This window comes from Lissotriton vulgaris, chromosome 1_1, assembly GCF_964263255.1.
Source record: "Lissotriton vulgaris chromosome 1_1, aLisVul1.2, whole genome shotgun sequence".
NCBI lineage: Eukaryota > Metazoa > Chordata > Amphibia > Caudata > Salamandridae > Lissotriton > Lissotriton vulgaris.
The window spans coordinates 2110221809-2111375241 of record NC_141685.1 but is presented as its reverse complement, the minus strand read 5'-3'; the positions used below and the strand labels follow the sequence as shown (position 1 = coordinate 2111375241).

Genomic DNA, 1153433 nt, shown 5'->3' with positions numbered 1-1153433 from the left:
CAGTGATTGGATGGGCACAAACCATCTGAAACTCAACCCCGACAAGACTGAGCTGGTCCTTGTCGGGGGGCCCTCCAATCCCTGGCACTCTTCCTTTTGGCCTGCCAGTCTTGGCAACCCCCCTTGCCCCGTCAACTCAGCAAAAAGTCTGGGAGTTGTCATAGAGCAACGATCTATCTATGACACCCCAGATCAGCGCTGTAGTCTCCTCTAGCCATTTCCAGCTCAGGAAAATTCGCAAAATCTCCCGCCTACTGACCACTGATGCCCTCATCTTGGCCTTGCTTGCGTTAGTCATGTCCAGGCTTGACTACGCAAATGCACTATACGTAGGCATTCCTGCATACCAACTTAGGAGACTCCAGCTGATCCAAAATCAAGCTGCTCGCTTGATTTACCATCAACCCAGGGATCAGCACGTTCAACCTCTTCTTAAGAGTCTCCATTGGCTTCCGGTCTCTGCTCGCTGTAAATTTAAGCTTGGTTGCATCATCTTTAAATCCCTCACTGGTCAAGGTCCCTCCTTCATTTCCTCTTTGCTCCACCCTTATGTCCCTTCTCGCACCCTTCGGTCATCCCAACTGGCTTTACTTTCTGTCCCTAGATTCAAGCGGAAAAAACACGGTGGCCTTAGGTTCTCTTTCCTAGCTCCGTCTTTTTGGAATTCCCTACCTCTCCCTCTTAGGTTATCCTCCCCCTACCCCACGTTCAGATCGTCCCTCAAAACACACCTGTTCACTATAGCTTACCATTAGTTGTTCTTCCTTAGTCTGGTTTTCCTTTTGTCTCACTTCCTTGCTCCCTCTGTACAGCGCCAAGAAACCTAATGGTGTTAGCGCGCTCAATAAATTGATTTAACATAACATAACATAACATAACATTTTGTGTTTTGATTTAATTAAATTACTAGGTATAAGGGGGTACGGGAGACGTACCCTGACCCCTTATGTTTTCTGAGGGTGGCTGAGGAGGCTCATATATGTTGATACATGTCTTCCAGCGGCTGTGCGTGAGCGTTTTTTTTTTTTTGCTGCGTGACGTCTGTTAACGTTCGATTCGATGGAAATCAGGAACTGTTGACCGCCATTTTGTCACTGCGAGTAAATATTTTGTTAAAAATAATTGTTATAAATTAATCCTTATTGATAAACATTGTCTGCGCCATCTTGCCTTTTTTGCAATGCCACACTTTTGTTGAGCACGGCAGCCATTTTAGATGCCTTGACCAGACCCACTCTCTGCATGCCGCCGATCCTCAGCATGGCTCCCCACCCTCGCAAGCATCTCCCCCACGCACTGGTCACCCCCGCTCTCTCTCTCATGCATGGGCCAGAAACCTCCTCCCATCTGCGCTGTTCGTGAGCGTTTTTTTTTTTTGCTGCGTGACGTCTGTTAACGTTCGATTAGATGGAAATCAGGAACTGTTGACCGCCATTTTGTCACTGCTATTAAATATTTTGTTAAAAATAATTGTTATAAATTAATCCTTATTGATAAACATTGTCTGCGCCATCTTGCCTTTTTTGCAATGCCACACTTTTGTTGAGCACGGCAGCCATTTTAGATGCCTTGACCAGACCCACTCTCTGCACGCCGCTGATCCTCAGCATGGCTTCCCACCCTCGCAAGCATCTCCCCCACGCACTGGTCACCCCCGCTCTCTCTCTCTCATGCATGGGCCAGAAACCTCCTCCCATCTGCGCTGTTCTTCTCTGAGAATCACACCCTGTGCCCGCCCGACACCTCCCTTTCACCCTATTCACTACCGCACCCTCTGACACTGCTCTTCCTCTGTGTCCGATTGTCCAGGCCGGTCCCAGGCTATCACGTAGCCCTGCAGGTGTAGTTTATGGCCCCAGCTGTAGAGAATCACCCCTCTTCAAAGGAGTTACAGTAGATCAAGGCCCCCACCCGATGAGATCCGTCACACCACACGCGTTCCTACTATCTGATAACCATCCTGTATTGTGCTTGGGGAGGGGATTCTCACTGTGAGGGTGTGTGGGTCCGAGCCTGAAGCGGAAGATTCGAGGGATGCCTCTTTGTACATCAAAGTTTTTACAATTATGTGTCACATTAAAAATATATAGCACTCCAACAAAGTAGTAGGATTATAACATTTTAATAACTTATAAATATATACAACGCAACAAAAACAGTAAATACATTTAAACATTTTTTTAAAATGAAGCAACAATGGTCAGTAGCTGTGTTTTGTGCGAATAGTCCCAAGGCAGCACAACGTGCTGAGTTCTGGACGGCACCCAGGTGATGTTACCTGGGTGCCGCACTGGTTTTTGGTATCCTACAATGCAGCTCCGAAAAACGGCGTGGGGCGTCCCGGTTGGTGTGGGGGGAGGCCTCGTCAGTAGAGGTCTGTTGTGCGAATAGTCCCAAGGCAGCAGAACGCGCTGAGATGTGGATGGCAACCAGGTGATGTCCAGTAAGTTGCCGCACTGGTTTTGGCATCCTACAATGCTGCTCCGAAAAACGGCGTGGGGCGCCCCGGGGGGGGGGGGGGGGAGGAGGCGGCGTGAACGGACCTCCCAGGTGGAGGCTCGTCTGCTCTACTGGGGCGCCTCTTTACCGTTTCAGTTGCCATTCCGCCCGCTTTTGCTACACTTTGCCTCATCCTCCATTCAGCTGTTTATCGCCCGCTCTTGCGGCTACAGCGTCTCGCTCACCATGTAGTTGAGTTGCGCCCACTCTTGCGGTGCAGCGATAGGCGGCTGCCACAGGACTCTTAAAATGGCGGGCGGCTCTTCGGATTTGGGCCTGGTCCGCTAAAATGGCCCTGGGACACCTTGGAACTCGGATGTCCCCTGAGCCTTGAAGATTTTACAAAAGTCTTGGGGGCCCCCGACTCCTGCAGGCTTCCGGTGGGGAGTGGCTGCCATGATTGTTCGCGGAATGACCACGACGGAGCCACGAGATGGTGGTGGTCTCATGCTGACGCCAGCTTCAGTCTGAAACATCCAGAAACAAGGTGGGGCTTTCATCGTTTGGGAAAAAAAAAATATTTTAATCCAATGAAAAGTGTTATTTTCAGGTCATATGATCAAGCCTTCTATCATTAGGAAACCAAAAGTAAAATGAACCAATGAAAAGTTTTATAAACAAGTCACATGACCTGTTATGCTTACGTTGCGCGCTGCTATAAAAAGCGTAGAAAATCCGCTGGCACGTGAGGCGGCGTCAGTAGCGGACCGATGTGCGAATAGGCCGAAGGCAGCACAACGCGCCAAGATCCGGATGGCACCGAGGTGGTGTCCAGCAAGTTGCACTGGTGTGGCCATCCTACAATGCTGCGCCGAAAGTCGGCGTGGGGCACCCCGTTGGCCTGTGAGGTCGCGTCAGTCAGTGGGGGCTGTTTGAGGATCTGACTGCATTGGAAAGCAATGGGATGCTGTGCGTCGCCCCCAAGATGGAGGCTCCTCGGCTGCAGTGGGGCGCCCCTTGGTGTTTCACTCGCTATCCAGCTGAGTTGTGTCCGCACTTGCGGCTACAGTAGGCCGAAGGCAGCACAACGCGCCGAGATCTGGATGGCACCGAGGTGGTGTCTAGCAAGTTGCCGCACTGGTGTGGCCATCCTACAATGCTGCGCCGAAAGTCGGCATGGGGTGCCCCGTTGGCTTATGAGGTGGTGTCAGTAGTGGACCGATGTGTGAATAGGTCGGAACCAGCACAAGGCGCCAAGATCCGGATGGCAAGTCCTGGATGTTGAGTGCCATAGTTGAGAGTTCTGAGCAGTGTTTGTAACACTGTCTAAAGCTTATTTGCACCTGCTGCAGCCTCACTATTGCCCTGGTGTGGCCAAAGATCGCCCATGACATAGGCGGCCGGCTCCCGAGGTCCGGCGGAACTTTTTTCCTTTTCCTTTCTGCATCTTGTCCCACAATCCGTTTGACCTGAAGACACGACCAGGTCCCTGAATGTGTGCAGGGGGACGCTATTGATTGAATCAAAATGGCGGCTTCACACAAAGCTGACTCAAGCGTTGCTGGTGATGCTATACAGACAAAAACTGGTTTTCAGTTTGTACATTCTTCAGGATTTTTCCATCCAAGGCTGGTTGAGAGTTTGTAGAACAATGGCTTTAGATCTTGTCCTCCCCTCTTTTGACTGTTGGTTCTTGTTGCCTATCTCTTCTGTTGTCATTTAACTGAACCTTTTTGACTGCCAAAAGGGGTTCTGGTCCGACCGCTGGTTGGTGGAGACATTTTGACTATATCCTGTACCTGCCCGGCCTCGCCCAAAATGGCGCTGGTATAAATGGGACTCGTAACTCCTTGTTGTGTACTGGTTGCACAACCTTGATATCACGAGACACGTATGCAGTTTTGAAGCACATGGCGGGCGGGGACGAGAATTGATTGACTATTTCGACATCCTTATTGATATTAAGTTCTGATGTGTTATTGATTACTGTACTATTGTACGTTGGAATTAACGTCACCCATGGTACTTGCCCGCAAATGTATATCTAGAAAATTTTATTGTAAGTGGCCCTGTCGTATTTTAATTACAAAATGTACGTCCACCGATTCCGCAACTGTTAGACACCTTAGTTCTTGCAACCTAATGGCCCGCTCGTTACGTTCCTCTACAGTGTAAATGTCTCCTCATCATATACGATTCCAGTTTGCTCCGTGGCCGGCCCACGTGGTTATAGGCCCGTATTTGTATACTGACATTTTCACAATAAAGGTTTTTAAAACAAAACATGGTAGTAGTATTTACATTGGTAAAGTTTTTAATTTTAGTCACTGTTTTCGAATCAGTAAAAGGCAAGTGAAATAAAGCAGTCCAATTACATGACGGATAAAAGGTATAATACGCAGGAACGCAGTTAAGATAAATGGTCAAGGGCTGTTGTGTTTTCTACTCCTGCAACATAAAGTGATCGATAAGAATCTGATATTCAGGCGTATCGGCGACTAAGACAGCAGGCCGCGCATCTTTTGCTCAACGGCTCCGTCATGGGACGAAGAAACGCCCTTTTTCTAGAAAAAGGAATATATTTTACTTGCAGGACAGTTGTAAATTTTCCGGGAAAGTACATTAGCCTGGAACATTATAACATATATGTTTAAGAAAAAATAATGTTCGAAGGCAATAAAACGCGTAATTTTTAGGTCATATGACCAAGCCTTTCATCATTAGAATAACAAAAGTAAAATTAACCAATGAAAAGTTTTATAAACAAGTCACATGACCTGTTAATGCTTACGTTACGCGCCGCGCCCCGGATCGCTTCCGGGAAGCTGCGCTTCGCGCACCGGAGCACTTCCGGGTGCGCTAACGCGGCGTGTCATATAACGCATTACGCGACAACGTAGGTCCAGAATATAGTCAAAATGTCTCCACCACCCAGCGGTCGGAACACAACCCCTTTCAGCAGTCTAAAAAGTTCTGTTAAATGACAAGAGAAGGGACAGGCAACAAGAACCATCAGTCAAAGAGGGGAGGGCAAGCTCTTCCCTACCGGGTCACGTTGGGGCGCTACCGGAACTGATCGAATTGGTAGTCTACAGTGTTTCTGGATGTTTCAGACTGAAGCTGGCGTCAGCATGAGAGCACCACCATCTCGTAGCTCAGTCGTGGCCATTCCACGAGCAATCATGGTAGCCGCTCCCCACCAGAAGCCTGTGGGAGTCGGGGGCCCCCAAGACTTTTGTAGAAATCTTCAAGGCTCAGGGGACGCTTTCGAGAGTGGGGCCCAAGCCCTAGTAGACAAGCGTCCGAGTTCCAAGGTGTCCCAGGGCCATTTTAGTGGATCACGCCCAAATCTGAAGAGCCGGCCGCCATTTTGAGAGTCCTGTGGCAGCCGCCTATCGCTGCATCGCAAGAGCGGGAGCAACTCAACTACATGGTGAGCGAGACGCTGTAGTCGCAAGAGCGGGCGGTAAACATCTGAATGGCGGAAGAGGCACAGTGTAGCAAAAGCGGGCGGAATGGCAACTGAAACGGTAAAGGGGCGCCCCACTACAGCGTGTCTTCAGGTCAAACGGATTGTGGGACAAGGTCCAGAATGGAAGAGTCGACAAAAGGCAAAAAGTTCCGCCGGACCCCGGGACCTGGCCGCCTATGTCGGGGGCGATCTTAGGCCACACCAGGGCAACACGACTAGGGCAGGGGGCAGGAGCCAAGCGCCCCCTCCGAGTCCGCGCCACCACACCGTATGTTGAAAATCTGAAGCCATTGTTCTACAAACTCTCAACCAGCCTTGGATGGAAAAATCTTGATGAATGTACAAACTGAAAACCAGTTTTTGTCTGCATAGCATCAGCAACAACGCTTGCTATCAGAGTGCATGAGTTTCATGCTCGATCGATTGAGCTAGCCGGATCAGGCAACAAAAAGTATAAAATAGTTATGCCAATAGTTATTTAATAAAATGTTTTACCCTGTTACTTTGCTGGTGTGTTGTATATATTTATAATATTTGCATAGAGTTTATCGTTATTTTGGGCGGGGTGGGTGGCGGAGCCGAGCTGTCTTGCAGCCCTCATGGTGTGGAGCTCAGTTCATCTCACTATTTTCGTATTTCTCATGAAGGGTTGTTCCTAATGTTCCTATTTTAGCGAGGTCAAAAAGAGATCCCATTAGTGGCCTACTGATTTTGCTCGATTACTTTTGTTTTTTACACGATTTTCACTATCTGCAAAGACTAAACAGAGTATTGCGACTTTGTGCTTGTTTGTAAATAGAGAATGAACCAAAGAGAATCAATTCTAAAACAGTAAATGCTTGGATAACAATCAATCAAATGGAGAGACAAGCGGGCACGACGGATTACAACGGGGGCAAAGGCCTGCATTAACTACCCTTCATTATCTGCAAAGAGAGAGTACTACTAAGAGAAAAGAGGGGGGGGGGCAGCGTTCAAAGCACATCAGCGTGCATAAACACGAAAAAGTTTTGACCTATCACGTACTTGACATTTGACAGCTTTTGATATTTGCTATTAAAAAACCATTGAAATTCACTGAAAAATACATAGGTTTTAGGCCATATATAGTTTGGGATTAGCATTTACAAAACCTTAATTTACTCGTACAAAACCATAGAAATTCGCATATATAGTTAGATGCAATAACTATATATCGCGCACCCGCAACCCACTGCTGATGATGTCACATATTACATCATTCATGACATGGTCAGTGACATCACTGATGACATCACTGATGACATCTCAAATGACATCATTCATGACATGGTCAGTGACATCACTGATGACATCACTGATGACATTTCAAATGACATCACTTGTAAAATCACTGATAACATCTCATTTGTCATTACTGATCACATCACTGATGATATCATTCATGTGATAATACGATCAACCTCTTCAGACTCTAATATAATCTTAGATACAATCAGTGTAAACAGACTCTCACAGACTGTCACTCATCCATGGAGTTACTCACACATCTAGTCAGTTATGCAAATAATCAATCACACCTCCATTTCCTCTATTATACAGTTATAGACACCTTACTTAATCAAACATATACTAACACATATTTACTCTCTTATACAATCCCTGATACAAGTTCACAATGATCCATACAGCCACTCACACATTCACTGGCTCTTATGCACAGTTATTTATATATGTCAATTCTTACATGTACTGTGTTTTACATATGTAGTTACTTTGACATGTAGCACTGAGATATCAATTCACTCACCAATACACTCATGCACACAGTCAACCGCCCATACAGCTGTTTTCACATGCACTTTTGAACCCATACATCTTCTGAATCAACTGCTCACACATCTATGCACAGAGTCGCACACCTCCCAGCCACCCCCACACACACACTCAGTCTCCCATACAAATATTTGGGCAACCAATCAATAACCCATATAGTTACTCATATAGCTACTGATCAACACATGCCGCAGTTTACAGAACTACAGTAATAATGATGCACAAATTAAGACAGTTTAGTCACTAACCCATGCACTCAGTGAGACACATTTAATCATTCTCTCATACAGTCAGTCATGCACCTACTAAATCCTTCATCCAAACACTTATACATCCACTCATTCTTCAATATGTAAGACATATTTTAACTTTACAGAAACATACAGTCACTGGGTGTTGTCATTTGAGATGTCATCAGTGATGTCATTTGAGATGTCATCAGTGATGTCATCAGTGATGTCACTGACCATGTCATGAATGATGTAATATGTGACATCATCAGCAGTGGGTTGCGGGTGCGCGATATATAGTTATTGCATCTAACTATATATGCGAATTTCTATGGTTTTGTGCGAGTAAATTAAGGTTTTGTAAATGCTAATCCCTAACTATTTATGGCCTAAAACCTAAGGTTTTTTCAGTGAATATATATATATATATATACATATTGTCATGGAGATAGGCTTTGCCTTTACACTGTGTTAAGTTAGCATGAGCTTTTTGGAAGTTTAAACGCCATTTTTCCTTTCTGCTGCTTCTGCACAGAGCACATATTATTATTTATACTTTGAGGCTAGTATAATATTTTGCTTCACACGAAAATAATGTTTTCCATTAGTATCAGCTTTGCTTGGTAAGCTATGCCTGAACAGTGAGTGCCGAGGCCTTCAAGGTTATTTCAACACAGTGGTTGTTGTTCGATTTGATCAGTGCACGTCCTAGACATAACACAAATGCAGCTGTGGCCAACTCTGGCTTTTGGCGCGTTTAATAATGCACTGCGCAGAGCATGCACAGACACTTGATGAATATTCGCATGCAGAGAGTTGGTGTAGAAGATGATGTGATCCCTTTCTACTAAGACCAGAGGTATGGGTCCGCCCTTCTAAAACCCAAAGAGACCTTCTTTAGTTATAATATAATATACTAGCAAGGGAGGGTAAGACTTAGGCGTAATTTAGCCTTCTTCCCTTTAGCATTTTAACATGCTTTCTCCCTTTGTATTTTATGGAATAGTAACTATGCTGATAACCTTGTTGCTAATAATATGCTTGCTTGTATTAGCTAAGATACTGCGCCTGAGAACACGGCATTAGAAATAAATATTTAAAACTTGCACATGTCCTCATTTACTCCTCGTTCTGGACTGGTATGCTAGTATAAGAAAGAGTGTTCATGTGTTCCACGTGACCTGAGGTGTTCTAAGTTCATGTTCTGGGTTGTCTAATCATTGGGGGTGTGCAAGAACCAATGAGACACTGATTGCTAGTCTGGTAGGGGATTTTGGATACTAAGGTGAGTTTTGGCACACATTAATTCACTGAGGTTCCAAGTCTCTATGCACAGTTCTGTGTAGGAGCAGAATCCTTGCGACAATATATATTGCAAAATTAATTGTTTCATATTTAACACAAGAACTCTTTGCTCATTTTGTGGCAGCCTGTGTATACTGTGCACAATACAGTTGTAAAATTACTTGGATATGCATTGTGCTTTTAGTCGTAGTCTGGGACTACAAATACACATATCAATGTCAGCCACTGCCCCAACGAGGATTGAATTCTGTTGTTTCTCTCTGGCTACGTCCCGACAGACTTTAGAAAGACTCTAGTGAAGGGGGGACTGCAACAGAAAGTGGAAGCCTCTGCAGATGTCCACTTTCTCCGGTAAGATATGCTGAACTCACCTATGCCAACGAGAGCCAGAGGAGGCTGCCAGGGTAGGCTGAGCCTGCCAAACATCTTCAATTGCTGCCGTGCTGGGGGATGCAGACTCGTTGGTGCTTGACTGAGGTGCCTGCCGCTGTCCTCGGGTGATGATCATCTGACTGCAGCAGGATGGTTTCTGCTGCTGGGCAGCCAGCATCTCTGATTCTAGGGTGACTGTGCCCTCCCGGTCACAGCACCAATTGAAGGAGTTTTAATCAAGGAAGCTGAGGGCAGGCCAGCTGGCACTGGGACTTTTAAAGTGTGTACTCATCCCGGGCTGGCCTAAGGCATTCAGGTTAGAACACAAAACAATGCCTTATTTATCACCGACACATTATGAAGTTGAATTTACGTGGCCCACGAGGCCAGGCCAATAAGTGGAAATACTGATGGCAAATGTTGAAAAATCAATTTTTTTAACACTTTGTAGATTAACAACTTTTAACTCTCACTGCCTAGTTTATAACGGCATTGTAGCTGCGCAAGAGGTCTGGGCCACAGCCATCCAAAATAAATTTCACTGTTCATAAGAATGCAGCAGAGCACAAGTAAGTCCCAGAAGCTTTAATATGCGTGACTAATACATTTTAGTGCCGTGATGCAGCCACCATCAGTAAACTGCGCTGATCTAACCCCTGATGCGTGGTACTTGGTAGATATGTGTTAACTCACACTTATTGGGATAACCACTTTTTAAACCTTGAACATCCTCCAAAAAAGTGTTGGTTCTCTAGTCACCTTAATTGGTTCACTATTTTAAAGTTTTCACATGACCTGCAATTTTGAGTCAAGAGGTTGACAGACATGCATTAGCCACTTATAACACATCTTCATCTAGGTCCTATGGATATCCTGGTCCTATGGAAAAACATATTATACATTTTCATGAAATGAGCAAAAAGGCAAACAACCTTAGAGTCATACTTACAACCACAATTGGGAGAGGTGTGGTACAGTGGCTAGAGTGGCTGACTCTGGAGTATGGGGCTCATGGTTCAATCCCCGGCAGCAGCTTATCACGTGACTTTGGGCAATAGCTCTCTTAATCTCCCCGATGGTCCCCCAGTGCCTCGATACCCTTATGGGTGATAAGTTTGCACTTTACAAATGTGGAATCATTATGATTATTATTATTATTATTATTATTATTATTATTGTTATTATTAATATTAATGTCAGTTAAAGCGTCTAAGTGTGGATAATCTATCTATCTATTGTGAACAGAAGCTTTCACTTTTCTCAGATATTTTGTGGCTTTAAGCCATTAACTCCTGTCAAGATCATTTGCCTGAAAGGCAGGACCTTTGTGGAAGCACCGTGATGCCACCAAGCCTATTGAGAAAAAACCGGCAGCATACCTCTATACCTTGTGTTCTGACGATTGCTCTCTGAGGATAGGGGGTGATAAGGAGAGAGATAGAAGAGAAACTGGCGTTCCGGCTGTTGTGCAAGACTGGACTGGCCTAAAGGCAGCGTTTCAGAGTGGTGGTGTTTATTACAGGAGTGGCGCACCAAAGACCCTCTTGAATGTTTCCTAATAGCAAGATATAGATAAATTACTTCATACGCAAATAAACTCTCACAGATTTACAGTTACTCAGACGCTTTCAGATCTATGCTCTTATATTGTTTGAGTATTGCTCATCTGGTTTTCTCATACCACAATCTTAGTAGTTCTCTAGTCCTTCAGATTTATCTTTTCCTAATTTTGAATAAGGGGAGAAATTAGCACTTTTAATATCTCTTCATGGGATTGAAATTACCGAGGTCAAAATCACCCATTTATGGCTGAATTCTTTACTGAGAATTTTGTCTTGTAATAAAGTATATAGGATTTAGAAACTCCAATGTGCCCCTTTATGCCTCCTCATTCCGCTCAAGAAACTAGTGCAGAAATGCTTTTATGCAAAATAATGAATTAGTCTTCGAATTATTCTGCAGTGTTCAGAGATTATAAATAGATTAGTGAATTAGTCCTTATACTGTTCTACAATCAATTGAAATGGGGAAGGATTGTGTACTGACCTTATTGCTCTTGCTTTGTGTCTTCTTCTCTGTTAACTTGTTCTGCTCTCACTTTTGGATTTTTCAGATGTCACAATGGAGGTACCACTCCCTTCAGGAGCTTCGATGTGCTGGGTGAAGACTGATGGGGAGGGCGAGGGAGGGGGGGGGGGGGGGCGAGTGTGTCCTGATTATGAGCAGGCACCATGGACCCACTCCTTAAGTCATTTTGGGTTGAGAGCGCGGTTCGTGTTTCCTTCTCTCTCTGAATATTTGAAGTCAAGCCGAGGCTTCTGGAATTGGGCAACGTACAAAACGATGGCCTAACTTGCAAGACTTCAAGCGCATTGGTCTTTCCAATCGGAAAGGCTATTAGTCAGGCACGGACTGCTAAAAGGTTAATGGAGGGATTTATACCACCTGGAAAAGGCCTAGGTCAGTGGTCTCTCTGGTCTTCTCTTGTGTGGCTGCTGAATTCGGGGGAAGGTGTTCTGGACAAAGGAGACATAAGCAGATCACTATGAGCAAGGACACTGTAGCATTGTGATCGTAGCACACATACGGTACAGTTTATGAGACCTACTTTGAAACATGACTCTGCAACCCACATCAGGTGTGCTCAGTCTTTACCTTGTTTAACATGGAGTAGTATCGGCACCCAAAACTTTACTGGATGGTATACATTGCACCATATAACTTTCAAATGCACAGCCATGCTTGCCTCTATGGCTTATGCTTTTTTCATTCCGTACACCCACATGTGTACACACAGTAACTCTATGCTTAATTTTAGGATCATTGCTATTTTTTTTCCCTTAAATGATATAAGGGTTAATGGAGTAATGTGAATAGGATTATCATGGATTATTTCATCAATTATTTCATCAGTGATGCCATCAATGATGCTGTTTGAAGTGTCATCATTGATGCCATTTAACATGTCATAAGTAAAGTAAGATGGGCTATCATAATTAGTTCATGATGGGACATGTGTTATAGTTAGTTCACTAAACTGTAATTTTGAAATTTTCAGTGTTTTTTTGTTGTTTAAACATTTGTTCTTGTCTCATTTCAACACAGAACTATTATGTCACTTCAAGCTTTGGCCTCCAATCAGTCATTGTGACCAATGCTCCTGCAGGTAACTGACTCCCTGCTGCTCACGGACTTTGGCCATCTCCCCGCAAGCTGCCAACCTTCCTTCGGGGACAGCCACCCCCGTGCGACCTACCCCCTTCATGCATGTGAAGTGGCGGGTTGGTTCTTAGCTTCACTTCAGAGAAGAGACCCCTCCTACGCACGGCCCATTATGTTCACAGTGGTTATTGGCTACAGGGTCTGGTCTATGACCAAACCCTTCTAATTTTAATGTAATTTTTTTAGTTATCACTGTACTGGGCTGGCACTGTGGTACCACACTGGGGCTTTCCTGGGTACTGCAGATTCAGTCCCTGGGACCACAGTTTCCACAGGTAAAAAAATAGATTTTTCACATTTAAAATTTGAACGTGAGGGAAAGTCATTGTGGGACACCCATCACATGGGCCTGGGGTCAGGGTGTGCTTACCCTGGCCCCCTATTTACCTTTCTCACTTTTCTTCAGAACTGATGAAATGAGTTATCTAATGCTGACTACGACATTTCCTCCAATGTTGCAGCCAGCCAATCAGATTATTTCAGTACCACAAATCTTTCTCCAAATCCACAGTAATGAAATGACTGCATACCAACCCAAGCCCCTCTTGAAATGATAATTTCTTGAAAATAGCTGAACGGATTTACATCAAGTTACAAAAAGCACACTTTCTGTGCAAAGTTCTAACTCTGTGCCAAATTTGCATTCAAACTTTTTTTCTGTATCGGAACGCAAACTTTCTTATGGAAATTAACATGGGAAATTGCAAGTGTGTGAGTGGCTGAGTGGGTCTGTTAGTGGGTGTGTGTGTCTGAGTGTGTATGTCAGTGGTTGTGTGAGTGTCTGAGTGGGTATGTGAGTGGGTTTGAGTGTATGAGTGGGACTGTGAGTAGGTGTATGAGTGTCTGAGCGTGTCTGTGAGTGTCTATATATTTTTATAATTTTATGGCCGAATTTGCGATCCACCATATTACATGGGGGGTCGTGTTGAGTATCGCGGAGGATCTGCAAATCCTCGCATGTGGAACATAAATAATTTTGAGGCATTTTGTTGCCCATCAAGTGTCCCTCACAGACCCATATAGTGCACATATGGGGTTAGGGTACCTCTACCTTGACCCCTTCTATTACATTTGATCAGAATTTTCAAAGCCCTGCCAGATTGCTGAAATCTACAATAGTAGCATTGCTGTCAATGGGTCAATGAGTGGTTTTGTGAGTTTGTGAATGGATGTGTGAGTGAGTAGCTGTGTGGGTCTGTGAGTGGGTGTGAGAGTTTTGACTGGGTCTGTGAGTGGGTGTTCAAGTGTCTGTGTTTCTGGGTCTGTGAGTGGATCTGTCAGTGGGTGTAAGAGTGTCTGAGTGGGTCTGTGAGTGGATGTGTGAGTGTGGGAGTGGGTCTGTGAGTGGGTATGAGAGTGTTTGAGTAGGTCTGCCAGTGGGAGTGGGAGTATTTGAGGAATTATCTCAGATGGCGTGGGAGTGTCTGAGTAGGTCTGTGACTGAGTTTGTGAGTGTGTGAGTGGGTCTGTAAGTAGGTGTGAGATTGACTGACTGGGTCTGTGAGTAGGTGTATGAGTGTCTGAGCATGTCTGTGAGTATCTACATATTTTTAAATTTTACAGTCAAAATCGCGATGTGCAATGACGTTACTCATGGGGTCGTGCTGAGCGTGTCAGAGGATCTGTGAATCCTTGCATGCGTAAAAGAAATCATTTTGCTGCATTTTCTTGCCCATCAGGGGTCCTTCAGAGAGGTGTAGGAGTGGATCTGTCAGTGAGTGAATGAGTGCCTGAGTGGGTCTGTTAGTGTCTGAGAGAATCTGTGAGTGGGTGTATGAGTGTTTGAGGGCATTTGTGAGTGCATATATATATTTTTTATTTTACTGCCAAATTAAGGGATCTGCTACAACCTCACAGAGAGCATCACAGAGGATTTGCAAATAATCGCATTTGTAAAAAAAATTGTTTCAGGAGATTTTCTTTAAGCATGGGCGAATTTTGCGAATTGGCAATTCGCGGATTTGCGAATTGGCAATCCGCAAAATTTGCGAATTCGCGCAAATTTGCGGATTTTTTTATTTTTGCATGTTCGCGGGTGTTCGCGAGGCGCTTTGCAATTTCGCGGGTTTTTTTTTTGCCTGCTTGATCACTGCCACCCTCTTGTTTTTTATGCCCATCTGCCCTCTGTATCACTTGTTTCTGTGCCCTTCTGCCCCACTCATTTTTTGTCCCCTTCTGCCCTCTGTCCCACTTTTGTGCCCTTCTGCCCTCAGCCCCACTTAGAATGGCTGCCAGCGCCATTCTAAAATAGTTTCAACAGGAAGCACTAATAGATAAAGTAAAGCAGGTGCTCCAATTGTAGGTCAAATTAAGTTACACAATCATTAATCACCCCAAGTTTGGGGTGATTAATGATTGTGTAACTGAATTTGAGCAGCACCTGCTTTACTTTATCTCTTAGAGCTTCCTGTTGAAGCTGACTTTTGTAACTATTTTAGAAGTGGTCTGGGAGCTTGCTGGCGCCATTCTAAAAGAGTTACAAAAGTCAGCTTGAACTTTTGACCCAATCCGTTCCGTTCGCGGATTTTCGTTAGCGGATTTTGCAGGAAATTCGCTAATCTCGCGGATTGCGAATTTATCGAAAATCTGCAAAATCTGCGAGCAGAACGGATTTTCCGCTTATGCTTAATTTTCTTGCCTGTCCGGGCCTAAATAGCACCCACAAAGTCAGGGTACCTCTACACTGACCCCTTCCATTACATTCGATCTGTATTTTCAAAGCCCATGACCGTTCCCTGAAATCTAAAATAGTGACCACAGCTTTCTACTCAGATTCAGGCCAGACAATGATAGCATTGCTGTTGGTGCAAGGATTGGAGGAGAGCGATTTCTCTGCGTTCCTACATATACAAATTTGGTTTTCCTTTAATATCGCAAAAACGACTGAATAGATATACACCAAATCATAAAAAGCACTGTTTCGGACCAAAATCTAACTATCTGCCAAATTTTGGGCAACTTCATTCAGCAGTTTTGGAATGTAGCACATGGGAAATGCATGCGTGATAACGACTGATATTTCCCCTGGACACTAGGAAAGATAGACCTCTTTTGAAATAGCTGGTGCACTTTTACTTCTGAAAGCTCTAGGACCTCCTAATTGGGATTTCTCACATCTCCTCTTTCTGCTCATTAGCCTTTGCAATAGCAAGAACTTTTTTTGTATGTTTGAGATGTTATCCCACCAAATTAGTAACTAAGGCCTGATAGGCAAAACAATTTTCTCAACATCAAAGGATTTGTGGCAATAAAAATATATTTTTGTGAGCTTGTAAAAGGGCGTTTGTGACCCATTACAAATTGCAAATAGGAGGTGGGGGGCTAAATGGGTCTCCATGCTTGGTAGTTGCAGTGCACGCACAATTGCAGTTGCAAAGCATAAATCAGACAAATTCCTCAAAGGGGTGGCATTTGATTTATAAAGGCGAATCTGTCCCCATGCTAAGTTTATTGTGCAGCGTCAGTGGGGAAATGGCAGTTGACCAAGGGGCCCTCTGCCTGCTCACCACAATGTGTTCCAGAGTGGGAAACATTTTGTTTTTGCAGCAGAATCTGTCTCTTTAAGGGATGGGGACTATTTTAAAAAATGTCTACTGTTTGGGGAAACAAAACTGCAAGATGGTGGTCTGACTATCATTGTTATGCTATGTTAGCATGTTTTGCATAACACACAGCTGCCTCAGCGAAGAAGCGTCCCAGCGCTGAAGCTGAACATAGAGGCTGGAATCAGAAGAAGGCACTAGGCTGTGGGGAAAAGATGAGTTTTAATAGCTCTGTAAAAGGCAATATAGTTCTCCAATGTGCGAATGGAAAATGGCAGAGCATTCCAAAGCTTAACAGCCATTAGACGGAAAGAACGCCTACCCCGACCGTGCCTTCCTTATAAGGGGCACAGTCGCCAGATGTTGCCCCGTTGAGCAAAGTTGGCGCGTAGGGGAGTAAGGTGACAACAGATTGGCCAAGATGGCTGGAGAGGAAGATTTCAAGATTGCTGGCCACCATCCCTTCATTCTCTGCAATTCACAGGGAGTTGCCAATAATTACGTTTCCCTAAGTTGAGAAAATAACAATGCTCAAACTCTTCAAATAGTTGAGACACAAATCAGCTCAAAACGGTTGCCCAGATCTGTCCTAAATAAGCATTTCCAGTGCTCCCTTTGGCTCTCTTTATGAGTTGCCCAGGGTGGTATCGCCCCTGAAATGTTTCTACATACCTCATGAGGGGGAAGTGTGTGTCTGGGGGTCTCTGGGGGATAGAGAGACAGGGAATCACTGAGGGAAACATTTCCGACGGTGTTCCCATGCCTGAAATTACCAAAGCAATGGTATTTTTAGCACGCCTGAATAACCAGTGAAGTCAGGTCACCACTCTAGAGGTCCTCTTGAGAAATGAGAATTTTATGGCAAGACCGGAGGCTCCTATTATGCTTTCTAATCTTGCATTTAATTGCACAGCAGCCAAGATAAGCAAAAAACTACAGTTCCCAGAGGGCCAGAGAACAAACTGGGCCATGGGAATGAGAAAAAACGAGAATGCAATAACCAATCACAGAGGACCTATTAGATAAAGACCCTAACTAACTGCGTAGCTTCCTCTTTTCTTGCTGCTCGCAGTCAGATAAGTGTCTTTATCTACGCTCACAGTATTATAATTGTTATTTCACTGTTTTTTATGCCTGTTTCATGTTTTATACTGCATATTTGTAAAACGCGACCTCGCGCTTCTGCTTTGACGCTCTTCGCGTGTTTGCGTTGCGCTCCGGCGCTTCTTCCCTTGCTCCCCCCCCTCCACTTCGGGAGCGCTTGGTACCTTCCTAATGCGCGCTGCTCGCGCGTCTTTCCCGAACTTCATTTACCTCACGAAAGTTTCTCCAGTCCCCGACTGCTCAACGCAATGCCTCCTGCTCTTGGTCTTAGCTTCCGTGTGTGGAGCTGTCTGACGCTCGTTGCTCGGCCCGCCTCCTACACACGCCCCTGCCCTTCCTTTAACCCTCGCTTACCTCCTGTCTATTTCTGTTGTTCCTGCTGTCACAGCCTGATTATGGAACTCGACAGTTCCTTTGAGGAGGTCCCTGCCCAGGACTCGCAGACATTCAAGAAGGACTTGAGTAAATTTATTAATAATTCAGTTGAAACAGCTGTGGAAGTTTCTATGAAACGAATGTCCAAAAATATGGAGAACTCCATGTTAAGCATCATGTCCAAAGTATTGGCCCAATCTGCGGGGGAAAGCAGAAAGAGAAAGGTGGAACACTCTGCTCAAACTCGTGTCTCTAAAAAAGCGTCACTGACTGGCGAGTCTTCCTCGCTCTTGACTGAGGACCCAGTTCCTCCCAGGCCTCCTACCAAGGAGGGGTTTGTTGGCTCCGAGGGCAAGCGCAAACAGAAAAACAAACATGCAGAGTCTCCTAGGAGAAAATGAGTAATTTCCACCATATTGGACACAGATGATGATGATGATGCTAATTTTGATGACGCTGATCAATTAATTGACCTTTTTGACACAGCTGACTCTTCCACCCCCACTCCTAAATCATCTCATTTGGATTCTTTTTCTTTTGACCCAGTTTTTGACTCCGAAGGTTTTCCCATGTTTGATCCTTCTACTATTCGTCACCCAAATTCTACCGAATGGCTCCCTTCTAACCATGTTGGAGAATACATCTCATCCAGATTACACCTTCCTCTGGAGGCTCCGGTAAGAGCCAGGCTCAAATCTGAATGCCCTAAGCCTGCTCTTCCCGACAAAATCACTTTGGTTCCTTCCATTGACCAACCTCTCCTCACCTTCTTTTCCAAGTTTGGCAAGGACCCCCGCAGAGGGGTAGACAAGGCCTGGTCCACTTGCCAGGACAAATTGCTGGACATTGTGGGCCCTCTAGCCCGTATTTTTGATTTAGCGGAAGCCTCCCGTTTACCAATGGAATCAGGATTAGCGCATATGATACCCCACTTCAATTCAATATTTTTCAAGCCAGTTCCACCTGGACATTTCACCGGCTTCTGACTGGTGAACCATCTATTGTGGAGCTACCTGCAAGGCAGTATTTCTCAATCCTTGTCATTTCAGATCAGAATGGGTTCACTATTGGCAGCTAAATTGGAAATGACACAGGCCCCGTCATGAAGCCCGTTGTGTATTTGTAATATTTGGCGAGATGGACGTGTTTAATTTGTTATGGTAATGTGGCATGTGTGCTATTCCGAGGCTACAGTTTTCAGCTTATTTTTCGATTGGGAAGAATTCATAGGGTAATTTTCCGCTGAACCTTCTTTTTCCCCTGTAAAAAGCTGAATTCATTGTTGCTTTTGTGAACTTCCGAATTACAAACTTCTGTTTTAGGAAGTATGGCTTCCGACAAGAGCAAAAGTTACTGCTTACAAACTGCTTTCTGTGTGTTTTTTAATTCTGATGCCATTATAGAATTCAACTTTACAATGGCTCATGAAAATATGGGGGGTGGGGATGGTTTGGTATTTCCATGAGGATTTCCTGAGAAATGTGGAATTATCAAGAACACCCGGAATTTCTTACCCAGTTCTCACAATTCTTCACTATTTCCCCCAGTATTTCACCAAGACAAATGAAACACGCCTGATCTGTGGCATTACATCAGATATTTTAGTGCCTGTTGCACTTAGAAGTGGAATACTGGGCCGCTCTTCATGCAGACATAAATGGTGATTTTTGTAACACACTGTGCAGCTGGGCTTTAAGTGGGCTGGGTCTCGACGGTGCGGGGCACCAGCAGTTTTTTGAAGGGGGCCTCAAAACGGGTCTCTATCGGGCTCTGTTTTGTACCTTGGCACAGGCGGTGCGCTTGTTTCCGGACTGCAGTGACAGCAGGCACATCGATGTGCACTGCTCACACTGCTCACTTCTCACTAGTGGAGGTTCGTCATGAGTCATGCCAGGTGAGCGTTGTAAGGGAAGGGAAATCATTTAAAGAGAGTCCTTTTCTCTCTGGATTTCCGTTCTCTTTTTGAAACTCAGGAGCAGCAGCATTGTCGTGGAGTTATATACAACAAGCCAAAGTTGCTGCTTATTTATCTTATGCAACTAACAACCATTGACAAAGCCAATAGTCCTGTCTTGTTGTAGGTATGATGTTACTTGTATCATATATATGGATGCAATGAAAGAAGCCGCAAAATACAAGTTGGGCGGCACACCATGCTAAGCACAGATTTTTAGATTACATGTTTTTAAAACATGCCCGTAATTACATTTGGACACCCCTTTGAAGGACCTGTAGGAAGGTGGGATCTGACTGCATGGTTACCCCCACTTTTTCCAGTGTTTTGCTGGTTTTTCACTAGTCTGACTGGGATCTTGCTAATCAGGATCCCCGTTTATCTGCTTTCTCCCTAAATTGATTGCAGGTACTTTAGGTACCCTCCAGATTGGATTCTGGGGTACCCTTATATGTCCCTAGTATATGGTACCTATGTACCTAGTGCATAGGTAACTCAGAGGCCTCCCAGGGGCTGCAGCATAAATTGTGCCACCCCTGAGAGACTACTCAAACTGACACCACATGTCTGGTACTGCAACCTGTGTATGGTGGTACATGCACCCCTTACTTAGATATAGGTTCACTATATCTACCTTATATCACTGCACATATAAACCTATCAGTCACCCCTATGGCAGGACTTGTCAATCCTAAAGGCAGGATGCTGGGGTTTATGTGAGAGGGTGCCCATGCATGACCAGAGCCCCTCTGCAGCCTTCGGAATCTATTTTCCGGGGTTGTTCTGTGATGCAACCAAACATATACTCTTAAGTGCATTATAACCTAGTGGTAAATGCTAACTTTAATACAGCAGCAAGGAAACATGTCATATTGGGTGTAAAACACCTTTGAATCATACTGGTGGGGAGGTATGATTCCATCCTCCTAGAGGGAGAAATATTACAACACCGGTACACCAGGTACCAGCTTTCTCGACCCTGGCATCACAAGATGGATGCTGCCAGCCACAGACACGAGTCTGCCCTCCTGCTGCTGGACGAAACTCCAGCAGGGGATGGCTGGACAGTAGGTTTCCTGTCATAGGGAAGTGTGACCACCTCCCAGACTGTCTTTAGTGTATTGGGGCTGGGTGGGTGCACTCTAACAGGTTTTTGATGTCTGCACTGGGGGCACCTTTGGTGTCCCTGTGCATAGTCCAGCTCAAACCGGTTGCAGGCGCCATTTGCTCCTGCTCTGGTGTGAAACTGGACAAAGTACATGGTGTAGCCACCCCTCTGTCGTGACCATCCCATAGGTGGGTCCCCAGAGTTTGTCCCACCCCTTCCTTGGGTATAAAGTAGGAACCCCTGACTACAGCACTTTAGATTTTACCTGGAGTAAACTCTGCTAAAGAAACCAAGTACTTCGACGACGCTGGATGGCTGAAGAATATCCCGGGAGTAAAGGAGTTACTCCCCAGCAAGGCAGGCACCTAAAATGCATCTGTCTAGTTTGCATCTATGCAGCTGCTGAAGGACTCTGAAGATTTCTGCAATACAGGAGGTGGGTTCCCTTGGTCTCTGAGGTTGATCAATGCTCACAGCAATTCTGAGATCCTCATTCTTCGTGGGGACCATGCAACCCAAACCCCTGGGCACTGTCTACATTTGCAGCAGCATATGCTTTTTGGTCAACCCTGAGGCTGTGCTTTGGGCTACTTGTAGTCTTGACCCAAAGCAGTGTTTCCACTGCAGATTACCAGCCTAAACTCCAAAAGTGTTCCGTGGGCTGGTATTTTGTGATTCCTCTCGAGGTCCCTTCGCGATCCCTGGTCCGTCAATCTGTGGGTGCCTGAGAAGGGAACTTCAACTTTAAGTGGGCTTGCCTGGTTACTTCAGATGTGCCCTGTCTCTATCACTTGGAGAGCCCACAGGACTTTGCTGGTCCTCACCGAAGCATATTTTCTCTGACCACGTGGGTTGCAGTTGTCAAGGCTTGTTGGTCTCCAATCTGGACACTGACCCCCCCAGCACTCGACATCCTTTGTGGGACAGCTCACCTGTGGACGTTGGTCACCCTCGTCGTCTCCTGGTCCACGTGGCTGCAGAGTCAAGCTTCACCTATTCTCACCTGAAACACCCGACATAGGTGGGCATTCGTCTAGCATGCCCCTGGCCACCCTGAAGTGACCCAGCCTCTTTCCCCTCTGCTTTTAGGTTCTTCTCAGCTTCAATCCAGGCTTGGATCACAACAGACACTTTTCATCTTCCTGGCAGCATCACTTTGCAGCATCACGCCATTGAAAACGACGAAGATTCCCAACTCCATTTGACATTTAGTCAAGTCAAGTCAGAATTTATATAGCGCACTACATACCCAGGGGGTCTCAAGGCGCTTGAGGAAGGGGGGGGGGGAGGTTTACTTATCGAATATCCAGGTTTTGAGCTGTTTTCTGAAGGCTAGGTGGTTTTGAGTAAGGCGGAGGTGGATGGGAAGGGAATTCCAGGTTTTGGCCGCTAAGTAGGAGAAGGATCTTCCTCCCATGGTGGCTTTGTGGATGCGCGGAACAGCGGCGAGGGCTTGGTTGGACGAACGCAGCTGGCGGGTGGGGGTGTAAAAGGAAAGGCGCGTGTTGAGACAATCAGGTCCAAGTTCGTATAGGGCTTTGTGTGTGTGGGTGAGGAGGCGGAACGTTATCCTCTTGTTGACGGGGAGCCAGTGAAGGTCTTTCAGGTGAACGGAGATGTGGTCTGTGCGGGGGATGTCTAGTATGAGTCTGGCTGAAGCATTTTGGATGCGTTGGAGTTTTTTTTGCAGTTTTGCGGTGGTACCGGCGTAAAGGGTGTTTCCGTAGTCCAGACGGCTTGTAACCAGTGCATGGGTGACCGTTTTTCTTGTTTCGGTGGGGATCCAGCAAAATGTTTTTTGGAGCATGCGTAGGATGTTGAAGCATGATGATGAGACGGCGTTGACTTGTCTGGTCATCGAGAGTGAGGAGTCCAGGATGATGCCCAGGTTCCGTGCGTGGTCCGTCTGTATGGGGGCTTTTCCTAGGGCCGTTGGCCACCAAGAGTCGTCCCAGGCGGAAGGGGATGCACCTAAGATGAGGACTTCCGTTTTGTCAGAGTTCAGTTTCAGACGGCTGTGCTTCATCCACTCGGCTACTTCTTTCATCCCTTCATGTAGGTTGGTTTTGGCGGTGATTGGGTCTTTGGTGAGTGAGAGGATCAACTGAGTGTCATCAGCGTAGGAGATGATGTTGAGGTTGTGTTGACGTGCGATGGCTGCAAGGGGGCTCATGTAGACGTTGAAGAGGGTGGGGCTGAGTGATGATCCTTGCGGGACACCGCAGATGACTTCGGTGGCCTCTGACTTAAAAGGGGGGAGGCGGACTCTCTGAGTTCTTCCTGCGAGGAACGAGATGATCCATTCCAATGCTTTTCCTTGAATTCCGATGTTTCTGAGGCTGTGTATCAGGGTGCTATGACAGACTGTGTCGAAGGCTGCAGAGAGGTCAAGGAGGATGAGGGTGACTGTGTCTCCGTTGTCCAGAAGTGTTCGAATGTTGTCTGTTGCTGCGATGAGGGGAGTTGAGGGAATTGTTGGTTTTGAGGAAGGCGGCGAGCTGATTGTTGACGGCTTTCTCAATGACTTTGGCCGGGAATGGGAGGAGCGTGATGGGGCGGTAGTTTTTGAGTTCGGTGGGGTCAGCTGTGGGTTTTTTCAGAAGGATGCTGAGTTCGGCGTGTTTCCAGCTTTCTGGGAATGTGGCGGAGTTGAGGGAGCAGTTGATGATGTCTCAGAGATGGGGTGCGATAATGGTGTCTGCTTTGTTGAAGATGAGATGGGGGCATGGGTCTGTAGGGGATCCTGAGTGGATGGAGTTCATTAGGCGAATGGTGTCTTCTGTGGAGATTGGGTTCCAGTCGAGAAGGTTATTCGGAAGAGGTACAGGTTCGGAGGTGAGTGGGGTGGACTGGTTTACGGGTTGGTTGTCAAAGCTGTTATGAATGTCGGTGATTTTGTCATGGAAGAATGAGGCGAGGGAGTCGCAGAGGACTTGAGAGGGGGTGATGTCGTTGGAGCTGGCGGTGGGGTTGGTGAATTCTTTGATGATGTTGAAAAGTTCCTTGCTGTTGTGGGCGTTGTTGTCTAGTCGGTCTTTGAGTGCTGATTTCTTGGCTGTTCGGATTAGTTGGTGGTGTTCGCGGGTGGCGTTTTTGAAGGCGGCTTGGGTAACAGTGTTTGGGTCTTTTTTCCAAGTTTTCTCAAGGGAACGACAGAGCTTCTTGGATTTCTTAAGGTCATCGTTGAACCTGGGGGCGTTCTTGCTTCCTTGCTTGATTTGATGTTTTTTCAAGGGTGCTAGTTTGTCGGCGGTTTGGGTTAACCATTGTGTGAGGTTGATAGGGGCTTGGTTAGGGTTTGTTGAATAGGGAGGAGGTTTTTGAAGAAGCGATGTGAAGATCTGGTCGATGGTGATTTTGTTCCAATTTCTTCGCAGGGTTGGTTGAGGGTGGTTGTGGATCGTGGTCTTATTGTAAATGAAGTGGATGCAACTGTGGTCCGTCTAGTGGAGGGGTGTGGTGTGAGTGAAGGAGATATGCTTGCTGGAGGTGAAGATAGGGTCGAGTGTGTGTCCTGCGTAGTGTGTGGGGGTGTTAACAAGTTGTTTGAGTCCGAGATTGGCGAGATTGTCCAGAAGGGTGGTAGTGTTACTGTCGTTGCTCTTTTCCAGATGGAAATTGAGGTCTCCCAGTAGAATGTATTCTTCCGAGGGGACGGCGTGAGGGGTGATGAAGTCAGTGATGTCTTCGCTGAATTTTGTACGGGGTCCTGGGGGCCTGTAGAGGAGGGTGCCTCGGCACACCCGGCTTCCCTGGGTTAGGTAACATGAGTACTCCGGTGCTCACATGGGTGCTGGCCTTAGAACCTTCTATGTTTGAAACTGTTTGCTCCAAGTCCTCTCTTAAGTGTCCTTAATCTTTAAAATTCCAACTGCGACTTTCCTGTAGAGTTGCATGGAGCTCTCGCCTGTGTTCTCACACTGCATACATCCCCCGTGGGTCCCCTGTGTCACTACCTTGGGTGGTTCCTTGGGGTCCCAGCAATTCTACGTGCTCTAGGCACTGTGTCTAGTCAATTTTTGGCTGTTATACCACTTTCTAAGTATATGGGTCGGACTCCCCCTGGAGCCCGCTGTGCATTGTGCTATTTACTGTTGTTCTAGTACTGTAATATTGTGTGCCTATTTCTCAAATCTCATAAAGAGGTTAGTAGAGAGTATTCAGTAATGAATGCATATATTTTATATATACCTTATGTGGTTCTCCTTTCATTTGGTCATTCAGTAGGTTATAATCTGGTAAATCAAGCTGCTTTACATTCCTTCGAGACTTAGACTGAAGGCTGCTCTCCATAGCTACCACTAGGATAGCTTTCAATAAAAGATGTCTTTAACCTAATCATCAATAAGGGTCGTTTGGACTGGTGCAAGGAGCCCACTTTAACTAGTGGATAGCATATAACAGGCCAACTTCTCACAGGACCCCTAGTTTTTTCATCCCACTTTCGGCCCTGCTGTGCAGGATAGTAGAACGCACTGGCAATTGGCAAATTCATTTATCTGTCGGCGGGGCAAACCCCAGGAGTCTGCCAGGATGGAGGTCAGCCTGGCGTAAAAGTTTTCCTCCAGCCCTCTTAAGTTCCATGAAAGCTTGACGAGGCGACTTTTATTTTGTCATTGTGCCTGCTGCGCTGGACTCTCGACCGGGTCAGTATCCTTGCAAGATAACAATAGGCAAGTGAGATGAAAGCCAAAAACAAGCATTTGCAATGCAATTTGTGTGAGTTATTGCTATTGGTGTTGTAAATGATAATGTCTTTTATCCTTGTGTTTTTTTGTTTGGAGTGTTGTAGATGTATGTGGAGTAGAGTGGAATTATGTGGATTAGATTGGAATTGTTAGTTGTGGAATTGTGTGGGGTGGTATTGTTTGGTGTATTTGTGTAGTGGTGAAATTAATTTATGGAACCAATGTGCCCCCTATGGGTATATGTTCACATGGCACCGCCGTCCCGGAGTTTCTCACAATGTGTCAACATTTTTAGGCTCTGCTGTCAGAGGCTAAGCGCCAGGGAAATGAAAGGCTGTGTCGACCGAAAAATCTGAGGAGAAAAGTTTGATTGTACTGAGCCCTAATAGTCAAAGCAAATTCAGTTTTACTGATTGTAGCATGAGATGATTCTTTTTCATAAAAATAGATATTTTTAAATGAATTATTTGTCTGTGTTGTTTCCATTTTATCATTCACAATCATTGGTAGGAATATGACTACAAATCAGCCCTCTTCTTCCCTAGCAGCATGTGTCCATTCTGCAGTTAGTTATGAATCTTAAGTTACCCGTTCTGAGCATGGTTATGCTGATTCCCTTCTTTAAGCCTATTACTATAGGGCATTGTCTGTACACTTTTAAAGCAATCGCTGTACCAGGCTTTAGCTTAAGATGTTTAAAACTAAAGTACGTGTGCTGCCATTGCAAGAACAGTAAACAAAAAGAAAAAAATGGTGGCACGTTTTTTTCTCGTTATTTGTTTACTTTAGTTACAATGGTGCTTTAGCTTTAAACATCAGTTAAAGCGCGGGTGCCACGATTGCTTCAAAAGTTTAGAAATAGAAAAAAATGCACATTTATTTTCTTTTTCTTTGTTTTTAACCAATCGCGGCACCTGCGCTTTTGCTGAAGATATTCAAAGCTAAACAAAAGTTAAAAGTTAGAAAAAAAAACCATGCGCCCATAAATATTAAAAGAAAGGCAGGGCCACTATTATATCAGCTGAGGTGAACGCGTTGGTTACATTAAACAAGCACAAACATGAAAGAGGGTGCCCTGTTAGGCGCCGTACTGTTACAATATCCCTAAAACCAAATAAAGGAAGTTGTCCCTAACCAAACCCCTAAACATCTAGTAGCAAAAGAAAACTGTAGTGGTAGCAAAAGAAAACTGTAGTTGGTCGGTGCTGCTTTCTGGAAAACGGAAGTAATGTATAGGGAACACCAACAAATAATGAGCTAGGAAACAAGAGCAACATATGCGTGAACCAATGGAAAGCAGCAGGCGGGTCTAATCTCTGTATAGTGTTTGCTTCAGGTCTTGCAGACAGCACATGCTCAACCTAAAAACTGCATCAGTGCCCTCCATACTCTATGTACAAGCAAAACTAGAAATAAACGCTGTCATCACATTGTTAAAAAGAAAAAGCAGCACAGTGATAATACTGGATCAAGAAAAAGTATTTTTTAACGTAAACATAAAATATGACATTTGAACAGAAATTTTCTATACACAGTGCTTTGAACAGGTTCATAACACAAGCCAGGATGTTGCGGATTCTGGCATTCGACTCTATAGTTGTCCTTAGTGTAAATGACATATGTGTGTATACTGGTCAGTCTGCAGTGATCTGTGTGCAACCTGTCAGGCATGGGTCTGAGACTAAGGATGAGCATCTCAACCTTTCCTCCTTAGAGTGATGAAATAGTTATCAAGGAATTCATGGACATTTTCTATGTTTAAGGCTTAAAATGGCAACATCTCTCACAACCTCTGCTGCATGAAGCAACTTATATTTGGTTTATAAAAAAATCTATGAAACTGAAGATTACAACGCAGAGATCACAACACATGGCTGTGGTAGCTCAGTGGGCTAATGTATCCACTCCACGCATCTATGTTTAATGCCATGGGCCTGGGTTCAAATCCTGTTTGAAGCACTCAGCCTTTCATCCTTCCAAGGTTGAAAAAATGATTTGCGAAGCAATTACCATCTGTTGTTTGTCAGTAGTACTAACAGAGATGCTCAGGGTATTTCCTGTCATGTCTATGTCAATACAACCATATAGTGTCCCACTAAACAACAACTTCCTCCACAAATTGCTGCTACGGCAAACGTGCTATGTGCCTCTCCACGATATTTCCTTGGTAATTTAATATCATCTCTATTGGGTAGACGCGATGTAGTGGTCTTTTTTATGCAAAAGTTGATAGATAACTGCACGCACATTGGTGTCAATTCTCACCCTCTCCGTTACACCCCATGCTGATGCACAGCAGCACTTGCCACAACTTGTTTTCATTGTGTCTTTCAAACCTAACACAACTCACACTCAAAATGTCCCCTATTGTCCAAACTTCAAAAACATCTTTTTGGCACTAAGTCAATCGAAAACTTTGGTGCATACGTAAGCATTATTGAGAGCATGAGAAATGGCCCGCGTCTCAGTTATTTATATGAAAGGTTTCATTCATTTTTTTAAAACCAGATCAGTGTTGATGATCTTAAGGAGAATTCACGTTCATTCCAAAACTTAGGGTTCTGAAAGCGAAATTACCACCCCACTGCACGGTTGATTTATCTCAGGCATTGTTGAGGGCAGTATTGCTTTACGTAGTTCTTTAGACAAATGGGATTCTATTGTAGCAGATTTTATGAATAATGGCAGGGGGTCTTCAACCTGATTCTTCAGTTCAAGGACAGCCAGTGAAGCGGACGCCTTATAGCAATGACATGATCATATTTCTTAAGTTTGCAGACTAGTCTCACGGCATAATTTTAGATATTCTGGGGCCTAGCAGTTTGGGCTGCTGGCTAGCCTGACCATCTCAAAGTTATAAAGCATGAGCATGGGGAAGATTAGATACAATCAAGATGATGCTCTCTCCCATTGTGCTGTTTACAATATCTAACATACCGTTTTCTATCCCTTTGAAATGTTTCAAGAAAATTAACTCTATTTTATCATCCTTTTTGTGGGGACATAAAAAGTCTCGTATGTCTTTGTCCAAATTAATGCGTTCTAAAAGAGAGGGTGGGGTAAACTTTCCGAATTTTGCCTTATATCATAAATCCTTTTTATTGAATCAAGTGTCGAACTGGATTACGGATTCCGCATCATCCTCTCCTCTCTGGTTGGCCTTAGAAAAGTCTTTTATATCCCCCCCTTCTTTCAAGGAATATCTTATGTTTTCTCGTAAACCTCAATCTTTATCTACTCCTATTCTTAAGTATACCTCCAAAATCCTTCCTTCCTTTCCCGTTTCATCCTTTTTTGATCAACCTATTTGGCACAATACATCTATATTAATTAACAATAAGCCGATTTTTTGGAAATCCTGGAGATCACGTGGCCTTATCTGGGTGCATCAATTGTTTCACCAAAATCAGATCATCCCATTTGCATTAGCTGCTACTTCTTTCAATCTACCTCCCGATTTTCGAGTGAAATATTCATTATTGTCACACTCGTTACAACTTGCCTACGATGCTTCCCTTGCTGTACCTCCTCCATCAAACCACGTATCCTCTGATATGTCTTCACTGAGTTCTTTACTTCTTAAACAACCTAAGGCTTCAAAAATCTACGCTTTGCTTCAAACTCAGTCTTCATCTCGCACGAAAACCACAACTGAAGAAACCTGGGAAAAAGACCTAGAAGTCTCCTGGCCTATTGAGCTATGGGACAAATTATGGCTTAAGATTCGTAGATCTTCCAGAGCTGCTAATACTACTCAAACACTATTTTTTATTTATAATCGTTTATTATTTTCACCACTAGTTCTTAGTAAACAATACCCAGATGCTTCTGATAAGTGTTGGTCCTGCTCCTTACCATGTGCAGATCTTTTCCACATGCTTTTTAGTTGCTCCCATGTTCATAATTTTTGGCGACAAGTTTGGTCTCAAATTAACAACATTTTTTCCTCTAATCACTCCTTCTCTTTATCTCACATTTTCTTAGGGAGTGTTTCCCCCATCTGGGATCATTGCAATTTCAGGGTTAGAATAATTGACTTATTGTTGGCAGTAGCTTTCCAGCAAATAACTAAATATTGGAAGGATATTACCAAATATCTTATCAGGCTTGGTGGTATGCTGTTTGCTATAATCACAGGTTAGATATGACTTTTGTCTACCCCTTGGCTTTAGCTGTCAAGCGAAAAGAATTGTGGAGTCCAGTCACACTATTTTTTGATTTAAGTGCTCAGAGTTCTCTGCCTTTGTCCCTGTTACAACAAGAAGTTCCTAAACCTCCATTAATTCCTGTATTTTGTTAAACATATTAATATTATTTTCGCTTTTCTTGTAATTACAATGTATATTTCGTATATCTTTTATTGTGTATATATATGGTCTAAAGTACGTGGGAATGACACGAAGAATGGTGAAACTCCGTATGTGTGAACATAGAAGCAGCATACGTTGTGGCAAGAACAATACTAAAATGACTTCGCACTTTTTGGAGCAGAAACATTCCCAGGATAGTTTTCATTGGACCATAATAGAACATCTACAAGGTGCCAGTGAACAAAGGTTGTTCGAGCAGGAACAGAGATGGATACACCGATTGTCATCCCACCAATTGGGACTGAATGATGACATCCCTTGGGGCAGTGTTTTAAGATGAGACTGGGTTGCATTAATTCTTATGTGTAAAAACAACTCCACGCTCTGTTCAAATGTGATGATTATCAACAACACTGAGAAATTCTGCACCCTACCGATGTTTAACATCCTTAAGTCGATTTTAAGCTCCAGTTTAACTGATCTCTGTCCCTTAGCTGGTGAATCTCGGCAACGTGGGATTTCTTGCACATATTCCCAAGTTGATTCTTGGAGAAACTCACTTTCTTTCATTTTTAAGAACTAATGAAAGATTAGGTTCTATAAATCAAAATGAACAACAGTAATTCACTACAAGGTCCTAGTCTCTGATTAAGTGCACTATATGCCTAAGTTCGCCCGTTTCACGTCTTTATTCCAACTATAGTGGTGACAACCCCGTGATTGGCCTAAGGTTATCGGTCTAGCACTGACTGAAAACAAATCGGAAGCGTAAACATTTGGATAACCGGAAGTTTATTCACTCTAGTCACTAAGGATGAATCGGAAGCGTATACATAATAATAATCAGAAGTATGTTCACGCTAGTAATTTATCAAACTAAGCCACTAATACCCCGATTTTAAAACACATACGAGGTATCTGAATGTTGCCCCTCAGAAATAACACATTCACTGAGAAAAACATGTTCGCGTACGAGTTAAAACGCACTCGAATACTAATCCCCGTCTGTCACGTGTTCTTCTGACGCTTATGACGTATTACGTCAGGCGTCCCAAAACACGGAAGCATAAATAACGGACCTGGAACGCTGAGGAAACACGATCCGGGCCCAGGGCAGAACCGAGTAGGTGTGAATGCGGCGAGCCTCCCAGCAGCAAGTGAGTAATGCGACATCAAGCAGAGTTGACCTCGAGTTGGGTCTTAACCTCTAATTTAAAAATAGAAACGCTAAACTCAAATGGCTGTTTTTAACATAGCTTACAATTGAATGGCTCATATTTTGGGTTTAAACAGGTATGACTGAGAGTGAAAATGTGCCCTACCCTGTGAGTCCAGTAAGCGTTTTGCACCATGGAGCAATGTAAGTGTAATGTTATCCCTCCAAACAGCTAAAACTTTAAATTCTGTACTTCTGATGGCCACATTACCTCTATTAATGGATCTTGAGACCTATACTCTGAAAATGTTATGCTGATTATATGAACTTTTTACTAAATGATTGTTTGAATCCTGCTGGAACCGAAAATTTTCAAACCAGTAGATATAAGGAAACTAAATTTTGATTCCCTATGATTATAAAGTTTTCTTAAGAAAAAGTAAAGGTCACTAACCTGAATTGTCTGGATATTAACAAGGATGACAATTTAAAATACAAAATAAACTGTATATGTTTTATAATCGTCATATATTCCATGAGGGATGTATGTTAAAAGAATTGAAATATCTGTTTATTCACAGAAACTGCACCTGATGATTAGCAGGAGTCCTATGGATGGGTATAACCGTGAGTTATTCTGAGGAGAGTAATAATATTTGATCTTCTCTTTTGTTATTTCCTAACGGTGTGGGCAGGCCTTAGCGTGTCTGGACCCCCGTAGGATTTGTTCCTTTTTTATAATCTGGTCCTGAAGAAAGCTGAGCTGACTATAGCACTACCAGCAGAAACATGTTGACCAATTCACTTTTTAAGGCCCTGGATAAAAATAAAAAAAGTCCAGTGACCTCACAGTTTTTAATGTGAACAACTGGCCCCTAATAAAGTTTTTTGAGGCACAGTTGTGATCTTTTACCACACACCCTTACACTGATCACTTCCTACACACATACCAGCTCCGCTGCACTTGCAGGCGTGGTAGCACACAGGTGGGGATAGTCGGCCCCCCCTGTGACCGAACCCCATGATGAAGCATGTCACCTCTAGGGTGAGTGAGGGTTCTTTTAGAAAATAAATAATTTTCCATTCCCTCCCACATCATTTATGACCACTCACATGTAGGTAGATTTCACCTTTTGTTTAACTAGATATAGGTTTTCACCGGTGTCTGACTGGCGCTCTTTTGTTGTTAATAGGTATATCTTTTATTACCTTATATCATACGAGTTGCCAATTTTGCTTATATTTATTCTCAATTTTTGATGTTTCTTTTTGTAGCTTATAATAATACCTTTAATTATCCTGATGTATACTTTTGCTTGTTATTTTCTTTGTCTTACTTTGTAAGCTTATGTCATATTCTTTCAATAAAAAATTTCTGAACTTAAAAGATAAAGCATGAGCATGCTACCATGGCACAGGAAGCATTTGAGGGAATGGTAGAGTTTCCCACTGCACCTTCAGTAACCCAAAGCAGGGGTTAACAGTGGAGATAATATGACGGAATCACATTAACTGGTTTGACCTTTGCCACAGGGATTGGTGGGTCATCTATGGAAGAAAGCTGTAAACAGTTAGTCTGGCGAAGGTCTCTGGCTTGTCAGTGTTAAGGTTTTAGGAAGTTGGGGTCCATCTATTGGCGGACAGTGTCCAAACAATCATTCCAGATAGCACAAAGATCTGGTTATTTTTGGTGCAGCTGAACCATGATCTATGTGTCACCCTATATGAAAATGTTTGAAATTCAAGGGAGTGAATAAGGTGCAGTAGAGACTGAACATAGAGATTAAATTGCATATGGAAAAAAGGAGGCGCCTTGCAAGGAACCTTTTGGTGTAGCATATTAAAGTCAGCAAAGTACTTTCGGCATGTCATTCTTTCTCCATTATTCATATTAGTATGGCGCTGATGTCATCTCTTATATTGATTAGAACCATCTCTGTGTCCCTCTGTTGGGAAAACCCATCTGCCAGTTATCCAACGCGCTACTTTCTTCCATCACCATGCACAGTAGTTTATCTACCAGCTTTTCTTAGATGTTTTCAAAGCCTGGTAGTAGTGATATCGGATGTATGACGGTACAGCGCGTACCATTACAACGCGTCCCTTTACGACGCAGTTTTAACAACGCAAGTCATTACAACGACTTGCTTTGGGGGGGCGCTGATAGTGAATAGTTTAATTTACTATTCCAACACCAGTCCCTGTGGATAGTAGGGAAGGCGTTGGATAGTAAATTAAACTATCCCCTATCCTAGAGCGCCCTCCAGTGAAATTCGCTGTAACGACTTTCGTTGTTAAAGCTGCGTCGTAACGGTACCGCGTTGTACCAGTTACATTGTAAAGGATGTTTCCTAGTGATAACTGGGGAGATTTTATTTTTTAGGGTCAGATGCATGCTAATTGCATTTTTTTCAGTCGTATGGCGAATGCATCTTGCTTCCATGAGGCCTGAACCATAAAAAAAAGTAAAGTAAGAGTTTAAACAGTTCAGTGATCTTTGCTATCAGTGCAGAGCAAGAGCTTGGAGCACAGCAGAAGTAAGGGGGGTGGTCATCAATGGAAATTGATTTAATAGGAGATAAGAGCAGATCCTCTTCTTCCTCTGCTGGCAATCGGGAGCTGGACCACTCTAGGGCCCAGATTTACCAAGGTCTGGTGCAACGCAGCGCAGCACCCAAAGTTGCTACGCTCTGCTGCATTGCATGAGAGGGAGAGAGAAAGACAGAACCCTCTCTACAGAGAGATGGCATTCCCCTCCCCTCTACCTAGCGCCGATGCAGAATTATACAGCCGAGCGGCATGCACACACCTTTGCACCATAGTCCAAAGGTGTCTAGGTGAGTTTAGCACAGGTTTTGTACTGGAAGGGTACTCTTCCAATACCAAATACTATGCTTAGACTGACCTTACAACTTTTCCTACTTTGTATGTGAGCTGTACAATGCAGCACACTTGCAAAGTCAGAAAAGAAGATAAATGAACTCTTTTCTCCTTTTAACGCCTGTTTGCAAATGGCATTAACTTTTGGTGCAAAACCCTATCTACTATTGTTCGTAGATACGTTTTTTCATTAAAAACCATGAGTAGTAGCTCAAGAACACTCATGTACCACCCATATAAAGCCCCCTTGAAGCAGAGTAATGTACAGCATCGGTTCGTTTTGGTTTGTGTAACTATTTTTTTTACAAACCAACGCAAATATCATTTTGCCTTAGTTAGTGAATCCTCCAAAAGATTTTGCACCGGGTCTGCATAGAAAAAGTAACGCAAACCCAATGCCAAACCTTTGCAAATCTGAGAGTAAATGAGCATCCTATTGCAGGGAAGACTAGATTCTACTACTGCTTGATTCTTTCATCTTGAAGAAAACTATTACTGAAATACACTCACAGTTCCATCAATAAAAGATAAGTAATAATTTCAAGGAGTTAAGTTGTTCTTCATGTATGGTAGCACAGTAGCAGATAATATTTTCACAACTACTACTTCTTGTTAGTATTCTGCAGCTGTCAGTATAAATGAGTATGTTGCAAGTTTTTGTATCTATTCTTTGACCTGGGGAAATCCTGTGTGCTTCTTGTTGTTTTACAGACAACATCCTTCCACATGGGGAATGCATTTAATGGGTTTGAAGGGCCTAAATATATCAAAACCTAGGACATTTAATGTTAACTGGAACTTAGGTTAACCATGTGTACACTTTCTGCATTCTATGTGTTTTAAAACCTTGGCCTTCCTACGAATACTGTAAATGTATTATATGCTAATAAATGGTGTATGAGAGACTCAAGCTAAAAATTCTGCATTTAATTAAGCTCATATTTACAATGTGAGACTGCAGAAGAACATACAGTTAATGGATCAATCCTAAAATTGCCCACGGCTTGTAGTATGATTAAAATTGCCACTTAGAAATTATAGCTGAGTTTGGGTGTTCAGACAAATTTGATCTAATCTACAATTCGGTAGAGTTGGGTGAGCCACTGAAAGCTCGAGCCCATCACGAGCCAAGCTTTTTTGTGGCTTCTGCCTGCCCAAGTACCTCCATGTACCTTGGATGTGGCCTTATGGCCAGAGCTGTCGATTTTGGTAGTAGGTAACTAGATTAGAGTCTATAGAATGGCTCTGGTGAGTCTGGGAAAATCATTTAATCTCCCCTTGCCTACATACAATTAACAGTGACCTTTTGTAATGTAACTGATGCTTTGGCGCTCGGTCGCTCTATATAAAAACTGCAGAAAAATGCACAAACAGCTAAAAGCGAAGCCCTAACTTAAGGAAAGATAAATGATAACCATTTAGTGGCTGATATCTGCAAATTTAAACGAGGAAAGCCTGGATAATTAGTGGCTTCCCCTCGTTAAACTGTATGAATTTAGCCAAATATTTTCTTTTCAAACTTATTAGCTTTATTATTGTGTACCTTTTTCAATTCTGAAGAGAGTTTATCATATTTTAATGATATTTGTTGTATTAATGACATAGGAAACATTTTCAGGGCTCTGCTTATGCATGGGCTCTAAGATCCATGGCAGAACGTTGGCTCTGCTATAGTGCGGCTCTCCCTGTTAATGTGTTTGCTTGCCCACCTCTACAATTCAGTGAAAACTATTGTCGAGACCAGTGACCATAAAGTTGTTATCTTATTTGAAGGCTCCATTGTGTACCGAGAGAGCCCTGCTGTCGGTGAATAGCCTTTGGTGGATTCATTTCTAGCACGCTTGCTTCTTGTTTTGAAGGTCCCATTTGCATTTCATTGATTACTTAAGATCCATGACATCTGGATGAACACTTCTCCTTCTTGAGTTGACTGAGGTAAACTTTAGTCAAAGAGATTTGGAGCAATGTTTATCATAGACTGTTCCCATGAGGAGGAGGGTCAGTACTGATCTGCGTTAAGTGGGCCACTGTTTAGAGTGGCACAGTGGGCCAAAAAGTATGGGTTGGAATGCTAGTCCGAATGTAAGTAAGTAAGTCATTATTTTTTAATAGGCTTGGTTAATTAAAACCATTGCATTCATTGAAATCATATAAAAATAGAAGTTCATTGCTCATATACAATAAATTTAAACACTATTTAAAAGGCCCACGTTTTGCTGCCAATAAAACAGTTTCAAAATAGCCATTAAAGGATGGGCTCAAAATTATTATTTCTTTCAACATCTTGTTCTTACAAGTATAAAAGGAGTGTTTCAGATAAGTGATTGCCAATGTTTAGACTAATTGTAAGCATGCCTCTCATCACCTTTTTGGTGTTTGACACGTGTGTGAAATGCCTGGAGTTTGCTTTTGTGTAATTACATGAAATGTCAGTAGATTTACGTGTAATAACATGAAACACAAATATATCATTTTGTGCTGTATTATAGCATGAAATAAATTGACATGAGGGAGCATTTCATGCTAAAAAACACAGTGCAACTAAAAGCACAGTGAACAGCAGCTACTCTTGTTCTGTTTTTTTCCATGAGTTTGTGGTACATTTTGACGTGAAAGGCATGTTCTCTGCGGATTTTTAATGATTTTTACGTTGAATGGTGCATAATCATGAAAAGGGACATGATTACAATAATTTTGCGTAACATGCGTAACTCAAAATACTTGAAATGATGTGAATTACACTGGTATAATTACAATTCCACCCAGGCCTAGTGTTTGATGGCCAGTAGCATGCCTGGAAATCTGAGACTGGCTCACTTTTCCAAGACTACTACTGCCAATGTTTGCCATTTCCAAAAATGACTACATTTCACCCTATTCACGGGCTACTTCTACGGGTGCCAATTTGCTAGTTTTTTGGTAAATGGCCATTATTTACATTCAAGTTTCTGATCCAAAAAGTGAACATTCTTATTGCAAACTGTCTACAAAAGCAACTATTAGACAACTGATGCTGGCAGAGGACTGTTTCCTTTTTCTAAGGTTCTGGACCCCACATTTAAATATACCGGAATCATTTATGAAAGAAGATTGTGTTGAGAACTTACAATGGCTCTCTTCTAGTTCTTTCTTAGTTCTCTATCTCTTCACGCCCTTCATCAACCACTACTTTCTTTGATCTTATATACTTGAATCCTTTAAACATACTAAACAAGCTAATCAACCAAATTACAATAATTATAATGGACCTCAATATAGTGCCTAAAAGCCCATTATTTATATGACCAAACTAGATACCTACTGCAGCAAATCCCTTTACAATTGCTTCCCAAGCATCTGAAGCTCCTAATTCCTTCAAGTCTTGTTTCAACTCAGTGATGTTTTCTACAAACCCTCTTATCTCTTCAATCTTATCTAGTATTTAGGTGTGGAATTGCTGAACCCGCAACATCTTACAGCCTCTGACTTCCTTTCCCCGAAAAATATCCAATGCAAGGTGGTTTTTCAACACTAAGGATCTAATAGCTATAATTTCAGTATCAACTGCCTGCAATGATTCAGAAATACCAGTTTCTAATGTAACTACTGTGGTAGTAAACAGTTGTAATCTTCAGGTCATTCAAAACAGCTTCCACAGAGGGAATCATTGTTCTGAAAACATCTCATACTATTTCAGAAGCACGACTACTACATTGGGGTCTAAGAGGAAAACTATTGTAGTGCCTATCTAGCATCACTATGCGATAAATCTCTGGAAATACTTCAACTAAATACCAGGTACCAGCCCAATTTATAGGTAATTTCTGGGTAATTCAAATTAACCTTCCCTCCAATAATTCCCTCCCATATCTGTTCTGCATTACCCCCCTAAATCAGATGTGTGCCCATGCTTATTTTCTCCTATGAACTTGGCATGTACCACTTTTATTCCTCCATACACACACAACTTGCCCAGTTGTTGCACTTTAAAGTTTATGTAGGTTGGGTTCCCAGCTCTATATGCTTAATTTCCTCCTTTGCCCATTTATCTTTGCCCCGATCTCTTCCCATTTCTCTCCTCTACTCTATCACTCTTTTTCCACCCTCTTATGCACTGATAACTTTCTTTTCAATTGCAGTCATGGAGCAAGTCAAGTTCCGTCTATGGGCATAAGCAGTGTCAAGCTTATTTACAGGTTGATAGAAACTCCAAACTGTTTCCATCTCATTTGCATTAGGGTGCGATTTCAGATGTTTGTACATCAGACCTTCTGAAAATACTACATCATCATTTGCAAAGTAATATTCAAAGTGACACTGTTGATATAAAAGACTAAGTGAAATGCTGCATGTGATTCCATAGGTAAGAGGAATTTGGTGGTATGTAATACCCTCAGGTACTGAAGCAGGCAATGGGGTGCAAACATAGCCATTCGTCAGATCCATTGTGTTGATATCTTCATTAAGCCACCTAAAATATGCATTTGATGAAAAATCTCCTTTTGAAGTAGCATTATGTAACACTTTAAAATTGAAATTGTGAAATGTTCTATGGAAAAAATAGGTGTGGTAGGTTTAAGAGCGGATTCAATGGGTTAAGTGGGTGTAGGAGAGCTTAATCCCATAAGCAAAGCATCTAATACTATATTAGAAATGATTAATACTCCAGCTACTATAGACCTATGCCTATCAGGATCATAAGTATTCATGGCTTCCCTAAAATCAGACCATTATTATTAGAAATAACAGAAAGCTGATGTATGCTCTGCAAGGTTTCTACTGATGCAAACTGCAAAACTGATCTTTGCGATTGTTGCACAGTCATCCTGTGCCCTGGGCACACCGTGTTTTGCATTACTGGTACAGGTAGTAACTGACTCTGACTGTACCTGGGCACTGCCTAACCAGGCCCAGGGCCAGTGCTAGGCTGAAAACACACTAAAGAATACAGTGGAAACACCTACATACTCTAGGGTAGACAGGGTTAGGGTTCCCCTATGACTGGCACAACCTCCCCTATAAGGCGCTAGTACATAATGGGGAAGGGAAATCAAACAACCTTTAGGCACTTAGTATACAATAGGACATGGCAGTTTAGAGGCCAGCAGCCCTTTCTGCACTTGCATGTATGCGATGGTGAGGCCTGAGATCAGTGTGAAAGCTGCCTTGTGTTGCATGACTGTTTTTAACATGTAAAGTGTGCCCAAACTTGACTTTGGTATTTTCTGGCACTTGAAAATGAATAAACTACAATAGTTTGGCATATTAAGAACCCCCAGGGTCTCCCCTATGTGTGCCAGGGGAGGGTGGGGATTCAGGTACTTATAACACGGACCCATATATAATAGGTTTTTTAATCACTTGAGTTTGGTGATATTGCACTTTTCACTTCCCACATTGTAGTAAAGTGCTTCCCAAAATCGACTTTTGTACTAGGAGCACTGTGGAGTGAGCATATGCAATATTTTTACATACACAGAACCCCTAGATTCTTCCCTGGGTGTTCTCGGGTGGGAGGGGGGTCCTGTAGATATAGGTAGGGTTCTTATAAAATATGTTTTATAAGCCCTGGAGTTGGAGAAATTGCCCAGTTCATTTTCCCCACTGCCTATCCCCTGCCACATAGGTTAACATGGTAAGAATGTATTAATTAATAACTTATTTACAGGAAATTTCAAAAAATATAATTCAAGGACTTACTAGAATGGTACTGATAAATCCAACAATATGATATTGTTGAATGTATCCTATAGTGTACAGATAAGAAGTTATAAGACTTTATTTTCTGTAAGCCAAAATTCAGCCTTCCAGTGCCCTTATTGGTCAGAGTTAAGTGGATTAGCCAGGCTGCTTTGATGAGGTGATAAATAGCCCCTGGGGTGAAAAAGCCATTCTGGGAGGAGAGGGTTCTGGTGCATAGGAACGCTATAACAATGGGGAAGGTGTGTAAACAATGATCTTCAAAAGAAGGTTGGGACAAGCAGAAGAAACAAGTTTCATTTATGCCCCTACTCTTTGAACCCAGCCAGATAGCAGGCTTAAGGAAGGAATGTGCCAGGGGGAGGGAGAATATGGAGAAGAGCCATCCTGGAGGTTATTTGAGCCGGCTCTTGCCTCTATGCTGAGCCTTCAGCCATAATTAGTTTTGTTGAAATAGTGTTTTTTGGGATTCCATTGTGCCATACTTTGGAGGAAATGATCATGCTCTGAGATGTTGCCCGGCACCTAAATGGACATGAGTGCCTTCCAGTGTGACCTCAGAGAACACTGAATAAGTATCTGAGAGAGGCAGTGCCTCTCAGATCTGCTGCTTGAAACAAGAGGAAGAAGAAGGACCCATGCTGAGAAGTTTGAATTGCACCAACCAGGCCCTGCACTCTGACTGATTGTGCCTGCTGCACAATCTGGCACTACAACCCTGTGGACCTAACTTACTTCAAAAGATGAAAGAGTGGACTCCCTGCAAATTATCAAACTCTCAAGGACCATCAAGGAGCTTCCAGACCCTTGGAGTAAATTTTGGACTCTTTGGGATCCTCGAGGGAACTTCAGGAAGAAGTTCCAGAAGTTTGGAGCAACTTTGAAAAACATCTCCATAAGTGGACTGCCATGACTTGGCTAGCCAAGCCGGCAACCCTTAATTGCGATGCAGCCTGCCATGCAGGTTCATCTCACTGAAAAACTCTGGAGGTCTGATTTCCAGAGTTTGACCCCGTTTGACCCAGATTTTTTGGAAACCCAAGCCCGAAAGCCCTCATTGAATCCAGCGTTGTGAAGAGCATTGAGGGACCCCAGGAGAAAAAGCTCAGTAACATTTTTAAGTCTGAAAGTAGAATTGGTGACCGGGACCAGCTGCCCACCTTCAACCGCGCGGCCACATGGATCTCTGGTTCGTCCCACTGGAAGTTTCCAGAGGTCTGACTTCCATTGTTTGACTGGGAGCTTTTCGCAAGACATTCCGGTAAATCCTCACTGAATCTGGACTGGCTGAGAGCTTCGAGGGACCCCGGGAATAAAAACTCCAGAAAGGTTTCTAAGTCAAAAGGTAAACTTTGTCCGAGAGCTTCTTTCTGACAGTACTGAAATTCACTCAGTGGCACTTTGTGTCTATTTTCAGCTAATTGGTTCAACAAGACAATGGTAGCCTGCCTGAGGGCTTCTTGTAAATCTGACGCAATAAAAAGATTGTCAATGAATTGCATATGAACCAAATTTCAGGGCATGTTTGAGGACTCAGGATTATTCTTTAAGATCTGATTGAAAATTGAGGAGCCTTCTGTATACCCCTGAGAATCCCGGCACCATGCCAAAAGCCTATTTTGGAACCTAAAAAAGAAGAACTGGCATTCCTCATGCCCAGGAATGTAGAAAAAGACTTAGCATAGATCAACAACAGTAAACCACTCAGCCTCACATGGTGTCTAAAATAATATCACAGTTGGATTAATTACCACAGGATTACAAGGGACAACAATATTATTAATTTTCCCATGGTCCTGCATGATCTGGTATTTACCATTCGGGTTCTCCCCATTATTTCTTTTAGAATGTCCTGCTGTATCATTTACTCAGTAGTACATGTATAAGGGTCCCGGAGAAAAAGCCGTATCATAAACGTACGCAATTAAATATTCCAAACATTTTCAACTAAAGAATTCATCACATTTGATGAAGCAAACACAGGTCCCAGCGACTTTGTGGGTACAACCCCCCTTTGGTAACGTATCATTGACTCAGTCACTGGAATGATTCCAGCTATAGCCTAGGTGTGAGTTTGTATTGTGGGGTCCTAGAGTCCTCAGCAGTTGGTTTAACAGTAATTCATACAGGCTCGACACCTTCAATGAAACCAATGTCTTCACCCGAAAAGTCCATGACTTTGGGGTTCACTGTATCTCTAAGATCTGGGATTGAGTCTTCAACAGTCTTTAAAAGGGCAGTCTGACAGCTGTCCCTTGTCTGATCCATTTGAAATCCTTGTCAGTCTGAATCTCAACCCCATCAGGTGTGCAATGTATAGTACAATTCAACTTGCATAATAAGACCCATCCCGGAAGGTTTACGGGCTAAAATTGCACATTATAATTTGATGGCCTTCCCCAAAGGACCCCCTCTTTACAGGTCCCATTTGTGAAACAGTTTTAATGATATGTTTATTGCCAGCTCCCACAACCTAGATCTGTTTTCCTGTGAGGGGAAGGTTGGGAACTTCTGCTGTCCTAACATTTGATGGCCATTCACCTCAACTTCTGCAAATGGACCACTCTGGTCTACCTCCAAGGCTGAACTTAGTATGCAATCTTGCTACACCAGTCAGGCACCTTCATTGTGACTGATCAGAACTGTAGCCCTCCAAATATTCAATAACATAGAATTGTTGAAATGTTGCATGGTTTGGAAAAGGATTCCAATTAGTTTGTGGGCCGCCATATTTTGTTGTGGCATTAGGCCTTAGGGAATCTGCATCTTCGGAACTACACACATATTTGGATTGTGCATTCTCTGCATTGATGCGCTCGGCATTTGCATGGAATTAACATTATGCATTTATGGGGCATTCGCATTTTACGCCTGATTGTCATTTGGTGCTGTATCTGGATTTAAACAGCACTCCTGCATCCAATGGCCTAACTTGTTACAATAATGACATGGGTTAGATCTCTTCAACATCGCATCATCAATCCATGTGTTAGACTCAACTGGACCACTGCGACCTCTACATTGCGAACCATCACTTCTACTATGTATCATTTGCCCACAAGATTGGTATCCTAAGCCTTGCATCCCACGAACATTTCCCACATGGAGGCCATTTTGAAACACTGCTGAGGCAATTTAGTTTGAGCCAACACAGATTTTTCTTTAAGCTGTTTCTGCTGCATTTCCTGCTCATCACTACAGCATTTTACATACTGAAGGAGGTCATTTAAAGGCTTATTCTGACGACATACCACGTTCCTCTGAATATGCATGCTAATCTCCAGCGGTAACCCAAAAATGAACTGAGCCATAAAACTGCTCATGTTCCCCATTTCTGTACTATCGACCTCACTATTTTGCTTGAACACCTGGAGCAATCGTTAATAATTATGCACTGACTCCTTGGCCTCCTGAGTTGTAAGAGTTATTGTCAACCAATCAAATTTCTTCTGTAGAACCTTAGCCTTCTAGAATGTCACCACCTGGTCATACTTTGTTATCGCCTCAGGGGAAGGAGTATTCATCCCAGCATTAAGCCCACAAATCACTAGGAACCACTATTACTAACAGAATGTTTAAATCTTCCCACAGAACCTTTGAAATCTTTATGAACCGATCAACTTGAGTTTACCACTGGTCGGGATTTTCCCTTAATTTTGGAAATTGATTTGTAAATGTAGTAAGATCCCCTCAACTACCGGGCAGATGTACAAATCATCCTCCATGTACCACTCTTACGGGGAAATTCTGAACCATGGCTCTAACTGAGGGAGCTGGCAGTGGCTTCTCCTTTTGTCCCTCAGTGGCTACGAGTATCTTCTTCTTTTCCTGTTTCTTAGTCCATCTAAGTCACGCCCCCTCTGTATACTGCTGACCAAATTCCTCACCTGCAATTTCATTCGAGAAGCCCACACATTCAGGATGGCCTCCTCATTAAGGGTGGGCATAGCTGGCAGAGTACTACTACGTGGAATTCCATGAAGTTGAACAAAAACTTAGTGAATTTCGCAACTTCACTCCGTCGGACTCCCAATTAATAAAACAGAAACCTCAAAAACCTTTGGTACAATAACAAGTATCCCTGTCTTTACATGCTGAAATGCATATTGTCATTTCACAAAAGTGAAAATGAAAATTTAGCAAGGAGTGAGAGAGGTGATGATGTTGGGATCTTCCCTAACCTAGGGAAAGAACTAAGCAGATGCATTGAAAACAAAGAGAACATCTTGATGAACGATTCAGTGGTCGTCCCATCCTCTTAGGACCACCCCAAGCACAGTTATGGGCAAAAATACAATCCAAGCCAAAGGCCCTGCAAAGCATAATGGGACGAGATTAGCAGTGGGCCGTAAATATTATAGTATATAATATCAAAATAATTCTACAAAGAGCTGCAGTTCAACTAGTCACTACTAGGTTTCCCTCATGAGTAAAATGCAAAAGCATTGAAATTATTACATCGAGCTGCAGTGCCACTAGTCATTACTAGGTGTCCCTCACTGGTCTGCCTGACACAATGCTGTCTCCACCTCCTGCCAGGAAGCTGCACCAGAAAAGACAAAACTAGTTTTGACTGAGCACAGGGATTTTCTGCCACCAGAGAACAAATCATGTTGCTGTATGAAAAGAGGGGCCCAGACCCCAGACTTCTAGATCACTTCTGGGAAATCAAGAGGAACCTTTCCCAAGGAGAAGAGCAGGAGAAACTGGAGAAGTACTGCCCTTTGCTGTGTGCTGTCTGGGGTTGGCCCGCAGTGGCTGTTTCTGCAAAGGAAAGGAGAAGGGCTTTGCTGTGTGCTGTGTCGCCTGCTTGAGTAAGATCTCCAAGGGCTTGAAGTGGAGCTTTCCCCTGTTCACGAGGTCTCAGGAACATCAAGACCTCACCAAGCTTCTGGGCACTGTCTCTGGAACTGCTGTTTTTAGTTGTGAAAAGGTTAACCGGCTCAGTCACCGAGTCCATCGCAGTATTCTGTGTCCTGAAAGCACTGTAGAGAGCACCACCTCATTTCGCAACGCAACCATGGTCTCACCGACTCCATCAACGAGTCACTGCTTGTACCGCATCGTGTGGCATCGCACTCCGCACGGCTTTGCTACACGCTGCATTGACGTCATCAACTCCATCGCTGCCCGACTCGAACATCAACCGGCTCTGTTGGTGCATCGTGACCTGCCAGCACTGCATCAAGCATAGTCTCACCCTGCAACACAAGTCTTGGTCTCACGACTCTGTGAACGAACCCCTGCCTGCACCAAGCCATGAGAACAATGCATGCTGCAATGCTTTCATCTCACATCGCAACCGCGCCGGTTGCCCCGGACGGCGCGTACCATTGTGTCACCTGCAACAACAAAAGGTACTGTCTCCGAGTCTGTTGACGCTTTAGCTAACCCATATCGAAGCGGTTGGCTAGAATTGTTAGACTCTGTCATATTCAGTATCGCGGTAGCCCTGGACAGACCTACCGAGTCAGAGGAACTTTATTTTCATTTTTTTCCTCAATTTAAAGGTTGTTTTGCACAGTAACTTTTTTAAAGTATTATATGTTGGATTTTTGTCGAATTTGGTCTTGTTTGGTTTAGATAAAGTTTATTAATTCTTCTAAACTGGTGTGGTGTCCATTTGTAGTATTTTCACTGTGTTACTGTATGCATGCACATATGCTTTGCACACTGCCTCTGAGAAAAGCCTGTCTGCTTGTGCCAGGCTACCAAGGGGGTGAGTAGAGGTTATTGTAGAAGTGCATACCTCTTACCCTGACTAGGATGAAAGGTTCCTACTTGGACAAAGGTGCAAACCTCTACCAACTAGAGACCCCCATTTCTAAGAGGATACATCCTAGCACCTTCGATTACTGCCCTTCACAATTGCTGCTCTGAGTCCCATCTAGCATCCATGTAACTGCTAATGGTTTTCTTGGCTCAATTCTGGTACTTCTCCTTGTCTTTGGCGTGAGAAGCATGCTCCCAAGCATTCAAAGAATCATATTGGGCAGGTCTAGGAGGAGGCTTTATATCATATAATACATGCCTCAAATGTTCAGTTCTTCTTAAGTTAAAGATCCCATGTCAAGGGAACTGCATTGGCCCTTCCTTCTCGTGATCTTGTTTCATTGGCTAAGACAAATGGAGCCCCTCATTTAACGCCTTGTAATGGCCTGGCTTGCCTTCCGGTGAAGCTACCTCGTCCTCTCGGACAGTAACTCTCACATTGCCTCTCATATCTCAATAGCTATAACATATTTAATTTTCATAATGGTTTCAACAATCGTGAGCGAAGATATTTATTTTAAAAAATGTCAATCCTTGACAAATCCCAATTGACTGTTTTTTGGCACCAGTATCCAATCACTACACAGTGCTTCACATCCTGACCTATCACAGCGTGACACCTGATGAAATAACAACCAATAACCGTGCAGCACTTGCACTAACCAACAATACCAGCATAGTACACTGTGAGGTGACTTTTGCTCCATGTAGCGATACACGCTCCTTTACAATGTTTCTATATATGCAAGCTCTCTCAAGTATTAAAACAAGCAACGTTTTATACACAATTGTTGTCTGCTTCCCTAAAGAAATTCCTAGTGAACACTCATACCAAGGGACAATGGGGAATAATGTTTTCCAATCTCAACATACACACAGATGAGATGTCAGCCAGCAGGAAATCAGTCTGACTAATGCAGTATCCTCTTTGCACAATAGGATCTACCAGCATCAGTCACTACCTGTCTGAAAGGGTTGGAAGATATGCGCCCTCCCGCTTACGCAGATCCTCTAACTTGAACCTGCTGGTGACCCCCAAATTCAGACTAGCTACGAAAGGAGGAAAATCCCTTGGAGTACTAGGTGCCAGAGCCTGGAATAAACTCCCACTCCAACTGCGTCAGATTCCATCAGAGAGCCTCTTTCGGAAGGCTCTAAAAGCATGGATTTTCCAACTTACAGACACAGCCTGTTTAGCTCTAGTCTAAACCCCACCCCCTGATTCACCAGACACTATCCCACTGAGTCCTCTTCGGCTCACTGGTCTATCACCTCTTGGACACGAGTGGTCAGCGCCAAGATGCTCCATGGAGTGTAAGTTGCGCTTTATAAAAATAAAATTACATTACATTACATTACATTACATATTAAGATTCCTTATCTATTGTGCAATCGATGGTCCCTCATTATCCGACACTACAAAACTTTAGCAGACAAGTTGAACCACAATATACTTCTTACCTATCTTGGGATCTTGGACTGCTACAAGCCAGACAACAACTTAAACTGTTCAACATTCCTCGCATACACATATGCACAATCAACCCAAAAGCATCATCACTCCATCAGACACCCAACTTCAACGCAACACCGCAAGCTTGACATACACAACTGCACCGCGTGACCCTATTAATACTCACTCTACAGCTACTGCAGACTCCTTCAACACTGTTGGAACACTGATGATCGTTTGACCTGGAACATTTTATGTTATGCTATGTGGATTTGTAGAGCGCAACTAATCGCCCGTGAGGGCATCCAAGTGCTGAGTACGGCAGGCTTGAGGGTAGGAGAAGACCATGCCTGTTTCATCTGAAAGAGCCATGTTTTGAGGTTTCTTCGGAAGACCATTACGTGGGCGAGAACCTGAGGTGCTGCTGAAAGTCATTCCAGGTCTTGGCTGTGAGGTATGAGAAGGAGCGTCCTTTGCTTCTGGTCTTCTTGATATAGGGGAGGTGTGATCTTGACTGGGACACAGATTGAAGGTGTCTGGTGGGTTGGTAGAAGTTGAGGGTTTGGTTGAGGTAAGCTGGTCTGGTGTTGTGACGAGATGTATAGGTGTGGGTGAGTAGCTTGAACTGACATCTTTCCTGGACTGGGAGTCAGACGAGATTGTTGAGGTGTGGAGAGATGTGTTATTTAATTGGATGTTCCGGATGAATTTGGTGGCAGTGTACTGGGTGGTTTGGAGTCGGCGTAGGACATGGGATGGGATTCCAATGTTGATGACATTTCCGTAGTCAATTCTACATGTGACAAGAGCTTGGGCAACTATTGAAAATCTTGTGCAGCATTAACAGGATGTGGTAGCATGATGGGGCAACAGCGATCTGTCTGCTCATGGAGAGGTTGGTGTCCAGGATGTTTTGAAGGTTCTTGGCATGGTCCGCAGAGGTGGGTGGGGGGCTAGGTTCAGAGGGCCACCAAGAGGCTTCCCAGGGGGAGCGGTTGTTGCTGATGATAAGGACTTCGGCTTTGTCTGTGTTCAGCTGGGAGCAGCTGTTTTTCATCCAAGCAGTAACATTGCTAATGCAGTTGGTGAAGTTTGATTTGGCAGTGCTGGTTCAGGTGGTAAGGAAGAGAATGAGTTTCATGTCGTCTGTGTAGGATACTATGTTGATGTAGTGGGCTCTGACGATGTCTGCAAGTGGCGTCATGTAGACATTGAAGAAAGTTAGGCTGAGTGTCCATCCTTGAGGTACTCTGCAAATGAGTGTTGTTGTTTCTGGGGCATAGGGGACAGTCTAACCTGTTTAGTTCTGACCATGAGGAAGGGGGATATCCACTAGAGAGCTGGTCAGCAGATACCCAAATGCTGAAACTTACTAATGAGTGAGTTGTGGAAGACCATATTGAGAGCTGCAGAGAGCTCAAGGAGGCTGAGTGAGGCCATTTTCCTCAGTTGAGGATGCTTCTGATGTCATTGGTGGCTGCAATGAGGTTGGCTTCTGTGCTGTGGTTGGTGTAAAAGCCAGATTAAGAGCTGTCTAGAAGTTGATGGAGTTCTAGGTGGTCTACGAGTTGAGTATTGATGGCTTTCTCCATGACTTTAACTGGAAAAGGCAGAAGCTAGATGGGTCTGAGGGTGTTGAGATCTGCTCCTAATTTCTTCAATAGGGCATTGACTTCCGCATTTATCCAGCAAGAGGGGAAGGTGGTTGTGATTATGGAGGTGTTGATGACAGTGGTGACATCTGGGAAGATGATGGTTCTTTCAAGGTTGTATATTAAGTGGCGCAATAAATATGAGGGGGCTCCGAAATGGTAGGTATTCTTTAGGGTGGTGGTGTCTTCTTTCGAGAGAGGATTCCAGTTGCTAGCTGCTGTTTTGGCAAACAGGGGAGGAGTCCTACTGGGCCTTCATATCAGTTTTCTGTGGGTCGAACGTGTTGTAGATCTTGGCCATCTTCTGCTTGAAGAATTTTGAGAGGTGATTGCAGAGTGCTTGAGATGGGATGGTGATGTTGGAAGACTCAGGTTGGAGAACTCCTTGACGATGATGAAGACATTTTTCCATTGTTGGGACTGGTTTTGAGTCTGAGAGTTAGGGTCTTTTTCTCTGCGACTTGTAATTGTTGATGGTAGAGGTTGAGTGTGGCTTTGTATGTGGATCTTGGAGTGGTATTTTTGTCAAGTCTCCATTTTCTCCCAAGTTGTTTGCAGTGGCGCTTGAATTCCTGAGGTCATTCGTGTACCAGCTGGGTTGTTTGTTGGTTTTTTGAGGTCTTGTTTCTGGAGGGAGTGGTGTGGTTGTCGCAGTTGGCGAGCCATTTATTGAAGAGCTTGGTGTCGACATCGACGTTCCCGGTGTAGGTTGGGTGGACATTCCTGCACAATCTTGGTCCAGATTTCTTTGGATTTTGTGCCCCAGTGCCTTGATGGTGATTTGTGTTTTTCTGGTGGGATGTTTGTTGGATGGGTATTTTGAATTGCATGATCTAGTGGAGTGGTGTGGCTCACTGGTTAGAGGCGGCAGACCCAGAAGCAGAGGTCGGCCCGGGACCAGTGTTCGATTCCCCATGTGGCAGGGTCTTGGGCCATGGTCAGCGGACTCGATAATTCTCGCCTCGGTGCCTACTCCAACCATGGGTCCCACTCAGCAACTCTGGGCAATAGCTTGCTTAATCTCTACTAACGGCCCCATCAGCGCCGGGGATGCTTGTGTTCACCTTGGAGATGCCCAGGAGGGACCCTCTCACAGGGAAAGCCAGGATGGGTTCCCCAGCAGTATACAGCGCCGGGAAGCCCCTTTGCTGGGGCAGCTGTGCGCTTTACAAGTATACAACATTTAACATTTAACATTTAGTGGTTGGACCATGTGAGTGGGCCATGTTGTTGGATGAGAAAATAGGGTCAAGAGTTTTGCTGGCTGCGCAGGTTGGTCTTTGGATGAGCTGGGTGAGTCAGCAGTTGCTGGGGCTGTTAAGGAGTGCGGTGGAGTTGGTTTCTGTGATGTCTTACACGTGGAGATTGAAGTACCCAAGGAGGATGTATTTGGTGTATCTGATGGAGAGGTGAGCGATGAAGTCTGCAATGTGGTTACAGAATTCTGCCAGGGGGCCCAAGGGACAGTAGGGGAGGGTTCCCCTCAGGGTAGCATTGTATTCTGCTTGTAGTTTGAAGTTGAGGTGTTCCATGAGGTTGGTGCCGGAATCCGTGGAGGTGGTGCAGTCAATCATGTTTTGTAGACCCTCCACCTGGTTTGTGGGTTTGGTCCCGGTGCATGATTTTGTAGGCAGGAGTGATGGCTGCAGGGATGTTTGGGTCAGAGGTTGGGTTGAGTCATGTTTTGGTCGGGAAGAGAAGGTTGGGTGTGTTGCTGTTGGGGAGGTCCAAGAGTTTGGTGGAGTATTTCCAGAGAGATCAGGCATTGAGGGGCATTTTGGGCAGTTAGTGTTGGGTCGGTGTGGTGGTGTGCGTCTGTTGTTTGGAGGTAGTCTGAGGTGCTAGAGGATGTGTGGCAGCTGTATGTTTGCTGGTGTGTTTTGTTGAGGTCATGGAGGATGGCGGAGGAGTAGTGAAGGCAATCGCTGGCTCTGGTGGCAGCTGCACCAGTGGTGTTGTGTTGGTTGGTCGTGGTCAGGGTTCCTGTACTGCTGTCAGCATTAAGTAGGCCCTAGGGGGGGGGGGGGGTAGGGCTTCTGTTGGCAGGAAGCCCAGCAGTGAAACCTGGGCAGTGGAGGTGTCACTTGCGCAGGAATGGAGGCTGCAGGCAAGTAGCAGGCCTGGTGTCCTGGCGCCATCGATTTAGAGGACATGGCTTTCTCCGGAGTATTCTATCTAAGTACACTTCAGTGACAAACCATCCTTTGATCCCTACCACTTGATGGTGCTGGGGCATTTGAATCTCAATCTTTTTGTAAAATTCTCAAGCAGAATCTCCCACTGGTCGTATGGACCTTTGGTTGTCGCCTTGAAGTGTCGAGAGGGAGCTAACATCGAAAATGCATTCAAATACATTGAAACCAACATGGCTTCACAATAACAACGGAGCGGATGCTATTCAACCATAAAGGTTTATTTTCCAATTAATGGTCAAATCACAAATAATCAAATTAAGAAAATATTTTAGTACAGCCATCATATTAGGATGATCAAGCACTCTATGTACAATGAAATATAGAATGGTAACAATCAGTATGTAAAGAAAGCAAAACATCCATATTAGGTGTTTCATAAAGAAACTTACCCCACTGTCTAAATTAAGTAATGAAAGAGAGCTGGGGATTTATACAGGGAAGGGGAAGAAGGTGTTTGCATAATGTGAACCTCTTGTAGATAATCAGAGGAAATTAATGAGTGTCTAGCATGAAGCTTTTCACTTGGAGAAAACCACAGTAAAGAGATCTGCTCTCTTCAAAGTCAGAGTAAGAAGTTCACCCACATTAACTGTAGAACACTAATTAAAACACAATTGAAGGTTCCAGGATATCCACATCTCATTCCTGCAGACCGGAGCCAGTCCCATGGCAGCATTTGCCAGGAGCTGGTAAACTCCCTAAATTGCCATCTTCACAAAATTCAGTCCACATCTGCTTGTCCTTGAGAGCTGCATATTCCTAGTATGCTGGGTACAGGAGGCTCCTTTCATCGTTCATCCCTCTGCGTCTGCTGCACGTTTTTCATTCTCAGGCCTTACTATCAGCCTCATACATAACACTAAAGCTTTTCTCTAAATTAAGGAGCAATCCGATAACTCTCCTGCAGATGAAGGAAAACAGTATTATGGCAAACTTTAAAATGTGCAATGCTCAGCTAAAGCCTAACATCAAGCTGAGTGAAATCAAGAATCAAAATGGAAGCACATTACAATATCATCAATCATTTACATTTGAATGATAATGTTTAAAAACTGAGATATTCAGCAAATGTGGTAACATTAGTTATTTTTAAACTCTGTACAACTGTATGTGATTTATTATCAAGTTCAAAGTAGTTACCCACCAGCAGCTCACTTGCAAATGCAGACTAGTGCTAACTGAGTAATGGAAGTACCAGCAGCTCCACTGCACTCGGGCCACAACTTTCTTCTTATGCAGAACACCAGGTAGAACACCGGGCATCTCTACTGCAAGGTTCAAAACCATGACATCATCTTGAAACAGTATTTTTCATACTGTATCTTGTTCAACTGTTCGAAGATGGCATACCAGTGCAAAGCTTTACTTTTTACATTGAAGCACTTGCCCCCCACATTTACTTTGAAGTTTTTTAATTTTATTTGTATCTTTTTTTAATCTTAGCATATACCTGCACAGCCTTTATTTCTCAAAGGCAAGGCAAGTGGGACTTGTTTTTGAGTGCCAAGAATCTTCCTCACAAAAGTCCACAAGATCAGACTCACATAGTCTGCACAGCTTATTCATCTGTGACATGTGGGAAATTAGATAAACCCAATGGACTTTCAGGCTCCATTGTAGCTTACTTCAAGAGCTATGAATCCCTCTAGTGGCCCAATGCACCGGGAAAACAACATGTGTTTCCTATGCTACCATCTGGCCAAATTCTGCTTCTTTGTATTGAGCATTACACCTGTGTGTGAACAGTGTGCTTCTGTGAGTGCAGAATAACCCCCATGCTTTGTGAATGCATTGTGATGGTATTATCCATGTGAATTCAGGAAAAACACTGTCTTTGGTGAAGGCAGAGTAAGTAGTCTATATGTTGATGGTTGTACCTCTGTGAGTGCAGGTAAGGCCTATGCATGTGTGCATGCATCATGAGGGATGTGCCTATTTGAGGGCAGTAGTGTGAGTGTGGGATGTCTGCACATGTCTTTGCATGCATGTACTTTCCAAGGACTAAACCTATTGGAATTTGGTAATGCTTTTTTAGGGTTATGGCTTTGACTTGCAGAAATGCAGTGCAGGGAGTCGAAATACAATAGTGTGTGTATGAGAGTGGCAGTGAGTTTGACACGGAAGATGCTGATACTTTCGAAAGAGGTTGAGCAGTGTCGTGGGCAGCTGATAGACTAAGATGTTATTCAAGTGAGGGGGGTCAGTTACTTTGCTTGCACTAAGGCTCATGGCAACCTTGCTACGCCGAAGCTTAACAGGTCATTTTTCAAGAGTGCGAAACACATTTGGTGTAATTGAAAATTCTATACATTAGGACTTCAAAAGGAAACAGTTAATTTGCTCTTATCTGGAGCATGAACTGATAGGTTATTGTCAAGACCTGATGAACACCGATATGGTAATGAAATCAGACCCTTAACTGTGCTCTGCTTGTGTGTGTCTCACAGATGTCTCCAACCAATAGTTGTTCTTTATACCAGGTGTAAGCTGGGGTATGAAACTACTCATCCAAAGTGAACGTGTACTGTGCACCTCCTTAAGACAAATATGTAGGACATGCAGCCTTCCTCACTCCATGTCTACACATAATGTGTGCCTCATTCTAATACACGTCCATTGTCTGAATTAGTTCTTACACCAGCCTTCAAGCTCCAAAAGCTCTATGTGGACACTCACAGCCTCTTAGTGAAATCAGCACAGCGAGAAAAAAACAACACAGACAGTTCGACTCAGGACCCCAGACCCAACTACCAAGCCAAAAATGGTTTTATTTGGATGGTGTCACACCCCAAACACCCACTTGAAGCTACTCCCGTGGGTGGTCATCTGATTTCTGGGGGTATTTCCCATAGCTGCAGGGTTCGGTTGTCTAACCCACTAATGCAAGGACTTTGTTCAATTCACCAACATTGATTTAGGGAAAACAGGTGGGCTCTAGCCTTGAGACAGACTCGCTGAGCAATCTTGTGCAGGCATAGTTTTCAGGTTTTTTATCTTTTTTATTTTTCAGTTTAATTATATTTGTTATTGATATAGATCTCTTCTGAGATCAACAATTGCATATAATTCCATCACTATACATAAATTCTATAAAATATTTTTTAAATATTTAATAAAATCACATTTAAAACATAAGTAAAACAGATTTCATAAATTTGAACAGTTTATAACAAACACATTCATTTGGTGGACATTTATAAAAAGCAATCAGGTCCGTGGAGGAGAGGTTATATCTAAAAACAATAGGTTTTATAAAACAGTTTCTAGCCTCCATTACCTCCATAGATATGGGTTGAGTCCTGGGTTCCATGATTGCATTTGACACATACCCCCCAATCTTCATCAAGGTTGTACCAACTTCTTGTATAAGCCTTTAAAGAAATTAAACCTAAACGCAATCTGGTAATGCATCTCCTGCTATTATGTTCCAAAGTAAAACTTATATATTGTTGAGGGAACTTATACTCAGTAGTAGAGGTGATAGATTTATAATGGGATAATTGATGGCAATATGCCTTGTCAAGCTCGATGCTTAATCGGGGAGTCACATTTTTCATAAAGTGCTTCAAGTGTACTGGAGACCAGGATTGAAGAATGGATTTGGTACACTAAAAATATTGTAATGTGGTCAGAAGATTTGTTTGAAATGTATCATGTTTTTCCCTGATTTGAAAGTTTCGTATTTCAGTAATGCCCTTAAAGAGCCTTCTTCTGCATGCAAAAGTTTGAAAGCCCATCGGATTATGTTGTCTAAAGCTATTGAGAATGCATTTACGATTGCAAATTCTAGGCGAAGGATCTGTACTGGAACATTTTGACTTAATGACATTAATTTATGTAAATGTTTACCTTAGCTGATGTTCAGAATGTTCCATCTGGCTACGGGGATGTACTCTGTGGCATAGGTTATAGTTTGTGCAATCTTTGCCCTATATATTTCTAAAAGCGCTTGAAGTACCTCTTGCCCGAGTAACTGAAAAATGTCCTTATGGCATTTATGTGTGCTACTGCTTTTTGGGTCATCGGATGAAGGTGAGAATGAACTTCTAAAGTTTGTGAAAAGGCTTGCCCGAGATAGGTATAGGCTTTTGCCACCTCAATTGTAGTGCCTTCTAATTTCCATTTGTAAAGGGTCTGATGTTTCCTACCTCTAAATGCAACTACCTTTGTTTTAGAGATATTCACCTTTAGGTAGTTTGTTTCTGTATATTTAGTAAGTGTGTCTATATTTCTCTGTAAGCCTAGCGGGGTCACGTAGAGAATTACGACATCATAAGTGTACATTAACACATGTGTATTTTCGGAGCGAAATTATTTACATTTAGAAAAATCTCGGGAAGATCACTCATGGAAAGTGGGATTCTTGTGAGTCAGGCCTTTGTCACCTCCCATCTGTACTTTACTCCATGTTGAGGTGTGAGGGCTACAATCAGTGAATCCGGTATCCCTATTTTCTTTAATTTCCTACAAAAGGATGGTCTGTTGACCCTATCAAAAGCTGAGGAAAAATCAGCAAAAAGACTAAATATTATTTGTAATTTAGATAGTACATAGTAATTGACAATAGAGTTTAAAATACCCATATTATCGATCACAGAGTGATTGTGCCGAAAGCCAGCTTGAAACTTTGGGATTATATTCCTGGAGAAAGCCCAGTCCCTTAGATGCTTAAGAATTCTTGCTGCAAATATTTTCCCTGAGATGTCAAGGGGCGTAATTTCGGTCTATAGTTCCCAGAGTTAAGTCAACTGCCCTATTTAAAATTGGAATGATTATACTCCCAGTCCATGAATAAGGGATTTGGGCAGTAGCATAGCAGTATAGGAAGAGGGGTGACAGGAAGGCAATCCACTTTGCCTGGTCGCTTTGCAGAACTTATATTGGTTATATATCTGGACCCATGTCTGTTGAAGTTCTCGCCTGCCTGATATAGAGCTCAATTTGTTTTCCTGTGGGGGAAGATAAAGGTTGTTCGAACCCATCAGAAGGTCTCAAGTTGGATGATGCATCCCTACTGGCAGAATGCTCTATGTGTGACTTGTAGAGATCCAGAAGGTGGTTTTCCCACTCGGTTTCTGATATTGGGGTCACGTTTATGGAATTGAGGCAGCCGTTCCTTTGGCAATCTAGTGCCAGAATTGCCTGGAATTCCTTTGGGTGTCAGCCATATGCAATTCTATCCAGTGTTTGTCTGATGCTGTTTTTTTCCCTAACTAGTCTTTGCATTTTTTTTATTTACACTAGCTATTTCTGCTTTCTTTGATCCTGAAATGTAACGAGTTGCCGTCTGATTAATTGATTTCGTCTTTTGGAAATGTTCTCCCCTCCAGTGATCTTCTTGGACTTAAGAGAGGAACTATATGGGGTACCTTCTTCTGGAGTTTATTGGTGATGTCGGTGACATTTTGCTCAAAATGCTTAAATGGATTGAGAATGTTGTCTGTCCACCAGAGATGTTGAGAGGATATTACCAGATGATTTGGCCCCGCTTGGAATCTAGGACCAACTCACCATTCATCCGAGAGAACGTCCATGGGGAGATCGAAGAAAGATTCAGGTGGAGTATGGCGTGGTCGCTGTCAAGTGTGAATTGGGAGTCACAATAATTTAATTTTTGATATAGCAATAGGCTGGATGTTACATAGTCTAGTATAGAGCTACCATGGACAATTTTCTTGTGTAGCTTGCTGGTATATCCCCATCAAGCCTTCCGTTTAAGATCACTCCACTATTTCTGATTGCTATTTCAAGTAGCGTATTTCCTGTTTCTATGGTGTCAGGGAAAATTGGGGAAGGAATAACCCAGGCGATGTCTTCATCTATAATTCCCCAGGTTTTAATTATTTGGTTAGAAATGTTTGCATTGAAGTCTCCTGTAAATGAGGACTTGATGTCTGCCACACAACTCTAGAATTGAGACTATCTGGTCGAATATTTTTACAAGCATTGGGTTAAATTCAGGTCCGGGTGGAATATAAATGTTGAAAAGAAATATGGTTTCCTTTATTCCAAGAATTTTTGTAGCCCATATTTATCCACATACATTGCATTTTGTTACTTCCCAAGACGATTCTTTCAAAGTTTCAGTTATATCTTCCTTCAGTAGGATCATCAACCCCCTCCTTTGAGTGTCCTCTTTTTACCCTTTTCACTGAGATTTCCATTGTGAAATTATTAATTTGACTAAAATTTCCAAGACACCAAGTTTCCTGGAGGCAGACCATTGCTGGCGAGCTTTTAAGAAGACAGGATAGTTTTGGGGATTCATGAGAAAAGATTGATGGGTTTTGAGAAGATAGAGTCTTTGCTACAAAGGAAGTTCCGTACCTCTATTGGCATTTAGGTTAGGCAGGACCAGAAATTGTCCTTTTTTTGAATTTGTAGTTTTATAGAGGTCATCATTCCATATTGATCGTTCTCCATCTGTAATACATATTGTTAGCTTGTCAATTTGCCAGTCCGACAGACTCAGTAGAGGCTTATTTTGATAAGAAGTCGAGGAGATTTCCTTTGTGGCGATGATGGTGCATTCAATATGGCCTGTAAAGACTTTTGCCTGATTCCAATCACGTTGAATCCGTACTTGTAAAGGGTTTCTCGCTATATAAAATAATTGCAGGAATGACCCCAGACCAAAAATCAACTCAAACTGTAAATATATCAATCTTATCTGGAAAGGAAATCAGTTTTATTTCAGAAGATGAAAGCATTCTCAAGGGAGGGAGGGTACGAATAAGGTAAAGTATCCTTGTCCGCTGTAATGAGTCATTCCCAAAAGGAAAGAGATCGGATAACTGTAAAGTTAAATAGATGTCTTGAATTTGGCTTAGATTAAAAAACAGGAACATCCCGGTTGGGATGGCTTGTAGTCTGCCGAAAACCTTTTATTATAAAGTTATTAGTCAAGGGATTATGGGCCCGAAGTAGGTAAATTCATTTAACCACTTCTTAAATACCGAATCATACCGATTCGGTATTTAAGAAGTGGTAAAATGGAGGGGGGATGTAGGTATTTCAGATTCGGTAAATACCGAATCGTTAAGATTCGGTATTTACCGATTCTGTAAATACTGAATCGGTAAAGCCCATTGATTCCTATGGGTATTGAAGCCCATAAGAATCAATGGCCATTACCGAATCGGTATTTACCGATTCTGTAAATACCGATTTTTGCAAGGGTGCAGGGGGTGTCACTTTGACACCCTCTAGCACCCCGAATTCAGGCACGTGTGACATGTGGCACACAGACATACCCTAAGGGCATGTCTGCCTGTCACATGGCACAGGTGTGCATGCACACATGTGCATGCACACCTGTATTCGGTATTTTACCACCCAATTTGATTGGGTGGTAAAATACCGATTCTGTAAGGCCTGTGGGACTCAGAAGAGTCCCACCTACATCTCAAATTTAGCGAATCAGTAGAAATACCGATTCGGTAGATTTACCGATTCAGTAGATTTACCGAATCGGTAAAATAGGGCCCCTACATCAGGAATGACCATTTACCGGTCGGTAACGGCCGAAATCGGCCGTTACCGGTCGGTAAATGGACACCTACATCTGGCCCTTAGTTGTCTTAATGTAACTACCTGTGAGGATTGAGGATATATTTCCTTGTCTTTGTTGTTGTCAATACGACTTAACGTGTCAACAGGTAAGTTTATGTCTTCTGTCTGTGCGCCTGAACATACCAGGTCTCTTTGGGAAAACGTTATTTTCCGGGGATTTAGTTTTGTAAGTCTTTTCTTATTCCTTTTTCTTCTACTTTTTATGCTTTTAGTTTGTATTTTTGTGGTTTACCATTCGTGTTTTCCACAATTGGGTTTTTTGAGTTTTATCGGGAAAACTTCCCTTTCTTGCATTTCTCCCTTGTGCCTAATCTGTTCATAAACACTGTTCTATTTCTTATTTTTATTAAGGCCATTTCTACACCATAAACGTTTATGAGGAGGACCAGCTACACTATGGTCATGTAGTTTTGAGTTTCCTTCCTGATTGATTGAATCCTCAGGCACCACCTTGCAGGAGGTGATTGCTGGAACTGGTTATAGATCCTGAATATCTAACGGATGATTGACTGCTCCTTCAACTGGATCACATAAAAATAGTCCCTTTGTGTATTTCCTGTTGAGGGACCCTTCACCAGTGAGGCAAGCCGTGCCGGTGTTCACGCCGACCGCTTCCGCCTACATGTGCAGCGATACTCTCTCCAGTCTTCTTTTCCATTGCCAGTAGGGTTTTTTTTCAGACCCTGATGACATCCTGATTCCTTTGTGTCTGGCCTTCCCCCTGGTGTCACCAGTGCTTACAACTTGAGGGGAGGGGCTGGCATACGCCAGTATGTACAAGAAGGTGTGGTGTGGGTAAAGCTAAAAGCGGCCGAATCACCTGTACCAAATCTGCTGAACAGTAGTCAATAATGTCGGGAACATTGGCAATCAGAGATTCCAATAAACGTTATGCTATTGAGTTTGGGACAATCAGTGTATACTAGATCGCAGAACCCCTATTCCAGTCCTATGGTAACACAGTATGCAGTGGCGTAAATGTTTGTACTGAGGTCCTACTTGTCGTGGACCTGGCGTGCAGCGCCTTCCTCTGCGAAGTCCTGCTAGTCACACCATGACACTGATAGAGCGCGGGCTCACCTGCTCGTTTTACCATACTCTCCTGGGCCCATACAACTATATACACGTTGAACAGGTAAACCTACACTCAATCAATTTTGTTTAACCATTCAGGACCTGTACAGTTTGACTTACCAATCCAAGTCACCGATACCTAAATCCTAGAGAATCAAGGGAGTTAGAAAGAAAATAGGTAGTGGAATAACATTAGCGTATCATAAATAACCACAAACTCGGGAAAGGTTTAAGATTTTTATCTAAAGTAAAATTCTTAAATGTTTTGAAACAATAATAAAATCAATAATCCTTGCTCTATTTAGAAAAAAATGAAGTGTGCAATAATTTGGAAAGAAATATTGTTAAGCATTAAACACAGGGTGGGTAGAAAAGGAAAAACAGTACAATGACGAACCCACACGTTATAGTTACCTAGAATGGTGTGAGACCAACCCTGGCCACAGGCTGAGATAAAGGATAAGAATCCCAAAGTGCAGGTGCCAGCATGAAAGAACAGGTGCAGACCAGAATCAGGACAGGTTACAGACCAAATTGGATCAGGACTGGACCACCACAGGTTAAGATCAGCATCACAGCTAAAGTTCAGAACGCCAGCGTTGTAAACCCTTTCTGCAGCTAACAGTCAAACCCCAATTGGGTTATCAAACTCCTCTCCCGAACCCCGATTGGGTTATCAAATCTTCTGACAGAGTGCTCCGCCAGCACCTCTGCTCTCGATCACCTATTGAGTGCTTTGGGTCAGTGACAGGTCAGCTATTCAGACAAGTCGGACAATCTAACTAGCTAAGCCTACCCTAGTTATACTATTTTTCAGGTCGGTGTACCACCCTCTAATGTTGCAAATGTGTAGATCCCACAATGTTATTGGTCAAAAGACGAGGAGAAGGTCATCAGACCATATTAATATGAGGTAACTGTCATTCAGTATTTAAATTACTTTCCCTCCCATAACTTTATCTTCCCATGTACTTTTAGTCCACCCGGCAGTGAATGTATCAATAACTTACAATGTTTTAACAAATTGTACAATCCAGCTTCCTCTGGCAGGGTTAGACGGTTATGTTCTCATAGTTTTCACAGTTCATGTCTGATGCTGGGATCGGTTCAATGCCATGGCTTCAGTGAATGAATGAATGAATGAATGAATGAATGAATGAATGAATACTCTCTTCTATAGCGCATGGCTACCCAGAGGCATCCCAGCGCTGTCAGTCCAGAGGACGGATGGTGACGCTCAGTGAAACAGGAATGTCTTTAGTAGCTTCCTGAAGGCCAGATGATTAGTTTCAAGCCTGATGTTATCGGGGAGTCTGTTCCAGCACTTGGCTGCTTGGAAGGAGAGCTGGCGGCCACCCATGCGAGCTCGCTTCACCCTTGGAACTACCAGCAGATTACGCTGGTTGGATTGAGTTTCTTTGCGCAGGCGCAATCCCTCTCCCTCCAAAGGTGGAGTTCAGAAGTACATTTCAGGCCCAAATACGATACATGCAAGAATAGAAGAGAAACAGTTTTAGAAACACAGAATAAATGAATGCACTGTATACCACTAATCTATATTCTATTCCCATTATTTTATTTTAACTATTGCATTAAAGATTAGGCAGAACAAACAGCTTAGTGAAAGCAGCGATGTAAGCTTCTTGCACGTTAAGACAAAAAACAGCCATCTGAGTTCTAGTGCGCAGAAGCAAAAGTTTCCCACCAAACGAAGTAATACGTCATGTCACGTGAGTGTGACAGACGCATGCGCAGTAGAAAATCCTGCATAGCAGCAGCCATTTTAATGCAAGCGGATTACAGTCAGTAAAAGCACATTATCAAGCTTCCCCTAGATACTGGAAATGTCATGTAATGCAATATTAATATGACGAAACATGTTAGTTAGTACATTAACATTATTTTGAGAGGTCCTAATCCAAGCAAGTCGCTTTACATGTGCAACCCTGCTCCATCAGCACCCCGCCTTCGCCGTCTCGCTAGACCTGATGAGTGTTTGGAAAGCGTTGGAGGCACTTGGGGGCACTAAGGACACTGGTATCTGGATGAGTTAGCCATCACGCTGAGGGCTGATGATCTGCTTCCACGGGCACTGCAAGCTGGTAAAACAAGTTGCTGCTGCACGGTGGCAGGTAGTGCTTGGCGTGACGCTCCGGGGCACGTGCTGTGACAGCTGACCTCTGGCTGCACAGACTCGGCTGAGTTAAGAGTTGGCATCCGTAGCCATGAGAGTCTCAACCTGCCAGATGCTCCAGGGCTGGCTGCTCCAAGCAGATGCTCCTCGTAGGGCCATGAAAACTGTTCGATTTGCCCGCTCACTTTGCCCGGCTCCAAGCGCTGGCTCCTGGTTCTGGGCCGAGCTCTGTGCAACACCCCCAGTCAGACATGGAAATGGAAGTGAGTTCAATGCAGTATGGAGAGTAGGGAATAGTTTTTAGGTTACTATCAGTCTTGCTCAAGTTTTCAGAGACACAGTGACAATCCAAACAAGCTTTTATTTGTGAACAACACACTCAAAGATAGCACTAAAGAAACAGGGATGTGTAGATTAAAATGTTTATTTTAAATCATCAACCTCAATCTAGTGTACACATTCTTAGCAGTAACGACACAGAACATGAAAAACAAGAGTAGTTAGGCAAGTTATAATCAGCGAGTACATTCCTACTATTTTAACAGGCTGTTCCTAACATCCTAACACCCCAATGCAATTTTTAAGAGCTATGCTTTATCATAGATACAGCATTAAATTGCAAATCTGCCTTTTGAGCTTCACAAGATGAACCATACCTTTGAACAGCTAGTTCAGCTCTTCTCTATTAGAACTCCAGAAGGGGAGTGAGAATTTGTGGGTTTGGTCAGGGGCACCTTCAGCTTCCAGAGTCAGAAATCAGCTCTCAGGCAAAGAGTGGCTTGGTCGGCAATCCGGTGTGAACTCAGGTGATAATTATAGCGCGAAGACCGCTCCAATCAATTGTCAAACCCTGGATTTTAAATAGGGCTTACCACTCATTCCATCTCATGTTTGTAAAATGAAACAGAAATTCTGCACACTGCATCGCCTACCAGACTATATTAACATGGCAATATGTACGCCAGATCTATCCCTTCGCTGGGGCAGCTGTGCGCTGAATAAAAGTTATTAACATAACATTAACAGAACATGTTCAACTTGATTACAAAATTAACAAAACTACTCAGTTTAGACAGTGAGCAGCCGTCACAAACTCAGAATGTTAGGAACTTTACACTCTGTATTACAGATATCAGGCTGCAGGTAAGCCAGGAGCAGAAAACAGGCTAACTAAAATGGAGCCTAACCAGGTATGTATTCACAACAGTGTCCGTTTACTTGTCCTCATCCAAGCTGAAGGGAGAATCAAAAGCTGCCCTAGAAAGTTTTGAAACTTAACAATGATACTGTGCAAAACAATTGAGCACCGCCTGCTGCGCCTTTGTTTGTGTATGCATGTGTAAGTATAGGATCCCTTCCATAAGAAAATAAGAGAACCTGTCCTCATTATTGTTAACTGCAAAGAAATATAGTAGTGTCCCTGTGCCTCAATTTGCCCCGAGCGAGTAGTAATCCAGAAGCTACCATCTTCTACCGGTGACTTTTTTACTGTGCTCGCTGGTTTTATGTAGCATGGGAGGTGGTGTGATAACATATGCCCAGGCCGCGTTTGCTTACCCGACTCGCCCTGGCAGAACTGAAACTCAAATCTGGTGCACGATTACAAAGTGCAATTTTTGCACATTGTTTCACTTTTTGATCTGCAAAAAAAACCTGTGTATATCAGGATCATGCTACACCCTACCACGAATCAGAGTGGGCGATTTATGTTTCCTGGCGCATCCCTGCAAATCAGCAGGGATGCGCCAAGAAACATGCGACAAACAATGCCATTGTTGCGCCACCACGGATGCAGCTCCTATACAATGTGGCGTGCCATGGTGCAAGGATAGGCCGATGAGTGTCGCATCTGCCGTTGTAAGGTTGACGGAGTGCTGAAGGTGTGTTGCTGGGGCGGCGCAACTCCAGCACTGTGCTATCTTCCACATGGTGCTTCACACCTTACGCCTGCTTCAAGTAGGCGCAAAGTTTTAATGCAGCGAGGTCAGAAAAGTGATTGAGTGAAATCTTGTAGATTTCACTCAGGCACTTTTCCAAGGCGCTCCTGCGCCGGAACACCCGCATGAAACCTGATGCAGGTTTCATGTGATGCAGGGCTTTACAACGTGACGCATCTCCCTAGATGCATCACGTTGAAGATCCCCCGCAGCATGGCGCTAGCTTTACGCCGCTGCTGCGTCACAGAAGTGACGCAATGGCTCCGCAAAATATAGCGCACAGGGCTTGTAAATCTGACCCAGAGTACATAACATGTCATTATATTTCTACTATGTTCAAGGAGGGATGGGGACAGAAAATACATACAGACAGTAAAGGAAAAGCTGCCCCATTAGCTGCTCAGATCGCCATAAAGTTGTCCCTCATTTGCAAGTCAGGGAATTTTTGCTGCTTGTGTGTTTTGCAAAGAATGGGAGATGGTATGCATTTGTGCTTGCAGCAGGCATTGTTTGTGGTAAGCAGTGGCTGCTCCTCTGCTAAGGTGGAATAGCCTTGCCCTGCAGGAAAAAGAAAACAATAATTACAGTGTTATTATCATTTTATTTTTCACTACTGGCTCTGTAAAGATGCGGGGCAGGGCTGTGCTGCCCATAGAGCAGGGGGAGGAGTGGTGGGCTCTCTCTTAAGTGTCTGTGACTGTTTGGCCAGCCGTCTTGGGCCCGCCAAACCGTTATGCGCAATTGGAAAGGGGCGACCACTCTGTCCCCCCGAACGTATGGTGGAGTACCCCGATCTCCCCGGGAAACCATTTTGGGCGGGAGGCGTGTCCCGGCTGGTATGCCCGAAGCGGCGTAGCTGGGGCGCGCCTTTTCCCGCCCAAGAAGGGGTTGTCCTAGACACCGACACCGCCAGCCACGCCCGGGGGGCAGATTGGAGGAGGGTCTACGCCCGCCCGAAGAAGGATAAAAGGAGCGACAAGCCAAGGAAGCATCCTCTTGTTCCTGTGCTCTGAAGCTGCACCTCCTCGTGGCACGTGAGCTCGAGACGGAACGAAGAGCCAATTTTGAAATTTGTAATTTCTCTTTTTTCTCTTCTAGCGCTACAAGTCTTGTCCAGGACCTTTCATCCACGTGAAAATGCCGGGCAAAAGGGTCGCAAAGAAGGTTAGCACCGACCAAATGCTCCGCATGCTGATGAAAGACATGGCGGAGATGAAGAGGAAAATGGCGGCCAGGGACGGTACAGGACGGCCGAAAAGAATCATCCCAGGGGCGGCCCCTGCCGGGAGAAGAAAGAGAGCCAGGAACGGGGCAAATGAGGACGAGGTCCCAGTCCCGGAGGCTCCCCCGGCGAGCCCTCCCAGACCGGTGGAGGCTCCTGTGCCGGTTCCCGACGCGGGGCAGCCGATACCTGTTGTGGTTACCCCTGTGAACGAGGGGGACATGCCCCTGGAGTTGGCCGCCCAGCTGGCGGCATGGTTGGGCGGTAACAGTGGGGGTTCCGTTGCTCCAGGGGACACGGCCGAGGAGGCCAAGCAATTAATGAGGCAGTTGCGGCAATCCCGAGAGGCCGCAAAAGCACCTTGTCCTTTTGTTTCCCCGCAGGCGCCCGTGGGTCAACCAGGATCAGGCGTTGGTACGGCGGGATCGACAATTACAGCGGCAGGTTCAGGTAAGCCATTGCCGATGGTTGGGGAGGGATCGGTACCTTCAAGGAGGGAAAAAATTGTGCAGCATATCCCGATGGAGGTGAAAGAGAGGATATGGGCGGACAAATATGTAAACATATTTTCCTTGTTGACCGATCACTACGAAATCGAGCATGTAAAAAACCAAAAAGAGTTTCTACATCCAAGTGTATGGCGAGCCAGGATGGCCGGTTTTAGAGTCGATGAATCGATAGGCAATTGGGGCAGAGTGTTCGGAATGTTCACTGCAATTATGGGGGAACGTAGGCCCGATTTGTTGGGGGAGTTGGCTGTGTATCAGACACGTATCATGGGATTTTATGAAACTTATGGAGGAAATCAATGGTTTGCTTATGATAATATATTTCGTAAATCCAAGGAACATGATTCATCCCTGACATGGGATTGTTTTGACTCCATTTCATGGCAAAATATGGAAAAGCCAGGCGTGGGGAGGTCACCAGCATTGGGGGGTGAGGTGGCCGAGTTTTCCCGCCATTCGTCAGGGACGCCCTTTCGGGCGGGTTCCAATAATGACCGGAACTCAAGGAATAGCGGCAGCACAGGGAAAAAAGGGGTCTGCTGGAGCTTTAACAGAGGGAAATGTACTAGGCCACAGGGTTCTTGTAAGTTCAGGCACAAATGTTCGGGGTGTGGGCAGTCCTCCCATCCGGAGAATATGTGTAGAACCAAAGCTGGTGATACGGGGAGTAGAGGTAGCGCCAAACAGGTCTGAAATGGTCCAGGGGGTGCCTCTACCGACCCCGGTTGATGTCAAGGCAATGATCCCTTGGCTAAACGAATACCCAGATCATATCTCCGCTGGGGTGTTGCAAGATGGTTTCTCATATGGTTTCCGCATCCCGGCGGGGGATTTTCAGGGTGAAGCACAATGTAAGAATCAACTATCGGTGCAGCAGAATGCGGCGGTGGTACAAGCAAAGATTGGTAGAGAGGTGGCACGAGGTCGGGTTGCTGGACCATATGACAACCCGCCAGTTGCTAATTTTGTTTGTTCACCCCTGGGTGTAGTCCCCAAAAAAGATCCAGGGGAATTCAGGTTGATACATAATTTGTCAGCTCCAAGGGGTCTTTCTGTGAACGATGCGATTGACCCGGGGGTTTGTTCGGTGCGGTACGCATCTTTCGATGAGGCCGTCGCCATTTTGAATCGCCTGGGGCCCGGAGCGCTGATGGCTAAATCTGATATCGAGTCAGCGTTCCGGTTGCTCCCGGTACACCCAGAGGATCAGCGTCTCCTTGGTTTCATGTTTCAGGGTCGCTATTACATGGATAAATGTATGCCAATGGGCTGCTCCATCTCTTGTGCTTATTTTGAAAGATTCAGTTGTTTTTTGCAATGGGCCTTCACAAGATTAACAGGGTTTACTCATGTGATGCATTATCTTGATGATTTTCTGTTCCTGGGGGCAGCAGGGGACATAGAGTGTGCACGAGCTTTGAATAAATTTTGTGATCTCATGAGGCGCTTTGGCGTGCCCTTGGCACCCGGTAAGACAGTGGGGCCGTCTACTTCGCTCGAGTTTCTTGGAATAGAGCTCGATTCCGAAGAGGGGTGCTTCCGCTTGCCCAAGGAAAAGGTGGCGAAATTTGAGGCATCACTTAAAGCATGTATTAGCGCGACGAAAGTGAGATTACAGCAGTTGCAGCAGGTTGTGGGTCAACTAAATTTTGCCCTGAGAGTGATCCCAATGGCGCGCCCATTTTCCCGCTCTATTGCGCAGGCCATGGTTGGCCTTAAGGAAGGCCACCACCGCACAAGGCTCTCGGCAGAGGTTCGGCAGGACATGCTCATATGGTTGGCATTCCTGGCGGATTTCAACGGTCGGGTCGTGTGGAGCAAACCCGGGGTCTCCTCGGAGGAGTTGGGGTTATGGACGGACTCGGCTGGGAGTGTTGGATTTGGCGCCATTTTTGGTAATCATTGGTCAGCACAAACCTGGCCGGCATGGTGGTACGAGAATGGGCTCACAGGTAACATAGGATTTCTTGAGCTGTTCCCTATTCTGGTGGCCTTGAACACATGGCCTGAGGGGTTTCGTGACCGCACCGTGGTGTTCTGGTCTGACAATATGACCGTTGTTGAGTGTATCAATAGTCAGGCTGCCCGCTGCAGATGGATCTTGAGATTGCTGAAGGAAATTGTCCTGCTGTGTATGAGATTAAACGTCCACTATAGGGCAAGACATGTGCCAGGGGTGTTAAATCAGGCAGCTGATGCGCTTTCTCGTTCCCGTATGCAGGCCTTCTGGGGTTTCCTACCCTCAGCGGACCCGGTGGCGGCACCTTTTCCCGAAGCTCTCTGGTCTCTCGGTGCCCCGGACTACAAGACCTCGTGGGGGAGAGTCTAGCTCCCAGGACAAGGAAGGCATACGAAGGGGCGTTCCGTTCCTATTGGTCCTTTTTGGGTTCTGCTGGGGGGGAGCTTTGGGGCCAAGAAGAGTATGTCCTGAAGTTTCTGTTATCCTTACGTCAGGCAGGCAAATCAGTAGCCACGGCACAGAGGCACCGTGCCGCTATTTCTTTCATGGCACGGGCCCATGGTATCCAGGACTCCACAGCGTCTTTTGTGGTTCAGAAGGCGCTGCGAGGGTGGCAACGCCTTGAGGGTCGCAGAGCGGACGACAGGCACCCGATAGGTCTGGAAAGATTGGCCCTGTTGATGTCGGTACTCCCTGCAACATGCTCATCTCAATCTGAGACAGTACTATTTAGAGCCGCTTTTTCATTAGCATTCCATGGGGCTATGAGGGTAAGCGAGCTGGTAGCAAGGAACAAGCAGGATACGGGGGGGGGACTGTGCCGAGAGCACATCCGAATTAAAGGGGAAAGAATGGTAGTCTCGTTTGCCAGGTCCAAGACCGATCAGGGAGCGAACGGGGATTGTGTAGTAGTCTACCGGATTCCCGGATCGCCCATGTGCCCGGTAGCTTGCGTTGAGGAATATTTGGCGCAGAGGGCGGCAGCATGGGGGGGAAGCTTACTGAGGCACGTCGACGCCACCCCACTGACGAGGTTTCAGTTCCAACGGGTGCTTGCGATGGCAATTACAGCCGCAGGCTTGAGCCCGTGCGAGTTTGGGACCCATTCCTTCAGGATAGGGGCTGCTACTGAGGCCACAGCCAGGGGTCTGAGTGTTGATAAAGTAAAACAGTTGGGGCGTTGGTCCTCGAACTGTTATAAACGGTATGTGCGGTTGCACATGTTGTGAAGCTAATATCATGAACTCACGCTTCTTGTTTTTGTTTGGTTTTACAGTTTCGCAAGCTTACGAGGCGGGGCAGACTGTGCAGTCGACCCGACACCAGGGGACCAGCGGTCAAAGGACACCGGCTGTGGACAGAGTGGTGTGGGTCGTGGGACACTCATACGTGAGGCGTGCCGCAGACGTATTCAAAGCAGGTGACATGATTCACATGGCTGGGGAATACGGGTACAGGGTGACCTTCTACAGAAGGGGCGGGCTCTGTATTGACCAGTTTCAGGTTTTTATGGAGGGTTTGTTAGGGCGGACGAGGTCACCGCCATCTATACTCATAGTGCATCTTGGGGGCAATGATTTGGTGACCATTGGTCGGCGAGTGCTTCTCGAGGTGATATTATCCACTATAAGTTGGTTGGCAAAAAGGGTCCCTGGGTGCACAATTGCATGGTCCCACATGATCCCACGGAAGGTGTGGCGGGGGGCTAATTCTGTGTCTGCTTTAAATCATTCTGTGAAGAAAGTAAATAACAAACTTGGTAGATTGTTTCGTACAAATACATTGCATTCTATTCCGCATGGGTGTATCAGGGGGGATCAGATGTATCTAGAGGACGGGGTTCATTTGTCCCGGGTGGGGAATGAGTTACTCATAGGAGACTTCATAGCTTGGTTGAAGAATTTGTAGCCATGACCTTTAAGTAGGAGTTTTGTGGGGGGTCCGGATAGCCAGTCAACTATCCGGGCCTGTGGCGGTAAGGTCATGATCGGTGAGCAGTAATTGGAAGATCCCTAGAGGTTTGGGCGTCACCCATTACGGATGGGAGCGCCCGGGGGGAGGCGGCCATTGGCCCCTCAAACGGGAGGCGGTCCCATCTAAGGATGGGACGCCGAAAGGGAAGGCGGCCATAGACCCCTTCACTGGGGAGGAGGGGCTACGGACCCCTCCTCGGAATTTCCCAGGGCCCGGACATCTGCGACGGCAGGTGTGGTAAGTTGTGTGGGGTGGGAGGGGGGTCTACGCTACCTTCTAGACACCTCACACGAGTCCTCGGACGACCACTAAGATGGCGTCGAGTTAACAGGGGGCCCCCGCTAAGGCAAGGGAAATTGGAAGTTGGCACAGAGGTACAGTCCTCTGTGCGCCCGCCCCTCACAAGTGAGGGGGGAATTGGTATTGGGGATCTGACACCGGTTACGACCTTGCCGTTGGCCCGTAACGTTAGGATGTACAATTTCAATGTTCAGAAATGCATTTGCAGGATGTTTAGTATCGGCTAGGAGAACCTTTGTATTAGAGATGTGTTAAGGTCAGCCAAGAACATCGTACTGTATAAATGAAATTGTACATGATATGAAACTGTTATTTTAATGTTTTAATTTTGTTTCATATTTTAATAAATACGGCCGGGAAGGGTAACTCCCTCCCGCCTTCCAAAAGTTCAGAACCGTTTCCGTCTTCCCATCCTTGGGGATTTGTGTTGAGAGGGGGTGGTGGGTATCTCAGCCATATGGAAAGGGGCGACCACTCGGTCCCCCCGAACGTATGGTGGAGTACCCCGATCTCCCCGGGAAACCATTTTGGGCGGGAGGCGTGTCCCGGCTGGTATGCCCGAAGCGGCGTAGCTGGGGCACGCCTTTTCCCGCCCAAGAAGGGGTTGTCCTAGACACCGACACCGCCAGCCACGCCCGGGGGGCGGATTGGAGGAGGGTCTACGCCCGCCCGAAGAAGGATAAAAGGAGCGACAAGCCAAGGAAGCATCCTCTTGTTCCTGTGCTCTGAAGCTGCACCTCCTCGTGGCACGTGAGCTCGAGACGGAACGAAGAGCCAATTTTGACCCACCCACCAGCCCCTGTTGACAGCGATTTGTTGGAATAAAATTGATTGACGTGAATTGGTTTCTCTTACAGGTTGTCTCGGAATAAGTTGATAATGTGTTGTGTAATAAAGGATGTTTTTTCGTTTTTAACATGTTTTCTTAGCAGAAATGTTTTGCGAATAAATTTAATGGTGATGCTCAGTAGAGTTCTACGTGAAATCGTTTGAATGTAATAATTTTCTTTTCGTTAGCTTAGTTCAAAATGTCGTATTTATTTCTGGTCGGGCGGTAAGGTCATGATCGGTGAGCAGTAATTGGAAGATCCCTAGAGGTTTGGGCGTCACCCATTACGGATGGGAGCGCCCGGGGGGAGGCGGCCATTGGCCCCTCAAACAGGAGGCGGTCCCATCTAAGGATGGGACGCCGAAAGGGAAGGCGGCCATAGGCCCCTTCACTGGGGAGGAGGGGCTACGGACCCCTCCTCGGAATTTCCCGGGGCCCGGACATCTGCGACGGCAGGTGTGGTAAGTTGTGTGGGGTGGTAGGGGGGTTTACGCTACCTTCTAGACACCTCACACGAGTCCTCGGACGACCACTAAGATGGCGTCGAGTTAACAGGGGGCCCCCGCTAAGGCAAGGGAAATTGGAAGTTGGCACAGAGGTACAGTCCTCTGTGCGCCCGCCCCTCACAAGTGAGGGGGGAATTGGTATTGGGGATCTGACACCGGTTACGACCTTGCCGTTGGCCCGTAACGTTAGGATGTACAATTTCAATGTTCAGAAATGCATTTGCAGGATGTTTAGTATCGGCTAGGAGAACCTTTGTATTAGAGATGTGTTAAGGTCAGCCAAGAACATCGTACTGTATAAATGAAATTGTACATGATATGAAACTGTTATTTTAATGTTTTAATTTTGTTTCATATTTTAATAAATACGGCCGGGAAGGGTAACTCCCTCCCGCCTTCCAAAAGTTCAGAACCGTTTCCGTCTTCCCATCCTTGGGGATTTGTGTTGAGAGGGGGTGGCGGGTATCTCAGCCATATGGCATGTTCTCCACCGGCTGTATTGTTCAGCCTGGGTGAAGAACATGCACAGCCTTGAACTCCCTGTCTGAGCCCTGAACCACAGCACTCAGACCAATCATGATGCTGGGTTCATCAGCGTCGTGATTGGCTATGTGGATTCTAGAAGCCTATGTGCTTCCTCAACCGAAGAGGATGGAGGTGAGGTGACTGCTGGGAAGGTAAGTAAAATGTTCTTCTTTTTAAATTGTTTTACCTCACTCTCCTTGCCCACCACTACAGCCCAGTCACAGCCACTAATGGCGGTAAGAAGAGATATCAACAGCAAAAACCCTCCCAGCAGACCATAAAACAGGCCCACAAACAGCCAAAAATAGGACCAAACACTGACCTGACAGATCAGCCCTTCTGGAACTCCTAGATTGCCCTATAGGCCAGTCCGACCCCGAATATGGCCAACACTTTTGCAATAACGTGAAACTGCTTTTGAAACGGAAATGTAGCTTCTCTTTCCTCCTAAAATTCTGTGTTATATATGCAGTATTCTGTCTGCTACTTCGCATACCAACATTACCTAATGAGTGCAAAGCTGATGGAAAAACTTGAATCCCTTGGTGGGGAACGAAGCCTCGGTAATGACGTTAGCTTTCTAAAGTGAAAGAAATTGATACCAATTAAGGAGAGACAATTACATTATGGAAGAGGCAAGGACTTAGACCTGTTCTTTTTATATGAAAAATATAAAAAGAACAGTGCTTTAATGTTATGTCACCCATCATGGTTCTGGCTGAATGGATGGATATTTGATGCTCATTAGCACCGCGCTCTCCCTCTGCTCCCAGTACAGACTTAATCGTCTTTTGCTTTTCCCTCAGATACCATTAATATTCATCTTGCTTCTGGGCCCGGTGAACTTCCATTTATTTCTTTACTTTTACTTTATACGTTACAACAGAGTGCTTCAAAGCGCTTGTTGAGATTTGCATTCCAAATATCTGTCATGGCATTTTGATCTCTGACCTATCTTGCCAGCTGGCACAGAATACATTTGCAGTCGCTGCTTCATTAAACTTTTTCAAGCATTAACCATACAACAACATCCTTATCAGCCTTCTAACATGCAGAGGTCACGATCGCTATTTCTCAGGCTGAAAAGAATATTGAAATATAAATTATGAGAACATGTACTTTTGAATAACTGTTAAAAAGTTACCAGATTGGCCTGATTGAATTTAAATGATAGACATCCTGGTTTCCTGGAAAAAAAAGATTGACAGAACTCGAATTTCCAAAAACGATCTCGATCTCGTTTTAGCTTACTTTGCAGTCATATTTACTCCAAGTGGCGAGCCATACATTTTAATTAGCTCCAATTAGGGGTTATAAATAATGACGTAGGCGTGCTCGCATCCCGGGCAGTGATTCTTCAGATACATTTGGCAAGGATGCCTAACTCTGAAACCAGATTGGTCGCCCACCCAATCCTCGGAAAAGAAGAGGGAGCCATCAGCCTCAGCCAGATACTTCTCACAGAGCCATCTGCTCCAGAGCTGACAAGCTGCTTGATTATGCAACCAGAGTTTTCAAAGCGAATGTCTAGCAAACGTTTTGGGAGTACTTTTGAACAGTGATTATCTTTGAAAGAATCGTAATCCTATAAAATGTAATTCTATAGAACATTTTGTTTTTATAAATTTGATTTCATAATCCTGTATACTTTTTAGGTCTGATAGAGCATCATGATATTCGGAAATAGTAGGGGTGCATCATAATCACTGATAGACCGCACCCACATATATTCTGCGTTAAACTAAGTATAATCATTAGAAAATGTGAAAGTGAAGAGAATTCATTGGATGGGGCAAGATGGCGGCGGCTCACTAGTCCGCTGTGAGACACTCCCCCGTGCCTGAGTCAAATGAATGGGCTAGTGGAGGGGCTAGAATCCCGTGATACCCATGAAGACACCGTGTGAAATGCGATGAACAACTGGCGCAGTAAATGACAAAGCTAGCAATAATTTCTTACCCTGCAAGATGAATAATGAGTGGCGCCTGTCTTAAACCACCCGGAGACCCATCGCTCTTACCTGAGCAGCCACGCTCACAGCTCCATTTCATCGCATCAGCGATCGGTCTCACAGTGCTCAGACTCTGTTTTCAGCTCCACCAACAGTCTTGCTGTACGTCTGGCATCGACCACCCCCATACGAAGACGCTGATGGCTCCGAAAAACGCTGCAGCGGTAACAGCTGCCTCGAAGACCCGTGCAGCCAAACAAGCGCTTCGTGACCAGAAACTTGCTGCCAGGCGCGCCGGGTCACTAACGGACGAAGCTGCTGGATCGGATGGGGGACAAGCCCAGCTTCAACTTCACCCAAAGCAGCAGAGAACTACGAGGAATACTAATACTCCAGGGCCGGGTCCTTCAGTGGTAGACTTGCTCCGTAAAACGCCGGCCGGAGCTGCTCCCTCCCCCTCCAAACAACACGCAACAAGCGGGACGCTGATTGCAGCTCCGCCAGTAACTCCAACAGCGCTCCCCGGCTCGGATTCGTCAACGGCGGCAACAGTGTCTGTGGCAGCAGTGTCTGAATTACCAGCGGATCTAAATTCTTCAGCAAGCTCTACACAGTTAGCTACTCTCGTAGCTAGAGCTGACCCGCTATCATCGCCATCACCGTCATTACCACCGCAGTGCTCAACTGTAACAGCAGATACACCAGGGAGTGTCATTGTAGAGGTGGCTACAGCAGAAAAAACCACAATAATTATTGCGCAACCACAACCTCAAGCACCAGAAAAAATACGTGCTGAGCCTACAGCAACCACCTCTAATACAGTAGCATCTGTAAATGGTATAAGCGATGTAAGTGGCGCAACAAATATATCCACTGCTCCTCAACCTGAAATACATTTGACATTGCTAAATCCTGTCAGTGAGGTGGATAAATTAATATCACCCTCTTCAACGCAGACATTTGCTCAAACTCAAAGCATCTCTGCACCAGTTGGGGAAGGAAATGTTGAAGACCCAACATTGCCGGGGCCAGACTACGAAGGTGGAGCAGGAATCACGTCTGATACAGATGTGGAACCTCTTGAATTTTACACTATTTCTGAAGGCCGTGAGGACCCAGGGTGGCACCATGAATTAGACTCTGACTTAGATTCTCTATCCGACCTGCATACCGGCTCCAGTTCCAGCACTCAAGATAGCGATGCGGATGAGTTATTGGGAGAAGCCACAGCCGGAAGACACACAGTGATCAAAAAAAAGAGAAGCCACCATATCCCAGCAGGCCCTCATCGGGAAGGCATTCCCGCATTAGCTTCTAGCTCTCATGGAGCCTCTTCTTCTACAAAGGAACAAGACACAACCTTAACTGCGGTAATGGACACGGTGTTGCAGGCAATCGCATCACACAGAGAGCAAACATCAAAGGATGGTCGGAAAGCACAACAAGCTCTTCAAAAGGTACAAGGGGTGGTACGTAAACTTTCAAAAACAGTGGCAGCATCCAATGCAAGAATGTCGGACATGGAAGATCGAATTGTGGTTATTGAGGCGGAAGCAACTGTGGTGAAAGAGCAGGTTGATGCCCACGACGCCGAGATGACTGACGTAAGATGGAAGCTTGAACAGATGGAAAATCGTATGCGTCGCAACAATCTCCGAGTACTGGGAGTACCTGAAAAAAGTGAAGGAGATGATATACGCGTCTTTATGATTCAACTCTTTAAAGACACTTTTCCTGAGCTATCTTCATGGAACTGGGAACTGGAAGTTCAACGGGTCCACAGAACCCCTTCTACATTGCGGCCTACCAACTCGCAAAGCAAATATCCTAGGGCCATCCTCGTCTACTTTGGTAACTTTTTGCTACGTCAAATCATTGCAGAGAAAGCGAGACCTGAGGCCCATCGGATCCGAGGCGACATCTCATACTTTGTCAGGCCGGACTTTTGCCACACAACTGTGGAGCGGAGATGGCGCCTCCGTCAGCTAATCAAACCTTTTTTGGACAAAAAAGCCAAGGTCTATTTGAACAATCCCGCCATACTCAAGGTGGTCAGGTAAAAAATGTTTCTTCCGAGATCAAAGCAAAGGCTTTTTTAGATAGCCTGACCTAGTTTTTTTTTTTTTTTTTTGAGTAAATAGGTTTTTTCTTTAAGAGCCCTAAAATGCAACGGTCATCTTGACTACAGTAAAGCCCCCGGATGGTGAGCTTTGCTTCGCAATTTAGAAAGAATAAGCACATTTTAAAGAATAAGCATATCTCAAAGTCCTAAGTTAACACCAACTCCAATGTTTTTTCAGATAAATCGCTTAAAATAGGACTAGAATATGCTGTATAATCTATTATCGTTATAATGAATCTCTCTCCTAGCATTTATGGGTTTTTTCGTATGGCTCATTGGGTATTGCGTGGCTCTAGGATGTTTATTCTTTCTTAGCTCTGCATGTTTTCTTTTTTACACACCCTTTCATTAGCCTACACATGTGTTATTTGAAGTATACAGAATTAATGATAAGGCACGGTCACAGGGTGTCTCTCCATCATTATAGACTCTAGTGAGAGTCTTTATGCCTCATAGGGTGGAGTGCGGGGGGAGGTGGGGGGGAAGGCCTCGGGGAAGGCCTTGGGGAGGGGGTTGAGGAGGGGGGGAGGGAAGGGGGGAAACCAAAAAAGAAAAATTGGCAAATTCGGTCATAGACTACGTTGTATTAAGAGCAAAAGCTACAGAAATGTTAAAGAAATGCAAAACCGTACTATATATTTTAAGGAGAATGGGTGTTTAAAGCTTATCGGGCTAGTCTTTCAAGTTAATTCATGGGGAGAATAAGTCTTTGTACGTGGAATGTGGCAGGCCTCAATCATAAAGATAAAAGGGCCCAGTTATTTCAACTAATACAACTAAACCCTGTTGATATATTATGTCTCCAAGAGACACATATCGCATATTCTGATAGGGATTTACTTAAACTACCTGGTTATAACCTAATGGCAGCTACATCCCAAACATCCAAAACTAGAGGGGTAGCCATTTTCGCTAAACCTATAATCGGCCCCCCAATTCGTAAATCAGCTGATAAACATGGCAGATGGGTTATAATTCAGCTCCAGCTGGATATCACTATCTGTGCAATCTATGGTCCAAATTTAGATGACCCTGCTGTTTTTCGAGAGCTCGAAATTGAATTGGCCTCTTGGTCAGGTCCCCTGATCTTTTGTGGAGATTTCAACATCGACATAGGGTTGTCTTCTGGGAACTCTTTATCTCAAAATTATAAAGGGCGCAAACCAAAGGTATATTCAGCATTGGATCAGATGATGAAAAGTCACAACCTGGTTGACGTCTGGGGTCTACTCCGGGGGCCAAATGTGGATGGCTATACATATTTCTCTTTCCCCCATAATAAATATGTTAGAATCGACTATATTATGTCAAGTATTAATCAGAAGGATATTATAGAAGTAATTAAATCCCCGAAAACCTTATCCGACCACAATGCACTGACCTTTACCTTCGATACGGCTAATTTAGTTAAACCAATAACACAATGGACTTTTGATAGGAGGCTACTGGTTAATCCAGAATACATAGCGTATATTAAATCATGGACCCAGTCCTTTTTTGACTGTAACCAATTTAGTGCTCCCCGTATTATAGTATGGGACTGTTTTAAAGCAGCATTGAGAGGAGAGACCATTTCATTTGTTGCTAATAAGCGAAAGCTAGAAAAACAATCCAATTTTGAAATGATGCAGGAGTTGTCCAATCTTGAGGCCCATCATGCCTCCCAGCTAAATCTGTCTCGTAGAGGCCAAGTCGATCCTACCGCAGATCCTGGGAAAATCTTAAATAAAATAATGATCTTAAAAAATGAGATTAATAGTACGTTAATTCAAAAAGCCGCGGAAACCTATCAGGCCAATAAGGATAGACTATACGAATCAGGGGAAAATGTGGGGAAGCAGTTAGCACTACGCACACGACAAAAGCAATCATTGAGTAATATTAAAAAGATAGAATTTGAGGGAAATGAGTATACTACCCCCAAAGACATTGTTAAAGCATTTCAAAAATACTATCAAAAACTCTATAGTAGTGATATCTCACATCCTGATAATGAAATTACAACATTCCTAAATAATTGGCTCCCAGACCATATTAATCATAAAAATATCGATGAAGAAAATAAGATTCACCTGGACAGAGAGATTACGATCACTGAGGTGGAGATTGCACTAGCCGAGATGGCCAACGGCAAGGCGGCTGGACCGGATAAAATTCCACTGGATTTATATAAAATCCTTGGTAATCAGATAACTCCCTTTCTGCTTGATTTGTTTCTAGGAGTCCATTACCACACAATTCCCCCTGAGTCTTGGAAACAAACAAATATAATAATTTTCCATAAGAAGGGTAAACCACCCCACCTGCCTTCCTCATATAGGCCTATATCTCTGATCAACTCCGACTCAAAGCTATACGCTAAAATATTTGCAAATCGTCTGAGCGGGGTCATCGAACGGCTAGTATCCCTGTGGCAACACGGTTTTATACCCGGCAAAGGCACTACAGACCATACTCGTAGAGCCATAACCCTACTTGACATCATGGGCGCCACGGGGGGCGAGATGTCGATGATCTTCCTCGATGCCGAAAAGGCATTCGATCGAGTATCTTGGCAGTTTCTCTGGAACATCCTGGAAAGCAAAAATTTCGGAAATACTTTTATCAATGCCTCTAAAGCCATTTATGCCAACCCCACGGCAAAAATTTGTATAGCAGGAAATGAGTCGGAGGTTATTACGATTCAGAGAGGTACAAGGCAGGGGTGCCCATGCTCTCCGGTTCTATTCGCACTCTATATAGATCCCCTTATTCAAAAATTACTAACCTCAACATCCATACATCCAGTACTTACAGGGTCCTTTTCCACCAAAGTTATGGCATATGCGGATGACATTGCCGTAATAACCACTAAACCGTCTGAAGCAGTCTACGAAATTGAGACAATTACCAAAGCTTTTGGGAAGTACTCAGGGTACTCTTTGAATAGAGATAAGACTATGGTATTAGCCACTAGTAACACTAAATACGAAAGTACTCTCAGGGTTAAACAGGCCACTTATTTAGGTGTAATACTTTCGGCAGAGATAAGTAACATTAGCGATATTAATTATTCTCCTCTTATCGATAAAATTAAAAGCGATCTAAGAAGGGTAGACACCTCACTATTATAGGTAGGGCCAACTACATTAAAATGAATGTATTCCCGCGTGTTCTATATTTGTTTAGAGCAATCCCCCTGTTACCTGCAGAACACTCTATAAAGATTATAGACTCCCTCATAGCAAAGTTTATATGGAGTTACGGAAAAATAAGGCGGGCCCTCCCCCTTTTAGCACTCCCCCAAAGTAGAGGCGGCTTAGCCTTACCAAATTTAAGATTATATTTTTGGGCATCATTATTGCAATATATGGATCCTCTTTTGACCGCAAAACCAGGAGGCCCAACCTTTATAATTCCCTATATACCATCAATATATGAGCTCAGTCTAGGCAAAAAACATAAGGGACTTTTTTTAAGGCAGGTTGAAACATCTTATTACAAAAAAATTAAATTAAAGACTGTTTTAGATGCTCTTTCAGTCTGGAAAGCTATTGGCAAACATCTAGGGCTTCCCACATATACAAAATATACACCTTTATGGCAGTAAAATTTTTCCTAATATCTCTAATGATAGTAGATCCCAGAGGTGGGAACTCCTAGGTATTAAAACAATCGGAGATTTCTTTGGTAATAATCTCCCACTTTCTTTTGAGCTCTTTCAAGTGAGATATAATGTCCCCGCGAACGATTTTTTAAAATTCTATCAAATATCAGCTAGTATCTATAATACCAAACCAAAAATTCTTCCAGATAATATCCCATTATTTGACATTATAGGTAAAAAATCTACCAGAATCGGGGTCCTATATCAGTTACTTTTGGCCAATATCCCTGATGATCTAGAGCGCACGGAACAATCTTGGGCCTTAAAATTAGCTAATCCTAATGTAGATATAGATCTCTCATTAGCCCTCTCAACAAGATATTTTATAGCCTCTAACTTAAAGGCTCAGTATTATAGAATCATTTATAATTTATATTATACGCCAGCTAAATTGTTTGCATGGGGGCTTAGGATTGACGATAACTGTCCCAGATGCAAACAACCACTTGCAAATCTCCTACATATGTTTGCTGAATGCCCTACATTGGTTACAATCAAAACTATGATGTTGGAATTTTGGACCCAAATTTTTGGGCACCGAATACATGATTCTATAACATTGCTCCTATTGGGTCATGATGACTCTTTGAAACACAATAGAGAAGAACAGGCGGTACTATTTCTGGGATACGCAGTGTTACGGATAATTCTAGCAGCTAGGTGGAAAGATACAGAGCCCCCTACCTTTAATATGTGGCTTAGCCGTTTTATAGCTATATATAAACAAGAAATCTCAATATACGCCACAAGAGGTAGAAAAAGGAGAGCAATAGGAACACAGATTTGGGAACCTATTACTAGGTGGTATAATGAAGAAAGGGGAAACCAGATATAGGGCCTCTAATTGATTCTGATCCTACTTTCTCTCTCTTTTTAGTATTTTTTTCTCAATAGTTATATCTTTCCTTGTGGTAGAGCTTTGTTTATATATATCTATGTATGTACCTCGTAAGTCATGTATACCACATCATTTCATGTTGCTTATCCTGTATATTTATGTTTTATGGTTTGAATTTGCCAACAATAAAAATAAAAAAAATAAAAAAAAAAGAAAATGTGAAAGTAATAATGAAAATGTATGTGTAATGCTGGGAAATTAGTTTGTATTTGCTGAATGTATTGCAAAATGCTTAACGAATTAGCTCATGTGCGATTTAGTGTATTAGCTTTAAACGTTCACCATAAAAGCCTTTACATGTAGAGACGCCTAGATGTGACTTAAAGGGGAAGAAATTTAATGCTTATAGATGTAGTGTTCATTAATGTGTGTATTCTTTGGCGAGTAAAGGCCTGAATGAGTATTCACGTTTTGCAATGGAAAGGCCTGTTCATGATTTCTTATGTTAGCTAATTTGAGTAGGCCTGAAATGTATTTTCCCGGGGACGGCTCTCAGTTGAAATTTAATGCTTATAGATGTATTGTTCATTAATGTGTGTATTCTTTGGCGAATAAAGGCCTGAATGAGTATTCACGTTTTGCAATGGAAAGGCCTGTTCATGATTTCTTATGTTAGCTTATTTGAGTAGGCCTGAAATGTATTTTCCCGGCGACGGCTCTCAGTTGAAAGCAGTTAGCAGAATTGTGCGTGCAAGGTTCATTCGTTCACATGCTTTCCGTTGCAGGTGCAAGGTCCAGGACATTGTTCTCGTTAGCTAGAATGATGCTCTTTGTTTTACGAGTTAGGTATCGATGAGACCTGTTAAAGTGTTTCATGGAATGCTGATAATCAGGAACTCGCTGAAGAAGTCTGGGACTCAAGGACAATTCAACCGTTCTTGGACGAGGTGCAATTTTGTGGAAAATTACCTGCAGAAGAGGCCCAGCAAAAGGAGGTATTTCGGGGCGTGCTCTTTGAGTTGATAATTTTGTATTAGGGACAGTGCCCCGAGGCAGGGAAGGCAGATGAGAGCAGAGAGCCGTAAGGAGGGTAAAAGAAGGGATCAATTCTTAGAATGAAGACTTAGCTTTGGCTTCTGACCCATGCAACATGAGTGTCCTAATTAGAAAGTCTTCACAAGCTGACACCTTTTCTCAATCTGGCCTGGGAAATGCTAAGTAGGGATGTTACCTTAGTGTTAGTGTAGGGACAGAATTAACTGATTAATTTTCCTTTCTGTAACTGATGACAACTAATTTGGAAAACGGAGCCATTGTTGCTTGTTTCATTTTTCTAGAACTGCTTATTCTTTTCATGTTACATCGAATTAGGTTGATCCGTAGAATGAATTTTGTGTTAGGTCCAATTTATCTTTTCAACCTCGTCATGAGGTGTTTGTATGTTCAGTTATTTCTGGCTTTGTAATAAAGCCCTTAAAATTGTAAGTCTGAGTCAGTGGTCCTTCCGAGTCTAAATTGGTTAGCTCATAGTGATGGTAGTGAATGTATTGTTTTTCACCCCTTTGCACTTCCAGCAGATAAAAAGATCCAGTCGACCGAGGATTCTTAATAGATGGTAAGATAAGATAAGAATCCGGCATTATCAGTTGGAAGTAGAGTAGGTTGGTTATCTCTAGAGCAAGGGGAGACGTGGAGAAAGGTAGTCATTGAGTCCCATACTCATAGAGCCCAAAGTGATGGTTGCCCGGCAGGGCGTGAGCAGAGGACCACGGATGGAAAGCGGCAGAGAGTCAGAGGGCGGCAGAAGCAGCAGTTCGTGGGAGAGTGAGTATGAACAGGGCGGCGTGTCTGTTAGATTGCGGTGTTGTTTTGGTTGTGTGATGTCTTGCGGAGTTGGAATGAGAGTTGAGTGATTGTGGTTTCTGGCCGAACAAATGCGGTCCATGAGATTTGATTTCAATATCCGGGGATAAGAGATTGTGGTGTACAAGACACCCAGAGTTGAAATTGTCTGACCAGAAATTATGGGAGTCAAGAGACGTTGTTGACTGACCCACTGGTGATAGGGAAACGTGTGTGTAATTGCATGAGTAACCGATGCAGGTCGTGGGCTACTGTATGTGGACTATTGAGTGATTGGATCCTATCGATTAAGTATATGATTGTCTGGCTGTTCGTGGGCAGATAGTCTGAGGCAGCTGTCCAGTCGTTTTGCGGACAGACGGTTGCCAGAGTTGAGGTCGACAATTGTGAGAGACTGTCCTGTCGTTTGGTGGACAGGCAGTCAGAGAAGTGACTGTTTGGTCATTTCGCTGACCAGGGGCAGATCTAGGCTCATGGCGGCCCTGGGCAGGGAGCGTAGGTAGGCGGCCCCGGAAGAGGGGGTCTGGGCGGGGTGGAGTACAGAGGCCAGTGAAGAGGGGGGTGAGTGAGGGTGTTTGGAAGTGGAACAGAGCCGGAGGCCACCTAATCCCTGCCAGGGGCCACCAGGCGAATATGTATCCATCCTCAGAGGATTATTATAATAAGGATATATATTGGCGTGGTGGCCCCTGGGGTTTGGTGGCCCTGTGCAGGTGCACAGCTTGCACATGCCTAAGGCCGCCCCTGCGCTGACAAACAGTTATTTCATTTGTATGAAAGAGACGCATGAGTGTGTTAGAGGCAAATTGTAAAGGAGGGGAACTGCTGTAAGCGGAGGAAGAGTGATGTCAGGGAGTGCTGCGTTGCAGTAGGCCGGTTTGTGTGAAGCTGCGCTGGGATTGGTGAATTATCATCAGGAAGTAGAGTGAATACAAGTGAAAAGAAAACGTTGCTTTCATTATGAATTGTTTTAAAGCTTTACAAGATATGTGCAGGGGAGATAGAAGGGTGGTTACTCGAGGGGGACAAGAGGCTCCACCCGAGGAAACCCCAGCCCATTACATGGCCGTGAATGTGGGATTGTACACTACACTTTGGCTTGAAAATTGGCATAAAATGACTGAAGGAAAGGAAGAATTGACTTTTCCCCATTATGGTACCTTCAGGTTGGAAGTGTTGTATCAATTGAAAACAGTGATATCTTCTTTACGTCTTCTACCCAGACCAACACAGTTTGAAGTGCAACATGCATGGATCAGAGCCGCTCATGATAGGAAGAGGGAATGAAGTCAGGAAAGGGTGAAAAAGTTGATCAGGGCATTTCAAGATGGAAAATGGGATGCTTGGGAAAAAAGGTGGAGAGTGGAAACTGTCGAGGGGGATAGAATGTCGAAGAGGACAATAGTGACACAGATGACAGCTTGGTATAAAGGCTACTAGTGGAAAGACCACCTCCGTACAATCCAGATTCAGTAGAAGGAAAGACAGCGACTATAGAAAGAAACAGGGGATCACAGACTCAACCTAGTGTGACTGTGGTTGGGAGAATCTCCACAGGAACAGAAGGCATGAGACCGCAGACCTCCGCACGTACAGAAACTCATGGAGTTAGAGGTGTCACAAGGTTGCTGGATGCCCTCAGAGTACCGGTTATCATTGGCCCCATAGTGTCAGTGTATGATCCAGATCAAGTGAGAAATGGGAGTTTGGCACAGTCAGTAGCAGGAGAGGAAAGTGGCTCTGGAGGAAATGGCACAGTGAGTGGAATAGCTCACCTACTGAGACCCATAGAATCAAGTACGCCGCTGCTAGCCACTGCAGACTCCTCAAGAGGACAGGTAGATGTAAGGACGGCAAGACCAAGATACTTGGCCGATTCACGATCCGACCTCAGGATGTGGGAATCACCAGTGAGAAATCAGAATGACAGGATGATAGGAGACTGGGATCAGGGGGAGTCATGAAGTTGACCAGCAATAGGGAATGTAGTAGAAGAGAATTGATGTGGAAACCAGGACAGTGAGAATGGAGAATTGAGCGGAGCATCTAGTCGAGGGACCTTGAAAGTGGCTATAACGGCAAAATGTTGGACGTGGTGAGGTTGAAAGCTGAGGTAGATGAGTTAATTAATGGGAATTTGCCTTTGGAAAGAGTGGAACTGTACGAACCTGACAAGTTGTTGTTTGTAGCGAAGGATTTAACTCACAAGGCAAGATCAGCACATGAGGAACTAACAGATTTAGCAAACAGATATGAGGTGGATCTGTCCAAAACAAAATTGTTGCAGGGAAGTCACAGGTTGCAGTACAGTGACCAGGAATTGGCTCATATTCGAGAACTGATCAAAGGGATATGCGCATGGAGCATGCTTGATAAGTGGGAGGAGAGATGGTCCAAGCAGAAGAGCACTAAGAAGAGTGTAGGAGAGACGCCACGCCCATGAGGGGGAATGGTAGGAGTGGAGAATTACTTTTTGAGAGAGGTATCCAATGGAGGGTATGTGCATGATGGTAAACATTGACACCAAATGAAGAAAAGAATGACATTTTACAAGGAAAGTTGTTGTCCCTAAAAATAAATAAAAGGTGGGGCCGCTTGAAGGGCATAGATGAGGATTTGGAATAGGTCAAAGAAACGTATGTAGGGGCGATGATTAACGGTGGGTTAGAAATTGGCAGTATCTTGTACTGTCATGCATAGGGTAGGGGAGGGAAAGATATGGGGTGGGATCTCCCTGTAGCCAGTTTACCACACTGACGTTTGTAATCTAATGGACAGTGACCTAAACTGTAGGCCGAATAGTTGTGTCTTTAATGTTTGTGTCACAAAAAAAATCAATAAAACAGATTAAAAAATACATAAAACCATCTAGATCTAATTTCAGCAAAAGGTCATTAATGCCTGAGTGAACACAGTGAGTTACATAAATGTACATCATGCAAGTTTCAGACAAGTCGAAAACCATTCGGTGGCCTGCCTGTATGATTTATTTATTAAACATCTGATCTTTTACTGCGCTTAGAAGCAGCAGACTTGTAGCATGAAGCACTGTACCAAAATAAGCTACTATTAATATTGTTATTTTTATTTTATTAAAAGAGTGCATTATATGTGTAAGAATAGGCTGGCCAAAGCCTTCTTCACAAATTCAAAACAAGATAGGATGTTCCAGTTAAAGGAGGTAGTCCACTGTAGCGGCTGGAAAGACACCTCGTCGCGTTCAAATCACGAGTAGGTTCCTTGAAACCCACCTTTCTTCTGAATCATCTCTGAATCGCTGTTTTATTGGGAACGTCTGTAACACACAGCAGTTATTTGCAAGCATGCACCATTTGCGCCCCCCTCCCTAATTGCAGTACAGTAATAGGCATCCTTTACATTTTTGCACTAACTTGATTTTATCTCACATACCTCAATTGCGAACCTGCCCCATAGCCTCCTTGGCAGAGACATTTCACTGCAAGGCACACAGCACATCTTTTACCTTCATCAATAATTCAAACTGTTTTTAAGCTTGCAACATATTGAACCGGTTTGATAACGTGCACATTAAACTTTAAACCTAAAATGATCTTTGAAAGTTATAATGCATGTTGGGAATAATTTAAGGCACGTTTTTTTGCCTAAGGTTCTAAAGTACTTATTTGGCTGATTATCAAAGACCGCATTAGCTGCAAAACTGACTTCAGACTGAAAAAGTAACTTCCCACATCATGCAGTGAATCAAAAGTAATAATGCCAGAGGATGTCAAATGCACGGTTTATGCTTTGCCGAAATTTTCTACACAAAAGCTTGGATAAAAATAAATGATTTCTTATTAACAGAAAGCAAAATTACTAATTAAACATTTGTCAGGCATAGTTAATAGACAATGTGGAAATGTGGAATACCTGATTGTTTTAAGGCAAGTACTTATATCTTATTTACAGAAAGTCATCCATTGAATTAGCTGCTTTCTGTGCCAATTGAAAAACAATATCGTATTACTTAAACTATTTTGTTGGTAAACTTCTCTTTTTCCATTGGGCATGGCTAGAGTCTACCTAAGATGGCGGCTCGCTGCTGAGCCCGCCGTTTCCTGCCTTGCTAAACGGACCTATGTGGAACTATCTTGTCCCTGAACTATGTGTACCAAACGGATAATGCTCACCGGGCCCTAGGGCCCTCTGCTGACCCTCGTAGGACATCCTCTTCCCCCAATCACAGCCTCGCTGACCTCCTTGGAGGGCCATACTATGGCAACATGCTGGTGCCCCGGTGCAGGGCTGGAATCTTCAGAACAGTGGATTTAAGGCATTCCTGTCACGTTCTGCAGTTCACAGAGGACTGGAAAACCAGCACAGACACAGACACTGGCGAGTCCCTTCCCTCCCCAACCCCCACCGCTAATTTGAGTTCATCATGCATTTTGTACAATTTCAGCTCCTGGCAGAGATTTGGCCCATTAAACACAGGGCAGGCCTGCTGGCGGGGTAACACTGAATCACACCTGTACTTCTATCAGTCCCAGTCCCAGAGGAGTAACTGCCCACACTCCGATGATTGTAATACGTGGTCCTATCACCACCCATAGCGGGGTGACTCCCTAATATATCAAAGTGGGTACAAAACAAGTACTATCCCTGATGGATTCCTGACACTGGGCCTCTAGATTGTTTAAGGAAGGTACCCACATTACTACTGTATCTTCTTGGAACCCTGGATCCCTGCAACTCTAGGCATTAACTTCAAAAAAGACTTTGAACTTGAACGTGCCCACAGGAACCCCACCTTCAAAGTCCCATAGTCCCATAGTGTTAATCTTTAAACCTTTACCTCATCAACACTCTTACCTTAACCTTGGCTCGTATGCAGAAAGTCAAATTGCTCTCAAGGCATAGCTCCTCAATTCCATATCTCAAGACTTTGCCAGGGACACTGTCACCAGGTGGAAGGGCTTCCTGGCACTTAGGAAGATGCTATTGGAAAGATCAATACAGCTCTCTTTTGCAGCCCATACAAATTTAAGATCATCTAAAAAGGGCAAACCCACTCTTCTTGGAACCTGCAGATTTGTAGACTTCTTGAACAATACCTTCAAATCATGTTTGGATGACTCACACAGTGGCCGCACTAGTATTCACTTAATCCTGAGGCACATCCATTTGCCTTCCTAAGAATTCTATCAGAACCGCGGCCCTAGTCCTCAAATGGAAACCCCAACACTTCACTCCTATTAGACAGTGCTATCAGCTCATTGTAGTTAAATTCAGATGCTGGTAATATTACCAGTCAGGTAAGTATCGTAAATATGTTTGTCTTGTATTAACTGGTTTCTTCGTTGAAATTATCTTTAGTCAATCCTGTGGCTCATCCACACTTGAGTTGGTTCTACGCGGCTCTAACCTCCTCATAGATCTATACAGCCTTTTACTCCTCTATCTATTTTGGATCCTGATGCAAATGATTCACTATGAAGCCGTTGTCTATTGATGGGTCCTAGCGTAGACAGATATATTTTCCACTTATGAGTACTGCATCCTCACTCATTGTAAACGCACTGAGTTCATTCTTAACTCGCAAGTTCAACCTTCTGGGATAGTGTCTGTCTGTGCTGTTGGAGTTAGTATTGTGCCTTAACCCTTAACCGTTTTCCTTTGCAGGCAACATACTTATCACGATATGATTTGACTTGTATACGTTTGGGGTGTATTTTGAAGGTGAGAATTGTTCCAAGTCTCCTTTTTCTGCCCAAGATAGTTGGTTGATTTTATAGTGGAGTGCCTCCTACTGCTGCACAATATATGTTTCTAGTGTTTAATATGTCTCATCACAGTAGTGGGCTCCCCTTGTTTGCAGTATACCATACATATGTTCCTACAGTGGCTCACAAGGACCATTAACTAACATTTGTTTCTGGTGTGGCCAGGGACATTTGATGGTTCAATATTACCATGTTGCTCCCTTTGATTGAGGGTTGAATGTTATGATTTATTTATTTTAGTTATTTGCAGAGTTTTATATAGCACAAACATGACCCTTTTGGGTATCAGAGTGGTGTTCATATAGCAGTCAGGTCATAACCATAAGAAGAGGGTGCAAGAAGGAATAGGTGGTAAGCAATACAAAAATAAATACAGACAGGGTATTAGATCTGCGGGTCTCTAGTTGGAATCTGGTCTGTATGGGGAGCAATGCATTACCTTGTATGGATTTTGGGGCGCAGGTTTCTCCGGTAGAAGCGTCTCGCAAAGGCACGATGCGATGATCTTCTGGGCGGCGCCAATCTTCGGTGCGGCAGCGCTGCGCAGCGCAGCATTGATCTTCTTCTGTCGCAGCCCCTTGATGCGTTAACTCTGTGACGATGTTCGCAACGATGGGATGCGGTCGGCAAGCAAGCGGTGCAACGGTTTCTCACAGCAACAACAGGTTCTGCGACGATACTCGCAGTGTCAGGAATCTTTCCGCACCGGGGCGATGCGCTCCATAAGCAAACGATGCGTCAGTTCTTGCAGCGGCAACACGACGATCTTCGTGACAGCGGGAATTTTCTCGCACTGTAGCGATGCGATCTGCAAGCGAGCGATGCATGCAGATTGTAGATCTTCTTTTCTTCTTGTCCAGCTCCCCAAACAGCACTGTAGGCAGGTCAGAACTCACACAGCAGAGTTCAGGGGGGAAGCTGGGGGGAATCCTTTTGTTCCTTGGACTTCTTAACAGGAGGTCAGCTCTCCTCAGGCCCTTGGAGATCTCTTACACACAGCAACAGCAAAGTCCTTCCCCTCTTCTTGGCAGAATAGCAACTGCAGGTCAGTCCACAAACACACAGCAGGACAGTCCTTCCTCTTCAGTCTTCCAGCTTTTTTCATTGGCAGAGGTTCCTTCTTGATTCCAGGATGATCTGATCTTCTGAAGTCTCGGTACCCCTTTTTATACCAATCTTCTCTTTGTTCTCTGAGGGCAGAGAGGCCTTGGCCAGGTCCAAACCAGTTCTGGTCAGTCATGGAGCACTTTGTTTACATGACTCCTTCTTTCCTTTGAGAGAGAGGGGCAGGGTCGTCAGCCGCCCAGCAGTAGGTGGAGCCAGCATTGTGGAAGGCAGGCATATCCCTATTCAGGCCCAGGTGCTATATCCTCCCACCACTCAAGATGCAGATAAAGCTATTCAGCCTAAGGCTGACTCATTTAGCCTCTGGGAGCCACCCCAGCCCCGTCACTCACAAACCCGACAGTCAATTCACAAACAGGCCAAGGCACACAGAAAGGTTAGACAAGAAAACAGCCACTTTCTAATAGTGCTGTTTTCAAACACAGGATTTAAAAACCATCCTTCCTAAAAGATAGGTTATTAAATTCTGAGTTCAGGGATACCAGACTTTAATTTTCTATCTTGCTCCTATGGGAAGATATGCAGGTAAACATTATATACAGCATTCCCCATTAAAGCCTATGGGCAAGATAGCCTTTCAATAGTGAAAAACAAAATTGGCAGTATTTCACTATAAGCGCATGTCACCTACATTAGTACATGCTCTATCTTTCACATACACTGAACCCTGCCCAGGGGGGGTAACTTGGGCCTTCCATAGGGGTGTCCAACGTGCACAGAAAGGGAAGGGTTATGCCTGGCCAGTGGGGATACTGGTCAGGTCCACATAGTAGTTATGAACTGCACACAGGCACTGTGGTGGCAGGCCTGAGACACCATTTTAGGGCTCTTCGTGTGGGTGGCACAATCAGTGATGCAGGCCCACTAGTAGCATTTGAATCCCAAGCCCTGAAACACTCAGTGCACTTTACTAGGGACCTACTGGTAAAACAAATATGCCAATCATAATAATGAACTTTATTGCACGATTAATAAAAATCTTTGCAACTTCTTTTTTTTAAAAAAATGAAGGAGATACATGATCAAGAGTTTTACAAAGACGGATAAAAGCAGTTGAAAAGTTAAAAATGAAAAAGAAAAAAACGTGCAAACAGGTACAGTACAATGCATTTGAATAAACAAAAAAAAACAAAAAAAGCCTTTTAACATTTACTGAGTCTTTGGTAATCAAAGGAGAATTATCCTAAAGTGCGACAGCAGATCTTTTTAAATCAAGTTCAATCACTAGCCGCTGGGTTTAGGGTCGTGTTGACTATTTCCATGAAGCGCACTAGTCTACAGGCTAGTTGGATATCTTCTCCCTTAAAGCTAATCAGCAGAGCTTGTCTGCGAGTTCGCACACCACTTTGGTTCCAGAGCTGTGTTAGTTCGCCCCTTCTGGCTCTTTCTAAAGCTTTACAGCTACATAACAAGTGCAGAACATCCTCCTTTGGGTTGTCGCAGAGCCTACACTTAGAGTCGGATTCCAGGCGTTTCCATGGGGGGAGATGTTCTTTTGACGGAATTACCCCCAACCTCAACCGCAGAAAGTCTTCCTTCGCCTTCCTTGAGAAGCAGGTGCTGAGGTATGACTGAGCTGAGGCGCTGGTATAGCCTTAGATCACGAAACACCCGTTAGACCTCCTAGTTAGTGCTGCTTTGTCTTCTTCCAAAGAAATTATTTTCACGGATTTGTTGACAAGGCGCTTAAAGCATTTGTGTGAACAACTCGAGTCCCAGAGGTCTTTTAGTACAAGGGACTTTATAGCTGTTTGGAGGTAGACCATTGCAGGGGAGCCCTTGTTTGTCTCCAGCTCTTTCCAAAGGTGGGTATTCAGAGAGTTTTTTTCAGCATTCTTTACTTTATGCCAACAGTTTACGTATGCGCCCTTGCGTGCAATTTGCTGCTTCTGTAAGCCGAACTCCAGCCTTAACTGTGCTGGGGAGGTGTATGGAGGGATGAAAAGAGTATTCATAGTGTTTTACTGACCACGATGTCTAAGGTGCCCTCATCTCTCCCTCTCATGCATTCACTGACGTATGTTATTGATGGTAGCAGTTTTGCACGAAATAAATCCAGCAAGGGGATTAAGTTTGGGCCCGCTATTTTGTTTTTAATGCTTTTTAAAGCGATGGCCAGTGAGATCCCTCTGTTCTTTATTGATGTTTCTTGTCGCTGGAATGTGCCGTTGTAGTCAAAAATTATCCCCAGATATTTGTATTCTTTAACTGTTTCCATTTTAAGGTCGTGAAGAGACCATTGAAATACTTGCTTTTTTGATTTTTGATTAAAAACCATCACCTTCGATTTTTCCGTATTTATACTTAAGCCGTTGTTTTCGGAAAATATGCTTGTTGTGTTGATAAGGTGTTGCAGGCCTACAGGGGTGTAGCTTATTAATATCAAATCGTCCCCATATAATAAGTTTGACAGTGGAAAACCCCCTAACTTTGGGGCATGATGGTTGCAGTTGTCCAGATCTTTAGAAAGGTCAGACATGAAAAGGTTGAACAGGGTCGGTGCGAGGACGCACCCCTGTTTCTACCCTTTTGTAGTCAGAATTTCTTTTGACAGACAGTTGCCAGCCCCCAATTTTCTTTGGATCCACGTATCTGAGTGCAGTAAGATCTATATATTCAACAATTTTGGATCCACCTCCCACTTTGAGAGTTTTTCCCACAATTTCCCTCTGTCGATACTATCAAATGCGGCTGAGAAATCGATATAGCACACATATAATGATTTTTTATGTTTGATTGTAGCATCTATCAGCAGGGAGAGGGCTAGAATGTTTGTCGAGGTCCCTAGATTTTTTTGGAATCCAGTCTGATTGATTGGGATTAATTTTTTGTTTGATGCCCAGGAGGTTAGTTCTTCTAAGAGTAGCCCCGAAAAGTATTTTGCGTCTATATCTATAAGGGCTATGAGCCTGTAATTCTTAGCCTCGCTCTTATTGCCTTTTTTGTAAATTGGTGCGATTATTGAACCCTTCCAGGAGGACGGAAGTTGTTCGGCCTTCCAGGTTTTCTTCGAAGAACGGGAGCAGTTGTTCGGCCCAGTAGGTCGGATCTTGCTTATAGATGATGGGAGGGATTCCATTTGGGCCTGGGGCTCCCTCTTTCCGTCCTTTCGCAATTCGTCCCTTCAACTGCTCAATCGATCCTGGAAAGTTGGTCTCCTCAACTGGAGGCTTTAGGGCCGTCGCGATCGCCTGGCAGAAATCTGGGTTTTGATGGCCCTTGCCTGGCACTTCGTCGTTAAAGTGTTTAAACAGATAATTTACCCATGTGACCTCAGTGATGTGGGAGTTCACTCCAGGGGCGTTCGGATTATCTATTTTATTAACAGTTTTCCAGAATCTTGCACTATTGTTGTTTTTCGAATCGTAGAGCAGTTTCGCCCAAGTTTTTTCGGTGGCTTCCTGCTTGATTCGCCACAGGATTTTGTTCTTTTTACACTTTAGTGTTCTCAATTTGGTCACTGAGTTGTTGTCATTCCCATCTTTCCGCAGCTCACGAAGTGTTCTGTTAATGGCTGTTTTTAATGTCCTTAAATTGTAAGTTAGAGAGGACTGGGGATAATTTTTTAGGTTACTTGTCAGGCGGGCCAATGTTTTTTGGCTTGTCCGTACATCGATTTCTTTAACAAAGTTAAGCTTGGTATTCTTTAGGCCAAAGGATTTCTGGAAGGACTCCCAGGCAAATATTTTGTTATCATTCAGTGCTGCAACACTTTCCCAGCACATCTTCGCTTCTTTCACTAATCGATCAGGGTCACTGATATTGCACTTGATTTTATTACAATTCACTGAGGTTGATAACTTTGGGCCATTTGTTGGAAATGTTAGCGCTGTCCCTTGTGTCCTCAGTGTCAGTTCTTGAGGGAGGTGGTCGCTGCAGTCGGATATGCCAATTTTGAAGTATTGTACTAATATGAACAGTGAGAAAGATAGGAAGGTGTGGTCGATTGCCGAGCAGGAGATTAAGTTGTGAAAAGTTGCTACTTGGGGACGGTCCCCCGACGATCGCCCATTTATCGAAACCAGGCCCAGATTTGTTAGGTCTTCTATTAGGCTTTTGATAGATTTGTTGGTTTGTCCCATGGACACACTTCCAGAGGTGAGATCCCCCTAGCATGCAAATAATCTTCCGTTGGATGGTTCTTTCCTGACGACTTCGAAAGGAACATGTTGAAATCTCCTGAGACAATAAAGTTTGAAGTTTCCGCTTCCGTTATTAATTTATTCAGTTCTGCCACCAGGGCAGTAGCGCCGTTTTTTTCCCCTTTGGGTGCAGATAGGTATTGACCAGGATTAGTTCTTGTCTGTCGGTTCCCGATGTTAATATTTCCAGCTGAACTGCAGTGTTCCCATTTTCCATTCCCGAGATGTTTTTATTTAGCAGTTCTTTTACATAATTTATTGTTTGTATTGAGGTGTATGTCGTTAGGCCACCTTTCTCATGTCCAAATTTTGAGGTTCTCCTTGCTGGGAGGTGAAATGTTTTAAAGCCCTGAAGTTGGAACGGTTCAGCTGACCAGGTTTCTTGTAACAAGATTAAGTCATACTGCTGAAAGTATAACAATAGATCATTATTGGTGATTTTTGTTCCTAGTCCGTTTATGTTCCAAGAACACAATTTTAGCGTCCGATTTGTGTTTACGGGGATACTGATTCGCTCTACAGATTGTCATTGGCTGGACTGTCTGGTATTAATTGTTTTTGTGATCCATTCCCATTCTTGATTTGAAGTCGGAAAACCATTGTTTTTTTGTGGAGGGTATGCACCGGCCTTTCGATCAGCTGAGCTTCCGCGTGCTCCTCTCAGTATCGATTTTTTGGGTATATCTGGGCGGCGTTTGTTCAGAGTCGAGTTAAAGTTTTCTTGGAGATTGCGGAGTAATGGAACTGGGTAGCCGGGGTTGAAGTACGGTTTGATTCGAATCCCCCATTCTTTTAGTTGATTTTCCTCTCTTAAGATTTTTTTCACAAATTCTCCTGAGTTCCAGATTGTTTTTGTTATTTCCTGCTCTGATAGATGTTTAAACATGGTAAATTCAACAGCCTCCAAATCTTGGGTAGTTAACATACCTAGGGATGTAATCGAGTTCAGGACTCGTAGGATGTTACTTCGGTTTAAAATGTCCTTGCGTCCTTTCGATCTGTAGTCGGGAATGAAGAGTATTGTTTTGTACTCTTCATGGGTGGTAGCCTCCTGCCGCTGTTCAGGGTTTATTACCCATTCTGTGCTCTTGTATTTGCTGTAGTCTTGAGGGCATTGCTCTCTCTGGTTCGGTGGACCCGAGTTGGCAATTGGAATCAGGACAGAACGTGGACACAAATGTTCCACAATGCTCTTTTCTTTGATTTCCTTAGTAAAAAATTTCTAAGGAAATCAAAGAAAAGAGCATGGTGGATACCACACAAATGCCTACTTGAGAAAAAGAAAAAGAAGGAAGCTGATAGAATGGTTTTTGTGTCCATGTTCTGTCCTGATTCGAATGGTTTAAAAAAAGTTGTAAAGAACAACTCTCTTAAAAAATTTGGATGATGTTTTTTCCAAAGAACCAGTTTTTGCCTTTAAAAAGAATTGCAGCCTTGCAAATCAACTAGTGAGAGCAGCACTCCCACAGACTAAGCCCAATACTTTGAGAACAATGTTGGGTCTACCACCAGTCCAGGGACATCGAACATGTGGAACATGTTCATGCTGTAACAGCACACTAGAAGGAACAATGTTTGAACACAAGAATATACTGTGGAAGCATGAAGCTTTCACTAACTGTAAATCACGATTTGTTGTATATGGGATCAGATGCCTGTGCGATTTAGTATATATAGGCAAAACCAACCAGGAAGTATGATTACGAATACAACAACATAAATCAAGAATTAAGAATAATGTATTAACAGCTCCCTTGGTGAATCACTGGTGTCTACAGAACCACAAAGAAGCAGACCTCATTTGGACGGTAATATCAAAGGTAAAAAATGATGCAAGAGGAGGAGAGTTTGACGCCAAACTTTCAAGAAGAGAGGCGATGTTGATCGTCAAATTCAATACAGCAACACAGGGACTCAACGAGCTCACCGAAATCTTCAAACTGGCTTAAAGAGGACAAATTCCCAAAAAAACGTGCCCGGAATTGATTTTTATCTTGGTATACAGCATCAAATTCATAGCTCGTACGGGACAGGGAGACAAATAGTCACCATTATTTGCCACCCGATTTGGACAAATGCGAGATGACGGCACCACGTTGCAATGTGAATTTATGAACCATCGAATATACAGTTCAATATTAACTAAGAAATTACAAAACACCATGCATTTGGAATTTTTTTACAAATAATTCTTACAAGTTTAATACTGCAACGTTTATTTATTTATTTTTTGTTGTGCCGATGGACCACATCGTGCAGTCAACTACATTTCCCAAGATCCCTTGCGGACCCAACGAATAGGAACACCCAATACAAGTATCATAATCGAAGAAAAGGTGAATACATCGGACATATGGGCACTGAATCCATCAATGCAACACAAAGTTTGTTCCTTTAATAAAAACGGAGAAGACGAAAAACAACGCGCATACAGTATATATACCGAGCCAATACAATTCCAAGACTACTATTCCCGTGATTCTTCACGGACCCGGAAATCCGTCGCCATTAGCCCGTAGGTGACTGACCAAGGAGAACAACAAGATTGGATGCTGCCCAAATGGAGACAGGTACATGCCACGGTCGAATGAATTTGGTGACTAGCGCTCGACATCTTCGCCGGACGAGCTAGAGCAGTAACCGTCCTGTCGTTAGATCTGGCCAGTACTCATTGCTTCCCTTTTTCTGCACCCACAGGCAGACAGCGGGACACAGCGGACTCAGAGAGAACACCCGCACACACGCTGCTCAGTTCCAAATTTAAAAGGAGCGACCAAACAACCCGCGTTGTCTCACAGAGCTCGAGTGCCAAAAAGTTAACACCATTCGCAAATACACAAGTAAGTCATTGACAGCCAGTAGAGTGACAGAGTATGCAAGTTGTGTACTTGATTAGTAACGGAAGCCTTTGTATATGTTCCCGCCAACTCGATTTGACTGAGCGTCGGGATTGCCTATTTCACTCACACGAACTCTGAACTGCAGAGATAAGAGATAAAGGGCTTGTAGTGATGGAGGCTAAGCAAGAGAGGTTCACAATGAAATGATGATTCTAAAGAAAGGTTGTTTTTCCCTTTCTTCACAGATTTTGGTCCTGATGAGAACTCTACAACAACTTGCGTTCAAAATGCGTAGACCATTATGGCCAAAAATTATATAAAATTGATTTGCATAAAAAGAAAAATGATTAGATGGCTTACTGTGAATAGTGTCATTCCAGTGTAAATTTATGATTATATGTTGTCTGTGGTTGTATGTCAGATAGGATGACGGAGTTGTGAGTGATTTGATTGAAAATGTATATAATAGTTGTGGTTTTTTATTGTAATTGATGTAAATGTGGTGTATATAAGGTCTTATAAAATGTAAATTTGGTGAAATTACAAACCAAACTCATGAACAAGAAAAATCATTTATTAAAGATAAAAGATTAAGGGCCAGATGTAGGAGCCCAAATACCGGTCGGTAACGGCCGATTTCGGCCGTTACTGACCGGTATTTAGGATTTGGCATGTAGGGGCGATAATTTTACAGATTCGGTAAATTTACCGATTCGGTAAAATACCGAATCGGTATTTTTACCGATTCGGTAAATCCACATGTAGGTGACACTCCTAAGAGGTATTTTACCACCCAATCCTATTGGGTGGTAAAATACCGAATTCAGGTGTGCATGCACATCTGTGCATGCACACCTGTGTCATGTGACACACAGACATGCCCTTAGGGGATGTATGTGTGCCACATGTCACACATGCCTGAATTTGGGGTGCTAGAGGGTGTCAAAGTGACACCCCCCTGCACCCTTGCAGGATTCGGTATTTACCGATTCGGTAAATACCGAATCGGTATTGCCCATTGATTCCTATGGGCTTCAAGGCCCATAGGAATCAATGGGCAATACCGATTCGGTATTTACCGAATCAGTAAATACCGATTCTTACCGATTCGGTAAATTGAAAAAGAAATTTACCGACATCTCACTACTTCTATTTTACCGATTCATAAATACCGAATCGGTAAAATTCGGTATTTATGAATCGATAAAATAGAATTACCTACATCTGGCCCATAATCTTCTCATAGATGTGAGACTAAGACATTTTGTTTTGTTCAAATGTGTTGAGATAATTGACTCAGAATTCACATTCAGTATTGGCACTTCTTTTTGATTATTAATTGCTTGTGGCCAGCCTTGCTGTTGGGAGCCCTGACCCAGTGGTGGTTTATCCCTCACGATGAGCATGACTCCCACAACCCCGTACCTTTTATCTTAACACTTAGTAGCTTTTTGATCTGTATGTGCAGTACCCCTCTTTTTCTTACTTCCAAGGCATGTAATGCTTCTTTCACATCACTTTTGCCTTCAAGAAGAGTTGCTTGCTTCTACACCTCACACTGAAAGCTGGTTCCCCAGTATCATGAATGATAGGCATGCATCAATCCTGAAAGTCATTTCCCTAATCATCACCCTGTAAAGTGTAGGAACATTTCTGTATATTGCCACTCGAATAATGGTGACTTAGGTTTCGTCCCAGAAACTAGGATTGGCAACAAAGAGGCCTTTTCTATGTGTAATGGATGGGTATCTGATTTATCCTGCTCGGCTGCAATTTCTAAAAAGCATTGTGTGATCATTCTAATCTCTGGAAAAACTCTTGTCTATCAATTATTGCTGCAGAGGAAGATGATAATAGCAGATGGCTGATTACTAAGCCTCATGGTAGAGAAACAGAACTATATGCAGTAAACATTTATGCCACCATGATGGATGATCCACACTTCTGATCCACCCAAGCAGCAAAATTGGCATTGTTGCCCCCGAAGCCCACAATATTCTAGGTGGGGATTTCAACTCACCTATGGACGTCACCTTAGACGGAAACTCAGCATTTAGATATAGAGTCCCTAAAGCTCACAAAGCAATGTGTTCCCTATGTACTTCTCACGCCCTTCCTGTTTCTTGAGAATAGTCTCAATATTAGTTTTCCCCTATCTACTCGGAGACACTATTGCTTCATCCATTGAACCTATCACAATATTGGACCATGTCACCCTTATGATCTCACTTCAGATCCTCCCCACGCAAACAAATTGAGTATTTAGTTTTCCCCACAGACACCAGGAACTCAATGGTCACAAGAAGAAGAGGACAAAGAACAGTGAAGAAGCGAGAACTCAGGACCAGCTGCAGACCTTCTGCTGCCGAAACCCTGCCTACCTACACCTGCCCTGACAATCAAAACTAACTGACCTGTAAAGCCGCTGTGCATCTGCCAAGAACATGGTAAACTGCCAGCCATTCACAAATTGCTAGCAATCTCCCTTGGAGAAGAGGAGCTACTCCCCTGCAGCTTGCAGGCACCAAAGAGCACAATCAGGTTCACTGTTCTGCTGCCCCCTGGCTCCACCAATGCAGCAGTTACCCATGGAGAGGTCTCCATGCTCCAGGAGGTCAGACCAGTCTCCCCACGAAGTGAAAAGATGTCAGGACCAACCTCCTCCACACAGCACCAATACATGGGAAACCGGACCCCTTGCAGCAACCACAACCTATTTGTGTATAATTTGGACTTCAACATCTCCAAGACCAAGCAGTCATCGAGGGACATCAGCAGACAGTGATGTACTTTGAGAGTGGTCCAGCTGGCCTGTTTCTGTCCCCTCAAACGGCAAGACCAAATGTCCTGACGCACCGGCCCAGCCACCCTAACCATTCTGCACCTCAGCGCCTCAGCCCGGTTTCCAGAGAACCAACTGTGCCTATTGCTCCCAGGGCCCTCATGAACCGAGCCCCCTTATGGAAGCTCATTGACTTGCCCCAAGTCCCCCACTGCAGCCTATTTCTAGTTGGCTTACCCTCTCTCCTTTGGTGTAGCACACAAAGCTACCAACCTGACCAGCACCTCTGCACCCAGAGGCTCCAAGGGCAGGTAACAACTGCTGGTGGTTCTTTGGACTTTAGCTCTCTACCACCTTAAGTCCTGAAGGGGAACCCCAGAAACCTATTGCAAGTAACTCTATGCAGTATTTGCCTTTTCCCAGAGGAAAGCATTACCACATAAAGACGCATTTAAGTCAATATTTTACTTACCTGTAAAAATCAATAACTCAAAACGTACATACCTGATCACGAAGTTCTTGTTGTTGATATTTATATAAAAATATGTGTTATTTTTCTAAATTGATCTCATATTTAATCTTGCTATGTGTCTCATTTATTGCCTCTGTGAGTACAACAAATGTTCAGCACTACCTTCTGATAAGCTTGAACTGCTCTCCCACACTACCACAAAAGCGAGCATTTGGGATCATTACTTATCCCTCTGTATACCAATAAGTGCCGCTTGCACTCTTTGCACAGTTTATCTCAGTTTAGCGCACTATATAGAGAGCCAGCTTCCTACACTAAACCTGTCTGTGTTTCACAATTGGGCTTTATTAAAGGGCGGCTTGCTTATGATAATATTCGTCTTTTTTGCCATGTCATCGAAAAAGCATCTTCCCCGCTCTCTCCTACAGCAATAGTTTTGGGTGCGGAGAATACCTTCAATAAGGTCTCCTGGCCATACCTGGAGGCTGCCTTAATTAGACACGCCTAGACAATACTTTTATCAAAATGATTATGGCCCTGTATGCTAACCCCACAGCTAGTATTAAAGTCAACGGTGCCATGTCTGCCCATTTTAGATATTACAGTGCACAAGACAAGGTTGTCCACTTCCCAGTTATTAGTTCTTCTTGTGATTGATTGCCCTGTATTAATGTTAAACAAATCAGAGAATATTGTTGGGCTAAAACTACGGGACTCTATTTTTAAAACAGGGGCTTACGCTGGTGACATCCTAATTTTAACAGAAGCCTCAGATATCGCAATACTGGCTATTATAACCCTGATTAACAAGTTCTCCAGCTTCTCCGGGTACTCTTTGAAAAAAAGATAAAACTGTGCTCTTAACCTTGAATATACATTGTTACCGTCATGTAGTGGGAATTAAACTTTTAATGGCAATTGAATTTCATCAAGAGATTTAGCAAATATTTGGAGCTGGATTATTAGTAGCGGTAAGTAGTTACCTACTTCTAGCAATAAGTTCATCAATGCAATATAAGGTCCAGAAACGTATCAAAAGTGTATTCCCCTGCTAAATCCTTGGTAGCTGGCAAGGAGCAGATAGGCTTGATTTAGGAGACAGGTGTGTGAAGCATTTAAAACACCAAAATATTAAATAAGTAAGACACAACAATCAATAAAAATCCACAACCAATTTATAAATATAGGGAATATTTGTATTATTAGAATGACACCAAGACAGCAAAAATCCAAAGTATAGTACCGTAGATGTGAATTTTTAAGGAATAAACATTTTCTAGTGCTTAAAAACATATAGTGCAAAAACAACAGTTGATGCACAGAATGCAGAACAATGCCATACATTCACCCCAGTACAGAAATCTGGGCCTAAATCCATTGTATTTTTTGCTCACCGTGCCATTCCAGTTTGAGCCCAGCCATATGCAAATCAGTCTTGACCAAGTGCCCCATGGGAACAGTCCAGCCCGAACTGTCAAGCCATATCCTCCCTGGACAGGAAACAAGCATCCTAGGTCCAGTTTTGGGGTTTCACCCCCTCTTCAGTCAGGATAGCTTGATTCCAGTAGCATGGAGAGCATGGGACTCACGTCTGGGCATCCCCGTCCCACTCAGGGTGACAAATGCAAAAATAACAGTTGATGGACAGAATGCAGAACAATGTCATACATTCACCCCAGTACAGAGATCGGGGCCTAAATCCATTGTTTTTTTGCTCACCATGCCATTCCAGTTTGAACCCAGCCATATGCAAATCAGTCTTGACCCTGTGCCTCATGGGAACAGTACAGCCTGAACTGTCAAGCCGGGTCCTCCCTGGACTGCAAACAAACATTCTATGACCGGTTTAGGGGTTACCACCCCTCTTCAGCCAGGAAAAGTTGATTCCAGTGGCATGGAGAGCACAGGACCCACGTCTGGGCATACCCGTCCCACTCGGGGTTGATGGACAGAATGAAGAACAATGTCATACATTCACCCCAGTACAGAGATCTTGGACTAATTCCATTGCTTTTTTTGCTCACCATGCCATTCCAGTTTGAACCCAGTCATATGCAAATGAGTCTTGACCCTGTGCCTCATGGGAACAGTCCAGCCCAAACTACTAAGCCAGGTCCTCCCTGGACTGGAAACAAACATCCTAGGACTAGTTTCGGGGGGTCACCCCTCTTCAGCCAGGATAGCTTGATTCCAATGGCATGGAGAGCACGGGACCCACGTCTGGGCATATCCGTCCCACTCGGGTAGGTGTGGGCGGAAAATCCGTTCCGCTCGCGGATTTTGCGGATTTTCGGGAAATCCGCAATCCGCGAGATTTGCGAATTTCCCGCAAAATCCGCAAATCCGCGAGCAGCGGATTTTGCTCGCGCTGCTCGCACTGTTAGCGTGAGTTCGCGCCCCGCGAATAAGTGCGAAATTGCAGAAATACGATCTTGGCAAAACTGAAAGTAACTACTTACCAGGTTCAAAAGTTCAGGCACATCATTAGTAGCCATTTCCTGTAGGGCTTCCTGAGGGGCCCCTCCAGAGTTCAGTTGCCAGTTGAAACTATTATGTGACCCTGCTCTGAACCTCAGAATAGTTACACATATGCCACAAAGGTCCTGAATTACAGCTAAGGGAGACAAGCAGGAGCCAGGCTGGAAGTTAAAATCCATTAATCAGCCCCTAATTCATTATTGTCAGTTGGGGCAGGGCAGGTGTTGTAACTAATTTTGCAACAATGAAAGCACTTAGCAAGTGCAAAAGATCACTAATCAGGGCGCACTAAGGAAGCAGGTGCCAGCTAAAAAAATATTCTGTGACACATTAATCAGCCCCAAATTAATTCAGGTCACTTGAGGCAGGGAAGGTGTGCTTTGCTTTGCCGAAAATAATGTACACTGGACAACCAGAGGGTGTAGTGATGAAACAGAGGGTGGCATGGGTGGGCCAGAGGGTGGCATGAGTAGTCAGAGAGTGGCAGTGGTGACAGAGAGTGGCAGTGATGAAGAAGAGTGTCCCAAACAGGCTGGACACGTAGAAACAACAAGTTCGCAAAACTTGCGACCCGACAGGTAAGTTCGCAAATTGCGAAATTGTAAAAACCCTCGCGAACTGGCAGAAACACGGGCGAACACAAAAAAAAAAAAAATCCGCAAATTCGCGGGAATTCGCGGATTTTGCGGATTGCGAATCCGCAAATCCGCAAAATTCGCGGATTGCCAATCCGCAAAATCCGCTCATGCTTACACTCGGGGTGACAAATGCAAAAACAACAGTTGGTGGACAGAATGCAGAACAATGTCATACATTCACCCCAGCAGGTGATGGACCGAATGTGGATCAATGTCACACACTCACCCCAGTCCAAAGATCTGGGCCCAAATCCATCGTTTTTTTGCACTCCACACCACCCTGGGTTAGACAATGGCGATATGCAAATCAGCTCTGACCCTGTGCCCCATGGGAACAGTCCAGTCCGAACTACAAAAGCCATGTCCTTCCCAGAACGGAATCAAGCATCCGAGGACCGGACCGGTTACGAGGTAACACCTCTCATCAGCCCGGCTAGCTTGACTCCAGTGGTGTGGAGTGCCTGGGACCCAAGTCTGGGCATCCCCAGCGCACTTAGGGCGGAATATGCAAACACAACAGGTGATGGACCGAATGTGGATCAATGTCACACACTCAACCCAGTCCAAAGATCTGGGCCCAAATCCATCGTTTTTTTGCACTCCACACCACCCTGGGTTAGACAATGGCGATATGCAAATCAGCTCTGACCCTGTGCCCCATGGGAACAGTCCAGTCCGAACTACCATGGGGCACAGGGTCAGAGGCACTCCACACCACTGGAGTCAAGCTAGCTGGGCTGATGAGAGGTGTTACCTCAAAACCGGTCCGGTCCTCGGATGCTTGATTCCGTTCTGGGAAGGACATGGCTTTTGTAGTTCGGACTGGACTGTTCCCATGGGGCACAGGGTCAGAGCTGATTTGCATATTGCCATTGTCTAACCCTGGGTGGTGTGGAGTGCAAAAAAACGATGGATTTGGGCCCAGATCTTTGGACTGGGTTGAGTGTGTGACATTGATCCACATTCGGTCCATCACCTGTTGTGTTTGCATATTCCGCCCTAAGTGCGCTGGGGATGCCCAGACGTGGGTCCCAGGCACTCCACACCACTGGAGTCAAGCTAGCCGGGCTGATGAGAGGTGTTACCTCGAAACCGGTCCGGTCCTCGGATGCTTGATTCCGTTCTGGGAAGGACATGGCTTTTGTAGTTTGGACTGGACTGTTCCCATGGGGCACAGGGTCAGAGCTGATTTGCATATTGCCATTGTCTAACCCGGGGTGGTGTGGAGTGCAAAAAAACGATGGATTTGGGCCCAGATCTTTGGACTGGGTTGAGTGTGTGACATTGATCCACATTCGGTCCATCACCTGTTGTGTTTGCATATTCCGCCCTAAGTGCGCTGGGGATGCCCAGACGTGGGTCCCAGGCACTCCGCACCACTGGAGTCAAGCTAGCCGGGCTGATGAGAGGTGTTACCTCGAAACCGGTCCGGTCCTCGGATGCTTGATTCCGTTCTGGGAAGGACATGGCTTTTGTAGTTCGGACTGGACTGTTCCCATGGGGCACAGGGTCAGAGCTGATTTGCATATTGCCATTGTCTAACCCGGGGTGGTGTGGAGTGCAAAAAAACGATGGATTTGGGCCCTGATCTTTGGACTGGGTTGAGTGTGTGACATTGATCCACATTCGGTCCATCACCTGTTGTGTTTGCATATTCCGCCCTAAGTGCGCTGGGGATGCCCAGACGTGGGTCCCAGGCACTCCACACCACTGGAGTCAAGCTAGCCGGGCTGATGAGAGGTGTTACCTCGAAACCGGTCCGGTCCTCGGATGCTTGATTCCGTTCTGGGAAGGACATGGCTTTTGTAGTTCGGACTGGACTGTTCCCATGGGGCACAGGGTCAGAGCTGATTTGCATATTGCCATTGTCTAACCCGGGGTGGTGTGGAGTGCAAAAAAACGATGGATTTGGGCCCAGATCTTTGGACTGGGTTGAGTGTGTGACATTGATCCACATTCGGTCCAACACCTGTTGTGTTTGCATATTCCGCCCTAAGTGCGCTGGGGATGCCCAGACGTGGGTCCCAGGCACTCCACACCACTGGAGTCAAGCTAGCCGGGCTGATGAGAGGTGTTACCTCGAAACCGGTCCGGTCCTCGGATGCTTGATTCCGTTCTGGGAAGGACATGGCTTTTGTAGTTTGGACTGGACTGTTCCCATGGGGCACAGGGTCAGAGCTGATTTGCATATTGCCATTGTCTAACCCGGGGTGGTGTGGAGTGCAAAAAAACGATGGATTTGGGCCCAGATCTTTGGACTGGGTTGAGTGTGTGACATTGATCCACATTCGGTCCATCACCTGTTGTGTTTGCATACATTCACCCCAGTACAGAGATCTGGGCCTAAATACATCGTTGTTTTGCTCACCATGCCATTCCAGTTTGAACCCAGCCATATGCAAATCAGTCTTGACCCTGTGCCTCATTGGAATAGTACAGCCTGAACTGCCAAGCCAGGTCCTCCCTGGACAGCAAACAAGCATCCTAGGACAGGTTTAAGGGTTTTACCCCTCTTTAGCCAGGATAGCTTGATTCCAATGGCATGAAGAGCACGGGACCCACGTCTGGGCATACCCGTCCCACTCTGGGTGACAAATGCAAAAATAACAGTTGATGGACATAATGGAGAACAATGTCATACATTCAACCCAGTACAGAGATCTGGGCCTAAATCCATTGTTGTTTTGCTCACCATGCCATTCCAGTTGGAACCCAGCAATATGCAAATCCGTCTTGACCCTGTGCCTCATTGGAACAGTCCAGCCCGAACTGCCAAGCCAGGTCTTACCTGGACTGGAAACAAGCATCCTAGGACCGGTTTAGGGGTTTCATCCCTCTTCAGCGAGGATAGCTTTATTCCAGTGGCATGGAGAGCACTGGACCCACGTCTGGGCATACCCCTCCCACTCGGGGGGACAAATGCAAAAACAACAGTTGATGGACAGAATGCAGAACAATGTCATACATTCACCCCAGTCCAGGGAAGACATGGATTGGCAGTTCTGGCTGGACTGTTCCCATGCGGCACAGGGTCAGACTGGTTTTTATACGGCCATGTTTGAACTGGGGTGGTGGAGTGAGCTAATGAATGATGATGGATTAAACCCAGATCAATTGACTGCGGTTGAGTGCTTGCAATGTTCAACACTCCGTCCATCAACCCCTTTGGTTTTGCTTTGTTCACCCTAAGTTGGCAGGGTATGCCTCGACGTGGGCCCCTTGCTCACTTTGCTACTGGATTCAAGCTAGCCTGGCTGATGATGGCTGATTAGCCAGAAACCAGTCCCAGGATGCTTGTTTCCAATCCAGGGAAGACATGGCTTGGCAGTTCGGGCTAGACTGTTCCCATGAGGCACAGGGTCAGACTGATTAGCATATGGCCATGTCTGAATGGGGTGGCGGAGTGAGCTAAAGAATGATGATGGATTAAACCCAGATCAGGTGACTGGGGTGAGTGCTTGCAATGTTTAACACTCCGTCCATCATCCCCTTCAGTTTTGCTTTGTTCACCCTAAGTTGGCAGGGTATGCCCAGACGTGGGTCCCTTGCTCACTTTCAGCCAGATTCATCAACCAAAATTGCGATCGCAATAGCTGCGAATTAGCTATTGCGTTCGCAATTTAATGAACCGCAATTCATGAAAAGAAAACAGACCATATTGCGAAATCGCAAAATCGATTTTGCGAAATCGCAATGAAATTGCAGAATCTAGGTGGAACCCCCTTAGCGAATTGGAATTTACGGGAAACCAATGATTCCGCAAATAAAATTGCGAAATCGCTCAATAATCGCAAACCAAATTCATCAAAAATCGCAAATTGTGAAAAAGCCCAAAATTGCTCTTTGCGAGGCGCAATTTAAGGAGAACCCAAAGCAGGTGGTAACCATGAAGTCAATAAAAATAAATAAAAAATCATCCAAAGTAGCCACAGGTGCGGCCCTGACCAAACACACTTAAGGAGACACAGTAGGAGCATGAGGACATTCACAATGCCAGGACGTTAGGCGGCGAAGGCTCCAGGCTGCAGCAAGGAACAGACGCAGGATCCAGGAGTGAATTTTCCGTCAGCGGATCACACTTCTGGGCCAAACGGAGGAGCAAATCTACTCAAAGTACCGGCTGAATGGGGCAATGATTACTAAGCTCATCCGGGACCATGACTCCCTGATGCAGCACCCAACAAGGAGGACATATGCCGTGCCCGCCCATGTCCAGGTCTTGTGCAGCCTGCACCTCCTGGCCTCGGGAAGCTTCCAGGGGATAGTTGCCGTTGCAGGGGGGATCTCTGAGAGCACCATGTCCCGCTGCCTAAGGAGTTTCCGGGAGGCAATGCTGACCCGGCTACACCATTACATAACATTCCCCCCCACCCAACAGGACTTGAATCAAACCAAGCAACAATTTTACAACATTGCGCAATTCCCCCATGTATTTGGATGCATTGACTGTACCAACATCCACATCTGCCCACCTGCAGAAACAGAATACATGTACCGGAACCGCAAGTGCTACCACTGACTGAATATCCAGATGGTATGCAATGCTAAGACAATCATCACGGACATAGAGGTACAATACCCGGAAAGCACACATAACTACTTCATATTCCCGCACAGCGGCATGCACACACGACTGGCCAGGGGAGACTTTGGCGAAGGACACCTTCTAGGTAAGTACACATGCCAACAAACAGTACATTGCGACCATGTAGCTGCGCATGACAGGCACTCACCCTCTGCTCCTTTCATTCAGGTGACAGCGCCTACGGTCTCCGTGAGTACCTCCTCACCCCATACCTCAACCCTGCCACACCACAGCAACGGCCTTACAATGCTGCACACATCTGCACAAGAAATTGCATTGAGCGCACATTTGGGCTTTTGAAGAGCAGATTCCGCATACTACACAAGACTGGTGGGGCCCTCAAATACCACCGCATCGTGGCCGTGTGTGCAATACTCCACAACATTGCTACCAAGCTGAGGATACCTGTAGAGATCTCTGGCAGTGAGTCGGAAGGGAACAACTGCCCACCTGCACATGTGCGTCATGCACGTGGGGAGAATCCTGCTGAAGGACACAGGCGCCGCAACCAAATCACAATGAACTGTTTCTAGTGCACCCACTCCCCTCACCCAACACTTCACTCATGCATGACAATAGAAATAATGACATGAGTCAGATTAACTTGTGCATAATAAATCTTATTGTTTTTTTCACAATAATGTGATTTTTTTCTATAAATTGCATGAGAGCTGTATTGACTCATACATCCCCATGTTTGTGGGGAGGGCATGCTTGTATCATCAGCATGGCCCTGCATGGAAAATAATAAATAGTCAGTGGCGCCTCCCGGCGAATGCTCCCAGTCGCCTTTTGACCTCCTCCACATCAGCATTAGCCCATGAGGTTGCAGTGGGCCTGGTGCTGCGGCGGGGTACCGTCACCAGCGGCAATGACAGGCTGCTGTGGCTGGAATTGCCCTCACTGGCATCATCCCCCTACCTGCTTGGCCATGGCCAGTCGCCTGCAGACTCTGCACTGCAGTGGTGACTTGCTCCAGTGCCCTAGCGACATCCTGGCAGCATTGCAACATTTGTATTTGCATCGCTAGTGATCGACGCGATAGCTGGGAGGTGGCATTCCCGATTATGTGGTTTGAGCGTGTGTACGCTGACAGGCGGGTCAGCAGCTGGCGGTGGCGGCGGCAGTTGACATCCTGCTGGGACGACAAGACCTGGGTATTTTGTTTAACAGCAGCGGTCATTCTTTCCATGCTGTCAGTGAGCTGTCCCACATTACGTGCAGTCTTGTGCAGCTGCAGGTGGATGGCTGCCTAGTGACGTGCCTGCTTTTGATGTACATGGAGCATCCGACGCTCAATAGACAGGCCAGGTACCCGGACATTCACCCTCCTGCCAGCGCGTGATGTTGTGTCACGCGGTTCCCTCACCAGTCGCCTGGACTGTGATCGAACAGTGGCTGTGCGCCTTGTCTGCTTCCGTGCTGCAGTTGTAGTTGCCGGTGCCACTGGCATGGGTGTAACTCGGGTGGTTGTGGCATGCCTGTTGTTGCAGGGGTGTCCCTGGCCACAGGGGCAGGTGGTGGTACTACTGCTGCTGGGGCTGGCTGTGATGGTCCTGGTTGAGGGGTATGATGTCCCTCTCCCTCAGTGTCCTCGGGGTTGTCGTCAATGTGAAGGGCCTCACTATCGGTGCTGGGTTGTTCTGCACCACCTGTGATGTAAATGGGACAGTGATTAATGACATGTTTCTTGCACATGGGAGGTTGCTACATGCATGCAGGCTAGCATTTCCTGACTGGCTTTAGGAATGACTCTCACTGGAGAGGTCTGGCTGTATGGGGCTATCTGGAAAATGTAGTCACACTACAAGTCCTACAATGCAATTGGGCTTTTCTGGTGTGCATGGCCTGCATGACCGGGGTTTCTAATGGGTAGCTCTGGAGTCATGGCCATTGTTAGGGGACAGGGTCACAGTCGCATGGCACTTACCTTGGGATTCTTGGGTGAGTCGGGAGGAGTCCAGCCGGGTTACCCCCATGCATGCCTCGGGATTTAGGGTGTCCTCCACAAGGTCCTCCAGTGGGGTGTTGGGTCGTACAGTGGGCTCTCCTCCTCCGGTTCCGAGTCGCTCCCCCAGCTTCTCTGAAATTCTTTCCTTGGCACGCCCTCTGAGGTCATACCACCTCTTTTTCAGGTCGTCTATGGAGCGCTGGGTCACTCCCACTGCATTTACTTTAGCGCGGATGCGCAGCTAAATGCGCCTTTTGTCCGCCTCAGGCACCCTCCGTGAATCCTTCCCGAAAAGCCGGTCATGTTCTTTGGATACTCCCTCAATTAAATATTCCAATTCCTGCTCGGAAAATTTGATTTTTCTTTTCCTTCCTGTGGCACTGCTCCCTGCAGCTTCCTGGGACATTTTCTGGGGTGGTTTGTCTCCTGATTTGCAGTTGAAGGTGGTCTGTAGTGGAGCTCTGGCCAGTGCTGCTTCCACTTTCAGGCTAAGTGTGTGCTGAATGAGGGAGGGAACTGCCTGCTTCCTGGTTGTGATGTCATCACCGTGCTCGAATTGCGACTTCCCGTTTTTGCGATCTCGCAATTAGCGAGATCGCAATTTGCGATTTCGGTAATTGCAAGATTTCTACACAGAAAAAGGGCGATTCTGCGATTTTTTTGCGATTTAAGCAAAATCGCAAACAGCAATTGCGGCCGATTGCGATTTGCTTTTTTTAATCACATTTCTTCATGAATCCCATTCTGCGAATTCTAAATTGCAATTTGGTAATTCTCGCAATTTAGAACTCGCAGAATGTGACTTTGATGAATCTGGGGTTAGTCACTGGATTCAAGCTAGCCTGGCTGATGACGGCTGATTAGCCAGAAACAGGTCCCAGGATGCTTGTTTCTGGTCCAGGGAAGACATGGCTTGGCAATTCGGTCTGGACTGTTCCCATGAGGTACAGGGTCAGACTGATTTGCATATGGCCATGTCTGAACTGGGTTGGCAGAGTGAACAAAATAAGGATGATGGATTAAACCCAGATCAGTTGACTTGGGGTGAATGCATGCAATGTTCAACACTCCGTCCATCATCTCCTTTAGTTTTGCTAAAAACATTTAGTGCCAACTTACAACATCTGGTAGCACTTGACTGGGACAAAGTCAAAGTTTGATGCTAACTGCAATAGAACCCTGGTTGGATTCACTAAACGGGAGGCCCTTCAGAATTTGACCTTTTCACTTAGAAGCATTTCTGACAGATTTCCTCTTGTAGTCGAGCAAGGCTCCTTTTCAGGCCATGATTTGAGTCGGCGACGATGGTGCCTTGGCTCAGTCAGTGCAAGGCCTCTGTGAAATCCTGGAAGCCATGAGCTCCAGAGATTTCAGTGGGATGAAATCCAGGCCGGGTCGCAGTTCAACTAAAGTGGCCTGACTCTTGTTGACGGGTCGGTCATCTTATGAAGCTTTTCCAAAAGCTGTTCCAAATGTCTCCAAACTTCTGAAACTTCTTCCTGCAGTTACTTCTGAGGGTTCAAAGTGTTCACATCACAGATCTTAGGTTCTAGAGTCTCTGATTTGCTCCTCAGAAGTTGGGACTACAGTTCCCACAATGCAGCTGGCCAAATCCTTAAAATCCCACTCAAGGCACCCCTGGCTGGGGACTTCTTGGGGAAGATGGTGCAGGTGAGCTATGCTAACCTTTTGCTTTCAAGGAGTCCACTTCTTAATCCATTTTGAAGAAAGGTAATGTCCTCAGGACTTTAGTTCCAAGTGCCCAGCAGGAGCAGTCCTTCAGAGTGCAATTCTGAGGGGTGCAGACCAGGGTTCCAGCAGGGCTCTCCTTCTCCTTGTAGGTATAGGCAGCACAGGCAGCAGATCTGAGCTGCTATCCAACTCTCACATATGTATGTAATGATCTGGAGTGACTGACGGGTACCCATGACCAATGGGGTACAAGGAGCCACCCAGAAGCATGACAACTTCCTCCAAAATGTGGCATATTCTTGTCCCACAAAGCACTTCACTTTAAAGTGCAAGATGGAGAATTTCTCTCCTTAGGAGTAAGGCCTAGCTAAGCCAGCCCACTGGTGTGGCTCATTTCCCTTAACACTCCCTTTGCAGATATCCTCCAAATTCTGCTCTTGGGGCTTCCATCTGGCTAGGGGGTACATGAAGAAGGGGTACGCCTGGCTAGCACTCCTTACTGTCCTGCTCACTATGAACCCAGTTTGAATTGCCCAACCTCCGGCCTTGCCTCTGCAGTTGCAGAGCTCCCCCGTCAGTAACCTCTGTCTTTGTGCAGCCACTTATCACCACATCAAAGCAGGTTGGCTAATCAGGAGAGGCTGCTGGAAGGCTGGATTTTGACTCACAGAAAAGAAAGTTCTATAACTTATGTTCCGCATTAGTTATGATACATTCTACCGTGGCAAGCTTCTGGATTTATCATTACCAAACTTTTATGTCCTTGAAATAATATTTCAGCTCACTCCTGTCAATAAATACACTGCATTTCAGCATTACCATGTTAGCCTATGGAGCTGAAGTGCTACAGTGGAGGAAAAACAAAAGTGGCAGTTTTTCCCTCACCAGGGAATAAGAGACACCTTTTAAAATGCCCCCGCGTATTTGTACATGGCACCCTACCCTGGGGTGACTTATATGTAAAAATAAAGAATTTTAATACTTTGCAGGAACCTTTAAATCCAAAGTGAGAATTTGCTAATAATTTCAATGTAAAAGCAGCTAGCAAAGCACGGGCTGACTTTTAAAATTTCAGCAGGCAACACAGCAGTGCACACTTAAGTGCCTCAATGCTGTTGAACCTCTAAACCTACACGTCCGACAATATACTAGGGACTTACAGGTAGGTTGGCAGTGAGCATTGTAATTACACCTAATAACCATATACATTTCCAATCAGAGCACTGGCCCGGGTCTGGTTAGCAGTGCCCAGAGTGCAGTCAGAGTCAGTTACCACCAGTATCAGTCACAAAATATGGGTGATCAGGGCAGAAAGGATGACTTTCTCACAGTAAAGATCTTTCAGAATCCATAGTGCAGAATTAATTAAAAACGTTTGAAAAATCAAAGAGCTTTTGTCAACATTGTCACCTAAGCATGTTTCTTGTTGGGTTAGAATAGAGACCATTAAAATGATGGTGACCCCATTATTCAATTTTCCGGCTACTATGATTCCTATTTACCTGTAACAAAATCTCTTTGCAAATAAAAAGAAACCCAGAATTAGTTTCAGAGAACTGTAAGCTAACTGAAAAGATGGTGGCCATAATCTGCGGAATTGGGTCAACTATCAAACAGTGACCCTTGCAGCACGGGATGCATGGTGGTTCATAATAGATTCCATTAAAATGCCTGCCTGGCTTGACATTGATCAAATTCTTTGTCACCCATTTCCCAAAGGAGCTATTTTGACCATATCCCAGCGCTCTTTTCCTCACTCTAACAAGATCTTCACACACAATTGCAGCGTTATTTTCAGTGGACAGGGCTCTCACCTCTAATTTATAGAAGTCCTACTCTATTTCATTCTGGAAGAATAAGAAACTTCAGCCTGCATTTTTTCCCGTAGTTGGCCCTAGATGTGTTAGTTAGGGCATCTCCGTAGTGGCAGATTTCTTTGTAAATGTGAAACCTGTAATATTCTCTGTGCAGCAAAGGAAGCATGGAATGCCCTATTTAGATTTCTATAATTTCCTAAAAATCAAAGTAAAATATATTTATTTATTTATTAATTTATTTATTTATGAGGTTGATAGAGTGCTCTGTCACAGAGTCGTATACTGGCGCTAGCCACTAAAATGGAGAGACATGAAAGCTATAGGTTTGAAATAGCCACAGAACATGGAAGATAACAGGTCAAATAATCAGTGTTGAGACCAAAACTCAAGTCACTTAGGAAAAAGCCAGGTACTAAGGGACAACTGAAACTGAAACAGATCAGTTAGGGACCTCAGCAAACCTGGGAGTTTATTCCAAAGCTTAGCCGCCCGACTGTGAAGGTCCAGCCACCTTGGCTGGATTTCGTAAACTTAATCATGCACACCAGGTTGGCTGAAGAAGAGTGAAGAGATCTACTGAGGATGTATCATCTTAGCCTCTTTTGTAAGGGAACCAGGCCAAGTCCTTGACGAGCTTTGAAAACAATGCAAAGCAATTTAAACAGAATTTTAGTTTTAGCGGCAGCCAGTGGTGATCCTTTAGTGCTAAGGAGACAGAAGCTATTCTAGGTCTGCTCAAGGCAAGTTTGGCCACCAGTATCTGAAATCTTGACAGACAGTGTAATACATTTTCAGGTGCGCCTAACAGAAGATCATTCCAGTAATCTAAGCGACTGAGGATAACACTACAAACTACCAAGGCTCTAGCAGCAGGGTGACACACTGGCAGTATCCTCTGCAGGGCTCTCAGAAGCGACAAAAAGGTACCCAAGATTGTATTCAAATGTCTCTCCATGCTAAGTTAATGATCAATGTTTTCCAACTGAATCGGCAGGGACAATAGTCCATCGAATAGCACAGGCCAAAATGTGGCAGGGAGCATGACCGGGAATTAAAGTTACGTCACTGAACAGTGTCCTTCATAAAATTATGAAAGGTGGAGAGATGCTGGTTACTTGCCAACAAAAGAATAATTTGGGTGTCATTGGCATAATTAACCAAATTCACCTTATGAAATGTAATAAGTGTGATCAAGGGGGCCATATAGATATTAAACAGAATCTGGCTGATAGATTAACCCTGTGGCACAACCTGTTTGATTGCCCTAAACTTAAAGCAAAATGGGGAAAGGGCAATAAGCATGAGCGGGACCAGTTCAAGACTGTTCTGCCCACCCCAAACACAGCCAACCGGGCCGAAAGTGTAGTATGATAGACGGTATTGAATGCAGCTAGAAGATCCAGTAAGATCAGACCTGCTGATTGCCCCTCATCGATCCGCAATCGCAGCTCATCCATCGCAGGGACCAGCACCCATCGGGTTCCATGGTCCAGTGGAAATTCAAATTGCTCCTCCTCCTGACAATTATTAGATTCCATATATTGAGCTATTGAGCTAATGACTTGCTCACACAAAGTTCTAAAATTTTAACAAGATAAGACAGAAGGGATATTGGGACATATGAATCATGTAAAACCCAGAACAGGTCAAACCTTCTCAAGTGTGCACTGTTCCTAATATTTTGACAAGGGTGCTACACTTAACACATGTGTTGGCTACACGTGTATCTATCTAGTAAAACCCAGAACAGGTCAAACCTGCTCAAGTGTGCACTGTTCCTAATATTTTGACAAGGGTGCTACACTTAACACATGTGTTGGCTACACGTGTATCTATCTAGTAAAACGCAGAACAGGTCAAACCTGCTCAAGTGTGCACTGTTCCTAATATTTTGACCAGGGTGCTACACTTAACACATGTGTTGGCTACACGTGTATCTATCTAGTAAAACCCAGAACAGGTCAAACCTGCTCAAGTGTGCACTGTTCCTAATATTTTGACAAGGGTGCTACACTTAACACATGTGTTGGCTACACGTGTATCTATCTAGTAAAACCCAGAACAGGTCAAACCTGCTCAAGTGTGCACTGTTCCTAATATTTTGACAAGGGTGCTACACTTAACACATGTGTTGGCTACACGTGTATCTATCTAGTAAAACCCAGAACAGGTCAAACCTGCTTGAGTGTGCACTGTTCCTAATATTTTGACAAGGGTGCTACACTTAACACATGTGTTGGCTACACGTGTATCTATCTAGTAAAACCCAGAACAGGTCAAACCTGCTCAAGTGTGCACTGTTCCTAATATTTTGACAAGGGTGCTACACTTAACACATGTGTTGGCTACACGTGTATCTATCTAGTAAAACCCAGAACAGGTCAAACCTGCTCAAGTGTGCACTGTTCCTAATATTTTGACAAGGGTGCTACACTTAACACATGTGTTGGCTACACGTGTATCTATCTTTAAGCAGGGATTACTATTAGCGTGCGCCTCTTAACCCCTTGTGGGTAAACTTGTGACATATGAATCATAACATAATTTTGCGACTCGCAATTTGCAATTTTTCCCAAATCGCAATTCGCATGTCACAAAATGCGATGCAACAAAATAAACTCAAAAGAATTGCAATTCAGTAAAAATCGCAATCGCAAATTGCGATTTCAAAATTGCAAGTCGCAAAAAATGCAATATCGCTATTTGCAAGTCGCAAATTCCGATTCCCAGAAGATGATGTCAGAAGCAGGAAGTGGCCACACCCATGCAGTTCCCTGTGTGCTGAGAGGAAGGAGGAGGAGGATGAAGAACACTGGAGAACAGCAATTGAGAAACGTTTGTGAGTTTGAAACTGTTACAGACATCAGCATGGCAAAGGAAACACCCCTGAGGAGAGAAAAGGGCAGAGGAAGTTCTCAGAGAAGGAATTTGAATTGCTAATTGAAGAGGTGGTGAAAAGCCATGACAAATTATTTGTTAAACTGTCTTTGCAAGTCCCAGAATCAGAAAAAAGAAAACTGTGGCTGGCAATGCAAACCAAAATTATTGCAGTGGGAGTTGCACACTGCAGCATTGGAGATCTGCGCAAAAGATGGTACGACCTGCGCAGTCGTGCAAAAGAAAGGGTTGTGGAGAGGCCTGCAGAGGCTAAAAAAAACTGGAGGTGGACCATCAACCCAAGTCAGCACCACAGCCATGGAGGACCCTTTGGAGTCCACCCTGCAGCCAAAAGTAGTAGTTGGAGTCACAACAATTGGCAATTGATTCCTCTGTAACCACCCTGTACCTCCGAAGGTAAGATGCATGCAACTTTATTTCCACATTTCAGTGTTAACTAACAACCAGTGTAAATCAGATCAGGCTTGTGCAGGAAAAAGTAATCCAGTACACATTTTACTTATGACACACCATTTATGGGAATTGTAGTCAGCAAAAGCACAAGGGAAGTCTGGTTTCTCAGACATTTGGATGGGTACACCAGGGCCTTCAACCTTTTAAGTACTGCCACAGTACAACTATCATGAGGTGCAATAACCATGCAGTTAGAAATGAGCCATTGCTGCAGAGATGTTGCCACGGGGCTGGTCCAAGTGACTAATGCTGTGGATCAGATGCAGACCAATGCTGTTACTTACTGTAAATAATCTAGGGCAACTTCAACTTTATAAAGAGCTTAGAACATGCCAAATGAAAGGTAGTGACACTATAGTTTAGAAAAATACAAAATCATTTATTAAATATACATAATAGTGAATCTAATATAGAAATTACTGATCATTATAAATCTATAGGGTAATTTGACTTGAGCAGCACACTAACTTTAGTCATTCATCATGCATTCATACTTCTAAATTGATTTTCAAAGATTCAATTCTTATTTTGATGGAAGTACAATTCATTGATCAGCTATATGCACTGTAATGATAACATTTCATTTGGACACCTAATTTTCGGGTGGTTTCCAAGTTGCTGCCCGCAGTATGATGGGGGGCGGTGAAAGTTAGGATGCCTCCAGTCACAGTAGCAGCTTGGCACCAGTGCCAGACTTTAGAAGGCGCAGCACTCAGAATACTGCCGGATCTGAGACCTCACAGAGGGATGCGTCTGACCCCCCAGAACAGGCGATGGGAGTGAGAGGACGCAGGAGATAGTGTGGCCATGTTCATGGTCACCGGTGAAACAACCAGTTACTCCTCATGTCTGGACTAAACTTAAGTTCCATGACATACCATATTTGTGTTTAAAACAATGTAATCAGGCTATGGTAGTGTGAATTAACACAACAGATTAACTTGTTTTCAATAAATCTATTTTCAAAGTTACAGTATTGTGTCGTGTAGCATTAGTACTCACATCAAAAATAATTCTGTGTGATTTCTGCACAACGCGTCCTCCCTTCAGCTGCACCAGCTGCAGTTCCGCCATGTTGTGGGTTGATGTTATCCTCTTTATCATCGGGATCACTATCAGATGTCTCAATAGGTATGCCTCTGGCAGTTGCTATATAGTGCAACATGGCACATGTGGCGATGATCTTGCAACAGATGTCCGGCCTGTATTGCAAGGCACCTCTGGTTTTAGGGATACGTCTAAATCAGCTTTTGAGCAACCCAAAGGTCCTCTCTACCACCTTTTGTTTTGTCCTGTGTGCTGCATTGTAGCGGTGTTTGCTAGGTGTGCTTGGATGAAGGTTTGGTGTCATGATAAAGGACCTCACTGCAAATGCGCTGTCACCTGTTATGTAGCATATGTATTAATCACTGTGATATTTCGCCATGAAATATAGATCTGCATGAGACATGGAAAAATGTTTACCAAGCAGTAATCCTTCTCCAAATTCCCCACCAAGTGGACGTGTATGAATTCCGCAGTGGTGAAAGAGTAGGAATCATGCGTACTACCTGGGTATCTGGCCATAATGTCCGTGATCATGTACTTAGCATTGGATATCACCTGGATGTTTAGTGAGTGAAAAGGCTTGGGATTCCCGAATATATACTTATTGGCTGATAGAGGACATATGGCTACATGTGTCTCATCTATGGAAACTATCACATGGGGGATGTTGGCTATCTGGTAAAACTCCATTTTAGTTTGAAACAATTCCTGTGGGGTGGTTGGGAATCTGGTGTGTTGGTGAATACAAAGCAACATGGCGTCCTGGAATGCGTTGAAGAAACACGATAGTGAACTTTGTTGCTGTTGCTGCCAGTGGTGATCCTTTAGTGCTAAGGAGGCAGAAGCTATCTGGAAGCTACCTTAAGCTAGGAGGTGGAGGGAACAAAGGACCTGCACATGGGTGGGGATAGCATGTGTCCTGCGAGTTTAGTGCTGCAGTAGTGGGTCTAAATCAGCAATTAGGAAATGTATCATTGCTTATTCAATCTATACCTATCATATATTTCCTCATTGGTTTGCCTCAACAGAGTAATGCACACTCTGTAAATGCGCTCCTGTATCCTAGGTCTCCTCTGTGCTCTTAGCCTCATCCTCCTCGCCATTACGTAAAGCACAGCCATTCTGAAACATTCTGAGGCCTTCTGGGCCAGTTTAAATACTTTCCTGCTCTTCCCCACCTGTTCAGAGTGTTTTCACCTGGTTACCATCTAGTTTGATTTGGTCGTAATTTGCGAATGCGAAGTACAGATTCGCAAATTTTTCGCAAATTGTGACTTCATGAATAGCATTGCGACTTCACAAGATATAATCGCAAATACAGATTCGCTATTTTTGAGCTTCGCAATTTTGGTAATCGCTAATTATGAGGTTACTATTTTGGGATTCACTATATTTTACGATTCCTTACAAATGTCTTATTTTTGGTTTGATGCTTTGCCTTGTGCTATTTTGCTATCGCAAACGGTCTTTTTTTGTGATTCACACTGTTTGCGATAGCAAAATAGCTTGATGCATCTGGCCCATTGGTCTGTAATTACTCAAATTGGCCGGATTCACAGAAGATGTTTTCAGAATATGGATTGCAATAGCTTTTTTCCTGACAGAAGGTACTGTTTCCGATTGCAAAGACTGACAACAGATTTGGCAGAGCAGGGGAAATAGTTATTCCACCTGTTCTTTCTAGATCTTATGTGGTAAAGGGTCCAAAGGCAAACCCAACAAAGTGGCTATAGCCAAAGCACGAAAATACTCCTCAGAAAGAGGTTCAAAATATTCAAATATACATAGACTAGTCCCAGACATATCGACTGGCGTCAGCAAAGAATTTAAGCTGTTTGTTTGTGCTTCCAAGGGAGACTATCTCATATTCGAGGAGTTGATACCTTCTATAATTTTATTTATCTTTTCCTTGAAAAATACTACAAAGTAGTAGCAGAGAGCTTGCAAGGGCACTATAGCTTGACTTAAACAGGCTGGATTGGACAGTTTCTCAAAATATTGAACACCTTCATGATGCTGTTTGGAGCAGCCAGAATAGCATTGGCAAAAAACCTGGCTTTGGCCTTTGAGAATCCTATCTTGTTTTTACGTAAGGCAACCTTAAGAGCCTTTCCATCTTCTTCCTTATATGCCTTGCAGCATCTCCTTTCTGCCTTCTTACACAGTTGTTTTAGCAGCCTAAGTGGGGAATTATACCAAGGTGCAGAGGGTTTCTGGCAGGATTTAATTTCCTTCAGTGGAATAACTCAATCCAAAGTTTCCACAGTTTGATTCTCCATGGCAGTATCGTTGTCCTCGACAGAGCTGTCTGGATCAATAACAGGGTATAGCTTAAAAATAGGCTTATCCGTACTGGGCCTACTAAGTTAGTTCCACTCTCTGCCACAACGTGAACTGGAACGAACCTCTCTGCCCTGAAGTGAAAAGGATTCCAGAGCATGATCAGTCCAACAAAGAGGTAGAATATTTCCCAGAGTGGCTAGCCCAGCAGTAGCAAAACTGAGGTCCAGGGTGTGGCCACCCTCATGTGTTTGGGTATGCACTAAATATAAATCTGTATTTGTAAAAGTGCAAACTACTCACTACGGGTCTCAAGGCGCTGAGGGCTGTCGTGAACATTAAGCTACTGCCCGGAGTCACATGGTGCTGAGCTCAGGAATCAAACCGTGAACCCTGAGCTTCGAAGTCAGATGCCTTGGCCACTGCACCACACCTCTCCACTGGCTATTGCATTCCAAGATTTTCACATGACCCTAGCAAATCGCCAAAAGTGTGAGGCGAATCTTTAGCCAACCATGAATTAAAGTTGCCGAGTATAATAAAATTAGAGTTGGTCAGTGCCATGTTACTGAACAGTTCAATAAGGGGCTGTAAATAAGATATTGATGGCCCTGGTGTGCGATAATACAAAATACCCGAGCATAGACAGCCTCCTCCATCTTTTAAAGAGAAGCCGAAAAGTTCAGGACCCACAAGGTCATCCAAACTGAGCGGGACAAAATCCAAAATATCCTTAAAGATAATTCCCACCCCCTCCTCCTTTGCTATCTGTGGTAAAGGAAAGTTGCAGAGTCCACTTGATAAGTTAAGATCCTTTATTGCAGGTTCCTTCCAGGTTAGATAGACAGGTTAAGATTGTAAGGAAAACCCCACCAGGAGCCAGCTGTTAGCAGCTCAGCCTCAGATAACCAACTGCCACAGTAAGTAATAGAAAGGCACAGTGAGCTAGAGGGACACCCTGGCATTCTATGATGTCATAGATAACGTAGTACAGTCTAGCCAGAGAAGAACAGTGGAGAGGACATTTACTACACTATCCATACAAGGTTTATGAAAAATCTTATAGCCTGGCGGACAGGCCATACCCAAGTCAACAGTTGAATCGGGGGATGTCCAGGTTTCCGTTAGGAAAAGGGCATAGAAATTGCTGGTATGTAGTAGCAGGCAGATTTCCATTGCATGTTTTACTAACGATCTTACATTCAGAAGCCCACGTTTCGACTGCGCCGTTGACGTGGCAACATTACTACCAGGTAGGTCAGAATGGTGGACAGCCTCCCCCCCGAATGTAGCAGTCAATTTACCAAATTCAAGCAATTGTTTCCTAGAGTACCGAATGCTGGTGACCGAGCATTCAGCATAATATGAAGGCTAGCCAGCAGCGTGGCTGGTGCTGTATGCAGTTGGTGCACAGATAGGTGCAGACGGGCTTGCCTTTGGGGCACCTTCGGCGCGCCATTAGTACAGTCGCACATGCATTGGTCTTTTATATTCTTTTCCTAGTGAGGAAGACTAGACTAAGAACAAAAATGGAGGCCCAAGAAGGGACCAGCTCTAACAGGCGATCGCCTCACTTCTTCAAAACACTACAAACATGAGCACAATACAAGTTTTAAAATGCGGCAGGAAAATAGTGCAAAATATGCAAATGTTAAAATCAGTTTCAAAGTCCCTCTAATGTCTTTCTCTGATGACTTTCAAAATTAAGACCCATCTTCAAGACAACTCTTTTCTCCTCTCTGAAACAACTGCAGTATGGGGGCCTCGTTGCGTCCAAGACTTATAAATTACTAGGACACAGTGCTCCATCTCGGCACCCAAATTTACAGTTCAATTGGTCATCATATTTCTTTTCTAAAGGTATCCTTCCTCCACCAGCTGAGGCCTGGGCAAATGTTTCCCACCTCTTACTCTGAAACAAACGCATCCATTCACTCATACTATCAAAATTCTTTGCGTCACATTTTCTATACTGGACCCCTACTAGACTTTTTTAATTGAAGCTTACTGACTCCGACGTATGTTGATCATGCAGACCAGCACGAGGTGGCTAAGAACATATGTTCTTCTATGTACATATTTAAAATCATTTTGGGAAAGGGTTTCTGCCCACCTGAGGAATATCTTCAACATCCCCATTTACTTGAGTTTCCCAGATATTATGCTTTAATACATGCAGCAGTTCCCCGGTTGAACTCCCAGACTCCGATCTCGCCATTTTAGACCTACTGCTCACCACCTTATTGGATTGGAAGTCTGCTGTTGAAGGTTTCCCTCTTGTTCTGACATTGTGATTTATCCATCATATCTAGGGCGGATTATGTTCACCAATGTCTTACATGACGTCCCACTCTTTCGCTCTCTCTTTTTTCATCTTCTTCTCTGTTGTTCCTTACCTGTCTGTTGAATGAATGAATGAATAAAATATTTAATAGAGTGCACGGTGGCCAAGCGGCTTCCTGGCGCTGGGGACCTGATCAAGAACTCAACTGAGGGGACCCAAGGAGATTAAGAAGGGAATGCCTGAAGAAAGAGGAAAGTTTTAAGGGCTTTGCGGAAGTGAGTGTAGATGGGGATGGAGCGAATAGAAAGAGGAAGGCTGTTCCAGAACTGGGGGGCAAGGACTGAGAATCGGGTGCCCTCCGTTCTGGATTTGCGGAAGCGAGGGATGTGAAGAAGTGAGAGAGAGGAAGAGCGAAGAGTGCGGACAGGGGCATGAGAAGAGACAAGAGTGTTAATGAACAAGGGCGCAGATCGGGAGTGAGCCAGAAATGCTAGACAGGCCAGTTTGAAGAAGGATCTGAAACGAACAGGCAGCCAGTGAAGTGATTTGAGAACCGGGGTGATATGAAAAGATTTAGGGAGGGAGAGGATGAGGCGAGCAGCTTGATTTTGAATGGCCTGTAGGCGGCGGGATTCGTAAGCAGGTATGCCCACGTACAGGCCATTCCCATAGTCAAGGCGGGAGGTGACGAGGGCCATGACTATGGATTTGAGTGCATCGGTAGAAAAAAAGCGTAAGATTTTCCGAAGTAAACGGAGGGAGAGAAAGCAGGAGGACACAACAGAGCTGATCTGACTGTGCATAGATAAGTCATGACTGACTTTGATACCGAGAGTGCGGACAGAGGAAGAGGGGACAGGGGGGGGACCAAAGGAAAGGGGCCAATGTGCAGGGGACCAGGGGTTAGAGGGGCCACCAGTGAGAACAGGTTCCGTCTTGTCTGGATTGAGCTTCAGTTGGTTTGCGCACATCCAGTCAGAAATGAAAACTAAAGTGGACCAGAACTTGGGAAGAGAATCAGGGGTAGAAGAAAGATCGAAAACGAGCTGAAGGTCATCTGCGTAGTTATACACAGAGACCCCCAGCTCAAGAAGAGAGGTGATGAGGGGGTGAATATAAAGATTGAAAAGGAGAGGAGAGAGAGAGGAGCCTTGGGGAACACCGCAAGTGACAGGGCGGGGAGGTGCCGAAAAACCGGGGCGATGAACTGCCTGGGACCTATCCTGAAGGAAGGACGCCAGCCAGGAAAAGGCCACGCCCCGGATGCCCGCTGCGCTGACACGGTCGAGAAGGATGGAGTGGTCAACCGTGTCAAACGCAGCGGACAAGTCGAGAAGGACCAGGGCTTGGGGGAGATTAGAATCGGCCTTCCCCTTAAGCTCGTCCAGGACTGCGAGGACCACCATCTCCGTGGATTGGCCCGGGCAGAATCCTGCCTGATGGGATGCAAGGAGGCCATTCTCCTCAATATAAGAAGAGAGGCAGGAGGTGACATGAGCTTCGAGGATCTTGCTGAGGTAGGGAAGAAGAGAGATGGGACGGAAATTGGAAGGAAGAGAGGGATCTAGACCAGTTTTCTTTAGAATGGGGAGGACTATGGCAGATTTAAAAGAAGAAGGGACAGATCCGAGAGCCAAAGAGGAGTTAAGGAGAGCAAGAGGAGGCGCAGAGGAGTTGGTAAAGAGGGTTTTAAGAATGTGTGCTGGCGCGCAATCCACAGGGGGGCCAGACTTGATTTTGACCAGAAGTTTTAGAAAAAGATCAGTAGAGAGAGGAGGGTAAGAGGAAAAAGAAAAGGAGGGGCAGATGGAAGGACAAATGGGACGGGGTTGAGGCACTGTAGGAATGTTGGCTTTGATCTTCACGATCTTGTCGATAAAAAAATCGTTAAGTGAGGAACAGAGGGACTGGGAGGGAACCAGGCTAGGGGTAGAGCGATCAAAGGTGGCAAGATTGTGGACCAGAGAGAAAATTTCACGGGGTTTATTGGCCACGAGAGCTACTCTCTCAGAGAAGTAGGCGGTTTTAGCCGCTAGGATCGCTTTTTTATATTCAGTAAGGAGTGATTTGTATTTGGCACGCAATGAGGGACAATAGTTCCGTCTCCAGTGACGTTCCAACCGCCTTAGGTCGAGTTTAAGTGTTTTGAGTTCTGGAGAGAACCATTTGTGCGCGTCATATGGACGAATCGCCTTGATCTTTCTGAGCGGAGCGACGAGGTCGCACGAAGAGGAAAGCCATGTGCCAATGGCGTTAACCTGGGAGTCAAGAGGAAGGTTGGTAAGGGTGGGAGCAGAGGAAGCCAAAGTGAGCGAGAGGGAGTCAAGGTCGGTCCGATTCCAATTGCGGGCTAAGATGTTCTTCGGGAGGGGGGGCTTGTCAACCGCTCCCAGATGGATGGCGAAAGAAATGGAAAAATGATCCGACCAGACGCATGGGGAAATGAGAAGGGATGAAACAATGGGGCGGGAGGACCAAATTTGATCCAAGATGTGACCCTGGACGTGAGTAGGGACTGAGATATGAGATGTGAGGTTTAGACATAGTAGAGTGCCTGAAAAATCTTTCGAGGGGAAGTCTTCCCTAGGGTCGCCCGGCCAATAATTAAAGTCGCCGAGCAGGAGAACGGAGGAATTGTTGACCACGAGAGTGGCCATGAGGTCCTGAAGGGAGGCTACAAAGGAGGGCATAGATTGAGGAGGACGGTACACCAGGACGACAGTGAGGGGGGCAGATAGATTGAGAGAGCGGGCCACAAGGTAGTCTACATTAGAAATAGGGGGGTGATTGAGAAGTTGAAATTTGAGGGTCGACCGAATGATCATCGCCACCCCTCCCCCCACCTTGCCGTCCGGACGATCAGCCCGGAGGGCATAATAGGTGTCAGGAAGAATGGCTAAGAGGTCGGGGAGGGAGTCAGCAGTGAACCAAGTTTCAGTCAGAAAGAGGAAATCCGGGGAGTCAGTGGTAAGAAGGTTAAAGAGAGCTGTCTGATGTTTGACCGCAGAGCGGGTGTTAAGCAGTATAGCAGAAGCTACGGTAGAGGCAGGGACGGGGGGGAACAAGGGACAGAAGGGGGGTCAGCAACGGGAGGGGTGGTATTAGTGGTACTAGAGGGAACCGGGGTCGGGTGAAGGGGGGAAGAGACAAGAATACCAAGTGTGTCAAGGTGTCGCAAGAGTGGAGGTGAGGATGGGGAAACAACAGTGAGAGCTATAAGTTGAGCTGAGGTGTACACCAAGGAAGGGGCAGAGTGCATGGCCCCTGGTCCCGGCCCGTCGCGGACGGGTGCAGACGGGCTTAACTTAGGCGCAACTTCGGCGCGCCTTCGTCGCGCCCTCTGCGTCGCCGGGACTGGGTAACCATTAAGTAGGGACACATGGGGAGGAGAATCCGGGGGTGTGGCAAGGGGGGAGGGGCCAAAGAACTGCAGCGCCGAGCCCAGACCCGCCCAAGATGGTGGAGCCGCCCGTCCCACTCCAAGAGTCAGGCAAGGAGGGGGCGATCAGCGGTGGCGGTCTGGGTCGCGTACAGGACAGGGGCAGCCAGGAAGGACTGAAGCGCTGGGTCCGGAGCGCTGAAGAGCTGAGCAGGTAGGCAGGCTAAAAACTTGCAGACAAATGTCCAAGTGTTTTTAAAAAGCAGCGTTGCTCCCGGAGACGCCTCGGGAGTTCTGGAGAGATGCAGGGTAGGCGCGCATGTAGCTGACCGCCTGAAGTACTTGTCGAGGGGGGAGGGGCCAAAGAACTGCAGCGCCGAGCCCAGACCCGCCCAAGATGGTGGAGCCGCCCGTCCCACTCCAAGAGTCAGGCAAGGAGGGGGCGATCAGCGGTGGCGGTCTGGGTCGCTTGCAGGACAAGGGCAGCCAGGAAGGACTGAAGCGCTGGGTCCGGAGCGCTGAAGAGCTGAGCAGGTAGGCAGGCTAAAAACTTGCAGACAAATGTCCAAGTGTTTTTAAAAAGCAGCGTTGCTCCCGGAGACGCCTCGGGAGTCTGTTGCCTTACATTTCAGGCTACTTCCCTCTCTTCTTGGTGCTCTTTCCCTTCTTTGTATGATCCTAGTTGGATGGGTGCATTGCACTTTATTTGATTATGTTTGTAATAGTATCCGCGTCAATCTTATGATATGTTGCATTATTTGTTAATTGGTTTTATCAAACTGGTCCTGCTGCAGTAACTTCTCTGGTAACTATGGCCCTCTCAAGCTTCTTCAGGCACCCTACTACACTTATGTTTGTTTGTTCTTTAGTATTTTCTCTAAATTCCCAATAAAATCTTAAGAACACAAAAACACCTGTTCTCTTTTGCCTTCTAATAGTCATGTAAATTTGTAGAAGCTCAGGTATTGGTTACTTTAGTATATAGTTGTCAGAAATTGGGTCATATGAAATGATGGAGGTCGGCAATATTTGGAATCATGCCACGGAATAAATACTGCAATGCTGGTTTGCCACGTTCAGAACTTGACCACCTTTTGCAGGTGGGATGATGCATTTGGCATATAGGCTAAAGACACAGTGGTGCTGGACAAATTCCTGAATGGGGGTGCTGGACAGCGGGCACCAGCTTGCTAAAATGATAACCGGTTCTAAATACCCAGTCCCTCATTTATAAAAAGTGACGCATCGCTGCGAGAAAACAGCGATGCGTCACTTTTCATTGCGCCCTACTAGCAACACCAATGATGCGTCATATATACAGTATGACGCATCATGTCGCATGGAGTTACAGATACATCAGTATTTCTGATGTATCAGTAGGCGCAAAAATGACGCATTGCTGGAGTGTGTTACAAAGGTGACGCAACTCCAGCAATGGGTCATAACACACGGGCAAGTCCCATGTTAAATGTACCTGCATCAGTCTTACACTTGGCATGAGGCAGGCATTAGAAATTGAAGCATTTGCGTCCTAGAAGTGGCACAGTGAAATCTTCTAGATTTCACTGCAACACTTCTACAACACTTTCTTGCTTAGGAACACCCCCCCCCCCGCATACATTATACCTGGCGCATGTATAATGTGTCGCATGGGTTTACAAAGTGACGCATCTACCTAGATGCGTCACTTTGTAAATATGGCACAACATGGTGCATTTTTTACACCGCTGGTGCGCCACAAAATGACCCGCACCGGCGGTGCAAAAGTGATGCAAGGGCCCATAAATAGGCATCTTTGGTTTCACTGAACCTGCACATGCAGCAAACGCGCAGAGACGTTTAAGTCAAGAGTGTGTGATTGTGGGAGGAAACGTGGTGGATGAGATTGTGTTTAGAAACAATTTTTTGAAAAAAGAGGTTTAATAGTGCACTGTGATGTAATGCTCTTAAATATATGAATACATTCTATCGATTGCTACGGGGGGAAGAGGAGATATTTAAAAAGGGCACTACAAATCGGTACAAGCCATTTGTGCGCATAATGGTAAAATAAAAGTTTTTTGTTTTGTTTTCTCTCCAGACTTCAAAAACTCCCTGCAACCAAATTCAACGAGTAAAAACCCCACATGTAAATTATTCTAATTTTTTTATATTTTTAAAACTTACAAACAAGCTATTTTTTGACAGTGGTGTCTTTAAAGTGCCTCATTAATTCATTAATTCTCCAGATGACCTGATGGCTGGAGTGATAGAAATTTGTTAGCAAATGCCATCTCTTTGAAGCCTCATAATGTAAACTTAGATAATCATGACAAGCAAATGTGCAGTGGTTTGTTTAAAGTCGTTCTCAGTGCTCTTCTTAATAATAACTGACCTTTTTACTGGTTTGGAACAATAGTTTATGCTACATGAATTAAACACTGAGTGAAAGGCCTCTTTGTAATGCATTATCTTTCTTACCTGATTCCAAGTCTGTGGGTGCTGCACCCCGACCTCTTGCGGCTCTGCAAACAAAAGTACATTAAGGCCTTATTTATGGGCTTTTGCCAAAGGCCTCCCTGCTGCTCTGCCTTATGGCAAAAGGAAAGGGTAGGAATGCGCTGTATCTCTAAGAAATGGCCTATTCCTGTCCTTTTCCCTTGCGCCGGCGGGCAATGGGCTGCCCTGCACCAACACAGGCACCTTTTCACCATGGTGCAAGGGTGCCTGCATTGTGGGGAGGAATGATTTTGTGCAGGAAGGAACCCTTCCTGCGCAAAATCAATCCATTCAGGCGTTTTCCTTTTTTTCTATGTGTGCTGCAGAAGCATACATAGAAAAATGAAAGCACAAGGAGAAATGTTTTCATTTCCCTTCATTGCGCCTCCCTAATGCCACCCCTGGGATGGCGTTAGGTAAATCTGAAAAAGTGTCAGATTCCATGGGTGTTGTGTGGGAACACCCATGGCAACACCCATGGAACACCCCTTTCGCGCAGTTTTCTGCGTGAAATGGGCGCTTAAAGTGGCTTTATGTGGCCTTATAAATATGCGGTGCCACATTGAGCCACCAGAACGTCAAAAAAGTCATGTTCCGGGGGGGCAAATGTGTTGATAGGGCCTCATGAATGAGGCCCTTAGGATTTACATGCTTCCTAAATGTGTGGGTGCATTTGGTGACCGATCTGGCTTGTGCCATTGCAGATCCCTGAAGTACTCATTGCATCATTTTGCAAATCTACTTTAACTAATAGAAATAGAGATTTTATACTAAATGCATATAAATTGCACAATTAGCATACGAATTACAGTCCAGAGAGAAGTTCTTTCATATGCATTATAAATATAATGTCTTTTTGCTTCTCTACATTTCATGATGTAGCATAACGATTTTCTAAACATATCACTATAGAAGAGACTTATTTCATCAATATTATTAATTTTCAATTCTCGTTGAGACTTAATTCACTGCAGAAAATCAACTCGTTCATAAAGTTGTAATTCACTTAGTGATTGCTCAATCATGCCACATATAATTAGCTCTATTAGTTTTTACTCGTAATACCAATCTGTTAAACCATGGCCGTCTACAGCAAGTGGCAGAACTCAAGATACATAATTGCATTTTTTAATTCCTTTCCTTTTATCAGGCTGCTAATGATGGCACGAATACTTCAAATTAAACTATACTTTTTAATGCATGAATTTGAAACAAGTAATAATGTGAGAAATCTATTTCTAAGTGTGTGCGTGCACATTTATATTTTTAGAAAATATGCTAAATTGCTTTGAAAAGCCATCAAAAGTACATTTAGTCATTTGAACAACATTCTTTTTTTTTAAGTGTATGAATTTAGGAAATGTATTAACTGTTTTTAAATGTTTTAACGCTCATCACAATGATTTCTTCATTAACCGTAGATGACTGCACTGCTTAGTATTTCATATGAAATATCACTTTCTCCTTCGGGATTTCGGTTGTGGCTAAATCCCCAGGAGAACCAGAGACGGTAATAATTGCAGGAACTTAAGTAACACAAACTGTAGAAGAGAAGACACCTTCTTTCAGTACCTCAATACATGTATTTGGCACCATTCTAACCCTGGGGCTGAATATTATAACGTTATTAATTAACGTAAATACACCCCATGCAAGGTGCTTGAGCAAACTGTAGGGTACTGTACAACTCTTCAACCCGGGTTTTGCTTGCAGACCCTTTGACATTGACAAAGTTTTCTTAAGTACTCAATCGTAGATGCTCCCGAGTTCATACTTCAGAGCATATTTTTTTCAAATCACTTTAAAGTTATAAAGAATATATTGTTTCTTTGCCACACACATTTTCATTGTGTAGTGTAGTTCCTATTTTCCCAATAGGCTCTGCGCATTGGAATAACATAAACAGCAGTGTAGACGTAGGACTGAGGTCTTCTAGGTCTCTACTGACTATGTTAGACTTAATTTAGGTTTGTGCCAGCTAGCTCAGAGGTCACTAGAAACTTTCTTGAATGAATAGGGAGGGGTGAACTTCCCTAATTCAGACGAGAAAGGATCCAGCTGCTGACGACCGCATAAACATGACAACTTTGCTCCCTCAGAATAAGAGTGTATCTCTAGAGTCGTGTGAAAACAATAGGCAGCCATTTCACTCACTCAACCGTGCATACTTAGTTTCACCAGAGTGCAGAGAAATAGAGAGACAGGCGTTTTCAATAAAAGGTGTTATTTATTGAGCAGTCTTCTTTCTCATGCAAGAGAAATGAATTGCCACAATTGCAATACTTATCATAAAGTAAAGAGAGTTCAGTAAAAGTAGTATTATGAAATAATACTGTAAAAGCATTGATATGGTTTCTTAGCCATATGGTACTTTAAAATGGATAAAATATATACATACATAAAAACATTGACTAACGTACTCAACTGGTGCTTCTAACTACGCCTACCCCTGTGTACCTGACCTAAGCCTAATACTTGGGAAGGAGTAAGTAAGTAGCAGTTTAAGTTAAGTTGGTTAAGATTTTTTTGCCAAGAATCTGCATCAAGAATTCTCTTAAGGGTTTAGTCAGCTCTGTACCTTGGTAATAGAATGTGGGAGGTCTGGTATCTCTTTCTTCAGGACTCGATCTCCCAGCAACCCGCAAGGGTAGCTGGAAGCACCGGAGCTGGATTTTCTCGGCTGGAGAAAAAGACAGCGTCTCTCTCAGTGCGTCGAACGGGAGGGGCGACTTCCGTGGGATCTCGCATCAGCTGGGCTCTCGGGCAAGTAGATAGCCGCTCTGCTCCAAACCACCGTGTGTTTGCTTAAGGCAGCTGTTGGTATATTTATACCTGAAAGGTGCCGAGTTTGACGTAAGGTTCGACATAAGACGTCACTAAGAACTAACAGTTCTTTCTGGACTCCAGGAGTTCAAATCAATACAAAAGCAGGGGGGAATTTCCCGGGCTGCTGGAGGCTTGGTTTGTTTAAAAAACCTGTTGTGCTTTCTAGGAGTCGATGGGAGTAGCCGTGCTGTGCTTTGAACTGCATGGGCTATTACTGAATATGGATATGATTCTTATGCCTTTATAAGAATGTTATTAATTATAACCACATAAGGGCATGAATCGGGAATATCGAATTAGGGTCCTAGGTAGAAATACAACAATTGACTGTTCTTTTACAAACCAAAAGAAGTATAATTGCAAAAATGTAGATTTTTCACAACCTGTTAGGCAGAAAATCTGGAATTTATTAACCCTTTCGCTGCGGCGGCAATTCCGCCGCAGCGCTAAGGGGTGGGGGTTGGCCGCGCGGTGCTGATGACGGAACCGCTCCGCCACGCCCCTCGGGTGAGCTGTGCTTGTGATGGAAGGGTTCCGTCACGGCCCCGCCCGCTCAATAGAATGTGCCGCGCAAGCGCGAAATCAGCACCCCGCAGGCGCGGTGTGCGGGCCGTGACGGAACCATTCTGTCATCAGCACAGCCCACCGAGGGGCGTGATGGAGTGGTTCCGTCACCAGCGTGGGAGGGGTTAAAGACATAATTAAAATCTCCGTTGTTGCCAGCTCACACCAGCAACAATTGAAGAATATGGAACTTCTGTAGCATTCTAATCAGCTATAAAGTCCCCCCAGACAGTATCTCTTCCTTGGCATTGCGAACAAGATAACTTCTAAGTTCCTTAATTTCCAAAATAAAATTTCATCAGACAGAAAACCTCTTACTCTGAAAGAAAAAACAATACAAATTCAGTAAATTTGACCCCCACTAGGGAGGGTATCAATGTGGAGGGATAATCTTAGTCTCCATGTCTTTAATAAAATCCAGATTTTCTGCCCAACAGGCTGTAAAAAAATCTAAATTTTATGGCATGACACTGAGGCTAACAATATGCAAGTTTAAAGTGCATTTAACACATTGTCAATTGCACTTGTAAAAGGTTTTCTAAAATAGCAACTTTTAAACAAACTTTAACTGGACCAATCTGCAGCCCTAATGATATCCTGCAAACCTCCCTCAAGGAAGAAAGCTTTGTAGGCTGAGCACCCCTAAAGGAGTGTGCACCACACATTGATAATCTAAGATCACAACCTGCAGCATAAGAAGTACCTTGATAACAAAAAGAATGAACAGGAATGCTACAACAGGCACTTTTCTTGGTGATATAATCATTTCAAAATCGCTTAAACCTTTATTGTGCTATTATATACTGTACAAGTTATGCAGTGGCTCAATTTCAGAGTGAATCTCAACAATTCATCGAAACAAAGTGCAGCACTTCCACACATACAGATATCGTACAATCCAGGCAAGATCCACTGCTTAACTGATATGTTCCGAGAAAGTTTACTTTATCACAAACAAAGGCAGACATGTATGTTTCAATTCAGTTGTAAGAAAAGTGTAGGTTGTTATGTAAAATAAACAATTGACAATAGAGATCCTTGGAACAGTAAAGACACTAGCAGTCTAGGCAATGCATTTACAGTAATCTACTTGTATAAAATAGGACTGGGAAGAGATGCAGCACTGAGCAGGGAGGCTGCAATCCCTCTGTGAGAAAAACAATCAAATTTCTATTAGATGAAGAAGTTTCTGTGGTCAGTATTTGGTTTTCTCTCTGTAACTTTGAACAAGCTGCAAGGTATTACTCAGGGAAAATTTAATTACATGTTGCATATGGGCAACAACAGCAAAACAACATTACAGCCAAAAATGAAATAATCTAAAATCCCAACTCAATCTTGGTACAAGGGGCCAGATGTACGACCATTAAAATTTGCGAGTCGCAAATTGAGCCAAATTGAGAGTCACAATTTGCGAGTCACAAAATACAATGTACAACCGTGTTTGCGATTCAGATGGGGTCTCAAATTGCATGCCTCATGAATATTAATGAGGCTGCCACAATTTGCGATCCCATTTGGAATGGCTAGCTCTCCAAGGGATGCTGGCCTGCTCTGGCCGGTTAGCAGACCACCATATCTGGGACTACTTTGCCAGTAAATCGTTTCATTCCTGAGAAATGGGGGGAGCGAGTTCCATAGATGAGGACCCAGGTAAGCAAAAGACCGACCCCCCATACGAGACAGTCTAACCTTAGGGACTGAAAACTTGGCCTGGGTAGAGGAGCGGAGCAAACGTGCAGGTGTGTAGGGATGGACGAAGGCCCCTAGATATTAAGGGGGATTGCCATACTTCACTTTAAACATGTAGCTCATGGTTTTGAACCTTCACGATTCTCAACCCTGAGCCAATGAAGCTCGCAAAGAGAGCTTGAGACAGAGGTCATTCTTGGGATTTTACAGAGCATCCTGGCCGCTGCATTCTGCACCACTTGCAATCTGCGTATCACATCCTTATAGGCTTCTAGGTACAGGATGTTGCTGTGGTCCAGCCTAGATGTAATATGAGCTTGGACTACTGTTCTTTGAGTGGAACTAGGCAACACCCAGAGGATCTTTCTAAGTCATTTCAGGGTATTGCACCGTTACATCGCAACTTTTACAACGGACTTCTATTATAACGCAACTTTTACAACGCTGGATCCATTACATCGCATGCCTTTACAACGCATGACATTACAGCGTAAGTATAGGTAAGTATATACATTTTTTTATTTTATTTAATATTATTTAATTAATTTAATTAATATTAATTATAAATAAATATATTAATTTATGTTTTTTTACATTATAAATTAAATATATTAATTTAAGTAATTTTTAAAAAAAGTATGAGTATATGAGTATATGTTTTGGGGTACTGAGGTATATGTTTTGGGGTCTTTGGGTATTTTTAGGTTTCAGGGCTGGGTTTGGGTTTTGGGGTACAGGGGTATTTTTAGGTTTCAGGGCTGGGTTTGGGTTGTGGGGTACAGGGGTATTTTTAGGTTTTAGGGCTGCGTTTGGGTTTCGAGGTACAGGGGTATTTTTAGGTTTTAGGGCTGGGTTTGGGTTTTGGGGTAGAGGGGTATTTTTAGGTTTCAGGGCTGGGTTTGGGTTTTGGGGTACAGGGGTATTTTTAGGTTTCAGGGCTGGGTTTGGGTTTTGGGGTACAGGGGTATGTTTAGGTTTTAGGGCTGGGTTTGGGTTTTGGGGTACAGGGGTATTTTTAGGTTTTAGGGCTGTGTTTGGGTTTTGGAGTACAGGGGTATTTTTAGGTTTCAGGGCTGGGTTTGGGTTTTGGGGTACAGGGGTATTTTTAGGTTTCAGGGCTGGGTTTGGGTTTTGGGTTACAGGGGTATTTTTAGGTTTTAGAGCTGGGTTTGGGTTTTGGGGTACAGGGGTATTTTTAGGGTTCAGTTTTTTTTAAAAACGACTTTAAATAAATTAAATTAATTAAATTAAATTAAATTAATTAAATTATATTAATTCCATTTTTTAATTAAATTAAATTAAATTAATTAAATTAATTTAATTAATTTATTTTAATTACAATTTTTAAATTAATTAAATTAAATTAATAGAATTAAATTACATTAATTACTATTTTAAAATTAATTACATTAAATTAATTAAATTAACTTAATTACATTTAAAAAAAAAGATATACTTACCTATACTTACAATGTGATGGCATGCGTTGTAATAGCATCTGCTATGTAATGACATGCGTTGTAAAGGCATGCATTGTAATAGATCCTGCTTTGTAAAAATTGCGATGTAACGGTCTGCGTTGTAAAATAACACGTTGTAACATCAAACATCCCATTTCAGGATAGTGAAGCAGGTAGATACCACCTTTACTGAAGTGGTCATTTTCGGTCACCTCTCTCCTGGCTGGTCATCAGTTTGGTGGCAAACATCGTTTGGAACACCTCCTATTCCAGCTCTTAAAGTTAGGAATCTGGGCGTTACCTTCGATGTGGGTCTTAATTTCATGGCGCATGCTAACAAAATTGCTGCCACGGCTCATATGAAACTTAAAATGATAAGGAAAATTCTACCTTTTCTACCGGATTCAGCCAGGAAAACTCTGATCAGCTCACTGGTGTTGTCCACCTTGGATTATTGTAACGCCCTCTTCCTACATGCCCAAACTCGAGTAACAAACAAGATGCAGTCAATTCAAAACGCAGCAGCCCGGCTGCTTTCGGGACTTCCCAAGTTTGCACCTGTTTCTAACACCATCAGGAAACTTCATTGGCTCCTGATACGCAGTCGTATTAAGTTCAAATCGCTGTGTATTGTCTACAAGGCACTCAACAATCAAGGCCCACACTTTCTCAAACATAACCTTGTCCGTCACATACCAACTCGCTCTCTCCACTCCACTCATGGCTACAGGCCGCGGGTGTGTACCAGCGCTGCCGGTGATTATTTTTAAACTTCATTCCAGCTGACTACGAGCTGGCTGTGGATTTTTAACCTGATTTTCCTTTGTGTTGCATTGCGCCCGCACTTGTCATTTCTGGTAACAGTTACCTGTTGTAACCTACTCACCTCACTCTCCTCGCTCTCGACCCCGGTCCGCCCCGGCAGTGTGCCGTTTGCGCGGAGGGTCCCTGCACGAGCGACACTTCCGGCTCTGCACCACTTCCGCCCTGCCTCTCCACCGTGCAGGTGAGCGGTCTAGTGGTTGCAGAGCTCGTCTCTATAACTTGCCTTGCATTCGGCCCCACAGGTTGACAATCGTGGCTACAGGCCGCGGGCGTGTACCAGCGCTGCCAGTGATTATTTTTAAACTTCATTCCAGCTGACTACGAACTGGCTGTGGATTTTTAACCTGATTTTCCTTTGTGTTGCATTGCGCCCGCACTTGTCATTTCTGGTAACAGTTACCTGTTGTAACCTACTCACCTCACTCTCCTCGCTCTCGACCCCGGTCCGCCCCGGCAGTGTGCCGTTTGCGCGGACGGTCCCTGCACGAGCGACACTTCCGGCTCTGCACCACTTCCGCCCTGCCTCTCCACCGTGCAGGTGAGCGGTCTAGTGGTTGCAGAGCTCGTCTCTATAACTTGCCTTGCATTCGGCCCCACAGGTTGACAATCGTGGCTACAGGCCGCGGACGTAAGCATGGGCGGAAAATCCATTACGCTCGCGGATTTTGCGGATTTTCGGGAAATACAATTTTTGCGGCGCGCGGCGTTTATCATCGTTTGCCGAGTTGTTTTTCTCGATATTTGGATCTTGCTGTGTGATCCCGCGGGAATTTGGCAAGCGCGATTACGTCATCGCGGCTTGCCAACTTGCACAGCGAGAGTTTGTCAACGCGAGTACGGCGAGATCACGTCTCGCGGTACTTCGCAATTGCGAGATTTGAGATGCGGCGAGCAGCAACAATCTCGCACAACCTAAAATATAAAATTTGCTATTCTGCACAAGAAATCCACCAGCAAGCAGCATAAACCTTCTTGAAATGATGATTTTTATCTTAATAACTCCTTAGGTTGACATTTGCCTGCACTTTTTTAGCGAGGTGTCCATTTTGGTGAGGGGGGAGGGGGGTGGGAGGAAGGAAGTGCCCCACAGTCTTCAACTTCCTGTTCCTGTCCAGCAGGCTCCTCCCAGTGCTTTGTCCATCTCCTGGTCACTTTTCATTTGGATCTGGAGCTGGAAGGATTACTTTTTGTGGATGCTACTGGATATTTGGATTTGAGGCCTTTTTGACTTTCTTTGGATCACTGTTGGATTAGAAATTTTACAAGTAAGTTTGTTTGGGGCATTACAGTTGCTGCAACTAAAATTTTGGAATTTTCGATTTTTGGGCTGTTTTGGGGCCTTTTGCCCAGGGGTACTCAGTGGTGGGTGGACTGAGTCTTTCTGTGGGTTGTCTTGAACTTAAACATCATGGAGGGCATGGATGGATTGGGATTGTGCTGATTTTTCAGTGATTTTCGTTTTTTGGGGCTGTACTTGTGGCCTTTTCACCAGGGGTATTTGAGTCTAGCATGGGCCTAGTCTTTCTGTGGGGTGTCTTGAACTTAAACATCATGGAGGGCATGGATGGAATGGGATTGTGCTGATTTTTCAGTGATTTTCGTTTTTTGGGGCTGTACTTGTGGCCTTTTCACCAGGGGTATTTGAGTCTAGCATGGGCCTAGTCTTTCTGTGGGGTGTCTTGAACTTAAACATCATGGAGGGCATGGATGGAATGGGATTGTGCTGATTTTGCAGTGTTTTTCGATTTTTGGGGGTGTTCATGGGGAGGGACAGGCCATGTGGCTGGGGGCCATTTTGAGTGCTGCTACAGGCCCTGGCCATGTGCTGGGAGGCAAGTGGCCATTTTGAATGCAGGCTTTGTTGTTAGGCCTGCAACCATTTTGCCTACTTTTCAACCTTTATGCCCAGGGGTAGTGAGTCTTGCATGGGCCTAGTCTTTCTGTGGGTTGTCTTGAATTTAAACATCATGGAGGGCATGGATGGATTGGGATTGTGCTGATTTTTCAGTGATTTTTGTTTTTTGGGGCTGTACTTGTGGCCTTTTCACCAGGGGTATTTGAGTCTAGCATGGGCCTAGTCTTTTTGTGGGTTGTCTTGAATTTAAACATCATGGAGGGCATGGATGGATTGGGATTGTGCTGATTTTTCAGTGATTTTCGTTTTTTGGGGCTGTACTTGTGGCCTTTTCACCAGGGGTATTTGAGTCTAGCATGGGCCTAGTCTTTCTGTGGGGTGTCTTGAACTTAAACATCATGGAGGGCATGGATGGAATGGGATTGTGCTGATTTTTCAGTGATTTTCGTTTTTTGGGGCTGTACTTGTGGCCTTTTCACCAGGGGTATTTGAGTCTAGCATGGGCCTAGTCTTTCTGTGGGTTGTCTTGAATTTAAACATCATGGAGGGCATGGATGGATTGGGATTGTGCTGATTTTTCAGTGATTTTCATTTTTTGGGGCTGTACTTGTGGCCTTTTCACCAGGGGTATTTGAGTCTAGCATGGGCCTAGTCTTTCTGTGGGGTGTCTTGAACTTAAACATCATGGAGGGCATGGATGGAATGGGATTGTGCTGATTTTTCAGTGATTTTCGTTTTTTGGGGCTGTACTTGTGGCCTTTTCACCAGGGGTATTTGAGTCTAGCATGGGCCTAGTCTTTCTGTGGGCTGTCTTGAACTTAAACATCATGGAGGGCATGGATGGATTGGGATTGTGCTGATTTTTCAGTGATTTTCGTTTTTCGGGGCTGTACTTGTGGCCTTTTCACCAGGGGTATTTGAGTCTAGCATGGGCCTAGTCTTTCTGTGGGGTGTCTTGAACTTAAACATCATGGAGGGCATGGATGGAATGAGATTGTGCTGATTTTGCAGTGTTTTTCGATTTTTGGGGGTGTTCATGGGGAGGGACAGGCCATGTGGCTGGGGGCCATTTTGAGTGCTGCTACAGGCCCTGGCCATGTGCTGGGAGGCAAGTGGCCATTTTGAATGCAGGCTTTGTTGTTAGGCCTGCAACCATTTTGCCTACTTTTCAACCTTTATGCCCAGGGGTAGTGAGTCTTGCATGGGCCTAGTCTTTCTGTGGGTTGTCTTGAATTTAAACATCATGGAGGGCATGGATGGATTGGGATTGTGCTGATTTTTCAGTGATTTTCGTTTTTTGGGGCTGTACTTGTGGCCTTTTCACCAGGGGTATTTGAGTCTAGCATGGGCCTAGTCTTTCTGTGGGTTGTCTTGAATTTAAACATCATGGAGGGCATGGATGGATTGGGATTGTGCTGATTTTTCAGTGATTTTCGTTTTTTGGGGCTGTACTTGTGGCCTTTTCACCAGGGGTATTTAAGTCTAGCATGGGCCTAGTCTTTCTGTGGGGTGTCTTGAACTTAAACATCATGGAGGGCATGGATGGAATGGGATTGTGCTGATTTTTCAGTGATTTTAGTTTTTTGGGGCTGTACTTGTGGCCTTTTCACCAGGGGTATTTGAGTCTAGCATGGGCCTAGTCTTTCTGTGGGCTGTCTTGATCTTAACCATCATGGAGGGCATGGATGGAATGGGATTGTGCTGATTTTTCTGTTTTTTTTCTCGATTTTTTTGGGGTGTATAACTGAACTGATGTTCCTCTGTCTTCCATTGTTTTTAGGTGCACAAGACTCAAGAGAACCACCAGTGCCAGGAAGAAGTCCTGCAGCGGTGTGTGTGTGCAGCATAACGTCACGCGACGTCACGTCTGGCCTCAGACAACTCTACAATTTGTGCAACTGCGGCCTGCTGTCTGACCTGCTCTGAAGAAGATGGCCCCAAAAAAAGGTGTCCGTAGCTCCTCTAGCAAGAAAGTTGCTAGTAAGGAGCAGAAGAAGCAAGTTACCAAGGAGGCTGGTGTGCCAACCGCCACGTTTTTTGGGAGCAAAAAAAAAAGTACGCCTGCAGCAGCAGCAGGATCTGCTGGGGACCAAGCTGGGAGCAGCACCCCTGCTCCATTGGGTTCAGTGCCTCCACCACCACGCCAACTTAAGTAAAAGCCCTTGAGTGCTTCAGAGGCAGTCAGTGTACTTCTCCAATCACCATCGACCAGTGATGTTGGCTCATCGCAAGAAAGTAGCAGCAATGTCCCTGAATCAACACAGGTTGTTGTAACTCATCTGACAAGTGTTGAACAACCACAGCCGCAACAACAACACCATGTGCAAGTACAAGCCCAAGTACATGTGGAAGGAGAGGCAGCAAAAGGAGATGCGCAAGCAGAGGTGCATGGAGGGTCACAAGTGCCCACAATAGTTGTTCCTCCCGAAGTAGGGGCACATCAGGAAATCGACAATCAAGCCGAGGTATCATTGGAAGCCACTCCTCCTGATTATCATTCATTGTCTTCCACATCCCTAGCAAGGAAAAGATCAAGGTTGGTGTCTACATCTTCTTCAAGCCCACCTCCTTCTGATGAGACGGATCCCAATTGGGAACCAGCACCACTGCCGTCTGAGAGTGAGGCACACCATGATCTGACAAAGGTACCTAAGCGTAAAAGGAAGGTCGTCGAAAAACTCATAGCTATGGAGTGTGATGAGGCTCAACAAGAAGTGACAGATACTGCTGGTGATGAAGCCTCTCACGATGATGACGAGCCAGTCATCACAAAGGTCACTGCAGCCCCAGCGGGCATGCAGCAAAGAGACATTTTGGCCCTATCCCGAGAAGCTGCTGAGCGTGATGATGATGTCGACGAGGAGGCAATGGAAATACAACAATCATTGGATTTGGAGTTAACTAGTACACCAACACCTACCGCTTCCATATTTCTTCCTCGCAAGAAGGGACCTCGATCCACCTCGACCTCAATTCGTGGTGGTGAAAGTGCAAAACGTACTGAAGTTCGGCAATCCACATCCTCCACTTCATCTGGCATTAGCAGCAGGACCACCACCACCAGTATCGCCGCCTCCTCCGGCCCCCAAAGACATTTCAAGTCTCCAGTTTGGGACTTCTTTAGTGTTTGCCCAAAAATGGAAAACGTAGCCATTTGTAGCATTTGTAAGCTTTGAGTTAGTCGTGGTAAGTTTGGTACCAACTATGGTACCGGAGGCCAGAGAGGTCATCTTAGGAGAGCGCACCCTGTCCAATGGTTTCCGCACCTAGAGGCGTTCAAGGAAGCCAGAATTGCACGTAATGAAAACGTTGATTTTTCATCTGATGATGACGAGGAGGAAGAAGACGATTCAAACACTTCACTTACACCCAGTACCCCTGTCAGCAGCACACCCCATGTGAGGCACACTAAGAGTGTGGGAGAGAGTGAGACATCAATGCGGAAAAGTACATCAGCGAGCGTAACTGGGTCGAAGATATCATCATCATCCCGTAAATCCTTGGTCCAGGGCAACATTAAAAAGATGTTGTTTACAGAAGCGCAATATGAACGCAACCACCCACTGACGCGTCTGTATAACACTAAGCTGGCTAAAATGCTAGCTCTGGACCTTCTCCCTTTTTCTTTTGTAGAAGGGGTTGGTTTTCTAGAATTAGTGGCAGAGCTCTGCCCTAAATGGAAGGTTCCTAGCCGGTTCTATTTTGCCTGAGTTGCTGTTCCAGCACTACATGAAGATGTTCTGAAGGTGATTGGGGCAGCTTTGCAGAAGAGTGCTGTTCACACTATACATCTGACAACAGACATGTGGACCAGTGGCGCAGGCGCTGATTACATGTGCATCACTGCACACTGAGTCTCTTTTTCAGGGGCTAAAGCAAAGCTAAACACAGGTGTTGACACGGACATTGTTTTTAAACCTGCTCGGAAACATGCAACACTAGCCATGTTTGGTTTGGAGAAACGTCACACAGCAGAAAACATTTTGGATGTCTTTAATACAAAGGTCCTTAACTGGCTGTCCCCACTAAAACGCCAGGTTGGTTATGTTTCCACGGACAATGGCGCCAATATAGTTAAGGCCATGAGGCAGGGTGACTATTTCAGAGTGCCGTGTTTGGCGCACTGTATAAACCTGGTTGTCCAAAAATTCTTGGGTAATAAAGGCAGTGCAGCGTACAGAGTATTGGACACCTGCCGAAAAATGTGCAACCATTTCAGCCATTCTTTTAAGGCCCGGAAGCAGCTGAGGAGCCTGCTATATCAATGTCAAATGCCAGTGAAAGCACTCATCCAGGAGGTGGTAACACGTTGGAACTCAACCTTCTACATGCTGGAGCGTCTGTATGAGCAGTATACGGTACTCAATCAATATTTCTTGACAGAGGGTACAGAGGACCTGAGGATGGGTGCGGCGCAATGGAACATAGTTCAAAGCCTGACACGCATGCTTCGTCCTTTTGAGTTCTTCACGCGTGCAGTCAGCAAGGAGGACTGTAATTGGGGAAAAGCTATCCCATTGTTGTACATGCTGGAGGACCAACTGAAGGAGGTGTGTTCTGTGTTCGAAAAAGATGTAAAAAACCAAGACTCTTTTGCTCTGGCTGAGAAATTATTAGAGCTCCTACAAGGTGATGAACGTCTTAAAAAGATCCACTCAGAAGAGCATTACATTTGTGCTACTATTCTGGATCCGCGCTACAAAAAGGCGCTGGCAGGCCAAGCATTCTTTCCTTTTGATGATGAACATGTTCCAAAGTACAAACATTGGCTAGCCTTGTCAGCCAAGAGGTTTTAAATAGAACGGCTGAAAATTGAAGGAAATGGCAGTACATCAGCAGGCCATCCCCAGTCAAAACAATCCACTTCTGCACCTGTGGCTGTGGCACAAGTGACCTCTCAGCCGTTAAAGACACCGGCAACCGGATCATCTGCACCAGACACAACAGAAACATTGGAGGCTGAAGAGGATTGGCTAGCTCTGCGTGGGTTTGGTTCTCAAAAGGTCAGAGGCACAGCAAGAGCTAAGCAAAGTGGAGGAACCTTGGATGAGGACCTTGAGTCGATGGTGAAGGACTATCTGAATGACTCAACAGAGGTCTATGTTAATTCTGACCCATTGGCGTATTGGCATGGGAAAAAAGAAGTGTGGCCACAGCTCACCAACCTGGCTTTAAACTACTTGTCTTGCCCACTCGCAAGCGTGTCTTCTGAACGTGTTTTCAGTGCTGCTGGTGGCATTGTAACTCCCAAACGGAGCCGCCTCTCGCCCAAAAATGTGGAGAGGTTAACAATGATCAAGATGAATCAGCACCTCATACCACCAGATTTCAGAGTACGAGAAATCGCGCCGGGTGAAGACGAGGTGGCCAGCAACATAGATGAGGGAATTTCTACTCTGTCAGGTGACACTGAGCTCACCCTGCCTGAATTCGCAGAGTATGATGACGAAGCCTTATTCTCATTCCTGGACCGTGATACTGAGCCCTGAAAATGAGACAACGAATGAATAACTTTCTTGTTTGTCCTTATTCACTTTTATTCCTGTGTGTCTGTCTTTCTTTGTTGTGCACAGTTAATATATTTCAAACTTTAATCAGATAATCACAAAAACAAGCCCATTAGCAGAACTGTCTTCACTGGTTTGCTAATTGATTTGAAGTTGCCGCAGTCTGCATTCCTCAGGTTCACAAGTTCAGAAGAACATGCTCCTCTATCCTCCTCCTTCAGACTCCTATTTCCATCAAACCAGAGGGCTGGTTTACGCCCAATGAAGAAAGACTCAGCACTTGTGGGGGTGTTGTTCTACCTCTTTGCAGGTGAGTTGACGGCTCTGGGACCATTGTTGGGAAGCTCTAATACCGGATAAAAGTGTTTTGGACCAAATCCGAGGCGGAAATTTTTTTGTGTTTTTGATGGCTTGCTTGCCTTTGAGGTGCTCTTAGGGGGGGGTTCGTCTGTTTGTGGGTGAGTTTCGGGGTCTGGGAGCACTGCTGGGACACTCTAATCTTGATTGCATTTGCTTTTCAGGAAATCCGTTGTGGCAACCCCGACTTATGGCCTAGCTACGCAGCGCGTTTGGACCGAAGGCCGAGAAATATTGCAAGTATGAGATTTTGCTTTTGGCCTGTTTGGGGGTGTTATGCTTCTTGGCGGGTGGGTTGGCTGGTCTTGGGGCATTCCTGGGAAGGTCTAATACCGGGTTGAAGTGGTTGGGACAAAATCCAGGCCGATTTTTTTTGGTGCTATTTCTGACATTTTGCTCAATGTAGCGTTTTCGGGGGCCTGTTTGGGGGGCTTCCTGGTGTTTGTGGGTGGGTTTCGGGGTCTGGGCGCACTGTTGGCTATATATACTTTACTTTGCAAGAGGTTTGAAGCAAATCCATGGTGGCAGAGGGGAGTTAGGGCCTAGCTGCAGAGCGCGCGCTGAGTGATTTGGGACATTTGGGAAAAACTGACAAAGTCCCCATTTTTGTACTTTTGCTCTTTGGCTGTTTGGGGGTCTTCTACTCGTTTTCTCCTGGGTTGACGGCGCTGGGGCCATTGCTGGGAAGCTCTAATACCGGATAAAAGTGGTTTGGACCAAATCCCAGGCGGAATTTTTTGTGTGTTTTTGATGACTTGCTTGCCTTTGAGGTGCTCTTAGGGGGGGTTCCGTCTGTTTGTGGGTGAGTTTCGGGGTCAGGGAGCACTGCTGGGACACTCTAATCTTAATTGCATTTGCTTTTCAGGAAATCCGTGGTGGCAACCCCGACTTATGGCCTAGCTACGCAGCGCGTTTGGACCGAAGGCCGAGAAATATTGCAAGTATGAGATTTTGCTTTTGGCCTGTTTGGGGGTGTTATGCTTCTTGGCGGGTGGGTTGGCGGGTCTTGGGGCATTCCTGGGAAGGTCTAATACCGGTTTGAAGTGGTTGGGACAAAATCCAGGCCGATTTTTTTTTGTGCTATTTCTGACATTTTGCTCAATGTAGCGTTTTCGGGGGCCTGTTTGGGGGGCTTCCTGGTGTTTGTGGGTGGGTTTCGGGGTCTGGGCGCACTGCTGGCTATATATAGTTTACTTTGCAAGAGGTTTGAAGCAAATCCATGGTGGCAGAGGGGCATTAGGGCCTAGCTGCAGAGCGCGCGCGGAGTGATTTGGGAAATTTGGGAAAAACTGACAAAGTCCCCATTTTTGTACTTTTGCTCTTTGGCTGTTTGGGGGTCTTCTACTCATTTTCTCCTGGGTTGACGGAGCTGGGGCCATTGCTGGAAGCTCTAATACCGGATAAAAGTGGTTTGGACCAAATCCCAGGCGGAAATTTTTTTGTGTTTTTGATGACTTGCTTGCCTTTGAGGTGCTCTTAGGGGGGGTTCCGTCTGTTTGTGGGTGAGTTTCGGGGTCTGGGAGCACTGCTGGGACACTCTAATCTTGATTGCATTTGCTTTTCAGGAAATCCGTGGTGGCAACCCCGACTTATGGCCAAGCTACGCAGCGCGTTTGGACCGAAGGCCGAGAAATATTGCAAGTATGAGATTTTGCTTTTGGCCTGTTTGGGGGGTGTTATGCTATTTGGCGGGTGGGTTGGCGGGTCTTGGGGCATTCCTGGGAAGGTCTAATACCGGGTAGAAGTGGTTGGGACAAAATCCTCGCGGAAAAGCCTTTTGGCACTTTTTGTAACTTAGGGTTCGTTAGGGTTAGCCCTAGCAGCAGGATTGCATGTGTTTCGGAGTGTTCTAGATTTTTGCAACTGAGTTCTGGGGTCTTAGAGCACTCGTGAGAATGTGTAATTTTGGTTGCAAGTCATTTGAAGAAAATCCATGGTGGGAAAGGGGGGATTTGGCATAGTTAAAGAAAGCCTTTGCCACTATTCTTAACTTAGGGTTTGTTAGGGTTAGCAGTATTTCTATTGCATGTGTTTGGGTGGGGGGGTTTTCGAGTCTTGGAGCGATGCTGGCTATGGATACTTTTGCTTGGTTGCTTGCAAGTGGTTTGAATGCAATCCACGGTGGGTAAGGGGTAATTAGTAAGGGGGTACTTCGGCCTACTTTTACTTTCAAAGTAAGTTTTGTCACCAGTGTTCTGCTAGGCCTCGTTTTTTGAGATTTGATTGGGGGTCTCCTACATTTTTGCGACTGGCTTTAGTAAGAGTCTGGGTGGGAGCACTGCTGGGAAGATCTAATTTTGTTCTAAAACACAGTTTACAGTACACCTAGCTTGAGGGGAAAGATCCGCTACATTAATTTGCCCCTACGTATTTATCCTTCAAAAGGTGACTCAGACAGAGTACGCACTTTCAAAAATATTGTACTGTCTACTAGGAAAATCAAAGTGTGACTTTTTGCACTCCACAGCCTACATACCTTATATTTATTTATCAGTGGTGTTGTAATATTATATCACTTCCTGTTTTTCGTTGAATAATTACAGGCCGGGTTTCAGTCTCTGCAATGGGGAAAAAAGGATGGAGTCAGGCTTCACATTAGCGAGCCACAATTCAGCATCAGGCAGGCAGTGGACAGGGTGTCTTCTGGTGACCAACATCGATGGACGAAGCGTCGGCTGCAATGGAGGAGTGCCGCTAATAAGAGGATTTTTTTTCTGCAGGCAACTTACTTACCACTTTCAACAGGACAACTACAACAACATAGATACAGTATCCCTTGCCCTTTTCTCTGACTGTGACTGCATTTCTTGGATCTCTCTCTGCTTCTAAATTGATCCCTTAACACATCACTTAGTCCACTCCACTATCACATCTGCACCACACATAGTCATTTGTAAGTGCTCCTACGTAATTCGCAAGTCGCAGCACGCCCCAGCCCGTAGAGGACTGGGATGGCCCCAATGATGAAGCATGTCACCAAGGGGCAACCCTGGTGAGTGAGGGGACACCTAGAAAAAGAGCAATTTCTCCTTTTCTATCTACTATACCTTCCAGACCAACCCCATTGAGTGTTGGTGTGAATGGATTTATAGTGACCAGCAAGGCTCTCAGGTATCTGGCTACAGAGACCTTATGTTGAATATAGTTATCAACAATTCTACACACGCCCTGTACTGTCGCATTCTTTCTTCCACAGTTGTCGAAAGTACTACTTACTTTTCACTGACATGCATGCAGTAGTGCATGCACTTTCAAAGATTGATGGATAGGTTTGTACCCAAAGAATTGTTTATGTTCAATTGTTTGTCTATGCTGTGCTTTTTTTACAGGGTGTCTTCTGGTGACCAACATTGATGGACGAAGCGTCGGCTGCAATGGAGGAGTGCCGCTAATAAGAGGGTGACCAACATCGATGGACGAAGCGTCGGCTGCAATGGAGGAGTGCCGCTAATAAGAGGATTTTTTTTCTGCAGGCAACTTACTTACCACTTTCAACAGGACAACTACAACAACATAGATACAGTATCCCTTGCCTTTTTCTCTGACTGTGACTGCATTTCTTGGATCTCTCTCTGCTTCTAAATTGATCCCTTAACACATCACTTAGTCCACTCCACTATCACATCTGCACCACACATAGTCATTTGTAAGTGCTCCTACGTAATTCGCAAGTCGCAGCACGCCCCAGCCCGTAGAGGACTGGGATGGGCCCAATGATGAAGCATGTCACCAAGGGGCAACCCTGGTGAGTGAGGGGACACCTAGAAAAAGAGCAATTTCTCCTTTTCTATCTACTATACCTTCCAGACCAACCCCATTGAGTGTTGTGAATGGATTTATAGTGACCAGCAAGGCTCTCAGGTATCTGGCTACAGAGACCTTATGTTGAATATAGTTATCAATAATTCCACACACGCCCTGTACTGTCGCATTCTTTCTTCCACAGTTGTCGAAAGTACTACTTACTTTTCACTGACATGCATGCAGTAGTGCATGCACTTTCAAAGATTGATGGATAGGTTTGTACCCAAAGAATTGTTTATGTTCAATTGTTTGTCTATGCTGTGCTTTTTTTACAGGGTGTCTTCTGGTGACCAACATCGATGGACGAAGCGTCGGCTGCAATGGAGGAGTGCCGCTAATAAGAGGATTTTTTTTCTGCAGGCAACTTACTTACCACTTTCAACAGGACAACTACAACAACATAGATACAGTATCCCTTGCCTTTTTCTCTGACTGTGACTGCATGTCTTGGATCTCTCTCTGCTTCTAAATTGATCCCTTAACACATCACTTAGTTCACTCCACTATCACATCTGCACCACCCATAGTCATTTGTAAGTGCTCCTACGTAATTCGCAAGTCGCAGCACGCCCCAGCCCGTAGAGGACTGGGATGGCCCCAATGATGAAGCATGTCACCAAGGGGCAACCCTGGTGAGTGAGGGGACACCTAGAAAAAGAGCAATTTCTCCTTTTCTATCTACTATACCTTCCAGACCAACCCAATTGAGTGTTGTTGTGAATGGATTTATAGTGACCAGCAAGGCTCTCAGGTATCTGGCTACAGAGACCTTATGTTGAATATAGTTATCAATAATTCCACACACACCCTGTACTGTTGCATTCTTTCTTCCACAGTTGTTGAAAGTACTACTTACTTTTTACTGACATGCATGCAGTAGTGCATGCACTTTCAAAGATTGATGGATAGGTTTGTACCCAAAGATTTGTTTATGTTCACAATTGTTTGTCCATGCTGTGCTATTTTTTCTTGTCTCCCAAAACCTTTCCCAAAAACCCCCGTACCCATCCATTTTTCAAACCCTAACCCTCTTCCCCCGGGCTGTGTGGTTTTCATTGATGTGTGACTAAATTACAGCAATAAATCCACACACTTGCTGGGGAGGATAAGGTGATAGCAACAGGCTGGTGAAGAAATCCGAGGATATATTCTTACTCTGATTGACAAAGACCCATGGCTAATGTCAAAGAACTTCAACCGAATTAGTTATACTTTAACATTTGTTAGGCTACAATGTGGCACTGTTCTAGTGTACTTCTGTCACCTGCTATATTCTCTATTGTACAGTTGTATTGCTCAGGAGGACAAACCAGATTTCATTTTTTTTTTTTCATAGGAATGCAACTGCCACTGTGTCACACCACTAGTACCACCGCTATGAGGAAATTTTAGCCGCCCAGGATTGCCAACCTTATTCGCTGTTTCCCGTGGAGCCAGCCCTGGGCCTAGCCCTACTTGCAAACAGAAATTACAGGTAAGATAGGCGTTTGGTTGGAGGTAGTATAATGGAGTATTAGGAGAGACGAGAGATTGGATTGACGGTAGTACTACTAAAGTCCTAGGACTATTCAGGAAAACAAACTTACTGTTAAACCCCCACCCACCAGACTCAAAAGCAGTAAAAAAACAGGTATGGTCAGATAAAGTTTCAAAAAGTATATTTTTATAGCCCTAACAAAATAATCTCCCGCAAGACCCTCCCTAACCCCAACGATTGTCCTTCAAAAGTCCCCAAAAATCCCAACTCCCAATTCCCACCCCCCAAAAGTCTCTAAAAAAGGGGCAAGGGACACTATGGCAGGGTGCTGTTGGAATTAGCAGCCAGGGCATCATGCTCCTTGCGGAGGGTGGCAAGTTCGAAGCGGAGGCCCTCCACCACGTTCTTATAGTTATGGACCTCCTGCTACAGGTAGGACAGTCTGAGGGGTAAGCGGCGCCGGTGTGCCTTGCAAATCCTGTGAGGGGCAGCTGCTTTCTTTGCTGCTGGGCGGTGGCGTTTGGCTTTGGTAGCCCGGCTCCGTACCGCTGGAGCACTGCGCTGGCTGGCAGCCCGCACGGAGGAGGATGCAGCTGTCCCAGTGGACGTTGTTGTTGTACCAGACTGCGTCTCCTCCTCCTCCAGGGCCACCAGCCGCCGATATTCAGCGACAGTGGCATCCAGCCTCCGTTGCCGGGCCATTCGAGCCAGCTCCTTCCTCCTTGATGGTGTCTTGGATTTGGAAGGAGCAACTACATGAAAAAAGAAAGACATAGTCTGTAACCAATGCTCCTTAAGATTAACACAAAATGATTGAGCAGAAAGTTGTCACAGTACAAGTAGCAAATTGAAAGCACAGTACATAACTATTGAGGACAGTATCTATGTAACCTTCGACTTCTTCATCCTTGCTCTAACATTAGTGGGAGTTTCAGGAACAAATTCTACGAGCACTATGGACTTCCATTACAGTCGACTATGACAGTACACCACTCTTATTCTTCTTCTTCTCTCTTGTTTAGGAAAATTGGTACGTTATCTTATGCAAGCCGGCATAATGTCAGCGCAGTGAACTTGCACCCGAGAAAAACAGAAGCACACCATGGTGAGTGAGACAGACTTGCGTTACTGTACCGGTCCAGTACATGCAGGTGGTGAAGCTCTTACTTTTCTATTACGGGTGGCACTGAGAATACTCTGTTAAAAGGGCTACTGCTTAATTAATTTAGCTTTCACCCTACAGTGCAAATGAGTATTAGAAAAGGAAAATGAAGAAGCTAAATTATCTGATTATCTATCACTTCACATGGGATGTATTTGATGACATATGGGATGACTTTAGGTGCTTTGCTTATTATTGAGTGAACAGTGATACCCCCACACATGAATGACGTACTACTACTAAACTAAAGTTATTAAGAGAGGTAGCGAGTGTCCACCGTGATAACCGGATATATGCTGTGCTTGCAGTTGCAATACAAACTACTGCTACTATTCATGGTAGTATTTGGACAACGTTACAACTTCTTTTCCTTGCCTTTCCTACACTGTAACGGACGTGCGGGTGCGGTGTTACATGCTCTTCAAAGTAACACTTAGTTCATCCAGTGACCGTCTACTCTCTCTAGATACACATATGCTATCTAAGAGTCAGATAGTACCATGAATGATCCAGGCATCCATCCAATCAAAGTATATTGCACACATACAGTTTCTGTCTCACCCACCCAGGCTGTTCGCCTTCCACCCATCCTTGCTTCATCATTCACCCAGCCATGCACCATACCATTTTCTTACCTTCCCAGCCACCTCGGGGACCAAGCAAACACATATCATTCTTCTTTGCCAGTCATCATTACATTTCTCGTGCTTCCACACTTACTTACACCCTTCTTTCGCTTTTCGTTCATCCCATCCATCAAGTTCACCTCAGATCTGATTGGGATTCTACTCGCCAAAAACTTCACAGCTAAGTCGAAGTACATTTAGAGGAGGCTACTACCTGCTTTTTTTATAATACACCCGTGCAGAAAGCACACTCTGCAGTCTTCAATCTCAATGACTAAGGAATGTATAGCTTACCTCTGCCCGCCACCACCGTGTGAACCCTCACAGGCATGTCCTTGTCCGGCACTTGCACCGCCTCCTCCCCAGAGTTGTCCTCCTCGTCCAATGCCACCACCACCTCCGCGCTGGCCCCGTCTCCAGATGTTCCACCTACAAAGTACATTTAATAATATTAGAATACACCACTCACTACTATATAATATTTGGTCTAGGAGGAAGAAAGAATTGTGAAAAAAACAGTATACAATTTAATAATTTATGACTGTGTACTCTAGAGTAAAAATGTCCCTTTTTCCAGGGAAGGCTGTTGTCTTGCTGCACTTGTTGGCACAACTGATGAATGTTTGCTTTTTACTTTTTAACACGCACCACTTTTTCTCCTAACAGACAGAACCTTGACTTCTAAGAACATGAGCAGGATCAAGTTCAAACCAGGTGAGAGCTCGGCTCGACCACAAGAAATGTGTCCAATTAATCGTCAGCACTAAGCACTTTTCCATTTTCAGTTACACGTTCACTTTTATGACAAACTTGAATTTAATAAATGTGTTTACTTTTAATAAAGCTTTTAAACTTAACTAGACTCTGTGGTTTTTGGTCCTCCAGACTAGAGTGGATGAGCTAAAGGTTTTCGAATTTTTGCAAGCATGAGTCCGTGCCTCTGCCATCGGTGACTTTGGGAGCTAAATGACTCTGCCACACTATCTAGTCAGTAAGGAGATTGGGGGTTCAACTACAAAGTCTGTTATTACTGAGGTATGTGGAAAGTCTAACAGTTACAGCACCTATTATAATTGATAAGCTAAGCGATGCATTATTTAGTGTCCATAGTTCTGTTTGTGCAGATTTGTCCCTGCAACAGTAGTAGAATGGGTTGTCCTCCTATCCAAACCAAAAGTAAAGTAGTATCTTATTCTTTCTTGGTGGTCATTCACCTTTTTATTGTTGGCAATGGTCAAAGCATAAACATTTAGAATACTTGAAAAGACATTATGGACAATCCCAGAGGACTGCACTCAGTGCATAGAGCTATTGCTGACTAGAATGGGAGTCCAATGGAAATGCCAAATGTGCAATCTTAGTTAGCTACACAGACAGACTAATGAGAATAATCTAGTAATACCACACGGAGTCATAGTCGAGGCAGGATAAGAATTTAGATCCTGTCTACAAGAAGATCAAAGACGATTTAGAAAAAATCGAATGAGGAACGCTAGGAAAAAATAAGTACTCTATATTAAAATTAAAACTTACTGGGGCCAGCAAAGGAGCCCTCGCCTGCCCGGTCCTGGCCTGCATCGTCAACAGCACCCTCCTCCTCCTCCTCCTGTGTCCTCCTCTTGCCCCTGGGGGAAGCTGATGTACAACATGAAAGAAAGAAAAACAGAAAACATGGATGATATTTCTCAACCAAATCAAACATTTCAAAAGAACTAACAAAGTAACAAAATATTTTTGCGAAATAGCAAATAGGGAACGACTCCACAGGATATATTTTTGACCAATCTCATGTGGTCTACTACGTCATTACTTTAGTATTGCTTGATTTGTGGACCGTCGAATTGGAAACTACCCTATGTAACTCACTAAACAAAGTACTAAAAAGGTTTGCCTAGGATTGGCAGGCAGCAGTCCGCAGCACGCAAAGTGACAGCCAAAGTCCATTGTGATTGAAGATCAGCGACAACACTAAAGTTTCCTACTACATTAACCAGTCATTAAAATACTCAAACTATTAATCCACCACCACTATTTCTTCTTATCGCCATGTGTACAAAGGAAGGACTGGACTTGAGTCTGTAGGGGCTGATTTAGAAGGCCCTTGCGGCTCTTTTGCTCCATTGTTGCGTGACTTTTGTGACGCAGCGACAGCACAAAAGAGGCGCAATGGTGCGGCGTATATTACCAACGTGACGCATATGGGAGATGCATCACGTTGTAAAGCCCTGCGCCAATAGGGGGCGTTCCGGCGCAAGGGAGGGCGTTCCTGCGCAGGAACGCATCCTAAAAGTGGCTGAGGGAAATCTGCAAGATTTCAATCAGTCACTTTGAGGACAATGATGCGTGACTCAAACCCTGCGCCTGCTTGAAGCACACGTACGGCTTGACGCAGCATTGGGGAGATAGGGCACCCCAGAGCATTGATGGAGCTGCACCATCGTTGCGACGCAACTCCAGCAATGCACCGCCTTTACGGCACAGATGCGTAACGCTTTGGTGACGTTTTGGGCCCATGGTGCGCCGCATTGTAAATACGGTGCACCATGGGTGATGGTGGCGTGACGCACAATTACTGGCCCATCCCTGCTACTTTGCAGGGATGCGCCGGTAATTAAAAATCTGAACCTTAGTGTGTAGTATTACGCAGTTCTTTCAACTACACTCATACATAATTTCACAGGCCAATGAAATGAACACAAAATCTAAAACAAATAAGCATGGTAGCAACACTACTGAGAAGAAGGAGAGCAGTGTACCTGAAATGCACAGAAGATTTTGAAATATAATTTACCTACAATGTAATGAGCAGCATTATTGCTCTTGGTAAAAAACAAAAATTTGCAATATAATAACACAGCAGGAGAAAACATAGTAGTAAAGACATAGCTACTACTACTCACCAAGCCCGGGGATCTCAAGGCCAAGGAGGTCGAGCAGATCTCGCTCACGGGTCAGGACATCCGTCCAGCGGTGGGTGGCCTGGTTGTAGGTGCGCCAGACCCGAGAGTGGTGGTAAATGGCCTGGCACACCTTCTCCCACCGCTTCCGGCGCTCCCGGGCCCCGTACCCGGCACTGATCTTGCCGCCTCCCATGATGGTCCTGGGGAGGCGGCACTGAACATAAATAATGAGTTGGCCCACCTCCTCCGGGGTAAAGATCTCCCTGGGTACGACCTCCTCCCCCCTCAAACGCCCACACGGGAGCCGGACACGGGGTGTGGGACCCTTCCCCTTCTCGGGATGCTTCCCGGCTCCCTTCACCATGGTCTGGGCGGAAAGGAATAAAGAAAATAGAATAGGGAAGAGAAGAAAAGAAAAGAAAAGAATTTACAAAAGTAGTTTAAAATTAACCAAGAGTAGCAGTAAACACAAAAATATAGGGCTAGAAAAATAGAGGGATAGATAATAAGTAAAATAGATTAAAAAAAACTTTAAACAAGCAAAGGATGGCAGAGATTGACAGAGGATACAATGACCATGCCCAGAACCATAGCAATGAATGAGAAACAAGATGGCCGCGCCCGTTCACGACCGCGCGGGTAAGTTCGCGCGAGATTTTCCTTTTGAACACGCGCGAAACTGTACTGGCAAGCCGCAGACTTTGCGAGATTACACTTCGCGCCCGGAAACGGAAATACGTCAGGCAAACAAGATGGCTGTGCCCTTGAACAACCGCGAGGGTAACTTCGCGCCTTGCGCTACGAGCGGCTCGCAAAAACGCACAAAACCTTGCCAACTAACACGCCGCAAAAAAAACAAATTGCATATTCGCACGAATTTGCGGCTTCCGAAGCCGATCTCGCGCGTGTTCGCGCCCCGCGAACCCCGCGAAATTGCAGAAAAACGAGTTTTTCAAAACTGAAAGCACTCGGCAGGGGCAAGAGTTCAAACTCATCATTAGTAACAATTCCCGGTAGTGCTTCCTGACTGGGGCCCCTCCAGAATTCAGTTGCTAGTTGCAACAATTGTATGACCCTGCTCTGACCCTCACAGCAGGCTCATAGAATAGCTACAAGTAGGCCACAAAGGTCCTGGGGAAAAAAAATGCACTGCAACAGAAAGCAAAATTACAGATAAGGAAGCAGGTGCCAGACTGGAATTTTAAAACAATTGCGAACTGGTCCGAAACCCTCGCGAACTGGCAGAAATCCTTGCGAACACAAAAAAAAAAATCCGCAAATTCGCAAGAATTCGCGGATTTTGCGGATTGCGAGTTCGCAAATCCGCAAAATTCGCGAACGCGAGATTCGCAAAATTCGCCCATACTTACGCGGACGTGTACCAGCGCTGCCGGTGATTATTTTTAAACTTCATTCCAGCTGACTACGAGCTGGCTGTGGATTTTTAACCTGATTTTCCTTTGTGTTGCATTGCGCCCGCACTTGTCATTTCTGGTAACAGTTACCTGTTGTAACCTACTCACCTCACTCTCCTCGCTCTCGACCCCGGTCCGCCCCGGCAGTGTGCCGTTTGCGCGGAGGGTCCCTGCACGAGCAACACTTCCGGCCCTGCACCACTTCCGCCCTGCCTCTCCACCGTGCAGGTGAGCGGTCTAGTGGTTAACGTCGATTGGTATAAATGGCAACCTGGAAGAAGCGCAGCGGACGAGCGCAGGGGGAGCACCAACTTCGCGCCGAAGTCGCGCATAAGTCAAGCCCGTCTGCGCCCGTCCGCGGCCGATCGAGGCCCGGGGCCATGCATGCTGCCCGATGCATTACGTATTCCTCACAGGAACTTTGCTCCATTCTTCCCTGCGCCCCTCTTGCTCCTCATACAATTGCTATCGCTCAGAAATATGCCATTTTCGCTTCCCTTCCTCCTATTATTCCCCAGGCTCCTCTCCCTACTGCCCTCCCCCTCAACTCTGCCGCCCCCATGTCTATCAAGCCATGTTCCTCTGGTATGCGCTCTATCTCACTAGTGTACCTTAATACCCGTTCCCTCCCGAAACATCAACTTGATGTATTCCAACTTCTCGAGGGTGGCAATATTGACATCTTACTCCTCGCTGAAACTTGGCTTCATGCGGACTCCTATCCTGACATCTTGGCCGCTATACCCTCGGGCTATTATATTCTTCATTCTAACAGGACTTCTGGTAGACCTGGCGGCGGAGTTGCTGCCATCATTCGCTCCAACCTACAATTCACTTCCCTAACAACCACCCCTATATTAAACTCTGATATTCTTACGCTGAAATTCACCTCTACCAAACACTCTTTCATTTGTGTTTTAGTGTATCGTCCCCCTGCTAAAATGCCCTCCTTCCCATCCTTGTTTAGCAATTTAATCTCGCAGCTGACCATTAACTCCGCTAAGATTTTGATCATTGGCGATTTCAACTATTGGCCACTAGACCCCCTTGAATCCTCTCTCTCACTTGAATTCTCTGGTTTGCTACTTGGCTTAAATCTCTCACAACATATCTCTGTTGCTACCCACAACAAGGGCCATACCTTGGACCAGGTTTGGACCACCAATCTGGATATTACTTCCCCTTTGGTTTATCCCTGCACTTGGTCCGATCATTTTTTAATTTATTTTTCCCTAAAACTCTCAGTACCCACCCGCCCCTCACCAGTCTCCAACTTTTCGGCACGTAATTGGAAGCATGCCGATATGTCCCTTCTCCATTCGACCCTTGCTTCCACACTCCCCCCTAACCACCCTGACTTGAATTCTCAAGCAGCCATATTGGACCAATGGCTGTCTCAAGCCAGTGACATGGTCGCTCCCGTTAAAATCATCAAATCCAAAAGACCTCACGACGCTCAGCGCTGGTTTACTGACCAACTGAAGGCCAACAAACTCCTTCTTAGACAGGCTGAGCACCGTTGGAGGCGTAATTAGGATCCTTTATTAAAGTCTACTTACATTGATTTATTAAAATCTTACAAAAAATCTATTATTTTGGCCAAATCCTCTTATTATTCCCTGAAAGTTATTAATTCTGCATCCAAAACAAAAGAAATGTTTTCAATCGTAGCTGAACTCTTCCTACCCGACCGTGTTACACCTCAGCCTCAACCTTCACAAGCTCTGTGTGACTCCCTTAATTCTTTTTTTATTGATAAGATTTCCACGATTAAAAACAATATCCCCCCTACCACCATGTCACAGGTTAGCGCCCTTCCTTCTTCGAACCCTCATTCCCTGCATGAATTCCCTCCTATCTCCTTGGATACCTTTCGTTCATTACTCCAGGCTGTCAGCTCGGGCTCCCCCAAGGACTGTTGCCCTCCTCAAATCCTAAGAGATTCCTTTATGGCTTGCCCCGGCCCTCCTCTTGACCTTTTAAATTGCTCACTCTCTACAGGCTCTGTCCCCAATGCTTTCAAAAGCGCTGTGGTAGTACCTATTTAAAAAAAACCCTGTTCTGACCCTGCGGTCCTGGGTAACTATAGACCTATTTCCCTCCTCCCCTATCTGGGGAAGGTCTTGGAAACCTACGTCACCCGCTGCCTGAGTACTTTCATCGAGGAAACTCATTTCCTCGATGATCAACAGGCTGGTTTCAGACCGTCCCATTCTACGGAGGCAGTGGTGGTAGCGGTCATGGACACGCTGAGACAGGGGGCTGATAAGAACATGGCCCAGGCCCTAGTGCTACTTGATCTCTCGGCCGCTTTCGACATGGTCGACCATGACATCTTGGTCGACCGTGTCAGAAATGCTGGCATCTCGGGCCTGGCCCTGTCTTGGATTGTGTCCTTTCTCCAACTCCGCTCCCAATCGGTACACCTATCTTCCTTTTCTGTCCCCTGTATCTCACTTTCCTGTGGTGTTCCCCAGGGTTCTGCTCTGTCTCCTCTTTTTTTTAATCTTTATATGCAGCCCCTCCTGGTCTCTCTTCGTCACTCCTCTGTCACCACTTTTAATTATGCAGATGATCTGCAACTTATTTTTCCCATTGACCCCTCCCCTCTCTCCTGCTCTAATTTCCAAACCACAATGCTTACCATCTACGAGTGGATGAATTTCAGCCAGCTGAAGCTCAATCCTAGCAAGACAGAGCTGGTTTTGATTGGCGGGCTTCCACATCCTTGGACTCCAAATGTTTGGCCCCCCGCCCTTGGTCCCCCTCCCTGCCCAGTCAACTCTGTGAAGAGCCTAGGTGTTACTATTTCTAGTGACCTTTCGATGCGGCCGCACATCAACGCTGTTACCTCGGCCTGCTTTTACCATCTTCGCAGAATCGGGAAGATCCGAAGGTTCCTATCCCCAGAGGCTCTCACTCTTGTCATCTTGGCCCTGGTTACCTCACGTTTACACTATGCCAACAGTCTATATGTGGGGATTCCTGCATACCATCTTCAACGACTCCAACTGGTGCAAAACCAGGAGGCCAGATTAATTTTCCAGCAGCCCAAACACCAACACGTCACCCCGATGTTAAAAACCCTACACTAGCTCCCAGTTGCGCAACGCTGCATCTTTAAACTGGGATGCACCATTTTCAAATCTCTTTTTGTTTCGGCCCCTGTCTTTATTTCCCTCTGTCTGCATCCATATGCTCCTTCTCGACACCTCAGATCCTCTGCCCACAACCTTCTGATCACTCCTAGGTTCAGACGTAAGAAGCACGGTGGTGCTTGTTTCTCTTTTCTTGCCCCTTCCACTTGGAACTCCTTTCCTCTCTTAATTCGGCTCACTTCCGAATATCCTACTTTCCGTAAATCCCTGAAAACATATTTGTTCCGTCTTGCTCATGGCTAGCTGTACATTCTCCCTGTGTCCTTTTCCACTAGTCCTCGAGCGCCAAGAAACCAATTGGTGTATGTGCGCGGTATTAAACACTTTTAACATAACATAACATAACATAACTCATCACAATCATCTAGTAGTACCACGCACCAGAACAGTCACCTGGGGCGACAGGCGCTTTTTGGTTGCCGCACCAAAACTCTGGAATTCGCTACCTTCTCACATCAGGACTAGTCCATCCCTGCTAATATTCCGTAAACAACTTAAAACTTAGTTGTTTGATCAATAGTTAGGAAGGTTCCGTTGGTCTCTCCTGGATTTTGACCTATGCCCTCAGCCAGCGCTGAGACGCCTACGGGTATTCGCCGTGCTTTAAAAATGACAATAAATAAATAAATTTACAGCTTGCTGCTTCATTGACAGTTGATCATCAATGATAATCTCCAGATTGCGAACTTGAGCAGTGGGTTGAGGGAAAATCCCATTTCAGGCGCCCAGTGCTGGGGGGCCCAGAGGTCCTTGTTCTTTCCCAAGATTAATACTTCAGTTTTGTCACCATTAAGTTTTAGTGAATTGGCTTCCATCCATCTAGCAATTTTCCTTAAACCTGTCTGAAGATCGGATGTCTTGGAGGTCCTATCCGCCGACAGTGAGAAGATTATTTGAGTGTCGTCGGCATAGGAAAAAATAGACAACCCTGCTTCTTCAGCTATAGTTGCCAGAGGTTTAACATAAACATTAAACAATAAAGGACTCAAAATGGAGCCCTGAGGAACTCCATAAGGTGACAAATGAGTTTTAGAAGCTGCGTCAGAAGAGATAACGTGGAATGTGCGGTTAGTCAAGAAGTCGGTAAGCCAATTAAGGGCTGGACCAACAACGCCCAAAGAACGCAGAGCTTTCAGTAACACAAAATGAGAAACTGTATCAAAGGTGGCGCTTAAGTCAAGTAATATAAGCGCCGCTCTATCCCCAGCCTCCAAAAGGCGTAGTAGCTTCTCAGTGAGCCCTAGGAGCGCAGTTTCTTTCAGAAAGCCTTCCCGGAAGCCTGACTGGGATGAATGCAGGAACTTTTGAACGGCAACAAATTTGGTTAACTGAGTGTTAATGTGTTTTTCCAAAATTTTTGAATATACTGAAAGCAAGGAAATTGGAGGAAAATTGGCCAATTGCGCCGGATAAGCATTTGCTTTTTTTTAAGAGCGGGAGAACTACAGCATGCTTCCACTCCGCTGGAATAATGGATTCACGAATTGAAGCATTAAGTAGCTCCATAATAACCTTCAGGACAGATGAATCCAGTTTCTGCATTACCTTAATAGGAAGGCGGTCTACTGGCGAAACCGATTTGAGGCTGCCTAAAATTTCCTTAAAAGATATAGCATCTAGAGGTGCCGAATTTTCAAGTAAGGAATCGGATTCCACAGACTTATCCTTCAGCTGTTCAGCTGTATTAAATGTTGTGGGAATTTGGATAATTGACTTTGGAATATTGGCCTAACATAAGACACATGTATGCTGTGTATGTAGGTTATTTGTAGTGAGCCCATTTTGTACATTCTGCATTGCACTCCACCAACATACACAGGTCCGTCAAAATGGGATACTGATCTGTCGTGTTCAAGGTGCAGCAGGTAAGGGGGAACTTGGCGAAGGAGTAGAGGATGAAATCACAGGCTGTATCCCGAAAAAAGGGAAGCTTTCACCCCTTTTCGTCCCATTCCACCGACTCAAAGTAGGAGTAGGAGTAGGAGGGCTTCCCACCCGAATTCCTTTTGAAACAGTCCACATCCATATCTGAAGGGCGAAATCCTGCTTGGAATACCACTGATGCCTGCTGCAACCCATCCTGCCTTAGGAGCAGGGACAAAGTCCTGGTGAAGTCAGCGGGTCTGCGCCTTTCTTCTCTCCCATTGCCAGCCAGCATCTAAAGTGGCTGGAGGCACTGCCAGGGCAGAGTGCAGGAAGACAGCCTAAAAAGACCAGCCTTCACAGGCCTGCCAACATCTAAATCAGGCTCAATGTTTTTAGAATTCTGCTCGAAACATGCAAGCCTTGAAACAAAAAGTTTGCATACAAAGCTTAATGTATAATTTTATGATTATTTTATGCTGTTTTGCATATATTCATTCAATCTCTTTTTATTATTTGAATTATTTTAGATTCGAATTTCTACCGTTCTTTTTTTTTTAAGGACATGGATTTTACATATTTTTTTCTAGTTTAGACATACAAAACAAATTCCCTGGATGTATTCAATTACGTCATACTCAGATTTACGAGCTGAGGTGCCTTAAAACTCTCAAGGCCAGACTTCAGTTTGAGCTGGTTAAGTTAGCCTGCCTGCCTTTTGTCTACATTCAGCACGTCATTATCTGTCACAGAATGTGTGAAAGTGTTAATTCATCTAAAAAATAACTTTGCTATCACATACGGTGACAGGAGTCTCCTACGAACTATGTGATATGTCCGTTTTGATTTCTGACAGTCGACGTGTAACATAAACACGTAGTTCAAATGTTCTTATTTTAATCATGATGGTCATCATGCTGTTTACGATTAGGAAGTCCCCCATTGTGGGATAAAAGTAAGTGGTCAGCCCATGAACTGCCACCGTCTTGGAGAGATCTGCGAACAAGGCTATAACGAGAGGTCCTGCCAAAATGCCGCAGCATCCACTCGTATGCAAAGAGTCAATACAAAGATGAGAGGAGCTGATGCCAGCTGAGTTTGTGTTTTCTTGTGGAGGGAACACACTCTCTCTCCCGGCTGAAGTCTGATTAAACCATCTGATCTGCAGTGAGGTATGGAGCACGCTAGGCCCCAAGAAACCCTAGAGGTAAATTAGGTGCTTCATGCTCTCATCGTGTAGCACATACATGTAGTTGTAAAGTGGTAGGCTTCTAGTAATGGTCTAAATATGTTAGAAATGTTCATTTTATTCTGCTTGCTAGTACCATGCTTTAGTGCTGTTTTAATTATAGTCTGTGTGGTTACTACTCATGCACTAAGCAACAGAGTAGGACTGTTGAAATTAAACACTTTTACAAACTATTAACGTGTCTTTTCTTAGTGCAGTGCCTGTGTGTGCTATTCGAAACATTGAGCTTGTGTTTGAATAACCACTGCATCCTTGAACCTTTTTACAGGACTATTAGTAACCCAGAAAGCACAGGCACCACTCCAGCAGTGGAGTGGTGGTGTGGCTCACTGGTTAGAGGTGGCAAACCCAGAAGCAGAGGTCGGCCTGGGACCAGGGTTCGATTCCCGACGCAGCAGGGTCTTGGGTCATGGTCAGCGGACTCGATAATTCTCGCCTTGGTGCCTACTTCAACCATGGGTCCCACTCAGCAACTCTGGGCAGTAGCTTGCTTAATCTCTACTGTCAGGCCCATCAGCGCCGGGGATGCTTGTCTTCTCCCTGGAGATGCCCAGGAGGGACCATCTCACAGGGAAAGCCAGGATGGTTTCCCCAGTGGTATACAGTGCCGGGACGCCCCATTGCTGGGGCATCTGTGCGCTTTACAAGTATACGACATTTAACATTTATGTGGGGCTACAATAACCTGGACTCCCCTGCTACAGCGAGCATCCACTTATATCAGGCGAAGCACCCGTGGGTAGGGAAGCCAAATCTTGTAGACCTGGGCCAGAGTCATAGGATATGCAACAAGCTTTTAATGAGTTAGGAGGCAAGACACACATAGAGACATAGAGAAAGAGTCTAGCATAACCGTCCAGGCTGAAGAATCCACCAAGGAAAATTAGTTGCAGAAAAAAAAGAAAAAAATCGAGATGAAAAGTAGGGCAAGGTAGGTGATGAATGTGGCGACAAACAGGGGTGTTTAGAATATTGCAACACATACTTCTTTGATCCAAGCATGAGTAGAACAAGAAATCATTTCACAGGAAAATAGACAAACACCATCTGGAACAAAGAAGCTCTGGTAGAACAAACTAGGAAGATGGGGATCATGGTTAGAAATGAATATAGCCGTAACTACCTTCACTGTCACACGAAAATAGCCTTTTCCTTGTATGGTAGGTGCATGTAGAGAGATTGGATGCCCATCATCCTGCCCTTGAACCAACTGCAATCTCTGATTCACTGTACCATCATAATCCATCTACCAAACTCTCTACCTGACACCCTGGACTTCATAGTCCACCGTCAGCGGAACGTCTTCAGGGCTACCATGGCCATGCACAAGCCAAAGCTAGTCGGGAGGCAGGAGAACACAGCCGGCCAGGCGGCCTCCGCCTGTACCCGGCTGCACAGACGGGCCTACACCTGGAAACCGGCATTGCACCACTGACGCCTACGACTGGCAGTGACTCCCGGCCCAGCGACGCCCGATGTGCTATCGGACCCGGACCTGGTGAAGTCGGGCCCACACATTCGAAGCCCCCCAGCTCAGGTCAGTGCAGCGGCGCCTTGGCGCACCCCCAATAACGCAGAAGGCGCGGCCTTGGGAGCTTGACCCTAAGCGGCCCGGAGTGGCGAACTGGGAGCGGCTGACCGGACTCCGGAGCCTTCAGCCTCGGACCTACGCGGCGGCAACCACAGGGAATCAGCTCAGGGCGCCTAAATGAGCTACGCCTTGCCGGTGTCCCGCCATCGCTGAGCTGAACCACGCCTTGCCGGTGTCCCGCCGCCACTGAGCTGACCCTGCCGGGCCTGGCCTGGCTGCGCAGGAATAAAAGACTAGACCTGGACACCTGAAGAGGCCTACACCATAGGAGAGGGGGACACGCAAGCACCCGATAGAACAAACCCTCCAGCCCCCATCGCCTGCAGCCGCGCGCAGCACCCCAAGGAACACCGGACTGGCCGGTGAGTGGAAGATACCTCGGCCCCTGCAAAGCACCATCTTGGACTGGCTGACGTGGTCCCCCCAGGGCGTCACCTCCACACCCACTTGCACCCAGCGTCAGGCACTGAGACTCTGAGAAACGCTCTGCCTTTGGAGCCCTCCTGATCCACCCCGGTGACTGGGGTTATGGCAAACGCAAGTCGCAGGGCTGGCCGCACAATACCGGACATGCTAGCCAAGACCGCCACTAAAGGAGATAAGGCCTGCACGCCCCTATCGCCTACCACCCAGGCCACCACTGCACCGCAGGATGACGGGCGTGCCCCAATCACGAAGGCGTTCCTGGAAACCCTATTCAATACCCTGCGGGACGACTTTACGCCCTTGAAACAGGATATGGCCGGGGAGCATCGAGAATTGCGCACAGACGTGGACAGCCTGGGTGAACGGGTGGAGGCAGTGGAGACCACAGACCAGGCTCGCAGCGAAGAAGTTGAATTCTTGCGGCAAGAGGTGCTCCAGCTCCGAGAACAACAGGTAGACCTTCAGGCGCGGAGGACCTTGAAAACTGTTCCCGGAGGAACAATATCCGCGTGCGGGGAATTCCATTAAAAGCCGAGGGGAACAGCGTGACATGCTACCTACAAGAGCTCTTCAGGGAGATCCTTGGGGAACCAGCCGACTTCGAGGTCCGCATTGACCGGGCACACAGAGTGGGTCTGAGCAGACGGGCCCCTGCCCCTCCACCAGACGTTCTGGCCTTCGTCCCTGATTTCCCGCTGAAAGAACGTATCCTGAGGGAGGCGCGCCAGAAGCAGCATCTCACCTTCCGAGGCCACTCAGCGGCCTTATTTCAGGACCTCTCTGCCATCACACTACAGAAACGGAAATCCTTCCGAAAAATGTCATGACCTTTCTCCAAGAGAAAGGGATATCATATTCATGGGGCCATCCTTTTCGAATAATCTTCAAGTGGCAGGGTGCCCTACATCAGATGAGATCCTTCCGTGACACCTGCACCCTGCTGGGCCGCGACGCTGAGGAGGAGGGGCCTCCTGGGGGACTGTCGCAGAGGCGGCGAACCGGGGGTCCATCCTCATCGCAAGCTGATGGATGGCAGCAAGTAAGGAGACGACGCCACCCTAAGAAAGGCCTCAAACCAGACCCTGAAACAGTAGCCCAGGAGAAGGCCGCTGCTATCCAGGAGGTAGTCAAAGACACGACGAGCCCGGACTGATGGAATGAGGTTTGGGGGTTGATTTAATGCATCAAATTCGCAGAAGGGTAGGGGGGGACCGGGGAGCCATGGGAGCTAATGTCGCCGCGCTCCTCTACATTGAACCTTCATTTACTGACTCTACAGGCCTGTTTGACTCTGGATAGGCCTGGGACTATGACTCAAATTTGGGACTCACAAGTTGAGGTTGGGGGGGGAGAGGGCGGAGCGGGCAGTTGGGGAGAGGTTGGGGGTTCTTTCTAGCTATTGGGGGGAGCAGCGTAGGGAAGTTGGGGTTAGGGTGGGATCCAGGGGTGTTGTGGGGTAGGGGTGTTGTGGGGTAGGGGGTGGGGCGGGCCCTCCTTGTCCAAGTCATTTTATTTTGAAGTTCCAAGTCCTCTTCTGTGGGACGCGCTACTTGGCATAGCCCACTGACTATTCTTTCCCTCAATGTAAGAGGGCTCAATAACCCCATTAAGCGCCGAGCGATACTCTCCCTCCTGGAACATACTGCAGCTGATATATGCCTTCTACAGGAGACACATCTGCTGCCAAAGGACCATCACCACCTTAAATCTCGAGCCTTCTCCTTGCAGTTTTTCTCCTCAGCAGCTAAGAAAGTGGCAGGAGTAGCAATATTGGTGTCCAGATCCTTTCCCGGTCAGGCCCTACAGAAGGAAGCAGAGCTCAAGGGCAGGCTGCTAGTACACCGCTTTATGATGGGGGGACACGCATTCCTAATAGGTGCCATATACGCACCTAATGAGGGCCCGGAGAAATTCCTCCACGCAGCACTAGAGTCAGCCACCGCCAACACGCACCCACACCTGTTCCTAGGCGGAGACCTCAACATAGTGTTCCACAACACAGCTGACCGCTCTAACCAGTGATACGGGCAAGTAGGGGCACTCTCTGAGGCAGCTCGCACACACCTGGCTGACCTGGGTTTGACAGATGTATGGAGACACCTTCACCCTCAAACCTCGGCATACACTTACTACTCGGCAGCTCATAAGACAAACGCGAGACTTGATTACTTTTTATGCTCCCCACAGCTGGTCCTCCATGCACAAGATGTCGACATCCTACCGACCTCACTATCGGACCATTCCCCGATGCTGGCATCCTTTCTCTTCCCGAGCACGCCCGGCCCGCAACGGCACTGGCGCCTTCGGGACAATCTGCTCCAGAGCCCTGCTAACGTTAAACAGATAGAGTCCGCCATCACTCAATTCCTCGCTCATAACGCTAATGAAGACACTACCAAAGCCACTCAATGAGCAGCGCTTAAAGCAGTTCTCAGGGGAGAATTTATCTCCATAGCCTCGGCCAACAATAAGGAACGGGCTCAGAAACGGGCTGAAATAGCCCAGCGGGTTAAGGAGCTGGAGCTGATGCATCAATGTACAGGGGCGGCGCGAGTATGGCGCCAACTCTGTGTAGAGAGGAAACTGCTGGCGGCCCTAGACCAGGATGTGGCAGAATACGCCGCACTACATCTTCGGCACGCTTACTACACCGGAGGGGACAGATGTGGGAAATTACTAGCGAGCAAGCAACGCGAGCAGCGCCAAAGTAAGGGTATTTGCGCGCTTAGGACAGATCAGGGCGAGCAGATCACGGATGATGCGGCTATTGCCGTGACATTCAACGACTTCTATGCCGACCTATATGCGGCAGATGCACCCGATATGCTAGCGAGCCAGGGATACCTGGACGGTGTGTCTCTCCCATCGTTGAATGAGGCAAAGGCGGAGCTCCTAGATCAGCCTATCGGACTGGAGGAGGTGATATCAGCAATATCCCGCCACAAACTAGGGAAATCACCGGGCCCTGACGGCTACTCAGCGGCCTTCTATAAGACACTCTGCCATCAGGTGGCCCCGATTCTGCGGGACCTCTTCAACACCTTTGATCAAACAGGGGCGATCCCAGAGAATTTGTTGGAGGCGGCGATATCAGTCATACCCAAACCAGGCCGTGACCATACCCAATGTAGCTCTTATAGGCCGATTTCCCTCCTGAATATTGACCTTAAGCTCTACACGGGCATTCTCGCAAATAGACTGGCACCATATATGCAACAACTAGTGGAGCCTGACCAGGCGGGCTTTATTTCCCAGCGCCAGACCAGTGACAACACCAACGAGTCCTTCATCTCATAGAGGCAGGATCTCAGGCACGGCAGGACTGCATGCTGCTCACGATCAATGCAGAAAAGGCCTTCGATAGGGTACATTGGCCCTATCTAGAGCTAGTGCTGCGGCGATTTGGTCTAGGAGAGACGCTCTGTAACCGCATATTCAACTGCTACCGCCAACCTAACGCTACGGTTCGAGTCAACGGCCACACATCCCCGAGATTCCCGATTGGCAAAGGCACCAGACAAGGGTGCCCTCTTTCCCCGATCCTATTTGCGCTTTATATGGAGCCGCTGGCGCAGCGGATCAGGCAACACGACCTCATCAAGATTAGCACAAGAGTAGCCTGTATGCTGATGACGTCCTGCTTTCTCTGACCGAACCGATGCAATCCCTTAGGGCCCTTTTTATTGAGCTCCATGCCTTCGGAGCGGCATCAGGTTTTAAAGTCAACATTGAGAAATCAGAGGCCTTAAACATATCCCTATCTGCGGAAGTGCTCGCCGACACCAAAGGAGAATTTGACCTGAAATGGTCCGACTCCACAATCCCGTATCAGGGAGTCCTCTTGGGCTCGACCCTGCAAGCAACCACGGAGGCGAACTACACCAGGCTCCGCTCCCGTTTCACCGACGAACTCAGGAGATGGAAGCGGCATTCACTTTCTTGGTTGGGTCGGATAGCGGCCGTCAAAATGATCCTGTTGCCACAGTTTCTGTATGTGTTCCAGACACTCCCGCTGCGCCCCCCAATGGGCTGGCTTCAGCGAACACAGGCAGATCTGACACGTTTCATATGGAACGGCCGCCGTCCACGATTTAAACACATGATCGCAGCACTTCCCCCTGAACACGGAGGTGTGGGGTTCCTGATCTCACTCTGTATTTCCAAGCAACACAGCTCCGCACCTTGGTTGAATGGCATCAACTAGAGTCAGGCAAAACCTGGCTCTTTCAAGACCAGGCGGTGGCAGCTAAGCCTCTTCAGGGCATCCCGTTTCTGCCTAAGGGACATAGACCACCTAACCTCTATGCGTCCCATATCACGAGCACAGTCCTGGAGGTGTGGGACAAGGTGGCGGTCCGGCATGACCTGACCTCATTCCCCTCACCGATGACCCCGCTCTTTGATAACCCTGACTTTACCCCAGGCCTGGACCCCAGGGCATTCACGGATTGGAGACGCACTCCCTCCAGGGAACTGGGACACATGTTTGATATAAATAGGATCCTACCCTTACAGAAAGTAAAGGAGGATTATGGCATTACGGAAGAGAATCGTCTGCCCTACCTACAGGTACGGCATTGGGCCTTACAACCCACGGTCAGACCTGGTGCACAACGCTTCCTCACCGCATACGAGAAGTGGCTCCTGACGCGCTCCTCAGATAAGAAACTGATCTCAGACTTATACCAACAACTCCTCCTCACCAACAAATTCACACACAACGCAGGGATTGTCCGGTGGGAGAGAGACTTGGGAAGGCAGCTCACACACAAGGAGTGGGGGGGCATATATCACAGGGCCAGACATTCAGCTTACCACACAGGCCTCACAGAAATGCTAACTAAGGTAGCCACCTATTGGTACTGTGAGAAGTTGGCCTGGTATATAATGCTCACTAATTCTTAGTGATCACTTTGTACCATGCCAAGCAACCCTTATGATGATGGTTGTAATTCAACCTTGTAGACCAGTTATCCTAGTGGTAACGTGGACAAAGCAGTCTTAGGCTAAACTCTGAAAGGCATGTGAAGCCAGCTGTTATACCATACACAACCCCCTTGAATACCAAATGAAAGGGACACCACACAGATATATATTGAAAATATATATTGATTTATTAACTATAAAATCCCCTGGACTCTTTATGAGCACAGAAGCACAAGCGTTAAATCACAAGACAGTTTAAAATACACAAAAGTGGCACAATATGGATGAGCCCTAGGGGCCACCTAAACCATATACTAAGAAAGTGGTATAAGAGATACCAATAGGAAAGTGAACAGGCCTAGGGCCTCAGGAATCGCTGGAGCTATTCGAGACTAGCAGTGACTAAGTCGGGAGAGGCCCACGGGACTCGGGTGCAGTGTTCCAAGTGCACGCACTTTCCAATGTAAAGTCTATGGTGCGTAAAAAGTACAGAGTTAGAAAGTTAGGAACCTTCCGAGTGACCTAGGGAGCTGAAACTTAAGACACAGGCCCTTGAGATGTGTACCAGTGCAGGAGCACCGGCGGAGCTGAGTTACCTCACCCACAGGAAGCGGGTGCACAGGGTCGAAGTAGTGTCGGGTTTCGTCACGCTGGTCGATGGTGCTTGGGGCTGAAGATGCTGCAGGCGGCTCGATGTGAAGAGTTCCGGTGGATCCAAGGGTGGATCTGAAGATGTGAAGACCTGAAAGCAGAGGGGACAGTGTTCAAAGTCACTAGCCAGTGACTACCGTGGAACCAGATTGGAACCAGGCGATGTCGGGTGCAAACAGGCGTTGTCGGGTAGCTTCTTTCTGCAGCCACGTGGATACCCGGGGTCGAGGACGTCCAGGAGTCGGTCACGAGCTGTCCCACGCAGGCTTCTCGCTGTTGGCGGTATCGGCAACTTGATCAGAGCAAACAGGCCTTGGCAAAGGCAAGCCAGGCAGAAGTTGAAAGATGCTTAACACTCGGACCAGCAAGGTCAGAGCGGGTGCTCCTTTTTACAGGAGCTTGGGTAGGTCTGGAGCAACCAGACCTGCTGTGTAAATCGTCAGTTTCGTCGCCAAGATGGCCGCTGACCACGTGGCTAGTGGCCGGGATGGCGCGTCGAGTGGCACAATGCAAAAGGGCCCCACGCAGATCGTGGAGATGCTGGAGGGCTGATCTTCGGTGCAAGGGCTGCTCGGTGGTGGGGGTTCTCAGTCCCCAAAGCACAACGTCGAGGATGCCTCAGAAGCTGCGCAGTCAGCTTTTCGAATGTCTTCCAAGAGGTCCGGTCCCACGTCACTCGGTGCCTCCACGGGTCCCTTCTTTGCAGGGACTGTGGATCGGGCTCTGAGAGGTCTGGGAGTCTGGTTCTTGTCGGGCTCTGGGCTCGGGCTCCGGCGGGAGGTGGCGGCAAAGCAGACGTCGAGTTGCTGGTTGGTACCTGTGTTCACAGGGTGGCCACTCCTAGGCCACAAGGGAGATTCTTCTTCAGTCTTCTGTGCAGCAGAATGTCGAAGTCCAGTCGTCTTCTTAGTGTAAAGTTGATTCAGGATGATCTGCTGTGCAATGGCACTGCTCCCACTCTTATTCCCAATCTGAGGGGTGGATCACCTACTAGGTCCCTCCTCTGGGAGGAACCAGGAAGGAGGGTGGTTACACCCCCTTTCCTTTGTCCAGTTCCGCGCCAAGCCTGGGTCTGGAAAGTCCCAGGACCGGTTTGGACGGGCCTATGCACGGGGACACCTTGTGTGCCCCGGGCATGTCTGATTCTATTCAGCCCTGTCCTACCCAATACACAAAACCCTGTCTGGGGTGGTGCTCGCACCTCCCAAGGCAGGAAACCCTTTGTCCAGGCCACCATCTGCCGAGTTTCGGTCAGCAGCAGGAGGCCAGACTCGTGTCTGTGGTGGCAGCATCCATTTTGTGATGCTGAGGCTCTGTTTAACTTTAACCGGGGTTAAGGCTACACACATGTCGTGTCCCTCTAGAAGGGTGGAATGCTATCCCCGTCGCCAGAATTGGCGAGGGGATAGTATTCCAATTCGTATGACACCTTACTCGACATGTTTTGATAAAGCCAAACCAAAGTTAGCAAATAACAGCGAGGATTATAATGCACTTAAGAGTATATGGTATGGCAATATCCCGGAACAGCTTAGGGAGTTGTTCCCGACAGCTGCAGACGGGCCCAGCTCATGCTAGAGCACCATCTCACATATTTCCAAGCACTCTGCCTCCAGGATTGATGAGGCCTTCCATAGGAGTGGCTGATAGGAACATATGTGTCCAGTTTAGGGTTAGGCACAGACATACTGTACCTAAGTAAGAGGTGATTACACCAACTTACCCCAGCTGAGTGATCAGCCAGTTGTGTCAAATATGGAGGCCAGGCCAGGGGTGGCACAATACATGCTGCAGCCCCTGGTAGGCCTTGGATACACCTATGCCCTGGGCACCTATGGTGCACTGATACAGGGGCTCACAAGGTGACCCAGTTCCAATTCGTAATGCACCTAGAGTGCATTAACAGTAATTTAGAGAGAGAACAGCAGGCTGTGGGTCTGATTAGCAGGCCCACAGCCACATTAAGTCAGAAACCAGTGAAGCAAAAAGCAAAAATTTGGGGTGACCATAGGATAGCAGACCCTACTCTCCTACATAACCCCCCCCAAACGCAGGGACATTAGACTAACCTTGACCAGTTGTGTCTTCATGTTCTAAGTGGAAGTACCTGGAGAGACCATCTGCGTTGCTATGGTCAGTCCCTGGGCGGTGCTCCACTGTAAAGTCCATCCCCTGTAGGGAAATGGACCACCTGAGTAGTTTGGGGTTTTCACCCTTCATCTGATTAAGCCATAGGAGGGGCTTATGGTCGGTCTGAATCTTGAAGTGAGTGCCAAACAAGTATGGTCTCAACTTCTTCAGGGCCCACACCACAGCAAAGGCCTCCCTCTCTATAGCTGACCAACGTTTCTCTCTGGGGGTCAGCCTTCTGCTAATGAAAGCAATGGGCTGGTCCTGGCCATCTACATTAAGCTGTGAAAGCACTGCTCCCACTCCCAACTCAGAAGCATCTGTTTGGACAATGAACTCTCTTGAGTAGTCAGGACTCTTCAGGATAGGTGCAGAGCACATGGCCTTCTTCAGGTCATCAAATGCCTTTTGACAGATTTCTGTCCACTGAACCTTTTTGGGCATCTTCTTGGATGTCAGATCATTAAGAGGAGTCACAATGGACCCATAGTTCTTAACAAACTTCCTGTAGTACCCAGTCAGGCCCAAGAAAGCTCTGACCTGAGTCTGGGTGGTTGGAGGGGACCAGTCCTTGATGGTCTGGATCTTACTCTCCAGTGGTTGAACTTGGCCTCCACCTACAAGGTGGCCCAGGTATACAACCTTACTCTGCCCTATCTGGCACTTTGTTGCCTTGATAGTGAGGCCTGCCTTCTGCAGAGCCTCAGGCACTTCCTTCAGGTGGACCAGGTGATCCTCCCAGGTGGAGCTAAAGACAGCAATATCATCCAGATAAGCTGCACAAAAGTCATCCAACCCAGTAAGGACTTGATTCACCAACCTTTGGAAGGTGGCAGGTGCATTCTTCAAACCAAAGGGCATTACCACAAACTGATAATGCCCACTAGGGGTAGAAAATGCTGTTTTGGCTTTAGACTCCTCAGCTAACCTGATTTGCCAGTAGCCAGCTGTCAAGTCAAATGTGCTCAAATATTTGGCAGAAGCCAACTTGTCAATGAGCTCATCTGCCCTTGGAATAGGGTGTGCATCTGTCCTGGTGACAGCATTGAGTCCTCTGTAATCCACACAAAACCTCATCTCTCTCTTGACATCTTTGGTGTGAGGTTTGGGGACCAGAACCACTGGGCTAGCCCAGGGGCTCTCTGAAGGCTCAATAACACCTAATTCCAGCATCTTTTGCACCTCAGTCTTTATACAGTCCCTGACGTGGTCAGGTTGCCTGTAAATCTTGCTCTTTACAGGAAGACTGTCACCAGTGTCCACCACATGTGTACACCAGTTAGTCTGACTGGGTGTCAATGAGAACATATGCCTGTATGCCTGCAGAACTTGTCTGCAGTCATGTTGCTGATGCTCAGTGAGGCTGCCACCTAAGGCCACACCATCAACTGAACCATCCTCAGGGTTCTGAGTGAGCAGGTCCGGGAGAGGGTCACTCTCTTCCTCCTGTCCCTCATCTGTAGCCATGAGCAAGCCCATGTCTGCCCTGCTGACATATGCCTTCAATCTGTTTACATGGAGCACCCTGTGGGGGCTCCTGGGAGTTCCTAGGTCCACCAAGTAGGTAACCGCTCCCTTCTTCTCCAGAATTGTATGGGGTCCAGACCATTTTTCTTGGAGTGCTGCTGGGGCCACTGGCTCCAACACCCATACCTTCTGTCCAGGCTGAAATTCAACAAGGACAGCCTTTTGGTCATGCCAAGCTTTCTGTAGTTCTTGGCTAGCCTCAAGGTTTTTGGATGCCTTTTCCATGTACTCTGCCATCCTGGAGCGGAGACCAAGTACATAGTCCACTATGTCTTGCTTAGGCTTTTTGAGAGGTAACTCCCATCCTTCCTTCACTAGACACAGGGGTCCTCTTACAGGGTGCCCAAACAACAATTCAAAGGGGCTGAAGCCAACCCCCTTTTGAGGGACCTCTCTGTAAGCGAACAAAAGGCAGGGCAGTAGGATGTCCCATCTTCGCCTGAGCTTTTCAGGTAATCCTTTAATCATGCCCTTTAGGGTCTTGTTGAATCTCTCAACAAGCCCATTGCATTGTGGGTGATAAGGAGTGGTGAACTTGTAGTTAACACCACATTCCTTCCACATAGCTGTCAAATATCCTGACATGAAGTTGGCACCTCTATCAGATATTACCTCCTTAGGAAACCCCACTCTGGAGAAAACTCCAAGTAAGGCCCTGGCCACAACAGGAGCTGTTGTGGTCCTAAGTGGAATTGCCTCTGGGTACCTGGTGGCATGATCCACTACCACCAGTATGAATCTGTGCCCAGATGTTGTAGGGGGATCCATTGGACCAACAATATCAATCCCCACTCTTTCAAAGGGAACCCCCACCACAGGTAGTGGTATCAGGGGGGCCTTTGTTGTTCCACCTGCTTTACCACTGGCTTGGCAGGTTTCACAGGAGCGACAAAACTCATTGGTGTCTTCAGACATGTGAGGCCAGTGAAAGTGAGGGACAAGCCTGTCCCAGGTCTTGTTCTGGCCTAAGTGTCCTGCTAGAGGAATATCATGGGCTAAGGTGAGAAGGAAACCCCTAAATTGCAGAGGTATAACCAACCTCCTGGTTGCACCAGGCTTGGGGTCTCTACCCTCTGTGTAAAGGAGTCCTTCATCCCAATAAACTTTATGGGCACCTTCAGCATTCCCAGCAGCCTCAGCAGCAGCCTGCTGTCTGAGGGGTTCAAGAGAAGGACAGGTTAACTGAGCCTGCCCCAAGTCTGCCCTAGAAGGTCCCCCTGTCCCCAGAAACTCAACCTGATCAGGTTCAAGTTCTTCAGAGACAGTTCCTTCAGGGGTCTCAAGATCAGTTTCCTGTGAAGCCTGATCCTCACTTGTAGGCAGTTGGGAAGGCGCAGCCTTAACCCTCCTGTTCTTCTTCTTGGAAGGTGCTTGGTCCATTGTTCCAGGATCCAAGACCTGAGGTTCAGAGAGGCACTTTTTGGCCTGTGACCTGGTCACAGCAAGGACATGTGATGATATCCCTAACATCTCTGCATGAGTCCTGTACTCAACTTCTGACCATAGAGAGTTCTCCAGGTCATTGCCCAACAAACATTCTACTGGGAGATCAGCACTAACCACAACTTTCTTTAGGTCAGTTACCCCTCCCCAGGAAAAGTTAACAAGTGCCACACTATGTGTAGTAGTGACATTGCTGGCATTGGTCACCAGGTAATCATCGCCTGGCATGTATTGTCCAGGGTCCACAAAGTTAGGTGTCACCATAGTGACACTGGCACATGTGTCCCTGTAAGCTTGAGCCACTTTATTGTTGATCAAAGGTGTCTGTCTGTATTTGCCCAGGTTACTGGGGCTTATGTCAGGGGTCAAACCTATGTCCCCTTCACAAATCAGAACAGCCTGTGTAAGGGTTCTGACTAGGTCAGAATCTCCTTCAGTTCCCAAAGTGATACCCACTAATCCCTTGGTCTGAGGACCAGCACTGCTAACTGTACTACTGGGTGCAGGTGCCTTAGGGGCTGCAGTGCTGGGGGCTCCACCCTTTTTACACTCACTTGTCCAGTGAGAGGTGTTCTTACAAGTTTTACACCAGGGTTTCTTCTGACCATCTTTCTTCTTCTTCTTGGAAGTTTGGGACCCACCCTCTGTCTCAGTTTGGGGCCCTGTTGAAGACTTCTGGTCTTTAGATTTCTGCTCCCCACCCTTCTGGTCTGTTTTCTTCTGGTCACCACCCTGGTTCTGGTTCTGGTTCTTTTGCTTAACTCTGGTTCTTACCCATTTATCTGCCCTCTTTCCCAATTCTTGGGGAGAGGTCAAATCTGAGTCAACCAAATGTTGATGCAACTGCTGGTTCTGACAATTATTTAAAATTTGTTCTCTCATCAGCAAATTATACAATCCTTCATAGTCTGTAACCTTGCTTCCCAGCAACCATCCCTCCAGAGCCTTAGTGGCACACTCAACAAATTCATACCAGTCCTGAGTCTGTGTCTTCTGGGTATCTCTGAACATTAACTGGTACTGTTCAGTGGTTAAGCCTAACCCATCAATCAGAGCACTCTTCAGGACCAGGTAGTTTCTAGAATCCCCATCACTAACTGTGAGGAGTCTGTCTCGGCCTCTACCTTCAAAGGAGAGCCACAAGATTGCTGCCCACTGCTCCTGAGGGATCTGCTGCACTCTGCAGGCTCTCTCCATTGCAGTAATCCATTTATGGATATCATCCCCAGCTTTGTAGGGGGGCACAATCTTACTCAGGTTTCTGTTATCAAAAGACCTGTCTTTATCCTTGTGGATATTGCTGCCACCAGTGGGTTCTATTACCCCACTCTCTCTAGGCTGTCTTGCTCTAGCAAGTTTCTCTTGGGCCAGGGCAATCTCTAACTCTTGTCTCTGGACTCTCAATTCAGCCTCTCTAATTTGAGATTCTCTCAATTTGGTCTCATGTTCCCTTCTCTGAGGGCTAGTCATCCTTCTTCTGGAGTGACCATGAGAACCTCTAGAAGCATGGGAGTTGTCAGAGTCACCTGAGTGAGTCCTTCTCCTCCTAGGCTCCTGGTTAAGTCCACCTGGGGGTCTGAATGGGTTGTTACCTGATTCATTCCCAAGTAAGCTTAAGTTAGCCTGGTTCAGTCTACTGACCAGCACCTGACTATTTCTGTCATCATCTGACTCACTGCTTTCCACCTCATCCTCTTCCTCTTCCTCTACCTCCTCATCTACCTGAGGAGCTCCAGTGTTGGAGGCTTCCTCATCTACCAGGATGATAGGGGCAGGGGTGTCTACAGTGTCATCCTCTGAAGGATGGCCTCCTTCAGCATTCCCTGTGGGGTTTGCCTTAGAGGGCTTTAGAGTCTCAGACTGGTCTAAGAGCTCTCTTAGGTGGTCTGTAGTAGGGGAAGGCCCTGTCTTCAGACCCCTTAAGACACAAAGCTGTCTTAATTCCTTAAAGGAAAAAATAGCAAATTTGGATGGTGCCCTTGGAGGGTCACTCTCAACAGGAGTAAGTCCACTGGACCCCTCTGCTCCAGACATTGCTCTAGTGTGGGTGGATGTGTTGCAATCTACCTACACTGGTGTTTACCTACTAAACCTATCTAGTAGTTGTAGCTAGGGTGTGCTACTCCCTTTGCTCTACAACAACTAAGTTCAGTAGAACTTAAGTATACTAGTCTTGTTTTATATGTACCTAGCAGGTACCTGTATGATCTTTCAAATGATAATCTCAAAGATTGTAATGGTAAAACAACAGCAAGCTCAGATCCAAATCCGCTGCTCACCAATGTGAGAAGTTGGCCTGGTATATAATGCTCACTAATTCTTAGTGATCACTTTGTACCATGCCAAGCAACCCTTATGATGATGGTTGTAATTCAACCTTGTAGACCAGTTATCCTAGTGGTAACGTGGACAAAGCAGTCTTAGGCTAAACTCTGAAAGGCATGTGAAGCCAGCTGTTATACCATACACAACCCCCTTGAATACCAAATGAAAGGGACACCACACAGATATATATTGAAAATATATATTGATTTATTAACTATAAAATCCCCTGGACTCTTTATGAGCACAGAAGCACAAGCGTTAAATCACAAGACAGTTTAAAATACACAAAAGTGGCACAATATGGATGAGCCCTAGGGGCCACCTAAACCATATACTAAGAAAGTGGTATAAGAGATACCAATAGGAAAGTGAACAGGCCTAGGGCCTCGGGAATCGCTGGAGCTATTCGAGACTAGCAGTGACTAAGTCGGGAGAGGCCCACGGGACTCGGGTGCAGTGTTCCAAGTGCACGCACTTTCCAATGTAAAGTCTATGGTGCGTAAAAAGTACAGAGTTAGAAAGTTAGGACCCTTCCGAGTGACCTAGGGAGCTGAAACTTAAGACACAGGCCCTTGAGATGTGTACCAGTGCAGGAGCACCGGCGGAGCTGAGTTACCTCACCCACAGGAAGCGGGTGCACAGGGTCGAAGTAGTGTCGGGTTTCGTCACGCTGGTCGATGGTGCTTGGGGCTGAAGATGCTGCAGGCGGCTCGATGTGAAGAGTTCCGGTGGATCCAAGGGTGGATCTGAAGATGTGAAGACCTGAAAGCAGAGGGGACAGTGTTCAAAGTCACTAGCCAGTGACTACCGTGGAACCAGATTGGAACCAGGCGATGTCAGGTGCAAACAGGCGTTGTCGGGTAGCTTCTTTCTGCAGCCACGTGGATACCCGGGGTCGAGGACGTCCAGGAGTCGGTCACGAGCTGTCCCACGCAGGCTTCTCGCTGTTGGCGGTATCGGCAACTTGATCGGAGCAAACAGGCCTTGGCAAAGGCAAGCCAGGCAGAAGTTGAAAGATGCTTAACACTCGGACCAGCAAGGTCAGAGCGGGTGCTCCTTTTTACAGGAGCTTGGGTAGGTCTGGAGCAACCAGACCTGCTGTGTAAATCGTCGGTTTCGTCGCCAAGATGGCCGCTGACCACGTGGCTAGTGGCCGGGATGGCGCGTCGAGTGGCACAATGCAAAAGGGACCCACGCAGATCGTGGAGATGCTGGAGGGCTGATCTTCGGTGCAAGGGCTGCTCGGTGGTGGGGGTTCTCAGTCCCCAAAGCACAACGTCGAGGATGCCTCAGAAGCTGCGCAGTCAGCTTTTCGAGTGTCTTCCAAGAGGTCCGGTCCCACGTCACTCGGTGCCTCCACGGGTCCCTTCTTTGCAGGGACTGTGGATCGGGCTCTGAGAGGTCTGGGAGTCTGGTTCTTGTCGGGCTCTGGGCTCGGGCTCCGGCGGGAGGCGGCGGCAAAGCAGACGTCGAGTTGCTGGTTGGTACCTGTGTTCACAGGGTGGCCACTCCTAGGCCACAAGGGAGATTCTTCTTCAGTCTTCTGTGCAGCAGAATGTCGAAGTCCAGTCGTCTTCTTAGTGTAAAGTTGATTCAGGATGATCTGCTGTGCAATGGCACTGCTCCCACTCTTATTCCCAATCTGAGGGGTGGATCACCTACTAGGTCCCTCCTCTGGGAGGAACCAGGAAGGGGGGCGGTTACACCCCCTTTCCTTTGTCCAGTTCCGCGCCAAGCCTGGGTCTGGAAAGTCCCAGGACCGGTTTGGACTGGCCTATGCACGGGGACACCTTGTGTGCCCCAGGCATGTCTGATTCTATTCAGCCCTGTCCTACCCAATACACAAAACCCTGTCTGGGGTGGTGCTCGCACCTCCCAAGGCAGGAAACCCTTTGTCCAGGCCACCATCTGCCGAGTTTCGGTCAGCAGCAGGAGGCCAGACTCGTGTCTGTGGTGGCAGCATCCATTTTGTGATGCTGAGGCTCTGTTTAACTTTAACCGGGGTTAAGGCTACACACATGTCGTGTCCCTCTAGAAGGGTGGAATGCTATCCCCGTCGCCAGAATTGGCGAGGGGATAGTATTCCAATTCGTATGACACCTTAGTCGACATGTTTTGATAAAGCCAAACCAAAGTTAGCAAATAACCGCGAGGATTATAATGCACTTAAGAGTATATGGTATGGCAATATCCCGGAACAGCTTAGGGAGTTGTTCCCGACAGCTGCAGACGGGCCCAGCTCATGCTAGAGCACCATCTCACATATTTCCAAGCACTCTGCCTCCAGGATTGATGAGGCCTTCCATAGGAGTGGCTGATAGGAACATATGTGTCCAGTTTAGGGTTAGGCACAGACATACTGTACCTAAGTAAGAGGTGATTACACCAACTTACCCCAGCTGAGTGATCAGCCAGTTGTGTCAAATATGGAGGCCAGGCCAGGGGTGGCACAATACATGCTGCAGCCCCTGGTAGGCCTTGGATACACCTATGCCCTGGGCACCTATGGTGCACTGATACAGGGGCTCACAAGGTGACCCAGTTCCAATTCGTAATGCACCTAGAGTGCATTGGCAGTAATTTAGAGAGTGAACAGCAGGCTGTGGGTCTGATTAGCAGGCCCACAACCACATTAAGTCAGAAACCAGTGAAGCAAAAAGCAAAAATTTGGGGTGACCATAGGATAGCAGACCCTACTCTCCTACAGGTACCATACACCAGAACGTCTACACCAATGGGACCCCCGGGTTAGTGATCGGGGCTGGAGGGGCTGTGGATAACAGGGCACATTGGATCACTTATTATGGAGCTGCGACTGCTTGCAGCCATACTGGAAATCCATTCTAGAAGAGATAGACTCCCACCTAGACACGCAACTCCCCAGATTCCCAGCATATGTCTTGCTCAGTCGCCCTAACACGCTAATGTACCCATTGAAGTCCAGGGGAGGGCGACTCATAGCAATAGCATTGGGGGCAGCTGTACAGAACATTGTGGCACACTGGCGGTCCACTCAACCGCCACCGCACACTGGCTGGCTACACAGACTCTGGACGATATTGGGGATGGAAAAGTTATCTCTAGCAAAGACGGGACAGAGCGAAGAGTTCGCTGCTCTTTGGCAGCCGTTCCTGACCCTGCTTACTGGTGAATTCAGGGAGCTTTTGACACGGTGGATCATTCCATCTTACTTTCCCGTGTCAGGGCGGCGGGCATTGGAGGCTCAGCCCTTATTTGGCTCTCGTCCTTTTTGAGGGACCGGACCCAGGCGGTTCATCTTGGGGAGTTTTCAGCTACCCCCTGCCAGGTCCAGTGCGGCGTTCCCCAGGGCTCTTCTCTTTCCCCTTTACTGTTCAACCTTTACATCTCGCCTCTCATCTTTGCTCTACAGCAGCTGGAGGTCACGGTATGTAACTATGCCGACGACCTCCAGCTCATCTTCAATCTATCTTCTTCCTCTGACTCTATCTCTAACTTCCAATCTACTCTATCTTTCATCAGGGACTGGATGAACTTCAACCACCTGAAGCTCAATCCCGATAAGACGGAACTTGTGGTTACGGGTGGTTGCTCCAGTCCCTGGAATTCTCTATTTTGGCCCCCCTCCTTTGGTTCTCCTCCTATCCCAGTTTCCTCTGTTAAGACTCTTGGCATCAAACTAAATGACAAACTCACTATGCACTCCCAGATAGGTTCGGTGGTTTCTTCCTGTTTTCTTACTCTTCGTACTATCCGTTCTATCTCTCGTTTTTTTTCCTTCTCTGCACTTAAATTAATCATGTCCGCACTGGTCCTGTCCCGCCTGGACTACGGGAACATCATGTTCAATGGCATCCCTCAGTACAGCCTGCGCAAACTGCAACTGGTGCAGAACCAGGCGGCCCGCCTTGCTTTCGGTCTTCCCAAATTTCATCTTACCTCTCCTCTCCTGAAGACCCTTCACTGGCTTCCTGTTCGGGAACGCGCCCTGTTTAAATTAGGCTGCATGGCGTTTCAGGCCAGGACGGGCCTAGCCCCTCTTTTTATATCCTCAGCCGTCAAAGCTTATGTCCCTGGCAGAGACCTTCGCTCTTCGGCACTACATCTTTTAGCAGTTCCCCGCTACCGGAAAAAAAAACTGGGTGGCTCGAAATTTTCCACTCTCGCCCCCATGTTCTGGAATTCTCTTCCCTTTCACCTTAGGTCTCTCACTCAATATTCCATTTTTCGCAAACAATTGAAAACATTTTTATTCACTCAGGCTTTTCTGTCTTAATCTCTGTTCCCCTTTCCAGTCTATGTTTTAGCGACTGACTTTGCCAGCTGGCTGTCTGCTATCTCAGCGCCAAGAAACCGCTCAGGTGTATGATGCGCTTAATAAATATTTTAAACTTAAACTTAAACTTAAACTAAGTTGCCCCCGTTACTTGCGCTTACTGCGACTAGCAGACATTCCAATTGAGGAAGTCAAAGCCCGGCTGCGGAAGCGGGAGCCCATACCCAGGGTTTAACATACATCCCCATATCCGAGACGGAGGACTATCTTCCTGCACTTGGTTTTTCTTTTTTCCTTTTTATGGCTTTGCTTCACTGGACAAGGAGGGGACGAGGGAGGGAGTGGGAGGGGGGCAAAAATCGAGACCCAAGCTTTCCACGACAGGGGCCCTGTCCCAGGGACACCGCTTGTATTTCTTTTGCATTCCAAATGATAGAAGCTCCCTGTATGTGGCTCAGTACTGATATACCGATTGGCAACTGTGGTCTCTTTATTTTTTCTGTTCTGATGAAAATAATAAAAGATTTAAACCATAAAAGAGACACATTATTTGGATTTCTAAAACTGTGTCTTTTTATAAACATATATAACTTAAATCCTATTTGATATAACTAATGTAGCCCTATCAATATGTGTAGATAAATGTTGAATGTGGACTACGGAAACACACCAATTAAATATTATTTAACGAAAACCTGGGATTATTATTTTCATGAGCCCCTAAGTCAAATTCAAGAGACTAAGGGCCCGATGTAGGTAAACGCGATTTTCCGATTTCAAAATACCGAGGCGGGCCGAATCGGTATTCTGAAATCGGAAAACGAGATGTAGGGAAAAAAAACCGAATGAATACCGATTCGGTCGGCATCGGTAATGAGATTCGGTACGTTCCGATTCTGCTCGGTCCGAATCGGAAAGTACCGAATTGGCCAACAACGATTCGGAAATCACCGAATCGGCTACCACCGAATCGGATATTCCCGAATCGGCAAATACCGATTCGGTAAAAGCCGATTCGGTAAAATCCGATTCGGCAATCATAGATTCGTAGCCATGAAAACAGACCCATGGCGAAAAAGCCCATAGGAATGCATTGAATGAACCGATTCGGCTTTTACCGATTCGGATAATACCAAATCGGATTTTACCGATTCGGATATTACCGAATCGGTAAAAGCCGATTCGGCAATAGGCGATTCAGCCAATGAGGTGGCTCCCCCTCCCCCACCCAAACAGGGAGTGGCAACCCTGGCAGGTGCAGCTAATTAAGAAGTTTCTGGAAAGCCTGCCTGAGCCCAACACACACAGTTAGCAGCAGTGGGAGAAGGAGGTTGCAAACTGAACAGGAGAAAATGGCAGATCAGTCAGGAAGCCAGAAGTCCTCCCAGAAGAGGAAGCCCAAGTTCACCACCACCGAACTTCAGGTGCTGGTTGAGGAGGTGGTGAGGGTGCACCGCCAGCTGTTTGGCAAGCTGTCCCTCAACGTGCCAGACAGCACCAAGAGGAGAATCTGGGCCGACATCGCCCAGAAGGTGAATGCTGCGGGTGTCACCCCCAGGTGCATAGAGGAACTGAAAAAAAGGTTTTACGACATCCGCAGCCTCACGAAGAGGAAGCTGGCTGACATACAAAGGCAGGCTGGACACACTGGAGGAGGCAACAACCCGGCGCCACCCCTCACCGAGCTGGAGGAAATTGTCTCCAGCACCATTGAGAGGGAGAGTATCGTAGGAATCGGGACCCTGGACAGCTCTGCGAGAGCCACAGCAACAGGTAAGAAGCATGCGCATCATGACACACCCTACCAGACACCTCCCCATTAGACACAATGCATAGGCAAACACCAGCACTGTACTGTCACCAACATACAAGAGACAAGCATCATGGTACATGTAGTCAGCAGAAGTTAGCCAAATATGTCAGTGCAGAATCACAAGACAGGAAACAGTGTGACACGGTGTAAGGAGATGCAAGGACATGTGGAATGCCATAATTGTACTGACTGTAATACATCGGCACTCAGTTTACAAATGCTTCTTTGTACCTAGGGGCCCCATCAGGCGGAACAACTGTGACAGCAGAGGGAGCAGCAACGTCCAACACTGCAGTCGCAGGGCCGAGCACCAGCCAGGCTGGCCAGGAGGAGGATGAGGAAGGAGACACCCCAGGGCTAGAAATGGAGGGAGTCCTGGTCATTGACTTCCAAGCAGTGCACTCCCCAGTACTGCCCAGCACACCCCCCTTGCAATTCTCACCAGACAACTCCCCTACAAGGCACACCATACCGCCTACACCAGCTCCTGCCACAACCGTGGCCTTGCCACCTGTCCAACCTGTCCTGGGAGCAGGGGCTCAGGGACCGGCCAGCTTCACACCCCCACCAGTGGCACCCCAGCCCACTCAGCAGGCCGGAAGCAGCAGTGCCCGACGCCGTGCCATCACCACCACTGCTGCACCAGCACGGGAGGGCAGTGTGTTCCTGGGCCTGGAGGGACAAATGGTTAAAATCCAGAGGCAACAGGCAAGATCCACCATGGCCTGCCAACGCCAGCTCCTGCAGCACAACATGCAGATGGGGGAGTTGGTGAAGGGATTCCAGGCTGTTGTGGAAACCAACAAGGAGGTGGCAGCAGGGTTAGGCAGGCTGACCACTGCCATCACCCACTCATCTGCCAGACAGGAGGAGCATGAGGTGGCGCGCAGGCGGGATGCCCGGGTGCTCAACCGGGCCATGGCCCGGCTTGCAGCGGCGACGGCACAACTGTGCCATCGCAGCTCCAACCAAGAATCTGTGCTCAGTCAGCATACGGCTGAGCTCACTAGGGGGATGGCCAGGATCACCACGGCCATGGAGGCCATGATAATATCAAACACCGCCTCCAATCCTGCCCTGGACCTGGGTGATGCTGGAGACAGCAGCAGCCGCAGCAGCCCGGCCAGCGCTGCATCTGAGCCACGGAGAAGCACCAGGCGATCCGCTGATGCTGCTGGCCATTCGGAGGGGGCTGAGGGACACCCCAGTGGGTCTGGCAAGCGGGCAAAAAAATAGCCTGGCAAGGGGGGATGAGGCAACCAGAAGCCTGGACTTTATTTGATTTTACAAACTCCATTTTTTGATGCACATCAGTGCTGTAACTGTGGTGCATCACTATTAAAATTTGTTTTTTCCAAGCAACATTTAGCTGTCTTTGCATCTGTACTCAGTCAGAAATAGTTCTCAGTGATCTCCTCACGTCTGTATCTGCCATCACTTGGCGTACACACCCCAGCTGGCTGTGTCAGTGGCACAGCTTCGTCGTCGTCATAGTCCTCGTAGTCAGACAACTCCACCTCAGTGCCCTTCTTGACCGCAAGGTTGTGTAACATTGCACATACAGCTATGATCTTGCAGCAGGTGATGGGGGTATACTGCCTTGCACCTCCACTCTTGTGCAGGCATCTGAATCTACTTTTCCAGATGCCAAAGGTCCGTTCAACAACATTCCTGGTGCGTATGTGGGCCCGGTTATACCTCCTTTGGCTGGGTGTGGAGGGGTTGAGGTAGGGGGTGAGTATGAATGAGCGGAGGGCATATGCACTGTCGCCTGGAAGAGAAAGGGGTCACATTAGACACATGCATACATGTATTACACCTACCTACTATGTGTTATGGGGGTCTGATGATGTGTCTCACCTAGGAGGTATCCTTCTCCAAATTCGCCAGCCATCAGCCGTGCATATATGCCGCTCTGTTGGAATATATAGGAGTCATGGGTACTTCCTGGAAATTTTGCTACCAGGTCTGTGATGGTGCACTTGGCATTGCAGATCACCTGCACGTTGATGGTGTGTGTAGATTTCCGATTGCGGTATATGTATTCGGTGTCCGCTGGTGGGCAAATCGGAATATGCGTGCCATCTATGCAACCGATGATTTGGGGAAATTGTGCCATCTGGTAGAAGTCAGCTTTAGTTTGTAGCAGTTCTGCGTGGGTTGCAGGGAATGAGATGTATTGGTCCATCCTGTCTATCATGGCGTCAAGGAATATGTGGAAGAACCTTGACAGGCTGCTCTGGCTCACCCCTCCTGCTGCTGCTACTCCACTTTGATAGCTGCCAGACGCTACCAGGTGTAGGCTGCATAGCACCTGGACGTGCGCAGGGATGGCGTGTGCCCTTGGGGTGTGGTGGTCCAAGTATGGCTTAAGGTCCCTGATGAGCTCAAGTATGGTGTCAGAGTCCAGCCTGTATCTCTGTAGGATCTCAGCCTCAGTGAGCATGAACAGGGTTATCCTCTGTCTGTAGACCTGTTCATTTCTTAGCCATTCCCTCTGTCCTTCCTGCTGTAGCCGTAGCCGCCTCGCAATGACATAGAAAGCTGCCATCCTGCAAGTTGCAATGCATTTTGGGACTGTTTATATGTGTTGGAGTTGGTTACCACCTGATTTCAATCCATGGTAAATACCGAGTGAATTCTACCGATTTTGAGCCGATTTCGGTGTTTCTGTGCCTCCCTACATCTCCCCAACTGTCGGAATCGGGGAATTTCCCGATCGGAGATTCATACGAATCGGCATGTTTTCCGATTCGGCTCATGTCCGATTCGGTATTTGTACCGATTCGGTACATGGACCGAATCGGTGATTTTCCGATTCGGTGTCACTAACGAATCGGTAATTGGACCGAATCGGTGATTTTCCGATTCGGTGTCACTAACGATTCGGTAATTGGACCGAATCGGTGATTTTCCGATTCGGTGTCACTAACGATTCGGTAATTGGACCGAATCGGTGATTTTCCGATTCGGTGTCACTAACGAATCGGTACATGGACCGATTCGGTATTTGCATCCGAATCGGTGTTTTTCCGATTCGTTACATATCCGATTTTCGGTATGTACGTATCGGATTCTTTCCCATTCGGTACTCATTCCGATTCGGTTTTCTATCCGATTATTTCTGTTTTTGGTTCCCTACATCTGGATGGCTGTTTACCGATCGGTAAGGGCCAAAAATCGGTATTTTCGGCCGTTACCGATCGGTAACGCCCTACCTACATCGGGCCCAAAATGTTTTTGAAGTAAATCCTTCACCAAAACATATTGTATGATGTAGAAAAGTAGGTTCCCGACTACCATTTCACCGCCTGGATTTTTTGCTTTTAGATTATCTGTTTTTTGGGTTTACTATGAGTGATTCTCCCTAATTGAGTTTCACTCACTGTAAACTTTGTTAAAATGGATTGGGAGTGTGAGCCAGCCTTATGTGCACCTGGGGTAAGGAGCTCTGAGATAGCTACACGTGAACCAGTGTGCAGACTATGGAAGTGGGATTACCGTCCAACTCAGCCCAGTATCTGCACACAGGTAGGCTCTAGCAAAAGGAACCTTTTAAGGATTGGTGATGATTCAGTGTAGGCCACATAATGTAAGATTGCAGTGCCTCGCAAAAAAAGAGTATATGCTCTACTGAGTTATGCAGTACAGGGAAAATCTGCACTAAAGTACAGTTTTGTCTTAGTTAGGCCTAGAGACTCAGATGACACACTCGTTTTGTGGTAAAATGGAATATTGAATCCAGATCTGACATCAATTTACACATATCTGCGCTCCTTCTGGAGCTCGAAGGTGGATCATATTTCTCTGTATCCACTAGTGTTTAGATTTCAGGAATTTGTTCTCCCTGCTAGGTCAAGTTAGTTATTCTGTTGGTCAGCAAGATTATCAAAGACTTCCTACATGGAAGGGCCAGTGATGAAGCCTGTTCCTGGCAATCACAAGTGTGTGGATGAAATCGGTATGTGCTAATTACTTTTTACACTGCACCAGGCCTGGGTAGGCTCATTCAAAGGGGAGATGGCCAGACCTCTGAAGCCAATCTCAGGAGGGTCTCGTCTTTGAAGTTTTGGAGGGAAATAGACCAGGTAGCTATGACTGTTAAGGGTTTGGTTTCAAGCTCTCAGTGAGGTTTTTCAACACATCACTTCAAGTTGCTTATCACCTTGGATTGTCCCTAAATGCTGTGCGGGAGGGTTAGGAGAAGAGTTGAGTGATGATGCTTCTTCCTTTGATTGGGCAGAAATTTGCACCCCATTAAAAAACCTCTGCACAGGTGGGAGAAAGAGCAAAAAGAAGATGAATTTTGCAGGCCACTGAAGAAGAAGCCCTGTCTGGGTTGTTGGAGCACCCTTGATTTAGACTGGATGGGACTCTGGATTTACTGCTCCAGGGCTAATGGCTGTTCCCACTTATATTCTCTGGGGTACAGTAGAGAAATGGGCTTGCTGGGGGACCCTGGAGAAGAAGAGTTCGCCTTGAACTTCTGATGACTGGATACAGTGAGGTAACTTTCGTCAGAGGAACACTCCCTCACTTCTGCTATCACATGGTTGTACTGCAAGTGGCCAAGGAAGGCTAGGGCACCCTAAGTGTGCTTGCAAAGAGAATATTCTGCCTTAAAGACTGTGGGGTGTCATTGAAGGCAGACCCATGCTGTTCGAAATTGTGTTTCTGGTTGAAAAATGTATTTTATTTTATTTTCGGAGTTTTATATAGCACACACTTGACCCAAGGTGGGGAAGTAGATCAATGAGGTAGTTTGTAGGTAGCGATAGTAGGATGTTACAGAAGCGGGAGGAAAAAATGCACAATTGTTTCCAGCGGTAGGGCTGTTGGAGGCTCTTTGAAGGTTGAGGGGATGTGTATCGAGAAACAATGATTACTATAGGAGGTAGGATTCAGGTATTTCTTAAGTAGAAGTAGTTTGAGCTTTTGTCTGCAGTGAAGGAATGAATAAGTGTTACGTAGGTCCAGTGGCAAAGCATTCCAAATTCTGGGCGCATTCCCTGTGAATGAAAGGGTGAGTGATTTTTCTTTCTTAAATTTGGGCAGAATCAGAAGTAGAGTGTTTGAGCTTCACAAAGATCTCTTTTGGCCAACTGTTGATAGTTTATTTGTGAGGCAGATAATAATCTCAGTGTAGAGGGCTTTGTGGGTTATGCAGGCCGTTTTGAATATACTTCTCGCTTTGATTGTTAAACAATTGACGTTTTTAGTGTGGGAGTGATGGGATCAAAGTGCCTCTCCCCAGAGAGATTGGTTTGACTGCGGCATTGAGTATGGTTTTTATAGGGATAAGTTCGATTTTTAGGGATCTTGTGATCGTTGCATTAGAGTATTCCACTTTAGAGAGAATCAATTGAAATAACTGTATTATACTACATTGCAAAAGAGAATTTCTGTAGCCAATTAGTCCAATTCACACTAATATTGTTTCCCAAGTGTCCTTTATTTTTCTCAGGATTGACATAAAATCAGCCAACGCATTTCATCCACTGCCTGTAGACTTCATCAGGGCGTTGTGATTTGTCATATAGAATCCTCAAATGTATCAGAAAGTTACCTTTGGTAATGTTGTCTTAGCACTGGCCCCCATAAAGAGACATTTGATTCAAACAAGTCTACTGGCACGCCATCTGGTCCGGGGACCTTACCCCCCAGACTGAGGGAGAGAGCTCTGTTCACTTCGTCCAACGTGGCTTGCAGGTCTACCTTATTGTGATATTCTAGGATGGATGCAAATTGAGGTTTCCTTGGCCATTATATACCTTGGTATAGTGCTTGACCTATGATTCCTCGGAAATGGCAATCTCAATTCAGTGTCTCTTATCAGCTGATAAAAAGGGGGCTCTCACAGCTCTCCAGAATGCTGTGCTATCTTTATGTTGGGCCTCAGTGTGGAGATTTCCCCATGCTTTGTCTCTCAAAATGCATTTTCTCTCCTTGATAGCCCACTTATACTCCAATGTTGCCTGTCTAACACTAATGGAAGATCTAGGCTGCCTATGTAGCTCACGTTTAAGATTGGAGTACGCTTGGGTACATTTTTTATTAAACCACCCTTGATCTTTGGGTTTATTGCACGATTGTACAAATAATAAATTCCTGACCTCATTTGATACATCGAGGAAAGAATGCACAGTCCCGTCGGCGAGAGAAAACCCACTTAAACAAGAGTCAAAGGCGGGTTTACAGTTCTTAATTAGATGTGTTATCAAGACGTCAGGGACCACATTTGCCCACCATAAGGAGTAACCATTCGTTTTATTCAGTTCTAAGTTATCAGTTACCGGGGTGATTATTTTGCCCCTTTTAAACCAAAAAAGGGCAATTTAACCGTTAAGCATAGTGGAAAATGGTCACTCAGAGAGTTATCCCCAACCTTAAAGGAGAGCACCCTTGTTGCATACATACATGAGGCTAGCATAAAATTAATGGTAGATGCAAATCCTCTTCCATTAACATTACGAGGCATTGATACAGGAGTGGTTAATAAATCATTCACAAAGACCAGTTCATTGGTAAAAAAAAGCTCATTGAACAGTTCCAGCGCCATTTTATGACAAAAATGGGTATTACGCTCCCCTTCTTCATTGGCAAAGCCACTCAAGTCTACACAACGCACAGTTAAAATCCCCCACTAAAAATATCATAGGATCCTTAGAGCCAGCATTACTAATGGCATTCATAGCCCCATTTAAATTCTTTACCGCAGTGCCGAGTTCTCCAGAAGGAGCGTTGTTATAAAAATTTACCAGAACAATATGGTGCGTTGCAGTATGAGATATTTCAATTATATGAAAGTAACAGTCCTCCGCACATAGATCTATTTTATCTGTAACCAGTTTATTGGAAATGTATGTACAAAGTTCTCCCTTAGGTCTTACCCCTAAGCCCTTCACAGCCTGGGTGTTAAAGGTCATAAAGCCATTGATGTGAATTGGTTTCCTGCAAGCATAGAATGTCAAAATTAGCAATAAACTCACAACCGTCTGGGTTTTGAAACTTAGAACGCAGCCCTGAGATATTCCATGAGGCAATACTACAGGTAGGAGTTGCAGGGGCGGGGTGGGCGATTGATGGCAACAGCACTAGGGATGAAGAATGGTCAGTGCTACGTTGCACCGATAGACTATTAAAGTGGTCATGTTGCTCAGGCTGAGGAGTCAAAGCCACCATACTACCTTCTCGCTCCATTTATTCCTTAATAGTCAACGGGGAGGGTGACCTGTTTGGTGTGTTAGTACAGCCCACCCTTATAGCCTAGTCTGATAAACCCATGCATGGCAGTCAGCTAACCCACCACCCAGCAATAAGGACAGATAGAAAGAGGCCACTCTGTCAATGTCCTCTAGAGTGATAAGGACTTCAAAATAGTTGTCGATAGGGACAGCATAACTGTACCACATTGAATCCAAACAATTTCCCTCCTCTCTGGTGGACTGTTGGTAAAAGCAACCCAAAGGAACAACGCTTATCTCATTGCTTCTGACCAGCCATTTTCCCACCCTATCTAAAATAGCTTGAACTAAAACTGGAGAACTGAATGACAACACTACACAGTCTCCGGGCAGTGATTTAATAGAAGTTCCAACCCAACTTATCAGACGTGCCATCCTGAATTCAGTAAAAAGACTATTATTTATTCCTGTCTTCCCACTTCAGAAATCCAGTGATTTATTTCACAGGGTTGACCAGTGCTCGACCTCTTCAAACGGCCGTTGGGGAACACTGGCCAGCACCACAGTGTATGGTGTTGTTTCCGAGGGAAGGTGCAACTCCTTTGGTTTGAGTGAATTATCCCTAATAGAGTTTTGGGTGCCTATTCTTGTTTGATTGTGACCCCCTTAACATAATGTATGGACCTCTCTACGTATTATTAACCGCTTTAGGTCAGGTCTTGAATTGGCTTGTCCAAAAGATCTACCCTGACTGGGATAAGGAATCATAGGTTGATTTACAGGCTGGGACGCATTATTTGCATCTAGCAGAACAGACCTTGCTGAGTTATTAGATGAGGTTGAAGGGTTAGATGCTGATTGTAGTGAAGGATCTCCATTCCTGGAATTATCCTGAGGGTGATTTATCGAACGGACTCCTGTATTGTTAGAAAATGGAGCTTTAGACTTACTGTGGGGTTGAGCTACCATCACTGTGGGAAAGCGGTTGATATGGCTTTCCAGGTTAATTAGCCTCTCCTCCATGTCGGTTAGCATAGTTGTTAGTGGTTTCAGGACAGCTAAAATTGTTTCGTCCAGTTTTTTTCCAAACATCTCCATGGACCAAAGCTGTGGGATCACCAGTTACTACAGTAGCGTGTAGGGGGGAAACATGATCCTGATTAGACTAGTTCGCCCACGTCCTTATGTTTTTGGCGAGGGTTGGATTGCTTAATATTATCCTGCCCCTTCCTCATCTTAGGTGGAGGGACAAGGCTCCTCGCTCTGCAGTTTTTCACTTTCTGTCCCCTAATGGTTACGTTTGGCCTATTTGACCTGTTTCGTGACTCCTGAGCCTCGGGAGATATGACGCTCTCAACGTCAATACCTGGTGATTGTGGCAGAGTAATGCCAGTGGGGTTAGATACATGAGAGGAATTAGGTTCAAGTGCCAGCACTGACAAAATTGTCGAAGCTACGAGGGGCTCAAGTGATAGTCTGCTTTCTGTTAGGGCAATTTCATGTATTAAAGCAAACTCAGCCCTTAACAAAAAGGCATCTAACGTACCCACAACCCTCTGCCCTGTTAATGATTTGCGTTTACTCATTGTTTTAACCCTCAGTAGATACGAAACCCAACATAACTAGGAAGAGATAAAATATGTACATTATAACCTTATTGTTGGAAAACAAGGCAGCATCTGTGAGGCCTGCACAAATAACATGACACATTTGTCCTTCACTTGGAACCAAACACCCTAGGGCAGCGCCTGACTCTCAGAAGGTAGCGTTGCGGAGCAGTCTGAGGCTTTCTCAAAGAAGGTGGTATGGGCTAGTAATTGCCATTTGCAGGTGCGCAAAAATAACACTCAATATTTGATTGTCCAGTCTGTACTTTGCTTTATAAAAGTAAGAGTACATTTATTAAACACACACCACTCAATACTATGCACCCATTTACAAATATACATAAGTTGATGGAATTACTTTGTGACACTGCATAACATCTCCACCCCTCCCGCAGCGGGGGTGGGGTCTAGAACCACCACTCCCATGTATGCACATCATCTTGCCCCCAATGCAGTGAATTGGTCTTAACCTGGAGCAAGGGCCTTGCGCACTGGCACCATCCCAGTGGTGACCCCCCCCATTACCTCAACAGGCATTAAACAGGCTACAGCTGCCTTGGTGACACATGACCCTGACTGAGCATCTCCTACTGACCATACAGTATGCACCTCTTCATCTTAAGGTCTAACAGTCTGGGGTCTTCACCTAAGTGCAGCAGCAAGAATACATGTTTATGCACACTTTAGAATGACAGTACTCAGCACATTTGGATATCATTAAAAATGCAGTGCAATTACAGCCCCTAAAGGCATCACAGATGGTCACAGGATTGAGTTATAAATACAGTCAGACACCCTAGCAGGAGTGTCTAGCCACTTAAATCCACTTTGCTTATGATATCACCTTATGCCAATACTTCACATTGAAGTCAGTTCTTCTAAAAGAATAATGTTAGTAAAAGCATTTCTGGTGCAATTACACCTCTTCACCTCCAGATGATGCCTTCTTCCAGACATCCACCAACTCATCCTTTCACTTTTAAAAGTGCTCCTATCACCCTCAGCTGAAGAGCAAAAAGGTCCAGCCCAGAAGGCTTAAAATACATGCTGAGCCCTTGAGGGCTTATTCTCTCCAATTCCCCAGGACACTTAGGGTGGGACTTTTCTTCTTTGGGCTGGGAGAGGCTGCGTTGATCCTGCAGCTCCCCCTGCCCCTCTTTCAACAAATGAGGGTGACCCCCTCCTCTGGGGGCCACCAGCATCCAAAAGATCTGATTTCCTAATGCCTTTTAAGGCATTCTGGGGCCCTTCCTGCCGATTTCCACGCATATGAGATGAGCGTCTCTCTCACTGTGCCGGGGAGAGCCGCAATGTGTGCCCCTCGCCGCTTCGGACGTTCACAGGATGGTCTGGTCCCACCCGGACCCCCAAGGTGAGTCATTCGGCTCGGAGAGCCCACCCCCGGCGGATCCACCGATTTTCTGGGGCCCAGTCCCACCCAGGCCCCTGGCACCTCCTTTCACTCTTCTTTGGGGTCCTGGTCCCCTCCGGGACCCCCGCATGCCCAATCGTTGGAGGGCAGCCTAGGGAGCCCACCCGCGGCTGCCCCCGCCGGGTCCCCGCACGGCCAACACCCTCGCGTGCTGCCGCGGGAGCTAGCCATGCAGTTGTGGTCTGCCTGCTGGAGAGGACAGACAGAGAAGCTTGTGCCGGCCTCGGGGGAGTGCAACGGCATTCCCCCCTCCACCAGCCGCACTTCAGGGCCAGGGGATGGGATCCCGGGCCCTTAGGCCAACCTCACGGGGGGATGCGACGGCGCCCTCGACTTCCACGTCATCGTTAGGGCCTGGGGTTGGGGTCCCAGGCCCCATCTCCTCTTTGCCGGGGGCCAGGGTGGGCTCCTGGCACCCGTAGGGGTGATTCTTCATGAGGAGCGCAACGGCGCTCCCCGGCTTTGCTTCGGGGCCCAGGGATGGGGTCCCGGGCCCCTTGGACCCATTTTCGTGGGGGGGCATGACGGCGCTCCCCCGCTTCCTCGTCCCTCGGCATCTTTTCTCAGGGAGCGCTCCCCAGCCTCAGGTTCAGCAGTGGCCAGGGTGGGCTCCTGGCACCCCGCAGGGGGACACTTCACGGGGTGCGCGACGGCACACCCCGAATTTGCTTTTCCTGGGGCAGCCCCCGGGACCTGACCCACCATGGGGGCATTTGTGAGACTGGCGGTGGAGCCCCATGCGCTTCGTCGTCTGTCTTCTCAGGGGTCAAATGTCACCTACCTTCTGGGGGCCATATCTCATCCCCTGGGGGTCCTATCTGCCCCATCTTTGCGTCTTCTTGCTCCTGGTGGCATCCCCCAGCCACTGGGAGAGCTCTCATTTGCTTTCCAGGTCTCCAAGAGGGTGCATTCTGCGGGGAGCGGTCTTCTCTGGCTCCCTGCACCAGCCTTTCGCCTGGCTCTCCTCCCGCACCTCTCTTCTCCTTGCGCAGAGGCCACTGCTTCTGCGCACCGGTCCTGGGATCTTCTTCTGGTGCTGTTAGGGCCCTGGGGTGCAGTCAGGGGGTACCTCCTTCCAACTGCCCATTGCCAGTCTCCAGCACCTTTCACCTCCGCAGACCACACCCCAGAGAGAGCTTCTCTTCCTGTACAAGGACTTTTTAAAAGTTGAGTAGGGGGCTGGCAGGAAGTCTCTGTGTGTCCTATCAAACAGCGACACATCACTTCCCTGCCCCAGCTCCCCCCTTCTTGTCCAGGCTCTGGGTTTGTTCAAAATGGCGTCGTCCAGTGTCTCTGGCCACATGGCCTCTGAAACCCAACTACTTCCCCCCTCATTGGCTTCTCTCCTGGGTGCAAACTGGTGCCTGGCACCCAGCGACAGCAGTTGATGGATTGGCTTTAGCTCTACCTATCTTTTCTCCTTGGAGGGAAGATCTTCGCTCTGGGAAGAAAGGTCATTAATCTAACCTGCCATGGCCAGACCCCAGCCAGGGACTTAGAGAAATATGACATTTCCGGGCGACCCAAAAGCAGTACTAATATGACTTTGGACTCTGCAGAATACTCATTTTCACATCTGCTACACTGGACATTAGTGCGTGTCTGGAATCTGTATGCTTTGTGGAAGTCATTTTAGCCATGGGCCCCACATCACCATAGGGAAATAATGAAGTGAAAACACAGTAAGGCACACTGACTTTCCCTGGCATGTTCCTTTCCAGTGTATAAAGCCTATTCCATGTCACCACCCAATTCTGCCTAAGTCCTGCCACACCATTCACTCTGTAGCTGCTCCTGGACTGCGCACGCTAGGCATCTCCCCTGCGCAGCTCCTACACGTGTGCTCACGCATGTACACCCGTGTCTGCATGTAACCATACTCCAGCTGCTGCACAGCGGCCTAGTCAAGCCAGGGGTACACCAGCCAAGCTCAACAATTAGGTGCTCAAAAAGCGAAAAATCCGGGCAGCTCATAGTGTCAGAACCACCTTCTAACACTTATGCTTTAAACCTGCAAAACACAGAAGAAGGGTTACAGCACGGTCTCACGTGTTGGAAAATGTCGATAACCTGGCCCAGCCCAGCCTACCTCAGTATCTGATGGGCTCAAATGGGCACACCCTTGGCTTGGGATTTACCCGGTTGTGGCCCGCGCTGTGGGGGAGAGGCAGCGCTTTATGAGTGAAGTGTTTTAAAGCGTCTCCCCCTCGGTAGCGGCACCTGAATGTAAAGCGTTGCACCCTGGGTCTTGTAGTCCCCTACCAGGGTGTTGGAGGCGAGACAGGAGCAAGTGCGTGGATTCCCTAGGACTCCTATGCCAGCAGGGATTATGGCGGAGTGACAGTTGCACTAGACACAGGGTAACAGTGAAAACAGCAGCAAAGGACAGAGCAGAGGTTCTGTATGGAGGTTGCACAAAGCCGGGGACAGGATTGATCCTTGGAGAAGTTCTTGTTGGACTGAAACTGCTGATGAGGTGGAATTGTTTAGTTTGATTAGATGCAATCATTGATTTAGGTAATAGGTGAACCACTGAAAGACAGTTGCTATTGATGCCTGCACATTGTGAGAGGGTATTTAGGAGAATGTTGAGGTTGACTGTATGAAAGGCCACTGAGAGGTCCAGGAGGGTTAAGAGACAGGCCTGGCCATCGTCTAAGGATTTATGCAGATCATCTATGATGTTCGGTATTGCAGTATCTGTACCGGAGCTTTCCCTGGACCCAGATTGGAAGGTGTCATGCAGGTAGAATTTTTCAATGTGGTTGTTAAGTTGTGAGTACACACATTTGTGAATAGTTTTGACAAGGAGAGGGAGGTTGAATATAGGTCTGTAAATGTTGAGGGCATTCAGGTTGGCGTCAGGCTTTTTGATGGGGGCCTTACTTGGCCAAGTTTAAGGGAGGATGGCATAAAGCTGCTGGATAGAGATGAGTTAATGATTTAAGTCCATGTTGGGGAGATGATGTGTCTGAGATTTTTGGCGAGAGTGAAGAGGATCAGAGAGAAGTGATGTTGGCTTCATTCAAGTATTTTAGTGACTTCATCTTCAGAGATATTTTCAAATTTGGTCCTGGGTGGATTATTTTGCACTTCTATTTGTTTGTAGTTGGTGTTCTGGCTCGTTGCGGAGGTGTGATTAAAGCAGAATTGGGCGTAGTTTGTGGAGTTTCGCTACGTGGACTCTTCTAAGTGACAAAAAACTCGGTGGCGGAGTGCAGTACAAACTGCCATTCGTGGTGGTCTTCCTGCTCCTTGGGTACAAATTCTACCCGAGTGGCAAACCGTGCTCGCGAATGTACTGTTTGTGAGCACGAGCAGGGAAAAAACTATGCTGCACTACGCAAAGCAGAGTTTTCTGCACTTTGCATGTTCTGCAGAGCACTGGGTGCAGAAAACTCAGCAAACTCCGCAAACGGAGCGGAGATTACCGCCCAGGCCTAGATTAAAGACGCCACCATTGTTTAGAAGTGTGGCTGTGAGGAGAACATCTTTGGTAGAAGGGGGATCTTTGGTGTCAGGGGAGGAGGTGGGGAAGCCATAGAGAGTTCAATGAATGGTAATTTTGCAGAGAAGAATTTGGAAAACTCTTCACGGTGTTCAGCAGAGTCGATAGTTGTAAGTTGCTGGAAAGATGAGGGGGTAGATTTACATGTCCCTTGCAACACTTTAGCGCTGCCATTATGTCACTTTTGTGATGCAGTGGCAGCATAAACAATGCGGCCAGTTTACAATGTGATGCACCCAGGGAGATATGTCACGTTGTAAAGCCTGCGTCACATTATACCTGCGTCAGCTGTAATGTATGCAGGGTGGGCGTTCCCACTCTTGAAAGCCTTGCAAAAGTGACGCAGTGAAATCAACAAGATTTCACTCTGCCATGTCTAGGATGCCACTGCATCAAAATGTATGCCTGGCTGAAGCAGGTGTAAGGAGTGAGACAGTATATTAAGTATAGGCCTCAACATGCATTGGTGGAGTTGCGTCATGCTTGGGACACGATTCCAGCAATGCATGACTTTTGGGCCAACAGATGTGTAAACATTTCTGACGCATCTGTCAATCCTTGCACCATGGTGTGCCATAATGTAAATACGGTGCATCCATGTTGGCGCAAGGGTATTGCAGGCTGGCACAGGGAAACTGACACATCTGTACTGATGCATCAGTTTCTTTTAAACTTCCCTGAGGTTTGCTGTTTTATGATTTTGAGAAGGTCTTTAAGTCTCTGGAATGGTCAAGTTGGGCTCAGAAGAAAGAGCATTTCTCTCTTTAAATATGTTTTTTATATATGAGACGTTCAGCTTGGAGGAGAGAGACAGGCTAGTTAAGGCTATTATCTCCAGGTTCTTTCAGCCAGCCTAAGTTGCTGTCTCTCTTTTTTAAGGTCTTGATTGAACCAGGATTTTGAGGGGATGTGTCCTGATTCTTTTAGTTTTAAAGGGGTGATAATGTTAAGCTGCTCTGCTATCTTTGTGTCATAGTGGGAGGTGAGGTCATCAGCAGAAGTAAGGTCAGGGGGAGGTAGAATTTCTGATTAAGGGTTCCAATCCTGATTGAGAAATTTGGTGCATATTCCTTGCATAGTGCTTAGGGTGATTATTTTGGGTATGGAGTTTGGGTTGTTTGAGGTTGAGATAGAATAGAGTAAGGTGGTGGTTGGTCCAACCAGTGGGTAAGATGGACTTGAGGGATATGGTATTGAAGGTGAAAATTATTGCGTTGAGGGTGGAGCCTCTGGTGTGAGTTTGGTTTTTGTAGTGTTGAGTCAGGTCTTTCATTTCAAAGAGGGTGGATAAGCAATGAACAGTTGTGTCTTCAGCGTTAGTCAAGTACAGGTTTAGGACTCCAAGAATAATGTTTGTGGTGTCCCTCAGGGAGTGTTGTGTAATTAGGTCTGTTAAATCCTCAAAGAATTGAGTTTTTCACCTGGGGTGCTAGATAACATGGAATTTGATGGGGATAGAGTTTTTAGAGGGGAGAGCAACTCCTAGATACTCGAAGGTAGGGTATTCCACTGTATGGAAGGGTTTTAGTCACAATTTCATTTTGTGTATGATCGCTAATCCACCTCCAATATGCTCCTGATGATTGAGAAGCTCTGTGGAGTAATGAAAATGTGGTAGGTGCATGGCAAGATTGGTGTTCACCGTAGTTGTGAGGTTGGGGAGTGAGTTGGATCAGATCTTTGTGTCATTTCAAAGTGAGGTGATTTCACCCAGTATGTTGTTGATTATGAGTTCAAGATAGGTAATTATGAAGTCAGTTGAGATACAGTTGAATCAGTGGTATAGAAAGGTGAAGCTAGAGATGGTGGGATCTAACCTGATGTGATTTGAGGGCAGCAAAGATTCAAGTGTGTACATTTGGTCTAACTGCATTGGGAGATGGGTCTGCAAAGAGGAGGAGATAGTTGTTGGGGTATAATCAAATCTTCTTGGTTTTTAAGGGATAAGAGAGAGGGTAAGTGGCTATGCTGGAGGTGTGGGTGCGAGTGAATTGGGGAGTAGAGGTTCTGTTAGGGGGAAGAGTGTGGGGATATTGTCTGTATGAGGAGGCAAAGTGACGTTGAGAGTGAATTGCATGGAGTTGCAGAGAGCGGGGAAATGTTGGTTGAAGATGGGGAGGTTCTGATTGAAGGTTTTGATACTCTAAGTTCTGTAAATAGATATGGTAATTTCTCCACCAAAATATTGGGAAGGGGATATGGTGAATTTAGATCCATATGGGATGTTGTTGACCGTGTTGGTTACATGTAGGTGATGTTGGAAGTTTTCTCTCCATTTGGCATCATTCTTGTTGTAGAAGATGAAGTGTGTTATAAGGTCTCGGTGAGTTGAGCTATAGTAATTGTCTGTAATTAGTGTTTTTGGGTGTTCTTTGAGGGGTTTGTGCTTGAAGTTGTTCGCTGTGTGTTTTGAGCGATTTTGTGGAAATTCTATGTGGTAGGAAGTGGGACCATATCTTTCCATGATAGTGGTGTGTGAAGACGTAGTTGGGCGCGGAGGGTATAGGATTAGCATTAGAGAGGAAGGGCGGGTTCGATGGGATATTAAGTGTGATAAGTGTGCTGATTGTGAGAGTTAGTAGGTAGGAAGAGACTTGGGGGCTGATTATAATGCTGTCCGGATAGGCTCTAAACAGGATTCGGATTCAGCTAATCCAATTCAGAACCTGTGTGTCTGACCAAATCAGATTCCTTTCCAAACGACCAATTATGATGAAAGGAAACTGACCAGGCTGTCCGAATCGGTTACAAAGGGCATTCGGGCAGCCCGAGTCATTCGTAGCCGAATCGTACAGCTTTCTGGACATGTGTTCCGAATGAGCAATTATGATGACCGATTCGGACAGCCATTCTGAATTTGTTTGTCTGACATGAAACGGCTGTAGGAATCTGATTTTGGGGGCCTGTAGCAGACGTGGCCTGTGGGGGTACCCATGGGACCCGTCTTTACAACCATGCACAGTGTGGCAGGGACTGTGGGGTGCCTGCAACAGGTTGCATGGTTTCCCTAACCACTCCTTTTTTCAATAGGAGCCTGTGTTCTTGTTCAGAACATAGGCTCCCATTAAGGTCAGTGCGAGTCCGACCGAACGATGTTTGGAAGCATCGTAATTAGTCGGACAGACTCGTCGAACCCGATTCGGTCGGAAACGAGTTAGAAACCGATCGGTCGGAAGAGTTTACGGACGACATTATAATCGACCCCTAGGTTGCAACAGTGTGCCACCTGGTAGGGACCAGTGAAGCGTGGTTCGATAGAGCGAGGCAGGACAGGGGGCAGCGGGCTCTCCGCTCACTTGGTTGGGATAAGGCAGTAGGCTCGTCCAGTCGTGGACAGTCTCGGGTCTCATGTGCCGCTCTCCAGTGAAGGATCTCAGGACAGCAGGATCGACGGTAGGTCCCGCATTTGCAATGAGATCGCATGGGTTCCTTTAGCACCCCACAGACACGAAATAGCCAGTGCAGGAGAGGCCAATCCTGCATGTTCAGAAAAAAGTAAGGAGGCCCCCTTTCTAAGTTGATCTGGGACCAGGAGAAACAAGAAGAAAAACAAAGGGTGTCCCTCAGTACAAGTAATGAGCTATCTTGTATGATCAAAATCACATTACTTTTAGTGAAAAAGTATCACGAGTTTAGGGCATATATACCTACTATCATTAGGCCAGTTACGGGAGAGGCAGCCAATATTGGTGTTACCAATGGACAAGAGTTTATGCAAGGCCAATACAATTTATACAATGCAACAAATGAGGCTATTATCAAGAGTTTAGTTAAAAGAGCATATACCATGTATATCCTGCATGTTGGCACGGCAAGGGAAATCCCTCCCAGTGGATACAGGAGCCATGCAAGGCCCGCTGAACAAAAGTAAATTGATCCTGATCACAACAAACGAGATTCGGGGTGCATCTGAGTGATGCCTTGTGTTGATTCCGCACTCAAGGTGATGCCTCATTTTTCTCCACACAAATATGGCAATGCGTTGGTTCTGAAAACAATGAGCCTGTTCTGAGATGTGTTGGTTCTGAGTGCGATGAGCCTTATTTCTCCAAACAGTCGAGTGGCTGCATTTAACATCTATCACTGCAGTGGCAGAGATGCAGTGGTTCCGATGCGTCAATTCTAATGCCAAAGCGTAGGTTCGAAGTGTGATGCGCCGGTTCTGTTCTTGCAACAAGAGCGATGCGTTGATTCTGCTCAGGCAGCAGAGGATGCATCAGTTTCACTGGAACAAGCACCTGGATTCACTTCCAATGGACAAGGCACATGATTAGGGTGTAAGAAGTTGATATCCTTGAGTCTTTAAATAAGAGGCAGGCCAGTATCCCCTTGGAGATCACTCTGGGTCCTAGTAAGCTAGTCCAGTTCTTCCTCAGAAGGGCAGAGGGTAGCAGGCAGCAGGGCAACACAGAAGAAAAGCAGTTCTTCCAGTGCAGCAGTCCAGCAGAATAACAGTACTTGTAGCAGCATAGCAGTCCTTTCTCCTGGCAAAATGTCTAACAGGTGCAGTAGTGTCTGATTAGGTTGTGTCAGACTCCCTGTACATTAAGCCAGTTGTGCCTTTGAAGTGGAAGTGACTTCAAAAAGGGACCTTGAAGTGCACAGAGGGCCTCCTTCCCAGCTCTGTTTCTGGACTCACCAAAGGGGAATATGCAGCCCTTTGTGTGGGTACAGGACACCGCCTATCCAGGTGTAAGTGTCAGCTCCTCTCCCCACACATGCCCCAGATGGCCCATCACCTAAGCTTCTTTCGTGTATGGCTGTCTAAAGAAAATGCACAAAGTCTAGCTTTCCTCCGCCCCCAATGTGTATTGGAGACAGGCTGCAGGCACACTGGAATAATACTTAGATCAGAAAAATGCCATCTTTCTAAAAGTCCCATTTTTAAAAGGGTAGTGATACATTCAGCTTTACCATTAAAGAGGATTTATCCTCTTCCATTCCAATGATATAAAACTTGAATGACCCACTCCTTCTCAATCAGAAATTACAACTTATAAGTGTAATAATGAATTCCCAATGCTAACCTGTTAAAAATGGGATTTCTGGTTGGCTAGGGCATGTGCCTAAGCCATGCAGAAATCACCACTCTAGTCAGGGGAAGGGAGTTACATGCTGAAGATAACTCCTGCTCACCCCCTTGGTAGCTTGGCACAAGCAGTCAGGCTTATCCCAGAGGCAATGTGTAAAGTGGTTGTGCAACACACACACACACACCACATCAACACACTACGCACACTACAAAAGAAACTCTACACAAGGTTATATTAAAAATAGCATTTGTATCATCATAAACACATTACATCATACCCACCTATATGCACTGTGCCAATCGGTACCAGGTAGTAATTTACAGGGGATTATATACGGGACAGGGCCAATCAGGCAACTGTTCGAACCATAAAAACAGGTAATAACACAACCAATAACTACTGGTAAAACACTGAACTTAGCATTATCCCATTAGGCATAAACACATTATGCAATCTTATTAGGCATAAACACATTATACAATCTCATTAGGCATAAACATATTATGCATCCTTGTAGCATAACCCCAGGCCGTAGTCCAATTAATGGTCTGGATCGGACACCAATGAAGCTGGTCAAGTGGGAACTCATTCCAAGCTTCCAGGGGATAAGTCACCTACTGTCTTGGGGTGTGATACATTCACTAGATAGTTAAGTCTGTTCTGTGTAGCAATACCAAAATGAATGGTGAGATAGGGCAATCCTACCGGCGCCCCCACGGGCAGTCCGGTGGCATTGAGGGGTTGCTTAAATCAATGTCGCCTCTATTTCTGGTTGGATATTTGGATAGATGTCCACGTCACCTCGGTGTAATGATTTGGAACCCCGGTGACCGCGAGCAATTTCTAGCGCGAGGGGTAGTTGCTGTGATCGACGGAGAACAGCGTTCAAAATCGGCTGTTGACAGCAACTACCCCTTGCGCTAGAAATTGCTCGCGGTCACCGGGGTTCCAAATCATTACACAGCAACTACCCCTCATTTTGGTATTGCTACCCAGAACAGACTAAACTATCTAGTGAATGTATCACACCCCAAGACAGTAGGTGACTTATCCCCTGGAAGCTTGGACTGAGTGCCCTCTTGACCAGCTTCATTGGTGTCCGATCCAGACCATTAATTGGACTACGGCCAAGTCAGCCCAACCCCCCCCCCCTCCTTTCTTGTCCCCCGTCCTGAGGAAGACCCGCCGCCAAGGCCCCAAATACCCCATGAGCACCAGGGTCGAAACGTCGACGCTTTTACTACTAATGTGCCTGTACCTATAACGTCCCACCCCCTCCTACCCCCAAAAACCGTGTGGACAGGCCCATACAAACAGCGGAAGGTTGCCCGCTTTGTCCTTTTGTAAATACCAGAACTGTATATTAATTGTTTTTCTTTCTTCTTCTAAACACTTGAGCACCCTTTATTTTCTCACTGACTATACTTAATAGTCCGTGCGACGTTTATGATCATTACTGTTTTATAAAAACTGTAAATAAATATGTAAATTCTCGGTAGTACAAATTTCCAGAGTGTGGTTATAATTCATTTATTTTGCTGACATAACAGGGTATTCTTTCATTTACATTCAATGTATATAGAGCCATTTGAGAAAAGACTTATATCTCCCTTATCAAGCTTGAGTCAAAGCATGCAGATTTAATTGCATTCTCTGAATCAGAAATGTTTTTCATGTAAGGTTTTTCCTGATTGATAGTCAAGGACCATTGTTTTTTCTTTAACTAATTCATACCCAGGTCCTTTGATTCTATGGGTAATACCCCATTGATTTAATGGTTATGGTACAAGGCCTGAGGTCAAAAATTAGTCAAAGACTGGATGCTAGAATGATAATAATAGATTAATAAGACTATACCCATATAGTGACTAGCTGGTACTATTTTCACTGTATAGTTTACTGTGAGTACTTCTATTGAGAATGCCAATTGGTAAATTACTGTTTCATATTTATGAAACAGTAATTTGGCAGTGAGAACAGCTTTTTGCTCAATACAATCTAAAGGTAAGTTTAGAAAAAGCCACAACGTGCTGTCTGGAAGCTTTGGTGAAGAAACACCCTCCTGCCCAGAGACAATAGAGCTGTCAGTGAGAGCAGGTGGAGTTGGGGAGAATACTCATTAGTCCCATATCCTGAAATGGGGAAGGTGGAAGTGGACTGGGATACAGATAGTATCACTAAATACCTCACTGAGTGTCGGCTGACTCTTCTCACAGTAAACATTGAGGGGCATATTTATCAAGTAGCCCTTGTGCCACACAAAGGGGAGCAAGCAAGATACAACAACTAAGATAGACATATCAAGCCATCACAAGGCCTCCTTGCATGGAACAGAGTGGCTGGGCTAATCTCGAGTAACTCACTGCGTTACTCTGCCTCAGTAAGGCATTCCATGGGTAGTGCGTCGGTGTTCTCACGCAAGACTCATGGATTTTGCCGCATTCCCAGATTTACCTTTAACTGATAGACCTGGGAATACGTCAAAATGCTACTTATCCCCTAGGGAGGCGTAACAAGAAGAAATATCTTTATTTCTCCAATTTAAGATATTTCTCCAATTTTTTCGCCCTTTCTGTGTGCTTCATTCTGCAGCACACAGAGAAAGAAGACAGTGCCCCAGGGGACTGTTTTGTGGAGCAAGTTGTCCCTTCGTGCACAACAACAATCCTGCTTCAAAGGCAGGCTCCCTTGCATTGAAAGGGTGCCTGCATTTGGCACTAGTAGGCACATTGTGTGCCAGTGCTAGGAAAAGACAGGATTGCGCCCTGCCCTGTTATATCAGATATGGAACACTCCTGCCCTTTCCCGCTCACGCAGCTCAGCAAAGTGGTTTTCAGTGCTGCATTGTACTGGGGGACTTTTTGACAAATAGGCCCTGGGCCTTTTATGAGGTAACCTTCGGGAAATCTAGAGCTCTGCCGGCTGTCCGGTCTCTGCTCACAGTTCGTAGGGTCCCTACATAAATGTATAATTCAAAATCGCAATCAAACAACAGGAGTGTAAGGGTATGAGTGTTCACTCTCTTACCCCTAGACTTAATATTGATTAACCATAGAAGAGTGAAACAACAAAAGAGCAAGAAACTGGTGAAGCAAAACCACACAGAATAATAGTTTTTAACTATTATTCTGTGTGGTTTTGCTTCACCATTTTCTCTCCTTTTTAGTCTGTCCCTCACATGACCCTTGTGAGGTTTCTTGCTCTTTTGTTGTTTCACTCTCCTAATTCAAAATCGTACTCGGTAGTTCAAGGACATTTCTGCCATCATTTCTCCTAAGTGCATTATGTAAGCACACAGAGGGGCTTTATTCACTACCTTCTATGTCCTTGGCCAGACTCAACCCAAAAGATAAGACCACCCTCCAGCGATTGGCTCATTAGACGACAGACACAACTCAGTGTGTTTATGGCCTGTTCACAGCATAATGAATGGCCGATATTCCACTGGGCAGAAACTGCTTCTTTCCTTATGCATTCTGACATTTACAACGCCCACTTTCGTGCATCTTTAATGCAATCAAGTACAGAGGTTATATTTCTGTAATGTCAGAAGGCGTGTTTTGAAGTTCACATTGATTATCTCTAAACAGCCTAATGGTTATGAGCTGCTTTCGCTGCCGCTGCTGTATTAAAACATTATGCAATTAGAGTCAATTCTTAGCTGCTGCTAATAACTCGTTGACGTTTGGATTGATCTTTTGATAGAGCGAAACAAACAATTCGGAAATGTATTTGAATCAAATCATAATCACATCATGAACAGTTTCACACCATCCATAATGAGGCTGATGGCTCTCCTTCTCTCCTTTTAATTTACAAAGGCTCCTGGATCTTACAAAGAGGACCTCTTAATAGAAAACCAAACCAACATATTTGGAAACTCTTTTTGTACTTTACAGGAGGTAAAATGTAGATGCTAGAAACATATTAGACAATTAGTTCCATTTGGATTACCTCTTCCAGATTAGTTTACAAAAATGCTAGGGAGAGGCACTTTGTAAAGACAAACTTGCTCAGTCCCATTGAAACACGTTCTATTAGGCACTTCCATCTCTTTATGTTGTTCCCATTCTAACTGGAGCGGATGAGTTGCTAGATGTTTATTCGGTCAGGGTTACTTCTAGGGAGGTGCAAAGTTACAAACTGTTTCACTGATTAACTGAGTCCCATTTTGGGAAATACTAGCAATACAACTGGTAGGCCGACGTTTCCTGCATGTGTGTTTTCATATTGACATCATTACTTACACTTATTTTAAATTCTTGTGTGCAAAATAAAAAGCATTGGCAAACCCAATACCTCGGACTTGAGGTTTTATTTATAAAGCGGATCTACTGGCATTGCCAAGTGTTATTAAAGATGCATTTGATTGTTAAATGAACAACGGATGCATGTGCTGTACCAGTATTGCATTTTGAATGGCACCCAGATTCAGATTCAGATTCAAAGAACTTTATTCGGTTAAAACAAGTAACCATAAAAGTAACAGACATAAAAAAAGATTACATTGATTACAGCTCATAATATAAGTTCACTAAGGGAGATCATTTGAAAATTATTCACTAAAAAGAAATTTTAAACCATTTCAGTTACCATTTGTTTCCGTAATTTAAGAACGCTTTTTAAAACACTTAAAACCACAGTTACAGTAAAAACCGTATCCATTCTCTGGACTTCTAAAAAAGCTGGGCGGCATCTGGTTAAATTCATTTCTTTTAAAAAAGGGACGATAATTTTTCTACGAGAGGCACTATAAAGTCTGCAGAAGAATGGCACTCTATAACTAGCATGGTAAACAGCCATGTTGTCACTGCTAGTTTTGTGACGTCTTTGCAAGCTGTGTGCCACATGACAGATGCACTCGCTCATTACTATACCCTAATTCATGTACTATCTCACTAATTATCCACTCAAATCAACTCAATGAAGCTCCGCTCATATCACATTACCCATTAACCACACTCATGCATCAGCTCACCCACCCACCGTCTTCAATCACCGCAACGCACTCATGCACTCGCTCGATGTCTTACTGAGCACACATTTTTCGCAGCTAAATCGACTCTGTATTCATTAACTGTTCAACCACTCATACCAGCTCCGGCATGATCCTTGCTCAATCAGTTATGCATGCACTGTTTCACAAAGCACCTACTCACACCAAGTCACTGACACCATGCACCTTTCCTTCACTCACAATTTCAACATATACACACTGACACTAACTGAACTAACTGAAGCAATCACCCAAAGCAATGCAATCATACACCCACTCATTGCCTCATCATAGACCCTCCAACATCAATTCAATTAAGAGGTTGATGCACTCAACGTTAGCACTCATGCAATCACTCACTGTCTCACCAGAACTCACTCTCACCAACTCACTCATGACACTAACTTATGCACTCACTAGAAAAGTGGAACAGAAAGGGTGTGCCAGCTGGATGACTTGATGTGTGAAAGGACAAAGTAATGAGAACATCAAGAGGTGTGAAGGACCATGCAAGGAGGTGGTGGAGTACTCTTCGGAAGCAACCACAGGTGGGATCTGAACCCAATAGGAAGAAGTATCAGTAGGTGTGAGGGGCGAGGTGTGGAACAGAAGGATGTCCACAGGGCAAATGCAAGCAACATTAAGAAGAAATTAAAATCTTTAGGGTGTGATTTAGGGCTTTCACTCATGTTTGATTTACAACTGCTATCTGTCAGTTTCTCAAGCGTCACTGATTCATAGAGCAGCTTACATTTTAAATTAATGCAAATGAGCAAATTGCTCAATTTTGTATGCATTTTATAATAATGTCATTTGCAATAGAGATTTGTGCCACTATGGAACAGCTATATGTGCAGACTTCCATTTAATTTAGATGAGAGAGAGGGATTTTTGGAATTTGGCTTCACCTTCTCAATGCACAGCTATACTTCAAAAGTTTCATATATTTAGTACCAACCAGGGGGGTATATCCACCGATAATATTAATAAGTTGATGGATGTAAATGTGATGATTCTCAGCAGGCAATGCAGAGAACCCAACTAAAGGTCAGTGGTCATGATCCTGTGGGCTTCACACTCCAAAGACGCTAACCTTACAGACACTAAATCGCCAAAATCACAAAATTAAAATTGAAGATCACAATAAAGTACATCAATGGTCATAGAGGGTGATGACGGAAGACTATCACTTAACATTATGACGCACATAACAAAATGCAGTTTGAAACACCAAATTACATACATGCACATATGCATATTGGTGTTAATAAAATAAAAAGGATATAACTAAATGAAAATAACAAGAAATTACAAGGACCACAGATATCCACTTATTGAGCACATATTTCAATCCAACCCACCACTCTCCAACAACCTGTTAAAACCTAGACTGCAGTGTCAACATTATCGGCGCCATCTTGCCCCCCTTTTTGAGCCCATTCGTGCACGTAAGCGGCAGCCATTTTAAATACCATGGCCTCTCTGCCCATCGCCGACAGCCAGCGTGTCTCTCTCTCTCTCTCCTGACCTCGCAAGCATCCCCCGCACGCTGACAGCCCCCGCTCTCACATGCCTTGGGCCATAAACCCCTCTTCAGCGCAACTCTGCCTCGCAACCCCATCCTGTTCCCAGCTCAACACCTCCCTCCATTCCTTTCATGACCCCGGGTCCTTTGATAAAACCCCCTTTCCTCTATGCCGATTGTCTTACTCGTTCCCAGGCCGCCACCTGGCCCTGCGGATGCTGTTTCCTGCGCCCCCCCATACAGTAGGAAGCTTCACCCATCAAAGGATCCCCGAGTTGATCAAAGCCCCCACCCCATGAGATCTGATCAACCACATACATTCCGTGAATCGGCGGAATGCCCAGCTGCGCAACAATCGTCACCTGCTGTGACCGGGGTGGGGACTTCAACTGTAAATGTGTGTGGGAACGGGCCTGAAGCGGGGATTCCGAGGATGTCCTCTCATACTTCAAAACATTTGCAAGGATGTGCCACTTGCAATAAACTGTAAGAAAGATCATAAACCTGTGTATAAGAGCTAGCCCCTGATATAGCTGCCAGATGCCCCTCATAATGTTCTTACTGTGGTTGCTGGATGTGGTTTTTGAAAATCCACTGGAGAAAGCCACAGTCCTTTTCTGGGATTAGAGATGGCCTAAGCATTTTGACCAACAGATGGCTGTAACATTTGAATTCTTGACATCATAACCTGGTTTTTAATCTTATCAGTGCCCCCTTGAATTAAATGTGTCAGGTGAACCATTAGATAATTTTAGGAAGATATAAATTCTGCATCCTGTTGTTCCTAAAAAAGAAGAAAAATACTCCCCTATAAGAGCTCATACCAATAGAACCACTTCTTCCCTGAATGCAGAGGGGACCTTATGACGAAGCATTCCACTGTTTATGGGAATACATTCTTTGTCATATAAGTAAATATCTCTGGAATAACCTGGCCTGCACCACCTTTATGACGGAGCAGTGAGGCATAGCCTACCACGCCGCACATCCCGCTACACCAATATTGCACTCTCTTCACGTTTACGCCTGTGGCAGACCTCCCCCACACTAAGGTGACTCCTTGCTTTCTCACTGCCACCCAGAGTGCAGCCGCCATGGTCAAGCCAGATGGAAGACAGCCAAAAATCCCCTTTGAAGGCCGCAAGTTCGTGAGAACTCAAGCTGAAACAGATGACGACCCTGCTGGCGCCCCCGCCTGGAGCTACCACCTCCATAGACCTAAAGGTGCTCCTCCTAGCAGTACAGTCCAGGTTGACATCCATAGAGGCCAAAATGGAAACTATGTACACACGGGTGGACAACCTAACACATAAAATTGACCTGCATGAGGAAATAATAGAGGAAACGGAACGCCGCATCTTAGATATCGAAGATACCTCTACCACGACAACTGATAATACACTCAACATGGAGCAAGTCCTCAAGGTAATTGCTGCAAAGAATGAGGACTTAGAATCTCACTCTAGGAGGACAACAGTCACTAGAAAAATGGAGGACTACTTGGAGCACCTGCTCACCACACTATTTGGGAAAGAAGATTTCTCTGCAGTATTCATTGTTGAGAGGGCACACCGCTCCCTGGCCTCCCGCCCTGTACCTGGCTCTCCTCCTCAGCCCATCATAGCGAGTCTACTTAATTACAGGGACCGTGATGTCCCCTTTTGCCTTGCAAGGGAGCAAAAGCCACTACTTGTCTTCGCCAGCCCTTAGCTGCCACCTCCCTACTGTTTAGCCTGCTGTCTGCAGCTCCGGGATACTCCCGTTGGGGGTAGCCGCGCGCTTTACTAGCTTCAAAATAAATAAAATAAATAAATAAATAAATAAATACTCATCAAAGGTACAGAACGCCCGCTATATCCTGAATTCACTATGGCCGTCCAGGAGGCCCGTAGGAAATTTCTCCCGGTCAAGAAAAAGCTCCAGCAAGCACAGATTACGTACGCCATGCACCAAGGAAAGCAGCATTTATTCGATAATCCTCAACAAGTCTATGATTTTCTAAAAACTTTACCCAGAGGGCATTCAGATCGGGCCTCCCCTTCTCACCAAACTGCTGGGACCGATGAACTCTCAGATGTGGAATGATGCCTGTACCACTTCGCTCTGTTCTTCCCCTCCTGATCATTCTATAGATGCTGGAGACAATTCAAATGTAGAGCAACTATTGTAACAAGCTCTGAACTCTTTGCAGCAGCTGCCACTGGATATTGGCCTTTGTGGCTCCCACCAGCAATACGAAGTCCTGCTTCATGACCCTCGCACGTTCTGAACTATTCACGGATCGTGTTTCCCCCTCCAGTTGTTCCAGACTGGCAGCACATTAGATGTAGAATGATGGTCATATCTCTCCTTAAGATATCTAATGCGGCCTTTATTTGGTAACTGTCATTGCCGTTGATCATTGTTTGAACTGCAATGCTCATCACTATGGACAGCTGCAAGATCCCCGTTGGGCCTCTTCTGCTGATGGCATATTCGCTTCCCAACCGACGACACCTTGTCAGTACTCTGGGCAAGATGAGACTTTCTGCTTTTCCTCCCCAAGCGCCCTCACCATCGCGAGGTGACTTTGGTTCGCCCTCTGGCCGTTACCCACTTTGGAAATTCCTATACTGCTCTGGTTTATTAGGTTCACAGCCCAGCATCCACCCCCCCATTGGGACCATGGAGCACAAGGTATTGGGGAAGGGAAGGGAGGGGATCACGACACAGCAGGATTGGGCTGCTGATGTGGGTGGGGGAGGTTTTCTAAACAGGCACTTACTGTTGACTTGACATGCATAGGCACAACCGACGCAAATGACCAGCTCAACATGTACCTAAACTTCACTACTACATCCCGACATGTAACCATGGAGAACCAACCTAGACCACCCAATTAAAACCTCTTGACTTGGAACGTGAGAGTGCTGGGAGACCCCCTCAAACGCCGACACATTCTTTCCTACCTGGACCGGCACAACATACACTGCGCTATACTCCAGGAGATGCACCTTAGCCCCACCACACCTCCCTCATTTGAATGCCATTGGGCAACCTGCCGATGTTTTTTTCATACTCGACCTACCCACGTGGCACAGTCATTTTAATTAGGCGTATTCTCCCCTATACCCCCTTTGGGTCCTACGCTGACCCGCAGGGTCGATACAGTATCCTATGGCGCAGTCTTGCTGCTCAATCGGTAAAGCTTGTCTCCTGTTATGGCCCGAATACTGACGACCCCAAATTCTTCCAGGTCCTCTGGGCAATATCCTGGACACTGGCTCAACACACGTGGTGTGGGGAGGAGACTTTAATGTCACCCTTGATCCATCGCTAGATCACTCACATCCACTACTCCAATGCACATCATACCCTTAACCACATCATCAATGACCACGGCCTTGTTAATGCTTGGCGCAGCCTTCACCCACAAGATAGAGAGGGCTCCTGCTTTTACACTGCCCACTCCTCTTAGTGCCGGATTGATGGCTGGCTAATCTCTAGAGGGTTAACCCAGTGGCTGTCCCGCTCTTCCCATTTACTACACACCTACTCTGACCACTCACCGGTCCTAATCACGCTCACACCCCCTCATGAAGAATCTCCATACTTGTCCTGGTGCTTACCTAGGCATGCCTTGCTGGACCCTGTATTTACAGCTGAACTTGAGCAAGAAATTGTCGATTTCTTTCCTCGAAATGAACCCTCAGTAACACAATACTCCACTGTATGGGAGCCCTTCAAAGTACCATGCACGGAATCTGCATTGCCAAAAGTGGGGGGATTCTGAGGGACATTTGTTCCACACTCCATAAGATAGAGAACAAACTAAACCATACTGAAGCTCAGATGCAAGCCACTTCCACCCCAGAGCTACAAACATGCCTGTGGGAACCACTTTCTGACTATCAAGAGACAGCCGACAGTCTGGCAGGGCCCCCAACCCTGATGGCCTCCCAGCAGAATTTTACAAAACCTTCCATACTATACTTATCCTCATTCTACGACAGGTCCACGAGGAGGCTCTAGAAACGGGCCTACTCCCCCAGACAATGCGAGAGGTGCTCATAATATCCATACCAAAGCCAGGGAAACCGGCTGCACAATGCGATTCATATAGGCCCCTCTCACTTATAAACGTAGATGCTAAAATCTTAGCAAACCAATCGATAACCGTATTAGCCCCCTTCTGACAGCCCTCCTCCTTCCCAACCAGTCAGGGTTTGTGCCAAACAGAGGTACATCCCACAACCTTTGCACCCTGTTTGCTGTCCTACAGGACATTGACTCTACACAAATGCGGTGCTGTCTTCCTTGACGCCACCAAGGCATTTGATTCCCATTAATGGGACTATCTGGTGTTTGTTCTCCAGCCTTCCCCGCTCTATTCTTTGCATGGATTAACTTGCTATACACAGGCCTGCAGGCTAGCATATTGGTCAATGGAACTAGGTCCTCCCCCTTCACAATAGCCAGTGGCACGAGACAGGGGTGCCCTCTATCTTCCCTCCTCTTTGCCCTAGCAATTCATCCCCTGGCTAAGAAGATTCACCAGCATTTCCTTGACCATGCACTCATATACCCGAAAGGCAAATACTAATCTCCCTATACGCTGATGACCTCACTCTCTATCTGCGCAATCCGGAAGATAGTATCAACCCCATTTTAAGGTTGCTCATCCTCTTTGGACACCTTTCGGGGGTCAACAAAAACTGGGGCAAATCCCAGATCTTTCCCCTTACTGAGGTCACTCCACGATTCCTACCAGACTAACCCCTTGCGTGGTGCGAAGACACAATCACATATTTGGGAATAGTAATCACTCGAAGTCGGAACGACTTGATGGCAGCCGTCTACGGCGCGTGCTAGACCTCCTTACTGACAAAATCACCAGGTGGATTGCCATGCCAATTCCACTGGCCGGGAGAGCCTCACTTATCAAGATGGTAATCTTGCCCAAACTGCTCTACCTTTTCATTAACATGCCCTATGCCCCCAGCAGACACTCCTTTAAAGCCCTAAAAACTCAACTCATCCTTCTAACCTGTGCATGGAGACAAGCTAGATTGCGCTGGGACACTCTCATTCGACCCTTTAGTGCTGGGGGTTTTGAAATTCCCGACCTGTAACTATATTTCAGCTGTGCTCAAGCCCTCTTGCGGCATATTGGATGGACCCCCCCTCCTTATATGCCTCACTTAGCAATCGAGGACAGGTATATGACCCAACCCCTTGTTCGGCTTACTTAAGCGCACCTGCCATCCCGAGGCATCTCACCTCCACCACAGTAGGCTGCACCACCAACGCTTGGTGTGACCTGGACTGTTACCTCCACAGAACCATGCTAAACTCCCCCTTGTTGCTGCTTCAAGGCTGCCGCCAACCCCTCCGGAAACTTTCCATTCAGACCTGGGGTAAGCTATATGTTAATGGTAAATTTTGCACCAGCAAAGAATTCTTTGGCGCTACCAAGCCTACTCCCATGGAACGCTTTTTCTACATCAGACTGAGACACGATATTAAGGCCCACACCCCGTGCTTCCCACAGGAGCCACCTACTATGCTGTACAACCTTCTTCAGAAAACTACCCCCACACATGACATTTCACTGCTGTACCGCACCACCCAGAGAGACTGCACCCATGACGCCCCTTCAGCTAGGTCCCACTGGGAGGAAGAACTCAATTTACCACTCACTGACGATCAGTGGTCCTTCTGCTGCCAACAGACTGGGAAAGTATGTGCCAGCAGCAGCTGCGCATCATTCACTACAAATACTTACACCGTCTCTATTATAACCCCAAGCGCCTGACGCACCTTCATCTCTGCGACACTGACCGCTTTGACCGATGTGTTAGTGAGGGAGCGGATTTTAGACACCTAGCTTGGGATTGCCCTCCCATCCAACGCTACTGGTCAGAGTTGTTGGTGGCACTTGACCAAATGACTGGACTGCACATTCCTGATGACCCCCTTGTCACCCTCTTTGGAAACACTGAGGCACTGACCGTTTCAGTGCGGAGATACATCTCCCTGGCACTCTTGCTAGCTAAGAGATGAGTCACCTATAGATGGGGCAGAGGGAGGGTGCCCAAATTCAAAGACTGGTTGATTGACCTTATATATTGCCAAGAACAATTGCACAGTGATTCCGAGCTCTTACCGCCCTCCTCCTGCCCACGTGACATATGGTCTCCCCTCCAGTCATACCTCCTGGAGCAAGCTGCCACCGATGATGCAGATATAGAGCCTCGACCGGATGGTTGACGGGGATTACGCATGGTCTGAGTTCTGACTCATTAGCAACCTTATAGTGTCTAGAAGGCAAAAACCTAAGATAGTTGCATTCTTAGGGCTTTGGTTGGTTCTTATACAATGCTCAGAACACTTTGATGCTGCATGTATGATCATAGTGCATTATCGACATTGGTAAGGGGTAATGGTTATCTCCTAAGTATTGTTTCCTATGCCTAAAACTCACTAAAGACATTTAAAAATATATATAACTCTGGAATACAGATGTCTTTCATGAGCTACATCCTATCCAGCTTCTCCATATAATTAGTGGGGGGGATGCAATTGTGAAACTATCTTTCCTCCCACTCCTTTGCCTTTCTAGGTAATGATGTGGTACTTAACTTAACGGACATGTAAACAATCTTCAGTGTTTTAAACTCGATGTAGGTGGGTAGAGGAAGCCAATGGAGTTCTGCAAGTGTTGTATGATATGCTTGTACTTACAAAGATCTTTAATCAAAAAGGTAGCAGCATGCAGAATACATTACTCGAGGGTCACGTATGTTTCTATTTTTCCTGTGAGTGAGATATTGCCCCAGTAGCGCTGGGGAGGGATCTTTGCTTGGGCAGTAGTTGTTATTTCCACTTAGTGGAGAAGGACCAGGGCATTGTGTAGTGGGACATTCTGTGACATGGAATTATTGTCTATTTTTTGCAATATGTCTATTGATGTTGGGGTCGGTATAAATGTAAAAGTCCATATATTTTATGTGCTTGCTAAATTGTGGGCTTAAGCACTTTGATGTTCATTTGCTCAGACTTTGACTTGAGGTTGTTACTTGTAATTGCCACTGGATAGTACAAAATCTGTCCTTATAGGGTGATGTCTGTGGCTCAGTGTCATGAGCTCCCCCTGGCATTGTTTCGTCAAGACACAATAATAGGGGCACCACTTTCACACCCTGCTCAACACTGGTCTTGTTAAAAATGCAATAATCCTGAACTATAGTGATAATAAAAGATGTCTATCTGGCTAAAGGAGTGCATTTAGACCGGGAATTAAGGCTTACCATATGATGATTACACTATACAGACTCAAATAGACTGATTTTGATGCCAACTTTTTCATATCTGCAGCAAAAGTGGAAAGGAAGAATGGGCTAAACTGTTTTTAATTCTGAAGAGAAAGGATGAACCCTGCTTTGACCAAGAATTTGACAAGTCAGAGCTTGTAGTATTGCCTGTCATAGATGCTTTTTCCTTTATTTAAATGCCCTGGCTTTCTCTTATGGCAGTAGGTCAACGTTTGTAGACTAGTCAGAAGGGAGGGCCAAAAATTAAAGAAATGTCTAAAACATGGAACCCCCAGGTTTCATTTTCTCAATTTCTGTGTGTGGAACAGATTACAATTATGAATGGAAGTCAGAGGGCACGGTGCAGGCTGGTGGTAGTGTAGCAGGGATTCCGTTCTCTTACAGAACTGTGCATAGAGATCAGGAACCTCAGTGAATTAGGGTGACCCAAAACTCACCTCAGTATCCAAAATCCCCTTACCGAGCTAGCTACAGTGTCTCATTGGTCATAACAAACTCCCAATGACTTAGACAAACCAGAACATGAACTTTGGTTACCTCAGGTATCGTGGAACACATGAACACTCTTTCGCTCTATAATAATTTCAAACCAGAACGTGGAGTAAAAGAGGACACGTGCAATTTTGAAATATTTATTATTCAATGCAAAGTTCTCAAACGCAGTATCTTATATAATACGAGAAGACATATTATAAAAACCAGGGTTATCAGCGTAGTCACTAATCCATAATAAGCAAACGGTGATAGCATATTATAATGCAAAATCATACGAAATCTCTATCACCTATATTTCGCGCACCCTATTTAGCATACTATATTATATCTAAGAAGGTCTCATTTGGGTTTTAGCAGGGCGGGCCCATACCTCTAAATGTCAGTAGGAGAGGATCACATCATCAGCTACCAGCTCTCTGCATGCGAAGCACCATCAAGTGTGTTTTAGCATTCTCAGTAACTCTATCTTAAACCCGCTTAGAGCCCAATGTTGGCAGCAACTATATTTGTGTTATGTCTAGTGGTACGAGGATCAGAGCTCCCAGCAACCTTGTGTTAGGTTATTCTTAGAGGGTTCAGCACTCACTGTTCAGGCAGTGTACCATGCACGACTGATATCAGAGCAATAACATGTTATTTTCAAATAAATCACTTCTTTCGTCTAGGTTGGAAGCTACAATATTAATTATGTGTCGTGTGCAAACTAAAGCCAAAGGAAAATATGTTGTTTAAACATTTAATAAACTCATGCTAACTTAACACAGTATATAGAAAAGCAGCATCTATATGACACCCCCCCAATGATCCGAGGACGGTCAAAAAACATAAGCCAGTACTAAATTAAAGGCATAACATGAAAGCAGAGTTCAACAATATTGAGCCAAGCTAAAAAAATCTATATAAAATGTACATAAGAATATGTATGAATGCCTATAGTGGCCAAACAAAATGTAATAAAAAGTCTTGAACTTGAGGCCAAATATAAAATCATAGGTCTAGATCATATAAAGTTGAGAGTTCGTAAGAAAAAGGCACCATTCAGAATTACTAAAAAGTCACGTGCCATTATAATAAAAGTCTCCAAAGCAACTCATGGGTGGATAGAATATGCAAAATAGGTAGCAACAGCTTCCAACATGAAATCACTGTCATCATCCGAAAACAGTTCAGCCATCCAAATAAGCAATGGGAAAGAACATACGTGCTCCTCCAGCACCAGACCCTCTAGTAACAGCAGAGGACAACTCAGTGGGTTCTCAAGAACGCTATGTGCCAGAAACTCATGCGCCGCTGCGGGTATGTCCCACTGACCCATTAGTCCATGCATCGCTGCCAAGGCCATAATCCTTTCGCCAGAACAAACCAACTCGTGAGCAACTACGGGGCCCATTAGGTGATTAAAATCGACGTCAGGAGATATCGGCAAGCAGAGACACAAATCAATGGCCAAGTCGAAATCGCAGCTCAGGCAATGAAACACAGGCTGGACACATGTGAAATAGGAAAATCGAAACGATAATCCAAATGCCGTGCATAAAGTCGCAAGCGGCAGGGTGCCATAGTAATCAAGCATCCGGTTGCGAAACAGTGTCAGAAGGAACTGAGCGGCTTCTTGCGCAGGATGGGCATCCATGTTTCAGGAAGCAGAACAATATCAAAATGCCTGCAGCTAAAGCCAGCAAAACAGGGAATCCGCCAAACAAACTCGAAAATATAGAATGGAAGAAAGCGGGATGACACCAAAAATCTTTTCAAATGTAGTCACGAGACCACTGCTAACCAATTTAAAAAAATGAGCTAAGCCAGACGTGGAGGAGGCATTAAAGATTTGATGAACTAATTCGCAGAAATGAAACGGCAAGTCAGTATTTAAAAGTGCCTGCACCTCTGTGCGTGTGTTAGCTATGTGAAGGACATAAGTTTCACGGGCCGAGCTCAGGGCCACTTCCTTTTGAGACAAAAGAGCTCTTATTCTGCTCATGCCATTGAACTCCGAATTCAAGGTTGGGATGCGCGGCCAGATGGAAACATCTGAATTCCCATGTGTGGGAGGATATAGCAAATTTTTGCAACACACCACACATTCTGATATAGTAACCACATAAGCGATACCGACCATTAACCCACAACACTCTTCGTTATTCAAAAGTAAATAACTGCCATTTGTCAATAATGTAAATGTGGGAACTATTGCTGGAACTGGCGTGCCTTTCAAAACACAGGCTAAATTAGGCCGGTCCTGATTACAAGAACCATGCAACTGAATGTGCCTGCAAATCAGTGAACGGTCAGGCGACTGTGTGCATTCTTCACCATTTAGATTCACTTCCTTTCCATCTTTCAGACATCTGTACGTGTATGGTAAAGACCATGCCTCATGTAGGAAAGCACTTCCTAGTGGTTCATATCGCCCTATTGCAATATACCGCATACAATTAGTAAATTTGTACAAAGCAAATGGTAACGTAATAACTCCATGGATTAGCCATGTTGAAGCAGATGCCTCAGCTACAGAAAAGGGCAAAGATTCTAACTTTTCAATATGTAACATAGAAAATGATGCATCTCGCATGGAAAACATGCGCTGCTTGTCAGTCAAATTAAATGGGACAAATAGGGAGGACACGTTCATGTAGCTCCAGGGCACGCGGCCCGCCTTAAGAGTCTGTAGCGTCCATGCAAACTGCATTACAGAATGCAATTGATTTTGACCATGGTACAATACAGACACCTCATCATTCACAATGTCAACTACAGAAGAAACAATATTATTCAACGAGTAAATTCAGGAAGAAAGCATGTTAATACTGTTATCGACAACTGCATGCACTTTTTCCAAATTTGCTTGGTCAATCGCCTTTAGGCGTTTAGCAGCCTCAATTTGTGAAAATTTCCAAATTTCATTGTAAACCGCATAAATCCACCGACTAGACCTACCATTAGCCGGGCCTTTTATAAAATCATTTAAATCCACATTATCATTTAACTGAGACAGATGTAGTTTAACTTCAGCTAACGTGGAATGTTGTAACCAATTCTGACACAGTTTCCCCACAGAGTAAGTTGTGACAGTATAATCAGTTTCAAAACGGGGATCAGGTCTGACTTGTGTGAAACCTTCAGCGAAACCCAGAAAACGACGTTGGCAAGAATCAGCACTTCTATGCCACATCAGCCAACCCTTCGGATCCAAACTGGATACATTAAAGGATGAATTATGCAAAAGAGTTTGTAACTCACGAATGGACAATTCAGTATAATTACCCCAACCTGAATATTCTTCCAATTCGGGGATAATTGGTGTATTTCATTTTTTAGAAGTAGCCAATCCAAAGCATGTTGTTTGGGAAATAGTAGAATTCAGAAACAACATGTGATTCGGGATGAGACATGCACGGTGCAAAGCCTCAGTGCCTTGTACCTGCCAATCCTTGGTTTTGATTGATTAAAGTCTGTAAAATAAGTGTATTTTCTCAGAAATGTATTGGAACTGCCTCCCAATGGAGTTGGGCAATGTTCCCACTGTGTGTAATTTACAGCAACCCTCCTGGAATTTGTTTTATGTAGAAAATGATTACCATAATGTTGAAAGCAAAACAAATCACCATAATTCACAGAATCTAAGTATAAATCCTCAGCATCAAATGCAGCATAGTATTTCAAATCAGAGAATAATGCTTCAACGGCCTGAATATCCCAATCATCACAACGTATATTTTGTTTTACCACATCCCCCATATTTACTCTAAGCACATTCGGAACATTAATCACTTCAGTGGGGCTATGTATTTGAAACCTAACCGCATCCCACACAATCCCATCAAGGACAGGCCAAGCAGTGATGTTAACTGTATTCAAGTCTCTTTTCAGTCTGTGTGCTGAATGTGAAGAGGAAAGAGGAGCCAATGTTCCATTAAGGTACCGAATTCCTGTTCTTTCTTTGACATAGTGGCCATCAATCAGGCGGAAAAAATAAAACACAAAACCAATTGACATAAAAAGATAAAATGAAAATAGAATCAACCAAATGTATGTCCAAGGGGGAATTAAAAAATGTTTTTTAAATAAAGTGGCATATTTTGCAATAGTTGAGGGTTTCTTTGAATGTTTCGAAACAGAGTCAAAAGAGAATCTACACTGGTCGGCCAAACGAGTCTGCAAATCTGGCATTGATAAATCAGTTGGATAGGTGTAGTTCAGCTCATCAATGTTAGTAACAGGAATAGTATTTAATAAAGGACTGGAAATAGCAGGCATCTCGAGGGACACCTCCGGTTCAGCACCAGAAGTAATAGCAAGCACAGAGTGCCTCACCATGGAAGGACAGGATACAGCCGGTGTCATGCTATGAAGAATCGGCCACCCTGTGTGTCTTGACATTGTCAATTGAGATAAATCTGTTTTCCTTACGACCTGGAAGTGGTGGTAATATGACTGTTCTCGTGCCCTTCACTCCAAGAACTCGAACCGGTGCACAATATGAGGGACCAAACTCTTTCTTGTTATCGATCTTCTCTCGAACCAGTTCTCCAACTTGGGGTAGCCAGTCAACTACCGGGATCTGCAACGCATCATCCGATGTGGAGGGCAAATGTTCCTTGGCTAGACTGTCTCTGGTCTTTTGTAGATCCTGTAAAACATTGCAAGGTTCATCTACGTCAAAGGCCGCGGCCTGGGCCTTGCAGTCTAGACCGTCGAGGTCAGGGACGTACATCTTGATACCAAAGAGCATTTCGTATGGGGTCCGCCCACCCAGAGACCTTCTAAGGAGATTATTAAGCGCACGCTGCACGCCATTGAGATGGGCCAACCAGTTTCTGCCAGTGCCTATAACTCGAGCTGTCAAAGATTGCTTTAAGTCACGGTTCATTCGTTCCACTACACTGTTACCCTCAGGTCTGTACGGAGACGAAAACTTGACTTGGACCCCCAACGAAACCATAGCATCCTTATAAGCCTTAGAGGTGAAAGCCGGACCCTGATCCGAATGGAAGGTACCACAGGCAAAAATCCCTACAAAGACTCACAAATCCTTAATGACAGTCCGCGAATCAGCGCTCCGATGGGGCCATACCCACACAAAGCGTGTGCATGAATCAACTGCTACTAAGATGTACTTGTTCACAGTATCAGAAGGAAAAGGACTGCAGTGATCTAAATAAATGCACTCCAGTGGTTTATTAGAAATGTACAACTGTGTCTGAGGCGGACGCGCAGCAGTTGAAGGCTTAATCTGCTGGCAAATGTCACATTGAAGGACATAATCGCGCATCTGTTTGTACAGTCCCCGCCACCAGAACCTCGGTTGTAGCTGAGTTACAGTGGCTGAGACGCCCGCATGCGCAGACGCCACACCTTCATGAGCCGCTGTAATCAAAGTAGCTCTGCGATCTGAGTTGGGAATTAAACGTTCGCCAACATCAGGAATTTTCACATAAGGAACCTTATCGGGACTTAAGTGGTATGTGTACTTTGAAGGGAACCCCGCAGGATATTTACCTCCCTTCTCAGTGGCAGCAACAGCTGCCAAGATGTCATCATCTATCTTACTTTTGGATCGCGTGACTGCTGCAACCAAGTATTTTGACACTGCTGACGTCGCCGCTTCATCAGCAAGTGAATTACCGACAGCGTGGACTCCCACGCGCTGATGGCCAAGAGTATGAATCACAAACACGAGTGGCAATTTCTCTTTAAGTTCCGCCACTCGGACCCAGATCATTTTATGTTTTATTGTGCTACCTTTGGAATCACGAAATTCATTCTGAATCCAAAAGAACAAGTTTTCATTTTAAGACTGGACACAGTAGTAAGAGTCACTTACGATCAAGGTCGTCACACTAGGATCTGCGTACTCCAATGCAAGCATCATAGCACGAAGCTCTGCTAATTGTGCAGTGCAGTCCCCAAGCGTCTTCGTGTGCACGACACTGGACTTGAACTCATCGTTCACCATGGCACCGACCACAATGGCGCATGCGGAACCGTAGGCATGTTTAGAGCCATGCGCAACCTGCGCCGAACCATCAATGTAAATGATGCAATGGAAATCCTCCAACTGCCGCATTGCTAAAGGAGAAGGATGAACAAATTCATACAGTAAGTACTCCTGCGACCGTAAAGTGGCGTCAAAAATAAACGTGAATTCCTGGTATGTCAAGGATGCAGCCCATTGAATCCACCGAGGGTGCAAAGCCTTGGAATTAGGTACACTGGCTTTCGTAACTGCCTCCAAGGCAGGACACCGGGTGACAGCCAACATGCGTTTTCCCTGTGACAGGGCACGTTCATTGAGAATTGCCATCTGCACAGCCGTCAAAACTTTCTCCACAGTGGAAAAGCGCATTTCAGCCGAAGTGTACAAGTGTGACTTGTAAGCAATAGGTACTGTATCTCCTTCATTAAAAGTTAGGTAGGTGAAACCCACCGTCCCAGGGACAATTCTTATCACCAGGTTGGTCTGGTTATCACGAGTCTGTAAATATTCAGAAGCGAGCAAATCAGCTTGCAAAGACTGCAGAATAGCTGAATGCTCAGGCAGCCAGCATGATTTGGAAAAAGATGGTTGCATCAAAGCATACAATGGCTTGATACGCTGGGCATATTCCGGAATGTATGTTCTTCCGAAATTCAAAAAGCCCAGTAAAGATTGTACTTTTTTCAGTGTTGTCGGAGAGCACAACTGTGCGCATTTCTCAAGGAAGTGAGGAGCCAAGCCTTTTCCTTCATTGTTGAGTTCATAGCCTAGAAACAACACTGTATACTCTGCAATGTGCGATTTTGCAAAATTAAACTTGTAACCCATGTCTGCAAAGTTACAAATAATGCTGTTCACTCGGCACAGATGCTCACAAAGTTCATCGTCTGTGAGATAGATATCATCCACATAAGAACAAGCATCTGGGTCGACTCTCTCCAACAGAGAGACAATGCGAGCGGAAAATACTCCAGGACTATTCTTATAGCCCATTGGGACACGCCAAAACATTTTTTGGACACCGCCGCATGTGAACGAAGTCCATTGGGAACTTAGACCATCCAATGAATGGGCATAAAAACCATTGGAAATGTCAAGCGTGATTTTGAACCGCTTACGCACAAGACTATTTACAAGGGCAGAGCCGTGAGTATTCTGTACTGCACAGTTACGGCAATGCGAGTTTAAATGCCGGTAATCCAAAACCAAACGATAAGAGCCGTCCGGCTTGTTCACAGTAAAAAGGGGGTTATTCATCGGTGACACACATGTTTCAATTACACCCTGATATTCCAATTGTTCAAGGATCGCTGCGACCGAAGCTTTGGCTTCACGTCGTATGGGATATTGAGGCTGAGGCTGCGGCTGAGACCTTAAAGGAATCTCGTGGCTAGGGGTCAATTCATCCCAGCTACATTGATTGCGGTACACAGCCGGTGCAAGCGCCAGAGCCCACTCTTCTGCAAAGTGCAGCGCTTCCACTCTCGAAACAGTGTTCGCGAAACTGGGGAGTATTGCCTCCTCCCCTCTCGGAGCTGCGAGAACAAAAGGTGGGTGCCAGTCAGCCTCCGAAAGCAAAATGTCATACGTAGACGAAAGATTTTCCCAAAACACCCCTTTTATGGTACGCTGCATGTCACCTTCAATTAACAGGACAATTTCAAAAAGTCTATCAGGGGGAGCAACTCTTGTATCAGCTGTTTCAATCACAACATAAGTGTCAGTCGCTGTCACCTTCAGCAGTGGACGGAGGGCCTCTCTCACTATGGTAATCTCCGCCACGCTGTCCAGCAAGGTCAGAGCCCACGTCAGATTCCGAAGCCGCGTTCTCACAATCTGGGGCATATCGATGCGCCGTTAAGGCTGCGACTTTTTTCTTGGCAAACTGCGGTCTCTGAGTCAAGTCAAGTCAAGTCAAATAATTTATATAGTGCGCTACATACCCAGAGGGTCTCAAGGCGCTTGAAGAAGGGAGGGGAATTATTTGTCGAATATCCAAGTTTTAAGTTGCTTTCTGAATGCTAGGTGGTTCTGAGTGAAGCGAAGGTGAGTGGGAAGTGAGTTCCAGGTTTTAGCTGCCAGGTAGGAGAAGGATCTTCCTCCCATGGTGGTTTTGTTGATGCGAGGTACAGTAGCAAAGGCTTGGTTGGAGGATCGTAGCTGGCGGGAGGGGGTGTAGAAGGAAAGTCGTGTGTTGAGGCATTTGGGTCCAAGTTCGTAAAGTGCTTTGTGTGCGTGGGTTAGGAGGTGGAATGTAATCCTCTTATTGACGGGGAGCCAGTGGAGGTTTTTCAGGTGACCGGAAATGTGGTCTTTACGCGGGATGTCTAGTATGAGTCTGGCTGAAGCGTTCTGGATGCGTTCGAGTTTTTTCTGGAGTTTTGCGGTGGTACCGGCGTATAGGGTGTTTCCGTAGTCCAGGCGGCTCGTGACCAGTGCGTGGGTGACCGTTTTTCTAGTTTCGGTTGGGATCCAACGAAATGTTTTTTTGAGCATGCGAAGAATGTTGAAGCAAGATGATGAAACGGCGTTGACTTGTCTGTTCATTGAGAGTGAGGAGTCCAGGATGACGCCCAGGTTCCGTGCGTGGTCCGTCAGGATGGGTGCTGTTCCAAGGGCCTCTGGCCACCAGGAGTCGTCCCAGGCGGAGGGGGAGGTACCTAGGATAAGGACTTCTGTTTTATCTGAGTTCAGTTTCAGACGGCTGTGCTTCATCCACTCGGCTACTTCTTTCATTCCTTCATGTAGGTTGGTTTTGGCGGTGTTCGGGTCGTTGGTGAGTGAGAGGATCAGTTGAGTGTCATCAGCGTAGGAGATGATGTTGAGATTGTGTTGGCGTGCGATGGTCGCGAGGGGGCTCATGTATACGTTGAAGAGGGTGGGGCTTAGTGAAGATCCTTGTGGCACGCCGCAAATGACTTCAGTGGTCTCTGACTTGAATGGTGGAAGGCGGACTCTCTGAGTTCTTCCGGTAAGGAACGAGGTGATCCATTCCAGTGCTTTTCCTTGGATTCCGATGTTTCTGAGGCGTTGTAGCAGGGTGCTATGACAGACTGTGTCGAAGGCTGTGGAGAGGTCAAGGAGGATGAGGGCGACTGTGTTTCCATTGTCCAGTAGAGTACGAATGTCGTCTGTTGCTGCGATGAGTGCGGTCTCAGTGCTGTGTTTGGCTCGGAAGCCGGACTGTGAGGAGTCGAGGGATTTATTGGTTTCGAGGAAGGCGGCGAGCTGGTTGTTGATAGCTTTCTCGATGACTTTGGCCGAGAATGGAAGGAGCGAGATGGGGCGGTAGTTTTTGAGTTCGGTGGGGTCAGCTGTGGGTTTTTTCAGAAGGGCGCTGAGTTCTGCGTGTTTCCAGCTTTCCGGGAAGGTGGCGGAGTTGAGGGAGCAGTTGATGACGTCTCGGAGGTGTGGTGCTATGATGGAGTCTGCTTTGTTGAAGATGTGGTGAGGGCAAGGGTCTGTGGGGGATCCTGACTGGATGGAGTTCATCAGGCGGATGGTGTCTTCAGTGGAGATTGGGTTCCAGTCGTTGAGGCTGTTCAAGGGGGGTGAAGGTGCGGCAGAAGGTTGGGTGGGTTGGTCTCCGGGTTGGTTGTCGAAGCTGTTGTGGATGTCTGCGATTTTGTCATGGAAGAACGAAGCTAGGGAGTCGCAAAGGGCTTGAGAGGGGGTGATGTCGTTGGAGTTGGCTGAGGGGTTGGTAAATTCTTTGACTATGTTGAATAATTCCTTGCTGTTGTGGGCGTTGTTATCTAGTCGGTCTTTGAATGCGGTTTTCTTGGCAGACCGTATTAGTTGGTGGCGAATGCGGGTAGCGTTTTTGAAGGCGTCCTTGGTGCTGGTGTTTGGGTCTTTTTTCCAGGCCTTCTCGAGGGAGCGGCAGAGTTTCTTAGATTTCTTAAGATCATCGTTGAACCAGGAGGCGTTTTTTCTGCCTAGTTTGATTTGGCGTTTTTTCAACGGTGCTAGGATGTCGGCGCTGTTGGTTAGCCATTGAGTGAGGTTAGTGGCTGCTTGGTTGGCGTTCGATGAGTGGGCAGGGGGGTTTTGAAGAAGCGATGAGGAGATCTGGTCGTTGGTGATTTTGTTCCAGTTTCTTCGCAGAGTAGGTTTAGGATGGTTGTGGGTTGTGGTCTTATTGTAGATGAAGTGAACGCAGCTGTGGTCCGTCCAATGGAGAACTGTGGTGTGACTGAAGGAGACATGTTTGTTGGAGGTGAAGATAGGGTCGAGTGTGTGACCTGCATTGTGGGTGGGGGTATTGACGAGTTGTTTGAGTCCAAGGTTGGCGAGATTGTCCAGAAGGGTGGTGGCGTTACTGTCATTGCTCTTTTCCAGGTGAAAATTGAGGTCTCCCAATAGAATGTAGTCCTCGGAGGGGAGGGCATGTGGGGTGATAAAGTCAATAATGTCATCACTGAATTGTGCACGGGCACCTGGAGGCCGGTAGAGGAGGGTGCCTCTGAGTGTGGTCTTGGGGTCGGTGTGGATCTGGAAGTGAAGATGTTCAGCGCTGGCAAGGTTGACGTCTGAGCTGGTTGAGATGCGGATGGAATTCTTATGAACAATGGCGATGCCTCCTCCTGTTTGCTTGATGCGGTCCTTTCGGATGATCTTGTAGCCTTCCGGTATGGCAATGGAGATGTCTGGGTCTGATGAGGCGTTCATCCATGTTTCTGTTAGGAAGGCGACGTCCGGAGAGATGGTGTCTAGTAGATTCCAAAGGTCGATGGCGTGTCTGTGGACCGAGCGGGTGTTGAGCAGGATGCATTGTAGGTGGTTGGTGTCAGATCTCAGTTTGGTGTTAGTGGATGAGGAGATGTTCCTGGTGCCGTCGAACTTGCAGGAGTTGCAAGAGAAGGGTCCATGGGTGTGTCCAGGAGCGGATTGGGCACAGTTGGGGAGTCGACCGGGGTTTAGGGCTAAGAGGGTGGCGGTGTCGAATGTAATGCGGGAGGGGTGGGTGGTACGGGGGCCAGGGGGTATGGCGCTGGGCGCGGGCTTGGCACGGACGGGCGTAGACGGGCTTACCTTTGGCGAACCTTCGGCGCGGCCGCAGCACGTGGACGCTGCACGTTGGGACATCAGGCATAAATGAAGTTCGGAGGGGGCGGAGCGTGGGAGGGTCAGCTGGGAGGCGGGGTCTGGGAGGAGTCACGGTAAAAGTAAAACAAACTGAAATGGCCGCCCGGTAAGAAATCGAAACTGGGGCACAGCCGGAGCTCCAGTCAATGAATCTTGATACAAAGTATACAAAGAGACGCTTCATCAACAGTTATATCCGCCGCTATGCAGTTAATCACACTGAGGCAATGCGAGCAAAAACGATACTAAGTGCTTATCCGCTATGCATTTAATTAGAATAAATCAATTGGGGCAAAAACGATACTAAGCGCTCATCCGCTATGCATTTAATTAGAATAAATCAATGCGAGCAAAAACGATACTAAGCGCTCATCCGCTATGCATTTAACTAGAATAAATCAATGCGGGCAAAAATGATACCAAGCGCTGTGGAATGAGCTATGCGCTGTAACAGGGCGGCAGGCAGCAGGTATCAGGGCAGGCAAGGCAGGCAGCAAGGAGAAGGCTTCCGTTTTGCGGGTGGAGTGCTGGGGAGCGACCGTAATGGAGGGAATCCAGATGGTCACAGGGAAAGAGAGGACGGGCGAGTGTAGTGTAACAGTGTGTGGGAGGGTCAGCTGGGAGGCGGGGTCTGGGAGGAGTCACGGTAAAAGTAAAACAAACTGAAATGGCCGCCCGGTAAGAAATCGAAACTGGGGCACAGCCGGAGCATCAGTCAATGAATCTTGATACAAAGTATACAAAGAGACGCTTCATCAACAGTTATATCCGCCGCTATGCAGTTAATCACACTGAAGCAATGCGAGCAAAAACGATACTAAGCGCTTATCCGCTATGCATTTAATTAGAATAAATCAATGCGAGCAAAAACGATACTAAGCGCTCATCCGCTATGCATTTAATTAGAATAAATCAATGCGAGCAAAAACGATACTAAGCGCTCATCCGCTATGCATTTAATTAGAATAAATCAATGCGGACAAAAACGATACCAAGCGCTGTGGAATGAGCTATGCGCTGTAACAGGGCGGCAGGCAGCAGGTATCAGGGCAGGCAGCGAGGAGAAGGCTTCCGTTTTGCGGGTGGAGTGCTGGGGAGCGACCGTAATGGAGGGAATCCAGACGGTCACAGGGAAAGAGAGGACGGGGCGAGTGTAGTGTAACAGTGTGTGGGAGGGTCAGCTGGGAGGCGGGGTCTGGGAGGAGTCACGGTAAAAGTAAAACAAACTGAAATGGCCGCCCGGTAAGAAATCGCAACTGGGGCACAGCCGGAGATTCAGTCAATGAATCTTGATACAAAGTATACAAAGAGACGCTTCATCAACAGTTATATCCGCCGCTATGCAGTTAATCACACTGAAGCAATGCGAGCAAAACGATACTAAGCGCTTATCCGCTATGCATTTAATTAGAATAAATCAATGCGAGCAAAAACGATACTAAGCGCTCATCCTCTATGCATTTAATTAGAATAAATCAATGCGAGCAAAAACGATACTAAACGCTCATCCACTATGCATTTAATTAGAATAAATCAATGCGGGCAAAAACGATACCAAGCGCTGTGGAATGAGCTATGCGCTGTAACAGGGCGGCAGGCAGCAGGTATCAGGGCAGGCAAGGCAGGCAGCGAGGAGAAGGCTTCCGTTTTGCGGGTGGAGTGCTGGGGAGCGACCGTAATGGAGGGAATCCAGACGGTCACAGGGAAAGAGAGGACGGGGCGAGTGTAGTGTAACAGTGTGTGGGAGGGTCAGCTGGGAGGCGGGGTCTGGGAAGAGTCACGGTAAAAGTACAACAAACTGAAATGGCCGCCCGGTAAGAAATCGAAACTGGGGCACAGCCGGAGCTTCAGTCAATGAAACTTGATACAAAGTATACAAAGAGACGCTTCATCAACAGTTATATCCGCCGCTATGCAGTTAATCACATTGAAGCAATGCGAGCAAAAACGATACTAAGCGCTTATCCGCTATGCATTTAATTAGAATAAATCAATGCGAGCAAAAACGATACAAAGCGCTCATCCGCTATGCATTTAATTAGAATAAATCAATGCGAGCAAAAACGATACTAAGCGCTCATCCGCTATGCATTTAACTAGAATAAATCAATGCGGGCAAAAACGATACCAAGCGCTGTGGAATGAGCTATGCGCTGTAACAGGGCGGCAGGCAGCAGGTATCAGGGCAGGCAAGGCAGGCAGCGAGGAGAAGGCTTCCGTTTTGCGGGTGGAGTGCTGGGGAGCGACCGTAATGGAGGGAATCCAGACGGTCACAGGGAAAGAGAGGACGGGGCGAGTGTAGTGTAACAGTGTGTGGGAGGGTCAGCTGGGAGGCGGGGTCTGGGAGGAGTCACGGTAAAAGTAAAACAAACTGAAATGGCCGCCCGGTAAGAAATCGAAACTGGGGCACAGCCGGAGCTTCAGTCAATGAATCTTGATACAAAGTATACAAAGAGACGCTTCATCAACAGTTATATCCGCCGCTATGCAGTTAATCCCACTGAAGCAATGCGAGCAAAAACGATACTAAGCGCTTATCTGCTATGCATTTAATTAGAATAAATCAATGCGAGCAAAAACGATACTAAGCGCTCATCCGCTATGTATTTAATTAGAATAAATCAATGTGGGCAAAAATGATACCAAGCGCTGTGGAATGAGCTATGCGCTGTAGCAAGGCGGCAGGCAGCAGGTATCAGGGCAGGCAAGGCAGGCAGCGAGGAGAAGGCTTCCGTTTTGCGGGTGGAGTGCTGGGGAGCGACCGTAATGGAGGGAATCCAGACGGTCACCTGGCGTAGAGCCCTCCTGCTTGTCTACACCGTTGCGCGGGCGTGGCTGACCACGTCCTTGCTGGCCCCTGCTGCCCCCTCCACCACCGGTTGACGGAGCCGATGAGTCCTGAAAGGAACGAGGAGAGCGTTGGTCAGAAGCCTGAAACCGATCAGGAGACTTAATCATTGCACGGTCGCGCAAATCATAAACACGTTCCGACTGCGCAGGCAAGGGAGACGCAGGGCGAGATGTCTGAGCCCGTTGTTGCTGTTGTTTACCCTGTTTCTGTTTTTTAGGCCAATTTTGTTTTTTCATTGGTATTGGGTTGAACCGCCGCTGCCGAAGTCTGTCCCTGGGGCTGCTTTTTCTCTTTATCAGAAAAAGGCTTAAGACCCTTGGCATTGCGGCCAACCGTTTTATAAGCCTCCACAATTATCCTCGCTAACTGACGGGTTTCTCGGGTTCGGGAATCGCCTTTAACGCGTTAGCCACCTGAAAGTTCACTGCATCTCCCTTGACATTTGCAAGGATCAGATCGCACACCACATCAAAGGTGCCACACAGCCGCATACCCAATTCAATGGCAGACTCCGGTCCGTGGTCATCCTGAACACGTTTAAGGACCGTAGACAGATTGGACATAGACGGGGTGCCATAGCACCTCGAATAGACCGCTGCAAAAGTCTTAGCCCAGGACTCACAGTCACAAAGCTCAGGGGCTAAATCCTTCGGCAAGCTAAGCGTCAGAATCCCAATTTCTCACCAGGAGTCGTATTCGGAAATACCGCTTCCAGCTGGTCAAATTTCTCGGCAAGCCAGAAAGGAAAATCATCCTTATCTTGGGGCTTCTTGCCCATTACGGAATTCACCATGACAGGACTGATTTTCAAACCAGCCTGCCCTGCCGGAAAGGCTGCACCTCTAGTGGCTGCCCCTTGAACATTACGACTCGTGTAATGCACAAGGGCTCTAATCACGGCAATAGCGACCACATGAAGTCGCCTAAGTTCACCCAAGTTACAATTGCCGTGATTAGGGTGAGGAGTAAATCCAGCCAAAGCGGGCCAATTTGTGCCCGGAATGGACAAAGGACCTAATCTCGGAGTGGTTAAAGAGTGGGGTAGGGTGCCACCAAACCAAACTCCATGCTGCCAAACATCAATAGGTACTTCCTGTGCTCTGTACGGAGCATATTCAGCAGGTACAGGTGACACAGTGTACGAGTGGAACACACCAGAATTTGCGTCCACCGCCGGAAATGTCACCCACGAATAAAACAGTTCGTACGGGTAACCATGTTCCGCACTCACCATCAGAACCACAGCCAAGCCTTCCACAGGAACATCATAAGCCCGCAAATGATCACGCACCGCAATGCGACTATGCAGCGGGATGTCCATGGCTTGTGCCATGACTGCACAGGAAATTGAAAAAACAAATATTACTATGTAGCACAACTGGGTAGTAATTCAAGGAAACCGTTTTAGATAGATTCAAGCTTGAAAAGACCTATTTCAAAAATAGGTAGGTTTTTCCGACACCACCGTTTTCCGGAAACGGGAATGAAGGGGTTAAGGTTTGAATGATATACTACTCGAGTGTCATGATATAAGGCCAACAACGTATGGGCGCCATGTAGCAGGGATTCTGTTCTCTTACAGAACTGTGCATAGAGATCAGGAACCTCAGTGAATTAGGGTGACCCAAAACTCACCTCAGTATCCAAAATCCCCTTACCGAGCTAGCTACAGTGTCTCATTGGTCATAACAAACTCCCAATGACTTAGACAAACCAGAACATGAACTTAAGTTACCTCAGGTATCGTGGAACACATGAACACTCTTTCGCTCTATAATCATTTCAAACCAGAACGTGGAGTAAAAGAGGACACGTGCAATTTTGAAATATTTATTATTCAATGCAAAGTTCTCAAACGAGGTATCTTATATAATACGAGAAGACATATTATAAAAACCAGGGTTATCAGCATAGTCACTAATCCATAATAAGCAAACGGTGATAGCATATTATAATGCAAAATCAATAGAAATCTGTATCACCTATATTTCGTGCACCCTATTTAGCATACTATATTATATCTAAGAAGGTCTCATTTGGGTTTTAGCAGGGCGGGCCCATACCTCTAAATGTCAGTAGGAGAGGATCACATCATCAGCTACCAGCTCTCTGCATGCGAAGCCCCATCAAGTGTGTTTTTGCATTCTCAATAACTCTATCTTAAACCCGCTTCGAGCCCAATGTTGGCAGCAACTATATTTGTGTTATGTCTAGTGGTACGAGGATCAGAGCTCCCAGCAACCTTGTGTTAGGTTATTCTTAGAGGGTTCAGCACTCACTGTTCAGACAGTGTACCAAGCACGACTGATATCAGACAATAACATATTATTCTCAATTAATCACATCTTTCGTCTAGGTCGGAAGCTATGTGTCGTGTGCAAACTGAAGCCAAAGGAAAATATGTTGTTTAAACATTTAATAAACTCATGCTAACTTAACACAGTATATAGAAAAGCAACATCTATATGACAGTAGTTTAGAACAGCAGAAAATTCTGAAACGTAGACAATCCTGATGGGCCCTCATGTTAGCTCTTTAGTTTGTGCATTTTACCTGAATTGTTCTTATGTTGGAAAGGCTGAAGCCACAGACTCAAGGGGCAGATAAGTTATGTATGGGACTTGGAGCAGCAATAGTGTCTCTTATAATTTTAATACTTCAATACCTGTTACCTATAACTCATGTATTCAAATACTTAAAATGTTCAAGATTCTTTGATTTAAATGTTTCAAGAATAAAATTTATTACACTCTGTCATCTAATACATTTGCATTAATGGTCATGGAGTAATGCCATGAATCAAAATGACTTCTTTTCTGTGAGATTTCAATGAGCCGGGGGGAAAACACAATCTTTCATGCTTTTAGAAATTGGGTTCTTGGTTGAATAGGGTGTGAGGCCTGGTCAAGCAGCAACCAAAATCCTAGTCAAGGTAAGGCACAAGCAAACCCCAAATTGACCTGTACTCACTCTCTGGTAGCTTGGCAGAGAGCACATTCAATCCCACAGTTTTCCTCAGCACCATATTCTTGGTCCTTAAAAAGAACAAATAACACCGACAAGTCATCAATCTAAAGTTCTTCAACAGCGTCGTAGTGAACCATAATTTCAGCATGGAGACTATTCTTCATCTCAGAGATTTGTTACTCAAAGACAATTGGTTGGTGTGCCTAGATCTTCAGGACTCCTACATTACAGTCCCAATTAATCAAACATACAGGAAATACCTTCAGTTTCAGTAGGGCCATTCCTTTTACCGTATCAAGACACTTCCCTTTGGCCTCTCTTCCACCCGTTGGAGTTTTACCAAGATGTTCATGCCTGTGATAGCCTTCCTCAGAGCTCAAGGGTAAGACTCATAGTCTACCTCGACTATTTCTTGATCATGGCCCAAAACCAGACATGTCTTCTTTCCCACCTACATCTTTGTCGAGAGCTCCTACTAAGGTTAGGTTTCCTCATCAATTTTCAGAAACCTTCTCTCATTCCTTCAAAACATCTAGAGTACCTAGGTTTCCTCGTGGACACCTCTCAGACAGTTCTTCAATTGCCTCTTCACAAGAGATACGCCATGCTCTGTTTCTTGACTTTTGTTATCTCAGATCGCTAGATCGCCTGGTGGGTCTTCTAGCATCCTCCATTCAGGCCATTTTCCCCAGTCCTCTTCATTAGCGGGTGTTGGACTTGACCCTTTTGAGGCTAAAGTTCCTTAAACTTTTTGCCTTCCTCCTAGACCTTTTGCTGACATTATGTTGCCAACTTAGATGCTTTGTGCACTTTGCCACTGCTGATCAGTGTCAAAGTGCAAGTGCTCCCTGTATACAGTGTTATGGTAATTGATTGCCCATACCTGGCATGTTTGCCTTACTACTAAAGTCCCTAGTAAAGTGCTCTATGTGTGCCAGGGCTGGTAATGCAAATGCTACTAGTGGGTCTACAGCCCTAATAGTGCCTTCCACACAAGAAGTCCTAAGAGAGAACTCAGGCCTGCCACTGCAGTGCCTGTGTGCTGTTTGCTAACTGCCATGTTGTCCTGACAAGTGTACCCACTTGCCAAGCCTTACCCTTTCCTTTCCATGCATATCAGACACCCCTACAATAGGTCCAAGGTACCCCCCTGGCCAGGGTGCAGTGTCTGTGAAAGGTAGACCATGTCCTGACAGTGAAATACTCTCCATTTCATTTTTCACTGTTGCAAGGCCATCTTGCCCATAGGAAAGAATGGGGAAGGCTGTGTAATATGTTTCCAGCCTATCTTCTCATAGGCTTAAGATAGAGAGATGAAATTTAGTGTGCCTGAACTCACAATTTAATAACACATCATTTTGTGAAGGTGTTTTTTGCAGTGTGTGAAACCACAGTTTTAAAAGTGGCTGGTTTCTTTGTTCCAACAATTCTGTGTGTCTCTGCCTGGTTGTGGATTGACTGTCTGGATTTGAATGTGATAGGATCTGGGAAATGTCGACCCAGGGGAGGAGTAGGAGACAGCAGCAGGCTGGCCTGAATATGGAGTGTAGGGGGGAGGAGTAGCCCCTGGAGGTGAAGAGGCCTGTGCTGCTGCCAAAACATAATGGCTTCACCTCCTGCTGAGTGATTGAGGAACCAGACCCCCACTAATCAAAGGAAAAGGGTGTCACTGGCAGGGAGAAACCCAGAACTGGTTTGGACAGGGGTCAGTGCCCCCTTGAACACAAAGATTTCAAAGACATTTAAGGGTATAACTATGAGAGCTGAAACCCCTGAACGTTGGACTGATCAAGACTGAAAAGGATTGAAACTACTTTGTGGTCAAGAGCAACCTCTTCCAAGGAAGAACAGCTGAAGAGACTGAAGAGAAGGACTGACCCTTGCTGTGTGTTCTGGGGCTGGTCTGCAGTTTGCTGATTTAACAAAGGCGAGGCTAAGGGACTTTGCTGTGTGCTGTGTCCCCCTGCTTGAAAGGACTATGCTGTGTGCTGTGTCCCGAAGTAACTTTGTCCCCAAGGGCCTGAGGAGACCTGGCTCCCTGTTGTGGAAAATCAGGAACATCAAAGTTCCCAAATGTGTCTCAGCTGCACTGTGTGCGTGTGCTTTTTGCAGCCTGAGACCTACGTAAGCATTGCCCCAGGATTGTGTGGACCGAAACTCAACCGAGTCTCAGCGACACTTTGTGCATGTGCAGCCTGAGACTGCATGTGGTCTGTGGTGCTAGTTGGAAAGTGCCCTGTGACTGCAGTGCCCCTGCAGTATGACTCATCGTTCACGCTGCTGTGAAGTTGTTTGTGGCCAGAGAAGTCATTGTACAGGAGGCTGAGGCTCAAGATCCCCGCCACCGGCCCGAGTCGCAACGTGCTGAAGGATTTTGTAAAGCTAAGGAAGCCGTGAAGTAATCATGATCGTTGTTCGCCAGAGTAATCTGCCCAAGATCGCCAGCAACGGAGAAGGCAGCACTGTAACCTGTCTGGCTAACGCGTCGCCTATTATCGGTGCTGTGTAGTCATCGGGAGCGCCCAGTAGGACATCCAACGAGCAAGGCAGCGCATCCCCGGGTAAGGCTTGGACTCCGGTCAGGAGCCGCAAGCGTGTGTGGCCTGGGGGGGAGCAGGAGGAGTACAGGAGTGCTCCTGTCTCTCTCCCATAGCATCGTGTTAGACGCGCTGAGTCCTTGAGTGGCCCGAACCTGCCCGACAGGACTGGGGCTGCCCTTGAAAGTTCAGGAGTGTTGTCTGTGGTTGGGGCCTAGTGGTGCCTGTGCTAATCGCGTCGATTGGCATGGGATTATTCCTGCATTTCAAACTGCCTTATTACTTGCATTAGGGATTGCATTGTTCCTACATTACGAACTGCCTGATTACATGCATTGAGGATTGAATTATTCTTGCATTACGAAGTGTTGTGTTACTTGCATTAAGGAGTGCGTTATACTTGCTTTAAGGAGTGCGTTATAATAATAAATAATATTAAAGAAACTTATAAAGAGTACAGCTACCTTGGAATGGGTGTCCCGGCTCTAGCACGGACATTGATAGAGATAGTGGTCAGTATACCTTAGTCATTACAACTGAAGAGCCAAGTTTTCAGGGCCTCTCTTAATTCTTGTTCAGACTGCAATGCGTGCAGTTGAAGAGGAAGGTTATTTCAGCATTTGGGGATGTCCACCTCAAAAGTCCTTCCCCCTATTCTGGCTTTCATAAAGCGGGGGATGGTAAGGTATTGTTAGTAGTTAGACCTTAGAGGTCTGTTCTGCTGGTAAGGACAAAGTCTGTTCCTCAAATAGTTGGGCCCCTTTCCTTGAAGTGCCCGAGAAGCAAATGTAAGAACTTTAAATTGGATGCGTTTGGACATAGGTAGCCAATGCAGTTGTCTCAGGTAAGGGGAAATACGTTTGAGAAGAGGGTCCTTGCAGACCAGTCTGGCCGCTGAATTCTGCACTATCTGAAGCCTACGGATCAGTCCAATTGGCAGACCCATATAGAGACCGTTAGCATAATCAAGATGGGATGTGATTAGGGCGTGCTGACTCAGGCAAGTTATCAATTAATTTCCTAATGATTTTTATCTTGCCAAAGCAGTTCGCAGATACCTGTTGAACCTGGGTGGCAAGGGACAGATCGTTGTCCCACCTAACTCCTAGATTCCTAGTCCTTAGGATTGGGGGGGTCCTAAATCAGTTGGCCACCGTAATGCTGAGGAGGGTGTTACAGCTTGATTACAAAACAAGACCATCTCTCTTGTCAGCATTAAGTTTAAGAAAGTTAGTTCTCACCCAGGCAGAGATGTTTTTTAGGCATAGTTTCAGAGAGTCAAAGGAAGGTGCAGATACTCCACTGAAAGTTAACATCAGTTGAGTGTCGTCGGCATAAGATGTCACTTTGATCCCAGTGTCGTCGATAAGCTTTGCAAGCGGAGTCAAATAAATGTTGAAAAGTAGCGGGCTCAAGACCGATCCCTGTGGTAACCCCACTTTAGTGGTTATGCGGTGGAGGTGTAAGGGGGGATCGAAACCTGTTGTACTCCGCAATGGTGGTAAGACACAATCAAGTCAAGCGCAGTCCCCTGGATGCTAATTTGCTTTACGTGATCCAGTAAGATGGAATGGGACACCGTGCCAACCGCTGCTGACAGGTCGAGCAGTACCAGAATGACCACCGAGCCCTTTATCCACAGCCCAACAGATGGCATATGCCATCTCAATCAACTCTGTTTCTGTGCTGAAACCAGGGTGAAATCCGGACTGGGAATCATGGAGAATGCCAGTTGACCCAATAAAAGCCGCCAACTGCTGATGGGCTAGCTTTTCATTACTAGTGACTGTAGGGTCAGCATTGACTTTTTTTTAAATAGGAAAAAGAAATGCATGTTTCCAGGCTGCTGGAAAGACCCCCTGTCTCAGCGAAGAATTCCAGATGGCATCAGGGGGGATTATACTTGCATTAAGGAGTGCGTTATACTTGCATTATGAACTGCCTTATTACGTGCATTGAGGATTGAATTATTCTTGCATTATGAACTGCCTTATTAGGTGCATTAAGGATTGAATTATTCACGCATTATGAACTGCCTTATTACTTGCATTAAGGAGTGTGTTATACTTGCATTACAAACTGCCTGATTACGTACACTGAGGATTGCATTATTCTTGCATTACGAACTGCCTGATTACGTGCATTGAGGATTGCATTATTCTTGCATTACGAACTGCCTGATTACGTGCATTGAGGATTGCATTATTCTTGCATTTTGAACTGCCTGATCACTTGCATTGAGGATTGCATTATTCTTGCATTACGAACTGCATTAGTCTGACGATACGAACTGCATTACAAACTGCATAGCATTACATTAGGACTGCATTTGAACATTGTGAACTGCTCATTAATACCGCAAGAACCTACAAGTGTTTGTTGGCCTAATAACCGGCAAAGTGAAATATTACGAATATGCATATGTTGGATTTTTATCGTTTGGTCTTACCGTATTTTTCTTCTTGATAAAGATACCGCTATTTTTAGACATCGGTGTGGTGTCCATTGGTGTTATTATCACTGTGTCACTGGGAGTATAGTTGCAAATACTTTACAGATTGCCTTGAAGATAAGCCTGGCTGCTCGTGCCAAGCTACCAGGGGGTGAGCAGGGGTTATCAAAGAGGGTATCCCTCCTTTTCCTGACTAGAAGAAAGGGTCCCTATTTGGCCAAAGGTAACTGCCTCAGTAAACTAGGGACCCCAAATTCTAACCCCGGGCTTTACAGAGGCTAAAGATTTGTTAGCAATGCAAAGGTCTGGCCTGTTAAGAGCAGAGAAACCTAGATCCAGAGTCCAGAGACAAACTACTCTGGTGGCTATCTCACGTAGCTGCTTGGAACGGGAGGACTATTTTATCCGCTGCTCCAGATCTGGTGTTAAATTCGGCTGCAAGCCTGACAGGATGGGGGCGCAAGGTGTGGTGAACTCTTGCCTGGAGGTACATTGTCGCTCCAGGACTCCTCCGTACACATCAACCGCTGCTACTAGGCAACTCGAAACTCAGGAGAAGAAGGCTCTGACTCTATGAGCTCCCGTAGGCTCGCGCTGCTGAATTGCGCGTGATTGTGGCACTTTGTGCGTTTTGGCTTAATATTTTAAAAACGCCGAATTTTGTTTGTTAAATTGTTGGTTGATTATTGCCCCTCACTTGCACCATAAAAATAACCAACTCACCTCTGTTTGGCGGGTCCCGTGAATCCCCTTCGAACCTTTAGGAGGCGCCATTTTGGATTGGGCTGGCTGGGTTGGTTGGCGGTCGCCATCTTGGGACAGCATAGAAGGAGGTAGGCGGGCTCCTACGAAGCCTACTTAAACCTGCCTCATGCTAGCGCGCAGCAATTGCGCGCAGCGTGCGCACAGTGGGCGCGCCGGAGGCTCGCCAGAGGTGAGCCCATCTACGCCCATCCACGACCAGACGGGACCCGGGGCCAGATCCCCTGGTTCCAACACCAGGTATAGTAGGAAGGAATTGATGGACCTACATAGAGGTAACCTGCAGCTAGGACATGACTGTTTACAAAGGTTACGAAAGGAGGGGTTGCTGAACCTTTCGCTGACACAGGAGGGAAGGAAATACAGGAAAACAAAAACAGAAGTCCTGAGGAAATAGAAATTTTACGTGGCCAATGTGTCCCCTGCATGTACCCCACGTTAGTGTATGTTCATGTCATCCATGCACTTTCCCTCTCATGCCTGTAATAATAATGCCTCTGCATTTCCGTCCCATGTTAGAGTGTCAGTTACCAAGCCTTCCACGTTAATTCTGCACTGAGGCCTATGTTGCCCACGTTGCCAATGTATTTACATGGTGCACGTTTAAAAGTCGAGATGAACCTGTTTTGTGGCTCAGCCGAGCCAGGACCCGAATTCAGGCTCCGTGTCTCCCAGACACTCTGAAAGCTGCAGTTTAGCTATGTATCCCTGACCTCTCGCATACTTCCTGCTCAGCCGAGAGAGGCCCAGTTCGGCATGCCAAGACAGTATTTTGCTTACAGTTATCTGCTCTGCTCCACAGAAACGCATTCCTGCTTAGTGAAGAAGGTAAACAGAACCCATCCACAGAGATAGAGCCCAGCCTTTCTGTCTCCGTGATTTAGAGAGCTCGTATCCATAGAAGGCCCATGGCCCCACGCCATGCACAAAGAAAATATATCCACACACTGGCATTTAGTGATGAGCAACCTTTGCTCGAGCGACCTTCACTTCAGACCATACATCCTCCAAACTTCAGATATCAGATAATACCAGGCGTACAGGTCGTCCTGGCACTCAAGGCTTCTCTACTAGAACGAAAGTCAGCTCCCCCCAGTTTCACCTAGTTACACGTCAATTGCACGTCATGCCCAAGTAGCGCACACAAGTAGGGTAAAGGTTCCAGCTGACCGCGCAGACCCCCTCCATGTATCCACCCACCTATGACACACCTATGACTCCTCAAGGGAACGCCCACGTGTACGCCTCTTACACGCCCTTTTGTACGCCCATATGCTCTTATCTCTCTCTTTCTTTTACTCCGCCTGGAGCGCTCCGCCTTCTCTATGCAAGTTAATGTATGTTTAACGTATAAATAATGTACTCTGTGAATAAAGTTCAGATGACGATCCTTCCTGAACCTTAGTGGTGATGGAACCCGATTCTCCCTTAACTCGAGTTACTGAAATAAAACCCTTCTGAATCGGACACCACGGACTCTGCCTCTCATTATATGCATGACCTTTTGTTTAAGTATAGAAATTCCGACAGGGTAATAATTTTATTTACCACATAATCTGGCGCCCGAACAGGTACTAGTCCCCTTCCCCACGCGCCGGTGATGTAGGTCCAGCTCTTGCCCCTTCTACAGCCGTGACGGACTTCAAAGTGTACACCCCAGCGGGAATTCCTGCTTACTCCATCAGGCCAACGGTGGAGACGGACTGCGACCAGGCATCCACACGAGGCGGTGAGGATTGCGGATCATCCCAACCAGAGCCCAAGCCGTGAGAGAGCAAGGTCCGAGGTATCCCGAGGCCCACCTGTTCCGAGGCGCATGCGCAGCACCGCAGTCATGCAGTATCGAGTTTCCGAGGCCTTCAAGTTCTGCTTCCCGGTGAGTACTGTTATTGGGAACGCATAATGTTCAAGACGGGTTCATTTATTTGAGCTCGGTAAAGACGTGTCTCGTTCGTACGAGCACGATAAAGACGGGTCCATTTCGGTGGGCACGGTAAAGACGCGTCTCTTTATGAGACCGGTATGGTTGTACTGTATTGCAGTACATAAAGTTAATCGTTTTCAAGTACATGTTTTTCCCCATGTTTCAGTCAAACTGTATCTGTTTTTTAATTTTTTAGTGTTGTAGTGTGAATGGTTGTTTCAGTCAGACTATTTTAGTGTATTGTGTTTTCATTACGCTAGTTCCAACATGCCACTGTTTTCGAAATTACGTCAGATAGGGACCAGGAAAGGGATACTCGAAGAGTCAGTTCCCGTCCCGCCTAGAGACACACCTGGTCATTTTATGTACCAGAAACACGGGCTAGATGCCATATTGTTTTTAGACTTGTGGGTAGATTACACAAAGGATTTAGAGGAAAAGTACAGATGGCCTGCTTCAGGAACATGGGATTCTGAATGCATTATGAAAGTAGAGGAAGCGTTATGGAAAAGGAAAGTAAGACCGTCCCAGAAAGATGCCATTGAGTTATGGCGTAAAGAAGCGCATAAGAGAGCAGAGAAAGAATTCCACCAAGCAGAGAGAAGTAAACAAGCAGCGGAAAAAGCCAAAGAAAAAGAACTGCGGGAGGAGGGGGAATGGGTCAAGGCAGAACAAACTGATAGAGAAAGAAAAGCCCTTGTTGCAGGTATTTACCCCGTCCTTTCAGAGGAACTAGCTAAAGTGACCCCTCCAGAAAAATCCCGTAGGTCACATACGCCACCACCAGTACCCTTTAGAGTACGTAGGCAGAAGCCGACAGCCTCTGAAGCTTTTATTTCCACATACCTAGAAGAGCCGGCACCGGACTATGTAAATGCAGAATTCCCTCCGCCCCCATCACAGGATCAGCTTCTACAGCTTCAGCTTCCGCAGGCTTCTCTTTCGCAGGTCGTAAAAGACGACATAGGTGCTGGGGCAGTGGGAGGGGGGCCACCGACAACGCCACGAACACCGCCACTGACACGAACCCCGCTAGGGCTAGGGCCACCACGAACGCCACAAATGACATCAACACCATATAAGTATTTTGCAACGATCCCACGTTGTATATACGATCCAGTGCCAGGAGAGGGTGCAATGCTCGTGTATTCACTAAGATTAAGACATGCCGTCGATTATTTGATCACATTACCAGGCATGAAGGAACACCTAGACAAAATATACGATTTCATTAGAACAGGAATGGGACCCGGGAGTATAGAAGATGCCATGGAACAAAGAAAGGTGGATATTAAGAACATGATTTCACGTTTTTTAATTAACTGTCTGATCAGGGAACAAGATCAACCAGACAGGGAGGTAAAGAAAGTTTTGACGGATTGGAGTGACAACATAGCTGCCGGTAAGCATGATAGACAGGGACAGACAGAATGTATGTACAAGAAAATACGAAAGGCGATAATAGAAATACACAAGGAAGATTCTGACGGGCAGTATGAGTCATCAACGGAAGAGGTTGAGCCAGAAACGGAGGAGAAGGATAAAATAAATTACGTAGGCAAAGCGCAACAGTTTGACAGGCCCAAGTGTCTCGACTACCGTAAACAGGGAAATTCTATAAAAGAAAGATATTCCCTCGAGAATCTATTCCAAGCTACTGAAAAAGCACTGAAACGACGGGTAGAGTGCGAGATACCCCACACCCCACACGAACAGGAATTAGTCCGGTCAGCCGTCCAATGGGCGTCTAATTCTAACATATATAACAGTGATGTAGTGGCACAGACCTTTTTGAGCCTCCCACCGAACGAACAGCGTTTGGCTGGTATTTACATGGTTCAACATTTGATCACGTTGTACGAGAGTCAATATTCTGATCCCGGTCCCTTGTATAAATTACTGGACGATATACTTCTAGAAAGGTGGACAACATTAGGTACTGAATTAATTAATGTCATTCTGGACCAACGACATAAGTACTTGACTTCACTGACCACATGCATGATTCCCGCCCCACACCACGACAGAAAGAGTTTACACATAGACAGACAGAACCCCCTACGAGAGGTACATCCCGTTAAAAATACAGCGGGTGAGCTTCAACGAGTATATGTTTACACACCCTTGACGAAATTAGAAATACTGGAAATGAAAAAGATGCTGCCCTGCCATGATAAAGACCCGGGGGGGTTCCACCGAGAATTAAAAGACATTCTCCGCATAGGGGATTACACGTATGCTGACATTATTAAGTTATTGAAAGTACTGTTGCCTGCTGGTATCTACGAAAAGCTTAAAGAAAAAGACTGGGAGATGGGAGAGAAAAAGTTAAGTTGGGCAGAATTGGAAGAAGAGGATAAAGCCAGGTTACCTGGTGTTGGTCTTGGGGACAAAGCTAAAGCACTACCTGAACTCCTAATACAGGTTTTGCCGAGACTATTGATTACTAAAAAGGAAGATTGGGATGCTATTTCAGCCTGTAAACAGAAACAAGACGAGGACACAAGTGATTTTTATTCTAGATTCGAGAAATGTTTTACTATTAATAGTGGCCTTAAGCCAAGTAGTGAATCATATCCACATCTTTTCGTGAGCAAACTGGTAGAGAATTCCTTACCCCAGATCAAGAATAGAGTACTGAAGGTTGAGAGTACCTTGTAAGCAAACAGCCCCTCCCAAATGTTGCAAATGTTACAATATCACCAGAACAGAATTAGAGAGGAACAGAATCATGAAAAAAGACGCCTGAAAGATACGAAAATGAAAGTACTGGTTGCACAATCGGTACCAGTTAATGCGAATAAAAAAGGCACAACATCTGTTAAAGGGAACTGTAATTATTGCAAGCAACCAGGACACTATGTAAATGAATGTGCTGTTCTGAAACACAATATAGCTACAGGCAAGACAAAGGAACGACCGCATCCTCCTAGACAGAATAGCACCCCACAGAACACGCAACAGACAGTAGCGAATTTTCCACCCCCACCACCAGCTGCCACACAACAAGCCACCCAACAAATGTACCAGTACACACAGTCGGATTATCCAGAATTCCAACAGTTCTCATGAAACAGCCTAGAGAGGGAAGTTGGCTTGCCCCTTATTGAGGTTCCTGTAGATCAAGAGGGTCCCTATGTACATAGTTGTGTATTGGGAAAAGACAGAAAATTTCTGATTGACACAGGGGCGAGCAGAACTACCATCAGCCATGACGAGGTTCCAGGGGCACCCCTTTCAGGCTCACAGAATGTTTCCCTGGGATTTTCAGGAAAGCCTATTGTTAACGAAGTGTCAAAACCAGTCTCCCTAGGGGTCGGTCCATTGTCACGTACCACAGACTTGCTGCTTACTAAGTCATGTCCAGAAAACTTGCTTGGTATAAAGACATTGAAAGAACTAGGAGCAGTTATATGTTGTTCTCCGGAAGGAGTAAGACTGTTCTTACGTGATTTTAAGGGACATTATGTGTTGAAGGATTTTGACCACAGACTCCAGAATGTACCACAGAACTTTTGGGCACAAGGTCCGACTGACGTAGGTTACATGCACATTACACCACACCGTGTCACTCTCAAAACAGGAGTAGTACTGCCACGTATCCGACAATACAAGTTACCACCTGATGCCGTAGTAGCCTTACTGAAAATTGTTGACGAACTCATTGCACAAGGAGTGGTAGTAGAGACTGACTCGAATGTATGTAATTCACCTGTCATCCCTATTCTTAAACGAACAGACCCTAATGCACCACCAGTCTACAGACTAGTGGTTGACCTTCGAGAACTGAACAAATGTATAGTCCCTCAATACCCAGTGGTCCCAGACATTTCTTCATTACTGACTGCATTTGATTCTGAGGCACTGTTCTTTACTGTAATTGATCTGAAGAATGCCTTCTTCAGTGTACCAATTCATCCAGAGAGCCAATATCTCTTCGGATTCAGTTTAAATGGACGCAGCTTTAAATTTACGAGAGCTCCCCAAGGTTTTACAGAGAGTCCTAGCATTTACAGCCAAGCATTAAAGAGACAACTGGACAGTATTCATATGCCTGTTAACACTGCACTGCTCCAGTATGTAGACGATATCCTAATCACAGCACGATCAGAACCAGACTGCGAGAACGCATCACTGACAGTTTTACACTTCCTGGCAGACAAGGGGCACAAAGTGTCCCCTTCGAAGTTGCAATTCTGTGCACAGCAAGTGGTGTACCTTGGATACTTGCTGTCCAAGAGGGGTAGACAGCTGACACAAGAACGTATTCAGTTAATTGCTAACCTTTCACAGCCAAAGACACAAAAGGAAGTACAGGCCTTCATTGGCCTCACTTCTTACTGCAGACAATGGATTCCCCAGTATGCCTATCTAGCCAAACCACTCATACAGTTGACAACACAGAAGGCAGCGTCTTCGACTGTCCTCCCTTGGACACAAGAACATACCCTTGCATTTGAAGAATTGAAAAAAGCCTTATGCCAAGCACCAGTTTTAGCGACTCCTTGTTACAGCAAACCTTTTACGCTTTTTGTCACTGAACGAGATGGGACAGCATTATCTGTCCTTACACAAGAACAAGCAGGAAAACACAAGCCTTGTACTTATTTTTCTAGTACACTGGATCCAGTGGTCCAGGCTCTGCCTGCGTGCCTGAAATCAGTTGCAGCAACAGCCCTAGCTATAAGACAGAGTGACTCCATAGTGTTAGGACACCCCCTGACAGTACAGGTTCCACATGCAGTGGAAGTTCTCTTGAACAGAACACAGACACAGCACCTGACTGTAGAGAGACTGACAGGATATGAACTGACATTATTTCAGCCACATATAGAGATCAGACGATGCAATATTCTCAACCCTGCTACACTCTTGCCCTCCAGCACAGTAGACACTGCACCACATGACTGTGTGGAAGTAATTAATACAGTGACGAAACCAAGAGAAGACCTGACAGACATTGCACTGCCAGACCCTGACCTGACACTTTATGTAGATGGATCATGCATGAGAACAAGCAAAGGAGAGTTAGTGGCCGCATATGCCGTGACTACTGATACTGAAGTCATAGAGACACAAAGAATAGACACACTGTCAGCACAAGCAGCAGAGCTTATCGCTCTGACACAAGCCTGCATAAGAGCCAAGAACTTGAAAGTGAACATATATACGGATTCACAGTAGGCCTTCGGGGTTGTTCATGATTTTGGAGTATTATGGAGGGAGAGAGGTTTCCTGACCTCTCATGGGGCTAAAATTCAGCACGGCCCGCTTATCCAGGCTCTGTTAGAAGCGATACACTTGCCTACAGCCATAGCCGTTCTGAAATGCAAAGCACACACGAAAGTTACAGACACCATTTCCCAGGGTAATGACCTGGCAGACCGAACAGCTAAACTTACAGCCCAGACACCAACAGACACGGCAAAGACAGAAGTACCATTACTGACAAAGAGCATGACAGTCAGGGATCCTTCACAAGATGTACTCGACATACAGACACATGCCACTCCAGATGAAATTAAGAAATGGACTGAACAAGGAGGGGTCCAGACTGACCAAGGTTGGATGACTAAAGGCAAAGCTACATGGTTTCTCCCAGACTCTATGGCACCAGTCATCATAAACACAGCACATAGTCCAGCACACTTAGGAGAAAAGGCAATGCTAGACAGCTTACAGAACATCTGGTTTAACAAGCACTTGCGTGCAGCAGCAAAACAGAAAGTACGTACCTGTATGATCTGTTGCCAGTTCAATCCAGGCAAAGGCATTCCGGTGGAACAAGGTGGATTTCATCCTCCTGACCATCCTTTTGAAGTCCTCCAGATGGATTATATCCAGATGGACAGATGTAGAGGTTACAAGTATGTCCTGGTAGTTGTATGTGCACTATCTAGATGGACAGAAGCTTACCCAGTCCTAGATTATACTGCTGTGACCACCGCCAGGCAATTGGTACGAGAGTTTTTCCCACGGTACGGATTGCCCCGTGTCGTATACTCAGACAACGGTCAGCCATTTTCCTCTGAATTAATGAAACAAGTGTCCCTTCTGTTAGGATATCAATGGAAATTTCATTGTGTACGACACCCAGAAGCAGCAGGACTTGTCGAGCGCCATAATCAGACTCTTAAGACGAAATTAGCAAAAGTCTGTGCAGACAAAGGTGTGATTGGATGGTAGCCTTGCCGGTTGCCCTCTTTTACATGCGTATGGTAGCTCATTCCAGAACGGGCCTATCTCCTTACGAAGTGGTTTTTGGTAGACCACCGAATATGTGGGGTACGCCTATGCCTAAGAAAATTACTGATGTTGACAGTAATATGCTGACAGATTACCTGGCTTCCTTGATGTCTGCACTACTCTCTTGTCGTTCACAGGTTGCCGCCGCCTTCCCCGACAACACCCAAGTCAAAGAGCATACCATCGTCCCTGGTGATCTAGTCTTCATTCGGAACTTTGATCGTTCAAGCCCCCTTGAGCCGCGCTGGAAAACACCGAAGTTAGTTCTGCTTACCACGAGGACTGCCGTCAAGGTCGAGGGACGCAAAGGCTGGATTCACGCCCTGCATTGTAAAAAATTCTTTGGAGATTCTGGATCTTTGATCAAGTCTAAAGACTGTCCCGATAATACTGACTCAAAGCCCCCTTTTCTAGAAAAAACTCCGCAACAGGAGTATAGGTCTAAGTTACGGTCTAGTAAGTCAGACAGCGTTTAATTGTTTAAGTCCACTAGGTGGTGAATCGGTTAGACAGGTTCCTGACATGTATAAGATCATAGACCAGAATAGTAGAAAGAGAGAAATGAAAGAAAAATACTGCAAGATATTACGCAGTAGATGTATAGTAACTCTGATTTTTATGTCTCTTCTGTGCACCACTATAATATGTATCAGCTTGGCACTACATGTTTTCTTTCCTCCTATTGCCTCACGTATACACTCTTCCTTTAATGACACTGTAGAGCACACATTCAGTGATCTGCCACCCCATGAACTGTCATATCGACTAGCTCTGCGCAACAATACTTTTATTCGAATACTGCACCATTCTCATCAGACCAGCAATGTAACAAATTGCTGGGTATGTGGCCGACTCCCACCTTATCAGAAAACGAGGGGAGTTCTGCCCCTTTTTCCTTTTCCGTTCTCGCACAATGGTTCCTGCGGAGCATGGTTCGCTTTAATGTCATCACTAGACAGAAGATTTACAGTTTCCCAAGGCGATTGGATATGGGTCGATGTGAATAAAGTAATGAATGAGGCATGTTTTCTAGACGAAGACGGTCTTCCCCAAAAGAAAGGGACCGATCTAGAAAATGAAGTGTACGAACAAGAAAATGCTTCCCTTAACTTTATGATTCTGAATGTCCAACCCGAGCAAAGTATAGGTCCACCGTTCATATCAGTCCTTCCAGTAAAAGGTGAATTGTGCGTTAGAAAGAAAGGATCAGTACATTTAGGACACAGTGATTGTAATACTGTAGTCGAGTTCAATGATAAAGGAAAGTCTACTTTCAAAGCTTCCCGCCATTCCTATTTCATTTGCGGTCAGACAGCCTATGTACGTCTGCCCTTAGACTGGGGTGGGACATGTTATATAGCGTTCCTGCTGCCACCTGTCTTTCTGGCCCCATCCCATTATCATCGAGATTCACGACTAGTACATGTCAGACACAAGAGGGAGAACGATTTCCCAGTGATTGATCAGACTGAGACAGCTTGGGAGCAATATACAGATTTCAACAGAGGATTCTTTTTCTTTATAGGTCCCGTCCAAAACAGTAAACTAATACGCAGGTTAACAAGAACTCTAGAAGCAGTAGTGAATGAGACTGCATCTGCTCTGGCGAACTTGACAGAGGAGCAGTCTGCGATGAGACTTGTTGTTCTTCAGAACCGCCTTGTTCTTGACGTCATCCTGGCACATAGGGGCGGGGCTTGTAGAGTGATCGGCTCCAGTTGTTGCATGTTTATTCCTAATAACTCGCCATCTGTGTATTCAGCAATAACAAGGCTCCACAAGATAGCTCACGAGATACATCAAAACCCAGGCACATGGACTTGGTCCGGTTGGCTCTGGAGTATTATATCAGCATGGGGATGGAAAGTGTTGTCGTTCCTAGGAATGATACTGCTTATGATATTCAGTTGCTGTCTCTGTCTGCAATGTGGCCCGGCTATTTGCGGCTTGTGTGCCACTGCCTGTATTCCCCATCCACGTATACAAAAGAAGAAAGACGAACAAATGATGCTGTATGATCAGATATACGGCCTCATGAATATAGATGTGTCCTGAAGGGCACAGTAGGGGACAAGGAGGGAATGAGGAAATAGAAATTTTACGTGGCCAATGTGTCCCCTGCATGTACCCCACGTTAGTGTATGTTCATGTCATCCATGCACTTTCCCTCTCATGCCTGTAATAATAATGCCTCTGCATTTCCGTCCCATGTTAGAGTGTCAGTTACCAAGCCTTCCACGTTAATTCTGCACTGAGGCCTATGTTGCCCACGTTGCCAATGTATTTACATGGTGCACGTTTAAAAGTCGAGATGAACCCGTTTTGTGGCTCAGCCGAGCCAGGACCCGAATTCAGGCTCCGTGTCTCCCAGACACTCTGAAAGCTGCAGATTAGCTATGTATCCCTGACCTCTCGCATACTTCCTGCTCAGCCGAGAGAGGCCCAGTTCGGCCTGCCAAGACAGTATTTTGCTTACAGTTATCTGCTCTGCTCCACAGAAACGCATTCCTGCTTAGTGAAGAAGGTAAACAGAACCCGTCCACAGAGATAGAGCCCAGCCTTTCTGTCTCCGTGATTTACAGAGCTTGTATCCATAGAAGGCCCATGGCCCCACGCCATGCACAAAGAAAATATATGCACACACTGGCATTTAGTGATGAGCAACCTTTGCTCAAGCGACCTTCACTTCAGACCATACATCCTCCAAACTTCAGATATCAGATAATACCAGGCGTACAGGTCGTCCTGGCACTCAAGGCTTCTCTACTAGAACGAAAGTCAGCTCCCCCCAGTTTCCCCTAGTTACACGTCAATTGCATGTCATGCCCAAGTAGCGCACACAAGTAGGGTAAAGGTTCCAGCTGACCGCGCAGACCCCCTCCATGTATCCACCCACCTATGACACACCTATGACTCCTCAAGGGAACGCCCACGTGTACGCCTCTTACACGCCCTTTTGTACGCCCATATGCTCTTATCTCTCTCTTTCTTTTACTCCGCCTGGAGCGCTCCGCCTTCTCTATGCAAGTTAATGTATGTTTAACGTATAAATAATGTACTCTGTGAATAAAGTTCAGATGACGATCCTTCCTGAACCTTAGTGGTGATGGAACCCGATTCTCCCTTAACTCGAGTTACTGAAATAAAGCCCTTCTGAATCGGACACCACGGACTCTGCCTCTCATTATATGCATGACCTTTTGTTTAAGTATAGAAATTCCGACAGGGTAATAATTTTATTTACCACAGTCCCTTTCGGTCTTCTAAATACTCGGTCCCTTCAGAAACATAACCTGGAAGTTTTCACCCTGCTACAGGAGGGTGAGTTAGACATCCTAGGGCTAACGGAGACATGGTTACAAGAGTCATCCACGCCAGATGTGGTGGCCGCTCTTCCCCCCAACTACCTGGCTCTTTGCCAGAATCGGCCAAAGGACAAGAGAGGTGAAGGGGTGGTGCTTTTGTTTAACAGTCGCTGGAAGGCTGAAAAAATCTGCGCTGAGTGTTATGGGGGCGCAGACATCTTAGGGGTTCAATTTGAGCTAGGCACTGAGTGTTTGGTTATCCTGGTGGTCTATCGGCCTCCGCGGGCCACACCGGATTTTATGGATAGCTTCGTTGAGCTGATATACGACCTCAGATCCCGTTACAAGGATATGTTGGTGATGGGAGATTTTAACTTCCATTGGGAGACCACCCCCAAAGAAGGACAGGCTCTCGTTCTAGAGGAAGCCTTAACTGCGTTGGGGATGACACAACAGGTGGCTGGGCCAACGCACGTAAAGGGCCACACCCTGGACTTGGTATGGTCAACTGAGCCAGGCGCAAGGGTGGTAATTGGGAGCCCCTGTGCATGGTCCGATCACTACCTTATTAGGGGCCAGAGAGTGGTGTCTAAAGGTGGAGGGAAACCCATGGCCACCTGGAAAATGGTAAGGAAATGGAACTCAATAAATGAGGTGGAATTGGTAACTAATCTACGAAATGCAGTATCCCAATCTGGTCAAGATGCTGACATCGAAGTAGTCTGTCATAAGGTAGTTGATAAATTGAAAGCCGCCATTGAAATTGTGGCACTAGCTAGAAAGGTGAAAATGGTGGGCAAAGGAGCAGGAGCGTCTTGGTTTAACGACTCACTGAGAGCTAGGAAACAAGCTCTTCGGAAGGCGGAGAGAGCCTGGCGAAGGGACTACAATGCGGCGGCACATTTATTGTATGTGCAGGAGCTTGCTATATACATGAAAGCAATCCTTGTACGCAAGGCAGACTTCTTCGAGACAAGGATAGCAACTGCCCAAAACCCCCGGAACGAAATTTTTAAAGTGCTCTCTGAACTAAGAAAGAACAGGGAACAGAGGCCCGAGTTTTCTCTTGAGGACTGTCATAAATTCCTTGAATTTTTCACCAACAAAATTGAGGAGCTCTTGCTGGAAATCTCGCGCTCCCCCGTATTAGAATGCCCACTGCAAATTATCCCATGTAGGCCTAAAATTCAGGACCCCATGAATAGTATACCCCTAGTCAAGAAGGAGATGCTAGTTAACTTAGTGGGGAAGGTGAAGTCGGGCTCCAAGGTAGACCCCTGTCCCCCTAGCGTGTTTAAGCAAGCCATGCCAGGGATGGAGGAGGATGTGCTAAACATCCTAAACAAATCACTGGAAATGGGACGGGTTCCGACCATGCTCAAAGAGGCTCGGTTGATTCCATTGCTTAAGAAGCCCGGAGCGGATGTTAAGATTTTAAAGAACTTCAGGCCCATCTCCCAGCTGCCGTTCTTGGTGAAGGTACTAGAACAGCATGTATTGACACACCTCTCTAAGCACCTGGAGACCAATGATCTGTTGGAGCGAAATCAAGCTGGTTTTAGGGTACATCACAGCACGGAGCTGGTGATGGTCTCCATTTTGGACGAACTGAGATGCAGAGCTGATAAAAAGATCCCCGGGGCCCTGGTGCTGCTTGATCTCTCCGCGGCATTCGACACTGTGTGTCACAGTCAACTGCTGTCGCGTGTGAGAGATCCAAGCATCGGGGGAACCGCACTAGGTTGGCTTACTTGTTTCCTGCAGGATAGATCGCAGAAAGTACAGCTTTCAGACCTAGTATCAGCAGCAGCGGCCATCACCTGTGGAGTGCCGCAAGGGTCGGCGCTCTCTCCGCTCCTTTTTAATATTTATCTCCAGCCTCTGATTTCAGCGCTCAATCAGATGGATTGTCAGGTTTATAATTACACTGATGACACACAGATCATCATTTAAATAGAGGACACTCCTGGAGCTCAAGCACGCTTGCATAACATTCTGAGATACACAGTAAACTGGATGACTGCCAACTCCCTGAAGATCAATCCTGACAAAACAGAGGTGCTGCCAATTACCACCGTAGGCAGCCCCTGGCACGATGGATTTTGGCCCAGGGAGTTAGGAAGGACGCCGGTTCCAGCTACCGTGGTAAAAAGCCTGGGCATCCTCATTGATGGCAATTTGACCATATGAAAGCAGGTGTCCTCAGTGGTGGGTACATGCATAGGCCTCCTTAGGCAACTTCGCAAAATCTCCAATCTACTGTCCTTTTCTACTCTAAGGAGTGCAGTGACAGCTATGATTCTTGGGCGACTGGACTACGGGAATGCGCTGTATTTGGGTCTGCCCCAGCAACAACTGTCGGGGCTTCAAACCGTGATGAACGATGCAGCAAGATTAATCTATAGGAAGCCCAGGAAAGCGCATGCCTCTCCTCTCCTACGCCAGCTGCATTGGCTTCCTGTTAGACAGAGGGCATTGTTCAAAGGCCTGTGTATCTCCCATAAGGCTATTTACGGCAACGCACCGAACTACATTAAAAGTAGACTATTGAGTTACATTCCAGGTAGAGCACTGAGGTCTTCAGAGGCCACGCTCCTGACTAACCCACGCTATCGTCTGTCGACCCAGGGCGGTCGAGCTTTCTCTACTCTGCTCCCGGCAGCATGGAATAAACTTCCACCAGATCTCCGTAAGGAACCAAAGTTGCTGCCATTCCGTCGGATGCTAAAAACAATACTGTTCCGAGAAGCTTGGGGAGAGTTGTAGGGGAGCTGCCTGTTCTATGGAGTTGTCTGTTTGCCTGGTACAAGCGCTTAGGGACCCCCAGGTGATAATGAGCTATATAAATTGAAATAAATAAAATAAATAAACAGTCTGGAGTTACTGGTGGGTTCCTTTAGCATCAGGTACTTTGTAAAGGGCAGGGTAAAGTGCACTGCTCTCCTTTGCATGGACAAACCTGTTGGTTGTCAGATACATAAAATGCCTTGGGCACACAGAGTCCAAATCTCAAGTAGTTTTGGACATTTTTGTCTCCAAAGGAATGTCTCTGCCAAAGCAGAGTATCTTCCATGCAAACTGAACATGGTAGCAGACTGGTTTTCCAGGCATCTTCTCGACTCACGTGACTGGAAGCTTGGTCCTTCAGTATTCAATTGTCTTTCTTTTGATCTTAGGCTCTATGTCATTAGACCTTTTGGCTTCCTCTACCAACAGCCAACTCCCTTCATTCATCCGTTGGAGGCCAGATCCTTTAACTCTTGATACAGATGCGATCCTCTTGTCATGTCCAAAGTCTCTTCTCTATGCTTTTCCCCCTTTTTTTCTTCCTCTCTTGGGTCCTTGTGCAGACACGCAGGCAACAATCATCCCTAATTCTGATCACCCCTCATTAGCTGTCTCAACCTTGGTACCCAACTCTTTTGGAGCTGTCAGTGGCTTTGTCAGTCTGGATTCCTCGCTTTCCCGACCTGCTCTTCAGCCCTTAGTGTCTGCATCACAACCTCATGCTAGACAGATCTCAGTTCCTCTTTGCATGGAAGATTTCAGGGCATCATGGAGAAGCCCAGGATTTTTAAAGGAAGCTATCCAATTTATCCAACAATTCCTCCAAAATCGAGGTTCTACTCTTTGGCTCTGATATCAGCTTCTGGAGCCCCAAGTGGTGGCCGGACGACATGGGAACCCCACCCACTCCGGTAGCTAAGGTTAAGAACCTAGGTGTCCTCATTGACAATCAACTATCTTTCAAACCTCAAGTCAATGCACTGATCTCTTATATCTACTGGACCTTGAAAATCATCAGGGAGGTTTTTCCGTTCTTGCCGGACAGTAGCAGAAAAACAGTGGTGACGGCACTTGTGATCTCCCGCTTAGACTACTGCAACAGTCTTCTCCTTGAGGCCCAACAAGGGCTGCTCAATAAACTTCAAGTGCTGCAAAACGCTGCCGTGCGCCTTATTGCGGGCCTACCTAAGTTTGCACCGGTTGCACAGGAACTTAGGAAATTGCACTGGCTCCTGGTGCGCAAACGGATAATGTTTAAATCACTGTGCATTGTTTATAAGGCGGTACATTTATCGGGTCCATCTTTTCTCCAGCAGCACTTCCAACTGTACACGCCAGGCAGACAGCTGAGGTCGGCCAATAAAGGGCTGATGAAGACAACCAGGATCAGGAAGGCACAATGGGGGGGGTAGAAGCTTCGTTAGAGGAGCTGCCACTGCTTGGAATTCCCTGCCCCTGGCCTTGAACCAAAAAGCGGACCTGTTGGCTTTTCGAAAAAATATTAAAACTTGGCTTTTTATACATTAGGAAGGGCCTGGCACTTAGGGGAGCTATCATTTCAGCGCCAGGACACCGCTCGGTAACAGTGCGCTTTATAAATGGTATAAATAAATAAATAAATAGGACCCTGACACGGCTAAAGTCTACAAGTCAGCTTGGTTGGTATGGTGCAGGTGGTGTCTGGACAGGGAGTCAGACTCCCTTTCAGCAAATGTAACTTTATTAGTGAACTTAGTTTTACGATTGTTCATTTGATGGCCTGACAAAAAACTCATCTCTCTCTCACAAGCACTAATCTGCTAAATTGACTATGCTTTTGTATTTGGTTTCTTTCAGGCGTGTCTCAGATACTAAGGGGCTTATTTATGAGCCCTTGCGTCACTTTTGCACCACTCCTGCATCACTTTTTGTGACACACCAGCAGTGTAAAAAATGTGCCTTGTTGTGCCACATTTACAAAGGGACGCACATAGGTAGATGCGTCACTTTGTAAACCTCTGTGCTACATTATACATGCGCCAGGTATAATGTACGCAGGAGGCGTGTTCCCACGCAAGAAAGGGTCATAGGAGTGATGCCGTGAAATCTACCAGATTTCACTGCGCCACTTCTAGGACACAAATGCGTCAAAATCTTACGCCTGCCTCACAGCAGGCGTAAGACTGAAGCAAGCCCTTTCACATGGGGCTTGCCCCATGTGAAAGGACACATTGCTGGAGTTTCATCACTTTTGTGACACACTACAATAATGCGTCACTTTCGCGCCATAAAGATACGTCAGAAATCCTGACATATCTGCAACTCCTTGCGACATGATGCGTCATACAGTAAATATGACACATCAATCATGTCGCAAGGAGGGCGCACTGACGCATCGCTGCTTTCACGCAGTGATGCGTCACTTCTCATAAATGAGCCCCTCAAGGTTTAGATATGTGATTGTTTCGTTGTTCTCCTCTAGTTTCCTTTCAAGATTTAGGTATACAAAGAATAATTTAAGGTCAGTGAATTATCCTTTTTTCTCTTCTCAGCCTGTTATGTGTTGGTAATTGTTTTAAAATGTGTGTTTCATTAACTGCAGCTCTCACAACGTCCTCTTACTCCCAACTCCTAATTTCCTTTCAGAAACCACACAAGCCAGGTTTGGCTCCCTCCTTGGCCTGTTGGGATAGATGGATCATGTCTTTGGCTGGCATCAGCACACATTCCTTTGGAACACATTCAGCCAGAAGGGTTCTGCCCTCTAGGGATTTCTGAGCCTGTACAGGTGTATATAACATTCTCAGATCTGCAGACTGGTCAAACGTTGATACGTTTAGAATTTTTTATTGTAAGCCAAGTTCTCATTTGGCTGAATCTGTCATTTTGTTGCTTTAAACAAGCATATGAGCCTTCGTCTTGTAATAAAATTGAGATTTTCCTGGCCTTGATTGTCAGAAAGGCAAATTTTATTAAAGACACGGAGGCGAGTATTATCCCACCACTAGTTCATTAACCCTCCCTGGTTTCTTATCTCTGCAGTTCCTGAGCCTTCAACCAGTTCCACTTCATCAACAGAACTTGCCCGAAGCTTCTCCTTTTTTGGACCCTCTTAGTGGATCGCCTTGACCGTTTCAGGATTTCGGAACATGCTTCCTGTTTTCTTTTTGGATGTCCTCAAGGATTTGGTGACTGTTTTCCTAACTTTTACTTCTGTTCTACAAGAGACCATGTTGCTCTCAGTCAAGATAGTTATTACTTTACTCAATGTCCTATTGGTCAACTGTTAGAAATGAGGATCTCTAGTTGGCAGAGGTAGGTACCTTAGTCCAAATAGGGGCCCCTGCTTATAGTCAGGGAACAGGGGATAGACTCTTAAAATAATCCCTGTTCATCTCCTTGGCAGATTGGCACGAGCAAACAGGCTTATCTCTGAGACAGTACGTAAAGCATTTGCGAACACATACAGTAATACAGTGAAAACACTAAAAATGGACAGCACACCAGTTTAGAAAAATAAAAAATGTTTATCAAACCAAAACAAGACCAAACAACAAAAATCCATATGATGATATCCTAAAAAATAAGTTATTAACTCCACTTGGAATTATAGTGACGTTGTAACTGTGGAGAACCCAAAGTACAGCACCAACCGCGAGGTGCATGGCATCGGATCCGGAGTCAAGCAGATGCACAAAGAACAGCACCTTGGAATTGATGAAAGCAAAGACAGTTCACGGCATCGGGAAGGTGTATCTTCGTAGGCACTGCGCAGCGTCGACACCTTACGATCCTAGAGGAGGTGCAGCCTCTGTTCCTTGCTGCAGCGCAGGGAAGGTGAGATGAAGTTTCCTTACTGCGTTGGGGAGATGACGCCAAGATGGCACCAAAACCACTGTTCCTTCCGATGGCGCGAATTCTATGGATTCAGGACTCACCCAAGTTAAGGATCAGCCCTGCAATGATGAAGTCAGCTCCAGATACTATGCGGCATGGCAGCAAGCGTCGGGCCTACCTAGCAAGTCGGAGCAGCGCTCACAGCTTTGTTGCAGGTGGCGGCGGCGCTCACCAGCGTCGGTGGTGCAATTTCCTTCTGTAGCAGCTGAAATAGCAGTTCAAGATGCAGAGAGACAGAAGGGGTGAAGTATTTGTGTTCCTGAGACTTCAGACCAGGAGGCAAGCTCAGTTTCAAGTCCTTGGAGATCTTTTCTTCAGGAAGGTGACAAAGCAAACAGCAAAGTCCTTTTTCTCCTTTCCTTGGCAGCAAGCAAGCACTGCAGGCCAACCCCAGACAGCAAACAGCACAGGGGCAGTATTACTCCTCAGCTTCTTCGGCTCTTCTCCTTGACAAAGGTTTCCTCTTGATTTCCCAGAAGTGATCTAAAAGTTTGGAGTCTGGGCCCCACTTTTATACACACAAATCCTTTTTTCTCTGAAGGCAGAAGGTGCGTGTACCGAGCCAAAACCTATTCTGTCCTCACTGGTGCAGCTTCCTGGCAGGAGGTGGAGACAGCATTGTTGAAGGCAGACGTGGCACAGAAAGCTGAAATGAAATCTCATCCCCCTACTCTAAATGCAACCCAAGCCCATTCAGCCCAGCCCTGACACATCTGACTTTTGTAGCCTCAGTCCTTTTTCCAGCCCCTGTCATCCAAAAGCCAGACATGCAATGCACAAACCTAGCAGAGGCACACTAAATGGTTAGGCAAGAAAATATCTACTTTCTAAAAGTGATATTTTCAAACACAGAATGTAAAAATTACCCTCACTAAAAGATGCATTTTTCCATTATGAGTTCAGGCATACTAAACTTTATTTTCCTATCTCGTTCCGAGGGTCAGTTATGTTTATAGGATGTTATAAAGAAACTCCCCATTCTGGCCTATGGATCAGATTGCCTTGCAAAAGTGAAAAACAAAACTGTCAGTTTTTCACTATCAGGACATGCCACACATATCAGGGCATGTCATACCTTTCACCTACAATGCACCCTGCCCACAGGGATACTTTGGGCCTACCTTAGGGGTGACTAACATGCAGAAAAGGGAAGGTTTGTGGACTGGCAAGTGTTGTGCTCTTGCCAAGTCGACATGGTAGTCCTAGATTGCACAGTGGCTCTGCAATGGCAGGCCTGAATCACGTTTTATAAGCTGCTTCTGTGGGTGGCACAATCAGTGCTGCAAGCCCACCAGCAGCATTTGCTGTACAGGCCCTGGGCACACATGGTGCACTGTACTAGGGTCTGGCAAGTAACTCAAACAGCCAAGCATGGAATCACTAATCCATAACAACAATTCACAAAGAGATTACTTGCACTATGGCAATGAACAGCAGTGGCAAAGTGCCCAAACCCTCTCGACCAGCAAAAACATAGGAGGCAACAGCAAAAAATAGAAGGGAAACCCACTCCAATGGTGCCAAGTCTAACATCAACCCAATATGATGTATTGCTTGTAGTTCTTTCCCAGAGTGTTCTGGGTAATGTAATGGTTTACTTCTTGGCTGTTGATAAATAAATGCAAGAAAAGTTTCTTTTTGACACCAAGGGTAGGAAAATCTCAATTATCTTGTAAAGAGGGAGAGGAGAGTTGGGAGGAACATAGGTGCCATCTTCTTGGTTGGTGTAAATAGATGCATGTGTTTTTAGCTGAAAATACCAGAGTGACTAGAGCACGTTGGATGTATCCTTCGTTTCACTCTTTTTTCTGCTTCTCTGTCCTTTCTTTGTAACTCTCTTTTCCTTGTTTTTTTTCCTGTCACTCTCGTCCTCTAACACTCTCACTTTTGAGATTATCTAGCAAAATCGGTCCATCTGTCTCTTTCCCTTCTCTGTCTCTCTTTTGCTCTCCCTCTCCCACACACAGACAGGGGCGGGAGAGAGAGACATCTCTCTGCATATGGATCTTTTTCACTCTTCCTCTCTCCTCCCGGCTCTCTGTGTTCCTCTCTCACTCCACCTCACGGAAACTTCTTCAAGCCCTTCATAAAATTAAAGTAAAGCTGAAAAGAGTTGACGGCCTGACCCAGAAAATCGATCTCGCGGCGGCTGCGGTGCTCTGGCAGAGAGGAACAAGAAAGCGGGGCTTGTGACAGAAGAAAAGTTGTCTGCTCTCCTCTGAAAGGCAGGGGCTGCGGAGCGAGTTCAGAGCCGGCTCGCGCTGCGCCACATCTAACGCGCGGCCAAGAGGGGGAAGGATGGGGCGCCGCTCTGCAATAAGCCAGCTCTATTCTTAGAATCCAAGTTTCCCCGTGAGAAATAATAAGGGAGCACCGGGCAATGCTTTTATTGCATATTGTTCGCTTTCCGGAGATCCTCCGCCTCTCGTCTGGGATCGTGAACCGATGAGGGCACGCGCCAGCTCAATGCTTATTTGATTTTCGTTCTTTTTTATACTTTCGTCAAAGATCATTTTTGTGGCGCTCCACTTGGTGCGCTGAGTTCCAACAGTTTTTTTCTAACGTCTGCAAGCAGTTACCTTACCCTGCGGTGTTTCATGAGACCAAGTGCAGTTCGAACAGGAATTCCCACAAGACTGCATACGGAGATTGCCGGTTTTGTTTTCGGAAATTTGAAGCGCTCCCCGCCTAGCTCTTATGGGAATGAAGCACTCCTCCCGCTGCCTGCTCCTGAGGAGGAAAATGGCGGAGTCCGACAGCGCTGAGGTAGGATGGGAAGGGGGGATCTTTCACACACAGCACAGTTCAGGAGCACACTGCAGCACGGGTGGAAGGGATGGGAGAGTTGATCGGACACTTCCTGCTCAACTGTGCACGCAGAACAGACGTGATCCACCCATCCCTCCACCCACCCATCCAACCATCCATCTACCTGCATGTACGCCTGCCTGCCTCAATGGTAACCCCAAACATCCCACCACCTCGCTCTGTGCACCTTGCTATTATATTTGTTTACATCTAGTCAATGCAGTGTTTCAGTACTTCTTTGTTATTCAGACCCATTGAGGGCTCACGGTAGAGTTTGGAAGTGATTTGCACAGATTTAACACACGCATTAGCTTCAAAGGTCCATTTCTGAGCTCCTCATCGCGTATATTTTAGCTGACATAAAATGACACTTTGTTTTATTCTGTATGATAAATGCTGATAGCGCATCCGCATTCCGCATTCATGAAGTGATTTTAGCATCCCATATTTTCACGTGAACTTGAAAGTGCACCTGCTCATAGACGCCGAGATCTCATTCCACAGGTGAGCTGTGGCTCGGATGCATCGCGATGCCCGTCTTTAGATGCATGTATTAATCGAGGCGGTGGTTCAAATTCTACAGCAGCTGCCGTGGGACGTCCAACCCCTGCAGAGCGAAAGCTGAAGGCTCGCGTGCCTGACACAATGCGGGAAGAGACAGAGCGGCTGCAGTGGCGCGCGATGGTTTTTCTGAGCAGGCGAGAAGCAGCGCGAGCTGTCCAGGGTCCTGAACTGGACCGGTTGGTAAACAAACCGCAGATGTTGAAGAGGTGTGCAGCACAGGGACACCGCAGTGGAATGCTCCTCCCTGCATAGCACATGCAGCAAGAACACAGATTACGCTTCACGTGAACTAACCCATCACTATTTCCTCTAGATATAAACGCGATGATTTGTGATTAAAATGAGAGCAGAAACGCAACTTCGATGCACACGTTGCACGTTTACATATTCGAGGAAATGCAATGCTTTCCGTTCATTTGCAGCTACTTTACCCAAGGACACAGCCGCCTGGAGTTCCTTTCTCAACCTGGCGGTGAAACGCTTTGAGCTTCCATGCACACGCGTTCTTTATGCTGCACAACTGCTCGAACATTTCTCAATCTTTCCCTAGAGGGCTAGACAATTATCCCGCACAGGGTTTATTGCCGGCGCTGATGGTGTGCTGGCATCTTTCTATGTGAAGCGCCGGGTATGCACTTTCAGTTTGGGGCCCTCCTTGTGTGCATTTCGTGCTGTGAGGGTAAAGTGCCCCCAGGTCGGTCATCCTGAGTCCCCTCTTCCCGCCTTCACAGAGTTGTACGTCTGGAATTTATTTCCTTTTAGGAGACGCATTCCGCCAGTGAAAGGGGTTTCTATAAATAGCATCAGAGATGCACCAGTGAAGTGCCGCCGTGCGGTGCGCGTGCGCCTGCTGCTCCCATTAAGCAGCGGAAGAGGCACATTAGCAGAGCCATGGGTGCAGCGGGGTATCTGAAGACCATCCAGACCCAAGGGGCCAGCTGATGGCACAGAGGCATGCAAATATTATTTGACGTCGTTCTCTGTCCACCCCCCACACCCTCCATTGTTTCTTTTGTTATTTTCTAACCGCAGACTACACACATGTAATTAAAAGGGCACCCAGCTCTTCTGGAAGTCTAAGGATGGCTTCCCAAAAGGGTTGAAGGGTTCCATCATAAACTGAAGTCTGACTAGTTTTCGGAAGAAGTGCTATCAGTAGAATGAAGGAAGTGCCTGCAGAGGACTCAGACTCTCAGCATGAGTGCTATTGTCATTATTAGATAGATGGAAACTGGAATTTTGTGCTCATACTGGTATTACAAGTATTGTATGAAAACACACCGGCTTTTCTCCGTCAATATTTCATCAGGAATGAATGGCAAAAATGCAGAGAAAATGTGAGAAATACCTGTAGAAATAGGTTTGCAAGGTGTAATTCCGGCAGTAAATTCTAAATCCTGAGTGAAAAACTCAGAATGCTGCAGTAATTCTGCACTTCAAAATAGAATTCCAGTATCAGATTTCCCAATATTCTAAATTTCTATGTGGTGTTTGTAAATCACAACTTTGGCGACTGATTTTACCTATTACCATGAAATGCTCTGTTGGGATCCATGGTGGTTTTCTGGGCAGGGTGTTTGGGTATTTGTCCAGGCTTCCATCTTTGTACCTTATAAATCACTGGCTATGCCCCCCTCCTCTGTCTGTGGTTCGTGTCCTACAGTTCTGTCTCCTTATTTATCTGTTCTTCTCCCGTAATGTGCATGTTAGTGTTTTTGATTCACAGTACGAATTTTCTGGGTTGTGGCAGTGTCTTTGTTTGACCGGTGTCTAAACCTGGGTGTGAAATTCCGCTTGTGGAGTTTTTCCCACTCTGCACTTTGCGTAGCATGCAGAGTTATGAAAAACTCTGTGGAGTGGATTTTTTCCTCAATCGCCCTAACCAGCATTGAGCACAAGCGAGGAAAATCTTACTTCAGACCACCGCCTGGGGAGATTTGTCAATGCGGGCAGTCACGGCTGGTCGCTATCGCCCGCATTGAGATACCTTCCATTCATGTTGAGGAAGCTGCCACTCAAGTAGAAAATCTACTTGAACGTCATAAAGAAGCAGGACTCTCTTGCGCTGTGCCTGGTGCCACTAGCACTGATTTTACAGTGTGGGACAGACACCCGGCACTAAAAATCAGTGTGAACGTCACACTGTAATGCACTCCTCCGCTTGTGGAACTCTGCGTAATGTGTCAGAGTTTTATGGTCAGAACTCTGCATACTTCCCCCCAGGCCTACCTGTGTCTCCTTGTACTTTTGTCCTTACCCATGCTTTCAAGATATCATGCCTGTTTCTTGTTCTCCAGTTTTCTTCTTTTCTCAGTTTCCTTTATAGACCTTTCTAGTTTATTGTCCAGTACCTGTTCCGTTGTCTCTTGAATCCACATGCCCAGGTCCATTTCCCACTGTCGCTTCGAAGTAGTTGGAGGACTGTGTTCTCTTGCTTCTTCGTCAATGACCGTTACCCCTTGTTCAGTGCCCCTATTTATCTCTGCTCTGTTTGTATCTGTGTATCTTAATGTTCCGTAATGCAGAAATACTTATACAAGTGAGCCACCTATAATTGGTTTACCAATAATGGCATTATTGTTGTGCATTAAGTTATCCAAATTTAGTTTATGGCGTTTAATTCTCTGCATGTTCTTCCTCCAGCAAAACTCTTTTTTCTTTCTCTTCATACTGACTTGCAGCCTCTTCGCATTGTGTGCCCTCTCTCCATTCTTGTCATTTTCTGCACTTTCTTGTATGCTTGTCACTGTTTTTCTCAATGTTTGCCTTTCTCCTACTCTCCCTACCTTTAGCTATATGCTCAAATACTAGCTCTTCACTCTCCTCTAAAACCTATCTTGGCCCGGATTATCACTTTGTACATTTCTGTCTGGTTGTGTCATGTATCTAATACCCATTTGATAAAGATACTATAAATGATACATGAATCAAACTGTCTGTGCACTTGGATCTTGTCAGTGAAGCAAGGCTGGTTTGATATCAAGCAACTTTCCGATACATTTCAAGCAGGTTTTTAATGACTACAGAAGTTGGCATCTTCAGCGTTTACACTACCTGGTAAATGCAAAATTTGAGTAGCTGTACAGCTTAAATGGATGCTTAATTTGATCAGGTGGTTGCAGATTGGGTCTACTGGTATTCGTTTCTGGCGACTAGCACTTACTGACAGACTTTGACCCAGAGCAAGAGAGAGAAAAACACAAAAGGAGGATAGGAGAATAAAGAGAAAGACTAAAAACAATGACAGAGGAAACAAGCAGCAATGAAAGAGAATCTGCAAGAATGAAATAATAAGGGCAGGTTGTCTGTGGTGGTGGAAGAAAGCTAGATGAGGTGGAAGCAAGGTTTAGCAGCCTGGTATTGTGCAATCCCGGCATTCGTCAACATCGACTGCAGCCTCTGAGAACAATTTTGTGCACAACCACTTATCTTATGAATGAAGCACTGGCTTGAACTCATTATCCTTTACCTTTAGTAACAGTTTTTCATGATTTTATGAGTTACGTCAGTGATAATACAATCAATTTATCAGAAAGTCAACGAAAGAAAATGCAGTGTATGCAACCCAGCCACATTCCACTGACTGCATATTTTAGAGTCACCCATTGGCATAACTTATGGCATACATTGATATGTGGGTTAGCACTTCCAGGTTTGGTGTGCAAATGTATGTCAAGGAAATACAACAACCACATGCATATGAGTTTATTGTAGCTCCATACTGGTCATTGGGCTCTGGCATGAAGAGTCTACCTACCAGTGACTCAACCATGGCTAATGCCAGGGCTGGCCAGCCCTTGGGCCACAATGGGTCTAGTCTTTCCTCCTGAAGTGGGCCCTGCTCAAACTAGGATCCTACTAAAAGCTGGTATCAGTTCCATACCACACAAACCAGATACTTAAAAAAAACGTTAATTATCTCAGATAATCTCACTATGTACACCTTTAGGTTATCTCAATCACAACATATCAATATATACCCGAATATTACAGGGAATCCTTAGGGCATATCACAGTGCATGGCGAATAATGGCATTCTCCTCGGGACAAATCATAAAATAAAAATGGGTTAACACCGAAAACACAGGGCCCATGTGCAAGAAATTGGCGTATTAGTTGAGGGGGCGGGAGAGAACCCATCTCAGATAATAATCACAATACCTGTCAGAATGAATTACTAAAGTCACTAAATAAACCAATGCTTTACCTTTGGGTAGCTTGACACATAGCATTCAGGCTCAATTTAGAGGCAATGCGCAAATTATTTATGCAGTACTCACAGAGTAATATAGTGAATCCACAAAACAAGAGAAATCGTAAGCCAATTCAGAAAAATAAAGTAAATGTTAATATATAAAAAGGCACCAAAACACCAAAAATCAAGGAAATAGAACAGAAGATATACATTTTTAAAGTTTGAATTTTAAAAAGTGCCTAAAAGCACCAACCTCCAATCACAGTTGTCTGGTCGCAAGACTGGGTCAAGGTCAAACGTTAAGACCAACCGTGACGGAGTGCAGTTTGGATACAGGAATCAGGTTTGTCACGATGGAAAGTTTACCTTTGGACTTAAAACCTTTTGTGGAGAATAATAGGTTGTCAATGAGTAGTCGATGGGGTAAGCTGAATCCAAAGCAGGGCTCCACAAGGGTGGGTTTCTAAAGTGTGGGGTCCCCGTGAAGTCATTAACGAAGGTGGGAAAGGTCTTAGAGGGATTTGTCCGGGGTTCTTTCCCAGGAATACTTCAAATCTGAACTTCTCTGGAAGTCCGACCTCCTTCAGCGGGGCAAACCAGCAACTGAGGCTGACTGACTATTCAAAATCATTGGCTTTGAAGGCGATCCTGTTCTCAGTTGGTTCTGAAGGCAGAAAGTTGGCAACAACTTTTAAAGTTCGACTTCTTGCAGTTTGGGGACATGAGGAATGCTCTCTAATACTAGGCAATGGCCCCGGACCTGAAAGGCACCATTTGGGAGTTAGGACTTCCACCTGCAGAGGCCAGCAGCACAGTCAAGTGCAAAAACAACAATTGATGGACGGAATGTTGCACAATGGCAAAACATTCACCCCCAGTCACAGGTCTGGGTTTAATCCATCGTTATTTTGCTAACCACACCACCCCAGTTCAGACATGGCCATATGCAAATCAGTCTTGACCCTGTGCCTCATGCACAGCCCAGAGCATGTCCAGTGTGAACTGTTCAGGGGGACAGAAGCCTCTGGAAGCTTGTTGTTTCCCTGTAGCTCAAACAGGAGGTAAGCGAAGTGACCCTCTGAATCATGTCTAAGCTCCTGGGTTCAAGGCAAGCAAGTCCAGTCTTTCTTCAAGTTCTTCAGACAGCAGTGATACCCTTCTTCTTAATCTTCACAAGTCTAAGAGTTTTCTGAGGAGAGGTTTGTGGCGTAAACATTTGTACTCAGTGTCACGCCCTAAACAGGGGTGGCCTTAGGCATGTGCAAGCTCTGCACCTGCACAGGGCCACCAAACCCCAGGGGCCACCATGCCAATATATATCCTTAATATAATAATCCTATGAGGATGGATACATATTTCCGTGGTGGCCCCAGGCAGGGTTTTGGCGGCCTCCGGCTCTGTTCCACTTCCAAACACCCGGACCCCCCCCCCCCCTCTTCACTGGCCTCCGTGCTCCGCCCCGCCCTACCTACGCTCACTGCCCAGGGACACCATGAGCCTAGAGCCGCCCCTGCCCTAAACCAGTTCTGGTCAGTTCCTCTAACACTGGGTTTAGTGCCAGAGGCTGTCATAGATGACAGCTTCATCTGCAAGTGACAAGGTAGACACCCTTTGGAGTTTAGGAAGGGGCTAGGTACAGCTCCTCAGGCCATCATGTCAAGAGAGGAGTCCTCGACTTCACTCCCAGTTCACTTTCTGGAAGCAAAACATATCATACCTGAGGGGTGCCATCAAGGCTCAAGTGGCACCTGGACCATGGCAGGGAAACATTTTGGTTTTAGGAAGAAAAATGTCAACTGTTTAAAAGTGTGATTTCCATAATAGTAATATGAAACCCATCTTGACCATTAGGTTGGGTTTTAAATTACCCTTAAAATGAGTCCTTAAATCATTTTCCTAAATACCCCCAATCCGAAATTAGCCTATCAAAGTTAATAGTGTAAACCAGCATTAACTTCAATTGCAAACCGATAATTATCAAATCAACAAAATCCCTTGGGATAACCCTGGATAAGTATCTTAACTTGTAAGAACACATCTACATGCAGTGCTTGCTTCCTGCTCAACCTCATAAACTCATCCTGCCACTAGCCTTCAAGACCACATTGCAATTATTACTTGTATTCAGAATATACTATGGTAATGCAACAATAACAAGATTACCAAAATCCCAAACAACACCACTCAGGGTGACCCTCAATGCAGTGGCAAGACTAATAACAGGAAAGAGAAGTTTTGACCACATCACACCCCCATTCTTACCTCTTCCCTGACTCCCATTCAAAGCTAGGATCCAGGTGACAATAGCATGCATTTATGTTTTTCTCAGCAGCAGCACCTCCAACTGGGGCAGCAGAACCAGCACCTGCCAATGCCACTATGTTGTACAGTGCTTTGCTTCTTCCTTGGGCCAGCACTCTAGATTTCTCCCTAGGTTCTGGGTTCTGGAGTTCTCCTTCGCCTGGTTGGCAGTTGGAGCTGTGGTTGGACGGGGGGCTGACCTACCTATACCTGTGCTGCAATAAAGCTTCTACTTCACTTACCTGCTTGTGGAGTCATCATCTCATTTACAACATTTGGCGACTTGGACTGGTGGAGTGTCCAACCATTTTCTCTTCGTGTGTTGCTGCAGCCAAGGAAACCACTACAGTGCGGTAGAGCTTAATGGCTGTGTGTACAATTTGTAAAAGAGATTACCACTGATGCCACCATTAAGTTTTTGAAGGGTATTTTTATCAACGAGGGGTATCCTTCTGTCCTTATCTCAGACAATGGGACTCAACTCACGTCCTCGAAAATGACTTCTTTTGTTAATGAGTGTGGCATCAGGCATCAGAAGACTAGTCTTTACAACCCACAGGGTAATGGCCTTTGTGAAAGGGTGAATCGCCTTGTTAAGGGCGTGATTCAGATGTTTGTTGAGACTGGCTGTTTCTCAGATGAGCGTGTCCAGGAACTGGTCTGGGCTTACCGCTCCACACCTCACAAGAGTGGTGAAAAGTCTCCTTTTGAACTTATGCGTGGTCGCACACCAGTAAGCAAATTGACCCCTGCTTGGTTGAAGGGTTCTGGTGGCGATGTCCCCTTAATTCATGACAATACCCCCATGCCCATCTCTGTTGGTGACCTGGTTAAGGTTAAGCCGGGAAGACTTGCTAAGGGTCTCAGCAAGTTTAGGGGTCCCTACAGAGTCAAGAAGGTTTTTCCTCACTTCATTGTCTTGGCCAATGGTGAAAGTTGAAATTACCGGAGGGTAGCACTTTATCAGAAACGTAAAGATTCTTCTTCTGATGACCTGTTTCCTGCTCAGGGTGATGGTTGTAATGGTTATTTACTGTCCTCTGGTGGTCCTTCTGTGCCTATCCCCTTGCCAACTGGACGGGGGGAGGTGGGTGGTGGCGATGCCTCCACATCCTTATGTACCTATCATAATGGTTCTGTGGTTAATTCCGCTCCTGTCTCTCTTGTTCCTGCTTCTGTATCTCGTGCTCCTGTTTCTTCCTCCTCTTCCTTGGTTGATGCTGGTTTGAGGAGCTCTCGCTCCCGTCGCCCACCCATGTACTTGAATGACTATGTGCATTAGTGTTCTTTCCTTTTTCCTGTGTTTTCTTTCCTTGCAAAGGGGGGAGATATGTTGTACAGTGCTTTGCTTCTTCCTTGGGCCAGCACTCTAGATTTCTCCCTAGGTTCTGGGGTCTGGAGTTCTCCTTCGCCTGGTTGGCAGTTGGAGCTGTGGTTGGACGGGGGGCTGACCTACCTATACCTGTGCTGCAATAAAGCTTCTACTTCACTTACCTGCTTGTGGAGTCATCATCTCATTTACAACACACTACTGCTCCACCAATGGACATCCTGGCAAGTTTACCATAGCCCTGAGCAATGACTTCCTAAAGATTTTTGCCGTTCAGTTCTGTGATCCTCTTATCGGTGCTTTTGTTGTCTGTTTCTATTCCAACACTTTAAACAGATTTTCTTGAGGCTTTTTGAGTTGGGATTTTCCTTGCCCCAAAGAGCAACCAAAAGGTAGGTAACAATGCAGCACTTTTTTATGAGGTTCCTACAGAGGAGCTAACACGTAGTATGAGTGTCCACTGCAGCAGCATGATGCACAAAGCCCTCCACCAAGATGAACCCAGGAACCTCGCACAAAAAAACTTGATCTCAGGGGACAGCCATTCCCTAAAGACCACCAACTTCCTCCTGCTGGAACCTTCAAGAATAAAAAAACCAAAAAACCTACACCCGCACTTTCACCAGATCTGCCAGAAGGATTTGGATCTCTCTCCTGATAGAGATTCAGTCTAATCCATTTAGCCCCACCTTAAAAAAAAGAAGTAAAAAAGAACATACTAAACAGATTCCTTAGTCCTTACATAAGGGTCTGGACCAGGAAGACCATGGTACTGTTAGACACCCGAGATTCTCTCACTGAGATACAGTTATCGTCAGTCTCATTTAATCAAGATGCCAGGAGACCTGACAATGAAAGTGAAATCCATAAAATCCATATGATTTTGTTGCTGTCAGTTGAGGATTATTTATGGGATTTATGTAGTGGGTTATGGTCCCTCTGTGAATGTGCTTATGGTGTTGTCAGTAAAGCATTATTTATATAGTTCATGTAATGGGTATGATTTCGCAATGTACAGCGCTTTGATTCCTTGTTTAGGCTTTATAAAACTGTCAAAATAAATTAAATAAAAACCTATGGGAGAGCTAGACTTGTCACAGTGAAAAATTACTTTGTTGGGTTTTAACTCCCAAGACATGTAACATAACTTTCCTACTTTTTCAATATCATGCACCTTGTCTTATGGGAAATTAGGGCCTACCATAGGAGTGAGTTACAAGTATAACAAAAGAAAGATTTAAACTGGAAAAAAGGTTTGTTTTTCCAGGACAAACCGTCAGTTTTAAAACTGGACACCGAGGGCAGATTTACTAGTTTCTCATGGAACACAGCGCAGCAGCCACAAATGTTGCACTGCACTGCATGAGAAGAAGAGAAAAAATGAAAGAAGAAATTAAAACATTTCTCCTCCATAGCACCTATTTGACATGGGCACTATTTTCTCACACTAAACCCTCTCTCCTTTTTTAAGTAAATAGGGCTTTACGTCAGAAACCTTGGGTGGGTACATGGGAATGCCCATGTTCCAACCATGGTATGCCCCCTGGGTGCTAAGTAATGCAAAACAGTGCAATGTGCTGTTTGAAGGACTTTTGAGTGACCTTCCAGCGCTAAACAAATTGACCCATGAAACTGGCAGAAGGCACAAATTGCTGGGACAAAAAATCCCAACTTTCTAAAAGTGGCTTTTTTAGATTTGGACTTAAAACCCACCTTAACATTAAAGCGGACTTCAAGTTACAATTCATTTGTGCCTGTGCAAAAAAAGGTGCAAGTTGTGTCAAGTTAAAAGAAATGGTGACTTTAAGAGACTATAAGGAGAATCTTTCTATTGTCTATAGTATAAATACTCTGAGCGGACTTATGCTTGTCATGTTTGAAAGCAGGACTGAATCATGTATAATTCATCCTAAAATGATTTATAATTGCTTGAAGAACTTGACTGACCATATTTTTATGATAGAGGCAACCACCATTGACCTCATAGGCTGGCATGCAATTCCTCCGAGCTATTCAGTCCATTAGGATGCTTGCTATCTAGATTTGAAATAAAATGCATATCTAATAGGCGGAGGGGTTTTTACCTATCACCACCTCTTTTGTTTTTTGAATTAATGAGGAAATATTTGAGGTCTCTTGGATTACCATCATGCTGTTCCTGAAAGTGGCATGTCACTGGATACACCTGATCGTGATTTTTGATGGCTCGTATGTGTTGGAGTACCTGTTTGTGCCCTGGTAGGATGGTATTCCCGATGTATCTTAGTTTGCACGGGCACTCCAACACATACACCAGAAGGTCTGTTTTACTATTTAAGGTCTTAGTAATTTCCTTGTTTGGCCCATGGAAGGGTTCGAATAGTTGGTAGTAGACACCCCATGTTGGCAGGCTTTGCAGACTTTACATTTGTAAAATCCTTGTCTTTGGGCTAGCCAAGATCCCTTGGCCAACTGGCCACATGGGTCATTACCCATTAACATATCTTTCATGGATACACTTCTTCTGTATGTTATGGAGGGCCGCTTGGGAACTGTTTTACCAATCACAGGGTCCTGTCTTATGAGATACCAGTTTTTATTGACAATCTTTCTCATTGCTACATCCTGTTGATTGTATTCCAGAATAAACCGAAACTGCTTAAGTTCTCATCAGGAGTAGCTTGTTTAGGTTTTTTGTTCAATAAAGTTTCCTTGTCAATAAGTTTGCACTTTGTCAGGGCTTTCCCTAAACATTTGTTGCTGTAGCCTCTGGCTTTAAACCTGGTAACACATTCAAGTTGTGCCACCTTAAACGCTTCACTGTTACTGCATATCCGTTTTATACGCAGTAGCTCACCATAGGGTATGCTTTGTATTAGGTAGTTGGGATGTGCACTACTGGCATGTAAGATTGCATTTCCTGCCGTTGATTTTCTATGTAATTTAGTTTCCACATTTCCTTGATCAACATACACCTCAACGTCTAAGAATACTATACTGATCTTGCTTATGTTGGCGGCAAAGTTTAGATTCAACTCATTGTTGTTAATTGAATCAATGAACTCAGTGTATCTCCCTCCGTGCCCTGCCAAACCAAGAACAGGTCATCAATGAACCTCCACCAACACTTAACATGATTGGTGAGTGTTTCAGAGTAGTTTGCCATGAGAACCAGCTCCTCCCACCAGCCCATGTGTAAACACGCTTAGCTGGGGGAGAAACTGGCTCCCATGGCAACCCCCCGCAATTGCTAGTAAAGAACATTTTGGAACATAAAAATGTTATTCGTTGAACACATTTCAACCATGTTGATAGTAATTTTGCTGTGCTCTACATATGAAGGTCCTCTTCTTGCCAGGTAGTATTTCAAAGCTCGTAGTCCATCCTTGTGCTTGATGGACGTATACAGTGAGGCTACGTCTAGGGTGATTAGAAGGTACTCATCATGCCATTGGACATTTTTCATTTTAGTTAGGAAGTCCCCTGTATCCTTGATGTAGGAGGCTAATTTCTGGACATGTTCTTGTAAAAAGAAGTCCACATATATTGAAGTATTTTCAAATATGCTGTTTTTGGCTGAAATGATCGGCCTTCCAGGAGGGTTTATTTTGTCCTTATGCACTTTCGGTATAAAGTACAATATGGGGATTGTTGGATTTGCTGTCCACAATTTTTTTGTACTCCTCTGTTGTCAGTAGGCCAGTTTCTCGCCGAGCCATCAATTTTATCCGAAATGATGATTGCACTGCATAAAAGTCATTTTATTACTGTTACAATAACAAGATTGGTCACTTAAATGGCTCATTGCCTCCTTAAGGTAGTTTTTTCTTTTCCAAAATACCACATTTCCGCCTTTGTCAGCGTTTCTAACCACTACTTCTTTGTAAGTTCTGATTTTTGTCATTAGTTGGTGGTATTGTAGCTCTTTTTTGTTTTTCGTGACCTTGGTTGTTGCTTTGTGTGCAGATCTATTTAGGCTCTTTAAATCGGTAATTACTTGCTCTTGGAACACATCGATTGTGTCCTTATTCATGAATGGCTAGAACGAAGACGGTGGTTTAAATGGTGTCTTACATGGCACAGTTGAACTGCTCTGTGCATTTTCAACATGGGTTCCACTGGCCTGGTTCCCATCTTGTATTAACTCAAAGAGAGTGTCGACCAGTTCTTGTGATTCCTGATTTTTGGTACTGTCTGTGCCTCTCTCCCTTATTGGTTGATTGCTTCCTATAGAAGATAATTCAATGTTTGTTGCCTTTGTTTGTTTAGATTGTGCATGAAACTTCAGGAGTTTAAGTTTTCTGACACTCTTATAAAGGTTGACCCGTGGCTTTGTGTAATTGAAAGAGCTTTCGGGGCTAAGGGAGAGTCCTAAAGCTAGTAGTTGTTTTACCTCAGTGTTGAGAGTCATATCTGTTAAATTAATCACTGCCATCTCACCAGTTCCTTCCATGTTGGTAGGCCCTATTTTTCCCAAAAATTTCTTCTGTTGTCTCTTTTGTTGTTTTTTGTTTGTTGGTTCCTTCTTTGACTGGCCATTCTTCTCTCTCTCTCTCTCTCTCTCTCTCTCTCTATATATATATATATATGTATATATGTATATATATATATATATATATATATATATAGCCAGAAGGTAGTTATTGCTAGAACTAAAGATTCCATAGGAATACCATTTTTCATTTTGCTACAATTATGCAATGACCTATAATCTTTAACCGCTGGTGTGTAAATATATGAAATGTGTATATATAGATATTTTTTTATCAAATCTATTTTTGTATAGAAATGTAAAAACACCCTTTCCCTGGATATATTTATATTTCTAATTGCACTTTATCAAATTTTCCCTTGAAACCTTATGGGGTGCAATGGTGAATGTATTCATGCTGTATGTATTTATACTGTTAGTCATGCATTTATGCTATGAGTTTTCTTTCATTGTAAATTTCGATGGTTTATAGCTTAGGTCATCATATGCATTTATTTTTGATAATTCCCTCTTATCAGTTGGAACAAAGTAATTACTTTAACAGTTTTACTTTATACGAAGCACAGTCTTTCTTCTAAGGTTGAAAATATGCTGCATTTCACCTTTTCTTTATGTTTATCACCTTCACAATCACGTGCATAGGGTGCTAGCTGTTTTAATGGTCCATTGAATGTTTGAACGTTGTCATGTGATCAAGCCACTCCTGTGGTGAAACGCGTTATGGCGGACTTATGAGAAAATAAACGCTACTGCTTGCACTTACTCTGGGCTCGTGTCTGCTTCTTCGGTGCTTGCTGGAAATTTCACGCTGCACCTGATTTCTTCAAGCGGCTTCTGTGATATATAACTTGTGAAGCTTCGACCAGTTACACACGGACCCCCAAACCCACTGTGGCAGTTGGTAAACGGAAGCCTGTCTTCGAGCTACGGCGCGGAGCCTTCTCTTTCAATCCGGGAGGATTATACCGGCTTGCCCCCCCACCAGAGACTACAAGGCACCTGGAACGCTCGCTTTTCCTTGCCGCACCGGAGGGTGCTCGGGAACACAAGCAGGACGTGAAAGGTAGGACCTCTCAAGGATTGTGGGGTGTTTGGTGTGCGAAGGCACTCGTGAGACAGAAGGTGATTAATACCCTTCAGTCCGAGTCGAACCTTCAAGTGAAATCGGCGTTTCTTTTTCTCTATAAAACTAACATGTCTGCCGACACGTTAAAGGACCGAGAAGCGGCAGCGCAGGGGCTTTTCATTAACACCGCCGAGGCTCGTGATCGTTCCGAACCTGCAGAACAAAGTAATGTCAAACCTGATGACACACTAAAAAACAAAATGAAAACCTTGGAAAAGTTGATGCGGGGAGAGCAGGCAAAATGGTGGGAGCATAGATCACTACAGAGCTATTTGGACGTTGGCAGAGTACTGAAGGGATTACGAATCTTACTGGCTCCAAGTTATGAACAGCCCAACCCCGAGCTAATGAGAGAGTGGGCACAGAAAAACCTCGACTCATCTAGAGAACTGGTAATTTTGCTTGTCAAGTACGCAGAAATTGACCGCATCGAACTGCAAAAAAAAGTGGTAGCACTAACAGATGAAATTGCACAAATGGGAACACCTGAAGAAATAAATAAACTCAATGCAGAAATGACCACACGCCTCAAAAAAGAAGAGGAGAAAATTAAGGCGCGCAAGGCGTACAAATTCCAGCGTGACCTTGCAGATTATGAATGCATACGCATTTTTACCTTTGCCCGCAAATTCGATTCAATCAAAAGTGGCAAACCAATGGGGAAAAATAAAAACAGAGCACAAGCGGGTACATCGTATGCCTCAAATGAATCCACACTTTCCGACTTCAGTTCTGCCGCTGAAAGCGATAACGAAGGCAACAACATCAGAGCAGCACCCGCTGACCCTAAGGCAATTCCGTCTCCAGGTGATGAAATTGTTTTTTTATCCATGGATCGACTGTCAACCCTACGGCCCCGGAATCTGCAGACACAAGCCGCAAGCGGAGAAACCACAAACGCAGCCAAAGGCGGAAAGCAAGGAAACGCGCCAACAAACTCCAACTACAGGGGCAAGGGGAAAGGTCGTTGGAATCGCCAGTAATGGCACATAACAATGCCTGCATTTCAACAATTCCCATTGACTGCAACCCAGAAGAAAGTTAAAAAAATCTCAATAACCCTTCAGAAAAAACGGTTATTAATCTAACAGAGACAGTCCTGACCAAAGCAGAAATTCAAATTCTATCTCTAGGACTCTCTTATTGTAAAGAATCTAACTTTGACTATGCTACCACCCGCATGGATGTGTACCAATTTATTCGCAAACTTAAATTGCATAAATTTCACACCCTCAATCCATCCAAGCAACCAGACAAGGAAACCATCACTCAAATGGGAAGCCAGACTTCCACTGGGACCCCATCCTGTACAGGATTACCTTCTACCTTGCTTACTGTCCTAACGGATCTTCATGCCCAAAACCGCACTGAATTTTCGCAACCTTCTTCAAGCAGTCAAATTTCTAGTCAAACCATTGGAACCACCACCACAACTCCTTTCAAAAACAAATCCAGGTTCAATCCAATCATGCCACGAGATGGTATTGACATCTATAATGAACACGTGATCAATGAACTGAAAAAATTGAACTTCAAAACTTGCGCCATGAAAAATAAAATATCCAGACGCAATAGAACGTATGATAACCTGGTGGCCAAACTACAACAAAACAACCAGATTGTCATCCGTAACTCGGATAAAGGAGGTAATGTGGTACTATGGGACAGAAATCAATATATGACTGAAGCCATGCTCCAACTGAATGACCGCAAATGCTACAGAATCAGCAGTGCCTCAGCAGTCAAAGAGACGTCAAACTCGTTTTTTCTGAAACTCTTAGCCTGGAAAAGCGCTGGTCTGATTACAAAGGATGAACACCTGTACATGAAGAATGATTATCCCACTATCCCCAACATTTACTTTATTCCTAAAGTTCACAAAGACTCTCTGCACCCCCCCAGAAGGCCCATCATTTCCGGTAGGAATAGTTTGTTGGAACACACTTCAAACTATATTGACTTTTTTTTGCAAGACTGTGTAACTGGGTTGGCTTCTTATCTTAGAGACACTAGTGATTTTCTGGATAAAATCAAGGACTTTGTTTGGGATTCTGGGTTCCTTTTACTTACTTTAGATGTTTCATCTCTCTATACCTGTATTGATCACAAGGACGGTATAAGAGCTTTGGATTACTTTCTCACCAAGAACAGACCCGCTTCCCCTGAGCATAACAACATGCTGTTAGATATGGTGACTTTTTGCTTACATCATAATCTGTTCACCTTTAATCAAACTTTTTACCAACAGGTGAGGGGGGTGGCAATGGGGGCCAGCTTCTCCCCCAGTTATGCCTGCATTTTTATGGGCTGGTGGGAGGAGCTGGTCCTAAAAGGCATTCTAGGTGAATGGTATCAGAAACATGTTAAAATGTACTATAGGTATATTGATGACCTTATCTTTGTCTGGGATGGTACTAGGGAAGAGGCCCAGGAGTGGGTCAACCTCTTGAATGTTAATGATATCAATTTGAATTTTACCTGTACCATGAGTCATACCAGCATTCATTTCCTAGACATAGAACTGTACATTACCAACAGTACATTGGAAACTAAGCTCTACAGAAAGGAAACTGCTGGTAATTCCATCTTACATTATACCAGTTTCCGTCTGAAACACCTAATTCGCAGCATCCCCTATGGGGAAATGTTGAGAATAAAAAGGATCTGCAGCAATCCCACTGATTTACTAATGGCTCAAAATGAATGCAAGGAGCGATTCCTTGCTAGAGGATATCCCATGCATATCATTCAAACAGCCATTAATAAAACAACGGAACTGGATAGAAATCATCTACTTGTTCCCAGAACTATCAGAAATTCTCCAACCCTTGAACCCATTGAACCACCAGAATCTAGCACTGTCAGACTCATCGTGCCCTACAGTACCCAAAAGGGTGCGATAAATAAAATCATCTATCAGAACTGGGCCCTTATACGTTCTGACCCAGTAATAGGCCACAAAATGCCAGCCAAACCCAGCATCACCTATAAGAGAGCTACTTCTCTTTATAACAGTCTAGTATCCAACTGTACAGAAGTCATCCCGTCCAAAGATTGGCTGAAAACCTCACGGGGGTTCACAAAATGTCATTCATGTAAAGCCTGTACTTACGGTATCAACAAAACTAGTTACCGTACAGCCTTCAGTAGCAAGGAAATCAAAATTTCCAAATCCCTCCACTGTAAAACTGAGTACGCCATCTACATCTTGGAATGTACCTGTCCCTTACGGTACGTAGGAAGTACCAAATTACCAGCTAATGTAAGGATATTACAACACATTAGCGCCATCACCAACTCTGACCCCACCTACCCAGTGGCGAGACATTTTCGAGAGGTCCACAACAACAACCTGATGGACCTCAAATATTATGTCATCGACACGATTCCTAAAACTAAACAGGGAGGTGACCGAGAACGCAAAATACGTATGTTGGAGACCAGGTATATCCTGAATTTCAATAGTAAGAGCCCTGGAGGCTTAAAGAACACTGAAGATTTACATACCTGTCTATGACCATGTTTATCCTTTGAGCACCCCTTAAAGTGACCTTTTTCTGTTTCTCCTAGTACATTTTGATAACCTACCCCCTGTGTCCTTTTGCTTCCTGTTCTCACTGTAACCCATGTGTTATTAATCCGATGCTTTCAGCCGGATTATCGTGTCAGATGATATGTTAATACATCTCCTTATAAATGTGATTGACTGACGATTTGCCCCATTTAGCTGTCTTTTGCCTCTCACACAATCCGCATATTAGGATTGTTTTTTAATTTCACATTCACTTTATTTATTTTTGGCACTCAACAGCACTTTAATTCATATTTTTCACGAAAATCCAACTGTGTTTAAATCTTGGGTCTATTGACATACAAGAGGGTTCTGTATAATTTGCTGCACTTTGTACATTAAGACCAAGCATTCATGCTACAATTATGCAATGACCTATAATCTTTAACCGCTGGTGTGTAAATATATGAAATGTGTATATATAGATATTTTTTATCAAATCTATTTTTGTATAGAAAAGTAAAAACACCCTTTCCCTGGATATATTTATATTTCTAATTGCACTTTATCAAATTTTCCCTTGAAACCTTATGGGGTGCAATGGTGAATGTAATCATGCTGTATGTATTTATACTGTTAGTCATGCATTTATGCTATGAGTTTTCTTTCATTGTAAATTTCGATGGTTTATAGCTTAGGTCATCATATGCATTTATTTTTGATAATTCCCTCCTATCAGTTGGAACAAAGTAATTACTTTAACAGTTTTACTTTATACGAAGCACAGTCTTTCTTCTAAGGTTGAAAATATGCTGCATTTCACCTTTTCTTTATGTTTATCACCTTCACAATCACGTGCATAGGGTGCTAGCTGTTTTAATGGTCCATTGAATGTTTGAACGTTGTCATGTGATCAAGCCACTCCGGTGGTGAAACGCGTTATGGCGGACTTATGAGAAAAATAAACGCTACTGCTTGCACTTACTCTGGGCTCGTGTCTGCTTCTTCGGTGCTTGCTGGAAATTTCACGCTGCACCTGATCTCTTCAAGCGGCTTCTGAGATATATATATATATAAATATATATATATATATATATACATATATAGCCAGAAGGTAGTTATTGCTAGAACTAAAGATTCCATAGGAATACCATTTTTCATTTTGCCAATAACTTTGGCGCCGGTTAGCGAATCTTCGCAATTTTCAAAACTCACACTTTAGTTGGTTCAGCTGCTGTGTCAAAAGTGTTGGGGTGATCCATCAAGCAGGGGACGAGAAAAAGAGGGGTCCCAAAACACCTTTTCCCCTTTCTAATCTATCAGATTCTTTCAATTTGCGAACACTACTGCAACCCGAACCACTGGATGGAATTAAAACAAATTTGGCAGTAAGCTAGTTGTTGACCCATAAAGCATGCTTATTGTGATTTGGTGCTAATCTGTTCAGTAGTTTTAGAGATATCAGAGATGTAAAAATATAGATATCTAGGGACGCTGAGGATCCAAGAATACAGAGGGGAAAGGAAGGCCTTGATTGGCTAGCCACAGCTTGAAAGAAAAGTTCTAACCGCAATTTTTATTTCTCGCATTAGCAGGGTATGTTGAAAATAAAGTGTCAAACACATATAAGGGGCCAGGATAGAGGTATGCTGACCCTTTAGAATACATAGGCGAGTCTTTTTTTTCCACCTAAACCTAAAATCTGCAGATCTTGCATGTATTTAGGGCCCAGTTAGAAAAAATATAGAAATTCACTGATAAAACCAAAGACTACGGGTTTGTTATAGTTAGGCTTTTGTTTTACCCATACAAAGCCATAGAAATTCAGTAGCTATAGTTATGCGTACAGTTAGATTTATACTAAGAAACTATAACTCTTGCTATTGAGTAACTTAAGGCAACAGGTCACAATTTCTTAACATAAGTATAGTTATAAGTATAAATGTAACTGCTGCATTTCTATGGCTTAGTATGGATAAAATGCCATCCTAACTATAACATTCTTTGGTAATTATTGGGAATAGAATGTTACGATATTCCTATGAATAATAGGTCGTAACCATAACTACCTACTGGCAACTGGCAGTAGGTAATATATATATATATATATATATATATATATATATATATATATATATATATATATATATATATATATATATATATATATATATATATATATCCAACCAAAACCTTCGCCAGTAAAGAAAAGAGATCCGGGCCACTTGAAAGTGCAAAGCGTGATTTTATTCAATGGCTTTCTCGACGCGTTTCGCAGTAAGTTCTGCTTTTTCACGAGACCGAAACCAACCAGGAAGTGAAAATTATATACAGTCACATGGTACAGTCACATGGTATTGAGATCATACTCATGGAAAACAGACTACCGGTAAATTCACGGGCTGAGTCCTATGTAAACAAACACTCGTTATGCAAGGAATGGACATGTATAAGTAATCATAATATCAAACAAATATTAAAGGTGCAGAGTGCATACTTATACATTCTATTTGGATATTTCTAATACAGCCCCAGTGGGCAAAGTAGTCGCAACTAGTGTCCAATTGCAGTGGAAATGTAACTGCACTAAACAATCCAAATGCTCGACATTCAAACAGTATCGAGATTCCAGTTGGCACCAAAATTGCCATGAATTAATTCATTCATACTGTCCAAACATCTCGAGGTGTTATTGTTGTAATTACGCCCAAGTGGGCGAAGCCAATAAGTTCAAAAATTCATAATTCAGTGAAGTCCATTCATACATTTCATGCTCATCCGAGGCTCATAATATTCGGACAGATTCCCAAGATTGGTCCCCAGGCAATTCTGTAAACCAAAAAAGTGAGAGACACGTAATAAGTGACTGTACTGTAAGTGATAAAGGTGATAAAAACATTATTGGTTAAAAAACGGCAGAAATGTACACAGACAAACCATGTTAACCTAAATGCACACTCAATTCCTCATGTAAGTTGTGGCCATTGGGTTGGGTGGTCCTGTACTTGATGATCAATCTAGATTCAAGTCTTCTCATCTCTTTTATACGGTCTCCCCCTCGTTCTCTTAAAGGGACTGTTTCCAGAACACAGAATGATAGTAAGTTGGCATTGCTCTTGTGGTGCGTGGCGAAATGCCTAGCAATGGGATATTGCTTATCCCCATTGGTTATGGCTCGCATGTGTTCGAGCACTCTTTTCTTGGCCTGGTGTTTGGAGCTGCCGATGTAATGCAGCTGGCAGGGGCATTTCAATGCATATATGACATGGTCAGTCAGACATGTCACATGCTTGGTGATTTTGAATTTGCTAGTATCGTTAGACAGTTGTATTTCCTTGATGTTTTTGCTGTTACGGCAGGCTTTACACCTCCCACAAATGTAAAAGCCTTGTACTGGGTTTCTCTGTTTGATCGTCTTGGGTAAGAGAGTCGAACAGAGAAGGTCTTTCAGGGATTTTGGTCTCCTGAAAGTAAGTTGGGGATGCTCAGAGATTCCTGGGGCTAGGTCCTTGTCTAGTTTTAAAATGTTCCAGTATTTGCTCAGAGCTTTTCTCACCCCCTTGGAGTCACAGTTGTAATCAGTAATAAATCTACTGATCACGCCTTTGTTGGACTGACTCTCAGGTGCAGTGGGGCTGAGGAGGCTTGTCCTATCTCTCTCTTTTACCTTGGCCAGAGCCCTGGCTATGCATTTGCGGCCATATCCTCGTTCTTTGAATCTTTCGCTCATGAGGGTTACCTCCCTGTTGTAGTCTAATTCATTAGAGCAGTTCCGTTTAGCTCTAAGAAACTCTCCTACTGGGATGGAGTTGATAAGATTGGTCGGGTGACAGCTCGAGGCGTGTAATAAGCTGTTCCCAGCCGTACTCTTACGGAACAGGGTTGTGGTAAGAATGTTATTCTTGTTTTCAACCCTGACATCAATTACAACAATAACACCTCGAGATGTTTGGACAGTATGAATGAATTAATTCATGGCAATTTTGGTGCCAACTGGAATCTCGATACTGTTTGAATGTCGAGCATTTGGATTGTTTAGTGCAGTTACATTTCCACTGCAATTGGACACTAGTTGCGACTACTTTGCCCACTGGGGCTGTATTAGAAATATCCAAATAGAATGTATAAGTATGCATTCTGCACCTTTAATATTTGTTTGATATTATGATTACTTATACATGTCCATTCCTTGCATAACGAGTGTTTGTTTACATAGGACTCAGCCCGTGAATTTACCAGTAGTCTGTTTTCCATGAGTATGATCTCAATACCATGTGACTGTACCATAGGTTATAGACCATATATAGTTAGGAATTAGCATTTACAAAACCTTGAAAATTCACTGAAAAAACCATAGGTTATAGACCATATATAGTTAGGAATTCGCATTTACAAAACCTTATTTTACTCACACAAAACCATTGAAATTCCATATATAGTTAGTTGCACTAACTATATATCGCGCACCCGCAATCCACTGCTGATGATGTCACATATTACATCATTCATGACATGGTCAGTGACATCACTGATGACATCACTGATGACATCTCAAATGACATCACTGATGACATCTCAAATGACATCACTGATGACATCTCATTTGACATTACTGATCACATCACTGATGATATAATTCATGTGATAATACGATGAACCTCTTCAGACTCTAATATAACCTTAGATACAATCAGTGTAAACAGACACTCACAGACTGTCACTCATCCATGGAGTTACTCACACACCTAGTCAGTCATGCAAAGAATCAATCACACCTCCATTTCCTCAACTATACAGTTATACAAACTTTACTTATTCAAACATATACTAACACATATTTACTCTCTTATACAATCCCTGATACAAGTTCACAATGATCCATACAGCCACTCACACATTCACTGGCTCTTATGCACAGTTATTTATATATGTCAACTCTCACATGTACTGTGTTTTACATATGTACTTACTTTGACATGTAGCACTGAGATATCCATTCACTCACCAATACACTCATGCACACAGTCAACCGCCCATACAGCTGTTTCCACATGCACTTTTGAAACCATACATCTAGTGAATCAACTGCTCACACATCTATGCACAGAGTCATACACCTCCCAGCCACCCACACACACACTCAGTCTCCCATACAAATACTTGGGCAACCAATCAATAACCCATATAGTTACTCATATAGCTACTTATCAACACATGCAACAGTTTACAGAACAACAGACATAATGATGCACACATTAAGACAGTTTAGTCACTAACCCATGCACTCAGTGAGACACATTTAATCACTCACTCATACAGTCAGTCATGCACCTACTAGATCCTTCATCCAGACACTTATACATCCACTCATTCTTCAATATGTAAGACATATTTTAAGTTTACAGAAACATACAGTCACTGGATGTTGTCATCAGTGATGTCATCAGTGATGTCATTTGAGATGTCATCAGTGATGTCATCAGTGATGTCACTGACCATGTCATGAATGATGTAATATCATCAGCAGTGGATTGCGGGTGCGCGATATATAGTTAGCGCAACTAACTATATATGGAATTTCAATGGTTTTGTGTGAGTAAAATAAGGTTTTGTAAATGCGAATTCCTAACTATATATGGTCTATAACCTATGGTTTTTTCAGTGAATTTTCAAGGTTTTGTAAATGCTAATTCCTAACTATATATGGTCTATAACCTAGGGTTTTTTCAGTGAATTTTCAAGGTTTTGTAAATGCTAATTCCTAACTATATATGGTCTATAGCCTATGGTTCTTTCAGTGAATATATATATATATACATACATATATAAACATATATCATCTGTATATCTATATAAATACAAACATAAATGCATGCATACATATACTTATATGCATACAGATGCATGTTATTTACATGAAAGTTGAAAAAACACTAATAAAAGCAAAGCTAAAAAGCCACCTCATTACAAACAGAATGGCTTTAACTTAAACGAGGGCGAGATCTATTGCATTTTCAATGCTTGTTTATTTTGGTTCCATCAAGAAGGCATTCAGATGTGTCACACATTTGCCATAAATTCTGAATGTTAGCACTCTAGTTGCACATTAGATCACTGTAGTAAAGCTACTGCTCACCAGGGACGTCTGCTGCTGGTATTCAAGGTGCATGTTTCAGTCTGCATGTCACAATTTTTTTAATGAAATAGAAGAGGATTTGAGAAGTCACTCAAAATGATCCCTAATATTTCTTTCTGAAGCACTAATCATACTTTCTATGGCAAAATTAACCCCCTCATGTTGTTCCTTTTTAAATTGAGTGTTTTCAGACTTACCACTTCATTCCAATCAAGATGGCTTCTGGTGTGCCATACTTTTGTCATAAGTAAGACTGTTAGCGCTCTAGTTGTTCTTTAGAACACTCTGGGACATTCTGTCATTGGGCTATACTGAGAAATTTCCTAGTTACCACAAAGGAAAGTTTCAATTCTATTAAGGAGGCGGAGGCGAGGATTTTGCTAGTCCTTTCTCCATTTTATTGGACAGCAAGTTAGTAGTAAAGAAAAAACATCACATCCAGGACTACCCAAACCAACATGGCAGCGGTAGCCCTGGTAACGTAACAACCAATCAGAGTCCAACAGTTCGTATATATGGAGTCCCAGCTGTTAGTCCTTCCTCTTTCGTGGGAGCTGCCGCAGGGAAGAAGTCATCCAACCACTAGTCCGTCTTTTGATCGGAGCCTAGGGAAGAGAACAAAATAATAATATCTCGTCCAGAACAATGTCGAGGAATTCAAGAACATTGCAATGGAGTAACATAACGAAATGCCGATAGAGCTTAATCAACATTGCACAGCTTATCAATGAAAACATTAAAAACTCAGAAAAAGGTATACTCCCTTAAACGAAGTAACACATCATAGTCCAGTACGGGAGGGCAGGCTCGATAAAGCCTGGGTGGGAAAATCCTCGCCTCCGCCTCCTTAATAGAATTGAAACTTTCCTTTGTGGTAACTAGGAAATTTCTCATTCTATGTCAGGGAGCGGAGGCGAGGATTTTGCTTGTTCAAAGCCTACTCACCACCAACGACCCAGCTTCATGGATTGGCTTGAAGTAGAACTTTTTGAAAGTCGAATCTGAAGACCAATCCGCTGCATTCATGATATCCTCCAGGCGTCCACCTACCTGAATAGCCTTGGAAGCCATTGCACCTCTAGTGGAATGAGCCCCAAAGTCAGTGACGCTAATTCCAGCTTCAGTCATTATCCACCTGACCCATCTGGCAATGGTGGGAGAGGAAACAGCCTTGAATGGCTTCTTGACCGCTATAAGTAATTGTCTTTCGCCCGGAGGGCGGAGCTCAAGAGTAACATCCTCATATGTCTTAAGGCAACGAACAACACAGAGCTTTGGCGAATCTGGGAAAGCCGGGTAAGTTACTGACCTGGTATTACATTTAGTTCTTCTTGAAACAGTAAATGTAACCCCTTCTGGGGTAAAAACCCTGGCTGACACGTCCAGAGCACGAACATCTGAAGCACGTTTACATGAGATCAAGCAGAGGAGAATCGCTAATTTTGCCGAAAGCTCCTTGCGGGAAAGGTATTGATTATCCTGCCAGGCCTTTAGAAAATTCAAGACCACATTAACATCCCACAAACCTGAATAACGAGGTTCTGGGGGGCGCGAAAGGCGAATACCTTTAAGGAGTTTACAAACCCAAGGGTGCTCCCCAACCGGAGAGCCATCAACGAGGGCATGCCCAGCAGAAATTGCCGACCTGAAAGAATTAATGGTGCTATACGCCAATTTCTTTTTGAAAAGATCAGCGAGGAAGTTAATCACGTCAGTGACAGAGGAGCCCATGGGATCCAGGTGTTTTCCCACACACCAACGAACCCATCTGTTCCATGCTGATCTATACCGCTTAGTGGTGTTAGGAGCCCAGGCTCCTCGAATGAGGAGCTCAGCGTCTCTCGAAAGCGAGTCACAAGTCCAACGTCCCCTGAAATCCTCCATGCCATGAGATGTAGATGGCCCTGGAGAACCAGCGGATGTGGGTGACCCAATGGATCCGTCAGAATGAGGTCGAACGACCGAAGTCGAAGAGGTTTGTCCCAGGACAGTTCCAAAAGAGAAGGGAACCAGCATTGAGCTCTCCAGATTGGCGTGATCAGAATCAGAGAAGCTCTCTGCCTGTGGACTTGAGCCGCCACCCTTTGAATGAAAAGGAAAGGGGGAAACGCATAAGCTGGAAACATGGACCAGTCCTGTAGGAAGGCATCCACTGCTTCCGCCCCCGGATCCGGTTTCCAGCTGTAGAAACGGGGAAGCTGGGCGTTCCACCTGGACGCAAATAAGTCCATTACTGGAAGACCCCAAAGGTCCGAAATCCTCTGAAACACTGAAGGATCCAGTCTCCAGTCGCTGGCATCCCGGAAATTCCTGGATTGCCAATCCGCAACCGTGTTGAGATCGCCCGGGAGATACTCCGCCGTGACAGAGATCTGGCGAAGAAGGCAATAGTTCCAAAAGTCTTTCGCAAGTTCCGCTAGGACCTTGGAGTGCGTGCCTCCCAACCGATTGATGTACCTGACCGCAGTCGTGTTGTCCATCCGAAGAAGCACACAACACGAAACCTTGGTCGAGGTGAAGGAGCGGATCGCGAACGAGCCCGCAAGAAGCTCCAGACAGTTGATATGGAGGTGAAGTTCCTCCTCCGTCCATCTGCCGCCCACCGAGAGGGAGCCACAACGGGCGCCCCAACCCTGGCGACTGGCGTCTGACTCGATCACCAGATCCGGACGGGAACCGAAAATCGCCTTCCCGTTCCAGGCATCCATGTGATCTAACCACCAGAGGAGTTCCGATCGGGCTTCCAGATTCAAGGAAATCAGTTCCGAGTAAGTAAGACCCTTGCGGAGGTGAAAAGCCTTCAGTCTCTGAAGAGCCCTGTAATGAAGAGGGCCTGGAAAAATGGCCTGGATCGATGACGAAAGTAAGCCCACAATCCTGGCCAGTTGGCGGAGGGATACTCGATCCCGCCGAAGAACCTTGCGAATCTCCTTCTTGATCTTGGAGATCTTTTCGGAAGGAAGGTGAAGAGTCGCATCCGTAGTTATGATCAGAAAGCCAAGGAAAGTCATTTCCTGTCGGGGAAAGAGGTCCGACTTCTGGGCATTGATGATGAATCCCAGAGACTGAAGGAGGGTTATAGTAACCTGAAGATGATGAAGAAGGAGGTCCTTGGACTGACACATCAAAAGAATGTCGTCCAGATAGACAATCAGACGAATCCCTAGGGTCCGGAGATGTTCTACCACCGGGCGCAGGAGTTTGGTAAAGCACCAAGGTGCTGAGGAGAGACCAAAGGGAAGTGTAAGAAACTCGTAAACCTGATTCCTCCACAGAAACTGGAGGAATCGACGATGAGGAGGAAAGATTGGAACCGAAAGATAAGCATCTTTCAGGTCCAAGCGAACCAACCAATCGTTCTGTAACAAAAGGTCCCTCAGAAGATGGATGCCCTCCATCTTGAAGTGTCTGTAAACCAACCACTCGTTGAAGGAGCGGAGGTTGATTACTGGTCTGAACCCTTTGCCTTTCTTTTCCACCAGGAAGATGTTGCTGAGGAAACCGTTTGGGTGAAGCGCCGAGGGGATAATGGCGCCTTTTTGTAACATCGCCTGAACCTCTAAATCGACAAGTTCTTGGTCTGAGACAGAAAACACTAGAGGACGAGGACGAGAAAGCTGAACGGGGGAACCGTAGAATTCGATGTGAAACCCCTGAACCGTCTCCAGCACCCAAGGATCTGATGTTAATGACGCCCAGGCCTGGGGAAACAACGCTAACCTTCCCCCCATTTGAACCAGAGAGATGATTCGAAATCTTACCATTAAATCCTCTGGAGTTGGACTGGAATCCACCACGTCCTTTGCCTTGGCCTCTGCCTCCTCTGGAGGGGTAAAAGGTACCCTGCCGTCCATCGTTCCAGCCATTATTTCGTTTGTACTGGCCTCTATTGGGGCCTTGCTGGACCTGACGGCCGGAAGAGCGACCCCTGCCTCTGCCGGCCCCGCCAAAAACCTTTCTGGGGAAGAATTTTTTCATCGAAGCCTGAGCCTTGTCCAGAGCCGAAAAGGTTGCCACAAACTTCCCCAACTCCTTAACAAAGGGGTCACCAAGCAAAGCACCCTGTGCTATAGGGCCTGCCTCTGAAGACGACAACTCCCCTAATTTCGGGTCAATCTTAAGCAGTAAGGAACGTCGTCGTTCTGCAGAAAGCGCGCAATTTGCATTGCCAAGAAGGCACATTGCCCGTTGCGACCAACCAGCAACGTCATCAACAGACATCGGTAAGCCCGACTCCTTAGAACGTTGGGCCGTTTCAATAATTTTAGTGAGAGGGCCCACCACATCTAGAAGCTTGTCCTGACAGGCTTTCCATGACCTATCAATACCCTTTTTGGGGTCTTTAATATATTTGGCAAAGAAGGTACACAACTTGGGATCAATCTCAGGGGTGCAAGCTACTCTAAAGGGAAGGGAAGGGCGTGGGCACTCAGAGCGCAGACGGAGTCGGACATCCTGAGGTAAAGGCTGTCGAAGCTTAGCTGCGACATAATCAGCAGTAGACTGCTCAGGAAACCACTCCGATGACCTAGGTCTTACAATCGTGGATGGGTCAAACATATTAGGAGGTGCCAGATCACCCTCCGTAAGACTAGGAGCACTGGGCTTAGGGCGCCAAGATCTGCTCACATCAGAAAAATCCTCTGAGGAAGCATCCTCATCCTCATCCACATATTCGTCCTCCTCATCATCTCCCTCAATGGGGAACCCTTCCTCCGGGTCAAGGTCCTGGGTGGCAAAACCACCAGTCTCTCCGGGTGAGTCATCCCCCCGGTAGGGTGCGCTTCTAAGCGTGCGCGCACTCTTACGGAACACTTCAGATAGTTTACTGAAGCCCTCCAGGTGCCCCGCGTCACGCTTCCTGGCCGTACGTGGTAGAGCACACGGAACACCACTGGGCCCTGCCCCACTGTCCCCAAAAACACCAGTGTCATTCTTAAAAACATGGGCTGACAGTCTGTTTACACTGTCCTGCAGAGGTGCCAGAGCTTGGGCTATCGCCGAAGATAGAAGCTTGTCAACCTCTGCAGGAGGGTGTAAAGGGGGCAGTTGTGGCTGAACAGTAGGAGCCACCATCTCAACAGTTGAAGGACCGGACTGCATATTAGCAGAAAAACTGGTACCCATACACAAACACCCCAACTAAATACAAGGGGAAATCCCTTCACACAGGTACCAGGCAGGCTAACACAAAAGAAAACCTGAAAAATCAAAATTCTGACAGAAATTATAATTAAACTCACAAAAATTCCAGTCAGAAAATACTTCTTGCCGTCTAAAACGGCGTCAGTGTGAGGGAAGAGGCCGAAAAATGACAGAAGCGCAGTGCCTCAGCGCGTTTCTACTCAAGCGCGAAGAGCGCTGAGGAGAACAGCTGATCGGCGTCAGAAGCCGACACCAAGATCGCGCACGAGCGAAGAATGAACGCTCGGGCTTAAAGCCTACCGCGTAATAGAAACACAGCCTACAATAAGGCAAAGTCAAATCCAAACAATCGCTATTAAATAAAGCTGTCAACAATCACACAAATAACTGCCACGACAAAGATATGAAGAGCGTGACTTATCTTGCCGAGGCAGCAATGGAGAAAGAGGAAGGACTAACAGCTGGGACTCCATATATACGAACTGTTGGACTCTGATTGGTTGTTACGTTACCAGGGCTACCGCTGCCATGTTGGTTTGGGTAGTCCTGGATGTGATGTTTTTTCTTTACTACTAACTTGCTGTCCAATAAAATGGAGAAAGGACTAGCAAAATCCTCGCCTCCGCTCCCTGACATAAAATTGGGTTACATCTGGGTGATATTTGGGCTACATTTAGGCTCTTTTGTCTCTGGTGGCCATCTTGGGAGACTGTATGTCAGAATTTTTTAATGAAATTGAAGATGGTTTGAGAAGTCACTCAAAATGTGCCCTAATTTTTCTTTCTGCAGCACTAATCATAATTCATATGGCAAAATATACCCCCTCATTTTGTTCCTTTTTAAATTAAATGTTTTAGGAGTTACCACTTTATTCCAATCAAGATGGCTTCAGGTGTGCCATACCTTTGTAATAAGTAGGACTGTTAGCGCTCTAGTTGTTCTTTAGAACACTCGGGGACATTCTGTCATTGGGCTATACTTGGGCTACATCTGGGTGATATTTGGGCTACATTTGGGCTCTTTTGTCTCTGGTGGCCATTTTGGGAGACTGCATGTCAGAATTTTTTAATGAAATAGAAGAGGATTTGAAAAGTCACTCAAAATGTGCCCTAATTTTTCTTTCTGCAGCACTAATAATACCTTCTATTGCATAATATACCCCCTCATTTTGTTCCTTTTTAAATTAAATGTTTTAAGAGTTACCACTTTATTCCCATCACGATGGCTCCAGGTGTGCTATACCTTTGTAATAAGTAGGACTGTTAGCGCTCTAGTTGTTCTTTAGAACACTCTGGGACATTCTGTCATTGGGCTATACTTGGGCTACATCTGGGTGATATTTGGGCTACATTTGGGCTCTTTTGTCTCTGGTGGCCATTTTGGGAGACTGCATGTCAGAATGTTTTAATGAAATAGAAAAGGATTTGAGAAGTCACTCAAAATGTGCCCTAATTTTTCATTCTGCAGCACTAATCATACTTTCTATGGCAAAATATACCCCCTCATGTTGTTTCTTTTTAAATTAAATGTTTTAAGAGTTACCACTTTATTCCAATCAAGATGGCTTCAGGTGTGCCATACCTTTGTAATAAGTAGGACTGTTAGCGCTCTAGTTGTTCTTTAGAACACTCTGGGACATTCTGTCATTGGGCTATACTTGGGCTACATCTGGGTGATATTTGGGCTACATTTGGGCTCTTTTGTCTCTGGTGGCCATTTTGGGAGACTGCATGTCAGAATGTTTTAATGAAATAGAAAAGGATTTGAGAAGTCACTCAAAATGTGCCCTAATTTTTCATTCTGCAGCACTAATCATACTTTCTATGTCAAAATATACCCCCTCATGTTGTTTCTTTTTAAATTAAATGTTTTAAGAGTTACCACTTTATTCCAATCAAGATGGCTTCAGGTGTGCCATACCTTTGTAATAAGTAGGACTGTTAGCGCTCTAGTTGTTCTTTAGAACACTCTAGGAGGCTGCAGTAGAACACAAAGGAATCAACTGACAGTCTCTGTCCTTGTTGGATGTACATGTTTTACTGAGAATGTCAGACTTCATTTTCACATGACTGAGAAAGATAATGTGAATTTACAGAAAATATGCTTTCAGTTTAGCTTATAGATCCCCTTCCAAACCACTGTGGGAAAATCATGAGATATTAGTTTTCTTTCAAACAATATTCATGATATCACAGCAGAAGGTTTTTTCACATGGTAAAATCACCTTAGAACCCACCACAATTCCTAAAACGAGTATGGTACCATCAACAAATGATTTATAATGTAACTAAAGTCCTAAAACCCTCTATTAACTACAATGCTTTTTAATGAGGTGCTATCATGTACATTGGTCCCAAGATGGCTGCCAACACTTCTTGGATGAAGTGCTGACAGCCAATCAGATCAGATGTGTGGTTAGGCTCTGCCCAGATATATATCTTTTTTTGAACCTAAATTACTCAAAATCCACTGGAGCACATATATTGAGACCTAGCAAAGGCACATCGGGCTAACAGTCCCTACAATTTTGCCAAGTTTCGTGCAAATCCATTCAGCCGTTCGAGCTAAAAGTGAGGCCAACCGCCCTATGGAAATTAACATGGGAAAAACGCGTTTTGGGACCCCCCTTTTTTCTCGGCCCCCCTTGATGAAACCCCCCCAAATTGTCGGGGGCTGCTCAGAAACAAAATGTTCAATTTTCCTGAAAATTTCAGCCAATTCCGTCCACAAACGCCAAAGTTATTAGACATAGAATTTTCAAAAACCCCATAGAGAAAAAATCCTAACTATATATACCTACTGGCGACCGCCAGTAGGTAATATATATATATATATATATATATATATATATATATATATATATATATATATATATATCTATATATATATATATAGATATATATATATATATATATATATATATATATATATATATATATATATTACAACAAAGTTGGCCAGAAAGATCACGCCACACACGGAGAGGTAAGTTCCTTCTTTTATGCAGATTACAGCAGCATGAGGTTCCCATTTCAGCAATTAAAAGAGCCATACGCGTTTCAGACTACCTCGAGTCCTTGATCACTGGCATTCCCAAACCAGCGGCGTTACGTGAACTTAAATACCAAAGGTCCCGCCCCAGTGGGCGTGTGCTGTTGCATCATGGATTTTTTAGTTCCTCAATTAAACCCCAGTGGGTGCCGACAAGCAGTTGGAAAAAAGTCTTTTTTGCCCAAGTGGATGATGAAAAAGGGAGAGCTGATAATGCTGTATATATATATATATATATATATATATATATATATATATATATATATATATATATATATATATATATATATATATATATATATATATATATAGATATATATATATATATATCTATATATATATATCTATATATATATATATATAGATATATATATATAGATATATATCTATATATATATATATTTTTCTTCCTCCCAAATGCCTTTGCGCTCACAGAGGTCACACAAACAGCTCCTACCATCCTGTCTGTAACCTCAAGGCTACCTGCACAGATTTGCATCCATTTCATAATTTTGAGTCCGACGCGTTTCGAGGCATGGCGCCTCTTCTTCATGGGCTGCTACACAGGGAAAGATGACGGGCTCACCAGTGTTATTAGCAAAATTATTTTATTGACAACTCCACCCTCAATGGGCGTGGCACACCAATGTTGTCCAGCGGCATGCTGGTCCTTGTGGTTTCCCTTGGCGAGCATTTTAGTTAGGACCTTAAGTAGGTTCATTTTCACTGTGTTCTGTTTGTAGCATGTTACATTCTATAGTAGGTAGGATTGCAAATTGACAGGCTTCGGTTTGCTGTAGAGCTGTATGCTATTCAGAAAGAACGAGTTTCTCTCCAAGCCCCTCCTGTTCACAGTTCAATGGAGGTGGTGCTCCTCTGCCACTGCTAAGGCAGCCGTGCATTCAATCTTCCTCCCAAATGCCTTTGCGCTCACAGAGTTCACATAAACAGCTCCTACCATCCAGTCTGTAACCTCGAGACTGCCTGCACAGATTTGCATCCATTTCATAATTTCGAGTCCGACGCATTTTGAGGCATTGCGCCTCTTCTTCATGGGCTGCTAGACAGGGAAAGATGACGGGCTCACCAGTGTTGCTAGCAAAATTATTTTATTGACAACTCCACCCTCAATGGGCGTGGCACACCAATGTTGTCCAGCGGCATGCTTTGGCATGGATTGGATGTAGCAGTTTCAACAGAGAAAGAGGACTGCATCCACCGGAATGATATCTAATCCCCATGATGCATTCTGGGATATGTAGTCCAGAAAGACGCTTGAGGGAACCATATCCTGCCTGTATGGCTGTTCATTTTCTGTATGGGCATCTCCCCAGCGCATTTAAATGAATATTCACCGTCCTCTTTCAGTACTTCCTTATGAGGTCCCTCGTCCAGCCACAGGAATTTCCTGCACATGCCGCTGGAGATGGTCTATAAGTAACAACTCCAACAGTATAGATAACTGTCAACTCCGTTGACGGCAGTACACTTATTCCTGCATGGTGGTGCAATTGCCAATATCAATTAACGCTCCAAAGTTCACCAACAAGGCAATCCTGGCACTCTTGTGGACGGGTGCAGTTAGTATGGCGGTGACCCATACGTAAAATTACAGCTCCGGTTTCAACGAAGAAGAAACGCCGCATTCACAGGAACCCATCAGAAGTGCTTTAATTAACAAGGAACGCGTTTTCGGGGTGCTGCCTTCATCAGCTTGTTAAAAGTGTCACTGCACATTCTGACATGATATCGATTTAAACAGTTAGATCTGTTATGATTGGATGTAGCAGTTTCAACAGAGAAAGAGGACTGCATCCACGGGAATGATATCTAATCCCCATGATGCATTCTGGGATATATAGTCCAGTAAGATGCTTGAGGGAACCATATATGAATATTCACCGTCCATCCAGTGACTGTGTGTTTCTGTAAAGTTTAAATATGTTTTACATATTGAAGGATGAGTGGATGTATAAGTGTCTGGATGAAGGATTTAGTAGGTGCGTGACTGACTGTATGAGTGAGTGATTAAATGTGTCTTACTAAATGCATGGGTTAGTGACTAAACTGTCTGAATGTGTGCATCAGTGTGTCTGTTGTTGTGTAAGCTGCTGCATGTGTTGATCAGTAGCTATATGAGTGGCTATATGGGTTATTGATTGGTTGCCCAAGTATTTGAATGGGAGACTGAGTGTGTGTGTGGGTGGCTGGGAGGTGTGTGACTCTGTGCATTGATGTGTGAGCAGTTGATTCACTAGGTGTATGAGTTCAAGAGTGCATGTGGAAACAGCTATATGGGCGGTTGACTGTGCATGGGTGTGTTGGCGAGTGAATGGATATCTCAGTACTACATGTCCAAGTAAGTACATATGTAAAACACAGTGCATGTGAGAGTTGGCATATATAAATGACTATACATGAGAGCCAGTGAATGTGCGAGTGGCTGTATGGATCATTGTGTACTTGTATCAGTGATTGTATAAGAGAGTAAGTATGTGTTAGTATATGTTTGAATAAGTAAAGTGTGTGTATAACTGTATAGTTGAGGAAATGGAAGTGTGATTGATTCTTTGCATGACTGACTAGGTGTGTGAGTAACTCCATGGATGAGTGGCAGTGTGTGAGTGTCTGTATAGGTGTATGAGTGCATATGATAGTGTTGTATTGATGAGTGACTGTATGTATGAGTGAATATATGGGTGAATGAGTGAATGTGTGTGTAGACCTAGGAATCAGTGAGTGCGTATGTAGTAACTGTTATTGGTGTGTCAATGGTTTCAAGAATGGTAGTCTGTATTTAACACTGGGTGTATCAAAGGTTCTATTAGAGTGTGAGGAGGTGCATCGTATTATCACTTGAATGATATCATCAGTGATGTGATCAGTGATGTCAAATGAGATGTCATCAGTGATGTCATCAGTGATGTCATTTGAGATGTCATCAGTGATGTCACTGACCATGTCAGGAATGATGTAATATGTGACATCATCAGCAGTGGATTCTGGGTGCGCGAAATATAGTTAGTACAACTAACTATATAGGAGCAATTTCAATGGTTTTTAAATGCAAATTCCTAACTATATATAAGGCCTGAAACCTATGGTTTTTAAGTGAATTTGCAAGGTTTTTAAAATGCTAATTCCTAACTATATAAGGCCTGAAACCTATGGTTTTTTAAGGTGAATTTGCAAGGTTTTTTAAATGCTAATTCCTAACTATATAAGGCCTGAAACCTATGGGCTTTTAAGTGAATTTGCAAGGTTTTTAAATGGTAATTCATAACTATATAAGGCCTGAAACCTATGTTTTTTTTCAGTGAATTTGCAAGGTTTTTAAATGGTAATTCCTAACTATATCAGGCTTGAAACATATATTTTCTTTCAATAAATTTCAAAGGTTTTGTAAATGCTAATTCTATTAGCGGATAACGTTTATATATGTTATTATCCTTCTGGGACCACCTGAGCAGCCATCTTGTTTCCCAGGAGAAGTGAGGCACAAGAGAGCACAAAACAAGAGTGTAAAATGCGAAAAGGTGGCAGGGTTGAGACCCCCTGACCCTCTAGCCCTTCTCAGGGGTCCCAGAAGGACCACCAAGTACAAATTATTATTTTTTTTAAATCGCGGGGTACTCGCATGGTACGCATACCGTACGAGTATGGTGCGCGTACCCCTCAATTTTTTTAATTCTTTTTTTTTTGCCCTTGAGGGTCCTTTTGGGACCCCCTGAGAAGGGTTAGAGGGTTGGGGGTCTCTACCCTGCCCCCTTTTTGTGTTTTCCACTCTTGTTTTGGGCTCTCTTGTGCCTCAGTTCTCCTGAAAAACAAGATGGTGGCCAACACTTCCGGGTTTGGACAGTTTGGAATGTTGATGGTCGACTGCCAGCCAATCAGAAACTCGCTCACGCACGTAAGGGTACGCGCACGTACGCGTACGGTCACTGACCATGTCAGGAATGATGTAATATGTGACATCATCAGCAGTGGATTCTGGGTGCGCGAAATATAGTTAGTACAACTAACTATATAGGAGCAATTTCAATGGTTTTTAAATGCAAATTCCTAACTATATATAAGGCCTGAAACCTATGGTTTTTAAGTGAATTTGCAAGGTTTTTAAAATGCTAATTCCTAACTATATAAGGCCTGAAACCTATGGTTTTTTAAAGTGAATTTGCAAGGTTTTTTAAATGCTAATTCCTAACTATATAAGGCCTGAAACCTATGGGTTTTTAAGTGAATTTGCAAGGTTTTTAAATGGTAATTCCTAACTATATAAGGCCTGAAACCTATGTTTTTTTCAGTGAATTTACAAGGTTTTTTAAATGGTAATTCCTAACTATATCAGGCTTGAAACATATATTTTTTTTCAATAAATTTCAAAGGTTTTGTAAATGCTAATTCTATTAGCGGATAACGTTTATATATGTTATTATCCTTCTGGGACCACCTGAGCAGCCATCTTGTTTCTCAGGAGATGTGAGGCACAAGAGAGCACAAAACAAGAGTGTAAAACGCGAAAAGGTGGCAGGGTTGAGACCCCCTGACCCTCTAGCCCTTCTCAGGGGTCCCAGAAGGACCACCAAGTACAAATTATTATTTTTTTTTAAATCGCAGGGTACTCGCATGGTACGCATACCGTACGCGTATGGTGCGCGTACCCCTCGATTTTCTTGATTCTTTTTTTTTTGCCCTTGGGGGTCCTTTTGGGACCCCCTGAGAAGGGTTAGAGGGTTGGAGGTCTCTACCCTGCCCCCTTTTTGTGTTTTCCACTCTTGTTTTGGGCTCTCTTGTGCCTCAGTTCTCCTGAAAAACAAGATGGTGGCCAACACTTCCGGGTTTGGACAGTTTGGAATGTTGACAGTCGACTGCCAGCCAATCAGAAACTCGCTCACGCACGTAAGGGTACGCGCACGTACGCGTACGGTACACGTACCGTACGCGCACAGTGCGCGTACGGTGAGCGCATATAGATATATAATTTGCTCAAATTCAATTTTCTCAACAACGACTAGAGGGATTTTCACCAAATATAGAAAAGGCACTACTGCATACCTGTCCCTACCATTTTGGCAAGTTTGGTGTAATTCCGTTCAGCCGTTCGGGCTGTAGCCGTGTCTAAAGGTCCCATAGAAAATGCCATTTGAAAAATTTCAAATTCAATTTTCTCAAGAACTACTGGAGGGATTTTCACCGAACATAGCAAAGGCACATCTGCATACCAGGCCCTACCATTTTGCCAAGTTTAGTGTAATTCCATCCAGCCATTCGGGCTGTAGCCGTGCCTAAAGGTCCCTATGGAAATTAACATGGGGAAAACACTTTTTGGGACCCCCCTTTTTTCTCGGCCCCCGCTTGACGAATCCCCCCGAAACTTTCAGGGAAGGAGCGTAGCGGAGCAAAGCAATTTTAAGGAAAATTACACGCAGATTCCTCAATCGCCGCCAAAGTTATTCCCAATAGAATGTTGGGGATTTCCTATGGTAACAAGGCCCTAACTATATATACCTACTGGCGACCGCCAGTAGGTAATATATATATATATATTCACTGAAAAAAACATAAGTTTCAGGCCTTATATAGTTAGGAATTAGAATTTAAAAAACCTTTAAAATTCTTTTTAGGGGTGTTATAGTTAGCTGGATATTTCACTCATACAAAACCATTGAAATTGCTCCTATATAGTTAGTTGTACTAACTATATTTCGCGCACCCGCAATCCACTGCTGCTGATGTCACATATTACATCATTCATGACATGGTCAGTGAAATCACTGATGACATCTCAAATGACATCACTGATGACATCACTGATGACATCATCCAGTGAATGTGGTTTGCTTCGTTATTTAAATATGCATTATATATATAGCAATTTGCATTGAAGAATGAGTGGATATATAAAAATAAATATTTGGATGGAGGATTTAGTAGCAGTGTAATTGACTGTTTACTTGACAAATTTATAGTGTCTCACTAAATATAGTGGATAGTGACTAAACTGTGTGAATATCTGTATCACTTTGTCAGTTGTTGTGTAAACTGGTTCTCCAGTTGGTTACTAGCTATATGAAAGTCTATATTAGTTATTGATTAGTTATTGATTAGTTAACTGAGTATTTGTATGGGAGAGTGAATGCATGTGTGGTTTGGTGGGGGGGTGTGACTGCCCAAAGATGTGTGAATAGTTGATTCACTAGATATTTGATGTTAAAACTACATGTTCTAACAGTTGTTTGGGTGAGTGAATATCTTTATGGGTGTGGTGATGAGCAAATATATTTCTCAATGGTACATGTCCAACAAACTAGAACAATAAAAGGCAGTGTATGTGTCAGTTGTTGTATATAAATAAGTATACATAAGACTCAATGATTGTATGAGTGACTGTATATATGTAAATTGTAAATGTAAATTGATACTTGTATAGTGCACTACTCACCCGCAAGGGTCTCAAGGCGATTGTACGAATACCGCTGTGGAACCCATCCTGGCTTTCCCTGTGAGGCGTTCACTCCTGGGCACCCCCAGGGTGGAGGCCAGGCATCCTTAGCGTTGTGGGGGCCGTTGTGGAGATTAAGCAAGGTATTGCCCAGAGTTGCAGAGTGGGATTGGAATAGGCACCGAGGCGAGAATTATCAGGTCTGTGGAATTTTTGAGCCCAAGACCCGCCGAGGCGGGGAATTGAACCCTGGTCCCAGGCTAGACCTCTGCATCAGGGTCTGCCGCTCTAACCATTGAGCTAAGTATGACTTACTATCTAAATGAATAGATGAAGTTGTGTTTTTATGAGTGTGTAGCTAAGTAAATATGTAAGTATGATCCATTGTTTGCATAAGTGAGTAGGATGACTTCATATGTGAATAGGATGTGTGCTGGTGTGTAATGTCGATATAGGGTGTATAAGTATTTTTGATAGGGTTCTATTGTTCATTGACAGCATGTATGAGTGAATCTACAGGTAAGTGATTAGATGTGTATACATCTATGAATCACTGAGTGGGTTTTTAGATACTTGTATTGCTGCGACAATGGAATCAAATATGATACTCTGTATTTTACAAAGAGTGATGAAAGATTTTACTAGTGTATGAAAAGGTGTATGTGATTGTCACGTGGATGATGTCATCAGTGATGTCATTTGAGATGTCATCAGTGATGTCACTGACCATGTCATAAATGATGTAATATGTGACATCATCAGCAGTGGATTGCGGGTGCGCAAAATATGGTTAGTACAACTGACTATATAGGAGCAATTTCAATGGTTTTTTATGAGTGAAATGTCCAGCTAACTATAACACCCCTAAAACTTATAGTTTTTTTAGTGAATTTTAAAGGTTTTTTAAATGCTAATTCCTAACTATATAAGGCCTGAAACCTTTGGTTTTTTCAGTGAATTTGCAAGGTTTTTTAAATGCTAATTCCTAATTATAGAAGGCCTGAAACCTATGTTTTTTTCAGTGAATTTCAAAGTTTTTTTTAATGATAATTCCTAACTATATAAGACCTGAAAGCCCACCAGGAATCTCCAGTATGCGCTAGGGGACTGCATTGCAGAGAGGTGTAATGAAGCCACGCCCCTTTTTACACCTCTCTGCAACGCAGCCCCCGGGCGTGTTTGCAGAGGGGGAACTAATTCCCCTTGCATACTGGGGGTCCCTGGGGGCCAACTAGCCCACTGTGAACCTGCAGTATGCGCCAGGGGGCTGCATTGCAGAGAGGTGTAATGAGGCCACACCCTTTTTTACACCTCTTTGCAACGCAGCCCCCGTGCATGTTTGAAGAGGGGGAACTAATTCCCCTTGCATAATGGGGGCCCCTGGGGGCCAGCTAGCCCACCTGGAACCTCCAGTATGCGCCAGGGGGCTGCATTGAACAGAGGTGTAAATGAGGCTATGCCCCTTGTTACACCTCTCTGCAACGAAGCCCCCTGGTGCGTTTGCAGAGGGGGAACTAAATCCCCTTGCATACTGGGGGTCCCTGGGGGCCAACTAGCCCACCAGGATCCTCCAGTATGCGCCAGGGTGCTGCATTGCAAAGTGGTGTAATTAGGCCACACCCTTTTTTACACCTCTCTGCAACGCAGCCCCCGTGCATGTTTGAAGAGGGGGAAATAATTCCCCTTGCATACTGGGGGTCCCTGGGGGCCAACTAGCCCACCTGGAACCTCCAGTATGTGCCAGGGGGCTGCATTGCACAGAGGTGTAATGAGGCTATGCCCCTTTTTACACCTCTCTGCAACGCAGCCCACTGGCAGGTTTGCAGAGGGGGAACTAATTCCCCTTGCATACTGGGGTCCCTGGGGGCCAACTAGCCCACCAGGAGCCTCCAGTATGCACCAGGGGGCTGTGTTGCTTTGCCCCGGATGGTGTCGGTCCCCGGGGCAGTGTGGGGGGGATTGGGCACCCCCACACTTCTTTATCACTTTGCCCCTGCGATTTGGTCCCCCTTGGGGGGTAATTTTTAAACAAACATACCGGGTTTAAAAAAAAAAAATTGTCCTTGGGGGTCCTTATGGGACCACCTTAGCAGGCCTAGGGGGTCAGGGTGTTTCTACCCTGCCCCCTTTTTGTGTTCTACACATTTGTTTTTCTGCTTTCTTTTGCCTCAGTCTAATGAGCACAAGATGGCTGCAAACACTTCCTGGTTTGGAGTGTTGACAGCCAATAAGCATGCAGCTTTCTCAGAAAGGTACGCGCACCATACGCGTACCGTACGCGTACGTACGCGGACCCGTGCGCGCATGGTACGCGCACCCTGCGATTTTTCGAAACATTTTTTTATTTTATTTTGCCTTGGGGGGTCCTAGTGGGACCCCCTGAGCAGGGCTAGGGGGTCAGGGTGCTTCTACCCTGCCCCCTTTTTGAGTTCTACACATTTTTTTTCTTCTGCTTTCTTGTGCCTCAGTCTACCGAGGCACAAGATGGCTGTGAACAATTTCTGTTTTGGAGTGTTGACAGACATTGGCAGCCAATCAGCATGCAGCTCGCGCACGCGAAGGTACGCGCACGTCTTCGCACGTATATATAATCTCACCCCGATGAAACTTTCATCTTCTGAATTAAAGACTTTATCTATGGGGCTATCTTTTTGCCCCCCAAGGAACTTTAATTATGCGGACACGCGCATTGACTTATTTAAATTCACGCGCAAGTTAAAACTAAGCAAACACTTTGTGAAATATAAGTCACGGAATGTGGAGGTGAGAACAGACAGGAGCGATCGGAATAGCCCAGCCCTCATAGCCAATGATTTACCACTTTTGCAGGGCTTAGAGGGTTTGCGTTATGAACAATCTATGTCACAAAACCTGGATACCTCTCCCACTGTAGTGTTGGGTGGCCTGACAAAGTTCAAACCAAAGTCAACGTACACACCTCAGATGTTGCACGATAACATCGATATTTTTCAAGAAGCAGTAGTTAAAGATATCAAGGCACTATACACACAAACATTGAAAAACAACAAATACAAAAAAAATTGCAACAGAAAATATACAGACTTGGTGGCAAAAATTCAGAAAAGTGGAAATGTTATTGTTCGCCAATCGGACAAGGGAGGCAATATTGTTTTATGGGCGAGAGATCTTTATTTGGAAGAAGCGTCATCACAGTTGAATGACATCTCCTGTTATAGACATTGTGATCTGTCAGTCATTAAGAAATCCCATACTACCTTTTATTCAATGTTGATGGGGTGGAGGTCATCGGGCCTCATTAGTATGGATGAACTAAAGTATCTCAAGAATGATCACCCCATAATGCCTGTCCTCTATTTGATCCCTAAGGTCCACAAGAATCCCGAAAGGCCCCCAGGCAGGCCCATTATCTCTGCATGTGGGGGACTGTTGGAGAAAACCACCATTTACGTGGATTCATTTTTACAAGACTTTGTTTGTGGACTACCCTCTTACATCCAAGATTCTAGTGACTTTCTGAGGAAACTCAGCGAATTACAATGGGATCCGATTGCTTGTTAATTACACTTGATGTAACAGCATTATACACGAGCATTATCCATCTGAATGGGTTGAGGACGGTATCACATTACTTGGGTCAACGTCCGATTGAACTGGGTGAACATAACAAAATGCTTTTGTCTATGATCAGTTTCTGCCTGAACAACAATTATTTCATGTTCAATAAACAACATTACCAGCAGGTCAGGGGAGTAGCCATGGGGGCCTGTTTCTCTCCTAGTTACGCCTGTATTCATATGGGGTACTGGGAGAGACAGGTCCTCTGTGGTGAACACTCTGCCATATGCAGAGATCACATCGTTCGGTGGTATAGATACATCGACGATGTGTTTATGATCTGGAAGGGAACACGAGAACAGGCAGAACAGTTCATCGCTGAGTTGAATACTAACAATTACAACTTGGCTTTTACATCTGACATCAGCACAACACATGCCACCTTCCTTGATGTTGCAATTCAAGTCAACAATGGACAATTGGAAAAATCTCTGTTTAGGAAGCCCACAGCGGCTATAGTGAAAATATAGTTGCAGCAGCTATACGCAAAGCCAATGCAATACCTCGTGCTCAGGCCTTACTCCACAAAAAAACACAAATTCCAACGGTGATACCTGTGTAGCAACCTGTCAGATTAATATGGTCTTTCAACAGCCAACATGGAGCTCTGAGAAAGATCATTAACAAATACTGGGACTTAGTGAAATGTGATCCGGTCATTTGAAACACCATGCCTAAGAAACCGGCCATTACTTACCGGAAAGCTTATTCTTTACAGGATGCATTGGTAAAATCTAGCCCTGAACTTGAAATAAGGAGAGATTGGCTGGCAAGCAGTAAAGGGTTTAGGAAGTGTGCTTCCTGTAAAGCCTGCACACATGGGGTGAACAGAACAGAATATTGTACCCCATTTTCCAATGTTCCTTGCAAGATCAGCAAAAAGCTTACCTGTAAAAGTGATTTTTCGGTATATGTATTGGAGTGCCCATGTGTCATGTCATATGTGGGCAGCTCCAAATTACAAGTACACGAAAGAGTCCTTCAACACCTCAGGGCGATTAAAACTAATGACCCAGTTTACCCGGTGGCTAGGCACTTCAAGGAACAACACAATAGCAACAGTGCATTACTGAAGTACTATGTCATTGACTCAGTTGCACCCATGAGAAGGGGTGGGGACAGGGAAGCTGCACTAAGGAGATTGGAAACCAGGTACATTCTAATGTTGGATAGTAAGGCACCTAATGGGAGACTTTTACACCTGTCTATAAACCAATCCGATTTTCTGTATCAGATATTTGTTCTAATGTTCTTCAATTACACCACAGAACAGTCAATTCAATAGGTGCACAAAGTGGCTTCATTCATGTAATTCCAGCGTTGCCAGTGTACTTGTTGTGTTGATTGGTGTTTCAGTGTTTATTTTAATGTTTATTCACCCTGCCACTGCTAGTGTTAAGATGACAGACGTGGTTCAGTCTGATTAACATATGTAACTTATGCAACCAAGAAATAAGGTTTTTGTCTTTTTAGTTTACACTACACCCAGCACTTTAATACATATTTATTTATTCACATATCGTAGAGGTGTGGTTGTTCGAACATATACAAGGGGGAATACAAATATGCATAATATGCCGATTGGTCTACCATTTGTGCATATTAATGGTTATTCATTTTTCTAACATAACGAAAATTGGATTTTTTTGCATATATGTGGTATGAAATGTGAAGGTTTTTTGGTTAAAAGTATTAACATGTCTAGGTGTAACAGAATACTCATGAATTTTTGTCGAACTGTCTACACCAAAATTGACTATATTGTATATTTATATTTATACTTAGTTGGCAACCATGAGTAGGGTTGTTGCTAAACGGATTTATCTACATTATTGCATTTAAATCAATAGGCATTATGCGAGCTTATTAGTACAACAATGTAACCACTGGCGATACCTGACCTTGTGGGATTTATCCCAAAACCTATGTTTGTGGTGTCACAGCGCATTGTTATTTTAACATTATGTTAACGTGTAGTATGTTTACTATGTGTAATGCGTTGTGTTCCACACCTCTACGTTGATTGGCTAATGCCGACTGTATGAGCACTTTAAATTTCTGCCATTCCCCCTTGGGATGCCATGTGACCAAGGCCTCTGGGAGGCCGAAACGTTATGCTGTCCGTGTGTTGCAGAATAAATTAATTTACTCACGGAAAATACTGGGTCTCCTGTTTTCTGGCGGCGCTGCGGTGATATTGAGACTCCGGCGCTGTTTCGTGAGAACTCGTGTGGATAAATATATATATATATATATATATATATTATAGTTAGCTGGACCTTTTACTCGTACAAAACCATTGAACTTCCCCATTTATAGTTAGTTGTACTCACTATAACTCGCGCCCCCCCAATCCACTGCTGATGATGTCACATATTATATCATTCATGACATGGTCAGTGACATCACTGATGACATCACTGATGACATCTCAAATGACATCACTGATGACATCATCCAGTGAATGTGGTTTGCTTTGATATTTAAATATGTATTATGAATACACTACTTTGCATTGAAGAATGAGTGGATATACAAATATAAATGTGTGGATGGTGGATTTAGTAACAGTGTCATTGATTGTTTCCTTGACTAATTTGTGGAGTCTCACTATATATAATGTGTAGTTACTAAACTGTGTGAAAGTCTTTATTACTTTGTCTTAATTGCTATGTTAAATACTATATTCGTTATTGGTTTCTTAACTGAGTATTTGTATGGGTAAATGAATGTCTATGTGGTTTGGTGGGGGGTGTGATTGCCAAAAAATTTGTGAATAGTTCATTCAGTAGGTATATGAGGTTAAGACTACATGTTATAATAGTTGTTTCAGTGAGTGTATATGTTTATGGGTGTGGTGGTGATGAAATATTTCTCTCAATGGTACATCTCCTTTAAACTTGAATGTGATAGTTAGATCTTATTAAGTGTGTCTAAGACTTAGTGATTGCATGAGTCACTATATGGATAACTGTATACTTGTAATAGTGATTTTATAACACACTAAGTGTGAGTTACTATCTATATAAATAGATGAAGTGGTGTTTGTATAAGTGTGTAGGTGAGTAAATGTAAGTATAATCAATTGTTTCCATAAGTCAGAAGGATGTCTTTATAAGTGAATACAATGTGTGCTGGTGTGTAATGTTGAAATAGGCGTATACGTATATTTGATAGTGTTCTGTTCACTGCATATAACACTGAATCTATAGGTAAGAGTTTAGATGTGTGTATAGTTCTATGAATAACTGAGTGGGTGTTTAGAAATTTCTACTGGTGTGTCAATGGTTTCAAATATGGCACTTTCTATTTTACAGTGAGTGATGAAAGATTATACTAGTGTGTGATGAGGTGTATTTGATTGTCACATGGATGATGTCATCAGTGATGTCATCAGTGATGTCACTGACCATGTCATAATTGATGCACTTTTAGTGATATTCCGGTGGCGCAGAAGACTGAGTGATATTTATCAGGCAGGACTAAGCCACTTTTTGTGGCGTAATCCTGCCTGATAAATATCAGTCTCTTTAACGCAGTGTCCTGCGTTAAAGGGGTGTGCAATGGGTGTTGCTGGTGGCGTTCCCAGAAGCATCCATGGACTTGAGTAATTTATAGCATCCAAATGTTTCTCAAGAAAAGTCATAAACCGTGTCCGTGGGTCATATCTGCCCAAATGCCGATATTCCGAACAATTGAAAAAGACATTTCTTGAGAAACATTTGGATTTGGATTATCATGTCCTATACTTTGGAATTTTTGAAAGACTGACTTTGAGGTTGCTATAAATTACTCAAGTCTGCCCGAATTGCGTGGGTAAAATTGATACCTAGTCACTTTGAATAAGAATGTACTTATGTCTCATCTAACATTTGGAAGAAATATCTAGTTATATGACAACAGGATACCGACATAACTTGAAGGAAATAAGAATGCCCTGAAGAAGTTCTGTTGTACAGACCGAAACGCATCGGCTGGCTGTGGTACATAAACTTAAGGAAAATAAAAGCATTTGAATATACACCAAGATTCAGCGCTTCAATAAGGACTCTAAGTGATATGATTTGATTGGACTTGTTGTGCAAGTGGTGCTGTGCCAAACTTTGGAATATTCTCCACTACTCTCTACTACTCACTCTCTACTACTCCACTACTCTCTAATACTCACTCTCTACTACTCATTCTCTACTACTCTACTACTCTCTACTACTCTCTCTCTACTACTCACTACTCTCTACTACTCACTCTCTACTACTCACTCTCAACTACTCTCTACTACTCACTCTCTACTACTCTCTCTCTACTACTCTCTACTACTCACTCTCTACTACTCACTCTACTACTCAATCTCCACTACTCACTCTCTACTACTCTCTCTCTACTACTCTCTACTACTCACTCTACTACTCACTCTCTGCTACTCTACTATTCTCTCTCTCTGCTACTCACTCTCTACTCCTCACTCTCTACTACTCTCTACTACTCACTATCTACTACTCACTCTCTAGAACTCTCTACTACTCACTATTTACTACTCTTTACTACTCACTCTCTACTGCTCTCTACTACTCACTCTACTACTTACTCTCTACTACTCACTCTACTATTCACTCTACTACTCTCTACTACTCACTCTCTGCTGCTCTCTCTACTGCTCCCTACTATTCTCTACTACTCACGTTCTACTCTCTATTACTCACTCTCTACTCTCTACCTCTCTACCTCTCTCTACTTCTCTCTCTACTAGTCTCTACCTCTCTACCTCTACCTCTCTACCTCTACCTCTCTACCTCTACACCTCTACCTCTCTACCTCTCTCTACACGCACACATATACACATATATAAATGCATATGCATTTATATATATGTATGTGTATATATATATATATATACATACATATATAAACATATATAATCTGCATATCTATATAAATACAAATACAAATACAAATGCATGCATACATAAACATATATGCATACATATGCATGTTATTTACATGAAAGTTTGAAAAACACTAATAAAAGCAAAGCTAAAAGGCCACCTCATTACAAACAGAATGGCTTTAACTTAAACGAGGGCGAGATCTATTGCATTTTCAATGCTTGTTTACTTTGGTTCCACCAAGAAGGCATTCAGATGTGTCACACAATTGCCATAAATTCTGAGTGTTAGCACTCTAGTTGCTCATTAGATCACTGTAGTAAAGCTACTGCTCACCAGGGAAGTCTGCTGCTGGTATTCAAAGTGCATGTTTCAGTCTGCATGTCAGAATTTTTTTAATGAACTAGAAGAGGATTTGAGAAGTCACTCAAAATGTGCCCTGATTTTTCTTTCTGAAGCACTAATCATAATTTCTATGGCAAAAATAACCCCCTAATTTTGTTCCTTTTTAAATTAAATGTTTTCAGACATACCACTTCATTCCAATCAAGATGGCTTCTGGTGTGCCATACTTTTGTCATAAGTAAGACTGTTAGCGTTCTAGTTGTTCTTTAGGACACTCTGGGACATTCTGTCATTGGGCTATACTTGGGCTACCTCTGGGTGATATTTGGGCTACATTTGGGCTCTTTTGTCTCTGGTGGCCATCTTGGGAGACTGCATGTCAGAGTTTTTTAATGAAATAGAAGAGGATTTGAGAAGTCACTCAAAATGTGCCCTAATTTTTCTTTCTGCTGCACTAATCATACTTTCTATGGCAAAATACACCCCCTCATTTTGTTCCTTTTTAAATTAAATGTTTTAAGAGTTACCACTTTATTCCAATCAAGATGTCTTCAGGTGTGCCATACCTTTGTAATAAGTAGGACTGTTAGCGTTCTAGTTGTTCTTTAGAACACTCTAGGAGGCTGCAGTAGAACACAAAGGAATCAACTGACAGTCTCTGTCCTTGTTGGATGTACATGTTTTACTGAGAATGTCAGACTTCATTCTCACATGACTGAGAAATATAATGTGAATTTACAGAAAATATGCTTTCCGTTTAGCTTATAGATCCCCTTCCAAACCACTGTGGGAAAAGCATGAGATAATAGTTTTCTTTCAAATATGATTCATGATATCCCAGCAGAAGGCTTTTTCACATGGTAAAATCACCTTAGAACACACCACAATTCCTAAAATGAGTATGGTACCATCAACAAATGGTTTATAATGTAACTAAACTCCTACAACCTTCTATTAACTGCAATGCTTTTTAATGAGGTGCTATCATGTATTTTGGTCCCAAGATGGTTGCCAACACTTCTTGGATGAAGTGCTGACAGCCAATCAGATCTCACGATGAGATGTGTGGTTAGGCTCCGCCCAGATATATACATTTTTTTCCTTTTATTTTCTCAGGAACTACTGGAGGGATTTACATCATTTAAGCAAAAGCGTTATCTGCGAATCAGACTCTACCATTTTGCCAAATTTCTAGTAATTCCGTTCAGCCGTTCGGGCTGTAGCCGTGTCTAATCGTCCTATGGAAAATAACATGGGGAAAACATGTTTTGGGACCCCCCTTTTTTCTCAGCCCCCACTTGACAAATCCCCCAAAACTTTCAGGGGAGGAGCGGAGCAGAGCGGTCCATCTTCTTTGAGAAATTCGCAAAGATTCATCAACCGGCGCCAAAGTTATTCCCAATAGAATGTTGCGGATTTCCTATGGAAACTAGGTCCAAACTATATATACCTACTGGCGACCGCCAGTAGGTAATATATATATATATATATTCACTGAAAAAACCATAGGTTATAGACCATATATAGTTAGGAATTCGCATTTACAAAACCTTATTTTACTCACACAAAACCATTGAAATTCCATATATAGTTAGTTGCACTAACTATATATCGCGCACCCGCAATCCACTGCTGATGATGTCACATATTACATCATTCATGACATGGTCAGTGACATCACTGATGACATCACTGATGACATCTCAAATGACATCACTGATGACATCTCAAATGACATCACTGATGACATCACTGATGACATCTCATTTGACATTACTGATCACATCACTGATGATATCATTCATGTGATAATACGATGAACCTCTTCAGACTCTAATATAACCTTAGATACAATCAGTGTAAACAGACACTCACAGACTGTCACTCATCCATGGAGTTACTCACACACCTAGTCAGTCATGCAAAGAATCAATCACACCTCCATTTCCTCAACTATACAGTTATACAAACTTTACTTATTCAAACATATACTAACACATATTTACTCTCTTATACAATCCCTGATACAAGTTCACAATGATCCATACAGCCACTCACACATTCACTGGCTCTTATGCACAGTTATTTATATATGTCAACTCTCACATGTACTGTGTTTTACATATGTACTTACTTTGACATGTAGCACTGAGATATCCATTCACTCACCAATACACTCATGCACACAGTCAACCGCCCATACAGCTGTTTCCACATGCACTTTTGAAACCATACATCTAGTGAATCAACTGCTCACACATCTATGCACAGAGTCATACACCTCCCAGCCACCCACACACACACTCAGTCTCCCATACAAATACTTGGGCAACCAATCAATAACCCATATAGTTACTCATATAGCTACTTATCAACACATGCAACAATTTACAGAACAACAGACATAATGATGCACAAATTAAGACAGTTTAGTCACTAACCCATGCACTCAGTGAGACACATTTAATCACTCACTCATACAGTCAGTCATGCACCTACTAGATCCTTCATCCAGACACTTATACATCCACTCATTCTTCAATATGTAAGACATATTTTAACTTTACAGAAACATACAGTCACTGGATGTTGTCATCAGTGATGTCATCAGTGATGTCATTTGAGATGTCATCAGTGATGTCATCAGTGATGTCACTGACCATGTCATGAATGATGTAATATGTGACATCATCAGCAGTGGATTGCGGGTGCGCGATATATAGTTAGTGCAACTAACTATATATGGAATTTCAATTGTTTTGTGTGAGTACAATAAGGTTTTGTAAATGCGAATTTCTAACTATATATGGTCTATAACCTATGGTTTTTTCAGTGAATTTTCAAGGTTTTGTAAATGCTAATTCCTAACTATATATGGTCTATAACCTATGGTTTTTTCAGTGAATTTTCAAGGTTTTGTAAATGCTAATTCCTAACTATATATGGTCTATAGCCTATGGTTCTTTCAGTGAATATATATATATATATATATATATACATACATATATAAACATATATCATCTGTATATCTATATAAATACAAACATAAATGCATGCATACATATACTTATATGCATACAGATGCATGTTATTTACATGAAAGTTGAAAAAACACTAATAAAAGCAAAGCTAAAAAGCCACCTCATTACAAACAGAATGGCTTTAACTTAAACGAGGGCGAGATCTATTGCATTTTCAATGCTTGTTTACTTTGGTTCCATCAAGAAGGCATTCAGATGTGTCACACATTTGCCATGAATTCTGAATGTTAGCACTCTAGTTGCACATTAGATCACTGTAATAAAGCTACTGCTCACCAGGGACGTCTGCTGCTGGTATTCAAAGTGCATGTTTCAGTCTGCATGTCACAATTTTTTTAATGAAATAGAAGAGGATTTGAGAAGTCACTCAAAATGATCCCTAATTTTTCTTTCTGAAGCACTAATCATACTTTCTATGGCAAAATTAACCCCCTCATGTTGTTCCTTTTTAAATTGAGTGTTTTCAGACATACCACTTCATTCCAATCAAGATGGCTTCTGGTGTGCCATACTTTTGTCATAAGTAAGACTGTTAGCGCTCTAGTTGTTCTTTAGAACACTCTGGGACATTCTGTCATTGGGCTATACTTGGGGTACATCTGGGTGATATTTGGGCAACATTTAGGCTCTTTTGTCTCTGGTGGCCATCTTGGGAGACTGTATGTCAGAATTTTTTAATGAAATTGAAGATGGTTTGAGAAGTCACTCAAAATGTGCCCTAATTTTTCTTTCTGCAGCACTAATCATAATTCATATGGCAAAATATACCCCCTCATTTTGTTCCTTTTTAAATTAAATGTTTTAGGAGTTACCACTTTATTCCAATCAAGATGGCTTCAGGTGTGCCATACCTTTGTAATAAGTAGGACTGTTAGCGCTCTAGTTGTTCTTTAGAACACTCTGGGACATTCTGTCATTGGGCTATACTTGGGCTACATCTGGGTGATATTTGGGCTACATTTGGGCTCTTTTGTCTCTGGTGGCCATTTTGGGAGACTGCATGTCAGATTTTTTTAATGAAATAGAAGAGGATTTGAAAAGTCACTCAAAATGTGCCCTAATTTTTCTTTCTGCAGCACTAATAATACCTTCTATTGCATAATATACCCCCTCATTTTGTTCCTTTTTAAATTAAATGTTTTAAGAGTTACCACTTTATTCCCATCACGATGGCTCCAGGTGTGCTATACCTTTGTAATAAGTAGGACTGTTAGCGCTCTAGTTGTTCTTTAGAACACTCTGGGACATTCTGTCATTAGGCTATACTTGGGCTACATCTGGGTGATATTTGGGCTACATTTGGGCTCTTTTGTCTCTGGTGGCCATTTTGGGAGACTGCATGTCAGAATGTTTTAATGAAATAGAAAAGGATTTGAGAAGTCACTCAAAATGTGCCCTAATTTTTCATTCTGCAGCACTAATCATACTTTCTATGGCAAAATATACCCCCTCATATTGTTTCTTTTTAAATCAAATGTTTTAAGAGTTACCACTTTATTCCAATCAAGATGGCTTCAGGTGTGCCATACCTTTGTAATATGTAGGACTGTTAGCGCTCTAGTTGTTCTTTAGAACACTCTGGGACATTCTGTCATTGGGCTATACTTGGGCTACATCTGGGTGATATTTGGGCTACATTTGGGCTCTTTTGTCTCTGGTGGCCATTTTGGGAGACTGCATGTCAGAATGTTTTAATGAAATAGAAAAGGATTTGAGAAGTCACTCAAAATGTGCCCTAATTTTTCATTCTGCAGCACTAATCATACTTTCTATGGCAAAATATACCCCCTCATGTTGTTTCTTTTTAAATTAAATGTTTTAAGAGTTACCACTTTATTCCAATCAAGATGGCTTCAGGTGTGCCATACCTTTGTAATAAGTAGGACTGTTAGCGCTCTAGTTGTTCTTTAGAACACTCTAGGAGGCTGCAGTAGAACACAAAGGAATCAACTGACAGTCGCTGTCCTTGTTGGATGTACATGTTTTACTGAGAATGTCAGACTTCATTTTCACATGACTGAGAAAGATAATGTGAATTTACAGAAAATATGCTTTCAGTTTAGCTTATAGATCCCCTTCCAAACCACTGTGGGAATCATGAGATATTAGTTTTCTTTCAAACAATATTCATGATATCACAGCAGAAGGTTTTTTCACATGGTAAAATCACCTTAGAACCCACCACAATTCCTAAAACGAGTATGGTACCATCAACAAATGATTTAGAATGTAACTAAAGTCCTAAAACCCTCTATTAACTACAATGCTTTTTAATGAGGTGCTATCATGTACATTGGTCCCAAGATGGCTGCCAACACTTCTTGGATGAAGTGCTGACAGCCAATCAGATCAGATGTGTGGTTAGGCTCCGCCCAGATATATATCTTTTTTTGAACCTAAATTACTCAAAATCCACTGGAGCACATATATTGAGACCTAGCAAAGGCACATCGGGCTAACAGTCCCTACAATTTTGCCAAGTTTCGTGCAAATCCATTCAGCCGTTCGAGCTAAAAGTGAGGCCAAATTAACATGGGAAAAACGCGTTTTGGGACCCCCCTTTTTTCTCGCCCCCCCCTTGATGAAACCCCCCCAAATTGTCGGGGGCTGCTCAGAAACAAAATGTTCCATTTTCCTGAAAATTTCAGCCAATTCCGTCCACAAACGCCAAAGTTATTAGACATAGAATTTTCAAAAATCCCATAGAGAAAAAATCCTAACTATATATACCTACTGGCGACCGCCAGTAGGTAATATATATATATATATATATATATATATATATATATATATATATATATATATATATATATATATATATATATATATATATATATATATATATATATATATATATATGTATTTATTTATTTATTTGTTGGACTTGGTACATTATGCTTCATTATGCAGGGTCACTCCCAAACTTTTCGCCTTCACCGTCGTTTTTTAACCCATTTTTGTTTTCTTTAGGACTCTGCATCCTTTACCACTGCTAACCAGTGTTAAAGTGCTTGTGCTCTCACCTCTAAACATGGTAAACTTGGCTTATACCCAATTGGCACATTTGAAATTCCTTTAGGACTTAATAATAGTAGGTAATTTAATCTAATGCAGGTCTGAGATTCAAAGAAACTAATTTAAAAACTGAGAATTGACTTAGATTTTTTATCTTCCTTTCCTTTTGTATAAAATTTAGAAAACAGACTTAAGTTCAATAAAACATTATTTGTCCTACAGAAAGAATCTATTTTGAACTATGTTATATAACTCATAATTTAATAGTAATAGGTGGTCTATGATCAATTTTTGACAGTTATATCATATAATGTTTTGCTTTATCTAATAATTCACAACATAGTTGTATTATACTTCATTCTTTTTAATGAAACATTTTAAAATTAAAACACACTGAGCATGGCGGACCCGTTTTCCGAGGTTCTGGATAGTGACAGGAAGTCAATATTATAGTGCTACTTTTTACTTAGGGCATGCACATAAATAATAGACTAATCAATAAATGTATTTGGGGACTTCACTGACAGGATAAGAGAGAAAGAGAAATGTGAGGATTCTTTCATCATAACTTGGGTTTCATAATAGAAACGTCAATATATTCTCAAATGAGGAAGGGGGAAGCCCCCGAATATATCTCTAGGTTTTTCTGTTTGTCGCCTGACTCAGATCAAAAGCATAACCTTGAAAGAAGCCCAAGAGATACCTGAAAATACAATCAAAACAATCAATTTATATAAAAAAGAAAATGAAGGTCAAGGTAAATGTTGACTAGTTACCATTAAATGTTCAAGGTTAAAAATAAAAGCAAACAAAAACCTCAAAAGTTGATCAATGGGTATAAAGAAATCCACTATTTCATCAAAGCAGAAGAAAGCTAGAGAAGCAGCTCCTGCCATAGCCTTCAATTGAAATAGAAGCTGAAAGAGCATTAGTGAGTTAATGAAAGAACCTTGTTTTCACTCTGGTCTCACAAGTAGAGATATCTCAGAGCCAACACACACAGTACCAACAGGTTGGACAAGGAGCAAGCAAATGAGGAGGGATGCAATGTCTTCCCGTCCCATTCCTTACATATGAGCATCTCGTCTGCTCTATAGAGAACCTGTTACCTAGCAGAGGTTAAATACTTCCCACAATATTGCGTTGCCTACCAGGCATGCATGAGGGGGGAAGTGCGTCACCATAAAAGCCTGTTCTTTTCTTTCGACTGCTGCTGGCCGGTTTGCCAAGCGAGGTTGGGTATGTTATGTTTCTTAATGTGTTCCTGTGCAACTTGCTTTAGCAGTCGCGCTACGTTCTGTGACCTGTACGCCCTGCTCAGCAGGAATTGGGTGGCAGCGCTGAGCATCCTTGGGCACAATGTAGGCCCCGATGTTGAGGCTCCTTCTTGCTATGGCCCTCGACCGACTGGGCTGCTTTGGCTGTTACTTTTTTTAGCTCTGTGGAGGTTCCAACAGTGAATTGCTGCGCCTCTTGATTAGTGAGTATGTGGAGGCAGCATTCAAGGCACGGAAGGCTGGAGGACCTCCTGCTAAGGATCCCAGGTCTAATCACCTGGCTGATTTGGATGATCCTGATGAGGAAGAAGGACAGAGAGGTAGCTTTGGGCCGGGGCTGAGTTCTCTCATTTGCCAATGTCTGGGGCAATCTGGGTTTTTCTTCGTGTGTGAGGAATTAGTTGGAGGATGTTTTTGTTTCCAGTACCACCAACTTGATCCAGACTCTTTGCCTTTGCACAGAACGGTCCGCAAGGTGCCTGCCCATGAATGGCAGGGCTTTGCTAAATTGGCTTTTCCTTGCTTTTTAGGAAAGCGTTGCACTTTGTTTTTTTTTGTTTTTTGTTTTATCTTTTTTAAATATGCAGTGAGCACAGAATACATAGCACAGGAGATGAATAATACAATGTGTAGCAACCCCCGTAACCCTTCCTGCCCGGCTGAAAATATAGAGAGTGCCAGAACATCAAAAGCCTATTATTATAAATCATGTTAGACCAGAAGTGTCAAAGTCCAAAATATCCAAATACGATATAAAAAGCTCCAGCGAGCAGTTGAGCAGAAATATGTCATCAAACTGGATAAAGTCACGTGATAGAGTGACCAGTGCACCTGTACTTCATTAGACAAAAACATTGCAACATGGATAAATATTGATAGTTATAACAGGAAACATGAACTAAAGTGATCAGTGCAGCAGTACATCCTGAAGAAGAAAAACACCACAGCAAAGTATATATTAAGCAATGTAACAAGGAGGCAACGGATAAAGTGACCAGTGCAATAATACAGCAAAAAAGAAAGAGTGACACACATTGGGTAAAGACAATCCTTAACCCGTTCCCAGCGTCGAACGTTCAGCGCCCAGTGCTGAACGTTCGGAGAACGAATGCTGACCCGACGGCCAACGGTCGTGCGCAGCACTGGGGAGGTGGCGCTCGTGACGACCGTTGGCCGTCGGCAGCAATTAAAGGGTTATACGCTATCCTCATTTGCTTTGGGGTTTGACCGGTTTAGCCAACGAGGAAGATGCTACCAGATGACTAACCCTTTTTTTCTTGCCCGGTGACCCTTTTTAGAATGATTGCTTTTTCAAGAGAAAAAATTAAATAAAACCGAGCAAGCCAATGTGCGAACAATGGGGGGCCAGGGTCCAGCCAGGCCGATGCAATGCACAGCCTGTAGGTGGCCATGGCAACGAAAACTAGGGCCCCCTTTCTTTCTGTCTATTGAACCTTGTATGGCCAAGTAAGATGGTGGAGGGCATTAGAAGTACATTTTGAAGTAGCACTTGACCTAGGAAGGATTGCATGTTATGTAGAAACCGTCCCAATTTTACACATGTAGCAAACATGTGAATCGAGTCAGCGCTAAACTCTGCACAGCGAGGTCAGTGTGTACCTTTCCCAGCCCCCATTTCGCTATCCTAGAGGGAGTAAAATATTTAAAAAACAGGTTTTGTAAAACTGCGCCTGAAGACTAGCAGACAACAAATCATTTTGGACGGATTTAAGCGCTAAGCTAAAAGCAATATTAGAAATATTCAGTTTTTGTTGCCACTTGGTTGAAACTATAGACAGATCGTCAGATTAAGATATTGAGAATATTATAAATAATACAAATGCGCGGGGGTATAGTCCCATAATGTTTTCCAATCAATTCGCAGTTACCGAAGCCTGAGGGCCCCCCTGTCTTCTGAAGAAAGAAGGACTTAATAGCAAGATACTTAAAAGAGTCACTATTGTCTAGATTATAGATAGATTGAAGTTCTTCAAAAGACAAGACCTCCTGGGGTGAACAAAGGTCACCTAGTTTCTTTACACCCTTATCAATCCAGGTTTGTAGGTACGCAGGTCTGAAGATATCAGATAGATTGGGATTATTATTGATAGGCGTATAAAAATTCAATCTACCAATACCTAAATTCTTGCGAACAGCAGCAAAAACCTTGTATACCCCTAAGAGGGTCTTGAATTTGACCCTTCTGTAATATCTAAATTCCAGCTGTCGCCACAAGCAACCCCAGGCGTCAGGACCGAGCAGGAGTTCAAAAGGTGTGAGGGTAAACCTACCGCTGGGGTTTGGGGAGAGTTTTGCAGTTGTTTAGGACATGATTGTAACACAGTAGCCCAAGAGTATATTCTAACCTTGGGCGGAGTTGGCGGAGTGGGGCTTCGCGGAGCTACGCGAAGTGGGCGAGAAACTACGCCCACCTCCGCACTCCGCGTAGCCCCACTCCGCAAACACCACTGGCCGCCAGCCCCGCCACCCGCCTCCCTCCCGCCCTCCCTAAATACTTTCAAATAAAGGAATCAAATAATTTAAAAAGCACTTACCTTGCCGCCGCTGCCCGCCGCGTCCCCTGGGCTCGCTATCTTCCGTCTTCCGTCTTCCGTCTTCTTTAGTAAGGCGCATGCGCGGGCGGCCGCGCATGCGAATTTTCTCGTGAAAATGCGCATGCGCGGCCGCCCGCGCATGCGCATTACTAAAGAAGACGGAAGACGGAAGATAGCGAGCCCCGGGGACGCGGCGGGCAGCGGCGGGCAAGGTAAGTGCTTTTTAAATTATTTGATTCCTTTATTTGAAAGTATTTAGGGAGGGCGGGAGGGAGGCGGGTGGCGGCCAGCTACGCTCCGTCTGCGGAGCGTGCGTAGTGCCGCCTGGCTACGCCAGCTCCGCAAAATGCGGAGTAGGCGGCACTACGCACACTCCGTGCACGGAGCGTAGCTGGCCGCCCACCGTTAGTATATTCTTAAATTGGGTAGCGCCCACTCCCCTCTTTCCCGAGGTAGGGACACAAATTTGTATGCCCTCTTAGGTTGAGAGAATACCCACACAAACTGTGAGAGTAACCTATCAAATCTTAAAAGTGTTGCTTTATTGAACTCTAAAGTTATGGCTCTAAACAAATATAACACTTTGGGGCAAAACATCCTTTTTAACACATTGCAACGACCAACGATGGAAAGATGTACGTTGTTTAAACGGCTCAAGGCTTTCTTTGTCTCTGAAACCAGTGAGTCCATATTCTGGCCGACTATCAGGCCGATATCAGCCAAGATGTCAATGCCTAAGTATTTAGCTTTGGCCACTACTCTTCCATCATTCCAGGTGACATTTTTGTTAATTATAATTTGACTTTTCCCTTTATTTAGTTTATATCCTGATACGGAGCCAAATAAGTGGCTCTCAGCCTCGATTTCAGGAATAGCTTTCTCAGGATCCGGCAAAACCAAAGCCAAATCGTCGGCGAGGGCCATGATTTTAGTTACTAGGCCAAATCTACTCACTGCTGGTATAACCTGGTTTCCCTAAAGTTTTTTAATGAGTGGATCGATGTACAAAGCAAAGAGTAATGGGGAGCATGGACAACCTTGTCGGGTCCCCCGCAAGATTTTTATTTGTTCCGTTAAAATCCCGTTAATAGACACCCTCGCCAAAGGGTTAAGGTATAGTGCTTGGATGGCCTGGATGGCATTAGGCCCAAAGTTCATTTTCTACATGACACCCCAGAGAAAATTCCAGGACACCAGATCAAATGCTTTTTCAGCATCTAGAAGTATTGCAGCATTCGGGTCCCCTGAAACATGTGCAGCATCAAGCAGAGTGATGACCCTCCGAATATGCTCAGTAGTGCCTTTGGAGGAAATAAACCCATGCTGCCGCCTGGACACTAGACCTTCAATTCAGACCAAAAGCCATGAGGCAAAAAATTTAGTGTATACCTTTGAATCACCGTTTATATGGGTGATTGGGCGATACAAGCCCAATTCTGTTGGAGATTTGTCTTTTTTGGGAAGACAATAATCTTGGCTATAGTCCAGGATTGAGGAGAAGTGGCACCATAAAAGATTTGCGGCACTACAGCACTAAAAATATCCTCGATTTGGGCAAGGAAAACCTTATAAAATTCAACTGGGATACAGTCAGGCCCGACAGCTTTCCCGTGGGGTAGATTGGTCAGGGCCTTGGCGATTTCATCGCAGGAGGTAGGATCCTCAAGTTGCTCCCGCTCGTCTCTACTGAGGGATGACAGCACAATTGGGTCAAGGTAATTGTTGAACTCAGATTGCCCATCCAGTTGGTCTGCTGCAGTTTCCTCTGAAAATAAGCCCTGAAAGGCTGTGTAAATTTCTTCCGGATTGCTAGTCATAACCCCTGAGGAGGTCCTAATTTGTTTGATTTCATTAGAGGTGGTCTGTTGCCTAGTTCTCATTGCCAACTGATGGCCAATCCTTTCGCTACACTCATATACTTTTTCTCGTGTAGCTGCCCACTTGGCGGCTTTCTAGGCCAGAACTGAGTAGATCTCGGCACTGGCAGCTGCCACTGCCAGTCGAGCCGTATCTACCTCCTCCTTAGCTTGAACAGCCAAAATAAGGTTTTCTCCTTTTTTAGCTAACTTTGTGTGTAGCTTCATCAACTGTGCCCTCTCCTGCCGGTTTTCCTCAATGAAAATTGTAAGGTTTCGCCCCAAACACAATCTTTTAGCGTGTCCCAAGCTACCATAACAGGGGCTGAACCTAGGTTGATATCAAGAAAGGACTGTATCATATGTTTCATATAAGTCTGGTAACCTTTATGTAGCAGGAGTGCTCTCTAAAAGCTCCAGGATGAGATTTCCTTGCGGGTAATTTATTTATTTTTTTGTTTTTTTTTTAGAGCTTATAAAGCGCACAGTAACGCCATCACGGCGTGTCCCCGCGCTGAATGGAGCTACTCACAACCACCCACTACAGAACCCCTAGCCCTACAAGGTATAGAGTAGAGTTTTGAGCCTAGCCCGAAACACCGTCTCACTGCTCTCCAGTCTCAGGGCAGGAGGGAGTTTGTTCCAGTGCTGAGCAGCTTGGAGCGAAAAAGATCGTCCGCCCATTCTGGCCTTCCTTACCCTTGGGACTGTCAACAGCCCAATGCCCTCCGAGCGGAGGGTCCTTGGTGGTTCGTAGCGGCTGACTAAGTCTCTAAGATAGGCGGGCGACCTGCCCCAGACAATACGGTGACAGAAGAGGAGGCATTTGAACAGCACGCGTTTCTTCACTGGCAACCAGTGAAGCGCATCCAGTGCCTGCTGAGAATTTGCTCTCCTAGGTCTCCTTAGCACCAGTCTGGCGGCGGCATTCTGGATGACTTGCAGGCGACCAAGGCTGCCCTCGGTGGACCCAAGGAACAGAATGTTTCCATAGTCCAACCGAGAGGTCACCAGCGCCTGCGTCAACGTCCTTCTGGCCTCTAGGGGTAGCAGGTCTAAAGTTTTGTTTAGGGTCTTCAGTACCCCGAAACACTTGCCCACAAGACGCCTTATATGGCCCTCACAGGAGAGAGTGGGGTTAACCCATACTCCCAGGTTCTTAGCCTCCTCACAAGGTGTGGGAGTAGGACCAAGGCATGGAGGCCACCACTCAGCCGACCAGCTGTCACTCTTTCCCCCCACTACCAGAACCTCTGTCTTAGAGCCGTTGAGCTTTAGGCAGTGGGAGTCCATCCACTCAGCTAACGCCTGCATACAGGCCTTAAAGTTGGTGGAGGCATTGGCGGTGTTCTGCGATAGAGAGATCAGCAGCTGGGTGTCGTCGGCATAAGATACCAATTCCACCCCGTATGCCTGTTCCACCTTCGCCAGGGAGGCCATGTACAGATTAAAAAGAGTGGGGCTCAAAGCTGAGCCCTGAGGCACTCCCTGGTCTAGTGGCATCTCTACCGATCGACATGCTCCTTGTTGAACCTGGAAGCATCTTCCTGTGAGGAACGACTGCAGCCAGTACAGCGCGGGACCAGCGACCCCAGCCTCGCTAAGACACTGTAGCAAGATGGAATGAGCTACAGTGTCGAATGCTGCGCTGAGGTCGAGCATGATCAGGGCCATTGTGTGTCCTGCATCCGCTCCTGCTCTTAAAGTCTCAGTGGCACGTAAGAGAGCTCTCTCCGTCGAGAAGCCAGCTCTAAATCCTGATTGGGAGGGATGAAGTAGATTCCCTCTCTCCAGGTGCTCAGTGAGTTGAGCATTGACCACCTTCTCAGCCACTTTCGCCACGTAAGGCAGTAATGAAATGGGTCTGAGGTTTTCCAGCACATCAATGCTTACATTTGTTTTTTTCTTTATTGGGAGTACTATAGCCTTCTTCCACTCCTCTGGAACCCGCTGAGTGGAGAAAGAGGTCTGTAAGACATGTCTTATGTGTGGTTCCAGTCCAGCTAGACCCTCCGCAATGACCCAAGGAGGGGCCGGGTCATTGGGGGATCCAGACTTCACACTACGACAAATCTTTATTAGACTATCAGCCGACGGGACCTCGAAGATTTGCAAAGAAGAGTCGGGAGCCATAGGCGATCCAACAGCTCTGAAGTCTATGCCCATTCCCGGCTGTTGAGAGAAGGAGGTATAAATTGCTTTAACTTTGTTTGAAAAAAAGTTAGCGACTCTATTGCATTCCTCCGTGGAGACACTTACAGGAGCATTTGAGCTGGAAACCAGAGATATTTCCTTGTAGATTTTAAACAATTCGCGTGAGCAGCTCTCGGCTGCCTCAATGCGTGCCTGGAAATATTTAGCTTTCGCTCTGCGTACTGCATACTGATAGCTTCTATGTGCCAAGCTATAGCTGCTTTTGCCCTGTTCGCTAGGGTTCCTTCTCCAGCACCTTTCGAGCTTTTTGCAGTTAGACTTAGTTTGCTGGAGTTCCTGTGTGAACCAAGGGGCGGTGCGTTGTCTACCCTCCTTGGCTTTGCCCTTACTCAGGGGTGCGAGCTCGTCCAAGGTGGCAGCCACAAGCTGATTGAATTCCTTATTGGCCTGGTCACTATCAGTGGCTAGCGGTGGTTTCACTTTCTGAATGGCTTGAACAAATTCCTCTTGAGAATACTGTCTCCATTTACGTCTCATAACATTGCTGGGCCCAGTCCTTGTGGACTTATGTAGCTGGTAAGAGAAATGGAAAGGGACCAAGAAATGGTCCGTCCATGGGAGCTGAAGGGGGGTGAGTGTCTTTATCATATCCCAGCTGGCGAACAGAGGGTCCAGACAATGACCCCGCTCATGTGTGGCAGCTACATTTAACAGATCAAGTTGCAATTCTTTTAGGACTAAACGAACATCTGCTGCCTTCTTCTGTAGAGGATCCTCCAGATGTAAGTTCAAGTCTCCCAACACCAATACTTTACTGTGTTTGATCGCAGTCTGAGTAACCCCTTCCAATAAACTACTTCGAAAGTTTCCCAGAGACCCTGGAGGTCTATATATTAGGATGCCCGAAATTGCCTCGTGCTGACTCAATTTAATGTTGAATTCGCTAGCTTCACTATTGTCAATTTTTACCAATCTCAGGACACACTCAATAGGGTGTTTGACAATGATGGCAATACCACCACCCCTTCCATTTTCTCTGTCAAGTCTATGGAGGGTGTATCCTGGCGGAATTGCGTTCAATATATCTGGATCAGAGTGCTCTCCTAACCAAGTTTCCGTTAGAAATAATATGTTCAGGGCCTCATCAAGTAACAGATCCCACAGCTGGAGGGAGTGTTTGCTTAAGGATCTACAATTTAAGAGCCCACCCTTTACTGTTACCACTTCAGGGTCAAGGTCATCCACCGACAAAGTCCTCCCTTTGAATGGACAGTGAGGACATGGGCGCAAGTCCAATGCCTCCATCAAGTGTCGACAGGCAGTGTGGGGAGGGGGGCAAAGATCCATCAGCCTCTTACTGGTGTAAGAGTGCAAGTGGCACGCAGGAGAAGCAGGGGTCAGGGCCCCCGGCCCCAGTCGGCCGCGGAGGGGCGCAGACGGGCTTGGCTTTGGCGCGGCTTCGGTGCGCATCCGGCGCGCCCGCTGCGCCAGCCCGCTGCGCCGTCTGGTCCCTACACACATTTTATAGGTGGGAGGAGGGTGGGAGGCCGGCGCGACTAGAGCGCAGCCCCAGTCCACACCAAAGATGGCGCCCGTCGCCGCCTCAACCGAAAAGTAAAACGGCTGGGCGAGGCTGTCACAGAAGGTATGTAGAGTGGGTAGGGGTGTTAGAGTGCCTGTACTCAATTCCCACTTAGCTTAATGATTAAAAAGCCCCCCAGAATAAAATGCACATCAAAGTTAAAAACACGATCTAAAAACAGAATAGGGGCGTGGCCAAGATGGCGGGGTGAGCGGACGCTTCCTCCCGTAGCTCCCCCGGCCCAGCTCCGCTTGAGCCCCGATTTCTGCGCTTCTCTCCCCCCGCGGCTGCACCGCGGGTGAGAGGACTGTGCCGGAGTTCCTGGGGCACATTTTGGTGCCACTTTGGCTTCTGTGGCCCCGGGGGAAGTTCCCGAGAAGTTCATTCTGAGATCGCTCCGAGGAGTGGAGTCCGGGTCGCCCCAAGGAGAAGAGCTTGGAGGCGGAGCGTAGTGCGGCGCTGTCCGCGCGCCTCGGCTGGCCCGAGTGCTGAACAGCGGAAAACCTGTGATCCCGAGGGAGCGGACTAGACGGACTCCGCGGAGTGAGGTGGCTCCCTGGCCGGTGCCCTGGCGGCGGGCACCATTGCTGGACAACGGACCTTAGCCCTGCACCGGCGGTCCCCCCCCTACCCAGGGCCTCGAAGGGTGACGACTTGCGAACTCCGCGCCTGGAGGCGCTGGATGGCGGAGTTCGAGCAGCGCCCGAGCCGGACAAATCAATTGGTGGTGGAGGGAGGCATTGGTTTCATGCACTCCGGACCCGTTACCGTTTGAGACTCGCCCATGGACTTGCTGGCCCGGGCTGCCTTCTTGGGTCCCACCCTACCGCCATCTTGTCTTTGTGTGGCTGAGCCCAGTGATCCCTGCCCGCGCCCTTCTCACACGGGAGCCTCGGCTGGTCCTGGCACCAACTCATCTGCTGCCCTCCCTGGGAGCACGAAGCAGGAGGCCTACACTTCGGACGTTGCTGCCTGTCCTACTGGCCCAGGGGCCGTCTTGCCCAGACCCAGGCCGCCATTTTGTCGCCTGTGACGCACTACCCTTGTCTTCGGCGAAGGCCTCACATCTGGTGCCCGCAAGCGGCGGAGCTCGCCTACAGCAACTGACCCTGGGCTTTGCCGGGCCCCAAGATGACTGGAAGACGAGGCGCAACGCGAGGAGACCGCACTTTGCCGGAAATGCTCGGCAGGTCCCAGCAACTACGCGACAGGACGCAGCCGTCCCCGGGGGCCTCCCGGGCATCAACGGACGCAACTGTGGGCGAGCCGCCGGTCACGCGGTCCTTCATGGAGGACCTATTCAGCTCCCTTAAGGAGGAATTTCAAACTCTTAAAACCGAAGTGGCTGGAGAGGTCCGGGAGGTGCGCAGGGAGGTCGAAGGCCTGGGCGAGCGGGTCGATACTGTGGAGACGGCGGCTCAACGCCGCGATGAGGAGATAACCCATCTCCAGCAGGATGTCCTCCGCCTCCGGGAGCAATGTGTTGAGCTCCAGGCCCACTCGGAGGACCTCGAGAACAGGTCCAGGCGGAACAACATCCGGGTGCGGGGTGTTTCATCCGCGGATGAAGGTGCGGACCTAATGGCTTACCTGCAGGACCTGTTCCGCGACATCTTGGGGGAAGGAGCGGATTTCCCAATCCGCATTGACAGAGCACATAGGGTGGGCCGCCAACGCCAGTCATCGGCACCCCCGCCTGATATCCTGGCATTCTTGCCGGATTTCCCCCTAAAGGAGCGCATCATGACGGAGGCCCGCAGGAAGCAGCCACTGACCTTCCGAGATAGACCTGTGGCGCTCTATCAGGACCTGTCCGCCATCACACTACAGAAGCGCAGGTCCTTCCGCATCGCTACGGACTTTCTGCGAGAGCACGAGACAGCCTATTCCTGGGGTCACCCCTTCCGTCTTATCTTTCGATGGAATGGGGTGCTGCATCAGCTGCGCTCCTTACAGGATGTCTGCGGAGTGCTGGGTCTTACTGCTACGGAGGAGGAAGGGGCTACACCCGCATGGCGGCGCCCCGAGCGGCGGGGCCGACGGAGGTCGAGGAGGCGCCCATCGTCAGCACCGGCGAGTCGTCCAGACTCACCCACCATCAGATCTGAAATGGCGGAGGCCCTGAGGACTGCGGCCAGGAACTTGCCTGAATCTACTGGTGTGGCCTTAACGGCCTAAAATTTTCTCCGGGGGGAGAGGCTCTTAGCTTTGACGATGCTGGGCTGGGGGCTGGGGGGGCGAGGGGGGTGGTGTGTGGCTGGACGTCCACTTGACTGGTTTCTGCAGACTCGCCCATTTGGGCTAGACTGAGACTATGGGGTGTTGTTTTCTGCTTTTTGTTTTGGCTGGTTGCCATAAGGGGGTTTTGGGGGGGTTTCACTGTTGGTTTGTTGTGGGGGGGGTCCCGTCCGAACTTGTCCGAATGTGTACAATGCCGCTTTTGGCCTTCCCTGCACCCCTACCCCGCGCGCCCCCTCCGCTGATCCCCCGCCTGCGGCATAGCGCGTTGTTTCCCCGGGGGCGATGCCACCCCTGAAAGTTGTGACCCTTAATGTTAAGGGTCTGAATAACCCCGTGAAGCGTAGGGCGATCCTTTCCCTGCTGGAGGGATCGCAGGCGGATATCTGCCTCCTGCAGGAGACCCATTTACTTTCCAGGGACTGCCATAGGTTGCGCTCTGCTAAGTTCCCCACGCAACTCTTTTCCTCTGCTGCGACTAAGACCGCTGGGGTGGCCATTCTCCTAGCCAGCTCCTTTAGAGGGGAGGTGTTGTATAAACATGCTGAGCAGAAGGGGAGACTTTTAGTGTATCGCATGCGCCTGGGTGGTGTTGCCTTTACGGTTGGTTCGGTTTACAGCCCAAACGACCACCAGGATCGTTTCCTGGAATCGGTGTTGGCAGACGTTACTGCCTCACCCGATCGCCATATCATCTTGGGGGGAGACCTGAATATGGTCTTCGACTCCACTCTAGATAGGTCTGCCCAGCGCTTCCCGCAGACGGGGGAGCTTTCTGGGGCGGTACAGGACCAGATTGCGGAGTTGGACCTGCATGACCTCTGGCGCACCATGCACCCCACCGATAGGGACTACTCCTATTTCTCCCACGCACACCGCACTTATTCGCGGTTGGATTATCTTTTGGTGAGCGGCCCGCTTCGCTCGGCCGCCATGGCGGCGGACATCGGGGTCTTGTCCCTGTCCGATCATGCGCCGGTTTCCGGAGTCTTTGCGTGGCCGGCAGCCCCCCCCTCCAGAGGGATGTGGCGGCTCCGGGACACGCTTCTCCATAAGAAATCGGTGGTGAAGCGGGTGGAGGAGGTCATTCAGGACTACTTGACCCACAATAACAACTCTGACACGTCCCTGGCTACGCAGTGGGCGGCTTTGAAAACAGTCGTCAGGGGAGAGTTTATCTCCATTTCCTCGGCGGAAAACAAGGAACGCCAGTGCAAGAGGGAGGAACTGACAGCGCAGGTTAGGGAGCTTGAGCAGGTCCACCGCCGTACGGGGGCTCCTCGTGTTTGGAAGCAACTGAAGGCGGCACGGAAACTCCTCTCTGCGTTGGATCTGGATCGGGCGGAGTACGCAGCGCTGCGCCTGAAACATGCCTTTTACACCGGCGGGGACAGGTGCGGTAAGCTCCTGGCCCATAGGCTCAGGGCCGCGCAGCAGCGCAATGTGGTGAAGGAGCTGGTGGGAGTGGGTGGGATCCCGGTTTCCGGTGACGCGGAGGTGGCAGATACCTTTCGTTCCTTTTACGAGGCACTGTACGCTTCAGAGCCTTGCCCACCGGGAGAGGCTGAGACCTATTTGGATTCCGTGACCCTTCCGGCCTTGGACCCCTCCCAGGCGGCCCACCTAGAGAGGGACATTCACGTGGAGGAGGTCATCTCCGCGATCGCACGGCTGAAGCATGGTAAAGCCCCGGGCCCGGATGGCTACACGGCCTTGTTTAACAAGACCTTCTGTCCCACTGTTGCTCCTCTCCTGGCCCGCTTGTTCAATTCCTTCTCCGAACCGGGTGCCATCCCACCGGACCTCCTCTCGGCGACTGTGTCGGTTATCCCCAAGCCGGGGAAGGACCGGACCTTGTGCGGCTCGTACCGGCCCATTTCGCTCCTAAATGTGGACCTCAAGCTTTATACCGGAATCTTGGCGGCCAGACTGGGTCTCCACCTACCAGGTTTGGCGGAGGCGGATCAGGCCGGTTTTGTACCCGGTAGGCAGATGGTCGACAACACGAAGAGGGTGACGCACGTACTGGAAAGGGCCTCACGCGTCCCGGGGGAGCGGATGCTTCTATCGGTCGACGCGGAGAAGGCCTTTGATAGGGTTCATTGGCCATATCTCGAGCTGGTTCTTGGGAAACTGGGGATCGGCGAGAAGTTCCGCACGATGGTCTTTAACTGCTATAGGCGACCGTCGGCGTCAGTGCGTGTCAATGGACACAGCTCCGGCAGCTTCGCCATCGAGCGTGGCACGAGACAGGGCTGCCCCCTCTCGCCGCTCCTCTTTGCCCTTTATATGGAACCGTTTGCGCAGAGGATCCGCGACAACCCGGACGCTATTGGGGTGAAGATGGGGCAATACACGCACACTGTCAGCTTATACGCGGACGATGTCTTGCTGACCCTGGATGACCCCAGGCGGTCACTTCCTGCCTGCGTCCAGGAGCTGAACGCCTTTGGCCGCGTCGCGGGCTTTAAAATGAACATGGCCAAGTCGGCTGCGCTGGATGTGTCGCTTTCTGCCGACACCAGGCGGGACCTTCAAAGTCTCTTCCCTATGCAGTGGTCCTCCTCCACGGTGACCTACCTGGGCATCTTACTTGCTCCCTCCCTGCCTGCTATGGTCGCGGCTAACTATTCCTCTCTGGGCAAAAAGATCAAAGAGGAACTCGGCCGATGGAACAAGGGCCTACTTTCGTGGCTGGGCCGTATTGCGGCGGTGAAGATGACAATACTACCCCAGATCCTGTATCTTTTTCGCGCTCTGCCTCTTCAGCCCCCCGTGGGTTGGATACGGCAGGCGCAGGCAGATATCTCCCGCTTTGTGTGGCAGGGCCGTAAGCCTCGGATGAAGCGGGTCCTCTCCATGCTTGCCCCAGAGGCGGGAGGTCTCGGAATCCCGGACCTCCGGAAGTACTTCCAGGCGGCACAGCTCCGGTACCTGGTGGAGTGGAGCCGGTGGGAATCGGACAAACACTGGCTCTTTCAAGACCAGGCAGTTGCAGGCCGTACCCTCCAGGAGGTCCCGTTCCTGCGGCGCATCCATCGCCCACCTAATCTCTACGCTTCCTTTATCACCCGGGTCCCGCTACGAGTGTGGGACGCGGTGTGTGAGCTTCGGGAGCTCACCACCTTCCCATCGCCGTTCACTCCCATTGCTGGCAACCCGGACTTCACCCCGGGTCTGGAGCCGGGGGCCTTTTCCCACTGGGTGAGCGCGGGATGTAGGGCGCTTTTCCAGATCTACGGGCCGGAGGGCGTGCTCCCCTTCCAGCAGCTCCGACAGGAGTTTGGCCTGACAGAGGGGGACAGACTGCGTTACATGCAAGTCCGCCACTGGGCTCTTCAACCCCCAGTGCGTGACGTCGCCGCCCGTTCGATTACGCCCTTTGAGCGATGGTTGGTAACCCGGGCCTCGGACGCCAAACTCATCACTGATTTGTATAAGTTTCTCCAACCCCCGCCGTTTCATTACCATAACCCAGGGAGGGAACGCTGGCACAGGGAACTGGGCAGGACCCTGAGCCACAAGGAGTGGGACAAGATTGCATATCGGGCGAGGCACTCTGCGTACCACACTGGGCTGACGGAAACCTTCACTAAAGTGTCCACCTATTGGTATTACACCCCGGAGCGGCTCTATGAGATGCGCAAAATAGGCGATAAGGGTTGCTGGCGCGGCTGCGGACAGGAGGGTACCCTCACGCACATTCTCTGGGAGTGCCCGGTGCTGTCGGCCTACTGGAAGGAAGTCTTAGATGAGGTGGATAGGCATTTTGAGATCGAGCTTCCGCGCTTCCCCGTGTATGTCTTGCTTGGCCTCCCCAATGATTTGATGTACCCGCTGAAATCCCGTAGGGGCAGGCAGATTGCGATTGCGCTGGGCTCCGCCGTCCAGAACATACTGGTACTTTGGCGCACCCCCACTGCCCCCTCTATCACTGGTTGGTTGCATAGGCTCTGGCAGGTACTGGGCATGGAGAAGATATCGCTAACGGTGGCTGGGAATGTTGACCAGTTTGAGGAGCTCTGGCATCCCTTTTTGGCACTGCTGTCCACGGAATTTCGCGAGCTTACGTGTCCACGGTACCTGCGCCTCCTTAGGCTGACGCCGCCGGCGCCAACGGCGGAGTGAATGTGCGGATTGGGGGTCGAGGGTTGGGGGTGGGAAGTGGAATTATATGCTTCTAATGCTGACTTTCGGACGGGGATGTTGGGGTATTGTTTTTTCTTCCTTCTTTCTTTGCTTTTCTTTCTCCTTCCTTTCTGGGGTCGAGGGGCTGGTGGAACGGTATGCTTCTCTCTTACTGTGTCGCGGAGTGTTATTTTGGCTTGACCTTGCCTAGGGAGTGGGGGCCTACAGGGGGGTCGTACAGAATGCCTTATTGCCTATGTCTTTGCTTTGTTACCCTCTGGGGCATCCTGTCTCCCTCTTTTCCTTCTTACTCGCGGCAACGTTTTGCTTTTGTATTGTATGTTTACCTGACTTCCTGCTCCCCTCCCCGTGTTTTTCTTATGCCTTAATAAAATACTTTAAACCTAAAAACAGAATAAGCAGCACAAGATAGCAGAAGCTCTGAAGAATGCTCGTAAAGTAGCTCGCAGCCCTAGTCCTCCCGCTAGGGAGAGCTCTAACAGGCAGCGAGCAGCATGAAGAGCCCTGCTAAGTAGTCTGGGAGGGCGGGAGGCCGGCGCGACTAGAGCGCAGCCCCAGCCCACACCAAAGATGGCGCCCGCCGCCGCCTCAACTGAAAAGTAAAACGGCTGGGCGAGGCTGTCACAGAAGGTATGTAGAGTGGGTAGGGGTGTTAGAGTGCCTGTACTCAATTCCCACTTAGCTTAATGATTAAAAAGCCCCCCAGAATAAAATGCACATCAAAGTTAAAAACACGATCTAAAAATAGAATAAGCAGCACAAGATAGCAGAAGCTCTGAAGAATGCTCGTAAAGTAGCTCGCAGCCCTAGTCCTCCCGCTAGGGAGAGCTCTAACAGGCAGCGAGCAGCAGGAAGAGCCCTGCTAAGTAGTATGGGAGGGCGGGAGGCCGGCGCGACTAGAGCGCAGCCCCAGCCCACACCAAAGATGGCGCCCGCCGCCGCCTCAACCGAAAAGTAAAACGGCTGGGCGAGGCTGTCACAGAAGGTATGTAGAATGGGTAGGGGTGTTAGAGTGGCTGTACTCAATTCCCACTTAGCTTAATGATTAAAAAGCCCCCCAGAATAAAATGATCAGACCCTGAATATTGAAGATTAAGGGATTTTGGTCAGAAAGGATGCAGTGAAGTAAATCAATTTCACTATTATATCCAGGCGTGCAAAAGACTTGTGAGATGCAGAAAAAAATGTATAGCCTGGCAGAGTTGGGTTTAAATGAGTACAAACCCATGAATGTGCATAAAATTTTTAAGGGATTGAAATGCTTTAGGTTTGCGAGTAGCCAGCTGAACTTGAGAATTTGACCCCCAATTGCAGGGTAGATTAATATTAAAATCCCCGCATAAGATGACAGGGAGGGGTCAATGTGCCAATTCTGCCGAGACACAATCTAGAACGCTAGAGTCATCCTTGAGAAGATTTATGAAGTAGCGCCGAGGATCTTCCCCCTCTACTCCCGCCAGAATCCGAAGAAGGCGGAGGCCATTTTGACGGTGCCTGTTTTCATATTCTTCCAATTTCCACATGACGTTTGTCATTTGATCCCCCTGAAAGGAACAATGGCTCTTGAGTATTACGACTTCAGACTCAAGACTTTCAGTTATGCCTTCCTCCAAGGTCACTCTTTCACAAATGTCAGAGGTGGTTTTGTTAAGTTTCCGAAATCCCCCTGTAATTTTTTTGCCGCACATTTTTACCGCACATTTGGCCTGGCTTCCTCCTGAAATTGCTTAATTGAAGACAGTATAGCGGCCAAAGAAGGTTTTGCAATCTAGTCTTGTAGGGCACAAGATGTCTTTACAGGTTCACCATTGGAGGAAAAAGAGAGGTGAGACCCAGAGTAGTCGCATTTGAGCTGATCTCTCTTATCTATATTCTTCCCTCTACTTTTCACCCCATGGTGCTTCTGTTTTGAACCGTGATTCTCGGTTTAGAGGCATTACTGAAGTTGGATTCAGAGAGGTCACTGGATAAAGAAGAGCTTAATTCAGCCGGAGAGTTTAAACCGTCTGAGCCCGAGAAGAAGTGCTCTCCGAGGGGGTCAGGAGAGCCAGGATTTTGTAGCCATTGAGCACTAGCACCATCACTAGTTCCTTTTGCAACCAAAGCATCGGAAGATGAGGGGCCCCAAATAGCATGATCCAGAGGATCCTGGGGATTGGAAAGAAGCTGGAGTCAGCGCTGGTCAACAGGTCAGTCTCTGCAGGGAGAGCTGGGACGACTGAGTTAAAATTAAAGGTGTCTTTATGAGGCCCTTGGTTTTGGGTAATCAAGCCAGGCTCCAAGCCGAGTAAGCCAGGTATAAAAGGAATTGGTTGTAGCTCTAACTGCCCATCAGAAAGTTTGGCTGAGTTGGACGAGACTGTTTTTATTCAATCATTTTCAATCCTGCCATCAACATCACTTGAGAATCTTTCCCCATTAGCAGGACGTGCGCTGGTCGCCACCCCCAAAACAGAGAATAATTTGGCAACTGATGGCTAAGAGGAACCCCATCTTTCGAGACCGCCCCACCAGCAGGTTTAATTGATGTTTTTTTGAGGCCCACGGTCTATCGCTTGCTTTTAGGGTTAACTTCTGCTTCCAAAGAGTGGAGCGTTATAGTTGGAGGGCCAGAGTTAGACGGTGTCTTGCCTTTTGCCCCCCAGACCCAACGAGAAGACATGCTTAACTCACCCGTTAGGCCATCAGCGAGTAATACAATTGCCAGAGAAAACAGCCAGGCCGCGAAAAGACCAAGCAGGCAAGCAGGACCGCTCCAGCCCCTCAGGGAGAGACGCAGTTCAATCCGAACTTCACCAGAATAGGAAGGGAGGCTTCGCGCAATACAAAATGTTTCCTTCCAGTGCTGCATCCCGAAGTTATCAGGCTTCTCAGCGTTTTTGAAGCTTTTCGCAAATGCGGAGCTCTTCGTGATCGAGAAAATCCACAAGTGTACGCACAGCAGCAGACCGGCGTTGACTGAACACAGAGAGGCAGTGTCACCAGATCAGGCCGCATAGCTGACGGCCGAGTGAACCCGTGACGCAGGTGGCAATGAGACAGGGAATGACACAGGTACCTCAAGAAAAACGTCACACTTTGGAAGTTCCTACAGTCTGTCAAGGTGGATAACTTGACGGCTGGCCTTTCTTCCCAGGTCACGGTTCTTTCAGATGATGCCCTTCCTTCCGACCCCATCAACAAGAATGTGGAGGGTGCTGTGACGTGGTCTTATGCCACCAGCAATTTTCAATCAGGGCAGCGGCCTATACCAATGTTATGGTTCATTACTCCTTGAAGGATTGAGTGAGGGTGGGGATGCTTCCTGTCTGTTGGCTCTGATTGAGCTCCATGTTCGCTACTTGTCCAAAATCTCCTTCAATGAATTGTGTGCAGATGCTGCTTCGTCAGGGGTTTCCATTGCAGCTCATCGCCATATCAAGATGTGGACTTGGAAGACGGAGGCCTCGCAGAAATCTGTCCTGAAATTGCTATTTAAAAGTTCAAAAATGTTTGACATCCAGCTGGAGGAAATGGTCAAGCAGTCAGCTGAGAATAGGAAGCTGGTGGCTCCTTTTCGCCCTCTCTCTTGGAGTCATGGTTTTGAATATTGCCGCACTTTCACCATTCCTCAAGCCAGGGGTGCTCACCAGCACTTTCGTGGCAAGGGTCGAGGCGCCCCTGGTGGTGACAAGTTCCATTCACAGTCTAGTGGTGCTTCCTCCGCTCCTTCTCCAAAGCAATGACTATCGCCTTTTCCAGTTGGAGGATGTCTTAGCTTCTTTTGTCACCACTGGTCTTTATGATGCTTGGGCAGTTTAGAAGGTAACCTCTGGTTACCAGAACAAATTTTCATCTCGCCCAGCTCAGGTATTCAAGGAGACTCCTCAGTCACAGATTCCCATGAAGCGGGCAGTTTTGCTGGAGGGTGTTTGGTTTTTCTTGGAGAAGGCGACTATCATTGAGGTTCTGCCCCTTGGAGGGGGGGCATGGTTATTATTCCATTCTTTTTCTGGTTTTCAAAGAAGCACACCACAGACTTCTGCACCAGTGTTGGATCCAAAGGCATTGGATCTACACATTCCTCATCGGTGTTTCAAGGTGGTGACTCTGTACTTGATCCTTTAACTGGTGCACCAGGGGTGCTACCTCACCTCCCTATACCTGATAGACACCTACTGGCATTTCCCATCCATCCGGCAGATCAGCAGTTTTTGCGCTTTGTGGTGGGTTCACAGAACTTCCAGTTCCAGGTGCTTCCTTTCGGCCTTTCATCAGCACCATGGGTTTTATGAAGCTCTTTGCCCCCCCTAGTGAGTATTTTCCATTCGAGGGGACTTCAGGTGTATCCTTACCTTGATAATTTCTCACAGGCTGCGGAGGATGTTCATCAGGTCTGTCATCTGCTGGGTTATTTTGGGTTCCTCATAAACCACAGGAAGTCATTTTTTTGGCCTTCCTAGTCTCTGAAGTTACTTGGGGTGCCCTTCCGGATGGAACTGGGGATGGTGTTCCTATCTCCGGAAAGACAACTGACTCTGTTCCAGCATCTCTCTTGGGTGCGGAGTCAGGGGAGAGAGCCTCCACGCTGCATGTCCTCCCCATGGCCCATCTCCATTTGTATCCCCTCGCGCAACACCTGCACCACTGAGATCCTTATTCTCAGGCCTACGAGGCTCTCATTCTGGTGTCTCAAGAGATCCCCACACAGGTGGTTGTACCTCATCGGGTTTCAATCTTCCCGCTCCTTTCTTGGTGGTCTTGTCAACCGATGCCAATGCCACGGAGTGGAGGGCAGTTCTGGGGGACTCCCAGGTTTGGCGGTCCTGTTTCACATCCCTCCAATCCTCAAACTGGCCGGAATTGATGATGGTTTGATGGGCTATTTTTTGGTTCACTCTCCTCCTTCAAAACTGGGCTGTTTGCATTCAGACCAACAACCAAGTAGTTCGTGCCTATGTCAACTGGCAATGAGGGGATGCGCTTGTCTTTGTTTCTATTTTCCTAGAAGATCGGTGTGTTGGCCATGGGGAATCTCCTTTCTCTCTTAGCAGTCTATCTTGCAGGGAAGGAGAATGGGCCTGCTGATTCTTTGAGCGGGGTGTTCCCCTTATCTGTGACCATGTGTCTGTCTCTTCTTCTTTTTGGTCAGATCTTCTCCAGATTCAGCCTTCCCTGGATGTATCTGTTTGCCTCAGAGGAGACAGCCCTTCTGCATTTTTGCAGCCTGGTTCCCTTGTGATTGGCCTAGGCGATCACTGCTTTCACTGTCCTGCATTCCCAGGATCTCCTGTTCGCTTCCCATCCTTTCCATTGATACCCAGGTGTCAGGAAGATTAGGTTGGATCGGGTAGAGGTTCTTTTGGTTGTTCCAGAGTTGTCCAGGGGGCCCTGTTATCCCCTTCTTCAGGTTTTGGTGGTGTGTCCCCATTGGCAGTTTCCTCTGTACCAATGTCCACTGCTTGCTCCTCTTCTCAGCGCCTACTCTCTCTTTTGCCTCCAGCTGTGGGTATGCCTCTTGAAAGGTTGAATTTGTTGGGTTAGGGTGGTTTGCTTGAGGGCTTTTTGAGGGATCCTCATGTCATGGTTCTGGCCTTCTCCACTCTTCCTGCTCAATGGGTTGCCATTTTTGCTTTCCGGAGTTCTGCTGTGGCATATGTTTCTTTCTTGGTGTCTCGCCTGTTGCAGAGTTTTTTGCTTCAGTGTCCTGTCTTCTGTTGTCCGGTTCTGGCTTGTGGTCATCCCTTGGTGCTTCAGGTATTGACTGGTCTATTTGAGCCCCTGATTTCTGTGGACCTTGAGTTTCTTTCTGCTAAGGTTGTTTTTGGCGGTAGTTTTTTCTGGTCGATGGGACTGGGGCTTTGCTAGCTTCTCCCACTTTCTTGTGTTTTTTGCACATACAAAGTGATTTTGGGTCCTAGTCAGTTTTGTCTGCCCAAGGTCTTGTCTGACTTTGTGTTTTTTAATTATTTCAATATTTCCTTTATAAATCTGTGCAGTCTTTTTCCTTTCAAGTATCTTTTGCTATATTCCAATTCTGGTGTATCTTTTTTCCTTGGTTGTGGCTTTCCAGCAGTAAAATTATGTTTTTTATCAGCCTTATCGACAGTCTGTCTCATTGTCCCTACAGATACTATATAAGGACTCAATATAAGGGTTGAAGATACAGCCCTGACTCTATATTAACTTACGCTGTATGAAATTTCTCAAATTGAATTTATTGGTATACTTCCGATGTTGGAGAAGATACTGAAGAAACTATACATTTTTTGCGCCCTGACGAAGGATTGGTGGATATCGGTCCTGTTCCGAAACGCGCGTTGGTGCTTCTTTTTCCTTGTTTGCTTGTTTTTATGTATATATATGATCGTCATTTATTTGTAATTATCTATAATTGTTGTCTTTTGTAAATTGTCTAGTGGTTTGATGGATGATGGTCTGGATGGGTGTGAGAGTGTTGGATGTATTGATGTTATGAGAGGGCTGTGTTGCATATGTTTTGAGATGTAAATAGAATGTATATATATTGATGTCTTTTATGTTTTTGGATTCATTAATTCCACAAAAAAAATTATAAATAGACACATGTTTTTCAAATAAAATTTTCTGGCTGGGACAATGATGATGTTTGAAAAGAATCGGAGTTAGTACCTAAATGTATATTATGTTCTAGGGGAGGTTCCCTTGTTCTTGATTCTAGTTTTTCCCTGCCTCCTCCTCCTAGTATTTGTATTCAGGGACCCTCGTGTGTTTTTGATCTTGTTTGACTTCTACTCTCAAGAGGATATTTTCCTTCCTATTTTTGTTCCTGACCCTTCTTCTCCTGAGAAAGAAGTTCTCCATTCTCTGAATGTGTTGAGGGCCCTTCACATCTACCTGGATTGTATCTGTGATTTTAGGAAGGCGGATTCCTTATTTGTTACCTACGGTCTCTCTGGGATGGGTCTCAAGACTTCTTTTTCCACTCAGTGGGCGAAGTATATGGTTCTCTTGTCCTACGAGGCTGCTCACTGACCTCTTACATCTTCTGTCCAGGGGCAGTCAAATAAGGGGGTTTCCTCATCATGGGCCATGTTTAAGGGTGCCACATTACATGATATTTGTAATGCTAATACATGGTCTTATGCCCACACTTTTGTTTCCCACTACAGTCTTCAGTTAGGAATGGTGGCTTCTGCTGCTTTTGGCGCTCATATTTTGTCTGCTGTACATGATTTGTAATTTGTACTGTTTTCAATCACCATGCGCTTAGGTATGGGCTCACGTGTGAGGAACATTCCTTAGGTCATCCCTCCCTCCCTGTTTCTGTTTGTTGTGATTGTTTTGTGTTTTTATTTTTCCTTGTGTTTCTTTGATATTCTCAAGCTGTCATGGTGATGCACTTCCCCCTTTATGCATTCCGGGTCGGCAGTGTCATATTGGGGGAAGTGTTTGACCTCTGCTACGTAATAGGTTTCTCTAGAGCAGGCAAGCTGCTCATAGCTCTCTGAGTCTATTGACCAGCCGGGCCCACTACTATTACTACTCTTTATTGTTAATTGCACTTCCTTCTATTTTACTTCTTATTTTACTGCTAATAGCCTGTGCATCTTTTTATCTATCCACTGTCTAGTTCTACTGCTTATATATGTATGTTTACACGGTTTGACCCATGTTCTTTACACTTTGTTTTCTCTTTATATGTGTTTTTTACTCCCTCACTATTCCTCTTTTCTTACCTCCCCTCACACTTTTCATGTGACTCTTATCATTTTATGTTTACGCCTTTGAATGTTCTACCTCTAATGTTAAAATATTACTGCTTAGCCTACCCTAACTTTACATCTCCCCTTTCTTTAGCCCGCACTTTATACCCGGTTTCCTACTGTTTATGTGGGTTATAACTTTCTGTTTTCTATTCCCATTCACATTTTCCTCTCATCATGCCCCCCTTCACACCTTCGCGCACGATTCTTGAACCTCCTATTTCTAAAATTGGCCCTAACTCCTGGTCCATCCTTTACCCCCCATCTCTCCAAACATGGTAAAAAAACTTCAAACATAAACTTCTTGCTCTTCATCAAGAAACTTTATTTGCCGACAGTCACAATAGCCTCACCTCCTCCACTATTACCAACTACATCTTCTTCACTAAACACCCATCCAAATGGAAACGCATATTTCTCCGACACCTTCCTATCAGTAACTCCCGCAAAATTCCGTATGGTGTGAAACTCTCCACCACACCCTCTTCCTCCTTTCTGGGGAAATAGACATTTTAATTTTCAAATCGGGAAACATACTTATTCAAGCACCAGAAAAACACCTCTATATTTTTGAACACCACTTCAGCACACTATCCCAGAACCTCACTCCTACCCTGAACCCTTACCTCCAGCACCCCCAACACCTAGATGTCTTGCTACCCCCACACCCACAAGTCCCCCTCTCTCCTCTCACTGATACACCCACCTCTTTCCCTAACCATCCTGTTTATTCCCAACCTCAATCGACTATGCCTGCTCTCAATACGATAATTAATATTACACCCCTACCCTCAATCCCAAACACTGACTACCTCCCTTGCATCTGCACCCTTCTCAGACTCTCACTCTTTCCTTTGCCTCCCATACACTCCCCCTCTCTTCCACTCTTGCCCTGCAACCCCCCCACCTCCCCTTCTCCCTTGCCCCCTCACCCCTGGACCCATACACTCCTTCCCACTGACTCTTCTAGCCCTCTTGAAATTCATCTCCCTGCCCCCATACTCTGGCATCCCCACTAACCCACAAGTCTATAGACTCTATTGTTTGTCCCTTGCCCTGTGATCCACCCCTGATCCCATCTCATCCTTCTCCCGCCTCTTATGACTCTTCCTTAACTCCACAAGCCTCCCAAACTTACCCTCCCGCATTATCACCTGCTAACGATCGACAAGCCACCCTATCCCTCTCCCCTCCTTGTTTCTGCACTAAAATGCCCCCAGCTGCACATAATTCACTACCTTCTCTTGTAACTCCCACTCTCACCCCCGTATGGCTCACCATACCTCCCCTTTGCCTGCCCAGCCAACTCCATCACACACTCCCCCTATCACTCCCCTGATCCCCATTATATCGTCCTACCAGATCCCTCTTCCTCATGCCCTAACCACCACTACCAAAAACCTGAGGATCCCAACTTCTCTCCCCCCTCTCCGACTACTCTCCCCCTCTGTAACTCCCCTCCCACCCCCCTAGGTTTCCCCTCCCCTCCCTTCTATCAATCACCCTCCTCAATAATATTTGACACCTCCCACTTCCTGAACCCAATTGACCAGCTACATTCCTCACTCCTTACTCAATCACTCCTTAATATTGCACTACACCTCTCGACCTTTGTCTTAGAACCCGCCTCCCTCAGAAATGATGTATCTCTACTTTCCAGGAACTACTCTCTGGATCTCACCGACCCCACAGTCCCCTCACATAATTTCAATGCGCCAGATTTCATAGTGCCTCTCATTTCCCCCTCAATCACCTCTCCTTCTGTTGTTCCTAACACCAATTTTATGCCCAGCCCACCCCTCCATCAGAACAACCAGTCCTCACCAGACCCCCTAAAACTCACCAATGTCTTCCCCATACACCACTACGTTGACCTCCCCCTCTCATCATACGTCCTGCCCAGTGTCCTTGGGAATTAACATGACCACGACCTCCCCTGTTTCTCCCTTGATTGATGATCTCAGCCCACTCGGCCCTCCACCCTCCCCTATTCATCCATCCCCACATGACCCCCATGACACCTCTGATCACCTTAATACCCCACCTCCCCCTACCTCTTTTGTGATCCACAACCCCCCCTCACTCTGCCATCGCAGTCCTTCTGGGAACGAGCAGATACCCCCTATTCCCTTCGTCACCTAGGCCCCCTCAACAACTAACGTCTATCCCCCTATGTCCCTCCACTTTACACACCGAAATCTCACCCCTCAGCTGCATGTTGATTAACTGCAGATCTGCCTCTTGTCACGCTACGGAAATAGTGGAAACCATTCTCAGCGATAGTATCGACATTGCTTTCTTAACGGAAACATGAATCAACCCCCACTCCACATCTATCCTTGATATGCTAACCCATCCTGGTTAATCCATCCTTAAGAAAAATAGAGTTGATCAAGTTGGAGGAGGCCTTGCCATAATCTTTAAAGATGAACTAAAACTTTCCTAGGTTCATCTCCAAGACCCAGCCTCCTTCGATTACCTCTGCGCTGATCTTACCACTCCTGGTTTCCCTACTATCCGCCTACATACCATCTACCACCCCCCCGGTAATCCTATTCCCTTCTCCAAGGAGCTATCTGACCTCATCATCCAAGCGTCGCTTTCCATCTCCAGGAATCTCTTCCTTGGGCACTTTAATATTCACTGGAATAAAACCAAAGACCTTGCTGCTAACCTCCTTAAAGAGACCATGGACATCAGTGACCTGACTCAACTCTGCCAATCTCCTACTCACTCTAAGGGTGCCACCCTTGATGCCATTATCTCTAGCAAAGATCTGGCCTCCCTCTCCAAGATCATTCCCGTAGACTGGTCTGACCACCACCTTATCCTCTTCAACATGAACAGCTCTACTACTGGTCCAACCCCTAGCTGCAGTTTACAAATGAAACAAACACGTAATCTTCACCTCATCCCTCCTGGCAAGCTGGATTCTATAATTAAATCTCGATTATCACTCCCCCCTCTCTCCCATAGCACCACTGACCTAACCGATCATTACAAAAATTCTATCCTCGAAGCCCTTGACCAAATTGCCCCAACTAAACGTAAACCACTATAAAACATTCCACCCAAATCCTTGTTTAACTCTGACCTAAATAACGAAAGACGTGCCCTCAGGGAGTCTGAACGTGCCTGGAGGAATCAACCTTCCTCTTCCAACTTGATACTCCTCAGAAATGCCAGAGCAAACTACAAAAAGCACATCTTCAATGAGAAAGCCTCCTTCCTTCGTTCCCAACTTGACAAGGCTAGAAACCGTCCCAGAAAACTGTTTAACATTGTCGAAAAACAAACCTCCTCTGTCCCTACAAAACTATTAGCTACCGTCGAGAGATGTGAGGAGATTGCTAGCTTCTTCTCAAATAAAGTTAACCAGATCGACCTATCCTTCTCCACCCCCACCACTTACCCAACACCTCCCTCATACCCTACCTCCCCCCAGCCAACACACCCCCCTAGCACTCCAATGGCACCTCTGCCCACTTCCCTCCCCTCGCCTAACCCCCCTCAATCCTCCCTCTCTCTCCCCCAGCTTGTCACCAATTTCATTATCCTCCTACCTAAAAACAATGCTTCTTGGAAAGAATTTTGCCCTATTTCTGAATACGATGTTCTCAACATCATCCCCAAACTCAAACCCTCCTCACCTACCAAAGATCCTCTTCCCGCTCACTTGGTTCAGGAACTTAAGCACAGCATTGCCCTTATATGGACCAACATTATCAACTCCTCCCTAGTTACTGGCAGTGTTCCTGCTTCCCTCCAACTTGGTCAAATCACCCCTATCTTCAAAAACACAACAGCGGACCCTAATGACTTAAACAATTTACGCCCGATCTCAGACCTTCCCTTCTTTTCCAAAGCCCTTGAAAAATGTGTCCTGTCACAATTGGATAATCACATTGACACTTTCAATCTCCTTGATGCTTTCCAATCTGGTTTTAGAAAGGGATGTGTGGTAAATAAATATTTACCGTCGGAATTTCTATGCAGTAAAGTTCAATAAAATAACTCAGTCGAAAATAAGAGGCAAAATCCGTGATATCTGAGTTTAAAATGGGTTTTATTCCATAAAATGGAATGGTTCGAACCAGGGTATCATGTTCCTTTCACCATAAAGGATCAGGAAGGGATAGAGCATACTTTATTGACAGAATACAATATTTATAGTTAATGCATATAATGGTGATGGATACAGAAGGCGTAACAGCTGAGAGAAACGAGATAAGAACACATGTGCGTAACAGAAAGGCGTGCACGAGGGCGTACACAGAGGTGTGTGCTAGAAACGCCACATGAAAGTGTCACAAGTGGGTGGATACATAGTGGAATCTTGCAGTGTCAGCAGAAATTGGTAGCAAGGATGCGCGCGCAGCAGCATGACGTGTGACTGACGTGAGGCTGGAGGGTGCAGGGGACTTGACATTTAGCACTAGAGGAAAGAGACAGAAGTCTGGCATGTCAGATCGACTCGTTCCTAAATCATATCTGATATCTTGTGTTTGGGGAACTATATTATCTAGAAGGAAAGGTCTCTTGGGCAGAGGCTACTCTATACTGACTATTAATGCGAGCATATGTGGCTTCGTGTCTGCGTGTAATGCGAGGGGCCAAGGGCCTACCATGGTAACAGGAGCAATGAATTACTTGCATGGAGACAGAGAGGCCGGGCCCTTTGCTCTGCAGCCGGGGAAATGTTTATCTATTCTGCTAGACTGGAATGTGTTTTCGAGGAGCTGAACTCGGCTATACTGATAACTTGAAGGCAAAATACTGTCTTTGGCAGGCAAGCAGGCCGAGCCGGGCACCGCTCGCCGCGCAGGGAGTAGGACAGAGGTCAGGGATGCATCCCACGTTGCAGCTTTCAGGAGGCAGAGAACAGAAAGGGCTCGATGGCAGAAATCAGGGCCTAGCTCTGCAGGGCTAGGAAAACGTGGAAGTACACCATGAAAAGACGTTGGCAAGGCATACTTAGGAACTGAATTATCGATCCATTCATGGTGGATCTGAAAGAGGACATGTTAACGTTGGACGCAAATGTATTTGCGTCTTCATAGCAGGTCGAGGAGGGAAGTTACATGCACTTTAAGCTCGTACATGGAGACGGTGGGGTTCACGTTAGGGGACACAATTGACCATAAAAATTCATATTACCTCATTCCCTCCTTGTCCCCTACGGACCCTTCATGATATATCAATCCTCATTAGTCCATCTATTTGTTCATATAACATCATTTGCTCTTCCTTTTTCAGGCGGGATTTAGAACGTGGACTTGGATGAGGAAAACATGATGTGGCGCACAAGCCGCAAATCGCCGCCCCACATTGTATACATAGGCAACAACTGAATACTAGGAGAAGGGCTATTCCGAGGAAGGATAGGGATTTCCAACCCCAGGCTGACAACACGTTCCAGAACCAACCGGACCAAGTCCAGGTGCCTGGATTCTGGTGTATCTGACTTGCAATCTTATGGAGACGCGTTATGGCTTTATATACTGACGGTGCGTTTTCTGGAATCATGAGGTTGAGTGTATAATTACCTAATCCATATACTTCATTTTCTAGATCGGTCCCTGTCCTTTGTGGGAGACCCTCTTTGTTAGGGTAACATGCTTTATGCAGAACTGTGTTCAGATTTCCCCATATCCAACTGCCTTTGTAGACTATGGACTCAGAGTCTAAGGAATTTATTAAACTAAACCAAGCACCACAGGAACCATTATGTGTGAACGGATACGGGAAGAGGGGCAGGACTCCCTCGTATTTCTGATAGGGAGGAAGTCGGCCACATATCCAACAATTGGTAGCATTGCTGGTCTGATGGGAATGATGTAACATACTGATAAAAGTATTGTTGCGCAGCGCAAGCCGGTAAGATAACTCATGCGGGGGTAGTTCGCTGAAAGTATGCTCGACAGTGCTATTTGGAAAGAAATGTGCATGTATGGAAATAGGGAAATATATGTGTAGCAGTAAACTTGCAGCAATAATCGTAAGACTCAGAAAAAACATAATCAATAATGTCACAATACAATGGCTACGAAGAGATTTACAATATTCTCGTTTCTTGAGCTGTTTCTGTCTATCTCTCTCTCTATTGGGGTCTGGCTTGTACATGTCAGGAACCTGTCTAACCGCTTCACCTAGGGGAGGACTTAAACAATTAAACTGTCTGACTTGCTAGACCTCAGCTTTAAACGGTACTCCTGTTGAGGAGTTTTCTCTACCAGTGGGAGTTTTGTATCAGTCTTTAGGATGGGGCCGGGCTGGGAGTCTGATTCTGGCTGCAGTCCATGATATTTTTTTATATGACTTGAGTGGAGCCAGCCCTTGCGGCCCTCCACTTTCACCGCTGTCCTTGTAGTTAATAAAACAAGCTTCGGCTCCTGCCAGCGGGGCTCCAGCGGACTCCTCCTGTCGAAGTTCCTCACAAAGACGAGGTCCCCCGGGACTATCTCGTGTGGCTTCACCTCGGTGTTGTCGGGAAAGGCTGCAGCTACCTGTGAACGACAAGATTGTAGTGCAGACATCAAGGAGGCAAGGTAATCTGTCAACATGTTACTATCAACATCGGTTATTTTTCGAGGCAGAGGCGTCCCCCACATATTCGGTGGCCTACCAAAGACCACCTCATACGGGGATAGCCCTGTTCTAGAGTGTGCAACCATTCTCATGTAAAACAATGCAACTGGCAAGGCGACTATCCAGTCTACCCCTTTCTCGGCACAAATCTTAGCAAGACGTGTTTTCAGTGTCTGATTGTGGCGTTCCACGAGACCTGCTGCCTCGGGATGTCGGACGCAGTGGAATTTCCACTGATATCCTAGCAGGAGTGATACCTGCTTCATTAACTCGGACGAGAATGGTTGGCCATTATCTGAATACACAACACGAGGCAAACCGTATCGTGGGAAGAATTCACGAACCAACTGTTTGGCAGTGGTCGGAGCAGTGTAATCTGGGACTGGATATGCTTCTGTCCAACGGGAAAGTGCACATACAACTATGAGGACATATTTGAATCCTCGACATCGTTCCATCTGGATATAATCCATCTGGAGGACTTCAAAAGGGTGATCGGGAGGATTGAATCCACCTTGCTCTACGGGAATGCTTTTACCTGGGTTGAACTGACAACAGATCATGCAAGTACGCACTTTCTGTTTTGCTGCTGCTCGTAAATGTTTATTGTACCAGAGATTCTGTAAACTGTCTAACATGGCTTTTTCTCCTAGGTGTGCTAGACTGTGTGCAGTGTTGATCATAACTTGAACCATAGAGTCGGGGAGAAACCATGTGGCTTTTCCCTTCGTCATCCATCCCTGATCTGTCTGGATCCCTCCTAGTTCAGTCCATTTCTTTATTTCGTCTGGAGTAGCATGTGTCTGTATGTCAATTACATCTAGTGTGGGATCCTTAACTGTCATGCAATGTGTCGGTGTCGGAACTATTGTCTTTGTCATATCAGCTGCATGTGTATGAGTCAGAGCTGTGTGTTTCGCGGTTCGATCGGCCAGGTCGTTACCCTGGGAAATGGTGTCTGTAACTTTAGTATGTGCCTTGCACTTCATGATAGCTATGGCTGATGGCAAATGTATTGCTTCCAATAATTCCTGAATGAGGGGACCATGTTGGATTTTGGCTCCGTGAGAGGTCAAGAAACCTCTTTCCTGCCAGAGTACACCGAAGTCGTGTACGACTCCAAATGCATAACGTGAATCTGTGTATATGTTAACATTCCTGTTTTTGGCTATTATACAAGCTTGGGTCAGAGCAATGAGCTCTGCAGCTTGAGCAGACAGTGTATCAATGCGGTGTGTTTCTTTGACTTCAGTTTCAGTGGTCACTGCATATGCGGCCACTAATTCTCCTGTGCTTGTTCTCATACATGAACCATCCACGTAAAGTGTCAGGTCTGGGTTAGTCAGTGCAACATCTGTCAAGTCTTGTCGGGGCTTTCTTACTGCATTAATGATCTCTATACAGTCATGTGGAGCTGGATCTGTAATGCTCGAAGGTAACAATGTGGCAGGATTGAGTATATTACAGCGTCTGATTTCTATGTGTGGCTGGAACAATGTCAATTCATAACCTGTCAGTCGTGCTATAGTCAAGTGTTGAGTCTGTGTTCTATTTAAAAGAACTTCCACAGAGTGTGGAACTTGTACTGTCAGGGGATGTCCTAACACTATGGAATCACTTTGTCGGATCGCTAAGGCTGTTGCTGCAACTGATTTTAAGCACGCAGGCAGAGCCTGGGCTACTGGGTCTAATGTACTCGAAAAATAAGCACACGGCTTATGTGAACCTGCTTGGTCTTGTGTGAGGACAGATAATGCTGTGCCATCACGTTCTGTAACAAAAAGTGTAAAAGGTTTGCTGTAACATGGTGTTGCTAACACTGGTGCTTGACATAATGCTTTCTTTAATTCATCACAAGCCTGTGTGTGTTCCTTAGTCCAAGGGAGGACAGTCGAAGTCGTTGCCTCCTGTGTTGTCAACTGTATAAGTGGTTTGGCTAGAAATGCGTACTGGGGAATCCATTGCCTGCAGTAAGAGGTGAGGCCAATGAAGGCCCGCACTTCCTTCTGTGTCTTGGGTTGCGGTAAGTGTGCAATTAACTCGATGCAGTCAGGTGTTAGCTGTCTCCCCCTCTTGGACAGCAAGTGCCCAAGGTACACCACTTGCTGAACACAGAATTGTAACTTTGAAGGGGACACCTTGTGTCCCTTGTCAGCTAAGAAATGTAAAACCGTCAGTGATGCATGTTCACATTCAGGTTCGCTACGAGCGGTGATCAACAGATCATCGACGTACTGCAGCAGGGCAGTGTTAACTGGCATTTGAATACTGTCAAGTTGTCTTTTCAATGCTTGGCTGTAGATGCTGGGGCTTTCTGTGAATCCTTGAGGTGCGCTTGCAAATTTGAAGCTACGGCCATTTAAACAGAATCCGAAAAGGTATTGGCTTTCCGGATCAATGGGGACACTGAAGAAGGCGTTCTTGAGGTCAATTACAGTAAAGAACGTCGCCTCTGAATCAATAGCAGTCAATAAGGATGAAATGTCGGGGACCACAGGGTACTGTGGCACAATGCATTTATTTAATTCTCGCAGATCAATCACCAACCGATAAACTGGTGGTGCATTCGGGTCAGTACGTTTAAGAATCGGAATGATAGGGGAATTACATAGATTGGAGTCGGTTTCTACAACCACTCCCTGTGCAATGAGCTCTTCAATGATTTCCAGTAAAGCCACTACAGCATCGGGTGGTAACTTGTATTGTCGGATTCGGGGCAGTACAACTCCTGGCTTGAGTGTCACTCGGTATGGCGTAATGTGCATACAACCTACATCAGTTGGGCCTTTCGCCCACAAATGTTCTGGTACATTTTTCAATCTGACATCAAAATCTCGTAATACATAGTGACCTTTAAAGTCACGCAAAAACAGTCTAACTCCCTCCGGAGAACAACATATTACAGCTCCTAGAGCTTTCAGTGTCTTGATACCTAACAAGTTTTCTGGACATGACTTTGTGAGTAATAAGTCTGTAGTGCGTGACAATGGACCAACTGCAAGGAGAACAGGTTTTGATACTTCATTAACAATGGGCTGTCCTGAAAATCCAAGGGAAACATTCTGTGAGCCTGAGAGGGGTGCCCCTGGAACCTCGTCGTGACTTATTGTTGTTCGACTTGCCCCTGTGTCAATCAAAAACTTTCTATCTTTTCCTAATACTTGACTGTGTACATAAGGACCCTCTTGATCTACAGGAACCTCAATGAGAGGCAAGCCAACCTCCCTCTCTAGGCTGTTTCATGAGTATCGCTGATAATCGGGGTAATCAGATTGTGCATACTGGTACATCTGCTGTGAAACTTGCTGTGTCGCGGCAATGGGCTGTGGACGTGGTACCGCTACTGTCTGTCCTGTCTGTTGTGGAGCAGGCATTGGCTGGGCGTTCTGTGGAATATGTTGCTGAACTTGGTGTTGGACCTGGTCCTGTCTAGGCTGACGTGGTCTCTCTTTAGTTTTTCCTGTTGCTATATTGTATTTCAGAACCATACATTCATTCACATAGTGACCTGGCTGTTTACAATAGTTGCATGTCCCTTTAACGGGAGCCGCCGTATTATTTGACTGTGTCATACCCTTTTTCTGACCGTCAGCTGGAACTGACTGAGCAACTAACATTTTCATTTTCGTATCTTTCATACGCCTCTGTTCGTGGTCTTGTTCTTCCCTAATTCTATTCTGGTGGTACTGTAACATTTGTAACATTTGGGACGGCGTATTTGCTTGCCATGTACTTTCTACTTTCAAAACACGGCTCTTAACTTGAGGCAGGGAATTCTCGACTAATTTTGATACAAAGAGGTGTGGGTATGACTCGCTACTTGTTTTCAGGCCACTGTTAATAATGAAACATTTCTCGAATCTAGAATAAAAATCACTAGTGTCTTCATCGTGTTTCTGTTTACAGGCTGAGATTGCGTCCCAGTCTTCCTTTTTAGTTGCTAACAGTCTCGGTAAAACCTGAACTAATAAACCCGGTAATGCTTTAGCTTTATCCCCAAGGCCTAGACCTGCGGTACGACCATTTTCTTCAACTTCTAGTGCAGCCCAATCAATCTTTGTGTCTCCCACCTCCCACTCTTTCTCCTTCAGTTTCTCGTAAATTCCAGCAGGCAACAGTACTTTTAACATTTTCATAATATCTGTATACGTGTAATCGCCCATGAGTAACATATCTTTAATCTCTCGGTGAAAACCTGCGGGGTCTTTATCATGACTGGGCACTATTTTCTTCATTTCCAATAATTCTATTTTAGTGAGGGGTGTATATACAAATACACGTTCTAGTGTGTTATCGTCTTTTCTGACCGGATGTACTTCCCGTAAGGGATTCTGTCTGTCAAAGTAAAACATTTTTCTTTCTAAGGGTGGTGGAGCTGACATAAACTGTGGTTTCAGAAAAGCACTATATTTGTGTCTATGTCCTAGAATTTCTTTAATTAAATCAGTACCTAGGCCTCTCCATCTATTAGAGAGCAGTTCTACTAATATATCCGATAAGGGACCTGGATCAGAATGTTGGCTTTTAAACAACGTAATGAGATGCTGAATCATGTATACACTAGCTAATTTTTGTTCATCAGGGGAAAGGTTCAAAAACGTCTGAGCTACTGCATCATCATTATATGTACTGGAATCGTTAGCCCATTGTACTGCGGACCGGGCTAGTTCTTGCTCATCCATGGAATTGAGTACGTGGTACCCGATTCGATCTTGAAGTATTTTATCGGTAGCCTGAAACATATGTTCAGGAGAACTCGGATTTGATATAGCAGAGAGAAAAATTATTTTGCTTTCTGGACGTATTGTTTTCTTAAGGTATTTTCCCTTACCCACATATGCTATTGTCTCTTTGTCTGACTGTTGTGATGTTTCTGCTACATTCTCTGTTTCCTCCTCCTCTTGCGAGGAAAGTGGATCGTCTAATTCAAAATCCTCGTCAGGTGCTCGCTGGGCATGTATGTCTATTATTTCTTTACGGATCTTTTTAACCATAATATGTATACTGTTCTCCTTATCATGTTTACCCTCCGCCATGTTCTGGCTCCATCTAATCAGTCTTTTCATCTCAGTTTGCGGAAAACCTGCCTGATCTTGTTCTCTTATTAAACAATTAACCAAAAATCGCATTATGAAACCTTTAGTCTCAACTTTCTGACGTGACATGGCGTCGGCAACAGACTCCGGTCCTTCTCCTGTTCTGATAAAGAAATACAATTTGTCTAGATGTTCTGGCATTTCGGGTAGTAGCATCAAATAATCTGTAACGCGTCTCAAACGTATGGACGCTAACAACATGGGTCCTGACGTACCAGGCACTGTGTCATATCTGCAGTCTGTAAGTTCTCTTCTAAGTTGTTCGGTCGAAGCGCTTTTCGGTGTTCGAGCCTTCGCTAAATCTCTCATTGTAACTCGGTGTATCTGTGGGGGTGTTTGATAACCTCCTGTAGCACCTCCTGAACCGGAGGCTTGAGCATAACCTGGCTGTAGGGTTGGTACCTGCTGTAGCTGGGTTGGGTCCGGGACCACGCCAGTCCCAAAAGGATTTAACGGATGCAGTTGTTGGATACCAGGGGGGACAACGGGAAGGGGTGCGGGTAGCGGGGCTGGAAGGATCTGCTGTTGCGGACCTGGGGGCAGATGATCTTGGGGTAGGAGACCGTCGGCAGGTGCAGGTGGTACGGGTACATGGGCAGGTGCAGTAGTATATGTGGGAGCTACATCATCTAAATAGGAAGAAATAAAAATGTCTGCTGCGGTCTTGTGACGTAATTTAGTCGGAACCAATGGAGGGGGCAGATCTTTTGGTATTTCCGGAGTGGCCTTAGGTAAACCCTCGGCCAAAAGAGGATACATACCATTCACAAGGGTGTTTCGTTGTCGGTCTACTTGCTCTGCTTTAACTCGTATTCCTTCTTCAACTAGCACGTTTTCTCGGGCTTTATCTGAATCTTCTCTATGTTTCTCTGCTTTTCTGAGTTCTTTCTCTGTACGTCTATGCGATTCTTTATGCCACAATTCTATAGCGTCCTTCTGAGATTGTCTGGCCTTCTTTTTCCATAGCGCTTCTTCTACTCTAATGATGCAATCTGCATCCCATGTCCCTGTAACGGGCCATCTATATTTCTCGTCTAGGTTCTTAGTATAATCGACCCATAAATCTAGATATAAGATGGCATCGAAGCCATGCTTATGGTACATAAAATTTCCCGGAGTATCCCTAGGTGGGACAGGAATCGCTTCCTCTAGTATCCCTTTCCTAGATCCTATCTGTCTTAATTTGGAAAACAATGGCATCTTGATATTTGGTACTTGATACTTACTTGAACCTGAACACACCTTTGACACAGAAACACGGTAAAGTATATCAAACAGTCACTCATACCACGACATTAATCACATAGAAACATTTTGAACACAGATTAACTAAGCTTGAATTCTATATTGAAAACAAAAATCGAACTGTTGAAAACACTAGTTACTTGATATACTGCTAAACAGTACAGATACACTGCTAAAACAGTGCAGACCGGGTCTGTGTACCCAAACCCGTCTTGACCGGATGCATAGTAATGCACCCGTCTAGATGCGTCCCCAGCAACGGTACTCACCGGGAAGCACGGAACGGAAGGCCTCGAAAAACTCGTCTGGACTGGACTCGACTCGACTCGTGACGTCACAGGTACGTCGGAACTGGTGGGCCTCTAAACACCTCGGATCTTGCTCTCTTGGCTGGGCTCTGGTCGGGATCCTCCGCACTCCTCACCGCCTCGTCTGGGTGTCGATCGCAGTCTCAGTCACCTCCGTTGGCCAGAGGGAGATACAGGAAATCCTGCGGGTACGCGTAATTGTCCGTCTTGGCTGTGGCAGGGGGCTAGGCTTGCAACGCACCGCCGGCGCGTAAGGTGGGGGAGGGGTCCCTGTTCGGGCGCCAAATTAATGTGGTAAATAAATATTTACCGTCGGAATTTCTATGCAGTAAAGTTCAATAAAATAACTCAGTCGAAAATAAGAGGCAAAATCCGTGATATCTGAGTTTAAAATGGGTTTTATTCCATAAAATGGAATGGTTCGAACCAGGGTATCATGTTCCTTTCACCATAAAGGATCAGGAAGGGATAGAGCATACTTTATTGACAGAATACAATATTTATAGTTAATGCATATAATGGTGATGGATACAGAAGGCGTAACAGCTGAGAGAAACGAGATAAGAACACATGTGCGTAACAGAAAGGCGTGCACGAGGGCGTACACAGAGGTGTGTGCTAGAAACGTCACATGAAAGTGTCACAAGTGGGTGGATACATAGTGGAATCTTGCAGTGTCAGCAGAAATTGGTAGCAAGGATGCGCGCGCAGCAGCATGACCTGTGACTGACGTGAGGCTGGAGGGTGCAGGGGACTTGACATTTAGCACTAGAGGAAAGAGACAGAAGTCTGGCATGTCAGATCGACTCGTTCCTAAATCATATCTGATATCTTGTGTTTGGGGAACTATATTATCTAGAAGGAAAGGTCTCTTGGGCAGAGGCTACTCTATACTGACTATTAATGCGAGCATATGTGGCTTCGTGTCTGCGTGTAATGCGAGGGGCCAAGGGCCTACCATGGTAACAGGAGCAATGAATTACTTGCATGGAGACAGAGAGGCCGGGCCCTTTGCTCTGCAGCCGGGGAAATGTTTATCTATTCTGCTAGACTGGAATGTGTTTTCGAGGAGCTGAACTCGGCTATACTGATAACTTGAAGGCAAAATACTGTCTTTGGCAGGCAAGCAGGCCGAGCCGGGCACCGCTCGCCGTGCAGGGAGTAGGACAGAGGTCAGGGATGCATCCCACGTTGCAGCTTTCAGGAGGCAGAGAACAGAAAGGGCTCGATGGCAGAAATCAGGGCCTAGCTCTGCAGGGCTAGGAAAACGTGGAAGTACACCATGAAAAGACGTTGGCAAGGCATACTTAGGAACTGAATTATCGATCCATTCATGGTGGATCTGAAAGAGGACATGTTAACGTTGGACGCAAATGTATTTGCGTCTTCATAGCAGGTCGAGGAGGGAAGTTACATGCACTTTAAGCTCGTACATGGAGACGGTGGGGTTCACGTTAGGGGACACAATTGACCATAAAAATTCATATTACCTCAGATGCAGCACGGAAACTGCGATGCTCAACATTACTGATGACATTCACCGCTCTCTGGATAGAGGCGAATCCTCCCTCCTCATCCTCCTTGACCTCTCCGCGGCCTATGAAACTGTTAATCATTTCACCCTTCTGAAAACTCTCAAAGACCGCTTCGGTTTAAATGGCATTGTCCTCAAATGGTTCACCTCCTATCTCCACAATAGAACCCAACAAATTAAACTGAATGGTTGCCTCTCCAAACCACAACCTGTCTCTATGGGTGTCCCACAAGGCTCTATCCTCTCTCCTACTCTTTTTAACCTCTTCATGGAACCCCTCACTACTATTCTCAAACAACCTAAAATCAGCTACCACCTCTATGCCAATGACATGCAATTATACTACAACAACACCTTACATCTTAATGATGCCTTGACCAAAATGCCAAACCTGGTTCCATCTTAACCACCAAAAACTAAATCCCCTCCAAAACTGAAATCATCCTTTTTTCTCCCAAAGACAACCCTCTGCTTCTCCTACACTGGATTGCCGATATCAAAGCACTTAACTGCCCTCTCACCACTTCCAACTCTGTCAAATCCCTTGGCATCAGCGTCAACCAGAATCTCAATCTTATTGCACATATTAAAAATGCTGCCAAAGGTGCCCTCTTCACTCTACATCACCTTAAAAAATTCAAACCCTTTATTCCAATGGACGACTTTAAAATCATTGTACAATCACTAGTCCTTTCCAGAATCGACTATGGCAACGCCATCCTTGCTGGCACCCCCAAAGTCCATCTTGCCCCGATTAAATCTGTCCTCAACCTGGAGGCCAGGCTTATCTCTGATAGTAAGCATAATGATCACATCACCCCGGTCCTCAAAAATCTCAAATGGCTCCCAATTGAAGGCAGATCCACCTACAAGATTGCGTGTATCACTCACAAAGCCCTTCACCAAAACACCCCCTCGTACCTTTCTGACAAACTCCAAAAAGCAGGATGTACTAGATCTTTGAAGAGCACCGACGCCCTTGTCCTAATCCCCCCTCAGACCAAAAAGAAAAAGACCCAATCATGTTCTTTCTCAGGTAATGCCCCATCTATTTGGAATTCTCTTCCCAAAGACCTTCGCTGCAACCCTTCCTTCCCCCTTTTCAAGAAAAACCTCAAGCTGCTGCTTCTCAACAAATATTGGGGACCTTAATTACTATTGAACTATCGGTCCATTTACTCTTTGCTGTCCTATACACTCTCCCTTCCACTACCTTTCCTACTCTTGCTTTTCAAGAAAAGGCTCAAGCTGCTGCTTCATAACAAATATTGGGGTTCCTAATTCCTATTGGACTATCTGTCCATTTACTCGTAGCATTCCTCTACAATCTCTCTTCCTACTACTCTTCCTTCTCTCACTCCCCTGCTTTCTCCCTCTAATTTAACCCCTTCACTGCGGCGGCAATTCCGCCGCAGCGTAGGGGGGGGCCCGAGCGGCGCCCGTATGCTCGTGAGGGAGCCGCTCCGTCACGAGCTGCGGTTGCGCTGTGCTCATGACGGAGCGGTTCCGTCATGGCCCCGCCCGCTTAATAGAACGCGCAGGCGCGAAATCAGCGCCGCGCAGGCGCGGCGGCAGGGTCATGACGGAGCCGCTCCGTCATGAGCACAGCTCAGCCGATGCTCATGACAGAGCGGCTCCGTCATGAGCATGGAGGGGTTAATACTTAACCCCCCTATTTTACTTTTTTAACAGCTCTCTTCTCCTTTACTTGTTCTCTATATTTACTCCTTATTTTCTTTTTACACTTGGTGGACTTGATCACCTAGTCTATGTTAAAATGTGCCGTTTATTGATTTTCTTTTTCATGATGTGTTAAGTACCCTGTAAAGTGCTCTGATACTCTTGGGTCCAGTAGCACTATATAAAACCTTTTAAATAAATAAATAAATAAACTGGAGAAAAATAGACTTAAGAGTTCATGTTCTTAAAAGGTTCAGGTCATTTAGGGCCTGGATGCAATATAATAGTCTTTCTTCCACCTCGGTTAAACAGTTAATTGAACTAACATGTGGACTTGATTCTGTTTGTATTGTACATGTATTTATTCACGTATTTATTAGGAGACTACCACACAAGTCTTCTCTTGACTATATAAAAGTGCCACAAAGAGATGACGTATGCATTACAGTCTTAACCAGGTTTGTTTGCTGCAAAGTGAGTGAGAATGCGGCAGCTCCCTACCTTTCGAATCCATGGTTCTCAAAAGGCAAGTAACAGTCTTATACACGTTTGAGTTATTGGCCTCTCTCTGTGTGCACGTCATGAGATTTCATTTTGTGCAGAGCAGGAAACGTAGGCCCGGTTGCAGTTAGTACACAAGTAGGAAAAACGTATCTCCTATGCAAAGTGAAAATACATAGATATCAATCAATCTGGGATCCTATAGAGCATGAGTATCCACTTGTGAGGGTCTTCAGGCACTCAGTGGTGAGCCTGCTGGTCAGTTTAAGTGCCAGGTCAGTCTTAAGTTCCTTCCTGAATTGCGGCAGCGATGGTGATTGCCTGAGGTGCAGAGGCAGGGAGTCCCTGGCCTTAGCAGTGCGGTACCTATCAGCATTCACACACCATGTATGCCTCTAAACGGTTCTTACACCAATTAGAAATGGAAGCAAAATCAAAAGTTAACTTATGACTTCTTTACTCAGCAGTGTGACTGTATAGACCAACATATAATGACTGAGAAAGCACTCTTTAAACCAAAACAAATGTAAGGAGTGCAACCAACATTCGTTTCATTAAAGTGTTTGGAAGACTATTGTAGGCCAGCTATTATATGGGAACACTTATTTTGTGTTACTTATATGCTAATACAATGGAATTATTTGAGAAAGTAGTTTGAGATTTTCCACAGACACAAATAGGCACATTCTTTCTCGAGTTAATCTTAAAATGTTTGGCAAAGGAAGTGAGCTGCTTGTAAAAGTCCAGAGGGAGTGTTTAAAACTTAATTTCAGCCAACGATTCCCATAGGGCAGTTTTAAGATCTGAGAAGTGAGGTGCCTTAACACAAATCATGACTGCTTTGAAGACGAATAAGAATTTAGTGAGCAGCTAATGTAGTTACTTAAATATTTAATTGATTTCTGCAGCACCAGCCTCTTCCCTTGATGCTGTTGTGCAGTCCGTCATTCTTGTGATTTGGGAAATACTGCACATTATGTAATTGGACTGGCAAATGGGGCTGTGAAAGACCAATTATAAGGGTTTTGAGTAAAGTTGTTTGTTGAAGCTTGTCCCTTCTTTTAAGTGTTAGTTGCAATCTTGACTTTGTATTGCACCTTAATATTGTGTCCAGAACATATGTATGCTAGAGCTGGGCGATACATTTCTCTCCGCTTGCGGAGTTTTGGCATAACATGGATTTCTGGCCAGATTCCACCAACCGCCCCGAGGCTGAGTTTTTTCTGACATGTGGCTCGCCAATGGTAAGTTGGCGAGCCACGAGCGAGATTTGGCATTCCGTAGTGCATCCCTAGTGAGATTTCCAGTCACTTAGAGTGCACCCGGCGGTCAGAAAGCTGCTGCTCGAGTCGAAAATCTCTTCTCTTCAAGTGAAAAGCAGAGTGCATTTAATCCATACAGAAAATAATAGTAGACATAATGTCATCCATAACGCGTTTCGCTCCTCAAGGGAGCTTGTTCACATACATATATATATATATATACACATATTACCTACTGGCAGTCGCCAGTAGGTATATATAGTTAGGATTTTTTCTCTATGGAACTTTTGAAAATTCTATGTCTAATAACTTTGGCGTTTGTGGGCGGAATCGGCTGAAATTTTCAGGAAAATGGCACATTTTGTTTCTGAGCAGCCCCTGAAAATTTGGGGGGGTTCCGTCAAGAGGGGGCCGAGAAAAAAGGGGGGTCCCAAAACGCATTTTTCCCATTCATTTTTCCATAGGGCCTTTGGCCTCACTTTTAGCTCGAACGGCTGAATGGATTTACACAAAACTTGGCAAAATTATAGGGACTGTTAGCCCGATGTGCCTTTGCTGGGTCTCAATATATGTGCTCCAGTGGATTTTGAGAAATTAACGTTTAAAAAACAGATATATCTGTGACAGCGTCTCAGATAGCGCACCAGATCGCGTACTTTTCGCGTAACGGAGCTTTGCGTAGCGAAGCTGATTGGCTCTCCGGTGTCTGTCAACATTCTAAACAGTCCGGTGCGGCCACCATCTTGTCTCTCGGTAGGATCGAGAGACAAGAGGAGGAGAAAAATGAAGGGGGAATTTAATGAAAGGGGGCAAGGTAGATCCTTCTTGACCCCCTAGGAATGATGTTGGGGTTATTAAAGGGTTCCGTGGGGCAAATAATAAAAATTTGATGTTTCGCTGTAGAAGCGCTTCTCGGTTCGCGAACCGGGTCGCAAACTGGTAGCAAAACGTGAATTCGCCATTTTGTGTTTCGATTTAATTAAATTACTAGTTATAAGGGGGTACGGGAGACGTATCCTGACCCCTTATGTTTTCTGATGGTGGCTGAGGAGGCTCATATATATTGATACATGTCTTCCAGCGGCTGTGCATGAGCGTTTTTTTTTTTTGCTGCATGACGTCTGTTAACGTTCGATTCGATGGAAATCAGGAACTGTTGACCGCCATTTTGTCACTGCGAGTAAATATTTTGTTAAAAATAATTGTTATAAATTAATCCTTATTGATAAACATTGTCTGCGCCATCTTGCCTTTTTTGCAATGCCACACTTTTGTCGAGCACGGCAGCCATTTTAGATGCCTTGACCAGACCCACTCTCTGCACGCCGCCGATCCTCAGCATGGCTCCCCACCCTCGCAAGCATCTCCCCCACGCACTGGTCACCCCCGCTCTCTCTCTCATGCATGGGCCAGAAACCTCCTCCCATCTGCGCTGTTCTTCTCTGAGAATCACACCCTGTGCCCGCCCGACACCTCCCTTTCACCCTATTCGCTACCGCACCCTCTGACACTCCTCTTCCTCTGTGTCCGATTGTCCAGGCCGGTCCCAGGCTATCACCTAGCCCTGCAGATGTAGTTTATGGCCCCAGCTGTAGAGAATCACCCCTCTTCAAAGGAGTTACAGTAGATCAAGGCCCCCACCCGATGAGATCCGTCACACCACACGCGTTCCTACTATCTGATAACCATCCTGTATTGTGCTTGGGGAGGGGATTCTCACTGTGAGGGTGTGTGGGTCCGAGCCTGAAGCGGAAGATTCCAGGGATGCCTCTTTGTACATCAAAGTTTTTACAATTATGTGTCACATTATAAATATATAGCACTCCAACAAAGTTGTAGGATTATAACACTTTAATAACTTATAAATATATACAACGCTCCAACAAAGAAAACACGTTAAAAAAAACTTTTTAAACAACTATTTACATGACATTGCTTTAACCAGGATAGACAAAGAAATGACACAGTGATGTAAAAGTTTCTGAAAGAAATGCCAAGAACTTCCCATGTCAAAGTGAATTTTATCTGGCAATTTTTTTCTTTTCCTTCTCATGAAAAGAAAGTTAATGCCAGGTTCGTTATCTGCCTCATCTGCAAAAAAAAAACTCTCGAGAGGGCCCGAAAAAAAATATAGCTATGGTAATCATACCATGCATCGGCACATGGAGAGGTGGCACCCTCTTAATTATTCTAAAGCACAACTTCGAGATTTGGTGGATAATCCCCGACCGGCAAAAACATCCACCAATGACTTAGCAATAAGTGAGTCAGAGGCAAGGGAAACGGTCCCAAATCTGTAAAAGAACTTTAGGCAGATGAGATTGACTTGTGTAGCATGTGGAAAATTAATTTCATGCGGAGAGATGAGTATTACTTTAATAAATAGATCATATGAAAATCATCAATGTCCAAAACGTCCTAGAAAGTAATTTTTGTCATTTTTGAGGAAGAGAGATAACCTACAGTGGTACGGGGTCGTTTTCGTTCGTACTAGGGGGGCCAGGTGACATTCGTTCGGGGTGGCTTAGGGGCATTTAAAACAACTTCCCTGATACAGGTAGCATATAAAGTAGAGGCTAAATACCAGGATCTTTATCGATTGCTTTATGCTGTAGAAAAATGAAAAACACACAACAAACCTGGACCATTCATATTTTCAATGTTTCTGCGTACCATACTTTTTAACCCTTAACTAATTGAGCTGCTTCATTTCACCTCCTTTTTAAAAAAAAAAAAAAAAAAACGGAAACAGTGGCCATTTCTTCGAAACTTACCAATCTACGCGTTACAACTACGTTTGCTTTTTCAAAAACCTTTAATAAAAATGTTGGTGCCCAAATACGGGCTTACAACCCCGTGGGCCGGCCACGGAGCAGGCTGGAACTGAAAATGGGGGGGGGGTATTTATTTGTGGAACACATAACAGAGAGTCAGTGGTCGTTGATTTCATAGTAAAAAGTGCGACAAGTGCAACAAAATCATATCGATAATTCATTGTGAGCAAGTACCAAAAGTGTCGACAATTCGAACCTTCAATAATAAATACAGTAATCAATGATGCATTAGAAGTTAATATCAATTCATTGTTCGAACGTGTAATCAGTACCCGTCCCATGTCAATTCATTGTTCGAACGTATAATCAATACCCATCCTGGATCAATTCATTGTCCGAACATATAATCAGTCTTATCCCATATCAATTCATGTGCTAAAAACTGCATACATATCTCATGATATCAAGGCTGAGCAATCGGGGCACAACAAGGAGTTGAGAGTTTCATTTGTACCGGCGCCATTTTGGGTGAGGTCAGGAAGGTCCAAGTATAGTCAAAATGTCTCCACCAACTCGTGGTTGGACGGGACCTCTTTCGGCAGTCCAAAAGTTTTCGTTGAAGGGTAGCAGAGGGGACTGCCGACATGAACCATCAGTCAAAATGGGGTGGGAGGCAACAATCTCTCCTACCGGGTCATACTGGTGTCCCACCGGAACTGATCAAGTTGGTAGTCTTGCAGGATTTTGATCATTTCAAGACTGAGGCCAGCGCCGGCATAAGCGCGCCGACGTCCCGCGGCTACGTCGTGGTCGTTTCGTGGGTGATCATGGCAGTCATTCCCCATCGGGGGTCGGGGGCCCCCGTGGCTCTTATAGAATCTTCAAAGTTGAGGAGAACGTTTCTGGACGCAGGAAACTAGAAGCGTCGTTGCACCGCAACAGTGGAAGAGACCCCCGCTGGGTGAGCGGAGCATCATTGCATCGCAATAGTGGACGAGACCTTTTGTCGGGTGAGTGCAGCGCCGCTGCATCGCAAGAGTGGAGGAACCCTTTTGTTGGGTGAGTGGAGCGTTGGGGGTGCAGCTGAGGGGCCCCCACCTGTGGGGGTGGGAGAGGCTCGTTCGTGCCGCCTCTCCCTCCCAGCGCACCCCACGCCGACACCTGGCGTTGATATCCGTGATGTCCGGACCAGGCGATAAGAGGGGGGGGGTCGGAGGCAGAGGCAAGACATCCCCCCGTGGCCTGCAAGGCGGCAGAAGAAGGGAATCAGGAGACCAGTACATTTTGGGCCATCCACCCCACGGCTGATGGCGGTTAGCCGGGCCCCGCCCTGCATGTGTCGAGGCCTCATCTTCCGGATGGGTGTAACCGTGGTCCTGTTGCACTTCGGGAGTTTCCGGAATGGGGGTAGGTATCTGCTGATTTGTATCTATTTCATGTTACCGTTAATGGGTTCTTCTAAACAGATATATGATGTAATTGTGTTGTTATTGTTACGGTGTACATGTAAAAAATGATGCATAAGTGTTGCACGGGCATTGTAGATACTCTCCTATGTGTGCTTAGCAATTTCAAGTCACTTCCCCCGGGTTCAAGGGCCTTGTAAATACGCCCCCATGTGTAAAATTAATTAATTTGCCCTTAAATGTCGCGTTTTCGGTAATTTTACCGATTCTGTAATTTTACCGAAAATGCAAGATTGAAATGTGGGTAGCCAATTTTCCATTGGCACATGGCTTTCAGAATCGGTATTTTACCATGGAATACAAATCCATGGTAAAATACCGATTCCTGTGTACATGCACAGCTGTGCATGTACACATATGCCATGTGACAGACAGACGTGTCCTTAGGGCATGACTGTGTGCCACATTGCACACATGCCCGTTTTGGGGGTGCTAGAGGGTGTCAAAGTGATACCCCCTGCACCCTTGACAAATTCGGTATTTACCGATTCGGTAAATACTGAATCGGTATTTGAATTGAATCCTATGGGCTTCAAGGCCCATAGGATTCAATAGCAAATACCGATTCGGTATTTACCGAATCGGTAAATACCGATTTTTTAAGGAATCAGTAATAAATCAGATGTTGGTACCTACATCCCATTTACCGATTTTGAAATACCGAATTGGTAAAATTCGGTAATATTCGGTATTTCAAAATCGGTAAATGTGATTTACCTACATCTGGCCCTAGGTGCATTATTGTTTTACATAAAATGTTTTAAAACTTTGTTTGAAATCAAATGCATGCACACTTAGGGCCAGATGTAGGTGGTCGTTTCAGGCCATTTATCGACCGGTTACGGCCGTTTTCGGCCGTTTCCGATCGTTAAATGGCAAATCGGTATGTAGGTGCTTAAATCCAAGGCCACGTGTAGGAAAATCTACATTTACAGAATCGGAAAAATTATTTGTTCGGTAAAATTCCGAATCGGTAATTTTACCGATTCTGTTAATTTGTTATGTAGGGGGGAGTCTTCTGAGTCCCAAAGGCCTTAACGAAATGGTATTTTAGCATGAAATCAAACTTCATGGTAAAATACCGATTCCGGTGTGCATGCACATGTGTGCTCGCACACCTATGTCATGTGAAAGGCAGACCTGCCCTTAGGGCTGGTTTGTTTGCCACATGGCACCTGTGCCTGTTTTGAGGGTGTCAGAGGGTGTCAAAGTGATACCCCCTGCACCCTTGTGCATACTTTTTTTTTTTTTATAGCATTGTCGAATCTAGTTCTTACTGTTATTGATTTACTGTTTGGTAATAGTGGTTAATAACATTTTTTATTATATTTCACCACAGATTCAACTGCAGATTATTTGGGAATTAGACAATGCCGTCTAAGGATAGAATTTGAAAGGCTACAAAACGTCAAAGACAGCTTGACCCCGGGAGCCGGCCGGCTATGTCTGGTGCGATCTCAGGCTACACCAGGGCTATAAGACTTGGGGAGGGGGTCGAAGCCAAGCGTCTTCTCCGAGTCCGTGCCATCACAGCGCCCCTCGGGGGCCTCCGTCAAGCGGTTTAGGGAGGTACCGTATCACATTGTTTTCAAATGCAGTCAGGTCCACAAACGGCCCCCACTTACTTTGAGAATAGTGAAGCTGCAGCAGGTGCAAATAAGGTTTAGACAGTGTTACAAGCGCTGCTCAGAACTCTGAAGTATGGCACCCAACATCCAGGACTTATGCCATTTGTGCAAGGCAGTAACATCGAAGCAACTCAGGGACCAAAACTATGAATGAACACTCAAAATCTTACTATTGATGCTTGACTGAGGCCAAGGAGATCAGAGTGCATGAGTCTCATGCTCGATCGATTGAGCTAGCCGGATCGGGCAACTAAAAGTATAAAATAGTTATGTAAATAGTTATTTAATAAAATGTTTTACCCTGTTACTTTGCTGGTGTGTTGTATATATTTATAATATTTGCATAGGGTTTGTCGTTATTTTGGGTGGGGTGGGTGGCGGAGCCGAGCTGTCTTGCAACCATCATCGTGTGGAGCTCAGTTCATCTCACTAGTTTCGTATTTCTCATGAGGGGTTGTTCTTAATGTTTGTATTTTAGCTAGGTCAAAAAGAGATCCCATTAGTGGCCTACTGATTTTGCTCGATTCCTTTTTGTTTTTTAAAACGATTTTTCACTATCTGCAAAGACTAAACAGAGTATTGCGACTCTGTGCTTGTTTGTAAATAGAGAATGAACCAAAGAGAACCAATTCTAAAACAGTAAATGCTTGGATAACAATCAATCAAATGGAGAGAGAAGCAGACACGACGGATTAGAACGGGGGCAAAGGCCTGCGTTAACTACCCTTCACTATCTGCAAAGAGAGAGTACTGCTAAGAGAAAAGCGAGGGGGGGAGGGGGGAGCAGCGTTCAAAGTACATCAGCGTGCATAAATACGAAAATGTTTTTACCTATCACGTACTTCACATTTGACAGCTTTTGATATTTGCTATTAAAAAACCATTGAAATTCACTGAAAAAAACCATAGGTTTTAGGCCATATATAGTTAGGGATTAGCATTTACAAAACCTTAATTTACTCGCCCCAAACCATAGAAATTCACATATATAGTTAGATGCAATAACTATATATCGCGCACCCGCAACCCACTGCTGATGATGTCACATATTACATCATTCATGACATGGTCAGTGACATCACTGATGACATTTCAAATGACATCACTGATGACATCTCAAATGACAACATCCAGTGACTGTATGTTTCTGTAAAGTTAAAATATGTCTTACATATTGAAGAATGAGTGGATGTATAAGTGTTTGGATGAAGGATTTAGTAGGTGCATGACTGACTGTATGAGAGAATGATTAAATGTGTCTCACTGAGTGCATGGGTTAGTGACTAAACTGTCTTAATTTGTGCATCATTATTACTGTAGATCTGTAAACTGATGCATCAGTAGCTATATGAGTAACTATATGGGTTATTGATTGGTTGCCCAAATATTTGTATGGGAGACTGAGTGTGTGTGTGGGGGTGGCTGGGAGGTGTGTGACTCTGTGCATAGATGTGTGAGCAGTTGATTCAGTAGATGTATGGGTTCAAAAGTGCACGTGGAAACAGCTGTATGGGCGGTTGACTATCAGCATGAGTGCATTAGTGAGTAATTGGATTTCTCAGTGCTACATGTCAAAGTAAGTACATATGTAAAACACAGTACATGTAAGAGTTGACATATATAAATAACTGTGCATAAGAGCCAGTGAATGTGTGAGTGGCTGTATGGATCATTGTGAACTTGTATCAGGGATTGTATAAGAGAGTAAATATGTGTTAGTATATGTTTGATTAAGTAAGGTGTGTATAACTGTATAGTCGAAGAAAAGGAGGTGTGATTGATTCTTTGCATGACTGACTAGGTGTGTGAGTAACTCCATGGATGAGTAACAGTCTCTGAGTGTCTGTTTACACTGAGTATATCTAAGGTTATATTAGAGTCTGAAGAGGTTCATGGTATTATCACATGAATGATATTATCAGTGATGTGATCAGTAATGTCATCAGTGATGTCATCAGTGATGTCATCAGTGATGAAATCAGTGATGTCATTTGAGATGTCATTTGAGATGTCATCAGTGATGTCATCAGTGATGTCATTTGAGATGTCATCAGTGATGTCATCAGTGATGTCACTGACCATGTCATGAATGATGTAATATGTGACATCATCAGCAGTGGGTTGCGGGTGCGCAATACATTTAAATATCAGGAACTTGGCAGAACCCACTGAAGGGTGATGAACTTTTACTCTGATTGTGACTACAAATCCCAGCCTGCAACGTAATAAGTTACTCAATTAATGAGGCCCACTAAAGGTATTTAAAGGAGCAGGCTGTCAGAACATTTTGCCAAGCACCATGAAATGATCCATGATTAAGAGGCAGGAGCCTTGAAACGCGTCGGAGATGAACTTTTCAGATAAGCTGCAACACGTTTTCCTTTGTGAATAAACCAATTGGTTTCTTTTGATGTCATATATATATATATCCACACAGGTTCTTGCCAATAACGCCGTAGTTCCAATCCTACTGCAGCGCCATCAAAGAACAGGAGACCCAATTTTCTGTGAGTGAAAGTTTTATTCTGCAACGGACAGCATAACGTTTCGGCCTCGCAGAGGCCTTGGTCACATGTATATATATATCCAAGTGATTCCTCAAACCTCCACGCAGCGTGGCGAAAGACGGTACCCACGGCTTCAGGCAAGATGTTGTTTTATTTTTTAGAACCTTTCAAGCGACGCGTTTCGAGTACCAAGTACTCTTGATCACACACCTGTTTAGCAGTTAGCTTGCTTTTTTAAATGCTGTGTTTCCCTGACCCAACCTATGGGCCACACCTCCTAAAGTGCATCACATGACTGATTAATGAACATAGAAATAGTGCACATTATGAATGGAAAATACTGAACGGCCTTAGCGTTTAATTCAAGTATATACTATTCGCCTAAATATATACATACATATTAATGAAATAAATTGCATTTTCTTTCATTTAAAATGTTTCTTCCATGTATTTGATAGTTTAAAATCACTCAATTGCACACATTTCATTGATGTGCATCTTTCAACAAATATATATATATTGTAGCTCATTTCCGTAGTAAATTACCACGCAACGACGATACATGTGCTGGCCAAAGATTTTATTTCAATTCAGCCCCTCGGACGCGTTTCGCCTGACCTGCAGGCTTGCTCACCGAAGTTTTATGCTTGTTCGCGGCCATTATAAATGCAGTGCAACAGACACCTCATCACGTGACACAAGAACTACAAAATGATAGACATGGATAAAATACTCATAGTTCACATTGGATTGACACAGAGCATCGCATTAAATTCAATCTGACCATTCTAATTCAAATTCTAATTCAAATCAAAATGAGGACTTATATGGGGTCTCAACATAAAACTGAATTATGTTTAAAATACAGATTTGATGTTACACATTGCGATCTTTTTGCAGTATTGGGTGTTTTTTTCTCCTCATTACAACTTTATTGAGACCTTCCTAGGCTCACACCTAGCATTTACTGCTAGTATACCTTCCTTGTGGTGGTATACAAGTGCCATATGTTATACCAAATGCTGCGCTTAGTGCGCTTATAACATAGTCCACTCCTGCTCAAGAGACCCGAATTGGTTCCTCCGCATTTTGTGCACAACTCTGTGTCTTACTGCTGTTCCTTCATGCCCCAGTGGGCTCAATAACTTTATCCTGTCAAGAAGGTCTCCTTATTCAAGTGAAAAATCCCCTATAACCCCTATCGTGTAGTGCTACAATATACCAAAAAACATACCTTACATAAAACTTTAAAACCCAACTTATGAGGATCAGCCCTTCATTATACTGACATTTCATCATTATTTAAAAGATCTCAGTTTTCTTACAGCAAATTACAAGTGAGTGATAAGGTCTTCTTCAACATTCAACCCCATTGGTGCTTTACTGTTTAGCTCTACAATATATCGTGATTCAAGGCGCCTTAGCTTTGTCTCCCTGTCTCCGCCTCGTACGCTCTGTGGTACATGGTCTATTACAAAATAACTCAAGCCTGAGTCATCCTTGTTGTGTTTTGTCTCAAAATGGCGGGCGACAGGGTATGCCTTGTCTGAATGAATGTTAAATGTTGGATTTATAGAGCACGTGGTTACCCTGGAGCTTCCCAGCGCTGTACCACTGGGGAACCCGTCCTGGCTTTCCCTGTGAGATGGTCCCTTTACTGGACATCCCCAAGGTGCAGCCAGGCTTCCCCGGCGGTAATGGGGCCGGAGTTGAGATTAAGCAAGCTATTGCCCAGAGCTGCAGCCTGGGACCCCATGGTTAGAGTGGCACCGAGGTGAGATTTATCGGGCCCGCTGACATTGGTCCTGCACCAGGCCGTGTCGGGAATTGAACCCTGGTCCCGGGCCAACCTCTGCCTCCGGGTCTGCCGCCTCTAACCGTTGAGCCACACTTTTGCGCTTTTCTATCTTTCCAAATGGTGGGAACAAAAGTCTCTACAACGCTATCTGGAAGTCAAACGGATCCCTCGGGATCTGAGAATAATGGTAGCGCCAACATACGAGCAACCTGACCCTAACATGCTGCAAGAATGGGCCTTGAACAATCACGAGTCTTCAAGTAGAATGTTGGGCATTTTAATCAAATATGCGGAGTCGGACAGGCAGAAGATGCTACTTGAAATTGATCAGATAATGAAAATGCTCGATAAAGAGGTGGATCAGGAAGCCATTACTAAGTTTACCAAAGAAATGAAGGAGAGACTAAACAAACTGGAAGCGACTATCAAAGATAGAAAAGCGCAAAAGTTTTTGCAGGATAAACTGGATTACAAACGAGGGCAGATCTACACGTTCGCTAAAAAATTAGATTCACTAAGAAAACAGAAATGTAACCCAAAACCAATATGGGCAAATGGCCAATCGGTTGCAAGCAGTATCCTAAGCTCGGAGGTCGAAACGGACCTAGACGAAAACCGCCAGCATCCAAACAAGAAGGTAGTCCCGTCTGTTCTGGATGAATTCGCTTTTTTAGAGGAGGAACGGCGTTTCAACCTCAGACCCAGACAACAAGTGTCGTACGGAAAACCAAAAGGAAGAGGCAGAGGCAGAGGAGGCGTAAAAACAGGAAGCAACAACATCGCTGCCTCCGGGAGAGGGAACAATTAATTTTGGATACAATGGCCAAAGACACTACCATCATTAATTTATCAAAGACACCCCTCACGGCGAAGGAAGAACAGATTTTGAGACTCAGACTATCATTCTGCCCACCAGCAGAATTCAATTACGTGGGCACGAGGGTCGACACATACAAATTTGTAAGGGCTCTGAAATTGAAGAAATTGTTTGAACGAATAAATATCAAAAAAAGACAGCTCCCCACATAGTCTTGGGTAATCCTAATCTGAATGAGAATTTATCAGTAGCAGACATGGATATGATGTTAGAACTCCGGGGCATAGACTGTCTGCCAACATGTGACTTTGATGAGCAGTCCCAAGCAATGCCCGGGACACAGGAGGAAGAAGTGCCGATAACCAGCAGCGAAGCACGACAGGTGGCAGTTGAACAGGACGTAGACATTGGGAGCAATGTACCTACGGACTTTAAACTAAGGTCCAAATTTGTCCCTGTCAATGCCCGGGACTCAGTAGATGTGTTTCACGAATTGATCACTAATGACCTAAAAAATCAAGAAAAATGCACGAGTGTACAGCATAACATTTTCACCAAGCAAGAGAAAGAGTTTGATGCTTTGATTTCTAAATTGAAAATGGATAGAAATTGCATAGTGCCTGATGCAGATAAGGGGGGTAACATTGTGTTGTGGGACAGAGAGAAGTATTTGAACGAGGCACATAAACAATTGAATAATCGAACCAATTATACCAAGAGTTCAGATAAGGAAATAAAAGATAGCTTTGACGTGTACAACAGACAATTACAAGAATGGTATAGTCAAAATTTACTATCTCGAGAAGAATTGCAATTTCTGAAAATCTCAAACCCAGTGACCCTAGTATTTTACCTTATCCCGAAGGTGCATAAAAATGCAGAGACTCCACCAGGGTGCCCCATTATTTCAGCTATAGGGGGAGCGCTAGAAAACACATCCAAATATATTGACTCTTTTCTTTGCCCTTTGGTACAACATTTACCATTTTACCATCTTATATTCAAGATTCAAGAGATTTTTTAAGGAAAATCTATGACCTCCCATGGGAGTATGATCTCCACTGTACACCAGCATAAAACATGAAGATGGCCTGCGCGCTATCAAACATTTCCTAAGAGGTCGTTCCATCAACTTATGGCCACAGACACAGATGGTAATAACCATGGCATCGGTGTGCTTGAAAAACAACTTCTTCTTGTTTGACAATGTCCTGTACAAACAAATATGTGGGACCGAGATGGGCACCTGCTTCGCCCCCAGTTATGCCAATTTGCATATGGGCTGGTGGGAGGAGCAGGTGGTCCTAGCGGAGTACCAGCAAGAGTGGGAACATAATGTTCTTCATTGTAGTCGATACATAGATGATCTTTTTATTGTGTGGAGAGGAACCGAAGAATCAGCTCGTGGTTTCATCAGTAGACTCCAACACAATGATTTAAATCTAAAGTTCACAAGCACTATCAGTCCCACAACACACAATTTTTTAGATCTCACAATTTTTGGGAAAGACTCCAAACTCATTCCAACATGTATAGGAAGCCCACGGCAGGGAATACGCTGCTTCATGCAGCACGTTTCCACCCGAAAAGTCTTATAAAAAGCATTCCCTATGGCGAGAGCCTCCGGGCAATAAGAAACTGCAGCGTTGCAGCAGACTTGGAGTCAGAACTTGAAACCCTTAGCTCTAGATTTAGAGAGAGATGGTTCTCATCAAACAACATTTGCAGCTCAATTGTGAAAGCCAAGAAAAGAAGCAGGGAAGATGTTTTATTAAACGACAGTAAAGCACGTAAGAAACGCAATACCCCAGACAACGTAGTCTGGATGATTACCACTTATAATCTGAGACATAAAGAGGTGAGGAATATCCTAAATAGGCATTGGCACTTGATCTACAATGACCCTATATTACAACCTCTTGCAGCTAAGAAACCGGCAATAACCTACAGAAAAGCAAGATCCTTTAAACAAATGGTAGTCTCCAACATACTTCCCCAGAAAACAAAGGTAGGAGGGTCGGACTGGCTGAAGAGAAAATCTGGGTTTGTAAAATGTAACAAGTATAAAGCATGCAAACAAGGAAGAAACACACAGACCTACACCAGGTCTCTTGAAAAGAGTAAAAAAGATTAAAGGGTGCTTTACGTGCAAAACAGAATATGCTGTCTACGTGCTTCAGTGTGCCCATATGGCCTGAGGTACGTAGGCAGCACAATCAACCCTGCATACATGAGAATCTTGCAACATTTAAATGCCATTAGGAATGCAGATAAGGCATACCCTGTCACTCGCCATTTTGAGACAGAACACAACAAGGATGACTCAGGCTTGAGTTATTTTGTAATAGACCAGGTACCACAGAGCGTACGAGGTGGAGACAGGGAGACAAAGCTAAGGCGCCTTGAATCACGATATATTGTAGAGCTAAACAGAAAAGCAACAATGGGGTTGAATGTTGAAGAAGACCTTTTCACTCACTTGTAATTTCTCTGTAAGAAAACTGAGGACTTTTAAATAATGATGAAATGTCAGTATAATGAAGGGCTGATCCGCATAAGTTCGGTTTTAACGTTTTATGTAAGGTATGTTTTTTCGGTATACTGTAGCACTACATAATAGGGGTTATAGGGGATTTTTCACTTGAATAAGGAGACCTACTTGACAAGATAAAGTTATTGAGCCCACTGGGGCATGATACAAGGAACAGCAGTAAGACACAGAGTAGTGCAAAAAATGCGGAGGAACCAATTCGGGTCTCTTGAGCAGGAGTGGACTATGTTATAAGCGCACTAAGCGCAGCATTTGGTATAACATATGGCACTTGTATACCACCACAAGGAAGGTATACAAGCAGTACATGCTAGGTGTGAGACTAGGAAGGTCTCAATAAAGTTGTATTGAGGAGAAAAAAACACCCAATACTGCGAAAAGATCGCAATGTGTAACATCAAATCTGTATTTCAAACATAATGCAGTTTTATGTTGAGACCCCAAATAAGCCCTCATTTTGATTTGAATTAGAATGTTCAGATTGAATTTAATGCGATGCTCTGTGTCAATGCAATGTGAACTACGAGTATTTTATCCATGTCTATCATTTTGTAGTTCTTGTGTCACGTGATGAGGTGTCTGTTGCACTGCATTTATAATGGCCGCAAACAAGCATAAAACTTCGGTGAGAAAGCCTGCAGGTCAGGCGAAACGCGTCCAAGGGGCTGAATTGAAATAAAATCTTTGGCCAGCACATGTATCTTCGTTGCGTGGTAATTTACTACGGAAGTGAGCTACAATTTTGAGGACCTGACTACGGAGGTCCTGTCCGGGACGATACACCCACTGTTTAGGCAGGCGTCGACAAAATCTGTGGTGAGGAGTGGAGAAAATATATATATAGCCATTAAAACTTCTTGAAACACAGACCCTGGAGTGCGAGTCTCTTTGTGTGGTTGCGGCGTGGATGCTTGCTGGCAGCCCTTTCGAACATATATATGGATATAGCCACGTGACCACTGAGGACTACAAATTAACACTACACTCACCTGTGACCAAGGCCTCACGGCTGAAACGCGTAAGGAATGGGTGTTTCTATCCGCTTGCCATGACGTAATAAAAGTCAAGCCTGTCTATCAGTCGGTGTTGGGCTCTGTTTTTGGTGAATGAAGGTTCGTGACCAGGATCTCCATTCCTGGCTTTGAGAGCTCGCCCTGCAGGTCCGGGGGCCCCGGTAAAATGGAGTTGCTTTTCGGATGTTCAAAGAGGGGCATGGACCGCTCGAGGATGCGCCAGCAAAAGGACTTCCATTGCTATTTGGCAGCATTCCAGTCGAGAAAGGGAGAAGTGAATGATTTTCATTCTCTGACGGCACCGCAGGACTGGCAGATACTTTGGGTGAGCGGAGAAACCTGCACTATGCTGACACGATTGGTGCAATGATTGGGACATTGTGAATGCATGCAAAATTATGCTACATGAGAGAAAAAATCTGCCGTGTCTCTATTTGAAAAAACATTGCATTTTGGGGCTTGCAGTACTAGTACAAGCCACGTGACCACTGAGGACTACAAATTAACACTACACTCACCTGTGACCAAGGCCTCACGGCTGAAACGCGTAAGGAATGGGTGTTTCTATCCGCTTGCCATGACGTAATAAAAGTCAAGCCTGTCTATCAGTCGGTGTTGGGCTCTGTTTTTGGTGAATGAAGGTTCGTGACCAGGATCTCCATTCCTGGCTTTGAGAGCTCGCCCTGCAGGTCCGGGGGCCCCGGTAAAATGGAGTTGCTTTTCGGATGTTCAAAGAGGGGCATGGACCGCTCGAGGATGCGCCAGCAAAAGGACTTCCATTGCTATTTGGCAGCATTCCAGTTGAGAAAGGGAGAAGTGAATGATTTTCATTCTCTGACGGCACCGCAGGACTGGCAGATACTTTGGGTGAGCGGAGAAACCTGCACTATGCTGACACGATTGGTGCAATGATTGGGACATTGTGAATGCATGCAAAATTATGCTACATGAGAGAAAAAATCTGCCGTGTCTCTATTTGAAAAAACATTGCATTTTGGGGCTTGCAGTACTAGTACAAGCCACGTGACCACTGAGGACTACAAATTAACACTACACTCACCTGTGACCAAGGCCTCACGGCTGAAACGCGTAAGGAATGGGTGTTTCTATCCGCTTGCCATGACGTAATAAAAGTCAAGCCTGTCTATCAGTCGGTGTTGGGCTCTGTTTTTGGTGAATGAAGGTTCGTGACCAGGATCTCCATTCCTGGCTTTGAGAGCTCGCCCTGCAGGTCCGGGGGCCCCGGTAAAATGGAGTTGCTTTTCGGATGTTCAAAGAGGGGCATGGACCGCTCGAGGATGCGCCAGCAAAAGGACTTCCATTGCTATTTGGCAGCATTCCAGTCGAGAAAGGGAGAAGTGAATGATTTTCATTCTCTGACGGCACCGCAGGACTGGCAGATACTTTGGGTGAGCGGAGAAACCTGCACTATGCTGACACGATTGGTGCAATGATTGGGACATTGTGAATGCATGCAAAATTATGCTACATGAGAGAAAAAATCTGCCGTGTCTCTATTTGAAAAAACATTGCATTTTGGGGCTTGCAGTACTAGTACAAGCCACGTGACCACTGAGGACTACAAATTAACACTACACTCACCTGTGACCAAGGCCTCACGGCTGAAACGCGTAAGGAATGGGTGTTTCTATCCGCTTGCCATGACGTAATAAAAGTCAAGCCTGTCTATCAGTCGGTGTTGGGCTCTGTTTTTGGTGAATGAAGGTTCGTGACCAGGATCTCCATTCCTGGCTTTGAGAGCTCGCCCTGCAGGTCCGGGGGCCCCGGTAAAATGGAGTTGCTTTTCGGATATATATATATATATATATATTATTTTAATACCAAACTATGCCACACTCAGGAATCCCAGTTATTTGTTTTATTTCATATGCAGGGCCAGTCTGCCTCCACCAACGCGTTTCAGCCTGTCGGCCTTGCTCACGGTTAATTGACAAAATAGATAAGTAGAATTTATATACCTCTCCCATTAAAAGCCCATTATTTTTAATATTTTCAAGATCTGTACCAAATCCATACTGATTTTGCAAACGGACTTATGCAACATTATGCTGATTTGCAGAGATGCACCAGAAGTCGTAAATCTGCCCCTTAGTTTTAGAAAATGAAGCAAAGAAGGACTCCTCAAAGTTCAATAGCCATTTGACGAGGCCCTAGTAAAGCAATTGCATTTGTCATGAAAGCTTAGAGAGAGAGAAATTCAAAATTTGCATCTAAAGAAGGTCCCTCCCCTGCCAGATACTTTTGGTGTTTTCACCCTGTGAGGATTCCATAGTCACTTTTTTGGAGCTCAGATTTCTCCAGCAGGGCTTCACAAGACTTAATTCCATCTCAAGGCTCTCAATGATTTGCTGTCCTGGAAAAGCTTGGAGGGGAGGACACCTGAATCTTCAACATAGTGGCAATGTACCTTAATTGGATAGGCTTGACAACTTTGCCCCGGTCCTCTGGAGGCATCCTAATTTCCAGGTTTTCACCAGAGGTAGGAGAAGGTCACACAGACCAAAGCCAAGGGTTCTAGGACCTAAGGAATATCACTTTGGGGTCAGTACTCACTCCAGCAGAGGCCAACTTTAGGGTCCAGGCAGGCCTAGTTGGAAATGGTAGCAAAAAATCTGAAGGCAGCTTGTTTGGTATCAGTAGCAGGTCACACTTTGAGTCCACTTTTAGGTCTTGGGCACAAGATTCCATGTGTTGCCCTATCCACTTTTGTAGCATTTTCTATGTGCCCTGTTGCAAACAATGCCATAGTGCCCATCTAAACCTAAGATGATGAAGCGCGTGTCCCCTTGTGCAGATCCTTTGTGTTCACCCCTAAGGTGAGGCCAGCAAAACGAGCAGTCCCTTCTCTGTGATCAGGCTAAACTAGTTCTAAGAGACAATTTCTCCTCATTGGGATTAGTGCATGACTGACTAGGTGAACAAAAGAAGGGGCCTGTCTAGATGTCATCTTACATTTGCCTGTGACAGTGGAGCCCCTCTGAAGTAAAATAAGTTATTGGCACTGCCTAAATGATCATCCTGTCAGAGGAACAGAAACCATCTCCTCACTACCAGGCCTTTGTTTCTGTTCTGGGAATAGTTTTCTTACCTCATTCAGAGTTTTAGCAGTCACAGAGCTGCAGCTGGCAGCTAATGCAAATTAGCCTATGGCGGCTTTAGATAAGGAAAATGTAATTTTCTAAAAGTAAATGTTCCCTATTATTCATTACAAATCTGACTTAACCACTGAATTGGGATTTTAATATATATTACAGAATCCACAAATGATGTTTCCAGGTGTTGCCTAGCCAACAATTACATTTTTAAAATTTAATAGTATATCCTTGTGCTTCTCAGTGGAACAGCCAGCCTTATTACAGTGAAAATAGCATTTGCGTGCTAGGCACTGTAAGGACATGTTTAACATTTCATTTCATCATTGTCCTACTTTAAATGCCATACACCCTACCTTATGAGTTATAAGGGCTACTTAGCAGTGACTTATTATTATTTAAAAGGAAGGTTTAGACCCATCAAAAGGTTTATTTTGATGAGTTGTACTGCAGCTTTTAAACTCCTTCAATCAGGCTACAATGTTAAGCCTGAAGTTAGGTTTACCCTGCTACTACAGTGCCTGACATAGGTGCTCAAGCCCACTAGTGGTTCTTCACTCACAGACCCTGGATACACTCATTCCATACACTAGGGACTTACAGCTAAGCTAAATATGCTAATTAGGGTTATGCAATATCAATCATGTTAAAACAGAGAGCACAGATACTTTACTACTGGTTATCAGGGTAAAGTGCACAGGGTTCTACAGCCAGCAAAACATATAAGGCAAAAATCTGAAGTTGAATCATTCAAAATTAGGTCATTTCCTACAATTTTGTTTACTTGTTCAAATGTGGTTTTCGTAAATTTACGAGAAACTAATAAATAAGAAAAGGTGAAATGTTCACCTTACGTCATTGTAAACTCCTTTACCAGCATGATGGAGGTAGTCCATCTGAAACAGAATGGGATTGGTAACACATGCCTTAAGGTCCGTAAGATATCCACTGCATGTTTGCTTCAAATGGTTTTCATAGTATGTATCTGAATAATAGGACTATAAGGACAACTAGCTCGACCCTTCTCAGTCTGGACTTTGAGCAAATCACAGCACTGAGACCGCCCTCATCGCAGCCACAGACGACATTAGAACCCTAATGGACAACGGAGAAACAGCCGCCCTCATCCTCCTAGACCTCTCAGCATCCTTTTACAGCGTATGCCATCACACCCTAGCACGCCGCCTCAATAACACGGGAATCCAGGGGAAGGCCCTGGAATGGGTCACCTCGTTCCTCACCGGAAGAACCGAGAGAGTCCGCCTCCCCCCTTCCGCTCCTCAGCCACCAAAACCATCTGCGGTGTACCTCAAGGATCATCACTCAGCCCAACACTTTTCAATATCTACATGAGTCCCCTCGCCGCCATCGCACAAAAACACAACATCAACATCATCTCCTACGCCGACAACACCCAGCTGATACTCTCCCTCATCAAGGACCCAGCCACGGCCAAAACAAACCTCCAGGAGGGAATGAAAGAGGTAGCAGACTGGATGAATCACAGCCGTCTCAAGCTCAACTCAGACAAGACGGAGTTCCTCATCCTCCGACAATCCCCCTCTGCGTTGGACAACTCCTGGTGGCCCTCGGCGCTGGGCACCGCACCAACACCCATGGACAACGCACGCAACATGGGCTTCATCCTAGACTCCTCGCTCACAATGACCAAACAAGTCAACGCCGTCTCATCCTCATGCTTCAACACCCTACGCATGCTCCGAAATATCTTCCGATGGATCCCCACAGAAACCAGAAGAACAGTCACCCAGGCCCTCATCACCAGCCAACTGGACTACGGGAACGCCCTCTACGCTGGAACTACCACCAAACTTCAGTACCGTCTCCAGCGCATACAAAATGCCTCCTCACGACTCATCCTCAACATCCCCCGCCTCAGCCACATCTCAACCCACCTGAGAAACCTCCACTGGCTACCCGTCTGCAAAAGAATCACGTTCAGACTCCTCACCCACGCACACAAAGCACTCCACAACATGGGCCCAGAATACCTCAACTGCCGACTCACGATCTACACCCCCACCCGCCAGCTCCGATCCACCAACCTCGCCCTCGCCATCGTCCCACGAATCCGTAGAACCACTGCCGGAGAACGATCATTCTCCTACCTGGCAGCAAAAACCTGGAACTCCCTTCCCACCCACCTATGACTGACCCAGGACCATCTCAGCTTCGGGAAGCACCTCAAGACCTGGCTCTTCGAGCAATAGCAGTGCCCCGCTCTCCCCTCGACCCCCCACAGCGCCTTGAGACTCTAACGGGTGAGTAGCGCGCTCTACAAATTATTTTATTGATTGATTGATATCACAATTTGTGGGAGATCTATTTGTAGTTACTGATATTCAGATATAGAGGCAGATTAGAGACACCATTGTCATTCACAAGTGATTTTTAAAGTTCCCCTGGGGACTCTCCACTTTTTTCTGGGCTATTTAATATATATCTAGTCCGACTGAGGTATTAAGTACATTTAACTTGTGGATACAGCTGTATGCCACTGACACTCACAAATACATTGAAGTACCAACATTTTACCCATCTCACTGCCTTCCGAGCGCCCTGTAGGCCTGTCCATATAACAGGTGCTCTATCCATTCTCTACTGTTGTGCAGTTCCTATAAATCTATATAGGATCTGCATGTTTAGACAACATAAACTGTGGGACTGGTGATCAGAATAATTCCAGGAACCCCTACCAGATGTGTTTGTCTGTGTATCAGCTAGCTCATAGTGCCTCTAAGAACTCCTCTTACCAGGGAGAAAATAGTTTTGGGCAACTAACAAACATGACAACCCTGACCGCTCAGGGATCATGGAAACACTATTGTACTTTTCACTCAGTCACTCGTGCTCACTTTGTCTCAGAGAGATACACAGAATAAACATTAGGGACGTTTTCAATAAGCATTTATTGAGCCAGTGTCATTCTTGTGTAAAATATGTGTGCTACAACAAACATAAGGAATAAACAGATATAAACGATTATAAGCACCAAGAAAGTAAATGGATGGTAGATTTCCACCATTGTGATAAATCAATAGATATATGGTGGTATATAGATACATGACAGGAAAAATACGTACTCTTATGATGCTAACCCTAACTAGATGTACCTAAATGTATCTAGCATTATGTAGGTGCAAAGCTAAGAATCCCCCTAAGAAAGAACCAACCCATTACCTGGTGTGAGAGAATGAAGGACCCTGTCTTGGTCTCGAGATGGACACCCGGCGAGGGATGTCAGACCACTACGTTCTGTAGTGTCTGCATGCAGGAACCTCAGCATCTTGCATCAGTGTGTTAGCATGGAAGTCTTTCTCCTCTGTCCGCCCCAGCAAAGATCTGGTGTTCATATATCCCAAAGGTACCCTCAGGGATTCTACTTTCTGTGTCATGTCGGCCGACGATGACAAAAGGGATGATCCTTATTAATAGTTATCATGCAGAAGATGGTGGTCCTGCTTTGATTCTGAGAATCCTCCTGCGTAATAAATCAAGCTAGTTTTCGGAGAAAACCACATGACATTTATGCGGCACCTAACTAGGTAAAAGGTCAGCACAAACCTGTTATGTAGTACAATGGTACAGTAAATGTAGGTGAAAGGTTAGGTGACTACCTAAGCCTATATTGGAGTACATTACAAATCATAACACTACTAATTGAGTCCTCCTTCAAAGTTTTATCTAAAGGAGGTAGACAGGGTCAGTCTGAGACAGTAAATTAACCCGGGCACCAAAATAAAAGAGCCCACCATTAGTGAAATGAATAACTAAAAACTGGATCATGCTTGCAAACTGGGACAGTTTTGACCTTGTAATTGCATGCTGTATAAGTGTTTCCCAACGTATGTAAGACAGCATTGATTTCAGCTTGCTGCAGGCAATATTTGTTTTAATATCAGGGAAATCACCAGTAAAAAAAAGAAGTCCATAACACATGCCCACAAATAGACAAAAATCTGGCCAACACATCATTCTGTCAGAATAGCACTCAGGCACTGCCTGATTGCCCTATAGCCTGCTAAATTTGTAAAATTCTAAGTGCAGGTGCCTACATTTTTTATGGAGGCCACACCCACACACCCCTGGCTCCAACCACTCACTCCACTGACTCCACCGACTTCCTCTATTATCTCCACCCACCCACACCCAGAACTAGCATTGCTGAATATGCAATAACAAGGGTTAGACCAAAATCTACAGGTTGAAAGGTCAGGAAATGAGTCATGTGCATCGCCATAAGAATGCATTACAGGACAGTCTATACCCTGTTCTGTGCACCCGTGGCTGAGGGTCAGTCACTAGGCACATGTCATCGAAGCACAGATGGGCCAAGCTGTGGCACAGCAACATCCTGGGGAGGTGCCCGTTACCCACAGGGTTGTAATCCTGAAAACACCACACATCCACCCAGAGAGTTGGAAGAATGAGCACCACACACCCATGACCTCTCAACTCCACATCCCCAGCCCACAGGAATCCCATCAAGGCCCCATTAGCTCATGTATACACAGGCTGTCAGGATCTGACTTGCAGAACCCCTGCAGGTGCTCGGCCGTGGGTAGAGAGCCATGCGAAGGACAGAGCCCCAGTCAGGAGTCCAGTGCTGCAGCGAGCGGACCCGGGTAAACTCAGAAATTAAAGCCCTGCTGTTCCTTTCAGATGATGCTTATTCTGGAATGTCACCTATTCACAACTGACTACCCCACACTTATCCCTAGCTGCAACCGGACCTGACCCTCCAAAACAGAAGCATCAATCAATACAATGCACTTGTGATGTGATGTGATGTGAATTGGCACTTGTATAGCGCGCTACCACTCCAAGGAGCATCTTGGCGCTTAGACTCCTAGTTATCAGTTAACAGCAGAGTGTCAAAGATGAAACTACCTGTCTGCGGGGAGGATCAAAGTAATACTATGCATCCGGAGTCTGACAGAGAATAGTTCCATGTTTTTAATAGTTTTCTGAATTTTTGCTCTGTTGCAGTTTGACGCAGGGACGTGGGTAGTTTGTTCCATGCTACCTGCAAGAAACCAGGAACGCAGGCTCGCAGTAGCAATATCCGATCATAATGTAATGTCTCGCAACCGCTGCACCCTAAATACAGCAGCAGCCTTGGCTCTACCACAGAGAACAAGACGTGATTCATTGTGATATTATATATAATATTTATACAATCTATGACTTTTAGGTGAGCCACACCAATACCTCATAGACAAAAGTTGCAGTTGAACTCTTTTTGTATTTGCTGCTCATATTTAATTTCCTGCTTAATAAGGTCCTCTAAGTTGTTTATCGCCACGCAATGTCCGGCTTTGTTTAGTATTACTCCATATGGACATAAACAAAACATTCCAGTTTCCTCTAACCATTCCAAGCTTCAAATCGGGTAAACTGTGAGAAAAAGTGGTGATGAATGTTCAAGGCAACAGCAAACCAACCCTCTCCCTTCCAGTCTTCTGAGAAATTCCCAAGTTAAGCAGCTACAAATTACTTCAAACAGAAACAGTGCTAATTCATCCCTTTGCCGAACGATGAAGTGACCAGGCAGCCAGAAGATAACTGTGGGTGTGCTAGTGTAAATTACGTGAAAGGTGCACAAAGTGTGTGAAAATGTGTATGCAAAACTGATAGTGGTATTCTTTTTTTGGGCCAAAACACAAATAATATAGCGTGCATTGTTTACATTCTGCTGTTTTAATTGGTTTCAAGCTCAAAAGAACAATTTTTAATGTGAAACTACCCCTTGTTTTTGGAAAAAGTCAATCTCATTTGTACTCCATCAGTCGCCATGAGCCATGGAGCCTGGAGGTTCTCCAAGCAGCTTGCCTGAAGAGTGTAGTATTCATTTGATATTGCCTTGTGTTGACGGGGAAGCAGTGTAAATGGAAACTGCCACATGAAACGTGGGACAGTCCGGGCCTTTGAGATGAATGCGCAAATTTAAAATATCTGTGAGTGTTTACACACAAGGCCTGTCTGATAATCATTCAACTGTGTGATTTACATCTAGGGTTACTACAAGAATTGAGATGCTAGAGCCAGGGGTCCTACAGTGCACCAATTTGTGCTAGAAATACAAACATAGATAACCTGCAGGAACTTCTGTCCATACGTGTGTCACTGGGTTCTGCCTAAAACTTTTACTGCAGCTGCAGACAAGTGCTGTAACCTGCGCTTTTTCATTTGCAGATTCTGCAAAAAGAAGAACATGCTGGTTTACATATGCGGAAAAGCACTGGCACTGGCAATTTACTCTGGTAACCCATAAATTGGGAGCTCAGGTGTGGCAGAGGAAAGGGGCCGTTGAGTCGCGAGGTGCTGAGCTTGAAAAAGCAGAGTTGACAGTTGACTTATACATTTATTTGCTCATAATAGTAAATCTGTTCCAGATTAATTAATAGCGACTTGTTGTAGTACTATCTACTACTCACTTACCTGTGACCTGCAGTCTCCATGGAATTGGCTCCATTAGATCGCTGGCAGATAATGTGTTTTGGATGGCCCAGGACCAGTGCATCATCATGCAATGCAATGACAAGTCAAAAGGAATAATTTATGGCAAGCTTCTGCTGGGTTTTCATTTCAGTGCATGCTAGTTGTTAACAGAAAGCAGTTACGCACTTTTTTTATTACTTCAACGATGTCATATTAAGGTTACTGCCGAGACCGGTACTTTCCAGGACCCAGTCTGCCTTGCCCGCAGCTCACCCATCAGCCCGCCCTCAACTGTAATAATTAACCAATGCGAAAGAAAATGCTCGTTGAAAGGCAGGTGTGCACTACTGACATCACTAACGTGATACAGTCATCATGACTGGGCCTGGATGGGCCATCATGCAGGAAGGAGGACGACACAGGACAGGAATTATTTTTAATAAATATGGCCTCATCTCACTGGGGAGAAACATTAAATAGCCTCGGCCCTGTTAAGAAATTGCAGGTGCTTAGCACCTGAAAGCTCCTGCCTAAATTAAGCACTGAGACCCTGGAGCTAGATGTTGCTCAATTCAAAATCCAGGAATAGAAAGTTTCAAAAAGCTGGAAACATATATTTTCTTCCATTAAATATTCCCTGATAGAACCAATCATGTGCTGATCAATGCCTAGAGATTTAAAAGCATTAGGTGCTATATAAATGCAGATTATATAAGTGTCCCAATCACCAGTTTCTTGCTATACAGAAAAAGGGATGTTACACAAACCTGACTCCAATGTCATTTCCATATCACACCTATTTTTGCCAGTTCCACTGTAGCCCCTGTACAATTGCAGTGCTCATTATACCCTGTCTGAATACAGTTCTACAGCAAGTAAACAATAAAATACCAATTACATAACTACAAAAGAATCCCCACTCAAAGCAAAGTAATAAATAGAATGAGATTTAAAAAAGACACTTGTCTGACTTTCTCGATTGATGAGTTGTAGCAACCAGTCTCTATCTTCCTGCTACAGTGTGCTTGGGCAATGCCCCCTTTTGTTCCCAGCATATGAAGTCACATAATGAAGAAATTATAGTAGAAATGTGATATTTTGACAATTACATTTGGGATCTTTTTGGCCTTAGATGCCAAAAAGTAGAGATACTAAGATTATTTTTGATGTGTGCCTTGGTTTGAAATACTGTTCCCTAAAAAGGTGGATTTAAGTACATTTTGGAATGAGTCAAGGAATTCCATAGCAAGTCATCTCCTCACCTATTTCTAATGTAGTCCAAAGAGCTTCTATCACATCTGATATTTCATGGCCCTTTTTTCTTTTATCTGCTTATTTCTTGTAATTTTTCTTGGATTTATTTAGATTTTCTGTTAGATATTTAAGTATTTCCTCTAGAGTTTGCAATCTTTCTTCAACAGAAGGGTTTATGAAATCTTTTTTATAATGTCTTTGATGTCTTGTGGATGGAATTCTTGAAGACTGAAGAAAGAAATGACTCCAGTAGACAAATGAGTTGTGGTATTATGGCAGAATTATACAAGCAATGAAGGATTCACTTAAGATGATTGATCTTTTATATAACATCTCAAATCCTGTGAAATTTCCTGGTTAATTTTTTCTTTTTACTCTCTGACTGGGGACGCCTAAGGATAATTGGATCTTCAATGTTAGCTTTTTGTAAATTTATTTTTCAGAATTTGGAAATGAATTGTACTTCTTGGTCATATATTACTATGGGGGCTAGACCACGGACTTGACAATGTATTGTTTAAAGCGTTTACTGTTTGTGATGCTGACAGGTTTCACTTGGTTGGAATAACATATGTCAGTTTGGTACATTGCTCCACAACCACCAAGACAGTATATCTGCTGTCTGGTGAAGATGCACTATGAAATCCATAGTTACTACATGCCATGGTTATAATAGTGTTTCTAGTGGTTGTAATAAAGCCATGCTTTCTTGATGATCATTCTTATTTCTTGCACAAATATCACATGTGAAATATCACTTAACTAATTACATTGTTTTCTTGATTCCAGGATGACCTGCTAATGGTGATTCATGTATTTGTTTTAACATTTGATTTTGAATGGTTTTGTAGGAAGGTACAATTTCTCATTACACATGGGTAATTAATCTTTAGCTGCCTTTCCGCAAACTGCCTTGCCCACTCTGTCATCATTTCTGGAGGCATTTCCTCTTTGACTTGAATGACAATCAAAATAATAATAATTGTTTTTGTAATTGGGTTTTCTTTAGTGATTTTTCTAGTTCCTTCAACAACCAGAGTTACATAAATATCAGCGAGATCCTGTGAAGTTCCACCAACAGGCAGAAAATGTGCATGCCAAGCTGCAATTTAGCGTCAGTAGTGCAATTAGTGCTAAAAGATCAGGGTGAATGGGGCCCAGACATTTGAGTTGACTTTGATGTCACTCAATAGAAAATCTACTCAAGCTGCAGCAAATCTGCTCAAGAAGCAGCCCTCTGACTTCTGATCGCATTTCTAGAGGCTTGTGGGAAAAAATTTCCAATATGTGGCAATTTTATCCAGAACTTCACATTACAAAAGAAACGCAGAGTCACCAAATTCTGCCAATTCCTTGAGCGGAATAAAACATTCTACCTGCCCAAAGCAACACACATGCCAAACCTTGAGGAGGCATAAAATGTTGGTGTACATTCCTCTCAATCAATGTTTGTAGACACCAAGGGCTGGTAGCATGGGTTGGCTCATACACCACCCATGGAATGTCCCCTTGATTAAAAATAACACAATGTACAGCACAACTTTGCGATACTATCCTACACAAATTCTAATTTGCATTAGATTGTAAATCGCACCCTAACGCAAAAGTAACGCAAACCCTGCAAAAAGTGTTAGTAAACCTGTGTCTGAGTTTCAGTAAGTATGAGTAAGTGATAATGAGTGATATTAGGTTTTAATGCATGTGAATAAGTGAGAATCAAAAGAATGAGTGTAGGGGTGTGAGAGAGCATGAGTGAGAATTAATGAGTTGGGTTAAAAGCGCCGGGACACTCCTCGGAGTAGCCGAGCGCTATATAAAACACACCATAACATAGCATACCATAACATGAGTAAATGTGAGTGAGAATTTGATGTAATTCTTGCAGGTTTGCCATTGGCTATGATATAATGAAGGTAATTATTGTCTATAGGATACCCAAGACAAAATCCTGGCACTAACATGCCTGCAGCAATCCTTAGCATGACAGCCATCTATCACAAAATACTGGCTCTGATACACTGGGGGTAATTCTTTGCATAAAGGGTGCCAATGGTAAAACACTTTAAATAGCATAAAAGAGGTAATGCATGGCATACATGGCACTTGTGGACAAATACTGGCATCCTTGATTAAATTTTTGTAATGCAGAAACTGGTGGAAGAATGCTGGTACCAGAATTCTGGATGTAATTCTTGGCATTAAAGTTGACAACTTGGCATATCAGAGAGTGGCAATCATGACAAAATGTTGTCACTGATATACTGAGGTAATTTCTGACATAATCGTCACCTATGGTGTATGGACAACATAAATTAAAAAATACTGGCACCCATTAACTATGGAGGCACCCTTGATAAAATGCTGGCGCTGGCACAATAAAGATAACTTTTTAAATATGAGGGCACCCATACCACATTTCGAAACAATATGTGGTCAGCTTTTTCAATTTGTCAGGCTTCATTGACTTGGCACACCATGAAAGAATTTGAATATTTATTCAGTGTGATTTCCATACTGTTAGCATTTTAGTACATTTATGTATAGATTGTGCTTTGCAGTGCCAGATTTTTTCATATTTTTCGAGGGGGGGGTGACTGCCTAGTAGAGGTCTGACTTACTCTCTCACTACAATTTAGGGCATTGAAAGATCAAGTAAGCACCATAATATAGGTGGTATCTAAAATAGATATTGGTCTGTGTTATTCTTTTGTACTAATCATACAGTTATTATGGAACTTTAGCGACATTTGACATCCCCTCCTGGAAAAAATCAGGACCAATGGTCATATGACGTCACTTCCTGCGATGTGTTGAAGACTAAAGGGTATGAAATTTCACTTCCACTACTCCTGAATTTTTTGTGAATTGACTCCCATGTTATTTAGTTTGATGATAAGCTGAGTGCTGTCAAGGTACCAATGGTGCAACATAGATATTGAGTAGTGTAGGGATCGAAAAGAAGCAGTGGGGAACATAGGGCCAGATGTAGGTCGGCAAATACCGGTCGGTAACGGCCGATTTCGGCCGTTATCAACCGGTATTTGCAAATGGAGATGTAGGGGCCTTTAAATATACAGAATCTGTAAATTTACCGATTCGGTAAATTTACCGATTCTGTAAATACCGAATCGGTAAATATACCGAATCGGTAAATCCAGATGTAGGTGGCACTGAAAACAGTGCCACAGGCCATTACCGAATCGTTATTTACCATGTAATTCTATTGCATGGTAAATAACGAATACCTGTGTACATGCACATCTGTGCATGCACACCTGTGCCATGTGACACACATACATGCCCACATGGCACACAAGCCAAAATCAGGGGTGCAACAGGGTGTCAAAATGACACCCTGTCACAATTGCAAAATCGGTAATTTTACCGAATCGGTTTTTACCGATTCGGTAATTGACATTGATTCCTATGGGCCTGTAGGCCTGTAGGCCCATAGGAATCAATGGCAATTACCGAATCGGTAAATACCGATTCGATAATTACCAAATTATACAGATTCGGTAAAAATTACCGAATTTTTACCTACATCTGATTTACTGAATGTAGAATAGCGAATCAGTAAAATTCGGTATTCTAGAGTCGGTAAATCAGCTTTACCTACATCTGGGCCTTAGTGTTTCGCACCTATGGAACCTGAATATTCATCACCTGTGTTCTATCCTGAAGATGCAAAGCCATTCACTTACATGCATCACCGCCACATCAGTATATCTGGAACTCTCTATTTTAGAAAATCCTTTTGCACGGTTTTGAAGACAAATCTAAAAGGATAAACCCAGAAACATAATATAATTGGTTTGCGAGTGGATACATGAATATTTTATTCTGTGTTTAATAATATGACAAGGCAAAAAGATCCACATCACCTTCTTAAAAACCACAAATTGAATAACTTAGCTTAGATCCATCATCCATGATAAATGTAAATAGCTGCTGTGGGCAGTGCACACATTGCCAACACAGCTCCCTGTGGGTTACAACAGGGGAGTTTCTGGCCTGGGGTCTTATGCCATTCTATCCCCTTTTCCCCAGATTCATAAAGTACTAGAGGTCACTTCCAAATTGCCCAGCTATGACATGGAAGTAGTCGCTGGTGGCAACTGAAAGTGTTCAGGCAGACAGGCCAAGACCGTGCTACAGTTTGCCCCATGGTCTCGAGTACTCATGCTTGTCCCACATTGTGGAATTGCTTCTAATTAATTAGTAGCATGCAAGGAGGCAATACAAATAGTTAAAGAACTGGATTTAATATGTATCCAATACTTTGAGACACATGTTATGCTAGCTAAACGTGTATGAGGAGGTTCAGTTGGAGCTTTGAAGGAGGAATAAGGGGCTGGAGGGATATAAAATATAATATTTTTATGTGGTCTTAAAGTTAATGTAGAGTTTACATATATGTTTACACACACACACACACACACACACACACACACACACACACATATATATATATATATATATATATATATGAAAGCATCTTTTGTGTTCTTTTGCTTCTATAATTTGTTGTATTTTATACCATATTCTGAGCCCTGGACGGTCTGGCATGAGGATGGAATGCTAAGGGTGGAATTTGAGTGCTCGGACTGGGAGATTCTATCTGGTGACAGTTTGTGGAGCAATGGTTATCCGGAGGCTGTTCCCATCGATGGCTGCTCCTGCTACTGTGTAAGTAATTAACCTTTACGTACGTGAACCACGTTGATTTTGTCCTATTTCCAACATCTATTTGTCGACGATTGGGGGGCAGGAGCAGCTGTGACATTGGTGAGGACCGTGATGGGTGTTCTAGATTTGCCAGTTTCTGCATGGTAGAGGACATCAGAGGAGACTACTTTGTACAGCTGTTATGTGGCGACTGTTGCCGGATTTGGAAATTTTTGGTGAAATTGTATGCCTCGCTCGTGCTGGAGTTCTGCTGACATTTCAACGTGCTGGGGATCAGCGCAAGCATTGGAGTGAGCCGTTGTTGTGTTTATACTTTAACTGTATGCCTTTAATTGTCTTATGTTCCTTGTACTGCATCACTGATGACACTTGGAATTCCCAGGTGTCATCGGTGATCAGTTGAGGAGGTTGATCTGAATGCAGCAACTGTGCGGAGCTGTTTATGCTGTGCTGGCCTTTCTTGCATTTTTACTCAATAAATTAATCCTACTCATCAAGGCTTCGGAAATCATTAACGTAACAAATTGGTGACAATCTGGAAACAAAAACAACAAAATGAATAAGGGTCTCAGGGGAATTTATTAATGACTAAAAACACCTCTGCTCCCCAATCACAGTCAAAACAACTAATAAGAGGTGATCAGTCAGTATTGAAGGAACGGAGAAGTGCTGAATGCTACTAAGGTGCAAGGACCCAATTCAAATAGTTTGCCCACCACCTGGCTAGAATGTAGAGTCCATCGGCCCACCCTTATTGGTGGAAGTTCGTCATCTGGAGCTCAAGGAGAACTAGATCTAGGACCACTGTGTTGAGCCAGCTTGCTCTACTGGGTACCTGTTTCCATGCTCCTAAAGGCTCTTGCCAAGGTTGATGTATCAAACCATGTGAACTCAAGTGAAGTGCAGTGCTCAAGTGTGTGAAAAAAGTTAAAAATGGCTATATGGACAAAAAATATGTTTAATGGAGATTGTCCAAATGTCATATTTAAAATAACCTGATAGTGTGAGAAATATTACTATCTCCTGGCTATGGCTAATGCGGTCAACATGTTTCAGCCATACTGGTCATCTGATCCGGCTTTCTTCAGGACCTAGATATTAATTATTATAAGCTACTGCAGGAAAAGCACGTAACTAGTGCTATAAAAAACTATGTGAACTACAAAGAAATAAGTGAAACTGTGGCATTTGCCACCCTACCAGACACGCATTTGTACGTGCTTTCAGGTAAGAGCTACCTCTTCTTTCCTGAAAGGGAAAAAATTACAGAAATTAGAGTCAAACTATCAAAGGGATTAATACACAATACAGCATCAGCACTCATCGTTCAGTAGTGAAGTTCATACACTACTCATTTTAGAACCCAAATAGTGATTTCCTAAAAATGCACATGTCATTAATCTTTAGAAGAAAAAGTCCTTCACTTACCCAGCTTTATGTGGGAGAAAAACCTCACCTCACCCGGCTGATTGCTCAGAGAAGGAAGCCCCGCTCTGTTTTTATGTAAAGTAAAACATAGAGGTTGCACGTCGATACCACTCCGTACAAATACTCTACATCAATATAAAACATTAACCTAAAATCAAAAACCCAGGGACGCTCTGCTCCCGACAGCATGAAATGTGGGGGGTCTGGCAGTAACTATGAAAACTCTCAGTTTAAAGAACTTCTAAAGTGATACAGTTCTATTTAGTCAGGAAAGTACCTTTGTTTATCTCTACCCTTGTGATCTGCTCCAGAGTATGTCGAAAAAATATCTAGGGAAAATGTCAGTCATTATGACCATCAAACCAAAACCAAAAGGTTGGCAGCCAATCCAGATCCATTGGCTTTGCCAATGCTTGTTTTAGTAATATATAATGTCTTTTTAGAGGGCCTTTAATTATTCAGACTAATAGATGTTGCTTGCACGGTTATGGTGCAATCAATGAAAGGAGATATTCAATAAAGTAATGTATAAGGGATTTTGTTCGATAAGTAAACCATCCTTTCAAACTATTGTGCATTTCATTCAATAAATGTGCTGTGGATCATCTGTTTAGGTACTTTGACTTCACCACAGACTGCACACTTTAGCTGTACACTTTCATGTAAAATGTGCATCTATTTTGTTTAATGCTATTCTGGGGCTAGGGAGAATATATATATATATATATATATATATATATATATATATATATATATATATATATATATATATATATATATATATATATATATATATATATATATATATATATAAAAATATATATATATATATATATATATGTATGTATATATATATATGTATGTATATATATATATATATATATATATATATTTTTTTTTTTTTTTTTTTACCTAGCCAGTAGGTATATATAGTTAGGACCTAGTTACCATAGGAAATGCCGAACAGCTATTGGGAATAACTTTGGCGCCGATTGAGGGATCTGCCTTAAATTTGCCTCGCTGCGCTCCGCTCTTTCCCTGAAAGTTTCGGGAGGATTCGTCAAGCGGGGGCCGAGAAAAAAGGGGGGTCCCAAAACGTGTTTTCCGCATGATAAAAGTGACGCATCTACCTAGATGCGTCACTTTGTAAATATGACTCAATAAGGTGCATTTTTAACAGCACTGGTGCGTCACAAAAAGTGACGTACAGGTGGCGTAAAAGTGACGCATGGCCTCATAAATGAGGCCTTTAATCTTCTACTCATGCGTCATATTAAATATATGACGCATTATGTCGCATGTAATTACAGATACGTCAGTATTTTAGACGTATCTGTAAGCACAAAAGTGATGCATTGCTGGAGTGTGTCACAAAAAGGATGCAACTCCAGCAATGCATCCTTTCACATGGGGCCAGGCCCATGTGAAAGGGCCTGCATTAGTCTTACGCCTGCTGTGAAACAGGCGCAAGATTTGGACGCAACAGCGTCATAAAAGTGACGCAGTGATATCTCATAGATTTCACTGCGTCACCTCTACGACCCTTTCTTGCGTCAATACGTCCCTTTTGCATACATTACACCTTACGTAGGTATAATGTGGCGCAGGGGTTTGCAAAGTGACGCATCTACCTAGATGCGTCACTTTGTAAATATGACTCAATAAGGTGCATTTTTAACAGCACTGGTGCGTCACAAAAAGTGACGTACCGGTGGCGTAAAAGTGACGCATGGCCTCATAAATGAGGCCTTCAGTCTTCTACTCATGCGTCATATTAAATATATGACTTATTATTTCGCAAGTACTTACAGATACATCAGTATTTCAGACGTATCTGTAAGCGCAAAAGTGATGCATTGCTGGAGTGTGTCACAAAAAGGATGCAACTCCAGCAATGCATCCTTTCACATGGGGAAAGTCCCATGTGAAAGGGCCTGCATCAGTCTTACTCCTGCTGTGAGGCAGGCCCAAGATTTTGACACAATGGCGTCTTAAAAGTGACGCAGTGAAATCTCATAGATTTCACTGCGTCACCTCTACAACCCTTTCTTGCGTCAATACACCCCTTTTGCATACATTACTCCTGACGTAGGTATAATCCGTCACTTTCATGCCACCGGTGCGTCAGTTTTTGTGATGCACCAGTGGTGTAAAAAATGCACCTTGTTGAAACATATGGTTTTTACAGTGAATATATATGTATATATATATATATATATATATATATATATATATATATATATATATATATATATATATATATATATATATATATATATATATATACTGGCAGTGTACAGTAGGTAGTTATAGTTAGGATGTAGGTTCTATAGGAAGAGAGTTTTTTCATTTGTCAATAACTTTGGCATCCTTTGACGAATCCTCATGAACTTTTCAAAACTAATATGCCAGTCATTTCAGTTGCTGTCTTCAAAATTTACTGGTGATTCATCAAGCGGAAACTTTAGACATGGCTAAAGCTCGATCTGCTGAACGGTATTACACCATTAGCAGAATGGTAGCTCTTGTCCAAAAAAGCACCCTTTTTGTTAAATGGTGTAAATATGTTCAGTAGTTGCTGAGAAATGTAAAGATTTTTCAGTTATACACCTGAAGCTGTGGTGGATCTGCGACCCCTCCCGATCTCGTGCCTGAAATCTGATTAGCTGCCTACACTTCAAACCAGGAAGTGTTGGCAGCCATCGTCCGACTCGGTTGAACCGAGTAACTAGAAAACACTTTAAAAAACAAGAAAAGGGGGCAGAGTAGAAACATTTTAAGCACCTAGGCCTCTTGGGAGGAGGGTCTCAAAGGGCCAAAAAAGCACTCTAGTTGGCCCGCCAAGGGAACATCATCCCCCTACTAGTAGTGTGCCAGGAAGTGTGTTTGCAGAGTGGTGGAGAAAGAGGCGTAGCCTAAGACACCATATCAGCAATACTGCTGTGTGGGACTTTCTGGAGGAAACAGGAGGGGTAGTTGCCTCCCAAGGACGTCCTCTGGTGCCAACTACCCCTCCTGTTACCTCCAGTGAGTCCCACACAGCTGGATTGCTAAGAGTTCTTCGGAGGCCACCCACCCTTTCTCCACCACTCTGCAAATGCGGATTGTGGTGCACTACTGGTTGGGAGATGAAGTTCTCCTTACTCCTGAGGGACCTTGGGGGCCAAGAAGCCCTCCTGGTAACTCCTGGTAACTCCCGGTCATACGTCGGTATCTTAAGCCCCCCTCCGTGTAGTATCCATTCCATAATCCTTTGTAAAATTAAAATCCCCCATCACCAGCCGCTCGCATTCCCAATTTAATAATTCCAAAGTAACTGCTTCTATTGTGGTGGGGTCATCTACATTGGGGCCATATAATGAACAAAAACCATATTTTTTACCAGCTAACTTTACTTGAGCAATAGCCCATCTACCCCCATTATCCGACAATATCCTTCAGACTTCCACTCGGAATCTTGTGCTCCTTAAAATAGCTACGCCCTGAATAGACACCGTTTGTGCCAAGCAAACTATCACCTCATACCCCAAGTGTCTCAAAAAGCCTCTATCTTTATAGGACAAGTGTGTTTCTGACAGCATAGCGATCTCGAGGTTATACATTTTTAATTCCTCTTCTACTAGCTGCCTGTTAATCTTACTGTTAAGGCCCGCCACATTCCAGGCTTAACGCCTTATCATTGCCATCCTGATATTAATTCTACCCTGCCTCTTCTTTGATCCACCTCCATTGGCTTTTGGTTACCTTGCTGCTTTCTTTCCCTCTTACAGATATATTTGCTTTTTTCCCCTTTTCCTTCCATTGTGTTGACTTTTTCTGTTACTTGAAACCCCCCTCTACCACCAACCCACCCAAACCCCCACCTCCCCACCCGCAACCTAAAGGAGGAATCGTCCCCTTCTTACAGCTGCTGATGGTGTGGCAGCTAAACTGGAAACCTGTTTCCACAATGACCACCAAGTAGTCTCTGAGCCCTGAATTCATTGGACCAGGGAGAGGATAAAGAAAAAGAAGAGAGGGATAATCCAGGAAACAAAAAAAACTTCAACCTGGGCAAGCTAGCCCATCCGCTTTGGCTAACTTTGGCTAATTTAGAGCCTTAACATTAGTCCCAATTCAATGTTAAGCAGTCCCCTCTTTCTCTTTCTGCCATTTTAGTAATGCTTCCTTGACCTCAGGTTCAGGCGTAAAAAAGAGTGATTGACCATTCCTAATGATCTTCAAGCGTGCTGGTTCCTGTAAATAGGTTTGTGCCCCTGTAGCTTTCAGGAGATCAATTAACTGTCTCAAGCGCCACCGTCTGTCCATAGTTGCCTTACAGAAATCGGAGTGAAAAAAAGATCGAATAAGACCCTACAGTTATCGGTGTTCGAGGGCCTGCTTTCAAAGAGACTGCCTGTCTTAGCAAATAGTTCCCGAAGTATATCAAAAACGGCCTTGGGTAGCGATCATCCTTCCGCCGTTGCATCAGTGGGAGTCTGGAGAGAACTCTCCTGCCCATAACAGAAGAAACCACTGCAGGACAACGCCAACAGCACGCGGCACAGGGGTAGTACCTCTCATTCAGCTTTCCCCGCTCTTCTTCTGGGCAGGTTCCTAAGTTCAGCAGTAATCTAAAGTTCAGGGATCTGGGCCCCACTTTTTATAGCACAAACTCCTTTGTTCTCTGGTGGCAGAGGAGTTCTTTGCCCAGTCAAAACTAGCTCTGTCCTCTCTGGTGCAGCTGCCCGGCAAGAGGTGAAGACAGCATTGTGTAAGGTAGACTAGACCTATTCAGGTGCAAGGAAATCTCCCCTACTCTAAATGCAGTCCAGGTCTATTCAGCCAAGTCCTGACACATTCAGGAAAAGCTGGACACACATCAACCCCTCCCCCTTGTGGCTGACTGAGAGAATGCATATCTCCAGCCCTTGTCATTCAGAAGCCAGACAGTCAATGTGCGGACCTAGCAGAGGCACACAGGATGGCTAAGCAAGAAAATACCCACTTTTTAAAAGTTATAGTTTCAAACACAAGATAAAAATCATCTTTACTAAAAGATGCATTTTTATATTCTGAATTCAGGCATACTAAAAGTTAACTTTCAATCTTGTCCCAATGGGAAATTACATTTGTATGATGTTATAAATAAACTCCCATTCTATCCAATGGGACAGATAGCCTTTCAATAGTGAAAAAGAAATTGACAGTATTTCACTATCAGGACATGCCACACACATTAGGGCATGTCCTACCTTTCACATACACTGCATCTTGCCCACAGGGGTACCTTGGGCCTACCTTAGGGGTGACTCACATGTAAGAAGAGGGAAGGTTAGGGCCAGGCAAATGGGTGCACTTGCCAGGTTGACATGGTAGTACCAAACTGCACACAGACAATGCAGTGGCAGGTCTGAGTTATATTTACATGCTGCTCATGTGGGTGGCACAGTCAGTGCTGCAGGCCCACCGGCAGCATTTGATTTACAGGCCCTGGGCACATGCAGTACACTGTACCAGGGATTTACCAGTAAATCAAATATGCCAATCATAGAGTCTCCAGCCCATCACTTTATCAATGATTAGTTGTGGTAAAGTGCCCAGAGTATAAAACCAACAAAAACAGGTCAGAAACAGAAGGCTAAAAAGCAAAAAGTCTGGGGAGAAACCTACTGTACAAGCAAGGTCTAACACTGACTGTACCATGAGTGACATAATGTACGAGGTCATAAGCAGGGCATTGCAGCGGTGTACATTCTAGTTAGCTCAGGTAACTATAGATATATTTTTTTTACTTCTACATTTCTTTGGTCTTGTAGAAAGATTTGTTTGTGCAGAAGAGCCAGATTTAGAGCACTAGGGATGATGAAATAATCTTCTCAAAATGGACTAGACGCATTTCCCACACTTTGGGTGGAAATGGTAAGTATACATGGATGATTCTCTTACATAGATGTAGAAATAATAATGTCCTAACACCAGTATTTCTATAATTTTCAATTTGTCAAATTACAAATCTTTTTTCTGAATGTGCTGAGTTTGCGCATTGCTTTTTGAAATGAGGTGCAGGCATATGCAGCTGGCTAGCTGTATCACACACGTTTGGAGCAGTGCTCAGACCACCAAACTCATTTTGCATATCTGGACCACTTATCATAATAAATAGAGCATAAAACTGCATGCCATGAGGTGAAAGTATTGTGACATTGTTTCAATGGGTCTCATCTCAAGCCACGCCTCTTCTCTGCGTATTCCTATAAATATTATTAGATTCTGCCCAGTTCTGCTACCCTCACTAGTGTGTTTTCTATTTGTTTGTCAAGGTCATCACTGCTTCAGACATTCAGATCTTCCTCTTAATTGTTTGACTCCAAACATCTTTGTGATGCATGCACCTGCATGAACTGTGACACATGGCGGACATTTTTAATTTACTGATCTAACAGTTTAGACTACCTGTGTTAGACGAATAAATTACAAGTAAAACACTCTTAAAGTGTAGAAAAAATTAAATGTGTGGCACTGTGCTATTTAGCAGCTTCCAGGCCATCATTAAAAAGAAAACAATACTGAAAAAAAAATTGAAAACGAAAAGTGGGATGGGGAGCAGCAGTGCTGAGGAGGAGATGAAATTTCATTATGCATGTAGGGGGAGAACTAAAAAGAAAACGCTTTAACTCCAATGGTGTGCTAAATGCAAAATAAAAGAAGAATCTCATCACGTCAACAGTGGAAGGATACAACTCATCCAACCAGAACACTGTGAGACCTCAATGGTTCTTAGGGTAATAAACACAAGCATGAGAAGGAAAACCTTCAAGTCACAAGCAGGCACCTGAGATGGACAAGCAGGCACCTGAGATGGACGAGAAAGCCATCCAATCATAAGCATGGGACCGACCTGAAACCCACTCTTTGCTTACATTCAGCAGGCCGTGCCCTATTTCACTTATGAAGCAGCCGGGACAATGGCGGCTGTTTGTTTGCATTGTCTTAGGTTTCGCATTTAAATGCAAGACCTAAAGCATTGGAAATGTATATAATTTTTTACTATAATGTGAAGCTCGGTGCCCGCTTAATTTCTTCTTTTTTTTAAAATTATGATGTGAAGCGTGGTGCCTGCTTTAGGGACACTGCGCTTTGTTTCTTTTTTGGGGTGGGAAATTTAATGGTGAGCACGGCGCCCACTTCAGGGAAACCGATCTCTGTTTTTTTTTTCTTTATTGGCCGCAAACACCCTGCTCGCCCAGTTGGAGCATTTTTGGTATGGAGGGAAATAGAAGTAGGGTGACCAACCGTCCGTAAATTTCACGGACAGTCCGTAATTTCGGCCGTCTGCCGTTGTCCGTGAAGGATTCTTTAACTTATGCCATTTGTCCGTCATTTTAACCGGGCACCGGTCGCACCACCCTAAAGCCGGCACAGCTTGCCCCCACCCCCCTTCTGGACTCCGAGGCTGTTCAAAGCTCCGATACCCCGCAGCATTGGAGAGGGACAGCGGGGTGGTAACCCTCACACCTTCAGCTCTTGATGAGTGAGGTGTTCGAAGGTGTCTGAGAGGAGGGGCTGCAGGTTCAGGAGCAGGGGCATCCATTCAGATGCAAACAGCCCTGAATGCGTCATGTCTCTGCAATTTAGAGGGGCCTCACACATTCCATTTCTACCTATGGCCCTGCGGGGAATGAGATTTTAATATCTTTTATGATCAATTTGATAACTTATCTCATTCGTCATTTTTGGATCGGTTGTTATCTGTCATTGAGTAAAAGACAACCCCTGCATAGGTTAGATAAACCCCATAAACTGACGCAACTCTGAAGAACCACTTACGACTGATAAAGTTTAAAAGTTTTAATATAAAATTAAGAAAAGTTGCAAATACAATCCTCTCAGGATAAGATTCAGCAAATATACAGGAACTAGAAGGAACATATATTCCCTAAAGAACCTCAGTCTACAAACGACTACAATTAAAGTCAGTTCCAGAATCAACAAATTAAAAAGCATAGATATGATGTGGTTCCGTTGCGTCATCTACAAAAAGAAAGAATACAAGTTAAATCTGTCCCTACTCTATACTAAGTGACATCCCTACTTCGCAAGCTTCTAGTACCCTAAAAAGGTGTCAGCAGTTTGACTCCCTAAGAAGTTCAAACTCTCTTAGCCTCTAAAGGTAACTTAAGTTTAAGAAGCAGTATCCTCTCTGCCTACCCATCCGCTCTCTAAGGGTCCTCGGCCTACTGCTCTCTTGCGCTCTGATCTTTCTGTTCTGCGCTGAGCTCTTGTGCTGCCCTTCTCCCCTGGGTGCTGTCCCTAAATACACAATCACAGTGTGGATGGAACGCCCCTTGACGCCCACCACATACACATACTTATGATGTCATTTTCTAGGTCTTTCCATAGCTTCGTCTCTTCGAGTCGTCCGTTAAGTTGACCCTTCTCCTTAGTCGCCATCTTCGTCTTCTTGCTGGTGACTTCATTGACATTCCATTTGACACTTTCGGAGCAAAGTCTATCACCTCATCAGAACTTTACTCTTTATGGCTGTATACGTAACCTCATTTGGTCCTGTGAATGGTCATTTCAAAACAAGACTCAAATTCCAACCGTCTCCTCTCACGTTTAGGCCATAAACTTCGTCCGGCATTGTCACCTTAAATCTAACAAGAACTAGACTCCTTGGCTCGCACGTTCACATCAAGGCTATTCACGACTCCTGTGAGCCCACTAAATTACCAACAGCGGACTACACTCCTGCGAACCCTTGGTCAGTCAGGTTAAAATCACAAATGACCTAAAACTCTTCTAACATTCCTACAAACTTCTTCTACACAGTATAACCTTTAACACAATTATATATGATCGCATTTAGCAAATCCCTTGCTTATAAGTGAATACATTTTACATAGAATATAAATTACATAGAATATAATTTTATATTCTCATTTGTTACATCGTTATATATGATTTCTTCACAATTCTCCATGTTACATTTCTCGCCGTTTCTGCATTTAAAGTTACACGCGTACATGAATTCTACTTTGCACGTTCTTCTGTTCGTAAGCATTTCTACATTAGCCCACTACGTATACGGGCCTTCTAAATCTGATACACGTTCAAAGTAAGTACAGTTACATTTCCTATATTACTTTGGTCACATCTGTTAACTTTATGCTATAAGCGTCAACTTCACGTTCGATATACATTTCCTTCCCACGTTTATACGATATGCTTGTAAATATGGCTCGGATATACGTTTTATTCAAATTGCGCTCTCTCAGTTCCCCCCTTTGATGACTATTAGGAGTCATCACGAAATGCAATTTGAATAGCACCTTTACACAGAACTAGTTACATCATTCCCTCTTTTCATCATTTCAAGTGCTCTCAAACTTTTATACTGTTGATCTTGTAAAGCAGCTAATCTCCTTTCTTGTTCTCTCATAGATCTGTGTAACCGGTTCGTCCTATACCATTTATACAATTTCACAAATCCTAACAATGTGATTATACAAATTAATACTATTAATACAGGTTTTAATATATACCATACAATGCTTTTACCAAGGTTGGCAAACCAACTTCCAACCTTTCCTACTCCATGACCTACTTTTTCCCAAACATTTACTTTTGTCAAATCTTCGATTTCTTGATGTATCTGTGTAATATTTCTTATGACCTTCTCAAGTGGTTTTGAATTATCAGGAATATAAGTACAACATTCCTGGACCTTCAAAGCCTTGCAAACTCCGCCTTCTTTTGCTAATAGTACATCAAGAGCAAGTCGATTCTGAAGAACCATTGCTCTAATCGATTGCATCTCGCCTTCTATTAACATTAATGACCTTGCAGTACTTGCAGATAATCTATCTACGACTGTAGCTAGTCTCCTGATCTTAACATCGTTAAGTATTAAACCTAACATAGGAAACATCACTCCAAATACGTCTCCTACTACTTCTGCATCTCCTACTTCTCTTTTCGTTCTTGTCGAAGCCTTTCCTTCTATGATCGCTAAATCCTTTGCATGATATATTTTGGGGAAGACAATTGCCAAGTAACACGAACCATACCAATTGTCAGGCAGTTTTACATAGGCATTTCTTCCGCATACAAAATATACATTAGGAATCACCTGCATCTCCTTCATGAAATCTTTCGTGTAGTACTCTAATCGAAAAGCATGTTCGCAACTTACTTCACCTACAAATACATTCTCATAATATGTCTTGCTTCGAGTTAAACATAACTTCCCTTTCTGCGTTCTATCCAAAGCTATTGGACCATTGCTCCCTTTCTTTTTATGTGCCTTCTCTTCTTCGGTCCAATCAGTTTTCCACTGTCCTGACATTTTTAGAATCTTCTGCCTTCTGTATCGGTCATCTACTTGTCCTATGAACTTTTTCTCAATCTCTGACACCTTGCAAGTCAGATTATTTCTGCGTGCGTATGATGTATCTAATGTATCCCAAGGAAGGAAGAATTTGGCTAGTCTATCCTCCTTTTTGTAATAGTCCCACTTATTCATTTGTTTATAATTCGGAACTTCAGGCAGTACCGAATCATAATTTGAAAAGTAGTACTCAAATCCTTCTCTACCATAAAATATACTAAGCAGTAAACTACATGTTATCCCATAAGTCAGTGGGAGATGATGATATCTAATGCCTTCATCTACAGAAGCCGGTAATTGCATACATACATAGCAATCCTTGGCCTCCATGGCATCGATATACTCGTACAATAGTTTGGCATATGCATTTGACCTAAAGTTTCCCTGTGACTCGTCTACGTGTAATCTACGAGCTTCATCTGCCAGTAACGCTTTTTCACGAATTACATTGCTCTCCTCCTTCTTCCCATCAAGAGCAGGTTTCAAAATTGTTACAGGCTTTACATCTGCTGTTTCTTTATCACTTTCATGTCCTACTATGTAAGATATGGTCACTACTGTAATTATGAGAAAAATTACTACTGCTATTAGTGTACCTATTATGCATTTAGCTTTTCGGTTTGGGTTGCCGTTCTCCATGTTGTCAAACAGCGTAACTCTTTCCTTGTGAAGAAAGTTTTTCAGTTTCAGTCTTTGGTTTGCTTTATTTGCTTTATTTTCCTTCTCAGTTTGTAAAGTGCTCTTTTGTGAACAAAAGTCTCTTTTTCGCAACAATGTCTCTTTCCCTTTAACAACAGACAACCCTAACCCTTCTCCGTCCTCTAAATGCAGTCCCTAATTTTATTCTTCTTTCCACTCGGCGCTAGGTTATCTTCTTCTTTATAACTTATATACAAAAGTCTTTATACATCAACAATTATTCTCGTACCTGCAGCTTTCACAACAAGTTCCAATAATTCAAAACGAATGACTTTTTCTTCTTCTTCCGGAATTTGATGACCAAAAGTCGGAAACTGTAATCGATTTAGCACTAGATCTTTGATCCGACTCAAGTATGGGGGTATGGGAAGTGTGAAAGTCAGTAATCCCTCAGTCTCGAATCCAGGCGTCAACATCCATATCTCCACTGCCACAAATGGATCGAGATCGATTACTTTCACTTCTCTCACTCTCCCAGATTTCTGTCCCCAAGACATCTGCTAGATAAGTCCACTCTGGGGTGGCGTACCTTCTGCAGGGCACACGTACCCTCCTCGATCTTCTTGGACTCTCAGTGCCTGAGTCTGTAGTTTCCTCTTCTTGATCCGACTCTTCAGAGATTGGGACAAGAGTTTTCTCCTGTTGTGCCTTTAAGCTTGGCCTTCTCCTTCTCTCTGGCCAACTAGCTTCGTCACTCCTTGTCCTCCTGCTTGGTCACTCTCAGCTTGTTCAGTATCTGATTCAATCTCCCAGTTACTTTCTTCTCCTGAGGCGACTTCGATCTCACTGGTATCCTGACCTTCGTCGACCTGTTCCGACACAGGTTCAGCCTCTTCAATCACCTCTACAGCTTGGCTTTCCCCCTCTGTGACTTCTCCACTTTCCGCTGGATTTTCATCCGAGAGAGGAGCTGTTTCTTCCAGAGGTGTTGGCACTCTTCGAGTGTGTGAAGCATGTATCCAATTTGGCAGGCCTCCACACTTCACTGCAGTGTTCGTAACAAGTATGACTTGAAATGGTCCTCGCCAGCGCACGTCTAAGCAGTTCTTCCTGACATGCTTTTTCACCAAAACCCAGTCCCCCGGACTCAGGTCATGGCACAAGTCTTGTGCTGATGGAACCTCTGCAGCCTGGACCTGGAGGGACACAGAATTAATGGCATCAGATAGTCCCTTGCAGTAGTCCAAGATCAAGTCGTCTGTGATGTTCAATAACGCTGCAGTCGGAACCGATGGCAATCTCATAGCTCTCCCCATTAGCACTTCATGTGGAGAGAGACCTGTTTTTCTATCTGGTGTGCTACGTATGCTCATAAGAACCACTGGTAGTGCGTCTGGCCAACTCAGGGATGTTGATGAACAAACTTTGGCAAGTCTGGATTTTATTGTGCTGTTGATTTGTTCTACTATCCCTGAAGCTTCTGGTCGATAACTGCAATGGAGCTTCTGATCGATACTCAAAGCTGAACATAGCATCTTCACTATTTCGCTGTTGAAATGAGTTCCTCTGTCCGATTCCAAAGAGGATGGCACCCCAAACCTCGGTATCAACTCTCTAAGTAACAGTTTTGCTACTGTAAGTGTATCGCATCTACGTGTAGGGTAAGCTTCAACCCATCTAGAAAATATACAGACAATCACTAAAACGTATCTGAGTCTGTTGCATTTAGGCATTTCTATGAAATCAAGCTGCATCCTATTGAAAGGCCCCCCAGACCTCCCAATGTGACTCAATGTGACTGGTGTTCTCTTTCCTACGTTTAGTTGCTGACAGATCGCACATCGCTGACATACTGCTTCTGCTGCTACTCTGAATTTTGGGTTAAACCACGTCTGTCTGAATACTCTCACCATAGCATCTCTACCTATGTGTGCTGATCCATGCAATTTCCTTGCCATTGGACTAACAAGTTCATTTGGTAAAACTGCTCTCCCGTCTGCAGAAATCCAGAAATTCATTTCACTTTTTGTACACCCAGCTGTTTCCCAGCCCTTTTTCTCATCATCTGGTGCATTCTCCTGAACACTCTTTAGCTCATCCCACGTATCTACAGTGTCTAACAACATTGTCAATTCAGTTCTTTCTTGGATTCCCCCCACTTTCACATCAGTGTGAGAATATCCTTGTTCTGCGCAGTAACGCGCTACCTCGTCAGCATAGCGATTGCCCTGCGACACAAAGTCTACATTCTTCGTGTGCGCAGCACATTTGACAACCGCAATAGCTGATGGTCCTTGTAATGCATCTAACAATAGTCTCACGAATTCTCCATTCCTAATGGGAGAACCTGAGGAGGTCATGTAACCTCTTTGAGACCATAACTGCCCGTAATCATGAACTACCCCGAAACCATACTGGCTATCGGTGTATATGGTGACTCGAATTTTGTTACCTGCTAAACAGGCACGCGTCAAAGCAATAATTTCAGCTACCTGAGCGGAGTGTACTCCTTCCAGGCAAGCGGCTTCTACGACTCTGGTAATTGTACAAACTGCATAAGCTGCTCTCAGCTGACCGATATCGTCTCTTACGCATGAACCATCGACAAAGAATATTTCATCGGGGTCAGTCAATGGCTCATCTACGATATCGGGTCTCGGTTTGGTGCATAGTTCAGTCACATCAAGGCAGTCATGATCTGTACAAATTTCATCATCCACATCATTTGGAAGTGGCATCAAAGTTGCAGGATTTAAGACGGAGCATCTTTTTAGGGTCACATTCTCGGCAGCCAATATGACCTGCTCGTAGCGTGTGAGCCTGCTATTCGTCAGATGCTGAGTCTTAGTCCTGGTCATTAACAATTCCACAGAATGCGGTACGTACACCACTAACTGATGTCCCATTACCACACTCTCATAACGTTCAATGCTGACACCCGTTGCAGCAACGGATTTGAGACATCCGGGCAACGCTGCGGCTACTGGATCTAATGTAGCCGAAAAATACGCAACTGGCCTACGCGCATCTCCATGTATCTGGGCCAAAACTGCTAAAGCGCATCCCTCTCTCTCGCAGCAGTAAAGCAAAAATGGTTTGGTGTAATCCGGCATTCCTAAAGCCGGGGCGCGACATAAGTCCTCCCTCAGCTGCAAAAACGCCATCAAACAATCTTTGTCCCATGGTACCGGATCACTCACTCCTTTGTGCGTCAGCTGTAATAACGGCTTTGCCTTCAGTGAGAAGTTGGCTATCCACTGTCGACAATAACCGACCATGCCTAGAAACATCCTGACTTCTCTCTGTGTTTTAGGCGCGTTCATTTTCATAATCGCCTCTATTCTGTCTGGAGACACTTTCCGTTTTCCCTTTTCAATCCTATGGCCCAAGTATTGCACTTCAGTAAGACAATATTGCAATTTACTTGGAGACACCTTGTGTCCGTTCTCGGCCAAGTGATTTAGTAAGGTGATGGTGTCTACTCTGCAAGCTTCCTCAGTTTCTGACGCAACTAGGAGGTCGTCTATGTACTGGACCAGAACTGAGTTCTTGGGCAGCACTAGACTTTCAAGATTTTTCTTCAATAGCTGATTAAAAATCGATGGGCTTTCTGTATACCCCTGAGGGATACGACACCATGTTAAAACGCGATCTTCCAGCTTAAAAGCGAACAGATACTGGCTCTCCTCATCTAAAGGAATCGAAAAGAAAGCCTGGCACAAATCTATCACGGTAAACCATTCAGCTTGGAACGGTATCTGAAACAATATCACTGATGGATTCGGTACCACTGGACAACATGAGACAACGATATTATTAATCTTTCGAAGGTCCTGCACTATTCTGTATTTCCCACTAGGCTTCTGTAAACCCATAATCGGGGAGTTACATGGACTACCCACGATCTCCTTCAGTATTCCCTGTTTAATCATGGATTCGATCACAGGCTTTATTCCTGCAATCGTCTCCGGTGTCAACTTGTATTGTGGTGTTCTTGGGTACTCGGCATTGGGTCTTACCATGATCTTTACTGGTTCTACCCCTTTGATCAATCCTATTTCTTCTCCAGTAAAATCCCACACCTCAGCTGACACTTTCTCCCTCAAATCCTGTGGAAGTTCCTCCACTGTTAAGGTAGGATATAGTTCCACGCATTCCTGCGAGTTTACAACTTTAAAATCGGCATCTTCATCGTTGGTCTGCACTTCTACTCCTTCAGGTGTGCAATGTATTGTGCAATTCAGTTTACACAACAGATCTCTTCCTAGTAAACACACCGGGCTAGAATCACAGATCACAAACTGATGTTCGTCACTGTAATTCCCTATCTTCACTGACACTGGTTCCGTCAGAGGATTCGTCATCCTCTTGTTTGCGACTCCTACCACCTGAATCATCTCTCCTGATATCGGCAGACCTGGGACTACCGCTGATCTCAACGTGGATCTAGTGGCCCCCGTATCCACCAAAAAGGTCGTAGGACATCCAGCTACTTCAGCCTCTACGTATGGTCCTCTCTGATCTACTTCCAGGGCTGCTCCTAAAGTACAGTCTTCTTCCCTATTCACTCGTTGCCCTGTAAGAGGATCAACGTAGTAGCATTCTTCTCCTCCTACGAACAATGGCATTTGTCTATAGGGTTTCCCTCCATTTGCAATACGAGGCGGTTGAGGAAACGGGGCTCGAGGAGTCTGAGTCCCACCTTTGATAAACTTTCCCTTCGGGACTGTTGCTCCCTTAACCACGTTGTTCTGTACCTCTTCCTCCTCCTGTTCTAATTCCCCTGTCTCGACATTGTGAGGACACTTGCGTCTCCAGTGTCCCACCTCGTTACACTGATGACACCTGGTTGTCCTTTTCAGTGTTGCGATATCTATTCTCGGTCTCGGTCTTTCTTCCTCATCTCTGCTCTGATTATTCTGTTTCTTTGCTGGCGTTCCTGTTCCCTGTTGCCGCTGTCCACCCTTTCCAGCTGATTGCATCTGTACTAACATCAGCTTTTCCTTAAGCTTCTTTGCCTTCGAATCTATCTCATCGCTACAGTACCTTGCATACCTCAGAATCTCATCCAAAGGTTTGTTCTGCCAGCAGATCAAATGCTGTTGAATCATCAGGCTTTTGTCCGGTCTCAATCCGAGAACAAACTTCGACACAAACTGTCCTATGTCTTTAGGATCCATTACGTCCAATCCACTGTACTGTTTAAATGCTTTCAGTAATCTCTCATAGAACTCGTGAACGGTCTCTTTAGGCTCCTGAGTTGTTCGATCTATCTTAACCCAGTCTATATCCTGCACCGGCACTTTCTCTTTTAGCCATGTTATTACTCTCTCGTATTTTTCCATGACTCTGTCTGATGGACCGTTTGTCTGGGTATCTCTCGGAGGCTCACAAGTGGGCCATTCAATGCTAAGTTTGCATGCCGTCCACAAATCTCCGGGTACCACAATATCAAACAAAGTGTTCAAATCGATCCACAGTACCTTAGAGATTTTCACGAATCTCTCTACCTGCTTGTACCACTCCACGGGATTCTCTCTAAGCTTTGGGAAAGAATTAGTGAATGCCGCTAAATCCCCCCTACTCCAGGGTACATGAACGTAGTTTCCGTTCGCGATTTCTCGCAAAGGGAAAGCTTCCATTCGCATTAGGTCTGTATCCTGGGACTTCACAAGCGCACTCCTTCTGACAGATCCCCTCTTGGACCATTTTTCCTCCCATCTATCCAGATCTCTCCATATTCTGATACACATGATTAGTTCCCTTATGTGTACTCTTAGCCCAATCGTTCTACGTTCATCTAGATCCCGATCCGTGCAATTCAGCCTATGGTTGGCCTGTAAGGCTTTAGTTCGTGACATGTCTATCATATACTTTTCTGCTAATTCAGATAACTTTTCATGAGCTGCCCTTGCTTTTCGAGTAACATCCTTAGATAAAAACAGTATTTCATCTGGATCGTACAGCTCTAACCTTTCTATTTCTACTGTGCCGTCAATTATTTCATCCAAGTCTGATTTTAAACTCATTACATCTATGCGTCTTGCTTTTATTTCAGCTCTCAGTACGTCAGTCCTAGGTTGTTCTCTTACATCCCTCTCACCTCCACTATGCACCCTACGCCTAAGCACAGGTGAGTTATGAGGAATTTTTCTTCCATCTCTTTGTTCCCACCTCTCTAGATCCCAAGCTTTTCCATCTTCCCTTGGGGTGTGGTGGAACATTGCTCCATTCCCCATCCCTACATTCCGTCTTTTCGGCTCGGTTTCTCCAGATACGAGATAGGATCCTCCGTGCTGTTCTAAACCTCTGTAACTCGCTTGCTGTCTGGTGTCGCTCAACAAACGATAAGGACCTTCATGGCCCTCCATGCTCCCGCGATCTCGTTCGTGATCAACGGATGTATGGCGAGACGTTTCGCGACTCCCTATATTCCCGTGACTTCGTTCTTGATCACCGGACGCATGGCGAGACCCTTCACGACTCTCCATGTTCCCGTGATTCCAATGTTGCACATTCTCATCCGGGGTATGGTGTGTGCATCTGAAAGTGTTTCGGTACTCCTGCGTCCTTCGTTCTCCCTCACTAAAGATGACGCGAGGCACTTCCCCACACCCTGCACTCCTGTCGTTGCACATTTGCCTATTGTCACTGGTAGTAGGGCAAGTATCTCCCCTGCTTCCTTGACTCCCTCTCTCCCACTCCGGGCTGCTTTCGCCAGCTCCACAATGAGAGAGGATCTTGTTATCCTGGTCTCTCCACTCTGCTCCTGTTTCTAAACTTTTATTCCGAGCCTCTTCGGCAGTATCCCATTCTTTCAGATATTCCCTTAATTCCTTATAGGATTTCGGTTTCGGTCCCCTCAAATCCATTGATCCTCTTTGACCCCCTTGTTCTATCCAGGGACCCGTTGCGGAATCTAGTGGGGTACTCCGACTAAATGGTGCTAGTATCTGCCTCTGAGGATTCATCGTGTTATTCCTATTCTCCATCTCTGCCCTTTCCCTGTCCCATCTTGCCTGTTCCTCCTGCTGGACCCCCTCTGGGTTGTATATTGACACTATAGGGCCTATGGTAACAGGTACTTGTAGAGCATCCGGCAATTGATATGACCTTGCATGCTGTGTTTCTGGCACCTTCTGGACCACGAATCTTCCTACTACTCTCTGTTCGGGACTAGATTGAGGTACTTCCTCACCTTTCCTGGTATCCCACTCTGTTACTGGGAGCGGTTTATATTCCCCCCATCTAGCTCCGTCCCCTTGCTGTAGTACGGGACTTTCGGCTTCTCTGTTGTACGGAGGTGGTCTATCCGTTAATAGCCTCTCTATTAGATCCTCATCTGGCTCGCTATCCTCATCTTCTTCTAGAGGTTTCTTTTCTCCCGTAGTCTCTAGCATTGTGAACAGTTTGTCTGCTTCTATCTTTTGCACTCTCCACTTTTTAGCTTCGTCATCCCATTTGGCATCCTGCACTGCCTTTACTGATCGTCTCACTCTTTCTTGGCGCCTCTTTAAATTCCTCTCGTGTGCTGCTCTAAACCATGCACTAAGTGCTTCGAACTGTGTTGGCCTCGGTAGAGGTCTCGTTGCAAGCATTACTGCTTTCAGTTGGTTCAACACTTCTAGCTTAAACGTTCCGTATCTCGGAAACGTCAATTCCTTATTCCCTTCTGTTAGCTTATTCCACTCGGATATCCATAGTATCGAGTGTAAGCCTACATTTACTGCCATATGATAAGCTGGTGTGCCTTCTGGTGGAGCTTCTTCTCCAGCATATAAGTTTCTTCTATTTCTCTTAAAGATTGCCCTTAAACTCTTAAAACACTTCATTTTTGATAATCTACGATCTTCCTTATTAATTCTTTCCTTTGTTTACGTCCCGATGACAACTACCAATCCCTGTGCGACTCTCGCTAGTCAGCCTATCCCAACACGGTTCTACGCTAACCGACCAATCTCAGCGCGACTCTACGCTGACGTCACTTGTCCCCTCTGCAGCAGTTCCCCTCCTTTCTCAACTCGTCTCGCGATCTTACATGCGTTTCATTCATACGCCGAAAAATGACTACTTCCGTCCAAGCGATCACTTTTCTCTGACTGTACGGCCACAGTCTAACTGTAATTGCTACCTCAACTGGCGAAACGTCTTCCCTCTGACGGTCAGACACTTGCCTCAACTGATAGGTTACTTACACACAGTAAACGTACGACCAGCGTCCGTTACTCATACACTCACTCAAACGCTCCCCCTATCATCGGTCTGTCGGGCGATCAATGGTACCTCATGACCCCCTTTAAATGGTAGACAAATTACTCCCACTTAAGTCCTCTCTGGACATAAGATTTTATCCGGTTGCGCGCGCTCAAAACCTTCCCTCAATCACACTACAGGCATTCAACTCCGCTTGACATTACAACACAGGTACAACATAAAACACCGCAATCTTACAACGCATGACCCTTATACTCACTCTCGACCGACTCTGCTGCTTTTCTCTCGACGCACCATCAGCACCGTCTTCGGCAGGGATTCTTCTTCTGGTCGTCGATGACTAGGGACCTTGGGGTAAACTAAACCTGACCTAGGTTGTCTTCCTCAAGAAGAAAACCATCTTTCTCTGCTACCAACTGCGGGGAATGAGATTTTAATATCTTTTATGATCAATTTGATAACTTATCTCATTCGTCATTTTTGGATCGGTTGTTATCTGTCATTGAGTAAAAGACAACCCCTGCATAGGTTAGATAAACCCCATAAACTGACGCAACTCTGAAGAACCACTTACGACTGATAAAGTTTAAAAGTTTTATTATAAAATTAAGAAAAGTTGCAAATACAATCCTCTCAGGATAAGATTCAGCAAATATACAGGAACTAGAAGGAACATATATTCCCTAAAGAACCTCAGTCTACAAACGACTACAATTAAAGTCAGTTCCAGAACCAACAAATTAAAAAGCATAGATATGATGTGGTTCCGTTGCGTCATCTACAAAAAGAAAGAATACAAGTTAAATCTGTCCCTACTCTATACTAAGTGACATCCCTACTTCGCAAGTTTCTAGTACCCTAAAAAGGTGTCAGCAGTTTGACTCCCTAAGAAGTTCAAACTCTCTTAGCCTCTAAAGGTAACTTAAGTTTAAGAAGCAGTATCCTCTCTGCCTACCCATCCGCTCTCTAAAGGTCCTCGCCTACTGCTCTCTTGTGCTCTGATCTTTCTGTTCTGCGCTGAGCTCTTGTGCTGCCCTTCTCCCCTGGGTGCTGTCCCTAAATACACAATCACAGTGTGGATGGAACGCCCCTTGACGCCCACCACATACACATACTTATGATGTCATTTTCTAGGTCTTTCCATAGCTTCGTCTCTTCGAGTCGTCCGTTAAGTTGACCCTTCTCCTTAGTCGCCATCTTCGTCTTCTTGCTGGTGACTTCATTGACATTCCATTTGACACTTTCGGAGCAAAGTCTATCACCTCATCAGAACTTTACTCTTTATGGCTGTATACGTAACCTCATTTGGTCCTGTGAATGGTCATTTCAAAACAAGACTCAAATTCCAACCGTCTCCTCTCACGTTTAGGCCATAAACTTCGTCCGGCATTGTCACCTTAAATCTAACAAGAACTAGACTCCTTGGCTCGCACGTTCACATCAAGGCTATTCACGACTCCTGTGAGCCCACTAAATTACCAACAGCGGACTACACTCCTGCGAACCCTTGGTCAGTCAGGTTAAAATCACAAATGACCTAAAACTCTTCTAACATTCCTACAAACTTCTTCTACACAGTATAACCTTTAACACAATTATATATGATCGCATTTAGCAAATCCCTTTCTTATAAGTGAATACATTTTACATAGAATATAAATTACATAGAATATAATTTTATATTCTCATTTGTTACATCGTTATATATGATTTCTTCACAATTCTCCATGTTACATTTCTCGCCGTTTCTGCATTTAAAGTTACACGCGTACATGAATTCTACTTTGCACGTTCTTCTGTTCGTAAGCATTTCTACATTAGCCCACTACGTATACGGGCCTTCTAAATCTGATACACGTTCAAAGTAAGTACAGTTACATTTCCTATATTACTTTGGTCACATCTGTTAACTTTATGCTATAAGCGTCAACTTCACGTTCGATATACATTTCCTTCCTACGTTTATACGATATGCTTGTAAATATGGCTCGGATATACGTTTTATTCAAATTGCGCTCTCTCAGCCCCAAACATCTTAGACTCAGCCAGATTACACCGAGGTAGCACGTGTTGTCATTAAATTGTAAGCAAACCTCGGTTCTTCAAACATGCAGTCTATAATGTAATAAAATAAAGAAATGGCACAATCACACCCACACAGATTAAGAAAGTATGGAGGACAATCAGTTCTCTTAGAGTGTCTCCTGTAAGTACTGTACATCACAGTGGGGGATGGCATTTTGTACAGAGAGCCTGTCTTCTCCTTGTCGTGTGCAGGAGGGGGCGAGGAGCCCGAGATGATTCTAGAATACTGCATGCCCACCCCTGTGCCCACCCTGGTGGATCCTGTTCCCCCTCTTGTGATGACTCCTGCCCCCCCCCACCCACCCCCGCCTGTGATGGCTCCTCTCCCCCCTGTGGTGGATCCTATCTCCGCCCTGGTTGGCTTCTGTCCAAGTCCTGGAATGGCTCCTGCAGCGAGGGTGAAGTTCTTGATGGGCCTCTTCTCAAAAGGGCTCAGCTCAAAATTAATATGGAAAGGTGTGCGAGTAAGTGAAGGGATGGGTGGATGACTGGATAAATTAGTGAAAGGATGAATGGATGAATGAAAGATTGAATAAATGGATAATGAGAGAGGATGGATGGATTTATGAGTGAGGGGAAGGATGGATGAGAGAAAATGTAAATAGCTGGATGTATGGGTGGAAGGGTAGCTGGATGATGGATGAGGTGAAAGATGGATGAGGGGAAGGATGGATGGATAAATGGATGGAAAGGATAAATGGATGGAAAGGATGGATGGATGAGGGGAAGGATGGATGGTGGATGAAATGAGGGATAGATGATGGATGAAATGAGGGATGGATGAGGGGAAGGATGGATGGATGAGGGGAAGTATGGATGAGGGGAAGGATGGATGAGGGGAAGGATGGATGGGTGGGTAGGTGAAAGGATGGAAGGATGATGAGGGGATGGATGGATGGATGATGAGGGGAAGGATGGATGGATGGATGATGAGGGGGTGGGGGAAAGGATGGATGGATGATGAGGGGAAGGATGGATGGATGATGATGGGAAGGATGGATGGATGATGAGTGGGTGGATGGATGATGAGGGGAAGGATGGATGGATGATGAGGGGAAGAATGGATGGATGATGAGGGGAAGGATGGGGAAGGATGGATGGATGGATGGATGATGAGTGGGTGGGTGAAAGGATGGATGGATGGAGAGTGGGTGGGTGAAAGGATGGATGATGAGTGGGTGGGTGAAAGGATGGATGGATGATGAGTGGGTGGGTGAAAGGTGGCTGGATGGATGAGTGGGTAGGTGGAGGGTAGGTGGGTGTAAAGGATGGATGAGTATGGGTGGATGGTTGGGTGGATGGTGGGTGGGTGGGTGGATGATGGGTGGGTGGGTGGGTGGATGAGTGAAATGATGGATGGATTGATAAGTGCAAGGGTGAATGAATGGACGTATGAGTGAAAGGGTGGATGTAAGGATGGATGAGAAGAGTGAAATGGAGGGTAGATGGACAAAAGGATGAATAGATGTGTGAAGGAGTGAAATGATAGATGGATGAGTGATAAGGTCAATGGATGGGTTCATGAGTGGATGAGTAGATGAATGGGTGGGTGGATGGATGAATGGAAGAAAGGATGGCTAAGTGAAAGGGTCGATGGAGAGAGAAAGGGAGGATGGATGGATGACTAAAAGAGTGGATGGGTGGAAGGATTAGTAAGTGAAAGGATGGCTGGATTGGTGAAAGGGTAAGTGGCTGGTTGGATGAGTGACTGGATGGATGGGATGAAGAGTGGATCGATAAGTGTACAGATGGATATGGTGAAAGGGTGGATGGATGGATGGATGGATAATGGATGGATGAGTGAAAGGATGGATGAAGGGATGGATGAGTGAAATGATAGATGGAAGGAAACATGATGGATAGGTTTGCAAATGGTTGAATATGTTTGGAAATGGCTGGGCTTACTTAGATACTATTCAGCAACCTCGGATGTGCCTGTAAAACTTACCTATTGTCCTGAAGTTTTGTCCTGAATTTTGACCTCCTGCCCTGAATTTTTGTCCTGAATTTTGACCCTTTGTCCTGAATTTTTACACTCACCGTCCTGAATTTGCACCAATGCCAGTTGGTCACCCTAAATAGAAGATGTGTGGGCAGGGCCGGGTGTTCTTTCAGGCCTCAGGACCATGATGGGCCAGCTTTTCAGGTCTGAGGACGGAAACCCCGGGCAGCAGCAGCACACCGCAGAAACCAGTGAAAGGAACAGGGAGCCGCCGACACAAATGTGAGGTAACTGGTCTCCTCGTCCATGACTGTTCATTTTATCTTGTCTCGTTTGTGCGCTTTTTTTGTGTGCAAATGTACCTTTTTGAGGATGTTGTGCTAGTAGTTTGATTGTTCCTGAAACAGCCACAAGCATAGAACAGACGCGCAAGTTCTCAGTCAGCGCATTCCTGCGTCTATCAAAGATGTATGCTTTGTACAGAAGCTTCCACTGCGCATGTTCTACAAATCGGTAGCTATTGCTCTGCGCAAGCGTAATACAACGATACACCGCACATTGTTACACCATGAGGAAGCTGTGTGTGTTATCATCAATGCCTCTGACTCCAGGGCAGAGATGTCCCTACAACCTTTAGATGAGTCGAGCCACATCTTGTACGGTAATGGTATTTGATGATCAGACCTGCTCCATTCAACTGGTTTTCTAATAGGGGGCGGAGTTGGCAATGGGGCAATCTTTGCTACTCTGTTATTTTCTAATGTTACCGGTTATCATTATATAGCGCCACCAAACACCGACTTGTCTTTTGACGCTTCTGCATTGAGCTTTGTAAACGCCTACTTCACTGTGCTCGGTTGCTTTACCTACTGAGCATTTTTAATGGCTAATGCTGCAAACCCTCGTTTAGCACTTCAGCATAGCTGCCAAGGTTTCAGAATACTTGTGTGACATTTTCAGAATTTTAGTGCCATTATGAGTGACATTGGACGGCTATGAGTGACACTTTTTTGCGAGCAAAATCAAGCAACAGAGAGGAGGAAAACATATAATTATCAGAAAATATACCCATTTGGACAACGAGAAACTCTAAGGAGACCAAAAACTGGTACAAAGTACCAGGAATGGAAGGGCAGTCCTCCTTTACAGGTGCCAAAAGCAATAGCACCTGCTTCTTCAGCTTTCTCCCATGCACATGCTCCTTCCAAACACCAACTCCCTTCTTGAAAGCGCTCTAATACACTTGCCTAATCTCCTCTCATCCTACACTTTAGACCTTTTGCACTGCAGTACCTCAGGCAATTGGCACTGCTCTCTCCAGTGTACAATTATCAGTCCATGCTACAGCACCTTCCCAGAGTGATCATTAAATCCAAACTTCATCCTGTAAACTATTGCTGTAGCTGGGCAGATGGTGTACGGTATTGGGTTCTTGCACTACTTTAATTTAAAAGAGAGAGCATCTGCACTTCTCAGCACGGCTGCAATACATTTAATGGGAGAGTACCTGCACTTCTCAGCACTGCTGCAATACATTTAATGAGAGAACAGCAGCACTTCGAAGGAGCGAAAAGGTACAGTGGATAATAAGTACCAGCACTTTTTCTATGTTCTCCATGTTTTCTAATATTTCCATTCAAAGTACTGCCTGTAACTTTTCATAGGTGTACATCAACGCTCTAACCACAGACATCACTGTGTTAGCACTGATTGCTTGTCCCTTCTGCACAGGCCACTTACCATCTTTCTGGACAATGGGGGTCTGCTAATTTGCCAATTACCTGAACTGGTGCTGGTGTTGTGGTTATTGCAGCGCACTATGTGCACCTTCATTTTCACAATGAAGGCACACGCATCACTTGCGGGACGGGCAACCCAGCTTGCCCAAATCATTGTTTTTTTTTTATTTACGTTTGTCAACTTAAACAAATGCTTTTTTGGTAAAAACGCCCCATACCACGCGTCGTCTGAAGAAAAGGGCATGGTTGCCAATAAAGTGAAAGCGCGTCATGCGGTGCTTTTACAAATACAATTTGTAATGCAATAGGTCTTGCATTTGCGAGAATTTAATTTATTGGCATTGTAAAAGACAATGCATTTTATTTATGTTTTAAAAACAAACACATAATTTAAAAGGCATTGTCATTTACAATACCAATAGCTCAAACTCAGGTATCATGCAAACTTAAAATTTGCGACTTTTATTGGTTGTTGTTGTTTGCTTCAAAGTTTGTGTCTTGTAATCCATTTGAGCAATATATACAGGCAGTGGAGTTGATAGAATGCATTTTTTTGTGGTCTCAGTGCCACAAGTCCCCCATAATCTACCTGTAACAATATTTAGATGTGGACCCATATACATTATATTTCACTTTATTATAATATGTGTTGTTCAGTGCTCTCATTCACTAATAGTCCTTTGAGCTCCTGCTTACAGGAGATGAGCATCAATACAGAGCAGCACTGAAAGCATTCTTAGAAAGGGTAAGGCGGTGTGCTACAATCCTCTGAAGCTAATGCTACTGTATATGCAGTCAATTGCCTGTGGTGACCGGTTATGGGGAAAAAAATCAATCACAAGAGAGTCATAAACGTAGCATATTACACAATTTCCTTACATGCTAAGAATTCTTAAAAGCACATGCGCTTGTTTAATGGATATCTGACTAGAGGGGAATATAAATTAAAATAAATGATGTTAGCACTTAAGCCCTCCTTACGATTCGACTGGACAGCGGTGTGGGATCCCTGGGGGACGAAAACCTCTGAATTTGGCTGTATTCGTGCACATAATGTCTGCCATTTCACGGGTTAGTCCTCAAAATGGGGAATAACTATGTGGATTTTTATATACTGGCAAGAAATCTCCACATTTACCGCTATACTTCATGATCTATTTCACTGCTATTTACTAGCCTAGCTAGTGTTTTGTTGGGTATGGAAGGTGCCTATGGATTTATTATTGTTGAGCATTGTTGACTTTCCCTCTGGTGTTAAAGGGGGCAGGCGGCGTCCTGTACCCGCAGTGTGAGTCCCACTTCACATAATGTTTTCAACGTGTGGAGACACATTACCTCATTTTGTGTCCAGAAACACTGGAGTAACAAAATAGCCAAACGTCTCCGGCCTTCTTTCCACAAGTACTGCTCTGGGCAACAGATAATAAGAGTCTTCATGTTTAACAAGCATTGGCAAAGCCAACAGGTGTCTCCTATACAAGTCATAGTGGCTTTGGCATTTTTTTTTCGGAGATGTTGCAGAGCAGAGAGGACTGCTGTGCAACATGGCTTAAAGTAAATAAGGACAAAGCGCAATGGCATTGACCGAGCCACAGCATTTTCTTTTACTTTAAGGCACTTGCACAGCAGCCTGCGCTGCTGTACAATATGTCAAAAAACATTGATGGAAAAAATTAAAAAAAAGAGAACAAGAGAGGAAACATAAAAAAAAAAGAAAAAGGAACACGCCACCAAAACAGACCACTAGGTGCATCACTGTGTTTGGATGTGCTCTTGTCAGGGCCGGCTTTAGGGCAGTGCGACTGGTGCGGCAGCACTGGGCGCTCACCTGGGGAGGGGTGGTGACCTCATGGGAGGGGTGCACTTGTTTAGCAATGACTTTTGATTTGAGAGAAAAGGGTCACTTATACCTGGTGATAGTGAGAAAATCGAGGAGGCAGTCATAGGGTGTGGGGGTGCCAAAAATGATTCACGCACAGGGGGCGCCACCAGCGCTTAAGCCGACCCTGGTTCTTGTTTCCTCATTGCCTCCCATTTCCAAAACTGCATCTGGTTGGCAAGCACTGTGAAAAAGCCTACTGCTGTATTCTGTTGCTATAGAAGCAACAAATCAAAGCAATTAGCACATTTCTTAAGAGGGAGCACAGAGTCATACTGCTCAAACTGCAGTCAGTGCCCGCCAGTCAAGATTTAGTGAATTTCAGAACACACAAGAGAAGGAGGCTATAAATATTTTGGCAACGAAATGGTAAGTATTCCCTATACCTCCTTAAGCGCCATTTGTCAGGCAAGGACCAATAACTAGCATAATTGAATGACTTTGAGTTCAGCAATTTTAAATTACCTCTTTTGTCAAACTTCTCAATCTGAGGCCCAACAAATCACATTATAGATTCGTTTTCAGTAACACTTTCTCACTTCCCCTTACTTTTTTCCTTGTTCTGGATTCCTCCAGAATATCCCCTAATCAAATGAAGGGTGGTGCCACAGAAAAGAAAGCACAGTCATCTTCACCAAAAAGCGCGTTAAGTGCAAAATAATTATTTTAATGTTCATAAAAGCCACATGCGTATTTTGCACAGGAGTGCCTTGAAGTTACTGCTTGGATTGGTACAGATATCAAATTAATAAAACAGACAAAGATGATTATTTTTTTGCAGTTTCATAGCGCCTACTCGAAGCGAAAGCATTGGAGCGCTTTACATGAACAAAAATGAAATTACACAAGGACACCTTATGCCACATCATCTCCTCTTAATGAAGAATGCCATTCCTCTCGGGAAAATTGTTTGTCAAGAAGATCAGCACATAGTGTAAAGTGCAGCCACATCTCTGGCGGTTTTTATTTATATTGTACGGTTCATTTTCTGCATCAAGTGTGAAAATAAAAAAAACATTCTGTGTGCGCGAATATTTTTCTGGCACTTGCCTGTTGCCTTTCCTGTAAATATAGTAATTTAGAAGCAAGGAAGAAATGGGGAGGGAGGAGTGTAATGGTTGGGAAGCAATGGACAGCGTGGAAAAAACTGACAGCGTACATATGTGAAAGGGAATACCCCCTAATCGAATGAAAGTTGGTGCAGTGGAAAAGAAAGCTGTTATCTTACCTAAAAATCAAGGGTGTATCTTGCACAGGAGTGACGTACAGTTACTGCTTGAATTGGCACAGATATCAAATTAATAAAACAAACAAGGATTATTATTTTCTTTTTTGCTGTGTTATATAGTGCGAACTCGACGCGAAAGCTTTGGAGCGCTTTACATAAGCAAAAATTAAATTGCACAAAGACACATCTATTTTTTGTTTATATGCATGGGAGAAATTAAGTGATTTGCTGAAAATAACAGAATGTTGAGATGATGCTGAGAATCAAACCAGATCCACCAGTTCTAAAGTTAGCAGCTCTGCCCATTACGCCACATTGTCTCTTCTCAATGAGGACCATCATTCCTCGCGGATAAATTGTTTGTAAAGAAGATGAGCGTGGAGAGTAAAGCAAAGGCAAATATCAGTTTTTCTTTTTATACTATGTAGTTCATTTCCTGCGTCGTGTGAAAAGAAAAAAAACATTCTGTCCGCTCAAATATGTTTCTGACATTATAGTGCCATAAAAGTAAGGGGAACGTTGAAAGGAAGCAGAACAAATCACATGCAGCCATCAAACACGCTTGCTCACAAAGAAAAAAGTAGGTTGCAACAAAAGGGTGACAATGATTACTTTGGACAAACTCCACTGATAAGAAAAATACATGAAGAACAACATGAAATAGCAGGCTGCAACCAACAGAAACTGAGGAAAACAAAGTGGCAAGCACACAAACAAATAAAAAGTAAGGGCTGGCTATAAGTCCCCATTTCAGGTGTGTATTGATTACAAGAGATTTCACAAGCACAGCACCAGCGATGTGCAGGCGAAACCTAAAAAGAAATGCGTGTTTTTTTCAGGTGTCCCCTTCACTTGTTCTTTAGACCTGAAAGAACAATGAGTAATGGATTTGTACAGTTCAACCATGCAAACTAATTCCCCTTAACAGTCTCCAGATAGTATGCATTGATGAGATGGCTTTGGAGTGACAGGGGCTGGGGATGTGCAGTGGCTCCAGAGAGTCTGGATGAGTCAGCGCTAGACTGAATAGGCCTGCATTTGGAGTGGTGAGTGGAGTAGCACCTGCACCTGAATAGGGCTTTACCTGCCTTCCACAGTGATGTCTCTGCCCCCCTCTGGTGTGTCTGGAGCCAGGGCTAACACTTACAATGGAGGCTGTTGTGCACTTACAAAGTTTCCAACAGAACTGGGATGGACTGAACAAAGAGAGTTACTCTATAAAAAGAGGGACCCAGACCCCAGACTTTTAGATCACTTCTGGGAAATCAAGAGGAATCTTTGTCAAGGAGAAGAGCTGGGGAAACTGAGGAGGATTACTGCCCCTGTGTTGTTTGCTGCCTGGGGTTGGACTGCAGTGGCTACTTTCTGCCAAGGAAAGGGACAAAGGTCGTTGATGTTTGCTGTGTCTCTTGCTTGAAGAAGATCTCAAAGAGCTTGAAGAAGAGCTTGACTCCTGTTCTGAAGTTTCAGGGACACAAATACTTCTCCCCCAGGTCTCTTGAACTTCTTGCTGGGAGTTCTTACCTGCCAAAAGGTGCCTGTAGCTGTTCTGGGCCTCTGGAGGTTGTTCTGACTGTTGGATCTTTAAAAGCAACGCAATACCAAGGAGCGTGATGCACCCGCACCTGTTTCTGATGCACCGCTGAAGAAATTGTTGCAGCACCTGCCCACGCCTCGAGAAATCGCCGCATTGAATGCACCGATCTCCGAAGTCCGAGATCACCGCACCGATTCCGACGCAAGGCCTGCTGTGCGGCTGCAGGTACCCATGCATCATCTTGGATCGTCGCATCACATCGAGTTGCCAGATCTGTCTCATCATTGGGGGACGCATTGAGAAACTGATGCATCACCTTCCCACGCAGTGAGAAGCCGACGCATCAACTCCGCTGCGCAGCAGTAAGGAACCGATGCATCAGCTTCCCTGAGTCTAAGCAACCAATGCATCACCTTCCCTGCGACCCTTTTTGTTTGTGGGCTCGACACATCCAAGGTGGGAGACATACATTACTATGCAGGCATTGCATCGCAATGCCTTTACATCGCGGGTATTAAAACGCAAACACGACTTGCGCTGGATGGCAGTCTAACCTAAGGAATAGTAAAATTTACTATTCCAACACCTTCCCTACTGTACGTAGACTCGTGTTGGAATAGTAAATCATACTATTCCTAAATCCAGTGCCCTCCAGCGCAATTCGTTGTAACGACTTGCGTTGTAAAAGCTGCGATGTAACGTACCACGATCATTTTGATTGCGTTGTAACATCACATATTCATCCAAGGTGCTTTGTGTGAAAAGTGTTGCATCTGCAATTTGCTTTGAACTGAGCTATTTGCACAATTTGAAAGTCATATTTGTATTACTGTATTGTTAATTTTTGATGTTTGGCCTTGTTTGGTTTAGATTAAGATTACTTATTTTTCTAAACTGGTGTAGTGTCCATTTGTAGTGTTTTCACTGTATTACTGTATGTGTTCACAAATGCTTTAAACACTGCCGCTGAGATAAGCATGTCTGCTCGTACCAAGCTACCAAGGGGGTGAGCTGGGGTTATTTTAGAAGTGGATCCCCCTTACCCTTCCTAGAAGAAAGGGTCCCTATTTGGACAAATGTACCTACCTCTTCCAACTAAATACCCTCATTTCTAACAGAAGGTACAATACATTATTACAATAGCTACATTCTTTAACCTTCATAGATATTTTTATACAGTAAATAAATGTTTACTCTGAAGCAGACCCCTGCCATTGTCCATATGACACCAATGTATTTACATCCAGACAATCTGAAATCACTCTATGATCCTTACATACAGGTGAACACTGAGCACATGTAATCATGTATTTTTTGATTTTCGGTAACTCTAAATATAACCTCCCAAAAGAGAGATTAGAAACTTTACAGACTGGATCAAAATGCAATCCGTCCACGTTTTAAACTGTGGTGGGGTAGAGGAGTAGTTATCAATTACAAGGATTATCTTTAATGTAATTTACTAAACAGTTAGCCTGATCTGTATCCTGAACTGCTAGCTTTGTAGAGTTGCTTTTCGTCTACTACTTCCCATACATTTCTACTTTTTCACTCACGATTTTAAGAGTTAAATGTCCTTTTTGTGGGACTTTAATCTACATGTTGATTTTACCTCTATACTACCGCTAAGGATTTTATTCAATGTTTTGAACTACACCAGTTTGTTAAAGGTAAAAGCTCTGTGCTTCACATCTGACCTCTACCTTGGAAATATCATTATTTTAAACTCCTCGAACTCCTCACAACAGGATTCGGACATGCTATTACGACACTACAAAGTCGACATTCTCGCTCTAGGAGCAGGACTTCTTCGGCAAAATCTGAACAAGCCATAGATATTTTCCTGCCTGGGTCAATGGTACTTGACTCGTGCGTTTGAGAAGTCACATGCAGACCTCAATCCTTCCATTGCGTCAACTATTTGCAAAACACTCCCAAAGAAACGCTGCTGTAATCATTCGGGCAAATTAAACATGCTTGGTTCTCAGCAGAGCTGAGGAGTGCACAGATACAAACTCAGCAACTGGAGAGGAAATGGTACAAACACTATGCTCCTCGCCTAACCATTCTACAAAGCTCAATTGAGAGGTTGCTAAAGAGCTCCTGCTAAGGCTAAAGCAGACCCATCTTTGCACAGCTATCATAAACATGAACAAAATGCAAGCATCTTATCGAAACAATTCTTCAAAGCCCTTATCCATTTCTCCATCCCTCTTGTACTGTTATTTCATACCTCTTTCGAAGGGATTTTGTAACAGTTTAGCTGTCACTTTGCCAAGATTCATAACATATATGAGGGTAGTACTCTTCTGGACCGCAGCTTCAATTTAATTCACTTCTACTCTTCGTGAAAGGAGTCTTAGGCTTTTCCTTCCCTTTCCCAATAGAAGGGGTGATGGAAGAATGATATATATGGAGGTCTGCAGAAGTAAAGTAGAGAGTCATTCATAATTTGCTAACAAAACACAATCTGGACAATCACATAGTGAAAATCTACCATCCCATAACTCTGATTCTGACACACCAATCGTTTGCGCTACTTCGCACTACGCGAATTGTACGTAACACAGTGCAAACGCGGTAGCGTTGCATAGTGCAACGGTTATTTTTTGCTTGCTCGCGGTCCTCAACGTCAAGTTGGCGACAGCGAGCAAGCAAAATGACATCCCGGCAAAACTTTTTCCTCGTTTGCGATCAGCATCATCAAGTTGCCGATCGCGAGCATGGAAAATAAACCTCCCGGCGAGCTTCTTAACGCAGGGTGGTCAGGTTTCTCATTGCGAGTGGTCGCCTATGCTGGAGACCGCTCGCGATGAGAAACTACCAGTCCGCGTTGAGAATGCTGCCGCTTTAGTAGAAATCTACTCAAGCGTCAGAAAACAACCACTTGCACTGTGCAAGATGCAGTTTGCACTGATTGCACAGTGCAGACAAGCTTCCGGCACTGTGCAATCAGTGGGAACAGCATCTTGCACAGTGCACTATGCAGTTATCGAAGCCACACGTAGCTCGCATAGGGCGAAGTGTACTTCGCGTAGCTACATGTAGCTCTACTTCGCGAACTATGCCCAGGGTTAATTTACAAGGGATTATATACACCTGACAGGGCCCACTGGACCACTGTCAGAACCATCACAAAGCAAACTTAGTAAAAGTAAAACTTGTCATAAATGTACAACCAGTAATCATTGGTAACCACTGTACTTAGCATCAGCCTGTAACATAAACTGCATTATGCACAGTATCCCATTAGGCACAAATTACATTCTGCGCCAACCTCCCCAGCATAAACACATTATGCAATCATCTCATAAATCTGAATGCATTAGACTCTAACCTCCTAAGCATAACTCACATTAGGGGTATAAATCTCACAGTAATACACAATCTCACTAGCATAAACCATGATATGCAAAACAGCCTCATAATCGTAAGAACCACATTTAGAGGTATAAAACAGGGAGTGTAAATCATACTACATGAATCACATTTCCTAGCACCACATGCATCACATCAGGGCCTGGCGCCCTATAAATTTAACAGTCCCCCTGGCCAACTGGCCATCTCAAAAGGGGCTCAAATGCCCTATGTCCAAGAGTCAGGGCGTGCTGCAATGCAGCAGAAGTCAAGAGTGCACAATTGCGCAGCCCTACACATTGCAGCTGGCACTAAGTACTGTGAAGCTGTGAAGATATGGGGCAAAGGAGTGCATCTCACTCGTAACTTAAAAGACATATCCCCCAAAGAAAGAATGGCCTAAACGGTGCAGCTTCCCACTACTTCCTGGGCAGCTGTGGATATTAAAATAAGGCCTGGACACTCCTGGTGCCCTTAGAACATAGGTGGGACGTTGCAGCTGCCAGCGCTGGTGCGGTGCAGCTGAGAATACAGTGAAGGAGCCCTGGCACATTCATGCCTTATGGGCCTCATTGGGGCTTCTCTTTAAATAATCTTGCCCCCAAAACGTTGCAGTTGCCCACTGATAAGCGGGACAACTGTAAAAACATATGGCCACTACTGGAGCAAACACATGCCCCTCTGGCCCTTCAAACAGCAATCCCCGCCCTTGTTGGAGCTGCCCGCAACGGGGGGTCCACTCAGGATGCCCCAAGCACCGGCAATGTGCATCGAAGGCACTGACAATACTGGCCAAGACCCTACTCAGTGGGCTGCTCGGGGGCATCTGGCGGCTGGGATCAGCACTGACGGACCTCAAAGCGGAAGCCTCTCTGCTCCTCTGTGGCCTTCTCTTCACCCAGTCCTCCGACTGGGACTTCACCAGGGCTGCACACACGGGGCTCTCTTTCCGCTTAGGAGAGGCCCGCCTGGAATCCAGCATCCTGGTACGGCACGCGGCGCTCCTTCTTCACCACGGGAGCCCCCAAGGGGCAATGGCCAGTCTTCCGGGTCGACTTCCTCCAGCCGGAGGAAGGCGGAAGTGGCGCCTGCGAGGCCCCGCCCACAATCAGGCAATGGCACCTGTCGCACTGAGACGCGGAGCGGCAGTTTCCGTTTCTCCTGGCGCAATGAGGGGTAGGCCTCCTCTGAATTAAAGATACAAAGCGGGGTGGGCACCCGCTATTTCAAAATAAAGATAGTGCGGACAATAACGGGTAGGCTCCCTCCTAAATTAGAATATAAAGCGGGGTGGGCACCCACGATCAAAGGCATTATGGAGGAATCCCTACGCTGGGGATTCTCCCCAGCAGCGCTGTGCAGCCCAGGGGCAGCGAAGCTCCAGCGCCCCAGGGGAATCTTAAAAATATAGCAAAGCGCTCACAGGGTGCTGGGGCAGCCTAAAGTTCTTAAGGCTCTGGGATAAAGAGATGAAGAAAAAGATCCCTGCAAAGAGGCCTTCAGGGATGAAGGGGCAGTGCAGGGCCCAGGGAAGCAAGCCCTCGTGGCAGCCCTCCCTGGGCCCCAGCAGCAGCACGCCCCGGCAGGCTTCTGGATTAGAACTGAACAACTTTCATGGGGTCACAGCTCCTATATTTATAATCAGGAAATCCCTTAGTGTCACCACACAGGGCCAGGGGATACCAGTCAGAACTGGTTTAGGGGGATTTGTAGCCCTTTGTTTTGCCCAACTCCTCTCCCCTTTGTCAGGTGGGGGCTCAGTGATCAGACGCACCTCAGGGGGGGGAGCGAGCATTGTGGAGGGAAGGCACAGCCCGATTCAGGTCCCAGGTGCAACTCCCCCTCCCATCTGCATGCAGATCTCTCTATTCATCACTGGACTGACTCACCCTGTCTCCTGGAGCCACCCGCACCCTTCAGCTCCTGTCAATCACAAGCCAGACATGCAATTCACATCAGGCAGGTAGACACACAGCACACAGAAATGCCAACTTCTAAAAGTGGCATTTCTCCAACAGTCACCATAAAACTGCGTGCACAATTGCACAGCATTTATTCTCACGAGTTCATACATACTAAACTCGCCCCTGCACTCCCCTCATACCTGGAATTACTAGGGATACACATATCCCCCATGCATTCCTATAGGAGGGCAGGCCCATCTCACCACACATACACAGAGAGTGCACGCACTTTACACTGGACTACAGTGCTAAAGTGCTCAGAGGCCTAAAATCACCAACACCAGGTTACAGAAAAAGGCTAGGAGAATACGAAAAGCTGTAGGGTGAACCTGCCAAAAGTCCAACACAACTCCCTTCCAGCCAAAACACAGGGCAGACCAATCACTCCCTTGATGGGCTTCCCTACTTTGGGCGATAGAAAACGGATGAAAGCCCGGAACTGCAGGGACACCCTCCGGTTCTATGCCACTCTGAACCCTCGTTGTTCCCTCTCAAAAAGAATTCTCTGGCCCAACTAGGCTACACCACTGGTACTCCCTTGTTGTCCACGGCCAGGACCAGGCCCTAGGCCATCCAGATGTCATGGGTCCATGCCAATCCACAGAGTGGGCGGCAGTAACCCCTTGCACATAATAGCCATTTTCCACTCTCCTTCTCAGTGTAGTTCCAACTACCACTGATCCTTCAACCTAGGGTCCGCACCCTGAGGCTGACCTGAGGTCACAGGCAAGACTTATTTCCCCCTACCTCTACTTCTGGGGTTCTGCACCCTCCCAGGGGAAGCCCCCACCAGAACACAACTCTCCCACCAGTTCCGGACCTCTCTCCATCAACTGGTCTACCACCTGGGATCCACATTCACCGGATGCACCGGGGTCAGAGGCGAGGGCTCCCTCCCTCTGCAGCCCCTTCCAGAGTTCTGCGCCCTCCCACTGTAGAGCAGGGTCCCTTCACATAAGATGGGCCCCACCTGCTCTCAGGGTAGTACTACCACACTCAGCCAGAGACCCTAAAGATCCCGGCTAGGCCTGCACCACTCCTTCTGGGAAACACAGGGTCTCTTCACTTAAGATGGGCCCCACCTGTGTTCACAGGGGTACCCCTAGAAGGCAAACTGACCAGGACACTGATTATAGCTGCCATGCCCTCCAGGTCAGGCTGAACCTGGCCTCTCCAACCTCAGGGAACAACCTCCAATGTAAATGTAAATGTAAATGTAAATGTCAAGGTATTTGTAGAGCGCACTGTCACCAAGCGGTTTCCTGGCGCTATTACTCATACCGCTGTGGAACCCTTCCTGGCTTTCCCTGTGAAGTGTCCACTCCTAGGCACCCCCAGGGTGAAGCCAGGCATCCTAGCGCTGTTGGGGCCGGTGTGGAGGTTAAGCAAGTTATTGCCCAGAGTTGCAGCGTGGGGCCCATGATTAGAAAAGGCACCGAGGCGAGAATTGTCAGGTCCGAGAAAATTGAGCCCAAGAAGACGCGCCGAGGCAGGAATTGAACCCTGGTCCCGAGCCAGAACTCTGCATCAGTGTCTGCCTCTCTAAACATTAAGCCACACTCCTCCACCTCCAGAGGCCCCATAAATGGATCAAACACTCTAGGCAGGTCAGATACCTGGCGAACCAGGACTTCACGGGGAGCACACATACCTCCCTCCCCCTAAGAGTGACAAATAACTAATGGGTCGTGTGACATTCTGACTGGCTGTAATCTTGCGACCTCCTGTCCACCTGACAGGGCGCACAGATCCCCCAGGACAGAAGTGGCATCACCATGGTCACTCATTGGTGACTCAGCCCTTCTGGCTGGCCCCTAACCCAATGGTTCTTCCACTAGGGACTCTTTCCCCCTCTCAACCCTCAACCAGGACTACTGCATCCTCCACTTAGGAGCAGTACTGCCCAACACCAGGACCACTGGAGCTCTGGTTACAGACACTGCACGTCCTCTAGACACTGGAGAATCCTCCTCAAAATGTGAAAAGTTTAGCGGTGAACCTGCCAAAAGGGCCAAGTCCAACACATAAGATTTGCCCAAATTCAATTGATGTGAATCTTATATTCCACAGATCAGCACTCTCTTGCTCCTCCTAAAAACGTTATTTGTGCTTTTAATTTCCATCAGGTGGGCCGCATTGGTAATCCTTCTGTCATTTTCTACAGTGCAAGAAGACAGAATGTGTGCAGACGTCTGGTCGGTTCTGCCTCACAGCCCCAGCCCACATGGATGACCCAGTAGCCAAACACAAGAAAACACTCGCCTTCGCTCTCTCCACGCCACTCCTATGTGTCAACCCTCATAATTCAGCAAAGTGTGATACACTCCCTCTTTGGATTACAAATTAAAACTACCTGCTCTCTTCATAGGGATGTGCAGCCTGGGTGTGCCCTCCGTCCAAAGAACTAGTAATGACATTTGAATAGGTATTCTCTTTCTGGGGAAAATACATTTCCCAAAGTTCTATCCATATAGTAATGAGCACTGTCCCGTTTATTCTAGGTTTTTTTTAAAAGAGAGCTTTTGGGACACCTAGGAAAGTATCACTGACCTCTCCCCCACCTCCTAAAACCTGGCTTCCAGAGCCAGGACACTTTCCTCCAAAGGCCACATCTCCTTGCTGGACAGCACACACATCATGGAGGGGTATGTGTGGTCTATCCTGACTGCAAACAGTGCAAGACGTTTGCTGGCCAAGTCACACGTTCTTGGAGTGCATGCATCACTAGTCCTGTGCCATCCTTTCTCCGCATAGCATCTTAGCATCCTCTATAGTTAGACACGTTTCTACCCTTCAAATGGCTTTCTATTGATGGCATCTGGGATTTCCAAAGATGTCACCTCCGTGTGAATGGTATTAAAAGTTCAGGAAAGACAGGGATAACCATGCTTTAAAGTGATCGAACTTGATCCATTATCATAAGGGGGATGGCACGAGAAACCTCAACCATGCTCTTTAACGTGCTTTCCCCCTTCAGCGGATCATTGACTACTTTCTTCGGGTTACATATAGGTGCTAAGGGAAAATGTAAAAGTAATGAATTGAGATGTTTACATTGTTCAACAGAGGCGCAGGCAGTGTTAGAAAACTGATTGCAGGCTTGATTAGGGAGGCAAATAATAATGTCAACATGCAAATGTAGAGGAGCGGTGTTTGAGTAAAGCTCTCAAAATTGCTTTTCTGATTTATAACACCACCAGACACGACCTGTGAAAATAGTAATCCACATGCATTATAACCATCGACAAACAAAGAATTACAGTTCAATGCCAACATAATGTCAACTCTGAACCCCGCACACATTGTTCACAAAAATAAAAAAGCAAAGCATGTAATAGCTTTTTACGAGAGATAAATGGACAAACTAGACACAATAAATGTACAGAGACAATGTGTTTTTGAGTGCACTGAATTTAGAGGGTCTGTGATTCTCATGTATGTGCTGCAATTCAGGATATTGAGAAAATGGTATTCCTGACTCTATAAAATTACTGTAAGGGTGGAACATAGTTAGTCGTTGTATTTAGGACTTCCACCAAATCCATAAAAAAAGTTAGAAACGACACAAAATGGAGCAGGTACACTGATATTAAACAATAGGAAATTCTGCAGCATCGGGGGACACAAGATAAAGTTCCCTGACTGCCAGCACAGGAAAGGATCCATTTTTAAAGCATTGTGCGTAATTCATAAATTCTTGAATGAGGTCAAACTTAGGGGGATAAGGACAAACAATATTAGAGCACTGTGTAATGCCAAATTTGGCTATGACCTGCTCAACATTTTCAATATGTAGGGATGGGCCGAAATAAGGCACAGCCCTGCGTTTCCCCTAGCACCATCTTCCAAGGAAGCCTGCGACCAGTGCCAACAGAGTGTCCGAAAAAGTGATGCTCCTGTGGTGTTAGGGGCTTAGAAATATGCCCCATCGCCTTCTAACAAGGCATTTCTCTTAACTCTCCAAAACGCAATCTGAGATCGAAACAGGTGTCACTGGTTTATGTACCTAGATTTCACAGATCAGCACTGGGAGACAGATCTTTCTTGGTTGCTGCTGTGACACTGTGGCACACCCTTCCACCCTAAATTAAAACTGAAGAGTCATTAGTGAAAGTTAGGAAGCTGATCAAGACCTGGAATTTTGTTGAATAGAATCTGGCTAAAGTGTGCATTTTTAACTGTTAAATTGAGATCTGTATGTTTTTTTCATGCTACAATGAACCTACATTTGTGTGTTTGTTCTCATTTTATAAATCACATAAATAAAGAAAATAATGAATAAAAAAAACCTCCTGAAATGCAGAATATAGTATTAGGATTTTTTTATATAACACCATGCCCTGAACTCAGTGTTTAATTTGTGCTGGTGGTTGCAGGTGGGGAAAACTGGCATTCATTTTTGGGAACAGAGACTTGTTTTTCATCCTAAAACATTGGCCAAGAGTTAGAAAATAAAAGGCAGAAAAAGAGAACGCAGGAAAAGAACAGTGACAAAGGGCAAAACCAGGGGTGAAAAAGAACCCGCTAATGCAAGCGAAAGGAATGGGAAGTGTAAGTTGTAGAAAAAGGAGACCTGAGATTGACTCAATCCTTCCTTGTTCGGCAACCCTATCATTCAGCGGCACAGGTAGCAGCCTCTAAAGGACATATTTTTTAATCGTTCCTTATGCTTTTTACATTTTAAGCACTGTCTGTACCAATGTCCACAAGAAAAATACCATGTTAGAAATCCTCTTGTTGCATGCCTTTTCTTTCAGAAGTGAAAAAAATATCTCACTTAAATTTCTCTCCACAACAAAATTCCTGTTGTGGGGAGGCACATACTGCATATGTGAGCATGACATAAAAAAATTAACTTTTCAGGTTTCTAAGCACAAAAGTTGTAGAAACTCTAATATAGAGGTGTACATATTACATTTCACGGATAGTGTTAAGCTCCTCTCTAAATATTTCTCTCTTGCCTGTCAACCAAGCTCTTTGTGCTTCTTGTGAGTGACTCTCCTTGTTGTCCTTCATGAATTTCAGACCACCTGCTAAGCCCAATGACACAATGGGGAGTTAAAATCAGGATGAGATTCCCTTAAATACAGGAATATGTTTACATATATTTGAATATAATGCTAGTATTTACCTGTCAGAGCAGTATTTTGTTATATTTGCCTGCTTAATTTGCTAAGACATGACAGGCATCAAAGTATGAGTGCATGTTCATCAGTTACAAAAGTGTGGTAATATACCATTTTGCAACTCAATTTATTCTCTTAACATAAGATAAATATGGATCATTACCAATACAACAGCAAAAAATAAATATTGATAAATACAGATGGAAATGTAAGAAAATAAAAAACCATAAGTCTGGGAGTCTTACTAATAAGCAGAGCCTGATTGATAGGCAACAGAGGAATATTTAGAATGCCTGCAACCTCAGCAGCTTCATATGGAAGTGCAGGTATTGTTTTCTGGGCCGATAATGACGTCTGGTATTTTCAGACTACTCAAAACGGCTGAGGTAATGCTCTGGTCACTCATAATTAAGGCGTCCAGTTTTCTGTTTTTACCAAAGCATTGCCTCAGCCATTTTGAGAAGTCTTCAAATATCAGACATGCTAATTCTAGGCCCTGAAACACAATACGTTCAAGTACATGTGGATCTGAAGAGCCCAGCCCCTGACCACACTCCTTCTGAACATTTGTGGGAATTTCAAACACTCCCCTAGCCTGTGTCAGGTCCTCCATGCACCGGCCTGCTTAATCTAGCTCCAATTTCATTGCCACACTTGACTACCTGTTTCAAGATTCATGAAAAGACTAAAAACCAGCACCGAAAGATGGGCTTCAACTGAGTATGTTTGTGTGTACGGAGCCTGCGAAGTTCCTTGCGTTGTGAAGTGATGAGTGATGTGGGTGTGGTGTGGTAGGGTGAGTCTTGGATGGTTTGGAGTATTTTCTGGCACTGTTGCGTAATTCCCACGAAGATTGCTTAAAAATGGTCAAATCTGCTGATTATCAAGACATGTGTTACTGTTTTTCTGGTGCTCTCTGGTAGCCACTTAAATATTTTTTGCAGCGTCCCCAGAATTTGGAAACAGTTGGAGGTTACCGCATTTACCTGGGCTTTCACATTGACCCTGTCGTGTAGGATGATTCCTAGGTTTCTGTTCTGGAAGGTGGGGGTTGGTGTGGAACCAAAGACTGATGGCCAGCAGGTGATTTTCCAAGTAGAGGTCTTCCTTCTGAAAATCACAACTTAAATCTTGTCGTAGTTGAGTTTGAGACAGTTGGATCTCATCCAGGTGGCTACCATGGTCATGTTGGTAGCTTAGCTGGATTTTGTCACAAGAGTCTTGTCCCTCAGGGAGAGTATCAGTTGGGTATCATATGCGTAGGATAGAATGTTGATACTGTACGATCTAATTTTCAGTGGGGTCATGTAGATGTTAAACAAAGTCAGACTGAAGGATGATCTTTAGGAGATCCACAGATGAGGTTCCTGGCTTCCGACTAGCAGGCCGGCATTCTGAACTCTTGTGTTCTTCCTGTGAGGAATGTGTAGATGATCCAATTGAGAGTGGGTCCTTGAATTCCTCGTTCTTGTAGTCTTCTGATCGCACAGTGTGATATGGTGTCAAAAGCCACTGATAGGACAAGCCGGATGAGGGCTGCTGTTTCTCTCCGGTCAAGGAGCATCCTGTTGGGGAAACATCCTTTACAACGCAACCTTAACCACGCAGTGCCTTTACGACGCAACTTTTACAACGCAAACCATTACAACACATTGCGCTGGGGGCGCTTTAGGATAGGGAATAGGTTTAATTTACAATCCAACACCTTCCCTACTATCCACGGGGACTGGAGTTGGAATAGTAAATTAAACTATTCACTATCCAGCGCCCCAAAGCACTATGCATTGTAAAGGCATGCGTTGTAAAAACCGTGTTGTAAAGGCATGCGTGGTAAAAGCATGCGTTGTAACGTCATACATCCTGTGGTCATCAGTTGCAGCAATGAGGCCAGTCTCTGTGTTGTATTTGGGTCAGAAGACTGATAGGGTGGTATCCAGGAGTTGGCGTATGTCAAGGTAGTGGGCTAATTGCTTGTTGATGGCTATCTCCATTACCTTGACTGGGTAAGCTAGTAGGGAGATATGGCTGTGGTTTGAAAGCTTGGTGGAGCCTTATGAAGATTGCTTTAGTAGTGTGTTAACTGTAGCATGTCTCTAGGCTTCGTGGAGAAGTGTGGCTCACTGGTTAGAGGAGGCAGACCTGGAAGCAGAGGTCTGCCCAGGACCAGGGTTCAATTCCCGGCTTGGTGGGGTCTTGAGTCCTGAAAATGTCCATGGACTCGACAATTCTCGCTCCGGTGCCCACTCGATTCACGGGTTCACACTCTGCGATTCTGGACAATAGCTTGCTTAATCTCCACAACGGCCACTTGCAGTGGGATGCCTGGCTTTCGCCTTGCGGATACCCTGCTGGGGTTATCTCACAGGGGAATACCAGGATGGGTTCCCTAAGCAAGCGCTTAGAAACCGCTCGGTGATTTGCGCTATATAAATTCCTGTACATTTACATTTCCAGGAATATTGCTGTGGTGATGGAGGTGTTCACAATGCAGATGAGCTTTTTGCTCTTTGAAGGCTTCCATGTTATGGATGAAGTGGGGCAAGGGTTCGTTGGGGCTCCAGAAGCATAAGGTTCCCGAGAAGTGGGCTGCCTTTTCTGTGATTATTGTTTTCCATGTGGTCAGGGTGCTTCTGAGGTTTTTTGTGAGTAGGTTGGAGGTGAGGCTGCTGGAGTTCAGTTAGGGTTGAAATTGTTATAGATAGTATCATTTTTGTTGCTGAACAATTCTGATAGGTTGTCCCATATGTCTTGGGAAGGGATGATGATGTTGGTGGTGGAGCTGGTGCTGTTAAATCTTTGACAATCACAAAGATCTCTTTACAGCTATTGGAGCTGTTACCTATGCGCTCAGCTAGGGCCTTGTTCTTGATTTCTCTGATCGTCTGCTGCTAGCATCTCAGTGTCGCTTTGAAAGTGTCCTTGTCTGTTTTTTTGTGATTCAGTCTCCATCTTCTTTCCAGTTGTTTACAGTATTGTTTGGTTGAATGGAATTGCTATGTGTATAAACTTGCCTGCTTCCATATTCTGTTTTGGTTGTTGTGCTTACGCTGTGCCAGGGAGTCAGCGCAGTCTGTGATCCACTTGGCAAGTTATTTGATGTTACTGTTTATGTTGCTGGTGTGGTTAGGCTGGTTCATGCACAGGGTGTAGGACCACTATGATTTCGAGATGCTGCTCCAGCTGCGGCTGTCCAAGTTAGTGATGGTGGTTTTGTTTGGCGAGGAATGTTGATCTTGAAGTGGCAATAGCATAGTTGGGCCTGTGTGAGGTATGGTTGTAGTGACTTTAATGGCATTGAAGGAGGAAAAGACATGGTTGAGGGTGTGTCTGGTGGAGTGTTTGGGTGGGCAACATGCTTTGTCAGTCTAATGCTTGATAGGCTTTCGAGAAGTGTGATGGAGAAGGGTCACTGCTGTCTTCCAGATGGAAGTTGAGGTCTCCTAGGAGGACATAGGCTTTTGGAGTCAATGGTGTGAGGGATCACAAAATCTGTGATGTTTTCGGTGAAAATTGCTTGTTGTCCATGCAGGCGATAAACTGGGGTTCTGGTCCGGTTAAAGGTTGCAGAGACTCACAGTTTGAAATGTATGTACTTCATAAAAGGGGTCACATTCTCTTTGGCTCTGGCTCAGCTGATGGTTTCTTTGAAAATCATCGGGAGGCCTCCTAATGGTATGTATTGGCAGTGCTGTTGTGCGCTCTTGTGTCCTGCCGGTATGGCTTTTGTTATGTTGAGTGCCGACTCTGCAGTCAGCCATTGTTCCATAAGGAAGAGGAGGCTCAGGGCAACATTGTCCAGGATGTCGAAGATTTCTGTGGGAACCAGGCCCAGGGGAAGAATCGCCTACCTCAGCTACTGCCAGATGTGGGACAGAACTGACCCAGGACCTGAGATACATAAGCTAGTATCCAAACCAACAAAGCCCCAAACCCTCAACAGAAGGTGATAAAATTAAGCAGCCTATGTCCTCTAAAGCAGGACTTTTCTTAGGCCAGAAGTTCTCCAGCCCAAGAGACACTGCCCTAAACTGAGGAAAGCCAAGTTTAGAGTCTCTGAGAAGCCCTGGAGGTCAACATCATCACCCACTGATATACAGTGGCTACATTCAAACTAATGACTTGTTGGACGACACTCAGTTCGGCTTCCGACAAGGTCACGGAACAGAGACTGCGCTAATTAAGGCGGCAGACGAAATAAGGGCCACAATGGATAAAGGTGGACAGGCTGTCCTGATTTTATTGGACCTGTCGGCGGCTTTCGACACGGTCGATCATGCAACATTGATCGGCCGTGTCGAGGCCATCGGTATTAAACATAGAGCCAGGGACCTTATCTCATCCTTCTTGGCTGATCGTAAGCAAGCAGTTAAGATGGGTACTTTTACTTCACCTACCTTCAGCCTTCCTTGTGGTGTCCCGCAGGGTTCCTCGCTAAGTCCGACTCTTTTTAATATCTATGTCTCGGACTTAGCGAGGGTAATAAAAGAGTACAACATCAATTTGACAACATACGCCGACGACACCCAGTTGGTACTATCCATACACAAAAACGGACCTACTGTTGCAGCAAACTTTAAGAATGGTATGAGGGCCATTAGCAGTTGGATGGCCTCCAACTGCCTAAAACTCAATTCATCTAAGACGGAGGCCATGCTGTTTGGAAATATTCAACCTTTGTGGTCCCCCTTATGGTGGCCTGAGGAACTGGGAACTCCACCTCAACCTGTCAGTAAAGTCAGAAATCTGGGAGTGATATTTGATGACAAGCTCCTTTTCCATCACCACGTGAATGCGGTTGTTTCATCATCCTTTAACATCTTAAGGAAAATAAAGAAACTCTTACCGTATCTCCCCATAGCTACGGGAAAAACACTTATATCCACACTGGTGTTTTCACGCACTGACTACTGCAACGCCCTCTTCCTCAATGCTCAAAAAAAGGTTATTTCCAAACTGCAACTGATACAAAATGCCTCCGCTAGAGTTTTATTGGGTATTCCCAAATATAGCTCTGTTTCTGGATATCTGGACCAATTGCACTGGCTCCCAGTCAGAAGTCGCACGAAGTTCAAGACCCTCTGCATTGTCTATAAGGCAATAAACAATATGGGACCCAAATTCCTGAGAAGTTCTTTTAAGCCTTTGGCAACCCCCAGAACGCTGCGTTCCAATAAGGCTCATATGCTTCAGATTCCCAGAACAAGGAAAGTTAACTGGGGAGACAGATGTTTTGCCATAGCAGCAGCAAAACTATGGAACTCCCTTCCCCTCAATATAAAAAGTAGTCCATCCTTGATTGTCTTCAGAAAACAGATAAAGACTTGGCTGTTTTCTCAACGACATGTTTCATAGATCATCTCAACCAATGTCTTAAAGTTCTAATTACTGGTTTTCAGCCTCTAGCGCCGAGACACCCAAGGGTAATTGTAGCGCTTTAAAAATTGCAAAAAATAAATAAATACATAAGAAAGGAAAAGCAAACATGTCAAGTAAGCTAAAGCATGAAGCAAAAATACATAACTGCCAGCAGGAAGCAAGGGAAAATTAAGCCACCTGTCCCTGGCGAGAGAAATAAATAAACTGGGAGAGGATGATGTGGGGTGGTCCTTGGTAGCCACAGTAGTAAAGCCTAGTATATAAATAGTTTTTTTGATCTTCTAGCGGAACACCTTCTTTTAGGAGAAATCTCTAGTACATTCTGGGAGATAAGGAGAGATTGTATCGACTGCAGCGATGATGGTAGGGTACTCCACAGGAACCATCACCTAATGGGCATGGGAAATGTGCAGGACGTGACTTTAGATAATTTAAAGCCAGATACAAGCAGTTGTTGGTTGACAAATGGAATTATGTAATTGCCTGTAGGAGGTGAATTGGTTTCCTAAAGACTGGGATGTACAATCCAAAAATTGATATGCAAATTTGTACAACTCAAACCTTATGTGCATACTTCCAGTCACGTAAACACATATATACCACTCATGCACTTCATCTCCACCAACACGCCCGCAGAAAGATTCCAAAACTACTTGTATTGATTTTATTTCGCAAACTAGATATATTTGCTTATCCTTTATTGGCATTGAAGGAGGAAAAGACATGGTTGAGGGTGTGTCTGGTGGAGTGTTTGGGTGGGCAACATGCTTTGTCAGTCTGATGCTTGATAGGCTTTCGAGGAGTGTGATGGAGTTGTGTCACTGCTGTCTTCCAGATGGAAGTTGAGGTCTCCTAGGAGGATATAGGCTTTTGGAGTAAATGGTGAGAGGGATCACAAAATCTGTGATGTTTTCGGTGAAAATTGCTTGTTGTCCATGCAGGCGAGAAAACTAGGGTTCCGGTACGGCTAAAAGTTGCAGAGACTCACAGTTTGAAATGTAGATACTCCATAAAAGGGGTCACATTCTCTTTGGCTCTGGCGCAGCTGATGGCTTCTTTGAAAATCAACGGAGGCCTCCTAATGGTATGTATTGGCAGTCCTGTTGTGCGCTCTTGTGTCCGGCCGGTATGGCTTTTGGTATGTTTGTTGGGTCTGGCAAGGCATGGTTTTCTGACCTTCATTCAATGCACCACTGCTGGTTTTGAATGCAGAGCTGCTTTGCGTGTGGGAATAAAAATCACGTAGGATTTACTAGTTTATTGAATTTACAGACATATGTTTGTAGTATACTGTTGTAACGTATATTTATGAGGTTGAATTTCTGAGCTGGTGGCCAGTTAAATTTATGTCTACCGTGAGAGACTACAGAAAAGTAACCCTGGGCAAAGCACTACGCTACGCTCGCGTACTTTGCGAAGTTTGCGCAACTTCTCACTACGCAAACTGCATGTAGCACAGTGCAAACATGCGTAGAGTAGCGTAGTGCAGCGGTCAATTTTTGCTTGCTCGCGGTCCTCAACGCCAAGTTGGCGACCGCGAGCAAGCAAAATGACATCCTCGCGTGACTTTTCCCTTGTTCACGATCAGCAACATCAAGCTGCTGATCGCGAGCATGGAAAATAAACCTCCCGGCGAGATTCTCAACGCGGGAAAGTCAGGTTTCTCATTGCGAGTGGTCACGCATGCTCGCGCCCGCTCGCGATGAAAAACTACCAGTCTGCATTGGGAAAGCTGCAGCTCGAGTAAAAATCTACTCAAGCGGCAGAAATGTACAGCTTGCACTGTGCAAGATGCCGTTTTCAATGATTGCATAGTTCCGGATGCTTGTGTGCACTGTGCAATCATTGGAAACGACATCTTGCACGGTGCGAACATGCTACTACACTCTTTGCCTAGTGCTACGCGTAGCTCGCGTAGTGCAAAGTGCACTTTGCGTAGCTACATGTAGCGCTACTTCGCGAACCCCTAGAGAAAAGGACACATTTTAACATCTTTATAACGTCTATTTCAGGAAAAGGGTATCCATTTTTTTACTTCTAATTCCTATAGCAGCATTGTTTAACTACCAGAGTAGGAAGGGGCATTTGAGTACATGGCCGGCTTTAGCGTGGTGCGACCCGTGCAGCCGCACCTAGCGCTGACCCCGTGGGTTGCTGTGTTTAGCAATAACCTTAGGTTAACAAGCACATGCTGCAGTTTCCTGTGTGTCTTACAGATTTCAGGCCACAATTAAAATGTCAAAAAAACTCTGATGATTAATGCTCCTGCTGGAGAGAGATTGGAGTTTTGTCTAGTGGAAGTTTTGACTCATCATATAGTAGTGCGTAGGATAATACGCCTGCTGCAAAGAACGTGTACTATGTAGATCACAGAACTGTAGTTTATATTGATAGCTCAGTGGGATACTGTTGTTGTCACGGGGATCACATTGTTGCTTGTTGTTCATATGATACAATCCTAATAAATAAATTGCAGTGACTTATGAGCTGTCATCAAAGAGCTGCTTGCAAACTGCATAGTTTGAGTTAGGTAGGACATGATGTTTTTCCCCAGTCAAAATACTTTATTGGGTATTTCCCAACAATAAAAGAACAATACAAATAAACATAATTATAGACAATCCACAAAGTTAAAAGTGTAGCTTTAAATAAAATTAAATCATATAAAACGTTTACGTCCAACATCACCACATATGGCAGGGTCAGCACAGTTACATCTATGAAAAGGGGAAAGTTAAAAACAGAGCTCTATGCATCCAAAGCTTAGGGAATACGGTTTCAGGTCAGCGCTTTGGATCTAATGCACCGACTCCAGGGTAAATATTTGGACAGAGGCGTGGCTAGCCAAGCTAGCCCTGTGGCAGCCCCTTGCAGTCCCTGCATTTGCTACCCCGCGGCAAACGCTTTGAGGAGCAGGGGGGATTGCAACCCCGGGACGGCAATTAACAGGGAGGGGGCGCACCTGCCAGGGTGTACCCCCCTAGCTACGCCACTGGACACTGTTTTCTCCCCCTCTTTTACTATCTATTTCTAATGTTGCTGAAAAGAGTCAGTTTGGGTAGAAACACTTTAAAACAAACTAAGTGCATTTGAGAGACGGGCAATGCAGAGATGAGGGGCACTAGTGGAGGGTGGTAGTGGGGGGATCCTGGATATAAGGAGATCATTGTGGGGGTGGGGCGCCACTAGCGCTAAAGCCGGCCATGTTTGAGTGCATAAAGTAGTACTGATGTGGAACTGCATCCCATATCTTAAAGCCTCCGTGAACTAGCCATAAACATCCAAAATTAAAGTAATATGAGAATAATAAAGGATTATTCATACACAGTTAGTACATATAGAACTGACTATGCCCACTATTTCTTTTTACTAATAGGGGGAAGACAGCTCCGGGCTAACTCACAAAAGCATTTTGGGAGTACATGATGCAGTACTAAAAAGTAATAATAATATTCCACATTTGTAAAGTGCACAATTACCCGTAAGGGTCTCTTGGTGCTGGGGGCCGTCGGGAAGATTATGCAAGCTGTTGCCCAGTCACATGATGCTGGGCTAATCTACGCCGGTGATCGAACCGTGATCCCCAATTTCCGGAGTCAGTCGCCCTAGCCGCGGAGCCATACCTCTTCCGGGCTCATCAATGCCTGTGTGACAAGGTCCTACCAAAGAAATCGAATATAATTTTGATCCATTTTAAAGGTTAAATCACAGGTTACGCTCCACATCTTCCATGTGCAATGTACAGGCTTTCCAGGTTTATATAAAAACTGTCATGGCAGAAAAACGTGATCATTGTCAAAGTCCAAGGGTTCGAGGTACCACAATGGAAAAGCATTTTGATGTGGTTCACAGAAGACATAACGCAGAGCAGCCTGTACTCTTCCCTTTAGCAGACAGTAAAGGCTGTCCGCCCTGGCCCCGAAGGGCATCCTGTCATTTCTAAACGGTGGCCCTCAGTGAATATGAATGAGCTCCATTTTTAACTACATTTTTCTTTCAACTCTTCCCTATGTCTTCTTGTCAAAGTGTCTAAACGACTGAACATGGCCTTCCGAAGCAGATGGACTATGGTGCCAAATCAGCCATGAAAAAAATGACATAATGTCTCGACCTTATATGCCACTATTGAAGCACAGTGTATGATGAAGCAATAGACACAAAACAAAAACACCAGCTCTAGGCCGGGCCAGACAGAGAGTAACACACTACCTATTCACTTAGCCCCGCACCTCGTGGACCCATTTTCTTGAGTGTAAAAAGTAAGAAACCTCATGATCCTACTTGGTTTTCAACTCGTGCGATCCTGACAGGTAAACATAATTCTCAATCTAATTGAACACGTCTCAAAAAGGTTCTCCCTCTGCTGCACGTGGAAAGTGAAGTAGTGTGGCTCACTGGTTAGAGGCGGCAGACCCGAGAGCAGAGGACGGCCCGGGACCAGGGTTCGATTCCCGGCGCGGCAGGTTTCTGGACCAGGGTCAGCGGACTCGATAATTCTCTCGCCTCGGTGCCCACTTTGATCAGCGATCACACTCGGCAACTCTGGGCATTAGCTTGCCTCATCTTCACTAACGGCCCCACCAGATCGCTGGGGATGCCTGGTCTCACCCTGGAGATACCCATTAAGGGACCATCTCTCAGGGAAGCCAGGAAGGGTTTCGCAGCGGTCGAAGCGCCTTGGGACCCTACGGGTAAGTAGTGCGCTATATAAATTCCAATACAATACAATACAATACAATACAAAGCCTTGTCAAATTCACGGCTCGCGACAACTATGAAGGCTGCAGTGCTTCCATACTATTTAAAAGGCCATGCCTCGGGCTGATGAAATTTCACTAGATCCCATCTCTCTGCAGGCTCTGAAGTTTCATTCAATTGAACAGATAAACAGCTTTAAACTGCTGCATATAAGGTTTCTCAATGAAAAAACCTCCGGTCATATTATGATAACGGCGCACTTTTCTTGTGTGCACCACGGCGTACCTTCAAACAGGTATGCTTTGCGCAAACGGAGAAGGTGCACTCTATTATGTTGAATGTGCTTCCCTCAGGGCAGCCACAAACTCATGCTGCCCTAGATGCAGCACATGCAACTGAAATAGAGAGCAGCTGCTTCAAAGCCGCCCCATGTTTCACTGTGCAGGCCTTTTAAGAAGGGAGTGAGATCCCTTTATAGGCGGGTGCAATGATTGTCTGCACCTACCAGCAATGGGATGTCTGGAAATCTCTTGAGGGGGCTTCCCTCAGGCAGTGCACTGATAGTGCGCCACGTTTTGTGGCACACTTTCAGGGTGCATTCTGACAGCTTCTTTGCCTTTGCACCCACGTCCATAATACGGTGCTGGCGAAGAGTCTGAGGTTCTGTGACGATTTGAACCCGTGTTTTCAACATTGTCGTAAATACATAATTTTGGTATCAGCGAACCGCAAATGGTCCATTTAGTATATCCTGGTGTTTTCGCTATGCTACGAGCAAGAGTACTCCTGTTACAAACACATTTCTGATCTACCCATGGCATCCATTTTAGATTATGGCAGCCATTTTGTGTTTCTTGCCCTCACATAGACAATGGATACGCAGTGACCTCTGATTACTTCATTTCGATTAAAGACATGTAGGCTTGGCCGGCGATTCACCTCTCTAGTGACACGTGCACCTTGGAACAGAACACGCCATGGCTGCATGACTCGACAGAAACTGCCTCCTCTGCCCGAGGCCAGTCCTGCTATACTGGTTCTCGTGTTCATTGGCCTGATCATGATTAGGCGGCCGAAGCTGGTAGCCTTGCCCATTTACGACCCACAAACATCTCTTATCCTGCTTTTCTATCTTCTGCACCTGGCTCTGCTCTTTTCCTTCTGGGCCTTTATTAGGGGGAGGTAACGAAATTTACGATGAGGCGGTCCGGGTCTTGAATGAGAAGTTGACATGGGATTATGATGGAAAAGTGGGAACCCCTCGTTCGTAATGTTTTGACATCAGATATTGCCGACGATTCCTGTGCAACGCCAAATATTTATTGTTTAGGACACAAAGGTTTAGGAATGTACTAACATGTAAAGAATTTGCCCGAAGCCCAATTTTTAGTATATAAGGAGCAACCCTCTTTGTACAAATCGAACAGGCTCCTAGATACTGCCCGTGTGTAGTTTCTGTGACTTCTGTGTCCCTGCAGTAATAAACCTTTGGTCCTTGACGCCACCATCGAGAAGCCTGTGTTTCTGTTTATTTACGCACCGAGACAGGTAGAACTCCGGGGTCTTCGGGTGTTATCCCTGACACCTCTGGACGGAACCAAAAAGTCCAGAACTCCAATTGGCGCCCAACGTAGGGCGACGTCATTCGGTACCGGTCCAAAAGCCTGAAGAGTTCGAGAAGCTTCGTGTGAAGATTCCAGAGGGAGGCGCCCCACTTCATCGATCCCGGCATATCGCAAAAGTGGCCCGACGTTCTCTTCCACGAGGGTTCCCGTTCGGACGGCTGCAGTGGTCCGTTGCCTTGACCGTCGCCCTGTCTTGGACCCGAGGTGCAGTCCTTAGTACGGCGAGACAAGACGGGTTTCTCCTTGGTGACGTCTTCAGTGCCTCAGTTAAGTATTAAGTGGTTGCTAGTTGGTTATTTCGTAAGGGTTGCTCCTGTTTGGATAATCCTTTTAGTTCTTGGTTTGGTTTGGTTTCGTAAGATTATCACTGGTTGTTCTAGTTACGATAATCTATTGGTTTAGTTTGGGTATCGATACATTGGTTCGTTTTGGTAGGCCTAAGCACTTGGTTCGAGTGCACATTTCTGTTTGTGTTTTTGTCTGTTCTGTGTTCCGGATTATAAAATGGTAAGTCGGAAAAATTGTATGTTGTTGTGTTTTGGTTGCAACAGTGATTCCCGGTTGGAGGACTCATGTCTGGTTCCTCCGATCGGAACTCCTCTTTATGATTTATATTGTAAGTTTGGTGTGGGTCCGATATCTTATAATGAGGTGTGGATCCGTTATACCGAAAAAGACGGTGTCCTTAGTTGGCCACTGCATGGTAGTTTTGAACCCGAGGTCCTTGATAATTTGGAAGTGAAATTGTTTAAGAAGAAAGCCCGGCCGGCAATGTTTGATTCTTTCCGTTACTGGCGAAAAGAATCTAAACAGAGAGAAATTAAAAGATTGAAGAAAGAACAGAAAGAACAAGAGTTGACTTTAGAACAGGCTGCTAAGCAGCTGCAACTCAATGAGTCTGAAAAAGCAATAGAGGTGGCTACTAGAGAGCATAATTTAGCGATGGACAAGTGCTACCCTGCCTTGCCATCAAGTACAACTAAGGCGGTAGAGGACTCCGAGAATGATCCTCTGCTGTCTTATTTGTTAAGGTCACCCCCACCGTATGCACAGGGTGCTACGGCTCCACCTGTACCGCATGTTCAATTGCCGGTTGCTAGACAACCTGGTATTCCTGCTCCTGCTCCCCTGAATCAAGCTCCTGTACCTCCTGTGGTCAATGTTAATGTTCCTTCGGCACCCCCTCTTCCAGGGTTGCCGACTTTTTTCCCTATACCTGCATCACTTACACCTGTTGTCTCACAAGCTACTTTGCCTGATACTCCTACTGTTCCTGTTCTATCTGTTCCAACTGCTACTGTATTTTCTACTTCTGCTAGTTTTATGACTCCACTTTCTGTTCGTCGGAGAATCACTGATTCTGTCTCCAATATTCTGTCTCCCTTCTATAAAACTTTAATTAAGACTCCGGCCTCTGACTCTGTACAGAGACGTAGTCAGCTTCCCAGTACTGAAGAACGGGGAATATTAGATTCCACCGCTCTTAGATGGATTTCGAAAAGTAGAAGATATAGTACTAGAGATGTATTAGATACATTTATGCAATGGAAAGAACCGACACAACGATATGTGTTCGACGAGATGTGCTCTCTTTTGCGTGACGAATTAGAAGAAGATGATTCTGAATCAAATCTAGAAGAATTAATTAATGTTCAGAAAGAATTTGCTGCGGGTATGATAGTTGGTGAGGATATAAAGGAAGCGATGGAACTAATTTTAAGCTATAGGAATGATCCATCTCTTCGCTCACCGAGAGAGTTAGAGAAACATAGTACGAAGCAGAATCGCCAATATCCAATGAGGGAGGTCCCTCCAATTTGGCGCGAAGCCGTTCCAGCTGATGTGAACCGTGGTATTGCAGCCGCTCCGGCCCAATTCCAGAGAGTGTGGATACACATTCCGTGGAAGCGAGCCGAAGTGTTAGCAGTGAAACAGGCCTTACCAGATCCGCGTAAGAATCCCGCTGGATACTATAAAGAGTTAGCACAGACAGTTGAGGCTTGTGTGATGAATTTAGCGGACATTGACATGTTATTTGGGAATGTAGTTCCGCAACCAATATGGGCTAAAATCCGTAAGGAGAATCATCCTGTTGCCCTAGGTGGTGATTGGGCAGCCATCATTGCGGCAGATGGTCAGCAAATAGGTGGTTCCAAACCCGAACCTCTAATTGCTAATCTTCCAGGTAGAATAATTGAATTAATGAAGACTCTGATGCCAGCATTGCGCGTTAACTGGGACAAGTTGTCCGCATGCAGACAGAAGAAAGACGAGAGTGTCTCCGACTTTTTCACAAGGTTCGAAGAGACTTTTGTAGATCACAGTGGTCAGGATATGAGTACAGAAGGAGGACAGAGACTGTTTGTCGATAAATTTGTACACAATCTACTGCCAGAGCTCAGTAATAAATTGAAAGATTCCGAGAGTGCGTGGGCTGTCTCTACAACTGCGCAAATACTTGCAACTGCACAGTATTATGAAAATAGGGATAAAGAGGAGAAAGAGAAATCAGATAAGAAGACGAAAGATTTAAAAACTAAAGTTCTTTTACAGCAGGCATATCCGCCTCGCATGAATCAGACTAATACACAGCAAGGATCATATCAAAGGACAGATTATAGTTCACCGAGGCCGCAATATCAGTGGAACCAGTGTGCGTACTGTAAGAAAGAGAGTCATTATAAGAATGAGTGTCCAGTCTTAGCGCAAAATAATGCTGAAGCAGCTCAGAGAGGGCGTGGTGGTTCTATGCAAAATTCTAGAGGTCGAGGACGAGGTGCTATGCCCCCACAAACGAATGATCGCCCTTCTAATCATTTTGATCAGCGGAATGGACAGTCTGCCCAACAAAATAGGTCTCAACAGTATCATGTTGAAGACTATTGTGAGGTTGATGAGGGATTTCAGCAAACTGAGTACTAGGACAGCCGTGGACAAAGAGAGGGAGTAGTATCAGTTCCAGTGGATCAGAGTGGGCCTTATGTCGCAGTAGCAACATCAGGTGTAGTCGAACCGTTTCTGTTGGATACTGGTGCCGCAAAAAGTTCTATCATTCATGCGAAACTCCCTGGCGCACCTTTGTCCGGCTTAACAAATGTTTCAGTAGGTTTTTCAGGCGCCCCTGTTTACAACCCTGTATCTGGTCCTTTGCCTATCTCTGTTGGACCGTGTCAATTGAAAGCACCCTTGATTTTGACGACAGGTTGTAATGAAAATCTGCTTGGTTTAGACTTGTTAAAACGCCTATATGCAACATTGTACTGTTCTCCATCAGGAGTACAGCTTACATTGGGTAAAAGAATCACCTCTCTGATGTACTTGTCAATGGATGCGCTCCCACCAGAGCTGCATTCACTCCCTGATACTCTTTGGGCGACTGGTCCTAACGATGTAGGCCTTTTGGAAATTCCACCATATGTAGTCACTTTGAAAGCAAATGTCAAATTTCCACGAATTCCTCAATACAAGATCTCTAGTGAAGGTGAACGTGCACTTTTATTGATTGTGCAAGATTTGATTAAGAAAGGTGTGGTTGAGGAAACTAGAGGAAATGTCTGTAACAGTCCTGTATTGCCAATTTTGAAACGTACTGATCCTTCAAAGCCTCCAGTGTATAGGTTTGTTATCGATCTCAGAGAGGTTAATAAAATTGTGGTTCCGCAGTTTCCTGTGGTTCCAGACATTACTGCATTGTTAACGTTGATTCCTGCTACAGCTACATGGTTTTCAGTCATCGACTTGAAGAATGCCTTTTTCAGCATTCCGATAGCCGAGGAAAGCAGAGATATTTTCGGCTTCTCTCTAGGAGGTCGAAGCTTCAGGTTTAAACGTGCTCCACAAGGCTATTGTGAGAGTCCATCCATTTACAGTCAGGCATTAAAAAGTCAGTTAGATTCCTTTGTACTTCCTCCTGGTTCTGCCTTAGTACAGTATGTAGACGATCTTCTAGTGGCTGCCGATGACAAGGAAACTTGCAAAGCAGCTACAATTTCCTTATTGCATCATTTGTCTAGTTTGAACCATAAGGTGTCACCTTCGAAAATGCAATACTGCTGCCAAGAAGTGACCTACCTAGGTCATCTCTTGTCAAAGGAGGGAAGGAAGTTGACCCCAGAGAGAATAAAAGCAATTACGCAGATGAGTGTTCCCCGCACACAGAGAGAAGTATGTGCCTTTTTAGGTATTACCTCATACTGCAGGCAGTGGATCCCAAATTTTTCTCTTTTGGCAAAACCATTAGTAGCTTTGACTGGGAAAGGTGTTCCGAGTCCGGTGCCATGGTCTGCTGAATGTCAGGAGAGTTTTTCTGAATTTCGTAATGCACTATGTTCAGCTCCTGTGTTGGGTACACCCGATTACAGTAAACCATTCACGCTCTATGTTCACGAAAGAGAAGGTTGCGCGTTGAGTGTTCTGACACAGAGATTTGGTGATAAACAACGCCCTTGTGCGTATTTTTCATCAACATTAGATCCGGTAGCTAGAGCGTTGCCTAGTTGTTTGAGAGCTACAGCGGCAGCTGCAGCTTCCATTCGACAATCTGCTGGTTTGGTGATGAATAACATGCTAGTGGTCATGGTTCCTCATGCTGTGGATACACTCATGAACCGAACCAAGACGCAGCATCTTACCAGTGCTAGGCTATCAGGTTATGAATTGACACTGTTAGCGAGTCATATTCAGATCAAAAGATGCAATGTATTGAATCCAGCAACATTGTTGCCGACTAATCAGGAGTCGAGTGATTCTGAACCCCATGATTGCTGTTTCAGAACCGAGGAGGAGACAAAAGGACAAATTGATTTAAAAGACACTCCGTTGTCAGATCCAGATGGCACGTTGTATGTTGATGGGTCGTGCTTTAAACTGGAGAATGGTGATGTGACTGCTGCTTACGCAGTAACGACTTTGAGTACGATTGTGGAGACTGCGAGAGTGAGTCAGAATTCTGCCCAAGCTGCAGAATTGATAGCACTAACGAGAGCGTGTGTTTTAGCTAAGGGAAAGAGAGTGAATGTGTTCACAGATAGTCAGTACGCGTTTGGCGTGGCCCATAGTTTTGGCCGTTTGTGGAAAGAAAGAGGTTTCATTACGTCCCATGGGACTAAAATTCAACATGGTCAGCTAGTTAACGACTTGTTGGAATCTCTAACCTTGCCGACTGAAGTTGCAATTGTGAAATGCAGTGCTCATAAAGCAATCACGGATGATGTTGGTCGTGGGAATGCTTTTGCTGATGAAACCGCTAAACAGACAGCTAGAAATATGATGAGTAGAATGTATGTTGCAACATCTGCAAGATGGATTTCGGAGTCTGGAATGTGTGAGGACACAGTGGAAAGTGTGAAAGAAATTCAGAAAGAGGCGACTGAGGAGGAAAAGCTTGCATGGAAAGAGAGTACGGGTAAATTGGACTCGAGTGGATGTTGGATTGATCTGTCGGAACAACAGCGTTGGATGTTGCCTGATGCGTATGTGCTTGCAGTAGTAACGATGGCGCATGGAGCAGCGCACATCAGTTCTAAAGGGATTTGCAAGATGTTGGCTCCAGTCTGGAAGAATGATGGGATTAGTAAGTGTGCAGAGAGAGTGGTGAAAAATTGTATGGTATGCCTGATGCATAATCCTGGCAAGGGAGTCCCCACACCTGCTGGTCACTTCGCTCCTCCTTCCTGCCCCTTTGAAGTGATTCAGTTAGACTTCATTCACATGGATCGTTGCAACAATCTAAAATACGTCCTAGTGGTAGTTTGTGCTTTCTCCAGATGGATCGAAGCATATCCACTGAAGGACAACACTGCCCTGTCAACTGCCAAAATTCTTCTCAAAGAATACTTCCCTAGGTACGGTATGCCACGGATTGTATGGTCAGATAACGGAAGTGAGTTTGTAGGGAAAGTTATGCAGAGTGTGTGTGCCGGTTTAGGGATCAAGCAGAAATTTCACAGTGCAAACCATCCACAGTCTGCTGGTTTAGTTGAGGGTTACAATGGCACCCTCAAGCTGAAACTTGCTAAAATACAGGCATCCACGGGTTTGCCCTGGCCAGATGCACTGCCTTTGGCTCTGTTATCCACAAGAGCGACTGTACATTCTCAAATAGGGCTTAGACCTTATGAGATTGTATTCGGTCGTCCTGCCAATATTTGGGGGGTGCCTAGGCCAAAAGAGTTCAGACAGCTGGAATATCCAATGTTGATTGATTACCTTTACGACTTGACTGCTAAATTGAGTCTTATTCACCAACAGGTTTTCAATGCATTGCCAAAGCCACCGGAAAGTCCAGGTCATCAGCTGAAACCTGGAGACCAGGTCGTCGTGCGCAATTTTGCAAGGACGAAAAATCTTCAACCCAGATTCGTCGGCCCATACCAGGTGCTGCTAGCAACGAGAACTGCTATTCGTGTGGCCGGCCGCAAGAATTGGATCCACACGACACACGTCAAACGTGTGCCCTTGCCACTTCCTTACGATAACTGGGTGAAGAAGGGAATTGGTGCCTCTGAGTTTGAACGAACGCCCAGGTTTATCCCTTTCAGCGATGCCGAACTAATCACTGATACATCGAACTCTGGCTCTTCTCCCGAAACTGCTCCTTTGAACTCTGAACATTTGTCTTCCACATCAGAAGAACATTTGCCAACTGCGAACCTGAACATTGCAACACCTGCTGGTAATACACTGTTTCCAGATCAAACAGCTCCTGCAAAACTGAGATACAATTTACGATCTCGCAATATGGACAAATAAAGCAGGAAACTGCCTATTTTTACACATTTGAATTTTGACACTTTTGCCTCCAGCCTGGAAGTTTGCTATTGTTTTGTTGTTTTAAAAATTGCCTTGCCGTCTGGGCAGCCGTAGGGTCGTGGCTGTGTGCCTAGTTGAATCTGCAGGGGTCAGACACAAGGTCGATCTTTCTGTTAGTTCTGGGAACTCCCAGAGCTGATAGAGGCATTTTCATCTACGTACACATCATCAGTGGTCGCGAGCGGATTGTAGAAGATGGAGCTTCCTGAGCTGCAACGAGAAAATGTAATTTATGTTCGCAGAAATAGACTTTACAGAATTCTTCACAGCAAATGTTTTCTAATGCAATGTGCCATTACATTTTTGATTGTTTTGATAACGTTGGTGGGTGGAATCGTCTTTGGTGTGAATTTAATTTTTATGCCAGTAACAACAGTACCTCCCCTTGATCCTGCTACTTCTACTGTTTCTTCTATGCATTCTTTTCACTCATTTCCTGAACATGAGCAAGCTCGACGCTCATAATTCATTAATAACACATTTGTACAGCTCTTGCATCAACACCAACTGGTAGTTAACACAACAGACTGCTGGGTGTGTGGCTTGATACCCCACACCATGGATAAAGGCATTCCCTATCTAGTTTTGCCTTTTAGCTATAATGGATCATTTCAGGCCTTCCAGACCATTTTTGCCTATGCCCTTGAGACCTATCCTCCGCGTCCACCACGTTCCACTAAATACAACTCTGTCAACAAAGCTTTAGTCCAGGGAATTATTGACATGATTAGAGACGTCAATAATACTCCATCTTACCCTAGAGATGAATTACGGGTGTATTTGAGTTGGAACTCTACAGAGTATCGCCTTAGCTTGGGAGAAAGCAAGCGTAAAAGCTCAACTCCAGTCTGGGTCGTACCTCACCGGGGTCAAGTCTGTTTGCAGGGAAATGGGAGGAATCCGAGAGCTCAGCTAGGGAGGAGTGAGTGCGTTGAGACCTACGTGTTTCCGTCTAACTCTTCCCCTGCCTTTCTTACTGCTAGGGGTACCTACTTCATCTGTCAGGACAGAGCGTATACATGGTTGCCTGCTGACTTTTCAGGATCATGTTATATTGCTCGATTGTTGCCTCCAACATACACTGCTTCTTCTGATTATCACAAAACCAGAGTAGCAAGAGGTGTCTTCAGCAAGGAAGATACCGCTGGTCAGGAGGCTGGAGACTTCTTTAAAGGTTTCCTTCCGTTCTGGGGGCCTATGGCCAATAGTAGAAACATACGTCAGCTAACACGGGTAGTTGAATCTACTATTACCGAAACTGCTGGTGCCCTTAGCAACTTGACAGCTGAGCTTCAGGCGGATCGTCTCATGACGTTGCAGAACCGTATGGTTCTAGACGTGATACTTGCAGATCGAGGTGGGGTATGCAGAATGATCCAATCGAGCTGCTGTGTTTTTATTCCCAATAATGCTCCAACTGTTTATGAGGCGATCTCTAAGCTACACAAGATTTCCGACTCTATACATGTAGACAAGGGAAACTGGTCCTTCATGGAGTGGTTTTGGACTCTGATATCAGCGTGGGGATGGAAGGTTCTGATGGTCATTGGTGTCATCTTAGTATTCCTATTCTCATGTTGCCTGATTATCCAGTGTGGTCCAGCTTTGTGTAGTCTCTGTGCTGCAACCTGTCTCAGAAAACCACCTGCGTTTGGAGAAAAGGCGCGAGAAAGGATGATGATACAGCAACATGTCACTGACCTGATGAGCATAGAATTAGACTCTGACATAGACTGAGTAATTGCCTATGTAAGGGCAAAAGGAGGGTCTGAGGTTCCGTGACGATTTGAACCCGTGTTTTCAACATTGTCGTAAATACATAATTTTGGTATCAGCGAACCGCAAATGGTCCATTTAGTATATCCTGGTGTTTTCGCTATGCTACGAGCAAGAGTACTCCTGTTACAAACACATTTCTGATCTACCCATGGCATCCATTTTAGATTATGGCAGCCATTTTGTGTTTCTTGCCCTCACATAGACAATGGATACGCAGTGACCTCTGATTACTTCATTTCGATTAAAGACACGTAGGCTTGGCCGGCGATTCACCTCTCTAGTGACACGTGCACCTTGGAACAGAACACGCCATGGCTGCATGACTCGACAGAAACTGCCTCCTCTGCCCGAGGCCAGTCCTGCTATACTGGTTCTCGTGTTCGTTGGCCTGATCATGATTAGGCGGCCGAAGCTGGTAGCCTTGCCCATTTACGACCCACAAACATCTCTTATCCTGCTTTTCTATCTTCTGCACCTGGCTCTGCTCTTTTCCTTCTGGGCCTTTATTAGGGGGAGGTAACGAAATTTACGATGAGGCGGTCCGGGTCTTGAATGAGAAGTTGACATGGGATTATGATGGAAAAGTGGGAACCCCTCGTTCGTAATGTTTTGACATCAGATATTGCCGACGATTCCTGTGCAACGCCAAATATTTATTGTTTAGGACACAAAGGTTTAGGAATGTACTAACATGTAAAGAATTTGCCCGAAGCCCAATTTTTAGTATATAAGGAGCAACCCTCTTTGTACAAATCGAACAGGCTCCTAGATACTGCCCGTGTGTAGTTTCTGTGACTTCTGTGTCCCTGCAGTAATAAACCTTTGGTCCTTGACGCCACCATCGAGAAGCCCGTGTTTCTGTTTATTTACGCACCGAGACAGGTAGAACTCCGGGGTCTTCGGGTGTTATCCCTGACACCTCTGGACGGAACCAAAAAGTCCAGAACTCCAAGACACATATCAATCAATCAATCAAACACTGCATTTATAAAGCACGCTACATACCCGTGAGGGTCTCAAGGCTCTGGTGGGGTTAGGGGGGCCGCTACTGATCGAAGAGCCAGGTCTTGAGGAGTCTTCTGAAGGCCAGCAGGTTCTGAGTCTGTCGTAGGCTGGTGGGGAGAGCGTTCCAGGTTCTTAGTGGCGAGGTGGGAGAAAGATCTTTCGCCGGCGGTGGCCCTTCGGATACGGGGAACTGTGGCGAGGGTGAGGTTGGCTGAGCGGAGGCTTTGGGTGGGGGTGTGGAAGCTGAGTCGGTTGTTGAGGTATGCAGGTGCGGTGTTGTGAAGGGCTTTGTGTGCGTGGATGAGGAGCTTGAAGGTGATCCCCTTGTTGACAGGGAGCCAGTGCAGGCCTCTCAGGTGGGGTGTGATGTGGCTGCGTCGGGAGACGTTGAGGATCAGTCGTGCTGAGGCGTTCTGGATTCGTTGCAGTCGTCTCAGGAGCTTGGTTGTTGTTCCTGAGTAGAGGGTGTTCCCGTAGTCAAGTCTGCTGGTGACGAGGGTTTGGATGACGGTTTTCCTCGTGTCGGGAGAGATCCATTTGAAGATCCTGCGGAGCATGCAGAGGGTGTTGACGCAGGACGCGGAGACGGCGTTGACTTGCCTGTTCATGGAGAGGGTGGAGTCGAGGATGACCCCCAGGTTGCATGCGTGGTCTGTGGGTTCCGGGGCTGTTCCTAGCGATGTGGGCCACCAGGAGTCGTCCAAGGCTGATGGGGTGGGTCCGAGAATGAGGACTTCCGTCATGCCAGAGTTCCGCTTCAGTCTGCTGTCCTTCATCCAGTCGGCTACGGCCTTCATTCCTCTGTGGAGGTTGGCTTTGGTGGTGTGGGGGTCTTCGGTGAGGGATATGATCAGCTGGGTGTCGTCGGCGTAGGAGATGATGTTGAGGTTATGTTGTCGTGTGAGGTGGGCGAGCGGTGCCATGTAGATATTGAACAGCGTCGGGATGAGGGAGGATCCCTGTGGGACGCCGCAGATGATGTGTTAAAATGCAGTGAGATCTCAGAAGGAAATATGCTTGCTGACTTGGTGGACTCCGCTGCTGGGGTGGGACTACGTCACGCGTCAGCCCCTCACCAAGACAAGGAGGAGGGGCACACACATCCCGCACTCTTAAGCTGTTCTGTGTAACCATGGAGCGGGATGCCAGCTTTGTGGACTCACCTGCTGTGTGTGGGACTATGTGTTACGTCGAACACAGGAGAATTCAATCACTTCCATAGGAGTTTGTAGAAGCAAGTTTATTCCGAAGTTAGGAATTCAGCACAGGGGTCCCTCTAACAGAATCTCCCATCATCAGCAACCAGGATCCCAACTGACTCAGCCTTGAGCTTCAAGAGCATTAACATTCCAGACTCACAGGCAACTATGGACTGGTAATAGTGCAACATGCACCTAAGCCTGGTATAATACACTGTGAAGACAAATGATAACATTAAGAATTTTATTAACTAATACATATGAACATAACACATGGCCCCCTTTTAAATATCAACATTACACACCTTCCCCTTATTTTAAAACAACCTTAACATACAGAACCAGGAAGCAAAAAGTCACATTACATAGGTTTCAATATATTTAGGCTTAAACCCCAACCTTTCTGTTCTTTGAATAGATGTACCAGCAGACTGCCCCACCTCCTCTTTGAAGCCTCTCCCCACAGTACCCTCCTGCAGTTCCACTCCCTCCACCTCATGACCATCAGCATTCACTTCCGCATCAATGAAACTCTTTTACACAAGTATATCTTCTTCTCCACGCAGTGCCTCATTCATAAGCCAAGTTTCCTGACAAATCCCCGCTTCCTCCAAACTACCTCCCTTAACTCCGGCCACTCTCCTTTTAATCCACTATTTACCACTTAAAACCATTACTGCATGCTTGTCATCTTGAACAATTGTTTTCTCCTTATAGAACTTTTAACCAGCTTTCTTAAATCGCCTCCTAATTCTGACCCGTTCACCCACTACAAAGTCTTTTTTCTTAGCTGGTTTGAAATCCTCATACCTGACCTCAGATTTTGCTTGACTCATCTCTAAAGGTCGTCTCACTTGATCACTCCTGGGAATATGATCCTCAACTCTGGATATTGATACCATTCATTCTGGGGACAATTCATTAAAAGAATGTCCCCCCCTCAATAAAGCAAACGATTACTCCTGTGGTAGAATGGGGCTTGTTATTTTATGACCATACTCTCTCACTCACCGCATCTTGCACATGCAAACCAGAGGAAACAGCCAACAGCACCTTGTCTTTCAATATACGCTTCACTCTCTCCACCAAACCATTTCCTTGGGGACTATAAAGAGCAGTAGCAAGATGTTTTACTCCAAAGGTCATCAGAAACACTTTCATGCTATCAGGTACAAAATGAACTCCACTATCTGTAATCAGAAATTCAGGAATCCCTTCTGACTGAAACAAATCTTTCAAAAAAATCAAAGATGTTATCAGTGTTAGGTTCTCTCATGAACTTAAAAGATACTCACTTAGAATATTAGTCTACCACAACCAAAATGTACCTGTATCCATCATTCAAACTCTCAACTGGAACAATAAAATCCATGCCAAGTTTCTCCCAAAGCCATTGCAGAAAAGTGACTGGACACAATGGAGTATTGTAAGTTCCAAGAGATTACTCAGCTTGAGCTCACTCCCTGCAGTTACTCATCATAGTTTCTACAGAACTCTCTATGCCTGGCCAACAGTAGTACAAACACAATTGTTTCCTTGTCCCCGTCACTCATACATGTCCCTGATAAGCTATAACAATTAATTTACTCCTTAAACTTGCAGGGGGAATCAACATGGATCCCCTCATAAGAACAATTCCTTCTACACTCGTCTCTTCATTCACCTTGAAAAAAGATCTGAATTCCTCTCTAATTTGACCTTCTCTAGGTCAGCTGCAAGTGACATACCTTATAAGCACATTCTGACAATGATCAGCTGCAGTCACTTGTTGCCAATCATGACGTTAAATGACATCTTTTGCCAACACGAAAAAATCTATCAAACCAATAACAATTTTCTTGTCCTCCTCATTCATCTCATCAACACTTGTATTGGTAGGGCATCTTCTTTCCACCAGGAATATGTTCCATTGTAAAGTTGAATTTATATAGTATTGGAAAGAGGCAAATAAGTCTCGGACTGGCATTCCCCGCCCTGTGTCACTCCACATAAAGACCAATGGTTTGTGACCAGTGACTACTAAAAAATCTCTCCCCCACAAATATCTAGCGTAATGATGAACACCCCACACACAGGCTAGTGCTTCCTTCTCAATGGTGCTATAGTTCTCTGTTGCAGACAATCCATGAGAAGCAAAAAACCACTGTGTTGTCTACACCATCACCATCTCACTAAGTACATCACCAAGGCCTAAGTTGCTGGCATCAACTGTAACAAAATACATTGCATTATCTTTGTACAGATGTAAAGCTGTGGCAATAATGATTAGATCTTTTAGATTATTAAATTTCACCGTCTGTTCAATTTCCCAATTAAACGTAGCATTACTTCTGATTAGTTTTCTTAATGGTTCACTCATTAGTGCGAAATGATGTACAAACCGTGAATAAGATTCACATAATCCTAGAAAAGACCTCAACTGATCTTTTTCAGTGGGTTGAGCACAATCACATATTGCTTTTAAGAGGTCTTGTTTTGGTCAAATGCTAGTTGAAGCGATAATATGACCTAAATACTCAACTTTCTTCACAAGGAACTTACACTTTTGTTTCTTTTCCGTTATGCAATGGTTTACCTGGATACGTAGTACTCTGTCTAACATGACCAAGTGTGACTGAACTGAGTCAGATGAGATTAAAATATCAACCTGATATATCAAAACATCCTTCTCTTCCCCCAATGGTTGAAGCATCAATTTTTGAAAAACGGAGGCCGCCTAAGCAAGACCGAATGGCATTCTAAGAAGGCGAAAAGGTCCAAAGTCGGTATTGAAAGCTGTCAATCTTGAGTATCTTTGTACAGTTCTATCTGATAATATGCCGCTCTAAGATCAATCACAGAAAAAATCTTTGTACCACTAAGTTGTGCCAACAAGTCCTGAATTCGTGGCAGGGGAAAACTTGATTGTTTCTATTTAATGATCTCAAGTCAATGCAGAGCCTAAGTTTCTCTGACTTTTTAATTGAAGCTACAAATATGTAGTAGTTTGAAATGTTGTAGTTGTTGTAGGGAAATTGATTGATCTTTCCCTCGAGGATAGAAAAACAGCCCTTCAGGATGACCATGAAGCTCTTGTTTCCTCAATCAGACCACTGTTAACTTAAGGTAAAAGGAGTGACATTAAAAAGTTGAAGGACGTGCCATGGTACAATAAAGCATGTAGGACAGTGAGAGCAGGCTTAATAGCCACATTTAATACTAAGGGCCTTATTACGAGTTTAGTAGTTGGGTCACTGTGGGACCATGTCCGCCCCCGCCAGCTTTCCACAGTGCGAGTGGTCCAAAGACTGCCGTATTACGAGTTGACTATGGAGCCGGCAGTATGGAGGCGGACACCTTGTAGTGGTGGTGAGTTTTTTCACAATTATATTGATGCCTGTGTGTGCATTTCGACTGCATATGTGTTGGATGAACACATTTTCATGATATATATGGAGAAATACCATAAACCCATAGCCGAGGTTCCATTGATTTATGGACAGGACAGACAATCGGAATATGGTTTGAAAAAGACTCACCTGAAGATCTCTGCAAACAGGGTCCTAATCCTAAGGGTGAATATCCTGCTGTGTAGGGGGACATGGAGAAAGGGATCATCTTCGGAATCTGCCTGGAAGAAGAAGAAAGGAGTGAGTACGCACTCCAAATCCTTCGTCACCACCACCCAGAAGTAGACAATCAGACTGCTGCTGTCTGCTCGTGTATCAGGCAGCTCAGAATACGCATGGCAGTGCACCTCCCCAGTACCGCCCTATGGTGGGTACATTTCACCAACGGCAAACACAGTCGCCTTCTGGCAGTCTCAGCAGTCCAGCGGCAGTCTTTGTGAAGCCCATCCACCCAACTCTCAATACAGTGGTTGGACAGCCGAGCTCACATACTCAAACCACCACGAAACCGATTTTCAAGGGACCACCAAACTCGTATTAAGGCCCAAAGTGTAGGAGTGACTTGGTGAAGTATAGAATAGTATAAATAAGAGGGAGCAGGCTAAAGCCAAAAGTGATTGGGAGATCATCTCATGGGAAAATTTGCCTTGTGCAATGAATAACAAGGATAATAAAACATTTTGGAAAATAGCTGCAACCAGAGTTAATGTGGTACCTGAAGGCATGTGGAATATTTTGTTCAACCCCAAGACTGGGTGGCCCATTTTAGTAACCTATACACGGATAGAGAGGAAACATGTTGGAATGCTATGGATCTGTTGTTAGCTACCAAGTTGGAAAATCGTCATACTCTAGATTTTGAGTTAAGCACAACTATGATGGCTATTAAGTCCATTCTAGTGTCCGAAGCACCAGGGACAGTCAAGATCCCTAATGACCTTTTCCTGGCCCATCCGGAAGAATGGGATCCTTATATCAATATCCCATTGAATGCAATTTTAAAGGGAATGGAGATCCCATTATCTTGGTAGTTGGCAGAGATTATACTCATTTATAAGAAGATCCAACATAATGATCCATGTAACTATCTGCAAAGTTAGTTTAGAAGGTGCATTACAGAAGGCCTTTTGAAAAAAGAAACGTGCTATCTCAGCTCCATGAGTGGATGAAGAATAATTATTTTTTAAACCATCAGGCGAATTTTAGAGGTGGCATAAGGACTGTACATCAGATCTTTCATTTTAACTGTATCTATTTGAAGACTGCAGCAATCAAGAGGTCGCCTTTGTTGATTTGCGGGCAGCCTTCGATCTTGACCTACGGATGTGCATTCCCTCAAATCTTTTGGCCATCAGGTGCGATAACATGCAGAAAACTATGCCCGAGTTTGTTGGAGAGACAGGCCCAATAAAGATTTAGTGTGGCGTTAGGCAAGTTTGTTTCTTTTCTCTGAACCTATTTTCTCTCTATGTTAAAGGGGATTTCGATTTCCTTGGCAGGGGTGGTTGTGGCTCACCTAAAATAGCTGGGCAGAGGATCCCAGCCCTGCTGTTCACTGACAACATGCTATTGCTTTCCAAAAATCCCCAGTGCTTACCACAGCTGTTAAACAACTTTAATTCAGTCTGTGTGGCGCAGGGGCTAGAGATAAATAGCTTGAAGAGAAAATGTATGAATTGCAGCCCTGCAAAAATGAAGAATCACAGATGACATACATATGTGGGTGAGGATCTAATTGACTTGGCCCCTAATTTTCATTATTTGGGCAAAAAATTAACCCCAAGCTTAAACTGGGTTTTGCAAATGCAACAATAACAATTATCTTTAATTCAGCATACTGCGAGTATATCGAAGATTCACAAACATACTATATCTAAGATATTTGACCCAACCCTAGACATATGTAACACTAATGCATTGGGGGGACCCCTGTACGTTTCAGAAATTTGGGGTCATGAGAACACTGGCAGACTGACAACAGTTGAAAAGAAGTTTATTAGCTTCCTTTTTCACCCTTAATATATTTGCACCGTTTATGGACCTTGACTGCTGTAGGAGCATATCTAGAGGGCCTAAAGGATCTTATGTCCCCTACTTGTGCTCAGAAAATACAGGCATTAAATTCACTCTGTAAAGTGGCCTTAACAGAATTGTATTGGAAATATTCGTCTGCTCAAACTGTTCGCAATTATAAAGAATCATTGACAGTGGAGTTTATTGACTTGTAACCATTCCCTCTGTCCAAGAGCATGATCGACGAAATAGCTCATCCACTTGCTGGTAAACTGTAGATGCAATTGGAAAAGAAATCCCCAAGAGTCTTTCTTAGACAGTGGAGTGTTCTAGCACCTACTGGAGACATTTTCCCTGCTTTTGAACAGGCTTCTGCATCCATAATATACTCACTATTCTTTTGTCCAGTTTATGAAGCGCAACGAGTGCAATGGAAAGTGTCCCTGTGTAGGAAGCTGGGCGCGAGTCAGCATATTGAGGCATATAGGATTTTCAGTATTGATACTAACAGATGCGTGGTATATTTAATCTCAAGATACCTTATGTTGGTTTGGATTTGGTGAATCAAATGTATCCAAGCCAAAGAGTAGCTACTGATGTGTTCCTTATTATAAAGGGTTCATGAATATTGCTATTGTGCACTTGCTTCCAGGTTTTTAAAGGATGGTTAGTTTAAGCTCAAATGAAAATCTGCATTGTTGATAATTGATATTTTGAACATGTATTTAGGGTTCATAAGTACTATTATTCTGAAGTGATATGAGGGATATATGATGATTCTGCACTTTATTTCTATTTTGCACAAGGGTATTTCAGCACTAGATTAGGGGAAAAGTTAATTGAATGCATTGAATTTGATCATGTTGTATAATGGTTCCATTCTTCTTTGTTTTGATGATGTTCTATGTAGAATTATGTGATGTTTTATAGTGTTTTTATGAGTACTTTTATAAACCTTGGTAATCAAAAAAAGTTATTATGATGAGGATATAGTCATAAAGAGCTAACACCGTTATAATATAGGAATAAAGGGTATTAAGAAATAGGATTATGAACAAATAGGCCAATTAAATGACACAGGATGTCGTGGCTCATAATAATGCATGCATCAGGAAAATGTTGGTGTACTTAACAGTTACATATATTTGCATCCCTAAATTTTCAATTGAAAGCATATGCATGTTCATTTTTCTTTAAATATAAAATTCTAATGTTAATTTCTCAGTCTTTTAATTGATGTTGTTAATTTTCTCATTAAAGGAAATCCAGAGAGGTAACTCAGCCCTGGGAAATAGAGATACTGGGGGGTAGGGGATTCGTTTTTGCATGGTGCTAAATTACCTCCACATTACAAGTTCGGCAGTTTGTATGCCGAATACCATATTCTATTCCACACTTTCCCAATCTAAGCTGCAAAACTCTGTATTTTATAGTTTTTCCTGCACAAATGACACCAGTTTTTATTTGGGAACATTTGTGTGGAAAACAAAATGATGATACTGTGCACTATTTGCACACATTTTACACTTTACATGTGTGCAAACTTCTGTTTGAACCCAAATCACGATTACCACACCTTTTGCAATGAAGGCCTAGGAATCTTCTTTTTTTATTGTCTTTTGGGCTGATACCAAAGCTTGGTTTATCCTACTTTTGAATTCAATAGTACACGAATATTAATTTTGAAAAATTATATCGTAAATCTGTGTGCAATTCCTTTACGACTGCGCCTGTTAAGGCACATCGTAGACGGCACATCATGCCTGCATCAATGAAAGATATCCAAAGAAAGCCTACAAGACAATACCATGTTTCATTAGACACAGCGAGCACATAGATGTATAGATGGGTAACAGTGAATTACGGGGATGTTTTTCACCAAGGGGTTCTTAGCGACTAAAAATAGATAATGAGAGGTACACTTGAGTTGTCTATGATGCCACTCAGATCCCTGAGCTGAAAAACATTCCCATTATTCACATGTTTACCCATTTATAATTTTATAGTATGTATGGCACCAAAATCACATTTTGCAGGGGCAGAGGAGTAATGGGGGTGCGATACATACCACCACCTCTCCTCGGTGTCCAAAATGTAAAAAAACAAAGCTTACCTGCAATCCCTCACCAACCTTGGCCACCTTCCCTGCTATCTTTTCCCTTCTACAGCTGTGCTTTCTGCTTTCTTTCAAAGCAGACAAGCAGAGCAGCGCTGCCAGCTTTCAGACAGCCCCGTCAGCCTGGCCTGGAAGGCCTTTCTGATATCACAATATTGGTTTCCAGTTTTGTTATCAAATGCTGCTATGTCAAAACAGTGAGTTATGACATTTAGAAACTGAAATAAAGGATAGAAGCTCCCTGTGGCGGCCATACATAACATAAAGAATTATAGACGGGTAACAGTAAATTATGGGGACTTCAAATAGACGAGAGCAGCACACAAGTTGCCTATGATGTCACTCAGAACCCATAGGTGAAAACCTCCCCATCATTCACTTTTTCCCAGCTATAATTTTATGTTGTGTATGGCCCCCAATATCAACTGGCCCTTTTTTCCAAATGCCACACAGTGGTAGAGGAGTAATGGGGGAGCCATACATAGCATTGTCTTTGTATCCCGGTCTCAAAGGCTGAAAAAAAGGACCTACCATCCTTCCCTGCCTCCCTTCTTCCTCCTGCAGCTGTGCTTTCTGCTTACAGTCGAAGATCTGAGGGAGGCCTGTCCGCCTGGCCTGGAAGGTCTTTATGACATCACAACTGTGGGCACCCATTTTGTAATCAACTGATAATGTCACGGCAGTGGGTTATGAGATTCAGAAACTTAAATAAATGATAGAGGATCTCTATGAGAGATATGCTCAACAAAATGATTGCAGATAGATGACTTAAGACCTTCACAAGCTCGTGCAACATTACCAGTTTGTATCTGTGTCTCATATGTGCCCTCCAGCCAAGGGATCTCTCCTTTTTCGACAGAGGTGCATGCATGCATACCCAGAGCATTATGTTTGTTCAAGAAGGTGTACTTTCATGCACAAAACCAATCCTGCCTGTAACACCGGCACCCTTGCACAATGGCACAAGGGTGCCTGCTTTAGTGGTAGGCTGAACTCAGTGTGGCAGCGCAGGAAGAAAGCAGGAATGCTTCATATTTGAGTAGATATCTGGCTGGTCACAGGGGACTGGGGTATGTAGATCTGGCATTCCCTGCCTGTTGGGCCCTCCTTTGAAGCCTCATGTTTTACGACCCCTCTCTCCTGCACTGGCGTTCCTATATAGCTGCAGAGCTCTCCCCAGTAGATAGCCTCTCCCCTGGATAGCCACTTATCACCTAATGAAGGCAGCCTTGCTAAGCCTGTTAGCACTGACCAATCAGGAAATACTGCAGGTAGGTATGAAAAGAAAGTGTTATAACTTATATTCTGTACAAGTTATGATAAATTCAACAAGAGAAAAATGTTAGATCTATCAATACCATTCTGTTAAGTCGTCTAATTATGGGTGCATAACATTTTGCAATGGTAGCCTAAGGGTCAGGTATCTACAATAGGTAAAGAAATAAAATGAGCAAATGTCCCTCCCCAGGGTTTATAAATAATTTTTTACAAGAACTCTGCTCGTAATTACAGGACTCCCCACCCCTGGAAAATGTAGGGGAGATCTAGTGGTTGCCTAATATGCAAATATTATTTAAATTAATACTTCACAGTGCCCACCTTACCAATTCTGACTTTGCAGGGGATTTCCTACACTGGAGCAAAATAAAATGGACAGTTTTCCTTCACCATGGTTTATAAAACATATTTTGTCAGGACACTGCTTATAGTTACCTGATACCCCTCCACCCCTGCTGCCCCCCTTATACCTAGGGGATACCTTGGAGGTACCTGATAGGTAAATATAATGTAGATTATCCCTTTTATAGTGGCCCTGCCACCAACATCGAGTTTACAGTGAATTTACTAAAGTAATGCTGAAACTCCGGGCTTCTTTTAAAATGACCTACGGCTGTCAGCAGCATGCACATGCAAAAAGGCAGCCCTTATTATAAACTGGGGGATATTGGTCGTTTTCATACCCTCGCCTTTTTATCTACTGGGGACTTATAGGGTAGGTCATGCCAATTATAAGTGTACCTCAATGCATGTGTGTTTTTAACACACCATTCACCCTGGGCCTGATTTTCAGGGCTCAGGATACAGTCAGAGTTAGCTACTATCAGTACCAGTCAGCACAAAAAACTTGGGGTGAACAGGCCAAAAGGGTGACTTTCTAACAGTTACTTTGTACCAAGATATACTGGGGGTCGTCTGTATTCAGTAATACAACCAATAAATGCCTCTGTGAATTGGTTTCTAGTCTTGGGAGTTCGAGGTGAGCTCCAAAGTAGCCTAACTGTAAAGGATGTTGTTAAAATCTCTGTGTGAATACAATCATGACCACTGTCTATCAGATACCTCTTGTCAGTTTGCTCTATAACCTGGTGCTTGCAACTTTTAGTGATTTTCACCAAACCTGGAGACATATTAGCTGGTTATTTGTAGTCTTAGGTCCTTATTGGAACTTCCAAGACTGGTAGGTATATGGTCATTAAAAAGTTCAGGCTAATGCACCGGGACCCTGCCCTACACTGCATTTTATACCAGGATTATCTGTGCTAGGTTTGATTATGCATTGTTGTGAGCTGACATAATCCCAGCCTTCCCTTATAAGCATGATCATTCTAGATAAAACAACTGCTTGAATTAATAGCTTACAATGAGCTTATAGTGCTGAGTGGATTTTGAGTTTAGCCCAGGAATGGTAATTAGACAATGTCACAACATCCTCTATCTGTAGAATGAGCGATAGATCAGTGTCCAACATGACTCCCAGATTATGTGCCATTAACACTAGTAAAGAACCATGACTGCAATCCTAGTGCTAGTTAGAAACAGAGGCTGAGTTATTATCCTTATTTAGTAGAAGGAGTTTTGTCTTTTTGTTGTATGGACAGAGGCCAATGGCACACACCAAGTGTTTGATAGATTAAGGGAATTCTGACAGTCTTTCATTGTCTCCAGAATCCTTACTGAATTGTGTGTCCGCTGTGTAAAGTTTGTGCTGGATGCTTTTGTCTTTCATTAGCTGTGCCACAATCAACAAATGCTGATTACACATCAAAGGTGATAATGCTGAGCCTTGAGGGATGACACATTCTGAAGGCATACGCTAGGAATAGAATCTGTCCAATCTAACGCACTGTATTGTGCTAGCGACAACCATGCCATACCTCAGTTTGCTGAAGCATGATTCATGGCATCAAATGCATATGATAGTTCTAACAACTCCATAACAGCAGACTGACCTCAAATCCATAATGTATCAAGTTTATTCACAAATATTCATAAAGGATGCTACTGTGCTGTAGAGAGGCCAAAAGCCTGAGTGGGACTTGCCTGGGAACTTGCCTACTTCAATGTTATGTTTGATTCCTAGCAAGCCTTTGTTTTAGTTACATTAGCTAGGACCAGTTACATTGAAATTGATCTATAGTTATCCAGGATACCGAGTTCAATTTAAGTTGTTTTGTCAGAAGAAGTCTTCTGAGTAAACAACCTTAAAATTGAGGCTTTGATGAGGCAAGCTATGACATTAGCAACGGTGCTCATGCAGTCTTTTACTGAACCTGACATTTAAATGCTAGATACACGTGTAATGACATCCTGTGGTAAGACAAATTACAATCAGAACTGTTTGTGTACAGATGGAGTGGCAGCTTCTGGTAAGATGCCAGTATGATTGCCATCTGACTCAATGCAGATTTGAAAGGTTTATTTGTTATGGAAAATAATTAGCTGGCATGTCAAATAATGATTTAGAAGGGCCTTCGTACTCACTCATGGGTATTGCCTTTTCTTTGTATATTTAAAGGAGTTAACCCTAAGGATAGGGGCAGAGGAGATGCCTTCACTGTAGAAGTTGGTCCTTGCCTTCCAATTTTCTCATTTAGGGCCATATTATCAAGCATTGGCGATACATTATCGCCGCTTTTATCGGCAGAAAACTGCCACTAAAGCAGCGATAATGGGCTTGATAATATGCCATTGTGAATTCCCATAGAAGCCCAGGTTCTGGTGTTAACCTGGGCGCCTACTTTGTTGTTTTTAGCTCCTATGGGCAGACATACTTTGGGCCACTTTGTAACATTTTGTAATTAAAGGAGCAAATGGTATTAATTTTCCGTTGCAGATAACAACAAAACTTTTGTTTCAGTGCTTCAACTTTGCGGTTTACCTTCTTGGTGGTACCTTTCTCAGATGTAGAGTCAAATTTGAGGCCATGTTTGATGTGTTTTTACAGTATAGCACCATCACCACGCTTTATCAACAGCTGGGCTAACCTTGTGTATATTATCTGAAAATAGAGCATGATAAAGCATTTCAAACAACTGTCAAAGCGTATGTACTTAGAAAATAAAATTAGACGTGGTTGAATCCAACCCCTCCTGTATAGTTCACTCTGCACACCATCTGCACTACCCACATTGACTCCTTGTTAGGTTCTACTTGCTGAATCTAGGGAGTTACCTGGGGAACAGAATGCTGAGAGTGACGGTTAGGAGTTGGGGTTGAGTTTTTCTTGGAGTCGAAGGTGCTGACTCGTCTTGTGTACCTAATTACGTGAATAAAAGGATTCTTGTTCTACTTACCAGTGTCCGTTCAGCAGCGACGAGTTGACCGGGACAGGATGAGTCCCTTACGCGTTATTCCAGTGTTCCGATGCCTTGCCTTGCTGAGCGTGGACCCCCTACCCTTGGGTGCACGGCCCCTTGCAATCTGCCTTGGAGATTTCTGAATTTCAGCTGTGAGTACTGTCTTCAGTTTGTGTGGTACAACGTGTCTCGAGCCAGTTGTACCATCTCAACTCTGCCTGCGCGTGCCGTCCGACTCCCTCGCTGATGTCAACCTCAGCATTGCTACGCTTCATCAGTTTCTTTTCCGCTTCGAGCTTCTGGTATCCATAGCAACCGGAGCTCTTATTTATTAATTACTCGGCTGTCCTGTGCGATGTCAGTCAACTTACACCGCTGATACGCACAGCTCGGCATTAATCAACCGTTCTACTTGCACTCACGTTACAGTGCATTCAGTACTTCCACTTACAGCTTGCTTCAGCTTAATATACAACTATTTGTAGACCCAACTGTGGAACTTCTGGTTTGGCAAGTGGAAGGAATACTTACAAACGTATTCTGTACGTTGGGCATCAGAGTGTCTCCGCTGCGGCACACAGCTGTTTCTGTATTTTCACAGCTTCCTTGTTGTGGTTGTCATTTACAGTACGTGCAGTACTGCTCCTTATCACTGATACGCACAGTTGATTCATTTGTTATCGCATGTTATGCATATTGTGTATTGGAGATTCTACACTGATGCACACCTGTACTTATGTAAATTGTGTATTGTTATTCATCATATACACAGTGCCTTTACTTCCATGTGCATTGGAAATTGTCTACGCTGATGCACACAGCTCATTATATCATTTTGCATGTAACCCTACTTTGTTTCCATCATAAACTCTGTTTCGTATTGTGATCACTGTTTCTTTCTGCACATATTTATTGAAGTTTGTAAAAAGCCTCTTCCACATAATACAAAATTCACTAGAGCCTCCACCTGCCTTATTTCCAAGTTCTACTAATCCAAAGTCTGATTGGGAGCAGTGGAAGGAAGATTTTGAGGCATACTTGGATGCCCTAGATTGTGACTCTTTTACGCATAAAAAAAGTTTGCTAACCTTCGTCATTGTTTAGGTGCTGATGGACGCAAAATCCTGAAGCACATTCCTTCTGATCCCATTTTGGCTAGAGGTTCATTCCTAAGTGTACAGAAAGATCTTTCCACTTGAGGAATTTTCTTTTTATAAAAAAACAATTTTGCCTGGTGTAATTTGTGTGATCAAGAATGTTCTCTTATCAAAAAGAAACTTGTTAATGCTATACCCCTGAAGCCCTTCAACACCTGCGATGGAACTATTGACTGATGTTAGCCAAAGAAGGGTTAGGTGCCGTTTTCATGCAATGCAGAGAAGGCAAGGATGAAATTGTAGCCTTCGCCTCAAGAAGCTTGAAGGGTGCCAAATTATCTTATTCTGTAATCGAGCGAGAAGCTTTGGCATGCTGGTAGGGCATTGTTCATTTTAAAATGTACTTGTGGGGCTCCCACTTTACTGTTCATGTTAATCACACACCTTTGGTGCAGTAATTCACTACCAAAGGTATGGAATGAGCCACACCTAGAATTGCCAAATGGCAGTATAGACTTGATGAATATGATTATACTGTTGAATATGTTTCAGGTGCCAAAAATGTCTTGCCAGATTGTATGTCTTTTCTGTCTAGTTGCAATGTAGTTGATAAAGTAGAATTATGAGAGAGTATGAATGCTGATTTGGTGTGTGCGGTTGAACAGAGGTCTGACGGTGCTATACTTGAGAGTGAATGACTTACATCTTGCGACACTGATGTTCAGATGACTGAGGTGAAAAATGGTATTCTTCAAGTTGGTCTGAATGGAAGTTTGATGGTGTAAAGAGTGATGCTTACAAACATGTTTTTGGGGAACTTTCTATTATTAATGGCCTTCTTTACCGCTCCAGTTTGCTGGTTGTTCCGGAGAGCATGAGAATTAGAGTTTTTATTTTGGCTTACGGGGGGTATATTGGTATGCGAGCCATGAAGAGGAGGATCAGGGAACATTTTTGTTGGCCTGGATTGGACAGGAGAGTTGAACACTTTGTTAGAGATTGTATCAATTATAACCATGTGCGTAGGACTACGCTACGCTCACGGAGCGTGCGTAGTTTGCGCTACTATGCACTACGCGAATTGCACGTAGCACAGTGCACAAAAGCTTAGTGTGCATTTATTTTCTTGCTCGCGGTCCTCAACGTCAAGTTGGCGTCTGTGAGCGAGCAAAATCAACATCCCGGCGAGACTTTTTCCATGTTTGCGATCAGCAACATCTAGTTGCTGATCGCGAGCGTGGGAAATAAACCTCCCAGCGAGATTCTCAATGCAGAGAGGTCAGGTTTCTCATTGCGAGTGGTCGCGTATGCTAACAACCGTTCACGATGAGAAACTACCAGTCCGCGTTGAGAAAGCTGCCGCTCTAGTACAAATCTACTCGAGCGGCAGAAAACAACCTCTTGCACTGTGCAAGATGCCATTTGCAATGATTGCACAGTGCGGACAAGCATCTGTCACTGTGCAATCAGTGTGAACAGCATTTTCCCTACAGCACTATGCAGTTCGGGTAGCTATGTGTAGTGTGCGTAGTGCGAAGTGCGAAGTGCACTTCGCGTAGAGCTTCTAGTCAAACTACACCCAGGGTTAAAATTGTGCTGGAAGCTACAAGTGTCAAGTCACTGTTCCCAGTCCTGTTGAAGTTATTGAGGTTCCCAACAAGCCATGGGGGATTTTAGTAATTGATATTATTGGTCCCATGGTTATTTCTGGAGGTTTACTGGAGTATGGAATTGTTGTTGTGGATTTCTACAGTCGTTGGCCAGAAGTTAAGTTTGTCAAGTTTCCCAATACCTTTACTGTCATTGAATTTTTGGAGTTCATTTTTCTTAGGGAAGGCACTTGGATGAAATCTTGTCAGATAATGGCTGTAAGTTTACATCCCCTCAATTTGCTGATTTGTTAAACCTTTTTGGGCATTAAGCACACCAGAACTTCCTTGTATCACCCTAGGAGCAATGGACTGGTAGAACGTTTAAACAGAGTCATCAATGATAACATTCAGTTAGCTAGGTATAGTGGTTTGAACAGTAAAGAGGAGTTACACAAATTGTTGTGGGCTGTTCGCACCACTTCTAATGCTGACACTGATCTATCTCTGTTTACTCTTCTAAGAGGCAGATTACATGCATTTAAGTTGACTAGAGAATGGATAGAGTGTTCCACCTTTTCCAGGCAAAAAGTGGAGGACGTGGTCAGGAAAAGAGTGCATGTCCAGGATAAGTATGTGAGGGTGCGGGGAAAGGAGTCTAACGTTGCTTTTGGTGATTTTGTTAGAATGAAGGTACCCAGAATTATTACCATGAAGGATTCCAAGTTCTCCTCTCCACAAAAAGTTGTAGATGTGAAAAAGAATGTAGTAAAATTACAAAATTGAAAGTGGTGGAACAAAGATAAGGTTTCCAGTGCACATGACGTTCACAAGTGTTTGGTTGATAAGTCTGCAGGAAAAGGAGGAAGCAATGGTGTTGTAGTTGGTGGTGGTGTATGTCCACAAGAGCTAGATTTCCATCTTCGAAGCTGCGCGATTTTGTGTCTTAGATTTTTGTGATTCTGATTCCATATGTATTTGTATATTATTTTGTATATATGATGATGTGTCCTTGTTCATCCTGTTTTTTCATCCTTTGGCTTTTGTTTTTATTGTTATGTAAGGGGGAAGATGTGTTAGGACTACTTGTAGAACCTAGGGGTTTGCCTGGGGAACGGAATGCTGGGAGTGATGGTTGGGAGTTGGTGTTGAGTTGTTTTTGGAGTCGAAGATGCTGACTCATCTTGTCTACCTAACTACGCGAATAAAAGGATTCTTGTTCCACTTACCGGTGTCTGTTCACTCCCAGAACATTATGGCTAGGAGGCGCTATAGATATTGGTGTAGGGCATACTCAGACAGGCAGCATAACACAATTGCTTCACAGTAAATAATTGTTTAGAAAGTGCATCATGAAATTAAATTGTACGTCTAAGAAGTGATTCTTGAAGGCGAATCTCCAGAACATAGCTGGCAGTGTCCCCATTAATTCTTCTTTAGCTCAATAAAAAGTGTCATCGGAGCCAAGTTCTTCATTACTTAACCATCAATTTGCATGACAAATATGTAATATTACAGATGAAACTTACTGCTCCTGTTACACCGAGAGTAGAAGAAACCTACCTGTAACGTGTAATGCCCACTTAAACTTCTTCACATATTTTCAGGCCAGATACTAAGAATTTACCACCTCCTGCAGATCAATCCTGTATCAAGACATATGTGGGGGTACAAATATAAACTGTGCTGCTCTGTCGGAAATGCTGTGGTCCTCTTTACCGGTGGGTTGGGGGGGTGGAGATTTTCCCTACCATTGGAGTGACCAATACCAAAAGTACCAGTAACTCCAGGGGTGGAGAAAATCCATTCAGTTATTAGTAATACCCAAGGGTCCACTAACAGATGAGGAGATACTAGAGGAATCAGTAATTCCAGGTACCATTCCCTGGTAAATCCGCACTTGTGCTCAGACTTTCACTCATATATTACAGCTTTCTTTAGCAGATGAAACCTTTATGTAAAGGGAAAAACGCATAGTCCTCATGAGATTGGTAACTGCTTTTAAAGTCACATAGTGTAAGAAATTGGGTTATTGCTTGACTTGGGTTTTGCACCCTGGTCAAGTAGCAACCACACTCCTTGTCAGGGTGAGTCACAAGACAACTCTAAATTAACCTGTGGTAAACCTGCTGCTAGCTTGGCGCAGACCAGTTAGGCTTACCTTAAAGGCAATGTGTTTATTTGGGCAATACCTCAAACAGTAATAAAGTGAAACCACCATGAAAAAAAGATCCCACACCAACCTACAAGACCGAAATGACAAAAATGAAATGAGTAGAACGGGAGATATGCCGTTTTAAAGATTTTAGTGAAAATAGAGCCAAAAAGCACACAAAGCACCAACAGTAGATATCTGATTGAGCCAGACCGGGCCAAAGTCACAAGTTCAGGCCGACAGCGATGAAATGCGGGCCGGCTTCAGGGACCCAGTTAGTTCCGCTGAATGTTGGCCCCTTAATCCTGGTTTGCTGAGTGTTGCGTGGATCCTTGTCAAAGATGCGGTGCCAAGCAACAGTTCCGAGATAGGGTGAGGCTGTAATGTGTGGGATTGATTTGTCATCGAGGATTCTTTTGCCAAGGCTTGCAATGCGAAGTCCAGCGCCGAGGATGGGGCACGCTTTCGGGCTGATACATCGGTTCTGAAGAGCTGCAATGTGGAGTCCAATGTCATCATCAACACTGTGGTTGATGAGAGATGCGAGGGCCAGTGCAGAGAATGTGTTGTGCAGCTGCAGTTCTGAAGGCATTGCAGGCTGTAGAGACAATTCAGGTCTTTGCGATGGTTCCAACACATGCAGAGATGCGTCGATTCTGTTCGGGGTTGCGCCGTGCAACAGAGAAGATGCATCTGTTCTGCTGGATCCACAGAGGCTGGCAGAGCACCTTAAACCTTCTTCCACGGGTCCACGACTGGAGTGGGTCCACTTTGCAGGATAGGGTCACACATGGCAGAGTTCAGGTGCAGGTGTAAGGTTGTTGGAAGCCTGTTGTGCACCTAAGGCATCAGATCAGTAGGCCAATCAAGTAGCCCTTGGGGTCAGTCTGAATTTTGAGTTCAAGAGATGCAGGTCCAGTCCTTCTCACCCCAGGCAAGAGGGTAGCAAGCATGCAGGTCAGAATGGTAGGGCGACAGTCCAGAGAGCAGCTGTCCAGAAGAGCGGCAGTCCGGAACATCTTCCCGGTCAGAATCTCTCCTATACCGTCGCCAGCATGTGAGGCGTTACATTTCGCTATCAATCTGACCCCTTCATATAATCTCAAAGGAGTGCTCATCTACAGACCGCCAGGTCCTCGTTCGGAGTTTCTATCCTCCTTTACATCCTGGATGGAACCATTAGCCATTGAGGACTCCTTCATGGCACTGGGAGATTTAAACTTCCATTTAGATAAGACGGAGGAGTCGGAAACTCAATCTTTAATAGCAGAATGTGAGACGTTAGGTTTAAACCAGTACATAAACGCACCAACTCATGATGCTGGACATATTTTAGATGGCATCTTTTCCAACATCAATGAGCTGGTGATAACTGACATATTGCCCCTTACATGGACCGATCACCATGCCATTCTGTGTCAAATCCCGATTAATTGGATCAACACCCTTAAACGGACCCCTCCTTCACAGGAAAAGTTTAGAGTATGGAAGGACATCGATTTCGAAACCTTCAAAATGTCCCTGTCCAATTCCCGTCCAGATATTCAGCCAGACCCTAACGAAGCAGTAGGTCAGTTTCTTAATTAGGTAGGCAATGCGGTGGAAGCACATGTTCCACTAAAATCCATCTCTAAAAATAGGAAAGTGCCTTCAGCCCCTTGGTATTCAGAAACCCTTAGAAAACAAAAGCAGATATGTAGGAATCAGGAAAGAATCTGGCGTAAGACCTACGACAATACAAGCAAGTCCAGGTATAAGGACACATTAGCCATCTATAAAAAAAATGATTCAGGAGGAAAAAAAGAAATATTTCGAACAGCAAATAGAAAATTCCAAAAACTCTAGTCAACAACTGTTTGAGGTAGTTAAGACACTGGCAGGGAAATCGGTAGACATGAGTCCTCCCCAATCACAAGAATTGAACTGACTGGCTTTTTCTTCTCAAAAGTAAATGACATCTATTCTGAATTTTCAGTAACTAAAACTGATACAAACATGGAACCTAAACAACTAAGCAAAGCCCTCAATTGCTCAGTCTCCAAATTCAGGGAGGTATCGAAAGAGGAGATAAAAGATCTTATGAGGCAGAAAAAAACAGGTTCAGCCTTAGATCCCTGCCCCCCAAAAAATTTCACCCCAGTAATTGACTTGGTTAGCGAAGTTATCACCCAAATTTGCAATGCCATGTTCCATTCAGGGGTCTTCCAAGACAAATTAAAAAACACATTATTGAAACCCCTCCTGAAAAAGATCGGTCTAGATAAAACCATTAAAAGAAATTATAGACCAATTGCCAGCCTGCCTTTCCTGGCCAAAGTAGTGTAGAAAACCATGAATAAACAACTATCAGAATACATCGAACAAAACAGCCTTCTGGATGATTCTCAGTTTGGGTTCCGTAAACTGCATGGAACAGAGACTGCACTCATAAAGGCTGCCGATGATATTAGGACCATCAGGGACCAGGGAGGAACAGCGGTGCTGGTCCTGTTGGATCTTTCTGCGGCCTTCGACACGGTCAATCACTCCATCTTGATTGACCGTGTCGAAGAAATGGGCCTCCACTCAAGGGCCAAGGATCTACTGTCTTCTTTTTTGTCTAAGAGAACACAAGCAGTGACATTGGGATCATTTCAATCCGTTGATCTCGCCCTCCCATGTGGCGTTCCGCAAGGCTCATCCCTAAGTCCGACACTTTTTAACATCTATGTGTCGGACTTAGCTAGGGTTATCAAATACTACCGGATGAGCCTGACCTCATACGCTGATGAAACCCAGTTGGTGATTGCCATTAAGAATGATGGCGAGGAAGTATCCGCTCGGTTTCAGGAAGGCATGTTGGCAATCAAGGAATGGATGGCGGAGAACTGTCTACGACTTAACTCAGAGAAAACTGAGGTAATGATTTTTGGAAAGTTATCTCCACAGTGGTCTTCCACTTGGTGGCCGACTCCACTCGGAGCCCCTCCAGAACCTGTGCAGAAGGTTAGGAATCTAGGAATCATTTTTGATGATAAGCTCAACTTTTCCAGCCATGCCAATCAGGTAGCTTCATCAGCCTTTTACAAGCTTAGGCTCCTCAAAAAAATCCTACCCTATCTTCCAGAGAACGCAAGAAAAACAGTGGTGAGCTCCTTGGTACTTTCTTCTCTGGATTATTGCAATGGATTATTTGCAAATGCGCAGGTACGGGTGATAGCCAAGCTGCAACTTATCCAAAATGCTGCAGCAAGGTTACTATCTGGCACTCCTAAATTTCATTCCATCATGGAAGTAATCAAGAACTACCACTGGCTAACGGTGAGAAATCGCATCAGATTTAAAACCTTGTGCCTCACCTTTAAAGCTCTTAATGGTCATGGCCCGGCGTTTCTCAAACAGAAGCTTCTCTACTATCTACCTAACAGATCTCTAAGATCTGAACAAATGCATCTACTGGCAGTGGAGCGTACCAGGACGGTCACATGGGGCGATAGATGCTTCACTAACACCGCGGCCAGACTCTGGAATACTCTTCCAAAGGCAATTAAATCTTCACCCTCACTACTTCAGTTTAGGAAACTGCTGAAAACCTGGTTGTTTGACCAATATTAGTCCAGGGTATCACTTCCGAAGGTAGATAACGCTTAATTAGAGATCTTTAGCAGAGTCACAGCGCCAAGACACCCACGGGTATATGTTGCGCTTTATACATTTTTAAAATAAATAAATAGTTTCAGCAGCACAGCATTCCTTCCTGGTAGTGTATCCACAGGTCCAGAAGTGTACTGAGGTGGTGTTGTCTGAGGTCCAGTATATATAAAGATACATTTAAAAATATATACACTCTGCTGTGCCTTTGAAGTGGAGAGAAGCTTCTAGAGACAGGCCTCTGAAGTGCACAGAATCATGCATTCCTGGCCCTGGCTCCAGTCAACCAGGGGTATGCAGCCCTTTGTGTGGAGGCAGAACACAGCCTATTCAGGTGTAAGTGGGGCTTGGTCCAGCTCCTTCCTCACATTTTGCCAGTGATCCAGTCACACCTATGCTCCCTATTGTGTGTGATGTTTAGGAGGAATACACAAAGCCCAACTGTCATGCAGATTCAGTCATGTGACCCAGAGACAGGCTGCAGCCACCAAGGGGCTAAGGCAAGAAAATGCCAACTTTCTGAAAGTCATACTCCAAACACATGGCAATACTGACTATAATTCTGCACATCTTTGTTTTCCGTTGTGACCGCTGTAATCAATTTCTCTGATCGCCATTTATTTTTAGGGGAGAGAATGTAGCCTTACAGTTAGATGGGTCGACCTTGAAGCTGGGAAACCGGGTTCGAGTCTCGGTAACGACGCTGAACATCCTGTGATTCTGAGCAAATTGCTTAATCTCCCTGTGCCTAACAAAAAACTAAAAATGAATGTGTCCTCTGTATCAAAACTGGTGCTCATGTGAAACGCTCTGATACCTGATGACTCGGGTCTATTGTGCGCTATATAAAACTCTACAAAAAAAAAGAAAAACACTTCAATTCTTTAGTCATAACAATTACTTTGAATTTTCGATTACAATTGCAGTACACAAAAGCAAAATATGAACATATCACAAATATAGAGTACATTGGATTTACCCACCCCACATCACTACAAACAAAGCAAATTCAATAACAATGCATAACATCACATGAAATACAACAGACCAATGAAGCAGTTCTGAATTTGGCTGGCCAAGAGGAAGAACTATTTTACACACACAAAATCAATTACTGTAAACTCCTCAACAATGGGCCATTCAACCTAAGGATGCCAAGCTGGTTGAAATATGGGTAGTGACTGTGTTATCATTGGATTACATCTAACCCTGGGTCCCAGCAGTGTGTATTTTTTTGCACTCATTGGTTGTTGATTTGTCAACACGTTCCAGCCCCATAACCTTGTCTGGGCTCTCATCAGGACTCAGAACTGTAGACCACTATAACAAACAAAAAACTCATTTTTTATCTCACAACACAATATCTTCAGTGGGTCAAAAAGTTAATTTTAACCTGAGGCCATCATCTAAATATGTCATATCCACTCAATAGTAGATGACATCAAAGCCCAAAAAATCCTTCCATGTTGTTTTGACAAATTTGGCCTGAATAAACAAACAAGGGCTCATTACCCTCACACTGTCTCAAATGCAAGATATAACAACCTCTAGTCATAGCCTGTTCAAACTCACTGTAGTCCACCTTTAACATCAATCAACGCATGAGTTGTGAAAGTTCCACTCGTAATGCATTCTTTCATCTGACATGGAAGGGAAAACAATGGTCTGAAAAACAAATTTGAAAAAGCACTAATTCCCTCCTAAAACTAACAATAATCTAGGAGCGCAGTAGGCTCTCGTTTATGCTTTCATCTATTCATGGTGGAATTCATGTACGGTTTTCAAGTAACTTTCTATAAGTGGCATCTTCAAAGTTTTAATTTAGTTTTTCATCAGATGTTAGGATTTTTAATTACAATTCCAGAGACACCAAACATGTACTGTTTACCTATTCTCATTTTGAAATTGCAGTTATAAATTGTGATAAGGTAACTCCAATGTTACCTTATGGGAGGGGTAGGCTTTACAGTAGTAAAAACGGATTTAAGAGTTTTTCACTGCCAGTACATGTTAAGCTTAAAATTACAGTTCCTACTTTTAAAATACTTTTACCCTGCTTTCTGGACTATCCGGGCCTACCCTAGGGGTAGGTATATATCTTAGGGCCTGATTTGGGCCAGAAAGCAGGGTAAAAGTATTTTAAAAGTAGGAACTGTAATTTTAAGCTTAACATGTACTGGCAGTGATTTGGGCCAGTTCAAAATGACAGGTTAAAACTGCATACACGCAGGCTACAATGGCAAGCCTGAGACCTGTTTAAAGTGCTACTGAAGTGGGTGTCACAATCAGTACAACAGTCCCTCTAGTACTGTTTAATTTGCAGTTCCTAGGCATAGGTAGTGCCACTTTACTAAGAACTTAGAACAAATTAAATATGACAATCAGGTAAAGCCAATTCTACCAATTTTTAAGGAGAGCGCACAAGCACTTTAGCACTGGCTAACAGTGGTAAAGTGTGCAGAGTCCTTCCTACGGCCAGCAAAAATGCAGTCAGCAAAACAGGATTGTAGAAGGAAGTAGGTTAGGGGATAAAGACTCCAAGAATGACAAGTCTAACAGTTTCAATGATTGTTATATGCTTGGCAGACCCTGTGAAGGGGCTCATAAAGGCAACATATTTTATGGTTAGACCCTTTTCTAGCCACAGTTATGGACATTGTTTTCCAAGTAAAACTGAACTTTGGGATATTTACTTGATGGGTGACCTTTGGAGCCTGATCAACCAGAACAGACCAAAATATGCTGTTGCACTCAATTTTGCCATAGATCCTATTTCATACACCTTTATGTTGCATGATGCCAACAGTGGCCGTATCATGGATACATTCGCTGGGCAATCTAAGCTGTATGGAGAACTAGTCATTCATTTGTAGTCTCTCAATTGTACTTTTTTCTGATCAAATATTGGGTTGCACATCTATTTTTTAACAATGGCAGTGTGTGTTCATTTTTCACTGTGCATTTCAATAAATTATGACTGTATGTTATTTGTTTGAGTCACTTGTTAAACCTCACATAACTAAGTACCCATTTTATTTGTTTATACACATAGTTATTATTTCGTTTGTTAATTGCTAAGTTATTGATTAGATCACATAATTGACTACCCCATTCAAAAGTGATATCTCCTCTGGACATTATTGTTGTATACAGTTCCCACATAAAGAGAGGTTGGTACAGAGAAAGGAACAGAGGCACCAAGAGGGACAGAACAGAGAGTGAGAGGGAAAGAGGAAAGGGGAAAAACACGGAGAGGGGCAAAGAAGGGCAGAACGAGGGACAAGTACAGAGTGAGAGAACAAGAGCCTAAGAGCGAGAGAGAGAGAGATAGGTAGGTGAATAGATAGATAGATAGATAGATAGATAGATAGATAGACAGACAGACAGACAGACAGACAGACAGACAGACAGACAGATAGATAGATAGATAGATAGATAGATAGATAGATAGATAGATAGATAGATAGATAGATAGATAGATAGATAGATAGATAGATAGATAGATAGATAGATAGATAGATAGATAGATAGATAGATAGATAGATAGATAGATAGATAGATAGATAGATAGATAGATAGATCGGTAGATTAGGAAAGTGGAGTATTATGTGGTGTGGGGGTTAGTCCTCACCATGTAATACTATCACTATAGTACCCACAAATATTCCTTAGATTTGCACCAATAAATCCTTAGCCCAGTCCAGGTAGAGTGGCAACGAGAAGTCAGGCTTTACTTGACCAACATGTGTTAAGCATTTCAGAGTAATAACATGGACAATAAGCAATTGACACGACTTGAGAGAAACCCAACACCAATGTATACATATTGAGTGCCTTTCTATCCTAATTTAGACATCAAACAAACGAAATATCATACGTATAGCCAGAGTCATAGAGTTTCCAAACAATATTAAATAAGTGCAAAATAATGCAAGACAAATATAACATTGTGGTCAATGGAAAAATCCAGTAGGGATAATTTGTCTCTTGCAGGTTGAGTTATGTGCCACACTTGCAGGTTAAAGTTCATGCAGGCTCCTGGAACAGGCCACAACAGTCCAATCAATTTTCCCTACCCATGGAGTCTGGGTGCAGAGTTTTCTTTGCTGTCCCTTGAGCTGAATGGGAGCCGAGGGGATGCTGATTTTACCATTTACACGAGGCTGCAAGAAACAGAATGTAAAAACACAACAGATACATGGATGCTGATGTCAGATGAAGGTTGCATGGTGTTCCCTGTAAGCCTGGCGAGAGTTCGAGGACTTGCACCATGCGGAACTCAGCAAAGTGCAAATAAACTCTGTCGCACTACGCGGAGCTCCGCGAGCTGCAAAGTACGATAGAAAAATGCAGTTTGCAGCGATAGCACAGTGCTGGATGCTTGCCCGCACTGTGCAATCATTGCGAACTGCACCATGTACAGGGCAAGCAGTCCCTGCTTTCCTTTTCTGCCGCTCGAGGGGATTTTTACTTGAGCGGCAGCTTTCTCAACGTGAACGGGCAGTTTCTCAATGTGAGCATTTGCAGGCAAACGCGACCACTCGCAATGAGAATCCTGACCCCCCGCATTGACAAATCTCGCCTGGATGTTAATTTGCCACGCACGCCAACTTGAAGTTGACGATCACGAACAAGGAAAAATCTCGCTGGGAGGTTGATTTTTCTCGCTCGTGATCGCCAACTTGATGCTGAGGACTGCGAGCGAAGAAAAAAACTCTTCACCACAACGCGATATGAAGTTTTTCGGAACTCCCCGATCTTTGTGTAACGCGAAGTGCAGAAAATTCCGCTAACACCGCGAGCGGTGCGGAGTTCACTGCTCAGCTTTAGTTCCTTGTCCATGCAGCGTCGAGTGTGGGGGTTAGCTGCCAGATTGGCAACCAACAAGCATTAGCAATGGTAGACACAGAGAAAAGGTATTGGAACTTCCCTGGGTCACGTGGAGTGAGGTAGCGGCAATAATCTTCATGGCAAGTGAGGCCACAGCTTCCACAATGCACTGGAACGCTTGGATTTGGGCGATCACATGGAGGCCCCTGTGGCCAGCTATTCTTTGGCTCTGTTGAGCGTTTTTATGTGCAGCTTGCAGGGGACTAGTGGCACTTGTTCGGGGGGACAAAAAATACATCTTTTGCTTTGGTGCTGTGGGAAAAGTCCTGTTGTCTGCGACATGGGTCTACTTTTGGTCCTTCCTTGATGCAAGTTGTTCAAATCTGAGATTCTGTGGTCAGATGTGTGGTAGTTAAGAATGAAAGAGCTTTTATAAAGCACTCAGCTACTCAGAAAGAGTGTCCTGGTGCTGAAAGACTCAATCAGACTTGCTGCTGCCCTACCGGACGGGAGGCCAGGGGTTAGTTTCAGAAAAGCAAAGTTTTGAGCACTTTCCTGAACATCTGCCTCAGTGTCAGAGGTAAGAGGTTCCAGGCACGAACACTCTGCAACTGGAAGGATTGCCTGCCAGAGCAGATGCGGTGAATATGAGGGTTGGAAGCCAAATTCAGTGTGGAAGACCTCAAGGTTCTTGGAGGCAAATAGTGTGTGACTCTCCTTCTGAGGTACTACGCTCCATTTCCCTGCACGGCCCTAAAGAAGAGTACCTAGGCCTTAAAACCGATTGTCTCTTTTACAAGAAGCCAACCTAAGGCCTTCAGATGAGGAGAGATATGAGTCCTGGGCTTGAGCAAGAGGACTGAACGTGCAGCTGCGTTCAAGACTACCCGTAAGTGTTTAAGCAGATATTTGGGAAGGCCTAAGTACCATACATTAACATAGTCCAGTCTGGAGATAATCACGCCTGGACAACTGTCCTCCTGTGGTCAGAAGGCAAGAGGGGAAGAAATTCCCTAAGCATCAGTAAAAGTCCAAAACAAGAGCCTGCAACTGACTGGACCAGTGCTCTCATGGACAGGGTGCTGTCCATCTTGATGCCCAGATTTTTGACAGTGCTGACAGAGGAGAAGGAAGGTGACATATCTGAAGGCCACCACAATTTCCACTCAGCCACAGGTGCAGATCTGAAAAAGATGACCTCAGATTTCTCAGGATTACATTTAAGCTGGTTCAACCTCTGCCAGGAAAACACCGTCGAAAGACATGAGTTAATCTTTTCACCTTCGAAGTCCGCTCCCTTGTCACAGGTAAACATAAGCTGCATGCCATCTGAGTAAGAGATCATTTTAGTCCTGCACGCTTCTGCCAGAGGAGGCAGGGGCAACATGTAAAGGTTGAAAAGAGTGAGACTCAGTATCGAGCCCTGGAGAACTCCCACTTTCAGGATAGGGATGGGAGCTGCAAAAAGGAGAGTCCAAACTTCCCGGCATCTGTCCTCCAGGAAGGAGGAAAACCACTTCAGAGCTGTGCCGCCTAGACCACAGTCCTGTAACCTGTTCAGGAGTCTATCATGTGGCACGTTATCAAAGGGCACAGAGAAGTCCAATATAATCAGCATGGCTCCACCCTGATCGAGCTTCTCCTGGATACACTCAGAGACTTCAAGTAGAGCCGTCTCCGTACCATAGTTGGTTCTAAAACCCGACTGGCTCTGATGTAGGAGATTATTTCTTTCAGCATAGTCAGAGATCACTGAGTTCAAGGTCTTGACAAAAAAAGGCAAAAGCGAAATAGGTCAATATTTTGCTGGCACAGAGGGGTCAGCTGAGGGCTTTTTTAGCACGGGAGAATTGTAACGCTTTTCCAGATACTCTGCACGGGGACAGCAATAAGAGAGGATTTAAGAACCTTGTTTGCGTACGGTTGATAGACTTGGCCACACAGGCCAGCAAGCTAGCTTGTCAGGGATAAGAGGTGGAGCCTGGCTCATTTTAATGATCTCCAGGGATAGATCCAGTTGGAGTGGGGGAAACTGTACTGGTGTTGGGTCATCAATAGGGGCCGCCGGAACTAAATTGTTGGCGGGGACAGAGTCCAGAGAGGGCCCCCTGGAGGAGTCCTGAATGGTCCTGATCTTGTTGTGGAAGAAAGACGCAAGTTCTTAGTCCATTCCAAAGATACTGGTAGAGTCCTGGTGACGGAAGACGGAGAGGAAAAGGCTTTACACAATTTTAAAAATGTCTTTGCCCTTATTGCAGGACATCTCTAGTTTAACTGCCAAATAGCTTTTTTTTGCATCCCAGATTTTAGTGTAGTGGGCCTTCAAGGCCTATTTATATTCAATGTTATCCTTCAAATGAATTTTTGTGCACCATATCCTTTCAAGGTATTTCCAGGAGCTTTTGCTAAGTAACAGAGCCTCATTAAACCAGGGAGCCAAGAGTCTGGCTTTCTTGGAGGAGTGAGTGGGCATAGGGGTGAGCGCATGAGTGTAGTGCTGCACCCAGGTCTCAAGATAGAGAGCGTCACTCTCAGGATCACCACATAGCAACCGAGGGTGGTTTTCCAGCGCTTCACTCAAAGCAGATGGAGTGACCTGGTGGAAAGGTCTTTGAGTATTAACCCATTTCACGACCGGGGACTGGTGACCCCTTGCAGACCTGTTGACCTTGAAACCGATAAGGTAGTGATCAGACCACACTAAAGGAAGGGGCGGATCCACCTCAATCTCAGAATTTTAAAAAATGTGGTTGAGGGTGTGGTCCTTAATGTGCGTGGAATGGGAAACATAAGGGGACAGGTTGAAAATAGCAAGGGACTCAGTCAAGGAGATAGCCTCGGGCTCAGTGGGTTTTTCCAGGTGGGTGTTAAGGTCTCCCAATACCAGAAAGTGGCTATACCTGTGAACCAGGGGGAGCTTGCCTCATTAATGGATCTCAAGAAATTACCTGTTGGACCAGAAGGCCTGTATATTAGGACTTGGGTCAAAGATTGGTGTTCAGATAGGGCACAATGAAAAATGAGGTATTCTGCAGCATCCAATTCCCTGAGGGGGATTGTATAGCAGGTATATTCCTGCTTAAAAATTATCTCTATACCCCCTCCTTTGCCGACTGAGCGATCCCTCCTAAGAATTGTATATCCAGGAGGGATAGTAGTGGTGTGGGAGCTAGTAGCCAATGGGCAGGCAGTCCCTTGATGTAGTCTGCCCCTGAGGTGACGACATTCGGGGGTGTAGGTCCCCTTTTCTGCACAGAACTGTCTATTCTGTCATTCCTAAAGATGACAGAAATCACATTGTGGTGTACAAACCGGACTGCTTCCCCTAGAGGAATGGCTAGGCTTCTATGGGTGTACACCTTCCTGCATATCTAATTACCTGCCTGCCTGGGTGAAAATGTGCCTGGGACAGGGGGAGGACAGTTTCCTCCACTGGGAGTCACCCCTGCTTCATATCAGATGTGGTTCAGCCTTTGAAGCTCACCGCCTTGATGTGCCACCACACTGGTCTGCTTGGGAGGTTTGCCCAAGCCTTAGTTCCTGACTCCAGGGAGTGATCAGACTTCCTGGCAGGTCAGAATCTTGACTTGGTGGCAGCAGGTGTGAGTAAGCACAGGTTGGCAAGCCAGAGCACCGGGAAGCTGTGGCAACCAGGTGGGCAACCACTAAGGTCTCCACCTAGGTGCATGCCACATCACCCAGAGCATGAGATCCACGTCGAGAGTGTCAAGGCACAAACAAAGATACCAAACATGACATATTTCAGCAGTACCATAATGGAGCTGCCAAACTCAAGAAGTTATCCTATGGACCGCTGACAATCATAGTAGTTTCCACTTGCACTTAAATGTCCTCACCTTTAATATACTGCACCCTGACTCCCGGGCTGAGGAAGCCCTCCTTAGAGGAGCTTCACAAATAGTAAAGCTAGTGTATTTGACTGTGTCGGACTTGGTGGGGGCACAGACATGTTCTAGCAGTTTGCACTGCTCCTGTAGTCTGTGATGGCAGAACTGCTGTCAGTAGTTGCTTAGGTCACCAAGGGTGGTACAAAACCGTGCTGCAGCCCTGGGGTCCACTTTACCACCTATGCCCTGGGTACGCTTAATACCATATACTAGAGACTTAAAAGGGGGTAAAGTCTTTGTCAGTTAGAATTGCCAATTCACACATAACAGTTTTAGGGAGAGAACCCTGGCACTGAAGCCTGGTTAGCATGTTTCAGTGCACTGTCAGAGTCAAATACCAGGATCTAGTACTCAAAATGGGAGCAATAAAAATCGGGGGACATCTCCAAAGACCCCTGTTTTCTTATAGATAGATAGATAGATAGATAGATAGATAGATAGATAGATAGATAGATAGATAGATAGATAGATAGATAGATGGATAGAGAGCATGTTCAGAAATAAAGATACAAAGAAACTTTACACTTAATTCCATCCCTATAATATCAGATTTAGCTATTACATTGAAAGTAAATATGCCAGAATTAATAAACTTTTTTAGAGGTTCCCTCATTTCTCCTACATATTTTTCCCAGAATTGCATGGTAAGACTATCATTCAGTATCCAAGTGCTCTGCTCAGATCCAAAACATAAGGTAAAATTGGATAAACCACTTAACAATATCACTTTTGGGTGATGCCATAGTAATTTGGCACACGTTTGTGGCACTAGAATTTTTTGTAAATGTGATTTGTCATCCAGAAAACATGTAGGTATTGAAAAAATATTTAGAGACCAATATTCTTTAACATTTGAAAGCAGTCCTCAATTTACCTTATTTCATCTAAAAAACATTATTGATTACTTTGGAACGTAAGTATAGGACTTTAAACATATTCTTAGACTATGACACGTATGTCATCTTTTTTTGTGTTATCATGTCACTGAGTGTTTCTCAGGCTGTTTTTGATTGCTATTCTATTTTTTCCTATTAATTCCTATAATCAAATCACTTTTCATGATAATTTCCTTTGCTGAATAGGCGCAATAAGCACCGGTAATTCATCCACTTCCTTCATTTTATCTGGATTATCCCTTTTCCTCGTTAGCTCGTGATTGGACTTTCCAGTTTCTGGGCCATTAATTCCCACAATAATATTCATGTCACACTTCCCCTGAAATGTATCTGAATTCACCTACCCACCTTGTTTTTTTCTCAATCTTTAATTCATCATTTCACTTGTACTTTTACTCATAGGCCATGATGTCACTTTTTTACTTTTACTTTTTTATTAATCATTCAGCATTTCCATCAATATCTATTCAAAATGTTGCTCCTGTTGCATCAGCTTTTTATTATCAGTAACAAGTACACAATCATATCTTTGTCAGCATCATTAAATTGTAAGATACTGCAGCATAGATGAATTTGAATTGAACAAGACTCTCAAATGACTAAGCATGGAAATCTTAGTATACTTTTAAGATCCTTAGTGGATATGGGACTTGCCACAATATATCAATGGCTATTAAGGTTAACCAAAGTTATTGTTTCTCCCCATTTAAAGCTCCCTTAGCCTTCAGCCCTTGTACCCTCACATAGGGTGAACAATGCACATGGGTCTTAGTGACCTTCCTCATGGGTTGGGTCAGTATCAATTCTGCTCTAGTCTCAACATTTCTCAGCAATTATCAGGAAGTCTTGTACTTTTATTTGTTTGTGCCTGACCTCCACTTTGTATTTGTAGAAGTCAAGATATATCACAGTAATATAGTTAATAATCTTTATTACACATTAGTTCAGAGGTTAGAAAATTATTCCTGATTAACCAATAAAAATAAGTGAACCATTACTCCGGGTGAGTATTACCAGTTTAACCAAAAAGAGAATACCTGTCATTTAAATATTGGTCTACAAGAAGCCTGTAGTATAGTCTGCTGATCTTTCAGAAACGTACACATACCTGTCACACCTTTCCTCTTAATTGCAAATGTTCTAAGTTAATGGACAAGTCACTCATCAATCTTAACATAGTGTCACCAGATATTCTTCCCTATATTGCTAAACACATTTTTTAATATAATGTTGCAACTGAATGGTGAACTGGTTTCCTCTCATTCCAACAATGTTCAAGGCGTACGAAAGTGCATTATTTATGAGGGTGTATGGTAGTCCACCACAAGCAATAAAGTCACTAACGTAATGGGTCCAGAAAAATGTTTAAATAATTTAAACCTGAGCTCAACCTGTGTTAGCTATGACACAGTTGTAACAGGACAGGGGGTCACATCAGGAAATCGCCTCTTGAAGCTTCTGTTGGAGGATCGTAGTCCATCACTAGCAATAAAGTCACTAACCTATTGAGTCCAGACAATGGTTTCAATCATTTAAACCTTAGAGCAACCCATGTTAGTTATGACACAGTTGTAACAGGACAGTAGGTCACCTCAGAAGAAAGGCCTCTTAAAGCTTCTTGTGTTCCCATAGCCATAGAAGAGGTCAGCTAACTGATTGCTTACTTCTTTGCCATTGATGTGGGTGGGATCAGGTCTCCTTTCAGGTCTCAAATAGCAGGTGCAGTCCTTTCTCTGTTCTTCACAGGTGTCAAAATTGCTCTGAAGACGTTGCCTTCAGGTGCCACATTTATGGTTGGCACTAGCTAGTGGGAGGGGGTGCTCCTGTCTCCTGGGATGAACGTTCCATGGGGCAACCCTACCCACTACTTCAGCAGTTCGTGTTTGCCCTACTGGAAAAATCCAATAGTGCACCTTCCTACTAAATGTGTAAGTTTGCCCAAGGAAAAGAGCAGTGCCCTCCTATGTGGTTACTCAAAACCGGTTCTGGGTTAAAACTCTCCCCACTACTTTTAGAGTCAGCCTCATTGAAAAACAAAAATGTTCACCTTCTCCAGGTCACACCTTACATTTACTAGTTAAAGGTCAGGCCCTTTACAAGTTAATAAAGTTTCTGTGTCCACTCTAACTATTCTTCCTGCAAGGGGAAGAAAAACACCTCCCAACACCCAGGCCATTGTCTCTGCTCTGTGAGAAGTTTTCACACCTCATTAATGTCATGCGCTGGATAAGCAGTTGTCAGAGAGGTAATACAAATTAACCTCCAGGAGTTTTTGCCAGGGAAAAGGTAACTTTCTAACAGTTACTTTTCCTAAATACTTATTAAAAATCCAATTACACCATTGTATTGGACTTTAAATAAATATTAAAAAGAGTGATTGAACTATTTTTCTAATTTAACTCAAACCTAAGTTAACATAATTAATATTTCAACCTGTATTCTAGTTTTGATGATAGAAAAGCCAGAGCTTTCCACAGCGAAAATAACTTTAGGGCCTTGTCACTGTAGGTAGGGACATGGTAACATTAAATGTCTTCATGTACATCTTTTTAATACCACACATCTTACCTTGTGCACTACAAGGCCTTTATGTGGGTGACCTATTAATATTTAAAAGAGAGGATTTTCCCTGACAAAAGAGTTATTTTGACTGGTTAGACCACATGTATCTGCAGCAGTCAGGCTACAGTTATACACCTGAAGCCACACTTTCCTTGTCACACTAGTGGCTGGCACAATAGGCGCAGCAGTCCACAGGTGAACTTTGACAAGGTCAAGACTCACTCTAGCAGAGGACACCATAATGGTTTAGTCCAGGTCCATTTGCAACTGGGCAAGTGGGGCATTAGGGAAAATGTCCCCTACCAGCTAGTTGTGTCTCTATAGCCACACAGGAGTTTGACCTATTGGCCCTTGGTGCCCACCTCTTTGTCATGGGTGCAAGGGGGAGCAGGTCCAAACTTAAGGTCTCCTCACAGGACTCACCAAGCAGCCTTCTTCTTTTCATCCACAGGTTCAGAAAGTGTTCTAGAAAGGTGCCTTAGGTTACCACATTATAGTTGCCATTAGCTATTTCCTCACCAATTAGGTAACTAATGGGGTAAACGTTCCCAGTCTCACCTTTGCAGCAGATCCTGTTTGCCCTTCTGCATACAATCCCAAACTGCACCTTACTCCTGAAATCCAAGTTGGGGAGACCCTTTCTTCATTGTGCAGAACCTGTGTACCCATCCATAGGTGTGCCCAAGAAAATAAGCATTTTCCCCCTCAGTGTTCACTTGAAATCGGATCTAGGAGTAGCTTACCTCTGTCTGGAATTGGAGCCAGCCTTGTTGGGGAAACTGAGGTTTGCCTTCTCTAAGTCTCACTTTAAATGTGCTGATGAAAGTGCTGGGCCATTTACAAGTTATTGATGTTCCTGGCTCCACACTAAATTATCTTCCTGCATGTGATAGAAAGACACCTCCCACACCAGGCCATTACCTCTGCTCTGAGAGCAATTAACATACCTCATTAAGGTGAAGCACTAGCCCCCGAGAGTTAAGACAATATTAGCTTGCAGGAGCTGCAGGCAGGCAGGAAAAAGGTAATTTTATAAAAGTTACTTTTCCTATATATGTAATAAAAATGCATCTTCACCTTTGAATTGGGCCTTTAAAGAATATTTAAAAGAGTGGTTGAACTATTTTTCCAATGTGTCCCAAACCTGAGAAAAAAATATAATTCATATTTCAATCTGTACTTTAGTTTTTAATATAGAACAGCCAGAGCCTACCAGGATGAAAATAGCTTTTCGGGCCTTGTCACTGTAGGTAGGGACATAGTAACATTAAATTCAACATGCCCCACCTTTAAAAACTATGCACTCCACCTTGTGAATACGAGACGTACATGTGGGTGGCTTATTAATATTTAAAAGAAATAGTTTTCCCTGTCAAAAAGGTTATTTTACAAGTCAGACTGCAGATTTTAACTACAGCAGTCATACTACATTGGTAGGCCTGAAGCCATGCTTTCCTTGTCACATTAGCGGATGGCACAATAAGTGCTGCGGTCCACAGGTGACTTTCGACTCCCCATGTCATGACTGTAGTTTCTACACCACATACTACTCATAGCCACGCAGGGTGGCTTTACATGGCTTCATAAATTGGATTGAGAGCCCTGCTTTATGCATGTGCCACTTTCCCTGGTGCAAAAGTGATGCAAGGTTCTTATTAATAAGCACCTAACTCTATATTGGGAAATTCCGTAGCTTGGGAATGCTCTCTCATCGATGCATTATTCCATTCTGAGGCCGGTTTGTACAATCACTTGGTGCAAGCAAAGAAAGTGACATTGAACAATTTACCTGTACCCTCATCAAGCACGTGTTTATGTGGTATGATCTGTTTTATGTGGTATGGTCCTCTTTATGTGGTATAGTCCTTAGTTGTCTATCTTCATTTTTCATTTGCAATTTTTCGGAAGCTGTAAAAGGTTTGGCGACAGCAAGAAGTTATCACTTCAAGGTTCCAAGCTTTTTAAGGTGCCGATGAAGCAAATCATCTGCTTTGAGGCCTGCATGTGTAGTTTATCTCTGGAGTTTTTACTGTGCGCCTGGTTGCAAATGGCTCCTGTTTATGGGCCTGCTTTTACACCAAAATGTTTTTTATCACTTCAAGTCCCATCTCATAAAACTCCCAATTATGGTTTGCCTCTGTACAGAGAAGCCGTAATATTTTCATTTAAACTCTACTATAAGTCATCAATTAGTGCGACAGAGCACTATACAATCGAAATAACTACCATTTCAGTATAAACCAGTAAGAGGCGCAGACAGCTGGCAGTGTTTATTGCCTCAATTGACTCCACAGCACTAGCAGACATAAGCATTGAGCATATTCATTGTAAAATATAGCAGAAAACATACACTTTTTAGTGCTTCTGGGACTTACGTGAAGGATTGAGCAGTAGAATCTGAAGGGTGTTTGGCACGGCTGCAACATATCACTTGGGGAGCCCTTGTGCGATATTAAAGATTTAAGAAAATGGCTCTCCATTTCTGCGGCCTGCCGCATATAAGTGCGAGTTACTACTACCCAACCAATGCATGTGCACCCAGGGTCTCTGAAACCGTGGGGCTGTAGAGGACACGAATGCTGGGGGGTTTGTTGCAAAATGTCTTCCCGACGCAGCCTCTGCCAGCTAAGAGTTCTGCTCTCCCTGCTTAGCTTTAAGTAAAACAAGGAGCAGCAGACATATATCAGCTGCGCTTGCTTGAGGGGATGAGCAGAGCACAAGTCCTAACAAGCATTGGCATAGCCAATAGGTCTCGCCTTTGGGACCTTATAAGTGTTCGGTTATCCAGCACCTTATCCTTGGTGCAACAACATCAACTGTTGCATGGCTAAACACTTATAAGGTCACAAAGGCGAGACCTGTTGGCTATGCCAATGCTTGTATTTATATGAGTTTGGGGCCACAATCTGCTACTGAGTATGCTGTAATAGGCTTGAGAATGAATAAGGCAAAGCTACACAAAGATTCAATATTGAATTTATAGACTACCCTACCGCTCAAACTTGGCACAGCTCTTTATAGTGGGAATTCAGACTGGGAGGGTGACAGGAAAAGAAAAAAAAAATCACAGATTAGGGACATTACCCCAAACCTGTGATGCCTGCTTTGGTTGCCAGTCACCTAGAAGGTGAGATTTAGGTATTTCGGTGTAGTACATAATGCTTTTCATTATCTCCTGCATGTGACCTACATACAGTGAGAGATATTTGAAGAATAATTTTGATCGGTATAAGAATCTTGGAAATCGTGACGAGATAACACAGCAATACATAAACTAGTTTTATTGTATTTATTATTGTGCCGCCTAACTTGGGAATGGCTTTTGTAACCTTCATAGTATAAACACAATGTGAGGTTACAAAGGCCGATCGCAAGTTAGGCGGCACAATAATAAATAAAAAATAACGTGGCGAGATAACACAGCAATAAAATATATTGCGAAATAATAAAGCAAAATAAAACATGATCGAAGGTTACATCTGGTTTTACCTCGAAGAGCTGCTCTCGAATATCAGCTGCTAGCGAGCGTGTGAAAGTGAAATGGGTCATCTACAGCTCAAGCCGGCCTGGGCTCCCGTGCTAAATAAGGGGCATATTACCAAGCAATAGCGATAATTATCGCTATTGCTTGGTTAGAGACAAAAATTTACAGCTGAGCTGCGGCGATTTTTATCGCAGATAAACCTTGGTATTACCAAGGTTTATCGCAAATGCGATAAAAATCGGCCGCAATGCATGAATATCGCTGAAAAGTCAGCGATATTCATTCATTACCGAGCTAATGCTCTTAGCCATGTTATCCACCTCCCATTGGATAACATGGCTAAGAACTGCTCAGGGCAGGTGTTAGCTTTTGGAGATATTCGCGCTTAGCGCGAATATCTCCAAAAGTTGGTAATAGGAGATAGCGATGTTAGCGACTGTTTCCAGTCGCTAACATCTTGGCACGCCCACTTTGCATGTCATTAGTGATAAATATCACTGACATGCAAAGTGGGGCCCAAGATGGTCGCTATCTCCTACTAGCTGTCGCTAACTGGTGTTAGCGACTGCTAGGTAATAGGGAGATAATTTTATCTCCGCTTTCTTGGCTTTTAAAGCCAAAAAAGCGGAGATAAACCCCCTTGATAATATGCCCCTAAATCTTGTGAGCTGAATTCAACGCGTGCAGTGCGCTGAAAATATGCCAGGACACACCAAACAAGCCCAAAAAATTACATACGTAGGAAGGAATATAAAACACGCTGCGATTCAGGAAAGGGGTTATGTGCCAGCGCGTTCACACAACTTTATTTTACATTGAAATAGCAAATTAGGGATCACATGGGAACCCAGCAGGCGAAGGAAAGCGGTGCAGTCATTGAGACCACTTGTGTATGCTGCTGCCTCTGCACATAAGAAGGCACTGCAATGTAAACAAGACCAGCCCAGGATTTAACAACATTAACATGGGTGGTAGGAATAGTGTTGCTGGAGGCGAACATCCCGATTGTGAGTGTTCGAGATGTCGAGCCACTTCCAGCCTGCCAAAAATACTTTTTTAATTGCGCTCAGACAATGATGTCTGTTTCTGCCCTTTGCAAATGCAGTTTTTGTAGCATGTTTGCACAGAAACAATCGGTGATAGAGCAGCTTGCCGGCGCCATTCTAAAATGGTTACAAAGTTAGCTTCAACTTGAGCACCTGCCTTAACTGTGCTTCGTGTGGGCCCCCAAAAAAATCCACCCGCTCGCGAATTCGCGAATTTTTCGGCAATTTCGCAAGATTCGCGTATCGCGAAATTGCCGAAAATTCACAAATTTCGCGAGCGGAGCGGATTTTGCACCCATACTTACACCAGGGTCCAATGGAAGGTATCTCGGGAAGGGAGAGGGTCATCATAAGGGTGGGTAAGACCATCCTAGAGGAAGCAAGGATGAGACAAACTTAAAAACAAGGAGTTCGTTAAACGTCCCCAAACTAGTTCTAAGGGTTATGTTTCCAAATCCCCACCTGTACAGAAAAAAATTATTCCCTGACAGTAAGTCCCCAGGGGAGGAACCGGCAAGTTCTTTGAGTGACAACAGGCTGGGTTATAGAAGGGATATGCCAAGTGTCCCAAGCGGGCAAAGCCTCCCACTGGTGAGCAAACACCAGGATTGGTTAGCGTAGCACTTGGGAGGAGGTTGCCCTAAATAGTGTGGGTGATACCTTAGATGTTACCTTAGTGTCCCTGGGTGACAGAAAACTGGTGTAGAGAACTCACATGCCTAGTAACACTGGGGAATACAGACAGTGGGTCCCCTTCAATGGACAGAGGGTGGAGGCTCTGAGATACACTGAATCCAGTGAGAAAACTGTCAGATGTCATCTGGTGACCCCAGAGCAGGTAGTCCCCAATGCATTCCACCAGGGTATTACAGCTGGCAATAATGAGAGTCACTGCCTAGTGAATCTGGTTCCCTTTGAGTGGGGTGGGAGTCTCAGGTTACTTGAGGTTAGCTGTTAGTCCATCAATGCCTATGGATTGTCTGCTTGGTAGTGACCTAGAGCACACCATTTGGAAGGACGTGGAGCTCAGGTCACACTTGGATATGTCAGCATTGCCTGAGTGCGTGCGTCTAAACACACAGTCCATTGCTGCTCAGAAGGATAGTCAGGAGGGCATGGAGACTGACAGAATGGCCCAGGTGCCTGCCAAAAAGAGAAAGGTCAAGAGGTATGAGAAAGTTGCTCTCAAAACGCGCACAGTCTGGGAGGAGGCTGAGCCTCAGGGTGATGGCCCTGAACTTACAGGGGAGAACTTTGCTTCCCTGGTGTACCTGATGTGACCAACTGGCCAAAGGAAAGGAGTCTCACTAAGAAGTAGCTCTCCAAGGCACAAATAGAGTGCCTTATTCTTGAGGGTCTAAGGCAGCAGCAGGCAGAGATGCAGGCAGCTGGGGACACCTCTGGTGATCATCATATTTGCTCGGAGAATAGTCTCCTGTGTAGTGAGTTTAAGGTTCCTGAGCCTGGTGCAACATGTGTTGGTCCTCCCCCAGTGCTACAGGACCTTCCTACTGGAGCTGGCTCATGATGTTCCCTTTATAGGCCATATAGGGAGGACAAGATGTTTGAAAGGCTTGTCACCCACTTTTATTGGCCCCGGGTGAGGATGGCCTCAGATGTGTTCTGCAGTTAATGGCCTACCTGCCAGGTCAGTGGCGAGTCAGGAGGTAATTGCAGGGCTCCTCTGCACCTAATCCCTGCCATTAGCACTTGAATAGGTGGGTATTAACATTGATGGGCGTCTGGACCCCAGGAAAGCCCTTGACAGCAGGTTCATCCTGGTCTTGGTGGATCATGCTCCCCGCTACCCAGAGGCTATCCATCTCAGGTCAGTGACTGCTCCTGGGTAAACCAGGGCACTGATGGGGATTGTTACTTGGATGGGGTTCCTCATGAAGGTCGTAACTGTTGTGGTACTAATTTCACATCTGCTTACATGAAGTCCCCGTGGGCTGAGTCGGTTGTTGAGGTAAGTAGGTCCGGCATTTTGTAGTGCTTTGTGTGCGTGGATGAGGAGTTTGAAGGTGATCCTCTTGTTGACAGGGAGCCAGTGCAGGCCTCTCAGTTGGGGTGTGATGTGGCTGCGACAGGGGACGTTGAGGATCAGTCGTGCCGAGGCGTTCTGGATTCGTTGTAGTAGTCTCAGGAGCTTGGTTGTTGTTCCTGAGTATAGGGTGTTCCCGTAGTCGAGTCTTCTGGTGACGAGGTCCTGGGTGAGGGTTTTTCTCATGTCGGGAGGGATCCATTTGAAGATCCTGCAGAGCATACGGAGGGTGTTGAAGCAGGACGCGGAGATGGCGTTGACTTGCCTGGTCATGGAGAGGGCGGAGTCAAGGATGACCCCCAGGTTGCGTGCGTGGTCTGTGGGTTCCGGGGCTGTGCCTAGTGATGTGGGCCACCAACAGTCGTCCCAGGCAGATGGGGTGTGTCTAAGAAGAGGACCTCCATCTTCTCTGAGTTCAGCTTCAGTCTGCTGTCCTTCATCCAGTTGGCTACGGCCTTCATTCCTCTGTGGAGGTTGGCTTTGGCGGTGTGGGAGTCTTCGGTGAGGGATATGATCAGCTGGGTGTCGTCGGCGTAGGAGATGATGTTGAGGTTATGTTGTCGTGCAACGTGGGCGAGAGGTGCCATGTAAATATTGAACAGCGTCGGGCTGAGGGAGGATCCTTCTGGGACGCCGCAGATGATCTAGGTGGTTTTTGAGCGGAAGGGTGGGAGGCGGATGCTCTGGGTTCTGCCGGAGAGGAAGGAAGTGGTCCAGGCGAGGGCCTTCTCTTGAATACCGGCGTCATGGAGGCGTGCTGATAGGGTGCGGTGGAAGACCGTGTCATAGGCTGCTGATAGGTCCAGGAAGATGAGGGCGGCTGTTTCTCCTTTGTCCATCAGGGTCCTGATGTCGTCAGTGGCGGCGATGAGGGCAGTCTCGGTGCTGTGGTTGCGGCGAAAACCGGATTGGGAAGGGTCCAGGATGTTGTTGTCTTCGAGGTAGTGGGTTAGCTGTTTGTTGACAATCTTCTCAATCTTACTAGCGAAAACGTACATTGCAATAGTGAGCATTTCAAGGACCATTGTCATGAAAGTATTTTCCACACAATCTTGATAACATAGTCCCAGGCAACCCACAGATGTAGATTATTATAAATTGTGTTATGTTTTTATTGTTGATGGTTCTAGTGTGTAACTTGCATAGAAAGGGTTCATTAAATCAACTTTCAGCTGCAATGACATAATGGATCTGAATGAAAGGCTTTTACCTATCCTATGCATGAGTAAATACATTCGTATATAAGGGCCTAACTCCCTTCGCAAAAGGAGTTGTTTAATCTCACCAAAAGGAAGAGTCATTTTGAGTGAGATCTATGTATAGAAGCGGTGCGTGTGACTGTCCTCCTTTTCTGGTACTTCTGGCTCTGGTAATACGGTTTCAATATCTGTGGTAGTTCAACCAGGACACATGGGAAATGTGAAATATTAAACTTCTTGCCTTGCTGACACATCATTTCAATAACTTACACTAAGCCTGCCATGTGCATGGATGACGCTCCAGTGGTAGCTTCACTTGAGCTGTCTATTCTATGAAAATTCACTATCTAAAACAGCATGAAACATGCAAAAGTTGGGGAAATTACAATGTACATACAGTTAGTAGTGGTAGTAGTAGTACAACCGTAGACTGTTTTCTATGCTCCTGGCATAATGCTTTAAAAACATTTTGTTCAAAATTTGGAGGCGGCAACCTATGGAAGTCAAAAATATACATAGACAACACAATATCCTACAAACTACAACTCTGTTCTTGTTGGAGCTTATCTCCCCGAAACAACTAACCATCTTTTCATCATGCTCTTTGAGGCAGTGATGTGGGTCCTTGTTCTGATGTCCTCCATAGATGGCAGTATGAAGCTCAATTAAGTGCCTTTTGCATGCTGGTGACAGGGATGCCATCCAAGCAATCAGAAGCAGTTGTGTGTAAAGATTGAACAATATGTATGGCAGGATTGTGCCCTGGGAAATACTGTAGGTCACTGGGGAAGGGGGGACTTTTCACCCACAGCTTGATACCATGATGATGGTCTGGTCAAGAAAAATATATATCAACTTCAAATTGCTTTCTTAAGAAAGCTTGCATGGTTACACAGCATATTGAAGAGAGTTCCATAGTTTAAAAAAACAAAAAAAAAATGTTTTCTTTATTGGCATTTATCATTAACATATTAGCCACTTCTCCTCATCATTACACACAATAGCTTTACATGAATTATATCAATATGTCTGTACAAAATAAAGTTCCTGCAAGCCCTGTTTCCACAATAAACCAAAACACAGTATATATTGTACCTTCAGTAAACGGTTGGTAAATACTTAACAATTAAAAACCACAGATCCGGGTCACCAGATGTACCAAGACTGGAGTAAGCAATGGAGTGGTGCACTTACCAGGTAAAATAATGTCTAATATGGAAGCCCAATCAGTGTCTTCGTGAGTAACAACTTTATTTAGATACATCCAAAGAGCTAAGCAAACATCAGCCAAGGCATTTCATTCGTGTTTAGAACTTCGTCAGGGCTTTTGTTATATTTCATGTAAGAATCGCGTTCGTCATTGAAAAGGATCCAAAATGTCAAGTAAAAGTTGACGATCAGCATGCAACGGTAGCCTCCATAATAAGGGCTTTCAATCCATATTCTGCTACGTGGGTCTGGGCGAATCAGCAATGCCGAATGGAAGATTGTGGTTTTTGACCAATGTATCAAAACACCAGAAAGTCCACCAAATGTTATCAGTTCCCGTTGAATAGGAGCCATATTTGTCTCTGGTTCGCAGAGCTATAAAGTGACATCCTCAGCATATAGTGAGATTAAAAGGCTCCTCGAGCTGAATCCCAAGTCTCTTGCCATGTAGTGCTGCCTGATACGGGCCGCTAATAGCTCCATCACAAAAGCGAAAAGCAAGGGAGACAGTGGGCAGCCCTGTCGCGTGCCCCGCGAGATGGAGAACGGGTCCGAAAGCATACCGTTCACCCTGACCCTAGCATACAGCCTTGTGTAGAGCAAGCACACCAGACTGATCAAGGGGGACTGAAACACTTCCTCTCAAGGAAAGCAAAGAGATACGACCGCTCCAACGAGTCAAACGCCTTCGTAGCGTCTAGAAACATTGCAATGCCCTTCGAGCCCGGAAGGAGATTATGTACTACAGAAAAAAAAGGTCAGAAGATTGTGAGATGTAGAAGAGCACCTGAGATAAAACCTTATTGATCTTGGTGGGCAATCAAGGGGAGAAGAGGCTACAATCGGTTGGCAACCAGTTTTGCCAGGATTTTGACATCCACGTCTATCAATGACAGCGGGCAGTAAGAGTCAAGTTCATCTTTGGGCTTTCCTGGCTTAATCAGGGTAATAATGACTGTCTCACGCATGGAGGGTGGTAGGATCCCCGAGGTCTGAGCTTCTTCATAAAGCGTTATGAGATGTGGAGCAAGTTCCTCAGCATAGGTTTTGTAAAAAGTTGCGGTCAACCCGTCACACCCAGACGCCTTATCCGATGGAAGGCTTCTGATCACTTGGAGAATGTCCTCCACTGCAAATGGAACATCAAGGTACTCCCTATGCCCCCGTCCCAGCCACAGCAGCTCTAACGAGTCTAGGAATGGCTTAAGATTGCCTTGCAAAGAGCCATGAGCTGACATGTATAATGAGGTATAAAGCTGTGTAAACTTGTTTAAGTATGTCTTGCGGACCTCTTGTCACATGTGAAGGGTCACCTTTGATCTCTGTAACATAAGCCATCTTGTGTGGAATGCGAAGCATTTGTGCTAGAGCTCTCCTGGGTCTGTTGCCCTCCCCGTATCTCCTGGCTTGTGTGCATTTGCCTAGGAACTTAACCTCGCGTTGGACCTCTTCTTCAAATTCTAGCAGTATTTCTTTCAACTTTGCCTAAGAGTGGGGTCGTCAGTGCTGTAAAATTGTGCTTCAATCTCTTTAATCTGTTTTTCTAGGGTCAGTAGTGTACCCCTTATGGCTTTCAGCACCGCCGCCTAATGAGCTATGCACTGATCCTTTATTACTACCTTAAATGCTTCCCATAGAGATGCCTGGGTGGAGACTGAACCAACCTTGTTAGTGAAGTAGTCAGTTATATCCGCTCTTATCTCCTCCTTAAATGACACATCTAGCAGTACATTGGGTGGGAGTATCCAAATGAACATTGTGGTGGGAGAATCTGGCAGTATAAGGCGTAGCAGACTGGGTGCATAATCAGACAGGGACCTTGTGAGATGGGATGTTGCACTTGTCCATGTTGCCACATCCTTGGACACCAATTAAAAATCTAGTCGAGACCAGGCCTTGTGGAATTCTGAAATGCATGTGCCTTCCCTCGCCAGGAGATGGCTATGGCGCCATATGTCTATTGAATTATCATCAGATACTATGGCATTCAGTGCAGCAGAAGCATTAGGGTGTAGGGAATAGGACTGCCCTTTCTTGTCCAGTGTATCGTATAGTATTGCATTTATTATTTTATTTTATTTTATTATTGTATTTGTGTCTCTTATATAGCATGCAGCTACCCCTAAATTAAAGTCTCCCCCTCCCAAATTATGGTGTCACATTCCATCGCTTTCACCTTGGCCCCTATGTCCTGGAAAAAAGCTGGGGTGTCCACATTGGGCCCATAGACCACAACTTAGACCACCCGGGTCCTTCCCAAGGTGCCCAGTAATATGATGTACCTACCCTCTGGGTCAGAATGGGAGTCACACACCTTCCAGTCTAATCCCCGCCTCACCTGCGCGCGGCAGGGTGCATGCGCCAGGTGGCTTGAGACAGGGTGCATGCACCAGGTGGCGTGAGGCAGGGCGCACCAGGACATCCCTGCAAGGATCCGAGTCCTGCCTCTGTTTGAACGAGGCCAGGCCCAGAGCAGAAAACCTCACAGTGAATAGTTAGAGTAGACTGAGGAGTAGGCATGACCCCAACGCCTGTGGAGCAACCTATTGAATGGAGTGGTGTTCAGGTGCGTCTCTTGCAGAAAACACACATCAATATGATGCCGAACTAAATATGAGTGTGCCAACCATGCTTTCCTATGATAATTTAAGCCGCAAATGTTCCAGGTTAGAAAACTAAGACTTGTCATCCCAAAATCTGTTGGAGCCATCGGAATACCATAACATAGACCTTGTAAGCAAAAGTACCTGCAGAAACAATGCAGTGCAATGGAATAGTACATTCATATAAAAGTCAACCTTTGGAACCTGTTGGACATGGAGAGAATATGAACCACGATGTACAAGCATGGTAATCTAGATGGAGAAGCATTAGGCTAGCTAACAACAAAATATTAACACCCCCCACCTCTCACCACCCACTCCAACCCCCCAAACAGGTTCTGCAGAACCCTCCCCCACCAACATCTTACAGATATAAGCTATACTCCAATGGGGGCAGAACAACAATCGGGAAATCTCCCTGGGGGTGCGGTGTCACGGACATACACCCCTGCATAGTGCAGGGTGGCCAAGAATAAATGTGGAGAGTTAAATATATGAATATTATCACAATATACTGTCCTACAAGCAGCTTGCCCCTAACTTATAGCAGACTCTGTGTGCCGACAGTCCAATAAGAAGAAAGCAATGCCTGGCAGGAGTGAAAAGGAATGTTAACATATGAACAACTTGACATGCCCCAGCATAAATTAATCATTGTCAGTTAGCCTGTCTCCTGTTGCCTCCTCGGTACCCTGACCCCTTTTCTGCTTCTTCTTACCACTGATATGTTTAGCAAATATTAAAGCAGATTTGAAGTTCGTAAAGAAGTGAGCCGTGCCCTCATAGGAAACATTGAGCTGAGCAGGGTACTACAATGAATAAGGGATCGTGGCCTGAAGAAGGATTCTCTTGCACGCAGGAATTACCGGTGTGCCGCCTGTACTGCAGGCGTGAAGTCCGGATAAAAGGAAATTGTATTCCCTTGATGAGTAATGTACACACGTTCTCTGGCCAACCATAGGATAAGATCACGATCTTGATGATTTAGAATCCGGGCCAGTGTTGGCTGAGGTGTGGCACCCACAGGAGGCCTGGGACCCAGGGTACGGTGGGCTTGCTCTATTGCGAACACCACAGACAGTGCAGGAACGAAGAGTTTGTGAAGTAGATAGGCCACATAGTTCTCCATTTTTAGGTCTCGCCTAGACGTAAGCAAAGCGAAGCTTTGCTGTCTAGGGAGACAACTAATGTCGCCGCTTTCCAGGGAATGTGGACAGCAGACTGTGACGAGCCTGTCCTCCTAGAGATTGCAGCTCGTGAGCGCGCACGTCGCGTCACCCTGCCTGATATTCGCATTCACACAAAGGCTCCCGCACGCATGCGCACATACACACACTGCATACACACACACGCACCCCCCTTTAACAGACACACGCGCAGACAGACACACGCACGCACAGACACACTACAACAGACACACGCGCACACCCACCCCCACTCACCCCTCCTCCTCCGCAACACACTCACCTGTTCTGGCGGTGCTCGGCGTGCCTCTCGGGCGGCGGTTGCGCTTTGCGGGGCACTCTCACCACATGAGAGCCCCGCCTTCTTCATCCGCCCGGCCGCTCTTCACCCAGTCCCCCATCTCGGGACCGGGACTCGATCAGGAGCCCTCGGGGCTCCTCGGACAGTCTCTTCTCTCTCGCGCTGCGATGGGGGCGGGACTTCCGGTTGGGGCCGCGCTGCGATTGGCCGGCTGCCCAACCGCTTCCGGGTCGTCGCAGGCAGCGCGGCGGCCCGGCGGGAACTTGTTTCAATGAGATTTTGTGTAATTCTCTACGATATTGTTCCAAGGCTAAAACAATGCAAGGACGGGCCTTTAATGAGAAATTAAAAGCCACTGCTGCCTGGGTAGTTCTGTAGGACTTTACGCTAAAACGAGCCGTAAGGTAGGCATATTTGTGACATATTATTTCAACATACTTTGTACAGTTTGTCTACGGACCAGCGCTTGCATCAGAGCACACGCAGTAAAGCTGGTCCGTTGCTGTTGGTGTGGAGTACATTCAAACATAGCTTGACGGGCTTTTGTATTATTTCAATTTACTTTGTAGAGCTTGTCTGCGGACCAGCGCTTGCATCAGAGCACAAGCAGCAATATAATTTGCCTCTTATTTATACATAATTTAGTCAATCATGCTCCACCCTTCCGGTTCTCTCCTCCCGAATAATCCTAGTGGCCTTGGTCAGGATGTAAACAGACCACCAGTCGGAGGAAAGGATTGTGTAAATGGGAAGGCAAACAAATGATGTTAGTAAACAGCAATGGAAAGGATTCAGCGTGTCGGAAAGACAGGTACAGTGTAGCTAACGCACCCAGTAGTAGTAGGGGTTGTGGTGCATGAAGTAAACAGAGACAGCTAGCGAGAGGGGAGGTAAGGAAGGGACACCTATTGACAGGGGTTATAGTGTGAAATGGCAGGCAGCTACAGAAGGCAGGAAGAGACTGCAAGTGGCATGGATTTGGAGCGCAAGGCAGAAAGATCGTCAGGAGATCACCAGAAATCAGAATTAATGGATCATGGGAAGTTAAAGGACAAGATGGTAAAGAAGGGGACACAAATGCTGTCAACGACAGCCAGTGACAAAGACTTAGGCAGCAGGAGTGCAGGAAGAGACATCAGGAAACAGCAAGTGACTAAGAGATGTACAGGTCACACAGACACTTACAGGGGAAGCTATTGGAAAGAAGTGGGTAGGTGGTGAATGACCCTGAGGGAGCAGGATGAAGAGAAATAGAGATAGCTAGTCACATGGACTGACAGGGTCGGGATGGAGACATCACCAGATCAGACCGTCAGTGAGGGGCTGGAGGGATGATGTCTCCTGTGCATAAATATTTGCATTGCCAGGAACGTCTCTCGATCATTTCATCATCAAAGAAGGTTTGTGGCTGTCTCCAGATAGTTCATCGTTTAATCACTCATTTTGAAGTGTAGCGGTCAGTCGAAGCATTTGTGCCTAATGTTGCCTTTATGTATTCAATCCTCTGTACTAAACTAAGTATTCAGTTTGGGTGATTTACCTGGATCGCTCTATTCTATGCAGTGTCAGAAGTTATGTCAAAATATTTCAAGACGTTTCCTCCAATTGTTTTTTAGTAACTTTTTTCCTCAGTATGGATAGAGGAATGTTGTCTTTTTTACTCATTTGTTGCAGCCACAGGAAGTGGATTTCAGGCCCATGGGAAATCTGTGCTTAACATATCATCCGCGCCTCTGATAGAATGCTGCTTCTGTCATTGCACTGGTTAGCCCCATTGACATACAGTATTTGGCACCAAGATTGAATGGTGTTATATGTATTATTGAATGTGGTAGCTTATATTGGTGTTATGTGGGATTAATTGTGGGTAATGTTTTCATCTTTCGTTGGCAGATAGTCTTTGCATTGTACAAAAAGAGACTCCTAGTTGGATTTTCTCTGGTTTTAAAAACCTGCAAGCGGTGCGTAAACACGCAGTTTGTACTTCTAGTCCTTGCTCACCAGAAGCAAGGCTGGCAGTAAGAGGTGCAGTTACTGCCAGCCTTGCTTCTGGTGAGCAAGGACTAGAAGTACAAACTGCGTATTTACGCACCGCTTGCAGGTTTTTAAAACACATAAATAAAAGGCATTGTCATTTACAATACCAATAGCTCAAAGTATCGCAACTGCGAGACCTATTGCATTGCAAATGCTTGTTTATATAGCTGTCGTCTCTGGGATTCTTGTGACCCTAAAGTTGTTCCAATGGGAATGGGCCTCCAAATCCTCATTTTTGATCTAATTAATCCCAAAATCTTGTCCATGTGCAAGAGCTGTTCGTTGGTTTCGACCTGAAACTCATGGAAGTCCGTATTGCAATCTCCAATACATCCAGCCTCGTCTCATGCACACCCACCTGCTTTTTTATGTTACCCAGTTGAGACGTGAGGACATCTAGCTTAGTATCTATGGTGCATAGGCTAGAGCGCATTTCTAACATTAGAGTGCCAAGGTCTTCACCATGGTACTCAGCCTATGAATCGGTCTGACTTTCCGAGCTCCCCTCTGGTTCTTGCTCTGTTGTTCTGGTGGTCCGTCTGTCTTCAAAGCTCAATGTTGGTTCTTTGCGTCTTGTTTCCCTATGGTAAGGAGGCTGTGCAACTCCGGCGCTACTGTCTGTAAACAATTATCGCCAACTATCCACACTGCAGTCAGTCTCCCTTCTGAACCACTGGTACGTCCTCCATTTTCCCAGTCGGCTGTACAATTAGGGTCTTAGTTTGCGTGATACCTGGACAGGACAAGGAGGATCTGTGTGGATCTAGACTGCAACCCCAGAGATTGGATCCGCTGAATCTCACTGACACTGCCACCATGTGCCGTAGCTCCGCGCCCCCCACAGCTGTGAATCTCCACACCTGCCCGAGGGGAACTCTTTGGGGCCACTTGTAAAGAGAACAGACCGCAAGTGATCCACCACTAAATAGGCGGCCGCCTCCACCGCACACAGAAAGCCAGCTGGTTAATGCTGCAAATGGACTCCTGCACACTTTTCATTACACCAGGGAATAGCTCCCCCCAGCTCCTGGGCTAGCTTATTTGGCCTCACAGATGCGAGGGCACACATCTCCTAAGTCCAAAATGGCAGCCGCCCGGGCCGATAACGAAATGAAAACCCAACCAGGATGGGGCCAGCAGCAGTCCAGAGGGCAGGTATACTCAGGTGTATAGTAGGGCCAAGTGTGCACAACCTCCTGCGGCTGAGCTCAGCCCAGTGAGGAAATAGTTGTACCTGGGGTGCGAGGCTAGTCACAGAATCAGTGGCGCAGGTCACCCAGACTCAGCCGAACCGTCTGATTCATGCATGCAGGAAAGGCTTCAAAGGCCACAGGGAACAGAGGCAACAGGAACAGGTCTCCGACATCCTGGGGTGTGGGGAAGCTCCAGTAGGAAGCGCTATGTGGGAAAGAAAGTCCCCGGCTACTCTCGCCTGCAGTCTCGTTCTTCCCAGCTGGCGGTGCAGTCTTCTACGCTCCCCCGGGGGGTCAGCAGCACCATGCAGCACTCACCTGATCGGCTTGCTGATGTCTCGCAGTGGATCTTCCAGTACTGGGCCGCTCAAAATAAGGCGACTGCAGCAAGTTTTTCCTCAATGGCCACCGTACACCCATGGTGAAATCTCGGGCAAATAGGATTCAGGAGAAGTATGCCTCCTCAGCGCGGTCGCCCCCACATAGGCCGATGGCCCCGGCTCCTCCCCACAGTCCGCATAGGGTCCAGCTGCAGGGCGATATTACCACACACAGTGGCCACCACAGCATGTGACCAGAGAATGGCCAACTGTAGGCAAACCGCCGAAACACGTTAATTATGCAATTACCCTCCATTATGCGGATAAATACAGGATTGATTTCTCGGCCGGTCGAGCGCCCTCAGAAAGCGGCCATCTTGCAACATGGCCAGAGGACGCTCTGAAGAGAGTCCCATAGTTAATTCTGTCAAACACCAGTAAGAGGAACTACAACCCCTAATGAACAGGCCCAACTCTGTCATTCACCATCACATAATTGAACCATTTCAGTATTGTTGTCTCAGTGGTGCAGATGGAAGAGAAACCAGTTCTAAAAGATATCCATACATTTTGAAACGTTCAAACCTTACTTTGCAGTTTTGACACGAACACTGACAAGTCTGATGCACACTTCTATTTTCATTATGTGGCAGCTTGTAGACTATTTTTATCAATTTTAGTGGAAAGTGTCAAATATTAGACACTTGCAGAAATGTTAGTATCATGCCTGCTTCTTATCTAGACTGACATAATTTAATGTTTTTGCTTGGATGCTGCCATACCATCATGGATGCTTAAGCTCACATGTTATTTATTGTTTTAGCTATAGGAGTATATAATCTACATGTGAATCGAGAAGACTCTTTTATCTCCATTTTGGATTAGTGCTGTTAATGCGTTAGTGTCTGCAAATACTGTTTTATTTTATAAACATAAGATAAAATAGGCCATCGGGTACTCTAAAATTCCAGACATTTAAACATGCAATAAAGGTCTATGCACCATGTTGGACCTGACATCTTTGGACTTGTTTCTCCACTGTTTTGCCTTCCATCCTCCTGTTTTTGCTGACTTTATTTTTGCTAGTTTTAGGACCTGTTGGAACTGGCCCTTTTTGCAGGGTTATCCCCAAACTTTTTGCTTCTTCCTCCCTTATTTTTCCTGACCTGTGGCTGTTGGCAATAGGACTCTGAGCACTTTACCACTGCTGATCAGTGCTAAAGTGCATATGCTGTCTGTGTAAATTGTTATTATGATTGGATATACATGATTGGCATATTTGTATCACCAAGAAGTCCCTAGTAAAGTGCACTGGGTGTGCCAGGGCTGGTGATGACACATGCCACTAGTGGGTGTGCAGCACTGATTGTGCCACCCACATGAGTAGCCCTAAAGTGGTGTCTCAGGCCTGCCACCGCAGTGCCTGTGTGCAGTCTGTGAGCTGCCATGTCCTCCTGGTCAGTGTCCCCACTGACCAGGCCTCACCCTTCCCTTTCTGTGTACATTGGTCACCCCTAATGAAGGCCCAAGGTACCCCCTTGGGCAGGGTGCAGTGTATGTGAAAGGTAGAGCATGTACTTGTGCAGGTGGCATGCTCTGGTAGTGAATTACAGCCATATTTGTTGTTCACTGCTGCAAGGCTGTCTTGCTCCATAGGCTATCATGGGGAATGCTGGCTACAGTGGCTACCAGCAAATCTTCATATAGGAACAAGATAGGACATAAAAGTCTGGTATCCCTGAGCTCAGAATTTAATAACACATATTTTAGGAAAGGTTGTTTTTAAATCCTGTGTTTGAGAATAGCACTTTTAGAAAGTTGATGTTCTCTTGTTTGACCTGTCTGTGTGCCTTGGCCTGTTTGTGAATTGACTGTCTGGTTTGAGAGTGACAGGGGCTGGGGATTCCCCAGGAGGCTGGCTGAGTCAGCCCTAGGCTGAATGACTGCATTTGAAACTTGAGTGGTGGGAGGAGATAGCACCTGGGCCTGAATAGGGCTGTGTCTGCCTTCCACAATGTTGGCTCCACCTCCTACTGGGCGGCTGACAACCCTGCCCCTCACTCTGAAATGAAAGGAGAAGCCAGGAAAACAAAGTGCTCAAGGAACACCCAGAACTGGTTCAGACCGGGTTCAGGGCCCACTTGCACAAAGAGAACAAAAGACTTTTAGGGGCGTAAGTACAGGACCCCTGACAACAGAAAATTAGATCATCCTGGAATCAAGAAGGAACCTCTTCCAAGGAGAAAGCTGAAACTGAAGAAGGAAGACTGTCCTGCTGTTGCTCTGCTGGACTGACCTGCTGTTGCTTTGCTGCCAAGGAGAGGGGAATGACTTTGCTTTGTGCTGTGTCCCATTTCTTGAAGGAATCTCCAAGGGCTTGAGAAGAGCTGGCCCCCTGTTATGAAGTCCCAGGAACAAAAGGACTTCACCCCCAGCTTTCCTGAACTCTATTGAGAGAGTTCTGACCTCACTGGAGTGTGTGGCCCATGTGTGGTGCCTCTGGAAGTTGTACCTGTGTTGGGAACCAGGAAACCAACCTTTTAAAGAACTTTCTGCAAATGGTGTCGCAAACCTGGCTGAGCGAGAAAATTCCCGCTGCTACGAAGACCAAGAACGTCGCAGCGACTGCCGCCGCTGCCTGAAGACGTTGCACCCTTCATTAGCGGGAAGATTTCTGCTGCTGCGAACAATATCGCAGAGCCTATCGCCGCTGGGTGAGATCACCCCATCACGTCGCTGCGAGAATCGTCGCAGAGCCATCGCATGAGGAACTGCGAGAGGAAGATCGCCGCTGGAGCGTGCATCATCACCCCGGAGATCGTCGCAGCCCCCGAGAATCATCCATCATGCCTTTGCGGGAAAAAACTGCCTACGGAATCTAGGGACCGGAATCCATACAAGTCATCGCCTTCCTCCCCGTACAGACCGGATTCGTCCCAACACGTCCGCTGCTGCAGCGGGGCTGTCACTAACGCCTACCCAGGGTCTCAGGAGCAATGCATCGCTTGTTTTCCACCGCTACAGCTTCTGTGCTTGGAACTTTTTATCACTAACAAAGGTACTGTGGCTAAAACGTGACGCACCTGTGGATAATTTTATCGCTAACCTTAAGAACATTAAGAACTCTTTTGCAACCATATTCTTGAACTGTGTATGTTGGATTTTTGTCCCTTTGGTCTGGTGTAGTTTAAATTAAATACCTTTATTTTTCTAAACTGTTGTGGAGTCAGTTTGTGGTATTTTCACTGTGTTATTGTGAGTTTTGGTACAAATACTTTACACATTGCCTTTGATAAGCCTTGACTGCTCGTGCCAAGCTACCAAGGAGGTGAGCAGGGGTTATCTCAGAGGTTCCTCCTCACCCTGACTAGAAGCAGGGGTCCCTATTTGGACAGTGGTACCTACCTCTGCCAACTAGAGACCCCCAGTTCTAACAGGACCTCTCACACTTTACCAAAGCTAACCATTGCTAAAGTGCTTGTGCTCTCTCCTTAAAACATGGTAACATTGACTTACCGCCATCTCAGAGGTAATGTGGTTCAAAGGTTCAAAATAAGCTTTATTCGATATTCAAAAAGAAATATCATATAAGCGTAAGTATACATAAATATAAAAACACAAAGTACAATAAATCCACGGTACATATTTACAAAATGCTGAATTTCATAAAGTTTTAGTGTCAGTGTCTAATAACAAGAGCTGATCTAATGGGGGTAGGGAAATTGATGGTACCCCTACCTAGCAAATGTTTGTGTTTGGCTGTTAGACTTGGTGGAGGGGATATGTGGGGTACTCGGATAAAAGTCATGCAGATCCCAAACTGAGATGGGGCCGTCATTTTCATGGGGCTGGGAGGATCGTAGGTATGGGACTGTGTGCCTGTCCCTAAATTTTACTAGAACTAGGTCCCCGGGAATTTCTTTAGGTGTTGACCCTAACCAACCCACCCTTCTAACGCACAGAATGCCACCGTCTTTGTTGGGTGGGAGGGGTCTATTCTTTGATAACCAAAACAGGACCTTGTACAGTAGGTCCTCATGTCTTTCAAATTTCCCGTGGATTGGTGCAGGTACTCCAGCAAGAACAAGCACAAAGGGGGCGGCTGCGGGAGGCAAATCTATGCAAGCTACTCTGTTAGGTTCTGCTCTAATCGCAGAGTATTTAGATTTATGGGCAGTTTTGGTGGTAGTTGGTGGTTGTCTCTTGGGAGGTTGTCTAACGATAGGGACATTTTTAGTGGTGTTGATCACAGGTGAATGAATGATTTTGGTAACAGTGTGAGAAAGGCAATTGAGAGGTTGATTTACAATTGGAGCAGTTTTTGTAATGTGAGGCACTTTGGGAACAGTAGGGAGAGTAGAACAATTAGATCTAACAGTCTTTGCCGAAGGGCAAGAATTGGCTTTGATAATAGTCTCTAGTCTTGTCAATCTATCCCCTAGGAGGTTGATGTGTTCGAGCAGAGGTGCTATTACAGATCTTAGCATCGATTCAAACTGGGGTAATAGTTGCAAATTGGTGGATGCTACTTCTTCATCCAGAGTTATGGTGTGCATCTTAAGTGAAATTGGATTTATGGCAAGCAATGAAGGATCACTACAGAGTTTTTGTGTTTTAGCGTCTGTTTCGTGATCATTAGCCACGTCGTGCTTCCCTTTCGCACTTTGTCCTTGTGACAGACCACTAGGTTGGCCCTTAGACAGTCCAATAGCTTGGCTGCTATCCTCCTTGGGTGATCGGGATGGATCGCGAGGTCCAACTGCGTGAGGGTCGATAGTAAAGCCCTTCACAGGGGAAGGAGCTATAATAGGAAGAAAATTAGTCCCGCACAGAGCATTTAGTTCCTCCCAATAGGACATTTTTTCCGAACTGACGGGGATTAGTGGCTGGGTTTGAGTTGAATCTAGGGGTTGAGAACAATCATCGGTATCTGTTTCGCTGATGGTGATAAGGGTATTATGGTTCTGGGTGTAAGTGTCCATGTTCGGGCCTGGGCAACGTTTTTGAGAGAAAATCGGGAAGGCCCCCTTAGATGTCATGACTTATGATTTATGTAAAATGACTATGTTGGTGAAACGGAAAGTCCATAAGGCGGCTAAAATAATGAGAATAGGCACTATACCTTCTCTTGTGGGGATGCCGAGGGGAGTAGCCCGTCCCCGTCCTTCTCGTGCCGCTGAGGGCCGTAGAGGGCCCGCCCTTTGCCCGGGCTTAGCCCGGCGCTGCCCGCGCGCTCCCGCGTCGCGGGGGGTGGTGCTGGACTTTATTCTCCGCCTGGCGCCAACTCTCTGTGCGCGGCTTCCGGCCGCTGGTAATGCTGGGGGTTGTGGTCCTTTCCCCGAGTCCCGGTCTCTGCTGCGGCGCTCGGTGGCAGAGAGCGCCGCGGCTGTATGCAGGCTGACAGGCTGAGGCAATCCTCCGTTTGGGCGTTGCGTGGCGGTACCCCCTGGTGAGTCCTGTTGTGTCCCCCGCTCTGCCGGGGGTGGTGCTGGACTTTATTCTCCGCCTGGCGCCAACTCTCTGTGCGCAGCTTCCGGCCGCTGGTAATGCTGGGGGTTGTGGTCCTTTCCCCGAGTCCCGGTCTCTGCTGCGGCGCTCGGTGGCAGAGAGCGCCGCGGCTGTATGCAGGCTGACAGGCTGAGGCAATCCTCCGTTTGGGCGTTGCGTGGCGGTACCCCCTGGTGAGTCCTGTTGTGTCCCCCGCTCTGCCGGGGGTGGTGCTGGACTTTATTCTCCGCCTGGCGCCAACTCTCTGTGCGCAGCTTCCGGCCGCTGGTAATGCTGGGGGTTGTGGTCCTTTCCCCGAGTCCCGGTCTCTGCTGCGGCGCTCGGTGGCAGAGAGCGCCGCGGCTGTATGCAGGCTGACAGGGTGAGGCAATCCTCCGTTTGGGCGTTGCGTGGCGGTACCCCCTGGTGAGTCCTGTTGTGTCCCCCGCTCTGCCGGGGGTGGTGCTGGACTTTATTCTCCGCCTGGCGCCAACTCTCTGTGCGCAGCTTCCGGCCGCTGGTAATGCTGGGGGTTGTGGTCCTTTCCCCGAGTCCCGGTCTCTGCTGCGGCGCTCGGTGGCAGAGAGCGCCGCGGCTGTATGCAGGCTGACAGGCTGAGGCAATCCTCCGTTTGGGCGTTGCGTGGCGGTACCCCCTGGTGAGTCCTGTTGTGTCCCCCCAGAGGTAATGTGTAAAGCATTTGTACATAAAACCCACAATAACACAGTCAAAATACTACGAATGAACACCACACCAGTTAAGGAAAATAAATAATTTTTATCTAAACAAAACAAGACAAAAACAAAATGAATCCAACAAACTCACCTCAAGATATCACTTTTTAAAGGTGTAAGCAATTCAGTCCATAGCACTCTATAGATGGGTTAATTTTAGCGCAAATTACCTTTGATGCGTCAAAATCTGAGACGAAAAACAGCTGCATAGGAGGGAGGCATCAGAAAACACAGCAATGTGTTGATTCTTGCGTCCGAGGGGAATGAAGGCATCAGTTCTGCTGCATGAAGGAGGAGTGTTGCCTTAATTCCTAACTGCGAGGAGAAGCGATGCGTCAAATTCCGAAATCGGCCCCTGACTGCAGGACGATGTGATGAAAACTTGGCGCAAAGGTGCAATGTGTTCAAAATCCAGGCACGCTGTGTTGATGCAGCGGCAGAACAGGCACTGCGTCGATTCATCCATCCGCGGGCAGGTAATGCATTGATTCCTTCAACTGCACAGCAGCGCATTCGTTGTAGTTCGAGTGGGGGTCTTGGACATCAGAGACATGGTGCTTTGGGCTGGGACTTCAGTGGTTCTTCCACCCATGAATAGGTGCTGCGTTGATTTTTCGGCTGCAGTGATGCGTTGGTTTTTGAACTGCTCGGTAAGCTTGCAGCGCGAAAAACAGCCCTGAAGGGCAATGTGTGGATTTGCAGCTCTTGACGCAGCAAAACCACCTTCAGTGGCCCAGAACTGGATTGGCACCACTTGGCAGGTGAACTCCCATCAGAAGAGCTTGGGGGAGCTGAAGATGAAGTCTTTGATGGCCCTGAGACTTCCAACAGGAGGCAAGCATACACAAGCCCTTGGAGAACTTTGAAAGTAGGATTCCAGGAAGCAAAGTCCAGTTCTTTCACTGCTCACAGACAGAAGGAGCAACTGCAGGCCAACCCAGCAAAGCAAAACAGCAAAGAAGCAGTACGACTCCTGACGGCTATTCAGCTCTTCTTGGCGGAGTCCTTAGTCCAGAAGTTTTCTAAAAAGGTGCGGTGGTCCAATACTTATACTCGTTTCTGCCTTTAAAGTAGCCATACTTCAAAGGAAAGTCTTTGCAGTGCAAAGATACTGCCTTGCCCTGACTGGAGACAGCATTATGAGAGAACAGGCACAGCCCTTTTCAGTTGTCAGTGACAATTTCTCCCACCATTCTAGCTCTGGAATGCCCATCAGCCTGGTGATGGGCAATCAAGATATGAAGGGCACACCTCAGCTCCTTTTGTGTGACTGTCTAGAGTGAATGCACAAACAGCCCAGCTGTCAGTCCAAACCCAATGTGGATTCCACAGGCAAGCAGAGGCACAGGATGGTAAAGCAAGAAAATGCCCACTTTCTAAAAGTGGCATTTTCAAACAAACAAGTTTATAAACCATCTTCACAGAAAGATGCATTTTTAAATCCTGAGTTCAGGGAACCCTAACTCCAAATCTATATCTCTTCCCAATCGAAAGTTACACTTGGAAAGGGTTACAAGGCAGCTACAATGATAACCTATGGGAGAGATAGTCCTTACAACAGTGAAAAACACAGTTGCAAGTGTTTCACAATCAGGATATGTAAAGCACATCAATATTTGTCCTACCTTTCACATACACTGCAACCTGGCTACCTTGGGCCTACCTTTGGGGTGCTTTACATGTAATAAAAGGGAAGGTTTGGGCCTGGCAAGTGGGGGTGCACTTGCTAGGTCGAAATGGCAGTTAAAAACTACCCATGCAGACACTGCAGTGGCAGCCCTGAAATATATTTGCAGAGCTACTCATGTGGGTGGCACAATTAGTGCTGCAGGCCCACTAGTAATATTTGATTTACAAGCCCTGGGCACACACAGTGCACTTTACTAGGGACTTACCAGTAAATCAAATATGCCAATTATTGATAAGCAAACATAATCACAATTTACAGAGCAGCACTTGCACTTTGGTACTGAACAGCATTGGTAGCGTACCCAGAGTTAAAAAAACCCAGCAAGAACAAAGTCCAGCATATAGTAAAAACTACAGGAGGTAGAGGCAAAAAGACAGGGGAAACCACACCAAGGATTCATGTCTAACAGACGCCTGTCAGTAATGTCCCAGGCCTGTCATTGCAGCCTGTGTGTGCAGTTTTAAATTGCCATTTTGACCTGGCAATATAAACATTTTGCCAGGCCTAAACCTTTGATTTTAATTCATATAAATCATTTATATAGCACAACAAGTCACCTGTTAGGGTCTAAAGGCGCTGAAGATGTTGGCTGATGCATGGAAGTTTGATAATTCAAACATCCAAATCTTCAGTTCTCTTTTGAATGACCAGAGTGACTGTGCAGTTCTTAGGTGCAGATGAAGGTTGTTCCAAGCCTTGGCTGCCAGGTGCAAGAAGGAGCATCCTTCGCTCTACATGTAGGTCACACCAAGGGTAGGCCCCACATAGCCCATAGGACAGGGTGCAGTGTATTTAAAAATTGGACGTGTACTTTCAAGTGTTGTATGTCCTGGCAATGAAAAACTCTTACATTCATTTTTCACTACTGCAAGGTCTATGTCTCCCATTGGATAACATTTGGTTAGCTCATTACATTTAATAAGTTTTAACTTTCAGTTGGGAGCAGGTGGGAATGTTGAGTTTAGTATCTAAAAAATGGGAATTTAAAATGTTTTTTTTAATTGTAAAGTCAGATTTAAAGTCATAATTCTGAAAATGCTACCTTTAGAAAGGAAGCATGTTCTTGTCTTAAGCATTTGGTCCCTGCAGACTATATCTTGACTCACATGTCTAGGTGCTGCTTGCATTTGATCTTTGTTTATTGCTTCCAGATGTTGATAGAAACGAGAATATGTGTTTGCAATATGAGCCATCTCTAACCTGATGAGGGGGAGAAGCTGTCTCCTACCACACATGCGCATCATAAAGGCTCTCCCTGAGCGCATTCACAAAGGGTTTAACACTAGACTTTTGTGACCCTAGCCAAGTTGGGACCAGGGCACGAAAGCAGGAAATGTCAAACACCTCTGGTGGTGGAAACCACCTGAACCGTCTCCTACATTAAATGGGGGCATCGGTTATAAAGAATGAACCCTTAGACCCAACTCTTCAGTACACATATGGACCTGTGGAAGACTCATAAGGGCTGCTGTGCTCCTCTGCAAGAAGGACTGCCACTCTGTTGCCCTGCTGCCTTGTTAGCCTGATTTCATGCTACCCTACTGCCCTGCTGCCTGTGTGAAAGGACTGGATTTGTATCTTGAACCCAGGACACCAGAGTGACTCCAAGGGCTTGTTGACTTAAGGGACCGAAAACACTCCTATTAACTTGAACCGAGCACCTGGACTCCATCTGCTGTGTGCTCTACCCCCTCCCAGTGGTGCCATCTTAGTCCTGGACTATTGTAAGTGGGCCTGAGAGTGCTCTGCCATCCCAGCTGTTTCTGTGATTGGACCCAATGCAACACGATGCATCTCCTCACAGCCCCACTTTGGAACTGCCACGGCGTGACGCATTCTCCACACTGGTCTATGCATCTCAAGGCGCTCGTCAATGGCATCCTCGACGGTGATGCAGCACTCCGCATTGCAGCCCACAGCTTCTTTGGAACCACCAGTGTGTGAGGCATCTTCAATGCAGGACTTTGCATTGCAAATTCCTCGTCAAAGGCAACTTCAACGATGACACAGGACTTCGCATCACGGCCTCACATCGCCTCCGATCCGCTGGTGCTGAATGCATCTTCGAAGTGGGATCTTGCAATGCTCTGCAACCAGTTTTTAAGGTACTTTGTTCAAGGGGGCCTAATTTGACCGTGTTTCCGGTCTGTGCTAAAACGCTGTCTGGCACGACCGGATAGCCACAGTTGGTGCTTTGTGCTTATAGACTCTGTTATGTTCAGTTATGTTAAGTTATGTAAGTTATGTTAAGTTATGTTAAGTTATGTTAAGTTAAGTTAAGTTAAGTTAAGTTAAGTTATGTTAAGTTATGTTATTTTATGTTATGTTATGTTATGTTATGTTATGTCATGTATGTTATGTTATGTTATGTTATGTTATGTTATGTTATGTTATGTTGTGTTATGTTATGTTATGTTAGGCGATTTGTAGAGCGCATGGCTTTACCAGTGTTAAGGTACGGAGGGTGAATATGAGACTCCTGCTACTGGAACAACCATGTCTTTACTGTCTTTCTAAAGTCCAGGTGATTGGTGAATGGTCCTTGTTGGAACTGGCCCTTCTTGCAGGGTCATCCTCAAACTTTTTGCTTCTTCCACCCTTATGTTTCCTGACCCGTGGCGGTTGGCAATAGGACTCCGAGCACTTTACCACTGCTGATCAGTGCTAAAGTGCATATGCTTTCTGTGTAAATTGTTATTGTGATTGGATCTACATGATTGGCATATTTGTATCACCATGAAGTCCCTAGTAAAGTGCACTGAGTGTGCCAGGGCTGGTGATGACAAATGCTACTAGTGGGCCTGCAGCACTGATTGTGCCACCCACATGAGTAGCCCTAAAATGGTGTCTCAGGCCTGCCACCGCAGTGCCTGTGTGCAGTCTGTGAACTGCCATGTCCTCCTGGTCAGTGTCCCCACTGACCAGGCCTAACCCTTCCCTTTTTGTGCACATTGGTTACCCCTATGGAAGGCCCAAGGTACCCCCCTGGGCAGGGTGCAGTGTATGTGAAAGGTAGAGCATGTACTGGTGCAGGTGACATGAATTACACCCCTGTTTCGTTTATCACTATTATAAGGCTATCTTGCTCCATAGGTTAACATGGGGGATGCTGGCTACAGTGGCTACCAGCAATTCTTCCCATAGGAACAAGATAGGACATAAGAGTCTGGTATCCCTGAACTCAGAATTTAATAACACATCTTTTAGGAAAGGTTGTTTTTGAATCCTGTGTTTGAGAACAGCACTTTTAGAAAGTTGCTGTTCTCTTGTCTGACCTTTCTGTGTGCTTTGGCCTGTTTGTGTATTGACTGTCTGGTTTGAGAGTGGCAGGGGCTGGGGATTCCCCAGGAGGCTGGCTGAGTCAGCCCTAGGATGAATGACTGCATTTACAACTTGAGTGGTGGGAGGAGATAGCACCTGGGCCTGAATAGGGCTGTGCCTGCCTTCCACAATGCTGACTCCACCTCCTGCTGGGCGGCTGGCGACCCTGCCCCTCACTCTGAAAGGAAAGGAGAAGCCAGGAAAACAAAGTGCTCAAGAAACACCCAGAACTGGTTTAGACCAGGCTCAGGGCCCGCTTGCACAAAGAGAACAAAGACTTTTAGGGGTATAAGTACAGGACCCCTGACAACAGAAAATTAGATCATCCTGAAATCAAGAAGGAACCTCTGCCAAGGAGAAAGCTGAAACTGAAGAAGGAAGATTGTCTAGCTGTTGCTCTGCTGGATTGCCCTGCTGTTGCTTTGCTGCCAAGGAGAGGGGAAGGACTTTGCCTTGTGCTGTGTCCCCTTGTTTGAAGGAATTTCCAAGGGCCTGAGAAGAGCTGGCTCCCTGTTTTGAAGTCCCAGGAACAAAAGGACTTCACCCCCAGCTTCCCCTGAGCTCTACTGAGAGAGTTCTGTCCTTCCTGGAGTGCTTGGCCCATTTGTGGTGCCTCTGGAAGTTGTACCTGTGTTGGGAAGCTGGAAACTAAGCTTGAGAGACTTTGCTAAGGAAAAGTTATCGCATTGCTCGCTCCGGAGCGCATCCCCGACAGAGAGAGAATTTTCCCGCCGCTCCAAAGGTCGAGATCGTCGCAGCACCTGTTTCCGCTGTCAGAGCCGTCGCATCCTTCCTTTGCGGGACGCACCCGATCGGTGCGGGAAGTCTAACATCGCTAGGAGTGTCGTTGCAGAGCCTGTCGTCGCTGGGTGAGATCACCGCACCGCCTGCTTGCGGACCACATCACGTCGTTGCGAGAGTGATCGCCGAAGCCAACGCATCGAGGAGCTGCGAGAGAGAAGATCACCGCTGATCCGCGCATCGTCGCCCTGGAGATCGTCAGACCTCCAAAGATCGTCGCATCGTGCCTTTGCGAGAACAAACTTCCTACGGAAGTTACGCACCGGAATCCATACAAGTGGCCTTCCTCCCCATACAGACCGGATTTGTCGCAACACGCCCGCTGCTGCAGCGGAGCTGTTGCAAACGCCTCCCCAGGGTCTCAGGAGCAACGCATCGCTTGTTTTCCACCGCACCAGCTTCTGATTTTGGAACTTTGTCGCACCTAGAGGTACTGTGTCTGAAACGTGACGCAACTGTGAACTTTTCACGCAACTGTGGATTATTTTATCGCAACCTAAAGAACAGTTTTTACAACCTTAAGAACTCTTTGAAACCATTTTCTTGAACTGTGTATGTTGGATTTTTGTTGTTTTGGTCTTGTATAGTTTAGATTAAATACCTTTATTTTTCTAAACTGTTGTGGAGTCAGTTTGTGGTGTTTTCACTGTGTTACTGTGAGTGTTGGTACAAATACGTTACACATTGCCTTCTGATTAACCTTGACTGCTCATGCCAAGCTACCTAGAGGGTGAGCAGGCGTTATCTCGGAGGGTTTCCTCCTTGCCCTGACTAGAAGCAAGGGTCCCTATTTGCAAAACAGTTTATGACATAACAAACAAACATAACATATTTGGACAGTGGTACCTACCTCTGCCAACTAGAGACCCCGAGTTCTAACAGTCCTGATGGAGAGAGGCAGCATGTTCCAAAAGGTGGGTGCTTGTACCTTAAATGAACGACCCCCGTTCTTGCTCTACAGAAACGCGGCAACTGCAGCAGGTGGTGGCCCGCAAAGCACGGGTGGGAATGTATGGAAGACATAGATTACTGAGAATCTTAGGACCGGCGTCAGCCAATATTTTATTCATGACACAGAGAGCTTTGAACTGGATTCTTTGCTCAATAGGCAGCCAATGGAGATGGCATAATGCACTGGAGGAAGAACTGTGCTTAAGTATAGCAAGTAGAGTACAGGCTGCAGCATTTAAGTTGAGCTGGAACCAATTGGTCACCGATTTATTAGCGCCAAGGAGAAAACTGTTGCAATAGTCCATCCTGGCCAAAATTGTGGCTTTAACTACCAGGTGGCGAGTGTGGGGGTCGTACAAGCCCAAAATAGGTTAGACTCTATTTTCACTTAGAGCTTTAATATTAAATATCTTCAGTTCTATTGATCAGATGTTTGTCTTTTGGATCTTACATATTTATTTAATTATTCTCTATTTTTCTAAATTGGTGAGGAATTTTCATTGGGTTATGTTTTCACTTTATTGCTGTATTAAATGATATATAAATACTTTACACATTGCCTCTAAGTTAACCCTGACTCCTGTAGTGTCAAGCTGCCAGAAGGTTGAGCAGAGATTATTTTTGGGGTTTGCTTGTGTCTCACCCTGACAGAGATTGTGGTCGATGCTTCAATAGGTTTTCCCTTCTCAACCAAAAACCTAATTGTATATATGCTAGACCAGTTTCCAGCAACAGCAAATTTGTTTGGAGGTGACTCTGAGAGCGTTGCAGAGAAGTGGCGTTCAGCCTTGCACTCCTTATCCTTAACCTGATCAATCTGGAGAAACTCGAGTTATAAATTTTGGAAAAAGTGATGGACAGAGTTTCTGAATGATGCAGAATACTCCTACCCAGTCAAGAGATCAGGGCTTGATCCATCACCGTTTTTTAGCTCACTGCACCATCCCAGCTCAGAACCTGGCTATATGCAAATTAGTCTGTTCCTGTCCCAGTGCATGATGGGAACAGGGCAAACCAAACTACCAAGCCAATTCTTATACTGGGAAGGAGTTATATAAATGCTGTTTATTACTTCTGCTAAAATCTAGCATAGTGCTTAGAAGTAACTATACGCTGTTAGGATGCTAACAATGTTAGGAATGTTCATATTGTTTTCACTGGCCATGTCATGGATTGCTACATATATTTTTGCATTCTGTTTGGTTAGCATTCATATTTTATGTTCTAGACTTGGGTTTTAGAAATAAATATTTTAAAGTATATCATCCGTTTCTTAGTGCCGTTTTGAATATATTATTCATTTACAAAAGAGGGTTGGGAGAACCACTGTGTCCTTGAACTCATCTAGTCACCCTAGAAATGACCATAATACACATCCTGCACACAAATACCCAGTGGGTTGTGTAAGGGTCACGGTCCAACAGATTTTGAATTCATATTGGTGCATCAAACTAAATCCTTGCACCAGGGAGTTAGAAATCCGACCACTGTAGTAAGGGATAGATGGGGTGCCTGAGCGCAGCCAAGATCATGACGGTTTTTGAGGGAAGAAAGTCAGTAGAATAGCTGGGTGGTCCCATAGGAACTATTGTGTTGGACATCCCCTTGCGGGGCACTGCAATATATGTATTTCATTTGATCATTTGTACAGTGATTATTTAATTGCCTGTTCTATATTGCTATTGGGCCATTCGGTTATTTGTCAGGCTTTGTCACCATCTGCCACATTGGCTGTCAGTTCATGGAAGTTCTGGCATGTCTTGACATGTCTTCATTGCTTGAGGTATCAAATTGGATTATGTGGGATTCAGACATAAATTGTATTGATCATACACCACATTTTTGGGGTTCAAATGCTCCTGGCTTGTAAGTGAAATATTTAACAAAGTCAGTGAACTTTTTCAGAATTTACGTGTTGAGGATACAAATTTGAGGGTCTTTTGTTGTGCAAATAATTTCACATGGATCTAACCTAATACATGAAGAATCTTAATAAATTATTGAGTTTTTTCAAATGAGTAACTTTTTATATGGATTGTGCATGTTTTTTCAACTGAGTAAATGTTCTTAGGATCTTAAGTTAATTTTCATTTCTACACTCAGATGTTATTTTGCACTGAGGGTGGGGGGCCGGAGAGTGCTCTTACGAAAAGCAAACTTTGAAGTCTTTAATAAAGATGTTCAGATGTGGAAGTAAGTGAAACGTAATGCACTCTAGGAAGTCTTTCGTGTTTTATGTATCTGCAGAATTCAAGATATAGAAGTACAACGGGGTGTTTATTGTACTCCTTTGCTTCTTTGAGAAATCAACCATTTCATACCCAAACAAAACTCATCCAGACAATAACATGTTACAATCCTACATTAAATGTGGCACGTCATTCTTCCCTGTCTTTCTTCCACTTCCTCCGGTGCCATCCTCTGTCTCCCGTGAGCAGTGAGGCCAAGTCTAGGGCTGGCTGAAGGGTGCATATTGACAGCAGGCATCTGATGCTCACTTGATCACAACAGTGTTAAACGCTAGCTCCCAGGCCTGCAGGGACTGTGGCACTCTTCCTTCTCTGTGGAACCCCTTCACGAACAACACACAAGGTGAAAGATGCACATAGAGCAGCTCTGGGAATGTCAAGCGTGCCTCGCTTCAGGGCCCGGATCGATGGCTGTTATTTTTAGACTTGTGTTTGTACCGATAGGGCTAAGGGTCAGTGACAATAACTTGCTGGTGGCACCGGCCTGACAAGTGAAAGGAAAACACGGCTTTGTTTTTCACGCACTGAACAGTACGGCAGAGCACTACATATTGATTCACTGATTTCAGCCCGGGGTCTTTACATTTAGTATATTTTTTTTTTATGTAGCACGACCTCGCCCCTGAACGTATTGGATGTTTTACATGAAGACCAGTTACATTACACAAGGACGCATTCATTTTTTGGCATGCACAGGGAGATCAAGTGATATGCTTAAAGTCACAGGAGGTTGAGCCGACTCCGAGACTCGAACCTCGCTCACCATCTACAAAATCAGAGGCTCTGGCCGTTAGGCCACATCCTCTCCCACAGTGATAGCTCCCTCCATTTTCAACCACTGGTTGACAACGCAAGGGGGTCATAAATAGTGAATGCACTGGTGTAACTCTCACATAGACATTTGTCTTGTGCAAATGTACACAGACTTGCTGATGTGTTGGTGCACTAGTAGATGTGGCAATGTTAACTGTTGTGTACTGACAACGGCTAGATTGTGCAACACATCTGGGGATGTATCACAGAGCCCTGGCAGCAGCCACAGTTTTGGGCTGACTAGTGCCTTGCGTGGTTGAAGAGCTAGAGAAGCACTATTTTACCCTGTTAGAAAGTGGTAAGGGGTTGCCTGTCACAGGCACATTGAAGATGTGCTGCTTTTGCTAGAAACATAGCAGCGTTTGTTGTCTTATGTAAGGTAAACAATTGTACATAACAAATTCACAAACACAAAGAAACACAACCCCTTAATTAAAACATAACTTGTCTCATCACAACAAAATAGTCCAAGGAGAACGCAGCACAAAAATTGAAGCTAAACAAAACAAAATTGCATAGCAATAATGCAGCACAAAAGGGCAGCAGCGTAATTCTGAAAACATCACTAGCACAACAAAATGCCCAACAGCAAGTTACCACCTGCTGAAGCCTGCTATCATAATGCAGATGTAAAAGGTGTTTAAAGGAGGTACCACCTTAATTGCACCAGTAAAAGTGTTTTATCATGCAGCCCCTGTTAATTATTGAGATTTATACCACAATTACTGCCTAAAATACAATCACACTCCCTGTAATTGCATGCACAGAGCTCATAAGGGTCAGTCGTAACCTCTGCATACTGTTCTGTATGTTCTGTTCTGTATGTACTATCATTTATTAGGCCAGCACAGCTCTCAGCATGGCCGGTTACTGATGCTGAATATACATACAGAGTAGGCTTTGGTTCTGGTCAGAGGAGTTTTTTCTTTTACCATCCGCAATTGGCTGTTTGATCTACCATTCCACCTCCCATGGTGGGCACGCCTTGCTATGCATGAGGGATTATTTTACGTCTCAAAAGTACACAAATGCATTACAAAATTGTAATCCTAAAGTTTTTTTGTTTTTTTTTACATTTCACTCCAACAGATTTTGTTACTGTTTCATTCAGGACTCGAAAGGCAAGCCAGACCTATTGGCTTTGCCAAGGCTTGTTCTGTAGCCAACCAATCTGGTGAAAACCAGCTTTCTCCCACTGCCAACTCGTAGGCATAATTTCTATTTCCAGCTGTCAAGGTCACTGCCTCGTGCATTATAGATCGTAATGACCAAATACACAATGATGTACAATGTGGGATATGATGGGGACATTGTTTCCTTCCCTTCCTTGGTTTCAGTTGTGTGTTCTTGCAGTCTTCCAGGAGGTTTCACCAACAAATGCATTTCCTCATAGAGACGTCATCAAATAAATGTATTTTGAGTCACGCCGCATTATAAAAACACCAAATCATTTATGGTCTTTGTAGTAAGACCCAGTTCAGGAATTTCAAAAAGCATCATAATGGTGCATGTAAAAGGCCTGTGGTAGTGATAGTTGTCTTTTTATCTGCAATGTATCAGTGGGTTCACACGCACCATGTTAGTCCCTCAGATCCAACTGTTTTAAAGGTATTTACAGTCTGTTTCACTGGTAATGGGTGGAAGAAAGAATGTGCCAACTTTTTTAGTTGATCTCCTTAACTGCCAACAACTAGGGTAATACCTGAAATAATTGCCATTCTGCTAGTAACATCAACAAGTTTTAAATGCACAGTGTGATCTTCGGCTGCTGTGAGAAGTTTAGCTCCTCTTGCGTCATTGCGGGGACAGAACGCCGGCCCATGCAGCCTTTGCCATGCATGGGACCTCCACCCTTCAGCGCCCACGCACTATCCCCGCCTGCTTCCAAGCCAGTGTAGCACCAACATAGGAATTAATTTCCTGGTCACTCTCGTGGGCTGAGCATGTTCAAAGTTGCTTTTGTTCGTTTACCATGATAGAACCATGGTGATCCCTGTAACCTAATATCAGGACCACTAGAATTATGCTGCAGGAGAGGGCCAAAACTATGCGGCAGGGCTGACTAAATTATGCGGCAAGAAAAGGCAAATTATGCGGCATAATGAGCACATTTCTAAATAGTACTGTTTCAATATTTTGTACTTTTCACACTTGTTAACACTTTCTCGGCATTGGTACCAGTTAAATACCAATATATAGCAATAAGTAACAGAAAGGTGACCAGTCAACCTTTACAAAAGGCCTTCCACTGCATGTCAACACGTGCTGCTGCTTTTTTAGTAACTTTTGAACCGTTTGATCTAAAAGCAATTTTTTTGGTTAAAATCTGCAGATTATGCAGCAGATGATGGATTATGTGTTAAGTGAGGCACATCTATATTTATGCGAAAATCGCTGTACAATCGAATAGTGGCCCTGCATATTATTACTGCTTTTATTACGCGTGAGGGAGGTTGTCAGACATACATAATGAAGTGAGATGGAAGCTGTGGTTTTCACCACCTTGCCATCTTTTAACCACTGCATACAGCTTCACACACTTTTGTCTGCAGTTTTCAGCATCGAAGAACTAAGGGCAGGCTGTGCATTCTCTATAATCACTTCTACCTCATGAATCTCCTTAATTGATCACGTTGCGCCTTGGGCCTTGTCACGGTTCACTAGTTCCTTGGACACCCTCCTTTTCTGAAACCGAGCCTGTCATTTCTCCGATATGTGATTTATTTTGCAAACAAAGTGCCCCTGTGAACATTTCTGATTTATGTGATGGGATATAGGAATGATGTCCTGTGGCAATCTTATTTTCTTCTGAATAACTATGCACAATTACGGGATGCTATGTTGAGTTCTTTTTTCTGTTTTGTTTCGCATTATGATGTGTACTGTGCATAAACAACGAAAACCAATAAAAGATATTCAAACAAAAAAATCGAAGAACTAAGGGCAGTTTGATGCAGACCTAAAGCACGTGCTCGCATTAAAGAACCATGCTCAAATAGTTAGAGGCAGCCTCAAACCCCCACAAGAGCAAGATACTCGGTTGAAATGCCATTGAGTGCAAACCGGTCGTTTGAAATGTTTAAAAGGTAAGTATGGAGATTTTGTAGTAAAAAATATTTCACCCTATTTATACGCCAACTTTTTTCATTATCATACAGTTAACTTCTTGACATCCATTAAATCCTCTCTTTTCAAATAATAGATAAATGGCTTCAATACCTTTTCTGATGTTCATGTTGTGGTGCAGTATTTTAAAGTACCATGGGGAGGTGGCGAGGGAGTAGATTGCATTAAAATACATGTTATTAAGAGAACCGTTCCTTCTGTGGAGTTTGCATCTTTAGAATTACAGCTCACCTTGGTGGCAGTAGCACTAACGAGTATCAACACACAATAAGTTGGCAAATGAGTGTGTCCTGGGGCAGCACTGAAGATTAATTGTGACATTATTTTTTTGTTCTCTTTCTCGTTTTTCTGAAAATATTTTAACCAAATCTAGAAGAATATATTAGACAGAACTCCAATATTTTTTTTTACAGTATACTAATTTATGTTATTACTTGCAATATCATGCAACACACATTCAATGAATAAATGCATTATGTTCAATCACTCAGCATTACATTAGTGATAACGCGGCAACATGTGTAACTTTTAACTTCTTGACTTTGGAAACATTAAGTATGCAAATGATTTTGAGTCAAAACGGTTTCTTAATCCCTACATACCATTTTACTTAAACTGCATCAGGCGTTTCTTAAAATAACATCTTTCTGTCTTTATTTCTGCTTTAGTAGGTGACCTCTTCAAAAGTGGGACTTGGCTTAATCTAATTTGCATATTATGTAATGAGTTATTGAAAGTATTAGCAACCCAATTAAATGTAGAATGCTCCTGGCCTACTTAGAAAAGTGAAAAATACAGTATTTTCGTCAGGAATATCCAGAAGTCTGGACACTTGAGCTTCTTATGTGTTCTATTGATACAAAGTCATAGAAAAAAAAGAAATTGGAGCAATAAAAAGTGAAAGAAAGAAGTTAGAGACAGTGAAGGGATAATATTAGCCTATATGTTTTTAATAAAATCAGACCTTTCCTTCACAGTTCTAGGTTGAAAAATCTGCATTTTATTGCAAGACCAAGCACTCATACTATGCTGTTTAAAGTCTGCTAACTGTGATTAAAAAGGAATGAGCCACTGGTTATTAATAAGACAACATGGAGCATATTATCTACAAACTGCGATAAATATCGCAAAACAAGCTTAGCGTGTTTTTCCTTATTGCCCTCTATCGCTGAATTACATCGCCGTGCTAGCGGCGTAATAGCAATGCTTTGCTAACAGACAAAGTGCAATCCAGCGATAGATTGCAATAATCATCATTAGCTTGTGAAATCCTGCAATGATTTCACAGCGCTAATGAAATGCTTGTTAATAGGGGAATGTGTACCTTGCCACACAATCCACCTCCCATAGGTAATACTGCTAAGTCAGGCTTTCTTCAGGCGTTGGAATCATGTGATAATGGGGACTTAGTGCGCGTTTTGTTATCGCTTCGCTGTTCAGGGTCAGCGTTGTTGATACAGCGATGTTGGTTTTGCAGGCATTTCACACGTTGTCTTAGAAGGGAACGCCTACTTTTCATTTCATTAGCGATATCTATCGCTGTCGTGAGATGCTTTACAAAATCGGCTGCTAACATGCGCTGATGCATGTTAGCGCCGCCTTGTTAATAGGGCGATAAGAATATCGCCGCTTTAGCAGCAAAAAGTGCCTCTAAAGCGACAATACTGCCCTTGATAATATGCCCCTCTGAATGTTGATATTCTGGACCGATCAGCAGATCTAAGAATGACTCTAGCCTTGTTTCGGCCAAAAAGGCTCTGGTTCTCTCTTCTCTGGTGGAATGAGCCTGAACGTTTCTTTGTATCATTTTCAGCTGGAGACATAGCCTTCGGCCATCTGGCTAACGTAGGAGAAGATGCAGGAGTATATTTTTTAAAGGTTAATAAATACAGATATTCTTAAATTAATAGTATTTCATTCATATTGTTTAAGGCCATATTACTGAGAACTTTGCATGAGAAGGAAAATAAGAATACTCAAGACTAGTGGGGTTATTCTTCATGCATCTGGTAATATAAAAGAGCGCTCTTGAAAGAGAATACTGTCTTGAGGAAACACCAGGAGCCCTATCATTTGAGTCTCTTTCAAAGAGAACTTAAACAGATTAGGTAGGCTAGTTTTACGATGATAATAATTCATTTATAGGACGCTTGGAACAATTGCCGAATTAGTTTACCATCCCACATGGAGGAATAAGGGAATTTAGAAGCTGGAATATCTCATATTCGTCAGCAATTTACAGACTAAAGGGCATTCCTCTGTGAGTTTGTCCTCTGAAAGCTCAAGGTCAGCAGAATAGCTAATTTGTAGCCATTAATACTCTTGAAAGTCTTATCTTGAGATTCCAAAGAGGCAAGGACTTTCAAAACTGATCAGACAAATTCCTAAAATGAGATAGTGATTCCTTTCACACCCCAACCAACTCCAAACTTTCCTGTAAGTCTTAATGTTACCCAGGGCCCAGGAAGATTGTACGAGGCTAGCACATGCCGCGAAAAGGTTAGTCAGTGCCCAAGAATACCAGACAGTTTCAAATACATCAGCTGTAGGTTAATTGTGACTCCTGCTGTGGGGATCATGGAGGGCGTGAGATAGAAATGGAAGCAATACAGGAATATCCATGGCCATCTTTTTTAGAGATTGGAATCAGGCCTGAGACATCCATAGTGGGGAAGCTAGAAACACTGAGGCCTTCGGTATGAGGATCTGAGCCAGGCACTTGGAAAACATAAGAGGAAATGTATAAATGTGACTAATCTTAGATAAAATGTATATGGCAAACAGATACTGGAAAATTGGGGAAATTTGGAGTTCAAACATGAAGGTAAAGATCCTTTGGCAAAGTTCTCACTGATGATTTAGCGTTTGGAAATCTACTGGATAAAGTCTCCTGCCATTAATACACTGGGGTAGCAATCTGCCACCATGTGAATGCCAATAATCGTGTCTAATACAGGATGAAACAGTCCTTCATGTCTTGTTTGTGTGTCCACTTACAAGCGTCCCAGAAAAAAATGGCTCTAGCCAATTTGTGCCAATATGGGCACGAGATCAAGTATTGTTGTATATCATATATTGAAAACCAACACACACAATCCTATAGTAGTGGCTACAGCCAAATTCCTGAGCTGGACGTGGGGAATTCGAGCAAAGTGCCTGAGAAGCAAGGAACACTGAGGCGTTCTTCAGGAGCTAAATGAGAGGATAAGCCCACATTATTGTTTGCTTATTGGTATCATTGTTCATCAGTATATGAAGACAAGTATAACACTGTATGGTCTCGTAAACGTTCTTATGACTAAGCACATAAAATATATCTAGATTATGAGATGGGAAATTGATTGTTGTATTTTACTGTTTTATTGTTTTTAGTAATATAACTTATTTAATAATTTTGTAGGGATTTTTTTAAGGTGCTTTAGTTTTTTATGAAATCGATTTATTTTTGTATGAAGTTTCTAACCGTTGTGTCGTCATTATATGTGTCTTTAATGATTGTATGAATCGAAATAAAGACTAAATTGAAATTGAATGTCAATAAGGAGGTTTACCGTAACTAACAAGAGCTCCCAAAATGTCTCTGCCAACTATACCAGGTGTTTAGACTTGGCACCTCCCACAGGTTTGACACCACCCAGATAGTTTATGTATTGGACTATGGAAATGTTATCCATCCACAAACGTATGGGGAAATGTACCTTGCCCTTGGCAAACCTGAAGACAAAGGAGCCTTCAAAGAATTTAAACATTTCATATGCATTGATAATTCTTTTTAAGATCGTGCCCCACTTGTTGAGTACTAAACACTTCCAGGATCTCATCTTCACAGACTGGCAAGTGACTAACTAGATCTGGAGATCTGATGAAGATGATGCAAGCATTCCAGACAACTTAAAGGTCTGGCCACCACGTAATCTCCTCTTGAGTATCTTTGTCTAACGGTATTTAGGGCCTCATTTACGATGTTCCGTAGCACAGGAGCCTGCTTCATATTTATGAGGCAGCACTAACCTACTTTTTCGACTTAATTCTGCCTCGTAAAAATCGTTCCCTTTAACATAGTTTTCTGCATTAAAGGGGTATTCCATGGGTGTTGCTGGGGGCGTTCCCAGCAACATCCATGGCTTTCTGACACTGCCTCAAATTTACGAGAAATCATAAATCTGAGGCAGGACCAAAAACTTACGCCCTCCCAGGGGAGGTGTAAGGGAGGTACAACGAGGAGAAATATCTTTATTTCTCCTCATTTTTCCTTTTTCTATGAGTGCTGCATTGTGCAGCACACATAGAAAGAGGAAAAAGCAGTTTGTGATTGGTTTTATGCAGTAAGGTTTTCCTTCCTGCACAAAAATAATTATCCCCGCAACGCCGATGCCCTTGTACCATGGTGCAAAGGTGCCTGCGTTGGCGCACGGCAGCCCATAGTATGCCGGCGGAGAGGAAAGGGACAGGAATGCGCTGTATCTCACGGATACGGCGTTTTCCTCCCCTTTTTTTCCCGTAGGGCAGTGCATCAGAAAGGCCTGCAGTGCTGCCCTACAGCAAAACCTCATAAACGAGGCTCTTAGACATGAGCATGCATGGTAATAAAGGGGTCATGGAAAAGAGGCCTAACTAGACTGTACCAAAAGCCCCACAATTGTGGCCAACTGCTTGAGAGAGAGTGTAACTTCATCCTTATTTATTTTTTATCAAGGTTATCCTAGATTCTAGAAATTGGAACATTTGAATCCCGAATAGAAACTTGTTAGGCATGGAGCAGAAGACAAAATCAAAGGGGTGAGCCTTATATTGGTAATCATGGTGTGCTAATGAAATTAAACACACCTCATGTATTCCAGACAAATTCGAACAAAGAGGTAACAGTCTATTTGATGGAGCTTCCCCATCAATTTCATTGGTAAAATACCTGTGATATGAGCAATACCCTACATTTTGAAGTGACTATTTTTGTGTTTTTTTCTTATACGTTTCCTATGATTACATTTGGTCACAAAACCCGTTGGATGGGGCGAACACCTTTCTATAGCTCCCTTCGAAAGAAGCTTGTCTACATGTATATGATCTCAGATTCTTCTACACATAAATGAATTACACATGGCGAAATCCTTGAAGCAAAGAAGAAAAAATGTGTTGGAAAAATCCTGTATAGATTGAACAACTGAGTAATTATCTGACATTTCTTGCTAACTTTGAAGAAAAACATTTTGCAACCAAATTACAGAGGGAAACAAAACAGGATGCTGACCTTTAGAAATAAACTCTCCCTTGTTCTCTTTTGTAGGGGAATTATTGTACCATTCTCCTTTGAGGAAAGAAGAAGGACCATTGCTATTGCTAAAACTGGCCACCACATGGTTAGCGTTGTAATATGTTACTAAAGTGCAAATGGTTGGCACAGCAGTTCCCAGATCTACTGGTGTAGCCCAAAACATGTTTGCCAAGCACCCTCTTCAGAGATTACTTTATTGTGCATAGTGTTGGACAACCTCAACATTTATACCCATTTTGTTTGTACAAATGTTTAGGCTATGTTAGAACTGGGGGTCTCTAGTTGACTGAGGTAGGTACCTTTGTCCAAAGAGAGATCCTTGCTTCTTAGTCAGGGAAAAGAAGGACACCTTCTCAAATAGCCCCTGCTCACCCCCTCGGTAGCTTGGCACGAGCAGCCAGGCTTACCTTCAAGGCAAATGTGTAAAGTACTTGCAACCACGCTCTCAGCAACCCAATAATGACACCACAAATGGAATCCATACGAGTTTCATAAACAAAACAATTATATGTTTATAAAAGAAAAGATATACAATGAGACCACACAATAAAAATCCAACATATGCGTATTTGTAATATTTCACCTTGCCGGTTATAAGGCCAGCAAGTCCTTGTAGGTTCTCGCAGTATTAATGAGCAGTTCTCTATGATCCAATGCCGTTCTAATGCAATGCTATGCAGTTCGTAATGCAAGAATCAGGCACTTCGTAATGTCAAAATAATGCAGTTTGTTATGCAATAATCAGGCAATTTGTAATGCCAAAATAATGCAATTTGTAAATAATGCAGTTCGTAATGCAACAATAATGTGCTCTGGCACCGATCACAGTGCTCTGGATGGTCTCTATGCCACTGTTATTGACTCGCACTCAGCTTCTGCCAAAATGTGCCCCCCAACACAAGTATGGTGGAAAACAGAGTGCGGCTCCATACTCCGGCCCTGTTACTGCCACTTCTTGGCAAGTACGAGCCGCAATACGAGCTTGAGCGGAGGCTCGCGCTGCAAGAATGGGGAAGGCCGAGAGCGTTTCTCTCCGAGCCCGCCCCTCGCCCCAGGCGGAGACACATGCACTCTCACTGAGCGTTACCTGGGGGGGTGCAACCTCGCTGTCCGCGCTTCTCCTCGCGACTTGGGCTTCTGATGCGACTTCGTTGATTTTGGGCATGGGAACTCAGGCCCCTTCTGATGGGGATGGTTCGAGGTCCCTCCTTGGCAAAGGAAGGCTCGGGCCGGTGGCACGACTCCTCTGGGGATGCCGGTCCGGGCTCATGGCAATGACGAAGATCTCATGGTGCAACAAGGCACACTCAAACAGCGTTGCTGGAACTCACTTGAGCTTTGGGTGTGCACAGTCACAGGGCAATCCTCACGAAGGTCTCAGTCTGCACGAAGCACACTCCCCCAGCATTGCTAAGACTTCCTTGAGTTCCGTGTGCACACGATCACAGGGCAATCCTCACGAAGGTCTGAGGCTGCACAAAGCACACGCTGACAGCGTCGCTGAGACTCACTTTGATTTCGGGTGCGTCAATCACAGGACGATCCTCACGACAGTCTCAGGCTGCACAAACCACACGCCTACAGCGTCACAGAGACTCAATTGGATTCCTGGTGCCCACGATCACAGGGCAATTCTTACGAGGGTCTCAGGCTGCAAAAAGCACACGTACACAGTGTCGCTGAGACACACTTGAGTTCCGGGTGCACACGATCACAGGACAATCCTCACAAAGGTGTCAGGCCGCACAAAGCACACACACACAGCGTGGCTGAGACTCACTTGGATTCCGGGTACACACGATCACAGGACGATCCTCACGAAGGTCTCAGGCTGCACAAAGCACCTGCACACAGCATCACTGAGAATCACTTGGACTCCTGGTGCCCACGATCACAGGGCAATTTCGTACCAGGGTCTCAGGCTGCAAAAGGCACATGCACACAGCATCGCTGAGACACACCTGGAAACTTTGTGTTCCTGAGTTTCCACAACAGGGAGCCAGCTCTCCTTGGGGCTTCACACAGCAAATTCCTTTCAAACAGGGGGACACAGCACACAGCAAAGTCCCATTAACCTCTCCTTGGTTAAATCAGCAAACTGCAGTCAATCCCCAGAACACACAGCAAGGGTCAGTCCTTTCCATCAGTCTCTTCAGCTGTTTCTTCCTTGGCAAAGGTTCCTCTTTACCACAGGTAGTTTCAAGCCTTTACAGTCTTGATCAGTTCCATTCCAAAGTCCAGGGGTTTCAGCTCTCATAGTAATACCCCTGGATGTCTTTAAAGTCTTTGTGTTCAGGGGGGTACTGACCCCTGTCAATACCAGTTCTGGGTGTCTCCCTGCCAGTGCCACCTTCTTCCTTTGGTAATCGGGTTCTGGACACGTAATCACTTAGCAGGAGATGGAGCCATTGTTTTATGGCAGCAGCCCAGGCCTCTTCACCTCCAGGGGCTACTCCTACCCCCTACATACCAGATGCAGGTCAGTCTGTTGCTGTCTCACCTCCTCCCCTGGGTCAAGACATTCCACAGAGCCTATCACATTTAAACCCAGACAGTCAATCCACAACCAGGCAGAGACACACAGAAATGTTAGAAGACAAAAATCCAGCCTCTTCTAAAAGAGTGGTTTCTAAACACACAATGCAAAAACCCCTTCACAAAAATATGTGTTATTAAATTGTGAGCTCAGGCACACTAAACTTCACCTCTCCATCTTAAGCATATGGGAAGATAGGCTGGAAACATATTACACAGCCTCCCCATTCTGTCCTATGGGCAAGATGGCCTTGCAGCTGTGAAAAACGAAATGGAGAATATTTCACTGTCAGGACATGGTACACACCTTAGTACATGTCCTACCTTTCACATACACTCCACACTGCCCAGGGGGGGTACCTTGGACCTACCATAGGGGTGTCTGATGTGCACAAAGAGGGAAGGGTAAGGCCTGGCAAGTGGGTGCACTTGTCAGGACAACATGGCAGTTTAACAAACTGTACGCAGGCCCTGCAGTGTCAGGCCTGAGTTCTCTCTTAAGTGCTACCTGTGTGGGTGGCACAATTAGTGCTGCAGGCACACTAGTAGCATTTGCATTACCAGTCCTGGCACCAATAGTGCCCTTTACTAGGGACTTTACTAGTCAGGCAAACATACCAATCAGGGAAAAACAAATACCATAACACTTTATACAGGGAGCACTTGCACTTTGACACTGATCAGCAGTGGCAAAGTGCCCACCCACCTAAGTTGGCAACACCATGTCAGAAAAAAGGTCTGGGTGGAAGGCAAAATGGTTTAGCGAACTTTAGCCAAAAAGGGCCAAGTCCAACAGGTCACAAATGACCCTCTCACCTCTGGTGAAAAGGGTAGCCATTCTTAGATCTAATACAGGGTCACTGTGGAACTGGGTATTTGAATAACAGAAGGATGAAATATAGGATTAACATTTGCATCTAAAATGACTACCACTAGTTCTGTGATACTCCTCCCATTAGGGACAGGGCAATAAACATTGTGTCTTTTTGGTGGGTCAGGGCCAAAGTAGAAAGTACTGGAATCATCCCTGTACCATTGTCTAAACCAGTGGTACCATAATTATTATTTTCATACTTTGTGCATTCTTCAGAGCAACATTGGATTATTTCTTCATTGTGCATTCTACCTCCAGACGTAAGGTTCAAGAGATTGAGAACTGCTATTCACAATACCAAAAGTACTGAAATCCTCTCAGTTATCATTGTCTGAACCACTGGTATCATAATTATCATTATCATCCTTTTGTGACTTCTCCAAAATATCATTACAGCTTTTCTTTGTCCCGACATCAGGGCTAAAGCATTGACTGAGTGTGAATATCTTTAGGGAGTATAAAACTATTAATCAAAACACTGATAACGTTGTCAATCCATTGTATACAAATCTCCTGGAGCTTATGTGAATGCACATGTTTAGATTGTGATTCTTTTGGTTGAAGTCTGAATATATCTGGCTACAGAATAAGGAAAAAGTCAGCTAGACATTGATTCAACATTAGATGTATTTTGTGTTTCTTTGAAGTAGAGGTAAATTAGAACAAACACGAACCACCTTATTTTAACAAGAATGATTTTACACTTCTATGTATATCAAGACATATTTAATTTTATTCATTTATATATCATTTATATTTCACTATTTGTTTTTTATATTTCGTTTAAAGCAATATAATTATACATCCATAATATACGATAGACGTAAGAATGATGGGGGCAATGCGGCAGGTGTCAACTACGCGTGTTTCGGCATACGTGCCTTTATCAGGTAGCCGTCTATTGCACTAGAATAAATATACAATCAAATTGATATATCATTATTTGATTATTTTTAGGTGGTTACATGTAACATAGTGTATACTTCAGAGATATTTGCAACATAACTTTTTTAGTTGCAATTTAGAATGTCCGTTTTAGGGTTCGTATTTCCATATACAGTCGCCGAACTACATGACATATTTACACTTATTCTAAAAAAAATTTCAATTACTAACCAGTTCATATTTTTTCTCAGTTTTTTAAAGAATTTATAAAAAATAAACACATAATCAAAACCCCCACCACAAATCATTGTGAACATTCAATTTCCAGGACTAAAGAGAGTTATAATACAAAAATAAAAAAAAAAAACACATATTCACATTTTACTTGACAAAAAAAGAGAAGAAAAGGGGACATCATTATATACAATTATATACATATAAGCCTTGGGATATAAATATCAGAGGCATTACAGTTATATCTCGATTGCATTTATCCTTTCCTATTAGAAATCATGAATTAAGACGCATCTGTGGCCCACTGCATATAGGAAAGCTATAGATACAGACTCAAAGAGAGACACCATGTGTTATCTTACCATATATAAATGCTAGTGTTCAGGTATTTACTGAGCATGTTCAATATCTTGATGCTGTTGTCAAGGTAATGAAGTAAAGATAAAAATATTTCATGTTAGCAGTTACCCTTACTACAGACAACCAATTTATTTTTTAGATGGATAGAAAGGTATCTGTATCATAAGTTAAACGATTCTATCTAGACTACACACTTTGTAGTTTATAACATCTGTAGCTATGAATACAAGTGTCAGTGCGGGAAAGATAGTGTGCCATTAGTCCGTCAAGGAAAGGAAAAACAATACCCAAATGTCTATCTAACTATGGAAAACAGAGCTTAAAATACTTTCAGATACGCAATAACAAAAGATTCCTTTAAAATGGTGTTGGCATTGGCCCTCTCAGCAGGGCCACCCCCAAATGTTTTGCTTGGAAGTTGTGGAGTATTCCCGGACAATGAAACACATGTTGGCTGGATCAAAGAATGAAAATTAAAACACAAGAAATGATTGCAGACTAATATTGTGCAATGTCCTGTCTTAAATACAACAAATTTTGAACACTGTGTGTGCGCTCAGGCATGCGTGTAATTGTCAGGTAGATCCCTATTGATCACAATTTAGAGGAATGGATGATTCCTCCTCCCTTGAGCACCATAATCAGACATGTTTGAACAGAATAGAACCGTCAATAGTGAGCTCCAACACCGCATGGGCCATATCATCCAACACAGTATTGAACATAGACACATCGGCCTGAATCTCAGAGTGCTCCATTACCTGGGCTGGTTGGCCAGTCCATTAGGTTTCCATTTTCTTGTTTTATTCTCCTTCTTCTTTTTCATTTGTTTTTTTATTTCTTTAGAGCACCCATGGTGCACTACTGTACCACTCACTTGCCTCTCATTTCATGTGCAACAAGCCACATCCCACATTGTCACAGCTCCTAAAATTGGGGGCTACCTTTGAATGATCCATAGTCTAATTTTGTTTTAATATTTTAAGAAGGCTTCCGTTATGGATTGGCACAACTATGATTCACTAGTCACATTAACATTCCAAGATTACTTCCAGCTCGATGTTGACTTGGTGGCCATCTTGGAATTGTTTTGGGCATGGAGTATCATTGATTCACTGTTCCATGATGGCAGGTACATTGCTCCTAAATGTGTTGGCCATGTCAGAACTTAATGATAAACAATGCACAAAACCATAACAAAATTGTCAACTCACTGCTGTATTTCATTTTCTTATTTTCTATTACAAGCAAAGGCCAACCATCTTGTGTGGCATCATTCTTTACATTTTTATAATGTTATTCTTTTAATTTGTCTTGCATATGTGTGTTGGGTTTGCATGTGTATATGTGTATTGTGGATTGGTGAATGTAAAAATGTGTCCGCTAGTGGATGAATGGATGAATGAAGGCAAAAGGGTCAGATTGAGATAAAGAGTGCATACATGTGTTATATATGCCTAAACTCAAAAGTGACTGAAGAGGCACTTACAGTTTTAAGCCACACCTCTTGGCATTGACAACAGGGGTTCACATGTCAAGCCTTACTTGTAGCAGGAAAAATCTTCTGTAAATGAGCCGCTATGAATGTAAGAGATGGCAGAAAGGAAAATGCAAGAAATTAGAAATGTGTCTCTCATGATGAGACAAAGCAACAAAAACGTTTCAAGGTTTCTCTTAAACAGAGTGAAAGTTACAGTGAAACCTGATTCAGAGGAGGCTTTCAGTTCCTCAAACCCTCACTTTCGATAGTTCAGCGAAAGTCATTCATTCAATGAATACTTGGCACCTACTGCAATTGCGAATCAGTGGCACAGCCTCATGATAGGATTACCCTGAAAAATTAATCATGAACGGAAACTCAGCCAAATACATTCACTGCTGTAGTTAATTTTGATTTTTGATGGAATCATTTCCAGTACTAAAATTGCGATAAACTTGGCGGACACTTTTCCTTTTAAATCATACACCTTCCTGCCTAAATGGATGAAAATTTCAGAACCTACTCTGGATGAAAGCTAATGAAGTGCTCCAACATTGCAGGCACTGCAGCAGGCCTGCCAAGCGTTGCTGCAGCAGATGACATTACCCCCAGGTCCCTCCTGTCCTCGTCCCCTTCATTAATAACAAGTGAGATCTACTATCTCTCAGACAGAAAAAAGAAAGTAGGAATGCTGGTACGCCCCTCCCTCTCCCTATAGGGAGTACATAAGGGTACAGTACCCAGCATGCCTCCTGTTCTTTTTTCTGTCTGTCGACAGTTTTCTGTTTGTAGGTCCAGGAGCGGATGGGCTCCTGGGGTCTCACCTGGGGCTTGGCCTCGGGTGGGGGCTGGTTCTTCCGGGCTGACTTCTCCTGCCGGGCTTGAGGAGTCTCCTGTGACGCTGTCTGCCGCCTCTGTCCCTGCTCGTGGGAGTCTTGGTCTGTTCCGGCGGGGTGAGGCTCTGGTGGCATGGAGGCAGTGTCGGGCCGCGTCTCTGTGCTGCCGGGCTGTGCGAGACGCGGCCATTGTCGTCTGAGGCTCCGGGAGGTGCGGCGGCTCCGTGGTTGCTGGGGCGCTTCCTTCCGGCCATTGCCTGACTTCCTGGTTTTGGAAGCGGAAGTCAGGCGTTTGAGGTTCCCGGCTGCGGGCGGTGTGAGGCTTGTTTGCCGGTTCCTGGCGTAAGTACCGCATAGCGGTTTTGGGGCATTTAAATTGACTGGGTGTTCTTTGTTCCCTGCATTTCGTCCTTGTTCTTGGGGATAACGGTCGCTGTGCTGAGTTGTGCTGCTGCAGGCGTTTGGTTGCTGTTTCTCCTGCTGCTGCCTGGGCTCCTCATTTTCTTGCTGGTTTTCATGCCTGCTGGTCTGTCCTGCTTGCTGGGGCTTTCTCAGATGGGGAAACATTCCCGAAAGCGCAAGCATGTCGAGGAGTCCTCCACTTCCTCGACTTCCTCCTCCTCCCCTTCTCCTGATCCCCGGCGCTCCAGGCGTCGTTCGAGGGGTGATGCGAAGTTGAGGGCTCTCATCCAGGAGTCCTTGCTGGAGATGGGTGGTTCCAGGCCTGGGGGTTCTAGGAATAAGTCCAGGTCGCGGGCTAGAGGTGTGCCCCCTCCTTCTCCCTCCTCTTCTTCGTCCTCTGGCTCTGGGGATGGTGGTTTGGACGCTGATCTGGTAAAGGGCAAGTATGTTGACAAGGACATGTTGCCGGATTTGTTGAGCCATGTTAAGGAGAATATGGGATTTCCGGCGGATAGTGTGCCTGGTTCGTCGGGAGGTTCTCTCCTTCGCCAGTTCCAGTATTCTGCACCTACGGTCATGCCGGTGCATCCTAGTGTGCGGGAGGTTTTGGATCGGGAGTGGAAGGATCCCGATCGCATTCTGATGCCCCGCTTCATGGCGAAGCTGTATCCTCTTCAGGATATGGCGAAGGACTTGCCGGACTCGGTCCCTGTGGATTCTGTGGTGGCCAGTCTGGTTGGTCGCACTTCCTTGGCCGAAGATGCTGTGGTGCGTGACCCTGTGGATAAGAGGGTTGACGCCTCTCTTCATAAGGTTTATTCTGGCTCCCATTTGGCCCTGAGGGCGGGTATTTATGGGACCTATGTGGCACAGTCTCTTCTGTCTGACTTGCAGAATTTGTTTGATTCTATGGATAATACCACTGACTGCGCTGATATTCTGGCACACATCGAGCGTCAGGTTGAGTTTTTGTCTGACATTTCCTTTGACGTGGTTCGGGCCTCCGCTCTGTCTGGGGGTGCTTGTATAGCGGCTCGTCGGAATGTGGTCCTCAAGGATTGGAAGACCGATTCTGCCCAGAAGACTGCTGCCCTGCGTCTGCCGTTTCAGGGTTCCATGTTGTTTGGAGCAGAGTTGGAGGGGAAGCTTCATCGTCTTTTTAAGGAGAAGAAACATTCCTCTTCTTTCAAGATGCCCGCGGCTGCTCCTGCCTTTTCTAAGCCAAAGCCTTTTTTTAGACCCTCTTCTCGCAGACAGTTTTCCAGAGCTCGTGGCCGTTTTCAGCCTGGTCGGGGACGGGACATGAAGGCGAAGTCCCCTCCTGCGAAGCCTCGTTCCTGACTATCTGGGGTCCGAGGTCGGACCATTGGTAGGTGGTCGGCTTCGGTTGTTTCTTCCGGCCTGGATGTCCTCCTGTTCAGACTTGTGGGTCCTGGACGTGATCCGCTTGGGGTATCGTGTGGAGTTCTCCAGCCTGCCTCCGGACTCTGGGGTCCGTCCGACTCCTTGGCCATCCTGCCCGTCCAAACGGGCGGAACTGTCTCGGGGGATTCAGTCTCTGTTGGACAAAGGGGCGATTCAGGTGGTGCCTCCGAGGGAGTGGGGTCGGGGGTTTTACTCCATCATTTTCCTGGTGCCCAAGGTGACGGGAGGGTTTCGCCTGGTTCTGGATCTCAAGGCCCTGAACAAGTTTGTGTTGCGGATTCCGTTCAAAATGGAGACTCTTCAGAGGGTGATTCCCCTGGTTCTGCAGGGTCATTACATGTGCTCTCTGGACCTCCAGGATGCCTATTATCACGTCCCTGTCCATCCTCTCTCCAGTCCCTTCCTGCGCTTTTGCCTTTGGGGGGTCCATTACCAGTTTGTGGTTCTCCCGTTTGGCCTGAGGTCGGCTCCCAGGGTGTTTACGAAGGTGGTTGCTCCCTTGGTAGCTTTCTTGCATCTCCAAGGGATGATGGTTTACCCCTATCTGGACGACTGGCTCCTGCATTCCCCCTCAGCGGAGCGGTTGTTGTCGGATCAGCGGGTAGTGTGTGCTGCTTTGAGGGACCATGGGTTCCTGTTGAATCTCCCCAAGTGCCGGCTCCCCCCTACTCAGGACTTGCAGTTCATTGGGGCCCGTTTCCGCACAGATCTGAATCGGGTGTTCCTGCCGGTGGATCGAGCTGTGCCCTGTGTTCTCTGGCTCATCGGTTCCTTGTGGGGAGGTCGTTTCAGGTCCGCCTGTGGTTGCGTCTTCTGGGGTTGATGGCCGCCACTGTGTTCACGGTTCCATGGGCGCGTTTCCATCTTCGTCCTCTGTGGTCCTACCTGCTGTCTCGGTGGGATCCCTTGTCGGGGGATTTGTCCCTTCTTGTTCCTGTGTCTCTCCGTATCCTTCCTGCCCTGCGTTGGTGGTCTCTGTCTTCCAGTCTGGACAAGGGCTTGCCTCTGCAGTCTCCTCCTCCTCTGGTACTTACGACGGATGCCAGCGCTCTGGGTTGGGGTGCGACTTTGGGGTCGGACTGCCTTCAGGGTCGTTGGTCCCTTCTGGAGGGTCGTCAGTCTTCGAACTGGCGGGAGTTGTCGGCTGTGTGTCGAGCTGTCAGGGGGTTTCGACTTCTTCTGGTGGGCCGCCATGTGTTGGTTCGGTCGGACAATTCAGTGACGGTGTCCTACCTAAATCACCAGGGCGGTATCCGTTCTCGGTCCCTGAACGCGGTGGTGTCCCCGTTGTTTTGCTGGGCGGAGTGCCATCTTCTGTCCCTGGTGGCTGTACATGTTCGGGGGGTGGACAATGGGGTGGCGGATGCCCTCAGTCGTTTTTTTCCTGCATCCCTGGAGTTGGCATTGACACCGGTGGCCTTTCGTCTGGTGTGCGTGAGGTTTGGTCAGCCCTTTCTGGACCTCTTTGCTTCCCGGCTCAATGCGCAGCTTCCCCGCTTCTTCTCCCGGATTCCTCAGGAGGGTTCTTGGGGGGTGGATGCTCTGTCCCTTCCATGGCCGTCTCGCCTGCTGTACGCCTTTCCTCCTCTGGTTCTGATATCTCGCTTTCTGTCCCGCCTGTTGCGGGAGGATCGAGAGGTGGTGGTGGTGGTGCCCTTCTGGCCCCGCAGGTCTTGGTTCCCCACGCTGATGCTGTTGGCTGTTCAGGGTCCATGGTTCTTCCCCTTCCTTCCGTCTCCCTTGCGGTCGTCTCCGATGTTGCCCCTCCGGCGGCTTCGGCTGTCGGTTTGGCGGTTGAGAGGCAAGGGTGGAGGCGTAGGGGTCTCCCGGAGCATTTAGCCTTGGCTATTCAGCAATCTCGGAAGCCTTCTACCCTTCAATCCTATGGTAGGCATTGGGGCAACTTTGAGCGTTGGTGTCTTGGCCTGGCTTTGTCTCCCTTGGTTTGTCCTTTGCCGGATGTTCTCCAGTTCCTTTGGGTTGGTTCGAGAAATGTTTGTCCGTTTCTACTTTGCGGGCTCAGTGGGCTGCTATCAGGGCTTTTCGGGCTCCTTGGGGGAACCTGCCAGATGTGGATGGTCTGGTTTCCCGGCTGTTGCGTAGTTTTTCTAACTCACGCCCTGTGGTGCGTCCGTCTTTTCCTCTCTGGGATCTTCCCTTGGTTTTGAGGGTACTGGTGGCTGCTCCCTTTGAACCTTTGGAAGAGGTGGATATCAAGTTTGTCACGCTGAAGGTTGTTTTTTTGGTGGCTATCACTTCTGCTCGTCGCCTGGGGGAGCTGGGTGCCTTGATGGCTCGAGAACCCTTTCTGTCCTTTTCTGCTGACGGGGTGGTCCTTCGTTTGGATTCCTCTTTCGTCCCTAAGGTTTCCTCCCAATTTCATCGCTCTCAGGAGCTGGTCCTCCCTGCTTTGCTTTCGGCTCCGGTGGACGGGGACGACCTCCCTTGGTCCTTGCTGGATGTTTGCCGGGCTTTGCGGGTTTATTTGGATCGGACCCGGGATTTCCGGCTTTCTGACTCCCTGTTTGTTTCTTTTGGTGCTGTCTCCAGGGGTGGTCGGGCTTCTACTTCTTCCATTGGGCGTTGGTTGAAGCAGGTTATTGTTCTGGCCTATTCCCTTTCTGGTTCCCCTCCCCCGGCTGGGGTTCAGGGGCGTTCTACTAGGGGTATGGCTGCTTCCTGGGCGGAGGTTCGTGGGGTGTCCCTTTCGGAAATTTGTAGGGCCGCTACTTGGGCTTCTGCTAATACCTTTGTTAGGCATTACCGTATCCAGAATGTTCTGGGGGATGGCACTAACTTTGGTTTGGGGGTTCTTCGGGCTGTGTGTTCCTGATCCCCTTGTTTTCTTTTTTGCTGTGCTGTTGTTTGCAATAAATTGCTGGGTTTTGCTGTTCTGCTGTGTCCTGGTGGTTTTTTGTTTGATGATGGCCGGTTGCTGCTTGGGTATTCTCACTTGTTATTAATGAAGGGGACGAGGACAGGAGGGACCTGGGGGTAATGTCCTATTACTTACCGGTAATCTTCATTACTCCGGGTCCCGTTGTCCTCGTCCCCTTCATTAGATCCCTCCCTCCCTCCCGGGCTTTCCGGCCCTCATCTTGGGCTTGGTGGTTCAGGAGGCATGCTGGGTACTGTACCCTTATGTACTCCCTATAGGGAGAGGGAGGGGCGTACCAGCATTCCTACTTTCTTTTTTCTGTCTGAGAGATAGTAGATCTCACTTGTTATTAATGAAGGGGACGAGGACAACGGGACCCGGAGTAATGAAGATTACCGGTAAGTAATAGGACATTTATGTCTGTTTGTGCGTTTACATTTTGTGCATCATTAACAACACGCAGAATCCATTTTCACACTTGATTACACATGTATACAATGATACAATATTGTTATTTTTTTAACAAATTCTCTAAGATGTGCAGAAGAGCAAATGTTCTGACAATTGTTAATAGGCCTCAATTTGGACCTGAATTCTATTTTGTCTAAAATGGAAGCTACTCCTGTCACTCATGCTCTCACCCCCGCACATTTCAGAGGCTGTAATTTCTGCATTACGAAGTCAAGTAGAATATTATTTGTTTATTTTCATTCTTATTGTTCAGGCCACCTTCGATGAACTTTCCCCACCTCAGTCAGGAAATTGCAACTATTTCTTCAAGGTCTTTCCAGGAGATCTTTGTGCCTAGCCATTAATAATAACACATTGCTGTTCATGTATCTAGTTTGTTATAGCATCTATAGATGACATAAGCATAGAAGGGGGCGGAATAATTATTCATGTGGTGGGATAGTGCTCAGGTGTTAAAGCAATATGACGAGTCATTTTCCGGTGATCTGATTCGCTGATGAATGATACATTTGCTTACACTGCAGTGCTGTAAATTTAATATGCGAAAACAATATATAAAAACTCTCGATTTTGGGGGTGAACCAGGAGACTTTCCCGTTCTACTTGGGAAGCTGTCCGTTTTTTTACCTGATTTCACTTCCCACTTTGGACTTGAACTAATATTTGATTTAGCATTTCTCTGTACTGCCCTATTCACTGAGAGCTGTTATAGAATTAATTCTGTATCACATTATTTTCTAATTTTGTAATAAGACCTTTCACCGATTCCACTGATCCTGAACTTAGTTCTTGATTCGGCCAATTTCATTTAATTGACGGCAATCTAATATATTTTGATGCATTTGGAAGTGTCTTAACGCGGAAACATATTGCATTACGAAATTGAGGCTTAATACTGTCTCTGATCTAGAGAATTGTGGACTAAGCATGGGCGAATTTTGTGAATTTGCAAACTTGCGGATTTGCGAATTCGCAATCCGCAAAATTCACGAATTCACGCGAATTTGCTGATTTTTTTATTTTTGTGTGTTCGCGGGTGTTCGCGAGGCGCTTTGCGTGTTCGCGGGTGTTCGCGAGGCGCTTTGCAATTTCGCAGGGGTTTTTTTTGCCTGCTTAATCGCTGCCACCCTCTCGTTTTTTATGTCCATCTGCCCTCTGTACCACTCGTTTCTGTGCCCTTCTGCCCTCTGCCCCACTCATTTTGTATCCCCTTCTGCCCTCTGTCCCACTTTTGTGCCCTTCTGCCCTCAGCCCCACTTAGAAGGCGCCGGCAAGCTGCCAGCGCCATTCTAAAATAGCTAGAAATAGCTTCAACAGGAAGCACTAATAGATAAAGTAAAGCAGGTGCTCCAGTTGAAGGTCAAATTAAGTTACACAATCATTAATCACCCCAAGTTTGGGTGAGTAATGATTGTGTAACTGAATTTGAGCAGCACCTGCTTTACTTTATCTATTAGAGCTTCCTGTTGAAGCTGACTTTTGTAACTTTTTTAGAATGGCGCTGGCAGCTTCCCGGCGCCATTCTAAAAGAGTTACAAAAGTCAGCTTGAACTTTTGACCCAATCCGTTCCGCTCGCGGATTTTGCGGGAAATTCGCCAAGTTCGCTGACTGCGAATTTACCGAAAATCCGCGAGCAGAACGGATTTTCCGCCCATGCTTATTGTGGACATACTGATTAAGGTAAGTATGAGGTGTTTAAAATTGCGGAGTTCCTCATGCCTACATCCCAAGCACATGCATTCTTTTATTTACATGTTCTGATGTGCATCTGAAAAATCTGTAACTCAGATATAGTGAAAGTCACATTCTGCTCATATAAACATAGCAGAGCATGTTTGCAGCTCATATGAAATTAACCATAACTGAAAAATACTAATGAACAAATCATTATCACCATTAATTGTAGAGATAGTGTCTATGTTCCATCCGGTGACAGAAGTTAGAATTCACAAACCTTTTTCAACCCTATACTACAGAGGAAATCTTTGGACATTTACTTTGTGACGTGCCGGTGTAATACCTTATGGAAATGCCCCATTCAATTTGTAGGGGTTTATTCACAGTGAAAAGTATTTTACCTCTGGGGACAAAAGAAAAAGAAATAATATGATTTAAAAGGTGGAGTATCTGCCACATTTATCGTAATTAAATCACTGGGCACTATTGGTTGGCTTGGTTTCCTTTCATGATGAATTTTCAAGGGCAAACCTACCAGAGAGGCTGTGTCACTTATGCAAAATTGCAGTAGGCGCCATTTATTCACTACATGCAGTTTTAGCATACCTTATCATTTTTATGGTTAGTCGATGTGAATGATCCCAAGTTGTGTATCTTTTTAACTTAGTAAAATCTTAGAAAGCTCATAAAAACATAAAGAAATATCGACTGGGGGTACAAAGAAAAGAGTTTATGGATATAAAATGCATGTCTTCATTAGTTTAACTACTCAAAATACGTTTTAGAATTTAATACTAAAATTTATTTATGGGATATGCCAAAAAGAATTGTTTTTATGCACTTAAATAACATGTGTTATTGAAGGTGGAATTACGTCTAGGCATCTTAGTATTTGGCAAGTGTTGCACTTAGCATTGACCACATATTACATAAAAAAAATTAGGCCCTGTTGAGTCATATGTGCTGTGAAATCGGGGGCAAGTACTTAGACAAAAATTATCGCCGCACATCGGCGATTTTTATCGCAGATAAACCTTGCTATTAGCAAGGTTTATCGCAAATGCGATAAAAAACGGCCACAATGCATGAATATCGCTGAAAAGTCAGCGATATTCATGAATTATCGAGCAAATGCTCTTAGCCATGTTATCCACCTCCCATTGGATAACATGGCTAAGAACTGCTCAGGGCAGGTGTTAGCTTTTGGAGATATTCGCGCTTAGCACGAATATCTCCAAAAGTTGGTAATAGGAGATAGCGCTGTTAGCGACTGTTTCCAGTAGCTAACATCTTGGCACGCCCACTTTGCATGTCATTAGTGATAAATATCACTGAAATGCAAAGCGGGGCCCAAGATGGTCGCTATCTCCTATTAGCTGTCGCTAACTGGTGTTAGCGACAGCTTGGTAATAGGGAGATAATTTTATCTCCGCTTTCTTGGCTTTTAAAGCCAAAAAAGCGGAGATAAACCCCCTTGATAATATGCCCCTATGTCCGCAGACTGACCCTACTAACCAGTGTATCCACAAAACTTTAATTGAAAGTCCGTGGCTATTCTGAAGGTACTGACATTCTTAGAGAGGTGATAACGACCTAATTATAGGCCATATGGAAATGCTCTCATTCAGCATTTGCCACCCTTAAAATGGCTTTTCTTATGTACTAATCTGAACTAATCTCTTTTAAGGAGTTGTAAAAGGTTTTCAGACTCCAAAAATGTGATTGCAAATGGATACCGATTCTTTATCTGGAAGGGGCATGTCATAGGGGTCCCTTCCAAATAATGAATCAGTATCTAAAGTATAATTTGTTTTGCGACTGAAATCTGGTAGAAAATATTAATATTTTACAGACGCTTCAAAGGAGGTGGTCATGCATTTACAAAAGGAGAAGGGTTGCCTTGCTACCTCTTTTCCTTTGTGAATGTAAAAAAAAAGTTTCTTAAAGAGGAGGTAGTGGTCACATTGCTAAATCTTAAACAAACAAAAAAGAAAACTTTTCTTTTCAAACATTGTAAAAAGAAAAGTTTACTTTAATGAAAGACAATTGCATTGTGGTCTATTGGCCCCAGCAGGCCGCCATACGTGTGATGGTCTCCAACTGTATTGCATTGCATTATGATACATATATCTGTAGAATTCATGAGGTAGTACGGATTGCAACCCACCAGAACTGGCGTAATAGTACAAAATATGTTCTAAAAACCTTTACTGGTCGCAAAAATACTGATTGAAATTTATGGCATGTATTTTCAACCACACAGTCGAACATCCAAACCTATATTTCTTAATTAATTGCGAGTCCATTGGGTGATACACCATAAGGTCATTACATATGAAGCGATACTAACTTGTAGAAATATGTTTCATATTCCTAATTTTAATCAAAAACTGAAGCGAGACTCCTTGACAAATGACGTTGTTTATCGCCTGATGATTTACATTTCTTTTATATATATATATATATATATATATATATATATATATATATATATATATATATATATATATATATTCGCACAGCAGGTGCTGCCCAGTTGCTGCTTCGTTCTGATCCCGACTGGGTATCCGTAAAGGGAGAAGCAATGTCTTTCATCTGCTCGATGTTTTCCCTCCTCGGCTCCTGCTCTCCTCTTTATATCTGGCAGATTGCCGAGGTATTCGTCACCCATGCCCCCCTCGCAGATGAGATTTGCACCTCCATTTCATTTTATTTGTCATAATCACAAATTGACTAATTCAAGCTAATGCATCTGCAGTCTCGTGCTTGGACACGCGCCAGTGGAGCTATAAAAACTGCTCTGCTAGAAAAACTTCAACCGACCAGCTGAACCCTTTCCTTCGGAAACACTGCAGAGCTGCATCGTCAAGGCTTCAGCTTCTGGTGATGCCACATAAATCAAACATTCTCCGAACTGGCAATATTATGTGATAATTGCATGCGTCTTTCCAGAAAAGATGTGGTTGTTTATATTCTTATATGTAGTTTTTCAGATTATGACTATTGGCCAGTCTTTCATTTTAAGAGTATCAGGATTAAAGTTGTCAAATAGCAATTTAATTACATTTCCTACAGAATTCTGGGGCATATTATCAACAAATAGCGATATTTATCGCTTAGCAGGGTTAGCGGCAATTTTTTTATCGCCGCGCATCACCGGATTTTATTGCTGAGATAACATGCTATTAGCAATGTTTATCTCAAAAGCGATAACATTTCCAGCGATAGCGGCAAAATCGGTGAATATTGCAGAGAATACAGAGATTTTCACGCATTATCGCTAACAGGGTCTTAGCCATTATATCCACCTCCCATTGGATATAATGGCTAAGAACTGGTCTGAGCAGGCGTTCGTTTTTGGAGATATTCGCGCTTAGCGCGAATATTTCCATCGCTACGTCTGTGCTGGTAATAGGGGATAGCGACTGAAAGCAGTCGCTAACAGGTTGGGTACGCCCACTTTGCTTGTCATTAGCGATAAATATTGCTGACATGCAAAGCAGGTCCCAAACCGCTCGCTATCGCCTACAAGCTGTCGCTAACTGCTGTTAGCGACAGCTTGCTAATAGGTCGATAGAATTATCGCCCCCCTTGATAATATGCCCCTCTGTCTTTGTGCCAATTGCAGTGCCTTGTACTGGTTGGTGGTTGCAGGTACTGGGAACTTCATACCCAGGGGGAGCCAAAGGAATACTGCTCTTTTACAATTAATAAACTTTGCCTCAAATTATTCAAAGCCCATTTTCACTCAATCTTCAATATCTTATCTCTACAAAGCAAGAATATCTTGTTCTCTCTGAATTTTAATAACCTATCCCATAATCTCATCATAGCCTTTTCAGTGAGACATTTCAAAGATGCCAGTCAATCAATCAATCAATCAATCATATCATTTGTAAAGCCCACTGCTCACCCGTGAGGGTCTCAAGGCGCTGGGGTGGGGAAGGCTGCTACTGCTCGAAAAGCCAGGTCTTGAGGAGTTTTCTGAAGGTCAGCAGGTCTGACATAGGTGGATGGGGATGGTGTTCCAGGTCTTGGCGGCGAGGTGGGAGAACGATCTGCCGCCGGAGGTCGCTCTTCGGAAGAGGGGTACTGTGGCAAGGGCCAGGTCGGCGGACCGGAGCTGGCAAGAGGGGGTGTAGAAGCTGGGTCGTCTGTTGAGGTATGTTCGTCCGGTGTTGTGGAGTGCCTTGTGTGTGGGTGAGGAGCTTGAATGTTATCCTCTTGTTGACCGGGAGCCAGTGCAGGTCTCTCAGGTGGAGTGTGATGTGGTTGCGGCGAGGGATGTCAAGGATCAGGCGTGCCTCTAGGTTGCGTGCGTGGTCGATGGGTGTTGGGGCGGTTCCCAGTGCAGTCAGCCACCAGGAGTCGTCCCAGGCCGAAGGGGTGGATCGGAGGATGAGGTCCTCCGTCTTGTCCAAGTTCAGCTACAGTCGGCTGTTCCTCATCCATTCAGCGACGGCCTTCTTTCCTTTGTGAAGGTTGGTTTTGGCGGTGTGGGGGTCATTGGTGAGGGAGAGGATCAGCTGGGTGTCATCGGCATAGGAGATGATGTTGAGGTCGTGCCGACGGGTGACGTGGGCGAGCGGTGCCATGTAGATGTTAAACAGAGTTGGGCTGAGGGATGAGCCCTGGGGTATGCCGCAGACGATCTCGGTGGCTTCGGAGCTGAAGGGGCGAAGGAAGACGTTCTGTGTTCTGCCGGAGAGGAAGGAGGTGGTCCAGTCTAGGGCCTTGTCTTGGATCCCGGCGTTGTGGAGGCGTGTTCGTCATGTGTGGTGGCAGACCGTGTCGAAGGCGACTGACAGGTCCAGGAGGATGAGGGCCGCCTTCTCTCTGTTGTCCAGCAGGGACTTGATGTCAGCGGTGGCGGCGATGAGGGCAGTGGTTGCTGCGGGACCCAGACTGGGAAGGGTCCAGGATGTTGTTCTCCTTGAGGTAGCGGGTCAGATGTTCATTGACGGTCTTCTGGATGAGCTTTGCCGGGAACGGGAGCAGGGAGATGGGCCAGAAGTTCTTGAGGTCCTTAGGGTCCAACTTGGGTTTCTTGAGTAAGGCGTTGATCTTGCCATGCTTTCAGCTCTCCGAGAAGGTTGCTGTCTCAAAGGAGGTGATGATGACTTTCCGTAGATGGGGTGCGATGGCTGTGCTGGCATTGTTGAAGATGTGGTGTGGGCATGGGTCTGACGGAGATCTGGATTTGATGGTGTTCATGATCATGATGGTGTCGTCGTCGTTGATGTTGGTCCAGGAGAGCAGTACAAAAGGGGGTGGTAATGGACGGAGCATCTGAACCAATCAAACACTCACACCCAGTCAAAAGATCTGGGTTTAATCCATCACCGTTCTTTAGCCCACTCTGCCACCCCAGTTCAGACATGGCTATATGCAAATCAGTCTGACCCTGTGCCTCATGGGAACAGTCCAGCCCGAACTGCCAAGCCATGCCTTCCCTGGACCGGAAACAAGCTTCCGAGGACCGGTTTCTGGCATTCCAGCCGTCTTCAGCCTGGCTTGCTTGAATCCAGTGGCAAAGTGGTCCAGGAGAGCAGGCAGTTAGTGCGGATGGTGGTCATGGGGGAGGAGGTCTCAGGGGTTGTCGGGGTGGTTGTGGCGTTGAAGCTGTCGTGGATGTCTGAGATCATGCGGTGGAAGAAGGTGGACAGTGAGTCTCCCAGGTCTTGCGAGGGTGAGACATTATTGGTGTTGGAACTGGGGTTGGAGAGTTCCTTGACGATGTTGTGCGCTTTGTTGTCTAGGCGGTCTTTGAAGGAGGCCCTTTTGGTGGATCTGATGAGGTGATGGTGTCTGCGGGTGGTGTTCTTTTGGGCTGCGTGGCTGTCCGGAGTTCGTCCACAGAGCCAGATCTTCTCCAGCTTTCGGCAGGTTTGCTTGGAGGCCCAGAGGTCTTCAGTGAACCAGCTGGCTTTCTTGTTAGTGTGACTGTTGGAGTGTTTCTTGATCGGGGCGAGGGTGTTGGCGCAGTCATTGATCCACTGTCTGAGGTTACCGGCGGCGGTGTCGGGGTCGGCGGGTGGGCAATGGGCGATGGTGGTGGTTAGCTGGTCTTCGGTGACTTTGCTCCAGCAGCGGCGAGGCATCTGTTGGGCGTGGTGGTGTGTGGTTGGTTTCTTGAAGGTGAAGTGGATACAGCGATGGTAGGTCCAGTGGAGTTCGGTGGTAGGGTTGAAGGAAACGTGGAGGCTTGCGGAGAAGATGGGGTCAAGCGTGTGACTGGCGGAGTGGGTGGGTGTGGTGACGAGTTGTCTGAGTCCGAGGTTGGCTAGGTTGTCGATCAGGGTGGTAAAGTTGGTGTCGTTGTTGTTCTCGAGGAGGATGTAGTCCGTGGAGGCGAGGGCGTGTGTGCTGATGAAGTCAGCGCTGAACTGTGGTCAGGGTCCGGGGGGTCTGTAGATGAGGGTTCTTCTGAGAGTGGTGTTGGGGTCAGTGTGGATCTGGAAGTGCAGGTGTTCGGCGGTGCTGAGAGTGTCGTCAGTGTTAGCCGAGACTCTGAGAGCGTTCCTGTGGACAATGGCGATTCCTCCTCCTGCTCCGTTGGTGCGGTCCCTGCGGGTGATCTTGTAGACTTATGGGATGGCTATGGCTATATCGGGTGCCGATGCGGGGTTCAGCTAGGCCTCCGTCAGTAAGGCGACGTCTAGGGAGGTTGAGTCGAGTAGGTCCCAGAGTTCAACGGCGTGTTTGCGGGCGGAGCGATTGTTGAGAAGGATGCATCTGAGGTGGTTGGGTTCTTTCCTGGTTGGCAGCATGGTGGAGCGGATTCTTGTGAAGCTGCAATTACGGCTGGTGAAAGCTCCGTGGGTGCGCTTGGGGGCGTCCAGGAAGCAGGTGTGTGATTTTCCGGTATAGGGTGCGTGGAGGGTTCTGGCATCATAGCAGTGTCGGGCGTTGTGGCATTCGCTGGGTCCAGGGGTCCTCGCACTGGGCGCTGCGGCGCGTCCGCTGCGCGGCCTCCATATGAGGGGATGTTGGGGGGCGGGGCGGCAAATGGGATTGCAGGGGGGTGGTGCCGCAGGGACGCTGTGGTAGGAAAAATGGGCGGAGCCGCCGGTGAACTGGGCACAGGCAGGAAAAACAAGTTTAGGCAAGAAAACAAGTACAGGCACAGAGGAATAAAAACAAGTCTGGGCAAGAAAGCAAGTACAGGCACAGAGGAATAAAAACAAGTCTGGGCAAAAAGCAAGTACAGGCACAGAGGAATAAAAACAAGTCTGGGCAAGAAAGCAAGGACAGGCACAGAGGAATAAAAACAAGTCTGGGCAAGAAAGCAAGTACAAGCACTGAGGAATAAAAACAAGTCTAGGCAAGAAAACAAGTACATGCACAGAGGAATAAAAACAAGTCTGGGTAAGAAAGCAGGTTAGGCACAGGAGAAAAATACAAGATTAGGCAAAAATAATGCAGTCAGAGCTGTGTAGCAATGTGGGGAGCGGCCTGCCTGCGAGCAGGGTCAGAGGTCCCATCTCTACGCCCTTTTAAGCACAGTCCTTCAATTCCCAACTATGCATCCGGCTCAGAAACAGGAGTTTTGCACCATATAACCATTTTGACCGGATCATTTCTTTAAATGTTTTTAGGACACGTTCTAAGTCAGGTTCCCCAAACTCCTTCCTCAAATTGCCTAACCTGAATATAGTTAGCAAGGCATTAGCTTTATCTGCTTTGGAATGCATTTGACAACTTAACTTATGTAAAGTACATGCCCTGATTTCAATACATTGACACTTGCTCAATCATTGCCTTAGCTAGATCACATTTAAACTCTTCTCCTCTCTGAACACCAATTTTCTGGGTTTTCCATATTTGTGATACAGTTTTTATTGGCTATATACCTTCTAAACGTGTCTGATTTACTCTGGAGCCCAATTTGGATCATATCCATAATCTCTAGACCATATGTGCATACAAACAAAGAAGGTGAGGCCCACCTATCTTGGGCGACAAGGAAGCCATCTCCATTAATTATTCAGGTAAGTCCCTTAATTAAAGTGTGAACCGAGTCAGAGCTAAAACACAACCCTGCTTCAGGCCATTTCTGAACCCAATTCTCTTTGTTAGTGTGGCATCCTCATCTAACACAACTTGGACACAATTACCTTTGTGAAATTTCTTCAAAATACTTGGTAGCACCCCAGCGATTCCTGGCTTCTCCAGATTGTCCTATAATATCTCCTGATTCACCATATCAAAGGCTGCTCAGAAGTCAATAAATCAACAAAAAAAGTTCCCCAAAAAATCTGTTGCCTTTTCGTCAATTACCACAGACTAAAACAGGGCTTCAGAGTTGAGTCGACATCTTTAAAGCCACCCTGCTCTACCAGGATCTTGGATTTCTCATCCACCCATTATTTCAATCTCCTTAAGATAAACTTGCCATGCACTTTGTCCCCCAAATCTGACTGCACCAATCATAGGGGCCTATTAGGATGGCGGACGGACCTGCGTCCGTTGCCACCCCAGAGGAGGAGGGACCGTCCGCAGGGGCAGTGGTGGTCCCTCCATGCTAATTAGGATGTGACCGCCACCCTGGCGGTCACATCCTGTATTTTTAACATTGCGGCGGGTGCTGCTTGAAGCAGCACACGCCGCAATGTTTAAAAAATGCATGTTTACCTTTGCATGCACGAAGCTGCAGGCACCGCGTGGTGCCTGCCACTTCGTGCACGCAAAGGCAGGGGAGTACCATAGGTACCCCCCATGTGCACCCCTCACCCCCCCTTCAACCCTGGGGGCCCGCAACGGGCCCCTGAAGACAACACCGTATGCCTTTCCATGGCGGAAATGCCGCAGTGGAAAGGCATATGACCACAGCTATCCTAATATGGCTGGCGGTGTCTGATAGACACCGCCAGCCATGTTAGTGCTTTTCCGCCGCGGTCGGAATTCTACCGCGGCGGAAAAGCGGCGGACGGAAAAAAGATCCCCCAGCCATCCTAATCTGGCGGGGGGTCTTTTTCCAGTCTGCAGCGGATAATCCGCATCCTCCGGGCCGGCGGTGGCTTCGGCCGGCCAGGAGGATGCGGATTATCCGCAATCATAATCGGCCCCCATGTTGGTTTCTACTATTATCGCTGAGAGTTTATTAAGACCTGTTGCTCTTGACAAAGATAGAACCTTTATAATCCCTTTTATATTTTTAACTGTAAGGCTATGTACAAGCTCATAATCTACCTCATGGACCCCTGAGTGAAGCACTGGGTATTGTTTTACATACGCGTCTTCTAAATACTTTTTCCAGGCCTCATCCGATGCCATACAGTCTTTGTTGGGAGGTTATTTTCCATACCTAGATGAGCAAATTTCCAAAAGTTTCTAGAATCCTTAAAACAATTGCTTCAAGCATTTCCATCTAATGAGAATTATAGAAAGCCATTTCTTTCTTTTTGATTGTCCTTTCATATGCTTATTTTAATGTGTGCTCTTCCTCATCATTAATCCTATTATTTTCTTGCTCCCTGCAAACATCCTTAACTGACATTCTAATGTATGGCACTCCAAATCAAACCACCTCTTTTGATTGGGGCCTACTTTCTATGCTGTTGTATTCTTGTTTATAGTTTTTCCATGCTCCAAAACTGGTAATCTTTCTCCTTTAATTCAGCGTACTATGATGATACATCAGCAAATTTTGGCGTTTGGGCAACCTCTTTGGTTTCCAATTGTATTTTAACTAGTAACCAAACTCTACTTCTCCTGGTCTAGTTTTTAATCTTCGTGGGACAGTAACGTCGGTGACTACCACACTCTCTTTAATTCGATGGAACAACACACACAAAATCAATGGGGAATTTCTGAGATCCAATGCAAAAGGATATGGCATCTGGAATGTCATTACGGAAATTATAATTTTAACAAACTAAACCTAGGTTTTGCATCACGTTAGCCCACTTTGTAACCATTTTTATACAATTACAGGTGTGGAAAACTCCAGATGGTATACTATGGGCCATCAAGAGATCTGTGAAGTAATTCCAGGTATTATTCAGGGTTATTCTGGCGTAGCAATCACCCATTATACATATCAGACCCTTTGAAGAAACACACATGTATTACTGTATGCTTTCTAAGAAACTACCCAGTAAGATTTCATTATAGATGCTATTTTCCACATGAACATAAACATTTACTACAATCAGGTAGTCCTCATTAGCAAGGTTTTGATAAAGGTCAGTTTTACATATTTGTAACCGTTCACATTTTGTGGACAAAGGTTTTACATCTTTTACTACCTTTCTGGAGGCTAGGGTTAACTGCCCCTCCAAGGGGCACCCTAGAGTATTCCCTTAGGAATATAAGATTATTTGGAGAAGCCCTCAACTTTTATCATTTCCCCATACAGCCATGTGTCTTGAGTACAGATCATTCCACTTTCTACCAGGATCATGTATTCATTAACCTTTTCAATCCATGAGCATTTCAACTCACTACTCTGAGGCCATGTGGGGATCAGACCTTTAGCTAATCTATATCTTTTAGAGCACCCTCCACAATCACATCTTCCCCATAATTCACCCCTTTAAGGTAACTTGCAGCTGCATTTTGATTGTTAGTGTTGTTATAGATTCTAATTTTTAACCTTTCCTTCCTCTCTGCACCATGTGGGCCCCTTTTTAATCCCTTTCCCTCCAGCCATACTTCCCTAATTTGTTCTGAAGACATAACTGAGTAGTATTGAAGAAAGCTGAAGGCTTTCAACTTTTTTATCTGGATCCCTTTCTCATTCCCATGTTAGTCTACGGAGCCAGTTTGCTACAATGGGGAAAAATGAAATTGGCAGTTTTTCCCCCACCAGGGCTTATAGAATTTTTTTTATAATATCCCTGTGTATAGTTGCAAGGCACCCTACCCCTGGGCAACCTAGAAGAGACGTTAGGGGTGACTTATATGTAAAGAAAAGGGTAGTTTGAGACTTTGGAAGTACCTTTAATTCCAAAGTTGAATGTGCATATATATTTAATATAAAGGCAGCCTGAAAAGCACTGCTGCCTTTAAAATGACAGCAGGCAACTCAGCAGTGCACACTTAAGTGCTATAAGTCTACTGGTTCTCTAAACTTACATTCCCTATTATATGCTAGGGACTCACAGCTAGGCTGTCAATACCATTTCTAATTAATCCTAATTACGATATACCTTTACTCAGAGCACTGACCCTGGGACTGGTAAGCAGAGCGCTAGGCACAGTTCGAGTCAGGTACTACCAGTATCAAGCACGCAATGGGGGTGATCAGGGCAAAATGGATGACTTTCTCACAGTGCTGGTCTCTCCTTACAGGAAAAGATATGCTAGTGAATGTCGGGCTTCGGTCTGTGATTTTGCTTCTGCTGATGCATGATTCTCCACTGTGGAATGAAATACTGATGCAAATGGCTCAAATGTACCTAAAGTAGTGACCAATGCCACATGAGAAGAGGCCAGCATGTAGAATCTTTGCTAATTAACACAATGAATCACCAGTTACCTACTGGTAATCACCATTACTCTGGGTCCAGTTCTCCCTGTCCTAACACAATGCTCTAAGGAAAATGATTACCTGGCTAAGTTAAAAAAGCTCCTCTAATATGACACCTATTTCCCAGCATGCTAAAAAAGAGGAACTAGAAATGACCACTTCCTGATATGCAAAGCAAAATGAAAAAGAAACAATTGCCATAAAACAATGAGGGTTTGAGGAAGGGGCTCAAGACTATGACAGGAAGACTTGGACTCACAGTAATGAATATAATCAGTAAGTAAAAAGGGATTACTTCCTTGCTCCTTTTCCTGTCCCAGTCCTAACACAATGAGTCAATACTTAAGTGGATGGTGATTGATTCTCCCACAGGCAGATGAAAAGAATGAGAGTCGCACATATTCATGAACCTACACCCATGAATTTTAATACCAACTGCATGAATTAAACAACATGAACTGGCGACAAAACATGTGGACTCAATTTAGATGATGCCGCCATCCCCAATTGAAGGCAGTAATGGTAAACATAAGTATATGGAGAAGTCCATGTTGCGACATTACAGATGTCTCTTAGGGCTGCCCCTTTAAACTTTGCCCAGGTGGAGCCTATGCTTCTTTTTGGTCTGCCTTGGACCGTAGAGGAGAGAGAGATTGAGATGATTCATAAGACTGAATGATCGCAAACTTGATCCACCTTGATAGAGTGAATGATGAAGGCTGACGACCCTTCCCTGAAAGCCTGTTAGTCACAAACAGGGAATCAACCTTACGCAAGGACCTTGTTCTATCCAGGTTAATTGAAATTGCTCTAAAGACATACAGATTATGACGTTTTACCTCTATAGTAGTGGTTTGATTAGGATAGAACATTGGTAAAACAATGTATTCCTGACAGTGGAATTTAGACAGACTCTTTGGAAGGAAAAGCAGGCTTGGAAGTAGGATTACCTCTTTGTCAAAAATCCTCTAGAATGGTGGAGAAGTAAGTAATGCACCAATTTCACTAATCCTCCGGCCTGAAGATAGAAACCAGGAACAGAACCTTGGTTGAAAGAAACTTAAGATCAGTAGTTTGCAATGGCTTGAAAGGAAGCCTCATTAATGATTTGAGACAAAACCGATGGATGGAACTGGTGAGGGGTAGATTGACGTTTTAAGAAAACAACTTCTTAAAAGGCTAGAAGCCACTGCAGCCATCACATTCATAGCTGATCCTCTGAAGGTCTGATTAGAGGCACACTGTGATCACAGCACCTCGGAAGGTGGAAAGATAGCATCCTCTCCTGCTCGAAAAGCAGCTTTAACTGCTTCATTGATGATCTACCGAAGTGCTGCAAGAGTAGGCGCCTCTGTAGGATTAGCTCCAGAAGTTCCTGCTATCACCGCAATAAAGCTGCTGCCGCACATGATGAATTGGGAGATACCACTTCCTGACTCCAACTTGTTTCTAAAGAAACCAAGTAGTGTGATTCCCAAACTCTTGTTGGAACTGCCGTCCTGGAGTCAGGCAGTGTACTTTAGTCCACAAAAGAAAAAAGGAAACGCTTCGTGTTTCAGTAAGCAGGGAAGAGAGAAACCCATTTTGCTGATAGTACTACAAGCTACCAAAATAAATTAGGCCTGGTCTACACCTGCATTCTTCATTCTTCATTCTTCATTCTTCACATCCAGCAATCATGTCTCCTTCGGCCACACCACGGACCTCCTCTGGACTGACCACAGCTGCGTTCACTTCTCCTACAACAAACCAAAACCCAACATCCACCTCCAACCTACCCTGCAAAGAAATTGGAACAAAATCACCACGGACCAAATCTCCGCATCGCTCCTTCAAAACTCCCCAGCCCCCTCTTCTAACGCCAACGAAGCCGCCGCTAACCTCACCCTATGGTTATCCAACACCGCTGACACCTTAGCACCACTGAAAAAACGGCAAAGCAAACCTGGCAGCAAGAAGGCCTCATGGTTCAACGATGATCTCAAGAAGTCCAAGAAACTCTGCCGCTCCCTTGAAAAGGCCTGGAAAAAAGACCCAACCACCAGCACCAAGGTCGCCTTCAAAAACGCCACCCGCACTCACCACCAACTGATCCGAAAAGCCAAGAAAACAGCATTCAAGGATCGACTTGACAACAACGCCCACAACAGCAAGGAACTTTTCAACATCGTCAAGGAATTTTCCAATCCCCCGGCCAACTCCAACGACATCACCCCCTCTCAAACCCTCTGCGACTCCCTAGCATCTTTTTTCCACAGCAAAATTGCAGACATCCACAACAGCTTTGACAACCAACCCGGAAGTCAACCCCCCCTACCACTTGCTGATCATCTTCCCCCCGTGAACGTTCTCAACGACTGGAACCCAATCTCCGCTGAGGACACCATCCGCCTGATGAATTCAATCCACTCAGGATCCCCCACAGACCCATGCCCTCACCACATCTTCAACAAAGCAGACTCCGTCATAGCTCCGCACCTCAGAGACGTCATCAACTGCTCCTTCAACTCCGCCACCTTCCCGGAAGACTGGAAACATGCTGAACTCACCGCCCTTCTGAAAAAACCAACAGCGGACCCCACCGAACTCAAAAATTACCGCCCCATCTCGCTTCTCCCATTCCCGGCCAAAGTCATCGAGAAAGCTGTCAACAACCAGCTCGCCACCTTCCTCGAAGCCAACAAATCCCTCGACCCCTCACAATCTGGCTTCCGAGCAAAACACAGCACTGAGACCGCCCTCATCGCAGCAACAGACGACATTCGAACGCTACTAGACAATGGAGACACAGTCGCCCTCATCCTCCTCGACCTCTCCGCAGCCTTTGACACAGTCTGCCACAGCACCCTCCTACAACGCCTCTATAACATCGGAATCCAAGGAAAAGCACTTGAATGGATCACCTCGTTCCTCACCGGAAGAACCCAGAGAGTCCGCCTTCCTCCATTCAAGTCCGAGGCCTCTGAAGTCATCTGCGGCGTACCACAAGGATCCTCACTCAGTCCCACCCTATTCAACGTATACATGAGCCCCCTCGCGGCCATCGCACGCCAACACAACCTCAACATCATCTCTTACGCGGACGACACTCAACTGATCCTCTCTCTCACCAATGACCCCAGCACCGCCAAAACTAACCTACACGAAGGAATGAAAGAAGTTGCCGAATGGATGAAACAAAGCCGTCTGAAACTGAACTCAGACAAAACAGAAGTCCTCATCTTAGGCACATCCCCCTCTGCATGGGACGACTCCTGGTGGCCGGAAGCCCTCGGAAAAGCACCCATCCCGACAGACCACGCACGGAACCTAGGCGTCATCCTGGATTCTTCACTCTCAATGAACAGACAAGTCAGCGCCGTATCCTCTTCCTGCTTCAACATTCTTCGCATGCTCAGAAAAACATTTCGCTGGATCCCCTCCGATACAAGGAAAACAGTCACCCACTCTCTGGTCACGAGCCGACTGGACTACGGAAACACCCTCTACGCGGGCACTACCGCAAAACTCCAGAAGAAACTCCAACGAATCCAAAACGCCTCAGCCAGGCTCATATTAGACCTCCCACGCAACGAACACATCACTGGTCACCTTAAAGACCTCCACTGGCTACCCGTCAATAAGAGGATCACTTTCCGACTGCTTACCCACGCACACAAATCACTCTACAACATCGGGCCAGACTGCCTCAACTCACGACTGTCCTTCTACACCCCCTCCCGCCAACTACGTTCTTCCAACCAAGCCCTCGCCATTGTACCTCGCATCAACAAGACCACCATGGGAGGCAGATCCTTTTCATACCTGGCTGCTAAAACATGGAACTCACTCCCCGCTTACCTCCGCCTTACCCAGAACCACCTAGAGTTCAGAAAGCAACTTAAAACGTGGATATTTGACAAGTAATCATCCTCCCCTTCCTAAGCGCCTTGAAACCCTCTGGGTATGTAGTGCGCTATACAAATCCTATGACTTGACTTGACTTGACCATTTTAACATTACAGGCTATTGCAGCAAGTCTCAAGTGGGAAGAAAAGCAAGTTAAATCCAGACAAAAAGTAACAAAAATATTAATACTACTTACCTAGTACTTTCTAGGTAACAGTGTCTTGCTTCTCTTGCAGACATGGCCATTTCTTCTTCCTCCTTGTAAGTATGCTGGGAAATAGGTTCCATCTTGGAGGAATTTTTCTGGACTTGGGTAGGAAATACGTTTTTGTGGAGGAGGAGAATTGTGCATTGTTGTTAGGACTGGTACAGGAAGATAGAAGAGTAGGTAAAAGCAAGCTCTTCAACAAGTATTTGCAGACACTATTTCTTCTAAAATACAATGGGAAATAAAAACATCAGTACAATCATATAGTATAATATGTAAGACTTCTAAGGTGACGAGAAAATGAAGACTTATTTTAGTTTGTTACTTCTCTGGAATGGTGTTCTCAGGACTTAACAGGCTAGTTGCCATGCTATCGATGGATATTAAACGTTGATTATGCATAAGAAAATGATCAAATGACCAATTCAAACCATATTCTGGAATATCTTTTACTAGTTTTATGTGGGGTAAGGCAGGTCCTATGCAAAAATTTACACTGAATGCAACTACATCTGGTGTTACTGGAGACCTCTTTTAGATAGATCACTATTCTGTTCCATTCAGTATTGTTGAGCCCTTTCCCTCGTCCAGCTCCTATTTGTCCCCCAGTCCCTCCAGAGAGGCCTAGTTGAACCTCATGGGTGAGCAATATATCTGAGTTATTAGCCTTCTTCCATCCCCCCTAGTGTACAGCATGTGCACAAATTAATGTTTCTGAGGCTCAACGTCCCCTGTTATCCATTCCTGTCGTATTTACACCACTTTCACTCTGTATGTCAAGAACTGTCCCCTGGAGAGCGGAATATCTCAAATGTGGTCATGGTGGTGCACTTTCCACCGGTTTCTCAAATGTGGTCATGGTGGCTTCACCAAACAATTCCATACAACCCGTAGAGATACTTATGGCTTACAAGTGAACCCTTCCTGGACCATGTAGTAATCCTGCTTTCTCCAGAAACGTGGTAGTCGAGGGCTGGTGGGAAGCCTGGAGCATGGTACCAAGAGCATCGATCTGTATTTTTGCATCTACTGGGAGCCAGCTGACACTTTCAGTTGGCTTCATGTGGTTTTGCTGCTTGATTCAGACACATAGGGACCCCATTGTAACAGATTGTGCAGTAGTTTCATCATCAACATTTGCCAACACAACATCCCATCCCTGTTTGATAAGAAATATTTTATTCTGTACAGTGGTAGAAAGACATGCCTCTCTTGTATTGATTCTTATGAATGCTATGTGCTTTAGGGCTGTAAAATACAGTGATAATAAACACAATTTCACTAGGTTGTGTTATATAATAATGAACAACACAGCCCTTTTCAACACAAATCGTGACTTTCATTTTTTGCAATGTAAATAAGTTGCCCAACATCTTAGTATAAGAAAATCACACTAGCATTAGCTAAATGAGAAGGATCTGCTCCAGTTATGTTATTATGTAATTTGCATGAAAACATTAGGCGTGAGGCACATACTATATGGTATGATAATAACCTTAATTGTCAGCCTGAGAGTGAAACATCTTAAGAATTCTACATTTACCAGTCATCGGCCTAATTATGAAAATTGAGATGCTTCAAACAGCTGAACTCAGTCCAACTGCTAATTTGGGTGTGCAGCATATGTCCCTGTAGCTGCTCGCGTCTGTAAATTTATAGTTGAAAATAACAGGACACAATCGCTCTGCAGCGAGCAGCTGGAAACAAAGCGCCCATTATGTGAAATAAGATACCACTGTTTAATATTCCTGAAATCACATTAAAATAAATCAAAAGTAAAGTCTAGAGTACTTTCAGGCATCAACCTCATTTAGGGGTAGATAGGGTTTGCAGTTGCGACTCTTACATTCCCCTTGCTACCCCTAGCACTGCAGAAATTTGCTCTGCAGAGAAGAACCGGGAACAAAGCTCCCATTATGTGAAATAAGATATCTCTGTTTAATATTCCTGAAATCACATTAAAATATATCAAAAGTAAAGTCTAGAGTACTTTCAGGCATCAACCTCAATTAAGGGTAGCTAGCAGGGGCGTAACACAGGCCCCCGCAGCCCCTGCAGTGCGGGGGCCCCCTCAGCACAGCACTCTGGCTGCAGAGCTCCTGATTGAGCCCAGAGGGGGCCCTCCACATGCCTTGCAGGGAGGACCCTTCAAGTTTCGTTACGCTAGTGGTAGCCAGGGGTCGCAGTTGTGACTGACCCTTAGCTTGCCCCTTGTTACTCCTGACACTGCCTTTGCAACCCCAGTCCTAAGAACACAAGGGTGACTCTCGTTATCAGAGTCAGGCTCTTACCTTATTTTCCACTCATTCTTATTACATTAATTGTGAATTAATGTTTAATATTCACCATTAGTGTAATAAAAAGTGGAGCACCAAGAGCTGGACCTTCACTGGCATCTTAGATAGGAAAAATACATTGTTTTTAATGTATGTTGTAGGTTTGTATGTGGGTGAGAGAGCATATATATGTGTGAGCATGTAGGTTTGTATATTGGATCGTGGATGTATGTGGGTGTGCATATGTGTGTGTGTGTGCCAAAATGAGTGAGTAGGTATAAGTGAGTCAGAGTAAGAGTGAGTGAGAGATTGCGAATGAGTGATTCAGGGTGACAGTGAGTGCACAAGAGTATGCGAAAATGAATGAGTGCAAGTCAGTGCTAATGATAGAATGAGAGTGAATAAGTGAATATAACTGAGCATGTGTTGTTATGCTTGCAGATCTACTGTTGGAACTGGCATGCTTCTTGGCATATAGAAGCACCCTTGCCAAAATGTTGCCACTGGAATACTGGAGGCAATATTTTCATATGGAATATCCTCTGCAAAAATCCTACTGGCACTCTGTAGAAATATTTTGGCATGGAGCACCCATGAACACATGCCAGCTGGGGAGGAAATTCTTGGCAGAGTTGGCACATGTGGCAAATTCACACTCGTTAGATGCACCTACTGTGCACTTTCTGTGGGCTTCTGTGGGCTTGCCCCAGGGGCCGCATTTTGTTGATACGCGCTCTTGTTATTTGCACCTAACTTTCCTTTTATAGCTCCAAAGAGAGAAAACTTAAGAACAATAATTTGGTTGTAAATGTATGTATGTTCACAATGTGGCATTGCATGCAAGTAGCATGTTTTCAGTGAATAGCAGACAGGAGTGGTACCAAGGAAATAGTTTTCCATGGCCCTGAAGAAGAGCCAATAGAGGCATGTTGACCCAGAGGATGGCAGCCACATTATAAACTTGTCTTCCTAATAACACCCAAGTATTTAACCATACCGACTAGAGGCAAGAATAAGATAGATATACCTACTAGCCAAGTATTTCTAAACTGCACCATAGCACATCACTATCCTCCACTCAACACATATAAGCATCTTCTTTATCATTGAATAAAGACCAATAAGTGTTCCAACATAGATCATAGGTTGCAGCACACTTCGATCCATAGTGGATCGGGATGGACCAGATGATGAAACATGCCACCAAGGGGTAACTCTGGTGGGTGAGGGTTTTAAAAGAAAAACCTTGTTTTTCTTGACATGGAGAGTTATTAGGTGTAACACTAGTGGGTTCTTTGTTTGATATAACAAGATTCAATTGAGTTGAATGAACCCGGTCTATCCTCTTTCTCCTTCCTATGTTTTTATGATATATCCTTGCCATATTAGACATAACCTTTGCTATAAGGGACCCCCATAGTGCAAGAGCTGCAGTAATAGGAACATTCGGGCACTGGTATATTGTATGTAATGTTTGGGCAAAAGGGGCCACCATTGCATAATGCTTGTCCTAGCAATGGAGTTAATGTTTGACATAAGGGGGTACCCATACAAATGTTAAAGACATAATTGGGTGAACTCATGGATACTGTCAGATTTCTGTATTTGGCAACCCATGAAAGGACTTGAATATTCAGTGAGTGTTCATTTAGAGCATATGGCTCTTTAGCAAATGTATGTGAGAATTGTGTATTAAAATGCACTAGTAAAGCTCAATGTTTCCAAAATGTTCTCAAGAGAAACCAATACAACTTGCTCTCCCATAGAAGAATATATCATAATAATTAGCAAGTATGTAACCTCAGCAATGTTAATTTTTGTGGTGTCATCAGGATTAAACTTTTGTGACATCACTTCTTGGAATGATGAAGGGTCAAAGGTCATATGACATCATTTCCTGTGACGTCATTAAGGTCAAAGGGCATATGATGTCACTTCCGCAACCCCCGGCCTTTCGATTAATAACACGTGCGTATTGTACACGAGCGCATTCGAATCCAATGTTGTGTATATATAAACATGCGCTTATATTGCAAAGTGAACCAACTCCTCTCCCCTCCGTCCACCCACTTCCCGGTCTGCCATCCTGACACCAACTGTCCATCCTAATATATGTAGACTATTGTCTCTATGCCTCCTTTCTTAATGTTGCAAAGTGAACCAACTCCTCCCCCCTCCCTCCACCCACTTCCCGGTCTACCATCCTGACACCAACTGTCCATCCTAATATATGTAGACCATTGTCTCTATGCGTCCCCTGTAGTTGTTGCGCAGCATCTCTATGCGTCCTTTCTTAACCCTATCCCTGCGGAGGATATACTTCTCCTGTACTGGGCCCTAATGTAAATGGATGTGGTCAAGACGAGCTCAGCTCGTCATCAGCACACGAGCACCGTGCCTCATGATGAGCTGAGCTCGTCATGAGCCTCGATGGGGTTAATGTTGCAAAGTGAACCAACTCCTCCCCCCTACCTCCACCCACTTCCGGGTCTGCCATCCTGACACCAACTGTCCAGCCTATTTTATGTGGACTATTGTCTCTATGCGTCCCTTGTAGTTGTTGCGCAGCAACCAAATCGATAGGGTCTTTTCGCCCTTTTGATCAAAAACACGTATTGCACACGCGCATTTTTGAATCCAACGTTGTGTATGTATAAACACGCGCTTAATTGAATACAACGTTCTGTCAAAATTTCAAAGCAATCGGTTGATACATTTCGGAGATTTAAGATTTTTAACAAACGAACATTGACATTTTTATTTATATAGATTAAGGAAAAGGTACTTTTAGAAAGTTACATTTTCCCTGCCTAAAACCTATGGATGCTGATTTACTTAGCTGTTATTTCCACTTATAGTGACTGCCTCCCCTCACCTGAAAGTCAAGGCATGGGTAGGAGATCTAGGATGAGTAGCTCCCCCTCAATGGGCTTGACATAGTTTAAGTGATAAAGATTGATAAGGAAATGGTCAAAGTTTTCAAACATCTCCATCAGGTGGGAGTATAAGTTGCCCTATTGACTGAGGAGAGTGGATCTGGCTATTTATGTTACCTTTGTAGCCATCTATGTGTGTACTTACACCATGTTAGGCAAAATATTTGTATGTGTTTTGGTAAAAAGGTTATTCAGGGCAAATTGCTCTATTCTGTGTGCTCCTATTAGACATTTAGTAGACCAACTATTGAATTGTGTTGTAAGATCTCTAATAGAACACTCAAACTATGATTCTGTGATCTTAATTTTTCTTCTGGCCAGGGAGATTTTCTCCTCAACAGCAACCTTCAAGACACCTATCCTTAGGGTACAAGATTTGTGCCTAGGCTATAGTGCTGTTGTTTATATGAGATCTAAATGCCAGATATTGTGCCCAGTAATATAAATCTGGATACATTTATGCTCCACGTTTTTGGGCAGCAGAGCCAGATTTACCATTTCTAATTCCATTATAAGGGGGCACTGGTCAGAGATTACTCTTTCAGCTGAGAAAATTTAGATCAAATGTAATAGAAGGGATCAGGGTAGAGGTACCCTGACTCTATGGGTGCAATATAGGGGTCTGTGAGGGACTCCTGATGGACAACAAAGTGCCCCAAAATTATGCTTTTTCAACGTGTGAGGATTCACAGATCCACCTCAATGCTTAGCGTGACCCCCCCTTGTGTAAACTCTCAGGGGATCTGTGAATTTGGCCATGAAATTAAAAAAATATATATATGCATTCATAGATGCACTTAAACACTCATAGATCCACTCACAGACCCACTTGCACACTCTCACACCCACTCTCAGACCTACTAAGACACTCACACACCTACTCACAAAACCCCTCAGACACTCAGACATCCACTAATAGACCCACTCAGCCACTCTCACACCTTCTCACAGACCCACTCAGATACTCTGACACCCACTGACAGATGCACTCAGACACTCACACACCCACTGACAGACCCACTCAGACACTCATACACCCATTCACAGACCCACAAAGGCACTCACACACCCACTCTCAGACCCATACAGCAGCTCACCGACCCATACAGCCACTCACACACCCACTTACAGACCCACACAGACACTCACACACCCACTCACAGACTCATGTAGCCATTCACACCCACTCATCAACACTTGCAGCCATTTACACACCCATCCCTTAAGGTTATAAGTTACAGTTAAAAAATGTGATTTACATTTTTTTTAAATGTTTGAAATTAACTAAACAACAAAGGTTACAGGGACGTTATAGTTAGGAAATAAAATTAAAACACATGGAAATTCACAGAACAAACCAAAGGTTACAAGGACATTATAGATAGGAAATAGGATTTATAAAACATTAACATTTCACTGAAAAAGCGAAACGTTACAGGGACATATATTTATGCTCAGATTGTATGTACACAAAACCAGAGAAATTCAGTGGTTATAGTTACCTGAGCTAACTATACCTTACGCCCTCGCAATGCACTGTTTATGCCCTCACCTATTACTTTACTCATGACATTGTGATAGACAATATTCCCACCAGGACACTTTGGACAATAACAATAAATAATATTAACAACAATAACAAAAACAATAATAATCATTATCATAATAATAATTATAGATAGATAGATGAATTGGAAGCCTAGACCAAAGACAATACAATTCATTTAGAAGTTCAGTAGAGATTCCTCCATGGTATGAGACAGTCGAGTAAGGCCTTACCTTATACCTGTTCATTGGGAAATGGTTCAAAAGATAAAAGGGGTGCAGTCCATCTGGTATGCATGGACCTGAGCTGTAGTTTTAACACAGTTAACAGATCGAAGCTCTGATCCATGAGAGCAGAGATGGGGGTTGAAGAATCCCGAATTTCCTTGCTGATAGAAATGCTGCAGGATTTTATAGCAAAGGTACGCTTCAAACCATGCGGTGAGATCATAGAATCTATCAACTCGAAAACAGGGGTCACCAAGGATATTTCCTAGCACAGTTCCTTTTTATACTGTACATATATTGAGTACAACTTTGTGAGCAATGGAAAGCACATGCCCCAAATGGGCAAACCCCTTCCTCATCCTGCTGCATGTGGATTATGCAGTCCTGTTGGCCAGAACTGCTAATGTCTTTCAGGGTCTCTTGGTTTGGTTTTGCTTATTTTATGAGGGGCTTTGATGTGGTCACCAACCTAACTGAAACATTCACACTGATATGTGAGCTGAAAAACACAAAAGAAGCCCGCTATGTTGATGATATTACAGTGGGTGGCTGAAGAGTTTTACTTATGTGGGTGTCACATTGAACTACAGGGGTTTACTGAGGCCACTTACAAAATATGAGGCACCAGCAGTTCTCAAGATCACAGACGCATAAAGGAGCTGTTGACCATCTACAAGAGTAGGTGTCTGTGTGTGTTTACATATGGAGATGGACTTTGGGGCCACTCAGAAGAGGAAATCTTGCAGACTGTGGAGAATAACTTTCTGTGAATACTACTATCCACTCCCTGTGAGTGTTCTACTTAAGTATGTCACGGTGAGCTGGAGTTGCCTTATTTTGGGGACCTAATCAAAATGAGTCCATTGTTATTCTAGATCTCTTTTTGGGGTAAACAGGAGGCAACCTTTTCGTGGGATGTAGTCTTTGGACAATGCTCTAGGGATTATTCGGCGTGTTTGTGTAAAATAAACTTTTTTATTTTGGAAGTTCTTGAGTTATTCCTAGAGCTGGACTCTTTGGGGCTGGCATCAAGAGAAAAGGTCAAACAACTAATTTTAATTGCTGCTAAACAAAACTAAATAATATGATTGAATCACATAAGATCTCGGAGGCCTCCTATATACATTTACTGACAGTAGTTGGCTAAAGCCCTATCTCCTTTAGGTAAAGAAAGCCCAACACAGATGTTATTTGACATGCTTCAGACTGCATGCATCTTCTTGTCCTGTTTCCTGACTGTGCCCATTGGTCTAAGTATTACGTGTTATGTCCACGTGATAATCATTCAGAGGAAAGCACAACTCACTTTGTGTTGTTTTGCAAATTGTATTCTGCTGCAGGGAAACTCTAGTACAATTAGTTGTCTTCAAAAACATGCTTTTTGGGTTAGTCAATTTTTAGTCAAAGTACTTTCTAAACCTACGACGTCATTCTGCAGCGCAGAAGAATAAGAAGTACTGATGATTTGTACTGGGCTTTTCAACTTTCTGGTTTTAGGCAATTCCGTTCCTTTGAAATTAGTGATTTATCTGTGCATTAAGACACTGTTTTAATACTCACCCTATTGTATTAATTGCACATTTTAAATTTACTGTTTTATACACATTATTTATTTCGGTTTTAGATAACATTTGAAGAGTTACTGTGCCGACTTTGTACTTTTATGACTTTTTAAATACAATCATTATATTGATAGCTTTAGAGGTGTACTTTGTGGCCGTGTAAATCGCCATAATTAAGAGTTCTGAAGACCTGGCACTAGATATAATTGTCCTACTTTACTTTAACACTTTTCATTCGTTACAGTCTTGAGCTCCCGTGGAAAACGTTAATAAAATATGTCGAAAGGCAGGTCAATACTAGCTATAGAAATCACTCTCAGATCTCTCAAAAGGCTGAGTGAGACATCTTGTCAGAAACCGACAGGATGTGTGCCTTGTTACTGGCACATCAGCTGGATATTTCCCAAAAATGTCTGAAATACAGATGATAGCAGAAAATAGCTGGTCATCGAATTGCAACACATTTTTTTCTTTGAAAAGCGTTGCTGGTATGTTCAAAATTGCCACTTTAATATGTAAAAGTACTAACACCTTGCATATTTCAATGCAATACCTTGCATTTCAGTCATGCAATTAATCTCAGAAGATTGAGTGAAATGCAGATGGATCAGAGACATTTGCATCTGTTTAAACCTTCTTGGATGTTCGTTATGTGTCAGGGGGATTGTTAATAACAGGATTCTGTAAATGGCTACTGTCACTCAGATGCCTGTAATCCTGGTACACTTGTGTCTAGAAATAGGTTGTAATTACAGCATCCTGCAAATTTAATCATCCGTCACAAATGCAGTCTTTTTTTCAAGCTCCATTAAAAAAGAAAAAGCAACATTAAAATCAATAACAGTTAATGCAAATTTCAAATAATAGATCCATTTAGCTTTAGTGGAAGACGTATTGTTTACGTATTCACGATGCATCTATCTAGGCACGCCTAGAACCTCACCTAAGATGTTTTTGGGATGACAAGAACCTCGTATCGGCCAAGACAAAAATATAAAAAATATTCCAGCAAAGTCCCAATGTGGGTTTGAGGTTAATATTTTTCTTACAATTAATGATCATTTGTTTCTTTGTTTATGCGTATTTAACAGGCACGCACATACTTACTTTCCTGCACCTAGATGAAACTTTTCGAAAGCTTGTGATTCAAATGCGTCAGTCATATTACCAGCCTATTGTATCGAAATTGTCTAATCTGATGCTGACAGATGTTTGATGACCTAAAATGGCTCCCCAGAGGAATCGGATAAATAGGTTAATCCCTGGACAACTGGAATACTGATACTGTATTTAAGGTCCATTTTTAGGTTTGCGCCATTTTTGTTAACACTTTTATAGAGCACCGTTCTTTTCCAGCTCCCCACAAAGTTTACTTCCTGTCTCCAAGCTAACGCATTTTTAACGTGCTCGGTAGCATCGGTTATTAATCAGGAAAAGTAAAACTCGACCTCATGCATGGCTTTTACTTTGTAGCATTTTTTGAGGAGTAGGTGCCCCTCGTCTATACAGGACTCGTTTCCTTCAGGTGGTGTGCCAACGTGGTCCACCATGAAATTTTAAAGCATTAATTTATCTGCATAAACATATTTCGTACGGATTCTGTTTTTATTTTCATTGTTACAACACAACGCAAATTCAGACGTCACCATATTAAGGATACCACACACGTGTACTCAATTCATGTTTATTGATCAGATTTGTAGAGCGTTTAACATTTTTAGAGAGCCGCTGAAGCAATTGCGGTTTCTAAGGGCTGTTCTAGGCGGCAGGGACAAGACTTTCCCAGGGGAAGTGGCGGGAAGCAATAACAGAAACAACACATCTTGCTACCAGGATTTTCTTAAACTGCCCCCTTGGTTGCTAGTTAGACGCGAAAAAGAGCATTCCAGAGTCCGGGTACCAGATAGATGAAAGGTTTTCTCCCCAAGCGGTGTTTCTTCCTAGGCATGACGATTTGTTAAGTACAATTTCCCTAGTGGAGCAGTGTCGAAGTTGTGTATCGATCAAACAAGCGTTAGGCTTTGACATTCTAAGCAAGTAGGGTTTAAGGAAATGGGTTTGAAAGCTGTCCGGCTTGAGAGTCGAAGCCATGTAGAACATTTAGACATGGACTATGAGATAGAAGGCCTTGTTTTGTCCATTTGAGGGTGAACGTTTTCATACAACCAAATAAGGTAAGTTGCAATTGTGTTTGGGCAGCTTTGATTATTGAATTGAGGACTTTCCTTTATTGGTCATAGATTATTGGGATAATATTGTTTGCCTGCTAAACCCAGTGTCTTGAGCTTGTTATGACACAGTATTTTGAGGGTGCAAATGAGAGCTTAATTAAAGATGGTACCAAAGATGACAAAACCTTTGACTTGGTACAGTCAAGAGAGGAGCTTAGCGACTGAAGAGGACGCGCTGATGTGTTACTGTGTTAACTGGTAGCAATTATGTCTCTGAGCCATGAAATGCTATATTACCTTCTTTCATTCGGTACTGGTTGTGTAGTATGCAAGTAGATATTTCACTTACAGACCTCAGTCTTTTTTATGCTGCTATTGTCAGTATACTTGCTGTACAGCATACAGTAGTTACCTTAGTCAGTGAGATGGGCGGTGAGGGGGTTTGTATCTCATATTTTTGCTGACTAAAAAAGCAATAGGCTGCATGGTGGAGTGGTGAGATGCCTAAGATTTGTGATTGGCAGTTTCCATAGGGAACAGAGTCGGTACTGATTTGCATTAGGTGGGCCTCTGTCTAGAGTGACACAGTGGGCAAAAAATGATGGGTTGGAATACTACAGAGAGATTACCACTGGTTAGACCAGTGATGCTCAAAGTACGGCTTAGTCGGCGCATACAGCCCTCCTGACCTTTACATGCAGCCACCTGGGCAACAGCAGCATTGGGATACTGTTCACTTGACTCAGTACTAACAGAAAAAAAGTTAAATAAACAGCAAGCATTTATTTAAAGGTTAATTGTAGTTAAAGAAAGGAAGCAACTATGATGTACTGAACCCCTTAACTTTAGGAACACCTTCATTTTTAAAGACAGAAAATTTAAAATATGATAGTCTCTTTAACCCCTTGCGTGCGGGGCGTATTTTCCGCCTGTGCTGACTCCACCTTGCGCGGGCGGAGTCATGACGGAACGGTTCCGTCATCAGCACAGCTCAACCGATGCTGATGACGGAACCGTTCTGTCATCAGCACGCAAGGGGTTAAATTCGTAAAGTGTATTTCATTTACCTGCAGAAGCATTTCACCTTAGTAAATCAGATTATAGCGGTGCATTCAGAATTTTTTTTTGTAAAGTGACAGTTTTCAAATATGAAATTAGAAACAAACGCCCTGACAACAATGCGATTAGTGATTAAATACAAACACAGGAGAATGTTTTGTTCACACGCATCCTGAAGTAATGTACATCCTGAAGTCATGTATTTCAAGGTCCTCTTATATGTGATAATGAAGGAAAAGGAGGGAAATTGAAATAAAATGTTTTCCCAGGATCACACAATTTGGTCAAGTGGGGAAGCTGGGATTCATCTCAGGTTTTCTGATTCTACATTGTGCAATTCAGTACAGCCACTAGATGTACATGTGTCACTTCACCTGCACAAACTTTACTTCCCACCCCACCACCACCCTGCTGGCATCAGTAAAGCCCTCTGTCACACCAAAGACTAAACTTTTCGGCCCGCGAAAATGTTAAATTACCCATGGGTTAGACTATTTGCAAGCACTCATTGCATCCCATTTTATCTGTTTGATTGGCAGTAGTATGCCTGGAAACTTGTGAATGGTGTAACTTTCTAAGCCTACTATTGCCAATGCTTGTGAACACCAACATTTAATTGATTTGCATCCAATGAAGTAGTACTTTTATGTGGGCAAATTTACAACTATTTTGCTAAACCTGTCACTGTATATGTTGAAGATCTCTATCCAAAAAATTAACATGTTAAAACTTCTTTGTGAAATGACAACAATAAGAGAAACTGACACAGACATGGCAGCTCTGACCCAGGGCCCCAAGCCCAACCACCAAATCAAGAATACATTTGAGGGATTTCACACCTCAAATACCCACGCTGAACTACCAGGCCCAGTTAGGACCCTGCCCGTTCCAATTGAGCGTAGTAGTTCTCCAAGGAAACTTATGACTATGGTCATGTAAAACACCAGAGTCTGGAGTCCCTGTCCTGGGATCACTTACCTTAAAAGTATTTTCACTGCAAACATCTTCATCTCTGCTACAAGTAGCCTTGATTGTTGACTTGTCAAATCGGAGCATGTGGGAAGGGCTCCATGCTTCTAGTCCTCACCTTTTACAAATCATTTCATCAAGTGGCTGACCCATATACTAAGCCTGAGTCACAAATAGAGGAGGGCATGCAGGTAAATTAATAGGGCCAGCCAAACCAGAGCTGAGCCATGGGTCTCGCTGGGCTCTAAATGTCTGTGAACAAGCTAAGCATTAAAAAAGGTTGGCTTGCATATTGTGCAACAAACATGAGGTAAAAACTTGATATAGTCGCTTTAAAATTCAAAAAAGTTTATTTCTTTAACATGGGTAAGAGTTTCACCACAGTACATCAGATTGTATCACTGTAAAGACAGACATTTATGAAAAGTTATAGTTTGTAGAAACATTCATGACTTGCCTCCCCAACAACAATGACATTGGTTAACTAAGAGGCAAGCCATTAGTTTTGTAAACCCTAAACGTTGCTAGATTCTTACTACAGCTGTAGCAGTCACGGTACAGTTAACATTCTGAATTCAAGTATTTAAATGTGCACTCCTGTGTGATAATAAAGACAAACATTGTGATAGCCAATAGGTCTCGCCTTTGGCACCTTATAAATGTTTAACCATGCAACAGTTAATGTTGTTGCACTAAGGACATTGTGCTGCATAACTAAATACTTATAAAGTCCCAAAAGCAAGACCTATTGGCTATGCCAATGCTTGTTAAATTTGGTTCCAAATTAGGGTCCCTTAGGTTGGGTGCTGCTCTTAATATTTACAAAGTGAGACCTATTCCTACAGCTACTTTTCGTTCTGGCATATGGAGCTAATCTGATCAAGCAGTTTTACAAGATAGTTTAAATAAATTTGTACGAAGATTATTATTACTTCCCAGGAGCACCCCTGCTTCAATCGTGCATATGGAATTAGGTGTGCAGTATATTGGAGATTCCGTCAAACTGGCTCCCGTTTTACTTTTGCTCCCAATCTGGTCAAGACCTGAGGAGGTACTATCAGTCTAACATAAATGACTGTTTACCACTGTCCAAGGCCATAGGATTGTGTGGCTGATTTATGTCAAAAATCTACTTCAGTTAATTTGTAGGACAGAGCTGTTCACTAATCTGATACATATTGACGGCCATACCAGGCCTTTGGTCAAAAATAAATTATTGGAGCAGATGACGAGGCACAGATGGGAGTGTGAGCAGAAGAAAAGTAGGGTAGTGCTGTATTTACCGCTATGTACTACGCCCAATATTGAACCACCATGTCTTTTGAGAGTACCTCCACACCAGTGATTTCTATTGCTGAGGTTTAGACTTGGCCTGGCCCATTTATTGGTATCCTTTCCTTTCAATGTTTTTGCAGAAAATGAATTATGCCCATGTAATGGAACTGCCCCAAAATCCAAATTGCATCCTTCCCTTGTCAATCTCATGTCAGACCATATGCGGCCATAAGATAAACTGATCACAGAATGAAGCAAATCAACAGATGAAAAACGACCAGTCATGTTGTATAAAGTGTTGGGCATTAGGTTCCATCTCATGCACAGCTGTTGCTTCCCCCCAAACTGAATAATTATATACGGAGAGGGCAGAGATCATAATTGCAGTGACCCTGTTACATATGTCAATGTCCGCATACTACGTGTACGAGAATGGAGCCAAATATGGAGTCTCACTTTGACAGTCTTTTCACTTACATTTACTTGCATGTAATCTTCACGCACCAGTGTTGGGGAGTCAACAACACAGGATGGGGAGAATCCGAAATTCACCATCCTGCCAGACCAGAGTTCAGCTTCAAAACCATGCATGACAAGAGACGTGAAAGATTGCAGGATGAGCAGCGTAGGTTAGAAGATATTTGTGAACAACGAGAAACGGCCAGCGTCAAACGTTGAGAAATTATTTTATTCTGTGTTTCTATTAAGGTAATTGGTCTCAGGCCCTAATGGCATTAACACATAATGAAGATGTGGTGCTCTGGATGGTGATGGTCTGACCTACATACTGGTTTTATTAGATATCAATCCCTGAGGTGAAGATTTTAGGGAGCAGGGAAAAAAATATAAGTGAAAGTGTCCTTGTCCATAAGGGTCTGCTCAGCACCAGGACCATTTATACCAGTCTCCGGTGCTACGGTAAATTTAAATCGAAACCTCACCTTTCATGACGAACGGATCATTTTATGCCAAGTAATGGAACTAACATAAAAGATTTAATATGCAATTAGGATACACCGTCAAATTTACTCATGCAAACCAATATTAATTAGACTGCAACTTGATAATAGCAATGACTTGTGAGCAATATAACATTTGCACTAATGGCCATTGCAAGTGAATGCCAAACCAACCCATGTGCTCTTTTAGCTCCCACAGACACCATGCCTTTCCTGTACATTAGATTAAAACGCCCACATCACACGTTTATCAGCAGATATCACTTTTTGCGCCTTTCAGGCCGTCCCGCATTGATGAGACATGTTCAACCCCCTGCCACGTGTTCACAGCCACGGCGTCTCAAGGGAAGGCACTAGGTAACGATGTTACTGAAGGGCCTCAAGCTACCGGCGATCATGAGTCTCCCAACTGACCCACCAGCAGTCTTCATGAAGTGTGGGCGGAGCTACGAGATGACGATTTGATGTTGTAAACTTCTGTCAAAGAGCCATTCTAAACACTAGACCGGCCTTTGACATAGGAATTCCCCTTGTACAGAGGATGCTGCTGTTCCCTTTGCCCACAACCAACATGGTTAGAGTTTTTATGATGCGATCCAGAGTATAGATATCATTTAAAGCGCATGGAGAGGATAAACATTAATGGTACAAGGATAGAGTCAACTTTTAAATTATTTCAGGCAGGTCATGGTGAACCGTAAACAAGCTTTTAGGTAATGCAATAGTAGAGTGCCAACATGAAAATTATAATTTGACATGGTTGCAGTTAAATAACAATCATTGGCCGCGCGCGAGAGGTGCCGTAAGAGGCGATCTGTGGTGGGGGAGGGGGAGAAGCGGGAGTAGTGTGCACGCGTAAGTGAAACTGATCGCGATCAGGCGCTGAAAGCTGGTGGCCGACAAAAGCCTCTGGTGCCACTTTTATAGCCACTCACTAAATGTCTCGCCAGATTAGCGCATGCGCTGGCTCTAGCGAGACTTAAAAAAAGAGGCTTTATAAAATAAAATATTTGCCTAGTATCAAACAATTTTGACATGCTGGGAAGCAGGTATGGATTCCATGATACCTGGTTTCACATTTTGAAATTCAGCCACCAGATGGACATCTTTCTCTCTCTTTGTACATCAAAGGTCACTGTTTTGTCTTTCATTTTTGTCTCAAGATACAAAAAAAAATTAGATAAGGATTGCAGATGTGACTGTAGGCGCCCAGACCCAATAATTAAGCCAAGTATGCACCGCAAACACCCATCTTGAAGCTACATCCTTGAGATATGTTTAAGTAACACTCAATGTGGGTCAGAGGTAGTAGATATGTATTGAAATAGGCAATCAATAAATACAAGTATTCTGGAACTGCTCTTTAGATTTTGGTGGCATGTGATTTCTAAGGTCGAACTTTAAAAAAAATTATGCGATCGGATATGACTTATTGTTAGACCTGGCACCATTGGCGTGGGTCTCCCTTCCATTTCTGCTGTTGTCTCATGTGTTTATGCTGGTGTTAGATGCTTTGGGCCCCGTGCCACTTCCTATTCAGTGCCACAGTGCAAGTGCTCCATATTGTAAATTGATGTATGGATTAGTGATTCTATGTTTGGCTATGTTGGTTTGCTTGTCAGACCCTAGTCTAGTGCACTGAGTGTGCCAGGGTGTGTAATCCAAATGCTGCTGATGGGCCTGCAGCACTGGTTGTGCCACCCACAGAAGCAGCCTTGTAAAATGTGTCTAAGGTCTGCCATTGCAGAGCCTACATGCAGTCTAGTACTGTCATGCTGACTGGGCAAGTGCACCCACCTGCCAGTCCCTAAACCTACCCTTTTCTTCATATCAGTCACCCCTATGGTAGGCCCAAGGGCAGGGTGCATTGCAAGTATAAGGTAGGACGAGCCCTGATGTGTGTGGCATGTCCTAATAGTGAATTACAGCCATTTTCGTTTTTCTCTATTGCAAGGCTACCTGTTCTCCATAGGCCAGAATGGGCTGTTAGAATTGTTACACTTTATAATCCTAACAGGCTCAGAGAACATGGTAGAAATTCGAGTTTAGTATGCCTGAACTCAGAATAATAAAATACATCTTTTAGTAAAGTTTATTTTAATATTATGTGTTTGCAAATACCACTTTTAGAAAGTAGGTATTTGCTTATCTAACCATTCAAACCTGCCTCTGCTAGGATGTGTATTCCTATGTCTGGTTTCTGTGAGTGACAAGGCTGGGGAATTCTAGGAGACAGGCTGAGTCACCCAGTGGTGAATAGAGAGATCTGCATCTTGATGGGAGGGAGGAGTGTACCTGAACTCTGAATAGGGCTGTGCCTGCCTTCCACAATGCTGGCTCCACCCCCTAGGGAGCGACTGATGTCTCTGCCCTGCACACTGAAAGGAAAGGAGAAGTCTGGTAAATAGATTGCTTCAGAACAGGTTTGGACTAGGCACAGGCCCCTCTCCCCTCAGAGATCAAAGGATTTTGGGGTATAAATATTGGGACCCTGATCCCATGAAATTAGATCACTTTGGACTACAAGAAGAAACCTTTACTGAGGAGAGGAACCTGATGAAACTTGGGAGAGACTATTCCCAAGCTGAATTGCTGCTTGGGGGATTGGCCTGCAGTGGTTGCCTTACTGCCAAAGGAAGGAGAAATGAACTTTGTAACTTTGCTTTCAACTTGTGAAGCATCTCCAAGGGCTTGGAAAAGACCTTGCCTCCTGCTGAAGTCTCAGGGACAACAGACTTCACCCCCCCCCCAGCCCCCCTGAGTTCTTTGGAAGTGCCTGCTGCTGTTTTGAGCCTTCTGAGGAACTTAGTGTCACAAGGAGCTGGAAGCGCGATGCAACGCGAAGAAGCGTGTCGCCGTCGCTGTGCCTGGCCTCGCAATTCCGGAGAAAGGAGGGTGTCGCCGCTGGAACTGTCGCACTGCACCGCATCGGAGAGAAGCGTGCTGCAATGAAGAGGAAGCGTGAGCCGTGGCTGCTGCTGCCGTCGCAACTCCGAAGGAGGGTGTCACCGCTGGAGCTGTCGCACTGCACCGAATCAGGAGAAGAATCTCGCAACGAGGTAGGAGTGTGTCGCCCTCGCTGTGCCTGCCGTTGCAACTCCGGAGAAGGAGGGTGTCGCCGCTGGAACTGTCGCACTGCACCGCATCGATCAAGAGCACCTTGCATCTCCGAGAAGCGCGCCGCCATCGGAGCTGCTGCCGTCGCATCTTTGATGTCGCTGCTGTAGTTGTCGCATCGAGCGGAAGCTTGACGCATTGTGGAGAAGAGCATCGCCGTAGGAGCTGTTGCCCTCACATCGTAAGGGTGTCGCCGCTGCTGTCTACGCATCGGACCGAGAACTCCTCGCATCCCTTAGAAGCGTGCCGCATCTGGAAGATCTTCACGTCTTTATTTCTTTGTATCTGAACTTTGCTGCATTTCCCATCGCTGCGACATTGCTTGTCGTGGAAGCGCAACGCAACTTAAGGTACATTGACGCAGAGTGTCGCATCTAAGAACTGAACTGAACTAAGCTTAATCTACCATCTTAAAGTAATCATAGTGTGTATTTTTGACGTTCATGGTCTTGTGGTAACTCTATATAAAATATACTTATTTTTTATATAAAACCTGTGTGGTGTCCATTTGTAGTGTTGTCACTGAGTTACTGTATGTGGTCACAACTGCTTAACTTACAACGCCTCTGAAATAAGCCTTGACTGCTCGCGCCACGCAACCTGGAGGGTGAGCAGGGGTTATTTTTGGTGTGTAATCCCCTTTCCCTGACTAGTGGAGAAGGTCCCTATTTGTCACAAGTACCTACCTGTGCCAACCAGAGACCCCCAAATCTAACATTGGTAGGCAGCGGTGGGATTCGGAATTTGCATTTGTGACTCATGTACAGTGACTGGTGAACACTACTTAGTGAGTGCAGACCATAACGATACTGCATACTTTTTGGTAGATTCCTTTTTGATTTTTGGATTGTTCTATTTTTGAAAGATGCCTAATTCAGTTGTGATAGAGAGGGCAGAATCCATAGCCTCTACTGATCTTGAATGGGAAGAAGAGAAATTGGAAAGCTACAAAGTTGCACAGCTGACTTTCTTTTGCAAAAAGTTCAATGTTCCCACCTCTGGGTTCGAAGTAAAAGAAGAATTCTACAAGGTGCTGAGGGCCTGGGTAGAAGCAAGGAAAACTCTTCTGATTGAGGAGGATGACTTGGCAATTTTGCAACAAGAAGGGCCAGTGGGCCTAGGAGGGAGGAAAGTACCTTCCCCTGCAAGTAGCAGTGCTTCTAACAAAAGTCTATCTCCAGAGTAGCTGGAGGACAGAGAGAGCTCAAGAAGGCATGAAATGGAGATGACCAGGTTCAAGGTGGATAGGCAGTTGGAATTAGAAAATAGAAAGTTAGATCTTGAGGAAAAGAAAATGCAGTTTGAGCATGAAAAGGATTTGAGGGAGTTGGAGTATAAAAGCTAAAAGTTTGGAAATTACTCCCTCTGGTGACAGCGTACCGTCAGTACATACAGAAAGTAGAGTGTAGAGTGTATATTCCCAAGGATGTGGTGAAGGAGTTTTTACAAAAATTATGATATTGGTCAGTGGTTCAGAGCTTATGAGGTAGCCAAGTCTTCCCACCGGGTCCCTGAGAGAGATTGGGGAGCGGGGTTGTGGGGAAGGTTCCTTAGTGAGGGGAGGGATACATTGTTAGACCTGCCTTCTAAAGTCCACAATTCATAAAGCCACATGTAAGATGCATTGATGTCTAGATATGGTTTGACACCTAAGCTCTATAGGCAGAGGTTCAGGAAATACAAAAAGTTAGAAAACAGTACTTGGGTTGAATATGTCACTTTCTTTTGCAGAGCATTGGATGGTTGGGTAAAAGGCAGCAAGGTTAATGATTTTCAAGGTGTCTTTGATTTGATTGCATGGGAGCACTTGTCTGATAATTGTTTTCCAGAGCTGCGCCAGCATCTGATAGATAGCAAGCTGACTAACCCTAGGAAGCTTGCTGAGGAGGCGGACCACTGGGTCAGTACCAGGGTCCACAAGGGTCACATGTGAGACTCAGCCAAAGGTGGGCAGGGTCCCCAGCAGAAGAGTTGGGGGGACAAGGGTAAACAGAAGGAGTTCCGCAAAGGGCCACAAAGTAGTCACCAAGGGAACCCCTTGTAAGGTTCCCAACCTCCCCCAGAGAGAAAGCCAAGGGGCCCGACAGGTAGTACTGTTCCCCAAGGGCCCCTGACATGTTACAAGTGTGGTGACCTGGGTCTTAGGGCGAATGATACCAGGTGCCGCCTGTTTGGTAAACAAGCACCCACTAGTGCTCTGCCCTGGCAGATGGCTAGCGTAGCCTTGGGGGAGTAGATTGGTGTCCAAGGTGGGTGGGGTCCCGCACAGATGACCCTAGTCTCTTTAGGAGACAGTCAGATGGTCTCAGAGGCTCAGCTGCCCAGGAACACTAAGAAATATGGGCAGCGAGTGACCGTCAATGACCAAAAGGTAGAGGCTCTTAGAGAAACAGGAGCCAGTGTGACAGCTGTCAGGTGAGTGAGTGGGGGGGGTCTCTGGTACTCTTCAGGTAGCTGTGAGGCCCGCCATGCCTGTTGACTGTTTATTAGGAAATGATTTGGAGACACTGTCATATGGTAATGAGATCTTCAGGGGTAAATTAAACACGAATTTAAACCAACACGTGACTAAAATTTACAAAAAAGTCCTCCATTTGCCCAGAAATGCCTCTGCTGCACAGATTAGGCTAGAACTTGGCCTATTAAATTACGAAGTCTCCAGCATCGGCACATTCCTAAATCTCTGCCATAAAATCAGACAGGCAGACATAGGCTCACTTGAGTCACTAGTCTGGCAAACATCTCCGAGAAAAACTCAGGGGGTACGTATGGTCGTCTTTTCAAGGAGTCCATTCAAGAACTCTCCGCAGGCGACCTATGGGATCTTAACCCCAGTATGACAGTATTCAAATCCCTCATTAAGAAAAGTGTCCGAATAAGTTCCCTTATTATGGATAAAAACCATCTTGCCAAACGTAGACACGCCTGGGCCGTTATGAATTCGTACGGGCGATTAGCTCCTGCAACCTATCTGTCCTGCAGCTACCCCTCGTACCTAAAACTTAGTTTCATGGCCATCAGACTTGTGACTGGCAATTTTTAAAAGATCTGCCAGGATGGCGCCGCACGACAGATGAAATATGGTGCATAGGGTGCAGCAGGACGGCTGAAACCCTGGAGCATGTGGTTTGTCTTTGCCCAGCACTCATGGCACAGCGCAGACGCAAACTGAAAGTGGAGTGGAATAGGTTGGGAATCCGGTCCTGCAGAAAGGCAATCATTGCAGTCCTATGTCCAGAAAATACAGCTTTAAATATTGGCCTTACATTGTTTATACGCCTTGTATATCGCAACTTTCTGCATGCTCTCCTCGTGTTGGGAACAGCTTAAATCTAATCGTACTATTTGTAAATTGATAAAAAAACAAAAAAAAAGTCCCTCATCCATTACTGCACTATCATGATTTGCTGCTATTGATCTGCTGTTGCTATTTTTATCTGATATTTTTTTATCTTTTATAACTATTTATTAACGGTGGGTTGACCAATAAGCTTAATACTGTAAATTACTGTATACCAGCCTCTGTACTTTTAAAGTTATTTTTAACGCAACCCGGACTGTTCAACAGGGAGGCGAAAATTGCAATGTGATAACTCTGCATCCATTTAAAGTTGATTATTGATGTCAGTTTTGCTTTTACAATGTATATTGCTGTTGGTGCTTCTTTTAAGGATATTGTTTTATATCCAAATAAAGATTATTATTATTATTATTATTGTGATTTGGAGAGCTCCCCTTGGGAAAAGGTGGAGAAAACAAGTCACTTGAAGATGGTTGGACTGCCTGACTGGGCGTGAGTGACCACCCGGTCAATGTCAGCCAGTAGGGGTTCTCAAGAGGACCTTGAGCCTGAGAGGGATGCCCAGGAACCTGCCGAAGAGAGAAGTGGCAAGGGGTGCGGGGAACCAGCCCCTGAAGTTCCCACGGCCCAGGAGGAGGTAGAATCTGAGGGGGATGCCCTGGAGCCTACCGGGGAGCAGATAGCTGAACTAGGAGACCTGCCTGAGCTGACCCATTGGCAGCAAGAAGGAGGTCCCTCCATGGAAGAATTTTGCAATAAGCAGAAAGAGTGCCCTTCTCTCGTGGGCTTGCGGCAACAGGCTGTAACCCAGGCAGCAGGTGATCAGTCAGGATCAAATTGGATCTACTGGGAGAATGGTCTCCTGTATAGTGAGCCTAAGGTTGCTGAACCTGGGTCAGCCCGTGTGCTGGTGGTACCCCGGATGTTCAGAGCCTTCCTACTGGGGCTGGCTCATGATGTGCCATTAGCAGGACATTTGGGGCAGGACAAGTTCTTTGAGAGGCTTGTCCCCCACTTTCATTGGCCCCAAATATGCAAGAGTTCTGATACTCATTGCAGGACTTGTCAGATTTTCCAGGCAAGTGGAAAGAGTGGGAGAAAGCACAAGGCTTCTCTCCAGCCATTCCCTGTGGTCAGTATCCCCTAGGAGCAGGTGGGGATTGACATTGTGAGGCCACTGGACCCCAAGACAGCCATGGACAACAGGTTTATCCTGGTCTTGGTGGACCATGCCACCTGGTACCAGGAAGCCATACCTCTGAGGACAGTGACCCCCCCGTGGTGGGACGATCACTGATGGGAATTTTCTCCCGAGTGGGATTCCCTCGCGAGGTAGTGTCTGACCGGGGACCCAACTTCATTTCCAAGTATATGTAGTGCCTGTGGCAGAAGTGCGGTGTAACTTACAAGTTCACCACTCCTTAACACCCCCAAGGAAATGGGCTGGTTGAAAGGTTCAACCGGACCCTGAAGGGCATGATAATGGGTCTTGAGGAACCGATGAGGCGTAAGTGGGATGTCCTCTTACCGTGCTTACTCTTTGCATACCGTGAGGTACCACAGAAATCTCTGGGGTTCAGTCCCTTTGAGCTTCTCAATGGACACCCAGTCAGAGGACCTCTGAGTCTAGTTAAGGAAGGCTGGGAGCAATCTCCCAGGAAACCTCCCCAGGATGTATATAGCTACATGCTGGCCTTCAGGAACCAGACCAGGCACTTCAGTGAACGCTCAGGCGAATCTGAAGGCCAGCCAGAAGGAGATGAAGCGCTGGTATGACCAGAATGCCACTCTGGTAGAGCTTCAGCCTGGACAGAAGGTGTGGGTCATGTCCCCAGTGGAGCCCTGTGCGTTCCAAGATAAGTGGACTGGACCTTTTGAGGTTGAGGAGCGCAAGAGTCTAGTTACCTACTTGGTGGACTTGCGGTCTCCTAGGAACCCCTTGAGGGTCTTACATGTCAACCGCCTTAAGCCCCACTTAGAGAGGTCTGAAGTGGGCATGCTCTTGGCAACAGATGCTGGGATGGAGGAGGAGACTGAGCCTCTTCCTGACCTCCTGTCAGCCTCAGAGCAAGATGGGTCAGTGGATGGTGTTAACCTCTCTTCCACCCTGACCCCTGAGCAACAGCATGACTGCCGCCAGTTGCCTGGACAGTTTCCTGATCTGTTCTCCCTGGTTCCTGGTGTCACAGATTGGTGCGTCCATGATGTGGACACAGGAGACAGCTTACCTGTAAAGCACAAGTCTTACAGGGTAACTGACAGGGTGAGGGCTTGCATTAAAGAGGAGGTCTCAAAGAGGCTTGCACTTGGGATGATTGAGTCATCTAGCAGTCCTTGGGTCATCCCAGTGGTCTTGGTCCCGAAGGCTGCAGAGCAGGGTGCCACACCCGAACTCTGGTTCTGTGTGGACTAACGAGGGCTCAATTCAGTCACGAAGACTGATGCGCACCCCATCCCCAGAGCTGATGAGCTCATAGATCGGCTAGGGGTTGCACGGTACCTCAGCACGTTTGATTTGACGTCTGGGTACTGGCAGATCGCCTTGACGGATGGGGCAAAGGAGAGGTCACCATTACCCACACCAGATGGGCATTTCCAATTCCAGGTTATATAGCTTTTGGGATGAAGAATGCCCCTGCCACCTTTCAGAGGTTGGTCAACCAGGTGTTGGTTAGACTGGAGGAATTCAGTGCCGCCGACCTGGATAACATCGCAATGTTCAGTGTCAGTTGGGAGGAACATCTGCGCCACCTCTGGGAAGTGTTGACGGAGCTGCGGAAAGCAGGCCTCACGATCAAGGTGAGTAAGTGCCAGATCGGGCAGGGTTCTGTGGTGTACTTGGGACACCAAGTTGGGAGCGGCCAGGTGGCACCCCTACAACCCAAGATTGAAACCATCCTTGTTTGGGAGCCACCCAAAGGCCAGACAGGGGTGAGAGCCTTCTTAGGTCTCACAGGGTATTACAGGAGGTTTGGCAAGGAATAGGGCAACATTGTTGCACCCTTGACAGAGCTGACTTCCAGGAACCCGCCCAAGAAAGTGATTTGGACTGACACCTGTCAGAAAGTCTTTGAGGCTCTGAAAGCTACCATGCGCATGGCGCCCGTGCTCCTGGGACCCAACTTCTCAAGAGAGTTCATTGTCTAGACAGATGCTTCCGAGCATGGTGTGGGGTTGGTTTTGTCACAGATGAATGAGGAGGCCCTAGATCAACCTGTAGCCTTTAACAGTAGAAGGTTACTTCCACGGGAACAGAGGTGGAGTGCTATTGAGCGTGAGGCATTTGCTGTGGTCTTGGCACTGAAGAAGCTGAGAACATACCTGTTTGGGACTCACTTCCGGGTTCAGACAAACCACAGATGAGGGGTGAGAATCCAAAGCTGTTGTGGTGGTCTATTTCCCTACAGGGTATGGAGTTCACGGTGGAACACCGCCCTGGTACAGAACACGCCAACGCTGATGGTCTGTCCAGATTTTTCCGCCTTAGTGAAGAGAAATCCCAGGAGTAAGGGTAGTGTTCCCCACTTTTCAGCTGGAGGGGACCCATGTTAGACCTGGCACAATTGGCATGAGGTCTTCCTTCCATTTTTGCTCTTGCCTCATGTGTTTTCGATTGTGTTAGATGCTTTGGGCACTGTGCCACTGCTATTCAGTGCCACAGTGCAAGTGCTCCCTAATGTAAATTGATGTATGGATTAGTGACTCCATGTTTGGCTATATTGGTTTACTTGTCAGACCCTAGTCTAGTGCACTGAGTGTGCCAGTGCGTGTAATCCAAATGCTGCTGGTGGGCCTGCAGCACTGGTTGTGCCACCCACAGAAGCAGCCTTGTAAAATGTGTCTAAGGTCTGCCATTGCAGAGCCTGCGTGCAGTCTGGTACTGTCATGCTGACTGGGCAAGTGCACCCACTTGCCAGTCCATAAACCTTCCATTTTCTTCATATCAGTCACCCCTATGGTAGGCCTAAGGGCAGGGTGCATTGTAAGTATAAGGTAGGACAAGCCCTGATGTGTGTTGCATGTCCTAATAGTGAATTACAGCCATTTTCGTTTTTCACTATTGCAAGGATACCTGTTCTCCGTAGGCCAGCATGGGCTGTTAGAATTGTTACACTTTATAATCCTAACAGGATCAGAGAACATGGTAGAAATTCGAGTTTAGTATGCCTGAATTCAGAATAATAAAATACATCTTTTAGTAAAGTTTATTTTAATATTCTGTTTGCAAATACCACTTTTAGAAAGTAGGTATTTGCTTGTCTAACCATTCAAACCTGCCTCTGCTAGGATGTGCATTCCTATGTCTGGTTTCTGTGAGTGTCAGGGCTGGAGAATTCCAGGAGACAGGCTGAGTCACCTAGTGGTGAATAGAGTGATCTGCATTTTGATGGGATTGAGGAGTGCACCTGAACTCTGAATAGGGCTGTGCCTGCCTTACACAATGCTGGCTCCACCCCCTGGGGAGCGGCTGATATCTCTGCCCTTAACACTGAAAGAAGAAGAAGGCGTCCTGTCAACAGAGTGCTCCAGGACTGTACTTGCCTTCCACACTGCTGGCTCCAGCTCCTGTGGGGAGTCTGATGTGCATGCCCTGCACTCTGAAAGGAAAGGAGACGTTTGGCCAACAGAGTGCTTCAGAACTGGTTTGGACTAGGCACACTCCCCTCAGAGAACAAATTATTTTTGGGTATAAATATTGGGACCCTGATCCCAAGAAATTAGATCACTTTGAACTACAAGAAGAAACCTTTACTGAGGAAAGGTACCTGAAGAAAATGAGTAGAGACTATTCCCAAGCTGAAGTGCTGCTTGGGGGATTGGCCTGCAGTGGTTGCCTTACTTCCAAAGGAAGGAGAAAGGAACCTTGTAACTTTGCTTTCAACTTGTGAAGGATCTCCAAGGGCTTGGAAAAGAGCTTGGCTCCTGCTGAAGTCTCAGGGACAACAGACTTCACCCCCCAGCTCCCCGGAGTTCTTTGGAAGTGCCTGCTGCTGTTTTGGGCCTTCTGAGGAACTGCGTGTCGCAAGGAGCTGGAAGCGCGACTCAACGAGAAGAAGCGTGTCGCCGTCGCTGTGCCTACCATCGCAACTCCGGAGAAAGGAGGGTGTCGCCGCCGGAACTGTCGCACTGCACCGCATCGGAGAGAAGCGTGCTGCAACGAAGAGGAAGCGTGTCGCCGTCACTGCTGCTTCCAACGCAACTCCAAAGAAGGAGGTTGTCGCCACTGGAGCTGTCGCACTGCCCCGCATCAGGAAAAGAATCTCGCAACGAGGTCGGAGCCTGCCGTCGCAACTCCGGAGAAGGATAGTGTCGCCGCTGGAACTGTCGCACTGCACCGCATCGATCAAGAGCACCTTGCATCCCCAAGAAGCCCGCCGCCGTCGGAGCTGCTGCCGTCGCATCTTGGAATTCGCCGCTGTTGTTGTCGCATCGAGCGGAAGCTTCACGCATCGTGGAGAAGAGCGTCGCCGCTGGAGCTGTTGCCATCACATCGTAAGGGTGTCGCCGCTGCAGTTCACGCATCAGACCGAGAACTTCTCGCATCCCCGAGAAGCGTGCCACATCTGGAAGATCTTCACGTGTTTATTTCTTTGTGTCTGAACTTTGCCTCATTTCCCATCGCTGCGACATTGCTTGTCGTGGAAGCGCAACACAACTTAAGGTACATTTACGCAGAGTGTTGCATCTAAGAACTGAACTGAACTAAGCTTAATTTACCATCTTAAAGTAATCATAGTGTGTATTTTTGTCGTTTATGGTCTTGTGGTAACTATATAAAGTCTACTTATTTTTTATTTAAAACCTGTGTGCTGTCCATTTGTAGTGTTGTCACTGGGTTACTGTATGTGGTCACAACTGCTTAACTTACAACGCCTCTGAAATAAGCCTTGACTGCTCACGCCACGCAACCAGAGGGTGAGCAGAGGTTATTTAAGGTGTGTAATCCCCTTTCCCTGAATAGAGGAGAGGGTCCCTGTTTGTCACAAGTACCTACCTGTGCCAACCAGAGACCCCTAAATCTAACACTTATTGGTTGACAAGACACACATACAGCCAAATGGATTTACTCAGTGCTGACTTGATCTTTTAACTGCAATGTTATCTAATCAAGGAGAAACATTTTCTACAGAAGTCATTGTCTTTATACTCACTTAAAGGAGAATTGAGTACTCCATTGTATGCCTAGGTAATTTGTTCCGTGCACAACTAAATCAAACTGTATCCCTAATCCTAGTGTTGTAAAGTACAACAGGAAACAGGAAGGATTTTCAGAAATGTGTGGTTTAATTTGAGACACAACAGCACACAAGCACCCTTGCAGCTCATCCCTGACAGAATACCTGTCTGACCCAGAACGCTCCACCCGGATTGCTTTGGTGACATTCTAATACAAAGTTTCATTACAAATAGAACTATTTGAAGCCCACAACACATCTTCCCCCTTAACAAACCTAAACGAGAGATAAATACATTGCCCAAAAATACAGAATAGATAGGAGTAAATACAAACAAAAGCAACAAAATTAAATAACTCATACAATATATATTCATGTAAGTATGAGGGGAAAACAGCATTCCTAAAGTTGCGTACCCTTCCAACAGCTGATGTAGTGTCATTAGGTTAGGGTGAAGAGCCACTGAGTTAAGATACCCCGTGCTGACCACAACCACCCTCTTCACTAGCAGGGCCAGCATCAGTACTGAGTGATGGCACACTTGCGCGCACAGGCCGGGAATCTACACCCCCATCTGTCCTTAACTCAGTTTGACCAGTGCCACACAACCACCAAGCAACATCCTTACCAATGATCTCTCCCAGTGGTTTTTCCCCACATGCTTCAAAGCTGGCCACAAAATTTCCTTCTTCATTTGTATGACTACACCCAATGCTCTCTCTGTTTTGGGCCACCTTACTTTTACTCTACCATTTACCTTTTTGCACCAAAATGGAATGATTGGACACTTTCACCACCCATGAAGCAGGGAAGAATTCGGAGCCAAGTTTTTTTTCCCTTAGGGCCTCTTAATCTTCACCACATCTCCGACATGAAAAATCACCTCCTTGACATTGTGACAGGTGTCATACCTTGCCTTGGACTTCACTATCTTCTTGCTCACCTTGCACCACACTTCTCACACTTAGGAATTCTCAAACTTGATGCAGTCTTATCTAGCACCCATGTGGAGATAAATCACAAGACGAATGCATCCCTCTCAATAACTCAAAGAGCACAACAACTGTAGGGGCATGTGGTGTGTTACAACAGCTCCACAGCCTATCCTGGACTACCCTCATTACATCTGCCCCAGTCCTCAAAGTCAACTGGATCGTCTCTTTCACCATGTGGTTAACCCTTTTTACCATCCTGTTATCTTGGTGACTATACAGAATTACGGTGAGATGCCTAATGCCATGGTCATCAATGAATTCTTGAATGGGGTTTAATTTAAGCTGCACCCACTGTCTGTGACTATAACCTGGGGAAAGCCTTCCTTTTCAAACAACAATGATAAAAATTCTACCATTGCTTTGGTATTGGGTTCCTTAATAATCTTTGTTAGAAATGGGGTTTCTGGTTTAGTTTAGTTTAGTTTATTTGCATTTGTATAGCGCATAAATCACCCGAAGGTCTCAGAGCGCTTGCAGAAAGAAAAAGCTCCCAGCTGGAGACCCACATAGCTGATAGGCAGGGCTAAAAAAGCCAGGTTTTTAGTTGTCTACGAAACCTAAGGTAATCGGACTCTGTCCTCATCTGGAGGGGAAGGGAGTTCCAGGTTTCAGGGGCTGGCTTGCTAAATGCCCTGTCGCCATTTCTGGCTGTGCGTACCCTCGGGATGGTGAGAAGAGATTTGGTTGGCTGGGGTGTGCACCTAAGCCAGGTATAACCCACCACTATAGTCGGGGTAAGGGAGTAACACACCCAGGCTAGCTGCTGCTCACTCCCTTGGTTGCTTGGCAGAGGAGTCACGCAGAGGCAATGTGTAGAGTGTTTGCACAATATACACACCACATAGACCAAACCACAAAAATCATAAATCACTTTGTCAACTAGGCAGTTGTCATAACATCACAGTTAGCGCAATAAAGTACAGACTTATATGTTGCACAAGTCCTAAAACAAACCATCACTATCCATATGCCTCTGAAATAATACTTGTTATTCTGTCATTGTATTGCATCAAACTACATACATCATAAATCAGGGCACAAAATGCAGCAGGTATGTCAGGAAGAGAAAACACATGGGTTACCAACCATCATTGTACATAAATCACCAATTGCAATGAGGGAACAACAAGTATTCATATAAACATAGTGCTTCTGTGCTTCTAATACACACTATACGATAATGTGGTTCCTAAACATAGGCTAAAGGGCCACCTGCCCACCTACAATAATGAATGAGGTAATTTCAGGAAGTCTTCCCTACATTCGACCCATTTTCATTAGGCCTGGGCGAAGCACTACGCTACGCTCGCGGAGTTTGCGAAGTTTGCGCAACTTCGCACTACGCGAGCTGCATGTAGCACAGTGTGAACACGTGTAGTGTAGCGTAGCGTAGTGCAGCGCTCATTTTTTGCTTGTTCGCGGTCCTGAACGTCATGTTCGCGACCACGAGCAAGCAAAATTACATCCCGGCGAGATTCTCAACGCGAGGAGGTAAGGTTTTTCATTGTGAGTGGTTGCGCATGCTCGCGACCGCTCTCAATGAGAAAGTTCGCGTTGAGAAAGCTGCAGCTCGAGTAATAATCTACTCAAACAGCAGAAAACTACAGCTCGCACTGTGCAAAATGCAGTTTTCAATGATTGCACAGTCCGGATGCTTGTCCGCACTGTGCAATCATTGAAAACACATCTTGCACAGTGCGAACATGCTACTACGCAGCTCACGTAGTGCTACGTGAAGTTCGCGTAGTGTGAAGCACTTCGCGTAGCTTCGCGTAGCGCTACTTCGTGAACTACGCCAACCCTTAATTTTCATAACAACACTCCGGGCCTCTATCGAGGTCTCACCATGAAGACTACAGTGGAGAAAAAGATGGTGCCCCTAAGGTATGGGTGCAGCGAGTCCTCAAGTAGTCTCTCCTGTCAAAAAGGAGCCACCCGTGAAGGAGTGCAGGTTGGTTTCAGCTTCCCTAAAATTTCCCTCGGGCTCCCCTAGCCAGAAACAGGTGTTCCACACCACTTCCCCTAGGATTAGGGAAGCTGGGGGCAGCACGGCCTCATGCAGGGGCCCAGCCCACTAGAGAGACCCCAGACACAATCAATGACACACCCCCAGCCACAAGCACACGCCCTCGTTGTCTGGGCTGTTCGACGTCTGTGTTTTGGAGGCGTATCGATGCAAATTACTCCAATTGACCAGCAATGGAAATTGCAACCCGTGCAGGTAATCAGAAGCCTGTCAGATAAAGGAGACTCTTGGGGTGGTTCCTGTCTAGCAGGGATGATCTTACCTGTAAGGGGGATGTCACCTTAGCACGGCACCCTGCACATCACGATTTCTTCGGCTGGAGGGGGCCAAATGGACCAAAGGACACACTGCTCTCAGATTTGAGAAAAGTTGGAAGCGCTTTAACATTCGGGCTTCGTTGTCCTTCACCTAAAAATTGGGACAATACTCCATTGCGCTGTTTGTGGGGCCTGGAGAAAGGCTCACCCGGCTGGGGAGTTAAAGGGCAAATGAGCTGTAACAGCACCCACCATGCACTGTTTGTACACCAGAACCTGGACAAGAAAGCACTAAATATGCGCTGATACAGGCAGCTCCTCTCTGAAAGGGATAGTGCTCCACCCGCACTTTCTTACCAAAGCTTCCCCCACACACTCATAGCAAAACAATAAGGGGCCACACTACCCCGTCCCTGCAGAACAACTGGGTGGCATAAAGCAGGGAACAAGCAACCGGCCAGCACATCAGGGTCCTTGAAAGAAAGTGGCAGTCCTTCTTGTAGCCCCTCAGGCCAGCACAACAAGCAAGGGACTTCAATGGCGGTTCCTCCTGGCAGCATAACAGTTTCTTCTGGTGAGGTGCAGTCTGCAGAGCCAGCAGTGTCTAGTTACAAGTCCCACGCAGTTTCTAAAATCATGGAGTCAGAGCCCTTGTACTTATACCCACAATATCTATGATGTGGAGGTAACGTTAATACAAATATTAGAAGTGCACAACACCAACAGTCAATCCCCAGCCCTGGCTCTAGACACAGAGACAGCATTGTGAAAGGCAGGCACAGCACCCTACCCATAGGGCTACCTAGGGCCTACCTTAGGGGTGACCTATATGTAGTAAAAAGAGGGTTCCGGACTTGGGAAGTGATTTTAAATGCTAAGTTACTGTGGCCGTTAAGTGGGTACGCTGGCCCTGCAGTGGCACAGGCCTGAGACAGCGCTACCCAGACCCGGCTGCTGTGTCACTACCACCAAATAATGTGGAGTGACACAAAATGTCTGTCTATATACCCCCCCAAGCCCAAAACCAGCCCAACGTAAGCCCACCGAGCCCAAAAATAGCCTAACCAGCCCAACCGGCCCAACTGAGGTGCTGTTTGCCCCCCCCCCCCCCCCACCCCCCAAAGCCCAAAACTCCCGGGAGGAGCAGGCCTCCCGCCAGTCGGTCACCCTCCTAAAGCCCTAGTCTTGTTTCACCAAATCTGCTTGTAACCGATACTCCAGGTCTGAAGCTTGTTCTTGGAGCAAGCCTCTGGGACTCCAAATAGCTGTGTGATCCTCTGGCAACAGCAAGCTTGGCCACCTAGTCAGGCTGCAAGTGCCCGCCTAACACCCCTGGTACATTATAACACCCCTGGTACATTATTAGAAGTTCAATCAATAGTCTAGGCTTTATTAATGACAAATGTCTTCTGAGCTGTGGGGCAGTGTTCGTCCTTCATGCAGCTTTGTGTTCCTATACATACCTTTCAGTAACAAGTTTCTATAGAACAGATCTCGTGTGGGCGCGCATGTGCATTTGTGTGTTCCTTGGATGTAGCGTATTTCACAAGGGTTACCTACAACCTCAATGAAACTGAAGCGGATTCTATCTCTGATGAGTTTGGGGGATTCAAAATAGAAAGAAAATGAGTGTAGTTCACGGTTGACTGTACTAGTTCGATCAGGCCAGGACCCCAGTCGTATTTGATGTACTGATGGCCAACATTGTGAAAAGGACTAACATTTTCCTCCAGGGCAAGAAATGTGTGGTTTCCGGTATTTAGAAGGCACAGTTGTGTACAGTGAGCATGGCAAAAGCAATTTTACCTGAAAACAAAGAGATGGTTTTCCTCTAGGTGTTGGTAAATATTGGGGATGGAGTCTAGATCTGAATATGGATGTCAGATGGTGTTGTCAGAAGTTCACCAAGGTTTCCTGTAGGGCAGTGTGTGATGTGTGTGAACATCTCTGGCCGAGAGCGAATTCACGGGCTAACTTTTTTTTATTTTTCATTCAGCTTTGGGAGGGATAACTCTTGACGACACTGGAGTAATATTACATCTGAGCAGATCGAATTAGGAGTGCGTGATTCTTTAAATGACATTTACCCTCTAAATCATGCCATTTGCACATCTGATCTGAACTTAGGTGTGCAAACTACTTTATTGCCTTTATTTTGGATGAAAGCTTTTCTTATCAACAATATGGCAAAAAGGAGAAAAGCAAGTCCTCTTTGAACAACCAAAGCGTAAGGACATCAATGTGAACATCATAACGATATAAATGCCACAGAAAAGACTTCATGTGATGTTTTATACTGTGAGTAAAATGAATTAACATTAGAAAGGTCATGTGAAAATCTATGTCATTAAAGGATCAGCAGGAACAAGCGCTGGAGCAATGTTAAAAAAACAGAATCCCTGCAAGAAATGAAAATGAAATGTTAACAATTTTCTGTACAAGATTTAGAGGTGACTGCTGCGTGCCTAAGAGCAATACTGACAGAGTCTATTTTTAGAAGGCAGAAGGACGTGCACTACATGTTAAAATGTTACTGACACATGGCGTGCATTTTAATAAAGTACACAGATTTTCCACTTTACAGTTCCTGAAACAAGCTTTGGATGAAAGGTTTCAGACATGTTTTAAACATTTCACGCTTTTATGAAGCTGATTAACCATTTTCCAAACACAAACATTTCATATTATATATATATATATATATATATATATATATATATATATATATATATATTTTTTTTTTTTTTTTTTAACAATCTTCAATGTTGTCTCATTATTTGTTTTTTATGAATTATTGTTCCGGTAAATTTACTTATTCTTTCATTCCCTTCTTCTTTCCAAAAATCATGGCACCAAGTATTCTAATTTCGATCAGCTTTGCATTTTCTTTTCCATTCCTCCCAGGCTTATGCTTCCTCACACTTCCAACGACTTTCTGCAGTTCTTTCTGTTTCTCGTCCTATCTTTCTGCGCTTCTGTTAGACATCTCTTTCGTTCCTTCCTGGAATGCAGAGGCATTTATCTGCACCCAACGTAATCCTTTCAATTGTTTAGAAGATGAAAATGTAACTAGTGCAGAAAAATCTGACTGAAAAAAAGTGATTGTGAACAGCATTTTCGTGGTCGCCTGAAATTGCCATTTAGGGACATTATTTACTGTTATTAGATTGAGTTTAGGCAGCGTTTGTGCTGTCTCTTTGCGACATGCTGTAATCAATTTGTGGGCTTACAGCCAGTCTCTTGGCTTTTAGTCATTCGTTGTAATGTTAAAATTCGCTCGCTTGGTAGCACTTTATCTCTTTGTTTGTTCCTCCTTTCCACTGCTTGGTACGCCCATGGAGTAGGGACTAACTACTGGGATGTTTCCACTTATGTCTTCAAGTGTCTTTTTTCTGCAACTCTTTTTTTTCGTGTTCATGTTTGATGCGGGTGCACAACTTGCTTCCAGCTCCTATCTTGCTTAAACAATAACCACCTTCTAAGAATTAATTTCTTGCCCTGAGCCTGCATATATGTTAACAAACTAGTTTTTAGGTCTCGTCGAGACCTATTGCTGCGTAGTTCGCTCTCAAGGGAGATAGAGCGGGGGACGAGCGCCGATTTCCTATCGTGATCGCGCACGTCCAGCCCGGCGCCGTGCACATCTCCTAAACACATTCGCAACAAATCAGCTTCTCGCAATCGCGCATGCACTCATACAGCCACACTCATGCATGCACACACACAGACGTGCACACACACACACGCATGCACCCCCCTCCCCTACAACTAAGTAGTCGCACTTTTTCCCCAACATCCACCCCCAAACCACTTAAGTCTATTTCCTAGTGTCTTACCGGCCGGATTTAAACTCCTGACTTCCGACGTCCATTACCTCGACTGCCTCTCCGTTCTTCAGCAGGCTAGAGCCCTCCCACTCTGCCTCCCTGCTCTTCAGCAGCACCGAACCCTCTGACTCTGATGTTCGGCCAATCCACCACCTCCAGGCGGATCGAAACTACGGCTCCCACCGACTGTAAAGAGAAAGTCTCGGATAAAGACATTTGCGGAGTTGACAGCGAATCAGCACTTCGAAATTCGTTATTGCTCGCTAGCATTGGCTTGGGTGCCTCCAATCCTAGATCACTTTAAGCTTTAGCAGTACCACCCACTTCCAGGTGCCTCCCAGAATCTCTCCATTCCTGGGATTGAGTGTTATATGACCCGGAAGTGCTAAGCAAAATTCTGGTTAAATGACATTGGTGAAAAAAAGCAGTAAAAAGCCACTGACATGAGGCTGAATTCAGGGATGTCCCGTGTAAGTAGCGGACAGGTGGTATCCGCAGATGAAAAAAACCCAACAAAACAAATCTTTTTTAGACGCTCCCGTGATTTCCTGTCTCCGAAAGAGGACACACATTACAAGAACGTCTCCGCAGCCCTGCAATAGTGGTCCATCGAGAGAGGCCTTACAGGTGACTGGCAAAGCGAGAGAAGACCTGGAAATGTAAACTAGCGCTACAAAGTGGCTTCATGCCACAAGCCAGCGCTAGATAGTCATAAAACGCTTACTACCAAGATCTCAGGCTTCTAACTGCTATAAATAGAGTGCGTACTACACATACACATATTAACAAACACCTAGTGACAGTGTTGTGTAAAAACGAAACCCGACGTTTCTGTTTGATTCTGCAAAATGCGAGGAATGCTGAGCTCTGACGTTTCTCTTCTCATCAGGCTTGGTGTTGCCCGTCTCTTCTTGCCAGTCTCCCCTCACACCAAGCGCCCTCATGTGAAAAGCATAAGCGCGCGCACTGATGTACTAATTAAAGAGGCTCGGCCGAGTGGCAGTATGCGCATACCAAAAAAATATGCTAATGCATTCAGTTCAGTGCTTAATTTGTCAACAAAAAATAATAATAAATAAACATAAGGGCCGGGGCCCTCGTCAGGGGCCACTGTTCGCTACCTCTTACATTTTGTTTGCTTTAGACACTTGCACAAGTGCCACCATTGCCTCTTAAAATCGCATAAATAAATGACGCCCATGGAGGCTTTCCAGCTGCTCACCTCGGGGCCTCCCCCTCTCTTCCTGCCGCCTTCGAAGCCTTTGGTAGAGTCTGGGGGGTTGAGGCGCGGTTGGGCGCAGGATCTTCAGCCACGGTTTTCCGGGTCAGCACAAGCCCCGGTGGGCCGGCTACCGCGGTGAAAGAATTTCAGTCAGACCAGGAGAACGGGTAGTACGGGTATCGCAAAGAGACGTCGACGCTAGAGGACTTGCAGGGCCACAAGAACATCGGTATGTGCTCCTCGTTTATCACTTATTGAGTGGTGTAATGTTTGAAAATTGGAGTGCTCCAAGAGTACCTGTTGTTGAGAAGTGCCGGTGCTAATCCGTTAAAAGCAGTGCTTAATTTGTAAAATAAGTGCCGGGGCTAAAAATTTGCTCTGAAACTGCCGTCCCCAGCACTTCAGAAAGTCGTGGTGGCTCGGACAGTTTGCAGTTACCGGTTTCTTGCGTTAATAAGACCCTAAAGAGGTGACACTGACTCTGCAGTCTCCCTGCAGCAGATTTCTCTGGCTTTGTGTGATGTGCCAGGGAGACACCTCTGGTCACTACTTGTAAACAAACCACACTTTAATAACAGGGTGAAGGGAATGGTTTATTCTTTATTCCTACACACTTTTTATTCATATAGTGTTTTTATCCAAACGTCTTTGCATAGTACAATAGTGGTAAAAAATATTATTATTCTTTCTAAAGCTGTACTCATTTTGTCGAACTCGAGAGGATGAAAGGCTGAGTTTACTATGAACTTGACTTGAATCCGTGACCTTGAGATCTCTGTATGATCTCAGCAGCGCGTCCTTAACCCCTGAACTATATGTAAACGTGTGCGGTGTTTCATTCAGCGCTGTGATCTTACAAATAACAGGTATGTAGAAAGATTGCATGTTAGATGTACACATGTAACTCAAACCGATGCTAGAGTTTTGTGTTTTTAATATCACGTTTTTTCTAGATTCTGTTCACATCAATACATTTTCTAGGTATGGTTTCATCAGAGCAAGCAGGATCGCGAAAAATCGAGACCCCCATCTTCAGCTTTTCCAGATCGATAAATGGATCACCATTGGTTGAGTAGCAGAAGCACCTGCTACATAAAGCACTAGAAAATGGCACAATTGCTGTGGGCTGATCGGCGGTCTTTATCCCTGATGAATTTAAAGTTCCTTATTTCAAGGCATTCAAACAAATAAAATCTGTCGTACCGCGATCCGGGGCTGGTAATTATAAAGAGGCGCTCAATCAGAGCCACAACGCGCATGCATCCTATACTGCTGCAACTTTGACCTTCAAGGCGCTTTGACCTTCAAAGGGGGGCGGGGATGTGAAGGGTAGAAAGCGGCTCGCTGTCAGCAAGAAGGATGTGCAGATAGCTTGTCCTCTGCCGAGTGAACAGTAAATACTTGCACAGGGGCTGGTCTGGGACACTCCCTCTGTTCTGAACATCCTGTGCCCCCCACCTGCCTTTCCTCTAAGACCCGGCTTTGCTGATCACCAGTTAACAACAAAGGCCCTGATTTCAATTGGCCTGGGATCGGATGCCATACCACTTTTTATACGGTTCGATCTGAACATCCTGTGCCCCCATCTGCCTCTCCTCTAAGACCCGGCTTTGCTGATCACCAGTTAACAACAAAGGCCCTGATTTCGATTGGCCTGGGATCGGATGCCGTACCACTTTTTATACGGCTCGAATTAGAACCGGAGGTACTGGGGCGCTATGCACTAGACAGTTACATTACACAAGGACGAATGCGCACCCTGCACTAGAGCGCTACGATGCATGCACGGGAGGGACACACACAGTAGTGTAAGTTAAATTGAAAAATGTGATGTGCGCCTGGTGCGCGCAGTGCAGCAGATGTGTGTAGAGTGTAGATCCGGCCCAGTCATACAAGTGCTGGTGCAAAGCACCTGCACAAATTAAGCCCTGGTTAAAAGCATTACACCTCCGCTGAGTAGAGCAGGTGCTGAGTACCTAAAAGTTCCTGCCCATTTAAAGCACTGCTGTGGTGTAATAGTGGGCTCCAGTGCTTAATTTGTAAAAAATTAAGTGCTGGGGCTAAAAATTTGCTCTGAAACTGCCGTCGCCAGCACTTCAGAAAGTCGTGGTGCCAAGTACCAGGCCGCGGTAGGTTTGAGCACCCTTCTTGCATCTTTAACACATCACCAGACACTCCCTGGCGTTCTAGTGTTATAGTGCGCGTGCAACCCATGTCTGGGAATGCCCGTTGCCACTTAGGGTTTTACATCAAATGTTTGTGGACATTTCAGTGGAATCAGAAGTACAAACAAACCACCAGACTGTAAAACAGGGCCACAAACATCCCAAAAAACGGCCCATAGATTGACCTATCAGACCAGCCTCTTTGCCACTGCCATATTGCCTTATAGACCAGTCCATCCCCTCCTCCTGTCAAACCCCCCCCCCCATACCCCTCACTCCCCTCCCCTCCTATCCCCCCCCCGCCCCAATTCCATCTGCCCTCTGAAGAAGTGCATAGGAGTGATTCCCTTTGGTGGCTCGGACAGTTTGCAGTTACTGGTTTCTTGCGTTAATAAGACCCTAAAGAGGTGACAGGGCTCTCTAGTGTCGTGGACGGCAAGAGATAAGTGGACAAACTACGTATCAGTTTTCATAACTGGATGTTAAGCACACTAATGTGAAGTAACGTGCAAAGAAACAGTAACAGCGTTGTAATGTTAGTTGTGTGTCCATCATCATGGGGTCAATCCCTTGCAATTCCAACTGACGTATCTATTTAACTTTACTGCATTCACTCATACAGCCACACTCATGCATGCACACACACAGACACACACGCGCACACACACACATGCATGCATGCACACACACACACACACCCCCCCTACAACTAAGTAGTTGCACTGGCGGCTGCCGAGTGAGGAGCTCCCGGGTTGGGGATATCCCCCTATTTACCCCAACATCCACCCCCAAACCACTAAAGTCTATTTCCTAGTGTCTTACCGGCCGGATTTAAACTCCTGAGTTCCGACGTCCATTACCTCGACTGCCTCTCCGTTCTTCAGCAGGCTAGAGCCCTCCCACTCTGCCTCCCTGCTCTTCAGCAGCACCGAGCCCTCCGACTCTGATGTTCAGCGAATCCACCACCTCCAGGCGGATCAAAACTACGGCTCCCTCCTCTACAACGAAGACATCATTTGTTCCTGGAAGTGGGGACACTTGAGCTGCCGGTACTGAATAATTAGCAGGATTGCTCTCCTTGTTTAAGAACAGTGCACAGCTTCGCGCAATGCATGCCGGGCTCAAGTCGGGCCAGTGACAGCGAGGACACCACGCCTATGATAACTTGTGTTTTTACTTTCACTTTCTTTGACTAGCGTTGCTCTCTCGCCTATTCGCTGCGAAGCTGTGCACTGTTCTTAGAGTCCTCACCTCTCTAGCTTGCGAGGCTGGGATGTAAATGCGCCCTGGCGGCATTGCGACTAGTCATCAGCTGCCCCTGTCTTTTCGTGGCCCGCATGAGCCTGGATTGCCCCGCGTGGTACGTTGGCTGAGTCAGGAGAATGGCTACCGACTTCTCGTTTGGGGCCGGTACCGCCACCGCCACGCTGGGGGCGACCACAGGAGGTACCTCCACAGGTGGAGGGGGCTTCTCATTCGGAGCGGTGGCGCCAAGGTAAGGAGATTCGTTGAGTCTGCCCTATTTGTCTGTCTTTCGAAGTTAGATAACCCGAGGCTATTCAACACCAGTGCTGAAGTTCTCGCTCCTTTTTATATGTACCCCCACCCTTGTTGTAGCCCCCATCTTCGAGAATTGCAGAGGATGGCTAGATGTGTTTTATTAAGCTGCAACCTGAAACTTATTTCTCTTTGTTGCACAGTCTGTGCGCCTAGTTTAACTCTTGTTGCAGTCTGCCTGGCCAGTGTGTATTTATCATTTGCACTACGTTCTGCCTGATTAGTGTATTTTACCTCTTGTTGCCCAAAGTGCCTGGTGAGTGTATTTTTACCACTACCTGCTTATTATGCTTGGCTACTGTATTTTTTCTCTATGCTGCACTGTCTACACACCTATTGTACTATTAACCTTGCTACACAGGCTTCCTGGCTAGTGTGTTTTTATCTCCTGCTGCACATTCTGCCTGGCTAATGTATATGTATAATTTGCAGTGCATTCTTCCTGGTTAGTGTATATTGCCATTTGCTGCCTATTCCGCCTGGCTAGTGTAATTGTACCCCTTGCTGGACATCCTGCCTGGTTAGTGCATAGCTTCCATTTTCTGAACATTCAGCCTGGTTAGTGTATGTTTACCACCTGCTGCACATCCTGTCTATCTAGTGTATATCTATAATTTGCTGCACATTCTGCTTGGCTAGTGTAATTATACCTCTTGCTGCACAGTCTGTCTCGCTAGTGTATTTTTACTTCCTGCTGCACATTCTGCCTGGCTAGTGTATTTTTACTTCCCGCTGCACATTCTGCCTGGCTAGTGTATATCTACCTTGTGCTGCACGTTCTTCCTGGCTAGTATATATTTGACATTTGCTGTATACATGGCCTACGTATTTTCTTGCCTATGTTCCCTGGTTGTGATTGTTTTTCTTGCCTCTGTTCCCTGGTTGTGATCTTTTTTTCTTGCCTCTCTTCCCTGGTTGTGATAGTTTTTTCGTGCCTCTCTTCCCTGGTTGTGATAATTTTTCTTGCCTCGGCCCCCTGGTTGTGATCGCTTTTCTTTCCTCTGTTCACTGGTTGTGCTCGCTTTTCTTGCCTTTGTTCCCTGGTTGTGATCGCTTTTCTTGCCTCGGTTCCCTGGGGCGTTACTGGGCAGAGGTGGCCGTGTGGTGAGGGGCAGTGGGTGCCAAGGGCACGGACGCCAGCGCACCGGCTGTCCTGTGTCTCTGTGGCTCTGTGTGTGTCTGTGGCTCTGTGTGTGTGTGTGTGTGTGGCTCTGTGTGTGTGTGTGTGGCTCTGTGTGTGTGTGTGTGTGTGGCTCTGTGTGTGTGTGTGGCTCTGTGTGTGTGTGTGGCTCTGTGTGTGTGTGTGTGGCTCTGTGTGTGTGTGTGTGTCTCTGTGTGGCTCTGTGTGTGTGTGGCTCTGTGTGTGTGTGTGTGTGGCGCTGTGTGTGTGTGTGGCTCTGTGTGTGGCTCTTTGTGTGTGTGTGTGTGGGGGCTCTGTGTGTGTGGGCTCTGTGTGTGTGTGTGGGCTCTGTGTGTGTGGGCTCTGTGTCTGCTAATACACTCGACTACTCTCTAATGCTCACCTATTGCCATTGTAAATGACAATACCATTTATTTATGTTTACAATAAAAAACAAAAAATGAAAAGAATGCCATTTGCAATGCCAATAGCTCTAACTTTAACAAAGACGAGACCATTGCATTGTAAATGCTTGTTTTGTTTAATGATTTTATCCCTAATGTCTGCTTAGCGTTGTGCCCCTGCCTCATATACCGTTCATTTAACTTCTCCACAGTGAAGCAATAGCTTAAATATGCAGTTAGATCACTCCCTCCAGCCTGGTCTGCAGCAGGCTTCTGTTCCTGCTGATTGATGGAATAAACGAGGAGTCCGAATGGCGGTGATGCTCATCCGCGCAGGGTTCATGCACTAATCAGCGACAAGTAATTTAGCTCTCTGCCCAAGTTAGTTTGCAGGTGGAATTTGCTTCTTGCCCCAAATCTGCATCCTGGCTGGGACTGTCTTTTTGATTAAAAGGTAGGCTTATTTACTTCACAACACATATTTACTGCACAGCACACCCACAAAACTGCAGTGCAGGCAGAAAAGCATTTCCTTTTCTGGCAACTTGATAATACTTCACTGTCAAATGACAAAGTGCACTCAGCTATAGAGTGCCAGCACCTACTTTTATGTCTAAAACAAGTTTTCTTTTTTGACTAGTTTAGAATGATATGTAAAAATATCACTGCATGGAGCTTGCCATATATTGTATTTGCACAGCACATATGTTTAGGGGCTGGCTTATGCTCTGCACACAGAATTACATTATTTTCTACTGCTTTTAATGTTAACCTACTGTAGTTTTTGTTAATGATTGTATCCCTCATGTCTGCTTAGATTCGTGGCCCTGCCTCAAAAATCCATGTTGGTTTGTTGTGGCTGAGCCAAATCTCGGGTGGTTGTGTAAAAAACACACAGTGATAACTTTTTTGGGCTACCCTTAATTTTGGTAGGTTAGTTTAAGTTGTTTTATACCTGTATTAATAGCGTACTGCATACTGCCCAAGTCTCTTTGGGGCCAGTCGAGATGATGGTCCCAACATCTGACATAATACGTTGACAGTTTTTTTTTTTAAATAATAAAAAACTCTTGCCTTAGGATCTAATATTTACTTAAAATGTGAAGACAGTTTATAGCGAATATTGTATTGTTGTGGGTTAGGATTTCTCAAATAGTCTTGTACACACTAACACTCAAAGAAAAATGTTCTATGTGCATTTCATTATTTTACAGTAATGCACAAGTTTGTGTCCTCCCCCAAACACGAGGGTATTTATAGCCTGGGTGAACAGCAGCACTTTCAGGAGATGGCCTCTTTTATGGTGTTTGCCAGAAAGGACAGAAAAAGGCAAATGTATATGTTATTGTTTTATGGCCTCTAAAGCCTGGGAGGGTGCCATAAGAGTCACATTTCAGTTAGACGTCACAAGTCATCATTTAAATTGAAGACTGGGTAATGCAGTAAAAAAAATTTTGAGACTCCAATACAATGTTGTGAACAGTGGCAGACCATGAACTCACGTGGAGCAAGGTTCAAGCACGACTCAAACAATTGTACTTGTAAATTCAGTGCATAGTTTTCAGCAGGAGGTGTGTTTACTCTGTCATCTTATTGTGTTAAGTGTAACTTGCTCCTGACGCGGATTTGTCAGACTGTTCAATACCCAAGGTTACAGTCTCACACACAATCTTTTAGTGCTGTTGACTTGCATCGATTCAGAAAAGGGGGTGGTGATGAACAGAGTGTCTGAATTAAGCAGACCACTCTTACCCAGTCCAAATATCAGGGCTTGATCCATCACCGTTATTTAGCTCACTGCACCATCCCAGCTCAGAACCTGGCTATATGCAAATTAGTCTGTCCCTGGCCCAGTGCATCATGGGAACAGGGCAGACCAAACTACCAAGCCAATTCTTCACCAGAAAGGAAACAAGCTTCCGGGGACCGGTTTCTGGCATTTCAGCCGTCGTCGGCCCGGCTTGCTTGAATCCTGATGGTACAGTGAGCAAGGGACTCATGTCTGAGTATACCCTGCCACACCTATAGTGGCCAAAAACGATTCAGAAAAGGGAGTGGTGATGAACAGAGTGTCTGAATTAAGCAGACCACTCTTACCCAGTCCAAAGATCAGGGCTTGATCCATCACCGTTATTTAGCTCACTGCACCATCCCAGCTCAGAACCTGGCTATATGCAAATTAGTCTGTCCCTGGCCCAGTGCATCATGGGAACAGGGCAGACCAAACTACCAAGCCAATTCTTCACCAGAAAGGAGACAAGTTTCCGGGGACCGGTTTCTGGCACTCAGATGTGAGTCCCTTGCTCACTGCACCATCAGGATTCAAACAAGCCGGGCCAAGACGGCTGTAATGCCAGAAACCGGTCCCCGGAAGCTTTTTCCTTTCCAGCATAAGAATTGGCTTGGTAGTTTGGTCTGCCCTGTTCCCATGATGCACTGGGCCAGGGACAGACTAATTTGCATGTAGCCAGGTTCTGAGCTGGGATAGTGCAGTGAGCTAAAAAACGGTGATGGATCAAGCCCTGATCTGTTGACTGGGTACGAGTGTTCTGTTTAATTCAGATACTCTGTCCATCACCACCCCCTTTTCTGAATCGTTTTGTCCACCATAAGCGTGGAAGGGTATACTCAGATGTGAGTCCCTTGCTCACTGCACCATCAGGATTCAAGCAAGCCGGGCCGAAGACAGCTGTAATGCCAGAAACCGGTCCCCGGAAGCTTGTTTCCTTTCCAGTATAAGAATTGGCTTGGTAGTTTGGTCTGCCCTGTTCCCATGATGCACTGGGCCAGGGACAGACTAATTTGCATGTAGCCAGGTTCTGAGCTGGGATGGTGCAGTGAGCTAAAAAACGGTGATGGATCAAGCCCTGATCTGTTGACTGGGTACGAGTGTTCTGTTTAATTCAGATACTCTGTCCATCACCACCCCCTTTTCTGAATCGTTGACTTGCATCAAGGCATTTACCTTCCTGTTTCTGCTTTAAAAAGCCTGGGACTATGTCCATAAATGTTTCCGGGGGCAAGCACGCATTTCTGAATCAGACTATATGACCCAGTGTATAGCAATTGTATAGCTATTTACTCACTGGCGGCGCAGCACCGAGGATAATGTACTACATTTCTCCACACATAAGGCCCCAAAGGCGAGACCTATTGACTATGCCAATGCTTATTTTTGTAAGCTTTGACTACAAAGCATTTCTCTGTGACTGTGCTTCATTGGGGAATTTGGGAATTTGCTGATAAATTGACGAGGCATTGAAACAATTTCCCAGACAGATTGTTGTGTAAAGTTTAAATGCGGAGAGAATGTTGCATTTAAAACACTCCTCGCTTCATTTTTCAGATTTGCAGCGCACCCTCTCAGCCCATCCAGCCAGTGGTCATTCCAAAGCCAGTCCAGTCTGTTCTACACTCGTCCTTACAGCTGACTTGCCCGGGACGAGGAAAGATCTCGAAGTTCTTGAAGCCGGACGAGATGACGTCAAGAGATTATTACTTTGATTCTTATGCGCACTTTGGAATCCATGAGGTAACATTTATCTTTTGGTCAGTAATAGATAAAAATATTCACACAGTCTTCAGTTTTCGAAATTTCATGCTAATGGAATTTCACACTAAGGACACAATTCAGATGTCGGGTGGGTCACCGGCTCCAAACAGGCCTAATCACTATCCCATCATTCCCACTCCTCAGTTGCTAGTGGTAATTACCTTTAATTACATGAACGGTTAGGCCATGGCCAGCTAAAGAGGGCAGCAGTACTGGACATCAATATGCAGACCCTCCAGGATTTCGAGATTTCACGGTTAGCAGCGAAACAGCACTTTTGTAACAATTCTGCGATTTCTACAATAGTGCCCGCGAAATCAGCAGTTTTGTAAAATGCCTCCATTTTTATTAAAGTGCCCGCGAAATCGGTAATGCGCACAATGAGACAGTAACTGCTGGTGACTAAGTTTCAGGGGGAGACGCTTCTTCCACATTTTAAGAGGGTGCCTTTATCATAGCAAACTCAGGCAGAAAGATGACATCTTGAGAGCGAAACTCAGTGAAGGAACTGGTATGGTAATCGCAACATGACAAATGTAGGTGGCAAGCGAGAAAAGGGAAGGCGGCAAACTTCCTGGTAACAGAGTTGGCACAAGTAAGGGCCAGGCGGACGAAAGGTGTCTGGCATTATGGCGCAAAAGGCAGTAAAAGTAGATGAGATGAGGACAATGGCAGGAAGGAGGGGGATAGCAGCGAGCACCTTAGGGCAGAACCTAGTGCAGGTAGAAATCAAGAGATAGGAGGACATTTTCCACGCATCAAGTGAAGTGACGAGGTAAGACCAGGATATGAGTTGATGAGGTGGCAGCTAGATAAAAGCAGGGAGTAGAGGAAAGGTAAACCGGAAGGGACCATCTTGGGGGCAGAATGGGATACAGGCAGGTAATTAATGGGCAGCAAGGGGATGGGTACCATGGAGACAAGGGATCAGAACAGGACACTTAGGAGGCAGGCAGTGAACCCAATGGTGCAGATAGGTGAAAAGAAGTCACAATGCCTTTTATTTATGTTTTGGTTTTATTGAAATCACGTATATCTTCATTTTTGCTTTTTGCGACATGGATTATTGTCTTTTAACTTACAGAAATTTTACTTTTTAAAGTGTAATAATGTGTTATAATATCAATGTACTTTTTACTATGTATTATTCGACATTTATTGTTTAATATGTATTTTTAGAAGTATTTTTATATGTAGTATTTATTGTATTAGGGTTAGGTGAATGCTTTTATGACAAATGTCGAATAAAGCTTTATAAATTGAAAAATTGAATTGAAATTGAAATGGCATTGTCAGGTACAATGACAATAGCTTGAACACACGTAAATGCGAGTCCTATTACAAATGTTATAACTTTGTGCCCCCACACCCTCTTCACCCGTGAAAACATAAATGGTCGGAGCCCTAGCCAGACCCTCCAGGATTTCGCAATTTGGCTTGAAGTATTACACGGTTGTATAGTGCCTTTATTGTGATTTTCTTCTCTGCTGCTCCTAAGTGGATTCCACAGGTCATATACTGTGACTGGTTGCATAATTTAAATTTCTTTGGCTATCTCCCTGTCCCTCCAATCTGGACCCCCAGAGCATACACTAAGGTAGGTTCTAGCATACCATTTCTTATGGGATGCTACCAGACCATCTTTGATGGGCTTCTCAGAACCTATACTAAAGCAAATGGAGGATTGTGTTTCCAAGAGATACCAGCCTTCACCTGTGGGCTGCTTTCTCTGTTCCATATCCCAGGTTGCCTATTCAAAGTATAATACTCTGCTAAAACTGTTTCCATCGATTTAAGGCTGAAAATGAATGATTATGAGTAAAATAAAGTGCCACAAAAATGCAGCTAAATTTCCATATATGTGCCACTAAATTTCCATATTTGTGCCGCTAAATTTGCTAATCCATGCCGCAATATCCTGGAGGGTCTGAATATGGTTAACCAAGCGATGCAATCCCCACAATAAAGGCACTTAGACACTTAATCTTAAAACTGGTATGTGAGAGCTGAGGCACCTCCATATTTTGTGGAGATGTAGGACACAGTGATTTATCCATATGGAAATTGCTCGCCAGTTAACAGGACCCAAAAAAATGACTAATACTAGGAAAATCCTGGGCATTTCATTACATGTCGTGCTTATAACAATAAAGCTAAGAAAGACTTTAAAAAAATAGGACACACTCCACACAACCACATTGCCACAGTCACCAAATTCATTCTTAACTAAGTCAACCTTTTGTTTTCACAATGAAAAAAACGTCATATGACTGCATCTGAGGGGTAGCAGTGTAAGTCATTTTTCTAATTTTCTGTCAATCGCTTTATTACTGCCCATCTGTGACAAGGGTTGGCATTCTTTTGTGTTACAAAGCACAATTTGTTTGACGTGGTATTGGCACAGAATTTAAATACAATCATTATGACTATATGTTTCTTGGTTACTTAACTCTTGCCTGCATCAACTAGTCATAAAATGCATTAAAGGATATCTAGTACGAGCGAGGCAAGTGGAGTTAATGGGCTACAAACCCATAACAGATGAGCTTCCCATTAGATAAAAATGAGAGTCTACTCAGCATTGGTAATCACTCCCAGCCTCGACTATCTCCTACGAAGGAGGCAATGCACTACACAGGGAGGCAGGAGGTGAAACTGCCACTACTTTCTTGGTATGTAATGGCAGCCATCAAGCCACTGAGTGGGGCTTTAAATCCATCATAAGGATTTCAGTTGTCACTGTCTCTTGTGGGAGTTTGAAGTTCATCCTCAATTGCTGGAGTATAAATTCTGCAGCCAAACATGCAGTTAGGCTGTTCTAGCCCCACGCACAGGATATATGCATGTGTGACTCTCCAGATGGTCCATGAAAAGCTTCAAGAGCCCTTCTAACATGTGACCTGATGGTGAGGCACACTGAGTATCCACCATCCTCTGCAAACAAGTTCGCAAAATTGTGAAATCTACCCCATCAACTGAATATCTTTCAGTTTTCCTGTATCTGCTATTCCTCCCTGATATTGTGGGCTGTCCAAGTATATTTTATTCTGGTATCCTTCAACGGCGACTGTTGTGTTTGAGGATTAACATGCAACATTCCTGAAAATGTGATGATATACAATTAGATAATAGAGGGATAGCTTACACTTATATTTTGGATATCTTTCATCACTTACTTGTCACTCCAATAATGAATGTACTAGTCACAGTTTTATGATTTTTATGATGTTCGTTTTCAAATGTGGTTTTAGACAGTTTTTGCTTTTTGGCAAGACCTCAAGTGAAGACATAACATACTAAACACAGACACTACAGAGAGAATTTTGTGGCTAACGCTTTTGGGCCATTGACTTAATTCTGCAAGCCAACATCAGGCATGGAGTTTTCTGACAGAGACTTCTAACTGCAGATTCCTCATCATGTGAAACTCCCACAGGTGCCAGTCTGGATCTGGAAACTTTAGTAGCAATTCCCATGTGCATCACTAGGTGGCATTGTGTGGTTCTGCGCAGAGTCAATTTGTTCCAGATGTGACATTGGAGTAACTATAGGACCACCACATGCACATGCAGGCGTAGCGTCCTTTCTTGCTGCACCTTTCAATGTGGATCCAGAGCTAACAGTGCAATCTCTGACAGATTTTTTTCCCCTCAGGAAAACTTCTTAATTTGTAAATAGTTTGCAGATATGGCCCCTAAACCAACAGGTTTCAAGCCAAGTCATGACTGTATTGGCATATGTCAGTGGTGGACACCCATGATGTCTACATCTGGCGCCTCGGCATCTCGCACAATATAAAGTCATGCTTGTGCTGAGCTAAGATGAACCGCAAAGCAATTTGAGACCCAAACGCCAATCTCGCCACCACTAAACTGCAATAGAATTTGCAGAAGTGGTCTCTGTCCCAGTCAAAGTCAAAAGCTTGATTGCATTCTCTTTCCCAAGGTCACCCTTGCAACCACTCCACATTAAGGTAAAGGAGTTCAATTGAGTCACGTAAATCTTAAACATACCACAAAAACACATGTCCTAGAATGGCTCTCCAATGTCCCGCAACTCGCTCCGTTCAGAGTCATTAGATACCCCAGCTACTTCTAGGCTGCAGAGCTGCTCCAAGACATGGAGTCCAGCCGTGGGTCTGCTCCAACTAAGGGGGAGCAGAGAAAATTTTTTGTCTCCCCATTTAATCCTGCTGGAGTGCCTTCAGGCCTCAAATATCCGAGGTGGCAGCCTGTTGAAGGATCGTTGACAGATTCATTCATGTCTTCCATGACACCAATTGCCTTCCATTCAAGGCCAGCTCCACCATCTAGCAAAGCGCCGCCGGCTCCTGTCCCAGCACAACGTTTGAGTCCAATGCCTCTCAAAGCAGAGACATACACCACAGTCCGGATCTTCAATTCCATCACCCACGTCGGACCCAGGTCTGACAATTTTATCAGATTCGGGGATCTGCCCATCCCAGAACAATACAGTTCAGATTTTCTGGATATGACCCACAATACTATGATGTTAATGGCAATGAGACTTTTATGAGACCCCCAATATTTTTTAGGCCTTACAGGATGCTATAGGTTACACACCTCCCCTGACTTTGGAATCGATTCTCCAAATCTTATGGTCACTAAGGAATCTGCATGTGATGCCACTGTCAATCTCGTAGCAGTGCAAGTGCTTGATTTGACACTACCTATTATGGAAGTTAAAACCAGCAAATTAATCAAAGACCTCAATGGTGCAGCCACAATGCAGGAACCTCTGCCACCTCATAAAAAAGGCTCTTACAGACAAGCCAGTGCCCCCCAGTCAATTGAAAAGTCGCAAGGTGGCACAGACCTGCTCCCGGGTACCCAGATATTTTAATGCTACCCCGGAGAGCTTGGTAGTGCAGGCATCATCCAACTACCTTTACCCCAACTCCTACTGTCGACTCCACCTGTGAGGGAATCCAAGCAGACAGAGAAGCTTGCAAAAGTCTGCCAAGGACAGCACTTCTAGAGTGTGATTCGCATTGAAAGGCATGGAAAGACAGGAACTGACGTTAGCACGTGGAGGTGACGGTCTTATATTGGCCGCGATGTTACATGGGAATTGTCAGACCAGATGCATCTTCTCATCATTATCAAGAAATTCCCCAAACCCTGCATTGAAACAACACAAATCCCACCCTCCCAAGACCTCTGCAACAGACTCAGCACCTTTTTCCACTGCAAGATCAAGATGATCTACGACAACTTCAACAACCAAGAACACCTCACAGCTCCCCCCTCATGCGACGCCACCCAACAGATATTGCTCAAATGGATCACGCTCATGACAGAAAACGCCTTGATTACCATGAAAAGAATCCACCCGGAGCACCCTCAGACCACTGCCTACACCACATCTTCCACAGCCATCACACCCAAACTATGTTGTTTGATCAACAGCTCCTTCGAGACCACCACCTTCCCCAATGACTGGAAACAAAGTGAAATCAACCCCGTCCTGAAGAAACCATCTGTGGTCCCGACGATCCTCAAGAACTTCAGGCCCATCTCCCTGCTTCCCTTAGCTGAGCTGAGGTCATCGAAACCGCCCTCACAACCTAGCTAGCAAACTTCATTGAAGCCAACAATGTCCTGGACATCTCCCAATCTGTATTCCAAAGTAATCACAGCTCTGAGACCGCCCTATTCACAGCCACAGACGACATCCACTCCCTCTTTGACCAGGGCAAAACAACAGCTGCTATCCTCCTCGGCTGCATTCAACACCGTCTCCCACCCCACACTAGTGACTAGACACTACGTTGCTGGCATCCATGGCAAGGCCCGCCACTGGATCTGCTCCTTCCTCACTGGAAGAGCTCAGCGGGTCTGACTCCCTCCCTACCTCTCAGAACCGACAGAGACCAACTGTGAAGTGGCCCAGGGCTCCTCCCTCATCCCCACCCTCTTCACATCTACAAGGATCCTCTCGCAACCATCACCCAGCTGATCCTCTCCCTCACCAATGAACCCAACATCACCAGACACAACTTCTAAGAAGGGATGAAAGCTGTTGCCACCTGGATGAAGACCAGCTGCCTGAAACCCAACTCAGAAAAGACAAAAGTCTTCATCATTAGCTCCACCCCCTCTGCATGGAATAACTTCTCATGGCCCTCCGTGCTCAGAAATCACCTCTACCCTGAAGGACCACACACAAAACCTCAGCATCATACTATACTCATAGCTCACAATGAACTGCCAGATCAACGTTGTCTCTTCAACCTGCTTCAATACCATGTGCATGCTTCAAAAGACCTTCAGATGGATCCCAACAGAGTCCAGAAAAACTGTCACACAAGCACGCATCAGCAGCAGACTGGACTACGGCAACTCTCTCTAAGCCGGAATCAACAAGAAACTCCTTCACAAACTCCAGACTGTCCAGAATGCCTCATCCAGACTGATCCTTGACATACCTCATCTTAGTCACATCACCCAACATCTCCGCGGTCCCCACTGGCTTTGATCCGAAAGAAGAATAACTTTCAAACTCCTGCCCCACGCATACAATGTCAGACCTGCATACCTGAACAGCTGCCTCTCCTTCCACGCAACCAAAAACACTTCAGATCAGCCCAACTCTCGCAGGCCACCATCCCAAGTATCAGCAAGACTAGAATGGGATGAAAGTCCTTTTCTTACCTCACAGCCAAAGCCTGGAACACCCTTCCCCCTCAATGTCCAGCAATCTCTTGCATTGCCCCAGTTTAGGAAGGAGCTCAAGACCTGGCTTTTCGGGTGACCCCAGCACCCAATGGAGCTACCCCCTAGTACATTGAGACCCTCACAGGTGAGTAGTTGCTCTTTACCAACCCTGATTGATTGATTGATTGATTGATTGATTGATTGATTGATGCAGTTCCACACCACAACACTTGTTGACGCACAAAGGAATTGCCATCAAAATTTCCAGTCCTGTGCTTGGGGGAAATTAATTCACACGGTGAGGAATCTAGAGTTAAATAGTGTATCTACCAAAAAAATAATTACCAAAGGTACGTCATTTATTTGTTAGGTTGTACTATTTCAGGACCAGTCCATGGTATATTGCAGATGTTTACATTTCCTGTAGCAGCCTATATTAATATCATGATTAGTGGAATAAGTAGTGTATGTTAATCATTTAACATGCATATTAATTACCATTGTACTTTGGTTTTTTGCACTTCAAGCGCTGAGTGAGCGGGTACTCCGTAGTCATAGAAGAAAAACATTTGCATTTTTCCATTTGTGGTTGGTAAGACACCAGGCTCTAGAGTGGTCAATGTCTCCACTTCAATGGATCACTACTGCTGGCCCAATCTGCATTCTGCTGCTGGGTTTGCTAGAGTTGATGGTGATATTTAGTTTCATCTCTAATTAACCTCCACTGACCTACGATGTATGTTCTGTCTGGCATGTAGAAATTGTTACATTTCAGGGATGAGCCTCCTATTGTATGTTATTTAGTCTTTGGAGCAGTTGGTGGTGGTTCACAGTATAGAGTCTGAGAAATGCAAGGTGGTTATCAATGTTTCAGACGTTTTATGCTACAAATTCCAAAGCCAGAGGCAGCTAACTGAGTCCTTTCTGCTGTTGGAAGAGAGGGTCTAAAAGAAGACGTAGCAAGTAACTTAATTTCCTCCAATGCAGAGGGCCTGTGCCGGAGATAGGCGAGGCAGGGTCAAAAAAGTATTTGAGAGAAATACTATTTAGAGTTATCTTGATGAGGGTTAACATTTTAAATAGGGGTCGACGAAATTTGCAAGATTTTCTTTTGCGTAATTATGCAAAATTACGCGAGTTTGACATTAAAAGCTTCCGTTGACGAGAGTGCTTGAATGCTTTGAGGACTGGTTGAACCTTAATGTCTCATTTTGAGTTTTGGGGAACGTGCAGCAACTTTGAGGAAAGTGGTGTTAACAGTGTCAAGCAGTGTAAAAATGCTTTTCATCCCAGGAAAACTTCTCCTGCCATTGTCTTCTGATATGAAACATCTCTGCCTTTACATCATCCTGATCTGATCTAAATGGCCTATTCCTCACGTTTCTGGTCCAGATTTATATTGATGTATAGAAGATGAGATACCTTTAAGGCGATCCACCAAAGAGCGTGCCTGCGGGAAATGAGATTTTGATCTTTTATCTGATCACCTAGATACCTATCTCATTTGTCCCTTTTTGGATCGGTTATTGACTGTCATTGAGTAAAAGGCAAACCCACATAGGTTAAATCAACCCCATAGACTGACGCAACTCTAAAGAACCACTTACAACTGTAAAAGTTTAAAGGTTTATTATAAAACCAAGATCAATTGCAAGTACAAACACCTCAATATAAGGTTCAACAGGTATACAGGTACAAGAAGGAACATGAATTCCCTAAAAAACCTCAATCTACTGAAGAAAACAATCAAAACTAATTCTAAAATCAATAGTTGAATATCATTGACACAAGGTGGATCTGAAGCGTCATTTACAGAAGAGAAATGAAACAGGTTAAACTGTCCCTACTCTATACTAGATGACATCCCTACTCAGCAAGTTCTTTACCTAAAAAGGTGTCAGCCGGTTGACTTCCGAATAAGCGCAAACTCTCTTAGTCTCAGATGGAAACCTATATCGCATAGCAGTACCCTTTCTGCCTACCCATCCGCTCTCTAAGGGTCCTCAAGCCATCTGCTCTGCCTTCTCCCCGGGGTGCTGTCCCTAATACAAAATCACAGTATGGGTGGAACGCCCCTTTGAGACGCCCACCAAGTACACATTTCACGTGGTCCTGCTTCTGTTTTTTTCCATAGTTTCGTTTCTTTGAATCGTCTGTTAAGTTGACCTTGCTTCCCAGGCGCCGTCTCCATCGTGCTGGTACCCCCATGACATTCCGGTCAACTCCTCCGGACCCGAGCCTATCTCCTCAAACAGAGCTCTATTCATTACATTTGTGATTGGTACCCCCCTCGCACCTGGAAACAGACACTTCGAAACAGGGCCCCAAATTCCAAGCTTCCCTTATCTCACTAGGCCGTAAAACTTCGACCAGCATTGGCAATTTAATCTAACAAGACTTTTGACTCTTGGCTCGCACGTGCAGATCAAAGCTATCCCCCTATCTCTCCAAGCCCACTAAATTATCTGCAGTGGACTGCACTTTGTGAACTCTTACTTCTTTAGCTTAAAATAACATGTTAACACACCACTCTATAATTATACAAAACTCTTCTATAAGATATGGCTTTTAACACACACATATATATAAAATAAGCAAATCATTGAATAATATCAAATCCATGTTACATGAAAGATACAATGGTACCCTTTCGTTCTTACACAGTGCCATGTGGTCTGCACGTTTCTTCATTTTACATTTCATCTCTTTCTCCGTTTAGTAACTGCATACATGAATTCTGTTTAGCACGTTCTAATGTTCCTAAGCATTTTCACACATTTCTACATTAGCCCACTATGTATACGGGCTTTTCTAATTCTAATAAACACTCTAGAGTAAATACAGATACATTTTCTCACTCCTTAAGTTACATAGGCCAACGTTACGCCACAGGCTTGTAAATATGATGCAGATATACGTTTTATTCAAATTGCGCTCTCTCAGTTCCCCCCTTTGATGACCTCTAGGGGTCATCACTAACACCTCAATTTGAATATTTACACAGAACTGGTTGCAAGGCTCCCCCTTTTGATCGCTTCTAGAGCTCTCAGGCTTCTATATTGATGATCTTGCAAAGCAGCTAATCTCCTTTCTTGTTCTCTCATAGACCTTTGCAACCGGTTTGATCTATACCATTTGTACAGTCTCACTAAACCCCACAATATGATTATGCAAATCAATATTATGAAGATAGGCTTCAGGATATACCAAACAAAACTTTTCCCGAGATTTGCAACCCAACCTCCAACTTTACCCATTCCATGACCTACTTTTTCCCAAACATTTACCTTTGTCAAACCTTCAATTTCTTGATGTATGTATTAGTAATATTCTGTATAACCTTCTCAAGAGGTTTTGAATTGTCTGGAATGTAAGTGCAACATTCCTGGACCTTCAAAGCCTTACAGACTCCGCCTTCTTTTGCTAGCAAAACGTCTAAAGCAAGACGGTTCTGAAGAACCATTGCCCTAATCGATTGCATCTCTCCTTCCACTAGCATCAATGACCTTGCAGTACTGGCAGACAATCTATCTACAACTGTAGCTAATCTCCTGATCTTGACATCATTAAGTATCAACCCTAAAAGAGGAAACATGGCTCCAAATACATCTCCAACCACTTCAGCATCTCCTACATCTCTTTTCCCTCTTGCCAAAGCCTTTCCCTCTATGATCTCTAAATCCTTTGCATGGTATATTTTGGGGAAGACAATTGCCAAATAACATGAACCATACCAATTGTCAGGCAATTTTACATAGGCATTTCTTCCACATACAAAATATACATTAGGAATCACCTGCATCCCTTTCATGAAATCTTTCGTGTAATATTCTAACCGAAAGGCATGTTCACAACTAACTTCACCTACAAATACACTCTCATAGTACGTTTTGCTTCGGGTCAGACATAACTTTCCTTTCTCTGTTCGATCCAACGCTATTGGACCATTACTACCCTTCCTTTTGTGTGCCTTTTCCTCTTCGGTCCAATCTGTTTTCCATTGTCCTGACATTTTCAGAATCTTCTGCCTCCTGTAACGGTCATCAACTTGTCCAATAAACTTTTTCTCAATCTCTGACACCTTGCAAGTTAGATTATTTCGGCGTGCATATGAAGTATCTAATGTGTCCCAAGGAAGAAAGAATTTTGCTAATCTATCTTCCTTCTTGTAATAGTCCCACTTATTCATTTGCTTATAATTCGGGACTTCAGGCAGTACCGAATCATAATTTGAAAAGTAGTACTCAAACCCCTCTCGACCATAAAATATACTGAGCAATAAACTACATGTTATCCCATATGTCAATGGAAGATGATGATATCTGATGCCTTCATCAACGGAAGCCGGCAATTGCATGCAGACATAACAATCTTTGGCCTCCATGGCATCAATATACTCGTACAATCATTTGGCATATGCGTTTGTCCTAAAATTTCCCTGCGACTCATCTATGTGTAACCTACGGGCTTCATCTGCCAGTAACGCCTTTTCACGTATCACATTGCTCTCCTCTTTCTTTCCAACAAGAGCAGGTTTCAAAGTCGTTACAGGCTTTACATCTGTTGTCTCAATTACACTTGCATGTCCCACCATGTATGATACGGTAACTACTATGATTATGAGAGAAATTACTACTGCTATAAGTGTGCCTATTATGCATTTGGCTCTACGGGTCGGACTGCCGGTCTCCATTTTATCAGACAGCGTAGCTTTTTCTTTTTCAAGAACAAAGTCCTTTCGAGGTCTTCACTCAGCTCACATTGATTTCTCAGCCTGTGAAGCACTCTTAACCAATAAAGTCTCTTTTCAACAAAGTCTTAGTTTTTCAGCAACAGACAGCCCTAACCCTTCTCCGTCCTCTAAATGAAATCCCTAATTTTCTTCTTCTTTCCACTAGGCACTAGGTTATCTTCTTTCTATCTGGTTTGATTACAAAGTTCTTTAAGTATCTACAATAATTCTGGTGCCAGCAGCTCTAATGGCATATTCCAACAGTTCCAAACGAAGGATGGTTTCTTCATGTGCTGGTACTGGATGACCCAAGGTTGGAAATTCTAATCTATTCAGCACCAGGTCCTTGATCCGACTTAGGTACAGGGGAACGGGGAGTGTGAATGTCAGTAACCCTTCAGTTTCGATTCCAGGTGTCAACAGCCGTACTTCCACCGTTACAATTGGATCGAGATTGGTCACCTGCACTTCCCTCACCCTCCCAGATCTCTGTCCCTAAGACATCTGCTGCTAGGTAAGTCCACTCAGGGGTGGCGTATCTTCTGCAGGGCACACGTACCCTCCTTGATCTTCTCGGACTCTCGGAGCCTGAGTCCGTTGCACCTTCGTCTAGATCTGAGTCTTCAGAAATCGGGACAAGGGTTCTTTCTGGATTTGCTCTCAGGCTTGACTTTCTCCTTCTTTCCGGCCAGCTAGCTTCTCCACTCCTTGTCCTCCTGCTCCTTGTTCTTGCACTTGTCTCTTGACCACTTACAGCTTGGTCAGTGTCTGACTCGAACTCCCAGCTGCTTTCTCCTTCTGAGGCGGCTTCAGTCTCACTGGTATATTGACCGTCCTCAGCCTGGTCAGACACGGTCTCAGCCTCTTCAATCACCTCTACAGCTTGACTTTCCCCCTCTGTGGCTTCTCCGTTTTCAGCGGAATTTTCATCCGAGAGAGGAGCTGTTTCTTCCAGAGGTGCTGGAACTCTTCGGGTGTGTGAGGCGTGGATCCAGTTGGGCAAGCCTCCACACTTTACTGCCGTGTTCGTGACCAATATGACTTGGAATGGTCCACGCCAGCGCACGTCTAGACAGTTCTTCCTGACGTGTTTCTTCACTAGGACCCAGTCCCCCGGACACAGGTCATGGCACAGGTCCTGAGCTGATGGAACCTCTGCAGCCTGCACCTGAAGGGACACAGAATGAATGGCGTCAGATAGTCCCTTGCAATAGTCCAGGATCAAATCATCTGTGATGTTCAACAGTGCTGCAGTTGGAACTGATGGCAGTCTTATAGCCCTCCCCATTAGCACCTCATGTGGGGAAAGACCTGTCCTTCTATCCGGTGTGCTACGTATACTCATAAGGACGAGTGGAAGTGCATCAGGCCAGCTCAAGGATGTCGAGGAACAAACTTTGGCAAGTCGGGATTTAATGGTGCTGTTGATTTGCTCTACAATCCCCGAAGCTTCTGGTCGATAGCTACAGTGGAGCTTCTGGTCTATACTTAGGGCTGAACACAGCATTTTTACTATTTCGCTGTTGAAATGTGTTCCTCTATCCGATTCCAAAGAGGCCAGCACCCCGAACCGTGGTATCAGTTCTCTAAGCAATAGCTTTGCTACTGTAAGTGTGTCGCACCTACGTGTGGGGTAAGCCTCAACCCATCTGGAGAATATACAGACAATCACTAGGACGTATCTGAGGCGATTGCACTTGGGCATTTCAATAAAATCCAGTTGCATTCTATTGAATGGCCCCCCAGACCTCCCTATGTGACTCAATGTGACTGGTGTTCTCTTTCCTACATTCAGTTGCTGACAGATCACACAACGCTGACATACTGCTTCTGCCGCTACTCTAAACTTCGGGTTGTACCACGTTTGTCTGAATACCCTCACCATGGCATCTCTACCTATGTGTGCTGGTCCATGCAATCTCCTTGCCATAGGACTAACAAGTTTGTTGGGTAACACTGCCCTCCCATCTGCAGAGATCCAAAAATCCATCTCACTCTTGGTACAACCTGCTGTCTCCCATGCCTTTTTCTCAAAATCAGGTGCATTCTCTTGGATACATTTCAATTCATCCCACGTGTCTACAGTTTCTAACAACATAGTCAATTCAGTCCTTTCCTGTATTCCCCCCACTTCTACCTCCGTGAGAGAATACCCCTGTTCTGCACAGTAACGTGCGACTTCATCAGCATACCTATTGCCTTGCGACACAAAGTCAGTATTTTTTGTGTGCGCGGCACATTTAACAACTGCAATAGCTGCTGGACCTTGTAGTGCTTCTAACAATTATCTCACGAACTCTCCATTCCTAATAGGAGAACCTGAAGAGGTCATGTAACCTCTCTGAGACCATAACTGCCCATAGTCATGAACTACCCCGAAACCATACTGGCTATCGGTGTAAATGGTGACTCGAATTTTATTGCCTGCCAAACAGGCACGGGTCAAAGCAATGATTTCGGCTACCTGAGCGGAATGTACTCCTTCCAGGCAGGCGGCTTCCACAACTCCGGTAATGGTACAAACGGCATATGCTGCTCTCAGCTGACCAATATCGTCTCTTACACATGAACCATCAACAAAGAATATTTCATCAGGGTCGGTCAATGGCTCATCTACGATATCTGGTCTTGGTTTGGTGCATAGTTCAGTCACATCAAGGCAGTCATGATCTGTACAAACTTCATCATCAATATCATTTGGGAGTGGCATCAAAGTGGCAGGATTCAAAACAGAGCATCTTTTTAGGCTCACATTCTCAGCAGCCAATATGACTTGCTCATAGCGAGTGAGCCTGCTATTCGTCAGATGCTGTGTCTTGGTCCTGGTCATTAACAATTCTACAGAATGCGGTACATACACCACTAACTGATGTCCCATGACTACGTTTTCACACCTCTCAATGCTGACACCCGTTGCAGCAACGGATTTGAGACATCCGGGCAACGCTGCGGCTACTGGATCTAAGGTAGCCGAGAAGTATTCAACTGGTCTACGGGCATTTCCGTGTATCTGGGCCAAAACTGACAAAGCACAACCTTCCCTTTCACAACAGTAAAGTAAGAATGGTTTTTCGTAATCAGGCATTCCCAAAGCCGGGGCACGACACAAGTCCTCCCTCAGTTGCAAAAACGCCATCAAACAATCTTTGTCCCATGGTACCGGATCGCTCACCCCCTTGTGCGTCAGTTTTTGTAAAGGTTTTGCCTTCAGTGAAAAGTTGGCTATCCACTGCCGGCAATAACCGACCATTCCTAGGAACATCCTGACTTCTCTTTGTGTAGTGGGCGCACTCATTTTCATGATCGCCTCTATCCTGTCTGGAGACACCTTCCGTTTTCCCTTTTCAATCCTGTGGCCCAAGTACTGCACTTCTGTCAAACAATACTGCAGTTTACTTGGAGACACCTTGTGTCCGTTCTCGGCCAAGTGATTCAGTAAGGTGATGGTGTCTATTTTGCAAGCTTCCTCAGTTTCTGACGCCACAAGTAGGTCGTCTATGTACTGGACCAGAACCGAGTTCATGGGCAGTACTAGACTTTCAAGATTTTTCTTTAGCAGCTGGTTAAAAATCGATGGGCTTTCTGTATACCCCTGGGGAATACGACACCATGTTAAAACGCGATTTTCCAGCTTAAAAGCGAAAAGATATTGGCTTTCCGAATCTAAGGGGATTGAAAAGAAGGCCTGGCACAGGTCTATCACGGTGAACCATTCAGCTTGGAATGGTATCTGAAACAGTATCACTGATGGATTCGGTACCACTGGACAACATGAAACAACTATATTATTAATCTTTCGAAGATCTTGCACTATTCTGTATTTCCAACTAGGCTTCTGCAAGCCCATAATCGGGGAGTTACATGGACTTCCCACGATCTCCTTCAGAATTCCCTGTTTAATCATAGATTCGATCACAGGCTTTATTCCTGCAATCGTCTCCGGGGTCAACTTGTATTGGGGTGTTCTTGGATACTCGGCATTTGGTTTTACCATGATCTTTACTGGCTCTACCCCTTTGATCAGTCCTATTTCTTCTCCAGTGAAATCCCACACCTCAGGTGACACCGCACCTCTCAAGTCCCATGGAAGCTCCTCCACCGTTAAGGTAGGGTATAGCTCCACGCATACCTGTGAGTTTGCAACCTTAAAATCGGCATCATCATCGTTAGTTTGCACTTCTACTCCTTGAGGTGTGCAATATATTGTACAATTTAGTTTGCATAACAGATCTCTTCCCAACAGACACACAGGACTGGAATCACAAATCACAAACTGGTGCTCATCACTGTATTTCCCTATTTTCACCGACACTGGTTATGTCAGAGGATTCGTCATTCTCCTATTTGCGACTCCTACCACCTGGATCGTCTCTCCCGACATTGGCAGACCTGGGACCACCGCCGATCTTAGAGTGGATCGAGTGGCCCCTGTGTCCACTAGAAAGGTCGTAGGACACCCTGCCACTTCAGCCTCCACGTATGGTCCCCTCTGGTCTACCTCTAAAGCTGCCCCTAGGGTACAGTCTTCCTCTCTATTCACTCGTTGTCCCGTAAGGGGATCAACGTAGTAGCATTCCTCTCCTCCTACGAACAGTGGCAGTTGTCTATAGGTTTTCCCTCCATTTGGAATACGAGGCGGTTGAGGGAACTGAGCTCGAGGAGTCTGAGTCCCCCCTTTGATAAACTTTCCCTTTGGTATCGCTGTTCCCTTCACCAGACTGTTCTGAACATCGTCCTCCTCCGGTTCTAATTCCCCCGTCTCGACATTATAGGGACACTCGCGTTTCCAATGTCCCACCTCGTTACACTGGTGGCACCTCGTCGTCTTTTTCAGTGTCGCGATATCTACCCTAGGTCTCTGTTTTTCCTCATCGTCTTTACTTTGACTATTCTGCTTTTTCCCTAGAGTTCCTGTTCCCTGTTGTCGCTGTTCACCCTTTCCAGCTGACTGCATCTGTACCAACATCAGCTTCTCCTTAAGTTTCTTTGCTTTCGAGTCTATTTCATCGCTGCAGTACCTTGCATACCTCAGGATTTCATCTAAGGGTTTGTTTTGCCAACAAATCAAATGCTGTTGGATCATTAAGCTAATGTCAGGTCTCAACCCCAGAACGAACTTTGACACAAACTGTCCTATGTCTTTAGGATCCATTACATCCAACCCACTGTACTGTTTGAATGCTTTCAGTAATCTCTCATAATACTCGTGGACAGTCTCTTTAGGTTCCTGAGTAGTTCGATCTATTTTAACCCAGTCTATGTCCTGCAATGGCACCTTCTCTTTCAACCATGCCATTACCCTCTCATACTTCTCCATGACCTTCTCGGATGGCCCATTCGTCAGGGCATCCCTATCCGGTTCACAGATGGGCCATTCAACACTGAGCTTACATGCCGTCCACAAATCCCCTGGTACTACAATGTCAAACAGGGTGTTCAAATCGACCCACAGCACTTTAGAGATCTTCACGAACCTCTCTACCTGTTTGTACCACTCTACGGGATTTTCCCTTAGCTTAGGGAAGGAATTGGTAAATGCAGCTAGATCCCCCCTACTCCAGGGCACATGCACGTAGTTTCCATTCGCGATTTCTCGCAAAGGGAAAGCTTCCATCCGCGGTGGCCCTCCCTCTGGGGACATTCCAATTGTACTCCTTCTGACGGTTCCCCTCTTGGACCATCTTTCCTCCCATTTATCCAAGTCCCTCCACGTTCTTATACCCAGGATCAGTTCCTTTATGTGTATTTTCAACCCAATCGTCCTTCGTTCATCTAGGTCCTGATCCGTGCAATTCAGCCTATGGTTACCCTGTAAGGCTTTTGTTCTTGATAAGTCTATCATATACCTGGTTGCCAACTCAGATAGTTTTTCATGTACTGACCTTGCCTTCCGAGTAACATCCTTTGCCATAAACAGTACCTCATCTTGCTCGTAAAGGTCAATCCTTTCCATTGGCAGTGTGCCGTCTATTATTTCATCTAGATCTGATTTAAGACTGGTTACATCGAGTCTTTTTGCCTTTACCTCAGCTCTCAGTATCTCACCCCTAGGTGGTCCGTTCACATCCCTCTCGTCCCAACTCCGAGTCCTACGTCTAGGCACAGGTGAGCTATGAGGAGTCCTCCTTGATTCTCTTTGTTCCCACCTTTCTAAGTCCCAAGCTTTTCCATCTTCCCTAGGTGTATGGTGAAACAATGTCCTATTTCCCACCACTCCGTTCTGACTCTTCGGCTCTGTCTCTCTAGATGCAAGATAGGATCCCCCGTTACGTTCTAGATCACCGCAAGTCGCTTGCTGTCTGGTGTCACTCAGTAAACGATAAGGTCCCTCACAGCTCTCCATGTTTCTGCGATCCCGTCCGTGATCAGCGGACACATGTTGAGACCCTTCGTGACTCCCCATACTCCCGCGACCCCAATGTTGCACATTTTCGCCTGGTGCATGGTGAGTGCATCTGTAACTATTTTGGTACTCCTGTGTTCTTCGTTCTCCCTCACTAAGGATGGGGCGAGGCACCCCCCCACATCCTGCATTCTTGTCTTCACACATCTGTCTATTGCCACTGATGATATGGCAAGTATCTCTTCTACTTTCTTGACTCCCTCCCTCCCACTCCGGACTGCTTTCGCCAGCTCCGCAGTGAGAGAGGATCCTGTTATCTTGGCCTCTCCATTCGGCTTCCGTTTCTATTCTTTTATTCTGAGTCTCTACAGCAGCATCCCATTCTTTCAAGTACTCCCTTAACTCCTTAAAGGATTTCGGTCGTGGTCCCCTCAGATCCATCTGTCCTCTCTGACCCCCCTGCTCTATTAAGGGATCCGTTACTGTATCCAATGGGGTACTCCGACCCCTTGGTCCTAGCAACTGCCTTTGGGAATTAATCGTATTGTTCCTACTTTCCATCTCTGCTCTTTCCCTGTCCCAACGTGCCTGTTCCTCCTCCTGTGCTCTCTCTGGGTTGTAGATGGACACTACAGGGCCTATGGTAACAGGTACTTGTAGAGCGTCCGGCAGTTGATACGACCTTGCACACTCCGTTTCCGGCACCTTCTGTACCACAAACCTTCCGACTACTCTCTGTACTGGACTAGGTTGAGGTATCTCCTCGCCTTTCTTAGGTTCCCAATCTGTTATGGGGAGCGGTCTATATTCCCCCTTCCCAGCCCCGTCCCCCTGCTGGAGTTCGGGACGTTCGGCTTCTCTGTTGTACGGAGGTGGTCTGTCTGATAATAGCCTATCAGACTATCATCCGTCTCGCTCTCCTCATCCTCCTCTGGAGGTTTCTTTTCTCCCGTAACCTCTAGCACTGGGTACAGCTTGTCTGCGTCTATTCTCTGTACTCTCCACTTTTTAGCCTCATCATCCCATTTAGCATCCTGTACTGCTCTTACCGATCGTCTCACTCTTTCTTGGCGCCTGTTCAGGCTCCTGTCGTACGCTGCCCTGAACCATGCATTGAGGGCTTCGAACTGTGTTGGCCTGGGTAGAGGTCTCGTTGCGAGCATTACCGCTTTCAGCTGATTCAATGCTTCTAACCTAAACGTCCCGTATCTCGGGAACGTCAGTTCCTCGTTTCCCTCTGTTAACTTGCTCCACTCGGAGATCCACAGTATCGAGTGTAACCCAACATTCACAGCCATATAATAAGCTGGTGTGCCCTCCGGTGGGGCCTCTTCCCCCGCATATGAGTTCCCTCTGTCTCTCTTAAAGATCGCCCTTAGACATTTAAAACACTTCATTTTCAAGACTGTACGATTTCCTTAATTCCCTTCCTTATTTACTTCCCGATGGCGAACCACCAATCTCTGCGCGGCTCTCGCTGTTCAACCTATCCTAGCACGGTTCTCGCTGACCAGCCTATCCCAGCGCGGCTCTACACCAACCAGCCTATCCCAGCGCGGCTCGCTCTGACGTCACTCGTCCCCTTTGCAGCAGTTCCCCTCCTTTCTCAGCTCGTCTCCCGGTCATGCATGCGTCCCATTCATACACCGAAAAATGACTACTTCCGACCAAGCGATCACTTTTCTTGACTGTACGTCCACAGTCTAACTGTAATTGTCACCTCAACTGACGAAACGTCTTTCACAACGTTCAGACGATCGCCTTAACTGATAGGTTGCTTACACACAGTAAACGTCCGACCAGCGTCCGTTACTCATACACTCACTCTTACGTTCCCCCTATCACGGTCCTACGGGCGATCAATGGTACCTCATGACCCCCTTCACAACGGTAGACAATTACTCTGGATGTCCGATACACCCGAACCACTCAAGCCCTTCTCTGGACTTAAGATTTTCACCGGTTGCGCGCGCTCACAACCGTCTCACAATCACGCTACAGGCATTCAACTCCGCTGGACATTACAACATAGGTACAACACAAAACACCGCAATCTGGCAACGCATGACCCTTATACTCACTCTCGACCGACTCTGCTGCTTTTTCTCTCTCGCACCGTCAGCACCTTCTTCGGCAGGTAGCTCTTCTTCTGGTCGTCGATGACTAGGGGCCTTGGGGTAATCTAGACCTAACCTAGGTCGCCTTCCTCAAGAAGCCAACCATCCTCTGCTACCAACTGCGGGAAATGAGATTTTGATCTTTTATCTGATCACCTAGATACCTTTCTCATTTGTCCCTTTTTGGATCGGTTATTGACTGTCATTGAGTAAAAGGCAAACCCACATAGGTTAAATCAACCCCATAGACTGACGCAACTCTAAAGAACCACTTACAACTGTAAAAGTTTAAAGGTTTATTATAAAACCAAGATCAATTGCAAGTACAAACGCCTCAATATAAGGTTCAACAGGTATACAGGTACAAGAAGGAACATGAATTCCCTAAAAAACCTCAATCTACTGAAGAAAACAATCAAAACTAATTCTAAAATCAATAAGTTGAATATCATTGACACAAGGTGGATCTGAAGCGTCATTTACAGAAGAGAAATGAAACAGGTTAAACTGTCCCTACTCTAAACTAGATGACATCCCTACTCAGCAAGTTCTTTACCTAAAAAGGTGTCAGCCGGTTGACTTCCGAAGAAGCGCAAACTCTCTTAGTCTCAGATGGAAACCTATATCGCATCTGCTCTGCCTTCTCCCCCGGGGTGCTGTCCCTAATACAAAATCACAGTATGGGTGGAACGCCCCTTTGAGACGCCCACCACGTACACATTTCACGTGGTCCTGCTTCTGGTTTTTTCCATAGTTTCGTTTATTTGAATCGTCTGTTAAGTTGACCGTGCTTCCCAGGCGCCGTCTCCATCTTGCTGGTACCCCCATGACATTCCGGTCAACTCCTCCGGACCCGAGCCTATCTCCTCAAACAGAGCTCTATTCATTACATTTGTGATTGGTACCCCCCTCGCACCTGGAAACAGACACTTCGAAACAGGGCCCCAAATTCCAAGCTTCCCTTATCTCACTAGGCCGTAAAACTTCGACCAGCATTGGCAATTTAATTTAACGAGACTTTTGACTCTTGGCTCGCACGTGCAGATCAAAGCTATCCCCCTATCTCTCCAGGCCCACTAAATTATCTGCAGTGGACTGAACTTTGTGAACTCTTACTTCTTTAGCTTAAAATAACATGTTAACACACCACTCTATAATTATACAAAACTCTTCTATAAGATATGGCTTTTAACACACACATATATATAAAATAAGCAAATCATTGAATAATATCAAATCCATGTTACATGAAAGATACAATGGTACCCTTTCGTTCTTACACAGTGCCATGTGGTCTGCACGTTTCTTCATTTTACATTTCATCTCTTTCTCCGTTTAGTAACTGCATACATGAATTCTGTTTAGCACGTTCTAATGTTCCTAAGCATTTTCACACATTTCTACATTAGCCCACTATGTATAAGGGCTTTTCTAATTCTAATAAACACTCTAGAGTAAATACAGATACATTTTCTCACTCCTTAAGTTACATCGGCCAACGTTACGCCACAGGCTTGTAAATATGATGCAGATATACGTTTTATTCAAATTGCGCTCTCTCATGCCCATCGTGAACTGTCACAACTAGACATGAGCGGAATCTCACTTTACAAAGGTAACACCATGAACATTCCATGCTTACCCTAAAGGCAATCCACATAACTAAAAAAAATAGTATTAGGGGATACCATGTCAGCTATTCCTATGTCCCCAAGGAAAGATAAACAAGATGTAATAACAATAATATGAACCTAAAATACAATAAAAACAATGTGTCATGGAAAACTATTAAACCAAATGCAATATGACACAATGAAGAAAGAACAATATCAAGGAAATGCTGACTCACTAAAAAGTGAAAAGAAACTAAGAAACTAACCAACGTAATCCTTTAGCAACCTGCTCTTAGTTGGTTGATTTAAAAATGTACATGTCTCCTTAGGCACATCAGAAACAACACCATGTGGCAGCTGTTCTGTTTATACTTTCTGGTCACTCATGACTTCTCCATTATCTTCACACTGATACTTCACACGCACTATCTGTTCTTTATTCCACCATTTACCAGTTCCTGCCTTGACAGCTGAACAAGAAACTTCGTTAACAATTGCTTCCGGGTCAAATTTCGACTCTTGTTACTTGGCGCTTTTACCCAGCTTAATTCTGAAATCATTACCTAGTCTGAACCTTTGCTTTTTCACACTCTGCTCCTCGTCGAGGTTGTGCTTACTCTCCTCCCCTTTGACCGTCACCCTGTTCTCCATGTTACTTATTCTACATCAAGAACATTCTCTATCTTCTTGTGTGATTAGCAGGGGGTGAACTGCATTGTTAGTTTGAGATTAACTACTGAGGATGCCCTAAACCCGCTCAAAGATTCAAAAAGCATCGCAACTGTAGTGGAACACAGTGTACATATGTGAACCTATAAATATTCTTGTAACACACCCATCACAGACATACCACTGGCTGCTAACAACTGTACTCGGTTCACAATTCAGACTGGTATTCTTGTGCCTTATGCCTGACTTTTAGAGGAACTCCAGCATCTGTACAGAAGTAAATTAGACCCCATCACCAAGAACATATATTTGGGTAACTGTTCCCCATAAAATATATCTGTCCAAAATTCAATTATATCTATCAAGCCAAACCAATCCACCAGGAAAATTAATCCACAACAATTAAGGCAAAACACCCCTCCTTGGACTTTACATGTAATGGCCTCGGAAATCAATGCCTTCCTTAATCCATGGGCCTTCAGGAAGCTGAATGGATATCATAGGCACCTGAGAACACTTCAACTTCTTTTCAGCCAAATTACACACACCACAGCTCTGAACCTTCAACTCAACATCCCTATACATCTGATATCACCAATGCGATTCTTGGAACTTGTTTTAACAATGTCTGTTATGGACCAGAACAACTAGACTGCTTCTGACTTTCACTAGCAGCATAAGTTTATCACCTCACTGCAGTACTCAACCTCAAAACACAACTCTGCTGAGAAGTTAAACTTCTGGCAACACTCTCGCTATTTCCCCTCCCCCGCACAGCCGATCTGAACGCTGTTGCGGGCCGCCATTCCTTGCCACGTCATTCCGGGGAAGCCTGGTCAGGCCACGCCCCCTTCATCACGGGCTACGCCCCTTCCTGTTCTTCACCTACATAAACCATGTGCCTCCCACGGCCGCGCAGCGGACGGGCGCAGCGGGCGCGCCGGCGGCGCGCCAAGGGCACGCCAAAGGCAAGCCCGTCTGCACCCGTCGGCGCCAGGACGGGCCTGAGGGCATGCCATGCCGTTCTGCCTATTAGATATTCCCCCCAAGCACTCAGGGACTTTCAGCACACTGCAATTTTACCACCTTCTACGGCTCTGCATGGGATTATGTCGGCGGGCCTCATGCGCCCCAACCAAACCAACCCCTCCTTAAAGACCGCATACCCCGATCATTGCCAACAGCGAGCACCACATCCTTCAGGGTATCTTATCTTAACACCCGCTCACTGGTGAAGCATTCTGAGGATATTTTTATCCTGCTAACTAGCTCGAACCCTGATATGCTTTTACTCACAGAAACATGGCTCACCTCAGAGTCCATGCCGGACATCCTGGCAGCCCTTCCCCCCGATTACTACATCCTTCGCGCAGACCGCCCTGGCGACCGACCTGGGGGTGGGGTGGCGGCCATTATTTCCAAGCGCCTGAAATCCATATCTTCATACTCCCTTTCTTTACCTGAGGTGGAGAACCTAATTATTAACGTGCAAACGGACGTTGACCCCCTCACTCTTCTTCTACTATATCGGCCCCCACATCCCATGCCATCTTTTTCCACCACTCTAAGTGAACAACTGTCCTCCCTTCTTATATCGCATTCCCATCTCGCCATTTTTGGCGACCTGAATTACAGCCACGCCGGCCCCCATGCTACTGAGCTCTTTGAGACGCTTAAAAGCCTGAATCTTGTCCAATATGTCTCCCAATCCACTCATATCAAGGGACACGTCTTGGACCAGATCTGGACCTGCAACCTGGAGCTGTCCCCACCAGACATACGTCCGTGCGCCTGGTCTGACCATCATTTGGTAGACACTATCATCACGGTTGCTGCTCAGACCCCTGCTCCCTTGATGGCCGGCGGCCATGCCCGTAAATGGAGTTCATATGACTCCCAGGGATTCCTTACTGCCCTGGCTAACTCATCCCCGGTGATTTCTTACCCCATCGACATGGACGGGCTGGAACAAAAAGTGGCCACCTGGCTCGAGTCGGCCAGCGATTTGTTTGCCCCCTTGGTCAAATTTCTCTGTACTAGACACAGGAACTCTCATAGGTGGTTCTCCGACGACCTTAAAGCCCGGAAACTTAAAACACGCCAGTTGGAACGCATCTGGAGACACGATTACTCTGACCTAGCCAAACAATCTTATCTGACCGCTCGCAAAGAATTTAAAACAGCTATTCGTTCAGCTAAAACCGAACACTTCGCCAGTAGTATATCTCAGGCAGCTAACAAATCTAAGGAGGTGTTCAGAGTTATGAACAAGTTAACCACAGATGACAGGACCCTACCAGCCCAGACTCCCACGCAGGCGGCCTGCGACACCTTGAACTCGTTTTTTCTAGAAAAAAATTGCCACTATCAAAAAAATCCATTCCCTCACTCCACCAACTGCCACTACTGGATAAATCCCTCAACAACCCCCTGTCCTTCACTTCTTTCCTGGTTCTAGACTCCTCTTCTCTGGCGGAACTAGCCACTCGCGTAAAATCCGGCTCCCCAAATGACTGCTGCCCACCGTCCGTTCTGCGGAGCATATGCCTCAATTTACCTGACAGCATTCTACATCTACTTAATAGCTCCCTCAGCAGCGGCATTTGGCCCACTTCCTTCAAGGAAGCCATCCTGGTACCCTTACTAAAAAAACCTGGCGCCGACATGACGGAGCCATCGAACTACCGCCCCAGCTCTCTTCTCCCTTATTTTTCTAAACTTATGGAGGCTCACGTCACTCGCTGCCTGTCCAGGTTTATTGAATCCTCCGGCTATCTTGTACCAACCCAGGCCGGCTTCAGACCTGCCCATTCCACAGAAGCCGTTATCCTGGCAGTCCTTGACACACTCAGAGGCAACGCGGACGCGGGAAACCCCCAAGCCCTCGTCTTACTGGATCTGTCGGCCGCGTTCGACACGGTGGATCATGACATCCTTCTCCACCGTGTCGGGCAGGCGGGCATCCAGGGCATTGCTCTCGGGTGGGTCAGGTCTTTCCTCACGGGGAGAACACAGGCGGTCCGCCTTGGTCCTTACACTGCTAAAAAAACTCTCACATCCTGTGGTGTCCCCCAAGGCTCTTCCCTCTCCCCGCTCCTCTTTAATCTTTACCTCCGGCCACTCATTCAATCGCTTCTGAAATGGGACATCGTCACTTATAACTATGCTGACTATCTCCAAATCATCTTCCCCCTCAATTCACCAAATGCCATCACAACTTTTCATGGAGCCATGACTCATATCCAACTCTGGATGAACCAGAACCAATTGAAGTTGAACCCCGGTAAAACTGAGCTCCTTCTTCCCAGCCTCAGCTCCACCTACTGGGGTCCACAGTTCTGGCCTCCAGAGTTTGCCCCCCCCCCGTCCCAGCAAAATCAGTAAAAAGTCTGGGTGTCATTATTGACACCAAGCTTTCTCTCAGTGCTCAGGTGGGAGCGGTGGTTTCCTCCTGTATGTTCCAACTTCGGAGAATCCGCAAAATCCGCCACTTTCTTCCCCCGGCAGCACTCACCCAAACTGTTATTTCGATGGTACTCTCCCGTTTGGATTTCTCCAATGCCATTTACCACGGTTTGCCACAATACCTGACTCAACGCCTTCAAATCGTCCAGAACCAGGCTGCCCGCCTGATCCACGGAACACCTAGATGGCAATCAGCTAAACCTCTGCTTACGAACCTGCATTGGCTCCCGGTTGAGCGAAGGGCTGCCTTTAAGGTAGCTTGTCTCACCTTTAAGGCACTTCATTGCCCTTCCCCCGCTTTCCTAAAATCTACCATCCGCCCTTACTGTCCTACACGTAATCTTCGATCCGCTCACCGCGACTTGCTGATCACCCCCAGGAGCAAAACTAAGAGATTCGGCGGACGCCGGTTCTCTCATCTAGCCCCTGGGCTCTGGAACCTCCTCCCTTTCTCTATCAAATCCTGCTCCTCTTTTCTCAAATTTAGGAAAATGCTAAAAAACTCACCTCTTTCCCACCCCCACGTAGACTCTGTTCCTCTACTCTCCCCTCACTCTGTTCTGTCTACCAGCGCCAGGAAGCTTCGGTGTCAGTGCGCTCTATAAGCAACACTTAACATAACATACCATAACATAACCTTAGCAAAACTTTGTTGGTCCTGCGCTAGACACGTTTCTTTAGGCCTTGATGAAATTCAACACATTCAACATGACTCCATCTTCCTCAATGGTCCTACTCTATTCCTTCTCCCCTGCACAAGAGTCAATGGCTAACTCATCGGAGGCTATCACACATTCCACATCATTTTCCTTATCACTCTGTTCATCATAATTCGGGTAAATAATGTAAACTTAAACAAAAAAAACATGCTTTCTTGTTATCTTTTCTGACAAAGTACTCCACACGAAAGTCTTACAGTAAGAGTTTTGTGCTAGTTTGGCTAGTCTAGCTCTGGTCCATGCTAAATGTACAATTACTCCATTCAGCACATAGATGAGTAGTGCAGGTCTGTCTTGAGCATAAATTTGCACCCCCATATATGATTCCCAAATTTTTGTACAGCCCACCCACATACCAAAATGTCCTTCTCTATGATGGAGTATTGTATTACACGTTTTAGAGTACATGAAGCAAATGCCACACTCCTTTCCCCAGTACTACCATTTTGAGCAAGCATAGCTCCTAATTAATTATCACTAACGTCCAGGTAAAACACACTGTATCGTGGGATCAAATGTGTTAGAAATGGGATTTCTGGTTGGCCAAGGCAAGCACCTCAGCCAGGCAGAAACCACCACTCTATTCAGGGCAAGGAAGTTACACACCGAAGATAACCCCTGCTCACCCCCTTGGTAGCTTCGCAGAGCAGTCAGGCTTATCCCAGAGGCAATGTGTAGAGCGTTTGCGCAACACACTCACACAGCAGCAACACACTAGGCACACCACAAAAGAAACTCCAGACAAGGTTATACAAAAATAGCCTTTGTATTACTCATGAAACACATTAGAATGCACTCACATATATACACTGTACCACCTGGCACTAAGTATTACTTTAAAGGGGATTATATACATTACAGGGCCAATTGGGCAACTGTCATCACAATTAGAACAGGTAAGTAATAAAACAACCAGTAACTACTGTTAAAGGCGCCTAGCATAAACACGTTATCCATCAATCAGATTAGGCATAAACCACATTATGCATCAATCAGGAGCACGAACATCATTAATACATCAGGCTCCTCTTAGGCATAACCATCACAGTTGATGAAACAACCAGTCACTACTGACGTTAGGGCACCTTCAACAACATCATACCCAGAAGTGTGCCTTAGTAAACACTAATAACAGGCCCTTTTACAAACGCAGAGTGTGCTTACCGGCTGTTTGCTGGACCTTTGGGCGTTTTATCTTCATTTCCTGGAGCAACTGCTAGCCGCACCCGCTCCGCGGGTGCCGCGTCGCCGCCAGAGACCTCGGGGCTGTTGGGAGCACTCTCGGCTCACAGCCTAGGTGGAATCATTCACCTTTACCATCACGGTCACCGGAAGACCTAGGGCGGAGTATTAGTGGCGGCGCAGTAGCAGGGACTCGCTCTACCAGGAGTCCCTGCTCTCTCAGCACACCTGACGCGTGCTGTCCTGCTGCCACGCCCACAAGCCGCTCTGTGCTCCTGAAAAGCGGCAGTGTCTTGTGCAGAAGGTGGGACGCTTTTACAAACGCCGAGTGTGCTTACCGGCTGTTTGCTGGACCTTTGGGCGTTTTATCTTCATTTCCTGGAGCAACTGCTGCCGCACCCGCTCCGCGGGTGCCGCGTCACCGCCAGAGACCTTGGGGCTGTAGGGAGCACTCTCGGCTCACAGCCTAGGTGGAATCATTCACCTTTACCATCACGGTCACCGGAAGACCTGGGGCTGAGTATTAGTGGCGGCGCAGTAGCAGGGACTCGCTCTACCAGGAGTCCCTGCTCTCTCAGCACACCTGACGCGTGCTGTCCTGCTGCCCCGCCCACAAGCCGCTTCACGGTGTGTAAAGCGACGCCCCTTTCCGCTGTGCAGGAGCACGCCGGGAGAAGCCTGGGACAAGGTCGGGGCCATCTGTGGCCATCAGGGGCCAGAAGAGGCCGGGACGGGCCACCCCTCTTGGTCGCAGGATCAAGGTTTCTTCTGTTGCACTGACCATGGCTTCAGGCACGCGATCGACTAAATCGCGTAAAGTTAGAGGGGGTCCAGTGACAGGAACCATGGAGCAATTCATCACTCGGGCGTTTTCTATTGTGGAAAAGGAGATTGCCTTGACAGAACACAGACTATCCAGAAACTCGCTAGGCTTGCCAGAAAAACGTTCTTCTATGGGCAACCTGGCTCTGGTCCCTTCACCTGCCTACTCTTCAATCCCTGTACTTGCAGAAGAAGTACCACCTAATGTTGAGGTTGATGAGCGGGTTTAGAGGATCAGGGCTAGTCTTGATAGATTGTCGTCCATCGCTAATGGTAAAACCCCACCGCCTATTCCTGCCCCCCTGGTCTCTTGTAGCATAGCGCCCTCTACCCCTATCAATATTAATAGGGTTGCTGTAGAATCTGCGGTAAATATAGGGAATGCCGCTTGGGTCGGTACTAATCCTGACACTATTGTTCAGGACGTGGCAGTCTTTGGGAAATCCCCTTTCACTATCCCGCGCAAAAGGAAACGTCCTCCTAGTCCACGGAAGGGTAATACTTCTAAACCCTGTTGTTAGTCCAGAAGGAAAGCTGTAGCTAAGGGGGGCTTTAGTAACACTTTTAGCAAACTAGGGAAAGATCTTCCTAAATCCCAGGTGGCAAGGGGGAAGAGTTCTTGTGCCCAGGATTCTATCCCCGGTTCCTCACAGAATACAGCGCTCCAGACTCCTCTGGGTGATTCCTCACTTTTGAACAGTGTTGAATGCTTACTAAAATCACTGGCTTCACCTATTATGGATAAGATGGAGGGGCTCTCTAGAAGGGTAGACTCTATAGAGCAAACCATGCTGGATGGCTTCTTTTCCATTAAATCACTAATTAAGCTTCATTCGAAACTTTGTGTAGAAGACAGGGCAGGAACGGAAGGAAGTGGCGTCACCCATAAGCCAGCAACTTCTACCCAGGTGCCTGTTGTAACCTTGGGCCGCCAAGGTCATTCCCCTGGCCCTCTGCCCTCAATTCCTCCAGGCACCCGGAACCGCGTGATCACAGCTGCTACAATCCATTCGCACCCTAAGACAGTGAGCCCTCTTGCCCGATCCTCTGAGAAGGCTGTATCGGGCAAAAATCCCTCAACTCCCCCCTCTTTGGTTACACCTAATAGCCAGTCTGTATCACCCAGTCCCCTAGCAGCTCCCCTGGTAGTTGCTCCCTCTTTAGTTGCCCCTAGGGCGACTCCTGCAGTCACGCCCCCTAGCCCAGACACAAGCACGGAAAAATAAGCAGGCTCCCCCAGCAAGTCTTCCTCCGGGGTGTCAGCCATTTGTTGTTGTCTTAACAGGGGTTCCAGCCCTCAAAACAGGGGAAAATGAGTCTTTTGAGAATCTAAAAAATTAAACTTCCTTCTGGCTCAGGCAAAATAGACCCCTCCCAGGTTACATTGATGGGAGGATCATCAACGTCAGACGGGTGGGGTGGGTTGGAAATAGGCACAAAAACCTTAAGGATGACTGTGTATTGGTGAATGTCAGGGACCCAAGAGCTGCAGGGCTGATTAACAGGCAAGTCAACCATTATGATTCTAAGGGTATACAGACAAGGGACTTGGGATACTTTTATCGTCCCCTGCCTACTGTGTGGCCAAATCAGCATTCCTTAGAAGGGGGAAGAGGGGTATGGTACCCACGACATGCAACTCTAGGCACTGATAGAATGGTTGGGAACCACCCTCAAACCTTTAGTCCACATGGGTGGGGATATTGACTTACTAATCCAGCCTCTTCGGATTCATTCTCCCATTTCCCTGTTTTAGCATCTAATTGTTGCGATTCAGTGGGACTAAGCACTGCAGCAGGGGCTAATGTGGGAGCTCCTAAGAGCCCTTTTAGTTCTGGTTTGGATGAACAAAGTAATGATGTATCTCTGACTAGAGGCACAGGTATCCACGATCCACTAACCCCTGTTTTGAAAATAGTAAGCTGGAATATTTCGGGATTGAGCCGCAACCTTGATCTCCCCGATTGGACTTCTTTCATGGAAGCCTTTGCAAGCTGTGCATTCCAAGAAACGTGGTCACTAACCCCGCAGTATAGAGTAGGTTCTACTTCTTACTTTGTACCTGCAAGTATCTCTGAATCAGGTAGAGGCCGGCCATCGGGCGGTCTACTGATCTGGGTAGATATTGCGTTGGGTCTCCAAATTAAGGTGCATTGTCCGAAATCCCCCGATCTACAGAGGCTTTCGCTTAAGAGTTCAGGGAGTGGTATTAGCCTAGAACTCTTTAATATTTACACCAGAGGGGACTCAGGTAGTGCCATATCTCCCACACTGCTTGTCCTAGATTCAGAGCTAAGGGACTGCCCTCCCAACTCTCTCATTCTTTTAATGGGGGACTTTAACTGCACTTATGGCCTTTGTCGCATGAGGATATTTTAGACCTCAGTGAGGAAGACTCTTGGAAAGGTATTCCCTCCCTCAACCTACCCCCCGTAAAAAGGTGGACACCAGTTGTGCAACTAAACACCCTGACACTTGAATTTGGGCTGAGAGCCAGCAATGGGAGAACAACCTCAGATCCCAATGGGGCTCATACCTTCAATAGGGTGGGATCCACCTCAAGAATTCACTATATACTTCTTAGTCTAAACCTATGGGCCCATCTTGTTGATATGAAGGTTGCTGCAACAACTGACAGCGACCACAATCCCCTGTGCCTGTCCCTTACCCCCGTATGGAAACCTAGGGGATGCGCTGCGAGAGTGTCCACCCCATTAGCTGTGAGGGAAACCAATGAGTAATTCCTGCTAACTGCCTGAGGCGCCTGAAGTGGGATAGGGTAGCCCTGGATCCCCTTAAGATTACTAACATCGGGGAGATTATGTCGAATGCCATGTCAGAGCTTGGACAAGGCACACTAAATCCAGGGGATATTTCAACCCTATTCTGCAAAACCACTAGTCTAATAGGGGATTTGTTTACTGTGACAAGGAAAGCGAGGCAGGCGAACGGGCAATCCCGTGCAGCAAACAAAGAGGGCTGGTATACACCGGCCTGTCGGGCGGCCAAAAAAGCTGTCATTACAGCGGTTAAACAGGGGGAAGGGGCTACCATAACCTCTAAGCGGAAACTGTATAAAGCAGCGTTAATTATGGCGCGCAGGGATTGGGAGGATGTCTTCTGGGCCAAGTTAAAAACAGCTAGTGGGTAAAAGAATGCCAGAGGCTTTTGGACCCTCATAAGGGAGAAATCGAGACCCACCAATTCCCTTATTACCTGTAACATTTCTGAAGAAGCCTGGTTTAGTCACTTCTCCAAGTTGTATAATGTCGGGGAAGGGTTTGAGCTAGACTTTGCAGGTATTGGTTCCTCCCCTGATACAACCCCATGTAGCGAGACCGCTTTCACGCCTAAGGAAGTAGAAAGGGTTGTGACCAGTTTAGTCCCTCTCAAAGCCGCAGGTCCTGATGGCATACCGGGGGATCTACTCCGGAAGAATCCTGTTGAATGGGGAATCCTAATTGCATCCCTGCTCAATGCTTCTGCTGAAGGTGCCCTCCTACCTGATTCTTGGATGGGCGCCGAGGTTGTCCCGATTTATAAAAAAGGCAGTCGAGAAGACCCTGCGAACTACCGGCCTATTAGCCTTATTGATTGCTCTCAAAAAGTGGCCGGCAAAGTTGTTTTGGGCCGTCTCCTGGACTGGATTGATGACAATAATATTTTGTCTGACCTCCAAGCCGGGTTTAGGGCAGGTACAGGAACAATCGAACAGTCACTGCGCTTATCGATGTTGTACTGGAAGGTGGTAGTGCTAGGGAAGGGAAGCTTGTACCTAGCCTTCATTGATCTGCGCACTGCGTTCGATTTAGTTCCACGCCAACAACTCTGGAGGATATTACAAGAGATGGGTATGCCTCACTACCTTTTGTCCCTTATAGTCAGGCTCCACACGTTCAATTTTGCCCAGGTGCGTTGGGGGACACAGGGCCAGAAGACCGGGCGTATTGAGGTCGGCAGAGGAGTCCGCCAGGGTTGCGTACTCACTCCCACTCTTTTCTCCCTTTACGTAAACGGGGTAGTTGACCATCTGCTGTCAGCTCCTGCTGACGCTCCCCGTTTAGCTGGGCAGCTTGTACCCACTCTCCTATTTGCGGACGACACTCTGCTGATCTCAAAGTCACCCGCTGGTCTTCAGCACTTGTTGTCCCGCTTTGAGCTTTTCTGTAACTCGAGGGGGCTCAAAATAAATACAGATAAGACCAAATATCTCATCTTAAATCCCCCCAAAAAACTGGGTGCCCCACCATTGCTGGATAACGTCCCTCTGGAACGTACAAGGGAGTTCGACTATTTGGGGATTCGTCTGGTTGACTCCATGAAGTGGGATAGCCATTTAAACAAAATGCTCCTTAACCATAAGAGAATCACTGGAACATTGCTGAAAGAGCAGAGGGCATCTTCAATGAAGCCAATAGGCACGGTTCTTGAGATTTATGCAGCAAAAGGAGTTAGCTCAGAGCTTTATGGTGCTGAGCTCTGGGGAGCATTGAATATAAGTCAGCTCACCCTGTCGGAAAACAACTTCTTCAGAAATCTCATGAGCCTTCAAGCATCTGCCCCTACTATTCCGCTTCAATTGGACTTGTGTTGTCGTACCATCGAGGATCAGGCAAGGCTTCGCCCACTTCTTTTGTGGGCCCGTATCTGGAGGGTGAAGGCTCTCACCAGCTATGCAGAGGGCCTACGGGAAATCTTGGACTCATCGAGCTGGGCCAAAGTGAGGTGGCTTAGAGACATTAAAGCCCTCCTTCTGAACTTAGGATTGGGCGAGTCATGGGAACAGAGGTCCGCTCCACCTAAGCCAACACTTAAAAAAATGTACTGGTCCTGGATTACTGAGAAAAGGAACACCAAAACGAACTTGTGCAGAGCAACCAGGTCCTTTTTGTTGATTAAGGATGCCCCATCACGTGAGATTTACCTAGACATCATCTCAATTCCCTGGGACAGAGCGTTATTTTTTAAATTTAGAACTGGATCTTTGCCAATCAGGGAATTTACCTCCCGTTGGAAGCCACCCTACCAAACTGTTTCGTCTTGCCCATTTTCCCCTACTAGGCCAGAATCCATCGGACATATGTTCTTTGAATGCTCCGCCTATAAATTGCTTCGTCGCAAATGGATTAAGCCAGTATGCTTGACACTGGGGGCTAGGCGGTGTGCTGACGCACTGAGGATTCTCCAGACAGATACCTGTGTTTTAATTGTTAGTGCTGTAGCCAAGTTCTTAGGGTGGACTTGGCGCATAAGGTCAAAGTGGCTTAAGCAAATTGTTTAATTAGGTCTCGTTTAGAGACTGTTTTAGATAACTTATTACCCAACCGTTATGTAGCGTTTCTATAGATAATTATCCTCACGGGGGGTCTCTTAACTTTTTAACATTTTAAATTGCGGGCTGTTTTAGATAAATGTTATTGTTTCTTACTCTGTCTGCTTTTAAAGATATAATTATATCGAAATAAAGCTAATTTGACTTGACTTAAATAACAGGCCCACCATACGAATGCATGGGGCCTTAGGCATAGCACAGTATAGTAGGCATGACATGGCATATTTTGTAAAACATAACCATTCCACCGTAGGCCTACCTCCTCAGCAGCAGAAACCTAAGATAGTGCTCCTGTGCTTGTTTTCCACAAGTCATGGGACTTCTCACACGGAGGCGGGCCCTGCTGCATCTGCGTGCCCCCAACTTGGATTCCTATATGCCCTGTGAAGCTGTTCCCTAGGTCAGCTTATTTCTAAGCGGGCCCCTCGTCCTGGGCTCGTCCCGCAATGCGCCCGTAGGACAAATGTGACCCCCGGACCAAATATGCAGCCAGGACCGGCTTTAGCACTGGTGGTGCCCTGTGCGACAATGTTTTTTGGCACCCCTCATGGGCACCCCCACGGATTCCCTCACTACCACCCTTTACCAGTGCCCCCTTAAGTCTCCATAACCACTCTCTCTCAGATGTATTTACATCGATATATAAACCCACCTATACCAGTGTGGGGTGTCAGAACACTTTTTATCACACACACATTACACAGAGACAATCAAGCCTATGTGTGTAAATCAGTGTATAGGAAATGTTACATAAGCCGGAAGACTACAAGGAGAGTCACGTCATCCATAGTTTCAGAGTGCTTAATTTGAAGAAGCACAAACTCAGAATTTAAAACATAACCCCATGGTTGGGAGTTACATTTAATAATAATGTTGTTTTTTACCGAAATGAACCCTTTTTAGAACATTAGAATTAGGAAAGACGGAGGAAAAAATCATAATGCTCTAATATATATATATATATATATATATATATATATATATATATATATATATATATATATATATATATATATATATATGCAGTTTGCATGAAGCTCTTTGATGACAGTTATTAGCTCACTGTCCTGCTAGTAACAAAAGATTCTCTCTGACAATGGCACTGACCTATTTAAACTATATGCACTTTGTGATCTGCATGGTACTTATTCTTTGCAGCATGCATATTAACCCCCTGTGAGCACATAAAGTAAGGAAAAACTTCCACTAGACAAAACTCCTTTTCTCTCCGGGAAGAACATTAATTACTGGAGTTATCTTGACATTTTTTTTGTTAAGTGAAAATTGCCGAGGCCAGGAAGAAGGCAGCAGATGCTTTTTAAACCATAAAATACTTCCACACAGGGCGCCCCCTCGAAGAGTCAGCACCCGGTGCAGTGGCACCGGTCGCACCGCCTTAGAGCCGGCGCGGCATGCAGCTGCCCTCGGCCACACGCATCCAGAGTGGCGAGCTTCAGACAAATATAGGGAGAAGTGCGTTGGTGGAACAAAAGCACATGGGCGAATTCCTGTAATGGCCCCTCGGACCGGGTCACCACAGTATGGCCCGCACCCTTGGAAGGGCACTCTGTTCCCCCGGACACTCACCAGCTCGCACTGGGGCGGTCTCGCTGAGCCCCGGAGGTTCCGTAGTCTGCATCATGCTTCCCGCGGCAAGACTTCCAGCGGGATCCCCACCCAAGATCAGCCTCCTTTAGCAAGGCACAATAGCGGCGGGACCCGGATCAAAGTCTCGGTCCCCTTCATCTTCTCCGGACTATGGCCACGCTTGTAGTCATGTGGGACTCTCCTCTTCTCCCGGGAGCCCCGCCCACAACCAGGCAGCTGTTGCCTGGTTGTTGCCCACAACCAGGCAGCTGTTGCCTGACTTCTGCGGCAATACCTCCTCAGGTCAGGCTCTCCTCGACTGACTTCCATTTTCCGGATGAGAGCCCAATGGGACTCTGACTTCTTCTTTCAGCATGGTAGAGCCTCTTAGAGGTTCAAAAACAAAGCGCCCAACATGCGCTGCAGTGGGGACATGCTGGCTGGGGGTATGAACGGCCCTCTCTCCCCTCAGGGCTGCACGGGATGATGCGGCCCGTCTTCGGGTAGTTCCTCCGAACCTGCACTCGGGGAAGTTCCCTCCCACAAAGTGGAACACACCGAAGGCTCCTAGGCCAGTTTGCGGGAGCAGTCTACATCACTCCTTTTGTGCTGCCCCCCCCCCCCCAGAACAATGGGGAACTCTGGTTTAGAGCACAGGCAGTAGGTCAGCACACTTGGTCCCTGGGCATAGGGGAAGTCCCTTCAGCAAGCAGCTCCCAAGTCAAAGTCTCAGTGGTGGATCCTCTTGCCACTCCAGCAGCCTGCCGGTAGCAGGCTTCAAGTAAGCACCCAGCAGCCCACCCACATGTGGTCACAGCCCCAATATTTATACAATGATTGTCTTTGTTCTTCCCCCTGGCACAGAGCTCTGTGCCCGGTCCAAACCAGTTCTGGGGGGCACTTACACCCCTCTTTTCAGGTGCACAACAACCCCTTTTGTTAGTTAGGCTCTGGCCCCAGACACACCACAAGGGACGGAGCCAGCATTGTGAAAGGCAGGCACAGTCCCATTCAGTCTCAGGTGCCACTCCTCCCACAACTCCAAATGCAGATGGGCCTATTCAGCCTAGCGCTGACTGACCCAGCCCCTCTGGAGCCACTGCACCTCCCCAGCCCCTGTCACTCCAGAGCCAGACCTGCAATACACAACAGGCAGGCACAAAGACACATAGCACACAAAAATGGCAACTTTTCAAAGTGGCATTTCTAAATTAGGGATAATAAATCTGCACACACCATTACCCAGTATTTATTACCACTATTCCAAACATACTAAACTTGAACCCTCTGCTCCTCTCAGATCAGGAATTACCACTGAAACACATATCAGGGAATCCCCAATGCATTCCTATGAGAGGGCAGCCTCACAGTAGTGAGAAACCAAAATGGCTGTTTGTCACTACCAAGACATGCCACACAGTTAAGGCACATGTCCTACCTGGTACCTACTGTGCACCCTGCCCATAGGGCTAGCTAGGGCCTACCTTAGGGGTGACTGACATGTAGTGAAAGGGGAGTCAAAGATGTGGCACCCATTTTATGTGCGCGTCACAGCGACAGTAAACTCGCATGCAGGCCTTGCAATGGCAATGGCCTGAGACAGGTTTGAAAGCCTACTTTGATGGGTGGCGCAATCAGCGCTGCGAGCCCACCAGTAGCATTTAATTGACTGGCCCTGGGTATATGAGATGCCACTTTACTGGGGAATGATAGGTAAATTAAATACGCCAAACAGTTGTAAACCAATCTTACCATGATTTACCCTAGAGAGCACTGTCACTTTACACTGGACAGCAGTGATAAAGTGCCCAGAGCCCTAAAACCACCAACACCAGCTCAGAAAAATTACTAGGAAGAAGGCAAAAAGTTCAGGGATGATCCTGCAAAAAGGATCACGTCCAACAAAAAGACTGAAGTACCAGTGCTTCTGACAAGGTTTTCTTTAACAATCAAAATGCCTCCATTTGTTCATCCACCAATTTAAATGTACTTTTCTTTCTTAGCAAGCTTGTGAAATGATCTGTTTTCCTTGAAAAAGTACCAATAAACAAGTATAAAATGTGCTTAGCCTGAGAAATTACAACAACTTCAGAATAGGGCCCCCTTCCATCGCTTTCAACCGTTCCATCCTTGGCTGGCCCCACCCTGTAGTCAAATGTTCCAGATATTCTATTCGTTCGTTAGACAGTTCATACTTGTTTTTACGCAAGTGCAATCATTTGTCCCCAAGAAAAGTCAAAAGTTTATTTAAACTAAGATAGTGTTCCTCCCAATTTCTTTCACTTACCAGTAGATCGGCTGGAAATGCAAGAACCCCTTCACAGTCTTTCATCGAATTGACTCAGGAGGTAATAACCCACGCCCACCGTTGGCAGTGTACACTGCTGAGAGTGGTTGGCTTACTCACAGCCAATCTGAGCCCAAGCCTCCCTCTACAACTGGCGGGCAAAGGTTCACTTTGGAGTCCGGACAAAAGTGTCATCCAGTCCCTCGTTCTCTGCTCACGGAAAAGAGTAGCACTAGCAGGAGACTGAAGAGGGAAGACTACGAGGGTCGGAGCGGGCGGGGTGTATAGTTAGACCCTTGTTCTGCTTTGAAGAGGTGTAACAGACTGAGCCGACTGCCAAGAAACAATGCCTCCAGCTCTTCAGTGGCAATTCAATGTGTGTACAACTGTACACCTTAACTATCAGGACTGCAGGTGCTGCCTGCGTGCTTCAGAGGCAGCAGGCGGAGGGAGGCATGTGAAAGTAAAGTATGTCTTTAAGTTTTGGAAACTCTATACATTATTTATGAAAACAGATTATGGAGCCTTTTTCAAACCCATTCTTAAACATACTTTCACTCTGAACCAAACTGAACAGATGCCCCTGGTCACCCCCCTATTTCTAGTGATTACAATAGATCATCAAGTGTGCAGTTAAAGTGTACAAGCAAAATCTAGCCATTTGGTATGCACTTCAGGGTCAGTGGCAGCTGCCTGGGAATGAAGGTAGTGAAAACAAATTAAATTAACTTACCTTCGGCCGCCCCTGCCACCTCTCCTCCGTCCTCACTCGGCTCACTTCAGCAGGAACAGAAACACCCAGGCTCCCGGACTCTCCCAGCGAATCACGCAGCGTCGTGATTGGTCGGAGTGGCCTGTTTGGCCGCTCATGCAGGGCCTGCGTTCCTGGGCATGTTCTCCATAAGGGCATGCAACACAGTCAGGTGGAGAACATGCTAAGTGCGGATGACTGTTTGGCCAGACCAAGAGGTCCGGCTAAACAGTCATGCGCACTTAGGGAGCGCAAACCACCCATCACTATGGCGAGCTCAGCCCCGCCCCGCCTGACCTGACTCAGAGTACTGCAAGGAAAAATAAAATGATAATAACCTCTTGTTATTATCTTTTTATTTTCAATGTTTGCACTGCTTGAAGAACAGCCGCGGTCCATGCAGGTAAAATCATTGGGGCCGGGTGAGGGGGACTTTGTCGGACGATGACCAGCGAAAATGAAATAAATAATTATTTTGCCCTGGTTGTCGTCCATCGACATCCCCCCTCACCTGGCCCCACCGCCTCACCACTCTAACCTGATTGGGTCGCTGCTGTCGAAAAGCAGTAGGGCGACGCTCCCCCGCCTTAGCGGAGGAGCCGCCAGTGTCAGGTTTATACATAGCTGCCATGTGTTTAGCGCACCAGGTTTCATTATGGCCTTGCAGCGCTGCCAGTTGTCTAGGTTGCCATCTTTAGGATTTCAGGGTTTTGGAAGCAAGTTAAGGAAAACATATTTATGAATACACACTGCCTCCACATTTTTTGTCCTAATCTTGAGGCCAATGTTACCTTTTTATCAGATTTAGCTGCGGCCCCATCCCCACATGTGTGGGCGCGTGGTTTGTAATGTTCTTGCCTCGGAGACTTTACACATGGGTGGTTGTGCTGCTCTCAGCAGTCTGATCTGTGCCAGCCAGAACGCTTTCACTCGGCTGCCAGCTGGTAACAATGGAAGAGACTGCTGTGAGCAGCCCAGATAACGCAACCCAGTGTGATCCTTTGTATTACTTCTGAAGAATGCAGCATGGCTCTTGTCTCTCAGTGAATCCATCATTGTTCCACCGAGCCCTCAGATCTGGCAGGCCACAGTTAGATTGAAGGTTCTTACTCATGCGTCAGCCCGAACTTTGAACTGAAAAGCAACTGGCGCGCAAACCTGTTGGGTCTATTGGAAATGTTAGAAAAATGGAGGGTGGGAAACTGATTAGAAAGTCTGTGACTTCACATAGCATGCTGCTTCAAGAAGATGAGTGTGTGCTGAAACAAGCATGCAGAATGTGGAGCACACAGAGTGCAAGATCTGCATGATGGGCTGTGTATGGTGAGAGAAGACTAGTATGTTGTGTCCAGCGCCTAGTGTGTGTTGTTCAGCGCTATGAGACCCTGCAGTACTTTGTGTATCATGTGGCCATGGTGAGACATACAGCATTACACGGCTGTGATGAGACAGGCAGAATGCGGTGAGACATGCATTACTTTGCAGCTGTGGTGAGACAGACAGTGTGTGGTGAGAGAGTCTGGTAGCTAAGCTAACACATGCTGCATGTAGTGAGATACGATGAGTGTTCACACCTGCAGGGGTGAAACAGACAGCATGGCATACAATGCGTGTGCCATTAACAACAGATGCTGTGCTCAAGACTGGGAGCCTGGTACTCCCGAGGACACCACTAGAGACCACTAGCAGATTGCATCTGCACTATGCAAGCTGCACTGAACGGCGTGTGGCCACCTTGGCTTACCATCACAGTAGAAGGCTTGAGGCCTCTGAGGACGGGGCCTCTTGAGGGCAGCAGACTCACCATTCTTTTCACCAGCACGATCATCTTTTCTAAATTCAGTTATACTGATCGAGTTATAAGGGCACCACAGGGCATTGTTCTATGTTATAGTGGTAGCCATTTTCTCTCCAAGTGTTTTCTGGTGTGAGATCATTTTATGATGGAGGCACGGCTGGTACAGCCTCTAGAGCTATTCTCTACTCATTAAAAGAGATTGAATATTACCCTTCATGAATTATAAACCATTTTCAAAATACATTTCGGGTTCAGTTTTGTTTAATTATTTAGAACATTTTGCTGAACAATCCAGATTGAGTAAGAATTACATCATGATCACACACCATTACTAACTAATTTTAAAATCTAGTATGGTATAATCAATGATGAATTCAATGGTAATTATCCACCCACAATATATTCTGGTTTGAAGACATAATCACACTTACGGTGAATTGCCTTTTCAAAACTGAATCCGAGTATACATCAATCATAAAGGCTGGTAGTCACACGTTATATGACAAACTAAAGTGTTTTAGGAATAAAAGTAATAGTGTATGACATTCTCAAACATTTTTTACCTTTACCACTTATTATGTTAGGCACAATTTGAGAGTTTTAAATAAACTTTAAGTGAGTTTTTGATTTAGTAGAATGAAATACTAGGGATGAATGTTTTTTCTGTGAATGTATCAATTCAAAATGGGGAAGGGTGGCCTTGCCATGATTTTAGTCATTTTTCAGAAGGGTTATTAAAATATACTGTAGTGTCATTAATGTTGAATGTACATTATTCACATTGGTTTTGCAGATATGCTCGGGCCACGTTCTCTTCAGATAAAATCTCTACAGCTCAAAACTGCTCAAAAACACTCTTCAGAGCAGTTTAAGGAACTCTCTGTTCAGAGCAACGTATGTCCTTCTCCTGTACTGTCACAGTTACAGTATGAGGAGTAGGCCCATTTGATTGTTTAAAAGGTGACTGACATTCAGCACTTTCTGAAGACTACTCGTATGAAAGAATCTCAGTCGGACGATAGCACTCCTAGTACCAGCTTATGGATGCACTCTCCTCACGAGGAGGCAGACATCTCGGACGATGCTCAAGAAAATGAACTCATGGGCCACAATGGACTCCTTCCTTTTTCTGTCTTTGCTTCAATCAATAAAGTTTTGCTCCCTGTGAGACCCTCTCCCTCCAGCCAAGCCTAGCACATTGGACCCCGATCTCATACTTCTTTTGGAAGAGCTCCTCAACTCTTCTTTACAAGAGGGACACATTCCACAGGCATGGAAGCACAGGATGGCCCTGCCCCTGTTATAGGAGCCTAACCTGGATCCCTCTAATTAGCCAAATTACAGACCAATGTCGATGCTTCCCATCTTTTACAAAACTATACAGAAACATTTTAACACACAACTATCCACCTTTGTGGATTCTCAAAATGTATTGCATCCTCCAAGTTCAGAGCAGGCCACAGTACCAAATCTGCCCTTTTGGGAGTCATAGAACATCTAAAATGCCTTCTGACCAAGGATGGGATCGCCGCACTGATTTTACTCGATCTTAGCACAGTCTTTGATACTGTAAAACACACCATTCTACCAGAGAAATTGTTGAGCTTGGGTCTTCAAAGAAAGGCTAATCCTCCATTACCTCTTTTCTAAAAGACTGCACCTTCCAAGGCTTCTTGGCCAGTGCTTTATTCAAACCACACCCCCTTGCCTCTGGAGTTCCTCAGGGATCAGCCCTAAGTCAGATGTTATTTAATATCTATCTCCTCACACTTGCAAACTTGGTGGAAAGCTCTGGCCTTACCCTGTTCTCCTACACACGTGACACTCAAATTATCCTTTCTGTGTCATCTGCTTGGGCAACAACTCTCAGGCCTTGAACTCCTGCCTGGGTATGATTGTTACTTGAATGAACAGTTATTCGCTCCAACTCGATGGCGATAAGACCAAAGTATATGTGCTGGGTAAGAAACCCCTGCTTTTGGGCCCGCAGCCCTGGTCAGAAGCATTGAGTGCTCTTCCTGAACCAAAACCCAAGGTAAAAAACCTTGACTTTGGGTGCATGAGAAGTTGTTGATGAAGCCTTAGGTGGTAAAGGTAGCACCAACTTGTTTTATGGTCCTGAAATGGCTGAAAAGAATTATCTGGATTTTATCAGCCCAAAGGACGGTTATTCTAGCATTAATCTTATCAAGATTGGACTACTGAAACATGCACTGTTTAGGGACAGACAAGGCCTCTACTGTACATCCTTAAGTAGTACAGAACGCTGTCTCCAGGCTTCTATACCGACTCCCTAAACATGCCTCTGTGTCAGGCCATCACTGCGAGCTTCATTGGTCACAGTCGAAACACGGATACAGTTTAAAGCATTATGCTACGTGCAAAAGGCCAGGTCAGGTGCTAGTCCATGGTACCTACAGGAACTTAGGGCACCCTATCAGCACACCCTTCCACTACTTTCAAGTAACCTGCCCCTTTGCACAGTCCCTAAAGTCAAACTGGCACATATGGGAGGCTGCTCCTTCTCATAATTGTGCTGTGGAATACCTTACCTGAGTCTTTGAGAAGTTGCATATCACTAACTCTCTTTCACAAAAACCTGAAGACCTGGATGTTCTAAGACCCGACCTGATGCCCAAGTGACGGGAAACCCTGTTTGGGCAACTGAGCAATATAGAATACTTTTTTTTATTATAATAATAATAATAATAATAATAATGATAATAGTAATAATAATCATAGCCCAAGACAATGCTTCTTTACAGGCAGATTCTGTGTTTTACATGGTCTCTTCTCTAGATAAACACTCTCTTGGTTGTGTCTTAACATACTCAGGCTTGTGGTCCTCACCAGGCAATCTGACTCTCTGCACAAGTTCTCATGAAATCTCACAAATACGGGATCACATAATCCTCAAGTTTTGGAGGAGGCCATTTTAGGTGTAATTTAGTACTTTAACAATGCGCAGAAATCGCTGCAATGCCTTTATCTGCACTTCATAGGATAGGTCCCTCATCTCTAGATGATCTGCTGCAGTTCTGTTCTTAGGGTCATGTGTATTGGAGTTCCGAGGACCAACCACCCAAGTTTCTGTTACCCGAATCCAGAGCCTGAATGAAAAAGAAAAAAGGCTAGTGACCAATTCCTGGGGGAGTGGAATAAAGAGAGAGTACACAGTTGTGAAGAATATTTGTACTGAGAGAACTTCGTTGACAGTACAGTGAAGTTTATAATTTTGACATAGAGGGACAAATCAACCCAGCAGTTCCTCCTAGGTATAAGGATTTGGGACAAGTACTGGAGTTATATCCATTGCATTCACTCTGAAAATAAGTTAAACCTACAGACTGTCAATAAACAAGAGCAAAACTGGGAAAATTCTATCCAAATGTTCTGCATTCATATGAGCAAGATTCTATTATGACAAAGTGCATTCAATGGCCACCCTAATATCCACATCAGTGTTGCTTCCTACTCTCTGCTCAGAACCTTCCAGACTCTCCACTTTATAAAGAACCACACAAAGGGAAATGCAAATGGGCCTCAAGATGGGTAATGACCTATGGGCTTAGGTGGAGGGCGGATTCCAGAAAAAGTCTCCGTGGCAGCCAATTATGAATTTGCATTCCAGACCTTAAATATCTTACAGCAAATCCGATGGCAGTCCTAATTTTTCCTTTGCCTCCTCTCATCCTGACCTCGCCCTCTTTGATGAAGGTGATTCCAGAGCAGGGCCACGGAAACACTCAAGCCATCCACCCATCACTCAGGTACATAGTTGCCCCAATCTGGGCATTGACGTGACAAGATGGTTCTTTGGGGCATACGGTCTGCCTTATTATAGTACACTTAGAATAAATGAGACTGTCCCTCAACATCAAGTTGTGACCTATATACATAGTGATTATTCTTGCAACGTAATTTTGTGGTCCGTAGAATAATACTCTTGGTCATTCAAAATTCAGCATCGAAACATCTTGGAATGAAGTGATAAGTTATGTTATGTGTATCTGAAAGTGTGATATCACCCATGAGGGTATCCCGGCACTGAGCAGGTGCGTTTGCCTAGACTTGCCTAATGTAGGTTTGTTAATTGAAAAAAACAGTTCTTAAACCTCTTGTGGAATTCAAGAACAGAGGAGTAGGCTCTGATGTGGGGTAGAAGATCGTCCACGCTTTAGGAGCGATGCTAGAGTACACTTGTCATCCTGATCTAGTTTTGTGTATGCTTTGGATGTGTGCGAGTAGTAGTCCTGCAGAGTGGAGGTGTCTAGGTGGTTGGTGGAAAGAGATGTGGCTGTTTAGGTAGATGGAGCATGAGTCATGTAATGTCTGCCATGTGTGTTTGAGGAGTTTGAATTGAACATGTTTGTGTATTGGGAGCCAGTGTAGTTCCCTGAGGTGTGGTGAGATGTGAGTTCTGTGTTGCAGGTTGAGGATGAGTCTGGTTGCCAAGTACTGGGTGGTTTGTAGGCTTCTAGTAAGTTGGTTGGTGATCCTAGCATAGGCGGTGTTCCCCTAGTCTAACTTTCTGGTGACTAGGACATAAGTGACAGCTTTCCAAGTGTTGCTTGGGAGTCATTTGAAACCCTTCAGGGTGTGGAATCCGGATATAGTACCAGCATTAAATTGAGTGGTCATGTCAAGTTTGCTTTTGAGGAATATTCTGAGGATCCTAGCTTGGGTTCCGGGTTTGGGGTCCGGGTTAGGCCAACCACCAGTTGAGTCCCCTGTTGAGGTGATCTTGCCATGTGAACCTTCTTATGTCTCGTCTTGGTGTGGGTGGGTGGGTTTCATTTCCCAGTGGTGGTTTGTGAGGCAGCTGCTTCTGCTATTGCCTTTTAACCTGTTGCTGGTCTCTTCTTCACTGGGCAGTTTGAATGGTGCTCTTGGCACCAAATGACCCCTGTTTCACGCCACTTCCACCAAATGGCAAGCATGTAGGAGAGAGAGGGCTCCTCCCCTTTGTCCTTGTATTTACATGACCCTTTGCAGAGTTACCCTTCCGGCCACGTAATGTAGTTTTGCTACACCAGTGGCCTTGCCAGACTGATCAGCATTAAATGAAAAGAAGCTGAGCGGGGAAGAAGAATCATAGAAGCCCCCATATGTTGGTACCACTCCTTCCTAAACTTCATCATACCAAACCATGCCCCCATCCACCGCTCACTAGTTTGAATGTTTGCACCCTACTTATCCTCCACAGAACCTCAGCTACACTAAAGATAATTACAATTGCTTCTAAATGTTTTTCTAAATTATGCTATCATGAGCTTTGAGTTACTTTAACACGTTTGCTGGTTTCGCAGAGAAATGCAGGAATTTAGTAGGCCTCAATAGATGCAAAGCAGAAGGCTTGGTATCACTAAGCACTGCGCTAAGTATACACATTCTGGAACTGACAGAGCAAAGTGCTCTAGACGGGCCAATCTTAATTTAAAGCATATTATATTTATTGCTTTATGATAACAAAACCAGGTAACCGGAACAGTACATATGTGCAGTACACTTTGCTAGATCGGGAATTTAGTCTGTTTCAGGACATTGTGAAATGACCATAATTCAGCTAATTCCCCTGCCACCCCAAGGACATCTGACTCTATAATCAGGCAGCCAGTACTCCCAGGGCCCAACCCCAGACCCTGTCCCCACCATCTTCACTTGGATTCCGGAGGTGGCCGATCTAAGAGCTGCATATCTTGGTGTGGTTATGTGGACAGTTGCTTGATTTATAAACTGCTTATCCTGCATTTGCGTAGCCGTCCAAGCCCCTAACCTCTCCTGGATTGGTAGGGGTACCGTGGATCTACAGTACTGAGTTGTATCTCGTATGAAAAGTACACACTCAATCCCTACTAGATCAACTGTCCCCAGAGGCCATGATATCGCGGGAATATACTCAGTAACCCTATTTTGAAAAATCACTCTATTGGGAAGCATATTGCCTCCTCTGGTATGGATTCTATCCCAGTATTTGTATATGATCAGGCATTTCCACATGGTGAAAACTCAGTCCCCTGTGTGGGCTCCACACCAGCAGAATACAGGGGTCGGGCCCTACCCATCAGCCATAGTTTGCGGGATGTAAAGTAGACCTGATTGAATTTGATTCGTTTGATGGGTGCTGGAAGCACTAATGTTTGATTACCATTGTGACTTCTGTCCAGTCCTCCTTATCCAACTGTCCAATGTCAGTGGAAAATGTGTCCCCCAGGGAAGTCATGGCATTGAGCGTGGGATTACTGTGATATGCCTTTTTTGCCAGTTTCCACCATCATATGTTTGGGTAACAGGCCATTGTATTTGGGGTGTGGTTTGGAGTCATTCTCCACTTATTCCAGGGTGTGTCTCAGTTGTAGGTGCTGAAAGAATTGTGATCAGTGTAAGTCATATTTGGAGATCTGTTCTTTGAAAACCCCCTCCCCAGTTTACAAATGTCTATCCTATCCCATTTGTGGAATCCTTGCAGGAGCAGTTTATGTAGAATCCTTCTCATAATGGCGTCTGCCTGATGAGTTACTTGGTCCAACGCATCAACTACAGAGTCCTGTGCCATCACTCAACAGAGAAAGCTGTGATCAGGGTACCTGTGGAGGAGTTTTCATGCCGCAAAGCCTGGACCAAGGGGCAGAGTCGCTGAACCCTGCAACTTCCAGTCTGATGACTGGGTCTCCTCTGTCATAGAATAGCCTGTCATTTATTTGAAGCATGTATGCTGCCCAGTATTACAATTGTACATCTACTGCCCCCAGACCTCCATCTAATAATGAATGAGCACACTATACATCTGCTACCCTTACACAGGAATCACCCAAGACGTAGTTGGTGCTCTTATATTACCATTTGCTAATCCACCTGGGTGGTATCTTGTGTGGGTAGTTTTGGAAGCTTAATAGCAGATGGGGGAGTGTGATCCTTTCAAATAATGAATTATGTCCTGAGAGATTGCAGGGGAGTGAACTCCTGCGTGACCTGTGGTTCCTATCTTTACTTTCAAGGGGCGCTATGTTCAACTCTCAGCAGATTCCACGTTCATTCAACATCTCTAACCCCAAATAGTTCAACGGGCCATGCTCCTGTCGAATGTCAGGGTTTTGGATGGTTCTCTGGTAGGAGAAGTGGTGATGAGGAACAGTCATAATTTGCCCCAGTTCAACTTTAGGCCTGATGCGTCTCCACATACCAGAAGAATATGTATTAATCATGGCCTCTGGTCCACGCACGAACATCAGGTCAACGTCTGCATAGGTGATTATACGGTTCTCCGCGCCATCCACCCACCTCAAACCCCACAGTTAGACATCACATCTGACTCATTCATCCAGTGGCTTGGCCATGAAGGCATTAAGGCATTGCGACAGGGGGCAACCTTGTCTGGTATCCTCTCTGGATTCAAAATCTCTGGAATAATGCACCATTGACTCTCACCCTCACCCAGGGCCAGTATAAAGTAGACATACGCACTTTCAGAAGTAGGCTCCAAAGTTCATGCACTCCAGGACAGAGTAAACCAATAGCCATTCGACTGGGTCATAAGCTTTCTCAAAATGTATCTGGGCTATTAATATAGATTTGTATGTCTGCTAGTATATTGTGGAGTCTACAAATGCAGTGTCATGTTCCTCTTGCTGGCATGACGCCATTCTGATCATGGCTGATCAGGGAATGTATCAACTTCCACAACCGCACAGAGAGTGCCTTCGCCAGCATCTTCACCTTAACATTGTTTGCTGTCAATGATTTGTTTGGCTTAGGAACCAAGACCACTGTTGTGTTCGGTATATCTGAGAAGAGTGTTTCAGTCCTGAGGACCTCATTGAACATCTCCATCATTTGGGGGATTATGTTAGGGGAATATATCTAGGAGATTTATGCTATGTAGCCATTAGTACAGCGTGCTTTCGCTCTGGGCATATCCGGTGCAGCCGAGCAGTGCTACTGATGCTGTAATTGGAAAGTCTATTGCTGTCATACTCTCCAACAAGAGCCTGGGAACTGTTAAGTCACCTATGTTGTGGAGTTGGACTTCCAGCGCTGCAGGGCGGTTGGGAGCTACATGTGTAGTCTGCAAATGCGCTCGCCACTCCCTGGGCATCATGGACCATTTTGCCTGAGGCCGCCCTCAAGCTTGGCACCCGTCGAGAACCAGCTTCCCAATAGGTTAGCCATTATACACGCTTTTCTGATTTCTCTCCAAATTTGTATATATTATGTTGTGTCACTTTTAGTGCTGCCCAAAATCTGTTTATGGTTAAGGGCCAGTTGGATGGTCTCCAGCTGTTGCTTGTTCTGTCAGGGGAGTAGGCGAGTAGATTTGCTGTGTTTCCTGGGCTTGGAGTTGTTATTCTAGGGATTGACATTCCCTTTCTCTGTCTATGCCAGGGGTCTCCAAACCGGTCCTCGAGGGCCTGATCCATGCCAGATTTTTGGGATATCCCCATTGAGATACATGTAGTAATTTTAAAAACCTGGCATGGATCCGGCCCTCCAGGACCGGTTTGGAGACCCCTTGTCTATGCACTTCCCCACTATATCACCGTCTTCAGAGCTTCCCAGAGATTAGTGTGGGTCGATTCCTGGGAGGTACGCAGTTTAAAGTAGTCTGTAATCCCTTCTCCGGTGTTATTACAGTAGTCTGCGTCTTTGAGACAACCAATGTGCAGGCTCTAGGCGACAGGCCTCGAAAATGTATTTTGACTGGGGATTGGAGGGGCACCACTCTTGGCTGTATCATCACAGCCTTGACCCCCTGCAAGTCCGCTCAAGTCTGCCATCAGGACAAATATGTAGACTAGTCTGGAGTAGGAAGCGTGGGGTCATGAGAAGTGGGGCTATTCTCTAATATCAGGATGTAAGTATCTCTACGCCTCATGTAGCTATTGAGTCTGCCCAGTTGCCCAGTATAGCCCCTCTCCATATGCTTGCATGAGAATATTAAAATCATGCCAACTTATAGCATGCCATTCTGAGGCTGGAGCTATGGCTTTTATAAGCATGGAGTTTGGTTCTTCAAGGCTGGTGGAATATACCCTCCCTACTACAGTGCCTGTAATCCGGAGAAAGTGCCCTATGGATATTTTTCTAGCAACTGATTGCCTTTCCTCTAGATCCCCCAGGAAACCGTGCAAAATGGCCCAGGAATGCACAGTTACGGCCCAGCAGATGTGACTCTTGGAGGAGTAGCCCTGCGTGGCGAAGGGCACTGGCCTTGCGAAGCACCACCCCTCTCTTTATATTATCATTGAGGCCATTAATGTTCCATGTTTGGATTTTGTACTATGGGTCCCCTTTGTAATGTGTTATGTAGGCTGGCAAGAGGAGACCTAGTCATCTCTTATGGTTGTGCACCACCTGTACCTTAGTGAACATAAACTAAAAACTTCCATGTTTCCCAATTCCCTCCACCCCAGACTTCTGAATGTGAAGCATCTGTCACCCATCTTGACAATAACCTTTTCAAAACTGGTAAAGTATCTACCATGGGAAAGAAAAGTAAACACACAAAAATGTGTAATAACAGAATGGGATAGAGTGTCAGTCTCAGATATTCTGTTCCGTTATCCACTGGCTTTGTACATATCAATAAGTCCATCCTGCTATTACTAATAAATCACATTTTTGCCAACTCACTGCTCGGGGTCTGTACCCATGTTTCGGGTCGCCTGGGCCCTATTGAAGGTCAGTACTAGTCTCTCAGGAAAGTTGTGTTCTGACATGATCACCAGAGTCCACTGGGATAGTATCATCCCCTCAATGTGTCCCCCTTGCCCTGGAACCATTGCAGTGCCTGTTTCATCTCATCAGGGCACTTGCCAGTGTGTGTGAGGTGTGTTTCGGATCTTACCCATCACAGGAGGTTAGGGGTTCACCCAGATTTGTACTGAATTGTGTCCTTTCTTTCAGCCAGTCCCATGCCGATTACAGGGTGTTGAAGAAATATGATTTGCCCTGGAACAGAACTTTCAAATGTGCAGGGTAAAGTTACATACGTGTTAACTGGAGGTTTTCCTGTTTTTGTTTCACCCCAAGGAAGAATGCATATTAAAGCTGGGTTTTGTTGGTGTAATCTGGGACAAGCATGACTTTTGCTGAGTGGCAGCTCAGGTCTGGTTGTTGACAGGGCTGCCGCAGGATTGCCTCCTTGTCAATATAGTTCAGTATCCACATAATAGAGTGGTGAGGAGAGGCCTGGGATAGAGGCTTAGGCGAAAGCACCATGTGCGCTCTTTCTATAATAAAACATGGTGACAGATCCGATAATGCCGTCCATGATCCGAACCAGCCCATGAGGAAGACTACTGGTTTTAGACTCTTCGAGTCTACTGAAAGGCCTACATGCCATAAATTGTTCTGATGGGATTGGCCATCGTCATCCTCTGCCCTCCGTTCCAAGATAGCTGTCAACCTTTGTAGCTGTTTACGTTCCTTGAGCACTGGGTTTAGTTCATCCTCAATAGCAGAGATGCAATGTTCTACCTCCGCTGTTCGTGTAGTAAGGTTCTTTGAATCTTACTTGGGAAGTGAGAGCTAAGTGCCCACTACATCAATCTTTTCATCTAATTATTTGTGGGAACCCTTAATCACCTGGAGGGATGCTCCCTCCAAATCAGCTGTTTCACCAGATCCAGATGGGATTGGGGCAGGTTTATTAATTTTTCCATTCTGACTTGTCCAGACATGGCCCCAACCCTGTCCTTCACAATGACAAGAAGTCAGGCCAAGCGGGGTGGATGATTCAAAGCACTTCCTTCACCCTATAGTCGCCTTTTGTATGCAACAAGGCCCGGGGCAAGCCTATTTCGTTGCAACTGCCCTGGTGCAATCGTTACATGACCGTAGCAGAGCATACACCACCCTCTAGTCAGTTACAAGCTTTCAAGTGCACTACGCTGTGTCGGGTCAGGCCGCTGGACCGCTCACTCAGTCCTACTAGGCGCGGCCTATTCACCCATCCTGATTCATTGGACCACTCCTAAGTGTTCGTGTATTTCTGAACACAGATCTGGTAGGGAGTCTCCTCTCTTTGATTCCTGCAGATGGGTACACTCTCTAAGTCCCAGCAAGGTCTCGGACTGCTGGGCTGTTACTAATCCAAGTCAGCATCTTAATCATAACATGGGATTTCAGTTGGCATTAGCAGGCAAGAGACCTGAGATATTGTGCATTGGGCCCAGCCGCCAAGCTGGGGATGGAGTTGTTTTATTGCAATGGCCCACCAAGCCCAGGAGATAACAGGCCATTTTAGGCCCTCCCAGCCACCATGCACTACCCCGGTCTCTACAGTGTCTGGGAGGATCCCACCCAAGTGGCCCCTTCAGGCAGCGCTCAGTGGCACTGTGGCTCAAGTGCCCTACAAGGCATATCAGCCACCTCTACTCCCTTGCGGTAACCCCTCTGACCACCATTCTTTCTTATGAACTTCCCCAGGGCACAGTAGAGGCACTCCTCATCCCTATCACCTTCAGGCCACAGCAGCCTTCAGGATAACTCGAGTCTCAGCTTTGGCCTGTGCTCTCACTCGCCCAGGCCTACAGGGTCTCTAACAGCCTCCTTGATGTTGTGGACTGTGTGCTGATGGTCCCCTGGATTTAGAATCAGGGTCAGCAGTGTGTTGAGGCAGGATGAGGCAGGATAGGGCAGAATGAATGAAGGACATTCAGTGGAAATGCGGATCCGACTTAATTCAAGGCCGCCATGTTTGACTGCCAAGCCACACCCCTGGATGGCCCAATGAAAGCTGGTATGGTCTTTTGGTCATGCATTTTTATCTCTGATACATGTGCCCCAGTCCTGCCTGGCCTAATGCAGCACATGTGGAGGGGCAGTGCTGTGCCCTTTCAATCCCCACCCTCTTCAAACAGATATAACATCAGAGCCACCACATGCGCCATATTCTCTGTGCCTTCTGTACTCCTTTCACACTTCTACCCTGACTGCTCATTCCTCCTAATTGCAGACTTTTTCATATATCCTGCAGCTGGAGCTCTGACACAGCTGTTAAAAATTCCCCTTGCAAAGTCAGTTACATTTTTTGTTGAATGTTATTGCTGTTTTTAGGCTATGCACACTTGGGCACTGCTGGCCAGTATCCAGTGTATGTGTTCTGATCCCTAAACATGTAGTAATTGACGAATCTCTGATTGGCGAATTTAATTTCCCTGTAAGGCTATAGTATATGACGTTGAAAATGCACCCAGGGCATGGAAAGTCAAATATCACTTGTGGACTACAGCAGTAAATATGCCCTCCATTAGCGTGACATGGTAAACATGGCTTCAAGTCTACCATTGTAGACTGACTGCTGCAGTTTTAACCTGCAGTGTTACTTGCTAAAATCAGTAGCGGCCCGTGGTGGGAGTGCTGCTAGGTGCTGATGAGGGGCAGGGGAGGGGCAGGGTGGGGGGTAGTAAACTACGGATTACGGCCGATTATAGGTAAGTAAACATATAATTAAATAAAACGAATTTCGTTGTGCGCGCTGCATCACCACTGTAGTCAGTGTGAGCTGGCTCCATCGACCAGGTTAGGCTCACTGAACAAAGTACCATAGGAACTGGTAGCGGAGCATTGCATGATTCTGAGGAGAAGAAGTGATGCGCACTCAAAGCATTTCATTGGTTCCCAGATGTGGAGAAGCTGTGGTGTGAAGTCCTGCTCTGCTACATAGTGGTTTAGGAGTCCGTTTCTGGGGCTTGTGATGTGAAGTCCAGGCTCTGAAGGATGTGGCACGAAGCCAAGGTGATGCATTGATTCCAGTGAGCTGTGATGCAGAGGCCGGTGTTGTCATAGATCTGCTGTTGACGAGAGCTGGGAGGACCTAGGTTTGAGATGTGTCAACTCATCGGTTCTGAAGATGCGTGAGTGATGTGGACCTTCTCGAGCAGCAGCACCAATGCGTTGCTGCTGCTCGAGGAATACAGTGCCTGGCTAAAGAGAGATGTGTTGGTTCAGCTATAGGATATGCCGCTTAGCAGAAAAGATGTGTCAGCTCTGCTGATAAGTACCTTAGGCCCACTTACAAATGGCCAGGATTGGGGAGGCACCACTTGGCAGGGTAGACTCACAGCTGGCAGAGGCATGGGCAGATTCAAGGCCACAAAAACAATAAGAGAGATAGGGTCCTAGGGAATTTTAAAGACCAACCCGGGTTCACATCCCAAACTTATCACTTATACAACAACACAACGAACCGGGGGTCTCACAGGCCGTATCTAAATGAAAAGACCAAACACGTCTCCAAAAGGTAGAGTGTAACTGTATGTGCTAAGTGCTTAATTACAAGAGAACTCACATCCGGAACCAGCACCTTGTTAGTGATAGCGTGGTTAGGTCAGTTATGTGCTCAAAATCTGGATAACCATCAACTATTCTCAGTGATCAGTTTTATCATTTGGTCAACCAGCTTGGAGGCATGGTGAACCACTTGATCATAGAGGACACCATGCCTATCTGCACAAAGGTGAAGACCCAACCAAAAAATCACTAAGAAAGATCAAACAGACAATTGGTTTTCATTTGCCCATTAGAGCAATAAGAAGAAACAAGCAGTGCAAAAAAAGGAGGGTGAGTTAAAATAAGATGATGTGTCCTAAAAATGACCAATTTTATTCAAGACAATGACACAGCCCTTCATTAAAAACAGAACAGCGCAAAATGCAGCTTAAGCAAATAACTGCCATAAAGGGGCCAACATGTTTCAGCCAAATGGGCTCGACTTCCCTTAGGCTTTCTTCAGGGCCTCTGTTCTTATAATTGCTACTGCATTAATTCATGTGATGAATAAAAAATATATAAAAAATATGATAAACTAAATAGTGAAAGTACTTGCTGTGGCACAGTGAAAGAAAATACAGTCTGTTCCTCCACATCAATGGGTACAAGTTACCTCCTAATTGATGGGGGACTAGACCTCACCTCACCTGGACCATGCTCAGGATATTGAGGCCCGCTCTGATCCGTCGGTACCTCGAGACTTCCTCTGAGGGGGAGACTCAGAGGAAGTGCGTTCTCTTGTAATTTAGCACTAAGCACATACAGTTACACTCTATCTTTTGGAGACGTGTTTGGTCTTTTCATTTAGATAAGGCCTGTTAGACCCCCGGTTCGTTGTGTTGTTGTATAAGCAGATTCAAGGCCAGCCAACTAGCCCTTGGAGTTACTCTGCGTTCAAGAGATGCAGCTCCGGGTCCTTCTCACCCAGGCAAGATATCAGCAGGTCAGCACAGCAAAGCAGGAGTCCAGCAGAGTAGCCTTTCCAGCAGAGTGTCAGCCCTTTCAACAGCGCAGTATACTTGTGCCTTGGAAGTGAGGAGAAACTTCTGGTAGTACACAAATACCCTGCCAGCCCGTGTATATTAAATGGTACTAGTAGGCCTGCAGCACTGACTGTGCCATCCACTTAAGTAGACCTTTAAAGAATGCCTCAAGCCTACCATTGTAGTTGCATGTGCAGTTTTAAACTGCCATGTCGACCTGAAAAAAATATACCTTTTGCCCTATACCTTCCTTTTTAATGCGCGTAAGTCACCCCTAGGGTAGGCCCTGAACAGCCCAGAGGGCAAGGTGCAGTGTTTTAAATAGCTAGACATGTACTTCTAAGTTGTACATATCCTAGTAGAGAAAAACAATTACATTTGTTTTTCACTACTGCAAGGCCTACCTCTCTCATAGGATAACATTGGAGCTACCTTATTATATTTAATAGGCTGTAACTTTTAAATGGGAACAGATGCGAAGTTCATGTTTGGTGTTGTAATGGAAAATCCTCACTTATGGTGAAGTCAGATTTTCAATTACAATTTTGAAAATTAAACTTTCAGAAAGTTTTTTTGTAGAAAAGGGTTCGGCTTTTAGAGTCAGCTGGGATGGGCCACAATACAACTAAACAACTTGAAATTTTCCCTAGCTGAAATTATTAAATCAACACTTTTCCTTAAGATCAAGTGATTTAATTTTCTTAATCTTTTCATTATTTTTCTTTTAATTTTATATTTTTGGGCATGGCTGGGCAAGATGGCCGAGCATATGTAGATTGTCTCGGCTCCCCGTCAGCACTGTGGTTCCGGCCGGCTGCCTACTACCATACGCCACTACAGAGATTGCGGAGCCTACCGCCGAAGAGCCCCAGGCCCGCAGCATGTGGAGAACCCACCGAATTGAAGCATAACTGTCTCTGTGACACATTGCGGAGCCCTGCAGAGTCACCCACGGAACCACCTAAGATGGCGCCGGCCGCTCTCATGACAATGCGGGCGCATGAATACTAAGAGGGTGCCTGAGGTACTGGATCTCCAGCAAGACCTCGCTCACCTTGCCCATCTGTCTGTCCCGCTGATTATTGGAGAAGTGCCATCCAGGTACCGGTGAATCGGGCGGGTGGGAGGAGTTGCCATGGCAGGACCTGTCTCTCCGTGGACACCCATTGGATCATGCGAGGCTGCTGACGCCAGGGGGTGCGTTGGAACTCTGGGATGGTGAGGGGGTGCTTAGATGCTGCCCTATGGGTCAATGCCCCAACAAGAGGAACTTGAAAGCGCTTGCAAGATAAGAGACCTGACTGCACGCCATGCCTGACCCTAAGATGGCAGAGATGTCGGAGCTGCGCCTCGGGGGAGGGGGTTCTGCTCTGCTCAATCTGAGGCCTGATTGCGTTCATTACTAAGGGGGCACCTTGCTGGGAGGCACGCCATGCAGGAGGATATACGCTGTATCGCCACAGGACATTGTTTCCCCAGAGAAGCAGCGACCATATGCAGACATGAACCAGGGATGAGAGTTAATGGGGATATGGCCATTCCAGCAGCGGTGGAGGCGACGGTATAACACTCTCTGCGCTGCGCCCAGAGTTTAGATGCTTTGCCACGCAGGTGAAAGATGTGGGCTGCTCTGGTGCCCCGAAGACCTACTAGTATTGCGGTGAGCTTCACAGAGGGAGACGTCTCCATACTGCCCACTGGCCAAGACGGCAACTGAAGACTAGGCGGTTGAGGTGGAGGATCCAGGGACCACGGTCACTACGTGATAATCTATGGAGCAGCAGGGAAACCTGCTGTATCGACTTCATAGCTGGTGAGAGACACACTTTCTGTTGATATCTCCCCAACAAGTTACATACTTTGAGGCTTGCACCGACGCCCGCTGCAGCGGTGGGTCTCCCTCGCCCCCCCTAACTGAAGTTCCACAGGACTCTCCTCTATGCTGCTGAAGAAACCGCTACCTAAGTCAGTGACCAAGGTCTCTACTTGTTTCCCACCTATAGATAAACATACACCATTAGACTGTACCGAGGGGACAGAAGATATGGCCCTCACAAAAGAAGACCTCATGACCTCTCTGCGGGAATTTTAAAACGGAGTTTCATACAGAACTAGGCCAAAATATCAAGACCTCCATTGCCCAATTAAAGACTGATCTTAATGAGAGACTGGGCGCCCTCCAACAGGATGTAGACACAGTGGGCACCAGAGTAATGGACCTAGAGGCTGAGACCCAGGAGGTGGAAAAACGCACATCGGCCATGCAAAACGAGGTGCAAACACTCCAGGATCAGCTACGCTTCACCCAATTAAAAGTGGCAGACTTAGAAAACAGGGCCCAGAGAGGTAACCTACGAATCCGCGACCTGAAGAAGGGTTTGAGGGGTACGATCTTGAAGCCTTTCTTGAAGGCCTGTTCGCAGAAATCATCAGTCCACAACTCCTTAAGATCAAGCTGGAAATGGTCTGCCAGGTCAGAAGCCCAATGTTGGGTCACAGGAAACGATCAAGGGAAGTCCTCGCCAAATTCCACTCTTACAAAGTGAAGGAAACAGTTCTGTTGGTGGCGCAGAAAAAAGGCGTGGTATCCTTCCAAGAAGACTCCTGCACTATCTATCAGGATCTCGGACCTGCAAGTTTGGCGCTGCAGCAGCAAATTCGCCCCATTACGGCAAACTGCACGACGACAAAATTAGATAAAGTTTGACATATCCTTTTGGGTTAAGTTTTGAATATAAAAACAAACAGAGCCACATCACAGAATTGAAAAAGGGGTTGGACCTACTGGACCTACCTATAGCTGACGCTGAACCCACACACAGCACAAGTCAAAGGGCAGATGGAAACGACTCCAATAGGTCACAATGGTCTACAACTTCAAGGGGAAACTGTATGGGGGCATCTACCTATCAATACAGGAATTGCTCTTGGGTGCAGGACACTGGTTCATGCCATTTTGCCGGTAGCATTTAATCAGTATGTGATCATTGACCTCTGGAGTGAGTGACGACGTGCCACTGTAGTGTAGTTCCTATATTCCCAATAGGCTCTGCGCATTGAAATAATATATCCTATAGATGTGACGTAGGACTTATGTCTACTAGGTCACTATCGAATATATTAGACTTAATTGTGAGTGCCAGCTAGCTCAGAGGTCACTAGAAACTTTCTCGAGTTCACAAGAAGAGATTTAGTTTCTGACAACCGCATAAATATGACAACTTTGTTTCCCCAAGATAAAACTGATCTTCAGAGTCGTGGAAACAATAGATAGATATTTTACTCAGTCATTTGTGCATGCTTCGTTTCACCAGAGGTGCAGAGAAAATAGAGAGACAGGCGTTTTCAATAAAAGAGTATTTATTGAACAGTCTTCTTTCTCATGCAGAAGAAATGAACTGCTACAATCGTAATACTGGTTGCAAAGTATAATGCGTACAGTAAGAAGAGTAGAATAAAATAATACTGTAAGAGCATTGTATGGTTCCTAGACCATAGATAAATTCATACATAAATAACAAAGGCTAAAACGTAGTCAACTGGTGCTTCTAAAATATGCCTACCCCGATGTACCTAACCTGTGTCTAGTACGAGGGAAGAAGTAAGTGAGGTGTAGCATAAACTTAGTATTCTTTGCCAAGAATCTATCCAAGATTTCTCTTAGGGTCTAATCAGCTCCGTACCTTGGTTTTAGAATGAAGGAGGTCAGATCCAGGACTCGATTTCCCAACAACACGCAAGGGTAGCTTGGAAACGCTGGAGCTGGATTTCTAGGCAAGAGAAAAGACAGTGTCTCTCCCAGTGCGTCTGCTGGAGGGTCGGCTTCCTTCGGCACTTGCTGTAGCAGGATGCGTTGGGCAAGTAGATAGTCAAACTGCTCCAAACCACCATATATTTGATATAGCAAGGGTGGACATATTTATACCTTGAAGGTGCCGAGATTGACGTAAAGGTTGACATAATAACGTCATCAAAGAGTCTCAGTTCTTTGAAAACTCTATGAGTTCTTGGACAAGTCAGTATTCAGGCAAAGGGAAGTCCCTAGCTGCTGAAGCCGAGTTTTCCAAGAAATCGTTGTGGATTTTAGGAACTAGTGGAACTAGACGTGCGGTGTTTGGACTGCATGAGCTATGTCTAAATATGGTTATGATTTCTATGCCTTTATAAGGATATGGTGATTTATACCTATATAAGGGCATGAACCAGGAAAATTACACTAGGGTCCTAAAATGCTATACAACACCACATATAGGTCTGGCTGCAATGAGCTGATAGAATCTCACAGGCATGCTGACCCCACAAGGGAGGTTATAATCACAGGTCACCCACAGAACTGAATTCAGCTACAACCCATGCTCCCACAGGACCCTGTTCACCATTGCATCGAACTGGAGGGCCTGACTCAGACTCACCTGTTGCCCGATTGCCGTTTCCTGCCTTTGGAGAACTGGGCACTCAGTGTCAGCTGGATTGCATTGATTCTAATAAGTAGGCATATACCGCTTCTTCGAACAAGGTGAAAGGGCGCGGACGAGGACCCCTATCCCATAGTCCCCCCAATATGTTTAACAGGGTTCCTCAAACCACCATCGGAGAACTGTCATCGATCCGACACATGTTACTGTTGGTAATGTTGTTTTTTCTTATGCTGAGTTTGTTGGGAGGAGAAGGGTTTTGGGAGTGGTGGCGGCTTTTTAATGTCATATTTCGAAAACGTGTCACAAGTATGCTTTCCTACGGCGGACAACACTGTCGAAACCTCTACACCAAGGGCATAATGCTGAATATATATATGAGGCATTGGTATACGGGAATGGAGGGGGGGGGTGTTGTCAGAGGACAGATGATACTCACAATAGGCTCATGGAATGTGAAGGGTCTCAATTCCCCCAGAAGAGACAAAATGTCTGGAAATATCTTATTGACCATCACCTTGATATAGTGCCAATACAGGAGACACAACTTTCCAGGGCAGAAGACACACACTTTCGCCACAAACACTGCAAGCTGATATACAGGTCTTCCGCGCCTACCAAACACCGGGGGGTGGCACTCCTCTTCCACCACTCCACCAAATTTCAACTGGCTGACATCCAGACGGATAAGAAAGGTCAATTAGTCATGGTTAACCTCATCCTTGCGATGGATATTTTCCTCCTGTGCTGGGCCCCCATGCAAATGGGTGTGGTCATGACGGAACGGTTCCGTCATGAGCACAGCTCGACCGATGCTCATGACGGAACCGTTCCGTCATTAGCAGCGAAAGGGTTAAGGGGATCCTGAGGGTAAGATATGGACATTTATCCTAACATACACACCCAACACAGGGCAGACAGCGTTTTTAAACACATCGCTCCCAAAAATACAAGACTTTGCAGAAGGGTCCACAATTTTACAAGGGGATTTTAACTGGACATGGCAAGCCGACCTAGATAGCACCCATTCCCATAGACCGGACATTAGTTCCTTCTCCGCAGGAGCTAAACAACAGTTACAGGACATGGGCCTTAGAGATGCCTGGCGGAGCTCTGTACCCCCAAACGCGAGACTACACTTTTTATTCTCTTGTGCACCGCACTTATTCCAGACTCCATTATATATGTATTAGTCAAAATTTATTGGGAAGCCCTCGGGAGGCCAAATCTTTCGCCTTTCGGTGTCCAACTGCAGCCTGGTCTTGATATGTCTGACGTGGAGTGGAAGTGCATCCACCACCCCAAATGGAATTTTCTGGCCTCCCGCACGAGGAACAGAGTGTCCTGCACTGAACTTCGGGAAACCATAACTGATTTTTTGCTTTGAACGCACCCGAGAATACCTCTCTATTCACTAACTGGGACACTTTTAAAGCCGTCTACCGGGGAAACTGTATAGCACTCAATTTCGCCCTGGATAAGCAAAGGACATAAGAGAGGGAGGACCTAGAAACTGAATTAGAATGTAACTTTATATTTTTCAAATATATTTCAAAAACACATCTTCAAATTATTCGGACCACATGTGTGTGTAAATGCACATTTCAGCAGTACTCTCTGGCTGCAAATTACATTTCCAAATCAACTTTTTTTAAATAAATAATTTGTGCCCAAGCTATGGGTCAAAAACATTCAACATCTTGAAATATATATCCAACAACACATATTCACATATCCATATTACATTTATACCAGTCAAATGATTTCATTAATAGTGAGATCTTTATTATTAATCTCCTTCGTAAACTCTCTTTCCAAGTCCAGCTATAGGGGTTATATAGTGCACTTTGTTACTGTGGGCTAGTTGGTGTCAAGACTGGTGACAGCACATCTATATATATAAAAACGAAACTATGTCTGTTTGTCCTTTATGCATTACTACACCATTCATCCGATCGCCATGAAACTTTGGGAAGTAGTTGAGTACACTCCCGCGAAGGTTTCTGGCAAAAAAAATAATAAATAAATTGTTAAATATCAGCTCCCCGACCCCCCAGGGCCCTCATAATCTTTCTAATACTGAACGTTTACAGTTTACGGTGTGACTCGCTTTTGCAATGACCATCAACAAAGCACAAGGACAATCGCTGCAAGTGTGTGGACTACATTTGGAGAATCTGTGGTTCTCACATGGACAACTGTATGTGACCAGCTCATGTGTCGGAAAACCTTCTGATTTATTTGTGTACGCACCAGACGGAAAAACAAAATATACCGTGTATCCACAAGCACTCGAATAAATAAACAGAATTAAAACAACACTTTTAAATGTTTTCCATATTAAAACTAATAAGTTTCAATAAAAATGACACAATGTAAATTGAATGTTATCATAACAAGTTTCCTTACATTTCCTTTCTTCTGAGATCGCAGCAACGCGCGAAGGGTAAGCTAGTTATCAATAAAATACATAACGAAGTCTGCCCCACCTAGAATGTAAGAACATCAGCAGTCTGTCGTGGACACTGGACATCAAGAAGTAGCTACATTTAACTGGGAGGACATAATTCAAAACAAAGCTTCGTTTTCTAAATAAAGAATAACATATTCACAATTATGATGACCAGCGTTCAATTTGGTCAAATAATAGGCCCTCAATTATTTAGGCCTGACAAACAAGCACAGCATTTCTTAATGGATTGACACACCAGAGGACACTGAAAAACTATCCAGGCAGCAGAAAACCTTTACAGTAAGTTTAAACTCATGTTTAGATAAAGGTTATGAAGCGCTTGGACATTCAATCACCGAGGAAGCTGCATAATAAATATAACCATGGCCACAGAATAATGTGAAAAGCTAAGCAATTAAGAAGTAAAAAGCACCGAGTCACGGAGTTAAATCTAATTAGGGAATGTGTCCAAGTGATGTGTGACAAAGTTAGGAACTGAATTCATGCAGAGCATTTCAAAAGCAGTTAAGCTCCAGAACTAAAATTGAAATGTGCAGACAAACTCATAAAAATGAGAAAGCTTTTTTCTAAATGCAACAGACACAGGATTGGGGCTTGATTTCAAACGTTTTGTCAAAACCTGATGTTTGAACAAAAGTAGCATTTTTTAATGAAAGTATGCTCTACTATTTGTACAGACTCAAAGGAGAAGTCACACAATAAAAATCTCACAAGGAAAGGTATTTGAGTGGAATCAACCAGAAGTATTTGCTTAAAACGGCCAACATAAATCTGGACAGGGAGCTTAAGGTAAAAAGCAATTTCCAAATCCTATAAACAGTTAACACAGTTCATTTTATATAGAGTGACTGCATTCCAACATTCATTTTATTCATTATTTTACAAAATCTACCAGTCAGTATCTGATGAGAACCCCCCCCCCAAAAAAAAAATTAGGTTAAAAATGCAACGCGTCGAAGAACATTCATTGGAAGGTATTTGTAATAATTGTGACAACTGCAGGTGGGCTATCCTGAAAAGAAGAGATTGGTAACCTTCCCCAACAAAGTGCACAAAATAACCACTGTAGTTGGAATTTAATAATACAGATCTCACTATCAATGAAATCATTTGACTGGTATAAATGTAATATGAATAGGTGAATTTATGTTCAAGTTGATATATATTTCAAGATGTTGGATGCTTTTGACACATGGTTTCTGGACAAATTACTTATTTTTATTTATAAAAGTTGTTTTGGAAATGTGAGATGCAGCCACAGTGCTGCTGAAATATGCCTCATACAAACATGTGGCCTGATTAATATGATAATGTGTTTTGGAAATGTATTAAAAAAATATAAAGTGAGAAAAAAAATCATAAAAAGTTAAGAAAATGTAGTCACCTGATCTCATTAAAACGTGTTGACGGAATAGTTTTAGCTGGGAACATTCCAAGTTGTTTACTTTTAGAAAGTTAGGATTTTCCTGCCTTAGCCTTTTAGTGTCTGCAGCCTGTCTGTGGGTCACATGACTTGGTGTAGCTGGCAGTTGAGTTTTGTCTATTCCTCCATCTATTCCTCCATCTATTCCTCCTAAACAGCCACTCATAATAGAGAGCTTTGTTGTGCCATCACTGGAAGGATGGGTGGGAGGAGCTGGGAACAGTCTTACTAGCACTTCAATAGGCTCCAGTCTGCCTCCACACAAAGAGCTGCATACCATCCATTGTTAGTCTGGATCCAGGGCAGTGGGGGGCAGGAAACCTGTGCACATCGAGGAGAAACCTCTTGAAGCTTCTCTCGTTTCAAAGAAGACACCTGGTATAAACAGTAGACCTCAGACACGAACTCTTCAGTACACTTCTGGACCTGTGGAGCACTCTGTCAGGAAGAAGGGCTGCTGTGCTGATGGGCTGCTGCCCTGAATGACTGCTGTCTGCTGTGCTGAATTGCTGCCTTCTGGCCCCTCACATTGGTAAGAAGTAGTGGAACTGCAACCTGTACTTAGGACCAACAGAGTAACTCCCAGGCTAGAGACCAGCATCTGGACTCTGCAACTGTGAGTTCTACCCTGCCAATTGGTGCCACCCCAGTCCTGGGCCTTTGGAAGTGGGCCTGAAGGTGCTCTGATAGCCCATCTGTGAATCCAGCAGAACCAACTGGTCTCCTTTGATGTGTGGAACAACCCTGAGCAAAACTGAAGCATCGCCTCTGCTGCGAGTATTCTCTCAGTACAAGGTCTCCATATCTACCTTGCAGCCCGCATAGGAGCTGCTGCTGTACCTTCATGGACAGGATCTTTGAAGCCGGCACAGGACCTTGCTTCTCTGATTGGAACCAACGCCTCGCCTCAGCTATGCGAAGCATCCTTGATACAGGACCTCTCAATGCTCTGCAACCAGGAATTAACTTTGTAATACTTTGTGATTTTCACATGAGAACTGTCCGCTTTCTGCGTTCTCTGCCTGTTCCTAGAGTTTAGTCTGAACACACTGTGCAAGGTCGATAAACAATGCCCCTTGGTATTCTGTTCTGGTCAGTCCCTAGCACCTAGACAAACCACGCTAACACAGCTACGTTTTCTGAAGACTCATGTTTTGATATTATGGGATGGCATGTTGGTTTAACACACACTTGGAGAGGGACCTTGCCAAGGAGAAGAGCTATGCTGTCCTATGATGTAAAACTACCATCTAGGCACTAAGGTATGGGGTCTGCTGTCAAAGCCCAGATCTTCTTTTATATAACAAAGCTTCTTCTTTCCAAGGGGAGGGTGGTTAGGCCTTACAGTCCTTCATCCACACTCTGTGATGACATCCCCATCTTTCATAGTCTATGGACTTGCAATATTGCTAACTGTTTTAGATTTATGCATTTTGCTGCTGGTAGTAGCTTGCATACTGCATTAAAGAGCACTATCGTGAAAATAAACATTTTGAACTATAACAGTGACTCTGTCTATTGTTATTGTGGACTAACATGAGTGAGTGAGCGAAAGAGTATGTCTTGCTACTGTGATTCCTGAGAGAGTTGGAAGTGTTGTGTTCTGGGTAGTCTAATCATTTGTAGCTTTCTGATTATGTAAGAGAACGAATGAGACATTATAGCTAGTCGGTTCTGGGATTTTGGGTACTGAGGCTGTAGGAAGGCTTAGCCCCCACACACTGAGGTCCTGTTTTCCTGCAATAGTTCTGTGTATGTCCAGAATCCCAGCAACAGCACGACATGATAAACACACTTGGTGGTTTGTGCTTTTTGTTGATATTTTTCCTGAAAACTTTCAACCTCCGTATCTCCGGTTCCACTGATTGGAAGTTTTTTCGTTTTGGTCTTATTTTATTTAGTAACATGTACTCTGTTCTTCTAATCTGGTATGGGATAATTTTTAAGTGGTGTTTTTACGTTATTAAGGTTTTTAGTGATGTTCCCTTCCAAGCTACCAGAGGATGAGCACAGGTTAATTTGGGGTTTGCTTGTGACTTCCCCTTGACAAGAATTGTGATTGTGCTTGAGTAGGGTTCCCTCCCCTCAACCAGCAACACAAGTTATTACATTTTACTTATTTTTTTCTCTCCTTTAATACATTGGAGAGGGATCTGTATTGTATGGTGTTTTTGATGTTTTTAAATGGTTTGGTACTGTTTTAATATGTGTATATTTTCGTTAAATTAAGCCTGTTTGCTCTGTGCCATATTTGTCATGGGTTGGGCTCGGGTTTAAATTACCAAAACATTTGAGTGAACCTAACAGGATAGCGAATTTATTACACCAATCCACTCAAATAATCAACCACTCTCCCACAACTGCCATGAGTGCAGGGGGGTTACCTATTGGACCAGCTCCTATGCATTCTTACTGCCTTGTTTTACACCCCAGCTTGGGCCACATACACCCCTATATGATCACGTGATAACTAGATAGAAAGTTGGAGCAGGAAGCAAAGAACAGGCACAACCATGCACCATGTGAGAGGCATATTCAGCATTGACCATCAGCATCACCACTTTACTCTCATCATACGTTTGTAGACAATCAGCTTTTATTGCTGGATTACACATTGCTGTGTCCTATGAGACCATAAACCGGATCAAATATCATTCAAGTTCACCTCATCAGGGTGTGCATGTCTGAGGTTCTTGAGGTCAGCTTGGACCACCCACAATCAGGCCAGGGGAAGGTATTATTGATGAATTATGTACATACAATGAGTTTATGATCATGCCCAGGGAAACGAAATACACACATTTGCGTAAATCTAATTTATGTGGATGATACCTGTGGATGCAACATCATCTGAATTTACATCAATGAAAGTATTGCAATAAATGAATACTAGACTTGCAGAGAGCTGACCAACAAAGGGAAGGAACCTCTGTAAGGTTCTCCACAGAACATAGGAGAGACACACTTGAATTTGAAATTGCACCATGAATTCATACTTTTTTCCTGTTACACTGCATATTCTCACTCCTGCGACCACCTGGACGCGGAAGAAAATACCTTTGGGCATAATGAAAAAATGTTATTCGCCTGTTTCGTATTAAGTAGTGGAAAAATTATTCCTGGACCAATCTATGGATTTTCACACTTTTGTTATGCGGACAATGGCTAACTAACTCCCAAGATCCTCCCTGAATTTGAAGGCTACTCCTGTCATGTTACTAGATTAAAGACAATAATCTTTTTATACAGCAATGCCGATCCTCATTCACTGTATATGGGGCCAAAGGGAGAACGTAGACTACAATACACATAAAGTAGACTGCTGTAGCTGGGCAACCTAAAAACAAAATAGGCCCTGCAGCAGATGATCCTGATGTTTCCCAGACAGCCTTTTACACATGTTATTTATAGGAAGAATTAAATACCCCAATACAGAGCTACACTTATGTAATCCTTTGCACAACTTTCAGGAACAGAATATCACTGCACATAAGTGATGCTCCTTGTTCCCCTGGCTGCTCCTCAATCTCCTGTCACCCTAAAAATGAATCACCTGCATGCCTCTATGCACCTCCAGCAACATCACCATTAGAACTCCTGATATGCTTGTACCTTTGATGCAACCACCGAAATACCACCTGTTGCTTCACTGCTGCTCTTTATAGGTGAGGATAAGAAACATGTTCTTATGTCCTGCCACTAAGATGAGCGATATAGCCTCCTTGAGCCTAGCTTCAACATCTTGTCCTCTTGATACTGACAAGAGGTACAGATCTCTATCAATTGCATTGCACCCCTTGTCACACTTATGCCACATGAGTAAGAAACAAATTATTTCCAAGACACACTGTAGTAGTCAAATTGTCCCCCACTCCCTTACCTGTGTAATAGGTTCCACAAGGCTGGATCACTCTCAAGCCTCTTTTTCTTTACTGTAGTGGCAAGTGAGAGTAATTGAACACACTCTGCAACATGGCCTGCCCAGTTTCAACAGGTTTTTGGACAGATCTCCAATGGCTGGAAGTGCAGTTCTCCTGGACGAAGACAGATAACTGCAATTCTACACCTTATTAGGGAGAACATTTCAATACCTTTATCCTCCCCAATAGGGTGATGAACACATTTTGACTGAGCACAGCAAAATTCTCATAAACCCTATAGAGAGGAGTAAAGGATAGAAATTATCCCGGTAGCACACTTTCTATGTCCGAGTCCGAGATATAATGTAGGGAAGAGATTTTCCACAAGGGTCACCATCTCCTTTCCACAAGGGAAAGCAACTTAAAATTCCTGAGATAGACTGTAGACATCCTTGTACATCATCATTAACCCCAGCTGTTGATTGTCTTCCAAAGTGCAGCATAGCTGTTTACCCTCTGCCACTACATTGAGGGAAATATTATCCATATACTCTGCAGCTTCTTCATCCCCTCACTATATGTATCGGAATAAGAAATAACATCTCTAAATCACCGCAAAGCATATATCTTGCTAGTCCAATAATAAGCATCAGTGTAAAATACCCCATCTCCTGCTTTGCACTGGGGAAAGGAAAATCTTGGATTGAACTGCAGTTTATGTACCAAAGTGTTATCCAAGCAGAAATGAATTAGGAGGGCCTGATTCCCAAAGATAACTTACACATTTGAGTAAGTTTACAACTTTTGTCTATTCATAAAATCCAAGTGTAATTTACTACCAAACGAAATCACAAAACACCAGTAATAAGCCCTGCACCACACATGGTCAACCATAGGTACTGCAACACTTCCAACAGAAATTAATGGCGGTAGGGAATTAAAATTAAACCCCATAGGGAATAATGTTAAATTAAATGACAGTTCTTAAACTAGATAACATTAAAAATAAATATAATTATTTGTTAAAAGTATAAAATGTACATATTCGATATTAACTGATAAAATATGTTAATACTCACTTTTGTAGTTAAACAGTTATGTAAAATGTAAAAAAATATATAACTACATTAATTGTGTTAATTCTCTGCATCACTTTGAATAACTCTTAATCCATAACAAAAATAATTTTGTCTTTAGATGGGAATTTATTTTTAATTTAAACTTCTAAAAAATATGTTTAATTTATTATGTTTCCATTACTTGAAGATTTATTTAAATATGAAGTTAAAAGTGCTGTAGTATTTTTGTCCTACATTTAGAATTAATAATTGCAATTAGTTTACATTAGTACTTAATATAAAAATGTTTCCAATATTTCTTTTATACTGGACGGGAGCACTGCCATACATTTACTATGTTCCCATCCCTTCAAACTTGAAGTTTTTCTGCCTCATTTAGAGTCAGGGAAGCCAAAGAGTTTCTAATGGCAAAGCCTCTGTTTAGTCCACCATCAGAAACTCTTGACAGGGAGGATGGACAGGTCACACCTTTGGTTGTCCTTCCTATTTAGGGTGATGAGGTTCCGTGACGATCGTAAGTGGTGTTTTCGACTCGCACGAATATGGTCGAGTCTGGTATCTATGAACCGCAAATGACGAGTTTAGTGGGTGTACGCGTTTTCGCTGTGCTAGCCTAAACCGTTCGTTTGTTTCGTGGGTTTCTACATCCGAGCCCACGGGTTCCATCTTAGATGTGGCATCCATTTTGTCTCTTGCCCTCAAGTAGCCAGCGAACGGACGCTGTCCGCTTCGCGACCCTGGGATTCCCAATACTCGTGCGGAAGACACGTTTCCTTTGAAAGTGTCTTTATGCTGAGGGGGATGACACTGTAAGGCAGATGGCCCCGCTCGAGGCTCATCTTGCCGTGTCGTTCTATTGTCTTTGTTGTGCATCTCATTAGGCACGTCCCTTTGATGCCTGCAGCTCGTGTTTCCCGATACCACCCCTTTTGCACCCTTTCCGATCTCCCCACTGTTTCTGTCTTCCTCTGCACCTGTTTCTGTCCCTTCCTCGATCTGTTTACTGCTGATTGGAATGTACTAATGGTGGGAAGATGGGTTTTTACAGTTGGGAACCACCAAACGTTTCCGTACTTATGTTCCGGGCCTTGAATACATGAAAGTAACCCCTTATGGTCTTTATGATGGGAACCGAGTTGTAAACCTTTGTTTACCATGTTATCCTATGAGGAAAAACTGTATAAAAGGAGCGACCCACAGTAGCAATTCGAAGCAGTCTCCTCGAACCTACACATGTTGTACTTCTTGTGACTTCTGTGTTCCCTGCAGTAATAAACCTCGAATCTTTGACTCCGAAGGAAGTGCCCCATGTCTCTGTCATTTGTACGCCGGAACAGGTTACCCACGAAGGTTTTAGGTGTTATCCCTGGCACCGCTGGGTCTTAGCAGAACCCAGTCCTTCAGTTGGCGCCCAATGTGGGGCTGCATCAGTGGTACCGGTCCAAAGCCCGACGATTGTGAGGAACTTCGTGTGAAATCTCCGAGGGAAGGTGCACCCCGCTTCATCGATCCTGTTGTCGAAACAAGTGGCCCGACGACTTTTCCCACGAAAATCCCCGCCTCCTGACGGCTGCGACGGACTGCTGCCCTGACTGTAGACCTGTTTTGGCGCCTGGTGTAGACCTTGGTACGGCAAGACGATAGACGGGCCTTCCTGGTGACGCCATCGATCTTTGAGTTAAGTATTTGTGGGTCGCTCCCAGAGTCCTTAGTTGTGGGTGCTTAGTTGTTGCATGGTTCCATTGCATTTGTGGTTCTTAGTACTTGGTTCTTTGTTGTGATATTTGACGTCTGCAGTCGCCAAAAACCGAGTGTTTTTGCTCTTTGCAGGGACATTGTTAATCCTATAACCCTTGAAGTTTGTGAAACTCGGTTAGTGTGCAAGATGCCTGGCCGCAGTACTTTGTTCAGTTGTTTTAGACGTTGTGGTGCGGATTCCCGGTTGGAGGACTCGCGTCCGATACCTCCAATTGGAACTCCAAATTATGAACTGTACAGTAAGCACGGGTTAGGTCCAATTACATTCAATGAGTGTTGGGTTCGCTATACTAGAAAGGATGGTGCCCTTAGTTGGCCCCCTCATGGTAGTTTTGAGACCCCGATTCTAGATAATCTCGAAGACAAATTGTTTCAGAAAAAATCAAGGCCGGCCATGTTTGCTTCCTTTCGGTTGTGGCGTAAAGAAGCCAAACAGAAAGAAATCAAAGAAATTAAACGTAATAAGAGAGAAGGAATTGTGACTACGGTAAGAAACGCAGAGCAGTTCCAGCGAGATAAGGAGGAAAAGGTAAAGGAAGTTTTCGATAGATTGCAGCGTATGTCTGTAGATAAGTGCTATCCCGCTTTACCGGCGGATACAGATAAAAAGGAGGAAGGTACAGAGGGCCCTTTAATGTCTTATCTCCTGAAGTCACCACCTCCGTATGTACAGGGTACCACTGCTCCTGTGGTCCCCCCTGTCCCTGTTCCCCAACCTATTCCTGTTCCTGTACTTCCAGCTGTTCCTGCTCCTCTACCTGCTTCCGTCCCTAGTGCTCCTCCGCTTGTACTTCCTCATACTCCTGCTCCCGCTGCCTCTACTGTCCTGGTTTCTCCTGCTGTTCCCTCTGTTTCTGGTACTTCTCTTGTTACCCCATTGAGTTACTCTACTACTCCGTCTACTGGACGACGTGTCCCTTCTGTTGCTGCTAACTTCTTCAATTCTCTTGGACCGATTCTTGAGACCGCTGGTACCGATGGTCCTCAAAGGCGAAGTCAACTTCCCGGTAGTAGGGAACGTGACTGTCTATATGATATGGCGAAGGCTTGGATGAAATATCCCTTTAGGAATCCGCCACGTGTGGTGCTCGACACGTTTTCTCAGTTCAATATACCGACACAGAGATTCGTGTTTGAGGAAATGTGTAAGGTTTTGCGAGACCAAATATCAGTTGATGCATCTGAAGAAACGATGTCTGCTCTAACTGACCTCCAGCTTCAGTTCTCGAGCGGAATGGTAGTGGGTAGCAATGTTCGACGTGCTGTCAAGCAATTGCTGTCTTTTCGTCCCTCTATAATGCCTCGAGCATTGTTCGTAGAAGACATTGAGGGACCGTTAGGAACGCCTGGTCAGTATCCCATGCGCGAAGTTCCACCAGTGTGGATGCCAGGTAACCCTGGCGCTGCTCCACCGATCTTGCCACACTTTCAGAGAGTATGGATACATCTTCCGTGGAAACGATCAGAAGTTTTGCAGGTAAAGCAATCTTTGCCTGACCCTCGCAAAAATCCTGCAGGGTACTATAAATAATTATCCCAGCTTGTGGATGCTACGATAATGAATCTTGCCGATATCGATATGCTGTTTGGTAATGTCGTACCGCAACCGGTATGGGCAAAGATTCGTCAAGAAAATCATGCAAATGAGCTGGGTGGTGATTGGGCTGCTCTTATAGCGGCGGATGCCTTGCAAGTTGGTGGGGCTAAACCTGAACAGTTAATTACAGCTTTACCTCAGAGAATTATTACTCTTATGAAAGCGCTTATGCCAGCTATGAAGGTGAATTGGGACAAACTGTCCGCCTGTAAACAGAAGAAGGACGAGAGTGTCTCTGATTTCTTTACGAGATTTGAGGAGGCATTCATCGATCATAGTGGTCAGGATATGGGTACTGAGGGAGGTCAGCGATTGTTTGTGGATAAGTTTGTCTCAAATTTGCTGCCTGACTTAAGCAACAAATTGCGTAATTCAGAAAGTGCGTGGGCTGTTTCTACTTCTGCTCAAATATTGGCCACAGCCCAATATTATGAGAATAGGGAGAAAGAGGAGAATGATCGTGCTGATAAAAAGACGAAAGAGCTCAAAACGAAAGTGTTGTTGCAGCAAGCGTATCCTCCACGTTCGAATCAGAACGATTCGCAACAGCGGAATCGATCGCAGCCTCAGTCGAATAGATCGCAATCTCGAAATGACTCCTCTTTTGACAGATCTTCATTGGGGTACAATCAGTGTGCCTATTGTAGGAACGAGGGTCATTTGAAATTCGATTGTCCAGTCTTGCGTGATCGAAACAGCGGTAATTCATCTAGAGGAGGTCGTAGCGGCCCCCAACAAGCATCACGTGGTAGAGGTCGTGGTGTTCAGACTGATCGTTCTAATAATTCTTCCGATTCTAACAACTGTTTTGATCAGCGTGAATCATCACAAAGCAGATCTGCTCAGTACAATGTAGACGATTATTACGTTGATCACAATATCGACGATGGTAATTACTAGGACAGCCATAGACAAAGAGAGGGAGTAGTATCAGTTCCGGTCGATCAGAGAGGGCCTTACGTCGCAGTTGCCACCTCGGGCATCGTTGAGCCTTTTCTGTTGGACACTGGTGCAGCGAAAAGTTCCATCATGCATTCGAAACTCCCTGGCGCACCTTTGTCTGGCTTAACAAATGTTTCCGTTGGATTCTCTGGCGCCCCCGTTAGCAATCCGTTTTCGTGCCCTTTGCCCCTTACAATTGGGCCTCGTGAGCTGAAAGCTCCACTGATTTTGACCACTGGTTGTGGTGAAAATCTTTTGGGCCTGGATTTGCTAAAACGTCTGTATGCGACTTTGTATTGTTCTCCTGCGGGAGTAAAGCTTACGTTGGGTGAGAGAGTTGTCTCTCCTATGTACTTATCCATCGATAAGCTTCCACCGGAATTGAGTTCTCTTCCTGCATCTTTGTGGGCGACAGGTCCCAATGACGTGGGCCTGCTTGACATCTCCCCTTATGTTGTCCACTTGAAATCGAATGTGCGCCTGCCACGTATTCCCCAGTATCGTATCTCCCTTGATGGTGAACGGGCGCTGTTAGCTATCATCTATGATTTGATCGAGAAAGACGTTATTGAGGAGACTCGGGGAAATGTGTGCAATAGCCCTGTACTGCCCATTTTGAAGCGCACTGATCCATCAAAACCACCTGTCTATCGTTTTGTTATCGATTTACGGGAGGTGAATAAAATTGTGATTCCTCAGTTCCCTGTGGTGCCTGACATCACGGCTCTACTAACTCTGATTCCAGCCTCTGCATCTTGGTTCTCAGTGATCGATCTGAAAAATGCGTTTTTCAGCATTCCGATTGCTGAGGAGAGTAGAGACCTTTTCGGTTTCTCTCTTGGTGGCCGCAGCTTCAGGTTTAAACGTGCTCCTCAGGGCTACTGTGAGAGTCCCTCGATATACAGTCAAGCCTTGAAGAGTCAACTTGATGCGTTTGTGTTGCCGGCCGGTGCGGCCTTAATACAATATGTCGACGACTTATTGGTGGCTGCAGACACTCAGGACATTTGCAGAATTGCTACGGTATCGTTGTTGCAACATCTCTGTGACTTACATCACAAGGTGTCACCTTCTAAATTACAATATTGTTGTCAAGAAGTAACCTATCTAGGTCACTTATTGTCAAAGGAGGGAAGAAGGTTGACCCCAGAGAGAATTGCAGCGATTGCCCGAATGACTGTGCCAACAACTCAGAGAGATGTGCGTGCCTTTTTAGGTATCACGTCATACTGCAGGCAATGGATTCCAAATTTTTCATTGCTAGCGAAACCATTGGTGGCTCTTACGTGTAAGGATGTTCCAACTCCTTTGCCATGGACGGAAGAATGTCAGAAAAGTTTTTCTGAACTGCGTGACGCGTTGTGTTCGGCTCCTGTGTTAGGTACCCCTGACTACAGTAAGCCGTTTACACTATACGTTCACGAGAGGGAAGGTTGTGTGTTGAGTGTTTTGACGCAACAATTCGGCGGTAAGCAGCGTCCATGTGCATATTTTTCCTCGACCTTGGACCCAGTAGCAAGAGCATTGCCGAGTTGTCTGAGGGCAACAGCGGCAGCTGCGGTGTCCATCCGACAATCTGCAGGATTGGTCATGGATAATATGCTTACGGTGATGGTTCCGCATGCAGTTGACACTCTCTTGAATCGTACGAAAACTCAGCACTTGACGAGTGCAAGGTTGTCTGGTTATGAGTTGACGCTTTTGGCAAGTCACATTCAAATAAAACGCTGTAATGTCCTGAACCCGGCGACTTTGTTGCCAATTAGTATGGAATCAGATGAAGTAGCACCTCATGACTGTTACTTACGAACTGAGGAGGAAACAAAGGGTCGTGTGGACCTGAAAAACACTCCTTTGGAAAATCCCGACGGGACTTTGTATGTGGATGGGTCGTGTTTTAAGTTGCCGAATGGTGATGTAACGACTGCGTATGCTGTAGTGACATTGAATACGGTTGTGGAAGCTGCGAGATTGAATCAGAATTCTGCCCAGGCGGCAAAGCTGATTGCCTTGACTAGAGCGTGTGTGTTGTCGAAAGGGAAACGGGTGAATGTGTTTACCAACAGCCAATATGCTTTTGGCGTCGCACATAATTTTGGACGATTGTGGTGAGAGAGAGGTTTTATGACGTCGCATGGTACTAAGATTCAGCATGGACAGCTTGTGAATGATCTTTTGGATGCACTGACTTTGCCTGAGCAGGTGGCGATTGTTAAATGTAGTGCGCACCGAAAGGTGACAGATGATGTTGGTCGTGGGAATGCGTTTGCGGATGAGACTGCTAAGGAGACTGCCCGGAACCTTAGCACGAGAATGTATGTGACGAGTTCGGTAAGGTGGCCTGCAGAAACTAGTATGTGTGAGGACACTATTGAGAGTGTGAAAGTGATTCAGAATGAGGCTACCGAGACTGAAAAGACGAAGTGGAAAGAGAGTACGGGAAAGTTGGATGCGAATGGTTGTTGGATTGATTTGTCGGAGCATAAGAGATGGATGTTGCCAGATGCGTATGTACTAGCTGTTGTGACGATGGCACACGGCTTGGCACATATCAGTGCGAAAGGTATTTGCAAGTTGTTGTCCCCTGTATGGAAGAATGACGGTATTACTAAATGTGCTGAGAGATTGGTTAAGAATTGTATGATATGTATGATGTACAACCCTGGAAAAGGAACCCCTACACCTCCTGGCCATTTTGCTCCCCCTTCATGTCCCTTTGAAGTAATTCAGCTAGACTTCATCCATATGGAGCGATGCAATAACTTAAAGTACGTTTTAGTTGTGGTTTGCGCATTCTCCCGATGGATTGAAGCCTACCCTCTCAAAGATAACACTGCTTTGTCCACTGCGAAAATCCTACTGAAGGAATACTTTCCCCGGTATGGAATGCCACGGATTGTATGGTCTGATAACGGAAGTGAGTTTGTGGGGAGTGTGATGAAGAGTGTGTGTAAGGGCCTTGGAATTACCCAAAAATTCCATAGCGCCAATCATCCTCAGTCAGCGGGTTTGGTTGAAGGGTACAATGGCACGCTCAAATTGAAGTTGGCGAAGATTCAGGCTACGACTGGTCTTTCGTGGCCTGCCGCTTTGCCGCTAGCTCTTCTGTCAACTAGGGCGACTGTACACTCCCGAGTAGGGCTCAGTCCCTACAAAATAGTGTTCGGCCGTCCTGCGAATGTTTGGGGGGTCCCTAGACCGAGTGTGTTCTCTGATCTTGAGTACCCAATGTTGATCAATTATCTGCATGATCTGACTGCTAAACTGAGGTTAATTCACCAACAGGTCTTTGAAGCACTGCCGACGCAGACGGAGGGTCCAGGCCACCAGCTCCAGCCCGGAAACTGGGTGGTAACCCGCAATTTCGGAAGAAAACGAAATCTTGAACCCCGCTTTACTGGACCCTACCAAGTGTTACTCGCCACGAGGACTGCTGTTCGTTTGGAAGGACGTAAGCATTGGGTGCACGCCACCCACACCAAAAAGGTACCTATACCTTTATCAGCAGACTCGTGGGTGAGGAAAGGCATTGCTTCATCGGAAACGGAAACTGCACAGACCTTCGTCCCTTTTAGCGACGCTCAGCCCGTTGGAGAGCCCTCAGTGCAGCAGAACGACATTGTTGAACCCTTACCATCGAAAAACTCAAGATCTGAACAATTGACTGATCAGCAGAACTCTGTCCCACCATCGGATCAGTTGTTTGATGAACAGACACGTCCCTGGAGAAGCCGATACTTTCTGCGATCCAATCCCAAGGACTAATAAAAATAAGCCTTTGCTTCCCCCTTTTGACATCCACATTACCCCATTGACACCATTCAGTCTGAACACACTCGTATGATTTTGGTTTTTGTAAATATTGTGAGTTTGTTTCCTCATATGTGTTTTGCTTCCACAGCTAGGAGATTTTGTATATATTTGTAAATAGAATACCTTGCATCCGGGTGAACCGTAGGGCCGCTCGTGTACTTCCTTCTGGTTAGTAGGTCTTGACACTAGGTCGAAGGCCGTCGGTTCCTGGGAACTCCTGGGGATTGACTACTGCTACACAGAACGAAGTGCGTCAAGAGACGTTGTGGACGGTTTTAGAGGATGCCATTCTCTAAGCTGATGGATTTGGAAAAAGCTCAGGCTCAAAGATTCAAGTTGCAGCAGATTACTCGTACCAAATGCTTCATGTTTCAAGTGTTCCTCCTGTTCTTAACTGTTTCTTCGCTATTGGTGGGTGGGGTGTATTACCTGATATTGACGTTTTTGCCTTCTGCCTCACCTACCCCTTCTCCTGAACCTAAAACTACCTCCACTGTTTCTCCTCATTCCTTCCACATCTTACCCCAACACGAGCAGGTCAGACGTGCGGAATTTATGAACAATTCCTTCATTCAGCTCCTTCATCAATATCAGTTGGTGGTTAACACTACCAATTGCTGGGTGTGTGGGTTGATGCCACATACCACTGATAAGAGGATTCCGTACTTGGTCCTTCCTTATAGTTCCCAGGGTTCAGCTCGAGCATTCCAAACAATGTTTCGAAGTGCACTAGATTCCTACCCCAATCGAGAGCCACGTCCTCCGCACTTTGGTCCCGGTCCGTACCACAAGCCTTTGGCTATAGCGATCGCTGATTTAGATAGGGATATCTATGAGCCGTCGCTCATCCCAGAGGAAGAGGTGCGAGCCTATAGGGATCTGAGTGAGGCTGAGTATAGTGCGCTCGTGGGTGAAAGACAGCTTAAAAGCTCGTCTCCAATATGGATCGTACCCCACCTTGGTAATTTCTGTCTAAAAGGTCGTGGCCGAAGACCGAGAGCACATCTTGGAGAGAGTGCTTGCTCCGAGACGTATGTCTTACCGATGCTCTCTTCCCCTGTGTTTCTGACTGCCAAGGGTACGTACTTTGTTTGTCATGATCGTGCGTACACATGGTTGCCCTCTGACTTTGCGGGCACATGTTACATTGCAAATTTGTTGCCACCGACTTTTACAGTCGCCTCCGATTACCATAAGACTCGAATTGTGAGGGGCGTGATTAGCGAAGAGGACACTGCCGGTCAAGAGGCAGGAGACTTTTTCAAGGGTTTCTTTCCGTTTTGGGGACCTATGGTTAATAGTAGGAACCCGAGACAGTTGACCCGAGTGGTGGAATCGACAGCTAATATCACTGCCAGTGCCCTTGGCAACATTACAGCAGAACTTCAGGCTGATAGGCTTATGACGTGACAAAACCGTATGGTTTTAGACGTTGTTTTAGCAGATCGAGGTGGAGTATGTAAGGTGATCCATTCGAGCTGCTGCATTTTCATTCCAGATAATGCTCCGACTGTCTATCAAGCCATTTCGAAGTTGCATAAGATCTCCGAGTCCATACACGTGGATGTAGGGGATTGGACGCTACTTGGGTGGTTTTGGGGCCTAATGTCGACTTGGGGTTGGAAAATTCTGATGATCATCGGGGCTGTTGTAGCATTCCTGTTCACGTGTTGCCTTTGTGTGCAGTGTGGTCCTGCCTTATGTGGCCTCTGTGCTACGACGTGTATAAGACAGCCGCCTGTTACCAAAGGAACTCTGATGGATAGAATTATGTTGCAGCAGCATCTGGATGGTCTGATGAATATCGAGTATGATTCCGACTAGTGCTTGCCTACATGAGGGCAAAAGGAGCGTCTGAGGTTCCGTGACGATCGTAAGTGGTGTTTTCGACTCGCACGAATATGGTCGAGTCTGGTATCTATGAACCGCAAATGACGAGTTTAGTGGGTGTACGCGTTTTCGCTGTGCTAGCCTAAACCGTTCGTTTGTTTCATGGGTTTCTACATCCGAGCCCACGGGTTCCATCTTAGATGCGGCATCCATTTTGTCTCTTGCCCTCAAGTAGCCAGCGAACGGACGCTGTCCGCTTCGCGACCCTGGGATTCCCAAGACTCTTGCGGAAGACACATTTCCTTTGAAAGTGTCTTTATGCTGAGGGGGATGACACTGTAAGGCAGATGGCCCCGCTCGAGGCTCATCTTGCCGTGTTGTTCTATTGTCTTAGTTGTGCATCTCATTAGGCACGTCCCTTTGATGCCTGCAGCTCGTGTTTCCCGATACCACCCCTTTTGCACCCTTTCCGATCTCCCCACTGTTTCTGTCTTCCTCTGCACCTGTTTCTGTCCCTTCCTCGATCTGTTTACTGCTGATTGGAATGTACTAATGGTGGGAAGATGGGTTTTTACAGTTGGGAACCACCAAACGTTTCCGTACTTACGTTCCGGGCCTTGAATACATGAAAGTAACCCCTTATGGTCTTTATGATGGGAACCGAGTTGTAAACCTTTGTTTACCATGTTAACCTATGAGGAAAAACTGTATAAAAGGAGCGACCCACAGTAGCAATTCGAAGCAGTCTCCTCGAACCTACACATGTTGTACTTCTTGTGACTTCTGTGTTCCCTGCAGTAATAAATCTCGAATCTTTGACGCCGAAGGAAGTGCCCCGTGTCTCTGTCATTTGTACGCCGGAACAGGTTACCCACGAAGGTTTTAGGTGTTATCCCTGGCACCGCTGGGTCTTAGCAGAACCCAGTCCTTCAGTGAGGTGGTGTACCAAGCTAGGGCCAGAAAGGAAAATGTAAAAATACCATACATTGACAGACAAAACTATTGTCTTTTACTTTCCTAAATAAAATGCTGAACAGGACAAAAAAAATGTCAGCCTGTTCGGCATTCAAGAGTGCCGAAAGTCGGTCCACCAAACTGGTGGAAGCATCTTTATCATAGAGATCCCGCCAAGTAGGTAGGGACATTTAGAAATGTCGGGTGGTCTATCACTGACCTGTCGGTCCGTAAAACCTTTCAGCCATACTATACTCCCTGTCAAATGTTCTCAAATAGTTCCAATGATGTTGAAGTTCTGACATCTCAAAGCTTGGATCATTCTGTAAATGCAGAGAAAAAAAACTAATGACTACAGCATGAAAAGACCTTGTGAAAACAAAATTTTTTATGAAGCATTATAATCTACCCTGCTAAAACAGAAAAGTTTATTCATCAAAATTAATCTTGAAATGGGATTTCAAATTAAGGCTTTCATGAATACTTAAATATAAAGACAGAAAGACAATTCAGCATGAATCAACAGCATCAAGGTTACCTGCAAAACATGAGAGCAGTGCCTGCTTAAAAGGGCATACCTCAACAGTGCATGTTGTAATGTGGAGGTACGCTGACCTTGAGATGCCAGATCTGGAAACCAATGACACTGTATCACAGAGCAGGGAGAAGTTGTATCTATATCACACCCTTTCCATATTCGGTTCAGATTTGCACCCTTGATGCCTGTTTTGATTATATCATTTTAAATTCACGCCCTACTCCTTCATATTTTGTTTTGGACAGCGAAGAGTACTTATACCACGGCCTTTGCATGTTTAGTACATACTAGCAGCCCGTCCCTACCTTGTCCGGGAGCAATCATGCTTCAGGACCCCCGCCGCACCGACGTTGTCCGTGGGTCCCCCGGATCCTTCCTTCATATATTGCAGTATTATACCTCTATGTTTCCTTTGTACGCTTTTGTAACCTGCACACGTCACATTTTGCTTATGTAATGCACCGTTTGCTAGCTGTTGTATTTTGTTGGCTCACGATTCTCACTTTTGTAATGCACTTACTTTTGTAATGCACGGTTTGCTACCTCTTTTGCTTCATTTAATGGTCACTGCTCCTCCCCGCCTGTATTTCACCTACACTCACCGCTCCTCCCGCCACTTTTTCCTCATGTAATGCACCGTTTGTTACCTCTTGTATGTTGTTGGCTCATGATTCTAACTTTTGTACGATTGTCACTTTTCTAATGCACTCACTTTTATAATATCTGTGGGTCCCCCGGAGCCTTCCTTCATATATTGCAGTATTATACCTCTATGTTTCGTTTGTACACTTTTGTAACCTGCACGTGTCACTTTTACCTCACGTGATGCACCGTTTGCTAGCTCTTGTATTTTGTTGGCTCACGATTCTCACTTTTGTAATGCACGGTTTGCTACCTCTTTTGCTTCATTTAATGCTGACTGCTCCTCCCACCTGTATTTCACCTACGCTCACCGCTCCTCCCCGCATGTATTTCACCAACGCTGACCGCTCCTCCCCGCCTGTATTTCACCTACGCTCACCGCTCCTCCCCGCCTGTATTTCACCTACGCTCACCGCTCCTCCCCACCTGTATTTCACCTACGCTGAACGCTCCCCCCCGCCTGTAGCTTTTGTATTTCACCTACCTCATCCACCGCTCACCGCTCCTCACCGCCTGTCCGCCGCTCTTCCCCGCGTGTCCGCCGCTCCTCCCCGCGCTGATGTCTGCCGCTCCTCCCAGGCTCCTGATGTCAGCACGCATGTAGCGGCCGGCCGGCACTACTTCAAAGGGACTACTTTTTTTTTTTAGGTAAATATTTTAAATATTGTATATTTTTTTCTTTTATATAGCCTATGTCCATCCACAGACCCTGCCAATTACAACGATGTATCGGGTGTTTGGATTGGCGCTTTGGTTCCCGAGTTTACCCGCCTCAAAGGTTCAAAGTTCTTCCTTTATAATAGTAGTATAGATGTGTGATCTTCCTGCATGTTTTGTTCTTATCCTATTAAGTTCAAGCCCTGCTCCTTTATATATTGTTTTGCTTCTCCTGGCATTTTGATCAATATTGGAAGATTGGCTTTCCAGCCGTACAAGGGCGTCTCCTCTCATCTCTTTGTACGCACTTGGCCTTAAAGCTATATTAATTTGCGCACTGCGCATATTCACATAACATGCAGATTTCCCTTAGCTCATGTACCTATGTGAGTCATTAATTATAAGGCTCTTATCTGTAATTCAACAAGCAGTTTAATGTGAGACGGAGTCCTTTCCAGGTGATTATCTGTTTATATGCCATTGTCCAATCGAATTGTTCATTAATGGAACCTTATCATCTAACTGCCTGACATATTCTTCGTCTTGTTTTTCCTTATCTTGGTGTTTGCAAGCAGCTCAAACCCCCCACTGCCCAGTAAAATGGCACAGCACTGTATAACACGTAAGAATTAAAACATAAAACATTGCATTGACTACCTAAATGCTATAATAAATTACACGTTTGAAAAGTTATGGGAAGCACTGATTATAAAGTAGAAGTGGTTATTTAAGCATACGGAAAAATCAAGCATTGGTAAAATGTAGGTATCGCTATTGATACCAGGATTTGGCCTATTGATCTTGCGAATATTTGGTTTCTCAGATGGCCACTGAGTCAGTGTTGCATGCATTTCTATGATATACGAAAAACCATTAGAAGATAGCTGTAGTGCATGCACCAAGGTGAACACCTTGCTCCAGGTCATCACGGACTCTATTTCCAGTGCTGAACTTTGAATGATAGCCTGCTAATGCATTCTGGGTGTTGTAGTTTTGCTTTGCTTCCATAAGCCAATTTGCCTAACAGCTGTATTTAATGATGTCTAGGGGAAAACGTTCAGAACTGGATACAGTATCTGTAATGACCAGGAGTGAGGTGGTCACCCTGGTATGCACAGTGGCCATCTTGTAGATTTTTTTCATAAAGTATTAAAAAAAACGTTGCAAGACGGCCATCTTGTATGTATAGATAAATGATTTCAATACTTTTACTTCAGAGCATAGGTACTGGCATTATGTAGTACTGACTAGGTCCAATACTCTACTAAATAATTATTAGGTAGCTGTCATGTAATACGTCTCCTTGTACCACCAACATCGAGTGTCAGCTTTCTGATTGTAAAATATGTCATAAAATTTAAAAATATGACTTTATAACAGAACTAGGTAGAACATTGATGTTCCAAGAACAATTTCCCAGTGGCCTAACTAGGGCTTTTATTCGTTTTCACTTAAACATCACAAATGTCCTCAGTCTTTTTGCTCGCAAAAGTCTTGTCTGCGCAGAAAATGTGTCGGAGGAGACATATGGCTTTAAAAGCCAAGAAAGCGGAGATAAAATTATCTCCCTATTACCTAGCTGTTGCTAACACCAGTTAGCGACAGCTAGTAGGAGATAGCGACCATCTTGGGCCCCACTTTGCATGTCAGTGATATTTATCACTAATGACATGCAAAGTGGGCGTGCCAAGATGTTAGCGACTGGAAACAGTCGCTAACATCGCTATCTCCTATTACCAACTTTTGGAGATATTCGCGCTAAGCGAGAATATCTCCAAAAGCTAACACCTGCACTGAGCAGTTCTTAGCCATGTTATCCAATGGGAGGTGGATAACATGGCTAAGAGCATTAGCTCGGTAATGCATGAATATCGCAGACTTTTCAGCGATATTCATGCATTGCGGCCGATTTTTATCGCATTTGCGATAAACCTTGATAATACCAAGGTTTATCTGCGATAAAAATCGCCGCAGCTCAGCGGTAAATTTTTGTCTCTAACCAAGCAATAGCGATAATTATCGCTATTGCTTGGTAATATGCCCCATAATTTCTCCTCGTTCCAGTCTCCAGTTCATATATGACCTCACGTTCAATTTTCTCGCAAAATATCAAGAAATCAAATTGACGAAAATTCACATACATTTTACAATATTTCACAAAAACAATCTCATTTTTACACCACCAATCCTAACACTGGAGGCATCAACCTCACTTGGACTCGAAGGGGTCTTTGAGATTAATTTAAAAAAAAGGCACTGCTCTGCTGAGTGAGCGACATTTGGGTAAAGCTAAAACTTCAAGGTGAATGAGGGAGGCTAGCGACGTTGTGCAGAAATTGTGTATAGCAAGATAAACTAGAAAATGGAAACCGAGAGTAAAAATACTTATGAAATGTATTGAAAGTGAACTGTTCAATGAATCTCGTCCTTTGTAGGTAGGGTGATCTGGCAGTGAGAATTTCCTTCCTAGCATTAGGGCCCATGGCGCACTTTCAGTGCCACTGATGGACCCTGTAGGTGCCACCTCTGACTGCCATGCAGCAGCTCACCCTCTGTATAGTGAGATAGAAGCTGCTTCAGTGAGCAATTGTGACAAAAATTCCAGCTGAGTGGGTTTCCATGCATTTCCTTTTTGAAAGAAAATATTTGCTTCTAGAAAAAAAACTCATGTTTCTGATGTGCAAGGATTAAGTTTAAGTTTAATTCCATTTGGATAGTTACTGAAAACCATTGCAATACAAAAAGAGCATCATATAAAACAGTAAAAGCACACAATAAAATGCAGTGCTACGTGCACATGTCTAGTAGAGGCACCATTTAGAAGTCATTGTAGAAACATTTGGAAATTGCTTAATGTAAATGTGTTGTATTTGTATAGCGCGAACAGTAACCCGTAAGCATCCCGGCGCTTGTACTCCTACCACAAGGGAACCCCTCCTGGCTTTTCCTTGTGAGGTGTCCACTCCTGGGCATCCCATGGTGAAACCAGGTATCCCTTGTGTATCGGGGGCCGTTGTGGAGACTAAGCAAGCTATTGCCCAGAGTTGCAGCGTGGGGCCCATGCTGAGATTCGGCACTGAGGCAAGAATATCCGGTCAGAGGAATTTAAGCCCGATACCACCAAGGCGGGAATCGAACCCTGGTCCCTGGCCAGCGCTCTGCATCAAGGTCTGCTGCTCTAACCATTGAGCCACACTTCTCCACTTAAGTTAAGTTAAAAAGAGTAGCGGTTTTCATTTAAAAGTCAGGGGCCTTATTTATGAAGGACTTGCGCCGCCGGTGCGTCACTTTTAACATGGGAAAAAGTGACGCACCGGCGGCGCAAGTCCTTCATAAATAAGGCCCCAGAGTTTTTGCATAAGGGGCTGGTGCCGAGTATGTTGCTGGTACACCATGTGTAGAGGGGTCCTAGTGTGTCTTCAACTAGTGGCCTGGCTTCCTCTTTGGTTGTGGGCTACAGGCATTTTGTGTTCAGCTAGCATAATTGCCAATCTGCAGTTCGGTTTTGAGGCCCCTGGATCAAACCATGCCAGCACCACTTGCCTCCACGGTCGAATTTCCCTCTGTTTGAGGGGGGTCTTTTGTGGCTGTCTCCTTCCCTGTACCAGCTCCTTGCAGGTGCAGAGTAATTGCAAAATGTCTCCTTTTCCGGTGTCACACAAGCGGCAAGAAGTTTGGGTTGGCTTCCTCAGACAGGGTGGGAGGTTCCAGGAGCAGAGGAGAAGACCCAGATGATGCCTCAAAACTTAAAATGTTAATGTTTTGGGATAGCCTTGGTTGAAGTATTTTTGAGGTGCAAGTGTTTTGTAATTTCCAAACCAGTTTCTTAAATGTTGAATGGTGGATCTGTGTATTCCAAAGATCAGAGAGCCCACTGGTTGCCAAAGATTCTTGAAGATAGCTTCTTGCAGGAAATGTGTCCCTCTGCTAAAGGTCTTGCTATAAAAGTTGGTTTAGGGTGTTTGAGGTGGAGGATCTGATCTTGTTCCAACAGATGATGTAGGCGCCGTGCCTGGACAAGGACAGTTTTATAGGCTGAACTCCAGCCTTATTTGAGCTGGTGAGGTATAATTTGGGAGACTGAACATCATTCTGTACGCTTTAACTAAGATGGTCTCCCATTTTAGTGGAATTTTTAATGTATCTATTAATAATATAGAACAGTCCTCCCCTAATGCCAAGACTCCTCTTGGACAAATTAGATTGGAGGAGGTCACCATGGCAATAAATAGGATGAAGCAGGGAAAGGCCCCTGGACCCAATGGGGTACCAGCTGATGCATATAAAAAATAGTTAGACCTGTGGGCACCCATTTTAACCCAGGTCTGTAACGCTGCTGCTAACAGCCACAATCCTAAGACTTGGACAGATAGTGTTATCGTCCCAATCTTTAAAAAGGCGAACCAATGTGATGCAAGATGCTACCGCCCCATAGCCCTTCTGGACTCATCTGTTAAGATCATGGGGCATATAGTATTGGAAAAACTGGAGAATTGGGTAAACGAAACACAATATGGTTCCAGGGGGGATATGGGGACAGTGTGTGGGGCACCATGTTGCAGGGATTCTGCTCCTACACAGAACTGTGCACAGAGACTTGGCACCTCAGTGAATTAGGGTTTGCCAAAACTCACCTTAGTACCCAAAATCCCCTACCAGACTAGCATCAGTGTCACATTGGCTCTTCAAAAATACCAATGATTAGACAACCCAGAACATTGCCTGAGGTAACCTAAGTCACATGTTCTGGGTTGTCTAATCATTGGTATTTTGGAAGAGCCAATGTGACACTGATGCTAGTCTGGTAGGGGATTTTAGGTGCTAAGGTGAGTTTTGGCACACACGAATTCACTGAGGTCCCAAGTCTCTGTGCACAGTTCTGTGTAGGAGCAGAATCCCTGCAACAGGAATGCACCACAGACTTTAAGGTATCAAGGGAAATACATGGGGGGCGTGGCTTTGACGCCGATGGGTGAGGCAGCGTGAGCAGACAGCTCCGCGCTCGACCCCGAAAATCTCCTGTTTATTCCTCCTGAAAATACCTGAATTTGACATGCGATGTGTCAGAAGGTTTAACTGAAGGATTCCGACCTTCATTGTGGACCCTGCAGCCCCACAAAGACCTGGACGTGGGTTTACCTCGCAGCGGCCCGCAGAGGAGGGGAACAAGATGGCGGAACAGACCCGTGGCGACAGCAGGTCCGTTCCGGGCATGGCAGCCGTGAGACCGGAATGTGGGGCGAAAGAGCTACATTGCCCGGAGAGACATCGAGCTGAATGGTCTGAACGATCGTAGGTGTGCAGAGATGGTGAGGGCTGGTGGTTGCGCCCAAGAGAATAACGGCATCAGTGCGGGGACCAAGATGGCGGCCATACCTCGGCAAATTACCCACATATAACCGGAGGACGGCGGAGGCGGTGCTCACGAGTCGCGTCGGCCCATTGCATCCCGCGGATGTATGACGTTACCACGCATAACATTACCACGCATACTATTACAACGCGGTATTTACAACGCATACCGTTACAATGCATAGCGCTTTGAGGTGCTGGATAGTGGTAAGTATAATTTTATATTCCAACTCCAGTCCCCGTGGATACTAGGGAAGGTGTTGGATATAAAATTAAACTTATTTCCTATCCTAGAGCGCCCCCCAGCGCAATGCGTTGTAATGGTATACGTGGTAATGCCTGCGTTGTAAGTGTAGTGCGTGGTAAAAAATGCGTGGTAAACGTTGTATACCGCATCCCGCACCTGGGGAACTGGCTGGGACAGCGACGGCAGAGGCTGCAGATGGCAGATTGATGAGGCAGCGCTCTTGAACTGCGCGAAGCTGTCCGGGTCACTGGGAGGCCCCGTGAGCTGCGGAGGGAGCGCCCGAGCACGCCGAACACGGGCCATCGACAGGAGAAGCCTGCGGCGACGAGAGGAACCCGCCCACGGTCTCTGGTGAGTGCGCTGGACCGGGCCTGCATCCGGTACTGCGGAGGTGAGGCTGGGGCAGGTCTGGGCCTCGCATGAGCCGGAAACTGGGGTGCGCAGCCGGCGGGATAGGAGTGGCAGAGTGGCCTATAGAACGGAGAACTGCGAGGGGCCCTGATACCCGGGAGCTGAACTAGGGTCTATCTGGGGTTGCCGAGGGCGTGCCTGGGGACCTGTGACGGCAAGCGAGAGGGAGCATTGCAGTGGGATTTGAGCGGCGCCCGGAGGGGCCGGTGCCTCATTGGCATAGGGAGCACGGCGATTGGCAAGGCAAAAAGATCAATGGCCTGAGGGGCTCTCGGCACCCCCTGATAGGAGAGACAGCCCAGGCATTGTACTTTGTGCGGCAAGAGTGTTGGCACACCTCCACAGTATTTGCTGAGCTAGAAAGAGGCAGTGATCAGACCGAATCTAATTCGGCCGCGCGGCCCCGACTTCGGTGTGCCTGAGGGGCTTCGTGGAGCACTACCGGTCAGCGAAAGCTGTTATAGATGAAGTGTCTCCCTCCACCACATCATGAAGCCGAAGGGCAAAAAAGAGGAAGCTGCCGGACAGGAGGACGGCCAGGGTGCGGGAGGAGATCCTGAGGAAAAATGAACGAATGTAGGGCTGCGCAAGCAACTGGACAAGATATTGGAGGCAATATCAGCGACAAAAGAATCTCTTCACCAAGATATTGCGCAGGTGGCAACTGGGCTCGGACTCCTGCGTGCAGATCACGCGAAGCTTGCAGATAGAGTATGGGAAAATGAAATCAGTATCCAAGAACTGAAACCGGCACAGACTATGGCGACGGCCAGACTGGAAGATGCTCTTAAACGCCTTGAGGTGCTCGAGAAGAGGGCGGAGGACTCAGAAAGTAGGAACCGGCGCAATAATATCCGCGTGGTGGGCCTACCCGAAAAAACAGATGGCGCGGATATGATTGCATATCTTGAGAACTGGCTTAGAACGGAGGTCGCCCCGGAAGGATTGTCTCCCTTCTTTACGCTCGAGAGGGCACATAGGGTGCCTGCTCGGCCGCCGTTGCCGGGCCGTCCAGCTCGACCAGTGGTGGCTAAACTGCTACATTATAAAGATAGGGACATCCTGATCAATAGAGCACACACAGCAGGTCCCTTTAAAGTTGATAATGCCACTGTCAAGATATTCCCGGACTACACCCAGGATGTCCAGAGACGCAGGGCCTCCTACTTAGTAATGAAGAAGGAACTGCAAGAAGAGGGAATTCAGTACTCCCTGATATTCCCGGCGAAATTACGAGTGATCATGGATGGCACAACGCACTTCTTCCAAACACCTGAGGAGGCGTGGAATTGGTTTGAAACGTATAAAGTGGGCACGGATCGTCGCGCCCATGGACATGCTGCTCCGCCGAAGCCGTATTTAATGATATCTAGGGGAAAATGTTCAGAACTGGATACAGTATCTGTAATGACCAGGAGTGAGGTGGTCACCCTGGTATGCACAGTGGCCATCTTGTAGATTTTTTTCATAAAGTATTAAAAAAAACGTTGCAAGACGGCCATCTTGTATGTATAGATAAATGATTTCAATACTTTTACTTCAGAGCATAGGTACTGGCATTATGTAGTACTGACTAGGTCCAATACTCTACTAAATAATTATTAGGTAGCTGTCATGTAATACGTCTCCTTGTACACCAACATCGAGTGTCAGCTTTCTGATTGTTAAATATGTCATAAAATTTAAAAATATGACTTTATAACAGAACTAGGTAGAACATTGATGTTCCAAGAACAATTTCCCAGTGGCCTAACTAGGGCTTTTATTCGTTTTCACTTAAACATCACAAATGTCCTCAGTCTTTTTGCTCGCAAAAGTCTTGTCTGCGCAGAAAATGTGTCGGAGGAGACATATGGCTTTAAAAGCCAAGAAAGCGGAGATAAAATTATCTCCCTATTACCTAGCTGTTGCTAACACCAGTTAGCGACAGCTAGTAGGAGATAGCGACCATCTTGGGCCCCACTTTGCATGTCAGTGATATTTATCACTAATGACATGCAAAGTGGGCGTGCCAAGATGTTAGCGACTGGAAACAGTCGCTAACATCGCTATCTCCTATTACCAACTTTTGGAGATATTCGCGCTAAGCGAGAATATCTCCAAAAGCTAACACCTGCACTGAGCAGTTCTTAGCCATGTTATCCAATGGGAGGTGGATAACATGGCTAAGAGCATTAGCTCGGTAATGCATGAATATCGCAGACTTTTCAGCGATATTCATGCATTGCGGCCGATTTTTATCGCATTTGCGATAAACCTTGATAATACCAAGGTTTATCTGCGATAAAAATCGCCGCAGCTCAGCGGTAAATTTTTGTCTCTAACCAAGCAATAGCGATAATTATCGCTATTGCTTGGTAATATGCCCCATAATTTCTCCTCGTTCCAGTCTCCAGTTCATATATGACCTCACGTTCAATTTTCTCGCAAAATATCAAGAAATCAAATTGACGAAAATTCACATACATTTTACAATATTTCACAAAAACAATCTCATTTTTACACCACCAATCCTAACACTGGAGGCATCAACCTCACTTGGACTCGAAGGGGTCTTTGAGATTAATTTAAAAAAAAGGCACTGCTCTGCTGAGTGAGCGACATTTGGGTAAAGCTAAAACTTCAAGGTGAATGAGGGAGGCTAGCGACGTTGTGCAGAAATTGTGTATAGCAAGATAAACTAGAAAATGGAAACCGAGAGTAAAAATACTTATGAAATGTATTGAAAGTGAACTGTTCAATGAATCTCGTCCTTTGTAGGTAGGGTGATCTGGCAGTGAGAATTTCCTTCCTAGCATTAGGGCCCATGGCGCACTTTCAGTGCCACTGATGGACCCTGTAGGTGCCACCTCTGACTGCCATGCAGCAGCTCACCCTCTGTATAGTGAGATAGAAGCTGCTTCAGTGAGCAATTGTGACAAAAATTCCAGCTGAGTGGGTTTCCATGCATTTCCTTTTTGAAAGAAAATATTTGCTTCTAGAAAAAAAACTCATGTTTCTGATGTGCAAGGATTAAGTTTAAGTTTAATTCCATTTGGATAGTTACTGAAAACCATTGCAATACAAAAAGAGCATCATATAAAACAGTAAAAGCACACAATAAAATGCAGTGCTACGTGCACATGTCTAGTAGAGGCACCATTTAGAAGTCATTGTAGAAACATTTGGAAATTGCTTAATGTAAATGTGTTGTATTTGTATAGCGCGAACAGTAACCCGTAAGCATCCCGGCGCTTGTACTCCTACCACAAGGGAACCCCTCCTGGCTTTTCCTTGTGAGGTGTCCACTCCTGGGCATCCCATGGTGAAACCAGGCATCCCTTGTGTATCGGGGGCCGTTGTGGAGACTAAGCAAGCTATTGCCCAGAGTTGCAGCGTGGGGCCCATGCTTAGATTCGGCACTGCGGCAAGAATATCCAGTCAGAGGAATTTAAGCCCGATACCACCAAGGCGGGAATCGAACCCTGGTCCCTGGCCAGCGCTCTGCATCAAGGTCTGCCGCTCTAACCATTGAGCCACACTTCTCCACTTAAGTTAAGTTAAAAAGAGTAGCGGTTTTCATTTAAAAGTCAGGGGCCTTATTTATGAAGGACTTGCGCCGCCGGTGCGTCACTTTTAACATGGGAAAAAGTGACGCACCGGCGGCGCAAGTCCTTCATAAATAAGGCCCCAGAGTTTTTGCATAAGGGGCTGGTGCCGAGTATGTTGCTGGTACACCATGTGTAGAGGGGTCCTAGTGTGTCTTCAACTAGTGGCCTGGCTTCCTCTTTGGTTGTGGGCTACAGGCATTTTGTGTTCAGCTAGCATAAGAAATCTTGCCAATCTGCAGTTCGGTTTTGAGGCCCCTGGATCAAACCATGCCAGCACCACTTGCCTCCACGGTCGAATTTCCCTCTGTTTGAGGGGGGTCTTTTGTGGCTGTCTCCTTCCCTGTACCAGCTCCTTGCAGGTGCAGAGTAATTGCAAAATGTCTCCTTTTCCGGTGTCACACAAGCGGCAAGAAGTTTGGGTTGGCTTCCTCAGACAGGGTGGGAGGTTCCAGGAGCAGAGGAGAAGACCCAGACGATGCCTCAAAACTTAAAATGTTAATGTTTTGGGATAGCCTTGGTTGAAGTATTTTTGAGGTGCAAGTGTTTTGTAATTTCCAAACCAGTTTCTTAAATGTTGAATGGTGGATCTGTGTATTCCAAAGATCAGAGAGCCCACTGGTTGCCAAAGATTCTTGAAGATAGCTTCTTGCAGGAAATGTGTCCCTCTGCTAAAGGTCTTGCTATAAAAGTTGGTTTAGGGTGTTTGAGGTGGAGGATCTGATCTTGTTCCAACAGATGATGTAGGCGCCGTGCCTGGACAAGGACAGTTTTATAGGCTGAACTCCAGCCTTATTTGAGCTGGTGAGGTATAATTTGGGAGACTGAACATCATTCTGTACGCTTTAACTAAGATGGTCTCCCATTTTAGTGGAATTTTTAATGTATCTATTAATAATATAGAACAGTCCTCCCCTAATGCCAAGACTCCTCTTGGACAAATTAGATTGGAGGAGGTCACCATGGCAATAAATAGGATGAAGCAGGGAAAGGCCCGTGGACCCAATGGGGTACCAGCTGATGCATATAAAAAATAGTTAGACCTGTGTGCACCCATTTTAACCCAGGTCTGTAACGCTGCTGCTAACAGCCACAATCCTAAGACTTGGACAGATAGTGTTATCGTCCCAATCTTTAAAAAGGGGAACCAATGTGATGCAAGATGCTACCGCCCCATAGCCCTTCTGGACTCATCTGTTAAGATCATGGGGCATATAGTATTGGAAAAACTGGAGAATTGGGTAAACGAAACACAATATGGTTCCAGGGGGGATATGGGGACAGTGTGTGGGGCACCATGTTGCAGGGATTCTGCTCCTACACAGAACTGTGCACAGAGACTTGGGACCTCAGTGAATTAGGGTTTGCCAAAACTCACCTTAGTACCCAAAATCCCCTACCAGACTAGCATCAGTGTCACATTGGCTCTTCAAAAATACCAATGATTAGACAACCCAGAACATTGCCTGAGGTAACCTAAGTCACATGTTCTGGGTTGTCTAATAATTGGTATTTTGGAAGAGCCAATGTGACACTGATGCTAGTCTGGTAGGGGATTTTAGGTGCTAAGGTGAGTTTTGGCACACACGAATTCACTGAGGTCCCAAGTCTCTGTGCACAGTTCTGTGTAGGAGCAGAATCCCTGCAACAGGAATGCACCACAGACTTTAAGGTATCAAGGGGAATACATGGGGGGCGTGGCTTTGACGCCGATGGGTGAGGCAGCGTGAGCAGACAGCTCCGCGCTCGACCCCGAAAATCTCCTGTTTATTCCTCCTGAAAATACCTGAATTTGACATGCGATGTGTCAGAAGGTTTAACTGAAGGATTCCGACCTTCATTGTGGACCCTGCATCCCCACAAAGACCTGGACGTGGGTTTACCTCGCAGCGGCCCGCAGAGGAGGGGAACAAGATGGCGGAACAGACCCGTGGCGACAGCAGGTCCGTTCCGGGCATGGCAGCCGTGAGACCGGAATGTGGGGCGAAAGAGCTACATTGCCCGGAGAGACATCGAGCTGAATGGTCTGAACGATCGTAGGTGTGCAGAGATGGTGAGGGCTGGTGGCTGCGCCCAAGAGAATAACGGCATCAGTGCGGGGACCAAGATGGCGGCCATACCTCGGCAAATTACCCACATATAACCGGAGGACGGCGGAGGCGGTGCTCACGAGTCGCGTCGGCCCATTGCATCCCGCGGATGTATGACGTTACCACGCATACCATTACCACGCATACCATTACAACGCGGTATTTACAATGCATACCGTTACAATGCATAGCGCTTTGAGGTGCTGGATAGTGGTAAGTATAATTTTATATTCCAACTCCAGTCCCCGTGGATACTAGGGAAGGTGTCGGATATAAAATTAAACTTATTTCCTATCCTAGAGCGCCCCCCAGCGCAATGCGTTGTAATGGTATACGTGGTAATGCCTGCGTTGTAAGTGTAGTGCGTGGTAAAAAATGCGTGGTAAACGTTGTATACCGCATCCCGCACCTGGGGAACTGGCTGGGACAGCGACGGCAGAGGCTGCAGATGGCAGATTGATGAGGCAGCGCTCTTGAACTGCGCGAAGCTGTCCGGGTCACTGGGAGGCCCCGTGAGCTGCGGAGGGAGCGCCCGAGCACGCCGAACACGGGCCATCGACAGGAGAAGCCTGCGGCGACGAGAGGAACCCGCCCACGGTCTCTGGTGAGTGCGCTGGACCGGGCCTGCATCCGGTACTGCGGAGGTGGGGCAGGGGCAGGTCTGGGCCTCGCATGAGCCGGAAACTGGGGTGCGCAGCCGGCGGGATAGGAGTGGCAGAGTGGCCTATAGAACGGAGAACTGCGAGGGGCCCTGATACCCGGGAGCTGAACTAGGGTCTATCTGGGGTTGCCGAGGGCGTGCCTGGGGACCTGTGACGGCAAGCGAGAGGGAGCATTGCAGCGGGATTTGAGCGGCGCCCGGAGGGGCCGGTGCCTCATTGGCATAGGGAGCACGGCGATTGGCAAGGCGAAAAGATCAATGGCCTGAGGGGGTCTCGGCACCCCCTGATAGGAGAGACAGCCCAGGCATCGTACTTTGTGCGGCAAGAGTGTTGGCACACCTCCACAGTATTTGCTGAGCTAGAAAGAGGCAGTGATCAGACCGAATCTAATCCGGCCGCGCGGCCCCGACTTCGGTGTGCCTGAGGGGCTTCGTGGAGCACTACCGGTCAGCAAAAGCTGTTATAGATGAAGTGTCTCCCTCCACCACATCATGAAGCCGAAGGGCAAAAAAGAGGAAGCTGCCGGACAGGAGGACGGCCAGGGTGCGGGAGGAGATCCTGAGGAAGAATGAACGAATGTAGGGCTGCGCAAGCAACTGGACAAGATATTGGAGGCAATATCAGCGACAAAAGAATCTCTTCACCAAGATATTGCGCAGGTGGCAACTGGGCTCGGACTCCTGCGTGCAGATCACGCGAAGCTTGCAGATAGAGTATGGGAAAATGAAATCAGTATCCAAGAACTGAAACCGGCACAGACTATGGCGACGGCCAGACTGGAAGATGCTCTTAAACGCCTTGAGGTGCTCGAGAAGAGGGCGGAGGACTCAGAAAGTAGGAACCGGCGCAATAATATCCGCGTGGTGGGCCTACCCGAAAAAACAGATGGCGCGGATATGATTGCATATCTTGAGAACTGGCTTAGAACGGAGGTCGCCCCGGAAGGATTGTCTCCCTTCTTTACGCTCGAGAGGGCACATAGGGTGCCTGCTCGGCCGCCGTTGCCGGGCCGTCCAGCTCGACCAGTGGTGGCTAAGCTGCTACATTATAAAGATAGGGACATCCTGATCAATAGAGCACACACAGCAGGTCCCTTTAAAGTTGATAATGCCACTGTCAAGATATTCCCGGACTACACCCAGGATGTCCAGAGACGCAGGGCCTCCTACTTAGTAATGAAGAAGGAACTGCGAGAAGAGGGAATTCAGTACTCCCTGATATTCCCGGCGAAATTACGAGTGATCATGGATGGCACAACGCACTTCTTCCAAACACCTGAGGAGGCGTGGAATTGGTTTGAAACGTATAAAGTGGGCACGGATCGTCGCGCCCATGGACATGCTGCTCCACCGAAGCCGTATCAGGTGCGCAAATCTCAACGGTTGCGGAAACGCTCGAAGGCTCATCAGAAATTGCAGCTGAACAAAATGGCGAAGGACCGATTGGGAGCACTGGTTACGATGGCGGAAATCACGGGGTCGCAGACAACGGAATCGTTGGTGGGTTCGGAATCGGATGAGGACAGAAGGTCAGAGGCGGAGCAGTCGGAGTCTGACAGCGCTAAGGGACCTGAAGTCACACCGCAGACAGCGGACGGAATACTGGGCGAATGACATGAGGCATGGCCTCCTGAGGCGGGAAGGGTCGATATAACCCACTTCTTCCTGTAGCAGAGCCTGACGAAACTTGGACATTCCTATTTTCGAACTGGTATTCTTTGGGGTATGTAGCGGGGAGCTTGAGCGAATGCAGCTCCCTGTTGGGCTGAGCTGCACTTCTGTTGCCCTTAAGGCTACCTGTGGTGATTACCACAGACTAGAGTTGTGCGTGTTGTTGAGTAGTTTGGATGGGGGCTGAAGGTTACTATTGGTTCCTGTTCTGGGGGGGTGGGTTGAAGGGGGTTCAAGGGGTGTTGAATACTGGGGGTCTGGCAATGGTGTGGGCGGTACTACCGTGGAAGCGGCAAGAAGACGAAACGACATTGATGGGGACATTCCGTGATCTGAAATGTATCACATGGAATGTGAGAGCTTTACATACTATGACTAGGCGCACAAAGTGCATGCTTATTTATTGCGGAGAGGAGTACACATAGCACTGTTGCAGGAGACACATCTTACTAGGGCGGAAGGCCAGGCGCTGCAGCGTAGATGGAGGGGGCAGGTCTTCAGTACAGCCTATTCAGCGTTTGCTAGAGGTGTGCTCATTTGGATAAGGGCGGGAGTCCCATTTCAGGTCACCAGGCAGGTCTTGGATCAGGAGGGCAGGTATGTGGCAGTGGAAGGCAGGCTACATGGCAGGGATGTTATGCTGTGCAGTATTTATGCCCCAAATACCAAGCAGGCTTGTTTCTTAGCTAACTTGTCGGGTGCGCTAGCACCCTTCTTGGCGGGCCCAGCCATTGTAGGGGGAGACTTTAATGCTATTACAGATGTGGACATGGATAGATCGCATCCTCCACTGGCGGCTACCCCGGTTAGGAAACTGGCTAAAACTAGATCCGACTGGCAAGACAGCTGGGGACTGATTGATGTGTGGCGTGCACAACATCCTCATGATAGGGATTACTCCTGTTTTTCCTCAGTACATGAGCTCCATGTCCGATTTGACGCTATCCTGTGTTCCCCCTTATTAGCTCATGTGGTGGCTTACACTGAGTACCTTGCCAGAACTATCTCTGACCACAACCCGCTATTGATGTCACTTAACTGGCAGAGGGCGAGGACAGCAATCCCGACATGGCGGTTGCGCCCTGAAACATTGGAAGACCAGGTGTTTCGAACAGAGGTGGGGGAAGGTATTGAGCATTACTTCCGAGAGAATCGGGGCACGGCGACTTCGAGGGCACTTGAGTGGGATGCTTTTAAGGTGGTCATTAGAGGGATTTGTATTACCAAATATTCAGGGGCTAGGAAGGCAGTGCTGGAAGACGTGGCAAAAGCGGAAAGAGATCTAAGGGAACTGGAGCGGCGGAGGCCGGAGTGCCCGTCCCTGCAAGATCAGTTGGTGGAGGCCAGGGAGACGGTGGCAGCCGAGACTGAGAGGCTGCGATGCTTTGACCACAGAGGTTATCTAGCAAAGGTTCATGCGGAGGGAGATAAGGTTGGCATGCTGTTGGCCAAACTGGCTTACCCAGTGCCGCGGAGTGGACCCATTAGGCAGATAGCACTGGATACTGGTGTACTGACTCACTCGCAGGAGCTGGTGCTGTCCCGATTCGCTACATATTACAAAGCACTGTATAGCAGTAGAAGGGGGGACGCAGAGGCAGACATAGAGGACTATCTAGAGGAAACCCCTTTGCCACAGTTAGATGAGGACCAGGCTGATCTGTTGGGGCAGGACATCACAATGGCTGAAGTGCGCGGTGCAATTAAGCACATGGCCCGGAACAAGACGCCGGGACCTGATGGGCTGCCTATCGAATTCTACGCTAAGTATATTGACGCACTGGCGCCTGCCTTGTTGGAGGTGTATCTGGAGGCGGGGAAGTAGGGACACCTGCCATGCTCGATGCGTGAAGCTTTGATAGTTCCCCTTCTGAAACCGGGACGCTCAGATCTGGCTGTGGCCTCATATAGGCCTTTATACATGCTCTCGGTGGATTACAAAATCCTGAGTCGTATATTGGCGACCCGATTATTGCCGCACATGACATCGCTGGTTCATGTGGACCAGGCGGGCTTTATCCCCACAAGGTGCACAACTTTGAGTATTCGTCGGTTCTTTCGAGTTATGGAGGAGAACCGAGATGATCGGAGCTCTGCAGCGGTCCTCTCTGTAGACATAGAGAAGGCATTTGATAGTTTGGAATGGGCCTTTCTCCGTAGAGTCCTGAGTCTATTTGGACTGGGGGACCAGTTTGTGAAATGGACGATGGTGTTGTACTCTTCGGCCACAGCCAGGGTGAAACTGGGCAAGGTGATATCTGACCAATACCCAATCATAGAAGGAACGAGGCAGGGATGCGCACTATCGCCACTATTGTTCGCATTGGCGATGGAACCTCTTGCGGTCCAGGCGAGATCAGGGCAATTATATAAGGGGCTGATACATAGGGGTATTCCACACTACATCTCCCTATATGCGGATGATCTGCTTCTCTTTCTTCAGGATGCCGAGACCGAGCTTTATGGGGCCACACCCATGTAGCCCCGCTTTGGAATGGTCTCTGGACTCAGGGTGAATTGGACTAAGACGTGTCTCTTTCCGGCTCGACAGGGCCTGACTCCTCCCGCATCACTGGGGGAAATAACATGGGAACCGGCATGCCTCACCTATCTGGGGGTCCGGATTTATCATAATGACAGGGATTTGTTGGACGGTAATATAGGCCGGTGTGTTAGAGCTTTGAAGAGGTGTATGGAGTTTTGGGCGACGCTCCCCCTGTCGGTGATGGGCAGGGTGGCGTTGCTTAAGATGGTGGCGCTCCCCAGGCTCTTGTATTATTTCCGTACCTTACCGGTTTGGCTCCCACCGAGAATATTTAAAGAACTGCGATCGCTGATAGTGGGTTTCATCTGGGGCAATGGTAGAAGACAAGTAGCACTGATGACGTTGATGAAACCCAGATTAGAGGGCGGACTGGCAGTGCCCCATTTTGAGATTTACTATCTGGTGGCCCAACTGCAGGTTCTAACACAAAATATAGCACAGGAATATCGGTGCCCGGAAGATAGTTGGGGATGGGGAATACCACTCCATGTACTGGCCTACATAGTTCTGCAGCAAAAACTCCATCTGCAGGACCTGACTGGGGAGGAGAGGACCCTGCGACTTTGCTGGAATAGAACACAACGTAAAGCAGGTACGCCGCACCCATATGCTATGGAGATCCCGTTGGGCATGCTGACGGCGCTGCCGCATGGTGGGGACTGGACCCCACTGGCGGCCTGGGAACAGTTAGGTATCCAGATGATGGGGGATCTGTACTTGAACGGGGAACTAGTGCCCTTCCCAGCACTGCAAGAAATGTATGAGCTCCCGGAAGGGGACTTTTTGCTTTATGCGGCGGTCATGACCGCGATTCAAAAGCACTGGAGAACAGGGAGAATGGAACCGGTGTTAACCCTTGCTTGCCAATATACTGTGATGGCGGCGGGAACTGTTAAGGCAGTGACATGCCTCCAATCTTAAGGCGAAATGGGAGGAGAGTATAGGCCGTCCGATACCAGATACCACATGGGAACAAATTCTCAAAAGAGCGTGGAAGGGTACTAGAAATGCATGGCTACAACAAATCCAGTATTTTATATTGCACAGGGCCCATTTAACACCAAGGAAGATCCGGAAGTATTTCCGGGTCCAGAACGCGGCCTGCCCGAGATGTCGAGAGGAGGATGTTGAGCTGGAACACATGTTATGGTTCTGCCCACAGATGGAAGGTTATTGGGAAGGAGTGGGGGAAATTTTGAACGCAGTCACTGACAGACGATTAGAATATGACATGGCCACCTGCCTGCTTCACTCACACAGCCAAGACCAAGGTAACCAGCAAGTTCATTGACCTAGGGCTTATGCTGGCTAAGCGCAAAATCACCTGGCATTGGACAGCTAAGGAGGGACCATCGAGTGGGCGCTGGAAAAGGGAATTCTGGAAGTGGGCGAGCTGCGAAAGTGTGGTGAGGCTCAGACAGGCTACCCGCTCAGGTAATGAAGAAGCGCTGGAGATAGGTAGGTCATGGGAGACCCTAGTTCAAACCTTGAAGGATCATCAATTGATAGAGGGGGAGGAATGAGTGCTCCACATCCATGTGGTTAATACATACGACACGTAGCTTTGCTAGCCCTTCAGAAACACCGTAGAGATGGGTTTTGAGATTCTGCAATTGCCCACATCGCCCTTGTTGTAAGGGGGGAGGGGATTGAGGGGGGGGGAACGGGCAATATTATGGGAAAATCACTGATGTTAAAGGTATGCTGCGATGAGGCGTCTCACTGTTAATAGGATGATTGCATTAGCCCACTGTGGTACGCTGTTCGTGGAATGAGGAGTGGAAATGGGATAACAGGATCAGTGATACTGGGAAGCTGGGTTACAGATGATTCAATCCTAGTTCCAAAGATTTGTTTTAATTTGTATGTTGGGGAAATGGGAGGAAAAGAAAAGCAGATGCAAGATCACTTTGTTGTCCGCTCATGGCTATATTTATTTGGCAGGCACGTGTACCCTGCTTTCCTGATTAATGCCGCCCGACCTCCGGGTTGGGGGCTAACTGGCCGTGTGAGGTGATCTCAAATGCCATATACATAACGCATATTGGTTGTAGTGATGTTGACCGGAATAAGTGTATATTGTATAAATCTGCAATAAAAACATATTTAAAAAAAAAAAATCAAGGGGAATACATCAAGGGTGTGTCATTGCTCCACTTTTATTTTCATTATATATAAATGGATTCGATTAAACCCTTCAGAATATCTACACAGATGCCCCGAAAATAGGTGCGAGACCGACCCCTCTGCTCCTGTATGCAGACAATGTCGTCCTAATCTCGAGAACTGCAAATGGACTGCAAAAGCTGATTAAAGCATTTGGTTCATACATGGAGCAGAGGTTCTTAAAATTAAACCTCATCAAAACCTTTGTGATGACATGTGGTAAAGGCAGGGTCTAGAAAAAGACCAATTATGTCAGGAAACATAAGCTAACTGAAGTTCAGAATTTCTCTTACTTGGGTGTTCTATTCACCTCTAATTGCAATTGGTCCCCCATCTAGACCAGACTAGAATCAAATTAATTAGAACTATAAAGGCGGTTTTTAGGTCGAGGGACCTATAAGCTGCGCAAAGCGCAGCTTCCGGTCAGGAGATCTTATGTTTTGGAGTAGGGCAGTTTAAACCCGCCTCTCTGCTCCGTTCGCTTCCATTGGCTGGCTTGCTAAATGGAGGCCAGCCATTGGAAGAGAAGGGAGTCACTCCAAACAAGCCCATGTCTCTTTCGGATTTGGGAGCGTAGGTTTTGCTGTTCTTTAGCTCGTGACGTCGTCCGTCACTTAGGACAGCAAAACACGCCCCGAATCTGAAAAGTTCCAGAAGCTTGAGGCCGCCATTTTGCTGCTGGTAAGGTTGAGGTAGGCTGCTCTCGCTCTCGTTCCCGCCGTCTTTTTTCCCGCCCCCTCCCGCTGTCCGTGTCTTTGTTCCCCTCCCGCTGAGGAGATCGTCTCGCTGTCCTCCCCGCCGTGTCTTTTTCCCGCCCCCCTCCCGGCACTCAATGGAGCTCTTGAACAAGAGTCTGAGCTGCTGATAGTCTGGTTTCTGCAGCCCGCCCGCACAGGATCTCAGCGTCGGGGAGGGGGGGCGCTAGACTGGAATGTGGGTAGCAGCTGGTATCCGGCGCTCTGTCAACATACATTACCCCCTGCCTACCTCCTCCACCGCTAGCTCAGCTCTCCCTCGTCTCCGGGCTCCCATGCAGCGCCCTCAGTGTCTTATGCGGTCCACAGACAGCACTAAGCCTGTAATACTGTCTTCAGCAGGCGTGAAGTCAGAACCTGAGCCTGAGACCATTGCGGACGGGAGCGCTGCCGGTGGGCCATGTCCTGCTGATTTGGGAGCTGGGTTAGCCGGCTCACATGCACGCCATTACAGACGTCTGGTACCGGAGCCAGCTTACAGGGGGCATTTCGCAAATCTTACTTCCTCACCTAATGTACAGAGCTGAGGCGCTATGGGGAGCTGTGTAGCGTCTTTTTTTTATTCGCATTAAATGACACACCCACACAGGGCTAGTCTAGGGATTTACGGAGACCTGTAAGGTTTGCACCCCCTCGGCAGACGAGTGCACATTAGCAAAGCATCTCTCGCTCACGTGCATTTCTTGGCAAGACTGAAGGCAAGTGCGAAACCTTTGTTATTTAACAAACACGCCCCTTTTTCCCCCCAAACTGGTTTGCTACTTAAATGCCCCCAAACTAGCATTTGGCAGCTCTTCTTGACACGACGCCACACCTGGACAGCAGCGACGCTCAAAGCTCCACCGCCTTTGCTTTACACACAGTAAGTTTACAATGTTTACTTGTGATCTCAGCGCAGGCTTCACCCCGCTGCAGCATTCGAGGGTCGGGGGGGACTGGGGGCCGTGTTTGTTTTTATTAATAATGTATCAGCTTAGGGGCCAAAAAAACAATATGGGGATGAAGGGCCTAAGGGAATTTATAGACCAAACAGAGACACATTCCCTAACTGAATGCAAAGAAACACAAAGGTGTCAAAGGGTCTAAGAAGTCTATGTGTGGTTCATTGAACTAACACAAATCGGTGTCAACTCATCTACTAGTTGTAGAAAAGCATTGATGGATATCTGTGATCCCTAGCAGGATACCCATCAGTCACCACTCGGAACCGCCCTTCATCATTTGGGATTCCTGTTAACCACAAAATAGGTACACTACTGGTTCAGATGGAAGGTCAGATGGTATAACCTCTTAGGAACCTAGTAGTGGCCGAAGGTGGTAGAGTGTCACAACTACCCATCAATAGAAAATGAGGGTGACTGATTTGCATGGCCGAAGTGAAAAAGTGTGAATAGTGGGTGAAAAATAAAATTGGGTGAGGGAGCAGAAATAAGACTAACTTTATTCTGTTCTATGCTCGTTCCACCAATCAGCTTAGGGGCCCCCTCTCAGCCCCCCCCGGCCCTTGAGCTTACACCGCGCTATTGTGCCAGCCATACTGCCCGGCCAGACCTCTGCCACCCAGGCCCCCTCCGGAGCCATCCCCGGCCTCATCACCCGGCACTCGTACTTGTCACCCCCAGGCCCACCCCCCCGGGCCCTGCCCCGTCACCCGACACTCCTTCTTGTCACCCCCAGGCCCCCCCGGGCCCTGCCCCGTCACCCGGCACTCATTCTTGTCACCCCCAGGCCCTCCGGGCCCTGCCCCATCCTCCGGCGCTCCTTCTTGTCACCCCCAGGCCCCCCCCGGGCGCTACCCCATCCCCCGGCGCTCCACAGTTTTAGGGTCAGAGTCCTTTGCTGCAAAGGCTCTTACGCTGCACCCTGTTTGAACATGGATGTAGGAAGTTCTGAAGAGTACTGAAGACCAAATTGTTCTGCTCTGTGTAGGAATCATCAATCGTAAACTAATTGACGTATTTTTTTTCCCCGCCACCTGCTCATTCTCCAATTTTCCTCTGTGTTTGACCCTTAGTCCTCTGAAATACGACCTTGGCAGCCGGAGTGCCATACTAAAGAACATATTATTAAATAAACCAAATAAATATTAGACAAGGGTTTATGTTCTGGTTTTCGAAATTTGTGTAGTCAATCCAGGTGAAGAAGAGTTGCACTTGAAGACTGAGTTGTTGAAATTCTTTCACATGTTGGAGGCTCCTCATACGAACTTTGGATATGTTCTTTTGGTCAGCACCAGCCCATAGGCAGCCTAGGAATGGTATGGGCCAGTAGGAACGTATAAGAGGTGTGTTCGATCACGCCCTATCCCCTCAATGTTTCTTAAGATGGGTTCTGTGAGTAAAGGAAGTGATTGCTTTGGGAATAGTTATATTATGTATTTTCTGTGTCACTTACAATCTGTGTTTTTATAGTGAATTTCCTGATTTTACTTCAAGCGGAATTGTTGTTGTTTGTGGTAATTTAGATTAAATGTGTAAGTATGTTTTCAGGAATTTGAAGCCATAAATTACTACTTAAGTGGTAAAAAGAAGAACATTTCGAGTCACAATAATAAAGTTAATGAGTTGTAAGCACTTTAGTATTAATTCAGACAGGGAAGTTCCTGGTACCTTATTCCAGTGCTGGGTTCTGATAAGGCCCATAAATAAACTGAGTAACGTAGTCTGCCTATGTAATAATCTTCTGAGGAGCGCATTTCCGGTTGCTAGTGACACATTAAAGCAGTGTCCCCGTGCCATTTGGACACAGAAGAAGGAAGCAGCCGCAGGATCAATATGTGGGCAGAGTGCCAGCCTTGTGAACTGCATAGTTCTGAGTCAATAAAGAGCTGCGTCAGCTCTCATCTTTCTGAGGGCGATTCAACAAGTATCATAGTGTAAAAGTCTCCCATTCAAGGACCTAGCTATAATTCAGTTTTTGATGCTCACACGGTAGATATGTTTTATAGTTATTAATATTTGAAAAGCCAAAAACATGGCATGTTTTTAAATAAAGCTGCAGTGATTCTTTCTGATGGGCAAATATGTAGAGGACGAAACTGCATAACCATATAGAAATTGGTGTTTATATAGATCTTTGATTGATTGATTGATTGTGTGGGTGTGGGTGGCTCTATGTGAATGACTATGTGTGGGTGCAAATGCAATAGGTCTTGCATTTGCGAGCAATTAAGCTATTGTTTTCTTGCCTTCTGCCCCCTGATTGCACTTGTTTTTCTTGCCTTCGCTCCCCTGATTGCACTCGTTTTTCTTGCCTTCTGCCCCCTGATTGCAATAGTTTTTCTTGTTCTGTAGGTGGCTCTATGTGTGGGTGGCTCTGTCTGTGTGAGGGTGGCTCTGTTTAGGTGGCTCTGTGTGTGTGGGTGGCTCTATGTGAATGACTCTGTGTGGGTGGCTCTGTATGAGTGTGTGTGTGTGGCTCTGTGTGGGTGTAAATGCAATAGGTCATGCATATGCGAGCGATTAAGCTATTGGCATTGTAAATGACAATGCCATTTATTTAACGATTGAGCTAGTGGCAGTGTAAATGACAATGCCATTTATTTATGATTTTAAAAAAAATAAAGGTCATGAGCAATGTCAATAGCTCTACCTTTAGTAATGCCGAGACCATTGCATTGTAAATGCTTGTTAGATTTTGCAATAAGATAGGCAGTAAACCCATTCGGGATATGTTAAAAGTATACGGTAGCAAATGTTTACCTGTAGCTACCTACGGTTCCTTAGTATGGGGTAATGCCAATTGTAATGGACTGCAAACCTGTGAGAACTACTTCCTATGCTGGCTGCCTCAAGATCTACATCAACAGTTATCCTGCACAAAGAATTAGATGCATTATATGTCACTGATCTAATCCAAGGAAGAGCGCTTTGTGCTTGGCATAACATCTGGTGCAAAAAAGGTTTAAAACTTACTAGGGATGTTATCACGTACTGTCTAGCTCTAGACAATACAAATAAGATACCTTGGCTAGCGTATATGGACAGCCTACTAAAGAGCATTAACAGAGACTTATGGGTATAAAAAACACAGCCATACTACAATTTAGTAAGAATGATGTGAAGAATCTGTATTTGGAGAGAGTAAGCCAAGTAAGAGCCGGGAGAGAGGACGGAAGAGTTATTTGGTAAAAGTTACAAACACGCAGGATAGATTTTATTTGACGGGAATGCAACTGGGTAGAGTCCATGAATTGGTGCCTTTCCCTAAACTGATTAAATGACAAAAAATAGAACATACATGCCCTTGTAAGGGAAAAGCCAACCAAACAATGATGCATTTTATATTGTTTTGTAAGTTTTACCAAGATATTAGAAAAAAATCTTACGTCCAATTTTTATCTTACAGAAACTATTTTTCTATAAGGATGCAATGAAATGTATATGTACTCTTGAAAATGAACTAATCTGTAGTGCTATTGTTGGTTTTATAACTCGGGCCATACAAAGAAGGAAATCCTTAAATGTTTTAGACCAACTGGTGTATGAAACTGAATGAAGACTGGCTCTGGGTATAATGTACCACATGATTACGTGGGATTACTTAATGATGTGGTCTGATGAAGTTCTTAACCAAAGATCATCGTATATTTTTATAAATGTGTGTATCATTTTTAAACTGTGTGTACTTTTATGAATCCAACAAAGATTCGAATGAAGTTTTTGTTGAATTGAATTAAATTGAACTAAGATGCTGCCCAATATTTTGGCATCTCTGTCGCAGATCGATTAGCTGCCGTAGTTTATTGTAGGGAGAATTTTGGCCTGTGCTACCTAAAGGAGAGGACTTTGTGTGGGTCCCGTCAGTTTTTATGTGAGGTTTTTCAGTGTCATTGTTAATGTCAGCCCTTTCCTTCTAATGTGCAAGGAGTTTTTTTACCTACTTGACATGAACATTGCTAGTTTTCCCGCACATCACGTGGTGGGCCAATGGGATGAAAACATGTCTGAAGGTCCACTTGAATTAGGATGGAGCTTCTCATGTTCACACTCTGATAGCTTTCTTGCAACTCGGCACCCGCCAAAGGTTTCTGACAGCAGATTCAGCTGTGCTCTCTCACTGAAAAACCTAGCAGTCCATCCACCTTTATGATTCATGCCAGTAGGAGCCCCTAAGCTTGATTTCTTGGGCATCAGTCTGAATCGGAGGCCAGATACATTGTGTTAATAAGGATCTAATCTCTACAAAAATGGCCCCCAATCACGCTGCCACTGCCACATTTATTTTCCCATGCTCTGGCACCAGGTGATGTGCAATATGCATTCCCCTTTTATCAAAAGAGGCTCACCGGAAAGCAGGAAGTAAGCGCCATCTTGTGTCAGAGCTATGGGAGCAGGAACGTGCAATTAAACTGCCAAGTTCATGCATTGTTAGTCCATCAACTCGTTCACATCTCAGCAGCCCATATTATATCTCGGGGATGTCTATTGGCAGCATAGGAAGTGTTGATTGTTTTCCTCTGCAGGAAATACATTAGGTATGGTTCTTCCAGGCAGGTGTTAGATGCTCCTTCAGTGACGCAATTGAAACTGTGTGCTCCAAAGCACGGATGCATTGAAACCTCTGTTTAAAGACACAGGCACCATAATCCCTCCAGTAAAGTGTAAGGTAGGTCTGGAAATGTGTGCTTTCTATTGAAAACATAAAAAGATAAACTGCCTGCTGCTGGATTTGCTGCGGCACACCCTGACCCCCAGTGGTGGCTGCATGGATCAGGGGTGGGGGCCTAGGGGGCAGGGGGCTAATACAATTTTTTTTAACTTACCTCCTTGCCAGTGCGTCTCTTCTTGTCGCCCCTCCTGTCCTCTCTCTGCTCCAGCCGGAAGCAGGAAGCACCCAGTCTCCCATGAGCCGATCACAACGCTGCAGCGTTGTGATTGGTCTGAGCACTGTTGTTCGGCGCTCAGCCAGGTACTGGGAGCCTGGGCATCTCTCCACCCAGGTTGTAATGCAGCCTGCGAGGAGGACATGCAAAGTGCACATGACAGCTTGGCCGGCCTGAGACGGCTGACCAAACTGTCATGTGCTATGTTATGTTAATACATTTCTAAAGTGCACAAATACCTGTGGGTGTCTTGGCACTGATTTGGCATAGTGGCACAGAAAGAAGAAGAGGAAGATTAGATATTAAAAAGCCATGTTTTGAGCAGTTTTCCGAAAATCAACAAGGTGGGAGCACTGATAGCAGTGCATACCACTCTTGTGGGTGCCTATTATCCCCCCCCCCCCCCCGCATCACCCCCCAAGACTCCAAGACACAAAATAAAACGATATTAATCCACAGTTTTTTATCATTATATTTTATTTTTCTTTGGGCTTCTAGAAGGGGAGGCGAGCTTCTTCGTCACAGCTGAGGAGCCGCCGCTGATTGTTGCACCCTTTTATGTACTTTTATTAAGACAACATGATACAAGTAAAATCAACTATCTGAAGAAGCTTTAAAGAACCTTCGATCTGTGAACAAACTTACATAAGAAATCAACAGGAACATTTGGTTGGAACAGAAAATGCTGTGTGTTGGCTAAAGAGCCCTATTAGGAATTTAACGAAACAGGTGGGAGATTGTTGTTTTACAAACCAACCATACTGGGGAGGAATGCTGCATGTACTGCTAAGATAACCCCCACCTCAAAACATTTAGAATTTAGTGAAGCAATAATTTATTGTCTATTATAAATTACTGTATCCTGAAGCCATTTCCAGTTTCCTATGTTTCTCAGAATTATAATTTGTCAATTGTTTCAATCGTTTTAAAATCCACTACTACATGCACTATCATCTATGAACTCCAACACATTTTATAACCCCACAGGGAAGTACAAAAAGAGAATCCACTTGCAATGGTTGGGTTTTGACTTAATGGCCACCTCAGACCTTGTCTGTCTGTTTCCCTTTAAAACAACACAATAAGGGGGCCTTGGCAGAGAGAAGCGAATCAGGGAATCAGGCGTTAATGTGTATTTGGAGAGGTCCTTGCAGATTTGCTGGGTGTAAGGACCAGGAAATAGAGGTGAGTGAGAATGGATATCACTAGCTTAAGGAACTTGTTGATGCCTGTTATATATTGCAACCTGATTAATTGAGGCATTTCTTCAGCACCATTTCCTTAAATTTCTGTAATTACAAAGTAATAAGACAAGATTCGATTTGTAGTGCTTGAAGTGTTTCCCGTGCACATAAGATATTACATTGAAAACGATCTCCAAACTAGTTTTTGTTACCGCCCCAGCCTATGTCCCATCTGCTGCCATAATGACAAACATCACAGGCGCTTTGCCGTTCATGAATTAAACAATGGACAACAGTGAAAACATTATGCAGGACTGCAATTCCCAGCTTCCTTTGGGAACCACCATGCCCTTGAACACAGCACGCTCCGTATTACCTGCAACTCTATTTAAAAACAGCTCTGAACGAGACTTGGTAACATTCACGGCGCAAGGGTAACAAAGTAGGTCAGACCACTGGATGACGTCTCTTGATAAAGTAAGTCTCGGAGGCATTCTAATTGGGACAGTCTTGGACGGGAGGACAGACTCAGGACTGCAATGTTAAATGGAATCCTTATTCCATTCTTTTCTTTTTCCCTTAGTGTATGACTACAGGGATAGCCCGCCCCTGTTGCTTTATGGAGCCTAACTAGTACACACTATATTTAGGGCACAAGACAGACCTCTATGCGGCACTTGTCTGTGCATTGTTTGTCACTTGTGTGTGCACTGTTTGTCACGTTATTTTCCTTATTGTGTGTCCATTTTAAATGGTTTTATATGTTGTCTAAAAGCAATGTGGTGATCTGCAAGCGTAAAAGTGGGGTGATTTCATGTGTGTGCATGTCTTGATGCACACACAAGCATGATATGCCAAAGCATGGTGTGAAATTTTGAACACAATTGGCAAAAGAAGAGCCCTACGAAGTTGGAAACCATATCTCTTGTTCCTAAATTATAAACTACAGAGAGGAAAAAGACCACAATGGTCTGTATTTTTACGTGCATGCTTCATATTGTATATTTGTCCTATTGAAGCCACCTATTCCTGTTGCTTTGTTACTACAGGCAACTCTTTATGGCGGTTTCATCGCCTCTTCTTTATCTTCCTCAGCTGTTATGACCAGCGCCAGGATACCAGTTGGTGACAGTACACTTTATAAGGTCAAAATTAAATGATTAAATAAATAAATATTTAAAATGTGTTAGTCTTTGGTAATGCCAAACCACAGTTAGTTTCTTTGCTGTGGCTCAGGTAGATTTTCCACTCAAGCGGCAGCTTTCTCACCTCGTACTGTTGTGACCACAAGCAACCGCCCGCGTTGGGAAAATCTCACTGAGTGCCCACCTACTGACTTCAAATTGCACTAGGGGATGCCAATTCTCGCTCGTCAACTTACCATTGACAATCCACTCATGAAAAGTAACTCTGCCGTGCAGCGGATGGCGGAATTTGTCCGAAACTCTGTGTTACATGCATGATACAGAGTGACCAAAACTTTGCCAACTCCGACAGCAAAGGAGAATTTATCGCCCACCCCTAATTGGCATACGAGGATCGCTGTCAAAGTTATCTGTTCCTTTATCGCCTTTTTAAATCTCACTATCAAGATTGAAAAATAACCATTAACAACAAAGACATACCACCAAAAGACTGATCGTAACAGACTTTTAAGGTATGACAGTCATTACCCTAAAGCTCTGAAACAGAACTTACCATACAGTCAGTTCCTATGGTTTCACAGGATTGCAGCAATCTGAATGACCACGACAACCAAGCAGCTGGATGATCCAACAAACTCATGTCTGGTAGCATGTTATAAAAGTATCTAATGCTAGTGTGCTCTTACCTGAGTATATCACCACATCACTGGTGATGGTACTATAGGTCTGACAGTGGAGGCATCCTTTATAGAATGCACAGGCTGTCGCCCACTGTAGTGTCATGCTTCATCATAGGGCCATGCTCCTCGCCTGGCGGGCACTGCACATATCTAATATCATGTCCCATTCACGGTCTGCCCATGGGTTCCCCTGTCTGCTTCCCACTTTGAGTGGAGGGACGTTAGAGGTTGTGTTGTGTGGATGAGTAACGCCTCCGCCACCAGTGTACTATGTGGGTCCAGTTACCCATGACATGTAAGTATTGCAACAGGAGGTGCCTCTCTGGTTCAGTGGTGATGTCGTCCCATGCTGCAGTGAGTGATGTTGTGATGGAATTATGTAGTAAAAATTGTCCTGTTGGTAAGTATTCTCTGCCAGGTTCCCGAGGGGTATCAAGGCGCCTTTGGCATAAAGATCACCCTGGAACATGGCCATATTTGACAGTGCGTTATTCCCATAGAGATACAGAAAAGCAACTTTTTGTCTAAAATGTGAACAGTTTCTGTATCACTTCTTGAGTAATTACCATAGGAATGCTTTGTGCTCTAAACCTAACCTTTCACAGAAAGAACAGTCGGTTTTCACAGATTCTCCCTGGCCAAAAACGGCACGTTACCCTTGCAGAGGTAGCCTTGCACCCAAAATATAGCGCTGGAGCACTGTTTAGGGTGATGGTGCATATTCCAGACCTTGCCTTAACAAGCCTTCCTGAAACCAATCTTCTCTAATCCCAGGGAGCATTTACTTCATATGTAAGAAATATGGCATTTTTGTTTATCAGTCAATATTATAGCTTGAAACAGCAGTATTGCAGACGTTTCCACCCGCAGCACTGCAGACACTTGAGACAAATCCTAGTGAGCAGAGTTTTATTCAGAGAGCCACGGGATCAACAGGGCTTCTGCAGCCTTCACGGCGCAGCAATCCCTAGGGCCGTGACTCTGAGGCCCAGCGAAGTTGGAGGCCCAACTCACCTGATAATGGCTGTTGTTTGGAGAGGGTTGGGGGGGGGGGTGGCATTTTCCTTGCTTCTATTAGGGCACTCTGCCAATCTGTCAGCAATTTTAGACAGTGCCAGTGCTTAATTTGAACCAGTGGATTCCGGTCGGGCCACCTGCACTCATCTTTTGGGGACCAGCACTTATTTTTATTGCCTCAGACAAATACCGAGAGACAGAGTAAGAGAGCGAAAATACACACAGCACAAAGACGGAGAAAAGAAGGACGGAAAACCATCACAAAAGACGGAAAGCTGAAACCTGCTGGAGTGAGTTAAATGGCAGGGGACAGATTAACAGGAAAGTGACGCATCTGTAGAGATGCGTCACTTTCCCTGCGCCACCCTGAGAAACCCTTGTGCCACTATGGTGCAATGATTCACAGATGTGTCAGAAATTCTGACACATCTGTTGGCGCAAAAGTCACGCAATGCTGGAGTCGTGTTGCATGCACAACGCAACTCCAGCAATGTATGTGGAGGCCTATCCTACTGTGCTGCATCACTCCTTTCGCCGGCTCCAAGCAGGCATAAGGAATATAACTTTACCTTTGTGAATTGGGCCCAAACTGAATGACTTAAACTGCTATTTCCCTGATTAGAGGATGTGGTGTGAATACTTTCTGCAATAGAAGCCATCTATCACAAACAGTATGGAGAATGAAAATACGGTGGTTCTCTTGCAATGGATTTTGGGTTTCTTGAGTGGGTGCGTAGAGTGAGGCTTTGGAGCTTGTCCTGGATTGAAGTGTCTGGATGGTTCCTCAGGTGGTGATGGCTTTTGGAGTAACTCGGAGTGACCGGTGATGACTTAGGCTTACTGAGTCAAAGGATGCTGTGTAAAACTCGGCCCGGGCTATAACTCTTTTAGAGACATTCACCTGCCCTCTATGTGAGAATTTGCAACTTATAACAAATTACTCTGTGCTTTATTTGTAGTAGCATAAGGGCCAATTAGACGTTGGTGCACAGATTACCAAGGCTGTGTAGTCTTGAAGCCACCTCTTCAGTTTACTACGAGACACTCCCTGTCCCTTTATCTTACTCGGACATGCTCCTGCGTTCTCCCTTTCTGACAGTATTCCCATTTTTCTCTTTCTACATATTTTCGCTTTGTTTGATTTCCGTCTTTTGCTCTCGGTCAATGTTTGTTGCAGGAAAATAAATGCTGGTCCTCAAAAATAAGTGCCTGTGCCCCCCACTAGCAACCACCGGCTCAAATAAGGCACTGCCTTTACTCAGCAGTTATTTATGAGTTTGACAGCTGCAGCTATTCCAATTATCATTGATGCATCACTAAAGTCTAGGTCAAATGGACTCCCATCCTACAAACTGCCCTCAGAAGAATTTTGCTGGCCTGGTGAAATTCATGTTTGTTGGTTCTTTTTTGCCACACCACTCAGTGAAGGGGAATGTGGGTTAACTATCTGGGCCATGGTGCTTAACACATTGAGGTTTCGGTTTCACTGCCTTCCACTGTACAAAACATGATTTACGTAAACTTTGCATGGTGGAATATATGAAGCAACATAAAAGTTTTTTGTTGTGCTTTTTAATTTTTAACATTATGTCGCCTCTTTAAACAGTAAATTGTGCTTGATCTCTCGCCATGTCTCAGAATGTTGGTATACTGTATTGTCTTTAGTATGCTGATGTAGAATGATAAGCAATGAAAAAAGGCTTTATCTGGGATTGTACATTGTGAATTGAAAATGTGCTCAGATAGTATGGATTGTGGGCACTGAAGTTTTCTTTGGTGAATTCATGGCAGACATACTTATATTTTTTTTTTCAGGAAATGTTAAAGGACGAAGTTCGTACACTAACGTACAGAAATGCCATGTACCACAATAAGCATGTTTTTAAGGATAAGGTTGTTCTGGATGTTGGCAGTGGTACTGGAATACTTTCAATGTTTGCTGCGAAGGCGGGTGCCAAGAAGGTGTATGGGGTAAGACGTTCTGAATATAGTTTGCTCTGCAAAAAGACAGTTCTTTTGTGATTGGGATATTTTACAGACAAAATCGCTTAATTGAAAACATTGGGCCTGATTTATATGCTGGCAGGGAGGGAACTCTGTTGCAAAGGCGACAGACTTCCCTCTCCGCCAACCTAATGATCTGTTAAATTTGAATCATAATGTGACGATGGTGGAAAATACTCTGTTTCCGCCTTGGTCAAACTCCTCTGACAGCCCGATGGAGTAAGGGTCATCGGAGATTTGGCTATTTGTCCATGCACCTCATTGAAATGGGTAGACATAGGGCCATTTTTCAATCCCCATCACCTCCACGAAAAACAGGTGTTAAGGGGAAGTGAAAAGTGCTCAATGCCCCCCTTTCCAAGTCAGGCAGTGTTTTTTTCATTTTCAAAAAGAAAATCCTGCTTTGAGATTTTCTTTTTGAAAAAACTAATGTGTAAGTTTGTTATGCAGAGTCATCTGTCAAACTTACGACATATTGGCAGGAACCTCCACAATGGTGGTTCATGTTAATCTGAAAATGGGCCAGCAGCTATTTCAAAATATGGTGGTCCGCACCTCCATAATTTACTCTGTCGCTCTGGCGGAGAAATGGGCTGTGCACCAAAATATATATATGGGCCCATATTTGTGTCCTGCTTCAATTCAGGTTGCTGTTTACTGTCATCAGTGGCGGCTCGCACAGGTAACACTGTGGGGTGGTGAGGTGGCGGCAGGGGAGGGGTGGGTGGGGGTACTGGAGTGTGACATACAACGGGGAAGTAAAGAGTTAAGAAATAAATTAATAAAAGCACTTACTTTGCTCACAAAGCATTCCCGAGTCGGCGATGCTGCGAGCGCGAAGTAAGTGCTTTTATTTATTTATTTATTTACTCTCCACTTCCCCATCGTATGTCACATTCCACTATCCTCCCACCAATCCCCGCCCTGCTGCCTCACATCGTTACATGTGCGAGCTGCCACTGACTGTCATTATGATCACAATTTAACATGTTTAAGCAGTAATAATAATAATAATTTGCTGGGCTCAGAATCCATTTATTTTTGGCTTGAATGTGTGCTTTACATTATTATTTGCAGTGGGCTGTCTAAAAGGAAGCATTCTTAGCATTGTAAGTGTATTTTTCATGAATACCCTGCTGCAGCATTTATTACACCAAAGCCTGTGGGAGTGTGATCGAAGCAATGAATTGCTGACTGTTTGACTGGTCAACCTGCAAGTGCAAGTATTTCATTGATGTAGGTAGAAAGGAAGTTTTGCCTTCAAATAAATCCATAAGTTCAGTGTCTATCCAAGGGTCAGAGGTCCTTAACTATGAAACATTCTTTACCAGGATTTATTATATAGCGTGGTAATGCTTGCAATGAATTGTAAACACTGCCTATTTAATGCTTGCATTAAATTGTAGCCACTGCCATGAAAGCATACAAGAAATTTCACCAAATTATTACATATGACTTCTTTCCTTTCAGATAGCAGGACAATGAAACATTTTAGAACATTTTATATCAAAAACAAGAAAAGTGTTGACCATTTCTTCATTAGAGTACACTTAATTGGGTCCTTATAAATGAGCGTAAAAAATCTCTACTGCTATTTTGTTCACATAAACAACTCTCAATTAAATTTACAGTTGATGCAACTTTCGTTGGTAGAGCATTCTAATAACCTGGGGCAGAGGTCTTCAAACATTTGTAGGTTGAGCCCCCCCAGCTGAATTTTTTTTTAATGCCGGGTCCCCCCACCACCTGACAGAAATTTCTGGAATCTGGTACACTACATATTCGACCGCCACCCGCATATCATAAATAATCTTCAACACAATAACAGTGTTTAGTAAAATGCAGGTTTGTGAGTGAGTGTGGTTAAATGACTGAGGCTTACTACACAGCCCAAAACACAATTTTCCAAGATAAAATGTGCGCAAATTGTTTTTACTAGGATGCATCGTTTTACACATGACATAGATTAATGTTGGTGGTGTTATAATCAATGTGACGGGTATGCCTGTTTTTCCCCACAGAGATGGTTAATCTGTGGATGGATTTTCGCTACAGCCATCCCCATCCAGTCTTGAACGGTACTTAGTCTTTAAGACCGCAAGTGCTGAGAGAACCCAATTTCAACATAAATAGGACGACCTGATAGGCAAAAGAGTTTTGATAGCAGTTGTGCTGCTTGTACAGATTCCGTGAGGATGAGGCACTCTTGCTTTACTTCCTGAAAATAAAATCTATTTGCTCTCTTGTGTTGTTCTTTTGTCTGGTAACAAGTGGCTGCCTAAGAGTGAATTGGTGATTCCCATTTGGATATGAGTTTTTGTAATAATGTAAAAATGAAAATCTCTTTGAACAGGAGAAGGGTCTGTGCTCCAGGGTTTTTTTGTCTATAATTGGGCACCCAGAGTTTGTTTCTCCCTTGCTCTGTTCCTACGGACCTTGCTGAAACCCCCGAGATGTTTCTTTACACTACTGCAGTATGGGCACGTCATGCCCCATTGCAAATTTATTTAAATTACCTTTCTCTGCATTGGTGTGCCAAGGTTTCAAAATGCTATGTGTGGCATTTTCATAATTTCAGCGTAATTGTGAGTAACATTTCAATGACTACTAGGAGTGACACTTTCTCACGAGCAAAATCAAGCAGTGAAGGTGAGGGAAACATAAATATATGGAATTGCAAACATTTCAGCAAAGTGACTGTGCCAGTAAAAGCACATTTTCCTAGCATACCAAGTCAGTGTAACAGTAGATCATGATTGACACTCTCTTCCTGAACCGGGCAATGGAGGTCTGACCTATGTCACCGTAGCACAGTGAGTAACTGAATGTGTTGTAATGTGACACACTTTAGAACTGGCACCCACTGACTGTAGGCTGGAGCCTGATCACGCGCTGCATAAAAATAATTTGCTAATTAACACACTCACACATTGGGTGGCAAGTGCACCGCACAATGCACTGGCTGAATAAATCGAATTACTATATTTAGGCCTTAACAAGAAACATTTCAATATTTCCTGCCAAGTGACTCGGTGTGACCAACTCTACCCAGCTCATTTTCATTAACTGCATGATGCATTCTGGGAGCTGCAGTGCAGACCGGGTCCGGATTAGTTGGTCCAATTTAAGACAACACATTGCTGATTTGTAAAAGAAAAGTCCATGGCAGGCACGCATGTGAAATGGAGGAAGGGCGGAGGTCTGGAGAGAAACAGGCCTTTCTAAATACATTTGATTTAAATAACCTGCTGAACACAAGAGCGCTAGAGTTTGCTGGTAACTTTACTAGGGTGTGCAGACATTCGCTTCAAGCTTCCCTCCCCTCTCCCACATCCATTTTACTTGATGCATCCAATTACATCGAGGAAAAAAATAACGTGTACAGAAACAGAACAATATTGCAGTTTCTGTTCACCATACCTTGCAAAACCGGGGTACCAAGAAGACATTTGCTAGCCTCCCAGATAAGAAACACTCCTCTGTTCCTGACAGGGCTTGCTGATACCCCAAGGGAGGTTTCCTTAAAATACAAAAGAATGAGCACGTCTGCCCCAGTGCAAGATAGTTTAAACTAACAGCGTGGGCCTTGAATTACCCTCTCTTCCCTCCCCCCACCCACCATCTTCCCGGACTTAGAAAACATCAACAGGATGTTAGCATCGAAAGAATATTTGCACGAACGCTGCAAATAAACTGTTGGTTTAACTTTCAATCTTAGGACAGCACTTTCGAGCTGACTTGGGACATTTGAAAACAAAGGTGAGATTTTCAAGTGGGGCCCCACAGTTTGAAGAAGTCTGACCTAGGGGGTGTCCTGACACTGTGGTGGACAGCTGTCAAAAAAAGCAAATGATCTGAAAAAGACCTGTTTTTTTAACTCAAAGAAAGATAGGGGCTGTTTCATAAAGGTAACTTATACTTTTATGTACGTTAACTCTTTTTCTATATTCACAAACTACAATTTAATAGTAACTGCACAATCGGGGCGGAGAAGTCCACACATAAAAAGATAGTCCTGTCCTATTTCTTAAGGGTTACATCGAATTTTATTGATTTTTAACCAGGTAACATAACAAGTCACCTACATCCATAGGCCTGCGAGGAAATAAAGAGATCATGGGTTACAGAATGAGAAGTATCCGCAGTCATAAAGTTGCTAATAAATTGTAGTTTGTGAATACCAAAAAAGAATAAATTTACACAAAAGTGGAAGTTTACCTTTGGGAATCGGGCCCTCAATCAGTGCGAATCTATGCATTATTTACTTGGGGAAAAGTTCCCACCAAATTTTTAATCTAATATCTTTCTACCTCAAAACACAGTTGCAGTGAGAAAACCTGAGCTTATCACTGGGGTCCATATGGCAATTAGGGCACATTTTCCCTGTTTGTGCAACCTTTAAGAAGGAGCACAAGGTGCAAACAGAGAAAGTCCGCCCTTTCATGATGCATGCTGTGCCCTTAGAGCAGCTGCCAATTTTCGCTGCCTTGGAGGCAGCTCATTCAGTGAAATACCGAGCAGCTCTTTCAAAGCTGCTCCTTGTTCTCTGTGCAGGCAGCAATTTGCTTGCACTTAAAAAAGAGGAGTGAGATCGCCTAGCAGGCAGGTACAATGAGGGACTGCACCTCCCTGCCAGGGGATGCCTGGGGTCCACCAGATCACCTTACCCCCTCCAGAGGTCCGCCCTCTGGGGCACCCATACAGTGTTCCACCTTTTTGGGGCAGACTTTGTGACGCACTTTCAGCGGGCCTCCCAAGGGCATGTTTGCCTCTGTGCCCATGTCTGTAATATAGTGTGGGCGCAGAGGCAAAGTAATTCCCTCATTTGTGTGGGGTCACACTCCCATGCAGATGAGGGAATGCACTCTGAAGATAGCACTTGTGCTAGATGTGCACCAGTGCTATCAGTATTACAGAAGAGGCCACACAAGCATCTACAGCCCCTTCTGTAATACCAGTGTGCCCCCTGGGAGCAAAACGCCAGCACAAAATCCTGTTGTGCCCCAGGGACACTATGTGTAATACCGCCTCTGGTAGCAATGACTCAAAGCAGGAGGCTTACCACAGAGAAGTGAATTTTAAACATTTAAGCAGCACCAAACCAACATCAAATTGAAGAAACAAGCTAACAGAATTCCCAAACTAATTGAAGAAAAGACTTTTGTAAAAACAAAAATGGCTCCAGTGGTCACAGTGGTGGTTGACTTCTCAATTTAGGGTAAGGCAACCATCATTCTTTTTTCCTAACATTTGAGGCATGGCAGAACCAGACAGAAAAGTTTACTGTGGCGCTAAAGTCAAGGGAGAGCATTTCCTGTCTCCCAGGGCAGTTAGGTTACAGTTTTAGTGAAATAAATAACACCTTTGAAGGTTTGTTTCACTAAAACAAAAAAGTATGCCTTGCAAAGCCAAGAAGGAGTAAAAAATGCTCAGCATACTTATGGTCTTCGGTGCTAGGGAATTCTCTAAAAGCAATGAGAAAGAAACAGAGAGGTGGGGATATGTTAACATGGTGGGCAGCCCTTTGATAGGGGTATGGAGGCCAGGGTCTCTGCTGACATGGAGGGCTGGTGGGCTTCCTACTATGCTCCAAATAACCCTATCAGTCTCTGCAAGGAATTGGAGTATTAGTTGAGGGAGCTTGAACTGATCTCAAATAATAACAAATACAATCCTTGTCAGAGTGAATTGCCAAAGTCAGTATATCAACTTGTGCTCTCCGCCCTGGTAGCTATGGCACAGAGCATCCAGGCTTAACTTAGAAAAAATTCGTAAAGTATTCATGTAGTATTCAAACAGTAATGAAGTGAAAACACAATACAAGGAAAACCTCAAACCCATTTTGAAAACTAGAGAATATTTTAATGATTAAAATAGAACAAACAACAACATTTCTATAAGTAGAACTGGAGACATGAATTTTTAAACTCTATAGTGCCAAAAGTACAAAGTGTCAACCTCAGGTATATGGTCTTGCTAGACCATCTAAAAGTCAAAAGTTAAGGACAAGTGCAATGGATGGCCGGTTGAATATAGAGACCTGGTTTGTTCCAGTGGAAAGTTACCTTCGGGCTTCAGAAATTTTATGAAGGTAAAAAGTGTTCTGTGGTAGGGGGCGTGGCTAGCGGCCAAGCAAGATGGCTGCAGTCTATTGGAGCTCCGAGGGTGAGGCCGACTCCTCCGTAAATCCGCACATTAATCCGTACATTTAACTGTACCTAGGGCCCAAAATTGTGTTGCAGAGGTGGAGCGGAGCTGATCGACCCAAGGCTGGGGTCTCCCCAAGGTCGGCATCGTGAGGTATCGATGGATGCAGGTTGCGGCCTACATGCACGTTTGCTGCCGGGAACTAAATTTTGACGCCGGCCCCGCGCGTCTGTTGTGCGGCCGGTTGGATGGTGAGGCGGAGAGGCGGCACGCATCAGAGGTAGGAGTGCGAGCAGGCAGGGGCAGTGGCAGCATTGGCGGCTGCCTCTTGACCTGGTGTGCGGCGGCAAGGGAGCTCTCCCCCGGACGTCGGAGGCGGCGGCCAGGATTGGGCCTCCGGGCCTGTCGGACGACAAGAAAAGGAGCTGGCACCGGAGAGCCATGTCGGCACTGCGCTGGGGGTGGAGCGGCAAAACCGAAGACGGGGCAGGAGCACACGCGTTGCACCCGCGGGGTTGAATGGAGTAGGCCACATAATTAAGCCGGCCGGTCGAAAGGAGCTACTGTGAAAGGCACTAACCTGCAGCTCAAGGAGCTATATCTGGAGGAAGTGAGGGGCAAACAGTTCAATGGCACAGCGATGGGCGGCTGGATCGAGGGTCGCCTGAAGAGCGTCTCCAATAAACACAGCCTCAGTCAGGGGGTGTCGAAGGGCAGAATTGCTACGGACTACAATACACAACGACGCATGTGCGACACAGACGCACTCAGGGGCACGCGAGATAGTAGAGGACTGGTACTAAAGATAACATACAGTAGCCCCCAGGATATTATAAGAGTGACGCTGGGAGAGAGTACCCTGGTTCACGGAGCTGTGGAACGAACATAGAACCCCCAGTGGAGACCTGCTGACTGCCCCTTCTAAGAAAAACCACATCAGTCTAGCAGAAGTTCAGCAGCGGCAGGAAGAGTCTGCGAAGCGGATAATGAGCGGCAAGGGGTCCCGTGTGAACCAGCAGGGCAAACTGGATGTTTGTCTACACTAAGGACTTTCCCCCCTTTCCGGAACGCAAAGGGACAGGGCCCAAATGCGCGGAGGAAGACGGTGGCCCCAAAGTGACACTAGAGGATGTAATGGTGGCCCTACACCAGGTACAGACCACGGTCGCACAATCTCAACGGATGTCACGTTTCTACGAGCGGATTTCCAAAAAATGTCAGCAAGAGTAACTGAGGTGAAACATGTAACGACGTCTCTTGCTAAAGACACTACGCTACTGATCAAGAAAGTGACGCTATTGGAGGCCTACAACAAGTGTATGGCGGCAAAGCTGGATGAACAAGGACGCTCCCACCAAAATAATGTTCGAATTACGGAGCTTCTGGAGAATGAAGGGGGGCACACTATGGACCTCTATGTTGAAGAACTCATAAAGGGCCGACTGCAACCTAAAGGACTATCCACCTTTTTTTCTGTGGAAAAGGCACACAAGGTACCTGGTGGCAGGCCGAGACCTGGAGCCCCCTGAGGCCGGTGCTGGCCCGCATATTCAACTTTCGGGACAGAGATGCTATTCTTCAGACGGCACGGGTAGTACCGCCTATCAGAGTACAATACTCTGTGATCTCTTTCTTTCCGGACTATACTGCGTCTGTCGCTGCATGCCGCAGAAGTTTTTTCGAGGTTAAAATGGCGCTGGGGGCCCGTGAACTACGGTATTCCATGCTCTTTCCAGCAAAACCCTGTGTGGTGGCAGACGGCAAAACCTGTTGTTTTCAAATGCCGGAATAGGCACACAACTGGCTTGAAGGATGGCGATCGGCGGAGGGGTCCGGACGAGCTCAAAGGAGACGACGAAGATTGGGGATAGGAGGTGATTCTGATGAAAATTGAACAAGGAGAGGAGGAGTCGGAACAACTGAATCTGGACTCCGGAGAGTGACATCCTCAGGGAGTGCCCGCCTTCAAATAAGGGGAGTGTACCCAGATATATGTTATGGCCCACCTTGATCTTATGACTACAATAGAAATGTTGATGGCTAAGGATTCTGAGGCAGGGGGAAGGAATGGTCTTTCTCGGACCTTCCGCTCCTGTACATGCAAGTAAAGTTTCGGGGATTGGGCTCTAAGCACTCTGCTGAGTTGGGGTGGCGGGCACTTTTGGGTCCGCAAGGCAGGGAGGCAGGGAGGGCAGTTGGGGGTAGGGACTGTTTCTAAGTTCTTGGTATACTGGACATGTTATTGTTGTGTATGAAGATGGTTATGCAGACAGGGAAACACTCACGTTCAATTATGGGACAAGTCACTAGCATTAATAGGTCTGTTAGACATAGCGATGGGAGACGAAACGCAGGTTGACTCAGCAAGGCGTTCCAGCACCATGGTACCATCCCTCTCTGTGCTCAAGTGGAATGTACGTGGCCTGGGTGATAAAATAAAGCGTGGCCTGGTTCTGCAGTGTATTAAAAGGGGAGGCCCGGAAGTGGTACTTTTGCAAGAGACACATCTCACAGGCACGTTCAGCAAAGCAATGGACAGGTGGGGATACAAAATGGTGGTACATTCCGAATTTACATCTAGCTCCAGGGGGGTTGGAATATTAGTGAAGAAGCAGTTCCCCTTGATAATAAAAGAAGTTAAATCTGAAGGGTCGGGGAGATTCACTGTCATAATTACACAGTGAGAGGGAAGGCCCTTAAGAATAGAATTGGTTTACATCCCCCCAGCATTGCACGCAGTGGCCTTCCCGGATCAAAGTGTGTTTGTACTTGGGTTGCCAGTGGGGAGCTACTTGTTGGTGGAGACTTTAACGCAGTCTCGAACAACTCTATGGACAGATTCCCTCTGAGGGCAGGTGCCTCCGGAGTATCACGCCTTGGGAGTTTCATAGACGCAATGGGTCTTATAGATGTATGGAGAAGATACCACCCCACGGAACGTCCATTCACATATCACTCCGGTGTCCATAATAGTCTCACAAGAATAGGCTACTTCCTGGGTTCGCTGGGTAGCCTTCAAAATGTAGACAATATGGAAATTAGACCACAGGGTATCTATGATCATTCCCCACTGCTGCTCAGATACACCCACCACCATCAGAAGTAGCGCCGGATCTATCCGATACGCCCTGGTTATCTACAAATTCCCAAGATCAGAAGGGCACTCCAGAGGGCGACGAGCCATTACTTTCAAGACAATGCGGGGTCTGTTGCTTCCTCCACCACTCTCTGGGAAGCATTTAAGACAGTCATCAGGGGACAGGCCATAGCTTCCATCACAGCACACAAACAGGAGGGACAGCTGGAACTGCAGAATCTATAGTCCGAATTGAATATTGCAGAAGCACAGCACATTAGAGACCCAACCCCTGACACAGCCCACAACTTGCGCCTCACTCAGAGGCGCCATAGAGAACTCCTAACGGAATTGACCAGACAACAGCTGGCGGACACACAACACAAAATATATGAAATTGGCGACAAGGCAGGGAAGTTACTGGCATGGCTAGATAAATGGGAGAAAAATGATAGATGGATGGCGCAGCTCAGCACAGAGGGAGAAAAACCTTCAACGGACCCACACACAATAGCAAACACACTAGCATGACACTTTCAGACAGTATACTCTTCAGACTTGGCAATGTCAGCAGAGGAGGCACTGACTTATATACAGGACCTCGCCATGGCCAAATTAACCCCTGAAGAAGCCCAGGAGTTGGAGGCCGACCTCACGACAGATGAGTTGCAAGCAGCCATTAGGGCGTTGCGATCGGGCAAAGCGGTAGGACCAAATGGCATACCAGTCGAACTCTATAAGAGGACGGCTGATTCCATTGCCCCTCACCTGTTGAATATGTTCACTGACAGTTTGAAGGTGGGAGAGCCATAGTGGCGATTTTAAAACCTGGGAAACCTGTGGATAACTGTTCCTCATGTCGACCTATTTCCCTCATAAACACAGATGCTAAAATCCTTGCAAAGCTGCTGGCCACTCGACTCACACCGCACATGTCAAAGCTCATACACCCAGACCAGTCGGGGTTAATACCAGGCAGGAACACGGCGCTCAACCTGAGGAGATTACATGGTGTGCTTGCACGCGCCGTGTATGTACCGGAACTGGCGGTAGTGTTCTCACTGGACGCACATATGGCATTTGACATGGTCCACTGGCCCTTTCTCTTCGCAGTGCTACATCATCTGGGGTTCGGTCCCGAATTCTGTTCATGGGTTCAACTGTTGTATACTAACCCAATGGTGCATGTTACTGCCAATGGCCACATCTCTGGTGACTTTCTCTTAGCGAGATTCATGCGCCATGGCTGCCCATTGTCGCCGCTACTTTTTGCTCTGGTATTAGAGCCACTGGCGGCATGGATACACTGGGAATACATGATACGAGGCCTCAAATGAACAGATAGCTGGGAAGATCGAGTCTCCCTATACGCCGACGATATCTTGTTATATTTGGCCTCACCGAGGCGCTCCATAGTAAGTCTTCTAGATATCTGTACGCCTTATGGTAAGGTGTCAGGGTACACCCTCAACTGGTCCAAATCTATAATGTACGTGCTACACGGCCCATTGCCACATCTTTCTGACAATTGCCCGGTTAAGATTGCGGAAAGTACGTTCAAGTACTTGGGTGTTTACATCACAGCCGACTCAGGAGAATTCTATAATAAGAATCTGCAGCCACCGCTAGATCATCTCAAAAGAGACATACGTCACTGGGGAACATTGCCGCTGACCTTACTGGGAAAGGCAACACTTTTTAAAATGATGGCCCTACCCCGGTTCTTATATATTTTAGAAAATACACCTCCCCAGTTATGCCACCTTACTTTAAAGCTATTGCGGCACAGGTCTCTAATCTGCTGTGGGGTAATAAACCAGCACGTATTGCGCAAGCCAAGCTGGTGCGCGGATGTTACGATGGTGGAAAAGCGGGCCCTGACATACAACTTTATTATTGGGCAGCGCAACTGAAAGTGATTAATCAATGGGTACATCTCCCACAATCGGACCCGGCATTTAAGGCAGACAGAGCACAATTAGGCGTGAGAGATATGTTTGCTCCCCTCTATGACAAGAAATTGTCACTGGCACTGTTTGGACCATTGCGTCATACAACTGGTTTATGGCATACGGCCCAGGCCAAATTAGGATGGCGGGGAGTAATATCCCAGCTCACTCCACTGTGGGACACGAAACGGCTAGGAAAACTTAGTCATAGTAAAGGATTTGATCGATGGGATGATATTGGGATATCAACGGTCGGAGATATGTGGCAAGGAGGGGAAATAGTCTCCTTTGACCATATACAGCAGCAATACAAATTGGCCCCCCGAAATTGTTCAGGTACACGCAGATACAACATGCCCTGATGACAGCACTGCCGCCTGGTTCAGAAGTTCCAGAGTCATCCCCTATGGAAGATAGATTGTTAACTGATTACATGACAAAGAGGGCGACCTCTCTAACCTACCGTAAACTAGTGATTAACCTGCCTGACCCGACAGGACCCCTGAGGGATAAATGGTCCCAAGATGTCTATGAGATTGATGATTCAGAGTGGCAGGAAGCATTGGCATCCCCAAGGGAGGTGGGAATACCTCACGCCTCAGGCTAGTGCAGTTACGCATCCTACACCGTTCATACTACACTAGACACACTTTGCACAAGATAGGGAGGGCAGAACATCCCTTCTGACTGCAAGGCTGCGGAGAAGAAGGAACCTTTTATCACACCATATGGGAATGTCCTAGAATAGCGGAATATTGGACACAAGTGTTGAGAACTATGTCACAATCGGAGGGGGTCTCGCTTCTACTTGAGCCCGGGCGTTGCTTGTTAAACATATGGGAGCTGAATGACCTTACACGTTCTGGGCAAAGTTGGGTAACGCTGGGCATGATGGTTGCCAAGAGGAATATAGCACAAAAATGGGGGTGGGGGGTTGAGGTGCCTACTCTAGCAGCGTGGGATAAAGATATGGATGCAGCCATGATAGCTGAAAGGGCAGTATTCAGTAGGAGGGGGTGCCCTAAAAAGTGGAGTAAAATCTGGGGGGCGTGGAATAAATACAGAGGTGATATTTGTGATCCACCACCGGACCGCGATGAGAGTGATTCGGATTCGGAGGGAGTCTGATGACCCAGGAATGAGTAAGGGGAGTTGGGTCTCGAATGTTGTAGAACTGCATAATTGTGACTTTTTGATACTTGAAGGTGTTTATGATAATGATGTGATGTGCTATACTGCTTTTTTATGCTCAAGACTGTTTTCCTGTTTCGCTGGAATGGAAATGAATACAAAGGTTTTTTTTTAAAACGTTCAGTGGTACTGGGCAGCAAGTAGGATCGATCAAAGGCGTCAACGACAATGGGGAGCTACTGTGCAAGTTCTTAAGTAAATTGGAGGCTGCTCAGCATCGGGCCAGGTATAGCCATCAACAAAGTTTGTGAGCATTGCTCGAATGCTGCTCGGTGTCGAGTCTGGTGAAGCAGTTGACCGGGTGCTGCTTAGCCTCTAGTCAAGTGAAGCTGTCAATCGGGTGTTGCTCAGCATCGGGAAAACAGTCAATGAAGGGAGTGTGCTTTGATGCTCGGCATCAAGTCTGGTGAAAATTTCAGTTAGGCAGGGAGGAGTACATAGGGGTCAGGATTCACTCTCACAGAGACCAGCAGGGGGGACCAGGTGGGATCCAGGTGGGACTGGTCAACTGCAAAGAAGGAAAAGACCCTGTAAGTTGGCTGTGCCCTAAAAACAGGTGGCAAGAGGACTGACTCCTGTAGTCACTTCTGAGGTCCTGGGTTCAAGACAAGCAGGTCCAGGCTTCCTTCGTGATTCAGACAGCAGGGCAGTCCTTCTTCTGATTCTTCAAGGGTACAGAAGTGTGGTGCATTCTGGGGGTGCTATTTTTATGCCCAGTGCTAGCCTGTTGGATGGAGCAATCCTTTGCCCACCCTCTAAATCAGTTCTTTGAAGTATCCTCCCACCCTGGTGGGTTTTGGGCCAACCTGGCTCTAAGGATAAAACAGAGACAGGCCTGGGTGTGAGCTTCATCAGCCTGTGACAGAATAGACATCATTTTAGGCTCAGGAAGGGGAGGGGCACAGCTAACCCTACCCCTGCAATCCTGTTAAGGAGGAAAACCCCCTCACCACACCCAGGCCCCTTTGTCCATTGTCTGGGAGCAATAAACATAATACCACAAGGGAGCCATCAGACATAAGGTGGCAGCTGGACACTGGCAAAAAAAACTTTTGGTTTTAAGCGGGAAGAAAACTTTCTAAAAGTGTTGTTGATAAAATAGTAATGTAAAATCTGACATTATAATTACATTGGATTTTAAATTAATATTAAAATGTGCCTTTGAATTATATTTCTAGGTGTTTCCAAACTGAATGTACCACTTATTAAGTCTAATAGCGTAAACCGGTGTTAGACTTTGGGAAAGCTAAGCTGCCATAGTGAAAAATGTTTTTGGGGGGGTTTCATTGCCAGGACATGTAAAATGGTATTCTCACCATGACATACTTTTGAATACCTTGCATTCTGCCTTATTGGGCAATAATGTCTACCTTAGCGGTGAATTAGAGCTATTAAAAAACAAAGGTTTAAGCCTGTCAAAAGGGTGATTTTGACAAGTCTAAGTGGCAGTTTAAAACTGCACACCCAGGCTGCAGTGGTAGGCCTGGAGACAGGTTTTTAGAGTGCTACTTAATTGGTTGGCTCAATTAATGTGGTCGCCCGCTGGTAGTATTTCACAGGTCCTGTGTACAGGTAGTAAACTACACTAGGAGCTTACAAGCAAATTAAATATGCCAGGTAGGTGTATGCCAATATTATGATGTTTATAGAAAGTAGGGCACAAACATTTTACAACTGGTTGGCAGTTTAATGCCCAACAATAACATGTTCAGCCTAAAATATGGGTGAATACCACACAAAAGATAGTCATTTCCAACAGTCTTTTTCATGGGCGTTCCAATCTTCCAGCAGGACAACACAAGATGTTGTAAATGGCTTGGACTCTGTTTTTCCCTTAACTTCCTGCTAAAGCTTTATGTTTTGGCACCAAAATCTCTGAGGAGGACATACTTGAACAAGCGTTGGCAAAGCCAGTAGACTTGGCACTGACTGCCAGCTTTTTGACTGTCAGTCCTTGTTCTATTTTGTCAAGGTTTTTGTGGAACTTTATTGTTGGTAGTGCTGCTGGAATCTTGCTAAAAAGACAAAAATAAATGGCTTCAAGAACATATCTATTTTTATGTCAGAAAGGCACTTATTGACACAGTAGTACCTGGCACTGAAGTGAACTACTATGTGTGAGAATATGCTCCTTGTGAAAAAGCAGAATGCTGTCACTACCATTCAAGTTATCTAATGGCTTACACGGGCTGTCCTACTGCCACTCGATATATGCTGTAGTAGGTAGAAGAAAAATGTGAATGACACAACAACAGACCAGTGGGTGAAGCTGGCTGGTTGAAAGCCCCTATAAATAAATATGCTATGGTATTTTAGTAAAATAGAAAGGTTTTTGCTAGTACATACATTAAAATGTAGCTAGTAAAACCCTCTGTTTACTGGCATCACTTTGCTATCTTTTTTTATTCTTGGGGGTTTTACTTGAAACATAGTCACTTTTTTTTAGCACCTTGAAAGGGCACAGCTAATTTGTTTTGCTAGGCAAGGCTCCACAAAGCCATATACCTTCTCCTCCTGGCTCAACTGATGTATTGACTTCAGTATAAAAAGCAGTGTGGCATACTGTTACAGAATTATTAACCTGCCAACAGGGAACAGCAACCAGCCCTGGCAGCAACCAGCCCTGGGAGAAGGAGGGACGAGAGAATGGTGTGGGTGCTAGCAAGACACGCCTCTACCTCTTTTGTTAGAGGTGGCCGATATTGCAGCACTGCTGCTACAACCGGCCCCCACAGGCACAAAACCGCCCCCACCCCTCCGGCACACCATAGAAATGCCCATTGCTTGCTACAGCCAGTCCAGCCCTCCTGCCAATGTCTTGACTAGCCTAGATACCTTCTCATGGTCTTCCATAGGGAAAGAAGTGGCAATCATTTCTAGATGCTGGATATCTTTCTGCTAATCACAGCTAAAGCTTCTAGACAGCTAGGAAAGGGTCCTTGTAGACCAGGCCACAGATGGCAGTGTATAATATACTGAAGCACTAAGCCCAATAAAGCCCTTTTTTATGCTTCATATTCCTGAAAATAGAGGTTGCCAGCTGATCTTTGCCTTGTGAATTGCTTATTGTGCTTGCTAAAAAGTGGGTAATAGTTTGAGGACTCATCTTAAGGCATATAGCAGGGTCCTCCTATACCTATTCACACCAAATCTAGTTCTGTGTTGAGGCTCTGGTTGTAGGAAGCTTTTCTCATAGTGTTCACTAGAGAGTAATTGCTGATAAATGCTAGCCTATTTCCAAGAAAACTTCCAAAGTTCTCTGAGCACACTTCAGTAGTTGCTCAAGTCTACTTTAATGTTGAATAATCCCAGAAAAATCTGCTCTGTTTTTTATTTAAAAGGCATGAAATCTGAGTCAGTGTGTGGGGTTCTGACTCTACACACAGGAATTATTTGACCACCCCTCTGGACAACCAATCCTGGTAATTTTGAGCTGGGGGTACCCTCAAGTGGTAAGAAGAGACACCAGGGCTGCCTCAAAGGCACTCCTGGCACTATGTTAATGTTAAAAATAAGTATACCACTCTGGTGGCCAGGCAGTTCTTTGTAATGGCAATCCTGTTATTCCTGTTCACTCACCTGTCCCACATTCCGACACTCCCCTTTATATCTCTCCCACATTCTAAGATAAATAGCCAGCTATTACTGCACCCAGCCTTTCTGTCTGCCAGCGTAGGTCTATTGCTCTATCTCTGGAAGGTTTTCAGGGAGTTAATTGTCCCTAGAAGCTTCACTTGATTCGTTACTTTCAAAGCAAAACCACAAGAGGACCAGGGAGTTCTATTAAAGACTTACCATACTGACTCCCTAAATCCATGCACAACACAAAGGGTGCTCCGGTTCTGGACTCAATCGTTGTGGCTCCAGAGATGTCTGTCTTATTAGGACTAAATTCCTCACTCACCATTAGGTGGCAGGCTACGTCATAGGGTTCCCCCTCACACCATAACAGAGTTAATGATGTGGGCTATAACTCCCTGGCTGGAGAGGAGCTCTTTGACTGAATGCCATTGTGTGAGTGGTATAGGTGTGAGGTGCAGAGTGCAATGGTAAGTGAAAGGAGAGGAGTAAAACTACCTCCTGGTTGAACTGAAACAATATTTATGAAATGAAGATTGGGAATATTTCTCAACCCAAATATACAAGAGAGGTCGAAACGTTTCAGCCTCTTACCCTTAAACAGGTGTTGAAACTTTCCTCAGGACCTATAATCTAGTCCCACTGCCACATATCATAAGGTGAAATTGTACAAGTAGTAAGATATATGACACAGCCAATGGTCCAGAAATCATGACCATTTTTAACTCCTCAATGGCAACTTCAAAGCGGTTCTTGATGTGATCCCGCCAGAGCAAAGGAGTGGGCCTTTCCGCGTTAATTGATCTAGGGGTGGAAGAATGAGATCTAGGAAATGACCAGATCCCTGCTTAGGCCCTATTCAGATGTAGCTGCCATTATTTGCTGTTCCAGGCCCATACGGTCTCAGTAGATGAGCAATAAAGTGATCAGACACCTTTGCCCAGATAGCTAGATCATTGAGTATAAGTCCTTTTAGATGTAGATAATACTAGCAAAACCAGTGTGGCATAGAAGGTGTCACAGAACAAGGCCAATTGCTAAGGAGAAAATAAACCATGACAGTCAGCTAAGGCGGTTGATAAACCACAATAGTCTGAACAGATGTGTTTGTTGCGAATCAGCAATTTTTGGCCAACCCAGTTTTAATTAATCATTTTTAAATTCCCTCAAATGATCAATGATAGTTTCACATTTACCTTCATCCCTTGGCTTTTACTATTTTCTCAACTTATTTTCTCAACTACATTTCAACACACATTGTGTTTTTTCTGTTACCTGCTGTGCACTTTGCTAGTTACTGCAACACTGGGAACTCCTACTGTGATAAACATTGAGTAAGAGCACGGTAGCATGAACGAACCAACGGTGCCTTAGACAGTCACATCTTTTAACGCATAGCTACGTTTGAGCATTTTCTAAGTTCAGATTGAGACAACTACGCGCCTGAGTTCTGTTTTGTCCCTTTGCTGATATTGCCCTCCGCATCCACTGTCCAGAAAGAAAAGTTAAATAGGACTTTTCTGAAAAATCTTAATTTAGGGATGTAGGCTAAGCTGTATAAATGATGTTGGCTTGTACACATAAATGGAGGTCGTGATCAAAGATGGTTGCTACCTTGCGCAATTTTGGGAAGCTATGGGTAGGGCTATCCCAATTCAGAAGGCCAGATGAATATAGCAGAAACAGGTGGAGGTTTCCAGTCCACATGAACCTGGTTTGCTTTGGAACAAGTAGATCAAGACTTTATTCAGGTTTGTGAGATTTTTGGAAAGTAGTAACAGAAAGTTTGATTAAGCATGCAGGTTTCAATTGATGAGAGACAAAATCTGAGCATTTTCATGGTATATGACGAGTTTTAAATTCAAATGTGTTTTTAAGAGATGTCAGTGTTATGTAAATAGTGTAGAGTTTGAGAGACAGGATATGATTTGTAGATTGCTGCATGCTAGAAAGGTCAAAATGGAGAATGAGTCGCCCTTGCAAAACGTATTTTGTCTTTCGATGATTTGAAAGCGTGGGCAAAAATTGTTTATACATTTCTAAGAGTACCCAATAAATCAAAATGTATAGAAGTTATACAGCATCTGCTCAAAGTTTCTATACTACACATTAAGATTATATAAATAATAAAACTGGTATTTTTGCTACCTTTTCATTGTTGTACTTGTGCATGATTTAGACGCATCTTTCTTTCTTTTGCTTTTCTTCAGATTGAGTGCTCCAGTATATCAGACTTCTCAGAAAAAATCATCAAGGCAAACCACTTGAACAACAGTAAGCCATATTTAAATATACTTGGAGAAGAAAATAAAATGAATCACCTTCACAGTTCTTTGTGGAGTCTGATGATTTGCACTATATGTTTTTGATGCCACCAAATCGTGATGTCATTGTTAAGGTGGAGGGCCAGATTTACTTATGGGCTTGTATCGCCATCGATTCACGCAGGGTGACGCAAAGCGATGCAAGCCCTTATGTCAGAGTTACTATGCCACGCAGAGCTCGCTTATGTGACTCTGCATTGGCATAATAAAACTGGAGTGATTCAAGGAAGGTCAAGTCACTTTCTTGCATTACTCTGCTCTGGAACGGCATTCCATGAGTGGAGTGTGGGTGTTCCCACTCATCCACCCATGGTATTTCAAATGGTAAACCTGAGAATGCGTCAAAATTCAATGCCGTCCAAGGTTAGGCGTAACAAGGAGAAATATCTTTATTCTGCAGCACACATAGAAAGAGGAAAATGCTTCAGATTATTGTTTTTGTGCAGGAAAGTGCCCATTTCTGCACAAAAACAATCCTGCGTGTAATGCAGGCACCACTTCCTCCATGCACAAGAATGCCTGCATTGGCGCTTGACTGCACTATGTAAATCAGCTCAGCGAGAGAGAGCAGAAATGCACCACATGTAAGTAAATATGGCACATTCCTGGAATCTCCTTTTGACATATAAGTTCTCTTGTAGCTTGGCATTGCGCTTAATGTCTGCCCCTGAGTTTGGTTAGACTCCCATCAATGGTAGAATATAAAAAAACAAAATGCATTAAAAGTACATAATGTTTTTCAGCTACATTTTTCTAAAAAAACAATTGTGAATACATTACAATGAAATTTTCCGTTCAATTAGTTCATGCCATTACCAAACCACAGACATCACATCTGATTTGAACATTCCGCATGGTTACAAACACAATTATACTAATTGACATGTTTTCATTTTTACACAGTTACAGTGGCTGCTTTATAAAATTCCTAGCCAAAGTCGCATGGGTTAGACACCAGCTTTTAATGCACATGTCACATTTTTTCAGCGCTGAAATATGGCTGCATGCCTCTGTGTGTCTGTGTGTGTGTATATGCTGTGTGCTATTTTTGCAGATCTCTAAAGATTCATGTATGCGAAGGAAGCAGATTATAGCAAATATGGAACATATTTTTCCTAACATAACATGAATATCATGTTTCCCTACTTCAGTATACTTCTTAATAATCATATGGCAAAGGCCATAGGTCTGCTGACAGTGGGGTTTGAAAATGCTTTTTTTGGGTAATTGTTTTTGTAAAAATGTATTAGAAAAAACATTCAAAGACAAGCGCCTCTGTGAACCCATATGTGTGCATAGGGTGCTCTCTTGAAATATTTTTTTAACAAAGCTAAACAACATTCAAGATGGATGCCCATGTGTATGACAATGGTTTTTGCCCATCTAATCCGCCCAGAATTTTTACTTTTTGATCACCTGGTTTTCGACATTTTACTATGGGGGAGCCTCATAATCTGTGACTCACCCGTGTTAAACTCAATGTAATTGGATACACGTATTTATTGCCAGTGTCCACCTTTTGAGATAAGGTCGCTGCCACGCACAGCAAGGATAAGGGTCAACTGGCTGGTTACATGTGTCCACAGAGGAGTTTGCCAAGCAGACTTCTGACGGGTGCACTTTGAGTGCACCCAGAATCGGACAGATGGTATAATGTGGAGGATGACAGTGTGGACCTATGTGGCAACCTCAGCCCTCCCCAACACTTGTGGTTCGGTGGTGAGTCATGGGCTGGACAGGTATCCCAACAGGGAACCAGGCCAAGGGCCAAGGGTGCTTCTCTGCACAGGGGGGGTACCAAGCTTCGCGAGTTGGCTGCTCTCCTTTAGGGAGGGCAGTAATCTCTCAAGGGTGGTGGAAGCTACAGACCCCAGTGTTCATGCTGTTGGTGAGGGTCAAAGGAGTCTACATCCCCAGGATGTTGAGACCTGGATGGGAGAGGGTACTGGACTCCAGAGGGAGATGAGCCAATGTCCCAGGGGATAGGTTCTAGACCTAACTAGTGTGGAGGCATCAGTGCTGAGGCACTGAACCGTTGTCCTAAAGAGTGGTGAGCATAGACAGGTGGCTTCTTCCTGGTGGTAACTTTAATAGATGACTGTATTCGAAACCGGTAAGGCCTTCATTATCGGGCCCGACTAGACACTCGGTGGCTGTCTGGCATGCCGCTAATAGGTCTCTGGGATGGGAGGGTAGGTTGTTGTTGGCCACCCCCCTCTTGGACCCTGCGCGGTTGGGAAACTTGTGGACAACAAAGGGATTTGACAAGTGGGACCTGATTGGCATCTCTCATATCCATGAAGTGTGGGAGAAGGGCGACATTAAAACATTTGCTTCCCTTCAGGCTCAATATGAACTTGCCGACTCTGAGCATTTTTGTTATTTGCAAGTACATCACGCTATAAACTCGGTCTTCCCCGGGGCTCTTTCCCTCCTGAGTCCTCTCCCCTCGAAAGTAGAATACTGGACGGACATCCCCAGAGAAGACTATTTCATTGATCTACAACAAACTGATTTATAACATGGATGATCCTCTAACATCATTAAGGCAGAGGTGGGTGGCAGACGGCATTGAACTGGATGACGAGGATTGGCAGGAAGCTGTTTCATCCCCCAGAGTGATGGCTATACCGGCCAGATTGCTTTTAGTACAACTTAAGATCCTCAACAGGATATACATGACGGGGCCTAGACTGGTGCAGATGGGAAGGGCTACAACTGGGGACTGTCGTAGACGTTGTGGGTACATAGGAACCTTTCTTCATATCATCTGGGAATGCACGCACATACAGTCCTACTGGAGGGAAATACACAACGTCGTTGAAACAGTGATGGGGGTGTCCCTTCTCCCAGAGGCACGAGGGGGCTTATTAAACATATGGGAACCAACAGATCTAAATACACACCAGACACAATGGGTCACGTTGGGGTTCATGGTGCCGAAAAGATTTTCGCCTGATCTTGGGGGACCCCAGCCCCGCCCACTTTGGATACATGGATATCGGATATGGACTGGTGCATGTTCTGTGAAAAGACTGTGGCCCGGGATTCCAACTTTGGGCCCTGACAAAGCTGCATAAGTTGTCGGAGTGCAGCTGCGCTCCCTCCATCAGTGGTGAACCTGTTCCGCTCCCTGTGCCCAAGTCTGGTCGGAGCGGGAGGCCAACATCACAGATCAAATCTTGCCCATAGGAGCAGGTAGAAAAAGAAAACTGCTACTGCTGGCTCCCGTAGCAGCACAGAGGAGAGCTGCCCACATGAATGGCTGGCGGGGGGAGCAGCGAGGGGTGGGCTGCCTGGCCTGCCCCCAACCAAGGTGCACACATGGGTAATTGGGTTGGAATGAGCAACCCTAAAAAAAATTAAAACAAGTGAAAGGACACGCCTCGTGGCAGATCACTGTGGGGTATAACAAAGAAAATGGCCAGAGCCGCGAATCAAATATTTATTGCTCTGGAGGAGCGCCCCATAATGCCCTGCGAGGCCCTTTCATTTTGCACACATTTTATCTCCTCATTGTGGCCTCAGGATGGCAGGGCCACCACCAACCACACCAGAAGAGTGCAGGGGGGCTGTAGAGGGAGCAGATTTTTCCCCGAGGGCTGAAGTATTTTAACAATAGTACTGACCCTAACTTTAGTGAGACCCAAACAGGATGACCCACCCAGGATTTCCATCAAGTTTTTAAGCATTGCAAAGGCTGGAACATGTGCTCTTTAGCTAGGAGTACAGGGCTTTCTAGGGGCAAAGTCTATGGCTCCAACTACTGTAGCCTAAAGGTGTCTAAACTTGTGGACATGTTTTCCTTTGCCCTTTAGGGGCTAAGTTATGGTTAGATTCAGTGTGGCCTGAAGGTTCTTGAAATAATGTACATGCTGTACAGGCGTCCTCTAGGGGCAAAGTTTATGGTTACATGCTTTGTGAACCAAAGGTGAAGCCCTCTGGGCTGCTTTGTTAATTGCATTTCCAATGGGTGAAAGTATTTTAAAAGTGCAAGACTCATGGTAGGTTTGTTTTGTAAACGCTGTATTTAAATAATCATGTTGCCAGTGATCGAAATGTATATAAAGAGGTACGTGATTTATTGCCATTGATAAGAGCATTTATCCATGGTTATTATTTACTCCTAAAATAATTTTTGACATGTGATTTGATAAACTTGACCCCTTTAGGAAGTTAGAGGTTATTATGAAATGTCATGGAAAGATATTTCCTCCAGCTTTTTGTATATTTGTAAATTAGTGTGTGTAATACTTCTATTTTAACGTTTTCCTATGAAAAAAGCACAGACTGGACAATCATTTATTGTGTGTTATTATTGTGTGCCTGGAAATAGAGATTACTAGCTCACTCCAATGCCCTTGAGTAGGCCTTGGACTGCTCTGCTTTCCTACCCTGAGAGTGTCACTTGCTACAACGGGGTGTTTGGTTCCCAGTGGAGCGCAAATGTGGACCCATTACTTTTGTAGACCAAACAACTAACGGTCCATTTCCTTACACCATGTGTGCATCATATGCTTGCAATAAAACAACTTAACAATTGCACCTGCTAGCAAAGGTCAGACCTATTAGGTATGTCAATGCTTGTATATTTTGTTTTCAGCAAAAATAATTAATTACGCATGCAATGCTCACATTTGATGAGACAGGAGGACCCTGGTAGCTGTGAAAGTGGAGCTGCCAGGATCTTTCCAATTAAAATAATAAATACACGCCCAAGCTGTTTTTGCTTCACGATGAAGCATATATTAGGACAGGAGTCCCTGGCACTGAAGTGGACTACCTTTTCAATGTAGGTGTGCATTCTGGAAGAGAAGAATTGCTTTGTATAAAGTGAGGTACGCCAGTGGCTGGAGAGGGCTGACCTGGCGCACCACGGTGAGAAGGGCAACCAAAATCTGAATAGGACAATTTCTGATATTTTTGTTTAAATATTACAATGGGAATTGCATGGGGACATTTGTTTTCCGGACTCTGGGATAATTGGAGGCCGTGGGGGGCAACGATCCCATGGCCCCGAGCTCTCTCCCTTGCGGGAGCTGGCCATTTTTCGGTGGGTTCCAAACCAGAGCACCCACTCTGCTAGGAATGTTAAGGGTGGCAGGAAGTGCCAATGCCCCTACAGTCTCAGCTGACTCCCCAGCTAGTAGCATAATAGGTGCTGGTGGTAGCTGGCACTGTTTGTTTGCTCCCGGCCAGGCTTGAGTAGCATTTTTATTTGCTCCACGAGGTTGGAGCAAAGTTGAGTGCCCTGTCCTCCTGGGGAGAGTTAGCAGAGTATGCCCCACTCTCTCGGGTAGATCGCCACAGTGTTCGGGGCTGGGTGGTGTCAGGTATGGAGTCTTTGCGACGAAACTGTTATATGGAAGGGGACACACAGCCTCCCTCCCCTTTTAAAACAAATCCAGCCCCAGAGGATGGAGTCCGCAGGCCCCCTCTCCTTCATTTGTATATTGCTCCAGGAATTGGGTCCCTGTGTCCTCAATGAGGCTCAGGGAGGGGTTCAGCAAACTGCAAAAGTGTATTGATTCAGCCCAAGGGGATGGGGTCTCCGAGTCTGTAAAGGACTTTGGACGGGACTGTGGTCTCCTCTCCCCCTTCTATTCAATTTTGAGAACCCTGAGTATGGAATCCTCAGGGCCAAAATCAGAGATATATAATTTTGACCCTTAGGCCCTGGCCCAGCCTGGGGGTCATATTATTTTCTTTTAAAATGGAGGCTGCTGATTTTCTTTTTTTGCTGCGATCCTTCAGGAGTATTGTGGATCGTGGCACCAACCCTATTTTTTAATTGTTGGCACCTGGACCACCCCACCAGGGCCAGAGAGGCAGGGTATACTTATATATTTTTGCCTTTTTTTTTAACTCATTTTCAGGACTTGGAACTATGGGCCGGATTACGATGACGGTGGGACGGACAGCTCGAAGGTAGCGGTTCCACTGCCATTGTCGTAGTGTTTACCGCCCACCACATTAGGGTGGCAGGTGGGTGGTCGGGCGTAAAGACTGTCCGACACTAATCTGAGGGGGTTAAGGAGCCCATCGGATGGATGGTCTGTAATGCCTAAAATGGTCTTGGTGCCTGCTCAGGCACTGACGTAGGCATTACAATATCAGTTTCCGTCGGCCGTTTCATGGTGGTTAACCCACCCTGAGAACGCTGGTGGAAACTGACTTTGAGAGCCGCTAGCGGGCTCTGTTCCACCCCGGCCCTCCAACATGAGCCCAGGTGCCCCCCTGTCACGTTTACGCCATGGAATAAGCCAGGGCAAGTAGACAACTACATCTCCCAGAATGCCTGCAGTTTGTCCTACTTTCCTTTCATGTTCCTTTCCTATCTAAACCTGTTCCTCCCCTTCCCCGGTGCTTGTCACCTGAGGACTTCCTGGATTTCCCCTATCTGCCGAGTTTTGTTTGTTCATCCCCAGGATTCCATGTTTGATGTTCGAGACTTTTTCCTAATCGTGCTGGAGCGCGTTTGTGGTCCGTTGTATAAAGACAAGTGCCTCGTCTTTGGATTAAGCGCTGGAGCGCATTCGTATTTTATTTGCAGTATGAAGTGAGCCTCGACATTTGGAGTAGAGCGGATGCGAATTAGTGGCTTTAACAGGATTTGGTAAAGTTCTTGTGCCCTACTAGGAAGAACTTAATCTAAAAGAGGAATTATTATTTGCCCGTAAGGATATCTGCGGAAAGGATTCGATGGTTTGTTACGCATGAAGTAATGACAGACAACTACAATCGTCTCCTCGATATTGCCGTTTCTGGAGTAAGGAGCGGTGCAGGATTGCCTGTTTGGATTACTTACCTTCACCTGCATGTGCTATCGCTTTAAAGGGCAGCTAAGTACTGTTTCCTTGTCCTTAATGTTTTGGATAAACTGCAGAAAGGTCATGCTGTTAATTCCTGGATGATTCCCAGAAAATTAAAGACTATTAGTCCCTCTTGTTTTCTTTTCTTTATTTTTCTATTTTGAACTGTTTTTGCTTGTAGCAAGTGGGGCAGTATATTATGTAAGTGTGTAGTTAGATATTTCTTACTACATTGATATCTACTTCACAAGGGAAGGGAGGGGTCATTTACTATTTGTTTGTTTGTTTCACATGCAGGAATTCAAGGGCGCCTAGAGAAGCGAAGATTGCTATCTCCCCTGTATCGCACGCCTTCTTGATTTACTGCACCAACGTTTTTGTTTCCTTTGTCCCTTTTTACCCTTTCCCCGGCTATGGTATCTATCTGTAGAGTTCTATGAATAGACTCACAGGTGTTGCCAGAGTAGGGGGATTGGTATTCTAGCATCGCTCCTGTTGTATCCGGCCATAGAGGTTAGTGAACCTTTACTCTGTGACAGAGTGACAAGCCCAAGCTGACTTACAACCCGAGCAATGGATACAGACGCAGTGCTCACTGCATTGCTAGAAACCATGACAACCTTGAGAGTAGAGGTAGATGCAGTCCGAGGGGAAAATCATGAGATGAGGAATGAGATGGGGATCATGAGGAACGAGATAGCTGGCATGTCACGCACAGTGCCTACTAGTAGTGGAGGGCAACCGTATATTAGGAATTGGACCTTACCTCCTCCTTCTTCCTCTGCTGGTTCTCCTGCACAGGACGGCGCAGTGGGTACATCCGTGGTTCAAGTGATACAGCCCCATACGCTGCCATTAGCACCCCCTGAGAGGTCCTTGAGGATCCTAAGAAGTTTGGTATATTTCTGGGACAGTGTAAGTTACACTTTATGTGTAAACCTGCTGTCTTTCCCGATGACCAAACTAAAACGGCGTTTATGATGTCGTATCTAGGGGGGAATGCTGCTAGTTGGTCATTTACGTTAATTGAGAGGAATGATCCAGTCCTAAATGACTTCAATGCATTCTGCGATGAAATGCGCAAATTGTCTGACAGGAGAGCCCATCTCCTGTCTTTGGATAGAGAATTGATTACTCTAAGACAGGGCTCTCTTGATTTATTATCGTATGTTACCAACTTTAATAGATTGGTGGTTGAAACAGAGTGGCCAATAGAGAAGAGAGTCTCGTTGTATTACCAAGGTTTGAGAGGCGAAATGAAAGACGTCCTTGCTCAAGTAGTACATATGCCCACCACATGCGAGGAATTAATAGACCTCACCGTTCAGCTGGATCACCGCTTACAAGACGGAGGGGGGATAAACAGCGTTACGATGGCAAGTTCTTTCTTCCTAGACCTAAACCAGCAGCCATAGAAACACCTCAAGCCAGTGATGGAAGTGAACCCATGCAGATCAGTGGGATACGTGGCCCATTAAGTATAGAAGAGCGGAACCGAAGGCGCTTACATCAGTTGTGTATGTATTGCGGAAGATCAGGGCACTTTATTAAGGACTGTAAGACCAAAACCAGTGCCAGGTATAAGGAAGGGAAGGACTCCAACAAGGTGTCGGTTGTGGAACGTCTACCAGAAACGTCAGGAAACGAGGATGCTCAGACAAGTTGGAGACCCCTTGTTTGAGTGTTTATGATAAAGAGGTCTTCCCTGCTTTGGCAAACATGATGCAAAACACGGCACCCCAGATGAACGTTTGTGTGACCTTGGAATGGGCAGTTGATGATCCTGTGCTTGTACACGCTTTATTAGATTCAGGTGCTCCTGGCAATTTCATGGATCGTAAATATGCCCAAAGCATTGGGGTACCATGTATTCATGCTATACCAGAACCTGTGAAAGCTGTAGATGGAACAGATCTGACGTCGGGTCCTGTGCCCTTCCATACACTTCAAATACTGATGAAAACTGGATCAACTCATTGTGAATACATTCAATTCGATTTAATTGATGCTCCTACTTTCCAACTTATATTAGGAATGCCATGGCTTACGCTGCATGATCCGTTGGTGAAATGGGCAGCTCGTACCATCGAGTTGACTTCATCGTATTGTGTGGAACATTGTAATCAAGACCATTTACAGGAAAAAGCCACAGAAGACAGCCCGGCAAAGTTACTGGCCAGTGCTTGTTGTACTCCCAGTGTTTGTGTTACTTCTACCCTGCCTGAGGAATATCGACAGTACCAGAACGTGTTTTGTGAACAAGAAGCCAGTTGGTTACCTCCGCATCAAGATTATGATTGCGTGATAGATATTGAACCTGGTTCTAGTATTCCTTGCAGTAGAATTTATGCATTAACAGAGACTGAGAACACCTATCTACAGCAATATTTGGAGAAGATGCTAAAAACTGGGTTTATTAGACCTTCATCCTCCCCTGCTTCTTCGCCTTTGTTTTTTATCCTGTAACGCAAAGGCGGATTGAGAACGTGCATTGATTATCGTGCTATCAATAGGGTGACCAGGAAGAAAAGGTACCCCTTGCCTTTAATCCTACTGGACCAGTTGAAAGGAGCCAAGATATTTACCAAGTTGGACCTTAGAGGCGCATACCATCTTGTCCGGGTAAGAAAAAGGGACGAATGGAAGACCGCGTTCCGTACAAAATTTGGGTTAGTCGAATATCTTGTGATGCCATTCAGTCTATGCAACGCCCTTGCCGCCTTCCAGTATTTTATGGATGATGTCTTACGTGGGCTATTGGACGTTTCATGTATAGTCTATATAGACGACATCCTAATATACTCAAAGACCATGAGAGAACATCATGCTCATGTCCTGGCTGTACTGGAACGGATACAACAACATGCCCTGTATGCCAAAATGGATAAATGTCTGTTCCATACCTCTGAGGTTGACTTTCTTGGGTATGTAATTGGTCCTCAAGGGTTGTGCATGGATCGGAAGAAAATTCAAGCGATTGTGGAGTGGAAATCCCCTTCTTGTGTGAAATCTCTTCAGAGTTTCCTTGGTTATGCAAATTTTTATAGGAGATTCATCCAAGGATTCTCTACTATCATCCAGCCATTGACGCTTCTGCTAAGAAAAGGAGCTACTTATCAATGGAATGAGTTAGCCGAACAAGCATTTAAAGCATTGAAAGCAAGATTCATGAGTGCTCGCATTTTACGGCATCCGGATGCAAGTCAACCGTTTCTGATGGAAACTGATGCTTCGTACTATGCTGTGGGAGGCATGTTGTCCCAAAGGCACCCAGACACGGGACAACTTCACCCGATAGGCTTCTTTTCCAGAAAACTGACCACCAGCGAAGTCAACTATAGCATAACAGACAAGGAGCTATTGGCTATAAACAAAGGCTGTGAAGAATGGAGACATCATTTAATGGGGGCCAGACACACAGTAGAGATCTATACAGACCACAGAAATCTACTCTTTTTGAAAAGTGCCAGAGCTTTGACACCGAGACAACTGCGGTGGTCTTTTGTTTTTTGCTGAATATGATTTCTTGATTAAATATCGACCAGGGCCTCAAAACGGCAAGGCCGACGCATTATCTCGGAATCCCCAAATACAGTGAAACGGACTACAGTTATCCAGGAACCCCCCTCTATATTGCCAGAGTCATCTGTCCAGAGAGATCCAGTGGCAGTTATCTCGAGCACTGATTTTCTGGACGCAGTGAAGACACAGCTGGAATCGCAGGACACCGATGCATGGTTTGCTTTGAATCCCACTCATCATTCAAGCAAGGACAGTATGTTGTTTTATGATAAATGGCTTTATGTGCCGAATGGGGCGCTACAACAACAGGTTCTTGGATGGACTCATGACTCAATCCTGGGTGGGCATTTAGGACAACAGAAAACGTTACAAACATTGTCGAGGTATTTTTGGTGGGACTCTATGAGAAAAGACACTGAAAAGTACGTTTCGGAATGTTCTGTTTGTACTCAAGCTAAGACTTCACATCAAAGGCCTAGTCGTCTACTCAGGCCTATACCCACTCCTCCTGCTCCATGGCATACCATTTCTATGGACTTCATAGTCGAAATGCCTCTCAGCCTTGGTAATATTACGATTCTGGTGGTGGTGGACCATCTGACTAAAATGGGTCATTTTATAGAGATACAGAAACTCCCCACTTCAGGTGAATCAGCTATGGTAGTGTTACAGAACATAGTGAGACTACACGGTATCCCTTCGATTATCATCACAGATAGGGAGTCCCAATTCACGTCTAAAGTGTGGAAGGCTTTGTGTGCCATTTTGAAAATAGAAGCTAGACTCTCGACCAGCTACCACCCTCAGACCGATGGGAAAACAGAGAGGTTAAACCAAACCCTAGAGCAATATCTGAGATGCTTCACATTGCAACATGGCGAAGAATGGAGAACATTACTATGGACTGCAGAGTTTGCATATAATAACGCTGAGCACTCGTCACTAGGTTGTTCCCCATTCTTTTGCATTAATGGTTGTCATCCTAACATGATGCCACTGGAATTACCTGGAACTTCGGTTAATTCCACTATCCAAGAACATCATGTACACTTGAAACAGGTTTTAGTGGAAGGCAAGGCACACTTGGAGGTAGCCAGGGCAAGGGACAAAGCTAATGCAGATAGAAAGAGAATTCCCAAGCCGCTTTATCAGTTGGGAGACAGAGTTTGGTTGTGTACTAAACATTTGAGGATTAAGGGTAATACACGTCTTCAGCCTAAATTTGTGGGTCCCTATCCCATTGTTATGATTATCAACCCTGTAGCTATGGAGTTGAAGATTCCTTCACTTTGGCGGATACATCCAGTGTTCCATGTATCCCTTCTCAAGCCATGCCTCCCTGGGTCCAGAGTGCCTGTGAAACCTGTTCCTATAGAAGTGGATGGTGAGGATGAATATGAGGTTGAGTCAATCCTAGATTCAAGGAGGGTAAGAGCTGGGGTACAGTATCTCATGGGATGGAAGGGGTATGGCCCAGAGGAACGCACATGGGAGCCCAAGAGTAATCTACGTTGTCCGCATCTCCTACGACGATTTCACACCTTGCATCCTGGCAAGCCTGGTGGTACGCCGAGACGTCGGACGTAGAGAGGGGGTTCTGTCATGTTTACCCCGTGGAATAAGCCAGGGAAAGTAGACAACTACATCTCCCAGAATGCCTGCAGTTTGTCCTACTTTTCTTTCTTGTTCCTTTCCTATCTAAACCTGTTCCTCCCCTTCCCCGGTGCTTGTCACCTGAGGACTTCCTGGATTTCCCCTATCTGCCGAGTTTTGTTTGTTCATCCCCAGGATTCCATGTTTGATGTTCGAGACTGGAGCGCGTTTGTCGGCCTCTGTATACAGACAAGTGCCTCGTCTTTGGATTAAGCGCTGGAGCGCGTTCATATTTTGTTTGCAGTATGAAGTGAGCCTCGACATTTGGAGTAGCGCGGATGCGAATTGGTGGCTTTAACAGGATTTGGTAAAGTTCTTGTGCCCTACTAGGAAGAACTTAATCTAAAAGAGGAATTATTATTTGCCCGTAAGGATATCTGCGGAAAGGATTTGATGGTTTGTTAAGCATGAAGTAATGACAGACAACTACAATCGTCTCCTCTATATCGCCGTTTCTGGAGAAAGGAGCGGTGCAGGATTGCCTGTTTGGATTACTTACCTTCACCTGCATGTGCTATCGCTTTAAAGGGCAGCTAAGTACTATTTCCTTGTCCTTAATGTTTGGATAAACTGCGGAAAGGTCATGCTGGTAATTCCTGGATGATTCCCGGAAAATGAAAGACTATTAGTCCCTCTTGTTTTCTTTTCTTTATTTTTCTATTTTGCACAGTTTTGCTTGGAGCAAGTGAGGCAGTATATTATGTAAGTGTGTAGTTAAATGTTTCTTACTACATTGATATCTCCTTCACAACGGAAGGGAGGGGTCATTTACTATTTCTTTGTTTGTTTCACATGCAGGAATTCAAGGGCGCCTGGAGAAGCGAAGATTGCTATCTCTCCTGTATCGCACGCCTTCTTGATTTACTGCACCAACGTTTTTGTTTCATTTGTCCCTTTTTACCCTTTCCCCGGCTATGGTATCTATCTGTAGAGTTCTATGAATAGACTCACAGGTGTTGCCAGAGTAGGGGGATTGGTATTCTAGCATCGCTCCTGTTGTATCCGGCCATAGAGGTTAGTGAACCTTTACTCTGTGACACCCCCTACATATCCCTGCACCATGAGGCAGGCCCTGCATGGTGCCTGCCAGGGTCCCTGCCACATTGTGCAGAGATATTCAAAAAGTGATTTTTTTGTACTGCGGCGTGTGGTGCAACCCGCAGCACATGCTGCAATACAAAAAATCCACTTTATGACCGCCTTGAAGGTGGCCGCATTGTAATACCAATGGCGGGACCGCCATCAGCAAGTCGGTGGTCCTGTCCCCGATATGATGGCGTTAGTACAAAAAACCGCCCACCATCATAATGAGATCCTAGGGCCTAGATGTATCATCGTTACTATTTGCGATTTCTTAATAGCGATTTTTAGCGAATCGCTATTTAGAAATCGCAAAATGGGATGTATGTTTAAAATTGCTATTTTTTCATAATATTCTTTATTTGCAAATTCACAAGTTGCGAATTTGCGAATAAAGAATAATTTCCCATTCATTCCTATGGGCCAGGAGGCCCATAGGAATTATTGTGATGTACATCTCATTTTGCGATTCGCAATTTGCTAATCGCAAAATGAGAATGATTTCAAGGGTGCAGGGGTGTCTCAAGGACACCCTGCTGTACCCCTGAAATCGATTCAGAAAAGGGGGTGGTGATGAACAGAGTGTCTGAATTAAGCAGACCACTCTTACCCAGTCCAAAGATCAGGGCTTGATCCATCACCGTTATTTATCTCACTGCACCATCCCAGCTCAGAACCTGGCTATATGCAAATCAGTCTGTCCCTGGCCCAGTGCATCATGGGAACAGGGCAGACTAAACTACCAAGCCAATTCTTCACCAGAAAGGAGACAAGCTACCGGGGACCGGTTTCTGGCATTTCAGCCGTCGTCGGCCCGGCTTGCTTGAATCCTGATGGTGCAGTGAGAAAGGGACTCAAGTCTGAGTATACCCTGCCACACCTATAGTGGCCAAAAACGATTCAGAAAAGGGGGTGGTTTGCCCTGTTCCCATCATGCACTGGGACAGGAACAGACTAATTTGCATATAGCCAGGTTCTGAACTGGGATGGTGCAGTGAGCTAAAAAACGGTGTTGGATCTAGCCCTGATCTCTTGACTGGGTGAGAGTATTCTGCTTAATTCAGAAACTCTGTCCATCACCACCCCTTGTTGTTAAATATTTTGTCCACCCTAAGCGTGGAAGGGTATACTCAGATGTGAGTCCCTTGCTCATTGCACCATCAGGATTCAAGCAAGCCGGGCCGACGACGGCTGAAATGCCAGAAACTGGTCCCCGGAAGCTTGTTTCCTTCCCATTGTAAGAATTGGCTTGGTAGTTTGGTTTGCCCTGTTCCCATCATGCACTGGGACAGGAACAGACTAATTTGCATATAGCCAGGTTCTGAACTTGGATGGTGCAGTGAGCTAAAAAACGGTGTTGGATCTAGCCCTGATCTTTTGACTGGGTGAGAGTATTCTGCTTAATTCAGAAACTCTGTCCATCACCACCCCTTGTTGTTAAATATTTTGTCCACCCTAAGCGTGGAAGGGTATACTCAGATGTGAGTCCCTTGCTCATTGCACCATCAGGATTCAAGCAAGCCGGGCCGACGACGGCTGAAATGCCAGAAACCGGTCCCCGGAAGCTTGTTTCCTTCCCATTGTAAGAATTGGCTTGGTAGTTTGGTTTGCCCTGTTCCCATCATGCACTGGGACAGGAACAGACTAATTTGCATATAGCCAGGTTCTGAACTGGAATGGTGCAGTGAGCTAAAAAACGGTGTTGGATCTAGCCCTGATCTCTTGACTGGGTGAGAGTATTCTGCCTAATTCAGAAACTCTGTCCATCACCACCCCTTGTTGTTAAATAGTACCCCTGAAATCAGCATTTGTGTGCATATGGCGCACATACATGCCCTATGGGCATGTATGTGCGCGTCATATGCAACCTTTAAAAATGCAACATTTGGGATTATTTTAAGATTTCGCATATTACCACCAACTTCAAGTTGGTGGTAATTTGCGATTTCTTAAACCAAAATCGCAAAATTTTAAATGTTCATACATAGCATTTAAGGAATGGCAAAATTGTGATTCCTTAAATGCTATAGCAAAATAAGGAATCGCAAATTTTTGCGATTCTTTATTTTGCGATTTTTTAATGCATCTCAAAACATGCAAAAAGACTGTTTACTATTCGCAAAGGCCGAAATTCGCCGAATTTCGGCCTTTGCTAATCGCAAAAGGCTTGATACATCTAGGCCCACGTCACTGGAGTCCTGTAAGGGCTGCCACAATATTATTGCTTATGTTGCAGCAAGTCAATTAGATCGCTCACGGGAGCAATATGGCCCAAGGGAACAAAAGGCTCCTATGTCAATCAGAATTCTCTCATTTTTTAAAGCTGAGCTCGCAGGAACTCTTGCACGAGACCTCGAACCCAACATTCCAGATATACAAATATGTTTGTACATTAATTTCTAAAAAGCTACTGAATGGATTTAGACCAAATCACTAAAGGATCGCTTTCTGGAACAAGATTTAACTTCCTGCCAAATTTGGTGTAATATATTTTGCAATTTAGGCTGTGACCCTTTTTAAAAAAATCTATGGAAAAACATAGGGAAATTTGATTTTGGGTCCCCCTTTATTCTTGGCACCCACTTCACAGATCGCCCCACAACTTTTCAGGAAGGAACTGAGGTGGACGAAAATTTTGTGGAGGAACGTTTTGAGAAGATTTGTCAAAGGGCCCTGTAGGACTTGGCTATTTTTGGCTAAAGTTCCCTAAACTTTTTTTCTTTTCCCCCAGACCTTTTTTCTGACATGGTGTTGCCAACGTAGATGCTTTGGGCACTTTGCCACTGCTAAACAGTGTCAAAGTGCAAGAGCTCTCTGTATAAAGTGTAATCTTTATTGGTTGACCGTGATTGGTATGGTTGCCTTAATAGTAAAGTCCCTAGTAAAGTGCATTATGTGTGCCAGAGCTGGTAATGCAGATGCTGCTAGTGGGCCTGCATCACTAATTGTACCACCCACAAAAGTAGCCTTAAAAAGGGTACTCAGGCCTGCCATTGCAGTGCCTGCACGCAGTTTTTTAAACTGCCATTTTGTTCTGACAAGTGTATCCACCTGCCAGACCTCACCCTTCCCTTTCTATGCACATCAGACGCCCCTATTGTAGGTACAGGGTACTCTCTGAGCTGGGTGCAGTGCATGTGAAAGGTAGGACATGTACCAAGTTGTTTACCATGTCCTGATAGTGAAATAATCTCCATTTCGTCTTTCACTGTTGAAAGACCACCTTGCCCATAGGATAAAACGTGACGGCTCTGTAATACGTTTTCCAGCCTATCTTCCCAAAGACTTAAGATGGAGAGGTGAAGTTTAGTGTGCCTGAACTCTCAATGTAATAACACATCTTTTTATGAAGGTGGTTTTTGCATTGTGTGTTTAGAAGCCACTCTTTTAGAAGTGGCTGGATCTTTGTGCTCCAACATTTCTGTGTGTCTCTGCCTGGTTGTGGATTGACTGCCTGGATTTGAAAGCAATAGGATCTGGGGAATGTCTTGACCCAGGGGAGGAGGTGAGACAGCAACAGGCTGACCAGCATCTGGAGTGTAGGGGGAGGAGTAAGTCCCATCTCCTACTGAGTGATTGAGATTCCAGACCCCGTTAATCAAAGGAAGAAGGTGCCACTGGCAGGGAGGGACCCAGACTGGTTTGAATAGGGGTCAGTGCCCCCTGAGCACAAATACTTCAAAGCCATTGAGGGGTATAACTATGAGAGCTCAAGCACCTGAACTTTGGAGAATGGCTTTATAAAGATTGAACAAGACTGGAGCTACTTCGTGGTCAAGATGAACATTTGCCAAGGAAGAAACTGAAGAGACTGAAGGAAAGGACTGACCATTGCTGTGTGTTATGGGGTTGGCCTGCAGTTTGCTATTTTAACCAAGGAAAGGCTAAAGGGACTTTGCTGTGTGCTGTGTCCCCCGCATGAAAGGACTTTGCTGTGCTGTGTCCTGAAGTAACTTATCCCCAAGGGCCCGAGGTGAGCTGGCTCCCTGTTGCGAAAACTCAGGAACACAAACGTTTCCAGGAGAGTCTTAGCAGCGCTGTGTGTGTGGGCTTGTTGCAGCCTGAGACCCTTGTAAGCTGTGCCCTGTGATCATGGGCACCTGGAGTCCAAGCAAGGATCAGCAACGCTGTGTGCATGTGCTTTTTGCAGCCTGAACCCTTTGTGAGGATTGTCCAGTTATCGTGGGCACCGGAATCCAAGTGAGTCTTATCGACGCTGTGTTCTTGTGCTTTGCGCAACGTGAGACCGTCATGAGGATTGCCTTGTTATCATGTACATCGGGAATCCAAGTGAGTCTCATCGACGCTGTGTGCATGTGCTTTGTGCAGTGTGAGACCTTCGTGTGGATTGTCTTGTTATTGTGCACACCCAGAATCCAAGTGAGTCTCATCAAGGTTGTGTGCTTTGGGCAGTGTGAGACCTTCGTGAGTATTGCCTTGTTATCGTGCACCCGGAGTCCAAGTGAGTCTCAATGACGCTGTGCGCGTGTGCTTTGTGCAACCTGAGACCTTTGTGAGGATTGCCTTGTTAGCGTGCACCCAGATTTAAAGTGAGTCTCAGTGACGCTGTGCGTGTGTTCTTCGTGCAGCCTGAGACCTTCCTGTGGGTGCCCCGTGATCGTGCACCCAAAGCTCAAGGGAGTCTCAGTGACGCTGTATGCATGTGCCCTGTGGCAGCCTGAGATCTTCGTAGCAGTAGCAACCTGGACCAGCAGCCCCCGGAGGAGCTGAACCGCCGGCCCGAGCCTGCCGTTGCCAATTCACAAAGATTGCATCGGAGACCCAAGTCGCTGGACGAGAAGAGGAGAGTCAGTTCATGCCCCCCAGGTAACATGTGTCCACTCTTGGGGCGGGGTGCGGGCTTGGAGGGAGACACTCTCGGCCTCTCTCTCATTCCGGTAGCGCGAGCCTCTGCTTCGGTTCATATCACTGCCCAAATTGCCAAGGGAGTGGCAGTATCGTGTTGGGGGCAACTGTTGACAGAGGATGACGGCGAGTCAGAAGGAGTGGCGGAGAGACTGCCTAAGGCACCGTGATCAGTGCCGGAGTGTATTACGCATTATCTTATTTCTGCATACCAGAGTACCTGATTGTTGTGTTACACATTGTATCATTTCTGCATAACGGAGTGCCTGATTCGTGTATTACGAAATGCATTATTCCTGCATAACGAACTACCTGATTAGTGTATTACGCTGGCATTATTTCTGCATAACGAACTACCTGATTGTTGTATGAGGCATTGCATTGTTTCTGTATAATTAGCTACCTGATTAGTGTATTACGCATTGCATTATTCCTGCACAACAAACTATCTGATTAGTGTATTACGCATTGCCTTATTTCTGCATAACGATGTACCTGGTGGTTGTGTTACACATTGCATCATTTTTACATTGCAAAGTACCTGATTGTTGTGTTATGCAACACATTAATATTACATTGCAAAAGTGCCTGATTCTAGCATTACAAACTGCATAACATGGTATTAGGATTACAGTGGAATGTTTAGAAGTGCTCATGCTCATTAATATCGCCCAAACTTACAAGGGCTGGCCGGCCTAACAACTGGCCAGGAGAAATAGTACACATACTCATATGTTGGATTTATATCTTGTGGTCTGATCGTCTATCTTTTTTTTTTTCTTCTTTTTTTTTCTTTCTTTTTTGTCCTCATTAGCCTTAAAGTCGATCCAACTGTGCTCCTGTCCGCACAGACACAAGGCCCGACCCCCCTGTAGCACCTAGAAGCCCAATACTAAGCTCCAGGTGCCCAGAGAGTCAGTCCCAATGTCGCCAGCAGAGCTTGAACGGACGTTCTCCCGTCGGGCCAGTTCGGCCAGTTGTCCAGTAGCTGTACGGTACCTCACTTTTGGACAGAGAGATTTTAGGCCTAATCATCGGACCCGGGAAAAAAAAAACCCGGGTTGGCTAACTATCCCTTCTCCAATTGATCAAGAGGTCCCAAAATCTAAGAGATCGAGGGCTACATGTTCTCGATATATCCAGCTTTGATGTTGCATATAATGAAGACAGCCACTCTGCATGTGTTGGGGGGTTTGTGTTAACCCAATTTTTGCAGATTTCTCTTCTAGCCAGTAAGATGGCATAAAACAGAAAATCTCTCTCTAATCCATTGATGTTGTCATTTAATCCAAAAATGATTAAAGACCATGAGCACAGGATAGATACTCCAAGAATAGATTCGAGTGTTGTTCTGACTTCGTGCCAAAAGGTGGCAATGTTCGGACACTCACAAAACATATGAAGATCTGAGGCTGCTGGTAAAGAGCATTTACAGAAGCACTTCCTGGGTTGAAATTTCGACAGCCGTTTAGGAGAGTAATACGCTCTGTGAAGTGTGAAGAAATGGTTGCGTCTCAGCCATGCTGGCTTAGTGATTCCATAAAGGAGGGTAAAAGATTCCTCCCAGATGTCCTCCATATATGGTTCTCCCTCCGCACCCCAAAGTTTTTCCGGGAGGTTGAAGTCTCGCTCTCCATCCTCTATGATGTGCCAATAGAAGAGTGCTACTTCCTTTTTTCCCGCCGGTCTTTCCACTAGGATATTTTCTAAAGGACTCTCCTCTCCCATCATTCCTTTCTTCTTAATTTGAGTCCGAACCCAGCTTTCTATTTGTAGGTATACTATCCAAGAGAGTGATGATGTTACCTTAAGCTTGAAAATATCCCAGTCTATAATTAATCTTTCCACCAGCAGATCGCCCCACTTTGTGATACCAGCGTCTAGTAGGACTCTTTTGGCTGTGTTGGCTTCTTGTGATGCTAGTCCAGGTAAGTCCCAGATCGGGGCATGTTCAGATAAGTATCCTATCCCGGCCTTGGATTTTATTTGAGACCATTCTTTTAAAATACTCAATAGTGTCTTTAATCTAATTTTTTTAAGAACTTCTGGTGGCCGAACTTGAAGAGAAAGCCGTTCACTGGAAGATCCGAACCCAATAGCATTGCCTTGTACATAAGCCCATTTGCATTTTCCCAGGGGATCTTAAGTAACATCCTGGAGTGGGACAGATGAAATGCCCAGGCGTAATATTCCAGGTCTGGCAATGCAAGCCCCCCTTTTTCTCTTTTCCTTCTCAGTTCTTTCCAAGCTAATCTGCTGGATTTATATCCCCAAAGAAATGAATTAATGTTTTGCTGACATTTTGCAAGCTGTTTGGTATCAAAGACTAGCGGGATGGAATTAAAGATAAAAGTAAATTTCGGGAGAATACTCATTTTTATCAAGCTAGTTCTCCCATAGATGGTAAGCGGAGGAAAGACCAAGCTTTCATCAAAATTTGGGATTCTCGGGAGATACGGGCTAAGTTGTTTTGAGCCAAGTGCTTACTTATTGTAATTCCCAGGTACCTGATTGAGGATTTTACAGGGAGTTGAAGATTATTAATATTCCAAACCATAATTTCAATTTTCCCTGCATTAATTTTGTATTCCGAGAATTTCCCGAAATTCTCCGCTTTTTTTATAATTATGGGGAATGCCAATGCCGGATCGGTTGTATAAATGAGTATATCATCGGCATAGAGGCCGATCTTCTTTTCCCAGCCCGAAAAAGTAAAGTGTGGAATGTTGGTATCCTCCCTAATAGACTGTGCAAACGGTTCTACATACAAATTAAAGAGAAGGGGGATAAGGGGCAGCCCTGCCTTGTTCCTCGGCTAATTTTGAAAGGAGTTGTTTGTGTACCATTTATTAGTAGGGATGCTCTAGGGTTATTATATAGTAAGCCTATGGCCCTACAAAATTTGGGTCCCAGATGGAATTTATTCATTATTAAATTTAAGTATGCCCAATTTACCCTGTCGAACGCTTTTGTGGTGTCGAGGGTCATGATGGCCAGGGGTAGGCTGAAAGTTGAGGCGATGTCCGTGGCTCCCACCAAATCGTAAGTTAAGTCGGCCAGTTGCCGACCTCTGATAACCCCCTTTTGGTTAGGGTGGATGATCGACCCAATCTCGCTTCCCAATCTCGCAGCCAAAATTGAGGTAAAAATCTTGTAGTCATTATTGAGAAGCAAGATTGGGCGATATGATCCACACTCGGCTGGGTCCTTGCCTGTTTTTAATATTAAAGCTATATTGGCTTCCCCCAGGAGCTTGGTGGTGCCTGCCCTCTAATCATTATGTCATTAAAAAGGTTCGTAAGGACTGGGGTAAGAGTAGAATTAAGTACCCTATATAATTATCCTGGGAGACCGTCTGGTCCCGCGGCTTTGCCCTGTGATAATTGCTTAATAGTTTTAGAAACTTCTAATTCCGTTATATCTTTATCTATATTTTCAGTTTGGGAACTTTCGAGTTCCGCAAGAATTATATTATTCAACCATTCGTTCCTTTCATCTAAATTAACGTTAAGTTCCTCTGTATATATATTCTGGAAGAACTGACAAAAGGCTTCCCCAATGGCCATGTCTGTTGACCTACTATTGGCTTCCCCAGCGACCCTCACTTCTTTAATGAAATTTCTAGACTGGTCAGCTTTAATTTTCCAGGCCAGCAATTTTCCTGCAGACTCGCCATATTCAAAGTGGGCAAGTTTGCTTGCCTGCCATCTTTTATTAATCCTCTCCTGCAGTAATGTGTCTAGCTTGGCTTTTAATTCTGTTTTCTCCTCTTGATTGACCGAGGGGAGCTGATCTGATGATTCTAGATGCATCAATTCTTGCTCAATATGTTGAATTGCCTCTTCATATTTCTTTCTCCTGTATGAGGCCCTCCCTGTAATGCAGCCCCTGATGAAGGCCTTCCAAGTCTCCCATACAGTGACCAAAGAGGTAGAGCCTAAATTTTGCTCTAAAAAGGAAGCAGTTTCCTGCGTCAGATAATCTTTCTCCTCTTCCTCCAATAGAATTGTTCGGTCAAAGGACCAAGATGGGTGAATGGATTTCTGCTCTAATTTTACAGAGAAGAAAATAGCAGAATGATCTGATAGATGTAGGGGCAGGTATGTTATGCTTTTAACCTGATCTTTAATGGAGAGACTGAATAGAGCATAATCAATTCGAGATTTATGTCTGTATGTGTAGTTGTGGTAGGAGACTCCCAAGGCATTACCAGCTCTTTGTCTCCATAGATCTATTAGGCCAAGGTTCGACATACATCTAAGCAGTGTATCCCTCATATTACTATGGGCAACAGCTCTAGAAGTAGGAGATTTGTCTAATTTTGGATCTAGGACAAGGTTGAAATCTCCAACCCATATTATGGGATCAGAACAGGTAATCAGATGGTTCTGCAGGATGTTTAAATAAGAAGGGTCGTCCTGGTTAGGTCCATAGTAACTGATAATAGTAACATCCTTCGAGTGTAATTGAGCATTGACTATCAACCATCTGCTGCTCGCATCTGTTTTCCAACTCGTGATCTGGGCCCTTGCTGCTTTTTTAAAAATGATGGCAGTGCCACGAATACTAGTATTGTGGTCCGTAGTTATAAATTTATCAACCCATTTGAGCTTTTTAAGTATATCTGTAATCTCCTGTTTATTCAAGTGTGTTTCCTGGATCGCAATGATCTGCGGGGGTGAATCTCGTAGATATTGTAAGATTCTATTTCTCCTAGCCCTAACACGCAGACCATTTACGTTCCAGGATAGGAATTTAATATCTGACATTAATATTTAACATAGTTTCCCAACCCTCACCTCTGATACTTTTTATGCAAGAATGCCTGTTGTTAATTATATCTCTTTCTATTTTGGCCAAACAGCGACTTTGAAACACTGTTGGATCCATATTCTACATGATTTTAGGATTCGGTTTATGAGGACTTTTATATTTTGCCTTTCCCTTCCCACCCCTCCCTCCCCTGGAAAACCCCCCCAACTTACTCTGGCATGATGTATTGCCAGCTTGTCGTCTCTGACGTGTTCCAGCTCCATGCCCTAATATCTATCTCATTGGTCATTATGCTTAAGATATAAGCAGTGGTGGTTCATAAAGCCTTAATTTAAGTCCCTTATCTAGTAGTTATTTTATAACATATTGTTACTATTGAAGGTACTCAGGTGGCCAAGGATGGATTTGGCCGATAGTTTGGGAGTTGAGAGTAGACTCCATTGCGGCCTAGTGCCTCAGACTTTTGAGATTAAATATGCTGGGAGTTTGAAATCTATAGTGAGATTCCTAAGTTGATAAGCATTTGTTTATTTATCACCCACTACTGTTTAGTTTTCCTATGTTTTAATAACGAAGTTGTGTATCCTCACCCAAGTGATCATAATTTCGTGTTTTTCCTCCTTACTTTCTTTCCTTTCCTTCCCTTTTTTTCCCTTTTCCCTTTATTCTTTTCCCTTTACACCCCTTTCTTTTCTCTTTTCCCTTTTTCCCTTTCCTTTTTCTAATCTCTTTTATTTATATTCCCGCATTATCTCCCCTTTTTTTTTTTTACTATTATCTTTCCTTTTTTTTTTAAAGTTTTGTTCTTTTTCTTGTTTTTCTTGTTCTTTTTATTTTCTCACCCTTTTTTTCCCTTCCTTCCTTGACTCATTGACTTATTTTACAGATTACTCTAATTTTTTTTATTATTTTTATTATTTTTTACAGAAATTTTCACACGTGATCTGGAGGGTTTGCGTGTTCACTGATAGTGACAAGTAACTCGTCAGCTTCAAAGGGAGACTGGACATTGTACATTTTATTATTGTACATTACCCTTAGAAAGGCAGGAAATCTCATTTGAACGGTAGCTCCTAGGCTTCTAAACTTTTCCATCCGTTGACCTAGTTCCCACTGCCTATCCAGTGTGGTTTTGCACAGGTCCGATCTCACTGCAAAGGAGAAATCTAAGGCTTTCAAAGTCTTGGCTTTCAAGGCTGAGGTCAAAATCTTCTCTTTCAGGGAATATGTTAAGAAATTCACCAGGATCTTCCTTGGTTTATTTCTACCCGGTTTAAGGAGGAACGGATCCCGGTGTACCCTCTGAATATCTGTTTCTATCTCGGACAAGGGGTTCGTCCAGATTTAGAGAGTCTTTTAATATGGTTGCGACAAAGTTCTTTAAGTCTCCTCCTTCCTTTCCCTCCGGTATTTTTAGGAGCCTCAAGTTATTTCTTCTAGAGAAATTTTCGAGGGACTCGACCCTCTCTTTGACTGTATTACCTTCCCGCCGTAATGTCTGAATCTTCCCCTCAGCAGACTCCAGTTTTGCCTTGAGTACTTCAACACAATTCTCTAGGCCTCCAGTTCTTAGTGAGAGACCGTCTACCTTAGACTCTAGATTTTCGCACATTGTGCGGATCTCTGATTGAGTAAGTCTGGAATCCTCGAAACATCTCTTTGACTCCTCAAATCCATTTCTAATCTCTTCCCTCATACTGAGAAGTATGGCTTGGATGGTATCGTCGCTGCCATTATCTTCGCAACCCCCACTGCATTGATCCAAGTCTTTTGTCTTACTTCCCGCTTCTGCGGTGAGGGCTTGCTGATCCGGAGGAGAAGTTGCATCATCGACTCGTTCTACTGGGTCCCCCATCTCTATACCTCTAGCTAACTCTCCTACCCCTTCTACTTTTCCTTCTTTATCTCCCAGATTACCGAGTATAGCTTTAGGAGGTGTAGAAGTAGTTGTAGGTCCAATCTCTTCGACTGATGTGAGTACAGTTTGTGTACAAAGGGATTTTTGGGCCTCTTGATTTATGTTTAGGACCTGGGGGAGGACCTTAAAATAAGACTTCTGTGAGGGTGTGATTCGGGAGATGTTTCTAGCTTTTGTTTTGGAACCCCCCTTACCCAGACTAGCCTTATGCGGCAGCTCCTTCAGAGCGGTATACCGTAACTGATGTTCCTTACCCCTTTTCGATATCCTTAAGACAGGGGGTTGAGATGTATCAGTTGCAGCCTCGTGCTCAAATTCTGGCTCTGACTCTGTGAGAGGCTGCTCCCTGATCGTCTATTTTTTTATATAAAATGTATACTCATTTTGTTAAAACTCCTGTGGAGTCTATTTGCGGTGTCATCATTGGGTTGTTGTGAACGTGGTTTCAAATACTTTACAAATTTGCCTTGAAGATAAGCCTGGCTGCTCCAAGCACTAAGGGGGTGAGTGGGGGCTATCTCAGAAGGTGACCTTCCTTTCCCTCACGTGGAAACTAAGGTCCTTATTTGGCTTAGGGTACCTACCCTCAGCCAACCTGGGATCCCGCGTCTAACAGGAGCCAAAGTCATTAGCAAACCAAAAATGCTCTTCCTATGGAAATGTAGGCTAACTGTAAGTACCCACTGCCAACCACCAAGTGGTAATAGATAGATAGATAGATAGATAGATAGATAGATAGATAGATAGATAGATAGATAGATAGATAGATAGATAGATAGATAGATAGATAGATAGAAATATGAATAGATATATATACAGGTAGAGTTGAGCTAATACAAGACCTAAATATTGCCTAGGAAAATACTTAATATCCAGGACTGTGTATTTCATTCTGATTTATTTGTACCAATATTATTCAACCACGCCAGTTATTATATTTTAATAGTTAAAAAAGATCAAACGTTTTGTCCAAATCTTCTCTGGTCGATTTACATTTTGGGCATGACCTTTTTTGTGTATGGTCCTTCTCCTGGAATTATGCCATGGCCCTCTGTGTAGTTTCAATAAGTGCTAAATGTTGTTCCCAAAAATGTTCATTCCCTGTGCCAGCCTGCGATACCGTTGCTCCACCATGGATTTGCCGTATTTACAATATGGCGCACCATTGTGCAAGCATTGACTGATGCTTCAGAAATTCTGATGCATCTGTTGGCCCAAAAGTCACGCATTTCTGGAGTTGTGTTGCAAGCACGACTCAACTCCAGAAATGCATGTTGGAGCCTATATTTATTGTACTGCGCCAGTCCTTATGCCTCCTTCAACCAGGCGTAGGGTTTTGCAGAGGCCGCCGCACCCCCCCCGAAGGGGGGGGGAGGCTCAAGGGCCGGCGCCTTAACCCACGCCGAGCCCCAGTGGAGGAACCGGTTCTGGGCGCCCAGAAGCGGCAGGAAGACTTAACACCTCACAGGGGAGCATCCTGTTGGCACTAAGGAACCCCCAGCCAATAGGGGGTACAGCATGGTACAGCGCTGGGATACTTCCGGGTGACTACGCGCTTTACAAAAATAAATAATAATAATAATAATAATAATGGTACAAACCCCCCAATGGGGGACCAGCTGCACGGAACGGATGAGCAAATGGGGTGGATATAAGCCACTGCTTCCCCCAGATAGCTCCTAACTTTCGTGGAGCGGGGGAAGCGGCTGCGTCGCCACAAGCGCTCCATTGTGTCATGTTTAGGAACGCCGTCCAATCTATTTGGCTTTAGGCCAGGCGATACCGTCTTTGTCCTTAATTGCGTTAAACGTCCAACAAACAGGGGAGCGGTGTGTCTGAATGTGAGCATCGCCGGTCTTTTGACCAGCCGAGACTTGGGTACGGTAGCCGGTATGGCCTGGGTTAACAAAGATTTACCGTCAGCTGAAGCCCCTTGTGGTACGATGCCCTACATGCGCGGGCCCAGCGCCAGTCTGTTAAAGAACTTGAAGGTGTCTCCTGGGAGAAGTTCTTGTTGACCAGTGGCATCCAGTCTTTTTCATTCATACCGACTACGGCACAGTAAAGTAACTTGTTTTTGTATAATGCTTGACGCCACACCCCTGTCATTTCCAATCATTGTCAATAAAAGTGTTCTGGCGTAAGTTAAAGGTATCCGCCTCTGATAAATGGAAGGTGCCGTGGGCTTTTCTGAGAGTAAACCCATCATTCGTCGTTGCACGTTTTGGTGTGAGATTTTATATCACAGAACCTCCCTAGTTGACTAAACCAGAAACAAGCGGACCTCATCACATGCACCCATAAGACATTAGTTAACAAGGGAAACGTTAATGACACCACGGGCATAACCCTAAGCTGCAGCTGGAACTTCATTCCAGTGGTGCGCAGGCTAGTGAAGACACGCGCTTTACTCCATATTCTACATGATTTTAGGATTCGGTTTATGAGGACTTTTATATTTTGCCTTTCCCTTCCCACCCCTCCCTCCCCTGGAAAACCCCCCCAACTTACTCTGGCATGATGTATTGCCAGCTTGTCGTCTCTGACGTGTTCCAGCTCCATGCCCTAATATCTATCTCATTGGTCATTATGCTTAAGATATAAGCAGTGGTGGTTCATAAAGCCTTAATTTAAGTCCCTTATCTAGTAGTTATTTTATAACATATTGTTACTATTGAAGGTACTCAGGTGGCCAAGGATGGATTTGGCCGATAGTTTGGGAGTTGAGAGTAGACTCCATTGCGGCCTAGTGCCTCAGACTTTTGAGATTAAATATGCTGGGAGTTTGAAATCTATAGTGAGATTCCTAAGTTGATAAGCATTTGTTTATTTATCACCCACTACTGTTTAGTTTTCCTATGTTTTAATAACGAAGTTGTGTATCCTCACCCAAGTGATCATAATTTCGTGTTTTTCCTCCTTACTTTCTTTCCTTTCCTTCCCTTTTTTTCCCTTTTCCCTTTATTCTTTTCCCTTTACACCCCTTTCTTTTCTCTTTTCCCTTTTTCCCTTTCCTTTTTCTAATCTCTTTTATTTATATTCCCGCATTATCTCCCCTTTTTTTTTTTTACTATTATCTTTCCTTTTTTTTTTAAAGTTTTGTTCTTTTTCTTGTTTTTCTTGTTCTTTTTATTTTCTCACCCTTTTTTCCCTTCCTTCCTTGACTCATTGACTTATTTTACAGATTACTCTATTATTTTTTATTATTTTTATTATTTTTTACAGAAATTTTCACACGTGATCTGGAGGGTTTGCGTGTTCACTGATAGTGACAAGTAACTCGTCAGCTTCAAAGGGAGACTGGACATTGTACATTTTATTATTGTACATTACCCTTAGAAAGGCAGGAAATCTCATTTGAACGGTAGCTCCTAGGCTTCTAAACTTTTCCATCCGTTGACCTAGTTCCCACTGCCTATCCAGTGTGGTTTTGCACAGGTCCGATCTCACTGCAAAGGAGAAATCTAAGGCTTTCAAAGTCTTGGCTTTCAAGGCTGAGGTCAAAATCTTCTCTTTCAGGGAATATGTTAAGAAATTCACCAGGATCTTCCTTGGTTTATTTCTACCCGGTTTAAGGAGGAACGGATCCCGGTGTACCCTCTGAATATCTGTTTCTATCTCGGACAAGGGGTTCGTCCAGATTTAGAGAGTCTTTTAATATGGTTGCGACAAAGTTCTTTAAGTCTCCTCCTTCCTTTCCCTCCGGTATTTTTAGGAGCCTCAAGTTATTTCTTCTAGAGAAATTTTCGAGGGACTCGACCCTCTCTTTGACTGTATTACCTTCCCGCCGTAATGTCTGAATCTTCCCCTCAGCAGACTCCAGTTTTGCCTTGAGTACTTCAACACAATTCTCTAGGCCTCCAGTTCTTAGTGAGAGACCGTCTACCTTAGACTCTAGATTTTCGCACATTGTGCGGATCTCTGATTGAGTAAGTCTGGAATCCTCGAAACATCTCTTTGACTCCTCAAATCCATTTCTAATCTCTTCCCTCATACTGAGAAGTATGGCTTGGATGGTATCGTCGCTGCCATTATCTTCGCAACCCCCACTGCATTGATCCAAGTCTTTTGTCTTACTTCCCGCTTCTGCGGTGAGGGCTTGCTGATCCGGAGGAGAAGTTGCATCATCGACTCATTCTACTGGGTCCCCCATCTCTATACCTCTAGCTAACTCTCCTACCCCTTCTACTTTTCCTTCTTTATCTCCCAGATTACCGAGTATAGCTTTAGGAGGTGTAGAAGTAGTTGTAGGTCCAATCTCTTCGACTGATGTGAGTACAGTTTGTGTACAAAGGGATTTTTGGGCCTCTTGATTTATGTTTAGGACCTGGGGGAGGACCTTAAAATAAGACTTCTGTGAGGGTGTGATTCGGGAGATGTTTCTAGCTTTTGTTTTGGAACCCCCCTTACCCAGACTAGCCTTATGCGGCAGCTCCTTCAGAGCGGTATACCGTAACTGATGTTCCTTACCCCTTTTCGATATCCTTAAGACAGGGGGTTGAGATGTATCAGTTGCAGCCTCGTGCTCAAATTCTGGCTCTGACTCTGTGAGAGGCTGCTCCCTGATCGTCTATTTTTTTATATAAAATGTATACTCATTTTGTTAAAACTCCTGTGGAGTCTATTTGCGGTGTCATCATTGGGTTGTTGTGAACGTGGTTTCAAATACTTTACAAATTTGCCTTGAAGATAAGCCTGGCTGCTCCAAGCACTAAGGGGGTGAGTGGGGGCTATCTCAGAAGGTGACCTTCCTTTCCCTCACGTGGAAACTAAGGTCCTTATTTGGCTTAGGGTACCTACCCTCAGCCAACCTGGGATCCCGCGTCTAACAGGAGCCAAAGTCATTAGCAAACCAAAAATGCTCTTCCTATGGAAATGTAGGCTAACTGTAAGTACCCACTGCCAACCACCAAGTGGTAATAGATAGATAGATAGATAGATAGATAGATAGATAGATAGATAGATAGATAGATAGATAGATAGATAGATAGATAGATAGATAGATAGATAGATAGATAGATAGATAGATAGATAGATAGATAGAAATATGAATAGATATATATACAGGTAGAGTTGAGCTAATACAAGACCTAAATATTGCCTAGGAAAATACTTAATATCCAGGACTGTGTATTTCATTCTGATTTATTTGTACCAATATTATTCAACCACGCCAGTTATTATATTTTAATAGTTAAAAAAGATCAAACGTTTTGTCCAAATCTTCTCTGGTCGATTTACATTTTGGGCATGACCTTTTTTGTGTATGGTCCTTCTCCTGGAATTATGCCATGGCCCTCTGTGTAGTTTCAATAAGTGCTAAATGTTGTTCCCAAAAATGTTCATTCCCTGTGCCAGCCTGCGATACCGTTGCTCCACCATGGATTTGCCGTATTTACAATATGGCGCACCATTGTGCAAGCATTGACTGATGCTTCAGAAATTCTGATGCATCTGTTGGCCCAAAAGTCACGCATTTCTGGAGTTGTGTTGCAAGCACGACTCAACTCCAGAAATGCATGTTGGAGCCTATATTTATTGTACTGCGCCAGTCCTTATGCCTCCTTCAACCAGGCGTAGGGTTTTGCAGAGGCCGCCGCACCCCCCCCGAAGGGGGGGGGAGGCTCAAGGGCCGGCGCCTTAACCCACGCCGAGCCCCAGTGGAGGAACCGGTTCTGGGCGCCCAGAAGCGGCAGGAAGACTTAACACCTCACAGGGGAGCATCCTGTTGGCACTAAGGAACCCCCAGCCAATAGGGGGTACAGCATGGTACAAACCCCCCAATGGGGGACCAGCTGCACGGAACGGATGAGCAAATGGGGTGGATATAAGCCACCGCTTCCCCCAGATAGCTCCTAACTTTCGTGGAGCGGGGGAAGCGGCTGCGTCGCCACAAGCGCTCCATTGTGTCATGTTTAGGAACGCCGTCCAATCTATTTGGCTTTAGGCCAGGCAATACCGTCTTTGTCCTTAATTGCGTTAAACGTCCAACAAACAGGGGAGCGGTGTGTCTGAATGTGAGCATCGCCGGTCTTTTGACAAGCCGAGACTTGGGTACGGTAGCCGGTATGGCCTGGGTTAACAAAGATTTACCGTCAGCTGAAGCCCCTTGTGGTACGATGCCCTACATGCGCGGGCCCAGCGCCAGTCTGTTAAAGAAATTGAAGGTGTCTCCTGGGAGAAGTTCTTGTTGACCAGTGGCATCCAGTCTTTTTCATTCATACCGACTACGGCACAGTAAAGTAACTTGTTTTTGTATAATGCTTGACGCCACACCCCTGTCATTTCCAATCATTGTCAATAAAAGTGTTCTGGCGTAAGTTAAAGGTATCCGCCTCTGATAAATGGAAGGTGCCGTGGGCTTTTCTGAGAGTAAACCCATCATTCGTCGGTGCACGTTTTGGTGTGAGATTTTATATCACAGAACCTCCCTAGTTGACTAAACCAGAAACAAGCGGACCTCATCACATGCACCCATAAGACATTAGTTAACAAGGGAAACGTTAATTACACCACGGGCATAACCCTAAGCTGCAGCTGGAACTTCATTCCAGTGGTGCGCAGGCTAGTGAAGACAAGCGCTTTACTCATATTATTTGTATCAGCGGGCCACACAACTTAAATGCAAACATTTATCATTACAATGCAGAGGTTAAATAGTTTAATTCGACATCTGTATGGATGTACACATATATTTATCTGGGTATGCACACTCTGCTGAATCCAGTCAAATACAATGGTAACCGATTCGCTGCAATTTCAACACTACTCGGTTTGGAAAGGGCGACTATGGAGCCAAACTTGAAGCACAGCAATGGCCACGGGAATACGGGTGGCCACTGGATCCAGGCACAGAAGCTTGCCAGCACCAGGGTGCCCATCCCCACCTGGGTAGTTATCTTGCCCCAAGGGCACACAACCGGGCAGAGGGCGGATCACGACTAGCCAATAACCCGGCACACCCGGCCCACCATGAAACGAATGTTTAAAAAAAAAAAAAAGAAATGGAAATGCATACGACATGGCACGGCCTAATAAGGCCACAGGAAGGAGTCCAGACGGTGGGCAGGTTGAGCATACCATAAACCACAGTCCAGCCTCTACAAGGAGGCTCAGGAATCCTGTGATTCTGGGCAAATCTCTTAGTCTCCCGGGCCAAAGGGAGTGATTGTTGCGCTGGGTGCGAGTGGCCCCGAGCGCAGATCCTGTGCCTACCTCGGCGTGGGAAAGGGTGGCCGGCCTCACAAATAAAAGAAAAAGCACAGCCGCGCTCAAGTACACAAGGCCGGCTCAGATGGTGTATGGCGGTTTTTTCACCTTGGGATTGCCCTGGTCGCCCAGAACCTCTCGGCCACGACCAAGTGTAGCTGGCGGAAGGAAGGATGAGAGTCAGTGAGGTGCTGTCCGGTGACGCAATTGCGCATGAAAGCCACAATAATCACGGGAGCTGGGGGGAGCCGCAGGAAGACGTGCGCCTCCCTGCGGCGTGGCGGAAATTGTTACAACGGATGGCTAAGAAGACACACCAACAGGGCGGTGTGTAGAAGTAGGCCACTCATTTTGGGATGCCGCACGGCAGGGTGAGGTGGCCGGGCCAAGGAGGGGAGTAGCGAACGGAGACGGCGCTCGCGGCCCAGACCCGGCCAGACGGCAGGGCACAAAAAGGTAGCGAGTTGGGCCTAACTCCTTGGAGAAGCTACCCCTCCCTGCACGCAAAGGGCGAGGGTGACCAGCCAAATGGTGGTCCCAGAGGTAACACGACAATGAGGACTACCAAGGATCAACGAAAGAACTGGTTTGGTAGGCGTGCCATCTACGAACTGAATGTACCACAATATTGATCTGCACAATATGATTTGACATGCTTATGACCCAGATATGATTTATGACAATGAAAACGTCATGTATGATTTATGACCCAGATATGATTTATGACAATGATGATGACATCTATGATTTATGACCCAGATATGATTTATGAAAAATGATGACACGTATGATTTATGACCCAGATATGATTTATGGCCACGGCGATGGCATGTAGGATTTATGACCCAGATATGTTGTATGACATGTTTATGACCCAGATATAATTTATGGGATATTGTGTTGACATGTATATGACCCAGATATGATTTATGATCCCAATAAAACTGCGGCCAACAACCACCACAACAATTACGACCTGGTTGGCTAAGTTATTGGGATGCCTGGGGTATTTGTTTTTGGGGTAGATACTTCCCCACGGTATGGGGGAGTGCGGGGGTTATTGACGCAGGGCCATCCTAGAAGTAACGCAGTGAAATCTTGTATATTTCACTTTGTCACTTTTACGAGGCTTTCCTGCGTGGGAACACCCACCCTGCATACATTATACCTGATGCAGGTATAATGTTACGCAGGTTTTACAACATGATGCATCTCTCTAGATGCGTTACATTGTAAATTGGCCGCCTTGTTTACGCCACCGCTGCATCACAATAAAAAACGCATGTTGGTGCAAGAGTGCGCAAGGGGCTTGTAAACCTGCCCCAGTGTGTTTTAAGTAACATTTTCACTTATTTCATTTACTGTGCTACTCTGCCATGTAATTTTACCGTGTTTGATATTTCACGTCAGACAGAAAGGCCCCATGCAATAATTATTGCGATGGGTGGCATGTGCTAAAGATAACTGGGATTAACCTTGTTGCTTTTAGGAAATGCTCTGGCTGCCTCAAAGGATTTCTCTGATGACTAGATTTCATTTCAACCGAGCGCTAAACCATCAAAAACAGCAAACAATGTAGAAGGAATACAGTGAACAAGCAAAACTATTTCCCTGAAGCATGCTCCTGACATCTTAACCAATTACAAAACCAGCAATTCCACCTCTTGAAACACAAACCGCATCACCTCCAGTGACTTTGGCCCAGAATGCGGCTAAGTGGTGTTTATGAAGCCATCCTTGAAAACAGAGCAGACATTTTCTCTTGTCAATTGCACTAGTGAATCCATCTTATTTGTGTAATAAGATCAGGGCTTTAAGTGGGAAGTAAAAACATTGGGGGAAGGGGGAGGAGGGGTCTCTCAAAGGGGCGTGGCTTAAAAAAACATAAGCTGAAAAGCTATGCTTAGCGCTGCACGACTAGTATTTTGCTACTTTTGAAATTGCCTCAAGATATATAAAACAACACGAAACATTACACCTACAACAAGCCAGTACTATTGGCTTTGTCGGTGGTTGCTAATTGCACAAAATAAATAAGCAACAACTATGGCTTCGTTGTATAGCATATCGAAAGTGCTTCTATTTTGAAATGATGAGTGTGAAAGTACCATAACGGGTGCGTTTCTGTGCATGTTTTCTCTTTCAGTAATCACAATATTTAAGGGCAAAGTGGAAGAGGTCGAGCTGCCGGTGGACTCCGTCGACATCATCATCAGCGAGTGGATGGGCTACTGCCTTTTTTACGAGTCCATGCTGAACACGGTCATCTTTGCCCGAGACAAGTGGCTGGTAGGTGCTCTGCATGAGCGGCTGCCTCTGGGTTGAGCGCCTGCGCCATGGGGTTTCTTCATTTGCATTCCCACCGTCTCCCCTGCACGGCAAATCATGTGAGAATAAAAGAGGCGCTTGTTAAATCCAGCAGACGCCCCTGATCTTGACAAATTGCGCTGAGAGACGAATTACCCTGAGTGTGCTGGTCATATATTTCAGGGCCTGTCTGTGAGTGGCGGCTGCAGTGATGCAGACAGACATCCTGATCTGTCAGTGTAGCTGCCGGCTACTAGAATCGCCGGGATATGAGAGTGGATGTGACAGTCTCAAGCGGAGCAATAAAGGCGTGCAGGGGGTGCTTGTCGGCTTTTTTATATTTGCTGTTCAAAATGTGATGTCTTTGTCAGGTGAATAGATTACGAGACCCATTTCCCCAACATTCATCAACAGAAACCTGGAGGGCTTATGTTTCCAGACCGCGCTTCTCTCTACGTGGTAGCAATTGAAGATCGACAGTACAAGGACTTCAAGATTCACTGTAAGTATTTTGCATGGTAACTGTAAATGTGACTGCTGTATTTGTCATGCTTTATATCACATTGGCACACCAATATATAATGTGTGCTAACACCGTTTAGCACATCTGGTTTGTAAAGCTAGTTAATACGTTTGAAATGAAGGCAACGAAATACCTGTGCAGTATTATGTGACTTACTTCATTTTTTTCTCTTCTTTCATCAAACAACATTTTATATTTTTTATATTTAAGACAACTGTAGTAGCACTGGAGTATGTTGTGGAACCTCTGTGGTCTGTGGAAGCCTTACCCGGGGACACTCAAAGTGGAGTAACCAGGCGCTTTATAAAACCTCTTAACATAACATAACATATAGGTATTTGTTTTGCATATTTGCTTGACTTTACATTTTTTGATTGCTTAGTCACTTAGGGAACCAGCTACAACACGCCAAGCTCGTCTCTAATAATACTTTTCTACCAAGATATTGACATATGCCAAAGCCCTGTAATCCACTGAAATGAGCTCTGATTGGTTTTAATCGTCTTGCCTTTTGTCTTAGTCAGACTACCTTCGCCAGTCTGTCCTTGGCTCACTTTAGTGGCTGCCGGTACAGATACACTCATCTATTGCCCAGTCCAAATATTATGTTTAGTGTTAGGGTGAGGTGCAATGCTAATATTGCATTGGAATTACGATTCTCCGCTGTGCACTCCATGTATGAGCCTCTTGATATCCAAAGACAACCCCCTTGATTATTAACCCTGTATTTTGTGTAATAAATACTTTTCGTGAATCACTAATAGAGAGCTTGTCAGTAGAAACACATGTAGCTTTGCCCCTACAGACCTGGGGCCTTATTTATGAAGGCCTTGCGTCGCCGGTGCGTCACTTTTTCCCATGTTAAAAGTGACGCACCGGCGGCGCAAGGCCTTCATAAATAAGGCCCCTGGAGCGGAAATGTATCATTACTCTTGGCTATTTTGGTCGGAGTTGGAGAGGGACATGTAGATGGTGAGCTCAGCGGCGAAATGTTGTTTCCATAATTACTGAAATACTAACCATTTTGTCTTCCCTACGCTTTGAGCTTTGGCCCAAGCAGTGAACGCTTTCCCCTGGCACGCTTGTTATGGAATATGGGACCCAGGTACTGCCATCTGTGGAAAGTGATCATTTTTTTTTCTTTCTTTTTTTTAATCTTTTATTGTAAAACATAAAAAACCAACAGCAGGTGCCTTACATCAGGAAGTCAACAACAATATTCAGTCAACATGGCTGGACAGACGGGTAAAACCTCAGGAAACAGAAGTCCCCTTGCATGCCGGCGGGCAGCCCAAGAACATACAGAAGATTACGGACAGTGCTAATAGCGTCTCTGTGAGTCCCACCACCCGAAAAAACAGGATAATAATGAGTGGCAAGAGAGTAAAACATGTTTGAGCAACAAGCAATCGATTAGCACAACCGATACCCAGTAACAAGGCGGAACATAGGGAAAAACAAAGGAAATAACGCCACCCCCGAGGCCCGTCCACCCGATGGCTTGGACCATCCGTCTAAGGGCATCCAGTAATAAAAGCGGCATAGGAGATTGAACATACAGAACAAAAAGGGAGACAATACAACAAACCCCGACCCCCCACCCTGCACCCCTGCATAAGCCTTCCGCCCAACCCCAACTAGCAGTGTGCCTGTCGCCCGACGAACTGGGTACTAAAAGTAAAAAAAAGAGTGGGGGAGGAAATCGACATATAGGCTCCCGGACTCCCCTCCCCCCGCCAGAGACAAACAACCTCCAACTATAACCAAAAGCTTCAGAATATTTAGTCAGAACAATCATGGGAAGTTATAAGCATCACCCAACCCTCCGCAAAATACGGTAGCAAATCCCATATCCATCGTTGCCATAGTATCAGCCCCGTTTAGACAATCTCATCCTTGGCCCTTCCAATCTTTAATGCAGGCTCTCACAGGCGGAACCACTCCCTCAACAGGAGAAGAGAAATGAAAAAGGAGTTTAACAAAGTTCAGTCCAACGAAAGTCAAGAGTGGTAGGCCATCCGGAACTTCAGTTGCGCTCGAGCACCCCCTCTCCGACAGTGAGTCCCGACGCTGTTTCCTCTGACAAGATGATGAAACTGCCAGGGAGGAAGAAAATGTCAGAACAATCCAAAAGTCAGAAAAGAGAGACTCCGGAAACAGAGAGTGGTTCCACCTCCATTGAACAAAATATCAATTGCGGCATCGCGCACACAAGTACGAGGGTATCCGCGGGTACTTTCTCGCTGGCCAAGGGCTTCGATACTGCATCCAACTCGGGGCCATCATCTACCGACCAGGAGTGCACCACGGGAGACCCCACTCGTGAAAAATCATGCAGCAGATCAGTGTCCGGTCTCAGGCCCACAGTCCCAACTGCTTCGGCGGACAGTTTGTGGACCATGTCTTCCACATGCAAATGTAGAGGCCCGATGGCGGCCAAGAAGGTCCTCAGCGACGGTTCGCACTCCGTCCGACCCATCTCTGCTCGTTCACTGGCAGGCAAGTGCTACGTCCCCAGAATGACCAACTCTCCGAGGGAACAGGCAAGAACGGAGTGGACGGCCACGCAGGGTGGCCAATCAAGTACCGCCACAGCAAGCGATCCTCCGTCGCTGCGAGCGAGGAACCCAACCCTTCGAACCCGGGGAGGGACCGCACCCGGTCTCCGGGACAGGGGACTCCTGCCCACGGACACAACAGCCTCCCGGCACACTTCTTCAATGTTAGCCAGGCCGAGTGACCACCATCAGAATCGGGCAAAATGACCTCCGCAGCGAGAGACCGGACCCTGCCCAGGTCCTAGGGCCGATGGTATTCAACTGCAACCCGGCCAGGCCAGTACTCGAGGCCCCGGCTCACCAGCCGGGCTAGGCAGAGAATAACTACACGGTGTAACTCCGTCGATCGAGTCAGTAGAACACTCGGGATTGCACCATCGGACTCAGCAGCGGTTCCTACAGATGGAGGTCGTGTTTAGAATCAGGATATCTAACAGGATAGTCCGGCGGGAGACGGAGGCCGGCTAAGCCGGGAGCCTAAGCGGCCATCTTGTTTCGGAAAGTGATCATTCTTAAGCAGTTTTCAGCAGTAATCTACCAGAACATTGAGATCTGAATATTGTCCTGCTGAAATATCATGACTAAAATATTTTTTTCAGGTTAATAAAGTTTTATTTTGTTTAAGAAAGAGTACAGCATAATATAACAGTATTACAAAAAATCAGAACCAATATGAAAAAACCATGAGAAGGAGATGAAGAGGAGAAATGGTTCAGATAATGTGTGAAAAGGAAGAGAATGTAAGAAGAAAGTAAAAGGAGAAAAGAAAAGAAAAAGAAGGGGAAAGAGAGAGAAGAAGGAAAGGTTAGGGAGGGGGGGATGATAAGAAGTTAGAGAAAGGCAGCCAGGTAAGATCGGATTTAATTTTTAAGGTGACAGAAGAAGAAGAAGCAATTGCAATTCTATGCTCATCACATATGAAATTCCACCATGTATGCACAGACAGTTTAGCATTATCCTTCCAACAGGACAAAATTACTTTAAAAGCAGTTGCAATGAAAAGATCAAATAATTTAGCATTATATGAATGTAAGTCTAAAATATCAGATAGGGAACCTAAAAAAACGTGTAGCGATGAGAATGGTACAGAAAAATGAAAAATACGCATGCAAAAATCCCAAACTGAGCTCCAAAAAGCAAGAACAGAGGGGCAATCAAACAAAAGGTGTTTGAGTGTGCCGGGGTGGGAGGAACAGGACCAACAAAGGGGGGAGGAAGAGGAGGAGAATTTTGTTATGCTAACAGGGGTGATAAGAGCTCTATGGTATATAAAAAAAAGTGATTGAGTAATTTGAGCTGAAATCGATGTCTTAAACAATTTACACCATAAGTGATCCCAAACATCGACAGATAACGAGAAAGAAAGATCAGTTTCCCAAACAGTTTCAGTAATGGTTTTAGGTCTAAGAACAATATTATCTAACAAAAGTTTATAAATTAGAGCAGCTTTGGGGATTTGTTGGGAAAACAGAGGATATAGAGGAGTGGAAGGAGTAAGGGAAGGAAGGGAATCAAAAGTAGGAAGGGTAGATAAATGAGATAAAATGGCGGAAGTAATAATGTCAAATTCTTTGCCAAAATGGACAGGTAAATCAAACATGGTTTGCATTAGACAAAACGACCTACAAAAATGCCCTTTCCATCTACAAAAGACTGATAGTTGCCGAAAAAAGTCTCTACTATACTTCCCAAATCGATCAGGCGAAAAACTCGGCAGGAGAACTATTTCGGGTGGTCACTACGTTGTCCAACCCCCCTGCCCCGCGCCTAGAAGGCTCTCAGTCTTTAGCGGACGCTCTGGCCAGTTTCTTTGAGGAAAAGGTTAGTTCCATTTTCCTTACCTTCTCGCATTCCTCCCCTTCACCCTCTCCTGCGGCACTTCCCATTAATACTTCGCCCGTCTTCTCATCTTTTGACACCATTGATCAGGACCATATTCAACGCCTGGTAACCAGCATTAAATCCGGATCCCCCCTTGACCCATGTCCCCCTGCCATCCTGAACCTCATCCCAGAAGCAATCTCTCCCGCGTTGTCTACCATCTGCAATGCCATGTTTTCAAAAGGCATATACCCTTCAGTCTGGAAGGAGGCTATCATTAAGCCACTTCTAAAAAAGCCAACTCTGGACCCTCTCCTCCCCGCCAGTTACAGACCTATCGCCTGTCTCCCTTTCCCAGCCAAGATTTTCGAAAAAACTATGAACATCCAACTTTTGAAATTCATCAACAACAACAATCTACTTGATGACACTCAGTTTGGCTTCAGACAGGGGCATGGGACGGAGACAGCACTGCTAAAGGCCCCAGATGAAATTAGAGCAACAATGGATATGGGAGGAGCGGCGGTCCTAATACTCCTGGACCTTTCCGCTGCATTTGACACGGTCGATCATGTCACTCTGATCGACCGTGTCTCAGCTCTAGGAATAAGAGGCAAGGCTAAAGATCTGATTGCCTCATTCCTAGACAATCGCCCTCAGACTGTCAAGATGGGCAACTTCACCTTCCAGACCTTCTCCCTCCCATGCGGTGTTCCACAGGGCTCCTCGCTAAGTCCGACGCTTTTTAATATCTACGTATCGGACTTGGCGAGGGTGATAAAATCTTATGGAATTGCCCTTACAACGTACGCCGATGATACCCAACTAGTGTTATCGGTGCACAACAATGGAGCATCCGTCGCAGCCAACTTTCAAGAGGGAATGAAGGCGATAAGCTCCTGGATGTCATCAAACTGCCTCAAACTCAACTCCGATAAAACGGAGGTGATGACATTCGGGAGCTTGCAGCCAGCATGGTCCCCTCAGTGGTGGCCACCTCAGTTGGGACCCCCCCCCCAACCGGTGGTCAAGGTCCGCAATCTGGGAGTCACTTTTGGCAATAAGCTGACTTTCCTCCATCACGCCAACACTGTTGTATCATCTGCCTTCTACTCCCTAAAAAAAATAAAAAAACTACTTCCTTACCTACCACAGTCGGCGGGCAAAACACTTATTAGCACCTTAGTGTTTTCAAGAACCGACTATTGCAACTCCCTTCTCCTGAATGCTCAGGATAAGGTTCTCAATAAACTCCAGTCAGTGCAAAACACTGCGGCCAGAACCCTACTATCCATCCCAAAATTTACCTCAACCTCCCCTTATATTAAAGAACTACACTGGCTCCCTATTAGGAGCCGAATCAAATTTAAGGCTCTGTGCATAGCCTACAAAACCCTGAACAACGCAGGACCACAGTTTCTAAAAGAAGCCCTCCGCCCAGTGGAACAACGCAGGACCCTACGATCTTCCTCAGCCTACTTGTTGAATGTCCCTCGGACAAGAAAGGCCAGCTGGGGAGATAGATGTTTCACTACCGCCACGGCCAAATTGTGGAACACTCTTCCACTTCACATCAAAACTGCCCCCACGCTTCTCAAATTCAGAAAGAGCCTCAAAACATGGCTGTTCTCCTCCTCCTAACTCCCCCGTCATATCATAAGTGAGTTCTGTAACAATAGCGCCGAGACACCCGTATGGGTATTTGCGCGCTTTAAAAATTGCTAAAATAAAATAAATAAATAAAATAAAATAATGGAGGAATCAGAGAAAAATTGGTATACAAATATAATATCCTTTTCTTTCCAATACTTGAAATAAAAAGATTTACCCTTAAGATATTTGTTGTACCACACACTAGATGAGAGAAAACATTGTAAGGGGGATGAATCTTTCGAGAATACAGTGTGCAGCAGAGTGTGTGAGTATTTCAGTACAGGGTGGTTAGTCAGAAATGAACAATTTGACATAAAAAGAGATTGTTGGAAAGTAAAATCTTTTAATAAGGACCGTTCAATTTCAATCCATCTGGGCAGAGGGGTATCATTGAAATTGAAAGCCAATGAGAAAGCTTGCTTTATTAAAAAGGCAGAATGGTATGATTGAAAATCAGGAAAGCGAACTCCACCTTCAGATTTCGGGCGTATAAGCTTATGTAAAGCAATACGGGGTCTTTTATTATTCCACAAAAATTTGGAGCAGATGGAGTTCAGCCGGTTAAAATATAATTTAGGGATTTTCACGGGAAGCATGGAAACAGTGTACAAAATATGTGGGGAAATCATCATTTTAATGGTATCTAATCGACCCACCAGGAGAGGAAAAGGGGAGACCAGGATTGAAGAAGTGACTGAATTTTTTGAGGAAGAGAGGTAAAGGTCAATTTAAGGGTTTCACCTAAGGTAGAGGAGAACCAAATACCCAAGTATTTGATCTTGGAGGGACACCAGGCAAAATCAGTTGATGCAAACATATATTGGTAACAAGTTGAATTTAAGGGTAAAACCTCCGTTTTGGAGAGATTAAGCTTATAGCCAGAAACAGAGGAGTATAGGCGGACTTCTTCTAAAAATGGAGGAAGGGAAGAGACAGGATTAGCCATGTAAACCAGGATGTCATCGGCATAGGCCGAAATTTTCGTCTCAATCGATGACAATTGGAACCCATTAATTAGGGGGTTTGAGCGGATTCTAATCAGGAAGGGTTCAAGGCAAAGAATAAATAATAAAGGGGAAAGAGGGCATCCTTGTCTCATTCCTCTTGATAAGGGGAAACATTTTGAGAATTGATTATTGACAAAACCGCTGGCACGTGGAGCTGAGTAGAGGAGTTTAACTAAAGAGATAAAAGAGGGGCCAAAACCAAACCATTGTAATGATTTAAACATAAAATTCCAATGAATACAATTAAAAGCTTTCTCAGCATCCAAGGATAGGGCGGCTAGGGGGGCCTTAAATCGTTTACTGTGTGAAATAACATTGGCAAAAACACGGGCATTGTCAGCAGCAAGTCTACCTTTCACAAAACTGACTTGATCTGTGCTGATTAAAAGAGGGATAAGGGAGTCGAGACGGGCAGCTAGAATTTTGGCAAAGATCTTACAATCATAATTAATCAGGGAGATGGGGCGGAAGTTTTTACATAGAGAATGGTCTTTGTCAGGCTTAGGGATTATGATTATCAGGGCATCTAAAAAGGAGCCAGAAGCCTTGGCATTTGCAATAAAGGAGTTGAAAAGTTGTAAAAGGTGGGGGACAAAAATAGAATGCATGGCGGAGTAAAATTCAATAGGGAGACCATCTGGGCCAGGGGCTTTCGATTTTTTTAGGGAAGTAATTGCCTTGAGAATTTCCTGAGGTGTAATATCAGTCTCTAATTGGTGGAACTCGGTAGGGAGAGATGGGGGAGGAGGGAGATGTTTGAAAAAACGGGAGAGGTCATCATCATCAGGATGAGTGTCATCAGTATATAGGAGTTTATAGTAGTTATGAAAGACTTCTGCAATATCCTCGTCTGAAGTAACTAGTGTTTTGGATGCGTCATTGAGAATAGGGTCAATTGATTTTCGTTCAGATTTAATTTTGAGATAGTTTGCTAGCATTTTGCCAGCTTTATTCTGACCCCCGTGAAATTTAGATTTAATCTTCAAAAGGGTGTTACAGGCTTCAACAGTGGTAATTTGATTGAGGTCAGATTTGGCTTTGATAAGTTGGAGGAGAGCGTCAGGATTTTTGGAAGAAAAGTAAGAGTGTTCCAGAGTCTTGATGTGGGTGAGTTGGGCATTATATTTAGCACAGTTGAGTTTCTTTTTTTTAGATACATATGAAATTGTGAAGCCGCGTAGAGCAGCTTTAAAGGCATCCCAATTATTCGAAATTGATGTGTCATGAGGTAAGTTGAGGGAAAAGTATTCAGAGATAAAATCCTTGACTTCAGACATAAAAACAGAATCAGAGATGAGGAAAGTGTTAAATTTCCATCGGTTAAAAGATGAGGAGGTTTGGGTCAGGTCGAAAGTGGCATAGACAGGTGCATGGTCCGAAGGAAAAATAGAACCAATTTCGGACTTCTGAATCGCAGGGAGAAGGGACTTGCTGACTAGAATATAGTCGATTCTGGACCGGGTGTGGTGAACATTCGAGTAAAAGGTATATTCCAGTGAGTTCCGATTGCATGTTTTCCAAACATCAAAAAGGGGACGTGAGGCAATGGCTGATTGAAAGGATTTGTGAGTCTTATCAGGCTGGAATTTGGAGGAAGATAATCTGTCTGAAAAGGGATCTAACCATTGGTTAAGGTCACCAGCTATGATAATGTTAGGGCAGTCAATGGAGGAGATGAGGATTTTGATGTCAGACCAAAATTTAGGGTCAGGTCGGACAGGGCCATATATGTTCAGGAGCACCATAGTTTTGTTTTGTATGATCACTTTAGACATAACCCAGCGACCCCCAACATCAGCTTGAGAAGAGAGAATTTGAACATTCAAACCTTTACGAAATAGTATAGCAACACCACCTTTTTTATCAACAGCAGGAGAAAATACAACTTGACCCACCCAGGCCCTTTTAAGTTTCAACGATTCAACATCTGTACAATGAGTCTCTTGAAGAAAAACAATCCAAGTTACAAAATTACACATGATGGAAGGTAAGAGAAGGGGGTAATATCTGGGTCCAATACACTGCAGGGAAACAACTACGAGGAAAGACAACAGAGACAAATATATTACAAATGAGAATCAAGTACAAAATATAAACAAAGGCAAGGGAAATCAGGTAAACAGAGAGAAACAGTGAACGGGTGAACATATCGAACATAAGGAGAAGAAAAGGGGAGCAATGAAAGGTACGAGGAGAGACAATAAGCAAGGATGGGAGGTACACAAGAAAGAGGAAAAAACATAGATGGACAAGGGGAAAACATGCAAGGCCTGTGAAATGAAGGAGAAGAGAAGAAAGATAGAGAAGGAGAGAAGAAACAAACAGATCAGGGTAAAGAAGCCAGATCTGAGAGAAAAGAGAGTACCAAGACATTAGGAGCATGGAGACGCCGGCGAAGGCGCCAACCCCACAGAGCGAGGGAAACGCGGGAAAATTAGAGATAGGAGATAAAAATATAAGAAAAGTCGTAGGAAAAAATTACATAGGAGAGACCAGGACAAGGCCACAACAGTCGTCAAGACATAAGATAAGTAAATGCAGGGAATAAAAAAGAATTATTTTCAGTCATTGGTGTCCATAGTGGAAGCAGAGACAGTTTGGAGATACGCCCGAAGCTTCAGAGGATCATCAAATGTACGGGAACGACCGTTGTGAGTTATTTTGCAGAGACATGGATGCAGAATTCCATATTGAATGTTCAAATCCCTCATATGAGGGCGAAGACTGAGGAACTCCTTGCGACGTACATTCGTAGCGTTTGATTAGTCTTAGGCAATAAAGATGGTATGGCCCGACCAAATGAGGCGACGTTTTAGTCTTGCAGCTTTAAGAACAGTCATCAATTCGGTGAACTCAAGAAATAGCAGGATAATACCTCTAGGTTTGGTCGGGTTGGACGTGAGACGACCCAGACGGTGAGCACGCTGGATGTTTAGAGGAGTAGATTCTGGTTGGAGTTCCAAAAGGTCATAAAGGAATTTGCGGATGAAGGACACCATGTCCGTCCCCTCAAGGGACTCCGGAACACCATAAATACATAGGTTATTCCTCCTGTTACGATTTTCAAGGTCCTCTGTGTGTAATTTCAACTGCTGAATCTCCTTTTCAAGAATGGGAATTTTAGTAGACACATCCTGGATGTCACTGATGCGTTGCTCTAGTTCCAAAACCTTGCCCTCCATGACGACCCATCTGCCCTCTATCTGCTTAAGCTTCTCGTTGGTTGCAGACATAAATGGTTGTAAACCACGAACCTCTTCTAGGATGGAATCCAACACAGGGTTCGGGGAGGAGTGAATTGGAGACGGAGGGTCATTCTTGGGGCGTTTCTGTTTGGTACCAGTGACGGAGGATCTTGTGTGGCCCGCGTCCTGAGACATTATGCCAGCAGAGGGGCACACTAGTAGGGACGCAGGGATGGGACCCAAACCACAATAACCAAAAGATTGAGACCCTATATGCAGAAGTCGGAGATGCAGTAGAAGAAAGAGGGTACATATGAGGTAAGGAGAAGCAATGGAGAAGCAATACCTCAAACCCACAGGACAGACGTCAAAAATAAGTGAAAATCAGCTCAATACGCAGGCAAAGGACCATCCAGTACTAGGGTAGTAGAGAAACAGCAAAGCGTCCATAATATATGAGACCCAGGGGGTCAATTGATAATCCACAGAAGGTTGTAGGCAGATATGAGAAAGATGTTGAGCATTGCGCAGTGAAAGCACCACAAAATGGCCACCGTTATGAAGTAATGACTCAGTCAGAAGCACGGAAGGGATTTGTGGCGCAAAAAGTCATGAAGGTAAAGCATAGTAATATGTTGTGGTTACTCTACAACATACCTCGTAAATATGAGCCCATATGATGAAGCAGGAGGAGCACTGTTTGCTGAGGAGGCAGAGACGTGTGAGAGACGGGACGCAAGCTCAGCGGCACAAAATGGCGGCCGCTCGCATCCCGCGACTGCCGAGGAAGATAAATCGGTAAACAGTCACAAAGGCGGCAATTAAAAGAACCGCTGCATCGCACAATACACGGGGACCATATTCCGCCGTGCGAGGATGTGTGCAGCTGGTCTCCGGAGCCGGGAAAAGCACCAGGAAAACTTCGAAGAGTCCCGCGTCGCCTCGGAGCTCAAGGAGGAAGCGCCATCACTCGCCGGCGCGTAAGCCACGCCCCCATGACTAAAATATTGACCACAAAATATTGTAAAATATAATATTTAAGGTAAGTAAAGTCTTCAGAACCCTAGAAGTCTAAATACCTTGCTGGCAGTAAACCATCTATTCACAGACAGGAAAGAAAACAAAAGATAAAAAGAACTTGCAATGACCGCATGATACTGAAGTCCCTCCGCACAACACGCAGAGAGCTCATCACATCAAACAAAGCAAAGTACTATACACACTATATCAGTGAAGCCACTGATAAAAGCAGGACACTTACCAACACAATCAACCACTCCTTCAACCCCCTGCCTGACCCACCTATTCTTAAAACCACAAAAAAGTGTAATGCCATCAACCTCGTCTTTAGTCCATCAGCAACACCAAGCCTGCTTCGTTTCTTAAGCCCACCCTCCCTGTGAATTCCATTAATGGTCAGCCTTCATAGTCCTACAGATCTCACTGTCATACTCAATTTTCTCAAGCCAACTCGTATATAGATTATGTCCTAAACTTGTCCTTTACCAAAGCTCTCTCTGGGGATGCTCTTTCGCCCCTCCTCCCCATTATCAGTGTCTCCTTCACTAAAGGCATTTTCTTGCTCTCAAGACAGGCTAGATCCTCCACTCGTAAAAATAAGAGCTAAAAGCAAAAACTATGCTAGACTCTGATAACCTCTCCAACGACTGGCTCATCACCCACTCACCATTCATTGGCAAGGTAATTGAAAGAGAAGTCTAACAGCCAGATTCATGAAGCTGAAATCGGCTCGCAAAGGGCCAGATTCTGAGAATCTGGCCCTTTGCGAGCGCTATTTTTACATTTGGGATTCATCATTCCAAATGCAAAAATCGCAATTCTAAAAATCGCGAAATTGCGAATAATTGCATTTAAGGAATCTCACAGCCAGATTCATGAAGCCGAAATCGGCTCGCAAAGGGCCAGATTCTGAGAATATGGACCTTTGCGAGCGCTATTTTTGCATTTGGGATTCATCATCCCAAATGCAAAAATCGCAATTCTAAAAATTGCTGAATTGCGAATAATTGCATTTAAGGAATCTCAAATTGAGATTCCTTAAATACAATTCATGAACAATTTTAAAATTGCGAATTCGCAATCTGGGGCCGCTATTTACCGTGAAGTCTAACTACGTGGTAAATAGCGAAAACTTAGAAAAATGCACTTTAGTGCATTTTTCTAAGTTGTATGTTACACACACACATGTCCTTTGGACATGTGTGTGCGCAACACCAGTGTACATTACCATTTCAGGGGTGCTACAGGGTGTCCTTTGGACACCCTGGCACCCTTGAAATCGCTTCCTTATTTGCGAATCGCTATTTGCTAATCGCAATTAAGGAATGACTCCCCATTCCTTCCTATGGGCCTTTAGGCCCATAGGAAATAATGGGACAGCCATTCCTTATTTGCGATTCGCAATTAGCGAATCGCAAATAAGGAAGCTGTAGAAATCGCAAAAAAGTTTGCGATTTCTACATGCATCCCGTTTTGCGAGTCTTTAATAGCGATTCTTTAATATTCACTATTAAGGACTCGCAAAACAGGACTTTGATGAATCTGGGGGTCAGTTCCTTTCCAAGATCACATCGATGGTAACAATTCCGTGCATGACTACAAGCCTGGCTTCAGATGGTGCTGTACCATGGAGACTGCTACCTTTCACGTCATAGACTGTTAGAAATGGAGGTCTCTAGTTGGCAGAGGTAGGTACCTTTGTCTAAATAGGGACCCTTGCTTCTAGTCATGGTAAGGAGGATATACGCTTTAGATAACCCCTGCTCACCGCCTGCGTAGCTTGACTCTAGCAGACAGACTTATCCCATAGGCAATGTGTAAAGTATTTGTACTCAAAACACACAGTAACACAGTGAAAACAACACAATGAACACCACACCAGTTTAGAAAACTAAAGTATCTTTATATAAACTCAACAAGACCAAAACGATAAAAATCTAACATACATGTAACAAGAATATGACTTTAAAAAGGTTTCAAACAACTTGATCCATAGAAAACTATGGATGTGTGATTTCTCTCAAAGTACCTGTAGTTGCGACAAAATTCACAAGTCCGAACAGCCGCAGAGATAGGAAGCGTTGACAACACAAAAATATACGTCAGTTTCTGAGACCTTGGTGAGGCAATGCAACAGTTCTCCTGCACGCAAGAGAAGGGATACGTTGTGTCCGGTCTGTAGGGGGAAGTGATGCATCGACTCAAAGATGATTGCGGTTCGCGGGTGATGCATTGGGAAAACTTGCTGCACAGGTACGATGGAAATCCAGGATGCATTGGTGATCGATGCGGCAACATCGAGCAGCATTGTGTCCGTTTCTTCAGCCGGGATCGCTTGATGTATTGGTTCTTGCAGCGGCAACTGTTGCTGTATCGGTTTCGGCAGCAGTGCAGCGATGCATGACGATTCTTCTCACACCGGGGTGCTGTGTCAGAAAAACTGCCGCAAGAAGAGCGATGCATCGATTTTCGTAGGTCTTCAGATTTCTTCCAGCTTCCAGCAGCAAGCACAACCTCCCGGGGCCCAGAATTGGAACAGTGTTCAGGGGAGGTGGGGTGAAGTCTTTGTGGCCCTGAGACTTCAGAACAGGAGGCTAGCACACACAACCCTTGGCGATCTTCTTCAAGGAGGTTCAAAGCAAAGTTCCAGTCTTTGTGCTCTCCTTGGCCGAAACAGAAACTGCAGGCCAAACCCACACAACACACAGAAAAGGAGATGTACTCCTCCTCACAGCTTTTCTCCTTGGCAGAGGTTCCTCTTGATTCCAGAAGTAGTCTAAAGTTCTGGAGATTTAGGTGTAATACTTATACCCAAAAAGTCTTTGTTCTCTTTATGCAGGGGTCTCTGAGCCCAGTCCAAACAAGTTCAGTCCTCACTGGTGCAGTATGACCACAGGGGGCGAAGACAGCATTGTGCAAGGGAGACAGGCCCTGTTCAGGTGCAAGGAAATCTCCTCCCACTACTCTAAATTCTACCACGGTCTAATCAGCCCAGTTCTGAGTCATACATGAAGGGCCAGGCACACCCCAACCCCCCCAGTGACTGTCTACAGTGAATGCGTACCCCCAGCCCCTGTCACTCCAAACCCAGACAGTCAAACCACAAACAGGCAGAGGCACACAGAATGGTTAAATAAGAAAATGTCTAGTTTCTAAAAGTGAGCAAGGGGAGTTAGGTCCAACAGCCAGGTTCTAGCGGGCCGTATATATATATCTGTAATAGGGAAAATTGTCCAGGACCTGTATAATTCTCAGCGTCTTTAAATTACCGCTTGACCGCACTATATTATTTTCATTTATTATGGTATGTTTTTAGTACATATTCTTCAACTTTTTTTTTAGTATATTCAAAGCGGAAGAGACATCAAAGTCTATATGCAGAAAATACTTTTGTACAGTGATTCACAAAACATTTAACAACAATATTGAGTATATAATACACAAAATAAACAACCATAAGTGATAAAATCATAAACAAAAAATCCTATTATCATGATTTTCTTATGTTGCCTTTTAGTATCACAAACAAATTATTATTTCATATTTACATATTACTTCAAAGACATTCAAAAATATGTTACATAGTTCATCATTTCAATTAAGAAAGAGTGGGAGAGAAACTCATCACATTTATATAAAGGAATGCTAGATATGAGAAAAGCTCTTAAGCAGACTCATTAGTAAAGGATTAATGCTTTCAATGCACTAATGGCTTGCCTTTATAGTGCAGATATGTTTAAAGAAAACACCCATAAAGGCAGGAAATCACGCTGTGAGTAAAATAAACAATGTTGCTTGAAGACGGATGCATCTTTTAAAAGGTACGCTTTCAAAGGAATAACACATTGAAAGCAAAATGTATTTTCTCCTTAAACACCTAAACTAATTAGGCATAATGTTTTGCTTCCATATTAAATAAAAATTATCAAGGGTTGCGTACTGCCCCAAAAAACCCGTTCCATTCAAATAAGTGAATGCCACACCCAGGCAGGGCCGGCTCTAGGCATGTGCAAGCTGTGCACCTGCACAGGGCCACCAAACCCCAGGGGCCACCACGCCAATATTTATCATTAATATATTAATCCTCTGAGGATGGATACATATTTGCGTGGTGGCCCCTGGCAGGGATTTGGCGGCCTCCGGCTCTGTTCCACTTCTAAACTCCCTGACCCCCTCCCCTCTTTACTGGCATGCGCGCTCCGCCCCGCCCGGACCCTCTCTTCCGGGCCCCCTACCTACGCTCCCTGCCCAGGGCCACCATGAGCCTAGAGCCGGCCCTGCAGGTATGCTCAAAAGCTTGTTTACATATCTACTAATGAAAACCTTATGCTTACATCGAACTAACGGCATGTCATTCTTCATGTAGATATGAGAAATGAAAAATTAGCCAGAGAAGCCTGTTGCTAAACGCTGACTGAAGTATAATGTTAACGACAATCGAGCCGCACAGGTATAATTACCAGTGCACAACCATAAAGAGAAAGCGAATATATAAACAAGGGAGCTAAAAATATCGATGTTTTAAAAATATATATATTTCTTTATACATCCTTATTTTAGATAACCAACAGTGCTGCAACAAGAACTAGAGCCCTGATGATAGTCCATTTATTTAATATAAGAGACTTGAAACGCGTTGGCCTTACCATGACACAGAATACGAACAAAGAGGAATTATAGAATTGGTTTAGTCTATATATAGAAGTAAAGTTCTATGTATTATGACACTAATGTGTTCCCCCTGGTTCTCCCACTCTTTCTTAATTGAAATGATGAATTATGTAACATCTTTTTGAATGTCTTTGAAGTAATATGTAAATATGAAATAATAATTTGGCTGTGATACTAAAAGGCAACACAAGAAAATCATGATAATAGGATGTTGTGTTTAGGATTTTATCACTTATGTTTGTTTATATTGTGTATTATTTACTCAATATTGTTGTTAAATGTTTTATGAATCACTGTACAAAAGTATTTTTTGCATATAGACTACCATAGGGGTGCCTTACATGTAAGAAAAGGGAAAGTTAGGACCTGGCAAGTGATTGCACTTGCCAAGTCGACATGGCAGTTAACAAACTGTGCAAAGACACTGCAGTGGCAGGTTTAAGATAAATTTTTAGGGGTACTCACGTGGGTGGCACAATCAGTGCTGCAGGCCCACTAGTAGCATTTTATGTACAGCCCCTGGCACACTCAGTGCACTTTACTAGGGGCTTACCAGTAAATTAAATATGCCAATCATGGATAACCAATCATGTTCACAATTTACACAGAGAGCATATGCACTTTAGCACTGATTAGCAGTGGTAAAGTGCCTAGAGTCCTACAACCAACAACAGGTCAGGAAAAATAGGAGGAAGAAGCAAAACATGTGGGATAACCCTACAAAATGGCCAAGTCCAACACTACCCCCTTCCTGCCTAAAACCCGGGTAGACCATCCATTTGAATATTTTTATTTGGCATATTTAACCATAACAAATAGCACTTTGCAAATAATTAAAACATGATTTATCCCGAAGGTTTTACCCTAAAACAGTACACTACACAGTAAACAACCTGCTCAAATAGACAATAAAGGACACACATATAAAATCTCTTAGGTCTTCACCAAGGCAAGGAGTTGCTTATACATTAGTTACACATTTGTAAAATCTTGTGTAATTCCCAGATTGTAGGTAAGAATGAATTTTCACCATATATTCATTTTAACCTATGCCATTTCCTTCAGTGACTCCTGTATAGCAATTAAAAGTCTTCCTATTGCACATGCCACATTTAAAAATCTCATATTTGTCAATAAGCTAAGTGCTTGGTCTCTTCTAAAACTTTTATATGCAATAAAGATAGGTTTTAAAAAATGTTTCTGTTCTTCTAAAAAACACAAACAATCCAGCAAAATGTGTTCACTACTACATTTTACTTGTAGGCCGCAAGAGCACAGGCCTTGGTCGTTTGACATAAGTGATTTTATCTTCGCATTAATGTTACTTGGGCTCAGTCCGACTCTAAATTTCAATATTATATTTCTGAGTTTTGGGTTAGGCATACCTTCTATATGGGGGAAAATGTCGTCATTAACCCACCCCTTTATCAAAAATCAGGCTAAAGATTTGCTCTTCAAATAGCCTAAATCTTCTTCTCGTGCCTTCACGTTAATTATGGCCCGTAACTCCCGCTTAGGGATCTGCTGCGCTGATTTCCAATGTTCTTGCTCTAAAGTAAGTTTAGCACATAACTTGTATAGTTTATTCCTTTCTTGAGCCTCCCATTTAAGATCGCTGGTCTCTATTTCTTTCTTACACAAATATGCTATTTGGGGGGGGCCTTCTCCATTCAATCTTTTCCAAAAATTAAATGTTGCTTGCATTCCCCGATAATTCCAGGATGTGAGATGACATTTTACTCACACAGCCTGCAGCATAGTTGATGATGGGAGGGCGAGAAGCTGCTTCACACATTTACCTTCCTCTTGGTTCCATTCTGATTTACCGCCCATGAATAAAACCTCAACGCCATATAAAAATTGTGGTGTGACTCCTCTTCCACCCCCTCTCCCATTGGGGCAACTCCATCCACCAGGGGAGCCAGCCACAGTGGCAAGACAGTGTCCGACTGTTTCTGTCACTCAAATCACACTCTTCTGGGCTGTCTCCATACCACATACCAAGACTTCTATCCTGGTGGAACCCCTCTCTCGCCCCTCTCATCTAAAGTCAGTAGTGTCCCTCCCACCACTAGGAATATGAACCCCTGTGCTAGTTCACCAATCCACCCTAGGGACATTGTGCACCACAGGAGCTACCTCATAACAATGAACCCCTTGGTGTATGTCAACCTCCTCCTTCAAGTAAGGCACCACATATCTTGGTGTAAGTACTTCTCTCTCAGCACTAGACACAATTTTGCAGCCACCATCTGAGCTGGACTTCACCTCCATCCCAGCCAAGCTCAATTCATGAGCTAAACACTTTTCCTTTGTCTGAGTAAGACACTCATGGCCTCAAGCCTCTCAAGCTTCACATCAAGCTCTCTCATTCTCAATTCATTGTGCCAACAGAAACTTCTTTTCTTCCAAGGTACGAGAGTTCCGGCTTTCCTCTGCCTTTGGTCTCATGACCTCCAATTCATGCTCACTGGCCCTTTGCATTTCCTCCATTTCCTCTGGAGCCCAGTTCCTGGAAGAATGATTGCTGTCAGCCCTAGTGGCTGCTCTCCCAACAGGCAAATCCTGGGATTTGAAACTGACCTCTGGTACACCCCCATCCACATCTGCATCATCTGTCTCCCCAGCTTCTCTGGCCTCCCAAAAGGTTCCTATGGCCTTTTATAGCTCCTCTTTCCTAGAGTTGTTCCTCATGGGGCAACTAAAGCTCTTGCAGAACTGCTTGAGTTGATCTACTTTGTAACTACTTAACATTTTAATGTCAAACTCCAATTGTGCAGCCTCACTTGCTGGTTTATCATTCAGAGACATGGTGCACGGATCTTCAAGAGTCAGATAAAAAGTAGAACCAAAAACATAACACAGTATGTGGTTGCATAATAGTCTGCACTAGTTTGGTGATGTACACCCATCACTGTGGGTAAAGTACGAAGACAAGTTCAAATCCTCACTGCTGACCACCAGTGTTAGAAAGGGGGTCTCTAGTTGGCAGAGGTAGGTACCTTTGTCCAAATAAGGACCCTTGCTTCTAGTCAGGATAAGGGGATACACACTTTAGAAAACCCCTGCTCACCCCCTGGGTAGCTTGGCACGAGCAGACAGACTGATCCCAAAGCAAATGTATGAAGTATGTGTACTCAAAACACACAATAATACAGTGATAACACCACAAATGGACACATGCCAGTTTAGAAATATAAAATATCTTTATCCATTCCATTCAACAAATTTTATTTCGGTCAATGTAGACCATAAAAAGTAGGTGATACAAATACATACATAGCTAGATATAAGCAATATTCAAAACTCATCAAAGGCAAATTATAAAAGATAGCCACAATGCATTTCAATGTTAGTCAAGTATCATTACAGGAATAATTCAAGGAAAAAAGCAGTAAAAGCAGGTTAAAAAAGTAATTTAAAAAAGTGAGTATTTTGCTGCTGCCGCTGATTCCATTCTTGTGACGAGAATTGAATTGGCGCCAGCAGTAAAATACACACATTAGTGTTGCTCTTCAATGGACTCTCATAGCCTTTAGAAAAAGGAACGACTGGGTAGTCACCAAATTACGGACTAATTTGAAGAGATCCCAGCCACAGAATTTTGCTTACTCCTATAGAAAAGATCTTTCCGTTCCAATTGTAAATTTCAGAAATAGACTGCTGACCTGCAGGCATCACATAAATTGGATCGGTTAATTGTCCACATAAATTCACAGACATCCCACGTCTCTAAATAGAGTTTCAATACATCTTGGTCCTGAGGAAGGTAGTCTTACCACTGAAATGCACATAGACCATAACTGTTTTTGAGAAGTGGTCCCTGGGGGCCTAATCCATCGAGCTGGGTGCTTTGGAAACAACTCAACCTGTTCTCCCATAACTATCTTGGGACCCTCCACAGGGTTGAAACTCTCTTCCCTTGTATGCTGTATGTGTAGTGTGGAATTGTAAGAATGAGGTTTGAATGAGTGTGAATATTGGTAATGAATGACAAGATTCAGTTTTATTTTATTTGTTTGTTTTGGGATGTCTAACTTTACATATTATTGTGTGATACTTAAAAGAAATAATTTATGAAAATGTAGTAATAACACTTGTCACAAACGTACGTATCTTTGTAATAATTTTTAGAGATATGTCTATGTACAAAAAAATATATATAAAAATATTCAAATGCATAATAAAAAGTTTTAAAATTTATAAAAAGCCTGATATATACAATAAAATGTTATGAAATGTATTCAGGTAGATAAACACAATGTGGATACTGTGGGATTTTAGAACCTTACAGGTCTGTTGTCAAATTAAATAGATCGGTATAGAGGTTCCATCTTCATTTGGTTTATTTCCCCCCCTCCTCTTGGACCTAAACGTATTGTAGGGGGGACCGTTTTTCCTCAGCTGAGGCCAATCTCCTTCGTGATAGGTCTTATTCCTAGATCCAGGCATAGGGGAATGAGAGGAGTGCTTGGAGGTAGGCCCAAGAGCTATCTCATAAATGTATTGTCTATTTTGGCCAATCCGCCAGAGGGACGGTGACCCCAAAGTTGTGCCCTATACATTACAGCACTCCTAACTTGTGCATTATATATCTCAGCCACCCGGCCACGTGGTTTATATCAGATGTTCCTAAAAGTTTTTGCAATTCCCCCAACTATCTGCGCTAGCCTTGTCTTGTTGCAGGCCTCGTTCAAATGTTTCGGATAATGTGACAACAAGATAATCAAAGAAAGTCACCCTCTCTAGCAGGGTGCCATTTGAGGAGGCATTTGGATGGACGAGGCTGGATTAAAGACCATAAATTTGGTCTTTGATATATTAATCTCCAGCCCCCGGTTTTTACAAAATAACGAGAAACTGTCGAGAATTCTTTTGCTGCCCCTGGGGGACTTAGATAGCAACAAGGTGTCATTGCTGGCACCTTACCATGCACCAGCTTTGGGGCATCATTGTCCACTATCTAATTTAATTGGGCCACCAAAGCATTGATAAAGAGACAAAACAAGGCAGGGGACAGCACACACCCCTGCCTTACGCCTCTGTTGACTGGGAAGCTGGGGGTCAATTCCCCGGATTTCCCATACCTTACTTGGGCAAAATGACCTGCATACATTCACATGATCAATAACAACAGCTAAGGCAGAATACCCAGTTGTTCAAGAACCTCCCACAGTTTGGCTCGGGAGACCAAATCGAAGGTCGATTTAAGATCAACAAATATCAAATAGAGGCTGCCACCCTCTATTGACACGTCTTCCAATATAATATTCAGAGCTTGAAAATGTGGTCGATAGTGGAGATATTCTTTCCCAAACCAGCTTGATACGCACTCAGAATTTCACGCTCTTCCATCCAGGAATGAAGGCGCTCACTTAGAATACCAGCAAGCAATTTCTGAGTGATGTCGATCAGGCTGAGTGGCCTACAGTAGGTGGGCAGGAGAGGTGAGCCCTTCTTAAAGACTGATACATTTTCAGCCCCTAACCAGGTGCCCGAGATCTTCATGCTATTCGAAATGGTATTAAATATTGCCTAGAGGTAGGCTCCCCATATGTTAGGTTCCTCCTGGAATAAATCCCCAGGGAATCTTGTCTAGTCTGAGGGCCTTTAAAAGGGGAAGCTTGCTGTTTGCATTTGAAACTTCTATTAAAGTAAAACCTTGGTAGTCTTTAAGGAGACTCCCTGGGATTACCAAAGATTTTCATCTTTGGGTTTTATAGCTACCTCGGTGGAATACAGAGCTTGGAAGTGAGACTTCCATGCGGCTGCAGCAATATTCAGCTCTAAGGCTGAGTTTTCTATGCTACTGTCTGTACTCACTAGAGACCAGAACATCTTCATGTCTCTATTTGAAAGTGCTAATTTAATAGCATCCCATCTTTCAAGCTCCCAGTTGTTCTTAGCTAATTTAGTACTATCTCGATAAAGGGCCCTATTTAATTTAATTGTGGATCTATCCTTACCTTTGATGGAATCTATCAATCAATAAATCAATCATTTGTAGAGCCTACTACTCACCCATGAGGGTCTCAAGGAGCTGGGGGGCAGGGGGGGGGGGTGCTGCTACTGCTCGAACAACCAGGTCTTGAGGAGTCTCCTGGGGGTAGGTGTTCTAGGTTTTGGCGGCGAGGTGGGAGAAGGATCTTCCACTTGCGGTCGCTTGTTGGATGCGGAGGACAGTGGCAAGTGCAATGTCAGCGGAGCAAAGGTGGCTGCTCGGGGTATAGAAGGTGAGTCAATTTGTTGAGGTATGCTGGTACGGCGTTGTGGAGTGCTTTGTGAGCATGGGTGAAGAGCTTGAAAGTGATCCTCATATTGACGGGGAACCAGTGCAGGTCTTTCAGATGGGCTGTGGCGGGGGTATGTCGAGGATGAGGCATGCAGAGACATTCTGTACGCATTGTAGTCTTTTCTGGAGTTTGGCTGAGGTTCCCGCATAGAGGGCGTTGCCATAGTCCAGCGTGCTGCTGAGGAGGGCTTGGGTGACCCTCCTTCTCATTCTGGTGGGAATCTTGCAGAGCATGCGGAGGGTTTTGAAGCAGAAGGAGGAGACGGCATTGACTTGCTGGGTCATTGACAGCGATGAGTCCAGGATGACCCCCAGGTTGCTAGCGTGGTCCGTGGGCGTCTGTGCAGTTCCTAGTGGGGCTGTACACCATGAGTCGTCCCAGGTTGAGGAGGTGGATCCGATGATGAGGACCTCTGTCTTGTCCGAGTTCAGTTTCAGGCAGCTGTTCTTCATCCATTCGGTGATGGCCTTCATACCTTCGTGGAGGTTGGTTTTGGTGGTGGTGGGGGCCTTTGTGAGGGAGAGGATCAGCTGGGTGTCGTCAGCCTATGTGATGATGCTGAGGCCGTGCGATTGGACGATCTTGATGAGCGGTGCCATGTAAACGTTGAAGAGTGTCGGACTGAGGGACGATCCTTGGGGTACGCCGCAGATGATCTTGGTGTTTTTAGATCGGAATGGAGGAAGGCGGACATTCTGGGTTCTGCTGGTGAGGAAGAAGGTGAACAGTACAGGGCTTTATTGCGGATCCCTGCGTTGTGGAGGCGTGTGCGTACGATGTGGTGGCAGATGGTGTCGAAGGCGGCTGAAAGGTCCAGGAGGATGAGGGCCGTGGTTTCTCAGTAGTCCAGCAGGGCCCTGATGTCATCGGTGAAGGCGATGGGGGCTGTTTCAGTGCTGTGGTTGGTGCGGAATCCGGATTGGGACGGGTCCAGGATGTTGTTCTCTTTGAGGAAGGAGGTCAGTTGCTTGTTGAAAATCTTCTCGATTACTTGTGCTGCGAACGGGAGTAGGGAGATGGGCCGGGAGTTCTTGAGGGCCTTCGGGTCCGCCTTGGGTTTCTTGACTAAGGCGTTGATCTTGGCGTGCTTCCAGCTCTCCGGGAAGATGGCGGTCTCAAAGGAGTTGTTGATGATTCTGCGGAGATGGGGTGCGATGGTGGAGCTTGCTTTGTTGAAGATGTGGTGCAGGCCGGGGTCTGCTGGTGAGCCGGAGTGGATGGTGTTCATGTTTTTGATGGGGTCGTCGTCATTGACATGGGTCCAGGAAAGCTGAGGGTAGGTGTGGTTGGGGGGCAGTGAGTCTGAAGTGTCGGTATCTGTTGGGGGCTTGGTTGTTGATGCTGTTGTGGATGTCTGCGATCTTGCGGTGGAAGAAAGTGGCTAGAGAGTTGCAGAGGTCTTGTGAGGGCAGGATGTCATTGGAGAGTTCCTTCACAATGTTGAAAAGCTCTTTGCTGTTGTGTGCGTTGTTATCGATGTGTTCTTTGAAGGAGGTCCTTTTGGCGGTTCCGATGAGTTGGTGGTGTTTGCGAATGGCACTCTTGTAGGTTGCATGCTGTCCGGTGTCTGTTCGTGTTGCCGCTTCTTGTCTAACTTGCTGCAGGCCTGCTTGGATGCCTGGAGGTCGGCAGTGAACCAGGTGGCCTTTCTGTTGGTGCGTCTGTTAGAGGGTTTCTTGAGCTGGGCGAGAGTGTTGGCGTAGTCATCGATCTATTGCCTGAGTTTGCAGGTGGCGTGTCGGGGTCAGTGGTGTCTGTAGGTGGGTTTCGGGCGAGGGTGGTGTTTAGCTAGTCTTCGGTGATTTGCTCCCGATGCGGCGAGGGGGCCCGTTGTGTGTGGTGGTGTGCGGTGGGCTTCTCAAAAGTGAAGGGGATGCAGTGGTGGTCGGTCCAGTGGAGTTCGGTGGTTTGGCTGAAGGTGACGTGGTTGCTGGCGGAGAAGAAGGGGTCGAGCGTGTGTCCGGGGGAGTGGGTGGAAGTTGTGACAAGCTGTTTGCGTCTGAGGTTGATGAGGTTGTCGAGCAAGGTGATGGAGTTGCTGTTGTTGGTGTTCTCGGGTGGGAGTTTGAGTCCCGGAGGAGGATGTAGTCTGTGGACGCAATGGCGAGTGTGCTGACGAAGTCGGCGATGGAGTTGCTGAACTGAGGTCGGGGTCTGGGGGTGTGTAGAAGAGAGTTTCTCTGAGGGTGGTGTTGGGGTCGATCTGGATCTGGAAGTGCAGGTGTTCGGCGGTGCTGAGGGTGTCGTCGGTGCTGGTCGAGATCTTGAGGGTGTTCCTGTGGATGATGGCGATTCCTCCTCCTGCTCCGTTGGCGCGGTCCCTGCGGGTGATCTTGTAGCCACCTGGGATGGCTACGGCGATGTCAGGTGGCGATGAGGCATTCATCCAGGTCTCCGTCAAGAAGGCGATGTCCGGGGGGGATCTGTCGATCGGGTCCCAGAGTTCGATGGCGTGTTTGTGGGCAGAGCGGGTGTTGAGTAGTAAGCATCGGAGGTGGTTGCGTCATATCTTGGTGGGTGAGTTGGCGGCTCGGAGGCTGGTGAGGCTGCAGCTCTGGCAGGAAAAGGCTCCTTGGGTGCATTTCGGGGTGGCCAAGAAGCAGGTGTGTGATCGTCTGGAGTTGAGTGCATGGAAAGTGTTGGCGTCGTAGTGGTGGCAGTCGTCGTGCCATTCCTGAGGATCAGGGGGTCAGGCGCTGGACATGGTCCAGGCGGGGACAGGTGCAGACGCGCTTGCCTTAGGCATGCCTTCAGCGCACCCGCTGCGTGCCGGGTCGCCATAAGAAGGGGAGGTGGGAGGAAGGAACAGCTGGGAGGTGGGACAAATGGACGAGCAGGGGACGGTGCTGCAGAGGATGCAGCGGCGGGAAAGGTAGAGCGGAAAACGTCACAGTACAAAAAAATGAAATACTGAGGAAAACAGCTGACACAGAATACAGAATGCAGAATAAAAAAAAACGAAGGCATACAGGAAAAAGGGGCAGAGGGAGGACACAGCTACCTACAGGGGCCTTGAACTCACAGCAGCAACAGTGAGCTCAGGGGCAGGGACATGGACACACAGGTGGTGCTGTGAGACAAATGGAGAGACCTGCTTGGAGCAGAGTCAAGGGTTGCTCTCTTCACCGCACAGAGGCCGCCATAAGAAGGGGAGGTGGGAGGTTGGAGCAGCCGGGAGTCGGAAGGGGGATGAATGGGCAACTGGGGGTGGGGCCACAGGGGTCGCAGCGGCGGGAAAGGGTGAGCGGAAAATGGCACAGTACAAAAATCGAAATACAGAGGAAAACAGCTGACGCAGAATACAGAATAAAAAAAACGAAGGCAGACAGGAAAAAGGGCCAGAGTGAGCACACAGCTACCTACGGGGACCTCAGACTCATGGCAGCAGCAGTGAGCTCAGGGACACGGGCACACAGGTGGTGCTGTGTGGCGTGGGGTGCAACCTGCCTGGAGCAGGGTCAAGGGTCACTCTATGAGGGAACCCTTTGCCTTGTGGCAAGAATTTTTGAACCATGTTTGTTTGGCACCCTTGTTCGCCTTGGAATGCGTCAGAGGATAAAAAATATTAGGCTAGTTGTCAATTGTGCGTGCAGAACCTTAAGTCTACTAATAAGTTGAGGAGAGCCTCCCCTATTTCCATTAAGGGCGAAATAGTTATTGAATATAATGCGGCTGCCTTGCCTGGTGACTGCTTAAGTGTTCCTCATCTGATTCTCTTTCTTTTGTTAGCAAGTATAGAATTTCTACCTACAGGAATACTAGTGGTCGTGGGATTATAGAGGTCTGGAGGTTCCAGCTCCAGTGTCAGGGCGTTGTGGTCACTGTCATGTCTTGGCACGACAGAGAAGTCAACAACCCACTGCCATATGCTTGTTTCCAGTAAAATATAATCCAACAGAGATGATTGTCCTGTTCTATTGAAGGTTAGCTTCCCTGGCTGATCTTACTTGGTACGGCCATTACACGCCCTCAGGGAATGGGTTAATGTCACTGCATTAATATGTAGTATCATGGGGATCCAGGACCTAACTGGTGGAATTTGAGGGTCAGGAATTAGCCAAAGACAATCCTCAATGCTAGGGGCAGCATCAGTGGGGACAGCAAGGGCTTGAATTGGCAATTGAAATCTCCCCCTATAATCAGCCTTGCATTCGGGGATGATTTTGATCCTGGAGGAAAAGGTGAGTACAATATACTGGATGTCGTGGGATAAGGTGTTCAACTGCTCAAAAGTACAGTCCAAGTGAGTAGCAACCCAAGTACATAAGCCCCGAGGGTCTACCTCTTCCCCCTGTCGTAACCAATACACACATCATGGTTGCATACGAATGGTCCCCAGTCTGGGCAGTTGAGTTTGCTTTTTATTCCGGCGATGTTCCATGATAAAACCCTCAGCTTGTGGCCAGCCCGGGATTAAGATTACCACCATATTCGATATGACTATTGGGGTTGGGGCTTTGAGTGATCTCTGGCTGGGACGTGGAGGCTACTTCATCAACTTCCAATAGGAAGCAGCTCCTAGCTGAACCTGGAAGTTACAAAATCGGGAGAAGGGAGAGCTGGGTTGTTAAGTAAATCAGTCCTGTCAAAATCTGAAGCTCCCCAATGGGGTTCAAGTTGTAGGTCCTCTGATTCATCTACATTACTACTGGGGATATTCTGAGTCTGCAGCCCACTATTGCACACCCCTAATTCACAATTGGCCCCCCAGGTCCCAGAGCTGGGAGTGTGACCACCTTGTAGCACAAGACAGTCCACCTCCTCAAGGGCCCCATATCTGTTTGATACTGGGATGCTAAATAAAGGTCTAAGGGGTTGACCTGCTATTGGATGGAATTGAAACCTACTTGTTGGGGCCCTAGAGATTCGGGTCGAAGGTGAGATGTGATTGCAGGAATAAAAAAAATCCATAGAAAGGGCGCGGACCTCTGTGGGCAGTACATAGGGACGGGCAAACTGACCAACTATGGTTTGTACAGTCAGAGGGTTTACTAAAATGAATAACTATGCAGTCTCCTTGTGTTGATTTTGGGTTCTTACCCAGCCACCCACCCAACTCTTCGAATCATTAAAATTTCTCCTGCCCTGTCATAGGAGAACTGCTTGTGCCTGGTTAGCCAAAAAAGGCACTTTATCTAAACTCAACAAGACCAACGCTACCAAAATCCACCATACATGTAATAGGAATATGACTTTAAAATGGTTTAAAAAAATTTGGTCCACAAAAAACTATGGATGTGTGATTTCTCTCAAAGTACCTGTAGTTGCAACAAAATTCACAAGGCCAAAAGCTGCAGAGATGGAAGCTTTGAGAACACAAAGAGATGCGTCTGTTTCTTAGGTCTTGGGGAGGCGATGCGACTGTTCTCCTGCATGCAAGAGAAGTCATGCATCATGGCCAGTCTATAGGGGGAAATGATGCGTCGACTCCAAGAAAATTCAGGTCCGCTGGTAAAGCGTCCGGAAAATGTGCCGCACAGGTACAATGCGTGGCAATCCAGGATGCATTGGTGATCGATGTGGCGGTGTCAAGCAGCGCTGCGTCGGTTTCTTCAGCCACGATCTGTTGATGTGTCGGTTCTTCCACCGGCGACAGGCGCTGCATTGATATCGGCAATAGCGCAGCAATGCATGGCGATTCTTCTTGCACTGTGGTGATGCATTGGGAAAACTGCCGCGAGAAGAGTGATGCGTCAATTTTCGTAGTTCTTCAGGTTTTTCCAGCTCCCAGCAGCAAGCACAACCTCCAGAGGTCCAGAACTGGAACAGGCACGCCTGGCAGGTCAGAACTCTCAGCAGGAGAGTTCAGGGGAGATGGGGAAGAAGTCTTTGTGGCCCTGAGAACAGGAGGCCAGCGTACACAGGCCCTTGGAGATCTTCTTCAAGCAGGTTCAAAGCAATTTTCCCGTCTTTGTCCTCTCCTTGGCAGAAACAGCAACTGCAGGCCAACCCCACACAGCACACAGCAAAGGGGCAGTACTCCTCCTCACAGCTCCATAGCTTTTCTCCCTGGCATAGGTTCCTCTTGATTCCAGAAGTCGTCTAAAGTTCTGGGGATTTAGGTTTAATACTTATACCCCAAAATGTCTTTGTTCTCTCCTTGTGCAAGGGTCTCTGAGCCCATTCCAATCCACTTCTGTCCTCACTGGTGCAGGGAGTGGATACAGCATTGTGCAAGAGAGGCAGGCCCTCTTCAGGTGCAAGGAAATCTCCTGCCATGGTCAATTCAACCCAGCTTTGAGTCATCCCGGAAGGGCCATGCACACCTCGGCCTCCTAGTGGCTGTCTCCAGTAAGTGCACATCTCCAGCCCCTGTTACTCCCAAACCAGACAGTCAATACACAAACAGGCAGAGGCACACAGAATGGTTATACAAGAAAATGCCTGCTTTCTAAAAGTACAAAAAAACAGAATTATGAAATACATATTTTAAAAAGCATCTTTACTAAAAGATGTCTTACTAAATTCTGAGTTCAGGCAGCCTAAACTTTAATTCTCCATTTAGTCCCAGTGGGAAGTTTTACTTGTTAGATGTTACAAAACATTTACCATTCTATCCTATCTATACAGACACTGCTGTGGCATCTGAGGTACCTTTTCAGGGCTACTCATGTGGGTGGCACAATCAGTGCTGCAGGCCCACTAGTAGCATTTGTTTTACAGGCCCTGACACACTAAGTGCACTTTACTAGGGGCTTACCAGTAAATCAAATAAGCCAATCATGGATAACCAATCATATTCACAATTTACAGAGAGCATATGCACTTAAGCAAGGATTAGCAATGGTAAAGTACCCAGAGTCCTAAAACAGGTCAGGATAAAATAGGAGGAAGAAGCAAAAAGTGTGGGGATGACCCTGCAAAAAGGCCAAGTCCAACATAGACTAAGCCCTTTTGATCACAGATGATCCCCACCACTCGATGTTGCTGAACCTCTCATCTTCCTTCGACACAGTTGAACACCCCTGTATGCACCCTACAGTCTTGAATGGGGGTCAACCAGAAGGTCCTTCACTGGTACTCTTCCTACCTACCCAATCGATACCAGTGTGTTCACATGGGTATGTTAAAGTTTCATATATCCCTGTCACTTGTTGAGTCCCCCAGGGTCCCATTCAGTCCCCAGTCATCGTTAACCTCAACATGGAGCTCATTGGTGCTCTACTCACACATCAATATTGCTGGCAAGTGGGTTATTAGTAGTGGTAAACACTGGCAATAAGGCCACTAACACTGTCTAGAACTCAGAATAGGTGGCAGAGAATTATTCCCATGCTCAGCCCTTGGTAGCATGACTGCGAGCAGGCAGGTAAAACTTCATAGACTAGTATGTAAAGTATTTAAAAACACCAGTTCAGTAAAGAGTTAAGACACAACACACAATAAAATTCCAAAACCAATTTAGAAAAATAGAAAATATTTGTATCTTTAAAATGACACAAAAACAAAAATAATCCAATGTAAGAAACACCTTCTAATAATCCAATTTCTCTAACACCAGGACCTATAAAACTACTTTTATAGGGACCTTGCCTAAAGCTACCTAATCCCCACTCTTGAGACACCTAGGGGAGGAATTAGGGGTCCTGAATATACAAAAATAATGTAGATCCTCGCTCCACAGTGCTCCTTGAACAAACATATTGAGGAGCACCTTAACACAATGAGTGAAGTGAAATGTCTAATATTTCAATCCCCAGGGCATATGAAACATATTTGAGAAGGGTTTCCCTTATACACACTGGACCCCCACCCCTGGGACACCGAGGGGAGACCCTGGGGTTCCTAATATGCCAAAATGTTGTAGTTTATTAATTTGTAAGTGCTCCTATAACCAAAGTCAAGTTTGGGCACAATTTATGGTTAAAAGCGTTACGCAACACAGGACTGCTTTTAAAATGACCGTAGGCTCTTAGCAGTGCACACATGCAAGTGCAGAAAGGGACGCTGGCCTCCAAACTGCCATGCCCTATCATAAACGAGAGACTGTATGGTAGTTTTAATCCCCTTTTCCTATTATGTACTAGGGCATTATAGGGGAGGTCATGCCAAACATAGAGGGTACCGTAACCCATAGTGTACCCTAGTATATGTAGGAGTTTTCAGTGTATTGCACGTGCCCTGGGCCTGGTTAGGCAGAGCCCAGGGACAGTCAGAGTCAGTTCCCACCAGTCTCAGAGAGCAAAACATTAAGGGGTGCCCAGGGCACAGAATGACTTTGCAACAAAGATTCACCAGTGTGCCAATGATACACAACTCTACTTGAAAGTCTATTCTGCTTCAGACGTACAACGCCTCAAACCCTCTACACATCAACCAGACATGGATACCCAGGGTCTAACTGGAGCTCATCCAAAACAGAATTTCTATTATTTGTCAACAGCAACAAACAAGAAACAGTTCAAACCTGACTCATTGACGTGAACCTAATGACTTGGAAGCACAACTTTCAGTGATTGCCAAATCATTTGGATTCACCCTGGAAACCATCCGTAACTTCAAGGAAAACATTGCGTAAAAACACGGACTGCGTGGGACCAACTCCATCTTTTAAATCAAGTGAAATTCAGGAAAGGACTCAAGACCTGTGTGTTCAAATGAACAGAACACTACATAGCAGGTAGCAACTCTAACTCCTAAAACCCTCACAAGTGATTTGTAGCGCTCTATAAACCCTGAATAATTGATTGATTGATTGAGTAATTGAAACAGATTCTTTCAAAAAGTGCCTATGCTACTGCTGTTTAATCTCTCATACTCTTGCTCTGGATGGTGTTAACTCCATGAACCATGCCCTCTTAGACTCCACACTGACACCACTTACTGGTATCCAAAACTCTGCAGCAGGTCTCATAGAGGGCCTGTAGAAATATAATCATGTCACCCCCATTCTAATGAAACTCCAAATGCTCCCCTTGCCAGCACCATCTTTGAAACCATCTGCATCATTTTACAAAGCCAGCACGACCTGCAGCCCTTCTTATCTAGCAGACAAGCTCACCATCTACGGTGGTTCTCAGAACACATGCAGCCTGTACTCCTTCAACCTGAAGATTACGAAGTGTGAAAAGGAAAAAACAAGGCAACATATATTTTCCATCTATGCATCCAGGATCTGTAACAACATCCCTGTATCCATCAAATCCACCCCGACTCACAATGAATTAACCATCCATACCCAAACTACCTCTCCTATTACTTATTCAATGTATGCTTGTCTTTGTCCCTGTTCAGTGCTGCACTGCCTTTTGGCTAGGTCTGAACTAAATAAATACTATGTAAATGCATGAAGTGTTAAGTTACTATGTTTAACTTCACATCTGCATACCTTAAAGATCTATTTCCGCAATGTACATTAGTAGATAACACACTGAACTAACCTTTTGTAAGATAGCTAACTAAAGAGTGTACCACTGGCAAATGGTGGTCTGAACTGAATAGAGCCTTCTAGTTCAGGAGGACCCTGACCAGTTCCAGCCATGCTGCCCTTGGGGTTAACCTGCAGCACTGTTTCATGTATACTGCACAGGAGATTCTGGCCCTCAGGCCTCCGCTTTTGTGTCCTTGTAGGGTTGAGGTAGAATTTGGGGCAATTTCTTGCCTACAATGCAATGGAATGTTCCCTTCATTAAACTGTTTGGAACAGCTGATCGGTGGAAAGGTCAGCCTCTGTAACACCCAGCCTCTTGCCTCAAACATTTAGGCAATGTTAATTAATGTCCTCTCCCTGCGCATGGATGTGCTCGACATACTCTGCCTTCTGAGCAATGCTTGACCGGATTTTATCTTTATGACGGAAACCTGGCTTGAGGACTCAGCTGGACCAGATATTACAATGGCTATATTTGAAGGATATTCCCTAATTCACATGGACAGGACCAACATGAAGGGTGGGGAGTGGTGATTGTATATAAGCAGGCGATGCATTGTTCTACTTTTTAGTTTCCTGATTTATTAGGAGACTTTAGACTTTTGTTTCTTGGTTTCTGCTCACTTTTCCCTAGCTGCCAGAAACTTTATTAACTAATTGGATCTTGCACTGGCTCATTTGGCAGTTATTTGACTATGCAGTATAAAAATTTCACACTTTTAGAGGATTTTAATCTGCAGATTTATAACCCATCAGGCAGTTTGCCATCTGTCCTTGTAGATCAGCTGGCCTCTCTCAATTTGATCCACGTTGTACCCTCCGCCACCCACCAAGCTTGACAGACACTTGTTGGGCTTTCTCTAATTTCTACATCTTAGTTAAAGAATCACAGACGGTGGTTTGGTGTGATCACTTTCTCATTTCATTTGGTTGGAGACTAAAAAACAATCTCCAACTTACCAGGTGTTAGACTTGGCCCACTCAGCACAGTCATCCCTAATCTTTTTCCCTTCAGCCTTCTGTTTTCTAAACCTGTTTTTGTTGGCTTTTTGGACTCTATGCACTTAACCACAGACAACCAGTGCTAAAGTGCTTGTAGACCTCTCCTTTAAACATGGTAAACTTGGCTTCACCCAATTTGCACATTTAATTTACTTGTAAGTCCATAGTAAAGTGCTAATACATGTAGACAGGGCATATAAATTAAATGCTACTAGTGGTCCTCCATCACTGAATGCGCTGCCCACCCAAGTCGTTCTTCACACATATGTAAGGCCTGCCTGTGTGTTTTAAACTGCCATTTCGACCTGGCAAAATAAACCTTTTGCCAGGCCTAAACCATTATTTTACAAAATTTTAATACATGGAAGTCACTCCTATGGTTGACCCTAAACAGCCCATAGGGCAGGGTACAGGGTATGTAAAAAGTTGAACATGTAGTTTTAACTTTTACATCTCCTGGTAGTGAAGTAGTCTTACATTCATTGTTCACTACTGCAAGCCCTGCGTCTTCCATAGGATAACATTGGGTGACCTTATTACATTTAATAAATGATAACTTTCAGTTGGGAGCCAAGTTTGGTGTCTAAAGAACTGGAACGTAAAATTCTCCTTTCTGATAAAGTTGGAATTTAAGACCCAATTCTGAAAGATGGCATTTTCTTTCCCCAACCATTTGGTACCTGAGCTTGTATCCTGGGTCACATGACTAGATGTAGCTGGTAGATGGCATTTGTGTATTACTCCCAGAAAGCGAAACAAAGGGGAAGTAGATGTTGGAAGGATGGTCCATCTTAGTCAGCATGAGAGGGAGGAGCTGTCACCTACCAAACTTGCACATCACGAAGACTCTGCCTCAGCACACTCACAAAGGGTTTCACAGAATATGTCTCTTTACAACGCGTAGTGTTACCATGCGGTAGGTAACAACACGATCATTACAACAACCGCGCTGTTACCACTCATGACTTTACATCGCAAGCCGTTTCTACGACTTGCACTAGATGGCGCGCTGTACTTAGGAATAGTATAAATTACTATTCGAACTCCAGTTAGCGCAACAGCAGGGAATATGTTTGATTTAAAATCCAACACATTCCCTGGTGTTGGATGCCATCTAGCGCAAGTCGTAGAAACGACTTGCGATGTAAAGCCACGTATGGTAACAATAATGTTGTTGTAATGACTGCATTGTTACCTACCTGCGTGGTTACGCCCGGATTGAAATCGCTGTTTCCCGGTTTCACACTTGTCTTTTGTGCCCACAAAACAAGCAGAGTCCAGTTGAGGGAGAAAGCAAATTCCAGACACCCCTGTAAGTGGGGTCTCTATAAGCTTCTCCTACTTTAAAGTGGGCACAGGTATAAATTACGGACGCTCAGACACACCTCTTCAGTACACCCTGGGCCTGTGGAAGACTCAGAAGGACTGCTGTGCTGATCTGCTGCCAAAAGGACTACAACTTTGCTGCCCTGCTGGCTTCCTGCCATCCTACCTGAGTGAGAAGGACTGGACCTGCATCTTGAACACAGGATCACCAGGGTGACTTCAAGGGCTAGTTGGCTGACCTCATCAGAGCCTCAGGGACAGAACAGGCTCCCACTACCTTGAACACGGCACCTGGACTATGTCCGCTGTGAGTCTTGCTCCCCGACCCCATGTAGTGCCACTCAGTCTGAGCCCTTGGAAGTTGGCCAGAAGGTGCTGTGCCAGCCAGCTGTGGTCCTAGCAGAACCAACACAACAAGATTCATCACCTCGTAGATATGCAACGGAACTGCAACTGCAGACCACATCCATATGCAGGACTTTGCATCACAGAACCCTCAGAACCACAGCTGTGTGACACATCCTCAATGCAGGACTCCAAATTGTACCCTGCAGCTCCTTGGAATTGCTGCTCCACAATGCATCCCCGACAAGGGATCTCGCATCAGGATTTAAGGTACTTTGTTCAACGGGCCCAACTTGTTGACATGAATTCCCTTGTTTAATGTCCACTTTCCTTGTGAACAGCTCGATGCTTGTTGGGACCTCCTCTCCAAGCACCACCAGAGCCCCTTTCTACTACAGCAGTCTCCATGTGCGACCAGGCGAGAGGCAGGGAATGGAAAAGGGTGTAGTTGGGAAAGAGAAATGAAACAGAAAGTTAATAATGATTATTTTTATCTTGCGGGGACCCTTCCTCTGCCCGTTGCACTCGCCAAATGGTCTCTAACCTATCTGATTTCTAGTATCAGTCTTTGTTCTTGTTTGCTTAATTGCTGATATACCCTAGCGTTAGCTAACTGAGCTTCTTGAGGGTGAGAGGTCTCTATGAGAAAGCCAAAGGATATTTAGATGTCAACACAGATCAACCTAACACATGGCTTCTTACTTTTAACACATTAAACACAGATGTAAAGTTAACATACCATTGAGATCTTTTGCTTCTTCATATAAGGGTTTCGGAGGGATGATTCAAATCAAAACAAAACAGATTTGTAAAGCACTACTCATCACCCATATCCAAATGCGGGCGGGGAGCGGAATGCTGCTGCTGGGAGTGGTCAGTCGAACAGCCAGGTTTTTAAGTTGTTTCTGAACTTCTGAAGGGTGGGTGAAGTCCAGAGGTGGAGGGGTAGGCCGTTTCAGGTCTTTGTGGTCACGTAGGAGAACGCGTCACCTCCGCTCCTGCTTTGGTAGACATGGAGAGTGTGGCTAAGGGAAGCGGAGTGCAGCTGTCTGTGGGGGTGGTTGAAGTTTAACCTGTGGTTAAGGTGGGCAGGTCCTTCGTCGTGCAGGGTTGTGTAGGTGTGGGTTAGCATCTTTAACTGGCACCTTTTGTGGACCGGAATCAATTTAAGAGTTCTGAGGTGAGGGGTGATGTGGGCCCTCCTCGAGACGTTGAGGATGACCCTTGCTGCTGTATTCTGAATGGATTGAAGTCAGTTGAGCAGCTGGGTGGTGATTCCCACGTATAAGGTGTTGCCGTAGTCCAAGCAGCTACTGTTGAGGGCCTGAGTGACGGACCGTCTGGTGCTGATTGGGACCATTTGAAAAATTTCCAGAGTATTTGGAGAGTGATGAAGCAGGCTGAGGACACAATGTTTATCTGTTTCCTCATTGTGAGCTTGCTGTCGAGTTTGATGACAAGGTTCCTAGAATGTTCTGTGGGGATTACAGTATATCCCTCTTTAAATCAATGCCAAAGTCTTTGTCTCTTTCCCACACAAATGAACCTTGATCTTACCACAACGTTCAGGGTACAGAGAATTGTTTCACAATTGTTCTCACCAAATGTCTTCATGCAGCAAGTGTTTTGATGGAGGTATATCCTTTTGTGGGAGTGGGATTAGCAGTGCACTGCTTTTCAGAGTCTCAAAGATTATCCCTCATTTATCAAATTAGAACAAAGGACTGCACCAACCAGGCCCGAAATTCTCACTACAGCAGTCGACCCCTTACTTTCTCAATTCAGCAAGAAGGAGTTCCTAAACTCAGCAAGCAGGAGTTCCTAAAACTGTGACACAAATCTGGAAGGTGGAAAGGATACAAAGACTAAACTGCTTATGCTGGAGTCCTCTCAAGACTGAGCACACACCAAAATAGTCACCTCCCAGGGCTTCTGCTAATTGAAGTCCAAAGTATAGGTGCGTCAAAAGGGTGCTCCTGGGTTGCTCTTCTTACTGGAGATGTTCCTTTTCAGCCTGTGGCTGCTCATTAGAAGGTGCGAATGGACCTCAATATGAGTAGGTGTTTATAGAAGCAGCATCTTTGGAGTGCATTGTATGGCTGTGAAATAGATGTCTTGCAAAGCAGAGACAGTCTTACGTGCATGGTAGGGTGTAAAATGGCACCATGTAGTGCAATAAGAGCCTTACTGACCTCGGGTCATATAAGTTGACCGGCCTGCGCTCCATTGGGGTTGGACTGAACTTGTGACTTGTCCAGGTTCAGAGTGAGCAGATAACCACAGTTGGCGCTTTATGCTTTTAAGCACTAATTTGATGTAAATCTTCAAGATTGCTGTGCTACTGATTTAATTGTTTTCTTTTTGGTCTCAAATAATTACATTTTACTCTATTTTTCTAAATTGGTTTGGGATTTTGCTTGTGTTGAGTTATCACTTCATTACTGTTTGAAGTGCTGCATACATACTTTACACATTGCCTCTAAGTTCAGCCTGACTGCTTTTGTGCCAAGTTAACAGAGGCACAGGTTGAGCACAGGTCAATCTGGGGTTTGCTAATTTTTCATCCTGACAACAATTGTGGTTACTGCTTGAGTAAGGTTTCACCCTCCTCAAGGAGTAAACCAATTTTCTACACCAGGTATTTGAACAGTCTGTCTTTCCAGTCATGGGATAAAATAGAGGCGAAGGAGCTCACTGAGTTTCTTGCTAAGATTGTCCCTTCCCTAACTTGTGCATTTGACCCTGACGTTGACGCTATTACTAACTGGCTATGGGCTGCCTTTTGTGCCCTGGCCTCCATGCCAGTTTAAGAAGGAGCGCTAGCGTGGTTATTCGGCGCCTTAGTTTTTTCCCTTCCTTACATTGGAATGGAGGGCTGGTAATTAATTGGTAGGGGTGATGCAAGGAATACTCTCTAGCTAGTAAGGCAGGTATAAAAAAGCCTTGAAGATTTATCATGCTACTAATAAATCCACACAGGCTTCCTATTTTGATTCTAAAATCATTTTGGCCTCCAACAGCTCCAAAGAAATTTTTCAGATTGCTAAAACTTCTAGTCTCCTAAGGCATGTAGTTGGAGTACCACACGCCTTAGGAGACAAGAATTTTGTAATGGGCTTGCCAATTTCATTGAGGATAAAATCATGAAAATTCAGAGGAGAGGCCAGTTTGTAACGGCAGAGACTTCTCTAAGTTCAGTTCCATCTATCTTAAGGAGTCAGAAACAGCAATTTGCCACTTTTTTAAATATGGGTCTCTAACATGTCTTGAACCCTTCCATCCTGCACTGACAATTGAGGTGATTAACCTCATCATTAATTTGGATTTCAATATTTTGCTATTTATTGGCATTGTGACATCATCTTGGAAGCAGAATAAGCTTGTTCCACTATTAAAAACTATTCTTTGGACCCTTAAGTGCTTTCCAATTTCTGGCCTATTTCACTCCTTCCTGCATTATCCAAAAGGTTTCAGAAGCTGGTTAATAATCAGCTTTCTGGATTTTTGGCGAAGTGCATGATTCTGCAGCCTAGTCAATCTGGGTTCTTTCCCCAGTAGAGTAGAGAGACAACTTTGCTAGAAGTGTCAGATCATATTAAACAGCCCCTTAATCAGGGGAAGAGTGCCACTCTGATTTTACTTGATCTTTTGGTGCTATTTGATACCATCTCCCACTCAATTCTCCTGCAATGCTTTGCCATTCTTGGGTTTGGGGTTCAGTTATGGAGATGCGTAAAATCTTTTCTAGACTCAAGGGGGGAAGCAGTAAGGCTGGCTCCTTTCTCATCTACCATTTGACCCCTCAAGCAAGGTATGCCTCATGGCTCTTCTTTGAACCCTATGCTATACAACATATGTGTGGTTTTGCTGCACCCGCCGTGGTTGAATCATTCAAATACAAAATCATCTCTTATGTTGTTGATACGCAGCTGCTTCTCTCTTTTGAGAATAATCAAACATCTGTGTAGGTGTCCTTGAAAGCTTGTTTGCACGTAGTGCTTGACTGGATGCACAAGAGTCCGTTGAAGTGCAGATATGACAAGATGGAAATCCTTTTATTTGGGTCCTATAAGGTCAAGTGGTGGGAGTTAGGCTGGCCAACATCACTACCATCTCCTTCGCTGCCTAGTCTAGTGGCCAAAAACCTTGGAGTCAAGTTCAATAACCTACTGTAAAAGACTGAAAGACTTCAAAGGTAAGTAGAGAAGACTTTATTGAGCATCCATGTACTTGAAGAGAGGCAGTGCAACTGAACAAGAACGCTCTTCTATACACATCAAGCCAGTAGAACACCACTTGAAAGTAAACTACAATAGCGCATGCATGATGTGAGGAGCACATGCAACAATCAAATATATACAACTCACGCGTGCATAACAACGGGAGCACGCGATGGAAGCTCGCGCTATAAATACAAATGAAGCACGGCTGAATGTTAAATGTTTGTTGTTGTTTACACTGTGCACTCCTCTTTTTTATTTCTTTTACCCCTTACTTTTTTGCATTTACAGTTCCTAGTTTGTCGATAACAATGAATCTGTTATTGGCACTCATTCGCAGCTGAGCACCAGTGCTCCTACTGGCTCCATGGGACAGTACCTGCACGTATGTGCGGCAACGGATATTCTCCAACATTTGTGCCCTGGAAGGAACCCAATATATGGACAATGATGTGATCATTCTGCCTTCCTACTCTCCTTCTTTTCCTGTCCCTCACTCCTGACCAGTCTTCTAGTACGGGCCACAAATATATCTGTCAATCACATGCCATCACATGCCTGACTGCTTTGTACATAACTCCAAACGTGAGCTGTAACAATGCTATATGATATTACTGTGCCTTGTATGGTTGACTGGGTGTGAGTGTTTGATTGATTCAGATGCTCCGTCCATCACCACCCCCTTTTGTACCGCTTTTGGCCGCCATAAGTGTGGCAGGGTATGCTCAGACGTGAGTCCCTTGCTCACTTTGCCACTGGATTCAAGCAAGCCGGGCTGAAGACGGCTGGAATGCCAGAAACCGGTCCTCGGAAGCTTTTTTCCGGTCCAGGGAAGACATGGCTTGGCAGTTCGGGCTGGACTGTTCCCATGAGGCACAGGGTCAGACTGATTTGCATATAGCCATGTCTGAACAGGGGTGGCAGAGTGGGCTAAAGAACAGTGATGGATTAAACCCAGATCTTTTGACTGGGTGTGAGTGTTTTATTGATTCAGATGCTCCGTCCATCACCACCCCCTTTTGTACCATTGTATGTTGACTGTGGCACCCAACACGGCTTGCTATTTCATATGATCCCGGTCCATATCAGGACTAACCCCTCCTTTCCAATATTCAAAAGACAGCTCAAAGACCTTTTTCTCAACCGATCTCTCCCGAATGGATAGCTGACTCTCTACATTGTATCTCGCCAAGGGCAGCACACAATCACCTTAAGAGAACCTTAACGTTACCTAACCCATGTCTCCTTCCCTTGTCCCCCCTCCCTGAACTGAATTCGTCAAAAAATCAATGTGTTTAATTGTTACTCGTTATGCCTAAACTTTACTCGTCGCGAATCCATATGATATATTATTGCCACTTGCCTTTCTGATACAATGTTGTAAAGCGCTCTGATGCCTTTGGGTCTGGTTAGCGCTATATAAAACTCTCTAAATAAAATAAATAAACTATGTTGTACTAATGCCAAAAATCAATAAAACAGATTCTCCAAAAAAAAATACAAATGAAGCGCGTGTGAAGTGCGTGTGAACACAGCATATATTACTACACCAACTCTTCCCCTAACAGTACGTTTCTGCTGGTGCAGGTTCCTGTTTTGGACTGCTTTGCACCCTTAAGAAAGTTCTGTTTTCAGTTGCCATTCCATTCTGGGAAGTCCGTGGTTCGCGCGCTGATAACTTCCAGATTAGATCAACATTGGACTTGTTACCTAGGGCTGCCAGAAGGCCTGACTAGGTGGCTTCAGATAGTCCATAATGTCGCTGCACATTCAGTTTTGAAGATTCCCTGGCGTGCTTCGATTTCCACCCTTTTAGGATCCTCTTATTGGCTGCCAATAAAGAAGAGGATCCCCTCCAAATCTTTAGTCTTAATACATAGGGTGTCCTCTCTTTAGAGCCCCGTTATCTATTGGCAATAGTTTCGCCTTTTCTTGAGTTGAAAGAGATGCACTCGGCCCAGGCAGCCTTGGCGGGAGTGCTGCGGTTCAGGCGTATTAGGAAGAGAAGCTGTTCTTTTTCCTTTCTGGCAGCTAAGGCTCGGAATCAGCTTCCTCTCGAACCTCTGACCCTGGGCCCCGAAATACTATTTCATACAAAACGAAAAATGTGGCTGGTCTCATCTCAGTAACTGGTGTGAGGCCAGGGTTTAGTTTCTTTTGCTCCATAGTTCTTAGCGCCTGGACACTCCTAGGAGTACCTTATAATGCTACGAAACACTTTCTTTCATTCTCGCATTCATTATTATTTTAGCTAGGGAGTAGAGAAAGATAAAGGACAAATATTTCTCAACACAGTGAGTGATCCAATGGTGTGTCCAAACTGCGGCTAGCCATTGTTTCATTAGGATCTTTGGTTCATATGCTAAATTTAGGAGAGATTAACTGTTCTGAGATATACTTACACAGAAAAGTGTTCATGTGGGCTAATTTAGCAGATTTTATCTATAAATAATGTGAATTTGGAGATTCAGACAATACATGTTAAGGTGAAGTTTTATCGAATAAATATTTCCCCCAGATGTAGCCTTAAGAGTTTCACAGCAGGTAAAAGTAAGAAATAAATAAGAAACAGCCTCTGGGTGTAAAAGACGATAAAGTTATATGTGTTTGGAAGCATCAAATAAGGCTGTTTTTGATGTGTTTTGCTAATATAGTAAACATGCTCTGGTTTATTGCAGCTAGAAGGAAACAAGGTGATATCAACAGATCAATGGCTTTGCTCTGTTAATAAAGGATCAGTTTATAGTTCATCTGACCGGATATTACTCTTCTCTCATTTCGACATTTAACTAGCACCTAACCTGTTGCACAATCACAGTTACAATAAAATGGATACTATCTTAACTATTTGATGACACCCGAAGAAGAAGAAGGGGTGGGATGTGGGCAGTGTGGACGGGGAGGGGTCTCCCACACTCCTGGGGGGGTTCTGGGTGGTGGGGGGGGTGAAAGCAGTAAAAAAACACAAGTTCAGTAGGTTTTCTATTCCTAACATTGGTTGGTACAGAAAAGGTTTAGAAATTCATAGCCTCGTTAATGGGTCATGACTTATGTAATATCCTGTCCGTTAATGCGAATGGGCTGCTAAATAAACAGAAGTACGGAGCCCTTTTGAAATGGGCAATTGCCTTTAAACCCCATGTAGTCTTTCTCCAGGAGACGCACCTGAAATCGAACTCTCCAAGGTTGTTCTTACCTAGATACTTCTCCTATGGGTTTTTTTCCTCAGCTGGGGTCGCCCAGAGGGGTGTCGCTATTTATTTCTCTAGGAATTTACCCTGGGAAATTTTGCAAATGCAAAGAGACTCTAAAGGTAGATGGCTTTGGGTCACAGTAAAATTGTTGGGAAAGGTCTACAACTTTGTAAATTATTATGGCCCAATTTTTGATGACACCTCGGCCCTGACGGAAATTAATGAAATACTAAGGGGCATTGCTGGGCAAATCATAGTAGGAGGTGATTTCAATTACATCCAGGATTTAAAGAGGGATACCTCTAACAAGAATAAGAAACAACTAAAACCTAAGACTAAAAGGGTGTTAGAGGCTTTTATGTCAGAATATCAATTGACGGACTCCTGGCGCTCCCTAAATCCCAATCTAGAATCCTACACATGCTATTCGAATAGGTTCCATACAGCCTCCAGAATAGATTTCTTTTTATCCTCTAGATCGCTTCAAATTTCCAAAGCATTGATAGGCTGCAATCCCTTTTCAGATCATGGGAGGATTGAGGTGGAACTAATACTAGAGGGTTCGACAGGGGAACGATCTAGGTGGCAGTTGGATCGTACCCTCTTACAGAACATAACATGGGTTGAGAGTTTCAAAGAATGGATAAAGGATTTTTTTCTAGTAAATAAGGACTCAGCAGAACCTTTTGCAGTATGGGGGGCATTCAAAGCAGCAGCCCGGGGACAGATTATAGAATTTTCTTGCAATAAAGCAAAGGATCGAAAAAATAAAATATCTACCCTTCAGTGTGCTGCTGAGAATGAGTACGCATTGAAACTGAATCAAAAACCTAATAACTGGGAGCAAGCTAAAACATCGCTTAGGGACTTCTTCATCCTTGAAGAGATAAATAGCTCAAAAGCCTTTCGACAAAAGCTATATGAAGACAGTCAACTCATGGGTAAGCTGCTGGCAAATTCGATCAGGAAAAAACAAGAGTCTTCCATCATTTTAAAAATCCAAGATCCATCAGGTGGAATAGATACTTGCAGTGAGGGAATTGCGAAAATATTCCTTGATCATTACGAGAGAATATATTCTACTGATATTCAAGTGGAGGAAAATTGGATCAGGGAATATTTTGATAATTTGAATATCCCCAAAATTTCCAATTTTAGATCTAATCAAATAGGCTGTGATATAAATCATCTGGAAATCCAGAATAGTATAAAAGCCACAGCGGGAGCAAAGGCTTCAGGGATAGATGGATTCCCAATCGAATTCTATACGGTTTTTATGAAGGAATTGGTAGATCCCTTGAAAAATGTATTTAATTATATCAGATTAGGTGGTAGAGTTCCCTCAGAGTTTAAAGAGTCCACAATTATTAGTTTTGTTAAGAAAGGTAAGAATCCGGAGGACGTAAATTCCTATAGACCAATTAGTCTATTAAATTCTGACAATAAGGTTTTTATGAAAATTTGGGCTCAAAGATTTGTGTTGGCTGCCCAGGAGGTAATACATCAAGACCAAACAGGTTTTATAGCCGGTTGTTGTATGGCTGCCAACACAGAATATTTAATACAGGCGATAGATTATTTTAATATTAATTCAATTTCTGCATGCATTCTTATGATTTATGCAGAAAAAGCATTTGATTTAGTCAACTGGTCAACGTTATTTTTTTCCCTTGGTTGTTTTGGATTCCCCACCCCTACTATTAGCATGCTACAAAATATTTATGAGGGGGCATCAGCCCAGGTGATAATAAATGCCAAGCAAGCAGGGAAGATTAAAATAAATCGGGGCACAAGGCAAGGTTGTCCCTTATCACCCCTGCTTTTCACCTTTTTTATCGAACCCCTGGTAATAAAAATAAGAAATAATGATGCAATATTTTCCCCAATTGCAGGAATGTCGAAGTTAAAATTATTCGCCGACGACATTATCCTTTATATGGCTCCTGATAAAGAAAATATTTTATATCTTATGAAAGAGCTTCAGGAATACGAAAAGATAGGGGGCTATAAAATCAACGAGAAAAATCTGAAGTTCTTATTTTAAATTCAAATTTAGATTTTCTTCCACTAGATCTTCAGTTCCAAGCAGAAAAAAGAGACCCAATAAGATATTTAGGGATATATGTGACCAGAGACTATCAAGAACTTTTTCAATTGAATTACATAAAAACAAAGAATAAAATCAAGAGCCTTTTAGATCAATGGGATATACTGCCCTTATCATTGATTGGCAGAGTGGCTTTGATTAAGATGAACTTACTACCTATGCTTCTATTTTTGTTTAGTAACATTCCAATCAAAGTCAATATGGCCTTTTTTAAGGAACTAGAATCTATGATGAGAAGATTTATTTGGAACAAAAAGGCCAACAGAGTCAAACTCGCGGCGATACAACTTCCTGTTAACCAAGGCGGGCTTGCTCTTCCCCATTTTAATACATATTACGAAGCAGCTTTTTTCGATATAATGGCGGGATTATTAAAGGCTAGACAGACAAGAGACAACTTTTTTCTAAATAGAATGCTTGAGGAATCAGGCTCTCAAATTTTTATTTTTTTAAAAACTGCAAAGCTTCCAAAGAGAACACGATATAAGACACTGGTGGGGTATTCATCGAGATTACGGCTTTTATTTGAAAAACACGGCTCAGATGGATCCATTTATTTGAAACTGTCAGAATGTACTAAATTGGGTCTTAGGATTTCCTCAAGTCATCTGACAGAATGGGAATTGGCCGGATTTGGCGAAATAAGGCACCTTCTCACTCAAAATACGATAATGAGTTGGCAAATGGTTAGAGACAGAACGCATCCGAGGCAGCTCATGTTTTTCCAATATTTGCAATTGACATATTTTATAAGAAAAGAAGTAGGAAGTCTAGATACAATACCCAATGCATTGTTAACAGCGTTATATGGGGAGAAACATAAGGGTATTGGATTCTGGTATAAAAAGTTACTCCCTTCTGGATCATCTACTATAATAACTAAACATTCGGAGAAAATAAGTCTTACATTACAGTGTGAATTGTCAGATAAAGACTGGGAGACAATATGTTATTTAGGAAATAGAGCACTTCGAGCAGCTAACTACAAGAGAATGTCCTTTCTTTCTCGCTGGTTGGCATATTATACCCCGGAGGCCCTACAGAGAATGTTCCCTGAATGTGAGAATAAATGTTTTAGATGCAAAACAAGGGGACAGGGTGGTTGGTATCATATTTTTTTCTCATGTCCAAAGTTAGAGCCCTTCTGGAAGGAGATTTTCGCAGATTTGGAGATAGCAACTGGGAAAACTCTTCTTCCAGAAGCAGAAGTGGCTCTTTTTGGCATTGCTAAAGAAAGGAACAGGTTTAATGAATCTGAAGAAGTGTTTATTTTTATTTCCACTGCTGTGGCACGGTCCCTGATCTTGCAAAATTGGAAATCTATGGTGAATCCTTGTCATGTTAAATGGGTCAATAAAATGAGAAGAACATATAATTTTGAGAGAGCCTATGCAGGTAGAGTGGGTGCGATTGCAAGATTCGAAAGGAATTGGAAGTATTTTAACATGCTTGAACTGCTAAAAGGAAGGTGATTGTTATACTTCAGTTAATTGCAAGATTGTTATACTTTAACTAATTGCAAGATGGTATTATTATTTGTGCTATTATACATTGGCACTTTATTGCATAAGTCACTTTAAATAGGCCAAATGTATATTGTATTTTAATTAATTGTAAGACGGTATTACATTTACAATTGAGGAAATACAGTATCCATTTGTCGTGCTATATTAAATTGCTAAGCACTTTTATCATATATATTAGTCAAGAAAAGGGGAAAAAAAAAAAAGAAAAAAGAAAAAAATGTTTGTACGTCATTATATCTACACTTCATGAAATGAATTACTATTTGTGATATTATACATCGGCACTTTATTGCATTAGTCACTTTATATAGGCCAAATTTTGCACGTAATAACACTAGCACTTTCATCTTGTGGTTTTAAAGCGTTAGTCTTTCCATTATTGCACTAGCACTTTATGAACGGTATAGTTATAATAATCTTGAGGCTGCTTATTACCAGTTGTTTACATATTAGGTATTCTAAGACGTTTTGAAACTAATATTTTGATAGGTCTAAAAAAAATTTTTGAAGCAGAATATCAGGTGTTTTCAACTAGTACTTCTATAACGATTTGGCCAGCTGTGCATTATTGCAGTTTTTAAAAAAAAAAAATTCTCTTGTATTATCGCTGTGGCATTTTATTGTCTAGAGCTGTCTCTTGGATATTGTAAAAAAAAAAAAAAAAAAATTATAATAATTTTTTGCCCAATGTATGTTTAATCATGAAGAATTTAATGTACCAATGTATTTGTCTTATTATCCTATGGCTTGTAATAAAAAAAAAGAAAAAAAAAAGAATGATTCTGTATACCAAAAAGGTCCTCATAATAACTGCAATAGAAAAAAGGAGTAAATCAAAAATAAATAGTGCATAGTTCACACTCGGTGCAGCAATGGTAAGACATAATTTATGTAATCTCTGTCTGTCTAGCGATTTGAATCCATGTCTATAATGTCAAGACATAGCGGGAGACATTCTCAAGAACGTATGATAACTACCGCAAAATTAGCTTAATGCAACTCTTCACATCGCAGTGCTTAGCAGGAAATTAAAGCCGTGTTAACTCAGTATTCACAACACAGAAGTACTATGCGATAGGCCCACGACAATGCGTCAAATGTCCGCGTTACAGTCAACGCGACGCCACAAAAATGCGAAACACAAACACAAAAATAGTAGTGATGAGGCTAATTGTGATACAAACACCATCGATAAGCAGTGACAGCCCTACGATAACCATGCGTCATGCGTGAAAATGCCCCATAAAAGGAGAGTAAAAAATACGATGAGATTACAACGTACAAGCACAACCCCACAGCCGTGATGTAGAACAAATGACCATTGTCCCGCATCAGATTTGCATCCCCTCACAAACAGTTACAATGTACAGTGACATGCATTCTGTATGTAACATGCGTCAATGCGGAAACATACATGGGACACACTGTGAAACCGCATCTCCTCTACACATTGCAGAGGGACAAACGACACCCAATGCACACGTGCCATGTCCATGACCAAACAATAATGAAAGAATGGACTAATGTAGGGGCAGTGACTCCCCATTACGTACATGTTACCCATGTCATGGGAATTGAGTCACAGGGTGCATCCCTGCATCATGGCTACACATATACGAGCCCAAAAGAAGCCCTGTTGTCACCTGCAGGCCACAAATGACAGCAAAAATAGAATGAATAGGGACACATGTGAAACGCCAAAGAGTGGGATACCAAACCAACTGTGACACACAGAACTGGCAGTTTGAATACGTGACACCCTAAACAGCCTCACTGCGCAGAGGTGACACACCCACCATCCATTACCAATTTCCAGAATTGCTAGCACTACATGTCGCACCCACACTTGTCTGAGTGATGTGCCTGTTCAGATGAGTGACATGCACGCCGGGAATGTGTCTTGAAATGCATTTATTTCCACATGCTGTGCCTGTGGTCATTCATCGTACTGTCCCCTGATTGCCAAGGACTGTTACAATGTGACTTCAATATGAGAAGAAATTGTCAATGATGGTGTTCATACGGGCAATTTCTGATAAGGGGTGGGCAGAATTTTCATAATCTCACCACGCAAAGCTCCGTAAAATGGTAAAAAATCCTCCGCAAGCATTCAGAGTTCCGGGAACATGCTGAATTGCTTGTTCCGCCCGTTCGTGATGCTTTTTTCCTGTTTGCAAATGCTGTTTGCATGCTCAGAGGGAAATATCTCACAAACACGCATTTTGAAAGCGCAAAAACAAGCAAAAAATTCAGCAAAGCAGTGGATCACGGAATTTTTGGCAATTCCACGTTCTCCGCGGAACGCAAAATTACCCAAATTCCTTGAGCGGAACAGAATTTACCGCCCAGGCCTATTCCTGATGCGGCTGCAGTGGGGTGTGACCCACCTGCCTCATCTTCATCATCATCGTCCAGTGCATCTGGAACTTGTATCCATGAGGCATTGCTGTGTACACATATGTTGTGCAACACACAACAAGCAACGGTAATCTTGCACACGATGTCTGGGCCGTACAGGAGCCTTCCACCTGTGACGTGCAGGCACTGGAAACGTGACTTCAACACGCCAAATGTGCGCTCCACAATGCCCTTGGTGCGTTTGTAGGCCAAATTGTGCTGCCTCTGGGCCTGTGTATTCGGGGCTCGGAGGGGTGTCATCATCCAAGTGCATATCCTTGTTCACCTGTGACAGTGCAGAGAGACATGAGTCAAGACTACGCACTGCATGATGTGTTGGCAGGCTCACTGGTTCATTGGTGTGTGACATGTGTGATTTAGTGATTCCAGTATGACATGAAGTGCCTGTTGCAAGTGAGCGCCATCAATTTGTATTACTTAGCGCTCACTGCTGCTCCTACCTCCCCCAAGCATAGTCACTAGTGTGCGCATCTTGGTTCCATCACTTGAACCCCTACGGCACACAATTGTCATGCCACAGTGATGATGTGTGCTGAAGGTGGCCGGCCACGTATGTGTTGGCCCATTGTAAGGATTGGACTGACACAGATGTAGAGCACCTGCCTGGCTGAACTCGCCATGCGCTAGTGGGTAGACAAGTTGGTGCATGCTGTGCTAATAGCAACACACACAACAGTTGGCATATGTGATCCCTGACTCTGAGCGTGCATACCGTCCCTCATGTACCCCTTCAGCCGAGCCCGCACTCCACTGGGCATTCCACATTGTCCATTGCGGGATGGGTGGCGCAGATACTACAACAGAGACACACGCATTAGTCACTTCCTTGGCAAGGCCTAAACTTAACCACACCCCTACGCTGTACTTCTGTACACCTGTCCACTCCGCTTATGCTCAGAGTGAGGTATGACACGGCTACATGTCCCAGGTCTACCCCAGATCACTGAAACAATATTGATGTAAAAAATATCGAGTTATAAAAATATCGAGGTAAAAATATAGAATACCAAAATATCAACCTCCTATCTCCAAACAGGTAAGTACAAAAATATCGAATCAAAAATATCAATGTAAAAAATATAGTTAGTCAAAATATTGAATTTTTAAAAATGCTTTAAATTAATTAAAATGTATTCAATAATAAATATAATTAACTTAAACATACTTAAACTACTTAAATAACCTTAAAATTAATAATTATTAATATAATATTTTTTTTACAAATTAATTTATTAATATATATATATATATATATATATATATATATATATATATATATATATATATATATATATATATATATATATATATATAAAAACATAATATTAATAAAATATTTACAATATTTTTACCGTAGGATAGTGGAAAGTGCAAAATTTACTGTACCCACTCCATTAAATGCAACGGTAGAGAAAGTGTTGGATAGCGTAGGGGTTAAAATTACTATTCCCACTCCAGAGAGTGCAACAGTAGGGAAAGTGTTGGATAGCGGAGGAGTAAAAATTACTATTCCCACTCAACAGAGTGCAACAGTAGGGAAAGCGTTGGATAGCGTAGGGATAAAAATTACTATTCCCACTCCAAAGAGTGCAACAGTAGGGAAAGCATTGGATAGCTTGGCGGTAAAAATTACTATTCCCACTCCAGAAAGTGCAACAGTAGGGAAAGCGTTAAAATTACTATTCCCACTCCAGAGAGTGCACCAGTAGGGAAAACGTTGGATAGCGTAGGAGTAAAAATTACTATTCCCACTCCAGAGAGTGCAACAGTATAGAAAGTGTTGGATTGCGTAGGGGTAAAAATTACTATTCCCACTCCAGAGAGTGCAACAGTAGGGAAAGTGTTGGATAGCATAGGGGTAAAAATTACTATTCCCACTCCAGTGAGTGCAACAGTAGGGAAAGCGATGGATAGCGAAGGGGTAAAAATTACTATTCCCACTCCAAAGACTGCAACAGTAGGCAAAGCGTTGGATAGCGGGAGGGTTAAAATTACTATTTCCACTCCAGAGAGTGCAACAGTAGGGAAAGCGTTGGATAGCGTTGGAGTAAAAATTACTATTCCCACTCCAGAGATTTCAACAGTATAGAAAGTGTTGGATAGCGTATGGGTAAAAATTACTATTCCCACTCCAGAGAGTGCAACAGTAGGGAAAACGTTGGATGGCGAAGTGGTAAAAATTCCTATTCCCACTCCACAGAGTGCAACAGTAGGGAAAGCGTTGGATAGCGTAGGGGTAAAAATAACTATTCCCACTCCAAAGAGTGCAACAGTAGGGAAAGCATTGGATAGCTTAGCAGTAAAAAAAACTATTCCCACTCCAGAAAGTGCAACAGTAGGGAAAGCGTTGGATAGCGGGAGGGTTAAAATTACAATTCCCACTCCAAAGAGTGCGACAGTAGGCTAAGCGTTGGATAGCGGGAGTGTTAAAATTACTATTCCCACTCCAGAGAGTGCAACAGTAGGGAAAGCATTGGATAGCATAGGGGTAAAAAATTACTATTCCTACTCCAGGGATTGCTACAGTAAAGAAAGTGTTGGATAGCGTAGGGGTAAAAATTACTATTCCCACTCCAGAGAGTGCAACAGTAGGGTAAGCGTTGGATAGTGGAGGGGTAAAAATTACTATTCCCACTCCAAAGAGTACAAAAGTAGGGAAAGCATTGGATAGCTTAGGAGTAAAAATTACTATTCCTACTCCAGAAAGTGCAACAGTAGGGAAAGCGTTGGATAGCGGGAGGGTTATAATTACTATTCCAACTCCAGAGAGTGCAACAGTAGGGAAAGCGTTGGATTGCGTAGGGGTAATAAATTACTATTCGCACACCAGTGAGTTCAACAGTAGGGAAAGCGTTGGATAGCGGAGGGGTAAAAATTACTATTCCCACTCCAAAGAGTGCAACGTTAGGGAAAGCATTGGATAGCATAGGGCTAAAAAGTACTATTCCCACTCCAATGAGTGCAACAGTAGGGAAAGCATTGGATAGCGGGAGATTTAAAATTACTATTTCCACTCCAAAGAGTGCAACAGTAGGGAAAGCGTTGTACAGCGTAGGGGTAAAAATTACTATTCACACTCCAGAGAGTGCAACAGTAGAGAAAGTAAATACTTCATATATAAATAAAAATAAATTAAATATTAATAACAAATACAAATTTATTAACAATAATTAACAATTTTATATAATATAATAATTAATCAATTAAAAATACCAAAGAAATATTTATTACAGATAATTACCTATTAATACAAATTGTTTACCAATTAACAATTAATTAATTAACAATTAAACATTTATTAATAATTACAACAAAACAAAACCAAAAAATAAATAATAATATTTATTTATTCACAATTAAATTACTTCCCACCCTATTCCCCTATAAACCCACAACCCACTACAGAAAATAAGTTAATAAAATTATTATAATTAACAATTCAACTATTAATTAAAATTATTTATCAATTATATTTTAATTATTTACCAATTAAAAATGTATATATCAATTTATTCCAAATAAATACCAAAAAATTAATTTAAAAATGTAATTAATTATAATTAAAATAATACATGAATACAATTTACATAATTATCAATTAATCAATTAAAATGAATTACCAATTATATTTTAATTAATTAGCAATTAAAAATTAAAATATCAATGAATTCAAAATAAATACCAATAAATACATTAAAACATTTAAATAATTAAATGTAAATTACTTCCCACCCTATTTCCCTATAAACCCACAACCCACTACAGAAAATACATTAATAAAATAAACATAATTATCAATTAATCAATTAATTAAAATAATTAACAAATATATTTTAATTAATTACCAATTAATTATCAATTAACTATTAATTCTAAATAAATACCAATAAATAAATTAACATAATTAATTATAGTTAAATTACTTCCCACCCTATTCCCCTATAAACCCACAACCGGCTACTGAAAATGCATTAATAAAATTACCATAATTATCAATTAATCAAAATAATTAACAATTATATTTTAATTAATTACCAATTAATTATCAATTAACTATTAATTCTAAATAAATACCAATAAATTAACATATTTATTTAATTATAATTAAATTACTTCCCACCCTATTCCCCTATAAACCCACAACCCGCTATAGAAAATACATTAATACAATTAACATAATTATCAATTAATCAATTAATTAAAATAATTAACAAGTATATTTTGATTATTTACCAATTAATTATCAATTAACTATTATTTCTAAATAAATACTAATAAATAAATTGACATATTTAATTAATTATAATTAAATTACTTCCCACACTATTCCCCTATAAACCCACAACCCGCTACAAAATTATATTACGCTAAAATTAAAAATCATAAAATTAATTAATTATAATAATTTATAAAACTAATATACACTTTTCACACATATACTAAAATAAAAAATACTTTAAAAAATGAATATTAACTTACCTCAAATTCGATATTTTTGTTGTCTATATTCTGTCATTCAATATTTTTGTTGTCTATATTCTGTCATTCTATATTTTTGTTTTCTATATTCTGGCATTCTATATTTTTGTTGTCTGTATTCTGTCATTCTATAGTTTTTGCTGTCTATATTCTGTCCAATCGATATTTTGTCCATTCTATATTTTTTGATTCAATAGTTATGCTATTCTATTCGATATTTTTGTAGTCTATATTCTGTCCATTCGATATTGTGTCCATTCTATATTTTAAACTCGATATTATTATAACTCGATATTAAAAACTCGATATTTTGACTGTATACCGTCTACCCCACTGCCTGCGGTGACATGGTTAAGCATTCTGTACACAGCAAAATGTGAGGTGGTATGGCCCCATGCATACATAGTGACCACACAGAGACACTGAGTGAGTTTGTGGTACCGACTACGGGCACGCGCGCCCGGCCCCTTTTAATGCCAGTGACGCCTGTGCTGGATGGGTGTTGGGTAGTGTAAGCCACCCCTCATGGTTTGGTTGGAACTGGCAACAACCACTACAGTGTTCAGACAATCAGCATTACAAGCTTCAAATGGCAAGGGTCCACTTGAGCTGCTCAGAGTTAGTGGCCCCGAATGCACTGTGGCCGCCACAGTCACACCGCCATGGGACATTTGACATGCGCTGCACTGTCGGTGTCCAAGGTGAATGAGGCGGAGGGTTGCGGGGGTCAGTGGAAGGTGTCCTTCCAGGGCATAAAGCAGAGGGCAGAAGCAAGCAAAAACAGGCAAATGGCGGAGTTGAATGCTATAGACACCTCTTTACCACCATGTCTGTATCAGCTACATGATGATGAGGACAACCCGCCGCCCATGGACCATTGAGGCCTATACAATGACATGAACTCTGCTGTGAAGAAATCAAGACTCAGTTCCAAATGTGTGACCTAGTTGATGCAGTGTGGGCCAGAGGTAGCGGTCAGCGTGGAACAATTGCTGTCAGCCATCTCCTCCTGGATCTCTAACACAGGACGTTGGAATGGCATATAGAGAAGATTTGTGGCTGATGGAGGTAGTGGCACCAGAGTTGAGCTGGTGTTTAGCCAGCAACAATGCTGTGTCTTGCCTGGTACGGATTGCATTGGATTGGTGCGAGGTCTGCATGACCGCAGTGTAGGCCAAAGGCCGAAAATAGCAAGGGCCCACAGACACGTGTGGTTGGAATGCTGTGCATGGCGTGGGTGGTACCTCATCGATGGGGGGTATAGTGATTTAAACACAGCCATAATAAAATGTCCTCTGCCATAGTGTAATCAAGACTCTGTTCCGAATGTGAGACCTACAGGTCGGCTGTTGCTGCCGGTGGAGTACCTCAAAGAGAAAGGAGGCACTGCGGGCCTCTGTTGCGTAGGCTGTGATGTTCTGAGGTTGCTGCCAAGGTCAAGGGCCTCAGGCTTGGAGCTTGCACCAGCATGTGGAGGGCCCTATTCAACCCACGCCGGTGTTGGCAGGTGAGCCGTGAGGCCTGGGTGCGCAGGGGCAGGCAAGACGGTTTGGGCACCTGCTGCACGGTGTGCAGCAGGCGCACAGGATCACAGGCACCACCGCTCACGGCGATAGCGTCGGCCTCATGGCGGGGTGAGAGGTGCCTCACTGGCAGACATGTTGGGCATTCCGGAAGAGAACCACACCCAGAGTTATGTGCTTTTTATTCATACTCCTACGCTGGCCTGGCGAATGCCAGGCCGTCCACTCTGCACACGCTTACATGGGGGGACGTCACAAGCTACATTTCTGTGATCTCCCACACTGGTTGGCGTGATATGGTTGCATCCACTGTCCAATACACTCCAAACACCAGCAGTGTATGTCGACATGGATATGTGTTTGGTCGGCATACTGTAGTCTGGCCAGCACATCCACGCCACACTTGGCAGTGTGCACATTCTCATTCATGGGTCACTTGCCTCCTCCACACATGTCTGGCTCCCATCTCTCCCCACATGCTGCTAATCTGTAGCTGAGGTGCCATGCCGTTGATGGCTTATGTACATGGCTAGCCCAGGTTCACACAGTAAGTTGTGCTGTTGTGTCTTGTGGGTGGGCATGTTGTTTAGCATGTTGTATGCAACTTTGTAGCGTGTGCATTCGCAGAGTTGTGAGTTGCATTATTGTGGATTTAAGGTGTGTGGTACGTTCATTTGGTACTTACCAATGAGCAATGCATTTTTGTAGGTGCCAGCCTGGAACCGCAGGTTGATGATGGACTGTCGGAAGATGTAGGAATCATTCACACTGCCTGGGTAGTTGGCGACGACGTTGGTGAAGAGTCCCTGGTGGTCGGCGATTGACTGCACATAGATGGAATGCGTGTGCACTCTATCCATACTCTCAAGGTCCACCACGCCAATCCATGTGGAACCCTTTGCCTCACCTGTGGACACCATCTGTGCAGCACCTAAACTTAACTTGCTCACAGGTGTGTCCCAACAGACAGACAGCAAGCCACAGTGGCGACAGACAGTGGTCAGGGATGAGACCCTCAGGGCTCTCAAACTCTTGTGGCGTCAGAGGGACGGGGTAGTAGCTCCAGGTGCTTGGCACCCTATGTCCACTCTCCTTCCTGTCAGGTCAGGTCTGACATCCTGACACTGACCCACTAGTCCGGGACCTGTATCCAGCAGCTGGGCAGGAGGCTGGGGTGGGCTTCCCCACACCCGATCCTCCTCTTCCTTGGGGCTCTGTACACTCCCACCTGGAGCGGTACCCCCTTCTAGAATACCAAGGGCACCTGTGGCAGGTGTCCTGCCCATTCACCCACAGTTCAGGGGTTCTATCCTGCAGGGGGGACACCCCGGACCTGGCCCTTCAACCTAGGCTCCAAAGCCTCCAGGTCAGACAACACCTGAACCTGTCTTCCCCACCCAGGGACCAATCCCTGTGGTGTAACACTTGCCCAGGGCACCAGGACTTCACTCACAGATGTGCCCACAGTGGTAGACAGTACCCACCTGGCCAACACAATGGTGTGGCCCAGTCTACCCCCAGGGTGAGACTCCTGTCCCCATTCTAGGGGCAACCCTGTCCACGAGGACAACTAACCACAGGGGTCGCTGACAGCTGTCTGTGATGAAAGCCAGGCCTCATGCCTGTCAGGCCTCTCTAATCTCTGTGGCGTAAGAGAGTGGGGGGCAGTAGCCCAGCTACCTGGTACCTTGCTTCCACTCTCCCATTTGCCAAGTCAGGTAGGGCATCCTGACACTGGCCCGCCAGCCCAGGGTCACGAGCGAGGCTCTCCTTTCCCTACCCTGCCTTCTGGGTTCCTGCACTCTCCTCCCAGGAGAGGCGCCCTCAGAACACAACTCTCCTATCATTTCAGGACCTCCCTCCAGTAACTGGTTTCCCAACTTAGGATTTAAACCCTCAGGTTGCACAAGGTTCAGAGGTGAGGACTCCCTCCCTCTGTACCCCCTTCCAGAACACTGCACCCTCCCTACTGGAGGGGTACCCCTGGAAGCCAAACTGGTCAGGACACTGGTTACAGATGTCCTTCTTTCCAAGTCAGGCAGATCCTGAACCTGGTCTCCCAACCCAGGGACCAATACCTGTGGTTGTGCACTTGCCCGGCGTACCGGGACTTCATTGGGAACACATATGCCCCCACCAGGGTGACACACAATTCAGGTGTTGTGTGACAGTCTGCCTGACACAGATCTCCCAACCCCTGTCCATCTGACTGAGCGATAAGATCCCCCAGGACAGAAGTGAGGTCACCATGGTCACTCACCGGTGACTCAGCCCTTCTGGCTGGCCCCTGACCCACTGGTTCTCCCACTGGGGACTCCTTCCCCTTCTCACCCCTCAGTCTGGAATTCTGCACCCTCCCAACTGGAGTGGTACTGCCAGACACCAGAACTGGTGGAGGCCTGGTTACAGGCACTCCCAGTTCACCAGACACTAGGAGATCCTCCTCAAATGACCTACTAGCCCCCTCTAGGCCCCCAACCTGATGTTCCCTTAAGGAACCCTCCAGGCCCTGAGACTGGGTTTCGGGCACCTTGGGACACGCAGTCCCACACTCACTCCTTCTCCACTGAGACAGGACATGAGCCCCTACACCCTTCCCACTACACTGGGACCTAACTGGTCTACACTGAACCTCTGCCACCTCACAGGTCTGGAAGATACCTGGGCTACTCCTTTTGGGATCACTCCCCAATGCCTCTTCAGACTCTCTGGACTCTCCCAAGAGATCTATCTCCAATGCAAACCCCCTGGAATCAGAGGACTCACACTCCACCGGGTGTTGGCATAGCTCTGGAAAACAGGGACTTAAAATATGCTCTCCAACAAATGAATCACACAGCCTCCCACAGTTGTTAACCAGGCTACCCTTTGCCTCACCCTCCAGTGCCTCACACAAGTACCCCACACCACTCTCCTGAGATTGGCAAGACAGTGTACTACTGTCTCTGTCACACAACCCACACTCTTCCGGCTGGTCTTCACACTCACACACCAAGATTTCTACCATGGGAAACCCCTCTCCCTGCACCTCTCACCTAGAGTCAGTAGTGTGTCCCTCCCATCACTAGGAATATGATCCCCTGGATCAGTCCCTCAATCTTCTTCAGGGTCACTGCACACCACTGGAACTAACTCATACACCTGAACCCCCTGGTGTATGTCAACCCCCTCCCTCAAGTTAGATGCCACATCTCTGGGTGTTTGTACCTTACTCTCAGCACTGGAAACTATAATGTTGCTACCACCATCTGAGATGGACTCCACCTCCAACTCAGCAAAGCTCACCTCTTGAGCTACCCATGTTTCTTCTTCAGTTGAGACACTCATGGCCTCAAGCCGCTCGAGCTCCAAATCAAGCTCCCTCATTCTCGATTCATCGGCCAGGGTCAATTTTAATTCCTCCAGGGCACGGGCATTTTTGCTCTCCTCCGCCACCCTTTCTCACTCCTCCGCCGCTGTTTCTCTCTCTTTCTCCATTTGCTTCAGCTTCATTCAAGCCTCAACATTTCTAACTTATGATCTCTAGCCCTCTGGTTTTCCTCCAACTCCTCTGGGGAAAAACTTTCATCAGAATGGTTGCTGCCAGCCATGGAGGCTTCTCTGGACACAGGCAGATCCTGTCACCTGAAACCATCCCTTTCGGTGTCCTCCTCCACTTCTGCACCATCTGCCTCCCCAGTCTCTTCGGTCTCCCACCAGGCCCTTAAGGCCTTCTGTAGCTCCTCCTTCTTGGAGTGGCGCTTCATTGGGCATCCAAAGCTCCTGCAGAATTGTTTAAGTTGACCTACTTTGTAATCACTTAACATTTCAATATCAAACTCCAGTTCTGCAACCTCACTTGATGGTTTACCATTCAGAGAAATGATGCTTGGATTCTTTCAGGCTTAGGATCAAAAATAGAACCAAAACAAAAAAAACTGGACCGTAGTATGCGGTGGCGGGGGAACATCACTTACAACGCATTTTTTACAACGCACTACCATTACATCGCAACCATTACAACGCATACCATTACAACGCATTGCGCTGGGGGGCGCTCTAGGATAGGGAATATATTTAATTTACTATCCAACACCTTCCCTGCTATCCACGGGGACTGGAGTTGGAATAGTAAATTAAATAATTCACTATCCAGCGCCTAAAAGCATTATGCGTTGTAATGGACTGCGTGGTAAAAACCGCATTGTAAAGGCATGCGATGTAAAAGCATGCGTTGTAGTGACACCAATCCGCGGTGGCGTAGTGGTCTGCACTAACTAGTGTTGTACACCAGTCATTGTGGGTCTATTACAAATACAAGTTCAAGATCCAACCGCTGGCAACAATGTTAGAACTGGGGGTCTCTAGTTGGCAGAGGTAGGTATCACTGTCCAAATAGGGACCCTTGCTTCTAGTCAGGGTGAGGAGGAAACACTCTTCAGATAGCCCCTGCTCACGGTTGTATGACACTACAACGCGGGCTATTACCACGCGGGCCATTACAATGCTGTTTTTACAACGCAAGTCGTTACAATGACTTGCGCTGTAAGCGCTGGATAGTGGAATAGTTTAATTTTCTATTCCAACTACAGCCCACGGTGCAGTAGGGAAGTTGTTGGAATAGAAAATTAAACTATTCCCTATCCAACAGCGTCTTTTAGCGCAAGTCGTTGTACTTGTAAAAGCAGAGTAGTAACGGCGGCGCGTGGTAATGCCTGCGTTGTAAAGGCTGCTCACCATGCTCACCCATAGGTATCTTGGCACGGGCAGTCAGGCTTATTGAAGGCAATGTGCAAAGTATTTGTACCAACACTCACAGTAACACAGTGAAAACACCATAAACTGACTCCACAACAGTTTAGAAAAAAAAAGGGATTTAATCTAAACTACACAAGACCAAAAAGGCAAAAATCCAACATACACAGTTCAAGAATATGGTTTCAAAAGAGTTCTTATGGTTGAGTTAAAATTGTTCACAGTTGCGTCACGTTTTAGCCAACAGCATCTTTAGTTGTGGCAAATGTTCCAAGTGAAAAGCTGTAGCGGTGAAAAGCAAGCGATCCATCACTTCTGAGACCCTGGGGAGGCGATGCAACAACACTGCTCGATGTAGCGAGCATGTTGCGGTGACTCCGGTCTGTACGGGGAGGGATGCAATACTTTGTGTGGTTTCCGGTGCACAGGTTTCTGTGGAAGCGGCTCACAAAAGGTACAATGCGACAATCTTCGGGGCAGCGACGATGCGCGGTTCAGGCTTGATCTTCCCCTCTCGCGGCCCCTCGATGCGATGGCTCTGCGACGACTCTCGCAGTGATGTGATGCGGTCCGCAAGCAAGCGGTGCGACAATCTCACCCAGTGCCGACAGGCTCGGCGACGACATTTGCGGCGATGGTAATCTTCCCTCAGCAGACTGATGCGTCCCGCAAACGACGGATGCCATGACTCTCGCAGCGGCAGCAGGCGCTGCGACGATCTAGGCCTTTGTAGCGGCGGGAATTTCCTCGCACTGACGGGGATGCGCTCCGTAAGCGAGCGATGCGATAAACTTTGCAGAAAGTTCTTTAAATCTTGGTTTCCAGCTTCCCAACACAGGTACAACTTCCAGAGGCACCATAACTGGCCCAAGCACTTTAGGAAGGACAGAACTCTCTCAGCAGAGTTCAGGGAAGCTGGGGGTGAAGTCCTTTTGTTCCTGGGACTTCTTAACAGGGAGCCAGCGCTTATTCAGACCCTTGGAGATTCCTTCAAGCAAGGGGAAACCGCACAAAGCAAAGTCCTTCCCCTCTCCTTGGCAGCAAAGCAACTGCAGGTCATTCCAGCAAAGCAACAGCAGGGTAGTCTTCCTTCTTCAGTCTTCCAGCTTTCTCCTTGGCAGAGGTTCCTTCTTGATTCCAGGATGATCTTATTTCCTGTACTTATACCCCTAAAAGTCTTTGTTCCCTTTGTGCATGAGGGCTCTTAGCCCGGTCCGAACCAGTTCTGGGTGTTCCTTCAGCACTTTGTTTTCCTGGCTTCTCCTTTCCTTTCAGAGAGAGGGGCAGGGTGGTGGAGCCAGCATTGCCCTATTCAGGCCCAGGTGCTATCCCCTCCCACCACTCTAGATGCAGATGAAGCTATTCAGCCCAGGGATGGCCCACTCAGCCTCTGGGAGCCACCCAGCCCCTGATCCTCACAAACCAGATAGTCAATTCACAAACCGGCCAATGCACACAGAAAGGTCAGACAAGAGAACAGCAACTTTCTAAAAGTGCTGTTCTCAAACAGAGAATTTAAAAACCACCTTCCCTAAAAGACGTGTTATTAAATTCTGAGTTCAGGGATATCAGACTTTTATGTCCTATCTTGCTCCTATGGGAAGATATGCAGGTAGACACTGTAGCCAGCATTCCCCATGATAGCCTATGGGCAAGATAGCCTTACAATAGTGAAAAACGAAAATGGCTGTAATTCACTACAGAGCATGTCACCTGCACTAGTACATGCTCTACCTTTAACATGCACCGCACCCTGCCCAAGGGGGTACCTTGGGCCTTCCGTAGGGGTGACCAATGTGTGCAGAAAGGGAAGGGTTAGGCCTGGTCAGTGTAGACACTGGCCAGTTCAGCATGGCAGTTAGCAACTGCACACAGGTGGCAGGCCTGAGATACCGTTTTAGGGCTACTCATGTGGGTGGCACAATCAGTGCTGAAGTGCATCCAGCTGAACACCCGCTCGATCCACAGACACGCCACTGAACTATGGGACCTACTCGACACAGCTTCACCGGACGTCGCCTTCCTTACAGAAACCTGGATGAACGCATCATCAACACCCGACATCGCCATAGCCATCCCGGACGCTTACAAAATCATCCGAAAAGACGGCACCAACCAAACAGGAGGAGGCATCGCCATCGTCCATAAGAACACCATCAGAATCACGACCAGCTTCGACGATAACCTTGCAACCGCCGAACACCTCCACTTCCAGATCCACACCGACCCCAGGACCACACTTAGAGGCACCCTCATCTACAGGCCACCAGGAACCCGTAAACAATTCAGCGAAGACATCACTGAGTTCATCAGCCCACACGCCCTCGCCTCCGAGAACTACATTCTACTGAGAGACCTCAACTTTCACCTGGAAAAGAAAAACGACAGCAACACCACCACCCTTCTGGACAACCTGGCCAATCTCGGACTCAAACAACTTGTTGACACCCCCACCCACATAGCCGGACAAACGCTCGACCCAATCTTCAACTCCAGCAAACACATCTCCTTCGATCACACCAAAGCTCTCCATTGGACGGACCATAGTTGTGTTAACTTCAGCTACAAAACTACCTCGACCCACAACCCCCCACAACCTCTTCCTTCGAAGAAACTGGAACAAAATCACCACCGACCAACTCCTCACATCGCTCAACCAAAACCCACCCGCCCTCTCATCGGACCCAAACCAAGCTGCCACCAACCTCAAACAATGGATCACTCACAGCGTTGAAGAATTAGCACCCTTGAAAAACCACCAAACCAAACAGGGTAGCAAAAAGGCCCCCTGGTTCAACGACGACCTTAAGAAATCCAAGAAAATATGCCGTACTCTCGAGAAAACATGGAGAAAAAACCCAACCACTGACAACCTGACCACCTTCAAGACAGCCTCCCGTAAACACCACCAATTGATCCGATCCACCAAGAAATCAGCTTTCAAGGATCGACTCGACAACAACGCCCACAACAGCAAGGAACTATTCAACATCGTCAAAGAATTCACCAACCCCACCGCAGCCTCAAATGACATTACTCCCTCCCAAGACCTCTGCGATTCGCTATCCTCCTTCTTCTACAACAAAATTGCCGACATACATAACAGCTTTGAGAACATCTCCAAAGAACAGTCCTCTCCACCCACCTCCGAACCTTAACCGCCCTCTAACAACCTCAGCACCTGGAACCCAATCAACACTGAAGACACCATCCGCCTAATGAACTCCATCCATTCTGGCTCGCCAACCGACCCCTGTCCCCACCACATCTTCAACAAAGCAGACTCCATCATCGCACCCCATCTCCGTGATGTCATCAACTGCTCCTTCAACTCCGCTACCTTCCCAGAAAGCTGGAAACACGCCGAACTCAGCGCCCTTCTGAAGAAACCCACAGCAGACCCCGCCGAACTTAAGAATTACCGCCCCATATCCCTCCTCCCATTCCCTGCCAAAGTCATTGAGAAAGCCGTCAATAGCCAGCTCGCCGCCTTCCTTGAATCCAACAACTCCCTCGACAGTCCGGCTTTCGAGCCAAACACAGCACCGAAACCGCCCTCATTGCAGCGACAGACGACATCCGAACACTACTGGACAACGGAGAAACAGTGGCCCTCATCCTACTTGACCTCTCCGCCGCCTTGGACACAGTCTGTCACAGCACCCTCATACAACGCCTCAGCAACATCCGCATACAAGGAAAAGCCTTAGACTGGATCATATCATTCCTCGCCGGGAGAACCCAGAGAGTCCGACTTCCCCCTTTCAAATCACAGGCCACCGAAGTCATCTGCGGAGTACCACAAGGATCATCACTCAGCCCCCCCCCTTCAACGTTTACATGAGTCCACTCGCATCCATCACGCGTCAACACAACCTTAACATCATCACCTACGCTGACAACACCCAGCTGATCCTTTCCCTCACCAAAGACCCTAACACCGCCAAAACTAATCTTCACGAAGGCATGAAAGAAGTAGCCGAATGGATGAAAAACAGCAGCCTAAAACTTAACTCAGACAAAACGGAGGTCCTCATCCTAGGATCATCCCCCTCTACCTGGGACGACTCATGGTGGCCATCGGCTCTGGGCACAGCACCCATACCCACAGACGACGCACGTAACCTTGGCTTCATCCTGGACTCCTCACTCTCGATGCCCAGACAAGTCAATGCCATCTCATCCTCCTGCTTCAACATACTTCGTATGCTCCAAAAAATCTTCCGTTGGATCCCCTCCGAGACAAGAAAGACTGTCACCCACGCACTAGTCACTAGCCGACTGGACTATGGAAACACCCTCTACGCCGGAATCACAGCCAAACTACAGAAAAAACTACAACGCATCCAAAACGCATCAGCGAGACTCATTTTAGACATCCCTCGCCAAGATCACATTACCGGTCACCTGAAAGACCTCCACTGGCTTCCTGCCAACAAGAGAATAACGTTCTGTCTCCTCACCCACGCACACAAGGCCCTCTACAAACTAGGACCCGAATGCCTTAACACTCGACTGTCCTTCTACACACCCACCCGCCAACTAAGATCCTCCAATCAAGCCCTCGCCGCAGTTCCGCGCATCCAAAGATCCACCATGGGAGGAAGATCCTTCTCCTACTTGGCGGCCAAGACCTGGAACTCACTCCCCACTCACCTCCGCCTTACACAGAACCACATCTCATTCAGAAAGGAACTTAAAACCTGGCTATTCGATAAATAATTGAACCCCCTCCCCAAGCGCCTTGAGACCCTCTGGGTGAGTAGTGCGCTATATAAATTCCTGAACTTGAACTTGAACTTACTAGGGACTTCCTGGTAAAACAAATATCCAATCATGGTTAACCAATCACAATAACAATTTACACAGAGAGCATGCTCACTTTAGCACTGATCAGCAGTGGTAAAGTGCCCAGAGTCATATTGCCAACAGCCACAGGTCAGGAAAAATGAAGGAGGAAGAAGCAAAGAAGTTTGGGGATAACCCTGCAAAAAGGGCCTCTAATAGATTCTACACCATTCTCTGCAAAAGTGTGTTGTCCTCCCTACGCTTTTACTCTGAAAATGTAAAGTGTGTGGTTATTCTGCCTAATTATTGTCTTCAGTATTCTTCAAAGTCTACATGGCCCCCTTATTCTCCTGAAACCGAAGCTTTCCCATGGAATGTCAAATAAATTCCTGTTTCCCACAGATGTGCTGGCAAGGGATCAGTAATTGTTATTACTTTGAACATCTGTTAAAGTGAATGACCAGGATAGAGTGACCTGGAATCGGCAATCGTGGTGAATAAAGGAGCAAAAACGTCATGAGCGTAGCCCAGGCGCAGGGTCGGAGCCCCGATCCAAATCGTGTGCAGTCACGCCCGGTATACCGGGCGAGACTGCACACGATTTGGACACAGTTGTAACCACCCGACGGCCTCTGGATTTACTCCGTGGCTCTCCAACTCTGAAACCGAGGTACCCATCCCGGGTATCCTGGCAGTGGATCGGGGATCCGACCCTGCCTGCAACCTCTCCTTGACCCTTTCAGGAGCCACACAGTGGATCGGGGCTCCGACCCTGCGCCTGGGATCCACTCACCACGTTTTTTGCTCCTTTATTCACCACGATTGCAGATTCCATGTCACTCTAAACACCTTATTCAGCACTTTACCCCCGAGCCAGTGATTCTCCGGCTCACTCCTTTCCAACATCACCTTTTTGATCGATCATACATCGCAAACAATTATCTGTCTCCCAATCATTGAAGAGGAACCTCTGTTTTTGTATATAATTCTCTTCACCTTGTCACCTTGCGTCCATCGCTGTGCTTTCCACCTGTCACTCGCGCTGTCACTCTTTGTTTCATGACCACTACATGAACAAATCTCCCTTGGGTTGCCGCCGCCACATTTCGTGCTAACAGTGCTGTTATAACTGTCCTGTAAATTCAATATATGATGCTATGAGCACTTTTTCAAAAAAGATACCAGTAGTCTCTCCTTTTTTTGCTACCTTGTAATGTCGTGTACATACTTGTGTATCTGCCTTCTTCATTAAATGCGGTTGAGACATTGTTGTTTAAAACGTATATATACCCAGATCTCAATCCGGTCTATAGGTTATACTCCTGTTGTTTTTTTATAATTTTATTAAGTCTGAATATGACTGTGGGTCGGAATAACAGGTTTGCTTGTTAAAGCAGCCTACATACTGGAAAATCTCTGCTGGATGTGTTCTGATCATAAGCATTTTACATGAGCTAGCTGGTGTTAGTGTTGCAACCGTGATTAAACATTATTTTTAATTGAATTATCATTCCAAATATAAGCACTCTTTATACATATTTGGTATGACCTGCAGTCAGCATACAGTTCCAGTCAAGTTAACTCAGTCTTTCACCCGTTCAAGGTGAATAAACTGAGTATCATTGAATTGGTAAATAGTAACACATGTTAAGAACAGTGCCCAGAAATCCCTTCCTTTTGTTTTTCCTAAATAAGGAACTTCTTCCTTTGCTTGCCATGTATCTTGCAAAGTATTACGTTTTTTTTTGCAGGTGCATGAAAAGACATCCTCTCCCATGCCAAATGCACTTATAGTTCAGCTTTGCCGGACTTTTTTTGATCTGGCAGCCCAGTTTGCAAAGTTATATTTGCATTTACATTAGAAAATGATATCCAAAGCAGCTCTGTATCCTCCTGTTCACAAAGACTTCAAAGAAATAGTCTCTGTGATTCCACAGACTCAAACACTGTAACATTTTTGCAATACGTTTTAATTTAATTCAACAAATGGTATCAAACCTGGAGAGCTTTCCTTTCAAGAATAGAGTAACACCACGTTTCTCCTTTACTTGCCCCTGATATTTGCTTTCTATGTCAGCTCTTTTGCAGTGAACAGGACTCGGACTCAACAGTGGGCTCCAGTAAATTTAATTTACAGAGATGTGATCTCAACGTAATTCCCAGCATTTTGCATGACTCTTGTTATGTGAAATGCCTGAGATTAAGCATTATGCCACGTTGTGTACCTGAGATGAGGGTAAAAATCCTATCGCGACATTCACAGAAAGAGCACCCACAAAAATAACAAGGAGCACCTTCTGCAGCACCAGCCAGCCTACCATATCGTTGAGCGGATAGCTGTTTTCTTTGTAAACTCAAGATGAACTCCCAAAGAGGAGATGTGATCTTGACAAAACAGTACTTGTTCAATTCGCCCTTCAAGTTTCCTTCTAGTGTGGTGGGACACTGTTCTTTTTTATGACCAGGGACTGCAGGAAGACCCCCACCCTTCCGTTAACCAACATCATTAAGCAGGACATTTCTTTGGAAGTGGGTGGTCGTCGACCCCCGGCCGTATTTATTAAAACATACAAATAAATCAAAAAATTGAAATAAACAATATTTACACAATTACGCAGAAAGCATTCCGTGAAATTCTATTACAATTGATATAGACAGATATCAGATGGCTAACCTTAACATACTTCTAGTACAAGGTATTTCCTATCCGAATCTAACGTAACAGTCACATTATACAATATTTTTTTTCTGCATATCCTATTTGGGCCTACGGCAAGGTCACTAACTGGTGTCAGATCCTTATCACTTAAACCACCCCGTCCTGTCGGAGTGCACATGAGCAGAGGGCCCGTTTACCATTGGGGTACACCGCCTCCCTGGTTACCCCCGTACACCCTTATATACCACGCCCTCCGGTCTGAGTGCGCATGCGCAGAGGGCCCGTTTACCGTGGGGGTACACCCCCTCCCCAGTTACCCCCGTATGCCCTAATAACCACGCCCTTCCATTGAAGTGCGCATGCGCAGAGGGCCCACTTACAGTGAGGATACTTCCGCCCCCCCCGGTTACCCCGCACGCTCTATTAACTCCATTAACGGGGGCCCTTGCATCTCTGCGCCGTTTACTGGCGTCATTGTGCACGTGCGAGGTGGCTAACCGAGAAAGCGTGACTCTCCTCTCCCCCGCACCCATGGAGCCAACAGGCTGTAACTGCCCCTGGTGTTCTAGAAGAGACCACTTGTCCCTCCCTTTGGGCGACCCCATTCGAGAATGGCGCCGCCCACTAAGGACCTCAAATTAACTGCTCACCAATCATGACCTTACCACCTGACCAATGAATAGCAATACATATGACGATTGATGACCTGAACACAGGAGAAAGTTCTAAGGAACAAAACGTATTAGTCAGACACTCTTGTCATCCATAGGCATTTGTAACAAAATTGCGGAAACCTTCATAACACACAATAACAATCATCTGTTTTAGGGGATGGTGGGTGGGGAAAAAGAATTACAGCCTCCTAGAGGCTGGAAGGGCAGGCCGTGGGGCACAGGAGTCAAAGAGGCAGACTCTCGCGCCCCAAGGCCTTTTAACCCCTCATCTGCCAGGCCGGATCTAACCGGCATGGCCTTTGTTCCCCCGTGACCCGGAAGTGCCTCAATCAGTTCCGGGCCACCAGGGGACCTGGGGTCCAATACAGGTTGGGGCGCGACCGCTGCGTCATGGTGACGCGATAGGGGCGCGCCCGCTAGCCGATGTCAGCCCTGCCTTTCCCTATGGCCAGGGACTGCCGGAAGACCCCCACCCTTCCGTTAACCAACATCATTAAACAGGACATGAGAGGGATTTCTTTGGAAGCGGGGGGTCGCCACAGGCCGCGTAGTTGACCGACTATCTGGTCCCCGCTACCCTCCTACACTGAAAGGTCATGCCCTACCCTCTAAATTCATAAACCTAGCCGTTATATTTTTGTAGTCCAACTATCAGGCCCTACCAACCCACTGCAAGGTCATGCCTTGTCCCTATACGCCACTAACTAGGCAAGAAGATTCTCTGAGATGGTTTCCTCCCCCATTGTGGACAAATGGACGCCGTCTTTTTAAGAAGCACGACTCCCCCAAATGCAAATCTGGGCTATGGTCTGTAAGTAGCAAGCCCTGGCTAGCCTCACCATTTTTTGTTACTAGGTATTTGCATCCAGTGGCACAATTGCCTCACCGACTCGCTTCCCCTATCGGAAGCTATGGAATGTCTGCACCAGATTGTACCCCGGGCACAGACATTTTGACCCCCACTTCTACCCAGGAGTCCCCGTGTACCTGTTCCTTTCACGCCCCCTCCCAAGTGCGTGATAGATATACTAGGGCTGTCTGATCCAGAGAACTTAGACCTGCCGCCGTGGGGGCACCAGGTGGGCCTAATTAACAGCCTCACGCTGTGCCAGATAAGACACAGCAATCCCGGCGCTGACACCCATTGTTGTTGCCATTGAAAGGCTACACGGGGAACCACAGGCCCCCCAAAATCTCCCACTGGCATATCGTGAAGTCCGGGAACCACCTACACCTGACCACTACGCTCTGAGAAATGTTCCGTGTATGCCCATCTCCTCACTATGGATTATCCCCACCACGCTGTGTCTGCTACGATGGCAACTGGAAACTCTGGCCCCCCTAAAGGCAGAGTAGTGCTTCCCGACAAGGGGTGCTGAGGTGTTGCATACGCCTATCATTCCTGGGTTTGGCCAAGCTGGCAAGTCACACCTCTGTGTACTGCCACATTACTACAGCTGGCACCACCAATTGGTAACCCACCGATATACTACCATGACCACGGTGGCCCCTGCGAGCACAGGCTGTTACAGTCGAAATACTGTTTCCCGATAAGGAACAAACTGGCATATTATGTGAAGCAACATACTGCTACTTTACTGCGGGTATCACAACCTATGGTTAACACACCTATAAACAATCAACTCAGTGTTGGCAACTCTTGAGCCCTTGATCGATCGCCCATCACACTTGATGACGTTGCTTGCCGCTTCCGTTCCGGATGTACAGGTCCCCTTGGCTGTCCACCTCTTGCAGTTGTTGCAGTGTGGAGCACTTCCCAGGTATCCGCCATGGATCTTGTCATACATAAATGAAAAAACAAACACAAACGATTAGAGTTTCTGGCTTCCCGATGAAAGATGCAGTACGCATGCCCGTATTACATGGCTGTCGCATCCTAAGCCTTAGCTAAGATTTGTACCAGATGCATTCCCATCAAACTTTCAACTGCGAGTGCATCAGTTTGTGTCACATGCGGAGCATTTTAATTAGGTTACAGTGAAGGTGCCTGGTAGTATGACCTTGATTCAAGAATAGACCTGGAGTCTACAGTGAATGCATTAGCACATTCATGATTACTTAAGGACAGAACAAGTTGTGAAGTGCAGTGAAATAGCGCATTCATGGTTACTAAAAGGCATACTGCTGCCAAGCACATTTCTTGCCAGACCGATGCTGTTGGTACACTCGAAGCCTGACACGACATACGTGTATGAGCGTATCTGCGTGACATGACCCCCCCAAAAAAAGCTTACGTGTACCTGCACATGGTACCTAGGGTTTTAAACACAGGCCCTACATTCCTATGTACCGTCGCCACTGCGTGCAGGGATACCCTGTGTTGCAAGCATACCGCAGAGAATCCTCACCGAGGGTCTTGTCTAGTAATCCGGACCTCCAAACCATGCAATACCTATCCTAACTCCCCCAGTAAATAATTGGCCCCTCTGTGGAATCATGTAGTCTACTTTAGAGGTGAACTATATAAAGAAAGAAGCTTTGTGCCAACTTGGCAATGTAGCAATTGTGTATGCAGACCCTATAGTGATATGTCTGACCTAACTATATGGCTCCCCCTGCGGGTTGAACAACCAGTGGCGCAAGCCACGAGCAGCATTTAGCCTACCAGCCCTGACCCCCCCCTTGTAGTTCAAAGAGATTTAGCAGTCAATCCGCTAAGTCAACCATTAGACACTCGGCCACAGCCACAATATCCACAGCGGGCATATGCATTACTGAGTGCTTACCACAGCGCCAGTTACCTTATCATGTGATGTTTTGTTCAGTAAGAACATTGTCGGCTGACTGCTTAGTGCTGCTAATTAATCAGCAATTAACTGGTAACCCTATTTCGCTATTTCTCTTCCACACATCTTTCGTGCGTTTCTAGAGCAGCGTACCCCATAGAGGTACAGAATCCTATAATTGCATCTGCAATTGCCTGGAATACAGCCAAGGGTTTCACAGTTAATAAAATAAAGGTAGGGAGTGAGATCTTCCAGCTAAGTGTGGCTCATTAGAAGCCGGTGGCGTGGCCCTGTCCTGTGTTGACAGCTGAACAACCTAGCGCTAGTGCCATAAGTACTAAAGTTAGTAATCAACAGCTCTGGAAACCTTTAAACTCCTATTTGATTAAGGCCTTAGTTTCATTGTCTTCTGGCTAGCAACTGAGAGCGCTTTTAGCCCAGCCTCGTCCAGCCTCGTCCATCGCTGCCGACACTGGGACAGCTCAGAAACTGGCCCGACCAGACTAACAATTCTATTCATAAGGGCAGACCTCTTGATTCAAAGTACCCCCCAACAGAGCCACTTGACATTGTATGCCAGTAGAAATAGTTTAGGTGTATGGAGTCCCTGGTACTAACGATATCCTATCATTGCCCTACATCATTATTCGATGAATACAGTACAGTTTCCAGAGACATAGTCCAACGAGCATCCCACTCCCACTCCAGTGCCATGTGGGGTTGTTGCTGACGAGTTTTGAGTCATCCCAATATGTAATCTATTGCAGGTGTATGTATCACCTATATTCATTGTGCTTACCTTGAGCAAAAGAAAGGACCTTTGTGACTAGGATCATAAAAATTGAAGTCAGCCATGCCCACCCTACTAAGGTAAAATGTACCATATACCAGCATAAGCCTTAATATTTAGACACCCTTTAGGAGTAACCCAGTGGGGGCTAAGGAAATAACGCAGAACGGCACTTGCATGCCGACTGTAGGGGGTGTATTGTCCCCCTGTGCCCCAGGACTGTTCCTCTTCCGCCCCACAATTGCACCCTCCACCAAGAGACCTCAGTCTTGAATTTGAAGTTTTCCCATTATTTAATCTATGGTAGGTGCATTTATCACCTATATTCTTCGAGGTGCTTAAGATTTTCTTTGAAGCAACAGATAATACAATTGTGGCAAAGATCATAAAGTTGAAAGTAAGCTCTGCCCCCCATAGCCAAAGGGTAAGTATCCAGTATGGCTGCATGCTGACGAGTTTGGGAAGCCTTCAATATTCAGACACCCCTCACGAGTAACACAGTATTAACCACCAGTACTACAGTAATGGACATGGAGTACCATATTGAGTGAAATAACGCATTCAAGGTTACTTAAAGACAACTCAAGCCAAGAACTTGTGGGCACACTCAAAGCAGAATCCCAAAATTGCACCTGGATTGCAGAGCTGAGCGTACGCAGGATCTCTAAGGGCAGCGAAGTATTTTATATCGGGAAGCACATACGTGTAAAATCTGTTAATACATTCCAAATACAGAGCAACCGAATCAGCATTTATGCACAGCACAACAATAAGGAAAACTGTATATTCCTGATCAGTGTGATTGACCTTGTAAACAGCGGTGAACATCCACAACTTCTACACCCATGGTCTTCAAGTATCAGCAGGCAAAAAAGAAAATGTTTGCTCAGATGTTCGAGGAAATAGGAGCCGTATGAAGTGGCAATTGTGTTAATAAGAAAACACTTGTGGCAACAGGGAAAAATCTTTCCATTGACAAAGTCTCATATATGCACGGAAACCAGTATAGCAGTGAAAATGTCAACCACTGTGTCAATGACTAGTCAGTAAATATCGAAAATGGATTGATATGAGGAGTATACTTAAAAGCCCTATCTTGTTTAATCTTTACCTAAAACCTCTGATTGCATTGATAAAGTCTTATAAGATCAATGCAATCAACTATGCAGATGACACCCAACTTATTTTGTCTTGGGAGGGTGAGGAGTCGATCCCGCTGGAGACGCTTCATGACTGTTTGCGTGACACTGCTGATTGGTTACACAATAACTCCTTGCAGTTTAACGCTAGCAAGACTGAGGTGCTTTTCTGTGCTGGAAATCGGATTCCTCGCCCTTTTCCGGTTAATTTTTGGCCCCCAGAAACATCTATAAAGGTTCAACCGGCTACTACTGTCCGTAATTTGGGCATCATGTTGGACAGCAAGCTGAGCATGGAAGCTCAGGTAGGGAAAACAGTGTCCTGCTGCTTTGCCCTTATTAGGTCCCTTAGAAAGATCTTACCGCTACTCCCCTTACAGGCCTGTGCTCTAGTGGTCAGGTCTACTATCTTGAGTAGACTCGACTACTGCAATGCCCTACTGCTTGAGTCTCCGAGTCTGTTGATTGACAGACTTCAAAGAATTCAGTCCGCCGCTGCCAAGCTGGCCCTCGGCTGGCCTAGAAGATCTCCTGCCTCACCAGCATTGGCTGAACTCCACTGGCTCCCCCTTAGGCAGAGAATATTTTTAAATCCATCTGCCTTGTCTTTAAAGCCCTTCATGGGCTTGGTCCCAGCTCATTGCAAGCTAAATTTGTCTGGTATACCCCAACCAGAGCTCTCCGCTCAGCAACGGGGCGTCTGGTGAGAGTCCCCAGATTTAAGAAAGCCAGGGCAGGGGGTAGATCCTTCGGAGTTGCTGCTGCTAAACTCTGGAACAGTCTGCCCTTGGAAATTCGACAAATTGAGGAACTTCTCCCCTTTAGGAAACGTGTGAAAACCTGTTTATTTCCCAAGGTTTAACCTGCTGGTTACTCCTGCCACTCTGTTTGCCACCCTCTGTGGAGCCCCAGCGTCAGGATGCCTGTGAGGTGATAGTTGAGCTTTATAAATTTCCCAAATAAATAAGTATGTCCATGCAACAACTAAAGCCCAAAATCTAGGCCCAAACATTTATAATGATCCCTTGATGTTAACACGTGGCACCTATTTTAAATTATTCAAAGGGGCCTAAATGTCCTTTTCACAAACAGCTGTAATGCCACTTAAAGCGCATTATTAAACTCGAGCTAAAATTAGCAGCAGTATCAATATCCTATTATTGCCCTACATCATTATTCGATGAGTACAGTACAGTTTCCAGAGACATAGTCCATATTTTTGGTTAGGCAGAGAATGGTATTTAAGTGCAGAAGAACCCCGTGTCACATCCCAAGGCATGTCTAGTATTTTATGGAAGCTTGCGATTAAAACTCAACATGATCCTACTGCGCTCTGAGCTGCCATGAGGTACCTTAGCCATGTCTGTAGTTGCTGTATGGCTGCCTCCAAGCAGCCTGAAAGCAGTCACTATAACACATCAGCACGAAACAAGTAAGTAGTAGCATTGTGCTAATTCATTAAATTAGCAAACGGAGAAAGATAACATGCGACAAGCAATAGGCATGTTTAACCTCACTATACGTTATGAGGGCAAAATGCAGCATGAAAGAAGACGGTATGGGATACTTACACGAAGGGAGAACTGCTCGGGCTTTCTTCATGGAAGGAGACACACGCAACCTATCCCTGGAAGGCCCATACGGGGTCACCTCCCCAGCCCAGAGGTGCGCCTCAATGCTCGAAGCTCAACAAATCTCACTATCACTCTGCCGAGAAATATTTATTGTTGTTACAGCCATATGATTTAACGTTACAGTCAATATAATAACTCTGCCGAAACCCGGAATCGAACCCGGGACCTATGGATCTTCAGACTAACGCTCTCCCATCTAAGCTATTTCGGCAGGTTCCTGCCATGCGCACACTGCGACAATCCCTCTTTACCCCATTCAATAGTGACACCAAGGGCACCACAGCACTCCCCCTTCCGGTGCAGAGCAGGGCGATCCCCCTGCGAACACGAAATCCCCTGAAACACCGATGGGTAAGCATGGAGACCGTGGCAAGCCACCTTCAGCTTAAATCTCCCAGGGCGCGCCAGGAACTCCTCGTCCGACCTCTTCCGTCCGCCGGACCCCAAGATAGCAGTGCCAAATGCCTTGCAGAGGAAAGAAAATAAGAGTCTCACCCACAGGGATTCTTCGTCGGACTGCTCCTGCAGACGCGTCGGCCCAAACGTGCTCCGACAGCTGCTTTGCCTCTTGTCCCGCCGCCGTGTTCAAAACGCCAATCCTTCCACCCCGCATCCACCAATTCGTCCACCGACGTCGCTACACCACCGCAACGATGTTGTTGACCTGGAAGGAAATAAGAGAGGCAAATAAAAAAATTACAGCCCCCTAGCGGGGCTGCAGAAAAAGATTTACAGCTTCCTAGAGGCTGGAAGGGCAGGCCGTGGGGCGCAGGAGTCAAAGAGGCAGACTCTTGCCCCCCACGGCATTTTAACCCATCATCTGCCAGGCCAGATCTAACCGGCCTGGCCTTTGTTCCCTCGTGACCCGGAAGTGCCTCAATCACTTCCAGGCCACTAGGTGACCCGGGGTGTAATACAGTTTGGGGCGCGCCCGCCACGTCATGGTGACGCGATAGGGGTGCGCCCCACTAGCTAGTGCGGATAGTGGTTGGGGGCCGGTGCGCACCGCCATAACTGCGGCGGGCTGATGTTGGCCCCGTCTTTCCCTTCTGCTTCAGACCGGTGTGCATGCCAGACCAGGGCGGATCAGTGCATGCCGCAAAATTAAGGCACCTCCTGCAGAATGTGGTGTGGTGCCCCAGAGTCTCCAGGAGCGTAGCTTCAGGGGGGCGGGTGTTTGGGGTGTTACACCCCGTAATAAATCTGTTATTCAAAAAATAGTTGGGTTCTTGAGTTGTCAGTCGGGTATGGTAAGATGTCTGTCTGATTTCACCTGGAACTTTTAAATACTCACTCACACAAAAACACACACACACACGTGTCTCCTTTTTGAAGTTCTTAAAACATGGTTTTAATTTACAAAATACTGTGCTGTAAGTACCCCTCACAATCCGCACTCCTTTCACTTTCAACTGACCCGTAAGCCCCTCTGATGCGCTCCTTCTCATATAATGATTAACATGATATACTAGTGTGATTGTCGGAAAATCTGAAGCTCACACCCCCAAGTCTTACCGACCAAGCTACGCCCCTGGGAGTCTCCCATATGTTACAGAAAGTTCTTTCCCTTTGGCTGAATAGGGGGCACTCTTGAAAGTTTGGGATACACCCCTGAACCAGGTAAAACAATAAACAACAGAAGAAACTCTGTAAAGAGGGTTGGTCTTTAGACACCACGGAGGCAGCAGCTTGGTGGAAGGTGGCCCTAAAAAGGAGGTGTTTCTGGGGGCAAAATAAACTGAGCCTCCACCATCGGAAACAAAGTCCTTCTCTGAATAAAACATGGGAGTTAAGAGGTGGGTCGACGGGGCAGGCACTGGTGTTTCCTAACAATCTGGAGTTGGTTTAACAAATAGCTCCTTTGAACACACCAATAAAATGGTGGTATGCATTAAGGATTTTTTTTTCCTCAGTAGAGTAGAGCATCAGAGTTTATAGACTTACAATTATTTAAAAGATGTGATACGCTGGTCATGAGAATAAAGTGAAATAAAAGTAATTTAACAAAGATAGGTATCTAATGGAGCGAGGGACAATAGAAAGTCTTTCGCAGCTTCCAGTCATGCCACAAATATCAAGGCTGTAATACAAAAGCAACACAAACCTCCCCTTTAATAACCAATCGCACATCGCTTTGTACTGTTGGGAATACTGGGGCCTATTACCAAGATCAAGCGAAAATCATCGCTTAACATGGTTAGCGGCAATATTATTATCGCCGAGCTCGCCAATTTTTATCGCAGATAAACCTTGCTATTATCAAGGTTTATCTCAAAAGCGATAAAAATCGGCCGAAATGCATGAATATCGCTGAAAAGTCAGCGATATTCATGCTTTACTGAACTAATGCTCTTAGCCATGTTATCCACCTACCATTGGATAACATGGCTAAGAACTGCTCTGGGCAGGCATTAGCTTTTGGAGATATTCGTGCTTAGCGCAAATATTTCCAAAAGTGCGCCATTGTAGGTAATCGGAGATAGCGATGTTAGCGACTGTTTACAGTCGCTAACATCTTGGCACGCCCACTTTGCATGTCATTAGCGATAAATATCGCTGACATGCAAAGTGCATGTCATTAGCGATAAATATCGCTCACATGCAAAGTGGGCCCCAAGATGATCGCTATTGCCTACTAGCTGTTGCTAACTGGTGTTAGCGACAGCTAGGTAATAGGGAGATAAAATTATCGCCACTTTAGCGGGAAAAATTCCCGCTAAAGCGGCGATAAGGCCCTTGGTAATATGCCCCACTGTGTTTTATTGTATGCGGTTGGAGATTCTTAAAAAGCATAATATCTACGGGCCTGTTTATTTCTGAGGTAATTGAAGCAAAAAAGTCGAATGCCGAGCCTGCAGCGCATTGCCAGGGCCCGGTCCCGGCTGAGAACACTCTTGCAAATGATGTTATTGACCTTCGCTGATTTATAACAACGAACCTATTTCGGGCCACGCGATTTATGTGGAGAAATGGCACGTTTGTACGAAGTGAGCCGTCAAGAGCAGGTCGTAAATTCAAATTATGGCGAGGCTGGTAAAAATAAAAATCAATAATAATACTGCAGTAAAAGAAAGATCAAATGCTGTGTTGTACGACATTTATAAATTATGCCCCAGTAAGTATTTTAATCATCTAGCAATATGAAGTTACTTAATATGGTGCTTTATGTAGTAGTTTCCCATTTCCAAGCACTGTAAATAACGTGTATTGCAACGCTGGTCTCATTTTGCCCACTTAGGAGGGAAGGAAATTGCTCTTTGCCTAGGAGGATTCAAACTCGTAGTTTGCACGTTGTTGCGGCATAAACAGCAAGCATTTAACTCACTGAGTTATGATGCTGGTAATATGCGATTACACTGGGAAACCATAAGATTTTAATTACAGTAGAAAAACGGTGGTTTGTAATGCGATATGGAGCTCGTTTGTGTCATATATGTCATGTGTACCATAGCACTTTTAACTATCAAACTCGGTAAAATAGTTGCTCCAATTCTATGTCTTTTGACCATTGAGTAGATTTGTGAATATTATGTGAACTGTGCATGATCTTAATTCAGCAAAAGCACTTATCAGTTTCCAAGTAGAACTTTATACTATGTACGCATGATGTACTACTGCCAAATATATATGCACATAGGGCCTTATTTATGAAGGCCTTGCGCCACCGGTGCATCACTTTTTCCCATGTTAAAAGTGACGCACCAGCGGCGCAAGGCCTTCATAAATAAGGCCCATAGTGTTTCCACAATGAGTGCTGCTATGCACGATTGACATTTAACTTACAGGCCCCGGATACACAGTGTACCATATACCTAGGGACTTGTAACTAAGTTAAATATGCCAATCAGCTGTTACCCAAGGGCACCTATACTTTACGGCTCAGAGCACACACACTGGACACTGGATGTCAGTTCCTTAGTGTTCAGAGTCAGTAAAGCAGCACTAGGGGCACATTATGATGGGCTGCGGAGTTCCCTCCTGTGCAATTAGGATGTGACCGCCACCCTGGCGATCACATTCTCTATTTTTAACATTGCGGCGGGTGCGGCTTCAAGCTGCACCCACAGCAATGTTAAAAATGCATGCATTGCATTTGTATGTAGAAAGTGGCAGGCACCGCGCGGTGCCTGCCGCTTTCTGCATACAAATGCAGGGGGGTACCGTAGGTACCCCCCATGTGCACCCCCCACCTCCCCTTCACCTAGGGGGCCCGCAACGGGCCCCCGCAGTGAAGTTACACATGCTTTTCCACGGCGGAAAAGCCGCCGCAGAAAAGCATGTTTCAGAGCCCATCCTAATCTGGCATATTAGTGCTTTTCCGCCGCGGTTGTAAGCCAACGCGGCAGAAAAGCTGCGGACGGAAACCAGGACCCACCAGCCATCCTAATGTGGCGGTGGGTCTTTGGTGGGTCCGCAGTGGATTTTCCGCATCCTCCGGGCCGGCGGTGGCTTCTGCCGGCCTGGATGATGCGGAAAATCCTCCATCCTAATGAGGCCTAAATGTGGCAAAATGTGGGGATGGTCTTTCAAAAAAGACTTTCCTCACCCCTGTTTACGGCCTGTAACATAATGTGTCAAAACTCTACTGATAGAGGCCTATTGTCTTTGCCGTATGCTTTTCAAACAAAAAATAGCCAGACCTGCTGCCTTTGTTATAACTTTTCCTAAAAAAAAAAGTTGGACGTATGGCATCGGGCATAACATTTCCCTGCACACCATTCAGGTCCTCATTGTCCTATCACCTTACTCGACTCACACATCTGTACTGAGCATAAACTTTCCTACAGGGCAACCAACAGGGATACAGTCATAAAGTTGCAAATGTATACTAAATTACAGTTGGCAAAGCAAAATAGTATCTCTCCCAACAGGGCTAAACAAGTATTCTCACATTGCAAATCTTCTATACTTATAGTTTGTCAGAGGGGGTAGCCAATATTAAAACCCTGGCCTATTAAGGTAATGTATGCAACTCTATGTAACAGAAATCTAATCTGCAGTCTTTAATTTCGAGAAATAGCAATCAACCCTTAAATGCATATTGACTATACTTTTCACAATCAAGGTCTACTGCCTTTCTCGTGACGTTTCATAATATACAATCAGACATATAGCCTTTATCATTGGCTTATCACCATAACTATCTTAAACCAATGAATTGAGCATCAGCTTTCCACAATACAACCATCCATTTGTTTAGGTAGCTCACCAATATCAAAGCCCTTGCCTACTACAGTAACCTATTAGATTTCATATAATAAAATACAGGCCTGCAGGCTTCTGCACGGTGAAATAACAACCCATCTGTAAAAGCCTATTGTCTTTAATGCATGCTTTTCACAATAAGTAGGTCAGCCCACTGGCTTGGTCATAATAATTAACAATGAATGGATCAAACCAATGAAATCTGGCATGACTTTTCCCAATGAAGCATTTACCCTTTAAGATTGTCTTTACACATTACCCAACACTGGCCTATTCAAGTACATGCAAACGGCAACTATCATGCATACAACAATATCATTACATATATGTATAAAAATACAGCTTGCAAACAATATACAACCATTCTCAACAAGGCCCACCAAAAATCATCACAGCGAACCCCCGTCAGGGTTGTTTGGACAGCCTACCTGAAAAACCTTGCATTCTACGGTAATCTGTTAGATTCCATGCAACAAAATACGTATCTATAGGCTTTAACACAAAGTTATAGGTATCCACACCTAAATGCCTGTAGACTTTAACATATGCTTTTCCCAATCAATATGTAGTCTCTGCGCCTTTATCATAATGCCATAAAAAGCAAACCAGGTCAATAACCATGATCACTGGCCGGCCACCATGACCAACTCAGTGCTGCTGTATCCAGTATAAACTTTGCCAAAAGCTAAAAGTCCAATATATGCAGACATTTCACAAGTGCAGCCCAATCAAATCCTGCACCCATGGGAACTAACATGTGGGTGGAGCTTTCTCCCAGTAAGGCTTGGAAAGCTCTTTTTTGTTGATCACATGAGGCCAGGTGACAGTTGCGCTGTCTATCTATTCATGAAAACCCATGTAGGTAAATGACTGCACTCCTCCTAACTGTGCGTCTGCGAGAGAAAACCATCATAAATTATCCAGCTAAATAAGACATTTTAATGGCATTACAATTTCGTATGTGCCACTGAATTAACAGTAACACGTTAAATTTGGGAGCGCTGGCAATCCTGATCACAATCTTCTCAGGTTTCTATATCACCCACAGAAAGAAGGTCCATCCCAGAGCTCATCAGTCCAAACATTCAGTAAGGAGCCAATCACAAAAAAGGGGGAGAGAGCACACTGCCAAGCATACGTAAACACAATTCACCCATATGCATTGTTGTAAATACAGTACATAACAACACTCACTTTACTTAAAAAGTATGTAGCATGCTAAATAAAGGCTTTCAACAAAGTGAGTGTTAATGTTCACTGCCACTGAAGAAGAGCAAATAGCCTGAAACACATGCCTAGAGATACTGTTGGAAAGTGGATTATTAATAGTTGCCAATATGCATTTACTAACTAACACAATATTGGGCTCAGAATAGCTCTTAATAAAAAATTATTTGTATGCTCAACCCTTGGTAGTTTGGCTGCGAGCAGGAAGGCTTAACTTCAAAAATGGGTATGTAAAGAATTTAAAAACACCAATTCAGTAAATAATTAAGACACAACACACAATAAAAATCCAACACCAATTCATAAAAATAGGAAATATTTATAGGAATAAATAGGAATATTTATTTTTATATAAACAACAAAAAATCCAGTGTAGGGAACCAGAGATATGATTTTTTAAAGATGAAACACTTTCTAGTGCTTAGAAACCAATAGTGTGGAAAAAGAGAGGAGCCAGGCCCTTATGGACAGGTGAAGAGGCTGGACCCTGTTATATTCTGAACACCAAAAAGTTGCCTCTCACACCTATATTTTAAACCACATTTGCGGAAAAGTTGAGCACACCAATAGTCGTGATCAACAAGGTATTTTTATTTATACCGAACCAATCTGGGAATTAATCAAGTTTAAGCATGTTTTCACACATAAAGACACATAGATACAAAAATTATTTACAATGTGAATATGAAATACATTCAGGAAAACAAGATATAATCCTGGTTCTAATAAGCAAAAACCATTTGAAAGCAAAAATAAGTTATAATTCAAAGACAAGACAAAACCATTATGAACATGTGTAACATACAGTGAAACATTTCGGGCTGTGAATGATGATTAAAGCAAGCATAGTAATGAAGAAAAAAGGGGGGGAAGTAGGAAAGAAACAAAGTAAATTTGTGACTTTTGCAGTAGCAAGATAACTACTGCCTTGAATTGACTCAAAACAACTCCTTTCTAACTGGCCGACGCGTTTCGATTCCAGTGCAAAAGTTTCTGGAATCTCATCAGGGCACAAGTGAAGTTCTGTCTGTCGGGAGAGAACGGAATTGAATTAAAAATCAGAACCCTATGAGTTCTTTCTCCCACTAAAAATGACGCTCAGCAAGGAACCTACCAGAGTGTAGGAATTGAAGAAATGCACATAAATTCTCAGTGTGCAATGTGAAGCTTCTAAAACAGGGGATCAGATGAGGGTCACCTACAAATATGAACATTATGTGGTCAGACTTGTATTTATTGTCCAAACACAATCATGAAATGAAATGAAAACAAAAAGGACATACCGTCCGAGGCGAATATGCAAATTCCGCCTGCCGGCGCTATGTCACCGTTTGTGAATCAATGAAGGGGAAGGCTGGACCAGGGCTCTTGTTCGCGCTGAGAAAAAGAAGCGGGGCCGCAGGTCAGAGTTTTAAGTAAATATTTGTGTAAAGTAATGACTGAGATTTGATGGGAAAAAGAACGTACCTTTCTATCAACAAATGACCGGGCTTAGCGCTCCGTAAATAATTGTCAAGGGAGTCCCGTCATGACTTCTAATTAGAAGAGACGTCCGCTGTAAAAAGGAGGCGGAAAAAGCATGAGACCGCGTCCTTGTAAAGTGATGTGAATAAATCAAGGAGCAGCGCTGGGGAGCTATACCTGGAGATGAGAGACAGACCTCACCAAGTACCCACAACCTTTATCATCAAACTGGCAGAGATTGCTTTGAAGAAGAACTATTTCTCATTTAATGGAGAGTTCTTCATGCAAATCAAGGGCACCGCTATGGGGTGCCCTTATGCGCCGGAAATGGCCGTATTGTATATGGCACAATACGAGGAGAGATTTGTTGAGAATAATAATCCCTTTCGACAGCATATACTCCAGTGGTTTCGCTACATTGATGACGTCTGGCTCCTGTGGCAGGGGAGCCAGACCGAACTGGTAGCATTCCACGACTGGCTAAACAATAGGCATGGTGACATTAAATTCTCTATGGCCCACAGCAATTCTAAGATGACTTTCCTTGATGTAGAAATGACATCCTTTGACGGGGAACTCAAGTCATCCCTGTATAAAAAAGACACTGATCGTAACACCATTTTGCACCACAAGAGTGCGCATCCCCGTAATCTCAAATCCAATCTCCCTTACGGGCAACTGTTACGAATCAGGAGAAACTGCTCACACTTGGAGGATTTCTCCTACCATGCTGAGAGGTTCTGCCAAGAAATGGAAAATAGGGGGTACCCTAAAAAGTTACTTAAGCACGCATGTAAAAGGGCGCGCTATACCCCCCGTGAAACACTTCTCCAAACTCGACCCAAGCCTGCTCTTGACAGATTGGTCTGCGTGTCCACTTTTGGACCAGACACCCATAAATTGAGAAAAGCCGTTTTGAGTAACTGGCATCTGCTTGCCAATCTTGAATGTCCATTCCCACGGCCTATATTTGCGTACAAAAAAAACCAAAGCATAGGGCAGCAAATTACGAGAGCGGATGTTTCGTTACCTAAAAAGAAATGTGACTTATTGAGTCAGTGGAATCTCAAACCGATCACAGGCCACCACAAATGTGGCACCTGTGTAGTATGCCCCAACACCATTGAAGGGGATGAGTTCACACATGAGGGGACAAGATGGAACCATAGAGAATTCTCTAATTGCAAAACCAAGAATGTGGTTTATGCAGTCCAATGTCCCTGTGCCAAAATCTATATCGGCAAGACGACACAACAAGTCAACACTCGTATTTGCCAGCACAGATCAAGGCTAAAGAATAAAACCGCAAATGCCCCAATGGTGGATCATTTTCTAAATGAGAAACACGACGTCAATGACTTTAAGTGGACGGTTTTGTACACATTTCGATCTTCCAATCGAAACGTGGATATCGACAGAATGCTCCTCCAGAAAGAAGCATATCTCATCTTAAAATTCAAGAGTGCGCAAAATGGTCTCAACACTTTATCGGAAATCTCAAGAGTCTAGACATTCCAACTTAATGCTGCGGCAGACTGCTCCCATCCGGGCGGCCCTGTTTGTCTCTTTCCTCCTCTTCTAAATTTTCCAAAGCTGTACATGTATTGGTCACCTAATCATAAAAATGTCATTCTTTTAATATGTATCTCACTGTTCAACACACGTGTTGGGCTTGAAACTACATATCCCATGATGCCCACTCTTTTACCTGTGAGCTATATACAGGTAAACACACCTGGCGCCCATTTTGGATTCGACAGAGATCGCCAGAACGCCTGAAGGCTGACACTAACTGAACACAGGTAGGCAATGCTCCCCAGCGCTGCTCCTTGATTTATTCACATCACTTTACAAGGACGCGGTCTCATGCTTTTTCCGCCTCCTTTTTACAGCGGACGTCTCTTCTAATTAGAAGTCATGACGGGACTCCCTTGACAATTATTTACGGAGCGCTAAGCCCGGTCTTTTGTTGATAGAAAGGTACGTTCTTTTTCCCATCAAATCTCAGTCATTACTTTACACAAATATTTACTTAAAACTCTGACCTGCGGCCCGCTTCTTTTTCTCAGCGCGAACAAGAGCCCTGGTCCAGCCTTCCCCTTCATTGATTCACAAACGGTGACATAGCGCCGGCAGGCGGAATTTGCATATTCGCCTCGGACGGTATGTCCTTTTTGTTTTCATTTCATTTCATGATTGTGTTTGGACAATAAATACAAGTCTGACCACATAATGTTCATATTTGTAGGTGACCCTCATCTGATCCCCTGTTTTAGAAGCTTCACGTTGCACACTGAGAATTTATGTGCATTTCTTCAATTCCTACACTCTGGTAGGTTCCTTGCTGAGCGTCATTTTTAGTGGGAGAAAGAACTCATAGGGTTCTGATTTTTAATTCAATTCCGTTCTCTCCCGACAGACAGAACTTCACTTGTGCCCTGATGAGATTCCAGAAACTTTTGCACTGGAATCGAAACGCGTCGGCCAGTTAGAAAGGAGTTGTTTTGAGTCAATTCAAGGCAGTAGTTATCTTGCTACTGCAAAAGTCACAAATTTACTTTGTTGCTTTCCTACTTCCCCCCCTTTTTTTCTTCATTACTATGCTTGCTTTAATCATCATTCACAGCCCGAAATGTTTCACTGTATGTTACACATGTTCATAATGGTTTTGTCTTGTCTTTGAATTATCACTTATTTTTGCTTTCAAATGGTTTTTGCTTATTAGAACCAGGATTATATCTTGTTTTCCTGAATGTATTTCATATTCACATTGTAAATAATTTTTGTATCTATGTGTCTTTATGTGTGAAAACATGCTTAAACTTGATTAATTCCCAGATTGGTTCGGTATAAATAAAAATACCTTGTTGATCACGACTATTGGTGTGCTCAACTTTTCCGCAAATGTGGTTTAAAATATAGGTGTGAGAGGCAACTTTTTGGTGTTCAGAATAGAAACCAATAGTGCCACCTTTGGACATTTGGTTGCCTCTGACAAAGTCAAATTTTGAGGCCGACGGCGATGGAGCGCTGGTCGAATACACTAAGCGGGAGGCCCTGTTCAAGATTTTACCTGCCCACTTAGAAACATTTCTGGAGGATTTCTCACCAGACGTCGTGCAGCCTCCTCCAGCAGGCTTGATTCCTGAAGTTCCAAAACACAATCCAAGGGTCTAGAATCTCCAAAATGGCCCATGAAAGTTTGGGACTTCAGTTCGCACAATCCACTTGGATACAACCCTTACAAATTCAATGGTAGTAATCCAAGCTGAGGATTCTTTGTTATGATGGTCCAGGTGAGCTCTGTTAACCTGTAGCTTGCAGGGAGTCCAGTCTTTAGTCCTTTTGAAGCAGGTTTGATCCACAGGGCTATAGTTTGAGATTGTGCAGCAGGCACAAACAGTCAGAGTGCAGGGCCTAGTTGGTGCAAAAATTGAACTTCCAGCATGAACCCTTCTTCTTTCTTAAGATTTAACCCCATTGCCCGCGGCCGGAATTCCGCTCCTGTGCGGCACATTCCGATCGCGGGCGTGGTCATGACGCCTGGGAGCCGTCATCAGCACACGAGCACTGTGTGCCATGACGGCTCCCAGCTGTCATCAGCATCGAAGGGGTTAAGCAGCAGATCTGAGAGGCACTGCCCCTCTCAGATACTTATTCAGTGTTCTTAGGGGTCAAGCAGGAGGGCAGTCCTGTCCAATGAGGTGCATGGCAACACCGTAGAGCATGACCACTTTCTCCAAAGTGCGGAAATAATGATCTCCCTGAAACACAATTTCTCCAAAATTCATTATGTCAGAATGTTCGGCAGGGAGAGAAGAGCTGACTAAACACATCTCCAGGATGGCTGCTCTCCATTGTCTATGTCCTTTGCATCTGTTCATTCCTTTCTTAAGCCTAGCATCTGGCTGGGTTCAAGGAGGAGAGTTGTAAATTAAACTGGTGTCTTCTGCCTGTCTCCTCCTTCCATTGAAGGATTACATTTACAACCCCTCCCCCTGCTTTGTAAGTCATGTGTAGCAGATCCATGCCCTTACAGAAGAGCTGGCTTACCCCAGGGGCTCTTCATCACCTCATCAAAGGAGCCTGGCTGATCCACTTAACTCTGACCAATTAGGACAGACCACTGGAAGACTGAACACAAGAAGGTATTATAACTTTTTGTCTGTACATTTTAGGAGACAATGTATCAATAACATATTTTTGGATTTATCAATACCATTTTAGGAAGGCCTTAAATGCCATTTTAATGATTTGTGTAGAGGGAATAATTCATTAATAACTTCTTGCAATGTTAACCCATGTGGCAGGGAATTTACAATGGGAAATATGGCTTGGGCCATTTTTCCAACACAAGGGCTTATAAAAACATATATCTGCCTGCCTATATCTACTGGACCCGCTTCCCCAACCCTTGGAAAATCTAGAAGAAACTTTAGGGGTTCTGAATATGTAAAAATATTGCATATCCCCCCTCCATAGTGTTCCTAGCACACAAGTTTATTTTGTGAAGCACTTTATCACAATGTGGTTTCGTGAAATGTGCAATTTCACTTAAACCAGGGCATATAAAACTCATTTTATAGGGGTCCTCCTAATAAATACCTGCCCCACTACCCCTTGGACACCTAGGGTAGATTTTGGGGGCACCTAAATATGCCCAAACATTGTAGGTAATTAATTTGCAAGTGCCCCAAACACCAAAGTCGAGTTGGGGCAACATTTTCTTTTTAAAAGCAGTGCTGCAACACAGGGCTGCTTTTAAACTGTAAATCAGCAGTTAACAAATGCAAGTGCAGAAAAGGCTGCTGGCATCTAAACCGCCCTGCCCTAATATATACTAGGGACTTAAAGGTAGTTTTAATCCCCCTGCCCCATCATGTACTAGGGCCTTATAGGGGAGGTCATGCCAATCCTAGCGGTACCCTAACCCACAGCGTACCCTAGTTTATGTAGGTGCTTTCACTGTACTCCAAATGTGCCTTCAGCATTGCACTGGCCCTGGGCCAGGGTAGGCAGGGTCCATGGTCAGTCAGGGTCAGTTACCACCAGCACCAGTCAGCAAAACGTTGGGGGTGCCCAGGGTACAGTATGACTTTGCAAAAGCTACCCAACACTGGCTGCACAAACAAGGGTCCATACTAAATACTTTCAACTATTTTGCAGTTGTCCTGTCGGAAAATAAGTATTTATGCCTTGCCTTGTTATTAGGGGATGAAAAACTTGCTTGCGCTTCTATTGTTATAGTTGGGCGATGCTTTTCTTTCCTCCACTAATTGCAGACACATTTCTCCAAAACTTGAATTACACCTTAACCCTTGTGGCCATGTTTGTCATGTGAGACACAAATATTGTGCTCCTCCCACCACCTTTGGATGGCAAGCACTTTTTACTAAGGCGTAAAATCTCCTCATCAAAACGTTTTACTGAGCTTGATGGTTTGGTTTTATGGACTAAAGAACTGGCACCACTATTTTTCACTATTTCTGCCCATTGGCTACTGGGGCACTTAGCAGAGACTGTGTCTGTCACTGGATTTAGGCAATGCAATGTACTTGCTTCGAGAGAACCCTGATGTGTCCATTATGACAAATACAAAAGAGTGAGATGCCAGCCAGAGTGCTGGCAGCAATGATGTGAAAGCGGACCCTATTACTAGATATGTTGGCAAGACTACCAACAGATATTGGAATTTGCCATTTTGTATGGAATGGGTTTAGACCTACTGCTGCTGCGGTTTGAAGCAGATAATGCATATGCCCATCCTTAGATCAGGCACCCACAATGACTTGGGTTATAGGAAGTGATTTCCCACTAACCCACTGGTTTTGTAGAGACATTAGACCAGCTATACAATAGTATTTTTACCCATTTGTTTTAATATAATATAAAACCACAGTACCCAGGTGAACCATTTTTTTCAAGAATTTGGCCTGTGTATTTGGCATTCTTACAGTTATGGTGGCCTGTGGAGCTGTGGCTTTGTCTTAACCACATACCTTTTGCAAATAATTTAAATTGCATAAGGGCTCCAATTTTGTCATGCTGTAATATGGGCCCTAGGTTGAATTCAACTTCTCTTGTATGATCTTGGATGTCAATATATCATGACTGCTCTTTTCTAGGTGTGTATATCATGCAAATGAAGAACTACATAGTCCACAAATAATCAATACCCCAGGTCACTCCCCACGTCGCTCGACTCCACCAAGACCCGAGTGCTGACGAGGGTTCGCCGCTGGTGTCCCTCCGGTTCTACAATCCTTTGCATCTCTGCTATTTTGTTATTTAGCTTCCTGTGTTTTTAGTGTTTTCTGTTGCTGTCGTGTAGAATCTTAGGCGCTCCTTGTGCGCCCCTGCCACCGGTGGCCCCCCGCTCCCCGCCGCTGGTCCCCCGCGGCCCACCCCCTTTTTCCTTTATGTTTCCCCTGCCCGCCCATTGGCCGCCCCATCTCCCGCCTCCCAGCTGCCCCTCCCTCCCACTTGGCCTCTTATGTAGGCCGCGCGGCGCAGGTGAGCATGATCTGACCCCAGGTCACTCCCCATGCCACTCGACTCCACCAAGACCCGAGTGCTGATGAGGGTTCGCCCCTGGTGTCCCCCAGGTTCTGCATTCCTTTGCATCTCTGCTATTTTTTTGTTAAGCTTCCTGTGTTTTTAGTGTTTTTTGCTGCTGTCCTGTAGAATCTTAGGCACTCCTTGTGCGCCCCTGTCCCCGGTGCCCCCCCGCTCCCCGCTTTCCGCCGCTGGTCCCCCAAGGCCCGCCCCCTTTTTCCTTTCTGTTCCCCCTGCCCACCCGTTGGCGGCCCGCTCCCTCCTCCCAGCTGCCCCTCCCTCCCACTTGGCCTCTTATGGAGGCCGCGCGGTGCAGGTGAGCGTGACCTGACCCCAGGTCACTCCCCATGCCGCTCGACTCCACCAAGACCCCAGTGCTGACGAGGGTTTGCCGCTGGTGTCCCCCAGGTTCTGCATTCCTTTGCATCTCTGCTATTTTGTTGTTTAGCTTCCTGTGTTTTTAGTGTTTTTTGCTGCTGTCCTGTAGAATCTTAGGCGCTCCTTGTGCGCCCCTGCAATCCGGTGCCCCCCGCTTCCCGCTCCCTGCCTCTGGTCCCCCGCGGCCCGCCCCCTTTTTCCTTTCTGTTCCCCCTGCCGCACCAAAGCGCTCCAAAGGCAAGCCCATCTGAGCCCATCCGCGCCTGGTCCGCGCCCATCACCATAACCCCTGGCCCCAGCCGATGCCAGGTCACCCGACTGAGATAGGACCCCGCCACACTCATCGCACTCAACACCGGACGACCTGCCACCTGCCATCAATCCACCCGAAGCGGACCCACGGACCCTTCACCTGCCAAGCCTCCAAATTCACCTACCTCCGAAACTACACCCCGCCCACCGAATACAGCAACGATAACAACAACCACCTCAAGTGCATCCTCCTCAACACCCGCTCCATCCACAAACACGCCGTCGAACTCTGGGAACTCCTTGAAACAACAGCACCAGACGTCCCCTTCCTCACGAAAACCTGGATGAATGCCTCCTCGGCCTCCGACATCGCCATAGCCATCCCGGACGGCTACAAAATCACCCGGAAGAACAGCGTCAACAAAACTGTAGGAGGAATCGCGATCATCTACAGGAACACCATCAGCGTCATGACCAACGCAGAAGACACACTCACCGCTGCTGAACATCTACACTTCCAGATCCACACTGACCCCCAGACCACCCTCAGAGGAACGCTCATCCACAGACCCCCGGGCCCACGGACACAATTCTGCGAAATCATCGCTGACTTCATCAGCCAGCACTCCCTAGCCTCACCAGAGTACATCCTTCTAGGGGACCTGAACTTCCACCTGGAGAAAAACAATGACAACAACACCACCACCCTGCTCGACAATCTCGCCAACCTCGGACTCAAACAACTGGTGGACAAGCCCACCCATCTCGCGGGCCACACGCTCGACCCCATCTTCTCTGACAGCAACCACGTCTCCTTCAGCCACTCCACCGGACTACACTGGACCGACCACAGCTGCATCCACTTCACCTTCAAGAAGACTATATCCCACCACCACACGCTACAGATCCCCCGCAGATGCTGGAGCTGACCACATCTCTGAGCCAGAACCCACCTGTCGACACCCCTGACACCAACGAAGCTGCACACAATCTCACACAGTGGATCACCAACTTCGTCAACAACATCACTCCACTAAAGAAACCCCCAGACAAGACTGGCAACAGAAAAAATGCATGGTTCACAGACGCCCTCAAAATAGTAAAGAAATCATACCGACACCTCGAAAAATTTCCCACAAACGGACATCAGAAAACATGACAGCCCTCAAGAGAGCCTCCTGAGAATACCACCAAATGATCCGCACCACCAAAAGGACATCGTTTAAAGAGCAGCTGGACAACAACACCCACAACAGCAAGGAACTCTTCAGCATCGTCAAAGAGCTCTCCAACCCCAGCGCCAGCAACAACAACATCACACGTTCGCAAGACCTCTGGAACTCCCTCGCCACATTCTTCCACTGCAAGATCGCAGATATAGACAACAGTTTTGGACCCCAGACGCCGTCTCCAGCCACCAAACCAATGACCCCCACCACCACCCTCAGCGCATGGACCCCCATCAGCACTGAAGACACCACCCACGTCATGAACACCATCCACTCTGGCTCCCCCTCTGACCCATGCCCTCATGATATCTTCAACAAAGCCGACACCATCATCGCGCCCCACCTCCGGAACATCATAAACAGCTCCTTCACATCAGCCACTTTCCCTGAAAGCTGGAAACACGCAGAAATCAACGCCCTTCTGAAAAAATCCACAGCGGACCCCAAAGACCTCAAGAACTTCCGCCCCATCTCCCTTCTCCCCTTCCCGGCTAAAGTCATCGAGAAGACTGTCAATAAACAGCTGACGGCATTCCCCGAAGCAAACATCTCGCTCGACCCATCCCAGTCCGGATTTCGAGCCAACCACAGCACCGAGACCGCCCTCATCGCAGCCACCGATGACATCAGGACCCTGATGGACAACGGAGAGACAGCCGCTCTCATCCTCCTGGACCTCTTGGCAGCCTTCTATACTGTCTTTCACCGCACCCTTATAACCCGACTCTACAACTCTGGGATCCAAGAAAAGGCCCTGGACTGGGTCACATCGTTCCTCTCCGACAGAACCCAGAGAGTCCGCCTCCCTCCCTTCTGCTCCGCGGCCACCAAGATCATCTGCGGCGTACCCCAAGGATCCCCACTCAGCCCAACCCTCTTCAATATCTAGATGAGCCCCCTTGCCACCATCGCACGCAAACACAACATCCACATCATCTCCTACGCCGCCGACACCCAACTGATACTCTCCCTCACCTAAGACCCACTCACCGCCAAAACCAACCTCCAGTACGGAATGAAAGACGTTGCAGAATGGATGAAGCACAGCCGTCTGAAGCTCAACTCGGACAAGACGGAGGTCCTCATCCTTGGACAATCCCCATCCGCCTGGGATGACTCCTGGTGGCCCACGACGCTAGTCACCACACCGACACCCAGGGACCATTCACGCAACCTGGGATTCATCCTGGATTCCTCCCTCACGATGACCAAGCAAGTCAACGCAGTCTCGTCCTCATGTTTCAACACCCTGCGCATGCTCCGAAAGATCTTCCGGTGGATCCCCACCGAAACCAGAAAGACGGTCACTCAGGCCCTCATCACCAGCCGACTGGTCTAAGGGAACGCCCTATACGCAGGAAGCACAGCCAAACTTCAGAAACATCTCCAGCGCATACAGAACGCCTCCGCACGACTCCCTCGCCACAGCCACATATCCGCCCACCTGAGAAACCTGCACTGGCTCCCCGTCAACAAGAGGATCATGTTCAGGCTGCTCACCCACGCACACAAAGCGCTCCCCAACACTGGCCCGAATACCTCAACAACCGCCTCTCGATCTACACCCCCACCCCCCAGCTCCGCTCCACCAGCCCCGCCCTCGCCACCGTCCCGCAGATTTGCAGAACCACCACCGGAGGAAGATCCCTCTCCTACCTGGCAGCCAAGACATGGAACTCCCTCCCTGCACAGTTATGGCTGACCCAGGACCATCTCACCTTCAGGAAACACCTCAAGACCTGGTTATTCGAGCAATAGCGGCACCCCCCCTCCCTACAGCGCCTTGAGACCCTCACGGGTGAGTAGCGCGCTCTACAAATGCATTGATTGCATATGTCTTATGGAGTTTGAAACTTTGCTTCCATGGTAAAAAGGAGAGATGACAGTCTGATTGTGATCCTGCCCTGCTCCACCTGTCAGATCCAAAGTGTTAAGATAATTTCAACATGAAAAATGTAATCTCACATTCGGAAACTTGGCCTGAACTGCAAGGCTAGCTTCAGGGAAATGTATGTGTAAGGTGAACAAAACAACTAATAATAGAGCTACATTATGAAGAATTTAAATGCCTTTCTACATTTGTTAAAATATAAATATGTAACAACTAAAATATCATGAAAAATTATGAGCAGCATATTTGGAGATAAAACTATGGTAACCTTTACAACAGATATCAGTACCATATACCTCGGGTTCCTAGTCAGGAAACAGTATTGACTTGGTCTAGAATCACATTCCGTTAGAGGACATACTCCTTAGTTGATGGAACATCTTACCAATGGCCGTGACTGACAGAAGTTGACCTTGATGAAGTCAAAGAGTCTTATTCTGAATCCAGGTTCATTTTGATGTGTCCTTTAGCGAGATATTGGCTACAAAATATTGGCATGATGCTGTGCTTCTGACAATCTTACAAAGTCCTCACATGCTTCATTCCTTTCACTACCACCACTTGGCTGTTCATCCCAATAGTGATGATAGCTCTTCCTATAGGATGCTGCACACATCAGAGTAAGCAGGGAATATAGGGTGGATTAATTAATTAATTGTGTGCTTATATAGCGCTGGAATCACTCCCGAAGGGGTACCTCCGTGCTTCGACCGCTGCGAAACCCTTCCTGGCTTCCCTGAGAGATAGTCCCTTAATGGGTATCTCCAGGGTGAGACCAGGCATCCCCGGCGGTCTGGTGGGGCCGTTAGTGAAGATGAGGCAAGCTAGTGCCCAGAGTTGCCGAGTGTGATCGCTGATCAGAGTGGGCACCGAGGCGAGAGAATTATCGAGTCCGCTGACCCTGGTCCAGAAACCTGCCGCGTCGGGAATCGAACCCTGGTCCCGGGCCGTCCTCTGCTCTCGGGTCTGCCGCCTCTAACCAGTGAGCCACACTACTTCACTAATCTGTTTGTTTAAAAAGCTATGTGATTATCAGCTAGTTTATAGCAAGTCAAAGATAACTAAACCTAGGTCAACCACCTTCATACTTCATGGTTAATGTGTTTGTACTCCTTTTAAGTCTGCAAATGGGTCTACAATTTATTAACTAGGCATGGGCGGATTTCGCGGATCCACGATCTGCGAATTTGCGGATTCGCGGATTCGCGGATTCGCGAAATCCACGAATTTGCGGATTCGTGGATTTTGCGGATTTTCTTAATGGGGGGGGGGCTTCTGTGCGGCCTCGAGGACGCTCACGATTGTTTTTGGGCTGATGAATGAGTCACAGAATTTGAGCTTCAACTAGTTCCAGCGACCATGTGTGTGTTACTATGCAATCGCCCCGAAAGGCGCAGGGGTCCCTTGAGTGAGCTGTCCATCAGAGTGGGTAAATGGCGGAAGTCAAGGATGCAAAGGCCTCTTTCCAGCAACACATCTGATTTTCAACGGTAGATTTGGGAAGAAGGTACACCTGCCCAGCCTCGACGACGCTCACGATTGTTTTTGGGCTGATGAATGAATCACTGAATTTGAGCTTCAACTAGTTCCAGCGACCATGTGTGTGTTACTATGGAATCGCCCGGAAGGGTGCAGGGGTCCCTTGAGTGAGCTGTCAACCTATAATCCTGTAAATATTTTAGGATGGCGCCGGCAAGCTGCCAGCGCCATCCAAAAATAGTTACTAAATTAGCTTCATCAGGAAGCACTAATAGATAAAATAAAGCAGGTGCTCGAGCATTCGCGGATGTTCGGTAAATTCACGGGAGTTTGCGGATTGCGGATTTACCGAAAATCCGCGAAATCCGCGAGCGGAACGGATTTTGCCCTCACACTTATTAATAACTGACCAAGATGGAACAGGAAGGGTGGTCTGCACTCTCATTATTACCTTACAAGTATCGATATAAATATATTCTCTGATACCTGCCTGGGTACCAGTGCCACCACAGTGATGACTGAAGTGGAAAAATGAGGGCACATTACATGTACCAGGTGTCCGTTTAGGTGAATGTATGATGTTACAACGCATACATTCATAACGCATACCATCACAATGCAACTTTTACAACGCAACATCCATTACAACGCATGCTTTTACAACGCATTCCATTACATCCCAGATGCTATTACAACGCATACCATTACAACTTAAGTATAGGTAAGTATTTATTTTGATTAATATTATTTTTAATATAATTTTTTTTAAATTAATTTAAATTAATTAATAATTTTATTTAATTTTTCTATTCTAACTCCTGGGGGGTGTAATATTAGGGTAAGTGTTGGATAGTGTAGGGTTAAAATTACTATTCTAACTCCAGTGAGGTGTAATAGTAGGGTAAGTGTTGGATAGTGTAGGGGTTAAAATTACTATTCTAATTCCAGGGGGTGTAATGGTAGGGTAAGTGTTGGATAGTGTAGGGGTTACAATTATTAAATTAAATTAATTTATATTAAAAAATGTTTGTTTTAATTTTAAATAATTAAAATAATTAATTTAATTAATTAAAATTAAATTAAATTCATATTAATTAATTAAAATACTTACCCATACTTACGTTGTAATGGCATGCGTTGTAATAGCATCTGGGATGTAATGGCCTGCGTTGTAATAGCATGCGTTGTAATGGATGTTGCGTTGTAAAAGTTTTGTTGTAATGGTAGTGCGTTGTTAAAGTTGCATTGTGATGGCTGTTTCCCGTTTAGGTGACCTCAGTTCACAGGAGAGATCAACACTCAAAAGGTCCAAAGTAAGACGAAACCAGCTGGAACCATGGTATTGGATGTATTCCTTACAGTGTTTATTTCATTTAATCCATTAAAATACTTATTTTGTTCCGGGCTCGTCACAAGACTAGTTTATTTAGTAATGGATGAAAAATCCAGTATGACAGTACTGTTCTGCTGGACATCCAGGTAGCTGCTTCCTGCTGGACAAGAGGTAAATGGCATACTAGAGTTGTGATAGTCATCATTTTCAAACAGCTCTGGAGATATTCTATGGGAAGGTACAGTAGTGTTTAATGTAAATTTATAGGGAGTATCGACTTCCGTGAGGCCTTTTGTTATGAGGTAAGTATGCCTTTCATCTGTAGTTTTCAGATTGCTCTCCATTCCCTGATTGTTACTAAGATGTTATTTTAGTGTACTTAAATTATGCAGAATGAAACTTTTGGCAACTATGTATTAAATTGAAATGAAAAACATACTTGAATAATCATCTGTAGTGCATAAAGCATTCTAGTTTGACTCAAGAAAATAACAGATTTACCAAAAATATCTGATGCCAACTTGATACAATTTAATTGTGTAACTTAACCAGTGACGTCTGTTTTGTAGATTGTAGAAATAATCTGCTTTGTATGTATTTTAAAAATAGTAATGTAGTGTTACATTGAAAACACAAATATACGCTGCATGAAAAAGTTTATATTTTTTTCTAAGACCGTCATGTTGTGAAGTGAAGAAAATAATACAAAACAAATAACGCAGAATAGTGATCTAAATATTAAAGTGCTCAACAAAAACATCCATAATGGATATAACTGCATATATTTTGGAAACCAAATCCTGTTTTGAATTCTGCATTATGAACTTGCAGATAACACAACATCTAACCCTGCATTTGCATTGACAGGGTGGGAGAATGTTTACGGCTTTGACATGACCTGTATTAGGGATGTTGCCATGAAGGAGCCCCTGGTGGACATTGTAGACCCAAAGCAAGTGGTGACCAATTCCTGTTTAATAAAGGTCTGGTAATTCAAAATGTACATGATATAAACATTTTTCATTTATTCTTTACTTCACTATTACATCAGGTTAAGAATCAGTAATCCATTTTGATGGCATTTGGCTTGTGCTACACACAATAGCTGTTATATTGTTTTTTCCAAAGTTCTCCAACAATCAAGTCAGGGACATTTTGTTATGGACTTTAGGGAGAAGTCCAGTGTTATTGTATGTTAAACATATATTCCTTTAATAGCAAAGAGTATAATCTTAACGTTTACCACTGTGGTGTAGTACACTAATCCTAGAATGCATAACAATGAACATCATTACTAGGATTTAAGTTCAAATTGCTATATTTACCGTAATATAAGGGATCTGATAAGGAAGACACAGGGGTTTATTCCCAAACTGAATTTTGTAGTACATTTAGCAAAACTACAGTAGAACTGCGCACATACTACAAAATGCTATACACAAAACATCATTCAGTGACCTCCACATTTCATATGGGATTTATGCAGAGATCGCCATTCCGATAGCGGAGATCTCAGGATCTGTACACATATTTTAGAAGTAAATGTGGGTGAGACACGAAGAAGTGGCTGGAAAATGGGAAACATTACTAAACTGGAGGGGTTTAGGGAGTGTTAAGTAGCAATGAAGGAGGAGTTTAGGGAGGGACAAACATCCACCCCTAGTTGCCACTCATACACTCCCCTTCAAAAGGTACAACCACCAACATGGTCCTAAAACAGCCATAAATGTATTCCAGCTCGGATCTCGAATAAGTACAACTGGAAATGCAAAACCTTTCCATAGAAAATATTGGTGACAGGTACCTGAAATAAAACCACATAGGAAATAATGTTTAAAATAAATGGGCCTATTTTTTTCTTTTTTTAAAACATACAAACATTTTATTTATTGTTAAAAAAGTATACATACATGAAAAATAAATATTATTTTGTTATAAATTGTTCATTTAAAAGTAAATTAAATAACTATTTGGAAACAGCTGTAATTAATTAAGATTGTTTGTGCACAATACTTTCACTCACTTATAATATGTATTAAAACATATTTTCCTGTAGGTAGTATATTTATAAATCTGTACACATTAATTAAAAATATTTAAAGAAATTACATTTGGAAAATTATAGTACTATAAGATGTTTCTATTTGTTTGAAAAATATTTAAAATATTTCACAAAAATATTTAACATTAACATATTTTGACAAATTTCTTTAAAATGTACTAAGCTTTTTTCATTTTCCCTATGGTTTATCATAGGGAGATCTCTGCCAGAGTGGCAATACCTCCACCTACATGTGAAAAGTAAATAGTTGGAACTTTAAACTCGTAAATTTGGCACCACCACCTTGTTCCAGGGGTGGGGCATGTAAGTTCACACTTTGGAGTAACTTTACAATCAGAAATGGTGAATGGCCAAAAGCAGTAAAGTTACTACAAAGTGTAATTTACATTTACATGTGAGCAAATCTACACATGGACACTATTTAAAATGGAAGCTGCTTTGATTTCCTGACTTGTATGGAAAATCTTTTCAATCTAAAAGTAGAACAACATTTCACTACAATACCATTTCTCCAATCACTCAATCTTACTATTAGTGTTGGCACTGTTAATTTCCCATATCTTTAGGTCATTGCAAATAAGCAATGTAGTGAACCATTATTGTGCAACAGTGTTCAGTACTGTATTCTCTTTTTTGAGATAACATATGTATCATAGCTTTGAAGCAATAGTAAACTTGTTCCTGTTAGTTAGTTATGTGTCCCTAGGTTTTGGAAGTCCAGACAAGGGGGAAGGGCTTTGTCAGTAGCTGGCCCAAAGATCTGGAATGATCTTCCCTTTGATATCAGAGCTTGTAAGGAACATTTTCCTTTTAGGAAAAAACTAAAAACTTTTCTGTTTAGTTATTAGTTCTGGTAGGGCAATTCATAACATCAGACAGGGCCTTTTTGTTCTCAGATGTTGCCAAAGGCGCGGAGATACTCCTCTGGGAGTCGAGTCCAAGCGCGGTATAACTCTGTAAATAAATAAATAAAAATAAATAAACCTTTGCATCTTACAATTTTGTTTATTACACATATTAAAATGTCTGTATAGACAAAGTTAGTTATCATATGCATTGCTGGCTTATGCCTGTTTTTCTAAACTTACATGTGCATCCTCTAGCCCTTATATGCTTTACAGAAAGGTATTGCCATGGAAATGGTGCTGTACAGTTCAAGTTTTACAATGAAATATTTTCTTTTCTGGGAATGTGTTTTACATTTAACATCGTTTCTTTCTTACATTTGCCAATAGGCTTTTCTGCACTCTGGTGCACTTTATTATTCTTTTTGCAGCTATTATGCTTGGACCAATCATGTGTAAGTGAGAAAGGTAGAAACCTATTTCTAAAACCCACCAAGCAACAGCTGTGCCAGTTTTAACCTCATTTGCATTTGACTTCTTTGACCGTTCCTCTGAAACAGCCCTTGGAATGCCCATTAGTCCTTCTTAAATCGAAAAATCTACATGTAAAATACATTACCACACTTACAAAGTTTGTGTGGGAATCACAAATGCTTTACACATGCATAAATTGTGACTTTTTCATGGTAGGAAAAGGTTTGTGAGTTGGTCCCATTGTGCTAGAGTTTTATTTCATTAACTATTTAAAAATATGTCCATGAGAAATTCAGGCTTCTTGTACAAGTGTTTGCATACAAAAATCAGATAGCATTCTTCAGAGCAATATAGAGCAGTCCAGAGCTTAATTTGAACTGGTGTTTTCCGGTGCTGAGCACTAGCACTTAATTGGTTTCCTGTGCTCGGCACCGGCACCTAATTGTCAACCCCACACTTAGGGCAGTCTGCCTCACGGTGGAGCTGCTCATTTAATTCAGAGATGAGCAGTATAACAGTTGTTTAGGAAAACAATATACATAAAAAATTGCTAATACCTGCCCCCACTGCCCTTCTTTTAGCTTTATGGACCTGGAATAATCTGAACTGTCGCATTTACATGTCAGAGAGATGGTTAGTAGTTGTTTTGGGTGGTTGAAGCTGCTGTGGCCTCATGGTCAGAGCACTGGCACTTAATATTTTACAAATTAAGCACTGGAGCAGTCACTTACATTGATTTACAAATCAACTTAAAATTAAAGTGTTGTTAGAGCAGAGAAGTCAGTGAACTGCCATCAACATATCACAAAAAATGCCCAATTCTAGCTGGATATAGGAAGCATAATGAAGGAAAGCTGCAGCGTGGTGCCAACCTCTTTAACAGTATTTAATTCATTTATTATTTCTAAGAGCTATCCTTTCTCAGATATGTTTGACCTTCCTATTGGTCACTCATTACCGGAAAGCACTTCAATACAAAGTCGGACTTCCAGTGTAGAAATTCTAAGAAAAAGCAAAGCACAGTAAAAATGGATCACTGACAGAATTTCGACCTCCTAAATATCGACCTACAGGAATATCGAGTCAACAATATCGAGAGCAAGAATACAACATGGTAAGTACAAAAATATCGATAAAATAATATAGATGTCAAAAATATCGATGTTAAAAATATTGTTTTTTTTCTTTTAATATATAAATGTAAAATAAAGTATATAACACTAATAAATAAAATCTACATAGTTAAAAGTATCTAATAATGTTTAAAATTAATAAATAATACATAAATATTAATAATACATTAATTAAATATATACAGTAAATATATAATATATATGAACTGAACAATAAGTATTAATTATTATTTTACTAATTTATAAATTAATAAAATATATTCTACATTACTAATACATTTACAAACATAAAACAATAACATAAATAAAATGTAACTAATATAAAAAATTAAATAAACTTTTAATTTTTTAACAATTAATTGTATAAAACGTTGGATAGCGTAAGGGTAAAAACTACTATTCCCACTCCAGAGAGTGCAACAGTAGGAAAAGTGTTGGATAGCGTAGGAGTTAAAATTACTATTCCCACTCCAGAGAGTGCAACAGTAGGGAAAGCGTTGGATAGCGTAGGAGTTAAAATTACTATTCCCACTCCAGAGAGTGCAACAGTAGGGAAAGCATTGGATAGCGTAGGGGTAAAAATTACTATTCCCACTCCAGAGAGTGCAACAGTAGGGAAAGCGTTGGATAGCGTAGGGGTAAAAATTACTATTCCCACTCCAGAGAGTGCAAAAGTAGGGAAAGCGTTGGATAGCGTAGTAGTATAAATTACTATTCCCACTCCAGAGAGTGCTACAGTAGGGAAAGCGTTGGATAGCGTAGGAGTAAAAATTACTATTCCCACTCCAGAGAGTGCAACAGTAGGGAAAGCATTGGATAGCGTAGGGGTATAAATTACTTTTCCCACTCCAGAGAGTGCAACAGTAGGGAAAGCGTTGGATAGTGTAGGGGTAAAAATTACTATTCCCACTCCAGAGAGTGCAACAGTAGGGAAAGCGTTGGATAGCGCAGTAGTATAAATTACTATTCCCACTCCAGAGAGTGCAACAGTAGGGAAAGCGTTGGATAGCGTAGGAGTAAAAATTACTATTCCCACTCCAGAGAGTGCAACAGTAGGGAAAGCATTGGATAGCGTAGGGGTAAAAATTACTATTCCCACTCCAGAGAGTGCAACAGTAGGGAAAGCATTGGATAGCGTAGGGGTAAAAATTACTATTCCCACTCTAGAGAGTGCAACAGTAGGGAAAGCGTTGGATAGCGTAGGGGTAAAAATTACTATTCCCACTCCAGAGAGTGCAACAGTAGGGAAAGCGTTTGATAGCGTAGGGCTAAAAATTACTATTCCCACTCCAGAGAGTGCAACAGTAGGGAAAGCGTTGGATAGCGTAGTAGTATAAATGACTATTCCCACTCCACAGAGTGCAACAGTAGGGAAAGCGTTGGATAGTGTAGGAGTAAAAATTACTATTCCCACTCCAGAGAGTGCAACAGTAGGGAAAGCGTTGGATAGCGTAGGGGTAAAAATGACTATTCCCACTCCAGAGAGTGCAACAGTAGGGAAAGCATTGGATAGCGTAGGGGTAAAAAATTCTATTCCAACTCCAGAGAGTGCAACAGTAGGGAAAGTGTTGGATAGTATAAGGGTTAAAATAACATACTCATAAATAAAAGATTTTTGTAATTATAAAAATATAAACAATTAAATAAATATAAACCATATACAATACCTATACATAATTATAAAATACATGATTAGCGAAATATATTTAACCTAAAATAAATTTTAAATAATACCATTTAATAATGTTTTATTACCAATTAATAATTAATTAACACTTATATTATTAACAATACAATTATTGTTAATACATTATTAATTAATTACATTTTAATTACTTCCCACCATATTTCCCTATAAAACAACTACCCACAACATAACACATTTATCCATTAATGACATAATGAAAATTAATTAGCAAATAATTAAAATTAATTAACTATTAATTACAATGAATTACCAATTAATTAAATTTATGTTATAATTCCTACTAATTAATAATTATTTAACCATAATTAAATTACTTCCCACCCTATTCCCCTATAAACCCAAATCCCGCTACAGAACATATATATCAATTAATCAATTTATTTAATTTTTTTTCCAAATAATTAAAAATAATTAGCAATTAATTATAATTAATTAATAAATCCTACTAATTATTAATCAATTTACGATAATTAAATTACTTCCCACCCTATTCCCCTATAAACCCACAACCCGCTACAGAACATATATATCCATTAATAAATTAATTAAAATTAATTTCCAATTATTTACAAATAATTACCAATTAATTATAATTTATTATTAAATCCTACTAATTAATAATCAATTTACCATAATTAAATTACTTCCCACCCTATTCCCCTATAAACCCACAACCCGCTCCGGTACTAAAACATACAATTTTCTTATAAATTAATTTATTATTATATAACAATAATACACATATAATAGTAATTATTTTAAATACTTAAGTTAAACATACAACACATACATAATAAAAAACTATAAAATAATACAAATCTCGATATTAGTGTCATCGAAATTAGTAACATCGATATATATGCTATCGATATTACTAACTTCGATATTACTTACATCGATATAAAGATTTTCGATATTACTTACTTTAGGGTCGATATTCTGTCCTACGATATTCTTGACTTCGATATTCTGCTCCTTCGATATTTCATACTCGATATTATGGTAGGTCGATATTTCCTACACGATATTTTGACTGTGTACCAGTAAAAATATCTTTTTCAAGATGCTCTGCAGGTCATGGATTATACTAGCCTGTGCTTTATCCTTGTGTGACTAGGCCTTTAATCAGATTTACCAAGCTATAAGTGATAATGAACCCATTCATATTCTTCTGACAATGGCAAATCTCAAGTGACTATCAAACAGATGTAGCATGGAACCATGGGATTCACATAATCAGTGCATGTCTCATTCTATAACGCCAACTCTTGAGATTGTTTAGGTGTTAGACATGAGCATGACTTAAAAAATTGCTCTAGTGCAAATCAGGTTACGCCCAAATCATCTAATTTCATAACCAGTCATTTTATTCCATATTTGTAAAGACTTGCTTTGTAGCAGATTTGGAAATACCTTGAGTATCTTCAAATGAACCTGAGCATATCGTTCTTAATTCAGTTTGCTGATGAGCATTTCAGATACAAACTCCAAGAATCTAAACATTAGCTCTAATGAAGACAATTAAAAAGACAGAAATGATGATTGGCAAACACTTTATCTGCTGCAGGCCTCTCTTAAATTATTATCATCATCATAACAAATATTTTTGAATTGTGACCCAACATCTTGAATCCCTTGTTAATGGGCAGCAGAGCCTAATATTCTAGAGTTCCTGTTCAAGTTTTGACCTGTGGTTGACATGATTGAGTTATAATAAAACTATGTACCAGGGATCTAAACTAAGACATATTGATAGTAATTTCCAATAAACAACCAAGAAGCCCACATAAATGGTTTTTCAAGAAAATCTTGTGTTATGACTCTGTGATCTGATACACTTCTAGTAGTTTATTCAAAGAACATACCAGAGGTTGCAAGATGAAGAGTAATGGGTGTGTCACCTATAAGGAATAATTCACTGACACTAACTGTTAGTATGTTGTTTAAAACGCCAGCTTGAGCATCATAGTAATTAACATACACACAGGTATACAATGTAAAATCAGATTTTCAAATGAAAAATACTTTTCATGCAAGAGAATTTGTAGAGGCTGTTAAAAAATAAACAATTTCTATTTTCAAGCCTTCGTCATTGTGAATGTTTAGTTTGCAACAGAGACCTTGCCTCATCATGCAGAGGTGGTGATAACTCTCTTATAGAATGTAGAACACATATCCTGCATAGCTTGACTGCAAATTAGTAAGCAAAATATCTCAGCTGTTCACTGTCAGCTGTGAATTATGTATATACCTCAGAATAGTAGGCCAATTCTAACAGATATTTCTGAGGATAATCAAATTGGTAAAATTTGTCTAATAATTAAATAGAAACCATATCATTCAAAGTGCATTGAGTAAGTGTGTCAGATAAGCGCTACAATATAATATTCCATAAAACATCCTTTTCCAAGGATGGAATGTGATAGCATCTATCCCAGAAAATATTAAATTGCAGCAATTTTCCATCAGTTTGACAAGAAAGGAAGGATCATCACTGTTTGGGATGGGCAATTGAAACAAGTCTAGCACAGCTTGAGTTCAACACAGATGGAAGTTCAAATACTGCATTCCAAAGAGTTTCTTGTGCTTTGAAGCTGACCTTCACAATCACTACCATAATTTTTGTTTCTGTCATAATTTCTAATGTTCAGTGAAGTAATGATTTCCACACATCATCTGTTTGTAGAAAATGTATGCTTATGTTGCCATCCATGAATGCTTTGATTTCTTTTCCTCATTTTAGTACATACAATATTTTTATTTATTTGTTTTGCCTTAATGGTAGACAAAATGTCACCCTTCTATCAGTTCCCTGTACATATTTGGCATATAACTTCTTTCCTCATATGTTTAATGCTCTACACAAAAGACCCATAGAATCAGCCTATTTCACCCTCAAGGACACTGCAACATATTCTTTAAAGATGTATTAGACTGCAAACTTCAAAACACCATGTCTTACAGAAAATAATTACATAAGTAAAGCCTGCTGTTAGTCTTCTAGTAACAAAGACACACAATATGTTAACATGCTAATGAGTAATTTATCATTAACACACTGCTTTGTAACTGCAGGGACTGATGTTCAAACTGCATCTTCACAAATTTCTGATTGTGAATAATTCATTTTTGATATAACATCACATCGGAAAGAAGAGAAAGTATAGAATCCTACTTATCCTGCACAAAAGAAGGTAGAACAATTGTATTATTTAAATGATTTACATAAACCTGATAGGTGGTCTTGCACTACAGATCTGCTGATGTGCTAAAATTATCTATTATTTTAACTACAAAAGTGGCCAAGAAATTCTCAACAGCCTAAACAATGTCTTGTTACACTCTTGATTAGTGTAGGTGTCCACTACTTTTTTCAATGTTGGAGGTGGTTTGTATCAGTAAAACATCAATCTTTGTAATTATCATTACACCCAAACATAATCGGACAGTATTTGCTAATTATGAATAATGTTTTTCTCTCCTTTCGTTTTCAAGCAGGAAGTGGATCTCAATACCGTCAAGATTGAGGAGTTATCATTCACAACAGCCTTTTGTCTGCAAGTTCAGAGAAATGATTACATTCATGCCTTAATTACATATTTTAATATAGAATTTACGAAGTGCCATAAGAAAACAGCATTTTCTACAGGTAAACTAACAATAATTAATTGATAAAGTAATAAGTTAATAATCTGTCTTTCAGCAGTTATGTTGTGTGCTGTGTTTGGAAATGGGACAACATTATCATCATGTCCCCATATATGTGCAACTGTGCTGGAAACAACACTGTTGGAAGTGGGGGTCCTTATCCCTCACCGCTGCCACCAAATGCTGGAGGTGGGAGTCCTTGTCCCACACAGCTGTTACCAGGTGTGAGATCTGGACCCCTCATTTCAACGTTAGGCTAAGTAAGGGCACCATCTGAGATAGCCCGGCTCACCCCCTTAGTAGCTTGGCACTAGAAGCCAGGCTTAACTCCAAGGCACAAGTGTACAGTATGTGTAACCACACTAATAGCAACCAAATGATGTCACAACAAATAGAGTCCACACAAGTTTTTATTAAAATGAGTATAATCTTTATATAAGAAGTTAAACGATATGACCACATGATACAAAACCAACATATAAGAATGGGTAGTATTCCTTCCGGTGGATTGGTAGGTTCCGATCCCAACCTCTACTTCTAAACAACAATTAAGCTTACTACTATCCTTTTCAGAAAGGTTAGGCAAGTCGTATTGCTAGAATCACACACTTTACAAAAGAAAAGAAATACTGCAATGCGTAACGATATTCTCTTGTACTGTGCAACAGAGAAACAATGACACATGTTGTGCCACAGTCATGTACTTTGCAATAGAAGGAACAATGCAATGCGTATCACTACCAGCATGCCCTGTACCAAGAAGAAACAAAGCAATGCGTTACGCTACAATCATGTACTGTGCAATGAAAAAATAATGCACCACGCCACATTATAAACAGATACTGTACGATGAAGAAATAATGCAATGCGCAATGTTACAATCATGTACTCTGCAAGGGAAAAATAACGCAGTGCGTAGCCCACCAAGCATGTCGTTCGTCAATACACAAATAAGGTCAGGCGTCATACGACAGTTCAATAGTTTATTAGCCGCAATAATGCAAAGTGTAATACGACAGTTTAGGTGCTCCGTTAACAGTGCCCCCAATCTGAATCAATGATGACACAAAAGTACCACTTCTCACTCTGGCCCCAGTACTGCCCCTTCTTGGGTCAGCATGGGCAAAGATCCAAGCCGAAGCATTAGGCTGGCACAGCTGACAGAAGCAAGAGGCCGAGAGAGTGTCCCTCCGGGCCCGCACCCCACCCCAGGTGGTGATCCACGTTTCATGGGGGGAGGGGCGCGACCTCCCCCTCCTCTCCTCCTTCAGTGACTTGGGCCTTGATTCAGAACTCCGTCAATGGGTAGAGAAAGCTCGGGCCGGCTGCTCAGCTCCTCCAGGGCTGCTGGTCCAGGCTGCTGTTGTTTCACTCCGAGGGTCCAATGACCAGCCCTCCTTCCGGCGGTCTCAGTGAACACCGAGACTCTCCCTCAGCACTGTGGATACTTACTTCGAATTGGGTGCACACACTACCCAGGCACTCTTCACCAGTGCCTCTGGTTGCACCTTGACATAAACTCGGCGCGTCCGAGACTCACCTCTTCTCTGGTGCTCACGCTGGGCAGGCGCTCTTCACCAATGCCTCTGTTTGCACCTCGACACGCACCCTGCACGTCCGAGTCTCACCTCTTCTCCCGGTGCACACGATGACCAGGCGTTCTTCACCATTACCCTGGCTTCAGCCCGACACGCACTCTGCACGTACGAGACTCACTTCTTCACTCGGTGCACACCACAACAAGTCGCTCTTCACCAACGCCTTGGCTGCACCACGACACGCACCCTGCATGTCCGAGTCTCACCTCTTCTCTCGAGACGAGACTCACTTCTTCGTTCGGTGCACAAAACAACCAGGCGCTCCTTACCAATGCCCTGGCTGCATCACGACACGCACTCTGTGAGTCCGAGTCTCACCTTGTCTCTCTGTGCACACAACGACCAGGCTCTCCTCACCAACACCTCGGCTTGCACCACGACATGCACCCAGCACGTCTGAGACTCAGCCTACTCCTGCGTGCCCATGATCACAAAGCACAAATTCTGAGGGTCTCAAGCTGCAAAATACCATGTTGCTTGGGACTTCTCTGGAAACTTTTACATTCCTGTGTTTCCAAACGGGGAGCCAGCTCACCTCCGGCCTTGGTGTTCAAGACATAGCACAAAGCACACTCTTCGTCAAGCAGGCGGACCCAGCATCTCCAAGCACAGTCCCAACAGCCTCTCCCTTGGTTAGAACAGCTAACTGAAGACCAGCCCCAGATTACAAAGCAATGATTGATCTTTTCACAGCAGTCTCTTCAGTTGCTCCTTCTTTAGCAGAGGTTCCTTTTGACCACAGAATGGTTCCAAGCCTTTTTAGTCTCAATCCATTTCTATTTCATTCCAACGTTCAGGGGTTTCAGCTCTCATAGTTATACCCCTTAATGTCTTTGAAGTTCGTTTGTGCTCAGTGGTCCCTGACCCATCCCTAAATCAGTTTTGGGTGTCTCCCTTCCAGTGTCACCTTTCTCCCTTTGACACTGGGGGTCTGGATCCTTAATCACTCAGCAGGAGATGATACAGTTGGTTTATAGCACCAGCCCATGCATTTTCACCTCCCAGGCTTCTCCTCTCCCTACTCTCCAGATGCAGGGCAGCCTGGTGCCATCTCAACCCTCCCCTGGGTCAAGACCTCTCCCAGCTCCTCTCACCTGTCCGTTCCGGACAGCCAATCCACATTCAACAGAGACACCCAGAAATGCTTAAAGCACAAAACTCATCCACTTTCTAAAAGAGTTTTTTCTGAAAACACAGTGACAAAACAATTTTCCTAGAAAGATGTGTTATGACACTGTGAGTTATACATACTAAACTTCACCTCTCTATTATGAACTTATAGGAAAATAGGCTAATAAACACAGCACCCAGCCTACACCATCTGTCCTATGGGCAGGATGGCCTTTCCGCAGTGAAAATCGAAATGGAGTGTTTTTCACTGTCAGGACATAACACACACCTTAGTATATGTCCTGCCTTTTACCTACACTTCACCCTGTCCAGGGACTACCCGGGACCTACCACAGGGGTGCCCAATGTGTATGGATAAGGGAAAGTAAGGCCTGAAAAGTGGGTGTACTTGTCAGGACAACATGCTAACTTAGCACTCTGCGCGCAGACCCTACACTGCAGGCCTGAATTCCCTTCCCTACACGCCTTTGCATTACTATCTCTGGCACACACCGTGCACATCACTAGGGACATTACTAGTAAGGCAAAAATACCAATCATGGCCAACCAATTACCATTACACTTTACATAGGGAGCCCTTGAACTTTGACACTGATCAGCAGTGACAAAGTACTCAAAGCATCTAAATAGGCAACCGTAAGTCAGGAAAACGGTCAAGGAGGAAAGCAAAAAGTTTAGGGAACTTTAGTCAAAAAGGCCAAGTCCTACAATCACTATGACAAAATAATATTTTAACATTATAGTTGAAGATTATTAGTGAAGATCCTTGAGAGGAAAATCTAATGCGAATTTCTTAGGAGTAGTCAAAAACATTCAATGGCAAATATTTAAGCACCCTAGAAATATTAGACTTTATACCATACATCCATTTGGGGTAATGTACTAGCTAAAACTAAATTGAAAGGCACAAGTTATATGCAATATAAGGTGAGGTTCACCAATTAGTTCAAAAATGGCAATGTGGGAAGCAAGCAGGTATGCATTGAGAAATGTGCTTTGTGCAAGAAATAAGACTGGAACATGAACAGATTTGGTACTCCTCTGCATACTTAAAGAACATTGTAAGTAAATAATGCATGTTGATAACTTATTAATTAAGCATATATTATATTTCTTTTTGAGTATATAATGGTTTCAGTAATTTCACTTTTCACATGCTAGGCCTGTCTGAGACAGGTGCCAACAGAAATATTGTTTTTAATCAAACAGCTGCAATATACATATGGTGTTGCAATCAATCAGTTTAGCTCTGTAAGAAAGTTCAAGAGAGAACATTAAAAGAAGAATCCCCCCAGCTCATCCCATAGTCAAGGGGGGAACATCACTTACAACGCATTTTTTACAACGCACTACCATTACATCGCAACCATTACAACGCATACCATTACAACGCATTGCGCTGGGGGGTGCTCTAGGATAGGGAATATATTTAATTTACTATCCAACACCGTCCCTGCTATCCACGGGGACTGGAGTTGGAATAGTAAATTAAATAATTCACTATCCAGCGCCTAAAAGCATTATGCGTTGTAATGGACTGCGTGGTAAAAACCGCGTTGTAAAGGCATGCGATGTAAAAGCATGCGTTGTAGTGACACCAATCCATTCAAGGGGATAGCATGTTTACAAAATGGAATGAAACCATCCAAATAAAAGCTATTGTTGGGCTCCCATGTTTCTTGTAAGGCAATAATGTGGCGTGTGGTAAGAAAGTGTTTCCAGGGTATATTGCCCCTCTTTGACTTAAGGCCAGCTATATTCCAGGACAATACCTTCATGAGCGGATCAGCGGGGATGGCTGAGGTAAGGATGGGATTAGGGAGATTATCCAACAAAAGTTATAATATAGGAGCAGGTACACTTGCCTTAGTGTGGGCCTTGGATGGCAACTTCTTGCCTTGTGTTTCTTCTGCCGCTGACAATAGTCAGTCATTTTTGTCGAGGCCCTTGGGCTGGCTAGAGGTAGATATTGATTAGTCAAAGGTAAAACTAGGTTCGAAGTTCTGTCTTGGACGGATTTGACCAACTTGAACGGCAACTGCAATTGGGAATTTGCTACGGGTCGTTTAGTATAAAAAGATTGTAAGTAGACTTCTGATTTTAGTTTTGATGCATCCTTGTATTGGCAACCTGCAAGGGCCTTATACTGCATGGAATTCTTAAAATGAACAACTATGCAATCCCCCTCAACGTTTTTCCTAGTCCCGTGGCCGATCCAACCCACTCTTCAGGTCAGAATGATGTCAGGGGATAATCACATTATTGAAACAGTGAGTGATCTTGTGGGTGCGGTCCAGAGAAGTTTCCTTGATACCTAGTGTAAGTGAGGGAACCCGTAATAAAACAGCAACTAAGTGTGCTGATTGGGAGCCATCCAGATGGGCTGCCTGAGGTACAATGACACACCCACTGATTCTTGGGTACTACTCGCATGGAGAGCTTGGGTCGAGCCACCATATACCAGACAGGGACCCCTCCCTCACCTTAACTGCTATATCAGGCCCTGGGAGACAATTATTATGTGTGAAAACAAAAGAATTGAGTTTCAACTCAATCCCTTCCAGTTTTGAGAATATGGGTGTTAACAGATCTTTAGTCATAGTCTCTAGCCTTACAAGGAGGGTATCCAGCAGCTGCTCCAGATTATGTTCGGCTGGTGGTGGGGTTGTGGTGTCCATCTCCAGCTATCCAGAGGAAACAGCTGAGCAATTCAACCAGTGCATGTGCCACATAAACCATTGGATGGGGACACACTGTCTAAAGCTCATTGGAACAAAAACTGAGGTACTCTTATTAGGCTCTGACAAATCTATTTGGTCACAAAACTGGTGGCCTTCCAGTATGGGTGCTGTCCCTACCCCAGTCCAGAAAGTGAGGAGCCTGACAGACTTACCTTCCAAAAACAGGTCAATAAAGTCGTCTCATCAGTGTTTCTCACTTTAAAAACAATCCGAAAAGTGCGCTCTTTCATTCCCCCCGAAATGGTAAAAACACTAGTGACGGTCCTAGCCTTGGCTAAACTGGACTATGGTAATGCACCATACTTAGGCCTTCAGAAACAACATATGATTAAACTTCAGCAAGCACAAAACGCTGCTGCCAGATTGCTGCTAGACGTTCCCAAATTTCAATCCATCTCCAAAGGTTTGAAAAAACTTCACTGCCTTCTTATCAAGACGAGGATAGACTTTAAGGCCTTATGTCTAGCACACAAAGCTGTCCACGGAAATGGACCTACGTTAATGAAACAACACCTCACCAGGTACCATCCATCAAGGCACCTACGCCCAGCACAGAGCAAACTCCTCCAAATACCAAAATTCAAGAAAGTAAGCTGGGGAGGAAGAAGCTTTGGTCTGGGTACTGTGAGGCTGTGGAACTTGCTTCCGCTAAATATCAAAAGCTGCCTAACGCTGCTCGGTTTCAGAAAATTACTAAAGACATGTCTTTTTATCGAATTAATGCAATTTCTCCGGCAATCTCCTCCGCAAAATGCCTACAAGCTCCTGGGCAATTGCGCGCTATAAAAATTCCAGAATCAAATAAAATCAAACCACTGGGATCCTGGTTCCCTTTGTCATTTCTCCATTCCATACAGAGCCCAGTGATAATTTCTCAGACTCTATAGAGAGCCTTTTCTCAGTCAGGGCTATCTCCTTCGTGATAACAATTGCCACTATAGTTAGGAAGGAGTCTATGGTCCCTACTGTACCTACTACATTGCTTCCTGGAGGGCCCCCTTGGCCGATGGCCAATTTCCTTTTACCTTTTGCTATTTGGTTGGGAGACGCTTTGTCTTATAAGAACTGCAATACAGGATTACAGTCACTTCAAGTATCAGATAGGGAATACGAGGGACACTTCCTGGGCTGAGTTCATAGGGACTAAAAATAAAACTAAGAGAAACACAGTCATAGATCAACATTAAAGGAAATCGTACAATGTACCTTATTCCTGCCCTTGAGGACTCAATCCGTGGAACCGTGACCTGGAGAAATCCTGGCCCGGCCTCAAAGTTCCTGTACAGAAAGTCAAGAGACCTGGCCCGGCCCAGCCTCTTCCGGCCGCTAACGGGCGCATATGGGCTCGCCCTTGGCCCTGGCACTCCCACGAGTATCCTGCACCACGGGAGCCCTGAGCAGGTTTTAAAGCGCCTCCTGTCGCGTCAGTGCACTCACACAGCTCCTGCCGCAAGGACTGCTGGGGAATGGAGTCCCCATTTCAGGTAGCAAGGGCGATAATGCAGTGAAGGGCTCCCACGATGCGGGAGCCTTGAGCAGGTTTTAAAGCACCTCCTGGTGCGTCGGTGCACTCACGCGGCTCCTGCCGCCATTACAGCTGGGGAATTGAGTCCCCGTTTCAGGCAGCAAGGTTGATAATGCAGTTAAGGGCTCTTGAACTAGTTTTATTGAAGTCTGTGTGGTTGAGTGTTAAAATATTTGGGGACTCTGCCCATTCAGATACTCAAGAATTGTTTATTCAAAAATATTTCCTCCCACAGAAGTTACACGTCAAGCCTGCAATTTGGCTTGATACTTCTGAACCTCCATGGTGCTAGACTGTTTACAATGACACCAAAGCGTCACGCTGTGTGTTAATGAACTAGCTTCCTAGGATGTTTATCTTGGAAGTTGTAATTGATAGGTCAGCAGAAGAAGATCGTTGAGACTTTTAAGGAGCACAGCATGATATTGATACTCGTGAGGATAGAAAATATATCAAACATTGGCTAAAATGTGATTTTTTGGGGGTGCAGTGGGCATTCATACCTAATAACTTGCGCCATCTCCAATACCCCTTACTGATATCAGGTGCACATTTTGCAACTTGGATCATCCAAGCCTTCATCAACAGCCAGCTGCCAGAATACTGTATGGGGCATATTACCAAGCAATAGCGATAATTATCGCTATTGCTTGGTTAGAGACACAAGTTTACCGCTGAGCTGCGGTGATTTTTATCACAAATAAACCTTGGTATTACCAAGGTTTATCGCAAATGCGATAAAAATCATCCGCAATGCATGAATATCGCTGAAAAGTCAGCGATATTCATGAATCACCGAGCTAATGCTCTTAGCCATGTTATCCACCTCCCATTGGATAACATGGCTAAGAACTGCTCAGGGCAGGTGTTAGCTTTTGGAGATATTCGTGCTTAGTTGATAATAGGAGATTGCGATGTTAGCGACTGTTTCCAGTTGCTAACATCTTGGCGCGCCCACTTTGCATGTAGTTAGTGATAAATATCACTGGCATGCAAAGTGGGGCCCAAGATGGTCGCTATCTCCTACTAGCTGTCGCTAACTGGTGTTAGCGACAGCTAGGTATTAGGGAGATAATTTTATCTCCGCTTTCTTGGCTTTTAAAGCCAAAAAAGCGGAGATAAACTCCCTTGATAATATGCCCCTATGTTTCTGGGTTTTTACAACATTTACTTCTAGCCTAGTTGTTTGTTTTGCTTCGTTTTCAAATCGCTGCAATGTTCACTCAGTCTTACATCCTTCAAAAGTAGTTAAAATGAGTACCAATTTCGAATGGTAAATACATGATTTATATAAAAAATATTCTATGTTAAACTCTTTTCTTAAGAGAGTTAGGCACACAACAAACTATTAATATTACTGTTAATATTATTATTATCATTATTATTGTTACTATTTATGCATGTTATGTGCATCTTGCCATCCCTTGGTAAACTAACACCTTGGAGCATGAATATATTTTTTCATTTGTATATATTTTTTTTGATTTACGAAGTTTGGAGATGATCCTTTTATTATTTTTTTCAAACGTTTTGATGAGATGCATCAAGGTCCTAATCAGAGGATAAAAACTTCCATGTTTATTTATTCATATATTAAAGGGTTTTGTACAGCTTGAACTAGACCTGAACACTGCTAGCAGAGCGCTTAACAGAACAGATAGAACATATGTGAAAGACGTGTTATAAAACATTAGTTGCTCGCAAAATGAGGATTATATGCAGAAAACAAAAATCTTTGGGTTTTATACAGAACATGGAAGGGCTCTGGGCCGTGTGCCCCTGCCCATGACAAATAATGACTATACATTGTGATAAATGGTAATATTCTAACTGCTGGGAATGGAGTCCCTTGGGGAATAATAGGGCAGTGCTATATGTAAGATAGCTTTTTAGGAGACGAGAAGTGACAAAACATTACTTCTTTGAGTTCCTTCTTGAAGAGTTGGAGAGTTGGCAGTGTTTAGAGTGAAAGATAAATGGAGTTCAAGATTATGGGGGTATTGCCTGAGAAGGCTTCTTTCTTTGTTATTTCTCTTGAAGCCTGGAATTTCAAATATCAAGTTGTCTGGGCTCTGAAAGGAATGCTGCAAGCCAAAATCCGAAGTTTCTGTGTTAGGTAGATTTTTTTTTTTTTTATTTCAAAATATTCTTAAAAGTACCACTTTGCTAGTGTTAAAAAGTGGATTATTAGTAGTGATAAGTAGTGAAGGACTACTAGTAATAAGGCCACAAACACAATAAAAGGGTCAGTCAATGTTTCAATAAATTATTCCCCTGCAACAAGCAGGCAGGGTAGCTTAGAAGGCAGGTGTGTAAAGCATTCCCAATATATAACAAGCATTTGCAATGCAATAGATCTCGCATTATGAAAGTTTGAGCTATTGGTCTTGTAAATGACAAATTTTTTATTTATGTGTTGGTTTTGAAAATAGCGAAATTAATAGCTTTGTCATTTACAATGCCAATACTTTTATCTTTTGCAAATGTGACACCTATAGCATTTGTAATGGAACATGTTTTGTATTTACGTGACTTAGATGTATTGATATTACAAATAACAATGGCTTTTAATTTTTTTAAATACATAATACTTAAATAAAAGTTATTGTAATTTATAATGGCAACATTAACATCTTTGTGACATTTGTAATAAAGCTTGAAACATTGAGAGAACATATTTGAACCAGTTGATGTTGAATGGTGGCACAGATTGATACTGTGGTGGCGACGAGTGATGCTGTGGCGTTCAGTGATGCTGTGGTAGCGCATATTGATGTTGTGGTGCCCCTGAGTGATGCTGGGGTACCCCTGAATGATGCTGTGGTAGTGCGCTAGATAGAGTGAGTGAGGGCAATAGATAGAGTGAGTGAGGGCAATAGAGGGAGTGAGGGCTATCGATATAGAGGGAGGGCAATAGATAGATCGAGTGAGTGAGGGTGATCGATAGAGGGAGTGAGGGCTATCGATATAGAGGGAGGGCGATAGATTGATAGAGTGAGTGAGGGCGATAGATAGAGGGAGTGAGGGCTATCGATATAGAGGGAGGGCGATAGATTGATAGATCGAGTGAGGGAGGGCGATAGATTGATAGATCGAGTGAGGGAGGGCGATAGATAGGTAGAGTGAGTGAGGGCGGTAGAGTGAGTGAGGGCGGTAGAGTGAGTGAGGGCGGTTGAGTGGTAGAGTGAGGGCGGTAGAGTGAGGGCAGTAGAGTGGTAGAGTGAGGGCGGTAGAGTGGTAGAGTGAGGGCGGTAGAGTGGTAGAGGTATGTGAGAGGGTGAGGGTGTGTGAGAGGGTGAGGGTGTGTGAGAGTGAGGGTGTGTGAGAGTGAGGGTGTGTGAGTGTGTGAGAGCGAGGGTGTGTGAGAGTGAGGGTGTGTGAGAGCGAGGGTGTGCGAGAGCGAGGGTGTGCGAGAGCGAGGGTGTGCGAGAGCGAGGGTGTGTGAGAGTGAGGGTGTGTGAGAGTGCGAGTGTGTGAGTGAGGGCGTGCAAGGGTGAGGGTGAGGGGGTGTGAGTGGGTGAGGGGGTGTGAGAGGGTGAGGGTGAGGTGGTGTGAGAGGGTGAGAGGGTGAGGGGGTGTGAGAGGGTGAGGGGGTGTGAGGGTGAGGGGGTGTGTGAGAGTGAGGGTGTGTGTAAGAGTGATGGTGTGTGTGAGGGTGAAGGGGTGGGTGAAGGGGTGGATGAGACGTTGTGTGAAGGTGAGTGAGGGTGAGGGTGAAAGGGTGGGTAAGCATGGGTGAGAGGGTGAGTGAGGGTGAGGGGGTGGGTGAGGGGATGTGTGAGGGTGAGGGGGTGTGAGGGAGGATGAGGGGGTGTGAGGGTGAGGGGGCGTGAGGGTGAGTGGGTGTGAGGGTGAGGGGGGGTGAGGGGGTGTGAGGGTGAGGGGGCGTGAGGGTGAGGGGGTGTGGGTTGTGGGGATGAGTGAGGGTGAGGGTGTGTGAGGGGGTGTGAGGGGGTGTGAGGGTGTGAGGGGTGCAAGGGTTGTGGGGGGGTGTGAGGGTGTGGGGGTGTGCTAGGGTGTGGGGTTGAGGGGGTGTGAGGGTGAGGGGGTGTGAGGGTGAGGGGGTGTGAGGGTGGGTGTGAGGGTGGGTGAGGGTGGGTGAGGGTGAGTGAGGGTGGGTGAGGGTGAGTGAGGGTGGGTGAGGGTGAGTGAGGGTGGGTGAGGGTGGGTAAGGGTGAGTGAGGGTGTGTGAGGGTGAGAGGATGTGATGGTGAGGAGGTGTGAGGGTGAGGGTGAGGGGTGTGAGGGTGACGATGAGTGGGTGTGTGAGGGGGTGTGAGGGTGAGGGTGTGAGGGGGTGTGAGGGTGAGGGTGTGTGAGGGGGTGAGGGGGTTATGGGTGTGAGGGTATGAGGGTGACTGAGGGTGTGTGAGGGTGAGGGGATGAGGGTAAGGGTGTGTGAGGGTGAGTGGATCTGTGAAGGTGTGTGAGGGGTGAGAGGGTGAGTGAGGGTGAGTGAGGGTGTGTGAGGGTGAGTGAGGGGGTGTGAGGGTGAGTGAGGGGGTGTGAGGGTGATGGTGTGAGGGTGACAGGGTGTGTCAGGGTGAGGGTAAGGGTGTGTGAGGGTGAGGGGGGTGAGGGGGGGTGAGGGGGTGTGAGGGTGAGAGGGTTGAGAGGGGGGTGAGGGTGTGAGGGTGAGTGAGGGTGTGTGAGGATGAGGGGGTGAGGGTGAGTGAGGGTGCGAGGGTGAGGGGTGTGAGGGTGAGGGGGTGTGAGGGAGGTTGAGGGTGTGAGGGTGAGTGGATGTGAGCGTGTGTCATGGTGAGGAGGGGTGACCAGAGACAGACAGAGGCCACTGGAGACAGTCAGAGAGCCGCCTAGACAGGGGAGAGAGAGCAGAGAAAGGGAAGAGAGAGCGGAGAGTGAGAGGGAAGAGAGAGCGGAGAGTGAGAGGGAAGAGCGAGTGGAGAGTGAGAGGGGAGAGAGGGCGGAGAGTGAGAGGGGAGAGAGAGAGGGGAGAGAGAGCGGAGAGAGAGAGGGGAGAGAGAGCGGAGAGTGAGAGGGGAGAGAGAGCGGAGAGTGAGAGGGGAGAGAGAGCGGAGAGTGAGAGGGGAGAGAGGGGAGGAGAAAGTGGAGAGTGAGAGGGGAGAGAGAGCGGAGAGTGAGAGGGGAGTGAGAGGGGAGGAGAGAGTAGAGTGAGAGGGGAGAGAGAGTGGAGAGTGAGAGGGGAGAGAGCGGAGAGTGAGAGGAGGAGAGAGTAGAGAGTGAGAGGGGGAGAGAGTGGAGAGAGAGGGTAGAGAGAGTGGAGAGTGAGAGGGGAGAGAGAGTGAGAGGGGAGAGAGAGTGGAGAGTGAGAGGGGAGAGAGAGTGGAGAGTGAGAGGGGAGAGAGAGCGTAGAGTGAGAGGGAAGAGAGTGGAGAGTGAGAGGGGAGACAGAGCGGAGAGTGAGAGGGAAGAGAGAGCGGAGAGTGAGAGGGGAGTGAGAGGGGAGAGAGAGTGGAGGAGAGAGAGTGGAGAGTGAGAGGGGAGAGAGAGTGGAGAGTGAGAGGAGAGTGAGAGGAGAGTGAGAGGGGAGAGAGAGCGGAGAGTGAGAGGGAAGAGAGAGCAGAGAGTGAGAGGGGAGAGAGAGTGGAGAGTGAGAGGGGAGACAGAGCGGAGAGTGATAGGGAAGAGAGAGCAGAGAGTGAGAGGGGAGAGAGAGTGGAGAGTGAGAGGGAAGAAAGAGCAGAGAGTGTGAGGGGAGATAGAGTGGAGAGCGAGAGGGGAGAGAGAGCGGAGAGTGAGAGGGGAGAGAGAGTGGAGAGTGAGAGGGGAGAGAGATCTGACACTGAGATGAGAGCGGAGAGTAAGGGGGGAGGTCTGACACACACTGAGACGAGAGTGAGAGAGGTCTGACACTGAGACGAGAGTGCAGGGACGGTGACAGCAGAGTGCCCTCTGACTCAGAGGTGACAGGCGGGTGAGTGCGCCGGAGGTCGAGTCTCCGGCGATGGTCGGGGTCCGAGATGAGACAGAGGCCAGGACTCAGCAGTGCTGCCCTCTACCTGTTGCCATCTTCATATGAAAATGCCAATAAAGCGATTTAAACGGTAACATCAAATCCAAAGTATTACAAAGAAAGGCTGAGGATGAACACATTTTTTCCCCAAAAAAAGGCATCAAGAATCATTACCAGTCTTATCAGTCTGATTATATAGTTGTGGCAAGAAGACATTGGGCTCATGTAGTTATTATGATGCCATGATTAATTAAAAAAACACTGACTTTCACTAGCGGTTGATGTGGGGGAGAGAGATCAAAGCAAGCCTCGATCTTGTTTTTTTCTGGGAGGGAGCATGAGCAGTATGGCTGCTTCATATGAAATGGACTATACAGGAACACATGACTACTGCTATTATGACTGAGATGAATCTGTATGGCATCTTCTGTCAATGGCCACATTCCTTAACAGTTTAATAGTCCTGAAGGCAAGCCACTGAATCAAAGAACATAATTAGAACAAGGTACAATGCAGCAGTAATGAAAACTTCTTCTGCACACCTATTACTAACAGGCTGCCTCACCCACAGCATTCACAACATCAGCTTGAGCCTTATGGTGGTGAAAGTCTCCCTGATAATAATGTAAGCTGTGACCCATAAGCCTCACCCAGATCTCTGCAGGCGGCCTCAACCAGCTGAGCTGACTTGCAAATGAAGAGACCAGAATTCACACCAAAAACGTTGGCTCTCTCCCATCTTCTCACAACACAATGAGGGAGGTACCCTAAAGACCAGTGAGGGACCGGGTAAACAAATATGCAAAAAACACAAGAAGTCCCTAGATGGTGGGGGTATATACCCTACAACGTAGACTAACCCAACCAGAAGGCTCAAGGGGTATCTACGCTGTCAAGGACAAGATGGTATTTCACTTAACATACACATAATTTTCAAATACAGGCTAACAGTCAGTGTAGGAACCCTGTCAACAAATCACCACATTAGTTAGGAGACTATAATCTTTACCAGTGTAAAAAGACAGTTTATTAAAAACAATACAGTTTAAGTTTGCATTCATAAAACAATTATACATTCAAATAGACATTATTTATTAAAAAAACAAAGAGTCGACGCGGCGTTTCGGTGTCTTGTGTTGATGATAACACCTTCTTCAGGACGGGGTTTTTTAGTTAAAAAAATCTCTAAAAGGCAAGATTGCAGAAACATAATCAACAGGGGCCTATTAAATACTGACGTTAGCATTGACACAAAATTATCACAAATACGGACTGTGCACATAAATTAAAAACATTCGTAATCCCTACATTCATATTTATATGCAGAGAGAGACAATCCCTATTTTCTATACATTTGTTACAGATGTAAACACCATGTAAAGTTACATCATATCTAGGGTCTCTGTTATTTACACCTTCATTGAGTGTTTGATACAAGTAACCACATATGACCCTGGTAACCAGAGATATTGTCTAAATCAGGGTTTGATCCTTCTATAAATTCATTGTTTGCTTGCATCACACATACCCTTTTGTTGCAGCAAGATTGACTCTGTACTGCCTTCTAGTTATCATTGTTGTCCCATGCAATCTCTATTTTATCAGTCAGCATTTATTAACCTACCTCAGAGATTTTGAGGGATTTAGGGCATATGAGGTCTCATGAGGATACAGTTTTTTTCAATCATTAATCTTACTCTCATGGACTTATCTTCATTCGATGTTCTTTAGATAAAATTGTTCCACCTAGAGGATAAATTTCATAAATCAGATAAACCCAAATTCTATAATGCTTACTATACTTCTTACTCCATGATAAATGTAAAGGTTCGTTACCTGGATATAAGTATTCATTTATATTATATGTGCTGTATCAGGGGTGACCACCGTATATCATTTCAGCTATACAACATGTAACTGCAAAGGACAGAAATACAATGTTCCTTTTGTTAAATCACAATTTTTGAACCAGACGTAACTTGAGTCTTTTTGGTTAAAGGTCAGAAAATTAATTTCTACCAATGTTACCTTTAGTTGTGTAATGTTGGGGAGGATCCAACTTGTCTTATGAGGGTAGAGGTCTTCAAATTTGTTTCATTCCCTTCTACCAGTTCGCTTCCTATTCATTCCTGATTTTCAGAATAGCGCTGTTTATCAATGCAAGAAATAGATATCAATGAAATATCTAGCTATTTTTGAACCATTAGATATGTCTTCAGTCTTTATAACACATTTGAGCAGTAATGTGGCTACCTCAATTAAATCGGTTATCGCTTTATGGGCTTTGAGGACTTATTAGTTAGTCGGAACATAAGAATGTATCACTTTATTGTTCCAATTTAGTTTCTCTTTAGTGGTTCTGTTATACCAGTTTAGTCGGGTGTCCTTCTTTCATGGTGTTTTACTGTGTACATTTAAATTGGAACAGACTATTTACTACCCATACTATTCCTGGCGGCAGGAGCTTTTGCCAGGATTCAAGTTGTTTGCCTTTGCATATATTTATATTCGCGTTCATCATATTCCATCATTCGGTGGTCTTAATCAGTGCCTTCGTTTTGAGATAGAAACATATCACGGCACGCTGTATTATTACTGGTTTCTAGGTAGAGTGTGAATACTCTTAAATATATAAGCGCGCAACCTTTTCTGTTTGGGCTCTGTTTGTATACCGCTACGCTGTTTCCAGTGTGGCTCACTGGTTAGAGGCGGCAGACCCGAGAGCAGAGGACGGCCCGGGACCAGGGTTCGATTCTCGGTGCGGCAGGTTTCTGGACCAGGGTCAGCGGACTCGATAATTCTCTCGCCTCGGTGCCCACTCTGATCAGCGATGACACTCGGCAACTCTGGGCATAAGCTTGCCTCATCTTCACTAACGGCCCCACCAGACCGCCGGGGATGCCTGGCCTCACCCTGGAGATACCCATTAAGGGACCATCTCTCAGGGAAGCCAGGAAGGGTTTCGCAGCGGTCGAAGCGCCTTGGGACCCTACGGGTAAGTAGTGCGCTATATAAATGCCAATACATTTACATTTACATTTACAGTCCCCTTACTACCTCTGCAGATATATAATGGGGCGCTACAATATTGTCATAATTCATGACCCACATCTATGATGTATGGTTCAAGGATATTCTATCATTAATTAAAGGGTAGCAGTTGTCCCATAATTCTTACCTTATTCCTGCGTATCGGCCTCCCTGTCACCTAGTCCTCATACAGCTTCCCCATGGAATGCTTTTGCTTGCTACGAGCTCCCTTTTATTGGGAGATTGGGCGCAATGTTTTCCATCATTAAGCGTGTGTGCTTGGTTCTTTATGGTCTGTCTCTGTAAAGAGCGTCGGCCATTTGTAAATGTCCGTAATACGGGTCTAAGCTATATCAAATCTGACACCGATTTAAGATACTCCCTTAGTATCGGGATTTTAAGAAATATTACTGGAGTTCCTTTATTTTCTAATTGCCCGTTTGCTGTATTTCTATTTACTACAAAAATATTGGCGCGCAGTGTGTATATTGATAAAGCGCGCGATGTAAAATATAATACCGGATTTTGCCTATTTATATAGTTCACACTATTTTGGGTTTATTTTTAATATAGGAATATTTGAACTCAATATATGGTATTTGAGAGCGCGATATGGGGATTGCGTAATAGCGTTTCTTCGGGGGAATGTGTCGGCCATCTTGGAGTTTATAAGCTCAAAGTGTCTATTATGGTCCGTGATTTATTTCGGCTGCAAGTCTAAGTGTTTATAACGTCCCAGGTGGTATTTGTGTTACGATAGTGTACTTTGTGCAGATGTTGAACAAACTAAATGCGTGATTATGGAAAGGGGCGACCACTCGGTCCCCCCGAACGTATGGTGGAGTACCCCGATCCCCCCGGGAAGCCATTTTGGGCGGGAGGCGCGTCTCGGCTGGTATGCCCAAAGCGGCGTAGCTGGGGCGCGCTTTTTCCCGCCCAGGAGTGGGTTGTCCTAGACACTGAAGCCGTCAGCCACGCCCCCGGAGGCGGGAGGAGGCGGGTTTACGCCCCCCCAAAGGAGAATAAAAGGAGCGATAATCCAAGGAAGCATCCTCTTGTTCCTGTGCTCTGAAGCTGCACCTCCTCGCTGCACGTGAGCTCGAGACGGAACGAAGAGCCAATTTTGAAATTTGTAATTTCTCTCTTTTCTCTTCTAGCACTAAAATGCCGGGCAAAAGAGTCGCAAAGAAGGTCAGCACCGACCAAATGCTCCGGATGTTGGTGAAAGACATGGCAGAGATGAAGAGGAAAATGGCGGCCAGGGACGGTGCGGGAAGGCCAAAAAGATCCAGCCCGGTGGAGATCCCGGCCGGGAGAAGGAAGAGGGCCAGGAATGGGGCGAATGAGGACGAGGTCCCAGTTCCGGAGGCTCCCCCGGCGAGCCCTCCCAGACCAGCGGAGACTCCCGCGCCGGCTCCCGTCGAGGGCCAGCCGATCCCCGTGGTGGTCACCCCAGTGAACGAGGGGGACATGCCCCCGGAGTTGGCCGCATGGTTGGGTAATAGCAGCGGGGGTTCCGTGGCTCCAGGGGACACGGCCGAGGAGGCCAAGCAATTAATGAGGCAGTTGCGGCAGGCACGGGAGGCCGCAAAACCACCTTGTCCTTTTGTTTCCCCGCAGGCTCCAGTAGGTCAACCCGCAGCGGGCACGAGTTCGGCAGCAACTGCAGTTACAGCTTCTAGCTCAGGTAAGCAGCTAATGCCGATTGCGGGGAAGGGGTCTGTACCCTCGAGAAGGGAGAAGTTGGCTCAGCATATTCCGATGGAAATCAAAGAACGAATATGGGCTGAGAAATATGTAAACATGTTTTCCTTGCTAACTGATCATTACGAGATTGAGCATGTGAAGGTTCAGAAAGAGCTTATGCACCCGAGTGTTTGGTGCGCCAAAATGGCCGCTTTCAGAGTCGACGAGACGATAGGTAATTGGGGCAGAGCATTTGGCATATTCACTTCAATTATGGGGGAACGGAGGCCTGAACTGTTGGCCGAGTTACCCGTGTACCAGACACGTATTATGGAGTTTTCTCAGACATATGCGGGCAATGAGTGGTTTTGCTATGATAATATTTTTCGCAAGGCCAAGGAGTTCGACACGTGCCTGACGTGGGATTGTTACGACTCCATTTCTTGGCAAAAAATGGAGAACTCAGGCATGTTAAAGGCGCCATTGTTGGGGGGGAACGGGGGTGAGTTTTCCCGCCATTCATCTGGGGCGCCCTTTCGGGCGGGGGCAAGCAATGAGCATCACCCAAGGTCGAATAGCAATACAGGTAAGAAAGGGGTATGCTGGAATTTTAACAGGGGGAAGTGTACGAGGCCCCAGGGGTCATGCAAGTTTAGGCACGACTGTGGGGGGTGTGGACAGTCCTCGCATCCCGAGACCATGTGCAGAGCCAAAACGGGTGATAACGGAAGTAGGGGAAGCGCCAAACAGGTCTGACATAGTCCGAGGGGCGCCTTTACCTACACCAGTTGATACCATGGCAATGATTCCTTGGCTCAGTGAATACCCGGATCATGTCTCCGCTGGGGTGTTGCGAGACGGTTTTTCGTATGGTTTCCGCATCCCGGTGGGGAATTTTCAGGGTAAAGCGCACTGTAGGAACCAACTATCGGTCCTGCAGAATACGGCGGTGGTGCAAGCAAAGATTGGGAAAGAGGTGACCCGGGGTCGGGTTGCGGGACCATTCGACATGCCACCAGTTCCTAATTTTGTTTGTTCACCCTTGGGAGTGGTCCCCAAGAAGGACCCGGGTGAGTTTAGACTGATACATAACTTGTCAGCTCCGAGAGGTCTGGCAGTTAATGATGCGATAGACCCGGAGGTGTGTTCGGTGCGGTACGCATCCTTCGATGATGCCGTCGCCATGTTGAATCGCCTGGGGCCCGGAGCGCTGATGGCCAAGTCAGACATCGAGTCAGCGTTCCGGTTGCTCCCGGTACACCCAGACGATCAGCGTCTCCTGGGCTTTATGTTTCAAGGGCGCTATTACATGGATAAATGTATGCCAATGGGCTGTTCCATATCTTGTGCTTATTTTGAGAAATTCAGTTGTTTCCTGCAATGGGCATTCACAAGAATGACGGGGTTTCAGCATGTTATGCATTATCTTGACGATTTTTTGTTCCTGGGGGCAGCCGGGGATACAGAATGTGCACAGGCTTTAAAAGAATTTTGTGGTCTGATGAATCAGTTTGGTGTGCCATTGGCGCCAGGTAAGACTGTGGGGCCATCAACTTCGCTCGAGTTTCTTGGAATAGAGCTCGATTCCGAAGAAGGTTGCTTCCGGTTGCCCGAAGAAAAGGTGCGGAAATTCAGGGCCTCGCTTGAGGCATGCATTGGGGAGACTAAAGTGAACTTGCATCAATTGCAGCAGACTGTGGGTCAGTTGAATTTTGCCCTTAGAATAATGCCAATGGCCCGCCCTTTTTCCCGCTCGATTGCACAAGCCATGGTCGGTCTTAAAGAGGGGCACCACCGCACGAGGCTCTCGGCAGAGATTCGCCAGGACATGCACATTTGGTTGGCATTCCTGGCGGATTTTAATGGTCGGGTTGTCTGGACCAAGCCGGCGGTGTCCTCCGAGGAGTTGGGGCTGTGGACAGATTCGGCGGGGAGTATAGGCTTTGGCGCCATATTTGGCAATCACTGGTCGGCTCAAACGTGGCCGTCATGGTGGCACGAGTGTGGGCTTACAAGTAACATTGCTTTTCTCGAACTGTTCCCTATTCTGGTGGCCTTGAAAACATGGCCTGAAGGGTTTAGGGATCACTCTGTGGTGTTCTGGTCTGATAACATGACCGTGGTTGAGTGTATCAATAGTCAGGCAGCACGATGCAAATGGATTCTGAGGTTGCTCAAAGAAATTGTTTTACTATGTATGCAATTGAATGTGCTCTTTAGGGCAAGGCATGTGCCAGGGGTGCTGAATCAGGCTGCTGATGCGCTTTCTCGTTTCCGTATGCAGGCCTTCTGGGGTTTTCTGCCCACAGCGGACCCGGTGGCGGCACCATTTCCCGAAGCTCTCTGGTCTCTCGGTGCCCCGAATTACAAAACCTCGTGGGAGAGAGTTTAGCACCCAGGACAAGGAAGGCATATGAAGGGGCGTTCCGTTCCTATTGGTCCTTTTTGGGTTCTGCTAGGGGGGAGCTTTGGGGCCAGGAAGAATTCGTCATACAGTTTTTACTGTCATTACGCAGGGCGGGCAAATCGGTGGCCACGGCCCAGAGGCATCGGGCCGCCATTTCCTTCATGGCGCGGGCTCATGGTATCCAGGATCCTACAGCGTCTTTCGTAGTGCAGAAAGCGCTGCGTGGGTTGCAACGCCTTGAGGGTCGCAGAGTAGATGAAAGGCACCCGATAGGTCTGGATAGGTTGGCCCTGTTACTGTCCGTACTCCCTGCGACATGTTCATCCCAGTCGGAAACAGTGTTATTCCGGGCCGCTTTTGCATTAGCATTTCATGGGGCTATGCGGGTAAGCGAACTGGTGGCAAATAACAAGCGGGACACGGGGGTGGACTGTGCCGAGAGCACATTCAAATAAAGGGGGAGACGATGATTGTCTCGTTTGTCAGGTCCAAGACCGATCAGGGGGCGGTCGGGGACAGTGTAGTAGTCCAGCGGATTCCCGGATCTCCCATGTGCCCGGTTGCATGCGTTGAGGAGTATTTGGCGCAGAGGGCGGCATCATGGGGGGGGACCTTGCTGAGGCACGCAGATGCCACCCCACTGACGAGGTTTCAGTTCCAGCGGGTGCTTGCAATGGCAATTTCGGCCGCGGGCTTGAACCCGGGCGAGTTTGGGACCCATTCCTTCCGGATAGGGGCTGCTACAGAGGCTACAGCCAGGGGTCTGAGTGTGGAAAAAGTGAAACAGTTGGGGCGTTGGTCCTCGAATTGTTACAAAAGGTATGTGCGGTTGCACATGTTGTGAAGCTGATATCATGTTCTCACGCTTCTTGTCTTTGTTTGGTTACAGTTTCGCAAACCTACGAGGCAGGGCGGACTGTGCAGTCGACCCGACACCTGGGAACCAGCGGTCAGAGATCACCGGCTGATGAAAGAGTGGTGTGGGTCGTGGGCCACTCATACGTGAGGCGTGCCGCGGACGTATTCAAGGCAGGTGACATGATTCACACGGCTGGGGAATACGGGTACAGGGTGACCTTCTACGGAAGGGGCGGGCTCTGTATTGACCAGTTTCAACCTTTTCTTGAGGGTTTGTTAGGGCGGACAAGGTCACCGCCATCTATAATCATAGTACATCTTGGGGGCAATGATTTGGTGACCACTGGTAGACGACTACTTCTCGAGGCGATACTATCCACAGTAAGTTGGTTGGCGAGAAGGGTTCCAGGGTGCACGATTGCATGGTCCCATATGATTCCACGAAAGGTGTGGCGGGGGGCTAATTCAGTGTCTGCTATAAATCATTCTGTGAAAAAGGTGAATAACAAGCTTGGTAGACTGTTCCGTACCAGTACATTGCATTCGATTCCTCATGGTTGTATCAGGGGGGACAATGTGTATCTAGAGGATGGGGTCCATTTGTCCCGGGTGGGGAATTCTTTACTCATAGGAGACTTCGTAGCCTGGTTAAGGAGTTTTACAGCATGACCTTTAGGTAGGAGTTTTTGTGGGGGGTCCGGATAGCCGGTCAACTATCCGGCCTGTGGCGGTAAGGTCATGATCGGTGAGCAGTCATTGGAAGATCCCTAGGGGGGGGCGTCACCCATTACGGATGGGAGCGCCCGGGGGGAGGTGGCCATTGGCCCCTCAACGGGGAGGCGGTCCCTTCTAAAGGACGGGACGCCTAAAGGAAAGGGAAGGCGGTCAAGGCCCCTCCCTGGATAGGAGGGGCTACGGGCCCCTCCTGGGAATTTCCCGGGGCCAGGACATCTGCGACGGCAGATGTGGTAAGTTGTGTGGGGTGGGGAGGGGGGTCTACGCTACCTTCTAGACACCTCACACGAGTCCTCGGACGACCACGTAGATGGCGTCGAGTTAACAGGGGCCCCCCGTCAAGACAAGGGAAATTGGTATGGCACATGAGGTACAGTCCTCTGTGCGGCCGCCCCTCACAAGTGAGGGGGGAGTTCTGGTTTAGGGATCTGACACCGGTTACGACCTTGCCGTTGGCCCTTAACGTTAGGATGTACAATTTCAATTTGAAATGCATTTGTAAGGATGTTAGTATCGGCTAGGAGAACCTTTGTATTAGAAATGTGTTAAGGTTAGCCAAAACATCGTAATGTGGATATGAAATTGTACATGATATGAAACTGTTATTTTAATGTTTTTAATTTTGTTTCATATTTTAATAAATACGGCTGGGAGGGTAACTCCCTCCCGCCTTCCAAAAGTTCAGTACTGTTTCCGGTTTCCCAATTCTTGGGGATTGTGTTGAGAGGGGGTGGCGGGTATCTCAGCCATATGGAAAGGGGCGACCACTCGGTCCCCCCGAACGTATGGTGGAGTACCCCGATCCCCCCGGGAAGCCATTTTGGGCGGGAGGCGCGTCTCGGCTCGTATGCCCAAAGCGGCGTAGCCGGGGCGCGCTTTTTCCTGCCCAGGAGTGGGTTGTCCTAGACACTGAAGCCGTCAGCCACGCCCCCGGAGGCGGGAGGAGGCGGGTTTACGCCCGCCCAAAGGAGAATAAAAGGAGCGATAATCCAAGGAAGCATCCTCTTGTTCCTGTGCTCTGAAGCTGCACCTCCTCGCTGCACATGAGCTCGAGACGGAACGAAGAGCCAATTTTGACCCACCCACCAGCCCCTGAAGACAGCAAGTTGTTTTGGAATAAAGTCATTTGACGTAGTAGTTGTTTTCTTACAGGTTGTTCTGAATAAAGTTTGTGATTCGGTTGCAATAAAGTGGATAATTCTTCGCAGTATGCTTTATTAAAGACTTGCATCAGAGTGATCAGTAATGTTTCTAGAGAGTTTATATTTGATTTGCTTAAGGTATAAATGTCTTTTCTCTCTTTAGTAATTAATCTTATCGTATTTATTGTTTGGTCGGGCGGTAAGGTCATGATCGGTGAGCAGTCATTGGAAGATCCCTAGGGGGGGGCGTCACCCATTACGGATGGGAGCGCCCGGGGGGAGGTGGCCATTGGCCCCTCAACGGGGAGGCGGTCCCTTCTAAAGGACGGGACGCCTAAAGGAAAGGGAAGGCGGTCAAGGCCCCTCCCTGGATAGGAGGGGCTACGGGCCCCTCCTGGGAATTTCCCGGGGCCAGGACATCTGCGACGGCAGATGTGGTAAGTTGTGTGGGGTGGGGAGGGGGGTCTACGCTACCTTCTAGACACCTCACACGAGTCCTCGGACGACCACGTAGATGGCGTCGAGTTAACAGGGGCCCCCGTCAAGACAAGGGAAATTGGTATGGCACATGAGGTACAGTCCTCTGTGCGGCCGCCCCTCACAAGTGAGGGGGGAGTTCTGGTTTAGGGATCTGACACCGGTTACGACCTTGCCGTTGGCCCTTAACGTTAGGATGTACAATTTCAATTTGAAATGCATTTGTAAGGATGTTAGTATCGGCTAGGAGAACCTTTGTATTAGAAATGTGTTAAGGTTAGCCAAAACATCGTAATGTGGATATGAAATTGTACATGATATGAAACTGTTATTTTAATGTTTTTAATTTTGTTTCATATTTTAATAAATACGGCCGGGAGGGTAACTCCCTCCCGCCTTCCAAAAGTTCAGTACTGTTTCCGGTTTCCCAATTCTTGGGGATTGTGTTGAGAGGGGGTGGCGGGTATCTCAGCCATATGGGTGTCTATAGTAATTTTAGACGCGATCGTAAGATTAAATAGTCGCGTGTCTACCGAAGAGTGCGTCTGCCATTTTTAGATATCTGAGATCATGGTCTCCAATATTTATCCCCTGTTGTTCCTTTTTCCCAAGGGGCTATGAGTCTATGGTGAATTACAAAGCAATTGATGCTTGTGTTTCAGTTGCACATTTTATAGGGTTTACTAATAAGCTCAGTTTGTTGTTTAGTAAAGGCGTTCACACCACGGCGTCTCATGTCTACTAGACGTCACGTTCTGGAGCGCCCATACAGACCCCCCTCTTATGGGCTATAATGGACTTTTGCTATGGGGGTGTCTATAGGACCCTCTCCCAGTCTTCTTTGTTATTGAGTCCCTGTCGTACGGTATTAAATTTACACATATAAAATTGTTCACGTTTTTTTCGCTTGGTATTCACATCTCCTCCTCTTGTGTTCATTTTTATGGATTCTAGAACACACCACCTAAGATCTTGGTTGGTGTGTTTGGCCAGTAACCAATGGTCTACCAAGGGTGCAGTACTTTTTTTGGTTCTTATGGCTGACCTATGTTCGTTTAGTCTAATTCTTATTTCCCTGGATGTTTCCCCTACGTAAGTAAGATTACAGGGACACTGAATAAGGTAAATGAGATTTTTTGACCTACAATTATGAAAATCCGCAAATCTGTGGCTTTTGCCATTTATTTTTATTTCTGTGCCTTTAATGATATCATTACAATTGCCACATCCACTGCATGGGAAAGTTCCTTTGGGTAGAGGGTTCTTATCTATGGTCGTTTGTCGTTCATGATTGATTTCCCTATATGTTTTTACAAGGGTATTTCTGATTGTTTTGTTCCTCCTGTAGGAGAACATGGGCTTCGGAAGGATAGTACCATTTTGGTTGGACACCAGATTCCAGTTTCTATTTATTATGTTCTTTATTTTGTTATTAATACTGCTATGATTCGTTACAAAAATAAGCGGTCTGTCTGTTTGAGCTTTCTCACTTTTATTGAAAAATTCATCCCTGTTGTAGTATTTAGCCCTTTTGTAGGAGTGGCGTATTAGTTTCTTCGGGTACCCTCTTTCTAAGAATTTTTCAGTGAGGATTTGAGCATGTTTATCATAGTCTGTGTTCTTGGTACAGTTTCTTCTCAATCTTAGAAACTGTCCATACAGTATGTTATTTTTTTGACAGGCCGGGTGATGACTATTGAAGTGTTACATTGTGTTCCTGTCTGTTGGTTTTGTATATAGCTCCACCAGAAGTTTGCCCTCACTATGTTTGATTGTTATATCCAGAAAAGCACATTCCTGGTTGCTAATGCTATGCGTGAATCTTAGGTTCGTGTCTCCTAGGTTGAGCCAATCTATAAACTCAAGTAGAGTTGCCTCTAAGCCTGTCCAAATAAAAAAGATGTCATCAATGTAACGTGTCCATTGTGACACGTTTTCAAAGAATGGTGCCACCGAGTTGAAGATGTGCTTGTCTTCAAATCTTGATACGTAGAGACACGCTAGGCTCGGCGCACAGGTGGCCCCCATGCTTGTCCCTTTGGTTTGCTTGAACAGGGTTTTTTCATACAAAAAAATATTATTTTTAAGTATCAATGTTGCACACTCCACTATAAAAGTTGAGTGTGAATTTAAGTCATGGTCATCAATTTGCAACATGTCGGCCACCATGTCTATAGTGTCGTCATGTGGAATATTTGTATATAAGGCCTCTATATCTAGGGAGACCAAGAACTGGGTGCCTGAGTTAAAGGGAAGACATTCAATCTTACCGATCATTGATGTGGTGTCTTTTATGTATGCCCTTTGGCTTTTAACTAGAGGTTGCAAGAAGATATCAATATATTTGCTTAGGGGTTCCGTTATGGAATTAATGCTTGATACAATTGGTCTCATCGGCGGATCTAATATATTCTTATGCACTTTTGGCAGGCCATATAGCGCAGGGGACTCTGGAAACAGCGTAGCGGTATACAAACAGAGCCCAAACAGAAAAGGTTGCGCGCTTATATATTTAAGAGTATTCACACTCTACCTAGAAACCAGTAATAATACAGCGTGCCGTGATATGTTTCTATCTTAAAACGAAGGCACTGATTAAGACCACCGAATGATGGAATATGATGAACGCGAATATAAATATATGCAAAGGCAAACAACTTGAATCCTGGCAAAAGCTCCTGCCGCCAGGAATAGTATGGGTAGTAAATAGTCTGTTCCAATTTAAATGTACACAGTAAAACACCATGAAAGAAGGACACCCGACTAAACTGGTATAACAGAACCACTAAAAAGAAACTAAATTGGAACAATAAAGTGATACATTCTTATGTTCCGACTAACTAATAAGTCCTCAAAGCCCATAAAGCGATAACCGATTTAATTGAGGTAGCCACATTACTGCTCAAATGTGTTATAAAGACTGAAGACATATCTAATGGTTCAAAAATAGCTAGATATTTCATTGATATCTATTTCTTGCATTGATAAACAGCGCTATTCTGAAAATCAGGAATGAATAGGAAGCGAACTGTTAGAAGGGAATGAAACAAATTTGAAGACCTCTACCCTCATAAGACAAGTTGGATCCTCCCCAACATTACACAACTAAAGGTAACATTGGTAGAAATTAATTTTCTGACCTTTAACCAAAAAGACTCAAGTTACGTCTGGTTCAAAAATTGTGATTTAACAAAAGGAACATTGTATTTCTGTCCTTTGCAGTTACATGTTGTATAGCTGAAATGATATACGGTGGTCACCCCTGATACAGCACAGATAATATAAATGAATACTTATATCCAGGTAACGAACCTTTACATTTATCATGGAGTAAGAAGTATAGTAAGCATAATAGAATTTGGGTTTATCTGATTTATGAAATTTACCCTCTAGGTGGAACAATTTTATCTAAACAACATCGAATGAAGATAAGTCCATGAGAGTCAGATTAATGATTGAAAAAAACTGTATCCTCATGAGACCTCATATGCCCTAAATCCCTCAAAATCTCTGAGGTAGGTTAATAAATGCTGACTGATAAAATAGAGATTGCATGGGACAACACTGATAACTAGAAGGCAGTACAGAGTCAATCTTGCTGTAACAAAAGGGTATGTGTGATGCAAGCAAACAATGAATTTATAGAAGGATCAAACCCTGATTTAGACAATATCTCTGGTTACCAGGGTCATATGTGGTTACTTGTATCAAACACTCAATGAAGGTGTAAATAACAGAGACCCTAGATATGATGTAACTTTACCTGGTGTTTACATCTGTAACAAATGTATAGAAAATAGGGATTGTCTCTCTCTGCATATAAATATGAATGTAGGGATTACGAATGTTTTTAATTTATGTGCACAGTCCGTATTTGTGATAATTTTGTGTCAATGCTAACGTCAGTATTTAATAGGCCCCTGTTGATTATGTTTCTGCAATCTTGCCTTTTAGAGATTTTTTTAACTAAAAAACCCAGTCCTGAAGAAGGTGTTATCATCAACACAAGACACCGAAACGCTGCGTCGACTCTTTCGTTTTTTTAATAAATAATGTCTATTTGAATGTATAATTGTTTTATGAATGCAAACTTAAACTGTATTGTTTTTAATAAACTGTCTTTTTACACTGGTAAAGATTATAGTCTCCTAACTAATGTGGTGATTTGTTGACAGGGTTCCTACACTGACTGTTAGCCTGTATTTGAAAATTATGTGTATGTTAAGTGAAATACCATCTTGTCCTTGACAGCGTAGATACCCCTTGAGCCTTCTGGTTGGGTTAGTCTACGTTGTAGGGTATATACCCCCACCATCTAGGGACTTCTTGTGTTTTTTGCATATCTCTCCCATCTTCAGCCTTCCGAGGACGTGACGAAAATAAGACGTGACATAAGCAAATTCAATTACTGTAACCCATATATTAGTAACAGATAAGGGAATGCTAACAATTTGCATGGCTGCCACAAACATGGAATCAAGCTAACCAAATTATAGTAACAACTAACAGACATGAGAGGCGAAAAAAATGAATGTAAACAATTAACAATGCAACAGGTAAAAATGTCATCACAGAGGGAGAGGAGACCTTAGACAAGTGAATCGATAGCTGCCTATGCTCTCTATTGCCCAAATCCAGCCAGGAACAGACTTGAGCCTAAGAGATCTCTGCTTATAATGTTTTAAAGCTGGCCCCACAAAGCCATAAGCACCCATTGTAAGAGTACTATCCATTTAAATATGAGAAAGGTAACATAAATGTAATGTCCCTGCCCTGTTCTTTGAGAATACCAAGTATTTCAGTCTTTAAAGTGTAAGATCGGAACACGCCTCACTTTCTGCGGGGATAACTGCACTTGACGGTTCTTTCAGGGGTCGAGAACCTTCTGGTATATGCGCACCTGTGAAATAACATTCTGAAAAATCACCTGCGTGGATGGAGAGACATTAAAATCGGTGGCCCGTGCCACTGGTGGAGTGTCCTGTATGGAAGGGCCCTGCCTCTCAAAGGTTGAAACATCTGATACAAAAGTCATGCATGTCACACTAGGACCCTGATGATGTTGGCAGAGCTCGGGAAGTCTCATTCATATACACGGCTAAACCTTCATTTTTTCGCCACTCCCAGCTCTTTTGTTCTTTTGGGGGCACCGTCGTTGTCCATGTGAGATATTTCTACAGGGTTTGAATGGAGTTTTCATCTGTAGTCTCTCCCGCCCCCCCCCCCCATCCTTGGCTGCTGCTTATTCAACAAGAACGACTCCCGCCTGTTACTGGTGGGAGATGGACTTGAAACAAGTTTGAAACTAACCGGACTCCGAAGGTGTGGGGGGAGGTGGGGCCTTGCTGCTCCGGAGTTTTTCACTGCTCAGTGCCCAGCAGCCGGCCTGGTTCCTCCTCTGCGGCGATGCCTCGCTCCTACCTTAGACGCAGCTTCCCCCTGACGGTCTCGGACCTGTCCCCAGTGGCCGGCTGTGGAATTGCAGCCCCTGCGCCAGCAGCAGCACGCGTTGGGAGCCAGGAAGGGAGCACGCGCACGCTGACAATCTGCGCGTTCACAGACCACAATCTGCGCGTGGCGGGAGCGCTTCACGCTCCAACACCAGCGAGCCCTAAACAAGCGAAGGATAACGTCATGAGCGTGCGAGCATGCACCTCAGCTGTACAGGCGGGCGCACACTCAAAGTCACGCTGCGCGTCTCCATGTGCCGTGAGCGTGCACCTCGGATGTCTAGGAAACTCGTCATGGAGAGCCCCGCCTGCTGCCGAGCCTGAGTCGCTGACCCTACACACCTGAGGAGGAAAGACCGGCCTGGAGAACAGCGGGGGAGTCCTGAGTCAGCCCGGTGAGTAGGGGGACTGTTTTTTGGTGCATTAGGCTAGCGAGACAGGAGATGGGCACTTCGAGTGTGTGGATGCACGTGTGTGTGACTGTGTTTGTGTGTGCGCCCGTGAGTAGATTGGGGGGGGGTGAGCGTGTGTTTGCAGTGTGTGTGTGTGCCTGCATGTTTGTGTGCGCGCGCGACTGAGAGAGGCATGGCTGACTCTGACTGAGATGTGCACGGCTGGGGGGGGCGGGGTCTGGGAGTGCGCATTCACGATGGGCAATCGCGCTCGTCCCCCAGTCTAAGTCCCTTCAGACCCATCTTGGCAGCAATAGGTCTCGAGCGAGACCTAAAAATAGATTATATTTGAATGAATAAAAAGACAGCAAAACTACAAACATCCAAAGTTATGATTTTTTAAAGAATAAACACTTTCTAATGCTTTAAAACATATAGCGCCACTTTGGGACATCTGGTCACTTTTGACCGGACGAAGTCAAAGTTTGAGGTTGACTGTGATGCAGCCCTGGTCGGATACACTAAGCGGGAGGCCTAGTTAAAAATGTTACTATCACACTTGGTCTTTTTTCTGGAGTTTTTTCCCTCGACGTTGAGCAAGGCACTTCATAAGGCCAAATTCGGTGCAGGTTCAATGGTTGACTTTTCTGCAAGGCCCAGGTCACATCCTGTATGTCTGGAGCTTTCAGCAGGATGGACCTGAAATTCAAGCCGGGTTGCGTTTGGCGGTAGCCAACTTGACTATTAACATCGGGTCGGTCACCTTATAGAGCTTTTTCCAAAAGTGTTCAAAACACAAATCCAAGGGTCTGGAATCTCCTATCTGGTGCTTGGGAAGTCTATACTATAACTCCCACAATATACCTGGTCAAATCCTTAAACGTCCACTGGACGCACTTCAGGGTGAGACTCTTGGCGGAGATGATGCAGGTGGGCTGATAACCTGTCGCTTGCAGGAACTCCACTCCTTAGACTTTCAGAATAAGGCAAAGTCCTTCTGATTCTGAGTTCTACAGTATGAAGCAGGTGAAGTCCTGGTGAGTGCAGACCTCTTGGTGCAGGCAAGAAAGTCAGCGGGGCAGGCCTTCTTCTTGTCACTTCAGGCAGCATATCTGATGAGCTATGCAACTCTCCGATATTTATCCATGGTTTCTGGGCATCAAACAGGGGGCCACCCCTGAGCAATGGGATGCAGGGTGTCACTGAGGTGTATGTCCACTTCCTCCAAAGTGTGGCATGTTCCTATCCCATAAAGCATCATTCTTTCAAAATCCAGCATGGATGAATTCTCACCAGTTCAACTGGATCAGGCTAACCCAACCTGCTGGTATTGCTAATTTTTGCAAATTTTCCAAACTAATCCCTTTCCAACCCTCTCCCTACTCTAATGACAGGGGCTCCTGTGTGGCTGAAAAAGCAGAATGTGGGGGTGGGCATGTGCTGTCCTAAAGTGACATTCTCCCTTTGAAGACCAGTTTGTCTACCCCTCACCCTCTTCCTGCAATCTGCTCTGCAGCTTGCACGTCTTCGCCTGCAGGAAAACTATTGTGTCCTCTGACAGGACGCTTCACAACCAATCAGGCAGCACTTGCACAGCCTGAGAGCAGGCTGGCCAATCAGGAGAGAGTAGCTGGAAAGCTGGACTTCGGCTCACAGAAAATAATTAACTTCTTTCCTGTAATAGTTATTACAGATCCAACAGTGGCAAGTTGTTGGATTTATCTCAACTATTAATTTGATATCTTGAAGTATATTTTTGACATGGGTCCTAATAATATTTATAGCTAAATAACATATTGCAATGTTACCCCATGGAGCCATTCACTACAATGGTGAAAAACGGAACTTGTAGTTTTCCCCTAACCAGGGCTTATAAAAAATATTTTTATAATAACCCTGCTTTTAGTTACAAGGCGCCACACCGCTGGGGCACCTAAGATACACTTTTTAAAACTTTATTGAAGACTAACGTGAGATTACAGTTACGCTTACTGCCTACATCCAGAAATTGGCCGGCATAGCGACAGTGCAAATATGCAAAAACGATGCAAGCCGCCTACAACCTCGTAGTTTGGCCGGCCGCGTTGGCAGGTGTGTCTAGCTGTGGTCGCAGGATTATCATTGCATGTAGAAGATAACACAATCAGTAAAAAACAACTGAGGCATTTGATAGGCAATATAGAATACAAAAAATTAAATGAGAGTCAGTTCCACTTTTGTGTTGTACACTAAAGAAGTATGGCTATGAAAAAGAGGCATTACGGCCTGTGAACATTATGAAGGTGAGACATATCATCCCGAGTCTATTAGTGAGCAGTGGATGAATGCTCTACCGAGGAGTATTATCGGGGGCGGGTAATATTTCTCATGAGGGATCTACATCATTGTCTGTGACATGTTCCAATAAATAAGTTTGCAACGGGCCCCAGATATCCTTAGGGAGTGAGGAGGAGGTTGGAGCTCTGCACAGACATGTAGCTGCTCTTGGCAATATGTTAAATCCCGGAGTCAGTCCTTAAATTTGGGCGCTCTCCTCCTCCCCCATCGACAGGCAATTTTCCTCTTGGCGAGTAGTAATTGTATAGAAGTGTACTTCCGCATTTTTGCGGCAATAGGTTCAGTGTAACCTAACAAGGCAGTAAGTGGGTCCGTGAGGACATGTAATCCTGTCATGAGATCTACTGCAGCAAATACCTCCACCCAGTAACGTTATATCGGTGGACAATCCCATGTTAAGTGTCAAAAATCTGCCCCCTCTCCCCCGCAACGGTCACAGCAAGCATTGTCCCGCAATTTCAACCTGTTCATTCGTGCCAGCGTGTAATGCAAACAATGCAGGTATTTATAATGCTTTATCCTGAACCTGCTACTGGCGGAAATTTCCCCTGTTTGTGCGTAGCAGAATGCCCACTGTTCTTCAGTTATGGGATGACCGATCTCCTCCTCCCATCTGCCCTGGGCCGATAACGGGTCGTATTCCCTAGTGGTTTGGACGGTGTGGTACAGTTTCGATAAGTGCAGGGGTATCTTGCTGTAGCAGTGCGTGTAATGAGGGCATCACTTGGGGTTCCAACGGAAATTTGGGTGTGGCAGTTTTCACATCTTGTCAAAACCTGATGTAATAAAAGCGATCCAGAGGTGTAGGGACTACATTCTTTTTTTATTCGTCACTGGTATTAAACTTCCCAATAGTGTATAGGTGTCTCCAGGTGTGTATGGAGAGTTTGCGGAGGAGCTGTTTACAGCCGTCTTCTAGCATGACTGGGAGGTCCCGTCGCCCGTGCAGTGGAAGGAGAGGAGAGTATAATGGTGTACATGTCGTTGCTTTGGCTATGTAGTGCCATGCTCTGACGGTACATTGCACGGTGGTAGACACTATATATCTGGGAAACGTGGGGACACTGAAATAGGCGGTGCTTGGGATGGGGCGCATGTACCCATCTTCTATCGCCAGATGGGGCTTGTAGAGGGGGGGCTTTATTCAGTACGTTGCAAAGTGTGCCTGTGCACAGCTGAAGTATAATTTGATGTCTGGCACAGAGAACCCGCACGCATTAAAAGGGCGCGTAAGTGTGTCCCATCTGATCCTGGCTTTGTTTCCCTCCCCATATCAGTCGTATTAGTTGAGTTTTCATGGCAGAGAAAAAGTGACGGCTGGGAGCATATGGGATGTTGACGAATAAATACAGGAGTTTGGGTAGAATGATCATTTTAATTATTAACACTCTGTCATCCATGGTTAAAGGTAGCGCTATCCACCTTGTGATTTTGTTGGTGATAGAGTCCAGAGCGCGTCCGTAGTTGGCTGTCATGAGTTTGTCGCGTGTGCGGGACACAGCAATACCCAAATAGGTGAGAGTGTCATCAAACTATTTAAGGGGGAAATCCGGGGTAAACTTTGCGGTGGATTTAGTAAGAGGATAAATCTGGGATTTGGACCAGTTGATGTTGACCCCCTATAATTGCAGAAACAGAATGAATAAACACAGTATGGGATTCAGGCTGATGTCAGGCTGTCGCAAGTATAAAGTAATGTCGTCTGCGTATAAGGATATGAGAATCTGCCGCTCCGGGTAAATGATGGCCTGATGGTGTTGTCTAATTTTAGCAGCGAGAGGTTCAATATCCAATGCAAATAGGAGAGGGGAAAGAAGACCCCCTTGCCTAGTGCCTCTCGCCAGGGGGAGGGAGGAAGAGCGCAGACCATTCACCATGACAGTGGCACGAACACCCGTGTATAGTAAATGTATCCAGGCTTTTGATAGGCAATATAGAATACAAAAAATTAAATGAGAGTCAGTTCCACTTTTGTGTTGTACACTAAAGAAGTATGGCTATGAAAAAGAGGCATTACGGCCTGTGAACATTATGAAGGTGAGACATATCATCCCGAGTCTACCAGTGAGCAGTGGATGAATGCTCTACCGAGGAGTATTATCCGGGGGCGGGTAATATTTCTCATGAGGGATCTACATCATTGTCTGTGACATGTTCCAATAAATAAGTTTGCAACGGGCCCCAGATATCCTTAGGGAGTGAGGAGGAGGTTGGAGCTCTGCACAGACATGTAGCTGCTCTTGGCAATATGTTAAATCCCGGAGTCAGTCCTTAAATTTGGGCGCTCTCCTCCTCCCCCATCGACAGGCAATTTTCCTCTTGGCGAGTAGTAATTGTATAGAAGTGTACTTCCGCATTTTTGCGGCAATAGGTTCAGTGTAACCTAACAAGGCAGTAAGTGGGTCCGTGAGGACATGTAATCCTGTCATGAGATCTACTGCAGCAAATACCTCCACCCAGTAACGTTATATCGGTGGACAATCCCATGTTAAGTGTCAAAAATCTGCCCCCTCTCCCCCGCAACGGTCACAGCAAGCATTGTCCCGCAATTTCAACCTGTTCATTCGTGCCAGCGTGTAATGCAAACAATGCAGGTATTTATAATGTTTTATCCTAAACCTGCTACTGGCGGAAATTTCCCCTGTTTGTGCGTAGCAGAATGCCCACTGTTCTTCAGTTATGGGATGACCGAGCTCCTCCTCCCATCTGCCCTGGGCCGATAACGGGTCATATTCCCTAGTGGTTTGGACGGTGTGGTACAGTTTCGATAAGTGCAGGGGTATCTTGCTGTAGCAGTGCGTGTAATGAGGGCATCACTTGGGAGGGGAAGCCCATGCGTACCAAGACAAAAGAGAGGTAGTCCCATTCCAGGGAGTCAGATGCCTTGGTGGCATTAAGAAATATGGCGGCCGCGTTTTCCTCGGGTTCAATGTCATGGAGTAAAGCGAATAGTGTTCTCAAGTTGTGGGCCGTGCTTCTGGCCGGGACAAAGCCCGATTGGTCCGGGAGGACCAGCACTGGCATAAGAGGGCTGAGGCGGTTAGCGATTAGTTTAGCAAGGATTTTTGCATCAACATTAATAAGTGAGAGGGGTCTGTATGAGTCGAGATTTGTGGGCGATTTACCTGGCTTAGGCAGCGACATAATGAGTACTTCGCGCATCGTTCAGGGCAGAATGCCGATCTCACGGGCCTCCTCAAACACATGACGAAGTACCGGGATTATAAGGTGTTTATACAATTTATAGAATTCAGCCGGTAGACCGTCAGGCTCCGGGGCTTTGCCAGATTGTAATTGCATGATGGCTGAGATGATTTCCTCGTCCTCATGGTGGGCTAATAGAAATTCTCTTTGGCCATCTCCCAGCCAAGCTATGGCAGTGTCGTCAAAGAATGATTCAAAGTCTGCGGGGGTATGGCGGTGGGAAGAGTACAGATCTTTATAGAACTGTTTAAACGCGGCTAAAATGTCCGGGGAGATTCTATATATCAGTCCGTCCTCATCTTCAATTTCTTGTGTTGGTGAAACAAGGAGGGCGGACAGAGGAGGCCAGAGTTCTACCTGGTCTCTCACCTTCTCCATACAGTCGCGCTTTATGATATTTTCCCCTAAATTTACACTCACGTTCTGCAGTGTCTTGATACTTGGTAAGTAATATTTGTAGGCGTGCCTGTAATATGGAGAGGGCGCAAAGTGAAGATCAGATTCAGTTTGCTTGAGTTCTATCTGGGATATATGGAGATCTCTGTGAAGTGTGCTTCTAATGTCTTTCAGTATTCCGCCGACTTTCACCAGGCAGACGCCCCACGTGGTGACCTTAAAGGCCTCCCATATAGTAGAATATAGAGAGATGGAGCCTATGTTACGAAGGATGAAGTCCAATACTTCTTGTTCTACTTCATCCTTAAAAACAGGGTCGAGGAGGAACTGCGGATTGAGGCGCCATGCTAAATACGGAGGCTCCTCCTGCGGCGGTGTTAGAGTCAGTAACACTGGAGAATGGTCCGAATATGTGCGTGGTAAATAAGTGGCGTACAACGCTCAGGACGCCAGATCCCTTTCCACCAGCCAGTAGTCTATTTGTGACCAGGAGGCGTGAATGGAGGAGTAGCAAGAGCCCTGCCGTGCCAGCGGGTGCCGAGTCCTCCAGTGGTCAGTAAGACCATGTTCCTCCACAATATGTAATGATGTGGCTATGGGTGTGACCTATCTAGTCCGGGGTCGAGTGTGATATTAAAATCTCCCCCCCATATCAGGTGTGCAGTGTCTACATCTTGAACTTTTCCCCACAACACCCGGAAAAACTCTGGGTCGTCCAAATTGGGGCCGTAGCATGACACCATGGTTATAGATTGTCCTGATAACCTACCCCACATTATATTATATCACCCTTGTGGGTCTTCATAGGATCCAATGTGAGTGTATGGGAATGTGTGCCTCACCAGCACAGAAGTGTCCCGGGCGTATGAGAAATAGCAGGAGAAGCCACTGTGCACAGCCCAGTGGGCAGCGAAGGTAGGGATAAGTTTGTTTCTTGCAGAATGGCGCAGTGGATGCCATGCGGTCCAGATAGGCAAGGATATAACAGCATTTCCGGGGGTCTCCCAAACCACGCACATTCCAAGACAGAACATTATATTTAAGTGTTGTGGGTCTGGTCTCTGTCATGATCGCAATTGAAAAGATTGCAGTAGTCCATAAGGTGTGTTATAAAATGAAAGTACAACATGCAGTGGAATCGTGTCAGAGGCAAAAAAAAATAACATAGAAAACAATCCCTGATCCAACCCTCCTCCCACAACAGCAACCCCAACCTGCTGTGCTGTGCAACCCTGAGAAACCCCAGTCCCAACAGGGGACAGTGAGAAAAACATTGCAGCCACGTTGCACCAAGTCTCGTGGGAGGGTTCACCTGGTGGGCAGCAGCCAGTGGGCAGACCAGGTAATCCTCGAAGTGGCGAGGGTGTTCGGACTTAGGATTTTTGGTCCATTTAGGCAGTTAGAAGGACAGGGTTCGAAGGCCCAAGCAGGTCCGAGACGGTAGTAGGTGCACAGTGTAGAAAGCAGTGCGAGCACGCCAGTCAGGGTAGAGATCTGACCACTCACAACTGGGTCGGGGTCTGCATGCCAAGGTTTCATGGCCTGGGCTCCCATGGTGCCAAAGTTAGTCTCATTGTGGCAGGGGAGTTTAAGTCCGTCTTCTTAAGGGTGCACATGGCCGTCGCTACTACAGCTGGATGCCCAATAGACCGCCCTGTGGATGAGGCCAATCTAAAAGGGAACCCGTACCTGTGCAATAATAAGACCAATTATTCAATGTCCGATGCACCCCTGTTCTCGTCTTCTTGCCTCCTAGGAGATGGGCGCTCTACCGTTGCTTTAGATAGAGTTTTGATGAAGTCCTGAACATGCTGTGGATTTGTAAAGAAGTGCAGCTTCCCTTGGGCTGTGATCTTCTAGCGGGCCGGGAATAACATAGCATAGGGGATGCCAAGCTGCTGAAGTTTCCTTTCGACCTGAAGGAATTTGTGCCTTTGCTCCTGTACCGCCATGGTGAAGTCCGGATATATGGAGATCTCCGACCCTTCATGATTAAGGCAACCTTTCTCCCTGGATAGGCGGAGGACAGTGTCTCTGTTGCTGTAGTTTAGTATTTTTGCTATTATGTGGCGAGGGGGAGCTCCAGGGGGAGGATGACTTGCCAGCGAGCGGTGTGCCTTCTCGATCACAAAAACTGCAGAGAATTCCTCTCTGCCAAACAGTGTTATAAGGAGGCGTTCCATGTAGTCTTCCAATTTCCCGGTAGCAGTTGGCTCTGGTATCCCTAAAATGCGGCGGTTGCTCCTCCTTCAGCGCGATTTCAACTCCTCATTTTTAGCGGCAATCACCTTCAGCACCTTATCCATTTCGAGTGTGCGAGTGTTAGTGGTGGTAGTATTGTCCTCAAGGTCTGATAACTGTCTCTCCAACCTCTGTCAATCTGTCATCGTGTTTCTCCACTCTATGCGTGAGCCCATCCATTCTGGCAGACATAGAGTCCATTTTGTATTCAATGGAAGTCAGGCTTGACTGCATCACAAGCAGCAGTTCCTTGAGATCCGCTGTTGATGTGGTCGCAGTTTCAGCTTGCGCGTTGTCAGGTTCCGTCTGGGATCGGGGGGTCTTCCTGGAATCAAAGTTGAGTTTTTGCTGTTTGTTGTCAGGCTTCCCCATCGTGGCCAGGCGGGAGGATCTGCAATTCAGTGGGGCGGTCGGCGGGATCCGAATCCTCCTCTATTGGCGCGCCTCCGCGGGCACAGGGCAGCCGACCGCTGGTATGCGTCTTGTATGTACGATCAGTAGGAACCTTCGGCCCTTCGCGCCCCGCGAACCGCCACCAATTTGTTTGCCCCTTCAGCTGGCCTTGCCAGCCCCCAGCGCCGGTCCAGCAGCTGCAGGGGGCAGTTGCTGCGTGTGGGTCGCACTCTCCGAAGGGCGTGGATTCCCCCACCACCACAGAAGCCCACACGTCAAAGCGTTACGTCGCCTCAGGGCGCCACCCCAACCAGAAGCACAAGTATGTAGAGCCGCCACCTCAGGAAGGTCCAGATGAGTGTACGCGCAATGCAGTGGCTCACAGATGGGGGTCCTTTAATGCGAGGGTCAGGCCAGGTGGCACCTGCACTATAACTAGAGTGTATCAGGCCGCGTTTCCAGTCCCAGGCTCACCTCAGCCACAGCTCCCCGCAGTGGGTAATCGCCTCCACACCTCTCACCTGGCAGCAGCAGACCAAAGTAGCAGATGCAGTCGTGCCAGGCTCCCTAAATGGCGGTGACAGGAGGGGATCGCAGGTAGTCAATGTGGGGCCGCTGATCTCAGAAGTGAGAGCCAGATGTCAATCTGTTGTGTTTCAGGCCAGTTGTTTTTTCCCCTTTTATATATAGTTTCTTGACAGCACGACTCACGCCATTGTGGTTTTGAATTACAGGTAACTGTGTGGGCTTCAGTGCATGCTAGCATAGTCTATGCAATATTTTCTCTGACTTGTCCCCCCACTGATACATTCTGCTCTGCGAGGCTAACCTTGCGCACTTGGCCTCCTCCAATAGTTCCTCTTGATATTGTTGTTGCATTAGGCTCAGTTGTCTGTGACCTCTACGGCCACTGCACCCCCCCCCCCTCCCCAAGCCTTCCAATTCCAGTATTCGGGCCTCTATTTGCAGTAATTTTTGCCTGTTTCATTTACACTCTGCCGCACAGAAGCTAGGATCCACCCCGTGTATAGTAGTTTTTATAGCCTCCCATTGGATTTTCACAGAGGAGGCCATATCTGCATTAGATGAAAAATAGTCGAGTAAAACCTTATGAATTTGTGTTGTATAGAACTGATTGTGCATGTGCCATGGACATAGCCACCAGCAAAGTGGAGGCCTCTGCGGGCCTACCAGGAGCCTCAACCCCACTGATAAAGGGTCAGAGAGTCCCCTAGGTGTGAAATTCTTTGGGCATGCTCCCTGGGAACAAAGAGATAATCAAGCCTGGAAAATGAACTGTGGACAGAGGAAAAATATATATGTATTGCTTCCGTTGAGTGTAGGGCCCTCCATGAGTCAGTCCATCCCAGCATAGGATCTCAGAGTGTGCCATAAAACCAACAGAACAGCATGAAACAGTAAAACCCCCCACCATCCCCACCACCCCCCACCCTAATAACTCAAACTTCTTTGAAGCATCTGTTGTGGAAGGGGTCCTGTACAAGCCCCAATGGGGAGCAGGCACATGATCAGTCCAATAGATCCCCAAGTACCCCATCAACAGAAAGCGTCTTGGTATGTCCAAAGTATACTTCTCTGTTGGAGCAGCCCATATATGTGCCATCATATTTAACACCTTGAACACATCTAAAGCATTGTGTCTTTCTCTGCCCTTTCTGCTACATTGGATGTTCAGTCACCATGTGCCCCAGCCTGGTCGTCCACACGAGGCCTAGAATGCCATGATGATCGCAATCAATGTTGCTGTTTATCCTTCTTATGGGTCCAAGTCTGTCGTGGGTCCCCAGCTGATTTGTTTGAGTCTCTAGGCTGGGGCGTGTGAGGCTTCAGCTGTTGTATCTCATCGGTCCAGGCAAACACTTCTCGGGTGTGTCAAAAATCATAGTATGATCCTTGTAGCAGACTCTCAGAAGGGCGAGAAAAAGAAGCATGTAAGTGATCTTCAAATCACGGAGACCGGCCTTTGCCACGGTGAAGGATTGGTGCTGCGGCTGAACCAGTCAGGCATAGTCCGGAAAGATCATTATGAAGTGCGAGTCATAAGTAAGTGAGTCTTGCAATCTAGCCAGTCTGAGGATGGGGTCTCTTTTGTGGAAGTTTAATATCCTAGTGATGACCGGTCGCAGTCTGTCACCCGGTGGGGGATTCGCCTCTAGGGCTCTATGGGCTCGCTGTATGATAAAGCAGGGAGAAAGAGCAGCCACCAGGATCCACGTCTTAAGCCTTTGAGCCAGGAATACGCCCACATCTGTGCCTTCGCAGCCCTCAGGAAACCCCACAAAACAAAGATTATTTCTTCAGGCTCTTCCCTCTGCATTCTCAACACGTGTGGCCAGGCCTCTAGTGAGATTTTTCAAGGGTGTCTACCTTTCCCCGGAGCATGGACACTGCATCTTCTATGCCAGAGACTTTGCATTAAGCCTGGGAAAGATGCTCTACTGCATTGTGCAGGTCCTGGTGCAGCAACACCACATCTGATCCCACTGCCCCTATTCTGGCCTCCAGCATGTCCCTGGATTGAGTTATCATAGGCAGTAGAGTGGCAATGTCTGTGGGACCCCCCTGGCCACCTTCAAAAGCAGCTGCCACCCGGCCAGTCCCTGTGAACCTGTCCATTGTGCTCTGCTTTGATCCGGACCCGTTAGCTTGTCCTTCGTCATGGCGGGATGGCGATAGTCCAGGGCAATAGTGGATGCTGTTATCAGCGTAGTATCCACATGTCGCCAGTCGATCACAACAAATGTCTCCAAATGATTACGTGGGGCTCAGGATGCAAATGGTCAGTCCCCTACAAGGTGTCCTCCTCCATGGGTCTCAGCTGTTTGAGTAGAGATCTAGAGCACCTGGGCCAATGGTCTTGCTCAGAGGGTGCTCAGGGGGGCCTCTCCTGGCCACAAGCCGCACCGGGACCTAGCCCGTCTCCGCAGAGAGGGAAGCACCCCGATCGCTAACAGGAGCCACACCACGTCATCAGATGAGGCCTGTAGTGTCCACTAGTCTGACCCCCACTACACACTGTGTATATGGTTGTGTGCTCCCACAAATTAAATGCAGCTAGGCTGATGCGCCCTGTTAGTCCCACTCCAGCTCCACAGGAGGGCCAACTTCCACTGCTGGACACGCCTGCACAGGATCGCTCACACAACCCTGCATACTGTGATGCAGGGCCACCACCGTATTCTGTCGCCAGGTGGGTCTGTCTTGGCCTCTTGACGGGGAGCACCAGTGCTCCAGAATGCCACAGTCTGTTGCTGTCTGTCACCTGAAAGGGCCATTGTGTGGTGTCTAGCAGCAGTGATTACCTGGGCTGCAGGAGCTCACCTAAAGCACGTCAGCCATGTTGGACTGCTAGAACATGCCCCCAGAATATTTTATTTAAGTGTAAATATTGACAGGAGTGAGATAAATATCATTCAAGGTAGCAAGATGTTAGTTGTGATAAATCCAACAACTTGCAACGTTGGAGTTATAATAACTATCACAGAAAATAAGTTATTAGCATTTATTTTCTGTAAGCCAACTGCTCTCTCCCAATTGGCTAGCCTCTGCCAGACTGAGCCAATCTGTCTCAATGAGTTATGAAGTAGCCTGTTTGAGGCAATGGATATCATGTGGGAGGACAACTGCAGCTGCAGAAGCTACAGGCAGGAAGGGGGATGGAGTAGCCAAACTGATGGTCTTCAAAGGGAGAATGACACTTTGGGACAGCACAGGCTCACCCCCTATCCCCACACTGTGCAACACCACCCACATTGCCTCATTGGTTTCTAATGTGACATTTCCAATCCATTATGGCAAGGTATAATTTCTCATTTTTCTCTGCTTCATGTTACGAATAAATAAAAAAATTGCACAAATAAAATTCTGTCTGAGAAAATAAAAGGGAACTTGTCAGACTGCCTAGTCAGATCCCCCAGGATATAGCGTCATGGATTAGCAAAGTTCGCGGCACAAAAATGGAAATTTAGCGGCACAAATATGGAAATTTAGCGGCAATTTAGCAGCATTTTATTTGGCGGTTTTTCCTACAACAAACACAGATATCTGTGTGTATTGTTCCCTGGTGTGTCTGTGGTCTGTGTGTGTTAGTCTCTGGTGTGTTTGTAGTCTGTGTGTGTTGTTCCGAGTGTGTTTGTGGTCTGTGTGTGCTGGGCTCCAGTGTGTGATTTGCACCATTTGCAACATAATGCATCATCTGCTGCATAATCAGCAGATTTTGTCAAAAGAAAATGTGGTTTCTGACCAGGATTCAATTCTGTGGCTCCCAGGTTACAGACACAGACTTCTGCAGCGCATTAGTTAATAGAGGTTTCAAACTGTATCTACTATTTATTTTGCATTTAAAATGTGCCTTATTTTCAGAGCTAAAGGAATTATGCAATATTAAAGGTCTAAACTATGCAGCAGGGTTGCATAAATTATGCAGCGCAAAAAAGCAAATTATGCGGCATAATGCAGCACATTTTGTGATAATATTACTTCATTATTTAGTCATTTGTAACCCCTTCGCTGCAGCGGCAATTCCGCCGCAGCACTAGGGGGGGAGGGGGGCCGAGCGGCGCTCACATGCTCGTGACGGAACCGCTCCGTCACGAGCCTCGGTTGAGCTGTGCTCATGACGGAGGGTTCCGTCATGGCCCCGCCGACTCAATAGAACGCGTCGTGCAGGCACTAAATCAGCGCCGCGCAGGCGCGCCGAGCGGGCCATGACGGAACCGCTCCGTCATGAGCACAGCTCAACCGAGGCTCATGACGGAGCGGTTCCATCACGAGCATGGAAGCGGTTAAACTTGTTAACACTGTCTGCACATAGGTTGTATTCTATTAGTACCAGTTTAACACCCAAATATAAGAATATGGAAACGAAAGATGACCAGTCAACCTTTGCAAAGAGGCTTTCACTGCGTGGCAGCATGCATGGCTGCGTTTTTATTAACTTTTGAACCATTTGAGCTAGGAGTAACGTTTGTTTCGCTCAAATCTGTATATTATTTGGCAGGTGATTTATTATGTGGCAAATGCGGCAAGTCTATATTTATGCAAAAATTTCCACGGCTGCCCAATCGCATAATTCTAGTGGCCCCGACTATAAAAGACAGCAGCGTTGGGTACAGTGCCTCATGTGAGCAGCATGGGGTGTGTAACGCAGCCTGAGAACCACCCTATTCTGATGGTGAATACCAATTTGGCTTTATCATTCATGTCATGGCACAGTGTGCAGAACTAGAAAATGTCCAAGAAGACTGCAACACCAGTGGCACAGCCATCTTGTTTGTTTCCCTGTCCTTGTTCTGAGCAGGACATTTTAGAAAACTTATTGATGCATACTCTTTTTTCATGTCTAATTTTGTAGCTGAATCCAACGGGAGTTTGAACATGTTTCTGGTTTGTCTCCATCAGTATTGCTTCCAATGCGAAGGTGAAATGGTGTCTCTTTCAAACCTGATGTAGTACCAACAATGTCCTCTTGGTTTGTTCTTGTAAAAATGGAATAGAGTAGCCGCATACTGATTCGAGCTTTATTTCTGCTTAGCCTACAAAGTTCCTGATATGATGCTATGGAGTTATGCACAGCCTATTATTTCTACCTGTTTTAGTTCAGAATTAACTAAAAAGCCAGCAGTCTGGATGTCTAGATTTCGTGGGCACTTTTGTAAAAATCCCGCCATTTTTACAAAAGTGCCGATTTTGCGGGCACTTTTGTAAAAATCGCTACATTTTTACAAAAGTGCCGATTTCGCGGCAAACCGCGAAAGCGCGATATCCTGGAGGGTCTGCCTAGTGTGTCACTCCTACACTTCATTTCTGCTCTTCATCCAGTTACCAATCTGAGCTCCGGAGTGGAAATAAGAGACAGTAGGCCATATCGTTGAACTAATAGGTGTCAAGAAGAAGTACTCAGAAGACTGGCACTGGACTGTCCCTGTCAGGGCCGGACTTGCCTTAGCAGGCACCGGGCAATCCCCCTGTTCCGCCGCACGGGTGGGGGACAGTTTTTGGCCCCTAAAGGCCGTTTTTGTTACAGGGCCGTTTTTGCAGCATAACTGCAAAATCGGCCCTGTACCAAAATCGGCCGAAACCGTCCCTGGCAAAGAGCTCAGCGGCACCTCCAACCCCCCCCCCCCACCCCCCCCCCCCCCCCCTGCGTGGAGAGGCAGGGGAGCAGCTGAGCACTTTGCCAGGGTCGGTTGTGGTTCCCAGCCCGGCCCTGGTCCCTGTGCAGGGATGTGTTCAAATTGCCAGCACGTGGTTGCAAAATTTTTTCAGAATGTGTTTCTAGAATGGGTAGAACTAGTTCCCAAGCCTACAGTGGCGGTTGATTCTTGAACCAGCAGAGGCAGTTGTGTCCTGAAACATTAAGGGCCCGTAGTGCCCACTATCACAACATATATGTCCCTGCATTCGATCCCCATCTACTCGTGACGCTAACACTTCACGATCGAATGCAGGGACATATATGTTGTGATAGCGGGCACTACAGGCATAATGTATATGTGCCGCAAGTAGGTGTCATGAGGGGATGTGATCGTCCAGTTTTGGGGTGTAAGCGGGATGAATGATAATACAGTGAAAAGCATATACAATGGGGGAACCAGCAGGAACCCTATGGCTTTATATTGGTAGTGTGTATGTATATACCGTTACAGGTTGATGGAACGTGATTAGGACCACTACACCTAGCTATATACACGTCCGCTACATTGGTGGATGCAGGTATGCCAATGAGTGGCAACCACCAGGTAATTGAATGTCCACTGAACAATTATATGACAATCGAATAACAATTTGTATGGGCAACCACTAATCAGTGTCACTCTGTGTGTTTGAATATGTTATGTCTGTGTCTATGTTCCTACAGATTTTAGAGCTGTAAAGTGACAGCAGAGTGTGGCACTGACCACTAGCCCTGTCGAAGTTGCCGACCAAGAATGATAGGCAACAAAACATGTTGGCTTCATATGTATTAAAACGAAGCTCAACTGTAGCTTGTTGGTTTTAATTTGAGCAGATACCCAGCTGTGAATAAAGTGTAGCTTAGAGCTGGTGGTGTCTAGCTCTGTTTTAGTGGGTTAGAACAGTGATTGTAGGTGCTCTAACCCAGGGGGTTGGGTTACTGTAGGTGTGAGTAGTTAGTTTCACAGTTGAGTTCTTACACTTTACTAACACGTTCCTTCACAATAATTTCTTTCGTGGTGGGAAGGAGCCGATGATGATAAGTGGAACACACTGACGAGTACCTGTCAGCAGTTCCTTGGTGGTTGTTTCTGTGAGGTCCCTTCCCACCTTGCACACACTTTTTTAGCACACCTTTAGAATTGGAAGGGTGGTTGGAATATGTGTAGACACAGACACAATGAGGATTTTTAGTAATGAGATAGGCACACCCAGTTAAGTAACACAAAAATGTTGCATACTAGAAATACCCTCACCAATTATGAGGCAGGTGATGTTTTTGAGAGAGCATATGACAGATGGGACAGGTTTAATTGTTGAGAATACTGTGAGTGGAGGGCAACCTGTGTCCCTTTTCCCCTCTTGGCTCCTATTGTGTTATGACCACCATTTGAATTTCAGAGGACAGCCCACTAGACCATGAGAAACCTCATAATCTGGCAGGCAGCTGGTGGTAAGGTTTGGCAGTGTGGGAGCAGGGCAGTGGCGTGCAACCCTGTGCACACCACCAAGCTCATAATCAGGCCCTGAGTCATATGGTTTGAGAAGTAGTTAACAAATCAGTTGTAAATATAACCACAAAAATATTTTCAATATTTTTCACTAGATGGATGTACACCAAACTAACTGACTGATGGATTCAAGTTGGCAAAGCATTACTTTAATGCCCTCATTTGTGTAAAATTAATGCTGCAGTTTCCACTGCAGGGTCAAGTAAGATTTCCTGTAGATCCCTGCCTTCAATTTCTATTCTGCTTTGTGACAATACTTATGTGCATGGATATCTGTAATGAGAAATGTGTGCAGATTTCAGATTGTATTAGATCTCATGTATCATCTGTAGGGGTGTGGGAAATTTGTATAATTTGATTTTGTATATTTACCCCAAATTTTAGGAAAATCATTCGAAATTACATATAATTAAACAATTGTGTCAAATGCACCAAGATGCTGTGTAAAAAATAGCTGTTGGTTTTGGAAAGGCGAGCACTGACCTCCAGATGGGCTAATGCAATTTAAATTACCTACTCTATCTTATGAGTCACATTTTTCAAAGCTGTACTCGTACTGCCATGAGTTTCTTATGAAAATATGAAGGTTGGTATTTTAGCATATGGTTTTAAACAGCAACACAGCATATCACAGGAAAATTGGCATTTAGGAACATTATCTTACTTTGAAAAATGAAAAGTTCAAACTCTGATTCACAAAGCCATCATGATACTGTAATTCTAGAACGACTGTTCCTCACTGGTGCACATTTCAGATTTTCCCTTATGCATACAATTGAATAACGGATTGAGGGTGGTTAAACTCTACGCAAGTAGCAACCACAATTCTTGTCAGAGTGAAACACAAGCAAACTCAAAATTCACCTCTGCTTATACCTCTGGGAGCTAGGGACGAAGCATTCAGACTGAACTTAAAGGCAATGTGTGAAGAATGTATTCAGAACTTTAAACAGTAATACAGTGAAAACACATCACACCAAAAATCCCATACCAATTTAGAGAAACAGGGTAAAATGTAATAAACTAGTTGAGACCATACCAAAAAGATATTCACTAGAACCAAAGATTTGCAATTTTAATGGTTTAAGTGAAAACTATTGCATAAAAGTACAAAGTGCTAAATGTGGTTTCCTGGTTGCGCCAGTTCAGGCTGACCTCAATAGAACATGGGCTGGATAGAGGGACCAAGTTAGGCCTGCTGAACAAAGTATATTAAATCCTGTACTGTGAAGTATTGCGAGATCCCACGTCCAGGATCCGAAGGGCAACTGCGGTTCAAAGCGAGCTGCAGGGCTGCAATGCAGAGTCCTGTGCCATCATCGAAGACACCGCCAATGAGGGACTTGCGATGCAAAGACCTGATTCAAGGGTGCATCGCTCAGCAGCGGTTCTAAGGAGACTGAGGACTGCGATGTGAGATCCGGCATCCGGGATGCGTCACTCTGAGGTGGTTCTGAAGCGGTGCTGAAAGGAGATGCGGCGCACTGCAATAGTTTTGCCCACGGGACCATGGTTGGGCTAGCAGAGCACCTTCAGGCCCACTTCTATGGGTCCAGGACTGAGATGGCAGGACTTGGGGGGCAAGACTCACACAAGCAAATTCCAGGTGCTGGGTTCACTGTAGTTTTAGCATGTTCTGCCCCTGAGGCTGTAATCACGAGACTACTGAAACAGCCCTTGGAGTCACTCTGGTGGTCCTGTGAACAAGATATAGGTTCAGTACTTCTCACCCAGGCAGCAGAGTGACAGTCATTCTTGCAGAGCAGCACAGCAGTCCTTCTGCGTTTTCCACAGGTCCAGAGGTGCACTGAACAGTTGGGTCTCGTAGTACACTATTTATACATGGTGCCCATTTTAAAGTAGACAAAGGTTCTGGAAGGCTTGGAATTTCCTGTCTCCCTGCCTTGGCCCCAGCTGGTCTGGGGTCACAAAAGACTAGTGTCAAACTCTTTGTGAGCTGGCTTGGGCAGAACCTTTGTGATGTGCATATGTGGTAGGTGACAACTTCTCTGCCTCATCAAGTCAGAGATGGCCATCCTGCGAACACCTGTTCCCTCTTTGTCTCACTTTCTGGAAGTAATACACAAAGGCTAACTGCCAGCAACACCTAGTCATGTGACTCAGATTACAGGCAGCATATGGTTGGGCCAAGAAAATATCAACTTTCTAAAAGTGGCATTTTCAGAATTTTGACCTATAAAATGAGTTTACTATTAAAGAGGGTTTTAAATTATAATTCTTCAGACACCAAACTTGATATTCTTGTTGTCTCCCCATTGAAAGTTATCACTTATTAATAGTAATAAAGTAACCCAATGTTATTGTAAGGAAGTGAAAAGGTAATTTAGGAGTTTCTCGCTACCAGGGCATGTAAAATCTAAAAGTACATGTCCAATGTATCAAATACACTGCACCCTGCCCAGTGAGCTATTTAGGGCGTACCTTATGGGGAACTTATATGTATATTAACTATGAAGGTTTGGGCCTGACGAAACGTTTAATTTGCCTGTCTAAAATGGCAGTTTAAAACTGCACCCAGAGGCTGCAATGGCAGGCCTGAGATATGTTTAAGGGCTACTTAAGGGAGTGGCACAATATATGTTGCAGGCCTACTAGTAATATTCAATTTACAGGTCCTGGCTACATGTAGTGCTATTTACCAGGGGCTTACAAGTAAATTAAATATGTTAATTGGGTGTGAGGCCAATGTTAACATGGTTTTTAGGGAGTGAGCACACACATTTTAGCACTGGTCAGAAGTTGTAAAATGCACAGAGTCATAAGGGCAACAAAAAACAGATCAGCAAAAATGGAAGAATAAGGAATATTTTTGTGGGAAGACCACCCTAAGGCTGAGGGGTCTAACATCAACAGTGCTGCAACTCGAAAATGATAGGGTGAAGATACCTTCAAGGGATTTTAGTAAAACAAGAATTTTGGAATCACTTAAGGAATGAAATTGTGTGGGTTTAGTGATTTGAGCCCACTAGTGCTGGTTATGCAACAACAGAGATTGATGTATATTCAAGACTGTCACTTGTTAGTGATCAGAAAAAGGAGAGAGCAAAAAGGGATTGAAAGACGGGTGTATATTTAAAAAAAGTATTTTATCTTTTATCAAATCAAGTTAAAATGTTGAGTACAAGATGAACAGCAATGACGCAGAAAGGAAAATACTTTAGTCTACACAGCCCTTACTACATCAATTGCTCAAGCTTTTCTACCTATCACAGAATTAATTAAACATTCAATGGTGGATAAAGCCACAGTAGACGTTTCGATCTCTATTCTTTCGTGTGAGAGAGCATCCTCAGGACATGGATTTCATATCTTGAGTACCCTTGTTCATATAAGCGCATGGATCAGAGACTCGATTGCCTAGCGCTGCTGCCGGTTGAGTAATTAGCGGTTTGCGGTGACGTGCCCTGTCGAGTCAGTCACTTCCAGAAGCCACAGATTTAAAAAGAAGAAAGGGGATCCTCGATAGTTTTAGAAGGTTCCCTTACACATTAGAAGGTATAATGGCGTCTTCTTGCCAATGTTTCTCGGTCAGGTAGTTTGCTCTGGAAAAAGGAGCCAGAGTCCGTCCTAACGCTGTAGTTGCTTCAGCAGTAGATGCATCTTTTTAAATCTGTGGCTTTGCTGTTCATCTTGTACCCAACATTTTAACTTGATTTGATAAAAGATGAAATACTTTTTAAAATATACACCCGTCTTTCAATCCCTTTTTGCTCTCTCCTTTTTCTGATCACTAACAAGTGACAGTCTTGAATATACATCAATCTCTGTTGTTGCATAACCAGCACTAGTGGGCTCAAATCACTAAACCCACACGATTTAATTCCTTAAGTGATTCCAAAATTCTTGTTTTACTAAAATCCCTTGAAGGTATCTTCACCCTATCATACTTTTTGCCCAAACCCTCAAAGGTATACTGGGTTGCCCACTATTAACTCTCGCAACTCGAAAATGGCAGCACTTACCAGGTGTACTACCTAGTAGGTCATACGATTTTTTAAAATATGCATTTTCTCAAAGTGTACTTTTTGATAGTATACAAGTGTGCACTGTTGAAAAGCAGCCCGATGTGCAAATGCATATTTTGTATGCTTTTTACCTCAGTGGGAGAAAGCATTCTCTTAGTTTAGGGATTATGCATTCATATTCTGACAATGGAAGGGGCAACAGAAGCCCATTCTTTAGAGCAGCGGGACCATGCCGCGCCAACTGTTTGGTCGTCATAAAAAGTGTCTGTCGGGCTGAGCAAAGGTCAGCCTGACAGACACTCTTTATTTTATGGTCAGGAGCTAGGAATGCTATAAATGTGCAGATGCCTGGATGCCTAAGTGGAACATTGCCGGGATGAAGATGCCCAGCCCTATGGGCGTGATCTCTTCCCCCTCACAAAGCACATCAAGGCCCTCCCCTCATAATGAGGGAGAGCGTCACTGATAGCCTCGGACCCTGATGTGCCCAGGGCCAAGTATCTATCATGCTGTCTTCATCACAGAGTGCAGCAAGGTAGGGTCAGCAGCCTCATTAACCCCATCCAAATCTGTGACGAGGTAGGGACTGCTTACTCCTCTCATTGGATGACCTTAGATTAGCCAACCCTTCTGGATACACCAACGCTTCCCTCCCTGAAATGCTGCAGAAGGTCATGTTTTTTAATCTTTGGTGCATGTGTGTATGTATGACTGTATGTGTATTTGTGAGTTTTGGTGGGTGTATGTGTGCACACTTGTGATTGCACGGGGGTTTGAGTGAGAGTGCACGTAAAGGGGGATTTTTTATGTGCGTGCATGTGTGGCCCACCGCCCCCTCCTGCTTGAACTACCAGCCACCACCAGGAAGGGGGCTCACTTCAGCCATTTGCTGGAGCAATACTCAGACAACTTTTGCAGAAAAAATTCAAACAGATGTTTGAGAATGGCCACAAACTCACAGATTTGAGGGTTATTACCAGACACAAAGCAAATAACGCCTTGATATGCCCATTCCCCACCCCTTGCATTGAGTTTACTATTGTGTAATTTTATGCGCTTCTAGGGGAGAATTAAGACAGAATTAAGACCGATTACACTTGGTAATTATATTTTTGTACATAGTCTTCAGTCTTAAATGAGGCAATGTGCTTCAACAACATTTCGCTTTTCAGGATGAAAGTTTTTGTTAGCAGACAGAAGTTTTGGGGTTCTTTTGTAGTAGATTGTGGATCAAGTAAATAATTAAATGAAAGCCTCCTGCTGTATAAAACAATTTCCACTGTAATTTTTATAAGTTTTGGAATATTTACATAACCACTTCAGGATGACTTTGTCAACTTGAATTTACTTTTATTCTAATGTAAAGAACCAACATAGACCAATTTATGAATCAACATAATCATCGAACTTCATATTTCGCACATTTGTGTTTCATAGAGTGTACCATCTTCTGATCTATTCTGCTCAGTCGCCACATAAACAAGAACTTTCTAGACTAATCTGTACATTAATCTAGGTAAACCCCTATGGTAAAGAACTGCAGTAATAACTTTGCATTCAGTAGTTATATTATGTTTATAATGTCTGCACCACCACGTTTCAGTGTATAGTGGTTTCCAATCAGAGCACCATTTTAATATGGTTCTGGGATTTTGTTTGATTTGTTGGCTCTCTTTGGTTGCTTATACGTATTAGTGAATTTCTCGTACTGCTGAATGTGAAATTAAAATGAATTCGATCCTGCAAAGAATATTTGTAGCATGCCATATATATGGATGAGTGCAATAAGGACTCGTAAGTGTTTCGTTGAGCAACATTGTTGGTTGCCCATTAGCTGGACTTTATAATGTAACTTGTTTGTAAAGCACACATTCACTGCGAAGTGTATTTTGTCGATGTTTATTGTTACCCTTATCAATGGTACTCATTACTTTGACCTCAGAAGGATGAAAGGCTTAGCGAATCTGACACTGCAAACACAGATTCTTGCAGTGGACGCATTAGTCCACTCGTTAGGAAGGTTTCCTATACAACTTTGCTAGGCAGATAAACAGTTATGGTGTGAGGTTGTTTGCATGATGGCGTGATATGTTAAAGCTAACTGTACCTGACTCTATCTGAATGGGACTGTGCTGTCAGATTAGTAGATATATATAGTGTGTCTACATGTTTTTGCGGTATTTGCTCTTTTCTATAATATATGCATTTATTCAGTAAAGTTTGGTGTTAGTTCTCTCCGGGAGAGGGAGAGGTACAGAGATATATTACCTTTGCACTGCAGTCTATGTTTACATTAAAAAAAATTGCGGCATTTGCACATAACCATTACTAGCATTTAAGCAGTAATAAGGGGTGATAAATGTTCAGTGTTGCACAGTAGTCATATGTTTACTCTAACATGGAGGCGCAATTTGCACATACATCTTATTAGACTGACCATACAACTAGTAATTTAGGGTTGTTTTTTAAGTTTAGGTTTATTTAAATTCATTTTAGTTTTTTAAGAAACAAAATGAAATTATAAACAGCCCTATAATATAGGTCAAAATATGGTAACACATCCAAAACAATTGCAGTGTTAATGAGAAATGTGCCGCCGACAAACATCTGTTCACAACTATCCCTGTAGGTAGATGGATGCATTTATTATGATGCCAACAAGAAATATCAACTAGTGTTAATTATTTTTGGTAATTTTCTCTTCATGATATTTTAAAAAGTGTATGATATAAATATGTATTCATTTTAAAGAACAGACTCACCATAGTGAACACATGTAAATGTATAGTATTTCTTTTATGTCAACTGATCACGTGGTTAACACAATGCATATTTAAAGAAATGGCGAGCTTTACCTGGCTTTATCTGTAAGCAAGGACATTCCAGTCTGAAACGAGTCAGATTTGAAGCTCAAATAAAACAACAACAGTGCCTAATTCTGAGAGGATTCGAGTTGTCTCTGTTCCCCACACGTATTGCAGAAGTGCGATTGTCATATATATATATATATATATATATATATATATATATATATATATATATATATATATATATATATATATATATATATATATACACACATATTAGAGCAGTAGCTTTCCATTAAAAAATAACATTTTGGATTGCTAATACATTTCGTACCATTTAAAAAATATGCACAAAAATATGCACATCTATGGTGAAACCTACTTAGGTACAACATGCCCAGTTTTGTGCATGTCCGTTAAGGGTAAAAACAGTTGCAAAGAGTTCATAAAAGTAGTGTTTCTTTCCATTCTAGCTCCCATGGGAAATATATGTTCACCACTACAACAAAATCTGCTGAATGGTTTACCCCAAACTTGCCATGAAAGAAGAACCGTACTCAGGCAGTCTGCTTTATGTGATCTGGTGTTAATCTGGTCAGTAGCTTTTGAGATGTTAGGGAATACAAATGTGCAGAGTGGCATGGAAGAGTTATCCTGGCAGTATAAGTCCTTGAACTGTCCTCAAACCTGGGTTCAAGAACAAGTTAGGGACCCCAGAAAAAGAAAAGAAAGATCATAGGACGAAAAAGAAGTTTTCTTATGATTCATTCTGGATCTGCTAACCTAAAGCTGAATTTGTGCCTGGCCCCTACTACAAGCAGGTCTCGGTCACCATATCCTGCAAAAAACAATAAATATAGAACTGTAACGTGAGCAAAGAGAGAATCCCCTGAGCTCCTGACTGAAGAGGGAGGGACCCAAAAGAACCACCCTGAGGTTAAATTGTTTTTTTAATGTTTTTTTAATAATTATCCTGGGGTCTGTGAATGTAGGTTTGAGGACTGTTCAAGGCCCCAGATTTGAATACCAAGAGTCCTCAAACTATCCTTAAAACTGAGTTAGGGGACAGTTCAAAGATCTAAATTAAAAAACATATATTGAGGTGAAAGGACAAGAGAGCATTTTATCTTGTTCACTTTAAATCTGCGGATCAAACCACCAAGACCATCTCCTTGAACGCCTTAACCCTTAAGGGTTTGTGCGCCAGGCAAATCCGTTACACATAACGGAAGGCTGTGTGTAGCTTAGATGCCTACCCAAGGGTTTGGACCATTGCCTGACCAAGGATATGTTCTGCACCTAATTTGTCTGGTGGTTTTTGGGTGATTATCCAACCAGGGCGGTTAGGGACAGGTCCTGGGAAAATACAAGGCCCTGCGCCCAGCCCCTCGTGAGCCAAAAGCTCTGCACACTGAAGGGTGTCTGACTACAGGTATTAGGCAGGGAGCCTGGTCAAGGCCATGCACAGCTAAGGATAGATACATGGCAGGAAAACACACTAAATTATAAACAACTTAGAAATTATCTGAAAAAAATGAATTTAAAGTTAGGTATAATTCAGCAACCACAAACCTAAAAAAGAACTTACACACCAGTTTTGGTATGCAATGCACCATAACTGATGCTGCGTGACATGCTCAGCCTACCATGAACGAAAAATGGCCAGCAGCTTGATTTATGGTATGTTTTTCATGCCATAGCTGGTGACCATTTGAGGGCTTTTTAGGGTTTGTGTTCATTGAGCCATAGATAAACTTTAACTAATGTGAGTGGAGCAGGACACATCATTAAAAACTCCCCAGTATTTTTAATTTTCAGGTGCAATTCTTTAAAAACATCCAAATCAAACCCTTTTGATTACGGCATGCCAACAAAAAAAATTCAGAGTTAAATAATGAAGGCCATTCAATGATCCCATAGTCAACATTAGAGGTTAGAAAGTCCTTCCATTTTGCAATTCAGATTCAAAATCTTTATTCGGATGCAAGAATGTATCCATAAAAGTACAGTCAAATCACATAATATTACAATAAGAATGATCAAATAACAGAGGGGAGACAGATAAATAGAAAACCAACTCTTTTTTTTAAGTTTCCAATTTAAGACAGGTCCTCTAATTATACAATGCGAATTAAAAAGGTGAAAATGCAAGACAAAAATTAATAATTTCTCCTCGTTTTTTCCTCTTTGAATGCGTGCTGCATTCTACAGCACTCATTGAAGGAGTAAAAATCCTGTAGTGATTGTTTTTGTGCAGGGATGTGTCCCTTCCTGCTCAAAAACAATTTCCCCAGGACGCAGGCATCCATGTACCATGGTGCAAGGGTGCCTGTGCCAGGGCATGGCTGCAGGTTGTGCGCCAGGGCAGGGGGAAGCACAGAGATGCAACATATTTTTTTTTTTTTCTTTTTTTTTTAGCCATAAGTTTACTTCAAAATAACAACTTATAATAACTAATAATAATAAAAAGGACACATCTCATATCACATGTTTATGAACATACATATATAACCTAAGAGGAAGCGACTATATATGAAATAATTTTAAAAAACAATATAATTAATTAAAGCTTAGATAATGGAAGAAAAAATACCAAACAAGCCGGGGTATCAGACAACATTGGGTTTCAATAATCAATTCCATTGAAGAATAGCCCATATCTTTTTAAATTTAAGCCATGATCATGAACCTCTCACTTTAGCAACAGCTAATTCCATTTCATATATTTACCTAAGTAAAACCCAAAATTCGTTAATACTTGGACTCGTGATTTGAATCCACACTCTAGCAACACATAATTGTGCACAAATTATAAAAATAGAAATGAAAGATTTCATATAGCTACCCATATCTCTTACAGCCCCTAATACTATTTCCTTCTCACTAATCTGGACATTATGCCCTATCACCATTTCAAGTGATAAAGTTACCCCTTCCAAGAATGGATTCAAACTTGGACATGTCACAAACATATGGTTTAATTCTGCAGCATACATTTGACATTTGGGCACTGTGTTTTAGCTGCTGATTGAGTAGTAGCCCATTTAGATATACGTTCAGGAGTGTAGTATAACAAAAATATTGTCTGATGTTTTTGGAGTTTCAAATGAACTGATGATATTCTCGTAAATTTGTTGCATCCCTGTGCTTTATAAGTGCTGCAGCGTGGCGCAGCCAAAGGGCTTGCGGTGCCACGCTGCGGCACTTCTTTGTAGATCTGCCCCTTCGTTCCAAACAAACACTCATGGAACTTCGACAGGACTTTATGTTCAAGTAGGCTAATAAGCCATAAATATCTTGCAGTATTCCGGAATAAATTATAGTATAAATGGACATTCCAGCGCCCAATAGCTGCCACTGTGATAAGTGATGTCTCGCTGCGGTCCGTATTTATAATAATTTAAAAAAAACTTTCATGAGTTGGCAAAGCCTTTGCAACTTATAAAAGTGCTTATTTAGCCCTATCAAGAATCGCAAAAAGGATGGGGGTGAAATGGGCATCCCCCCCTATTTGGAAAGTGGTTTTGAAAGGAAACCAGGGCCGTAATGTGAACAGCAACCAGCCCTGGCACAACCAGCCCTTGGCAAGGGGGGAGGGGAATGCTGTGGGTGCCAGCAAGAATCACAGCTACCGCTTGTGTTACGGGGGGGCGATAGTGCACCACTGCTGCAAAACCGGCCCCCACAGGCACAAAACCAGCCCCACCCCTCCGGCACCCCGGGGAAATGCCCGGTGCTTGCTACGGCCAGTTCGGCCCTATAGGAAACCGTTGCTCAGCTACGGACCCCAGTTGGGGTGGTAACTATTTTGGAAAGGAGAAGTTGTCACCATGGGACTGCTTTGCCTTGGATAATATGTCAGTTGGTCTCAAGGAGAGCAGTAACTGTTATTGCAGACCTCATTTGTTCGCAAATACTGTTCATGTTCAATAGGCTTTATATAAAAATGATACAATGATCATAAAAGCAAACAATACAGCAACCACACATTAAAACAATATCCAAGACCATATATGTCAAAACTATTTCTGGCTAATCATCAGTCATCAGCCAGGCTAGCTTGAATACAGTGGTTTTGCTTTGTTCGCCCTAAGTTGGCAGGGTTTGCCCACTTGCCACTGGATTCTAGCTAGCCTCGCTGATGACGGCTGATTAGCCAGAAACCAGTTCCAGGATGCTTTTTTCCGGTCCAGGGAAGACATGGCTTGGCAGTTTGGGCTGGACTGTCCCCATGAGGCACAGGGTCAGTCTGATTTGCACATGGCCATTTCTGAACTGGGGTGGCTGAGTGAGCTAAAGAATGATGATGGATTAAAGCCAGATCCGTTGACTGGGGTGAGTGCTTGCAATGTTCAACACTCCGTCGGTCATCCCCTTTGGTATTGCTAAAGTATAATATATACAGGTCCAAAGGGACCCCATCAGGCCCAGGTGCTTTATTAGCGGGGCTAACAATTACTTCTGCTAGCAAAAATCCAATGTGCAATTGATAGGAAGGGGGAAAATCACACAGGCCACATTATTAGAAACTCCAGAGCTAAAGATCTCACTGTAATGACTAATCCACTGATCTGGGCTGATGTTAACATCTTTTGATATTTGGCCAACTTTCAACCATCCCAGGTTATTGGCAGTATGAAAGAAAATGTTAGCACCTCTCATTCTACAGGTAAAGACTAAATTATCCCAGGCATCACACTGAAGATCTAGTTTCCTTTTCTTCAAAGTGGACGTATACTCCTTCCTGTACATGGATAACCAGGCAATCCCTATGGTCCTCCTAGCGACCCTGATGGAGTCAGGCCTAAGTTCTTCTACAACTACTATGAAACTAAGAAGGGGACCCTACTGAATGGTGTCTGATCAGCTTTGTTAAACGGTCTCTAATCACTTAGCCCAATTCTTCAAATATCGCAACTGACTGTATAGACTGCAAATTGTGTGTTAGGCAGCTGTCCATGTGGGACAGAAATGTTGTACACACACTGAAGTGAATACTGGCTGTATTTACCCCCTCTGTAAACTAACCTTCTGCCCAGACCTTTTATCTCCAGATTGTCCCTGACTCCCTTAAAAGCAGCCTGGTTCTCAACTGGGGTAGCCACTGCAAGAGTTAGTCGGTTGTGGTCATTAAATACACTATACCCAATCACTTCACCAGTGATCAGACTTCTAGTAAAAAATATATAGTCAAGCACTGACTGGCATTCACCAGAAATACAAGTAGGGATATTGGAGTGTGAAATGCCAATGAGGTCCATTACATTACACAAATCAAACTTGGAAATATGGAGGCAACAACATCAATGGTCTTTTCCCAATGGACAGGACCTCAGTCTCTTCCCTTAAACAGGTTTCCCTCAAAGATAGTAGGGTCAATGCCAAGCTTGCAATTAACTCAATGCGCGCGGCGGGTTTTCCCGCTGTGCGCTGACTTTTTTTAAAACCAGCGGTTCATGACGAGCTCAGCTCGTCATGAGCGTACGAAAGGCGTAACTCATGACTAGCTGAGCTCGTCATGAGCGTCGAAGGGGTTAGAATCCCTACCTAGTACCACATTTAGCCCCTTGTTCAATTTTTGAGATCTATGAAAAAATAATGCCAAGGATGTAAAAATGCAGGGGCAGATTTATGTCGACTGGCGCATCCCTGCAAATCAGCAGGGATGCGTCAGGTAAGATGCGTCACGCAAGTTTACCCTTGCGCCACCACAGATGCACTGCATTTACTATGCGGAGCATCGTGGAGCAAGGATAATCAGATGCGTTATACATCTCCTGTCAGAAGGGTGGTGTATTGCTGAAGTTGTGTCGCAGGCGCGAATCAACTCCAGCAATGCTCGTGGCCTGCCCATACATAATGTGGTGAGTCACGCCTTCAGCCAGCTTCAAGGAGATCCAAGGTTTTGATGCAACGCCTTCGGAAAAGTGACTAAGTGGAGTCTTGAAGATTTGACTCAGAAACTTTACCGAGGATTTACTGCGCTGGAACCACCCTCCCCCGCGCCCCGGAATGCCCACTTGAAACCTGACACAGGTTTCATGTGGCGCAGGGCTTTACAACGTGACGCATCTCCCTAAATGCGTCACATTGTAAATAGGGCGCAACATGGCGTATGGTGTACGCCGCAGCTGCGTCACAGACATGATGCAACAGCGGCACAAAAGTGGAGCAAAGGCGCTTGTAAATCTGCCCCCCAATGTGAAAGTAGGATTAGTAGCACATGTTAAATTGTTATTGTAAAAGTTAATGATAAACAAATTAAATGTGCTCTCCCAAGTCAAATTTGAACACCTGTATCAAATCAAAAACAGTGTTTAACACTTTTTGCAGCAACCCAGTGCAGTTTCAAAACCAGGTAGTGAGCCCTGCTCACACACACACAGCCAGTGAAGAAACAACTGTGATGGCTGTAAAACAAGTATAGCCTCCACAAAAAACCTCATTAGTGGACCATGTCTCTTGAAATAAGACAATATCACACCTCTTGGCAAAATCCAACTAGCTATCATTTGTCAATATATTGGGCAATCCAGCAATGTTCCAACTCAAGATCTTTAATACCCTTGGTCCCCCAACAATGTTAGCAGGGCCAGAGGAGTTGGCATATAAGGGCCCAGGCTGTGGTGTAGCTGCTACAGTGACGGATTCGCACCCACAACCATCAGATATGCCCCCAGACTGAGACTCCAGTCAATCACAGTGGTCTGGATTGATGGCAAAACAGCCTTTTCAGGTGAGGGATGAGAGAATACGGGACGACACATTAGGAACAATGGGGCAAACTCTCACCCCATTACCGGACGCACAGCGATCATGGAAGCATTACAATAATGCAACGTTTTAAACCAAGTTCGTTCCAACGTTAATTCAAAGTTTATTCAAGTTATTGTTGTTATTCATGATATCTGGCATACACTCCTAGCTACCGATTAAGGCCGCGGCATGTCTGTATTTTTGAGGTTATAGTGATGCAAGCCAAATGCCTCGCACTTGACTTTTGATGAATCCTGGATATCGTGATATCATGAGGATCATTAATCACAAGAGTTATCTTGACAGCAACTCTGCAGCGGTGTTTTTAAATCATAATTTATTGCTAAACGTAACACTCTCTCCCCGAGGTAGGCACCGCCATCCCCAGTTGGGCCCCCAGTACGGCCGGAATAGTCGCACCACCTTAACCCCGCCCCTGATAAACCCCATTGCATGCAGTGTTTGATAAGGATAATCTTAGACAGACAACCAATAAGGTCAGCCCATTGAACCAATGGGCACAGCGGGGCTAAAAAACACCCACTGGGGATGGTCCGATTTTTTTTGTTAACTTCACCTGGCTGCACTCATTTACGATATTTCTACTGAAGCTCTTCAAAATGTTTAAGGAACTCTTACTGTCAAGATAAAATCTCTTCCCATGGAAAAGCCAGACATCTTTTTGCCGCCATTTCCCGCTCCTTCCAGCCGCTGCATCCCTGTGGCCCCGCCCTCCTGCTCCCCATCGGCCACCCCGCTCCCGCCTCCCAGCTGCTCCTCCCTCTTATGGAGGCCGCGCAGCAGCCGCACTGAAGGCAAGCCCGTCTGCACCCATCAGCACCTGGACCGCGCCCAGCGCTAAAACCCCTGGACTCACGAACGCCACAACACCAGTCTCCGGTACGACACCAGCATCCTCCATGCACTCAACGCCAGCCGAAACCACACCTGCTTCCAAGCTGCCCCGAAACGGACTCACTGATCTTTCTCCTGCCGCACCTGCACCCCCTTTTGTACTGCTTTGTTCGCCATAAGTTGGCAGGGTATGCTCAGACGGGAGTCCCCTGTTCACTTTGCCACTGGATTCAAGCAAGCCTGGCTGAAGACGGCTCTAATGCCAGAAACCGGTCCTAGGAAGCTTGAATCCGTTCTAGGGAAGGCATGGCTTGGCAGTTCAGAAAGGACTGTTCCCATGAGACACAGGGTCAGACTGATTTACATATAGCCATGTCTGAACTGGGGTGGCAGAGTCGGCTAAAGAACGGTGATGGATTAAACCCAGATCTGTTGACTGGGTGTGAGTGTTTGATTGGTTCAGATGCTCAGTCCATCACCACCCCCTTTTGTACACCTGCAGCTTCACCTTCTGCAGAATCACCAAACCTCCAAGGACTGGACCCAACCACCTCCGCTGCATACTCCTCAACACCCGCTCTGCACGCAAACACGCCGTCAAGCTCTGGGATCTGCTCGACACCTCCGCTCCAGGCGTGGCCTTCCTGACCGAGACCTGGTGGAACGACTCCTTGGTGCCCGACATCGCCATAGCCATCCCGGATGGCTACAAGAATACCCTCAACACCGCCAAACACCTGCACTTCCGGATCCACACCGACCCCAACACCACTCTCAGAGGAACACTTAGCTACAGACCCCCCCCGGACCCTCTGCTCAGTTCAGCGACTCCATCGTTGATCTCGTCAGCACCCACGCACTCGCCTCCACGGAATACATCCTCCTCGGGGACCTGAATTTCCACCTCAAGAACAACAACAATGCCAACTCTGCCACCCTGATCGACAACCTCGCCAACCTCGGACTCAGACAACTCGTCACCACACCCACCCACGCCGCTGGCCACATGCTGGACCCCGTCATCTCCACAGGCACCCATGTCGCCTTCGACCACACCACCGAACTCCACTGGACCGACCACCGCTGCATCTATTTCACCTTGAATAAACCAACCACGCACCCCCGCACCCAACAGCTACCTCGCCGCTGCTGGAGCAAAGTCACTGAAGGCCATCTGATCACCACCCTCGCCCCAAATCCACCCACCGACCCCACCAACCCAGACACTGCAGCTCGCAACCTCAGACAGTAGATCGACAACTGAGCCAACACCCTCGCCCTACTCAAGAAACCCTCAAACAACCACGCCAGCAAGAGAGCCACCTGGCTCACCGACAAGCTGCAGACCTCCAAATGCGCATGCCGGAAACTGGAGAAGATATGCCTCCCCAAACGCACACCGGACAACCACACAGCCCACAAGGACGCCATCCGCATACATCACCACCTCATCAGATTAGCCAATGGATCCTCCTTCAAAGACCGCTTGGATAACAACGCACACAAGCAAAGAGCTCTTCAGCATCGTAAAGGAACTACCCAAGCCCAGTGCCAAAACCAACGACATACCGCCCTCACAAGAACTGTGCAACTCACTAGCCATCTTCTTCCACCGCAGGATTGCTGACATCCATGACAGCTTCAACACCATGACCGCCACGACTACGTCAGACCCCACCTCCCCTGTGAACACCACCAGCGCCAACCGCCTGAACTCCTGGCCCAACGTCAACGACGACGAGACACGCAAGCTCATGAACTCCATCCACTCAGGCTCGTCAGACCTGTGCCCACACCACGTATTCAACAAAGCAGACGCTGCCATTGCACCCAACTACGGAAGGTCATCAACATCTCATTTGAAACAGCGACATTCCCGGAAAGCTGGAAACACGCCGAAATCAATGCCCTCCTCAAGAATCCCAAGGTGCACCCCAAGGACCTCAAGAACTTCTGACCCATCTCCCTTCTCCCGTTCCCGGCGAAGGTCATCGACAAAATCGTCAAGATGCAACTGGCCCGCCACCTGGAAGACAACAACATCTTGGACCAGTCCCAGTCCGGGTTCAGACAAAACCACAGCACCGTGACAGCCCTCATCGCCGCCACAGACTACATCAGGTGCAAGTTAGACAACGGCGATACATCACCCTCATCCTCCTGGACCTGTCAGCCGCCTTCGACACAGTCTGCCATTGCACTCTAAAGACACGCCTCCTAGAAGCTGGAATCCAAGAGAAGGCCCTTGACTGGACCATGTCCTTCCTCTCCGGCAGAACCCAGAGCGCCTGCCTCCCGCCCTTCCGTTCCGAGGCCACTGACATCATCTGAGGCGTCCCCCTGAGCTCACCCCTCAGCCCAACGCTGTTCAATGGCTACATGGCCCCCCTCGCACAAGTGGCCCACCAACACGGCCTCAACATCATCTCCTATGCCGACGACACCCAGGTCATCCTCTCCCTCACCAAGGACCTGCACACCACCAAAACCAACCTCCACGAGGGAATGAAGGCCATTGCCGACTGGATGAGGAACAGCCGTCTGAAGCTGAACTCGGATAAGACGGAGGTACTCATCCTCAGACCCACCCCCTCAGTCTGGGACGATTCCTGGTGGCCAAACACACTGGGAACAGCACCGACACCCACCGACCATGCACGCAACCTAGGATCCATCCTCAACTCCTCGCTCTCCATGTCTAAACAGGTCAACGCCGTCTCCTCCTCCTGCTACAACACCCTCCGCATGCTCCGCAGGATCTACAAGTGGATCCTGACCGAAACAAGAAGAACGGGGGCACAGGCCCTCGTCAGCAGCAGACTGGACTACGGCAACACACTCTATGCAGGAATCCCAGCCAAACACCTACGATGACTACAAACGCATCCAAAATGCCTCTGCCCGACTGATCAACATCCCCCGCCGCAGCCACATCACCCCCCACCTGAGAAACCTACACTGGCTTCCCGTCGACAAGAGGATCACCTTCAAGCTCCTCACCCATGCACACAAAGTACTCCACAACGCCGGACCAGCCTATCTGAACAGCAGACTCAGCTTCCACACCCCCACCCGCCAGCTCCACTCCGCCAGCCTCACCCTCGCCGCTGTCCCCCGCATCCAACGAACAACCTCCGGCGGCAGATCCTTCTCGTACCTCACCGCCAAGACCTGGAACACCCTCCCTACCCACCTACGCAGACCCAAGACCTACTCGCCTTCAGAAGACTCTTCAAGACCTGGCTCTTCTAGCAGAAGGGGCACACCCTCCCCTCAGCGCCTTGAGACCCTCACGGGTAAGTAGCGCGCTTTACAAGTACATTGATTGATTGATTGATCATGCTGGAATGCTTGTTGTTAATTATTTAATTGTGTAAAGCAGATGCTTTAGCCTTTGAACGTTTGTGGCATTTCCTATTAATGCCCCAGTACCTTGCTTTGTACTTTGTAGGCATTATCAGATTGATTTTTTCGACATAATCTATTTGGTTATTAGGATCAGATTCTAAGTGTTGTAATAAACATTGCACGTTAAACATAAAGTAAGTAGAGCTATGCTATATTTGACTAGTAAACAGGCAGCCACAAGTGCAGTTACCTTGCAGATAACAGGATCATGATTTGAATGGTGCAGCAGGTTCAGTAGCACCAGGTCCAAAAGTTGTTAGAATTCCTTTAAACACATATTATTGTTATACTTGACTACTAAACAGGCTGTCACAATTGCAGTTACCTTGCAGTTTGAAGGGACTTTATTTGAATTGTGCAGCAAATGCAGTTGCACCATGGCCAAAAGCTCTGGGGACCCTACTAAACTCAGATTATTGCTAAAATGTAAAACTAAACCCTCCCCATCTGTACTATAACCAACACCACAGGATGCCAATATTTGCACAGTGCTACTCCTCATGTGTCCTACAGAGGAAAATTTGAAAGATACATATTGTAATGAGGAAGCCCTGCGGACCATAGATCAACTCAAGAGATATTGTATAAGGGGACATAAAAATAGAATAAATCACAATGAACCTATGGCATCCCAGAGTTGGATAGCAATAAGAGGTGGATCCAAAGAAATGTCAAGGTATAAGGACAGTGAAAGATTAAGGCCTGGGATTATCTGTCAGGAAGGACCAAAGAAACATTCCCCATACCATGCCATAGGCGTCCAGTTAGTCATTAAGTTTATCGTGGTGCATTCATGCAGCGCTGCCCAATGCAATTCTATAAGTCACTCCTGGTCCGGGGGAATTCTGGTCTGACACCTGTTACGAAGGATGATGAATATCTTAGCAACTGCAACAGAATCTATGTCAGGGAGATCAGGCATATTGTGAAGAAGCACAAGATGAGGCGAAGGAACTAACTTCAGGGGCCGCAAGAGGGTCAACAATACCACCAATTAGCTTGTACAGTTGAACAAGGCCATAAAATAGAATTGAGATTACAGCTACCATCCCCAACACAGCTCATGGGGCAGTCGTCACACTCTTTACAACTTCTGAGGATCATTGAGGATCTTAAAATAAAATAATTTCCACCCTGATTCCCGAAGGACTCAGTCATGAAAGCAATTTTACCCAGTTTTCTGGCAATTAATCCTTGCCTAGCAGTACCAGCCAGTGAGGTTTGATTCTGTTAAGGAATGTACCACATTGAGTGCAACATTTTAATGAGATCCCTATCTTTATACCTGAATCCACACCTCTGAATTGACTCCATAACCACAGATATTGTTAAATGGGGATATTGCAGTTCCACTGGTGAAGAGCCCGAGGGCAGTGAGTCAAATGTTCGTAAATCCATTAATTCTAGCAGTGCTGGTTAGAGACTTAAAACATGGTGAGGTGCTATATACATTAAAACATACATACATTGAAACATTACATTAAAACATACATTAAAGAATACATCTAAGAAAGAAAAAAAAATAACTTACCTTACCATGCAGCACGCCCTCCATCCTCTCCAGTCCGTGGCACCAGACTCCTCCAAGCACGTGGTGACGTGCCACAGCCGACTACCTTATCCAATATAGATGCTACTGCCATGCTGTTAATAATGTTAAGTAGCATGAGTGAAGCATCTGGATTGGCTGAAACAGGCTGCATCAGTGCTCCGGTAGGCACAGGAGGCCTATGCCTACTCTCCAACCCAGCTGTCTAAAACAGCTGGGTTGGAGAGGTTTGAATTGCGCATGTCGGGCTGGCTGAAGTAAGATAACCGGCCAAATGTACATGCATACATCAAACTGAAGTGGCCACTCCTCGTTCCTGCCGATCAGCAGCAATGGCAAACTGGCCCCATACCCACACTCCGTTCGGAATAGACTAAAACAAAAAGGGTAATACAATAATATATTACCATTTTTTTTCATTCTTTCTGCAGCAGTGTGGGGGTAATGCTCCTTCCCTCCTTTGGAGGAACTGCCGCTGAATCCTAGGCAGTGAGGTTAAATTCCTCCCTTACTGCCTGATATGATTTAAACTGACCATCAGGTATATGTGGTCCATGCTTCAGACTCCACCCAATAGAATGGAACATTGGCTATGTGTAGGGTCAAATTGTGCCACTACGGAGTTTTGCTCTTTAGGAACGCAGCTGTCCCTAGAAGCTTATGTGCCGAACACCATGCTGCTGGCTTGTCATTGAGAATCAGGCTCTCCTACAGTGGCAAGTATGAAGTAGATAAGTACACTGGAAGGCAGATATCAGAACACATTAAGTATGCTGTTCAATGAGTTTCATGGGCACTGCTGACACTTCCACTGCGTTAGGGTGGACTGGGTGCACCGGACATGCATTTATACGCACTTTGCGCACAAGCCCAATACCTGCACTTTTGGATCTATCCCACACCTTACCAACCACACGAAGCGGTGGAAACCGACATGGTCTCTCCGTTCCCACTCAATGTGGCACTCTATCACAAAGCACCGCGGCCTACACAGGACATAAACACAGCGGATATGCTTCGCTGGTCCTGGAGAGAGTTGTTGAAGCGGTCTTCTGTTCCCCTGTTGTATGTGCCCGCGATGCCCCTCAAGCGGAATCCCATGTTCCCATGCTTGGAGTCCAACCGTGGTGATATATCCCTCGCTGGCACCACCCTGCGCACATTTGCAGACATATACCCGGATGGCAGGTTCCTGGAGCTGCCCCCAGAGACACCGGATCGCCCGGCGACATTTACTGACAAGTTCACATACCACAAACTCAAGGCCGCGTGCAGGGTGTTGGGGGATCATTTCCCAGAAGAGCCACTGCAGTTAACTGCATTGCAGAACATACTGGCCAGAGCATCCCGCAAAAAACTTGTGACCAGGCTATACAACTCAATGCAGGAACAATCCCCCCTGGTGGTGCCCAGGTCGCAGCAATTGTGGGGAGATGAACTGGAGGCGCCGCTGACGGGTGAGCAGTGGGCATTCTGCTGTGGGCAGCTGTTGGCACTATCCCCAAACTACAAACTCAGGCTTGTGCACTACAAATTCCTACACAGATACTACCGCACTCCGACTTCCCTTCACCGTATGGGCCTCAGGGAAGACGACAGATGCTGGAAATGTGGGGCAGAGGAGGCTTCCTTTTTACATGTGGCCTGACACTGTCCAGCGCTTTCTGAGTACTGGATTGAAATATTTGGAGCAATCAACCTAATACTTGGGAGGAATGATGCCCCATCGCCACTGCTGGGAATCCTTGGCTGGGTTGTGGATACTGCGCCCACAAACCAAAAGCTCCATGCGCTCCTACTGCTATATGATAAGAGGCGGGTGGCTATCACATGGGGGCGAAAGTCCAAACCGAGATTGAGAGACTGGTTGTCTGATGTGACATACGGACATGCTCAGCTGGGTTCCTATTGGGAGTTGATGCCGGCTGCTGCACACCCGAGAGACATCTGGGAACCCTTCCTGCAATGGTCCCGTAATAGACTGTCTCCACCAGGGACGGCTTCTGGTAGCCCGGTTGGGTGGCTGTTATACCTGTTCTAATGAGTCTGCCTGTCATATTCATGAACTGTGAAACGGTGAAGGCCGCTAGATATTCTGTTATAAACCGCCTGGCCTCTGGTGATTGCTTTGCAAATTGTGTTAACGCCTCCGCTCCAATTGTCATCATTGTCGAAGGCACTGTCTGCTTGCTATTCCGAACCTGCAGTGGAGTACTACTGTATTTATGTGTTATTCTATACGCATGCTGCTAGAAATGTTTTATTAATGGTCGCATTGACGTACACCAATGTTGTTATTGGAACTGTTAAACAAAAAAAAGAAAATTGCATCCTCCTTTTTTCTTTTATTCTCTATCGTCAGAAAGCATTGTAACATCTACTTGTGCTTTTTGCACAATTTACTCGATTTCATGGTGTAACTGTAGCTTTCTCGATTTGCACATGCTCAATAAAAACATTTACAAAAAAAAAAGTATGCTGTTCAATGCACAACCACATTGGGGTTTCCTGTGGAGCATGCATATAGAGTGACAATTGGGCCCCTATAATGACAAGAGTTATTAATACAGCAATCCGCTGTGGCTTACCGCCCTCCTGGTCAACGGCTATCATTGTTCCTATTTTCAAAAGGGGTAGCAGGGACGACCCTCAATGCTATCACCCCATCTCCCTGATTGATGTATCCGCTAAAATTTTGGGAAGGGGGATATTAAACCGATTGTCTGAGTGGACAGAAGCAAATAATATCATCTCAGACACACAGTATGGTTTTAGGATGGGTCGTTCCACGAGTGACCAATGCTTGAACCTCTATATGCTAGCAGCCAAATACACGTTGGCCAGTGATGAATCCCTTTGTATGGGGTTCATGGATCTGGCAGCCGCTTTCGATCATGTTAATAGGGGCAAGCTTTGGGACATGATGACCAGTATGGGGATAGAGGTTGGCCTCATTAACATCTTAAGAGAACTGCATAGTAATACCTCAGCGCAAGTCAAGTATAATATGGAGGGCGGATGTACTGACTCCTTCCACTGTAGTAGTGGGGTACGCCAAGGCTGCATCTTGGCGCCTTTTTTATTCTCCCTTTATATTAATAATTTGGAGCAGCATCTCCTACAGCTGGGATCTGATTGCCCACGAGTAGGGACGCGTCATGTGCCTGTGTTACTTTACGCAGATGACGCGGTCCTCCTCGGACACACACCGAAGAGTTTACAGATTTTAATTGATGATTTCGTTTCTTTTATGGGCTCATTAGACCTTTCTGTTAATTTGGGTAAATCCTATGTTTTATCCGCTGGCAAAAAACCCTGCAACAAATGCACCTTCATGATAGGGAGTCACAAGATAGAGAAGGTTAAATCATTCTCATATCTGGCTTACTATTTGACGGGTTATTAAAATTTAATTGCCTGGTAGAGGATCGTTGCCGTAAAATGAATGTCACCAACGGAGCAATTGCAGGTTATGGTCGAAGGCTGGGGAGGTGGTGCCCTGAACAGGTGATGAACAGGTGATGAACTTGTACAAATCAATGTGTTGCTCTAAAGTCATTATGGGGCAGAGGTGTGGGGCTTTGCAAATATTCGCCAACTGCAGCGGGAGGAGAATAAATATCTACACTCCGTCCTAAAAGCCCCTCATAGTCTGGCAGCTGCAATTGCACACAGGGAGTTAGGGATACCCTACCTTGAAGATTCGGTGAAGGTTAGGCCAATCCTAGCTTGGCTTAAAATTTGGGTAAACCCAGAGGCGAGCTTAAGCAGGGAAATGATGAAGGACTGCTTGGGCAGAGAAAAATATTCGCGAATCCCGTGGCTCAGTTATGTCAAGTCCGTATTGGAAACTCTGGGCCTCGGGAATCTCTTTGCTGATCTGACAGCGATTATCCCCCAGCACAAGACAATTGTTAAAAAAGCGTTCTTTGCACACAAAGCCACACAGAGAACAGAGAAAGAAAGGGCTAAAACCACGGTGTGTGCAAATAACCTTGTAGAGACCACAGAAGGAATGGAACCTTACCTATATTTGATACATAATGCACAGGAAAGGTTTTTAATGAACCGTTTTAGTCTCAATCTTTTACCATATTTATTGGGATCACCATTAGGGTATTCACTTACAATTGAGCAGAAGGGAACCTGCGGCTGCGACAATAGGTCCCCGCAGGATTCCCTTCATTTTGTATTGTTATTTTCATTTTATTCTGAACCTAGGCGTAGATTCTTGGTAGACATCCTGAAAAAATCTAATATAAAATGTGCTCAAGAGGCCTTGATTTTTTACTACAGTCGACTGATCCCCTCACACTTTGCTGCATCTTTAATTTTATTAAAGTAGCGGTTCGATTAAGGGCAACTAGAGGGGGGAATTGTGAGACTTTCTTGATTGTTTTTAAAGGTTTATAATGTCTTTTTAACCTACTGTGACTTTGTTGTACCTATATTAGGATTCACGATTAATTTAATGGTCTTTTAAAATGAACTGAATGTATATTGTATGTCTGTACTTTTATGGTGATTTTTAATCATCGAATAAAGAATCCAATGAATGAATGAGTGACAATTGTGAAAACTGGAAGGCTAAACTATATGATGTCATGTATGATAGAGGAGGTCCCCTTTTGTGTATCTGCCCATAACCATGATGCACAGGCTGTGGATGTCACTCACTCTTGCTGTATGATCTGATATCTGCTTCTGGAAGAGAACACAGGGTACCCGGAGTGGCAGAATTCCCGCAATATAGTTGTTTTGAGAGGCCACCAGCGTCTTAACCTTTTACACCTTACCCCACAACGAGAGGTTCAGGTGTTTCAACTTTAGAAAGTCACATCTTTACTTTTACACCAGTGCAAGAAGGTTGTCTTCCATCATACCATCAAGCCCTATGTTAATACGGATACCCAGATATGAAAGGCCTTCAGGGACCGACCACACATGATATGTCTGTATGCAAGCAATAGAGGAAACCTGGATATAGATAGTGCCTTGCATTTAGTCCAGTTGATCAAATACTCGGATAGACATGGGAAGTGATCAATGATTGACATCACTGCCATGATGGAGGACTCCAGATTAGGCAAGAGGTGTAGGATATCGTCAGTGTACTGTTGCGCTTTCACTTCAGTGTCACCCAACCAAATGCCCCCAACTGCCGGGTAAGGCACTGCCAGAGATAGGGGTTCCAGGGCCAGAACAAAGAGGTTCAGAGGTAGGGAAAATCTCCAGCAGGTACCCCTGTGAATTATGAATGTACGCAGCAGAAGGCTACACCCGTTGCCATCTGTTGTGTAAGAATAAATACAGTAGCATGACCTTGGTAAAGAAGTACTCACCTACTCCAATCTTGGTCATCAACTGAAATGAAACAGTATGGCCCCTCCACAAACTCAAATTCCTTGTTAGCATCCAATGAGAGGGCAAATTTGAGCTACATGTCATCCTTTGTGTGCTAGAGTAAATGTGCTAGGGTCCTGGGATGACTACGAAAGCTACGGCCTGGGACAAAGCCCACCTGCGATTAATGAATTAGTAGCGGGATCACCAGACACAATTGATAAGCAAATATTTTGGCCATTATTTTCAAGTTAATATTGATCAGGGAGATCATGAGGCAAGAAGCACAATCTAAAGAGCCTTTATTTTCTGTGATTAGGAGTGTTATAGTAGCTTTGTTAGAGATATTTTCTAAGGTGCCAGCATCTTAGCTACCCGTAAGGCCTGCATCAAAAGTGGCACTAGGAGGGGTTTACCAGTCTTATCAAATGTGCCTTGATAACCATCCTCCACAGGTGATTTACATGTTGGTAGGAGGGAGATAGATTCTGAAACCTTGTCTTCCTTGAAGTCGCCCTCACAGTATTTCTGGCTTTCCCAATTAACGGTGTGGAGATGCAGGGGCTCTAAGAAGGTGTCAGTGTGCTCAGGCTTAGTTCAATAATCAATGCTCCAAGGTGTAGACATGTAAATATTATGAAGTAAAGCACTTAGCAAAGCTAGCGGGTGGGTAAGACAAAGCCATGTGTCTCTAATCAAGTGGTTGACCATATAGGACTCTCTCTGTCATAACTGGGCAGCCAGTAGATGCCTTGCCTTTTCGCGGTGGTCTTATCTCTGCTACTCCATCTTGACGAGGACTTTTTGAGCCCCTTCAGTGAAGTGGGAGTTGAGAAACTTTTTGGCTAGTTCAAGCTCCTTCTGGAATGAGGGTGTAGGAGCAAGTGTGTTTTGGATATGGCTATCTTGACATATCTCCTCCTGTGTCTTAAGTTTCGCCACAGTGGACTTCTGCATCATCATCCCCTTCAGTGTCAACTTTTGCACCAAACAGAGGGTTCTGGACAATCCACCGAGTCATGATTGTCTGTAATGTAAGAACTGATATAGGAATGAAGTTAGTCTTTCTGCTTAGTTTTCTTGTGTGCAAACTCCTTTATTCTCCATCTGGATGGGGAGGAGAGGCAACACTCAGCCAAAGTCAAGAGCTAGGCGTACAAAACTATGGTCTGAAAGGCCAGCCCCAGGATGTCACAGCCCGTCATATCTGAAAGTAACAGCCACTGGAGGAGAAAGTAATACATGTGCAACTGAGTGCCATGTGGGCAGGAAAAGAACGTAAAGTCCTTGGTCGCAAGGTGGCATAAATGCCATACATCCAATAATAAATTGTCTGGCAATAGGTCCTGTAGGAGGGCTCTATCAAGTCAGTTGTGCCAGTTAAGGCACCCAGTATGGTCCATAATAGGGTCAGGAGATAAGTTCCAGTCTCCACCTATAAGCAAGTGCTTGCACCTAAAAGAAGTTAAGAGTCTGGAGAGGCAGGCTAGAAAGTGTTTCTTATCCATATTGGGGGCTTAGATGGTCTACACTATGACTGTCCTACTCATAATATTAAACTTGGTTAAGACCAATCTGCCTTCATCATCTATTTTTATTTTTAGAGACCTCCAGTGCCCGTGCCACTGTTTTCCTGGTGCTAATGTGGAACCATTTGTAGATTCTGCAGAGCATGCAGAGAGAGTGGAAGAAAGCTGAGGAGACAATGTTGACCTGTTGTTTAATGGTGGGTAAGGGGGTGGATCTGAATTTCGATGGCCGTCAGGAATTGGACTAGAGGGTGGTGTGGCTGCTAAAAATTAGCACCTCTTATCCGTGTTGAGCTTAAGCCAGTTGTCCTTCCTCCAGACTGAGACGTTCTTCATGCAATTGTGGAAATTGGATTTCATGGTGATTGGGTCAACTGAGCGGATGAGCTGGGTGTCGTTGGCGTAGGAGAAGTTGTTTATATCGTGGGTTCTGACGATGTCTGCTAGCAGCATCATGTAGATGTTGAAGAGGGTTGGACTGAGGGATGAACCTTGAGAGACACCACAGAAGGTGCTCTTGGGTTCTGTGTGGAAGGGAGGGAGGTGGATTCTTTGGGTGCACTCCGTGAGTCGTCCATCTAAGAGCATCCTCTTTGATTCCAATCTGTTGTAGATGTTTTATGAGAGTGAGGTGGGAGACAGTTTTGAATGCTGCCGAGAGGTTGAGGAGGATCAGGGCGACTAAATCTCTCTGTCGATTAGGGTGCAGATGTCATTTGTTGCAGCGATCAAGGCCCTCTAGGGGCTGTGGTTTGCTCTGAATCCTGATTGGGATAGGTCCAGTAGGTTGTTTCTCTTCAGGTTTTCGGTGCGTTGGAAGTTGATGGCTTTCTCTAGGACCTTGGAGGAAAACAGGAGAAGTGAGATGGGGCAGTAGTTCTGGAGATTGCTGGGGACTGCGGAGGGTTTCTGTAGGAGGTGTCTGACCTCCAAGTGTTTCTATGCATCAGGAATGGTGGCTGTGGCATTGGAGGCTTTGAGGATGGTGGTGAGCTGGTGGCTTATCTCACCGCTTCCAGAGGTTGAGAAGTCGATGGGGGCATTGGTTGGAGGGTGATCCAGAGTGGATGGAGTTCATTAAGGCGGTATTATTTGGTGTGCTTAGCTGTTCCCAGGTGGGGAGCTTGTGGTCAGTGGTGGTCTTCGTGAGGCTGAGGAGAAAAGGCTGGAGAGGTCAGTTGCTTGGAGATTGAAGTTTCTGTATATGGTGGCCATCTTGTTGTGGAAGTGGTCTGTTAGAACGTTTCAGAGTTCCTGTGAGGAGGGTATTGAGTTTTCTGTGGATGATGGGCAGGGGTACTCGCTGACAATGGTAAAGAGTTCCTTAGTCTGGTTGGTGCTGAACTTGATGTGGTTTGCCAGGTCTCCTTTTCCCATCTTTGAGTTGAGGGTGGTAGTTCTTTAAGGCAGACTTGAAGGTGGCTTGATCATTGTTGTGTCTGCTGGTGTGCCTTTTTCCTCTAGTTGTTTACATCTGTGTTTTACCACGCTGAGTTTTGGGGTGTACCAGCTGACTTGTTTGTTGGGTATGTGCATTTTGGCTGGTTTGGTGGGGGGTGACTCGCTGAAGTTCTTTACTGCTTGATCCAGGTTGGTGGTGACGTCCAATTGGGGGATGCTGAGGGCATTAGTCCATTGGTGGTGTGTGACTTTAGTCCATTTACGGAAGGGGTGCTGTGGCGGTTGGGTGAGTGCGGGTTGGGCCAGCAATGATGAAGTGTACAATGAAATGGTCAGACAAGGCGAGTTCTCTTGGTGTGGCTATATCTGACTCTATTGCTGAACTTGAAAATAGGGTCTAGGGTGTCCTTCTCTATCCATGGGGTTTGAGACCAGCTGCATGACGCTGATGTTGCCAATTCGTTCCAGGAGTTCAGTGTTGAGAAGAAAGATCAAAAGACCTTTAATGGTGTTTTTGTGCAGGAAGGTGTCCCTTCTTTAACAAAAACAATCATTATATAATGGCAATTTGCTACTTTTATGTGTGTGCAGAATACAGCACACATATAAGTAGCAAATCACTATTAGTGATTGTTTATGTGCAGGAAGGTATGCCTTCCTACACATAAACAAACAATCATACCTGCAATGCAGGCACCCTTGCACTAAGGTGCAAGGGTGTCTGTATTGGTGATCGGCAGCTATTTTTAGTTCCAGCACAGGGGAAAACATAGGGATGCACCATATTCATGTATACACGGTGCATGGCACAGCAAAGCAGGGCAAAATCTGCAGCAGCAATGCGCTGCACAATTTCTTTGTCTATATGCCCCCAAGTTGGCCTGATTACTCATCCTAGACAACTTTAGGGGAATAGGCTTATCATTCACAGTAATTCTCAAGAGAAAGCAAGTAGCAGGGCCAGAATTATCCAAAAGCCAGCATGACTTTTTAGAATAGTGTTGGGAGATGATGCTGGAAGTCCTTGTAAGTGGATAGGTTAAACTGGCTAGTAATGTTAAGTCTGAGGGTAAAGATGTGCTCCCTATCTTCAAAACTGGTCACAGTCATTTTCAGTTTTGGGCACAAAGGTCTTTCAGATTATTTTGGCATACTTACTACATCACTTTGAGGGAAAAGAGGGATTAGGTGCATAGATAACTTTGAAAAGAAGGTATGGGTCACGCACTCCTCAGTGTGAAAAAGTTGGTAGTTTGGGGTGTGCATAACGGACCTAACTTTCTTTCGTACTGAGCACGTATAATCATGCGAGTTGTCACTTTTACTTAGCGTTTGGCTCACCCCACGTTATTTGGCATTTTACTTTCACCCTATGACCTCGCTACTTCAATTAATCACGGGCTAACACGTTCTTTTCGGGTGCTTGTGAGTTGCCTCATATCTTGCACACTTTATTCAGAGAAGACACTCATAATCGTGGTAATTTATGTAGATACTTATTTGCCTCTGTGGATCATACTTAGTTTGTTTCATTATATTTTAGGATTCCCCTGATGAAGGATCTAGTATCCGAAATGCATTGGGAAATGATGCCTATTCATATACTGTGAATTTGGATTTACCTATGATATGGAATTTCATAAAATTTGAAGAGAAATTCATGTGAAATTAAACATGGAGAATATGATGATGAACTTGGTTTAATTTTTTGATGACATTCGGAAGAATTGACTAAAGAAACTTGTTTGTTTCACCAGAGGTTGTGCGCAGAGAGCTGGCATCTATCCTAGGTGTCACTAACCATGCATAGATAACTTTCACAAATTGGTTCGCAGTCACATACCAATAGTTTTTGTTATTTCCCAGGCATAATGTTCTAGAAATTGCTTGCATCACCGAGGAAGAGGAATCTACCAGCCTATTTTAGGTTGTTCTTCCGCCTGAATGTGACCAATGGAGGACCTGTTAATCTACCCTGACCTGAAGCTCTGTACCCATTACTTTGTTACAGAATTTGCAAAGGTAGTGTCCTACTCCACTGACACTTTTGTACATGTTTCCATTGGGGAGGCAGCCCTCAGAAGAAACTTGATTCAATATAAGAAGCAGAAATTATAATGTTCGTGAGGTTGAGCTTGGCTTGGCAGTTCGACCTGGACTGTTCCTATTGCAGCATGGTTAAGACTGATTTGCATAGAGCTGGCTCTAGTCTGAGGTGGCATAGTGGGCAAAAAAACAAAGGGTTTGAATGCTACTCAGAGTGATTGCCAGCGATTAAACGTATTGCAAGCATCCTCTCATCAACTTTTGTAGGTATGTTGTACCAAGGTAAGTGGCCAAGGGTATGCCCAGTCCAGCCCTAACTTGCTTCGCAGTTAGGGCTGGACTGGTCTTATTGGAGCAGTGTCAAGACTGATTTGCATTTAGCTGGGTCTTATCTGTGGTGGCATGGTGGGAAACAGAACAATGGGGTGAAATGCTACCCTGAGTGATTGCGAGTGGTTAGACTTATTGCATGCATCCTCCTATCACCTTTTGTGTGTTTGATGTTGAGTGCTGGCCGTAGACAACCTGCATAGGGGACTGTTTTGATAGAATCATTTGTGAGAATCTACAAAATCTTGGGTTCTGGTAAATTGGTTTCACCCACCGTAATAGTTGAACGAGCACCAACATTCATGATAAACATGGGCCCAAATCAACAACCAATCCAAACTGCCCTTTCTCAAGCCAACATCGAGCCGTACCTTCAGAAAGGATCACACACCTAGTCTACTGACATGTTTCTACATGTTTAAGTTGGGAAGACAGCCCTCAGAAGAATCCTTCTTCAATATAATGAAGCTAAGAAGCAGAAATTGTCATGTACGAGTGCTGGCTATAGCCAACCTGCATAGGGGACTGGTTTTGGGAGAATCATTTGTGAGCCTCTACAAAATCTAGGGTTCTGGTAAATTGATTTTACCCACCACAATATTTGAACGAGCACCAACTTCCATGATATGGATGTGACCAAATCAACAACCAATTCAAACAGCCCTTTGTCAAGCCACCCTTGAGCCATCTGCTCATAAAGGAATGTACAATTCTTGGATTACCCACAGCTACTTCGCATCGGCAAGCTGTAGTTTGACATCTTCGAGCCCGATGTTCAGTTTGCATTTGGCTTTGATGTTACCTTGATGGCCAGTGCAATCGGATTTCATGCACAACCTTTTCAAGTAGTTTACACTTTATGCTTTGATTTCTACTAACTGGAGGTTACAAAACATCGAGCTGGAGGTGCACTCAACAGTGAGGCTGTGTCAACCACAATGGAATTTAGCAGCATTGAGACAGACATTATCTGCTGGTTCAAACCACTGAATTGCAACGTGAACTAGAAATCAAGGATGCACACCCCCTCTTTGCAACAAAAGGTACTTGTGAACTGCCTTGTGTGCAGTTTGTTCTCACTTTTTAAATCCTTCAAACTCTTTCTGTTATTTTTATGCACATTCCCATCCTCATTCGTTGACATTTTTGAGTCCCTTGAACTATCAAACTTAGCCTTTTTTGTCTAATAAAATGTTTATGTTTGTAATGTAACTGATTGTGAACCTGTAAGCTCCTTATTTCCTACCTGTATTGTTATTTATGATAATATAAATAACACCTGATGCTGTCTTGAGATTGGCTTGTTGCACCAGTCTGGTACAAAAGGCGACCCAAGGAACCATTAGGGAGGTATGCTTAACTGTGTGAAATAAGCTGTGGGGCACTTCCCAGTTTCTGACAATCACCTTGCATACTCATATTTTAAACATAAAAAATATTTTAGTCCTAAAGCATTTCTCACACTTACATTTATTTAGGGCTGCTATTTCCATGGCTAGCCTGATTATATAACAAATAGGCTTTTAACATTTCTTTTTTTGGTTAACTCTTCACTGCAAAATTTTTAATTTGGTGTTCACACCTAGGCACACCAACATAAATGTGGCATTTACAGTAAAGCAGTAATCATTACTGTATCTAGCAGTGCTATTAGTGCAAGAAATCCTACAAATTGCTAAGACGTGCCGTTTTGCTACTGCATGCTACTGACTGTTAATATTCAATTACTTCTCATCAGTGCTACATCCAAATCCTTGTCAGAATTACCATGTTTCAACTGTCTGATAGCCATTTTGTGCTTACATTTTAGATGCGTCTTGTGCACAAACTTACATTCATCAGGAACGGGTCGTTCACTATCTGTACAATCCAAGCTTTTGAGTACTATTTAGGTATCACCTGCACAGCGCTTTCGAGGTGTTCTTGCGAAACCTATTGTATTTAATATGAATCCTAAAGAGGGCTTACATCCCGCCCCCTTACTTTCCTTGGTTCCGGTGCTTGCCACATACATTGTCTCTGTTTCTATTAGCTATAGCATACTGTTTGCTGCTGTTCCTTGTGTGCTTCGCTTATCAGTATCCCCATGCCGAAGTACTTTTTCCATCTGCTTTTATGGAACAATTTTTTTAAGATGCAGCTTGGAAAACATTGTTCTCCAAGCCTCGCTATCAGCCCTGAGTCCCGCCCCTGGGTTTTGCCATCGACCTATCATTCCCCTTCCCCTATTTGCTCTTGCACCGTTATTCCTTTCTCCCACTTCTATTTCATTTGTTATCATTTTGCATCCACTTTTCTGCAACAATTTTTTTGAGATGAGGCTTGGAACGCATTGTATTCAAAGCCTCGCTTTCAACCTTGAGCCCTGTCCGTGGGTTTTTCCATTGAGTCATAATTCTCCTCCCCCTATCACTCTTGCACTGTTTTTCCTTTCTCCCATTTCTATTTCATTTGTTATGATTATCTTCTCTTCCTTCTTTCTTAGGCCAGTCTCTTGCTCTATATTCATACACTTTCTCCCCACCACATATCTTACACACTCGTTCCCTCTTCTCTCTTTCACCCTGTACTCTCCTCTCTAAACCCAATTGATCCAAGAAACAGATTTCCTGAAAACTATCGTACTGTATATTTATTTGAGTAGGTTTGTCTGAGGACGTGCTCACAGCTTAAGTATGGACATTCGAATAGGGGCACTGTTCCGTCCCCGCCCCTCCCCATGCCTTACACAAGTGTACTTTTAATGGAATGTAAAGGCTGCAGACATCTGCAGCAGGTCCAGTATGTGAAGGGCGGCTCCAAAGTTGTATTTTCTTTTCTGTTACAATCCCTGCTTTCTGATTAAAGGGCGCACTTGGGCTGTGTGAACAGGAAAAGGGCAGAAGGGAATAGAAAACTTTTCATAAAAACATTCAGATTCTGATTAACTGCGATCAGTAATCACTGTGAAAACAGATGCATCATCCACAGCTGTGGCAGCTTCCTGCCCTGGGGTCAGTTTATTTGTGTTTTACGGAGTGTGTTTACCTTTTTTGGTAGTTGAGGGTCACTTTATATTTTTTTTACGTCTCTCTTTTCGATTAGTGTATGCTGCTGGGCACGCCCACTTTATCCGCACTGCATTGTGTTCACATTACCTAAACATTTCCTTAAAAATCTATTTATGGTGATATAGCCCTCACGAACTTGTACATCAGACATAACTGATCACAACCATGTGAAAAATCTTTTTGACAAACAAATTAAGAACACCTAGAGTTTTCTTTACTCTGAAATTACGCTCTTTTTTGTACCCATAGAAATACTTTTAAAAAATGAGGTACTATAGGGCCCACAGTGCAGACAGGGGGGTTTTCGTCCTCCATCGATATATTTAGCACACATTGAAAGATGTGTGTGCATATACTTGCAAAATGTCAACAACAGAAGGTCAGACCCGAGCACCCTTCAAGTGACACTCTATTTAATGCCTTGCAACTTCAGACCTATTTCCAATATCCCTCTCTTAGTCAAAGTGTTGTAGAAGTATGTGCAACCGCAGCTAAGCCATCACATCAACAACTTTCATTTACTTGACGACTTCCAATCAAAATTCAGACCTGGGCACAGTACTGAAACCACCATGCTCCACATCGTAGACGATGCCCTCCAAGCCCTCGACCAAGGCAACATTTGTCTCCTAATCCTCCTGGATCTATCCTCTGCCTTTGACATGGTCAACCATGGAAAATTACTCAAACGCCTCAAATTTAGGAGGGGATTGGATGGCTCTGGCTTAGACTGGTTTAGGTCCTTCCTCCTATATCAATCAGAAAGACTCCTAATTAACGGTAACCTGTCTGCCCCCTCCCCAGCACGGTTGAAGTCCCTCAAGGTTCAACTCTGTTCCTCACCCTTTTCAACCTTTACCTGGAACCGCTTTCCGAAGTACTATGCTCCGCGAACATCTCATACCACATGTATGCTGACGACACCCAGATCTACATCAAAACCTCATTCCTCGAGGAGATTATATCCCTGAATGAGGCCTTGAAAATGACTGTCCAATGGCTCGCCTCAAATCAACTCAAACTCAACGCAAATATAACAGAATTTCTCCTAATTTCCCCACCAAAAACTAACCCTGAGATTCAGATATGGATTAAGGCTATCACAGCCCTAAACTGCCCACCGACAATTGTGGAATCGGCCAAATCTTTGGGCCTAACCCTTGACTGCAACTTGAACATGCAAGACCATATCAACTCATTGGCTAAATCAGCCAGATTCCAGCTGAACTACCTCTGGAAACTGAAACCTTCCACGACACTCCCAACCTAAAAATGGTGGTCCAGGCACTAGTCATCTCTAGGCTGGAATATAGCTGTTCTACCCTCTCAGGGCTACCCAAGGTCTCCCTGGCACCTTTAAAAACCTGCCTCAACACGGCCACCAGACTTCTTACTGGCACAAGGAAATTATATCACATTTCACTTCATCTGAAAGCTCTGAATTGGCTTCCTCTTGAGGCCAGAATTCAACTAAAACTGGAATGCATCACAGACAAGACACTGTACTCAAACTCCCCTGCATATCTTGCACAGAAACTCGTGGTATCTGGAGGAACCAGAAACTCCAGGTCCGCCAGAGACCTGTTGCTCCAACCTGCATGCTTGCGGGAAAAAAAAAACAATCGGGCCTTCTCTGGGGCCGCACCAAGAGTATGGAACTCTCTTTCGCCCGCCATCAGAAGAATCCCCTCACTGGCACAATTCAAAAAGGATGCCAAAACCTTCCTTATGGGCAAATTTCTCGCTTAATATGCGCCTCAACCCCCAGAGACATCTGAGACGATCACTAAGAGTAAATGTATATTGCAAAATGTACATACGTTTCTTCTATCCATTATGTACCCAGCTCCCCGCCATCTCCTACCCTATTATACACTTTTGAGACTATCGCCACGAGTAATATGTATAATGTAAAATGTACAGATATGTACTCTATCCTTAATGTACCCAGCACCTGGCCCCTTCCTATACTATTGTGTACTTTTGTGACTTCAAACCTATTGTATACTGTTTTGTTCCTGTAAAGCGCTCTGATACCCTATCGGGTCAAGTTTGCGCTCTATAAAACGCTAAAATACAATAAATAAAATAAGACTGATCCGTCGGCCATCTATATTCACAGGCTTTCTTTTTACACACTATTGTAAACTGAATATCTCTGTACAATGTATGCTCTTGATACAAATAAAGACTACAATGCCCATAATGCATCTATCTGCAGGACGCCAGCCAGGTTTTCTCTGTTTGTTTTCTTCCATCTGCTCCTTGTATAAAATAACCTCGACATACCAGGTTTATGAATTAATTAATGCCGGCCCCCCACATTGTTACTATATTCACAGTGAAAGTTCCTTAGTTGGATCATGGAGGACTATCAACAACACATTATTAAGGTAAGAAAACACAAGAAAAACTGAAAATGGTGAAATAGAATTGCTGTACTTCTTTACTCCTACTGGATAATTGTACACTGTCCCGTACATTATTTGTTTGGCAAATATAAAATGGTAATGATCATAGTTATGGATGCAATGAATGCTGGGGCCCTTATTTATGAGGCCTTGCGTCAGTTTTGCGCCGCCGGTGCGTCACTTTTTGTGACGCACCAGCGGCGTAAAAAATGCGCCTTGTTGCGCCATATTTAAAAAGTGACGCATCTAGGTAGATGCGTCACTTTTTAAACCCCTGCGCCACATTATACCTGCGTCAGGTATAATGTATGCAGAGGGGGCGTTCCCCCGCAAAAAGCCTCGTAATAGTGACGCAGTGAAATCTATGAGATTTCACTGCGTCACTTTTAGGATGCTGTTGCGTCAAAATCTTGCGCCTGACTCACAGCAGGCGTAAGACTGACACAAGCCCTTTCACATGGGGCTTTCCCCATGTGAAAGGACGCATTGCTGGAGTTGCGTCACTTTTGTGACACACTCCAGCAATGCGTCACTTTTGCGCTTACAGATACGTCAGAAATACTGACGTATCTGTAAGTCCTTGCGACATGATGCGTCATACATTAAATATGACGCATCATTGGTGTCGCAAGGAGTGCGCAGTGAAAAGTGACGCATCGCTGTTTACACGCAGCGATGCGTCACTTTTCATAAATGAGGCCCTTGGTTTTTCAACCACCTTTTATCTATTCTCTCCATAGCCTATATATCAGGTCCAAGTATTTTTATCATAGTACTACTCTATTTACCTAATCTCCCCACTTTATAATAAAACCAGTAACAACACATTACAGTGGCTTTCTTAAAAACCAAGTCATAACACTTCAACAAACTTTCAAAGATTTACATTGCACTACTATTCACCAAGCTACAACTTATGACAAAAAACTAATTAGTATTAATCACATAGGCGAAACCAATGCGTTCACCAATGCTAGTTATATTTGACATTATTAATCGTAAACAAAATATATTTTTTATTTTAAAGGACTTTGGAAAAGTCTTCAGCCATCAGCTTCTTTTGATTTGGAACCTCTAGGCATTGGCTTGTGACATTGTGATTCATATATTGGCCCTGCTCACTGAAGTAGTTAGATGTGTTTTGCCTGTTTGGATGTGCCCTCCCCTGCCTCCACTGAAGTGCATAAGAGACTAACAATCTACAAGGGGCCCAACAGCATTAATCTGTAAGTGTTGACAGTTTATTTGAATGAAATAGGAGTGCTAAAAAAAGGTTATTTCGTGTTTAGATGTTGTAGCCATCTTGGAATGGTATTTTGTATTCTTACCATCCCAAGCTGGTCGCCATGTTTGTAATCAGTTGTACACCTTTTTTGTCATTCCTGCTACAGACAACTCCAGCTGTCTTTTGGAGAAATCATTGTACATCATACACCACAGTGCCATCCCTTGCTCAATATTGGATGGCTTTAATGTCAATCTCAGTTGCTTTGCTCCTATTTGTTCCTTTCCTCCCTTTCTGTGTTTGACCCGCCCGCATGAGCTTTCTGGTTTAGTCGGTGGTAGATTTGGTATTCTTCCTGCACCAAATACAGCATGGTAAACAAAGCCACACGTATACACACCAGTTTGCTGCCTGCCAGTGCCACTTAGTGGTCATTAGGAAAACTGTAAGAGATATCTGCAAGATGTAACATCAATCTTGACATACTGCTAAAAACAAGCATTATCAATGCCAGTCATTCTCGCTTGTACCTTAAGCTAAGCGAGTCCGATTAGCAATGCCAATGTTTGTTTTCTGTACCATTCAGTTTTTCAGATGCCTTTGTCTTCACTCGTACCTCAGTACACAAATAAGCCTTGAGAGATCCAAGTTTTTCCAGGCTATTGCTTAGCCAATGCTTTTCAATTTATTCCCTGCCGTAGTGAGTGATTCCCAGTTGTGTGTCATCAGCACATTTTACACAAATGTAAATCTCCTTGCCTCCACCTAAAGACGTTTTATGAGCATAACCCAGGAAGTGGTACTCATTTAATTTTCCCCGGGAGGGCATGCTGAATTGAACACCATCCCCTGTGAGATGCACATTAAACACATCCCTTGAGGCTCTCTTTGCCAGTCTGTTTCTTTCAGTAATACTGAGCGTTTGAATTGCAAAGGTTTGTATTCGTTTGTTTAAAGCTACATCTCCATGTGATGAGGGCAGACTGAAAAATACGTTTTCACAGAGCAGAAATTATTTATGTGCGAGTTACGGATACTTTTTTAATGTTTTAATTTTTGGGGACGTTGAAATACTGCCTTTCCAGTAAAATAGAAATCAGTAGTTAGGCCAAATAGCAAGAGATATTTTACAGCTTTCGATATTTTCAAAACACAGAACAGCCGATTGCATTTGTATAAATCTCACTTCAGGGTAGAAAAAATAGAAACACTACTTAACTATTTTTCTGACTCTCCAGTGTTGAGTTATATTTTAAACACACTGCAATGCATGGAAATATTTGATTGCCTCACTCTGCTTTTTAGAAACGTGTGCTCTCTGGCCTTAAACGACATTGGGCCTCATTTATGAAAAGTGACTCATTGCTGTGTGAAAACAGCGAAGCGTCACTTTTCATTGCGCCCTCCTTACGACACCAATGATGCGTCATATTTACAGTATGACGCATCATGTCAGAAGGAGTTACAGATATGTCAGTATTTGTGACGTATCTTTAGGTGCAAAAATGACGCATTGCTGGAGTGTGTCACAAAAGTGACGCAACTCCAGCAATGGGTAATTTCACATGGCAGATTTCACTGCATCACGTATACGAGGCTTACTTGGGTCCGAACGCCCACCCTGCATACATAATACCTGTTGCAGGTATAATGTGGCGCATGGGTTTACAAAGTGGCGCGTCTACCTTGATGCATCACTTTGCAAATATGACGCAAAATGGCTCATTTGTCACGCCGCTCGTGCGCCCCAAAAAGTAATGCACCAGTGGTGTTCCATTAAGAACTTGTGAATATTTATTGCTTGGATCTCGGTCAATAAAATAAAAATTCAGAAAGAAGTTAGTGTTAAAAAACCAGAAATGCGTTAATCAGTCACCCTTACGCACTGAAAGATTTACAACGTACATATTTAGACACTGATATGATCTCATGGATGTGCTTCTGTTTCTAGCTAAAGTGAAAATCCTTGAAAAAACCTGTTTCATAACGGATTCTAAAGAAGTGCTTTTATTGACACACAGATGAGGGCCAGAGGAGCATTGCATAGCCCCACCCTCGCCAGCCTCAAAACCTGAAAAATAAAACAATAATAAAACAGATTTAATTATTATCCATTTTTTTCTGGTTCTGAGGGCTGAGAGAGTCTTGGGGGCGGGGCCATCGCAAGGGCAGTGACAAGAGGGAATTGTTTCACTGTGATCAGTGCGCATATCGGTTTTGCCGGCAGTCTCATGAGATGCGCACTGAGCTTTCTCCAATCCAGCTGCGTTGCTGGGTTGGAGACAGTAAAGCACATGCTCCCAGTCTCTCTGGGAGCAGAAATTTCAACTTTTTCAGATATTCAAGTTTATCATTGTGGAACGGAGGCTGCACCTACCTCTTTACAGCAGTGTCCGAGCGTGGGAATCCTGTCCCCCACGCTCGGTCGATTAACGTCCCGGTCACCCAGGACACCCTCTCTTTCTCGTCCCCTGCAGGTGCCGAACCCCGAACGCGGAGAACCGGAAACACTCGCCAGCGGTCCCGGAAGCGGAAACAGGATGACCTCTATCAACCCGGAAGTACCCGCCCCTGACCCCGGACGTGGTCGGGCTGTCAACCAGCCGGAAGATAGAAAAAGCCCCGAGGAGAAAGTAACGACGTTCGGAGCAACCGACTCGTGGCAGGAGGCAGCGGAGAGCGACGAACCCCCGACAGAGAGCGGCGCAGCACGGCTAGACCGGAGCGAGGAAGAGGACGAGGACGTCTGGACGGAGGACTGGTGGCGTCCTCAGGAGGAGGCTGGAGAGCGGCCGCAACTCGGACGAGAGTTGCGGCGGGGCACGTGAGTACACGTCACCCTTTCTCAGTGCCCCTGTACATAAAGTTGTATATATAGAGTTGTAAATATCCTAGGATTCACGAGCACCGAGACACTGTATATTAATCCCCCCTATTTCACGCACACTGTATAGAGCCCGATCACTGCCCAGCACCTGGCACCTCTCTCCCTTCCCCCCCCTCTTCCTTGCCTCTTCCAACCCCCTTACCGTCCCTCCCTCACCGTCCTCTTTCATACCCTCTCACGCCCGGGTGTAGGTGGAAGCATTCCGACTGTGTTGCTCGGACTAAAGCCCTTACGCTTCTCTCCCTTTCTTCAAGCCTCCGTGGAGCCCCAGTACCATACCGAGGAGACTACTGGTGAAAGCGGGAAGCAGCACTTGATCCAGAATCCACCTCACCGAGCCGGGTCATCAGCCAAGTCCACCATCCCTATCTGCATTGTGACTTTGTATTTCCATTCATCTGTTGAATAAATACATAGCTCACTATATTCGGCCTCCCCGCCTGTTATTCCGGTCCGCACGTTCCCCAAGTCCACAATCATATTGTGAACTAAATTGACAGCTTAAAGTGCACCAGCGCAGGGAGAGGAAAACAGTACAACACCTTTGTGATGCAGTGATGTTCTGCTTCCTCCAATTCACATAAAACAATGCATTACTGGCATTACTAGCTGTGCTGCATTACAGGATTTATTTGTAAAGCTGGGCATTGTGTATTAGACAAGTTAAGCTCACTTGTATGCCATAGCTGTTTTGTTTGCAATTGCCGCCATAAGAGCGCTGGGGATGCTCAGACCTGGGTCCCAGGCACTCCACACCACTGGAGTCAAGCTAGCCGGGCTGATGAGAGGTGTTACCTCGAAACCGGTCCGGTCCTCGGATGCTTGATTCCGTTCTGGGAAGGACATGGCTTTTGTAGTTCGGACTGGACTGTTCCCATGGGGCACAGGGTCAGAGCTGATTTGCCTATCGCCATTGTCTAACCCAGGGTGGTGTGGAGTGCAAAAAAACGATGGAATTGGGCCCAGATCTTTGGACTGGGGTGAATGTGTGACATTGATCCACATTCTGTCCATCACCTGTTTTGTTTGCAATTGCCGCCATAAGTGCGCTGGGGATGCTCAGACGTGGGTCCCAGGCACTCCACACCACTGGAGTCAAGCTAGCCGGGCTGATGAGAGGTGTTACCTCGAAACCGGTCCGGTCCTCGGATGCTTGATTCCGTTCTGGGAAGGACATGGCTTTTGTAGTTCAGACTGGACTGTTCCCATGGGGCACAGGGTCAGAGCTGATTTGCATATCGCCATTGTCTAACCCAGGGTGGTGTGGAGTGCAAAAAAACGATGGAATTGGGCCCAGATCTTTGGACTGGGATGAATGTGTGACATTGATCCACATTCTGTCCATCACCTGTTTTGTTTGCAATAGCGGAAGACTGAGCATCACACAGGCCAGCTATTTTTATCACCAGCTCCGCTAATAGCATCTTTATCTGGCAACTCTTGCTAAATCGGGTGTCATGAATTGTTTTTGTCCTTCGTGCAACCGAGTGCTGAATTTATTTACAGAGCACTCCCTTGCATAAGGAACAGTAAATAATTGCTGTCTACTTTATTTTTGATTGCCACAGCATGAAGCCCACATTCATGCATGCCGAATATTCAGTTCAACGAGCCCTCGTTTCATCTGTGTATTGTACAATGCAGCTGCTGAGCCAGATGAACCAGTTGTGCTCTCCAGTTAGTTTCAGGAGTGTGATCCTGTGTGAGGATTGCAAATGAGATGAACGCCCAAACAGCTTAATATAGTGGGCTTTGCCAAACATTTTACAGGCGGTTTCCACACTGCATATCTAGCTTGCACTTGAATGATCTGAATGTACTATGTGGCATATTTACTAATGGTTCACATAATACAGGGCTGCAAGCAAAATTGCTGCATTGTGTTGTTTTGAAACAGAGCGAGCACAAATTCACCGCACCTAGCAATATACAGCACACTTCTGTTACCTCCTAGCACTGGTGCACTGTGTGCTGCCTAGCACCAACACAAGCACCCTTGCGCCTTGCTGAAAGGGGCCTCCATTAGGGCAAGGATTCTGTTGTAAACGGAAATAAGATCTCACGAACAGGTACTTCAGGAAACAGCTTTATTGCAGCACAGAAACAGGTAGGACCATCCCTCATCTGACCAGAGCTCCAACTGCCAACAGGGCGAAGGAGAACTCCAGAACTAGGAACACCCACAGTGATCTAGAGTGCCAGCCCCAGAGGAGAGCTAAGCACTGTACTACATATCTTCCCCCTTGACAAGGAAAGAAAACAAATGTAAAAGAAAGCATAATAAAGATCAATGTACATAGTCATTCAGATAGGTGGGTGGACGACGAGAGCGAGGACTCCTCAACTTGGCTTCCAACGAGGAAGAAGAAGAAATGGTGGGAACAGAAGTGGTGGGGGCAGAATCAATCAAAGAACTACCATGCACACATAAAGAAGTGGAAGCATCCCCACTACCCACCTCCCCCTGTACAGTTGGCTGAGAGGTGGAACAAGAACCACCACCAGAAGTCAACAAGTACCCATTGCACCCCCCAGAACCACTAGCCATTATACCATCAGAGGAAAAAGCTTTCTTCTTTTGATATAATGCTACCCTCCTATAGTTCCAACTTTCCCCATTGGCCAGAACAACAAAATGTGGAAAGACTTTCTTAACTCTGTAGGGGCCTCTAAACTTGCTAAGACCCTTAGTACACCTACCCGGCTTTACTTTAACAAGATCACCCACAGAGATAGGTAAGGGAACATTACTTTGGGATAAAAGCTCTTCATCATCTAAGCACCTTAACCAAGCAGGAGTCAATCTTGTCACTGGTGCACGCCCACGCATCAATTCAAAGGGAGATTTTTCACCATTCTTATGAGGCGTTGACCGGTAAGCCCAGACAAGTTCTTGTACACGCTCATGCGAAAAACAACCACCTTCTACAAACATTTGGATCACCCCTTTCACAAGACGATTCACCCTCTCACAAAGACCATTTCCTTGCGGATTGTAAAGACTTGTCTTCTGATGTCTGATGCCACATTCACGTACAAACGAAGCCATTTTCGAAGAAGTCAATTGAGTGCCATTATCTGAGATAAGGACAGAAGGGTACCCCTCATTCAAGAAAACACCCTTCAGAAAGTTAATGGTGGTATCAGTGTTTATCTCCCTCACAAACTGTACACAAAGCCACTTCGAGTAACAATCAATTATAACAATGGCATAGCGTTGATTTAAAGGTAACTCACTCATAGGGCCTATAAAATCCAAACAGACACTGTGCCAAGGAACATTTTCAGATCCAATTTTCTGCGGTGACTGAGATCCTACAATTTTCAGACGCTTCTCCCCTTCTTTGCAAAAATTACACCTCAGCACACAATCCACTGCATCACTATCAACAGTAGGCCACCAAAAGTTTTCTTTAACACGACGTTGGGTGAGGCTTTGGCCCAAATGGCCCTCATGAGCCAAGTCAAGAATCCTACTCCTTAACGAACCAGGAGGAACAAAGCGATCACCCCTCATCAAAACATCCTTCCCTTCCAAGGAAAGTTCATCCAAGACCTTCAAAAACGGTCTCACCTGAGGGTCAACAGTGCTCTCCCTTCTTGCTCCTTTCGAGACAAGATTTATAACTGCCTTTAAAATCTGATCCTCCTCCATACCTTTTGACCACTCATCATGAGAAAAAGAACCACCTCCCACAAACAAAACATCCTCTGCTATGGCAACTGCTAAATCATCCAAGACATCCTCAGAGGGACCGCCACGGCTAGTGGATCGCACAGGCAGACGCGACAAGCAATCTGCTTGAATGTTTTTCCAGCCATGAACGAACTCAATCTCACATTGGTAGTCTTGTAGACGAGAGGCCAATCTCGCCAACCTGGGAGACCCTTTTCCGGCACCACCCGGAGCTAAAACATTTAAAAGGGGCTTATGGTCCATACAGAGAACAAACTTGTACCCCCACAAGTAGGTCCTAAAGTAACTCGTGCCCCAAGCAGCAGCAAGAGCCTCACGCTCTATGACTGAGTAATTAGATTCCGAGACAGACAAGGGCCTGGACGCAAAAGCGATGGTCTTCTCTTCCCCTCCATGCTTTTGCAAGAGAACTGCACCAAGACCTACAGCACTGGCATCAACCATCAAGATAGAGGACCGAGCAGTGTCAAAAGGAGTAAGAACATTAGCAGACTTAAGTTCCCCTTTGATCATATTGAAGCAAGACTCATGCTCAACAGTCCAATTAAATTTGACACCCTTTTTCAACAAGTATCTCAAGGGAGCAGTCTTGGAAGAGAAATCCCTCACGAATTTCGAGTAAAACTCGATCAAACCCATGAAGGACCGAAGTTAATCCTTGTCAACGGGGAAGGGAGCTAATTCAATGGCTTCCAACAAGTTCTTCTTAGGTTTAATGCCTTCCTCCGACAGGCAAAAACCCAAGTACTCTATTTCCTTCAGAAGAAACGCACACTTCTCTCTTCTCAACGTTAGGCCAGCATCATCCACTCTTTGTAACACGCTCTGCAAAATCCCATTGTGCTCCTCCAGAGAATCTCCATAGATCAAGATGTCATCTTGAAAGTATAATACTTTATCTAGACCCTTAAAAACCTCGGAAACTAATCTCTGGAATACACTAGCAGCAGAGACAAGTCCGAAGGGTAACCTCGTGAATTGGAAGGTCCCTTCGCTAGTGATGAATGCAGTCAAATGTTTGGACTTATCATCTAAGCAAATTTGATGGTACGCATGCTTTAGATCCAATTTACTAAAAAACTTGGCCCCCTTGAGTGTCAACACCAACTCACTAATGTTTGGTAGTGGGAACACATCAGCAACCACACATTTATTCAATGAACGCAGGTCCACCCAGAACCTAATTTTATTGTCTGGTTTCTGCGAAATTACTACTGGTGAAACCCACGGGGACGCCTCAATAGGTTCAATGATGCCACCTTGAAGCATTTCTTCCAAAGTAGCCTTAACTTCTTTTCGCAAAGCAAAAGGAACTCTCCTCACCTTATGCTGGACAGGACAACTACCTTCCTTGAGGATTATATGGTGGGAATAGCCTACGAGTTCCCCCAACTGATCCCTAAAGACATTTTAAACCTATCTAGTATCTCATCTACAGATGAATTATCAACGATAGATACTGGATCATCAGACCTAGGATTAACCACAATGTGCAAATCATACTGATGGTGACGACCTAAAATGGCCGGTCCATCGGTTGAAATGTATACTTTTCCAGGTGCTGATCTATTTTTAAACTCAATCTTTCCCTCGAAGTAGCCCAGTAGGTCAATTTTCTCGCCTTGATATCCAGACGGAAAAATGTCACACTCCTTCAAAACCTTTTCACCCCACACGCTCTTCATCAAGGATAGTGGGATAATGGTCCACTTGGAACCTGTGTCAACCATGAGACTAACAAACTTCTCATCAATCTTAAAGTCAGCTTTAAAAGCATTTCCCCTTCGATCCCTGCAAGAGCATACTGTGTCACACAGAACTAATATCTTGTTCAAATCACGCTTCAAATCGCCACACTCATTGACCACTGTCACTCTTGAGTTATTTTTATTCTTGCACATCTTTGCAAAATGCCCCGTCCTTCCACAACGTAGACACTCTTTATTATTCGCAAAACAGAACTTGGCATCTGAAGTATGCGAAAAACTTCCACACCTTGAACACATTTTTTGACTATTCTTATTGCTAAATGGTTGTTGAACATTCTTCTTTTGGAGAACATACCCCTTTTTCTTAACAATAGCAATAGCCATAGCCTCCTCATCACTATTGTCACTAATTACACTCTTATTAGAAACCTCCGCAACTTTTGTTTCTAAACCACTCTTCTGTAACTCTCTCATACATTTCTCGCTTTCTTCCACAACTTTAGCTAGCTCTATAGCAACTTTCAAAGTTGGATTCTTCGCTGCCCATAATCGTTCTTGGACCTTCCTGTTGTTAGCTTGAACAATTAGTTGATCTCTAATTAGTTCATCCGCCATTTGACCAAAATTGCACTTCCCAGATAGTTCACATAATCGTGCAACAAATTCGTCAATACTCTCATCTGCCAACTGTTTGTTTTTATAGAACTTATATCTCTGTAAGACAAGGTTTTCCTCTTTACCAAATCTGGTTTCTAATCTTGTTACCACTTCTTTAAATTCATCAAATTCAGCTTCTGACCCAGATGGTAATACTTGCGGTAAATATTTGAAAAGAAGCTGTCCTTCTTTGCCTAATGTAGTCATCAAAAGAGCTTTCTTTCGTTTAGGTGAAAAGTCTTCTCCATCTAGAGCCTGAATGGAATTATTAAACATGACTATCCAGTCTTCCCACGTTATAGACGGATTCCCTGGCTCACTCAAGAATTGCGGTGGAAGGGCAACATTGATTGGTTGAGCCATGAGGTCAGTCTAACACAGTCACGAAAGAAAGATGAAGGTTATAATGTAAAAAGAACTTCTCACATGACAAAGTAATGGCAGAGTTTAAAACAGAAGTCAGAAGGAAAACTGTCCGCTTATTATTTCATTTATAAGATTTTAAAATAAGCGCTTACTCCAAACAGGATATTCAAGGTCCGCTGACACTCCACGCCGTTTCTGTCAACAAACGGTGAAGTTCTCGGTGAATCGCGTCTCCTAGGCGACCACTGAGAGGCAGTGAAGGGATTAATCAAAATGGCCGACTGCTTCGTGCGTGAGCTCCATCACACGTCAGACGTCTGAGCTACAGCGTAGACAGACGCGCATGAAGAGGAATGCGCTTCAGTGATGCAGTTCGCGTACAACGTGGTTGCTACGCGACTCACCAGATGACGTTAGGATCACGCTCACCGTCTTTGAAGAGACGTTGAAGGAGTTGACGTCACTCACTTTGACGATGTAGATATCGGGACGCGATATCCTCTGGAAAACCTTCAGAGACTGCGATCACTTCCACAACGAAATGGTTGTTCAACGCTGTACACCACACGGGGTTCGCGAGGGAGTTGGAACACTACTGTTCTGTAATTCCTTCTTGGGCTGCAGAAACAAACAAGGAAGCTGTGGCCAGACGCATCGCCAGTCCAAGTCGCCAAATGTTGTAAACGGAAATAAGATCTCACGAACAGGTACTCCAGGAAACAGCTTTATTGCAGCACAGAAACAGGTAGGACCATCCCTCATCTGACCAGAGCTCCAACTGCCAACAGGGCGAAGGAGAACTCCAGAACTAGGAACACCCACAGTGATCAAGAGTGCCAGCCCCAGAGGAGAGCTAAGCACTGTACAACAGATTCGTTTTGAGAAGGAAGGAATACCGTCCTGCACGCAACGGGTGCTCTGATACCTGACACCTTACCAAGTTCGCGCTATATAAAACCCTGAAGATAAAAACAATCATTAGAAGCAATTTCCATGTGGAAAGAGGAAATAAATATGAGAAATAAAGAGTTTTCTCCTTGTTATGCCTCTGTGTAGTAGGCACACCACATTGGCATAAACCCAGGTTTACCACCTTTAGTAAATATAGTATTGCATCAAATTCCCTGGGGGCGGGGGTGCACATGAATGCCCATGCTCTACTAATCTAATGCCTGCAATAACAAAATGTAACATGGCACAAGCCGCTGCGTTGCTGTACATTTCCTTACAAAGTCACAAAAGGTGGCACAAATACTTGTGTGGCTTTGTAAACACCAATTAGGGACTTAAAATGGGCAGAAAACACGACCTTGGTAAATCTAGGGCACAGGGCAAACATTATTGATGGTGCCCATGTCGGAAGTAGAGGCATTCACTCGAAAGACATTATCATTGACGGAAGTGCGACTATAGCAAAAAACTGATTTCCCATATTTTCTAACCCTAGGCATGCACTGACAGTTAAAAGAAAAGGCATAACTCACGAGAATACACAAATAGAATAAACCAATAAATGCAAAGTATGACATGCATATTTGCCCATGGCTAGGAAAGCAGAAGAAAAATTGTATATTTGATGAAAGTGGGGACAAGGAAAAATCGAAAATACTTGACCTACATCTTATTGTCCGTTTTCCATGGGGCAATATGTCTGTATCTCCAAATGTGACTGTCTTGAATTTTTATTAGTTCTAGATTCCTCATGCACAAGTCTGATAAGGAATTTTGTAATGTTCTTGATTACTCGGTTATAAATTCCACTGGATAGTTCTGCAATTTTTGGGGTGACACCACGTCCCTCATTACGAGTTGACCTGCAATTTAGGTTAGTAACTTCGGTCCCAGGGCTATTGAAAATCCCGGGGCCCCATATCCCTGAGTCATCACCCATATAGGTCAATATGGAATTTGGAATAACAATTGAATATCGACTTTCCAAGCCCGATAACTGCAAGTGTTTCCTCAATTCCAGGTTGTTTAGAGCCACATATCCATTCGTTTTTGGCAGGTGGATTTGTGGCCCGAATTAACACAAATATTTAATTCCCATTTCAGTGACAACAGGCGTTTGTGTCCAGAACTAATATTCATGCAAACTCGTACTTAAGGTCCATGTGATATCACACTTGTTTATGTTATGTGTGACAGCGCACTCTCTCTCACATGGGCCATGATTATGTGTTGCACGGTACTTGCGGAAGGCAAACTCCATGCTTGAAATACAAATTACATGTTGTAACACCCCGTTACCTTGCAATTACGAGTTAATCCTCATGGAACGGGGAATGTTAATGTTAATGTTACAGGATTTCTAAAGCGCATGGCTGCCTGTGAGCGTCCCAGCGCTGAACAAGTACAGGTGGAATCAAGAGGGAAGCTCACGGCAACAGCCAAGTCTTCAGCTCACGGGAACAGCCGAGTCTTCAGGAATCACTGTGGATTTAAATTTCTGGTGTTATTAATACTCACTGCTCTGAGTAGGCAGAAAATGTGAGTTGGGAGGCAGGCGCTGGCCAGGGGTGGAGGTTTGGGAAGAGAAAGAGAAAGACAAAAAAGTCCCCCGGCCTAGGAGGCCATTGCAAACTTCCCCCTTGCGGAAGAAAAAGGACAGACCCGGATGGGGGCAAAGGTTTTCTAGCTTTTGCAGGCAAAGCCTCAAACAGTTCTATAACCTGCAGTGGTTGAAGTGGGGGGATCTGAGGGGCAGGGCGTGCCCGTACCTTTTTAATTATAGGAAAACAGTTCCCCTACTTTTGGTCAGAAGTCAACCGTTAAAATTCTTCAGCTGAAGCGTCATTCAGGGAGCCTCCTGAGCTGCGAAACCGAGGGACGGCAGACAGCTAAACAAGCCTTCTTGCCATGGTGCCATCTTGCCTTAAAGAAGTGTAAATGTGCACAACTGGTCAATCTGCAAATGTAAAGGGTGCTTGGAAGCTGGTATTGGCTTCAACTGATGGAATCACTTGAAGCTTCCTGGTGATAAACATTTATTCATTTTCAGATGTATTGTAAGGGAGCTATCTGCTGAGATGTGGTTTGTTCTTTAAAAAGAGAGCTACCCAAAAGAAATTGCTTCTTGATGACACACATTTATTCTTTTTAAGGGGTGTTGTAAGGTAGCTACAAGCTAAACTGTGAAGTGTGCCCTTTTAAATGACAGTTATAAAAAAACTGCACTATGTACAGCCTGCACAAAATCTATATATTAGAAAAACTTTTTATCGTTTAAGATAAAAAGTGTTAGACCTGGCATCTTTGGCGTGGTTTCCCCCTATCTTTTTGCCTCTACCTCCTGTATTTTTGATGCTGTTCTGGATTTTGTTTTTGCTGGTTTAGATGCTTTGGGCACTCTGTCACTGCTGATCAGTGTCAGAGTGTAAGTGCTCCCTGTGGAAATTGTATTGTGATTGGATATACCCGATTGGCATATTTGTATCACCAAGAAGTACCTAGTAAAGTGCACTGGGTGTGCCAGGGCTGGTGATGACAAAAAATACTAGTGGGCCTAATGCACTGATTGTGCCACCCACATGAGTAGCCCTAAAATGGTGTCTCAGGCCTGCCATCGCAGTACCTGTGTGCAATCTGTGAACTGCCATGTCCTCCTAGTCAGTGTCTCCACTGACCTGGCCTAACCCTTCCCTTTCTGTGCACATTGGTCACCCCTATGGAAGGCCCAAGGTACCCCCCTGGGCAGGGTGCAGTGTATGTGAAAGGTAGAGCATGTACTTGTGCAGGTGACATGCTCTGGTAGTGAATTACAGCCATTTTCGTGTTTCACTATTGTAAGGCTATCTTTCCCCATAGGCTAACATGAGGGATGCTGGCCACAGTGGCTACCAGCATATCTTCCCATTGGAGCAAGATAGGACATCAAAGTTTGGTATCCCTGAACTCAGAATTTAATAACACATCTTTTAGGAAAGGTGGTTTTTAAATCCTGTGTTTGAGAACAGCACTTGTAGAAAGTTGCTGTTCTCTTGTCTGACCTTTCTGTGTGTCTTTCCCTGTTTGTGAATTGACTGTCTGGTTTGAGAGTGACAGAGGTTGGGGAGCCCCCAGGAGGCTGGCTGAGTCAGCCCTAGGCTGAATGACTGCATATGCATCTTGAGTGGTGGGAGGGGATAGCACCTGGGCCTGAATAGGGCTGTGCCTGCCTTTCACAATGCTGGCCCAACCTCCTGCTGGGTGGCTGACGACCCTACCTCTCACTCTGAAACGAAAGAAGAAGCCATGAAAACAAAGTGCTCAAGGAACACCCATAACTGGTTCAGACAGGGCTCAGAGCCCTCCTGCACAAAGGGAACAAAGACTTTTAGGGATATAAGTACAGGACCCCTGACTACAGAAAATTTGATCATCCTGAAACCAAGAAGGAACCTCTGCCAAGGAGAAAGCTGAAACTGAAGAAGGAAGACTCTCCTGCTGTTGCTCTGCTGGACTGACCCGCTGTTGCTTTGCTGCCAAGGAGAGGGGAAAAACTTTGCTTTGTGCTGTGTCCCCTTGCTTGAAGGAATCTCCAAGGGCCCATGAAGAGCTGGCTCCCTGTTTTGAAGTCCCAGGAACAAAAGGACTCCACCCCCAGCTTCCCTGAGCTCTGCTGAGAGGGCTCTGTCTTCCTAGACTGCTTGGCCCATGTGTGGTGCCTCTCGAAGTTGTACCTGTGTTGGGGAGCTGGAAATCACGCTTTTAAAATAAATTTCTACCAGTTTTGTCGCAAACCCGGCCGAGCGAGAAAATTCCCGTCGCTACGAAGACCGAGATCGTCGCAGCGCCTATCGCCGCTGCCTGAAGACGTCGCACCCTTCGTTAGTGGGAAGATTTCTGCCGCTGCAAACATCGTCGCAGAGCCTGTCGCAACTGGTTCAGATCACTGCCTCACGTCGCTGCGAAAATCGTCGCAGAGCCATCACATCGAGGAGCTGCGAGAGGAAGATCACCGCTGGACCGCGCGGAGATCGTCGCAGCCCTCGAGAATCATCGCTTCGTGCCTTTGCGAGCATTTGTTCACTACGGAACGTCAGCACCGGAATCCATTCAAGTCATCGCCTTCCTCCCCATACAGACCGGATTCGTCTCTACACGCTGCTACATCCAGCGGAATTGTCGCTAACGCCTCCCCAGGGTCTCAGGAGTAACGCATCTCTTGTTTTCCACCGCAACAGCTTCTATTTTGAAACTTTGTCGCATTTAAAGGTACTGTTGGCTAAGCGTAACGCAACTGTGAACTTTTCACGCAACTGTGGATTATTTTATCGCTAACATTAAGAACTCTTTTGCAACCATATTCTTGAACTATGTATGTTGGATTTTTGTCGTTTTGGTCTTGAGTAGTTTAGACTAAATATTTTTTTTTCCGAAATTGTTGTGGAGTCAGTTTGTGGTGTTTTCACTGTGTTTGTGAGTTTTGGTACAAATACTTTACACATTGCCTTTGATAAGCCTTGACTGCTCGTGTCAAGCTACCAAGGGGGAGAGCAGGGGTTATCTCAGAGGGTTTCCTCCTTACCCTGACCAGAAGCAAGGGTCCCTATTTGGACAGTGGTACCTACCTCTGCCAACTAGAGACCCCCAGTTCTAACAAAAAGTTTTTCCAATATATAGATTCTATAAAAGCCTATCTTATACTGTGTGTAATGCAAGTTTAAAATAATGACTTGTGAGTTCATAGTGCTTTCTGTCACAGACTGGGACGTTGTAGCACAAAAAATACAGAAGTTACTATTTTCAAATTTCATTTGAGCTGTGTGTTTCATTATATGTAGTTACAAGAAGATAAAGGACAGAAAGAATCGAACAGAATATGGGGCCTACTTATGACAAGTAAACGCAGCGCAGTGCCACAAGTCATTTGGCTGCTGCACACTGCGTTAGTTTCGGCTGGAACATATTTGCAACAATTTGTTGCATCTATGTGCTTTTCCCTGCGCTGGCACACAAACTGCTGCCATGTGCCGGCGCAAGCACCCCTGCATCGCGGGGAGATTGTTTTGTGCAGGAAGAGGCACCTTCCTGCAAAAAAACAATTGAGGTGATTTCCTCTTCAAATGCGTGCTGTGGAATGCAGCACGCATTGAAAGAGGAAAAATAAGAGGAGAAACGAAAAAAAAATCCTCGTTGCACCTCACTATGCCACCCTTGGTGCGGCGTAGCATTCTGACAATTGCTCTTAAATCTGGAAGTGCATCAGTGGACATGGGTGTTGTGTGGGAAAACCCAGAGCAACACCCATGTCATGCCCATAACACGCAAAGTGTTGCGTGAAAAGGGGCAATATTTACAAGTACACGTAAAGTCACACAAGGTGGCTTTACGCGTGCTTGTAAATATTACGTAGAAGGTTGCGCCGCCATTGCATCACGCAACGTGACGCACCAGCGGAGCAAGAAGCTCATAAATAAGTCCAATTATTTTTTTGCCACACCCACACCCTCACTCATCCCGCTACCCTTCCCTGCCCCCTTGCAAGCAGCATCACAGCTCCCATACTTTTTTTTAATGCACTTCCACCACTGTTCACCTGGCATTTCTGGCTGTTAAAACCAAGTTTAGTGTTCACCCTCACAATAAATCCAGGTGCAGAAAAACTAGGCCTGCCGTGATTGGGAAGCAAGGAAGTCTACACAAGAATTCCACCCTGCCTGATTTGTGATCGGGTTCCTGGAGTCTCTTGGCGCAGCCTAAGAACCATGCTGGCTAAACCATTATTTTGAAAGATATTTGAGTCTACATAGAATATATGCCATAAGAGCAAATATTAAGAGCAAGTGACTGAGATGCAACAGTCCTAACACTTCTCTGTCAGTTGTCACATAAAATCCATATCATACGCTCTCTCCACAATGCAGAACACACAATTTGCAGGGACTGTAGCCTTATCCTGCAAATGTTCCCAAATACTGATAGAAAATAAATGCTGAAGTTAGAGACACGTTTCCAAGAATTATGTTTACGTTCCCTTCTGTCACACACATCTCCCAAACTCTAGGAAGTCGCCATTCCTCCTGATGAAACCGTAGGACCATTGATCCGATAATGACAGGTGGAGCATTAATTTAGAGCCGGCGAATTGGGTAGGAAAATAACATATTTATAAGAATTCACTGAAACAGAACACGCCGTGGCTGCAGATTCTGACATTTCAGGACTCGTGGTGCTGCTAAAGGTCACCGATGCTTGTTCATTGCAGTAAACGGTACTACGCGCGTTCAGTGGCTACATCTTGTGCAGTGAACTAATGCTCTGGGTTTACATTGCAATTCAGCTCAAGTAGCTCGGAGAGGCTTCCAAGAGATCAGCTATTCCAGCTATGAAATCGGATTTGGCAACGATCTCCAACTCTATTACATTGTAAGTGATGAAGATTGATTTTCTCACGTCGAGTGCTTTCTTTTGCTGAGTCCGTCCTTTTCATACGGTCGTGTCAGCACTCACATTTCATCAACATTACGATGCCCTGCTCTTAGGCAACTTGGGGATCTCGCTGGCGTTTGAGGTAGTGGTACACACCTTTATTTAAAACACATTTCTAACGTTGAGTTTTCAGAATCTACACTGGGCCTTATTTACAAGAAAGTGCTGCAGCGTAGCACCTCAAGCCCTTTTACTGCACCACTCTGCAGCACTTTCAAAGCACAGGATGCATAATATTTACAACAATATGACACATCCCAGGCGTTCCCCAGCGCTGGTGCACAATCGGCTGCCATGCGCCACACAGGCACCGTTGCGCCACGGTGCCAGGGTGTAGGCGTTGCGAGGAGATTGTTTTTTTGCAGGAAGGGACACCTTCCTTCCGTAAAAAAAACAATCACAAGAGATGATTTCCTCTTCTTATGTGTGCTGTAGAATGCAGCCCACAAAGGAAGAGGAAAAAACGAGGGAAAATGTAAACATTTTTCCCTGTTGTGCTTCACTACTCCTTCCCTAGGGTGGCGTAGCATTCTGGGGCATTTCCAGGTTGGCGAATATTCGTAAATCTAGAAATGCGGCAGAATACATGGGTATTGAGTGGGAACACCCACAGCAACACCCATGTCAAGCTTCTTTCACGTAAAGTGGTACATGAGAATGGGCCATATTTACAAGGACTCGCAAAGCCCTGCAAAGTGGCATTACGTGTCCTTGTAAATATGGGGCAGCAGATTGCGCTGCTGGTGCATCACAAAAAGTGGCACACCGGTGGCGCAAGTGGCTTGTAAATAAGCGCCAAAATGTGTAACCGAACTGCCCACAAAAACAGAATTATTTTTAAAATAAAATATTCAATTGTTGAAAAATTACATTTTTGCTGTAATGTACGACCTCCCATGACATTCTCTCAGAATTGATTCCCATACACCGTGCATATGCAATTATTTTTATACACAAAAATAGTAACTGACAATGATATTTCCTCCACTAATTTAATTTGATGGCCTCAGTATTTACGTGTCTATAGGGAAGGACATTTCAGGTAGCACAACAATGTTGGGTCACCTTCATCACAACATAATATGGGTTCTACTCTTAAAGATAAATTCCAGAGTAAATATAAGTTTATGACTGAAGTCACACTACTTATGACTGTCCGTTATTCACAAGGCAGTTCTTGGCAGGAGTAAACCAATTTAAATTCAGGAGATCTCCAGCGGGAATGTCACATGGCCTTCTCAGAAATAAGTATGGAAACCTGCACCTGGCAAAGTTTTTATGCTGTTCCTGTCATAAATCTACACTCGCACATAGGTGTACTTCGATCGATGAGTGCAGATTTGTTTGTGAATTCGGCTCCCTATAGTTCCCTTTGTATCACAATTTATTTTTCTGTCAGAACAATGGTTATTGACTTGGCAAGGGGGAATCCATACCAGCTTAACATAACACTTAATAAGCACACCTTGTTTAACCCCTCCCCTGCTGGTGACGAAAACACTCCGTCATCAGCCGCCGTCGCGCTGTGCTGATGACGGAGCGGTTCCGTCACGGCCTGCTCGGAACACCTGCGCGGCGCGGATTCTGCGCCTGCGCTGAACGTTCTATTGAGCGGGTGGGGCCGTGACGGAACCACTCCGTCATGAGCACAGCGCAACCGCAGCTGGTGACGGAGCGGTTTCGTCACCAGCATGCGCCCGCCGCGCGGCCGCCCCACCCCTTTAGCACTGCGGCGGATTAGCCGCCGCAGTGAAGGGGTTAAGTCTTAATGAAACTCTGCTCATCTTCTACTAATAGTAGCATAACGAGTAGGGAACTCTCCAGAGTAATGAGTGTTAAGTTAAAGCATACTAACAATTTTCACATCGAGAAAACAAAATGACCAAATTCCGAAACCAGTAAGGTGCAATAGAAAAATATCAATTCACTGGTGACCATGACTTAGGGCTTGATTACGATGCCGGCAGGATGTGTCCCGCTGTCACACTTTTGGAGGTCTGACCGTCTCCTCCTCTGCGGTCCAATCACCTGTTTAAAATCTATGCAGTTAGACTGCCACAAGACTGCCACCACTGCTGACATTTCTGCTACCACGGTGGCAGAGATAGAGGTGGCCCATGGAGGCGGTCCCGTGATGCTCACTGCCAGCCTAATTACGACTTCCAGAAAGGGAGGTAATGAGCAGAAGTAATGGCTCGAGGGCGAATGTGCCCATATGTCATGTAGTGCCCTCCAATGCCTCGAGGTCAGGTGCGCACAATGTTTCCCTTGCACAACAGAATGTAAGAAAACAGTGTGCCCGACTGGCTGGAGGCACTGTAGTATAGGCAGCATTGTCTTCCGGCTCATTTCCAGAGCCTTCGTCATGACTCCGACACCCACACACTGCCAGAACCCCTAGGAAACCCATAACACAGCAGGTGGAAGATGACCAGCTCAGCGGTCTTCTTGGTACTGCCACATCAGTATGGCATTGAGACGTCTAACTCGTAATAGGTCCCTTAGGTGCGATTTCAGGCTGTCAGTGATGGTGCAGAGGACACATACATGAAGTGGGTCATCCAGGTGCACGTTTTTACCTTCTGATTACTTTTTCGAAGTTAGAAGAATTCTGCAGTGGGCAATTTCCAATGTTGAAAATGTCTAAGGTACCACAAAGCCAGATTCTTCGTTGCTGAGCTTGCTTTAAAGGCGTTGGTTTCGGTGCCAAAATCTCCAAGCAGGACACAGCTGGATTTCATAGCCACTTAGATCAATTTGCTGTGGGCATAGATCTGTCATCTTGGCAAAGGCTTTACTTTTCAATATCCTCAAGCAGGCCGAAACCTGAACTTGTATCTGTGCAGGGCTCCACACTTTTCATTGATGTCCTCCTGAATCAATTTGCAGACCACATTCATCTCAGTGAAGGACACACTCAGGTTTACAACGGGCGAGCTGGAAAGACTGCGAAGGCCTTTCAAGTGTGAAGGAAGGAAAAGAGCTTCTTGAGAAGCAAAATAAATAGCTAATCTAAGCTGGGAGAGAATTCCAGAGTTTTGCTGCCTTAGACAGAGAAGGCACTTCCACTGATTCTGTTATTTCCAAAATGATGGGAGGTTCAATAAGGGTGCCAGCCTGAAGTGACCTCCACATTGGAGAAGAATCAAGCAGCATAAAACATTGTCAGCTTGCTACTGGAAAAGCTCTGTTCCCGACCTTCACTTTCACAGCACATTGACACCATGGAGGAGCATGACTGAGCTAACACCCAAGGTTGCAGCTCATTAAGCATAGTTGAAGAGAGGAATGAGCCTGAGCACACAGTCACCATGACTCCGGTTGGCCATTTTTTTGCAAAAGGGTATTTCATCCTGAAGATGGTCTAAGTGGTCGACTGGACATAATATCGAGTTTTAAATATAGACTGGACAAAATATCGACTGGACATAATATCGACTACAAAAATATCGTTTTTCAGGTAAGTGAAGTAATACCGACTGTAAAAAATATAGATAGCAAAAATATCGAATTTTTAATAATATATTATATTTTATAGTGTATTTTTATGTAATAATATGTGTGAAAAGTGTGTCTTAATGTTATAAAATATTTTATTAAATGAATTTTGTTTTTATAATAATTGCGTAATGTAATTCTGTAGCGGGTTGTGGGTTTATAGGGGAATAGGGTGGGAAGTAATTTAATAATAATTAATTAATTAATATATGTTTGTTAATATTTTTAATTAATAAATAATTGATAATTAATTAATATTAATTAGTTAATTAATTAATATAATTTTGAACATATTTTGTATTAGTAATTAATTGGTAATTAATTAATTGTAATTAGTTAATTACATTAATTAGAGTACATTTTTAATATATATAATTTTGTGTTATTTTTAAGTAATTAATTGGGAAAAAATAATATTAATTATTAAAATAATTACAGCTAATGTGCTAATATATTTACTTTATTGTTATTGTTAATTAATAATTAATTGGTAATTAAATAATATTGATACATTTTGGTTAAAGGAGCATTTTTAGGGTTCAGGGTCAGTTTTCAGTTTTAGGGTAAAGGGGTATTTTTGGGGTTCAGGGTCAGTTTTCAGTTTTTGGGTAAAGGGGCATTTTTAGGGTTCAGGGTCAGTTTTCAGTTTTAGGGTAAAGGGGTATTTTTAGGGTTCAGGGTCAGTTTTCAGTTCATGGGTAAAGGGGTATTTTTAGGGTTCAGGGTCAGTTTTCAGTTCATGGGTAAAGGGCTATTTTCAGGGTTCAGGGTCAGTTTTCAGTTCTTGGGTAAAGGGGTATTTTTAGGGTTCAGGGTCAGTTTTCAGTTTTTGGGTAAAGGGGCATTTTTAGGGTTCAGGGTCAGTTTTCAGTTTTTGGGTAATGGGGTATTTTTAGGGTTCAGAGTCAGTTTGGGGTTTTTAGGTAAAGGGGTATTTTTAGGGTTCAGGGTCAACAAATAAGATTGTAAAAAATTATTTTTATTATTTTCATTTATTATTTAATTATTATAATTTAATTTAAGTATTTTTAAGTATATTTTAGTAATTAAAATTTAATATTAATTTAATTTAACACTGTTTTTAATAAAGTCGATATTTTTTACATCTATATTATTGTTAACGATATTTTGTACTCGATATTTTTGTACTTACCTGTTTGTAGATACAAACTCGATATTTTGACTGTCGATATTTTGTCCACGATATTTTGGCAAGTTGATATTTTGTCCCTCGATATTATTTCAGTGATCCGGTCTAAGTCTAATATCGATATGACAGAATATTGTGGAAAACATGATTGATTAAAAAAAATATGGTCAAAATAATATTGATTAAAAAATAGTGCTATCCTATATTTACACATACATCAAAGACAAAAACATTGCTTTCAAATATATCAAAATGTAACAATATCAAACACACAAATATCGAAACGCAAAATATTGTCTACTATTATAAAATATACATAATATAAAAAATTTGAAATGCAAATATTGCCAACAATATCACGAAAAAGAAAAAATATTATTTTAAATCATACTCTTTTTTTAAATAAGATAAATATAAAAATATCTCTAAGAAGGCTATTATCCATTGGACTGGAAAAAAACTTCCATCTTGCCCCTATTAAAGAAACCAAACCTTGATATTAAAGATCCTAATAATTTCATGCCAATATCCAGTCTTCGGATACCAGCGAAAATTGTAGAGAGACACATAAACACCCAGCTCAGCCAATTTCTTGAATCCACACATGGTATTGATCAAACGCAGTATGGGTTTCAAGGGAGGCACAGTACGGAAGCAGCACTTTTAAAATCTACAGAAGAGGCTCAGACTATTTTAGATAAGGGTGGTAAGGCAGCTCTGATGTTGCTATACCTCTCCGAAGCATTTGACACAGTCCATCACGTTTTGTTGATGGACCGGCTGCGGGATATCGGTATACGGGGGGGCAGTATGGAGCCTGCTGAATTCATTCGTGATAAACAGGAGTCAGCAGGTGACACTGGGAGAATTTGTATCCAACCCGTTTGCACTGCTTTGTGGGGTCCCGCAGGGGTCCTCACTGAGTCCAACGCTATTTAATATATATGTATCCTCAATGGCGCCCCTTATTCAACCATTTGGTTTAAGTTTGACCACATATGAGGATAACAAGCAAATTGTGGTGTCTCTACTTTCATCTGAGGCAAAAGGTGCAGCCCGCCGTTTTAAAGAGTGTATGACTGCCGTAGGGTCCTCGATGGGCCAACATTGTCCTAAATTAATCTCTAGCAAGACGGAGGTGTTATGTTTCGGCAATGACCCTAATTTCTGGACACCAGAGTGGTGGCCAGATACTCTTGGTCCCCTGCCCGCCCCAAACAGGAAGGTTAAAAATCTAGGTGTATGGGTGGACCTTAAGCTCAATTTTAAAGATCAGATAAACGCAGTGACCTCGGCCACGTCCTTTGTGCTCAGGTCCTGCAAGAAAATCCTGTCATATCTACCGACAGATTGCCAAAAACAGTTGTCACCTCCCTCACCATGTCGAGGCTAGACTACTGCAATAGTCTCTATTTTGACATGCAGGAAGGACTATTACAGAGGCAGCAGATTTTGCAGAATGCTGCTGTCCAGACTGGTGCTGGGCATCCCAAAATATGCCCCTATAGCGAAAGAGTTAAAGAAGTTGCACTGGCTCCCAGTTAGGAAGCGTACCCAGTTCAAGGCGTTGGGTCATGTGCATAAAGCACTCTATGGAGTAGAACCGGCATATCTAAAAGAGCGACTGTACTGGTACATTCCTAACAGACCACAACGCTCATCGGATACCAAACTGGTTCATGTGCCGTTTGCAAAAAAAGCTACATGGTGCAGCAAAAGCTTCGTAGTCAGGGCAGCTAAAGCCTGGAATCAGCCCCCCTGTACCTTAAGGGTAGGCCAAATCTTTTGGCTTTTCATAAGGCCTTGAAGACTTGGCTGTTTGCGGACTAGACTGACTCCGACTTCATTCCTCAGGAAGGGTCACACAGCACCAGGACACCTACGGGTAACAGTGCGCTTAATAAATGTTGTAAATAACTGAATAAATAATAGGAGTTTTTAATGAAAGTATTAATTTTAAAATTATATTACTTTCACACAGAGTAGCAGAAAGAGCCATATATATCACATCACAGAAAGGCAAACAAGTAATTTCATATATGGAATACACATATCACCAAAAACACCAGAACCAAGAACATGATATGGAAATGTATAAAAAATTATGCAATTGCTTGTTATAGGAGGGCTACAACAAAAAACAATATGGCAGGAAGCACAACCACCCCTCAAATGTAAGATAAATAGAAGTAAGGCGTGTACTTCAATATTTAAAAGAGGCAAGCACTAGTTCCAAGGAGCCCACTACACAAAGTTTAAAAGAATTACCCCTGAACTACCTGGGCATATTGGAGTCAAGCTACCGGCAATTCCTTTTTTAAAACAACTAATATCATGTACTCAGAAACCCACAAGACATACAGATTCCAAAACACCTTACCATTACACATAATGATGAATCCTTCCTCCTGCACAACAGTCACAATAATATTCACATTCACAACTGAAAACAACCTCCTAAAACTAAGCCAAGGTGAAATGTGGATAGTGGACAGAACTTTTTAAAACGTGCCTTCTACCATTTGCATAGATATACAACATGCACAGTGAATATCATAATACTAACATATCCCTCAGTTATGCTCTGCTATCTAAAAACAAAATGGAACTTACTATGAACTTTGAAAGCACATCAAAGTAACAACTAAAAACTACTCACACAAAAATATAATCGACTTTGAATATGCAATGATAGAAGCAATGCTTAAACCATGCCCAGTGCCACTGAAATTTTTGCAATTGTGCAGCCACAGGGATTTTTAAATAATTATAGATTGTCCGCAGATCTGCATATTTGAGAAAAAAAAAAAAAAATTCAAGCTCAAATGGTTCAAAGGTTAGTAAACATGCAGCAACACATGTTGCCACAAAGTGGAAGGCCTTTTGCAAAGCTGGACTGGTTCCCTTTCTGTTGCTTATTGCTATATTTAAGCATTACACTGGTACTAATGAGGTGCAAACAAAGTCCAAACAGTGTTACTGAGTTTGAAAATTATGAAATAATCAAGTAATACTATTACAAAATGTGCCATATTATGCCACACAATGTGGCTGTTCTTGCTGCATAATTTACTCAATTCTGCTGCATAACTTGACACCCTCTTGCCACAAAATTTCAGTGGCCCTGGTATATCCAAACGTAGCCACACGAGGCTGCTACTACCACTTGAACCAAAGCATTTGGAAACATCTGCAAAAATATGACCGCTGGATTGCAATGCAAGCAGTTGAAACCGGAACTGGATGGTCATTTCAGCTGGGTTCTGACGGGCTCAAAGAGCCCGTCAGCCAGTCGGAGAAAGGCACGTAATCCCAATGGAGGGCGTTTCTGCCATTGGTATTACAATTTCCGACAGACTTCTAATGTCGGGCTTTCCAACATGGAAAACCTGTCAGAACGCGACATTGGAGCCCCCTAGCCGGGCCCCCTTCACCATGCAGCTCACTGTGCCTGCCACACATGCAGGGATTCACACAAACTCCCATTTCTCTATGGACCTAGTGCTACCGCGAATGCAAGTCCGCCTGACATTGTAATAAGGCCCTTCGTGTGGAATATGCAACAAACCTCCAGTTTGCTTTTGAAATAAAAGTTAATAGTACTAGCATAAGTACCTATAACAGACGTAGCTAACCACTACAAAATACTAATAGAAGAACCCACGGTACAAAAGAAATGAACAAAAACAAAGCCCACTAATGGAGTACTTTGGAGACACTTTTGGTTGGCCACCCAGAATCCAAATTCTACAACAGCACCATGGCTCGACAAGCCAAGACCAGGGGTGGAAGGATGGCACAATGTCTCTCAAGCCACACTATAAACAAGCATTTGCAATGCAATAGGTCTCGCATTAGGAAAGTTTGAGCTTTTGGTATTGTAAAAGATAAATTATGTATTTGCGTTGGTTTTGAAAATAGCGAAAGTAATAGCTTTGTCATTGACAATGCTTTAGTTTTAACTTTTGCAAATGTGACACCTATAGCATTTGTAATGCAATATGTGTTGTATTTACGTGACTTAGATGTATTGATATTACAAATAACAATGGCTTTACATTTTTTTAAGAATTAATACTTAAATAAAAGCTATTGTAATTTATAATGGCAATACCTTAAACTTTTGTGAATTACATTCGTGAAGACTATGTTCAGTGTATTTTATTGTGACGAAAATCTAAGAACAGAAGTGAAATATTAACATCTTTTTGTTACATTTGTAATAAAGCTTGAAACATTGAGAGAACATATTTGAACCAGGTGTTGTTGAATGGTTGCACAGATTGATGCTGTTGTGGCGCTGAGTGATGTTGTGATGGCGAACGAGTGATGCTGTGGAGTTCAGTGATGCTGTGGAGTTCAGTGATGCAGTGGTAGCACATGGTGATGGTGTGGTGCCCCTGAGTGATGCTGTGGTGGTGCGGAGTGATGCTGTATGCTATGCTATGCTATGTTGTGTTTTGCTATCCTATGTTTTGTTATGCTATGCTATGTATTTCTATCCTATGCTTTGATTTATGTTATGCTATGCTGTGTTGTGTTTTGTTATGCAGTGTTTTGTTATGCTGTGTTTTGTTATGCTATGCGTTGTTATGCTATGTTTTTCTATGCTATGTTATGCTATAATGGTTTTGTTATGCTATGTTTTGTTGTGTTTTATTATGCTATGCTTTGTTTTGCTATGCTATGTTTTGTTAAGCTATGATGTTTTGTTATGCTATGTGCTGTTGTGTTTTGCTATGCTATGCTTTGCTATGCTATGTTTTGTTATGGTATGTTTTGTTATGCTATGCTATGTTTTGTTGTGTTTTATTATGCTATTCTTTGTTTTGTTGTGCTGTGTTTTGTTGTGCTGTGTTTTGTTGTGACCTGTAAGTTACACATTGTTCTTTGCAGCAGGCACAGATACCCTTTATGCTATTTTGAGTGAAGCAGGTAAATAGACTGCGCACATCTCTCTCTCTAGCAAGTGCACGAACAACCAGAGTTACTCTGTTATTTGTACACTCTAATGTACCCTTAATGGGTACAAACGGATCTCCGCAGCAGGTGGCTTAACCCATAATCCATTTCAAAATGCAGTCTGTTGTGATCAATTAAGCCAGAAAGCAAGACCAGATTTACTAGCACATTTGTCCTTGCTGAAAATTTCTTTGTGGGGGGGGGGTTAAACATAATTGTGGAAGTTCAATGTCAGATTCTGCTCCTCACGTCGTAGCTCCACCCCTTGAACCCCATTATATGAGATACCATAGTATTTGTTGTCCCTTTTCCCAGCGCTGTGGATTAAGTCGCCAGAGGGTGCGTGGGAGCGAGCTCATTTCTGGCCACTGTAAATGATGCCCTTTTCAGGGTGCATGGGAGGAGCTACCGTAGACCGGGAGTGAATGATGCCTTCTGTAGGTGAATGGGGTGACATCCTCACTATACACACGGAATAGATACCCTCCACGGTTTCAGTAAGCTCGAGTAACCTGAGTAACCCGTCCTCACTCCCTGCTTTCCCCGAGCCCTCACTCACCTCTCCGTTGGAAGGAGAGGTGAGTGAAAGGAGAACAAATGACGTCACTTTGGGTTAGGCGGGTGCGAAGGGGCAACTGACAACGTGAAAATGGACCAGTCACGAGAGAGAAGGAAGGGGAGTGCGTGGCACTAGAGCGGAACGACAGTTGGACAGATCGCTCTGTGAGTGCTTGAGCCCAATTAAAGTCTCGGACAGAACGTTCCGAAATCAGCCTGAATTGCTATTTAACAAGAAAGCTGTTTAACTTACTAGTTTATTCGGTTAGGCTAACGTTCACTTACCTCAGAATTGCTAGGTTTGCAGATTACTTGTGTGTGACACCCGTACTCGTACGGGTGTCTCTGTACTCACACGGGTGTCTCCGTAAACAGCGCATAACTTAAAGCTTTTTACGGTAATAATTAGTAAAGCAACAAAAAATGGTGATTGACCCATGCTGCCGTTTTTGCTGGGGTGCACGACGCACCGTGCAGTTAAAATGATAGCGGACCAGAGAGGGGGCATGTCTTAAAGGAGTTCTGCCTGCTGATTGGCTGTTTAAATAAACACGGAATAGAAATCTGTGGTGCGCGCCATAGAGGAGCCGACGTGGGAATCGAAACCAACGCGGGGGCAAGGGAGCGCGAAGACGTCGAGACGAGGTAGGGGATGTGCGTGTAAGCGCCGGGGGTTCTCTGTGTATGTTTGTGCGTGCGTGTGTGTATGCTGAGGGGGCTGTATGTGTGTTGTGCATGTGTTGTGAAGACCCTGCCGAAATCAGAGCGCGTTTTGACGCGCGCGACCTGATCCGATTCCGGCAGGCTGATGCATGTGCGTGCCAGTCTCTTGTCCTCTCCTATTTAGTCCATGAAAGCAGGAATGATTACTATAGTCTCGCTTTGCGACAGCAGGCCTTTGGCCTGCAATCGCAGGCGTGAGACCTAAAAACGCAAAAAACTCTACAAATTCATAGAAGCTCTACAAAAAAACAAAGCTACCAACATCTAAGAATAGACCAGTCAGTAAAGAAAATCAAACTAAAGGCACATAAACAACCCAGGCAAATGTGAGAAATGCTACAATTCAAGGTCAGACTCTCTGAAAATATCAAAGGAGTAGACTACCTGGAAATAAAAGAAAAATCACTATTACAAACCATCTACCAATAAACTTACAACTAATACTGCAAAAACCATCACCAGTGTAACATACACACTTTCATAATTATTTAAATAATCATTTTTATATCTCAGTGCATTGTAAAAATATATTCATAAAGCATTATATCTTTACATTTAATTTCAAATGCTAAGAAGAAAACCAAAAAGATGCAACATAAAAAAGCAACTCCTGCATTAAACCACACACATAAAAAATAAACGTTTTCAATTACAGTAAAAGCAAATTACATATTGCTAATAAAATTTACAATTTCCTACCGTAAAATAATTAAAAATATTGTATTGAGCAAAGCTGTTGTTCTTGACCCATCTCCACTTCCCAAAGTCCAAACCACAAAAAAGGAAAAATTTAACAACTAAGATACCCACAATATAGGGAAAAATTAAATCTCTAATTTGAACACAGTGAAGTAATCCACAGTCGTTGTAAACCATTATAAATCTGGAAAAAAGCAAAGTAAAAACTACTCATAGAAATCTGGAAAATCCAAAGAAATTAAAAAAAGGAATGTAGGTTTAAATCAAACCAAATGTATTTAATTTTTGGAGATAGTTGCAAACTTTGCACTCCGACTTCCAAACCTGTAAAAAAACATTACACCCACCCTCACAATACATACATGCTAAATACAAATCTAGCATTGCAAATCTCCAAAATAGAAAACATGACAATATCTACACAATCATACTACTACTAACAATGTATAGTTAGACTTACCAAACTACATTACATACCAATGAAACATAAACTACCACTAAACAAGCATACACAATAATAATAACTCCATAATTCACAATAACTATATCTCCCCACACCCCCCACAACCCAGAACCCTTCATAAAAACTTTAATGAGCTCTTACTTTGTCCATCGAACAGCAACAGGGAACTGCAACAGGAACTTCGACCGACACAAATGAAGTACACCTTAAAATGAAAATGACACTGATAGAGTACAAAATACAGGTAGCAATAAAAAACAAAGTAAAAAAAATGTTAGGTAAATAAACATAAAAAATATACTATTTTCCCATAGAATTCAATAGAAATGTTGCAAAAAATATAAAGTGTTAAAAATGTATTTAAAACATTTGTAAAAATGTCTTAACATGTTCAACATGGTTTTAAACTAATACAAATGTATTTTAGAAAGCAGTTAATAAACAACTTTCTGCATGTATTGAGAGTAGTGGGTTGCTCTACCCCTCACAGTCAGGATTCCGCGCTCTACACTCGACGGAGTCTGCCCTGCAATCCTCTTCCGAGACTTTACGAAGATATGCGGACGAGGGTCAGACAGCGGCGCTGATTCTTCTTGACCTCAGTGCCACATTTGACACTGTAGCCCATCACACACTGCTACGGTGTCTGAAAAAGGGAGGAGTGGTAGGCAAAGCATGGGAGTGGCTGGAGTCATTTTTAACAGGCTGCAGCTTCCAGGTCGCAAAGGGACCTTTTAGGTCCAAAGAAATAAAACTAAATCAGGGAGTGCCACAGGGCTCTAGTCTCAGCCCCACCCTATTTAATCTGTATGTGGCACCAGTAGGAGGGATCACGGACAGATTTGGGGTTGAGATAGTTTCGTATGCAGACGACACACAACTGATTGTGACCCTGACACAACCAAAGGAGCAATGCGCTGCCAATTTTTCATTATGTATGCAGGAGCTCACCAAGTGGATGGCTGACAACTGCCTCCAACTAAATGGAAACAAGACGGAGGTGTTGATTGTGGGCAAATCGCCATCAGTGTGGACTTCGACATGGTGGCCGGATGAATTGGGCGCTTTGCCCACACCCAGCAATCCAGTGAAGAACTTAGGAATCTGGCTAGATAATAAAATATCATTTGATCACCAGACCAAACAGGTGGTCGGCACTTGTTTTGGCATGTTACGGGTCCGAAGGAAAACACTGGACCTTCTGCCTGTGCCGGTAAGACAAACCCTGGTCCATGCCCTGATAACGTCCAGATTGGACTATGGAAATGTCCTAAATCTAGGTGCCAGCGCAAAATGCTTCCAGAGACTACAATGCATACAAAATGCGGCTGCCCGTCTGATCCTACAGCAACCCAGAAGAGTGTCAGGAAAAAAAGCACTGAGGACCCTACACTGGCTCCCGGTTAGGGAGCGGGTGACTTTTAAGGCCCTTTGTGTAGGACACCGCATCCTCTGTGGAAAGGGCCCCAAGTACATCCATAGTCTCCTTAATCGGTATGAGCCCACTCGCCAGTTAAGATCTTGTGGTACTGGGCAGGTTCAGGTCCCAAAGTTTAAAATGAGTGGACGATACTTTAGAGTCCTGACCGCCACTCAGTGGAACAAGCTACCAAAGTGGCTGCGACTGGAGACGTCAGAGACCATCTTCCGGAGAGAGCTTAAAACAACTCTGTTTCCCAAAGTCTAGTGCATGAGCTAAAGATAACCCCCACTCATGCCTGGACATAAGTGAAGCGACATCAAAGCAACCAGCGCGGGGACACACTTGCTAGTGTCACCAAGCGCTTTACAAGATGTATAAATAATAATAATGTATAATTAAATAGCATTATAAAACTATAGTTATAGATAAAACATTACAAATTTATATAACCTAAAAATACATTTTAAAAATGTAACAATACAATGTAGAACAAAACTAGTCTCACTCCAGTCTAACCCATTTGGGGAAAGTGTTTGTTAGACCCTCAGCCTTATTATTCCCTCAAACCATTTGCCTTACTCCTGCTGTTTTTGCTGAATTCAATTTTGTTGGCCTTGGGACTCCGCACTATTTACCACTGCTAACCAGTGCTGCCAAAGTGCTTGTGCTTCCTTCTTTCAACATGATAAAATTGGTTTACAACCAATTGGCATATTTAATTTACTCATAAGTCCCTAGTAAAAGTGGTCCTATATTAACCCCATGGCTGCTCAGCATATTCCCCTGCTGTGCTGAGATTTTCAAAATCCCATGCTTCATGACGAGCTGGGCTCGGCATCAGTGTGCGAGGAGGCTACTGCATGACGAGCCCAGCTCGTCATGAGCCTGGAAGGGGTTAACCAGGACCTGTAAGGTAAATATTGCTATAGGGCCTGCAGCATTAATTGTGTCACCCACTTTAGTAGCTCTTTAAACATATCTCAGGCCTGCAATTGGAACCTGTATGTGAAGTTATAAACTGCCATTTTGACCTGACAAATTGAACCTTTTGCCCGGCCTAAACCTCTCTTTTTAATAATTATAAGTCACCCCCAGGGTGGGTCCTAAACAGCTCACAGGGCAGGGTGAAATGTATTTAAAAACGTAGGACATGTACTTTTAAGTTTTGCATGTAGTGGCATTGAGAAACTCCTACATTCGTTTTTCACTATTGTGAGGACTACCTCTCCCATAGGATAATATTGGATACCATTGAGTTACCATATTACATTTAATAAGTGATAGTTTTCAATTGGGAGCAGCTAAGAAAGTCCAGTTTGGTATTTAAAGAATTGTAATTTAAATCCCTCTTCAATTTTAAAGTTGAATTTTAAGTCAAATATATGTCAAAAGGGAGTAATGTCAAAGTTTGCTTTGAAATATCATGCCGTGGATACTGCATTACATTAAAATCTATAGGAAGAATCTTGCGGCCACGTGCATCAAAGTTAGCATTTGCGATTTCTTAATTGCTAAAATTAAGGAATCGCAATTAGGAAATCGCAAATTGTTATGCCTCAAAAAATCGCATTTTAATTTGTGATTTCTAAAAATTCCTTAATTGCGATTCACAATTTGCGAATCGCTGTGAAGGAATCCCTTCCCATTGATTCCTATTGGCCAAGAGGCCCATAGGAATGAATGGGAAGGCATGCACAAATTGCGATTAGCATTTTGCGAATCGCAATTTGTGAATGCATTTTCAAGGGTGTAGAGGGGGGTCCAAAGGACCCCCCCTGCACCCCTGAAATGTAACTTTAAGTGCAAGTTTCACACACTCATGTCCCAAGGACTTGATTGTGTGTAACATGAAACTTTCAAAAATGCATTTTTGTGCATTTTTTGAAAAATTTCGCAAATTAGCATGAATTCGCAAATTAAAAATGTTCATGCATTGCCTTTAATAAATCTCAAATTGCAATTTCTTAACCCCTTCTGTGCGGCCCCGATTCCCCCCCGGTGCTGAGCCCTAATGAAAACGGGCGTGGTCATGACGGAACGGTTCTGTCATAAGCACAGCTCGACCGATGCTCATGACGGAACCGTTCCGTCATGAGCATGGAAGGGGTTAAATGCAATTGCAATTTTAGAAATCGCAACATGGTTGCGATTCCTAAAATTGCCAAAAGCATGATGCATCCCAAATTTGAGAATTGCATTCGCAAACGGCCGAAAATAGCGATTCGCACCGTTTGCGAATGCAATTCTCAATGATGCATGTGGGCATTGGGGTTTGAATGATCGCTATATCAAGCCAAATTTGGAATAATACTTACTTTGCTACCCAAGAACTTTTTGTGCATTGGCTGGACCTGAAAGAAGAAGTTGCATGATTTGAATAGGAATTTGGAATTACTTCCTAAACACTCCTTTTTAACGTATATTTGTTAATTTGAATTTATGTTTTCAGAGCAGTAGACAGTTGAGTGCAAATGGATATATACTACCGAAATAGCACTTGTGCCGCCGGATAGAGTCAATACTGCTCTTTAAGAAAGTTGGCATTTTTGTATTTTTTATTATTGCCCCACAGTATCAAAACAAAATAATACATCAATAATTTCATACATTCATATGATCACAAAATAACCCCCGAATACACATTCCAATCTTACATTTCCTTGCACCTTTTGCCGAATACAAGCTCAATTCTAAATTAAATAAATTATACATTTTGGCACACCATCGTTCGTAAGGGGGTGGGGGGCTCAGGCTGAAGCCAATCAGCAGGAATGCACAGTCGAGCAACAACCATTGCAATCAAAATTAAATTGCTTTGTCTAAACATAGGGGTCCCCTTTTCTAAATCCAGTCCAATACCTAATAGCATTATAGCTGGAGTAATTTTAATAGGTATCCAGTAATCTCTGACAAAAATTTCTCAATGTCCATCACATACCTAGGCAATTTACAACAACTATAAAAAACATGTAGGCTATCCGTACTATCGCCCCCACACCGACAACATTATAATGCATTTTAGGCTCATGCCTGTTTATTGCATTTATATACAGCATATTTTCATGCTTCAGAACGTGTGTAAGGTTGGGTTTTATTAGCCTTTGTATATATCTTAGGCTGCATATTATGGTTATTATACATGTATATGTGTATAATTAGTTAGTACTATGTACTTTTGGATATATTTACACATATACATGTATATGTATTTTGTTTATGTGTTCCGGGTTCCCGCTCATGGGCGGAGATAATTCAGTGCTTATGACTTTAATGAGTATACCCCTGGAAGAGAACTAGGATTACAGGTAAGTAACTAATCCTTCCTAACCTCTATATCTCAGGCAGATATCAGACCTCTGCAAATTAAGAAAAGGCCTTTAAAACGGAGTTACTTAGGCAGGAGAATTAACCTTTTGATGAATGCTGAACCTGTTGTTGCTACCTGCCTATTTGGTTTGAGCTTTTCCCAGTGTCATGCTCCCCTTTTTGTGATGAACATCTGTGCTTACAAACCAAAACATAGAAAATAAAACACTGTCTTAATAGGAGAACAAGCTCACCACTAGGTAATGTAGGTGAGGGTGGAAAACTGGACTACAGTCTTGAATTAGGTATCAGCGGATGGGATATCTGTCCCTTTTGTGATGGAGTATTGCTTCTGTTCTCTGCCTGACTTTAGCCCATTTTCCCTAGCCCAGGGGATGGGAGCGAAAGTCTGTTGTCTGCTTCATTCCCCCCCGAAGCACTGCCCATATAATCTTGGCACCTACATAATGGGGTTTCGCAGCATGGATGCACTGGTGGAGTGTCAGAGCAGGGCTGATCTACCTCTGGACCATACATAGTGCCACAGGCTCTTGCCCTCTCACGTGGAGACCAGATGGTCATACTTTGTGAGTGTTCATAATTATTCACAACGTTCACCTTCACTCTTCCCTTCGTGTCATGACCTCCCTTTTAGACACAGAGACCCTTTCAGTTGCTACTGCAGTCTTGCCCCCCACCATCAAAACTCTTCTCACTCCAGACCTCATGGACTTTGCTGTATCCTTTTTGCAGAAGGCAACTTCCATTGTCTCCCCTTCCATTACTGAGCAGCATTACCCTTATCCCTCCACCTTTATACCAATGCCTTCCTCCAGTTCAAACATTGGATCACGATCTGGGACCTAATCCACTCCCACTCTCCTGAAATTCTATTTGTGACAGAGACCTGGCTAAATGCATCTTCCAACCCAAATACTGTGGGAGCTATGCCTTCAGACTACAAAATTGTTTGGTAAGACAAGCTCTTACCTTCTCCCACTTTCCTGCACAGTTACTTGACTGGGTAGAATGCATCATCTTCAGATTCTCTTTAATAACAATGCCACGCTTTGTGGCAAGATCATTTATCAGCCAGCTGGTGCTAAAGATTTCAATCTCAACCTCATGGAACAGATTGCATCCTATGCTCTGAAATGTCAAAATATTATCATCCTTGGGGAAATTTACACCTGCATGAAACTATTAATCAGGATGACCGCAAACCTCAGGATGATTTTAAAACCTTGGGCTCCACCAACTCGTCACTAGACATCAAGTAGGTCACACGTTGAACCCAATTTTCTCCAATTTTAATACAATTACTCTTCCCCTTTCAGTTAATAGCTCTTGCATCACTTGCACACCTTGAAGATCCTCTCCCACAGTCCTCGCAACAAACAACGATTCCACACTCAGGACAAACTGTCCTAAATGTGGAGAGCATACGGATAACATTGTTCATATGTTTGCCACATGCCCTCAGTTAGTGGCTTTTTGGCACAAGATAATGTTTGTCTCAAAAAATTGTCTTAAATTACATATGACTCTCTCTAGTAAGGATATATTGTTGGGCTATAAGATTGATTCTGATCGAGCAAGGTGCGAATTAATGGCTATAGTTATAGTCACCGCTAGATTGGCTATAGCTCATGCATAGATTTCCTCAAGACCATGTAATGCCGCAGAATGGTGGTGTATATTTATAGAGGTTTTTTATAGGGAAAAGGCTTTGACTAAGGTTAGGGGTCTAAGTCTATGCGAAAACTTAACGATATTTGGCATATTATGAATCAGGATTGATTTGGACAAATCTGTGGCATTTTCATTCTGTAAATTTTTTCTATTTGCTTTGATTTCTCTGCCTCGTTACTAGAATGTAATTATGTATTTTGAAAGAATGTAATACGATGATGTAATGTTTTTCTTCCTTCTGCTTTTGTCTCTTTTGCAAAAATAAAAAAATAAAGGAAAGGTATCTAAATTCCCGCCTCCATGAAACTAATAATCAGGATTCCCGCAAACCTCAGGATGATTTTAAAACCTTGGGGCACCACCAACTTGTCACTAGAAATCCCACTAATAAAGTAGGTCACACATTGAACCCAATTTTCTCCAACTTTAATATAATTACTCTTCCCCTTTCAGTTAATAGCTCTGAGCATCACTTGCGCACCTGGAAGATCCTCTCCCACACTCCTTACAACATCTTAGTCCTGTCACTTATCCCACATATGTATCTCCACTTGCACTCTGGGTGAGGCGCTCAGGCATTCTTTCCTCACTTTCAACCCCTGTTCCTCCTGCACTGCTCATTCCCTCAATAGCAGGATAAGACTTCCTTTGGATTCCATTGCCACTCCTAATCTCACCCCACCACACATAATCGTCAATTCATCCACAAGTATAGAGAGGACATTTGAGACCTGCAAAGTCACTGCAAATGTGCACAACAGACCTGGAGGCACACTCTCCCAGGTTATCTATAAAACCATGCTGAGACATTAGGATGCTTGTTTCAGGTCCAGGGAAGATCTGGCTTGGCAGTTCGTGTTGGACTGTTCCCATAAGGGACAGGGTCAAGACGTATTTTTATATAGCTGGGTCTGAACTGGGGTGGTGAAGTGAACTAAAGAACGATAATGGAGTCAACCCAGATCTGTGACCAGGGAGTGAGTGTCTGAAAAGTTTCAGCGCTCCATCCATCATCTCCTTGTGTTTGCTTTGTTCGTCCTAAGTTGGCATGGTATGCGCAGGCGTGGCCTTGCCACTGGATTCAAGCTAGCCTGGCAGATGAGGGGTATTACCCCAAAACCAGTCCCAGGATGCTTGTTTCTGGTCCAGGGAACCCTGGCCTGGCAGTTAGGGCTGGACTGTTCTCATGAGGAACAGAGTCAAGACTGATTTGCATATAGCTGGGTCTGAACTGGGGTGGCGAAGTGAGCTAAAGAACAATGATGGATTCAATCCAGACCTGTGACTGCGGGTGAGTGTTTGAAAAGTTTCAACGCTTCGTCCATCAATTCCTTGTGTTTACTTTGTGACATTAGCACATACTGATATGCTGCACATTAACCTGCTGTCTTGCTATCATTCCCTCCAAATATCTCTTCTCTAAATTTTTTCACTTTTCCCAACAAAAAATCATCACTGTACATTCTCTCGAGCCCCAGCTTTCATTTGAATGTCTTCCCTTTCTTAAAATAACTTCTGCCTCTATCACTATTGCTTTGCTCCACAAATATACTCCTGTTCAAATTGCCTGAGCTGCCTTGCAGGGTTCCTTAAGGCTCCTATTAACATATATATGACCCCTCTGGTCAACATAATTTGAACTAGCGGTTTTGATATTGTCTCCTACACTGACACTTACCTATTATCTTTATCTTGGACAACATATGGGCTACAAAACTAAGTTTAATACATGACAGCTCCAAGTCGCCAATTTCATGTGCTCCAACTGTCTCTAGTTTAACAGTGACAACACAGAAGTTACGGCGATTGGCAAACCCACCTCATTCTGGGCCGATGGTGGGTGGCCCTCTAAGCAGTGAGCAGAGAGACATTCCACAGCCAACCAGCTCTACCAGAAACCTAGGAAGTGTCCTACACAATAATTTGTGCCTGGCCGTTCAAGTTACTTCTGTATCGGACTCTTGCATTGTCATTCTCGAAAAGCTTCATGAACTGTTTTTCTGGCGCCCTATTGACCCGCATAAACCTGTCACTCAATCCCTTATGACTGTCATCTAGACAATGAACATGCCCTATATGTTGGCATTCCTGACTACTTTGTCAGAACACTGCAGATTATACACCACAGAGATATACTTTAGACTTGTGCTTATTCTGTCAACTTGTACCTTGGTGTTATCACGCCTCAAAGTTTTTCAAACTCTTCTGCCACGCTCATAAGGCTTTCTATAACACATGTCCACTGTACTTGTCTTGTAGGATCTTTTTTCTCCTAATCCTGGGGGTGTTGCTATCACCTTTCTGCTGGCTAACCACAGTCTCTTGTATCCGCCTTATCATGCTCTGAGCTTAGAGATTTGAAGAAAAAGTTGAGTGGAAAATAAAGTATAAGTTATGGATTTAGATCAAATAAATAAACAATCAAAAAAGATTGCAGCAGCAATTGAGAGGTGGGGCATAGTGCATTATGATTTAATTTGCTTGAATCTGCTTGTGTTCCCGAATAATATGTTATCACTTAGAAATTTTGAAAACAATTCTCCTGTTGGAACAATCGCCGATTACATAGATGCAAAGAACAGGGGGAACCAACCAGACCTAGTCGAGGGAAATCCACTACTTACCTTCAGTAGTGGGCGGAGCTGCGTGCTCCAAACAATTTAAATGTCTTTTCAGCCACAAAGCACATTGGCAACAAGTGAGAAGTGAAGCATAGTGCATTATTGTTTAAATTACTTGAATCTGCTTGAGTTCTTGAATAAGATGCTGTCTCTTAGATATTTGTTTTTAATTCACTTCTTTTAACAATCACTGATCACCGCGCTGCAAAGTACAGGGGGATCAATCAGAGCTATCTGGTGGGAACCAATTCGCTACTTGTCAGCATTAATGGGCAGAGCTACTTGCTCCCAGACATTTTAAATGGCCATTCAGCTGCGGATGCACTGTTAGTGCACCAAAGGCTCGCCCGTCTGCGCCCTTCCGTGTACGGTCGGGGTCAGGGCCCAGCCACTATATCCAACTTTGCTACTATCTCTCAAATTACATTAAAAATCTTTATCTCACTAACTAAGATTTATACCCCATGATCTGACAAAGAGTACACCAGTAAAGCAACCTTAATACTACTGCCACCTTGCCAATTGCTGGAGGTATAACAAACCCTCAATCTTACATTAATCCCTGCTCCACGTACAGTACCCATCGCACTAACCCTGACAAACTAATAATCTATTACCTAAATACACACTCCATGGTGAAACACTAAACAGAAATCTTCCATTTACTTGAGTCCGAACCGCCAGACAGTGTGCTAATGACAGAAACGTGGCTCACAGAGGACTTCTCCCATTGTATTCTTGCCGCGCTACTTGAAAACTACTACACCCTCCAAGCCAATCAACCCCCACAGTAAAGATGGAGTCGGTGTAGGCACAGTAATTAACACCTGGAATTTACCAAACGTGTCTCCTAAACATTCCTGTGGTAGACAACTTGATAATTATACTGAAAACCCATGCTTACCCCCGTATTTGTTCCCTCATCTACCGTCCCCCGGAATAGATGCAGCATTTTCCTCAGTCTTTTTTCGGAGCCATCTTACCTTTCCTCATCGACCATGCAAAAATTCTACCTGTAAGAGACTTTAAATACTAGGGCAACAATGACAATGGAGGACATCTTTCCTCAGATTTCTCTGATTGTCTCAGGAATCTAGATATTGAGCAACATGTGTTGACCCCGACTCACATCAAAGGTCACACCCTAGACCAAGTCTAGTTCAGGCTCCTATCACTTGCCAGCCTCACAGTGTCCCTATGCGCTTGGTCTGACCATCATGCAGTTAAATTCTCCCTGCCAGGTCTATTTCACCATAACCCCCCACCTCAGTCTGGACTCCATTCCAGAAGCTGGTCACTAGTCAACTTAAACTCCTTTTGCAACTCATTGTTACTAACTAACCTGATCAAGACAATGACATCGGCCAACACATAAAGATGATATCTGACTGGCTCACAAAAGCCAGTGACACTCATGCATTCCTATGTAGAGTGAAACAGTCCAGACATCATAAAGCCTCCAAATGCTTCACAGAGAAATTCAAACTTGAAAAACTAGACCTACATCGTCACAAACATAAATGGTGGAACAATTACACTGGGGGTCAGATCTACAAGGAAGTGCCGCAGCCTGGCACCGCAACCCCTTTGGCTGAGCCACACTGCAGCACTTCCGAAGCACAGGGATGCAACATATTTATTAACCCTGGGCGGTGAACTCCGTCCGCTCGCGAAGTTTGTGGAGTTTCCTGCCCTCCGCGTTACACGGAGCTTGCGTTCACCAAAGTCAAATTGGCGAGCCTGCATGAGGAAAATCCACCTTCCGGCAAGATTTTTCCTCATACGCGATCGGCAACATCAAGTTGGCGATCGCGAGCGTGGAAAATAAAGGTTTCTCATTGCGAATTGTCGCGTATGCTCGTGACTGCTCGCATTGAGAAACTGCCTGTTTGTGTTGAGAAAGCTGCCGCTCGAGTAAAAATCTACTCGAGCGGCAGAAAAGGTAAGCTTGCACTGTGCAGGGTGCTGTTCGCAATGATTGCACAGTGCGGACAAGCATCAGGCACTGTGCAATCACTGCGAACAGCATTTTTCTACCATACTCAGCCGTTTTCAGAGCTCCGCTTAGTGCAACTGAGTTTTTCTTGCACTTCCCGTAGCTCAGCGTAGTGCAACTCTGCGAACTCCACCCAGGGTTAATAGTTACAAGAGTATGTTACATCTCTGTGCTTCCCCCTGCTCTGGAGCACAAACTGCAGCCATGCGCTGGCACAGGCACCCTTGTACAATGGTGCAAGGATGCCTGCGTGGTGGGGAGATTTTTTTTGTGCAGCAAGGGTCACCTTCCTGCACAAAAACAATCACTACAGGCATTTTCCTCTTTCAATGCGTGCTGTAAAATGCAGCACACATTGAAAGAGGAAAAGCCTCAAGGGTGGCGTAGCATTCAGAGGCATCTCCAGATTTACGATTTCTCGCAAATCTGAAGATGTGTCTTGTTCCATGGGTGTTACGTGGGAACACCCACAGCAACACCCATGGAACACCCCTTCAACGCAAAGTGCTGTGTGTGAAGGAGAGGGAAAGTCACGCAGGGTGACTTTTCCTGTCCTTGTAAATATGGAGGAGCCCTCTGAGCCACCACTACATCACAAAAATGTAAGTCCTAGTGGCGCAGGAGGCTTGTAAATCTGCCCCTCAATTTGCAACAACTTAAACAATATCAAGTGTATATGCAGCAGGCCAAATCTACTTTCATTACAAATAGAATTCTCTTGTCCTCAAACAAATCAAAGGAGATATTTGAAAGAATTTCAGAACTTTCCAACCCTGAAAGAGTGACATCACCCAACAACGGATGTACCATGTTACTCCGCATACTATTACAACTACCTACCGTTACAACGCGACCATTACAACGCATACCATTACAACGCATAGCGCTTTAAGGTGCTGGATAGTGGTAAGTATAATTTACTATTCAAACTCCAGTCCCCGTGGACCCTTGGGAAGGTGTTGGATAGTAAATTATACTTATTCCCTATCCTAGAGCGCCCCCCAGCGCAATGCGTTGTAATGGTATGCGTTGTAAAAGTCGCGTTGTAACGGTAGTGCGTTGTAACAAATGCGTTGTAACAGGTGTATACCCCCAACAACCTCTCCCAGACGCTTTGTGATGCACTCAATACTTACCTCATAGTTAAAGTGAAGACCATTAAAGTAAACATCCCCACCAGTTCTCTCTCTAATCAGAATAATCCAGACAAGATGAATCCTGTTACTCTATTCTCATTCCCTGAAATAATTAGGAATTGCCCTAAGGACCTACTGATAAAAGTAAAAACAGGCTGTCCGAATTACCCTTGCCCCCCCCCATAATCATAGGAACAGATCTCCTGATCATATTCTGTCCCTTCTCAATCATTCCCTCACATCTAGAAAAGTGCCTATTCAGAAAATACAAGGTGAAGGCCTCGCACCTTAAAAAACGACTGCCCAATTTCCCTCTTACCTTACTTAACAAAAGTCCCAGAGGCACATGTGGCATGCAACCTTTGCACTTTCTTAGAGAAGTCTGAATTTCTGGACCCTTGCATCCCCCCGAAACAGTCATTCTCTCTGTGATGGATGACATGCAAGCAGAAGGCGAGAAAGGAGACCCTCAAGCTCTGGTGCTCCTCCTTCTATCTGCTGCTTTTGACACGGTGGACCACAACCTCCTGGCAACCATATCAAGGACACAGGTTTGTGGGGACTGTCACTCGAATGGATTATCTCTTTTCTAGGAGACCGATCCCAGTCTCTTCATCTAACACTGTTCACTTCTTCTCAGGTCCACCTAGATTGTGGAGCCCCCCCCAAGTAGCCTCCTTATCCCCCACCTCTTCAACATTTACATTTGTCCCCTAGTTCACATGCTGAAAAAAAAATATTGTAAGGTTTATAATTATGCATATGACATTCATCTGCTCTTCAAACTAGACACTTCTCCTGAATCTAAAGAGTATTTTCAATCCACAGTCCTGTTCCTCCGTGATTGGATGAACAGCAGTCATCACCACAAAAAATAAGCTTGAATATTGGACTGACCACCAGAGCTGGGAGATCCCTCACCACAAAAAAGTTGAAAAACGTCTCGGAATAACCATCAATGCTGATCTATCTCTTAAACTCCGCAGGATAGAAAAAAAATCGCCACATTTCTTACCTTTGAGGCCCTTGTCCAGGCCATCATTGCCCTTGTTCTCAAAGAAATTGATCATGTCAACTCTCTTTACGTTGGTTTACCCAAAGACCTCATTAAAATTATCCAGAAAATTGCCGCACGTCTATTCCATAAACAATTCAAATTTTGCCACATCACCCCCTGATGAGGTACCTCCACTGGCTGCCTATAGAACAGAGAGCAACCTTAAAATTCAGCTGCATCAGTTTTACATCACTTCACAGTGAAAATCCCCTATTATCAACTCTTGAATCTGTCAGTACTTGAAGTACACGCTCATGGGTGGCGTCAGATTTTCAGTCCTGGATCCCAAACTATGCAACTCATTTCCCTTTGAGATAAGATCTGCAGCTTGCTTCCCAGACTACAGGCAATTATTAAAAACTTTGGGTATTTAGACAAGCATATAACTAATTTACTGCACATTCTGTTTCTCACCTTGTTGTTTCCACATTGGCGTCATGAAACGCACCCTGTAAACTCAGTAACATAACATAACAATGTGATGTAAAAGGACATTGAAGTTGAAAATAATAGGCGATAGCACAAAAATAGCGAGTAACTGTGTTGAAGTCAGCAACTGTCATATGCGGAGAACAGAATCCAAAAAAAGTGGCCTCCGAGGACTATACTTAGGTTACTGATAATTTCAGAGAGCCTGGTTGATTTATGTACCATGACACTAGAAATTTGGAAGCAAAAAATATGAGTTGAAAAAAATGAAGGGGTATTTTCTTTAGTATTAAATAAATGAACACAGATAGGACAATGTTCCGTTTTGGACTGCTGCTTAGAAACAAGTTAACGATTCGTTCCCAAAAAAAGATCTCATTGTCTTTGTGCAGCTTTTATATCCCACTGAGGGCATTGCCAGTAAGGGTCCCTCAGTAGCAGAACAGTCAATCCAATTAGGCTATCTACTGAGGCCATCTGGTGTGCAGAGGGGACAGAGAACGTTCTGTACTCATACATCCCGAGGTAACACAATACTACAAAATCCCACTCAATCACCAGTGTTTTTCAGAACTGCTAAATGTATTTAAGAATTGCTTTTAGCAAACCATTACCAATGCAGTGTCTCGCCTCAATGGCCTGATTTAGAGCAGGGATATATTGGAAAAACATCCATTTGCTAGAGGAAGAGCTTTTCTTTCAATGAAAAATGGAGTAAGGAAAGGATACGTGTAAATGTCGCCAGAACCCTGAAGAGGAAATACTGAACTATCTAACACATTATCCATCATGTGTTTCTCAGAATTCTTGTTTATTTTGTGGTAGTTGGTTTGAACGCCTTTTTATTCAAAGTACAGCTAACAATGGGCATTGATTGGAATTAGAATTTTTAGATTTTGTTTTCCTTTCAATAAATTGTAGGCAGTGATGAGGGTCAGTGTATTTATGCATTTCTTCTGCTATATCTTTTACCACACAATTATGGATTTAGCACATTTGCCACACATTTTGCCTCTTAACAAAAATGTATTTTCTTGCTTAAATGGGTGACAATAATACTTTCAGGAAATGTGCTGCATAATTTGCAGTTTTTGTTGAAAATGTAGATAACCATGTAGCATTCTTTGGTCCTTCATTTAGGTTAATCCTAATAGTTCTCACAGTGGTAACACTCTGCATAGTTGATTGAGGGTTGTCATTACAATGATGAAATCCTTATGTCACAGGGAACCGTAAAATAAGTTTCATATTCCACAGCTCCATATGAAATAAGAGTATTTATGCCACTGAATCGTGTGCAAAAAAGCACACAAATATGTAAAACAGATGTCTACATAGACATACATACAAACACATCTATAAATAAAAAAAAAAAATATATATATATATATATATATATATATATATATATATATATATATATATATATATATATATATATATATATATATATATATATATATATATATATATATATATATATATATATATATATATATATATATATTCAAAATAGGATTTCTGCTCCAGTTTTATCAATGGAAATCATCCCGCAATCACGGGTATCGTTGGTTTCAGGCTTGTTTATTTTAGTTACAGCAGTATATATATGTATGGTCGCGGAAGCAGCCTCGCTAAGAATACAGCGTTCCCGAGATGAGGCAATGGTGTCGTCATCGTAAAGGGAGGTGGACTTCATCACGGAGGAACAATGCTGCAGCCTGATGGTTTTAAGAAATCACATAATCCCACTGAGGTTTTATTAATTTGTAACATGTGCAACATAGGAAGGACTCACTGGAGGACATGCAGTGCAGCAATTCAGTCTATTGCGACTACGAAGACAATGAGGCTAGAGCAATAGCCACGCCCACTGGGGTATTGAAATGAATATAATCAGCTGCACTTTTCCCGGTCCGATGTTCACAGTCATGCCGCTGCCATTGAGAAAGGGTCAGAGGACTTGAAACGCGTCTGGCAAACAACACAGCATTTATATTCTGATGGGATTTTTTTCCGCTGGTGTGCAGCCTTCGTGAAATTAATAAAGGAGAAATCAACCTACCTGAAGTGGCGCTTCAATGAGGGGTAACTCTGTTTGATATATCTATAAATAAAAAGAACTTTTACAAGCACTGATGGTGTGGTCCGTGCAGCATGAGGTATTGCACACGTCTTTTTGTGATATATGTATATATACATACATATATATGTGGGTGTGTGTATGTATAAATATGTATGTATATATATATATATATATATATATATATATACATATTTATACATACACACACATATATATATCTAAAAGCGCATCGTAATACAGTCACGTGGGAAGCTGCCTCTGAAGAAGAAGCTGTTAAGCTTTGAAACGCGTCAGGCATTGTAATTTCACACGAGTACAGATGCTGTGTTCTGCCTCAAAGAATAAACCGGATAGTACAAAGGTTGGTGTTGTGTGCGTCCCTAGCCTGCGAGCATTTGTTTGAACCTCATTGGATACACGGCGGCTCGGCCGTGGGGGACTGAACGATTCCTTACTCGTTTGGAAGGCTGTTGGTGGATACAAATAGTCACCAAAGTACGGCACATCAACCTTGGCTGAATTGGGACCAGCGCTGCACTCCGTGTCCTACTATAGGGAAATCATGCTTCGATAAAGTGGCATTGTAATACAAACTCACTTAGAGGAAATAATAGCTTTGAAGGGACCACAAGCCCCAGCATGCATCAAGAACAACAAGGAACTAAAGTACGCACTAAGCGAAGTAATTAAAAGCATGCAACCAATGAAAATACCAAAGCGCATCGTAATACAGTCACGTGGGAAGCTGCCCCTGAAGAAGAAGCTGTTAAGCTTTGAAACGCGTCAGGCATTGTAATTTCACACGAGTTCAGATGCTGTGTTCTGCCTCAAAGAATAAACCGGATAGTACAAAGGTTGGTGTTGTGTGCGTCCCTAGCCTGCGAGCATTTGTTTGAACCTCATTGGATACACGGCGGCTCGGTCGTGGGGGACTGCACCATTCCTTACTCGTTTGGAAGGCTGTTGGTGGATACAAATCGTCATCAAAGTACGGCACATCAACCTTGGCTGAATTGGGACCAGCGCTGCGCTCCGTGCTCTACTATAGGGAAATCATGCTTCGATAAAGTGACATTGTAATACGAACTCACTTAGAGGAAATAATAGCTTTGAAGGGACCACAAGCCCCAGCATGCATCAAGAACAACAAGGAACTAAAGTACGCACTAAGCGAAGTAATTAAAAGCATGCAACCAATGAAAATACCAAAGCGCATCGTAATACAGTCACGTGGGAAGCTGCCTCTGAAGAAGAAGCTGTTAAGCTTTGAAACGCGTCAGGCATTGTAATTTCACACGAGTACAGATGCTGTGTTCTGCCTCAAAGAATAAACCGGATGGTACAAAGGTTGATGTTGTGTGCGTCCCTAGCCTGCGAGCATTTGTTTGAACCTCATTGTATACACGGCGGCTCGGTCGTGGGGGACTGCACCATTCCTTACTCGTTTGGAAGGCTGTTGGTGGATACAAATCGTCATCAAAGTACGGCACATCAACCTTGGCTGAATTGGGACCAGCGCTGCGCTCCATGCCCTACTATAGGGAAATCATGCTTCGATAAAGTGACGTAATACGAACTCACTTAGAGGAAATAATAGCTTTGAAGGGACCACAAGCCCCAGCATGCATCAAGAACAACAAGGAACTAATGTAAGCACTAAGCGAAGTAATTAAAAGCATGCAACCAATGAAAATACCAAAGCACATCGTAATACAGTCACGTGGAAAGCTGCCCCTGAAGAAGAAACTGTTAAGCTTTGAAACGCGTCAGGCATTGTAATTTCACATGAGTACAGATGCTGTGTTCTGCCTCAAAGAATAAACCAAATGGTATAAAGGTTGGTGTTGTGTGCGTCCCTAGCCTGTGAGCATTTGTTTGAACCTCATATATATGTTAGAACTGGGGGTCTCTAGTTGGCAGAGGTAGGTACCACAGTCCAAATAGGGACCCTTGCTTCTAGTCAGTGTAAGGAGGAAACCCTCTGAGATAACCCCTGATCACCCTCTAGGTAGCTTGGCACGAGCAGTCAGGCTAATCAGAAGTCAATGTGTAAAGTATTTTTACCAACACTCACAGTAACGCAGTAAAAACACCACAAACTGACTCCACAACAGTTTAGAAAAATAAAGGTATTTAATCTAAACTACACAAGACCAAAACGACAAAAATCCAACATACACAGTTCAAGAATATGGTTGCAAAAGAGTTCTTTAGGTTGCGATAAAATAATCCACAGTTGCGTGAAAAGTTCACAGTTGCGTCACGTTGAGTCAACAGTGCTTTTGGTTGCGACAAAGTTCCAAAAGCAGATGCTGGTGCGGTGGAAAACAAGCTGTGCGTTGCCCCAGAGATCTCGGGGAGGCGATGCGACAACCCTGCTGCAGCAGCGGGTGTGTTGCGACGAATCCGGTCTGTATGGGGAGGAAGGCCACTTGTATGGATTCTGGTGTGTAGGTTCCGTAGGAAGTTTGTTCTCGCAGAGGCACGATGCGACGATCTCGTAGGAGCTGCGATGATCTCCGGGGCGACGATGCGTGATCCAGCAGTGATCTCTCTCTCACAGCTCCTCTATGCGATGATCTGCGACGATGTACGCAGCGACGTGATGCGGTTCGCAAGCAAGCGGTGCGGCGTTCTCACCCAGCGACGACAGGCTCTGCGGCGACACTCACAGCGATGGTAATCTTCCCGCAATCGAAGAATGCGTCATCTTAGGCAACAGCAACTGGCGCTGCAACGATCTCGACCTCCGTAGCGTCGGGAATTTCTTCGCACTGACGGGGATGCGCTCCGCAGCGAGCGATGGAATAACTTTTCAGTTGCAAAAGTCTCTTAATCTTAGTTTCCAGCTTCCCAGCACAGGTACAACTTCCAGAGGCCCCACAACTGGCTCAAGCACTCTAGGAAGGACAAAACTCTCTCAGCAGAGTTCAGGGAAGCTGGGGGTGAAGTCCTTTTGTTCCTGGGACTTCAAAAACAGGGAGCCAGCTCTTCTCAGGCTCTTGGAGATTCCTTCAAGACAGGGGACAAAGCACAACAGCAAAGTCCTTCCCCTCTCCTTGGCAGCAAAGCAACATCAGGTCAGTCCAGCCGAGCCAAAGCAGGACAGTCTTCCTTCTTCAGTGTCAGCTTTCTCCTTGGCAGAGGTTCCTTCTTGATTCCAGGATGATCTAATTTTCTGTTGTCAGGGGTCCTGTAGTTATACCCCTAAAAGTATTGGTTCTCTTTGTGCAAGTGGCCCCTGAGCCCGGTCTGAAGCAGCTCTGGTTGTTTCGTGAGCACTTTGTTTTTCTGGCTTCTCCTTTCCTTTCAGAGTGAGGGGCAGGGTCGTCAGCCGCCCAGCAGGAGGCGGAGTCAGCATTGTGGAAGGCAGGCACAGCCCTATTCAGGCCCAGGTGCTATCTCCTCCCACCACTCAAGTTGCAAATGCAGTCATTCAGCCTATGGCTGACTCAGCCAGCCTCCTGGGGAATCCCCAGCCCCTGTCACTCTCAAACCAGACAGTCAATACACAAACAGACCAAGGTACACAGAAAGGTCAGACAAGAGAACAGCAACTTTCTAAAAGTGCTGTTCTCAAACACAGAATTTAAAAACAACCTTTCCTAAAAGATGTGTTATTAAATTCTGAGTTCAAGGATATCAGATGGTTATGCCCTATCTTGTTCCTATGGGAAGATATGCTGGTAGCCACTGTAGCCAGCATCCCCCATGATAGCCTATGGAGCAAGATAGCCTTGCAGTAGTGAAAAACGAAAAACGGCTGTAATTCACTAGCAGAGCATGTCACCTGCACAAGTACATGCTCTACCTTTCACATACACTGCACCCTGCCCAAGGGGGTACCTCGGCCTTCCATAGGGGTGACCAATGTGCACAAAAAGGGAAGGGTTAGGCCTGGTCAGTGGGGACACTGACCAGCAGGACATGGCAGTTCGCAGACTGCACACAGGTACTGCGGTGGCAGGCCTGAGACGCAATTTTAGGGCTCAATCAGTGCTGCAGGCCCACTAGTAGCATTTGTCATCACCAGCCCTGGCACACCCAGCGCACTTTACTAGGGACTTTGTGGTGATACAAATAAGCCAATCAGGTATATCCAATCACAATAACAACTTACACAGAAAGCATATGCACTTTAGCACTGATCAGCAGTGGTAAAGTGCACAGAGTCCTATTGCCAACAACCACGGGACGGGAAAAATAAGGGTGGAAGAAGCAAAAAGTTTATATATATATATATATTTGATTCCTAATAGGAGAATACTTTCTGTATTCTAGTATGATTAAGATAGGCACCCTTTCCTTGCTGGTCCTTTTCTTAGTTTATCCATGCTGACACAGACTTCCTTTAATATTTTGGGTATGTACCCGGTTTTGTGCAAGGGTTGGACCCACCTAATAACTGTTCCCTCATGACAACGGGTAGTCTCTTTGAGATTTAGTGAGCTGGAATATTTTTAGAGGACAATTGCCGATCCACGGCTGTATCTTGTCATGCAATCTTAGCATAGTGATGTATGTTACCTCCCACTATAGCGTGTTTACCTATCTGTAGGTTGCATCATGTCTCACTGCATCTGTTTTGAGTTATGTATATGGTGTATATTTACCATTACAATATGGAGCTCGCAGTTGTTGGGAGGGATATAGTCCTCTGTCTATGCTCACTATGGGGTGTCACCCTTACACGATTTGAACGCTGACCGAGATAAATGTACCTTGTTGTGCGTGTGGACACACACACTGATGAAGGCAAATCGCCGAAACGCGTCTGTGGTGTAGCTTACGATCAATAAACTAACTCAGTGACAAGGAACCTCCCGAGTGCTGTTTTCATTCCTGGGGATCTGCCGGGATTTGACGAGCGCAATATATATATATATATACGATCCTCGGGACTCGTTCTTAAATAAAGAGCACTCAAAGCCGATATAGCGTGGTTTCGCCAAGTTGTTTAATGACAGAAACTTCTTGCAGTTAATTAGCCAAGGTTACAAATGCGTTTCGGCGTTGCCGCCTTCGTCAGTGTAGACTGGCACTTTTTTTGTTAGGTGATTTAAATAAAATCCATGGTGACAACCTGTCACGTGTTCTAAAAGAATAAACATAAACAACGGCACAAAGCTTGTAATTCCATCATTACTTGTGGTGGCCATCTTATAATGGGTCAGTACTGCATTATATCAATCATTTCGATATCACTTGGTACCATGATGTTATGCATTTAACAAATTCATGTGCATAATTCATATAATAATAACAATCAGTTGATTCATTCATTCATTCATTCGTGTGTATGTGTTGATGGTAGGTCGTGTTATCATACATAATTTTGGATGCCTGTTTTTACAGTGCCGTTAATTCGCAAAGCCCATAACAATCCCGTTTAGAGCTTTGTCGAATAGTTCACTTTTTTTAAGATAAATGGAACAATTATCTGTTTCAAGTTTGGTACAATCAAGCCCTGAATGGGCAAGTTTCATGTTGGTCATGTTGTGTTCTTGCATATAGGTCATTTCTAATTGTTCCTATATTTTTTAATATGTGTATATTATTTTATTTTCAGGGATTGGGCTGACAACATTTTATTTTTATCTTCTTTCTCTATCTACACTTTCAGGGTTTACATGCTTTCTCAGAGGGTCCAGGATGACAACATTTTAGATATGTGTCCACATCTCTTCGTCGTTGTTCATCCCGCCTGGGATCTTGGTCTGGAGCTGGATAATGAACCTAGATTCTAAGGTTCTTAGTTTTTTTACCCAGTTCCCCCCTCTGTCAGTTCTGACTAGTTGGTCCAGTATGAAATAGGTCAGTAGACTGCTGTTGCTGTTATGCATTTGTTCGAAATGCCGAGCTACAGGATAGCTTGGATCTTTTAAGGTGATAGCCCTCATATGTTCAAGGACCCTAAGCTTGGTTTGTTTTACTGTGCTCCCTATATACTTTTTCCCGCACGGGCACATTAAGCAGTATACAGTATAGTCAGAATTACAATTGAGCAGTTTCAATATCTTGGTTTTGGTTTTCCTCCCTGGTATTTGATATTCCTTGACCTTCTTTGAGTTTTTACAGGCCTTGCACTTCATGCATGGGAAGAAACCAAGAACAGTTGATTTTTTCTTTTTTCTGCTCTCATATGCTCTCATAGTGGCTGTAGACTAGATGGTCCTTGAATGAGTTTCCCTTTCTGTATGAGATGAGAGGGTAGTCGGATAGGGATTTCCCTATTACAGAGTCTGTCTTTAAGATTTTCCAGTTTTTCCTCATAATATTAAAGACTTCTGGTGACTTCTCTGAATAGTCAGTGATCATTCTGATTTTTGATTCAGCAGATTTAGGTTTATCTATTAGTAGGTCTTTTCTCCCCACTAAATTGCTTCTAATCTCAGCTTGATCTAGAATCCCTTTGCAGTATCCTCTTTGTAAAAATCTCTTTCTAGTTTGGTCCTTCGCTTTCTCAAATTCCTGTTGGGTCGAGCAGTTGCGTTTCATCCGCAAAAACTCTCCCAGGGGGATGTTGTTAATTACGCTGCAGGGATGATAACTGTGTGAGTGCAGTATTGTATTTGCGGCAGTGGGTTTTCGATAGACTGCAGTTTGAATTGTGCAATCCTCCACATAGACCCGAAGGTCCAAGTAGAAGACCTCACTCCTGCTGATGTTTTTGGTGAAGCTGAGGTTTAAGTTATTATTGTTAAGTTCAGTAATGTATTCTTCAGCCTCGTCCTGTTTACCCCGCCACACCAAGAACAAGTCATCGATGTAGCGGGTCCACAGGATGATGTTATTCATCCACCGGTCGTTGTCCCCCGCCCAGGCCACGTGCTTCTCCCACCAGCCCACGAATAGATTCGCGTAGCTGGGGGCGAAGCACGTGCCCATCGCGGTCCCCTGGAGTTGTAGGTACAATTTACCTGAAAATAAGAAGATATTATTTCTTAAACAGAAATTTGTCAATTCCAACAACATTATATTGTGGCTTCGATATTTAAGAGATCTATTGTCCAGGAAACTCTTCATTGCCAACAGACCGTCTTCATGCCTGATTGAAGTGTATAAACTGGCAATGTCCAGTGTTATTAGGATCATGTCCTCCTCCCACTTGACGTCCTGTATAATTCTCAAAAAATCCTTTGTGTCCTTCAAGTATGAGCTGAGGTCTTTGACAAACGGAGAGATGAAGCTATCAATGTAAGTTGAGGTTTTCTCTAGCAGACTGTCTTTTGCAGACACAATTGGTCTACCTGGAGGCCATATTTTACTCTTATGCACCTTTGGTAGGTGATAGAACGTAGTATATATATATATATATATATATATATATATATATATATATATATATATATATATATATATATATATATATATATATATATATATATATAGATGTATTCACTGAAAAGAGTATAGGTTTCAGGCCTTATATAGTTAGGAATTAGCTTTTAAAAAACCTTTGAAATTCATTAAAAAAACTATAGGTTTTAGGGGTGTTATAGTTAGCTGGACATTTCACTCATACAAAACCATTGAAAGTGCTCCTATATAGTTAGTTGTACTAACTATATTTCGCGCACCCGCAATCCACTGCTGATGATGTCACATATTACATCATTCATGACACGGTCAGTGACATCACTGATGACATGTCAAATGACATCAATGATGACATTTGAGATGGTTTGTATGAGTGAAATGTCCAGCTAACTATAACACCCCTAAAACTTATAGTTTTTTGAGTGAATTTCAAAGGTTTTTTAAAAGCTAATTCCTAACTATATAAGGCCTGAAACCTATGTTTTTTTCAGTGAATTTGCAAGGTTTTTTAAATGCTAATTCCTAACTATATAAGGCCTGAAACCTATGGTTTTGCAGTGAATTTGCAAGGTTTTTTAAATGCTAATTCCTAACTATATAAGGCCTGAAACCTATGGTTTTTTCAGTGAATCTGCAAGGTTTTTCAAATGCTAATTCCTAACAATATAAGGCCTGAAACCTATGGTTTTTTAATTGAATTTGCAAGGTTTTTTAAATGCTAATTCCTAACTACATAATGCCTGAAACCTATGGCTTTTTCATTGAATTTCAACGGTTTTTTTAAATGACAATTTTTAAATGTATTAATTTGGTTTTTTTTATACTGATTTACTACATTTTTGCAGGCAGGTGTTCAGGGGCACGCCCCCTTTTTACAACACTCTGTAGCGCAACCCCTGGCACGTTTGCAGAGGAGGAACTACTTCCCCTTGCATACTGGGGTCCCTGGGGGGGCAACTAGCCCACCAGGAGCCTCCAGTATAAGCCAGGGGGCTGCATTGCAGAGAGATGTAATGAGGCCACACCCTTTTTACACCTCTCTGCAACGCAGCCCCCATGAGTGTTTGCAGAGGGGGAACTAATTCCCCTTGCATACTGGGGGTCCCTGGGGGCCAACTAGCCTACCTGGAACCTGCAGTATGCGCCAGGGGGCTGCGTTGCAGAGAGGTGTAATGAGGCCACACCCTTTTTTACACCGCTCTGCAGCGCAACCCCTGGCGTGTTTGCTGAGTAGGAACTAATTCCCCTTGCATACTGGGGGTCCTTGGGGGTAAACTAGCCCACCAGGAGCCTCCAGTATGCGCCAAGGGGCTGTGTTGCTTTGCCCCGGGGGCGGCAGTCCCCGGGGAAGTGTGGGGCGGATTGTGGACCCCCCACACTTTTTTATCACTATGCCCCTGCGATTTGGTCCACCCGGGGGTAGTTTTTAAAAAAACAGACCAGGTTTACAAAAAAAAAAATTGGTCCTTTTTTTGTCCTTGTGGGACCACCTGGGCAGGCCTAGGGTGTCGGGGTGTATATACCTGCCCCCTTTTTGTGTTCTTCACGTTTGTTTTTTTGCTTTCTTTTGCCTTTGTCTATCGAGCACAAGATGGGTGCCAACACTTCCTGGTTAGAAGTGTTGACAGCCAATGAGCATGCAGCTTTCTCGGGAAGGCCTGCTGGTTGGCTCCCACTGTCTGTCAACACTAGCACAAGATGGATTCAAGACTGGAACCATTGATATCGCGCTGACCCGTGCTGCGGCAAGTTATTGGCGAAAACGGGCGAATTACATCCGTTTTTTAATCAGATTTAAGTCAATGTGGTCCTGTGACTTTTTTACTTCCCCCTCACTTGCACTATAAAATTTAACAAAATCACCTGCTGCTTTAGCGGGATTCGAACCCCTCCAGGCTCCCGAGTAACTACCGGCGCCATATTGGGTGTGGGGCTGAACTGCATTCTGCATTCTAGTAGTGCCATTTCCCTCACGCTTCACTGGCTGGCTGGCTGTCTAGCGACCGCCTATTTAGGATTGGGCTTAGCAGGGGCACGAGATTCAAGACTGGAACCATTGATATCGCGCTGACCCGCGCTGCGGCAAGTTGTTGGCGAAAACAGGCGAATGACATCCGTTTTTTAATCAGATTTAAGTCACTGTTGTCCTGCGACTTTTTTACTTCCCCTTACTTGCACTATAAAATTTAACAAAATCACCTGCTGCTTTAGCGGGATTCGAACCCCTCCAGGCTCCCGAGTAACTACCGGCACCATATTGGGTGTGGGGTTGAACTGCATTCTGCATTCTAGTAGTGCCATTCCCCTCACGCTCCACTGGCTGGCTGGCTGCTTAGCGACCGCCTATTTAGGATTGGGCTTAGCAGGGGCGCGAGATTCAAGACTGGAACCATTGATATCGCGCTGACCCACGCTGCGGCAAGTTATTGGCGAAAACGGGCGAATTACATCCGTTTTTGTAATCAGATTTAAGTCACTGTGGTCCTGTGACTTTTTTACTTCCCCTCACTTGCACTATAAAATTTAACAAAATCACCTGCTCCTTTAGCGGGATTCGAACCCCTCCAGGCTCCTGAGTAACTACCGGCGCCATATTGGGTGTGGGGCTGAACTGCATTCTGCATTCTGAAATGCCATTTCCCTCACGCTCCACTGGCTGGCTGGCTGCTTAGCGACCGCCTATTTAGGATTGGGCTATACAAGCGCGCAGCACACGCACGCAGCGGGCGCGCCAGAGGCAAGCCCGTCTGCGCCAGTCCGCGCCACAAACGCAGCCAGCGCCAGTCACGCTGCTCGATTTTCCACAGATTTAGGATGGACAAAATATTCCAGAGAACAGCTATTGGAAATAGGTAAGAAAGTAAGTGGAGGGCACATTCAGCTTCCCTCAGGAATAGGTCAGGCCAAAAACCATCTGAACTGTGGGATGATCAACTGTAGATCCCTAGTCAAGCATCATCTTGAAGTTTGCTGCTTGATTGAAGATATGAATTTAGATACCCTCTTTATAACGGAGACCTGGACTAGCCCTGATTCCTCTGTAGAAATGGGGTTTGCATGTCCAGAGGGATATAAAGTCTTTCATAAACCCAGGCTAGTTGGGAGGGGAGTAGGGGTAGGGGTCATTTTTAAAGAGGATTGGAATTTTGCGCCGCTAGAGATAGATGAAGTTAAAGGAATAGAAATCCTGGGTTTTTCTGTGCAAGAGGAAAAAGGTAGGCTGCTCTCTGGAATGATCTGCTACAGACCCCCGGGACAGGAAACACACTTCCCTGCACTCTTAGATACAATCACCAATCTGAGTCTAACCCACTCTAGAATGGTTATAATGGGTGATTTTAATCTATAGGATAATGGCAGTCTGGGCAGCCATCTACGAGACCTGGTAAGCTCCTGTCGGAACCTTAACCTACATCAACTGGTTCAGCAACCCACTCATTTAGGGGGGCATATGCTGGAAATTCTGTTCGCTCAGGAAACAGAAACAGAGGTGACAGAGGTATTGCCTCAAGCCTGGACTGATCATCATCTGATCCACTTTAGGATCAAGTGCCCTAACTTTAGGAGCGAAAATACCTGCTCTGTTACATACAGAAGGGGCAGAGAGTGGACTAAACTTAACAGGGATAATCTACAGCCTTTTACTAATATAAATCTTTTCTCCCCTTCTATTACGGTAGAGAAGAATTATGAAGCTTTCTGTAGCCATATAACTAACTGTTTAGACCCCATAATTCCTTTAAAGAGCATAAAAAATAGGAAGAAAATGTCAGCCCTCTTGTACAGTGAGGAATTAAGATCATTACACTCGACCTCTAAAAAAGCACAGAGGAAATGGAGGAAGACCTACTCTGTATCAGATAAGATAGCTTTGAAGTTGGTATTAGCCAATTATAAAAAGGCTATTGCCCTGTCTAAATCTAACTTCTATGCTAATTCCATTCTACAAGCCCCCAACAGTACAAAAGCTTTGTTTCAAATTGTCAAGGAAGTCTCATGCCCGTTAGGCACAAGCAAGAAGGTAGCTGCCTCGCAAGAACTTTGCGAGGAGATTGCTGCTCATTTTAAAGATAAAATTGTGAAAATTGTTGGAGACCTTGACCCTAATAACAGCAGTGATTCGGATAACTCCGTTTGGGTGCTAGTGGAAGTGGTCCGGGCAAATACCTCCCTGGACATCTTTCCTGCTTTCACTGCTGATTCTTTTGAAATTTTGGCTAACAGTGAGTCCTCTGGCTTTCCACTTGATCCTCTTCCACATAAAATCTGGATAACTGTAGGCCATGGAACATTCCCCTGGTTACAACAGATCTGCAGTCAATCTCTGGAAGTGGGAGTTGTTCCAGAGGCATGGAAGTTAGCAGTAGTTACGCCCCTGCTAAAAAAACCATCATTAGACCCCAATACACCTGCAAATTTTAGACCTATTTCTCTCTTTCCCTATCCAATCAAAATCCTGGAGAAAGTAGTCAGCAAAAGCCTCTCTTGTTATCTGGAGGACAACCTTTTGCTGGACAAGGACCAATTTGAATTCCGTCCAGGTCACGGCACAGAGACCGCCTTGGCAACCGTACTGGACAATCTGCGGATGCGAGCCGACAGTGGGAGTGACACCATTTTGGTGTTACTCGATATGTCGGCCGCATTCGATATGGTGAGCCATGTAATACTGTTGGAAAGGCTGGAGAGTATAGGAGTGTCAGGTCAGGCTTTGAAATGGCTGAGATCTTACCTATCAGGAAGACAGCAGATGGTGAATTTGGAACCTTTCATCTCTAGTAAGTCTTTAGTGCAATATGGGGTATCGCAGGGCTCTGAGATCAGCCCTGTCATGTTTAACATCTACCTTCAGCCTGTGTTCCCTATAATTAAATCTTTCGGCATTGACTTGGTCAATTATGCCGACGACACTCAACTGGTGTTCTCCCTTGAAGGGAGACAAGCAGTGTTGATGGACCTCTTCCAGCAGTGTATGCGGCAGACGGCTGGATGGCTCAGGAGCAACTCCCTACAATTCAATGGTGGGAAGACAGAGGTGGTTTACTGCCCCACGGCCAGACTGTCCCAACAGCTACCCCTGGAGTTCAGGCTTACACCTGAAGAGGAACCTCTTACTCCAGCTAAAATGGTGCGAAACTTGGGAGTCTGGGTGGACAGCAACCTTCAAATGGAATCACAGGCTGATAATACTGTTGGGGTGTGTCTATCCCTGTTGCGTATGCTACGCCAGATCCTTCCATTACTCCCTAAACATAGGCGTGCCTTGGTAGTGAGGAATATAGTGCTGAGTAGGCTGCACTACTGCAACTCCCTGTATTTGGGAGCGCTGCAATACATCTTTTACGGGTTGCAGAGAGTCCAGTCTACGGCGGCAAAGATGGTGCTGAATAAACAACGTAGGTCCTCAACAGCGTTGGCCTTGAGAGAACTTCACTGGTTGCCTATCAGGGAAAGGGTGCATTTTAAATCACTCTGCATTGTATTTAGAGCTGCGCACAATTTGGGTCCTATCCCGTTACGTGAGAAATTTACATGGTATAATCCAAAAAGGCAGCTACGATCTTCTAGTACAGGCCTGTTGATGACTACTAGATTTAGGCGCTCCAGGATGGGGGGAGGGCCTTTAGTGTGGTGGTTGCCCAACTATGGAATGGACTGCCACAGAACATTAGACAGGCCAACTTGCTGATGGAATTCAGAAAGAGCCTGAAAACTTGGCTCTTCCCTAGAACTGACCTTTAACACTGCCTCTACAGTTGCTTTGGTTGCGTGTAGGATGATTGTTCTAAGTCTGAGCGCCAGGATACCCGTAGGGTGACAGTTGCCTATATAAAATCTCAATTCAATTCAATTCAATTCACTTCCTGGTTAGAAGTGTTGACAGCCAATGAGCATGCAGCTTTCTCGGGAAGGCATGCTGATTGGCTGCCACTGTCTGTCAACACTCCAAACCAGGAAGTGTTGGCAGCCATCTTGTGCCTCGGTAGAACGAAGGCACAAGAAAGCAGTGAAACAAAGGTGCAAAACACACAAAGGGATCAGGGTAGAAGCACCCTGACCCCCTAGGCCTGCTCAGGGGGTCACACAAGGATCCCCCAGGCCCCAAAAATGTTTTTTTCTTTTTTTTTTAAATCTCTGGGTACGCGCACCGTACGAGTACGATAAACTTACTGTAAACTTACTGTACAGAGTACAGTAAGCTTACTGTACTCTGTACAGTACGCGTAGAGTGCGCGTACCCCGTGATTTAAAAAAACAAACAACATTTTTGGGTCTGTCGGGTCATTGTGGGACCCCCTGAGCAGGCCTAGGCGGTCGGGTGCTTCTACCCTGCCCCCTTTTTGAGTTCTACACGTTTGTTTTCCTGCTTTCCTGTGCCTCAGTCTACCGAGGCACAAGATGGCTGCCAACACGTTCTGGTTTGGAGTGTTGACAGACAGTTGACAGCCAATTAGCATTCAGCTTGTGCTCGGAAAGGTACAGAGTACAGTAAGCTTACAGTAATCTTACAGTAAGCTGCTATAGATAGATATATTATTTCTCTTTTGATTTTCTCAGGAACTACTGGAGGGATTTAAACCATTTAAACAAAAGGCCCTACTGCGTACCAGCCCCTACCATTTTGCCAAGTTTGGTGTAATTCCGTTCAGCGGTTCGGGCTGTATCCGCGACTAATCGTCCTATGGAAATTAACATGGGGAAAACACGTTTTGGGACCCCCCTTTTTTCTCAGCCTCGCTTGATGAATCCCCCCGACACTTTCAGGGAAGGAGCGGAGTGTAACGGGCCATCTTCTTTGAGAAATTCACAAAGATTCATCCACCGGCGTAAAAGTTAATCCCAATAGAATGTTGCGGATTTCCAATGGAAACTAGGTCCTAACTATATATACCTACTGCAAGCCAGTAGGTAATATATATATATATATATATATATATATATATATATATATATATATATATATATATATATAGAGAGAGAGAGAGAGAGAGAGAGAGAGAGAGAGAGAGAGAAAGAGAGAGAGAGAGAGAGAGAGATATATATTCACAAAAAAAACAAAGGTTAAAGTAACGTTATAGTTAGGTGAATATGTCAGTGACACCATTAATATTTTGAGCTAAAAAAAAACAGGTATTCGCCAGTTGGCGCCCCCAATCTCACATATCAAGTGACATTATTGATGACATCAAAAAACAAAATGGCAGCTCAGGACCACATTGTTTAATTAAGGAGAGGGGGCTGCATGGCCCCCTTCCCTGAGCCATTATAGGCCCCAGGGAGCCCACGCCTGGGGCCAAAATGTCCAAAAAAGGGTAGCGGTGTCTAGAAATAAATAAATAAACAAAGCAAAAAGAAATGAGGGGATTGCCCACCTGCTGAGATTGGGACAAAGGGCATGGCCAAAGGTGAGAATGAAAGCTGTGTTTTTAATGGCGGATGTCAGCAAATAGGAGATTAAGTGCAATGAACAGCTGAATGTACCATGTCATAAAAAACTGAAATTCACTGGAAAAAAAGGTTTATGTGAAACTTTTGCTGCTTTTAGTTATAAGACCTTAGCATATGTTTAAAACAATCTTAACATTTTGCAGAAAATAAAACAGCTAAAGTTATCCCATAATTGCAGACCAAAACTTAAAAAACACTGAAATTCACCTTTGATGGGTATTTAAACTAACACTGCTCATGACCTCACATATGACATTACTCATCTTGTTAAATTATATCACAGACAACATCTCGACTGATATTGATAGCTTTAGTGATGACATCATTGATGAAAAACATCCAGTGGTACTGCTGTTGGCATTAGATTACATTTTTCTGAATTTATATTCAGAATGAATGCTTTCATTATGAGTAAAATCTATTTTCATGATGAGTTGTTTTAGATCTACTGTTTTGTGAGCATTTTTTGTTTACCTTTGGTGTTATGTGATAAACCTACACACAATTTTCCAAAAAGCAAATTCATTCACCTCAGCTAATTTATGGAAAGCTACTTGCTGATCCATTTTACGGGGTCAAGAACAAAGGGGTTTTCCAAAACATTGATTTCCCATGATACCCATAGGAAACTTTGCTCTCTGAATGAAAGTATACCAAATTCAGCAAAAAGCTAGAACTTTAATCAGAAAGTGTGCTGATTGTGATTGGATGTAAATTAATTTAGTTGATTTATGACATTTGCGTTTAACAAGATATTTGGTTGGGCTTGAAGGGTTAAAAAGTGAGGTTGTGCCACAGAAGTCCCAACATACTGAAAACTAAAAAAATAGGGCCTTCTGATTGGCCAAGGGAGCCTTTCTTCAGTCAGTCATTTCTGTTACCTACCAAGATATTGGTTTGTCTGGCCGCAGCTTAGATGAAAATGTTGCAGATGCCATTACAGGTCTCAGGGACAAGGTATCTGTGTACTGAAGATGTTTATAAATAGGGTATAAGGAGGCAGGGAACACCCTGTTCCCCCAGACTCCAGGGGACAAAAGGAAAAAGAAATTGCCATGAATACCGCAGAACTCCCATGGTCTGAGATTGGTGTTCCTATAAAGCCATTGCTCAAGCTTTACCCTATGGTACTGCATGCCTTATGCTCATTCTCAGGGAATCTTGCACTGTACTGCAGTGCCATGGGGGTGAAGCTTGAGCAGCAGGCACCACCGGAAGACGACAGTACCAGAAAAAACTATCTAAACAAATTATAAAACAAAGTGTGCAGGGTACCTGTGGGGGTTTGGCATCCTCTAGTTGGGCCTTGCACCTAACCCGCTACTGCGTATGGCATGTCAGCCGTGGGGTGGTCTTCCCACAAACCTTTTGTCTTTACCCTCCGATTTTTCTGAAATTTGTTTTTGTTGACTTTGGGACTCTGAGCACTTTAACTGCTAACCAGTGCTAGAGTGCTTCTGCTTTCTGCTTTAAACATGGTAAAATTGGCTTACACCTGATTGGCCTATTTAATTTACTTATTAGTCCCTTGAAGAGTGGTATATCATATAACAGGGCCTTTAAATGAAATGCTACTAGTGGGCCTGCAGCACTTATTGTGCCACCCACTTAAGTAGCCCCATAAATTATCCCACGTCTGCCATTGCAGCCTGAATGCAGTTTTAAACTGCCAATTCGATTTGGAAATATAACCCCCTTGCCAGGCCTTAAACTCCTTTTTCATTACAAAGAAGTCACCCCTAAAGTGGGACCTAGGAAAGGGTGCATTGTAGGTAAAAGGCAGAACTCATACTTTTAAGTTTTACATGTTCTGGTAATGAAAAACTCCTACATTTGTTTTCCACTGCTGTGAGGTGTACCGCTCACATAGGATAATATTGGGTTGCCTTATTATATTTAACACGTGCTAACTTTTGATTGGGAACAGATAAACCTTTCTTGTTGGTGTCTGAGAAATTGCAATTTAAAATCCTCTCTAATGGTAAATTCGAATGTTAAGTTGCAATTTTGAAAATCATACTTTTAGCCAGTTGTCATTTTCCTGCCCTAAATATCTGGTGGCTGCAGCCTATTCCTGGGTAACATGACTGGTGTAGTTGGCAGTTAGACTTTTTTCATTCCTCCCAGACAGCCACACAATAGAAGGATTAGGTGTGCCTGGATGGGCCATCAGTGCCAGGATAAGGGGGAGCCCCATTTGCCATAGCACCACTTGCAATCAACTGTGGTCCACCTTTACACAAAGGACTTGTCATGCCTGCATTGTTCATGCAGACATCCTAGTCAGAGGTAGCAAGAAACGTCAAGAACTTCAAAGGGAATTCTCTTGAAACTACTCCTAACTCAAAGAAGGCAACAGGTATATTAATAGGACACTCAGACCCACTCTTCAAGCCACATTCTAGACCTGCAATAGGACTCTCAGAGGACTTCCTGCTGCTGTGGCCTGCTGTGTTTTCCACAAGACTGCTTTGCTTCTCCTGGAAGGACTGCTTTGCTGCATGCAGCCTGCTTTGAGCCCTCAGAGGCCTGTTCTGCTGCCGAGCCCTGTTCCATTGCTTGGACCCAGGACTACCAGAGTAATTACAAGGGCTAATTAACTGGCCTTCTGATCAGAGCCACAGGGACAGAAAAGGCTTCAACCATCTTGAACCCGCACCTGGACCCATCCCAAGGGAGTCCTAGCCCCCAACTGGTACCCCTCCAGGTCTTGGCTCTTGCTGCTGAAGGTACCTAGATAATCCAAAACTTTGGAAGTATAGTATTTTTTGTCTGAAACTGTTCAGAGAATCGAGAGGCAACCTGCTCGTCTATCTGCCCAATGCGCATCACTGGTTGGCCTGACTTTGCATTTAGCTCCCACTACGTTGTTCTCTGCATCAGCAAGTCCTGCTCAGTGGCTCTTTGCCAAAGGTGTATCCAGCCTTCTGGAATTCTCGTCAGCTAAAGCCTGCAGCTTCATCCCCCTGGAATTTTTTGCTAAGTCTGTGTGTAGAAATATTTACTGTGGCTTCACCCAGAGCCTTGCCCTGCAGACCTTTACCTTCTCAGAGGCTGTTTGTCAAAATTTCCTATAAGTCCAAAAGGTAAGCACTGACCTGGCCTAATCCACTGTTTGGATTTGACTTGTTCTCCATCCTGGTAGGCCATATTTTTGGATCGTGCAAACAAATGTCGGCTTATCTTTTTGATCTTTCAAGCCCTAGTTTTTACCTTAAACTTTTAAAATTCATAACGCGGATTCTATTGATTGTATTTTTGTTCTTTTGCTGTCAACAATAATTTTATAAAAATTACTGTATTTTTCTACACTGATATGGATTCTTTCTTGTGTTGTGTTTTCACTTCATTTCTGTTTGTGTGCTGCATATATGCTTTACACATCTCCGCTATGTTAAGCTGGACTGCTTTTGTGCCAAGCTACAAGAGGGGTAAGCACAGGTTAATTTAGTGATGTTTGTGGTTCACCCTAACAGGGATTTTGGCCAGCTACAGCCGTTCAGGTAAGAGCAGTGGGGCCAGATGGGGGACGGGGGATTTTGACATACTATGATGAGGGAAAATTAGTTATTTAATTCATTTTCCCTTGTTATCATCCGTCGAAATCTCCCCCCCCCCCACCCGGCCCCATAGCCCCACCACTCTGAACTGCATGGGCTGCAGCTGATTGAGGCTGTTGCTTGAGCAGGGCTAACACCCACTCAACCAACAACCAAATTTCTTACAATGAGCTTAACTCCCCGAGGTGTGCTTGAGCGCACTGCCTCAGTGAACGACAGGCATTATGACCAATTTTTCATTGCATGTAGCCGAAAGCCATATGTAGTGGGAGTTGGATGCCCGTGATGTTGTTGTTAAGGATGGTAATAAGATATTAGCTTACATTAAAAGACACTCTTGAAATTCACTAGAAAAACCAAAGGCTAAATTGACTCTTTAGATTAGGTGTTGAAAGATGACAAAACATAAGGTTTAAAAACTTAAATTAACACAAGGGTAGTGTAGTTCCTATATTCCCAATAGGCTCTGTGCATTGGAATAACATAAATGGCAGTTTAGACGTAGGACTGAGGTCGACTAGGTCTCTACTGAATATGTTAGACTTAATTAGGTATGCCAGCTAGCTCAGAGGTCACTAGAAACTTTCTCGAATAAACAGGGAGGAGTTAACTTCCCTGATTAGACAAGAAGGGATTAGCTTCTGACAACCGCATAAACATGACAACTTTAATCTCTCCAGAATAAGGAGTATATCTCCAGAGTCCTGTGAAAACAATAGTTAGCTATTTCACTCAGTCAATCGTGCATACTTAGTTTCACCAGAGTGCAGAGAAATAGAGAGACGTGGCGTTTTCAATAAAAGGTGTTATTTATTGAGCAGTCCTCTTTCTCATGCAAGAGAAGTGAATTGCCACAGTTGCAATACTTGTCATAAAGTAAAGTGTGTACAGTAAAAGGAGTATTATAAAATAATACTGTAAAAGCATTGATATGGTTTCTGAGCCATATGATACTTAAAATGGATAAAATATGTACAATTACATACAATGATAAAAGTTGACTAAACGTACTCAATTGGTGCTTCTAAATACGCCTACCCCGGTGTACCTAACCTAAGCCTAGTACGTGGGAAGGAGTAAGGGAGTCGCAGTTTAAGTTAAGTTAGTTTTGCCAAGAACTGAATCAAGAATTCTCTAAGGGTCTAATCAGCTCCGTACCTTGGTTTTAGAATAAAGGAGGTCTTGTATCTCGTTCTCAGGACTCGATCTCCCAGTAACCTGCAAGGGTGACTGGAAACACTGGAGCTGGATTTCTCTGCAGGAGAAAAGACAGCGTCTCTCTCAGTGAGTCAAATGGGAGGGTCGGCTTCCTTCGGTACTCGCATCAGCTGGGCTTTGGGTAAGTAGATAGGCACTCTGCTCCAAACCACCATATCTTGCTTAAGGCAAATGCTGGTATATTTATACCTGGAAGGTGCCGTGTTTGACGTAAGGTTGGACATAAGACGTCAATAAGAACCGTCACTAGGAACTGGCAGTTCTTTCAGACTCGCAGGAGTTCTAGGACAAATCAAAACAAAAGTATGGGGAAATCCCAGGTTGCTGGAGGTTTGGTTTGCTTAAAGAACTCATTGTACTTTCTAGGAGTCTAAGGAAGTAGCCTTGCCGTATTTGGACTGCATTGGCTATTACTAAATATGGATATGATATGCCTTTATAAGGATATGATTTGTTATAACCACATAAGGGCATAAATCGGGGATATTTAATTAGGGTCCAAGATACATTCACAACATCATCAATTATAGTTTACTGAGCTAAAAATAACTTGTGCCCCTGCCATGCACTGCTTATGATGTCTCATATTGCATTGCTCATTACATGTTAAATGACATAATTGATGACACCTCAAATGAAATTACTGATGGCATCACTGATAGCTCCATAGTCAGATGCAACACGAGTTATTGAGTGTATATGTGTGCCTTTATACCATGGAAATAATGTAAGCCCCGGAGCTAAGTATGATTGTGAATGTTGGAAGTTTTATGGTGCACCATTCGCAAATTAGAAAAGTCTGAGATGCAAGTATTATTGCAAGTTAAACAAGGTTAAGGCTGCGCCACTTGATATGGGTTGCAGAGTTATGTTTGGAAGTTGGCTGAGGCTTAAAGCCAAAGCATGTTCCAAGAAAGGCCAAGAGTCTGTCAACAACAAATTATCCATCAGTAAATGTCAGGAAAAGTGCTCACATTAAAAAGTTGTAATACAATTCTACAGATAACTATTATGTAGCTAGGACTTTTATATAGTGTGGGTGTTTATTCCCAGAACTACGGTGAGGATGTTGAGCCATTGCAAATTGTGCATTAATGTAGAATGTTGGGATGTCCCACTAAGAGGTGATTTTACTTACATGGCTCTAAGGTTGCATGGTATTGTGCTTATCTCATGTGTGTGTAGTACATTGTGGTGTATTTTACTAAACTACAGAAAGTTGTTTATCGAGCCTGGCTGAAGATGTCTTTTCATTGGAAAATGCATACCTGTCAACCTTTTAACTAAAAGGTTTGGGTCATGTGAATAGAAAATTGGCCACAAGTGTAGCATATTGAGTCATTTCAAGTAAACAAACCTTAATTGATGGTGTCAAAATGATTATATCATGTCAATAATGATGTAATTTAACTTGTCATGTCTTCAAAGAGGCAGTCGTCGTACCCCTCTTAAAAAAGCCAGGAGCTGACCCCTCCACTCTCTCTAATTATAGGCCAATTTACCTCCTCCCCTACCTGGCTAACGTATTGGAGGCTCACGTTACCACCCACCTCTCGAACTTCATTGAGCAATCCAACTTTCTGGACCCCTTCCAAGCCGGATTTCGACCCACCCATTCCACGGAGACAGCCATCACTACCGTCTTGGACTCTCTCCGCCACAATGCAGACAGAGGAATCCCCCAGGCCCTGGTCCTACAGGACCTCTCGGCAGCATTTGACACGGTCGATCATAGCATTCTCCTCGGCCGTGTCAAACAGGCCGGCATCTGCAATTCAGTCTACAGCTGGATCAGGTCCTTCCTCAGTGACCGTACCCAAGCCGTCTGCCTGGCCCCCTTCTCAGGGGTAAAAGCCAACTATTCTGGGGCCCACACTATTGGCCACCAGAACTCGGCTCCCCTCCCACTCCCTCCATTTCGGTCAAAAGCTTGGGGGTGTCTATTGACAAAGATCTGTCACTAAAAACCCAAGTGAGCACGGTAGTGTCCACATGTTTCTTCCAGCTCCGCAAGATCAGGAAGATTAGTCGGATGCTAACACAGCCAGCCCTGATCAAGGTGGTGGAGAACCGGGCCTTATGGGCCTGGCGGCGCAGGGTACGCCTTAAATGCCCGAGTTCACCTGCCTTGTCGGACAGAGACACGAGACACTCTGTTAGGCATAGAAAACCAGGTTTATTAGCTGCAGCTAAGCACAGTTGTCCCAGAAGTACAGAGTAGGTTCTCAGGAGACTGCCACTTTATTCCGTGGCACACAATCTTTCATAGGACACATATTTACAATGTATACTCCCAATACATACAAAGCAAGCCAATAGGAAAAGTTGGAAAACAAACTATCAGGTGTCTCAAATATGCACCTCTTTCAAACCCTGTGTGTCACCCCTCCCCACAAATTAATCAGTGCTAGTGCCTACAATTCAATTTGCAGGTGGCAGGACGTATTTGTGTGCCTCTAAGGATAGTTGTGTAACAAGAGTATACAAGGAGAGAATAGCGAAGGCCAGTCAGATAAGATAAAGTAAGGAAAGAATAGGGGAAGCCAATTAGTCAGTCGAGACAGGGATCAATCAACCCAGACATGGATTAGTGAACTCGGCCAGACCCTGACATCGGTTTCGTAAACAAGGGCAGGGGGTTACTTTTTAACAGAAGAGACACGTAGCAGCTGGGAAAAGCAAAAACACTCACATAAAGTGTGATAATTAAGAAAGGTTGTGTGTATGGTGTATATGACCTCAATTTTTTTTTTAAAAGTGTTTTGGGGTTTTATAAAGCTGTAAGAGATTTAAAAATGTAAAGGCACTAAAAGCCTGCATCCTTGCTGTATTTTCTGGATTTCCCAAATGACCCATGTCCTGTAGAAAATGTCATACAATGCAAGCATTCAGTATTATCCAAGCTTGTGTTCTTAGTGACCGCTGTCGTTCAAGGAAGGAGCATAGAACCCCTGATTCCCGCCGCCGGAATCTTCGAGCCCTGTTGACACCAATCGGACAGGGAGTTATTTTAAACTACTTGAACTCAACCACCGCTTGGAACACAAGCAAAAGGGCTATCCATGCCACTTACTATCCCCACATCAGGTGGACTATATCTTGATGTCCCAATATAAATACGCATCACAGAGGCCATTATTTTAATTTCCGGTCGGCGGGTCAAAACAAACTTCAACTTGTAAAACAAGGAAATAATTGAAAAATATTTTAAATTGAACACTCGAAATGAAGCAAACATATCAATAACCACAGAATCTCCATTGGTATCAACCATTACAATAGAATATCCTCATCTACCATCCAAAGAAAGGATTCTAGATATACTGACAAACAAGACTGCTACGTCGAATCGCACTAAAATTATTCGTGCTCTTAAAATATTAACCGTGGCTGCTCCAGAAGAAGGCGCTGGTTCGCCGAAACGCGCATAGAGATTAATTTAGCCACATTTTTCTCATTATATTGTTTGTGTATTTTATGTAAACCTCATTTGTTGAATTAATTGCTTCTTTTTAATGATGGTGTTATATATTCCTGATATATTAAGTTATATGTGTTAAATATAATTTGTGAATGTATATTTTTTCCCTATGTGTTTTTAAAGAATCTTCGTGAATAAAATTGTACCTCCCCTCTTTTTACAAAAACCTTTGTTTCAAGCTCAGTTCATTTCAACCAACTAATTTGCTGTGTTGCCTAGATTGATACATATCAATTGATTATAGCCTTCAAAGACATTATAGGGACTCCCCCTACCTCCTTAACCCCTTCCATGCTGCCGTCGGCCATTGACCGACGGCAGCACTACCTCGCTGGTGCTCCCGTCGGCCAATGGCCGATGCGGACCCGCCCGTTTTTTAAACGGACACACTGCCGCGAAATCGCGGGAGCAGCCAAGGGGTTAAGACCTCTAGCGCATGCTCCTGAACAATTTGCATCCTACATTTTTACTCCCTTTTGCTGCCAAGTTGCATGAGGCATTTGGTGCTAAACAACTGTGTCATTTCCTTGTGGAAAATTATTGCCCAATTGACACCCAAGCACGAGTCTGACTAGCCCCCGGCGCAGAAACAGTGTTGCTGTAAATTATTGCTGCACTAAGATTGGAACAGGACATGGGTTACACCAATGCCCTGATCTTACCCTGCCTCACTACTGCTATTGAGGCACTTGGCATTGAAGAACAAACTCTAATTTGGCTCAAATCTTTCCTTTCTCTTCGCTCACAGACTACTAAACTGATCAATCTCACTACTCAAAAACCTGGATTGACTTGGGAAGAACCTCAAGGGTCCTCTATCTCACCCCACTTGTTTACCATCAATGTCATGCTGCTTGCTAAAGCCCTTATGAAGACAGGTGTCGGGACATATATACATGCTGATGAAACTCAGCTCCTTCCCCATTTAGATAACAAACCCTCCACACATCTTGCTTTCCAACATATTATGCGATGCATATGGCAGTGGATGGGTAGTAACAAATTAAAGCTAAATGCAGAAAAGATGCAAGTTTTGATAGTCAGTGGCCATAATGATCTACTATTAGATACCTACTGGCCTGCAGGAATGGTCAGTTTACCTCCAAAAGACAAAAAAATTAAAATACCTGGGGGTTACAATCGACAATTCACTATTGATGCCTGCCCACGGCTCAGAAGCGGTGTTTTCCTGCATGTACCACAACAAATATTAAGGAAGTGTGACCCTTGCTTGACTTTTGAAAGCAGGCACATTGTGGAGCAGCGCTAATAGAGTCACAGTTAGGCCATGCAATGCACTTTGTTTAGAGCTACCCATGACTGTACTAAAAACTCTAGATCATTCAGAACATAGAGGCCATGGCTGCTGATCCTCACTTTACTCATGCTAAGCTAATTCTTTGAAAGCTTCACTTATTCCCTGTGAGAAAAGTTATATGCGTTAAAACTATGTTTCCTATTGAAACATCTGAGGCGACTAAGCAGAAAATGCAGATTTGCAACAAGACCCCATAAAAAGAGAGGCATAAAGAGGTAATTTTGCATATATGGCAGTACCTTAGGAGATTTTCAGACTTAATGAGAAGAAGTTGTTAGTAAGACTGACTTGAAGAAGAACGAGGATAATTTTGGTATATGATATGAGATCTTGTTGTAGGGTAGATCTTGTTGATAGGTAATATTCTGTGGTCTTATGTTAAACGTTGTGTTTTATGACTAATAGAAACTCACTATATTGGTTATTGCTAGTTTGAAGTCATGTTTTCCATTAATATCTTAGATTTTCAGAACATATTTTGTAACCCGAATTTATAACAGTAAGTATTGAACTAATGCTTGAAGGTGGATATCCCTGGAATAACCAATTCTGTAACGTTGAAACTTCATACTTGAGATCCTGGGACACAGATAATGGAGCTAACCAGGGCTGCAAAAATGCTTTGTTCCATAATAGAAAAAGATAAGTAACATGTGGATCATAAATCACTTATCACTATACTATTACAGGGAAAATATTAGTCAAACGGAAATTAAAAATGTCCAATTGTAAAATTAGTTTACATAAAATATATGAACCAAAATATAGTGTCAAAATATCTTCATGGGGAGAAGCTATGATTTTTGGATGATAATCTAAACTCAGCAGAATCTTGAAAGTAGGCTTGTTGACAACCAGATTTTGAGATTATGTGGTCCCAGAAGTGTGTTTCTTGGAGCAAATGAAAACCCAAACCTCACCAGATTCTACAGCAGGCACGCACTTTATAGCTCCTCAATAGTACCTCTGGAAGGCTGAGACTATCTTGTTTCCTAAAACATCTCCTTTCGCTTTATTCTTGCCTAGTGGTCATAGATAGGGCACATCATGTGAGGCAATTATGCCGACAGGTAAATTGAAATATAACATTCTTGGCTTGTTTAATTGTACTAAAGCCTGGCTCCTTATGCGGTGGATCTGTCATTGAGAAATGCTAGAGTGTTTATTCAACACAGATATTGTGTTGATATAAGAAATGGTGTTTTATAAATACCACATAGCTATTAATGGCCTAACCTTGGAATGACTCTACTACTCTACTACTTTTTCAGAATTCTGGTGGGTCAGAATACATTATCTTGCTATGGGTTTACTGGCATTCTTGCATCTTCCGTGATTCACTGCAAGAATTGTTGTGATTGATAAACCAATCACACAAAGGAAGTCTTTAAAATAGTCAAAGAATTCTCCAAACCGACAGCCACAGAGAACACCATTCACCCCTCCCAGGAACTCTGACACCCTTTCAGACCACTTCCACAGCAAGATCACCAACATCTACATTAATTTCACCATCCAACCCACCGCCATCAACCCCGGCAAACTTAACCAACCAGCGAACACCAGCCAAACCATCACCACCTAGTCACCAATCACTGCCCTGCCCTCCTCAGTCATCATGGCTTCCTTCCACTCCAGGTCGCCCACTAACCCCTATCCTCACCACCTCTTCAACCTTGATATTAACCCAATCTGCACAGAACTCACCTGTATCCTCAACACCTCCTTCCCCACAGCAACATTCCCCGACAAAAGGAAATACGCAGACATCAGATCCCTCCTAAAGAAAGCCTCTGCTGACCTCTAATCTCCCTGCTCCCCTACATCCAAAGCTCTCAAGAAAGCCATCAACCAGCAGCTCATTGAATTCCAGGAACAAAACCACCTACTAGACGCCTCTCAATCAGGATTTTCGGCCAACCACATCACTGAGACCACACTAATTGCTGCCACAGAGTACATCAGAACTCTTGATCAAGGAGAAATGGTGGCCTGATCCTCCTCAACCTCTCCACAGCATTCGACACAGCCTCCCAAACCACCCTCATCAACAGACTCCACAACATAGGCATACAGCAACAGCAAGACATACTCAAGTGGTTCACCTCCTTCCTTACTGGACGCACACAGAGCATCCGACTGCCTCCATTCACCTCCACACCCAAAAACATCATATGCGGCGTACCCCAAGGATCATCCCTCAGCCCCCCCTTTTCAACATCTACATGACCCCCCTCGCAGATGTCATCAGATTCCATGGACTCAACATAACCTCCTATGCAGACAACTCTCAACTGATCCTCTCATTCACGGTGGACCCCCCAACACCAAAATCAACTTCTGCAACGTCATGACCAACATAGCCGAATGGGTGAGCAACAACTCTCCCCAACTCAACCCCAACAAAACTGAAGTACTGATCTTCAGGAAGAACACCTCAACATGGGATCACAGCTGGTGGCCTGCAGAACTCGGACCCACACCAACCGAACATGCACTCTGCATCCTTCTCAACAGCCAACTGACCATGAAACTACAAGTTAATAGAGTCGTCTCCTCCTGCTTCCACACACTGTGCATGCTTCGCAGAATTTTCATATGGATCCCAGTCAACACCAGAAAGACTGTCACACAGGCCCTCGTGACCAGCAACCTCGGCTACGGCAACACCCTCTATGCTGGCATCCCCATCCAACTCCTCAGAGGACTCCAGACCATAGAGAATGCTGCTGCCAGACTCAGTCTGTACCTCCACCAAACAAACCCACATCACCCGCCCAACTGAGAAGCCTCCAGTGGCTCCCCATCCAGAAAATATGCCATATTAAGATCCTCATACACGCCTACAAAGCCATCCATGACCTAGGACCAGCCTACCTCAACCATTGACTGAATTTCAACCAACCTGTTAGAACTATGCTGCTCTTCTTTACTCGCCCTCGCACACGCGTCCTGCATCCACCACACCCACAGAGGCAGTTTCTCCTTCTCCTACATCACAGCCAAGACATGGAACAACTTCCCCCTCCAGCTCTGTACTCCCCCTCGCTTGCAGAATTCAGACAGAGACTCAAAACCTGGCCTTTTAACGGAGTGACAGTGCCCAGATTCCCTAGCGGTGACAGAGTTGTGATTTACAAATGCTGATTGATTGATTGCCTTCAGAAGAGGCACTAGTAGGTATCAACAGGATAAGCAAACCCAAGATGTCCCTCATACAAACTGATATTGTCTGAACTGTCTCCATTGTAACATGTTAATATGTGCTCACGTGAGAACTTGAGCCTACTCCTATGACGAATGGTCCTCATATAAAGAACGCAGAGCCGGACAGGACAAGCCTGGAGAGGCAGGGCTAGGAGCCAACCATTCTGCTTGTCTGCCTGTGTCCTGCTTTCCTAAAATCTATCAGTATTTACAGGTTCAGTTCTCACACCTGAATGTAAGCCACTACTTATCATAGAGAGTGAATAAATCCATGGACTCTTATGCCCTTAAACGGCAACTTAATTGAGTGGCAGAATCCATGCAGCAGGCCCACAAGAAGCATTTAGTTTACAGGTCCTAGGCACTGTAGTGCACTTTACTTAGGGTCTTATAAGTAAAGTAAATATGTCAATTGGGGATAATACAATGTTATCATGTTTTAGGGAAAGAGCACACGCACTTTAAAGTGTTTAGCAGTGGTAAAGTGCACAGAATCCTATGGCCAGCAAAACCGAAGTAATCTTATGTACTCATTTAAGATATAGGATCTTCCAAACTCGTTACCAAGGCAGAGGAATTCAACAGGACTAATAGAGAGCAAAGCAACTCACCAAAACATGAAGGAGCTCTCAGCCTTCCTTCAGTGTAGAATAAGTTCACAAAGGCAAAACAACACATTTTATGCTCAGACCGAACACCCTTTTCTATGTGCCCAAGAGGATAGGTCATGAAAACGTTATAAAAAAATAACTAAATAAAAAATGGAACTTGCTTTGAAACTTCAAATGAGCGCCTGTCTTGGATGTTAAAGGAGGTATAAAGAAAAAGTCATAAATGTGTGTGCAAGTCTCAGTCCATGAGCTAGTGGTGTAGTATGGGTGCCGTGGGCCCTGATGCAAGCACTGACAATTGGACGGTAGGCCTCTAGCTGGGTTTTAAGTGACAGACATACTAGGGTGCGGTGGGCCTTGGTGTAACTGTACGTGCTGCACCAGTGACAGCTAGAAGCCTGCAATGAACTGAGTAAGTTACCCCTATTAAAGATGAAGTGCAACAAGGTGCAAATCATCGACATAAAACATAAACATTCAATTTTATTAGGAAACAAGAGCTATAGTAAAGTTATGAATGGAAAACCATGTTACTGGATGCTACTGGATAATTTGTGTTAATTTTCAACCAATCTGAAATGTAGATATTTACCATTCTAGATAGGCAGCAAGGGATTAACATGCGGAAATATAATCAGGGTTTGACAAATGGCTCCTACATGTTTTCACATGGCAAATCAAGACACTCTTAGAACAAATATACTGGGAATGTTTTATCTACACAGAGTAAGTCGCATGACTGCATGGTGCTTAATTTTACCGAAGACACTAATAATTTTCCTTTCTAGTAATTTAATTGTGTGCCTTTGAATCATCAGTTAAACATTAGTCATAAGAAATGCACTTTTTATGAAAAAAAATATATATATATTTTTTAAAAATATTTTTTATTGAGGATTTTTTCATATATAAAGTAAGCACAGCATTTAATGTAAGAGAAATGAATGAATTAAAAAAAAAGAAAGGTACACACATTAGTTCACATTAGTTATTTATCCATACCAAATAAAATGTTCCCAAATTTATAGAAAAGTGTATATGATTTAGCATATTCAGTCGTAGATACCATAAAGGAAGACTCATACTTGCCTATTCCATTAGCTCAGAGCCGGATCTACCCGTACATTGTTACTAGCATCACTCCACTATTCCTCTGTCCAATCCCCTTTCCATAGCATCAATGGTTTCCAAATCTTCTTACCTAATGCCCTACCCTTTTTACCTTTCCTTCCATATATCCCTTTTTCGAGATTGTAAACCGCCAATAAACTAGCAAGCCAGTGTTGCACAGCTGGGGGAGTCTTTTCCAGCCATGCCCTAGCGAGCATCAATCTTAAAACAGCCATAGCTAAGAATAGGAATTCTTCGTGCATATTATTTTGTTCTGATGTCACACCTAGTAACATTAATTCTGGAGTAAGAACAATGTTTGCCCCTGTAACCTGTGATAAGAATTGCTCAATACTTTTAACCAATGTATACAGTTACGGACATGTAGAGAAGATATATATAATATCAGCTTCTGGTGAAGCACAATGGAAGCACATCGTCCCTGAAGTGCCGCCCCATTGGACTATTCTAGCCGTGGTATGATAGAGCGAGAAGAGCGTTTTGTAATGCTGAGATTGCAGCGGGCTGAACACAACACTGTACAACCTAGCTCCAGGGAATCTTGAAATCTATGAAAACAAAGTGGGTAGCTGAGCCGTTCCTAAATGAAGAATTATGTGTATTTGGCGTGTCCAAGGGTGTACATGTGGTACCCTAGGGCATCCATTGTGTTGGATGTATTTGCCCCACACACCCAAGTGGGTGTCATGCTTCATCATTGGCGGTTGCTCCTCGTCGGGGAGGCGGTGCAATCTCCGACGGGCTCACCTCAAAGAGGGGCTCTTTATCGGAGATCTTTTGATCCAACAGCCTTTTGGTGAAGTGCGGGTGTGTGGAGGATTGGAGCAAATAGTCAGCAAAAGGGGATAAAATGTAGTAGGGAGTACCAAAAAGTATTACTTTATTCAGGAGGTCTCCTGCTACGGTTAAAAACGTGAGTCCAACTCACTTGGTACCACCTAGTTAGGTACTGTGATACTAGATGAGGATGGACGGGGAATTGGTCAACATGTTTCGAGCTCGGCGGTGATGGGTAGGTCACACAGCAGGGACGCAGGCTACCAGAGCAACATCTAAAGGTGCTCTCCTGATTTTCTCTTACCGCTGAACACTCATGGAGCATATAATCCTCGACCCTTAGGCATAGGATTTGACTTCAGAGGTATTTAGACCTTCTTTTCTTTGCATTGCACACATGACACTAGCATGCTGTTGATGTATTGCATATTTTAAAATTTCTACACCTTAATGGTCCTGATGAATCGCGGACAGATTCCTTAGGCGAGAAACATTCTGCCATGACTGAATCTGAAAAGATTTCTGAGGGGAGGGATCTGTTTTAATAAAGCCGAATGTATCTATTAAATCTTCCTAAACCCGCTCCCTTCAAAAAGGCCTCTCATACTTTGTATGCAGCCTGTACTGTCTTGAATCATGTCCTTTTAAAGTATGATGAGTCCATGCGGTTAAGAAATGCGTTCTCCGTTTCGGACCGAAGAACAGTGGCATAGACCTTGGTGGAATTGGCTGCGATCTTTGTACCCAGCCCTCCCCCTCCTATCAGTCCCTGTATGTATTGTATTGTAGCCGCCCAATAATACAGTCTGAAATCGGGGGCCCCCCATCCTCCTCTATCCCTGGGGAGAGAGATGAATCTATATGCCCTCCTGGTCTTTCCATGGGCCCATATAAATTTATTCAGAACCGCCTCTACCTTACTAAACCAGCTTGATTAAAAAAACAATGGGATTGCCCTGAAAAAGTATAAAAACTTTGGTAAAATAATCATTTTGATCACATTCGTACAGCCTACCAGAGTTAAATGTAGATTATTCATTTGTACCAGATCTGAGGATACTTTGGCCATTAGAGGTGACATATTAATTTTGACAATGTCATCCAAATCTGCGGTGATCTCCACCCCCAAGTATACGGCAGATTTCACTATCCAATGATCACTGCACACAGCATATGAGTTTTTAACAATCTGGGTCTTCTCTCTATTTATTCTGTATCCTGAAGCCTCTCCAAACCGTTGGGCTTCCGCTTCTATCTCCCGGATAGCTAACGTGGGATTAGAGGAAATGATTGCCACGTCATCCGCATAAGCGAATGTTTTGAATTGGCTTCGGTTTATGGTCACTGGCGGTATGTTAATATTGGCTTCTAACCTTCTAAGCAAAGGATCCATGTACAGGGCAAATAGTAGAGGTGAAGAAGGACACCCCTGTCTAGTCCCTCTATGAATCTGAACCGAGGCTGTGTACCCCCTGTTGACCTTTATCCTGGCCGTTGGTCCTGCGTAGAGTGCTTGAATCGTTTTAACGTATCCTGCACCTAGCCCATATCGGATAAGTACTGCACATAAATAGTCCCAGGAAACCCTATTGAACTCCTTCTCGGCATCTAAAAAAAGAGCTGTGATAGGATCCCCTGGGACCCCTGTGGCGTCAAACAGGGTGATTACCTGCCTGATGTGCTGCATGGTTCCCTTCCCAGGTATGAACCCATGCTGGGTGTCACTAACCAAGCCCTCGATCACTTTGGCTAGTCTATTGGCTAGTATCTTTGAGTACACTTTTGAGTCTGCATTCAGCAAGACCACTGAATCATTGTCAGTGAAATTGCTCTCCCACCCTCGCAGCTCCACCATTAAGTGAGGTGCCCCTGCCCCTGCACTCTTGAGTGTTGGTGATCGAGGCCCTCCTCCACCCGCAGGTTTCCCTGCGCCTCATCCCTGGTGGTCCAGTGTACCTCTGTCTCCTTTCTTTCTTTCTGCTCCTTCACTCGTTTTGCTCCCCTTTCTATCTTTCATCTTTCTGCGCCTTATTTCTGCCCATTTTCCCTTTCTCTCCCTCTGCTCCTTCACTCGTTTTCACTCGTTTTTCTCCCCTTTCTATCTTTCACCTTTCTGCACCTCTGCTCTTTTGTGCCTTATTTCTGCCCATTTTCCCTTTCTTTCCCTCTGCTACTTCACTCGTTTTCACTCGTTTGTCTACCCTTTCTATCTTTCACCTTTCTGCTCTTTTCTTCATCTCTGCTCTTTTGTACCTTATTTCTGCTTATTTTCCCTTTTTTCTTTATCCCTTCTTTCCTCCCTTTTCCTTACCCCGCCGCTGCTGCCCCCGTGCCCCCCCCCCAGCGCGACTGGCCCAATCCAGCTCCCCTCCCCGCCCCCGCCTCCCAGCTGTCCAGCCCTCCCCGACCTAATGGCGGCCACTACGGGGACAGGCGAGCAAGACCACTGACTCATTGTCAGTGAAATTGCTCTCCCACCCTCGCAGCTCCACCATTAAGTGAGGTGCCCCTGCCCCTGCACTCTTGAGTGTTGATGATCGAGGCCCTCCTCCACTCGCAGGTTTCCCTGCGCCTCATCCCTGGTGGTCCAGTGGACCTCTGTCTCCTTTCTTTCTTTCTGCTCCTTCACTCGTTTTTCTCCCCTTTCTATCTTTCACCTTTCTGCACCTCTGCTCTTTTGCGCCTTATTTCTGCCCATTTTCCCTTTCTCTCCCTCTGCTCCTTCACTTGTTTTTCTCCCCTTTCTATTTTTCACCTTTCTGCACCTCTGCTCTTTTGTGCATTATTTCTGCCAATTTTCCCTTTCTCTCCCTCTGCTCCTTCACTCGTTTTCACTCGTTTTTCTACCCTTTCTATCTTTCACCTTTCTGCACTTTTCTGCATCTCTGCTCTTTTGAGCCTTATTTCTGCTTATTTTCCCTTTTTTCTTTATCCCTTCTTTCCTCCCTTTACCTTTCCCCGCCGCTGCTGCCACCGTGGCCCCTCCCCCCCAGCGCGACCGGCCCAATCCAGCTCCCCTCCCCGCTCCTGCCTCCCAGTTGTCCAGCCCTCCCCGACCCCTACTTAATGGCGGCCACTGCGGGGACAGGCGAGCAAGACCACTGACTCATTGTCAGTGAAATTGCTCTCCCACCCTCGCAGCTCCACCGTTAAGTGAGGTGCCCCTGCCCCTGCACTCTTGAGTGTTGGTGATCGAGGCCCTCCTCCACCCACTGGTTTCCCTGCGCCTCATCCCTGGTGGTCCAGTGGACCTCTCTCTCCTTTCTTTCTCTCTGCTCCTTCACTCGTTTTTCCCCCCTTTCTATCTTTCACCTTTCTGCACCTCTGCTCTTTTGTGCCTTATTTCTGCCAATTTTCCCTATCTCTCCCTCTGCTCCTTCACTCGTTTTCACTCGTTTTTCTACCCTTTCTATCTTTCACCTTTCTGCTCTTTTCTGCATCTCTGCTCTTTTGTGCCTTATTTCTGCTTATTTTCCCTTTTTTCTTTATCCCTTCTTTCCTCCTTTTACCTTTCCCCGCCGCTGCTCCCCCCTCCCACAGCGACCGGTCCAATCCAGCTCCCCTCCCCGCTCCCACCTCCCAGCTGTCCAGCCCTCCCCGACCCCTACTTAATGGCGGCCACTGCGGGGACAGGCGAGCAAGACCACTGACTCATTGTCAGTGAAATTGCTCTCCCACCCTCGCAGCTCCACCATTAAGTGAGGTGCCCCTGCCCCTGCACTCTTGAGTGTTGGTGATCGAAGCCCTCCTCCACCCGCAGGTTTCCCTGCGCCTCATCCCAGGTGGTCCAGTGGACCTCTGTCTCCTTTCTTTCTTTCTGCTACTTCACTTGTTTTTCTCCCCTTTCTATCTTTCACCTTTCTGCATCTGGTGCACCGAAGGCGCGTCAAAGGCAAGCACGTCTGTGCCTGTCTGTGACCCGACTGCGACCAGCACCAGGAACCCTGGACCTCCGCCCACGCTACGACCCAGCAGCACTCCATGCACTCAACCCAGGCTGCAACAACAATTGCAAGCTAGCATCACCAGCCGACACCCATGGACCCTTCAGCTGTCACCGCTGCCGGCACACCTGCAGCACCGCCAAGAACACGGATCTAGCACAACCCGCCCACAAGAACACAACCGAACCGAAGACCCTGCAATGCATCCTCCTCATCGTCCGATCACTCCACAAACATGCCACAGAAATCTGGGACCTCCTCGACAGCACCACCCCAGACGTAGCATTCTTCACCGAAACCTGGACCAACACCACCTCGGGACCGGACATCGCCATCGCCATCCCCCAAGGATGCAAGATCTCCAGGAAGGACCGCCCCACCCACCCAGGAGGAGGAATCGGCATAGTCCACAAATCCAGCCTCCGCCTGAGCACAGTCCCTGACGAGTCCACAGAACTGATGGAACACCTTCACTTCAAGATACTGGCCAGCCCCACCGCCGCCCTCCGAGGAACCCTCATCTACCGACCCCCTGGACCCCGCGGACCCTTTGCCAACTCCATCACGGACATTATCTCCCCGCAGGCCATCGCATCCACAAACTACACCCTGCTGGGAGACCTCAACTTCCACCTCGACAATCAAATGGACCCCAACACCACATGCCTCCTGGACAACCTCCACAACATTGGACTCCGCCAGATCGTGACCGAGCCCACGCACTCAGCAGGACACACCCTCGACTCCCTCTTCCTTACAGGAAACTCCATCACCTTCAGCCTCACCACCGAACTCCCATGGACCGACCATCGTTGCGTCCGCTTCACCTTCAGAACACCCACCATCCACAGACACCAGCACCTGCTTTCACAAAGAAACTGGACCAAAATCACCGATGACCAGCTCACCTCCTCACTCAACAACTCCACCCCAACCATCGCGGAAAACGGCGACCCCAACACCGCAGCCCGAACCCTGCATAGATGGATCTCGGACAGCACCAACACCAAACCCCCCCTCAAGAAAAACAACAATACCCGTGCCAAGATAGCCAGATGGTTTACCACCGAACTTCGAGAGCCCAGGCGCACATGCCGCCGCCTCGAAAAGGCCTGGAGAAACACCAAATCCACAGAAGGCTACAACAACTTCAGAGCCGCCACCAACGCCCACCAACAACTCATCAGAGAAACGAGGAAAAAAGCGATTTAAGACAGAATCTCCACCCACGCACACAACAGCAAGGAACTCTTCAGCATCATCAAGGAGTTCGCCCAACCCACCAGCGAGTCTACCGATATCCCTCCCTCACAAGACCTCTGCGACAAACTTAGTATCTTTTTCCACCACAAAATCAAGAGCATCTACGACAATTTCGACGAAGACAACCAACACACTGAACCCTCACCAACCACCCACAACACCCGGAAACCAGCGATTGATGACTGGACAGCCCTCACCACCGAAGACACACTGAAGACAATGAAGTCAATCCACTCAGGGGCCCCCACGGACCCCTGCCCCCACCACATCTTCAACAGAGCCGCTAACACCATCGCACCCATGCTCCGCCAAACCATCAACCGTTCCCTGGCGACCGCCTCGTTCCCCGACGACTGGAAACACGCCGAGATCAACCCCCTCCTAAAGAAACCCTCAGCGGACCCCACCGACCTCAAAAACTAAAGACCCATCTCCCTGCTCCCGTTCCCAGCAAAAGTCATCGAGAAAGCCATCAACAGCCAACTCGCCACATTCATTGAAGAACACAACATCCTTGACTCCTCCCAATCCGGCTTCAGAAAAAACCACAGTACGGAAACCGCCCTCCTCGCTGCAGCAGACGACATCCGCACCTTACTGGACAAAGGAGAAACAGTAGCCCTCATCCTCCTCGACCTATCAGCGGTGTTCGACACAGTCTCCCACCGCACCCTAATACGCAGACTCTACGATGGAGGAATCTAGGACAAGGCCCTCGACTGGATCTGCTCCTTCCTCTCCGGCAGGACGCAGCGGGTCAGACTCCCCCCTTTCCTCTCGGACCCCACACCTACCACCTGCGGAGTCCCCCAGGGCTCCTCCCTCAGCCCGACGCTCTTCAACGTCTACATGGCTCCACTTGCCCCCATCATCAGAACCTACGGACTCAACATTGTGTCATACGCAGATGACACCCAGCTCATCCTCTCCCTATCCAACGAGCCCAACACCACCAGACGCAACTTTTGAGAAGGCATGGAAGCCGTCGCCAAATGGATGAAAAACAGCTGCCTACAACTAAACACCAACAAAACAGAAGTACTCATCATGGGCCCAAACCCCGACGCCTGGAGCGACACCTGGTGGCCCACCGCCCTCGGAAACCCGACAACCCCCACAGACCACGCACGCAACCTGGGAATCATCCTGGACTCTGAGCTCAAAATGGACCGCCAGATCAACTCTGCCTCATCTTCCTGCTTCCACACCCTCCGCCTCCTTCGTAAGACCTTCAAATGGATCCCCCTCGAACACCGAAAGACAGTCACTCATGCCCTGGTCACCAGCAGACTCGACTACGGCAAGGCACTCTACGCCGGAATAAACAAAAACCTCATCCACAAGCTACAGAACATCCATAATGCCGCCGCAAGACTGGTCCTCAACCTGCCAAAACACTGCCACATCTCCCAGCACCTGCGCACACTCCACTGGCTCCCCGTCGAGGCGAGAATCACCTTTAAGATGCTCACCCATGCACACAAGGCCCTCCACGGCACCGGACCAGCATACCTGAACAGCCGACTCAAATTCCACGTACCCCACAGGACCCTACGATCAGCCCAGCTTTCCTACGCCGTGGTCCCCCGCAACAGAAAGACCAGATCGGGAGGCCGCTCCTTCTCCTTCCTCGCGGCCAAAGCATGGAACGCCCTTTCGCTCCACCTCAGACAGACTACATCGCTCCCCATCTTCACAAGAAACCTCAAAACCTGGCTCTTCGACAGACCCCCTCCTTGATGGAATGGAACCTGCACCCCCCCACCCCACCCACCCCTAGTGCCTTGAGACCCTTACGGGTGAGTAGTCGCGCTTTAACAAACTCCTGATTGATTGATTGATCAAAGCGATTGGCCTGTAAGATCCTGGGGCTGTACTGATCTTCCCTTTTTTTAAAATAACAATGATGTCTGCCCCTCTCCAAGACATTGGGATCGAGTTCCCCTGTTGGGCCTGCTTCAGGACATGTAACATCTCACCGATAATCACCCCTTGAAATGTCTTATAGAATTCCACTGGCAGTAGATCTGGGCCTGCTGCTTTCCCAGCTGGAAGATCACCTACTACCTTAAGTACTTCTTCTAGACCGATCGGGCTTCTAACAATGCCTTTTCTTCATCCAAAAGGTGCGGTGCGTTTTCACCTATGCTCTGGGGAAGATACTCCTTTATACCCACTCCTCCATATCCATCTTCTAAGTTATATAAGTCTGCATAGAACTGTCTGAAAGCTTCTCTGATTTCCTCTGTATCCCCCCTAAGAGTCCCTTGATTATCCATGATCTCCTTAATCTCCCCCGATGCCAGTTGCTGTCTGGTTCGGATTGGCAGGATATGCCCGACTCTTTCGCTAAGTTCAAATGCTTGCTCTTTCTTAACTAAATATTTCACTGCTACCTTGCTGCTAATTTCCTCTAGCACCTCTGCCTTCAATTGTGTGATTTTAAATAGCTGTGACTCCAGTGGCACATTCTGCTGTATTAAAGAGCACAGCTCTTCCTCTGCCTGTCCAATAGTCCTTACTAGTTGTTCCACCCTAGCTCTTTCCTGCTTCTGTTTAAACAAAGTGTAGCTCAACGTTTCCCCCCGAATTGCCGCCTTGAATGTATCCCAGACAATCCCTGATGACGCACTCTCCTGTTAAATTCTCAGAACTCTTGTATCCATTTATTCATATGCACAACATATTCTGTATCCTTCAGGAGTGCTCTTTCAAATGTCCACCCATTATCTCGGCCTGCCGCCCCCCCAAAGTTTACCGCCAGGACCAGAGGACTATGATCTGATATAATCCTTGGGTATTTCTGAATTCTAGATCTTGCCAGCAGGGAGTTTGAAATTAAAAAGTAGTCTAATCTTGCCAAGATCTTATGTGGTGCAGAGTAAAACGTGGTGCCATCTATCGGCGGGTTAAGCCCTGCCCACACATCACATAGTGAGTTATTTTGTGCCATATCTGTAACTGCTCGAAGTACTAGTTTTTTCCTGCCAGCATATCCCTGCCCTAGTTGTAATCCATTGCCAGAGGGCATATTAATATTCAAATCTCCACAGCATATAATTGGTTCTGACCAATGCGCTAGTTCTGCATCAAGATAATCAAATAACTCTGGGTCATCCTCGGTGGAGCCATAAACCGAGGCAATTGTGAACTTCGCAGCCTTATGTATTATTTCAACTATCACCCACCTGCCCCACTGGTCTTCAAGTTTCTTGACCACTACACTATCCTTCCCTTTAGCGAGTATCGCAACATCCCTTGTCTTAGACCCTTGCCTTGTGCACGCCAGGAGATTGAACCCCAATTGGTCTAGGACGAACATCCTCCCTCCCTCGACATGCATTTCCTGCAAGCATATCATATCTAGCTTCATTGTTTTAAGCACTGCGGTCACCCGAATCCTTTTCTGAGGATCATTCAGACCGCAGACATTTATTAAGGCTATTCTACAACTCATCTAGAATTAAACAGAATATTTCTCTGTGTACCTGTCTATCTCTAATGCTAAACCGAAAAAATAAAAAATGTGCCGTGCTACTTGTGCTTTGTGCCCCCCCTTGCACCCCCTATCTCCCTCTTCCCCCATCTGCTGCCCCCCCTCCCTTGCCCTCGAGCAGACCATCCCCCCCCATTCGCGCCTCCCTCCCACGCCAATTCTTGATGCATCCTGGGACCAAGGGGCCCCAGGTGTGGGCGACCGAGTGATCCGAGCCACACCGCTTGCTTGATCGCCTGAGTTATTAAGAGACTTTAACCATATAACAGCTCAGCTGGCTAAGTTTCCCCCTCCTATTTTCTTGGTTCAGAGAGTTCATGCAGGTAAGCTTCTGCTTGGATCTTGCTTGAAAAGTTCCTTGATGTTCCTTTGTAGAGTACTCTTAAACGTGCTGGATTTAGCAGATAGACGGTTGCTCCGATCTTCTCAAATGGGGCAAAGAGTTGTCTCAACCTCCATCGGCGTTCAACCGTTGCATGAGCAAAATCCGGACGGACAAAGAACTTGTTTCCTTGATATTCTTTTCTACTCGTTGGTCTAGCCAGGTCATAAATTGCTTCTCGTAAAAGAAAGTTTCCGAAGCAGACCAGAATAGCTCTTGAATACTGATTTTCTTTTATAGGCCTCTTGGGGAGTGTTAGAGGAAAGCGATGAGCACGTTGAACTTCTCGTTCCAATTCCCATTTTGAAAGTTCAGGCATGGAAGACTTTAAAAGGTTAACAATATATCCCTTGGCGTCACTTCCCTCTGCCCCTTCTGCAATTCCCAAGAAGCGGAGGTTATTTCTTCTCCCCCGGTTCTCGAGGTCCTCCACCTTTGTCATTAAATCTTCAATAATAGCAGTTTGAGACTTTTCTCTATTTTGAAGTTTAATGACATCTGCTTCTAGATTTTCTGTGCGGCTCTCCACCGAAGCCATTCTGTCCACTATCTCCATACAAGTGTTATCTACCTTCTGTATAGCGCCTTGGAGTTGTTGAATCGCGTTGTGATTCCTTTGGCTATCGGTTTTAACATCTGAGTGAAAATCCTTTATGGTCCTCAGGACCTCACTCAATGATGGTTCTACAGAAAGTCCTAGTTTGCCAGTATCATGATGTTGTTGTTTTCCCTTGCTCTTTTCAGCTGCCCCATTTTTTGGATTTTTAAGTTCTGTGTCTCCTTTAAATGTAGAAGTCGAACTTTTCCGGAGGAGTCTAGATTTTTTCTTTGTTTGGTCCTGGTTACTCCCCTGATCCGTTGTTTCGTCCTCTAATGGTTTGTGAAGTTTTCTAATTTTGGATTTTTTCTTCTCCACCTTCTTTTTGGATACCGAATCTCGACCAGGTTCATTATTGTTCTTTATATCAGTTGCTTCCAGATTGACAGTTGGTGAGTTTTCGTCCTCGCTAATCGCACTTGTGCCTCCAACTTCGCTTTCATTTTCACTAGAAATCGATCAGCCAGTTTCGTAAATTTCAGAATTAGATTCCTCTGACAATTCTTCACTCCCAGCTGTAGTTTTTTATCTCCAACTATGGTTTGTCCATTAGCGTGCACATAGTCCAGGTCTTGATCGATCAGATCTGCGGCCATTTCTGCACTTGTGCTAGTTAGATTTGGATTTATTTTATCACTGGGAGTCTTATTCTTCATTACGTCCTTTAGCTTCCCATTATTGTTATTATTACTGCTGCTATCTTCATCTTTGTTGCCTTCCTTCAAGGGTTCCTTTGAGAGCGGTGTAAATATGTTAGAGATCCTTGGTTGTGTTTCATTATACAATCCCGTTAACTTTGCTGCGGCCTTCAAGCTTTTAATAGTTTGCACCCTCTTAGCCTTTTTAACCAAAAGTTCCATCTTTTCATCAGCTTGATCATCTGATTTTTCTTCTTCGGGGTTACATTCATTTAGCTACTCTTGTTTCTTCTGTTTTCCCCTCTTACTGTCTTTCTCCTTCTCCTTGTCCTTTTCGGCAGTTTTCATGGCATTTTTGCTTTGACTTTTACTTTTCTCCAAGTTGTTTTTATGTTTTACTTTGCCAATAATAATATCCTCCTTACCATTTTTGGCCTCTTTAACTTCTTGTGCCTTCAAACCTCTAGTTTCTGGCCTTCTAGTGGAGCTATTATTTTTTAGTTGGTAGCTTATCGTTTGTTTTAAGCTACTTTCACGATCCAATGTCACTGCATTTTTTGCTGCTACTTTGGTCACTTCATTTCCCTCGATCATTTCATTAGCTTCATCCTCTGAAAGCATCTTACTCACAGTTTTGCTCAAGTTTGTTTCTGACATTTTCTGTACTATTTGTGCTTGAGTTTGAGTCTGTGGTTCTATTGCCTCCATAGAAATTCTAACAAGATCCTTGAGATTAAGAAAGCCTGAATAAGTATAGTCCCATTCTTGACTTCCCCTAAAGATAAGCTTTATCGTGATCCTGCGTGGGTTTAGTCTCTGCTCAGACTGTGGTAACCTTTGCGGCAGTCTATACTTATTTTCATATGAACATTCTCCTTGTATTTGCTCCTCCCCCCAGATTTTCTTGAGTTGATAAGTTGAAGTGTGCAAATGTAAGCAATCAGGTTTTTTTTGTTGCTTTGAAAAAACGTGCGTTACTCCACAGACCCCTGTATCAATAGAAAGTTGAAAGTTATAGGCAGTTTATAGATGCTCCCTAGGGCCTGTGTTCGGGGGCGTGGCTATCTCGCTATTCAACCCCCGGCAAGCAGTGCTCTGATGAAATCTCGCACATCTCACACAGTAATCGACCGGCCGAGCGGAGGAGCAGCAAACACAGTGCAGTGCAGTGCAGTCAAGAGCTAGGAGCCCAGAAGCGGCTCAGCAGAACCCCCAGAATCACATAGTGGGCACTGAGTGTGTCACCAGAGTGAGGCAAGATGGCGTCGGAGTGAGCAGTCGCATCGATCTTGCTCTGAGGACCTGAGAGAATTTTAGATGGCTGGCGCTTGTTCACTGATTCAGGGAGAGCTGAGTAATATCCCGAACAGGTAACGTGGAAGATTCTTACCGGAGGAAAGTCACGGAAAGTCCTGGAAAACCTGGGAGCACTGCGAGTGGAGGATCTCTGGATCACTGGAACACTGGTGACCTGTGGAAGCTGAGCCTGCCGGGGGTCAGACGCCGCATTTGGACTTGCGCGTCGAGCCTGCACGCTCTGCATATCGGGCAGTCTTGAGCAGTAGCACACGGTCTGCGAGGAGTGTGGATGAATCCTAGACCTCCCGACTTCTCTTTCTCTTTCTCCCGCTGTTCCGGTCTTCCGGCCTTCCAAGATCTGTTGTGTCTGGCTCAGTGGAGTGGTGGAGTTTCCGGAGGGTGAGCATTGCACGGGCGTGTGTCTTTGCCCACTATGTGATGAATTCTGACTCGACTTCCGGCCTTAAACCATTGATAATTTACCAACTCCCATGATGGGATGGCAACTGATTTACAGAGGGGAAGGTGTCCCCATTCGACATTTCTCCTTTGATAATCGGGGTGAAAGCTTCAGTGGGAGCAATCAGTGGTCGATAATAGTGATCGGTTGGCAAAACAAGATACCTCTTGTAAACAGCAGAGTTGCAATTTGTGAACTCTTATTGCTACTATTATCTTAGTACCTTTGGACCTATGTATTATCAATGTGTTCTTTACATGCACTTCCATTGTATTCTAAACTTTCTAACCATACTCTATGCTTTTTCCTCAATCTATGGGGTAGATTTACAAGCCCTTGCACCACTTTTGCATCACTTTTTCCATGTTAAAAGTGACACAAAAGTGGTGCAAGGGGCTTGTCAATCTGCCCCTATATGTTTATTAATACCGTAAAGTACAGTAAAAGTGACCAGGTTAAATTTCACACACTTCTTTGCCTAGAGAAAATGAGAATGACAGTGTTAGGTTTATTTGTGGGTTGTGAATGAGTGACTATGGTTGTTAGGGTCAATCAATAATTCAAAATGTGGTGTGTTGTCATTTATCATGATCATAAAACACAGCAGGGCAATAAAGCTTTCATGCAAATAGTATGCTTCTTCATGTATGTGGTGTTTCTTCTTTCAGCTCCTGATGCTCCTTACACACATTGGAAGCAAACCGTATTCTACCTAGAAGACTACCTGACTGTGAGAAGAGGAGAAGAAATTTATGGAACAATGTCCATGAAACCCAACTCAAGCAATATTGTAAGTTAATGCAACTATTGTAATAATAGTTTTATTCTCAGGCTTTTGCTTACTGAGACAATAGTTAATTTCTAGTACCTAGTAAAAATTCTTTTTTTTCTGGAATTGACCTGCTCATGGTGCAAGAGTGCATGAATTGGCGCTAGCCAGCACATTGTGCCTCCAGCGCTGGTAAAAGGCAGGAACGCACCAAACAATGTTACGTACGGTGCTTTCCCTATCACGCAGTGCATCAAGGTGACTTGCTGCACTGCACTACGCTGTGTGATATGCTGATAAGTATGCCCCTAAATCTAAGGCTTTACATAATCAAAAAACTTCTAGATCCACATTTACTAAGGCTTTATGGTATTGCAAAGTGACACAAGGGGGGTGCAATGCATCACAAAGTGACACACTGGTATCTAATTTCAAGCGCGGAAGGTAATTTGAGCTAGAAAGGTGCGCATTTGGTCAACAGAGTCATTACTTAGGTTGATTACCACAAACATCTATAGGTCTTGATGAAAAGCCAGATTCATTAAGATAGCCAGACCAGACTGTGACATAAACAAATGCCTCCATAAAGGAGAAGTTAGCAAAGGTAAATGTTTTCATTTCTCAAAAAACCCACACATTGCATGAGTGCTAAACCACAAGGCACACATGAAATGCATGGAATCCTCTGAAATGTGTCTAGTAATAGGAATTTGTATGGAAATGGGTTCCTCAAGTAAAGATTTTATGCTAGGCAGCACACTAACCTTTGCATCTTGGTGTACTGCTGTGTGTCTCGTAATACAGCCGAGTTAGAGTGTCAGGGCAGGGGATTACAGCAGCAGCAATCAACCTAACTCCAGCACCTGCTGGATACTCCATCATCAGACAGGAGAGACAAAAGAGGAAAGGTGGCGGACTAACAATCATCCACAAAGATGGAATCAATCTCTCCACCTTTAAGACCACAAAATACTCGACTTTCGAATACCTTGGAGTAGAACTCACTGCCAAAGACTCCACTCCCATCAAATTTCACACCATCTGCCACCCTCCTGGTGATCGTACCCGGTTCCTAGAAGAAATAACTGACCTACTGACACAGTTCTCCCTAGCTGAATCGAAGGATGTCTTCTTGGGCGACTTCAACATTCACTGGAACAATGCTGAAGATACCACAGTACGCAATCTGATTAACATTTGTGCAATTAACGAAATCAACCAACTTTGCAATGAACAAACGCATATCACAGGTGCCACTCTAGATGCGATTATCACCGAAAATTATCTTGTCTCACTTCGATCCATCACACCTATTGACTGGTCAGACCACCATCTCATACTGTTTAATATAGAGATCTACCTCAGATCCCAAACAAACCCCTCTGACAGACCCAAGCACTGGGCCAGGAACTTAAAGCAAATATCAATGACAGAACTGGAGACCAGGATCTGTGTCCAACTACAGCACCACCCTCCCGCTCACACAGTTGATGACCTCACTGGCCACTACTACACAGTGATATCTTCTGACCTGGAACTAATGGCACCACTCAAACTGAAGCAGTCTAAATCTTTCCAATCTAAATCTTGGTTATGGAGACAAAACCCCTCTTCACTGAACCTCTCACTCCTAAGAACAGCACAGCTTTCCTACAGGAAACACATCTTTAGAAAAAAAGCCACTTTCTTTTGCAACCAACTTGACTGCGCTAAAGACAGACACAGAGAGCTTTTCAACATTATTAAACGACAAACTACCCTTTCCTCCCCACACAAAACAAAAGCCACCACCGAACGCTGTGAAGAAATTGCCAACTTCTTCACTGATAAAATTGCAAAAATTGAACAATCCCTCACCCAAGCCACAAATCTGACATCCCTACTAACTTTCCCCTCAGCCTCACTCCCTACATAGCAGAACCATCTCCGGATGTAACCAAGGAGCGTATGTGCTCTATAAAAACTAATTTCAGCCTTGATCTCCTTCAACTAAAAAAAAAAGCAAATTGGTCTGATTTTGAACCTATGACTGAAAGTGAAGTCTTCAATGTAATTGCAAAGTTGAAGCCCACATCCCACACTTTGGATCCTATGCCTTCCACAATAGTTCAAAACTGCAACCATATCATTGCCCCGTTCTGGACTAAAATCATCAACTCATCTCTCTCCTCAGGCAGTGCTCCTGACTACCTCCAACTAGGCCAAATCACACCCATACTAAAAAAAACAGGTGCCGACCCCAATGACTTCAATAACCTCAGACCTATCACCAACCTTCCTTTTTTAGCCAAAACCTGGAGAAATTTCTCCTACAACAAATAAACCAACACATAGAAGAATTCAGCCTCCATGACACCTTCCAACTGGGGTTCACGAAAGGCTGTAGCACTAAAACTGGTATGCTCAATTTCTCAGATGACATTCACAGATCCTTGGATAAAGGAGATGCATGCCTCCTAATCTTGCTTGACCTATTGGCTGCCTTTTATACCGTAAATGACCCTACTTTACTTGAGACACTCAAGACCCATACGGGGATCAATGGCACATTCCTTGGATGGTTCACATCTTACCTGCAACATCGTTTGCAACAAATAAAAATCAACAACTGTTTCTCAAAACCAACACTAGTTCCTCAAGGTGTACCCCAAGGCTCAACACTATCCCCGGCCCTTTTCAATCTCTCATGGAACCCCTTTCGGTTATCTTGAACCAAGCAGAGGTCAAATATCACCAATATACTGATGACACCCAACTCTATTACAACATTAAATCACCCAATGACATCTCACCCTGATGATTGGCAGTGTGTTCCTGTGTTTCCTTAAATACTGTAGGCAGGTCTGGTGGCTGGTCTGCATTGCCTACTGGCCTTTCTCTTCAAGCATGGCTCTCACAAAGTTAGTAATGGAAAGTCTGGCTCGGAGGGCCCATAGTAGCACCATTCTTCTCCCCGTGCCTTCTTGCTGTCTTCACCATAACTTCCTTCGCTGAAAGCATTTGCATTTCTGGCTTGTATTTTACTACTAGCTCCTTTCAGGAGACTCCCGTGTTCCAAACCACTAGACTTGCTGGCACTCATTATTGCACCACCACAGCCCTTCATCACCTTGCAGCTAATTCTGTGGATTTTTCTCTCTCATCCACTCCTTGTCTGGATGCTGTCATCCCCAAGACTGCTTCTACGTGTTACTGCCCGGAAGCACCAAATCGCAACCGCATGCTGGCCGGCCAGCTGTGCTAAACTTGTTTGTCTCATTTAGCCAGCCAGGCAGCCTCCAATCACATCTCATGCCAAATGTCTGAGGAGGACGAGGGCCTCCTCTGTTACCAGTTAGCTAGAGATGGAGAGGGGCTCACACTCGGCCTACCAATTAGGCTGCCATCTTGTTTCGTGGTGAGTGTTCACAACACCAAACATTTCAAAGTAAGCAAACCCATACATTCTTTAAAGAAATATATAAAATAATGCATGGATTGCCAAAATGTTTATTTTATTTTTATTTTGTTCAATGAGTTTATAAAAAATCTGTCAAAGTTAACTGATAGCTATTGTTTGTAATGGGAACGTTCTAATTCAAGGGTACTTGCAACATTTTTTCACAGGGTCCAAAAAGTATTTATTTCTGAATTTATAGAGCGCATGGTTACACTTCCGTGTGTCCCCGCGCTGTCAGAAGAGCCATCGACTCCGTTAGACAAACAAGACTGGCTAATCATTGGGAAAGAGGAATGTTTTGAGCTTTCTACGGAAGATGAGCTCTGATGTTTCCGCTCTTAAGCTCAGGGGGAGAGAGTTCCATTTACGTGCTGCCAGAATGCGAAAGGATCTTCCTCCCATTCTGGCTTTCTTGTGTCTGGGGACAGCGAGGAGGCCTGCTCCTAGCGAGCGGAGTTGACGAGTGGGCGTGTAGGGGCATAGAAGGTTCTGAAGGAAGGCCGGGCTCTTGCCATGTACTATCCTATGACTGATACAAAGGACTTTGAAATCAATTCTTTCATTGATCGGGAGCCAGTGAAGAGTCTGAAGGGATTTATTTGATGGGGCTCTTCTGGGCAACCGGAGGACCAGGCGGGCGGCAGCGTTCTGGATAGTCTGCAGTCGCCGCCGGCTAGAGGCACTGGCCCCCAGATATAGGGCGTTGCCGTAGTCCAATCTTGATGTGACCAGGGCGTGGACAAGGGTCTTCCTAGATGATTCAGGGAGCAGGTCGATGGTTTTGCGGAGTTTCCGTAAGATCGAAAAGCACGTACCGGCTACCCATCTGGTATGGTAGTCGTAGTCCAATTTCGAGTCCACCCATATTCCCAGATTCTTGACCTGATCACTAGGGGTAGGAAAGGGCCCCAGGGTCTGTGGCCACCAGGCAGATGTCCAGACTGAGGGAGGTTTTCCAACAATCAGCACCTCAGTCTTGTCACCGTTAAGACGGAGGCAATTCTTCGCCATCCATCCCGCCATGTCCTGGAGGCATGCTGAGAAATTAGCGGCAGCTTGTTCAGCAGGTTGGGTCAGAGCGACCACCAACTGTGTGTCGTCTGCGTATGTCACTACTTCTACCCCATATCGTTCTGCCGTAGAAGCCACTGGGGTGACATATAGATTAAAAAGGGTTGGACTGAGACTTGAGCCCTGCGGCACTCCTTGACCAAGGTCAAAGGTGTCGGAGCGTGCTCCTCCTTGCTCTACCGAGAAGCTGCGGTTGGTGAGAAAAGATTCCAGCCATAACCAGGCCCGGCCTGTCACCCCTCCTTTCTTCAGACACTGCAGCAGCGTATGATGTGCTACAGTGTCGAAGGCTGCACTGAGGTCCAGAAGCACTAGTGCTGCCACATGTCCCGCATCTACGTGCCTCCTCAGTGCCTCAGTTGAAAAAAGGAGGGCTGATTCTGTGGAGTGGCGTGCACGAAAGCCCGATTGGTTGGTGTGCAGGAGGCCTCTGGACTCTATGTGCGCGGAGAGTTGTTGGTTTACCAGCTTTTCCGCCAGTTTAGAAAAGAAGGGTAAAAGCGATATGGGGCGTAAGTTACTAAGCTGGGACGCACTGATGTTGGGTTTTTTCTTCAGAGGCAGTACGACTGCCTGTTTCCACCGGAGAGGGACCTTGCCGGTGTCAAAGGAGGTAGATAGAACATGGCCAACATAGGGTGCCAGATGACTCATGGCGCTGTTCAGAAATTTGGCAGGGGCAGGATCATGCGGGGAGCCTGATTTAATGCCTTTAGCAATGGCTATCAGGAGATCATCCGACGGAGTCTGGAATACTGTGAGACAGTCTTCGATCGTCGCCTCCCACGCTGCTTCTTCGTGAGGAGGAAGAAGGTTAGAGCCAGTTCTGGCATCATCTGGGAAACTGTTGTAAATGTCGCGTACCTTTTTATGGAAAAATTCCGCGATGGCGTTGCATGATTGTGCTGATGTATCTGCCTGCTCTAAGACAGGGGGAGGTGTTGTAATCTCTTTGTAAATCCTAAAGAGTTCCTTGGGAGAACATAAAGCACTATCTATTCGATCCGCATAGAAGGACGCCTTGGCTTTCCTAATTAGGAGGTGATATTCTTTTATGTTAGCTCTATAAACATCCCTTGCCTCTGATGAGTAGTTCCTTCTCCAAGCGCGTTCAAGCCTTTTACAGGCTGCCTTGGTTTCTCTAAGAGTTGTATTGAACCAAGGTGCAGTTTTAGTTTGTCGCTCCGGGCCCTTATTGGCCCAAGGGGCAGTCATATCCAGGGTTTTAGTGATGTGTTCGTTCAGGGCTGCGCAAGCTCTGTCAACGTCCCCTCCTAGGTCTGCCGGGGAACCGTTTAGTAGGAAGTGATGTTCGAAGGACTCCATGGAGAACCTGGCCCATTTTCTCTGCAGTTTATTTGCGCCATGGTGAGTTTTTATATGATGAGGCATGACTAGGAAGTGAAAAGGAACTAAGAAATGATCTGTCCACGGCAAAGGAATGGGAGTATCCTGTTTCAAATCCTCCATGTTGTTAAAAATGGGGTCTAGAAGGTGCCCATGGCGATGAGTCGGGTCGTGGGAGGTAGTGACTAATTGTAGGATCTGCAGCTCTTGGCATAATTCTTGAGCAGCTGAGTTGTTAAGGTCTTCAATGTGGAGGTTAATATCCCCTAATACAATGAACTTCCTATATCTCATAGCCAGTGGGGTGACGTTCTGGATAAGACTTTCCGTAAAGTTTCTGCTACCTCCCGGAGGTCTATAGATCAGTAGGTCTTTGATGACCGTATTTTTGTCAATATCGATGGAGAAAACTCCAGTTTCGCTATCTGTTATAGTGATAGGTTCGAGGATGCATGTCATATTCGTTCTGTAGATTATGGCAATGCCGCCTCCCCTTCCCTTAGGTCTGTCCTGCCTGCAAATTGCATAGCCTGGGGGCAGGGCCTCCCTAACTTCAGGGTCTGAGTCTTCGTCCAGCCAAGTTTCAGTAAGGCATAGTAGGTCCCATTTATTGTCAGTTAAAAGGTCAAATACTTCCAATTTATGTTTTTTGAGGGAGCGACAGTTGAGTAGGGCGCCACTGATTATTCTACTGTGCTCTGGTTGGACGCTGCCGTTGGGCGCACTTGCTTTGGAGTGTTTGTTAAGGGTGAAGCCGCAGTTTTCACAGGGGTTGGTGGGACGACTGAGATCAATACTGTGCTCACATACCTTGAGATGTTTATTGCGAAGGCTGAGGAGCTCTTCTTTGTCGTAGCGGTTATCTGGGGGGTGAGGGCCAGGGGGTCTGGCCCCGTGCCCCGGTCTGCCGCGGACGGGCGCAGACGGGCTTGCCCCAGGCGCGCCTTCGGCGCGCAAACGGCGCTCCCGCTGCGCTCGTCCGCTGCGCTTCCGCTGGCAACACATGATATAGGCGAGGGGGGGGCGTGGCCTCGAAAGTGGGCGTGGCCTGAGCGTCGCCGGGGAGGCGATCAGGGGGTCGTTGCAGTCGTCCCAAGGACGCTGTTTGGATATTAGAGATTGAGGAAGAGTAGGCAACAGGCTACTTGTCAGTTTCACACAGGTAAAATCAATTTCAAACAATTTTTAAAAAAACGAGTCTCCCGGCGTCTGCCTGCGGAGCTCTGACAACTTCTGGCAAGTATGGTCTGTGGTGTAGCCGAGAGCTGCATTGATTACAGCAGGGGCGGTGGAAAGTAGGCATAGGGGAAGCAAAGCATATACATGGTGTGCACAGTGAGTAGTTGAGTTTTGTAGGGTTTCATGCCATACGTCCCACTAAATTAAGCCCCTAAGGCCAGATGTAGGTCGCCAATTACCGGGCGCCAACGGCCGATTTTGGCCGTTACCGACCAGTAATTGGTTTTTGAGATGTAGGGGGCCCGAATTTTACCGAATCTGTAAATTTACCGATTCGGTACATTTACAGATTCGGTAAAATACCGACTCGGTATATATACCGAATCAGTAATTCCAGATGTAGGTGGAACTTAAAATAGTGCCACAGGCCCTTAAGAATTCGTTATTTACCTTGAAATACTGAACTGACCTGGGAGGTCACTCTTGTGGGTGGAGGACAGCTGCAGACCGAGCGCTGCTCCACGGAGAAACCGGACACTGCACCCAGCCGGCCGCATCCCGAGCACCGCGGCGAGGAACTACATTGCCCAGCACCCTTAGCGCCAAGGAAGGCGCGCATCCATCTGACAGCCCCGCCCCCGGAGGTGCGCTTAAGGCCAGCGCGAGCCCCGGGGGAGCGGGGAACCGGAGTCCTGCACTGACCTGGGAGGTCACTCTTGTGGGTGGAGGACAGCTGCATACCGAGCGCTGCTCCACGGAGAAACCGGGCACTGCACCCAGCCGGCCGCATCCCGAGCACCGCGGCGAGGAACTACATTGCCCAGCACCCTTAGCGCCAAGGAAGGCGCGCATCCATCTGACAGCCCCGCCCCCGGAGGTGCCCTTAAGGCCAGCGCGAACCCCGGGGGAGCGGGGAACCGGAGTCCTGCACTGACCTGGGAGGTCACTCTTGTGGGTGGAGGACAGCTGCAGACCGAGCGCTGCTCCACGGAGAAACCGGACACTGCACCCAGCCGGCCGCATCCCGAGCACCGCGGCGAGGAACTACATTGCCCAGCACCCTTAGCGCCAAGGAAGGCGCGCATCCATCTGACAGCCCCGCCCCCGGAGGTGCGCTTAAGGCCAGCGCGAGCCCCGGGGGAGCGGGGAACCGGAGTCCTGCACTGACCTGGGAGGTCACTCTTGTGGGTGGAGGACAGCTGCAGACCGAGCGCTGCTCCACGGAGAAACCGGACACTGCACCCAGCCGGCCGCATCCCGAGCACCGCGGCGAGGAACTACTTTGCCCAGCACCCTTAGCGCCAAGGAAGGCGCGCATCCATCTGACAGCCCCGCCCCCGGAGGTGCGCTTAAGGCCAGCGCGAGCCCCAACGTCGCGGGACTGCGCGGGCTAAGCCCGGGCAAAGGGCGGGCCCTCTGTGGCCCTCAGAGGCCAGAGGAAGACGGGACGGGCCACTACACTTGGTTCCACCACAGGAGGAGGTACAGTCAGATGCTAACCATTCCCTCTTTATCGTTTTGATCTGTACACTGTTGTCTTCGGTATCCAGGCCCCTACCCACGATGTCCATTTGGGAAGAATTGAATGCCATGTGTGGTACTAACTATGTCCAGGATGTATTAACTCCCCCTATAATGGATAGAGACATTGAACAACCAAACGGCTCACCCCCCGCATCCCCTGAACCAACTTTCTGCAGCCCCCATTTATCCGCCCCAAACCCAGTCTCCCTAACATTGGATAAAACGGAGACTCGATCAGATGACCCCGTATCCCCCCTTCACTTGACCCTACTGGCCCAAATTGATCAAATGTTAAACAGTGCTCTATCACCATTGGTCGCAAAAATTAATGATCTGGGGGAGAGGCTAACCAAGATTGAAATCACTGTAATAAGGTCCCTTCCACTAAATGCCAACACCGTGACACCCACATGCTCTACCCTTACTAACACCCATGAAAGGCCTATGAACAATGCTTCCAGTATACTTCCAACTTGTGACCCCCCTCCTACACCACCCACTTTAAGTGGTCGCAACGCTCCTCTTACTCGAAAACATACCCCTCACAGACTTCCAGAAAGAAGGCATCGAATCGACTTACCCCCCGAAGCTGCGCCATACGTTACCGTTCTTTCTGGGGTCCCTGAACTCACCCTGGGCAAACGTGAACTACAGCAGGACCTAATGAATAAAGCCATTTTTTGGCTTAAAAACCATAGACATTTACCATCTGTTTTAGACGGCGGGATATTGAGCGTCAGGAGGGTGGGGTGGCTTGGTTCTCTGCCCAAAAAAGTTCCGGGAGATCTGATTTTAATTAAGTTTAAACACAGGAACATTGCCCCCTTTTTACGTTCTACCCACCACAAAGTTGGAGATGGCTCCATCCGTATCTGGGATTTGCATGACTTTTATCCTGGCCCCGGTGTACCAAATTACTACAACACCTGATGATAATGGAGGATTCTGAGTATTTTGGATTATGATCTTGAGTAGTTGATTCGCCAAACTGTTTTAGCTTGCCCTAAACAGTCTGTTTTTATTTTAACTACCCATTGACTTGCTGAATTAATTTTTTTTTGTATGTTTATCTTTTCTCTGCTGCTTTTATGGTTTTAAATTCAAAAGCCGAATAAAGCTTAATTGAATTGAATTGAACCTTGAAATACTATCTCATGGTAAATAACGAATACCTGTGTACATGCACATCTGTGCATGTACACCTGTGCCATGTGGCACACATACATGCCCTAAGGGCATGTATGTGTGTCACATTGCACACAAGCCAGAATCAGGGGTGCAACAGGGTGTCAAAGTGACACCCTGTCCCCCTTGTAAATTCGGTAATTTTACCGAATCAGTATTTACCGATTCGGTAATTGACATTGAATCCTATGGGCCTCAAGGTCCATAGGAATCAATGGCAATTACCGAATCGGTAAATACCGATTCAGTAATTACCGAATCTTACCGATTCTGTAATTGATTCGGTAAATATACCTACATCCCGATTGCCAGTTCTTAAATACCGAATCGGTATGATTCGGTATTTAAGAATCGGTAATTGGGGATTACCTACATCTGGCCCCTAGTCTCTAAAAGAGTTGTGGATTTGACACTACTTTTCCACCATGCCACTACCACATCCTGGGGTAAGCCTTCTCTGCTTGCTAACACTACTTTTGATCTAGTGCTTATGCCTCTTGTCTGTAATATGAGGATTGCTTAGAAGCAGTCTTTGTTACGGTAGACAATACTATAAAAAATTAAATGATAAAGACCCTGTTAGGACCAGGACCTTTTTGCAGGGTCTCCCCCAGATTTGCGTCTACTGCTGCTGGACCTTTATCCTGTTGCCATTAGGACTTAGTGCACTTTTTCCCTGCTAACCAGTGGTAAAGTGCTTGTGCTGCCTCAATGTAAATCAAGAAACATAGAAAATGTACCTAACCCTCAATTTTACTTCAAACACATTTCTAGTGTAATGAAAGATAAACAAAACTTAATACGTTTGTCCTGGCAATTACTTATGCCTTTTATTTTAATACTTATTTGTAATTTTGATGTTTTGATTCATCAAGAAAGACACATCATCCTTTAAACAGGATGCCACATTTTTACAATACAATCACAAACAAAAAGATAAATTGTGCATTGTCATCCATATAAATAATCCATACAAGTGTTAAATATATTTACAAACAAACAGAATGTCACGAACACTTCTTGTAAACATGATTTTGGAAAATCTGGAATATTTCATAAACAGTTGCCTAATAGACACAATTTTCTGACAACTGAACAACCCTATTCGTAGCCTTGTTATAAGAAACCTATTGATTGTCTCAAATTAATCAAGGAATTTTAATCCCATTGTCTAATTATACATGGAATTAATGCCGTTGCCGACGCGATTCGAGTTCTGGTTTAGAGTCACCAGACTCTCATCAGGGCTGTGTTAATCTTTTCCGTAAAACACTTCATATTTTCACGAGGGTACTGGGTCTAGAAATGCTGAAAATGCTGGCGGTGCGATTCTCATTCGTGGCGTGCCGGGTCAAGCCGGGACAGTAGCCGATGTTTATTTTAGTTCAGCAGAGTGTAAATGAATCATGCCCAGACGTGTGAATTGCTTCTCGGGTATGCCTTGGTCAAAGATGTTGGGGCTGCCGCTTCTATAATTATTTGCGTGCTAGCCTTCGCATAAGCGTTTGCCATGTGGAAAACCTTCTCATGTTTGGTTACCGGCAGAGCAGGAATGGCTCGCCGGTAACCAAACATGAGATATTTATATCTGGGTTTTATGGACCTTTCTTCGGCGTTTGATTTAGTCAATCACTCGAAATTATGGAGGATTCTACGTGAGCTAGGCCTGGATGAAGCTTTGGTTAACTTTCTAGGCTACCTTTACCAGGTCCTGTCGGCCTCTGTCAGGGTTACGAGGGAAGGACGGTGCACGGGGAAATTTAGCTCCAGAAGGGGGGCAAGACAAGGTTCCATACTGGCCCCCCTTCTTTTTACTATCTACATTAATGCCCTTGAAAAATCCCTGGGTATGGCTACACTGGACACACTGAGTATAGGCGAATCGGGTATCCCGGTCCTCCTGTTCGCGGATGATGCCGTTCTACTGGCACGCATGGGCCTGGGCCTACAGAGGCTACTGGACCATTTTGGCAGCTTCATGGAGGACCTGTATTTAAAAGTTAACACCATTAAATCCCATGCAATGGTGGCCGCAGCGCGGCGTAAGAACATGAAGATGAAAAGCTTCAGCTGTAATGGAACGGTCCTGACGAGGGTGCCTTCTTTCCCCTATCTGGGAGTTCTTTTCTATGAGAAGGGTAACTGGAGCCCGCAGATGAAGCTAAGGAGCAATGTAGTTGTAAGATCTACCACAGCTCTCTTGAACTTCTCCAAGAGACTGGGAGCAAGACCCATGGAGGCTATACTCAAGATTTATAAATCAAAGTGCCTAGCGATAGCGTTATATGGAACGCCAATTTGGGGTTATGTAGCTACGACCACCATACAAATTGAAGAAAATAGTTTTTTTAGATCTCTCCTATCACTCCTGCAATTGTCCCCCACATTTTCAATACATTCTGAACTGGGCCAGGGTTATATCTCGGACCAAGTAAAGATGGCGCCGTTGATTTGTTGGGCTAAAACTTGGTTGACTGAGGAGCTCACTCTTAACCACCTAATTTTGAAGGATTGTGTTTCCCTGGAGAAGACGGAGAGGGTCCCATGGCTGTCGTATGTTAGAGCGGCATGCGACAGGTTGGGCCGACCAGATCTGTATTCTTCGCCACAGGGCATCAAGAAGGAGGACATAGGGTGGATTAAACATAGCTTTCTCAGGTTGTTGGAGGCTGAGAAGGAGGAGGAGGTAATCAGAAAACCACTTGTCAGAAGGATTTATGGTTTATTAATCTGTCCATCTATTGAACCCTATTTGTTGTATGTCACCAAACCCTTCCATCGCTTTTTGCTGGTGAGATTTCAGTTTAACCTTATCCATCTCACATTGGGTGTATTCCCTAAGTGGGGGAAACCAGAAGATGCCCCACCATGTTCCTGTGACAATTTTTCTGTCCAGGACACTCTCCACTTGGTAATGTTCTGTGAGCGCTACTTGGAGGTGCGCAACATTTTTTTTAAACCAATTCTGCTGGAAATTGGATTCATACAAGTAAGGCCCGCCCTTTTGCTTAGCTCTGTCTGGCTCACGTACAGTGTAGCTAGCTTCTTGGTGGCCGCAGCCCGGATAAATAAAAGAAGACCCTCTTAACTGTTTTCACCCTTAAGGGACTACCATGGTTTATGGCTACAAATGGTTACATCGTATGATGCTCTTTATACTGTCTGGAAAGCCATTGAACAAGGGGTTCCTTTAAAACTTTTAATATTTTTAAATTTTGATCCTATACATGACGTATTTTAAAACAAACGCAATTTTGTGTATACATATGAATTTTAAGAACTGAATGTGTACTGTCATTTTATATTTTTATTGTGCGGAGGATTGTCTTTCTTGTACTGTTTTCTTTTATGATTTTCATCAATCGAAAGAAAAAATTCTTGACTGACTGACTGAATCATCATTCCATCCATCATCTGTTCTTTTGGTATATAAAGATTGGGCAGGCTCCAAAGCGCAGTGCCATATCATGGTGAGAGTAGTCCCTGAGTGTCACCATCAGCATCACTCACACTCCAGTTGTGTACCGAGCAAGACATAAACTATGGAACTAAAAGGCATATTTTTTTTAATTAATATGTGCATCAAACCAGTCTGCTCCCAGATTATCACACTGAGTCATGCAGTAGCTTTAAGAATAGTAAGATCAGACCCTAGAGCATCATACACCTATGCTGTAGCCAAATTCTTTGAAAGGATATGGTTTATAAGATGGAAGCCATTACAATTCAAATCCAAAATTCATAACCGAAGTATTTACACACTGCATGCAAGGAAGGGACTATTATTACTCAAGCACAACCATCATGTTATTACTCAAGCGCAACCATCATGTTCATCTAACATCTTGGTGGATACCTTCTTTTGTTTACATAGGAGACCAGGCAGATGGTTAATCCTGGCTGTTTATCTGCCACAATGTTTTGCCCCAGGTCCTAGATAACATTAAAATCAAATACTACGAGGACGGTGGCTGGATTAGCTGGCTTTCGCCCCTCGAAGAATCCTGAAGGGGCTCTGCTGCCAAAATGTAATGGCAACCGAGTGATTTTATCAATCGAGCATGGCGCACACAAGTTAGAATTCTTGTTTTTTGCATCTTGTACCCCTGACACGGAGCACACACAGTGCATCATTTACCACATATAAAGACCTATGGCACGTTCTTATTTTTTATGCCATGGGGAATGTCTGTATTGGCTGGTTTGACCGTGCATGTCACTGAACTAGTCCAAATTGGCAGTAATCTTGAAAAGACGTCACAAAAAGAGCTGGTAATTTTAAATCTTTAAATGCATTGATTTTTTATGACAATCTCCTCATCTCAGATCAGAATTTATTTTTATTATTTGGCCGAATTCTCGATTTATCCGCTCTGCTTTTTATGTGTATGTATAGTATCTCACTTAAACTAATGTGTATGTTGTTTTTTTACATTGTGTTTTTAACTTTTATGCCTATGCTGATGAATAAAGTGTAATATAAAATAAGATTATTAATTTCTACCTCCACTGTTGACAAATTGTGTGCTCTTGGTTTATCACTTTCTGAACATATTTCTCTGCTCTTTTTTTAAAACAGAGATAGGAAAGTGAATGAGCAATAAAGATTCCTTGAAATGTTGGGGCAGATTTACAAGCCCCTTGCGACATTTTTGCGTCACTTTTAACATGGGAAAAGTGACGCAAAAGTGGCGCAAGGGGCTTGTAAATCTGCCCCGTTTTCTTTATCTTGTTACATTTGCATTGTATTCAAAGCCAGAGGCCAAATGTCTTTTTTTCTTACCTCATCTCCCCACAGACTCAGCAGTTTTGACAAGCCGCTTTATACTAACTGTGCTCCACTCGACTCACTGCTTTCGTCTAGCCATCCACGGCCTTCCTCTTTATCCCGAGGACTGGGTGTAATCATTGGAAAAGCAAACCAATTTCAAGATCTTAACTGTTTATCATGTGCAGGTGGCGTCCCCAAATTAACAAAGGGGACCAGATGTTTACAGGCTATTCTTCTTGGTTTAAATTTGCCATACGTAGGGCGGTTTTAATCCAGCTTTCTCTGGTTGTGGGGGCAGGGTCCTTCCATCTGATGCAAATCTCTCTTCTAGCCGAAATAACCAGGTAAAGAAGTAAGCCCACCTGGGTCTCTAAAGATGTCTTAATACCAAGTTTATTCAGGCCAAAAAACACCAAAGAGAGATCCACCACTGTACTTATTTGTAAAATGTCTGCCAAAGTGTCTCCCACCTCTTTCCAGAATCCGCCCAGTTCTGCACATTCGAAAAACATATGAATATCGTCCACCTTATTGATAGAACACCTTGGGCAGGCTGGGGCTGGGGTAGTGGGGGCTACAAACTTGGCGATGTTAGCCGGGGTATAGTATAACCTATTTAGTACAATGAAGTGATTTTTCTTTAAGCTCGCAGGCTTAATATATCTATACATTAACTTTACAGAAAAATCAAAAATGTTTTCAGTGTCTTGGAAAAGTGGGATGGAATTCCAAACAGTTGACTGTGGGGGGACCTCATGATCTACTGCTTCTAAAAGGCTTTTGTACCACAATGATACCTCTTTTTTCCTAGGTAGTACATTTTGGAATAGCTGGTCTAGCTCCCAATTCCCTACTGTATCTCCAGCCTCTGCCTCAAACCATGACCCTAACTGAAGGTACTTAAATCTTGAAAACGCAGGACCAATCTTGTCTGACAGTATCTCCTAGGGGAGAACCCCATTCGAGTTGGCAAGATCCAGCCACCTCTCCACACCCACTCTTCTAATCGGGATTGCTAAGCTATCACCCAAACAAGTTGGAGTTCCCGGTGAATCCCAGATGGGTGCAGGTGGGGAAAAATAACCAACAACCCAGGTACGCCTTAGTTTGTACCATATCTGCTAGGCCGCTTTTAAAACCTTAAGGTGTACCCTCTTGAAAAATCTAGGAGCCCCAAACTTATATAAAAACCCCACCTGCCCACTACCAACCTCCGCTAACACAAGTTCCCCTAAAAGTCCGCCCCAAGGGGTTTCTAGCGGAATGGAGAGGAGCATCCTTATGCCCTTAAATTGAAAAGCCAATAGGTATAAATTTATGTCAGGAAGTGCCAGGCCACCTTTCAACAACTTCCTTCGTAGTTTCTTCCAGGATAGCCTGGCGCTTTTCTGCCCCCAAATAAAGCTGCCTATCTTCCCTTGAATTTTGTTAATACTATCCTGTGGAAAGATAAGAGGGACCGCACTAAAAAGGAAGGTCAGTTTAGGCAATACCGACATCTTCACCAGGTTAACCCTCTCAAATGTCAGGCTATGTCTTCCAACAAATAGTTACTTAGTTTAACCCGTTCCATGCATCGGACGGCCCCCGGCCGCCCGACGTCACAGTAGGCGTGTGCAGAGGATGTCCGGGGGCCATCCGAACCCCACCCACTCATTAATTAGCCCGCACTGTGGCAGAATTCGCACCTTGGTCAACGGGTTAACATGGAGACTGGTGTTTACTTTTCATTCTGTGACTGCAAAGGGAGAGGATTTTGTAAAGTGAACTATGTGGCATTTGTGAAGGAGTATAGGGACTCTGAAAAGAAAGGCTGCAGGAATTTATATTTTTAACACAGCAACATTTCAATACCTGTAAATGTACAGTAAAATCATTTTTAAATGCATCAGCGGTTAGGAAAGTACAAACAAAGCACTTTTTTGTAACAATTAAGTATGATGGAAACAAATATTGTTAATAGGATCAAAAGAAATCAAGATACTTTAATTATTGTTGTGCAAATTATGATTATTTCGTGAAAACATGATTTCTATGGATTGACATTTGTGTTCTACATAGTTTTATCAGCAAAACTGCATTCATGTGCAAATATAGTCTCATTTCGATGGAAAATTTGCTGTTTATAAATCATTTTAAGCTACCACACCATGCTTTAGTAATGTATTTGTGACAATTTGCTCCACCGGCTACAAACCACACCCTTAACACTCTCCTGCTAAATGGTAACGGCTCATTTACTACATTCGTTCTTTATGTGATGCTTAGGATTTCAGTTATGTGACACTGATGGCAGCACCCCACTCTAAAAATTATTTTAGCGCCACTGGAGTGAAACATACATTTTAAGTGCAAAACAGAGCCCTGAATTCAGTTGCGGCTCTTCCACTATGGCGGAGGTTATTATTGTTTTATTTTGGTTGCTGAAGAGTGGGAGGAGGAATGGACTGTGCACACTAAGGGGGTCATTACGATGTTGGGTGGAATCACTTCCACCCGACACCACATCGGCCATGGGATCGACCAACACTCGGTCGGTGGTCCCAACCACCCCATTAGGATACGACTGAACACCGTTTGGGTACATTTCTACATTTTACCTTGGCAGCATGCATTCCGGCCATAACCCGGACGGAATGCGTGCTTTTATAGGAAAATGGGAGGTGCAGTTCATCCGGCAGGTTTACTTTAGGACTGCCTTCATCGCAATGAGACGGTCATAAAGTAAACCGACCAGACCACTACGATGCGGCTCTAAATGCTCCAACCAAGAGTCAGAGCCCTTTCCGGCCGCATCATAATCAGCCTCTATGTGCGCATGACTGCTTGGCCGTACGTTTCGGCCGGTCAAGCAGTTATGTGCATTTTGCATCTTCACCACCAGGCTCTAATGGACAGCATGGTGGGGATTATGCACAGGCTCCCTGTCCTGATCTGGGCGCTGATTCAGTGCGCTCAGACCAATCACAACGCTGCATTGCAGTGTTATGATTGGTTCAGGAAAGCCTGTGTGCCGGGTGCTTTGTGCAGCTTCTTCCTGGCTGGAGTCAGGAAGCGCAGAGTAGCGGAGGAGAGACGCAGCAGTCGCAAAAGGTGATTTTTTAAAATGTATATTTTAAACACCGCAAACCCCGTTCCCTACCACCCGCCACTGCCTGAAATCCACAACAAAATTTTCTCTTGACACTGGTAGGTCCAGCCCCGTTTGATTTTGAGCACATTACTTTAAGAAAGTAATTTTAAAACAAAACAGCTGACACGCCTTGTCCCAGGGCCGTCCTGCAGAAAGCAGTTCACTAAGGCAATATTTCTAAGCTCGAGTATAATATGTGATTTGCCATCCAAACACCTGAAACAGTGAAACATATTATTCCGACGCCGACGCCTGGCAGAAAATGTGTTACCAGAATGAATGATGATGAAGACAGAGAATTAAGTTTAACAAAAAGTATTTTTTCCTTAACATTACCATGTTTACAAATGATGCTTTATTCTCTTTCCTGCAGCGTGATCTGGATTTTACAGTAGAATTAGACTTCAAAGGACAGCTGTGTGAAGCAGCAATATCACACGATTACAAAATGCGCTAGCAGGAGGAGTCCTAATAAATCCATCCCTGATGCACTTGAAGAGAGTGGAGCCGCCGCAGGGCTACAAATCAAACAAGGGCCATCCGGCTCTTCCAGGAAGTGGATGATCTGGCTTGCTGGCACAAGAGGCGATGGAGTTTTGTTACAGTGAATGTACCTTGGAACATATTTGCATTGCCAGAATTGTGTCTAATAAAGAACAAGAACAAATGTCATTTGTGGTTGATCCATTGTGATGTAACAAATAGAAGTAACGTGAAAATTTGTATAAATTACTCACAGCTTTAATTAATTGATTAACTGATTTGAGAATTTCTTGAGAATCCACCCAGAATATCTTGGATATAAAAAAGAGAAGCATCAGGAAGGGCAGCAGATAAAATTTAGAGAAAAAAAAAGCTTTGAGCGTTTTCCTGAAACAAAGGTGGCAGTGGGAGGCGAGCTGGAGACCTCTGAACTAGAAGTAAGAGGCAAGCACCTCACTTCCGGTGGGAGTGGCAGAGGAGGAGCCTTACGCTCGCGACCATACAAAGCGACAGTGTGCAGGTGACCGCGTTGAAACCTCTGAACTAGATGTAAGAGGCGCGCGCTGATACTTTGCTTTTAAAATCAACGTTTTTAATCTGTGTAAAACAAAGGTTGTGTTTAAATTTGCGCAAAGACTTCAATCGCACAAGCAGGCAATTGGGACAGTTTACCTTCACTTCCTGGCTGACTCACTGTCCACGGTCCACCTCGGCTGTGTGCCGTTTGTGTGGAGGGCGTGGCAGAGGAAAGCACAGGGCAGGGCTGCAAGCACCTCACTTCTGGTGGGAGTGGCAGAGGAGGAGCCTTACGCTCGCGACCATACATAACAACAATGTGCAGGCGACCGCGCAGCGGACGTACGCAGCGGACGCACCGATGGCGCGCCGAAGGCACGCCATAGGCAAGCCCGTGTGCAGAGGCCAGGACCCCTAGCCTTTTTGACCTTGAGCTACAAGACAGGGTTCACTACTCAGGAGATGAGTTAAGGGCACTATCTAGGCCTATGGAGGAAGAATGCAAGAATAAAATATCGGTCGAGTATGAAATACCCACATGTAAGAACTGCAATATATCTTTTACTGGAGCAGTTAATAAGACTAGCAGACGCAATCTTCTAATGGCGCTCCTAAACTGTAGATCAATGGCCAGACACAAACATGAGATCCACGATCTGCTAAAAGAAAGATCGCTGGACGTCCTATTCCTAACGGAAACCTGGCTTAACGAAAACTCCACGCCAGACATTGTGGATGCCATTCCAAGAGAGTACAGGTTAGTAAGGCAAGATAGGGTTGGTCAAGTGGGGGGGAGGGATTGCCATAATTCATATATCTACCATAAAATGTGAAATAAAACAAGCTGACTTAGAACAGTGTGAGGCTTTCTTCTTCACGATCAGGGCCGCAGAAGACACTAACTGGATTTCTGATATATAGACCGCCAGGCCCAGCGATTCAATTTACAGCAAACCTGGAAGAGAAGATAGTATCCCCCGCCCTAAGATATAAAAAAAAATCGTATTGGGAGACTTGAATATACACTTTGACAATAGGCTGAATCAGGATATTGATGCACTCTGCAAAGATCTTCTAATACTAAATTTGGACGAAAAATTAACACACCCTACAAACCAAAAAGGACATATCCTTGACCCGATATTTACTAATATTACAGAACTAGAGGTGGAGACACCATGGCCTATACCATGGTCGTACCACCAACTAGTGCCTTTTAAAACACCGCTCTCTAGGAAAAAATCACACTCACAAATAAAGGCGATTACCACCAGGAAATTGAATATTTTCAATTCCACCACCTTTCAGCAGGCTCTAATGAACAACCCCCCCCATATTAGATGAGGAAGTTGATAGAGCAAATAGAGAGTGGGATTTGTGGATTACAGAGGCACTAGACAAAATAGCCCCCTGGAACACGAGGATACCTAAGATACAACAAATAACTGCCCCCTGGTTTAGTGACGATCTGAAAAAAGCAAAAACAAAATGTAAGAAACTTGAACATCAATGGAGGAAGCAATATTGTAGCCATACCAAAGAGATCTATAGGGAAGAATTAAAAGCCTATCACTCACCAATCAAGCAATCCAGATGCCCGTTTTATACAGACAGTATAAAGAAAGCCCACAACGCCCGAGAGAAATGTTCTCTATCCTAAATTCTCTAAAAACACCAAAAGATAATGATGACACTAAAGCCTCTGTAGAGAGCTGCAATAAGATTGCAGCTTTCTTCTCAGAGAAGGTAAAAAAATATATGATTCCTTCCCAGCAGAAGCCAGACAAGGTACTAGCCAAATTTATATCAACCAAACAAACACTACTTGGACCACTCTAGATGAATTCTGTATCCCAGAACTTATAGAGCTGTCAGCTACAGCTTAGGGCATAAAATCGGGATCACCCCAGGACCCAGCCCGACCAGGTATAATAATGGAGGGAGCAACCGTGATTATGCCACAAATCTCAAAAATTATCTCCCGTTCCTTCCAACAAGGTATGGTCCCCGCCAAATGGAAACAGGCCATTGTAAAACCTCTGAAAAAGAAACCATCTATTGCTAGCACTGTACTAGAGAACCTACGTCCAATCTCACTACTTCCTTTCGTAGCTAAAATCGCGGAAAACATTGTTAACAAACACCTGACAGAACACATCCACTCTAATAACCTGTTACATCCCTCCCAGTCAGGTTTCAGAAAGGCCCACTCAACAGAATCAGCCCTTCTATTAGCAACGGAAGAATTGAGGAAACAGGCTGATACGGGACAAACGGCCGCACTGATCCTGTTGGATCTCAGTGCGGTGTTTGATACTGTATCCCATAAACTACTTCTACAAAGACTTGAAGCCTGTGGCATCAGATGTAGGGCACTGGAATGGATGACATCGTTCCTTTCCGGAAGTAGTTTTCGAATGTCACAACTAACACACTTATCGAAGAGCTTTCCACTAGCTCAGGGAGTACCACAGGGCTCAATCCTGAGCCCAATTCTTTTGAATCTTTATGTGGCTCTGCTGGCAGAACAAGTAGAGCAATATAATGTTTCAATCGTATCCTATGCGGATGACACGCAGTTGATTGTACTGCTGTCCCAAAATAAAGAGCAGGCTGCAATCCTCTTCTCCGAATGTCTAGCGCAGGTGGCAGAGTGGATGTCCAACCACTGCCTTAGATTAAACGGAAGTAATTATTGTGGGTAAGGCACCCACCATCTGGTCCTCCGCATGGTGGCCCGAATCTCTAGGCATGGTACCCACCCCCAAGGCAGAGGTTAAAAACCTAGGGTTCTGGTTTTATGACAAAATGACATTTGACAACCAGATCAGGAAAGTGGACGGAAAATGCTATGAAGCCATAAAAACCCTGAGGAAGATCATTGATCTCCTCCCAGCTGTAGCTAGAAAAATGATATTACATGCCGTAGTCACCTCCCAACTGGACTACGGCAACGTACTATACCTTGGGGCCACAAAGAAAGGACTAGAAAAATTACAGAGTTCAAAACGCAACAGCCCGGCTGGTGCTTAGACTACCAAAAAAAGCCAGTATGAAGAAAGCACTGGTAGGACTACACTGGCTACCAATTGAAAAAAGAGTGCTTGTCAAGGCAATGTGTTATTGCCACCGAATTTTGACATTAAACAGCCCAAAATAGTTGCGACCACTACCTACCCATCACACCCCTGTATGGACTTTAAGATCTAGGGACAAATCTATGGTCACTGTACCAAGAATTCACAGAGCCAGGATGGGGGGGGGGTAGTTCATTTAGATACCTAGCAGCCAAGACCTGGAACATCCTTCCAATAACTCTGAGAACAGAGACGTGTGAAATCAGATTCCGCAAACAACTAAAGAAATGGCCCTTGAAAAAAAAAGGTCGAATAGGAAAACCGATCATACATAGATCAACTGTATAGCAGCTGACGTGTCTTCTCACCCCAGAACCTTGCTCAGAGTCTCAGCGCGGGGACACACTGTTGGTGTTAGCATGCGCTCTATAAATGGAATAAATAAATAAATTGCTTAAGTTGAACCCATGCTTGCCGTTAGGTCCCACTGGCACTCATTTTTGGAGAATGGCAGGGGCAGGTCCTCTTCAGGGGCTTTAGGGCGTTGCTCTGCCACATGTGAGCAGCCACAGAGTCACTGCTAAATTAAATATTACAATTGTCATAATTTAATTTACCAGTGTTCATGCAAACATTACTTTTGTTTTTACAAGAATTCTTCTGCTGTGCACAGTTCAGCCCTCTTGGCATCTCCAACACGCTCCTAAATGACAAGAGGAGGGGGCTGAAGGGGGTGAGCAATCGTCCAGCTGCAGATTGTTGTTAAAAAAAACAGCATTCTGTGGATAATTCAACTATTATCCCTTCAGACAGGCACAATCCTTTTTATTTAGAAGACATACTGCTAATTTACAAGGTAGCACAGTATATCTGCTAAAATGGGGCTGTCAGGGTGCACATCAGTGCATCCCTGAGGCCAGTGAGCAGACAGAGGAGAAGGAGCAGGATCTCCAGCACTGTCCCAGCTTCTGATAGGGCTATGCTTCCAGTCCTATCAAAAAGCTGAGAGAGGGCTTGAGGTGGGTATATCTCTCAAACCTGGCCCTGCTGCTCTGCCTGGCTAATCTTGAGGGATCATGGCTTGCTGATTGCAAAGTACCGAGCCATATTCCTACTGTGCTGTTGCCATGGAGCCTCGGAGTTGCCAGAAATGTAAGAAAGGTACGTAAAGAAGAATCTAAAAGAAAACCTGTGTTGTTTCTTTGAGCATGTGTGAGTGTAAGTGTGTTTCTGAGAGTTTGAGGAGAGAATGAGATTGAGTGACAGTGTGTTATTTTAATGTGTGTGTTAATGGGAATGGAAGAGTGAAACTCAATAAATAAGTGAGTGTGAGTATGAATAAGTGAAAGCAAGGGAGTAGGTAAAGCAGTGTGAGTGGGTTAGAAGGAGTGAGTAAGGGGAGATGGCAAGAGGGAGAGGGAGTGTGCCCGGGGTGCCTCTATCAATGGTGCAGCAAGTGTATTTACACCAGAACACAGAACATTCTGTGATTACACTCCAAAGTTAATTTTGGCAGGGTATTTTGAGTAAGAAAACAGAGTTTTTCACATACACCACATTAGACTACCTTGGGTGTCCAGTTGTCAGAAATATCTTGGGTTGGTAGGTGTACCTGGGTGCCAGATGATCGTACATTCAAATACCATAACTACCTGTCAGAAAATGAGGCATTATTTGTGAGGCCTGCACAAACAATATGTCTACATTTGTCCTTCACTGGGAACCAAATACCCCATTGTAGCGCTTGACTTACAGAGGGTAGCGTTGCAGAGCAGTTAAAGGCTTACTCAAGGGAGGTGGTGGGGGCTAGTAATCATTTTTACAGGGATGCAGAAATAACACTCAATAATTGATTGTCCAGTCTGTATGTTGCTTTCTAAAAAGAGATTACATTTATTAAACACACACACTACTCAGTACTATGCATCAATTTACAAATATACCTAAGCTGTTGGAAATACTTCTTGACATAGTGTAACATCCCCACCCCTCCCGCAGGAAGGGGTCTAGGTCCACCACCCACATGTATGAACATCATCTTGCTCCCAAATGCAGAGGGTTGACCATAACATGGAGCGAGGGCCCCACCCACTGGCACCATCCCAGTGTTGGCCCACCCCATTATCTCAACAAGCATTTATAATGGGAACACCTGCCATAGTGACACATAAACCTGGCTTAGCATCTCATACTGACCATACAGTCTACACACTTAAGTGTCTGACAGTCAGGTTGTTCAACTAACGCAGTAGCGAGAATAAATGTCTAGGCATTATTTACAATGACAGAACTTATCATATCTGATAACAGGTATAATGCAAGTCAATCAAGTCACATTTATGCTCACAGAATGCTGCAATTACAACAAGGCACCCTGGCAGGAATGCCTAGCAACATGTTCCCAAATTACTTATCATTTCACATATCACATGTGACTTCCAGTCCCCAAAAAGGAACAACATTACATGAAAACACCATCAGTGCAATTACACTTTTCCACCCAAGGTATCCCTCCAAAGACATCCCCAATTCATTATCTCACACCCCTGTGTAGCCTTGAACAATAGCACCAAGCTGTAGAACTAACAGTCTAGCATTAATTTAGCTTCAAAACATAGCTGAACCCAAGTCTCCAGTACTTAGGATGAGAACTTTCCTCTTTTGTGCATGGGGAGTCTGCGTTGCTCCTGCAGCTCCCACTGCACCTTTGTGAGCAAATCTCAGTAGCCCCATCCTCCTGGGGCCACCACACGCTGAAACAAACAGGTTTCCCTGCAGGCTTCACTATGTCCTGCAAGTCATTATGAGGTGCTTGCCACACTTTGTGTGAATATTTGAGTAGCGGCTCTCCCACTGCTCCAGGGAGAGCCGCGCTGCCTCGATGGTGACCTCACGCCACATCCGCCCTTCTTGGGGGAACTGAGTTTCACCCAGGCACCCCACGTGTAGGTAAGTTTGAGAGCAGCTTGGGGAGCCCACCCCCGGCTGCTCTCGCCGTCTGCCCCACAGACCAGCACCCTCGTGTTTTACCACGAAGCCTGCTTTCCATTCTGGTCTGACCGCCCCTGCGGGCAGACTTGGAGGGTGCAGCTGGTTAGGCGGGGCCTTGTGGGAGTGCAACGGCACTCCCACCTCCTTGCACTGGGGCCCAGCAAAGGGTCCTGGGCCCCACCTCACCTTCACAGGAGCACAGCGGATCCCTGACTTCCGCTTCTGTGGGGCCCAGAGTTCGGGGTCTCAGGCCCCAGGAATATGTTTACAGGAGCGCTATGGTGCTCCTTGGCTTCCTGTTTAGTGGGCCCAGAGTTGGGGGGTTCCAGGTCTCTGGCATCATGGGGGGCCATTTCACAGGTACCGCAACAGTGCAACCCTGACTTTACTTCATGGGGAACCAAGGTTGGAGAGGATGGGCCCTGTGGGCAACTCCCCAGAGGGTGCGACAGCGCTCCCCTGCTTCTCCTTCTGGTGGCACATCCAAGAGCGGCGGCGGAGCCCCAAGTGCTTCGTTGTTGGTCTATTTGGAAGTCAAAGGTAGACTATCTTCTGGTGGGCATATCATGGCCCCCTGGCTGGGCGACGATCCTTGGAGTACTCCGCAGTTCATTTCTGTGGGTTCGAATAGGAAGGGTGGCAGTCTGACTCTTTGGGTTCTGCCGGTGAGGAATGAGCGGATACAGTAGAGGGCTGTACTTTCCATGCCAGCGCCGTGGAGTCTGGATGTGAATGTGCGGTGGGAGATGGTGTCGAACGCTGCCGATATGTCAAGTAGGATGAGGGCTGCGGTGTGACCCTGATCAAGGAGGGTGCGGATGTCATCTGTGTCGGCGAGTAGAGCTGTCTCGGTGCTGTGATTGCTACGGAATCCGGATTGGGATAATTCTTGTTAGTTGAGTATTGATGGTCTTCTCAGCAACTTTGGCTGCAAAGGGGAGGAGGGAGATGGGTTGGTAGTTCTTGTGGTCTGTGGGGTCTATGAGAGCTTCTTGAGCAGGGGTTTGAGTTCTGCGCGTTTCCAGTCAGCAGGAAAGTTGCCGGTCTTGAAGGTGGCATTGATGGTGCTTTGCTGTTGGGGAGTGATGGTGGGGGCTCCTGAGTGAATGCCTTTCATGATCGACGAGGTGTCTTCGGTGGTGACTGGGGTCCAGGAGGAGATGATGGGCTGGCTGGCATTGCTGGTGAGGGAGGAGGTTTCGGAGTCAGCTTTCTGTTCGTTGAAATTGTTGTAAAGGCCCTTGATTTTCAGATGAAAGAAGGATCCAAGCTTGTTGCAGAGGTCCTGGGAAGGGGTGATATCTGTGGTCTCGCTGGGGTGTTGGGTAAATTCCTGGATGACGCAGAAGAGTTGTTTGGCGTTGCTGGAGTTGGTGAGGATCTTGTTATGGATGAAGGTCCTTTTAGTGGATCTGATGCGTTGGTGGTATTTCGTCATGGCGTTCTTGTAGGTGGTGTGGTCTTCTGATGTTTTGCTGTTTCTCCAGTACTTTTTGAGACGTCTGCTAGTGCGTCAGGATTCCTGGAGGTCGGCGGTGAACCAGGTGGCCTTCCTGGGGTACTGTCTGTTGGGAATACGTAGGGCTGCAAGCTCATCTGCGCAGTTGGATATCCATCTGTGGAGTTCTTTGGCTGCGAGGCTGGCATCAAACGAGGTGGCGGGGATGTCACGGTTGAGAGTGATTTTGCTCCAGTTCCTTCATGGAGGGCACGGTGCAGGCTTGGACAGCGTAGGTTTGTCGACGTGGAGATGTACGCAGTGATGATCTGTCCACGGGTGTTGTGTGGTGTGGCTGAAGTGGATGTTGTTCCCTCCTGCGAAGATGGGGTTGAAGGTGTGTACTGTCTTGTGGGTAGGCCTGGTGATAATCTGTTTCGATGTTGGCGAGGTTCTCAAGGAGGGTGGCAGAGTTGGGGTTGTTGAGGTTGTCGAGGTGCAAGTTAAGGTCTCCAAGGAGTATGTAGTCCGTGGAAGTGATGGCATGGGGTGCGATGAGGTCGGCGATGGTAGTGGCGAATGAGGCGCGGGGTCGAGGAGGTTGTAGGCGAGGATGCAGCGAAATGTTGTTCTAGGGCTGGGGTGGAGGTGTTCGGAGGTGGTGTAGGGGTCAGTGGTAGTGGAGGTTGATAGTCGGAGGGAGCTTTTGCAAACCATAGCGAGTCCTCCTCCAGGGAGGTAGGGGAGGTACTTACTCTGGATTTTGTAGCCATCAGGGATGGTGTTGGCGATGTTGGGGGCAAAGGAGGCGTTGGCCCATGTTTCTGTAAAGAAGGCGACGTCTGGTGAGAGGGTGTAGAGGAAGTTCCAGATCTCTATGGCATGTTTGTGCAGGGAACGCACATTGAGGAAGATGCACCTCATGGCTTCAGAGGTGTTTGAGTATGGTGCGGGGGCAATGGCCTTGGTGGTGTGGTTGGAGGCAAAGGTTCAGCGGCACTGGCAGCAGGGAAAGTGGCTGTGGGTGGTGTTTGGTGTCGCCTACTGGCAGTTGTTGTTCCTTCCAAGGTCCATTGCGAGGAGGGAAGTGGAGTTGCAGCGGTGGAGGGTCGCAGGTCCAGGGTTCCTGCCGCTGGTCGCGTTGGGTGGAAAGGGGGGACGACAGGGTCGAGGGCCACCAACCGTTGACGTTAGCGAGAGAAAAGTGACAAAAGGCCAATTAGCAGCAAAAAAACTCAAGTTAGTCAGCCCAACGTCACTTTTTTTTGCCTCTAGAGGAAAAATAGCCTATAGGTACACCTCCAATGAAAAAAAGAATATAAAAACAATGGAATGCAGCATGGAGCAGGCAGTGCCAAGTGCAGCACAGATCAACAACCCCCCCAAAGTCCCCAACAGCCATGATGACCAGCCAGAGTCCCAAGGGAAGAGGAAATGCAGATTCAGGGCTACATTTATGAAAAGAGGCACAAAACCAGTGATGCATCACTTTTCATAGTGTCCTTGCAATATCATGACAGCCGGAGGCCTCGACCAAGAGTGGGAGGCAGAGGTGCTTGGGGGTTACTGGGCCGTGTCGGTAAACATTGAGGTGTTGCTGATTCCCCTAACTTGGTGGTGAAGTCTGGCAGGTCGCATGGAGACACTTTGCTGACCTGTGTGAAAAGAACGCCTAGTGTCCCCTGGAGCTGTGAACGGTAGAGGTGCTCCTGAACACCAATGTAGGTAGGTCTGCATCGCATGCCATGTGCCACCACTACACCGGGGTGCACAGAGGAAATTACCAATGTTGGGCCGAGCCTCTCTGCATTACAGGACGGTGGGTTGTTGCACTGGCTGGACGCTGTGGAGGGGGAGGCACTTGAGCTGGGCTGAACTTGTGTGACGGAAGTGCTGCCACTTCACGCCCAATGGGGCCTTGTTGCATCACCTGCATCAGGAGGTTCCCCAGTGGACTTGGCGGTGACTGCTGTAAACAGGCTTGTGAAATCCTGCCTGGCTGAGGCTCCTGCTGGCTAAATCACAGATTTGGTGAGAGTGCAGCACATTAAGTCCTGTTGTCAATGTCCAGGTGAGGAGAAGGTGGAACGCATAGAGGAGGAGGCCAGGGGGTTGAGTCGCGTCGGGCCAGGTCTTGCACCTGTGGGTGACGCACTCTGTCCCCTGAGCAATCCCTGCACTGCAGCTGACCTACATCACCGAGGGCACCGCACAAGACTGGACGGGGACTCCACTAACTGGCTCAAGTCACTGAGATCGGACATTGGTGGAGCGGGTGCCAGGGGCACGAGGGCCAGTTCGGGCCCAGGCCGTTGGGCAAGCAGCTCAACTGCCGTTCCTCACTGGGGAACATGGAATTCAGTCGCCACTATAAGATCATAAGAGAGAACAGGGTGGTGCTGCCTTTCCTTGCCCCCTGTTAGTTTGCTTTTGGATGTATGGGGACTATCCCTTAGTGGACTTCCTCTTCCAACAGCAATGTGCCATTTGGTTGCTGCTGCTGCTGCTGTCCCCATCTGCTGCTGCTGGTTCCTCTGACATGGAGGTCAGGTGTTTGAGTCCCTTCACAACCTGAAGGCTCCTGCCTGCGGCTCATCCCTGGTGGTCCAGTGGTAGAGTGTCACTGCTCTGCTGCTTGACTGCCCTCCTATCCCTTTTTTCTAGTGTTCCAGTGCATCTTTCTGCTCTTCTCTGTTGCTTTTCTACCTTTGTTTCTTTTATCTTTGCTTTGTTTGGCCTTGTTTTTCCTGTGTTTTTTTTCACTTCTTTTTTCCCTGTCCTCTCCCTCGTTGCCACAGTGATCCACTGCATCTTCGCCCCTCCAGTGTAATTTCCCTTTAAGTACTTCTTAATGGCAGATGCGGTGCGGTCATGCACAGCCGGCGTGCCACTGGTGCGCCAAAGGCAAGCCCGTCTGCATCTGTCTGCCCCTGTACAACGTCCAGCACCGGGGACCCTGCCTCTAGGACACGCCACCGATACGATGCCAGCACCCTCGTTGCTCTCAATACTGGATGCCACTCCGCCTGCCATCTAGCAATACCAAAGAATACCCTTGCACCTTGCGCCTGCCGAACCTGCAAACACACCTTCTCGCATATCAGCACAATAGCGCCTCTTGCCACCAAGCCAATCAACAGAGCACCCGACCGGCTCAAATGCATCTCCTCAACGTGCTGTCCCTCCTCAAATACTCCACAGTAATCTGGGTACTCCTAAATGTGAGAAGTTGACCTGGCATATGCTGTCCACAAGTTATAGTGGGCACCTTGCACCAGTCCAAACATCCCTCTAGAGGTGATAGGTTAAAGACAACCTTTATTGAAAGCTATCCTAGCGGTAGCTATGGAGAGCAGCCTTCAGGCTAAGTCTTGAAGGAACGTAACGTAGAATGTTTTACCAGTCAATAATCTCATGGATGACCAAATGAAAGGAGGACCACACCAGGTGTATATATAAAATATATCTATTTATTCTAAATACACCCTACTAGCCTCTTTATGAGGCTAGAGGCAAAAGAACATACATTACACTTAATATCACACAGTAAATTAGCACAATAGACGTTGAGCCCCAGGGGCGTACCAAACCATATATTAAGAAAGTGGTATAAGAACCACGTCTTGACTAGACACAAAGCCTAGAGCCTGTAGAATTGCTGGGCCTACAAGGAAACACACAAGGTAGTGACACAGGGGACCCACGGGGGATGCGTGCAGTGTGAGAACACATCCGCGAGTCGCCTTTAGCTTCTATGGGGAAAGTCCCGGTTGGAAATTTAAAGATTAAGGACACTCAGGAGAGGACTTTGAGAAAACCCCTTTAGATTTAGGGGGTTCTAGACCCAACATCCACGGGAACACCGGAGTACTCGAGTTACCTCACCCAGGAAAGCCGGGAGCATAGGTGTCTTTTGGTGTAAGAAATTGTCGTTGTTTTCAATGGCGATCTGCTGCAAAGTGCTACTGCCTTCAAAGTGGAAAGTGTACGGTGTGATCCAAGCCTGGATCGAAGATGAGAAGAACCTGAAAGCAGCGGGGACAGAGTCTGGGTTACTTGCCAGTGACAAGGGGCATGATAGTCGAATGCCCACCGATGTCGAGTGATTTCAGGTTGAAGAGGTGAAGATTGACTCTGCAGTCACGTGGACCAGGAGGCATCAACGATGACCAGGACCTGGATTCAAGCTGTCCCATGAAGGATGTTGAGTGCTGATGCATTGGTGATGGGATTGGACCCAACAAGCCTTGGCAACAGCAACCCACGCAGAAAAGGAATAAATGCTTCGGTGTGGACCAGCAAGGACCGAAGGACTCACCAAGTGGTGGAGATTCAGGGCACGTCTAGAGCAACCGGGAAAACCCATGGAAAGTAAAAGTTACCTTCTCAGGGACCCACCAGTCAACGGACCAGGGATTGCAGAGGGACCTCAAGCTGAAATGAAAAGAGCGGGATCACGGAACACTCATGGAGTGTAGGCCCACAATCTTCAGTGCAAAAGGTGCTTGGGGTCTGGGCTACAAGTAACCCAATGCACAGCCTTGAGCGTCATCAGGAAGCTGATGCACTTACAAATGTGCTCAGTGTCCAAAGGGTTCCGGTTGCACAGTACCCATGAGGGCCCCAGCTCCAAGCTTTGCTGGGGACTCGGTTTGGCCTCAGTGAAGTATGGAAATCTACATCTGTTGTTGCAAAGTCTTCGGCGTCCGGCAGGGGCTTCAGAGATGCAGCCCAGTCAGATGTTTCTTTGGTTCCTGCCAAGCAGAGGAGTAACTCCTTTACTCCAAGGGAGATTCTTCAGTCATCTAGTCGTGTAGATCATCATAGTTCCAGGATATCTGTAGTAGAGTTTTGTCCAGGTGTAATCTAAAGTCCTGTAGTCAGGGGTTCCTTTCTTATGCCCAAGGAAGGGGTTGGACTTACTCCTGGGACCCACCTATTGGAGGGTTTGGAAAGAGGGGTGGTTACACCCATTTCCTTTGTCCAGTTTCACGCCAAAGCAGGGGCTGATAGTTACTGCAACCAGTTTGAACTGGGCTATGCACAGGGACACCAAATGTGCGCCCAGTGCAGACTTCAAAGCACTCTCAGAGTGCCCCCACCCAGCCCCAATACACTAAAGCCTGTCTGGGAGGTGGTTACACCTCCCTGTGACAGGAAACCTATTGTCCAGGCCTACCCTGCCGGAGTTTCATCCAGCAGCAGTAGACCAGACTTGTGTCTGGGCTGTAGCATCCATTTTGTGATGCCAGGCCTCTTTAAACTTGGTACCGGATATACTGGTTTGTACATGTCTCTCCCTCTAGAAGGGTGGATATTTATTCCTGCCTCCAGGACTGGTGGGGGGGGTAGGATTACAAAGTGTTTGACACCAAACACCACATGTTTGCATTCAGCCAGTCCAAAGTTAGCAATTACAGCGAGGTTATAATGCACTTAAGAGTATGGTCTGACTGCATCACAGAACAGCCCCAGAGAATAGGATCCGAAGGCTGCAGATGGGTCCTGCTCATGCATGGGCACCCTCTCACACAAAACCAAGTACCCTGTTTTCAGGATTGATAAGGCCTGACATAGGGGTGACTGGTAGGTTTCTATGTGCAGTGATATAAGGTAGCTATAGGTAACCTATATCTAAGTAAGGGGTGCATGCACCACCTTATCAAGGCTATAGTAGGGTCATTTTGGAAGGCTTCCCAAGGGTGGCATAAAACATGCTTCAGCCTCTGGTAGGTCTCTGGGGTACCTATGCCCTTACTATCTGGTGTACCGGAAACTAAGCACAAGGGTAGCCTAGTATCCGAACTGGAGTGTACCTAAAGTACTTGCAATGAATTTAGAGAGGAAGCAGCTAAGCTGGGGTCCGGGATAGCAGGGCCCCAGCCAGACTAAAGTCGAAAAACAGTGAAACATCAGCAAAAAGTTGGGGTAACCGTAAGAGTAGATCCTACGCTCCTACACTAGATGCCACCTCTTCAGACATTGCCTTCTTCGTGGAAACCTGGATCAACCTCTGCTCTAGACCAGACATCACAATTGTCATCCCTGACCGTTACAAAATCATCGACAAGGACAACCCCTACCATCCAGGAGGAGGCATTGCCATTGTCTACAAAAGCACACTCTGAATGATCACGCACTCTATGGACGCAACTGCGACCATAGACCACCTACATTTCCAGATCCGGACCAACCCCAACACCACCCTCTGCAGCACCCTCATGTACGGGACCCTCGGCCCATGAACCCCTATTCACCAATGCCATTGTAGACCTCATTGCATCCCATGCTCTCCCATCCACCTAAGACATCCTACTCAGTGAATACAAGTTCCACCTGGACAACCCCAGTGACCAGAACACCACCCCCTTCTTGGAAACTCACCAGCATCTGACTCAAGCAGCTAGTCACCGCACCAACTCACATAGCCAGACACGCTCGAGCCCGTCTTCTCCTCCATGGGGAACTTCAACTACAGCCAAACCACCGAACTCTGATTGACCGACCATCATTGTATACATCATGCTTTCACCACGCCCACCGTACACCACCTCCATCACTACCCCCGTCGAAGCGGGATCAAGGCCACTGAAGAACTTCTTGTCAACTCCCTCAGCACCACCACTCTGCCAACGCTTACAGATGCCAACACCGCAGTGCGCAACCTCCACCGATGGATCTTCAACTGCGCCGACACCCTGGCACTCCACAAATAAAGACCAGGCAGACGACAACACTCCAGGAAGGCCAACTGGTTCACTCCACTATTTCAGACAAGCCTGCAGACGTCTTGAGAAGAGATGGAGCCACAACAATACCCCTTCACGACCTTCAAATCGACTGTCAACGCACACCATGCAGAGGAAGAGGAAATGCCATGGATTGATAGGTTTTGTGTAGGTAGGTGTCCCTTCCTGCAGAACATCAATCAACTCTGCAACACCTTGGTGCAAGGAGGCCTGCTTTGGCGCATGGCAGCCATTGTGCATCAATGTAGGGGAAATATAGGTGGGGGCTTATTCATGAGCCCCTTCCAACATTTTAAACCAGCTAGAGCATAATTATCTTGATGTACTTGCAGCGTTTATTTTACACCACATTGCTCCATATTTACAAAGTGACCGATCTAGGCATATGCGTGACCTCGTAAAGCCCTGCACCACATTTTATCTGCACCAGATATATGTGTGTGCAGGGTGGGTGTTCCTATGCAACAAAGACTCGTAGGAGTGGTGCAGTGGAATCTATCAGATTTCACTTTGACAATGCTAGGATGCCACTGCATCAAAACCTTATGCCTGCCTCATGATGGAAGTAAGGGGGACGGAGTGCCATAGGGATAGGCCTGCCACATGCATTCCTGGAGTTGCATCATGCTTGTGACACAACTGCAGCAATGCGTGATTTTAGCCCTGACAGGATTCCAGACATATCTGTCATTGAATGTGACCTGGAGAGCTGTACAGTAAATATTGCGCATCCATGGTATTGCAAGGAGGGCACAGTGAAAAGTGTTGCAATGCTGTTATGTCGCAGTGATGCAAAACGTTTCATGAATGAGGCCCAGGAATGGGCCATACCTTATTTATAGGGTTCATTTCTGACCTTTTGTTTTGGCACAGGGTAGCGCAGCAATATTCCTTGCAGCGCTGTCCAGCACCCAAACAACTTATATGTGGGCCCAAGTGCGTGCACCAATTTTAAGACCAGCTATTTTTGGTCTTAAAAAACTTCCTCTAACTGGACTTAGAGACAGTTTTTTCGGTTTTGCACAATACAGGGAATTCCTTGTAAATATCGCAAAGTGTGGTTAGCAACAGTTTTTTCACAGGAACGCCTGCCTTGCATCTAATTTTCATAAAGACCAACTAACAGAAGTGGTGCTCTTGAAAATTAACGTTAACGCTGGAAAAGTGCCGCTAACTGCAGTTAGTGGCAACTTGAAAATAAAGCGATAAAAAAAGCCACCACCACTTCAAAAAATTGACGCCACGGAGGCGTTAAGTCCTTGTAAATATGCTCCTCAGTCTCAGAAGAATCACCAATAGGAGATCTAAGGGTGTCTACTGTAACCCTGGGATACAGACTAGCACATCCTTGTCAATAATCTCCTATAAAAACTGTAATATACTCTCAAGAGAGCAGTTGACTAATGAAAGAGAATTACTCTGTCAAAAGGCAAATGGTGATTAGTAAACTTCCTTGTAAATTATCTTCTGAATGCCTGTATGGAGAGAAAGAAAGAAGTGATACCCTAGAATTCAAATTCCCCTCTTCCAAACCGAAAGATTCAGTTAACAGTATGTGGCAAATGGAAGAGGGACAGGAATTGGTTCAGAATCCACTCCTTTGCTACTGCCAATGGAGCAAGCATAGGGAATCATCTTACCCATTGTCAATAGGGAGAACTACGATCACTGTGCCCCTCTTCAAACCATAAATCAATCAAACATTTCTAGAGTGCAGCAAATCACCCGTGAGGGTCTCAAGGCGCTGGAGTTGTTGGATGCTGCATGGAGGTTTGATCATTCAAACATCCAGGTCTTTAGTTCTCTTCTGAATTGCTGGAGTGGCAGTGCTGTCGGAGGTTGTTCCAAGCCTTGACTGCCAGGTTTGAGAAGGAATGTCCTCCTCTGTTTACTCGATAGATTCATTGGATGTCTGCAAGGGAGAGAGTAACTATTCAAAGGTGTCTGATTGGTTGGTGGAGAGTCAGGTGTTTCTTGATGTATGCATGTCCATTATTGTGCAGGGCCTTGTAGGCATGGGTCCGCATCTTGAACTGGCATCTCAATCAGGAGCCAGTGTACATTCTTGAGATGTGTGTCCTTCCGGGGAGTTTGAGTATGAGTCTTGCCAATGAGTTCTGCATTGTCTGGAGTCTCTTAGGGTGGTGTGCAGTGATTGTGGTATAGCGCAGTTTGTGGATGATTAAGGCCTACGTGACAGTCCTTCTGATGTCTGCAAAGAGCCACCTGAAGATCTTGCGGAGCATCCGAAGGGTGGGGATGCAGGCGGATGAAACTACATTGACTTGCTCCTCCATGGATAGCTTGCTGTCCAGGATGATGCAGAGTTTGTGGGCGAGGTCTGTTGGTGTAGGGACTGTGCATAGCTCTGAGGGCCATCATGTGTAGATTCATGGTGAGGTGTTGATCGCAATGATGAGGACTTTTGTTTTTTCGGTGTTGAGATTGAGGACAGCTGTCCTTCATCCATTCTGTGATGTTCATCGTGTATCTGTGGAAGTTAGCTTTTGTGGTGGAGGGATCTTAGCGTCTTAGTATAGTAGAGTTTGCTGATCAAGATATGGTGAGAGACTGTGTCAAACGCGGTGGACAGGTCCAGGAGGATGAGGCCTGCTGTTTCCCCACTGTCGAGGAGGGCTCTGATGTTGTCTGTGGCTGATATCAGGGCTATCTCTGTGCTATTGTTAGCTTGAAATCTAGATTGGGAGGTGTCCAGGAGGTTGTGGTCTTCTAGGTGTTGGGTAAGTTTCTGGTTAATCACTTTCTCAAGGACTTTTGCTGGATAGGGGAGCAGAGAGATGGGCCAATATTTCTTCATTTCAGGTGGGTCAGCGGAGGGTTTTTCAGGAGCGGCCTCACTTCAGCGTGTTTCCAGTCTCAGGGAAGGACGCTCTGGTTTTGGAGATGTTCAGGAACTTCCTGATCCCGTCATCGATTGCCTTGCTTCCGAGGTTTAGGATGTGGTTGGGTCAGGGGTCCTTGGGTGCTCCTGAGTGCAGAGTTCATGATGGAGATAGTGTGTTGCGCAGTGATGAGTTTCCAATGGGTGAGAAGGTGTTTGGGGTTTGTATTCATGAGTGTGAGCTGGTTGATGCTGTCTGCGGCAGAGGGTTGCTGTACAAAGTTTTTATAGATGGCTGAGATCTTCTCGTGGAAGAAGTCTGCTAGGTTGTCGCACAGTTCCTGGAAGGGAGAGATGTCGTTCTCGGTGGCTGCAGTGTTGGTGAACTCCTTCACGATGGAGAAGAGTTCTTTGCAGTAGTTTGTGCTGACTTTGATGCAGTCTGCTAGGGCGTTCTTCTTGGTTTCTTTCAGGAGGCGGTAGCATTGGTTCAGAGTGGACCTGAAGGCTGTGTGGTGTTCTGTGTTTTTGCTGATGCACCACAATCCTTTCAAGTTGTCGGCAGTTGCATTTGGTGGAGTTGATTTCCTTGGTGAAACAGCTTTCTCTTTTGCTTTGGTCTTTGGTCCTGGCTTTCTTGGCATGGGCGATGTCATCAGCATGGTCTGTGATCCTCTGGGAGAAGCTCTTGCGCGATGCCAGGGTGGGTGGGTCCTCAGATAGTGAAGTGTAAGCTGTGGTGGTCAGACCAGGTGAGTGGTGTGGTGTGGATGTACCTGACTCTGTTGCTTCCTCTGAATCGTTGCCCGTATTCTGAGAATGAGAGGAATTGAGGGAAAAGCACTCAAGTAATTTTGGCCAGGGATTCAGGTGAGCATCTGGAGCCCTAGCTAGAGAATTCTGAAATCTTGGGTAGAAGCAAAGAAGCAGAGCATTGTCCCGACTTGCTACTCAGTGTACATCTGAAATTCCATACTTGGGGTAAATATAATTGAATACAGTGGCTTAGAACATATTCCTGAGGTGAAATGGATATTCAACTGAAATGGTCTTCCTAAATATTGAGAGCCCCTCATATGTGAACTTTTCTGATTGAAAGTTCTCCTCTGTCCACGAACGAATAAAAAACAATTTGAGCTTGTGACCTTGTTCCAAAGTGACAATTCAATTAGGTCTTTGTCGCTGTAATGTCTGTGCGCTTCAGCTTGTTTGTAAAAATCTGAAGGACATGCCATACAAGCATTATTTCCTTTCAAGTTGGAAGACTGAACCTTCCGAGCTGGTACAAATATACTGAAGTGAGGCCCAGATATTCACTCCAACCTTGACGTCTGGCATCTATGGTCAGAATCTTTGGGTTCAAAATGAAAATACGATCTCTCTTTCTAGAGTTAAAGAAAGCAAACACCACTGATGAGGATACTAAATGTTTTGGGAAATTTGAATTAAGAGCCTTGTACTCCTTTGAAGCAGGACACTATTGCTAAATAATTTGCTAGACTACTTGAACAGGTGTATCTGTGGCCAGGGAATCACAAATAAGTTTGCTGCCTGCAAGAAGCAATGGGGAACATTTTGGGAAGCCAAGGGATATATCTTAAAATACTTTCAGAGTACCATTTTCCCTCTACACAACTCCTGATTCAACTGAATGACATTGACAGAGGAACTTTTTAGGGATTCCACCTTCAGTGCAATGCAAAGAACCCTCATAATCTGGCTCGTAACATGAGCTCTTCCTATGTGATTCTAAAGAATTTGGCAAACTGAATCTACTGATCGACTGCCTCAATAATAGCCTAACTACAGTGAGGGCATCACATCTTCTAATTGGGTAAGCTTTGACCAACCTGCTGAACAGGCAGATGATTACAAGTATATATTTTAGACTATTGCGGTCATCTCAAAGAAATCGGTCTGCAATATTGTGAAGAGCCCTACTGAGTTCCCTATGTGGCTCATGACAATTGTAATCGTTTTCCCTACATTCATCTTTCGACAAGTAGTGTAACCTTGACAGAGAATATCTACAATAACATTCTATCACCTTCCAAATGTGTAGGTCCATGAAGCTACCTTTACATCTGAAACAGCATTGAATCAGGCTAAATAAGTGTTTTATCCATAGATATCAAGATCTTGTTAAATCCTTCTAACCATCTACTTTTTTCCCATCCTTTCTTTTCATCCTTCGACACCTCATGTTGCTGTTCTCTCAGCTCCTCAAATGACTATGTCAACATAGACAAGAAATTGTTAACACTGCCTAATTCACATTCTGTGTTTCATTGATGCCTGATGTACCATTCACAAGAGCACCGTACTTTGATACTCTATTGGCATAATTATTTCCTGCCCAAACTATGTCATCTCTACTCTTGTGTGCAACACATTTTACAAATGCAGTTTAGTTTTCTTAGGGTACTGCAAAGTCTCTAGTAGATCCAAAATGTATTGTCCATTTCAAATTGAGATGCTTGTGGATTTTAAGAAACCTCTTTGTGATTATAACTGGCCAAAATCATGGACCAATCAAAAACCATATTACCTATTGGTACAGTTTGAAACGTTAGTCCGTTGGTTATGCAGTATGCTCTTGTAATTTCAATGTATTCTTTCACTTGTGCTGAAGTTACAATACACAAGTATGATGCTTCCATATAATACATTATTGTGCACACTGAATATGCCACTAGAAGAGTTCCATAATAGACTCTAAGACAAGATCCAAACACAAATAAAATACAATCAGCCACAGAGTGGTAGATCTTGAATATCTGGTCTTGGTGCATAATTAGGACACATTAGTGCGATTACGTTCACTTTCATCAATCCAATTGTCAGTTTCCTTCCCAGGCAATGGCATAAGCGAAGCTGGATTCAGAGTATTGCACTGTTTGATTGAAGTTTTCCTCTGCAGGTGTAGTCTGCTCATATTTAATCAACTGACTGTAAGATTTTGAGTACGTTTAAAGTCAACCATGTCTTAAATGAATATGAAAACAGCATAGCTGGTCAGTGGCGGCTCGCAGAGGGAATACTGTGGGGCAGTGCGGGGTAGGGGAGTCAGACATATGACGGCAAGGAGTAAAGTAAATAAATAAATAAATAAAATTATTTACCTTGCGCTCGCTGCATCACTAACTCCGTGATGCTGAGAGCGCCTGGCCTTGCTGATATGCCCCTAAGTGCCGATCATATCAAGCGCAGATGGAGCCCCGTTTGGAGGCTGGGTGCTGGATAATTGGGCTGCTGAGAGCCGGGTCTGATTGCACCTGAGATGAAGTGTGGAAGCCGTGGGGCAGGAGGGGATCGGCATGTGCTTCAACACGCGGCACCTGTTCGGGCTTGTGGAGCGCTCCGACCGCGGCACGACGTGCCTCGGCTGGGGAGGAAGACATTCTAGCCAGAGATAAGTGTGGATTGCCGGGAGCTTGTAACGGGCGGAGAGGGCGACCCGGGCCTAGGTGAGCATCCGTGACGGGTCTATACAGAGGCGCAACTAGAGACAAATTTCGGGGGGGCTAAGAAAAATTTTCGGGGGGGCTGAACCTTTAAGCAGTAGGCAGAGTGGAGCTGCAGGGGCTCTCGAAGGGGTGAAACAACTGCAAGGCCTAATTAACATTCAAATGGTCTTTTAAAGACCTGTGAAACGTTCGGGTGCGGCTCTGTGTGTGCCCGGGATCTGTCTCATCCCGGGCTGCTACACACGACAGGGGGGCTGAAGCCCGGTGAGTCCAATGGGTGTTGCGCGCCTGGGTCTGGACGGTCCTGACCGGTGCAGCTGTGCGGCTTGACATCTGTGGTTCACCGGCTCCGGGGGCGCACATGCTGCTCCTGGCTGAAGGAAACCGGCTGAAGATCTGGCCAATGGGGGAGCGGCTAGGTGGGTGAAACGCTCCTGATAAATTGGATGAGTCCCACAGGTTGGGTCTGTATGGAGCGCAGATGCAGAGGGGTGTCATATAAGAACAGGACAAATAATCAAATCTGAGCGGTTCGGGTCCTGGGGGGACTCTCAGTGATACTGAGTACAACCACAGTTCAAGCCCTCTCCCAAGCTGCTGTCTAATGCCAGGGGCACGCAGAAAGTGCTGCTGGTGACTGCTGTGTGGAGCAAGAGCCATGAGGGTGCCATTATTCCCCCCCTGGGTACTCTACTTGGCCCCCTGGGAGGACGGTGGAGTGTGGGTGCCACTGAAAGTGGATATGGCCCCTACGGTGGGGCTGGTGATGACCCACTAACCCCCAGGGTCAATGCTCGAGACGGCATTGTGATCCTCAGGGGTAAAGGCTGGTTTGGATCTGACCAGTGAATCACTTCAGCTGTTTACTTACTGATTCAAGGAAGGGGGCGCACCAAGAGTTACTTCTGACCAAGGCCCAGGGTTAGTAAGCCTGGAGTATCGAGCCCCTCACAATCCCTGACATATTGGTCCTCAGACCCCTGCTGCAGTGGTACTGTTAGATGCAACCAAAGCAAGTGGCCCTATCTTTTCGCCATTTTAGCTAGGTTGGGTCTTAGCCCGTTATTCATAGCCCAAATTAGGCTTCTATATTCTGAACCCACTGCAAGGTTGAGAGTGAATGGTCTCATATCAGAGAATTTCCCTATACCTAGAGGCACCAGACAAGGGTGTCCTCTATCCCCACTCCTATTTGCCATAGACATGGAACCCTTAGCTGCTCGAATCTGACAACACCATGCTAATAGAGGGATTCTCAACTAGAAGCCTGTCAATTTCGCTCTATGCGAATGACATCACGCTTTACATAATGGATCCAATAAATAATATACTCCCCATACTCTGTGAAATGACCAGATTTGGCGGATTCTTTGGAGTTCAAATAAACTGGTCAAAATCCACAATCTTCCCTTTAACAGATAGCACATCTCCATTCCTACTGGAATATCCACTCAAATGGGCTGATGGCCCAGTTAAATACTTTGGGGTCTAGTTGAGTCGTGATGTGCAGGAGTCGTGGGAGGCAGACTTTGGACGTGCAGTGAGTTGGTTCGAGGGTTAACTTGAAACTTGGGCCTGCTTCTCACTGGCAGGTAGAATGGCTATAGCCAAGATGATTGTGCTGCTCAAATTTTCATATCTCTTTTGTCAACCTTCCCATAATTCTCACACAATCATTCCTAGAAACATTTTGTTCCTTGATGATAAAACTAGTTTGGGCCGGGAAGCAGGCATGTATCTCTGGGGAACTTCTTACTCTGCCCTTGGGTCAAGGTGGGCTAGGAGTGCCAGACATCTGCCTGTATGCCTATTGTGCGCAAGCTCAATTCCTGCATTATTGGGTATTTCCTACCCCATTTCAACCACATATAGCTGTTGAATTGGACAGATCTGAGCCTATACCAATAACTGTTGCAGTCTTCTCCAAATTTAAAAGACCTAGAAATGAAAGAGACACTACCGAAATGCTTAGATGAGCCTGTGATAGTTTGCGTGCGAGGGCTGGACACAACATGTTATTCGCCCCCTCTGCCCCACTAGCGTACAACCCCCAGATACCAGCATTGGCGGATCGTGGTGATTTTTTGCGAGCTGAAAAGCTGGGCTGGAGGACTTTTGCTAATCTATACCCTGGGGATGAATTTATCTTCCCCCTGGCTAAGATGGAGGCAAGCGTCCCATAATTTTCCAATCTGCTCTTATCCTCTTAAGCGCTGCGCCCGTCCAGCGGCCGACGGCACCACTACCTCGGGAGTGCTGCCGTCGGCCGTTGGACGTTCCAACTGCACCTGCGCAATGGAACGTCCAGCACTGGAGCTGGACGTTCCATAGCAGCTAAGGTGTTAAATCACAGGATCAGAGCCACATGCTGCAAGATACATAGCTCTGTCCCTTCCCCTCCGCCTACACTAACCGCATTAGAGAATGTCCTCACAAACACTTCCCAGCACAAATTATTTACACAAATATACAACGCTATGCAAGATGTTTTCCCTTTTGCCTTATACAAGTTGGTTGAGGGTTGGAACTAGGAATTACTCATGCCCCTGACTGAAGAACAGTGTAAATTTTGCTGTGGTCAGCTAGAGATGCTCTCCCCGAATTACAAGCTCCGGTTGATTCACTTCAAATTCTTGCATCAATTCTATAGAATGCCAGCACAGCTCCTACGCATGGGTCTTCACGAAGATGCTAGATGTTGGAGATGTAATTCACCACAAGCCCCTTTTTAACACATTTTTTTTTTAAACAGTGAAATTTTGGGGTGTGTGAGTTAATCTGCTGCCACCTTTTTTTAAACTAGGACTGGTCACTGTTTACAGCTCATGCACTGTCATTTTTTGGTTTTGTAATTGTTAATGTACTTTTGTGCTTTATGTCTTCGTGAATTTTCCTAATTGAATGTTTTTCTATGTTTGAAATGACGTAAATGTTGATCCATGTTTTCAAAAAATGATTTAAACGGGAATGGTGGAATAAAGACACCATAATCACTTTAGTTGTCAAAGTGTTTTTCTAAAATATAGCTTAACTCACACACCCCAACATTTCACTGTTTAAAACTAATGTTGAGGCCCAGTTTGGCTGTGTTAATGGGCCCATCCCCTCCGTTTTTAATAAACCCTTTTTACACATGGCATTGCATTGTCCTAAGATAGCGCAATACTGGGTGGAGATTTTTGCTTCAGTGAACGAGATACTATAACTTCGGCTGGAGCCGTCACCACTTCTGGGTATCCTGGGATATATGAAAGACATCCCTGCGGATTCTCAACACCTGCTTGCACTGTTGATTTTGCTGGCAAAGAGAAGGGTAGCCATGTCCTGGGGCAGAGCACGGGTTCCGAAAACAAGTTCTTGGATTGCCAATGTGACACACTGTCAGGAACAGCTTAATATGTTCTGGGAACTGATGCCGGTGGTATCCAGGCCCTGTGATATTTGGGTCCTTTTCAGGATTGCGGTCGGTCTCAGGTCCCGTCAGATGCTAATGAAAGTGAGCCATAGGGTTATAGTAAACTATATCATGTGTGCCGCTTGGAGGTGCGGGAGGTTATGCTGAAATCCGTGGCCCGGGGGTCTGGCTTTTGGAGACATTACCACTTTCTGCTTTCAATTTTTGATACTCCTCTTTTGATATCCATCCCGTTGACAAAGTGGTGTTTGACGTAATTTTCTGCCCCTCATCACATGTGTTTATAATGCTGAACTGGTTTCTTTTTCATGTTAGGGTCATTGAACCACATCTGTTTTTGTTTTTCCCTTTAATTTCTTCACATAATTCCCTCCGTTTTTCCCTATTAGTTCTGTATTATCGATATTGCAGTCTAGGGAAATGTGTGATTATGTATTGGACATGGCAATTGCATTCAGTATGTATATACATGCTTTGTATTGTTTCTGCTTTATGTGTGTGCTAAAAACTTTAATAAAAACTAACAGCCTGATTCATGTACAGGCCGTTTTGCGTGGCCCTAATAGCGAATCATAGCGACTCGCTATTGAGGACACGCAAAACGGCATTCATGTAGGAATTGCTAATAAAATAGCGATTCCTACATGTTCTTTATTTGCGAGTAGCAAATTGCTACTCGCAAAAACTCCCCATTCATTCCTATGGGCCAAGAGGCCCATAGGAATGAATGGGGAGTATCCCTTATTTGCGAGTAGCAATTTGCTACTCGCAAATAAGATAGCGATTTTAAGGGTGCCAGGGGTGTCCAAAGGACGCCCTGTAGCACCCCTAAAATGCACATTTGAACAGGTGTTGCGCACACACATGTCCAAAGGACATGTGTGTGTGCAACATGCAACTTAGAAAAATGCTTTTAAAAGCATTTTTCTGAGTTTTTGCTATTTACCGACAGGTCTGACCTCTCGGTAAATAGCGGCTCCAAAAGTGCAAAATCGCAATTTCTTGATGTGTCATGAATAGCATTTGAGGAATCTCTATTAGAGATTCCTTAAATGCCATTCCTCGCAAATATGCGATTTCTTAAATAGCGATTTTTGCATTTGGGATTGTGAATACCAAATGCAAAAATCGCACTCGCAAAGGGCCAGATTCTCAGAATCTGGCCCTTTTGCGAGCGCTATTGCCTACATGAATCAGGCTGTAAATGAATAAATACATATTTAGTGATAGTGACTTTCAATATTGTAACACAGCAGCAGCGCACTAATATTACTGCAAATAATCTCTGTGACACCCTCCCATTTCTCATATGTGGAGTCCTGTTCAATATAAATAAAACTTTTTGTTATGGATGTTGCATTAAACATAAGCAGAACTTTGTTCTGTAAAATGTAATAGAATCTCACACATCACTTACATTGAAAATAAAAGAATGGAAAACGGTATTTAAAATAATCTCTTTAAGAATTATTCAAGGTTATCACAGCACGACTCTGCACAACTGATCTGGCTGTATCAGGGCCCCCCTGAAAGGCTTGAGCCCTGGGCGACAGCCCACTTTGTCCATGCCTTGACACGTCTCTGATCAAGGAAAGTTTCAGATGATCTGTCAAATGGTGGAGTTGCGAAAAAGAGGGGGTGCCAAAACCCAATTTCCCCATGAAATTTGCATGGTTGTATGACGTTTCAACGCATGCTTTTCCCACCATGCCATTACAACGCAGGTATTACAACGCAAGACGTTACAACAACTTGTGTTAGGGGGCGCTGGATAGTGAAATAGTTTAATTTTCTATTCCAACTCAAGTCCCCGTGGATAGTAGTGAAGGTGTTGGATAGAACATTAAACTATTCCCTATCCAACAGAGTCCTCCAGCGATAGTCGTTGTAACGACTTTCGTTGTAATTCCTGCATTGTAATGGTAGTGCGTGGTAAAAGTTTAGTTGTAAACGATGTTCCCCAATGTGCATAGGGGCTTTTGAATAGTGCTCCAGCTAATGTGGCTGAATTGAATGACACATAATTGAGCAGAAGGTTAGATCTTTACCCAAAGAAAATCATGCTTTTTGTGATTTGCTGTGAATATGTTCAGTAGTTGTGACAAATTAAGGTTCGATGTCTAAATATCTTGACGTGTTTGCTTGCAGGACTCTTGGAGGAGTCCCGCAGGCATCTACCATCAAATAGTAGATCTATTTGATTGGCTGAGGGGGGTTTTTTCCTCTCAGCTGCCTCGCTCCCTTGGGGGGCAAGAGGCTACTGCGGGAGCTGTAGTGCTAATTCGGTGGCCCCAACATTAATTAGGAATAATGTTGTGGCCTCCATTACAAGGCCCAGTGGCTCGGTCTCCATGTTCTGAAAATTCTAAAAATAAGTTATAAAGCGGCAGTGGGGGTCAAATAAAAATTAATGGGGTTGTCGTGATCTTAAGGGACTCTTGTCAGAGCCAGGGTAACCACTCTCGTAAGAGTCCAGTGGGATCACAGAGGTCTGCGCTGGCTCTCTGGAGACCATTTTTTTTTAAAAAGCCATTTGCGGCTGGGGTTGGTTGCTTACATGGGTTGGACCTAGGGCGTGGCTTCGCCAACACCCCAACGCACACGTTGGATGTGTGCAGGCGGGGGGGACATAGTTACAAATATATATATTACTTTACATTTTCTATTAGACTTAGAAATTTTCCACAAAAAAAAACACGGTTAAAGTAACGTTACAGTTAGGTGAAAAAGTCAGTTTCAATGCAACATTTTAAACAAAAAAAACCAATGACATTCACCAGCTCTAGTTAATGAAGTCATTATTTTGCACGTCTATGCCATTACCTAGTAATGACCTTGAATATAACATCAGTTATGACATGATCTATGACATCATTGATAACATCTCTGATGACATATGAAATAACATAATTGATGACAACTCCATGCATGACTGGGGTGAGAGTTATTCCTTGTGAATTTCAGTGTTTTTTTTAGCATAAAATGTTACATTTCAACTGACATTTTCACCTACCTATAACATACACAAACAAATAAATATATATTTTCAGCTGTGCTATTTGTACTTCAGGGTTCCGGACTGATCCAGGAGGTTAGGTTAACTTTTTGCTTATTGGGAAGTCCAAAAGAGGAGACAGATGAATGATATCCAAGTCAAGAGCCTAGTATTTCTTGCTGTAAATGTTGTTCATCCCTCTCGTCTTACAGAGGACTCTGTCATCTTTGAACTGGTTAAGTAGAAAGCACATTGGGCATTGAAAGGAGCTTATTCTGGTCTAAGTTTATCAGTGAGAGCAGAGATTTATTAAGTTTATGTTTCTCAGTCCTGTTCAAAGATCTTCAATCCCTTTCAATGTGCCTACAGGAAGTTGAGGATTGTTGTCAACAATCGGGGCTCATGGAGATGCAGTCATAATTTCTTTTGTATGTGCTCATCATTAGCTTGACAGCATTAGCCGTGACTTCAGCTGGAGTTTTGACTGTAGGACTTAATTTCCACCTTATGGGGTGGAAAGTTGACTCCTCACTGGAGCTAGGGGGGTCGATGTACAAGTCATACAAAAATCAAAAACACATGCAGTGCTTCCACCTTCGGCAAAGAAACATTGGTAAGAACGAGAAAACTTTTGATAGAAATAACTGCACAAAATATGACTTCTTTTCAATAAGTCTCAGTTCCAACCTAATTTAACGGATAGAAATGATGCCTCTCATGAGTGCTTTTTTGGGAAGGGGAACTAAAATCCCGTACGTTATAAACCCTGTACAAAGTCATTTGGGGACTTTTGTGAATCATTGGGAAGCTGTGAAAACAGACAAATGGTAAGTAATTTCTCTTAAATATAAAATTGACTATTTTCCCTTTTCCATCTAGGCTCCTCATTTGCTCAGACTATTTGGCCCAGGAATCAGGTTTCAAAAGAGGCTCTTGTGAACAGTACTGTTTCTTTTTCCAAAAGAAGGCTGTGAGACATTGGGTTAATGGTAGCATGAAGTGTAAATCTTGCATTGATGGTCGTCACTTGCAGTCGATGTAACGTGAAGAGTCGGATTCACTGGAGCTTCATGTTAGTAGTCATCGTGGGCGGTGGGATCTTGGCCCACACCTGGACCTAGGGAGGCAACTTTTGGGGATTAGGGCCTCACTCTAGCAAATGGCAAAAGGGCTCAGACAGGTCAAAAGTGGTACAATTGCATCAGGCCAGTGTGTAGTTTCCCTGTAGCTCAGATTAGGAGGTCAGTCAACTGATACTTGGAGCCATTCATGTAGCTTAGGATGAAGTGAGCAGGTCCCCTACTACATGCAATTCTGCCTCTACTCTCCCTTTGATATCTTTAAGCGTTAGTTTGGAGACTGAGAGGGAAGGTCTCTTGAATAGGAGTTGTTTGAAATGGGGGTCTCTGGTTGACAATGGTATACACCTTTGTCCAAATAAGGACCCTTGCTTCTAGTCAGGAAAAGGGGGAGACACACCTGAATAACCCCTGCTCACCCTCTTGGTAGCTTGGCACGAGCAGACAGACTTATCTCAGATGTAGTGTGTAAAGCATTTGTGAACAATACAGTAATACATTTAAACTACTACAAATGGACACCACTCCAGTTTAGAAAAATAAGTAATCTTTACTAGACTTAACACAAGACCAAAAACCAAAAATCCACAATACTGTAATAAGAATATGACTTTAAAATGGTAGAAATAGCTTAGTTCAATTTAGATGTTAAAAGTGACACTTTACTCTCAAAGTACCTTGGATGAGTCACGCAAACATACAAAAGGGTCACAGAGGAGGTGAGGCGTCGGTTTCTTGCTTCGGGGGAGGGGATGTGTTGGTTCCTTACTGTAGCGCAGGGGAGGGGTGATACGTCAGTTCCTTACCGGAGAGGAGGTGATGCGTCGGTTTCTTGTTGCGATGCGACAAGATGGCGTTTCGATGAGATGCAACAATGTTGAAGTGGTGCATGCATGCCCGATGGCCGTGTAGTGAAATCGATGATCTTTGGAGCCGTGACAGGCCCTGCGACCCTCCGGTGATGCAACGATGATCTGTGCGGCAGCGGCACACTTCTCCGGTGATGCAACACTTTGTCTGCCATGCGATGGTGAACAGTTGTGATGGCGGTGCGCTTCTTCTGCGATGCGGCGGCAACTGCTGCAGTGGTGACACACTTCTCCTTGTTGTGCCGCGCTTCCATCTCCCAGCAACAGTCTCTAGAGGTCCTAAACAGCTGCAGGCACCTCTCTGTAGGTTGGAATTCCCAACAAGGAAATTAAGGGGGAGCTGGTGGTGAAGCCTTTGTGTCCCTGAGACTTCAGGCAGGAGGCAAGCTCAGTTCAAGCCCTTGGAGATCTTTCCCAAGATGACAAAGTAAACGGCAACATCTTTTTCTCCTTTCCTTGGCAACAAGTAACCACTGCAGGACAACCCCAGACAGCAAACAGCACAGGGGCAGTACTCATTCAGCTTCTCCGGTTTCTTCTCCTTGGCAAAGTTTCCTCTTGATTTCCCAGAAGTGATCTGAAGTTCTGGGGTCTGGGCACCAATATTTATACCAGTAATCCTTTGTCCTCTGAAGGATGGTTAGGCAAGAAAACCTCCTTTCTAAAAGTGGCATTTACAAACACAGGCATAATAAACTCGAATTTCTACCTTGTTCCCTGGGTCAGTTAGGATTATAAGATGTTGTAATCAAACTGCCTATTTTGGCCTATGGGAGCATGTAGCCTTGCAATAGTGAAAAACAAAATTGGCTGTATTCACTATCAGGACATGCCATACACATCAGGGCATGTCCTGATTTTTACAAACAATGCACCCTGCCCATGGGGGTACCTTGGGCTTACCTTAGGGGTGACTAACATGTAGAAAAGGGAAGGTTTAGGGACTGGCAAGTGTGTGCACTTGCCAAGTCGAAATGGCAGTCTCAGACTGCACACAGGCTCTGCAATGGCAGGTCTGAACCACACTTTTCAAGCTGCTTCCGTGGGTGGCACAATCAGTGCTGCAAGCCCACCAGCAGCATTTGTTTTACAGGCCCAGGGAACACATGGTGCACTCTAATAGGGTCAAATAGGAAACAAGTAAATCAAATAAGCCAATCATGGAGTCACTAATCCCTTACAACAATTTACAATAGAGAACACTGCTATTTAGCAATGATTAGCAGTGGTAAAGTGCCCAGAGTCACAAAGCCACCAACAACAGGTCAGAAAATATACAGGAGGAAGGCAAAAAGGTCAGGGATGATCCTGCAAAAAGGGCCTATTCCAACAGGAGTCTTTCTCTACCTGTATCTCTTCCAACCCAGGCATCTAGAAGCAATTTTACTAAGAAGGACTGCAATCCCCACTGGGCATCCTTTGGAAATGGTGTATAGCTAATACTTTATCTCCAGTAAGCTGTTCACCAGAACATGTGGTTCAATTATTAAAGGCTGGTTTTCACAAGAATTTGTTGAAGCTGGTATGAAGCTTCAATGGTCGCAATCAAGGCTTCCATGGATCCTTCTGGTGGTATTTTGGCTATAGATGACTTAGGCACAGATTTAGAAACATGTCATGGAACACAGCATTCAAAGTTGCTGCACTTCATTGCGTGAGAGGGAGACAGCAGGAAAGCAACATATCTACTAAGATATGGCACTCTAATGCTCTCTCTAGTACCCAGGCGTAATTAAGCTGCTTATTACCACATAGAAACCTTTGCACCATATTGCAAATGTGTGTGTGCGATGTCCAGCATAGGTTTGAACTAGAAGGATATCCTTCCAGTAAAAAATGCAATGCCTAGACAAACGTGAAAGCTTTTTCCAGTATGATGTAGCACAAATACAAAGTCGGGAAAATTAGGAGGATTAAAACATTTCTGTTTTTAGCATCTGCTACAAAGTGGGGATATTTTTAGTTGCAAAATGCTTACGTACCACCCATTGAATGCCCCCTTGATGCAGAGTAACACATCGCAGCACTCTCTGCTGCTTTGCATTTCTTTGAAGCAGCTTTCCAGCACAAAGCAACATTTGCACTAGAAAATAAATTAAAAAAATAACATTTTTTGCAGGTTTGAATGATTTTTGTGATGCAAACCCAGCTCAAAATGTTTGTAAATCTTCCCATGGTTACCAGACTGTTAGAACTGGGGTCTCTAGTTGGCTGAGGTGCTACCTTAGTCCAAATAGAGACCCTTGCTTCTAAGTAAGGGAAAAGAAGGACACCTTCTCAGATAGCCCTTGCTCACCCCCTCAGTAGCTTGCAACCACACTCTAAGTAACCCAATGATAACACCACAAATGGACTCCACACAAGTTTAATCAAAAATACAATGATGAGACCACACAATAAAAATCCAACATATGCGTATTTGTAATATGTCACCTTGCAGGTTATTTGGCCAGCAAGCCCTTGTAAGTGCTTGCAGTATTTTTGAGCAATTCTCAATGATCTAATGCAGTCCTAATGCAATGCTATGCAGTTCGTAATGCAAGAATCAGGCACTTTGTGATGTAAAAATGATGCAGTTTGTAATGCAACAATCAGGCAGTTCGTAATGCCAAAATAATGCAATTCATAATGCACCACCAGACAGTTCATAATGCAAAAATTATGCAGTAGATATGTTGCTTTCCTGCTGTCTCCCTCTCACGCAATGAAGTGCAGCAACTTTGAATTTGTAATGCAACAATCAGGCAGTTCGTTATGCAAAAATAGTGCATTTCGAATTGCAACAATCAGGCAGTTTTTAAAGCAAAAATGTACTCCGGCACCGATCGCGGTGCTCTGGATGGTCTCAATGCACTCCAACTGAATAGTGGTCAGCTACTGCCAAAATATGCCCCTAACACTGTTCTGATGGAAAACAAAGTGGAACTCCACACTCCGGCCCCAGTACCGCCAGTCCACAGCAAGTATAGGCCACGATACAGACTTGAGTGGAGGCTCGAACTGCAAAAGATGGGAAAGGCTGAAGGCCTTTCTTTCGTAGCCCGCACCCCGTCCCAGGCGGCAACACACACACGCTCGCTGAGTGTTACCTGGGGGGTACGATCTCACTCTCCTCTCCTCCCCACGGCTTGGGCCTCCGATGTGACTTCGTTGTTCTTGGGCAGCGGAACTCGGGACCCCGACAGTGATGGTTTGAGGTCTCTCATTGGCAAAGGCAGGCTCGGGCCGGTGGCGGTGAATTCTCACAGCTCCTCTGGGGATGCCGGTCCGGCCCGCCGGCAATGACGATCGCAGCACTTCTGGTCATGCTGTCAATCGAAACAGAGAGCAAGAAGGCTCTGGGACACACAGCCACAGGGCAATTTCCCACAAAGGTCTCAGGCTGCAACAGGGCACACGCACACAGCATCGTTGAGACTCACTTGAGCTCCGGGTGCACACGATCACAGGGCAATCCTCATGAAAGTCTCAGGCTGCACGAAGCACACGCACACAGCGTCGCTGAGACTCACTTGGACTCCGGCTGCACACGATCACAGGACAATTCTCATGAAGGTCTTAAGCTGCACAAAGGACAACGACACAGCGTCGCTGAAATTCACTTGGACTCCGGGTGTACACGATCATGGGGCAGTTCTTACGAAGGTCTCAGGCTGCAAAAAGCACACGGATACAGCGTCGCTGAGTCACACTGAAAAACTTTTATGTTACTGAGTTTCAACAACAGGGAGCCAGCTCTCCTCAGGCCCTTGGGGACAAGTTACTTCAGGACACAGCACACAGCAAAGTCCATTCAGGCAGGGGGGATATAGCACACAGCAAAGTCCCTTAGCCTCTCCTTATTTAAATCAGCAAACTGCAGGCCAGCCCCAGAACACACAGCAAAGGTCAGTCCTTCTCTTCCGTCTCTTCAGCTGTTTTTCCTTGGCAGAGGTTCCTCTTGACCATGAAGTAGTTTCAATCCTTTTAAGTCTTGATCATTCCAACGTTCAGGTGTTTCAGCTCTCATAGTTATACCTCTAAATGTCCTTGAAGTCTTTGTGTTCGTGGGGGCACTGACACCTGCCCAAACCAGTTCTGGGTGTCTCCCTGCCAGTGACACCTTCTTCCTTTGATAGTGGAGGTCTGGTTCCTCAATCACTCAGCAGGAGATGGAGCCATTGTTTTATGGCAGCAGCCCAAGCCTCTTCACCTCCAGGGGCTACTCCTCCCCCCTACACTTCAGATACAGGTCAGCCTGTTGCTGTCTCACCTCTTCCCTTGGGTCAAGACATTCTCCAGAGCCTATCACATTCAAATCCAGACAGTCAAGCCACAACCAGGCAGAGACGCACAGAATTGTTAGAACAAAAAAACCAGCCACTTCTAAAAGCGCAGTTTCTAAACACAAAATTAAAAAACCACCTGCACGAAAAGATGTGTTAATAAATTGTGAGTTCAGGTAGACTAAACGTCACCTCTCAATCTTAAGCCTATGGGGAGATTGGCTGGAAACATATTACACAGCCTTCCCCATTCTGTCCTATGGGCAAAATGGCCTTGCAACAGTGAAAACGAATTTGACACCTTAGTACCTGTCCTACCTTTCACATACACTGCACCCTGCCCAGGGGGCACCTTGGGACTACCATAGGGGTGTCTGATGTGCATAAAAACGGAAGGGTAAGGCCTGGCAATTGAGTGCACTTGTCAGGACAACATGGCAGTTAGCAAACTGCGCACAGGCACAGCAGTGGCAGGCCTGAGTTCTCTCTTTAGGACTACTTGTGTGGGTGGCACAATTAGTGCTGCAGGCCCACTAGTAGCATTTGCATTACCAGCCCTGGCACACATAGTGCACTTCACTAGGGACTTTACTAGTAAGGCAACACATACCAATCATGGACAATCAATTACCATTACACTTTACACAGTGAGCACTTGCACTTTGACACTGATCAGCAGTGGCAAAGTGCCCAAAGCATCTAAGCCAGTCAAACGCAATCCATCACAGCATCATAAATAGAGGAGGTAGAGTCAAAAAGTCAGGGGTAATCACCCCAAGAAATGCCAGGTTTAACACAAACGTTTTAGGGAGTGTACCACATTCAGACAAAGGTCAATAATTATTATCCTCCTTGGTATTAGCTTTCTTGTTGCGTTCCCCCTTTGAGCTTGCAGAAATACATCAGAAACATTATTGACTTTGAAAGTTTGTTGTTTGATAGCCATCGCTATGGCAAGAAGGATGGGGAATCCTTATTTAAGGATCTTTGATGATGCTTCTGTGTTTTTGATTGGGTCCTAACTATCTTCTTTTTATAGAGCCCAGGAGACTAGTCTTCATTCCTTGACAAATATAAGTATGGGCAAATTTTGCGGATTCGCGGTCTGTGAATACGAGCGAAATGGCAAACAAAATCCGCTAGGTCGCGGATTTTCCAGCGAACTCGCAGACTTTTTTGCCATTTGCACAAATATGTGCCCACGTGTGTCTGTAACTTTGCCACTGCGCCGAAAAGTGCCGAGGTCCCTCGAGTGAGCTGTCCATGATAGTGAGGAAAGGGCGGGAAGACGTTACATACCCTAGTGTGTGTGTGGCGGGGCCAAACAGGCGGGGCTTCTATGCAAGTTCACATACCTCTTGTTTATAAAGGGTCAGAGACCGATCAGAGCAGCAGATGAGAAGGAAGCAGCCTCCTAGTCACACCGGGATTGCGCTCGAGAAACTCGTGGATGCAAAGACCTCCATCAAGGATTACATCTAATTGTAGGCGTTAGATATAGGGAGGAAGCATACCTGCATAGCCTCAACCGTGCTCACTACGTCACTAGTTGTTTGGGCTGACTATAATGCGTGACTGAATTTGAGCTTCAACTCGGGCACCAGCTTTATTTATATCTGGAAGTGGAGAGGTGTGGCGCCGCGGAGGGAGAGGTGTGGCGGCGAGGCCAGGGCGACAGACGCTGAAATCACGGTTCGATCCTCAGCTCCGGCGGCAGGTTAGCCACGCACCATGTGACTCTGAGCAATTGCTTGCTTAATCTTCCTGACGGCCCCAGCCCCCAGAGACCCTTACGGGTGATTGTTCGCGCTTTACAAATGTGGATTATTATTATTATTATTATTATTATTAAGTGCTCCTGTTGAGGTTTAATTGTTGTGACAGGAGCATCGTGCCAGAATAAATCCTGCCTGCATATTTATCCACGAAGATGCCACCATGTTGGGCCATACCTCTACTCAACTGGAGTCATTTTACTGGCTAATCAGTAAGTGCTACCTCGTTGGGTAAATGTATAGTGCTTTTGCTACACTACAGCTGCGCAAAGGGCCAGAAGAGTTGTGTCCAGTGACCGCGTGTGCCTGTACCTTTGCCACTGCACCGATAGGCGCCGAGGTCCCTCAAGTGAGCTGTCCATCACAGTGGGGGAAAGGGCGGGAAGATGTTGCATACCTTAGTGTGTGTTTTGGTTCAGCCAAAAGATGATTTTAAGCTTATACGGTTGCTCCGGGACAATGGATTAAGTAAGTAATTTTGTTCTAGATAGTGTGCTTGCTTGTCCTACTGTTATAATTTGTATATACTTTTTCTTCTAAGACTCCCCCTTCTTAAATAATTTGTGATGTTTATTCAGGTAAGTTTTAAATAGAAATGCTCTAATATTCATGTTGTTTTTTCACTGCAATGTGATAATTAAGTCTGCTTGAATATGTTCATGTTTTTCTCTATGGACTGTATTTCCTTTTTCAGTTATAATAAACGAGGTTTCATAAAAATTGATATCTTCAATTCTCATTTATTGTTTTTAAACAATAGGCAAGGTTTAACTGAATTATAAGTAATTGAAATGCTGCCAGGACTTGCTACTTATTGTTTATTCTGAAAATGTTCAAAAATATTCAGATGCAATATATAAACTATGAACACAGGGGCATATTCTCAAGAACATTTGATAGCCATTGCAAAAGTTACATAACCCCTTGCGCGCTGTGCTAATTCTTCCACTGTTGCGGCTAATTAACCAGAGGGCGGGATTCGGATGGCCCTCGGCCGTCCTCCGGACACGCCCACAGTGACGTGGTATGGCCGGGGGCCGTTCGCAGCAACAAAGGGGTTAACGCAACTTCCGACATCGCAGTCTATCGCGGGAAAATTACGCTGTGTTAACCAAGTATTCTCAACAAGGCGGTACCATGCGATAGTCTCCAGATAACACGTCAAATGTCCGCATTAACATCAACGCCATGCTGCAAAAATGTGAAACTCAAAAAATCTTGCGATGAGGCCAATTGCAGAACAAAAAGCACCGAGAACCAGCGACCGGCCTGCAAATCCCACACGCCTGGTGGGAAAATTCACTATAAAAGCAGAGTAAATAAACAGTGAAATGACAACGTGCTAGCACAACTTCACAGCTGTGATGCAGAACAAATGACATTGTCCAAATCAGTTCCCCACAAACAGCCACAATGTACATCGACATGCATTCAGTATGTAACCTGCGCCAATGCGGAAACAAACATGGTACACCCTGTGAAACCGCATCACCCCCTCACATTGCGGAGGGACAAACAACACCCCCTGCACACCGACGTGCCATGTCCATGATCAAACAAGAATGAAAGCACAGACTAATGTAGAGGCAGTAACTCCCCCTTACGTACATGTTGCCCATGTTGTGGGACTTGAGACATAAGGTGCATCCCTGCATCAAGGCTGCACATATCAGAGCACAAAAGAATCCCTGTTGTCCCTTGTAGGTCACAAATGACAGCCAAAATGGAATGATTTGGACCACATGTGAAACGCCGAAGAGTGAGATACCTTAACAACTGTGACACACAGAGCTGGCAGTTCGAATACGTGACACCATAAACAGCCTCACTGCACAGAGGTGACACAACCACCATCCATTAACAAATCCCTCAATTGACAGCAAAACATGTCGCACCACACTTGTCTGAGTGAAGTGCCTGTACAGATGACATGCAAGCAGAGAATGTGTATCGGAATGCTTTTATTATCACATGCAGTGCCTGTGGTCAGTCAGCGTACTATGCCATGACAGCTAAGGACCCACACAATGTGACAACCAGAGAAGAAATTGTCAATGATATAGCCCCTACGGGCTATTCCTGCTGCGGCTGCAGTGGGGTGTGGTCCACCTGCCTCATCTTCATCATCATCATCAGGTGCATCTGGCACTCGTATCCATGGGGCCTAGCTGCTTACACATCTGTTGTGCAACACACAACATGCAACTATCATCTCGCTCACGAGGTCTGGGCTGTACAAGAGCTTACAACCTGTGACCTCCAGGCACCTTAAACGTGACTTGAACACGCCAAATGTGCGCTCCACGAAGCCCCTGGTGCGTTTGTGGGCCACATTGTACTGCCTCTGGGCCTGTGTGTTCGGGGCTCAGAGGGGTGTCATAATCCAAGAGCAGAGTGCATATCCTTGGTCACCTGTGACAGTACAGAGAGACATGAGTCACGACTACGTACTGCATGATGTGTTGGCAGGCTCACTGGTTCATTGGTTTGTGATATGAGTGACTTAGGGCCATATGTGGGACACCCCCGCGCCGCACGGCCACCAGCTGCTGCGTGTGCCCCATCGCCTTGCCCTCTGCCTCGCTGCCTGCCTCGCTGCCGGTTGTCTCGGCTGTTGTTTGTTTTGGTTTTTGCCTTGTTTTGATCGCCATTTGTGCCTGTTTTTCTGTTATATTTTCTGCCCGTGTTAGCGTTGTGTTCTCCATTTGTGCCTGTATTTTAATCTTTTTGTGCCCGTGTTAGCGTTTTCCTTCCTGTTTGCCCGCCTACCTCGCCGCCCTCCGCCTTCCCTCCCCGCTCCCCGCTCCCGCCACCACCGCTGACCCCGCCCCTTTTTTCCTTCTGTTCCCTCCCCGCTCCCGCCTCCCAGCTGCTCCGCCCACCCGCGCACTTGGCCTTATATGGCGACCGTGCGACGCAGGTGAGTGTGACCCACTTGTGGGACACCCCCGCGCCGCACGGCCACCAGCTGCTGCGTGTGCCCCATCGCCTTGCCCTCTGCCTCGCTGCCTGCCTCGCTGCCGGTTGTCTCGGCTGTTGTTTGTTTTGGTTTTTGCCTTGTTTTGATCGCCATTTGTGCCTGTTTTTCTGTTATATTTTCTGCCCGTGTCAGCGTCGTGTTCTCCATTTGTGCCTGTATTTTAATCTTTTTGTGCCTGTGTTAGCGTTTTCCTTCCTGTTTGCCCGCCTACCTCGCCGCCCTCCGCCTTCCCTCCCCGCTCCCCGCTCCCGCCACCACCGCTGACCCCGCCCCTTTTTTCCTTCTGTTCCCTCCCCGCTCCCGCCTCCCAGCTGCTCCGCCCACCCGCGCACTTCGCCTTATATGGCGACCGTGCGAACGTGCAGCGGTCACGCGCAGCGGGCGCGCCGATTGTGCGCCGAAGGCGCGCCAAAGGTAAGCCCGTCTACGCCCGTCCGCGCCTGGACCGCGCCCAGTGCCAGGACCCCTGGCCCACGAGGACCCCGACCGACCCGCCTGACGTACACCGCCGCCACCCTCACCGCACTCAACACCGGCCGAGTCCCGGGATGCTGCCGAGCCACCCCACGACGCATCCACGGACCCTTCAGCTGCAACACCTGCAAGTTCACCTGCATCAGGACCTGCCCGACACCAGCACCCGCCAAGCCGAGCACCAGCAGCAACCACCTCAAGTGCATCCTGCTCAACACCCGCTCCGTCCACAGACACGCCATCGAACTCTGGAACCTCCTCGACACCACAGCCCCTGACGTTTATCTTCATCACGGAGACCTGGATGAACGCCTCCTCAGCGCCCGACATCGCCATCGCCATCCCAGAAGGATACAAGATCACCCGGAAGGACCGCAACACCAACCAGGTGGGAGGAGGCATCGCCATCATCCACAAGAACACCATCCGCATCACGACCAGCACCGACAACACCCCACCCTCCGCCGAACATCTGCACTTCCAGATCCACACTGACCCGAAGACCACCCTCAGAGGCACCCTGATCTACCGACCTCCGGGACCACGCACTCAATTCAGCGAGGACATCGCCGACTTCGTCAGCCCGCACGCCCTCCCCTCCGCTGACTACATCCTCCTGGGGGACTTCAACTTCCACCTGGAGAACAACAACGACTGCAACACCAGCACCCTGCTCGACAACCTCGTCAACCCAACCTTGCACTCAAGCAGCTGGTGTCCACCCCCACCCACCTCGCCGGACACACACTCGATGCCATCTTCTCATCCAGCAAAGACATCGCCTTCAGCCACGCCACAGAACTCCACTGGACGGATCACAGATGCATCCACTTCACCTTCAGAAGAACGACGACCCACCACCACCAGCAACCGGTTGCCCGAAGAAGCTGGAACAAGATCACAGCCGACCAGCTCGCCGCCTCCCTGAGCCAGCGCCCTCCGGCCAGCTCAGCGAACCCCAGCCAGGCCGCCGACAACCTCACGAAGTGGATCAGCAACTGCGCAGACGAACTCGCCCCACTAAGGACCCCACCCAGCAGACCCAGCAGTAAGAGAGCCCCATGGTTCACAGACGAACTCAAGAGCTCCAAGAAGAACTGCCGAGCCCTCGAGAAAGCCTGGAGAAGGGAACCCACGCCGGACAACAGGACCACCCTCAAGCTCGCCACCCGGAAACACCACCAACTGATCCGCATCGCCAAGAAAACGGCTTTCAAAAACCGACTAGACAACAACGCACAAAACTGCAAGGAACTCTTCAACATCGTGAAAGAGCTCTCCAACCCCAACGCCGGAAACAACGACATCACCCCTTCGCAAGACCTCTGCAACTCCCTCGCTTCCTACTTCCACAACAAGATCGCGGACATACACGACAGCTTCAGCACTCAACCGACGCACGCCACGACCGCAGGACCTCCACCCACCACCACCCTCCGCGCCTGGACCCCGGTCAACACCGAAGACACCGTCCACACGATGAACTCCGTCCACTCCGGATCCCCAACCGACCCCTGCCCTCACCACGTCTTCAACAAAGCCGACGCTGTCATCGCACCCCACCTGCGGGACATCATCAACACCTCATTCGACACCGCCACCTTCCCCGAGAGCTGGAAGCACGCCGAACTCAGCGCTCTACTGAAGAAACCTACAGCAGACCCCACCGAACTCAAGAATTACCGCCCCATCTCGCTCCTCCCGTTTCCAGCCAAAGTCATCGAGAAGACCGTCAACAAACAGCTGGCCACCTTCCTCGAGACGAATGGATCCCTCGACCCATCGCAGTCCGGTTTCCATGCCAACCACAGCACCGAGACCGCCCTCATCGCCGCCACCGACAACATCCGAGCCCTGATGGACAACGGGGAAACAGCGGCCCTCATCCTCCTAGACCTCTCCGCGGTTTTCTGCCACCGCACCCTAGTGCAGCGCCTCAGCAACATCGGAATCCAGGAGAAGGCGCTGGAATGGATCGTCTCCTTTCTGGACGGAAGAACACAAAGAGTCCGCCTACCACCGTACAAGTCAGAGGCCACCAAAGTCATCTGCGGCGTCCCTCAAGGATCCTCACTGAGCCCGACTCTCTTCAACGTCTACATGAGCCCCCTCGCGGCCATCGCACGCCAACACAACCTCAACATAATCTCCTACGCCGACGACACCCAGCTGATCCTCTCCCTGACCAACGACCCCGCCACCGCCAGAGCCAACCTGCACGAAGGGATGAGAGAGGTAGCCGAGTGGATGACGACGAGCCGCCTGAAGCTGAACACAGATAAGACGGAGGTCCTCATCCTGGGCTCCTCGCCCTCCGCCTGGGACAACTCCTGGTGGCCCCCCGCCCTGGGCACCGCACGCAACCTGGGTTTCATCCTGGACTCCTCCCTCTCCATGACCAGGCAAGTCAACGCCGTCTCCTCGTCATGCTTCAACATCCTGCGCATGCTGCGGAAGATCTTCTGGTGGATCCCCACAGAGACCAGGAAGACCGTCACCCAGGCCCTCGTCACCAGCCGACTGGACTACGGCAACGCACTCTACGCCGGAACCACCGCCAAGATCCAGAAGAGGCTCCAGCGCATCCAGAACGCCTCAGCCAGACTCATCCTCGACATCCCACGACACAGCCACATCTCCGGACACCTAAGAGACCTGCACTGGCTCCCGGTCAACAAGAGAATCACCTTCCGCCTCCTTACCCACGCACACAAAGCTCTCCACGACCAAGGCCCGAGCTACCTCAACAACCGAATCAACTTCTACGCTCCCAAACGCCAACTCCGATCCGCCAGCCACGCCCTCGCCGCTGTCCCACGCATCCGCAGAGCCACTACAGGAGGAAGGTCCTTCTCCTACCTGGCCGCCAAGACCTGGAACTCCCTCCCGGCCGACCTGCGCCTGACCCAAGACCACCTCTCCTTCAGGAAGAAGCTCAAGACCTGGCTGTTCGAGCAGTAGCGGCACCCCCCCCCCCCCCCAAAGCGCCTCGAGACCCTAAGGGTAGGTAGCGCGCTCTATAAATGTCTTTGATTGATTGATTGATATGTAGGTAGCCCAATTGCAATTGCAAATGCATAAATTCACAGATTTGCTGCATTTGCGATCGCAATTTGGGCAGTGTGCTGTGTAGCACAGAAACACCCACACGCAAAATAAGGAATCGCAAAATGTGTGATTCCTTATTTTGCAAATGCATTTAAGGAATCCCAAATTGCGATTCCTTAAATGCAATGTAGGTAGCACCCAAGTTGTGCGATTTTATGCTTAAGGAATCGCAAAGTACCACCAACTTCAGGTTGATGGTAATTTGCGATATCTGTGAAAAATGCACTTTTTTGCATTTTTCAAAGTGCCATGTGGCGCACATACATGCCCTTAGCGCATGTATGTGCGCCACATGTGCACACATGTTTATTTCAGGGTTGCAAAAGTGTGTCCTGTTGACACCCTCGCAACCTTGAAATTGCATTCTCAATTTGCGATTCTCTAATTGAGAATCGCAAATTGAGAATGTCTTCCCATTCATTCCTATGGGACTTCTAGCCCATAGGAATGAATTGGAAGGTATTCCTTATTTGCGAATCTCAATTTGCGATTCGCAAATAAGGAATAGGTGGGATTCGCAAAATATTTTGCTAATCCTACCTACATTGCATTTTGCGATTCTCTAATTGCGATTCCCTAAATATCGCAATTTGAGAATCGCAAAACATGTATTACCTAAATATGGCCCTTAGTGATTGCTGAATGACATGTACTCCGTGTTGTACATGAGCTGCATCACTGTGTACTATGTGGCTTCACTGCTGCACCTCCCCCGAGCAGCACATTCACTAGTGTGTGCAGAATGATTACATCACATGCACCCCTACGGCACACCATTGACATGCCTGCTGGCACATGTCTACAAGCCTGAGTACGACGTAATGATGATGCTGCACAGAATGCGGCCAGCCATGTGTGTGTAGGCCCATTGCAAGGACAGGTCTGACACAGATGTAGAGCACCTGCTTGGCTGAACTTGACATGCAGTTGAGGGTACATCTTTGGCTCATGCTGCAGTAATAGCGACACACACAACTATTGGCATGTGTGATCCCTGACCTCGAGCGGACATGCCCTCCCCATGTACCCCTGCGGCCGACCATGCACACCAGGGGCATGCCACATAGCAGCATTTGTCATTGCGGGATGGGTGTGGTAGACACTACAACAGAGACACACACATCAGCCACATCCTTGGCAAAGCGCACACTGAACCACACCCAGATCCATGTGTGGAGGAGCCACACCCCTAAGCAGTACTGTCGTACGCCTGTCCACCACGCTTACACTCACATGAAGATACAACACTGTTACATGTTCCAGGTCTACACCCCTGCCTGCGGTGACATGGTTGCGCACGATATACACAGCACAATGTAATGTGGAATGGCCCTAGGTCCCACATGCATACATAATGACTACACGGACACACTGTGTGACTTTGTGGGACTGGCTACGGGCACATGAGCCTGGCCCCTTTTATTGCCAGGGTCGTAGCTCCAGTGACGCCTGTGCTGGATGGGTGTTGGGTAGTATGAGCAACCACTCAGGGGTTGGGTGGTGCTGGCAAAAACTACAACAGTGAGCAGACAATCAGCAGTACAAGGTATGGACATCGTGGGTCCCTGACTTGAGCAGCACAGAGTTTGTGGCCCCGGATGCACAGTGGCCGGCACAGGCAAGGGACGGTGACCTGTGGTGCACTGAGGTAGGGCCACGTGAGCTGAGCGTGTACTACTCACTGTCCAAGGGGAATGTCATGGAGGGTTGCGGAGGACAGAGGAAGGTGTCCCTCCACGGCATAATGCAGAGGGCAGAAGCAAGCAGGAACAGGCAAATGGCGGAGTTGAATGCTACAGACTCCACTTTTGAACCTTGTCAGTATCAACTACATGTAGAGGAAGACAACCTCCAGCCCATGGGCCCAGACGCCACCGACTTATAAACAGAGATCGACCATGAATTTCAGGGCACACACTCAGGGGCACCAGAGCTGGAAGGCGATGCAGTCTGCAATGAGACCTGTGCGATGACATTGGCTCTGCCATGTAGAGGGCAAGACTCAGTTCAAAATGTGTGACCTACTCCACCGCAGTGTGTGCCAGAGCCAGCGGTCATCAGGGCCCCACAGCCAGGTGTGGTAGGCATGCGCTGCACAGAGTCAGTGGCACCAGTGCAGTTGCTGGTAGTGTTCCATCACCTCCATAAAGATGAGCCTTTTCTCCTCCAGACTGAAGCGCATCTTCCCCTTACTCATCTCCTTGCGTACTGTGACATGTACACTCCCATGAAGATATCAAGACTCAGTTCCAAAAATGCGACCTGGTTGGCCGCAGTGTCGAACGGAGGCTGCGTTCAGCGCAGGTTAACCGCTGTCCAGCCATATCCTCCTGGATCTCTAACACACGACATTGGAATTACATTTGTATTAGATTTGTGGGTAACATGGGTAGTGGCACCAGAGCTGAGCGTGTGTTTAGCCAGCGACTATGCTATGTCTTGCCTGTGACGGACTGCATTAGATTGGTGTGAAGCCTGGAGGAACGCAGTTGCGGCTGAAGGCCGCAGTCAGCAAGTGCCCATAGACAAGTTTGGTGCGAGTCCTATGCACAGCCTTGGTGGCACCACATTGAAGGGAGTACAGTGACATAACCTCAGCTTTAAAAAATGTACTCTGCCATGGTATAATCAAGACTCAGTTCCAAATGTGTGTCCTACTTGTCCGCTGTGTATGCTGATGGAGTATGTCCACGAGAATGGAGTTCTGCGGGCCCGTGTCGCGGAGGCCATGATGGTCCGAGGAGGCTGCCAAAATCGTGGGCCCCAGGCCTGGAGCTTGCACCAGCACATGGTGGGCCCTCTTCAACACACGCCGGTGTTGGCAGTTGGGTATTGAGCCCTGGGTGCGCAGGGGTGGGCAAGACGGGTTCGGGGACCGGCGGCCTCAGGGTGCAGCAGGCGCACAGGATCACAGGCAACACCCTCACAGCGACAGCGGCGGCCTTGTGGTGGGGTGAGAGGCGCCGCCCTGGCAGAGACGTTGGGCATTCAGGAAGTGGACTACAACCAGAGTTACATGCCTTTTATCCACACCCCTATGCTGGTCAGGCATACGCCGGGCCAGCCCACTCCAATCAAGCTTACGGGGATGTGACAAGATACATTTCCTTGATCTCCCCCAGTGGCAGGGGTGACATGGTTGTGTCCACTGTCCACTTCACTCCAAACAGCAGCGGTGTGTGTCAACATGGATATGTGTGTGGTCTGCATACTGCAGTCAGGCCAGCACATCCATGCCACACTTGGCATTGTGTACATGCTTATTCATGGGTCACTTGCCTCCTTCGCACATGCTGGTTTCTACCTTGCCCCAAAATCTGCTATTGTGTGGCTGAGGTGCCATGCCATTGATGGCTTATGTACATGGCTAGCCCAGGTTCCCACAGTAAGTTGTGATGTTGTGTATGTTGTATTCGAGTTTGTAATGTGTGCATTCCCACAGGTGTGAGTTGCATGATTGTGAAGTTGAGGTGTGTGGTGTGTTCATTTGGTACTTACCAACGAGCAGAGTATTTGCGTAGGCGCCATCCTGGAAGCGCCGGTTGATGATGGCCTGTCGGAAGATGGAGGAATCATGCACACTGCCTGGGTAGTTGGCGTCGACAATGGTGAAGAGTCCCCGGTGGTCCACTATTGCTTGCACATCGATGGAATGCGTGTGCTTTCTATTACACTAATTGTGCGCAGTGTCGGCAGGGGGCATAAGTAGAACGTGTGTGCAGTCTATTGTCTCCAAAACATGCGGGAATCCGGTTATGGCGTAGAAGCCTTACTTGGTCTCCAGCTGTTCCTGCGCAGTGTGGGGGAAGTCTAGGTATTGGGGTACCAAGCTGATGATGGCATCCAGGACATGTTTGAGGACCTTTGATAGGGCTGGCAGTGTGACTCCTCCGACTCTGGTGGTTGTTGGTTGGAAGGTACCAGAGGCCAATAGATGCAGCACAGCCAGCAGATTTGTCTGCGGAGGGATGTTGATTGTCTGCTGTGTTGGTACTTTCAGCCTGTGTGAAGTGATGTTCTGGATGCGGAGGATGGTTGTCCTTTTGAGCCTGTAGTGGGCAATGACATACTCTGGTGTCATGTCTGTGAGGCTGGTACATTTTCTGAAGGTCCGCAGTCTGTGTCTGCTCTGCCTCTATGGTGGTCGAGGGGGTGGTACGAGGGGTGGCATTCCTTGGGGTGGTGGCGGTGGTTGTTGTGGGCCAGTTGGGACTCCAAGCTGCATGATCAGTAGCTCCATGGCATCTGTTGTTCTTTAGGTGTGGCTGTGGGTTGGGCTCCCTTTTGTGGTGCAGGCTGTCGTCCGACTTTACACCAGGTCAGAGCAAGTGTTACTTTCCTGCTGCCAACGCACCGTATCACATGTTTAGTGATCTTATCGCCGATCTGGCTGGTCGTTGAGAATGTTGCAGAGTGGTGTTTACGCAGCTTTTGGCACAGGAATGCCTACTCTGCATCTCAATAGCGATAGTTGCCAGGGTCATCTGTGGCGATGTTTTGGGAGGCTGCTATCGCTGGTAAACTGGTGATATGGGCTGTTAGCACCAGCTTGTGAATGGGGCGAATGGGGTGAAAGTTTTATCGCCACTTTGGCTGTGTTAAAATGACGATAACTTAGTGATAACTACTTGAGAATATGCCCCTCAGTGTGTTGCGTGGTGGTTCCAATCTATTGAGTTTCTGGTCTACGGCTGGTGTATTGGCGAAGTCTTTAGTACCAGAGGGTCTTGAAAAACCCATTTTCTGGATGTGCTCTGGAAAGAAAGCCCGAAAACATATCACTATGAGGGGTATGGGCGCTTCTTGAGAAGAATGGTTGGCTTTTTCCATTGTTAACATCTCAAAGCTGCTTTGTGGTCATCTCCTCCCACGTGTATTTATATCTACAAGTTTAATGTGGCTCATGGTACCAAACTGAATTTTGGGATTGGTATTCATTCTAAAGCAGTCTGTAACTTATTATGACCTTGTTTTCTACTGTAGTTATGAGTTTCTGATTTTGTTGTCACGTGTGAGTGTTCTGAAAAAATGAAAAAGGAGGTGCAACGAGGAGAAGTATTTTTGTTTCTCCCTGTTTTTTCCTCTTCCTATGCGTGCTGCATTCTGCAGCATGCATAGAAAATGGAAAATGCCTCTAAATGATAGTTTTTGTACAGGAAGGTGTTCCTTCCTGCACAAAAACAATCATCCTGTCTGTGCAGGCACCCTTACAAAATGACACAAGGGTGTCTACGCTGGCACACAACTGCTGTTTGAGTGCTGGTGCGGGGTAGGGGGGTGGGGCAGGAATGTACCCTATCTTGCAGATATGGCGCTTTCCTGCCATTTTATTTTGATGCACAGCAGTGCAGCAGGAAGGCCTGATGTGCTGCAGTGTGTCGAAATCTTGTAAAAGAGACCCTAAAGGTTTTGAAATACCCTGACAGCACACTTTAAAACCCTTTGTAGCATATTTACAATAATTTAACGCTGCCGTAGCGTCAATTTTTTGATGTTGCAGCAGCCTTTTTTTGTCGCCGTATTTACAAGTTGCCACTAACTCCAGTTAGTGGCAATTTTCCAGAGTAAACAAGAATTTTTCACATCAGCACTTCTGTTAGTGTGACTTACTGAAAATTAAATGCAAAGTAGGTGTATCTGTGTAAAAGCTCCTGCAAAACACACTAAGCAATATTTCCCAGGACTTCCTTGTATATTGCAAAACCAAAATAACTGCCTCTAAGTCCAATTGGAGACAGTTTTTTAAGGAAAATACCTTGTATTAAAATTGGTGCAAACACTTGGGTCCACATATATGATTTGTGGGTGCTGGACAGCACTGCAAGGAATATTTCTGCACTTCCCTGCACCAAAACAAAGTCAGGAGTGGGCACTATCAATAAGATAGGGTGCATTCCTGGGCCTCTTTCATGAAAAGTGTTGCATCGCTGCGATAAAACAGCGCTGCAATACTTTTCACTGCACACTCCTTGCGACACCAAGGATGCGCCGTATTTACTGTATGGCGCTCCATGTCACAATCAAATAACTGTTGACGCTAAAGTCATGCATTGCTGCAGTTGTGTCGCAACTGCATGGGGCAAGCCTATCCCTATGGCACTGCGTTACCCTTTCGCCTGCCATGAGGAAGGTGTAAGGTTTTGACGCAGTGACGTCCTAGAAATATTGCAGTGAAATCTGATAGATTTCACCACGCCACTCCTATGAGGCTTTGTTGCATAGGAACGCCCACCCTGCACACATCATACCTGATGTAGTTATAATATGGCGCAGGGTTTTACAATGTCATGCACATGCTGATGCACATGCTGAAATGCGTCACTTTATAAATAGGGTGCAACATGGTGTAAAGTTCACGCAGCAAGTATGTCAAGAAATTACGTACCAGCATCATTAAACTGACACAAGGGGCTCATGAATAAGGCCCTCTGTCTTTTTTCCCAATGTTGATGCACAATGGCTGCCATGACCTAAAGGATGCCCTCTTGTGCCCTGGTGCAAGGGTGACTGTGTTGCGGAGTTGATTGATGTTGTGCAGGAAGGGACACCTAACTGCACAAACCCCATCTATATAGGGTATTTCTTCTTTCTCTGTGTGCTGCAGAATGCTGCACACAGAAAAAGTGAAAAAGAGGAGAAATGAAAGCATTTATCCTCATAGCGCCTCCCAAATTCCACCCTTGGGGTACTGTTAGATTCTGTCATATTCCGAAGGTTTGTGGTTTCTCGTAAACCTGGGAATGCTTCAGATGTCATTGGTTTGGCATGGGTATGCTCACAGCAACACAAATTGAATGCCCCTCTCACACTGTTTAATGCATGAAAGGGGCACATATTTACAAGGCCATGAACAGCCACGTAAAGTGGCTTGGCGTGGCCTTGTAAACATGCTTTGGCACAATCCGCCACTGGGACGTCAAACATGTGATGTTACAGCATTGCAGGAGTGCCGCTAGTCAGTCCTTTAGATAATAGAAAACGTCCATAATTCATTCTTGCCAACATTAATGATGCCACGGACCTCCCACCATTGCAGTTAGGAGCACCAAGGAGACCACCACCCATGACATGCATCGGTTACCTGGACATTTGCTCCCTTTGGGTGACGACTGGTCCTAATCCCTTCTAAGTGCTGACCTCGGTAGACGAGGGAATATTTGATGCCCAACTCTCTGAGGCATCGCTTAACGACTAGAGATGAGCCCCTTTGCCTCTGCACCCACATGGCACAGTCAGGGAAGAAATTAACTGTGGCGTTATCCACTTTCACCTCCCCCATAGTGCGTACCTTCGTCAGGACAGCATCACTATCCCAGGAAGAGAAAGGGTCTAGGACCTATTCCCGCTAGCGTGCGGCTCGCTGGCACTGGATGGGCCTGCTCCACAACAAATAATGCAGAGAGTGCACCTGCTGGCAGTAAGTCATTCAACCATGTCTCAGTGTATACTACTGCATTCGCCCCTTCTGCTCCCTCAGGCAGACACAACACCCTGATGTTGTTATGCTGGGAGTGTACCCCCACAATCTCTGCTATTCTTTGCAGTGATTTCACATGCGCCATTAGCTGCTACACCTCCAAAGTTGCGGTCAGGGTACTCAGGACTTTGGCCGGTTCTTGCTCAATGTTGTGTACCTTGTAAGTCAGCTTGTGATGATATGCAAGCTCCAGGGTTAAGTCGACTGTGACTTTGTCTATGCAGCCCTCTAAGGAAGTGATCGTTTGCTCGAGGGAGGTACCTGCCTGGAGTACAGAGTCTAGTTTGGAATGCAGGCTGTCCACTGTCACCTGCCCTGGCGGCCAGCGATCCTCAGCCACTCAGCAACAAAATGTCAACGCCGCCCCCATGACATCGTGCACCAAATATCCAAGCACTATGTATGACATGCAGTGCAGTGCAGTGTGGTCAGCCAGCTCTCTCCTCCAGGCAGGTGTATGCTAGCCAGGAATCTTTGCTCAGACAGTACCGCTGGAAATCCCCCAAAGACCCAAGAGCTCACTACCAGGGGGCGAGGAAAGGCAGCACCATCCGGTCTCCTCTGATCTCACAGTGGTGACCAGATTCCGTATTCACCAGTACCCCAGTGAGTGATAGCAGATCAAACTGCGCACCTAAGGGCCTGGGCCTGAACCGACCCCCATTCCCCTGGCACCTGCCACCACCAACGGTCGATATCAGCAAATAGAGCTAGTTAGTGGAGTCCTCCATCAGTCTTGTGCGGTGCCCTCTGTGATGTTGGTCAGCCGCAGTGCAGGGATTGTTCAGGGCACGTTGTGCGTCACCCGCTGGCACTAGGCCTGGAACTGACTCGACCCTGGGCCTCCTCCTCTCCGCGTCCCACCTTCCCCTCACCTAGACATCGACACCAGAGCTCAAACCACTGCACTCTCTCCGAATCTGTGACTCAGCCAGGATGGATTTCACAAGCCTGGGTACAGCAGTCGCCGCCAAGTCCGCTGGGGAACCTCCCGGTGTAGATGATGCAACAGGGCCCCGATAGGCCTGAAGTTGCAGCACTCCCGCCACACAAGTTCAATAATGCAACAGGCCCCCACAGGCATGAAGTGGCAGCACTCCCTCCACACAAGTTCAGTGCAGCTCAAGGGCCTCACCCACCACAGTATCCGGGCAGCACCACATCTTCTGGCCTGTGATAGAGAGAGGCGTGGCCCACCACTGGCAATCTCCTCATTCTTCTCGGTGTAGTGGATGTATAGGCTATTTTTACCTCTAGAGGCTGAAATGTGACGTTGTACTGATTTACATGAATTTATTTGCCGCTAATTGGCCTTTTGTCACTTTTATCTCGCTAACGTCAAATATTTTCATCGCCTTGACGCTAGTGTTAGCAACAGTTTTCGCCGCGGCTAACTGATACTATCACCTTGCAGCGAAGTAAGTACGTCGCTAATAGGGAGATAGTTTTCGGCGATAGACATCTTTAAGAATTTTTGTAAATATGCCCCTTTGTTTTTTATTTAGAAGTGCTGCAAGTTAGAACGTGGCTGGTAAGTCCTCAGCAATAAAACTGGCCCCAAGGCAGTCAAACCAGTCCCAGCCTGCTAATCCACCGAAACACCCGGTAGCCAGGCAGCACTGTGGGTTATTGCACCCAGATGTTTTTTCCTTTAAAAATCTGTCTTATTGGGGTTTGCTATCATACCGATATGAAGGTATAGTAGGTATATCCTCCTTATATAAATGATGGGACATAGAAGGAAAAGAGGAGGTAATATCTTGATTATGTAAGTACTGGGACAAGGAAGGAAGAATCGGAGTAATAAAGATTAGTGGTAAGTAATCAAGATATGAAACGCAGACCAGGGGATTTGTAGCAATGTGGTTTTATTTTTCATCTCCTTCTGCCATTACGACAGGAATGGACGAGATCTGAACATGAGTATCTGTATTTTTCATCCTATGTTTGATGCAGTTTAGTGAAGAGTGCAAAGTTATCAATTACGCAAAAACATTTTTTCCTGTGGAGAGTTATGTATGTAATGCATAAATAAATACCGACTTGCACACCCAGATATTTTATATAATATTTGAGGAACAGAAGTTCAACAGGATCTTGGGTAGAATTATGCACATATTCTAGAGAAATTAATGTGAGTCACTTGTGGGGCAATTCAATTTTAACTTATTTCGAAGCTTCTACATGCACCTTTTTAAGGAATTTTACTTTGCAATCTGTTCATAAGATATTCGCGAATTCATACCCTGCTATCCAGAAGTATACATTATGTGCTCTTGACCACCTTAGAAAGACTTTCCATATTTAGCTTTCTTACCTTTTAATATATTCTACAACAGCGGTCACAGACACAAGCGCACGTGAATCGTCTATTGGCAAAACACAGCACGTTTTAAAGTTTTCAAGTACAGATTTCTACAATGTACGCATGCGATCACTGCCCTCTAGCGAGCTTTTGAGGAATATCCCTGCTGAATAATAAATAATCTGTAAATTAAACGGCGTCCACTGTGGAGGACCCACCTTTCCTGCTTTTAATTGCAGACAAGAAGCATCAACAAACCAGTAAAAATAAGGAAACCTATCCCAGGCACTTACATGCCATTCATGTCCTCTTTTTTAACTGACAAAGTATTTAGACAAGCTACTTTTTGTATAAGTTTGTTTCGAATAATGCCTTCTTTTGTGATGTTAATGTTATTTATCTATTTATTTATTTATGTGATTTATTTATGCGATTTTATATCGCGTGAACATTACCCGACGGTGTCAGAGCGCTTTACAAAAGAACCAGTTGCGTTTCATAAGGACTTTGAATTACACGAGTTACATAAGAGATACAAACAGGAAAAAGTAGCAAATGTACAAGTTGTAAAGTCACACAACGAAGAGATACACACAGAAAAAAATGGCATATGTACAAGTTGTAATGTCACTCAAGGAAGAGATACAAACGGATACACTCTAAACTCAGGAATGGTGTTAAGTACAAAGGTCTACTACATATACTAGTGGTTAGAGTTATACATAAATATATATACAAATAGTAAATTTACTCATGATTACATTTTACCAGCGATTAAGCTTGGACAATTAAATATTATATATTTACAGGTGAATGGAGAAATAAAACACCAAAAGGGGTAGAGATAGGTGGGGGGGAGAAGAGTCAGACGCTGAGATTGGCGAGAGGGGGACCTGAGGGGGAGAAAGAGATAAGGCAGTCCAGCAAAAGAGAAATGTCTGAAGTTCGGCAGGATGGAGTCCAACAGACTGAAGGGCAGGACAAGAATCAACAAAATGGCGGGTCCGGGTTGTAGGCATAAAAGGAAACCATCACAAAAAGGCAAGATGCACCAAGTCAAGCCCCACAAAACCTGGATGGCAGAGTTCCATTAAGTTGGGTATGGGTGTGGGGGACCCAGCCACAGCACCACGGGAGGACGGAGGTCAGTAGAATGACTGCTGTTTACGTGCACAGGCACAGTAGGGCATCAGGGTTGACGATCGGCACATCATCGAGATTGAGAACTGGAGCGAGCCTCTGAACAAATAGGGACCACCAGCAAGCGCTGCCGAGGAGCACTTCGCCATCTTGTGCTCAGCAAGCGCGTCTCTCACCCGGGCAGTTTAAGGCTGGTGGTGGGACAGGTCATCGGAGCCCCCTACCATGAACGCCGGAACATTTGTAGAGTGTGCTATCTCCAGGACGGGTATCTTGGCGCTGACCATGTGTGCATCTAGTAACACATAGGGTCTTATTGGGACTACTCGAAAAGCCAGGTGTTTAGCTTGGTTTGGAATTCAAGTAGTGAGAAGGATACTCTTATGGGTGAGAAGGCAGGTCGTGCCATGAGTGATGTAGGAAAAGGCTCGACCGCCATATCCAGTTTTCTGTATGCATTAGATTTATACAAGTAGGAGTCCTGACGAGTGGAGGTGTCTGGAAGGTTTGTGAAAGAGATGCGATTGTTGAGATATGATGGGCCAGTATTATGTAGTGCCTTGAAAATGTGTGTGGGGAGTGGCTGTATCATAACAGTGGAGTAGAGTATCCAATGAGTTATATATTACAACAATGACTTTGTGAATAGGAAATGTGCTAAAAAGTAGAGAAATTTTGAATGGTTTTCACGATTAAAAACAAAATATATATAATCTTTTCCTTAAAGTAACTCTCAGCCAATAGCGAACATGGAAATGACCCTTACATCCAAGGTTAATCAAGGATCACACAAATACCAATTCAAAGACCCCTTTCACCCTCACCTGCTCGAGGTGTGCTCTCCCCTCCTGCTTTGCTGCCGGCACCAGTGAGGGCCTAGACCCCCACCCACCACCGAATGCCGCCTGCTCTACAGTTCCCAGCAGCCCCAGAGCCGGGGCTTGCCGGTCTCCACTTTTCACGTCTACGGGTGCCAGATAAAAATTACCAGTGGCTCCTGCATCGCAGGAAGCTGCCTTTCACATTCACCTGGTGAGGTGTGCTCCCCTCCTGCTCTGCTGCCTGTCTGTCTGCGCCAGTGAGCGCCCGACCCCCTCCCATCACTGGACTCCACCCAGACTACAGTTTTCCGCAGCTGCTGAGGCGGGGCTTGCCGGTCTGCACTTTTCGTGCCTCCCAGCGCCAGATAAAATCACTGGTGACTCACGCTTTCTGGGACACAGCATTTCGCCCTCACCTGCTCGAGGTGTACTCCCCTCCTGCTTTGCTGCCTGCCTACTCCAGTGAGTGTCCGAACCCCTCCTACCACCAGACTCTGCCTGGACTACAGTTCCCAGCAGCCCCAGAGGCGAAGTTGCGGGTCTGCACTTCAAGCTCAATGGCGCCACATGTGGGCTACCGGCGGGTCTGTCCACACCCATCAGTGCCCAGAGGAGGCCGACTGGGCCACCCCCTTACGTCTGACCCCAGCTTAAGGTACTGCGCCACTGTCCCTACACCGCTTATTGTCTCTGTGCTGCCTGCTGTCCCTGCTCTGCCTGCTGTCCCTGCATCTCCTGCTGTCCCTGTGTGGCCTGCTGTCTCTGTCCAGCCACCTGACCGTACACCCACAAGAAAAGACGCCAAAACAACAGCTGTGTCTCCTCCTCTCCACAATCCACTAAAGGACCCTTCACCTGCCAACACTGCCATGTCTCCTGTGACACAATCCACAAAAGATCCACATAACTCTTGTCCACAAGACCAAATACATCTCAAAAACACTCCTGTTCAATGCCCGCTTGCTCTGTAAACATGCCACGGAAATCTGGGACACCATCACCAACCTCTCCACAGACATTGCCTTCATCACCGAAACCTGACTTAACCCATCCTTGAACATCACCACCACCACTCCAGAAGGCTACAAGATGATACACTGAGACCGCCCCAACAAACAAGGTGACCATCTGATGCACCATCACCAACGATTACCCCACACCTCTAATGGAATGTTTCATCTTCCTACTACAAACTGACGTGAGGACCACGATAAGATGCACCCTCGCCTGCAGACTCACGGGGCCCCAAGCAACATTCTGCAATGCCATCCCCAACCTCATCACCCCCTAACAATTGACTCCCACCACTACATCCTACTCAGCCACCTAACTTCCACATTGATGACCCACACAATATCAACTTCATTCCCCTCCTGGAGAACCTGGATAACATCAGCCTAACCCAACTGGTCACCGAAACCATGCACAAAGCCGAACACACACTCAACCCAATTTTTACCTCCAGCGACAGAATCAAATTCAGCCACACCACAGAACTCACCTGGACTGACCACGCCTATGTACACTCACCATCGCCAATGCCCAGCAAATCATCACTAAGCTTACATCTCTTCCCACCGCAGCTGGAGTAGGGTCACTGAATCTCAATGGACACAAGCCCTCACATCCACCCAACCCGAACCCTCAGCAGACCTTGTCCCAGCTATCTGAGATTTTAATGCTTGGATCACCAACAGCACCAACAGAGTCACCCCAGTGAAACCTACTAAACCCAACAAAACCTCCAAATATGCCAGCTGACACAACCCCAGCACTTAGGACCACCAAGTGCAACTGCCTCTAACTGGAAAAACAATGTTGTGCCACCAAAAACCCTGCTGACAGAGCAGCTCACAAAACAGCCCTTAAAAACTGCCACTGGCACCTCAAAGAAACCAATTAAGCAGCCATCACCACCCGTAACACCTCCGTGGCCGGCCACCACACAAAGGAACTCTTCAAAATAGTCAAAGAATTCTCCAACCCGACAGCCACAGCGAGTATCATCCACCCCTCCCAAGAACTCTGTTACATCCTCCCAGACTACTTCTACAGCAAGGTCCTCAACATCTACAACAATTTCAGCCTCCAACCTGCCACCCTCAACCCCAACAACCTCAATGAACCAGCGAACAGCAGCTAAACCATTACCACCTGGTCTCCTCTCACTGCCCTGACCACCTCAGCCATCATGTCTTCTATCCACCCGGGGCACCCACCGACCCCTGTCCCTACCACCTGTATAACCTCACAGTGAACCCAATCAACACACATCTCACCAGCATCCTCAACACCTGCATCTCCTCAGCTATCTTCTCAGAGAAATGGAAACACACAGACATCAGACCCTCCTAAAGAAAGCCTCAGTGGATCACAGGTATCTCATAAATGATTGTCCGATTGCCCTGCTCCCCTACTCAGCCAATGTACTCGAGAAAGCCATCAACCTGCAGCTCACTGAATTCCAAGAACATAACCACCTACTGGATGCCTCACAATAAGGATTCCAGGCAAATCCCAGCACTGAGACCGCACTGATTGCCGCCAAAGACAAAATCAGTTTAAACCAAAGGGGTTTCGTCCGTTCTGGGAGCCTGGCAGGACGTCTAATACATTTTTTCAAACAAGGGGTACCAGGCCACCAATTTCAGTACTGCTAATTAATACTGCAGATTCGAAATACAACGCAAAAAATCATTGTACTTTACTTTCATATTTGTATTGGTTCAACTTCATTTCAAACAACTGTTCATTACTCTTGATTCATAGGAGGAATACACATTTCATTCAGTATATTGTGCGAATCAAAATTGTATGAAAAACATTTTACAAAAACATATTATAATCAAAAACAAAGACAAAACACTGTTGTATTTGCATCAGTTAATAACACCAGTCCATAATTTCAACAATTGCCTGCCAAAATTCAAATTCTATGTGGCACTATGACAGGCAGGCTGCGGGGAAAATTATTATTATTATTATAATATTTTTTTTATAAAAGTTCGCTCTCGGGGTATGTTTCAATTATGACACCCTCACTAGAGTCCCATTCAATGTTGGTCCCTCGCAGATGATTAAAGACGTGCCGACGCGTTTCCAATCCCCTTCTGCATTGGGAGATTATCATCAGGGCTTTAGACCACGGTATAATCCTTATAGCTTTTGATGGGGTTCTTTTAAAGGTCCACCTTCTGTCCTGGAGTCTTCGTACATCTATTTCGATGACTCCCCACTTGTGTTCGTGTTTTCAGACACGGTCAGCTTAGGACTTTTTGAATTCACCTTGTATGAAAGGTTCCTCTTCTACCAGATGAATTGTATCCTCATTTAAATTTGGGGCAGCATCATTTCTTTGCAGCTGTGTTCTTCTGGCATAGATTCAGTCTTCTCTCACCAAACGTGTAGACAAAATCAGAACACTCCTTGACTGTGGAGAAACCATGGCCCTGATCCTTCTCAACCTCTCTGTTGCCTTCAACACCATCTCCCACAGTACCCACATGATGTCCTGAAGTGGATCAGATATTTTCTTACACAAAGCACGCAGAGCATCTGACTGCCTCCCTTCACCTTTGTACCCAAAGACGTCATATGCAGTGTACCACAAGGATCATCCCTTAGCCCAACCCTGTTTAACATCTACCTGACCCCCTTCACAGACGTCTTCAGGTTCCACTGACTCAACCTAATCTCCTACACAGACGACACTCAATTGATCCTCTCACTTACCGAGGACCTCTCCAACACCAAAATCACCTTCTGCAATGCCATGACCAACGTAAGTGAATGGATGAGAGATAACCGCCTCCAGCTCAACTCTGACAAAAGTGAGGTACTTATCTTCGGGAAGAACACCTCCGCCGAACTCAGATCCATAGCGACCAACCATGCACGCAACCTTAGCAATATCCTCCGCAGCCAACTGACGACGAAACTACAAGTCAATGCAGTCACCTCCTCCTGCTTTTGCACACTTTGCATGCTCCACAGAATCACGAGATGGATCCCTACCAAAACCAGAAAGACCGTCACTCAGACCCTTGTCACAAGCCACCTTGACTACATCAATGCCCTCTATGCCAGCATCTCCACTCAGCTCCTCAGCAGATTACAAACCATGCAGAAAGCTGTAGCTAGACTCATCCTGGACCTTCCCATACAAACTCATATCCCTCCCCAACTGAGAGCCCTCCACTGGCTCCCCATACAGAAGAGATGCCAGTTCAAGATCCTCAAGCACACAAAAGCCCTCCAAGACCTAGGACCTACCTATCTCAACCTGCGACTGAACTTCTACCAACCCTCTAGACACCTGCTCTCCTCTTCAGTCACACTTGCACACTCTACACGACCCCGCATCCGTTGCAGTCAAAGTGGTGGCTGCCCCTTCCCCTACTTCACTGCAAAGACTTAGAACAACCTCCCCCTCCAGCTCCGTACAGCCCCCTGCTTGTAGACTTCCGAAAGAGACTCAAGAGATGGGTCTTCACAGCAGATACAGCAACCAGATATCCCTAGGGGTGACAGTGTTGTGCTTTAGAAATACAGTTTGATTGATGGTTTGAAAGTGTAGGGCTGTATGAAATTGCAAAGGTCAGTGGCAGTCTTGCACACCTTGGACAAGTCTGTGACATTTACATGAAACCTTTGGCTTACACAGCTATTTATGTTGCAAACAACTTTATGTACTACAAACCAATCGATTCAACCACACAAAATTTGTAAAAATAATAGGTGCAGGTGATTTAAACTTTTCTTAGGAGGATGCTTCAGATTGCCACCATATCATCAGTGGCACTGCCCACTTGCATCTATCTAACTACCCCCTGCATGCATGGGCACCACCGAAAGCGGGGTGTACTATCTGGCCTAAATTACAGAAAGCAGGCACTGTGTTCTCTGGGAATATCGAAATCCAAATACTGTTGGTTCCCAATTTTATGATCAGAATATTGAGAGAAAAAATATCAAAAGATACATTTCGATACATTTTCTATACCTAACCTCACATCTATGTACCTTGGTGATATATATATCTTCAAGGTACATACATATGGAGTTAAGAATAGTAAATCCTTCTCTACTGCTGCACACTTACCTATTTGATATTTTATCCCTCAACATGTGGTCACAATATTGTGGCCCAGCGATATTTGGTATTCGATATTCCCTGCAACAATAACAAAGTGAGTTTGAGGTTGTTCTTCAAAAGAAAAGCAATGTTTTTTCTCAGGACCAAGATATCTACTTTCCTTTGCCACAATTGATGTAGCACTGGGCCAACCCTCTTAACATTGTTATCCGGTGGATCTTTTTTGCTGACTGAGAGATAAAGGGAGTTACATGAAATCAATCACTTTAGTAAACAGTGCAACCCATTTGACTACACAACAAGGACCGGAATCAGTAGCTAAACTAGTTAAGATTTATCAGAAGTTTGAGGTCAGGTTCAGATTAACAATTCTTAGTGCCATGCTATAAATATACAGTATAACAATAGCGTAACCCAACCTCTTAAAAATCTTTAGAGGTACCAGTATAAGGGAAACAAGAAGTTAAGTCACAGCAATTCAATCAACAACAGAATTTGATGCTCAGAAAAAGTTTCTGATACTCTCTTCCAAACATGAGTGAAGTCTAAAATCATCTAAGTTAATGTCCAAACTAAGGAAGATGGTTTAAAACCCCTACTAGATCTCAAAAATCAGGGAAATGCAGAAAAATATGAAAATGCAGGTAAGTGCGGGAAGGTGTCAGCATTTCAGAAGCTGATCAAGATTCTTTTGGGGTCAGGGAAACGAGGGTTAAGCCTAGTCCACACTCAGTAAAGAATCAAAAGGAATAAGCATAGAGGTCTAAACCTTTCAAAGTCCAAAGGAAATTGGTGCTACCTCAGAGAGTGTGAACTACAGTTATTTCAACCAAATTTCCAAAGTAGCCCGCTCTGTTCGCATCATCAGTGGCTCCATTGTCCTTTCCATTCTAACGTTGTAAGTTGAAACATCAACGATTTCTCCCAGAAAAGTAATGGGAATGGTACTGTCCTTTGCCACCTGTGGCTCTTTGCAACCGAGCTGAATGCACACTTTCAGTTAAAGCTCTGGCTCTCCATGTGATTATCAAGGTCTCCTTCTCAGGCTCTCTCTATCACAAGCATAGTGTTGTATCTATTCTCAATCTAACAAACCATATGATTTGAACCTGCAAGGAAAAAACATGCAAACTAAGGAAGATGGTTTAAAACTCCTACTAGATCTCAAAAATCAGGGAAATGCAGAAAAATATGAAAATGCAGGTAAGTGCAGGTAGGTGTCAGCATTTCAGAAGCTGGTCAAGATTCTTCTTGGGTCAGGGAAATGAGGTCTCCTTCTCAGGCTCTCTCTCTATCACAAGCATAGTGTTGTATCTATTCTCAAACTAACAAACCATATGATTTGAACCTGCAAGGAAAAAACTTGCAACCAGAAAATGGAAAACAACATTTCTGCAGAAAGAAATCTGGGCCTAGCAACTTCAACTACAAGTATTAAATCAATAGTGTTCATTTAATATGCGTGTGAACATTCAACTTACAAATAAATGGAAAATGTTAGTTTTACGTTAGAGTCACGTTACACGTTGCATAAGATGAAATCTTGATTATGTGTGCATAAGTACGACTAAAAACTACATTTCAATCCAAATATGGACACACATTACATAAGTCTTTCTCGTTTTAAAGTAAGTACATTTTAATAGAGTAAGGATAGATTATTCAATCACCTAAACAGTAAATGTAATTTAATGAATTAAGGCCCATAGTGTATGTATGAGTTTCTAACTATACAGTGAATTTACCTTAATAGTAATTTTAAGTGAAAAACATTACATTAATATTGTTAGGACGCTCAACGTACATGAGCTACGTGCTCAATTATATTGCGTATTTTCGACAGGTAAGAGTGGAGCCAAAATAACACTGCTCCACAATCAATCATAGAACAAGCCAGTAAGCATACTTTAAATTCCCAGTCGTTCTGTACCTGCTGGAGACGAATTTGAATCAGCAGCAATTTTCTAAATTGTCCTGTGGCGAGTAAACATATAGTGTTAAAAATAACAGTCCAGAAAATACATAACAAAAGCCAAAAAGGAACTCACAAAAAAAGGAGAGAATAATGCCTCTTGTTACATGATTTTAGCATTAGTGTCTGACAAACGAGGTCGGGTATCCACTACAAACCACTGACAACTGGTGAAAAAAGTGGTGAAAACAAGTGTCAATGTGTAAAAACTCATGCCATTCCACGTCACACACTACCTACCATAGTGTAATCTTAGAGGATCCTCATGGAGAAATACAACAAGGGGAGCCACTGTGGTAAAGAAAGTACTTTAGAGTTGATTTGGTGCTTTGCAGCCCATTTGTGTACTTATTTCATTAAAGGTCTAACCGTAACGCCACACCTGAATAGGTGTATGCATCCTTCCGACGCTGCCATACCGAGAATGTGGCAAGTATAAATGCTGTTGTTGGCACTGAATGTGGCTGTTTTAGGATTCTGTCATGTACCATGCTGCGCATGGGGCTGCTGGAAATGTAGTCGCACATGTATGTATGCGCTGTAGCTCACTGAAAAGGAAAACAAGGATTCTTTTTTAAAACAACATCCAGGCTGAAGCCAAATTAAAGGAGATAGAGACAAAAGGAATAAGATCTGAGAGTTCACTGTTTGGTTCCTCCGGGCATCTTAAGGCTGGCAAGCCTCTGTGGGATGCACTTGCATGTTTAACTCCTTTGCTGCGGTGGCTATTCGGCGCAGTACGGCGCTCCCGTACTCGTGACGGAACCGCTCCATCACGAGCCTCGGGCGCGCTGTGCTTGTGACGGAGCGGTTCGGTCACGACCCGCCCGCTCAATTGAACGCGCCACGCAGGCGTGCCGAGCGGGCCGTGACAGAAACGCTCTGTCACCAGCAAAGCGCAACCGAGGCTTGTGACGGAACGGTTCCATCACCAGCACTGAAGGGGTTAAGAGGGCTACTTCTCCGAAAAAACTAAAAGTGTACTTTATGCACCTCCAACATGATTGGTGGAGCAGCGTAATTTTGGCCCCACCCTTTCATGTTTCACTAGGCCACATATATGATTATGTATGGCCTTATGTACTCGTGTGAGGTAACCATAGTAACCTAATGTAGTACACTTAAGCAGTTACAGAAAGTGCATCTACTGTGTAATCTTGACCTTTATATAAGTGTGCATATTAATGTTTTCACTTACAGTAACAACGAGGTGCAGTTCTCACATATATGTACATTTGGGTGGTTTGAATAACATTGCAATTGTAATATGTTCATGTATTTCTTTAAATAATACTATGCTTTATTTTATAATTGAAAGTGTATCCATTTGAATAGTGCTTTACATATATATATATACATATACTAGCTTACCCGTCGCGCGTTGCTGCAATCTCAGAAAAAAGGAAATTTAAGGAAACTTGTTATTAAAAATTCAATTTACATTGTGTCATTTTTATTGAAACGTATTCATTTTAATATGGAAAACATTTCAAAGTGTTGTTTTAATTCTATTTATTCGAGTGCTTGTGGATACACAATATTTTTTGTTTTTCTGTCTGGTGCATAAACGAATAAATCAGAAGGTTTTCCGACACGTGAGCTGGTCACATTCAGTTGTCCATGTGAGAAGCACGGATTCTCCAAATCTAGTCCACACACTTGCAGCGATTGTCCTTGTGCTTTGTTGATGCTCATTGCAAAAGCGAGTCGCACCAGAAACTGTAAACGTTTGAATTCAAATGGCATATCTGTTGGGATCATTGGAATACGTGGCAACAGTACATCTTTGCCCTTGAATTTCCCATTCAAAATTGTATCTTCGATGACATTAATCATCTTTTTCACCGAAAGTCTTGTACCGTTGCATAGTCGTGGTGGATTGATGTTTTGGAGAAGAATGATAGGCACGCCAAATTTTAATGTTAAAATGTGCGGTGGCATACCTGGCAAATCCAGTGAATTCAAGAATTCCGTTGGTTAATTGACAACTTTGTCTTGATTCCTCACATTATCGATGGACTTATACGTTGTGGCTTCACCCGGTATTCCGTTTTGAATGCTGAAATTGATAGCATTGACATCGTTGTTCGAAGCTGCTAATATAGCACGTGCACTGAGCCACTGATGATTTTTGTAATTCCGCGCGATATTTGGGGAAACCGTTTGAATCAATTCGTCTTTGGTTGATGTTATCTTACAAAACTTTTTTGTCAATGTGATACATTGTGTGGATATCGATTGCCATCTTCCCATTCCCAATATCTAGCAATTGCTTTGCGAAACGTTCGGCGGAAGCATCATTTTGTAGTTGAACACGCATATTTGTTTTCAAAGTCAATTTCTTTACATGTCGCCATAGAACTGATGATTTGAGACATACATTAAGTTCATCAGCCGGTGTTGAACGTGGTATAACTGGCAGAGTTTTTCGAAAATCATCAGACAATAAAATGAGTGCTCCACCGAAGGGCTGTCCATTTCCTCTTAAATCTTGCAGTGTACGATCAAGCGCATCCAATGCTTTTTTGGGAGCCATTGTACATTCGTCCCATATGATAAGTTCACATGTTTGTAAAACTTTGCCCATTCCGGAATTTTTGGGGATATTGCATGTAGCGTCTCAGTGGTTTGCAAATTCAACGGCAATTTCAGTGCTGAATGCACGGTTCGACCACCATCCAAAAGTGTTGCCGCAATTCCAGATGATGCAATTGCCAATGCAATTTTATTCCGTGATCGTATGGTTGCCAAAATGATTGATGTTGGATTTGGCCCTTCTGGCAGGTTCACCCCTGAACTTTTTGCCTTTTAATGTTACCTAAGTATAGTGATTTCTGGTCTTTGCGCACTTTGACACTGTGTCCCAGTGTAAAGTACGTGCGCTCTCTGAGTGCGTGTGTGAGATTGGCCTGCCTTCCCATAAGAATGCATGGGGGATATGTGTGTCCATGGTAGTTCCTGAAGTGTGGGGAGTGCAGGGTCGAGTTTGGTATGTGCAGACTCGTGTGATTAAATGCTGCGCAATGATGTGCGTGGATTTATTGTGTCTAGTGTGGAAGTGCCACTTCTAGAAGTTGGCATGTCTGTGCAGTTAATGTGAATTGACTGTCTGGCTTGCGATTGGCTGGAGTTGGCTGGTGTGCCTGGCTCCAGTAGTCAGGATGGGTCTGCCCCGGTGGTGAATGGAGAGATTTACATGTTGATGGGAGGGAGGAGTGCACCTGGGACCTGAATAGGGCTGGGCTTTCCCTCCACAATGCTGGCTCCACCCCCCGTGGTGTGTCTGATGTCCCTGATCCATCCTGTGAATAGGGAGCGGGGCTGAGCAAAACAAAGTGCTCAAGAACCTGTTGCATCTGGTTTGCCCCTTCACTGCACCTTTGTAGACAAAGGATTTCTCTGTATAAAAGAGGGGCTGTGACCCTATGAAAATATTCTTGTTTCCTGACTTGAATCTACCAGGGTGTGCTGCTGCTGGGGCCCAGGGGAAGGCTTGCCTCCCTGGACTCTGCCCAGCCCTTAGACGCTTGCTGGACTGTGTTGCTGGGACCCTTCTTACTGTAGGGGTCCTTCCTTGGGGGCTTGGTGGTCTCTGTGCCCCTCCTAGCACCTGGGAAGCGCTTTATCCTTCTTTGTCCTTTGACTGAGGGAGCCTACCCCTTATGGCTGCCCTTATTAATGGCAGCGCTGGTGCCCACCCCGCTTATTTCGATGTTTGGAAGCAGGTGCCCACCCTGCATTATGCCTGCACTTGTTCTTCTAATTGCGGGTGCCCGCCCCGCATGGCCGTGGTATTTAGCGTATTTATCATTACGGGTGCCCACCACGTTCTATATTTCAATCCGAGGGAGCCTACCCCTCATTGTAGAAGGAATCACCGCCGCAGCCCGTGGAGCACTGGAAGCTGGAGTCTGGCCCGCCGCCTTGTTGTGGGCGGGGCAGGTGTTGTTATTTCCCCTTCTTCCCTCTGCCTCGGGGGAAGATGTGCCGCGTGGGATCTCCCGAGTAGGGAGAGAAGGAAGCATGGCGGCTCGGCAGGGCTCCCATGAGCGGAGGTAGCCCTGCAGCATCGAGAGGTCGTCCGGGAAGCGTGACGCAGCGAGACCCGACAAGGCTCCCCGGAGTGACAGAGCCCCGCCCGCTGCCACCGCATCTGCCGCGAGGAGCCTTCCCCCACCAAGAGCCGGTAAGCTAAGACCGCTGGGCGGGGGGAAGGCCACAGGAGTGCAATGGCCCGCAGTGCCGGGCCGGCCCAATGGCGGCCCCTTTTAGAGCCCGGGAGGCTCTTGCGAGGAGCTGAATCGAGACAAGGGGCCCCCGTGGGGTACCCCCCAGGCACCAGAGTGGTGCCCTCTTCCTCTCCAGCGCGGCCCCGGATGTCAGCAAGCAGCTCCTACGTTGGGGGACATGCTTGTTTAAGGAGCCGTGGTAGGTCCCCCGCCCCCCTCCAATGCACACAGTTGTTTCTGAGCCAGAGGGCTCCAACGCGGTGCAATGTTGATTCCTAGAGCCTAGAGGGCTCCCAAAATGCACCTATGTTTGTTCCAGAGGGCTCCCAAAATGTGCAGCATTGTTCTAGAGCCTAGAGCCTAGAGGGCCCCCCCGTTCTGCGAATCCTCGTTCTAGAGCCTAGAGGGCTCCAACTTTTTGCGCAGTCTTTGTTTAGAGGGCCAGTGAGGGCCCATGTTGCAGTTTGATTTCACAGCTGCCCAGCAAGTAGTGGGCAGCTGCACCGTTTAGGTTTTCCTTTCTAGGGACTTGTCTTTGGACTCAGGAGTGAGACACACTCCCTCGCCCCTACCTTGGCCTTCCCCAGCTGCGCAGCACTTAGTGCCAGCTGCAGCGTTTAGGCCCTGTTCATGTCCTCAGTTGCCCAGCAAGTAGTGGGCAGCTACTACGTTTAGGTTTTGGCGCAGTGGCGCAAACTGGACCCTAATGTGATTTATGTGCTATTATGATTATGTGCTAATGCTTTGGGTGTTAGGAAATGTACTGTGTGTAGTATGTTTTGCGCACCCCGTGTTTGATGCCTCTAGATATGATTTCTGCATAGGAGGTTTATTTTAGGGAGATTATACTTCCCTGTGTGATGTACGACCCTAGTGTAAGGTTTTACTTAGGTGGTGAGGGTCTAATGCAGTTAGACTGGTGAGATACTGTGTATGATGGATTTCATGGCACAGACTGTTGCAAGTGCAGTGATTATCAGTGTTTACTGACTCTACGTTCTATGACCTATTTTACTTGTGTGTTTTAGTTCACCTTTACCAAGTTCACTTTGTGATGATCCTGACAGTGGTCCATGTGGCCCTGTCTGGTGTACATAATCCCTTGTAAATATTGCCCGTGCCAGTTGGCACAATGTACATCCTGTGATTATTATTCTTATGTGTTGGGATAATACAAAGGCTATTTTTGATATAACCTTGTGTGGAGTTCCTTTTGTGGGGGGCCTGGGATGTTGTTGCTGGTGGATGCATGTGCAAATGCTTTACACATTGCCTCCGGGATAAGCCTGACTGCTCGTGCCAAGCTAAAAAGGGGGTGAGCAGGGGTTATCTTGGCGTGCAACTTCCTTGCCCTGACTAGAGTGGTGGTGTCTACCTGGCTTTGGCGCAAGTCTCAGCCTACCAGAAATCGCCATTTCTGACATTGGTGACCAGCAGTGGGAATTGGACTTGTGTTTGCGAAGTACCACAGCGATAACTGTCTCCACTACAAAACACTGCATTTAAGATAGTCACATGGAAAGGGATTATTGTTTTTAAGTTGGTTCTAAATGTAATTTCTTTGGAAATGTGTTTCTTGTGCACTGTGTGTTGGGTGTCACTAGCTCGGGAGGGTAGATCACCCCCTAAGTGCAGTATGAGTTTTCTGGATTCACAAGTAAGGGTGGGATCCAGTGGTGGCAGCATAAGTGTGTCCAGAACATGTGTTCCCTGTCCCGTTCCTAGAGTAAGGTACCTGGTGCTCAGTAAGAGGGGTGCAGGTTGAGATTCAGGGGCAGTAGATACTGTCTCACCGGTCTGGGTGTGTGTGTGTGGATGAATAGTGTGTTGCACTGGACAAGTGAGTGTGAGTTCTCTGAGATAGGGAGCTTGCTGAATGATTGGGTGTGAGTTCTCTGAGATAGGGAGCTTGCTGAATACTTTCGTGTGTACTCCTGTTTTAGCTCAGACACCTAGGTTCCTTGTGTTAAACTTTTCTCGAGAACGTCCGCCAAAATGGAGCCTGCTTTTGATTTCTGCGGTCTGTTTAGATACAGTATGTTAGAGTTGGTTAGGTTCTGTGAAAAGAGAGACAGAGAGGTGGGAGTGATTCCAAAAGGAGTGGCTGAGGTGTCTTCCAGCCCAGCGTGGTGGAAGAGATTCAGAGTAGCCCAGCTAGGTCCTGGTGTAGGGGCCCACGTCCTGTCTCTGAGGAGAAGGAGTGGGTGGGACTGCATGTCTCCAGGTGCCCGAAACCCAGTCTCAGGGCCTGGATTGTTTCTTAAGGGAACATCAGGTCGGGGGCCTAGGCTGTACTAATAGGCCATTTGAGGAGGATCTCCCAGGGTGTAGAGAACATGGAGCGCCTGTAAGCAGGGCTCCAGTAGTTCTGGTGTCTGGCAGTACCGCTCCAGTTGGGAGGGTGCAGAAGTCCAGATGGAGGGGTGCGAGGGGAATAGGCTCCCCAGTGGAAGAACCAGTGGGTCAGGGGCCAGCCAGAAGGGCTGTGTCGCAGGGGAGTGACCATGGTGATGCCACTTCTGTCCTGCGTGACAGGCAGACTTGTTACATGCCACATTAGTTATGTGTCATCCTCAAGGAAGTCCTGGTGCGCCAGGCATCTGACCAAAGGGTAGGTCCCTCGGTTGGGGAGCCAGTAGCCGGTGGTTCTGGATCTGGACGTAAGGGCAACTGTAAGTAGTGTCCTGAAGTTACAAGAAGAAACTTCTGCCTGAAGAGAAGGAACTGGATAAGCTGCAGGAGGAATACTGTCCCTGACCTGGGGGATTGGCCTGCAGTGGTTGCCTTGCTGCAGAAGGAGAGGAGAAAGCCTTAGACTTTATTTTCAACTTGTAAAGTCCTGGTGCGCCAGGCATGTAACCAAAGGGTAGCATCCCTAGGTTGGGGAGTCAGGTTCAGGTGTTTGCCTGTCCTGGACGGCAGGGCGACTGTAGCCAGTGTCCTGGCCAGTTTGTCTTCTAGGGGTACCACTCCAGTTGGGAGGGTGCAGAACTATGGAAGGTGGTGCAGAGGGAGGGAGACCTCGCCTCTGACCCCTGTGCATTCGGTGAATTTGGATCCCAGGTGGTAAACCAGTTGATGGAGAGAGGTCCTAAACTGGTGGGAGAGTTGTGTTCTGGAGGGTGCTTCTCCTGGGAGAGTGCGCGACCCCAGAAGTAGAGGTTGGGTGGGGCATTCTTGCCCGTGACTTCTGGTCAGCCTGAGGGTGCGGTCCCTAGGTTGAAGGATCAGTGGTAGTTTAGAACTACACTGAGAAAGGGAGTGGAGAATGGCTATTGTATGCCAGGGGTTACCACCCCCCACTCTGTGGATGGGCAAGGACCAGTGGTACCTAGCCACGTACAACTAAGGAGTACCAGTGGGGTAGCCTAGTTGGGCCTGAATTTTTTTTCATGTGTGCTTGTTTTGTGGAACTACGTGGCGTAGATCCGGCGGGTGTCCCTGCAGTGCGGGCCCGCGTCCGTGTTCTATCGCCCAAAGCAGGGAAGTCCATCACAGTGGTGATTGGTCCGCCCTGCGTTTTGGCTGGAAGGGGGTTGTGTTGGACTTGGCCCATCAGCTCGTGTTGAACGTGGTATAACTGGCAGAGTGTGTTGAAAATCACCATACAATAAAATGAGTGCTCCACCGAAGGGCTGTCCATTTCCCCTTAAATTTTGCAGTGTACGTTTAAGCGCTTCCAATACTTTTTTTGTGAGCCATTGTGCATTCGTCCCATATGATAAGTTCACATGTTTGTAAAACTTGTGATGTCACTGACCATGTCATGAGTGATGTAATATGTGACATCATCAGCAGTGCATTGCGGGCGCGCGAGTTATAGGTAGCTGAACTAACTATAACGGGGGAATTTCAATGGTTTTGTATGAGTGAAATGTCCAGCTAACTATAACATGTGTGAAACCTATGGTTTTTTCAATTAATTTGCAAGGTTTTATAAATGCTAATTCCTAAATATAAGGTGGCTGAAAACTATGTTTTTTTCAGTAAATTTCTAAGGTTTTTTAAATGCTAATTCCTAACTATAACGTGGCTGAAACCTATGGTTTTTTCAGTGAATTTCAAAGGTTTTGTAACTGATAATTTTTAAATGTATTATTTGTTATATTTATTTTAAACTGATTTACAACATTGTGTTAAAGTATTCATTTTTAGATTTTTTATTTTTTAAATTACATTACATATTATTAATATACATTGATTTTTTTTTAAATATTGAAATTGTAATATTTATTTTTTTAATTTTATATTTTTTTCAATTTATATATATTTTATATAGCAGGCAATGATATCCTATAGAAGGAAATTCAAGTAACTGGTAAGTACGGTTAAAATTACTTTTCAGGGACAGAAGTGCGCTGAAAGATGCAGCACTGAGGTATCTCCTGATAACAGGTGAGTAAATCAGAATTCGTAGTTCGGCTGATTTTAGAGGAATTTTTTAAAGTTCCAAAATTCCACACTGAAGAATTTCCAAGTGAAACCAGTAAATGTTAGCCTATGGAAGGAAATTCAAGTTACTGTAAGTATGCTAGAATTACTTTTCAGGATCAGTAGTGGGTTCAAAGATGCAGTAGTGAGGTCTCTCCTGATAACAGGTTAGTAAATCGGAATTTGTAGTTCGACTGATTTTAGAGGAATTTTTTAAAGTTCCAAAACTCCACACTTAGAAGAACTCCCAAGTGAAATCAGTCAATGTTAGCCTATGGAAAGAAATGCAAGTTACTGTAAGTATGGTTAGAATTACTTTTCAGGATCAGTAGTGGGCTGAAAGATGCAGCACTGAGGTCTCTTCTGATAACAGGTGAGTAAATCGGAATTCGTAGTTCGGCTGATTTTAGAGGAATTTTTTAAAGTTCCAAAATTCCACACTTGGAAGAATTTCCAAGTGAAACCAGTCAATGTTAGCCTATGGAAGGACATTCAAGTTACTGTAAGTATGGTTAGAATTACTTTTCAGGATCAGTAGTGGGCTCAAAGATGCAGCACTGACGTCTCTCCTGATAACAGGTGAGTAAATCGGAATTCGTAGTTCCGCTGATTTTAGAGGAATATTGTGCTCAATAGTGAAGGAAGGGGGCGGGCCTGAGGTGACATGTGTGCAAACACACCCTGTGGCAAGTTTTAGATTGGGCAATTAATTACTCTTCAATCCTGAGGTCTCCTGTGAGCCAATTAGCCCTCCAGGTACCTCCAGTATGCGCCAGGGAGCTGCGTTGCAGAGAGGTGTTCAGAGGGCTCGTCACCTTTTTACAACACTCTGCAACACAGCTCCGTGGTGCTTACTGGAGGTACCTGTTGGAATAGTTGGCCCCTAGGGGACCTCTGGATTGAAGAGGAATTAATTCCCCAACTTAAAACGCGCCACAGGGCATGTTTGCACACATATCACCTCAAGCCCCGCCCCCTACCTCCACCACTGTGCAAACACGTCCCGTAGTACGTTATAAGTTGGGGGATTAAGTCCCCTTGCATACTGGGGTTCCCTGGGGGCAACTAGCCCACCAGGAACCTCCAGTATGCGCCAGGGGGCTGTGTTGCAGAGAGGTGTAAAAGGGGGCGTGGCCTCATTACACCTCTCTGCAACGCAGCCCCCTGGCATGTTTGCAGAGGGGGAACTAATTCCCCTTGCATACTGGGGACCCCTGGGGACCAACTAGCCCACCAGGAACCTCCAGTATGCGCCAGGGGGCTGCGTTGCAGAGAGGTGTAATGAGGCCATGCCACTTTTTACACCTCTCTGCAACGCAGCCCCCTGGCGCGTTTGCAGAGGGGGAATTAATTCCCCTTGCATACTGGGGGTCCCTGGGGGCCAACTAGCCCACTAGGAACTTCCAGCATGTGCCAGGGCGCTGCGTTGCAGAGAGGTGTAAAAAGGGGCGTGACCTCATTACACCTCTCCGCAACGCAGCCCCCTGGCGCATTTGCAGAGGGGGAACTAATTCCCCTTGCATACTGGGGGTCCCTGGGGGCCAACCAGCCCACCAGGAACTTCCAGCATGTGCCAGGGCGCTGCATTACAGAGAGGTGTAAAAAGGGGTGTGACCTCATTACACCTCTCTGCAACGCAGCCCCCTGGCGCATTTGCAGAGGGGAAACTAATTCCCCTTACATACTGGGGGTCCCTGGGGGCCAACTAGCCCACCAGGAACCTCCAGTATGCACCAGGGGGCTGCATTGCAGAGAGGTCTAATGAGGCCAAGCCCCTTTTTACACATCTCTGCAAGCAGCCCCCTGGCGCTTTTGCACAGGGGGAACTAATTCCCCTTGCATACTGGGGGTCCCTGGGGGCCAACTAGCCCACCAGGAACTTCCGGTATGCACAAGGGGGCTGCGTTGCAGAGAGGTGTAAAAAGGGCCACAACGTGGTGAAACGCCCACCACGTTGTGGTGGGCGTTCCACCACAATACCTACTAATTTTGGCACTGCCCCCGATTTACAAGAGCGCCAACATTAGGACCAGGGAAAACCTAGTCTTAATCAGGCAAAACGAGGAGAAATACTATATTTCTCCTCATTTTTGCTGCTTCCATGTGTGCTGACATGGTCAGCACACTTTGAAACAGCAAAACACCACTGGTTGTTTATGTGCAGGAAGGTCGCCCTTCCTGCACACAAACAATAGTTTAAAAAAAATGATGGTTTTCTGCTTCTATGTGTGCTGCATTAATCAGCACACATAGAAGTGATAAAACGGCATTTAGGATGGGAGGCCTTCCAGCACATAAACAATCTTCCCCTCAACACAGGCACCCTTGCACTATAGTGCAAGACTGCCTGAATTGGAGCTAGGCAGCAAAATTTCGCGCCAGTGCAGGGGGATATACAGGGCTGCACCATATTCTAGTAATTATGGTGAAGCCCTGAGCTTCTAAAGTGACGAAGTGTGTCGTTAGCCTTCATGTCTTAATGACACACTTCATCACTTTGTTTTGGAAATATGCCCCAGAGTTTGGTGAAATACTACGCCAAGGATGTCAGGTCTAACAGACATGTATACTGAACCCTGGCACACCTTTAATTTGGCTTATAAGAGATTTGTTTGTAACACATGTTGTTCTCGTCCACTCTGATATCCAAATATTCACCTAAACTTACTTATATGTTACATTAAATTACTGAACTGAAATAATGCGCACCTGGATGATCTTATCTCTTGCTATGATGATCGCTTATTATGTTGTATGTTACCTGTGTACTTTGCAAATCAGCTTAAAAAAAGTATAAACAACAGGACTGACTGAAGTTAAGTCACACGATATGGGGGCCCTTAACCGAAATAAATGCACTTACCTCAGTCCTTCGCCTCCTCATCAGGCCAACATGCGATCGAGGAGTGATCTTTGGTTTTATTTGATTTACATTTTTTTATCTTGCCTACTCCAGGCCATTTCACATCCGATTGGCTAAAAGTTCTCAAACTTGTTTCCAATTACTTCATTTTGACTGTTATCACCTGTTTTTCTGCTTCTAGGTAAGCTTTCCATTTATTGTACGAGCGGCTGTTGCTTTGCCTCTTGAGTAGATGTGAGGGGAATTACGTCCCTCCACCTTTCCTATCTTTTTTTCTGCCCATTGCCAGAGTAACGCAACACTGTGCAAATCACTGCATTGCGTTACTCTGCCCTGGGTAGGCGTTCCTTGGGCTTTGCATGGGTGTTCCCACTCAACGCCAATGGCTTTTGATGCATTTCAAGATTTACAAGAACTTGTAAACCTGGGAATGCACCACAATCTTACACCTTCCCAGGGAAGGTGTAACATATTTCTCATTGTTTCTTCCTCTTTCTATGTTTGCTGCATTCTGCAGGCCCCCTCTTTCTATGTTTGCTGCATTCTGCAGGCCCCTTAGTTTTGTCTAGATTTATTTTTAACATTGTGCTAAACCAGAATTCTAATATTTAAAAAGTTTTACAATAGTGTAGTAAAGCATGAATAGTACATTTATCTGATGTAAAATTATCCAAGGTATCTTAACAATGTTAGAGATTGGTCTACGTGTGCTGGCAATCATTTCAAAGTACACTCACTCATGGTGAAACGAACAGCAACCCAAGCCAATCAAAAGTACACCAATCACACTACAACAAATGACATGGAGGGATTTCAAGTTGGTCATATCACACTGAGAGAAAAAATAAACACAGCTGATGAAAAAACATAAACACCACTATTGAGGTATAAATTAATACATTATGAAGCACAAAGTTCAAGACCAACGTGCGGCTTCATGTAGTATCGGACACTTATCCATCTGAAGAACAAGCTTTGCCTGTAATTGTTTTGTTCACTGTGTGCACCATTGTCACTCAGGGAACAGAAGGTGCTTAGGATCAGTGTTCAGATCAAAGGTAGGAGTTTATAATCCTCAATCACTTCTTTGCAGTACTACTAGTAACATGGCTCTCTCTCATGCCAGACTTCTTGTACCAGGGGATTTTAATCTATGGGCTAATGGGAGCATGGGCCCAGGGTATAATAACCTTCTACAATCATGCTTAGGTTTGTCCCTTAGCCAATGGGTGGTAGAGCCTACTCACACGGGGGGACACACCTTGGATTTGATATTCGCCAAGGAAAATTCACTGGAAGCTGTGGAGGTGTCTCCGGTTGGCTGGTCTGATCACTATTTGTTAAAATTGGATGTGGTTGATATCAAACGAAATGACTTTGTTGGGATGGAGACTAGACGCTTCCTTAGCAGGGACTGGAAAGGTCTGCTGAGGAAAGCTAATGCTTCCCCAGTATTCTATCTTGAAGACTTGTTCGAGCTGGGGAAATAGGTGAAGGACAACTATGCCGCCTTTTGTTTACACAATAATGATCACCTTGATCAGATCGCCCCTCAAAAATTGTTAAAAAGGGATGGTAAACCTTCAGCGCCTTGGTATAAGACTGCTTTGAACATTTTTAAACTTGGCTGTAGACAGGCAGAGCGGAAATGGAGGAAAGGGTCTCTGTTATAGACAAATCTATCTGGAAAGAGAACATTTCTAGCTATAAGAAAAGTATTGTCTCCATTGAAGCTAAGTACTTTGCAGATGTAATTGTTAAGGCCCCCAATAGCTCCAAAAGTGTTTTTAAGGTATTGAACGATATTGCCAACCCAGCTTGTACTAAAAACAAGATCCCCCTACACAGGAACCTTGCAACAGTCTGGCTGCTTTCCTTGACAATAAGATTTAAAAAATGATTGAAGGACTAGAGGAGAACAGTATGGTTGATAAGACCACTGACCCCTTATTGGTTGGGCAGGAGGACTCAAGAGTGATGAGGGAGACCTCGGCTCAGATGCCTCTTTTGGATCATTTTGGCATTCTTTCCACCGAGGTATATGAGCAAATTGCACTTGGGGTTTCCCCTGGCTCACCTTTAGACCCTTTTTCACACAGGGTCTGGAAAGCGTTTGGTGCCGAACTGTTTCCCACTCTCAGACATCTGTGCAATAAATCTTTGGGTTGGTTCCCTCCTGCTGGAAGCAAGCAGCTGTCTCCCCCTTATTGAAGAAGCCCTCACTGGACCCAGCCTGTCTTAAAAACTACAGGCCTATTTCACTTCTTCCATACCCAGTGAAGATCATTGAGCGCCTTGTGAGCAGGGCACTATCCCAGTTCCTGGAGACTAATGGTCTACTTGATGATGTTCAGTTTGGATTCCGCCCGGGACATGAGTTAGAGACTGCACTGCTGACTGTGTTGGATGATCGTCATTTGCGTCCATACATGGGTCAATATGCCACCTTGATCATATTAGATCTGTCTGCCGCATTCGGCATGGTCAATCATAAGGTCCTCTAGGGAACGGCTGGAAGGAGTTGGGGTAGTTGGTCAGGCATTGAAATGGCTTCACTCATATCTATTTGATAGATGTCCCCCCTTTTCATTCAAAGTTTACCAAGATCCACCATGGTGTGCCGCAGGGCTATGCAATAAGCCCCATTCTTTTTAACGTAAATATGCGTCCCCTGGTGGATATTATTAAATCCTTTGGCTTAGGCGTGTAAACTATGCGGATGACACCCAGCTGATTCTATTACTGAAGAGAGAACAGTCATCCTCATTGGGAAATTTTCATATCTGCATGCAGAATGTGGTCCACTGGTTAAGAAACAACTCTCTGCAATTTAATGCAGATACAACTGAAATTCTATGCACTAAGAGTGGGAGAGTGCCTTATTTCCTTCCGACCGACTTCTGGCCTATTCCTGCGGACCCCTCATTGTTACCCTCCAAGTCAGTTCGCAATCTGTGAGTTTCATTTAATGATGAGCTGACCTTGGAGACATACTTTAATAAAACAGTGGGGAATTGTTTTTCACTTTATTAGGATTCTGAGGAAAATTCTCCCTCTGCTCCTTGCTCAAATGCGCTCCTTGCTAGATAGGAGCATGATTTTGAGCAGGTTAGATTACTGTAATTCTCTTTTGTTGGAGTCCCCCAAGTTTTTAACAGGTAGACTGCAGAGAATTTCGAATATGGCAGCCAAGCTGGCCTTGTCACGCCCCGTCATTCCTCCCCTTCTCAGGCCCTTGCGGAGCTGCATTGGTTCCCTACAGTGCAGGTGATTTATTTTAAATCCCTCTGCGTTGTGTTTAAGGCATTGCATGGTTTGGGGCCCATAATATTGTAGAGTAAATTCTGCTGGTATGACCCTCCGTGCTGCCTTCGGTCCTCTTCAGCTAATTGGGTGAAATTACCCCTGACTAGAAGAGCTGGGGGTGTCAAGCTTTCAGTGTTGATGCTGCAAGACTTTGGAACAAGCTACCCTTGGAGCTGCGACAGAAAAACAATATTTTGCCCTTTCGTAAACAAATAGAAACTTGGCTCTTTCCTAGAACCTAACCTATAGCTGGTTCAGATCACAGTTGTCTATTACTGTTTCTCCCTCTTTTAGCGCCAGGATGCCCGATGGGATGCAGTGTGCTCTATACATTTCTTTTACATTACATTACTTCACAAAGTCAGACAGCAGTAAGACTGTCATTGCTTTGTGGCTCCAGACACTTAATAGCTGGAACCTTCCTAGATAAGGTAAGCAAAGCAAAGTCTTCGGACTATTCCCATGAACAACAGGGTCAAAACTGATTTGCCCATGGCTGAGTCCAAACTAAGGTCGTATGGGGGTAAAATATGTTGGATTTGGATCTGGGCCCAAGCAGCTGCCAGTGGCTGACATTAATTCAAACATTCCATCCATCACCTTGTTGTTTTTGCATCTGATGCCCTACATGTGCTGAGTATGCCAGGATTTGGGTGCTGAGCTCACTGTGCCACTGGAACCAAGCTATACCCAACTGAGTAGCCCCTAACAAGGGTCAAACCGGTCCTCAGTTGCTTGAGTTCCGATTCGGGGAGGATCAGGCCTGGCATTTCAGGCTGAAGTATTCCCATGAGGAACAGGGTCAAGGCTGATTTGCATGTGGCTGGGTCTAGACCGAGGTGGCATGGTGGACAAAACATGATGCATTTGGATGCTGTTCCAAGTGATCGCCAGTAGCTGAGATTAATTCAAGTATTGCATCCATCACCTGTTGTTTTTGCATTTTCTCCAGTACTTTGGTAGGGTAGAGAAGCAAGAAGCTTGGTTGCTACTTGTCTAGCACCTAAGGGTCACCTGTGGTTTTCTTCAGAAGGAGGAATATGGTGGTGTGTTTCCAGGTGTCCATGAAAGTAGCTGTTCTGATGGAGTTGGTTAGTATTGTGGTCATAGTTGCGCAGATGGGGTCCAGTCCTAAGATAAAGCGTGGGAAGGGATCCAACAGCACTCCAAAGTGAACAGATCGCATAGTTGCTGGGGTTTCTGCCGAGGTGATGATGGGCCAGGAGGTCATGGTGGTTCATCACATTGGGCTGTGATTGTGGATAAGTCTGGCTGGGTGGTCACAATTGGAGATATTGTTGTTCGAGTGGCTAAAATGGTGGGAGATCTGGGTACAGAGGTCCTTCAAGCTGTAGTAAGAGGTTGTCAAAGAGGATTAAGGAATTGGAGTCAACAAACAGGGACCCGATGAAGTCTGAGATGGAATTGCCAAAGTCGAATCATTGTCCGAGTGACCAGCAGATTTAGGCACCTCCCAGGGTGGAGTTGTAGGAGACATGCAGTTTAAAAGCCAGATTGCCGTCAGTGCTAGCAGACCTAATACAGGCACTGGATGTTTTCTTTAAAGATATTGTCTAGTCCTCCTCCAGTGCCGGTGGATTACAATTGTTTCCATATTAGGTACAAAGAACCTGCACTTCTGGTGATCCAACCCAACTAGACAGACATGCCTGTGTTGAAACCTCTTCTGTTTACAGCCCCTGGAATTCTGTGAGAGAAATGCAGTAACATGAACAATTTGAAATCAGTGCATCAGTGGCACCTTCTCACAATGCTGTAACTTCCTGGTTTATCTACTCTTCCCCCAGCCACTCTTCACGATTATCCTTACTTTGCTCGATGACTAAGGGAAAAGATTTGCTAGACCATCCCAAACATGATTTCCAACTGCTTCTGGTTGCAAACCACCCCCTTTGTCTAAGCTCATGAAGCCAGGCATGCCTACCAATAAGCGAGTGCCATATCTAACACCACCATCCAATCACTTTTATTTCTTGTTTTCTGAGTTTTTTCTACATAAGTGTGACATGTCTGCATACAGATGGCAGTTGATGCTGTTATTTTGCTGAAAACATTCACATTTGGGGTCAGATTTAACAAGCCTTTGCCTCACCTATGTGTGATACAAGGGGATGCCAGGGCAACGCAAAACCTAAGTGAGATATATCAAGTCATGCAAGGCCATCTTAGCGTCGCCCTGCATGGCTTGATGAATCTAGAGTAACGCAAGGCATGGAAAATCGCTAGCTTGCATTATTCTACAGTAGAAAGGTGTTCCCTTGGTGGAATGTGGGTAGACCTGGGAATGAGTCCAAATGAGACGTATCCCCAAGTGAGGCGTAACAAGTAGAAATATCTTTATTTCTGCTAATTGTTTCCTCTTTCTACGTGTGCTGCAGAGGCAGCACTGGTAGAAAGAGATAAATGCCTCAGGGTTGTTCTTGTGCAGGAAGGTATTCCTTCCTGCACAAAAAAATCCTGCCTGCAACACATGCACCCTGGCACTATGACACAAGGGTGCCTGCGTTGGTACTAGGCAGCCAAAAATGTTTGAGTGCTAGGAAAGTACCGAAATGCGCTGTATGATGTTAAATACGGCACATTCCTGCCCTTTCAAGCAGTGCAACAAGGTATTGCACTGCGTGAAAGAAGGATACATTTAATGATACATTTAAACATATGTTTTAGTAAACAGGAAATCTCCGTCACATAACTAGCATGACATTTTTGTATGCATTACATAGGTTGCATGGGACTCCTTATCCACATAAAATATTTTAAAGATATTTGAAGCAGTATTTAAATAAAAGCGTACCACCACATAATTCTCATTGGTCCTTTTACTATATTTCTTAATATTCCAAACATTTACAAATAATCTTAGCACAAAAAAATTATAATTCATACATTTACAGGAATATAAAGTTACCACACCAAGAAACTGTAGTGTTTTACTATTAAAATAAATTTTCTTAAAAATCAGCATTTGCTCATCAATTAATAATCATCTGGAGACTTTTAAAAATAAATGTTTTTTAAAACTTTAAAGAACCAGTCATGGCATATAAATTACATTTACATTTTTTTCTTAGCAGCAACCCATTTTTACTCTAAAAAAGTCCACTGGATAAAATTAAATTGCTTTATTCTTATGGAGGATTTTCATTACCCCTGGATCCTAAAATATTCTTTCAAAGTGCAGAAATGTCAAGCCTGGGAGGGGACAAGAGGAAGGCAGTAGGTGAATCTGGCATACATTTTAAGAAAGGATGGCACATAAGAGGAACTGGTGAGTTGCAAAGGTCTTAACAGAAGATGATGGATTTAAAAATGTTGAGTACTTAGAAAAAATGATTGACACAACATAATTCCTTGAACTGCCAAGGTAAGCCACAAAGATGGCTCTCTTAGGTTAAGGGCGAAGAAGACATATATGACTTGGTTATAACCGATGTACCTAGTGAACATTTGTGTAGTAATGCATGTTGGTACTGGTGGGCTGGGCTTGGAAAATTACTTTAGTGGAAGCCAAGGCTTTACAACCAGCTATTTTCACACATGGTGAACCAACATTCACAACTGTTCTGAAGGAGTCAGCACCTGGAGTGCCAGGTTGAAACTGACAACGTGGTCAGAGCAGCATCTTTGCTAACATCTTGATCACTGTTCGTTAAACTTTTTTTTTTCTCGAACCATAGAGTTCAGTTCAGTTCCTGATCACTGGGAATGTCTTAAGGATAGGGAAACAGATAACCATTCGGGGAGAATATGGCAGAAAATAACTTTTTCAAGGTATGTGTGGGCAGGGGTTGGAGCAAGGAGTAAGATTTCTGGACTGACTTCTTACATAAACAATTTGCATGTAAAGAGGGATTTCCTAATCCACTCTCATTACTTTTGGAATCAGCATGAGAAAGAATTGAGGCCCTCGTGTATCACACTCAGCCATGCTTCATAGTTGTGCAAGCGATATTTCGGTTTAAGCCTCTTGATAAGTTCAACCTCAAGTACACATTGATAAAAACCTGTGTAAATAGGTGTGGGAAGAGGATGCTGTTGGGGAGAGCCAGATGCACGTTGTGCATTTTTATCATAAGAACAAGGAATAAATATTGAATACGAAAAGTCAGGTTTTATGGAGATCAGGTCTGTGAAGATAGGTAACATTCTAAAATAAGGGGGTAAGTGAAGACTTGGTTGTCTGTATCTCAGGATGGGCTGAATAATGTGCTCACAGAAGTTGCAAACAGGTGAAAATGCTGATATTGATTTACAGCTCCTGGAGATGTGAAACAATACTAGTGTTATTCCAACATCATTTGGCTCTGTAGTAGGCGTCTGTTATTCTTTGGGATGGAAATATTGTCTGCTTGGAATGAGGCTGAATTATAACTTTTAATATGTTTATAAAGTTTTCCCATTTGAGTGGTATTAATTCCTTAGCACTTGATTCATTTGTTTAAAGTTTTGCAACCACAGTTATCCTATTTTGAGCTGATCAGGCTTACATTCAATAAGTTCATTTGAACGTAAAGGACACAATTCTTCTAACTACTTTAGAAAAAATAAAGTACTTTTGCCTCCATCCTGTTGGGTAGATGGGGATTCCATTATTAATGTAACTTTATCACAAAAGGCAGATCTTCAACTAGACTTCATTCAACTGTAAACAAATACGTTTCTTCTCTGGAGAAGACCTTGGCTCCGTGTCGCTGACTCAATCAAAGCTGGATTAATCCAAAGGAACGTGATTGTGTTTTTAAATCCGTCCCATGGAGAAAAGAAGTCTTTTAGTGGTATAATCACAATGTTGGGTGAAATGAAATATCCACTGTAGAAGTTTGTGAACTATAGTCGCCCCATTGATAGAGACACAAGTTTGAGATCCTTGTCATGCCGCAGGCGACCCAGTTCTACTATTTTGAACAGCAACTTCCTTTCTTTGAAGAATCAAGTAACTCAACAGTTTTTTCTTTTACTTTATCTTCTTGCTCTTTTAATATCCTAGGGTTGAAAGAAAACAAGGCATCTTAGCAATTTCGAATATTTAAAAAAAAAAAAAATCCCTCAAAACTCTGGGAAAGGCGTGAGATTCAGAATGGTGTAACACATACACACAAAATGCCAGTTATATTCATTTATCTGTTATCTGTTTTGACTTACTTATGCTATTTACACTTCATTCGGTGAGACAAAAAGCAATGACCTTGCTTTGCTAAAAACATGGATGTATAACCATTAACAAGAAAACTGTAGGGAACATGTTCTAGCTCTTTTGATTTGCTGATACAATTATCTCTTCTAACTAGAGATGGATAGATGCATCCTGTCTGCAATTACATTAAAATGGAAGTGACCTGTGTAAGTATGAAAAACCTTACGACATGCACAAGAAATGGAACAATTCTAATTAGTAATCAAAAATCACAACATTTGTTATTAGTGTCATGGTGTAAAATAAAAGCAGATGATTCCATACAATGACATATTTTTTTCTAGCAGCATAAGAACATGACATGGCTATAATACTGTTGGAGTTTAACTTAACTTTCAAAAGATATACTTAATTACCTAAGTGGCATATTCTCACGGACGTATCGCAGAGTTAGTGGCATTTTATCTCAGCCAAAGTGGTGATACATTTATCGCCCTATTCACAAGCTGGTGCTAACAGCCGATATCACCAGTTTCCCTGCGATAGCAGCTGCAAAAAACATTGCCACAGATGACACCGGCAACAAACACTAATGATATGCAGAGCAGGCGTTCCCATGCAAAAAGCCATGACAACACCACTTTGCAACATTCTCAACAACCAGCCAGATCGGCTATAAGATCCCAAAACATGCGATAAGGCACATTAGCAGCAGGGATTTAACACCTGCTTTTACCTGGTGTTAAGTCGGAGGACAACCTGCACCATAAAAGGGAGCACAGCCCAGAGCCACACCTGAAGAACAGCAGATGCCCTGGAGCTACTGATCATGCAGCTCGGACACCCAAGAGGGACACAACACACCTCCCGCCCCCCCGGGTCCTCCTGAACAAAGATACTTCACATCAACTTTACGAAATCACAGAATAGTGTTGGTGTTGTGTATCCATTGGCTGCGACACTACAACTGCTGCGACACTACAACTGCTGTTGAGCCTACACTATACCATAACTGTGGATTAGCGTTAACTGTATTGCATTTGAGCCAAGTGACAGGTGCTGTGAAGGTTCCAGTGGTTAAACTATTCACTACAAATCAGTTGCTCAACCAAATTTTTTTTCACGTTCATATACTATGTCTGGATTGCCCACGTCAAGACAGAGTCATGCCTCTGCTAGTGCCAGCACCAGGCCGGAGTCACCTACGTCCACAGCGCAAATAGGTGGACACAGACTTGGCATGCTTGGAGTCCCTTTTCTACACCTGTCGGAACCCTTTATGCTCATATCGGGGGAAGGCATGGGCCCTCGCTGGCAGGAATGACTAGAGGACTTTGAAGACTTCATGAAAGGGTCAGATGTGACTGAGGAGGAGCCGCAACTGATTGCACTACGCAATTTAATTGGGAAAGATGTTGGTCAGATTATAAAGGAACTTCTGGCTGACGCTGCCTCGTCCTATGCAAATGTGCGTGATGCACTAAACGGAAAATTTCTTCACAAACGGAACATTGATTATGAAAGATACACATTGAATCTGGCATCTCAAGAAAAAGATGAGCTCATGAGTACTTTCATTACGCGATTTCGACGCTTGGCCCGCTACTGTGAATTTGACTTTCACAACAGAAGACACCCTCCGCCTGCGAATCATAGAAGGATGCCAGTCTGAGTCGTTACGCAGACGTCTATTAAAGAAAAGTTACTCTCTGGATGAGATTGCAGAAATGACGCGAGTACATGATCAGGCAGAAGAACATTTCAAGAGAATGGACGATGGAAGAGGCAAAAAACGTGAACAGGCATTTCGGCTCCAATCTTGCAACACCAATAAGTCTTCCCCTGCAAAGCAACGACCATCCAGATCCAAAGTTCAGTCTCATTATACGAGTCGTTGTCGTCGCAGTACTAGTCGAACTGACAAATAACAGGAGCGCCAACTTAGATGCTATTGTTGTGGATATGACTTCCCTCACACAGAGACCTGCCCTGCATTAGTCCAATATTGCAGGAAGTGTGGCAGGGACAACCACTTTGAGAACGTCTGCGGAGCACCTCGCAAAGACACCCACAGAAACAATTACAGACAATCCAGACAGTCCGACACTCGTCATCATGCCAAAGCAGTGTGGGACTGCAGAGATTCTTACACTGGTTCTTCACAGTCCAGCAATCACTCTCATAGGACATATCAATCAAGTTGATCACAATCTCGTGAGTCAAGGTCGCTGTACCAATATCGCAAGACAGTGATGAATATGTCTGCGTGGTCGCGCACCGGCTGAAGAAATACCAGCGACTACATCTTAACACAAACATGAGCAAGTTTGTTCTGGACAGTGGAGCATCTCTCAACTATATTTCAGTTGCAGAATACAAGAAAATGAATCCACCACCCCACTTGCATAAAGCTGCCATGCTGTTGTACACATGGATGTCAAAGGAACCTCTTCCTTGTTTAGGACAATTTCCGACTAATCTCACATACTGGGACAGGACTATTACGGCCCGCATTCATTGATGGTCCTGAAGCAGATTGTCTTCTTAGCTTGCCCACGGCGGAATGACTTCGACTTGTAGAAATTGTGTATAAAGTTCATGATGATTTAAAAAAAAGAGAGACGACCCCACAAGTTCCAGGGAACAGGGTACCAAAGACTCAAAGTCAAGAAAAATCCCTGGAAAGGAGAATACATTCACTCACTCTAGATATTCTGATCCTCATTCATAAACACTGGTCAAAAACTAGTTAATAACGTTCACAGACTTTTATAACAAGATATTTGCATTTATTAGTAAAACACAATTCATTACATAATAAATTGAGAAACTCGTTATCGAAACAGTATAATAAAAACAATAGTAAAAAAGCAATTCATCAGTTTTAAAAATTATATATAACAAACGAAGCACAGATACAACACATCCTATCTATGTTAAAATTTCAAATCAAGCACATAACATTTAGACTTGGAAACAAACCCCAACAAAAAAGCACATGTATAATTGTTACTGATTTCGAGATTCAAAGGCCCTTGTTGTATGTTCTAACACATCTCTACTTCACCCATCGGCCTAATGACAGAGATTTTCTGGGCTTGAATTCTAGTACACAAGAAAAAGCGTCGACGCGTTTCGGTGTCTCTGCCTTTAGATAATGGCACACCTTCCTTAGGACAGTTTTGGAGTGGTTGGAGTTAACCTCATGTGTCCTTTCCTGTATATTATAAAAGGAATGATTCAGTACATTGGATAAAACATTTCCTGTTGCAGTTTACAACCAAATGAATGAATCTTCTCTCCCCTTTGTGTAAATTAACTGCCTATTATCTTATCCAAGTCTACTAACTGCATGCATATATTGCTGTGTACACATAGTCTATAGTGTTCAACATCAAGTACGCATATCATTCAATCCTTCTATTTCTCACTTCCCTCCGTTATAATCTAGTTGATGACCAGTCAGTATCACGTTATACCCATGCACGCATAACATTCATTCTCACAAATTCAACTGACCTTCCACAATGAGGTTTCTTGTATAACGGATGGCGTGGAGACCTTATGGGTTCCTGGATATATGGGCTTGACCGTTGGAATACCTGCGGTCTGAAAAAGGTATATTGTTTTGTCTGTATTAATTATTATGTATATTCAGAGATGTTTTCCCATTATCTCCATCGATCTATACATGTTACTCTAGTTTGGTATAATTACCGTTATTTGTAGTCCTCGTACTCTATTGAGTGCCTTGTCTGGTGGCTCGATGTTCCTTATGGTTTAAGGTGTTCATCTGTTTAAAAGGGTGGGACCCCTGCACCAAAAGATATCAGATTATCCTATTATTTTTATTGGTTATGAGGTGGGTCTCTCACTTTCTCATACCTTCTATTGTATAGGTGACTTTTTTTTAACAAAAGAACCCTTTATTTAACCTTCCCAATGTTTTCTTATACGGCCGCTTTTGATAGAGATATGTGGAGCCGTTCTCAAGATAAAATTCGGAGGCGGTTCGCTCCTGTAAGGGAGGTGAAACCACATGTTTTCATCAAGGGATTTAGCTGGATGATGTCTCTAGATGGAACCATTTTAACCCCTTATGTACATACCTGCCGCCGTGGGGGGATGCCGTTTCCCCGTGGTATTCTGTCTTTTACTCGCTCACCCACTTCAGGATAGGGGCAGCAGGCTGGGACGTGGATATGTCCGGTCTATTTAGGGTGTAAAAAATGCAAATGTATTTGCACATTCGATGTTCGGGGGTTTCATTCTTTGCTATTGAAAACCTAACTGGTAACATTTTGTTGCTCCCTTTGTTGTAGCTATATCGGTAAATTTGCTACCCCTAAAGTATACGTTACTTGTGGGAGCAGGCACAGACTACTGTAAGGTATGTGCTACCAACGACCTCTCCCCTTTTAGTCTTTATTTTCGAACCCCACTTCTGTTTTTTAGTAAGTGCTACCGTGCACGCTGGGTGGTACATTACACTTTCCTAAGGGAGGAAGCACTAATTACTTTTGCCCTGATGGTGCCTACTCTCTTGGCTATAAGTGCGCAATGACCCTTCCAAAAGCACGCGATTCTCTCCCGCTTACCTTTGCCTGTGGACTGGATATTTCTACCACGGGTACGTCTGCTTCCAATGTCGGCTTTTGATATTTGCTTCGGTGTTCGAGTGCCTGATTCCCCTTGTTTTTATATCCTGGAGAGACATGCCTAATTCATTTCAGCTGCGGAGGTCGGAGGCTCGGATGCGCATGCTCCTAGATCTCCAAGTTTACAGAGTACTGTGGGCGCCATGTTTGAATGGAGTAGTTTATAGGCGATAAACACAATCTCCGCTACCTTTATCTCACCTTTTGGGTGCCAAATGAAATATTTTATTTACGTTTTGTTATTCCTTTGACTCTAAATTTGAATCTCATTTCTCTTAGAAGATGTACACGGTTATTAGTAGTTAAGTGGAATGTGTCACCGGTACTTTACACTAGCCTATCAGTGCCCAAGGATTAAAGCTCAGGCTATCGCGTTTGCTGGGCGCCATTTCTAAATGGTGTACCTGAATAGACTATGATGGGGAATCATACTTATGTGCCCCGCCAGCATGTTAGGTAGACAGGGGCTCGTATGGACTTTATCGGAAACGAATCTACATTTTAGGTACATTATTTCTCAGTCTTTGTCTTTCAATCTTTTGACGTGACTCAGTTGTTCGCTCTTAGACATCTTTAAAAACAATGCGTCTTGTATTTAGTCTGTCGCATACGTTTACGCCAGGACTGGATGTCTGCCAATACTCATCTTTTTGAGTAGGACCCAATCTACATATCAGAGTTCTGTGACTATATCAGGCTGTCCCAATCTTCTCTAGTGTTCAGACCCTTTTTGATAGTGTCAAATTTTACCATGAACCACTGTTCTTGTAATTTTCGTTTTTTGATACTGTTTCCTTGTCTCATTTGTTCTCTAATTTTTTCAAGTATTACCCATTTGATATCAGTATCTTTGTGGCCTTTTTCTCTCCAATGGTTAACCAAAGGAGCATTTTCTTTGTTTAACCTGATTGCTGACTTGTGTTCCCCTATTCTTGTTCTCAGCTCTCTACCTGTTTCTCCTATGTAGCCTTGGCCACATGGGCATAGGATTAGATATATAAGGTTCTTACTTCTACAGTTATTTAGGGTGTTTATCTTATGGGTAACTCCATTTAAACAAATTTCCTTTGTTACGAGACAGCTTTCACATACGCTACATGAGCCACATTTATGATTACCTATGGCCCTAGTTCCTGATAGCGTCTTTTGACCGTCCGATATGTCGTCTCTGTGTGTATGTACCAGAGTGGAACGTAGATTTTTATTTTTTCTATAGGCATACAGGGGCTTTGGAAGTTTGTCTTCAGTACCTTCGTTCAAAATCTTCCAATTGTGGTTGATTATGTTTTTGACTTGGTTTGCAATTCTTGAAAATTGGCTCACCATGACTATTTTGTCTGTATTTTTGTCTTTTTCTGTTTTGTCGAGAAGGCTGTCTCTGTTATAATATCTGGCTCTTTTTAGGGAGTGGTTAACTAGTTTTTTCGGGTAACCTCTCTCAATAAATTTTTGTTTGGTGGCTTCTGCGTGCTTGTAAAAGTCATCTAGAGAGGTGCAATTTCTCCTCAGGCGGAGAAATTCACCGAAGGGGATGTTATCCTTCTGGCTTTTGGGGTGGTAGCTATCGTAATGTAAGACCGTGTTTCGGTCCGTTTTCTTTTTGTATAATTCTACCATTAGTTGGTTGTTTTCTGCTTTAATACTGATATCTAAAAAATCCACTTTTCTGTTGCTATATGCCGCTGTGAACCTTAAGTTGGCATCTCCTAAATTGATCCAACTCAAGAATTCAGTTAAAACTTCTTCAGGTCCAGACCAGATAAAAAAGATATCGTCTATGAAACGTGCCCAATTTTTTATATTCTCATAAAAAGGGCTCATTTCGTTGTAGATATGTTTCTCTTCAAAAATACTTACGTAAATGCATGCCAAGCTTGGAGCACAGGTAGCGCCCATGCTGGTGCCCTTACGTTGGATGTAGAGATCTTTCTTAAATAGGAAAATATTATTCAGTAATACCATTGACACACATTGAGCTATAAAGTTTTTATCACCACCCACTATCTCATTTTCTTCCAGAAGTGTTCTAATGACACTTATGGTGTCATGTTGGGGTATATTGGTGTAGAGGGATTCTACATCCAACGTTACCATGTACTCTGTCTCTGCGTTGAAGTTGAGCCCCTCTACTCTAGTGATCATATCTTTTGTGTCTTTGATATAGGATTTTTGGACCTGAACCAGTGGCTTTAAAAATTTATCTGCATATATGCTCAGAGGTTCTAAGAGGGAGTCGATGGAGGCCACTATAGGTCTTAAGGGTGGGTCCTCCATGCTCTTATGGATCTTGGGAAGTCCATAAAAGGCAGGTATTTTGGGGTTTTCATTTTTCAGGAATTTAAATTCTTCCTCAGTGATAGCACCGTTGTCTCTGGCCTCGGTTAGCAGGGTGGATACTTCTCGTTTTAAGGATTCCAATCTCATATAGGGGACCTTAGAGTAATGCTCGGTGTTAGACAGGAGGGCAAGAGCCCTACATTCATAGTCTGTAGTATTGAAGACTACAACCCCCCCCCCTTTATCTGCCGGTTTTATGGTTATGGTAGTGTCTTGGGCTAGGGAGTTAAGGGCTTCTCTTTCTTTCTTGGTGATATTATGTTGGATATGGTGTTTTTTCTCTATGACTCTCCCTACTTCCATTTTTACCATACTCTCAAAGAGTTCTACATTTTTTTCTACCATCCCTAAGCTGGGTGTGAAGGTGGATTTTGCTCTGAGGCCTGAATCAGTCGGAGGTTCCCTCTCTGGTTTTCCTTCAAAGAATTTGTGCAGTCTGATTTTTCTAAAGAATGACCTAAGGTCCTTTTCTAATTGGAACTTATTTATATCCACTGTTGGTACAAAACTAAAGCCCATCTTTAAGACTGCTTCTTCTATGTCTGTCAGTATTCGACTGGAAAGGTTAATGATCGGGTTGGTTTCTACCTCCAATAAACTTTGTTTCTTGTCCTTTTGTACTCCTGAGGTGCAGGGCTGTTCTGATATTCCTGCTCGGAGTCCCGTGGTGGGGGTTTCCTTGTGAACCCTCCCCTCCCTCGGTTTGAGAAGCCCCTCTGTGGTCTTTGTGGGCGCTGATCTAAAAAATCGTCAAAGTTTCTGTTTTGGTGGTTATAGACCTCATCCTCTCTGCGTGGTGTCTCTTCCTCTCCCCCACTACTCTCTGAGGATCCAGAGAAATTCATGTGTCTCGGGCGTCTGTTTTGGAATCTTGCCCTTCCACCCCTGTCCCAATTCTGTTCGGGTTTTTCTGTGAAGTAATCCTTTTTGAGGAATGGATAAATTACTTCTTGGGTGAATTTAGTTACATCTTTTCTGAGTTTAGATGTTTTCTTGTTAGTTAAATATTCGCAATAGCCGTTCATGTCTTGGTTTATCTCTTCTATCTTTTTTTTAACCTCCTCTAGTATGTTGGTTTCAGATAAGGTTTTTTCCAATTCTTCTATCTCCCTCTTTTCTATTAGAATTGTACTTTGGGCTGTTTCTATTATTAGGATCATCCAATCCCGACTACATCTGTTCGAGATGAATGTCCATGTCTCGAGGAATTTGGGGTTATTGACGAATAGGCCCGGTTCATTCCGGACTTGGAGCCCTATGGGTATTGTTCCGGCTCTGACGTATTGTGCCATAAATTCAGCGTGTAATTCTGTGCGAATTATTTTCTTTTTGAGATTGACTAACTCGTTCCATTTCTCTCCCCCATTTGGGACTACCGTTATAGAGTTACCACTTCTATTTGCTCCTAGAATTTTATTCAACTGGTCCTCACTGAAGCCAAAGGTCTTCATAGAGTCCATTATTTAAATTCCGGGTGACCAATCAGTGAAATCACGGGGAAGGATACTCCCTGAGAAACCAAGAATCTCTCCAGCCCTGGGCTGTTCTGTATAGATTTAAAAAAAAGAGAGACGACCCCACAAGTTCCAGGGAACAGGGTACCAAAGACTCAAAGACTTCGGTGAATTTCTCCGCCTGAGGAGAAATTGCACCTCTCTAGATGACTTTTACAAGCACGCAGAAGCCACCAAACAAAAATTTATTGAGAGAGGTTACCCGAAAAAACTAGTTAACCACTCCCTAAAAAGAGCCAGATATTATAACAGAGACAGCCTTCTCGACAAAACAGAAAAAGACAAAAATACAGACAAAATAGTCATGGTGAGCCAATTTTCAAGAATTGCAAACCAAGTCAAAAACATAATCAACCACAATTGGAAGATTTTGAACGAAGGTACTGAAGACAAACTTCCAAAGCCCCTGTATGCCTATAGAAAAAATAAAAATCTACGTTCCACTCTGGTACATACACACAGAGACGACATATCGGACGGTCAAAAGACGCTATCAGGAACTAGGGCCATAGGTAATCATAAATGTGGCTCATGTAGCGTATGTGAAAGCTGTCTCGTAACAAAGGAAATTTGTTTAAATGGAGTTACCCATAAGATAAACACCCTAAATAACTGTAGAAGTAAGAACCTTATATATCTAATCCTATGCCCATGTGGCCAAGGCTACATAGGAGAAACAGGTAGAGAGCTGAGAACAAGAATAGGGGAACACAAGTCAGCAATCAGGTTAAACAAAGAAAATGCTCCTTTGGTTAACCATTGGAGAGAAAAAGGCCACAAAGATACTGATATCAAATGGGTAATACTTGAAAAAATTAGAGAACAAATGAGACAAGGAAACAGTATCAAAAAACGAAAATTACAAGAACAGTGGTTCATGGTAAAATTTGACACTATCAAAAAGGGTCTGAACACTAGAGAAGATTGGGACAGCCTGATATAGTCACAGAACTCTGATATGTAGATTGGGTCCTACTCAAAAAGATGAGTATTGGCAGACATCCAGTCCTGGCGTAAACGTATGCGACAGACTAAATACAAGACGCATTGTTTTTAAAGATGTCTAAGAGCGAACAACTGAGTCACGTCAAAAGATTGAAAGACAAAGACTGAGAAATAATGTACCTAAAATGTAGATTCGTTTCCGATAAAGTCCATACGAGCCCCTGTCTACCTAACATGCTGGCGGGGCACATAAGTATGATTCCCCATCATAGTCTATTCAGGTACACCATTTAGAAATGGCGCCCAGCAAACGCGATAGCCTGAGCTTTAATCCTTGGGCACTGATAGGCTAGTGTAAAGTACCGGTGACACATTCCACTTAACTACTAATAACCGTGTACATCTTCTAAGAGAAATGAGATTCAAATTTAGAGTCAAAGGAATAACAAAACGTAAATAAAATATTTCATTTGGCACCCAAAAGGTGAGATAAAGGTAGCGGAGATTGTGTTTATCGCCTATAAACTACTCCATTCAAACATGGCGCCCACAGTACTCTGTAAACTTGGAGATCTAGGAGCATGCGCATCCGAGCCTCCGACCTCCGCAGCTGAAATGAATTAGGCATGTCTCTCCAGGATATAAAAACAAGGGGAATCAGGCACTCGAACACCGAAGCAAATATCAAAAGCCGACATTGGAAGCAGACGTACCCGTGGTAGAAATATCCAGTCCACAGGCAAAGGTAAGCGGGAGAGAATCGCGTGCTTTTGGAAGGGTCATTGCGCACTTATAGCCAAGAGAGTAGGCACCATCAGGGCAAAAGTAATTAGTGCTTCCTCCCTTAGGAAAGTGTAATGTACCACCCAGCGTGCACGGTAGCACTTACTAAAAAACAGAAGTGGGGTTCGAAAATAAAGACTAAAAGGGGAGAGGTCGTTGGTAGCACATACCTTACAGTAGTCTGTGCCTGCTCCCACAAGTAACGTATACTTTAGGGGAAGCAAATTTACCGATATAGCTACAACAAAGGGAGCAACAAAATGTTACCAGTTAGGTTTTCAATAGCAAAGAATGAAACCCCCGAACATCGAATGTGCAAATACATTTGCATTTTTTACACCCTAAATAGACCGGACATATCCACGTCCCAGCCTGCTGCCCCTATCCTGAAGTGGGTGAGCGAGTAAAAGACAGAATACCACGGGGAAACGGCATCCCCCCACGGCGGCAGGTATGTACATAAGGGGTTAAAATGGTTCCATCTAGAGACATCATCCAGCTAAATCCCTTGATGAAAACATGTGGTTTCACCTCCCTTACAGGAGCGAACCGCCTCCGAATTTTATCTTGAGAACGGCTCCACATATCTCTATCAAAAGCGGCCGTATAAGAAAACATTGGGTAGGTTAAATAAAGGGTTCTTTTGTTAAAAAAAAGTCACCTATACAATAGAAGGTATGAGAAAGTGAGAGACCCACCTCATAACCAATAAAAATAATAGGATAATCTGATATCTTTTGGTGCAGGGGTCCCACCCTTTTAAACAGATGAACACCTTAAACCGTAAGGAACATCGAGCACCAGACAAGGCACTCAATAGAGTACGAGGACTACAAATAACGGTAATTATACCAAACTAGAGTAACATGTATAGATCGATGGAGATAATGGGAAAACATCTCTGAATATACATAATAATTAATACAGACAAAACAATATACCTTTTTCAGACCGCAGGTATTCCAACGGTCAAGCCCATATATCCAGGAACCCATAAGGTCTCCACGCCATCCGTTATACAAGAAACCTCATTGTGGAAGGTCAGTTGAATTTGTGAGAATGAATGTTATGCGTGCATGGGTATAACGTGATACTGACTGGTCATCAACTAGATTATAACGGAGGGAAGTGAGAAATTGAAGGATTGAATGATATGCGTACTTGATGTTGAACACTATAGACTATGTGTACACAGCAATATATGCATGCAGTTAGTAGACTTGGATAAGATAATAGGCAGTTAATTTACACAAAGGGGAGAGAAGATTCATTCATTTGGTTGTAAACTGCAACAGGAAATGTTTTATCCAATGTACTGAATCATTCCTTTTATAATATACAGGAAAGGACACATGAGGTTAACTCCAACCACTCCAAAACTGTCCTGAGGAAGGTGTGCCATTATCTAAAGGCAGAGACATCGAAACGCGTCGACGCTTTTTCTTGTGTACTAGAATTCAAGCCCAGAAAATCTCTGTCATTAGGCCGATGGGTGAAGTAGAGATGTGTTAGAACATACAACAAGGGCCTTTGAATCTCGAAATCAGTAACAATTATACATGTGCTTTTTTGTTGGGGTTTGTTTCCAAGTCTAAATGTTATGTGCTTGATTTGAAATTTTAACATAGATAGGATGTGTTGTATCTGTGCTTCGTTTGTTATATATAATTTTTAAAACTGATGAATTGCTTTTTTACTATTGTTTTTATTATACTGTTTCGATAACGAGTTTCTCAATTTATTATGTAATGAATTGTGTTTTACTAATAAATGCAAATATCTTGTTATAAAAGTCTGTGAACGTTATTAACTAGTTTCTGACCAGTGTTTATGAATGAGGATCAGAATATCTAGAGTGAGTGAATGTATTCTCCTTTCCAGGGATTTTTCTTGACTTAAAGTTCATGATGAACCTGACATTGTTCACAAGTTTCCAAAGTTATTCACCGGACTTGGAAAGATGGCTCATTGTCAGGTTCAATTGCATATAAATGAACGTGTGACTCCCATAGCACAACATCACAGGAAAATTACATTTCACCTTCAACAGTCGGTAGAGGAGGAACTGCAGGATCTTCTCCAGGCTCACATAATTGAGAGAACATCAGGACTCACTCCTTGTGTCTCTCCAGTGGTTGTAGTGTCCAAAAAGGGCTCACCTGGCAAAGTGCGTCTCTGTGTAGATATGAGAGCACCCAACACCGCCATCGAAAGAGAAAGACACCCGGGGCCTCACATTAGCGACATGATTGTGTCACTCAACGGTGTGCAAATATTCTCCAAACTAGACCTTAACAAGGGCTATCACCAGCTGGAACTCCACAAAAAATCGAGATATGTCACCTCATTCTCAACTCATCAAGGCCTGTTCAGATACAAAAGACTCAGCTTTGGGGTCTCATGTGCTGCTGAGATTTTTCAAGAGGCCATCAGGAAGGTAATTCATCACATTCCCAACACTCTAAACTACAGTGATGATATTCTCTTCTATGGAGCAACAATGCTAGAACACGACGCGGCGCTGGACCGAGTCTGTCATGCTCTGTTGGATAACAATCTCACTTTAAATAAAGACAAATGAGAATTCCACAAATCCACACTAAAATTCTTCGGACACATCTTCTCAGTCACCGGAATGAAACTGATCTGCAAAAGTTTGCCGCTTTGAATGATACCCCAGGCCGCGAGATGCTGGAGATGTGCGTTCGTTTTTAGGCATGGCAAGCTACTGTGCATGCTATATCAAGGATTATGCCACTATCAGTTACCCTCTGAGAAAGCTGATCAAACAAGGACACCCATTCCAATGGACCACGAGATGTGATCAGGCTTTTCACGCAATCAAAGCTGCGGTTGAATCGGCCGACAACATTGCATATTTCAATCCTAGAAGGAAAACTGAAATCACCGTGGATGCGAGTCCCGAAGGACTTGGAGCAATATTAGCTCAGTATGACAGAGAGAGTGATCAGCGAGAGAGAGCATACTCTCAGCCCGAAAAGGAAAGCCTGGCGGTAGTCTGGGCCTGCGAACATTTTCACATCTTTGTTTATGGAAAACACTTCACACTTATCACGGACCACCAGGCCATGATAACAATCTTCTTAAATCCCCGAGCCAAAATGCCACCCAGAATAGAGCGTTGGGGTATCCGCATTCAAGAGTATACCTATACCATCATCCACAAACCAGGAAAAGCTGCAAATCCAGCTGACTATATGTCCAGACATCCCAAGGTAACTTCCAAATCCAATCCATCATTAGCTGAGGAATACATCCATTTTGTAGTGGCTCAAGCCAAACCACCCGCAGTCCCTTTGGAGGCCATCCTTGACGCTACCAATGAAGATGCCACACTGCAAAATGTAAAACATCACATTCAGACAAACAGTTGGAGGCATCTTAAGGAATCCGGACAGAGAGAACAAATGAACTGTCCTCTTTCAGACATGTGAAGGATGAACTGTCCAACACCTCAGATGGTCTTATACTAAGGGAGAAACGGATCATCATTTCGAATCAGTTGCGCCAAGGAGTCATGAACCTAGCGCATGAAGGGCACAGAGGAATTGTAGCCACGAAGAGAGCGCTGGAGGAGCGAGTCTGGTTTCCTACACTTAATCAGATGGCTTAACTTATACTGAAAGACTGCCCACAGTGTCAGCTAGTAAGTCAAGGGGATCCACCTGCGCCTCTCCAAATGTCTGACCTGTCGGATGGCGCTTGGCATCATGTCGCAGTGGACTTCTTTGGTCCATTACAATCTGGCAAGTATATCCTGGTCATAATGGACGAATACTCACGTTTCCCAATTGCGCACCTCATAGCGTCAACCAAAGCTGCCACGACTATACCTGCACTGGATGAGGTTTTCGCAGCATGGGGCATACCGAAGACAGTGAAAACAGATAGTGGCCCACTATTCAATGGACAAGAATTTGCCGCATTTGCCCACCACCTAAATTTCAGACACCGGAAGATTACTCCCTTGTTTGCACAGGCCAATGGAATGGTGGAAAGATTTATAGCCACTCTAAAGAAGACCATCCAGCAGGTAGCACTTTCAAAGTGTGATGAGCAAGTGGCTTTAAATGAGGTATTACGAGCATATCGAACCACACCGCATACTACCACAGGCAGATGTCCTGCAACATTAATGTTGGGTCGCACCGTGCGCACAAGAATACCAGCTTGGAAAGATGCAGCTAGTGGTATTTCTCAAGACTCTGAGCACGAAGAATTGGCAGCAAGAGACAGACTGAAAAAGGAGAAGATGAAGGAATACGTAGACAGACAGAGAAAAGCTGCACAGCCATCCATCCATGAGGGAAACTGGGTATTGGTGCGACAAGAACAACAGTGAAAAGTAGACTGTCGATATCATGCATGCCCACTGTTGGTGACAAAACAAAAAGGGACCATGATCACAGCTGCGTCGGAGGACAAGATGATCACAAGGAATGTGACGCATTTTCAGAAAAGCACGGCCAATATTCAGAGAAGCGTTGACTGCACCCCGCAGTGTGGCAAAAAGAGATGCACCTGAGTCAGTAAGTGACCATCGACCTTCCACGTCTCCTGACGAAGGGGAATGGGCAGCTCATGAGGTACCTCTCCGGCCACAGCAAACTCATCGAAGACCCGTTCGCCTGATTGAAGAACTGTAACTATGTTGTTTTCTCTTATTATTTACACAGAGGTATTTCAAGTTGTTTAAGAAGGGGGAAGATGCCATATTGTGAGACGCGCTGGGCGCTGGGACCAGCACACGAGGTTGAGAGGTGGGAGGAGAACTGGGTGGCAGAAGAGGAGGAGTGAAGAAGGGCAGAGTAGAGCAGGAACAGAGGAGCAATGGTGGGTTTGAAATAAAGCTCTAAACACAGATTAGTGTTGGTGTCGTGTATCCATGCGCTGAGACACTACAGGGATGAAAGCTCCTTTGTCTCTATACATAAGGCAAAAGGACATCTGCACCTTTGACCTTGGTCTTGAATTCGTCTGGCACCCTCTGAGAGAGATACCATAACAGATGATGACGACTCCTGCATCACACTAATGAAAGACCAACATATCCACACCCCACAAACAGAAGTCCCTGCTTGAGGTACTCTGCATGGGATGCCCTTGACACTTACGTACACAAAAACCTATATGTCCAAACGTTGCACACACATACAACGCATTGCTCCGAGCTGTGGCATATCATCCACATAACTGCTGCAGGTCAGAAGAGTGCCGGTTCTAAGAGAGTCACCAACGCAATGGCAGGACATCCCGGGCACATGCATAACCCCTGTCACGTGGAACTGTACCATGCACGTATGCTGATTTTGTTGGGGGCACCACCACTGGCAGTCTTGCGCATCAGTTACCGTCTTGCGTACATCACCTGCATCCAGCCCTGGTTCCACTGTCGATCATGCACATTCGAGTGGCCCATGGATGTCTGCCTATCCAACACAAGTAGCTGAAATGGATTATGACTTGTGTGTGTGCCCCTGTTGACCCACGACCAGGAGTGTAACCGTGATACCCGTGAATGGGATGCCTTGATATTTGGCATATGTGCTGGCAGTTGGGCATGGGAGGTTGCACAAGTCCTCGTGTGCAGTGACACAATGGTCACATATCTCACCACAACAGTGGACATGTCTGCATTCGCATGGACTCAGAATGCATGTTCGTGCACCTACGCGTGTTGACACACACCTGTGCAAGGTGAGGCAGCCTCACAGGTGGAGCTGCGTAGCATCGTTGCAACGTTCCTAAATCTGACCTACTGCTGGAGAGAGAGTACACACATGGCAATGTAGTACTACATGTGACCTTGTTGGACCCTTTCACCTGCTCACTGTCAGCAGGGCAGACAGTCAACGCAGTCCGGTGGTACAGCACTATGCAGATCCCATGGGATGTGAGTCGTGTCCCCTGACACGGGGCAATGAGCATACCCCAAACATCACATTTCTCGTCCAGCAAGGCAAGGTTGGCTGAGACCGTTGCCATCCGTAATGATTGGTGTTAATTTTTGCCTCCCCATTTCTTGCACCTCTACATGTTCCTATGCTGCCTGTTAGTGTCTGAAGCATTGGTCTGCATGTTGTGGGCCTTGTCTTGCCCGTACTGACTCGAACATGCTCATAAAGTCTACGCAATTTCACTGGTGTTCATTTGTGATAAGTGTTGATTAAATGACAAATCATGTGCCTCAATGAGCGTTGTCCGTACACAGGGAGGGACTGACTGACGCATTTTATTTGGGGGTGAGTCCCTATTGACAGCTCCAACTCTGTGAGCCAGTCATTATGGTTGGGATAGTTGCTGGTAGACCTGTGCTCTCACGTGTCTTCAGCAATGTGAGTATGGTGTTCAACTTCTTGCCATGTGGATCAATGTGATCCATCAGAACAGGCTGTGTCCACACAGTTGAGTGCGAGTAGGTATGCGAAGAGATGTTCTGTTGTCACATGTGATAGGGGACACTACTTTAGGCCTGCTTCAGAATTTGACATTTTTACACACAGCTATATTTACTACATGGACGTGGAGCTATGTTGATGGGTTGCGTTCATGTTCATGAGCAATGAGGCCACAGCTAGTTCACACCTTCACAATCATCTAATTGGCCATGTGGTTCAGGGTCACAAATGTGCATTGATGTCATTTCCCAGGGTGTACCTTTTTGTGCAATCAATGTCCATACATTCATCCATACTTTTATACCTGATTGAACATAGACATGACACATCTGTGTGATTATGAATGTTTTATTTATATTCTGTGGTGTGTCGGAGCTGGCACAGTACATGGCCATACAAACCACACATTACATGGTTGCCCAGTGGAGGGCTAACCAGAATCCCTTGGGGAATGATAAGTTAATGGGAAGAGGAAGACTTTAGTCCACAGCCTGAATGCTGTGTCATTGGTAACCAGAGCAGATAATATGGCAGTCCATTTCGGGGTTCAAGTGAATGTCGCAGAGTGTTACGGGGGACAGTGGAAGGTGTTGTTCCAGGGCATGATGCAGAGATCTGAACCAAGCAGGAACAGGTCATATGGCGTGGATGTATGCTACAACCTCTTTTCGCACACAGAGTCATTACCATCCACATCTTAGTCCTCTGATATGTCTTCTGTGTCAGGTGTGTGTGGTGGTGTTATGGCTGCATCACTGTGTGCCACTGACACATCAGGGGGCGGAGGTGTTATAGCTGCATCACTTTGTGCACTGACAATTCAGGGGGCAGAGGCGGTATGGCTGCATAACTGTGTGCCACTGACACATCAGGGGGCAGAGGCGGTATGGCTGCATCACTGTGTGCCACTGACACATCAGGGGGCGGAGATATCTGTGTTGAAGTCCTGCAGCAGTCATTTGGGACAGGCTCTGTGGCAACAATGGCAAGATGATGATCTGGAGGGCATGGAAAATCCCAGCTACATCTTACTGGTGTTCAGCCGTGGCAGCCATCCTTCCAGCATGCTCCGCTCCATTGTTCTCCGCATCTGTGCCAACTCTGTGCTGTCAGCCAAGGATTGTTGTAGAGCATGGAACGGACTGTGGGTGTCCGTTGGGGACTATAAGTGGTCCCTGATGGGTCTTATACACCCATGTGTGGCATCTAGTTTGGCTGCCATGAGGTCAAAACCCACCGCACCTGTTCAGCCAGTTCCTTCTGGCAGTCTAACACACTGCATTTGAATGCCATGTGTCTTTCCGTGAGGTGGTGGGAGACAGCAGTGGTGGTGGGTGCTTCCTGTTGTGTGGTCTGTGTAGGGGGTGGGGTCACCTCGATGCAGCTGGGCTGCCCTGCTCTTAGAGGTCGGGTGCGGAGGCTGTCCACGAGCCATTGGAGGGTGTCTGGGCAGATGGCCAGGGGGTCCTCTTCATCATCACTGAAGAGATGTCTAGTCTGCTCTGCAGGAGGTGTAAATTGTCCCTCTACCATGTAAAGGGGTGATGCAGGTTAACAGTGTGTTCCATTTATGTTGACGCATTGTACTTGTTTACAGACAAATAGCATGACAATGTACATTGTGACTGTTTTGGAGGAGCTGGCTATTTGATGGGAGACTGTGGACATTTTGACTACATGAGGGATGTGAGGTTGTACTCGTACATTATCATCTCGCAGCTTCCTGCTATTCCAGATATGATTGACCAGTTTCTACTCACAAGCGGCACCAGTTGTGTCCTCTGTTTTGTAGTAAAAGTGTTGCACTTTGTACAACATTGTCGTCAATGTTGATGTTCAATGATTGCTATGTGTGTCTGCTGCTTTGTGGGAGAGTCGCCCCTGCAGCTCTGATTTAGCAGCCTCTTATCCCTTTGAGGCGGTGTGCCTTTGACTTGTGTGCTTTTACAGTGGTGAGATGTTGGCGACTTGGGTCATTTGTGCTCTTGGACGTTTTTTGTACTCTTTTGCATTGTTTGTCTGCAGATGTGTTGTTGACGTCAGGGGTTGTATGTGCATGTGGATATGTCAGAGTGTGTCTAGCTACTTTGAGGATGTGATCAGCACTGGGCCACCTCAGTGTCGTGTCATGCACCATGTCATGTATTTGGACTGAAGCCATGCTCTCGGTCATGCAGTGTCACTTGCATTGCCAGTGTGGCTCACAGAGTCGTTGCATTGCTGGATTCAGCACATGTGCATGGGTAGGTTGTGGGATTGGTGATAGGGAGGGGGGCTCCTTTGTGCACATAGTGGACGGGGGCCTACTTGGTGTTTCTATGTGTGATGCAGTGTGCCAAGGGTATCAGGGACATGTTCTACAATCATTGTGGGTGTGCAGTGTGCTACACATAATTGCGCTTGTGTGCCATTGTGCCCATCTCCCCCATCCCTCTAGTCCCTGGTCGTTACTCACCCTGTTGCTGTTGGGTCAGGTCATATCGAGCTGTCTCTGGACTCCCAACTCCTTGCACCATCTCCACACTGATGACTGTGGCCACCATGTCCTCCAGCTCCTCCAGCTCCTCCTGTGGAGCAGGACTCCCACCTCCAGCCGCCGTTGCTGCCTTCCTGTTGTCAGCAAGTCTCTGCTTGGTTTGGCTTTTCACATCATGCCAGCACCTCTTGACCTCTTCCACTTCCCTCCTCAACACTCCGACTGCATTCATGTTGTTCACGATGGACTGCCATATTTCCGTTTGTGTTGCCAATGATACAGTGGAGGTGACGGACAGTTGTTGGTAGTGTTCTATCACCTCCGTGACGATGATCCAGTTTTCCTGCAGGCTGAAACCAGTCTTCCTCTTCTCCTTGCCCTTCCCTGACCACGGGGTTCCTGGGTGGTCCTTTGTGGGCTTGTGGGGTTCAAGTTGTCCTCTACACTCGGTCCGGCTGCATCCATGGTGCTACGCAGTTTATTTTGGTTTTGGTGTGGTTTTTTTTGTTGCTTTTATATAGTGCATTTTCACGCATGACGCGCGGGAATTGCAGGCCTGTTGAGGGTTATTGCTGATTTTTGTATCGCCATTTGGGGCATCGCAACTTTTTTGCGCTCGTGTTTCACATTTTTTCTGCGTCTCGTTAATTTTAACACGGTCATTTGGCGCGTTATCGTGACACTGTCGCATGGTGCCACCGGGTTGGGAATACAACGTTAACACAGTGTTGTTTTGTTGCGATAGACTGCAATGTGCAAAGTTGCATTAAGCTAATTTTGAGATAATTATCACACATTCTTTAGAATATCACCCTAATTTTCATAGGGAGCACTTATGACTGTGTGTTGTTTATTGCAAACTCTAACTATGCACAAGAGAGACAGGTAAATTACAAAAACAAATTTAAAATATTAATGCGACTGGATCACAAGCCAGTTTTGATGAACATCTGTAAAGACATATTGGGGCATATTGACAAACTGCATTTTGTAGTATGTCTAGCAGTACAAATCATGTACTCCGAAATGCCATTCACTAACCTTCGGCGGAGGTTTCTGCCGCTCCTATCTTTTATGTGTGGAGATCACTGCCCCGACTGTGGAGATCTCAGCACACATAAACAGGTGCTTTAGTAGTAAATGGGGAAGGGATGGGGAGGACTGTTGGGGAATACTTACTACAGAATGGGAGGGGCAAAGAGAGAAGTATGGAGGGATTTGGGGAGGGTTAATGAGGAGTTTAAAAAGGGACACAAACCCACCCTTGTCATTGTTTTTTAACATTAAAAAGGATAATGTGACGTGTTAGGGTTATGTGTAAACTCCAAAGAACAAGAGCCCTAGGCATAAAATTACGAGAAAACCCAGAGAACCTGTAAAGGAGAATCTAGCCAAGAAAATCCACATGAGACAAGGTTCAGACAAGGTTCAACTACAAACCATGATTAGCTAGAATTAATAAATAATTGCAAAAGGCAAATATAGTCAGTTATTCAATTCAAAATACTCATAATGCAAACAAATGTAATTATCGTATATCAATGGAAGCAGAGTCCTATTCTTGTTAGTAGCCAAAAGCAAATATGGTCTAGCATATAGCAAATAATACATCAAAGAACATATAGTCACAGGGACGGCTCAATTTAAAGACAGTAGAGAATCATGAAACTCTCTATGGTATTGATTCAACACGAAGATTGACATGTAGTCTGTCTATGAGGAGACCAAGTGGAAGACCTAGCTTATATTCCAAAAAAGACAGTTCTTATAGCATTTCAGTAGCAGACCAGCAGAGAATCAGGTCCTAACCATGGTGTGAAGTGGCATTATGGGCTGTACTCCTAAAGTTACTTTATTAAAGAACACGTTACTAACCTTTTGGTAACGCCTTATCAGGTAGAGGCTCTATTTAGCTGCAGAATCCTTACCATAGAAAATTCCCTAGGCATCAGATGGCTCCAGGAACTTTTGACAAGTAGTACCCCTGCATGCCAGTAGGTGTTATATTTATGCGCCACGTGGCATCGTCCATGACAGCATTGCCATGCTCAGTACTGATATAGTTCCCACCTCAGCACACATGCGCTTTTCGTGGCTTTCCACGCCATAAGCACAGAGCCACGAGGAACACTGGCCATTGGTGTATATAGGTAGGACCTGTAAAAGGTTTAACCCTTTACTCTATAATCAGTTCACAGAACGGGGTGGATGGGAGGGTCTGTAAAGAATCTGTGACTGGTTAGAGTCTCTACCAGAGAAGGCATTACCGAAGGTAAGTAAATTGTTAATCTAATAGAGACTTCTAGCCACAGATTTCTTACCTTAGAATAGATACACAAGCAATATCTCCCCAGAGGTGGGGCTGTGATACAGGTTAGACTAAAAAGTCCTATGGGACCCTACAGGCAAAGTGACCGTCATGCCAGACCTGACTGTCCAGGTAGTAGTGTTTCATAAAAATGTGCAAGGAAGCTCGTGTTCCTACTTGACAGATATCCAGGACAGGTACTCCGTGAGCTAACACAGTGGTTGCAGCCTTGGCTCTGGTAGACTGAGCATCGAAACCTTCAGGGGGTTGCTTTTTGAACAGTGCATTGCACATTTTAATGCAGAGAATTATCCATCGCAAGATGATCCACTTCTGCATCACCTACCCTTTCTTGGCCCCAACATACCCCACGAAGAGATGATCATCCACCCTGAGCTCACAAGTATGATCAAGGTAGAACGACAACATTCTTTTCTGATCAAGCAGTTGGAGTCTCTCCTCTTCTATAGAGGGATGAGCCGAAGCATAAAAGGTAGGCACAGTGATGGACTGGCCTACATAGAAAGTAGTTACAGCCTTTGGTAAAAAGGTTGGTTGAGTTCAGAGGACCAGTATGTCTGGGTAGAAGGTAAGGTATTGATGATTTGCTGAAAGGGTCTGCAACTCACTGATCCTCCTGGCAGATGCTATCACCACTAGGAAGACCATTTGGATGGTGAAAAATCGAAGTGGGCAGTTGTGGAGCGGCTCAAAGGTAGCGCACATCAGCAA

The 1153433-nt window shown here is 45.1% G+C and overlaps 3 protein-coding genes across 4 annotated transcripts in view; 1 reads left to right on the top strand and 2 right to left on the bottom strand.

Moving 5' to 3' along the window:
- Window positions 1–257025: 257025 nt before the first annotated feature.
- Window positions 257026–1050616, top strand: PRMT8 (protein arginine methyltransferase 8). Its single transcript, XM_086921504.1, has 10 exons — window positions 257026–257228; window positions 594193–594378; window positions 705880–706035; window positions 724221–724284; window positions 758314–758456; window positions 758889–758976; window positions 853761–853876; window positions 862614–862764; window positions 1032195–1032316; window positions 1050318–1050616. The coding sequence occupies exons 1-10, from the start codon at window positions 257160–257162 to the stop codon at window positions 1050399–1050401; spliced, it is 1179 nt and encodes a 392-aa protein (XP_086777630.1). The 5' UTR covers window positions 257026–257159; the 3' UTR covers window positions 1050402–1050616.
- Window positions 281326–286031, bottom strand: LOC147751670 (uncharacterized). Its single transcript, XM_086939103.1, has 2 exons — window positions 284666–286031; window positions 281326–281509 (listed from the first exon to the last, which is right to left on the bottom strand). The coding sequence occupies exons 1-2, from the start codon at window positions 286029–286031 to the stop codon at window positions 281487–281489; spliced, it is 1389 nt and encodes a 462-aa protein (XP_086795229.1). The 3' UTR covers window positions 281326–281486.
- A 78315-nt stretch (window positions 1050617–1128931) lies between the features above and the next one.
- Window positions 1128932–1153433, bottom strand: part of CRACR2A (calcium release activated channel regulator 2A) — a 930414-nt gene continuing 905912 nt past the window's right edge. For both annotated transcript variants that reach the window (XM_086921478.1, XM_086921488.1), the window contains one exon: window positions 1128932–1131110. In XM_086921478.1, the coding sequence (XP_086777604.1) occupies window positions 1131023–1131110 (88 nt within the window). In that variant the 3' untranslated portion in view covers window positions 1128932–1131022. The remainder of the gene's footprint in view (window positions 1131111–1153433) is intronic.

What these genes read in the sequence shown, in the direction of transcription:
- PRMT8 (XM_086921504.1), top strand. Translation starts at nt 257,160, where the DNA reads ATGGGAATGAAGCACTCCTCCCGCTGCCTGCTCCTGAGGAGGAAAATG. An exon ending in CAAGGACTTCAAGATTCACT is followed by an intron (nt 758,977 to 853,760) that starts GTAAGTATTTTG and finishes TTGCATTGACAG; the next exon opens with GGTGGGAGAATGTTTACGGC. An exon ending in CCAATTCCTGTTTAATAAAG is followed by an intron (nt 853,877 to 862,613) that starts GTCTGGTAATTC and finishes GTTTTCAAGCAG; the next exon opens with GAAGTGGATCTCAATACCGT.
- LOC147751670 (XM_086939103.1), bottom strand. Translation starts at nt 286,031, where the DNA reads ATGGGTACCAGTTTTTCTGCTAATATGCAGTCCGGTCCTTCAACTGTT. An exon ending in CAACTCCAGAGGATTTAATG is followed by an intron (nt 281,510 to 284,665) that starts GTAAGATTTCGA and finishes TCTCTTCCCTAG; the next exon opens with GCTCCGATCAAAAGACGGAC.